This window comes from Ambystoma mexicanum, chromosome 2p (genome assembly GCF_040938575.1).
Source record: "Ambystoma mexicanum isolate Mex_15411 chromosome 2p, UKY_AmexF1_1, whole genome shotgun sequence".
NCBI classification, from domain to species: Eukaryota; Metazoa; Chordata; class Amphibia; order Caudata; family Ambystomatidae; genus Ambystoma; species Ambystoma mexicanum.
The window spans coordinates 500,186,021-501,339,453 of record NC_090923.1 but is presented as its reverse complement, the minus strand read 5'-3'; the positions used below and the strand labels follow the sequence as shown (position 1 = coordinate 501,339,453).

At 44.8% G+C, this 1,153,433-nt stretch overlaps 1 protein-coding gene across 1 annotated transcript; it reads right to left on the bottom strand.

Annotated features, from left to right (window-relative positions):
- Window positions 1-233,717: 233,717 nt before the first annotated feature.
- Window positions 233,718-966,765, bottom strand: SLC6A1 (solute carrier family 6 member 1). The gene is made up of 15 exons (XM_069643915.1): window positions 966,576-966,765; window positions 837,231-837,652; window positions 760,868-760,999; window positions 757,312-757,412; window positions 655,340-655,449; window positions 588,751-588,883; window positions 504,959-505,093; window positions 504,755-504,858; window positions 459,175-459,299; window positions 432,124-432,236; window positions 392,886-393,017; window positions 363,569-363,671; window positions 300,944-301,044; window positions 294,835-295,002; window positions 233,718-236,064 (listed from the first exon to the last, which is right to left on the bottom strand). The coding sequence occupies exons 2-15, from the start codon at window positions 837,466-837,468 to the stop codon at window positions 235,960-235,962; spliced, it is 1,800 nt and encodes a 599-aa protein (XP_069500016.1). The 5' UTR covers window positions 837,469-837,652; window positions 966,576-966,765; the 3' UTR covers window positions 233,718-235,959.
- Window positions 966,766-1,153,433: the final 186,668 nt, after the last annotated feature.

Sequence of the window (1,153,433 nt, the reverse complement as noted above, 5' to 3'; positions counted from 1 at the left end):
TTAGGACACCTCCATTTTCATTTAATTACAGACATCCCAGACAACGTGAGTGTTCTTAGAACAGTTTCAACTTGCCTGCGAAAAGTTCGGACAGTTATAGTGTCCTTAGGACAACTCCATTTACGTTTAATTACGGACATCCCGGACACTGTGTGTTCTTAGAACAGTTTCAACTTGTCTGCGAATAGTACGGACAGGTATGGTGTCCTTAGGACACCCCATTTGGGTTGATTGCGGACATCGAGAACAGCATGGCTGTCCACGGACACAACAAACACAACAGGGGTGCCTGCCACATAAATATATACAATATTTGACCCATCTCTTACTCCCCCACCCTCCCCAAACAGTCTTACACGCCAACACACTTGCCAAAATTGTATTTCTCCACACAGCGCTGTCTGTAGATGTCCACGGATACAAGATGGAGGGCGTTCCCAAAAATCAGACGAACTCCACGCTCTTCACCATCCAAACAGTGGACATGCCGCGTGTCCGGGAAAATGACGCAAGCCGATTAGCCAATCAGGACACTGACCGCAGAGCGAACAGGGAAGTGTGTCCGCGGACCGGACATAGATCTCACTAATTTTTTGTGACCTACTTTTTGGTCATTTTAAAAAAAAAACTACTGGACGGATTTTCACCAAATGTACAAAAGCACGCTTTTGGGACCAAGCCACTGCTCCTGCCACAAATTTGGTGGAAATCCGTCCAGCGGTTTGGATGTGAGCAAAGTTTTTTCCCCATTCAGTCTATGGGAAAAAAAGAAATTTTGAGACCCCCCTATAACTTTGCCCCCCCCCTGGACCAAACCTCACCAATCTTAGCAAACAAATTCAGAGTGGGGCACATACATTTTTTTGCAGTGTTTGGTGAGGATTCGTCCAGAGAGAGCAAAGTTATAGGCCACCCAAAAAGTGCTCTTCCTCTGGGAATAGCAACTTAACCATAACTACACAGCCACCACTGTGGCTGTGTAATGATAAAGAAAAAAACTTTAGTTGCAGGGACGTTAAGGTGAAAACTTAAAGCAGCAAAACCCCTTAAATTCAACTAAAGACACCCTTAACCTCACGCAACCTGTTGCTCAGTCTATGACCACAATGATGACATCACAGATCACATCACTGATGACATCACTAATTACATTACAACAGTAATCGGCATTAAGAATGGCCTTCAGCCATGGTCAGTGTGCATGGACAAATATATATTTAACACATGAATGGGTACTAGTCATGGCCTTCAGTTATGGACAGTGGTCAAAACCTTCGCCCATGTGCACTGAATATGCTAAAACACTAACAGGCTACCAACTATAGATTTTGGCCTTTACCAGTGGATACAGCTTTCAAACGTCTCCACTGTATATTAAATACACTTATCAGGCACTAGCCATGGACGTTAGCACGATACTGTGCAGTGGCCACAATATTTGGCTGTACCCACTGTATAGTCTAACATATAAATGGGCCACCACCCATGGCCTTTGACCTTGAGCAGTTTGTACATCTTTTGGCCATGTCCACTGTATATGTTAAAATTATAAAATGCAATAAGCGTTGACCTTCATGAGGACAGTGTATTATTATACAAAGTTAACCAGTCATTAGCTATGGCCTTCGGTAGTACCTGCTGTATATTATATACACTAACCAGCAACTAGCCATGGTCTTCAACACAATACTAGCCAGTGACCACAGCCTTTGACTGTGCCGACTGTACATTCTAACATATGAATGGGCACAAGTTATGGCCTTTAGCCATTAACACTGACTACATGCTTTCAGCGTTGCCCACTGTATATTTTAAAACACTCATGGGCTACTAGGCATGACTTTTAACCATGCATATTGGTATTTCTAAACACTAACCGACCACAAGCTATGGCCTTCGGTGCTGACCAGTGGCCACAGCCTTTGTCATGGCCAAGTCGATGGCCTAAATTGTTATTAAGGTAATACAAGCTTTCATAAGATAACTTATAAATGATGTTATGTCTAATTCCATTACTGATGCAATCAGTTATATACAATGTAACTAGTGTTCTCACCAGAGATGGCATTGTTAATGTGATTTGTAATGTCATCATTGTTCTCGTACAATATGTAATTAGTGATGTCATCAGTGATATGTCTGTGATGTCCCGGGTGGATAGCTCAGCGGCAACGTGCGTGCCTTGGAAGCAAGACCACGCGAAGCAACACAGGTTCGATCTCCGGGTCCGTGCTTAGAAACCTCTGGGTGTTTAAGCGCGTTATAAATAAGCAACTACGACAAAAAAAACAATTACACAACTCAGAAAAAAAAAATATTCCCGTAACAGCGCCTCGATGCCCGCGGGCTGTGTGAGCGCTTTAAAAATGAATTAAATTAAATTAAATGAAATGTCATCATTGCGGTCATAGGTTGCGCAACACAAGGTGCATAGAGGTGGCTTTAGCTGGATTTCAGGGGGTTTGATGCGTTAAATTCTCTGCTTAATGTCCACGCAACAAACGTTTTTTCCTTGAATTTGAAAGGCTTTGTTACAATGCATTGCTCACCTTAACATCCTTGCAACTAAAGCTTTTTCCTTGAATTTCAAGGGTGTTTATATTCCATAGATTTTTAGAATGTTTTCATACCACTAGTATGGCCTTCGGCCTTGGGCATGGCATGGCCACTCTGTATTTTAAAACACATACAACCCATTGCTCAAAGACATTCATCAATCACAAACTGATTTCATCCGGTTTTGACAGTGGTATTGTTATGTAGAAAAGATTTCAGGCCTTGAGAACTCCCAATATCTTTAGCTAATGCCCTGTGCAATTAAATAATTTGCAGAGGATCACACACTTTGGTCAAGCAGCATGCTAGGCACCCCTTGTTTTAGGGCCGGTCTCTTGGTGACTGTTATGATACAATGCACAACCACAACTAACCACATTAAAGCAGCACGTAAACATGTAACAAACGAGGCGCAAGAATAACATATGCCCAGATACCTTCTGCACCCATAGCAACAATTAAAAGCTATCACCCATCAATACATGCACAATAAGCGGACATATATCTTAAAGTGAAACATACAGATGTAGTTCAATAGACCTACTCCTTAGACGAAAGTGTGCAAGACAAAATAGCATTGGACATTTGAAAAAAGTAATAAACACCAGAAAAATAACATGAGAGAGGAAATGTGCATGTGTCTTTGATGTCTGCGGACACCAAAACACCCAGTGATTGGTCCAAATGCATAAGCAGACTCAAAATAAGGAATGAGTCAGCAGCCTGGATGCAGACATCACTCATTTCCTTGACATACTTTTTGGGCATTTAAAAAAAAATGTATGTATGCCGAATTTACAAGCTCCTAGTGCAAGTTTGGTGAAAAAACATCCAGCGGTTTGGGCTGTAGGCACGAGAAACATTCTTTTCCATTGTGTCTATGAGGATTTCAAACATTTTGGGAGCTCCCTATAACTTTGCCCTCCCATAACAAAACCACACCAAACTTCAGAATATCATTCCAAGGAGGCCATATACTACAAAGGACATGTAATATATACACGCACATATATATAGCATGGTCAAGCCAGGGTACACTGCATTGATGATTGACCAAACAGGCATCCAAATTATTTGCCTTTTGCTGAACTGCATTCTGGTATTTGTAGTCTCCCAGTCAATAATTTAAAATAAATATATAATTCTACAACAACAGTGTGTTTCCCATCCCTGCAGTAACTGGGACAAACCCTGCTTAGCTTCAAAGCGAGGAAGGGGGTCAGCCCCCTACAGCCATGTTGCCTAATAAATGAGCCCACCTTACAAGACCAGTTAGAGACACATGGCCTGGGGGCGGGGGGGGAGGGCTGGATCCTTCATCACTTTTAAACTAAGCAGTGCCTGTTCGGTTATTGCATGGATGGGAGACATGCCACAGTCCTGAATGCTGTGTGTTTTCTTAGCATTAAATATCTCAAAACACACAGTATCTGCATAGTTTTTTAAAACCATGCTACTGTCAGCGGTTGAATGTTTGTCACTCAGAGACAATTTTTGTTGCCTTTTGTTGAATTGTATTCTGGTATTTCTAGCCTTCAAGTCAAGATGGGGGGAATAATGCCACAATTGTACACCTTTTGCCTAACATAGTTCTATAAGGATTTGTATATTTGAGTGACACTGTGGTATGTGTTCTTTTCAAGTTATCTTTATAAAGCCAGACATGTGGGTGAGGAGGAGAAATGATGAGAGGGCAAGTCATTCATGAATATTTGCCTACAATGTGGCAAGAGAGTTTGCAATCATGGACACTTGTGCAGTTATTTTCCCCTGATTGTGGCTGCTTTTCAGGGCACCAGTAAAGGACAGCATAACTTTTTTCAGATGGCAGACGCAACCCCTTGTTTTTTTTTAGGTTGGCAAACTTGGTCAAGTATTTGGATACCAAGGATTTCACTCATGTTCTCATGTTCCCAGTGCAGATACTTATCCACAAGACCAGAGCACATGTTTTATATTGGGATTCTGTTTTCCATGGAATATTTCATGACAGATTGCTGGGTTTAAAAGGTGAGCACCTTTTATACTTTGCCAGCATATGTATTGAAAGATTTCCTTTCTCAGTGTATTTTTCTGGTGTTCATTACTTTTAAAAAAGTCCAACGCTATTTTGTCTTGCGCACTTTCTTCTAAGAGGAAGGTCAAATTAACTACATTTGTATATTTCACTTTGAGATATATATTTGCTTACTGTGCCTATATTCCTGGGTGCCAGCTTTTGATTTTCGCTATATGTGCAGATAGTACCTGGGCATATGTTGTTCTTTCAGCCAGTTATTTTTTCCTGTTTTCATGCTGCTTAAATGTGGTTAGTTCGGGTTGTGCGATGTATCACAACAGTCACCAAGAGGCGGCCATAAAACAAGGGGCTTGTAGCACAATGCTAAACCAAAGTGTGTGGTCCATGGCAAATCACTGTATCTCAATGCACTTTGCCTAGAAACATTGCGAGTTCTCAAAGCTTGCAATCTTTTATACATAACAATACTAGTGTCAAAACAGGACAACATCAGTTTTTGATAGATGCATGTCTGAACGATTGGTTGCAAGTATAATATATAGAGTGACCTTGCCCACTAGCCATGGCAAAAGGCCATGGTTAGTGGTTTGGTAATGTCGGCCATGCCCCCGGCCATGGCTAGGGTTCTGGTTGCCTTTTAAAATGGACACTGGGCAAGAAAGCATCTATGGAATAACAAAACCCTTGAAATTCAAGAAAAAAAAAAAGTTGCAGGGACGATAAGGTCAGCAATACATTGTAACACAACCTTTGAAATTCAAGAGAAAAACCGTAGTTGCAGGGACATTAAGGTGAGAACATAACACAACAACAACCATGAAATTCAGCTGAAGCCATCTTAACCTCATGTCCCCTGTTGCTCAGCCTATGACCACAATGATGACACCACTAATTGCATCACTGATGCCATCACTGGTGACAACACTAGTCACATTGTATATAACTAATTACATCAATAATGGAATTAGATATAATATCATTTATAAATTAGCTCATGAAAACTTGTATTACCTTGATAACAATTTAGACCGTGGGCTTGCCCATGACAAAGGCTGTGGTCACTGGCCAGCACAAAAGGCCATAGATAGTGGTTGGTTAGTGTTAAAAAAATACCGATGTGCATGGTTAAAAGCCATGCCTATTAGCCCAACACTTTTTTAAAATATACAGTGGGCAACTATGAAAGTTCTTGTCAGTGGTCATGGCTAAAGGCCATAGCTGGTGCTCATTAATATGCAAGAATATACATGCAAGAATATACAGTTGGCACAGCCAAACGCCATGGCCACTTTCTAGTATTGTGTTGAAGATCATGGATAGTATATAATATAGACTGGGCATGGCTGATGGCCATAGCTAGTGGCTGGTTAGTGTTGTATAATGCACAGTGAGCACGACTGAAGAACATCGCTTATTGCATTTTTTTTATTTTAAAATATACAGTGGATATGGCCACAAGATGTACAAACTGCTCAAGGTTAAAGGCCATGTCTAGTGGCCCATTTATATGTTAGAATATATAGTGGTCACAGCCAAAGAATGTGGCCTCAGGCCAGTATTGTGCTAAAGTTCATGTCTAGTGCTTGATCACTGTATATAATATACAGTGGACACGGTTGAAAGCTGTATCCACTGGTAAAGGCCAAAATCTATGGTTGGTAGCCTGTTAGTTTTAAAAAAAATATTCAGTGCACATGGGTGAAGGTTTGACCGCTGTCCATAACTGAAGGCCATCAGTAGTACCCATTTATGTATTAAAATATATTTGGCCATGTAAAGTTACCATGGCTGTTGTAATGTAATTAGTGATGTGATCTGTGATGTCATCATTGTGGCCACAGACTGCACAACAGGGGGCTCAAAGGTAAGATGGTTTTAGCTGAATTCCAGGGGTTTTATTGAGTTAAGTTCTCACCTTAACGTCCCTGCAACTAAAGTTTTTTCCTTGAAAAATATATATATATATATATGTTCAATGAAAAAAACTCTGTTAAAGGGATGTTATGGTTACAAGTAAAACCAAAAAAACCTCAGAAATTCACCAGTTATGGTAAGCTAAGCAACCATAACCTGTGCCACCACATTGCACTGCTAAGACTAACAACCAGGACATGAAAGATTACATCACAAATTTGTTTTTGATGACAATGGGAATTTCCAAAATGTAAAAGGTGCTATATATCTACACATTAACCATTTTATATGTTCTTAAAGTACTTTCGGTAGAGTTTAATCTGAGCTCATAATGCACATACATCGGTCAATAAGCACTCTTCAAACACACAATGAATTTGTGTACATGATGATTAAGTCTAATGTAATTGTAATTTTTTTCTGCTGTTGTTTCTTTCGTACATACTTTAGTTTCTCTGTATGTGCCTCTAGTTTGTATTCATTGGGCATTTTTATATGTATTTTTTCTACTAACAAAAGTGTGTGGTCAATTGTACCTATGTATTACATGTTTAATATAACTTAAAACTCTCATAAGGTACCATTCATTATTTTACTACCAGATTAAACATACGTATTACCAGAAAGTGTTCATAACATAACTAATTACCTTCATGTACAGAAATTATTGCTGTGTTTCAGGCTTGCTTCTTCCCCTATGTATATGTATCATATGATGTTACCGCACCCTAAGGAAAGTTGTGTAAGAACATATGAGAAGGGTAAGGTCTGCAAATATCATACCTTATGCATTTTTAGTTCCTGACTGTCAGTGAAGAAAACCACCTGGCCTAGATATGTCAGTGAACAACAAAAGAGGGAGCCAGACATGTGATGTCATCAGTGATGTCATAAATGACATTTGTGATTTCCTATTTGATGTCATGGGTGGTAGTCATTGCAGTGCACAGTGATGGCGTGATTTATGGTTTCTAAGCTCACCATGCCGTCAACAATCTTACTGCACTGCTGCTTTACTACTGTAAATGAAAGGAATGCACCACAGCCCACACCTCTTCCACAACAGCATACGGCAACAGTAAGTGAAAGAAACTCTATAAATAGCAGCCTGGGTGCCAAATTGGAGGACTTGCTGAACAATTTTGCATCCTTAAAAGATTTTGTACAAGGGCATATTATGGAGAAAATCAAATACCACTGCAGGCCTGCACGTGTACCCCTTGCCCATTTCCCAGCCTGCCGTACCCGCAAATTCCGTGTGATGAGAGACGTTAAAATGAGACCTCAATCCCTTCCTCCCCTCACGACCAACTTGTACAAATCCCCAATTCCCCTTTGTATGTAACCATTTCTGCTACCCCTTCCCTTTCCTAATAATATCTATCAATGTGTGGCAATAAAGGTTTATATGTAAATTGGTGCTGAGTGTATATGTGGCTTTTTCTTTCTTTTTTAAATCCTGTTATGACTCTTCGGCACACAGTACTGGTGGGGATGACCACAATTAAGCGAAATGAAGGTGTCCTATGGACACCGCACCTGCCCGGCATATCCGCAATCACAATGGAGGCATCCGTAGGATGCCACTATGGGCCACATCTTGTGAACCACCTGTAATTATCTGTGGGAGCGCAAATGTGTCTGTTGCACAGCTACGCGCATGCATATCTCTTCCTCTGCATCCTGGCAACACCGCCCCTGTCTAGCATGTGCAAAGAAACTTGTGACGTACTTCTGGTAGTTTGAAACACCCACCCACATCCTTCGGGTAGCTGTGCACATGAACATCTCACCTGCTGTACCCTACAAACACCCAGCTTTTTCCAAAATGTTCCCGCACGTGTGTCATACTTTTAATTAGTCTGGGGATCCCAACGGTGTCCGTAGGACACCTATGCACATGCGAACAAAGTATTCTGCCCAATACACGTCCTACGGACAGCTGTCCCATTTGAGAACATTCGCAATGTCACCATGGGACCGCACCCACACTGTGTGTGGGCCCTTATTTGGCGGACACAATCTGGGCCCCTGGACACTGAAAAAGTACTGTTTTCTTCAATGGAGTTGTAATGTGAAAGTGCACCTTACGGAGGTACCACACTCTGCCCTTGTACATCTAACTATTTTTCGGAAAGATTTAGATCTGCTTTCCAGTTGCAAGTGCTCCAAAGCAGACCCGTAAAAGGCCACACCCCAGAGCTGCTCTGCGTTCTGTGTTTGGCTTTCCAGAACACAGCAGCAGTGCACATTGCTTCATGCTGAAATTGCTTTGTGCGCAATTCTACCATGCTATATTACCTTTGCATCTATTGGCAACTATGGCTGCTGCTACTGCCTCTAACTTAGCAGTATCCACACCCTCACCCTCACCACCACCATCAGCATCACCACCTCCTTCCAAAGGGCCTGGACTAGGGAACAGGTATGGCAATGTAGATAGAGATCAAGAGGAGAATGATGATGAAGTACAGCAACTCCCCATTGCCTGCAGCCAGAGTGAGTCCTGGGTGTGGAAAGTATTTACCACCGTAGGAGACGTGCCCAAATCTCGTGCTAACCAGGTGAGATGCACTGAGTGCAACATAGTACTCAGTCATGGAAAACCTGGCGTGTACAGCTACGGCACCACCTCCATGTGGCAGCACCTCAAATCGAACCACAAGGCAGTAGTTCAGAGGGTTGTCCCCTTCAAACAAGGCAATAGGTTAATGTCCTCTACAGCATCCTCTGCATCTGCTCCTGCCACGACTAGGAAAACTACAGTGGGGCAGCAGATCCCTAAACCAGACTTGCAGGTCATACGCACTGCAGCAGACCCTTATCTTTCAAAGGTCACTGTATTGTGCATGCACTGCAATGCGGTACTCTGCAGGGGAGAGCAACTTCGAAGTGCTTTTGAGGCTTCTGTCCGGGAGCATGACAAGGACTGCCTCCTACCTAAGTAAGGGCCACCCAACATCTTCATCTCTCCTCTTGCCCTTTCTTATCCCTGTGGTTGGTGCCCTTTCCCTAATCTCCCTTCCCTTCATTTCCTTCTGTGTCGTGTATAACAAGAACAGGAGAAATACAAAACAACCAGAAAGGGGAAAAAAATGCTCTTTTCAGAGCCACCTTTCACAGTTAAAAAAATGAATTCTAATGAAAGGATGCAGGCCACCGCGCAGCCTATAAGATCCACTGACAGTGCAGTAAGAAATGTGAGGTGCGGCTCCTTCACAAACATTGCATGCATTCCCAAAAAGAAGTGGTGGCTCTGAAAAGAGCATTTTTGTGCTGATTGTGTTTGGAAGGTTTGGAGTGGTCAACACCTACTGGGGAAATGTTTGCTATACTTGCAAAAAGTGCTGCACTGTATTTTGGATATTATGCAGAAACAGCTGATTACCAGCATCAGTAAGATGGATTCCATCTGTACGGAAAACGTTGGTATTACGAAAAGTAACGTTTTCATTGTGGAAGGAGAACATGCCAACGTCTTGCAAAAAGGCACAAACAGCCTTGTTCACAGTGCGCCTCGCTTTCTCCATTTGCGGCGCAAATGAGGAAGAACGCAGCCACATATGTCTCTGGGCAATGTAAAAAATAATTACTACTTGTGTCTTTGGAAACATTTCCATGACTTGCCAAAGTGTCTCCTTCATCGCAAACTGCAGTGAGATTCCGGTAACATGTCCTAAACTGTTCCTTCCACAATGAATAATAATAATGTCTGCATGATCGAGCATCACCAAAGTGGCACCAAGAGCACCCACATGCAGCTTCTTCATCCCACGTACTCCGTACCAGTGTACATCCACATGATGGAACCCAAGGAGTGCAGCCACTCCACAGCGTTCTGCATAACTTCAAACCGATGTATCCAAGAGTCACCCAAAAGCCATAAACTCTGCCTCCTGAACAGCACAGCCATAACCATAGCCGTGTGCATTCCTATTTGCAAACACAACTTCTGGCACAATCTGTCCTAACACATCACACACAGAAAACCTTATTGGCCAATCCCCATTCCTACACAGTCCCATTTCCATGCCAGTCACCTTCAAAAGACCCACATATGGCACGTGCACACCTCAAAATCCTGCAGTGTCCACTGACATATTGTCCTTTATGCGCGAGTGCAGGAACACATTTCAACCAGGGTAGAGGATCCCCTCTTTGTTGCTAGCTGTCAAAAGTGTATTTTTTTTAAAGGTGCTTGTAAACAAACACCTTTTATTGTATTTGTTGGGGATTGTTCTCTTCTTTTCCTCCTTACATTATTACACAAGCTTCTCCAAAATAGCTTTTCGGTTCTAGAACACAAGAGCATTTTCAATGGGGGACAAAAAAAATAGCTCCACTGAAAAACCTCACATTAGAAGCACTAAGGTTCTCATGGGCACAGAAGAACATGCCAGCATCGAACGGAAATGCAGACATGCCACTGTTTACAAGACACCTTTACTTCTCTACCTCAGAAGAAAGTACATCGGATGGTTACATACTTGTCTTGGTGGTATGCATGTGAAAATCACTGTTGCAGTGGGAAAAAGGCACATCACTGCTTTCATCTCCTCCTTCAGTTCACCGAGCAAACTTGCAGCAGTGCAAAAAGCTATATGCAGTGCTCCACAATGCAGCACTAGTATGTCAACAGTACTCCAAGTGGCAACATCTCTGCACTCTGCAATCACAGCATGCAAAATTGAAAGAGCCACACTATGCCACAAAGCGTGCACTCCTTCCACAAAAAAAGTTTTCATCAACACCGCTACCCTGGGAATATGTGTGCAGTTCACCCACAAACAAATCAACGACAATGAGCATTCTCACTCTCTGCATCTCTGCATCATCACGGTACACAGCAATTAAAAAAGTATTACCGCTCCCTCCTGTTAAGCAAACCCTCCACACCTGATTGGATAATCTGCAGTCCCATGTCCATGCCATGCATAGGAAGGAGGACAGCATGTGGTGTGTGCGCTTGCCCAAATACCGCGAGGGCCACGCCCAAGTAAAGCTGGGGCAGTCCTTCTTCCCTTTCCAGTACTCCTTTTGCAGCACTCCCTCAGTGGGTACTGTTAAACAGTCACCCACACATCCACCAATCACATCCAAGACCTCTTCATCTAACACTATCCTCTCTGTTCAACACCCCATACTAACCGTTAAACACTCAGAGTTCAAGTGTCCTGTGAATCAGAAGCACCTCCACTGGAAAGTACTGTAAAACTACGATCTCTGCATCCAGATTCATCCTCATCGCCACCCATCACCACAACCTGCAAGCATCAATATTTATTATACAGTACATTGGCAACTCTGTTATAAGTGCCTCGCAACAGGGTACCTGCCACTGAACCTCCATAACGTACTCAAAAAGCATATTGACATTTCTCCCATAACCTACTATCAAATGCCACCTCCATAGTATGTGCTTGCAAAGTTGGCATTTACACATATCAGCCACTGTAAAATCTAAACGGTTGCTCTCTTCTTTCTTTCTGTCAATTTTATGACATTATCCCCCACTAACGCACCTTCTATAAAATTCATCAAAATCTCACAGAAAAGGATCCGTGAATATATCCTACCAAACTAAGGCAAGTTCATACATTGCATGCATGACAACAGGGTGCCTGCCACTTACCTTGCACACTTCACAGAATGTAACATTACTTGAAAACCCCAAAAATGTATGTGTGTACTGACAACAGTACCATTCTCAAATGTGCATAAATAAATGAAACAACTCCACTCATGTAGCAAGCATATATGTGCAGAAAATTAAATGGAACTACACACAAAAGAAAGCACCTACCAGTAAGGAAACTGTAATTCCTCTGTCAAAATGTAGAAATGAAAAGAAATGAACTAAAAACAGTGCAACTTGGACTACTGCTAACAGAGCACATACAAATGGTAATATCACCACAAGGAAGCATTCCAAAAATTCATTTTACAAAGAAAATGTCCACAACAGAGTCCTTCAGAACCTTATAAATAGAGGGGAGAAATCACACTCAACCTTTAAAACTTACCGCAGAAAAATAATCCTGGAAACTCTTGTAGACAGTGCAATGCTCCTGAAAAGGAAATTGTTTATATTAATTTTAAACAGAATGAAACCACTAACAAAATTAATTGATACACTACAACCACTACTTCGAAACAAATACAATCTCAGCATAGATACCTTTGGCAACATCTCTACAGTTTAGTGGAGTCACACCACCAGCACAGAGCCATACTTCAATGACAAATCATACAAACAAGGGCAAACAAACCAAATTGCCATACATAGTAGTGGACAAGGGTATGAAAAGGTACACAATACCATAATGGAAGAAGAAGCACTGCTTTCACAAATATGCCCATCAAACTTAGATGCCATTCTCCATTCCACCAAACCAATACTCCCCACCTACAAATGGCCTTGCACATCAATGCGTAAAGTTCACCAAAACTCTATTAAATCTTTGCAGCAGCTCCTCAATCACTATGTGAAAGCTAACAACAAAGGAAAAATGAAAATATTGCAAACTATAGACTCCTGTCAAGTGTGCAAATACACAGGACTATGAGGAGATTCCCTAGGCTGTACTTCTGGACATGCTTGCAAAAACACCTTGCACCATATCAAAATGTTAGCAACACACCATTCTACTATAAGAAATATTGTTTACAAAATGTACTATGCAAAAAGTCCAGCTTTAGCACTGCAACATTTAAATGATATTCTCCTACACAGTACAGCTAAACAACTGCTTGAAGAAATAGAGAAAAAACAAAGGAAAAATGTTGGAAGTGAAGAGCACTTACAAACTCCAGCACCTTCAGACAACAGTAGCGACAACTTTGCAGATGATAACTTTCTATGTCACACATCCAAAAAAAAATAGGAAAGTTCAAGAGCACATCTGTTGAAGTGCCAAACCAAGTATGCATGTGTTGTCGCAGAACTTTCTATAGAAAGAGCATGAAAACTTTAGATATAATGCACAAAATAGAAGACAATGAGGAATCCCAATGGTTTCAGTTAGCTCTGTACCTTATAGTTGAACACAAATACAAAATTACTAACACCTCCATACTCTGCACATACTGCACTGCAAAACTTGACAATAACCAAATGACTTCACGGGCGATCAGTAATAATTTGAAAGTATTTCCACTGCCAAATGCACTCCAGCAGCTTCATTTGTAAGAGAGCATTATAATCCAAACAGTACACCCATTTCAAGCAATAATACGACTTCAACCAAAAACTGCAAAATTGCCTCCCATCGAATTACTAAATGGCATTCGTGGGAAAGTAGTTTATTTATCATTAGATCTCAAAGAAAATGTAAACACTCTACGAGTGCAAAGGCCAATAGAACAATCTTTGATTGTCCTGGTAAATGGTGCACCTACAAAAGATTTTAAAAACAAATTGGCAACAACTGGTGGACTTAAACCAAGTTAGTAAAGCCTTGCAATATCTTAAAGAGAACAATGAATACTACAAAGAAATAACGTTGAAGAAAACCTTAGAGAAACCACAAAAATAATTCAGGACTCCTCAACAACTGGCCAATTTGAACTTCTAGATACTAATGCAGCCTCCAATATTTTAGATCACTATACAATTCACCCACTCCACTCCAAAGACATCATAGACAATGCACTAGAAACATATCAAATGCAACAAGCCAAAGGATCGCCAATCAGTATATGGGTAAAAAGTGTAGAAGCACACGCCTTTCCTCTACTCTTCCCGACTGGAAAAGGTGGAAAGTAGGATGAAAGATGCACACAAATAACAGCATCAGAATACCGCTCATTATGAATGTATTCTGAAGACCCTAGTTTTAGACAAAACGTTAAATACATATTTCACCTCTTTGAAAGTAAACTAGCAACGCTATGTTTTGGAGTTGCACACACATTGAAAACAGGTTCCCATTTTCAAAAAATGTCTGCTACACAGCTATTTCAAAAGGTGCAAGACAAAGACAAAGTTTTACAGTTGAGTATTACAAATCTCTTGGCAAACATGCGTGGTACAAAAGAGTACTGGCTCCAATGGCAAGCAGATGTACGGTGTATGCTACGCAACCTTGGCCCGCCCACATGGTTTGTCACTTTAAGTTGTGCAGAGTATGCATGGGAATACTTGCACACTTTCCTACGCATAGCAAACAAAAACAAATCAGGTGTAGACATGAAAACACCAGGAGAACTTTGCTCTCTTGATCCTGTAAATTTATCAAGGTACTTCCATCATTGCTTCATTGCCATGCTGCACTTCATTTGCAATAAAGCACTTCCTCCCCTTGGAGAAGTGGAGCACTTCTTTTGGAGAAAAGAATATCAAGCCAGAGGAGCATCACACATCTGCTGCTGTTGTGGATTAAAAATGCTCCTAAATTTTGTTAGGACAGTGATGCAACTGTGTTGTGGTTCATTCACACATATGTCACTTGCAAAATCTGTTCACTAAGTACACATAGTGACCTACATGCACACATTTTGCAGTTGCAAAAACACAAGTGTGGCAAGTATTGTCGATGCAAATATACGAACAAAGGCAAATACTACACCAAATGCTGCTTTGGTTTCCCTAGACCAGTTTCAGCAATAGGGCAAGTAAACAGCTTCATGTCAGTTTGACACAGTGTGAAAGGGAAATCTCCTAGGAACACGTATTGCATAGAAAGAACCAAAACATCAAAATACATCAATGATTACAATGCAATAATTGCCCTCATATGGAATGCAAATGTAGATTTACAGTACATTGCAGACAATTCCACTGCAGTTTCTAGATATGTCACAGCTGACTTAACCAAATCAGAGAAAACACAACTCCAAGACCTCTGGGATGACATATCATCTGACAAAACACTGTCACAGAAATTGTACAGCTTTGGCATAAAAATGCTGTCCCATAGAGAATGTGGCTGCTACGAAGCCGCAGACCATTTAACCGGCACCGCCTTATATGGGAAATCTGAAAAAATCATGTGGCTAAGCCTTGGTCCTGCTGCATCTAGAAAAAGAGTTCTCAAATCATACAAAGACATAGAAACCATTGCCAAAAATGATCCGAACAGCCAGGACAACTTATTGGACACATACTACCCAGACAGGAGTATTAATTTAGAAACCATGTGCCTGTACCAGATAGCCCAACAACTTTGCATACAAAAATAACATTAAACCAGATGAGAAAAAAAATGTAGATACAGAGTGCAAAGTTGTGAAGGCAGCCTGGTGAAACTTACCAAACACAGCCTCATTAATCATGTGAAATTGTCATTAAAAACTCCTCAGCACAAAGAACTGTACTACATGGCTCTACTGTAACTTTTCAAACCAAGGAGAAAAGAAGATTTATTAGCCACCCATGCCTCCTATGAAGATGCTTTCACTGCAAGTGAAAGAACTATAATAGATACAAACTTAACTTTTTGTAGAAGTAAGTATTGAAATTTAACATGGTATACAGCACGTAACTAAAACTTGTACCTGTAAACACTACAAACCTGTACTGCTGTATGTAAGTGGTGAAGCTGGTCCAGGAAAAACATTCTTAATACAAATTATCAGTAAATTCCTCCAACAATTAACAAACAACAACCTTTTAGTTGTTGTAACCGCCCCCACAGGTTTAACTGCCTACAACATAGGTGGTGTCACTTTAAACCGATTGCTACTCCTTCCAGTAGAACACTGAACACACAGTTAAGTACTACAAACTTACAGCAGAAGCTGCTATAGAGCTACACAGAGTTTTGAAAGAATTGAAAATGCTCCTAATAGATGAGGTGAGCATGGTTTCCAACCGAATGTTATTTTTGATTCACCTCAGATTACAAGAGGTCCTCAAAACACACTATGAAGAACTCTTTGGAGGAAAACATGTAATTTTTTTGGCTTTCTCCTTCAATTAACACCAGTAAAAGAGGAACTTATCTTTAAAACTTTAGGACACAAACTGTGCCATAAAAGTCTTGGAAGCATCAGTAATGTAAATCTCTGGCAACATTTCCAATACAGAGAATGAACTGAAACATGCGTCAGTCTGCAAACATCATGTACACCAATATTTAAAATACATGCAGATTGGTGTATTATCGAAGGAAGCACAGTCTACCCAAAATACCAGATGCATCCATGAACTGTACGAGCATAACAATTGTGCTACTGATGTCATGGAACAACACATAAATGGCAACTGCATGTCGTTAATGCCAACTCTAGCAAGCTGTGCACAATTCACTGCAACAATGCTGAAAAAAGAAAGGCAACCACTAGTGCAAATTCACTCCACAAACAAACTGGATGTACACGGTATGACAATACCTATGTGTCAACAAACCATAGCACCACTAAATACCTTAGAAAACTCTGTATCCAACACTGCTGGTTTGGAGAAAAATGTAACATTATGTGTTAACTGTAGAGTAATGCTAATGAGTAACTTTGACGTAGAGCAAGGTTTAGTTAATGGAGCACTTGGTACAGTTGTTGGCTTCCAGACATACCCACGTGACAACAACATTCAGTTTGTCAACATCCAGTTTGGCTAACTTTCAGAAGTTAAAAGGATAGGACGCACAACAGCTCAATTCCTTCTTTTAAAAGACATGTATGTACGCAGAGAACAGTTTTCTCTGTCGCTAGCTTATGCAGTGACTATTCATAAATCACAAGGTCTAACCTTAGATCAAGCCTTAATTGATATTGGCAGCACAGTCTTTAAAGAAGACATGAGTTACGGAGCAGTGTCACACCTATGTACACTTGAAGGACTATATTTAGTCAATTTTGATGCTAGTGCAGTCAGCGCTGACATTTCTTGCATCATAGAGTACAATAGACTATGTGCTGTCTGCACACCCCATCTCAAAGTTCTAAATAATTTCCCAAAAGTACCACCAACGAAATTGAAATCAGCTCATACTGCATCAACTACCAAAAACACAGAAGAATGGACTGAAAAGGACAATACATACCAAACTCCACACACATAGACAAGTACCTCTTCAAAGAAACCACGTGCACTTCCATCAAAGTACTCAGACACAGAACTACCTGGTCCATTCAAATTTTTCAATACAACTGGTGTAAATTGCTATGCAAATGTAGCAATGAATGTTCTATTCCAAATGCCAGCAATTGTTGACAATATTTACATAAATGGCTCAGACCAGTTGTGTTTACAAATGCTAATCCTTCACAGAAATGCATCAAATAATCCGACAGCACTTAAGTCAGGAATTGGACTGCTGTGCTGCAATGGTGAAATCCACGTTAAACAGACAAGAAGATACACAGGAATTTCTAATGTACTTACTACAAATACTGGAAAGCAAAAACATACACATGAATGGAATCTTTGAGATTTCCTACATGTAGAAACATACATGCACTCTCTGCAACCATGTCATTCAAGAACAAGTCCCTAACGAGAGCTTTGTCTATGTATCAATACCTAACTGTGAACAACTGGTACAAAATGCAAACCATAGCATATTGTGTACTTCTTGCAATTTTGATAATCGTTCAACGTTACATATACAATCACATAGTCAATATGTAATAGTAATGCTTTTAAGATACAATGCAGATGGAACCAAAAATAACTGCAAACTTACTACCTACACACACGGACAAGTATCACTTGGCAAGAAAGCCTTCACAACAGTAGCCATAATCTACCACACAGGCCACAATATTGCATGTTTTAGAAAGCAATGGTCATGTTTGGAATGCAATGATACTTCCATTACTCGAAAGCAGAGAATACCTTCAAATCTTGAAAATGCCTACTTAATATTCTTGAAGGCAAAATGTTGTCATTGATGTACACAATTAGAATACCCTACTCCCCAACACCCACCAGTACCTACAAAATTGCATAAAAAAAGAATGACCTTCTCCACTGTAGAACTAGAACAACCTAGCGTACAGTAAGTATCCAACAAATACGTCAATGTGTCTGTTCTACAATGTCTTCCCCAATGAACCCAATGATTGCACTCAGAGAAACAATATGTGTACAAAAATCCCACTAATACTGTTTCCTACATGATACGTAAATAAAAACTACAAAGTTTGAGGGTTCAAAAGTATCGTCGGTAACCTCTGAAACCACCAACTACGCAAATGAGTCACCTCCTGTCCAACAATGCCCATACAAATTCAATACATATTCAAATATCATTACATAAACCCATAATGGTGCACCACCAGTTCAGAATGTGGAAAGATGTGAAACTACCAACAGGAAAGCACGCGCTTCTAAAAGTACCCTGTAAAAATGGGACACTGTAAACAGTTAGAATACGCCAACTGCTATCTAACTGCAATCAATATTACTTGCAGCATTGAAACTGGCCAACCCAACCTTCAGCAACCAGTGTGCTACAAACATATTCTCAAACACTTCCAAACTAGGAACAGTTACAGTACGCCAATTGGTACGCCACTGCCACCCTCAGAATTATGCAGTAGCACAGTGCAATGGCACAATACTTGCAAAATATCGGCAGCAACCAAACAAATAAAGAAATAGTGCTTAAAAAAGGAAAAAGGTAAACAGTAAAAATACACCAACTGCTATATAACTGCAACCATACTACCAACACGTACTAAACAGAAATCATACACAATTACAATTCCTCCTACTGCAACAGTGCACCTTAAACATTGCTATAATCAGTGCAAACATTACTGTACTGGACTGTGCAACGCAACAGCGAATCAATGTAGAAGTTTGTTTTTTAATCCAGCATGGATTTGTTTTTATCACTGACCCAATAATTATGCAAAGAAACACAGGAACTGCACACATTGCACAGTACACTTGCTTAAAGCATAGTACTTATGAATTACTAATTATGAAGGTCCACAAAGTGAAGAAATATCTGCAATGTAATGAACTGCAAAATAACAAAATACCTGCTCTAACATGGTATGTACTCTTTTTTCACAGATAATGAAGCAATAATTACTACAACATTTCACATCCCATACACATACCCTGCACAGGCCCTCCACAATAGAAGCAGTAATTAGGACATTTTTGGTGTCATACTTCTTTATAATCTGCAAAGTGTAATGTGTCCACATATTTCTGCAATCCACATACCAATGCCACAATGTTCAATGTACAGCTATATTACACTATGCTGCTTGTGCCCACAGCCTACACGCTTCCCTACACACTGTACAGCGTACGGGGTCCAGCCATGTACTCAATTTTGTAGATCCTTGCCACAACTACCACAGCACAGTACATCCATGCATAGAAACATTTTGCCACAAACCCGACACATAACACAGCCACCTATCCCTTAGCCACTTCAGTTCACATTGTATTACATTACTTCCACATTGGACAACTTCTTTGCTGAATACCCTCTTCACCCAAGCCTCCAATAAGTGAGCACATTCAATACACTATAGTACAGTAACCTACCCAATAATCTGCACAATCACAACAACCCAAACCCAAGAATGCATCCATATGTCTTACGTAACTCTCCTATGTTCTGTAAGATTTAATTCCTCCCATGCCACTGTCACCGTTTAGTGCATTAGTTCATCTGTGTTGTTATGTACACCATTTGATTGTAAGGTATAGAACACACAATACAGTGGAGCACATGGTGCACAACTCGGCAACCATTCTTGAAAGTCTGCTGTTCTCCTTAAAATGTCAACCTTCTGCTTCTCTTTTTTAATGTTTAATGGAAACACAATTTGAAAACCATACCCCCCTTACAATATTTGAAAAAGGTGTTAAGTAATTCCTTTTGTTTGATGAACGAGAGCCGCAAATAACTCTGTGCTGAATTACACCAAACTGAGTAAAATATCCTGCCACCAACGTATGCAGAGCCATTGCACACAGTCTGCCAACGTACATCATTGCTTTGTAAGACAATATTACAAAGGGGCTGTTAATGTACATTTATGTATTATGTCATCTGTGCATTCAGTGCAGGTTGTATAAGGTACCATCACCTCTCCACGTGTGTTATACTAACTTCTACGTAACTACAATACTGACATTCGGAAATACAAGGTAAAATCATAACACGTTGCCACCAGAATATTTTTTTTTTGCCGCATGCTCGCTGGAAAGAGAAACCTAACATACCTCTCTTTCAACAGGACAAATGCTCATTGTAAAACAGCCTTGAGTGGTACACATGATTGGCTCCAAGGGCAGACATTGTCTGAAGTACAAAAAAAACCAAAGATAACTTACAGTATAGTCGTTGCACACATGTTCCGGAAAGGTAGTCTGCAACTGTTCATGCGCCGTACGGAACAATTTCCCAACCATACAGTATAACCATGGAATTTGCAGAAGTTATGTAAGTACAACTTTACATTACATGTTTATATGGATTAAAAATACTAGGATGCAGTTCTCTATGCATAATTATGAAGTTACCATCCCATAGACTTGCGTTACAGTGCCCTGTCTCCACCATTCAGCGTAAATGATAGCTATGATTGCTGTTGGCTTTGTTGACATGCTTCTCCAGCTCTTGCAAACTTATAGATAAAGCAAAATACAGAAAGTGAACGCAACTCGTGCACTGAAACAGCACACCGTAAGCTCAATTGTGTGCTGCTAGATTGCCTCTATTGTCCTTACAATGACCTTTCAAACACTTAAGTGTTGTAGGTGCCTTCATTGTATTCAAATTAATAACGACCAGAGGCCCATATATGGACCGGCACACAAACGTAGACAGGTAATATTGTAGTGTCACATGTTTTGGCAAAACAGCTCCTGCATTGTCCTGCAATTGGAGGGGACCCCCATGAGGATTTTATTTTTGTATTTTTGTTTGGACACATACAGAGAGAATGTGCCGTGCTTCTGATGACACTCGCTGGCACTGACATCGTTTGTGAAAAGCAAACACATGAAAGGAGGGTGTGTTGGCAACATTTGAAAGACGATTCACATGTATGTAGGCGTAGCAGGAGAGTGGCACCTACAAAACAGAGAGGAAGGCAGTGGGTGAAAATATGTCGCTACTCAATAACACACAGTAGATCACCCAAAGGTCCATGACCCCGCCACCTAGGGCCTGTTTACGACATCCTTCCAGCAGACCTTGGCCTTTACAATGCCACTGATAATGGCTACTTAAATGTATTCGTATTCCTCTTTGTTCGCAGATACCTTGCACCTTACTGCCTGTGTCTCTCCTTCCACCCCCAGCAGCCGGGTGGTGGAGAAATCATTATTAGTTTACCATAAACTGTGTGGTTTTGCACATTGTTATCTAGGACGACCTCTACGGCCCTCTATGTCCATTTGCGTTTCCGGCAAAAAGAAGCAACATGCAAACCTTAATGATGTAAGGCATCACTGAGACAACAGCTGTCACCTTTCCTAACTTACAAAGAAAGTATGTTCTCCGACATGAAACACCAAGGACCGTAAAGTAATCCTTTCGCTACTTTGCCAGATGACAAAAGAAGTACATAAAAACACAGACGGCATTCAACACTTGAATTTACCCGCAAAATGAAGAAAGCCATGGTTTCAGACAGTTTACACTTTCTTGTGAACATTGCATGAAAAATAAAACCACTTGTAACAGTACACAGTGCTGGTTGTAAATTATTCAAATTTTCTCTGAGCAACTACTGTGTACAACACAACCACGACCGTTCACTCTATGTGCGCATGTCTGCTTTAGCTTCTGTTTATGTTGCTGTGTTCCGGACCTAGCTCCTCACATGACACGTTAGGCTACGCTGGCCACGCACATTATGAAAATACCTGTAGTGCACGGTTTAAGTGGTATCAAATGGGTAGTTCCCAAATTTTTTATTTAAGGCGAGTCAGACTTACATTGGTAAGGTGATATTAATTCACAACATTTATTGGAAAGAGAGCCAGTTGGATGAAAATAAATATCTTAATCTATGAGAGACGATAACAACTGTCTCTCTTTCCAATAAATGTTGTCAAATAATATCGTAATTGACAAATACATAACATCTGATAAAAACACGGAAATTGTCAACATGTGTGCATATATATTTCTATGTCACATACTAACCCCACCACTTGGTAAAATAATTGATGCAATACGTTATGGAAGATTTATTTAATGTATATGTGCCTTGAAGAAAGTCTGCATGAAGAATCTTGATTGTTTTTTTATTTGTGGTTCAATTAATTCTTAAATAAACTTTGTTTTAAAAGTGTAAATACTGGCCAGACATGGGTAAATGTGTTGAGACTAAAGCAACAAACAACACTATTGTGAAAGTGTGCCCTTTATATAGCGGATAGAGAGAGAGGTAGTTGGTCTCAGTTTAACCTTGTTCTGTGCAGGGTTTAAGCAACTACTGTCAACAACTAAGGTAAGCTATGGAGGCGAGTGTGGTGATGGTCTGCAGCGTCCTCAAGTAAAGTTAGTGCAAGCCATACACATATAACAATAGCACAGAATGGCAACACCGACCGCATTCTTTGCACATCCCAAAAAGTCTCTAAAATCTCAAAAAGGTGATGCCATAACCCCACTATCAAGGTTGTACCCCACCTCCTCCTCCCCAAGGCTGTGGTAGGTTGGACAAAGGTGAACGCAGACAGGTCAATCAGCATCCGTGGTGGGAGACATGCCCTGGTCGACAAAGTTGAGGTATATGATAAGCAAGAAGAGGGGGTCGATTAGCTGATCGAACCAATCTGCCATGTTCAGGAAAAGAAGAGAAATGGTATTCACCTCTTTATGGGAGTATCAAATATCAAGCCTATGCAAATATGTTTGAGGCACCTCACAATATGTCTGTTATGAAAAAAAGCTGTAGCCCAATATACGCTTTAACAGTTTTTATTTGATTCCAAAAAGAATTCATATATATGATAAAATGAAATCCATTTCATGTACAACGAGATAATAAAAATATAGCAGTTTTAAACCAAAAGTCACCATCAATGTTCATCAAATTTTTTTCACATGGGGCAGTCACTTTTACATGGAAAAATGTATTTAAAAAGTTTAATATACACTTGGTATAATATATATTCAAGGAGTGCATGTGTTTTATTTGTTTTATTTATCATTTTTATTACACATAATATGTTATATTACATTTTTTTAATTAGTGATCATTTTGTTAACTCTTGCAAGACAAACATATTTAACAAAAAACAAAACATTTTAATGTACATATACAAATTGGGCTACATGGTGAATACACTTTATTTGAGCCTAACATCATTTAATTCTTTGATCAGCGTTCATCACTCCTTATTACAAACCAACAAATACATTGACACATAATATATTATTACATTTCGAAAACGGGAGAGATCTTAAGTGGTGATAATTTTGTTTATTGCAAGGCGACAAATATATTTACAAAAAACAATATTTTTATATATATATACAGACCAGGATAAATAGTGAAAACACTTTTATTGCATTGGTCAATGAAGATCTGTCTTTATTACATACAAGTATAGGTATCTGCATAATAAAGTTAACCAGCCAGCCATGTTAAAAAATCTTCTTTTATTCAAAGGTGCTAGAACACTCTGGTCATCATCCAAAGGAGACATTTGAGGATAGACTGGAGAAGTGTAGATCCTCTAACGTCTGTCTACAGGTGTTGATGTCGAGGTATGTAGAGTTAGCAAGTCCAGTTTTTAATTGTCCTGGAGTTGGCAATTGGTGACATTACCCACCACTGGTGCCTGCCTGATCTTGTAGTACCGTGTGCCTGGCCTCCCTCGCATCGGATTCGCTGCCGCATTATTTATCCATTACCCCTATAGCCGGCAGGCTACTAGCGGGCCTACGAAGTAAGGCCTAGGAAAGAAGGCTTGTGCTGATGGAGCTGACAGAGGGCCACAGGAGCCGGGCACCATTATTCTTTCTGCATTTGAACTGCCTTGCAAATACTACTTAGGTGAGTCTAGCCCATGCTCCCTACGCTGTAGATAACCATAAACATTATCACGCAAGTCATATATAGACTACCGTACTACTATCTTGCTGCTATACCTTTCCAGTCACAGCATTAGGTACATCGGTAACAAATTGCCTCTCTATGCCTAAGTTAGTTTATTCTTTGGTGATTGCGACCACCACGCTTAGCTTTTGCCACTAGTGCGCAAGAATATGTGCTCCCCTCAGGGTCTTTATGATTAGAACATTCACAATATCTATAACCTGTGGTTTATCCACTGATATTTGAATGCTTTCATATACAAATTGCCATTGCTGATATTTGAATGCATTCATAGACATATTGCCATTGCTGATATTTGAATGCTTTCATATACCTATTGCCATTGTTGATTATTATCACTACTGCCTATAGATATATCTGTCTCCTCAATACTGCCAGCCTTTACTTAGGTTATCTAGCATTATTATAATGTTTATTTTATGATAACTATAACCTGCTACCCTAGAGATCCTTTAACTTAACTGCAGCTGGCCTATGCATTGCTCAAGTTCCTGCTTAGTTTGATCGGCCTAATGTCTTAACCTAGTTAGTACTATCGTGCATGCCTGAACCACTCATTTGGTCCATGTTTATAATGTTTACTATCTTCCTTCACCTGACTGCCCTTAGATTGATAATGTCTCCCATGAACACATCCCCCCTAGATATGCCTACTAAAATCCCCATATGTAATCCTAGACTGGATGCGACCTCCCCAGGCACTGAACAGCCCCTAAGAAATGCACCTATTTCTAAACTCATTTTAACTAACATTCCATGTGACCTTACACAAACAAACTCCAAATTACGCTAGATATTACCAAAGATATACGAACTGCCTGCTAGATACCTTACTACTTGTGCTCATAATAGGAATCATCAAAAGGATACTATAAAACTAAACTACCCCTTTGTAAATGCCGCTACCAACCACAAAGACAAAACAATCACTACAAATGGCATACCAGCCTACCCAATCCCAACAGATCTGCCTTACCCAGCACCACCCATAAAGGAGAACTTATTAATGCCAGGTCATTAATAGCCCATTCCACAGAAATTGCTGACATCATACAAATAAGCAACTATGACTTCTCAGCTATTACCGAAACCTGGTTACACCAAGCAGCTAGCCCAGCCCTGATGCTTGCTGTACCCACTAATTACACCATTTTCAGGGAAGACAGAACTAACTCCTGTGGAGGAGGCTTAGCACTCATTGCCAAAACTGATCTGTCTTTCAGAATAGAAACACCCCTGCACACCAAATCTTGTGAGTCTCTAACTGTCAAGCTTCTAACTGCCAACTCAGAAACTATTAACATACAACTTAATTATAAGCCACCAGGACCCATTGGTTCTTTCGAAGAGGACATCTCCACAATACTCTCTGATAATTTAAAAAAACACATCTCAAGCCATTCTATTATGAGACCTGAACCTGGGCTTCAATGATCCCATAGATACACAAGCCATAAACATTGCCAATGTCCTATAACTAAAGAGTGACACAGCTTACCCATGAGAAAGGCTGAATACTTGATTGGGTGGCTGACCATAAATGCAACACAACTATTACCTCCATCAGCCAACAAGTATGGACAGACCACGCTCTTATAGCCTTCTCCATGGACGTCAAAATTCCCAACCCCGAAAGAATAGCATAGCACCTCCAACGTTGACAAGGAACAAAGAAAAACATAACCAGAGACAGGTTATTACCGCTAATTCTACCTACCCTGAACTCACTGCCTGACACTCTTGATCCCTCATCTCTAGTCAACGAATTCAACACAATTATGGCCAATGCCCTTGACAATATTGCCCCGCTAAAAATGAGAAACAGCAAAGCTAGAGCACACCTAAATGCCTGGTTTACTCCCTATCTGAAATCACTAAGGCTAGAAAAATGCAAGTGCAAATCCTCCTGGAGACTAGCACCTTCAGAGGTAAACAATGCTACCCTTACCGACATATCTACAAAATACAAAACTGAATTAAAGTGAGCTAAAGAAGAAAGCTTTGACACTAGAATAATACAAGCCAAATCAGGAACTAAGAAGCTATTTACAATCCTAAAGGAACTGGAGAACCCTATACCGGTACCTGATAACTGTGTCAAAAACAAGGTATGGTGTTCTGACATCCAGAAAGCCCTTGGCGACAAAATTGCCACCCGCCAAGCTAAAATTAATAAGGAAAACTAAACCTACCTCCTTCAACCTCCCAAACTAACATACCTTGCTCTACGGCCAAACCTAAACAAAGATTCAACTTCACCAAAGTTTCCATACTGGAGGTTGAAAATAATCCTATCACTTAAACCATCAAACTGTCAAGGTGATAATTACCTGGCTCAAATAATAAAAGATGCTGCTAAAGACATCACCATTTATCTCAAAACTCATCAACTCCTCATTCTCATCAGGTATTATACCAAGTAATCTTAAGGAATCCTGGGTCCTCACCCCCCCAAGAAGCAATCACTAGACCTGATCATACCTACAAACTATAGGCCCATCACCACAGTGCCATCTTTACTAAAGATCTTAGATAGAGTGACCTACCTACAGATCCAGAAATTCCTGGAACTGCACCAACTCCTAGGCTAGCTGCAATCAGGTTTACCGAAACAGCACTTATTGATCTTAAGACACAGGTTGATGAGTTGAGAGACCAAGAAAAAACTGCCCTGCTTCTCCTTCTGGATCTCTCTGCAGCATTCGACCTGTTGGATCATAAAGTGCTTTACAACCACCTAGAGTCTGCAGCACATTTCTCACCCCAGGTTATAGAATGGATCACATTTTTCCTAAGTGAAAGAACCATGAGGGTCTTCTCCACCTCAGCTGCTACAGACCACGCTCCTATTACATGTGGTGTACCCCAGGGATCATGTGTCTCCCCTACCATGTATAACATTTTTACTAAGCCCATGTTTGATGATTTGGACCTTCTAGGTGTCACCCACCCTAACTATGCAGATGACACCCAGATTCTCATCCCACTTTCTGGGGATTTGGCCTTTGTGAATAAGATATACCTCATCATCCATGGATGGCATGGCATGGATGGCACGTCATGGTCTATGGGCCTCATCACGAGTTGGGTGGTAACGCCGGCGCCATTATTGCCGGCGCTAATAGCCCTACGGCCAATTCCCCTGGCGCTATTAGCGCCGGATCACAGGTTTGGCGGAACGGTTATTTCCCATTCCCCATTGGGCCCATTTGGGAATTCCTCATTCCCCATTGGGCCCAATGGGGAAAATTTGCGCTATTACCGCCGGCGGATTTCCCGCCGGCGGTAATCGTGCTGAAAATCGGCAATTTTGCCGCAGATTTCCCCCCAGCTCAGAGCTGGGAGGAAATCCGTCAAAGCCATGATCTGGTGGACCCTTAAATGCGGCGGTAATAGCGCTACCGCCGCATTTAAGGGTTACCGCTAGACTCGTGATGAGGCCCTATGCCTGAATGATGACAAAACGGAGCTCATCATTCTGGGGACTAAACTGAACATCAAGAAACTTAGCCAAGATTACACAACTTTTGTCATAGACGGCCAAACAATTAAAATTGCCAGGAGGTAAAACACTAGGGGCCTCATTACACGGACGGCGGTAAGGGTTTACCGGCACCGGTAAGGGCACCGGTACTGGTAAACCCATACCGCCTTACTACGAGGTCCCTTTGCGGGTTGGGGAATGTAACACCTGCTTTTTGTAGGTGTTAAAAACCAACCCGCAAAGGGACCAGGGTGCTAATTACGGTACCGCAATTTGCGGTGCCATAATTAGCACCTTCCCCATTCCCATTATGCCCTATGGGACAAAAATGGGAATGGGGAAGGGCAATGGTAGAAGACGGAATTACCGCCCCGCCAACCTTGGAATGGGGCGGTAATTCCCCTTTCCACCAAGGCGGTGCCGGTATTTTACCGGCATGAACCATGGCGCAAGTAGCGCCATGGTTCTCCGCCTATCGTGTAATGAGGCCCTAGGTTTTTACCTTAACTCCAGTCTCACCTTGGCAAAGCAAGTAAACGCTATGGCATCCTCCACAGCCTAAACCTGTAAATTAATTAGATCAGCTAGACCCTACCTCTCTACAAACAGTTGCACCACGTTGGCAAGAGCACTCGTGCTGTCCAAACTGGATTATTGCAACACCCTCTACTTGGGGTCTAATAAATACATCATGCAAAAAATCCAAATACTGCAAACAATGCCCTTAGAGCGGCACTAGGAATTTCCAAGAGAGCACAGATATCAACGACTAGAAGACAATCCAACAGGCTCTCCACAGTCGACAAAATTAAACTCAAAACTGCTTCTCTGACATTCAAATGTCTTAATAACCTTTCACCAATCTACCTAACAGAGAGATTTAAAAGAATAATCACATCTAGACTCACAAGATTTGCCTATACAAACTGCCTATCAGTTCCCACATTCAAAATGACTACAACTGGAGAAAATAGTTTCCCCGTCAAAGCTGCCCAACTTTGGAAATCCCTCCCACCCACGTTAAGGACTGACCAATCATACCCCCATTTTAGAACAAATGTGATTAAGTGGCTTAAAGAAAATGACTTATAGTCCAAACTTACGACCTAGTTGACCTAGCAAACAAACTGGACTTTTGACCACGTGCGCGACCCGCACCTGCACTGCATTTGTACTTCCTACTTTATTGAATCTTCATTTGTAATGTATATGTACTACCTGCTGTATTCGTATTGAACTTCATTTGTGCCTATGTAACCTGTAACCTATAAGCAACTTGTCAGCCTAAAGTGTTCTTATTCCCGCACCCTGATACATTCGGGTCTGGTGTGCGCTACAAATAAATTAACAAACAAACAAACAAACCGTGGAGGGAAAATTGAGTTTAGCAGCAGTTTTCAAAAATAAGTCTGAAACTCTCTGAGATGTTTGGTGCTCCTTAATGTCTCAGTAACCTTGACTTGGACTTTGTAGCTACTGTCTGAGCTCTGCACCGATCAGTATTTCTGTCAATTCTGCAATTTGAGTTCTTGTGAAGCCTTGAGGCCTTTCATTTACTTAGAAGCGTATTGCGCCTTCCTTTTTGGAAAAGATGGCTGCCCATTACTGTTGTTTTTCTATGTTAGTGAACTATATATGTGTGCCGTTCATGTTGCATTCAGTTTATATATTTCTTGTGTTAGTATTCTTTATGTTTTATGGATGCCATGTTCATATTCTTCGTGTATAAATGCATATTTGACCTAATGTTTACCTTTTTTGTGTTGTGTGCACATTTGCTTCATGTCTAATGCATGCATGTATTGTTTCATTGTGAGTTTGATTATCCTTGCCATCTTTAGCTTAGATTGTGTCAACATTCTGCTGTACCTGTCTGGGATATTGCCAGTACAGTTGCCTCAGTGAGTTCCATTTTTCACCTGGGTGGGGAGGAGCAGTAGCTATGGATGATGTGTTATCTGCCTCTCAACAGCAGGCTACAGAGAGGAAAGGTTCCATCCGTGTATCTAAAAATTCCTGGCTCCCAATGGTGGTTTTGTCCTGAGAGGAAGTGTTGAGGGTCCAAGGTGTTCCCTCGGTACTGTCTGCAGAGTAAGATCTTGAGGTCCTTCTTGACCTTCAAGAGCATTGGGCAATTCTATGTCACTGACAAGGTTTGCTGTGCAGAGGCCCAATACCTTTTAGAGAAGGGAGTCCTGCATGTCCTATATGTCAGGAGGAGATTATGGTACACAGAGCCAAGGTGTAAGTGTAGGGACCCCTAATCCCAACAAAGGCTGCGGGTAACTGAGAACTGTCACTATTGCTGTGGGGGAGTTCCCATTGAAAGACTACTTACTGATCCCCAACAAATGTTTACATTGTTGGAACCCACTAAGAAGCCATCTTACTTTTTTGTTTCAAGTTGCTCCCAGCCTATATTAATCCAAATACACCCATAACTGTCTCAACTACAACCTTCTGGTGTGTTCCTCTCATTAATTCCTGCTCAGCTTTTTTGACAAACCACAACTTCCTCCCCTTCACCTCAACCATAAATCAAGGGCAAAGAGCCTGGAACTTAGATACCTTTACCTTAAAGAATGTGTTTTAACGTGCACAATACTCAGTTCATATTTAACAAAATCACATGACCGTTCTCACGGAAAGAATGGGAGTATGTTTAAAGACTGGAAACTGCAGTGGCACGATACAGTGGACAAGGCAGGTGTCTGCAGGAAGAGTCCCTCAAACTACCCACCCATTGTTAGTTTACTTGTCTGGACTTGAAGTGGTAGTCATTTTTGGCTGTGAGGTTGTGACAATAATGAAGGTGGAAGGTGTCCCATGTGTTGGAATGTTTGGGGGAATGGGATAGGTGTGAGAGTACTTGTCTGATGTTATGTATTTTAGAGTTAAAGTAGTCCCTGAGGGAATTTCATTTGAGGTGGATGGTGGCATTGAATGGGTGGATGGAGGGTTTGAGAGTGTTTTGATGATGTTGAATAGTTTCTCTCTATAACTGGTGGCAGATTGGTGTTCTTGGAGGTAGTGGATGGCTTGTCATTATATGCATATGATCTTTTTTTGTGGCAGTGCTTAAGGGGTGTCCTGCTGGTGGGGCATGAGTTATTTTGTCAGAATCTTTAAAGGCGCATGGCTTCCTGTTTGGTGGTTATGAGGGAATACCCACACCATGGTTTATGATGGTGGTTGTGAGTTATTTTGTGTTTTGAGTGATCTGTTTAATCAAGTGCATGTGTATTGCATTGTAGTCGTCATGTATATAGGGCCCTTTCCCATTACTACGGTCTCAAAACGCTTGTGATGGGAATGCCGTTGGGGACCGTGGTCTAGAGTATGGGAAAATCCTCATAAGGCTTAGCATGCCTGTGTGCATTTTGGCCAAGATAAACAACTAGTTGGGCTGGCCAGCCTCTGTTAACGAACCCAAGAGATCAGGCTTGTGGACAGGTGCTTAGTGAGGTGAGGAGGGTGTGTGAGTTCAGTAGACTCTTTATGTGCCAGAAGGACCGAAAGTGGCATAGGCATTCACTGTATTCTCATGGCAGAGGTGTTGAGGCTTAGTCTGGTGTAAGGAGGTGAAAGCATTAATGTTATGTGCCTAGCTAGACCAAATGTGTCGTAGGTCATCACTGCATTCTGCGGTGTGTGTGTGGTTAGCCATGCCTGTGGCATATGTCCAACAAAGTGGTGCATTTATATATACCTTGGGGCTCAGATGGAGCTTTGTTATTGGCTGCACTGCTTGACCAAGTTGTCCGTGTGAGCGAGTCCTCGAGGCCTACCAGCCAGATCGCTACAATAGGTCTTCTAGGCGTCATGAACAAGCTATCATAATGCATCCTCCAGGCATGATGGACCAGTTGTCTTACTGTCTTGTAGGTGCAATATTGAGGGTACACGCTAATCTTCTGTTGCAATTTGTTGCCAATTCTCACACATATATGAGCAGTAGATAGGCTAAGGTCTTGGGTCTTCCAGGTGTAAAAAAAAGGTTAGTGCAGAGGATAAGGGATCCTAGCAGTGGGTTCAAATAAGGAGGCAGCAGTGTGTGCGATAGCAGTGGGTTTGTTCATATGTCTATTTTCTTTGTGGGCCTATTGTTTATAGACTGTAGAGGGTTTATGGGCATTGAGTATTAAGAGGGATGCAGGTGTTCCCTGGTGGGCTGCTGCGAATATAGCCAGCATCCGCCTAGTGGAGCATGACCATGTTCCTGATTGGGGCATAGAACTAGGTCTTACCTTGTCCAAATGGCTCATGGAACATGTCCATAGTCGGAGGATGACTATGAGCTGTGTGGATAGTGATCTGTGGTTGCCAGTTTGCTTGGACGGCCAGTTGCGATTAAGGGCAGCGGCGCCTAGACGGTTTCAGATCATGAGCATTGAATTTTGGAATGTAATTGGTAGTGGGATGGAGATGGCCATGCTGATGCTTGTTTTGTTACACCATGCAGAGTAGGTATGCTGCCTGTCTAGGGTCAGGGGACAGATAAAAGAGACTGTGCCTAACTAATTGCAGAAAGAAGTCTCAGATCGGTGCAATAAAACATTGATGGGTAAAGAATCACACACTATAGTGTCTTCTTTCTACAATATATACAGGAATATTTTTGCTTATTTAGCACTATTGGTCAGATGTAGGCTTTTAAAACATAGCATTTCAAAGTTAATAGCTAGGGAATTCACTTGCGTGCAGGCTTACATCTTTCGGAAGACACAACCGGCAGAGCCTCCGCTTGCGGGGGCAACTATAATGTAGCTCATGTGGCTCAGCACTATACGTAGTTCCCATCTTGCATTCAGAATCTGTTGCTGTGACCCATGCAGTATAAACTTTTCATGGTCTGGCATTTTAATGGCTTAAAGGCATATATATAATTTTGTGTATGTTGTCACTAAGAACATTTTAATTATGATGCATATGTGCGCATAAACGGGTGAAGCCCTACTGGTAAGTCCTACTATGCATGTGCATTGTGCCATTTCTTTTTTTTTAATGTTCTCTTTGTTCATGTAGAACTCACAGAAAAGGCCACGATTGAAGAAAAATTCTGGGCCGTCGTGTACAAAGTGGAACATTTCGCTTCTGTAGGATTATTTCTCTGTAAGAGATGTTTTTTCGAGATGTAAGGCCATGGGAGCACTCTATTTTGTAAACTTGGAGCTGTGCGTGTGCATGTGGGGGATTGCTGGTGTGGTCTACGAACTACCAACAGCAGGTCTGCCTTTTATAAAAGCAGCAGACAATACTCACAGATTGTCGAAGGCAAACTCTAGTAATATGTGCCGATATAGTGGGCATATGTATAGATAGGCATTGCATCTTTTACGAACATACTAAGAGGCAAGTTGATTTTAACCTAAAGAACCACAACGTAAATGGTCAACTTTAAGAAATCAATGACTGGTTACATTTTACACTACCCATATGGGACACCAGCATGGTGGTTGTAATTGGATATAGGCACATTATCTTATTGCAATAGAACTGTCAAAAATGCAATTGGAGGTGGCATGTAAACTTGGGAGCGCCATCTTAAAACGCAGGGCTGCTTAATGCTGATCTATCAGAGAGAGCTGCTTAGTTGACTGCTGTGGTCTAGTGGAATTGTCCATTGAATGCAAACCGCTAAAAATATGCAAGTCCACCTGGGCACTAAATCAATGTACTGAGTATAATCATACTTAACTGTAATATGTGTATGATTCCCTGTGGTATTGGAGTGAAGAATGTGTATACTTCACAGGATAGTATATACTACTAAATTTGCGGTGCAATGTGAAAGTGCTGCAAGAATATTAGTATGCAAATTAGATCAGTTTGGAAAATCTACACATGGTTATAGGTTACTAGTTAATAGTGATTTGTGATACCCTGTATCATCTCACATATAAAACAGATAACATTTAATAACACTAATAGGTAGTGGGTGCACTTCAATCCCAAGGTAGCCAAAGTTTGCCAACTGGTGAATTCATTCAGTCCCATTGTGTCTGTTTTGAGACGAAATGACCAGGATTGCTCTCTCTTGAATAACAGGGCGGTGATGTCTCCCCTGTGTTTTGGGAAATTGACTTTTTCAAGAATAGTCCATGTAAAATCTAGATGTGAATGTCTTAGTCTAGTGAAATTCTCTACGATTGGGCCATAAGATTCTTGGTTCTAATGCAGCACTTATGTTCCACAATTCTTATTTTGACTTGGTGTGATGTCATACTGACATAACTGAATCCACAGAGGCATGTGATCAAATAAATGACATCTGTTGTGCTACAGTTAGTAAAAGTCCCTTATGTCCATGGGAAGCGCCACCCTATATCAATTGAAGGGCTGCATCTTGTTTGTGCACATGTCGCGCATTGCCTGCACCATGAATGGCGAGAAGGCCCCAGGTTTTTCCTAAAGGGTGGCCTGTACAGATGTCTCCCTCTCTGGGTGTGTTCACTAAAGAAAATGCCTCTTTTTATACCGTTCACAAGAGGTGAGCCACTCTGCACTGCAGTTATTATATCACCCAATGTATCTCTGATGGGATGTTGGGTAAGTGTATTATACCTTAGGATTTGTCTGGCTCATTTTCATGCATGTCTGATATTCATATTCTTGTCGATTTGAACAATTCCTGTGAAAAAATGCAGAAAATGCCTGAATGGCATATTTTCTTTGAGTGTCTTGGGGTGGTAACTTTGGAATTGTAGCAATTAATTTCTGTCTGTGGGTTTGTGGTAAACAGTTGTGGCTATACCACCCTCCTTGGCTATGAGAGTGAGGTCAAGAAAGTGAATCCATGTCTTACTCGAAGTCATGGTAAAGTTGAGATAAAGTTTATGGATGTTAAGCCAGTCAAAAAAGTTGTTAGCTAGTCTTCTGCGCCCTCAAAAATGAGCAGTATGTCATCAATAAAATGTGCTCAGTGCTGAATATGCTGTCGAAACGGGTGTTGGGGTTGTAGATAGGGCCGTTCTCAAATTTAGGCACATATAAATTAGCCAGACTGGGGGCAAAGTTTGCCCCCATTGCAGTGCCCAAAACATGCTAAAAATATTCTTGAAGATTTTTTTTTGTGAGTGCCAGTTGCATAAGTAGAGTAACAGAGTAACAGGTGTTGACAGTATTGGTTCTTTGATGAGTAAAAGCCTGTCAATCAGTATTTCTTCCTGGGGGATCTGGGTATATAGAGATTCTATATCTAGTGTCACAAGAAACTGTGTCATGGATCGAAGGACATGCGTTGCACCTTAAGGACTGCTGTAGTATCTTTTGTGCATTACTTCATCTTGGTCACCTCCTCTCTCAGGAAAGAAATCAACAAACTCTGATCTCGAAAACGATGGGTCATCTGAGGAATGGATTGGGTCCCTTGTGAACCTTTGTCAGAGAGTAAAAGGCAGGCATTTTGGATGCATTTGGATACAAAATTCAACTTCTTTTTGACTTAAGTGTCCCTTGTTGCGTGCTTCTTCTATAGTGGGATTGACCAGACATTTGATACTGGATGTCAAATCTACAGCCAGATGTTTGGAGCTTGAATGGTCATCGAGTAGTGTCTTTACCCTTTCGTGATAGTCTGCAGTGTTCATATTTACAGAGGTGCCCACTTGTCTGCTGGTATTATTGTGATACAATTGTTATTTGTTATTTGTCAAGGGCTCGAAGGCATATTGCTCTTTCCTACTAAAGTTGTGGAAGGTTGGTTGCATGGTAGCTTCAAGATACCTCTCTCTCTAAGACTCTAGTTTTGTCATTGTTGATGGTGATGTTGGATAAATTCAATATAAGAGAGTCTTTTCGGATAATTACAGTGGGTTGAGGTGGCATTATCAAATTCAATTTTTGGTTCCGATTGCACCCTCTGCTGCAGGTGATCTGCAAGCAATTCTCTTGCCACCTCCCTATCTCCCTGCCTGCCCTCAGCCACGCTCTTGTAAAAAAGGTGCTGATTGTCTGTTACCGGTATTTGGGTCAGTCTCTTTAAAGTTTACCCCTCTCTCTATGGGGTGTGCGGGTGGTCCTAATGGGCCAGACCCTCGGTCATCCAAACTGATACTGGAAAATTTCCAGTTATCTGTTCTCACACATGGTTTGAAGAAATGTTTCTTGTGATTTTTCCAATTATGTGTATTCTCACTGTTGTACTGTTCTTCAAAATACTGGTTTGTAGTGTATGGATATATTCTTTCATGGTAAAAGGCAGAAATATCCCTTTTGTGTTTACTAATATGTTTATTCAAATGTGTCTCTTTCAATTCCTTCATTGCTGTATGCAGATCCTCTAGACCTTTCGTATTGTTTGCAAGCAGGAGTCCTGCTTTTGTGAGTCTCCCTCATAAGTTTTTCTGAAATGGTCTTTGCTGTTCTTATAATTTGGATGAGCCAATCGTGTGTACATTTAATTGTGATGCAACTCCAATCCTTGCGGAAGTGGAGTTGGTCAAGAAAGATGCATGGCTCGATTCTAATTAAAAGGTCATTGGGAGCAGTGTGAGAATGGAGATTTTCAGACATAATGGCACCGTGCAGTTCTGTGCAGATAAGTAGTTTTTTCAGGATTTCCAATTCATTCCATACATCACTATGGGTGTCATGATCTCTGCTTCCAAAAGGTCAGGGTTTTCCCAACTCCCTTGGAAGCAGATCCATAACCTAGGTTCCGAGTGCCAACCAGTCCCAATTGGGACCTTTTGGACCCAGTCCTGGCGCCAGTGGCACCAGGCTCATAAATATGCTCAGTCCCAGCGCTGGAAGCGCCGGGCTCATAATGCTTGGGTGGACTTACCTGCAGCAGACCATGCTGCTTACTTGCCTGCCAGTTGAGCCTCTGATCCTCTTCTGTTTGGAACTACTTTTCCTGTTGGGTGGGGCAGGAGCCTCTCCCTAGGTTCAGAACACTGGAACTCTTCTGGAAAGCAGGAACTCTTTTCTTACCTAGGCGTGGCTGTGGAAGGAGACACCTAAGCACTACAGGAGGCTATTTAAACCACACCCGATGGATGAATCTTGCTTTGCGTTATTCTGCATCCTCTGCAGCAGAACGCTCATCGTGTCTTCTGCATCTGATCCTGGGCCTAAGGAAAAAGGCTTACCATCCTGAATCCAGTCTTCAGCAACACCTATAAAGACAAGAAAGAACAGGTTAGCATTACGGTCTTCAGTGACAGCGCTTCACTTACCTGGTCCATCGGCTGTCACCAACGCCTCGCGCTGCATTCTGGCATTTGAAAGACAAAGGCTTACCTACTCTTTGTTCGCTCCGGAGGTCTTCGCACTGCATTCCGGCATCTGAAAGACAAAAGCTTACCAACTCTTCGCACGCTCCGGAGGCCTTCAGCGCTGCATCCCGCATCTGAAAGACAAAACAAGGTGCGTTTAAAGACATTGGGGAACTTTAATACTCACGTGCCATTACTCGTATCCACATCTAACCCAGTGGGTATTCCGGCACCCTGCAGCCGCTCCGAACTTGTACTTGCAAAATAAAAAGACAGTTAGAGCGCATTGTGAAGCAGGCAACAAGCGCTTACTTACGTGCTTCCAGGCGCTTCTATTCATCACACGGACTCCATCTTCAACTCACTTCAGCCCGTCATCCGCCATCGCCGGAACCCTGCAAAACAAGAGACATCATTACTAAAGACTTTTAAAGACATTAGAATTACTCGAAACTTACCGTTCGTGCAGTAAACGACGGACAGCAGTCCTCTGAAGTCAAGAGGCCTGCTCCACTTATCCAGTGAAGAAACTGGTTACAGCACCCTGCCCCGAGGCAGATGGAGAGCACGGCGTTCACTTACCTAAGGTGAGAGCGTTAACCTTTGGGGTTCTACAGGAGAAGAGAAAGGGAAGAAGAGAGAGACATTCAATAACCCAGTTTATTAATCCCATATTTTCTATCTGCAGACATCTTACCCTTCGAGTCAGACATACAGTGCACAGAGGTCCAGCCCAAAGAGCCAGCCGTGTGTTACACATCACCTTTGAAGATACGGTATACGCCCAGTCAAGACCGGCGCCTCTACGGGAATCAGGTGAGCATTACAATGGGCCCCAATTCCCAGAGGGATGTCAGTTTCTAGGATGGATGGATTGGAGAGCATGCCTTCAGCAGGTTCTTCAGCGTAGGTGAGGTAATTAGCTTTGGCCATGGTTATAGATAGCATTGTGTTTTGTAGTGGAAAAAAAGATTATAATATATAATAATTATTATAATATTATTTAATTATTAATATATTGATGTCCATTTTTCAGAAGGGTTTACATACTGAGGCCTCTAACTATAGAATATTATTTATGTTAGAATGCACAGGAATACTATTTGCATCTTTCATACTAGATGAATTAACAAAATGATCTACTAGAGCTGGAATAATGGATATTTCCCAATGGCATTAACCGCTGGTTCCTCTACATACCACAATCTGAGGCTGGTTGACCTACTGATTGCTAGATCTAAGACTCAATATGCGCCTGGGTTATATGTTCTTTTTGTTGATTTTAAAGCAGTTTTTGACTCTTTTACTAGAGGTAAACTTTGGTTGAAACTTGCTGCCTATGGTTGTTCTGAGAATCTATAGCACTTTGGAAATTATTTCAGGTGGACACCAGTGTGCAGGTATGATTAGACAGTGAGTGGGCCGCCCAGATTTGGACATACATACATAACCAGCCTACTCTACGTGGATGATTTAATAATAATAACCATACGTATTCTGCATTCTGTGGTCTATAGCTGAATTGTGGTGATACTAAGCAGAAATTAGTTTAATAATATAATAATAAATAGAGATAAAACCAGGGTTATGTACTTTGGAAATAAGAGAGTTAACAGAAACTGTTTTTTCTCACCAGAAGGTCCTCTTGTGGTCTTCAAACTTTTTTGGCCTGGGCCCCTCTGAGCAAAATGTGGGCAGGCCCCCCCCCCCAAATATTCCAAATGCAAAGTAAGTACAAATGGCTAGGGCTATCGCTTGCCATCCCGCAACCTGCTCCCAGTGCAGTCCCTGGCTCCCCCACCTGCTGACCATCACAATCTCTGGACCCTCCCCACCCTGCTCTCATCACTATCCTATGGCTCCACCCCCATCCTGCTCCCACCACAGTCCCAAACAGGAGGGTTCTCTGGACATTTTTTAAAATAATGGGTTAAAAGGCTGCATTTTAGAGCACAGTTTTAAAATAAAACTGGGTAAAACACACACAGTTTGCAGTTGGCACTAGGAGGGTCAGAGGGAGGCATGGTACTTGTGAGGAGTGCCCTGTATAAAGAGAAGCTTGAGCCTACCTAAGACCTAAACTTGGGTCTTGGCCAACAATAAATAGACCGCGGCAAGGTGAAAAGAGGAATTGCACAACTCAAGGTCAGCATGGTGGAAGCTTGGTCCTTAAAGTTTGGGGGATTATTAGTGTGATATGAGTTACTGGGATAAGGAGAATGGGCTAACCTTTTGTTGCCGTCTTTGGCTGATTGATTGCAGCTCTATAACCCCCATCTGCTCCCCAAGACTTGAGATCCAATAATTTCCCCTCCTGTCATCCAAATGAACGTAACTATATGATGCTCATTTCCCTAACCCTATAAGTAGGGAGGTTACCCGCTTCCAGTCAAACAGCGCAAGGGTCGACTGTAAAACTGACAGGGCATGCCTCAAACACAAACACTGGAGTTGAATAATCTGAGCAAGATTACAGAGCACTGGGTAGTAACATGGGCAGGATCCTGACTGCATAAGCCCTTTTCAGTGGTAAACCCAAAGGCCCCAAAAATTGCTGGTTCAATTTCACTATGCCCATGAGTACTGCTGCGTCCTCCAGAATACAGGATATTACAGACTCCTAGTAGATTCTAAACTAAACTCCTAATTTTTTTTTTTACAGACTGTGAGAGCCTGACCCCATAGAAATGAGGCTGCAGCCCTCCAGAGGGTCACGCCCCGCAGTTTGAATACACTGTTCTAGATTATACTGATAACTACAAGTATCTGGGAATCGATATCAACTCTGAACTCATACATGCTGAATGTATGATGATTAAGACAAGCAATGCAGTACTATTAACCCAGGTTATATCAAAGATTAGCACTCGTACAGGTGGCTATAATTTATATGCAATACACCTTCTATATAGACAATGTTTTAGCCCGGTTATTATGTGTGCCCTTGAAGCGCTAACTTTGCATTACATGAATTGGTTAAGTATTCTTGATGGTAGACTGTGGAGGAAATTCCTGGGCCTTCCTGCCTGTGTCCGTATGACCATCTTGAGGCTTGAACTCAGCCTTATTTCATTGAAAACCTACGTAATGATATATCAAGGTATTCTATTCATTAAACCCTTTGATATATTTGCTTGGTGAAGCTGTGAAGAAAAATAGTGTTAAAGGATATGTTACTAAAGTGAAAGATTTCTTTGACCCACTTGGTTGGCGACCAAATTGGAACAGGGACTTTTTTACATTGAATGGGTGTTTTTTAAAAAAAGGATGAAAGTTGGGATTGGCTTCAAAATGTTGAACCCTTGACACAGTTGAAGAGTTATGAACCTATGATATGATATGATATGATATGATATGATATGATATGGCATTAATAACGCGCCTATACGCAATTGTTTCAAAGTGCGACGAGGCAAGGGATGGGGAACACAGGGAAGACAGAGACAATGATCCTACTAGGCCAGTTGACATTGAGATCACGCGAATGCAGGAGAGGCGGGGAAGGGAAAAAGTGCGGGGGAATGGGGAGGGCGCAGTGCAGTACATAGGATAACAGTAAAATAAATAAAGACAATAAATAAAAGTGCGGTCCGCTGGTGGCAAGTGCAGGGGTAAGTGCAGACATCAGGTGTCATGTGCTAGTAGGGGCTGTAGGGATACAGAAACAATCCCCAAGTGCAAGGATTGACAGAAGGGCAGTGTTAGGGAGAATTCTTATAAATGTGCTAATTCCCTCTACCTTATAGCCCTCCAGCTCTTTTGGTAAAATTTGGAACTTTGAAATTTTCAATATGTTTTCTGTGTTTTACTCTTGTGTTCTTTGATTATGGAGTTTTAAACAACTCCATAGGCATCATCTTTTTAATTTGTGTTACACAGCACCCTCAGTGCAGTGACACAGGGATGTCTTTTATACTTCCCAAAGGTTAAAATACCTTCTCTGGGATAAACTACTGTTTCCCAGAGAATGTAAAGAGAAATTGACTTTACTGGTCTTTCCAAATTCATAGACCCAGCCCACATCATTTTACAATGGAATGCTGGAGGGGTTACATAGTATCCCCTGTGTCTAAATACACATGTAGTAGTCAAATGCTACCCTTTCCTATTAAAAAGGCTGGTGGCAGTGGTTTTACAATGAACTACCATGATTTTATCGCAAACACCGGTAGCTAAAAATCACGGGAGCCATGTTTTTCAAGATGGCGTCTTAAGACCCTTTGTTTGAGCAGGTACGGGTCTTCTTTTTTCATCGTTTCTTTAGTGTTTGTCTCTGCGCGGCAAACCAGGTTTGGTCCCTTTGTTCGTGTGCCTTTGCCGGGCTTCAGGACTGAAGACAGCCTCTGGCATCTGATTGTCTTGGGTGGTCACGAAATGAGGGAGGTGCCCGAAACTCCCTGTGCTTAGTCTCCTAGGAGACATAAATGCACTTTGGCATTATTGGCTGGCTGACTGTCCGGCAAGGACAGCCACCCTGCTGGGTGAGTGACAGCTAGGCCGAATGAAAGCGAGAGAACTGTTTAAAAGGCAAGTCTCTTGGACTGGAAAGCAGAGTCGACCACTGGACTGAAAGAACCGAAGACGAGCTGAAAGAGGACGGCTGCTGCAACTCCTGCACCATTGGTTTGCCCGGTGAAGCCCTGCTGCAGGTCCGAATTGCCAAACTCCTTTTCGACAGAGAAGCTCCTTCAATGACGACTTCTTCCTCAACTCGTAAGCCACCTGGATACCATTCTCAAGGCTGGTTAGGATTACCAGGGAGAGGGACACCGGCTTGTGTGCTTGAACCTACATCTACTGGAACTGAAGTGACTCCATCTTGTTTGCTTATTCAATGATCCTGTGCAGTGCAGGAGTCCCCCAACGTCCTCCCTCTTGTCCCCACGACTGAGGCTCAGGAACAGTGATATCGGCAGGAACTGCGAGGAACCAATGACTTCATCAGCATTTGTTTCTTCATACTAAGGTACTGTGCCAACCCAATTGAGTGAACGCCACTCTAGCAGTGAAAGTTTGTGAAGCTTAACCAACTTGCAGGCCTAGTTAGCTTGTGACCCAGCATATGATTCTTTTTCACCTAGACTACGTCTAAGAACTTTTGCAAAGACTTTACCGTTTGATACCCAACTGCTCTTTCCTATCCAGAACACATGCCATTAACTTTGCCCTACGCCCATTGACTTGAATTGAACTCTTCTAGTGAACTGAAACTATGTGCACTGTCTAACAAGTATATGTGATCTATTCTGCTTACCTTGTCCCTTTTACCCACTTCTAAGTAACTGAACTGCTATTTTGCTTCTACTTCAGGGGAGCTCAAACTGTCTCAAAATCTTAGAGTTTTGCATTGAAGTGTATTGGTATATAATATCAAGTTGCCTCCTTCTAGTGAAAGGTTTTCTAAATGATTGTGTGATAAATTAATAAGTGTTTTACCAAGTCACCTTGAGTATAATATGTGTCTACTTGAACCACTGTGATTGAAAGACGTCTGTGTAACCTCTTGTACTGCTCACATTCACTGTTGAGATAAGCCTGCTACCAAAAACTGTGTGGTACAGACTTATACCAAAGGTTGGTTTGACTTACACCTGTAGTCCTAATTGTATGTGGTGGTCCTAGAGGGTACTGCATGCAATTCTGCCAGACACTGCATGTGTGCAACTGGCGGGGAGGGTACCTGGGCCCCGAGATCAGAGGGTAGCCAGGTAACCAGTGCAATTTCAGATTCAGCCAGGAGATCAGCAGGGGAGAGGAGGAGAGAAAGCAGAGGCAAAGACAAAGGTCTTGAGGTGCTTCCGGAACCAGAGATGGTTCTGCTCAAGTTTCAGAGAGGCAGGGAGGCTGTTCCAGAGAGAGGCCCGAGCAGAAGAAAGAGATCTATCACCAACTTCTCCAAGCAACTAGCTGCTTGGAGAAGCGACTGACCCTGAGGAAGTTGGAGGCAGATGAGCGAAGAGCTTGAGAAGGAAGATATTTAGGAAGAGAGTTGAAGGTATTGAGGTCCCAGGCCCCCGAAGGCCTTGTGGACAATGCAGAGGGTTTTGAACTTAATCCTCAACACCACTTAGAGCCAGTGCAGAGATTTCAGTCCTGGAGAGATACGATCCCTTGGCTTGAGGCCAAGGACAAGTCTCGAAGTCCTGTTTTGGATGAGTTGCGGAAGGCAGAGAGTAGAGTCAGGCAGATTGTGAAAGTGGCTGTTGCAGTAGTCCAGCCTAGAGAGAACTAGAGCTCTGGATACAGTGAGCTTCTGGGGGAAGGAGAGGAAAGGAAGAATACCTCTGAGGAGGTGCAGCTGGTAGTGTGACTTCTTAGAGACATCAGAGATGTGAGGAGAGAAGGAGAGTGTGGAGTCAAAGATGACTCTGAGGTTCTTAGCCTCAGGGGTAGGAGCAGGAAGAGGGCCCAGAAACATAGAACATTGAACAACATTTATCGGGATTTATGAGAGGTCTTTTATTTGTTTTGATGTTTTACATTTTTGTGAAAATGGAAGTGTCATAAATGGCCCCACTGCAAACAAAATTAACATTATTTGGGGTGTCCTTCACTGTCAGTGTCACTACAACAAAATTGTCAGCATTTTCAAATGTGCCCAGCGTTGTAGTCCAAAAAGGCAGCAGCCCACTTCCAATATGATCTCCTCCAATAATTCTCCCTGTATAATGATGATGTGCCCACACAGTCGCCAGCAAATTCCAAGCATCTGGGCCATGCTGTCCGCATTGCTACTTCCTGTGACACTGTCCCTACAACTCAAAAATCCTGGTATGCTACCACTAATTTGATTGGCTCACTCTGTGTGGCAGTTAGAATGTGTCATAGAGCGAGCAGGACTTGCTTGTTGCAGGGAAATGCTTGCACATATGATGGCGGTAGCGGATCCCTGAGTCCTATGAAATCTCGTTTGCCGCAGTAGCCTCCTGAACACTGATAATGTAATTTAATGTAAAGTGGTCTTATATTGCAGCCTTCTGCCAATAATGTTGGCCTCACTGTGCATGCCTATGTAAAAAAGGAGGACAGGGCCTGTTAGTCGGTTGGCTGGAAGGCAGATGCAGAACCCTTTGATGTTGATGGATGCAGGTCGGACGTATCCCATACCTGTGTGCCAATATGAAAATCTCTGTTGTTTGTGCTTGGTATCAACTGGGCAGGTAAATGATAGGGACAGCCCCCGGATTGTGTAGTGCAAACATTAACAGAATGGTTGTTGACAGAGGATGGATAGGGCCTGAACCTTTTAAGTACAATTGACCTAAGAGGTCATATGAAGGAGTATAGGAGGTATTGAAATGCAAGATTTTAGAATTGAGTTAGATGAGGGATGAGGGGTGGAGAGGATCAGGTGAGGGTGTTGTTACTTCCTGGCTCTTGGTGGTAGATTTCACTGAGATTAAGGTGCAGATTAGTGTCACGCAGGAGAGCTTGCAAGTGTCAAATTGGATTCCCACAGATTGCAGTGCCAAAGGTTTTGAAAATTGCTTGTCCTAAAATAGCCCAGTTTTATAGTGCACAGTTTTTAGTCAGTTTCTATTATTTTCAATTTATTTTCAAGAGGGAAGTAAAGCCAGGTCTTGAGCTTTTTCCTGAAAATTGGGTAGTTCCCCTCCAGGTAAAGATATTTGGGTAGGGTGTTCCACAGTTCTGTGGCCAGGGTTTGACAGTGTCATATTTCGACTAGTGTCTGTGATAACAGTCGCTCCTGATAGCTGTTGTGCTCAGTGAATGGTTCAATATTAATTTCATTGTTTCAGCCTGTATTGCTGAAATCCACTCACTGGGGGCCCTCCATAATCCTCTCAGACCACTGGAATACCCTCTCATTTACTGTGCCTCCCACTCTTCACAGTCATGATAGGAGGCAAGCAGTTACACACCCACCTGGGCACAGGCAGCAAGATCCCTTTACTCACTGATGGAGAGCAATGCATCTTTGTCCTTCAACCCTTCCGTTTTAATCAAATATGAAAACGAGATAAGCACTCCAAAAAAGATATACAAATAATTTGAGAACAGAAAATCAAATTCTTTTAGTAACAATCAAAAAGAAACATATGGAAGGTTTACAAAATAAGAAACCAAAAAAGCGAGATCTCCCTAAAACCCAACAAAGAAGCTTTTCCTATTCAAAATAAAAACACTCATGTGCTAATTTTGATTGGGTGGTTGAATTCGAGTAATATTTTACTTTACCAGCCAACCGCTGTGCATCATTTTGCTGCATTTCCGCATGACTCTTTTTTTTCACATTAATCAAAGATTCTGCAAAAAAGAACTTGGTCACGTGGAAGCTCTGAATGCTCGTCATGTGCATACAGTATCAATCTAAAGATAGCACGTTTCGATTCAAGATGAAGCAAAACACTGAAGAAATGCTGGAGGCACGAGCCTACTCTGTGTAGGTCCAGGCCACACATTCCCTAAAACACTGAATCTCCATTAAACAAAACTAGTATCTGTCTAAGCAGATGTGCCTCTGTATTTATGTTATGTTTTTTGTTATTCATCTTTTTGGAACTCTACCCCTGTAGAATTCCCCCCCTTGCCTGCTGTGCCACCTCCTGTTTCTGGTTTCACCACCTGGACCTTGCCTCAAGGTGTCCTCCTCCCCTTTTGTGTCTTGCCCCATACTCCACCCAGCTATCTCCTTTGACATGTGCCACCCGGTCTCCCTGCCTTACTAGCGTGCCTGATTAAACGTCCCACACCCTTGGTTAGTCATCAAAAGTATGGGAAAGTCATTTTTTGGATGATGAATTGAAGGTTATTGTGAATGTTTTTTTAAGGGAGGCTTCACACCCCATGGGTGTCAGCATTGCTAAGAAGTCCAAGCTCCAGTGGTCAAACATCTTGACGTCCATCTCGGTGTCATTTAATACAGTAGCAAATACCCTGGACATTATTTATAATTGTTCATGTATAAGGTACTTAATAAGTGTGGGATTAGGATTCAAAACTGTGTTGCATTGTGTAGTCTTGCTTCCAAGACAAACGTGTTGCCCCTAAGCTATCCCCTGTCACAAAAGGGCCTCACTGTTGTTTCAGTAGGCTGGTCTCTAATCATTGCAAGGTGACCCTTGCCACAACAGCTGACTCAGTAGAACCAGCACCACCATATAGGATATGTGGCCATGAAAAAAGCAGGCCATGGAAAATTCTCTGGCATTAACGAAGTTGGACAGGTAGAAACTGGTACTGAAGGTAAATGCATGTATAACGATGAAAACAGTAAATTGGCAAGTGCGCCTACTGGCAAACACCAATCCTCTGTGCACCACATTCTCACATATGCAGAAAGTATTTGCCAAGGACACGTGCTAACAGCAACAGAATTATGATATGACCACTCTGTGTTCCCCTGAGTATTTTCTCCCTGGCCACTGCCCATATGGTTGGACCCATGTTAAGTAATTAGCCCTGTGTTAATATCCTTATGACTCCATGTCAGTGGGGGCAGGGGACCCTTCTACATGAACATACATTCTCCTCTTTTGTTATCATATTTTAGTCCTGGGGGATGAAAATAGGTGGAGATTTAGTTTACTCAACTAAGCACAATTCTCTTGACTGCAATTGTGTGTCACGGGTGACCTGGAATCATCGGCCTATGTAACATGATCAAGCTCGTTACTAATGATAATTCTTTATGCACGGAGCATGTTGTTTTGTAAAGCCTTCCATACAGTATATATCAAAAACTACTCGTTAGTACCCCCAGCTGCAGCCATCATTGTTAAGATGTGAAATGATAATATGTTGAGCTGGTTATATTATTATTTTGTTTTAATTGCAGACCAGCTGTAGGTCATTTTAGGTCAGCACACAGCTGGCGGTTGACACATCCCTCATTCAATTTTATGAAAAGCTCTTCAGTGATTCGTAAAATGTTCGATATCTGGGAAAGAGATTCAGACAGGCCTTCTCCTTTCATGAAAAATCGACAAAAACTAAGCATGCCAGCTTCTTTTGCCTCTATTTTTGGTTGAGATGTAAAGTGTTCTTTTATATAATGAGCGAATGAGCAACTAAAATTTTGCAACAATATTTAATTCCACCCATTAATAACATCAATAACTTTGGTAACCAATGGCATCTTCTACCAGGTAAGCTAGACATAGGGGCTCATTATGGGTTTTCTGGTAACCAGTTGGTAACCAGTTGGTGACTCCATTGGGTTACTGGCAAGCCTGCATTACTGTTACCAGCACCCAATATCCTGCTATTTCCAGTCCAATAGGACTCCATGGAATGGGTTTGCCTCCATCACTGGCACTGGTAATACCAGTGCCAGTGATTGTGCCAAATATTTGGCAGTGGTGCACTGGACTACCAGCTGGTCAGGCCTGCAAGTGGATCAAAAGCCTTACCAGCAAACTCAGAGTATGCTGGTCTGATAAAAATGCCAGAGCTGGTATTACCAGCATTTATTCCAGAATGTTTACTGGACTGGCACACCTGTAATGAGCCCCATCATCCTTTTATTGGTTACTGTGCCAAAATTCGACACCACCACAGACATATCATTTTTTCTTTTGGTTCCTCTATTTTCCTTTTGTTGTTTCAGCTAACCAGAACAGCTAGAGGTGAGCTGCTGCCTCGGCCATATATCGATAGTGTGAATCTTCACTGATTGCCTTCTATAATAATATGGTGTGGGACCGAACCTGGTATGGATTTTCCAATTCTGTAATGGCATGGCATGCTGAAAAACAATTATCTGGAAGGTTGCCCAGAGCAATTTCCAATGGTTACGATTAATTCATAACCTTCAGGCATTCACTCTTCGGTTTTGCACTTGCATAATCACAGACATTTGGTAGGAAGCCACGTCGCTAGTTCTTTGGTACTCGGTCAATAGACCTTCTTGTCATAGTGAGATAGCATCATTGAAAATATATGGGATCATTCCCTTGATCCTGAAACAATATTCATACACAAAATCCACCACAATGAATCTGAATTACAATGGTCCTTTGTATTCAACCAATGTTGCGTTTGGTACAATGTGCATATATACATACACGGTCTGTCATGTCCAAATTAAGAGGAAGGTAAGGCGTATCTAGCACTTTCAGGTTCACTTATTTACTAGGGCTGTAACGTTCCTCTTCTATTTGTTTTGATGGTTATGTGTCGCATTGCATCTTGTATTGTATACATTAATAGTTACAACTAACTATTATCCAATTACTATTCCTGATGTCCTTTGTCAACATGATATGTTGTAAAAACCCTACTATCCATTATTATGTGATATATATCAGTAGTCTGACAATTCCACAAAGGTAATGTTTTTTTGTATATTCAATGTAAAATAATTAATATTAGAAACATACACTCCACTCACCTTTGTTTTAAGGAAGGATCTCCTGCTAAGAAGAGCGCTCTGCCTGCCTTTATGCGCTGTCGGTGCCATTTTGAAATCATATTTAATTTTGTAAACAATGGACGACGTCACCCGTTGTGCACTTGACATCACATGTTCCAGTGGCCATCTTGTAAGACTTTAGATTGTACTGCACAGATTGGGAAGCATTTCCACTTCAATCCATTGATATGTGATGCTAGATAGTGCCTATAAAGTATTAATATTTGGTCAAAAAGCTAAGATTGCCTCTAAGGCTACAACATATATTGCCGGGTACAAATACCCATAATAACTATATAGACTCAAATCTTGCCTATTTTATTTTTTTTATATATAAAGGCCTCTAAACTGGACCACATATCTCCTGACTCTGTATGGACATAACTTGTTAAAGAATAGAAAATAAGCAATACAATTTCTGCAATCATCATGCACTCACCCCTTGCTTGGTCAAAAGGGTATGTCAATGTTTAGTGAAAATTAAGACTCTGTTGGTGTACATTCATACTATATACAATCTTACAATGTTACCTTGTATAATGAAAAGCTGACATGAGTTAGCCCACTGCCATCTAGTATTTACTGTTATCGTTTACAAATGTCATAGTTGTACATGAAACAATAAGAATCCAAAATTCACCCAGCACCACTAGTCCTAATTCTGTCCCACCACAAAAGGTATTCACAGTATTTGATATCCATTGGACCCAATCAGAGTATTTGCCCTGTTGTCTATTGTGTGTGTGTGTGTTGCTTTAGTATTGCTATGTGTCATACTAGTGACCATGGGCTTTTTGGCATGTTTTGCTGTGAGGTTGAAGTAGAGGTATTTGTGTGGATTTTACGAGTATGAGGCACACACCTCATGTCCACCTTGGACTGCAATTATCAGGTACTGGTCTATGGCCCAAAAAGACTTGCTATGTTTCATCATCAAAGGTATTCTGGGATGTAGCTATGGTGTGGCTGTCAAACTGTATGGTTTTCATATGCAGTATATCTGGACGCGCTAGTTCCGTATGTGCTGGCCCCTGACCCTTTGGCCTGCTATTGCTATGGGTCCTGCCTGTGGCTGTGGGAACATCCCCTGATGCACCTTTATTGATATTCCACAACGTGTGGCTATATTATGCAAGATGCAACATGCCAATATGATCTTACATGAAACAGCTGGTACATACAATACTCTACATCAATGGTCCAGGCAGCGGAAGCATGATTTCAGCACTCCAATTTGGGTTTGATTATGCCTCTGGTCACAATGTGTGCTATCGTGTAGCGGACCTCTGCTGGTATGGTGGGGTTTTGGACAGGCGTCATCAGGAATGGTGAGGTTGGGTATTCACTGTCCCCTGTGGATGACAAGAAGAATAGTTATTTGGTTTAGGATGACGTGGTATGTTTTTTAGGTTTGATGTGGACCACAATCTGTGTTTTTGTGTGTGTGCTGGATGATACTCACCAATGAGCCACTTTTTTCCAAATGTTCCAGATGTCAGTGCCAGGTGGATGGGGGAATGGCATAGTATTAGCTGCCATGGGTGCATCCAGGCTAGTTTGCGTTCACATGCATTATGTATCCCTTGGCGTCACAGATGAGCTGCATGTTAAGCGGATGCCAATTTTTATGGTTCCGGTATATGTGTTCTGTGGTTCATTGGGGCTGTAGTGCAACATGTCTTCAATCTATTGCCCTGAGTACCTGTGGGAACTGGACAATTGCATAGAATTCTTGTGCCAATATTTGCCTTGCCTGCACGCTGCATGACATGTCAATGTGGATGTGCACACGTGCAATGATGCAGTTTAGGACCTGCTTGAGGCAGCGTGATTGTGTCGGCTGTGAGATACCACCAACTATGGCTGTGGTCCGTTGGAATGTGCCAGTGCACAGGAAGTGTAGTGCTGTTAGCTTTCACCAAGTCTGGTATTGGCTGTGAGCACATGGTTTGTGACACCCGGTCATTCTCCCACTGACCAAATCAAGAATAACATGGTGGGGAAGCGGTAGGTGCCATAAACATCATCATCAAATAGAGTTGTGTGTGTATGGTAGATTTGGGCCCTACTTCTCCTTCGCCTCCTATTTCCATGTAGCAGTAGGTATGCGAGCAGTGCAGGGACTTGCATGGTGCAGGTCTTTCGCTACGTTTGCACGGCGGGTTCTGTTTCCATCGATTGCACGGCACAGTCTCACATTGCGCCTGCTCACGAGCGGCTGTGGGTTTTGGAGCATTTTGGTTGGCGGATGTCACTTCACAGGCATGTTTGTGCATTTACTGGGTGCCTCCCTCCCCACGCCCATGTTATCCCTCATTTCTCTATTTTAATGAGGGGGTTTGCATAATCTGCCCCCTTCTTGTCCTTTGCGCTGGCTGGTCCTGCGCCCCTCACTCAGAGTGGACAGACGTGGCGCTCAGTTCTGGATTCCAGCACAGAGGCAGATCTGTATATCGTGGTTTATTATTGCGCGATTTTATCTGTAAATCAGGCACTATGCATTTTATAAACCCACTGGTACTACAGTGTTTATTACTTATTTCACCGGCCCGTTTTCCAGAGAGCCTGTTTCATGCACGACAGACCGTAAAACCCATACGTGCGCAGCATGTGGATTGCACAGATCAAGACCTTTCTTTTCATAAATCGTCGAATTCAGAAATGTGGTGCGTGAAATTACCTTCAAACCGCGATGCGTTAAAATGCGTGCAATTTAACCGTGAAGAATGAGAATCCCTGATAGTGAGAATCGCCGTTTTTTTTTTTCATTATTGTCCTCGAGGAACGAAAATGATGTCTGCATATCTGTGTGACTGCGGAGGCTCTGCCCAGCACCAAAACACGAGCTGCGCTCCCCAAGGGAATGTGTCTTTCCAAGACAGATGTTTAGCGCAGGTTTCCGTGAGATGAACATCCTTCATCCCAGTGCCAAATTGGCAATAATTGGTTACAAACCTGCGATCTCATTATGTTACTGTCATCACCTTGATACATTATTAAGACGAAGCGCTGGACTGAGTAATCTGATATTGCCAGCCATCCGTGTTCATGGTAGGAAATGCATGCAACACTGTAGGTCTTCTTGGATGGCCGCGTCACATGCTGTGTGTTGCCTTCACAGTGGCAGGCAGTGGAATAACAATTCGGAGATTGCGCATGGTAGAGTGTTTATATTTTGATAAAGTCAGAAGATCGCAGGGGGAGAATGTAAAGAAAGGTATTGAAACAGATCGCATTTGAAAGTGTAATTCACAGACATACATATTTCCTATGTGTTCTTGCGTATCCTTTGCGTAAGCTCCGTAATTCCCTGAGAATCCATCCAGCTGTTTTGAGGCCTTATTTCGAAAAGACAAAGCTTTTCACAAGGCAACGGGAAGAAACACATGTAACGAATTACACGTCTTGCACTACTTAAATGCAAACCGTCTTACTGGCTCCAACAGAAAATTATAGAGTGGGATTTCCTGTAGCACCTTCTGGTGTTAAGAACTTGAAAGCAACGCCTGAAGCACTAGGAATAGTCATCACAGCCTCAACTACAAAAGCTGGATGTTTCTGTGGCCATGTTGCACGTCAATACAAGAAGACATGTCTATGCCTTGCAGTTTATGGAACAGCAGATTAAAGAAGCACAGGCAAAGCACCATTTTAATCGCATCATACCTTTATAAACACGAATGCAGGGGGAGCAATGATTGTGTGGGAAAGGACAGCACCGGGTGAAGAGAATGACAGCATTGGGGGAAAAGAATGACAGCACGGGTAGGGGGGAAGAGTGACAGAATAGCAGTAGAATATGGTGGAAGAATGACAGCACAGGCAATAATGACATCATTGGATGAAGAGAATGACAGCGGGGGGGGGAATGACATCACAGGGGAGGAGTGCACAGAGGATGAATGGTAGAATGACAGCCCAGAAGGGAACAATGACAGGACCAGGGGAGGGGGAGTGGGTGGCAGCACTGTCGGAAGAGAATGACAGCTGGAAGGGGGACTCTGACAGCAGGGGAGGTGGGGATGACAGCATATGGTGAGAATTACAGCATGGGGAGAAGGACTGCATGGGTGGAATGACAGCACAGAAGTACGAATGACAGCACTGGGGGAAGAATAAAAGTACAGGGGGGGGTGACAGCACAGGTGGAAGAATTAAAGCACGGGGGAGAATGACAACATGTGGAAAGAAACAACAGCAGATTGGGAAGAGAATAACATTTTTTTGGGTATTTGTGAATTACAGCACTGCCGGAAGATTGACAGCACAGTGGGGGAATTACAGCATAGGGGACACATGACAGCACAGGTGAAGAATGGCAGCACAGGGGGAGAATGACAGCATTAGGAGAAGAGAATTTTACAGCACAGGGGAGAATGAGAGCACAGAGAGAATGACAGTACATGGGGGAAAAGGACAGCACGTGGGAAGAATGACCGCATAGGGTAAGTATTAATGCACAAGTGAGAATTACAGTACCAGGGGCAGAATGACAGAAACAGACGGAAGAATTGCAGAAAGGGGGAAGAATTATTGCACATGGGAAATTGACAGCACAGGGTAAGAATGAACGCATGAGGGCGAAGAGGAGAGATGATTGCACATATAATGAGTACATAGGGGAAGCATGAGAGTACAGGGGGAGAATGAGGGTAATTGGAGAATGAGAGTGCAGTGGGCGAATTAGTTGCAGGGGGAGAATGAGTGCACAGGAGGGCGAATGAGTGTGCAGGGGAGAATGGACGTGCAGGGGGAGAAAAACTGCACAGGGAGAGAAGACGTTTTCAGGGGGGAAATAGAAGTGCACAAGATCGGAGAGTAGTGTGCAGGGGGAGAAGGAGTGCACAGGGAGAAGGAGTGCATGGGGAGAAGGAATGCACAGGGGGGAAGGAGTACGTAGGGCGTGAAGGAGTGTCCCAGGGGATAATGAGTGCAAGAGGTGGAGAAGAGGTGCACAGGGGGAAGAAAAACTACCCTGCAGGAGAAGTGGAATGAATGCGTTGGAGGGAAAATGATTTCCAGGCAGTAGCGTGTCTAGGGAGTGAAAAGAATCAGTGAGCATTTCAATACTTTGCCCAAAGAAGATGTGAGGTTGCCATTAGCAGTACACTGGCAGGAATGCCATCAAATGGATGATAAGGTAGGTATCAGATTTATTGGACTCAAAATAGTACAAAAAGACCCCATAGGTGGTGATGGACAAAAAGAACTTTGGAGGATGGAAGCTAAAATGATATAATTAGATTAGATATTATGTTTATTTGAATCAAATGATCCATGAAACACATACAAAATTCAACAACACAATACGTGAAACTTAAAATTGCTGCACACAGTACATATAAAAAACAGTTTTCCAGAAACGAAGACCAATCAAACACAGCAGTCTGTAAAAGTTGATAAACTCACATAACATGCACAAAGGGCGTAAATACCAAAGCAAATTCCATCCAACAAAATACATACTTAACAAGTCATCACGTTTAACATCGAAAAACAGTTAATTAAAGGAGAGAAGGGACCCACAAAAAGCTTCCAATGCACCTAGGATAACACTTGTTGAAGTTGTTCTAGGGTTGCCCTGTTTCCAGTGCTGCTGCATGAGCATCCCGTTTCTTTGGTGCATGGTTCTTTTCAGAAAAAGAAGTACTTCCCACACAGTCAGAAAAGAATCTGCTGTTAGGAGTAAAATCACCACTGGCCTGTAGGTGCGGATCTTAGCAGACCTAAGCACCAGCAGTATAGTAGACCATCTGATGTTGGTATAAGCAGGATAGAACAATAAAAACATATACCAAGTCCTGTCTAACAACACCACCTGCTGGGCAGGCCGCCTCATCAAAATGTCCACTCCATTTTTCTGTCATTCCCCTCAACTCAAAAACAATAAAATCTCCCCCGGGTGAGCAGCCAGCAGTCTCTCATTGTAGAGCCCCAGAATAAATAAAGCTGAATCTCTTCCACTCGGCTGATAAATGTAAGCACTCTGTCTGAATCAGTTGCAAAGTCCATGACATCTCTTTTCCTTTTAAACACTTCTCGCATACTCCTTTTATTGTATCACATTTGGCTTTTAGACAACAGACTCACTGTAGGTGAAAGTGCGCAAATATTTCCACTGGACAATGCACCATCAATATAGGAGACACACAGGATCTTCCTCCAATTGCCCCTAACCATTAGGGATTTATTAATAATTAATAATAAATTGGCATACTGATGCATACTCATTCGCCCAAAGCCTTAACCAAAACGTTATTGGAGCCAAATCCCACTGGTCCTCCCAAAATTCCACACCCAGTTCCCGATGAATAGGAACACAAGGAGCCACACCTGGAAGTTCCCATAGCCTTCTCACAAAAACATTCTCCTTCACCTGAATCTCAGGAGCTTTCTGAAAGCCTCAAAGTAGTGCTCCATACAAAGTGACTGCTTTCGACTGAGCAGATTACATTTTTATTACAGCATCCAAGGGCTGTCCCTTACAGTGGGACAGAAATCGAGAAATCCCTCCCACTTGTTGACTAAACTCGGCAGATTGTCTCTTACTATGCGCCGTGCCCATGATTGTCTCTGAAAATCGAACCCCCAGATAGTCGAATTCCTTCACTCTGGGAATAATTTCCTCATTACAGAACATTGGATGCATCTTCGCCGACCTCCTGCTCCCTGTGCATCCCATTACTGCAGATTTCTTGGTGTTGGTTTTAATCCCTAGATCTTCCATGAAGGCCGCATTGGTGGAAATCAGCACCTGGAGGGCCCTTGGGGTGCTGGCAATTAGCACAGTGTCATCTGCGTATGCCAGAACTGGAAATGCCCTGGCCCCCAGATACAGAAAGTCCACCCTCGTGTCCTCCTAAGGCTTTAGAATGCTATTTATATAGAGGGTGAACATGTTCAGAGCTAGGAAACACCCATGGCGGACACCACATCTAACTGAGAAACATGCGGTGCAGTGCCCTCCCACACCACTGCGCACACACACCTCATTTTCGCTATGCAGTGCCTGCAATACCACCAAGATATTCTACAGACACTCCATGGAGCCAAGCATGGTCCACAACCTTGATCTATCTACCTTGTTGAATGCTGATCCATGAAGGCAAGGTACACTCCCTCTCCCCTACAGAACACTGAATTAGAGACAAGTAAGTAAAGATTGAGGCTCTGTTGCATGGTACCCACCCCAGGCCGAAATCCAAACTGAATGTCTGCGAAAATGATATGTAAGTACAGAACTGTCCTCAGGGGTCTTAATTCAGATCACAAAATGGAGGTTTTTCTATAAAAGGATGTATAAAACAAGTACAGAAAATTGATTGCACATTTGGCATATGTATAATGTGATTATGTAAAGAATTCAACAAAAATCATTACATCTTAGTTAAAATGGAGTACTTGTGTCACGTACACTTGTGTATGTCTAGGGTAACTTTGCTTGTGAACCTAAGGAAGTGTAAACCCTCTACTGAATAAATGTTAAATGTTTTACTGAGCAATAGTAGGCCATATTGGAGGCATGGGCATCCACTATACGAGGTGTATGTATCCTAGAGGCAGACACATATTTGTTTACTTTTAAGAGCCTGTTAATTTGTTAAGTCGTGTCATGTGTTTCATTGATGCCAGTGCATTGGTATTTGATAAATCCTAGACCATGAAGGTGTGTATATTTTAGTGTTTAGGTTGTGAAACCACCATTCATATAAAGTAATTGACTGGTGGGGTTTTAAAATATCAACTGTGGGTGCCCAGCGCCCAAACCTAAAAAAGGTGTTGCTTGCACCATTAAGTAATACCTTTTAATATGTAATGGTAGCTACCATTACATATTAAAATAATCACTTACTACGAGTAACTTCTGCTGTTAAAGTGTTCTTTTACTGCAGTGGCGCAGCCCATGTGTGGCAACATTCATATACGCAGCAATCCAGTTCTGTGTCCAGCAACAAGACTGTGCAATAGTGAAGGTGTCTAGTTTAGCGGCAGATGAATAATGCAACCAATATTCCACACATTGAGTCCATATTTATCTTTACCACAATACTGGCAGTTTGTTTTCAGCCAAACAACTTTTTAGAGACATGCCAATGCCCTGTGCTGCTTTGTTTACATTGCACATTTTATAACGTCAGACGTTGCCGTCTGGCGACATGCTGGATACATTAGTTGGAAAAAAAGAGGGCTGCTGTTTGATCACTTGAAGAGGTGGAGGAGCTGTTACAAGCCAAAGGAAAGTAAACGTTGATTAGAGGTTGATTAGGAACGTTCGCCTTGGGCTTAAAACATGAGCATTATTACCGAACATGGCTCTGTGACGTTTTAATGTGATGCCATGTTTACATATGCAGATGGTCTAACATGAGACTTTGCTGTCTGACGTAATGACGGATACATATAGGAACCAATATGGTGCCCTCACACCATGCAGATCGCTGCTGTATGATGTTTGGAGAGGAGGAGGGGCTAAGACAAGCCATATATAAGTAAGTGTTGATAAGAGGTTGTGTAGGTAAGCTCTCTGTGGGCCTAGAACATGAGCAATACTGCATGGCATTGAGACAGTATTTCGAATTGTCAGAAACAAGAGTGTAGGCCCATACTATACGGTGGTTTGTTTCATTGAGAGATGCAGGCGCAAACCAGTCACACAAAATTGCGCTGATAATTTAATTTGATGTATAAATTCAACTGTAAATAATCACTGTACATTGATTAAATAAATTGGCTGACTCAAGGATGTTGCTCTTAGGATTTTGTGTTGCTGTGAGATAACCCGTTGGATACGTTTCTTGCTACTTTATTGCATTATATGAGAAATACTTTTTAAGGATTGGCGCAGAGCCATCAAGTAAGAACCTGAACCGAATCACAGTTTGAATAGTTCCAATGACTTTAACACTTGCTGAAGTGCTATGTTTTCTGCCCTTTGGGGTGCTTTTAATTGGACACGGGTCAAGAATTGAAGTGGGCAATGGGCAATTTGGAAATGAGAATGATTATGGTCGTCTAGACATTATGTCGTGCACATTCTGATTAGGTGTCAAGACGGTGGACCTAATGTGGGGAAACTTGTAGTGGAATGTTAAGAAAACCACATTTTCAATGGAAAACATGTATGTAAGAATATTGTGCACTAGTATGCACAAGAATGAATATAGGTAATAGATGAGGAGAGGTTAACTATTTGGTTATTTCTGTTAGAGTGATCTGATGAAATCACAAATCGGTTGAATCAAGACATTAGTAATCGATTTGATTTTCTGTGCTGGAGCAGCTGTAAAATGATTTAATAGAATAACCTATTGTAAGAACTATGGACAATCATAGTTCAGGTGAAGTTGCACGGAATAGTCATGGCTGCATTAATGGGTTTTTTAAGAATTCACACAGAGTGTTGGTGGTGGACACATGATTGTAGCAGTGTTTTGTTTTTTTAACCAAGCTAATGCATCACAACATTTACATGCATATGTTTGCTTAATTCGTTTTGGACTGCGTTTGTATTAAAATTGCTGAAACAAACATTGACTGACACTGGATATATTTGTTTTTCTGTTTTTTTCCATTTATTATTTTTCCTTTCTCCCATCCCATGTGACACATCGTTGGCCTGGTTGCTGGCTTCTATTTGAATAATTACATTTTCATATTGATGTGTAATTTGCTATTGTACTGTGATACTAAAGCCTTGATGAAGACCAGTGTTGAGTAGGTCAAAACAGGTGTTGGTGATGGCTGAACACTAGCGATGATTGCATATTGAAAGGACAATTATACACCCAATTAGGAATTAATATTTATTTTCAAGTCTTATTTTTTGCAGGAAATAGGTTAATAGGTGCATGGCGCATTGCGTAGATATTATATGTTTCCTGAGTGTCCAGGGAGTGGCCTGGGGTGGCACAAGCTACACCTGGAATCTGAATGGCCACCCCAGGTGCCAACCCATTATCCTAAACAATGATCATTATGTTTGTCTGCGCTCATAGTTCATGCCAGCCCTGCAAGTCAGTGCCCCACTTGGGCCACCCTAGTCAAAAAAGTCTGGCCACATCACTGGTGCCATGGAAATAAAATGGGAGCAGAGGGGGAGTATTGCTGTGCAAAGGGGAATGAGTTCCAAAGGGGGATGAATGAGTATACAAGGGCAAAGAATGAATAGGAAGGGGGAGAATGAGTACATAAGGGGAGAATTAGTGGGAAATAGTGGAGAATAAGTGTATAAGGGGGAGAATGAGTGTGTAAGGCAGAAGAAAGAGTGCACAGTGGGGAATGAGCTCATGGGAGAATGCGAGCACAGTAGGAATGAACATTCAGGGGAATGAGTGTACTGAGGAAATAGTATACATGGAATGCGAGCACAGGGTAAATGAGCGCTCACCGGGGAATTCAATTCTGTATGCAGATGGTGGGTGGCCTTTGTGATAATGGCTCCTTATACAGCCTGCACCCAAATATCTTTTTCGGAAATTCATTTTTTTGACAGTTTCCACTATCTCCCTTGGACTTCAGGGTATATGCACTTTGGGCTTGTGTTCCACACTCCACTTCCTCAGTGGTGGATATTGCTGGTGAGATCTTGTTGGTACCGTATCAAGATAGGTTGAGCTTGATGTCCAGAATCACTGCGTAAACACAGAGAGACTCTCAACTTAGTAACATTTTACAGTGGTATTACAACACCCAGGTTGACGTCTCCAAAACAAACGACACAGAAAGTCACATTATTTTTTATTTTTTATTTTCTCTTTTATTCGTACTAAAAAACAGGTAAGTAAAAAGCTTTTTGCAGTAGTCGAAGTGGGCGGGAGTGGTTGGGAGCGGCGGCCCTCTACTTATTTTAATTAAGTTTTACTTTTGCTATACTTTTTTTAAAAAATGTTCCGGATTGGTTTAAAATAAAAGTGTAGGAAGAAGTTGTAACTTGCACTTAAGTGCAGTGCACTGACCGTTCCCTTAAACAGCAGGCAGATGTGTTTGAGGGTTTGTATTGTGCGTGGGAGGGAATGTGGCGATGGGGTTCGTGGAGTGACTGGTCCAGGCAAGTAGGGAACATAGTTCCACTACTTCTTTTCATACACTTAGATCGCTGGCTTTTTGCATAAACTCCAAAGTGTTACATGAAGAGAAAACAAGATGCATTCAAGAGAAACGTGTATAAAACATTCCATGATAAATAAGAAAAGATGTCAATTAAAATTTTTGAATATCTCAAATTTTATACCACAATTTCATGAGATGGTAAATCAAACCTACATTATTACCTCTAAAATGTTCCATCCATAAATTATAAACATCAATTCGCATATCAAAAAAGCCATAAGCTAAACACAAGCATTTTCTTAGTTGGTACAAGGATTCACATTCTAAGAGCAAGTGCTTTACCATTTAAATGCCTGCTCCACCACAAAGTCTACAGCCATGCAAATGCTTACGTTTTGCCAGTCTCCCTCCTACCACTTCTCTAGAGGGAACTTTGTGGAATTCAATATGTAAATTTATATTAGTGATCCAATTAAAAGCTAAACAGTCAAATAGCTGCCATCAATGTCCCTATTAGAAAGGTAAATTCTCATAAAACAAGCTTTTATCTAAAAGGTTCTGTATAGTTTGCTCTGTCATTGTCATAGATCATTTTATTATGACAGGACTTTATTTTATGGAAAGGTTATGCATCAGCAGGGCAAGAAGTCTGAGTGAACCAAATCTGCAGATTGTTAAAAAGCTTGCAAATGTAAATAGTCAGACATAATTATTTTAAGGAGTCCAGATATTCCATTGCATATATGCAGCTTCCACCATAACCTTTTGCGACAAATAGTATTGAAAGCTGTGCTACAGTCAATGAACAAGGCATAAGTATGTAGTTGCCTAGTCAGCCAAAACACTCAATTGTGCCCACTAGAGTAAGTATGTTTGTTAAGGTGCCACCGTCTGTAAGGAAGGAGGGGGTTGGTTTGCTCCCCCATACATTCGACACGAAAGGGACCACCTGCTCTTGCAATAGTGGGGGGATGCCTTCCTTGCCCTTCCCTGGTCCCAGTGGAGGAGTCCCTGGCACCTACAGATGCAGGGCTACTGCAAGATACATTTGGACTCCATTTTCTGTACCCCAGACTCCATCTTTGAACTAGGCCGCATTCTGGTATCTGCGAAGCCTTCTCTCCCCTCTGCAGCACCATGCACAGCGAACACTGACAGCCCCAACTCCTCCTCCCACGCCTGTGCCGCCTAAACGCATTTCTCACGGATGCTCTGGTGCGAATAGTTGCAAGCAAACAGTGTATTGTTCACGGCCCTGCGTGTGACTGTGCCGAATCATGACCTGCGGCCCATCCGTCTCAACAAACCTGCTCCAACTCCTCTCACCCCAACCACTGGAGAGTCCAACCCTGCGCCCCTCTAACTTTCATTGATGTAGCAGAAGTGTGCCCTTTCCTTGCTGACCACCCTAGAGTGCCCCCAATATAACTAATCTCATGTCGTCATATATCTATCAATCTATCCTCTCCCACTCTGAGGTGCCATAACAGACAAATGTTAAATTTCACCCCCCGGTAACCCACCTGGAGGGCAATAACCCACACCCTGCACTTCTCTAATGATCAGAGGCAAGATAATGTAAATAAGTGTGTACAATTATAGGCCTCTCTTAATACCAAAGGTATATTTTATGGGTTATTATTTACTGCATGTCCTGTAATAATATGTAGATTAGTTAGCCAGCACCAGCCACCTTTCCCCGACCCAAACTGACTTTCACCTCACACGGTCCAGCCCAGCTGACCCATGTGATACCTACCAGTCTGCCAAGCTGCCAGCCAATCTTGTGGAGCCTGCCCCTATAGTACCATACTAGGACCCAATCCCCCACCAATCGAAATGTAACTTGTAGAGTGTATGGCGCTGTAACCCTTTTAAATGTACTGTTTTGTACAGTTTGCCAGAGCGCTCTGAAGGCAGCAGAGTTCTCCGGATGCTGAATTTTACATAAACCTTTATTGACTCTCACAACCGATCTCCTGGTCTCATTCCCTACTGGGATGTGTCCGTTATTCTCAGTTTTTAATTGTATTGTGGGGTGTGACCACCTTCACTTGGTGGCCCCGACCTGATCGAGGGTGCATCGCAAGACAAACCCCTGTGTCGTGCAGCGAGATCCTGCACACCCCCAGCAAAACCATCGACAACTGCGGCTGACCAGTGAGCGTACGCATCAGAGAGGTTCCAAGGGTCCCGGCCGTTGTAAATACCCGACTGCTCGCCGGGCTCGGTCACAGCTTGGTTGGGGGGCGGCCCCGATTGTGGATAGACCGTGAACGGAGGCTCTCGGATCACCCTGGACACAATAGTATTGGTTGCAAGAACCTTAAAGTACGGGGATTTAAAAAGGGAGTGATGAGTATAAGTGTAACGGTGAGGGGATAGTGGGGGAGTCAGATCTAGGATATAGGGCTTGTTTGAGTGCTGACTGGTAAGGCTTGTTCTCCTCTTTTCTTTATATGGCCATTAGGTTGTGAATATAGAGGTAACGGAATACTGGAAGAGTACGGGAACCTAGCTCCATATAACATTGGGAGATATTAGCAAATTCTTTTTCTTGTGTGAGCAGCTCTTTTAGAGTTTGGCCCAAAAGGGGCCCTGGGAAGGGGAAACGAGAAGAGTGAGTGTGAGAAGAGAATAGAATAGTGTAATAAAGGGAAGGGGGGTGTAACCAGACGGGTAACAGATCTGTGTTTTATGTTAATTGTCACTAAAGTCAAGCATGTCCGTACGTCTGTGAGTATATGTAAAATCGTTTTGTATTGAATTTGTTCAGATTATGTTTTTAATATATGCTAGAGTCGAAAAAGTGTAAATAAAAGGTTTTTTAAAATGCAATGTTATAAGTTGCATATTAAGTGATATAAGGTGAATACAGGTGTTTCTTGAGCTTTTTGACACCTACGAATGCACAAAAAAGATAACAAGGAACCATGGGGGGAGATATACCATTAGCATATATTTGCCAGCACCCCTCTCTGTACAGCGAGAGAATTAAAAATTACCATGACCAATGGCTCACTGAGATAAAGGGGGAGGGTGCGTCCCAAGTACGACCAGAAGGGGGATCATTTGGTAACATTTTTGTAGATCTTGTGACAACACACGTGTTGGCCAAATACCGGGGAAAGCAACTTCAAAAGAGACGGGTGTTGGATCTTTGGAAGATGTTTGAGGAAACGCCCTCTACAAGTGGTACAGACAAGAATGTGCCGCCAGAGACGGCGCTAGGCCCAGTAGTGTGGGGGAGCTCACCAGACTTTACCCACTGCTAACTGGACCCGCCGAGGGGTACAGCGACCCATCAAACTTGCCCCCGCCAAACACGCCCTCTGCACCTGCAGCAGTAGCCCCACCTCCCTATGAGGATTATACGGCCCCACATGTGCCCCACCAGCAAAATCTTGCACGCCTAACTAATGACTTAGAAAGACAACTCTCTACCACACAAATGGAATTAACACAATTAAAAACTCTGTGTGATAGGGGCCAAATGTTGCCCGGGGGAGGGGAGCTACCATCTATCTCAGCAGGAGGGTCAACACTGAAGTGGGAAAATGGAAAAACAGACTCCCCTCTTTCCCCTCTCGCGCCTGGCCTAAAGGTTCACGGCCCAAGCACCCGCCACGAGAAGAGTTTGCCCATCTACCAGACGACCAGATACCCTGGTACAGGAACATACGGATGTGTCCATCTGCCTGCCCAGCAGCCCGCCCTGCCCATGCCGATGCCTGCGGCATGGATCAACTGGACTAAAACTATACGTCGTTAGAGATGCCATGACGACCTAGCCAACGGATAGCACACCTGTGCCAACATACACACTGGACACTCCCGCACCAATCTACATGTAGAATATACTCAGTGCTATGACGTAGGCGACAGACATACTCACGGACGTGCATCTTTATTATTTTCCATATAGGCTTTCAGAAATGCAGAAACGCAAGACGCATCATGAACTCATCTAAAGAGCTTGCTTACGCTTCTCCTACACTTAGGTGCCGTAATGAGAATTATAACAAAGACACGATACTGGCCATAAGACAATATAAGACTATAACCTAAAGCGCCTGTGCACCAGACGGTTCCACCTATATACTAGGCCTGAGTAGGCCGCAAGCAAGAGCTCTCATGGACGATTAACAGAACAAGAGTCAGGTTGCTGATCCTGCGGAATGAGCCTGGGGAAAGCAGACAGCCAAAGTCGTAATGTTGCAAACCCACATTCCAAAAGCAGACCATCAAGGGCACGATGTTGCAACCTCGCACGCCGCGCACCAACATCAAAGTCGCACCTGCAATTAAACCAGGCACACAGTGGAAAAACAATATTAATTGTGCAGAATTCTGCCTCAAACACGGTCCCATCCCACGTGACCAAGCCGAACCTGACGAGATGCCAAGCCCAGGAGGAAGGAGGCGTCTGGATCCCTCGTTACAAGACACAGGCAGATACACTTGAAAGGATCAATGGACATCTGCAACGATGGGAGTAGTCGGCCGTCTAGCTCACGAATAAGTCTTCACATTGTCTGCATGTACCAATAGTGAAACATTGTTGCAAATTGCAGGTACACCGAGAGCTGGGAACAGCGATGGTCCCAGGCTGGGAAGCTCACGGGCGCACCAATCAGAACATGGGACTCTTATCACTGACGCCATTAACATCAACCAACCATTAGGAGTCTTCATGTAACAATTCTCATGTATCTAATTGTAGGGACAACCCAGATATATCACCTGACTAACCCTCGGCCACTCATATTATTCTCTATACGTATGCTATACTAACCCTACCACTCGAGCAACCAATTAAGAGTGGCGATAGGTTTTTTTTGTTGATTTTCTAAAGTGACGCAGGTAGCGTGTCATACTACAGTAAAAAGGGCCTGCGAGCCCCACGATTGTGTGTGTGTCAGGTCAGACGCGTATGATCCTTGACCCATCCCTGCCGTTTGTGTTTAATAAACAGCAGAGTCACATTGCTTCTTGTGTGTGTCTCATACTCTATCTCCTTTGGGATATACGGGAGGAGTTGGGGCCTCCCTGCCCGGAGGTCTGCGGACGGCCCGGCCGACCCCGGCAGAATTTCCCCCGACAACACCATCACCACTCTGGTCAAGGAATCCATCTAGTCTGACAGAGGACGAGTGGAAATCAGGAGAATTCTTTTTCCACCTGAACAATACCCCAATAAAAGTAGTATGAGTAGGACAAGGAAGTAGCCAAGCAAGTGAAGAACAGGGAAGTGCAGCCTGTGACAGGGAAATAGTGGAGGTTTGGAGTGATCTGGATGAATAGGAGGAAGGCGTGGCCGAGGCAGGTATGCCACTACCACTGCTAGAAGAGTCGGAGGAATGGGTAGTGTCAGAACTGGGGCAGGGTAGGCTACGAAGCAGGTTGGGAAACATTTCATTGAGTAAGAAGAAACGGTAAGTAAGATAGGGAGCAGAAAGAAATTGAATTGCAAATGCCCCTCATTTAAAAGGGAGCAGGGAGGCCTCATTACATACCATGGGCACAAAGGGACAAACATAATTTGTTTAAGGTGTTGCCTCCACTTTCAGGAGGGGCGGGAAAGTGGATATATGCTTTTGAGAAGCTTACAGCATGGGTCCCGCTGGCTACAGGGGATGTCAAAAGCTTGCTGGTGTCCGGCGTGGGAGACCAGGCAGATGGGGTGTGGGTGAAGGCAGGTTTCCCAGGAGTGACAATAGATTGCGACCGCCATGATGGGTCAGTCTTTAATAATGCAAGGGCTCAAGTGTGGGATGCACTAGGGAGGACCTTCCCTGACAGCCCGGATTTACATTCTGTGATGCAATGCACCATGGAGGACGAGAAAGAGGCTGCGCAGTACATTCTCCGGGTGCAGGACTTGTGGAGATCAAAGACGGGCACGGCTTGGGACCAATCAACCTCCCTTTTCTACTTTATCATCAAGAGAGGCCTCCCAAAGGAGGTACAAAGGCCCTAGATAAAACTCCTGGGATAAAAGCCAAACGATGGCCTGAAATACAGAGCATTATAGTACACCACTGTAGGAGGATCAAAGAAAGAGAAAAATAAATTACACAGAGGAGGTCAGCAGATGAGGCCAAACTTGTACAAAATAAGCTGGTGAAGGTTGCCGCAGTAACAGCCGCCCTGCCAGTAGTACCCAAATTGTTCGAGTACAATTGTTCTAATGATACAATTGACCGAATTACAGGGGTCCTTCTGCACAATTGACCGTATGGTCATTTTTATATATATAATGGATTGGGGTAATAACAATATAAGGGGATTGGGTGGGGGGTTGGGGTTGGATTGGGTGGGGTCTGTGGGGGTTTCCCCACGCATATATATCCTAATTGACCATTTAAATTTGGTCAATTGTGCAGAAGGTCAATTGTCATTCGAACAATTGTCATTTGAACAATTCGTATACAACTGCCCTGCCTACTGAAAGACAGGGAGGCGGTGAGGAGGGGTCAGGAGTTTCACTGGCAAGGATGGCAGCAACATGCTCTGCAAACGGACAGGGGCAATGCGCCTGTGAGGAGCAATACGAGGGACCCCAATGGCAGGGAAGGCCTGGAAGAGGACACGGTGGGTACAGGGGACAGAGAGGTGGGTTCAGAGGACAAGGGTCTCGGGGAGGGGGCCTTGGTACATGCTGGAATTGTGGAAGGTGGGACATTTTTCAACGCAATGCCACGCCCGACCCATGGGATATAACCAAGGGCCCAAATGACCCAGAAACGAGCAGCAATTCGGCCACCCTCACCCGGGCAGCCCTTATAGACTACTAATGGGTGGTCATGGGCAACAAGAGCAACATTATATGATTTCCAACAAGGGACCCAACCTGTTCAGCAAGGGCCACAAGCACCACAACAGGGCATGGAACCAAAATTAACAAGTCAAAACACCATGGGAAATACCCACACAAATCCCTTTGCTACTACAGCGCACGGCGCCCTTGCACCGTTCCATGGAACAGCAATGGTTGGGGAAAATGTTTTCTCTCTCCCAGGAACAAATACCCACGCAGATTAAGACAGATCACAGTGAGCACTTGCGTGTCCAGTCCTATCAACTACCCTACGTCCAGACGAGGAACCACTGGGTGGGGCGGAGATGGGAAACAGGCAGTTCATCTTTATGGTGGACTCACGGGCGGAAAAATCAAGCCTCATGGAAGGTCGGTTTCCACTTTCGGCCCAGAATTTGGAAATGCAGGGATTCTCTGGGGCAATTGTAAGAGTTCCTTACACAAAAGATTTAGATATACTGGTGGGAGAGAAGACGGTGCAGGCACCCCTGTTATACCACGAAGAATCGCCCATAAATTTGCTAGGGAGGGATCTCCTCAGTTAGCTCAATATGACCATCTTCTTTACAGAACGAGGGATAGTGTGCTCCACTCCAGAGGTATGCCTGCTCAGAGCCAGGCTAATGATCAGTATCATGACAAATGAAGTAGCAGTGAGGGGGGTGCCCACGAATGTTGACATGTTCATTTATGGAATACAGGTACTAGCTAGAATGGTGCCTGAAATAACACGAAAGGAATGGTGAGTACCCTCTGACTTTAAAAGTTTGAAATTAAGGAATTAAATTCTGACCTGCCACGCAATGACTCAATTTGGACGACCCTGGCAAAAAAAAATTGTCAGGGCATCCAGGATAGCGAGCAGACGATTATTTTTCAGGTCAAGGCTAGTCCCTTTTTTAGTTTGGTCTATGTAGTTTGCGACACCTATAATAGCCGAAACTATTGCATTCAAATACTGATTCATGTGTACATTGGGATAAGGGCTTCTGACAAGGGGCACACATGAATGACATTTGAGGAGGGATACACAGTGTATTAGGTGTTGTTTTGTTATTGAGCCTTCCCGTTCCCTGCTCCTAGCCATGTTAATACCTATGGCAAACCTATGGCAAACCCCACCCATTCCTGCCCATCTTGGGAATACTTTGAGCTCTGAGCTCTTCCATGGACAGAGCCATCTTGGATGACTGTCTCTAAGGAAGCTCTCTGGAAACAAGCCACACACTGAAATATCCAAGGATCCTAAGAAACATGGTGCTCAGATGGTTATTCTGATAGGATGTACTCTTTATCCCATCTTTTGTCACAAGAACACACTGTGTAAGCATCATATTTCCTGTTTGCTGGTGGCATAAAATTTGTTATTTGGTCTCTTATGTTAATTGCTTTGTATCAGTAATTTTTGGGTACTGGTATGTGGTAAAAATGCAAGTTCAGCGCAGTAAAAAGGCGCAAACATATCAGCTGCAGGATTAGCCGACTAAAAGTGAAGGGGCTTCATTTAAATCCACACAGTTCAATGCTCTAGGCTGGCGAATGCCCTAAATAGTTGTTTTTCAAGCAATTAACTTATAGGAGATAATGTTTGGGTTACAGGTGAGTATACAGGACTTAACATTAAGCTAAGGCACTGTAATCAGGCCTCCGAGCTTGCTTTTTACTAGAGACAAATTCACATTTTATTAATTTGCTTAGTAGCCACAGAAGCTGGCAGCACATTGCAAACCACATGTTCCCAGGATCATACGGTAAGAAATGAACAGCCTTTGATACTTTCGAGGTCAGAAAGCAAAGCTCATGGGTGCTGCGGAAAGGCAGTGAATACACAATCATTTTATAATTCGCCATATTAGTTTATGAAACTGGTCTACTGACGGTTTGTTTCAAAATGTCCCATGGCAGTTTCAAATTGCCCCTTTGCACTTGTGAGCCTGGGAAGATGTTCGTTGAGTTCTTAAAAAGCAACATTAAAATGGTTATTTGTCAATGGTTCGAGGCTCCTCCAGCATCATGATCGGTTGCTTCCCATGAGAAACAGATGGAGATGGCCTGCGGCAGGTGAAAAAAGATCTGCTGTTCATCTCAATTGTCTCAATGTTTTGGCACTATGATGAGGGAATTGTGGGTTGGACTGTGTCATCACAGAGGTGGGTGAGTGTGGTATGGCAAGGTTTGTAGGACCCAATCATTTCAGGATAATGTATGTCCCACTATAGGGCAATGACGTAGCTCTACCAATGAGCCTGACATGAAGGACTGACCTAATGTTGCAATATGGTTTGATGCCAATTAGTTTGTATGATTATATAAGTTTTTTTAGGGGCGTTTTTTTGACAGTGCCTTTCATGCAGTTCTGTTTGGCATTCTGTGCGAATTTTACTTTCCCAGCTTGGCCTGGGCCCAGAATACATAGCGTTACTTCTTGCTTGGTGTACACTCCTTTTTTGGATTACTTTAGTAATTTTTAGTGGTGAGTTCTGAGGCAACCCGCTGTACATTTTTGGTGGCCCACACAGGGACCTCAGCTTTCCTGACCAGATGTAGGAATTCCAGCCGCTCTCCTGAGGAGTTTGTGACTGCGCTTGCAGACCAGTCCTAAGAGCTCAACATAGAGGCGGCCGTGCAGATGCAGAGTTTGCAAAGGTCTGCATGGTTGAAACGCTGCCTGCACCCTCAAGAGGTGGAGAGCGATTGGCCGTAGTAGTCGTAGATTTTAGGACAACTTACCTCATAGGGAGTGAGTGGGCAGCAGCACATCTGTGTTAGAGCAAAGGGTTGCATAGTAAGTGGCAGACCTTGTTAGGCAAGATTTGCTCGTAGTGCTGGCAATTGGTATAGTTGCATCTTTTTTTATTTACTGGTTAAGCAGTAATGAAGTTGTGAAGAGAAGACATATGCATTGGTGTTTTGTTAAAACAATAGTATTTTATTTTGATAAAGTGTATATTGTGGCTATGGAAATAGCGGAAGGGCCAGGGCCAAACTAATATGTAAATATTGGGGAGCTATGTTGCATGTGCAGCGGGCATAGTTGAACGGAGGTAGGAGCAACCAAACCCTAGGCTCATTAACATAATTGTTGAGGTGGCAGGCCTGTGGAGAGAGCCTTTTGTGTATTAACTTAAATTAATAGGAAGGGCCTGTGGTGAGGGTCATTGTGTGTAAGCGGTGTGAAATGGCATGGCCTGAAGAGAAGGCCAGTGTGAACGAAATAGGGTGAAAGAGTAAGATGGTAAGAATAAGAGTGAGTGAGTGATTGTGAGTGAGGAAGCGGTAAATGTTTTTTGAGATATAAGCAAGGGGGGAAATAATGGAAGGGAGCACAAAAGAGTACTCTAAAAAAGGAAGAAAATGGGGCAACAATGTCATCCTACTATATGGACTCACCCCTTGATCATATGTGCAAGAAATTGCCAAATATCGTGATAAGATATATTAAACTATCCCTTTCAGTGGATGAATGTTATCAGGAATGGCCTGGAGAGGGAACATTTCAATAAGAGGTCCCACTTTGATTAAGATTAAGATTAAGATTAAGACCCGATACAAAAATTGGTTGAGGGCTAGATGCGCAAGTTTATATCACAAAGATGGCCAGAACATGTTAAGATTATTACAATCCGAAAATTCAGCAAGAACCTTGGCCATTATTAACAGCACTGCTCGAGGACCGCAAGGACTCATTCAACCCAATAGTGTTATGGAATCTGATTGGATATCTCATTAGATGCGCCAGGGAAAATCTTCTCGCGTTTGCTCTTGCAAAAGCTTAACCGCTGGGCCTCGAATATGCGTTTGTTGAGCCCCCTGCAAGCGGGCTTTGTATCTGGAGTGGGTACAATTCTCAATATTATGATTCTTAACATAATTAAACTTGGTCAAGCCATCTGCTTTGCTTTTGTCGACTTTAGAGTCCCTTTTGACCCCATCGATCGTCTTCTCTACCAAGAGTTAAAGAATTACAACTGTCCTCCAACACTCTTAGCATTGATCGGGTTGCTACATACTAACACTTATATGCAAGTGAGATTAACTTTGAATGGAATACTTTCCTCTTATATTCGCACTCAAAGAGGTCTAAAGCAGGGGTGCATTTTGGCGTCCACTTTATTTAATTTGTATATTCTAGACATTAGTCGTGCATTCCTACAAACAATCTGTGACGCCCCCAAATTAGGTACTCCAATTAAGTATCTTCTCTACGCAAATGATTTAATTCTTCTCTCCCAAACACCTAGTGGGCTACAGAATATATTGAACACACTAAATGCTTATGCATTAAAGAATAATTTGATCATTAATACCTCGAAAACACAAGTCCTGGTTTGCAACTCCAAATCAACGTCAAATGCTCAATCCTTTCAATGGCATTTAGTAAATGAAAAACTTGAAAAGGTTAAAACATAGAAGTATTTGGGTGTATTGATCACCAATTCATTAAGAAACAACGATAATGAGATTGGTATTCAACAGAAACTACACCCATTAATTGCCCAGGCGAAGTTATTAATGTATAAATTCGCAAAATTCTCCTATTCACACATTCTTCTATTTTATAAGCAGAAAGTGATCCCCATCCTTACGTATGGTGTGGAAACCTCATTACCCAAACAACGCACATTTTGGGTTGCACTTGAATCCAAATTTTGGAAAAAAATCCTGTGTCTCCCTATGTGTACTCCAAAAGCTATGCTTCGGTTCAAATTGGGCTTAACATCTTTTTTTTTTTTTTTTTTTTTTGATTTAATTGTATAACAATTTTTACAAAAATTACAGTACAGTACATTTGTAGACTCTTGTCTACAAACTTCCTTAAAACGTCCTTGATTTACTTTGATTTAGTTTATTTCGGACTTTTGTTTATAGCGTATTGATCCTCCAGTTCAGCTTGTGTCACGGGAAAAGCCTTCCGGTAGTTAGATAGTTATTAGTTTCCAGGACGTTGTCAATGGATGGGTTTCTTCTACTGTAGATTCAAAGATTTGAGGAACAGGGTAACTCCTAAGACGCATCGCTTGTTGTTTCCATTAGTCAGTAGTGCCCACAGGTTTACCGCATCTAAGGTTGAGTAGTGCTTCAGCGGGTCCATGAGAAATCGAGATCTTTCCGTTGCCAGGCTTGGGCAGTCCATTATCAAGTGCTTTGTAGTTTCTATGTTTTCCTCTATGTTGCAGAAACGACAGATGTTCGATCGCACTTGGTTACGAATTAGTAAGATCTCATTGGTTTTTATTTGGTTTAGTTTGAATCTCAGAAACATCCGGCTGAGGCTCTTGCTTGGAAATCTGTGGAGATAACCTCGCACTGCGTTGAGCTTCATCGGGACAGATGACAGGTTAGTTGTCAGGGAGTATGTATATGCCACTTCTTGCGTATGGATCCAATCTGCTTCATACAGTTTTTTCGATACTCTGTTAGGGTTTTGGAGTAGAGTCTCGACCGTCAGGTCCAGTTCTTTCAGGATCGTTAGGTTTGTTAGTTCCCATTTTGCAAGCATCCGATTGTTTTTGTTGACGATTTCTTTTCGTATGAGGTCCAACACTCGTGCTTCGGGATTGTTGATGACTTTACGATATAACATCAGACTGGCTCTCATTTTTGTTGCCAGCAATGATGATAAGCAGAGTTCTCTCCTTATTAACGCAATTGGAGTGGATGCCGCAAGGCCTAGGACACTTTGCCAGAAGAAACTTTCAAATTTCTCCCATATGGTGTTCGGAGTCAATGGCATTGCGTCCATGCCATATATCAAGGCAGGAACCACTTTTAACTTGAAGAATCTCAAGACGGGAATGATCGAGAAACGTCCGTATTTCTTGTCCACAGCCTTTGCTTGAGCTGTGAGATTTTTTAATTTTAGCCACAGGGTTTCTTGCATGGTTTTTTCGTCCCTGTCGTTGCTGATAGTGATTCCAAGGTATTTGAAGGCCTGGACTATTTCTAAGGTCTTACCATCGCAATGCCAAGAGGGTTTTTGTTTCTTGTTAGAGAGTTTGCCCAGGATTAGCACTTTTGTCTTTTCTTTATTGAGTCGAAGGTTGTTTTCTGACAAGTAAGAGACCAGGTTATCCAGTTGGCGTTGGAGGCCTATGGGTGTCAAATCCATCAGGATGATGTCATCGGCGTACAATAGGCGATCGATCTTCTCTCCGCCCAGCGAAGGTGGAAAGTGCCTGATCGTGTGCGTTGATTCCTCATAATCTGCAATATAGGAGTTATATAAAGAAGGCGCTAAAGGGCAGCCTTGCTTGACTCCTCTTGCTGTGCCTATCTCTTCAGAGAAGCGGCCATCCGCACTAAGGCGGACTCTGATGGAGGTCTCTTCGTGTAAGGCCTTTATTGGGTTTAGGATTGAGTCCGGACATCCTTTAGCTTCCAATTTTGCCCAGAGGCGCTGCCTATTGACCTGGTCGAAGGCTTGTACCAGGTCAATAAAAGCAACGTAGATCGTTTGGCCGCCTTGTAGAACTTTTGCTTTCAAGGCACTCATGAGCAAGATGTTGGTGGTTGTTCCTGAGTTTCTGATGAAGCCGTTCTGAAAAGGGTCCATTGTGTTTGCTGTACGTGACCAGTTTTGAAAGGCGTCCAATACAAGAGACGCAAAAACTTTCCCCATGACATCTAGAAGGGCAATGGGCCTATACTGGTTTGGGTCGTCGGTTGCACCTCTTTTAAAAATAGGCACAATGTTAGCTTTTTTCCAGGTAGGTGGGATTTCTTTGGTCTGATTGCAATTTGAAAAAAGCTTACTCATGATGTTGGCCCATAGCTCAGGATGTTTTTTGAGTTCCAGGTTGCTGATACCATCGGGACCCGGGGCCCTTGAGTTGTTCAGTTTCTTGAGTTTGTTTAAAATAGACTCTTTGTCGTTGGGGATGTTCCACGGAGTGTCGGATTTGTGACATTCTTTACTTTGAGGTTTATCTGTTTTTTCATCCATGATTGGAGCAAATAAGTTTGAGAAGTGGTTAATCCATCGGGCCTCACCCACGTTGTTTTGGATCTTGTCGTTGTTGTTGCTTTGTGCTCCCTTGATCAGGTTCCAGAATTCCTTTGGCTTGTTTCCACAGATAGCGGACAGCATGTGTTGTGAGTCGTTCAGGTACAGTTTATGGCGGTAGTGTAGCAACCAGCTTCTATAGTCGCCCACTGCCTTTGTCCAAATTGCCAAGTTTTCAGAGGATGGTACTTTTTGGTATAGTCTTTTTAACCTTCTGTGCTCCTTCCTTTTCTCCACCAGATCTTTGCTGTAGGAATGTGGGTGGTCTTTCTTTTGGATAGGTGTTTTAGCTGTTGCCATAAGGTATCTGGTTAGTAGAGGTGTATAATCCAGATCGATCCCGCTCTTTTTTGCATTTGTCGTGCTCTTGTGTCTTAAACGTGTATATTGAGCTTCTAATTCTAACAATCCTTTTTCGGAGATCCTTACTCGCTTTCCTTTCTCCGCTGTCTCGAGTGGAAGTGGACACACAGTCGTTTGCGTTCCAGATGCCCATCCTTCTACAATTAAGAGATTATGGTCACTGAAGGTTGTCGGTCTAATAGCGAAGGAGTGGATCTCTGGCAGAATGTCTCTAGAAACGAATATGTGGTCTATCGTCCCATTTTGGTCGCATCTTTGCCATGACGGGATCGACAGGTTTGCTTCTGAACGCTGCCAGTGCAGATTGTGCATGTCCCTGTCAGACATTATCTTGTCCAGGAGTTTCCCCCTCTCCCGTGCTGGAGATTTTTGATTAGCGCGGTTTCCGATCCCATCACATATGGCGTTGAAGTCACCACTTATGATTGTGCTGTGGTCGATTCTAGTTTTCTGGGCTTTTTCCATGGCGTTCTGGAGTTCGATCGTGAAGTCTTCATTCGTTATTGTCTCAGGATTCCAGTACACGTTTATTAGGAGTACTGGACTATTTTTTAAATCTGTAGGACAGTATTTTCTTTTGAGTAGCACGGCCTGGATCCAGTACGGTGTCGGGAAGACTTCAGTTATCTCCATGCCCGCTCCTGCTCTAATCGCAGTTATCAGTCCGGCTGAAGGTCGTCCAGTTTCCCCTTTCTTCGCGCTAGTGAAAATTATTTCATACCCGTCCAGCTGGGGTTTGTTAGTCAGCCAGGTTTCCTGTAAGCACAGAATGTCAAATTTGCCCAGGTTGACGTCAGTTTTCTTTGTGAGGTGTGTAAAGCCCCTTGTATTCCAGCAGCCTAGTTTTAGTAGGTTCAGCTCGGATGTTGACTTCGGATTTTCCTTATCCTGACAGGTCTGAGGGTGGATCTTCTTTTCTGGAAGTCGTTGCTAATGCTTATGCCTGGCATTGGAATCAGCTTTATGCCACGTCCACAGTTTCGTTGTGTTTGTTCCTGGTGTTCCATGATTGCTTGCAATTCGATCGTTTTGAAAAGTTTGCTGTAACCTTTTGTTCCAGACAGAGTTCTGCTCTCGATTACGGTCAGACAAGGGAGTTTTCTCAGGTCTTTCTCGTTCCCCCTGATTCGGGTTAGAGGTTCCTGATCTGTTTGTTAATTTTGTGGTCTTCGAAGGACCAGCATGGGGCATCCTGCTGATATAACGAGTGTGGTTGTTCTTTGTCGTCTTTGGAGTATCCATTTGGTTACTTGGGCCTCTTTCAGTTCTTTTTGTTGCATCCTCTTGCTTGCTCGGTCGCCTAATTTTTGCTAGTTCAAAGCCCGCTAACGCCAGGTTACCGGATTCTCTCATTAGATGGAGCTTGATGGCTTCGGAATTGAGGTGTATATAGGAGTAGTCTGTTCTGCCAGATGTACTTGGTTCCACCATCCAAAGGTCTTTATTTCCAAAGTGTTTCAGGCTTGGAATTTGGGTTAGAATTTTGATGATGGTGGTTCTGTTCATCGTCAAGTCGTTCTTCTTTGAATTGATGTTTTTCAATCTTAGCGTGTGAGCACTCACGATTGGCTTTGATTCTTTTTTCCGATCGCGATCTTGTTCCGATCTGGTCTCTTCTTGTCTCTTCTTGTTCACCTCGAAGATGTATTCTAAATACGAATCCGTGGGTTTTTTCCCTGTTTCGTTACGCGACTTTGAAGTCATTTTCTGATTTTCTTTTCCTCCCTGAGTCCGAGAGAGGGCAGGTGAGTGCACGTGGGCATTCCTCTTCCATATATTTGAGCTTACTCTACGCTCTAGCTCTGGTCTCTTTTCCTCGGGAGCTTGTGGTTTTGGGTTTACGGTGTCCACATAGTCCACTTTTTGACGTCTTTGTGTTGCCTCAAGGGATTTTGTCGACGGAACAGAGAATTCATGTATTTGAACTTTGTATGGCGGTTCATTTTTGGGGGAATCTAGGATCCCTTTAGTTGCTTTTCTCTTTGATTGTTTCTTTGGGTTGTTTTCATACCCGGTCTCGCCCACTGTCAGTATGCTCCAGTCTGATTGCTCCTCTACGACAAGGAGAGGAGCGTTCTCTTTTGGGCTGTGGTTTCGTTTGTCTCCCACTTGTTTTTGATGTGGGCTTGCTGTCTCCGTAGGTTTTGTAAGTGGCCCATTTTTCCTGACATCAACCTTCGTCTGCCTCGGCTGGGTTTGAGGGCCCGATGTTTCTTGTGGGTTGTTCTTATTCCACTTGGTGTTTCGCTTAAGAATCGATTTTTGTTGGGTAAATATGCCATATGTAAAATTCTTAGGATTTGCAGCTAGGCCTTTTTTTGGTCTTTGTGCTTCTTTAACGTTCTTTATGTAAGAGAAGGGGTTAGTTACTTGTTTCTTCGCCCCTTCTCTGGTCTCGAGATCAGTTGACTGTGGGTGATCTTCTTCCTCCTCCAGTATAGCAATAATGGCATCTAGGGGTTCAGTCCCTTGGTTGCTAATATGGATGTCAAGGTTTTCGTCCTGTTGCAGTGACGGTTTAGCATCCTCCTGAATGGTGTCAGGTAGGGCGGTCGGTGCAACGTTGTTTTGTTGCGACCGTCGGGTTGAACGCTCATCGTTTGGTGATCGTGATTCTGTCTGTTGGTCACTGGGGCTAGGTTCACCCAGCCTTATCCTGCTCTTTTTTCCGTTGATATCTGGTCCTTGAGCCCCCATAATGTAACCTTCCAAGTAATGTAATTTTGCTTGCATTAGCGCCAGCATTGACACCTGGTCACGCTGCGTGTCGTTGATGTTTTCATACAACTTGTTAAATGGGGCCATTGCAATCGATACTGTGGACGTTATAGTTGTTAGTTCCAGCTTGTGCTGAGTAGGATTTAGCGGAGAAAGCTGTTGGGGTCCGCTAAGTTTCCGCAATGGGGTCGGAGTGTGGATCAGCGATAAAGTTTTTGGCGATTTGTTTCCAGTGTCTTTCTGAGAAGTAATTTGGCCAGAATCGTTAAGTTGCGCGATGTTTCGTGTCGTTGACGATCGCACCGAGAGTTCTTGAAACCCGGGACTCTCCCCCCTTCTCAGTTCTTCGTTTCGAGATTCTAAAGCATGAATGCATGGTTCGGAAATAATTTCATGCGGACTAGAACTGGGCTTTTGTTTCAAGTCCCCAGCTGCAATGTGGTCAGTTTCAGTTCTTGGTTCGACAAGGGATAGTTCTTGATTGTTCTTTTCACTTGTCTCTTCCTGAGGTTGGACGTTTTCGATCGTCGGAGTAGGTTTGTTTGAATAATGCCATTTGAGTGGCAGTGCAACGATTGCCTTTGTCGTGAGTGCGGTGGTCTTTAATGGTTCCGAAGATGTATTAGGTTTGACTGCGAGACAACCCAAGGATAATAGCTTTGCCTCTGTCTCACCCAGACTCTCCAAAATTTCGCCGTCCGACAGCTCCTTCTGGGAACTTGAAAAACTCTCCGTCTTTTTCCTAAAGAAATCGTTCAGGGCTGCCACTGTGACGGGCTTGGGGCGACCAGTTTTAGGGGCCATTTTTTGGGGGGACCCTATGTCTAGAGGTCAGTCTTCTTCTCACCTTGTTATGGTTGTGTCGAAGAGTGGTCAACGTTGGGAATGAGTTGTAATGATCCTCATGTTGCTTTCCTTGGTTTTTTTTAGGTGACTTTGCCGTATGCGTACCAGCGACTTCGGAGGCGGTTAAGTTTTCTCTAGAGGTACCGGGTTCGACCGCAGATTCGATGTTATCTTTGTGTTTGCAGAGGACTGAGTCGTATACAGCTGGGTTACGGCATAGACTTCTGCGTTTCTTTTGCTCTCCGTTGTTTCCATTTGAGGCAATTGGTGTTATAGGAACCTTCTCTGTGATGCTCCCCCTGTCCTCTGACAATAGCACATAGTGTACTTGAGCCGCACAGGTGGTTTTTGTTTGATCATTCGTGGCGAGTGTCGGTTCATCTTGAGCATCTTTAATGGAACTTGTGTGGTGAAGTGCCACACCTTCAGTAATTATGGTCATCTGTATATCCCTTACTGAAGAGTTTTTGACCTGCTCGGTAGATCCAGCCTGTTTCTCTGAGGTTAACACAGGTCCAGCTGCGTTTTCGTGGTCGGGCCGCTCAGGTGTGGACTGTGGTCCCTCACCAGTGAGGTCGCTGCTCACAGACTGGGGAATCGAATCAGCCGCCTCAGAAAGAGATGTGGGCCGGGTCTCTGTTTGGCGAGGCTTACTCAGTGGCCCCGTTAGCGGTACTGCCGCAGGGTCCGTTTCAGCCTCAGAGATGGATTCATTATGGATGATCGTTGAGAGCCTCGCGGTTTTCGGGTGAAAGTCCGTTGCGAGCTCAGGCTGGTCTGAAGAAATAGTCCGTTTCAGCACCCACTTGGGCGCCTGTGGCTTTTCGCCCCGTCTCCTGGTGATCGTTTTTCCTGCCGGAGTTTCCTTCGGCGGTCGAAGTACCCGTCGAGGGACTTCAGCCTCTGAGTCAACAAGCGGGCAGGTGGGATGGGAAGGAGGGGACGGAAAGGAAGGGAGTGGAAGGATAGGGTAAGAGGAAGGCAAAAGAGAAAGGGAAGGGGGTAGAAGGAAAGCAAGCCCGCAGAAACATTTTGCATCGTCTATGGCTTCCACTGAGGGGAAGGAAAGGGGCGTCGTACCTGTATCCTCTTGCAGCCCACTTCATGGGGGTAATGGCAGCGATGTTGGCTGCAAGTTCGTTCCTGCTCCTTCCTTTACTGTTTGTGTTTTTTCTTTCGAATGTTCTGATGTGAAGACCATACCATCGGTTTCGCGATACTGTGAGTCCATGATGACAGTTCTTTTGTTGGCGACCGCGGTCGTACCACGGTCTGCCACAGTCTGCAACCTCACTCTGCAGCTCACTCCGCGGCCGCTCCGCGGCTGGAGTGAGTATTTGAAGGCTCAGGTAGAGTTCAGGAAAGCTGGGAAAAAGATAGTCACTGCAGAAAGACTCAGGGTCAGGTTCTGCCACAGTCTGCAACCTCACTCTGCAGCTCACTCCGCGGCCGCTCCGCTGCTGGAGTGAGTATTTGAAGGCTCAGGTAGAGTTCAGGAAAGCTGGGAAAAAGATAGTCACTGCAGAAAGACTCAGGGTCAGGGTCTGCCACAGTCTGCAACCTCACTCTGCAGCTCACTCCGCGGCCGCTCCGCGGCTGGAGTGAGTATTTGAAGGCTCAGGTAGAGTTAGATAGTCACTGCAGAAAGTTAGAGTCAGATAGTCACTGCAGAAAGACTCAGGGTCAGGGTCTGCCACAGTCTGCAACCTCACTCTGCAGCTCACTCCGCCTTAGCTTAACATCTTTGCACTCACAAGATCAATGGAAAATATGTCTGTTACTTAAAAATTTCTGCTAAACCTTGATCTAACAAATGTAGTTGGAATGTTAGCTCGTCATCTGGCGACTACAAATGACGCTTTTTCCATCAGATGGTTGCAAAATACATTAAATATTCTCGCAGACGCTAACATTCCACTAGATATGTTATTACACAATCCCTGTAGAGCGAAGATCAAGCTATTTCAAATGGACTGGATTGCCACAATTGATGAATGCTCTCGACTGAAAGATTTTGACATTACTCTATTTGGCCACAAAAAACTAGGAACTCTGGCAAGTTCTTTGCAGAAATATCCGTCCCTGTATATGTGAAGTCAATATTTACGATTCAGATGTAACCCATTGCATACTAGGGAGTTATTGGCAAGAAGGAAACTCATACCAGAGGACCAAAGTTGTTTTAGATGGTGTAATATACATTTTCAGACAGAAGCCCTGCAACATTGTTTGATCGAATGTCCAAATTTAGTTGACATGCGAAAAAAACATTTTGGTAGAGTCACAGCTTCATTACTTCACATGAATCAGACTCAAGCTTGGCAATGGCGATTTTCCAATTCCAACTTATCTGTACAAATTGCCATTATTCAATTTCTTAATGAATTATTTAAAACCGAAAGCGACTAAGTAAGCAACCCATATAAGAGATATTTAGAAATTATTTTTTTCTTTTCCTCTTGAAACTGAATGGAATTGTAGCACACTTATGTCATTGTACCTGTACATATTTGATGGTCTTTTTTGTTATCTTTGTTGCTATGTTAACGTGATAACGATAGTCCTTATCTTTATTTTTTGTAAAGACTTATTTTTATGTATGTGGTATATGTTTTAACAATGTAAATTAGAAAGGTTCAACAGATTGTACTAACCAAATAAAATAAAAAAAATAAAAAATAGGATATAATCAACAGCATGAATTCCTATTTGTTAGCAACATATAAAGGTGCAAAGTTTGAAAATAGACAGGGCAGTTTAGGTCTCTGGAAACTTTACGAAGAAACTAAAGTAGAGACGGGGAAGTAGAGAACTAGCCCCCTCCCTATGGATTGTTTCCATTGTTAAAGATGGCTGCAGGATATTCAAATCCTAGGCGGGCATATCCAGACTGGGAGAAAACAAAGAAAAATAATGCAGCCAGAACCTCATTCAGAGGATAAGAAAGAGAAAGGGATAAGAAATACTTAGCAGACATTAAGAAAAGCACACAACAGCAACTGGACTCAATGTTTAGAGAAGCATAATAAGGTAATAGAGTGGGGATAGGGAAAAGGGGAAGGAACATGGAATAGAGAGATCCAGCAGGGGTGGACAGCAGGACATATACAATTTAAAATTGATAAAAGGGGACAGGACATCGAAGAGGACAAGACAGAAACGACAGAAGGTGATAACACTGCATCAACCTGCGAGGATAGCAGTGACAATAACAGTAGGGATGACAAATTTGACCCTTGTGGTTTAACACGTGTGGGTAGAGGAAGGAGGAGGAAAGAAGCAGAAGAAGAAAGAGAGGGGCAAAGAGGGAACTGGGGAAAAAGGCTTAAAAGCAGAAAAGCAAGGATGGCAGAATCTAAAAACCCACAATGGCGGTTAAGCATGGAGCACAAACCCAGTTGCTCCTTCTACAGAACGCAAAAGGGTAAGTACATTATGTACCCTGGCAGACAATGGACAGGAATGATTTGGTCTACAGTTTACGTCCACTAATGGCAGGAGCCAGCAAGTGGATATATGTATTCGAGGAGACAGCAGGGCTCCCATTGGCCATAGGGGACATTAAGAGTCTATTGGCAGTTTTGGTAGGGGAACAAAGCAACAACATTTGGCAACAAGCAGGGTATGCAGGGGTAAAATTAAGCACCAACGTATGACGGAGCACCTTTTAACAATTACTGAGCACACGTGTGTAAAGCTCTGTGAGAGCGGCATCCAAATACGTCAAATATGGGAACAATATTGGCACGTAAACTGAAGCGCAAGATGGACCCCGCAGAATACACATGATCAATACAAGAAATGTGGACGCAAGAGAGTAAACAATCGTGGGACGATAATATATCTTTATTCTATCACATTCTGGTGAGGGGGCTACCCACAGATGTGCAGGCTTCCCTAGAAAAAGTATTAGGAATAGAATCAAAAGGATGGCCCGGGATACAGGTGACTATCATATAATAGTGTAAAAGAAAACAGGAAAAAGACAAGGAGGCAGTAGATAGCACAATGAAAGCAGAAAAAGTTGGCCAAAATAAGCATGGAAGGGGCAATGCTCACAGGACCAGTTAGCCTTTCACCTGCCCAACAGGGGGGATTCCGGTAATAGCGGTAGTGCAGCAGGGGAGGTTTACATAAGCACCATATATAACCCACAATGGGGACTACAACAGATGCAACATCATGCTGAATTTGCACATGCAGGTGGAGTAAACCCGTACATGGAATAATATCAGACAGGAAGGGGATATTATCCAAGGGGAAGTGGATTTGGATATAGGGGTATGGGGCCCTGGTTTGGAAGACAGTGTTTTGTCTATGGAAAATATTGGTCACTATGCCCGAACATTCCCACTTATTCAACAAATAGAACAGCAAGGAGGAGTGCAGCCACAGCAGCAATATATGCAGACATAAACAAAACCTCAACAGACGCAAAGGATGCCACTGCAACAGATGTAAAGGAAACCTATCCAGACACAGGTTTTGCCAACACAGGGACAAGCATCAGTCCAAGGGGGAATGATGGCTGGATCGCAGGGTACCATAAGTATACTGCAGTCACCAGCGCAGACACATCCATTAGAGAAGGTGACAATATTGGGGCAAAATGAGGTGCCCCATTACACAGGGGTTGCAGTGGTGTGTGGAAATCCATTCACATCTTCGATCAATACATTTTCCCAATAGGGGTGCCCACAGGAAGTATGAATGTGTCCTGTCCTAGCAGTCACTGAAGACCCCAAAAAAGAGCCCGAGGTAGCAGTTCAAATAGGACAGAGGGACTTTTCCTTTCAAATAGATACTGGAGCTACTAGATCCTGTATAAAAGAAGGGGAGGGTCCCATTATCCAACAAGAAATTGGACACACAAGGCTTTTTGCGCACCATCCAAGTGGTTCCTCTAGCAACATATTTTCCACTGACAATAGGGATGCAACAGATTGTAGCAACATTATTGTATTCAAAAGATACACCTATTAACATAAAAGGAAGAGATTCGTTAAGCAAATTGAATGCCACACTTTCATTTTCAGAGAAAGGGAAGGTGTGTGTCCAGCCAGGGGGCAGTGTTGATACAAGCGTACTATGCACACATCACATTTAGAGGGATACCCATGCATGCAGAGATGTTCTTGTATGGAGTTCCGGTATTGCTAGGGTGGGTCCCAGGGATACAAGGAAAGGTCTTTCGACTGTCCAATGAATTTGTATTCTGACCATGGTGCCCCTCACCATCACTCCAGGCACACTCACACTGCTATACCTAGAGTAAGTAGTAATGATAAAAGATGTGGTTATACAGGTTGCTACAGATGACGATAACACAAGAGGCAATCAATATTGTGTAATGATCCCACACTAACACAGAAAGGAGGAACAGACACAGAGTTGTTTGCTACAAAAGATAAAGTTGGGGGGAGAAAGTGGTGGGAGATAGTGTTCCAGTTGAGCATACCCTAACCAGTCCAGGTAAAGGAAAGAACAATGCCCCAGATGACACCATTGGTGAAAAAAGAGGCAAAATACATGCAGGAGGATTTGGAAAGAGCTCCAAACAACTTAAGGACTAGATGACCCCATGACATGGGAATATTTAAAGGGGTGGGAGCAGTGTGCGTTAAGATAAAGGAAGAAGCACTGCTGCATGAGTGAAGCAATACCCCCTCTCATGAGAAGCAGATGAGGGCATATATGAGACACTGCATGCCTTATGGCAGCAAGGTATCATACAGGAATGTACATCACTGTGCAATTCGGCAATCTATCCAATTAAAAAATCAAAGGGTGGAGCGTGGAGATTCATACAATACCTCTGCCCTCTTAACAATGTAATCGAAGCAGAGTTTCCGCTACTTCCAAAAGCATGCAACAATTCTATGCAGCATCCCAGCAGAAGCACACTACTTCACAGTAGTGGTTTTAAAGAAGGCTTTTTTCTCAATTGCTCTGCATCGGGACTCCAGGTATCTCACCGCATTTACGTATCTCAGGACTATATTTGAACACACACAAATGCCCCAAGTGCACTGTGCGGGACCCAGCATATTTAACAGAGTAATACAAATGGATTTGAGTAATTTACGAGTAGCAAGTACACTGATGCAATACGTGGATGACCCTTTAGTGTGTAGCACAACAGAAAATGAGTGCTGGGAGTATTCAGTTACACTACTAATGTTGCTGACTGACAAGGGGTACAAGGTGGACTAATAAAAATGGCAGTATTGTCAAACAGAAATGGTTTAGTTGGGGCAGATTGTATCAGCATATGGGAGAAAAATAATGCCAGAAATGGTGGAATCAATACATACAACACCCTGACCTACGACAGTGAAAGAAATGCAACAGTTCCTGGGTCTGTGCAATTACTGCAGAGCATGGGTCTTTGATTACTCCACATACACCAGGCCACTCCTCCAGGTACTTACGGAAGCTCAGAAAAACAAAAGCAACATAAAATGGACAGCTGAGATTAATGCAAATTTTGTCAAGCTCAAAAATGAGCTGGCACATGCACCAGTATTGGCCACAACCATTTAAAAAGAGAAGTTTCATTTGTTTTCTCACTCAGATCGTAAAGTAATGACAGCTGTACTGACACATGTCATATTACAGGGGATCACTAGATCCAGTAATGCAGGGACACTTTCCTTGTGAGCAGGCACTTGCTGTCACTGCATTCATAATTGAAAAGGCATCAACATTTATAATAGGATGTCCAGTAATTTTGTATGTGAAATATGCATTGTTCGCAGTACTAGAAAAGTCCAAATCAACATTGGCAACTCAGAGAGCATTTGGTTCTGAAATTATACTAACAAACCTGCAATAGAAATTGTAAGATGCATGACAGTGAACCCAGCAGAATTCATTGCAGAACCAATAGAGGAGGGATATTATACACATGCTTGTGTGGCGTGCATGGACAGGAACAAAGGGAAACCCCAGGTAAAAGAAGAAGTAATTGAGGGAGGGGGCATGATCTTTATTGACGGAATCCTCAAGTATCGACCCATATATGGGACAGAGCCATTCTGGTTTAGCATTAGTAGGACACAAACATGAATACAGAAGGAAGGGGATTTCACAGTTTTCTCCCAAACACATCTGCCAGCACACTAAGCCGCACAATTGGCAGAATTAGTGGCATTAATTGAGGCACTAAACATGTCAGAGGGACATGCAGTAAATATCTTTTCAGATTCTGCATACGTAACATCTACAGTACATTTAGGACTAGCGAGTTGGGAAAGGAGAGGGTTCAAGAGAAGTGATGGCACACAGGTGCAACATGCAGCACATTTGAGTAAATTATTTGAAATACTACCACTCCAAGTAGAATTGGCAGTAGTAAAGTGCAAGGCCCATACAGAGCAGCGAGATATTATTTCATTGGGTAATGTAAGAGCTGACAGAGCAGTGTTGTTCCCTGGTGAGAAGGAGGAAATACCCCTTATAGCATTGATGAAAGCAACTAAAGAACAAAACACACTGCTTAAATGCAACACTGATAGTGCAGATAATAGAATCCAGGGAGAAGCACCAAATGATGAAAAGGATCTTTGGAAGAAAACAGGCTGCTTTCTGTCTCCAACGGATTTGATTTGGTGGCAGGATAGAACCAGCAAGGTGGTAATGCCAAGAATGATTTTGAATATGGAGATGGACAGTTTAACTACCGTGCCCATGTATCAAAAGAGCGTGTGGCTGCAGGGATAAGTGAGGATTGGTATGTGCTGAATTCACATGAATGCATGTCTGAATTTGTGAACAATTGTATAATTTGTCAAAAGTTGTTATCTGTTCACACTTTGAGAGTGATACAAGGAACATTAATGCGACCGGAAAGATCCTTCTGGCACTTGCATATAGACATTGTTGATATGCAAGACAGATGTACCTCTTATAGATGCATGCTTACTGTGGTATGTCCATTTTCACGTTGGCTTGAGGCTGATCCTTGTACCCGTAATGACGCCTGCTCAGTGGCAACATTTGTGGTGAGGGAGGTATTTCTGAGGTAGGGAATTGCAGATGAAATTCGCTCTGACAATGGTCAGCACTTTGCAAATGATTTGATTAGGAAAATAACTGCCCTTCTGGAAATACGGCACAAGCTATGTACCATTTAACACCCACAAGCCAATGGTGTGGCTGAGAGAATGAATGGCTTACTAAAAGAGCACTTGGCTAAGCTAACACTGATGCTTGTTAAGACATGGTTGTACTGTTTACCTCTTGTTCTCTTTGCTTTGCAAAATTCATCTGGAGAAGACCATCATCTCACTCCTCATGAAATTGTTACTGGTCGGAGAATGCATGCGCCTATCTCTCCGGCATGTACAATTTCAGATGCAAACTCTTGGGGGAGGAGTTTCATATGTTCCTCATTGAACTTACAAGATTGCTTGACTATATATTCAAACAGGCAAAGCCAAGAATACGGATAGAGCAAGCAGGTGAAATAAATAGTGGTGACCAGGCAAGGGAATTCCCGTGAGCAGCACTTCTTTACTGTGGAGACAAGATATTTATAAAAAAATCATGTCAGGAAGTGGAAAGAAACATTTTCCACTGGTCCGCATACAGTGAAATACTCAACACCAACAGCGGTCAAGGTTTAAGGTCGTTGAGGATGGGTTCATCTCACCGATGCGCGCAGAGACAAAAGCACCAGCTCCCCCTTAGAAAAGGGGCAGAGCACAACGTGATGGGAAGTATACATCAGCTTTCATTAACTTTATTCTCCGTTATAAGGTTCTATAGAAGACCAAAATGGGAAGGAGGAGAGGGTGTTTTGCAGGACAATGTTATTATAAACAGATGGAAAAAAATGTCTGCTCTATGGAGAGTAATAATATTAACATGCATTATTAGGATTAATATTATTGTTATGTTTTTTCCTTAGAGAAAGTAATGGTATACGTTCAAACATTAGTTTGAAGAGAGCCAAAAGAAATGTGTTAAATGAAGAGGAATTATATCATGACACTAAAAGGGGGCAGGAGATAGCATCCAGAAAATTTCTGGTTTGATGAAATGTTACGTGTGCGAAGAGAAAGGGTGAAAGGCACATGTTACGTCTGCTCACTCATCCTGCATGTAATAGGAGCACCCAAGATCTCAGGCTGTATCATATAAGGAAGCGAGATGCCTAATGCTCCTGTCCCTCTGCAAAACTAGGGGTCTATTTCAAGGAACAAGTGTTTCTGTCCAGTGGGTGGATGAAGGGAAAAGCTTACAAATATAATTACGTGCAACTTGACAGGATGGCCGAAATAAAGAGAAACCAGAAAGGTGATAGTAGAATATATAACAGAAGGTTCTCAAAAGGGGGGAGCAAATAATTAGTGAACACAAACGACTGTGCTGTGTAGATAAAGGGGGACATAGCATTCCCTGGTGTCACACAAGACCATTAATGAGAATAAAAGGGGCAATGTGGTATGATGGCCAATGGGAGGGGGGAATATGGCAGTATCATGCAGGCCATTTCGTGAGATTTGAACAAAGTGTGGTGTCCAAAGTAAACAATAGCTGCAAGGCAGTTTGGAGGAAACATGTACAAGCATTGACTTGGACAGCCAAAACTCATCAACCAGTTTACATAAAGGGTTTTACATGATTCCCGCTATGTTTCAGGTCAAGTGGGTTCATCCATTTGGAAACTAACACCGGCCCTGAAAAGGTGATTTGGAATGCAGCGCTTGCAGAGGACAGCTGTCATAATGGACCTGTGGTCGGAATGTGGATCGAGGGCCTATGCCCAGCTTCCTCCTGATTGCAGTGGGGTTTGTGTGATCATTACACTGCGGAGACCTGCCCTGGTGGTGCCCCGAAGCAACAACAACATGGGGCTTTCGCTAAAGGAGCAGTCAATTATGTTGAAGGAAAAAGTGGTGCACGAAGAAAAGGAGCAAACAATGCAAGGAGTACAAAACAGAAAAAGGATAGCAAATAACTATTTGTCCGAGAAGAGTGCAGAAAATCTGGCAGCAATTCCTGCTCAGTTTTTACTGTACTCCAAGGTAACCACTTTTTTTCATGTCTTTACTGCTTCTAGGTGTGCACACTCATCCAAAACATGCGGTCTACCAACATTATTACTTCTGATCTTCACTCAGTTGGAATAAAAAGTTGCACAAACTGAAGAGAATCCTAGACCCACCCTTCCTAATTATTCTTTTAGAAGAATCATAAACCACTGTTTTTAATTCGAGCACTAGCTACATTCATAAAAGCCACCAGCAATTAATAGAAAAATACATATATCTTTATTTGTTCTGACATTTAAATACTCATAATGACATCCAACTGAAATCACTGAAACAAAGCTCAATGGCTCTGTGCACAAAACTTATCTAACCCAACAATAAACTCAATTACCACAACATATACTGGGACTTTCACTGCACTATTCACACAGCAACTATTCATTCTTCGTACACAAACACAGTTGCTACCTCATATAAACAATCAAACAGAATATATAAACAAAAATTGTGATTTAATTAATTGTCACCTGGCACCAATCATTCCAAGTTTGTGTGCCACTAATCCTTCTTACGTGCAGATCACAATGTAACGGCTACGTAAATCTTAATGCAACAAAAACATCATGGATTCACAATTCATTTTTTTAAAGGTAACACATTTCTAATACATATAACTATTTCAACTATAGTTTCGGCTCTGTGATATGATAGGTTATTTATAACACGCTTAATACCCAGAGGTTTCTAACCGTGGACTAGAGGATCAAACCTGTGTTGCTCTGTGTTGTCTTGCTTCCAAAGGCAAGCACGTTGCTCCTGAGCTATTGTCACGTTGACGTCTCCGTGACGATGGGGGCGGGCGGAGGGAAGAGAAGGGAAGTGACGCATGGGGGGGCGGGATCGGGGAGTTCTGGAAGAAGGTAGAAATAAAGAAGACGTTTGATGAAGAGTTCCGTGTCTGCCTCTTCATTCCTGCGACACCGCAGGCCTGCTGCGTGCGAAGGTCGCTACACTGGCGACGGAGGTGGGATCGGTGGCACGGCAGCATGCAACGACGCTGCTGTAGCCCGCCCACGGACCCCACGAGTGAGAGCGCGCGCAGCGCGAAGAGGCCCAAAGAACGCTGGACTACTACGCGGCTCGGGCCGCGGCGGTGAAAACACGTGAGGAGCGAGAAGACCTCGCGGAATAACCAACGGGTGAGCCCACAGGACACGTGCTTTCCCGACTGCAGCTACGGGTGCCGGCAGCACGAGCGCACGTGCGCTGAGCACGCAGCTGTGGCATACACCGCCTGCGTGCCTCGGAAGCCCTCACATTCCACGGCAAGGGACACGGCGAGGGAGGCACTCATTGCACGTGCCCTGCAGGGCCAGGGAACATCAAAGTCCAGCAGCCCAGACCAACGGGCCCATCAAGGCCCCAACAGCAGAGGGCACTAGAACCCCGGGGAGGGGCAAAACCAACGGATGGTGCTCGTGCCAAATTGGCGGCCATCCCTCACGGACCAGTGAAGAGTCTAACCATAGGAGGACGCGGGTAACCGCCACCAGAGACCCGCAAGGAAATATTATCAGCACACAACACACTCAGCGCCATGTCAGGCCAAGATGGTGGGCAAGGAGGACAACCGCAGGCAAATGCACAGCCAGTTCCAGGCGTGCCAGCGACGGACCACATACCTTACCAGCTGCCGGACACGCTGGCCGCCCAGATGCCGGGGGCATTTGATGTGACGGACACCAGCAACATGGGTCCGAGATGGACCAAATGGATCAGAGACTTTGACCTATACATGGGAGCCACAGGACCTATTGCCGATGCAAGACAGGTATGCCTACTCAAACTAGCTGTAGGATCTGCCACCCGAGACATAATTGATGAAATGCCCCAAGACTCGATTGACTCAATTCAAGACCTTAAAGAGGCGCTTGCTGCGTACTTCGCACCACATACCAATGTGGACTACGAAAGACATCTATTCCATAGCACCAAGCAGGCCAAAGGGGAAACCATGGACGCATATGTGATGCGCTTGCGCACCAAATTGAAACATTGTGATTTTGCGAACTATTCGAACACGGAGGCATTAAGATCACAAATTATCTCCGGATGCGAATCCCAGGCTTTCCGCCGGAAGCTGTTGCAAAAAACGCGCACGCTGGAGGAAGTCCTAGCACTGGCCAGAGTCGAGAGAGCCATAGACTCCCAGGTAGAGAGCTTTGGAAGCACAAATGCGGGGGAAAGCGTGAACAAACTGCAGCTAGAGAAAAGATCAGAGGAACTCTTCTGCTATAAATGTGGATGGATTTGAATACCCACATGAAGGAACCTGCCCTGCGATAGGACAAGGATGCACATCCTGCGGCGAAGAGGGACACTTCAAAGCCATATGCAGGCTGTTCCGTGACCGGGGGAGAGACCGACCCAGGGACAGCATGGCTCGCCCGAAAAGCCGATACGGGGGAACATCCAGCAACAACCCAACCCCCAACACGTCAATCACCCCGAACCAGCCCATAGGTGATCAGCGAGAGCGCGACTCGGGAGAAGATCGGCAAAGGAGGAAGGACAGAAGGAGGTTCGTAATGCTTGCAAAACCAGAGCGCAGGTCCCGATGCCATGTACGATACCTGGTGGAACAAACCCCACGGACTCCGATCCTAGCTCATCCGGAATCGACCAAAAGAAGAAGGTCTACGTGTATGCTCTGGGCAACCCCAAAGCGACAGCACACAGCCCTACTTTAATAATCAAGCTACAAGAAAGGCCGACGGAATTTCTCATTGACACAGGAGCCACGGTCAACGTGGTGAGTGAAAAAGTCTACACTGACCTACTACAAAAACCGAAGCTGATCCCGGCGACGGTGGACATATATGCATATGGAGCCAAAACACTGCTCAAGTGTCTGGGACAATTCAGTGGCTTGTGCCGCTACAAAGGGCATGAAATGAGGATACCCATTCATGTTCTGGCCAAGGAAACGGACAGTGGTTGTGTCCTCAGCTTCAAAGCGGCTGCGGACATGGGACTGATACACATCTTATACAACATCATGGTCCACAAATACATAGATCCAGTGGACATGATAAACAATCTGTATCCCAAAATCTTCAGAGGCATCGGAAAACTTCGGAACAGACAAATAAAACTCCACGTGGACAACTCAATCCGGCCAGTAGCCCAGCCATACCGCGGGATCCCGGTAAACATCCAAAAGAAGGTCGAAGATGAGCTTCAGAAACTGCTAGAACAAAACATCATCGAGAAGGCCACCGGCCCCACCACGTGGGTGTCCCCGATCGTCCCGGTCCCCAAAAAGGGCTCTGAGGCAATTAGGCTTTGTGTTGACATGCGACGCCCGAATCAGGCCATCAGAAGAGAGAGGCACCCTGCACCACGCATAGCCGACATGATACACCTACTAAACGGAGCCAAAGTTTTCTCAAAGCTTGACTTGCAAAAAGGATACCACCAGCTAGTTCTTCATCCTGAAAGCAGAAACATTACGACCTTCGTTACACACGTTGGTCTTTTTCGGTACAAAAGATTAAGCTTTGGGGTATCCTCGGCAGCGGAGACATTCCAGGCTGAAGTGCATAACATCATAAAGCACATTCCAAACTGCCTCAACTACTCGGACAACATACTAGTGCTCGGAACCGATGTCAACAAGCACGATGAAACCCTGATGGGAGTATGTAAGGCCCTTCATGATGCCAACCTTACCCTGAACAGAGACAAGTGCGATTTTCGAAAATCGACACTGAAGTTCTTTGGCCATGTCTTCTCTGAATCTGGCATGACACGGGACCCGGACAAAGTGGCTGCGCTGAATGACACTGCTGCCCCATCCAATGTGTCGGAACTTTGCTCTTTTCTAGGCCTGGCCAGCTACTGTAACCGATACATACGGGATTTCGCGTCAGTTAGTGAACCGTCACGGCGATTTACCCATCAAGATGCAAAATTCGAATGGACCAGTGACTGCCAGAGATCGTTCTAAGTGATCAGAGAGCGAGTTGCGAAGGCAGAGAACATGTCGTATTATGACCCCAACAGAAAGACTGAGCTTACTGTGGACGCCAGTCCAGTTGGCCTTGGGGCTATCCTGGCGCAACTTGATCCGAAAGATCCATCACAGAAACACATTGTGGCGTACGCCAGTCGCAGTCTATCCACCATGGAACAAGCATACTCGCAAGCAGAAAAGGAAGGGCTTGCGGTGGTATGGGCGTGTGAGCACTTCCACCTGTTTCTGTATGGCAAACCATTCCAGGTCGTTACGGACCATCAGGCCCTCTTATTTCTGTACGGCAACCCTCAGGCCAAAATGCCCCCGCGCATTGCAAGATGGGGCCTGAGACTGCAAGACTACGCATTTGAGATCATTCACAGGCCAGGAAAGGGCAAAAACCCGGCTGATTTCGTGTCCAGGAGGCCTCGAGAGCAGAGCGCTCCGGAACCATCCATAGCCGACAGATACTTAAGGTACTTGATCCATCAGTCCGCGCCAGAAGGAATAAACATGGAGGCGCTCGCCACAGAAACAGAGAAAGATGCAGCATGTAGCATCATTCCTGAGGGTCTGGAGTCGGGGTTGTGGCGAAGGGCAAAGGAAAGGGGGAAGGCTGCAGGGGGCACGGTGCGAGAGGACGTGGAAAGACTACTGCAGGTGAAGGAGGAACTCGCAATATCGGTTGATCACCTGCTCGTCAAGGACTGTAAGCTCGCCATTCCCCAATCCATAGAGCCAAAGTCATAGAACTAGCCCATGAGACGCACCGAGGGATGGTATCAACGAAACGCATGCTGCACCAAAAGGTGTGGTTCCCTCACATGGACAACATGGTTGAAGCTGCACTGAAGGCGTGCCCCACGTGCTGTGTGATCACACCAAACCGCCATCCTGAGCCACTACTCATGTCGGAACTCCCACCGAGAATATGGGAAGCAGTGGCGGCCGATTTCTTTGGGCCCATCGAAGGGGGGAAATATGTCCTGGCCGTCATGGACGAATACTCACGATACCCCGATGTGAGACTAGTATCGTCAACGGCTGCTCACCATGTCATCCCCGCATTAGGTCAGATATTCTCAGCCTATGGAGTGCCGAAAGAGTTGAAGACAGATAATGAGGCTCCATTCTGCGGACATCAATTCGCACAATTTGCTGACTATCTGGGGTTTCATCACAGGAAGGTCACCCCTTTGTGGCCTTAGGCAAATGGAATGATCAAACGATTTATGGCCAACCTAAAGCGAGCCCTACAGATAGCGAGGCTAACTGGCCAGCCTTATGAACAAGTCCTGAACCAACTGATGAGAAATTAAAGAGGGACTCCCCATAGCACCACTGGGATTACCCCCAGAACTGATGTTCGGTCGGAATACACAAACACGCATCCCCCAGACCAATGACACCTCTCCGCCACCGATGATGGATCAAGCGGTACGAGAACAAGATGGAGCCGCAAAAGCTCGCATGAAAGAATATGCCGACACCCGTCGGAAGGCACAGCCCTCACGCCTCGTGGTAGGCGACGTCGTGGCAGTACGCCAACCTTCAACACACAAGCATACCTCGGCATTTCGCGATGAACCGTTATTAGTCACTCAGAAGAAGGGCTCTATGGTGACGGCTCAAGGGGTCGAGGGATCAATCACCAGGAACTCCTTCCATTTTAAAGAGCTTCCACCGACTGGAGCTCGGCGCCTGAGTGGCCGAGTTCAAGCCCCCCTCATATATGAATCTGATGATCCGTATCAGGCCGACCAGTGGGACTCGACTGAGTCGGAACATGAAGAAGGGAATGCAGTGGAAGAGAGTGGGCCATTACCAGGACGACAACAAGCACGACCACAAAGGGCTCGGAACAGACCTAGGAGATGTATAGAGGAAATGGACTAGAAGCCCACCAGGACGTCTTCTGTTGCGAAGAACCTGGTAACTGTTTAAAAAGGGGGGAGATGTCACGTTGACGTCTCCGTGACGATGGGGGCGGGCGGAGGGAAGAGAAGGGAAGTGACGCATGGGGGGGCGGGATCGGGGAGTTCTGGAAGAAGGTAGAAATAAAGAAGACGTTTGATGAAGAGCTCCGTGTCTGCCTCTTCATTCCTGCGACACCGCAGGCCTGCTGCGTGCGAAGGTCGCTACAGCTATCCTCTCAAGACAAAAGGGGGACAACATTTCTTTGCCACAACCCAGCTTTCCACAGGGCACATCACCGTCCCATGGGTTAGAGGGGACATGTTCTTAATCTTCTCAATATTCTATAAGCCCGTTTTAGTGAGAGACAGTGCAGAGATCACGTGAATTTGTGCATTAAATGACCTAGGCAGGAAGTAGAGTATTTCATGCTTGGGTTAATCAAAGACTTGCTGCAAACGTATTCACTGGGTGCACTTGGTGCACTTGGTCATGCTGTGAAAATAGTTTTGCGAATGATTAGTGCTGAGCTCCTTATCACTGCATTGTGTGCGGTAACAATGCCTGATGACGGGTCCCTTTGACTATGATTTATGTAACGTAGCTCGCATATAGGGTTTTCTAGAGTAGCGCAGTGAGTATTAATACTAGTTTTTTCAGCTGAATACTATTAACAAATGACTGTGGCAGGAAGTAGAATACATCTTGCCTGGCCATTTCTAACAGTTACAGTTTATGGATGTAACAAGCACACTTGGACGCGCTGAAAGAAAAGTAAGCGTGGGACGATAGGTAAGCCCTTAATTGACCGCAGTGCTGAGACTGATGGCAGGGGCTTATTTGTCTTTTGCGAACTAGCTTGCATATATATTTAACGGGCATTGCATTTAGCATCATCATATTCAGCTCCATGGGACAGATCCCGAATGATCATTGGTTGCTCAACATTTTGAGCATGATAATATGGTTGCATGCTATTTTGAATCTATTACAGCAAGCTGGTATATTATTAGAGGTAAGATGTGTACAGGTTAGTTACCTTTCTAGCGTGCTTGGATCAGTCGTTCCTGTTTAATCTTTCTCATCATTGAGCACAGGTTGCATTCAATAGAATATGCTTTTTCCATTGTTAGCTTGTATTTTCTGCAAGCTAGTGACCAATGAGAGTCACCTTTTAAGGGCATTTTATGTTTTCGCTGAAACAACTATAAGAAGGCTAGTTACACTTTATAGTTGTAAGTGAATGTGTTTGAAATCAGAATGGTTTTTCAACAGTTGTCTTGTCCACTTTGAATATACATTTATTGACTCACTAGCACATCAAACAGCGGAATGATTTGTTGAGGTACCCTCCCTCGTTTAGATGACATGTGTTGCTCTATATTTGTTATTCACCCTTGAAGCAAACAGATTACTTTTTGTGATGCATGATGGAGTGACTGAGTCGAGGTCCTGAAGAAGGTGGGAAGTTAAGTCACATCCCCTGTAACCTTTTGACCCAGAATGAATATCCTTTAAAAAGTGTTCATTGGAATCTGATAAAATCAATTAATGGTGTGATTAAAATGCACATTGGTGCATTATGTGATTTACTACTTAACATGATGTGGCAGTACACACTTGGGTGAGGGATGGGTAATGTTAAAAATCCTCTCCCAAAAGTACTCAGTGTCATGAACTACAGAACACGTCCCTTTTGGACTTCCTGGTCCTTGTCACAACAGGGCGTGCACTCCATAATACTCCCAACATGGTCGTCCAGCGTGAAACCCCTTTCTCGCTGCACGCACTGGACGTAACGTATTCTATTAATAGACCACGCCTTTGGCGGCTCCGCGCGTCTCAATGCTATTGCAAAGTAGCGATCCAACGTGTGTCCCGTAGCTCACGGTATTGTTTCCTTCCTTTCCTCCTATTTCCTGGACTCGTGTGCTAGTTGCACCTTTCCTAGTTCCCCGGATTCCTGGATCCGCTTCCCGAAAACTGAACGCACTCTGGAGTCGGAAACCAGGTCCGTCCGCAAGAAGGCAGCGACCAAGGACTCCAGCAAAGAACGGACCCAAGTGAGAAGGGGGGAACTCCTTGACACTCAGGCAGTGCTAGTATTTAATCAGTTTTACTGAATTTTAGTGGTTTTATGTTTAGTTAATAGGCAAAACCATTGCATTCAAATACTGATTCATGTGTACACAGGAAGAATGGATTGTGACAAGGGGTACCTTTGACTTTTGCGGAGAGACACAGAGTGTATTTAGGTGTTATTTGGTTATTAATCTCTCCCATTACTTGCCCCAATCCATGCTAATCCCCAGCAGGATGGAAGCCCTGCAAACCCCTTAGTGATTCAGAAGAGCATGCCAAATAACCCAGATGCTTAGTTTCGGCTATTAGGTGTCACCTAAAAGATGAACATATTGCAGTGGAGTACAAAGCCCAAACTATTGGCATTGCCAATGCTTGTCATAACACGTTTGCAACATGAAGGAGACATGCAACCAGACATATTAATAGAACTATATAGGAGGAATAAGTAATTACTCCAGAATACCGGGTTAGATTTAATAAGGATTTTACTAGTGCCATTGGGACCTGTGAGTTCATTAATCTTCTGAGAATTTCAGTCAGGCCGCTTGGCAGCAGAGAGAAACACCAGGAATCAGTAACTAAGTTTAGATCATATGAGTGGGTCAGATATTTACCTGGGGTGCTCTCAATAACCGGTGACCATTTCTCACAGGTAACATCTGAAATAACTGCAAGTGGCTGGTTTGAGATTTTACAATTTGACAGAAAGTTTTGTGAAAATTAGTCTGGGCAGCCATCATTATTTCTAAGATCTCTTCTTAGTTTTCTTTTCGCAGCACTCATGATTTGATCGCATTTGTGCTTATGTTTATGTGAAAAATGAGTGGTTCTAATCTGATTCGATTATATGTGCCGTCATATTCACAATTAGATGGGGAAAATATTCAAATACGTATTTAGTGTGGAAACTAATATGTCAGATTGGTGTTACAGACAAATCTAATATTAAATATGCATCCCATGATTGTGTGCAAAGGTTAGCTACACTCCTGTCCTACTCCAACCGGATAGCAGCAGCCAGATATTGATTAGCCTGAGATACATCTATTGGATTCCACCTAAGTTGATTGGTGCTGTGGCTAATATCAACAGTCCTGATAGTTTATGTAGTACGTGCAGTAATATCAAACCCCAAGATGACCAGTAAGGGAAAATTATCAGTTTCCTCTATAGGAAGGACCAACATGTGTAAGCCAGTTCCAAGAAGAGAGGGAGAGCAAAAAACATAATCTATCATAGTCTCAGAAGATGGGGTGACTCTAGTGAGATTGCTTTGCGAGTCGTGCAAACATCTGCCAAGAGCATACACATGCCTGCCATTGCTAGAGTTTTAGCCCATCCAATGCAGATCAGATTGACTTTAGTATTCAGTAAACCTGAATCTGGTACAAAGGGGGGGCTAAAATCCTTTGGGGCAATATAAGCATTAAAATCACCCATTAATAGGACCCGAGCGTCCTTATTCGAATCAAGAATTAGTTTAGTGGCTAGACGGTTCAATTCCTTTGTGAGTGCATGGTCAAATAGATCCTTGATTGCTCAAGGTTTCTTGGTAAAACAGTTAGGGCCTCATTACACGGTAGGCGGTAGGGGTTTACCGGTACCGGTAAGGGCACCGGTACCGGTAAACCCCTACCGCCTTACTGCGAGTTCCCTTTGCGGGACCCGACTTTAACGGCTGGTTTTACCAGCCATTAAAGTAGGGTGCCGCAAAGGGACCTCGGAGCTAATTACGGTACCGCAATTTGCGGTACCGTAATTAGCACCTTCCCCATTCCCATTATGCCCTATGGGGGCGAAAATGGGAATCGTGAAGAGCCTTGGTGAATGGGGAATTACCGCCCCCGCTCACCTTGGAGTAGGGCGGTATTCCGCCATCCACCAAGGCGGACACAGTAAAATACCGGCGGCAACCATGGCGCTATTAGCGCCATGGTTACCGCCTACCGTGTAATGAGGCCCATAGTAATTTATTACACAATAATTTAGAAAACATTTCACTAGCAGAAGCCAACTTACTATTATAAACTGATACACTTCATTACAACACTCTAAGGTTTTGAGACAGTTTGAGCTCCCCTGAAATAGCCAGTTCAGTTACTTAGAAAGGAGCAAAAGGCACAAGGTAAGTAAAATAGATGATATATACTTTTTAGACAGTGCAAATAGTTTCAGTTCCACAGAAGGGTTCAATTCAAGTCAATAGGCCAGGCCAAAGTCAATTGGCTGGTGTTCTGGATAGGAAAGAGAAGTTCTGGTATCAAACAGTAAAGTCTTGGTGAAAGTGCTTAGAAGTAGTTTAGGCGAAAAAGAAACATATGTCGGGGCACAAACTGATTAGGCCTGCAAGCTGGGAAAGTTTCACAGCCTATTCCAGCTTGTCCTCGGTTCTTTCATTCCAGTGGTCGACTCCATTCCTAGAGACTCGCCTTTTAAACAGTTTTCTCCCTTTCATTCCAGCCTAGCTGTCATTCACCCAGCAGGGTGGTTGTCCTTGCTGGACAGTCAGCCAGTCAATCACAGCAGGGTGCATTTGGGTCTCCTGGGAGACTAAGCACAGGGAGTTTCGGGCACCTCCCTCACTTCCTGCCCACCCCAGACACTCTGACGCGTGAGGTGGTCTTCAGTCCTGAAGCCCCTCCAAATGCACATGAACAAAGGGAACAATCTGGTTTGGCGCGCAAAGACAAACACTAGAAGGACCTTCCCAAAAAGAAACGGTGAAAAAAGAAGACCGGGACCTGTTTATACAACAGGGCTTAAGGCGTGATCTTGTAAAACATCGCTCCCGTGATTTGTAGCTACTGGTGTTCGCTGTCGGGAAAAATCATGGTAGTTCGTTGTAAAACCACTGCCACCAGCATTTTCAATAAGAAAGGGTAGCATTTTACTGCTACATGAGTATTTAGACACAGGGGATACTATGTAACCCCTCCAGCACTCCATTGTAAGATGGTGTGTGCTGGGTCTTGGAATTTGGAAAGACTAGTAAAGTCGATTTTACTTTACATTCTCTCGGAAACAGTAGTTTATCCCAGATAAGGTATTTAAACCTATGGGAAGTCTAAAAGACATCCCTCTGTCACTGCACTGAGGGTGCTGTGTGACACACTTGAAAATATGATGCCTATGGAGTTATCTAAAACACTATAATCAAAGAACACAAATGTAAAACACACATCAAAATACGTGAAAGAGTGGGAAAAAAGGCTCACACTCTTTCTAGGTAAAACAATCAAGTCCTCAAAAATCCAGCAAAGTTTCTGGGGCTCTCTAAGGTGAAGGGAATTAACACATGTATGGGAATTCTCCCTAACATTCGACCCCCCAGACTAAGGGACAGGAGGATTTATCCACCCCTGGATGAATATCCTTTCTCCAGTCGGTCAAACATTCTGGAGAAACGATCAGCATTTTGGTGATTACAGCCTGACCTGTGTTCAATGGTAAAATCAAACCCCTGTAGGCTGTTTGACCACTTTAACAATTTAGGATTTTCCCCCCTTCATCTGCATTAAACATCTCAAGGGTTGGTGTCTGTCTGAATAACAAAAGTAGATCCTTACACGTATGGTCTAAACTTCTTCAGAGACCACACAATGGCAAAACACTCACGTTCTATGGTTGCCCACCTTGTCTCAGGTTCCTTCAGCTTCCTGCTGATGAAGCAGACTGGGTGTTACCTACCTTTCTCATCCAGCTGACTCAGAACTGCACCTTACCTGTATTGGAAGCATCTATTTGCACATTGAAGGTTTGGCTGTAGTCAGGGGCTCTTAAGACTGGAGCTTGACAAAGGGCTTTCTTAAGTCCTTCAAATGCCTTGTTGCACTCCTCATTCCATCTGACTTTTTTAGGAAATTTGGGCGAGGAGATCACATTCAAGGGAGAAGCTATGGACCCATAGTTCTCAATGAAGTTCCTATAATAACCAGTGAGACCTGAGAAGGCTGTCACTTGGGTTTGAGTAGTAGGGGGTGGCCCAGTCTTGTACAGGTTGTACTTTGCTAAGCAATGGCCTTGTTTCACCTCCTCCTACCACATGTCCAAGGTAGACCACTTTGCTCTGACAAATTTGACATTTACTTGCCTTTATGGTTAGATGGGCCTGCTCAAGAGCCTGCAAAACATATCCTAGGTGGTCAACATGTTCTTTATAAGTAGGGCTGAACACTGCAATGTCATCCAAGTATGCTATGCAGAAGTCCTCCATCCCATTCAGAACTTGATTAACCATCCTTTGGAATGTTGCAGGTGCATTCTTTAGTCCAAAAGGATTACCTTAAACTGGTAGAGGCCTGCTGGGGTTGAAATGTACTGAGGTACTTGGCTGAACCAAGAATGTCCACCAGATCATCTGTCATAGTTAAGGGATGGGCATCAGTCTTAGTGACTACATTTAGAGCTCTATAGTCCACACAGAAACTCAACTCCTTGGATCCTGCCTTTGGAACTAGTACAACTGGACTAGACCATGGGCTGGTAGAGGGTTATATTACCCCCAGATCAAGCGTCTTATTGACCTCATCCTTTATGTGGGTTCTGACATTATCTGATATCCTGTAACCTCTGCTTTTAACAGGTAAACAGTCACCAGTGAGAATATCATGCTGGCCCCAAGTGGTCAAGCCTGGTGATAGTGAAAACAAGGAGGCAAACTGATTTAACAGAAACTTGCACTCCTCCTGTTGTTCCAGTGTCAGATTAGAAGAGAGATTAACTCCTTTTATTTTCTCATCTAAAGGCTGTCCCCTGAGGAGATCAGGTAGAGGGTTACTCTCTTCCTCCTCTTGAGATTAAGCTAGAAACAAAGCTCCCACTTCTGTTCTGGTGACATAAGCTTTTAGATGGTTTGTGTGAAAGACCCTGGGGGCCTCGTTAGGATTGCCTAAATTCACCAGATAGTTGACTTCTCCAAGTTGTCCCACAATCTTGAAGGGTCCTATCCATTTGTCCTGTAAGGTCCTCCCACCTGTGGGAACTATAACTAAAATTTCTGGTCTTGATCAACCATGTTGGCCTTCTAGTCATGGCAATGCTTCAAAAGAGCTTGACCTGCTTTTAAGTTATCAGATGCTTTTGTCATCATATGTGTCATTTTCCTCCGGAGACCTAACACATAGTCAGTGACTCTCACTGGCTTGGGAGAAAGATCACTCTGCAACCCCTCCTTAATTAGGGCCAATGGACCTCTAACTGGATGACCATAGAGAAGCTCAAAGGGACTAAATCCAACTCCCTCCTTCGGGACTTCTCTATAAGCAAATAGAAGGCATGGCAGTAGAAGGTCCCACTTTCTTCTAAGGGGTTCCTCTAAAGCACCTATCATGCTCTTCATAGTATGGTTAAACCTCTCTACCAATCCATTTGCCTGTGAATGAAAGGCAGTTGAGAACGTTTAATTCACTCCACAGTTTTTCCACATAGCCTACATGCAGTGGGACATAAAGTTTGATGCCCAGACAGAGATGACTTCCTTAGGAAAACCTACACTGGTAAAAATACCAGGTAGGGCCTTAGCAACATCCTGAGCTGTAACAGCCCACATAGGTATGGCTTTAGGATACCTAGTTGCATGGTCTACTACAACCAATATAAATCGATTGCCTGAAGAGGTTGGAGGGTGTAAGGGACCAACAATGCCAATTCCTACCCTCTCAAAAGGGACTCCCACCACTGGGAGGGGCACCAAAGGTGCCACATTCTTGGCTCCACTATTTCCAGACATCTGACAAGTGTGATAGCTCCTACAGAATGTATCTACATCAGACCCCAACTTAGGCCAGTAGAAATACAGAGAACATTTTTCCTTATTCTTGAAGCTTAAGTGACCAGCCAAAGGACTCTCGTGGGCTAACTGTAGGAACTGGTGTCTTGTCTCAAGAGGCACTACACATCTTCTGTAATCCCCTGGAAAAGACTCGGTTGGTTCACTGTAGAAGAGGCCATCTTCCCAGTACAACCTATGCTTCCCTGGCTCTTGCCCATCCAGCTTCCCAGCCTGTTGGTGAAGACCCTCAAGAGTAGGACACTCTCTCTGGCCTCTGCTGAAGTCTGCCCTACAGGGGCCACCTTCTGCCAGTAGAGACTGCAGCTCAGGATGGTCTTTAGGATCTAGATCTCCAACAGGGGTCAAGTCTTCTTCCAGCTCTGAATCTTCAGCAGCTGATTCAACCTTTTCTGGTTGTTCCTCACACTTAGCCTCAGCTAGTGGGTCAGTCACAGGTGTGATTGTGGACAGTTCTCTCGGGATGTCCTTCTTGATAGCACATGAGTGCTTTCTGAATTTTTCCTTGAGAACTTTAGTTTCCCCTTTGTCTCATTCTTCCTTGAAATAGCAGTTAGTAGCTCCTGTGGGCTAGGTGTTATAGATTCCTCTGTAACATCAGCTGGAGAGCCATTTAAGGTACTCTCCCTGGCCCTCCTTGTCTGCTCCTGTTTCCTTTTGCTGGGAGGCCTGGGGGTGCTTGATAAAACTCCATGAGTTTTTAAGTCATTCTCCAACAGGACTCTCCCAGGCACCTCAGTCTCTACACTAACAGGTATCTTGACAGTCATGTTGTTGCACTTGATGAGAGCTGGTAGTCTAGGAAGCATTTGGACAGGGCCTAAAGCAAGGTTAGTGAAGCTTGTGGGTGCATTGGCAACATTCTCAGCCTTGAAAAAAGATTCATCCACTTCAGTAATGCTGGCCCCAGTGTCTCTAATGGCAGGGGTCTCCTGACCATTTACAAGTACACTGTCCTTGTAATATTATTTTGTGTTATCTGGAATCGAATTATAGACATCTAAATTCTGCTGGTCCCACAGAACCAGAGACACTAAAGAAACACTGGCAGAGACTCCAATGGGGTCTCCAGTCAGTACCTGAAAGTTGTCACTTGTCACATGTACTTCTTTCTCTGGGTAGAAGGTTAAGGAGACAGTGTGAACCCCTGAAGGTTTACCCTTGCATCTGGGAACCCCTTTCACAGGGTCAGTAGACACACAAGCATAACATTTTCCAAATGTTTTGACAAATGGGGGTCTTTGCTGACCTCCCTCTGGTTTGGCACTAGAGGTTTCACTAGCCTGATTTGGTTTCCCTGGTGGCTTATCCTTCTTATGTTTGGGGCCCTCTTTTGGATTGGAGGTATTGGAATTCTCTTTGCCATATTTCTTATGCTGCTTCCCATCATCCTTCTTCTGAATTGCCCTAAAATCTGTGTGAGTGGCTTTGTTGGCAACCCACAAGTCAGCAGCCTTTGCTAACTTCTTTGGTTCAATTTCCTTAGTCAGCTGAGTGCTGTCTCAGCTCAGGATAGCAGGCATCAAAAATAGACTCCAGCAAAAATAAATATATTTGTCATTCCTTCAAAAGTGTTAACTCTGTAACCCTTTAACCAACCATCTAAGTTTTTCAAACATTCACACACCAAGGTAGCCCAAGGGGTAACATCATGCTTTATGAGGGTCCTAAAACTCTTAAGTTACTGGAAAGTAGTTTTCCCAAATCTAGCTATCAAAGCTAGCTTTACATTTTCATACTCCAATCTTTCAAGTTCTACCACCTCCATTACAGCATAAATTGCAACCTGGGGGAGCCTAGACAAAAGCCAAGGAATCAACTGATTCCCTGTGAAACCCTGAATCCCATATTTATACTCAAAAGTAGCCAGCCAATCAAAAATATCAAGTCTCACCTCATACATACTCACAACTTCTTTAGGCATGCAAGGCCTCTTACGACTGGAAGACCTAGAAGAATCTGGGAGAGAACCATTTTCAAGAGACAATTTCTTCATTTCAAGTTCATGATTCAATTCCATTTCTCTGAGCCTGCGTTCTTGATTTTTGCTTTCAGTTTGCATTTGGAGCATCTTAAATTCTAACTCAAGTCTCATCTTTTCAAGAGAGACACATTCTGGACTCAGTACTGGACCTGGTAGGGTCCCTGTGGTTATAGCTTGAGGACCTAAAGCAAGTAGAAGTACAGTGGGGCTCACATCCTGAGACTCCTCTGACTCTCCTAACTCATCAATAACATTTGAGCCTGACTCTGAACATTATCATCCTCATCAACATTATCCACATTTGCTGGGGGATAGGGGTTATAGCTCTACCTCCCAGTCTTTGATGATTCAACAATTTCTCGATCAATTCATTTTTCTAGCTCTTAACAGAGAGAGACCTGACTTTACATATATCTTTCAGTTGATCTACTGTGAGAATGATCAGGGCTTCTTGTTTAAAGTTATCCATATTTCGCACTATAAAACAATTGCTTTTCTAGTGATGCTTAGCCTTGTGAAGGTTATTTGAACAAAAGTAAGAGCCAAACTCTCAATGTAACAACTATCCTTTATCCTCACCACTGTACACCAGTGTTAGGCAGAATTGCAGGCACTACCCTCTAGGACCACTACACACAATTAGGACTACACGTGTTAGCCAAACCAACCTTTGGTATAAGTCTGTACCACACAGTTTGAATATGAGCAGTACACGTAATTACACAGAGGACTTTCAATCACAGTGGTTCAAGTATACACTTATACTCAGGGTTTCTTGGTAAAACCTTAGTAATTTATTACACAATCATTTAGAAAACATTTTACTAGCAGAAGATTACTTACTATTATAAACCAATACACTTCAAAACAGAATTCTAAGGTTTTGAGACAGTTTTAGCTACCCTGAAATAGGAGCAAAATGGCAGTTCAGTTACTTAGAAAGGAGCAAAAGGCACAAGGTAAGTAAAATAGATCATATCTACTTTTTAGCAGGGCTTTAAGTGGGGTAAGAACTCGAGGGGGGCCCTTGTTTGGGGGTATGGCGTCCTGTGGGATGGCTGTGGCCTAACAAAGTACACAAACCATAGTAAGGCACGCAAATAAATATATAAATGCATGTAAGCATTTATATATTTGTATGCTTACCTTACTATGGTTTGTGTAGTATGCAAGCCATATTTCTATGTTTATGAAAGATGGCTTGAAAAGTACACAAGCCATAGTAAGGAACGCACATAAAAATGCATACATTTATATATTTGTTTTAGTGCCTTACTATGGTTTGTGTACTTCAAGCTGGCTTGAAAAATACACAAACCACAGTAAGGTATGCACTCAGATATATAACATTTATATATTTGTGTGTGTACCTTATGGTTTGTGTACTTTTCAAAGCATCTTTTTTCAAACAGTTCTCTGTTTATAAAAGATGGCTTGAACAGTACAATTCAAGCCATCTTTTATAAAGCTTTGATGACAGACAAAGCCTGAGGCGTCTTTGTCCGTCGGCAAAGATTTATAAAAGATGGATTGAATTGTTTACATCTTTTATAAAAAAGATAGAAATACAGGAATCCCCAGGTTCGCCGAAGGTGAAAGACGCCTCGGCGACCTGGGGAAACAAAGGGACTGTAACTTCCTTTGGCGACTTGAGGGGTCACCATAGGAATATACAGTGACTGACGGATGTGCCAGCCAGTCACAGCAACGCTGTGCCTGGCTGGCATTTCTGTCAGCTCGTCTGACATTAAAATGGCGTGCGCATCTGCCGTCGCCGCTGCAGCTGTGGCAGCATAATGCACTGCATGGGATCATTGAAGAAAGCAAACAAGATGGAGTCACTTCAGTTTCCAGTAGCTATAGATTCAAGAACACAAACTGGTGTCCCTCTCCATGGTTAATCCTAACCAGCCTTGGGAATGGTATCCAGGTGTCTTATGAGTTGATTGGTCCCACCAACTCAAGGGAAGAAGCCGTCCTTGAAGTAGCTTCTCTGTTGAATGGAGTTTGGTAATTTGGACCTGCAGCAGGGCTTCCCCGGGTAAACCAACGTTCCAGCTCATCTTCGGTTCTTTCATTCCAGTGGTCGACTCTGCTTTCCAGTTCTACAGGCTCGCCTTTCAAACAGTTTTCTCCCTTTGATTCCAGCCTAGCTGTCACTCACACAGCAGGGTGGCTATCCGTGCCGGAAAGTCAGCAAGCCAATCACGCCAGAGTGCATTTGGGTCTTCTAGGAGACTAGGCACAGGGAGTTTCGGGCACCTCCCTCCTTTCCTGCCCACCAAAGACACTCAGACGCCAAAGGTGGTCTTCAGTCCTGAAACCCGGCAAAGGCACACGAACAAAGGGACCAAACTTGGTTTGGCGCACAGAGACAAACACTAGAAGGACCTTTCCAAAAAGAAACAGTGAAAAAAGAAGACCGGGACCTGTTTAAACAAAGGTGCTTAAGGTGCAAGCTTGAAAAACATGGCTCCCGTGATCCTTAGCTACCACTGTTCGTGGTCGGGAAAAATCATGGTAGTTCGTTGTAAAATCACTGCCACCAGCCTTTTCAATAGGAAAGGGTAGCATTTGACTGCTACATGAGTATTTAGACACAGGGGATACTATGTAACCCCTCCAACACTCCATTGTAAAATGGTGTGTGCTGGGTTTCGGAATTTGAAAGACTAGTAAAGTCAATTTCACTTTACATTCTTTGGGAAACAGTAGTTTATCCCAGAGAATGTATTTAAACCTGTGAGAAGTCTAAAGGACATCCCTGTGTCACTGCTCTGAGGGTGCTGTGTGACCCACATGAAAAGATGATGCCTATGGAGTTATCTAAAACTCTATAATCAAAGAACACAAATGTAAAACACACATCAAGATACGTGAAAGAGTTGGAAAAAAGGCTCACGCTCTTTCCAGGGAAAAAAACCAAGTCCTCAAAAATCCAGCAAAGTTGCTGGGGGTCTCTAAGGTGAAGGGAATTAGCACATTAATGAGAATTCTCCATAACAACCTATCCCTAGCTACAGAAAAGAAAGCCTTACATGACCAATCCCACATTTCTGAATGGGCAAAATCTAGTAAGGAAAGCCTTTACTTGTTGTTGTAGAGGGCCATGAAAAATAACATTCAATGATTTTCCTGATGAATGCGAGGAGCATTACTAGTGGCTTTGTCACCTTGATATTCAGCTTTCTGTGACCCTGTGTCACTCTCTTTCTCTGTCACTCTGTGTAGCAATGGTGTTGGCACATATGATGGCGTGTGCCACCAAAATGCTCAAAAATCATAATGAATCCTACAGGGTGTTAGGGAGGGCACTGTGATGAAATGACTACTGCTCTGGATGTGTGGTGAAGTAAATCACCTACTCGGCCCCACACTATTAGTAAACCAGCAGTCATCAAAACCATAAAAGTGAAACAGGCACAACCCGATAGGTATACGTCCTTCACCTCTTAGTGTAGAGCAGGCTAAGGAGAGGCTACTTTCTTTAGATGGCATGTATGTTGTACAGAAGCAAACCAAACAACAATACTACTATGGTACCAAAGTAATTGAATGTCCAACCAATTGCGGCTGAATTTCCAACCAGTGGTGGTTGGAGAATTATTTCACTGGAGAGGCATAAATGTTTCCCACAAATATATGGGATTGACACAGGTTAAAATCATGCATTTTACTGCCCATTTTCAGTGTGTAGAAAGTCACACACTTTTCAATTGGTTTTGCAGGCTAACACATGAAAAGATCCAAGAGATGCTAGCCACCAACAGTGTAGAACATGTTCCAACACGTTTTCATGATGCCTTTGCCCATAATATCTTCCAGAATAAATACACGTTTATGCTCGCTATGCTCATACATGCCCATGCTGGCTGTCCATTTGCATGCCATTAATCCATTTCAGAACAATGACTTGTTTGTTTTACTCATAATCCCTTAAATGATACTATAACAACACCTCTCCATGCTGACTCTGCCGACATATGCCAGTATCCTGATGTAAGAGCATATGTTTCTTCTCTTTACCCGTAGAAAATGATATGAGAAAAAAATATGTCCAGACTGACTGAACCAATGTAGGCAGTGAGACTGTGTAGGAACACTCATCATTGATGCCAATATGAAATGCTACACCACAGTAAGAAGACATGTCCAGATTGGCTGCGCCTATGTAAGGCAGTACAGCCACATACAAATACGCATACTGCTGGATTTAACCTTGATGCCAGTAAGAAATATCCATGCCACAGTGAGAAGATATATCCAGACTGGCAGCACCAATGTGGGCCAGTATAACCACAAATAAATACGCATTATGCTGGTTTTATCCTCAATGGAAGTAAAAGAATCCCATTCGAACATAAAAAAAGATGTTCAAACTTTCCCCGCCAATGTAGGCAAATACAGCCATGTAAGAACATTCATCATGATGGATTTACCCTTGATTCCAGTAGACAATGCCATATTACAATACAAACATATTTCCAGATTGGTTACACCAATGTAGGCCAGTGTGTCCACATAAGAACACTAATTATGGGCCTCATTACGAGTCAGGCGGAATATGTTAACGGGGTCTGTTAATGGATGTGGACCCATTATTCCCATTCCGCCTGATTACGAGGTCCCCTTGCGGGACCCAGTAAGGACGCCTGGTAAAACCAGGTGTCGTTACCGGGTCCCGCGAGAGGACCAGGGAGCTAACAACGGGCTGGTCATAATGGCCAGTTATTAGCTCCCTGCACCCATTCCCATCGAGCCCTATGGGGGCTCGATGGGAATGGGGAAGGTCAGGGCCCGTGTTCCCTGAGGGAGGTATTACCGCGCCCTCCAAACTCGGAATGGCCCGGTAATTCCCCATTCAGGTAACCCGGACCCTGTTTTGGAGGCAGCCATGCCGTAATGAGGCCCTATATGTCTAGACTGGTGACACCAGTGGCTACTTTATACTTCTAAAGGGGACTTGCTCAAGGCACTGTGTGGCATGGTCTACAGTTACCAAAATGTATCAGTTTCCTCACCTACAAAGTCCATTCCTATTCTCATGAGTAGCCACCCAACCACTGGTGGTGGAATTAGTGGGCACTCTGTTGCCCCACATGACTTAATAGAGGTATGGCAAGTATGAAAAGAGCACACACATCCCCTTATTTGTACAGCCATCAGAGGACAGCAAATATGGCTGACAACATGCTCTCTTTCTTGGTCACTCCTATGTGACCTGACAACGGAATGCTGTGAGCCAATTCATGTAGTGATATTCTTTGACATTGGGAACAACCGATCTCGAGGTAACCCCTGCCTCAGAATTCTTGGGCTCACTGTACAGGAGACCATTCACCAAGTACAACTTGAATAAACCAGTTACCACCCCATGATCTTGTTCCTCTGCCTGCTTTTTAAGACCTGATAGACAGAGGTAGTCTTTCTGCACCTTGCATACACAATCAAATCAGGCAAGCCCCTGAGGTCTAACTGGCCCTCTATCTCAGGATTCAGGCAGCACTACATCAGTAATTCCCTAACAGACCATCTTCTGGAATGGAATGTTTTACTGCCATGCAGAACTTGATGGCCCCGCCCCCAGTTATACTCATCCATTGAGAGAGGGCACTGGAGGGGTCCATTAAAACCTTTGACCTTGAAAACTGGGCCTTCAACATACTACCCATATTGAACCTGTCTTTGACGTACTGTGGTGAAACTAGCTGATGTCCCATACAGAGCAGGAGCTGTGTTCCGATTAATGATGATGTGCTCTAAAAAGACATGAGTGATTTATGGAATGCGGTCTTCCTCTGAGCACCCAGTATCTTTCCCACTCAGTGGCACAAGGGAACAACCAGCCACTTACTGGCCAAGTGGGAATTCATCTTCTAGGATGCTCACATTGATGATTGTTCCCCTCCTGGAATGAAGTAAAAGATGCATCGACAGCCTGAACATGAATTGCTGCAGGAGCACAACTGATCATCTGTTTTTGCCTTTTTTGCCAGTTCATGCTGAATCCATGCTCTGTCCTTCTCACTGCCTTGTCCTCTCACCACTAGCTTGCTGTCTCTCCCTTCAGAACACTGCCACCAACTGAATTAACTGATTGTGTGGCTAGCATAATCTGGAAGCTTGGATTTATTGCAACCTCCGATGGCAGCCCCTGCATGGGCAGCCAGTGATGGGCATGGGCCAAGAGGGGGAGGGGCTCATGTTTGCCTGGCACCCCAGCACTACGAACCTACTACAATCAGATGAGGGATAACAACCTTACACCCCTGTATTTTTCTATCCCTTTCCAGGCCACAGCTGTCCCATGTTTGTATAGCGGCAGCATTCCTCTCACACTTCTGACGGGGCTTGTAACAACTGCAGACCTTCTTAAAATCTCGGGTGGGGAGGCACATTTTTACTTACCACAGTTTGGACTGAGGACAGTATTTGGTACACAGATCCTGTTGTATTTTTAGACACAAACCTTGATGAATCTTTGCTGTGATGGTCCCACTTCACTATACACATGTCTCTAATAACAGAGTGCACCTTTTTATGTAAACTCATTGTTAGAATTAGGGCAAGCGCCTCTTGTTATGCCCTTTTATAGATAGTCGTCGCACCAGCAAAAACTGGGTTTTTCACCCCCACACCAGGTCCAGCAGCCTTTCCGGAGGATATGGTAGTGAGTATAGAGCACTCTGTTAGCCGGGGTGAAGTCCTAAAAATTAAAGTGGGGGGACTCATCAAAAAACGCAATGGGATTTGACGTCACCAGGAATGTGTATATCAAGGAGAAATATGCACATTTAATTAAAATGGCTTTGCATAACCACCCAAATTGAACAGGACGAATGGCATTTGCCTTGCATAAAGTCAACTCAAACACAAAACCAAGACAGGATATTTTCGTCTAGTAGTGTTTTTGAAAACGTTAAAAGGTGTGCATGTTTTAAGCTCCAAGAACAAATACAAATGTTTTCCCTTGGACTTGCAGTATCGAAATGGGAGATTTCAGCTTTATTTGTTTATTTTTAATCAGGTTATATAGTGCAGTGGTGAAGTGTCTGGCTTACAAACCCGATGACTGCAGTCTGATCCCCGAGGTCGGCTTTAATTCAAAAAGGACATCCACTGTTTCTCTTTTAGCTAGGGGGGCCTGAGTCCCTCCTCTAAATAAAGTGGGTGGACTCCGTCCCCCTGCGTTTACCCTCGACTTCAGCCCAGTCTGTAAGTAAATAGGATATCTTCGCTAATGCGTTAAGACATAAATAGGGTATTGGAAAGGATTGAGACACCGGATACAGGACCTACTTGGTTTTGTTCACATAAAGACTCACATTTAAATATCCCTAAGAAAGTATACTGTATTTGTTTGTAAATGGCACTCTGTTGTGCTCTCAAATATGCACCGCCAAAACGTCATTTCATTGCTGTTTTTTTTGTCCAGTTGTGTTGCACATCTGAGTGTCTATGGTAAGGCATATTTAATTGCTTGTTTTATAAACTGCTGTGTTTCATATCTGCATGTTGATTTATATATTGCAAAGCTTGATATCAAGATGCTGATGTGATAGCTTGTTACATTAGCCTTAGGCTGGAGACTAATCACTCTTCCTTTCAGAAGAAGCTTAAAACTTTCCTTTTTCAAGCAAAGCATATTGAGAGAATTCCCTCCTGGCCTTGAAACTTCTTATTAACTCTGGTATATGTATTTGTCCTGTGATCAGTGTCCGTCTTCTGTCTGTCCTTGACTTTCCGTCTGTGCCCCGATGCTGGCGCAATACAAATAAATAACTAAAATAAAATTATATTCGCTTGTTGGTGTCCTTTAGAAGGCCCAGTGAATTGTTCCAAAAATGGGCACTCCCTTGAGCGTAATTGCCATGTACTGTTCGCCATCCTGCCCACACCTAGATACCCCTAACTAAATGCCTTACATTGTTTTACAATCTGTCACTCATCTATCGTTGGGTGGGCATTGTGAACTATTCTTACGTCATACTCTTTGTATTCACGTATGTGCATCAATAAAAAACATGTTGCATTGTTCTATACTGTGCCCTCTTGTGTTTTACATGTAGATATCCCTTAATACCCATACTAAAAGATAGTATACACACCATTTCACATTCCTCTTCTAGACGTCTTTATAGTAAAAGCGTGCTGGGCTGTCTTAGAGTGTCATGTTAAGTTCCCAAGCACTTTTTGGTAAGGGATATGCCACGATAGTAAAATATTGTCAGCATCAATATCTTTTAATCCCCATACCACAGCATATGACATTTCCCAGTGACAAAGGGGCACCCAAGAAAGGGTGGCTGAATCAGAGCGGAGCTAAACTACAGGCCCAATACCAATACTATAAACACAGCACACCATTCAGCAATTGGCTCACATACCCAACCTTGAGCAGCAACGACCCACCCACACTGGGGGAGAAATAGCACAAGCCAGATTCAAACCCACATTATTTTACACCACCCCTCCACATACCTACACGCACGCATCATGTGAAACAAAAAAAACAAAAACAAAAAAACATTAGGTAAACTACCCAAACCCCCAGCAATTAACGTCACATGTGAACAGCCCAAGAATACAATGTTAGAACAGCTGATTCCGAACCAGTAGTGGTTTAGTAGTGGTGTTGCCTGCCAGCCCTGCCCATTGTGGTAAGTGTTCTACCCCTGCAATTCCCTGAGGGCATGGGTAAGGAGAAGAGGTTGCATACACTGAAGCAAAGTTCTTGATGTGCTTTCCTTGTTTCCTCAGTTCCGCTACTGTTAACAATCCCACCTGCATTTCACGCATACACTCTATTGTCACATGATTTCTGTCTCAAGGAGGTTCTTGGCTGCAGTTGCATCCCTCAATACTTGTAGGCCTGGGTTTCAATATAATCATTCGGCGTGCGACTTGCATTGAGTGCTTTGTAACATTAAGCAATGCAGTTCTACTTAGCTTTTTCCTCGCCGTCTTCAAGTGTTATGTTGATGTTAGGTATAGGCAAGCCAGCTTGAATGAGATTTGTGCATATCTAAACAATTAAGGCTTGACTTGATTCATAAGATTTAAGCCATTTGGATCTAAAGCTGACAATGGCTTGACATTTTCGTGCCAATATTCAAGGCGCTCGTATAGACATGAGTATTTGATTTGATGGCTCAACTCAGTTCGAATAATACTCTATGGTAAACTGACTTCAGAGAATATTGTGGCTTAGGAAATAATTCAATGGGCCATTATTCAGTTCCTTGTGCCATTCTGTTTAAGGGAGAGCATTCTATTCTATTCTATTCTATTCTATTCTATTCTATTCTATTCTATTCTATTTCAATGTATTTTTGTATACTGGTAACTAACCCGTTATTTTGTATAGCACTAACTAACCCATTTTGTATAGCGCTAACTAACCTGTTTCAGGGAGAGCATCGAAACAGACCTCTAAGCTTTGTGTGCTTCCTCCAAAGCCACCCGTGCTCCAAATCCACATCAATTTACTTAATTTATTTTTTATAGAAACTGATTATTTTGGTTCAAGTTTAGTTTTAATAGAACAGGAAATAAATATGAGCCAGTTCATTGACCCAGAAGCCAGTCAGCAAGATCTTTTTGACGTAGTATGCTTAATTTTAAGAATAAAAGAAATTGCTGAGAGTGGTTTTCTGCGTATAGTACAATTTTACCTAACCCTTAAAGTTCGACTCCCAAAAGTTCGACCCCCAATTTTCTGCATAATATATGTGGGCAGGCTAAAGTATATAAAAAATATATAGGGGTAAGATAGGGGAGGTTGCGGGGGGGTATCCCCCACATATATATTTGTGGGAAATAAAAGAAATGTAAACAAATTTGAACTTTTGGGGAGTCGAACCTTTGGGGTTGGTAAAATCACTTAGAACCGTTTTCTGTACAGTGGTAGAGCCATGTCCAAATCAAAATGCTTTGGTGCAAAACATTTCTGGAAGAGAGAGCTGTATTGAAGAAATACATTTACGAAATAACAAATTATTTAACCAACTGATGGACACAGAACACTGTAAACTAGCACCCGTAGTTGACTATTGGTTTAAAGTACAAATGTCCAGAAGGTTTATCTTACAAATACATTATTGTTTCTGCTGCCCTAGAAGGCATCGGAGAGTTGGTAGAGCATTGGGACAAACCCATTCGTAGCCAATTACCACTTCCAACTAACATCACCAGACAACAAATATGATTACAAGTTCAGATACAACACACATATTTGAAAGTACTCCACACCACACTAATCAAACAGCACCTGTTAAGAAAGCAATTTGGAACTAACTACTCATGTCCCCCAGAATGACACTATGGTTGTTTGGAGGGAGTGCTGTACACAGGAAACTGTAGACATCTATCACATGGAAGTTGTCAAAAAATGTGACACTGATCCATTCAATCATAGAAAAGAAGCAGATGAGGCCTAGACTTTCCAGATTAGCTTTCAAGGTGATTAGCTGCCTGCAAACCATTATTTACTGCGAGTGAATTTTTCGCTCAGCTGGGCGTATCATGTCTGAAACACATACTCATCTCAGTGCCACACATGTTTGCACCATGCTATTTTTTTTAATGAAATGCAATCTAACATATTCCCTCAGCCCTTGATGCCAAGTGAAATGGATGACAGAAAGTCAGTCAACCTGGGTCTATATGTGCAAACACTGCCAATATTTTCAGAGGATAATCTAATCATTATGAGCAATTGCAATGGCTGATGAAAAACAATAAAACATATTTAAGTCGGTGAAAGATTGAGAGAGGTCAACCAAACATAACACAAACATTTGTAGTGTGTTAGTGTTTGCAGATTTGGGCCCCTGGCAGCATATATTTAAATATATCATAGACTAACGTTCCTAAAGTCATGGCAATTTTTCAAATAGTTGCTTTTCTGTGAGAGAGAAACAGAATTATTTTTCAGAGGGCATTGTTTTCTGTGATGCAGTGTTGTCATACAAAATTGTAATTTCATTACTCTTAATCTTTTAAGGAGCAGCTTTCACACACATTTTTCAAAGGAAAGGATTTCGTACAAACAATGATGTTACATTTTACAAGGAACAGCTTTCATACAGGGAATGATCCTTTATTCTTCAAGGAGCCACTTTCTTACAAGTGATGACCCTTCTTTTTTCAGGGTGCCGCTTTCCTTACCCTTTATGATTCAATGAGCAGCTTCCATAAAATATTTCACTGTTAATTGTTCAAGGAGCAACTTTCGTGCTAGAGATGACACTTAATTTTTGAAGGAACACCTTTCATATAAGGTTTGACCCCTAAATATTTCAAGGAAAAGCTTCTGTACAAGGGATGACCCTTCATTTTTCAAGGAGCAGCTTTTGCACATGGGATGGCCTTTGATTATTGAAAGAGCAACAGTTGTTGAAGAAATTACTATTTATTTTACAAGGAGCAACTTTATAGGAGGGATGACCCTTAACCTTTCAAGAAGGAGTCATCCTACAAGGGATGACCCTTACATTTTCAATAAGCAGCTGCCTTTAAAGGAGTGATCCTTCTTTTTTCAATGAGCAACATTCATACAAGTGATTCAACTTATTTTTTCACTGAGAATCTTTTGTATAAGAGATGACCCTTATTTTTTTAAAGGGCAGCTTTCGTACAAGGGACATTTTCAATGGGGAGTTGCTGTGGTACAAAGGATAACCCTTCATTTTTTTTGGTACAAAGGATAACCCTTCATTTTTCAAGGAGTTCATCTTGTACCTTGGATGACAATGTTTCAAGGAGAGTATTTGCTACAAAGGATGATCCCTCATTTTTCAGAAGTGGCTTTTTTACAAGTGTTGACACTTAGTTTTTCAAGTACAAGCTTTCATACAAGTTGTGACCCTTTGGGTTTTTTTGGGGCAGCCCTTATTTTTTCAACTAGATTTCTTATAAGGGGATGACCCTCCATTTCTAACGAAGCGGCTTTCCTACAATGGAAGACCCTTCGGTTTTACAAAGACCTACTTTTGTACAAGAGATGACCATACATTTTACAAGGAGTACCTTTCTTACAATAAATGGCCCTTAAATTGTCTAGGACCAGCCTTCATAAAGATATGACACTTAATTTTTGAAGGATCAGTTTTCGTCTTCTAGATGACCCTTGATTTTACAAGGAGGAGCTTTTGTAGAAGTAAGAACCCTTCATTTATCAAAGAGTAGCTTTTGTACAAAGAATGACATTTTTATTTTGGGGACAGCTTTTCTTCAAAGGATGACCCTTAATTTTTCAAGGAACAGCTTTCATACAAGGGATAACCCTTCAATTTTCAAGGAAAGGATTTAGTGCAAAGGATGACACTTCATTTTTCAAGGTAGCCACTTAGAACAAGAGATGACACTTAGATTTTCAAGACGCAGCTTCTGCCTGCGGCATCACTTCCAGTATTTCAAGGAGAATCACACACATGAGGGTCTGGCTTCGTTACAAGGATGATCCTTCATTTTTCAAGGAGTAGCTTCTGTATAAATGATGACCCTTCGTTTTTCATGTAGCAGCTTTAGTACAAGGGATCCCCCTTATTTTTGCATGGAGTTCGTTTTGTGCAATGAATGGCACTTAAATTGCCATGGAGCAGCTTTTGACATTACATTTTTCAAGAACAGTTTTCGAACAACAGATGATCCTTCATTTTTCAAGAAGCAGCTTTAGTCTAAGAGGTGACAATTGTTTTCGTAAGGAGGAGATTTTGTAGTAGGTATGACCCTTAATTCTTCAAGGAGCGGCTTCTGTTCAAGGGGTGACCCTTAATTTTTCAAGGAGTGGATTTTGAACAATGCATGACAATTAGTTTTTCAAAGTGCGGCTTTCACACAAGGGATGAACAATACATATTTAAAGAAAGCTTTAATACAAGGGATAGCCTTTATTTTTTCATGGTGCAGCTTTCATAAAGCAATGATCCTTAATTTTGAAGGAGTGGCTTTTGAATAAGAGCATTTACTTTTTCAAGGAGAAGCTTTCGTACATGGGATGAATAGTCATTTTTCATGGTGAAACTTTCATACAAGTGATGGCACTTCATATTTCAAGGTGCAACATTTGTAAAAAAGTATGCTGTTTACATTTTCAAGCAGTGACTTTTATACGAGGATGACCCCTTCATTTGTCAAGGAACGTCTTATGTACAAGGGTTGACACTTCACTTTTCAAAGACCAGTTTCCACACAAGGAATGACCCTTAATTTTACAACGAGTACCTTTATTATTTTATTACTATTATTTATTTATTTATAAGGTGCTGGCAAACCGCAGGTATCGGGGCGCCAAAACACAGACACAAGACAACAAGAAAAAAAACTGGACTTAAAGGAGCAGAAGTAAGATCAACATGGGCAGCAAGGTACAGAAACGTTTTCAATTCAATTGTAGTCGAAAGCAACTCAGGACTCTCTGAGATCTTAGTTCCATAAAAAGAACTTTCCATACTTTAGCTGTTTGAACAGGGAAGGATCTTCCCATGCCGCTTGACAATTTAAAAGTAGGTATCCTGACCATAGTTAATGAGGAGGACCACAGAGATCTAGTAGGTTTATACATGGTCACAAGATTCTTGATATAATGAGGAGCATTGCCATATAAGGCCTTATGCACAAGAACTGCCGCCTTGAATTTCAGTCTTGCATCAACTGGTAGCCAGCGCAGGTTTTGCCGACTATGCGAGATATGGTCTCATCTAGATTTGCCTTTGACGGTATTTACTGCATCATTTCAAATGATTTGTAGTGTCTGAATGTCTTTCTTTTGGGCCCCCACTAGAAGTGAGTTGCCATAGTCCAATCTGGAAAGAATGGTAGCACTGGCAACAATAGAACAATTCAATTCAGAAAGAAAGAGGCAGAGGTTGTTAAGAAGATGTAATAGTGGGTGCAGTTTTTGGATAATGTGAGAATCAGAGTCTAAGGTGGAATTAAGGTGAACACCTAATGTTTTGACTTTCTTGACTACTTTGATCTGGCAGTCGTTGATTAGAAAGGATGAAAGTCTAGGGTCAAGTTTAGAGCAGGCGTGAGAGGAGCCGAAGATCAACAACTTGGTTTTATTGGCCTTAAGGAACATCCAGTGCTGGTTCATCCAAGATTCAATGTTATTATAGAAAGTTTGGAGAAGGAGATAATCCAAGTCATGGTCACCAGACAGTTCACAGACCAACTGTGTGTCATCGGCATAGTTTGTAAAAAAAGACATTCAGATTGTCCAATAGGTCACACAATGGTCTTATATAAAGGTTAAAGAGCAGGGAGAAATGCATGAAATGTCTGACAACTGTGAAGTAGCATCACCAGAGCATACTCTAGATTTCCCGTGAGAAATAAAAGACTGGACCCATTTTATGGAGTTGTCACTGCATTGACCAATGTCGCTGAGAGTGTAAAGCAAGCCCTCATTGTCCAGCAGATCAAAAGCTGCCAACAAGTCCCTTTGTCAGAAATACTAAGCATGTGTGATTGAAGGTCCTAAAGAGCTGTCTCTGTACTATGGGATGCATGAAAGCCTGATTGCCTAGCATGCAAGATGTCATTTGTCTCAACAAAAGATTACAGTTGTAGCGTAGCACTCTTGTCAAGAATGTTCAAAAGAAAATTACAGTTGGTAATAGGCCGTAAGTTGTTTGGCTCTTTGGGGTCAAAACCGGGTTTTTTAATCAATGGTGTAACAGTGACCTTTTTGATTTCACTGAAATCCCTTCACTGGCTCCCTGTGGCTGCAAGGATTACGTTCCAGACCTTTTGCATTGTCCACAAGGCTTTCTTAGGCCTGGGCCAACTCTATCTGCAACGCTCTCTTCCTAAATACTCTCCTTCCCAAGCCCTCTGCTTGTCTTCGTCCAACTCTCTGCGGGTGAGACGCTTTTACAAACAGAGACTTGGGGGGAGATCTTTATTCACTGCAGGTGCCTCCTTCTTGAACAGCCTCCCTGCCTCTCTCTGTCTTGAGCCTGATCTCCGTAAGTTCTGGAAACTCCTCAAGACTTTCATCTTTGCCTCCTCCTTATCTCTCCCCTGCTAACCATCTCTTTCAGCTCTGTTGTTCTCTGTCCTCTACTTCTTCTCAGTTTACGCTGACTGGATGCCTGGTGTACCTTCAGAGCGTCACAGGTCCCAAACTTCCTCTCCAGTCTCCTGCACTTGCCCTCGGGTCTTGCACTTGCTGCAGCAATACTGCACTTAAGTTATGACCCATGAGAGTGCTATCTCTCTGCACTTAACCCATGCTCTGATGGGACTGGACGCACGTGGTCCCTATTGCACCCCCCCCATGCGCTTCCTGTTCGGTGTACCATGCCTAGTAAGATCGTTTGTCTTGTCTTCCTTATGTGTTCCCCTCCCATGCATGGTTACGCTTTGAAACACTTGTGTATAAGCGCATAATAAATAAACAATTAATGAATCAATCAATTCATTTGATTGGGTATCTAGTTGTAAATGAATGAGGAATTCACACATCTAAAACAGAATGGTGAGAATATTTCCTTATGTTGCAGAATAAGTCTTGGGGGGATAACGTTTTCTGGGCATTGAGATGGGCGCAGAGAGGATAGTGTATTCAATATGTCTGTGATGGTAATGGGAACGAAACAAAAAGAAGTGGAGGTCCTTATTTGTCCCGGGTGGTGTGAGGAGGTTGTCTTGATAGGGTTTTTATTAAGGTTTGTTCTAATTTTGTCACAAGCTTTCTCAACTTTAATCTCAAAGGCAATTTGGGTCTAGGCGTAGTCTTGGTCTGTCGAAGGCACGTGGTTGGATGGGATGCCAGATTTCTCTATAGATTTTACAATTTCAAACACATTTTTGGTGCTATTTTTAGATTCCCCTATTTGGGTATTAAAGAAGCTTTTCTTTGCTTCAAAAGTTGCAGTTTTACAATCTTTGTCCGGAGCCTTTCAGATGGCTTTCGTGAGTTCAGTAGGGTCTTTTAGCCATCTTATTTCTGCTTGTATTTTAAGCTTTTTCATAAGACGTAGCTCTTGAGTGTACCCGTTTTCATGGCCGACTTCTCCCTAATTAGTCTATTTCTAACTGGAGCCACAATGTCTAACATTGTATTGAGTGAAGATTGAAAGGAGTCCACTAAAGTAGTGGGAGTATCCTGGTTAGTGGTGGTGTTCATTATCAACTCCATACATCATTTTCATTTTTCTGCAGTGTCCTTTTTAAGGTTGCAACTGGACGTTTGACATGATTCTTCTTATTAAGGCAAGGGTGTTGAAATTGCGACTGGAATAGAATAAAATGGTGGTCGGACCACATGCATGGCTGTGTATTTTAAATCAAAATATCAATATTTTGACCAACAACCCAGTCCAGAATGTTTCCTTTATCATGAGTCGAGGAATAATATAAGACGTGGACGTCAGCATTGGTTGAGGTTTTTTAAAAAACAATGGCCTATTTGTCATTGTTGTTATTCTGCCAGCAGTTAAAATACCCCACCAATAGTGTAGCACAGTTCTGACCCTGTAGATCATGTAGAATATGCACAATGTCTTGATTGAAATTGGGCATATTGGATGCAGGGGATATACTAATACAACATTAATACAGCTTTGTTTCGTCTGAGTGATTTTGACATGGAGAATTTAGCAGTTGACACAAGAACTAGGTATTTGGAATAGTCCCAACTGGGTTCTGGCAATGATTGCAACCCCCTCCACAGCCTACAGTCCAGCTCACACAGTGTGCTTTATAACCGGCTGGTGTAGCAGCGGCAATTCACAGGCCACTAGTGTCTGGCGTGCAGGTTTCTGTAATAGGTATGAGACTTAACTCCTGATCCACTATGTATTCATGGATATGGATTTTGCAACGGAAGGCCATTACATTGTCAAGTTACAGCTTTCGTGCAAGGGATGCCATTTATTTTTTCAGGGAGCAGCATCTGTTCAAGGGTTGACCCTTTATTTTTGAAGGATTTCATTCAAGTGGTGACATTTCATTTATCAAGAAGAGGCTTTTGTACAAAGGATAACATTTCATTTTTCAAGTAGTGGCTTTTCAATAATTATGACTCTAAATATGTCAAGGAAAATTTTGTACAAGTGATGACCCTCATTTTTTCAAGGTACAACTTTGTACAAGGGTTGATCCTTAATTCGTCAAGGAGCAGCTTTCCGGTTCTGTTTTTCTAGAAGCCACTTTTGTACAAGAGATGGTACTTAGTTTTTCATGTGACAGCTTTCATATAATGGATGATGCTTAATTTTTGATGGAGTGGTTTTCTAATAAGGGTTGACACTTAATTTTTCAAGGAGGAGCTTTGTACAAGGGATGATTCTTATTTTGCAAGTAGTGCCTTTCATGTAATCGATGACCTTTAATCTGTCATGGAGCATCTTTCGTTCAAGGGATGACACTTAATTTTTCAAGGTAATGGCTTTTGTACAAAATATGACACTTTGTTTTCTAAGAAGAAGTATTTGTACAAGTGATGACCATTAATTATTTAAGGTGTTGCTTTCTTACAAGGGATACATTTTTATTTTTAAAGTAGTGGCTTTCTTACAAATGATGACACTTATTGGCCGATTCATGGAATAATTAGCGCAGCGCAAGTGGGCAAAAACGTGCGAATCGCAGTGGAATAGCGAAAATCGCAGTGCAAGTGCGAAAATCGCACGAAAAGCAGCGCACATCGATTCATGGAAGTCCGTGCGCGAGAAAACCAGCGGATGTGCGATAAAAAAGTGCGCGGCGCACATTGGCGCACAGGCCATCTAACAGCGTGCGCCAGGTCACAGCGAAAATCGCACAGGCCAGAGCGAAAATCGCATATAGAGCGGCGCATGCAACAAAAGTAGGCGGAACACGGGCGTAACACTCGGAATGGGGAACAACTTGCCAAAACGTGGGCGTCACGGGGGAAGTACATGGCACAAGTGCGCGGAACGCCCACACGCTAGCCTACAACACGTATTCATGGAATAGAATAGGGCAAAAAAGCGCACGCTCAAACCAGCGCACAGGCACAAACACGACCGCCACAAGAAAGCAGGCGGTAGCGTCTCTGCGGCTGTAAGAAATGTGCGCCAAAAGGTGCGCCAACAAATAGCACCTATATACTGCCATGATGAATGTCCTATACTGTGGCCCTCCAGGACAAATGACGTGCAAAGGGGTACCCACAAACACGGACCCGCTGACAAAAAATACGTGTGCATGTATACCGGGGTGCGCGGGAAGTGTCACACGCGATTTGGCCGGGTACGTGGATTTCAGGGGTGCGCGGGAAGTTCCACACGCGAATGGGCCAGTGCGAGCAGGGTACGTGTATTTCAGGGGTGCACGGGAAGTACCACACGCGATTGGCCCAGTGCGAGCAGGGTACGTGTATTTCAGGGGTGTGCGGGAAGTTCCACACGCGAATTCTGCAGGGTACGTGCATTTCAGGGGTGCGCGGGAAGTTCCACACGCGAATGGGCCAGTGCGAGCAGGGTACGTGTATTACATGGGTGCGCGGGAAGTTCCACACGCGATTCCATCAGGGTACGTGTATTTCAGGGGTGCACGGGAAGTTACACACGCGATAGTCCCAGTGCGAGCAGGGTACGTGTATTTCAGGGGTGCGCGGGAAGTTCCACACGCGATTGGCCCAGTGCGAGCAGGGTACGTGTATTTCAGTTCAGGGGTGCGCGGGAAGTTCCACACGCGAATTCTGCAGGGTACGTGCATTTCAGGGGTGCGCGGGAAGTGCCACACGCGATAGTCCCAGTGCGAGCATGGTACGTGTATTTCAGGGGTGCGTGGGAAGTTCCACACGCGATTGGCCCAGTGCGAGCAGGGTACGTGTATTTCAGGGGTGCGCGGGAAGTTCCACACGCGAATTCTGCAGGGTACGTGCATATCAGGGGTGCGCGGGAAGTTCCACACGGGAATGGGCCAGTGCGAGCAGGGTACGTGTATTACATGGGTGCGTGGGAAGTTCCACACGCGATTCCATCAGGGTACATGTATTTCAGGGGTGCGCGGGAAATTACACATGCGATAGTCCCAGTGCGAGCAGGGTATGTGTATTTCAGGGGTGCGCGGGAAGTTCCACACGCGATTGGGCCAGTGCGAGCAGGGTACGTGTATTTCAGGGGTGCGCGGGAAGTTACACACGCGAATTCTGCAGGGTACGTGCATTTCAGGGGTGCGCGGGAAGTTCCACACGCGAATGGGCCAGTGCGAGCAGGGTACGTGTATTACATGGGTGCGCGGGAAGTTGCACACGCTATTCCATCAGGGTACGTGTATTTCAGGGGTTCTGGGGAGTACTACACGTGAATTGGCCTTGTGGGTCCTCCCAGGTGTACGCTCCACAACCTCCACGGCCCCTGCAGGCAGCCCACACCACGGGGGACTACCCTGCACCCCTGCTCATGTCCCGCATGCAGCCCATCCACCATGGGCATGCCCCCAGCCAACCCACATGTCACCTTGCACTACTGATCAATAATGCATGTCTCCCACCACCCCCACCCCCCAGCAATGCAGGGGCAGCCTCCAGCAGGCCCCCACTCATGTCTCCCACCACCCCCACCCCCCAGCAGTGCAGGGGCAGCCTCCAGCAGGCCCCCACTCATGTCTCCCACCACCCCCACCCCCCAGCAGTGCAGGGGCAGCCTCCAGCAGGCCCCCACTCATGTCTCCCACCACCCCCACCCCCCAGCAGTGCAGGGGCAGCCTCCAGCAGGCCCCCACTCATGTCTCCCACCACCCCCACCCCCCAGCAGTGCAGGGGCAGCCTCCAGCAGGCCCCCACTCATGTCTACCACCACCCCCACCTCCCAGCCACCAGGGGGAGCCTCCAGCAGGCCCCCACTCATGTCTACCACCACCCCCACCCCCCAGCCACCAGGGGCAGCCTCCAGCAGGCCCCCACTCATGTGTCCCACCACCCCCACCCCCAAGCAGTGCAGGGGCAGCCTCCAGCAGGCCCCCACTCATGTCTCCCACCACCCCCACCCCCCAGCAGTGCAGGGGCAGCTCCAGCAGGCCCCCACTCATGTCTCCCACCACCCCCACCCCCCAGCAGTGCAGGGGCAGCTCCAGCAGGCCCCCACTCATGTCTCCCACCACCCCCACCCCCCAGCAGTGCAGGGGCAGCCTCCAGCAGGCCCCCACTCATGTCTCCCACCACCCCCACCCCCCAGCAGTGCAGGGGCAGCCTCCAGCAGGCCCCCACTCATGTCTCCCACCACCCCCACCCCCCAGCAGTGCAGGGGCAGCCTCCAGCAGGCCCCCACTCATGTCTACCACCACCCCCACCCCCCAGCCACCAGGGGCAGCCTCCAGCAGGCCTCCACTCATGTCTCCCACCACCCCCACCCCCCAGCCACCAGGGACAGCCTCCAGCAGGCCCCCACTCATGTGTCCCACCACCCCCACCCCCCAGCAGTGCAGGGGCAGCCTCCAGCAGGCCCCCACTCATGTCTACCACCACCCCCACCCCCCAGCCACCATGGGCAGCCTCCAGCAGGCCCCCACTCATGTCTCCCACCACCCCCAACCCCCAGCCACCAGGGGCAGCCTCCAGCTGGCCCCCACTCATGTCTCCCACCACCCCCACCCCCCAGCAGTGCAGGGGCAGCCTCCACCAGGCCCCCACTCATGTCTCCCACCACCCCCACCCCCCAGCCACCAGGGGCAGCCTCCAGCAGGCCCCCACTCATGTCTCCCACCACCCCCACCCCCCAGCAGTGCAGGGGCAGCCTCCAGCAGGCCCCCACTCATGTGTCCCACCACCCCCACCCCCCAGCCACCAGGGGCAGCCTCCAGCAGGCCCCCACTCATGTCTCCCACCACCCCCACCCCCAGCCACCAGGGGCAGCCTCCAGCAGGCTCCCACTCATGTCTCCCACCACCCCCACCCCCCAGCAGTGCAGGGGCAGCCTCCAGCAGGCCCCCACTCATGTCTCCCACCACCCCCACCTATGCAGCCTCCAGCAGGCCCCCACTCATGTCTCCCACCACCCCCACCCCCCAGCAGTGCAGGGGCAGCCTCCAGCAGGCCCCCACTCATGTGTCCCACCACCCCCACCCCCCACCCACCAGGGGCAGCCTCCAGCAGGCCCCCACTCATGTCTCCCACCATCCCCACCCCCCAGCCACCAGGGGCAGCCTCCAGCAGGCCCCCACTCATGTCTCCCACCACCCCCACCCCCCAGCAGTGCAGGGGCAGCCTCCAGCAGGCCCCCACTCATGTCGCCCACCACCCCCACCCCCCAGTTGTGCAGGGGCAGCCTCCAGCAGGCCCCCACTCATGTCTCCCACCACCCCCACCCCCCAGCAGTGCAGGGGCAGCCTCCAGCAGGCCCCCACTCATGTGTCCCACCAACCCCAACCCCCAGCAGTGCAGGGGCAGCCTCCAGCAGGCCCCCACTCATGTCTCCCACCACCCCCACCCCCCAGCAGTGCAGGGGCAGCCTCCAGCAGGCCCCCACTCATGTCTCCCACCACCCCCACCCCCCAACAGTGCAGGGGCAGCCTCCAGCAGGCCCCCACTCATGTCTACCACCACCCCCACCCCCCTGCCAACATGGGCAGCCTCCAGCAGGCCCCCACTCATGTGTCCCACCACCCCCACCCCCCAGCAGTGCAGGGGCAGCCTCCAGCAGGCCCCCACTCATGTCTACCATCACCCCACCCCCCAGCCACCAGGGGCAGCCTCCAGCAGGCCCCCAATCATGTCTCCCACCACCCCCACCCCCCAGCCACCAGGGGCAGCCTCCAGCTGGCCCCCACTCATGTCTCCCACCACCCCCACCCCCCAGCAGTGCAGGGGCAGCCTCCACCAGGCCCCCACTCATGTCTCCCACCACCCCCACCCCCCAGCCACCAGGGGCAGCCTCCAGCAGGCCCCCACTCATGTCTCCCACCACCCCCACCCCCCAGCAGTGCAGGGGCAGCCTCCAGCAGGCCCCCACTCATGTGTCCCACCACCCCCACCCCCAGCCACCAGGGGCAGCCTCCAGCAGGCCCCCACTCATGTCTCCCACCACCCCCACCCCCCAGCAGTGCAGGGGCAGCCTCCACCAGGTGCTCACAATCCCCAATCATGTGCCTAATGGACAGCCTCCACATCCAAAAAGCCCTACCAAGTAACCCATTCACCCACATGGAAATGGAAATCACATGTTACACCCCCAATGTTCATGAGGCTAATGAACCCATGTCCGTCACACACAATGGTTGCAATATAATGGGAAAACACACAACATGACATGCATGAAACCAATGAGATGATACCACACAGTGAAGTATGCTAACAAAATTGTATTAAAAAAAATTAAGAATGCAAAAGAAAGAAAACTAACTACAATGTGAATGAGAACAAAAAACATGCATGTCCGTATAAAAAACTACCAAGGGTCCATGAGCCCAACTGAACAAAGGAAACCTACTAAAAAAACCTACCTAAAAATCAACTATATACAAAAAGTGGAGCAGTGTCCGTCGACTCCAAATCATAATTCGAAAGAAAGGAAACCTAAAACTAAATAACTATATACAAAGGCGGCGGGCTAGTCGAGCGGCTCACTCCGTGGTGTCCCGGGCCAGGGCATCATCGAACTCCTGTTCGATGTCCCGGAGGCAGTCCAGTTCCATGGCCCCGAGGGTCCGCAGGGATGACGCTGTGTCCTCCTCCAACCCCCTGCGGATTGCCTCGAGGCACTCGGCCCGCCTCAGGGCCCTCCGCATGGAGTTCTCCGCCCTGACCATTGTGAGCCGCGCCTCTTCTGCCCGCCGCCGCTCCGCACCTATGGCGTGGCCCAACCGCTGCCACACGGAAGACATTCTCTGTCCTGGGTCCCCCTGCCCTCCCGCCGATGGCCGCCCCTCCGATGTCGAAAGCCCCGAGCCTTCATGGCTCCCAACATGTTGCTGCTGCTGCTCTACCTCTGCCCGTGCACTGCCTCCTGCTGCCTGCACATCCTCCGCCGGCTGGGGTGCACTTGTTGATGTGGCCACCCCTGCTGGACCTCTGACTCCCGACTGTGGCAGGGATGCCTCCTCCACCAGCCTGGCCGCACCGTCAGAGGCAGCTCCACAGGACACCCAGGTGACTGATGGGTGGGAAGATGGCACAGAGGACGACTGGCGCTTAGGGGGTCCAGTTGAGGAGGGGGTCGGAGCAAGCCCCATCAGACGGAGGAATCCGGCCTGGGTGACCTGTCCCAGCAGGCTGACGTGGTCAACGAGCCATTCGAGATGACGTGCAGTCTCTCCATGAAAAGACTGCAGGTCACCTCGCATGGCCCGTTGACGCAACGCCACACCAGCCAGGACAGGCTCAACCCAGACCTGGATGGCCACGTCCGCAGGCAGAGGAAGGCCAGTTGACGTCAGCTCATCCCCTGCCTGAAAACGGGTCTGGACGTAGGCATCCCTGCTGGTGCAAGATGATGCAGGGACAGGATCGGGGACAGGATTGCACACAGGCACCTCCGCGGCCTCCTGTGCTGCCTCCTGCCCCTGGTCCTGCACTGCACCACTAGCACCAGTGGGATCCCCACCTCCAGACCCCGTCTCTGGTGCTTGCGCGGTCCCCTCCTCCACCAAACCCCCCACCAACCTGGATGACTCTGTGCCATCTTCCCCTGTTGGGCCCTGTGGGGTCCCAGCTGCCCCTTCTGCTGCCGAGGAGTCCAACTGCAACCTCTGCCTCTTGGACCTCCCCCCGGCAGCTGCGGCCTGGGACGCGGCACCTGACTCCTCACTCCCCGACGAGATGACAACACGGGAGGGGAGCCGGGCCTTGCGTCTCCGGCTGGCGGTCGGATCCCCGCCGCTGTGCTCCACAGCACCTTCTCCGCCCTCTTCATCAGTTGACGCTGCAGACAGGGAGAAACAAAACACAGGCATCAGGGCACTGTACAATGGACACATACACGCATGACAGTTGCACATGAGTGGCATTGGCAAACCTCAGACATGTCATCACAATCCCCAACACACATGTCATTGCAACTGGCACACATGAGCCATACCACAGCCATTTTGCAACTGCCACCCCCATCCCTACACATACAACAGCATCAGCAGCCAAAGGGGAGCCAGACATCACATGCAACACAGGAAGTGCACCACACATGTACACACACCACCACACTTGCATGCATGTCTACACCCCTGCCAAGTGTCGCACTGTTCAGACGGGCATCCATGTCACATCTGCCAATCAGGCTTCCACATACCGCTGTCACATGCATCCATGTAGCATCACTGTTGCACCCTTGACAAATACACACACATGCACATGTACACAGTGCTCATACATGCAGCCGAAAACATCATACATGCCTGACATCACGGACATGTCTACTTACATACACATTCATCCAAACATGTGTGCACGCACAACTGCATTTGCCATGCAAGCCCACACACACAAGCACCATCCATGTCTCACACATTACAGCCCTCGCATGTGTCAGCCCCACGGCCCTGTACACCCCCACCCATACTCCACCCCATACAAACAGATGTGCAACCGGCACAATGGCGAATGATCACCACACGCCCTGCTCACAACCAGGATGCATGTACACTCACCGCTCGACTCCAGACGGGTCTGCTTCTCTAGGACCTGGACGTGGAGCGCTGGGGATATGCGTTCCAGGACCCTCATCTGTTCTTCCGACAAGTGGCCCCGGCGCCCCTTGGCATCCGCTGCCTTCAAGAGGCGCCGGGCCTTGTTCAGGGTCCTGGACCTGAAGTCCTCCCAGCGCTTCCTGACATGTTGTAAGTCCCGGACTGCCACCCCCTCCGCGTTGATGGCAGTCACGATGTCAGTCCAGATCCGAGTCCGTCCTTCCTTGTCGGCGCGGGAACTTCCAAAGAGGGCATCATACTGCCCCAGGACTTGCTCCACCAGGACACCAACTTCGGTAGCACTGAAGCTGGTGCCCCTCTGCCACTCTGGCCGGGGGTTGTCAGTGGTCACAGATGTTGTATGCCCCGACATGACAACCCCAGAGGCAGGAGTGTGGGGGCAACTGGGTCCTGGGGCTGGGCTGTGGAGCGATGGAATTCCAGTTGGGAGTCTTCGGTTCCAGCAGGGGTGGTCACAGCAACAGCACCCCTGGCTGATGTGCAGGCAGCAAATGGCAGTGCACGTGGGCAGCAGGCAGTCAGGCAGCAGCAGATGGCAGGTGGGAGCGTGCTCGGGGCTCTGGGGCAGTAGTTCGGCCTTCTGGGCAGGAGCGTGGTCTTCCGTGTGCTTACGCGTGGCCAGCTTGGTACGGAGTGATTTGGCACGTGAAAATCCTGCACGTCAGCGTGAAAACCGAGGAAAGGCCCTTAGCGCGTAAGCGCGTCAGCACGCATACGCGAATCCATTGGACCAAAGGCCCTCAGCGCGTAAGCGCGTCTGTGACGTGACCCGCACGGGTGTTTCCCACACACCACGTGATGACAGAGCACACGTGGAAAGACTGCACGTCAGAGTCTCATCGCGTGTAATTGGACAGCACATCAGAGTCTCATCGCGTGTAATTGGACAGCACGTCAGAGTCTCATCGCGTGTAATTGGACAAAAGTGCGTGTACACGCGATTGGCCTATGTACGTGTATATCAGGTGTGCGCGGACACTTACACACGCAAGTACGTCAGCGCACCTGTATCCCGGTGTGCGCGCCAATTTCCACACGCTATTGTACTGGGCACTGGATTGGAGGGGTGCGCGGGTCACACGCTCGCCTACAACACGCGCAACGCATTAATTTGCGCGCTAACAAAATAACTAGCTCAGACCCAGGATGAACATACCGTTCCTAGCAGCAGTGGGCGTGGCCTACCAAAGGAGGAGGAGGAGGATAGTCAGGGCCAGAATATTCACACCCAGAACCAGCCTTTTCGGGATGCCTGATGACCAGGTGCATGGGAGATACAGGTTTCCACCACACATCATACTGGACCTGGTGAGTGAGTGGGAGGACGACCTCACATCACCCACCCTGTGCTCCCAAGCACTCAGCCCCCTGGAGAAGGTCCTCAATGTACTGCACTTCTTAGCCACTGGATCATTTCAGCGGACAAGTGCCATTGTGGGTGGTTTATCACAGGCCACCCAGTCACGCTGCCTACACCAGGTCTTGAACATCATCACTGCACGCCCATCAGTCCGCAGGCACATATACCTGCCCAGAACACCTGCAGAAAGGCATGCTGCCGCCCTGGATTTTTACGCTGTGGCACGATTCCCCAAAGTGCTAGGTGCCATTGACTGCACCCATGTGGCTCTACGTCCCCCCAGGGCATCTGAGCACATCTATAGGAACCGCAAGCACTGGCATTCCATCAACGTGCAGGTAGTATGTAATGCCAAGGGAATCATCACCTCACTATATGCCAACTATCCTGGGTCAACCCACGACAGCTTCATTTACCGAATGTCCACCCTAAGCCGGGACCTAGAAGCTGGCCGGCATGTCGAAACATGGCTGCTTGGTGAGTATGAATGCCACTGCACATGCATGCATGTCAGATACTGAGCAAGGTCACAACCCCACCAATGATACCAATCACCACCTCCACAGGGGACAGTGCCTACCCTCTCAGCCCCCACATGATGACGCCAATTCGGAACCTCACCACGCCACCCCAGGTAAGATATAACGCAGCCCACATTACAACCCGGGGCATAGTGGAGCGCACATTTGGAGTGCTGAAGTCACGCTTTCGCTCCCTTGACCGTTCTGGCGGGCAGCTGTTGTACGCTCCCCCAGTAGTGTGCAGGATCATAGTGGCAGCATGTGTCCTGCACAACGTTGCAACATGCCGGGACCTGGCCATGGACATGGTGGTGCCCCCCATCCCCAACCACATGCACAGCCGCTGCGCATGGGAGGGGAAAGGGCACGGGGGGAGGCAGCCCGTACACAGCTAGTGGCTAATTACTTCACATAGAAATCACACCCCTGTGGAGTGCACACTGCCCTGGCACATTCCATCTGACAATCAATGATGACTCAACCTGACACTGATCCTGAATGTCTGGAGAAAGAACCGTGAAAACCATATCAGCCTGAGATTGTTCACCTGGAAGTGTCACAATGTGTGCATCCCTACCCACACTGACACCACCAATGCAGTTTTGTGAAGTTACAAATTCAAGCAGCTGAAATGAATACCCACTTGCAAAATGCAACAAGAGGACAGTGCCATGTCAGCCAACCCAACCCCAGCACCGCCACACGACACACCGTGCCATGTCATGCTATTTGCACGTAAACAAAGTAATCCCCACAACATGACACTAGTGTCACAATGTCCCTACAGTGTCCCTATTAGAAACTTGCAACACCTGAAATGCTCACAGTAATGCCGGACCAACAACAAACTTGAGCACGTACTACCATTAACATGACATCACTAATGTATAATATTAGTAGTCTCACCACCTGGAAATGCCTGCACTCCCACCACTACCAACTGTGCAGTGTTGGCGCCTGTAGAGTTGTAGGTGCACTGCTGCCAACATGGACCACATCTCCAGACTAGAGGTCCTTGTGTAGACATGAGGAAGGGACCTGCAAATTGGGAGGTAGACACAGAAGATGAGTTACACATCAATGCAACATGCAGTGTACAACACAACAGCATTATGCACTAGGAATGTATACACAGTATTGACTACAGACTGCCCACACAGCTCATGGGAGTCCAACGTCACTGTGTAATTCACTGTCACTTGGGCACACCCTTTGCAAGCCCATGGAAACGGGAAGCAGGAGGGGTGTGTGTGACTCAAACCCAAGCATCTGAACCAAATACATTACAAGCCTGCATGTGCCCAGCCACAATGCAGCGTATGCCAACAGGAACCACGGAAGCCAACAAATCGTCCCAAAAAAATTGGGAATAAAAGAAATAAAAATAAAAATAAAAAAAAATAAAAATAAAAATCAAAAATGGCCATTGAAGGGCCCGGGGAGGTTGGGGAGGCCACCCAGGATGTCCGAGGACAGGATGCACACCAGAACCCACCTGCGTGGATCCTGTGAAAAAAAATACCTCCATGGGCTCATGGCCCACACGGCTACCCTATTGTGGGAGTATCACTGCTGTCGCTATTATCATCCTGTGCAGCTGCATCCGGAGGTGGTTGCACTATGGGAGGCAGCCCACGCAAGGCCCTAGTCTGCTCCTCCATGGCTGCAAGCATGCGGGTGTGGTAGGTCTGGTTCTGGAGGATGAGTGTGCGGAGGTCCCCATGCAACAACTCACGGGATGCCCGGACCTCCGCCCTCGTTGCCTGCATCTCAGCTGAGAGCGTACGGGTGAGACGCTCCAGGTGCTGTTCTGTCCTTTGGTGTGTAGAAGCCTCAAGCTCAACAAGAGTCATCCTGAGGTGAAGGAGCTCCTGCCTCAGGGCTTCCTTGTGGCCCTGGGACTCAATGGAGATGGCCTCCTGCAGAGTCGCCAGTGCCGCCCGCCTGTCCCTGTTGGACCCCAACATGTCCTCCCTGTGTGACTGGCAGATGGTGTCGGTTGCCTGCTCTAGTCGCTCCATCAGCCTTTCAGGGGGGACAATGGAAGTGGCCACCCTATCCATGGCCTGAGCCATCATCTCGGATGATGCTGCCTGTTGGGTTGCCATACCGTAAATGGATTGCTCCCATGCAGTATTGCCAGGTGCCGTACGGCCACCACGTCGGCGGGCACCACACCTGTCTGGGGCAAGGCGAACTGCGCCTTGCTGTGCCGACACTGCCTGAGGCTGCAGGACTGCATTCCCCCTCTGATCTGCTGGCCCAGGAACAGGATCAGATGTCGCGGAGTGTGACCCTGCATCTGTAACCACCAAAGGCGTAGCTGCCAACACTGACATCCCCATTGAGGGTTCTGACCCTGGTGCAGGTGGGTGAGACAGAACAGAATCCCTCCCTGGAACACTCACCTGCGACGGCACGTAGGTCTCATCCGAATCAACACCTGAGTACAGCTCGGGGGAGGTGCAGCCAGAGACACCCCTTGAGAGCAGGACCTGCAGCACTTGTGGGTTCTCACCCACCACCACACCACGTCCCTCACTGGTGGTTGGTCGGCCCTCGGGCCCCTCCTGGGTCAGCACCATCTCCAAAACCCCAGCAGTATCAGGTGCGTCTTCCCCTGCAAAGACATAAAAACAAAGAAATGGAAACAGGCATTAGCACCATGGCACACAATGAGGGCTGAGAAGCAAGAGAAACAGTACTTGTTTGACACATGTCCCACATGACTAAAACCCTCCCATGCATGCAGCCTCACTGCGTATGAAGGGCAGGCAAATGGCACTCACTGATGACACCAAGATTGAAGATGAACACATTTTCTGCATGCTGCCTGGCAGTGGCATCACACATTGGCCTGTGATTGGCAGGTGAAACACACATGCCATCACACAGATGGCATGTACCATTGCTATTGAGTGAAGATGGAGAGGAGGGCAGCACCTATGCATACTGTCCAGTTCCCGCATGTAATAGCTTTTCTAATTCTAACAGGTCAGATTCTTCACCTGGAGCTGCCAGTCCGAAATGGTGCAATTGCACAGGGACATGTTTGAACAAATGATATCCAGGTAACAAAGTCACTCAACTTTACCATAGCCATGTCAGACATGTGACTAGAGGACTGCGACATGCCTAGTAAAAGTGGTGGAATGGTAAATATCTGACTAAATGAACAGTGCTAAAATTTGCAACAATGTTGTGGCAAGGTGACACTTCAAGGGCAACTGGTGTGCAGTTTGACTACATGTCTACTGTTGGCAGAAGGGATACAGCTATGGCCAAATGCAGCTGCGCAGGATGTATTGCATGAAGCACATGGATGACCCATACGACTCAGGCGCACACACTCTCACCTGGCACACAAACAGAAGCCCTCACACACACCATGCACATGGATGACACACACATGCATGTGCACTCACCGGACAATGCCTCGTAATCAGGGAGATCTCCCACGCCTTGGATCTGTTCCTCCGTGACGTAGGTCCCAGCGACTGACTCATGTGGAGTGAGTTCCATGTCTACTACTGGAGACCCACCTCCAGTCACTAGAGTTGCGGCATGACTTGAGGCCAGCTTACTCTTTGCCCTGCGCTTTAGGTCATTCCAGCGCTTATAGCAATCATTGGCTATGCGCCTCACGATTCCAAGGGCACTTACGATGTCCGCAACGGTCTGCCAGTGTGCCTGGCGTTGTGCAGGTGTGGTCTTGGATCCTGCAACAATGACCATCTCGTTGTCATGTGCGGACACATACTCGACAAGTGCATTCAGTTCGTCATCCGTGAAGCTGGGCTTCCTGGACGGGCCGGACTGTGTAGCCGTGTCTGGGGCATCAGCCTGTGCCGGACGAGCACTCTTCCTCTGCAGCCTCTCTGCCCTGCCTACTTGGTGCAGCAGATGACCTTGCTGCCCCAGATGCACGTGGCATGGTGACATCAACGTGCACCAGCACACGTGTCATAGGCCTGCTGACCTGGAAGTCAGCCATGGAGTCAGCCAGGTCTGGTGCCACAATGGGCTGGTCCAACAAGGGCTGAGCATGGATGGTGTCAGCCACATCAGCCTCAACGGGAGGGGGGGGGATTATGGGTGCCCTTGACTGGTCCTCCACACATGGGGGGACAGGCTCACCCTGCAAGTAACGACCACGTCCCCTACCGGATCCACCACGGCCACCACTTGTGGCTCTTCCACCTTTGCCACCCTTACGGAATCCTCGCCTCCCAACCATGGCACTGATGTTGATGTGCGTATGGGAGTGGCTGTCAAATATTGTCCTGGGCAATTGGGGGTCAAAGGGGTTGGGTACCAGATGGTAATTGTACCCTAGTGCTCTTGCAAGGCTGATTGTAACCCCTGGGGAAAGATGACGGGTCACGCTACGCACAGGAGCCCCAAAAAAGGGAGATGACGTGCACGCAACCCCTCCTAGACCACGTGTGCAGAAAGAAAAACCTGCACTACGCTGTGGCACCCAGTAACACAAGAATGAACGTATGCGTGTCACACGCAGCCTAGAATGACCTCTGAAGGGGTAGGCTACACACGGGCCAAGCACAGATGTTAGATACGTGCGTGACTCACCGACTGCCAGGTAAAAGAGCGTGAAAAAGGAGCGTGTTTGGTTGGCAACACCCCCGCCAAAAGAAGATTTGTACGCTGTCTGAGGAGATAGGACAACAGTAGAAAGGAACACTGTTTGAGGGAACAGGCCCAGGTAAAGCAGTAAAAGAGAAAAAAGAGAAAAATCTGTCAGAGGTAACAGGGAATACGAACTTGAAACGCCGTGAAGTAAATCGTGTGTGAACCGACAAGAAGTACAGAATTCACCCACTCGCTCTCCACGAAAAGCACGTACAAGGAAATGGTGTTCTACGCGTACCTTTTATACAGGCCCACACGTCCAACGTCACTTACGCGGCGTGTACGCGCTAGGGCCATTTCCACCAATTACACGCTTTGTGACTTATGCGTGTACGGCCATTTCCACCAATTACACGCTTTGTGACTTATGCGTGTACGGCCATTTCCACCAATTACACGCTTTGTCACTTCTACGTGTACGGCCATTTCCACCAATTACACGCTTTGTCACTTTTGCGTGTACGCCATTTCCACCAATTATACGCGTTGTCACTTCTGCGTGTACGGCCATTTCCACCAATCACACGCGATGAGACTCTGACGTGCAGTCTTTCCACGTGTGCTCTGTCATCACGTGCTGTGTGGGAAACACCCATGCGGGTCACGTCACAGACGCGCTTACGCGCTGAGGGCCTTTGGACCAATAGAATCGCGTATGCGTGCTGACGCGCTTACACGCTAAGGGCCTTTCCTCGGTTTTCACGCTGACGTGCAGGATTTTCACGTGCCAAATCACTCCGTACCAAGCTGGCCACGCGTAAGCACACGGAAGACCACGCTCCTGCCCAGAAGGCCGAACTACTGCCCCCCAGAGCCCCGAGCACGCTCCCACCTGCTATCTGCTGCTGCCTGACTGCCTGCTGCCCACATGCACTGCCATTTGCTGCCTGCACATCAGCCAGGGGTGCTGTTGTTGTGACCACCCCTGCTGGAACCGAAGACTCCCGACTGGAATTCCATCGCTCCACAGCCCAGCCCCAGGACCCAGTTGCCCACCCACTCCTGCCTCTGGGGTTGTCATGTCGGGGCAAACACCATCTGTGACCACTGATAACCCCCGGCCAGAGAGGCAGAGGGGCACCAGCTTCAGTGCCACCGAAGTTGGTGTCCTGGTGGAGCAAGTCCTGGGGCAGTATGATGCCCTCTTTGGAAGTTCCCGCGCCGACAAGGAAGGACGGACTCGGATCTGGACTGACATCGTGACTGCCATCAACGCGGAGGGGGTGGCAGTCCGGGACATACAACATGTCAGGAAGCGCCGGGAGGACTTCAGGTCCAGGACCCTGAACAAGGCCTGGCGCCTCTTGAAGGAAGCGGATGCCAAGGGGCGCCGGGGCCACTTGTCGGAAGAACAGATGGGGGTCCTGGAACGCATATCCCCAGCGCTCCATGTCCAGGTCCTAGAGAAGCAGACCCGTCTGGAGTCGAGCGGTGAGTGTACATGCATCCTGGTTGTGAGCAGGGCGTGTGGTGATCATTCGCCATTGGGCCGGTTGCACATCTGTTTGTATGGGGTGGAGTATGGGTGGGGGTGTACAGGGCCGTGGGGCTGACACATGCGAGGGCTGTAATGTGTGAGACATGGATGGTGCTTGTGTGTGTGGGCTTGCATGGCAAATGCAGTTGTGCGTGCACACATGTTTGGATGAATGTGTATGTAAGTAGACATGTCCGTGATGTCAGGCATGTATGTTGTTTTCGGCTGCATGTATGAGCACTGTGTACATGTGCATGTGTGTGTATTTGACAAGGGTGCAACAGTGATGCAACATGGATGCATGTGACAGCGGTATGTGGAAGCCTGATTGGCAGATGTGACATGGATGCCCGTCTGAACAGTGCGACACTTGGCAGATGTGTAGACATGCATGCAAGTGTGTTGGTGTGTGTACATGTGTGGTGCACTTCCTGTGTTGCATGTGATGTCTGGCTCCCCTTTGGCTGCTGATGCTGTTGTATGTGTAGGGATGGTGCTGGCAGTTGCGATATGGCTGTGGTATGGCTCATGTGTGCCAGTTGCAATGGCATGTGTGTTGGGGATTGTGATGACATGTCTGAGGTTTGCCAATGCCACTCATGTGCAACTGTTATGCGTGTATGTGTCCATTGTACAGTGCCCTGATGCCTGTGTTTTGTTTCTCCCTGTCTGCAGCGTCAACTGATGAAGAGGGCGGAGAAGGTGCTGTGGAGCACAGCGGCGGGGATCCGACCGCCAGCCGGAGACGCAAGGCCCGGCTCCCCTCCCGTGTTGTCATCTCGTCGGGGAGTGAGGAGTCCGGTGCCGCGTCCCAGGCCGCAGCTGCCGGGGGGAGGTCCAAGAGGCGGAGGTTGCAGTTGGACTCCTCGGCAGCAGAAGGGGCAGCTGGGACCCCACAGGGCCCAACAGCGGAAGATGGCACCGAGTCATCCAGGTTGGTGGGGGGTTTGGTGGAGGAGGGGGCCGCGCAAGCACCAGAGACAGGGTCTGGAGGTGGGGATCCCACTGGTGCTAGTGGTGCAGTGCAGGACCAGGGACAGGAGGCAGCACAGGCGGCCGCGGAGGTGCCTGTGTGCAATCCTGTCCCCGATCCTGTCCCTGCATCATCTTGCACCAGCAGGGATGCCTACGTCCAGACCCGTTTTCAGGCAGGGGATGAGCTGACGTCAACTGGCCTTCCTCTGCCTGCGGACGTGGCCATCCAGGTCCGGGTTGAGCCTGTCCTGGCTGGTGTGGCGTTGCGTCAACGGGCCATGCGAGGTGACCTGCAGTCTTCATGGAGAGACTGCACGTCATCTCGAATGGCTCGTTGACCACGTCAGCCTGCTGGGACAAGTCACCCAGGCCGGATTCCGCTGTCTGATGGGGCTTGCTCCGACCCCCTCCTCAACTGGACCCCCTACCGGCCAGTCGTCCTCTGTGCCATCTTTCCACCCATCAGTCACCTGGGTGCCCTGTGGAGCTGCCTCTGACGGTGCGGCCAGGCTGGTGGAGGAGGCATCCCTGCCACAGTCGGGAGTCGGAGGTCCAGCAGGGGTGGCCACATCAACAAGTGCACCCCAGCCGGCGGAGGATGTGCAGGCAGCAGGAGGCAGTGCACGGGCAGAGGCAGAGCAGCAGCAGCAGCAACATGGTGGGAGACATGAAGGCTCGGGGCTTTCGACATCGGAGGGGCAGGCATCGGCCGGAGGGCAGGGGGACCCAGGACAGAGAGTGTCTTCCGTGTGGCAGCGGTTGAGCCACGCCATAGGTGCGGAGCGGCGGCGGGCGGAAGAGGCGCGGCTCACAATGGTCAGGGCGGAGAACTCCATGCGGAGGGCCCTGAGGCGGGCCGAGTGCCTCGAGGCAATCCGCAGGGGGTTGGAGGAGGACACAGCGTCGTCCCTGCGGACCCTCGGGGCCATGGAACTGGACCGCCTCCGGGACATCGAACAGGAGTTCGATGATGCCCTGGCACGGGACACCACAGAGTGAGCCGCTGGACTTGTCCGCCGCCTTTGTATATAGTTCTTTAGTTTTAGGTTTCCTTTCGTTCTTATTATGATTTGGAGTCGACGGACACTGCTCCACTTTTTGTATATAGTTGATATTTAGGTAGGTTTTTTAGGAGGTTTCCTTAGTTCAGTTGGGATCATGGACCCTTGTTATTTTTGTACATAGTTCTTTGTTGCATGGAGAATTTTTTACATTTGACTTTGGACAAAATTTTTTAGGATTTGGATTTCCAGTTTTGTGTTTTTATGCGGACATGCAGCTTATTTTTTCACATTTACATTGTAGTTAGTTTTCTTTCTTTAGCATTCTTTATTTTTTTCAATACATTTTTGTTGCCATAGTTCACTGTGTGGTTTCATCTCATTGGTTTCATGCATGTCATGTTGTGTGTTTTCCCATTCAATTGCAAAAAATGTGTGTGACGGACATGGGTTCATTAGCTTCATGAACATTGGGGGTGTAACATGTGATTTCCTTTTCCATGTGGGTGAATGGGTTACTTGGTAGGGCTTTTTGGCTGTGGAGGCTGACCATTACGCATATGATTGGGGATTGTGAGGACCTGGTGGGGGCTGCACATGGTGGCAGGGGGGTGGGGGTGGTGGGAAACATGAGTGGGGGCCTGGTGGAGGGTGACCCTGCACTGCCGGGGGTGAGGGTGGTGGGAGACATGAGTGGGGGCCTGGTGGAGGGTGACCCTGCACTGCCGGGTGGTGGGGGTGGTGGGAGACATGATTGGGGGCCTGGTGGGGGCTTCCCCTCCACTGCTGGGGGGGTGGGGGTGGTGGGACACATGAGTGGGGGCCTGCTGGAGGCTGCCCCTGCACTGCTGGGGGGTGGGAGACATGAGTGGGGGCCTGGTGGAGGGTGACCCTGCACTGCCGGGGGGTGGGGGTGGTGGGAGACATGAGTGGGGGCCTGGTGGAGGGTGACCCTGGATGCTGGGGGGTGGGTGTGCAGGGGGACATGAGTGGGGGCCTGGTGGAGGGTGACCCTGCACTGCCGGGGGGTGGGGGTGGTGGGAGACATGAGTGGGGGCCTGGTGGAGGGTGACCCTGGATGCTGGGGGGTGGGGGTGCAGGGGGACATGAGTGGGGGCCTGGTGGAGGGTGACCCTGCACTGCCGGGGGGTGGGGGTGGTGGGAGACATGAGTGGGGGCCTGGTGGAGGGTGACCCTGCACTGCCGGGGGGTGGGGGTGGTGGGAGACATGAGTGGGGGCCTGGTGGGGGCTGGCCATGGTGGCAGGGGGTGGGGGTGGTGAGAGACATGAGTGGGGGCCTGGTGGAGGGTGACCCTGGATGCTGGGGGGTGGGGGTGCAGGGGGACATGAGTGGGGGCCTGGTGGAGGGTGACCCTGTACTGCCGGGGGGTGGGGGTGGTGGGAGACATGAGTGGGGGCCTGGTGGAGGGTGACCCTGCACTGCCGGGGGGTGGGGGTGGTGGGAGACATGAGTGGGGGCCTGGTGGAGGGTGACCCTGCACTGCCGGGGGGTGGGGGTGGTGGGAGACATGAGTGGGGGCCTGGTGGGGGCTGGCCATGGTGGCAGGGGGGTGGGGGTGGTGGGAGACATGAGTGGGGGCCTGGTGGAGGGTGACCCTGGATGCTGGGGGGTGGGGGTGCAGGGGGACATGAGTGGGGGCCTGGTGGAGGGTGACCCTGCACTGCCGGGGGGTGGGGGTGGTGGGAGACATGAGTGGGGGCCTGGTGGAGGGTGACCCTGCACTGCCGGGGGGTGGGGGTGGTGGGAGACATGAGTGGGGGCCTGGTGGGGGCTGGCCATGGTGGCAGGGGGGTGGGGGTGGTGGGAGACATGAGTGGGGGCCTGGTGGAGGGTGACCCTGGATGCTGGGGGGTGGGGGTGCAGGGGGACATGAGTGGGGGCCTGGTGGAGGGTGACCCTGCACTGCCGGGGGGTGGGGGTGGTGGGAGACATGAGTGGGGGCCTGGTGGAGGATGACCCTGCACTGCCGGGGGGTGGGGGTGGTGGGAGACATGAGTGTGGGCCTGGTGGGGGCTGCCCATGGTGGCAGGGGGGTGGGGGTGGTGGGAGACATGAGTGGGGGCCTGGTGGAGGCTGCCCCTGCACTGCTGGGGGGTGGGGGTGGTGGGACACATGAGTGGGGGCCTGCTGGAGGCTGCCCCTGCACTGCTGGGGGGTGGGGGTGGTGGGAGACATGAGTGGGGGCCTGCTGGAGGCTGCCCCTGCACTGCTGGGTGGTGGGGGTGGTGGGAGACATGAGTGGGGATCTGCTGGAGGCTGCCCCTGGTGGCTGGGGGGTGGGGGTGGTGGGACACATGAGTGGGGGCCTGGTGGATGCTGCCCCTGGTGGCTGGGGGTGGGGGTGGTGGTAGACATGAGTGGGGGCCTGGTGGAGGCTGCCCATGGTGGCAGGGGGGTGGGGGTGGTGGGAGATATGAGTGGGGGCCTGGTGGAGGGTGACCCTGCACTGCCGGGGGGTAGGGGTGGTGGGTGACATGAGTGGGGGCCTGGTGGAGGGTGACCCTGCACTGCCGGGGGGTGGGGGTGGTGGGAGACATTAGTGGGGGCCTGGTGGAGGCTGCCCATGGTGGCTGGGGGGTGGGGGTGGTGGGAGACATGAGTGTGGGCCTGGTGGAGGGTGACCCTGGATGCTGGGGGGTGGGGGTGCAGGGGGACATGAGTGGGGGCCTGGTGGAGGCTGCCCCTGCACTGCTGGGGGGTGGGGGTGGTGGGAGACATGCATTGTTGATCAGTAGTGCAAGGTGACATGTGGGTTGGCTGGGGGGCATGCCCATGGTGAATGGGCTGCCTGCGGGACATGAGCAGGGGTGCAGGGTAGTCCCCCGTGGTGTGGGCTGCCTGCAGGGGCCGTGGATGTTGTGGAGCGTACACCTGGGAGGACCCACACGGCCAATTCACGTGTAGTACTCCCCAGAACCCCTGAAATACACATTCCCTGCTGGTATCGCGTGTGGAACTTCCCGCGCACCCCTGAAATACACGTACCCTGCTCGCACTGGGACTATCGCGTGTGGAACTTCCCGCGCACCCCTGAAATACACGTACCCTGCTCGCACTGGGACTATCGCGTGTGGAACTTCCCGCGCACCCCTGAAATACACGTACCCTGCTCGCACTGGGACTATCGCGTGTGGAACTTCCCGCGCACCCCTGAAATACACATACCCTGCTCGCACTGGGACTATCGCGTGTGGAACTTCCCGCGCACCCCTGAAATACACGTACCCTGCTCGCACTGGGACTATTGCGTTTGGAACTTTCCGCGCACCCCTGAAATACACGTACCCTGCTCGCACTGGGACAATTGCGTGTGCAACTTCACGCGAACCCCTGTAATACACGTAGCACGCTCCCCCAGGCCCGATCGCGTGAGAAAGTTCACGCTAACCCCTGAAATACACATAGCCCGCTCCCCCAGGCCCGATCGCGTGAGAAAGTTCACGCGAACCCCTGAAATACACGTAGCCCGCTCCCCCAGGCCCGATCGCGTGAGGAAGTTCACGCAAACCCCTGTAATACACATAGCCCGCTCCCCCAGGCCCAATCGCGTGAAAAAATTCACGCGAACCCCTGAAATACACGTAGCCCGCTCCCCCAGGCCCGATCGCGTGAGTAAGTTCACGCGAACCCCTGTAATACACGTAGCAAGTTCCCCCAGGCCCGATCGCGTGAGAAACTTCACGCGAACCCCTGAAATACACGTACCCTGCTGAAATCGCGTGTGGAACTTACCGCGCACCCCTGAAATTCACATACCTTGCTCGCACTGGCCCAATCGCGTGTGGAACTTCCCGCGCACCCCTGAAATACACGTTCCCCGCTTGGCGTTTGCTGTTTGCCAGCCCGGTGAACTGGTCCAGGGTTAGCGCAGCCCTTTGCGATGATTTAGCGATTTTGATGGCTTTTCCTTGCGCGAGGGCGTTCTTCGGGGCGTTACTGGCGCTGCTGCAGGGTCGCTGCGATTCTCTGCGCCACAGCTGGTTTGGGAGCCTAAAATCCATGAATACGTTGTGCACGGAAATCGGTTTTAGCGCACGTGCCTGGCGCAGACAATCGCACGCGGACACTCTGCGCCAGCCGCTTGCGACACTTTTCTGCGAAATTCTATGAATTACCCTCTTAGTTTTTCAAGGAACAGCTTTTGTAACCAGTATGACACTTACTTTTTCAAGTGGCAGATTTTGTACAAGGGATGTGCCTTCATTTTACAAGAAGAGTGATTTTGTGGAATGTATGGCCTCTAACATGCCACAGAGAAGCTTTCGTACAAGGGCTGTGTAAGGGTGCAGTAGTCTGAGTGGGACACAGTGGTGATATATTTTTCGGCAAAGACTTTTATTAACACAAAAAGGTTGGAAACATTCCCCTCTATCCCTAAAAACTATGAGGTGTTTTCCTGCCTCTATGTAAACTAATAAAAATGGCAGGAAGTCCGAAGGCAAAAAGTCTGTAACCATCGTGTCAAAAACCTACTTCTGTCCCTAACACCTGTGAAGAGTGTTCTTTGGTAGCTGAAACAATGTTCTTAGTATTCTCAATGAACAGAAAAGTTCTCAAATTAGCTTGTAGTAAACTGATAAAAAGAAATGGAAAAAAATAACAAAGTTCCAAGATCTGGCTAGTGCTCCTTTCCCCTAAGCTTATTCTTCAAGAGGTTGGATCACAAATAAGATAAAGTATCTTCTGTTTTTAGGCTTTTATATCCTATCGACTTCTGTCCCCTGGTTTCTAGTCTTCTCTGTGGGTGTGGGTCTCAGAATCACAAACATGGTTTAGTCTCCTCTCTGGCAAAACAGCAATTTCCAATAAATGTCTCTTTTACAGGGTCCTAATTGTGGTTAGGCCTTGATTTCTGATATGGGTGCAGGTCCCAGACTCGCATAGCAGCATTGCTCCCCCCTGATTCACTCTCTTGCCAAATGAGCAACTGGTTTTGATTCTCTTTTAAGCCCCAGTCTCTCTCTTTTGGGTGTGTGTCCCAGACTTGTAAGGTGGCCTTATTCCTTCTTGGTTTTCTCACCTGCCAAGTGAGCAACTGGTTTTGATTCTCATTCGAGTCCCAGACCCTCTCTTTTAGATGGGAGTCCCAGATTCGTAAGATGGCGTTACTCCCTCTTGGTTTACTCTCCTGCCAAGTGAGCAACTGGTTTTGTTTCGGGTTGCAGAGCCTCTCTTTTAGGTACGAGTCCTCAGCATGCATGGTGGTGTTACTCCTTCTTGGTGGTTTACACTCCTGCCAAGAGTGCAACTGGGTTTGATCTTGTTTTTGGGTCCCAGACCCTCTTTATTGCTTCACCAGACCTCTAACATTATCTGGTAAACCCACATACCTGATTTCTCGTCCTCAAACAGTACCAGCATTTCCCCAGTCATTGTGGTGCCCGCTGAGGCTCTGACAGCTTTGTATTTGATTTTGTTTTTGAGACCCAGACCTTCTTTTAAGCTTCCCCACACCTCTAACAACCTCTGGTAAACCCACGTTATTGTTCTCTCCTTCTGGAACAGCACAAGCGTTTCCCCAGTAACTGTTTTGCTCACTGCGGTCCCTGGCAGCTTTTTGGAGAGAGGTGTACTGCGCGTTCTGCGCTGCAAGTGGTTCTCTGCGACTCGGGTAGACTTGAGGTAAGTACCAGCACCAATGCACTTGGTCCTTTGTGCTTGGACCTTCATTGGCCATTGCTCTACCATGCTCCATGGCTTCCCGTGCAGGCAACTCACTCTGCCTTCTCAGAGATCCATTTTTTTGTTTGTTTGTTTGTTTTATTCATTTTTTGTGCGCGCCAGACCCAGGGGTATCAGGGCGCAGTGACAAGAAAATGCGAGACTTACAAGGTTACGTCATAGCACAGTGTGCATTAGAAATTACAGTAGGGTCACAAGGTTGCATCATAGCACAGTGTACATTAGAAATTACAGTAGGGTCACACAAATGATTACAAAATATACACGTTCAAGTAGGTCAATCAGAATTCCAGTTATATGGAATGAAGGTCTAGTGATAAATGTCAGTAGGAGGTAGGTAACACCGGTCAACTGAGGTCAGTCGAGGTAAGCAATTGAATTACTTTTTTCCTGAAATAAAGGTAGGGCAGGTCCGCTCTAAGGTCTTGTGGTAGTGAGTTCCAGGTTTTAGCCGCCTTAACCAGGAAACTATTTCCTCCAATAGTAGTGAGTCCAAAGTTCGGTATTGTCAAGCAATTGGAGTTGCCAACTCTAGTTGGTCTAAGAGATGTTCTCCTGTGGAATTTGTCAGACAGGTAACTAGGGGCAGAGTTATTAAGGGCTTTGTGGGTCAGTGATAGCATCTTAAGTTTTATTTTGTTCTCCGTGGTCACCAGTCATGATGTCGACTGGTGGAAGAGATATGGGACCTTTTATCAATGCCTAGTGCTGCTCTCAAGTCATTATTTTGTAATGTTTGTAGTCTTTGGGTTATTTTTTTATTACCTCCAGAGTATAGAGCATTACAATAATCAATTCTGGAGAGAATTAAGGCTCTAGCCAAGATTAGGCAGCTCTTATTGGAAAGGAATAGTTTACCGGCTCTTATCAGTTTGCACATGTAGGTCGTAGAGGATGCAAGGGATTTTAGCTGTTTATCAAGTCATGGGGTAGAATCAAGATAGAATCCCAAGGTTTTTACATCCTTGGATACTTGGATGATGTTCCCATCTATGTTGAAAGAGGAGAATTCCTGACCTAGTTTTTTGATATTGGTTTGGGTACCCAGGATAATCAACTCTGTCTTATCATCGTTTAGGCAAAGGCCGTGAGTGGCCATCCATGCCTGGATGATAAGGTATACTTTGTTCACCAATTCCGTGTCTTTGGCATGATCCCCAGAAAGCGGGAGGAGGATCTGTTTATCATCTGCATAATTAGTGTAGGTGATACCAAGATGGTCCAGATCATCAAACATGGGCTTGGTGAAGATATTGTATAGGGTTGGGGATACACAAGAGCCCTGGGGAACACCACATGAGATAGGGGTGGGATCTGCCGCTGCTGAAGGGGAGAAGACTTTCATCGTTCTCTCATTCAGGAATGACTTGATCCATCCAATGGCTTCCGAAGAGAAATGGGCGGCGGAGTCCAGGTGACTACAGAGGACTTTGTGATCCACCAAATCAAAGGCAGCTGAGAGGTCCAGGAGTAGTAAGAGTACTGTTCTCCCTTTGTCTCTCAGCTCATCAATTTGAGACTTCAAGTCAATAAGGGCAGTTTCAGTTCCGTGCAGGGGACGGAAGCCTGATTGTCTTTCTCCTAATAAGTTATGTAGTTCTAGGTGCTTTTGAATTTGGTTATATGCGGCTTTGTCCAGAATCTTAAGAAGAAATGGTACCGTAGTAATAGGGCGGTAATTAGTAGGGATGAGGGGATCTAATGTCTGCTTTTTAAGGAGGGGGAGTACCCAGGACTGTTTAAGGTTGGCAGGGATAGTGCCTGAGGCAAAGGAGGCATTGATCAATTTAGCGATAAAGGGAGATAATTCTCTGGCAGCATCTTTTATTAACTGTGCTGGGCAAATGTCACCTTTACAATTTGATGTTTAAGCGACAGGATAACTTTTTCTGCTTCCAAGGCGGTCATTTTGGAGAAGTGGAAGGTATTACTGTGCGCCAGTAGGATAGTGGTGTGAGGCATTTTAGTCAAATCCTGAATTTTGAGTACTTCTTTTTTTTGCTGGATTTTATTTTGGAGAGTGATAACTTTATTTGCTAAGGCTTGCTGGATATCCGTGCACCAAGATTTGTCCTTGGTACAGGTGTCCTGAATGGTGATGGGAGACTCGAGTTCCTTTAGAATGGCAAAAAGCTCTTTCATGCTAGAGTTAGATTTAGCTATACGGTCATCATATAAGTTACGTTTTGCCTGGCAAACTTCTTTTTTGTAAAGTGAGGAGAGGGTGGATAATTTAGCTTTGTTATTGACTGATGGGAAGAGCCTCCAGGTGGTTTCACTCTTTCTTTTCAGAATGCGTAAATCTCTTAGCTGTGGAGTAAACCATTTATTTAGATGAGCTTTTGGTTTACTTGGTCTAAGTTTGAGAGGAGCCACTTTATCTAGGGTAGTGAGCATGATGGTATTACATTCTTGCACTAGGATACTAGGGTTTAGATTAGCTGATAGAGCATTAAGGGTCGGTAATATCGCTGGGATCACTTTCTCTACAGTGATACATTTTTTATTTCTGGTTAAGCAAGGTGGCACTAGTGGAAGGGCCGTCGGTTTAGGTCTGGCGGTAGCTAGGTTAAAGGACACCAGGGAATGGTCTGTCCCAGGTAGGGGCATTATAGATGAAATAGTGGCTGTACAGTTGCAGTCAGCTATCCAGTCTAATGTTCTTCCCTTCACGTGCATAGGCTTATCAACTCTTTGAGTTAGGCCAAGCGTGTGAATAGTGTTAGCTACCAATGTGGCATTGGTATCTGTGGTGTCATGGAGACCTAAATTAAAGTCCCCAAGAAGGATAGATTGAGAACAGGGTTTGAGGTTATTTGTGAGTAGGTTATGGAGATCCTCATCAAAGGTGCCTAGAGGGCCAGGGGGTCTGTATAAGAGGGGAATGAAAAGTGTTTGATTATTATTTAGTTGGAGTTTGGCAGATAGGGTCTCACAAGATTGAATCGATTGGGTGGGTGCTAATCTGAGTGAAAGGCTTGTTTTAGAGATTATGGCTATGCCGCCACCTCTAGCACCTTCTCGGTCGTGTCTGACTATCGTGTAGCCATGAGGGATAGCTATCATGAGCGAAGGTCCTGCTGCATTGTGTAGCCAGGTCTCTGTGATAGCAAGAAAGTCAAGGTTGCCTTCTGTAGTTATGTCAGCAATGTCTAGGGAATGGGCGACAAGCGATCTCTCATTAAGGAGTGCTCCAACAATAATAGGGGTCTTAATGATATGATATGATATGGCATTTGTAACGCGCCTATACACAAGTGTTTCAAGGCGCGACGAGGCAGGGAGGGGGGAACAGGGGGAGGACAGACAACGATCCTACTAGGCCAGGTGTCATTCAGACCGCGCAAGTGCAGGGGTAGGGGGAAGGGAAAAGTGCAGTACAAGGTAAGTAGAATAGAAATAAATAGATAAATAAATAAATAGGGCCAGCTGGTGGCAAGTGCAAGGTAAGTGCAGACAAGTGCTGGGAAGGGGGGCTGTAGGGATACAGAGACAGTCCCGCAGTGCAGGGGTTGCCAGGGAGGCAGTGCAAGTGGAGAGTGGCTGGGCCCAGGACCGAGGTCGGTGAGAGTGGCTAAGTTTCAGATTCAGTGTAGAATTTAGTGAAGAATTAGCAGGGGAGAGCAGAGAGAAAGCAGAAGCAAAGAGGAAGGTTTTGAGGTGCTTCCGGAACCGGAGATGGTTCTCCTCAAGTTTCAGGGAGGCAGGAAGGCTGTTCCAGAGGGAGGCTCCTGCCGCGGAGAGAGATCTACCCCCAGCTCGTTGCTTCGAGAAGCGACTGACCCTGATGGAGTTGGAGACGGATGAGCGAAGGGCTCGGGAAGGAAGATATTTAGGAAGAGAGAGTTGCAGGTATTTAGGCCCCAGGCCCCAGAAGGCCTTGTGGACAATGCAGAGGGTTTTGAACTTAATATTCGCAGCCACTGGGAGCCAGTGTAGAGATTTCAGTCCTGGAGAGATACGGTCCCTGGGCTTGAGGCCAAGGACAAGTCTCGCAGTTCTGTTCTGGATGCGTTGCAGAGGGCGGAGAGTGGAGGCAGGCAGATTAAGATAGAGACTGTTACAGTAGTCCAGCTTCGAGAGAACCAGGGCTCGGGAGACAGTGAGCTTCTGGAGGAAGGAGAGGAAGGGAAGAATACCTCTAAGGAGGTGCAGCTGGTAGTGTGACTTCTTAGAGACGTCAGATATATGAGGAGAGAAGGAGAGTGTGGAGTCAAAGATGACCCAGAGGTTTTTTGCCTTGCAGGTAGGAGCAGGAAGAGGCCCAAGAGAGGCTGGCCAGAGAGCTGCAGGGAAGGAGGGAGTGGGTGTGCCGATGAGTAGAATCTCAGTCTTACTAGCATTAATACGGAGGTCGTTGGCAGCACACCATTCCTGGATAGCAGACAGACAGTCAGAGATGAGAGCAGGAGAGGAGGAGGCCGAGGGTAGTCTGAAAATGAGCTGGGTATCATCCGCATAGCACTGAAAGTTGGGGCAGAGGGCGGCGATGCGGTGGGCAAGAAGTGCCAGATACTGGTTGAAAAGCCAGGGAGACCTCTATGGCTTGAGGATGTAGAGTAGAAGACATAATGGGTGTTTTTGACTTGTTGTTCTGAGTTGGGCAAGTATATGAATTAAGTTGTAGATGTTGTCTAGTATGGCGTGGTTTATAAACCTGTTTGAGGTTTCTTTTAATGTTGGTAGAAGGCAGAGATCTGCGGAGGGGCTCATGCAGTTTAGATAGTCTAGCACGGAGTCTGAAGTTTCTGCTAGGTGTATCACATGGGAGAGATATTGCAGTATCTGTCTCAAGGGGCTCATAACTCGGGCGCAAATATTGGTCAGGAGAGTTATCGTTCAGGTGTACTACAGACGTCAATGGTGGCAAGGAGTTAGGTACGTTAACATCTGGCATGATGAGTAGGTGTAGGATAGTCCCCAGTAGAATTGTGTAAATGGCTGGTAGATACATAATTGTATAGTGGTGGCCTATCTAGAATACCACATTAGTGACTGGTACGTGTGCAATTGCTTGAATATGGCCAGCTAGGTAAGTACATGTGCGGGAAATCAATGGCTCAGAGGCAATACTCCAATATGGCTGGCCAGGTAGGTACATATACCGGCAATCAATGACTCAGAGGCAATGCTCAAATATGGCTGTCTAGGTAGGTACATATGCAGGCAATCAGTGACTCAGAGGCAATGCTCAAATATGGCTGACTAGGTAGGTACATATGCGGGCAATCAGTGACTCAGAGGCAATAACTCAAAGGCAATACTCAAATATGGCTTGCTAGGTAGGTACATATGCAGACAATCAGTGCCTTATGGTCGCTTAGAGACCACTATGACCACTTGTGTAGAGTCTTATGGTCGCTTAGAGACTACTGTGACATTGTGTAGTGCCTTATGGTCACTTAGAGACCACTGTAACATTGTGTAGTGCCTTATGGTCGCTTAGAGACCACTGTAACATTGTGTAGTGCCTTATGGTCGCGTAGAGACCACTGTGACCACTTGTGTTGTGCCTTATGGTCGCTTAGAGACTACTGTAACATTGTGTAGTGCCTTATGGTCGCGTAGAGACCACTGTGACCACTTGTGTTGTGCCTTATGGTCGCTTAGAGACTACTGTAACATTGTGTAGTGCCTTATGGTCGCTTAGAGACCACTGTGACAACATTGTGTAGTGCCTTATGGTCGCTTAGAGACTACTGTGACATTGTGTAGTGCCTTATGGTCGCTTAGAGACTATTGTAACATTGTGTAGTGCCTTATGGTCGCTTAGAGACCACTGTGACAACATTGTGTAGTGCCTTATGGTCGCTTAGAGACTACTGTGACATTGTATAGTGCCTTATGGTCGCTTAGAGACTACTGTAACATTGTGTAGTGCCTTATGGTCGCTTAGAGACCACTGTGACAACATTGTGTAGTGCCTTATGGTCGCTTAGAGACTACTGTGACATTGTGTAGTGCCTTATGGTCGCTTAGAGACTACTGTGACATTGTGTAAGTGCCTTATGGTCGCTTAGAGACTACTGTGACATTGTGTAATGCCTTATGGTCGCCTAGATTACACTGCGTATTAGTACTGGGTATCAGCACTGTGCACTAGCATTTCTCCGATTCTCTGCGCTAGTACCCTCACTGCAGCACCATTGTGTACTAACATTGCGCACTAGCTTCTCTCTGACGATTTTGTGCGTCAGTTCCCTCTAAACTCAGAAATGATAACCTGGACCTTCCTCATTATGTTCCCATTCTGCCTGGTCCCCCATGACACCCCTTGTACAGGGTCACACTTTCGCTTACACCCCAACGGCCTCAGCAGACTAGCTTGCCCCAGACATTATCCCATACCCTGCCCCACCCCCTTCCTACCCAACATCAACCCCTTCCAGCCTACCTCCTCCATTGACTCTCATCGCATAGCAGACACCCCCAGCCCCCAAGAAGCATCACAAACTACTCCCATCGGCCAACCCACTATCACGAACCTTACTACCAGCAGATCCTATCCCTGCTCAGGATTATCGAGATTCACCCGACTCAGATCCAGAACACACACACCCGCATCCTTCCCCAATCTAGGCAACAAACAAAACATAACCTTTACCAAATCTGCCCCTCACTGCACACGCCCTACACTTCCGACAGACCAGATATCACACGGCCTGATCGCACCCTCCCCCCGCACCCACATCAAAAATCATGCATCACCACCGAAACCATTAAAGGTGCACTCATCAATGCGAGATCTGTAGTCGCCCATGCCTTAGACATTGCCGACATTATCACCGTTAATGATCTCGACTTCATAGCTATTACAGAGACCTGGCTCCACCCAGCATCTGGCCCCTCTCTATCACTTGCTATACCCAATGACTATACCATCTATCGTGCAGACAGACAAACAGCTAAAGGTGGTGGAGTAGCCGTTATTGCAAAAAGTTCCATCAACATTAGACACATACAAAACCAATCACTGACATCAGCGGAATTACTCACCCTCAAACTATCCACAACGCACACAAGCACTATCACCATCCACCTCATCTACAGACCGCCAGGCCCCATACTATCCTTTAATGACGACATAGCCCTTCTACTCTCTAACAATATCAAACCTAACTCTCGACTACTCATCCTAGGAGACTTTAATCTAGGTCTCAATGATGAGAAAGATGACAAAGCTCACACTATCGCCAACACTATTTCAGAATTAGGACTCACCCACCATATCGCACAACCCACACATAACAAAGGCCGCATCCTTGACTGGATAGCTGACCTCAATTGCAACACTACCATCCTCTCCAACACTCCATGCGCCTGGACCGATCACCACCTTATTACCTTCACCATCAACAAAGGCACTCAAACACCAGGGCCCTCCTCCAATGCCCCACCCACACTCACAAGAAACAACAAAAATATCACACTAGAGAAACTCCTCCCGTTACTCCAACCCATCATCGACTTCTCACCCACCATGACCAACCCTACTGAATTAGTAGATTTATACAACACAACTATCCTTAAGGCCATAAATACCATAGCACCACTCAAGCTTCGGAAAGCCAAACCACGAGCACACCTCAATTCCTGGTTCACCCCCAAACTAAAAACACTCCGCAAAGCCAAAAGACAAGTTGAAATAGCATGGAAACAGTCACCATCCACTATTAATAAGACATCCTACGCACTAGCATCGAACATCTATAAATCAGCCATCATCCAGTCTAAAAAAAACATGTACAATGAAAGAATCAGCAACGCCAAATCTAATACCAAAGAGCTCTTCAATATCCTGAGAGAACTCGAATCACCCTCCCCCATTCCAGACACTTGCAACAAAGACATCCACTGGTGCACGAACATCCAGGAAGCACTCCTAGGCAAAATTGCCACGCTACAAGCCAAAATCCTGACAAAGAAAGAAAGCCTCACCCTCTCCGATAACATCACCCCCTCTACACACACCCACACCACCCCCCAAAATGATGACAATAACCTCTTTGAGTTTTCCACCATAACCATTAAAGAGGTTGAAGAAATAATCTACTCTCTTAAACCGTCCAAATGCCAAGGCGACACTTGCCCAGCCCCTATCATTAAAGATGCTGCCAAACAACTTGCTCCCTTCATCACCTCCCTCATCAACGCATCTTTCACCTCCAACATAGTGCCCAACAACCTCAAGGACTCCTGGGTTCTTCCTTTACTTAAGAAGCCCACCCTTGACCCTAATGTCCCCACCAACTACAGACCCATAACGACTGTACCCTTCCTACTAAAAATCCTCGACAGAGCTGCCTATCTCCAGATACAGAACCACCTCGAGAAAAATAACTTACTAGGACTCAGACAATCAGGATTCCGCCCCAAACACGGCACTGAGACTGCCCTGATTGACCTTAAGACACAGATGGACAACATTAAAGACAATGGTAAACTAGCCCTCCTTCTCCTCCTTGACTTATCGGCCGCCTTCGACCTGGTCAACCACGACATCCTCTGCAAACATCTATCCTCAGCAGCCAAATTTTCAGATAACGCCAACGCATGGATCCATTCCTTCCTTAACAACAGATCCATGAGAGTCTTCGCACCCACAGCCTCTGCCATCCCAGCCCCAGTCACTTGCGGTGTCCCCCAGGGCTCCTGCGTCTCCCCCACTCTATACAATGTATTCACGAAACCCCTCTTTGACATACTGGACCGCTTGGTTGTCATCTACACCAGCTACGCAGATGACACCCAAATACTGATCCCTTTAACAGGCGACTACTCCACCGACCTCACTGCTCTCAACAACATTTATTCCATTATCCAAGAATGGATGGCCAAGCATGGCCTATGCCTTAATGACGACAAGACCGAGCTTCTTCTCCTAGGTTCCCAACCCAGACTTAATAAACTCGACAAACTCTATCAAGCATTCACTATAGACGGCAATAACATCACCGTCTCTAACAGCGTCAAAACCCTAGGAATCTACCTCGACTCCTCCCTCACACTGACAAGACAGATCAATTCCATCTCATCAGCCACTGCTTACACTTGTAAACTTATCAATGCCAGCAGACCTTACCTCTCACCATCCAACTGCATCACCTTAGCCAGAGCGCTAGTCCTTTCCAAAGTTGACTACTGCAATGCGCTATACTTGGGAACCAGTCAGAAAAACATCAACAAACTACAAGTCATACAAAACAACGCCTTGCGAGCAGCCCTGAACATACCCAAACAAGAACACATCTCGGACGCCAGACGCACCTGCCATTGGCTATCCATACAACAAAGAATTGAATATAAAACCATCTCACTCACACACAAATGCCTAGCTAACCAAGCACCCATATACCTATCCGACAACCTCAAGCACCACACCCCAGCGCGCCCTACCAGATCAGCTCAAACACACTGCTTAAATATCCCAAGATTTAAGCTCCAAAAAGCAGGTGGCTCCAGCTTCCCCGTGCTTGCCTCCAAACTTTGGAATTCACTTCCACTCGAGCTGAGATCAGAACCGTCCTTTCACAGATTTAGACACAACACCAAAACTTGGCTTCTATCCAAAGAAACTGCCTAGCCCTACCGCACTAGCATGCACCAAGACTGTAAATTTGTAAATATGTAATCGATTTGTACATTTCTGCTGCATTATTCTTGTTGTATTCATTATTCTTGTTGTATTCATCGCAAGCGCCTGGATGCCCTAGGGCCAGGCGGCGCTATACAAATAATAAACTAAACTAAACTAAACTAAACTAAACTAGAGCTCGAATACAGTACAATTGTCACGTAAAGGTTGGGCGGCTGCCGTGAACAAAGTGGAATGGGCCAGTGGTGGTAGGTAAGTCAGGTAGGGTGACGGCCAGGTGGTAAGGTTTGGCGCCTGGGGGTGAAGGATAGCCAACTTGGGGATCAGTGGGTGCGCATATTATACTGATAGTAGGCTTACCCATTGACCTCAGGTGCTGGATGGCAGTAGTGACTAGTCCTGTGGCAGCGGGTCCTCCATGCTGGTGCTCTCCTGTGTGGCCCAGGGGGACTGGCAGAGGCAGAATCGGCAAGAAACAGGCACAGACAGGTGTTGGCCTTACCTCCCGTGGGCCTTAGAGTGAGTGGGCCGGCTTCGCCTGCCGGCAGCCAGTGGGGGAAGAGATGGGCCCGGTGGCCAATCAGATGGCTGCAGAAGGCTCAGTTAGGCAGAGGGGCTTCGGGCATCAATCGGGCGGCCATCTTGGAATTATCAGGCACCTCGTTTACCTTAATGGTGGCAGGGGCTTCCTGAAGCTTTCTGGTGATCCTCATGGAGAAGTGGGCATTTCGGTGCAGGATTACAAATATGCAGTGCACAGGCTGCAATAGCGCTTTTTACAAAAAGCGAAGCGCGGGGGCAGCAGCGTTTACCATAATCCTCTGATGGTAATGGTAAATAAGGTGGCTGACTCCGTGTGTCACCTGCTCCTGTAGGGACTCGATCTGGAGCTCCTGCTCCTCCGGAGGGTGGTGGGGATTTTCTCATGACTAGTTCTATGGCAGACTTGTCTCGCTCAGGCTTCTCTCTCTGAGCTAGTTGACAGCTGAGTCTCTTTTTTATCTCCTTCGCTAGCCAGGTGCCTCCATTCTGGCAATTGACTTCTAAGAAAAAACTTTAAGTCTTTGGATATTTTAGGTTTGTCAAGGGTATTACGTTGGTAAACCTTATAACAGAACATATTAGTTATCCCTAGACAGGGGGGGGAATTGGTATACTGTAATAGCAGATGAATACCTTGTTACATGACAGTAATCATCCCTAATTCCACAGAGGTCTTTCCTCCCCATGTGATCCTGCATCCCTGAACCACCCCAGAGAGATTGTCGTACTGTGGGTGCACCTCCCTGGCCATATGGGAAAGATCACCCCCTAGAAAAAAAAGTAACAACATCATCAGGTTCATTACAGCTGACCAGCTTTCAAACACTGGATGACACTTAATTTTTGAAGTAGCAGCTTTCATCTAAGAGATGAAACTTGACTTTACAAGGAGGAGCTTTTGTGGAAGGGATAAGCCTTCATTCTTCATGAAGCAGCTTTCGAACAAAGGATGACCCTTTGTTTTTAATGGAGCAGCTTTTGTTCAAGGGATGACCCTATATTTTATAAGGAGCTGATTTTGCACAAAAGATGATCCTAAATGTTTTAAGCAGAAGCTTCATACAAGAGATGACTCCTAATTGTACAAGGCAACAGCGTACATGGCATGACCATTAGTATTTCAAGGGGAAGCATTCGTACAAGGGATGACTCTTAATTTCTCAAGGAATAACTTTCGTACCGGGGCTGACCCATAGCAATATTTCAAGGAATGGAGGTTGCTTTGGGATTATTTTTAGTTGGAAAAACAATGGAAGAAAATACAACTTGGACACTAAAATGGGATTTGGAATACATCACAAACCAAATAATTTGCCTCTCCCAGCAGGATTGAAGTATAAGTTATGTTGACTGTTTTTATGTTTCATAATGCCCTTAGTCTGTTTTGTATTTTTGTATATTCTTAGGGGGGACAACTACTGGGAAAATACAATATAGACACAAAATGTTGATTGTTGAAAACAGTGCAAACCAAACAAATTGCCTGACTCCTCCATATTCTTCAATTTGTCCTTCTATGTTATGTTATTTTCTATTAGTGTTGCATCTCCTACCTTATGTAATGGCACTGAAGTGCTGTAGGCAGCATGGTCTTTTGGAAGATCATGGTCTGAAAAAACAGGGGAGAGGAACAAAGGCACGCATGCAACAGAAATTATAGTTCAGGTAGTGAATGGAAAGCAGAAATATCCAAGTGTGGAGACATTCGAAGAGAAAGATTGGCTAGTAAATAGGCAATTACTATAATGAAGATGATAAACATTATGTGGCAGCTGGGCTACCTGGTGGGTTCTGGCGTTAAAGCTATGGGGCACAGCACTAAAAGTGGAATGAATCCCTACGGCAACCGTGTACATTGGAGGGCTCTGCTATACTTCACATGCAATGTACATGCATATAGTAGAGACAATGTGACAGCAGGAATCATTTTTTTGTGGGATTCAACTGTGTGGTATGGGACGCAGTTCTACCAGCAGTGCACATACACAGCAAATGATATGCAGTTACATGCCCTAGATATTGAGCAGACCCTTCACTCTGACTCTGCAGAGCTGTTGCAGCACACATTACCTGAGAGGACTTTTTACTTCCATGCATGAAAATGATGCAGATATGCCATCTTAGTGCTTTTCCCTCTCACATGGTGTTTTATCATGGACCACAGCATGGCAGATGCTACAAACCCAGAACACATGCAATAACCTAATTCTGTTCTATGAGGCCTCCTTGTAGGCTGTCATTTTCTCATGGCCCTGACAGGGCTAAAGGAAGGCCCTGCCTCAGATTCACCACAAGAGAATAACATATCATGTTTCCTTTACAGGTGTCACAGTATCCTTGTGGTCTGCTACAGCCCACAATGTCACTGCAAATGGTGTATTGACCCCAGGATGCCTTCTTTTGGTACGGAGCATGCCTGCCTGCCAAAGCCTCAAAATGTTGCCAGGTTTATGAATTGTATTTTCTTCCTGGTAGAAGAGCCCACAAGACTCTCCAGTTCTGGCATGGGTTGTGGAGGCATTGCCTGAACAGGGGCTTTGGGAGGTGGCATTGGTGGGAGTTGCTGCTGCACAGCCACATTGGGATGCTACCCCTGTGCAGCCTGTGTGACCTTGGGATTTCTACTATATCAGAAAGTTTTACGCAAAGTGAACTGCAGCTCTAACAATACTAGTTCAAAATGTTACACTGAGGAAATGACATCCTCAATGAAAATATGTTTTAAAGAAACACAATACAATAATTAGAACAATATCAGAATAGTTATGAATATAGCAGAGAGTTTTTTTTTCAGATCTAATCACCCTCATGTTGCTTAGCTGCAGTTAAGAAAACATGTTTATGCCATTAAGTATATTTTGGTTATGGAAAATATTGTCTTGTCTGGATCCTGAAATGTCAAAAGGTTTCTCCATTCTTGGCATCCAAAGTAAATATTAACGATTTCTTAGGAATTTCTTCCAGTGGATTCTGGCAGATATAATTTTAGTATGGAACCACACAGGTACGTGACCAAAATTGGCATCTGCAGCAGCTGCCTTCCAAAAGAATAGACCTCCGAAATACCTTGTGCGCTTCATGACGTTTGGCATCCAGCCTCACAGCCTTTGTAAGTTTTCTTCCGCTATTTTGTATTATTTCTTCCCTCATCATTCCCATTGATGGTTAGTTCTCTTATTTGACAATAATTTCAGTGACAGGATTGCATAGTTTGTTATGTTATGTTAATTTATTTATACCGCACACCAAGAGACCCAGAGGCATACAGGCGTTCTACTTGACAATAGATGCTAAACACAACAAACACAAAAAACAAACTTCATACTATCCAGGCTGATCAACAGTGGACACACTACGTAAACAGATACGTTTTTAGCTTCTTCTTGAACATTTCCTGTGAATTGGTCCCTCTCAAGTCTGACAGGATTGCATTACACGCATTAGGGGCAGCTGCGAAGAACACACTTTTACTGAACAATTTCAATGTTTACCTTGGCACCACAGTACAATTGTATCATTAGATGTCAAAGATCTCAACACAGCATTTCTCCTCAGGGTTTCTGCCAGATACTCTGGGCAAGTCTCTGCCGAGCACTTATGCGTTATAGTCAACAGACAGTGACATATTCTGCCTTCATATGTTCTCTTCCTTTCAATCATTCTACTGCTCTCACTGCACTGTTCTGGATCTCCTGTAAGCTAGCACAGTCTCCTTTGCTAATTCCAACCAAGGGGCTACTACGATGTGTGTGCTAATGATGGCCCTTGCCACTGTAAAACAATGTTTTGTTTAGAAAGATACGTCTGTGACTGATACAATAATTCTATATGATGCTGATGCGAATACTGTGCTCGCATATTCAAGGTCTGATCCAGATATATACCCAGTGTCTTCACCTTCTGTTGCATGGCGATCCTACATCCAGCCAATAGCATGTGTTGATACTCTGGTCCCAATTTGTGTATTCTGATCCTTGTGCCTATCACCATCAGCTCCATCTACTCATCATTTAAAGCAAGGACGTGTTTTATCATCCATGTCTGAATCATCCCATACACTTTATTGATGTCATTTCCATATTCACTGTACACTCAGGATAGGGGGATTACCTATTGTGTGGCATCAGCGTAGTTTGCAAATTGCACACTCTTATCCTCGAGCAATTGTAAAAGTGGTGGGGTGAAGATATTACATAATGATGGGGAAAGGCACGCAACCTGTGGTATTCCATACTGGATTTGTTCTGGAGTTTACTCTTCACTGCTACTAGATAGCCTCACAAGTCTGTTCTCCTAAAAGGACTTCACCTAAGGTGCTGCACTACCAGTGAAATCTGTCACTTTCTATAGTCTTTCGATCAGTAAGGAATGGTTCACCAGATCAAAAGCACAGACAGATCTAGACTCATGAGCAATACCCATTTGCCCATTGTCGATAGATTGTAACATACCCGACTTGAAATCCAACAGGGGTGTCTCTGTTCCATGGCCCGGCCTAAAGCCAAACTGCCACTTATTCAGGATGTTATTATTCACCAGATGATCTAAAATCTTCTCAACGGCCCCCCGAATGAGTATTTTCAGCAAAAAGGCATGTTGGTAATTGGTCGATAATTTGCAGGAGCCATGGGGTCAAGCCCTGGCTTTTTTAATAGTGGCGTAATCCACACATTTTTCAACCTGTCAGGCACATAACTTGAGTTTAAGGATAAGTTGAAACATTTTCTTAAGTGTCATATCAAAGATGGTAGGCAGGCAGTGGTCAAAGTGAGTGGGAACGGTTGGGAGCAGCATTCAACTACTTTTATATTTACTGTTAACAGCTCCACTACTTTTTGCAACCATTTTCACCATTCCGGAACTTTTTTTTGTGAACTTAAAGCACACTTCTCCACTTAACTATCAAATAACAGTTACAGCTAAACTGAAATCTGTTGCACCTTAATTGTCTGTCAACTAGCACTGCTGCAAACCTTGAATTTTGTTTTACGCATTCCTCCCTTCCTGCATACTCTCTCCCCTACCGAGGGCACAGTTCCACTACTTTTTTTGGTACACTTCTACCACTGTAGGCAGGTCTTAACCATGAAGTCTGTACAGACATCTTCTTTTCAGTTAGTAGGTTTGATCTTCACAATGACGTCTGTCATCTATGTTTCTGTTACAGTTTTAAAGTTGAACTCCCTGCGCATATCTACCTGAGTAGTCACTCCAATATTGTACTCCATACTTTCCACCCCTTCACCAAATTGAGTGAGCTACTCTTGATGTTGATACTTTCCTTGATTTTATGAAGTTTATTAAACATCGCCTCTTGAATTGTAGTTCAGCATGCTTTATCTTTAATAGGGCCCTGAAGAATTTTCAGACAGGGGTTCTCTAACTCCTTCAGGGGATTTTGAATAGTTAGTGTGAATCCTCCTCTGCGTTGGATATCCCGGTATCATGCATAGATATTTTTAGCTTCAATAATGTGCCTGCCCCAATTGACTCCAAATGTATGTAAAATTCACTAAGAATTTATGGACTATGAGAACTAGGAAAAAGAAGGGTGTACATCTGGAAATGGGGTTTGTTATGATGTGTTTTATTTTAAAGGTTTGTAGTTAAACCAATAAAATAAAAAAAGTAAAAAATAAAAAATAAAAAAAAGTGCTATAAATGAAATTCGCTGGCGTAGTGGTTCACATCACCTGAGCTCAAATAGTTTCTTCTAGCCCCCATACAGAAATATGCAAAGCAATCCTTTCCCAACCTCAGAAAATACCAGTATCAATTCGAGGTTATTCTTATTTTTCTTTTTTGTAAATAAAAATCTTATATGCTGTATGGATAATGTTAAACTGTATTAACGAAATGGGGGTACAGAGTGTGACGATTTTCCATGCCAATATGAAAGATTGACTATAACTGCAAAGTAACATTACATTTAATGTATTGGAACACACTGTGGAGTATTTTTTCCAGCAGGAGTGTGGAGTTCAAGTTGCTTGCTTTGCCTCAGCTCATCTCCCATCATGTTTGGCAAGACCCTTCTTGACATCTACATCTACATCACTGTTTTTCTCAGTCACTTTCTCCTTCATTCTTTGGATTCAGACTGCATTATTCCGGTGGCTGTCTTTGATATTGCTTTGAACACTCTTAGGATGGAGTTTATTTTCATCCGGTTTTGGATTTGTCTGTAAATAACTTGCTGTTGGTAGCTTACTCAGCACGCCCTTCCTCTCTCATTATGTATCAAATAGTATTCCTTCCACAAAAATCAGATTTAGAATACAAACTGTTAACCAGAATACCTTACGCTACTAATAAGAGTTTGCAACACATCATGAACAACATTGTAATCCTTTAATGAATGTTAAACAGAAACAAACTGTTCCCTAGGTGGCATCAAAGCGTACTCCTTCAGTTAAAATTAGTTTTAAAATAGACACTGTTTGTCAGCATCAGTTCACTCTTTTCTGCTTAGGATCTTTTGAATTTGAGTTTAACAGTTATTTTCAAATGGCGTCATGTATGTTCTATTTACTGTGGGATTGATTGTTCCACCATGCACCCATAGTCAAGTCCCAAGCTTGTTGAAAGGTGTACTACCTGCTCAATCATGCTTCGATTTCCCACTCACTTTTATTTGCAGTATTTTAAATATTAGTTGCTCTATGTCAATACATAAGACTTCATGTTATAATACATCTTGATTTTTTTTCTCCTGTTTTTACCTGATTTGGCCAAATACGCAATTCTCTTCACTTTAGAACACTGGACTGTCTACCCAAAAATGGAATAGAATTCTCACTCGTACTATTTTTTCAAAACACGTCTCTCTGTTTTAGGACCTATAACTGCATGTTCCAACATGCATCAGATTTCTCACCTTTAGTGGTTGTTACTCACGTCCATTTGGGTGAGTGATCCCTCTATGCTCTTTATTTCCACACAGCATGTTCTGGTTTGTTTTCTCTGTAGGTCTTTGTGAAACTGTTTCTAGTTTCTGTCTGACTCTACCCTTCATTTACCATCACTCGTCTTCTCCTGGTTTCAAATATGTTTCATTCTTAGTGCTGGGTTTAGTGGTGCCCTAAGCATTGGAAGGGTTTGAGTCTTTCCTTCTCATATTTCAACCCCCAAAAGACTCCTGTATTTCCTCGCCCCTGCATCAAATGGGCGCCCCTACCAGGGGGATTAGGGATTCCTGACCACCTCAATATATCTAACATTACATTGAGTGCTTCCCCTAAATATTTCACCCCAAACTTCCTCCACCAATTTGTATTTGTATTTTTTATTTGGATGTATTTATTTGTAGAGCGTAACCTTGCCCTGAGGCATCTTGGCGCGTAGTTACAAGAAGGTGGTTACAGGCAGGCATAGCCTGTTCCCCCAGGGGAATAGTCTTGACAAGATGATACAATAAACTTAAAAAATAGAACTTGAAACATAACGGAGCAGGTTACACATAATTATTCCAGAAACATATAAATATACTAGAAGCTGATGTAAGGGATTCAAGTGAGAAAGAGAGGAAGAGAAAACATAAAGTATTAGAGTGGGGCAAGGGGTGCTAAAGTGGTTAAAGGTACGTGCCTATAGTGAGAGTGTAGTAGGCTCATCAAGCTTGTGAAGCCAGAGTTTGGTTTTGGTTTTGAAGGAGTGGAACGTAGGTTCTAATCTGAGTGTGGAAGAGGTGGTGTTCCAGAGTTTAGCTGCGAGGACTGGGAAACTTAATCCTCCAGCAGACTGCAGCTTAAATCTAGGTATGGAGAGATTGCTGACATAGGCTGATCTCAGCGGTCTATTCGCGACATGCTGTGAGAAACGGCTAGTCAGATAAGCTGGTGCCAGGTTGTTCTGAGCCTTATAGGTTAAGGTGAAGGTTTTAAGTGAAATTCACTGCATGATGGGGAGCCAATGAAGGTTGCTTCTGATGTCTGAGATGTGAGATCTTCTGGGGATGCTGAGGGCCTCCCTGATAGCATTGTTTTGTGTAACTGTAACTTGTCAATATTTTTTTGACTGGTCCCGAGGTAGACAGCGTTACAATAGTCTATTTTTGGCATGATAAGTGTTCTAGCTAGGATGATGCAGTTCTGAGTGTTCAGGAAGGGTCTGCAGGCTGTGATGAGTTTACAAGTATAGGCGGAGGTAGACGCTACAGCATTTGTTTGTCTCGTTTGACATAGAGTTGCGTCAAGATAAATGCCTAGAGTTTTTGCTGTGTTCGACACTTTAATGACGTTGCCGTCAATGTTGAAAGATTTGTAGGCTGGGTCAGGTTTGGCCAATTTAGAGTGCGACCCAAGGATGAGTAACTCAGTTTTCTCATCATTGAGGCAGAGTCCATGATGAGCCATCCAAGCCTGGATGATAGAGTAGACATCGTTAAATGCCTTTGCATCAAGAGCGAAGTCACCAGAAATAGAGATGAGTATCTGGGTGTCGTCAGCGTAGTTAGTATAAGAGACACCCAGATAGTGAAGTATGTCAAAGAGTGGCTTGGTAAACACATTGTATAATGTGGGAGGGACACAAGATCCTTGAGGGACTCCACAAGGGAGGGACAGGGGCAGTTCTGCTGAGGCTAGGGGAGAGAAGACCCTCATAGTTCTGCTCGCTAAAAAGGAACTAATCCAAGATGCTGCTGAGTCTGAAAAGTGCGCAGTAGTTTTGAGGTGGTGGCAAAGAATTTTATGATCGACTAAATCGAATGCCACTGACAGATCGAGCAAGAGGAGGAGTGCCAACTTGCCCTTATCTTTTAAGTCGTCAATTTGGGTTTTTAAGTCAATCAGGGTGGTTTCTGTGCCGTGCCTAGGATGGAAGCCAGATTGACGGAGGCCAAGTACTTGGTTTGATTTAAGGTAGTCCTGAATTTGCAGGTATGCAGCGTGGTCCAGAATTTTTAGAAGCTATGGTACTGTGTTAATATGCCTATAGTTGGCAGGGTTGCTTGGGTCAAGGGAGGGTTTTTTGAGTAATGGGATAACCCAAGCATCCTTAAGGTTATCTGGGACAATGACCGATCTGAAGGAGGCATTTATAAAAGTAGTGATAAAAGGCGCAAGGTCATGCGCAGCTTCCTTGATAAAAGGTGCAGAGCAAATATCTCCTTGACAATTAGATGGTTTAAGCTTTTTGATAATATTTTCCACATCCTCAATGGAAAGCAGAGAGAAGCTGAAAGGTTTTAGAGGGCGAGTAAGGACTGGGAGGTTAAACGGGGGTGTGTTCAAGGTAAAATTGGTTAGGTTGTTCTTTATAGCATTTATTTTCACTTGCAGTAAGGCAATTTTATCTAAGAGTACCTTTTGAATATTCGTACACCAGACGTCGACAGGGGAGCACGTCACCAGAGGGGCAACAGGTGACTCTAGTTCCTTGAGGATCTTGAAAAGTTTCTTCGTGTTTGATTGGGCCTGAATGATATTTTTGTTGTCAAACAAAATACTCGAGTATGGACTCTGAAAATCCTGAGAATGTAAATGGCGCTGAACTCGATGCTAACACTGGTAGAGTACCAATCCAGTATTGCACTGAGATTAATACTAATGAGAGTAATCTGCCCACACACGGTATGTTAGACGCGTCGATGGAACATTTAGCGGAATCGACTCCCAAGCTAGATGACACCAACCCACGTGCATCCACTGACAAAACAACGAAAGTAACTATAGAGCCAGGAAATGGGAATGGAGTCTTAAATGATCAGGAAGAAACTCAAGGTACGTCAATCGTGTGCCACTTATCTTGCAATATGACCTTGCCCACTTTTACGTACAGTCCCCCCTCTTCTATACCATCACCCAACACACACAAAGACTTACCCAGCGTTCGGGGGGGGCCCCGAGAGCTATGGTGGCGCTGTGGGCGAGGTACCGGGGCTGCCTGGGAGCTAGGCGGCCGCTCCCGCAGCTGGGCATTCACTAGCGGAGGAGCTTGCGTGCATGCGCAGGGCCTCAGAACGGGCGGGGAGCGAGAGAGGGCTGTCTCGATTCGAGACAGCAATGGCGGTATGCAGAGAAGTTTTGATGCAAGAGCGCGGTCGAACTTTGGTCCCCGAAAACACTCTTTCCATATCAAAGAATGACACAACAAACAAACAAACCCATGAGGAGAATGAAAGCAGTTGTGATTCTCTCATTTACATGGACGCTCAATGCGACTTAATAGAAATAGTGCAGCCTCATGCAATCTATGCACTTATTAAAACACTTTCAAGATGTGCAGGACCTCAAAATGAAAATAACATGACGCATGCAACTGGAAAAAAAACAGAAACACTCGACCAAGAAAATAAGAAAAGCTAAGTGGCCAACACTGCAAATAGTGGAAATACGATCCAAAGTGCCCAATTATTAGAACATCACTCAGAGTCAAACAAAAGGCTAGAAATACAACGAAAAAACATACAGGGCCTGCATTAAAAAAACAGAGCCAAATCCTTTTCCACATCTGATGTCAAATCAATATGTTGGCATTTTAAAGCTAAAGAAGCCCCATGTATCCAGTTAAGCCCAACCAAAACAAAAGAACCAACCACAAAACACAGGAACGTGTATGTGCTTGGGAAGAAATTACGGACAAAGACTTACTACTGGCTTCAGGGCAACATGACACAATCCTCGCTGTGGGCTTGAATAACCAACAAAATACGACTGAAAATAAAAATCTTGAACAAAATAAAACCTCATCAAGTTATAAAGTAAGTGACCTTACGAGTTTTGAATCAACAAATGGAACTAAAATACATGTCAAGGACATCTTAAATCAAGGAGACAAAGACTCGCAGAAAGATCTTTCAACTCCACACCTAAAATGTCTACCAGCCAAGACAAATAGTCCCATTAATATTTTGACTTTACACCAAAGAAGAAACAAAATAACAATAACAGATGTGGACCTAAGTAAATCGACTCTGAATATGGCTCCTGGAAAGAAATCTAAATCAACAACTTTAAGGAAAGAGCGATTCGCAGAGCAAGAAGACGCGCAAAGAAATACATATGTCAATGAAAGAAATCAAGTGCTAGAGAGCTCAAGGACTGACAAGTACAATGAATCAAGATACACAAATACCTCAATAATTAGCGAAGATGAAACCTCGCTTGAAGAAGTTTCTAACAGATCCGAACCACAAGAAGATGGACCTGCTCCAAGACCTTGCAAACCATACAAAGAGGACAAATGCAAACAAGCAGTTTCAATGACAGACATTATCAAAACACAAAGAGAACAGAACGCTAATTTACAAGCTGTGATTGGATCCATGATGACCATAACATTGGCACCGTACCTCAAGTTGTGTGAAAATTTGCACGAGAACTACAAAGATCAAGCAACACTACTAGCCTTAATGCTAACAAAACTAGTAAACATTGAGTCCTATATAGAATCCACAAAAGAACGTAAAATTAGAGAAAAAGAATCGGAAAATGTGATTGTAAAGACACTTATTGCCCTGATCGAAGAGGCTCGTGATGATAAGCGATCCTTTTTACGTTGCTTCAGCGATACAGTCAACTTGCTGAAATCTCAAACAAATAGAGACATATCCTCTACACCTGAGACAGGCCTAATTCAAACTGTAAATTCCACTGAAATAAACCCAGTAAGAGTCAATCCCACTATTGACAATGCCGCCACAACCAAAAATCCAGAAAAGGAAGTCCCAAAGATTAATCAGGTTCAAATAAATCAGCCTTTGAAAACAGGACACACAAAGCCTGAAATACTCTTTATCAAGGACTCCGGAACAAAGATACCTAACATTACAGCGAAATCCCTGACGCAACCCAAAGACATGTTTTCCATCTTTGACCAGTAAGTACAAATTGGAACACAAGAAAAAGAACTAGGAGCAAAAAAGGAACTATAGAAGAGAAACCAAAAAAACCCAAAAACTTGCCAAAACTAAAAACAACGACTTAAGGTACAAGAAATTTTATCCGAAACCTTAACCTTTGCATACTCCCACACTAACTCAACAACAATCAAAATTTACTGTAAATGCTCAGAACGAAGAGGCAGCTCAATCACATTTAAAAACTCAAAGGCAATTCGAATGAAAAATCATTGAACTGAACCAGAGGGATGAGGATCCAGAAGAAAATGAACAAGAAAGGCAGTCCATAATATCAGTGTACGACGACGCAAGTTTCACAGATTGTGAAGGTGTCGAGTCGAACGATCAATTAGAGGAATCAAAATTCCCAGAGAAGGAGACCTGTATCTTTGTGACCTTGCAACAAAAACGAGAACAACTAAATACAATCAACAAAACATTACCTAAGCAAGTTAAGGTGCTTGACTCTTTGATTGATCATTCCAAACAGCAACGCTTAACACAATCCAAATATGTAACATCACGAAAATTGAACTTGAGGGAGCCAATCACACCCCCTCCACATACAAACAAAAAGAAAATATACACTTGAAAGACGATACAAAAAAGGAAGAACCAAACATACACAAATTATCTTTAGAACGAGTCCTAAAGGCCAAGGATGGACTTATTATGAATCGATCAAATCTAATGAGATTGATACATAACATCCCACAACTTTGTGTAGCGGAATCAAGAGACATAAAAATTGTGGCTTTTTCCGAATGAAGCAGAAACAGATTTGATCCAGCTACATTTACCAACTAAATCCACTTCAAAATTACTCCTGTCAGCTATTGATGAGTTGCGTGTCTTGGGCTTCGATCTAAAACCCATATTACCATCAGAAAAGCATGACAAGCACAAAGACTACTATAGCAACAACAAACAAATATGCAAAGAACGTGAAGCAGAAAACAATGGGGACGATGAAATAGATCACAGACCAATTAGATTCTCTCCGACAGTCCTGAGAGGTCCATACGCCCTGAAGATCATGGTAAAGGGCAACATAGATGACAAATCTCCTGATGAGAATCAATCGGCCTGGAAAGAAGGCCCGACAAAAAAACATCTTGGAGCTGGCTTGCAAATACTCTGTCTTCGGCAGATCAAGCCTAGACCGAACATCAGGAAACTGATGACGAGTTCTGAATAGCTTCATGGAATTCGAGAGGATTCAAACACTTGTTTGAAAACATCGACCGGGATTTAATGACAGCTGAAGTTATTTGCATTCAGGAATGTTGGCTGCAAGAAGCCCCAACATTTGATGGACACACCTGTTGCTTTAATGAAGCAGTCAAAGGAGTGAAAGGAAGACCTTCAGCTGGGTTACTTATAATCATTAAAAACACTCACCACAGAAAACTGCTAAACATCATCCAACCATCACCACTTATTCAAATAGTAGTCCTACAATGTAATCAGTCAGAATCAAACACTATACAAATTATAATCAATTTGTACTGGAACAGTAAAGTTAAAGGTGGAGCAAAATTTGTACCTACTGTCATTAAACATATAGATGACCTACGAGCAGAATACGATAATTCATCTCTTTTCATCTGTGGAGACTTGAACATAGACTGCCATAGAATATCAAAATCCTAAGACTTGTCATTACACAATATCCTCAAAAACTCAAGGACACAGACATTGCTAAAAGAAATGAAAATGAGAAACTTGCACATTGTAAATGGCAATGTAGAAGGTGATTGCCAAGGAGCCACTACATGGACATCTTTTAACGCCAAAGCAACTTTAGACTACTTTTTTGTAAACAAACCTACATATGCCAAAATCACTAAAGATTTTAGAAATAACCAAAAGTGATCATAAACCTCTAATTCTAGCATGTACTAGAGACAACAACAATAAATGGGACAACAATAACTTGGAAGTGTGGCCACACAAAATCAATGTGAACCAAGGATTAAATCGATTGAGATTAACAGACAAGAATCCCCCCCTCCTAACTTCTGAAATCAAAAAATGGCAAGAAGAAGAAAACAACAAGGTGGAATACGAAACATGCCTAACACTGTTCCGAGAGACCAAGTGTCCATACACAAACAAAGTCAGAATCAAAAGTCTACTTGGCTATGACAACACACTGAACATAAAGAAAAAACAACTAGCCAAGGATCTACGAACAATAAAAAAGGAAAACAAGACAAAAACTGAGAAAAACAAAATGGGAAAAAAACTCAAGACAAGATATTGCCAGTGGGTAAAAACACACAGAGCGACTCTGTACCAACAGGATTCGGAAGAGATGTTAAGGGCCCTAGAAACTAAAAATGCAACTTTCTTTTGGACCCTAATAAACAACGAACAAAATACACAAAGTCTCAACTGAATCCAATAATAGAATCCAAATGGTCTGAGCACTTTAAACAGGTCTATAAACAAAGTCCCAACATCAAATCTTCATGGTCACAAAAAGAGCAAGAAAATTGTTGGGCAATCAAATTCAACAAAAATGAAATAATAACCTTGATCAAAAAAAGTAGCACATCTCTGGCCCCAGGTCCCGATGGACTAACAAATCATCTATTAAAACAAGCGCCGGAAATTTGGTCCGAGATGTGCGACACCTTATTCTATCGCATAAATTTAAGCAAACAGATCCCTCGCTCATGGAAGCGAGCAGTGGTTATACCCATCTTTAAGAAAGGAGATCAAACTTCACCTGCAAATTATCACCCAATATCATTGCTGGACGTTCTGGGCAAAATATACGCAGGCATCCTACTCAAAAGATTGAAAGAGTGGATCTCAGCCAGCAAAAACTACGATCCCAGACAAGCTGGCTTTGTCGAAAAAGTTTATTACAGATTAAACCTACTAATATTAAACCTGCTAAAGATACAGGGGCCGATTCATGGAACAAACGTGCGCCGAAAATCTACGCGCAAGCAGGCGCAAGCAGGCGCAAGCAGGCGCAAGCGGAAAAAAAGAGGCGCGTGCGATTCATGGAAGTCCCTGCGCGTGTCTTCCTCGGGATGTGCGCCAAACCCGTGCATGGCGCACACGTCACTGCAACATCGCGAAAGGCGTGCGCGACGCGCACAGTGAAAGCGCACAACCGCAGCGCACACACCAGAAAGTGGGCGGGACATGGGGCGTAACGCGCAGAATGGGGAACAACACGCGAAAATAAGGGCGTAACTGGGGATGTACTGCAGGGAAGCAGACGGAACGCCCACATGCACTCGAACCGCACGTATTCATGGAATCGAATAGGGCAAAGCCACGCACAGCCAAAGACACGCACAAGCTGAAACACGGCCGCCACACGAAGGCAGGCGGTAGAGTCCAAGCGCATCAAAAAAGTGGCGCGCGGGAAGTTAAATACGCGATTGAGCGGGGTACGTGGATTTCAGGGGTGCGCGAGAAATTCTACACGCGATTGGCCTGGGTACGTGTATTACAGGGGTGCGCGAGAAAATCTACACGCGATTGGCCTGGGTACGTGGATTTCAGGGGTGCGCGAGAAAATCTACACGCGATTGGCCTGGGTACGTGGATTTCAGGGGTGCGCGAGAAATGCTACACGCGATTGGCCTGGGTAGGTGTATTACAGGGGTGCGCGAGAAAATCTACACGCGATTGGCCTGGGTACGTGGATTTCAGGGGTGCGCGAGAAATGCTACACGCGATTGGCCTGGGTACGTGTATTACAGGGGTGCGCGAGAAAATCTACACGCGATTGGCCTGGGTACGTGTATTACAGGGGTGCGCGAGAAATGCTACACGCGATTGGCCTGGGTACGTGTATTACAGGGGTGCGCGAGAAAATCTACACACGATTGGCCTGGGTACGTGGATTTCAGGGGTGCGCGAGAAATGCTACACGCGATTGGCCTGGGTACGTGGATTTCAGGGGTGCGCGAGAAAATCTACACGCGATTGGCCTGGGTACGTGTATTACAGGGGTGCGCGAGAAATCCTACACGCGATTGGGCCTGTGCGAGTGGGGCAGTGTATTACGTGGGTGTGCGGGAAGTTGAAGAGGTGAATTGCCAGTGTGGGTCCTCCCAGGTCTCCCCTCTACCCCCTCCACGACCTCTGCAGGCAGCCCACACCACAGGGGACTACCCTGCACCCCTGGTCATGTCCCGCAGGCAGCCCATCCACCATGGGCATGCCCCCCAGCCAAGCCACATGTCCCCTTGCACCCCCACCCCCCAGCACCGTGGGGCACCTGCCAGCAGGCCCCCAACCATGTCCCACTCATGTCCCCTTGCACCCCCACCCCCCAGTCACCAGGGGCAGCCTCCACCAGGCCCCCACCCATGTCTCCCACCACCCCCACCCCTCCAGTCATCAGGGGCAGCCTCCACCAGGCCCCCACCCATGTCTCCCACCACCCCCACCCCTCCAGTCACCAGGGGCAGCCTCCACCAGGCCCCCAACCATGTCTCACACCACCCCCACTCCTCCAGTCACCAGGGGCAGCCTCCACCAGGCCCCCAACCATGTCTCACACCACCCCCACCCCTCCAGTCACCAGGGGCAGCCTCCACCAGGCCCCCAACCATGTCTCCCACCACCCCCACCCCCCAGCAGGCCCCCACTCATGTCCCCCTGCACCCCCACCCCCCAGCACTGTGGGGCACCTGCCAGCAGGCCCCCAACCATGTCCCACTCATGTCCCCTTGCACCCCCACCCCCCAGCACTGTGGGGCACCTGCCAGCAGGCCCCCAACCATGTCCCCTTGCACCCCCACCCCCCAGCAGGCCCCCACTCATGTCCCCCTGCACCCCCACCCCCCAGCACTGTGGGGCACCTGCCAGCAGGCCCCCAACCATGTCCCACTCATGTCCCCTTGCACCCCCACCCCCCAGCACTGTGGGGAACCTGCCAGCAGGCCCCCAACCATGTCCCACTCATGTCCCCTTGCACCCCCACCCCCCAGCACTGTGGGGCACCTGCCAGCAGGCCCCCAACCATGTCCCCTTGCACCCCCACCCCCAGCAGGCCCCCACTCATGTCCCCCTGCACCCCCACCCCCCAGCACTGTGGGGCACCTGCCAGCAGGCCCCCAACCATGTCCCACTCATGTCCCCTTGCACCCCCACCCCCCAGCACTGTGGGGCACCTGCCAGCAGGCCCCCAACCATGTCCCCTTGCACCCCCACCCCCCAGCAGGCCCCCACTCATGTCCCCCTGAACCCCCACCCCCCAGCACTGTGGGGCACCTGCCAGCAGGCCCCCAACCATGTCCCACTCATGTCCCCTTGCACCCCCACCCCCCAGCACTGTGGGGCACCTGCCAGCAGGCCCCCAACCATGTCCCACTCATGTCCCCTTGCACCCCCACCCCCCAGCAGGCCCCAACCATGTCCCCCTGCACCCCCACCCCCCAGCACTGTGGGGCACCTGCCAGCAGGCCCCCAACCATGTCCCACTCATGTCCCCTTGCACCCCCACCCCCCAGCACTGTGGGGCACCTGCCAGCAGGCCCCCAACCATGTCCCCTTGCACCCCCACCCCCCAGCAGGCCCCCACTCATGTCCCCCTGCACCCCCACCCCCCAGCACTGTGGGGCACCTGCCAGCAGGCCCCCAACCATGTCCCACTCATGTCCCCCTGCACCCCCACCCCCCAGCACTGTGGGGCACCTGCCAGCAGGCCCCCAACCATGTCCCACTCATGTCCCCTTGCACCCCCACCCCCCAGCACTGTGGGGCACCTGCCAGCAGGCCCCCAACCATGTCCCCTTGCACCCCCACCCCCCAGCAGGCCCCCACTCATGTCCCCCTGCACCCCCACCCCCCAGCACTGTGGGGCACCTGCCAGCAGGCCCCCAACCATGTCTCCCACCACCCCCACCCCTCCAGTCACCAGGGGCAGCCTCCACAAGGCCCCCACCCATGTCTCCCACCACCCCCACCCCTCCAGTATACACACTGGATGACTGGAATGAGTGGCAGGTGAGGGGAGGAGGAATGACACATGAAACTAGGGAATGCACGCAAATTTACAACCTGCATGAACACATACACAATCCAAACAAACTTGGACATCATTGTCATGGCCTTCTGTAGTCCAGGCTCAGGAGTGGTCCCCAACCATGTCCCACTCATGTCCCCTTGCACCCCCACCCCCCAGCAGGCCCCAACCATGTCCCCCTGCACCCCCACCCCCCAGCACTGTGGGGCACCTGCCAGCAGGCCCCCAACCATGTCCCACTCATGTCCCCTTGCACCCCCACCCCCCAGCACTGTGGGGCACCTGCCAGCAGGCCCCCAACCATGTCCCCTTGCACCCCCACCCCTCAGCAGGCCCCCACTCATGTCCCCCTGCACCCCCACCCCCCAGCACTGTGGGGCACCTGCCAGCAGGCCCCCAACCATGTCCCACTCATGTCCCCCTGCACCCCCACCCCCCAGCACTGTGGGGCACCTGCCAGCAGGCCCCCAACCATGTCCCACTCATGTCCCCTTGCACCCCCACCCCCCAGCACTGTGGGGCACCTGCCAGCAGGCCCCCAACCATGTCCCCTTGCACCCCCACCCCCCAGCAGGCCCCCACTCATGTCCCCCTGCACCCCCACCCCCCAGCACTGTGGGGCACCTGCCAGCAGGCCCCCAACCATGTCTCCCACCACCCCCACCCCTCCAGTCACCAGGGGTAGCCTCCACAAGGCCCCCACCCATGTCTCCCACCACCCCCACCCCTCCAGTATACACACTGGATGACTGGAATGAGTGGCAGGTGAGGGGAGGAGGAATGACACATGAAACTAGGGAATGCACGCAAATTTACAACCTGCATGAACACATACACAATCCAAACAAACTTGGACATCATTGTCATGGCCTTCTGTAGTCCAGGCTCAGGAGTGGTACGAACCAACCACCCCCTCTAGGGTTTTGGCGCCTGCAAGTTCGGGGCTTACACAGGCATCCGCAACCCCAGTGGGGAAAGAGGGTCAGGGAACGTTGCTTGGATAGGCACGGGAAACAGGAACACCGGGTAGAGGGTACAGGTTTCATAATTGCATAGGATCACGGGTGAATAGGGAAAAAAACATACCAAATAGGACCACACATACATCCATGCATCAGTACACTCCCCAGCAAGCCTATGCAGGGCAGTTTGTAAGGAAAACAACAAGACACTTAGCCTTGGGTTTTGAGTGCTGGCCTCCTGCCTGCGCACTCTCAGGGCCGGTTACCTGAGCACTCCAATGCTGCAAAGAGAGACACAGTCAACAACCTGTATGTGCCAATTACACAAAAACACAACACAAAACATGCCCCATAGCAACTAACTACTCTACAAACAGACAATCAGTGCTCGATGCTTCGTACCCATATATAACATCACCCCTGTGACGGGTCATAAACAGTCAATGCAGTAAGTCAGGCGCTGGTGGGTGCGTGGCAAATGGAACACCAATGTGTCACAATTCACACAACATGCAATGTTCCCTGGGTAAGCAGACAGACCCATATGGCAAGCCATGACTACAGAGCAAGTTGCGTACCACCATGACCAAAACAAAGTTGGCAGTGCATTTATCATGAAGTACGTGGAATAGACATGCACTGCACCCAAGTATGTCCCTTGCTGTATGTCCCTGTGAGCTGCCCCTTTCCATGTCTCGGAAGGCTACATGGTTGATACAAGTGCCTCAATGAACCTTGGTGTACCGCAGGGTATGTGCCACTGCCCCTGCATGTGTCCCAGACAACCCTACTATCAACAGCCATCAGTCCACAAACACATCTGAGCTGCATTGTGTGCTTCAACACCAATATTCGTCTAAGCTCACCCTCAGTGCTGTGACTAAGCCTGCATGTGCAACTCGCCTGGTGCAAGATTTGCTGTGTCGTGGCCCCCCTGTGATGCTCACCTTGCCAGGAGTTCCTTGGAACATGTCAGCAGTTCTAGGATGTGGGTCTGCAATCACTGTGGCTCTGCTCGTGCACACATGTGCATGTGGGCACCAAGAAACGGGTCAGGAATTCCGTCGTCCAATGGGCCATGTCTGCTGCCAAAGGTGCTCTGGTGCCTCATCCCCCTGCAGAAAGTGCATGAAACAAATGATTAATGCATCAAAGTGATCTGTGTGTGTCTCATCAGGCATCTCATTACTTGACCATGTCAGAGAGTCACATCACAAATCACACCATCAGCCCGTCTTTGACTTCCAAAGTGTGGAACACTATCTACAGCATGAATTGCAACAGGCACGTGTACAGGAAAGATATGAGACATAATACACAATGCATAGCAATCAATGTCCACATTAATCATGACACACCCCATCTAGCAAAAGCTGAACAGTGGACAATTACACCCAAATCATCCCCACTAGGGGTGTCAACACAAGTCACAAAGCACCAGACATGCCACAGATATGACAGTCCAAAGCCCTTGTGTAAAATTCTGTAACACCGAACCATCCTTGCGAGCCCATGGATAAGGGAGGCAGGAGTGGCATATGTGAGTCAAGGAACCCAAGCAGCAAACACATACACAAGACAACCATGAAGGGCCCAGCTGGAACAGACAGTGGATGCCTTCAAAAACCACAAGGCACCGCACTGTCACATGAAAGCACAATAGACTACAAATTTTAAACTAACTCAACTATTAACTAATTACACTGACTATGGAAAACCTACATTACCTATTTAAACTAACTATCAAACAGAAACTTAACTAACTAAACTAAAAGAAAAATCAAAAATGGCCACATACGACCCGGGGGGGAGGGGAGGCACCCAGGAGGGGGGAGGTACAGGGTGCTGCTCAACATCCACATGCGATGATGCTGAGCCAAAAAAAAATACCTCCATGGGCTCAACGCCTGCACAGCACGACCTATGTGGGAGATAGTTGGTCGTCCGAGTCTGGCTCATCCTGTAAAGGAGGACGTGGCACAGTAGCCTGGCCACGCCTAGCCGCAGCTTGCCCCTCGTCGGCAGCAAGTCTGCCGGACAGGTGAGCCTGGTTCTGTGTGGCGATGTTACATAGGTCTGCATGCAGAACCTCACGTGATACACGTGCTTCCTCTTGCAAGGTAGCACGTGTAACACGGAGTTCCTCCTGCAAGGCCTGGCTGGACAACCGCTGCACCTCCCGGCAAGCCTGTAGCTCAGCCGAGATGGTTCGCTCAAGCTGTGCAAACCTCTCCTCTGCCTGCTGCCTCTGGGACATCATAAGGACACCCAGAGTGGATCTGAGGGAGGCATACTCCTCCCTCAGGGCATCCATGTGCGCCTCTGCGTGAGCAGCAATTGCTTGACGCAGAGACGACATTTCAGCCTGGCGTGCCCTGTCTGAGGCCGCCATGCCCAGCCTGAGCGAGCGGGCCGTGGACCTTGCCGCCTGCTGCTGGAGAAGCACCTGCCTAGCAGGGGGGAGCACAGATCGGGCCACACGCTCCATGCTGTCAGCGATGTTCTCCATTGCTGCCCCCTGCCGTTCGGAATTGGCAGTCATGTCTTGCTCCCACTCAGTATACAGCGGTTGCGCGCGGCGACCGCGTTGCCGGGCTTGACCCCTGCGGGACCCAAGGACCGGGGGTCCTCGCTGTGTTGGCACCGCCTGCGGCTGCACGACTACATGCCCCCGTCGACGTGATGTCCCAGGCACATCAGTGACTGGTGTGGAGGGTGACCCTGCGTCCCGATCCACCACGGGCGGAGGAACCAAGACTGTCTGATCCCTCAGTGCAGGTGTCGCAGACAGAGGAGTGTCCACATCAGAATCACTCACCCCTGACACATGGACTTGATGCTCATCCAACTCAACATGGACGTCAGAGTCGTCATCAAGGCTGGACTCATAGGCAGCCAGAGACAGGATGGACTGCAGCACTTGGGGGTTTTCGTGGCCTACCACCCCACGACCCCCACTAGTGCCAGGTTGATGTGGTCTTACCAACCCTGTGTCTGGCATGACAACACCATCCTCTGCATCCATTGCGTCATCACCTGAAAAATAGAGAGGAAAAGGTCACTACACATGTCAGTAGCACACAACACACACACACACACCGACAGCAAAGGCATCCGGCAGACATGTGACACACAACATATGACCTGGCATGCATGCTGGGTCTACTTTGATTAGCTACTGTGATCAGACCTGTTGAAAGGTGGCAGTTTGCATCGAAGTGGGTCTATGCAATGCTGAAAATGTGTACGCCACTCACTACCTACATGTACAAGCACTCCATGGTGTGTGCCAGGAAATGTGAAGGCAGTGCAATGTCAAAATCAGACATCACGTGCATTGTGTATTCAATGTGTACCATGTCTAGCAGCCAAGCTCCCCTCCACCCCAGTACCAAAGCAGGGATGCCTAGCATGGTATCAAAAGGCTGCCCATACACCTGTGTATTGACAAGCAGTGTTGACTGGCATCAACAGCTTAATGTGATTCAAATTACAACACTGCAAATGATGCTGGGACAGTGGGCAGGACACATGATGGAAGATCCGGAGGCCGGCCACGTGTGAAGAAGACACGACAAGAGTTGGACTGAGTCATTGGCCATTGAACAGGCTGAGGCCTGTGAGCCACACAGATTGTCAGAGCCTAAACATGTGTGCAACGCAGGACTGAGCCACAGTTGACATGGGGAGGCCGATAATATGGCAGGCAATGTATGTAACCAAGGACTCATATTACAGTGATCATCCAGTCAAGGATACATAGGGGCATGCGTGCAATGCACATGGAGCATGAATGGGCACTCATGTCCCTGCGGGACATCTGACCCATGCACAGTACAAGTGGGATACCCTGCATCGAGTACTAAGGCTGTACCACACGGCATATGTCTGGCAGTTTCTGAGCTGCAAGTTAGCATCTACACAGGACACATGAACAAGAAACTACAAATTGGCAAGAATGTAGCAGACCAGTGCAAAGGTGGAACTGGGGTGCAGAGTGGCGGAGGAGGGGCAAGGGAGCATGCCCACATGGAGTCCCGCATGCAGGCAGAGGAGACATGCATGACGGTAGCATTGCATTACTTACACATCAGAACCATGTACACGTCACATGTAGCAGCAATCATGCACAACACATCCCACAAGTGAAACACACACGTCCTCAACAACTACGCATCAACACTCACTGGACTGGGCATCAAAGTCCAGCATCTCTCCCACACCTTCGACCAATTCTGGTGGTATGAACTCCGCAACGAGAGCCTCATGCGGAGTGAGTTCTTCCTCCTCTGGTGCAGGCCCACCGCCAGTCACCAGAGTCAAGTTGTAATTTGAGGCACGCTTAGCCTTAGTGCTGCGCTTGATGTCATTCCAGCGCTTTTTGCACTCCTGCGCCGTGCGCACCTCATGGCCGAATGAACTGACATGTTCCGCAACATGCTTCCAGTGGGTGTCACGTTGGGCAGCCGTAGTCTGACTATTGGCACCCACTAGCATGTCACGGCTGTGTCCCCGCACGTAGTCCACGAGGAAGTCCAGTTCCTGCTTACAGAAAGGCTTCTTCCTCGACGTGCAGGAGGTCGTGGCTGTGTGTGGGGTCCCAGCCTGTGCTGCAGGTGCAACCTTCCTCCTCTTGGACAGTGGCGCAGACCCTGGCTGGCTAACGCCGCCCTGACCAGTATGGCCAGTGGGTTCGGTGGATTGAGCCGAGGGAGTGGCAGGTGGAGGGATGACCAAAGGCCTGACTTGTGTCAGTGGCAGCTGGGTGCCCACTAATGGACCCTGCGCAGCAACATCAGCTGTGGCAGGGTCATTGACCACAACGGTCCTGGTTGGCAGACTCACAACCGGGGTGCTGTTGGGTGCATCTGCCCCTGCACTTGCCAACACCCGGCTGTTCGAGGCAGCAGATGACATGACTGCCCCAGGGACACGTGTCTTGGTCTGAGCAGCCCGGCGTGCCCCTATGGTTTCCCCCCTGGCCTGTTGGAGATCTACCAAGGGCTCTTCAAGTGCCAACGCAGCCTGCGCTGGCAGACCCTGAGCCTGGGTGGCGGTGTCCACAGCTGCACCTGCAGCTACCGCTGCCCTTGGGCCCGTGGCAGTCGATGGAACGGACTGCCGGGTCATACGGGTACCAGTGCCAGATGCAGGAGCTGCATCCCCCGGAACCACAGGGGGTGGTGGCATGGCTGCACCAACACATGGCACAACATTGTGCTCAAGTGGCGCACCCCTGCCTCTTCCCCCTCTGTGGCTGCCCTGGACACCCTGGAGTCCCCCTACTCCCTGGTCACCACAGCCACGTCCCCGACCACGCCCGCCACGAGGAGTACGCCCAGCTGAGGCGCCCCTCACCTTTGGTGGCCTCCCAACCATGGCACAGATGTAATAGTGCTGGCACAGATGGAGTGGTGCCAATGGGAGGTGTACAGCACAATTGACCTGGGCAATTGGGGTGAAGGGGGTGGGAAGCAAGATGTTAACAGCCCCCCTGCACCTGCAAGGCTGTATGTGACCCCGGTGATGTGGTGACGGGTCACGCAACGCTCAGGCACCCCAAATCTGCAGTAAAACCGTGCACGCAACCCTGCAGCCTACGTGCGTGGATTTAACCTCCCGCAGTACGCGGTGGCACCCAGTAACACGAATAACGCGTACGCGTGGGACACGCAGGCTACGGTGACATCGAAAATGGGTGCAATACACAGGGGCACCCGCAGTGGGAAAAGGAGCGTTTGCGACTCACCGTCTGACTAGCGCGATGCAGAAAAACACGCGTAGCCAATACCCCCGCCAAAAGAAGAGATACGTCCTTGAGAGCTGTGAAGTAGATGGCGCGCGAAACAACTGGAAGCAGCAACACACGTCGGTCTCCACGGAAGGCACGTACAGCGAACTGCTGGGCCCGCTCACCTTTAACTCGTGCTGAGGGAAACGCACGCGCGCGTCACGTCACATGCGGACGTGCAGTTTTTCACGTGATTACGCGCATTACACGCGGACGTGCAGTTTTCCACACGCGATTAGCCTGGGTACGTGTGTTTCCGGGTGCGCGGGTAGTTCCACACGCGATTGGGCTGGGTACATGTATTTCAGGGGTGCGCGTGAAGTTCCACACGCAAATAGCCTGGGCGTGTGTATTTCAGGGGTGCGCGTGAAGTTCCACACGCGATTTCAGCAGGGTACGTGTATTTCAGGGGTGCGCGAGAAATTCTACACGCGATTGGGCTGGGTACGTGTATTACAGGGGTGCGCGAGTAATTCTACACGCGATTGGCCTGGGTACGTGTGTTCCGGGGTGCCGTGAACTTTCACACGCGATTGGTTGAAATCCACGTGTGTTCTGTCATCACGTGCAATGAGGGATACACCCTCGCACGTCACGTCACAGACGCGCTCACGCGCTGAGGGCCATTGGTCCAATGAAAATGCGTATGCGTGCAGACGCGCTTACGCGCTAAGGGCCTTTCCTCGAATTACACGCTGACGTGCAGATTTTTCACGTGCCAAATCACTCCGTATCAAGCTGGCCACGCGAATACACACGGAAGACCACGCTCCTGCCCAGAAGGCCGAATCACTGCCCCCCAGTGCCCCGAGCAGCCTCCCACGTGCCATCTGCTGCTGCCTGCCTGCCTGCCTGCCTGCTGCCACCGTGCCCTGCCATTTGGTGCCTGCACATCAGCCATCTGCAGGGGTCCAGTTGCTGTGTCCACCCCTGCTGGAACAGTAGACTCCCGACTGGGATACCATCGCTCCACAGCCCAGCCCCAGGACCCAGTTGCCCACCCACGCCTGCCTCGGGGGTCGCCATGTCGGGGCAAGCACCATCTGAGACCAGTGGCGACCCCCAGCCAGAGAGGCAGAGGGCCACCAGCTTCAGTGAGAAGGAAGTTGGTGTCCTGGTGGAGCATGTCCTGGGGCATTATGATGCCCTCTTCGGAAGACCACGCGCCAACAAGGAAGGACGGGAGAGGATCTGGGACGATGTAGTGGTTGCCATCAACGCGGAGGGGGTGGCAACCCACGACATCAAGCACATCAAGAAGCGCTGGGAGGACTTGAGGTCCAGGACCCTCAATAAGGCCCGGCGCCTCGCGGAGGGGGGCCGGGCACGCCTGAGTGACATCCAGATGAGGGTCCTGGAACGCGTAGACCCAGCGCTCCACGCCCAGATCCTTCGGAGGCAGACCCATCTGGAGTTGGCCGGTAAGTGGCCAAGCATTACTGTGTGAGACAGGGCATGTTGCAGTGTGCTGGTTGTCTGATACCTGCCTGTATGTGTGACATAGGCCATGTACGTATGTGTGTGTGCAGGGACATCATGGTCAGGCATGTGAGTACAGTGATGTGTTCTATTGCAACATGGGGGGCTCTGTGCGTAATGGACACATGGAAGCATGGCAGTCTCTGTTCCTGGACATGGGTGGGGGTGAGGGATGGGTGCTGGTACCATGTACACGTATGGTGTCCATGTGTGTGTGTCTGACCTGCGTGTCTGTGACTTGTAAATGCCATGGATGCATGACACATGTCTGTGACAATGTTCAGATTCACTGATGCAGCCTAGTCATCCTTGTATCCACTGCGTCTGTGGTGTACGAGGCCAGATGGATGGAACTACGGTGAGGTGTGTGCATGTGATGGCAAGACCCATGATGCATGTGAGTTTAAAACCAACATTGTATGAATCATGAGTCCCTTGGTCATGTATGCCAATGTCCATGGCATGCGCCATGCCTGTTACTGTATGTGTTTTGCCTGCACTGACCCATGTGTTGTGGAGGGACATGATGGAAGTGATGTATGACAGTGCCACTCATATGCTGTTAATTCCTGTCTAGGGGACCATTGTACAGTACCCTGATGCTTGTGTTCTATGTCTCCCTCTACACAGTGGCAAGTGAAGAAGAGGGCGGAGAAGGCGCTGTGGAGCAGAGCGGCGGGGATGCCGCCACGGCTGCAGCGGAAGGGGTGGGTGAGCCCCCACAGGGGCTTGCACCGGCGGAAGACGGCGTGGAGACATCCAGGTTGGTGGTTTCCACAGAGGGGGAGGAGGCCGCTACTGAGCCACACATGGGGCCTGGTGGGGGCATCCCCGCTGGTGCAAGTGGTGCAGTCCAGGGCCAGGGGCAGGAGGCAGCACAGGTCGCCGTGGAGGTGCCTGTGCATGTCACTGTCCCTGACACTGTGACTGCACCACCATGCACCAGCAGGGATGCCCCATCCCAGGCCCGTCCGCAGGTAGGGGAGATGTCCATGTCATCTGACACTCCTCTACCTGCGGACGAGGGGACCCCTGGCCATGTGGAGAGGGTCCTGATTGGTGTCGCGTTGCGCACGGCTGGCATTCGTGATGAGGTGCATGCTTCCCGGGAGGAGCATGCACATCATCACGAAGAGCACCGTGCGTACGTGAACCATTTGGGAGCCGCCATGGTCGGGGGTTTCCTACATGTGTGTGGCCTTCTGGCGACCCTCTCCTCCTCTGTGGGGGCTATGCGCCAGTCGTGCTCCATGCCGTCTTCTGGCCCAGATGCCACCAGGGCCCCCTGTGGACCTGCCCCGACCAACGCAGCCAGCTCGGTGGGGACCCCATCCCTGCCACAGTCGGGAGTCAAAGGTCCAGCAGGGGTGGACACACCAGCAACTGTCCCCCTGCAGATGGAGGATGTGCCGGCATCATCTGGCAGGGCACGTGCACGACGGCATCGGTGGATTCCATCAGCCTGGATGCCGTCGTGCTGGCAGAGGCAGTGGCGTCAGAGGCAGCAGCAGGCTCGACGTGGGAGGCATCATGGCTCGGGGCCATCAAGATCAGAGGGGCAGGCATCGGCCGGAGGGCAGGAGAACCCTGGGATGGCAGTGTCTTCCGTGTGGGAGCAGTTGGTCCAGCGGATAGGTGCGGAGCGGCAGCGGGCGGAAGAGGAGCGGCTCACCATGGTCAGGGCGGAGTTCTCCAAGCATCGGGCGTTGAGGCGGGCTGAGTGCCTCGAGGAAGCTCGCAGGGAGTTTGAGGTGGACACGGGGTTGACCCTGCGAGACCTCGGGGCCAGGACAGAGTCCCGCCTCCGGGACATCGACATGGAGTTTGATGATGCCCTGGCCGGCAACATCACAGAGTGAGCCGCAGGACTTGCCCGCTGCCATTGTATATAGTTATATAGTTAGTGGTAGGTTTCCTTTGACATTTTTTTTTTATTTGGTTGCGATTGGACAATGCGCCACTTTTTTGTATATAGTTCAGTTTTTAGTTAGTTGACATAGTTAGGTTTCATTTGGTTGGGCTCATGGACCCGGGATTGTCTTGTAAATGGTTCTTCTATGGATTTTTGGATTTTTTGGATTTTTTTCATGGACATTCATCTTCTTTTTGTTGTTTTTCTTTGTGGTTTTTCTCATTTCATTTCCATTCTAGTTGATTTTCAATACATTTTTACTTTCATCCTTCAATGTGTCGTATCATCTCATTGCTTTCATGCATGTCATGTTGGGTGTTTTAACATTCACTTGCAGCCATTGTGTGTGACAGACATGTGTTCATTTGCATTATTTACATTGGGTGTGTAACATGTAATTGCCTTTGATATGTGGGTGGATGTGATAGTTGGTTGGGTCTTTTGGCAGGGGAGGATGGCCATTACGGACATGATTGGGGATTGTTGGGACCCAGGTGCAGGGGGGCATGGATGGGACATGGGCGAGGGCCTGGTGGAGGGTGCCCCGCAATGCTGGGGGGTGGGGGTGGTGGGGGACATGAGTTGGACATGGGTGGGGGCCTGCTGGCAGGTGCCCCACAGTGCTGGGGGGTGGGGGTGGTGGGGGACATGAGTTGGACATGGGTGGGGGCCTGCTGGCAGGTGCCCCACAGTGCTTGGGGGTGGGGGTGGTGGGGGACATGAGTTGGACATGGGTGGGGGCCTGCTGGCAGGTGCCCCACAGTGCTGGGGGGTGGGGGTGGTGGGGGACATGAGTTGGACATGGGTGGGGGCCTGCTGGCAGGTGCCCCACAGTGCTGGGGGGTGGGGGGGTGGGGGACATGAGTTGGACATGGGTGGGGGCCTGCTGGCAGGTGCCCCACAGTGCTGGGGGGTGGGGGTGGTGGGGGACATGAGTTGGACATGGGTGGGGGCTTGCTGGCAGGTGCCCCACAGTGCTGGGGGGTGGGGGGGTGGGGGACATGAGTTGGACATGGGTGGGGGCCTGCTGGCAGGTGCCCCACAGTGCTGGGGGTTGGGGGGGGTGGGGGACATGAGTTGGACATGGGTGGGGGCCTGCTGGCAGGTGCCCCACAGTGCTGGGGGGTGGGGGTGGTGGGGGACATGAGTTGGACATGGGTGGGGGCCTGCTGGCAGGTGCCCCACAGTGCTGGGGGGTGGGGGTGGTGGGGAACATGAGTTGGACATGGGTGGGGGTCTGCTGGCAGGTGCCCCACAGTGCTGGGGGGTGGGGGTGCAAGGGGACATGAGTGGGGGCCTGCTGGGGGGTGGGGGTGCAAGGGGACATGAGTGGGACATGGTTGGGGGCCTGCTGGCAGGTGCCCCACAGTGCTGGGGGGTGGGGGTGCAGGGGGACATGAGTGGGACATGGTTGGGGGCCTGCTGGCAGGTGCCCCACAGTGCTGGGGGGTGGGGGTGCAGGGGGACATGAGTGGGGGCCTGCTGGGGGGTGGGGGTGCAAGGGGACATGTTGCTTGGCTGGGGGGCATGCCCATGGTGGATGTGCTGCCTGCGGGACATGACCAGGGGTGCAGGGTAGTCCCCTGTGGTGTGGGCTGCCTGCAGAGGTCGTGGAGGGGGTAGAGGGGAGACCTGGGAGGACCCACACTGGCAATTCACCTCTTCAACTTCCCGCACACCCACGTAATACACTGCCCCACTCGCACAGGCCCAATCGCGTGTAGAATTTCTCGCGCACCCCTGAAATCCACGTACCCAGGCCAATCGCGTGTAGAATTTCTCGCGCAGCCCTGAAATACACGTACCCTGCTGAAATCGCGTGTAGAATTTCTCGCGCACCCCTGAAATCCACGTACCCAGGCCAATCGCGTGTAGAATTTCTCGCACACCCCTGAAATACACGTACCCTGCTGAAATCGCGTGTAGAATTTCTCGCGCAGCCCTGAAATACACGTACCCTGCTGAAATCGCGTGTAGAATTTCTCGCGCACCCCTGAAATCCACGTACCCAGGCCAATCGCGTGTAGAATTTCTCGCGCACCCCTGAAATACACGTACCCTGCTGAAATCGCGTGTAGAATTTCTCGCGCACCCCTGAAATACACGTACCCTGCTGAAATCGCGTGTAGAATTTCTCGCGCACCCCTGAAATACACGTACCCTGCTGAAATCGCGTGTAGAATTTCTCGCGCACCCCTGAAATCCACGTACCCAGGCCAATCGCGTGTAGAATTTCTCGCGCACCCCTGAAATACACGTACCCTGCTGAAATCGCGTGTAGAATTTCTCGCGCACCCCTGAAATACACGTACCCTGCTGAAATCGCGTGTAGAATTTCTCGCGCACCCCTGAAATCCACGTACCCAGGCCAATCGCGTGTAGAATTTCTCGCGCACCCCTGAAATACACGTACCCTGCTGAAATCGCGTGTAGAATTTCTCGCGCACCCCTGAAATACACGCGCCCAGGCTATTCGCGTGTAGAATTTCTCGCGCACCCCTGAAATACACGCGCCCAGGCTATTCGCGTGTAGAATTTCTCACGCACCCCTGAAATACACGCGCCCAGGCTATTCGCGTGTGGAACTTCACGCGAACCCCTGAAATACACGTAGCACGCTCCCCCAGGCCCGATCGCGTGAATCAGTTCACGCGAACCCCTGAAATACACGTAGCCCGCTCCCCCAGGCCCGATCGCGTGAATAAGTTCACGCGAACCCCTGAAATACACGTAGCCCGCTCCCCCAGGCCCGATCGCGTGAAAAAGTTCACGCGAACCCCTGAAATACACGTAGCCCGCTCCCCCAGGCCCGATCGCGTGAGTGACTTCACGTGAACCCCTGGAATACACGTAGCCCGCTTGCCGTGCTGGTACAGGGTTAGCGCAGCCCTTTGCGCTGGATTGGGGATTTTGATGGCTTTTCCCTGCGCGGAAGGCGTTCTTGGGGGCGCAACTGGCGCTGCTGCAAGGTCGCTGCGCCACTATGCTCCACGGCTGGTTTTGGTGGCTGGAATCCATGAATACGCTGTGCGCGGAAATTGGTTTTGGCGCACGCGGCTGGCGCAGGGATTCGCACGCGCACACTGTGCGCCAGCCGCGTGCGCCACTTGTGCGCCGAATTCTATGAATTGGCCCCATAGACTCTAAAGGAAAAGAAAACACTATTCCTAGCATGCATTGACATGACCATGGCTTTCGACAGGGGTGATAGACAAATGCTATGGGAAAAACTTGAGACCAAAGGCTGCCCGCGAGATCTTTTAGCGGCCATCATCAGCTTACACACCGACACGACATTGCAGGTGCGTTTAAATCAAGCTGGGGCATTAAGCAAAGACATCCATACCACAAGGGCCTAAAGCAAGGGTGCCCCTTGGCATCAATTTTATATAACTTCTTCATCCTTGAAATAAAAGACAAAATGAACCCGAAAGATCATGCTCGCCGCGGCTAGGAGGAACAGCAATAGGCCATTTATTATACGCAGACGATCTTATCTTGCTTGATACTACACCAATTGGTCTACAACGAAAGCTAGATGCTTTACAACAGCTGGCGAATGAAAACAATCAAAAAATAAATGCTGCAAAATCTGAAATTGTCATCATCAAAAATCCACGAACAATTATCAGAAAACCCTTCAAATGGTGACTTGATAATTAACCAATTCCTGTCAACAAAAGCACAAAATATCTTGGAGCCATTATTAGCAGTGATTGGGGAGACAAACCTTGGATTCAGCACCTAGAGTCAAAAATGAACCAACTAACAGCTCAAGCCCTAATCCTGAAAAGGCGTTATGGCAAATTTTCCATTAAAGTACTTGTCGACTTTTACAACCTGAAAATAGTACCTGCAATTACATATGCAGGCGACACTGGTCTAAGGATTCCTTGTCAAACATGGGACAAACTAGAGGGAACATTTTGGCGCCGAATTTTAACACTACCAAATAATGTTCCCATGGCGTGTTACGCCATGAACTGGGTTTATATTCTCTTCACGTGCAAATCATCTGGAAAACATTAACTACGTTTCAAAAAATAGAGCTCATTGATTGTCCCCCACAATATGAAATTCTAAAAAAGGAGAATGACTGTGTGGAGACACAAGTGTAATGAACTCTTAAGACAACTGAGCACAAATCAAGAGACTTTACGGACCCATCCACAGCGGGTCAAAATCCTAATCCTGTCATTGGACTGGTCATAATCAGAAGTCACGCTGGCAGCCTCATGCGGGAACACTTTAATGAAAACCCTAATTAACAATCGTAAGATTCTCCCCAAATATCTTGCAAAAAGTGCCAGCCCGAAGTACAGAGACTTGATTTTGCGCTTCAGATTGAATATCTTGAGAACAAAGCAAAATCTCAAAAAATATTGTTTGGTGAATGATAACGTCTGTCGACTGTGTCATCAACAAGTAGAGTCATTGCAACACTTACTGATGCACTGTGGAAAGCTCGAGGCAGAAAGAACAACCATCTTGAGCAAAGCCCTACCAACATCTTGTGGTCTGGAATCTGATTTATGGTGGGAAGCTCTGTACACAAATCCTAATCAAAAAGTGATGAGAGCTCTGGGAGTATTCTTAGAAATAATGTTGACCAAGTTATCAACATCCCACGATGAAGGAAAGTATGACTCCATACTGACACATAGTCAAGCAACTTAACGCTCGGATGGTGTAACATGATTACAGCAGTCTTTACACTTGGTTTACTGCTCTGGGGCATTTTAAATATCTTTTGGAGGTGGACTGGAGGACAGGATGGGGACATACGTTTCCTCCTCATCCTGCCCGCTCTGCCTGTAAAATGAACTAGTTTTATGCCTGCATGAGATTTTCATGTAGGCCTACAACTAATGCATTCCTACAGAATATTACTTTGTTTAACAGACGATAAAAGCAGTTGGATCCTATTGGAATCCATTGTAAATGTAACTTGCAAACTGTAATTTGCAGGCGGCTTTTACATTTTCTTTCATGAAACACAAAATAAATGAAAGTCAAGTTGACGTTGCATGCATTTACTCTTTTTTTTGCACTCCATTTTCCAAAACCAGAAAATTGCATTCATGGTATTCCCCACACGTAAGTGCTAATATTGGTGGTCCTATTCACACGTACTGGATTTTGTCACCTGTTACCTTATAGAACAAATTGTAAATTGTATGGCTTTTTCTCAAAAATTGTGCTGTAAACCTCACCATTTTAAGATAATTTTCAAAATGTTCTTGTGGGGAGGGGGTTATCTACCTACATTACTTAAGGCGACTACACTATGATCGGTCACTTGGGCGAATTCATTAGAGATGTTAATGTCCCTCCAATAAAAATATTCACCTACTGGAACCGACATTGAACAGTTGACAATGCCAGAGCCCCCTTGGGTGACACCCACCCTCACCCACATGGTGGCAACAAAAGCTTCCTCTCTCATTGGCATATGCAGAAAAATTGTACCAGCTGCGCACAGTGGTGGATGGTATGTTCGGACACTGGAGGCTGGTGCTGCCCCTATTGTTTCTGCGCACATTGACAAAAGGAATGCTTGATACAAAAACATGCTTACATATTTCACCCAGTGCAGTGCATTGCGTGCTTCTATGGCAGCATAGCATGAATGATGGCCAAGGACACCTTCAGAGTCTATGGTGCAGCATATGCTTCTTCAAGGAGATTGGTGGGGCACCTCTGCAGGGATTACAGCTCCTCTCATTTTAGTTTATGCCACAGACACCCACAATTTAAATTTAATTGGAGTCCTTTGCTTGGCCAACAATAACACTGTCATGATGACGAAACCTTCGAAATGCACTCATCTTTTGTTTATTTATTTATTGGTCATTTGTAGGGTGCCTATGAACAAGTGTTTCCAGCACTTTCAGCATGCTGCTGCATATTTGTTTACTTATGATGAGTGCATTCCTTAGGCCTCAGCTGCTGCAACTGACGTTTACTTTACAAACTCAACACAGAGCATGCTGATAGGGGACAATTATGCCGCCTGTCTCACATAAAATGGATGCAAATGTCTGTGAGCTGGTCAGGCTTGTCCAGAACTGTCTGCTGGTGCACAGGTGCACGCTACCGGTCTGCAACAGTACCAGGCTATAAAGCCAGAGAAATGAGCCAAGCCATCCATGCCCACAGTTCATCTAACATCCACATATCCTCGAGTTTAAATAATTCTGAACCCTCCAAAGCAGTGCCTGTGCTGAGACGCTCTCATGCTTAGGAAGTGTTCAGTGAACCAATGGGCAAAACAAATGCTTTGGGGATTCTCCCAATAAAATGTTCTTCTTTTCAGTATGGTTTTCGTTGTTTTCATTTAACACATTTCTCCCAAGTTCTCTGTAAACCTATAGCCCATAAAATTCTCTCAGCCTCAATAAGCCTTCGGCTAATGTAGCAAGACTGTTGAAATTATAAAATGCTGCCGTAATTTGACCCAAATTGCTCAGCTTGATCGGACTGGGGAGGTGCAGGCATACTGCTGATGATTGATAGTGAAATGAGGTGATGAAAAGCAGTGTTTAGGGAGCAACGCAGGATGCATGTTGGAAATGTTGAAGGCGGTGTAGAGAGATGACCCACTAATGAGCCCTGGATGAATGCAGGGGATAACATGTGGAAATAGCTTGAACACATATCCTTTGGTTGACATCTCTCCAGGGAGGAAAAAGACTGATTATGCATGAATACACAATTCCACACCCCTAGAGGTGTGTTTGCTGTAAAGGGCCGTGTACTGCATTGACCTGGCATCAACAGTCTCTCAGATAATGTGTGCCTTTAGAGAGAGGCTGAAAAATGGATGATCGGGTAAACTTAATAACCTTAATGTGAGGCCTAGCGAAAGAGACCAAGTAGGAATTGACTACTCATTTCTTGTTATGAGTGGTGAAAATAGGCATCCTGTGCAAATCTCATGAATACATCTAGTTTAAATTAAAGGTGGTGTTGATATGGATCTCCATCCCTGTGCAGATTTCCTCAGCCCATTCAGTCCTAGAGATTATATTGACTAAGCCCAATGTTCCTGGACACAGTGCTGCTTATTTGTTCAATCCCTTGTCTCTTTCCATTCTTATTGGACCTATCCAATATTTGTATACCTGCTCTGATCCGATGATCCAAACCAGAATGCTGGCGAGAACTCTACACCCAGAGCTAACCATTTAAGCCCATCATGTCTTCGATGGGGTGCATTTGTATAACTGTGACAGTATTCTGGACCTGCAAGCCTATATACCTATGTGCTAGTTCCCGAAGTCTATACTGTGTTGAGAGGTTCTCTGTTACTAAATTAAGAACACTGTGTTTGTATAGCATGTCCTGCAGGTTTCCTCCTTGCTTGAAGTCCTGTTATAATCGGTTTTGTTATTAGTCATTGTAATCATAGCCAATTTATAGACGTCAGATGGGTGAAAGGCTGAGATGGACTTTCAGAACTTCAAACCTGTGTTCTCAAAGCTAAAACCAACTGTCTGAAGTAAGCACCTTGATTTGTCAATCTTTGTTGGAGGCTTTGTAACCAAACACCATTGTTTCTGCATGTCGCTTGTTCCGTTTCCCCTGAGTTCATTGCCAGATGCGCATCCTTCATATAGGCGAACTTCCTGCTCTAAAGAGAGGATGTCAAGACTATTTATTTATGTAGATGGCAGATTCTCCATCACTGCATGAATGCATTCTTCCTAGAGCCAACAGTTTCTCCCTCCATATGAACTATCCTTTTCTATAGTTGCCTGAGTGACTTCCCAGAACGTGTCCTTACTACAGGTGGCAAATTGTCTGTCCTCGGTCGACGACACATAACATATTGTTCCTCTGAATGATGTATTTTATCAGCTAGGGAGAGTAAATCCTGGAATCAATCCTTCCTACACGTGACAGAATCCAATCCCAGTGATAATAATGTTAATCTGTTGTATCTGTTTTTTACTTTCTTACTTCCATTGTAATCGTGAGTCACTAATACACCTGCACACCTGGCAGGGGCGTTGAGCTTGCTGTGTGCTACCCATGTGTAAGCTATCAGTAATTTACAGGGACGTTTGGCTAGTCTCTAACTACATTTGGTTAAGTAGGTTGTTGTGGAAGCTCACCTTTAGTCATTAGGCTTACAGCCATTTCCCAGTTTGTTCTTTATAGGTTTTCTATCTTTCTCTAAATCCACAGAAGGCACTCCTCATGCAGATAGGCAATTTGCTGGTCTCTTGTGAATCCCGAAATCCCATCCATCCCTCACATAACTAGCTGAGCACACTTCGGCCACTATCCGCGAACCAATCCTTTATTCACAAAAAAAAATAACTCCTTCAGTTGTACAGCTCTAACTGGTGCAGTTTCAGTTGTTTTACTGGCATCCATGGATGAATCCTCTGCATCCCTACTTTGTACAAGGGAAAGCTTTTTGTTTGTGAAATAACTCCCATTATCCACCCTTTATATGGGAGACAGATTCTATATCCCTCTTTGTATCCATATAACCATCCATCCTGCAGGTAATATCATGCTTTGTTCCTGGGACCTGGAAATTACATTGAACCTACACATCCTTCCTTTGAGTGAGACAATGCCCAGGTGAAAGTAGGGGCAATGGCCAGAATATATACTTCTTAGAGGTGAAATGTTGTGTTTTGGCCTGGGGAAAATGCCCACAATCCATCCACCCATTCAGGAAGCAAGTAAAGGTATTCCATTAAATAAACTTCCATTCATTCTTTTTTTATTTTAAATATATCTACTTACCTGCTTCTTTCTAAATTCATCACACAATGCTTACTTGCTTAAATGTTATTTCATCACTTCAACTGGGAGGAAAAGTGTATCTCCATTTTAGGAACAATGTGCACATACATATATTTCTTATTGATTTCCTTATAATAATCATGTCAGAATATTATAAAATTCTACATGAATCCTATTTCCAATTAATATGGTTTTATGAGAATTCAACAAGTACTTCTGTGTCATTTAATTTCTTATACAGTTATTATTATTGTTCCCAAAATCCCACTAGTTTCTCACAAGCTCACATATGCTACTTATAGGTTGTATGGGTTAGTATAACAGATTAACATGTAAATACAATTCTATTACCTTTTTTCACCAGTTCTGTACATACTAGAGGTGATATCTTAACAATAGTTAGGTGTGGATGTTTCTAATAAGGTAACTACATTCTTACTTAGTTCATGAAGAAATGTGGTACCTTTTTCAGAAAGATCTTAATATTAGAGGTGCTCAAACTTCTCAAAATATGCCCCCGTGGGAAAGTCAAACTTGTCTGGTCAAATTGAAACTCCGTGGTGGGATTTCTGCAGAATTTTTAGTGTCCAACCCCACTGCTAGTCTCAGGGTGAGGTTGGAGGCCATTCTCCAATTGCAGGGGGCTTCACTCCAAAGGGGAATTCAACCGGCCAATTATAGGCATTAGAAAACAAGTACAAAGTACATTTAAAGGCTCAGCTTGCTTACTGTATGCATTTTGTTTGTCTGTCCACTTCAGAGTGAACAAGACAGGCTAACAAATGAGAGGTTTTGGAGGAGATTTGGAGGGCTTAGGTGAGTTTGGATGATTTCTTTTTTTTTGTTAGTGAAGGTTTCTTGATCCCTGTTTTATTCACTTTTGTTTATGTGTGTTTGTAGTCTGTAGGTTGAACAGAGACTGGTTAGAACTTTAGTCACACAGGTGTTGGGTCAGTGGTTATGGTGTTGGATAGTGTCATCCGTTCAAAATGAGTGTGGAAAGTTTTTTTATGTGGTGAATTTAGTTACAAAGTTTAACCAACACAAGTGGTCTTGGTGATCTTTTGAGACCACCCATTTTATTGCTAAGGCCCCTTAATCCTGTAAGGTTGCAAAACAACACAAGCCTATCTTGTGTTGGACCTAGGGCCCAAACCCTGCTCAGAGAGCAGGTAAGCAAGCACCAATATGAGTTTACTCCCTCTGTCCCCACAGGCCATCCCCAGCTCCTATGGTCCCCCTGTAATGTTCCCTTGTGCCCGCCACCCTTCTTGCACACATGTGTTGCCTGCTTTGCTTGATACTTTTACCCTGTTCCCCTGCCCCCAGCCCCTCCAGCCTTCTTCTACAGGAGTCCTTCCTGATACTTTCTGGTTTCACCATCACCGTCTTGTGGCCAATGCTGGATTTGACTTTTATGGGTTTCATTGATGGTGCATCACCCTTTCTCAACTATCATGCTGGACTTCCTTTGCATTTTGTACTCATGGTGGCCCTGAATCATGCTGTTCCCATCTTCATCTTGTATCAGAGCTTCCAACATTAGGTGTTACTACTGACTTCTGCAATTGTATTCACTCTCCCCTCTTGCTTCTCCACTCTTTTTGACTGCTTACTCTCTGTTCTCTCCTCCTCTCCCTTTCTCCCTTTTCCTATCTCCTCCCCTTACTTTCTTCTATGCACTTACTCTATCAGAATTGTCCCTGCACCTAGTATGATAGCAACCTCGTCTGTCTCCTCCCTCCTCCCCTTACTTGTTTTCCTCCCTCCCACCCTCACTCCAGCACTATCTGAAATGATGTCAGGCCTAGTACGATAGTCGCTTGTTTTGTTCCTCCCCTCCCTTTCTGCACCCCTCTCCCTCACCTTTTGTTTTTCTCCGATTATACCAGAAAATGTTGTCAGGCCTAGTACGGTAGTCGCCTGTCTGTTTCCATTTCCTTCCCACTCTCCCTCTCCCTTCCTTATCTATGTCTTAGGTCTTGCATTATCTGAAATGTCGTCAGGCTGAGTATGATAGCTAATTTCACATCCTTACTGTTTATGGCCGGTAAGAATGTAATTTATTTTCCCTTATTCCCTCGCTTGCCTTGTAGCTCTTTGAAACACATTGTTTATAGGAGCTATATAAATAAACTATCATATCATATCATATCTAATTAGAGCACATCACCTACTCCGAGGACCCTACTTACGGAGCACATGCCTTGACAAAGACCCATGAGGGTTGAAACACGGCGGAAGGGCGCTGTCTCCCAAGAACACCATCCCTGGCAATATGGACCCTTATACAAAAAAAAATAACAGAGCAGAGATCTACCTTATAGTGCCCTCTCTCACCTCATTATATTCTTTAAGTTCCCTCTCTAACCATTTACTAGCTTTTACAAATCATTTTTATAAAAGTTAATCTTATACTTTCCCCTTGTTTATTTTTGTCTTCCAATATTTTTAAAGAAAAGCCAAAACAAGTTTTCCAACACCTTTTCTTTCATGTGTTTGTACACAAACCTTTGTATATTAAACAGAGAAATATTCCTGTACTGTGATTAGTCACGATCCTTACTGTTTCAGTGTTTTGACACCCTTTCCCATCATGTTTATCTTGCAAGAATCCCTTTGATAGACTTTGTCCCCTTTTCAGTTTGTTTGCAAAATGGGACCTAAAGCAACATGTCTTTTTATTTGGCGGAAGTGCTGCACGGAGAAGATGAGGAGCTGCACTTCACTTCAACCTCCATGTCAGAAGCTGAGATAGTCTGAAGCAGGGGGAGACAAAGTATGAGCAAAAGGTGGAGGTGGAGCATGAGGTGGGGAGGAGGAGACAATGGTTGTGGAGGGTGGTGGGAAAAGCATGAGCATAAATACATGGCTAACATTATGAAGGAGGTTGATATAGAGACAGAATCACTCGAAGAATATTTGCAGAAGGTGGCAGAATAACTTGACTTTGGAGTTTGCATGGAGGTAACAGTACTCCAGGAATGGTAGAGAAAGGGAGCCACAGGTGTGCAGGTGACGAAAGGCACAAGGAAGAGGAGGATGCAGTGGTGGAGCTACAGGAGACAAACACCAGCCAGAGAGATTCTCCCTCCTGAGCAAATGGCCCAGGAGGAAGAGATTACGTGCACCACAGTAATCAGCCTCAGTGGAGGAAGCAATGCTGGCTCATGCTTTCCTGAAGTGGGTCAGAAGGCATCACCCTTTACATAGGATTGCTTTTGCTTGACAGAGAGTGTAACTGTCAGGGTGGAAACTGACAGTGTAACATGTAACCTCTTACATAAAACAGGTCATTAGGGTAAAACAAGAAACAGTGACTTGGTCACCTACTCAATGCACATGCAAGCTGTGCAACAATGATCAATTCAAGGAGGACAACACATGTGTGACAGTCACAGCTACTGCAGGAACCTCTTGCTGCCATTAGTTTGGCCACTGGGAGTATAATTGTTCTATTCAACTTGTTGCCAGTTATGATCTAGCAGTTAAACCCAACACAGACTAACTCTGGGCCAGCAAGATTGTCTTCCTGGCCCCATATGTTTGTCACAGAACCGCCTAAACTAAAGACATCATCAGCTAGGAGGTCTACATTACCACCACTAACAATGCAACCCACTGTTAATAGTGGTCGAATACAGGATGTACTGTCATTTGGGTAGGACAGGAGCCTGACTGAGGGGGAATGCTGTTTGATATGGCCATACAAGAACCCCAGCTTGTGGTTGTACTACTGGAACGCAGTGGCTCCGATCAGTGGAACAACAGAGTAATTTGAGGCAGAAGCTCCAATTTGAGAGCACAGTACTAGATCTTGCTAGATACAATTAAATTGAGGTAGAACCTCTAGATTGAGAGCGTAATGCTAGGACTCGGGAAGTGACTCACTGATTGCTACAGGCAAATTAACTAAGGATGAAGGAAAAATTATGTGTAACTTTTCAATGCACTCAACCACTACTGTAAGTAAAAGTTTCCACCTGCCAGCTTTCTGCATTTAATTTCATCCACATGACTGTACTTGGGCTGTAGACATATCTTCAATAACTGAGGAATCTTTTGTGTGGTCATCCAATAGATTGATCTGATGTAGTGGTGTGTGATAATGGTGAAAATGTGTCAATTTCCTGCAGTCGGTGGGTCAGAAGCTGCACTATTCTTCGTTCCTTGTTCCAAGCATGCAGATGATGCTGCCTCATGTGGGTCCATATGGAGGGGGTGACCACGTTGTTACCCAGATTTCCTCGCAAGACCATTTTCCTACACATGAGAGGCGGAAATTGGATCCTGTTGTTCATTATAAGCAACCTGATTTTTGTGAGGTTTGAGACAAGAACCTAACGTCGCCTCTCTTTTGTGGTCTGCTTGATGTACTTTGCAGTGTATGCTGCCTGGTTGCTTTGACTGAGGAGCTGTTGATGTGACTGACCACAAGATGTGATTACACTAATATGTTTCAATGCATCAATGTATCAATGCCTGCAACATCTTCTCCTGTCACTTGGTATCTCTCACTATCTGTGGTATCATTACAATTGTTTTAAATCACCTTTTCTTCATCATACCTGGCTACTTTCTTTGTTGATTCAAACATGTTTATTACATTCACCACTTCCCATTTTGCCCTTCTCCTATGACTAGTAATTGCATACAGGGTTCTGAGTGGTTCTCTCGTGTCTACAAAATACACAATGGGATCTCAGTGCTTTGGCCTTGTTCTACCTACTGAATGCATGTGGGTGTCTCAGTGCTTTGGCTTACTACTATGCCCGCTGAATGAATATGAGGTTGACAGTGATTTGTTATTCTCCTAAACCTTCTAAATGTATGTGGGGTTCTAAGTGTTTTCCCCTAAATATACAAATACGACATTCATGTGAGCTTTTTAGTGCATTGAACCTCTTCTATCCCAGATAACTGCATATGGGATTCTCTGTGATTTGGTCTTCTCCTATGCTCTTCCCTAGCATTAACATTGACCCAGGCTTCCATGCCAAACTTATAGAAAACAGAATGGGACTTGTGATGAATCCTGCAGAGTCATCAGAGTCCCAGCCTAAAGTCTCCTCCCATGTGGTCAGGGAAAGGCAGATACCACCTGATCCTAACCCCATGGGTGGTGCCCAGGGGAGGGATCACATGGGAGGAGAAGGCTGTTATGGGAATGTGCTGACTTCGACAGGAGACAAACAGTATGTGTTCTCATTCTGAAGATGAGGGTCTCCTAATTCCTGAGTATTAATGGTATGTTGCCACAGTAGGGCCACGCCTGATGGGTTTACACAAAGTGAGAAGTGTGAGATCCCTTTTTGTAAATATAAACATGTTGTATAGAGGAAAGAGGAAGATAGGGCAACTACTTTTAGAAGTTATGATTTTACATTAGGTTTGGATAAACCTAAGAAAAAACCATTGCCTCCATTAAAACCTTCCCTTAAAAATATATGCTGTAAATGATTTAAATGACCGTAAAATAACTAAGAACTTTATGGACTTCAAGTCCCATAACACTCTTAGTACTAAGTACAGAGTCATTGAACTGTAGTGAATGGTCTAGTTGTTCTAAGGATCCACACCTGAGCATGACCTTTAAATAAGAGCAACAAACCTTTGCAGTCACTTTGCCAGGTAATGGGCATACCTTGTATTCTACTTGGAGTGGAATTTCGCTAGTGAATAAATCTTTCCTGCAATCATACTTTGGTTTGAAAAAACATCCTGAATTGATCCAGGGGAAGGGGATCCAACCCTAGCAAAAGGATGTCTCTTTTCTTTATGGTTGAATTTATATGTAATTTTATGAAGTTGAAACCACCATATCATTACTGTATGAGTTTTGTTGTATGCATTAGTGTGAGGGACAGATATTGTTTTGGAAACTAGGAGATTGTCCTTTATTCTTGATTTGTTAGGTTAGGGAAAGGCATACGTTTGTCTAACCCTTTAATATTTAACCCACCTTTGTGTCAGTCTCACATGTCTGACTACTCACACACTCAGGAGCCGAGAACTTCCAGCTTGCACCCATCAATATCACAGGTTTCTCATATGCCTCAGCCCCTGTCCCACTAATGGACCATACCCCCTTGTTTTGTTGGAGGTCCATACACAGAAATGCCACCAATAGGGGCAATAGGCCACTATATGAGACGCCTTATATTACATTACCTAATAAATGCATGTTTTATTATCTCTGATTAGGCCTTATCTTATGCCTACTGAATGCACATTGGTTTCACAGGGCTCTGGGATTCCCCTCTGCCTAGTGTATGCACCGTGGGTTGTTAGTGCTTTGGCCTTCTCCTAGACTGGGGTTATCAGTGCTTTGGACTTTTCCTATGCCTGCTAATTCACATGCACTACTCTGTGATTCAGCCTTTCTTATGAATACAAAATGATGCTTGTGGTGTTCTCAGCATTTTTGCCTTCGCCTACACCTACTGAATGCATTTCGGGCTTGGAGTGCTATGACTTTCTTTTTGGTCTAGTAAATGCACGTAGGATTCTCAGTGCATTGATCTACTCCAAAACCTATAAAATGCATATGGGTCTTCCACACTTTGGCCATTTCCTACACCTACTAAATGCACATGTTGTTCTCATTGCTTTGGTTTTCTCCTCCTAGTAAGGCACGCTGGGTTCTCAGTTTTTTGGACTTTGCCTAGACAAGGTAATTGCAACTGGGGGGACACTGTGCTATGGTCTTCCCCATGCCTACTAAATGTATGAGGGGTTCCCAGTACTTATCAACCTCATAAATCCAGTTCCTCAATGCCTGCGGGCTGTACAAATGAAATAAATAAATACATAAATAGAACCTCAGAGGAATCCACACAGTTAGACGTGGCTTAACTCTTGGAAATTCTATGCGCTGGAGCTTTGCTTGAAATGTCCTACCCAAGCTTACTTATTATGTCTTTCTGCTGACCTTTCTAAATTCATTTGAATGTCGGCAAATAAGTATTTCAAGTGCTTTCTCAGATTTGCAATGCACTCTAAAAGCTTCATTATCTAACACAAAAAGGCCCCCAAAAGTGCCATATAAACAAATATTCTAGCAAAGTGAATGACAGGTATTATCAGAGAAGATAACATCGTTACTGGTCTTCTTCTCCATTTACTGGCACTCTTGCAGTCGCACATTTTGTTTTAAAACATTGTCATCAAGCATTTACTTAAATAGAATCATACTGTTACTTGCAGTGGGAGATTCTGGTTAATGGAATGTTCCTGTAACTGATTAGGGTGCAGGTAAATAAAGCATATACTGTACTTGTATTTAGTATGTGCACTGGTGAGTGTCTTTTAATGGATTTGATGAAGTAAATAATGAGGAAGGACACACTGGGCCTCATTCCAAGCATGGCGGTCTGGGAACTACGGTACCGGTAAGCATGCCCGTACTCTAGTTCCCGGACCACCATACTACGTGATCTGCTTGCGGGTGCCATTTCACCTTCCCGGTTTTTCCTGGCGGGTGTAACGGCACCCGTGAGCAGAGCACGTCGGATGCAACTGCACAACTCTGCATGTGCCGGTGCATCCGACCTCCCCATGCCCATTCAGCCCTATGTGGCAGAATGGGGATCAGGAGGCCCTTGATTCCAGCACCCGCAAATGGGCAGTTACCGGGTTCGCCAAGCTCAGCATGACCCGGTTCTTGCCCATTTGCGGGTGCCGGAAAAAATGCAACTCCGGCGGAAGCCGTGCCCTAAATAAGGGCACGGCTACCACCAGAATTGTAATGAGGCCCACCTTCTTCCAGACACTGGGGTTGCTCGCAATGCCCTTAATACTAAAGAGGATGCTCAAACTTTAGTCAAACTCTATTATAGGTTATTCCAATGTTTAGTACAGTGTGACACAGTGATATAGATAATGGTAGCTTTGCCCTTAACATCTTTTTCCTAACCTCACAAGTAATCAGTCTGCCATAGTCTGATTCTATTTGCAGAGGCCAGCCAAAGCAAGAACATTTATGGCTTATTAACAACTGATCTACCGTTTTCTAAGTTTTGAGCTAGTAGATATAGACCTGGTATTTTGATAATATATTTGTTTAGTGTGGATGACTATTAGATTGGACCAATAAAATCAATATGAATATGCCAAATGTAACCTATGGTTTACAAGTGGTGCTTGTGAAATTGGGAATTTGCTTGACATTGAGCACACAACAAACACCCTCTGATGTACAAAGTGATGCCCTGACCTAGGTGAGGCAATTCCCAAATTGTGTGACACTTTCAATGGTTGTGCTTGCCTTATACAACCTGCTGTTATTTCGCCATGCAAAGGATTTATCACAAAGAGGCAGAAAGGTTTGGAACTACCCATTGATAACCCATGCCAATCCAGGACCCTGTAATTGCTGGGATGTTCAAACACATTCCAGATGAGCAAACATTTCTCTAAACTGTTAAATACTCGCATCTCAGCACGATTATGTGATAATATTCATGGGTCAAGGGAGGCTGGGTTGTCAGTCCACGAGGTCCATGCAAGAGCTTTGCAAGTACAGAAATAGGAAGCATGAGCAGTCCCCGAAAGAAAATAACAGTATATAATGGGTACTTAAGGTGAATTGATGAGTTAAAACTGAAGGCTATGAGGCTACAGCCAAAGCATAAAGCTCCCCATAAGCTTAATTTGAAAGCTGTTGGATTTTTAAACTCTGTCTGTGAAGCGGTTACTGCAGAAACAGACATTGGACACAGAGATTGATAACTTCATAAAAGGGGAGCACCAAGCCCGTGGTCAACCTCCTACCTAACCTGTTCAGAGGTACACTCTTAAGAAACAATAATAGGCGATTGTGGCCATTGTGTAAGGGTGTATTTTAAAATAAGTAGTTCATTTCATACGTGTTTCTGCATTTGAAGGGAACGGGTCATTTTTCCATAGCAATACTTTTATTTAGCTAATGAAGGCATGATGAAGCTGTCAAAAATACCCATTGCTGCAATGATATCCTATCTGATAACTGAGACACAGTCCCTCACAAGTGCATGGCAACAAATTGCTTTATCGATAAGGCTAACCTAATATTCTGTTGATGCAGGAGTAATGTGGGCTCTTTGATGATACACATAGTAGAATCAGTATGTCTATAGTGAGCAAAAATAAATAACCATATGATTTTATTAAAAGAACCTTTCTTGGCTGTGCCCTTTCTGTGGATGAATCAGTGTGTATGATGCGATCACAGTACAAATGGCACTATAGAGAGTGTGTAAAACATCACGAATCCAGTTATGGAAAATGGTTCTCACTCTTGGTGAGGTAGCCAGACTTCATGGTCAACTTACTAGCCATCCCCAGATCCATCAAGGAGACTTTGTCATATGTAATAATTGTTTGTAACATTAAGTGCAGGGACCGTAATACAAATTTAAACATATTTGTTGTAAATCAAATGATAGGAGGCTCTCTTGGTTAATCTCTTTGGTAATATTTTAATTACAACTGGAACTTATTTTTAGCTGCAATTAAGTGATGTACTTTCGATGACCTAATGAAAGTAGCAATGCCACCCCTTAACAGTGCAGAGCTATCTCAAATAAATCACAGGGGCTGTGCTTTGGAAAGGGATGAGCAGCGAATGCAGCGTATGATTAGTCATAGGACCGAGCATGGCTCATGGGTGGTCAATGGACTGGTAAAAGCCAAATAACACCCTGTGTCCCTCCTCAAATTGCATCACACTATCTCCTATCTTCACCTCCTATGCCAATAGTTGTGGCTTACAGACGGCTACCAATACCACATAAAAGTCAAACCTAAAAAAGGTTGGCGTTGGTGCTCCATCAAGTAGAAGGAGCAAGAGAGGCAGAGATACAGAGAGAGAGGGAGGGAGAGAGTTAGAGAGAAAACATGAGAGAGTGAGGCCTGGAGAGCAGGGTGCCTTTGGATGCTGCTTCAGCAGCTGCTCTCATACCATACTATCAATATCATGCAGAATAACATATGTGCCAGTCCAGGAAAGAAGAACATGTATGGGGCTGGTGGTCTGACATCGGTGAGACAGATGCTAGAGAGACAGATGACAACTCCAACCTACAGCAGCCACTCGTATACCAAGCTGTCTCTTCTGCCATTGCAATCAGGAAGAATGCAAAACATGTCTGTGACCCATCTGGTGTGTGGCAACAGACCAGCAGCATGAGAGTCTGCCCAAATTATCCAGAATTGACCAATTCCATAGGTGCTGCTACACAACTGGATACATTGTTTACAACTCCCTCTCACAATCCCCTTTTCAAGCAAAGGTTAAAAGGAGATTTACCTACTCATGTACATGACTGTGTTGGTTCTATTGAAATCATCTAGGGACTTCAACTACTGGTTTGGGATGGTCATCAAGAGGGAACCTGACATTCTCCTCAAGCTAGTAATGAATTCCTGAGGACAATTCATTGAGGTCTTCTCACTCACCTTAAATTGATTTTATCACATGGACGTGTGAGGTGTTGCATACATACACAGCACATTTGTAAACATCAACCATAATGATCAGTACCATATATAAAACTGATTTATTGTAACAGCATCATAATCAACATCATATATACAACCAGAAAATACTAACCAAATCATAAAAAATATATGTAAATACAATAATTAATCATTATCTACCCAGATCTGTCTAAACTTTTTTATGTTTGTATTTCCAGCCAAATAAGATATACAGTAACATTTAAAATTGTAGAATTCTCAGAAAATATTAGACTACAAGAATAGTCAGACTGACAATTATCCACCTTATAAAGGGGTTTCTATTTCTAAATTACAAATCCTACATAGTCGCTCAAGGTAAGGAATACCTTGCCAAGACCCCGTCCGCAAAAGCGTTAGGAGAAAATCCAGTCTGATCCTCATAATAAAATATCTTATATTGCTACCATAATGATTGATGAGATAATCAAACTTCTCTCCACTGGAAAACCTTCTTTGACATAGGAATCATACTTTTTAGATTGGCAATATTGGTGACATTTGCATTACAATCCCAAATATTGGCTAATTTTTGTATTTGTTTTTCCACAACCAAGATAGGCATAGCTATTTCAATAGTAAAACCTATACCATCAAAGAAAGATAAAACATATTTCCATTCTGCCAATATACTGTTGGAGTAAATAGTTTCTATGATATCTTTATAATATGAGACTATTGACACAGGATCATTGATCTTGGCTAACACACATATATAAAAGAATCAAGGAAAAAACATTAGTTGCAGGGATATTAAGGTGAAAACTTAATGCAACAAAATGCTGGAAATTCAGCTAAAGCCACCTTAACTTTGTGCCCCTGTTGCACAGACTATATGATCACAACAATTATGACATCACTAATTACATGGTGTATGGCAACACTGATGACATTACAAATCTCATCACTGATGCCATCACTGTTGAGAACACTAATTGCATTGTATATAACTGATTGCATCAATAATGGAATTAGACATAACATCATTTATAAAGTAGCTCATGAAAACTTTGATTACCTTAATAACAGGTTAGGCAGTGGACTTGGCCATGACAAAGGCTGAAGTCACTGGCCAACACCAAAAGCCATAGCTAATGGTCGGTGAGTGTAAAAAAGTACCAATGTACATGGTTAAAAGCCATGCCTAGTAGTCTGTCACTGTTTTAAAATATACAGTGGGCAATGTTGAAAACTGTAGTCAGTGACCATGGCTAAAAGCCATAGCTAGGGCCCATTAATATGTCAGAATATACAGTTGGTACAGCCAAAGGCAGTGGCCACTGGATAGTATTGTGTTGAAAACCATGGTTAGTGGCTGGTTGGTGTATATAATATACAGTGGGCACGGCCGAAGGCCATCGCTTATTGCATTTTAGTATTTTAAAACTTACAGTGGACATAGCCAAAAGATATACAGACTGATCAAGGTCAAAGGCCATGGCTAGTGGCCCATTCGTATGTTAGAATATATAGCGGGCACAGTCAAATATTGTGGCCACTGGCCAATATTGTGCTAAAGTCCATAGATAGTGCCTGTTCAGTGTATATTATATACAGTGGATACAAAAAAGGTAGCAGGCGCCCCTCTCTAGAGAGAAAAGAACATGGCATGGTAACCTGTTCTGTGGTTTTTTCCCACTTTGAGAGTCTGCAGCCATCGCTTTTAGCTCACTGTACTTTTCCCAAAGGAAGAATATCCATTTGCACATCAGTCTTTGTACTGCCCACAAGGGCATTCCAGCACCCAAATGCCAGGCAAACTTCCTTTGAACAAGAGTACCAACAGCAACGCCATACACCTGTTTCAGCCTTGTTGAGCCTCAATAGTGAGGTGGAGCTCTGCCTCTCTGAGCACAGTGAGCAAGGGGTCCTGGGTGAGGAACTTGACCTCCATATCTTCGGTCTCACCGAGACATGGTTCATGGCCTGCTCTGTCACAAGCTTTGACACTTTTCTCCCTGATGGCTAAAATATCCTCTCTGAGCCTAGATCCAACCGTTCCGGAGAGGGTGTAGATCTTCCCAGAGTGGCTTCTTGCCTCTGTCATTGCCACGCAGGCCTACTCATCTTTTGAATGCCTCGCCTGCAGGCTCTCTCTTTCTTCTGGCCAATCACTTATGGAGACTACCATCTATCGGCCACCTGGTCAGATCTCCTCCTTCCTCTCTGAGTGGGCGGACCTCTCCTCTTCCCTCCTGGTCTCAACCACTCAACTCCTCCTTTCGAGACCTTTGCGACTCTCACTCACTCTCTATTCTCCCTCTGGCCCGACTCATTCTGCATGGTACACTCTGGATGTTCTGATCTCTTCAGAACTTCCCTTCTCAATCCCTCTCACCACTCCTCTCTCTTGGAGTGATCACTTTCTACTTTCCTCCCAGCTCACCCTCTCTGCCCCTCAGGCCAAGCAAACTCCAGCACTGCCACCTACCTTCTTGGTTATCCGACCCATGAAGCGTGTGTCAGTTGAGGCTTTCACCACCACTTTCTCACCGCCCCCTCCACCTTCAGCTGACTCACACCCTAACACAGCCCTCTCTATGCTCCACTCTGCTATATCTGATACTCTGGATGTTCTTGCCCCTGTCATGAGGATCCGCTTGAAGCCTAAAACCAAGTGCAACTCCTGGTACGACTATGATCTCCTCGCCCTCAAACACTAGTGATGGGCGGCTGAGAGGAAATGGCATGCTTCTTGTTCATCCTCTGACAAACTGGCCTGCTGCTTGCTCCAAAGGCAATAACGGCTCTCTGTCCGCACCAAGAAGAGAGCCTTCATCCAAGCCAGCATCTCTGTGGCATCCAACAACTCAGATGAACTCTTTACAATCTGAAAGGAGCTGGCCAATCCTGCTGCAGTCTCTATCTCTCCTGTCCCCTCCCAGGCCCTCTGCACGGCCCTGGCTTCTCATGTCATCTCTAAAACTCAGAACATCCTGTCCTCTCTCTCTCTTCCTCTCCTTCTCCTCCCTCCACTCCCCGATGCCCCTGTGGCCCTTCTTTGGCCATCCCTCTTCCCCCCTTCCCTGCCTTACCCCTATTCTCCCCAGACAAGTCTGATCTATGAAAGTCTTGTCAAAACAGGTTCTCCCAAGTTCTTCTAAAACCATCAAGGACCAGATTGACACCCTGGCTCCTGCTTTGGCTGACTTCTTCAACCACACCTTTGCCACTGGATTCTTCCCTTCCCCTCTGAAGCACTCCCTTGTGCACTCTCTTCTTAAGAAACCCTCTGCGACACCTCCTGCCCAGCTAACTATTGCCCAATCTACATCACTCCTTTCCTGGGCAAACTCCTGGAAAAGATGGCCATCTCCCAGCTTAATCTCCACACAGAATATTTTGTTTGTCTCTATGATCATCAGTCTGGTTTCGGAGCTGCCAGAAGCATGGAACCTGCTCTCCTGAACATCGGTGAAGATCTGCTCTCCATCCTCGATTCCAACACCCCCTGTGTTCTCATCTTACTTGATCTCTCTTCTTCCTTTGACATGGTCTATCATGCCATCCTGCTCAACCATCTCCGTGATAACCTGTGTATCACCGATCAGGCCCTGGATTGGCTGACTTCTTTCCTCTCCGATCAACCCTCCCAGGTCTAACTTGGGTCCTTCCTCTCCTCTATCTCTACCTCTACCTGTGGTGTTCCCCAGGGGTCTACACTCTCTCCCTGGCTGTTCAACCAATGCCTGGCACTTCTTGCCCACTGCATTGTCACTCTCTGCCCCAACTTTCAGTGCTATGCGGATGACACTCAGCTCATTTTTAGGCTCCTTCAAGTACCTCTTCTCCTTCTCTCATCTCTGACTGTCTGTCTGCTTTTCAGGAGTAGTGTGCCGCCAATGATCTCATCTCTGCCTTAATGCCAGTAAGACTGAGATTCTCCTCATTGGCCCACCTGCTCCTTCCTTTCCTGTCAATCTCTGGCCGGCCTCTCTTGGTCCTCTTCCTGCTCCTACCTGTGAGGCTAAAAACGTCGAAGTCATCTTCATCTCCACACTCTCCTTCTCTACTCACATCTCTGACGTCTCTAAGAAGTCACACTACCAGCTGCACCTCCTCAGAGGTATTCTTCCTTTCCTCTCCTTCCCCCAGAAGCTCACTGTCTCCAGAGCTCTTGTTCTCTCTAGGCTGGACTACTGCAACAGCCTCTTTCTAAATATGCCTGCCTCTACTCTGTGCCCTCTGCAACTCATCCAAAACAGGACTGTGTGACTTGTCCTTGTCCTCAAGCCCAGTGATTGTAACTCTCCAGGACTGAAATCCCTGCATTTGCTCCCAGTGGCTGCGAGGATTAAGTTCAAACCCCTCTGCATTGTCCACAAGGCCCTCGGGCCTGGGGCCTAAATACCTTCAACTCTCTCTTCCTAAATATCTTTCTTCTCCAGCCCTTCGCTCATCCGCCTCCAACTCCCTCAGGGTCAGTCACTTCTCCAAGCAACGAGTTGGTGATAGGTCCCTTTATTCAGCTCTGGAACAGCCTCCCTGCCTCTCTGAAACTAGAGGCGAACCATCTCCGGTTCCGGACACCTCAAAACCTTCTTCTTTGCTTCTGCTTTCTCTCCTCCTGCTGAACTCCTGGCTGAATCTGAAATTGCACTGGTCAACAGGCTACTCTCTGTTCTCGGGTCCAGGTCCCTTTCCCACCAGTTGCATTCCTGCACTGCATTCCTGGCACCCCACTGCATTCGGGGGCTGTTTCTGTATCCCTACAGCCCTTTAACAGCAACTGACATCTGCACTTACCTATGCACTTGCCATCATTTGACTGCACTTCTTATTAATTGTATTCAGTGTATTTTTTATTTATTTATTTTTATCCTATGTACTGCACTGCACCCTCGCCTTTGCCCCTCACCTTTTTCCCTCTCCCCCCTGCCCTGCACTGGAGCGATCTCAATGTCACCTGGCCTAGTAGGATTGTTTGTCTCTGTCTTCCCTCTGCTCCCCCTCCCTTGCCTCGTCGCGCCTTAAAACACTTGTGTATAGGCACGTTATAAATGCCATATCATATCATATCATGGCTTTCGGCCATGTCCACTGTCCGTTTTAAAACGCTACCAGACCACTAGCCATGGCCTTCAGACTGCAGGATATGAGAACTCACAATGTTTATAGGCAATGCTCATTGAGATTAAATTATTTGCCATGGAGCATACACTTTGGTTAAAGAGTATTCTCCAAGCGGTACACCGCTTTTAAGTGCCATCATTTTGGCGTGGGCTGATTTGGCATGCCCATTCCACTGCAGCACCCATTTCAGCGGCACGCCCGTTTCGCAGCATGACTGCGGGTCTCACAGGCCACGCAGTCACGCTGCCTACACCAGGTGTTGGCAATCATCACTGCACGCCCCTCAGTCCACAGGCACATATACATGCCCAGAACACCCGCAGGAAGGCAGGCCGTTGTCCAGGACTTTTACAGGGTGGTACAATTCCCCAAAGTGCTCGGTGCCATAGATTGCACCCATGTGGCTCTACGTCCACCTCGGGCCACTGAGCACATCTACGAAACCGCAAGCACTGGCCTTCCATCAACGTGCAGGTGGTATGCGATGCAAAGGAAATCATCACCTCTGTCTATGCAAACTACCCTGGCTCCACCCATGACAGTTTCATATACAGAATTTCCGCCCTGAGCCGGGCCCTGGAAGCTGGGCAGCATGGCGACACATGGCTCCTAGGTGAGTACAAATGCCCGTGCACATGCATGCATGCCCATGCATGCATGTCACACACACACAAATACACAAACCCCAATAATCACAACCATCATCACCTCTCCAGGGGACAGTGCCTACCCTTTGAGCAACCACATGATGACACCAATCCGGAACCCCACCACACCACCCCAGGTAAGATACAACACAGCCCATATTGCAAGCAGGGCCATAGTGGAGCGCATATTCAGAGTGCTCAAGTCACGCATCCGCTCCCTTGACCGCTCTGGCGGGTAGCTACTCTATGCACCCCCAGTAGTGTGCAGGATCATTGTGGCAGCATGTGTCCTGCACAATGTTGCAACACGGCAGGGCGTACCAGTGGACATGGTGGTGCCCCCACATCCCCAACCACAGGCACAGGCGCTGCCCATGGGAGGGGATAGGGCACGTGGCGAGGAAGCCCAGACCCAGCTTGTGGCCACATTTTTCACCTAAACTCCCTCCCCTGCGGAGTGCACACAGGCCTGGCACATAGCAGGTGACAATCGATGATGACAAAGAGACCGTCAACTTTCACAACCTTACCACCCTGAGAATGTTGCCATGGAAGTGCCACATTGTGTGCATCCCTAGCTACTTAAACATAAGCAATCCTGTGTGACCACAAGGCACACATGCAAGTTGTGAATCACACAGACCTGCAAAACAGGCCATGACTATCACTGTTATGTCACCCAAACCCTCCCAAACCACAACAGGGCATGGCAAGCAATAGCTATGCACCAAAACAGTACCAATAAGGTACACATTGACATGTGAAAAATGAAAAGTGGCATCAGACAATGATGCCTGACAGGAAATCAGATGAAATGACGGACCAACAACCTCCCACACAAAATAAGTCATACCCAAATGCATTCCAACAGTTGTAGTTGTAACATAACAATGAATGCCTGCCTACATGCACATTGTGCATAGAAAAATCAACACTGCACCTTCTGTGTGCCGTGTCCACCTCATGCAACACACTGCTCAGCGCACAGCATCGTGAACAGCCATTGTGTGTGACGCACACCCTAAGCATCACATCTAAGCGACAAACTACATCAAAAAGCAAAATACGCATGTACAGGATCCACAATTGGTCACAGATCATGTGCTGCAGGGACACAGTGGGCACCAGAAGGCAAACAGAGTGTACATGTGGACATGGAAGGGTGTTTGTACATGTAGTGGATCGTAGTGCAAGTGCGTGGGTCAGTAGGAACATGCACTCAATATATGCATGTGCAATCAAGTGACCATCAGTGTCCTCTACACATCACATGTGAACATTCACCATGTGTACACCCCAGCATGTCAAGCCACAAGTATTCCCTCACACCTGAAAGCTAAGCACAAGACATGAACAGGCATTGATCAGCAGAATACATCATTTACATAGGATACCGCAATTACAATGTCAGGGTGCGCATCACACTGTAGGGCAAGGCAACTGTCAACAACAAAACACCCCCCCTCCCTCACAAATCACCATGACCCACTGAACAACAGCACCTGGGTTATATAGCCTTCATCCTTGAAGTTCACCTGGCCACAGGATCACCCTTCCCCTTTGTCAACATCTCCCACCTTGTGTGCAAAAAGTGTCCAGCACCCTCAGAGGCCACCTTGACTTGTAAAAACACCAAATCAAAGAGAACTGAAAGCAGGCCACCACAGAAGCCAAGCAAAAAGCCTGTAGGCAGCAAAACAAACCAGAAGAGCCTCCAGTAGATGACTTGAAGTAGCAGTACGTCACAAAGCCCAAGTACTACCACACTGATGTAACAACCAAGGTAGCACAGTAAAAAATGTCACAACAGGATGTGTACCATATGTGGTACATAACACAGAATAATGCACCACAAACTGATGTGTACTGTCACAGCTCCCGTGTACAGGTGCAGGAGTGGCACGAACCAACCACCCCCACCGTGGTCGGGATGCCTGCAAGGTCAAACTCACACAGGCCTCTGAGACCCTGGTGGGGAAGGAGGGTCAGGGATATGCAGTCGGGACAGGCATTGCTATACTGGATAACCGGAATGAGGGGCAGGAGAGGGGAGTAGGATTGACACAGGAGTAGGAAATGCACAAAAATGTACTCCTCACATTTACACATACACAAGTACACCAAACCTGATCATCATGCACATAGTAACAAATTACTCAAATGGAAGACAAAGAGAAACTTATCTCCGGGGTGAGTGCTGGCCTCCTGCCTGCACACTCTCAGGTCCGGTAACAGGAGCAGTTCAATGCTGCAAAGAGAGTCACAGTTACTAATCTGTGCATGCCCATAACACACAAACACACCACCATACATGCCCCAAAGTAACAAAATACTCTACAAACAAACTGGCGTGGATGCTTCGTACCCATACGTAACATTACCCCTGTGATGGTTCATACACAGTCAATGCAGTAAGTCATGCACCGCTGGGTGCGTTGCAAATGGAAGACCAATGTGTCACGTATCACACAACATGCAATGTTCCCTGGGTAAGCAGCCAGACGCAAATAACAAGGTATGACTTCAGAACAAGTCGTGTTCCACCATGACCCAAATAAAGTAGGTAGTGCATGTGTCAAATTCTACATGTAATGAAATGCACTGCACACGAGTCTGTCCCTTGCTGTCTGTCCCTGTGAGCTGCTTCTTTCCATGTCTTGCAATGCTACATGGCTAATACAAGTGCCTCAATGCACTATGGTGGACCGGAAGGTATGTGCCACTGGCCCTACAGATGCCCCAGACAACTTTCCCATCAACTAGCCATTAGTCCACCAAAGCATCTCAGCTGTATTGTGCGCTTCAACACCAATATTTGTCCAAGCCCACGGTCAGTGCTGCTACTAAGCATGCATGTGCAACTGGTCAGGTGGAAGGTCTGCTGCGTTGTGGCCCCCCTGTGCTGCTCACCTTGTCTGGAGTCCCTAGAAACACGTCAGCTGTTTTCGGATGCATGAGCGTAATCCCTGTGCCTCTGCTTGCGCACACATGCGCATGTTGGCACCACCAAATGTGTCCAGCTTCCAGACGTCCAATGGCCCATGTCTGCTGGCAAAGGTGGTCTGGAGGCTCATCACCCTGCAGAAAGTGCATTAAACACATGATTAATGCTTTAAAATCATCTGTGTGTGTCTCATCAGGCATTACATGACTGGACCATGTCAGAGACATACATCACAAATCACACCATCAGTCCGTCTTTCACAGGCAAACTGTTGAACACACCATCTATGCCATGAATTGCAACAAGCACATGTACAGTATAAATAATAAACATACTACACAATGAATAGCAATAAATGTACACATCAATCATGAAACCCCCATCTAGTGAATGAAGAACAGTGGTCAATAACACCCCTTTCATCCCCACTAGGGGTGTTAACACAAGTTTCACAGCAGCAGACATGCCACAGATATGACAGTCCAGAGCCCTTGTGTAATAGGCTGTTACACCGAACCATCCTTGCGAGCCCATGGATAAGGGAAGCAGGAGTGGCATATGTGTTACGCTCAACTGGCTCTCACAGGGGCGATGGTCAGAACTGGATAGCTGCGGCCTCTACCAACGTGAATTGTAGTGCAGAGATGACTGACTGGACTGGCCTGCTCAATTTCGTCTGCTTGACCCGTAGGAGTATTCTCCTGAAAGCGGAGAAAAGGAATTAGCCACCCGTGGATTGAGCGAGCACATCCCCACCGTTTTCCCACTACTCACCTCCGATATTCCCTTTCACCAGTTTCACCTTATGGTTTTGAATGATGAGCTCTCCATCCTGCGTGGAGTGCAGGGGCGCATAGATAACCAGTTACTTCACTGGTCCGAAGGAATTGGGGGAGTTCCAGATGAATATTGACTCCGAGGTAAGTGGTGAGGAGCCGTAAGTATTTGGTTCTTAAGAGTTCAAAATGTCTGTTATTCACTCTTGTCCAATTCCTTCCTTTGTCTTGCAGCTTGATTCGAGAGGAGGTTGTCTTGTAGCAGCTGATTGCGTTTAGGTAAGAGTCTGTGTTACCCAACACTGTCTGGTAAAATATGCCAGTGCTTAACCGGTTGCTTTCTCTATCCTTACAGGTGCAGCGTAGGACAATGTGGCGTGTAGAAGAATGATATCTCTGGCGGTAACTCGGCAAGTCTATAGTGATAATAGAAATTGTCTTTATTGGTTTTCTCGGCTCACCTTATTGCCTTTCTACGTCCCCTCTGGTGCCGGGAGTTCCGCGATGAATGATGGAGCAGCGCCGGATCTACGAGGTGCTGTGAACACTGGTAAGTATAGCACGGCGCTGCAGCTGGCGGTGCGATGTGCACAAAATAAAGCCTTTTTCCTTGTACGGATGCGCGAAGGATCCAGGATCAGATGTAGAATGAAGGTAATGTTCTTGCTCTAAATTTTTCTTCTTATTTCCCTTCTTTCTAGGAGCTCTGGATTCAAGGCGGGCGTGGCAGAAGACTGGATGCTGGACTGACAGGCACGGTGAGCGTTATGCTGCAGGATGCAGAATAACGCGAAGCGTGTGCTGCTCATCGGGCGGGGTTTAAATAGCCTCCAAAGTAGTCCCAAGTAAGAAGTTCCCCAAGACCACACCCAAGTAAAAAATAGTCCCTGAAACAAAGTAGTTCCTTCCAGGCCTAACGTTGGCTTGGATTCTTTGCAGCATGGTCTGCATGAGGTAAGTTTCTTCATATGAGCCTATGGCGCCAGGACTGATCCCATATATGAGCCTGGTGCCTACGGCGCCAGGACTGAACCCAGATAGCCCCTAGCCGGGGTGACTGGGTTTTCAATAGGTGTCTGGATGCCTGCTCCCTGGACTGATGTACTTGGTCTGGATGTCCTGGGGTAGGCATCATGACAATATGTGAGTCAAGCACCCCAAGCTGCAAACACATGCACAAGACAAGCTTGAAGGGCCCAGCTGGAACAGACAGTGGATGCTCTCAAAAACCACAAAGCACCACACCGTCACATGAAAGCACAATAGACAAACAATTTTAAACTATATTAACTAATTACACTAACTATGAAAAACCTACATTACCTATTTAAACTAACTATCAAATTGAAACTAAACTAACTAAACTAAAAGAAAAATCAAAAATGGCCACATACGACCCGGGGGGGAGGGACCAAGGAGGGGGGAGGTACAGGGTGCTGCTCAACACCCACATGCGATGATGTTGACGAAAAAAAAAACCTCCATGGGCTCAACGCCTGCACAGCCCGACCTATGTGGGAGATAGACTGTCGTCCCAGTCTGGTTCTTCCTAGAAAGGAGGACGTGGCACAGGAGCCTGACCACGCCTAGCCGCAGCTTGCCCCTCATCAGCAGCAAGTCTGCCGGACGGGTGAGCCTTCTTCTGTGCGGCGATCACACATAGGTCTGGATGCAGAACCTCCTGTGATACACGTGCTTCCTCCTGCAAGGTAGCACGTGTAATACGGAGTTCCTCCTGCAAGCCCAGGCTGGACAACTGCTGCACCTCCCGGCAAGCATGTAGCTCAGCCGAGATGGTACGCTTAAGCTGCGCAAACCTCTCCTCTGCCCGCTCCCTCTGGGACATCATAAGGACACCCAGAGTGGATCTGAGGGAAGCATACTCTTGCCTCAGGGACTCCATGTGTGCCTCTGCTTGAGCAGAAATTACTTTACGCAGAGACGACATTTCAGCCTGGCGTGCCCTGTCTGAGGCCGCCATGCCCAGCCTGAGCGAGCGGGCCGTGGACTGTGCCGTCTGCTGCTGGAGACGCAACTGCCTAGCAGGGGGGAGCACGGATTGGGCCACACGCTCCATGCACTCAGTGATGTTCTCCATTGCTGCCCCCTGCCGTTCAGAATTGGCAGTCATGTCTTGCTCCCACTCAGTATACTGCAGTTGCGCGCGGTGACCGCGTTGCTGGGCTTGACCCCTGCGGGACCCAAGGACTGTGTGTCTTCGTTGTGTTGGTACCGCCCGCGGCTGCACGACTACATGTCCCCATCGACGTGATGGCCCAGGCACATCAGTGACTGGTGTGGAGGGTGGCCCTGTGTCCCGATCCACCACAGGCAGAGGTTCCAAGACTGTCTGACCCCTCACTGCAGGTGTCGCGGACAGAGGAGTGTCCACATCAGAATCACTCACCCCTGACATATGGACCTGATGCTTGTCCAACTCGACATGGACGTCAGAGTGGTCATCAGGGCTGGACTCATTGCCAGCCAGAGACAAGATGGACTGTAGCACATGTTGGTTTTCGTGGCCTACCACCCCACTACCCCCACTGTGCCCGGTTGCTGTAGTGATAACAACCCTGTGCCTGGCATGACAAAACCATCCTCTGGCTCCATTGCATCTTCATCTGAAAAGTAGAGAGAAATAAGGTCACTACACATGTTAGAAGCACACAACACACAGACACCAAACAAATCAAGCAGACATGTCACACACAAAATAGGTCAACTTGAAATTGCTTCTGTGATTAGGCACGTGAAAAGGTGTCAGTTTGCACTGAAGTGGGTCAATGCAGTGCAGCAAATATGTATGTTACTCACTATCTACATGTACAAGAACTTCATGACGTGTGTCATAAAATGTGAGGGCAGTGCAAGGTCAACTTCAGGGATCACGTGCAATGTGCATTCAATGGGTAGCATGTCTACAAGCAAACCACCCCTCCCCCCAAGTGCAAATGCAGGGATGCCTAGCATGGTATCAAAAGGCCGAACATAGAACTGTGTATTGACAGACAGTGTTGACTAGCATCAACAGCATCATGTGAATCAAGTGACAACACAGCAAATGATGATGGGACAGTAAGAAGGACACATGATGAAACCTCTGGAGTACACCCACGTTTGAAGAAGACACTACACCAGTTGGACAGAGTCATTGGCCATTAAACAGGCTGAGGCCTGTGACACACACACAGGCTGTCAGCCCCTAAACAAGTGTGCAACGCAGTACTGAGCCACAGTGGAACTGGGAAGGCTGTTGAATGCCATGCAATGTATGTCACCCAGGACGTGTATTACAGTGATCATCCAGTCAAGGACACATAGGGGCATGCGTGGAATGCACATGGAGCATGAATGGGCACTCATGTCCCTGCGTGGCATCTGACCTCTGCACAGTACAAGTGAGATACCCTGCATCAAGTACTAAGGGTGTACCACACAGCATATGTCTGGCAGACTAGCCGCTGGAAGTTAGCATGTACACAGGACGCATGGGGTGCAGAGCGGGGGGTGGAGGGGCAAGGGAGCATGCCTACATGGAGTACCCGCATGCAGGCAGAGGACACATGCATGTCAGTCATGCTATGACATTGTCCCTGGGCTGAGAGGAAGGTCACCCCACGCTACATGCAGAAGGGCCAGTGAGCTGGAACATGGACCGGAGGGGCATACTGGTAACAAGCAAGTGAGTAGGGTGCAATAGCGGTGATGCGGACAGTCCCCATCTGCTCAACATGTCCACCATCCAGCAGAGCAGACATGCATCAGGGAAGCATTGCATTACTTGCACATCAGAACCATGTACACGTGGAATGTAGTGGAAGTCATGCACAACACATCACACAAGTAAAACACACACGTCCTCAACAAACACGCACCAACACTCACTGGACTGGGCATCAAAGTCCGGCATCTCTCCCACTCCTTCGACCGATTCAGATGGTATGAACTCCGCAACGAGTGACTCATGCGGAGTGAGGTCTTCCTCCTCTGGTGTAGGCCCACTGCCAGTCACCAGAGTCAAATTGTAATTTGAGGCACGCTTAGCCTTAGCGCTGCGTTTGAGGTCATTGCAACGCTTTTTGCACTCTTGCTCCGTGAGCACCTCATGGCCGAATGCACTCACATGTTCCGCAACTTGCTTCCAGTGGGTATCACGGTGGGCAGCCGTAGTCTGACAATTAGCACCCACTAGCATGTCACGGCTGTGGTCCCGCACATAGTCCACGAGGAAATCCAGTTCCTGTTTGCAGAAAGGCTTCTTCCTCGACGCGCAGGAGGTCGTGGCTGTGTGTGGGGTCCCAGCCTGTGCTGCAGGTGCAACCTTCCCCCTCTTGGATTGTGGCGCAGACCCTGGCTGGCAAATGCCACCCTGATCAGTATGGCCAGTGGGTTCGGTGGATTGAGCCAAGGGAGTGGCAGGTGGAGGGACGACCAAAGGCCTGACTTGTGTCAGTGGCAGCTGGGTGCCCTCGAATGGACCCTGCTCAGCAACATCCGCTGTGGCAGCGTCATTGACCGCATCTGTCCTGGTTGGAAGACTTGCAACCGGGGTGTTGTTGGGTGCATCTGCCCCTGCCAACACACGGCTGTTCGGGGCAGCAGATGACATAACTGCCCCAGGGACACGTGTCTTGTCCTGGCCTGTTAGAAATCTTCCAAGGGCTCTTCAAGGGCCAACGCAGCCTGCGCTGGCAGACCCCGAGCCTGGGTGGTGGTGTCCACAGCTGCATCTGCAGCTACCACTACCCTTGGGCCCGTGGTAGTCGATGAAACGGACTGCCGGGTCACACAGGCGCCAGTGCCAGATGCAGAAGCTGCATCTCCCGGAACCACAGGGGGTGGTGGCATGACTGCACCGACACATGGCACAACATCGTGCTCAAGTGGCACACCCCTGCCTCTTCCCCCTCTGCAGCCACCCTGCACACCCTGGAGTCCCCCTACACCCTGGTCACCCGGCCACGTTTCCGACCACACCCGCCACGAGGAGGACACCTAGCCGAGGCGCCCCTCACCTTTGGTGGCCTCCCAACCATGGCACAGATGTAGTAGTGCCGGCACAGATGGAATAGTGCCAATGGGAGGTGTACACCACAATTGACCTGGGCAATCGGGGTGAAGGGGGTGGGATGCAAGATGTTAACAGCCCACCTGCACCTGCAAGGCTGTATGTGACCCCGGTGATGAAGTGACGGGTCATGCAACGCTCAGGCACCCCAAAACTTCAGTAAAGCCCTGCATGCAACCCTGCAGCCTACATGCATGGAATCAACCTCCCGAAGTACGCGGTGCCACCCAGTAACATGAAAAACGAGTACGCATGGGAAACACGCAGGCTACTATGACCTCGTAAATGGGTGCGATACACAGGGGCACCCGCAGTGGGAAAAATAGCGTGCGCGACTCACAGTCTGACTAGCGCGATGCAGAAAAAGAAGAGATACGTCCTTGATAGCTGTGAAGTTGTGATGGCGCGCAAAACACCACGAAGCAGCAACACACGTCGGTCTCCACGAAAGGCACGTACAGCGAACTGCTGGCCCCGCTCACCTTTAACCCGTGCTGAGGGAAACACCCGTGCGCGTCACGTCTTTTACGCGCGTAGGCCCTTTCCTCGGATTACACGCATTCACACGAGGACATGCAGTTTTTTCATGCGCGCTGAACCACTATACCCATGTCACGAGGGAAACGCCCGCGTAACGTCACAGACGAGCTTAAGTGCTAAGGGCCTTTCCTCAAATTACACGCTGACGTGCAATTTTTTCACGTGCCAAATCACTCCGTATCAAGCTGGCCACGCGAAAACATACAGAAGACCACGCTCCTGCCCAGAAGGCCGAATTACTGCCCCCCAGAGCCCCAAGCATGCTCCCACCTGCCATCTGCTGCTGCCTGACTGCCTGCTGCCCACATGCCCAGCTATTTGCTGCCTGCACGTCAGCCAGGGGTGCAGTTGCTGTGACCACCCCTGCTGGAACCGAAGACTCCCAACTGGGATACCATCGCTCCGCAGCCCAATTCCCAGGACCCAGCTGCCCACCCACTCCTGCCTCTGGGGTTGCCATGTCTGGCACAACACCATCTGGCACCACTGGCAACCCCGAGCCAGAGAGGCAGAGGGCCACCAGTTTCAGTGCCAGGGAAGTTGGTGTCCTGGTGGAGCAAGTCCTGGGGCAGTATGATGCCCTCTTTGGAAGTTTGCGCGCTCACTATGATGGACGGACCAGGATCTGGATAGACATCGTGACTGCCATCAACGCGGAGGGGGTGCCAGTCCATGACTGTCAACATGTCAAGAAGCGCTGGGAGGACTTCAGGTCCAGGACCCTCAACAAGGCCCAGCGCCTCTCGAAGGCAGTGGATGCCAACGGGTGCTGGGGCCACCGGTCCGACCACCAAATGAGGGTCCTGGAACGCATATGCCCAGCGCTTCACGTCCAGGTCATTGAGAGGCTGACCCGTCTGGAGTCGACCGGTAAGTGTACATGCATACTGATTGGACGGTGTGCGTGTCATGGTGTGCCAGTAGTGTGCAGGTTGCACATGTGTTTTTGCAGGGCCATGTAGCGATGTGTATGAACATGGGTGTGAGGCTGCCACATGTGAGTCCTCTCAGGTGTGAGACACATCGATGGTGTATGTGTTGGTAAGCATGCTGGGCAAATGCAGGTGTGGGAGCACACATGTTTGAATTTCTGTGTATGTATGTTGGCATGGTTGTGGTGTCACACATGGATGGTGGTTCCTGCTGCATGTATCTGCACTGTGTACATGTGCATGTGTGTGTATTTGACAAGTGTGCAACTGTGATGCAACTTGGATGCATGTGACACTGACATGTAGAAGGCTGAATGTCAGATGTGACATGGATGGCGATCTCATCACTGTGACATTTGGTGGACATGTACACATGCATGTAAGTGTGGTGGCGTGTGTGCATGTGCTGTGCACACTTCGTGTTTCATGTGACGTCAGGCTCACCTTCGGATGCTCATGCTGTTGTATGTGTATGGATGGTGCTGGCTGGTGCAATATTGCTGTGGAATTGCTCATGTGTGTGAGTACAAATGACATGTGTGTTGGGGAGTGTGATGCCATGTCTGAAGTATGACACTGCCACTCATGTACAACTGTCATGTGTGTATCAGTTCATTGTACACTGCTCTGATGCCTGTGTTTTATCTCTCCCTGTCTGCAGCGTCAACTGATGAAGAGGGCGGAGAGGGTGCTGTGGAGCACAGCGGCAAGGATCGCACCACCAGCCGGAGACGCAAGGCCTGGCTCCCCTCCCAGATTGTCATCTCGTCGGGGAGTGAGGAGTCTGGTGCCACGTCCCAGGCCACAGCTGCCGAGGGTAGGTCCAAGAGGCAGAGGTCGGAGGTGGACTCCTCGCCAGCAGAAGTGGCAGCTGAGACCCCAAGGGTCCGACGGAGGAAGATGGCACGGAGTCATCCAGGTTGGTGGGGGGTTTGGTGGAGGAGGAGGCCATGGAATGGACACACACGGGGTCTGGATGTGGGGATTCCACTGGTGCTAGTGGTGCAGTGCAGGGGCAGGGACAGGAGGCAGCACAGGCAGCCGCGGAGGTGCCTGTGTGTAATCCTGTCCCTGATCCTGTCACTGCATCATCTGGCACCAGCAGGGATGCCTACGTCCAGACCCGTTTTCAGGGAGGGGATGAGCACACAATAACTGGCCTTCCTCTCCCTGCAGACATGGCTATCCTGGTCCGTGTTGAGCCTGTCCTGCCTGGGATAGCGTTGCGTCAACTGGGCATGCGAGGTGACCTGCAGTCTTTTCGTGGAGAGACTGCACGTCGTCTCGCATGCCTCTTTGGCCACGTTGACCTACTGGGACGGGTCACCATTGTGTGCTGGACCTTCATGCGACCCCCTCCTCACCTGAACCCCCTACGCGTCAGTCGTCCTCCATGCCATCCTCCCACCCATGTATCACCTGGGTACCCTGTGGAGCTGCCTCTGACCCAGCGGCCAGGCTGGTGGAGGACACATCCCTGCCACAGTCGGGAGTTGGACGTCCAGCAGGGGTGGCCACCACGACAACTGCACCCCAGCCGGAGGAGGACGTTCAGGCAGCAAGAGCCAGGGCGCAGGCACAGCAGCAGCAACATGGTGGGAGCAATGATGGGTCAGGGCCTTCAACATCGGAGGGGCAGGCATCAGCCATAGGGCAGGAGGACCCCGGATTTCAAGTGTCCTCCGTGTGGCAGCGGTTGGCCCACGCCATAGATGCCGAGCGGCAGCGGGCGGAAGTGGCACGGCTCACAATTGTCAGGGTGGAGAACTCCATGCAGATGGCCCTGAGGCAGGCTCAGTGCCTCGAGGCAATTCGCTGGAAGTTGGAGGTGAACATGTCGTCGTCCCTGCGAACCCTCGGGGCCATGGAAGAGGACCGCCTCCAGGACATTGAGCGGGAGTTCGATGATGCCCTGGCCCGGGACATCCAAAAGTGAGCCGTTGGACTAGCCCGCTGCCATTGTAAATAGTTTTTAGAGTTAGGTTTACTTTTCCTCTGATTTGTGGTGAATGTACTATGCCACACACATTTGTATATAGTCTTTTTATTAGGTAGTTTCTTAGGTAGGTTTCATTTCTTTCGTTGGGCTCATGGACCCTTGACAATGGATTGCACATAGTTGGACAATGGATTTATATTAATTTTTTATTTGATTTTGAACATGGATTAATGGATTTTTCTTTTGGACAATGGAATGTACATAGTTGGACAATGGATTATTTAGAATTTTTTTCTTTCGATCTCACCATGGATCAATGGATTTTTCTTTTTACGTTTCCTTTGGATTTGCGTTGGTGGAGGGAGAGTTTTGACTATTTTTCTTTAGGATTACTTTGGATTGGTTATACTTTTCATTTACTCATCTTTTGCGCATGGTTTTCATTTCATGTTTGCTATTTTGTTATGCTTTCATTTTATTGCTTTATTTTTGTACATAATACATTTTCATAGTTTAGTTCCATGTGTGGGATTCGCTCATTGGGTTAATGCATGTGAAAATGTGGGTTTACACAATCAATGACAACCAGTGTGTGTGTGTGATGGACATGTGTTGATGTATATAGTTGACTTTTGGTTTGTGTCTTGAGATAGGCGTCTCAAGAATGGGGTGGCGTGCTGTGGTATTTTGGTGTAGAAGTGGGCCATGATTGTGCATCTTTACTTCATGTAGGGGGGACATGAGTGGGGGCCTGCTGGCAGGTGCCCCTCACTGCTGAGGGGTGGGGGCGTGGGGGACATGAGTGGGGGCCTGCTGGCAGGTGCCCCTCACTGCTGGGGGGTGGGGGCGTGAGGGACATGAGTGGGGGCCTGCTGGCAGGTGCCCCTCACTGCTGGGGGGTGGGGGTGCTGGGGGACATGAGTGGGGGCCTGCTGGCAGGTGCCCCTCACTGCTGGGGGGTGGGGGTGCTGGGGACATGAGTGGGACATGAGTGGGGGCCTGCTGGCAGGTGCCCCTCACTGCTGGGGGGTGGGGGTGCTGGGGGACATGAGTGAGGGCCTGCTGTTAGGTGCCCCTCACTGCTGGGGGGTGGGGGTGCTGGGGGACATGAGTGGGAGCCTGCTGGCAGGTGCCCCTCACTGCTGGGGGCTGGGGGTGCTGGGGGACATGAGTGGGGGCCTGCTGGCAGGTGCCTCTCACTGCTGGGGGGTGGGGGTGCTGGGGGACATGAGTGGGGGCCTGCTGGCAGGTGCCCCTCACTGCTGGGGGTGGGGGTGCTGGAGGATATGAGTGGGGGCCTGCTGGCAGGTGCTCCTCAACGCTGGGGGGTGGGGGTGCTGGGGACATGAGTGGGGGCCTGGTGGCAGGTGCCCATCAATGGTGGGTGGGTGTTGGTGCTGGGGGACATGAGTTGGTGATCACTAGTGCAAGGTGACATGTGGCTTGGCTGGGGGGCATGCCCATGGTGGATGGGCTGCCTGCGGGACATGACCAGGGGTGCAGGGTAGTCCCCTGTGGTGTGGGCTGCCTGCAGGGCCATGGAGGGGGTAGAGGGCATACCTGGGAGGACCCACACTGCCAATTCACGTGTAGGACTCCCTGCGCACCCCCGAAATACACGTACCCCGCTCTGACAGCAAAATCGCGTGTGAAACTTCCTGCAAACCCCAGTAATACACGTACCCCACTCGCACAGGGCCTATCGCGTGTGAAACTTCCCGCGAACCCCCGAAATACACGTACCCCGCTCCAATCGTGTGTGAAACTTCCCGCGAACCCCAGTTATACACGTACCCCACTCGCACAGGTCCAATGTGTGTGAAACTTCCCGTGAGCCCCAGTAATACGCGTACCCCTCTCGCACAGGGCCTATCGCATGTGAAACTTCCCGCGGACCCCAGTTATACACATACCCCACTCGCATAGGGCCTACCGCGTGTGAAACTCCCCGAGAACCCCAGAATTCCACGTGCCCCGCTTGCACAGGGCCTACCACGTGGGAAAGTCCCCGCGAACCACAGTATTACACGTGCCCTGCTCGCACAGGGCCTACCGTGTGTGAAAGCCCCCGCGAACCCCGAAATACACGTACCCCACTCCAATCGCATGTGAAACTTCCTGCAAACTCCAGTTATACACGTACCCCACTCGCACAGGGCCAATCGCGTGTGAAACTTCCTGCGAACCCCAGTTATACACATACCCCACTCGCACAGGGCCAATCGCGTGTGATAATTCCCGCAAACCTCAGTTATGCACGTACCACACTCGCCCAGGGCCTATCGCGTGTGAAACTTCCCGCAAACCCCAGCAATACATGTACCCCACTAGCACAGGGCCTATCGCGTGTGAAACTTCCCGCGAACCCCAGTTATACATGTACCCCACTCGCACAGGGCCTACTGCGTGTGAAACCCCCCACAAACCCCAGAATTACACGTGCCCCGCTCGCACAGGGCCTACCGCGTGAGAAAGTCCCTGCAAACCCCATTTATTACACGTGCCCCGCTCACACAGGGCCTACCGCGTGTGAAAGTCCCTGCGAACCCCAGAAATACACGTACCCTGCTCGCACAGGTCCTACCGCTTGTGAAATTCCCCGCGAACCCCAGAAATACACGTAACCCGCTCGCACAGGGCCTACCGCGCGTGAAACTTCCCGCGAATGAGCGGGGCACATGTATTTCGACGGTTGCGCAGGGAGTTTTACACACGATGGGCCTAGTGCGAGCGGGGTACATGTATTCCGAGGGGTGCACGGGGAGTTTTACACGTGTTTTCGTGGTTGGGGGGCTGTATGCTGGTCCACTGGCCTGTGCACCATGTACTGGATTTGTGCGCAGTTCATGGCGCACGGGGCGGTGTTGGGGGCGTAACTGGCGCTGCTGCAGGGTTGCTGCACCACTCTGTGCCACGGCTGCTTAGGGATGTTAAAATCCATGAATACGCTGTGCGCCGAAATGGGTTTTGGCACACGCGGCTGGCGCAGACTGCGGCACGCACACACTGTGCACCAGCCGCATGCACCACTTGTGCGCTGATTTCTATGAATTCCCCCCATGGCATTCAGGTCTGTGGACTGCCTGCCATCCATGCAGTACCCGGGACCGACCCTGCTTAGTTTCAAAGTGAGGAAGGATCCATCCCCCTCAGGCCATGTTTCTCTAAGTGTTCTTATAAGGAGGGGCCCCTATTTCAGGCAACATGGCAATAGTGGGCTGACCCCTTGCTCACTTTGAAGCCAAGCTGGGTTTGTCACAGTTACTGCAGGATGGGAATCCCACTGTTGCTGTAAAAATACCTGTTTTTAATTTTTTATTATCTATAAGTGCAAAACCTTCAAGGACTAAAAGTAGCATGGTTTAAAAAAATAATAATTCAGATGCCCATTCGGTCACCCATCCATGCAGTAACCGGGACTGACCCTGCTTATCTTCAAATCAGGGCTGACCCTGCTTAGCTTCAAAGCAAGAAAAGGACCCGCCCATTCCTCTAAGTGGTCTTGTAAATTTTGCTCATTTATCAGGCAACATGGCCTGAGGAGCCTGGCACCTTACTTGCTTTAAAGCTAAGCAGAGTCTGTCCTTGTTACTGCATGAATGGAAGACCTGGATGGTGATTGAGTTACCCCCAACATCACCGTAGTTATAAAAATGTCTTTAACATTTTTGTTTAAATGTAACTGCGGGTACTGAACTGCACATATCTGTAGTCTTTCGTAAGCTCGGATACAGCCACGAATATCTGCAAAACAGCTGGAAGAAATAAATGTTTCCCTGGCCCCATGCCATCACCAAGTGTCCCCCTCATCTGTGCCAGCTCCCCAGATGGCCTCCTCACCTCCCCTGCCCTCTCCCTTTCACCCCAGAGAACATGCTGCTTCTGTGACTCAGTCTGCTTTAAGATGTTGGCTATTTGCGGTTATAGCCCCGTCTACAGAAAGCTTTGTGTTGCAAACTCGGTGCCTGAACCCCCCCAACTTCCAAATTTCAATCAGTGCTTTCTAGCCATCCCCCAACCTCTTCCCTGATGGCATGTGTTTGTTGCTTGACCTGCGTTTCATTTTCCCATAACCTCGGCTATAGCCGCGAATATCTCTTGCAATGATAGAAAAACAAGATGGCGGTTGTTTCATTTCTGAAAACCATGATCCTGCAATGCACCATGGGAGATGTAACTATAATTTTTTGGGAAGGGTGCACCCCCTTCTCTGTCAAATTTTAAAATAACTATGGCACGGAATAACCCCAAACCATGTATGGATCGCGAGTCAACACGTTGTGCCAAGTTGTTCCGGGCCTGGTCCAAATCCATCTGGTGGTTTAGGCTGTACGCTTTGGTACAATTTGGCCATTTTGGTCTGAGGGAAAATTAATGGGAAATAGGTTGCACTTTTGGAAAAAAAATGTTGCTGCTTAATAAAATGTTTATTTTTCACTGAATCTTGTCCTAACTTTGCAGTCTGGGGGGCCCGCAAAATTTTGATCACTTTCTGAATTTCGGCCAAATCCATTGCTCGAATCAAATGTTATTAATAATAGAATTCTGAAGGGTTCCTATGTGTCTCTGACTCACCTTAACTATAGGGCGGCTATTGCCGGCCCATAATACCCATAATAATCCTCTTTTGTGTATATAATGATGTCAGACCAAATTCACAATCTATTCCTTCATTGGGAACTTTTTTTGACAGGCCAAGAGCATGTTGCCAAAGTCTCCCTTCCAGTTTTTTAATCCATCTAGTTTCTGTGACAGTAAAGGTTTGTAAGCCATAGGGAATTATACATGTCTTATATAATAAAGACCCTCAATCGAATAACCACCATTGTATTTAATATCTTTTAGTATGGCTACACATCTCTTTTCTATTTTCAGCTACACATCGTTTTTTAGCAACAATACATTTATTATCAAGATGCCCAGATATATGTATGAATGCACAACCTCAATCTGCTCACTATCCACCCACCATGAGAATTTGTCTTTCTGCATTTTTCTGTGGCTGGTCACCATTACTTTGGTCTTTTTAATATTAATAATTAGGGTATTCCGTCTGGCGTATAGACCCAGTTTTCCCAGGCTACGTTGCAACACAATCGGCATGCTGTCTAAAAAAGAGGGTGTCATCAGCATAAGCAAACCATGCTACATGCTGATTACTAATTTTCGAGGGGAAATTACAAGATTCATTCAGTGTAATATACACTGTGTTATATACAAACATATAGTTTGTATATGTTTGTATATTACACAGTGTATATTACACTGAATGACTCAGTATAATATACACACATATAGATTGCATAATGTTGGGGCCAATGGGAAACCTTCTTTTAACACAAAATGTGTCTATTTGTTCACTAAGATCACCCTCTTGATTAAGCCGCACTTCAATCACGGTATCAAAATATAGTTCCTGAATAAAATGTAAGACAATAGGCCTAAGATTCCAATCTTTAAGTGTGGACCATAATATAATTCTGTCAGCAGTATCAAAGGCCCCCTTAAAATCAATACAACATATATAAAGCACAATCTTTCCTTGTCAGATCACTACATATAAGGTTTGAGACCGTCAAAGCATTCAATAGCGTTCCCATGCCCTGTCGGAATCCAGATTGCTGTATAGAAAAGATAGTTGTTTTTTATCAAAACATGTAGTTCGCCTAATAATGTATAGGTGAAGATTTTTTGCAAACATCTCACATGGTGAGTAATATTCGGATTGTCTCTAGCACCTTTTTTAAAAAACGAAATCAAGATTGAGGCTTTCCAACTCACAGGGATAAAACCTGTATAAAGAATAGTAGTAGATAAACCTGAGAGTACCCTGGCCCAGTAAATTGTGTTATGTTTATATATAAGATTAGAAATCCCGTAAGGGCCAGGTGCCTTTGATGGTTTCAATCTAGATATACTTCTCTCAAGGTCCTCAGAAACAGGAATCAAATGTTCAACACCTTTATCTCCCAGGGGTTCACATTTTATCTAGAGGGCAATATATCTTTGTGATATAATAGCTTAATATACAAAAGCCACTTATTCTCGGGAATACAGTTAATCTCTTTTTTTCCTACATCACTGTTTAAATTATGATGTTTAAAAAAATCAAAGCATCTCTGTGCATCATTATTTCTGAGGGAATTGCATAAAGAAAACAATTTCTTCGAAAAACTCTGATGCTTTATGTCTCTTAAGGAAGTTCTTATACTGAGTTTTGAAACAAGCTTTTATTTGCTTTAATAGAATATTATCAGCACAATTTATTTTCAAAGCTTTTATTTCTTTATAATGCCTCAGCTTTTCCTTAGTGATCACAATGTTGAAGGACTTGTTTTTTATTAGAATTTTCAAAGATTGTCTTCTTGTGAAATTCTGTACATATTGTTCGGATTTTATGGATAGATCTTCAAAAATATTAATCTGAAGTTTATCAGCATCATCTATGTTGGTAAATAGATCATCAAAGAATGCCAAGTATCTTTCCATGTTCACAATAGACCAATGTAATATGTTTCCGGCATAATTCAAATCACGTTCCCCAGTCATTTCCTCTTTTGTTCTGTAATCCATGTTTATTGAGAAGTTTTTTTACAGCATGATCACTAGCCAAACTAGTAATAATAGTAATTTGCAAGAAAATACAGCCATAAGAGTAGGGAAAAATATGTAGTCAATCCATGATGATTTATCTCCACAAAACCAAGTAAAATTAACATTGGTATTAACCACAAACAGCTGTAAAAGTTGATTGGTGAGTATAAACGATAGCCATGGATCTTTAATTATAGGTTCATACTCCATGGAGTGAATTAAAACTGCACCATTTAGGTTAGTGGGTGTATAACAGAATGAGGTCAAAGACTGCTGCCTCCTATTGAGCCTTGTGAAGTTTAGATCACCCATGATTCGAAACATGGCATCAGGATTATTCCAAGTCCAGGCATCAATAGTTTTTTCCAACTCCTCAATCACCCTAACAGTTTTCATATAAATAGGCAGATTATAAACATTAATCACAAGCAAACTTAGCTCACCATTTTCATTCATACCCTCTAAAATAGCAGCAAGTATATTGAGATGATTATCAGGAATCTCAAATTCACTTAGAATCAAATGACTTCAGACTTTTGACATTAATCCACCATTGGGTCTACCAAATATTTTCTGTATAGCCTTTCTCTGTAATATATGGTAACCATCCAGGACAAATTCATGGAGCAAAAATGTTTCCTGTCGTGCAAACAAATCAGACTCTAATAGAAGCTAGTCCTATGTCATTAGAAACAAAGGAATGAAACCCTCTCATATTGCATGATATTAATTTCAATGGGGTCATAACTGATGGGGCCAGTCAATCTATTTTATCACTATTCTCGCTTGGATATATAGGGCATGACGAATGCGACATATTCAGACAATTCACTTTCAAGCCCTCAATAATCTTCTCTATAAGACCTTCCACATCAAACCCCATGTTAGTTGGATAATTAATTTTGCTCTTCTCATTTTTTGGATCTGTTGCTTTCAATTCTTTATCTTCTAATTTCTCAATCATATAACCCTTATCCATAAACATGTTTCAGTATAGCAATATACATTCAGTTACAATAGGTGACACCAGATGGATTATTGCCCAATTAGGCCCCAGTATGGTGGTGGGAATTTATACCAATGAAAATCTGTACACATTGTTTCTATCTCCTCTATAGGGGCCCAGTCATTAGAACCATCATTAATTACCCTCAAAGGATTATAAGTGCTTCAGTTCCTTTGGGGTTGCTGGGAAATGACCGTATCCCTTTGTTATTTAACCAAATTTCTAATGAACCCTGTCTCTCATCTTTCTTCTGTTTTTTTTTCTAATAGATTTAGGTAATTTTCTTCTTGATGTCTTCTTCTATTAAGGAAAATCGATCCGTGGTTTCAACACACAGTACTCTATCTGATGATATTTCTGCTAATGATAAAACCTCTTGTGCTTTCATTTGTTTTTGTTTTTGTTTTGGATCTTTAACTGTTTCCTTCTACATCATTTACTGGGGTCCCTAAAAGAGTGCTGGTTATTATCTCTTAACAATAGGTGAATCAAGACCCTCATGTGGCGATTATGTGCCCTCATTGTAAGAAGTGAGTTGTCAATGCTCAACATGTAGACCGATGTATCCGCTACTACCATTTGAACATCCACACATGAAATTCCCATACCTTCAGTTACAGCTCCCTCATAGCTCCTAATCATAGAAAATGGGATGATGTTCACTAATTTCATAATTCCTTCTTTTAAAACCTGCTGTTCCTTAAAAATGGAGTTATATGATGTAAACAGGGCTTTCAATTTTCTTACATGCGCTGGGTCAGGTTGATCTTCATCAGAAGAATCCGATGACGAAGCTGCATCTTCATTAATTGGGGAAGATGCATAGGCATTTGCCGCTATTTTATTTAAATCAGGAGATCTTTTCAGATTTGTCAGTGGAAGTTGATTCACTAGTGTTTTTTTAGGGCTCTCCAACCACAGTCTCTGTTTTGTCTTTAGACGCATTTATTAAATTAAGGCACAAGTTCAGCAGTGAGTTATTATCAATAGGTTCCAGGTCAGATAGTTCATTTGCATCATCCTCATTACTGAATTGATTAACTTGAATAACCAGAGGTATCTCAACCTGCTGATTTAATGGTTTCAAGTACATCGTTATTTTATCTTTTGCCTTATTTATATCACCACATTTTTCCCATACAGCCCCTATGACCCCCAATGTAGCAATCTCAAACAATATTTTGTTGTTCTTGCTTTTCCTTTTAGAAAATGTATTTTGTCCACTTCCAGCCCTCTGGTGCTTTTACATGCCATTTTAGCTTTACTCCGAAGCTGGTATCTTTTTGTAATCAGAGGTATTAGAGGAATTACACTATGTTGTGAGATTTGATTGTTATCTGATCAGATTGTATATCCAGCACGTCAAGGATCTCACAACTATGATACCAGCAACACTAAACACCCGCCCACTGTCACCAAGCCATCAAACAGCCTTACAGCCCTTGTTGGTGCACTCCTTGGTATGTGAACGGGCCGAGGTTTTTAAATTCTTTTGGCGGGCAGGGGGCATGTCCAATAACAAATGGGGAAAACTGCTTCAAATTGTTCCCAACATAGCATAACTGTATACAAGAGAGGTACAGAATAACAGTGTCAGTCCATATCCTGGAACTCCCTACCTACCTCACTAAGGAACGAAAAATCATACCATACCTTCCGTAAAAACCTCAAAACCCTCCTATTCCGCTAAAGTCTGCCACATTCACTCTCATGCTTGCATTGTATCCACAGCATAGCATAACCTTTAAGCTCAATGTTTATTACCAATGTGAAATGTACTATGTAACTCGGTTACATCTGTAAACACATTCCTATGCTTGTGTTCATGACTAAGTCTGCTGTAACAGCGCCACGATGCCCCAGGGCAGTTCTGTGCGCTTTATAAATGCAAATAAATAAAAAATAAATAAATAAATCCTCAGTCTTGTGTGAACGGTGGGGCAGTTGATTCCAAAGTATAATGCCTGCCAGCACATAGTCTAAAGTATAAAGAGATCAGTCACAGCCACACAGCCCTCGTTGGTGCACTCCTTGGTGACCCAAGCTTTTTAAACACTTTTGGCAGGCATGGGGCGTGACCAATAATAAATGGTAAAAACTGCTTCAAATCGTTCCCAATATAGCATACCTGCCAGCACCTAGTGCAAAGTATAAAGAGATTAGTCACAGTCACAGAGCACTCGTTGGTGCACTCCTTGGTGATGTTTGCTTCTTGACCCCTTAATGGATGTATTATTATTTTAAAACTTATTAAATAAAATATTTTAAAATAGTTTCAGTGACTGTCTCCTTAAAAATAGTTTTTAATCCAAAACACACTTCAATATTACAAACACAAAACAACTAACTCTCATTTGGAAACAAACTGAATATTTTTGGCTGCTTTTAGTTTTCATACACCAATTATTTCAAGTACAAGAGTGAAAATTTAACTAGCTACTTGCCTCACATATTTAGCGCTAAATAAATAATAAAAACACTATTCAATATGCTTTCACATTACAGGATTTGAGTTTCATTACTGAATAGTTTGAACTGTTATTGGTTTGACCATGCCAGTCAAGCTAAAGTTACAAGCCGGGCTGTCACAAGGTGTAGTGATGCCAAGGCAGAACATTTGGTGAGGCCAGCATTACTTTTGCATTGGACTTGCAGCACTGCAAATAGGAGATTCCAACCATCTCTATCTGATTTTATGTATGGAGGAACCCAAATATGGTTCATTATTATGACTACACATCAACTAAAGCAAGCCTTGTTATTTGTAGTCGGGTATTGTTAGCTCCATTACAACGCCATGACTACAAGTACCAGAATGCAAAAATTATATTAGGACAGTGACATACGAGTTTTTTAATGCTACATGTGCCCTAAATCTCTGAAGATTTGTGAACACAGTGTTCTGCACCGTTGCCCGACACCAGCATACATGTCAAGGAAACTAGTTGCATATGTGTGCATGAATAAGTTAACCATAGTAAAAATGGTATCACATAGTATTGGATGGAGAACGATGAAAATGGCTTAATAATTGTTTATGTCCACACTAACCCCTCTATCGCCACTTTCAGAAAGAGCCTCTAAACATTCCTGTTTCTCTGTACATAACGCTGCCCCCTCCAACTCCCCAGCTCCCACTTGTCTAGCCTAATTGTGCTGTCCTATCCAGAAAACATTTTGTAACTTCTGTCTCACCGTCTACCCTTTTAACCTTTGAACCTTGTAAGGTGCCCCGAGACCCTCTGAGTAGGGTGAACTAAAATTAAAATACATTTTTTTTATTTAAAATAGGCGTTTTCATTTCATAGTGCTGTGTGTATTATTTAATTTGATGTATAGGGTACAAATAGTGAAAAATGAGTATGCACGAGCTGTAATGATTATAATGGTTGTTTATGTATTTAAATACTTGTTTTACTGTCATAGTGTTGTGGCCTGTATGTATTTGCAAGATATCATTTGATGTATAAGGGATACATGTGTATGGTGTGCACAGGGTGAAATAGTAACACATTATTGTTTCAAATCACAATATTTTCTAATTTATGACTGTATTGAATGTGAATGACTGTCAAGAAATATTATGCTTTCTTTATGAAACGTCCCAGACTGGTGTCCCAGACCGCTGCACCCCTCACCCCCCATTGCTACGGCAACACCTCCCAGTAGGTGTCATCAAAAATGCACATGGGGAAAGCCCCTATCCTCAGATAAACCAGCTATTAGGACAGCGAACATCACAATGCAGTGGATGCTGTCTTTGTTAAACCCCAGTAGACAGAAAGTAATAAGGTCTGCAATAGACTGTGGGGGTGGGAGAGATGTGTCCATGAAGACCAATGAGGGAGGGCTGCATCAGTTCGTAACTGGAGGATTGTGGACTATGGCTAAGCAAGTTAATATATTATTATGCTTTTCAGACTAAAGCATATTTTTCTTTGTACAGAGATGAGGCTGAAGATGCAGAATTTGTATACTTAAGATTCACTCCTTCAGTAACTACACCCTTTAGAAACCTGACATGTGAAAAACGGTATTACCCACATTGACCTTTTATAATTGACCTTTGCACAATTGATTTTATTATAGTGGTCCTAATTGACCTTCTGCACAATTGACCTTTATATTATTTTAGTTATTTTATATATGTGTTGGTTTGGTTTTGGATTATAAATAATAGAAGGTGATTGGTTGGAGGATTGCAGAGGGTCTTGGATTGGGTGGGGGGGTTGCGGGGGGTTTCCCCCCACATATATGTCCTAATTGACCTTCTAAATTAGGTCAATTATCCCGAGGTCAATTCTCCCAAGGTCAATTGTGAAAAGGTCAATTAGTATAAAACCGTGAAAAATATTACTAGTACATACTTGCATCCTTGCCTGCTGCTGTTCTTTTCATAAGCACATCCCTGCCATGCTCCGCGTGCAGCTCTAGACTGCAGGCATCAACCTGGACCTGCCTTCCTCCCTGCTGCTGGAGGTTCCCTGTGCCTGCGGTCCACTGAGAGGAGCTAATGGCAGCTGCGCAGCTGGAACATACACCTCCAGCCTGAAGACAGCATGATGCCAGAAGCATTAAGTGTGCCCACCTCCATCCCTCTTTGTAACGGCCCTGCTTATAAGTTCAACCTTGGACTTCTCTGACACCCATTGTCCGAATCTTGTGTCAAATTTATATCCCTAATCTTAAATCTGAAGGTGAACCTCTAAACATCACACAAACAGCGTTTATTCTACCCTTCAACAATCACACTTCTGATTTGCTTAATTTCTTTTCATAAGGGAATTTCCCCTTCAGAAAACAGGGGCTGGTCACATGTGACACACTCATCAGACTTGCCCTTTACGAAGGTCTACTGGCCTCAGAAGAACATGGGTCCACTGCAGTAAGATGAGTGCAGGCCCTGTCAGCGGATCATGAATGACAGGGTATACTGAAACACCCAGAATGATTAGAGGAGCGAACTGGGTCAATGCTCAAGTGTAAGAAAAGCAGCTTTGCTTCCAGGGCCTTTTCCTCATGAAAATGTGTGGCAAAGTAATGTCTGTCAACCCTAGATATCGGCCCAGGACTTTATAATCTCAGTCATTGCTGCGTGAAACACCCACCTGCGCATGAGCAAGACATCTGACATAGTACAACTTAGAACAGGGAAAAGCAACCAAGTGGGCATGGCCAGGCTAGGGAGAATCTCGCCTGTGGGCATGGCACAGGAGAATGGAGGAAGCAAGTGGAGCTCAAGCAAGAGGCAAGTGGTTGGAGATTGGTTGCCAAAAAGACTGAGCAGAGCGAGATGGAAGAGGTGAAACTTTATACTCTAAGAAATAACCACAGGGCGTGAAGAAGGCATTGATAAGATTATTGCTTAGGAGGGGCCTTCAATGGGTGAGGAAGCAAAGCAAGACATGAAACTGGCAGAGGTGAGTAACCCAGAGGGTGTGAGGACTGAGATCTGCCCAAATAGGACAAGGAGAAACAAAAGTTCATTACTTGGGATGGGAATATGGAGACTGAAGCAGGGGAACAGTCAGAAAGTACAAGGGGAGAGACATACTAAAAGGAGAGAAGAAGAGCTGGGGGTAATCAGAGGGCTGAAGATGGGAGGCATGAGAAAGCGGTCAAAATGTTAAAGAAGTTTGAGGTTGAAAGCAGGAGCCTTGAATTCGAACACATTAAAGAGAAACATACTAGGAAAGGCAGTATTTCTGAAAATATTTTTGAAGAGGAATGATGGTACAAAGGAGGAGAGTGGAAGGGGCAGAAGTAATAAGAATTTGGCATGAGGGCAACGGGTGGTTCACAGTAAAGGGAGAACAGGAGGGAAGGACATACCATACAGGAACATTTTTAGAAGGGGAAGCATGAGATTATTGATGGAGAATCAAGGTTATGAGAGGTAGATGAGAACATTTAAGAAGATAGAGAAAAGAGATAGGACGTTGGAACAATAATTACTTTCAGAGGTGCATGAGTGTAGAGCCAGTGCAGTGAGATCACCTGAGGCAGAGGTTGTGGGTGCCCAGGCGGTGGAGATGACTTGGGGATATTCATCAGAGCCATAGTAGATTTGAAATAGCTAAAAAAAGAGGATGACAAGAAAAGTGAGGCCAGTTAGAGTAAGTTGCTTGGTCCACAAGGAAGGGACACTGGCTACCCTCTCACCTAGCCAGCTACTAGACTGCATCCAAGAATGAGGCATCTACCCCTTGATTTTCACAGTGACCTCATAACCCTGTTCAGGCAAGCCATTGCAACAATTGAGTAGTACACTGATGTAAAGAATCTCCCTACTTATTGCCAAAGTGAAAAGACTTCTGAGACTAGACAGATCAAGCCAAAGAGGAATGGACCAGGAAAGAATATCACCCTGAGAGCAGCATGGTATTGTAATCTCCACTTCATCTCTCAGGAGGAAGCAAGACCTGGATAAAAAATCCCAGACACTTTACCTAAAGTCTATGATACAAGATCCCTGCTAAAAATGGAAACCTGAGAAAAACAGGGTCTTAGAAGAAAGGTGTTTGAATGGGATTGCACCATTTTAAGATGTTTTTTTTTTTAATCAGGCCTTTCATCTTTCCCAAAGATCACTTCCATCCTGGCAACGTATTCTTCAGAAGTAATATGGAGAACAATCCTGACATTTTAGTTAAAGGTCGTTCTGTCCCTGTTTCTTATTTTGTCCCAAAATATGTAAATCCCTTTATAAATCATACAGAGATTACATTGTCCGTGTTGTCTGGTCATTGGATCACTGTCAGAGATGACAAATAGAAAGGCCAACCGTTTTGAGGCTTACATAGGCATTAGATTTGCAGTTGCCAGTCAGCGCCATTATATGCAAAGATGCTAACATCATTTGCCAGCTGTTGCCATATTATGTCCAGGTTATAACATCATAACAGTCTCTTGAAAATGCCTTTCACTTCACTTCACAAAGGCTAAAACTGCTAGCGTTACCAATGCTTGTCTTCCTTTGTGGTGGGTAGGATTGTAAGGCGGCAAATCACAGGAGAAGGTCATACAAGTTCCACATGCCTGCCTGATTTCTGCACCTGCGTTCTGGATATTTGATCTTTGAAAAATGCAGGCATTTCTGTTGAATGGATATCGTTTTGCCAGAGTATCTTTTGAATGTGCTTGATGAGAAATGGGGATACTTATCAGGAGCAAAATGGGGATAGTCTTTACTGACAAAGTCATACCATTACAAAGCATATTTTATGTTGATTCTATCTGAAAATGTTGCTTGAAAAATTGATCATAATCAAAGTGCCTACTGTAAAGAAGCAACTATGATCAAAATGAGAGGAAAGTGAGTGCACACATTAACATAGCAAGAAAATATCACATATAATGTATAATATAATTTTTATTCATTTTCTAAACTCTGAAAACTTACATGACAACCGTGCTTTTATTATAACACCATAGTTAGACACTTAAAATGCATTTTAATTTATAAATATTATACATTTGGTCCAAAGAACAGGTTGAAGTTTACTAAATAGTACTGCACTTTTTAACAGGCTCTGTATATATTATGAATATGTATATATTACATATATATTTTTTATATAGAGATAGATTTGATTGGTGTTTAGAGGAAATCTTTATTGCAAGAAAGCTTATGTGATCATACAACAGTTTTGTTATTGAGGGCAATTACTACAAAAAGGTACAGCTATTCACAATTTACACACAGTTGCTCTACAACACGATTTCTGTGCTATATAAGAATATCAGGTAAGAGTTTGTACAGAGGATTGCTTTAGAGCACGTCTGACAAACATTTCCATGATCAATGTTTACAATCAAACATGTAATACTGCATTTATTGTATAACAACATGGGACTTAATTACATTAAACAATAGAGAAATGTATATATTTGTAACAAAATTCACAATTCTGATGTTGTGGGTTATGTGCGACAGGTACATATGACACTTATTTCTGTCTAAACTCTGGAATGTTACAAGACATGTCTGCTGTGCTTGGAAATGGGTTCAAATATAGACATTTAGAACTCACTTTAGGTTTTACATAGATTATTGTACATTTTCTATGAGACATTTTTTGAATCTACGAAACAATACTCTTTGCCTGAAATACTGAATGCATAAAATTGAAATATATGTATATATATATATTATCTGTTTCTAAAATAATGTGCTTGACATTCTGAGAATATTACTTTATTGCAAGAACATAAATGTTTGTTACCTTTAGACAAAAACAACAAAAAAACAACGTGCACAGTTAACAGGCTTCTACATATTAGTTTTACGTTTATTCATGTGCTACCTAACAATTTTACATTGCACAACAGTTTTTCTGAAAGCATGTTGATTGCATGTTTCTGTCACAGTCATTTACAATCAATCATTAAATACGGCATATTTGTTTAAGTTCTAAAGTTTCGCTCCACCACTAGCTGCCAGACTGGGAATGCAAAGTAGGGGAACTTCTTGTGCTTGAGCAATATATATGCTCATCTTCTTTCAATGTCCTTACCATCCTCAATAAAGTAAGAGTAAACTGGTAAACAATAAACACAGTTTAAAACGTTTTCTTCATAGGTCTCATGCTACCACGACAGCTAATGATACCCAAGGTTTTAAGATTGAACAGGACTGCCTGCTTGTAACACTAAGAGACAGGAAAAACCATATTTGTATGTGTCGTACCATTTGCAGTTTGCTCATTTAATCTAAGAAAATGTCTGATGGATATCAACCCTGACTTTTTTTCAATTCTATGCTGTAGTGCATTTATCGGTCTGGGGGATTATGATGTGCAATGTCTCTGCTGGATGTCACTCAACCTCTTTGTAAACTGTTTCAATGAGCTGTTTAGTATTCTGAATGGTCCGTGTTAATGGGTATGTGAGGTTGGGTACATTTCTTAAATTATATAAAAATGTAAAACCAATGTGCTTTTGTACGTTCATAAACAGAAAGGATCACACCAGTAAAATTGTCTTTATTGGTCAACTAATGTAGGTCCTTAAGTGTTGATTTGAGCACTGGCCCAGGAATGATTTTAGTATTAGATTGTTAGTTGGTCCAAAACCTTATAAAATTAAAGGACTCGAGTTCTAATGAATAGCATTGACTAAAGGAATTTTGAGGGCAAATCTGTTCTGAAAATTGCTTGTGTACAAAATAGTGTGTAAAAAAATCCCCTTTCAAATTTCTTTGTTCTCTTGCAAAGTCAGAAATAACAGTCTTGGGACACAGCTGTAAGAAAGATACTGACAAACTACTAAAAATCCTCAGCACAAAACCCCAAATCTTCATGCCAAAAAGTAGAGTCAAATGTTGTACACAGCTTACAAATTTCATGAAAATCAACTCTTATTGAGAAAGGATAAAAACATTAACAGTCTGTAGGTCGCCTGAAAAACTCAAAGCATTATGTCACATCATAGCCCACACAACGGTAAGAAAATAGCATCATCACTTTCCTTGTTCTAATCTGGTGATGGTCCCCTTTTTTGCTACTGGAGGTAGGTAAATATATTCCAGACATAATTTTGTGGTCATATCAACCATTTGTTTTTGTGTTGGTGCCGTATCATTCTAAGACAGATGATTAAATATAGGCTTCCTTGTTAGCTGAGTTGCTCTGTGACAACTGTTCTGGCCCATTTTCTGGATGCACAATATCCTCCTTTGGTTGGATCATTGCTTGTAAGCGCTAAGGAGACAAAGGAGAGAGATTGTTAGTCTAAGAGCACTATCAAATACAGTTGATTTTTATAGAATTTTAATTCTTTTACAATGGTTAGTTTTTCAGGAGTTTATCATCTGATGAACAAACAAATTAACATTTAAAGTAGACAAGTATATTTTAAATTGTGTCACTGGATTTTCTTATATACCTTATTATTTGTATCTCTTAATCAAAAGACCTCATGGAGGGATGATCATGTAATGTGCATGGAAATCTAAGCCTTCACCCAGACCATACATATGCTTTCATGAAAACAGTTTCCAATCACTTTCCAATCACAGACGTGAATATTTATGTTTATTATTAATTTGCAAAATTCCCCGAATTCTGACTGGTGCTTCCAAATAATGAAAGTAGTAATACCAAGATGAATGTTCATGATTTTCCCTCAATTTCTTTCTGTGACAATTGCTACTACAAATGTTTACTACAAAGGTTGCAGAGCTCCGTAACTCAGGTACATTTATGCTTTGAAATTAAGACGTAATGAAACCAAATAAAATGCAATTCATTTTCTTTGCAACTGTTTTATTGTTTTTCTGGAAAGAAAGGGGCTAATGAACAAAATAACAGTGGTACTCATGGCAAGGGACATGATTCCCCTCACATCTCTGTAGCCAAATTTCTCATCTCGGAATTGTCGAATTCACAGAAGGACTGGAGAGGTGTAAAAGGGGCTGCCGCGGTCATAATGAATACACAGATATCCTCTTCATGCATCTCAATTTGAAGGGCATGCACTGAACTAGTAAAGCCTATATCCTACTGTCCTGATTTAGTGAGGTTTTGAGTATTTTCTCAAGGCTTCGGTGACCGAAGTTGCAATGATGGGCCTTAAAAATATTGTCAGTGCAAGTGATGGTTTTAGTTGCACTTCCCTTGGAACAAAGTGGTATTATATTCATGTTACTTAATAATTTCTTTTTAAGACCCTGCACATGCTGATATGTAGGTATTGCAGGCCCCTCAGACAATTTTTGACCCATGCATTGGTAGTGCTTCACAAGTGCACACATCAAATTAACAAACTGTGCATTTTGATGTAATATTCTCTTTACTGGCAAATTGTGAATCAAACTCACTTCAACTTAATTTCCACACTTACATGTAGTCTGAAACTAAATATTTTGAATATATATTTTCCACAAAAGAATAGAACATTTATTAATACATGTTGTCAAAATGGAAACAATAATCTTTTTTAAAAAATGAATCAATTATTTAAAAAGAAAAAACATCAAATTTGAAATAAGCATGACTACTTATAGAGCAAACATCATACACCTCACTCTTGTGCTTAATAATAGTATGTGTTAATAATTTTCATTGGAATGATATGTATTGAACTTGGAAGCAGGGGTGGTTGAGTAGCAGGACCAGGACTGAAAGTTGTGACTGCAGTTCTGATTGAGATGTCACAGGACAATGCTGCACGTTCTGTTCTATATGATGTGACCTCTGGGGCAAAAGCACAATGGTTCTCTGGGATCTAAATAGGCACAACAATGCTCCCCAATTTGCTTTTGGCAGAATATTATTCTGCAAACTCATTTGGATACCGTTTTTTAAAGAAATTAAAATAAAGAGAAAGACAACATGCAATATATCAACGCTGAAATCGGGCAAACTCATATTTTGGCTGCTATGTTTCAAGAATACTTATGTCAGTATCACACATAGATGATTTAAACCTGGGATATAGCAACATTAACTACATTGTTCACACCAAGATTGACTGAGGGCTGTCACAAATAACCTGCCTATACTTTCCCCCACAGTTTTCAAAGAATGCAATTGAAAAGTAAGAGTTACTTCAATAAAAATATCCTCTCTTCAAATGTGTGTACTAGGTTGTGTTATGGATATGTGACAGGAGTTAATGCGTCATTGCAGTTGTTATCCCAAAGGTTTGTGTTACAGTGGCATGTCTTAAACAGTCTGATAACTCAAAACCCACCCTCTGGATAGCACAAGCTAAGATCACAGCAAGGCAAACGTGGTTGATTTTGGACCTCCTGCAGCATGTGACTGATACTTTGCATTTATTGGGAGCAAATTGCCCGTATGTTTGACCCACATGTATTTAATGGCAGTTATTCTCATTTGTAAGAGAGAGAACCATAATGGATGCTTAAATGCCCCTCAATGTATTAAAATTATTTTCCAGCATAGTTGTTAGCTTTGCATCAACAATAAATATCACACCATGTATTTATGTTTACTTAAAATCAGTCATTGACAATCTGTGGTTTGTAATTGGCCATTGCCTGTACTAATGGAAATGCCACCATGATCTATTTTACAGTTCCCACTTTCCCGTAATAGCAGAGGAACTAGTAATCATTACTACCCACTAGTTTAACACTCTTGGTGCATACCTCCCAGAGTTCAAAAACATACCTACAGTGAAGCAGCCTGTTTATCTCCACTTTTCCTGCACTCTGTCACATTCTTTGTACGTGTCATCACTACTGACACTTGTACCTGCTGTACCTGTGCTACTCCTGTTATGAATTGTCTTACAATTTCTCATCCCCAGGATGGCCAAAGATCAATACCGGTTTTCAACCAGGAATCCAAGGACATCATCCAGGGAAAACACCCAACAGTGATATGTGTAAATAACTAAGTAGTTCCTTTTTCCCATCTAACTGTGGAAGTTACATTGTATGAAGTTGTGTTCCTGCATGAAGCTTCTATTGGTGACCACAGGAAGTACAAACTTACAAATGAGGAAGTGGGTGTTGTCAAATCCAGCCCAAAGCAGATCCCATGAATAATGAGTTGCAGGTGAAAGGCCCTATTTTTGATGAATACAAACCCTCTGGAAAGAAGTGTTGTGTGCCCTAACAATTGCAAGTGCAGGCTCTCAAGATGGCTTGATGGGTATTTCAGCATGGGACTGTTGGCAATACTACTAGTGATCACTACTTAATCAGTCTCTGATAGGAATTAAATGGGGATCATTCAGAGTATCATGTCATTAATAATGGAACTACAGTTGTAATTACCTGAATGGCTACAGTACAAATAAATCAAAGAGGGCAAAGTTCTAATTATCTACGGCAGAAGTGAAACCACTTAAAACCATATTTTTTAAAACAGAAGGGAGAGATAGTCTTGAAAATACTTTGCAATATCTTCCACATGTGAAGCCAGAAGGATCAAATGAAATTATAAGCAAAGTGTGTATGTTTGAAAATACCCTTCTTATCGAGACATGTTCAGCATGTATTACTATATTTGCTATTATGCATTTTGAAGGGTGTTAAGAAAGCTCTATGAAGAAAGAAATATGAAGTCTGAATCAAACTAGCACATACAGAAATCATTCTAGTTATCCTCCATATGTGGGGCCACATTTCTCCATCCCAGACCATGCCACAATCTAACTCTCCACATATTTAAGAGGACCATTTACAATGCCATGTACTGATAGTACCCACTAGAGAATGCAATGTAGAGGTCTTAGAGGAGGACAAATTAATTACACACAATATCATGTCATCTGGCTTATAATTAAATAGGATAGGCATGCTATCACCAAGGGCGTTCGGCAGTTTAATATATTGGGATAGAAAAGAAGTAGGAAGGGAACATTTTGTCTAAGGCACATGGGGTCTGTCCCATTGAATAGCTTTGTTACAAAAACAGTGTCCCTTTTATCTCAACATTTCCAATTAATGGGTTTCCTATTATTCATTTTAATACCTGTATTGGTTCTAATAAGTAATGAGATACAAATTTTGATTAATTTGTTATATATGGGAATGTAAATTTCCTCTAGACATGAAGTTGTAATCTTCATGAATTTTGGCTCATTAATTTTAGTCTTGTTGTTCAAATAAAAGGAATCACTAATTGACAAAGGGGACAGACTCCCTTTCAAAAATAGACCAGAATTGGAGAACCGTACAATTATCTGAAAGAAATCACAATTGCACTTGTTTCACAATACAAGCCATATGATAAGGGTTAACATTCAGGAACCTAACAACTCCACTCGTTTTAGCTTGTTTAAGTTTACAAAGAGCTATTCAAGCTCTTCTTTTACTTAATAAGAATTTGGTGAGGATTGAATCAATCTTTTTAAAAAATGAAATAGGAAAGGGAAGGGTAAGCATGGCTAATAAATGAAGTACAATGGTGAATACCCATCCCCACCATGAGAGAAAGAGCTTAAATAATCAATAAGATGAGAAAGTAAATGGGTACAATTTAGTTTAATTGTCACCTTAACTAAAGTAGCAATAGGAACAGGTAGATATTTAATAGTATTTGTACACCATTTCATCCCAAAACATGTTAAATCATCCTTCAGACAGTACGCATATTACGAGTAAGACCTGGCGGAATAGTATATTCAATATACACACAGTAGAAAGGTGCCTTGCAACAATTTCAAATGTTATGTTCATTAAATGGCATGCTTCTGTCACTTTTCTTTCCCATCCCCCATCAGTGTAGCAGAATTATTTGTACAAACTCTCCTGTATAGATTGGTTGCATTTTACTTCTGATCTATTTTTCTTATATTATATGATATAATGGTGCAGATTACAATATATATTTTGACACTTTTCTTACCCATTTATGCCCTTCCTTCATTGTGTATGCGTTTTGTTATATGTGTGCTCCTACGTCAAATTAAACTGTATTTATTCAACACTTACGTATAGCTTTAGCCTACTTTGCTTGATTGATTGACATTGTAGAATCTTTTCTTTTTCAGAAGTGGTATGATATGATATGATATTTTATTTGTATCCCGCTCGTACACAAGTGTTTCAGAGCACGACCAGGCAAAGGGAGGGCAACAAGGGAGAAACAAAAACAATGATCTTACTAGGCCGTGACATTGAGAATGCACAAGTGCATGCAAACGGGAAGAAGGGGGAAAGTGCATGGAAAGTGGGAGAGGTGGAAAGTGCGGAACAGAGTAGAGAAACAGAATAAATAAGTAAATAAATAAATAAATAAAGGGGAGGATCACTGGAAGTGCAGCCAGCAAGTGGCAAGTGCTAGACTTAGTCAGATAGGGTATATCTGATAAGTGGAGAGGAACAGTTGGAGGGGTACTGTGTGGGTACAGATACAGGCCCCAGTTCAGGGGTGGCCCGGAGGCAGTGCAGGAAGGAGGCAGGGTGAGCAGGTAACTGGGCCCAGAGGGCAGGGGGTGGCCAGTTGCACAGTGCCGAGAGAGAAGACAGATCAGCTGCAGAGAAGAGGGGCAAAGAGGAAGGTCATGAGGTGCTTCATATATAGTTTATATACTTCATTACTGTTGTCTTATGTTTACTACTTAATGCAGATCAATTGAATTGTACTTGGTAATGTCTTTTCCTAATGTTATGGCTATGAACATAATACAAAAATAGTAATCTTTAAAAAAAGCAATTACAGATTTGGCCAACTATTGAGCCAGGGACAATTGACATTTCTCATGTCACAACCACAACAGACAACATGGCATCAGGTCATCCAATACTAATGAATCAACTTTCCTTAATTTGCATAAAGCAGTTAGAAAATCATGTGAAGTCAACTGAGCTGCACCTCCAATTCTACTTGACCTTTCCATTGTATATGGCACCATTATGTTATTTATCATCTTTATTGTTTAAAGTGCGGACCTAGCTCAAGAACAGCGGAGTGCTATACAGAGTGTGGGTAGCCAGCATTGGGGCTGCCATCTGTTAACAGTAGAGCAGTACCGTTAGGTCTGTGTGTTGGTATGTGCATCCATTGGAATTAGTTCTTGGTCAGGTGTTGTTGAAAGAGCCATGTTTTAAGAGATTTGCAAAATTGTAGAATTGTGTACCTACCCGCCAGGTATGCTGGTGTGCTAACCGTGACTGCTTTGTAAATGATACATGCAGTCTTGAACAGTATCCTGGCTTGGAGAGGAAGCCAATGTAGTTTGCATAGGATGGGGGTAATTCGGTCACATTTCTGTTCTCCTGTAATAAGATGTGCTGCAGTGTGGTGGACTGCTTTTAGAGGAGCCAAGTGAACAGCTGAGAGCCCTGTCAGGAGAGCATATCCCAAATCGATGTGCAAGACCATAAGTGCCTGCACTATGGTCCAGAAGTCCAGCGGCGGGATGAAGGGTTTGATTTTTCGAAGGGTAGAGATTCTGAGCCAGGCTATTTGGGCCTTCTTAGCTATGTGTTTTTGGAAGGACAGACTACTGCCAATGGTGAAGCCTTAGGATTTTGCTGAGTCCTTAGGATTTTGCTGAGAGTTGTGGATCACATCCTTCTAGGCGCCCATCCTTCAACAATTATTGGACAAGATGTTTTTTAGTAGGCGGACCGATGAGGATGAATTCAGTCTTGGATGGGTTTCATTTAAGGTAGGCAGTCGACATCCAGGACTGGATGATCGCTAGATGATCGCAGAGACAAATGATGTCCTGTGTGTTGTTTAATCTCATGTACAAGTGAGTATTGTCCACATATTGGTGGATGTCTAAATTGGGGTCTTTGAGGAGAGTGCCCAAAGGCTCCAATTAAAGGTTGAGCAGGGTGGTTGAGAGGATAGAATCTTGCTGGACTCTGCAGCAGACCTGGTGTCATTAGAATGCAACAAGTTCATTTGAACAGCCTGGTGTCTGCCTGAGAGATTGGAGGTCAACCAAGTCAGTACACTGCCAGAGAATCCCATCCTGTCAGCAAGGATGGAGAGAAGGATGCAGTGGTCGACAGTGTCAGATGCAGTGATGAGGTCAAGGAAAATGAGGCATGAGTCACCCTTATCTATGATTTGAAAGGCATCATTCACAGTCTGGACTGGTGCTGTCTCATTACTAAACTTGGGGTGGAACCCTGGCTGACAGTCATTTAGGAGGTGGAGTTGTTCGATTCTGGTGAGTAGTTGAGTAGTCGATTTTTCCAATACACAGGAGGTTCGTAATGGGCCGGTAGTCAGTAGTTGGCTAGTTCGATTGGATCTATTTCAGAATAGGTCAAATGAGACCAGTTTTGAGGGTGTCTGGTAATTATCCTTCTGCGAGCAAGGCATTGATGATGCTGAGGAGGGCAATGAGTGCTGGGCCCGTCAATTGTTTAATGACGGAGTGCAAAATTATATCATCAGAGTACGAAGTCGGTTTGAGGTAGCCAATCATTTTTAGGAGATCTGGGGGAAAGAGAGGAGAGAATTTGTCCAGAGGGGCAGTGTGCATGCCGGGGTGCAGGGAATGCTAATGCTGTGAGAGGTTGATTCGATGGTCTCTCATATTTTTGTCTATTATTTCACTAAACAATATGTTGATTCCATTGGGTGTGGGTTTGGTACAATGCTATACTACTTCAGAGAGGACTTTGCTCCTGTTGGAAGTTGCCACAATGGTGCTGGAGTAGTAAACAGCTTTCGCCGCAGTAATCAGAATCCTATGGGTTGCACAGATAGATTTGAGGTTGGTAATATCTCCTGAGTTATTGCTTTTGTGCCAATTATCTAGGGCTCTGATTGAGCGTTTGTTGGAGGCTAGCTCAGGGGTCGGCCAGATGGTTTGGTCTCGGCTGGCTTGAGTGGGGGGCATGAGTGTCCACCAGTTTCGTAGCAGAGTTGCTGAATAATTCCAGGAGGCCTGAGGCATTCCCTGTGATATGGAAGTCTGCAAAGTTTGCTTCCAGCTCATTCACCGGGAAGGTTTTAAATGAGGGGCATTGAGTAAGGGGGCCTTTTTTTCCTAAGCTTTGTGAACCATAGTCGAGTGGGTGACTGATAATGGGATGGCAGCATGGTCAGACCACTCAAGTGGGATTGGGTTTGTACAAGTGATGCAGGTGGATGATGTGAAGACTAAGTTTAGGGTGTTGCCTTTGTTGTACATGCGGGAGAGCACAATTTGCTTAAGGTACATGGAATCGATCAGTGTGAAAAGCATGCTTTGAGTGTCGTTGTCAGCCTGTTAGTCAGAGATGTTAAAATCACCAAGAAAGCCATTACTAGGATATGCTAATTTGGCAGAGGACAATAATTTGGAGATGTCTGCAATGAAAGAGTCACTCCTGTGAGTTTGTCTGCTGATGAGGTGGTGGGTGATGGATTCCTTGTGAGATAGAGGGAACCAGCAGGAGAGTGATTCAAATGAGCTTGTTCTGGGAGAGGGGATGATGGAGCATGACCAATTGCTCTGTGGATGATTGCCCTCTGCCTCCTGCCTTTCCCGGCTTATCTGCATGTTGGATGCAGTAGTCTTCGCATAGGAGGATGTCAAAACATGTGGTAAGGATGGGGTAAACCATGTTTCAGTGATGAACAGGGCATTAAGGTTGTTGTACAAGATGAGGTCAGCGATCTCTGTAACATGAACAACTGCTAAGTGAGGATTGATCAACACAAGGGCACGGGTGCATTTGGCCCATGGGTGCTGGATGGGGGCAAGGGCAATATTGATAAGGTCTGCTAAGGTAGCTTGCCGGGGCTGCCCAGGGCAGTGGCCATTCAAACCCTTGTGAGAGTGGAGATTAGCTATGGAGGGAGGGGACACAAGCGCCTAACAAGTAAACAATAAAGTGCTTTGAAACAGAATTTACTTATCATATAAGCACCTAACAATCGAACAATAAATAAATACATAAATAACTACATTGTGGTGTCTTTTGGTGAGTAGCAGTAGTAGCGATTAGTTTGTAGGTGAAATGCAGTTCAACAGGCCAGGCACTTGGCACTATCAGCCCCGAACATGCACAAGCAGGTGACGTTCTTGTCTTTGCTAATCCTTTGCTGAGGAGGAATGATTAAATAGGTGGTGGGTTGATCAACTGAGTGGCAGGCTACCCTCTGGGAATCATTTAAAGTATACATTAGGGGTATTGCCATCTCCAAAGGGTGTGGTATCCTGAAGGGAATCCGCAAGGAAATCGCTGGTAGTGAATCGGCCCTGGCTACCCTCGAGGCCCAATATGCCCTTGATCAGGCTCCTGAAACGTTGGCAAGGCTGGGTCAGAATTAGACACATTGCGCACTCTAGCAGAACGGGAAGTCAGATCTTTAGACAGCCCACATGCAGTTAGGAAATATGGCGAGGGAGAACGGCCCTGCGACTGCTCGCCAGGTTGATTCATCGAGAATTCGGAGCCCCCAACATACCGGCGATAGAGCGACCAGACGGAACATTAGCTACGTCCTCACAAGACATCAACTCGGAATTCCTATCATTCTACACCTCCTTATACTCTAAAGTTGATGGCCCCCAGGTATTGGAAATTGACTCCTATTTGGAAAACCTCCCTCTCTCGGTCCTCTCCACTGATGCTAGAGCTTTCCTGGAGAAGCTGTTTTCACCAGAAGAACTCACGGAAGCCATTGAATCAATGGCATCGGGTAAGGCCTCTGGCCCAGACGGGCTGCCTATTGATCTGTATAAACGCTTCAAATCGCTCCTAGTCCCACATCTATTAACCCTATGGGAAGAGGCATATGAGAAGGGTATATTCCCTCCCTCTCTCGGAGAGGCAATGATAACGGTTCTTCTTAAACCTGGCAAAAACCCCACCCAATGTGGCTCATACCCCCCTCTTTCACTAATCAACAGTGACGTTAAAATATATGCCAAAGTACTGGCTATACAAATGGCATCATTTATGCCTCACATCATCCATCCTGATCAGGCAGGATTTGTTCCTGGTAGATCCACTGCCCTGAACCTGAGAAGGCTCTTTAATGTGATCAGTAGGATTGGTCTGGAGGTACAGGCGGTGGCGGCCACCCTAGACATGCAAAAGGCATTTGACTCGGTGTCATGGGAATATCTATGGCGAGTCCTCGAGAAGTGCAAATTTGGCCCTACTTCTGCACCTGGGTTAGGTTGCTCTACACTGGTCCATCGGCCAGGGTTCGAACGGAAGATAGATGCTCTGCCCCCTTTCAGATAGGTAGGGGAACATGGCAGGGCTGTCCTTTTTCACTGCTGATATTTGCTATAGCCATGGAACCGTTTGCCGACATGTTGCGCCAATCACACTCTCATAGGGGCCTACGTACTGCCGGCTAAGCTGACATTGTTTCCCTGTATGCTGACGATGCCCTCCTTTACATTCGCTGCCCAGAAGCCAACTTTGCCCCTATCCTGGAAGATGTGCTCCGCTTCGGACACATATCGGGTCTAAGAGTAAACTGCTCTAAATCTGTCCTATTCCGACTCACAGACTTCACACTGCCCCCCTCCGACCTGGGTGGATTCACGTGGTCCCAATCCAACATTACTTACCTGGGGGTGGTGGTCTCCCGGCATGCGGTGAAGCTACGTGAAGACAACTATTGTAATTACCTCACGCACTTGGACACTAAAACAAAGAGTTGGACTAGACTCCCTATCTCCTTAGCGGGTCGGATAGGCATACTCAAAATGGTGGTACTACCCCAACTCCTTTACCGCTTTACGAATCTTCCCATGTGTCCAAGCAATGATTTCTTCCATTCGCTGTGGCGTTTAACCAGCACCTTCCTATGGCATTCTGGTGCAGTCCAACTCAAGCTGACCACACTGACCACCCCTAAGGAACTGGGTGGGTCCGGCACCCCTGACTTCACTAGATATTGGTTAGTGGCTCAAGCACAATTTGCCTCCTCCTGGTTTAACACCACAGACCCCCCTCCACACGTCCGTTAGAGAAGCGATTGGTCAGTGACCGAGAAATTGGGTCCCTTTTTCTTAAACCGGTCCCAGCTGATCCAGACTCGGCTGATCCCGTCGCCAGTACATCCTTGGCTCTCACTAAGATCTGGAAGCTGGTTGCAACACCTCACCCCTTCCACGGGGACCTCCCCCTCTGGAACTTCTTCCCCGATGTCCCCAATATCTCACAATCCGTAGTGTCCCGTTGGGCTGAGTCAGGCTTCCTGGTACTCCGGGATATCTATAAGCAGGGCAATTTCCTTGAATGGGTAGACCTCCCAACCCCCCTCAAGAGGAAGCCTTCTGCATGGTTACAATACTATTCCCTCCGAAAAAGGCCAGATACCCCATCTTCCCCACAATACCACCAGACAAGCCCATAATCGAAGAGTTGTGCAACTTTGACTGCTTTAGAGGCAAGGTATGAAGGCTCTATACCCTACTGCAAACTAGGGCTACCCCCTCCTTTGGTAAATTGAGATGTAGGTGGGAGGAGGACCTTGGAGTGGAGATCACTGATGAGCGCTGGTCCCAGATGTGTGCTCGCACCCACAATATATCCTATAACTCCCGGATCAAACTAATACAATTTAAAGTGTTACACAGGTATCATCACACACTGGGCAGACTACACCATATGTTTAGTGAACTTTCTTGCAGCTGCCCTAGATGCTGTGCGGATCAAGCCCCCTACATCCATATGATCTGGAGCTGCCCGTGGCTCATACAATACTGGTCCGAAATATGCACCACATTGTCTGCCATACCAGATTACACAATAGACCCATCCCCAATGCGATGCCTCTTCCATGATTTCCCTAAACTGGGCCGTGACTCCAGAAAACGGGCTGGACTTTGTATGATACCGGCTGTATGCTGCACCCTGATGAACTGGCTCCGGCCCAGAGCACCCACGTACACACAGTGGCACAGGACGGTCACATGGGCATATGACACTGAGGAGGCCTGGGGAACACTACAACATCCGCACTCAAGGCCAAGAGACATCTGGCGGAGATTTCGCAATTACATGCAACCTCGATCTCGGACAATAAATCCTCCATCTCTGGCCTCTCCCCCGTACGGTTGTCATGCCATGTATAATGGTTCTTAAGCTTTACACCCATGCCTTCACACAGCTCCCTGACCGTTTGACGCACCAGGAAGCCAGGACTTTATTGTGAAGTATGTATTTCTGAAATGGTGTATACTGTTGTTGTGTTATGAGCATCTCTGTCGTTTTGTATGTCGTCAAGCCAAATAAATAAAGTAAAAAAAAAAGAAAAAGAAGGAGATTGGGCCGAGGGCCTGTGACCAAGACGGTGCCATTCAAATAGACATTAATGATGATCTTGGAGGAGTGGAAGGAGGGCAAAGGGGCCTCCAACTGATTGCCACCATTAATGAGAGAGGAAGAGACAGCAGAAAGAGCCAAAACCATAAGAAAGGTATATAGGTCTGGTGAGGGCTTGACAAAGAGGATGTCAGTGAGAGTCTGTCTGGAGGAAGCACTGATGTAGGTAACAGCGATAGGGAGGCCTGGGTTGGAGACCAGGATGCCCCTCTTGAACTTCTTTCTTCCAGACTTAGTGATAGGAATAGGATATGAGATAGAGTAGCAGCTAGAGAAGATGGGAGAAACAGAGAGCACCATATGGGTGCAAGGAGGATAGTAGGAGGAGGGAGTGAGAGAGAGAATGGAGAGTTGCACAGCCCAGCGCTGCAGAGTGCAGGAAATGCAGAGGGGGGTCAGAGAGCACATCAGAGGAACAGACAGGTGACACACAACAGTACAAATGGAACCCTAAGCTAGGTGGGGACCTAGAGAGTGGGCAAGTGCCAAGGGACACAGTTCACAGTACAACAGTAACCACAGATGAAGGGGACCAAGAGAGTGGGAGGGAGCCTAATGGGACACAAAAGAGCAGACTGATCCCGCAAAATACTGTGAAAACTACAGTTTTTTTAAAAGGTGCAAAAACTGCTCTTTGTGCAAACACAACATTTTTTTAAACAGACACAAAGTGCCAGGTTCTCAAAATGTTTTGGGGGGTAAACAATGAAATATGCATGGACATCTCATCACTTGCGCCACAAAAAAAGCAGCCCAATCCACAAAGGACATCTGAATGGGTGCATCTGATATGCCCCCATTCAGATGGCCCTTTCACCCCTTTGCGCAAATCAGGGGGTGTTCCTGCACATTTAAAAGTACATCCCAAATATACAAACAAGATGTGCTTTAAATTGCACAGGAATTGTAGGCAACCCCATGTGCCTGCTTTGAATAGGCACACGAGGGGTGCCACTGCATGACAGGGTCTTTCCTGCAATTTGTTTTACAATAAAAAAATGACATATATATATATTTGTATTGAAATTTTCAAAAACATGTAAATACATCAACAACACCCTCCTCCTCCTCCCCACAGCCCCTCTGCCAGAGAAGCAACTGCCAGTGAATAGCAGGTCCATGAAGCTCAGGTTTTACAGTCACATTATATACAATATCCAAAACATGTGCAGGCATCATTGAACAGTATATTCACTTTGGAGGTACAATAATACTGCTCCCCAATCCTGTTGAAATTCCGCCCTATTTCCTTGCACCACATATGTCACCCACTGCCATGCCACACAATTCAAAACCTGTTTTTGGAGTACAACCTTTTATCCGGGTCCCACAAGCCACAGGGCCATACCTTCTCATTTACTGTATCCCCACCTGGGTATATCACTTTCAGCTGGGACTGGACCTCCAGCCAGAATGGTAGGATACTCGGGCACTCCCACCAGATATGGGACCAGTCACCAAATGCTGAGGGGCCCCTCCAGCATTCCATAGAAACAGGGGGATACATGGTATGAAGCTGCGCCATGATAAGGGATACATGACATGAAGCTGCGCCGGCGTATAGTGGCATTGTTGCATTATTTTGTTCCACGTTTACCTCAGTTGGATGGGTCGCATCAGTTCAGGGATGTTTCCCCATAGCTATTTGCATGCATCCTTTGGTATCTCGTTGACCATCAACGTTTCCCATTTCTGTTGGTATCGCCATTGTAGGCTTTCACAAAAACATTTATGAAGAGAGGACATTAGTTTCTGCGACCCCGAGTGGGTTGTGATAAATGTCTCGAATGAGGTTCATTGCTGTGTACCAGCCACTTTAATATGCGGGTCGGACTGCCAATGTCTCAGTTGGCAGTAGCATAGCATATCCCTCGCAGTGACCCCAATCTGTGGTTTACAGTTCTCAAATGGCCTAACCTCCTGCCCATGGAGCATATCCTGCTTTTTCGTACACCCCGCACCTACCATGCCTTGAACAATTCTTGTTCTATCCCTGGTGAAATTACGGATTGCTAAACAGGGGTGTGAAAGGTGAGGGGGAAGTGGACAGGATTCCGCGAGCTATCAGAGAATCCCATATGTATGTAACTACACCTACGATTTTGCTGATGTGTATATTTGGTGGTCTATGCGCTTTCCCCAACCATAGTAAACTCAATAGGGGGTTCCCCACCACTGCCCTAATCTGTTGCAACCATACTTTGCGATTTTCCCCTGTAATCCATTCCATCACCACCCATAGTTGTGCAGCATCATAGTACTTCTGGAAATGTTGGAGCCCTAGTACCCCCTGGCTCTTTGGTGCTGTTAGGGTATTCATCCCTAATAGAGGGAGGGTTGTTCTGCCATATGTATGCTGCCATTATCTTGTTGAGGGAACTAAAGACAAGTTTTGGTATTTGGACAGGGAGGGCCTGAAAATAGTACAACATCCTCAGGAGAATGACCATCTTCACTGCAGTGATCCTCCCGATGAATCTTAAAGAGGACTCCACCTCTGCAACCCCTCTGTTTTCCCAAAAAATTTGGGGAGTTGGCCCCATATAATTGTCCCATTGATCTTGTAAGGGTGACCCGTAGGTAGGAGATCCCTGACTGCTCTATTTTAAAGGTGGGTGTGGGCCCTTATTCGCTTCAAGTGATACATTTAAAATTTCAGATTTCTGCATGTTTATTTTCAATCTCACCACCTGCCCAAACACCTCAAACTCGTCTCTAAGAGCAGGGAGGGATTGTTCTGGGTCCGCCACCACCTACCGCATGCCGTCAGCAAATGCAACTATTTTGTGATCCTCCCCACCCATGCAAATCCCCTTAATCTCGTCCGCAACCCGGAGTTTGACTAATAAGGGCTCCAGGTAGAGGGCGTAAAGCAGTGGGGATAATGGGCACCCCTGTTTCGTACCTCATCTAACTGTTATGCTCCTGGACCGAGTGTCATTGATTATCAGTCTTTTGGAAGGGGTTTGTAATTTGCACAGACAGTCTGAAGAAGCCCCAACTCAAATCCCATGTGTTCCAACACGCAAAAGAGAAATGTCCATTCAATACTGTTGAATTCTTTCTCTGCATCCATTAAAACCAGCAGGGCCAGCCATTAGGTGATATAGTCTTTTCTATCAAGTGACATAACCTGCATATGCTGTTGTGGGTCTGCCTCCCTGGTATAAATCCTGACTGGTCTTGCCCAACTAGTTGCAGCAGTAGCATTGTTAGCCTATTCGCTAATATTTTAGTGAATAGCTGTGCATCAAGGTTTATTAGCATTGTGGGTCCATGTGACCCTGATAGCCTCAGATCCTGGCTGGGTTTCGGAAAGAACTCTACCTTCACCTCATTCAGCTATGCTGTGATCCGCTCCTTGCCCTGGAATGAGCTAAACAGCTTTGTGAGCCACAGGACAAGAGTCACTTGAAATCTTTCATAAAAGTGAACTGGATAGCCGTCTGGACCCGGGGCTTATTCAGAGGCAGTTTCTTAATTGCCTCTGCCACCTCATCTTCACTAATTGGACTCTCCAATTCCTCCCTTTCCATGATGGAAATTTTAGGTAGTGGGAGTGTGTTCAAATATGCTTCCTGCAGGTTCCTTTCTGGATTATCTATAGAGTACAATTTGGAATGAACCTCTTAAAAAAATTCCTGTAATCAACCCGATGTCTGACCATTCCCCCACCTTGACCCACCCTTTTTAACATCGTATGGGCCAACTTCTTGCTTTTTAATTATTGCTTGGCTAACATCCTATTGGCTTTGTTCACTCACCCCCACATAATACCTCTGTTTCATGTACAGCAGGGCCTTCTCCACCCGCTATGTGCGGAGCAGCTCCAGTTGTCCATGCATATTTTTCAAAGCTTTTTGTAGAGCTCTGGGTGCACCTTCGGCAATTCTCCCCATGATCTCTTTAACTTGACCCCATAGCTCTCTTTCCAGCTGCCTCCTTTGGTTGTCCCGCGTGGCTTTCAACGCTATCACCTCCCCTCTCAGGACCGCCTCAAATGCATCCCATAATGCCTCAGGGGCTATATCGGGTGTTGTGTTTTCTGTAAAGTATGTATCAATGTTGTCCCTTATCCCCCTCTACATAGCCCACCTTGCAGCTGATGTACCTTTATCTTCACAGTAAAGGAGCGTGTCAGATAGCAAGATGGTAATAATAAGTATATCCCCATCGCCTTACCCCGAACCTCCATCCAGGCATCGTACAGGTCCAGCATAGCTATCCTTTGCTTTAGCACTTCAACAGTGCTGACACATGTTGCCATGCCATGTTGAAATCCCACACAAGAATAATGGCCCCTCACATAAACCCCTCCAATTGGACCAATACCCCCTCACATAACCATCCTCACCTGCATTTGGGGCCTACACCATGGCCAGTGTATATACCTGGGATTCCATCTGTACATTTAAGAACATATACCTCCCCACCAAATCTGTTTGAGAGTCTCCTACCTGCATAGCCAGCCCATCCCCCAGCGCAGTGAGCACCCATGCCATTTTATCCATTGCATTCACCTCGTCAATCACTGAGCTCCTACCATTCATCTTCTTACATTTCCAGCCTTCCCCCGGCACCATCTACCCTCAAACACCAAACTGAACTAAACACCCCTCACTACCCCCTTCCCTGGGGAGGACTACGTGTCCTATGGAAGCTTGGACATAAAGTCCTCCTCTCTTGGTCCTCTAACTCTCAACTCTCCCAAAGACCTACCAAGGGTGAATCCTAAAACCTCCATCCAGGATTCTGGCAATTTTACTTTTATGTCACCCACCAAATTAGTCATGCCCAATATGGGGCTGCCCCAACACTAACATGCTTGCTCTCAGGTTGTCTAGCATTTGTCCCTGGTCGGCATTGCTTAAAATGACTGTCCAGATGCCCCTACTCACTCAACCTTCTTTTCTCTACCCTTCCTTGACACTGCCCTACATTCCCATGGCCTACTCCCGGTTCAAACCCTGCTTCTAAACTATTCCAGGCTTCCTCCTCCATCTTCCTACAGCTGCAGAATCTGCATTCCCTCATCACATATCGTAATCCTTAACTGACGATCCTCCCATGTGAACAGGAGCCCAAACAGAAATGTTCTTTTGTATTTGATGTTTTACTGGTCAAGGAATCACACTACCGGGCCCATTGCTCTTCTTTTCTGCAGCTTACTTCGTGCTAAATCTTGCAGCAGTTGGACCTCAGCTCCATTGATCCTTTTCGGTCCTCACCCCCTTGCCGCTTTCAATATCTGTTTTATCTGGGCATAGGAGGTCACTGCTGCCAGCACTTTTCTTGGTCTTGACCCAGGTTCTTTCCTTTGTGGCCCGACTCTATGAATCCTATCCAGCTGGACAGTCACTTCTTGTTTGCCCCTCAGGAGGTCTGCAAATAATTCAACATCCTTGACCTATTCTCTAAGACCTCACACAGCAGTTCCAGGTTGTGAGATAGGCGGGGGATATGTTCTAGACGCTCATCATTCTTCTTAGTGTGCTGTACCATGTCCGTCCTCTCCTCTAACTTTGCTGCATCGACCATCAGATCCTGTATTGACTGCTTAAGTTCAGTTTTCAGTTGCATGAATTGGGCATTGAAAGTCACTATAAATTGATCCTGAAAGTCTTAAAAGCATTTCTGCAAGTCCGCCACCATACCCTGCTGTGACCTTCCGACCCCACGCTGAGCTGTGGCTGCGTCTCCAGAGCCCAGAGTTTTGCAATGCCACCATCTAATCGTTTCTGGGGATGATTCAGACCTGCCAACGTTGACTTGCTTTTATCTTCGGACATGAGGCATCTCGAATAGTCCTCTGTGCTGCTGGCACCTTTCCTTTCTGCCCCACTCTTCCTCACTTGCTCAAGGTACCGACTGGTATGGAGGCCGAAGTCCAAATATAATGGCCCCAATATGAGCCAATGTGTTCCCTTGTGTGATAGACTCCAGCAGTGTAGTGTAAGCCTCTTAGCAGTTTTTTCTAGCAATGTATTACAGGCTTCTTAATCCATTTATCAGGAGTTAAGGGTGCGCCTGCTCCCTATAGCACTACTACCCTTCTTCCTGTCCTGCAGGTCCGTGCCTTTCTCTGGCCTCCTGAACCTTTTCCATTGCTACTCCCCACTTTGACTGTGCTTTCCCAGGCTGGGCAAGGATGACAAGGATGAAGATGCCCCTTCTTGCTGCCTTATAAATGGAGGGTGTGATAAAATGGTTGGCCTTTCTGCCTCCAGTCTGCCGGTTGGTCTCTTTGCTGTCCCAGAACTCCAATGTTCGAAGGACCCCCTGTGGCTCCTGAAGTGTCCTGCATCTATCTGAAGGCCTCCACAGGTATGGGAGGTGCAACTGGCTTGCAAGAGGGCCTACTATAGGTGTGGCCGCTAAGGTCCTTGAGGGCCTCACCTGGTGGGAGATCACTTTGATCCCACTGGCGCTGCTAGCCTAAGGTGGCTGGTCTCTGGTGGGTGTCCTACACTCTCTACACTCCCCAAGGTGCTGCCTGGGGTTTTGTTATGGGGCTGCAGCCATCTCTTGTTGTTTTTCTTCTTTCCCGGGTGGATGCTTGCTCCACGCGTTCCGGCTTTGCTCGATTGCGGTCTCTTACCCTGAGCGCCCGTCGCCTCTGCTGGTCGCTAATCCTTCCTGTAGGGTGCTCCAGCAAGGAATTTCTGGCTCTTGCTTCACCAGCCTCCTTCCCTCAGGTCCCCAGAGCTCCATTTGCACTGCTACCCTTTCGAATGTGCCTGTTCTCCTCTGCTGTCTGACCCCTGCAGTCTATGCTCCCCACAGTTACTGGCCACTCGGCTCTGGGGACAACATGACCCTCTGCTACTGCCGTCTTCTCTCCAGCAGCGGACGAACACCTCAAGGTCAGCGGGCAAAAGTAAGCTCGCCCCTAGGGCCCATAATTTTTGCTCACCGCTACTCATCCTTTGGTATGATCTCTGACGTCGCCAGATGCCCTCATGCACGTCTCCGCGTCTATCCCTGCCCTGCTCGAAGCCCACGTCAGGGAGCACTGCCTCTACTATCAACTGATGACAAACTGGCTTGGCGTCCTGTTTCTTGGAGAGTCGGCTTCAGGTTCTGGTTAGGGATTCTCATTTCAGGACTAGATCAACAGCCCCATTGAATCTGCGATCAGGGTGTGTGGCTTCATAGTTGGCTTTGTTGGACTTGTGGTTCAGTGGGGATGGCCAGCATCTTAGAATCCGCAATTTGTTCTTTTGAGTGTGACAGCACAGGTAGGAACTGCTGCTGTTTCACTTGCATTTCTATTCTTCAACGGTATAGAAATACATTTCTTTTGGGTCGCATTTTACAGTTGCAAGCCTTAATGGCCCATCATGTTGAAATGCACCGGGAACCTGTAGAACATTGTCTAAAGATCACTTCCGACACAAACATATTCAGGGCGGCTGGTCAGCGCACCATTTGTGCTACAGCTCAGTCCAGTGGAAATGCAGAGGTCACCTTTGAAAATAAGGTCCCCATATTTCCAAAAATGGGTTATCTAAAAATAGCATTTCATCTGTTCTTTTTTTAGTTGCCTCATTATTTGGAGGATCTGGGCCAAAATCTACATTTTTTAAATTCAAAATGGGCACACTATGTGAGTGAAAGGAGAGAGTGTGGGGGGTCAGATGGCTGATATGTGGAGTTATAGTCAAAAAAGCAGAAAGAGAGCAGTGGGCCATAGTGGGAAGTGGTGGGCAACAGAGCTGAGAAGAACAGTGGTGCTGTACACCAGAAATCAGAGAGGGAGCGGCAGGCCAGAAATCAGAGAGGGAGCAGAGGTACAGAAAGTAGATGGAGCGTGGGCTTAGGGAGAGCAGTGGTCCAGAAAGCAGAGAGGGGGTGGTTCCCGTCAAGAGGCAGTGAGCTGCAGATTGAGAGAGAGGATGAGGTATGAGTGCTATAGAATGGGAGATAGGATGTAAGATGCAGAACTAGCACGAAAGAGTGAAAGACTGTATACTGCGGGAGGAACTGGAGTGTGTTGGTGAGAGAGGTTTGTGGATATTTGGGGGATTTTAGAGCATAGAAGGGGAATATTTTCAGCATTACAACTGATAATTATCAATTCAGTTAATTTTATGAAATAGGCATGCACATTAACCAGAAATGTAGCCAACATAAATTGATACGAAAGGTACAAATAATGACACTCTGGATCTCCTGAATCCAATCTTACACCCTCCAGTTATTAATAAAAATTGCTGAATAAATGCCACAATATTGAAATGGTTGTGCCGCAAAATGTTCTATTTCATTCCACATAATTTGCCATTTCATCCCGAAATAGCATGGAGGGTTTGGTATATTGATCAATTGCAGGAGTAGTGTCCTTATAATACTACAATGTCAAAAAGGCAATTCGAGAGAATTATTTGGAAATTGAGGCAGATGGCAGAAAAAACAAAAATGCAATTTGAAAGGATTTAGAGCTAAGGTTTAAATATTGTTTTAACAACATTGCTTTTAAATGAAGTCGTTTTTCTTCCATGTTCAGGAAATGATTAGCAGTCATAGCAAAATAACTTCGACAAATGAAACTATACAGATTTAGTTTGGGCAATTACATATATTGTTGTTCAAGACACAGTTTATCATTTTTTAGAACAAAATAAATAATTTTGGACAACTCAAATGCCTGAATCCCCTAAATGGCTTTCCTCTTGAATCCATATCATAAATGGCCAGGGGGCAACGAACAGGATAACATGGAAATGCAGTGTAACCTTTTTTTTTATTTTGGCAATATAGTTCATGTCAGGTTACAAAAAGAAGGGGAACAACGGGGACTTGCATTGTTTTATTCTTTATCTTAAGAAGCAGCATGAGTATATGAACATCATGCTAATAAAACCAAAGGTAGTCAGTAAGATAAGTAATTGAGTGAGATTGTGTTTTAGATTGTATGACGTTGGCTAGAGGCCAAATCTTAAGGTAACACTAAACATCCCACCTGCCTCACAGAGCGATGCAATAAATCAATACATTAGCAGTGGGAGGGAGATTATTTTACTCTCTAAATCATACAGCTAGTGATTCGATGGCAAGAGTGAACATTAGTGGCGACAGGGGGCCGCCGTGATGTGTCCCCCTTCTAAAGAGCAGGATGCAGCTCCATTTACCCTTATTAACGCCATGGGTACTTGATATATAACCATTGCATTGAACTCAGCAACTTTCCCCTGAATCCCATTTTGGGCAACGTATTCCACAATGACTGTCATTGAATGGAGTTGAATGCTTTCCCAAAATCTATTGCTAAAATGGTCTTCAATGCTCCAGCCCTATGTATGGTGATATGAAGCCTGTGGATGTTCATCCGTGTGGCTCTTTTGGGGAGAAATCTGTATTGATCCCGGTTAATCACCTGCAGCATTATTTCAGCTAGTGTTGCAGCCAGTATTTTAGCTAGTATTTTGACATCAGCGTTTATGGGAGATCTTGACCTGTATGAGGCACAGAGCATACGGGATTTGTCTTTTTTAGGAATAATAATAATAACGGTGTCCTGGCTTAGATCAGCTGGCAGCATGCCTAGTTGCCTGCTTATTTGGAGCATTTGGTACATGGGTTTGATAACACTGTTATCCATTTTTGTTTTCCATAGTTCTATAGGGAATTCTTGGGTCCCGGGATGTTTCTATCTCAAGGGCCACCTTGTACTGCTGGTCTTGAAGCCTATATGATTTAGGAAGTCATGCAGTATTAATTCTATATTGCTGAGGCGAGGGTCATACAGCAAACATGTTAGCAATGGCTGTGTCTTCGGCTAGTTTCCTGCGATGTGTCATTATTTTCTCACGATAATAATGTGAGGATTCTTCTCTTTTTTCCAGCCAACAAGCAGTTGTCCCAATTCTTTCACCAGCTTCATACATCCTTTCTTTTAGATCTAAATAAGCCTGTCAGACAGCGTCTGCTGCACAATCATGATACGTATCTCTTGTTTATAGTCATAGATAGACAATTTTTCTCGAGCCCCTGCAGATAGCTTTATAGGCTGGCAAGTTTTTCGATTCCAGATCTTTCTCATGCCATGAGAATTGAAATTACTTTGTCTCTCAGGACCGATTTGTAGCTTTCACAAACCACTCTGCAATCTTGCACAAATGTTATATTTAAGTCAAAATATTCCTTTGTTTTTTACTAGGTTGTGCAGGACATTCGGGAAGCAGAAATAGTATGCATTTAAATGCCATGAGCTGCTTGGGGTTCATCTTTTCCTGTCAAAAGAGCGTAAATCTGGCGAGTGATCAGATATCCCCACGGGAGAAAGCATATAAACGATACCTTATGCGCGTCCCCATGTGGTATGAAAAAATAATCTTTCCTAGACTTGGATGAGTGGACCCTCGAATTAATGAAAACAAACTTTTTGCTGTGGATGAAGTGAACTCCAATCATCAACAAGGCCCATAGCAGCAACACATTTAGGTACTTTTGATTGGCTTACTGCCCCCTCCCAAATCAGTATATTTTGGATCAATATTATTGTCAATGTTGCCCCCCACAATCCAAAGATGTACTGTATTTCATTAACTGTCATTGAATATCTTGGAGTAGGCCCATGCCTATAGGTCGGGAACGTACACATTCATTAAGGATTCCCACACACACTCCTTGAATTACCCCTTTTGCCAGGACTTACCTCCCTCTCTTATCTTTGTTTATAGTTGATAATTTAAATGGAGTGTGTTTCCCTTATTATAATAATCACTCCCCTGGAGCCTCTGGTAAAAACAGAGTTAAGGGTGCTGTTTGTAATTCGATTTAATGAAAAATGTACATTCTTCCTCCTGTAAGTGTCTTTGCTGGAGAAACACGAAGATCGGTGTGTGTCCATTATGGAACTGGAGAACTGTACTTTCTTCTATCAGGTTACATAAACCATTTATGTTGAACAACATACATGAGCATCCATCCCCTCTGGAGCTATACATTCCATCTTGTTAGTGATTGCAAAGGATAGTATATTAATGCAGCGTGCTGTAATTTACAATCCCTTTCAAGTCGCTAGTTAATCCCAACTCCCCCATCCTCTACTACCTGAGACAACTGAAGTATCTGTCACCCAAACTTATAAACGTAAGTGAACAATCAAACTTTTAAGTGAGGTTACTGCTTCAACCAATGTCTAGCTTTCTAAACATTCCTTCTTAAATCAGGAAATATTGCAACTCTCGAACCCTCCCATTCAAGGACTCCTCTTGTTATATGTTAAATAGTGTATCAGTCTCTATAGTTAAGGATCTAAGCTACCATTGCTCTTGGTGGTACTCCAAGTGGTGGAGGCCTGGCAGGGATTTTATGGGCCCTTTTCATTGAGAACAAGTTGGAAAGACCATTGTGCACCACAATGCTCCTGATCCAAGCTGCCCAGAACAGTTCAACTGAGGGACCATTTGCTCTCTCCGCCATCCTCACTACTCTTACATTATACCTCTGAGAGCTTGTTGTGCTTCTTCAGCTCTTTCTTCCAGTATTGGAATTTCGCATTTCAAAGTCCCCAACTTCAGTAGATATATTAAGTCTTGCCGCAGAAGAGATACTTCTACACCCAGGGTGTTGATATTGTTTTCCATCAAGTCTCTGGATTCATTTATGGAATTCATTACATCTGACAAGGAGAGAGAAATGTTCTGCTCTTCATCATTTCTGCCAGGTTTTTTCTGCTGCGTAGAATTGATGTGTTTTATGTTTCAATTCTTCCTTGAAGGTTCTGGTTCTTCAATTTGCAATTACTCATTTTAGAGACAAAAAATATATTTTAAAAAATTCCCCAGGGCCACAATCATTGCAATCTTTTCTTTATTATAAGTGGTACCTATAATCTGATGTTATAAAATATAATTCTCCCTCTAGTAATCCACCTGAAATGCTGCCTGTTTCTATGCCTCGGCACAGAGTGAGGTAATCCATTTAAAGTGCCAGTACTCCTCCTATTATTGTACACATAGTACGGCCCATGTACTAATGTGCATGTTAAACAAATAGCCACGAATCCTGGTTCAATGGCTGTCCAGATTGTGATCCTTTGCTTCTTCTCCTCATGGAGGTGGAGGAAAAGGGGTCCCACTTTCTGGCAGCTTTGCACAGCACTGTTAATCCCTGGGTCTCCTATCTCTCACCTCTGTGTCCTGGGCAGCTTTGGTGTGGTGGCTTTGTTGACCTGGTGCGTCGCCTTTAATGTATGAATGAGGACAGGAAGTTTATGGCATCTGCATCCTGGGAGTAGACACTACAGAGAGAGTTGACCCACATCCTTCACATTCATTTAATTAAGTTGCCTATATTTATCTCAACAAAACCCTTGGAATTCAGCACATTGGGAAAGGCAGGACCGGCTGAACTCGGTGCACTCCTGTTGATGTTCTCCATAATACTATGTTCCTCATAATGCCATTGTCTATGTCATTGTGAATCCCTTCTCATATAATATATTGCATTGAATAGATAAATAATCATCAACTTTCCTTGCCTGCCTTCATAAATAATGTCGTTGTGAATCATATGCTAATAATTATATGTTGAATAAGGACCGGTTGCATCCTTTGTACTTCTCACATCCTGGTCTTCTGGTGTGCCGTGTGTGTCTACACAATGCTGCTGCTTCCACAGCCACTGAGTCCCATGGTTCAGAGCTCCTCTTGATCACCTTCAGAGTTCTTTTCGATGGCACCACCACTTTGGCGATTGTGAGCCACCGTTGTGTACGTGTAAGATTCAGGCGAACTTTGGGTAGAACTGCCTTGTTTTCAGGATTTTCCCAGGGCTTACAATGAGCCAAGGTGTGATGCAGTTACATCTGTCTGCTGCTCTCTGGTCCTCCCAGAGAGAATCAAAGAGAAGCTGGGTCCTCTGGGTTCCTGTCCTGTCATTTGGCAATATCAGCTCGTCTGACTCAAATGCACATTCCCTTTCACAGCAAAGCTCACTCACAGGAGCTGACATATGTGCAATATTAATTGGGATGTGGTGGCCATAATCCTAAGTATCGACATACACTATGCCTAAACTCAGACATAGCTTACTCTTAGAGATTACCCTGCCACCAGCATGGGGTACTCATGGTCATTGTAGTTTTGGTTCAAGGGGCATATCTTAAATGTCACCCCTGTTCTGCAGTGACTTTGCTGTCACTGTGGTGGTCGAGTGGGCATCTTGTGAACTTTGAACCTGCTCTGTGCTGCAAGCAAAGCGGGTGCTGTTTTTCAGGCTACTGATGCAGCAGGGCACAAGTGTGCCATGTTTTTGGCATGCAGTTGCGACAAAGGGGGATCTGGTTAGCAGATTACCGCTTTGGAGAAGGAGTCATCCGCATCATTTTATATACTAACAGATATTTTTACAAAGCCATGGCTTTGCACCCTTTTCAGATGGCAATTCCTCACAATGAGGATATTTTGTGTGCACATAAGACATTATCATTTCTCAATACAGCTAAACTGATGACATATTCAATGTAAATACTCTCTGTGTAGGGCCTGCACTGACCTAAAATTAATACGTACTAAAATTAATACAACTGTAATAAAATTAATCAAAATAATCAATTGTGCACACATTTGCACACCATTCATAATGTATTAAAATAGTTTCTGTCCACAGGTGCATGTTGCTCCACTAAAGGTATTCCATCAGCTCCACAGTATAAGCACCTTTGTTTTCCTGTGTTCCTGATCTCCTGCACTAAGCATGATCTGATTCTCAAAATTAGCTTCTTTGACATCATCGTTATGATCCCCATCTTGTTCTGGGAACTTGTTCTCCTTAGTAGTTGGAATGCAACGTGAGTGCATCAATGTTACTCTTAGTGCTGATGGTGGCCCCAGAAAGGAATGTAAATTCTCTTGGCACATCACTTGCCTATGTCATCGCTGATTCTTCATCAATGAGAATGTTATATGCCTTTGATTTCCATCAGTATGCCCCTCTCACAATTGCAGTTGCTGCCCTACTGCATATGGAAGGTCTGATGCGTCTTCATGCTTAGTGAAATGAGAAAAAAACTACTTTGAAGATGATGGTGCTAATATTGCTTGTAGAACTAGTTGCAATCTACTGCTTGTAGTGCTTACCGTGGATGGAACTTACATGGGGTTTGTTTTTTCGGTATCCAGTGATCAAGTCACCTGGGAAATGGCTGCCAGGGGGTGACATTTCCCCCAAAATGCACCCTCATTAAAATCAAACATTTTCCCCAAATATTCTATGATGGGAGTTAATAGTATAAAATGATACCCCTTCCAGAATATTTGATGAAAGTATTTAGGTGTCAGGAAAAAAAAAGTCACCTGTCTGGCGACTTTTTGCAGACAACATTATCACATGGAGCCGTTTTTTCTTGGTGACTTCAATTATGTTGATGGTTATGCTGATGCAAGTGGTCAGTGGAGTGAGAGAATCATCCAGCTGCTGGACTGATTGTTATTTTGTTAAGGGTAAAAGCGTTGCATATTGTACATATTGTACAGATGCTATTTTGATAGTGGCACTTTTGTGTTCATGGCAGTGTTTCTGTTGGCGCAGATGATGCTGCTGTCACAGTTTGTGCTAGTGACAGTGGCAATCTTGATCACTAAGATGCAGTGCTGGATGGTGCATTTTGTAATTGGAAAGGTGCACATATTTTCCCTGTATGTGTATTTGAGCCCGAGCATATGCGAGGGAGCCAAAATCTAGGGCTGGGGTGGAGTCCTTCCCCCAAGAATTGTTTTAAAATAATGGTTAAAATTGTGCTTTCTGTAAATAATAGGGTAAAAGACCACACAGTTTACAATTTTTTTTTTGGCAACACCTGAAAAATTAAGTAGTTCTCAGGTCACCAACAGAGCACAGGAGCACTCTTCGTTGTATTTGCATGATACCTTGGTAAGTTGGCCTTTTGCCCACAATAAACCGTGTATTTTCCCGGTGTGAAAAAAAAACATGTTTATGCTGGGTGTGCCCAAACATGTCCATTCTGGCTACACCAATAAATGACAGAATCTCCCATAAAAGAACACTCTTTTTGGTTTTGCCCATAACTGTGATGAATTGTCATCTGGCAAGGGTATGCGAACCATGGCTTTTTGGACTTTTATTAATTAATACAATTATGCTGGTGATTCCATCTCTGAAAGGGAAATCTGCTGGTAAGATTCTCCTTTCATAACCTCAATGCCAAAAGCATAGTGTGTAACTGTGCCATGCTGCATCGGTATCCTGATCTGCAGCACATGCTCTACCAGTGGCACAGAACAGGTTCATAGGACACAAATGCCCAATCGACAGCTGCAGTGACATTTAAGTCATGTACCCCTGTACCAAAACCGTATTAATATGAGTTTACTGTCGTGGTGGCAGATAAATCTTTAAATACATCTTAAATACATATTTAAATATAAGCCATACCTGAGTTAGTGTATGGTGGATGGTATTTCTCCTAATTATTCCAGGCAGAGCAATTTGATATTACACATGTGTTAGTCTTTTGAGCCCTGCACAGCTGTGAAGGGACTATGTATATTCTCCCCAAACTGGCTGGCCTTGTCACTGCTAGAAGCACTGTAGTCTTGAGAATGGCATCTTGTTGTTCCTTTGTGACTGCTTATAACATCCTCCACAGATGTAAAGCCACCCTACAGGAAGCTGTCCTGGGAACAGGATTGAAAGGACACACCCATTCACAACAGGAGTAGCTTCACAGCAAGGTGCTGCCTATCTAAAGGCATTTGATTCAATTGAGAAGGATAAAGGGCAGGGTTAGTGTAGACAGAGGGAGCTCTTTACAGGTAGAGGACATTTCCACCACCTTGTTTTACTCTGTCTCTATCTTTCCTTCCTGTCCCCTCCACTTCCATGAGCACAAAGCACTTCGGGTGTGATGTCAGACGGCAAAGTCTAATTGTTCTAAGAAAAGGAATTGGACCCCAAAGCAGGCAAGCTTTGATTCACTTTTGGACAAACTCTTTATAAAGAATTAATTGGACCCATATTGGAAGAGCTGATCTTGAAAAAACGTCCTCTGTCAGTGAGATGAAGACTGAGGGCTTCATTCTGAGTTGGACGGTAAGGGTTAACGGTCACCAATAAGGAGACCAGTGCCGTTCATCCCTTATCGCCCAATTCCGAGCTCCCTTAGCGGGACCCACAAAGGACGTGTGGTCTGACCACACGTTCTTTACTGGACCCGTTAAGGGACTTGGGAGCAAATAACGGGCCCGCAAATAGCGGGCCCGTCATAAGCGCATTCCCCCTTCCCATTGAGCCCTATGGGGGCTCAAATGGGAATGGGGAATGGCATTTGGAATGGGGACTTACCGGGTCCGCCTAGGTCGGAATGTCCCGGTAAGTCCCCATTCCACCCAGACCCGGTTTTGGAAGCAGCGATGGCGCTAATAGCATCATGGCTACCTCCAAACTCGGAATGAGGCCCTGAGTGTCCAAAGGAGATAGAATCTCTGTCGACTAACTACCCTAGGGACAAGTTGGGGGTGAACTTCTGTTGGGACAAGACCTGCCTCTCTGCCAGCTACAATGATATCCATGACTTCACTGTGTTGAAAGCCCCCAGCAGATCTGTTACAGCCTCCCCTGTTTTCGGAAGGAAGCCTGAAAACAAGCACTAATCTGCTCCTTGAATCCCTAGATTGGGATTCACAGCACCCTGAGAGAAAAAAGACAGCCAGGACCCCAGTTTTCATCCAATCGAACCAGTCAAACTGCTTTCAAACTGGGTCACCACTGGTGCTGCCTTTGACACTCAACTGAACCAGCAAGATGCAGCACCGTGCCTCGCGGAGCCCAACGCCTGCTAGGTTTAAATCAACTGCTGAACACCGAACCCCAACTCGAACTGCTGACGTGTGACACACCAACTCAAACCAGAATTTCCAAAAATGACACAAATGACTCTATCCAGCTTGATCCCAAGCTGCTGCTTCATCAAACTGCCCACCACAGCACTAGCATCACTACTTCAATACAAGATTTTGGGTAAAACCAAATTCGGCACTAAGAATGGTAAAACCGGGCTAAACTTCATGAGTGAATGGGATCTCCCGAGTGCCCCGACCTGGCATAGGGGAGTATCTTTCACAACGTTAGACTATTTCTTTGTCTCCAGGAATATTCTTGACAGATGCCTTAAACTTGAAATTGCAGAGGGAAACAGAGATGATCACGATACGGCAATGGTCACATTAACTCGAGAAGATGTAAATAGTGTAGGGGAGGACTGGTCCAAGACGACCCCCCTCGCCCGCATTTTCTCCCCAGGTAAGGACTATGGCTCTCTTGGGCGTCCCCTCATGCCACCCGGGCCCAGGTGGTGGAGGGCTCACCCACTGGAGACATTGCCCGCACGTATTAATTGCCCACACGTATTAAAATTTAGCTAGGCCTAGAAACCATTTTTGTCTGGTAAAGATGGTGTGAGCTCAGCGCACTGTAGCGCGGCCCCCACCCTTGGAGGGTTTCAGTCATCCTTGTTGCCGCAGCACCCTGGTAGATCCGCTGCGAGCACGTTCCCACGAACAAGACGGACATGAGCTAGCGTAATAGCCTAACATTGTAACAGTTCACCTCCCGCAGTGTATCGTATCATCGCTCCCAGCATGACCCGGCCCGCAGGCCTAGGCAAAATGAAATGAACAGTAAAATGGTCGTTACAGGCCCGACAATCTTTGTATATTAATATTGTATAAAACCCCTTATATTACAAAAAGCCTGTAGGATGTATGATTACAAGAGATCATGCCCCCATGATACGAACGATGGTGAGCATATACCATTGCAGTTGGGTACTAATAATAACGGCACACACAACGAATACATGTATGACTGCAAAACGCACACCCCATGGGGCCCGTGCCATAACTGAACTAATGCTGCTAGAGGACACAAGAAAACGAATGTAAACCATCCAAAGGGCCCATGTGAAGAATGCATGAGAAGGTGCATGTCTAGGCCCCACATGCGCCACCACCATCACGCACAAGTGGCGGGTTACTTTCTATGTCCTCCACCAACCCTAACTCTACCTCACTTACTGTAAATATATATGCATATAACTAAATACTGTACGTGTTAAAACATAAATGTATAAACAAGGTACTCAGACTGGTTATAATCAAGACACATCCAGCAAAGTTTAAATGCATGTTCTGTAGTGTTTCGAACAAGTATTATAGAATGTTCAAATGTTTGTGATGTCTTTACCTAAACCGGCAACACACGAGGGAGATACCTTTGTGAAATATGTGCAAGGTCATTCCCCCTCCCACCCAGCGAGGGCTGCCAAGGCATGAGAGCAGAAACCGCGCCGCGCTGCGTTACCTCCCCCAACTAGGCTGGAACCGCTTGAAAGACTTGTAACCCCCTCTGTAGCACCCAAGGCCACCACCCGCCACCTGCATTATTTACAGCACAGCAGTAAACCTCTGCCTGAACGCACGCGCCCCCTCGTAAACCTCACAACCCACCGGACCACCTCAGACTTATGGCCCTGTGCAATAAAGACACCCAACACTTTGACAACATACAGCGGAACATCCATAACAACTTCTAACAAGGCAGGAAGACATGCACCGCCCGTGCCAGGCCCTGAAGCTTAGCCCCTCGACCTATGGCCCCGGTCAACAGGACACTGGTAACCATGCCCTGACATATTACCTCCAGTCCCCTCACAAGGTGCATTCCTCCTGTGTTGCATTAACCTGTTGTATAACCTATTGTAAGATTTACTGAAGAAGATACTGCTAAAAATGCTCGAATGACTGCGGTGTGCATGACATAGGGCTAATAAGTCAGGAGGAGACATTCATCTCTGCCACTGGACGCGATGGCCCCACAACACCGCCTGGATGAACTCTGCCACCCTGCCAGGCCCAGCCCAACCCACGAGGCTGCCCAGTGACGTCTTCCAGCCAAAGCCAACCACATCACAGCAGCACCTATAGTTAGTCATCGCCACCCAATCCCCATGAACTTGTGCCCCCTATAGTGTGTAGGTTCTTATGACGTTTTTTGTAAATATATACGCCTGTCTTTGCTATTGTCAGACAGAGCGCTCTCGGAGTTTGCAGAGTCCTTTGCATGCCCTATTCTGATTGATAAACTCCCATTTACGCTCACCCGCACTCTGTCTTGGCCTTATTCCCATCTTGGGAGAGTCCTTTATTGTCTCTCATTGCGGGGAGGATCGTGCTGTGTGGGGACGCTTGCCTTCAGTGGTGACCCCGATAGCGTGATATTATTTTTTCCTAAACCCATTATAACCGTCCCCTTTTGGCACGAGAATCTCCGGTCGGAAAGGGATACGCACGGTGAGCCGGCTCCAGGAGGCTGCCCGCCAACGGCGACCGGTACACTAAGAAGTGCGCACTCAATAGAGAAAGGGTACGGGATCCCGATTGGAAAAAAATCCCCTTTGAGTACCGCTCGCCGGAGCCGGGGCTGACTGTTGAGTTAACGGCGACACTGCCTGGACGGACCCAGTTTCGGAGACTATCGGTTCAAGACGGGCACGTGAGTACCGAGTGTGAGCGATTGTAAAGGGAGCGGGGAGAGAAGGGTAGGAAAGGGACCGAGAAGGGGGTACGAAGATATACTAAAGATTACTCTAAAATTTTCCTTTCTTTTTCTTTGCATATGGCCATTAGGATTACGAGGTGAATAAAGAGATAGAAGTGACGGGAACCTAGCTCCGAAAGGGGGTGGAAGGCGGCGCCGCATAGTGCTATATTGACTAGTGCTGGGAATATATGATGAAGTGAAATACAAGATAAAAGTGTTCAGCAAAAGGGGGCACTGAGAATATATTAGTGATCGCTACTACTTCTTTTCTTTTTCTCTAAGGGTAGGGGGAGGATAAAAACGGAATTAGCACGAACTTGGGAGAAAAATAAGAGAACAAAGGTCCTACTAGAGGGGGGAGAGCAGGTTAAAACCTATAAATATATGCATATGCCCTAAGTAAGATAGACAGGAACAGCCGGCTAGGGAGGAAAGGGAGGACAGTGTGAATGGTGTACTGAGTGTTACCAAGAGGTGTGTGCACCTCGTATGTGTCAAGGGACGACTGCGATGTTGAGAATGTGTAAAACAGCTATAAATATATAATTGTTAAATGGTCATGGTAAGTGTGACCGGATAAAACGTTTTGAAGGCAACATTGAGACAGCGACGTGAGTGGGTGCTTTTTGATTTCCGGGTTGATGTTGTCAAAATAAAAGATGGGTTGCTGTTGTATGTGTCTCCCAAAGAGAACAAGTTAAAAACTGTGTACCGCCTGTTCCGTGTTGTGCAGTCAAGGGAGGGAGAGCCCAACCGAGCATAACATTGAATGTGAAGTAGAATACTAAAAAATAATATCTATACTACATTCACATTGTGGCTGTAGAAACACACACACAGCGACACATAAGCGCTAGGAGGACACAGAGATGGGGGCTGAAACACCCTTATCACATATTTGTAAAAGCCTTCCAGGGCACGCGGAGCGGATTAAGAAATATCACGACCAATGGGTAACCGAGTTGAAAGGAGAGGGGCTACCCCAGTTATGGCCAGAGGGAGGATCATTTGACAAAAGCATTCTAGATACGGTAATGACATGCATTTTCTTGAAGTACCGAGGGAAACAGCTGCAGAATAGGAGGGAAATATTAGATCTTTGGCGGTTATTCGAAGAGGTACCACCGCCTAAAGCGCCAGCACCAAATCCTGATCTCCCATCTACTACAGACAATCCACTGATGTTACAGAAAGATATCAAAGAAGTGCCAGGTGTAACACCACCAGTAGAGGTAATAAGTTTATACCCGATATTAAAGAAACCTGTACCCGCAGAAGGATACAGTGATCCAACGTATGTACCTCCCCCGACAACTACCACACCCCACCGGCCCACTGCACCCCCACCATATGAAAGTACAAGGGAACGAGGCCAGGCGGGTACTCAAAGGGTGGACATAGAGAAACTCACAGATGATCTAGTATCAAGACTGTCTATAGCAAAAGATGAGCTCTCGAGGATAAAAAACATATGCGAACGGACAGCACTGGATACAACTAGAGCTGAACGTACGTCTAGAGCATCGGATGAAAGCAGACGGCCCGAAGAGGGGTGGAAGAAGGGCGAGATCCTGTTTAGGATTGAGGAAGAACCAACGCAAATAATAGAAGTAGGGACCCGAGAGGAAGATGGTGGTAACGAAGAAAGGCTTGGGGGACTTAGAGAGGAATTACTTTGTGATATTAGAGAAGAGCTAGACGAAAGCGACAGATTGAGTATGGCAATAGGAGGGGGAAGCGAGGGGGAGGAAGGTGCATGTTCTATGAGAACCCTAGATGATGACTGGTCGGGGCGACTGAGGAACAGAGTGGGAAAGATGGCATCACTAGGAACATCAGCAGCCAAAACGGGTCCGGATGCAACAACGAAAGGAAAGCTACAGCTCCCGTTGATACATAGGGGAGGAGGGAGGCCTAACTATATCCCATGGGCACAGATGGATAAAGCTAATTTATTAAAGTTATTGCCCCCGTTATCAGGAGGGGCAAGTAAGTGGATATACGCCTTCGAAAAACATACAGCTGGGGTACCCCTAGCTGTAGGAGATGTGAAAAGTCTGCTCGTATCAGCGGTGGGTGACCAGGCTGAAAGAGTATGGGTTAAAGCCGGTTTCCCGGGAGTAACATTAGACTGCGACCGCCATGATGGGGCCTCATTTAACACAGTGCGGGCTAGGGTGTGGGACGCCTTACGCGAAACATTTCCAGACACACCTGACTTACAGTCTGTGATGCAGTGTGCAATGAATGACGGGGAGGAGGCTATGGATTACATTTTTCGGGTCCAAGAGATGTGGAGAGCGGAGACGGGCACGCCCTGGTATCAATCGACATCTTTATTTTACTTCATTATAAAAAGGGGGCTACCAAAGGAAGTGCAGAAGGCGCTTGACAAAATAGCAGGTATAGAAGCAAAGGGATGGCCGGAAATTCAGAGCATAATAGTACACCATTGTAAACGAATCAAGGAACGGGAGAAGGAGGTGGCGCAGAAAAGATTGGCAGACGAGGCGAAGTTGGTGCAGACAAAGTTAGTGAAGGTTGCAGCAGCAGTAGCCGCGCTCCCACACAGCAGGGAGGGAGAAGATGAGGAGGAGGGGCTGATAGCAATACAAGGAAGGATGGCAACTAATTGGGCGGGAACAGGACAGCGGCAGTGGAACGAGCAGGAGCAGGGTGGAGGTCCGCAGTGGCAAGAGTGGACCCCTCGAGGGGGACGAGGTGGGTACAGGAGCCGAAGAGGAGGTGGACCACAGGGGTACGGGGGAATGGGAGGAAGTGGATGGCAGGGTCCCAGGGGCCCTCAGGGGAGTTGCTGGAACTGTGGGCGATGGGGACATTACTCCAGGGAGTGCAGAAGTAGACAAAACAACGGGTTCCAGGAGGTGGAACAGTATGGCCATCCCCACCCGGGAAGCCCATATGGCCTTCCAATGGGACAACAGCAACTGAGAGACCCAAGCCAGGGTAACACGAGCCAGCAACAGGGACCCCAGTATAGAACACAGAACCACCCACAAAACATGCATAACAATGACAGCATGCAGTATACACCAGGCAACCCTTTCGCGACAGCAGCTAACGGGGCCCCCGCACCAGCACCTTATAACGGCATGTCAGTGGTCTCAGGTAACGTATTCAATGAAGGGGGGGCGATGAGACACCCCGCATAGGACAGCCCACAGAGAACACTTGCGTGTCCAGTTCTATCTACCACCCACAGTGCAGCAGAGGAACCATTGGTGGGGGCGCAGATAGGAGACAGGCAATTTATATTCATGGTTGATTCGGGAGCGGAGAAATCATGTGTCAGGGAGGGCCGGTTCCCGTTATCTAACAGGAAGTTAGAGACGCAGGGGTTCTCTGGGGCTGTAATTGAAGTTCCTTACACAGAAGCTTTGGATGTAACCATAGGGGGCAAGACTATAAAAGCACCCTTACTATATTATGAACAGTCCCCGATAAATTTGCTGGGAAGGGACCTTATGAGTAAACTTAACATGACCATATCATTTACCGAAGGAGGAATAGTGTGTTCTACACCCGGGATATGCCCCTTGCGTGCAATGTTGGTAGTGCAAGCCTACACAACCACACAGGAAATACGAGGGCTGCCACAAAAGGAAGAGATGTTTATTGCAGGGCTACAAAGATTGGCCCTTATAGTCCCAGAGCTAAAAAACATGGATTGGAGGATTCCAGCAGAATTCCTCTTCCGCCCCATAGTGTGTCCAAATGCAGCACCAGGATCAGTGGTGTCGTTGGATTTGCACGCCGTGCAGGTATCAACGAAACGGATCGCTGTGATTGGGGTAGACAGAGAAGGATGTGAGTGGCGCACCGTACTGTGTACAAACGCAAACCTTGCCCTGCGCGAGGTAACAGATGAGGATCTCTTCTCAGATACAGAAGTAGATGGTGAGATAGTAATGGAAATAGCGATGCCCTGTGACATTTTGATCCAAGCCAGAGAGATCCCCGTCCAATTGATGGCAGTGGTAGGAACACCACCGTCATTTTTTGATGATGACATGAGGCTAGTACCAAACAATTTATGGACAACAGGCCCACATGATGTAGGGCTGTTGCATGGAGTACAACCTGTGAGAATAAAACTAAAACAAGGAGCTATCTTACCAAGAGTTAAACCGTATCCATTGTCCCGTGAAGCTGAAGAAGGGATAAAAGAGACCATAAATGCACTACTAGTACAAGGAATAATAGTGCCTTCAAACTCCCCATGTAACACGTGTATTTATCCAATCAAAAAAGCAAAGGGGGGATCTTGGCGGATGATACAGGACTCACGCCCCCTCAATGATGTAATACAAAAAGAGTTCCCTCTAGTCCCGAACCCTGCATCCATACTATGCAGTATCCCAAAACCAGCATCACATTTTACAGTAGTGGACTTGAAAAACGCATTCTTCTCAATACCTCTGGCTGAAGAGAGTAGATACCTTACAGCGTTCACACTGGGGGGAAAAAGATATGAACACTGCAGACTGCCACAGGGATACTGTGAAAGCCCGAGCATATTCAACCGCATATTGCATGAAGACTTGGGGAACCTATCAGTAGAGAGTACGATTATCCAGTACGTGGACGATTTATTGGTGTGTGCACAAGACAAAGAAACGTGTAGAAAAGATTCAACAACGCTCCTGACTTTACTGGCCAACAAAGGGTACAAGGTAGACAGGGAGAAGCTACAGTATTGCCTGACTGAGGTCCTATACCTGGGACAGCTCATATCAAAAGATGGAAAAAGAATAATTCCCGACCGGGTGGAGGCAATAAGGTCAGTAGGAGAGCCCACGACGGTGAAAGACATGCAAAAATTTTTGGGGATGTGCAATTATTGCCGAGCATGGATACTAGACTATGCAGCATACACCAGGCCCCTCCTACAAGCACTCAAAGAAGCACAACAGGAGAATGTAAAAATAAAATGGTCAGAAGAAATGAGCATATCGTTCAAATCACTGAAAGAGCTAATTTCAAGCGCTCCAGTATTAGCAAACCCTGATTATGGACACGAATTTTACTTATTTTCCCATTGCAAAGGAACACTTATGACAGCGGTGCTGACACAAAAGACATCCTTAGGACACAAGCCCCTAGCTTACTATAGTGGTACTTTAGATGCCGTGATGCAGGGTCATTTCGCGTGCGAACAATCGCTCGCAGCAGCCGCATTCGCGATTGAGAAAAGTGCCACAATAGTAATGGGATGCTCTGTAACATTGTTTGTGGAACACTCATTATTTGCAATACTCGAAAGATCAAAAAGCACGCTGACCACACAGCGGGCAACAGCATATGAGATCATACTGTCCAGCGCCAACATCCACATAGTGAGATGTAAAACAGTGAACCCCGCCACGTTTATCACAGAAGCGTGCACATTGGAGGATATGCAAAATCACGACTGCACAACCTACACAGGAGAAGGAGGGGAGGGCACAGTGGTGTGTGAAAACGCTCTCAGCGAGGGGGAAGTGTACTTTGTGGATGGGTCCGCATCAATTGATATGGACACGGAAGAAAAACACGTTGGCATGGCGGTAGTGAGACTAGAGGAAGGTGAGTTTGAAACACTAGTACAGTACCGCCTCCCGTCACATTACTCTGCACAAGCAGCAGAACTGGTTGCGCTCATAGAAGCACTACACGCAGCAAAGGGCTGTGCAGTTACAATATACACAGACTCAGCTTACATGACGACGACAGTACATGGAGGTCTAGCAAGATGGGGCCGTAGGGGATTCAGAAGGGCAGACGGAACGCCAGTGCAGCATGCAGAATTGTTAAAAGAATTAATAGAGGCCCTACAAAACCCTACTGCTGTAGTAATAGTGAAGTGCCAGGCCCATACATCCAATACAGACGTTGTGTCTTTAGGGAACGCGGCAGCGGACGCTGCCGCCAAGGAGGCTTCCTATTTTCAGAAATACGACACAGGTGAATTCATGATGAAGAACACAACAACCGAAGAACTGTCAGAAGGGTACAACATGATGTCCTTATCACAAATTCTAAAATTGCAGGATGGAGCTAGTGCAGAAGAAAAACTAACGTGGACGAAACGGGGATGCAGCCAATCAGGAACAGACCTATTATGGTGGCAAAATAACTCAGGGAAAGTGGTAATGCCACTACAGTTACTAGAAGTAGCATTTCAACAGCTACACTTCCCCGCACACAACACTAAACAGCACATCGCAGCAGAAATACAGGAAGAATGGTTTGTGCCCTGTCTCCAGGAGCATGTGTCTCGATTGGCAATGGAATGTACAACATGCCAAATATACAACTCAGGAATGACCCTACGCACACTCCGGGGAACAATTCCCAAACCCATTGGCCCCTTCAGAGAACTGCATATAGACTATGCAGACATGGGGGAAAGGTGTAATGGCGCACGGTACATGATCGTGGTTGTGTGCCCGTTTTCAAGGTGGGTGGAAGCAGGACCATGTGCGCGACCTGATGCCAAAAGCGCCGCCAAGTTCCTAGTAAGGGAAGTGTTCCCGCGCTGGGGAATTTGTGACGTGATTCGCTCAGATAACGGCTCTCACTTTGTGAATGAACTCTTCAAGGAAGTTACCACGTTATTGGGTATAAAACATAAATTGTGTTCGATTTATCATCCTCAAAGTAATGGCGTAGTGGAAAAGATGAACGGCCTGTTAAAGGGCAGGTTATCAAAACTATGCTTCTCATTAAAGAAAAATTGGATTTACTGTCTACCCCTGGCACTATTTGAGTTGAGAAATCAACCAAGTAAAGACCACCATTTGTCCCCACACGAGATCGTGACTGGGAGACGAATGAACACAGCACACTCTCCACTGCGTGAACACTCAGATGCTCACAGGAGCGCCGCAATATTGGGAGATGAGTTCACAGACTACCTAAGAAAATTAACAAGGGCAGCACGCGCAATATCGAAGCAACTCTCCCCACCCTTCACGAGAGAAGAGGGAAATGGAACAGGATCTGTCACGGAGCCAGAGCAACAGCTACAGCTAATGCCAGGCGACTCAATTTATGTCAGAAGCTTCGTGCGTCGGTGGAATGCACCACGATTCCATGGCCCATACGAAGTAATATTTTGCACGCCCACGGCAGTAAAGGTGAAGGGCTTGAGGTACTGGGTGCACTTGACCGACGTACGAAAAGCATACAACAATGTACAAGAGGAAATAGATGAGGAGGCACAGACAACAGCAAACGATGCAAATGAGTAAAATGTCTAAATACCGACTTGTGTGTGTGTGTGTCAGCACTGGACTTCAATGGAATAATGACTGACAAGGATATTACAAAAAAAAAAAAAAAAATTTTTTTTTGTGTATGTGTGTTTTCCTTTTTTTATCTTGTTGAGTGGTATGTATTAATGAAATGATAATATTATAAACCCTTGTCTGTGAATACCCCTCCCCCACATCCCCTCCCGCTTCCATTCCCCGTCAAATGTATTGGCACAGATGGTGCCAGCAAAACGTTTACATGCATGCACTTAATGCACTTTTATATCTCAAAACAGGAGCTTCCATGGCATCTAACGGGCAGCCTGCAACGGATAGAATTAGTAGAATGAGAGAATTAGTATATGAGAGATGTAGATATTCGTATGAGTGTGGATTATCAGTATGCATCACATTGTTTTTTATGATAATGTTTGGCTTGGTTACATATTGGTTTATAGCGTTCATCTCTATCGAGATGTTCGAGGGGGGAGGGAGCAATAACACTACTGGACCAATTAACAGTACCACCGGGCACGATACAACTGCAGGTGTCAATACCAGGGAAGGTGATTTTTTGATATGGGACGGAACTAAACTTGTGTGGGGGTATCATACCACACCATCCAGTGTTGTGACCTCACAAAGAGAAAAGCCACAAGGTGGAATACAGAGCAACACAGTGTCTCCACCAGGGGTATCCACTTACAATGCCCACAGTCTCAATGACCGAAACCCGTCTGCCATATCATGGTTATATAACACCCCCACCAACCAGATTACCCCCACCCCAGAAAACAATGTGCCAGATAACGTCAGGAAAGAAGACGAAAAGCTACTAGAAATGCACGAAATATTATATGATGAATGGGTCAAGGGGGGCGGGAATGAGAAAGGGGGGTCTAGTTTGTCCACTGCCCAGGGGGGTGTGAAGTACATGAGCAACAAGAACAACAGACGAAAGAGAGAAGCAGGGAGGAGAAAGTACGATGAGTACTATGGGCTAGGTCTAGATGAGATGGAAGACCCACGACACCCCCATCAAACAAATAAGTGGTATGCAGACATGAGTGCCACAGCTAAACAGACAACAAACGAGAGCTGTTATGTCTGTTCCCTCATCCCCCATGCATCAGGTACACCCAAAGTGTTGTTACCCAAAGAGTTGCCTATTGTGGATGCCCAATGTTTCCTTCATCTCACGCTGTGCAGGATTAAGAACACCTTCCAGGCACACGAAGTGACTTTTCAAATGCTGCAGAACGAGAAAACGTGTTACCCAAAAACGGCAGGAGTAGTATGTTTGAAAGAACCATTTTTTGTGATAGGTGGGACACTTTTTTCTGACAATAAGCGGAAGGATGAAGAAGTACTGTGCAAAGCGGAAGCACTAAGAGGTGTGGCGCCGGATAAATTACGGTGGATAGTGGAAACATGTACACCAGTATGGAGAGAACACATTTCAAAGCTAACCTGGGTAACTGCCATTGAAAAACCGTTCAAACTACAGAGCGAAATGGACTATAAACTGTGCTTTAGAGGAGAAGGGAGAACCCCCATGGGAACAAACAAGAACTGCAACAAGACCCTCGCCATCCCAGACCTAAGGAAAGGGACAGCGGCCCTGATGGACACGTACTGGGTGTGCGGCAAACAGGCATACCTACACCTCCCCCAGTCATGGAGTGGCAGCTGCTCAATGGCCACTCTGCACTCAGCCCTGATGGTGATACCAGAAAGCCACGTCGATGGGACACAGGAACGCATGCAGAGTGTGGCTCAACCAACTGCAGAGACACAAATATATGTCCTGTCTTCTGGAAACAAGGAAGAAGTGCTGACCCGCAACAGGCGAGCATCAAATTACATATCAAAGGCATCATCAGAACTATTGGCTCAGATCCCAGACAAATATCGATTATTCAGCTCAGCAGAAACATTTTTTGCCTCACTCGTCTCAAGTGTCCAAGCACGGGCAAACGCAAAATGGCTCCAGATAACACGCTGGGAATTGATTCAGCTGGCGAACGACACTGAAGAAGGATTCAATATCATCAGAGTTGAACTAAGAGCCTTACGACTAATGACCATGCAAAACAGGTATGTTCTAGACCTGTTGACAGCGATGGACGGTGGTGTTTGCCGAAAAATAGGAAGTGCCTGCTGCACTTTCGTACCTTCTGAAGATGCAGAGAATGGCTCCCTGTCCCATGTGATCGTAGCAGTCCACAACCTAGGAGAAAAAATGAAAATGGAAGGTCGAGCAGAAGCGAGTACCTGGTTCGACAACATCTTCTCCTGGGTTCCCTCATGGCTTGGAACAACTGTGAAGTTTTTAATACCAGCTGTTGTGTTCCTCCTTCTACTTTTTTGCCTGTGCCAGGTGGGTCTTCGAGTCTGTGCTAACGCAGTACCAAATGGTGCAATGATGATGGTGACAATGGGCAACTCACATGGTACAATGAAAACAATGCAAGAAGCACAAGTACAAACAGGGATAGATAATTCGCCCAGGTACCAACTGGTGCCCATATACCACGATAAAGATATTGTAGATAAGTTGTGGCACACCACCATCAAAGAGCCCCGTATACTAGAATGGTATGAGGAAGTTTGGGTAGATTTAGAAGCAGATGGTGGGTGCATATATCTAACGTGTACTCCAGATGAATATGCCCGGAGAGGTGAGAGCTTAAGAGCAGTGTGCAGAGCATGGATGCCCATCAAAGGAACTCCGGCATGGGATGAGGCGGTGATGGACGAGGCAGAATGTAGGAGGATAGAAGATTTAAAGAATTCGTTACTTTAGTAACGAAAGGGGGGAAATGTAGGGGAGGACTGGTCCAAGACGACCCCCCTCACCCGCATTTTCTCCCCAGGTAAGGACTATGGCTCTCTTGGGCGTCCCCTCATGCCACCCGGGCCCAGGTGGTGGAGGGCTCACCCACTGGAGACATTGCCCGCACGTATTAATTGCCCACACGTATTAAAATTTAGCTAGGCCTAGAAACCATTTTTGTCTGGTAAAGATGGTGTGAGCTCAGCGCACTGTAGCGCGGCCCCCACCCTTGGAGGGTTTCAGTCATCCTTGTTGCCGCAGCACCCTGGTAGATCCGCTGCGAGCACGTTCCCACGAACAAGACGGACATGAGCTAGCGTAATAGCCTAACATTGTAACAGTTCACCTCCCGCAGTGTATCGTATCATCGCTCCAGCATGACCCGGCCCGCAGGCCTAGGCAAAATGAAATGAACAGTAAAATGGTCGTTACAGGCCCGACAATCTTTGTATATTAATATTGTATAAAACCACTTATATTACAAAAAGCCTGTAGGATGTATGATTACAAGAGATCATGCCCCCATGATACGAACGATGGTGAGCATATACCATTGCAGTTGGGTACTAATAATAACGGCACACACCACGAATACATGTATGACTGCAAAACGCACACCCCATGGGGCCCGTGCCATAACTGAACTAATGCTGCTAGAGGACACAAGAAAACGAATGTAAACCATCCAAAGGGCCCATGTGAAGAATGCATGAGAAGGTGCATGTCTAGGCCCCACATGCGCCACCACCATCACGCACAAGTGGCGGGTTACTTTCTATGTCCTCCACCAACCCTAACTCTACCTCACTTACTGTAAATATATATGCATATAACTAAATACTGTACGTGTTAAAACATAAATGTATAAACAAGGTACTCAGACTGGTTATAATCAAGACACATCCAGCAAAGTTTAAATGCATGTTCTGTAGTGTTTCGAACAAGTATTATAGAATGTTCAAATGTTTGTGATGTCTTTACCTAAACCGGCAACACACGAGGGAGATACCTTTGTGAAATATGTGCAAGGTCATTCCCCCTCCCACCCAGCGAGGGCTGCCAAGGCATGAGAGCAGAAACCGCGCCGCGCTGCGTTACCTCCCCCAACTAGGCTGGAGCCGCTTGAAAGACTTGTAACCCCCTCTGTAGCACCCAAGGCCACCACCCGCCACCTGCATTATTTACAGCACAGCAGTAAACCTCTGCCTGAACGCACGCGCCCCCTCGTAAACCTCACAACCCACCGGACCACCTCAGACTTATGGCCCTGTGCAATAAAGACACCCAACACTTTGACAACATACAGCGGAACATCCATAACAACTTCTAACAAGGCAGGAAGACATGCACCGCCCGTGCCAGGCCCTGAAGCTTAGCCCCTCGACCTATGGCCCCGGTCAACAGGACACTGGTAACCATGCCCTGACATATTACCTCCAGTCCCCTCACAAGGTGCATTCCTCCTGTGTTGCATTAACCTGTTGTATAACCTATTGTAAGATTTACTGAAGAAGATACTGCTAAAAATGCTCGAATGACTGCGGTGTGCATGACATAGGGCTAATAAGTCAGGAGGAGACATTCATCTCTGCCACTGGACGCGATGGCCCCACAACACCGCCTGGATGAACTCTGCCACCCTGCCAGGCCCAGCCCAACCCACGAGGCTGCCCAGTGACGTCTTCCAGCCAAAGCCAACCACATCACAGCAGCACCTATAGTTAGTCATCGCCACCCAATCCCCATGAACTTGTGCCCCCTATAGTGTGTAGGTTCTTATGACGTTTTTTGTAAATATATACGCCTGTCTTTGCTATTGTCAGACAGAGCGCTCTCGGAGTTTGCAGAGTCCTTTGCATGCCCTATTCTGATTGATAAACTCCCATTTACGCTCACCCGCACTCTGTCTTGGCCTTATTCCCATCTTGGGAGAGTCCTTTATTGTCTCTCATTGCGGGGCGGATCGTGCTGTGTGGGGACGCTTGCCTTCAATAGTCCATCTGATCACTTTCGTGATCTTTGTATAAATTCTGCAGGTAATCGCTTGAGGAAATTTGAGAAGGGGGTTCGACTTTAATAATAATCTCAATTAATGGGACCTAAGTCTGCAAATCATCTTGGCCCACCAAAAACAGGTGGCACATAAGCACTCATATGACCATCAAATCCAAGAACAGAAGAGGCTTACACATCAATTTAGGGCCAAATTAAGAAAGGGGGGTATGACAAAAAGCACCTTGAAGATCAACTAAGGACCCTGAATAATCAGTATAGGAATTGGATACGTTCACATAGGCACCTAATATAGCAACACGACGGTGAAAAGATGTTAAGTGCTCTATCCCTAAGAAACTCCAGACATTTTTGGGCACTGGTGGGCTCCTTGAATACTCAATCTGTCGATAATCAGGAATCCGTACTACAAGAACACGTATGGACTAAGCACTTCTCTGAGGTATATCGATCATCAGATACTCTGGTCCTTAAGACTGAGGTGCAGTGTAGGTGGTCCCTATGCTTTTCTTGGGAGAAGATTGAAAACCTGATTAAGAGATTGTCTACTTCAAGAGCGGCTGGTCCCAATGGATTGAGCAATTCCATTCTAAAAAGGAATCCGGTCTTTTGGGCAAGGGTGCTAAAATCCCTCTTTGTTAATATCTTGCGGTCCAAGGAATTACCAGACTCTTGGAAATCGTCTACTGTAATTCCTATTTATAAAAAGGGGGACCACTTAGCGGCTGCTAATTATCACCCTACATTGTTATTAGATGCAGGTAGTAAAATCTTTCCTGGCCTTATTTTGGATGAGATGGAGTTGAAAGGTATCATACCCAAAAATCAAACTGCCATTAGACGAGGCCTCTCTACATCCCTTAATGGGTTGGTGTTAAGTTGTCTAAGTGCCCAATCTTGCATGAAGGTTGGCTCCCCCCTTTTTGGAGCATAGATTGACCTCTCATAGGTGTTCGACACTATTAACAGAAATCTTCTATGGAAAAAGTTGAGCACCTGGGGGGTTCCGCCAAACCTACTATCTATTTTCATTAATGCAAGTCAGGCTGTCTAGATAGGGTGCACTGGCAGGCCCTATATAGATTGAGCGAGGAGTCTGTGTTAGGGAGAATTCTCCCAAATTGGTTAATTTCCCTTACCTACTTAGTCCCTCAGCAGTTTTGCTTGATTTCTAGGATTTATTTTTTTCACCTGGTAAGAGTGTGAGCCTTTTTTCCCACTCTTATATGTGTTTTGCTGTGTGTGTTTAACATGTTTGTGTTCATAGACTGTGGAGCCTCACCTACTCCATAGGCATCACCTTTTTACTGTGTGTTACACAGCACCTTCAGTGCAGTGACACAGGGTTGTCTTTTAGACTTCCCGACTCAGACTCCATTTTCTGAGACTGACTCTGTCTCCCAGAACATGTAAAGTTGCCATTGACTTTATTAGTCTTTTTAAACTCACAGACACAGTACAAACTATCTTTCATAGAGTTCTGCAAAGGGTTAATATGTATCCCTTTTTGTCTGTTTCTCATGGAACATAGTTTCATTCCCTTTTCAATAAGATTTGGCTGGTGGCAGTGGTAACTACCCTATTTTTCCTACCGCGGTTATTTTAACTAGCCTTGGTATTGTTTAGGCTATCTTGGTAGCCTCAAACTTAAACCCGCTGGACCATATTTACTTTTATACGGTTCCCGCTGGGTTTATTCGCCATTTCTTTTTGTAAAAGTCTTTCTTGTGTTTTACTCTGCGTGCCAAACCAGGTTTGGTTCCTTTGTTCGCCGGCCTTTCACAGGCACCTGCATAGAAGCCCTCCATATGCGCCTGAATGTCTGAGGGGGACAGGATGTGAGGGAGGGGTTTGAGACTCCCTGCACAGGGTCTCCTTGGAGACCCATGTCACACTCTGGTATGATTGGCTGTGGTGACTGTCCCGGCGGGACAGCCACCCTGCTGTGTGATTGACAACCAGGCTCTGTGAATGGGGGAAAACTGCATAAAAAGCAGGTCTCTGGGACTGAGAAGGCAGAGTCGCCACTGGATCAAAGAGAACCGAAGAGAAGCTGACAGAAGAGGACCTCTACCACAACTGAACCTCCCGGTGAAGCCCTGCTGTGGGTCTGAATCTCCATACTTCGACGACAGGGAAGATCTGCATGGAATCTTCTCGCCTTGAGCTGATGGGAACAACCAGTTCACCAAACTGCAAGCCAGGTCTCCCTCCTCTGGTCGACTTTGCTGTTCACAGCTTCAGTGAACCGGATAGCCAGGAGGAACAGACCCTGCTTGGGTTTTAAGGAGCGCATCTTTTATTTGTCGTTTTGCTATGTTGCTGGTTTCTTCACTGGGCAGGACCCTCCAGTCTTCCTCCATCTTGTCAGTCCGACAGTCGCTTCAGGAACCGTGAGCTTGCAGGACCTGCCAGGAACGTCTGCCTCAGCTACAGCATTCTTCTGCTCTAAAGGTACTCTACTAACACGGTTGTTAATTTCGTCCAGCCTTCGTGAAAGTGTGTGAAATCTTTTGCCAATCGGAGGGCTTGTCCTTCTCTATTCTTTAAAGCAACTTTTCGTCCGACCAACTTTGTTCTGAACTCTTAGCAAACACTTAACCGCAAACTACCCTGAACTGTGTGATCCTCTGCAAAGACTTTGGTCCATTGATTTTGGCCTTGGCCTCTTCATTTGATTCCCTCACTGTAGTTACTTTTTCTAGATTGGCCTGCTTATTTACTTGTTGCTGCTGCTCAACTTTTGTCTAACTTTGTCTTTCCCGCCCTTTTAAATTACTGGAGTGCCAGTTTGCTCACACTTCATTTTGAGCTTAACTTGTCCAGAATCTATTGGGTGTGGTGTAGTGTATTAAGAGTGTGATTTGTTTGACTGCTTGATAATAGTGAAATGTTTAATAACTAATGTGTAAATAAATGTATATTCTTTTACTCAGAAACCATGAGTCAGTGTTTGTTTGAATCATAGTAATTGCTGTCCTTTGTGTAACTATTGATACGGCTCACTTTACTCTTGACGTAAGTCTGGCTGCTCAGCCATCGCTACCACTTTACTGTGTAGTACAGGCTTGTACCAAAGGTGAATTTGTACTGTCACTTGTAGTCCTAATTGTGTGTGGTGTTCCCAAAGGGTACTGCATATAATTTCAGCCTAACAGTCCGCCAGGGGTGTCTGATTGCCCCTCTTCTCTTTATTCTTTTTATGTCTGACCTGGGTCTATGGTTGCAAGATAAAGGACTAATTACTCCAAAAAATAGGAGACACTCAAATAAACTGGTTGGCATATGCTGATGACGTAGTGGTCTTTGACCACTCTCAAGTTGGGCTCCAACGTCTACTTTCAGCATTGGCAGATTACGGAAAATGTAATGATTTAAAAATCAATTCTTATATATCTAGGGTCCTTGTTTTCAGGCATCCTAGGAATGTATTTAAACCTTACCTTTGGGACTTGGAGAAACTCCCAATTGAAATAGTGTCTGAAATTACATACTTGGGAGCAGTCATTCAAGCCTTTCCCACCATGGGCCATCTTCTTGCAACCATTGACCTCAAGGTCTTCAATATAGGGTCACAGGTTAAAAGAATCCACCAAAGATTTTGCAAATTCTCAATTCAACCCCTGGTGAGCTTCTATATAGGTAAAGTGGCTCTGATTATTTAGTTTGGCCTAGATTCTAACCCCCTATCATTCAAGATAGTTTGGGATAGAATAGAGGCCAAACTTTGGAAAAGAACTCTGAACCTGCCATTTTGTGCCCATTGTATGTCTAAGGTTTGAACTCGGATTGATTTGCCTTAGGTCTTTGATGGAGTGGAAATGGGTATCCATGCCGAGACTAATCTTGGAACCGCCTAAAGGGTCATTATATGAGGATGTGACACTCTTATTGCAAAAAGGAGGAAATGGGCTCCTCAATAATCTAGGCTCAAAGTGCCAGGAAACTTTGCTTAAATCAGAATGTCCAATGGAACTACTGATCCTCAATCCAATGAAAGTCAAAGTATGTATGCAAAGAGTGGACTGGATATGGACAATGGTCAAAATGAGGCTTGTAAAGATCTCTGCCTCACACACAAGAACAGACAAACTGATGTCTCTCATGCCCCAATATCTAAGATTTAGACTTAATTTATTGGCTATGCTGGAAATCCTTTCAATAAGAACTAGAGAGAAGTTCCCTACTGATATTTGTGATAGATGTGATGACAATGCAACCCAGTAGCTCTACAATCTTTTAACAGAATGCTCAGGTACTTGGGCCTTAAGAGTGGCAAGATTCCAGAAATGTGTCCATGATGTAAGGAGGCTTAACTCAGACATTTTTTGGGATAGATTGGAATGAAACTCTTTTGACTTTTGAAGTTGTTGCCGTTGTTAGGTCCCTGGAACTGGGGGTCCCAGGTTAACCTCGGAAAACAAGACAGTGATTAAGACCTGAAGAATGTTGCAGTGTCCTTTTGCCTGTGACCTGATGATTTTTTTATCTATATCTGTGTTGTTGTTTTATATTTTTTAATTTTCTCTATGCACATGAATGTATGTTGATATTTAAGATCGTGTTTTTTTTTCCTCTCATTCATCTTTTTTCTTTTCTGTTTTTTCTTTCTTGTTTCTCTCTTTGTTTCGTTGAGAATGTTATGTCATTCTTATGGACAAGTGTTATAAGTCATTAATTGTTTCTTTCTTTTTTGATGTTTTAAATGTGGCTATAACACTATAAATTAATAAAAATAAAAAATAAATTAAAAAACTACTTCAATCCATCACCGACCCTGGACTGGAAACACAGGAGGATCGCCTGACAACTCTTCCCAAAGGTTACAACCCTGACTCGCATCATCTTGACCTCGTACTGATAGTGGAGTCTCCAACCTCCATTGCTTAAATACCACCTTTGAATCTGCCCTAAACCCCAGATTTTCCCCAGCTCAATGCCAGCTCGCCGCCCCGACCAACATAACTCGCTGCACCCAAACTCAGCTCTAACCTCTCACACAACAGCGTGAAGCCTGATTTGATGCTGTCAAACTGCCAAGAACTGTACAAAGCTACTATTGACTGTTTACTGCCACTATGGTCAATTTCCGGGCCCTAGAGACTGGCTAGGTCACTTTTATCCTTTTTGCATCCAAGAACATATGCATTTAAAGAACAATGTGGCTTTTGCTCGCTCTTCATCCGCGAATCATGACCCAGGGGGCTGCATCTTGATATCTTTGCTTATTCTGTGTTCTTTCCTGATGGGTAGGTTTTGTGGAGTATTTCCTAGTTGGTTATTATTGCATATGGTGTTTTCAATTAAAGTATATATTATTATAGCACCTTGATTGGGCATTGCTTTATTTTGGACTGTTATACTTCACTGTTTGGGTTGCTACTGAATCACATTCCCACCCCTCTTGAGAGTATAGCCTTCACTTGGTCTAGACTACTACAATAAGTGGAGCTATATCTCTTAACTGTGCCTGTTTTATCTTTATGATTGTATTGGCTCTTGGTTTGTAGAAGTGTGAGGGCTGAGTAGACGCTATAGCCTCTACTCATCCTTGTACTCTTGTGGGGGAGAAATCAACTTGTCATATAAGCACCACTAAAAATGCAATGCCACTGCCAGAAAACAAATCCATACGGGCTACACCAAAATAGGCCATTGTACATAAAAAAGAAGCCTAAATGTGTTGGCTTGGACTATAATTCCAATGAAAATGCCATGCCACTGTAGGAAAACATGTCTGACTGAAATCATGTAGCTCCCCCAAATAAAATAGATATGCTATGCCCACAATAAAATGTCAATAATGGCTGCACCAAGAACACAAATCATGTTGGCTTACCCCATACTTCCAGTACAAATGTCATGCTACTGTAAGACATTACATATTGGCTACATACATGCCAACATCCCATTTTTCTATCTGGGAGATGCTAGTCCAGTCCTGGTTTTAACGTTACACTGTGAGGGTTGTAGTCCTCGGTTTGTAATGGGGAAGTCCAGGACTAGATGTCCTAGAATGCAAAGCTAAAATGGCAAGTAGGGTAACATCTCCTGACTGGAACAGGCATATTGGCATGTATGTGACTGCACCAATGTCCCCCACCACATAGATACAACTCATTAAGTGTGCTTTGTTCATAATGCCAGTATAAATGCTATGCCCATACTGGTTGCATCAACGTAGGCCTGCACTGCACATAGGAACATTCCTCCTATTGGTTTTGCTCATAATGAGAGGCAGTGGGACCACTTTTATAGCACACACGGTGTAATGGAATTGCCTCTAAGCACTGTTCATCTTTGCAAAGACCTTAGGTAATAGAACCAAGCAACATTTACTAGAGAAAAAAGTCCGAAAAAAGAATATGTTAACTTTCAAAATTGATGATGACAAAATGTCTGCAACATACTTGCAAGTAACGTGCTTCGCTCTTTCGGACCCCAAACCGCAATGGAAAACACAGTAGGATTTTGAAGGGTGGCCATTGGTTAATGTAAGAACATGTGGAGGATGGTTTAAAGCAACTGATTAAGCATTGGAGATAATCAAGCTTGACTAAAAAATTACTAAAAAAATAGCCGCCCGGCCATGTCTTATTGCCGAAAGCTGTGTGTACACTGATTTTGGGCCCTTACATCTAATGAAAAAGAGCAAGTGTCACACACAGCGTAAGTCAGCTTAATTGGACACCATGTTTGACTTAAAGCATCATGGTCATACAAATATGGGCCGCATTATGAGTTTGGTGATGTGGTAAATACATTTTGATACTTCTGTTGTTACCATTTGTTGGCAGTCACAGAATTATCACAATTCTTACCACACTGTCGAATTTGCAGGTTCACCACAAAGTAGCTGACTTACCTGCAGCATGATGCCTCAGGAATTTCTCCCCTTTACAAATATTGGTGGTGTTATCGCCTGCAATAAATCCACCAAACATCCCCATGAATTAATAAAATAGTGATTTACGCCACGCGACCAGCACTCGTAATCCATGATAATGCATGGGACTGAGAGGTTGCAACATTAAACAAGTCTGCCTGTAAAATACTTAATTTACAACTCAGAATGAAGCACATTGGGCCTCATTACGCGGTAGGAGGGAAGGGATTACCGGCACCTGTAAGGGTGCCGGTGCCATTAATCCCTTACCTCCATATTCCGAGGTCCCTTAGCGGGTCTCTTCCTTAACGCCTGGTCTGACCAGGTGTTAAGGACGGGACCCACTAAGAGACTTCAGAGCTAATAACGGTTCTGCAAATTGCGGTACCGTTATTAGCTACTTCCCCATTCCCATTGAGCCTCATGGGGGATCAAATGGGAATGGGGAATGGTTCTCAGAATGGGGACTTACCGGGTCCTCCAAGGTTGGAATGACCCGGTAAGTAGCCATTCTGAGAACCCGGACCCGGTATGCGGTAAGGGGTAGCCATGGTGCTGATAGCAACAAGGCTAACTCCTACCGCGTAATGAGGCCCATTGTCTTAAATCGAATGTATATGTGTCATTAAGCCACTTAAACACAATACCCCGAATGACATGAAATCGGGTTTCCTAAAACATAGCGAAAGTCTCTTAGTTGCATTCTGAATTGCTTGCAGCTTTTTTGCTTGAAGACTCTGGGAGCCCTGCAAATGTGGCCTTACAGTAATTCAACCATGGGTTTATCATAACTTTCAGCAGCATTCACTGCTTGATCCTCCATGGGGAGAAAGGGAAGAATATGTTTGAGAGCTTTCATATAATAGAAGCAGGTTATCCTAGTTTGGTGGACCTGTTAGCATCTAAAAGAAGAAAGGGAGGACCCCTAGATTCCTGACTGTAACAGTCACTCCTGTCAGACTATTCATTAGCTACAAAGAGGGTCGAAAATAGGAATTTCAGTTTTGGTTCATCCAATCCTAGATGGAAGAAAGGCAGGAATTGAGGCAGTCAAGCTGTGGCAATGTAATTTTACATTTTTAAAATCAGTTGTGTGTCATGACTATATGACTCATATCTCATTTTATATGCGAGATTGATGTTAAAAAAAAGTAGTAATACAGAGATTAAATAGTTGGGTTGAGAAAATAGTTTGGTTGAGATCGGTAAACCCGAAGTTATTGGTATGGGACATCAGAAATTACTGAACTGTATGAACGAGGGAAAACCCTTTCAGTCCTTAAAGGAAGATAGCCAAGTATTGGTTCCTTGGATGAACAAACATTTCTTTTTGTCAAGGTTCTGTGGTCAACCATATTTAAGGTCGAAGAGAAATAAAATGTACAGATCATATAATTATGTCCCTGATCGGCTGCTTCAAGAACGGAGCCCCACAATGTGAGTAAAGCATGTCAAGCACTGTACTAGAATGTCCTTACAGGCTGCCCCAAAGTAGTCACGCCTCCACTCCTACAAATGAAACCTCATTGAGTTGGCTTTTCCTATCATGGCAGTACAAATTCCATAACAGAAAACATGTCCATAATGGGTGGACTAATTGCTCCCACACACTCCATGTAACAACACTCAGTTGCTTTGGCCATGATGGCAGTAATATATAGCCCCTTCTCAGCCACTCGCTATGTTAACTCATCAGGCAGCGCACACGCACACACACACGCGCGCCCGCGCGTCCGCCCACCCCCACACGGAATTAATCACCTGGTTCAACTCAAGCATTCACACACACACACACACAAATCAGACATTGAGTGACCTTTTCAACACTCGCACATAAACAGTCTCTCTCAGACACACACACAGACACCTTTGAAATTTTACCAACCTTCAGCAGTGACAGGGATATCTTCTCTCTCCACAGGAAAACGCTGTGCAGGTCACGGAACAGCAGCCTCCCTTCTCGTCTCCACCTTCCTGCTCTGAATCAGACTGTAGGTGGGAATCATCATTCTGCAAAATGGACTTTGTCTGGGATAGACAGGTTGAGGGAATGGTGAAGGGACGTTTGTTTCTCTGCAGGGGCAGATTTCGAGCGCCCATTAAGGGAAATAAATGCAGTGGAGTCATGTGATATTTCCCTAACGCCTTCTATAAAGTTGTACATGAGACAGTGCAGGGCGCTGATAGCCTCCTCCCCTGGCAGTGGTGTCGCTAGGGAGGCCTGGGGGGCCGCCCCCCCTGTGTATTCCTGTGCCCCCCTTCTACCCTCTACCTAAAACGAGCAGTGACCATGTTCTCCCCTTACTTTTGTCTGTGTCCCCCCTACTTTTGTCTTTGGCCCCCTCCTAAATTTGATTCCTGGCGACGCCACTGTCCGCTGGCCCATGTTGCGCTCAATGAATGATAAGAGGGCACATCACCAGTCTTTGAACCACCATCCCTTTCCTTGCAAGGTCACTCGTCCTATGATACCCTTTTCTTTATAAATCCATTTTCTTACAAATCCTGAACTATTTCCAGACAGAATTATGCCAAGCCCTCTTTTCATCAGTTGCAATATTTAGAATAGATGTTATTGCAATACCCTGGCCTCCTAAAACATACTTAACAATTGTCTGTACAGTTATCTACCACTTGTGCACAGCCTGCAGTTCATAGACAGATGCAAATACAATATAAATGACATGTAATTGTCTCTAGATCACATAAAACGTCAATGGGCTTCATTACGACTCTGCCGGTCTGGAAACAACGGTGACCGTTGTTTCTGGACCGGCTGATTCAGAGTCCTGCAGGCGGGAGGAGTAACACCACCCGCCTGCAGGCGGACATGGAAACACCGGCTCTGTCATAGACGGAACCAGTGTTTCCATGTTCCCCATCCACATGGAGTCCTGTTGGACTCCATGGGACTGGGGATTTACAGAATTCCGCCTCTGGAATTACCGGATCACCGGGGTTGTAATGCCCCAGTGATTCTGGCAATCACAGAGGCGGAATGGTATTACGGGTCCGGCAGCAGCCTGCCAGTTTTTCCGGCACGGCTACCGCCGGACTCATAAAGTGGAATCTGAATGAGTCTTCCAGTACATTTCTGTTGATTTCTGTTGAATTCTATTGAGTTCTGTTGAACTGCTCATCTCCCTTTGAATACACTATGATGACATCTTACGTCTCTCGACAAAATAATATGCAAAGGAAAAGAGACAGAGGTTGTGGTAAATGTGAAATTCGGACTCATCTACTGACGCAAGGGAATGCACCGAAGGCAAATAGACGTCTCAGTTTAACAAGGGAGATGCGAACTATAATGTTCAAAATTAAGCCATAGCCGATAAATATATTAAAGGTGCATGCACTTTCATTTGAATAGGTCGTTCGTTATCTAATATGATCTTGTGCTATGGGTTGTTGGTACAGGACCTGAGTACCCTACTCTTCAAAGAACCACTCAGCTGTTGCTGATTGCTCCACTCATTGATATTTCTGCCTCTCGGAAATGCCTCTCCTCTCAAGCTCCCCATACCCATCCCAGCTTCCGTGCCACCCCTGCACCTTAATTATAGCCATATGACTTGCCCCCCTTATACAGTGGCCCATGGCTTCCCAGCTAGGTTTGCACTTTATTAATCTCACATTCATATACATACATTCCACTTTTTCTAAGATAATTTCAAGAGAACAGGGGTTCCAACTCGGATCTCGCCAAACCCAAGAAAATAATTATTTTGGTGTTGCTGGTATCTCATCATCAGCACGGTTTTTTATAGACAATTCGCTATCCTTCACAATCAGTCAAATGAAAATCCAATAAAGGCAGGCATTGGCAAAGTCAATTGGGTTTGGCAGACACAGTTAATGTGCACTCCCAAGTACCATAATACTACCATGATATGCGGAGTATGTCTACATATACCACGGTATAGTACCATATGAACAGAGGGTCTCTTCAACTGTTAACTCCTGCCTTTAATACCCCAATAATGGGTTGTGGTGTTGTTGGTGTAGTCACCATTTCTAAGGTATATGCTTGTGGGTGGCAACACTATGGGCATCATTACGCGGAAGGCGGTAAGGGTTAACGGTCACCGGTAATGGTACCGGTGACCGTTAACCCTTACCCCCTTACTACGAGGTCCCTATGCGGGAAGGTACTTTAACGCCTGCTGTTTAGCAGGCGTTAAAAACCAACCCGCAAAGGGACCAGGGTGCTAATTACGGTACCGCAATTTGCGGCACCGTAATTAGCGCCTTCCCCATTCCCATAGAGCCCTATGGGGCAAAAATGGGAATGGGGAAGGGCAATGGGGGAAGGGGGAATTACCGCCCCGCCAACCTTGGAATAGGGTGGTAATTCCCCTTTCCACCAAGGCGGTGCTGGTATTTTACCGGCATGGACCAAGGTGCTAATAGCACCTTGGTCCTCCGCCTACCGTGTAATGAGGCCCTATATGTTATATTTTGTTATTTGTACTGTGCACTTCTGCCATTTTCAAGGTCTCCAGGCGTGCTGGTGGATCTGGAAAAGGAGGACTCGGGAGGTTTAGTTAGTGGGATCGAGACAGAATGTGCAAGCTTTGTTGTGCTGTGGGCAGCTTCAGTTATGAAAAACCAGTCACTGTGTGCTTGGTTTGCCTTTGGTTGGAAAGCAGCAGGCAGTGTTTTGATGTATGAGTGTATGGGGTAGTTTGTGTGTTTGTGGTTTCGTTTTCCGCAGTGTGTTGGTTTGATTTGGGTGTTGCAGAGTGTCTGCAGTTTGTGGTGGTTTTTTTAGAGGTATCTGGTCATTGCATTGAAAGCAATAGCATCAAATGCCTTTCCATCTAAAAATTGCATAAAAAAGCATTGAATGCATGTTTTTTAAAGGTAAAGGGTTTAGTTTAATTTTAATGGGCTTTAAAGGGTAAAACATGAGGGTTTTGGGGGGAAATTCCCCATTAAAAACATGCAGTTGATGCAATTTTTGTTCGATGCTTATTTAGATGGAATGGTCTGTCAATGGTAATAATTCGATGCAATGATCATAAACCATTTTTAGATCATCCCATATGGATAGTAATGCTTTTCTGTTCCTCCTGTGGATCTTAAATATTTTACCTTGTCTAGCATCTGATTGTTTTCTACATATTCCAGGATTTGTTAGTATACATAGATCTCTGGAAGTTTTGCCTGGCAGGTTTTATATTGGTCCATAGTTGGTAGGGTCTTCTGTGTTTCTGGGCGGACTTTAATTAATGTTTTGATGAATGTGATTTGAAGCTTTGTGGTACTTTTCCTGTTGCTAGTGAATAGTTAAAGAGGTTGCAGAAATATTCTCCAGGTGTTCTTTGGGTGAGGATAGTCTAGTACAGGGTTGGCTGGTTAGGAGTGTTGTTGTTGTTTTAGAGCATGCTCGTAATGACTTCTGTGAGGCTAGTGATTTTGCTTTTCACATGGTTTGCAAGGTCATTGCTTAGTTTTTGTGAGGGTATACATGTGTTGTTGCAGGTTGTCGGGTGAATTAGCTCATTGCTGATGCTGAACATCTCTTTCAGGGTGTTGCTTGCATTTGTGATACGTTTGGTGTAGCATAGCTTTGTTTCTTTGAGGATTTTGGTTTTGTCGAGACATTTCTGTCTATGGCATGTGATTTGTTTCATCTGATTACAGGTTTTCCTCCATTCTTAATCTAGTTTCCTTTTAGTTTTCTTCAGTGGTCTGAGATGAGGTGTAAATCGTCTCGCCATTGTTTTCTTCATTAAGGGGGTAAACTTTTTATCAGATGGAAAATCTTCCAGTGCTTTTTGTGATCCATGTTAGGATTGTTGCATTTCTTTCTTTGATGTTGGATGAATCCAAGACAGTGATCAATGATTTGGTATTGAAGTCCACAGTGCTTATGGATTTATAGTTTATTTTCCGAATTGGAGGAATTTCTGGGATGTTAGCTTGTATTCATGTTGGAGGATGGATCCGAAGGATATTATGAGGTCATTCCCGAGAATCTGCATTTGGGGTGCAGTTGTTACCACGTTTCTTTTGCAAAAGATTGTATATAGGGCATGCCCTGTCATGTGGGTGGCTCCCTTTACCAATCGCTTCAGATGAATTGATGGGAGTTGATATCTCAGTGCTTTAGGTGAGTTGGAGCTTTCTTTTTCAAACCAGATATTTAAATCTCCTAGTATGATTAGGTTGTGATATTTGATGGTGATGTTCGTGATGGCGTCTACACATGTGTCCATGAAAGGATGGTTGTATTTCAGCACTCACTTGATGAGTATGAATGAAAGATTGGCTTTGGTGGTCTACAGCTAAGTGGAGGAGTAATTCACAGTATGTGATGTTTAATGGGGATGCTGTTGAATGTAGCAGCGGGGCCTCCTCCTCTTTTTACTTCTCTGTTGTTTCCATTTGAAGTTGTTGGTTGGTTGGGGATTAATGTGCGACTACCTTGCAATTTTGTGTTAACCTGGTTTTGGTGAGGAATACTATATTTATTCCTCCATCACTTAGCAGTTTGTATATCTCTGTGGTGTATTTTGACCTTGATCTGGCATGTCCAAATTGCAGTGAAGCCTTTTTTATTTCAGGGTTTTGTTTGTTCTTTGAAGGTGCCATTGATTTCCCTCCTCTATCAGAACCTTAAAATAACTTCACAAGTGGCCATTAACATTTGTTTTCAATGTTGAGTGGATTGATTTGAAAGAAGTCTGGGGTTAGAAGACCGAAGATTGTTTGTAACCACAAAGATATTTTTGTCCTGACGAAGGCCTGTGCAAAATTGACAAAGGAAGTCCACCCAGCATGGGGTGTACCTTTTGATATTTAGGCTGAAACGCAGTGCGTCGACACAACAACAACAGTTTCAATCCTGTGATTCACAGAATTTGGGTTACTGGGCAATAATATATCCTACAGAGATTACCAATAACAACAAATAAGCAGAGACACAACAGTATAAGGCCTAGTGACCTTTAAGTGGACATTGTAGTTAACATCACAATGAATAACATACTGTGTGTGATCAGAAGATCGAATAAGAGCATTCTGATGATGCCTTTTCTTGTTTAGAAACTCTGCCTGTAGATGTTCATACACCAAGTGAACTTCTGTTAATTTTGATTATTGGGTAATATGCAAACCTGTGGTCTAAGAATCAAGCCATGTTTTCTGGTTTTGTATACTAACCCAATACGAATATGAATGTGTGTAATCGGTGTTTAACTGAGAATATATGAGACAACACAAGCCTTGGTAATATAATGACATTCACTAGATAAGAGAAATGTGATTAATCAATTAAAAAAAATTGATAAAGGTTTTGAAAAATGTTAGCATTGTGTTGGGACAGTGTCTAGTATGTTCAGCGGTTGACATTATAGTTGACGGTATCCCCAGTCAGTGCTGGTCTTTCGCATTTAAAATGCAGGAGAAGGAGGAAGTCGGTGATATACAAACAAAGCACTGTATTTATGTGCCTGCAGCATTTTCTACATGCTACATTCCTTGCCATTCATTTGAGTTGTATCTGGTGGCACTTTGGTACCCCATCTGAGTCAAAATCAAAACCAATAGGGGCAGCTGACTACTGCTTCGCCTCTTGTAGCAGTAGATATGGACTAGGGCAAATGATAATATGAAAAATGAATGCAAGTGTGTAGCATTATAGATGCGTTTCAAACTACTCCTTTTTGGCATTATTTTCACATATCCCAAAGAAAACTTATTTTTTTTAAAGTTAATCAATAAATGTCACCACAAATGTGCGATTTTACAAATCAAATATTCTAAAAGCAATTTGCCAAAAATGAGCGTTTTAAAGAGTAAAGAACCCAGCAATTTGAAAAAAGAAAGAAATACCAATTCTCAAAGATAGTATTTTTAAAAACAGAATGAACTTATTTTCTAAGAACATAGGCATTTAAAAAAATGGAATTGCTAAAACTGTGAATATATTAACACATACATGTATTGATTTTATCAACTACTTGCACTTTATCACCAAAGAACATTATGTCTATCCCTGGGAGAAGAAGAGAACTTGACCACAGACAGGAAAGAGTCAAGACCACACCTTCATTTAAATGAGGAATGTGATAAGGCATGGAATACACGTGTCAGTTTCCTTTCAGAAATTATACTACCCCAACAATAATTTTGTTAGTCCACCAAAACATTGCCCTTGCTTGTGAACATATTTAGATTACGTACCTGTTTAAATGTGCCTTTTAACGTTAAGAACATATATGCCATATATCCTGGAATAAGCACCATAGAAGACAGGGCCATGAACCAGCCAACACCTTGGCCCCAAGATGGAAATGTGTAGCTTCCCATTTTAAGAGGAGTCATTTGGACAGCACTGAAAATGAACACTCCCTAAAAGCAAAGGTATAGAATAAATAATGCATCGTCTTCACCATAGCACACTTGTTTATTCAATACATTCCGAAAACGTTTATTAAATGTACATTTTAATACTTTTGAATATATCATAACGATGAACAGAATTTAATTAAGAATGCTTCCCTTTTTCGCACTGGAGTTAGGGTGAATAAGCGACAAAAAGCACTTAATATGTTAGTGCAAATTGTTCTTTGAATATAACACAGAGATTTCACTTCTAAAGTTTGAATTAAGGTCTAAAATCATAATGTTTACCGAACTAATTCAGGAGACATATTATAAAAATATATTTAATTACTAAAAAAATAGCCGCCTGGCCATGTCTTATTGCCGAAAGCTGTGTGTACACTGATTTTGGGCCCTTATATCTAACGAAAAAGAGAAAGTGTCACACACAGTGTAAGGCAGCTTAATTGGGCACCAGGTTTGACTTAAAGCATCATGGTCATACCCACTGATCAACAGATAAATACACAGAGACACCAAGTACACTAATACAAAATGTGTTTGTGTTAGGATAGGAACATTTTCTTTTCTTTCGCTCTGGACCCTGCCACTCAAGGACGCGAAGGTGAAGGAAGGGCTGAGGGAAGCAGCATACAATGCCTCCTTTTTGTTTTGGTTATTAGGTGCCTCTATAAGCCAAAACTATTGCATTAGAGTACAGCTAAGGAGAAATGGCATGTGAAGAAGGATTCACAGCTTGTAGGTGACTGCTCCTGAATGACACCTAGCATGTCATGTGAGTATCTAAAATCTGATTTCAGATGTGTGGCCCATACCAGGTGTTTAAGTGAGTATCTAGAGAATTATATGAGTTGCTGGTATTTGGTGCCAATACTTTGCATATGAATTTTAGCATGTGGCATTTAAAGGGGTACATTCCTGGGATATTGTTTGAAAACCTGGAATTTGATGGCAATAGTAATCTTATGATGTGAGCCCCGTTCATTTGATGAGAATAACTCAATATGATATGACTACTGGGCAATTGATAGAAATACGTGGTATATACTTTGAAATCTTGGTCATGCGGTAGCAGAATCTGGCAGCTTGTGCCCATATGGAAGCACATGAGCTGGCAACACCTAGTAAATTGTAGGAGAAGCTTGAAATTTGATAGGCATAGTTGGCATAACCAATGTGTATCACGTACATCGTGCACATAACGTTCATATGTTGGCAATATCTATACATTTCATGGCAATAATGTCACTATGAAAACACATGGTTTTGACTGTTTTCATATCTGTACTGCACAATGATAATTGTATTTAAAACAAGTTATCTGCACAGCCTTTGGGAAAAAAATATATATATAAGTAGTACATTTTTATCCATATTACTTTACTTCTATGTAATTCACAGTTGTGACAGTGAAGCGTGTTTCTTTCCCTTCCTCTGGAAGCCAGCTTTAAAGGAAATGTTCTAAATTCAGACTCCCATCATCAATAATGTTGAAGGCAAGTTGCTGTGCCATATTGGGAAGGTGTGGAGGATTCTCATGGGAATTTTGGAGATGAAGCCCTCCCTCAATGCACTGCAAAAAAAGATAGTCACTTGAGCCAGTAACTGGTAGTCCGTGTGAGGGAAGTAGATGACTTCACAGGCATGATCATGTGACTACACTTAAAAGGCCAATAAAATAGTGAGTATGCATGCCTGGTCCTTGTGACAGAATGCCTTCTTGGTGAGTGTATGAAAGTCGTAGGTATTTTGATGTTCATTATTATAAAGGTAAGCATGTTATTCTGATTCTAGAAGAGGAGCCTGATTGCCAAATCTTTTTTCATGATGCCAAAACATAGTGCATCCATGGATCTTTGCTGCACCCCACTCCTGATATCAGCAGTAACTCCTCTCCAGTGGCATAGGGCAGATTCAAAGTTCACATGAGTATCCCCTTCACCTGCTGTGACATATTGTCATCGGTGCCAGATGAAGCACTCTAATGTCTTTACCTCCAGATTAAAATATAATCATTGCTGCCTTATCAGTTTGGAGGCAGCCCAATCGCTAAGAATGGTCCATCACTGGTTATGAATGGTAACAATTATTGAACCCACTCAAATTTGATATCATGCATGTGTCCATCCTGTGAGCCCAGGTCACTGATTTCAAGGAAGGGGATGTACATTAATAGGTTCCCTAGCTGTCTCCACTGGTGGAATCAGGTGAGACAATAGTCAGGATGCTGTCTTCCTTTGATTGCCTGGAGTAGGAGGCTACACTCCTCAGAGCACAGGGAACTCACCAGGAGATCTTCTGGAAACGCAGCTTCAAAGGGGCACTCACATAGCAAAGCCTCACATCAGGGCAGCCTCAAACAAGGGTGCTGCACTGATGAGGGCCTTTGAAGTCAGCAGGCATAGGAAAGGGGCATAGTTAGAGTAGTCCGGGAGGGAGAGGTGGACATGAAATGGTGCTCTTCTACTTTGCTTTTACATTTGGGTTCTCTCTCTTATTGTCCACTCCACTTCCTCAGGACAAGTCACTCTGGGTATGATGTAACAAGGCAAGTTTCACTTGTTACAGCAATAAGAAGTGAACCCCCTCACATTAGCTTGAGTTTGTCCAATCACAGTACACATTTGTCTTTATAAGGAAAGGATATTCCATCGCCTTCCTTGTATTATCTTTGGGCTTTCAAAATGAGAAGAAGAATTCACTGGATCTCTATTGGGATTGCATTCTATTACTAAGTTATCCAACAATGAGGTGAAGATAGAAGACAGAGGAGACCTCTGTCCCCTAACCATCTGTTGGGAACAAAGGGGGTGAGCTGCTGTTGGTCAGGCCTGCCACCCTGACAGCTGCACTGGAAAAAGATTCCTCACTGGAGAGGGAAGAACTCCTGCAGGTGCCACCAAGCTTCATCAAGTGGGAGTGCAGAGCAAGAAGGCCTCATCTTGACTTAGAGGGCCTTGATTGGGTTTTATAGCACTCATGAAGCCCAGGAGCAGGACGAATGCTATTTAGCCATGTTGAAACATCTTCGAGCCATGCATTTGATGCCTTAGAAATGAAACAGAATCTGCTGTACTACATTTGGCACTCTATTGGATTGCTAACTGCTTGCTGTACTTTGAGCCATCCAGACACTGGATCGAACAATTGGTGCAGAATGTCTCTAGCATCCTGAACCGCATACCCGACGGTACTAAGTTATTATAACAAAGTAAATTATTTTGTGGTCATTTACTTTATTTCATTTTTTAAATTTATTTTTAATTTTATTGTTTGAAGTGGCCCCCATTCCTCCCTTCACCACAAACCCTACCTTATGCGCCCAAATCTGCCCTTTTAACCCTTAAACCTCAAATACATGGACCAAGATCGAAGTAATTTGAAGAGCTTGTAACAAAGTAAATTACTACAAAGTAACTTCTTTGAAACAAGGGGAGACCATACCTGACAGAAGAGTCAACTCGTTCTGCTGGACATCATTTAACTCTCCATTGTAAACACTGACTAAAGCCAGCAGAAGCCATTGATATGACTGCTTCTGACCATTGGAAGACATCAATTTGTGGACACAAACGCCAAATGAACATGTCAGGAGTCTGCACCTTCAAACCACCTCAACGCAAATTGCTGCATTTGTGCCATGTCCCAACAGGGACTGACCATGAACATCCAGAATGAATCTGGGTTGAAACATTCCACTGCAAATGGACTTTGTAGGCATTATCACCTTTGGGGTGAGCCTATCGTTAAGGGTAGTTCTCAACCGTTTTGGCTAGGGATCACATGACAGAGTGCCATCTGGCGAGTGTGAGAAAACTGTAACCTTTTTGCTTTTTATTAATATAAAAAGATATAAGTAATTCATTTTCTAAAAGGGGAGCGGGCTAATCAGGCTCCCTTTCATAAAGTGCCATGCCAAAAACACAGTTCATGCTTGTGACTTTGCTGCACTAGTTTCATTACACCCAAGCTCCTGCTTTCCAGTGGTACAGAGAATATACAAAGGTCACAAGAGTATGCCTGACAGCTGCTGAAACCCAAAGTCATGGCAGCCAGAGTTAGCATTTCAAATTCTGCACCTCTGAAGTAAAATTATTGAATCTGGTGGCAAGGTAAGAATAAGCCATTTCTGTAAACGGTATTGTGATATATAAAATTGCATAATTAGTAATGCAACCCCAATTCAATATCATGCAAGTGTAAACTCTGTGAGGCCAGATCAGTGATGTCACGGAAATGTATACTTATGGCTCGCCTGGCTGTTTCCACTGCTCCATGTGAGACAATAGCCAGGGTGCTGCCTTCTTTTGATTCCATGGGAGAAAGGGTAACCTCCCCTCAGGGCACAGGAGCTAGCAGGGCAATCGGCTTTAGTACCTATAATGCCATACTATTCTGCTGTCTGTATTTCATGTGTTCGCTGTAGAGAGGTGGATTTCTGCTTGTACTTTCTGGTTAGTTATTTGCATGTTTTTATTATTAAAAATAGATTTTTTGTATAGAACTTTTATTGGACTTTATTTTATGTTAGAACCTTTGCACTGTTGCTGTTTGAGTTGCTACCTTTGTCTCTTCACACCCCTCCTAACAGTATAGACTGCCCTCAGTCCACAGCCCACATTACCACAAATGGCAAAGGAGGTATACATATTGGGCTATGTCTATTTTTATTGGGATCAGTGCTGGTGGTGTGGATTTTATGGGCATTTTAAGCTCTCATCATCCCTGTAATTCGCAGAGCACTAGTAATTTTGTCAGAATCCTAATCTAAAGAGTCATTAGTCATAAAAGAGATTAATTTGAAGAAACACACATTGCAATTGAATTTCAGGACTGTGTATCAAAATTGCCCTGGTTACTGCTTAGAACTCATAATTAATATGAGGGTCGAATTAGCTAACATTTGCACTAGTGCTAAGAATTTGGCAAATGCATTTAGCAACAATTATGCTGCTTAGGTATTGAGGAATGGAGCAAATGGGCTTTGCTACAGCCTGTAGTATCTATAAATGCTTGCACAATGGCAAAAATAAATGAGGCTGTCTTTTGCTCAATAATTGCTGTGTAACATAAAAAGAAATGTGTTTACTACCTTCTGTGATATGTTATACACCACAGTAAAGAAAAAGGAAAGTCTGCATAGTTTATGCCTTGATGAAAACATGTTTTAGATGATACAGAATATGACAAAAACTGTTTTCTCAATTTCGTATGTATACAAGTTGTACAATAGGTGATATATGAATATGCTCCATTTTTACACAAGGGCAAAGTTTCGATAATCTCACTCCAGGTAGCAGCAGGGAACTATTTCAAAGGAGACCTTTTCAAATTACATTTTTACACAATTCCACATTCCAAGAGGTTTTAAACGTTATCCCTGATATAAACATTGGAGGTAAATGGGGTTTCACAAATATCAGAAAGTATGACGTATCCGGATACTCATGTGTGGTGTTGCTGACATCAGGAAATAGGTGCTATTGTCAAAAATTATATTTGCAGCTAAGAATACATTTCATGAATTAAAAACAAAATGTAAGAAATTGGGATTTTTAGTCAGTAAGTGGCAGCAGTAAGAGTACACGAGCCACATTTTTCATTTTCATTGTTCTGTGCAGAACTTAATGAGGAATTGCCCATCATTGGAGCAATGTATTTGGTCCATTCCCTGGTGTTTTATGGTAGGTCAACGGTGCTCGATCAATTAAAAAGGCTCCTCCTTAGAATTCCCAGGAAGTAAAGGTTTGAGGATTATGTAATTTTTATATTTTGTGAAGTCCTCCACAGTGTGAGAAACTGCAGTTGTTTAATATTTGAAAAGACTGAATCCTTATTAGGAGAGGAATGTCTTCAAGTAGGGGTCAACAGAGCTCATGTTAAAATGATATACCAACAGTTTCAGGGCTTATTTCAAGCCAAATGGTGTTTCCATTAGGTTGCTTACCCCGACAATGATAGGCGTAAAGAAAGACCAGCACAGTTTCCACCAGATGCATGGCCTGTAGCCAACCATCTCCTCGATGTTGTCATAAAATCTGTTTACACCTAGTAAATAAATAGACATGGGAACATAATTAACTGGAAATACTGAGTGGTACATGTATATCCATAGACAACCATTCATTATATATCGAAGAGAACAGAAGATTTAAACAAGGCTGATATGCACTACATTGCAGTGGTGCATTTAAGAAAACGTAATATATTTACAAAGAGACACCATTGCTAGAACCCCAGAGTGCAAAGATAAGACGTAAAAGAAAGATGTTAGCCATTTACACCCTACCTCTGCACTCCAAGGAATTCTGCAGCCATTTTGAGGCAGACAAAGAGCAAACAACAGAAATAACATTTACGCAGTGACTTCCTCCTCATACTTCAAAGGGCACAAGCTTTGGACAGCATTAGATTTTCATGCAGACGTACAAGGAATGGATTTCTCGGGAATCCGCCGGTTTTTAGCACCTGCTAAAAGCAAGCAGATACCATATGATCCATTGTACATTTCATCTACAAAACGTCATTGGGGGAGGGGGGTTATAATTACATGTATCACAAAACAGAGCATATAATTAAAGAATAACGGCAATTTCGCATGTTTTTACTCTGTATTGTCCCATTCCATTTTGTAAAAGTAAAACACTGCACACAGCGGACCGAACAACAGGTAAGTGATAATGTTAGCAGACATCTGCATAGAATTTCCGTTTTTTTTTCAAAATGACCCAGAATGTAAAGGTTAATTTTCCCTGGTATTAGAAATCTGATGTTGCATTGAATTAGGAATATGTATTGTATAGGATTTTTAGAGAACAAACTATATTTTTCTGTGCCAACAATAAAAGAGGGCGGACGGAAAGAAAGTCAAAATCGTTTGTATATTTTGTCTTGACAAGGGAATTTTGTTATGGCATCCTGGCAGTACATACTCATTTAAGGCATTAGTCATTGCAGATAAAAAGAAAGATCTAACTAATGCTCCTCTGTCAAAACAATCAGCTCTACATGTGAGCGACCGCACAGTACATGGAAAGAAGTGAGGGATGTGTTTGTATATCTATCATCGTGGTCATGTAGTGTAAGCGGCAAGACTATCCAGAAACCTGGCAATCAGACAATCAAAATGTACCCAATTAAAAGGACGGGCTTCATACAATTACCGACATAAATAATATCTTGCATGTAATCAAAAGTTAATCTGTAGATCAGAAACACATCACAAAACAAACAGCATTTAAAAGAAACACATCTCTAAGCAAAGGTAGTTACTTTCAATCAAACAACATTCCTCCTGTTGTAATTCTCGCCCCTAATGTGTATGTAATTTTACATGTATGCTTAATTAATCTTTCACAAGGCACATAATTAATAACGTTATTTCATTAAACGTTTAATTAATACCGTAGACCAGTCTCTAAGAGCTGGACCGAGATTCGAAACTGTTTTGCCGCCATGTCTGGCTTTCAGGACACACGTGTTGCCTCTGAGCTATCCTCCCGCCTTAAATATATAGCATAACAATATTAAACAGCAGCGCGGAAACCCCTTCTTGCTCAATGCAAATAAACATACATATCCTAACCACTTTAAAACGTTTGAGCCTTTAAAATGTACACCGCTAAAGTGGATGTGGCTGAGCGACTGAATGGAAATCCTACTTAGGCATTAATGCACTATTCGCATTTCGTATCTAGTTTCATTTTTAGTGGGTCAATAAAAAAAAACTCATGAATAAGACCAGACGCTCACCAGACCTGTAGAAAAATGTAATCAATCAATGCGTCCAAACACATTTTCTTTACAGGATCCTTTCTTGATCCGAATAGCGGGAAGCAAACATCAGCAGTTAGATATGAAGGCCTGCAATGACATACCTGCCCTTTCAATCTGCCCTCTTTCTCTTGTTTACTCCTCTCTCAGAAGCCTCATTCACCCAGTCACCTGCTTCAACATGCTAACCCTACTGCTGCTTAAATAATCCCCCCGCTCCCCATTAGCCTCTGTTCTCTGTATATTCTCCCTTTCTTCTCCATCTGATCTCTCACTTTAACTCTGTTCTTTTGCTGACATCTTACCTCGTCATGAAGTTTACCACAATTTTTCAAATTTGTATTATAATGTCTTCAACCCTCTCTTTATTCTAATTACCTAATTTATTTTTTCTTCCTGTTGTCTCTAGACTCCTTGAGGATGCTGCCTAGACATAACATTATCTTTTCAACTTGACTCCATTCTCGTCTATCTGCACTGCAATAGAGCTTCAGTCTGATCCCTCCAGAGAAATGGATCCATGAGATGTCACAGATATCACCACTACTTCTTCTCTTTCTAAACATTCCTCTCTTCTCATCAGATCTGCTGTTGCTTTTCACAGCAGATCAGTGGGCTCCGTGCTCTTCTCATTCTGCTCTTAATTGGTTTTCACTTACCTCTCTGATCATTTTTACTTTGTTTTGTTGGCCAGGGACTCCTCCGGTTCTCTCACTATTTTTTTTGAGGTTGCACAAGATTCAGTCCTTGGCTGTTTTTTAGTCTCCCTGTCACACCATGCCCCTCGCTCTGTTATTTCTCATGTGGGGTTCACTCTCATTTTTACTCTGGAGATTCTCAGACACTCTTCTCTTTCGCCACTATTTTGTAGCATATTCTGTCTTCTCTTTCAACTGGCTTTCTGCCATTAAGCTGTGGATGCTCACACATTCTCTATTAAACACAATGCTACTAAAACTAAGATGCTCTTTTTCCACACCAGCTCCCCTCATCTACCTACCTCCATTTTCTTTCCCCACAATCTGTTCCTCGCTATCCATTTGCCTAGAATCTTGGTCTCCTTTTTGAAACTTTACTTTATTTTTCCATTCAAATTTCTTCTCTCGCTCGTTCCTGGAAATTTCAGGATTATAATATCTACAAAAGAGTCATTTTCTGATTTGCTCTGATACCAAAACATGTATTTTCACACTGGTGTTCTCTGTATTTAATTATTGTTTCACACTTTTATTTGGCCAACCTGAATATGGTCTTGCCCCTCTTCAGGCTATTTTGAACTCTGCTGTTAATCTTTTCTTTATTATCCCTCCCTGTTCGAATATGTCTCCCATCACTGCTCTGCACTGACCTCTTTCCCTGGGCCTCATTACGAGGTAGGAGGTAGCCATGGTGCTATTAGCACCATGGCTACCCCCTTACCGCATTCTGGGTCCGGGTTCCCGAAATAGGGATTTACCGGTCATTCCAACCTTGGAGGACCCGGTAAGTCCCCATTCTGGGAACCATTCCCCATTCCCATTCAAGCCCCCATAGGGCACAATGGGAATGGGGATGGAGCTAATAACGGTACTGCAATTTGCTGTACCGTTATTAGCTCTGAAGTCCCTTAACAGGTCCCTTCTATAATGCCTGGTGTCCTTACCGGTGCCGGTAATCCCTTACCACCTACCTCAGAATGAGGACCCCTGTGTCTCCTGCGTTTTGCTCCTCATGCATTGTGTTTGAATCTATACATGGACTTGCATCACTCATCTCTCTTTTGGCATTTATGTGTATTCTCCAAGCCACAGACTAAGGTTTTCCTATCTTGTTCTAGTGGTTGTTCCACGTCCTTCATGTGCTCAATACCGCTTTTGCTCTTTTGCCCTTCCAACCCTCAAACATTTGAATGCCCACCCTCTGTCGGAATGTTCTGATTCTACTCTCCCCTCTTTCTGCTCTTCCTTAAAAGCCCTTCTTCTTGATGTTCTGTGACAATAAAATACAGCTTGAAGTCAAGTGTCTATTCCTTCCATATATATTTATATTAGCATGCATTTAATTCATCTGTACAGCACTTGGGTGAGCACATCTGAGACACATAAGCCATTACATTCCAATACAGTAAAAATTGAGTACTGCTCTAGATTGAATGTGCACCTTTACAGCTAATTACCGCTTTTGGCGCTCTATTCATTTTCATGGTATAGGGTCTGAAAGAAGTTTGAAGAAGATTGCTGGGGCCAAAGAAATCCCTGCTGCAATCAGAGACGCTTAACAACTATGTTACTTTCTTGGTTGTGTATGGAAAATGCTCTTGAAACTTTCATTCGATAGTTACTCAAAAACTTAAAACTGTCTTTCAAGCTTCCACTAACACTGTGTAAAACACACATCTGATTTAACATTGTCTTCCGCTTTGTGGCCTATCACATTGTTTATTTTGTTTACAACCTTTAAGAAGGTGCTAACCTGGGGAAGTGGCACACTCGTCAGACCTATACGCCTATGACACACACAATACCAAATATTCAGTATAGGCAATGTGGTGTTCGAAGGGTGATACCCTGTCTGAGCCTTAAATCTAAAGTTCGGCTTGTCCTAGTCAGAGCATTGTGTGTAATTTAGACGTTTAGACCACAGTAATACCTCTTCACCAAGATGGTGGGAGTCTTATATTTTCTTATTGCCAATTCCAACTGCAGCAATTGGATTACTGCAGCACCAAGAAAACCTAACAAGTGTCAGAGAAACGTTTTCACTTTTGCTCCCCTTGTTACAGACTTATCACTACCCTAAATACAAATGGCTTTCTTTGCTATGGGAATAGATTTGACTGTAGAACCTCTTTAGGGCTTGGAGAGCTGGCCTTCCTAAATTGACTCATAGGCCCTCATTAGAAGGTTGGCAGAATGGGTTTACCGGCACCGGTAAAGGTGCCGGTGCTGGTAAACCCATTCCACCCTATTACGAGGTCTCCTCGCGGGACCCGCAACGGGCACCTGGAAAAACAAGGTGACCTTACCAGGTCCCGCGAGGGGACCAGGGAGCTAACAATGGGCCCGTCATTAACGGGCCCGCTGTTAGCTCCATCCCCATTCCCTTTGAGCCATATGGGGACTCGAATGGGAATAGGGATGGACCGGGTCCGGGTTCCACGGACGGGGAATTACCGGGTCCGCCAAGGTTGCGATGGTCCGATAATTCCTCATTCGAGGAACCCAGGCCCGGATTGCGGTATGGAGGCAACCATGCCGCTAAAAGCGGCATGGTTACCTCCAACCTTTTAATGAGGCCAATAGTCTACATGCCCTCACCATTAGATTGGGTTTTCGTTTTCTCTATGTACGACGTTCATGTCGTCAACCCGTCCGTGTGATGGCTAAAACGTAGACATATTACTTTCTTTTAGAGTTTGAAAAGTATCTTATAGATAAGGGCATAATTTGAGCAACCAAGAGCTGACGCTTATGGCATCCGATGTAGATGAAAAACATGTAGATTCACAAACACCACTGCCCTATCATTCAGTTACCCAATGGAGGACTCCAAGGGCAAAGAGAACTCTATGTATACAAGAAGGGAGGAATGTGTATATTCGATCCACGTAAAGCCACTCATCGCTCATAATAACTTCAACACAACCCAATGTTAATATTAATCATGTGTCGCAACGAATGATGTATTCATGCTTCATCAATCATTAAATAATCAAATATGCAGTTGGTGATCTAATGATTATATTTTCTTGGGCACACCAGCATTTTATTCATGGATTGACCGGCAGTTGTGAAGTACATATTCGTTGTTTCTGAACTCATAAACCAGCACAATAGCTCAATGAATCGATACATAGCATAACATGAATGTGTAAGAGCAACGTGTAATGCTTTTACACCTTCACTTTGTGCTCCACCACATTTTCCTGCTGGCAAAAGGCTAAAGAGGGGCAACGAGCGTAGAAACATCTCTGCCATGGTTTTGTCTTTTGTGTGCATATCTTTATTTCCTTCATGGGATTTTCACATATGTGTAAAAGTAATGCATTGCTATGGAATCTGCCTCATGTTAGCACCTGCTAATGAGTAGGTGGTTTCCTTGGGAATCCATCAGTAAACGCCACCTGAACAGTGTTATTTGCAGGTGGCTTTTAGTTTTTTGGAAAGTGGAGAGTGAACTCAATGAGTAAAGGTGATTTTGCCTTGTAAAAGTTGAAATTTGCATGCACGTGACCCCACAGCATGTAAGTGCACATGTTGGTGGTACTCTTTACGGAATTTGTATTTATTTCAAAATGACTCGCTTTCCATGATTTGGAGTGGGAGAACAACACAAGCGGTAAAGCCAGTGGTTTGGAGAGGCACATGACACATCAATTAGACTCTGTCTCTATAACATGTCATCAGGTAACTGTCGTCAGGTAAACCCTGGGAGGAGGAGTGCAAGGAGCTGTGAAACCCTGAGGCCAGCTTAAGGGAGCGTCCTGCTCACATGATTTTGCTGGAAGCCAAGGATATGTGGGGAGGCAGCAGGCTGCACTAAGCATCCCTCACTTGCGGCAAGTGGACACCTGGGGGGATGCACTGGAGGAGCTGGGAATCCCTAAAGGAGAAGCTTGTGGGAGAGTCATGCACAACTTTTGTTGTGGGAGGGAGCAACAGAAATTTGGTGTGACAGAGGGTTCTAAACCAGACAGAATCTGTTTCTAAAGTGAGTGACCTAGACCTGTGCCATAAGCTGAAACCTCTAAGGAAGAGTTAGAGTAGCTTGGATTCACTGAGGGACACTTGTGTGAGATTCGGAGAAGAAGCAGCAGAGATTCTTGCATGTGGACGGTGACACACCAATCTGTGTCCGGTTCTTGAGTGACTGGATGAGGTGTTGGCCCATCTGGTAACACCTTGGAGAAAGAGTGGGAGGATCAGGGAATCTCTGGGGGCAGCTTATGGTAGAGTTATGCTTACTTGATTTGTATGAGTGGGAGCAACAGGGACTATGGGAGGAAGGTCGCACACCAGCCAGTGTCTGTCTCTTGAAATAAGTGGAAGAAACATGTGCTGCCACATGACAACTGGGAGGATGAGTGAGAGCTGCTGGGAATCCTTGAAGGCAGCTTGTGGAGAGAGTAACACACCCATGATTTAGCTGAGAGGGACCATTGGAATCCACTCCTGGTGGTAGTGCTGGGCATATCAGTTAGTGTCTGTCTCTTGAAGAGAGTATGCCATCGGGAGACTGGAAAAGCCATGAATTCCTGAGGGCAGATAGTGGGCGAGTTACGCTTGCTTGGTTTTGCTGGGCTGCAGCTTCTGAGATTTGAGGACCTCAGGAGTGACAAATAAATTGACATGTTTAGGACATTATATCAGCACTCAAAGGAGCCAGAGGAAGAGGGACTGGGCAGCTTGCAGTCTTTTCACTTCTGAAGTGTGTAGAATTGAGTTCTGGCAAGGGTGTAGTAGCCCTGGATGTTTTTTTTTTAATTAATAAACCAAATAACATGCAGAAATCCATATCAGAAAGGGTGATTTGGCAAATAACTCCCCTTTCAGTAAACCCAAATGCCCAAACACCTGTGTCCTGCTGAACTAGCCTCCAGATCTGCAGATTATACTCTTCAGTGCACAGAGCAGGATCAGAGGCCACAGGTGCCTTGTTTGATAGCTGCTATGACAGCAAAGTCACTGCAGCGCAGAGGTGGCATTTAAATATGCACCTCTTATCCAAAACCATAACAATTAAGATATCATGATAATCATGAAATATAAGCCAATCCTAGGTTTTGCCATGACGTCCCGTAGTACACATAATTATTAAAAGCCAAACCAGATGTGTAGCATACACCTGTCAACACTGTGAGCCCAGGCCAACCAGGAAAGGGTTCTGCATATTGTAGTCAGACTGGCTGACTCTGCTCAGCCAACAGAACAATAGACAGGAACATTGTGCCTCTGCTTTATCCTTTCCGATGCCTGAGTAACAGCTCTCTACAGCAGGGGAGGTTGCAGCAGGAAACCCCTTGGAAACATGCTTCAAAGGTCACATGCTAAACAAAACGGCCAGCCTCACACAAGGATGGTGCATGCCAAAGGGTCTTTGAAGTCAAGGCTTAGGGAAGGGCGTGGGTTTAAGCAGTCAGACGGAGCAGATCCGAACGGTCAGGATTACACCATCATGGTTTTCTGTGGGCTGCTGTTTTGATCCTGTCTCCTACATTTCCTTAACAGCAAAGCCCTTTGTGTATGTCACCTGTTTCCTTAACAGGGATTTCACCCCTTAAAACAGGCTTGGTTTTGTCCAATCCTGGATGACCTTTTGACTTCATAAAGAAGGTGTCAACCACTCAAACCTGGATTCATTTTTAGATGGACTTTCAAGGACATCAGAAAGGTTCAATCAGGACCCTGTTGGGAGAGCAGTCCTTTGCAAAGTCCAAAGTGAAGGCAAGTATTTCAGGCTACACTTGGAATGCCTTTGCAAATGTCCCTAGACTGGGTGAGCAGAGTCAGAAAACACACTTTGCCCTGGAGCTCCCTGCAGTGTGTATCATAGCATCCAGAGAAGTCAAAGCAGTCAGGTCTGATTGTTTCATCGCTTAAACTACTTAGTTCTGAATTCAAGCTGTGCTCAACACTTTCAAACCACCAGAACCCACGGTGTTGCCTTTGACACTCACCTTCGGACTTCAAACTGCTGCTTATATTTTTCCTACTGGTTCAATCCCTAGCACGAGCATCAGCACACCAAGTAAACAACTCTGAAATGCTGTGCCTTCAAACCAAGCATCAAACCACCAGGAATTTGAAGTGAACCTTGACTTGAAATGTTACATCTCAACCTGATCCAGTGATACTCATCCTTTCAAACTATGCTCGAATTTTCGAACTGGACCTTGATGAACCATTATGCTGCATTCCTAAACAGCACCTTTGAAGTGCACAGGCCATTTCAAATTCAGTTCGAAGCTCATGCACAGCCATGGATCAATGTGATTTGCCGCCTTCAAATCCGGTTTAACCCGCAAGCATTGTATTTTGAAGACTAGTTAGACCACCTAATATCTGGAACCAGGCACTATTGAGAGCGCTGTCTCATTTTTCCATTTTGGAGACTTAGTGACTGGTTTAGGCCAGTGTTTTCCTAAGGGTCATATCCTTTAAGGGACATTGTTGCAATATTTGCCATTTTCCTCCCTGCTGAAGTATAACAGATGCATATGTGTTTTGCACTGTCTGCCTTCTTTTACAGGGTTCGGCTTTATAGAGTTTTTCATAGTAAGCTGGATTTTTTAAATATTGGTACTGTTGGGCCATTGCTGTTTGAGTTGCTGCTGTCACACAGTCACACCCCTTTAAAGAGAATAGCCATCCCTCAGCCCACATTGCCACAAACATTGAAGGAGGTATATCGCTTGACTGACTGTCTGAATATTTGGGATCACTTTTGTTCTTTATAAGTTTGAGGGGTGAGTAGACAGTTCCGCCTCTACTCATCCTTTACTCCGGGAGGGCAGTGGCCATGTTATACAACTTTTGTCAGTGGTTGAATTTGATAGAGACTGTGCCTACAACTTAGTCACCCAAAATATACACGTGTGCAGTGAACATTAAAAAACGTTCAGCGTCCAGTTACCTCAGGGTTAGGTGCGCTTTATAAATAATAAAACTAAACCAAACTAAACTAAAACACTGACAGGCATTTTTCAATGGTTTAGGACGATTGTATCGAGAAAAAAAAATGGTTGTAACGACCAAAAGTTCTAAAAATGCTACCACCAAAGGTTCGAACAGCAAAAGTTCGAACCTTTGGTGGTAGCATTTAAAAAACAAAAAGGGTGGCTGCGGGGGTGTCCCCCACATCGCTACGCTCATTATACTTTATGGTATAGTAAGCAGGGGTTGCGGGGGACACCCCCGCAGCCTTCCATAAAAAAAAACGGGAGCTGCGGGCGTGTCCCCCGCATCGCCCCGCACACTATACTTTATGGTATAGTGAGAGGGGGCTGTGGGGTACACCCCTGCAGCCTTCCGTTTACAAACAAAAAAAAGAAGAAAAGAAAAGGACCATGCAGCGCCGGGTCCCGATCACAGAAGTGTGGAGGTGTTGGTGGGGTGTGCTGAGGGTGTGTTATGGGAGTGTTGTGTGTGTGGGTGTGAGAATGTATGTGTGTTCACATGAGAAAGGTGCAAACTTTTGGTAGTTTGCACCTTTCTCATGCAAACGTTTTGCCTGCGCAATAGCTTCCATCGAATTGAACATGAATGTTGCAGTGGGCTTTAAAGCAAGCAACCTTTGTAACATGTGTTGTGAGAGGGGACACCACTGCTGCAGTGGGATTAAAAAGCTGAACTGCTTCTCCAAGCTTATAAGGAGGGCTATGGGAAAAGAGGAATTCCAGGGGTGCAGTAGGATTCTGGAGCCCCCAGCTCAGGTACCCATTTCTCTGGGGGTTGTAGTGAGGAAGGGGGGGCAGCAATATTGATAGCAGTCTGCAACATCACTCCTGGAGAGTAGGTAGTGTATTCTCTCACAGATATTAGGGATCTGCAAGGTGACACGTTTCTGTTAGGTCTCATATCTCAGCCAGGTCCACCGTAGTATTGTCTGGGGTTTAGCTGATTGAGAGGAATAAATGCATAGAGGAGTGGAAATTGACCCTAGAGGAAAAGAAAAAAAAGAGATTTTGTAATGCAAACTTGAGCTGGCAGAGCAGAAGGAGGCCTGCAAGCACTTCCAGTGGGAAAGGAACTATCTCTCATGATGGCACCCAGGGGAGGATTGGGGTGGAGAAAGACATTAGGCATGTGAGCACTTGAGTCCAGAAAAAGGTTCATGGGACTACAACCAAATCAGATGACAGGGCAGCTGATAATGGTAAACACAGGGCGGGAAAGGACAGCAGACCTGACTCCTCTTTCAAGAAAGGCCCACACAGACATAAAGGGAGATACCATAGATACCAGAGCCATGGCTGGTCAATCACCACAGCTAACCGGAGTACAGCAAAACATCTTGGATTGGTTTGAAGCTCTGGAAGTCAACTTACGCCTTTAGGAGGTGGAAGAGGAGTTATGGATAGCTGCCCTTATAAGCCACCTACTGATGGCCTGAACTGATATTATCATTCAGTTAGCTTCTGCGGAGAGGCCTATTTATGAAAGAATGAACACTACCGTCCTCAGGAAGGGCTGCAAACCCCCAGAGCAGTACCTCAGGAGCTAGCTTTACATCGCTTTAAAATGTGTTCATGAGTTTACACATCAGTCCTTAAAGTATCTAAGCAAATTGGTCAAAGGTAACACAAGGTTGACACATTTAAGGGCATATACAGTTTGGTACCATGCAAGACTATCCTTGAAATGTGTGAGATGGAATTACACCAGCATTAAGTGGACAAGAGTATCACATAAAAGCAAACGTTGATGGCTGGAAGGTTTTAATCAAATCATAACGATGGGCACAGCTCTGGGCAACCCCCACAGACCATTGTTTTTTAGCCTGCCAAACCATTACAGAAGGGGAAAGACCATATGCAAATCAGGCTTGGTTCCACTTCAAAAGGATCAGTCCAGCCCAAACTAGTAAGTCACATCCCTTCTGCATGAGACTGCAAGAATCCCCAGACATGGTTTGGGCTTGTTGGGCATCATCAGTGAGGGGTAGCTTGGGTGTTTAGGCCCAACAGGCTAAGGAATCACGTCTGGGCATACCCATCCCACTTGGGGTATCAAAACAAAACCAAACATTGATGCTTGAAACGGTTTGAACAAATCATAACCACGCGCACAGCTCTGGGCAAACCTCCAGACCATCGTTTTCCATCCTGCCAAGCCATTACAAAAGCGGAAAACTACATGCAAATTGGGCTTGGTCCCACTCCAAAAAGTTAATTTCCAAACCTTTCAGTCACTACATCTTTCACTTTGCATAAGTCACCCTGTGTGGTACTGGTAAGGCAGAGAGGAAACCCAGAGGCCCTTAAATAAGTTACCTGTTGTAGGGAGATCTTCTGAGAGGAAAGGTAACTTATCTCAGGTAGGATCCATGCTATGTCTGTGGCTCTGCAGACAGCATAGACATCTAAGAAGACTCTGCAAGGTAAAAAGCCATTCAGCACCGAAAAGCTAGTTTGAACAGGGCCTCAGTTAGAGAACCCCCAGAATATGGGCAAGAAATGAAATGCCAAACAAGCAGCTTTACATCTAATATTGGTGCAGACTCAACACAGCTGAGAGCAAACAGAGTTGATCAGATCATTGCCTATTTTCAGGATACTGGAGGGAACAAAGTTTGCATTTGGAAAGAAGAGATACTGAGGAGGCAGAGAAGAATGGCATCACAGATTCAGAAGCTGTAGTATTACATAGGACATATCTTTCGGTAGCATTCAGAAATCCACCACCAAAAGCACCACCGGGACTGTCACACTCCCATAAACCAGACTGTGTGCTAGACCACCATTTACGTAAACATTTTGGCAGTCATTTTCAAAGAAAAAACAACAACCAAATATGGCCACCTAAATATTTTGCTGGAAGACTTTGTCCCTAGGGAAGGCAGAGACCATCTATGCCACCCCATATTCAGCTGCACTATGCACAGAAATTGAAAGACATCAAATGATGTTAGGTGGATCCCTCTTTTTAACATTTAACCAGCAGCATACCTACACCAGTGGGCACAATTACCAATGACATCAGCTGTATCATTGCTTTTGAGTAGGGCACCAAGCTAAATCACCTGTGACCAGGTGGTGCATATAAGTCATCTACCATTGCATCAGGGCATTGTTATAGATGAATATGAGCATTGCAAAAAATATCAAAAGTCTTCATGCAGGCAGAAGCTGCTCATTGGTAACCTGTCTATAACATTGGCAGCATATCACATGCCTTACTCAATTGTGGAAAACCCTGGATTCTGGCATCTTATAGAAAAGTTCACTCACTACTAGAATATTCCTGACTGATGCCTTTCTCCCTTGCAAAGATGTTCAAAAATGTGCAGTGATTTCATTAATACCATGGGGGAAGCAAAACAGCAGTCAGTGCAGCAGAATTGTCACTTCACCATGGGCATGAGGACCAGTGGTCTGCACATTGAAAGTGTGGGTTCCACAGCACCATGGGTGGTTTTTCCTTCTTCCAATAGCCAACAGGTGTCCTGGAGGAATTTAATGAGGCAGCAAGTAAATGCATGTTGGCATCTGTAACTGTGTCCATTGAAATGTTTCAGGGCAGTAGGCACAGTAGGAGTGACATATAGGAGTAGGTGGAGGAGCTTCAAGCACAGCGACTAAGACCTTATAGACATTTTCTTTGTTTGTTGTAGCCAATGAATCAAACGTTCATGCCACCCTACAAATTGGCAATATAAGGGACATTCCGTGTTCCACATGTCCTTCACCTCGAGGTTGCACGCTTTATAAGCAATTGTGATCCTGTGAAGGAAATAGTCTCTGTGGCAGAGATGAGAGCCCCTTTAAATTGTACCAGGCAAAAAATGCAATGAGTCAACTGCAATACATCAGTTGTCACAGAATACTGCTAGATTCGCAGCACCGTATAGATGAGTCATGTTTAACACTGTGTCAGTGGAAGCTGCTATCTAATGTCTGCTTTGCTCTTTAAGCTTTCTAGGAGGCAATTGAGCAATGAATCCATGAATGCGGTTGTCCTACTGGTGTACCTGTTTGAGCTCTAGCAGACCAACATAGCGAGGGCCCATGCTTTGGCAGGTGATGCAGATGCAGCACAGAGGATGAGATCCCTGATATCTTACCTTGCATGGTCGGTCCATGGGTAGTTGGATTTAAAGGCAACATTGAGTACCTGCTTGCTTCATTTGTGGACCCATGTTTCAAAGCAAGAATGCAAACTTTTAATCTGCATGTCTCAAAGGATAAGGCCTTGCAGCAAAATGAGACATAGTGCATAAGTAAAAGGGTGCAGTGCTTGAAACATCAATTTGACAAGAAATCAGGCCACAGGAAGAACCTCAAGCAGCCCACATTTTGCCATGTACACCAGGCATGCCAAGCTCAGTGACAACAGTGGCAGAATCTGACTGATACGTCTTGAAAGATTTAGGTGCATTGCAGGCAGAGACTACGGAGCTGTGTATCAGTGAAACACACTGTTCAGTAACTCAGGCATCTTGAACAGTCATAAACATTAACAAACAGAACAAACAGCGAATCATAAACCACACAAATGCCTGATGCTCTTGTATTGGACTCTTCAGCCTTGGGAAGGGTTGATGAATGTTACAGTCTGATTAGCAGTACATGTGTGAGTTGTTTTAGAATCTTTAGCCCCCCCTTCCCTCCAAGTGTGAAGTGAGCTTTGAGTGCGACCATGGCTATTATCATTATCACATATATAAAAATGAACACCATTACATTATGGAAGACTATGGAACAACATCTAACAATTTTCAAGATATAAGCTCATATGATGATGATTTCTTACATGGACTTTGTCATACACTGAAAAGTGTAGCATCGCTATTGTCTCTAAGCAGAAGAGAATCCTCATGTGCCACATGTTGAACAATTGAGATACACTGAATAGTTTAGCAGGTTATTGTGAGGTGCATTTGGTTTCAAAACAGATAGCTGCTTCCAAACGAAGTAGTGTTATTGACTGGGAGGCCCAGACCAGTTGCTGCCTTATACATGCTGTTGCATTGACTATGGTGTAAGTCATATTTTTGATTACTGATCATACCCTTGTCAAAATGTTCATGTTTATCTGTTTACAGCCAACTACTGAGGTTCTGAGGCTCTTTGACAGGGCATGGATCCCCCTTACCTTTCACAAGGTCCAACAGCCCCTCAGGTTTCTCCGTTGTTCACATGGCACAGACACATACAAAAGTTATCAGGTTCTCCCACAGGGAGGTGATCAAGTTCTGTAACAGGGCCCAGCCATCCATTACAGTACTTGGGTTCCCCCCAGAGAGCTCAGCTGCACATTATGTTCTCATGTTCTCTCACATGACACATAACCCTGCGATGTTCTAAGGTTTGTTCACATAGCACTGTTGCCCCTTAAAATCTGCAGATTTGTTCAAAGGGTGCAGCCACCCACTAGGTGTTTTGGGCTCTTTTAGAAGCCATACCTGCCATGTAAGGTTCTCAGGTTCACACACAGTACACAGCCCACAACTATGGTTCCCAGGTTCTCCCACAGTGTTCAGTCACTGACAAAGGTTCTCAGGAGTTGCCAAGGGATTCAAGTACCCGTTATCATTCTCTGTTTTATCATAGGCACAGCCACCCACTAGGGTTCTGAGGATCTTCCACAGATGCAGCCACCGACTAAAGTACCCAGGTTCTCCTACTGTGCACAGCCACCCCTTACAGTTCTTGTTTTTGTTCACAGGGTGCAGCGACACACTTAGGCTCTCAAGCTCTACGGCTGGGAAATTCCAAAGTACTCCAGTTCTACCACAGACCGCTGCTACTCTCATGGATGGTTGAGTCCCACTATGAGGCCAGGCCCTCCCACATGCGTCCCTCATTTCTTTCCCCAACACTAAACCATCAAACTCTCTGAAATTAAGTAAGTTCCTTTGGAGGCAGCAGATAGGTTGAATACATTAATTTATTAAGAATCTTCAAACAATCACGTGTTATCAGGGACATATGACCTTAATAGGACAGAAGAGCTAACTGGCTCTCGCCACCCAAGCTGCATAGTACCAACTGCCTGGTGTGGAACATTCACTCAACTACAAACATTCCATACACTCCCAAACGTGCTACCATTACATCACATCACTCATTCAGAAAGAAGCCAAGATACAACACTTTTCATAGTTAATCTGCTGCCTGCAATGAGGTTAGTAAGCCCCCTAACCCATAATATGTAGTCTAGGGTTCTGTTCAAAGATGGGTGCTGCAAGTGGTGCACCACCCCCAACCAGTGACCACATTTGCTGGTGCCCTAACACCTATTGGCCAGGCTGGACCAGTGCAGGGTTTGGCCGTGGCATGCTCTATGTTGCTGTCATCCTGTATCAAACTCACCTTACTGGTGAGATAAGTGGTGGCTGCATGGTCAGTAGCAACTTCCAAGGACGTGTGTGCCCGGTATATGTGCCTGGTAAACCTTGCTGTTCCACAAGCACATGTTGTTCATCATCACTGTCACGCCTATAGCACCACAAGTACACTCGCCCCTTGCCTCATTCCCCCTCTTGAACCACTTCCTCATCTACCTGCCCAACCTGATCCAGTTAGGTCAACCACCTGCTGCATCATCTTTGCATGCTGGTTCTCCCAGAGAATGTGTGTGATCCGCCCTTACAGAGATGACCAAGAGCCACAGTTCCAACATAAAGTCTTCTTAATTGGGAACAGTGCAGAATAGATCAGCCCCGGAACCTACAGGACTCAAGACTCAGGTAAAGTAGGGAATATTCACCAGAACACCTTCTCTCTCAGTCTGCCTCTCACCATCTGTCACACATAGAAGCCTCAGCAGGCAACACTCACACCACATTCCACATTCAGAATTTCATGACATTGCCATGCATCACTAGAAGACAAGACAAAAAGAAAGCGCCTTACAGCACACAACAATTTCCATTCAAACAACCTAAGTCAAAGTCCAGCATTTGTACATGGACCACGGTGGCCCCGAATCTTACCTCCTCAGTGTGTATTGACACTTCCCCTCACACGGGGGTATTTCTTAACTTCACCATCACTGAGTGACACACTTCACAGTACTGAGCCTCACACCACCCAGAGACTATACCCTCAAAGCATCCTCACGTGCCACCCAATGCACACCCATGTGACAGAGGGACAACCTCCACAACCTGCCACCCCTCACGCCAAACCTAAAATTTGAACAGCCAAGAGGGTCACAACATTCAACCCATGTAAAATGGATACACTGACTATACCAACCAAACCACACTTGAGTAATCAGTCAATACGCTTACTGTCTGGCACCCACCCTTCAGACAGAAAGCACCTCACATGCACCAGGAACCAAACATAGTAAGAATGACCCTGCACCTCATGCTAAGCACCTGCAGCAGGGATGCAATAACATACCTCAAAGGTATGTGACAAGCTTCATACATCCACTATGTGCACACTCAATACCCTGTGTGACCCAGTCACCTGGATCACCCCCTCAACTGCAGCATCTACACAAATGGTGTCCAACATTTCATGTGAATAACCAGTGGTGTCTAACACCCAGAGAGGGCTACATGGGCAGTGCATAGCCCCACACATATTAACACACAGAACATTCAGCTAGCTCTAACCTATATTAACTCATACTATAACAGCTCCCTCCCGGGCACATGGTTCACTAGTCACCACCCCATTTTGCAGTGGTCATAGCTTGGTCCTGTACACATATACAAGTTTACCATACCACATTGTCATGCAACTCCACCAACCCAAAATTCAAAAAGTAAGCATTTATTGACATAGATAAATGAAGGCATACTTAAATTAGCTCAGCAAGTCCATAGTCCAAGCCTAACATTTGTACAATTGTGTGTTTGTTCCTGCGGGGGAAAAACATTGTTAAACACAAAAATATATTTCTTAAATGATGATGCACTACATTATTCCCAATGTTCCAAATCACCCTGCACTTTCCTCTACCTCTTGACAGAGGCCAGAACAGGCATCCATTCATTTAATCACCTCATAGATGACATAGCAGGCTTCCCATCACAAGACAACATCTCTCCGACAACTTAGGCACCAATGTACACAATAATTTTGCACAGAGCTTTCAATACTAATAGAGGCCATGGCAGTCACACCCTTAACTCTAACTTTGGCAAACTGACCTCACGTGACAACTAACCCAACCCTTGTATCAATTGTACCCTTTATGAAATGTATGCCATTATATATGCCACTATGACACTTGTATCTTTGTATGAAATGTGTGTCGCCACTGCGGCAGACCATTCTGTAACCTGGTTCCTCACACCATCTATTGTACTGTATCATCTTCGCCTGTCCTTGTATGTGCAACACTCTGTAACCATTGCTGATCCTAAAGACAAAGCGCCCTGTTACCCCAGGGTTCGGCAGCGCTATACAAATAAACAAACTAAACTAAACTAAACTAAACTAAACTAAACTTCCGAATGTGTTATTGCCAAAGAGATCAATTACACAAATATGAACTTATTACTATTACAGCCAGAACATACGGGCAGTTTCTTCCTCAATTCCATCAGAACAGTACTGTAATCTTGATCCACAAAGTAATCTACCAACACATGGCACTTCAACATCCCTACCAACAGGCATCCAATACCAATAACCTACAGCTCTACAACCAACCTATATACCGCAGTTCTGGCCAATGCATTCTAGAATCACTGACACTTTAGGTTCCCATTCTGACACTAATGCCTTAATGCTCTGCACAGGGAATGCATGGAAGCTGACCCTCTTGCAGATATCATGGGACTTCTGGCCTGAACGCTTTAAATAACAAATGCTATCTTGCATCAACCCTCTTTCACCAATAGCCTAATGGGCCTACCTCTCTTTCTGATACCCCATTGTGCCAGAAGACCAAGCAAATGGCAGTGTAGTGCAGTATAAATCCAAGTCACACAAGAAAACATAACATAGGGCATGATTCTCAAAAGAACACCCAATTGTACCTACTTTTAAAAAGGTTAACAGCAGTGATCCTGCCTGGTATTGGCAGGTTTCCTTGAGTAACATCTTACTTAAATTCTTAGCCAATTGTTTTCATGAGAAGTTATATGTTGGGTCAATAATTGGAATGCCCTCTCCACAACACAACTGGACCTTTGAGTGGCCTTGAAATTGTTGTTCGATCCTGAACCCTATCATTAAATGTAGATAAATACTATTAAACCATGAGATATCTGCCTGCCCTTCATGGATTTGTAAACAGCCTTTGACAAAGTAGACACGTCTCTACTATAGGAAATTTAAACCGATATGGGTCTTGATGACAAATTGCTTAATATCATTATTAACTTATATACAACTACAGACAACTAGGGAACACATTAGAGGTGTGGCCGATGCACTAAAAGTTTTGGAATTGTCAAAGGGCTTAGACAAGGTTGGGTAATAGCTCCATTCCTATTTAGTTTTTATTTAAATGTCTTAGAATGTCATCTATCTTTTACAAACGATATCCCAGCAATATTCCCTGGATAGTCCCAGCCAATGATGATTTAATTGCAAGGAACAAAAATGCACCACAGAAAATAATATATGGTTAGGAGCATTTTATGAGAACTATGAAAAAGTTACTAAATTCACTAAAATCATGCACAATGTATTTTCTAAGAGGGCCCAAAAAATGACTGACATTTTATATCACAAAGTCATTGTTAGCTCAGACTAACAAGTTTTATTATTTGGGATTAAGATTCTCAAGTAAACATTAATAGAACAAGTACATTGAAGATTGGTTTCACCTGTAACACAATCAAATGGAGCCATTCTACGACATTCAGTCCAGTTTGGTGGTCATGCAGTATAGCCAGCGACGATGAGAGATTATGAGGCCAAATGATGTGGATATTTACGATATGCTGCTTGTGTATGGGCTATTACTACTTGGATTTAAAAGCACAAACATAGCATAAGTATTTGAAATCCATAGGGTCTTAAATCTACACCAGCTGAGGAACTACCCTATTTGGAGTTGCACATGAACCGGAGAGTTTGGAAGTTAAAACTAGCATGTAGATTTAAATTAGGTCAAATGATTTTGCAACAATGACGCAATTGATTCAATGAGACATGCTGTCCTCCGAGAGAATTTTCCCTCCAAATGGTTAAACTATGTTAAAACTACATTAAACTGTCTAGTGCTATCTAATATCTTTCTGAGTTGGTGATTTAGTAGTTGGTTCATTCCTTAATGGGTAAACTTAAACCCACTAGTTCCATGGTAGATGTTTTTCCAGTTCTGCTGGCACAAACTCATGCTGAGATCTTCACCAAGAAGGCTACACATTTTTTTTATCTCTCCCTTACTGAAGGAATTGTCCATCCTAATTTGAAAAAAATGCTATTATCTAACCGCTTCTTAAGAAAATCTCTCTTGACTCAAATCTTATGGCCAGCTATCAACCAGTTCCCAGCCTACCTTGGCTGGCCAAGATTGCCAGACTTTGTTGGATTCTAAATCAATTTCAATCTTGTTTCTGACCTAGAAATGGGACAGCTCTGAACTCAGTGTAGGATGATTTGCTCAACGATTCTGAACAAGGCCACCAATACCTTCTGGCCATGTTAGATTTATCCACTGCATTCGATACGGTAGACCACTTCATTGTATTACATCGGGTCTCATTGGAGCCACTGGCAAGACCCTCGACTGCTCCTGGAGCTTCCTTATAGACAGAGCTCAGAGTGCAAAATTAGTATCCCTCATCTCTATCCTTCCTCTGTCACATGTAGAGTGACCAAAGGTTTATCTCTTTCTCCTTTACCTTTTGATATCAACATTTTACATCTGTGGTCGATTATATAGAAATTTGACATCTCTTACCATGCATATGCCGATGATACCTAACTATTTTTTAAGTTAGCTGCCCTCTCTAATACTTTTTATCAGCTCCAGCCCTCTCTTGATGGGGGATAAAGTCATGGTGACCAACCCAACATAGACTGAAATCATGCTCTTGGTCCAAAACATTTATTTAATGACCCTTCTCCACTATTGTTCGGGTTTCCCACCACCTTCTCTATGAAGGCTAATAATCTTGGAACCACTTGGGACACAGAACTCACCAAACAAATAAACCTGATAGTGAAATCATCTTTATTCGGTCTCCATCTACTGTGCCTTATGCTTCCTTGCCTATTCACAACAGATCATACCACTGTGGTTGTTGTACTTGCAAATTCCTGGCTGGTCTATGCCAATGCATTATAGATAGGACTGACAGATCCACCTTCTGGAATTAGTGCAAAATGCAGGTACATGTCTCATCTTTCAATCTGGCAAGACATTAGTCTACATCTTGCCAAGGTGCTCCCGTTATGGGCTACCTGGCACCCAGCCTAATATTTTAAAAATCGTAGCTCATAAATGTACTGCTTGGCAACCCAACATCTCACCCCAAGAAATAATTCAGTAACATCCTCTTCGGTCAGCTCAGTACACTTCTTAGTTATCCCTGAATTACTTGAGGGGAGCAATGTTTTTCCGTTGCTGGCACTCACCTTGGGAATAATTTGCCCTCTCAACTCTGTTCCTCCTATTCCATGCTAGCTATTAGAAAAAAAAAAGAAAATGTTTCTGTTTACTTAAGGGCATCATCCCAAGTTGGGAGCTATCTCGCTGGTAAAGAGCATTACTGCAACTCATTCCTGCGCTATTAGCACCAGATCTCGAGTTGCGGCAAGGTTGTTACTCCCCATTTTGGTAAGAGTCCATGGGACTCTATCGGGCAGTATTGGAGAAATTACCATGGCGCAATTTGTGTCACAGTAATTGCGCAGCAAATGGGTGGAAAGTGGTCAGATTTACCTCTAGATCAGTGCTGGAGGTAAATCTCAAACTTTCTGCTCAAACTCAGGTTTGGGTGGAGCGGTAATGCGGTGGTAGTAGCATTACTGCCACATTTTTACTGCTCTGCTCAACCCCTTAAAGAGGCCCTTAATCCTTTCCTCATTTTCTGTTTCAGTTCTAGCCGTTCTATTTATCTATCACCTGCACGAAATGCAGACCATTTCTGCTTGGTAGACTTTTGGTGTTTTGTGCTTCACAAAATCCCAATCAGATCCATGAGCAAAAGTTGCAACTCTGCACTAATTCAAGCTGCAACTAGAATTTCTTATTTTTCTCTAAACGGTACAGCAAACTGCAGAAGTAATTGCTGATGCTGCAGTTATGCAACTTGAATTTATAGACAGCAGGCCAACCTTTTTCTATATTCTGCAAGCCAACGTCCCTCAAGTTTGCTGGTGCATCAAGCATTTTTTTAACTGCAGCCTTCTGAATTACACAGGACAAGAGGAAGAGCCCCAAGAAGAATCCCTAATTAACTGCATTGCGAATTCTGTGAGGTACATATGCATTTCAGAAATGGCATTTTGTTTTAAATTTACATTACTTGTCGTTTAAAGTTTTATGTTTTATGTATAACAATCTGTAATTTTAAGGAACACTGGCCTAAAATAAATGTAATTGACTTGATATGATTTCCTGGGCCAATCAGAGTGAGCTCATCATGGCTCTTCCGTGGTTAGTGGGGTGGAGGGGTTTCTAGCATATGCAAGGGAATTTGTGTATGCAGTGTAGGACAGAAAGATTTTGCAAATCTGAGTAGGTTAATTTGGGGTTTTAGGGGAAATGTGCTGCACTGTTGGTATTGATCAGGAGATTGAGGTTGTTCTCTGCTTTGTTTAGGTTAATAATGGTTTGGTGGTGGTAATTCAGCAGGATCTTGGAGGGTAAAGCATCAGTGGATGATGGAATACAACGACCCTACCAAGTTTAGTTCAGCCGCAAGTGTGCACTTCTTTGTGGTGTTGTGACTATGAATTGTGTTGGATTACAGGCTTGGAATACATCACAACCACTAGCATTGCTTTGGGCAACCGTGAAAGCCATTTTTATCCTGTCAGGCCATTACAGAAGTGGAACGACCATGTATGAATCAGGGTTGGTACTGCACAAAAAGGATTGTTCAGCCAGAACTGGGAGGTCTATTCGGAATCAGCCCAAAAGCAACATTGACATGCTTTGCCCTCGTTGGGCATCATCAGAAAGGTTTACCTTGGGTCTGTAGGCAAAACAAGCAAAGAATACACTTCGGGGAATATATGTCAGCTTATTTCTCAAGTGAACTTTGGGTGTTTAAAGTTCAGAACAGTTAGTATGAATTGTACCAATTCAATTGAGTGTGATCTTTGGCGGGTGCATATCCATACAAGGTTGTCTGTTGGTGTGTGTCAAACTAGGTTTTAAGAGATGTTCTGACACTTAGATCATCTTCCAGTGTGCAAAATCAGTTATGCATGTTCTTGCATAGCTTGAGTGGCAGGAATAAAAAAGAGCTCCTCCTTCCAGATCTCAGCTGAAATGGATGACTCTTACTAGTGCCACATCACTGACTCTGAGTGTTCTAAATGATGGATAGTCGATGAACTGCTACTTATTGTATGTCTCAACACCAAAGGTGCAAATATTCCAACTTCTGAAATTGCATTGTAAATGTGTTCATATCCTGACGATGCACACAGTTAAAACTCATCACTGGTTGCATGAGAAATGTATGCATCTGATTCTGAAGAGTGTGTCAGGTATTCATTGTCAAGGTAAGAACTGGTAAGGCGTTTCTCCTTTGTGCAACATGACTTTTACTTTGTAGCTGCACATTTATTTTATTTCCTTTTAGGAACGGGTGTTACGTTCTGGGTGTTGGACTGAACGCCTCACACTCAGTATGCATGCTACTTTTAACGATTTGTTTTTATGTTAGTTGCATATTTATTTCCGTTCCTTGTACGCTGGATTTCGGCATTGGAGGGTGCCTGGCATCCCAGGGACTCAGAGGTTCGAACCGGTTATGACAAGTCCTCTGTTTATTTCTTACTGCCATTCATTGTAGGAAACTAGTCCTTCCTCTCTGCCTACATGCAGAACGAGGGGCTGGCTCCATTTATATCATGTGCTTACATAACCCTGTCCTCCCTAGACAACGCAGCGGTCGTGCACAGTGGGCGATGGCTTGCAGTGCCAAAGTCGCGCCTAAGTTAAGTCCATCTGGGCTAAGGAAGGGCTAGAGGGTAAGATAGTTATATCTCGAGAGGACCTACTGTACCTTGGGCCTCCTGATACAATTTTTCCTCTGGATTTCGTGCCTTTGTTACTTATTAAATATGGATCCCACTGTACACTGTAAAGAGACCTTGAACGCTGCCTTGTTAAATACTCATTCTTTGGCGGCACATGCAGCTTCAATATTCGGCTATCTATCCGATCTTAATCCAGAGTTATTATGTTTGACTGAAACTTGGCTATCAGGAAACACTGCATCTATATTTTCCCTTACCAGATACCTACAAGATTTTGCATTTTCATAGGACTGCTCTTCATCCGGGGGTGGTGTTGCGATTATTTTTAAATTGTCTCTATCTTTATGTAATATCTCTCCCAAATAAAATTAATTTTCTGTTGGTTTATCAACCTCCTGGCTCAAATTCTTCTTTTTTGCTTCCCTTCATGGAATTAGTAACATCTTTATATATGGAATGCTCTAATCTGATAGTATTAGGTGATTTTAATATTCGGTTTAATTATCTTCACACCTCATACTATCACAGTTTTTTAGTCTTTTTCAGATCTGATCTTAGCGCAGCATGTACTGCTCTTGCATTTGATCTTTGATGAACAATAAATGTTTGGCCTCCTCGCTTCCTCGCTGGTTGACTCCTCATCTTTGTCTGAAGTCTTCCTATCTGTAACGGATGAGGTGGCTCCCCTGAAACTTGTGCGTAATAGGACCCATTGCTCTTCCCCATGGTACACTTGGGAGCTTAAAAGCTTACACTTGAAGGTCAGGAAAGCCGAGCGCAAATGGCACCAAGCCTATGACCCTAAAGATAAAATCACTTTTCTTCAGGTTACATCAGCGGATCATATAGCAATAAAAATGCAAAGAAATGTTTCTTTTCACAGAAAATTGAATAAGCAATTAACACGTCTGAGGAACTCTTTTCAGTGGTTACTTCTTTGTCATCTTCTATACACTCTGTGAGTAAGACTACACCAACACAAGAAATATGCGATTCCTTATCACTCTTTATTACCACTTAAATTGATAAAATATGTTCTGACACTAGTATTAGTAGACTGCCTTGACTTCTGTTGCCACTCCAGAAGTTATCACTGCCCCTTCCCATTCACGTGCCTCCTTTCCAGAATTCTCCTCTGAAGACATTCTAGAGGCAGCTAAGCACCTTAAATCATCTTCCCCTTTAGATCCTATTCCTTTACGAACTATACTGGACAATCTGCCATCTATTCTTCCCAGGTTCACTCTGGCAGTTAATCATAATCATTCTTGCCATAATGGTATTATACCACCTGCACTGAAACAGGCTACAGTGATTCCGCTTTTCAAGAAGCCTTCTCTTGATACCCTGGCCTTACCAAACTATTGTCCCATTTCTCTTTTTTCTTTTTCTATGAAGCATTTAGAATCACTGGTCTCACCTCTTTTCCCTCTTTCTGGAAAGTACTTCCTTCATTGATCCTATTCAATCTGGTGTTTGGCCTGGTTGGAAACCAAAAGTGTTTTGGCATCGGTCCTGGATGACCTTACTATGATTGCAGATCAGGGTAACGTGGGAGCACTGATTCTGCTCGACCTCTGAGCGGCATTTGATACCGTCGATCACACCATCCTGCTATCTCATATAGCAGCAGATGGTTTGTCAGGTTCTGTCCTATCTTGGTTCACTTCTTTTCTTGCAGATAGATGTCAGTATCTTTTGCTTTCTTCTTTTTTTCATCAGTTCATTCACTTTCCTGTAGTGTTCTTCAAGGATCTGCCTGGTCCCTGATTCTCTTTAACATCTACATGTAGTCATTGTTGGCTCGTATCCGCTCCTTGCGGCTTCCGATGCTACACTTATGCCGATAACACCCAGATCCTGGTCTGTTTAGATCTTGACCAGGGTGGGTCATCTGAGGCGCTATGCGGTTGCTTGGAAGCCGTAAAGAGCTGCATGGACCACAATTGGCAGAAGTTGAACAGGGACAAGACTGAGATCATGGTGGTGGCTGCTATCTCTGACTTTTTCTCCCACTTCCTGGCCTTCTTATTTAGGGAATTTTCCTCAGCCAGTGAAGGGGGTAAAAGATCTGGATGTGGTATTTTCTTCCTCTCTTTCGATGGCTATACAGATTAGTGCTGTATGCAAAATTGGCCATTTTACCTTGAGGTCCCTGCGCAAAGTATTGCCTTTTCTTCCGGGCCCTCTTTGGCCAGGGGTCGTTGCTTCTTTGATTAACAACCATATTGACAATTGTAATGAGCTCTACCTGGCGCAACCATGTGGACTAATCCACCGGCATCAATTTTAGGGCACACATTTTCCCAGTGCTGAGGGCCTTGCATTGGCTCACAGTGGCTGCCCACATGAAGGTAATAGTCCATCGCGCCTACTATCATCAAGGAGCAGACTACATTCAGGAGAAATGTGTGCATTATATTCCTGAGAGACCTTTGAGATCCACCTGGTGACCCCTAGATATTGCTGAGCGAGACTTGGGGTTGTCCTTTTAAATAGCTGCAAGACCCTTTGGAATGAACTGGCCTTCGTATTGAGAAGTATTGAGGGTCACCTCTTATTTGGTAGGGCCCTAAAAACATTATTATTTCAGTCCAGTTTTTGAGTTAAAGCCATTCCTCCTATAACCTTAAAACTCTTCAATATTGCCCTCAACCTCACTCAACACCCATGGACCACATGCATATGTCCCCACATGCTTATCAATGTTTGCTCAGCAGTTACTCATGCTACAGAGATTGCCAACCTCATCTCGTACAACAACCTTGGCTCCCTTTTCTTCACCGAAACATGGTTTACACCATCCTCAAACCATGTTTTTGTTGTACTACTACATCCACCATGCTGATCAGCCAGAAAGAGCAGGAGGTGAAGTAGCAATCTTTCATAGGATTGATTGGCCATGCTTCATCATCACCTCTCCAATTACAAGCTTGTTTGAATCAGTCAAATGCTGGTTGCCTTTCTCTCACAAGGAATACATATCCTTATATTTCATCTACAGACCACCTCACAGGGTTGGCTCTTCATTGCCAACATTTCCATCTCACTCTCTGACAAATTAGCACACACTAATCATGTCTTTCTCTGAGATTTTAACATCCCAGAGTCGTACACTGACTCCTTGCACTAACTGAATCCATGGACCTTAAGCAAATTATGCTCTCTCTTACATGCAACAAAGGTAAACACCATAGATTTAGTTTTTCATCATCCCCCCATATCATCTGCCAGTAAGATAGCTCAGTGGGTTGAGAACTTGCTGATGCAATCTGGGTGTGATCTGCAGGACACAGATTCAAATCCCAACCAACTCTGCCTTTCATCTTTCCAAGGTTGATAAATGAGTACCAACTTCGATTGGGTGATATTGTATGTTAATATGTTCTCTGTAAGGTGCATTAGTAAAAGCGCTATATACATAACACATCATTATCATTATCATCACATGCACAGACCATATCCAACTCGACTGGTATAACCAGGCAGTCATCTTACTGCTGATCACTCACACAACCACGGCTCACAACAACGGTCAGGCTAAATGCCCCCTCACTAAGCTCTGCTCCTTTAAAACCTTCCTGTTAAATGAGATAGAATACCCCTTTGCAGACTTCGCCAACAGAGGGAATGCCTTGGTCCTCCTTAAATTATTCAACAACTATCTTTCAAAACTGGTGGAAACTCATGCTCCAATAAAGAATAGCAACTCTTGGACCAAACCACTCCCCCCCCTTGCAACACCCACAAACTCGCCTCCAACAAATGCTCAATCAGAGCCCTAGATAAACAGTGATGCAAAAACCGTGAGCCTTGTGATCTCACATATATCAAATCTGTCTGTGCCAACTATAAGATTCAGATTTCTGAGGCCAACGATGTTTCCTACTGCACCACCATTGCAGCATCCTCCAACAGGAGGAAAGCCCTCTTTGATGCAGTAAAGGATTGTACCAGATCCGAACCCCAGGTGAGAGCTATTGAGGAAAAATGTTTGGAATCCACAACTTTTTTGTTGAAAAAATAAACAAAATCTGTAAACTCATTGAATCAGCCTCCCACAGGATTAACCCCTCCCCCACCCATCCACGCCCCCACACGCCAACCCTGGTATGGACACGTTGCCTCTGGACCAAATTCTCTCCTCTCTTTCCCTCTGACAATATATCATCCCAGCCTCCATCATTAAACACCTGGCTTGGGGAGCTAATGTTAAAGTTAAATGTGATTGTGAAAAGGAAATTCAATAGCATAAAGTAGACAACATGCAATTGTTCTCTCTCCCTCCCACATATTGTAATGGGCAATATGACTGCAGAGGATTTGGGCTCCCTTCATAAGTAATGGCAAAACGATTAAGGACTTGGAGGCAATGCTGCATATGTGTTGTGGATTTAAGAGATCCACTAAAATCTAAACTCTACACACAAATAAAATTAACATTTAATATTCTCAGATATGTCTGCTGATGGAATAGAGTTTTACTCACCCTGCTTGGTAGGATTTAAATATTTAACTTAGTGTTCATTCTGCAAACATATGTCACATCAACGTGGGATTGATCGCTTGCATGGAGAAACCTCCCCTGCAAGCAAAGTAAGATCTTTCCTAACTGAATTCAGACATGGAGGATATTTGCAGTCATATGGTGAATCACTCCCCTACAACACCATTGCAAAACCATGCAGCTCACTTATAACCTGAATGTATGCACCATCTAGAAGACCTCATCTTACAGAAAATAGTGAAGGTTGGCTTTTCAACAAAGCATACCACCAAGACGATTGATGCCCAGGGGTGGACTGGGAACCAGAAGTGGCCCTGGATTGCTTTTTTCAAATTGCACTAATATCACACTGGGCCTCATTCCGAGTTTGGAGGTAGCCATGGCGCTATTTGCGCCATGGCTGCCTCCAAACCCAGGTACGTGTCCGGTCTGGGTGAATGGGGACTTACCGGGACATTCTGACCTGTGCGGACCCGGTACGTCCCCATTCAACCAACCACGGGGCCCGTTATTAGCGCCCTGAACCCTTAGCGGGACCTGCAAAGGACGTGTGGTCAGACCACATGGCCTTTGCGGGTCCCGCTAAGGGACCTCGGAATTGGGCGGTAAGGGTTTAACGGCACCGGTCTCCTTACCGGTGACAGTTAACCCTTACCGCCCAACTCGGAATGAGGCCCACTGAGTGAACATAGTTAGATAACCTCACAAGAACATTTTATAATAATGGTTCCAAACGGTGAGTTGCAAAGCACATGTTTCATATAAATAAGGATTACGAAGAAAAAACAGACATAATAATATGATATACATTTGTTACGAGTGAGATAAAACATACTGGACACTTTATGAAAACATTTCACTTCAAAGGGATGAGGTGAAAGGAAAGGAAGAGGTGTGGTGACTGATAGAAAGGAGTAGAAAATGACGCACCACCAATCTTATTTTGCTGATCTAGCATTTAAGACTGTCCAAAGGACTCTTCATAGTGTTAAAGGGAAGGTGAGTGCCGAGGGCGGACGTTTCAGCCAGTGCCTAAGTGACAAGATCTTCATCCTACCCTGTTTGCCAGTGCCTACCATCCTACCCAGTGGGAGAGAATAATGCTTTACCCAATGCACTGCTATAGAGGGTACGATCTCTGTGTTGTATGGCAAGCTATTCATAGATCCCTGAGCACTTGACAAGATGCATGAGTTACTAGTCAGAAAGATTAGTCATAAGCCTACCTCAAGAACAGGAACCAATTCATATTATCCTTGCGTAAATGACCAACATGAAAATGTGGTCAAACACTTCCTTGCACCATATTGGCACTAAAACAATATGCGTTTACATTTGAAGACTAGTGCCTCATTAGTCTCAGAAACACATAAAGAATGTGATCTTGGCTGTTTCGCTTTGATCTATTTTTATTTATTGTAGACAGGGGTCCTAAATATTAAATTGGGGGGACTCATCAACAAGCGCAATGGGATGTGGCGTTGCCAGAAATTACCATATCAAGGTGAAATATGCACATTTCATTAAATTGGCTTTGCATAAACACTCAAATGACACAGGACGAATGGCATTTGCCTTTCATGAAATTAACACACACAAAAACAAGAGAGGATAGCTTCTTCTAATAGTGTTTTTGAAAACGTTAAGGTGTGCATGTTTTAAACTCCAAGAACCAATACAAATATTTTCCCTGGAACTTGAACTCCCGAAAGGTGACATTTGACCTTTAATTGCTTGTTATTTTTCATCAGGTTATATAGTGCAGTGAAGTGTCTGGCCTGCAAGCCTGACGACTGCGTTCAATCCGTGAGGTTGGCTTTAATTTATAAATTCAAAGAGGACTTTCAATGTTTATCATTTTAGCTGAGGGGGCCTGAGTCCACCCTGAAAAAAGAGAGCCCTGGTTGTAGAGCTAATGGGCCTCATTACAAGTTAGCCGGTCTGGAAACAACGGTGCTGGTAATCCTACAGACACCGTTGTTTCCAGACCGGCAAACTACGAGTTTGCTGACGGGTGCCTTTCCACCCGCCAGGTCTGACCCTGGCAGGCGGAGCGGCACCCGCCAGCATTCTTTGACGGAAGCACCGGCACTGTTGCACACAGTGCCGCTGCTTCCGTTCTCCGCATTCCCATTGAGTCCTATGGCACTCGAATGGGAATGAGGAGTAACAATTGCCGCCGCCTGACTTACCGGACCACCGAGGCTGTAATGCCCCGTTTATTCCGGCAAGTCAGGTGGTGGTAATTCATCATGAGTCCAGCGGCAGCCTGCCGGTTTTACCCGCACGGCTACCACCGGACTCGTAATGAGGTCCAATGTGTGAGCCTTAACCGCAATAACGCAAATCCCAAAATAGACAATAGTGCACTTGGATAAAATTGTACTATCCTACACTTCTGTTATTCACTTCTAGAATTATAAGCCAGTCAGTAATGTTCATTCATATCCATCTAAAATAATACACAGTAAATCTTTAAGCATCAACTCACATTTGTGTTCTGAGGACAAATGAGACAGTAGCTATGTAATGTTATTTAAGCCACGCTGAAACCATTATATGCAAAGGACTAAAACACTAGTAAATGTTTATGGATAGATAGAGTGACAGGTCCGGGTCAGATGAGGGAGTGAGCCCAGCCCTCAAAAGCTCTGCAAGGTGCTGGTTTGCGGGTGGACTCCCTTTGAGCTCCTTCATATCTAAAGACGTTAGAGGCTGGGCTCACTCGTTGGAGGACCCTGCAGCGTTCAGGAGAAATGCAGAACCCGTGCGGGAGGAAGGCACAACCACAGTGGTGAGCAGCCAGATCAGCACTGCATCAATGGTATGATGCCAGCAGCAGTAGCCTGGGCAGATCGCTATGGAGAGATTAGCAGAAGCTCTTGCTGGAAAGAGGAGGCAGATGCTGTATGATGCTGTGAACACAGCTATGGGTTGTGTGTCGCAGTCGGATGCAATGAGCTCAAAAACACCAACCACAAGTGCAGAGGATGCCACAGAGGCTCCCAGATTCAATGTGGAATCCTGGTACAGAGCAGCACTCCAGAAAATATCCTCTGTTAGAGCCTGCACAAAGGAGGGCCATATCCCACTAATCCACCAAATAGTTTAAGTATTAAATGAAGGCCTCTACGGACGCCTTTGGAAAGTAAAAGCACTACTTGCCCACAAGGGAAACCTTTTAGTAAAGCAACCCACTACACCACCAGAGATTATATCATTTAAAGGCCTAACAGTTGGCCGTGCTTGTGGGATCTAGAGTGGGTTTTATTAGTAGGGGATTGACCCAGGCCTCTTCAATGTTGTCTGGGACCCGACTGGAGTTGATGGATGCACTAACAAAATTGGTAATAATGGGTGTGAGAGAGTGGACACATGATTTCACTATTTGGGCTGGGGCAGTATCTCCTTTGGAATTAGAAGCTTTGAGTTTGGTGATGGTGTCCATGACTTGGTCTTGGGAGACTGGAGTGAACAAAAAGATGGGGCTGGCATTCAAAATGGGATTAAGGGTGAGGTTGTCCTTGGGAGGTCTGGTGGCTAGTAGTTGCTTTTCTATTGATATTTTGGTTTGTAGGAGATTCATTTTGGCAGCTAGGGCGTCTTGAATAGTGGTGCACCATTCTTTACTGGTATTTATGGCGGATGAGGTCGGTATGGGGTTTTCCAGTTCTCTCAAAATTGAGAAGAGCTCTTTCGAATCAGAGGTAGCGTTACTGATTCGGTCATTATAAGCGTTGGCTTTGCAGCTGATAATAGCTGATTTGTAGTTTTTGTTTGCTACTTGAAAAGTGCTTTCAGTCTCTATAGTGGGGTGTTTTCTGTGTGCATGTTCGAGGGGCGTAAAACCATTGAGCACACATAAGGAACTACACCTTAATAAATGATTCATTATTCATTATTTACTGCATATTCCACATCACTTTAAGAACATCAAACAACTTTGAGATACGAGACTTGTCATCTTTTTGAGGCTTCTCTAATTGAACACTTCACTTTAAGAACATTACATAACTTTGAGACATGATATTGCCACCCTTCATCTTTAAAGCAATATTGAATTGCATTACACATCTATTGTACACGTAACTTTAAAACTAAATGAATAGCAGCTAACACAGCATAACCAATAAGAATAGATCATTAGCAAGATGGCCGCTTGACTTGAACTCATGACATCATCGTGCAAGGTTTGAGCGCGATGATGTGATCGCGAGTTACAAAAAGCAGCCATTTCCGGAAATAGATCCATGGCAATCGAACCATCGCACTATACTCGGAAGAGCAGGACCAACATCTGAGAGGTGAGACCATTCTGAACTTTTGGGGAGTAATTCATAGAATTTAGCGCACAAGTGGCGCACGCGGCTGGCGCACAGTGTGCGCGTGCAATTGTGTGCACCAGCCACGTGCGCTAAAATCCATTTCCGCGCACAGCGTATTCATGGATTTTAGCTACCAAAACCAGCCGTGGTGCACAGTGGCACAGCGACCCTGCAGCAGCGCCAGTTACGCCCCCAAGAACTCCCCTCGCGCAGGGAAAAGCCATCAAAATCCCCAATCCAGCACAAAGGGCTGCGCTAACCCTGTACCAGCATGGCAAGCGGGGAATGTGTATTACTGCGGTTCGTGGGAAGTTACACATGCGATTGGCCCTGTGCGAGTGGGGTACATGTATTACTGGGGTTCGCGGGAAGTTTCACACGTGAAAGGGCCTGTGTGAGTGGGGTACGTGTATTACTGGGGTTTGCGGGAAGTTTCACACGCGAAAGGGCCTGTGCGGGTGGGGTATGTGTATTACTGAGGTTCGCGGGAAGTTTCACACACGAAAGGGTCTGTGCGAGTGGGGTACGTGTATTACTGGGGTTCGCGGGAAGTTTCACACGCGATTGGCCCTGTGCGAGTGGGGTACGTGATTTACTGGGGTTTGCGGGAAGTTTCACATGCGAAAGTGCCTGTGCGAGTGGGGTACGTGTATTACTGGGGTTCGTGGGAAGTTTCACACGCGATTGGCCCTGTGTGAGTGGGGTACATGTATTACTGGGGTTCGTATGAAGTTTTACACACGAAAGGGCAATGCCCGTGCACGATATGTCACAGACGCGCTTACACGCTAAAGGGCTTTGGTCCAATGAAATTGCTTATGTGTGCTGATGTGCTTACGCGCTAAGGGCCTTTCCTCAGATTTCACACTGACGTGCACTTTTTTCATGTGCCAATTCACTCCGTATCAAGCTGGCCACGCGTACACACACGGAATACCACGCTCCTGCCCTGAAGGCCATTTACCTGCCCCCCAGAGCCCCGAGCACGCTCCCACTTGCCATCTGCTGCTGTCTGACTGCCTGTTGCCCACGTGCCCTGCTATTTGGTGCCTGCACGTCAGCCAGGGTTCCAGTTGCTGTGTCCACCCCTGCTGGAACAGAAGACTCCCGACTGTGATACCATCGCTCCACAGCCCAGCCCTATGACCCAGTTTTCCACCCACGCCTGCCACGGGGGTCACCATGTCGGGGCAAACACCATCTGAGACCACTGGCGACCCCCAGCCAGAGAGGCAGAGGGCCACCAGCTTCAGTGTGAAGGAGGTTGGTGTCCTGGTGGAGCATGTCCTGGGGCATTATGATGCCCTCTTCGGAACATCACGCGCCAACAAGGAAGGACGGGAGAGGATCTGGGACGACGTAATGGTTGCCATCAATGCAGAGGGGGTGGCAACCCGCGACATCAAGCACGTCAAGAAGCGCTGGGAGGACTTCAGGTCCAGGACCCTCCACAAGGCCCAGCGCCTCGCAGAGGGGGGCCGGGTCAGCATGAGTGACATCCAGATGAGGGTCCTGGAACATGTATGCCCAGCGCTCCACGTCCAGATCCTTCAGAGGAAGACCCATCTGGAGTTGAGCGGTAAGTGGCCAAGCATTGGTGTGTGAGACAGGGCATGTTGCAGTGTGCTGGTAGTCTGAAACTTGCCTGTATGTGTGACATTCGACATGTATGGATGTGTGTGTGCAGGGACATCTTGGTCATGCATGTGAGACCAGTAATGTGCGAACCACATGGTTGGTGCATGAGTTCCAATGCTACATGAGGAGCTGTATGGCAAATGCATACATGAAAGCATGCCAGTGTCTGTTCTTGCACATGGTGGGGGTGTGAGGGATGGGTGCTGCTGTCATGCACATGTATGGTGCACATGTGTGTGTGTCTGAGAAGTGTGTCTATGACTTCGATACGCCATGGATTCATTACACATGTCCGTGATGATGTGTAGATTCACTCATGCAGTGCGGTCACCATTGTATGCACTTTGTCTATCCACTGTGTCTGTGGTGTACAAGGCATGATGCATGACCCTCCTCGGATGTGTGTGCATGGGATCAGTGTGAGCCAGGATGCATGTGAGTTTGATATAATAGAGGCCCTTGTACATGGATGCTGATGTTGATTGCACGCAACACACATGCCTGTTCATGCATGTGTGTTGCGTGCATTCACCCATGTGTTGTGGAGGGACAGGATGGAAGTGACGTTAGACACTGCCACTCATGTGTTATTGCTTCCTGTCTAGGGGAATATTGTACTGTGCCCTGATGCTTGTGTTCTATGTCTCCCTCTACACAGCATCAAGCGAAGAAGAGGGCGGAGAAGGCGCTGTGGAGCCAAGCGGCGGGGATGCCTCCACTGGGCGGCGACGCAAGGCCCAGCCACCCTCCTAGGACTTGCCATCATCCGGGAGCGAGGGGGGTGGTGTCGCGTCTGCCACTACGGCTGTGGCGGAAGGGCCGGGTGAGCCCCCACAGGGGCTTGCAATGGCGGAAGACGATATGGAGACATCCTGGTTGGTGGTCTCCACAGAGGAGGAGGAGCCCGCTACTGAGCCGCACATGGGGCCTGGTGGGGGTAGTACGACTGGTGCAAGTGGTGCAGTCCAGGGCCAGGGTCAGGGTCAGGAGGCAGCACAGGTCACCGCGGAGGGGCCTGTGCATGTCCCTGTCCTTGACCCTGTGACTGCACCACCATGCACCAGCAGGGAGGCCCCGTCCCAGGCCCATCCGCAGGTAGGGGAGAGTGCCATATCATCTGCCTCTCCACTACCTGAGGACGAGGGGTCCCATGAACGTATGGGCTCCGTCCTGATTGGTGTCAAGTTGCGCACGCGTGACATTCGTGATGACGTGCGTTCTTCCTGGGCAGAGAATGCATGCCATCACGAAGAGCAGCGTCGCGACGTGGCACTGTTGGGAGGGGCCCTGGTTGGTGGGTTCCTACATGTGACGCGCACTCTGGCGGACCTCTTCTCCTCTGTGGAGACTATGCGCCAGTCATTCTCCCTGCCGTCTTCCGGCCCAGATTCCACCAGGGCCCCCTGTGGACCTGGCTTGACCAACACAGCCAGCTTGGTGGGGATCCCATCCCTGCCACAGTCGGGAGTCGGTGGTCCAGCAGGGGCGGACACCACAACTGGAGACAGCTGATGGAGGATGTGCAGGCATCATCGGACAGGGCACATGGACAGCAGCAGCGGGAGCAGGCTCTAGGTGGGAGCAATGATGGCTCGGGGCCATCGACATCAGGGGGGCAGGCATCGGCCAGAGGGCAGGAGGACCCTGGAATGGATGTGTCTTCTGTGTGGCTGTGGTTGGGCCAACGCATAGATGCGGAGCGGCAGCGGGCGGAAGAGGCGCGGCTCACCATGGTCAGGGCAGAGTTCTCCATGCGTTGGGCGTTGAGGCGGGCAGAGTGCCTCGAGGCAACTCGCATGGAGTTGGAACAGGCCATGAGTGCCTCCCTGCAAGACCTCTGGGCCAGGGCAGAGGCCCGCCTCCGGGACATCGACATGGAGTTCGATGATGCCCTGGCCCGGGACACCACAGAGTGAGCCGCAGGACTTGCCCGCCGCCATTGTATATAGTTAGATAGTGTTAGGTTTCCTTTCCTTTTCTTTTTTATTTTGGTTGCGCTTGGACAATGCACCACGTTTTTGTATATAGTTTTTTATTAGGTAGTATTTTTGGTAGGTTTTATTCATCAGTTGGGCTCATGTACCCTGGATTGTTCATTTGCACATAGTTCACCATTGGACTATTCTCATTTTTTTTATTTTCACCATGGAGCAATGGATTTCACTTTCTTTTTTTCCTTGGATTTGCTTTGTTGGACTGTGACTTTGGACACCATTTCTTTTGGATTACTTTGGATTATGATTTCTTGTTTTTTATTCTTTTACGGACAGCAGCATTTCTTTAATTATTCCCATTGTTGTGTGTTTTCTTTTAATTACATTCATGTTGAGTTTAATACATGTTTTTCTTCATACTTCGATGTGTGGTATTATCTCATTGGTTTCATGCATGTCATGATATGGGTTTTCACATTCACTTGCAGCCATTGTGTGTGTGTGACGGACATGTGTTCAGTAACATACTTGCCTTTGGGGTTGTATCATGTAATTGCCTTTTCTATGTGGGTGGATGCAATACTTGGTTGGGTCTTTGGGTTGGGAGGCTGGCCATAAGGGCCATGATTGAGGATCGTCATGACGTGGGGGCTGGGGACATGAGTGGGACATGAGTGGAGGCCTACTGGCAGGTGCCCCGCACTGCTGGGGGTTGGGGGTGCAGGGGGACATGAGTGGGACATGAGTGGGGGCCTGCTGGCAGGTGCCCTGCACTGCTGGGGGGTGGGGGTGCAGGAGGACATGAGCGGGGGCCTGCTGGGAGGTGCCCCACACTGTTGGGGGGTGGTGTGCAGGGGGACATGAGGGGACATGAGTGGGGGCCTGCTGGAAGGTTCCCTGCACTGCTGGGGGGTGGGGGTGCAGGGGGACATGAGTGGGGCATGAGTGGGGGCCTGCTGGCAGGTGCCCTGCACTGCTGGCGGGTGGGGGTGCAGGGGGACATGAGTGGCGGCCTGCTAGCAGGTACCCTGAACTGCTGGGGGGTGGGGGTGCAGGGGGACATGAGTGGGGGCCTGCTGACAGGTGCCCCGCACTGCTGGGGGGTGGGGATGCAGGGGGACATGAGTGGGGGCCTGCTGGCAGGTGTCTTGTACTGTTGGGGGGTGGGGGTGCAGGGGGACATGAGTGGGGGCCTGCTGGCAGGTGCCGTGAACTGCTGGGGGGGTGCTGGGGGACATGAGTTAGTGATCAGTAGTGCAAGCTGACATATGGCTTGGCTGGGGGCATGCCCATGGTGGATGGGCTGCCTGCGGGACATGACCAGGGGTGCAGGGTAGTCCCCTGTGGTGTGGGCTGTCTGCAGGGGCCGTGGAAGGTGTAGAGGGAACACCTGGGAGGACCCACACTGCCAATTCACATGTAGGACTCCCTGCGCACCCCCGAAATGCACGGTACCTCACGCTATCGCGTGTGAAACTTCCCGCACACCCCCCGAAATACATGTACCCTGCTCAAATCGCATGTGAGACTTCCCGCGAACCCCAGTAATACACATACCCCACTCGCACAGGCCCTTTCGTGTGCGAAACTTCCCGTGAGCCCCAGTAATACACGTACCCCACTCGCACAGGGCCAATCGCGTGTGAAACTTCCCACGCACCCCCCGAAATACACGTACCCGGCTCAAATCGCGTGTGAGACTTCCCGCGAACCCCAGTAATACACGTACCTCACTCGCACAGGCCCTTTCGTGTGTGAAACTTCCGGTGAACCCCAGCAATACATGTACCCCACTCGTACAGGGCGAATCGCGTGTGAAACTTCCCGCGAACCCCAGTAATACACGTACCCCACTCGCACAGGGCCAATCGCATGTGAAACTTCCCGTGAACCCCAGTAATACATGTACCCCACTCGCACAGGGCCTATCGCGTGTGAAACTTCCCGCGCACCCCCCGAAATACACATACCCTTCTCAAATCGCATGTGAGACTTCCCGCGAACCCCAGTAATACACATAGCCCACTCACACAGGCCCTTTCGCGTGTGAAACTTCCCGCGAACCCCAGTAATACACGTACCCCACTCACACAGTGCCTATCGCATGTGAAACTTCCCGCAAACCCCAGTAATACACGTTCCCCGCTTGCCGTGCTGGTACAGGGTTAGCGCAGCCCTTTGCGCTGGATTGGGGATTTTGATGGCTTTTCCCTGTGCAAGGGGCGTTCTTGGGGGCGTAACTGGCGCAGCTGCAGGGTCGCTGCGCCACTGTGTGCCACGGCTGGTTTTTGTAGCTAAAATCCATGAATACGCTGTGCGCGGAAATGGATTTTAGCGCACGCGGCTGGCGCAGAGATTCGCACGCGCACACTGTGCGCCAGCTGCATGTATCACTTGTGCGCTAAATTCTATGAATTATCCCCTAAATCTTTTTCTTGTCAAAACAGAGCACATCTAACTGTACCAGTCACTGCTATTAGATTGGTTAACGTGGACAACATCCATGCTATATTCAGAAATGTAGCATTTCAGCATACACACAATGCAAATCTGAAATTAGGGCAGCCTAGATATTTAAATTGATTAAAGTAAGCCGAAAAACTATTTTCTTCAATTTGACCTACATGTAAATATTGAATATAGGCCACAATTTGGTGCTTATATTATCTATTTTGTTTTAGGAACATCACATTGTTTTTTTTATAACAGCAAATAAGGGATTGTATATCTTAAGCACTTTACCATGTTTTCACTGAAGACATCATGAGTACACAACCATGTATTTCACCTCACCTATTACGTACTAACTTGTTACCACAAGCACACAAGCAACTTATTTACTCACACATTACCTTTTAGGTCAACAATACACAACATTTCAAGCATGGAATCTAAGTTGAAATTGGAATATCACAAATTGAATTTCCAAATCGACTGATTTACCTCCTGAGGAACCACTCATAAACCTGAGTGGGGAAACACGTGTTGAGGTTTGGAAATTCACAACTCAAATCAACTAAACCACAAGGACCTTAAGTGGCAACATAAGGGATTGAACACAATAACCCAAGAGGTTTGAAATCAAGGATCCAAATCAATGACGAGGTTTAGAATTAACAACTCAAATCTTTTACACCACAAGGACTTCAATTGGTAACATTAGGGATTTAAAACAACAAACCCAAGTGGTTTGAAATCAAGTACCCAAATCAATAACTCAATTACAAAGACTTCAGAGCGATACCATTAGGACCGAAATCAGCAACCATAAGGATGAAAAACGGACCTTAACTTAAATCTAAATTTGAGATATACTTTGTGTAATACATCCTTTGACAGATAGTGAACTTTAACTATACTGTCCGAAACTGTTCATCTTTTTCTTTTTTGAACATTAAACCATCTTTTGAGATTCACCTTTTGAATTGACTTTTTATTTTAGGGAAAGAGGGCAACTCTGGGATAAAATATATTGATTTTCAATTTGAAAAAAATAACACGATGAAATGAGGACCAAAAAGAGTATCCTGAAGACCTCCACCCAATTAGGGCAGTGGGGGGAATACTCTGCCAACCCTGGGAGTAAGGAGGAGTCAGAAGACTACTTTCCTGTGCTTCACAGGAGTAAAGAAACTAGGCCCCACCATTTTGCAAGCCCCTCTCAAGCTCACAGAATCTGGGACGAGGTGTGACTAAGCCAAATAAGGCAAACAAACTCAAGCGAGTTATGACCAAAGACCCCATTGGGCAGATTAAGGCCCTTAGGAGTGTCATAACCCCCTACCATAAAAATGCAAAATATTCTGTTTGGGAACACATGGAGCTCTATGAGCAGATGATGGACACTTTTCACATGAAAGACCACCAAAACTGTATAGACTATGTAAAATGGACATTCTCCCCTGAGTACTCCAGTTTCTTTGCTGAGCTGGAGGTCCAGAACCATTTAAGATGATCCACCTACAGGGCAGCCATCTTGAAACACTTTTCTGCCCACAGAAACCCCCAAGAGGCTCGTAAAGCGGCCTACAATCTGCAGGTTAGTTCAGGCCCCACGAGAGTTTGTGCAGGAGCTCAAATGTGCCTTTGAACAAACCACTAGGAGGGTGTGCACGGATAGCAGGGAGTTGGTAACCACCTTCTTTCATGCACTCCCCAAGTATATTATGACCCAGCTGGTGAAGGACTTCCACGAGAAAAGATCTCTGGACTGGGTCATAGAGCAAGAGACCCGCCTTTATGAGGTCCAAAAACCGTCAGAAAATAAAAATCTGAACAAAAACCCCAAACCAGCCCACACCCCTGCTGCCGCTAGGTTGGCGGAGATGAAGGTTGCCCCCATTTTAGACCTAGAGATGGGGGAGCCTAAAAATACACCTGCACAAGGTCAGCAAAATCAAAGACCTAGAAGGCCTTCAGGCCAGTCACAAGCAAGTGGCAGTCGGGGAGGTAATCCCACTAATGGGACCCCTAACTACCCTGATTATATCAGCCCCCGATACAAGGACAACCAACCAATCCTGGGGTATGTATGGACTTCCCTGCCCAAGGGGGGATCCACCAGGTAAGTGCTGCCCCGGGAAACTTCCCTTCTAACTTCCCTCAGGAGGGCAGGAATTCCCCAAATGCTTGGTTAAGCTTCTTTCCCTGATACCCAGGACAACCCTCCTTTCATTTCCCATTTTCATGAACCCAGACAACCCAATCCGGCAGAGGGGAGGCCAAGGGTGGAGGGTTACCAAAATCCACTATATCTAGGGTACTACAGGAGAATGGATAGTTCCCCTTCCCTTGATCCACCTATGGTTGACCAGAGACTGGAGCACCAGGTCCAGAACCTAACCCAGGATCTGGGGCGCATGTTGAGGGCTCAACATAACCCTAAGATAAACATGCCAGCTCAGAACTCCACAAACTAAGGATCTGGCACCCCAGAACAATGACGGGGCAAGAACCCTGACAACTCACCGGTTCCAGAGGAGGAGGCACAGGGGTAAAGAGGGTGTAAAGCCCTAGAGGAAGCTTAATTCCTCGCTTGTGATAAGCCCCTGGACACCCACCGACCATAACCAATAGCTCCTGCCCCCGAAAACCTGCAACCCAAGGAACAGAGGGTGGGTAGGAGAAATAAAGAACTCAAAAAGACCCAGTTTTGGAGTAAGTTAGTGTCCTCCAATTTGAAGGGGAAGAATCCTTACAGGATTCTGAGAAAAAGATCTTCTCCCTCAGGGACTGGGGGACTCCTCCCAAAGAAAAATGGGTCCCAAGAGATCGAGATGAAGACTGGGTTGGAGAGGAGACTGATTCTGAATCGCCCATCCTAGAACCCCAGAATGAGCATCAATAAGACATAATATTAAAAGAGGATCCCCAAACTTCCCAAAGTGATTGTGGTAGCTGTCTCCAAAAAGGGGGCGGTGGGGCAGCCCAGAATTAGAAAAGAAGGAGCCCGAAACACCTCGAATCTCCGAATGCAACATTTTTCTTTCAGATTCCCAAACTCCTACACAGAATTATGCCCAAACTACCGCTGTGACGGAGTCCAAAATAAGAAAATTGTCCACCCATCTCACCTAAAATGTACATTATCTTTGCCCCCTTGAGGAGCAGGAGGGTAGATTTTATGCCCCGGTCCAAGTGCTGGGGCAATGTACATTTTCGGCACTGGTGGACACTGGATCACAAGCCACTCTTCTGTCAAAAAAAACCTTTGATAATATAAATTCAGGAGGCCAGATCCCTCTCACCCCTCTTCCTGGACAAATCCAGAACTTCGATGGGAATGAAATTCCTGTCGAGGGGACTGCAGATTTCAAAATAATATTGCCGACATAAGGTGAAACACCCTGTCGTAGTCGTGACTCCAGAGGGTACACCCTGTCTACTAGGGAATGACATCCTGCGAAGGTTGTCCCCCTTAATAGAGTGTGAACAAGGTCCTCTGGAATCAGACTAACAGGCCAATAAAATTGAAACAGAGCATCAACCATGTTAGTTTAAATGGCACATGCCACATGGTTGAACAAAAACCTGATCATATTGAGTTCCATTTTCAGAACAACCAAATACCGGGCGTGAAAGTAATTGCTATAGGACATAAAACTGGTGATGGGAACTCCTCTCCATTCTTGAAAATCAACCTTCCTTTGAAATTCTATACTGGTTTACAATCTGAAAATCCCAATCCTATAGTCAAAAGTGATGAGAAACCAGCTCAAAATTTAGCTGACATTCAGAAAATTAGAGAACAGTTATTGATTAATTGATATTTTATTTTTATCGCGCTCGTACACAAGTGTTTCAACACCATTCAGTGAAATGAGGGGAAGGAATCTGTTCTTGCCCGAGTGTGCATGAACAATGGTAAGAGCTTCATCAGTGAAGCCACGTTCAGACAGCTCCCAAAAGATCCAGTCATTCCCACATTTAAATTAATCAATAATTGGGAAACGGGTCTGGAAACTCCCAATTACAAACATCTCCTGCCTAGCAGGTGTATGCTCAAAATGTCTATAGGAAACAAAAGCATTGTACATAATTGCTGGGTCGTGCGAGATGTCCCTGCTGCATTTAATTTGGGCAGCAACATTTTCAATTGTTTTGCAAATAATTTGGACCTGATGAATTACAAAGCCTGGTCCCCACTAGGGGGCAATCCCATGGACTTTGATGATTCAGAAAAAGCATTTCGGTCAGCCCAAGTGCTGCCGTATACAGTTGAAGTTCAAATTGGAGAGGAGGTCACCATCGCAGGATGGACACGACTATTCCCACTTGAATTAAAAATTAAAAGAGGACAGAAACTGCAAAATCCTGACGCATATGTACACCTCAATGCCCCTTTCCAACAGCAGGGGTTGGGGTTAAACCCAACACCATTAGTCAATGTAGAACACAACACCATTCCAATATTGATGGATAACAGTGACCTTAGGCGTATCACTCTGGGTGCAGGCACCATTATTGGAATGGCGGTTGATGACCAGCATTTTTCCATGGATCAAGGTAATGAATTCATAGGGCCAATCCCAGAGGACTGTTTTGACAGTGATAGTGACCATGACTTACCACCAGACAGGATCTTCACCCGGCAAGGGGGGAATTTCCTGGTGTACTCTTCCTGCCCTTACAGTGAGAAAGACGTGACTTGTGACATCAGGCAGGATGCAGTGATCTTGCAGGTCCACAATGACAGCCTGGCCTACCTGAAACCCTCTGTCCAGGTCAATACTCTAACCAGGGATCTCTTCACCCAGCTGGAGGAGGCCACTGAGATAGCAAAACCGGAAGTCTTTCCAGGCTTCAGGCAAATGGTTGAAGAGCGAGTCAACCTAGCTGATGCCTGTGAGACTCCGGAGCAAAAGCAAAAGTTGAAACAAGTTTTCTTAGATTGTCAAGATCTCTTTGCGGTGGACTTGTATGACTGTGGTCACACCGAAATCCATACAATAACAATTCCCATGGACCCTGGAATGACTCCACTGTTTGTGAAGCAATACCACTAGCCTCTCGCATCTTTGTAGTCCCTGACGGAAATAATTAAATACCTTGAGTCCCGTGGGATAATTCATCCAGTCCACAGCACCTTCAACAATCCGGTGCTGGGGATTTTAAAACCAAATGGCCAGTGGACTCTGTGCTGACCTGAGGGAGCTGAATAAACGGGTCCACATGTCACAATGGCCTCTCCCCTACACTGACCAGGGGCTGGCCCAGATCCAGGGGTCAAAGTTATACACTGCCATTGACCTGACCAATGGGTACTGGACCGTCCCTGTCAGTAGGGAGGACCAATACAAGCTGGCCTTTACCTTTGGGGGCATAAATACACGTGGACCTGGAATCCCTTTGGATACATCAACTCCGGCAATGAAATCAACATCTTCTTACACAAGGCCATGCCCGATTTGGGTGAAAGGGATAACCTAGCCTATGTGGATGATGTCCTGATAAAAAGCTCAACTCTGGAAGAACACATAGCGGAAATCCGTTATGTTCTGACACAGTTGAGGGTTGCCGGAGCAAAACTATCCTTCCAAAAGGCACAGTGCTGCAGGACCTGTGTCAACTTCTTGGGGCATGAGATAACTCCTGATGGTCTCTGTCCCCAGGAGAAGAAAGTGGAAGCACTCCTAAAACTGAAAGACCCCACAACTCTGCGTGATCTACAAAGCCTCCTTGGAATGACTAGTTACAGTAGGAAGTTCAATGAGGATTACGCATAGATCACAAGAACCCTGATCCATCTGTTGAACGGGGGGTCAAGTTGGAGTGGGTTCCAGAACAAGCCGAGGCAGTAAAGCAACTCAAAAGAAGCCTCTCAGAAGCACCTTGACTAGCTTACCCTGTAAAAAACAAGGAGTTCTTCTTGGAGACAGGGTTCTCGAATACATACTTGACAGCAGTATTATATCAAAAGCATGACAAGGTCAATAAAGTAATCTCCTATGCAAGAAAGACTTTATCCTCTGTGGAGAAAATATTCAACGATTGGGAGAAGGCACTCCTGGCAACGGTGTGGGCATTCAAAAATTGCTGCCCGTTCATCCAGGGGGAACACATCATAGTGGAGACTCCCCACCACCCTTTGCCACATCTCCAAAATGACAGAATCCAGGCCAGAAATTCTAGAATTACTTCCTGGATTCTGTCAATGCAAGGCTTTCCTGTTGAAGTCAGATATGGCCAAAACAAGAAGAGTCCCCTCGCGCAGGGTCTGGCTGACTTGCATGATTGTGCCAGAGAAAACTGTCTTGAGGACGAAAGTCTTAAATTCCAGGATAACATGGAGGCGTACCTGAATTCCCTGCACAAAGTCTATGAAGAAGACAAGTGCGAGAGAATGCCCACAGTTTATGTGGACAGGTGCTTCTACCATGTTGACAACAACAGGGAAAAGAAACTGGTGGCCGGTGTTGTGAATGCCTGGGTGAATGATGCCCTGGAACCCTCCACTGCGTACAAAATCAGTCCCCATAGTAGTCAGGTGGTGGAGTTGATGGCGGTTCATCAGGCCATCCTCACGGCCGTCCAACACCAACTCCACAAACTGGTCATAATCACTGATTCAGATTATGTCCAGAACGGGTTCGTGGAGTACCTGGTTAATTGGAAAATCAGAGGAATGCTATGTGCTAACAACAAACCACTTAAACATGGCAAGCTTATCCAAAATATTGATGATCTGGTCACCTCTAGTGGGATGACCACCTATTGGAAGAAGATCAAGGGTCATTCCAGAATAGAGGGACCAAACAAAACTGGAAACGACCTAGCTGATCAGTTGGCCAAAACCAGAGCCATCCAGGGGGAGCTCCTCGAGATTGAGTCCCTGCTGGTGGAAATACAGGTCACTGCTATCACTAGGTCCCAGACAAATGCTCACAATGAACTCTCAACTGCCCAATGGAGTAATGAGACCCCTGATGCTGATTTAATCACAGCACAAAAAGGGCATCCGATCATTGGTAAATTTTATCAACACATTGAGGACCCTGAGAACTTTCCTCTTACGGATACCGATTACATTGGGAAAGAGGACCTCATAGTGTTGATGAAATGTCAAAAAAGTTTCTGAATCCAAGATGGTTTGTTGGTAAGGAGATCCATATCTGGCTGTGACCAGTGGGTGGTCCCTACCTCATTTCGAAGCCTGATGCTTAGTCACACCCATGACGCTACCACAGCTGTTCATCAGGGGTTTTACACTACTTTAGAAATCTTGCGAGAGGTTGCATACTGGCCTCACTTGGGGCAGGACCTCAACCAATACTTGAAGGGGTGTCTTTTGTGTGCACAATTTCAGCCAACTTCACTCACACACCAAGCTCACCTCCAGAAGAGGGGGGTGATACTGCCTAAGAGGGGGGTGATACTGCCTTGGTCAGATTTACAAGTAGATTTCATCGGGCCCATGATTCGCTCCTCTAGGGGGAACAAGTACATGTTAACCATAACCTGCTTGATTACCAAATGGGTGGAATGTCTCCCGGCCCCAAATTGCAAGGCAGAAACAGCAGCTGCCCTGATGATCAATCAAATCTTTTCGCGTTTTGGCCTACTCCAAAGGATTGAGTCAGACTGAGGTAGTCACTTCATCAGCAAAGTGATGACAAAGATGTGGGAGATACTTGGGGTAAAAAGGAAACTTAACATTACATACTGCCAATCCTCTAGTGGTGGAGTTGAGAGGTACAATAAAACCATTGTAAGCATTCGAAAAAAGTTTGTGGCAGACTCTGGGCCAAGTTGGGACATCCGATTACCGCTTGTCCTGAAGGCCATCAGATCTACCCCTTCTTCTGCAACTAAGATGTCTCCATTTGAGCTGATGACTGGACGAAGGATGGTGCTACCTCAGTATCTGCTCTATAGAATGCAGGAGCATACACTGATGAACGCCTCCACAACTCATGAGTATGTTGAGAACCTTCAACATGCTTTTGCGTACACTCAGCGGAATCTAGAAAGATCTGCAGAGGGAATGAATACTCAATATGATCTAAAAACAACCAAAAAGGAAAACCAAGTAGGAGACAGGGTCTACTTGTACAATTTCCAAAGGAACCAGACCAAAGAGCGCAAATTGTTGCCTAGCTGGCCAGGACCTTTCGAAATTGTAGACAAAACTGCCCCTATCCACTACAGAATCCACATCCCCAAAGGCGAATTGAAAGAAGAGAAATGGGTCCATATTAATCAGCTAAAGTGTTGTAACCCTAGGTAAACTTTACAACAAATTGTGGAGCCCAGAGAGAATCAAACAGAGGAGACATCTGGAACATGAGAATAAGGAGAAGAAGAACCAGAAGGGAACCGATAGGATTTATAAATATAATTATGTAACAGCAAGTATTTTCATCATTATCAACTTTGATCATTGAATACCTGTGTATCCCACTGCTGTCAGCCTGATTGGAGTGTAGTTAGTGGGAAATTGTCATAACCGGTTTGTGTTCTCTTTCATAGATTTGTACTGGTTGTGCCTATCTAAAGACCAAGGAGGACCTCCCCGGCAACCTGGAAGTGAGAAACCAAAGGAGATCTAGGAGTGTCACTCTACACCAAGAAAAAGCCGGGGGTGTCATTGCTCATTCCGACCAGAGACAACGAGAGGAGCAGGGCGCACCTTCTCTGATGGAAGAAGGACTCATACCTGCCTGATCCTGCTTTGTCTCATGAAGAGATCCCACTTGCCCGATTCCCCCTCAACTTGAAATCTCAGCAGAGTCAGGGTATGTGTGGGATATATTGACCCACTCCACAGTATCGCCCCACATCACCAAGCTGCAGTTGTGCAGAAACAGCCCAATGGCTGCGCTGGCTCCTGTGAGCGCCATGGCTCAAAACTGCATTTTGCAACAGCAACAACAATGGCTGCACCGTCCTGCCAAGCACACATCAGGCATGATGGAACAAGGGGGCACATTGAAGAAGATTGCCAGTGGCTTCCGACATGAACAAAAGGAAGAAAGTGGAAAAAGCAGCATTGCTTTGCTGCAAAAGCCAAAATCTCCATTGAAAAGAAACCCTTTTTCACATTTAAAAAAATGCTGCTGTGACGCTAATTCCCTCTGTTCCTTAAAGCCACTGTGATTAATAAGCCCTATCAAGCCCTGTGTGTCTCACTGTGCCTCAGCAAAACCAGACATTCTGAATTGACAAGCCCTGTCAAACCAACTCTAAAAAAAAGATCAACCAGGAACTTTACTTTTACTTACACAGGAAAATTCAGAGAGAGCCTCTAACTAGCTAAGCTATGTCTGCTTCAATGTATCCACGCTTCAGATGAACTCCAGCATTCAAGAGAATAACTATAGCTGCAAGACAGTGTGTGAATCTGCTGGAGATGAAAAGTTGAATTTAAGAAGGAAAGCCAGCTGCACCATGTGTAAAAAAACAGGCCTTTGCAAACTAAAGAAAAACAAATGCCTGTGTGTAGGAACAGTACACTGGTGAATGAAAGCCTGCCAGTCTTTAGCAATACGAAGAGGTTTGTTCCTGGTGAGACTATATAACATGGGTTATTTTATGCAACAGGCTTGTTTTAATTCTGGATCTAAGATCAGAAAATAAAGGTTAAAACTTTGGTGGCTGGAGTGGCAGGTTGAAAAACAGGTTTTCAGCAGATACTAACAACCCCCGATATTTACTGGGTTGAACAGGCTTTCGTCTCTGCTGGGACCTGGACAATGAAGCTCACAGGGAAGGAAGTCTGAAGTGTGAAGGGGCAATACAACTTCAATCAAGGGAGAAACCCCCACCATGCTCTGAAAGAAATGACAGTTGGCAGCAGTTGAAGGAAAGAAACAAAATGACCCAGGGACAAAGGGACTGCCATTTGTTCCCAAACAGTAGTTCAGGAATAAACTTTAAAGACTTTGTATCTCTGCAGCAAGACTTTGAACAATTATAAAAATGTTGCAGCTTAAAAGTGATTTGTTTGTGCTTTCCTTTGAGACATGGTAGAATTCACTGACACTTTGGGGACAGATAGGGCAGAGTATTGAGGATAAATATATAAGTGTGAATGTTGAAAACATACATTTTTGTACATACATCCCTTGGGATAATTTGCATCTTTGTATAAAGTTATGGAATTTTAGGCCAAATCTTTCATGTTCAAAATTACCAAAATGCATCAGAAGGGCAAAACAAGGTCCCACAGACTGGAATATTGGATTGATATGTGCTGCACAAAATATGTAATCTGTGTATATAATTTGCTAAGAGATGGCAAAATCGTGTTTTAAGTAAAGTAATTGTGGGAGTTTTTGGACAGTGTAAAACTCCCATCATAAATCTGACATCATTCCCTTGGAAATCCAACTAGCTGAGAGCAAGGCGGAGACAAGCACCCCTGTCCCATCCAAGTAGTTTAGAGGCGTACTTAGTTAACCCTGCCCGGCCTATACTTTGATGGTGTCACTACGCATTATAAATAAGGGTCCCTGACAAGACTCTGGACAGACACTCTTCCTGATTACACTCTTCCTGGTTTTCTGTGCTGCGTTCCTGTTCCCATCATCTTCCAGATCCAGACTCCAACTACAAGGCCAAGCATTGCTGATCCTACTCCAGTGCCCACTGCAAAACCCAAGCAGTGCTGATCCCATTCCCAGCCAGGCCTCGAATCTAAAAATCCACTAAATCTCCCATTAACAAGGGGAAAGCTGCGGTACCTTTGGCATCCTGATCCAGTCTGGCTTGCTGCCACTCACTGCATGCTGCTAAAATCCTGCTACCCTAATGACCTATAGTATCCAGTGACCAGAATTGCCCGCCCAGTTCTTGCCAGCCAGTGACCAGAATCGCACAGCTGTTTGCTGGGTGCCCTGCCGTGTCTTGACCAGACCCAGTTCACTGTCCAAAAAGCCCCAAACTAAAAAGTGGATTGTGAGTATTTCATCCCATAGAAATCCATAGTATACCTTGTCTTGCCTTGTCCTTATCCACTCTCTAAGCCATCCTATCCTTAACCTGATAACTTGTCTTACTGTCAGAATTTTCTGTGCATTTTTTCATTAATCTCCAAGCATCAGCGCTATTTTCTTTTCATTTCTGTTTTACATAGATCATACATCCTTAGCGATATTTGGATTAAATAAATTAATTTTCCTTAAAGAAAAGGGGTACACTGCGTAAAGGGTTACAACTGCTGTGTGACTTAGAGAATTCACAGGTGGCATTCTTCTTTTCTTTATTCATTAAATCTAGTTTAAAGTAAAACTGTTCTTTTCACAAACTGATTTCCTTTCCAATTTCATCCTTCATTTTACTCAAAGCGCGCCTCCTTCTATATTGCATAACACTTTCAATTTACCAGCTAGCGACTTATTTTTTTTAACTTTGTTTATTTTAAATCAAGGCAGGATGGCAAATACACATATCACAACATATTACAAGCAATGCTTTTTCAGGTTTTTTGATCCCCAGTCCTCATTCCCCCCACCAGGCTTTCTACCTCCCACCTCCCTCCGGCCTCCCCACCCCTCAGGTTTGGAGGCAGAATGTTCCCTCTTGGGTTATCCAGTTCGCCCCTTAGCGTCTATGTGTCTTCTTCAGGGTTCTCTTGGTGTTTCAGGATCCATCGGGCCCTGGTCGGTTTATAGGTCTGGGCGGGGAAGCGCTGGTCGTATTCCAGCACTGGGCTCCAAACATTCTGGAAGCGATGGAGCGTTCCCGCCTGTGCTGCCGTCACCTTCTCCGCAATCAGGATGTCCCAGAGTTTAGACCACCAATGGGCTATGTGAGGGCCTTCTGGGGATTTCCAGGCCCTGGCCAACACCGTTTTCCCCGCCAGAAGGCAGTGTGTCAATAGCTTGGACCTGGTCCCGGAGCGCGGGTAGATCGCGGGGATCGGAGCTCCCAGCAAAACTGATTCAGGTTCCAGAGGAATCGCCGTTCCCGTAATTTGTGTGATGGTCTCCAGGCATGTCCTCCAGAACTGTCGTATCTTTGGGCAAGCCCACCACATATGGAAGAAGGAGCCTGGGTGGCCACATCCTCTCCAGCAGGCATGATCCACTTGTGGGTTCATATGGTGAAGTCGAAGGGGCGGGTAATACCACCGGAGGAGCACCTTGTACGCACATTCCCTATTGGTAACGCAGGTGGAGGAGGTATGTGTTCTGGTCCATATGTCCACCCAGGTTTGGTCCTCGACCGGATGACCTAAGTCCGCCTCCCATTGAGCCATACAGCGGGTCTTTGTGGACAGGAAGTCCCTTAAGAAGCCCCTGTATAGGGTGGATACCCTGCCCCGGGTTGGAAGGTCCCCCAGTGTCCGTTCCAGGGCGGTGGGCGGGCGTGTTGCTGCCTGCAGAGTTTGGGGGTGCGAGCACCAGTGGCGTAGCTGGATATAAGTGAATCTGTCCCTTTCCTGGAGTTGGAACTTCTCCTTACATTGGGCGAAGGTGAGGGGTGTCCCTCCCATATATAGCTGGTCTATGGTCTCCAGCCCGCCCTTTATCCAGTTCCGAAAATTGCGGGGGTCCGCTCCGGGTGAGAAGGATGGGTTATGGAAGACCGGGGAGCGTGGGCTCAGTCCTCTTGGCACTCCCTTTTGCTTTAGTGCCCAATCCCAGGAGCTAAGGGTGTATTTAGTTGATAGAAGGAGGTCTCCCCAGTGTGTTCTGAGGGGGGGTGGGACGTGTGGCAGAAATCGCCAGGGTAGGGGTACTTGTGATTGTTCCAGCTCTACCCATCTGGGGCGGTTTGTTATAGTTTGCCATGCCTGAATCTGTGCTAGTTGTGCTGCCACACCATAGGCCCGCAAGTCCGGAACCCCCAGACCTCCTAGCTTGGAGCCCCCCAGCATCGTTTTGAGAGGGATTCTCGCTCTCTTACCTTTCCAGATGAATTTCAGCATTTTCCTTTGGATGTCCCTGAGGGTTGGTGTGGGAATCGCTACTGGGAGGGAGGCGCAGGCGTACAGGAACCTTGGCAGTAGGTTCATCTTGCATGCTGTGATGCGCCCCAGCAGTGAGATCTCTTGGGTCTCCCATCGTTTCAAGTCGCCTTCCAGTTCTTTCAGTAGCCGGGGGAAGTTGGCTTTGTATGTGTCTCTTGGGTTAGCCGGGATGTGGACCCCCAGGTAGGGGATGGCTTTCTTCACCCATGTCATCGGGCATATCGCAGTCAGTGGCTCCCGTTCTGCTGGAGTGAGCCCGATGCCCAAGGCCGAGGATTTGTCGAAGTTTATAGTGAAGCCTGAGACTTCACCATAGATGGTAAGTTCTCGTATCGCCTGTTTCAATGATGATTGGGCTTCTGAGATCGTGAGTAGGACATCGTCCGCGTGTAGGGCGATTTTGTGTTGCGTGGGGCCGTTCTGCAGCCCTTTAATTTGGTCGTCTCCCCTAATCCTTTGGGCCAAAGGCTCCATGGTGAGTGCGAAGAGTAAGGGCGACAGCGGGCAGCCCTGCCGGGTTCCACATGACAGGGGGATCGGAGCTGAGCTGTGTCCATTAATTCTTAGACTCGTACTTGGGCTCTTATAGTTGGCTAGAACCATTGTCTCAAAAGTTGACCTGAAGCCGAAGGCCTCTAGGGTGAGTTTCATAAAGGGCCAATCTACTCGATCAAATGCCTTGGCTGCGTCCAGAGCCACTAAAACCAGTTTTTGGGAGTTCCGGGAGCAAGGTCCACCAGGTTCAAGGTTCTCCGTATGTTGTCTCCCGCTGACCGGTGAAGGATGAAGCCTGCTTGGTCTGGGTGAATGATCTTCGGGAGGACGCGGTTCAGGCGGTTTGCCAGGATTTTTGAGTATATATTTGCATCAATGTTTAAGAGTGCAATCGGTCTGTAGGAGGTTAGACTCCTTGGGTCCTTTCCTGGTTTGGGCAGGAGGATGGTGGTTGATTCCTGCATCGACGGGGTGACAGAGCCTGTGTCTCTGAAGGAGTTGAACAGGGTCACCAGATGGGGGGTCAGTTGTGGCCTGAATAGTTTATAGAACCTGGTCGAAAAGCCGCCCGGACCTGGGGCTCCTGTTTTAAGCGACTTGATGGCCTCCTCGACCTCCTCCCCCGTAATGGGCTCCTCCAATTCTTCTCTCGTTGTGTTGGCGAGACAGGGTACCGCTGCCCTCTGCAGATATTCCACCTGTTGCGGTAGGTTCCGAGGGGATGCCTTCATGATTTGGGTCAGGTAGTCTGTCGCGAGCTGTCGTTTTTCGGGCTCCGAGTACCGGGTGACCCCCTCAGGATCACGCCGACCTGCGATCGTGTTGAAGCGTCTCCATTTGGCTAGTTTGGCCACCAGGAACCTGTTCGCCTTGTTGCCCTTCGCGTAATATGATTGTTTGGCTTTTGCCATCAGTAGGGTGGTTTGTTCCGCGTAGTGGGCTTCAAGCTTTTTCCTCGCTGTTTGCATGATCCGTTGCGTCTTAGGGGACCAGCCTTTTTCCTTGTGGGTTGCCTCAGCCTCTTTTAGCTCGTCCTCTAGGGCTATCCGGGTCTGGCGTCTGTTCCGGTGGTAGGCCGCTACTTGAGCAATTAGGGAGCCCCTGATTACTGCCTTCATGGCGTCCCAGTTATTCGCTAGTGAAGTGTCCGAGGCTGGGTTTTCGTCAAAGAAGTTTTTTATTCCCATCGCGATCTTGTCTCTCGTAGCCATGTCATTGAGAATCGGGTCATATAGGGACCATTTACGTGGGTTATTGAGGTTGGGGTCCTGAACCCGGAGTTCCAGGAACACTGGAGCGTGGTCGGACATGGCTCTCGTGCCGATGGAGACCTCTTTGACTGAGGGTAAAGTTGCAGGGAGATCAGGAACAGGTCGATCCTTGAGAAGGTGCGGTGTACGAACGAGTAGAAGGAGTAGTCTCTTTCGTCGGGGTGAAACACCCGCCATTAGTCTCATATCTCCAGAGACCTGAACAGCCGGAGGAGGCTAAGTGCTTGGGCGAAATCGCTTGGAGTCGGGGAGTGTGACCGGTCTATAGTGGGGTCGGGAACCCCATTGAAGTCCCCTCCGACAATTGTTTGACCTTCCACAAAACTAGCGAGAGTCATGCCCAAGAAGTCGTAGAAGTGTGATTGTCCAGTGTTAGGGGCATATAACAAGATGAGGGTGTATAGGTCTCCCAACAGGAGGCATTTGACTGCTGTGTATCGGCCTTCCGGGCATGTTTTTGTTTCCAGGATTTGCGGGTTCAAGTCTTTTCTAAAGAGGATCGCCGTGCCTCCCTTTTTGCTTGGGCCGGAGGCAAAAAATTGAAGCGGGAATAATCGAGAGCGAAGCTGGATCACGTCTGCCGGCAGCAAGTGGGTCTCTTGGAGCATAGCTATCGCTGCGTCTTCGTCCTGGAGCTTTAATAAGATTGCCTTTCGCTTGTTAGGGGAATTCAGTCCGTTAACATTTAGGGAGAGGATTCGCAGAACTTGGTGGTCCAGTGGTGTCCCATTCTTTATCTCTTGGGTTGGGAGGGGCGTTTCAGTCGGTGGTTCAGCTGCCATGTTTGTCGTGAGATCTTGTGGTACCATCCTGCACTTGAGTTTTTAACGCGGAACCCCAACGGGGGGCCGCAACTTTAACTGGTGAGTAGACCGACATTGTAAGTACGGGCGTACCCTTGGCCAACGGGGCCGGTTGTCCCATTGCGTATCAAGTACTGTGGGTTTCCAAGGAACGAAAGTTGGAAAGTGTCCTTGGAGTGGGTATGAACCGTTTGTATGGTCTGCCGTCTCCGCCCTCAAGGCTCATCAGACTAAGCGTTATGTGGCGGATCCGAGTTCAGATCGGGTCAGAGGAGACCAGGGAAAGTTGCTGTTGACACCTGGGGGTGCGGGGGGCGCCATTGTTCATCTCTTTCTGTTGATCCGCTGGGTTGATGACCATGGCGTACGTTTAGGTTTTGGGGAGGAAAGCGGCCCAGAGACCTCAGCTCCATCCGGGTTTGGTGTAGAGAGTTCCTGGGGCGAGGTTGGATGCATGATCCTCTCCGCATCCTCCAAGTGACTGATCCGGCGTAGGGTGCCTTTATATGTGAATTGTAGAGCCGCTGGAAACAGCCATCTATAGCGGACTTGCTGCTCCTGGAGGAACAGTGCCAGGGGTCGGAGCGCTCTTCTTTTCTGAAGGGTGAGTGGTGAGAGGTCCTGGTAAATTTGAAGTGGCGTGCTCTGAAAAGTAATTTCCTCCCCTTGGCGGCTAATCGCCGAGATCGCTTCCTTGGTTGTAAAGAAGTGGACCCTCGTAATGACATCTGGGGGGGGGGTCAGAGACTGCCCCTCGACGCGGGCGGAGTCTGTGGGTCCGGTCTAGCAAGAGTTGAGATTTATCCAGGTCTGGGAGGAGGGCCTCGAAGAAGCGTCCCACGTAGTCCGCTAACTTGTTGTCGGGGACGGAGGTTGGGACCCCCCGAATGCGAAGATTGTTGCGGCGTGCCCTATTTTCAAGGTCCTCATGTTTAAACTCCAGGATCTCGCATTTCTGATGCAGGGAGTCAATGGCTCTTTGCATTTCCCCTAGAGTGGTAGTGTGATCCCGAGAGTGGTCTTCGATTTCTCCGAGCCTCTGTTCGACCTCCGTAACCCTTTGGTCTGTCTGTTCGATTTTGGTGGTGAGTTCTGACAGGCATGAGCGAAACTCCGACTTGATGTCCGCCATGAAGGCTATCAGGTCCCCTTTGGTAGCAAGGGCTCCCCCGTCCTCCTGTTGTTTCTGTGGGGTGAGTTTGGGGGGCTCTTGCTTCTTGCTTTTATCTATTGCAGTGAGCATGGTGGAGATATCTGCGCCCTTGCCAACCTTCGTTTGCCTGGACATGATGATTGTGTTTGGCGTACTTGGCTGGAAGAGTTGCGGCGGGACCAAAGCTGTGGGAGACGGCACTCAGCCCCCTCTAGGTCCGCAGAATTTAGTGCGTTGTAGGGGTGGGAGGTCGAGTGTTTTCGGCGCCAGCTGCCCAGGAGAGTTCAAGCGAGTGAGAAGTCGGTGGAGTAGCCGTGATTCCGCAGTAGTCTGGGTCGCTAGCTGGATGAGTGGGCCGGGGCGCCCCAGGAAGTACTAGTGCATGGTGCGTGGAGGGAGGGGGAGGTGTGTCGCTGCGGTATGGCCCGCGAGGTCGAGGCTTCTCTGGGTGGCTCTCAGGGCTTATCTCGTGGCCTCCGTATTTCCCCCGTCGACCTGGCCGTATGCAGCCCCCGATGAAGTTTCTCACATATTCTCCGGGCAACCCCAATACGATCCGTCTGGATCCGTGTTGGCGGGTCCGTCCGCTACTCTTCTTCGGTCCCCCTGAACCCTGTCACCATCGGGTTCGTAGTATGTTGTTGAGTTCCGGCGCGGCCGCCATCTTGGTTTCTTCGAATGGTGACGGGGGAGCGATTCGGTCGCTAAGTTCTAGGAGAACGCTCCTGCGTTCGGAGGTCATTGTGGGCCAGGTTGTGCCTCATCGGTTCCGATCGCTGTAGATGGCATTGGCGACTCGGATACTCGTCAGAACCGCTTGAATTTGACGGCGGCGGCGGACATCCCACGGGCGGCCTCAAGGGAGCGCTCCAAGCCACGCCCCGCTAGCGACTTATTAAAAACCGTTTGGGTAATTTTAGGTGGGAATTGCAAAAGTGTACATTTTAAAGGTGTTATTTGACTACAAGCTGTTTTAAAGTTTCCACTCATTTCTGAACTGTATGCTTTTGGTAATCCATTCTTCGTGACTGTTAGTATCTATGCATTGTTGCTTTAGTAAGGAATTGGGTTTGCTTCAAATTTTTTCACCCACATTCATTATTTATTCATCCATTCCGAGTGTCATTTCACAACATTGCAAGGGGTTTAAAATCTGTTTATCTCTCTTATTCGGGGAGGGAAGGTCAGATTTAGATTCAGTTTTCAGTTTCTTATTCCTGAGTACCTGCTCCTTCTTTGGATTCACTCAGAATTGATGATTCGTGGGTTGAGGGAACATTGCACAGGGAAATTCTAATTTGGGTGCTATCTGTCCTAAATCAAAAAGTGCTCCTATTCTGCTTTGCTGTGGATATGCTCCACTGAAAAGTCAAACCCAGTGCACTGCTCACATTCTCATTGAAACTATCATCCCATTGGTGATTGCTGTTCTATATTCAAAAGTGTGCGATTTCTTTTGAATTTTAAATAAATAAATACATATTGCATTTGACCAACCAGCCTGGTACATGGTCCATTGTGACCCGGGGTATTTGAAAAAGGGGTGGGATATGAGTGGTCTATTGTCCCAAAATAGAATCCACATAAATAAGGAGAAAAGTACCTCAGTTAGGCTCTACATACTAGGCTGAGACCAAGGTGTGCATGTCGCCTGATTGAAATCCTTAACAAACCTCTTCCTCATTCGTCTTTATTTTTCGTCTTTGTCCTATTCAATCATGCTAATCCTCATCCAAGCCTCTCTTCCTTATCCTATCTCTTAATCATGTATCTTGCTCCCCTTCAATAGCCCTGTCCTCACCCCTAATTAGACCAGTCCTCACCCTTTGTCCTCATCCCAGTCACTCATGCTGTTCCTCATTAAAATCCCTCATGTCCTTCTGTGTACCAATCCCTCATTTGTATTTGTATTTGTATTTATTTTATTTGTATAGCGCAGACCAGGCCCGGAGGCTACCGGGCGCATTCCTTAAGGCAATGGTTACATAAGTTGCATACAGTGATGATATATCAACAATAAATATGGCATGGAAATAGACATAGGTAGGTGGTACAGCGATACATGGAATGTCAAGTAATACTTCTTTACAGATGTTATTACAGCACGTTTTAGAAAGAAACTTAGGCATTGGAGGAGGCGAGCCAACATTTGGGTCTGTGTTTGAAAAGGTTGAAGGAGGGGAGGTTTCTGATAGTCAATAGGACAGTATTCCACAGTTTGGCTGCCAGGACTGGGAAGCTAGAACCACCGGCTGTTTGGAGCTTGTATCTAGGTATCAATAGGCTCTGATTCAGGGTAGATCTAAGTGATCGAGCTGGAGTGTATAGCGTGAATCATGAGGAAAGATAAGTGGGGACCAGATTGTTCATGCATTTGTAGGTAAGGGCAAGCGATTTTAGTGAGATCCTTTGGGTGACTGACAACCAATGAAGGTTCTTCCTGGTATCCGAAATGTGTGCAGATCTGGGGATATTGAGGGCTGCCCTGATAGCGTTATTTTGTATGATTTGGAGCTTGTCTAGGTTACACTGATTAGTGCCCTGGTACAATGCATTGCAATAGTCAAGTTTAGACATGACCAGGGTCCTAGCCAGGGTAGTGCAGTTGTGCGAGGAGAGGAAAGGACGACATGCTGTGATCAACTTGCAAGTATAGGCGGCGGCGGCCACAACTGCATTGGTTTGTCTGTGAAGGGAGAGGGTGGAGTCAAGGTAGATTGCAAGTGTTTTTGTGTCCTTGGAGACTTTTGTTATATTTCCATCGATGTTAAAGGAACTGAACATGGGGTTCAGTTTGTTTAGTCTTTGCTGAGTACCTAGGATGAGGAGCTCTGTCTTGTCATCATTGAGACAGAGCTCATGTTGGGCCATCCAAGTTTGAATGACATGGTAAACATCATTCAAGGCTTTTGAGTCTAATGTGTAATCACCCGTGATGGGGATGAGTATCTGGGGGTCATCCGCATAATTTGTGTAGGTAACACCCAGATAGTCAAGCACATCAAATAAGGGTTTAGTGAATACATTGTAAAGGGTGGGGGATACACACGATCCTTGGGGGACTCCGCACGGGACTGGTGCAGGGTCAGCCACAGAGGTGGGCGAGAATACCCTCATCTGTCTGTTATCCAGGAAGGATTGAATCCAGTTTGTGGCCATGTCGGAGAAGTGAGCTGCAGTTTTCAGGTGGTGACAGAGGATTTGGTGATTAACCAGATCAAAGGCAGCAGATAAGTCTAATAGTAGTAGCAGGGCTAGTTTACCTTTGTCTTTGAGATCCTCAATTTGGGTCTTGAGATCGAGGAGGGCTGTCTCCGTACCGTGCTTCGGTCTGAAGCCGGATTGTCTCGTGCCTAGTAGGTTGTTTGATTCCAGATAGTTCTGTATCTGAAGATAGGCTGCTCTATCTAAGATCTTTAGCAGAAAAGGGACCGTTGTGATGGGTCTGTAATTGGTTGGAACCTCCGGGTCTAAGGTGGGTTTTTTTAGGAGAGGGATAACCCAAGCATCCTTTAGGTTATTGGGGACCACTCCCGATAGAAAGGAGGCATTGATGAAAGAGGTTATAAAAGGAGCGAGGTCATGAGCCGACTCCTTAATGATCGGGGCTGGACAGGTGTCCCCTTGGCAATTTGAGGGTTTTAGATTGCAGATGATTTTTTCAACCTCCAGAACGGTGAGTGGCGTGAAGCTGAACGGCACCGGGGAGTCGAGGGTTGTTATTTTGGGTGGCCTGGTATTGCTAAATAAAGGGGTGTGGAGGGTGTTTTGTTTGGCGTTGATTTTGGTTTGTAAGGTGGATATTTTGTTGAGAAGGGCATTTTGTATGTTGTTGCACCAGGTGCTATCCTTGGTGCACGTGTCCGGGGCAAGTGAGGGAGATTCTAGCTCTTTAAGGATTTTGAATAATTCCCTAGTGTTCGATTCTGCCTGGGATATTCGTGTGTTGTATGTCTCCTTTTTGGCTTGTAATATGGCCTCCTTGTAATTAAGAGAGGTGATTAGAAGGGAGGCTTTGTTAGCAGCACTGGGATGGCTTTTCCAAAGGGCTTCAGCTTTGCGCTTTTCTTTACGCAACGCGTTGAGCTGCGGGGTGAACCAGGTGTTCAGGTGGGATTGTTGTTTGGCTTTACGGATTTTTAGTGGAGCAAGGCTCTCAATGGCATTGGTCATTAGGCTGTTATAAGTGTCTACTAGGACAGTGGGGTCCTTATCCTTCTGCTGTGCAGCAAGGGTGTTCAAGCAAGGGAGGATAAGAGGAAGCAGTTTCTCCCTGGTGATATCTTTTTTATTTCTGGTAAGTATAGCGGGGGCTATGGTAGGTATGGGCTGGGGGTTGGTGGCTGGCCGGAGGAAGGTTATAACATGATGGTCCGACCAGGCGCATGCATCATTAGAGGTGACATTGGTGTTACAGTTAAGGTCGGCTAGCCTGTCGAGCGTTCTTCCTTTGATGTGTGTGGGATCACGAATACGCTGCTGGAAGCCTAGGTTGGAGAGGGTGGTCTCTACTTCAGTAGCCATGTGGTCCATGGGATCTGAGAGACCTAGGTTAAGGTCTCCTAGTAGCAGTATCTGAGAGTTGGGCTTGGTGTTAGTCGACAGGGTGGATGCAACCTCATCTGTGAATGAGCCCAATGGGCCTGGAGGTCTGTATATAAGGTGGAGTGTTGCTGTATTGGTAGGAGAGAGTGATAGTTTCACTGAGAGAGATTCTGCAGAGCTAAGTTGTATGAGGGGAGCAGCTCTCATAACGATTTTGTTGCTGTGAATAAAAGCGACTCCACCTCCTTTCGACAAGTTGGAATGGCGGTCATTTCTGATGATGGTATAACCCTTGGGTAGGGATAGAGCGAGGAGTGGACCAGAGGCGTCATGTAACCAGGTTTCGGTAGTAGCTAGGAAGTCAAGGTTCTGGACCGTGATGAGGTCAGCGATGTCAAGGGCGTGCGCCGTGAGGGATCTAGCATTGATAAGGGCTCCCTTGAGTGCTGCGATGGGTAAGGTGGATGGTGGAGGGCTAGGCGTTGCTGTAGGGATGGGTAGTGGAAGGGCAGTGCGATTGTGCACAATACAAGGTGGTCTAGGCAGTCTAGTTCTAAGTCTGCTATTCCTTTGTTGTAAAGTACATGGGATGTTTGGGGTGGGTTTGGTAGCAAAGTGCTTGAGCCAAAGGGCTGGGTCATTGAGGTAAGGGTTCGATAGAGGCTCAGGATGGTGGAGCATGATTGATGGGCGAATAAGTAAGATCTTAGTTTTACTTGTGCGGTGGCTGGCGGCAGTGCAGGCTGATAGTCCTAGGAGGACTATGAATATAAGGTCAATGCTGGCAAAGGTTCTTAGCTGCATGTCGCAACTTGTATTTCTCAGGGTACAGAGGATATAACTATATGGGTTCAGTACAAAGGGTATAGAGGAGTAGAGGTGGTGCGACTAGGCAGCCAGCAGTAGTGTAACTCCAGGGACATCTAGATGCGAAATGGCACAATTAGGCAGCTAACTGCAGTGCAAATCAGGTAAGTAGGCACAGTACAGGGACATCTAGATTCGAAAATGGCGCAATTAGGCGGCTAGCATCAGTGCAAAACAGGTCAGTAAGCACGGTACAAGGATATCTAGGTGCGAAATGGCACAATTAGGCAGCTAACAGCAATGCAAATCAGGTAAGTAGGCACAGTACAGAGACATCAAGATTCGAAAATGGCACAATTAGGCGGCTAGCAGCAGTGCAAAACAGATCAGTAAGCACAGTATAAGAATAGCTAGATATCTAGGTGTGAAATGGCACAATTAGGCAGCTAACAGCAGTGCAAATCAGGTAAGCAGGCACAGTACAGGGACATCTAGATTCGAAAATGGCGCAATTAGGCAGCTAACAGCAGTGCAAATCAGGTAAGCAGGCACAGTACAGGGACATCTAGATTCGAAAATGGCGCAATTAGGCGGCTAGCAGCAGTGCACCACAGTTTACTAGGCACAGTATAAAGGCATCTAGAAACAAGGTGGCATTAGACAGGCTATACAGAGTATACTTGTAAATAAGGGGGATGTAAAGAAAGGTCTAAAGGAGAGGTGCACGTAAGGGATGCACAAGGTTCAGTCGTGGGTGTAAAGGACGTGGTCCATAATAGTTGTAGCTGTGGGTGAGTGACAAAGGTGTCCAACGAGGTGATTTGGGAGGTGAGGTGCTAGGCATGGGCAGCACACACATGTGCAACCGTACGGGGTGGCAACGTTGGCTTACCTGGAGCGGAAAGGGCAGAGTTCCTGGCCCCTGGCTCCTGTGGCTCCAAACAGGCACCCAACAGGCCTTAGTATGGCCTTTGTGTAGGCCGCCGGCGTATCCGCCTGCCGGCGGATGCACAGATGTAAAAAGAGGCGGCCTCAGCCTCGTTTCGGCGCCGCGATGCGCCCGGCATTGGGAGGTCAGGCAGGCCTCGGGACCGGGTCAGGCAGGTCTCTCGGGACCTCCGCGTCGATGCTGGCTGCTTGGAGGCGGCTTCAGGGAGGGGGAGAGGGCTCCTGCCCTCTTCCCTAGGCAGATAGTACAGAATGTCTTCCTCGTTTAGTCCCTCTTGCTCTTCCTCATGCTTTTTCACATCTGAGCCCCTCATCTCATTCCTCATCACAGTCCTTCCTCTTCTATATTTCAGTCCTTCCTCTTTCCTGGCTGCATCCCTCTTCTTTGTCCCAGTCACGCAGATGCTTCTTTATCTAATACCTTCATCCTCTTCCTGCAACCATTCAATCATCTTCCTTTCCCAGTGGCTCACACACTTCCTCATTCCAGGCTCTCATACGCATTCTCCTCCCAGTCTATCATGCTTTTTCTAATCTCTTATGTGTGTGTATATGATACATCTGTACACTGCACTTACTATAATTCAGAAAGGGCAGTCCAGTTGCATAATCTCAACTGTACATGCAAACTTTGTTGTAGGAAGGGCACACATATATTTAGCTTAAACTGATAGCCCCGAAATAAGCCAATATTGCATGTGAATATTGACAATTTCCCATTCCTTTCAGTCAACTGTGCAAACAGTGGTATTTTCTGATACTTGGATGTATTACTTTGGCCCTATTCGCCAATGTCCATGCCCACATGAGCATTGATATATATAATTTCTTTCTTAACCTTTTATAAGTGGTACAAATTAAAACAGTCTTAATTTAGATGAGGGTTCCTATGTTTCCAGTCCGTATAAAAGTGCTTGCCCAGACATATGGGTGGAGGACTGATGGCTAATTAAACGAGTGAACCCGTTTTATCCTTACATATGTATTGACTTCAAGACCAAAAGATATTTTTGGATGGAGCTCTGAATAGTGCACTACCAGCCAGTTGCACCATTCTTATCACAAATCCATGATGCACACATTGCGCACCACGGGCTACATAATACAAATGTACAACCTACTCAAAAGTTGAAGTCGACCGGCCAAATAAAACACACAACTTTAAAGTGATACAAATTGTACATACCGTAGCACCATGATATGGAGATGCACTCAAAAAACACCAGAAACAAAAGACTCATTCCACTCGCGGAGTAGTAATCAAACAGCTTAAATACATATATCCCACCCTGGAAAAGAAAAAAATAACACCATTATTTTCAGTTGTCAAGTTATACTAGTTTGTAGTGCTACATGTACATTACAACATGTTATCATTTTGTGTATACGTTATACAACAACATTTATTTTATTATTAGCAGACACATATTACACAATAAACTCTAAGTGGTGCTGAAACTACAATAGGGCAATTAAATGCAGTTGCTGAATCTGCCACCTACTGAGATGAACAGTGAACTATATGGCACTAAAAACATCACATCTATCCTCATTGTAAGGGAGAGGAACATTGTTCTTTCCTTAGGACATCATAAACCCCTGCACAGCCCCAAATTCTAAGTTACTTTTCAAAGTTCCCTATTGCACAATTCAATATAGTACCAGCCAATGTTTGCACCCATCACTGTATTGCAGGTGTATTGCATCCAGTACTAATCCAGTTGTAGTGTACTGTATTTAATTGTTCTTAGGGTATTTGCTGAGCACAGACCTAGCTCTGAGAAGCAATGGAGTGCTTTAAAAACATGGGTGAAGATCCAGGTGAGGGGAGCAGAGAAGCAAGGAGTCGAAAGCTAACAACAGTGTAGGGGGAAGGTGGGCAATTTTTCAGGAAGGGATTTACATGCAACCAGGGGAGGAAACAATGGGGATCAGATCACCCACTATCAAGTAGTGTGGGGAATGGAGGATGGATAGACCTAGCTGTTTGGGAGGTGCCATTCCATGAAGACGAGGCTCTTGAACTCCTCCCTGAACTAAAGTGAGGGGGCGAGTCTGATGTTGAGGAGCCAGAGTCTTGCAGCATAGAGAGAGAAAGACCTGTCTTCTGGTTCTTTCCTTTCTACACCATTTGAGTTCAAGTCTGCAGATGTCCTTGCTTCTGATGAATCATAGGCCTTGAGAGATTCCTCACAGAGAAACAGAGTTTCTCAGTGAGGTTGCTTGGGAACTTAACATTGATAGCCGTGTAGATGATGTAGCAGCATTTGAAGATGATACGGGCTTGCATCGGCAGCCAGTGCAGTTCGATGAGGGTTGGGGTGATGTGGTTGAATTTGTGAAGTCCTTTGATGAGTCATACTACATCATGCAGGACTCATCTCAAAGTTGCCAGGTGTAAGGAAACCATGGTGGCAACAGTAAAGACAGACACATGTGATCACAGTTCAAGGGTGTTTATTGAACTGCATAGCTAAATCTAAGATGGGAGCAAGCTACGACAATCAAATAATAATAAGGCAGTCCTAGTGGCGTCTTTTCAAATAAAAGGGCATATACTAAGAAAAACCAATTGCCAATCCTTACACTAAATACAAACAAGAGTGTAGAATAGGGTTCACAAGAAAGATAGACGTGTTCACAAATGAAAAGTCAGGATGTGGTAGCCGGGGGTCTCCCATCATCATGTTTTAAGCACGTAACAAGGCCGGACTCCTGAGCACAGCACACACTTGAGCTTTCCCAACATGAGACTACAGTTCAGTTCTCCGGAATCAGGACTTTTGGTAGGTAAGTCTCTTTTCTACAAAAAGTTTCTTTCCTCCGAGGACCAAATGTGTTCAAAATAACAAACCAAATTCCTTTATGATTGCAATTGGGTGATGATTCTTCACCCCTGTGCCCCCCTCTCCTGGGCTCAGGCCCTTCTCGAATATCAGCCTGCCTCCATCGGGTTCACTCTGGCTTGTGTTCAAAAGATCTTATCTGTTGCATTCACAAATCTTAATGTCTTTTTAAACAGTTCCCTACGGACATCCCTCTGTCGGGTTCACTCTTGTCAACACAATGTTCATTTGGGGCATGAGGCTTCTCCCCGTTCTATCGGCATCCCTCCACCAGGTTCACTCTTGCCAACTACACAGTTCTTTCTCCTTTCTCACTAAGCAGGATTTGTCTCAATTAGCTATCCAATTACGTGTAGGTCAAAGACTTTCAACTGTAAAGGGGTTTTGCTAGACCCCTGTATGACTACTTTGACCTTTTCCTTGTGGCTCTCCTAAGGCCTTCTGGTATCGATAGTTTCAACAAACAGGGGATCAAAAAAAGTATCTTGAATGAGCACCCCTGTGGTGCCGAACCCCTCTGCAGCTGGTTTCCCCCTAAGACGTTAAAAGTTCTTTGAACTTTGCATAATTTGCCATTTGAAACTTTTGTTTAACACAGTTCGGTTTCTTATCAGTTCTCCCCTCAACTCACCGACCATGATGAACCGCGTGGCTTTTCTTGTATCTTGAGTCAAGGACAGTACTACGGTAGCAAGCTTCTCTCCCTGTCCTGCTTATCGGTGTAGGAGCGCTTTGTGTACCGTTGACATCTGCTGCAACAGACACTGGCTATTGTTTGCGGGTTCATGATTCTTTCCATGGAGGATTTGCGGGTCTGGGTCGGAAAGGGCAAAGTTGCTTCTCTCCTTGCCGCCCCATCGTTTCTTGCTGCCTTTCTCCTCCTCTTGAACTGCTGTACCGGGATAGCCATCTCGTTGTGCAGTCTGCCTTTCTCATAGTGTGTTTGATTCTGGTCAATTGCCTGACTTTGCCTCACCCTTGTGTTGGGACATGTCAGGTAAACAACTCTGTTGTTAGTCTGTTGTCTCTTGTAGTGTGCCAAAGTGTTTGTGTTGGGAGTTTCTGAGTATCTTACGTGGTAGGATGGGGAAAAGGTGTTATAAGAAGGGGATACCGTGTCTCACCCGTCGTTGTCCCACTTCCACCCCCTGAGAACCCTTCACCCAGGTGATCTTCCTGCACTGGTCTGCCCCCAAGAACTAGTCAGGGAGACACCTTCAGGTTTCTCACACAGGGTAGTTGCCGGAAGGCCTTCCAAAAGGGCATTTCCACCATCCAGGTGGGCGTAGACCCAGTCTTGGATAGCAGATCTGAAGTTGTTTTGTGGGATGAAGGGCTTGATTTTCCACAAGAGAAAATGTTGGTACCAAGTTGCTTGTGTCTTCCTTGCTATGTCCTGTTTGATGGAGAAGAGTCTGTTGATTTTGAATCCCAAGGCACTTTGCGCTGGTGGCTAGCTTGGGAGTGCCACCTTCGATGTGCATAGCAGAGAGTCAGGTCAGGATGTCAGGGTGTTCAGTTATGTTGGTCAGGAGTAGGAATTCAGTCATGAAGGGGTGGAGCTTCAGGTAAGCACTGGTCATCCACAACTGGATCAATTGGATCAATGAGAGGCAGGCCTTGATCCTGTGGCTGTTTTCAAAGGAGGTTATCTTGATGTAGATCTGTAAGTTATCTGTGTATTGCTGGATGTGGATGTTGTATGGAGCAAGCATTTGAATAAGAGCATATAGCTGAATATTGGTTAAATTGTTTATAATAATGCAGATTAGCATATTGTGTAAATAGAATTAGTACCTGGCGAGGGTGCAATCAGAATGAAAGAGCCATTCTGATTGGCCCTCGCCGAGTCATTACCAGGCTGGGAATCCCTCAGTTGGGATTCCACAGCCTTTGTCCCCGGCTGGGGGCGAGGCAGCCCCTCAGCCAATGAGGATGCTCGAAGCAGGGCCATCCCCGCTCCGAGCCTCCCCTTGGCTGAGAGGCTACCTTCGCCCCCTGCCGGGGACTGAGGTAAGCCTTTTTTTCCTCCCCTCCCCTTGCCTTTCCTCCCTCCTCCCTGCCCTCCCCATCCCACTTACATTCTATTCCTGGGTCCCCGGCAGGGGGCGATGGCAGCATCCTACCGTGTGGAGACTCAGAGCGGGGCCATCCCCACTCCGAACCTCCACACGGCTGGAGGCTTCCATCGTCCCCCGCCGGAGACCCAGGTATGTTTTTTTTTTGGTTTTTTTTAGCCTTCCCCTGCCTTCTGCCATCCCAACCGCACTTACCTTCTTTTTTTTTCCGGAGCGGACGCGCTGGAAACGCTTCTGTTTCCAGTGCGTCCGCTCCAGATGACCGCCATGGAAAGGGAAAACAGATCCTGTTTTCCCTTTCCCGGTGGGCATTTTCTTTGCTGTCTTTTTTCTTCTTTTTTTCCGAAACGCTTTCGGAACAAAAGAAAAGCTTTTAGTGCCCCGGTCACGCAGTTTTTGCAGGTCGGGGTACTAATAGCTCGTGGTGGGGGCATTACCGACTCATTAATTAATTCACTAAACTAGCCATCTATTACTTACATTACCCATTTACTCACCTGTCCATCTGCCTCCATAATTTCACACTTGCCCATTCATTTATCCAGTCACTCATGTTCTTACTCACTCCCCATCTATCCATTTGCTAATTCAAATACCTATATATCCACTCATACATACATCCATTTACTCACACACTCACTTACTCACTCACTGTCAGTTACACATTTACACATTCATCCATTCACGCCCATGTCCATCAATCTATCCACCTACTAACTCACCATACCCATATATCACCCACCCACACAGGACTATCCATCAGACATCCCACTCAACCATCCACACAAACTCACACTTGATTTCTCTGCAAGGCAGAAACAGTATTCACTTTACTATTTGTAAACAACACTTCTACTAAAGCAGGGGTCAATTGACTTTATTTGCTATTGACACTTTACAAATCAACAGTAAATAAACAATTAATAATAATAAATAATTACATCAGTTTACTATAATTTGAACTGAACATTATCACTCGTTCACTGGTAGTCTGAATAATCCAAAATGGGGCATTCTTAGGCCCTGGTTTAAAAAAGAGTTTTGCAATGGTGAAATCCCAAAACAATAATTCAGTGCAGATACTTCTTACCACACTACATTTGCTCTATTTAATCCAAATGCTTCCACTGTTTGCATCTTTGCTCTACTTGTTCAATGTGCAGTTAAAGGATCTTTCTGTATTTTTTCAAACTTTTGTTTCCAGTGATTTTCATTTTTTCCACTGCATTACCTTTTTCTCAATTCATAAAATTAGGTTCATCAGAATTCTCTTGCTCCTAAAACTGTTGTTGAAACCCCTGTAGCTATGATGCTATTTATTCAAAGGATGCATTGAACATGCTATAATGCATTTTAGACATTGCTAATTAAACCTGAAAAATCCTATTGTGCTGATGCAATGTTTAAATATACACTTCATTATCAACATTGAGTTACACAGAAACATTATATTTCTAAGGGCCTCATCACGAGTTGGGCAGTAGCCCTTAAATGTAGCAGTAATAGTGTTACCCCGCATTTCAGGGCTTGCCCTAAAACAGGTCTGGCATATTTACCCCCAGCTCTGAGCCTCTATCATTCTGAAATCCTATTACACATCTTAAAATAATCCCAGGCCCAAGGAGAAAGTGGCAAAGGGACAACTGTCTTACTGCCCTCTCTGTACTTTCAGAGGAACTCACTGGCCTTTCTTAAACCCTTACTGGGCTGCATCCCTCCACAAGACCCCTAGGTTATTGGCCCTCCTACTGACTCTGTGGTATTAGCTCTTCCCCTCCTGATGTCAGGGGTACTTTATCTCCTCCTGACTTTGCGGTATTAGCTCCCCCACTCCTGACCCTTGTGTTACTTCCTCTCCTCCTGACCCTGCAGTACTAGCTGTACCACCAGCTCAACCTCATCCCCTGCCTCTTTGTCAGTTGCACAATAGTTCCCCTGTTGACCCCCATCGCTGCCAGTAGGATCCGCATCACCACTAAAACCATTGCAGAAGCAACATCTGCTGGAGGAGGAAGATTGTCTGTACGTTCCACCTTGGGAATGCTTTTAAATGGTGCCTCCTCCTTGTTGTGAATGAGACTTGTACCAGTGTTTGGAGATAGCTGAGGCCAGGATCGCATTCACAGGGCCACACAGGCCTCAGGCACACAGCACAGCAAAAGAAGACACAACACTTGGATCAACTGCATAAACCCTGACTGGTGTAGTTCCGGTGATTCCTTTATTTAACTCCCTCACCCTCATCACCTGACCCCGGTCTCCCATTGAACACGTGACCCTACACCATGCCAGAAAAGAGGGGAGAGGGCTTGGGGGGGAGGGGGAAGGAGGGTAGAAGGAGGGGAGTATGCCCTTGTCCCTCCATTCACTACCGTAAAAGTATTACAAATCCCAAACCTCACACAATAAATACATTATTTTAATATGATAAATAGATAAAACAGCAGAAAAATCTGCATATTAAAAACACAAACCTATACTTTCTTTGGGATGATACGGAATCCCAAGGGCAAACTTCCCCATGGACACATTCAACCCTTATTACCCCCAATCCTATCACCCCAATACCGTCACGCATAAGGATCTTTTTAATCGAACACCACACTCTAAATAGGGCAAAATGTACCTTTTTGTTACCAGTATTAATACAATATGCCCAAAAGGAATCTGTTTTTATATTTTCCTCACAGTACACAAAAGAGCCAAGCATTGTTCTAATAACAAATTCCATCCTAATAAACGCAACAAACAAATGTTTAGCAGTCTCTAATTGGCACTTACTTTTGCAAGCCGACAAAGACGTAACTGGCTTGGTATTGCATATCTAGCCCCTATATTATATAGTATCGGCAGTTGATTTATTCTAAGCTTCATTAAAAATTGTCTAAGTACCGGGCTAGGGCATTGAATAATATATGTCTGTGCCCTCAAATAAGTATGTGTAACCATTTCCAACCCAACATGAGACTTCTGACTATTGAGATATATATAATTCTCTGTCCATTCCCACTGACGCAATCTATGTGTATAGATCCTCTTTAATACATTGAAATTGGTACCACGACTAAATTTCGGAATCCAAGCAACCTTTTCAAATCATTTTACCCTAACTCCAATCTAATCTTTATCTTTACACTTTAAGGCAATACCTCCACTAATAACTATTAAAGACAATGGGGGTCATTACGACCCAGGCGTTAACCATGGCTATTAGCGCCATGGTTGACGCCGGAATCCGCCATGGTGAATGGCGGAATTACCGCCCCATTCCAAGGTTGGCAGGGCGGTAATTCCCCATTCACCATTGGCCCTTCCCATTCCCATTTTTGCCCGATAGGGCTCAATGGGAATGTGGAAGGCGGTAATTACGGTACCGCAAATTGCAGTACCGTAATTACCTCCAAGGTCCCTTTGCGGGTCCCTTCCTTAACGGCGGTGAAACCAGCCGTTATGGTAGGGACCCGCAAAGGGACCTCGTAATTGGGCAGTAAGGGATTACCGGTACCGGTAATCCCTTACCGCCCGGGTCGTAATGACCCCCAATAATTCACATTTAGGTTTAGAGTTAATTTTCAGGTACAATATACCCTGCCTTAATAGGGCCATACTTTTAAGAGATGATAAACCCAGCTCGAGCCTAATCCATTGAATCAAGGAAGATCTTGGTAGGCCTAATACCTTTTTCCAAAAGTATCCTTCGATACTATCCAGCCACCTCAAATCTTCCATGGCCAATGCATCGAGTCCATATAAAACCATCATACAGAAACATTGAGTGTATATTTTTAATATTCCCTCCAACGAATAGCCTCCTGTTTGTAAAGCAAACCGACATACCAAATGTGTTATACGTTTGGCTTTAACAATTTTGGATTTCCTAATATAACTATAACTTCTCAATGCACTCATTTCCATACCCAAATATGTATATTTAACCACTCTTTCGGATGTACCCAAGCAAGTTGTTAAAGGAGGGCATTTTATTATTTTTGGCCCAACAATCAGAACATTTGTTTTTTCCATGTTTATAACAAGCTCATTAATCTTAGTATACTTAACCAGTTTTTTAAACATGGCTTTCACTCTGCTATGGGTATAGTTAAAAAGCGCCAAATCATCTGCATACAACATGCACGAGATTACCTTTCCCTCCAAATTGGGGCAGCATCCTACTGTCTGATTAAATATCTTGGGTAAGTCTGCAGTATATATACAATACAATAGGGGGGCTAATGTACATCCCTGTTTTACTCCTACCCTGGTGTGTACTGGTAAGGTCAGGCTTCCCTCATCATCTAACCTAACCTGTATAGAAGTATTGCTATACAACCCTTTTATAATATTTACCAGCCACCAAGGGCATCCCCAGCACTCCATTTTGGCCCACAGTTTTGCCCGGCACACCCCATCGAAGGCTGCCCTTAAATCCACGAAAATGGTATACAGGGCAGACCCCCCCCTTGGAAGTGGCCTCCCTAAATAGCCTATCCGTAGCCCTTATATTGTGCTACTACACCCTGACCGAAATCCAGTCTGGGCGAAGCTCAAAATATGTGCTTCATCTACCCACTGCTGGAGTGCATCCAAGACTAAGGAAGCAAATATCTTTCCTGAGGTGTCCAAAAGGGATAGGAGCCGATAGCATGGTGACTACGTTCCCCTTTTTTATAAATGAGCACCAAAATTGCCTTTTACCAAGAGCTCGGTATCTTCTGGGTAACACTATGTTCTCAAAGAGGGCTTTCAGTAAAAATGCCCATTTAGAGGGATTCAATTTTAGGACTGCACTGGCGAGTCCATTAGGACCAGGTGCCCTTGAGTTATTTAATATCCGTATTGTCATCTCTATACAATCTTCTTGGATATCCAAATGCCAGCCCTGCCTCAAAAAACCAGGGACCTGACACCTTTCTACACATCCAATATAATTTTTAATATATTCAATCCATTCTTTTTCCTGTATATGATTAAGAGTCTTCTCCTTGTCTACTTTCTTTACTTTACCAAGGTGTGCCCATATTTCCTTATTGTTCCCCTTACTCAGGACACTTATCATGTCCTGCCAATGCATATTATTTATCGATGCTTTCCAACGTTTGTACCAACCTCTATAATTATTCTTAATTTGCTTTATTTTAATCATGTTACATTCCTTAGTTGCAAATCTTGCATTGTACGCTAAACACAATAAATATATGTTTTGTTCTGCCTAACAAAAAGATCTTGCTTGCCAAATAAACTGGTTTCCAATGTAAGAACAAAAGAAAGGTTTTGCCAAATTGAGTAACAACGTTTTAAATACCGGCACGGCTGCCATCGGAGTAGTTCTTTTTCTGGCGCCCGCAAATGGGCAATTACCGGGGCATTACAGCCCCAGTGCGGTATCCAGGCATTGCATCGAACACATAGTTAAAAAAATAAATAAATAAATGCATTTTTTCGATGCATTTTTTCCAAAACTTTTGCATTCCAAACTTTTGCATTCGATGCAATCACTAGGAACCCCCCAGCGCACCCGGTAATTGCCCATTCCCGAGCGCCGGAAAATATTAGTTCCCATACTCAATGGGAATAGGGAGGCCGGATGCACCGGCACCATTCGTGAATGGTGCCGGTACATTCGACATGGTCTGCTCGCGGATGCCGGTCCGCCCGCCATGTCAGACCTGGCAGGCGGTAAAGCACCTGTGAGCAGAACTTGTAGTTTGCCGGTCCGGTAACAATGGTACCAGCAAGCTTACCGGTACCGTTGTTACCGGACCAGTGACCTTATAATGAGGCCCAATATCTTTAGAAGACTAAATATTTAGGAGAAAATGTCCGGAATCAGCAATCATGACTTACGTTTTTCATTAGTGGTTTTGCATGATGTTGTGTGTGCGTGTGCGCTTCAACCATGCAGTGACCAATCATGCCAAGATTCTAATATGGATGCTGGCTTGAATGCATGGAAGAAAATAAAGACTCTAATACCTCCCTTTGGCGAAGTTACCTCCAGTTCAGATTTTCTACATGCATTTCTGCAAGCAGCAACGTCCTCCTGTTCAGTGCATGCATGTCTTCCTGCCAACACTGACACTTTCATACCCACAAAAGCCACTCTCAATTGGACAATCCTGTCAAAGCTCAACTGGATATTAAAAGCAGGCTGATCATCACACCATCCTCCTTTCTGACTAGAAAAGATGTTCAAGGACATATGAAGTCTCTGAAATGTCAAATACCTCCTTCGACCAGGGGTATATAACCTTTGTCTCACCAGATGTTTCTTACTATGACTTCCACGATCCCCACCATTGTGTATGCTTGCATTGGGTGATGGGAGTTGTCGTCCAAAACAGGTAAGGCAAATGTTGCAGGCCCATACCTTAGACCATGTATTGCAATGCTGGATGTCTTGACCTTTAAGCTCCTCTTAAACCACTGCTTGATACAACTACATTCTCATTGTTCTGCCATCATGTGTTTCAATTTCAAGTTCTTCACTCTTTATGGGCTCATCTATGGCCTGCAACTTAGATTCTCCTTCAAACAGTTTTTCTTCACTTTCATGTAGTGAAATAATGTTGATGTTCCAAACCTTTCCCTATGTGTTCCTTGCAGTATTCTGGTATATACCCGTTTTACTGGTATGTGTCTGCCATACATATAGTGGAGTCCTGTAGCTTTTCTGGCATAGGGTATTTTTCCTTTTATGTTGTTTCAAACGCATCAATTGTGTTGTGTGTATGTGTGTGTGTTTTGACTGCAAACATTGTATAGTTTGCAAAGACACGGTCCAGTCAACATTATTTTTCCCTCATAAAGTAAAATTGAAACACATCCCATGATAGAGTTGGGGATTAACTCTGTTTTCTGCTTTCCCAAAGTATGAACATCCGGTAAAAAAGTGCCTGGATTGACCCAACCTTAAACATAGTCAATCTCACCATCTGCCAAATGCAACTGGAGGGTTAGACCGTTATCTGCTGTATCTTTTTTCCCCTCAAGAAACTTTCCATGTCGGCTGACACTAACTGAATGCTTATCTGTAACTAAATGATAAAGGGTCCTGTTTTTGCAGAAAACGTTCTTGTCACTGAAAAAATCAACGGTCGTGTCCACCTGAAACGTCACTTCTTCCTACATTGCGGTGTAGTCTTCTAGCAGTATACCATAATGGTCAAGTGTCTACATGGGGTCCGTGGATCCTATAACATGAACTCTAACAGACTTACATCTCTATTTCCACCTTTGTGTGGTGCCAGACCTGATGTTTAGCTGTTTGTGACTCTCACTGTAAATACTGCATTTCTCCACTTGTTTTTTTATGCCATGTCACAAGCTGGACCCCAAATAATGTTTGTGATATCTCTTTTGTATGTGCTGTTTACCAGAATGGCCTTTAGGTGTGAAGTGCATGAGTTGGCTTTGAAGTGCTATGGGTGGAATTATTTTAATTTGTAGAAGGGGGTTCTCATTCACATGCAGTTCTTCTGTCACTTTATGGGGTGGTTGTAGACCTGCTAACACTCTTTGCTATTTCAGCCAACTCCTTCTATAGTCTTTATCCTAGTCTGGGACTGCGTTTTCTGGTAAGCATTCCTCGCATCATTCTGTTTACTTGATGCTGCATGATTGAGATGCTAGCCACATATAATTTCTTTTTTTTTTTTTTTTTTTATTGTTTTATTGGTTAATTGTGGTAAACCTTTAACAGGCCTCAAATAGCCTCAAATGGGAGTCCAAGAAACAAGAGTTCAAAGTTCAAAGTTCAAAAAAAAAAAATTTTTTTTCCTCTTCTAAAGTTTTATTTGAGTTCCAATCGGTTTAGTTATCCTTCCAATGGAAGCCCTTTATCATAACAGATGCCTCCAGTAGTCTTTTGGGCTCTTATTTTCTCCTCCAATTCCGTTTCTTCCTGGTCCAGATTTAGGGATTCGACAAACTTTAGTGCGTCAATTGTACGACCCACCTTATCTGCTGTTAAAAGGCGTTCCCAGTATTCTTCTTCTGTTTCCCTCGTGATGTTGTTTATATAGTTGCCCAAAACTGCTAATCGCTTTGGTATCAGAACCGGGCATGTTAGCATCACGTGTCGCACTGATTCAAGTTGGTCCTTCATTTTGCAGAACCTGCAGATTGCTGATGCTTTTCCAATGAGCTTTCTTCTCAGCTTAACCTCTCGGGAATGCCAGATATTTAATCTACATCGTAATAGCAGATCTCTGTAATGTTTAGATGGAAATTTCTGAAGATATGGTGGGAGAATATTTAATGCTTTGCGTTCCCAGACGATGTTGTGAGCCCAGTTTCCTGCTAATTTAGTGACCTGGGTTTCCTCCCAGTCTTTTTCCCGCAGGATTCTTTTGGCCTTGTCAGGATTGCACTTTAGGATATCCAGTGAGATACCTAGATGTTCTAAGGTATCCTCACATCTCTTCTTCCATTCCTGGAAAATTGTATCTTCATTGGGCCGCCCAGGTCTTGCTAATACATTAAATGGCTGTGCCGGATTGTCCAAAATACACTTCCGGAATAATGAAAGAGATTTCCACACCGTAATTGAAACCATAGATTGTAGTCTGAGTTCCGATCTTATCAGGACTAAGGGCAATGAATTCGGAAGATGTAGAATCCTTCGCCAAAAGTAGGCCTCGTACAGATTCCAGCTTTCCCATCCCAAACACAAGAGTGCCTCTGCTCCATATGTTAACATTGCAACCACCTTTTGCTTATAAAATGTGATAATTGGCTGCATCGAAAATTTTCCATATTTATAGTGCAGTAGGATTCCTTGATTAGTTAACGCTGCGAGTTTCTCTCGAATAAGGGTGTATTGTGCTTGTTCATTGCAATTTTTATTTATCCTAATACCCAGGTAGATGGAAGTATCCACTTCTTCAAGTTTCTCTTGATCCAGCATCCATATCTGTCGTTTCCCTGCAGGTTTTTTCCCACGACTCGATTTCATGCACAATATCATTGATTTCTTTACATTGATTTGCATGTCATTTTCTTTCAGATATTTGTTAAAAGCTTCAATTCTCCGTTGCAGACCAATAGGGGTCTGATCTGCAAATACCGCATCATCTGCGTATAACATCCACGGGACATCCATACCGTTCACTTTTGGAGGGAACGCACGGATCCTTTCTTGGGATGTCTTCATATCCGCCATATAGAGAACAAATAGAAAGGGAGCCAGAGCACATCCTTGTTTGATTCCCCGAGTGGTATAGATTTTTCTAGATAGCCCTCCATTAGTAGTAATTTGGACCTGAATTGAGGTATTGGTATATAGCGCTTGAATTGCTGCCAACAGGGAGTTCGGGCATCCCCAGTTTCTCAATTTCGACCATAGTCGCTCTCTATTGATACTGTCAAATGCCTGTTGAAGATCAATGAAAGCCAGATAAGTTGTTACATTGTCTTTCAAAGCCTTAGCTTTCAAAAGGTTTAGCAAGAACAGGTTTAGAGATGTCCCCACCCCGCTTATAAAGGCGGATTGTCTTTCATCTAGGATGTTGATTCTTGTGGCCCATTTTTTTAGGTTCATTAATAGGATGGCCGCAAAGAGTTTCCCAATAGAGTCTAACAAGGCTATTGGCCTATAATTTTTGGGGTTAGATCGATCCCCTTTTTTGAAAATGGGAACTATATACGCCTCCGTCCATGATGTTGGAATTTGCTTTTTTTTTGCTATTCTTTTGAAAAGGGCATAAATCAAATCAGTCCACTCTTCGCAGTTCTCTTTTAGTTTTTTGTTGGAAATGCCATCCGGACCGGTTGCCCTGGAGCTACTGAGCTTTTTAATAAGCATCCGTATATCTTCTTTGTCGAACTCAAAATCCCATGCTGAACTCGTATTACTTTTTTCTGCTGGTGTACCCATGGTTTTCCCCTTAAACAATTCATTATAGTGCCGATACCAGTCTTCCTCTGAGACTTGATTTACACCAATTGCCGACTGATTTAGATCTCTATTATTAATTAAATCCCAGGTACTTCGTGAGTTGTTGGTAGATAGTGCCGCCAGCATTTTTTCCGCGTCTCTTTGAGTTCTTAAGAAGCGGGTCGAGCGCAGCCAGTTTTTATAGGTTTGCCGGCATTTCCGCAGGAGAGTCTCTTTCACCGGGGAATTTTCTTTTTTAATACGTTTAAGTTCTGCTCTAAATTGCTTCCTTTTAGTGACCACAGAATCATCGTACGCATGTTTTCTTTCAATTTTATTCACTTTTGCTGGATCATACTTAACCACAAAAGCTTCCAGGAGCCATTTATATTCTACTGTTTCATCGCCTTTATTACCTGCTTCTTTAAAGTCTTTTACCAGCTTCGGTATAACTTGATTTCTAAGTCTCAGTCGATTTCTTCCCCAGGATACTTCTGTTTCTTTCCATTTTTTCATCGATGGAGGTAATGTAGTATTCCATGCTAGTTCAGTTCTCAAGAGGCTGTGATCGCTATTTGCTTGTTTGATTATTGTAAATGTTTTGATCCAGGGTAGCGTGTTGTTTCCGACAAAGCAGTAATCTAAACAGGCCCCTGTTTTACCGCTATGCCATGTATTCGCACCCATTAGATCACCTTGCGTCTGACTGTTTAACATCCTCATATCACGAGTGGACATTTCCTTTGTCCAGAGACTTTCTTTACCTCGTAGATTTTCTATATCTCTTATTTTACCATTCTTGTCAAGGAGTTTGATATTCAGATCCCCGTTCAGTAAAATTAGCCGTTCTTTGTCTTCCATCATAGATTTATCTATTGCATTCATGATGGTTTTTAAATAATTTTCCTGGTTCGGCATGTTTTCACTCCAATAGGTATTGATTAGAGTCATCGTCGCCATTTTTTTCTTTTGTTGTTTATTTCTCATGTTCTCAAAATTCTCCTTAGTGTCATCTTTTAGGTTGATTGTTAATATCTGCACATAGGGATTTGGGATCACATGTTCCAAAACTTGTAGTGACGAGTCCAATTTCTTTAATACCATGAGGCCTGCATAAGGTCTACCTCTAGGGCCTTTCTTAGCCGGATTAAAGTAGACTTCATAGCCTTCACATATAGGTGCTTCTCGCAGCCACGACTCCTGGATCGAAATTAGATCGTAGGCAGCCAGGAAATCACTTTCCTTAGAAAATAAGTGTTGAAAGCCTCGGGTATTCCATGAGGCACAAGAGACCGATCTTTGCCGGGCCTCCTCACTCTATTGCTTCTTCTTAGTGGTGCTCGTGTTCTTTGGTTCAGGCCGCTCATTCGCTTTCAGGCCTTTTTTGTTCAACGTAGAATTACCCTTCTTTGGGTTATCCGAGTTGTCCACCGTAAATCTCAGGTTTTTCAAATTCTCATCTGAGAACTTCCTCAAGGTGGCATTTACTTTCTGAGATTTAGTATCACTCTTTATTTCCACCAACTTCACTTTGTCACTTAGTTTTCTGGACCTTTTCCCCAATTCCTCCATATCACGTCCTTTATTATTATAGACCTTCACCATATATTTTTTATTATTGCCGTCCTCCCTCTCCACTTCCCTGGGTCTCCCTTTGCCCCTTGTTGTTTCTTTTGGGTTCTTCAGTTGACTACTGCAATCTACGTCCTCCAGTCGATAGCCCTTTAGTTTAAGGCAATCTTCTGCCTTTAGGAATTTTTGTTTTACTTCCTTTGAGACGAGATGTAATATTACTTGATCCATTCTTCCTTCTTTTGGGAATTCCACAATTCTTATATCGTCAGCTGAAATCGCTCTGAGCGCTGGAGTTTGTTTGCATAGAGACATCACGTGGCATCTATTCAAAAGAGCCTTCCTCGGCCCCTTCGATGTAGTTCCCAGTTTCACAAGGTGGTCTTTGGTGGAGGGTGTTTGCTTATCAGTTAATGACTTTCTACTGGTCTTACTGCCCATACGATCTTTTTCTCTACTGTGACTTCTTTGTTTTAGATTATGCTTCCTTGGTTCAAAGTGGACGGTTTTTCCCTTATGAGCCAACTCTCTCCTTTTTTCTTCTAGTGTTTTAAACCTCGAATTTTCTATTTCCATGTCATGATCATACCAAGGCGAAATCATACTTTTTTCTGTTTCTTCCCTAGGTTTACTAGATCGATCCTTTTTCTCAGTCCGCTTGTCCTTCAAGTGGCAGTTCAACTCGACCCTATCCCAGTTGTCAATTGTTTTCCATTCTGACGGCGTGATGTTTCCCCACCCCTCTTCATCACTGCTATTTGAGAGAAGTTCGATTAGATCACTCAGAACGGCTGATTGTTCCAAGTCCTCCATTTTTTCATCTACTGATCCCACAGATGTTTTCGACGCAATTTCCCCCTCGGCTTCTATGCAATCCAAGACACCCATCACAAGTTCTCTTCTTGGCTTCTTGGTACACTGTGGGTTTTCCCTTCTTGGTGGTGTTCTTAGATTCCTCAGGAAAGCTCTTGATCCATTCACCTTTCGTTTAAGTATTTCGTTTTTGGTTTTTTTCCCCTTTTCTTTGAAATTATTTGCAGGCAAGGTTTCAGGTTGGTGTTCCTTGGATTTATTATCCGTACCTGCAAAGATAGCAAAGTTCAATTGCTCTTTTATGGGTGGCTTGTCTTGTTTTTGGCCCTCCTTACTGCTCGGGGAGATGAGAATTACATCTCCACATCGCTGTTCTGATTCGATGGGCTTAGTAGCTTTTCCTTGTTTCAATTTCATTGGCCCGTTACCTCGGTTTGGCTGTTCTACAACTTGCAGGTCCAATTTACTTTGTTTGTGCTGGGATCTCATCCATTTACAGTCTTCTAATACTGCTTCCATAAGGAGTGATTTATCACTAGCGTCCCTTCTGGCCAAGTCACCCAGACGATTTTGCCAAGTCTGAGTTTGTTCTGCTTCTTTATCTACTCTTGAGTTTAAATTCTGTAGAGAGAGGCCCGTTTGCCGATTTGTTTCCTTAATTTGCAGGATCGTCGTGGTTACCTCTTGGACTGAATCTTTAATGACTTCATATAGTTTCAGAAAGGGAGCCAGCGAAATATTCAATGAGGTCATCACCACTTTTTGAATATGTTCACTGTCCTTAGCTCTCTCGATTGCACAGGCCTCACTGATAAGTTGTATTATTTGATCTTTTTGAAGGAAAGCTGGCGGTGTCATTATCTCATCCATTATCAAGGTCTGTGTCATTTCCGATGCCCTATTGTGATTGTTGGCCATTTGTTGTCCCTTAGGGTCTTGATGTCTCTTATCTGAAATGGATTTGATTTTCTCGAAGTTGGTCTCTAGCAGTTGATTGATGGGTGACTGGGAGTTCAAAGTAGTCTTCGCGTCATCCATCATACAGGGTCCCCCTTTGGTTTGATCCCTGTCCAGAGCAGCCATCCTCTCATTTATTAGGGAAAAGCTTCTCCTTTTTTCCCTTTCGATTTTCCCCGTCAGTAGCATGATATCATGCTTGATTTTATTTGCCAGGCTTAAGTTAGTCAATTTTATAGGTGATTGCATCAAGTTTCTGCTAGTCTCTGGAGAACCTGGGGGGGTCCTCCCTTCCGTTTCCATTGGACCTTGCTTAACTAGGCAATTTTGTGGAGGGTAGTTCTCATTGCAAACGGGCACTTCAAATGATAACTTTTCAAAGTGCCCGTATGTACAACCACTCTCGGTGACTTTTTTTCGTTTTGGGTCTTGGTGGACTACCTGGTTTCCATCTTGTGTTTTCTGAATGCTTTTGACCTTAGTTAAAGGAGCATAGTTATCTTCTCTATAGGGTTGAAAAATGTCAAAAGTTTCTAAATTTGACCCCCTTTGGTTCAGTAGTGATATTTTCCCCTCCTTGACAGTTGTAGGATCGACGATGGCTTTTTCCCATTGGGCCATTTCATGGTCTTCCCAATGACCTCCAAGGTCCTCTAACACTTGTGGATCCTTGCTCATGTAATTGGATGTTTCCCTCTCCACCTCCAGGATATTTGCTGTTTCTCTCGGTAGTTTAGGGGAGGTACTTATACATGGCTTTTCCCCAAACTCTTGTGAGCCTTCCATGCTTACCTCAAGTTCAATGCCTGTTTGATTAGATCTTTGTATCGGGTTTTCACCTAGTTCGTCCGAAGAGCGGGTCTCTTCACTAGGAGATCCCAGTATCGCCTCTCTCACCTCTAGGTTACTTTCAGGAATCTGTCCTTCGATTATTTCCTCAAGACCGATATTGTCTAGATTATCCCATGTCTCCCCTGGTCGATCTTCCAGTGGGAGATGGGGCTCAGCTGGGTTCATAGTATACTCATTAGGAGAAATGCCCCTCTTACAATGGTGGTTTCCATCTGGCTCCCCACTAAGGTGCGAACATCCCTTTACCTGATCTAATGATCTCTTGAGTTTTGTTGGTTGAGCTTGACCTCCGATTGTCTGGGGTATTGGCTCAGCAAGTGAAGGAACCGTACAGGCCATTGGTTGAGTCGGCGTATTTGGTACTAATAAGAGAGTGTCTAATTTTGATCTCATAGGGGGGCTAATACTCCCCATGTCTGTAATATCCCCCACGGAACCGCTTTTTCGCTTTTTACAGAAGGGTAAGCGAGTCTGTTTCATCATTTGCGATTTTTGGGGATAATCATTACTCTCAGTCACCCCTGGGAGTGACGCCAGTCTTTGCCTTACCTGCAGCCTTGTTCTCAACCCCGTCTCCGGCTTATTTGGAGCCGCAAGGAATGATTTCATCCCCGCAGCTGTTTTGAGTGGAGATCAGGTATAGGGGTATGCGCACCACGCCACCGAACAGCCACACAACAGCCGGCGCCCTCTACTCCTATCGGGCTCAACGCCGCGAGGGTGCGCTGTCTCTGCTTTTGTGGCAGAGGATGTCACGTGAGCGGTCACGTGATCCACAAAGCTCCGCCTCCTCCAGGAAGCGAATGCTAATCTGTGGCTGCCTGTGGGTGCGCGAGTGATGACAACTCCCAGCGCTTACTCCCGGCACAGGCACAGCGTCCAACAGCTCCCACTGGTCGAGAAATGCCTGAAGAAAGGTTCGTTTTTCTCAAATGAAGAATGCGCCGCTCGGCAGCGCTGTCTCTGCTTTTGTGGCAGAGGATGTCACGTGAGCGGTCACGTGATCCACAAAGCTCCGCCTCCTCCAGGAAGCGAATGCTAATCTGTGGCTGCCTGTGGGTGCGCGAGTGATGACAACTCCCAGCGCTTACTCCCGGCACAGGCACAGCGTCCAACAGCTCCCACTGGTCGAGAAATGCCTGAAGAAAGGTTCGTTTTTCTCAAATCATCCAGCCTTGATCCCCTGAAAGTGGTAGGTACAAAAGTATCTCTTTGGATTGTGTCCTGTTTATACAGCGGTTTTCTTGTTTTTTCGAGGCAAGCCAGACTAGCATAAAGTCTAGTTTCCCCCATTTGTGGAACTGGTGCGTTTACTAAGGATTGGGATCAGTCTGCCATCTGAAGCGCTTTTCCATATAGGGAGTCAGGAGTGGGATGCTAAAGTGCAGAGAAAGAGACAAATCACAAAATCCCAAAAGTAAATGGCAACAACTACAGACAAACTCCCACTCATCAGACTATTGAGCATAAAACCGTCTATGGGAATAAAATCCCATATTGTCCTGGCAGAACCCTTACCACCCTTGCACCTTAATTCCAAACTATCTGATGACTTAGACTGTGAGGAAAGATAAGAAAACATACCACACACCCTTGAAAATTCTGATGAGTGGGAGGTCGCAGGAAGTAGTTGCTCCAATCCTTCCTCCTCAGGTAACCCCAAAAGATAAAATGAGTGCCATCAAATCCCTCCTGTTACGGCTGGTAGAATACCAGATCAAACTAGATCAGCAACTCCAAGAAAGACTTGATCGACTATGAATGGGACTATCCTACCGGATAGTACCCAATGGGGTACTCCAACCTTACCAGGAAGGGGTGGATCTAGGGACATTATTTTAAACTACGAGTGGATCACCATCCAGTTTAATTGGGATGATGGGTTATCTGGCCCCCTTACTCAAAGGAGATTTATAAGCCTCATATCGAAATGTGAATCTTTTGGGGTCCACAGCTTGTCTTGAGATAAAACAGGACTTGTTAGAACAGGTGGGACAAATGGATGATTTTTACTGTTTAATATTTAGGGACCTGCATCTCCTAACCAGTGAAAATCTCTTGGAGTTAGCAAGCCAGTTTCAGAATACACTTACTCAGTGGTTAGGGGGGAAAACCCTGTCAGAGGTCTTGGTGAGCCTCGCCTTGGAACAATGTATTGCTGCCCTTCCCCCATCTCTACAAAGAGGTATTTTACAGCACCCTTGATCCTCTTTTGAGACCGCCATTCAGATAACACAAGCCCACTCTGAAGCGACAAAGTATTTATACCATCTAGGGATGGCAATAGAGTTAAAAAGGGATGTAAGGCCATATCTCAAGGTTACCTCAACAGAAAAAGAACAAAGAACCAAGAATATTCCATCTTGACAAGTCCTAGGGAGGGAGGAGACCCCTAGAAGAAACCCTCAAAAAAACAAATAAACTCTAAAGAGGAGGTAGTTTGAATAAAGAGACCCTCCACCTCCACACCCCTGTACTTCTCACGTGGAGAAAAGTGGCATATCACCAGGTTCTGCCCTCAAAATATAATTGAAGAACCTATGGAGGTAGGCTGGATATCAGCAGAACCATGGAATATAGGGGACTAGGAAACAGAGGACGACTCTGACAAGACCGAGAATTGTTACTGTGTCTCTCAACATTTTCAACGTCATAAAAAGGTACAAATAAATGGGGTACGTGCCCTCATAGATTCTGGTAGCTGAGAAACCTCAGTTAGAGCTGCCCTCATATACCCAGAAGAACTGCAAGGAGATCAAGTGATCAGAATCACCTCTATGCATGGCAATGTGGAGACTTACCCTAAAGTTCCTAAAATTATTGAAAGTTAGGGACCAGGACACAGCCATGAAGACTGCCATATTATCTGGGTTACCTGAAGAGGTAATCATTGGAACAGACCTTCTGTCCTTTTCACGACTCTTAAAATCTCCTTTGGTACAGAACACTAAACCCAATATTCTCCTATAACAACTTGGGAGACCTCCATAGATCTCTCAAATACACCAATCTGGAATTGTGGAGAGAACAAGAATTCCAGACCCAAAGATGAAAATAAAACCCAGAAAACAATAAACATAAAATGGTACCTTGTGATGTATCGAGCACATTGGAGGCTAGGCAAGTGATCCCGCCTCACAAGACCCTCTCTCGGGCTTTGGGTAACTGAGAACTCACTGGGATAGACTATCCCTTCTGGAACAAGCACTCCTGTTCCCGTGAGAAACTCCCTAAACCGTTTTCCCTAGTGGCATATAAGGGAGGGTCAGACATGAAGAATACAATAGAAGCCAGGAACTTGGTCGAACACAACATTAAATATACATTTGCCAACAAGAAAAAGGATCTGTCTCTTTAATGAGCCACCTCCATTAAAGTGTGGCTGACCAGTAGACTGAAGAGCATCACACGCCAAAGAGAGGCAAGTCCAGAGAGACAGCAGGAAGCGTAAGCAGGGGAAGCCCCCTGATGGTGTGACACCTGTGAGAGGTAGGCTTGAGGAGAGCCACAGAGCCTGTGATCTTCATAAGTGGCTTGAACGCGAGAACGAATCACTAGAGGCCCAGCATTTACAAGCAGTAAGAAGCCGAGGAGATATGAACCCAAATCCCGGCCGTGGCGTGACCATTACACTTTCGTGGTGGGCAGAGCACCCATGTCAAATCTCGCATCAACCGACACTCCTTTTTGCTTAGGTGGCAGCAGATCCACTCATTTACTGTATCCTCATCGAACATGGTGCTGGCTGCACCAGTTAATGGTGTAGCGGTTCAGGGAGCAAGGTGCTCTGTCATCACTGCTCCTGCTTTGGTATCAGCAAGTCTACAAAGGAGACGTTATCATGGGCAAAGGCGCGTTGCTACTTCATTAGCAAGACGCTCATAAGTTTGTTTTCTACAAAAACCCTATTTCTCTGTTCCCTTATTTCTATTGCTTTGTCCCCCTTCCCTGTCTGAGCCTTAGACTCTTCCCTGGCATTTCTTCTGGACACAGATCGGCACACACACCACCCGTCGGAAGTGAGGATAGTTTGTGGTGTTTCCTCTTACAGCATTCCAGTGTCTCCAATTTGCACAGGAGGGCTAGTTCTGGAGTGTGGGTATCGAGACATTTACTCATCCGAGTATATCGTATGAATCAATACCGCAGTACACAACACTGCAAGGAGAGGAAGACAGACATCTCAACTTTGAGGAATACATCTACATCCAGAATGACAAGTAGCAGAAACATCAGGGTTTTTTCCCCAGGGGGTTTTCCTGGGACTGTTGTCTTCCCTGTCAGCAATGCAAGGGAGATAAGGGTTTCAGGACAGCGCCTTACTGCCTTCCTACCTTTGCTGCAGCTGATCAAGTTAGTCTTATCAAGATTGTGTCTTGCAATTATAATAGCCCATCCAACAATGCTGAAACCTGATCATGGAGGAAACATCGAGATATCCGCTTACCCACAGCCTTACCTGATCCTGGGAAGAGAGAGGATTGAAAGTAGGGCACCGGCGGAGTCGAGAAGACAGAGAAGTGGAGCAAACTAACCATTACACGCCCTGGTGATGTTCCTTTGCAGAATAAAAGGTGGCATGGAGAACGGGAGAACCAGGTGGCTGTTGGAGAATCTTTATGAAGCAGGAGAAACTTGTCCCAGTAGAAATGATGAGGCATTGAGTTTGATGTTGATAAAGTATTAATGTAGAAAGAGAGATGTCTACCACTGGGTAACAAATACCCTGCGAAGAGGTGCAAATAGCCCATTCGTCAAAAAGTAAAGAGTGGAGAATATCAGAGAGGGAATTATGTGAATAGGAAGAAAACCCAAATTAACCACTTAACAGAAGAGATACTCAGAGTAAGCCACCCGAGGAGAGGGGGAATCCTAAGGCCCGAGAAGGCATTTCACAGCTAAGAAGGTATATGGTACCACACTCCAAAATGCTCTAGCAACCTGAACCAGCGAATAATAAGGATACCAAATAGGGAACATTGGAGATCTATCCGAAAAAGGGAAGAAAGGCACAAAGATATTGTTAGAGAGTGGCAAGAACTGATACAAGAAGTGACAGGAGACTATTTAAGAATAGCCAACTAAAAAAGGAAGCATGAAGAAAAGAAGACACATCATACAATCAGGTAAAAGGAGACATTCCCCTGATCTTATTTAAGTTGGTTAGAATAGAGGTATGGTCAGTTAGAACTAGTGTTTGGACAGCAGACAGATTCATTTGAGACTTTCTGATGACTGACAAGCAACTCAGTTATTTATATAGGTAGGAGTAACCCTCTAGAAATAGGGAAAGGTAGGCCTTATCTTTATTTTTTTAATGAACTCCAAGAGAAATGTCCTTAGAGTGTCTGCATCCTTCTTCTGACCTGTCACAGTATACAGAAAAAAACAGAATACTATGAATTAGTTTTCCTTGAACAGAGTCAGAAATAATGTTAACATTAAAGAGAATTGGTCGACCAAAAGTGGCTGAACAAGGGAAATCTCTGAATTTTAGCTCATGATCTGGTACTTCTACAGTACCAACAATGGTCATCTAGGAGATATTGATTTAGAGTCATATTTGAAATATTTGAAAAACTATTTCACTAGACCAACTGTGGCATGCTCAAAGATGCACAATAGGTTTTAAGAACCTAATATATACCATATGCATCTATTGTGGATGACCATACTTTATGCAGGATAACCCTGTTTTTTTTACCAGTTTAAAGAAATTAATAATGATGAGTATTGCAGTTATGCATCAGTGACAGGCCTTATCTGTGAAACAGAATCTTCCCTGGTCTCCATCTGGATGACCTAAAAAGAACTGCTGAATCAGAATGGTGTCCAGCACTCATCCTTTTGGATCTCTCTGCAGCCTTTGATACAATCAACGACACAATACTGAGGTACAGGCTCCTCACCCTAGGCATCACACCTCACCCAGTCACAAAAGGGGTGCTGCAAGCAGCATCCCTTTCACCACAACCTCTACCTACGTATGTGCTTGTCACTTGGACATTGACCAGTGGATGACTAAAAACCACCTCATCTTCAATCAGATCCTAATGTGTGGCAAAACTGCTCTGATTCCCCAATGTCTACCGTGGACAGCTGCCTTTGGTGCCCCCCTGCCCTCTCCACCTCTGTCAAAAATCTTGGATACACCATGGACACAGACCGATCCCTCTCCAAGCACATCAACTCTGTATCCAGAACCTGCCACTTCCACCTTTACATCATAAAGCAAATCTTTCCTTACCTCTCTTAGCCACAAAGAGTTTCCGCAATACTGGCCATTATTATCTCCATCCTGGACTAAGCCAACTCCCTCTATCTCTCCTTCCAGCAGACCAGCTAAGGAAACTTTAACATATCCAAAATGCAGCAGCCAGACCGCTCCTTGTCCTCTCACCCAGAGAGCACATAACCACAGCACTAAGTTTCTGAATTGGCTCCCAGTTAGTCTCAGAGAAACCTTCAAAGCCATGTGCATCACTCACCTAGCACTCCATTATACAGGACCTGAGTTCCTTCAGAACAAAATCATCCACTACCAGCCCCCCAGAAACTTCTGATCAGGCTCAGCTCTCCATCTGGCTATTCCACCGCACCACTCCATCAGAGTTGGCAGCTGGGCTTTCTCTATCATTGCACCCATAATCCAGAATACTCTTACTCTGCACATCCACTGCACTGAAAATTACCTCTCCTTCAAAAAAGCCCTCAATACCTGGCTTTTTACTGCATTATCCTGAAAACTCCATAAATCTTTAGTATATGAACTATCTCTCCAGGTGGTACAGGCTGAGTTTGTGGTGTCACCCACCTTTTTTTCAAACACATGACAGTGCCGGCTGTTTTTGCGGTGTCCTGGACCACACACATTTTCATACACCTATCACAACCCTACCCTCCCTCTAGCACCACTGCTGTTTCACAGCACTCACATATGTAATGCCACAGGATTGATGAATGACTGCAACAGGAATTTACATAAAATGGGCTAATTGCAACAATAGTAGTATAAATAGTAGTAGAAGCACAGTGGTGTGATAGAACCTACGCCCCCTCCACTGCAATCGCACACCCTACCCACCTAGAAGAATTTTGGAGCACAACCCGTGCTGCTCCTGTGGCGATTAGTCTGAGAATAGACCATTTTTAGCACAGCCGAAAGAAACAACAGAAGAAGATAAATCCCTGAGCGTGTGCCCTAACATCAAAGGCACGGTTCGTACAATACACCACTTCACTGGCCGCAGGCATGACTAACCACGCACATCAGTATACAGCAAGGGCTACAACAAAAACTCAATCACGGTGTTCACATAAATGATCTGCCTACGTATACACGACTATGCATCAACACCCTTGACAGCAGAATGCAGCACAAATTGAGTCTCTTGCACTGATGCCACCCCTACTCTTCTTAACACCCATTCACATGCCTGAGGGCATGGCTGCTTTTATCCCAGACCCTGGACAGCCTTGCTAAGCCTTTTTTGGACAAATGAACACATGCATCATAATCGTGCCCCAGGACCTCCGACACTATGGTCTTTGGTCCTCCAAGGGCATTCCCACTAAAAGCTCATTGAGACTATATTAATGATAATATTGCCGCTATAAAATCACAAGTACAATACAATACAATATGGAGCATTATCTTGAGAATGTTTTTTTCCTATACCCCCACCCTGAACTGTACCATTTATAATAATTGAGCCGACTAAAGTATATCCAGCTTGCAATAAATAGTAAATCTCACATGGGGGAATACAGGGAATTTGACATGTTTTATCCTTATCAGGTTCAAACTATACATCAATGAAGCTCCTCTTGTTGTGTTCGTACCTCGTTAATTAACTAGTTCAGCCCACATATAGTCATGCCACCATCCTTTAACTGGTGCCTTTGTTAACAGGCTAAAATAACAACAAATGTGAGCATTGTTGATGAACTTGGACCTAGACCCGTAGCTACATATTTCCCATCTGTTGGGATGGTGGGAGGGTTATAATCTTATGTCCACCAATGCTCTTGCTATGATTTACGCCAGAAATCGTATGACTCTGTGACTGGCGCATCCATGTGAGTTGTGGACTGAGCATGCATGACTGGGCACTTCCACCCCTATTGATCAGTAGACATTTACTGAAACAATGCTCTATGAGCCTTGTTTCAGAGATATTTTGGGGCCAATATAATGGCATGGCGTGTCAATGTAAAATCCATTTTGGGAGATGTAAAAGAATGATATGTCCAAATGCTGTTCTCAATTACAGCATGTTCTCACCTTGAAATGTATTCTGTGAGTATATCCCTTAAGAGTCCCAATTGCTTATTTGTGCCCTGGGAGGGGGTGTGGTGGCCTCCAGAGTAATGAGGAGGCTTAGTATGGGGTATTTTCCAGACCAGGAAAGACCCTGCTCTGAGACTCCTCAGGGTGGGAGGCCGCCACCTTCCCATGCCGGGTAGCAGGTAAGTGCAACCCCCCCGCATCCCCTTCTCCTTCCATCCTTACCCCGTCCAAATCTTCAAACCCTCTCCCTTTGCCCCACTTACCTTTCACTACCTCATCCCTCTGAAGTTCCTGGCATGTCCCCAGTGCGTGAATGGCTGCCATGTAAAGGGAGAAGGTACTACATGTAGTTCCCTTCTCCCTGATCCATGGCAGCCATCTAGTTTTGTAGATTTTTCTCGAGTTAACAACGGTTAACAACCTGAGAAAAATATTACTACATTGGTACATTAACAACGGTTAACAACCTGAGAAAAATATTACTACATTGGTACATTACTGGTCTGGTAATAACCTGGGACTATCGTTAAGGCCCTCACTTCATTTGGGCCTGCAACTGACACCCGGGGGCATAACCAGACCAGTAATGCCCTCCTTCCTCGGGTTCTATTCCTTAATTGAAACACTTTTATTGTGCTTCCTCAGTATTTTATTTGATCATGTTGTATGGACTGCCATTATATTTTGCCTCACATTCGGATCCATCTTAATTTTGAATTTCGCTTGATGAGGTTATCCTACACCATGGACACCTTTTTAGTAATCTACACCTTTCCATTATATTGTGGTAATTTAATTAAATATTTCACCATATGTTGCTCTTGGTATTTTTGGGTTACCTCATATTTTCCTCTGTCTATTTTAGATTTGTGCAGCTTGTATTTATCGTTAACCTAAATCTCTCCAATGTCTACTACCATCTTGAGTTTCTTCTCTCCCACTAACGGTTTGCGGAACAGTTTCATCATTTAGTGGCAGCAGATTTGTTTGTTAATACAAAAATCCAAAGCTCATTTGGGGTTGTCAAAGGAACTGGATCCATTGGCTTTTTCTTCTTTCCATACGCCTTCTGGTTACTCTGTAGCATCTCGACCCTCTACAGTACACCACACTGATTGCTAGTATGAATGAACGAATGATAGGTTATTTATAACACGCTTAATACGCAGAGGTTTCTAAGCGTGGAAGTTTCTAGTAGCATGGATTCTTGTTCAACTTAACTTTCTTTTTCACGAAATAGACCTGCTACTTCAATGCAGTGCATGATTGTTAAAAGAGCTGGTAAAAGAGCTGGTAAAAGAACATTGGCTAACCAAAGTGGATTGAACAAAGGAAAATATACTGGCTTATAATACTGCCATATAAGCAATTGCCCCGCAGAGGGAACAAGCGTGGGTCATAGTTAAAATATTCGAATAGTAACTAATGATGGAATTTTTTTCAGACTCAATCAATTAACGTAGGTTAACTGTGGTCTGCTAAGTCGTCCTATAACAGGTCTCCATGTTTCAGTAATGTATACATGTCCATTGATTTTGTAATTATTTAATTGGATATTTTGCACTTTACAAAGCCTCTTAGCATGAATCGGCCACCTCAAAGTTTCCTAGATCGATGTCAGATGATGCAACTTTTCAAATGTCTCCTACCATCTTCTGTTTATTCTGTCCCATTGACACTTTGAGGGGTGGCTTCATCATTGTGCACCATATCTCATTAGCGGTGCGCTGTACAAATCACCATAACATTTGATGTTGAAGTTAGAGGACATATAGATGTTGGTGTTTTCTGCCAGCACACGTGACTTACCTTCTGTTTCTGATTTTGCAAGCCTTTCAAAAGTAGCCTCAATTATTGCACTTAGAACGCCATCTTTCTATTGCTGTGCAGTCTGCATCACTCGCTATAAGTGCGTGGCTGCTACACCTTCATATGTTCAGTTAGTTATGGTGATACTCCTGCATTCCTTCCACTTACTCACCAGTGCCTCTGATCTTTACTGTGTACCTAACTGATTGATTGTATCGTGGCTTCTTGTTTAAATTAGCTTGCTGTGTCATTCTGCAGACCTGCTTATTCAATGCAGTGCATGCTAGTCATGGTTTTGCCTAGAGTTGGGTACTTGCTATATGTCTGTTTTCTCTTTATGTGGTTGTTTGTGAACCATAACAGTATTGTATTCCTTGCAATACTATGGATGTCCTGTGGTTGGTCGAGAACGCCCCCATTGTTTGCCCAGCTTCTTGCTGCCTAATGTTGTGAAGCTTTAGGTGATCCTTTATCACATTAACTTTCAAGCTAAACCTCTCAACACTACTTTGAAGGCATCTTCGTAATTGGTTTGAATGCTGGATCTTTCTTGGTTGCTTTCCATGGTCTGTCCTGGTCTTTTAACTTACAATCTGCTCCCTCTTCATTCACTGGAATTCCCTGTTCTGTGTCATTGAAGGGAAGCTGGATTGTATGCATGAGAGGAAATGTGCTTGTGTGTGGTTTAGATTCTTCCTTTATTGTAAATCCATATGTGCTCTGCAGGGGGTGCTGACTCTTGATTAGCAGCCATTGTTTCCTTATCCTGTCATTGCTGACCCTTGATTTGCCCATGTTCATCCCCACCCCATCTAGTACATCGTGCCTGCGCACGTCAGGAGATGGAACGAGGCAACTCATTCCATGTCCCAAACCTCGCTGCATTGAGTTAAAGATGTATTTGATATTTGTATTTGCATTTATTTGGTACGAGAAAGAGCATAAAAGAAATGTAGAGCAAAGGTTACATATTAAAGAGTAAGGCCATGCCATTTAGGGTGATTTACAAAAGTACAGGTGAATATTTAGCAAATATTGGTCAGTTGACATTGATGTATGGGTACTCGCATGGGCAACCTTGAACGGGGACTGCAAATACATAGTACTTGTGGGCAACATCAATTCAAGTAACAGAAGAAAAAAAAAACATTGGACGTATGCATATTATATACACAAAGCAGTAGACCTAACAATATATAATAACCAATGACTATATAAATATACAGTATGAATCCGAAAATATACAATATGTACGGTGGATGAGAGAGAAGGAGACAGGGGTATCAGAGGTGAGGGGCAATCATTCTCAAAATGTTCATATGTGCCTGTTTCATTCCATTGCAAACAGCCAGTTGTATTCAACTCTAGGAAACTGTTTTGCAATAACGTAGTATATAGAATTGCTTTCTTACCTGAGTGATGTTGGAAAGTCCTATTAGGTAGGAAATGACACAGACGATAGCAATGAAGATTTCCCTCCGCGTGCGTAAGACTTTTGGGAATTCATCTACTAATGCAGTTATAAATCCTTCCACTGTACAAAACTGTAAAACAGGTCAAATGTGATCGTTTGTAAAAATATCAATAGAAAACTAAACATGGCATTTTAATAATTACATGCTTTAAAGGAAAATACCAAATAAGTTCCTGGAATTACCATACTGGTTTCAGCTCTTTTGTTGCCCAAAAGTGCACATAATTGTGCGCTTATAGACAGCATAGTGCAATCAACACTGAATAGCCTCGCTCCATGCTGGTGGTGACACAGAGCTTATAGATGCAGCACATTGCCAATGAGCTAGCTGATCATGTATGTTCATAGAGAAACATTTTCTTTTAAGAAATCACTGAGGTATATTACTTTCTTTGCATTTTTTGAGCTGGAATATAAATTGATAAATACAATGCACAAATGGCCACTTGGAAAACTCTCAGAAACTCTTAGTACAACCAGGATTACAATGAAAAATAATGAATAAATAAATAAAAAAGTAGAAAACTCAGACAATGTGAAAGAGCCACAGAATATTTAAGGAATTACATTTTAGCTCACATATTTTTCATAAACTCGATCAGGGACGTCATTTCACCAAAATGCCAGATGTAGCGGAAGTGACATCACAGTGCCACACCCCCAAGAGTGACATCACAGGAAGTGATGCCATTTGACCACACCCCCACAGGAAGTGATGTCATTAGAGCACACCCCCAACAGGAAGTGATGTCATTAGACCATGCCCCCACCATGACATCACAGGAAGTGGCCTCATAAAGCATTATCCCTCAGTGCATTAAGAAAAAAATGGTTACAATATCAGTGTATTGTGACATTTCATACAAGAATGGATCATCATATGTAGCAGTGTCAAGGTCCGTGTTGCCACGTGAAGTGTATGAACCACAATCCCCGCTTTATGTGGATCTGCCGTGTTATTTCAATAGGACTACAGAGCGAAATCACATTCTGGGGGGACAGGGACGGATAGGCGGGCACAGGGATAGGGGAAAGCCAGGATAAAAGGGGAGAGGGAGAATATTTCACCAGAAAACATGTATGGCATCCTCAGTTTTTAATGACTTTTGCTTGTGTTACTTTGGCTGCCAAAAGATTAGTTCAAAATGTGTCCAAGACATACAGTGCATTACCGAGTGATACAAACTTCAGTACCAAAAGCCTCATCAGTCCATTCCCCATATTTTATGGGGGAAAAAATCCTGGCTCCATTTTGCATTACTCCCACACTCACCAACACTCTTTATATGCCTAGGTTTCTGTTCCTAGCACCCATTCAAAAAGATGTTATATCCATGATGTCTACTTTCTTAATATGCAAAACAATAAAGTTGCTAATCAAGTTGTTTCAACATCATGTATAAAAAGAAGCTGGAAGTTTGGGACAAATAATTTGCACATCTATCTTTGTTATTACACAGCTTCATTCATTGCATGTTTTAAATCACTGAAAACACAGTGAAGATAACTAGATTTTTCAGGTTGGCATTATCTTGCATTCTGGGACTCATAGTTCATCGTTCAGGATGTGAAAATGAAAGCCAAAATAATATTATTTTGCTTAACATTGCTATAAGTATTTACATGTTGTCATGTGGCTTTATTGCGCTGTGCTTTTTGCAACTTATAAGTACACTCTAAGACATTATTACTGACGTAACAAGTGTTAAAAAACACATCAGTTAAAAACTGAGGCTGGCATCATTATCATATAGTCTGCCAAACTCTAAGGGGACCTATTGGAACTCCTAAATTGAAACAGCTACAGCTGCTAGCCTATGCTATGCACGCTCAAAAATGGTGAGAAGGATTCAGTTTCTCCGTTATTTGAGTGGCAATGGGAAGCCTAATGTAGCGAACTGGCCCCAGAAAGAGTGTGTTCAGAAACAGGATTAATTACCACAAGTAGCACTGTAAAAACAAGAGCAAAGTACCTCAAATTTAGCTAAACTATAATAGTTAAAGCAGCAGATCAAAAAATTGTAACTCATCATTGCCATGCACCTCATTGGTGGTGAGTCAAAGCAGACTGAAGACATCACCGTTTTGTAGCAAAGAGCCACATATGTTGTGATTGTAGGGGATGCTTTCAATGAAGAAAATGGGCCCCTGCTGCCATAATGTGAAGAAAACCAAGCACCTCAGAATTAGTAAGTAAGGTATATATAGAAACAGTGCAATATCACATGTCCAGTGAGTGACACAATCTGCTCTTGTCTTAAGTCACCACTCCTTGTGTCCTTGCTTCTGCCGCGTGTTGGGTGGGTTGTGTGACTTCAAGTGGCCGAATCCCAAGCCCCAGGCTCACCCCACACCATGTGCATGACTGGACATTTGGTGCTGCGTCAAGGCCGGCTAGGCGCATGACTGGCTTCCGCAGCAGCCTGCGGTAGTGGCCTAGAAACAACAGTTAAGAGGCAAGCCCTGGGCCCCTGCTCCAGCCCCAAGGGTCAGCCTCAGGAGAACCCTCTCAACCCAAAGCAGCAAACTTACTTGATCAGCACGAGCTGAGAGAGCGAGAGGCACAAGCTCAGCCTGCCTCACTAACCTCAGCACCGGCCCAGACCCACCCCTACCCCCTGCCCAGAACAATTTGTTGCAAGTGCACCTGTTACTATTATAATGATGTGAAAACCAATTGGAGCCGCTGCCTTGGCATCCTGATTGGCACCACGTTGGCGCTGGCGCAGCGGATGGCTGGGGCACTGCCAGTACTAGCACAACCTAGCTATGAAGCATTCATCAAAGGAAAGGTAACACAGGTGTTAACTTTCTTTGATGAATCCATCCGCTCTGCGACCTGGCTGCTGGAGGGCCGCAGCCTGCAGACAGTGAAACAATGTGCGTAACGTGCTGAAAGTAACACGAGTTACAGTATACACCTCAAAACCGGCCCCAGGTGACTAATGAAACCGGCCCAGCCAGGGCCTCCAGAGCCTCCAATTTTTTCGGCCACGGGCCGAACGGCCGATTCCCCAATTATCCGACCCTGGAAAGAACATGCAGAAAGATGTGTGAGCTTGCACTTCAGGCACAGCACCGAGACGGAATGAGGGCAGCCGACGCCGACAACGGCTGGCTCCTCCGGCAAGGAAGGCCCCTACTGGTGTGTGCGGCAGGTGGTCCCACCGCACATGCAAAACATAAAAAGAAGAAACAAAGAAATCAGGACTCCCGATTTCTTTGTTTCTTCTTTTTTTGTTCGGAGAACGAAAGGCTGCTCCTCCGGGGGAGAAAAAAACAGAGACGCGCTGGCCCTGCCACATCACAGTGCCCTCCTGCTCCTGCTTGGGGGAGAGAGGTGCGGCAAGGCACCACAGCGATGCCAGTGGCTCAGGCCCTGGGGAGGACGGCGAAGCACAGACCGCTTTGGTGCTGCGGCTGCCGTCGGCACCAAATTAATTTTACTAACGTGCAAATATGTGCCGGCGGCAGCGTGCAAGCTGCCACCGGCACATATTTGCACGTTAGTAAAATTAATTTGGTGCTGCCTGCCGTCGGCACGACGGCACTGAATTAATTTTACTACATTGCGAATATGTGCCGGCGGCAGCTTGCAAGCCACCGCCGGCAAATATTTGCACGTCAGTGAAATGAATTTGGTGCTGCCTGCCGTCGGCGGCGACCACCACTCGACTCACTGACTCACCTGCTCGAACGAAGTCACTGGCCTGGCCTCCTCTTCAGGGATGGATCGACGTGGATGCACTGCAGCCTGCCTGGTCCGCCTGGACACAACAAACTCAGCCTCAGCAGCGAGACGATTTCGCACGTGCAATAAATAAAATGGAGGCCAACACAAGCGTCGCAGCACGCTGTGGCCACGCCCCCTCCTCCTCTGATTGGTCAATGGCCAGAGGTCGCAAGAGATTGACAGGGGTCGCTGGCCAATCGCCAGCGGTCGCTCTTGCGACCTCTGGCGACCCCCAAATGACGTCCCTGAACTCGATGCAATCTCAATTAGATGGTCGCTTTAGTATCCGTCAATTTGGTTTTATAGCCAGTGATGTTAGTAGTTGGTATGAGCAGGTCACTGTGAAATATTAATCTGAACCTCATCATTGAGACAATTCTGTAAGCAGTATGCATCTGGCCCTGGTTTGAGGAAGTTCTGAGCATACACGATTGGAAACGTGCAAGCAAGGCTGAATTTGGGCATGCTGTGGCAGTGGAGCGGGGAAAGGGTGTTTTGAAATGTGAAACATTTCTGAAGGCAAGTAAAAGACGGTATGGCAATTTAGTATGACCAGTGTGCAACTGGCAAGATCAATTTGTAGCAGCAGTGTAGACAATGGGCCTCACTGTGGGTCCGGCGGTAACCTTGCCATTGCTCCCCATACAAATTTACCAGGCGTCTGATTTCATTACATTAAACTTTAAATGACAAATGAGTGGAAGCAGCATTGGAACTGGTATGAACATGTACCTAACCAGGAACTAATTGGCACGTGAAATTGGCCTTACACTGCTGAAACTGGAATGACAATACGTTATTAAATTGGAAATATGAAACTATTGAGATCATTTACAATACAGATCGTACTAGCCAGCTGCATCCTGCACTTTAGGAGGAACCTGAAGACCCTACTCTTTAAACACCATATTGTCAAACACTGATCACTCAAAACGCACCTCTCTCTCTCTCTCTCTCTCTACCCTCTGCCCCTTTATAAATCCGAGTTTGGCCGCGAGTTTCCCAGTCTGCCCCAGTCCCGTTTGGTTTTCTCATTGAGGAGCTGCACGACGAGAGAGCTGCCAAATCGTGCCCTACTTCAGTGTTTACTATTTAAATACTGTGTCAGCGTGGAGCGTGGCACAGAGTTTGGCGGCAAGTTTCCCAGTCTGCCCCAGTCCGCACCATGACGACGTGACGGGCAAAAAGTCTGGGCCTCAGGCTCGCCATAAAATGCTTCAGCAAAGGCGGATGCTGAACCCATGGACAGCTTTAAGCAAGGACAAACCCAACGATGGTAAGGTAAGCAAAGAAACTGCTACTGCTACTGCTACTGTCACTGTAAGCATGGAGGCGCCGGGCTCTATAGGTGAGAGGACATTTTTGCAAGACACGTGCACTGAGGCAAGTGACGTGAACTTGCAAAATAAAAATACTGCCACAGCCTCTTCTGGCGATATAATTGGAGTCTCTTCTCTCAACCCCACGTCCCCACTCAATGTACAAAAAGACTTGCCTGAACATTCCGAACAACTTGACACTCAACTTAAAATCAACAATGAAAAGCCGTCAACTGCAGAGTCTGCCGACAAACGTGTCTCGCCAAAGGAAATCCAGTCTGAGTTACGATTAGTGACTCCAGCGTCGACTACATTATCAAAAATTGTATTACTAACGCTAGACAATTTAGAACCTATATATCAGTCGATTTGCGAGTCTCAGGAAAAAAAACTGCAGCTTGACGTCACAAGAGACATTCAATTCTCCATTCGAAATCACAGATGCAGACATGATGGCGGCCGCACATGTTCCCTCTGTTGCCCCAAACATGTGTGCAAAAGACATCCCAGAAAACATACAACCCTGTGAATGTCAGGATGCTTCATCAAGTGCCCGGATCATCGTACATGAGCTGGCGGAGTCTACCCACCTGTCAGGCTGCAATCAAATAGAAGATCAAACTGCTGTGCCAGAAGCAGCAAACCAGACATATATTGATTCTGAAACTAAAATCAACTCAGTGGGGAGTCGAGAGATGCGAGAGAGACGAAAAATGGCCAAGCGGAAAGAGCCCTCTTGTGAGTCTTTAGTTGAAACAACGTGTCACCTACTTCGGGTGCAACCTCATGGAATCCAGGGGGGTGTGATTCCAAACTGAGGTAAGGTGATACGTTATCATCCCACACAAAATGGAAAGCGATCTGACAAAGGTCCAAAGCATATCTCCATGCTTTCATCGCTGCCTACTTCTTCCGCTGATTAATTTCTTCGGATCCCTACGTTGGAACGCCTAATTTCGACTTGAAATGATCGATCCTTGTTGTTAAACCAAGAAAATCGCTTATCAAAGACTACCCAGATGAAAAATATGCACTCCCTCAATGGTGCATCAGCGATTTCAATGTTCAAAATAAACAAACCAACCACAAGCACCCAGGTGGCCCCATCACGGAAAAGTAGAAATAGCAAAGGGTCTGAAGCAGCTCGAAAAGCTGATCTAACAACCGAAACAAATGCTTTAATCAAAGACTCCTCATGTCTTTCAACCAGTGAAGGAGAGATGATTGGACAAACGCCAGAAAAAGCCAGCATCTCGTCAGCTGCAGCAATGCAAATTCATAACAACGTTTTGGCAGCGTCTTCCCTGGCAATGATTCCTTTTGTCAAATTATATGAAGCCTTAAGTGAACGGTTACAGGACCGAGGGGCACTATTATCCAATATCATTCAAAAAATGACAGAATTAGAAAAGTCAAATATCTGTCTAAATGAAAAGATTCATGCTGATGCAGAATACATGGCTGTATGGCAAAAAAGGCAAGATGACTTGCTCACTAAAAACAGCTGTCATCAGGAGAAATTAGTTGGAGGCTTCATTGAGGCCCTGAACTTTACGAAGAAATGTCAGTGCTATATGACATGTGGACACGACAGAGAAAAGAGCTTGTCGCAGAACACGGACTTCCTCAAGGCAAAAGAGGTCGAAAATTCAGCCAATAATAATGCCAACAAAACAGACGAGGACTGTGTAATTCTATCTGAGGCGAAATGTGACCAAACAAATGCCAATAATCCAGCTAGGCCTGAAAAACTGAAGTCACAGCATACCCGCTACGAGGTAGCGACCACGTCTGGGATCATGAAACGTAATGATATCCCTGGAGCTCAAGCAGGGGGAAACAATGTAGAAGAGGATATCAATGTATCACACCAGACTGAGACACAAGTAAAAGTGGCTTTACCAGGATGTCACTTCTCCTCATTTGGCATCTTCTCTGGTTCTGCAAAAACCACTATAACTACCACAACAACAGATGAAAGCAAAAATGTGCCCAAAAAAGCAAATGGAAAAACCAAAAACATTGTAAAGGCCACAAAGCCAACTGTTCCTTCTAAGAAAAAAACATTTTTCAGAAACTTAAAAACTCTGCCACGTCTGAGCACCTTTAAACGCAAAAATGGCCAGAACAAGACCAAAGCTGATGTCTCCACAAATATAGCAACTCGTTTTCCCTTGGCTCAAGCGTCCCAAAAACCAACTTTGAAATGGAGAAGAATCAGTTCTGAGTCAGAGAGCAGCGTGTCCTCAACTGTTTCTATTTCCACAGATCTCTGCGACCTGTCTACGTACTCAGTGGGCGAGGATCACGTTGATGAATGCCGTCTAAATGGCAATAGAGCTTTACCTCCTCAGGTTTATGCCGATGTTGCAAACAAATGACCAGCAAATGATGCGAAAGCAGCAGGTCTAGATTCGCAAGAGTGTAACATGGGTGCTGAAAAATCCACTCAGGCTTGGCCATGTGATTCTCAGCTAAATCCGAAATTGACTCAGAAACAATGAACACAAGGTGTTCATTTCAAAAGCAGAGTGCATGAGAAAAATAATTCTGATAACACACGTGCCTCCCAAAAAATACGACTGCAAAACATTCAAAGCGACGACGTTGAAGTAAACCTGAATAGATTTAATATTATGAAACTCTTTCAATGTGTTCCATCGCTTCGCAAAATTGTTTCATAGGACAGATGCGTAGTTCAGTATGCAACTGAAAAATCCTCTGATAAGGTGTTACTGCACATCAATTCAGCAAGTGTACGTAATGCTCACCTAAAGGCAAGTGACGAACTGCTATTCTGTGGTTTCGAACTCTCGCTCGAACCTGATCAAAAAGAGCTTATACGATCAGAAAGAACAAACATGGGAAAAAGCACGCCAAGGAAACCTGTTGATGCAGCTGGATTAAGACAGTCTATGAGTGTTGCCTCACTGTCTAGCCCGGTCCAGCAGTCGCAAAACAATGCATCATCAAAAAACTGAATTTAAATCATCATAGGAAACAGCATTAGCCATGACTAATAAACGGAGGAAATCCAACTGAACTCATCTCCTGGAATACACGTGGCTTCACACACCTATTTAATGAGTTTGAGACACCGTTGAAAAATGTTTTTATAATATGTCTGCAAGAAACCTGGCTCTGTACATCGCCCATTTGTGATGGATTCACGGTCTTACTGAATGCAGCAGTTAAAAACGCTAAAGGTCGTCCAAGTTCGGGCCTTATAACAATGGTGAGGATTAATCAAAAATGGTCATCTCCGATCCCAATAAACCCAAACTCATATGTGCAAGGAACCATCATGCACACTAGGGAAAAAAAGATCAGTGAGCAACAATACTTATTAATTATAAATATATACTGGAACCCAAACAAGATAAGCACAGAAGAGATCATCTCTGCAGCATCACACCTAATTGATGAAGCAATGCTAGCCTATAGCAAGCTTTCAATTATTTGCTGTGAAGATATGAACTGTACGTGGTTCCAGTTTAATCACGGCTTGGAGAGTTACCAGCCACTCCCAAAGGAAGCGCTGGCTGAAAGGGCGAAAAGATGGGAAAATGCAATGGACATATGTGACTTTTAAATGTTAAATGGTAATGTGAAAGGAGACGTTCCAGCAAATCCAACATGGTATCGAGATCTTACACACAGTATTCTTGATTGCATTTGGATCTCAAGCAATCTGGTACCGAAGATTGTCGACTTGAAAATAAAGAAAATGAAACACAGCGACCATTGTCTTGTACACTTGCGTATCGATTTAGACATGACTCTGTCGACGAAAACAAACCACATAGATGTCGAAACCAACTGTCGTGGAAATCGCATAAGAGTAAGTGGTAAGCAAATTGAGAAGCTTGGGGAAATGTTATTGAATAAGTCAGCCCCGCAAGGGCCGAATTACATTCCGCATTTGTCGGAGTTCACAACACATGGAAACTCCTTTCAATACTTAGGAAGGGCTCATCGACACACATACTGCAAGGTGCTACACGAGGCAAAAAAGGCTCTGCAGAAAGACCAGAGAAGCCTAAGGAAATGTATCCCCAGCATGGAAACTCAAAAAGCTATGCATGAAAGGCGTATGAAATACCGAAATTGGTTAAAGTCACATGCAGCCATAATTGAGCAAGATTGCGCGGAGCATATGCTACAATTGATTTTGACCAAGAATACACATGAGATTTGGAAAATCTTGAACATGGAGCCTACAAACGGCACCCCAAACCTAATCAACACCATAACAAATGATGTATGGAAGCAGCATTTTTCATCGGTCTTCAAAAAAACAGTCTTGGAGATTCCGCTAACAGTGAGCCCTAATGGCACCAAGTGGGATGTCCGGATGGACTAGGAAGAAATAATTCGAGCAAGCCCTCAAGAGTTCACGAGCAGCTGGCCCCGATTTGATCTCGAACATCGACCTAAAAAAACATCAGTGGGCAGAGTTCATCGAAAAAATATTTATAAAAATTAGTTCTCTGAAAAAACTGCCCGAATCTTGGAAGTCTGCAATTGTAGTGCCAATTCACAAGTGAGGCAGTTGGGACGATCCTAATAACTATCGCCCAATTGCACTGCTAGACACAATTGGCTAAATTTTCAGGGCAAATCTGCGACTTAAACTCGCAAATTGGGCTGAATTGTCACAGATAAGCGATAAAAGACCAACCGGATTCCCAAAAGGGACTGGAGTGGATGTAAACTTGCTTATACTGTCAATCTTGAAATTGGAAACCCTAAACAAGAACGGTAAGATGTTTTTTGCATTCATTGACTTAAAACAAGCGTTCGATGGAGTGAATCGAAGCTTGTTATGGGCAAAACTGGCGAAATGCTGCTGTCCGCCTGGAATTCTAGAGCCAATTATTGCTATGCATGAACAAACTTCAATTAAAGTAAGACTAAATCATAGTGGTGCATTATCGAAAGCCATTTCTACCCACAAGGGCATCCAGCAAGGGTGCCCCCTAGCTGCGGAACTGTTCAAATTATTCTTGGTTGACCTTCCAATCCATCTGAACAAAATTCCATGTTATCCACCCAAGATACATCAAACTCCAATCAACTGTTTAGTTTACGCAGACGACCTGGTCCTGATGGATAAAACCCAAATCGGGCTACAGCGTCTCTTATCGGGCCTGAAACGATACATGGACTCAAACCAACTGTCAATAAACACCTTGAAAACCAAAATCATGTCGATTGGAAACACAAGAAGCAAACAAGATAAAGCTTTCAGATGGAAAATTGATGAATCTAACTTAATGACTGTTGATTCAATAAGATATTTGGGCATACAATTTAACAATTCGATTTGCGAGAAACAGTGGGCTGTTGATTTAACATCTAAAATGACGAAGTTAGCCTTACAAGCAGCTGTAATCAACAGGAATTTTGGAAAATTTTCAATAGAACCAGTCCTCAAATTTTATTTACAAAAAGTAACTCCGATCATAATATTTGGGGCCGAGGCACGTTGGAACTTAAGTGTTCAAACGTGGCACATCCTGGAAGGCCGCTTTTGGCGGAAAGTTCTGCGGGTGCTGCAAGCAACACCAATTGCGGTCCTGCGACATGAACTAGCGATTAACTCCCTGCATGTGAAAATGGTCTGGAAGTCTATCGCAACAATGAGGAAAATAGTCTTAAAATCAGCAGCCCCGGCTTACAAAATCTTTACCGACAACCAAGCTTCAAACAATCATGATTTCCTCAGTTTATGGTTTCATAAATTGTTGGCGTACCTTTCTGCAGCAAATATTTCCAAGAAGGAATTGATCAACTGCCCACAACATGCAAAAATAAAATTCGACAACTGGGCTTGGATTGCCAACAATGATGCAAGATCTAAAATAATATTGATGAAATCAATGGAAGGTGTGAACAGAAAGCTACATGAACCAGCAAGCTACCTATTGCAATGTCCCTCGAGGCATCATCGAGACCAATTCCTTAGGTTTTGTATCAATGCTTTAAAGACCAAAGAAAATCTTTGCCAAAGAAAGGACAGTTCCATTAAAGATAATCTTTGCCGCTTCTGTAATTAATCGATCGAATCAGCCAAACATCTGTTAATTGAATGCAAGCAAACTGCTCCACAGCGCACACTACATCTGGGAAATTTTGCACCGCTAGATGGAGAAATGGAACGGTGGTGGGGGAGGATCATCTCCGGACACAATACAAAACTTGTATGTGCAACTGTGAATTTCTTTGACTCGATTCTGGAACCTTTAAACCTAACGGAGTCGGCAACTGTATGTGCTTAGATATTGCAGTATTCTTGATTACATTTGGATCTCAAGCAATCTGGTACCGAAGATTGTCGACTTGAAAATAAAGAAAATGAAACACAGCGACCATTGTCTTGTACACTTGCGTATCGATTTAGACATGACTCTGTCGACGAAAACACACCACATAGATGTCGAAACCAACTGTCGTGGAAATTGCATAAGAGTAAGTGGTAAGCAAATTGAGAAGCTTGGGGAAATGTTATTGAATAAGTCAGCCCCGCAAGGGCCGAATTACATTCCGCTATTGTCGGAGTTCACAACACATGGAAACTCCTTTCAATACTTAGGAAGGGCTCATCGACACACATACTGCAAGGTGCTACACGAGGCAAAAAAGGCTCTGCGGAAAGACCTGAGAAGCCTAAAGAAATGTATCCCCAGCATGGAAACTCAAAAAGCTATACATGAAAGGCGTAAGAAATACCGAAATTGGTTAAAGTCACATGCAGCCATAATTGAGCAAGATTGCGCGGAGCATATGCTACAATTGATTTTGACCAAGAATATACGTGAGATTTGGAAAATCTTGAACATGGAGCCTACAAACGGCACCCCAAACCTAATCAACACCATAACAAATGATGTGTGGAAGCAGCATTTTTCATCGGTCTTCAAAAAACCAGTCTTGGAGATTCCGCTAACAAACAGTGAGCTCTAATGGCACCAAGTGGGATGTCCGGATGGACCAGGAAGAAATAATTTGAGCAATTAAAGCCCTCAAGAGTTCACGAGCAGCTGGCCCCGATTTGATCTCGAACATCGACCTAAAAAAACATCAGTGGGCAGAGTTCATCGAAAAACTATTTATAAAAATTAGTTCTCTGAAAAAACTGCCCGAATCTTGGAAGTCTGCAATTGTAGTGCCAATTCACAAGCGAGGCAGTTGGAACGATCCTAATAACTATCGCCCAATTGCACTGCTAGACACAATTGGCTAAATTTTCAGGGCAAATCTGCGACTTAAACTCGCAAATTGGGCTGAATTGTCACAGATAAGCGATAAAAGACCAACCGGATTCACAAAAGGGACTGGAGTGGATGTAAACTTGCTTATACTGACAATCTTGAAATTGGAAACCCTAATCAAGAACGGTAAGATGTTTTTTGCATTCATTGACTTAAAACAAGCGTTCAATGGAGTGAATCGAAGCTTGTTATGGGCAAAACTGGCGAAATGCTGCTGTCCGCCTGGAATTCTAGAGCCAATTATTACTATGCATGAACAAACTTCAATTAATGTAAGACTAAATCATAGTGGTGCATTATCGAAAGCCATTTCAACCCACAAGGGCATCCAGCAAGGGTGCCCCCTAGCTGCGGAACTGTTCAAATTATTCTTGGCTGACCTTCCAATCCATCTGAACAAAATTCCATGTTATCCACCCAAGATACATCAAACTCCAATCAACTGTATAGTTTACGCAGACGACCTGGTCCTGATGGATAAAACCCAAATCGGGCTACAGCGTCTCTTATCGGGCCTGAAACGATACATGGACTCAAACCAACTGTCAATAAACACCTTGAAAATCAAAATCATGTCGATTGGAAACACAAGAAGCAAACAAGATAAAGCTTTCAGATGGAAAATTGATGAATCTAACTTAATGACTGTTGATTCAATAAGATATTTGGGCATACAATTTAACAATTCGATTTGCGAGAAACAGTGGGCTGTTGATTTAACATCTAAAATGACGAAGTTAGCCGTACAAGCAGCTGTAATCAACAGGAATTTTGGAAAATTTTCAATAGAACCTGTCCTCAAATTTTATTTACAAAAAGTAACTCCGATCATAATATTTGGGGCCGAGGCAAGTTGGAACTTAAGTGTTCAAACGTGGCACATCCTGGAAGGCCGCTTTTGGCAGAAAGTTCTGCGGATGCCGCAAGCAACACCAATTGCGGTCCTGCGACATGAACTAGCGATTAACTCCCTGCATGTGAAAATGGTCTGGAAGTCTATCGCAACAATGAGGAAAATAGTCTGAAAATCAGCAGCCCCGGCTTACAAAATCTTTACCGACAACCAAGCTTCAAACAATCATGATTTCCTCAGTTTATGGTTTCATAAATTGTTGGCGTACCTTTCTGCAGCAAATATTTCCAAGAAGGAATTGATCAACCGCCCACAACATGCAAAAATAAAATTCGACAACTGGGCTTGGATTGCCAACAATGATGCGAGATCTAAAATAATATCGATGAAATCAATCGAAGGTGTGAACAGAAAGCTACATGAACCAGCAAGCCACCTATTGCAATGTCCCTCGAGGCATCATCGAGACCAATTCCTTAGGTTTCGTATCAATGCTTTAAAGACCAAAGAAATTCTTTGCCAAAGAAAGGACATTTCCATTAAAGATAATCTTTGCCGCTTCTGTAATCAATCGATCGAATCAGCAAAAAATCTGTTAATTGAATGCAAGCAAACTGCTCCACAGCGCACACTACATCTGGGAAATTTTGCACCGCTAGATGGAGACATGGAACGGTGGTGGGGGAGGATCATCTCCGGACACAATACAAAACTTGTATGTGCAACTGTGAATTTCTTTGACTCGATTCTGAAACCTTTAAACCTAACGGAGTCGGCAATTGTATGTGCTTAGATGTATGTTTGTCTTCGTTCTTGGAGTTCGAGCTTGGATTGTTTTGCTTTCTTTTTTTTGTGGTGCTTATTAGGATGCGTGAATTGAGGTTCTGTTTGAAACACAAGTTTGTCTTCTTTTTGAATTCAAACTGTAGTTTTTTTTTCAAATAAAAAAAAAAAATCCGAATTATATTGTGATGAAATACCATCTCTGTCTGGAACCCATCAGGTTGGTGACACCAATGTCAGTTGCCAACCAAACTAGTGGATATTGGGCCCAAGGGTTTTAAGGGAAAGGATCTCCTGGTCACCACACCTTGGTCAAAATCAAAATAGAAAGGTCATGGATGGAAGGTGGCAGTGCTCTGGATAACCATACAAACCATCGTATTTCCACATGCCCTACCAGTAGAGAAGATGGAAGACCATTTGAAAATCATGCTTGTTGTCACTCCAAAAGCAGGGGTGGACTGGCCTATACGGATCTCTGGAGATTTCCCAGTAGGGCTCTTCACCCTGGGCCTCTTTTTTGTGGTAACCTATTTTATTTCCACATTTTATCATAGGAAAAGGGTTGGGCTTGATGAAAATGTGTAATATGGGGCCACTTTGAAAATTATTTCCAGGGCCTCTTTAGGTTCCCAGTCCATCCCTGCCCAAAAGGTGCGGTCGGGTCCAAACAGCTATGTCAGATTGCTTCAGTGTGAGACCACAAAACCACTTCAGGCATGTTTCACATTCATTGACCACCATCATTGAAGTTTAGTGTGTGTCTCTAAGCACGGCAAGATCAAGATCCAAACCTGAGCTTACCTGTCTCAATCAGAGTGACTTTAGACAAACATAATGGGGATGGCTGTAAGGTTTTGGATTAATTCTGTCACTGCTATTGCAAACCCCCAGAGCATAATTTCCCAGCTTGCCATGCTTGCTTACAGAATGGGTAATACCATATGCAAATTAGGCTTGGTTCCACCCCAAAAGGGTCAATCCAGATGTAGCTGTAATGTTACCTCGCTGCAGCACAAGATGGCAAGCAACGCAGACATGTTTCAGGCTCAATGTACATCATCAGTGAGGTGCATCTTGGGTAACTGGGCACAGAAAGCTTGGGGCTCACACCTGGATACATATACCACTTGGTCTAATGTAAGCAAAACAGAAAGATTATCAATGGAATATTTTTAATGAATTATCACCTATGGTATTGCTGCAAGTAATCCTTCAGTCCATTGTATTTAATCCTGTTATGCCATTACAGTAGGTAAAATGAGTCTTGGTGCCACTCCAAAAGAGGCAGTCCAGCCAAAACTGCTTTGTCACATCTATTCTTCTTGACACTAAAAACTGCCCAGACATGTTTCATGCTCATTGGTCATTATCTGCGAGATGTAGCTTGGGTCTGTAGGCACGGAAAGCTAGGGATCCACGTCTGAGCATACCTGTACTACTCAGGGTGACTTTAGCAAAAGAGAAAGGCCAATTTTAGCCATTTGCCAATGTCACACTTACAGACAGGCTATCCATTGGTGCTAGTATTTACACGTGTATGGTTCCAGAAATGCAGCATCTCATTCAAACTTTCGGTTTCTGAATTGCTCAGCTCAGTCATCCTTTTGATCACCTGCTTATATAATGGAGTGTGTTATGTTGTTTATACAAAGCTTCTTCATTCCATTCACTTTTTTTTCTGTTTTGAACCTTCCTGGGGCTAATTGCAAATTACATTACTAAAAACAATCCTGCATATTGTTCACTTCTTTCTCTCCCTTCATTTATCCTTACACATAGGAATAATGGGTTAACAGTAGGTACTAATTTCAATATTTTGTGTAAAGAAAGATGAATTCCTTTAACAAATCCTTTTTTAGAACAATTAGCTGGCGTCAGACGCAGGTGTTGCATAGCGTTGTGGCTTGACGCTTTAGGAACATCAACAGGTCACTTCCCAGACCTCCTGAACTACTCCAGACTTTTCATATCAGAAGGACCATTTTTGCTTTAGGATTCTGGGTGCCCATAGAAGAGACAATGAGCTGTTTTCCCCTCTCAATTTAGATGTTGCCCACTCAATGTGACTGACATGAATGTGACTGACACCACAGAGCTTAAAGATGCAGATGCCACAGAGTACGCTAAACAGGGCTCAGTCGGACACCCATTACATAGCACCAATACAAGCTAAAGTGGATCTCCCAATGGACCTTCCATCCAAAATCCCGGCAAACTCATCAAAAGCTGATCCATTCAACAAAGCAATAGTCAAAAGTGAAGCCATGATGAAAAACCTGCATACATTCATAAATAAAGCCAAAGATGGAGCATCCATGTGTATGCCTGTGCTCCAGAAACCTGAAGCAGACATGATGTGTGGCCCTGTCAGGGATATCATGGAAAAAGGGTCTGAAATATCATGGCATGCTTCTCGAAGACAAGGTTCCTCTATACGAAGCAAAGATACCTGCGATGAATGGGCCACAAGAGGACTTCTTATTCAGCAAGAAAAATACCCCCATAGGCCCAATCAAGAATGATACCAGGCAAATCACACCTATACCTGAGAAAGACTGGCCCATTCAATTGGTTTGTGCTTCCAAAACAGAGCTATGTGGGCAGCTGCCAACAGCAATATACAGCGAACATTCTACCTCCACCAAATCTGCTATTGTCACAGAGTCAGCCTATATCTGCAGACACACACCTATGCTTGCCCCAAACTGACATCCTAAACTCAACCGTACTAGCGCCCAAATCCTTAATCTATCTCTGGACCAGCCTGCAGCATGAGCCTTACCCTATAAAGAGCATGGACGGCGAACCAAAATGGGCAAGTGATCATAACTGATGTTAAAGGAAGCATGCTGGGAAGCTTCTGTATGGATCTGGACTTAGTCCCAGCACAAAACACGATTGTTTCAGTCTTGACCCTTAATCCCACTTACGAAGTCATAGGGTGAAGCTCTGTAATTGACTATATCCTCCTCCACATCAATTTGTGGGCATCCTATGGTGACTTTGAAATTTGTACCAGGGTGGAAAGTGATCATAACGCCCTCTGACTGTCCAAATATCTCATGACCTATAGTGATGGCGAAGAACCTATGGAGGTAGTGGCTGAGGTGGATGTGATGACAGAGATAAGAGTCAGATGGGTCCCCAGATAAGAAGCATCCCTCCAAGAATGGTTCGAGCAGACAACAGGAATTGGGGTCCGTATGAACTTCTGCACCCTCACAGGGCAGGGCTTGAACTTTGATCATGTGCTTAGATGAATCTCTGGGAGTTATATAACCAACTATTCATTTCTCTGCTCCACTATGTAACCAAAGACAAGAGCGTAAGAAACAATAAGATCTCCTGTGAACCATGAAATTTTGGTTGGTTTAATAAAGGATGTGCAGAAATTAAGAGCCTGTTACAATCTAGGGTCACACAGGATAGGGGAATGGATGAGGTTTTCCTACTCAGAAAAACATATAAAACCCTTATCGCAGATAAAAAAGAAACATGTTGTAATTCACAGCTGGCAGAAACTGATAAAAGCAGCTAAGGAAAGGGACACAAAATACTTTTGGAGGGGGGATATCACAGGGTCTTGGGAAACAAAATCTGTGCATTGCGTCAAACATTGCTGAAACAGACTCGGTTGATCACTTATCTCAGATCTTTGGGGCAATACCCCTTTAGCTGGACATGGCGCTCGAAGGAGGGGGTCTTCCCATCCATCGATTGGGATGGGAAACTTACGAGCTGAGCATACTGGGCCATGAGAAAGTCCACTTTTTGCTGCAGCGACGATTTGCAATGACCAAATGCAGTGACCAAATGGTATCTGGCAAAGTCCCAGGCAATAATATGATCCCTTCTGAGGTCTTCGAAAACTCTAAAGCACTGGTGGGCACACGTCTTTAGTACTGCCTTTGCTTTTTTCACAAGCTGTGGGATATACCATCGTCCTTCTGTAAAAGAAAGGCCCTATAAATGAGGTCAAGTCCTACTGTCCTATCAGTCTGATCGATATATACTGCAAAATCTTTTGTCACATAATCCTTCAGGAACTGAAGAGATTGATTGATGAGAACAACGTTCTGGAATAGGCCCAGTGTGTTTTTAGATCAGGCCTCTTATCCGTGCATCAGGCCTTTGTTCTTTGGCATTTTTGATTTGTCATGGTCAAGAAGACACCCCTGTATGTACTATATTTAGACCTTTCCTCTACATTCCTCCTAGTGGTCAGAGAGAGGCTGTGGGCCAAACTTGCCTGTATGGGAATTAAAACATTTGTTTGCTTGACATCAGCTCTCTATAAAGACACCACCATGTAGATAAGGTTTGCAACACATGGCTGATTGACACAAACAAATCCAAACTACAAGAGGGGTCAAACACAAATGTCTACTTGCCCCAGTCCTTATCTGGTTATATATAAACGGTATGTAGAAACACATTGAGGAAGCTGCAAGAGACATCCCTAATATAGAGGGGAGGCCATTGAATATGCTCTTATATGCCGATGACTCTGCCCTCCTTGCTAGGACACCCAATGCACTCAGAGCCCAACTAGAGGCAGTTTTTCTTAATGTTCCCGCAAACCATCTAATTCTGAACAAAGGCAAGCCAAAAGTAAGGATTTTCAGAACTGCAAACAGGGGCAGGTCCAAACCCACTTTCATTTTAGAGGGGGAGCCAATAGATGTAGTGGACAGCTTTTCCTATTTAGGTGTCGTATTCACATCACATTTTTGCTGGAAATCTCTAATAGAGAGACTCCATTGCAGACAGTCATTATTAAGATGGTTCGCAAACACAGGGACAACTTTGGTTCTTAAATTGAGAAGGTCTATTGTGCAAGGTTTGGAGAAACAGTTGCCTTTGGCACTGAGATATGGGGGCTTGACCTATCAACTACTCAAATAGGTACATGCAAAAGGCACTTTTTGAATGAATCTCCAGTATGTACTTAAAAGTTTCCCATCGATCAACCTTCATGCAGGTGTTGACTTCCAGGAGCAAGAGACAAGGGTGATGGACAGTCCTGCCAGATATGCTCTTTAGAGAGGGCCTCTGAGACAAGAGAACTGGTGAATCTGGCATGGCATGAACACTGTTAATAACCCTTCATCTCTTCGTACAGTAAGAAACTGTGGAAGTACCTTACTGAATTGGGCTTCAGACATACATTAGAGCAAGATTTTAACAGAACTGACAGCTACAGGTCCTTATTGGCCTGGTAAATATGCCCTATCCTGATATATTCACGGCAGGGGGAACCCACCAACCGTACCTGGAGACATTTGTCAAACCGCAGATGAGATGACTTTTTGCCCTTGCCGAAGTGAACACCTTACCTCTAGCTGCCATCACTAACAAATGGAAGGGTGAGTCGAACCCAAAATGTTCAATGTCTATGACAGAGAGAGATAATTTGCTCCATTTCCTTTTAGTATGCCTTGCCCACGACTCTTCTAGGGCCCAAATAATCATACCTCTTCTAAGAATTGAAGGACTTTTGGATGACCAAGATGATGCCCTGATATTTCTTTTGGGGGATCTGCTTATTAACAGCACCAAATCTACATCAAGTTTCATCATTGGAGCTTTGCGGCACAGGATGAGGAGGGCGAGTAGACACTGTGACTAGATAATGCTTCTGCGGCTGCAAGCCTTGATATGCATTCCTCTGCATTGTTACCAGCTCACACCTATGGCATTAATTATGCCCTTTGGCTTCTGAACCATCAAAAGTGTTTGCTTTCATATTTTCCTAATCATTTTAATTGCTATATTTTAATGTTTTACCAAACAAAATTGTTTTAAACTGAATGTTTGTTATTGTTTTTATTGCACCTTCCTGTCACAAAAGACTAGTCGAAAGTGTAAATAAAATCTGAATCTACAATTATCAATAAATCAATTCCACTTTGTTTAAATTGATCGAGATATTTGAATATCATATTCAAAATAAGTTGTGAAGTGATTTCTAGGTTTGTAAATTATAAGCCTTACTCAAAGGCACATTTAAAAACTGGAACTCAAGAAGAGCCTATGATTGTATTACCTTTATTTGTAGATACATGGTTATATGGTCCAGGGCACAGAACATATTTAAATCGAAAAGAACCCTTCATTTAAAAGGATCATACATTCAAGTGATGTTTTACCTATCATGATGTTCCGCTCGTCTTCTTCTTCAGCGTGCCGAGTGATGCTGGTTGAAGTCCAAGACTGCTGCTGATCTGGGCTTCATTTCTACTCTTCATTCAAGATACAAGCCCCTATTACTCTTTGTTCAACAACTATAACACTCTCTTTGATTATTTCTCTTCTCATTCTTGTCTTTTTCTAAATCTAAAACGCATTCTTGCTCTTTACCTCCCTGATCCTTCTTCATTTTCTTCACTCTAAGCCTCAGACTTTGCAAACTATTTCCCTTCAAAAATCTCCCCTCTTGCAGTCTGCAATTTCCTCTTCCAATACTTATTCTTCACCTGTTTTTTTCTGATTCCACCTTCCTCTTCCTATACTGATGTGAGGACTTCTTTTCATCCACTATCTTATTCTGATATCTCAACCTTCCTTGGCAAGGATTATCCCACCGCTGTTGCCAGTGACTCTTTACCTTCTCCCTTCAGCCCTACTGTGTATTCTTCCCTTCTTTCCTAACTCACTGCTCTCTTTAATCAGTCACTTTCCTCTGACACCTTTCCTTCTTCTTTTAAGCACACTTCAATCTTTCCCATCCCTAAAAAAACCCACTCTTGATCCTTCTCATCCCTCTAACTTTCATCTCCGTCCCTCTTCTTTCTTTCTTAGCTTAACTACTGGACTGTGCTGTCTATTCTCAAGTCTTGTCATATGTCTATCATCACTCCCATCTCTTTAATCATCATGCTATGCTAAACACTCCTCTCTACTGGTGTTCCTTGACCTTTGTGCGACCTTCAATGCTGTCAACCACTCTATTCAGCCATCTCATCTTTCTCATCTTGGTCTTTTGGGCTCTGTTTTGAATTGTTTCAATCTTATCCCACTAATGTCCCATTTTCTGTCTCCTGGGCTGGTCAGTGCTCCCAGGTCCTCCCTCTTTCCTATGGTATGCCCCATTGGTCAGTTCTCGGTACTCCTCTTTTCTCTCTCTACATTTCTCCCACTGGCTCTATTATTACTTACTTTGGCTTTTCTTACCATCTCTACATGGCGTTTTACAGATTCTTCCTTCCTGCGTGTCCTTCTCTCTCAGTTTGTCTTCTAGCTATCCAATCTTGGATGTTTTCTCACTATCTACATCTTTATCCCTCAAAAATGGAAGTTCTTTTCTTTGCCACGTTTACCATTCCTTCCTCTCTTCAGCCAGCTCCATCTCTTTCCCCCCTTCTTTAGTCCCTATCGATGCCTTGACCCACAATCTTAGAATCATTTTTGACTCTTCCCTCTCTTTTTCATCCCATTTTTCGCCTATCTCCTGCTCTTGCTGATTTCACCCTTTCAATATCTGTAAAGCCTGCTGGTTCTAACTGTTCACACTTCCAAAAAAGTCATTTTGTTCCGCTTATTCCATTGTTCTTGTCTACTACTTGGTCTCCCTGTCTATCATTTTGCTCAACTGCACTCTGTTTATCACTCTTTGATCTGCATCTTCTGCATTCACTCTCTTTAAGACTCTGAAGTATCATTGTTATTCAGGTAAGTCATTCTGGAGACAATGATGAGGCAGGAGGCACGAGGTATAAAAGGAAACTTCTTTATTTAGCTGCAGGTTAAGATAAAGGTAGTAAATAGGCACACTGTAGAGTTAGCATCCATCCAACTTGGCTCTCTCCTGTAAAAGTCACTTCAACTGTCTCCCTGGAATCTCTACGTATCTCAGGTTCCATGACATACATCCATTCCAAATGTGGGGACAGTTAATGTAATACATGGTGTGCATACTACAGACCCTATTTCCTCTACTTTGCATTCCCTTTGGTGGAGGAATTTTGAAGCCTGACTTCTGTTTCATTTCTCTGCTTGGTTTTCACACGTCTCTACAGTATTGCTCCCCCTATCTCTCCACCTTATTCTCTTTCAATTCACCTTCTCACTCCCTTCGATCTCAGTTTGTTTTTATTGTGGTTCTTCCTCATCCTCCCTGTGCCTCCTCTCATTTTCGTTCTTTCTCCCTTCCTGCCCCCAAGTACTGGAATTCCTGCCCTCTTTCTATTAGATGTTTTACTTCACTAAAAATTCGATTAGAAGAGCATCTGCTTGATAACTGATTTTTAATGTCATATCCTGTTGCTGTGCCATTCTGACTTTGTGAAGCGCCTATGTGTTAAACACTGTATAAATAAAAACAAATACAATGATTTACCTATCATCAGCCGACTTAAACTCTGGTGCATGAAGGTGGATGAAAAAAAGACCAGAAAACAGACTTTCTCTGTCTGTACACCAAAAGACTGGAATCTCTTCCCCAGAAACATCAGATGCGCCACTCGCTTTTCCAGTCCAGGAAGGAGCTCAATCCCCACCTACTCAAGTATCGGTTCCTCTATAACACCTATGTCAACACACCCTCAACTACCCACCCTACCTGAGACTGGGTGATCTGCTCCCTATTGTGTTCACACCTGGGTGCTTGTAGATCCCTTCCTGCCTAATTGCACACCCCCATCCTCCCATGTTTTATATCCCGCTTACTGTTCTATGCTTCCTTCACTGTTTTTCTTTCCCGTGTGATTGTAACGTGTTCTGTTGCTTTCCATTGCTAGGTTTGTCCACAGTAAATGCCAAAATAATCATAATTTAAAAATAAATCTTGTGTGATACAGTTCTTACAAACTTTACAAACATTCCCAGATCCAGTTAAATGCACTTACACATTAAAACAATGAATTACTATATTCCACTTCAGCATTTCATGAAGCCATTAAATCAATTAGTACAGGGAGAGGTTGACAATGTATAGCTCTTTCATTGATTGCTTATTTAAAGATATTACATTTTACCATGCTCAACAATAGATATTTCTCATAGATGATTATCAACAGGCTCATTAATGCCATTATTAGTCCTAATCGTTTGCCTACTAATAACCATATATCAGATGCATTTAATGTTCTCATGCCGCAGACATAATCATGCAGAAGATCCTGCCTTTCTTTAATGAAGACTTTGCATTCAATCAACAAATGTCTGCATGTTTCTGTAATATTTTTCATACATATTCTACATTGTTGTTTGTATTCTGGTATATTTCTTCTGGCACCCAATACAGATTGCACTGATAGCTGATTAAGTCGTAGTAACAGGAAAGAATACTAATCACCACATTCAGCCTGATATCTACCTGCCATGCACACATTAGGGAGCTGCTGCCTCAGTCCGTAGACTGATGAAAGGCTGCTACCTCTTCCTTCCTCTATAAAACTTCCTCACTTCCTTTGTGACCAATGTAACCCATCTCTTCTCACTCTACATCTAAGAATCCTCTCCTTTCAGCTCATTTATATTATGCACACCTATATTGCTGCCATTTTCCTCATGATTCTCTGGATCCCACACTCTTGTCCCACTTTGGCCTGATGGTGTCACAGTGTATCTATATATTGAGATATTGCCATATTTGTATTTCTTCTATGCTGCGTCTTACATTACCTAAATGGCCAATATTCTCTGGTAACTTTGAAACCTTTTCGCTGGACACCTCTAGATGAACTGCCTTGATATAACAGTTAATTTCTCTCCTTTCCATATCTCTCCCTTCAGGCGATTTTTACCCTATGAATTCATTTTCATTTATGTTGTTTACACTTTTCTTCTTTTGATAAACACTCTTTCATCCATAGGGGATCAGATGTATGTAGAGTGTAACTTTTAATGTTAGTTACATCCTTTCCCTTTCAAGGTCTCCCACTATTTCTTATTGTTTCTCTTCCACCATTTTAAACAGCGTGAAGGTGTAAACTGAACTGCTGATAGTTTAACATCTGGAACATAGTTTTACTATGTTCACCTAACATCCTTTATTCTTCAACTATGTTATTCTCACTGCTGTTTTCATGTTGGTCCTGTTCCCTTTCCACCAAGACCCCCTCTTCATATAATTAATTAGATGGCAATCTTCCATTGCCACCATTCTGCAGCAAATCATTCTCATCCACAAAGTCACCACACACTTATTTTTCAGACTATCCCCCCCTTCTCTTTGCCTTATTTGACATTTCGATTTGATAATTTCAAACGTTTTCTTTTTTCATATATTGAAACTGAATAATATGTAACTGAGCATGAAAAGGAGATACACAATGCATTGCAACCACACCATTTATATTTCCAGTCTAGATACCTTAAATTCCCTACTACCAAAGACAACTATAGGCTCTTCATCATATAATCAAGGGGAACATCAATAGCGTGTTCTGCACTGGTCATGGTGTCAGGGTCTATCCCAGCCAATCAGAGGTCTCATAAAACAGACTTTACCTCATGGAACAAGGATCGCAATCTGATGGCCTACTGTTCATGTACCACCTGCCACTGCCTGCCATATTCTTTATCTCCCGCTCCCTGGCACCCAACACTTTCCTCTCCAGCTTCCCTCGGCTCCCACCATCCCTCCTACTCGCTCGGGGCCCTAGTCTTTGGAAAGTGTACATGACACTAGAATGTACTCACACATCTTGCAGTCCACTAATTGGCCACCTTTGAAAATAGAGAAGGGACTACTTGTAGTTCCCTTCCCTACTTTCAAGGCAGCCATCTACGTTGGTAGTTTTTATTAACCTGTGAAATGGCAGCCAAACACATTTCACTATATAAAAATACATATTCCATGAAACAACTTTGTTAAAGGGACGTTATGATTACAAGTAAAATCGACACCCCCATAAATGCACCAGTTATGGTGAGCTAAGCCACCATAACTCGTGCCATCACTGTGCACTGCTAAGACTAACACCCGGGACATCAAAATGACACCACAAATGTCATTGATGACATCACATATCAAATTAATTCTGATGAAAAGTCTATGCAAGGGTTGTGTTTACAATATTGGTAGCAACATATCATAATATAGGTCAGTAAAATAATGAATGCAAGGCTATAAGAATCTTGACTATGGTAAAACTTGGAATTAATGGCCAACAATACAGTACTTACTACACACGTGTGTTAGTACAAACAATACATATGAAGAGCCACAACGCATGGGAAGCTGAGGCACATACAGGGGAACTCAAGTAAGGAGGAAAGAAAGAACATCACTTAAGATTAAAGTTTATTGTCATGTATACCGATGAATTGTGTGTTTGAGGGGTGCTTATTTCCCCATGTATTTGTACCATGAGCTGAGGCCATATCCTAAAGAAAGTAACTTTACCACATAGGACAAGGTTAACATCTACATATAAAGCAACTTTACAACTGTACATGTTTTACTGTAATTGAAGAAAAAGAACTGGCCTGTGAAGGAAAGGAAGTGGCCCAGATATGTGATATGATGAGTGATGTCATCAATGACACTTGTGATGTCATCTTTGATGTCCCGGGTGTTAGTCTGAGCAGTGCACAGTGCTGGCGCGAGTTATGGTTGCTTAGCTTACCATAACTGGCAGCATTCTGGGGGGTTTCGGTTTTACTTGTAACAATACTGTCTCTTTAACAAAGTGTTTTCACTGACTTTCAAAGGTTTCTATTAGAGCAACTCAACCATAACAACCCTTTATCAAAGTTTTTTCACTCAATTTAATAGGTTTTTACCAGTGCACCCAAATTTGCTATAACTTCCCCCAAAAGTAGCAGCATTTTCGGCCAATCTAGGAAGTTTCAAGTGAAAACTGTGCCATTCCCCACCTTCTAGCATATTCTCAACAATTCTATAAACTTCCCACAACTTTTTACACCATTTTTTGTTCAGCGATGCCCACGAATGTCTGAGGTCACCGTGGACTTTCCGGACAGTGCGCGCACCGTGATCACATGTCAGGGAACAGATCCGCGCTTCGCAAATGGGTTTGTGCTTTGTGGACATTTTTAAACTGCATTTTCAGCCGATCTAGGAAGTTTCGGGTGAAAGTTTACCCTGGCACAGGCCCTAGACATATTCTTACACATTTTTCATCTGCAATACAGAAGACGGAATTTGTTTGGAAGAGCATTAGCAAACCTGCTATTTAACTTCAAAAATGGCATCAGACAAGGCCATCCCTCCTCCTCAGGAGCCACCAACACCAACACCATCACCACCGCCAGCTGGAGGGCCTGCGCAAGGGAAAATGTTCCATGATGCAGAGGTTGATCAAGAGGACCAGGAAGATGAGACAGAGGAAATGCCTACCTCCAGCACTCAGGGAGGATCATGGGTGTGGTGGTTCTTTAGGACAATACGAGTACCAAAAGCTTGGGCTACCGATGTTGAATGCAAATCATACTCAGACGTGTAAAATATGGGCAGTACTATTTTCGTACCACATACAGGCACCACCACACCTACTAATACCACCCAGGTAATGTGAGAAAGGCTGTTCCTTTCTCAGGAAGTAATAGGCTGTCTTCCTCTACCTGATCTTCCTCAACCAATACTACCACGACACAGGCTACTCCTGTGGGGCAGAAGATCCCACCAGCTACTTTGTAAGTCATAAAAGAGGTGGGTGTTCCATATATTTCCAAGACAACAGTACTCTGTATATACCGGAACACATCACTCTGCAGGGGGGAGCGGTTTTGAAGTGCTTTCGAGGGTGTAATCAAAGAGCATAAGAAACACTGCCCTCAACTATACATTTAAAGCATGCCCAACATCTTCCTTGTCCACCTACCCCTCTGTATTTGTGGTTGGTGCTCCGTCCCTCATTTCCCTCCACCACCTTACTTCCTGGCCTCTACTGCAATTAAAACATGCGCAATCAAACCACACCAAACAAAAGGGACACTTTTGGAGCCACCTTTCTTATTTAAAAAAAGAACTGAACAAAATGTATTTTATAGATTCCAGATTCCATCTGCTTTACATTTTTCAATAAAGTAGTTAGACTCAGAAAGATTCTCCAATATTTCCATTAGCATGTTGTTCTATGCTAATGGAAGTAATGGACAATTGTATACTGTAGAAAAAGGAAAAAAAAAAGACAGAAACAATTTTCTGTCATAAATACTTTTCTCTAGCATACAATAAAGACCATAATCCATTGACCTTCATAACTATCCGTGGTCTTCGCAGTCCCCTATCCAGACCAGGCATCATTAAAATACCTGGATGGCACATGCACACCATCGCACAGGACAGCCATTCTACCCTTTCACTATTATGATTGAAACACTCCCACATTGCATGCTTTCAAACAGTCACCCATCCATCCACCAATCACTTCTAAGAACTCTGCATGTAACCCTATCGACAAATTAAACTTCCACACACCAACTGCCACTTAACAATGTTTTAGAAATCTTTTCTATCTGCATTTCCGTTACTTAAACAAAAATAGTCTACACATATAAATGTGCATATGTATTATACAATGAGAGAAGTGCGTGAATGGAAGGGGGAGTAGGGATAGGCAAGTGCTGATGTGAGCCTGGGACGGAGGTGCCAAGGTATGCCAGGGTGTAAGGCCACTGACTAAGTGCTAGGGAAGAGGAGACCCAAGGGTTGGGGTGCACAGCCCCCAGACGGTAAGACTGCAAGGGCAGTGCTCAAGGCGTTGAGGGGTACTGGTGTTGACTAGGTATAGGGTATGGAACCTGTGAGGTTCATGAGAGACCAGGCCACCAGTCTCAGTGGCAGATGTATGAGTTAGCATGCAAGGGACAGAGGGAAAGAGAAAGAGAAAAGCAGAGTTTTTAGACATTTCTGGAACTTAATGAAGTCGAATTCAAGTCTGAGAGGAGCAGGGAGGCTGTTTCACACAGAGGCACCAGCCAAAGAAAGAGACTTGCCTCCCACTCTTTTTTTGGAGAAGTGTTTGACAAGCAAAGAATTGGAGTTAGAGGAGCAGAGGGTTCTAGCATGGGAGTATCTTGGGAGATAAAATTGGAGATAGCGCAGTACCAGACCCCAGAAAGCCTTGTAGATGGTACAGAGGGTCTTCAATGTCATCCTTGCAGCCACCAGGAGCCAGGTTTTAGGGCTCCAGAGATATGATCCATGGGCTTGAGGCCAAGGATAAGTCTTGCAGCCCTCTTCTGAAATAGGAAAAGGGGCCGTAGGGCACAAAGGGGGAGTTTGAGGTAGAGACTGTTGCAGTAGTCCAGCCTAGACAGGTCCAGGGCTCTACAGACATTGAGCTTCTGAGGGAAGGTGAGGACAAGTAGAACGCCTGTAAAGAGGTGAAGCTAAAAGTGGGCATTCTTGACAAAGTCCAAGATGTAAAGAGTGAAGGAAAGAGAAGAGTCAATGATGACCCCAAAGTTTTTTGCATCACCAGATTTTGAGGGTAAAGGTCCCAAGGAGGGCAGCCAGAGGATAGGAGGGAAACAGGGCACAGGTGTCTCAATAAGAAGGATCTCCATTTTACTGGCATTGAGACAGAGGTCATTAGCCGAACACAATGCCTGGATGGCGGTCAGACAATCGGAATGAAAGACTATAGCAGAAAGTAGTACAGGGAAGATTCAAGGAAAGCTGTGTGTTGTTGGCATAACACTGGAAATGAGGACAGAAGGAGGAGATCAAATGAGCCAGAGACCCGAGATAGATCTTGAAAAGCCACAGCAATAGGATGGAACCCTGGGGGACGCTCCAGGTAGAGAGTGAGATGGTAGAGGAGAAACGGCCGAGTTGCAGCTGAGAAAGGCAGTTAGTGAGGAAACAGGTCAGCCAGTCCAGTACCCGCTCTGTGATGCCAAAAGTATAATGTAGCCATTCATTGAGGGTGGAATGGCTGACCGTGCAAAGGCAGAGGAGAGATCGAGAAGCACTATCTTCAATTGTACTACAATCGTAAATACCATATAGAGTTCATTTATATCACTCTACCATATTACAAATACGATATACTCCCACTGTAGTACCTAAAATAACTATACACATACCACTATAGTGTATGTGCCCAGTGTCCACAACCACCACAATACAATTAAACCAGATAACAAGTATGTACAATACAGCGTCAAATAACAAAAGTCACCCAGACATCGCCCCTCCCCACTTTCCCCCAATCCCATTAACCTCAGCAGACAGAAACATTAACAGTAGACAGAGCAGCATTTGCACAGCTTTTTTCGCCTATACAAATAGCTGTATATCAACATTTTTACACTCCCCCACTCTTTCCAAGCCCTTTGTCCACAAAATAACCCAAAATACATTTTCAAGTCTTCTGTTCCTCGCCAAGCTGTTCACGGACAAAGGCCATGATCTGCCTATCCAATATGGAGACAGTTTCTAAAGGTATGACAAACCTCACGTTTTCAAACAGCCAATCAGCATGCACCTCTCTACAAAGTTTGGTGACTATTCTTCAAACTGTACAAAATTTATGAGCTGGCCAAAAAGTCCTCCTTATATAAGTTAAGCAACTTAACCAATGATATTATTACCATTCATCATATAAACATTTCTCATAAGCAAATGGAACCATTTCTTATTTTTACAGGATTATCAAACACACTTGAATGACTACAAGAAAACCTTCCCAAAGAAGAAATGAGTGAAGATGAAATCTCTAATGGTAAATAATTAATCTTTCAATATAAACAAATAATGTAATTTATGGAGAGCTCATTGAAATAATAATTTCTTCATTTATTTCAGTACGTAGTTTGCATGAAGAAACTACACCACGGATTGATGATACAGTATCCCGACAATGACAAATACAATCCCAAACTCGAACTGTACAGAAAGAAATAATGATCTTGCCTTCAAAATTGGATGAATTTAGCACTAAATTTAAAGAACTTTTAAATTATGTTAAGAATTGTGTTATTAGAAATGTGAAATATCACTGTCCTAATTGTACCTGTCCCCCTTTCCCCAGCAATCACCCCTATCAAATTCAGAAAACATAAATCAAAGATGCTTTGATGAAAATTCTCTCCCTCCCACCCCAGATGATGACTTTATTGAAATTCCCAACCCTCCCATTTATGTATCCCATTCTAATACCCCATCCCATAAATGCATGTTTTCTACTATAAATATCTTATATATTATTGTATACGGATATTGTGCCCTGTCGGGACATGTCCGGTCTCCCATGATGCACATTTAATTACTCTGCAGACAATGCACCCGTTTGCAGACATCCGTGTGCATGCATCCTGCGTCTCCCGCTCATTGGGGTCCAAGGACACCTGCCTCAGAGGCCCCAGACATTGTCATGTCACTGCATCTGTGCAGCATGACGGCATGTCCACAGACAGTGTCCATCACTGCATAAAGTTTGAAACTGCATTTCCAGAGATTTAGGGTGTTTCATGTTGCATGTTTACCCTTCCAGAGTTCAATGAACAATGGGTCTACCATTGTTTGTTGATCTGTCAACGTTTTACAACTTTGCAAGGCCTATTTACGGCCTTGAAAGGTACCCACCCATTACATATAGTCATTTTCAATCTGGCACCAGGAGAGAGCATCATTTAACAGCTACTTCCAGGAGACTTCTAGAAGTTTAAGAATGCTATCTGATATGGCCATCCCACCTTCTCAGGGGCCACCACCCACCACCACCATCACCATATATAGGGCCAGGACAGGGGATTAGGTGCAATGATGCGGAGGAGGATGACAAGGAACAGGAAGATGAGGTAGAAGAAGTTCCTACCTCCAGCACCTGAGAGAGTCATGTGTGTGTGGCAGTTCTTTAAAACTGGTTGGGGTGTACCAGGCTTGGGCTGCCAAGGTTGAATACATTGAGTGTGGAGTAGTACTCAGTAGCAAACAATCTGGCCAGTACTCTTTTGGGACCACCCCCATGCAATGCCACACTCAATCCAAACACCAGGGTGCTCTGAGAAAGACTGTTCCTTTCTCGAAACACCGCTCTGCAGGGAGGAGCAGTTTCAGAGTGCTTTCAAAGCTGCGCCCCAGGAGCAGAAGAAACACTGCCACGACCTTAGATTTAAGGCATGCCCAACATCTTCCCCTATCCACCTGCCCCTCTTGATTGGTGCCCCTTCCCTTCCTTCCTCGCCTTACCTACTAGCCTCTACTACCAAAACAATCCAGAGAAAATATAAAAGCCAGAACGACAAAAAAAGTTCCTTTAGGACCCACCTTTCACAGTTAAAAAAGGAAAACTACAGGACCTATTGCAGTCGGGATATTCCGCAGAAAGTGCAAAATTCCGCAGACACCTGGGGGAATTAAAATTAATTAAGTTGTTTTTGTTCAAAAATAATGGCTCCTAAAAAAAACTTTAAAACAAAAGTTTCAGGGTTTTATATACTGAACTAACAATTGTTCTGCTGAACATAATTATTTTTTCAAACTTTCAGCTTTTTCTTTACTACAACTACTAAAAAAATGGATTCAGTGCATTTTACATATACATACAAAAATTCTGATTTCTGACATCATTCAAATGCACTCCACCTCCTCGAAAAATATTCACGCCATACAAATTGAAGTTTTTGTTGTCAAAAAATGCCATTCCTAAAGCACATAAAAAAGCACATACTAATTTATTCACATGCTGTCTAGCTTCTTCCATTTGAGGAGAAAAAAAGTTTGGCAGTATCCATATTTGTCTGTAAAAATAATAATTGCAGCTGGAAACAGTTCCGTTAGACTTCTGAAAATATCCTTCATGGCAAACTGAAAATATCCTCCAGTCACATGGCCCAAACATGTTGCCACCACAATGCACAATAATTATATCTGGACGGTTAAAGTGAGCCATTCTCTCACAGAAGGGTAATGAAATTACCCAGTTTATACCACAATCATCATACCACGAAAGGTCCACTTAGTCCAATCTAATAGTAACAGAGATGTCTCGAGATACAGTATAAACCTTAAGTGAATGGATCCAAGATTCTCCCACCATCGCACACTCTGGTCTTCATAGCCATAGCCATAGCCATCTTATCTACAGACATCAAAGAAAACACTTATTAACCTGCACTCCTGCACACTTCAACTACTTCAACTACTCACTTCAACTGCTCCTCCGGACTGACAAAACCTGATTGGTTAGTCCCACAATGTCCTCTTTCCATGCCAGACATCCTTAAAAGACCCAGATGGCATGAGCGGGTCCGCAGACTACCACAGTGTCTGCGGACTCAGCACCTGCAACGCTTTAATTCACCTATAAAAACAGATCCATATCAAATTTAATCCACTCCATCACCATTTCCAGGCCCTTATCGGCCATAAAATAACCCAAAATGTGTTTTCTAGGCTTATTCCTCACATGTTGTCCGTGGACTATGGCTGGTGTCCGCAAATCCAACATGGCGACTGTTTCAAAGAATCTGACGCAGCTCATGGTTTTAATTCACCAATTAGCAAGCATGTATGTTGTCTGCGATCATCAAGCTGCTATCTGATTGGTCATGGGGTTTCCACGGACTCCAAATTGGGAACTGAGCACGCAGACTGGACCCAGATATCATACATTTATTTTGACCTACTTTTTGGCTATTTAAAAAAATCTACTGGATGGATTTACACCAAATATGCAAAAGCATGCTTTTGGGACCAAGCTGCTGATCCTCGTGCAAGTTTGGTGAATATCCGTTCAGTGATTTGGGCTGCAGGCGCAAGCACCATTTTCTTTTCATTGTGTCCATGAGGATTTCAAAATGTTGGGACCCCCCTCTATAACTTTACCCTCCCTGGACGAAACCACTCCAAACATCACAAAATCATTCTGGGGGATTGGGGGAGAGACCAAAGTTATAAGCTGACCCCAAAAAGTACTCTTTCTATGAGATGAGCAACTTAATCATAACGACAGGGCCACTACCGCAGGCCCTGTGATGTATTTTTAGGCATATTAGTATTTCAGACATAATGCTTCAAATGGGACTTTAGCTTGTCTCCAGGCCTTTCCTTCATGCAAAGCCAGCCTGTGTGTGTTTTAGTGCTGAAATAGTTTGTGATGAGGTGGATTTCCATATTGCATTATTTTCCACAGACTGTTTGTTTACATATGTAACCCATATATTGCTACTATTCAAAATACCATCTTTTTTCTTTTTCATTCTGATGGCCCCTTTTGAGTCTGCCTAACACCAGTCCACCTACATATTACAGAATAAGTCCAGTTCACTTAAATCAAATAGTGTGTCATGATTGCATAGAGTTTACCTTCATCATGTGAGCCACACTTGCATTTTGTTATCTCGCACAGAACACATTTGGTGTTTTTAATCTCATGGACGATCATTTAAAATTGGTACTAATTTCAATGGGAAATGTGTTAATGCCTATGCTAGGGAGCTGTGGGATTAAACTAATGGCTCTCTTTAGACATTAAAACAACATGTGTCCCTTCTTCCAGTTCTAGTCAGCGCTTCCTCCATCCTAGGGAGGGCAAAACAGAAGGGTCAATCTATTCAACAAGTTGTATCCCTAAGGCTCCTGATAACTTGACTAACAGCGACAAAACAGTTAGTTTTTAAAATGCACTTAGAGGAGGCTAGACAATTGAAGTCTACTTGCAGGCTGCATTGGTTCAACCCCCTCAAAAGATAGGCTGATATTTTGCTGATGCATTTGATATCGTATGACAAAAACGAACTAGAGAGAAGACGTATTAGGTAACAGAAGGCGTATTCCTGTTAATGCGCAGAAAGTCAGGTACTGGACAAGTCCTGCATTAAGCCACATGCTGATTTTCATACCTACACTTGGTGATATGCCCTACGATGTGAAGGCTGTATTCTAAATTTAGATGGAGCGCTCTACCTCATTTGAGGTATGGAGGGAAATGGGAGGAACATGGACACTTCTGACCCTGTGGGTTCTCTTTCTTAGAGACCATTGCTAATGATTTTATTTGTATGTTTGGTTTATCACGCCCGGGGACTAAATGCCTCAAACCATTGCTTGAAGAGGCTGATGTCAGGCACATTCTGGAAACCTTGGTTTTGGAAATACAATACGTCTTGGGATGGCCCTCGAGGGATTGGAAGTTAAGATATAGATTTGTTAAGGGGTAGGCAACTGTGCTGTTTTTGCAATATATAATGTTAGATTTTTGTCGGATTGTGAGGATGGAGGGGGGTGAGAATCAGCTTAACCATACCTTCTTCCTTTTCATCTATATTGCTGTATGCTTTAAGTGCTTTTATGTCTTAGGTTTAGGATTTACCAATGTTTTTTGATTTGCCAATGCTTGCCTGTAACAATTTTTCTTATAGAAGTGTTTTTATGAAATTATATTTATGTTGTGCTTTGAAGGATGAGTGCCAAATAATTCTTGATTTGACTTGGCTTAATAGTGAGATTTTCACTTGCATATGGTTCTCGATTTACTTTATTTTCCAGTGGGGAGTGCAATCATGAATCACACACTGTTTCAGTATTTTGGCACAGATATGTGTGTAGTTGTGTCCAGTGTGTCTATTGAATGCAACATTTTCTGACTGGCACATGTAGTATTTTTAATTGGCAATGGAAATATCCATTCTTGGCAAGTGAACTCGTACTGAGGATTCCTTTCCATAACTGATCCGCCTAACAATAAACCAATGGCCTCACTATTCTCTCTTTCGCTCTATGGTTTTCACTAGATAGTAACCAAGCTTCGCATGCACATGGTTTTGGCCAACCACAGGGTGTGGTGATGTACAAGGATGTGCTCGTCTGTGTTGAAGCTTTTATATCGTTCAAAGGAATATGAGATTATGGCGTTGGTTGTGAAGCGGTTTGGATGCCCGCCGAATGAAAAGAGAGCACATTTGAGAGCTTGGTGTAATCTGCGTTATTGCCTTTTTGAATTGGACTTTGTTTTAATATATTGATTATGTTGATTGCATATATCTGTTTACATTTACTGGAGTACAAAACATGTACAATGTCAGGTCGGAGCATAGCTATGCTCGGTGCGGCAATTAGCCTCATAGCTTGGAGGATGAGGTGTTACAGTATGTGCGCTCACTTGAAAATTGGACATAGTCCCTCCTTGTTAAAGGTTTTTAGCCCCTTGACAACCACTTTCATTGCATTTTGTAAATAAAATAGTAATAATCATCAGAATTGAAAACTGCAGCAAGACCAGTGCCAGCAATATTTAACAGCTAATTTGGTCTGTTCTGTTCTCAATTCTCTGTACCCCGATCTCTGTTGAGTGCAATGTCATGCGTGATGAGCTCATTATGTGTCTGATGTATCACAGTGTCAAGTCCTTCTAGCATGTGGCTTGTGTTGACCTCCTGCTGGTGACATCTGGCCTTATTTCTCTTGCAAAGGAGTGGACTTGCACTTTTCCAATGGGGGATTTCTATTTACCCATTAAAGAAGATGAGTTTGAGTCTGATTGTTGAAGTGTGTACCCTAACTAGTGATTGTTTACTCAGAGTACTTTGTTAGGACATATATTAATTGTGTCAGCAACTCCCAAATCCTGCATGATAATCAAACCCATGATATGGACTGCTCTAGGTCAAACCCAATGACACTTTACAGAATCTTTAGTGTGCTGCTGTCAAGTGCATGAGCACACTAAAATAACTTGCCCTTGTAGAATACTAGTTCACTAACACTGCTTGAGTCTATCCGACTGCCTCTCAAAGTGTTTTCACTGTACCCACTTCTCAGTTCAGATACTACTATTGAACCCGTTTAATTATGACGTGCATGCATGGCACACAGAGTAAGGTTGACTTGTCACTGTTATATTCCTTTTGTAGAGTGACACAATGCCCCACAACGATCCAGAAAACCCGTATTATTCATTGTAAATATTGCCTGTTATAATGCATTTTGTTACCATGTAAGGGTCATCTGTACTGAACACAAAACGAATTAAGGGTTCCCTTGTATAATGTATATGTGTATTATCTATAATAAGGAATTACAATGCCCACCAATGGCATGTACTAACTGTTTTACTCTTGCATCTCCCAATATGAGATACATCGATCCTGTTGAAAATAAAAGCACATGTACCTGTTAATCTTCATCCCAAACTCATTCTGATAAGATATACCTTTCTACACTAACTATGTGTCTGTGAACTGTGGAAGTAGCCATTGCGACACTGTCTGTTACTGGACGCTGTCAGGGTGGAACAGGGACCCCTCCGGATATGGTGCAGGGAGACTACCACAGCAAATGCCCAAACCAGCCCTGCCCCAGAGTTGTGAGTGGAAGGTGTGGGTTACCTGTCCCTGAAACCCCCTCGAAAGCCTGGAATGTTAATGTAAGTAGCATCCTCTGTCATACAGTCCCTCCTAGTACTGTTTCTGGGCAGAGCAGTCTTTTGTTTTTACCAGGTCCTCAACTCCAAGAGTGCACCTGGGTGCAGCCAAGAATACCCGGACCAGAAACAGGGGAATTGATTTGAGAAAAGAAATGGAATGGACTGTTTTCTTTTCTTCTTGCTAAACAGAAAGGAGACATCCAGAGTGTTTCGAACATCTGATGGACAGAAACGAAATGGAGGAGAGGAAGAAGATCAGAGGGTGTGAGAAAAGGCAGAGAAGGGAGAGGATTGAGAGATAGTAGAGGCAGAAAGAGTAGTGAGATCAGAAAAAAGAGAGAGATGGAAGTTGTGTTTCAGAAACGGAGCAGGGTATCTCTTGCATGCACAAGACAAATCATAATTTCCTAATAATGAAACCTGGGACATGTGAGGGTAGGGACCCTTTAGGCTTGACAGAACCCCAGGGAGAACCCGATGGATCCAGATTTTTGCATTTAGGCCCTCAACGCTGAGTAGCAGGAGATAGTTGGTGCTACCAATTATATGTGGGAAAATCTAAGCTTTAGGCATACCTGGGTTGGAGGTTGAGAGAGAGAAGCCCATTAGTGGACCTTGCCTGCATTCTGACCTATGCCATGACCAGAATTGTAAAATTGAACTTTCGAAAATAAAATTCCTTGAACCATCTTTCGAAGTATTGAAGTTACTGACGCCACCTGAGACACACTACTGTAGGTGTTTGAGATTTTTCTTTACTGTATAGCAGTTTTGGGAATGAAGGAGGCATAATGCACACCTTCAAGAATATGTATGCCCCTAATGCGTTTAACTACAACTCCTATAAGCCCTAACTATGATATTCAATAGAAAATAATAATGGGAGTGGTAGTCCAAAGCTTCTCACGTGATATGTGTATACCAAAATGCTGTAGTAATAGAATATTTGTGGTAATGTTTAATAATCTCAATCTTGCGACCTTTCATTTTCCACAAGTGTGGCTTTCCCTATCGCAGATGAGCCGAATGCAGTGACATGCACAGGTTCTTTTTGTTTTCTTCATTTTTCGATATTGATTGATCAGAAATTCAAAATTAAATAAACATTGAACTATTTGGAGTCCCCATCTCTGGGGAGCTGTTGTGAGTTACGGACAGTCATTTTAATTTGTCCCAAGATGGATGCAGATGTAATGTCCATGATTAGAGGGTGTGGGGTCCTGGGTAGCAGGAGAGTGTTGAATCAAAGGCATGCAGACCAGCTGGTGGAGCCTCGGCAGATACCTCGTTGATGAAGCATTTACCAGGCTCTAACCATGGTTCTATCAGAGATAGACCAATCAAGTGTGAACCCCTCTGTTCAAGGATGCTAGAGCAAAACCATGGGGGCCTGAATGCCTATATTTGAAAGGAGATCTACACTATACTCTCTTCCTTCTCACAAGGTGCATCAATCCCTAGTTGAATGTGAAAGTGCCACCTAGTGGTGAATGATGAACAGCATCCTTTAAGGCTGTGCCAGCCACGTATTGCCAATCAGCCAATAATAACAGTGATAGGTTCACATGCCAATCTCATGAACAGTTGATGCCTTACTGCTGAGTAAAAATGTTCTAGTTTTCTATGGTAGACCCGACCTTTAAAGAACTGGAATTTCTAATATTTGCTCCTTCAGAAATCTCTTAAAATCCTATGAATTATTATCTTATTTCTTTGCACGTATAGTTCTAGGTTTAGTGGTGGTTAGGAGGAAGGGGCAGCGTGCTTGTTTTATCTTCCCCTTTTTGCAATTCAAAATGGCGAATTACAAACAATATGTTTGATATGTCAGCAACCACCGGTGGTAGCAATGTAGCAGCACCCCACCTTCTACTTCATGGATGAAGTTCATGAAACTAACCACAACCCTGAACGTAACTGTCCTTCAGATGTCACTTATTTACTCTGCTGGCTTTATATTTAAAGGAGAGTGTTTACATACCATGATTGTTACATGATGTTCTTCCTAGTCGGAGGCTATCATAGAACAGTGTGACCACTACACACTACAGCCATGTTCCTACACATAATCAGACATGAACAATACTATCATTCAAACTAATGTGATACACGTACCTACAAAAGCAATGAGGGCAAGCAATGCGAACACAATGTCTTCATGTCACAAAGCGCAGTGGCATAAAGAACTGTTCAAAGTGTTGTCTAATTTGATAGAATAAAAACAGGAAGTAAAAAGCCAATTTTGTTTAATCAAAGGAGTCACACAACATTTCAAAGTCTCCCACTAACAAAGGAATGGAACACTCTTTGCACGTTCATGGACCTCGTTTATGTATGAGGCGCTTGATCAAAGGCAAGTAGCACAAACTGCCATGCAGCTGGAAAGACAGGCCTGCCCATTCAGACACCGCGAGCCTGAGCAACCAGGGCTGGCTTTAAAATAGTGAAATATGTACTGTGATGAACATGAAGCTCATATGGAAAGTCTGCTTAATTTCTCTTTTAACATAGCTCTGTAAAGCACAGTTTTGTTTTCATAAATTTGGCAAATCAAAGGATAACATTTTTTATTTTCAAAGTTTATTCTAGTTCTCACAAGCTGTAGAAAACAGTAAAATGCTGTAAGACAACTGCACTGAAATGGAAAAACACACGAGATGAACATTCAACAATTAAAGTTCACCTAGGCTGACTTTCATTTATTTGTCCTGTAATATGCACCCCTGTGTTCTGTCCCACAAGCCCCGTACCCATAATGTTCTCCCACATATTCCTGCCCATGGACAGTTAAGTTATATTCGTAAGATCAAATGTATCAACTATAATACACATGGTCTAATTCGTATATTTGTCTTCTGGAAGCAACGTTTATGAAACATATTTCAGGCAGTAGCATAATTTAGAATAATATGGATTATATATTACCTGGCTGTCAATTCCAAGCATGAGCAGCATTGAGAAGAATAGTATTGCCCAAAGTGGTGAAATGGGCAATTGCGTCACAGCTTCAGGATATGCTAAGAATGCCAGTCCAGGACCTTAATGGGGAAACATGAAAGGAGATATTATAAGGGCATACACATCTGAATATGATTACATCATTTTGACTGAACAGAATAAAAAACAGGGAATCACAATGACAAAGAATCTTTTTTTTTCATACATCCCAACTCATCCCATTTGACCTCTCCACTTCTCACTATCTTAACCCCCATGAAAAACAACATAATGAATAAAACAGAGGTCAGGATGACCACATTACTGTGTGAAGAGTGGTTATCATGAGTGTTTAATTTGCTTGCTAATTCCTTTCCTTTAACTAGTACTATACGCACATCGTTAGGGTAAAATAATGTTTAAATCTTTTATTCTAAATAGTAAAATCCACTACATTATGTATTTAAAAAATATTCTTGGTCCATTGCTGAAATGTGTATTTTGAAGTACATTTTCTAAACCGCTCAATTTTCTTCAAATTATTTCCAAAATATGCTTGAGGTATTAAATGGGAAACATTCTATGGTGTTAATGTTCCTGCTCCAAGTTCATTCATGTGGTACCCGCTGTGTTCCTCTGTCACTTCGTCCTTTTAGAAGATGCAAAGAATGTACAATACCTTAGTTGATTCAAACAAGTAATTACAAATATTAAAAAGAGGTGGTACCACATGTTATTTATGCAACTATTGTACTTATCGACAAGCTGGGATCTACAATTTACAAAGCTAATATAATGGAAAATATTCATTAGCATACCTCAGTTCATAAATCATGGCTGTCAAACACATGAATACTCGTTCAGGGGGCTTCACCAGCTGGTAGTGTCCTGGGGCCCAAATTATAGGCCGGAGCAAATTGAGGGCCTTAACACCAGGTCCCTTCACAACAGAGTCACTCTTCCATTTCCATGGCAGCCAGAAGGGACATGGACCAGCAGCAGCAGCGCCCACTGACACTGCCGATGGAATCAGGTAAGTGTGGCTGGGGATGGGAAGGGGCCGGACATCCGAGGGGAAGGGAAGGGGCTGGACGCTAGGGAGACGATGGCAAGAGAAGCTGGGCTGAAATCGTGGGATGCACACTGTGATCCAATCAACCTGATTGGTTGCTTCTCCAGCCCAAGAGTGCTAATAGTAATTATAAACACAGAGATAGAAACCTGTCGCTCCTGTCCTGATTGCAAGTGACATTTTAAGAAATTCGGTACCATCCTCACATGAATTATATTTTCATTAGTTTATTTACACAATCTTATGTGTAAAGAGATGATTAAAATGGATTGGCCTTAGACAAACCTTGCAGAATGGTTGCGTTCTTGTAGATTGACACATTTGTGTTGCTTTAAAAGCCCATTTATTATTAAACTGGCATACTTCTGCAGCATTTGACTAGTCTGTGGAGGTTTCCGAATGAGAATTGTGACTACGTGAGTCATAGAAATGTATACCAGAACAGCCCAGAGAAAGACAGTAACTCCTTTGGCAGGTAAGCACAGTTCCTTCCTAATTAGACAGCAATGCTCCAGTCAGGCATTATATTCAAACAATAGCATAATCACATATGCAATTGTTTATTAAATAGAGTGAGTTTTTAGACAGAAACAACGCATTGTAAGAGGATTCAATTCAGCACTACAGCTAAGTTAACGCCTAGTATAGAATACTGAATGAAAACCCTTATTGATATATCTTTAGGTCCAGTTCATGCGTTCTGGATGACTACCCTTATATAACACCCCTCTCTTGGAATCCCCCTGACCCCACTGAGCCAAGAAGTAGTTCTGTTTTGCAAGTTAAAAGGTTTATTTGATAATTTAAACAATAGGTATATATATCCCACTTTATAATAAATTAATAATTGAATAGCACACTTAATCTGATATGATAAAGATCAACAACGGAGAATCTGGCACTAGCACACTTCTTATAATCACTAATGAGTTGACATGAATGGATAAGGTAGCACACTGGTAAATAGGAACAAAAGTATAATGTGGTAGAGGATGCTTTATGTAAGCTCAGGTGGATGCAATATTCAATGAATGCAGTACAGAAAATACTCAATATGATTTCAACAAAACAATGTAATCACTTTTCTCTGGCTATTCCCTCCCCCCCTTTATGCAAGGCAAGGAAATGGAAGGAAAACACACAGTTCTCAGAAATGCAATCAAATGTGATTCAGTTCAATCCCAGCAAGCTTAGACAACCGAAAACAGATAGGAGTTTTGAAATCACAGGCCCAAATTGCTTTGATATGTGCTGGCAATGAATGAGAAATATGCTGGAAACGCTTTTAATTCCCTTTCAGAGGTTCAGGGTGAGTGGTATCTAGTTAATATTAGTCCAGGCTCACACTAGCAATGATGCAGGGATAGTTAGCAGGTTAAACGAATTTCTGGCAAATGAAATCAGGCAAACAGCAGCAGTTTTTACAAGTGAAGAAATTGCAAATCGCGGTAAAATTCGCGGATGCGTGTTCCGCGATTGCGGTAAAACTATAAGGGGTAGGAATGCGGTTCTTGGTGCGATTCAAAGCTACGATTCTAAGCTTTCAAATAAAAGTTATTGCAAGTCTCTAGCTCAAACGGTCGCGGAGATATGAGCGATTTAGTAAAGGTCGTTTTTGGTTTTGTAAATTTTAAACGCACACTTTTTCAAAATGACAAGTGACAAATTTTTTGCAGCAAGAATGACAGGTGACAGATTTGGAGCTATCAAGCAGTTCTACTTAGGTTAAATAGATTGAATTAGATGAATTTAAACTAAAAGCTTGGTTCTACACAGTTTGCTATGTACTCACACTATATTCTTGAGTGAAATGGGCCTCGCCATGGATCTGGTCAGGGTTTTGGACTGGGCTCTGGTCTGGTCTGGTCTGGCCTCTGCACTTCACAGTGATCTGGGTCACTCTCTCTGCTGGTCTGGGTCTCTCTGGTCTGGTCTCTTAGTCCTGGATAGATTGAAGTCTCTAGTTTGGCTTTCTGGAGGTTGATGGAGGTAAGTATGGATTTTTCCGGCAGAGCGTCCCGCTGCAAATGGATTTGGAAAAGTCCCTATCTGTCCTGTCTGTCTGCTTTTATGTGTTTAGAATGTGGGTGTGTTCTAGCATCACTGACCCTACCTCTCTCTCAGCTTCTAATTGGTCAAACTTCCATTCCTCCGCTTGATTGGCAAACTGAACTGTGAGTCAGATTGATGTCATTTTACAGCCTGCAGAAAGTCCACTCCTCCTGTCAACTTACACACAAATCTAGATTTGAAACAAATACATATTTGCAGAGGTACATATTGTTTTAAAATCATATGCACCCATCATGCATCACAGGAGGTATCCCCTGTTCAAACTCTGCTCTTCCTGGGAGCTTGCATTCAGAACTGGCACATATTTCACTTTTTAACTGCTTTTTCAATTTCCGACATGGACCCAACTTTACATACATGTGTGCAGGGGGTAGGGACATTAACTGATGAAGTTTCAGATTTTTAACATGCACACATTTAGAGTAATATCCACTTTTCCGCTAAAACCTCCCCGAACATACCACCGGTTCCTACCACGTCTTAAACTGTGGGCAGAAAAATCACAAGAATTATGGTATCATTTATAAAATTTTCACATGTCCGCACTATGAATTATTCATCTTTTTAAAGTTATGTTCTGGCTCCAAAGGGGTGTGGTTTACCCTCAGCACAAGGTTGAATTTCTGGTTCTTTCCAGTTCTGCCAAGCCAGCTTGCTCTCACAGGCAGTGCTCCTCCCAGCTCCTGCCAAGAGGAAGCTACAATTTACGACTGCGGTAATAAAAACCTTTGCCTGAGTGAAGAGGGCTTTGTTCACTCTCTTGCAGAGCACAGATAATTCAATTATCAGATAGATGGCATATCCTTAGCCTGGGCAGCAAAAGGAAGGTTGGCCTGGGAACACAGTGGTGACTCAAGTTTCACTCCTGATGGGTAGTTGCTAGGCAAAATCAAGTTCCTTAAGCCAGACCTTCAGCTAACTTTTTGTTGCTTTTAAAATAACTTGTAATTTTACACATGCAGCTAGAATGCTGATTCTAAGTGCAAAACTATGACATTTCAACAGTTACAAAGGCATGTGACACCAAACATAGGTCACTCATTTAATTTAACATTTTCGATTTTGGTGGTTTTAAATCCAGTTGCAGTTAGGCTTAAGCTGCTGACTCCATAGCATTTTTGTTATAAGCATTGTTTTTGGGCTCTTCATTTCCCAGATTTTGTAGGCACACAAAACTCCATTCTGCCAAATGTCTGCTGGTGTTCAGTGAATATTTTGCACATGTTGCAAGGTTTGAAATAGGCATTTTGACTTGCCTTCAGAAACACACAGAGTGGTTTTAAAACGCCGGCTTTTGGATAGTGGTGAGTACTGGTACTGCACCCATTTTTGGGATTTAAGAAATGAATTCCCCACAATTCTAGGTTGCATTTGGCAATCAGCATTGCCATTCCCAATGGTTTCAGACTACTGTGCGGGTAGTCCAATGGTGGTTTTAAAGCGCTTTGAAGCTAACCGGCGCTACTGTTTTTCCTTTGGCAACCCATTTCCCTCATGGCAACCCGGCCTTTCATTCTCGCACTGGTGGGTGGCAAGTGAGGCAACCATTTTGGTGGGCGCACAAACTGCGCAGCTTTCCTGGATTTCGGCGCACATGTGGGTTTTCCGCCATCTTGAATTTCCTAAGCCCACAGCACCAAATGTTGTAGCAGGATAGCTTAAACGTGGGTCAGGACACCCTACAAGCCCCCCCACGTGACTGCACTTTGAGTTTGGGTCGATGGGGAGTCGCGTGCCCAAGGGTTTTGACCCACGCACCGGTCTGTCCGCATAATCTTCTTCCTCTTCTGTAGATGGCACAGTTCAGCGTTTTCTTCTCCATCCGGTACTGATCGATCGGTTCTCCTCGCCGGTCCTGATGGGAAGATTGGGCGGTACCCCGGGCCCGTTGTGTCTTTGCTCCCGGTCTCCGGATCGTCCTTCTTGGTCATCCTTCATGGTTTCATCTCTCCTAGGATGATAAAGGAAGAGCGGCAATATCTACTCATAGACAATTTTTTTTTCCACCACTGTTGAGATAGTGGGGCGGCACATGCATTTCATCATAACGAAACATTACATTCTTATTTTGAAAAAAAAACAGTATCACTAGAGACAGTTTCATGTAAATCCCAGTATGTTAGAGACTAGATGTGGTATGTTTTATGATTGGAACTGAATTAGTCTGATACAGTACCCGCTAGGATTCCAGAGGATTCCTCCAGTTGTTGCAGAGTGTGCCTGGGATGGCAACACTTCAACTGGTTTATGTGGACCCACTTGTCTTCCCCCTCTGCCGAACCACCTTTGGGGATGCGGATCTTGTAGGCCACAGGGGAGATCTTATCGACGATCTCAAAGGGTCCCTTCCATGTAGGCAAAAATTTGCGCTGCTTGGCCTGGTTCCTTTGGAAGTTGTATAGATAGACCCGGTCTCCCACCTGATATTCCTTCCTGGAAGTTTTCAGGTCATAATGGGTCTTCATGCTATCAGTCGATCTTTCTAGATTCCGCTGAGCATAAGCAAAAGCATGTTGGAGGTGTTTCCTTAAATTCTCTACATACTCATGAGTAGTGGAGGCATTTATCAGTGTCTGCTCTTGGGTCCTGTAGAGCAAATGCTGCGGAAGCACCATCTTGCGCCCAGTCATCAACTCAAATGGTGACATTTTGGTTGCAGATGAAGGGGTAGATCTGATGGCCATTAGGACCAGAGGTAATCGGATATCCCAACTTGGCCCAGAATCTGCCACAAACTTCTTTAATATGCTCACAATTGTCCGGTTATATCTCTCTACTGCCCCAGAAGAAGCTGGTCTATAAGCAATATGCAGCTTTCTCTTGACCCCCAGTATCTCCCACATCTTTGTCATTACTTCACTGGTGAAGTGGCTACCTCTGTCTGACTCAATCCTTTGAGGTAGACCAAAACGGGAAAAGATGTGGTTAATCATCAAGGCAGCTGCCGTTTCTGCCTTGCAGTTTGGGGCTGGGAGACATTCCACCCACTTGGTAAACAAGCATGTCACAGTCAACATGTACTTATTCCCCCTAGCCGAGCGAATCACAGGGCCTACAAAGTCGATTTGTAAATCTGACCATGGCAGTGTCATTCCCCTCTTTTGTAAAGGCGCCCGGTGCGTGAGGGATGATGGCTGAAATTGTGCACACACAAGACAACCCTTCAAATATTGGTTGAGGTCCTGGCCCATGTGTGGCCAGTATGCAACCTCTCTTAAGATTTCCAATGTTGTGTGAAACCCCCTATGACCGGCGGTGGCCGCATCATGGGCGTGACTTAACATCAGGCTTCGGAATGAGGTAGGAACCACCCACTGATCGTGGCCAGCTTTGGATTTCCTTACCAGCAAACCGTCTTGGATCCGGAACATTTTTGGACATTTCATCAACACTCTTAGGTCCTCTTTCCCAATGTAATCGGTATCCGTCAGGGGAAAGTTCTCAGGGTCCTCAAGGTGCTGGTAAAATTTACCAATAATTGGATCCCCCTTCTGAGCGGTAATCAAATCAGCATCAGGGGTCTCCTTACTCCATTGTGCAATTGAAAGGTCGTTGTGAGCATTTGTCTGGGACCTAGTGATGGCAGTGACCTGGATTTCCCCCAACAGGGACTCAATCTCAATTAGATCCCCTTGGACGGCTCCGGTTTTGGCCAGCTGATCAGCTAAGTCATTTCCAGTTTTGTCTGGTCCCTCTACTTTGGAATGACCCTTGATCTTTTTCCAATAGATGGTCATCTCATTCGAGGTGACCAGATCATCAATGTTTTGGATCAACTTCCCATGTTTCAAGGGTTTGTTGTTAGCACATAACATGCCTCTGGTTTTCCAATTAACCAGGTGCTCCACGAACCCGTTCCGTACATAATCCGAATCTGTGATTATGACCAGTTCGTGGAGTTGATGCTGGACAGCAGTGAGGATGGCATGATGCACAGCCATCAATTCTGCCACCTGACTACTTCGGGGACCAATTTTGTATCCAGCGGAGGGTTCTGGGGACTCATTCACCCATGCATTCCCTACGCCAGCCACCAGTTCTTTCTCCCCGTCGTTGTCAACATGGTAAGAGCATCCATCCACATACACAGTGGGCATTCCCTCACACTTGTCTTCTTCAAAGACTTTGTGTGGGGAATTAAGGTATGCCTCCATGTTGTCCTTGATTTTTAGACTTTCGTCCTCGAGACAGTTTTCTCTGGCACAATCATGCAAGTCAGCCAGACCTTGCGCGAGGGGACTCTTCTTGTTTTGGCCATATCTGACCTCCACAGGAAAGCCTTGCATTGACAGAATCCAGGAAGTAATTCGGGAATTACTCACATTTCCGGCCCGGATTCTGTCACTTTGGAGATATTGCAGAGGCTGGTGTGGAGTCTCCACTATGATGTGTTCCCCCTGGATAAACGGGCGGTAATTCTTCAATGCCCACACCGTTGCCAGGAGTGCCTTCTCACAATCGTTGAATTTTTCCTCCACAGAGGATAAAGTTTTGCTCGCATAGGAGATTACTTTATTGACCTTGTCATGCTTTTGATATAATACTGCCGTCAAGCACGTATTAGAGAACCCCGTCTCCAGGAAGAACTCCTTGTTTCTGACAGGGTAAGCTAGGCAAGGTGCTTGTGAGAGGCTTCTTTTGAGTTGTTTTACTGCCTCGGCTTGTTCTGGACCCCATTCCCACTTGACCCCCCCCTTCAGGAGATGAATCAGGGGTCTGGTGATCTCTGCGTAGCCCTCAATGAACTTTCTGCTGTAATTAGTCAGTCCAAGGAGGCTCCTTAGTTCCCGCAGAGTTGTGGGGTCTTTCAGTTTCTGAAGTGCTTCCACTTTCTTTTCCTGGGGACAGAGACCCTGAGGAGTAATCTCATGCCCCAAGAAATTAACACGGGTTCTACACCACTGTGCTTTCTGAAAGGAAAGTTTTGCTCCGGCGGCCCTCAACTGTGTCAGAACATAACGGATCTCTGCTATGTGTTCCTCCACAGATGAACTTTTGATGAGGACATCATCTACATAAGCCAGGTTACCCCTCGTACCCAGGTCGGGCATGGCCTTATGTAGGAAAATATTGAACTCATTACCGGAGTTAAGGTATCCGAAGGGAGTCCGGGTCCATGTGTACTGCTGGCCCCCAAAGGTAAAAGCCAGCTTGTATTGGTCCTCCCTACTGACAGGCACGGTCCAGTATCCATTGGTCAGGTCTATTGCAGTGAATACCTGTGACCCCTGAATCTGGGCCAGCCCTTGGTCAATGTAGGGAAGAGGCCATCGGGAAGTGTGGACCCGTTTGTTGAGCTCCCTGAGGTCAGCGCAGAGTCTCCACTGGCCGTTTGGCTTCAATATCCCCAGCACCGGATTATTGAAGGTGCTGTGGACTGGACGGATTATTCCCCGGGACTCAAGGTTCTTAATTATTTCAGTAAGGGACTCCATGGATGCGAGAGGCAAGCGATATTGCTTCACAAACACTGGAGTCATGCCAGGGTCCGTGGGGATTGTTGTGGTGTGGATGTCGGTGCGACCACAGTCATATGAGTCTACCGCAAAGAGATCTTGGAAATCCAAGAAAACTTGTTTCAACTTTTGCTTTTGTTCCAGAGTCACACAGGCATCAGCTAGGTTGACTCTCTCTTCCACCATCTGCCTGAAGCCTGGAAAGACTTCTGGTTTGGCTATCTCCGCGGCCTCCTCCAGCTGGGTGGAGAAGTCCCTGGTCAGAGTGCTGATTTGGACCGGAGGCTTCAGGTGGGAAAGGCAGCCCTCATGGACCTGGAAAATCACCTCATCCCTCCTGAAGTCACAGGTCACATCTTCCTTACCATAGGGGCAGGAAGTGTACACCAGGAAGTTCCCCCCATGCCGGGTAAAAATCCTGTCTGGTGTTGCGTTGTCATCACTGTCACTGTCAACACAGTCCTTGGGGATTGGTCCTAATAGTTCATTTACAAGATCAATGGAGAAATGTCGGTCATCAACCGCCATTCCAATAATGGTGCCTGCGGCTAGAGTAATACTCTTTAAGTCGCTGTTATCCACCTCTATTAGAATGGTGTCATGTTCTATGTTGACTAATGGAGTTGGGTTTACCCCCAACCCTTGCTGTTGGAAAGAAGCATTTAGATGTATGTAAGCATCAGGGTTTTTCAACTCTTGTCCCCTTTTAACTTTCACTTCCAGGGAGAATTGTCGGGTCCTTTCTGGGATGGTGACTTCCTCTTTAACCTGAATTTCAACTGCATAAGGTAGCAATTGAGCTGACCTAAATGCTTTTTCTGGATCATCAAAGCCCATGGGATTATCCGCTAATCGGGACCAAGCTTTGAAGTTTATTAGGTCCAAACTAATGGCAAAGCGATTGAGAATGTCACTGCCTAAGTAAAAGGCGGCAGGGACGTCTCGCACGACCCAACAATTGTGGACTATGCTCTTGTTGCCAATGGAGATTTTGAGCATACACCTGCTTGGCAGGAGATGTTTGGAATTAGGTGCTTCCAGGTCCATTTCCCATTTGTCTATCAGTTTGAAGGTGGGAATGGCTGGATCTTTTGGGAGTTGGCGAAACATGGCTTCACTGATGAAGCTCTTACCGTTGTTCACACACACTCGAGCGAGAACAGAGTCCTTCCCATCATTTAACTGAACAGGGATGAACAACTGCTCTCCAATTTGCTGAATATCAGCCAGGCTTTGAGCTGATTTCACATCTTTCTGGACTATAGGAGTGGGAGTTTCAGATTGTGGATTGGTATAGAATTTCAAAGTGTTTCCTTCCAGCGTGGAATACCACTTTAGACTGGCAGGAAGGTTGATTTTCAGAAATAGAGAGGACCCTCCACCACCAGTCTCTTGTCCTACTGCTATTACTGTCACGTCTGGAATTCGGCTATTCTGGAAGTGAAATTCTACTTGGTCAGATTTTTGTTCAACCATGTGGCAGGTGCCGTTTAAACTAACATGGTTGACACTCTGTTTTAATTTTATTGGTCGGCTAGTCTGGGTCCAGAGGACCTTGTTTACGCAATCTATTAGGGGTGACAACCTTCTCAGGAGGTCATTCCCTAGTAAACAAGGGGTGCCCTCTGGGGTCACCACTATGACCGGGTGTTTCAACTTATGTCGCCCGATCTTAATGTCCAAGTCTGCAGTCCCCTCAACGGGAATTTCCTTCCCGTCAAAGTTCTGCAGTTGTCCAGGAAGAGAGGTGAGAGGAATTTGGTAATTCTCTCCCCTTCCTGCATTCAGTTCGTCAAAGGCCCTTCTGGACAGAAGGGTAGCTTGAGATCCAGTGTCCACCAGTGCTGAGATTGTACCCTGCCCCTGTACTTGTACCGGGGCATAATATCTTCCCTCCTTCTCCTCAAGGGGGCACAGATAATGTACATTTTTGGACAACTGGTGGGCTAATTTTCTGGTTTTGGACATCGCTAGCGAGGAGATTTGGGCAGAATTCTGTGGAGAGTCTTGGGAATCTGAAAGAAAAAATTGGCAACTGGAGATCAGAGCCATTGTGGGTTCCCCTGGCTCCGTTTCTGGGCCGCCCCCCCCTTTTTGGAGGCAGTCGCCAGGATGGGTTTGAACCAGGGGATTTTCTTGCTGTTGGTTCTGGGATGAGATGGTGGGCGGCGGTAGCTCAGTCTCCACATCTCCCCAGTCTGGATTTGCATCCCTAGGGACCCATTTTTCTTTGGGAGGAGTTCCCCCCTCTCTGAAGGAGAAGATCCTTTTCCCAGGATCCTCTGAGGATCCCTCTCCCTCAAATTGGAAGATCTGTACCTCCTCCTCAAACTGAGTCTGTTTGGGTCTTTTGTTTCTCCTACCCCCCCTCTGCTCCTTAGGAGGCAGACTTTCAGGGGCAAGAGATTTTGTTTCCGGTTCCTGGGTTTCCAGGGGCTGTTTACAAGTGAGGAAGGAAGCTTCCTCCAAGGCTTTACACCCCCCTTCCCTTTGTGCCTCCTCCCTGGGAACCGGTGAGTTATCGGGGTGCTGCCCCCGTCATTGTTCTGGAGCACCAGGTCCAGAGTTGGGTGCGTTCTGCGCAGGCATGCTGATCTGAGGGTTCTGCTGTGCCCTCAGTATATGACCCATATCCCGCGCCAGGTTTTGAACCTGGCGCTCTAACTGGGACACCCGCTCTGGCTGATACGGGGCCCTGTTTTCTCCCCTGGGCTGATCCCGGGAAGGGTAGCTATCCCTCCTTTGGTAATACCCCGGGTTGGGAAGATTTTGGTACCCCTCCACCCTTGGCCTCCCCTCTCCCGGATTCAGTGGTCTGGGCTCAGGGAATTGAGGAAAGAAGGATGGATGATTTTGGGGTTGGAAGTCGGGTGGATATCTGGGGAAAAAGTTCTGCCCAGGGTTTGGTAAATTTCTGCCCTCCTGTGGGAAGTTTGGAGGGAAGTTCCCTGGGTTAGGTGCTTGTCTGGATCCCCCCCCTTGGGCTGGAGGAGTCCACACATAACCCAGGATGGGTCGATTACCTTTGTAGCGAGGACTTACATAGTCAGGAGAGCGAGGGACCCCATTTGTGGGGCTGCCTCCCTGGCTCCCTGTCTGCGACTGGCCCGAGGACCTTCTGGGCCTAGCATTATTAGGTGCAGGTAGGTTTTTAGGCCCCCCCATCTCCAAATCCAAAACGGGGGTGACCTTTACCTCTGCCACCTTGGCAGCAGCAGGGGTGCTGTTGGCTTTGGGGTTTTTCTGGGCATTGCTTTTATTTTCTATGGGCTTCTGCACCTCATAGATGCGGGTAGCCTGTTCAATGACCCAGTCTAAAGATCTTTTCTCGTGAAAATCCCTCACGAGCTGGGTCATGATATATTTGGGCAAGGCATGGAAAAACGTGTTTATAAATTCACGGCTATCCGTGCGCACCCTTCTTGTGGTCTGTGCAAAAGCCCGCTTTAACTCCTGCACAAATTCTTGTGGGGCCTGATCCTCCCCACATTGCAAATTGTAGGCTGCCTTGCGAGCCTCTTGAGGATTTCTGTGAACAGAAAAATGTTTCAGGATGGCCGCCTTATAGGTGGACCATCTTAAATGATTTTGGTCCTCCAGCCCCGCAAAGAAACTGGAGTATTCCGGGGAGAAGGTCCACTTTACATATTGAATGCAGCTTTGGCTGTCCTTCAAATGGAAAGTCTCCATCATTTGTTCAAACAACTCTAAGTGCTCCCAAACAGAATACTTAGCGTTCTTATGGTAAGGCGTGATGACGCTCCTGATCGCCTTAATCTGCTTTAAGGGGTCCTTGAGCAAGGCCCTTTTTGCCTTATTGGCCTTTTTGGTTCGGGTAACCCTTGTCCATTCTTCGTCGGACTCAGAGGCACTGCTCCCAGAGGTTCCCGTCTGTTCTTCCAGGTTTTCCCGGATTCTGCGAGCCTGGGAATGGCTGGCAGAATGTGGGGACCTGGTCTCCTGTGTCCTGCGCAGTTCAGAGGAGTCTTCAGATTCCTCCTTGCTGCCAGGATTTGATGGGTACCCCCTCCACTGACCTAACTGGGCAGAGGTTTTCAGGATGCCCTTAATGGGCCTACTCTCCTGGGGTTCCCCACTGAACTGTATTGTACTTGGGTGCCCATACCCGGATGCCCACCCCTCCATTCCTGGATGGTACTGGCCTATGAGCCCCATGCTTCTGGCTGGATAGTGATCTGCCATCCCTACGGCCCTGTGCTCATGTGCGCCAGGGGACATGGGGGTGGTATAGTCCAGGGACTGGGGGAGATGAAGGCCACTGGTGTTAGGGCTCCTGCGGTTATGGTCAGGAATCTCTCTTTCCCAGCGGACCTCATCTCTATCCGCCCCTGCTCCCTGTTGCAATGCAAGAGCCTGCATTTGTGCTTTCAGTTCCTCTGTTAAGGCCTTACTCGACTCTATCAGTTTCTCCTGCATCGCTACCTGTTGCTGGAGCCTATCATTGTGTTGACAGAGGGCCTCATTTTCCCTCTGTGCTTCCTGGTTGGTCCTGGAGAACTGGGCCAGTCTTTGCTGCAGGAGGGTTACCTCCTGAGCTGTGTCCCTATTGGCCTGCTCCTTTCTTGCTAGAGCATCCTCCACCCTTCTGGTGTGTTCTACCAAGTTCTGGTTTTCTTTTTGGAGGTCACCCAGCCCCTGGTGGGCCAGGTGATTTTCTTCCATTTTCCTTTTTAAATGGCAGACTTCCTGGCCTAAGGCGTCTCTTTCCTGACTAAGAGCCTGCATTTGTGCCGCCAGGTCGTCCCTCTGCCTTTGAAAGGCACCAGCTTTCTGGCGTTCTTCATCAAACTCTGCCTGGGTATCCAGGTCTTTCAAGATCAGCTTGTTGCTCTCTACCTTCACTCTATCTAGATGACTTTGCAGGGTGGCTACCTGCTCCGTGCATGCCCTGTTAAAGTCTAATTGTTGCTCCAGCTTTTTCTGGCTCTGCAGTAAGGAGTCCAAACTGTCTTGGTGCTCCTTCTGCAGGGCCAGAAATCTGGTATCCTGTTCTGACTTTTCCTTTTGCAGCACATCCATATCCTCCTTCATTTTAGTGATGTACAGTCTGCTGTCATTTTCTGACTCCTGGCTCCTCTGCAGCCTCTGCTCAGAAGAGACCAGGTCAGATTGGACCTTCTGTAATGCCAGCAGTTGCCTACTCGCCAGATCTTGGCCTTCAGCACATTTGTCCTGCACGGCTCCCATATGTAAATATAAATACGCCGCTACCCTGGCAATCTTATTGTGTTCATCTTTGGCTTTAGGAGCCATATATAGTTCACTCAGGGCCACATGTAAGGGACCCTGATCTCTATATATATCTGACCCTGTTTCAGTGACCTGTTGTGTGATGGCCTGCAACCACACATCCTGGCCCTGTTCGGTCCATTCACCTCTCACAAATAGCTTATGCAAGAGGTGCTCTCTGGCTATTTTCATATCTACCAAGGTCGTCATTCTAGAGATTGGTCTCTGTCCTGACTTACAGAAGTTAGTATTTTAGTTTTGCAGAACAGAACTTTTCTTGGAGTGTCCCTTTTGAGGAATGCTTCACAGCGTAATGCAGCGTGGTGATCCGACTGGATGTATGTATCCCGTCAGTTAGCACACTGTATTAAGCTGCACAAGTGGTATTCTAACCCAGAATCCCGGATACGAGCCCCCACTTTGTAAGAGGATTCAATTCAGCACTACAGCTAAGTTAACGCCTAGTATAGAATACTGAATGAAAACCCTTATTGATATATCTTTAGGTCCAGTTCATGCGTTCTGGATGACTACCCTTATATAACACCCCTCTCTTGGAATCCCCCTGACCCCACTGAGCCAAGAAGTAGTTCTGTTTTGCAAGTTAAAAGGTTTATTTGATAATTTAAACAATAGGTATATATATCCCACTTTATAATAAATTAATAATTGAATAGCACACTTAATCTGATATGATAAAGATCAACAACGGAGAATCTGGCACTAGCACACTTCTTATAATCACTAATGAGTTGACATGAATGGATAAGGTAGCACACTGGTAAATAGGAACAAAAGTATAATGTGGTAGAGGATGCTTTATGTAAGCTCAGGTGGATGCAATATTCAATGAATGCAGTACAGAAAATACTCAATATGATTTCAACAAAACAATGTAATCACTTTTCTCTGGCTATTCCCTCCCCCCCTTTATGCAAGGCAAGGAAATGGAAGGAAAACACACAGTTCTCAGAAATGCAATCAAATGTGATTCAGTTCAATCCCAGCAAGCTTAGACAACCGAAAACAGATAGGAGTTTTGAAATCACAGGCCCAAATTGCTTTGATATGTGCTGGCAATGAATGAGAAATATGCTGGAAACGCTTTTAATTCCCTTTCAGAGGTTCAGGGTGAGTGGTATCTAGTTAATATTAGTCCAGGCTCACACTAGCAATGATGCAGGGATAGTTAGCAGGTTAAACGAATTTCTGGCAAATGAAATCAGGCAAACAGCAGCAGTTTTTACAAGTGAAGAAATTGCAAATCGCGGAAAAATTCGCGGATGCGTGTTCCGCGATTGCGGTAAAACTATAAGGGGTAGGAATGCGGTTCTTGGTGCGATTCAAAGCTACGATTCTAAGCTTTCAAATAAAAGTTATTGCAAGTCTCTAGCTCAAACGGTCGCGGAGATATGAGCGATTTAGTAAAGGTCGTTTTTGGTTTTGTAAATTTTAAACGCACACTTTTTCAAAATGACAAGTGACAAATTTTTTGCAGCAAGAATGACAGGTGACAGATTTGGAGCTATCAAGCAGTTCTACTTAGGTTAAATAGATTGAATTAGATGAATTTAAACTAAAAGCTTGGTTCTACACAGTTTGCTATGTACTCACACTATATTCTTGAGTGAAATGGGCCTCGCCATGGATCTGGTCAGGGTTTTGGACTGGGCTCTGGTCTGGTCTGGTCTGGCCTCTGCACTTCACAGTGATCTGGGTCACTCTCTCTGCTGGTCTGGGTCTCTCTGGTCTGGTCTCTTAGTTCTGGATAGATTGAAGTCTCTAGTTTGGCTTTCTGGAGGTTGATGGAGGTAAGTATGGATTTTTCCGGCAGAGCGTCCCGCTGCAAATGGATTTGGAAAAGTCCCTATCTGTCCTGTCTGTCTGCTTTTATGTGTTTAGAATGTGGGTGTGTTCTAGCATCACTGACCCTACCTCTCTCTCAGCTTCTAATTGGTCAAACTTCCATTCCTCCGCTTGATTGGCAAACTGAACTGTGAGTCAGATTGATGTCATTTTACAGCCTGCAGAAAGTCCACTCCTCCTGTCAACTTACACACAAATCTAGATTTGAAACAAATACATATTTGCAGAGGTACATATTGTTTTAAAATCATATGCACCCATCATGCATCACAGGAGGTATCCCCTGTTCAAACTCTGCTCTTCCTGGGAGCTTGCATTCAGAACTGGCACATATTTCACTTTTTAACTGCTTTTTCAATTTCCGACATGGACCCAACTTTACATACATGTGTGCAGGGGGTAGGGACATTAACTGATGAAGTTTCAGATTTTTAACATGCACACATTTAGAGTAATATCCACTTTTCCGCTAAAACCTCCCCGAACATACCACCGGTTCCTACCACGTCTTAAACTGTGGGCAGAAAAATCACAAGAATTATGGTATCATTTATAAAATTTTCACATGTCCGCACTATGAATTATTCATCTTTTTAAAGTTATGTTCTGGCTCCAAAGGGGTGTGGTTTACCCTCAGCACAAGGTTGAATTTCTGGTTCTTTCCAGTTCTGCCAAGCCAGCTTGCTCTCACAGGCAGTGCTCCTCCCAGCTCCTGCCAAGAGGAAGCTACAATTTACGACTGCGGTAATAAAAACCTTTGCCTGAGTGAAGAGGGCTTTGTTCACTCTCTTGCAGAGCACAGATAATTCAATTATCAGATAGATGGCATATCCTTAGCCTGGGCAGCAAAAGGAAGGTTGGCCTGGGAACACAGTGGTGACTCAAGTTTCACTCCTGATGGGTAGTTGCTAGGCAAAATCAAGTTCCTTAAGCCAGACCTTCAGCTAACTTTTTGTTGCTTTTAAAATAACTTGTAATTTTACACATGCAGCTAGAATGCTGATTCTAAGTGCAAAACTATGACATTTCAACAGTTACAAAGGCATGTGACACCAAACATAGGTCACTCATTTAATTTAACATTTTCGATTTTGGTGGTTTTAAATCCAGTTGCAGTTAGGCTTAAGCTGCTGACTCCATAGCATTTTTGTTATAAGCATTGTTTTTGGGCTCTTCATTTCCCAGATTTTGTAGGCACACAAAACTCCATTCTGCCAAATGTCTGCTGGTGTTCAGTGAATATTTTGCACATGTTGCAAGGTTTGAAATAGGCATTTTGACTTGCCTTCAGAAACACACAGAGTGGTTTTAAAACGCCGGCTTTTGGATAGTGGTGAGTACTGGTACTGCACCCATTTTTGGGATTTAAGAAATGAATTCCCCACAATTCTAGGTTGCATTTGGCAATCAGCATTGCCATTCCCAATGGTTTCAGACTACTGTGCGGGTAGTCCAATGGTGGTTTTAAAGCGCTTTGAAGCTAACCGGCGCTACTGTTTTTCCTTTGGCAACCCATTTCCCTCATGGCAACCCGGCCTTTCATTCTCGCACTGGTGGGTGGCAAGTGAGGCAACCATTTTGGTGGGCGCACAAACTGCGCAGCTTTCCTGGATTTCGGCGCACATGTGGGTTTTCCGCCATCTTGAATTTCCTAAGCCCACAGCACCAAATGTTGTAGCAGGATAGCTTAAACGTGGGTCAGGACACCCTACAGCATGGCATATTGGGATAAAGTATACAATTTGAATGCTAGAAATTCCTTCAATGATATGCAACTTTGGTTAAATATAAAAACACAGAGCCGCTTGAAAAATAGAGATGCTTATATTATGTGACAAGACACACCTGCCATTCTTTCTAGGCTAATTTTAACACTACACATAACCAACTGTGTACAAGTTCTCGAAATTATAAACTTGGATTTCAAACAATGTCTGATGCCACAACTAGGGAAAGACTAGGATGGGTACTAAACACAATCAGACATACGTTTTAACCTTTGCGTCAGATGACTGTGTATTGTTCTGGGTTGGAGGAGAATCTTATTCATTTTCTAAGATGCAAGAACACATTTACCTCTGCTCCCTGTTTTTCTTCATGACTTAGTGGCCTCTTAGTGAGGCGGCCACCATCTGATCATTGATTTCTCACTGGATTGTACCATGAAACTCACTATTGTTGGTACTGTCAAGTGTTTTGCCATTGACACGTATATATAAACCAATAGCTGGCGCTCACTTTTTGCAAATTCTTCCCCTAGCGGAGGTTAGTGGCCCGACTTTTATCTTGAATAGTGTGTAGGCAGGGTACAAATCTGCATTTGGAAAAGTAGTCACTGGCATGAGGATTTCAAACCCTCCCACAAACCACCCTACAGCTTGATGCTGATATATAGTGAAAGGAGAATGAGATTTGGGTTATTTTACCAAAGTCTAAATGTTCACAGCAGAATTTGACCGTAGTCAGTTTCACCACATTTTTAATTCAGTAAAACAACCCACAAGTACTTAAACAACCCTAATTCCCCTTTACACCCCCTCCGATCCCCCTACGTCCCTTTTTTCTGCCCACCACCATGTCCTGTACCCATGTGGCGTCAGTTCCCTCCCTCTAACGTGGTCGGATCTGATGCTGCAGCCACCCTTTTTCCTTTTATTTTTTTAAAATATTTTATTTGGCTTCGCTGCTTCCAATGTCGAGGAAGGGGGCGGCACCCCCGCAACCGATAAATCTAAAAGTGCTGAACACAGGGAGCGAGGGACCCCCCCCCTCAATCCCTGCTCCTCATGTTCAGTATTTTCTGATTCATACGAATGGTAAAGGCCTTTTTTCTGTCTTTTGTACAATTCGTACAAATGGATGCAGTTTTTTGGGGTATTTTCAGGAGAATGGAATCTTAGCACCAGTGAGGATTAAATAACCATGGACACTTTCCATCACTAGACAGTCTGATCTTTGTGGTCAGTTTCTATCAGTGTATCTCAGCAAAAGCCACATTAGGTTCAAGACCAGTTTATTTCAGTGAACTTTATATTTGGTGTTTTGGGGGTTGTCTATAGCAGGCACAATTGACACTCAAAGAGTTTAGAATGGAAGTTGCTGTGTAGAGTGTAGTTGGTAATGCTATGGATTCTGAGGAGGACAAAATATCAGAGAAGTAGGTGGAAATGAATTAAGCACGTACGCTTCTCAAGTTAGGGAATTTATTTAGACACAGTCACAGGTTTTTTCAAGGATGTACATTTTCTCCCCCAATTAAAAAATACACTGGTGCAAATTGGTCTGGATCCAAAGAGTTATTACATGTACACATTTCTCACTGATGTCACATTGAAGGGGCATGCTGAACAAGGGAATTCTGAAATTATTAAACTGAAAATCGTTCTTCCTTTTTGGGCCCAGGGTATTAAGAATCATTCGACTTGTTTCTCTCTCTCCAAAAGCTACATTTTTCACAGCAATGAAAAAAACAACCTATGTACGGAGATTGAAATCCTTTCAGCCAATAGAATTAAAGTGGGCCATTTATGAAAAACAATGGGGTAAGGCCTCAGTTCCAGGCTTTATTCCTTTTGACCTTTCAGAAGTGAACCTGTAGTTTGGATCCGCCTCCTAACAACATTTATTATGGTTTTTTTTGTTTTTTTTTTACAAATATACCTCCATCTAGTTGGAGGGGGGCAGTCATTTTCCTGGTCTTTAAGAAAGGTTACAGCGATCAACCTTCCTACTATAGGCCTATTTCTCTAATAGACTCCTTGGCTAAAATGTATTTGAGGGTGATTCTCCATTGTATGGAGGATTGAGTGGATAATTTAGGCATTCTATCACATATCCAAGCGGGCTTCAGGCCAGGGGTAGCCACCTTAGACCAGGTGATGAGGATGAATCTCATCTGTAAGAAATGTGTGATGTTAAGCTCCCAAAGCCTGTATCTGGCATGTGTGGATCTCCAAACCACCTTCCACACTGTGTCGAGGGATCTTCTATGTATAGTTTTGGAGGAAATGGTTATCCCCAAACCCTTGCTAATGCTATCAAGTCATTGTGTTTTGATTATAATGCAGAGATTCGTTGGGGTGCCAGATATGATATGATATGATAGGTTATTTATAACGCGCTTAATACCCAGAGGTTTCTAAGCGCGGACCCAGGGATCGAACCTGTGGTGCTCCGTGTCGTCTTGCTTCGAAGGCAAGCACATTGCCTACTGAGCTATCCTCCCGAGATGGTGAGACTAGTGATCCAGTTTCTATAGGTATCGAGGTCCGGTTGGGATGTGTTTTGCCCCCATTCCTATATTTATTACATAATAATAGTATGGTTCCTGCACTTCATACATCCGCTATGGGTGCCGCGAGATTGGGAAGTCACAAATGTAGTTTCCTTCAATTTGCAGAAGACTCAGTGTTGTTGTCTAAAACCCAGATGGGGGTATATCATCAATTGAATATCTTTGATAAACTGTGCTCCGCAAAAGGTCTGAACATTAATTATTCTAAAACAAAAACTGTGAAGTTCCTTCAGGTTGGGTACCCGTAGGGGTGAGATTTTATGTGTTTCAATCAGTGGAGTCTTTTAGCTACTTGGGGCTGATTACTTCTAATAAATTGAAATGGTGTAATCCGTTTGATAAAAGTTGACCGCACCTCCATCCAAACAGCTGAGAATAGATTTTTGAAAACCCTCTTTGCTCTACCTTTAAGTGCACCATCCACACCGGTGGTGTGTGAGTTTGGTATTATGGAAATTAAATATGGTATCATGTTTCAGCCTGTCTTATATTGGCTATCTATTTGGATCACTGAAGCCCTTATGTTATATTGGGGTGGTCTATATGAGGTATTTCTCACACCAGGAGGAAGAGAACTCCCATGGTTTAGACATGTTAGAAGTATGCTCACCAGTATTGGGCTTGTGGACCTATGGGAAAACCCCATAAAGTTTGGGGCTGGTTACAAAGGGCATGTTAAGAAACGTTTTACAGAGTCAGCTTGGGGTAAAATGATTGATAACTGCCTGGCAGGTGTTTTGCAGCTCAAAAGGGATTGGGGTTTGGAAGCCTATTTAGATTATCAGCTGACCCCCAACCTTAAAAGATGGAATGCAAAGTTTTGTTTGGGCATCCTTCCACTGGCCTATTTCACTGCCAACTGGAGCAAGGGTCACACAACATCTGTTTGCCCACTCTGCCTTCTTGTAATAGAAGATGAAGTGCACGTTTTTCTCTTTTGCCCAATTTACTTGGTGGAGATGTTGCAATGGCTTAGGCAACTATGGGTCCTCTAAAATGCATCGTCTATTCATTTGGCTCTTCATGCACTACAATGTTTTTCTTCTTATTCATCTATGATGGCTGTTTCTGTTCTTTAACTTCGTTTTGAAAAAGAGAAGATTATTGTCAAGTCATATTTAATAATCTTTTAATCACTTTATGGGGGCTGTTTGTCATTGTAAGTGTTGTTTAGGGGTTTTATTTGAGATGTACCTTCTACCTGTTTAGCTGTTTTAATGTGTATGTATTATTTTATCCTGTGTTGTATTAATGTTTTATGGAGTTCCTGCCGAAATAAAGATATTACATAGGATTGGAAATCCTCTTCCCCAGACCAAAGCGTGTTTACTAGCTGGGGCTCAGCAATTGGGTTAGTGAGGTATGCATGAACACTGCCTGTTGAGTGTTTCAGGAAGATGAGAGACTTTAAAAGAAATGTTAAATCTCCGGCTGATGAAGCATTTTACTTCAAGATATATAAAGCAAAGAGACAGAACCTATACACCTGAAATGTATGATGAATGATACCAGCTTAAAAGGAATAGTCGAAACTACGTCTGGATGAGTTTTTGCCAATGTGATTCGCCGGTTCCCATGAAATTAGGTACGTTCCTGAGTTTCTGTGCATTTTCCTTCCTACCTAAATGTTTCTGAATTTCCTTTAAGAAACAGAAGTCATCCGGGAAGTTCGACAGAAAGTTCGGGAAGGTTTGAACTTACTCTTGAGGAGGAACATATATACAGAATAACACCAAAGGCAACAGGCAGGGAAAGAAAGTTTAGGGGGAAGGGATGGGTGGGGTGAGTTTCACTATGGCATTTAGGAAAAGAAATGTGAATTCTATGCATCTGGGCATGTTATCCAAATAGAAGAGCAACTTAAGCTCTGCAGTAGGATATCTGATCAGTAGGTTAATACACCTACTGCCGAGATCTATGTGTAAATCACCAGTCCCAGGTTTGAATCTCAGTAAGAACAAGTTAGCCTTTCATCCTTCTTAAGTTTAACATTCATGAAGTTGAAGTGGGCAGTTATAATATTTCATGTAAGAACAGCAGAGTCAATCACATGTTAAGCATTTCTCAGTCTACCTTTCTACATTCAGCAGTGACTTCTTTGCATATTATTGAGGTTTATAATATTTCTATATAAGCAATTCAGAACATGAGTGCACTGCTGAAACGCCTGTTGAGCTGGTGAAGAATCAATCATGCATTAGGAATGCAGAAGGTCCATCCTGCTGAGTCTGCATCATTGATGACCCCTGGGGTTAATCAGTTTATGAAGTTATTAACTTTCAGCCATCTACCAATTATAAAGGTCCATGGGAAAGGCCATCCTAGCACCCAAGCGGGAGCTGCTAACCTGTAATACATTGATGTTCCAGATAATAATGTGTGCAAGAGGGCTGGTCAACTCATCATTTGAGCCACAGCAAAGTCTTCTGGAAATGCACAAGTCATTACTGAGCATAACGTGACCTGTGCATTTCACAAAGCAACACAATTAATAAATGTGTATCATTTTTTATTTTAATTTGCTTTTGTATATTTGGTCCTACATGTTTTTTAAAATGATTATTTTTTGTCAGCTGAAAACAAAACATTACTTTTGTTTTGTATATTAAAGGATCAACCAGGCAAAAGCCATTAGTAATTTAGAAGATTTGGTTTCTTCACTCATCCACCAGCGGAAAGTCTTTGACCTTTTTCCATTAGGTTTTCATATTGTTTGCGTTGAACATGTGATGGCAGAAAAGGGTCTAACTTCATTTTGATAAATTGAATTCTGCCCTGCATGAGTACACGGATGTATAGAGGTTAAAAACACCCACTCAGCCATCTCACATCTACAAGACAAGAGCTAACACACTCAGCAAGGTAAAACAGGCACAGTCAAGAGATGCCTTTTGTGGTAACATGGGCTGAGGTTAAGGCTATACTTTTAAAAGGGGTTTGAATGTAGTTCAGTAGTAACCCAAACAGCGAAGTATAACATTCCAAAATAAAGGAATGTCCAATCAAGGTGCTACAAAAATATATAATTTAATAAGACACACCATGTACAATACTAACTAAATAGAAAACACTGTAAAAACTCACCCCTGTAGACGAACACAGAATATGCAAATATAGAATAGATGCAGCTCTCTGGGTGATGAGGCTTGGAGAGTAATTTAAAGACCACAATTTTCAAAAAGCATATTTCCTGAGATCGCAAAACGGATTAAAATGACATAGCCAGTCTCTAGGGCCCAAAGATAGACCCGGTTGGGTGGGGTGGTTGAGATATGAGCCAATAATGCCTCTGCAAATGTTTTGGTGTTTCGACAGCATCGAAACATGCTTCTCTGTGTAGACCACTGTGTCAGCTAGGGTTGCAGGAATGACCGTCACAATAGTCCAGAAGCAAGCTGGAATCGAGTCAAGGTCTAACGGAAGGGTAGCTGTGGTCTTCAAGCGTCTACTTGAGCTGTGCAGATTAGGCAGTTATCAGATCTGGTTTGGAGGTCAAAGATCGTCGACGGTCGAGCTGGGACCAAGATGGGCAGCCGAGTCAGGTTGAAGCAGAAGCTGAAAGGTCACGGCTCTGCAAACAGCAGTGCCCTGCCGAACGACTCGCAGAAGTGGCAATGAAGAAGCTGCCATTTTGGACAGTGACTCAAGTATGGCAAGGAAGAGGTACTTCAAAGTTTGAGTCGAGGCAATGATGCAGTTCAGCTGCCGTGTAGCGGCTTCAAAAGATGTTGAACGAAGGATCGCAGAACACAGAAAAATGGATGACAAAGGGCAGCGTCAAAGGGTCCTGCTGGATCACTCGGCATTGAGGTGTACTCAAATCATGGCTCAGAGTGGGTCGTAATCAACAACAGGGATCTTGGCTGTTTTGGATTCCAGGTGCTGTGAGTCCCACTCCAGGATCCCAAGGGTACATGCCAGTCCTTTTCTCAGGCTCCCAAACACATGGGAGGCTGGGACACCTTCAGAGGACCGGCAGCTCATTGAGGACGAAGGCAACAAGGTGACTGACAAAGAGGCAGGCTTAGGTCCAGAAGCAGTGTTCACCCCCAATGGTCCCCGGAGATAGTTAGGGGACCAAGCCTGCCTCTGCCTTTGGAACACATGCCTTCAACTCAAACCTGGAGGACTTTAGAACGTGCTGCTCTCTGATCAGGGTCCAAAGAAATCTTCTCAAGTGATGATCAAAAGATGCTTCAAAATAATCGAAAGTAATGGAGGGAGACCCCTTGTTTTACAGAAAAAAAGTATCTAGGTGATTGGAGTAAAGCTAGCCTGCATTAGTAGTCCAATCCCTACCCTTGAAATGAACGTGGCCCTTCTGATTTCACACCCAAAGTGCTTTTCTCCAGAGGAAGTGGAGGGGACAGGAAAGAGAAAGATAGGCAGAGAGATTCAAAATGGTGGAAGTCTCCTTCCCTTGAACAGAGTTCCCCTGTCTACTCTAAATCATCCCCTCCCTTTACTCTAAGAACAAAGGCCTTTAAAATTGCAACACCCTGGTGTGAGACTTGGCTCTCTGTGAATAGGTGTGCCTCTTGGTTTCTGTTCCCATACCAGCAACCTGTGGAGTGGCTGACGTGGGGGAAAGGTTGTTACCTCCCCTTACAATGGAGCAAGGAGAAGTAAGCCCCCAAGGCTACAGTCCTGTCAGTGGACAGCGGTTGGCCTTGTCTAGGAGGAATACAAACAATCCTTCCATAGCTGAACTGGGCCCACAGGTCTGACACATGTGCGAAATCAATTTAAGGTGGTTGACATAACTCTGGCCATCATACCCTAACTGAGGTATGACTTACAATTACTGTTCAGTAGGCCACTAGGACAGGAACTTCAGAGTTATGCAGTTTTGGGAACAGTTGTGCATATTTTAAATAAAGGCCATGTGCTGAAGAGACTTGGATGTCACTGCAGCTGTCAACAGGGCACCTTTGATGTCTGAATCGGCTCTGTTCCACTGGTAGAGAAGGTTCTGCAAATCAGGATACTGATGCATCAGGGCACAAGTACACACTATGCTTTTGGCATGGAGCTTATGACAGGGGCATCTAATTAGCAGATTTCCCTTTCAGAGATGGAATCACCCCCAACATTTTATTACTTAATAAAAATCAAAAAATCCAAGGGCTTTCGCCCCCTTGCCAGATAGTTACTAATCACACTCTTCTGCCCACTATTTCATGGTATTTTTCCAAGAATTTTGTTCAATTTAAGTATGTCATATTTTCGTTGTTCAGATAAATATTACAGTTATTCGGTCAATAGCTAACACATTAGCTTATCAAACATTTTTAGTTAGGGGAGCTCCACGTGAACAGCATAGGCTCTGTTTCAGAATGGCCTCATGTAGCCTAGTGGTTGAATAAGTGTTTTGCAACATATTTTCAATATAAGGTAATCCTCTAGTTGGCAGAAAAACATCTTGACCTCCAACTGGAGGATCACCTCAAACCGTGGTCAAAGTGAGCGGGAGCGGTCAGGAGCAGTGCTCCTGTACTTAAAAAAAAATAAACCGTTCTGGAATTGTTTGGTTGTAAAATAAATGTCTAGGAAGAAGTTGAATCTTGCACTTAGTGTTCCATCAACAGCAGGTGCAAGTGTTTGGGGGGGTGTATTGTGTGTGGGAGGGGACATGGTGATGGGGTTTGTGGGGAGTGGGTGCAGGCCAGCAAGGAACGTAGTTTCACTACTTCTTTTCATACACTTCGACCACTGCCTCAAACTGGAAATACATTACAGATTCCTTTGTTCAACAGTTTTTAGACGATGCTGTTCATGAGTAACACGCATTACTAAGGATGCTTGACACGGTTTGGCACAGAGAGAATCTTCCTTGAAAAGGTTGACAGGCTCAAAACGCATGTCTGCTGTTCAGTGCAAAAACAGGTCTGTTTGTTTCCCTCTGGTCACACAGCTATCAGCAACAGCAACAGCTGAGGTCGCACTAGAAAACGGGCATCTGACAACATGCCACTCAAACAGAATGACCAGAGACAATTTCATTGTATAGGTCAGGTACAATAAGTACAGCTTGTAAATTAATACATCCCATGGAGAGAAGTCAGGGGTAGGCACACGCAACGTCAAGGAATTCAGTTTCATTTTGTGCAGTCATGTTGATACATAGAGCTTGAAAATCTCTTTGGATACTGTGGGCCTCATTACGACCCTGGCGCTAAGGGATTACCGGTACCGGTAAGGGTACCCGTACCGGTAATCCCTTAGCGCCTGATTACGAGGTCCCTTTGCGGGTTCCCGCAAAGGGACCTTGGTTCTAATTACGGTACCGCAATTTGCAGTACCGTAATTACCGCCTTCCCCATTCCCATTATGCTCTATTGGGCAAAAATGGGAATGGGGAAGGGCCATGGAGGAAGGGGGAATTACCGCCCCATCAACCTTGTAATGGGGTGGTAATTCCCCCTTTCTCCATGGCGGAGTCGGTAAGTTACCGGCATGGACCATGGTGCTAACAGCACCATGGTCTTCCGCCAGGGTCGTAATGAGGCCCTGTATCCAGGATTTTTGGATAAGTGGCTTCATAGTTCTGTCAGGACCCATCCAATACTATCACATATTGGTCATGGATCCGTCATTCGATGATTTTCGATGATTTAATGCAATAGGTTTATACTTAATGAGAATATGTTTTTTGCCCCCAAACAACCACTGTGTGTGTCTTTCTTTGTTAACTAATGGGGACGCCGAATGACATTTGTAATGGCATGCGCATGACAATGTATAGGGTAAAATAGAAGAAAGATGCAAAACAATCCATATTCTGCATGAGACTGTCAGAAGAAAACCAAACACTATAACAAGTTTAAACAGATGTAGTACAAACATAGTGGTGCATCTTACTAACTTAATAAATATATGCTTCTTATCAAGATTCCCACTATAAAACAATACAACTTGCTACCGATTGTAGTTATTCAGCAAGCATATTGAACATTACATGTGATTACAAAACATATGCAGATTATACATTAAAACTGCTGTCAAATGTCATTGAAGAAACCGCATACCTGAAGCTGCTACATCTGCAATAGGCCTATGTGTTACATGAGCCATGAATCCAACAATGGAGAAGATGACAAAGCCCGCAAACATACTTGTGCAGGAATTTATGCAGCACACAATTATAGAATCCCTATAGAGGAAGGAAACAAATAAATAAACATTAGACAATTAAAGGTGCATGTATTTTAAAGTAGTCTTAATTGCTTGAACAAACAAATGACACGTCTCATCAAATGATCAGTATTGTATACTGTATTCCTTTGAACGCTCAAGATCAGCAAGATTGTCTGCATTATTTTAAAACCCATTGTACAGTGAAGTATGTGTAAAGATGAGGTATAAACCTATTACACCAGTCTTTACATCTATTTGAATGCTCTTGGGAAGTTTTAAAGAGTGTAGCAGGTGAAGTGGGAGACAGGAGGGGAAACCAAACCGTTTACTCCCCACCCATCCCACTACACCTGCAAAACTTCTCTGTTTTGTGCCTGCATGAGATTTCCATTCATGAATAAAATGAATAGATTCCTATGGAATCCAGATGCATTTAGCACCTGCTTGAAGTAGGCGGATTCTATATGAATCCATTGTAAATGCCATCTGAAAAGTATTATTAGCAAGCAGCATTAACATCTTTTGAAAAACAGAATGTAATTGTACAGAGCACAGGCAATTCCTCCTGTTGTTAGCCTCCAGTTTAATCCTTTCAAACTCTGTTTTGTAAAATTTGAAAATTGCACGCAAGAGCCCCAACTGCACTTACATGCTAACACAGTTGGTCCACTACATAAAATGTTCACTTTGACCCAGTAAGAGTTTTTTCTAAGAGCCCTTAATGTGATCAAGTGGGGAACAATGCAACCACTTGTACACACCATCTCTTTTAGCTTGGCCGCCCTATTTCGGTTCAGTGCAGGCCAGTCACAAGAATTTGACACATGCAGTTAAACCACAGATTGTCTGTCATACAACTGATGAGAAAGTGCAGGGACCCCATCATCACATTGAGTTGAAAGGCTCATAGAATGGAGAGTAGTCAGTGACCTCACTCACCCTGCTGTGATCCATCAAGGCTGCAGAAAGAAGGTTACCAAGACAATACCAAACGAACATTTAAGTATTTCTCACCAATCATGCCTGGAAACTGTAGGCTCCATTCTCACTTGTCCAGACAAAGGGCATGGGTGTACCAGCTGAGTCCCTTTGTGGAAGTGTTTACCTATAATATGCAGTGTTAACCTTAATGTACACGCATAGCAATCTGGATGCAAGGGAATCCTTGTAAGGGATGGTAGATGTTTGGCCACTCATGCACAAGCAGTGTAGCTATGTTAGCTGCCATCTAGGTATTCTCCGTAGTGCTTGGCCAGATGTGGACAGAGTACCTGTTTGGTTCCTTCACAGACCATTCCTGAAGGGGGCCAAATGGGTGGCAATGCAATATACAGAACAATAACATAAATGTGGCCGGTTGCTGCCTTTTTTAATCAACACCTCATAGTTCTAACCTTAATTTACTTATTTTGTGCCCTGCCTATTTAACGTACACATAGCAGATGTCACAACTCCCCTATCCATTGCTTCCTTTGTACCCCCACATATAGGGGGGCTGGAAATATGTCTTGGGTAGCATACACAAATGATTTTTTATTAATCAACCAACTCCTATAGGTCTACAGCGTCATGAAAGTGAATAATCTAATGGTCAACCCCTAGAAATCTGTGATAATAATACTGAACAAAAAGAAATGGGGTATCTCTCTTAAATGGTCTATGTGCAATTGAAGACTACAAGTAAGATGGTCCATGGTTTATTTAAGTTATCCGATCGTATTGAAACATACTAAGGCGTTCTACAGAAATGACCTAAAAGATAAGATATGTATGTAATCCAGACAGATGAGAAGATTGGATGGTAAATATGGAAAATGCTCCTCATTGCCAGTGAGAAAGTTTTATCTGGCAAAAGTGGTTCCTAAACTCTGTTATGGCCTAGATTTGTTCCCATCTTGGATTTTACCGGAATTGTACTGTATGGAAGCGACACTATGGCGCTCTGCATTCTATTGCCTCCCCCAATGTGTGCCCCCTGTGCCATAGATATTAAATGGGCTTGCAATCAATACAAAGCATGTTTATTTGGCTTAGACTATCACTCTTCAGGAAATGCTACATCAGCCCAGAGAGAAGTATTTATGCTAAACTGAGCAGAGATGTGTGCAAGGGCTCATTAAAAATGGTTTTATCTATGAATTACATATAAACTGTATAAGGACTTTGGGGATTATAAAGTTATCGGGTGAAACTCTGCTTTCCATTCCAAAGAAAGCAAAGAAAATCGTTCAAAGGTGGGTTTGGGCAAACAACATTGATGAATTAATGAAATCTCGACTGTATTGCCACTTGATTTCAAGTCAAAAGAAGTGGGAAAGGCTGAGCACTATTTATGCTGCTTTCATAATCAAATTGTAAGAAGCACGTTTATGCGTTTTAGAATAAACGTTTTACTGACTCGCAAAATACAACTTATTTGTGATAGCTCTCTAAACTTTGATCCCATTTGTCTCTTTTGCAGAAGTAGTAAAGTGACTTAGACATTGCTACATTTGGTAATATATTGTCCAGAGTTAAGAATACAACACATTGGGCCTCATTAGGACCCTGGCGGTAGAGTGATAACTCTACCGCCACACTACAAGTTCCTCCTGGTCAGACCAGATGTGCAGAGCGGCGCCCGCAAGCAGAACAGGATGGTAGCAATGGTACCGTTATGAACAGTACTGCTGCTACCATCCTCCCCATTCCCATTGAGCCCTATTGGGGCTCAAATGGGAATGGGGACGTACCGGCTTCGGGTCCCGCAAAAGGGAATTACTGGGCCCTCCAAGGTCGGAGTCGGAACCCGAGTTTGGGAGTAGCCATGCCCTTATTAAGGGCATGGCTACCTCCAAAATCGTAATGAGGCCCATTGAGTTATTTAGTAAATTTGTTAATGTTGCAGGTTGGGTCCTCGTAGAAAACTTATGGTTACAGATATTGCATGGTAAATCGAACGCACTAAAACTGACTGTACTGAGATTCTTAACAGATGTTTGTAAACTGTTCTAAAACTCAAAATGAGTCCTTGTAATGCGGATAAACAGAGGATAAGATGTATGTTTTAAGGAATTTAGTTGTTGTCATTGTAAATCTTGCTGTTGTTTTAATATTTACTTTAACCAAACTGATGAAATTGATGAAATTGAGACTCTAGCCGTAATGGAAATTGGATATGCCATGAAAATTGAAATTGTTTGGATAAATTGTGTATTTATTTGCACTATGTATTTAATGGAGGACATTGAATTGGTTTTCTTTATTATGATTTTATGCAAATGAAATTGTTTTCTACTGTTTGTATTTTTTATCTTTTTGTAAAGGTTTATATAAATCAAAATAAATAATAATAAATATAATTAATTTACTTTGCACATTGATTTGCACTTTCTTGGTTTCTGCATATGACTGTGTTCCATCAAAACTGCCTGTCCTGCTCAAGCATTCTAAAGTCACACTAGAATTTTGGGGGGGTTTGGGAAAAGGTTTGATTTGATGCCTAGTAGACTGAATTTGAAATGTATGGAATCATGAACTCGGTCAAAGCATCTGCCTACCCATAGAGACACCTGCATTTCTACAATTAAGCAATTATGTCACACTTTCATAATTCATACTGATACTGAGGGGTAATTATTGAGAGCTAATGTTCTCCTTTGCCATAGGTTAGGCAAGGTCATTATCCTTAGTGATAGGAAACTCCACCCAAGGTCTATAAGTTGTTAAATACACAGTTGAACTAGCAATTAATGTTTTGGTGGTGTAATAAATAACGTGCATTTGAGAAACTCAGTAAATAAAATGTGATTTTATTTGCAATATTTAAATAACACTTGTCCTAGCAAGTGACGCATTTCAATTGCAAACTCGGTTAAACTGGAGAGAGTACTTTAGGGGTCTTGTAAAAGTAAACAGTGGGCCTCATTACGACTATGGCGATAGCCGTGCCGGTAATTAGTGGAACGACTGCTGCCGGAGTCGTTTTTTATCCAGCACCCTGCAATGGGCAATTACTGGGGCATTCCGACCCTGCCGGACCCGGTAATTACCCATTGCCTGGTGCTGGTAATTGTCAGTCCCCATTCCCATTTGAGATCCCATAGGGCTCAATGGGAATGGGGAGCATGGTAGCACCGGCATGTTAATAACGGTGCTGGTGCTACCGTCAAGTTCTACTTGTGGGTGCTGGTATGGCCACCAGGACAGAGCTGGCAGCCATAATGGCACCCGCAAGCAGACCTCGTAGTTTGCCTGTCCGGGAACTTTGGTACCAGCAAGCTTACCGGTACTGTAGTTCCCGGACCGGCAAACCTGTAATGAACCCCAGTATCTCTATGAAACAGGCCCTTCTAGAGAGGAAGTGTATTGTTGAGATCTTGCCAGCAAAGTACATTATTGTTTCCATGTCTGCTTTTGAAGTCAGAATGTTTAGAATGCAAACCAGTGAAAGCCTCACAGCTAACATTGTTTGAGAAATATTAGCCACAAGAATCAGACATACAAGAATAACATGAAGACATAAGGGAGCGACTCTTGGGCAAACCGGCATCCTTTCTTCACAATCATGATACCGTCAACTCAACTGAGAAGATAATTTAGGATTTATAGATCAGCAGTCCTGAAGGCTGAGATGAGATGCTTCATGAATAGGATAGACAGTGCTCTTGATTTGTCTAATAAAGTTTTCTGTCGGTAAAGAACTGAGCAATCCTCCATTGTCTACTACTATCTTGGTTAAATGACCTGATTTGGTAACCTTTCCCATTCTGCTTGTTTCATTTCCCCATTACTTGATATGGTATGTGTACTGAAACCAGAAGATCACCTTTCTTATGAAATTGCTTGATTTCCTTGTCTATCCTCTTTTGACCACATTTCTGGAGAAATCCTTTTTCTTTCACTCATCTATATCTGGGTTTCAACTGGGTCATGATACAGAAGGCATCCTGGTCGCTCTGATGGATTATCTCGCGCACACTGCTGCAAAACATTGATTCTACAACCTTAATTGCTCCTACCAATGATCCAATAAACTTTTGATTTGCTCTATTTAGAGTCTAATCTTAATTATCAAGTTGAAACCTGTAATAAGATCTGAAACTATCAAACCTATAGCCCGTTTAAGGCTTTGAAAGGGCAGCTCCAATTCTAACTGACAACACTTGTTAGCACCGGAATTACTGAAACCTTATTCTGAACCTAGGAAACTCTGGCATAGGTGGCAGGGAAATAAGTCTGCTGTCAATCATGACATTCTAAAATCAAGTAGAAAGAAATAGAAACCTGAAATTGGGTCAGCTAAGAAGTGTTGTGTAGCTATATTTCAAGAATTATAGTATTTAGAAAATAAAGCACTTCCCATGTCTTCTAAACCTGCTGCTTTTGAATGTCTTCAGGAAATTCATCATTCCATGAATAATAAAATCAACAAATATACCACTGAATACTTGGTAAGAGTGTTACTGCACAGACTATTGTGTCAGGTGCCATTAATGATTCACTACCTTCTCTTAATTTTGAATTTGTTGAAGTCTCCCCAGAACAAGGTTTTTCTGTAGTTTGGTGTGGGCGACCCACCTCTTTCCCTAGTCACATACCCTGTGTTTATGATTCAAGAGTCTGTTGATTCCAGCCTACCCTCTTGCAACCTCAGGATACTAAACTGGGTCAAGATGCTGGGTTCCAATTTTGATTTGGTTCTATATTTCCTTTCAGAGATCCACTAGACCATGACTAGTACTTCCTATTTTGTGAGATTATTTAAACAGATCTGTTCTTGTCTCAATCCCCAATCACGTGATGGTTGTTTCCCTAGCTATAATTGGCTAAAAGTTGGATTACCGCAATACACGTCATGTTGAACTTTCTAAATCCCTTTGTCATAAGCTACTGGCTGTACAGAACAATATTGTGTTTTGAATATTCCTTATTGTGCACATATAACCCCAGACTGATGCATTCTTCATTGGCTGGCCTTTACAGCTAGAAATTCCTTTATAGTAGCCGGATATGTGCGTAAGTGCATCTATAGTAATTATCCTACATTCCTTGTGAATAGAATGGCTTATTAGTCTACAAGTTGGCCACATCTCACACCCATAGGCACTAGAGTTTGGTTACACTAGGCTGTGGTCCCCATTTGTATGATTTTCAAAAAGCATTAAAAACCCACCAGTTTCAACTCCATCCGTCTTGTTAACAGTGGAGATTGTTTTTATGGTTTCTTAAGCTTTTGAAGCACTCCCATGCCTATGGCTTTAAGCACTTTCTAAATATCTATGAAGATTAAAATAAACCTGATGAACTGTGGACCGCCGTCCCAAAGGACCTTACTGTGACTAACTATTACCTCAAGTTTAGAAAGAAAGTGAAAGCCTGGTGTAAGGGTCAGGCATTTTAGATGATCAGGGAGCTTTTCTATCCTTAGGAATCAGAAATAGATAGTTTTAGAGTTGGTTATTTGGTATGAATTTTAAAACGTTTTTAGTATGAGGGTTTTGGTGTTTGAACTACGGGACAAGTAACATGTTTTTATTTGTTATTGTGTTAATTGTGTGTATGTTTTTATATTACAATTTTATATATGTTGTTTATTGTGATGCTGATGCTTTTTAGCCATGTCCACATTATATAAACATTTTTAATAAATAAATAAACATGAGCACCATTTTGTTCCTGTATCATTGTGTAGTTTGGCCAGCTATGTTCTCATCCCATTGACAAATGTAAATACATCTGGGTCAAAATGTGAATAACTAAAGCAACTTTTTCTTTCTGATCCCATGTATCACCATTGCCTCAAGACAACACTTCCTCTTTTCAAACACAATAGTAAGGGATTTCTGAAAATTGACAATTAGACCCTTAGATTTCATATAATTTGTACACAAGGCCCCATGTATCTTTAATGTTGTGGGCATTCTAACTATTAACACAGCATTCTCTGCCTGGCTCAAAAAAGGGATATGCTTATTACCTATCTTACAATCATTGGGTGTGCACCGACTTAACGCATGTGACAAGTAGTTTGTAAATAAGTTAAATAGGGTAGGTGCAGGAGACAACTTTGCCTTGCACCTTCCTACTGTTAGAATCTTCTGTTAACTTCCCCAACCTTAACCCTGCAACATTGTCACTGTGTTGCTCCACCAGGATGCATAAGAGTTCATTGATAATGTCTAAACCTTTCAAAGAATCCCAGTGCTGTGCATGGATAACATGGGCAAAGCGTGCTGTAAGATAAACGAAGGAAATATTAGTATTCCATTGAAAAACATATTGTTATATGTGTGTATATTTAAGCCCTGGTAAATTTAGCCCAAATTCCTACGGCGGTCAAATTGAGAGTCACAAAGTATGTAATTTTCCTTCATTGTCAAAAACGTTTAATGACCCCGGGAGGAGAGTTTTCCCAAAAATGTTATTGACCATGGGAGGAGAGTTATCAGTGTATAGGTCTCATGCAGGCACCTGTTACCATTTTTATAAAGAGGTACTATTACAGACCTGAATATGGGCTATTATTAGGCAGGCAGTATGTACTGCCAGAAGGGCCCAGAAACTATGTTTGTATCTGGATCAGAAGGATACCCGTCTGCCCCTGGCGCTTTACAGCAAAGCTGAATTGCAAAGACCTTCTCCACATATTCCCTGGTAAAGATCAAAGATCTGCAGAGATAGTGCACTTTGTAGGTTAACAGCTGGATCAGTGAAATGTTGTTCAGTTGTGTAAAAGGACATAACAATAGATACCCATTGGTCCACTTGGATATTTGATTTTATAGTATTATTCTTGCCCTTTGATGGCTAAACCTCGTCACTATACCCCAATCTTTACAAACATCCCTAAACGTTGCTATCTTCCAAAACTCTGTGTACACCCTAACTCTGTTTGCTAACTTTAAACTTATTTTTGTACTTAGCCTTAGCAGATGTATGCCAGCTGTGTTTTAGGAAACGTTCTTTGAATGGACAGAACAACTCTCCATCTTTTCTTTACAACATTTATCAAACCAACAAGCCATTTTGTTTTACTTTTTAACTGATTTTATTGCCAATCTTTGGCCCATCACCAAGTCAATTCTTTAAATGCCTCCACTTTACCAGTATCTGAAATATTGGATTTGAGGCATTGTGCTCGGCACCTGTAACTCTTTGTTAATTGACCTTTCTGCAGTAATCCCATTTAATGTATTTACCATTGATTGACATTACCCCATTATCTAAGTTACAACCAAGGTATTTTACTAAGCTCCAATGTTCAGTTTGGAATAAGTTTTAATCAATAATACTGTATGCCCATCAGTGTTGAAAGTGAACCTTGGTGGGTTTTTTAGGAGAACATTGTATTTAGCTGCTCTATAGCCAAATTGGACTCATAGATTTCTAAATCACACATAAAATGATCTACACAATATACAGAATTGATGCCATTCAACATTTCTTCCTGGTTTTCTGTTGTAACTATTTACCCCCTCCCCCCGTCCCCCTGCCCATATATTATGTGCAAGTCCTGTTCTAATATCATGGGAATACTATTCCCCAGAATACCCCTAGAGATTTCACGAGCCATAATAAATATATTACTCAATGTATTAGTCTGCAACTTTGTTGATATTGATATTTATATTTTATTTATATTGCACTCGTACACAATATGCTCTATTAATTTTAATCTAGCTATTTACAATACTACTTTTTAAAATTGTCTAAATCTATCTTTTTCATTTGCAATTCTAGTTCTAAGGTGATTGACAATTAAATGCTCTCTAGGGGCACCCTTTCTTCTTTACTCTTGCAGCAGGGGTCTAGGCTGTAACCTATCCCTGTAACTCAATCTGTTGCACAATTCATGTTTCTTGAGATACCAAAACAACAATACACTTCAGCCATTCTTGATTCAGTTCTTTTGACTGCATACCTGAAATATTCCATGATGATATATTAATAGTTTTCTTCCCTCATTCTGATTTGTTATTATATATGTTATCATCTTGTGACTGAACTCTGTATTAAATGCCAGTGCTCCTCCCTTCACCAACAGAAAAAAAGGAATGTCCCCTTGATTCAATTTTGCATTTTTCACCTCCTACCTGCTTTCAGCCTTTATCCCCAGTTTTAAATCCACCTTTGTCCTTCTATGCATGGATATATAAACGTCTCTAATAGTAAGGCAGTGAGTTTGGTGTCATTTTATCCATCTATAGTGTTTGGCCATAATTATGTCCTTGTGCATTAGCCAGTGTAATTTACAAGTGGAAGTCACCATGTTTAATGTGCTTCCCACCAGATAGAGTATAAGCTCAGTTGTATTACTCACCAAGGGGGTGCATTACACAGGACAATCACAGGTTCTGTTAGGGTGTGGTAAGTGTAACCAAAATGTACTTGCCCCACCTACAACAACAGAGCTTACTTTGCTTAAGAATTCTCCAGGGGGTCACCGGAGGCTGCTGCTCAGCCAACCAAGCTTCTCTGAAATCACTTTCCCTAGAAATTCCCAGAACCCTTCTTAGAAAAGGTAGATTACTCAGTAGCTATAGCTCTTCTTTGCTATACACTGCACCCTTTTATAAATGTACCACAAAACTGGCCTCAGTATTATTAGTTGCTAGCTCCTAATTGAGGCCTTACCCAACTAAGCTTCAATCCTTCTTAACTGTTCACTAATGTGCATATAAGAGGACACTGCAAATGCTAATAGTTTTCCCAGCAAATATTCTGGATATATTTCTTTCAGGAGCCTACCTTTAATTTCCTTGTTTTTAATTAGAATGTCCATTATTTTGTAATCTTTGCCTTTAAGGTTATATTGGTGCCAATAAGGTGTAGAATCTTCTGATTCTGCTGATCCTTTCAGCCCTAGGAACCATTAGGATGCCACTTTCCTAATGGGTCGCTAGCCACTACTTACTTACCTTGCTCACCACTGCACGCACGTGGTTTTTCTGCCCATACAATTTCATTTTCTAACCCCCCCCACACTGTCAATATTTCCTCAAAATAAACTTTCAATATTCCAGTCTGGATTCCGTGTTGTTTGTGCCTCCTCCTCATCCTTCTCATTGGCAGTTGCCTTCCATTTTCACTTTCACAATACCTTGAAACAATATTAAAACAAATATATACTGATGAAATTAGAAAATAAATGGTATAACTTATTTAATGCATTTCAACATGATTGAAATACAGTTGAAAACTCAAATTAATTATATTAATGTTATCCTAAAGAAACAATTAAACTTGATTAATATAAAAAGAGATTCATCAAACTTTCTCAGTAAACTACTGCTGGGTGCACTATGCACTATTTGGTGGATGTGTTTGTGCGTAATAGCACATTAACATAAGCAATGGACATGCACAAGAAAGACTAGCAGCTCATATACTAAAACAAATCAAAAATATGTTGTGAATTCAAGTTAGAAGTTAGTTATTACATGGCCTGCGGTAGCTGCCATGTAGTTATGGTTAAGTTGCTAATCCCATAGGAAGAGCACTTTTTGAGCGGCTGATAACTTTGCTCCCCCTGGACGAATCCTCACCAAACTTTGCAAAAAAAGTATATGGCCCACTCTGAATTATTTTGCAGAGCTTGGTGAGGTTTGGCCCGGGGGGAGGGGCAAAGTTATAGAGGGGGCCCAAAATGTCTTTTTTTCCCATAGACATAATGGGAAAAAAATGTTTGCTCAGGCCTACAGCCCAAACCGCTGGACAGATTTTCACCAAATTTGCGGCAGGAGTGGCGACTTGGTCCCGAAAGCGTGCTTTTCTTAATTTGGTGTAAATCTGTCCAATAGTTTTTTTTTTGAATGACCAAAATGTAAGGCAAAAAAATGAGTGATAGCTACGTCCGCTCCGCGGAAACACTTCCCTGTTTGCTCCGCGTACAGGGCACCGATTGGCTAATAGACTTTCATCATGTCCACGGACACACAACGTGTTCGCTGATTGGTTGGCGTAAAGCATGAGGTTAGTCAGATTTTTGGAAATGCCCGCCAGCTTTGATTCGCAGTTAAAACAGATTAAGAAACACAACATTGCACTTGTCAAATTTATCAAATAATCTCTGGGGGGTGAGGGGTGATGATGATGGGATGGAATATGGCTGCAAGAAGCAAACAAACGGGTGGTTATCACCACGAAAGTCCGCAAACCGTTCGGATGTTCGCGAACAGTCCTGAGAAGTTCAGGGACACTTCAGATGTTTGGGGACAGTTTTTGGATGGCATATAACTTTGGCACCACTCAATGAAACCGCATGCAATTTTGTAATTTTATTCCCGTCCTGATTCCGAACGTGTTTGCAAAGTTTGTTGGGATTCTGTCAAGAAGGGGCAATATAATGTAAAGGCATATAAATTAGGTGCCATTTGACGAATGTACACTTAATTTGGCAAACTGATAATAGAACTAGATATTATTGTTGTTACAAAGTTTGGTGGGATTTTGTCAAGAGGGGGCAAAATTAGAGGGGGGTTCCAATATGATGTAAAGGTTTATAAATGAGGAGCAATTTGAAAAATCTACACTTATTTTGGCAAACTGATAATAGATCTAGATATAAATGTTTTTACGAAGTTTGGTGGGATTTTGTCAAGAGGAGGCAAAATTAGAGAGGGGTCCCAAATATTGTGAAGGCTTATAAATGTGTTGCCATTTGAAAAAATCTACACAAAGATTTGCAAAAAGATTATAGATCTAGATATAAATGTTTTTTTTCGTAAAGTGTGAATGTATTTTGTTTTTTGACAAATGTCATAATGTAGGTACAAAAAATATTGATTTACCTTTGTTGGCTGGGGTGTAGCCTGTGGCCATGGGCAGTGGTCAGATTGTCCGGGTCTTGGAAAAAGGTCATGATCCAGACAATCAGGCTCCTGGCCATGACCATGAGGGACAACACATGGGGTTAAAGTGGCCATGTCCACCTGGGACTAGCTTTATGGTAAAGTGTTTGTGGTAATAGGGTCATAGGTTCTCGCTCGCCTTCTGCAGGCTGCCATGGAAAGAGAAGAGGGGCCCTGAACGGAACCCCGCCTTCCCTTTCCATGGCAGCCATCTTGGAAAAGGATTTTCCTTCCTACACCTGTGTTGGAAGAAAAATCCTTTTTTTAGCACCCCGGGTTCCCACTTTGGAGATCAGAGAGTGATCGACAGTGTCAAAGGCTGAGGCCAGGTCAAGGAGAATTAGGATAGAGGATAGGTTGGATTGCTTAGACATTCATGAGAGCAGAGTCTGTGGATTGACACTGGCGGTAACTTGGGTGTAGGAGGTCTCAAAGGTTGTGGATGTCTAATGTCTAAGGAATGTGTGAGACAGTTAAACACAAGCCTTTAGAGCACTTAAAAGTAGTGTGGAAGGAGAGACAAAGGTCAAAGGTTTGATTGCAGATTTGTTTCAGCACCTTGATTTTTTTAGGAGCGAGATGACCCTGGCTGATTTAAAGAAAAGAGGGAAAGCAAGAGGAGGGCAGGTTGAAGAGTTAACTAAGGTGGCAGGCCACTAAAGGGGCAGTAGGCTTGACTAGCTAAGGAGCAAGAGGGTCTGATGGGGGCACAAGAGGGGTTAGCCTTCATCAGTATAGATAGGACTTCTACAACATTAGTGTTACAAAAGTGGGAGACAGAAGCAGAGGATGTTGGTAGAATAGGAGGAGTGTCGCATGTAGGAGGATGGAGTGTGAAGAAGGTCAGGAGAGTGCCTCTAAAGTGGGACATTTTTGCAGAAAAACATTCAGATAGATCATTAGCTGTGAGAGACTCGAGGTAACAGCCCTAGGTGAAGGAGGAGTAAGGATAGAGTTTAGGGTAACCTGTAGCTGGCGAGGATGGTTGGAGTGAGAGTCAATGAGGGTGCAGTAGAAATCTATCAAGATAGGACTTGAGAGAGTTCAGGGCAGAGAGGTAGAGTTTCAGGTCCTCATGTGAGTGGGTATTCTTCCCTTTGCACAGCACCTGACACAGGTCTGTGCAGAGACAGTGTATGCATGCAGTGACCCCTGGTTGAGGCTCCTGAGAATTAGGGGTGAAAGTTAGCAGTAGGAATTGATAAGAGAATAAGTCATGTAGTAGTGATTGGAACCTGGAGAATGGAGTGTTTGTGGAAGAGACATCAAGTGTGAAGGGGGAGAGTGAGAACGCTAGGTCCAAGAGACCAGGAGGAATGGCATCAGGTTCCAGGCCATAGGCCCCTGGTCATCCTGAAGAAAATAATCCAACAAAGAAAGAATACTAAACAACCACACTCAGGTCCCTTATACATGATTTGTATGAATTATACAATAAACCAGGAGCCTCCATGACTGCATGCCACTGGGCCACAGCTGGAACAGAGGGAAGCAGTGGAACGTACAACATCAAGAAACACTTACCAAGGTGAGCAACACCCAACTTATTCGAAGCAGCTGTGACACGCTTCTTTCCAGAGCTCAGTTAGTTTATAATAATATTCAGTAATAGTGACAACACTAATCTACAAAGCCCTAACTGTTGTTATTGTCTCAACCTTGTGTAAAGTCTCAGTGGCAGGTCATATTTGTACTTCCAGACCCAAGCATCCAAGCACCCTGCAGCCCAGACAGTACAAACTGCTTTGGCTCTGCCTTGCACTTTTGAAGACGCTAAGGATTTCAACGGTCCTGCCCTAAATCTGGTGGGAAGAGGCCTGGTCTTTCTTGTTACTTCAGAGACTGCCTCTGTCTTCTTCTGAGCTTTGGAGGATGATGATGATGATTTTAAAGGTCCCACCGTTATTCAGCATCTTGCGTGTAGAGACTGCCTCTGCTCTGCTGTGGTTATATTAACTTCATTTTACATTCATTCCACAGTTATGTTGTCCTTCTTATTCACATGCATGTCTATTTTATTGTCAATTTACACAAATTGCCCTATTCAGAAGAATGGCCCATGTTATGGGTGTCATAGCTGAATTATACTCTAGTTTTTCTCGTGATATAATAATTAGGCTTTTTTTATATAGCGCTACAAACCCTCAGGTATATGAGCGCTGCTTATTATTACCCACGGTGTGTGGTGCTCATTTATCGACCTCGGAAGGATGAAAGGCTGAGTTTGGCCCCGCCGGGATTCGAACCTGCGTTAACAGGCTCTGCACGGGTGTCAAAGCGGGCGCTCTACTCGCTGTGCCACTTGACCGGCTGTCAAGTGGCACAGCGAGTAGAGCGAGTATAAAGGCAATCTTATAATAGGCAATGTTGTGCCTGGTTTACTCATTCATTTTGAGGTGCATTATTAGCTGATCTAATATGTCCAGCTCCTCCTGATCTGGACTGTGTATTGGTGATGATCAATGGGACGGTATATAGAAGAGACATGCTAACATTTTGTAGATGTTGATTGTGAATTTCCATGCAAATATTCAGGAACTTTGTTATTGTGATATTGTTGAAACAATACAAACTCTGCAGTTGTATAATCTGTTTGTATGCTAGCATTGGAAAGCCATACTTATTGCTTTAGTTTCGACAGTTTGACCAATTAATACAAAACAAAGAACGACTTTTCTTTAGGAAATATTACACCAATTACTTTTTTGCAAATTCTCCTGCAAAAAAACATTGCTCATCACAGGAAGATAGTGTATACTGCACTGCTGGGTTTTTATTTCCTAAACATTGTGGTATTATGTTTGACACCACAAATTCATTTGCTCCTTCGTGTTGACTGGCTAAATTGTAAAATTTATATTTTTTGACATTGCCTTTTTAGGTTTGGAAAACAATATTTGATTTGTGTGACCCCAAATGTAATTGTAATAATGGTCTTTTTATGCTGCTCATGTTATGTTAATTGGAAAAAAAAATCTTAGTCAATTTTAATTGAATTAACTAATCTGTGGAAATGTGGTGATAGAGATTTTAATGATGAACATCTTTTTTCAATCAATCTGTCCTTATTTCAATGATCTATTCGAGATCAACACAATTGCATTTTTTAGCCTTATTGCCCTTGATTGTAGGCAACAAAGAGCCCTAAGGAAGATTCATGCCCTTGGGAACTTGAAGTCTCTTGAAGAGAAACCTGGGGAAAGAAGTTGTCCCCTAGTACTGTGAACGTTATCCTTAAGAGAAACCTGGGGAAGGGAGTTGTCACCTGGAACTGTGACCTTTAATAAATTGGAAACTTTTGTGTTGGAGTTATGCTTTTTATTTGAACTTGAACGTTTGGGCACTCACCAGGCCCGAGACATTGTCCTTCACATACTGGAGTTGTTTTTTAGAATATGAGGGCAAGAATAGGATAACGTACACAGTACATTTTGTTTTGGACACTTAGACAATGGACAGACCTTTAGTTTTGGTTGAGGTAGGGAAAAACCTCGTAGAGTAGGGATAGTGAGGCCTTTCCCAACCACTTTTATTTTGCCATAACTATGAGCTCACTGTGTCTGTGACTCATTCCTGGCTCCTTACATTACTTACACTTACACACTAGCTGCACACAGCAGCAAGGATTGGCAACATTCTCGCAGCATATAGAAATGAGCAAATTCACCTTATATTCCGCTTTTGGTTTTGTGGAAAAAAACGACTTGGCATGACAATTTGTCCTTGCATGAAGACAAATATTTCCTGTTTCTCCTGGCTAAAATTGATGTTTTTGCAGACATTTTTGACAGGAGATTGCTGTGCAATTGCACAATTACAGGTGATTCATTGCGGCATAGGCACATTTCAGTGGGGGCATAATTGGACAAAATAGGTGGAAAAGATTTGTGCAATTACACTCACACTTAACCAACACATCACGTGCAAATTCATCACATTTACGCCTCTCACACTCCCTCTCTCTTTCTCGACCACTCTAACTCTCATTCTCCAGGCTTTACTTTCTATTTGTCTCTCTTCTCTCTGTAATTGTGCATCTCTCTCTCTCTGTCGTCCCCGCCCCTCTCTCTCTCACTTTCACTCTTTTCCTCTGTCTCAGTGATTGAGGTTCACATTCCCAGTGCACATTTGCTAGAGGTAGGTGACCAGCAGTGAAAAAACAAAAACAGCAATCTTGAATGGGGAGGCTGTTGCGTTATTATAAGATTAAAAGTAGAATGAGCAATTATGACAGTGGAATCCTACAAGGTGTGGTGGGGAAACGCTATGTGGCTTGTGCTGAGTCTCTGACAGACATTGTGTCGGAGCAGAGAGTCAAGATAATGTCTACAATTGTGTTCGTTATTTTCTATATTTTATAAATTAATAGGTTTTGTGCATGCGGTACACTGTCTTTGTGCTCACAGAAGAAAAAGATCATTGTTGTTCATTTGAGCACACCCCCCCACCCCTAAAAAGAAAGAAGGGAGGCACAATGTTGTGTATTCGCTGGAAACGAAATTACTAAAAAGAGGCATATATATATATATATATATATATATATATATATGCGTAATTGTGTGTTTGTTTTCTTCAAGTGTCCACGTACTGAACAATAAAGGACTTTTAACACGAAGATGATGGCCAAACGTGATTCTTTGGATCCTAAATGGAGGAGTGCTGCTGTGAACCGCGCAATTGCAGTTCTTGTTTTCCATATATATATATATATATATATATATATATATATATATATATATATATATATATATGGGTACTAACATTGCAAGTTGCAATGTTTATAATTGTGCAAAGTATATTTGCAAATAGTGCTTCCAGTATACACAGTTATATTGATTTGAATGTTATCCTCAGTTTAGGTAGAAAAGAACATTATCAAAACCATGAATAACCACATACGTTCATTTCTGACGAAGGTTATGTTTCCAAGATTAACTATTTGCTAATTGTCTGTTGTACTCTTCTGAAATATCATTATGACAATGGGAAAGGGGAAAATAGTCCTAATGTGGTGTTCTGCCTGTTTTGCATAAAATCAAAAGTGCATTTTTGAAACACAAGAATTGTCATAGATCTATACAGTTGACATATATCTCTGTGATTAAATGGCTGCATGATTTAAAGTACATAATGCCCATTTGACATGATGCTCATTTATTTTTTCACAACTCTCATCATAATCTTAAAGAGTGTATAACTACAAACTATATGTGTCGATTCACACTCCATCAGGGTGTTGATGTACAGATACAAATACTGCAACATAGGATACTGTATTAAGAGCTTCTCAATTCCTCGGGTTTGATTGCTCCCAGAGTTTAGGGTAATGATCCCCCAGTTCCCTATACACAGACATCCTTCAAGAATTACATATAAAAGACATATAATCTTAATATAGAAAAATGTTTAAAAAACAACACTGTGAATGACGATATTCCAAATTGAGAGAAGGGGGACATTCTGGTACTATTGCCTAAGAATCATTAATGATCATTTATATGGGGCTTGCATGTATCCTGCACACATTTTATCAAAGGTATTTTTTGCTGCATTGCAAATTACTAATGCATTTTGCCCTTAAAATGCACTTGAATTAATGAAAGACTGCTTAAAATTAATCTTTACATTAGTAGGATGTTGTCTGTGATAGGGCTCTTGCTTGTTTAAAGCATGTGATTCATATTTATTGTTGGTTGGGGATGTATTAACGACATGTGTTCTGCTTTGCAAGGTCTTGACCCCACATTTTAAATTCATATTATTAGGCATGCTAAGGAAAATGTACAATGATTTTAAAATTTAAAATAGCAGGCAGTGCTTCTCTACAATCCCGGCCATAGATGTATTATAATCAACTACTATCTGCCTTTCATCCGTGCGTCCAATGCAAGGTTGGGATGAGCTCATATCACATACACCTTGCACTAGGACAGTGCATTTTCCTTGGCATATGGACTGGGACAATAACCACAATGTTTTGAAAATACATATTACTGCAGCATTAAATAATCCTAGCAATTCATGCCACATTTATGTATATATTTATTTATTCAGTTATTTATTGTGCATTTGTTACATCTCAAAGTTTGGCGAAAAAATGCGCTGCACTTATGAACACATTACGGGGGTCATTTTAAATAAGTTCTTGCATTCAGGGGGCTACCAACGTTAGCACGTGTTACATGTAGTTTGGTCCCCCTACAGGCAATTTTAAATGTTTATAAAGCATTGTGCAAAACTGAAGAGTAAAACTGGGTGGAAATGAGGTTACTCTTCATTTGTTGAAAAGGTAAACGTCTCCTGCAAATACTTGGCTGTGTTTACTAATGCATTGCTACAGAATCTGCCTGCTCAATTGCAGTTGCTGGTCTGATGTGGGTTACATAGAAACCCACTTGTTTTATACCTTCATAAATATTTCATGTAAAACACTGTGCTCTTCCAAGACGACGCAGGAAAGCGTATACACTATTCTAAGGCTAAATTTAGCTAAGATACAATATGGCTGTGTTGAATCTAATACAGCTTCATGTTTACACACATTAGGGTCCAGATTACAGAACCTTTGTGAGTACAATGTTGCAGGGTATAATCACAGGGCAAAAACTGCCCTAGTTAAAAAAAAAAGAATCACTTCGGACCAGAGCAAAGTTTGCCCTAGTGCTAATACCATTATGTTTTAGCACTAGGGCACAGTTTGCCCTGGTGTAAAAACACATTGAAAGTGCATGCAATTTTTCCCTAGCGCTTGTATCATGAACAATTGCTATTGTCATGGTGCACATGTTTTCTAATATGGTTAGATACATTTATTTTTTTTACTAGGAAAAACTTTCTGTAATCTGGCCTCAGTTGTTCTTTTAAAATATGGTATGCCTTTCGCTGAGCCTTCATTCGAAGGATCTCTAAAACATTCCCCAACCCCAGCATTGCATCCTCATAGGTTCTGCAAATTTGGGGACCGAAGATGGTTTTCATAGCCACATTGACAGTTTCCCAGAAAGGGTTGAAGAGCTGGTCATACCCACCAGATGCGCCCACATGTGACAACCTCTCTGTATCCCCACCAGCAAACTCTAGGCACTGTGGTATAATACCTGTGCGATTTCTCTGCGATTAGATGCCAATGCACAATTACTTTTATCCACATCGCTCGGATCTGGTGTGCCCTCCTAAGTGTTGGTATGCTCTGCCATAGCCTACTCCACTGTTCCTCCGGAATTGGGTGACCCAGGGAACTTTCCCATTGTTTAATGTATGTTCATTCCGTAAATGATGGGGGTTGGTAAATAGCCTGTAGTGTGCTGAAATCATCTGATGGTCTCCTGAGTTGGTTGGCAAATTATTTTCAAAGTCAGTGAGCTCCCTAGTCACAGCTTGCTTGCTCGCTGAAGTCATTAGCCAGTACCTTAATTGGGAGTACCTAAATCTTTCCCCCTCCCACAGCCCTAAGTGTTGTTAACATTGTTGGACCATATCTCTAATTTTCCGACAACCCGCATCCAGCAAATGTCCAAAGGCCCTTGGTTCCCCCCCCCCGCTGAAACTGGGAATTGCGGAACAGAGGCCTCCACGAGGAGGGAAAGGTCGTCAAGCCCACTCATTGCACTAAAGAGTCCCATATATCCCTTACCAGAGCAGTGATTTTACTTCAATACATGGTGCTCGGTCTCTCCGCCTTCGGGCACCACAGAACTTCCTCTAAGGGCCTGCCGATTACAGCTCTGTCCATCCTCTGCCATAACTTATGCTGGTTCCCCATGAACCACTCCCGTATTATCCTAACTTGAGCTGCTTGATAATAGAGGTTAATATTTGTGGTCCCCCATCCCATCTTTACTAGTGGACGCTGTTAGTGTTTTCAAGGTCACCTTCGGTTTCTTCCCATTCAAAATGAAGGTCCCCACCATCTTGTGCAAATCATTGAAAAATGTACGTGGAAACAACAGTGAAAGGGCTTGAAAATAGTATAACACCTAGGGGAGGATTACCATTTTAATAACATGTATCCTCCCTGTCCACAATATTGCTAGGGGCCCCCTTTCATACAGCCACTGCTTAATACTTTACAATAGCGCGGGGTAATTGGCCTGGTACACAAAGAGTCCAACAATTTAGTGATCTATACCTCATATATATAGGGGTATGCCTCATATTAGCCTGATGCTAGCATTTCTCTCCCCCTCTACCCCCGATAGAGCCATCAGTTCAGATTTATGGGGTTGATTTTTAAGCTTGCTACAGAGACGAATTCCCTCAGTTCTGTGGTTAACGTCAGCAACAATCTATCTGGGTCGATGATCCTGAGAAGCATATCATCCATGAAGGCCACCACTTTGTGATTTTCGCCTCCGAAAAAGATTCCCTTGATGTCCCTCTCAGCACCAGCAATGGCTCCAAATGTATTGCATACGAAATCGGAGACAACAGGCATCCCTGCTTAGTACCCCAAGAAACCTTAATCCCCTGTGAAAGATGGCCATTGATGGCCAACCGCCATGTAGTCAATTGATAATTGGCCCGGACCAGCTGCATAAATCGCCACTCGAACCCCATGACCTCCACTGTGTGAAATAAAAAGGACCACTCAACACTGTCAAATGCCTTTTCGTCATCTGGGTTGAGTACCATCGAAGGAGCCACCGTTGTATTGATCTTCTCTGTTAAATGGCATAGCTGTCTCGTATTATCGAGTGTTAGCATCCTCTTGATGAATTCAATTGATCAGGATCAACCAAGATGGGAAGTATCTTTCCAGTCTAGTTGCTAATATTTTGGTGAACATTTTGCATCTAAATGAATTAGGGCTATTGGCCGATAGGACCCACATTGCGTTTTGTCCTTATTGGATTTAGGGAACAACACGACTTTTGCCTCCTCTATGGTTTGGATAATACATCCTGAAACCTCAAAGGAATTGAAGAGGGAAGCCAGCGCCAGGACTAACATTTCTTTAAATGTTTTGCAAAAAATCACCGGAAAGCCATCTTGACCCAGGTCTTTATTTACTGGCAGGGACAAGACCACCGCCCTTACTTTCTGCAGTGTGATTTCACTCTCCAGCCCCTCCGACTCCCCTTTCATGATACTTTTTAAAAGACAGTGCTTGAGGTTGGCCTCTTGATGTTCCTTGCTTGGGGAGTTTGAGGAATTAAGCGCTAGTAGAATTCTGTAAATGTCTGCACAATGTCCTCCTTTGAGAAGCTAATGGTCCCCTGTTCTATTTTAATTTGGAGCATCATCCTAGATGCTTCTTCCTTCCTCACCTGCCGTGCCAGCATACTACATTGTTTGCTTTTATCTAATACCGTTGCTGCATGTACAATAAGGATTTTTTGGCTCGGCTGGTCTGAGGTACCTGAGGGCCACCCCCACGTCCCTTTCCATTCTGGTCATTATCCCCTTTAATTGTGATGCTAAGTCAGCCCGGAGCTTCGTAAGTTGTTTCTCCCTTTGTGCACAATAAATTAACCTTGCATGGTTGTTTTAAAGGTATCCCAAACCCTATGTTCCTGCACTTCTGGGCTCCTATTTCTTTTGAAGCATTCCTCAATTTGGCCACGCATCTCCTCACATATCACTGTGTCACTAAGTAGTTGGTCAGGGAATTTTCATTGCCATAATCAAGACCTTCTCCTCTCCTAATGTTCATGATTGTATGGGGGCATGGTCAGATATAGTTATTACCCCAAGTCCAATAATGTGCTTGACGCCCATATATATTTAATCCTTAAGAAGGACCAATGTGCATGGGAGTACAATGTGTACCCCATTAATTCCTTTTGAATCTCCTTCCAGGAGTCTACTTAGGCTAACTGGGCCATTCCTGCCCCTCAATTTCACAGTTGGGTCCCCTTGCACTGGGAAAATATTTGCGTACCTATCTGCTTAGTGGGTCCCATGCTATTTTGAAATCCCCGGTTACTATTAACTGTCCTATGCAAACCTTTCTAGCTTCGTCAACATAGCCCACAGAAAACCATCCTGCCTTATGTTTGGTGCATATAATGACACCATCATATTCTGTTCCCTCCCCCATCAGATTGGTGCAAAGATGTATCTGCCTTCCCTTTCCACCTCCATTGCTATGATGTGAAATCCTGACAGCTCCTTGAAGGCTATAATGACCTCTCCCATTTCCCCCCGGGCATTAGATTGTAAAATATGGGGGTACCCCTTTAGTCTCACTTTATGTTTGTGTCTCTTACATATGTGGGTCTCTTGTAGTGTCACTATTTCTGTCTGGGAGTTTAGCCCCTGGATATTCAGAGATAGCAATAGAAACATGTGATTATCAACCATGACCAACCTGCTGCAACACTTCATTTGTATCCTGCTGTCCCCCCACCTATCTTTCCCAACTCCCCCATTACCTCACCAACTCCTCCCCTCCTCCCCAACGATCTCCAGACAGACCCAACCCATCTACCCCCAATCCATGTAACAAGCCATGGGGGCTGAGTCTCGCTAACCACCAGGAGAAAACCTGTGTGGGTCTACTGGGACCAGTAAACTAAGCAAAATCCCAAGTGCAGAAACTTCTCGGTCCTCCTACCCCCAGCACCTACCTCTCACAGCTCCCCCCAGCAGATAACCCCCATCTCGCCAGTTTCTTTTAACCTCCCCCGGAGAAAGGGGGTGCTCTTGCCCTCCCTCTAGAGTGACTTTCTTTGTCACTCATTTGTCCGGGCCATCTTCTTGTGGCCTGTCTCTGGGCCCTTCCTCCAATCCTACAACTTCCTCTTAGCATACTCCTGCAATGGACTTGGATCTTGTTATATAACCACACCTTTCCGCCAAGCTCATGATCCACAGCCTTTCCTCACATGTGGTGATGCAGTGCTGTTTACTGTCCCACTGAAACAGTAAACCAAAGGGAAAGGTCAATTCATATTTCACTTGTGCCCATGCCAGAGCCATGATAACTGGTCCCATCATTCTCTGTTTCACCAACGTGGATTGCACCAGATCTTGAAACAGTTGTATTTCAGTGCCCTTGACCTTTATGGGGCCTGCCTTCCTGGTGGTGAAGAAAATGTTCTCTTTTGTACATGCTGCTGTAGCACCACAACCACATCTCTTGGTCTGGTGTCCGGCTCCCCCTTTTCAGGACCCACGCATTAGATCTGATCCAAAGGTACATCCCGGCAAGTCTCCAGCTCCATAATGTTTGCAAAGATCTGCTGCACCATTTCCTCCAGGTCCAGGTCCACCAATCTTTCCGACAGCCCCTTTATCCTTATGTTGGATCTTCTTGAGCGATTCTCGAGGTCCTTGCTTTGGATCTCTAAGTTTTGTGTGACCTTTGCAAGTTGCTCCACTAGACGATCTATCTTAAAAGAGTCCTCTGGAAGTTCCTGGATGGCATTTTCGGCCTTGTCTGTCCTCTTTCCCACATCTGCAATGTCACCTTTTACCTCTTGTGGTGATTGGGCTAGCTCTGTTTTGATCAAGCTCAGTTGGGATTGGAGGGTCTCTGTAATTTTGTTGCTGAATTCTTGGAAGCATTGTTGGAATACTTCTTTGGTCACTGTCTGCCCTGCCATCAAGGTTGCTGGGGCACCGTCTCCTCTCCCCCTTGGGGAACCCTGCTCTGTGGACAAGCCTGTCTCCCCTTCTTTCCACCAGAGCTTCTGCAAGTTGCCTTCTTGTGGCTTTTTCACAGGTTTGGGAATTAGGGTCACCTCCTTGGACTCTTTATGTGTGTGCCTCAACATCAGAAGCTTCTGCCCCAGGAAAACCCCAGGATCTTTTCTCCTGCCAGCCGATTCCCCAGGGTGGTGCCCCTTCCTCTTCACAGGTTTCCACCGCTCCCCTGGGTGCTCTCAGGGTGGGGCTGATCCTCTTCTCACCAGACTGAGCCCTGCTGCCTCTTCTCCACCAGGGGCCCCAGTGGACTCTCCAGTGACACACTTGCCCCCCTACTAGTGGCCCATGCTGGCTAGCAGCCCTCCTGTCCAGTCACCTCCACTCCTTTCGTCAAACATGGTCCGATAATGAGAGGGGGCTCACCACACTCAAGTCCTGAGGCTCCCACTGTGGGTGTGGTCACCTTCATGACTCAGCTCTGTGATTTGGCCTTCGGGCCCCCAGAATCTGTGCCAAGCCGTAGATTGTGGTAGTGGGGGGGAATGATGTGTCACACAGCACTGGCTCCCCACACCCCCAGCACACTGGTAGACCAGACTCCCGGGCTCGCTCCTTCTGGTGACTTTGCAGTGCCTCTGCTCTTGTAATGGGGCCCACTCTGCGTGGGATGCTTCCTGATGCCTCCCCACTCTTATCCCTGGGGATGTCACAGGACCGTCCAGAGACCACCACCACCCTCGGACAAACCCACCATAGTCAGAGACGTCTTTATGGAGGGCAAAAGGTGCACTTGCCCAGGGACCCCACCTTGGAGGCCCCCCCCACAAGGCTGCCTGATCTAAAGTAAGATTCCATTGTTCGCAAGACTTAAATAGTACACACCAGGAGATTTTATGGCATCTCCTGAGGCGCTAAATCTATTGTCTGTCTGTTTTGACAAGTACATTCTGCCTTGATCAATTAATCATGTAATGCTTTCTGTGTTCACTGTGGAATATATAGTTTGTATGTTCCGTACTGCACAACTTCTGTAGCATTCTGTCCTTCTTGTTGGAATTATGTTGATCATGTGCAATAGCCAAAGTTGAAATCCATATTGATAAATTAAATGCCACAATGGATCAGACGTTAGCTCAGTGTGTTAAGCACGCATTGCAGAGATGTGTGTTCCTATGAAAGATTAGAAGAGCGCATTGCAGCAAGGCTGGCGAACCTTTCCTATGTCTGAAGTTTATAAACCTACCTGCATATGTACTTCGTTTTATTTATTTATTTATTTATTTATTTATTTATATTTATATAGCGCGCAGACAGCCCAGGGGCATTGTGGAGCTGTTACTTGCAGGAACTTAGTTACAGGGGGTACAGGATTGGTAGCAGTCGTTGGCACATTATGATTGCTACAAACAGATTAGTCATTACAGCTCATGCATCTTTGGTTATTACATTACAGACAGTTTATTGGCAAACATGGTGCTGCGAGAGACCTTATGTGAAGAGGATGGTTTTCATAGCTTTCCGGAAGGCAATGAGGGAGGGCTCACCTCGGATTGTGGGAGGTAGGGCATTCCAGTGTGATGGTGCGAGATAAGGGAAGCTGGATCCTCCAGCTCTGGCTCTTTTTATTTACTAGTGGCACACAGAGCATGTTGGTATATGGTGACCTGGTTGGCCTTGTGGAGGAGACGGGGTGGATTCTTTGTGAGAGGTAGACTGGGGTGGTGAGGTGGATGCACTTGTGGGTCAGTGTCAGAGCTTTGAAGATGATTCTTTCCCTTATTTGTAGCCAGTGGGCTAGTTTTCTGGCCTCAGAGATGTGTTCTCTTTTCGTGATACCTTGGGCAGCGCGGAGCGCATTGTCGTGTATGATTTGTAGCCTTTCCAGGTTTTTGTTGGAAGTTCCTAGGAAGAGTACATTGCAGTAATCTATCCTGGAGCCGGTGATTGCTCTGGCTATGTTTGTGCAATTCTCTTTGGAGAGGAAGGGTCTGACTGCGTTGATCAGTTTGGCGTGGTACGCAGCTGAGGAGGCTATTGCGTTGACTTGTCTGTCCATGGAGATGTTGGAATCCAAATAGACACCAAGAGTTTTGACCGAGCCGGAGACAGGTATTTTAATGGAGTCAATGGTGAAATGACTGAATTGGGAGTCTAGATTTTTAGCGTGTCGGGGGAGTCTACCAGTAGGAGTTCGGTCTTGTCGGAGTTGAGGCATAGTCCATTGTCTGCCATCCAGGCTTGGATGGTGTTGTAGAGGTTGTTGAGGGTCAGTGAGTCAGTGTCATAGTTACCACTGAGGGTGAGGAGGATCTGGGTATCGTCAGCGTAGTTGGTGTAGGAGATGCCCATGGTGTCGAGGATGAGGAAGAGGGGTTTTGTGAAGATGTTGTAGAGAGTGGGGGAGAGGCAGGAGCCTTGGGGCACACCACAGAGGATGATGGTGGGTGAGGCGGAGGCTAAGTCAGAGAATACTTGCATGGTTCTGTCTTGTAGGAAGGACGTGATCCATGCTGTGGCCTCAGGGGAGAATTTAGTGGTGGCAGAAAGGTGGTGGCATAGGGCGTCATGGTCTACGAGGTCGAAGGCCGCTGATAGGTTGAGAAGTACCACAGAGATCTTATTCCCAGGTGGTGAGTGGAGGAAAGGGTGATAGAGTGGAACACGTATGGGCTGAGGAAATCAACTTGGTAGAGGCTTTGAAACTCCAACATGTGCGTCTGTTGCAGATGGAGCAGCTAGTATATAAGCTTGTTGACGTACAGCGTACGCCAGACCCTCAAGGTGGCATAGGAGAGGCTATTTTGGCTGATGATAGGCAGGCCTCTCCACCTGACAGCCCCTCCATTTTGTTGGACTTTGTTAATGATCAGACTAGGCCCCCTGACATGGCCCCTATACCGCCCTCAGATCTCGAGGACGACCCCGTGGAACATGAGGGTAGAAACTTTGTTTCGCGGAAAGCTAGGAAATCTTTTCTAAGAGCTCAGAAGCGACTGAAACAGACCAAAGCGAGACTAAAGAAAGTTGACATGGCCACCTCCGGCCCTGAAAATGCTTTGGTGACGGAGGTGAGGCCATGTCCTATTAATGGTACCTGCCACGATGACTTGGGAATGGCCTTGTATGATCTAGACGATGAAAGTAGGCGGCATCTGCAGATTGCCGCCTTGAAGATCGGAAGCACTCAGATTGTGCCCCGTACCCCGTGCTCCAACCTAAGATGCACTGCTTCTTTTTCCCAATACTGCCTCTAAAAAAGTGGCTATAGGGTCGACAGCGGTCAAGCAAGAGGCAGAAATGGTGCCTCTACAAAGTCCCTCTTCTATCCAGGAGATTCCTATTATGGTTAATCCGGATGTCCAGGGGACCCTGGGCCCGGCTCCCTTACAGGAGGGACCCCTCGAACAGCCGAGCAGCCTTGTTAGGGCAACACTCATTACTTCAGCTTCAGTGTCTCCGGCGTGTGCTCCCTGTGTTGAAGTTGAGTCCCCATCCTTAGTAGCTCCGGGAGGGTCAGATCTGGAAGCGCCATCCTTTGCGCAAACGCCAAAGGATATGAAACTAATAATAGGGTGGACGAGTAATCCAGAGATAAATGGGCCCGCTCGTATAAATAGGTCCTTCTTAATGAATTCATTTTTTCAAATCCCAGCACTAAGAAATCTCTCATCTAAAGACCTGGATTGGGTCAAATTGGCGACCCACAATAACAACAGAGTACTCAGTAGAGTTCAATCGCAAATTATTACTAAAATGTTATTTGAATTTGCTGAAGACTTTCATTCCATTGGGCTTGTGCCTAGATTGTTCTCTGATATGGAATCCGCATGGGCATTCCTTGAATGGGTCCAGCCCCCCCCTCCAGTATGTTCAAATGCTCTGGCTGGTGACCTGCCTGATTCACAAGTTAACAAATTATCTATCCAATTGGCGTCACTTTCGCAAGCCTTAAGTGGATTAGCCTAGTTGGAACCTTTGATAAAAGTGGCAGTCGCCAATATAGAGCCCAATCCAGGCTCATAACTTCCATACTTGAATGTGGCCTCTTGGAATTGTTGTGGGTTAGGCAATCTCACAGCATGGCACAAGCAAGTTGAGCCAGACAAGAGACCCGACATTTTGTTTCTTCAAGAAACCATGTCACTAAACGCCTTTAGCCTAGATGGCTATTCTTGTTTCTCCATTGCGGCTGCAAGGTTTAGCACAGGTCGCCCTTCAGGAGGTATAGCGGTTCTCATAAATAACGGACTAAAAGCCATAGCATCTGTAGTGGATTCATCAGCCTCTTGTGTGTTGGTAAAATTGACGCTCAAAGGCTTTAAAGATTTGAATCTGCTCTTATTATCCATATATTGGAATCCTAAAGTTGTTCCTCTGGATGTGTTACTGGAGGATCTGGAACGGATTCTATCCTATGCAGCCAGTGTTTGCCCCGACTATGAAATCATGATTGGAGGCGACTTGAATTGCTATCTATACTTAAAGAGCGTAATACGCTCCTTTTCTTTCTGCTCAGCCTATACCCAACAGGCCAAGGACAGAGGGCAGAAATTATTATTGTTTTTCCAATCATGGGGGCTATATCCAATACAATTGGCTTCACAATCCATTACGTTCTCTTGGCATCGAGGTTTAGCCTCCTCACTTATTGACTATTTATTCGCTTCTAAAGCGAGTTCTGGGCTGCTTGAACCCATATTGATATTAGACTTAGGTCTGAGCGATCATCATATGCTGTTTTCTCGTCTGCATATGGGGTGTGAACAATATGCAGCTTCTGCCCCTGCATCTCTAATGGTATGTGACAGAAACATTATATCAGTAAAATGGCACCCTGCTGTGTGTAGGAAAGTGACATTTTTGGTAAACAGGGACATCTTAGTGAGTTGGGACGCTAAGATTTCTATAGAGAATGTGACCAAAATTAATGAAATAAATGCTAACATGATCCACATGCATCTGGTAGATGTTGCGAAAGATCCCTTGGGGAAGGCTGAATTTGGGGTTGCCCAGGTCAACGCTTCTCAGGTCGCGTGCTTAAAAAAGCAAAGAAATTGCGATCTTCGGCTTTTAAGGAAGCGCGTCATATGTCCGTTTGGTTACAATCGTCAAAAAAACATGATTGAGGCGCGTTATAAGCACCAATTAAGATTGTTGTGTTGGGCAGCCCACATTTTAGCCAACCAACATATGATTGGTCTGTTGTGCAAAAAAAAAGTCCGGGACTTATGGGCCATTTTAAGAAATCCAACAGGAAAGGTCGATCTTCGCACGGTGGCTGTTATTTTAGGCCCAGAATGGGAGAGGTTCTTTAGTTTGAAATTCTCTGTACCTGATAGGTATATCGATTCAGAAAGTAGCCCCGTGCACTTGACCCTTCCGGTGATCTGTCCATGGGAATTAAATGATATTATATGGGCGATTGAGCAACTGAATCCATCTAAAGCAGCCGGCCCTGATGGGCTGCCCCCATGAGTGTTTAAGTCCGATCCCCACTTTTGGGCCAGATACTTACTTCCACGTTATCAGTCGATTTATCATACTGGGATCATTCCGACATCATGGCTAACAGCCATCATTATTCCCATACATAAAAAGGGGGTGTTAAGTAATCCTGCGAACTTTAGACCTATTGCTCTGATTGACACAGCCGCAACCATTTTTACACGACTTATTTTGGTGGACTTAGAAACCCATATAAGGACCCTTAATATTTTGTCCAAAGCTCAGGTAGGATTTCGTAGGGCTATGGGTACTCAATTAAATGCCTCAATTTTAGCACATCTTAGGAGATCTGTGCATGGAGAATCAAAGGGCTCCATTTACATGGCAGCCGTGGATCTCACGTGTGCCTTTGACAATGTTCTTCGAGCTCGCCTTTGGCAGAAGATGTTGGCTTATGGCATCCCACCCACCCTGGTGGCCCTAATTGCTGCTTTACATACGGATACCTCTTGTCAGATTCGGATAAATGCCAAAGGGCTTCTTTCTGCCAATATTCCTACGTGGATAGGGGTCAAACAGGGCTGCAATCTAGCTGCGGTTTTATTCAATCTATACCTCGCAGATATTGAGAATCTCTGGAAAGATATTAATGCATTTCCTGTAATATTGGGCTCTATGCGACTGCATTGGTTGGCATTTGCTGATGACATTATCCTATTCGACAGAATGCCATTCGGTCTTCAGAACAAATTAAACATATTCTATGAATATTGTCTGCAGAACAACATGACCGTCAACCCGTTGAAATCACATATTATGATTTTCACGGCAAAAAAAAAATTGCCTAGATTTACCTTTACTATCAATCAGCAGCCTTTTTTAGGAGGGACTCGATCATTTACCTGGGCTATCACCTGTCGAATAGGAACTCAATTGGTGGATGGCGGACATTGCAGAACGCGAAGCTTAGCCCGCTTACGGGTCAAATGCGAATAATTTCCGCTAAATACTGCAGTTTTTCTCTTTTGCCCCTTATCCAATTTTACATCATGAAAATAGAGCCCATTTTGCTCTATACGCTCGATATATGTTTGTTGCAGCTGGGGCCTTTGTTAAACCAGATCCAAGGACAACTTTGGAAGAAAATCTTAGGGTTACCAGGCTATGTACCAAATTCCATCATACTACATGAGTTGGGGCTCTATCCTCTGGCTGATAAATATCTTTGGAGGAAGTTAAATGCTTTCTATAAAATCCTTTTGCCTCCCCCAAATTCACTTTATGAGGATTTTCAGTTAATGTTAGATAAAAATTGCCCGGCTTCGGTTTTAGAAGCGAAGGAAGTAATAATGGAGACTCTAACTTGGCTTAATATGACTTTGATGGACTTGATTAATACCTCAATTAAAGTTAAAACTCGCTTCTTTCGCAACTCTTGGGCACAAAATTCTGATAAGATCGGGGGTTATTCCTCCTTTTCGACCTATGCTATGTTCAGACATGCAATTACTCCAAGGTTGCCTTATATCCTATGTTTTCCTGACAAAAGGGCTAGACAGATTTATATGCGTTTCCGTCTGGATCTTATCCACAATGGAGCTCGTATTCGGTTTTGGGCTGGGTATAGGGATTTGGCGAGGTGGGATGATTGTCGATTTTGCCAGAATAAGTTTGAAAATGAAACTCTTGAACATCTCTTTATGCACTGTGAATTTTTCGCTAAGCAAAGGTTATGCTGTTTGGATTCTGTGTTTTTTTCTTATTCTAAGTTTGAAGCCAACTTAGTATGGTTAAGATGCATGCAGGGCTCCTCGAATGCCATTATTTTGGCAACTGTTAGACTTGTTTCACTGATTGAAGAACAGCTGCTACCAATGAATTGTACTTTTTTTAATAGGATGGGTTTGGCCTATCCCCATGGGTAATAAGGGGTATGGATGCAGTAACTAGCTTTGTACCTCGCTTAATTGCTGTTTTCTCCTCTGTTTTTGTTTGTGTTTATGCTCGTTTTGTTTGATTGCTTGTTGTGTTTTCTCTTTTTGCCTCTGGCTATCATGCGTATGGGAGTTTCTAGGTGGTGGGTATTTTATTATGAAGTATTGTAGGTGATTTTTTGTTGTGCCTACTGTGTATTTGTATTTGTATATTTGAATGGTTCTGTCTTAAGGTATTCTTTAGAGGAAATGAATTTAGGTGAGGTGACGCAATATTATTGTATTATTTTCATGTATATAACATGTTTTTAAATGTATTTTTATGATGATCAAATTTTGTAAAGGTGTAAAGTAAATTTACTACCAAAACAATAAAAAAAAAAAAAAAGATAGGTTGAGAAGTAGGAGAAGTGCTGGTTTTCCCATGTCTCTGGCGTCGTCCATCTGGTTTTTCAAGTGAAGTAGCGCGGTTTCAGTCCCGTGTTTGGGGCGGAAGCCAGATTGTCGGAGACCTAAGAGTTTATTCTCTTCAATGAAATGCTGAACCTGCAAATAGGCTGCTTTGTCCAGTATTTTGAGGAGGAATGGGACAATGGTGATAGGTCTATAGTTGTTAGGGGAGGTGGGATCAAGAGTTTTTTTTTTTTAATAGAGGGCAGACCCAAGCTTCCTTAAGGGAGGTGGGGACTTTCCCCGTGGCAAAGGAAGCATTGACAAAGGCTGTCAGGAAAGGAGCTAGTGCTTTAGTGCAGTCCTTGAGGAGGGTAGCTGGGCATGCATCACCTTTACAGTTAGAGGGTTTGATATTCCTCATTATGTTGATGATGTCTTTTTGCTGTATGGGTATGAAAGAGAAAGGTTGGGGGGGTCGAAGGCTGGTGGGGGGACAGGGATGTGTGTGTTAGGCATGGCTTGTTTAGTGGCTAATATTTTCTTTTAGAGGAGGTTCAGTTTGGCTTGCATGGCAGTTTGTATTTCGTCACACCAGTCTTTGTCTTTGGTGAAATTCTGGGGGGCGGGAGTGGGCGTCTCTAGCTCCCTGAAGATAGCGAAAATTTCTTTAGTGCTAGATTGGTCCTCCGATATTCTGGATTCGAAGGATTTAGCCTTTGCTTGGGTGATTGCGTATTTGTATTTGGTAGAGAGGGCTTTGACGATCATTATCTTTGTCCTTGTTTTGCAGCATAAGAGGTGCTATTATCAGCAATGTTCATGCACCAGATAGGGGTTGCTATAAAAACTAAGATGTCATTCGTATGGTGAAGGTCTAGAAATTGGTTTGTTCAGATGGGGCATTCTAAAACCTAGGCAATCCCCTCCAAAGATGAGCATAAACGATTAGTCCAAAAGGTGAATAAAAGACTGTGGAACCAAAGTGTGCATGCTTGTATCCTGACGTTGCCAGCACATGATACAGTGATCCTGATCAAATCATATATATCTTGCATTACTGTGCTGTCTTCTGTGAGGTTTGCCTTCTTGCATGCTGGTGTCATCGTTTAGCTCATTACTTGATCTTTCTTCTTATGTAGGCCATTTGAGTGGAAGGGGTGGTAGACAGGAGAGAGCAGACCAGACCAGACGGTGTAGGCATTTGGGAAGCATATTTTAAGGTCTGTTTGGTTGACACAAACAACTTTTTGCTCTTTGTATAAAAGTCAAAGGTTTTACTGCACGTTTATGAATGACAATTTCACAAGCTATTGTTTTGGAAGTATTTAAAGCTTAAAAGTACAAAAGACATACCAAGATTAAATCTGTTAAATCACATCAATTGGTATGCTGGTACTTATATACTTCCCTTGATGATGGATAGAATGTAGCTAGAATCATTCCCATTTTGCATAACACCCTTCTGTAATACTTTGGTTTTAAAAATGGTCAGGTTTGGAAATGTGATTTGTGTACTTTGCAAGTCAGTTTTATAAAATGAGATTGGGATTTGTGCCAACTCTGCAATTTCTGCATTTGAACACTTTCTTTTCCAGCTCTTACTATGTACTAAAACAGTTTCACCCCTTAAGCAATGTGTGATGCTGGGCATCTCATTTAATCTTGTATTGCCTAACCTCTCAGTTTTGCCAGTCCCTAAACCTTTCAAAATGGTCAGCCCCTCAGTGTGATTTCCTTCTCTGGGTATGATCTTCATAAAAGCCTCACTCATGGTTTCACTGGCTATAGGGTTGCTTCCACTATAACAGTGAGCATTGATATACAAACCATGTCCCACTTCAAATCTCGGTCTCTCTGGATAGAGGCACCTTCATGGTCGCTTCTAATCTGCCGCCACTATCCATGCTATGGTATGTGTAGCATTCTCCTTCCTTACAATTGGTCTACTCTATCCATGCTTGAACACTTTTGCATTCTCTGAAGCAGCTAAAATGAGTTATCTGCCTATTATGGGTTACATGTACCATTTAAATATAGCCCTGCATTAATACTACAGGCTGCATACCTTCCCGGATGCTATTGATAAAAAGTATCCTGTTTCTATACTAGAACAGAAGTAACCTCTTGTAGATTGCTAATGTTGGCCTTCAAATGCTACTTGTTTATCAATCTGATTAGAGCGAGAATGAAGAGGGTAAGGGGACTCAAAGGGAGTAAACATGCTTATTTTGAATGCTGCGAGGCAGGGTTTTGCTCACGGTGGGGGAGGGGGGTGCCACCAGATATACTTGATCACTTAATTCCTTTGGTTTGATTGAGGGGGCCCCAAAGATGTCCATGCCCAGGGCCCCAAAAAAGCTTAAGATGGCCCTGATCATAGTGCTTGTAAATAGTTATGTCTGCACATCTTATGCCAGAAGTTCCACTGGCCTGCTCCTCGCCCAGTGCCTCTGCTCCCTTACCAGCCGTTAGACTGCTTTTCCTCGCTGGTCCTCCTCTCTCGCTGAACACTATTCCCAGCACTGGCGCTGCCTGCTCGGGGACCCAGGCAGCAGGACCGAACTCTGAATGCTCAGTTGCTCCGCCCTAAGTGGTGGGGGGCCAGAGGCCGCACCCTCCGATGCCATGGCTCATTCAGGGACAATTACAGGGCCACCCGACCCTCACTGCCGCACTCCACAACAGCTCTGTAGCCCTAGCCCTCCGCGCACCACAGTTCATTGAGGGTGCCACACACACCTCCCAGTCTTCTGTCAATAAGTGTCTCTGCCCGAGGGGGAAGCTTAATGACATTTCTTTATTGTTATGTTGGAGCCGGGGTGAGATCTCCCTCTTTATGGTGCTCGCTTTACGGCAGCCATCTTGGGATCTCTCAGGACAAAGGATCTTAATTGCAAAGGTTTGTTGTGTTTGTGCAGGGATACTTTTGGAATATTTACACTATTTGGGCAAACATTAAATGTTTCACAACATGACACTTTACAGAAGTGAAGTTATGAGTTATGAGTGAGTTATGTTTGAAGATGAGCTCCACGGCCATCCAAGACAACAGTATGCGCATGCGCTAATCTCCCTTTATGTGGGCTAGGTTGCCAATGCAACCTTCCTGGCTCCACAGCAGTGATCCTGGCAGCCGAGAACACAGAAGCCTCGACTTGTTTGCACAAGACATGACGTCCCCCGATGCTGTTCTACCGTGAAGCTTGGGATCCAGTCCCTTCTTACACCTGTCCTGATAGTCATGATGCATAAAGAACTAATCCTTTGCTAATCCTTTGCTGCCCTTCATTTATCTCTCATGGCAGTAGGAAGCCCCAGACTGGACAAACTCTACGCCAGTCTCCCAATGAACTGTGCTGCACAGGGAGCTGTTGTTCATATCATTAGCCCAGATGCAGGTGGAACATTGAATATACCAGGTGGAGTTCTCTCAATTCTCTGATGAGCCGATAGATTTTCGCAAAGTCTATGCAAACCCATTATGGACTCGTACTTTGTTATTGTTATTGTTATTGTTATTTTGCACTTATATAGCGCCTTATATACCATTGGTATGGTCTGAAGGCGCTGGTAGGTTGAACGCCCTTGGGAACCGAAGTTCAGATCAGTAGAGAGAGTAGGGAGAGTCAAAAGGTGCGTGTGAGCACCGGATATGTGTGCAGCTTGTGCGGTACACGTGTAATAGCTGCTTCTTATCGGTAGGTGTGGTGGTTGAGAGATCAGGAGAATGTGTTCGTTCTGGCAGGATTTATCCGGAACGGATGTGGCTGCGTTAGGCCTGAGGAAAACGCCTGGCTGGGGATGTGGGACCAGCAGTGTTTACATAGAGTGATGTGGAGTAAGCGGTGGATGTTCGTATGAGAACAGTTATACCGAATGGTGTCATAGTATCTCTGTGTTCTAGTTGAGTGGTGATGTAAGGAGAGAGTAAGCGTGGGGTGTGGTGTGATGGGGTATATGCTCTTTCAGTGTGCAAACTTCTAAAAGCAACTTTCCCAGAGAGGGAACTGGGCGAACTTCTAAGTACAATTTTCCATACAGAGTCTATTGGGAACAGTTCTAAAATCATTTCATCAGAGAGGGTATTGGACTCGTATCCGCAGTCATCCGCCCTCCGCAGCCATCCGCCCTCCGCAGCCATCCGCCCTCCGCAGCCATCCGCCCTCCGCAGCCATCCGCCCTTCGCAGCCATCCGCCCTCCGCAGCCATCCGCCCTCCGCAGCCGTCCGCCCTCCGCAGCCGTCCGCCCTCTACAGTCGTCCGCCCTCTACAGTCGTCCGGCCTCTACAGTCGTCCGCCCTCCATAGTCGTCCGTCTTTCACGGTCAGCCGCCATCCACACTCATCTTCCAAAGGTATCCGCCCTCCAGAGACAACCGCCCACCACAGACAACCGTCCACCACAGACATCCGCCTTGCACAGTCATCCGCCTTGCACCGTCATCCGCCTTGCACAGTCATCCGCCCTCTATGGTCATCCGCCTTCCACACTCATCTTCCACAGGCATCCGCCCTCCACACACATCTTTCCCAGGCAACCGCTCTCCACAGTCTTCCTCCATCCATACCCCTTTTCCAAAGGCATTCGCCCTCCACAGTCGTCCGCCTTCCACCGTCATCCGCCCTCCACCGTCATCCGCCCTCCACCGTCATCCGCCTTCCACCGTCATCCGCCCTCCACCGTCATCCGCTCTCCACAGATTACCGCTTTCCAGCGGACATCCGCCCTCCACAGTCATCTTCCACAGGCATACACCCTCCACAGGCACACACCCTCCGCAGTCGCCCGCCCTGCCCAGTCGTCCGCCCAACCCAGTCATCTGCCCTACCCAGTCATCCGCCCTCCATGGTCATCCGCCCTCCACGGTCATCCGCCCTCCACAGTCATCCGCCCTCCACAGATTATCCGCCTTCCACAGTCATCCGCCTTCCACAGTCATCCGCCTTCCACAGTCATCCGCCTTCCACAGTCATACGCCATTCCATAGTCATCCGCCCTCCGTAATCATCTGTCAGCAGCGTTCATCTTCCACGCGCATTACACTCGTCGGTGCTCAGTCGGTCTCCCACTTCCGGCCTCTCACCCTACACATTCCTGGGCTTTCGACATTCTTCCGCTCTTCCACACCCTGTCGCTCCCCCATTTAGTCGCCGATACTTTTCTCTATTCATTGTGCGCATCTGCTCTAGACGTTCTTCTGCTCTGTATGCTCTCTTCGATCAACACGCTCTTTCGCTCTGTATGCTCTTCCAATTCTCCATCTTCCTCCACTTTCTACACATAGCCGCTTTTCATACTTGGACCGCTTTCTACAGTCAATTGGTTTACATACTCATCCGTCATCCCCATCGATTTTGCTCGTATTATTTATCGGGTCTCCAGACCCAACCGTCTGCCAGACGTACCAGTCAACCGCTTTCATCCTACACATTAATTTATACTTGTCTAGACTCATCTTTATTCATTCGTCCTTCTCAATCATCTGTTCATCACACTCATCGTCTTTCCAAGCTCGTCCATGCTCTATTTTTCTTTTATTAGTGGTCAATTTGTGTTATTGACTTCACTGTTTGCATCTACATTACTCGCTTTAATTTCTTTTCTGAATATTTGATACAATACGTTTTTGCATTTTTTTTGGGTCACATCACCTAACCCTAGGCTACTTTGCTCTCTCCTTGACCCCAGGACTCACACATAGGAACTTTGAGACACACTCCAATTGTGCTCCCCCTGACTGCCAGGGACACATGGGACACACGCTCTAAAATTCAACTTACCTCGATACATCAGGGTATACAGCTCAAGGTCAGCGTACCTCAGACCAATATAGAGTCTGTCCTTTTACAAATACAACGATGTTTGTATGAATTTCCCCTGTCTTCCTTTTGTTTTTAAATAACCCGGCAATGTGAATATATATATATATATTTGCTATATAAACAAAAATATATCTAACTTTGAGTACACCTCTTCTACTTTAGGGGCTCTCAATCCAGTCCAGAAAAGGCAGCATTAAATGGACACCGGCTGCCGAAACGTCTAGAGCCAAGACACACACCCAAACTAATTGTCCACGCTTTCTTGATTCTTTGCTAAACATTAGCGACATCGACTAGAGGATTGTTTTTTGAGACTAGGAGTACAGACCATAACTTAACCCTAAACTGCCTGTAAAACCTATAGCTCCACGCAAAATATATCAGGCTTAATAAAAGAAAATATGTTTTCCTGTTGAACTACATGGGTACCTAATCTATGGTTACTTTATGTCGACCTTAATGCCATGTACACACCAAAGATGTAGTATTTAGATTTAATACATTTTTGGCAATTCATTGAATCAACTTTTTGTTATTCAACTTTCTTTCATGATATGTCCATGAATGTTATTTTGTACTTTTGATTGTTATTCAGAAAGTTTTTTCACAGCAGATCGATGTATGTGTTTTGTTTGAATATATGTATGATTTGTTTTGTATCTAAAGAAAATATGTCTAAAAAGAAATAAGGAGTCACAGAAATTAGACCCAAGACGTTTTTAGCACTTCAGTTATGAAGAAAATCAGTTAAATAAATAACACAGGGTAGTAAAAAAAAAAATGTATTAAATGTGACTTATGCTGTTTATCTTGGAATGGGTTCATTGCCATCTTATCAGGATACACATTTGTTATACTACGCAAGAATGTTGAAATAATAGAGAGAAAAATCATCTCATAAACTTCCTATTAGGACACCCCCCTTGTTACAATAGTACATGTCGATTGTGGGTAGTGCGGCTCATTACAACAATATCAAGAATGAAAGACAACCCACCAGTGGACACTTTTCAGGAAAGTCCCGTAGCTGTCTGAGCATTACAAGTTAAATTCACTTCTAGTGGCAAGCTTTATTTTTTTTAAACTTTATTTAACTTTGCACAGAGATACAACATTGCTTATTCATATATCCATGTGCTATTTGTACAGGAATCATTACAGTGGTATGTGATCAGATTAGATATTATACAACTTTTGTCACAATGTCCCATTTGCATTCTCCCCGTTAGCCGCTTTATTAACCATGTATTGACGGAAACCTCCCCAAATGTCTTTTGGTCGATTTGTAATGGGTAAGAGGCTGGAGTATAATTCCTCCTTATCGTTTGCCCAGGTCATATCTTTCTCACATTCCTCATTTGTAGGTAATATGGCACTTTTCCACCTCATTAATATAGCTCGCTTTGCTATCAGCAGACCAATATTTATTAGCTTACGTTTCAATGGGTTCCTTTTGAGCACATATCCCAACATACATATGGCAGGTTCCCATTTTATTGGCTGGTACACCATTTTGTCCAACGCATCACATACCTTGTGCCAATATTCAGTGAGTGCCCTGCAAGACCATAACATATGCATTATGTCAGTACCCTCATTCCGGCATTTCGGACACCGTCCCTCAGATGCAATATACATTTTCTTAAGACTTGCTGGGGTGAGGTGTACTCTATTTCATACTATGAAATTAACCAATCTGTATCTAGAGCTTTACGACACCTGTTTTATTAACCTACATAACTGGAGCCAGTGTGTGTCCGTAAAGGTTGTGTTTAGGTCTTTTTCCCAATCACCCTTAATATCTGGTATGTGAACCTCCCTTGTTGACCATGCCAGGTTATATATAGCCGAGGCAGATTTTTTTTGCCCGCATCGGGGGAGAGTGTGTAATTTAAACTCTGATGTGAGAGGGTTTCCTGGGGAAATCCAGCCCACACTGATGCTACTGCTGATCGGAGCCTGGAGTATTGTAGCTTCTGAAACAGGGTGTCTCCTATCTGTGTTTTGATATCCTCCCAAGTTACAAATACCCTGTCTTGGTACACATCACCAAGGCACATTATGCCTTCTCCGCACCACTGGGTGGCCAGTACTGCATCTCTGGATGGGTCCAGATATGGGGCATCCCAGATTGACAATACTGGGCAGTATATTGTCATGTTAGGGTTTTTTTGGATCCATCTCCACCATGCCTGTTGTGTGACTAGCACTGGGTCCAGGTGGTTCACACCTCTCTGTCCTCCCATTACCACCACTCCATGTAGAAGTGTGGCCTTACTCTTCCCTTGTCTTTCTAGTTCCTCATATGATGTGCCTGGTTCATCCTCCACCCAGTGTGCCGCAGAGTAAGCCTGGGCTGTCAGGTCGTAGAGTTCGTAATCTGGGGAGGCTAGCCCCCCCTTGTTCGTATGGCAATGTAAGATGCTTCCAGCTGACCCTGGCCTGCCCCCTCCACACGAACGCGGAGCACACTCCGGTCACTTTCGTGAAGAAGGACTTGCCTGGCCATATTGGTATAGTGCTAAAGTGATAGAACAGTTTTGGTAGGATAATCATCTTCACTAATGCCACTCAGCCAATCAGTGAGATGGTGAGTTGTTTCCAACTTTCAAGCTTAGTGCACAGCTCCCCGGCCACTGTGTCATAATTCAGGGAGGGTACCAGGGTCACCGGACGTGCAACCTCGACCCTTAGATATTTCACCTGTCTGGGTGACTACTTCAGTCCGAACAGGTTGCTTGGTTCTTTCATGCAGTCTGTCAGTGGGAACAATTCAGACTTATTGCTGTTCAGGCGGTGGCCTGAGTAATTCCCAAATTCCTGGACCGCAGCTATCACTCTCTGTAGGTGCCTCTCTGGTTCCCTCGCATACATCAGAATGTCATCTGCGTAAAGTGTTACCAATTCAGCCACGACAGCTATGGTTATTCGGGCTCGAGCATGGTGTGCCCTCATAAGATCTGCTAGGGGCTCAATCAATAATGGTGAGAGCGGGCAACCTTGCCTGGTACCCCCTGCCAGTGTCAACACCTCAGACAGCACCCCATTTAAACACATCCTAGCATATGGTTGCATATAAGGAGCCACACCCACTTTATAAAATTAGGGCCAAACCCATAATTGTGTAGTACCCTAAACAAAAATGGCCAATATACTGTATCAAATGCTTTCTGCATGTCCAATGACAATGCAACTCCCTTAGTGTCTTGCGGTATCCTCGCCTAGACATTGTACAGCCTATGTACGTTGGATGCTGTTGATCGCCCTTGTATGAAGGCTGCTTGGTCTTTGTGAACCATATAAGACATTGGTGTATTGAGCCGGGAGGCTATCATCTTTGCAAATATTTTCATGTCTGTATTTGTAAGGGACACTGGACGATATGACCAACAATCCTCCGGTGGTTTCCCAGGCTTCAACAGTAAGGTAATAACTGCTTCCTAAAATGCCAGTCTCCAATGCCTCCGTCCAGACCACCAGCAAGTGAGCGGCCAGGACATCACTGAATTCTTTGTAAAACTCTGCTCCTAGTCTGTCGGAGCCAGTTGCTTTTCCTCCCGGCAAACTCTTAATCGCTTCCTTAATGTCACCCAGCGATATAGGTGTTTCGAGTACATTGTGGGCGTCGGGGGATAACAGCATTGTAGGTATCCTGGCTAAGTACTTGTCTATCTGGTCTGTGGCTACGCATTGTGATGAATATAGTTTTACATTGAAGTCGTTAAATACCTCACAGACCTCTTCCACTTTGTTCACTACCCTCCAATCTCACCTGGTTATTCATTGAATGGATGTATTACCCTTCTCATTACAGACCGTCTGTGCTAAGAGTATCCCCAGTTTCTCTTGTTCCCCATCTCTATGTGCTGCTGCCAGCCTGTCAAAGTAGTGCAATTATCTATCCGCTGCGTCTCGATATTCATCCAGCTTTAGTTTAAATTCTCTGTAGATGTGTGGTGCCGGGCTACTCACATAAACCATCTTTAGTTTCACTAAAGCCCCTTCCTGCCTTTTGAGCTCCACCCTGATAGCTCAAAGAACTCTGAATTCCGTGGACATCACGACCCCCCGCATATAAACTTTAAAAGCCTGCCACAAAACTGCTTGTGTGTTCACTGACCCTTCATTGTTATCGAAGAAGTCAGTAATGTGTTGTATCATACTGGACCGGAATACTGGGTCTGATAAGGATGCAGCCTTAAATCGCCATTGAGACCTCTGGGAGGACGCCTCAGGGATGCTCAGGGTGAGTGTCACTGGGCAATGATCAGATAGCATTCTAGGGAGTATTTGGGATTCAACCACCCAACCTAACATCCTCTGTGATGACAGCCAGAAATCTATATGGGAGTGCATGTCATGTACCGTCAAGTAAAAGGTGAAAGCCCTCTGTGACTCGTGCAGTGAGTGCAACACATCTTTCAAACCCAAATCTACCATGTGCTGCACCTCTTAGGGTTCTGGTCGACGTTGATGTGCGGTCTAGTACTGTGTCAAGAATGGTATTGAAGTCACCGCCGCATATTACTAATGCAGTGGGGTATTTAGCACACTTTCGAAACACCTCTATGTAGAACTCTGAGTCATTTATATTGGGGCCATATGCATTTATCAATAATACTTCAGCACTCCCCAGTTCCCCATGTACAATCATGTATCTAGCGCTTCCATCGCTCTCTGTAGTGTAATGTATGAATGGTAGTGACCTGTGGACCAGGATGATGACCCCTCTGGCTTTAGTTGAGTATGAGGTGTAATAACAATGCCCTCCTCTCCCTGGGGCCATTTTCCGTGCCTGGGACTCTAGTAAATGCATTTCTTGCGAGAATAAAAATTGGTCTCCCTGTCTATTCACATACGCCATCACCTTGCGCATCTGTATGGTTGAGCCTACACCCCTCACATTCCAACTCAGTAACTTCACTCCAGTCCGACCACTGCTAGCCATCCTTCTTGAGTGTCTCTTTGTGACCTTCACAATCCTGTACCGTCTTTTAAATCAGCCATAACGTGCTATAATCAATCTGTGCACTTTCAAAACTGTTTCACCCCAACTTTCTCTGGATCTCACCTCCCCCTCCCTCGTAGTGCCCTGACTTTGACTATGCTGACCCCTAGTCCACCCCACCTTCCTCCCTGTCTTTTTTAACCAGAATATGCAGTTGCATTGGGTACTGCTGCTTCCGTGGTGTCTAGAACTTCCAGCTTGCACAATATTGAAACTTGAACCGGGCTCAACCTTTTTTGAATATTCAAACCCATGTTAACAAAATGCATAATTAATTACATGATCGCTAAAGAGGGCCTGAGTGGCCCATGCTCGATGTCAGCATGAGCACTCTTCCTGACTCTGTCCCGCTCCTACTTTACCATCCGTCGTGACATAGAGCATTGAGTAACTGTCAATCAACCCTTGATAAGACTACAAATCATATCCCGCAGCCATAGGTATAGAGCCGCATTACCAACATATTGAATATCTTCATAGATGCACTGCATCACTCCTCATTGTCACTGTCCGTCTTCCAGCGGCTGTTTCATCGGTAAAGGAATATTGGCTTCTACAAACGAAGCTGCCTCCTCCAGGAACATAAAGAAGTAGGTTTTATTTTTAATTTGCATGCGCAGCCTAGCTGGATATCCCATTGCATAGGGTATATAGCCTTCCCTCAACAATTTCTTGACTCCAATAAATGAGCATCTTTCCTTCTGTACTGCCAACGTGAAGTCTGGGAAAATGCGAATCACACTCAAACCCATTTTCAGGTTCTGTTTCTCCCATGCCCCCTTCTGCACCATGACTCTATCTAGGAAGTTTATCAGTCTTGCCATGATCGGCCTTGGGAACGCACATGTTTTTGGTTTCGCTGCCAGAGACCTGTTTGCACTTTCTACCACAAACATTTTGGACCAACCCGGGTTTCCTAACAAGTCTTTTAACAGGCCTTCCACAGCCATTTCCATGGGACTTTCAGGGCAACTTCTGGCACTCCTACGATACAGATTTTGTTCCATCGCGATCTTGCTTCTGGGTCTTCACACTTCATCTTGATGTTGCCCAGGTCTTTCGCCATCATTGTGACTGTGTTCTGCAGTGATTCATGGCATCTTCTGCTGTGCCTATTCATGTTTCAGTCTCTGTGATACTATGAGTAGCCTTTTCTAATTGAGCTTGGATTATAGAAACAGTGACATTCATGTGGTCCAGTTTGTCGTTTATGGATGCAAATCCTTGTTGCATAACAGCCACCACCCCTTGTAAATTAGCAGGGGGTGACAGTGAGGTTTCTGACAGTATTTCTTGGCTGCTTGATCCTTCATTACTGGTTTCGTTTTGTTTAGCTGAGGATTTGGTGAACTTGTCCATGGTGTCGCTTTGTGGGGGGAGCTGTCCTTATGCATTTTAGTAGGGCACTGGTGCTTCCTGGGCATGTAGCATGGTGCGCTCTAAGGTGTCGGTAGGGCAGGCCAAGTTTCCTCTGTGGCTAGCGGTAAGTCTGTGGTAAGCCCATTAGGGGGAGTCCCTGTCTGTTGTTTGGGAGTTTGTCACATCAGTTATCTTAAATGCTGTAGCTCTTGCTGGTTTCACGATACACCCCACCTCCAGGCCCCATCTGGATCACCCTGTTATGTCTGATATGTTTGGCCAAGAGGTAGCAATGTTGGTCAGCCTAGATCCTACCACCCCAAGGTGGGTAGAAGGCGGCGCCAGGGATCGATACACAACTAACAGGATCGCAGAGTGGTCAGGTTGCCCCCTACTGCTCAGACCCGATTCCCTCTGCTGCCAGAGGGTCATGTGCCACCAAGAAGGGGAGTTGAGTAATTTGGCCATGGAGGAGGCTGTCTAGTCTTGGTGCGAGTCACCAATACTGCAGTCATCTTTGCCATGGTGCACAGTCACTGTCCTTGCCTTAAAGATGTGAATAAAAGCAGCCCTGGGCCTGGTTGCCACACGTGTTTCTCAATGTGCGCGTGTGGCAAGGGAGACCAGGGTGTTCACTCCCCGTCCAGGCCTCTGGGCTATGATTTGTGCCCGACAATAGTCTCTCACTGTATATTAGGGAGAAACTGAGGATCCCAGTGCTGTACGTGCTCACGTGACATTGCTGTGGTCGGTTGTCCTCTCGCAATAGTCTTTGGTTGGGGCACTGCACTGAAGGGGTGGCATAGTTTGGGTTTTACTTCACATATCCTGTACACCATTTGGGACAGCTAGGGGCCTGTAACCATTGTCAAGCTGATTCCTTGTTTGTGTGTCTTGTCTCCTTCCCTGGTTCTGCATGTCCAAGACTTACGGAATTCTATAGTAGGCGTGGGTGGGCATGCAGCAATGTCTCTGCTGTGGTTCTCAGCATGTTAGCGGTGTTGTATGCACTTCGGTTTATGTTGCCCATGTTTAACTTACATTGATGGCCTTACCGATCTCTTGCTGTGCTGCTTATCAGTCCTTTCCAGCCATGTGATCCCTGTGTAGCATAGCTCTCTCCGTTGGCGGGATCCAATGCTGCAATGTTGTTATGCTTGTATCACAAGCCGTACTGCAATGGCCCATGTGGCTGCTGAATGTCATCTGTTGTTCTGTTGCACCAGCAGCGCTGACCCCTAGACCGTGTCCCTATGCTGCAGACTATCGAGGGAGACGGGGCGCACGGATTGCGCTGACTTCCGCATCAGTTCCTCCAATGGGTCCGGCCGACAATCTGATGCATTCCACAGCCTCTCACCACAAATGGTTTGGGAGGCGGGTATGCTTATTATCGCTGCAGATGGAGTCTGCGACCTGGTGAGTTGTACGTTGCCACCTTTCGGGGCGTTGTGACACTGTTCCGATGCTTTCCTCCCCCTTCCTGGCCGGCTTCGGCAGAGAGATGCCATGGAGTGCGTAGTAGTATGCGCGTCTCGCCGGGGCCCATACAGTTTGTCAGTTATCTCCGACGTGGTTGAGGCATTCTCTTTAGAACTCGGTCAGTGCTTGCCGGACCCCTCCATGTATTACTCGAGCGATTTCTGCAGTTTGCTCTTCATGGAAACAGCAAGAATTATGCTGACAAGTTCACGGCATCCACGGAGAACACGCTCACGCGGCCATCTTGCCGTTCGTGCAACAGCGCCCTCTCATAGTGGCAAGTTTCAACGTGTAGGTGCAAATGAGCTAAAATTGTTAAGATGGTTAGAGTGTAGAAAGACATTTGAGCGTAGGCAAGTTATAGGTGACAGTGGCTTAGTACCCAAATTGCACAACACAGCAAGAAAATCAATAGGTTTCTGCATCTGGCTTTTTAATCCTTTTTGTATGAGAAAAGGCCTAGAGATTTAACATCACAAAACAACTGCAATTGTACATACATATAACTTGAATTGCCTCTTATAAAGAGTTTTAAAGCACATAATAACATAATGGAAAACAATAACCCAAAGGCTGGTACTTACGTGAGCCCTAAATGAGCTCCTTACCTATAGACATTGTTGTGAAATGGGTTATAACTCCCAAGAGCGATCAAAGAACCGAGACCTAAACCATAAGAAAAGAAGATCTGGGTTGCAGCATCCAGCCATACCTAAGGACAGAATGTGAAGGCATAATGTGAGAACATATCACAGATAATATTTCAAATGCATTGTAATTCTCCTGATGCACTGATTCTCTTAAATGCTTACCTCTGAATCAGAGAGTTTACTGAAGTTTGGCGTTATATAGAATAAAATGCCTTCTCTTGCTCCTGGCAGTGTTACCCCACGGAAGAATAAAATAACCAGCATCACATATGGATATGTGGCAGAGAAGTACACAACCTTTAAAGGGAAAGAGAATAATGTACTTTGAGATTTGTATCAATATTGGCACACTCATTTACAATGCATTGGCACTACAAGTACTAACAATAATATTTATTTGTCATCAGATATTTTTGTTAATGATGACACGCAATTTAGTTGAAATCCTCGAATATGTAACAGTTATTGATTAGTGTGCCCCTCTTCCCAGATCAAGTGGAATTACCCTTTGAGGACTTGGTTATACAAATATAATTACTGATTGATTATCCGAAAAGAATAGCAATCACAAACCTGCACCTTTCTGGCAGCTTCACTTTGGAGTCAAACAGAGACCAAGGGTCTCATTACAACTGTGGCAGTCTGTAAATAAGGGTGCTGGTTCCACTGTACCAGCACCCATTCTGGACCGCCACAGTACAACTCTGGGGGTCAGGGCCATTGCGCCTCGGGAGCTCTGACATGCTGGGCGCAACAGCACCCACCTGCAGAGTTTTCACTGAAGCACCAGCACCGTTAACAACTGTGCTGGTGCTTCTGTCTCCCCACTCCTATGCAGTCCTATGGGGATCGATGGGGATGGGGAACACCATATTCCGGCGCTTGACTTCCCAATCCGCCAGGACTTGTAATGTACCATTATGGAGAAGAGGTCTGTGAAGACTACTCTGTACATTTCACTACTCCATGTTGATGGTCCACTCAGGAGTGGCAGGGATCTTTCTGTAGTGCATATTCTGTTACATTTGCAAATAGCCGATGGATTCTATGGATATATACCATAATGGGGGCCACAATCGCATGGCTGCTATTACCGATATCTGCCATGCGTGCAGACAACCATGCTGGATTCTCACTGCAATTCACAACAAAAGGCTGTTTTATGAAAAAACCAATAGTAATAGTGAGATGTAGCCCTGAAGTTTTTAAAGTCCATTAAAACACCCACGATTTAACAGAAGACAGCATTAGTCAGCAATGCAGGAATAATCCTTAGAGTAGAAAAGTGGATTAAAAGGGTGGAGTAATAAGGACATGCCAGTGTTGAGGTGAGGACCACTAGCAGCACAAAAAAAGTCAGAAAGGGTGGCATGCTACCACCAGCAGGCCTCCTAATGTCTTTCTACCCCCTCTTTAAATGGCCTACTCAAAGTCCAGGACCCCTTTCAATAGGAGAACCTCCTCACTGTTCATTGTCTGATGGAAGCACATGACCCAGAAAAGTGCCTTTGGGAAAAAATAAAACTGCATTAGGAAAATGTCTGCCACTTCTATCTCAGAAATGAGGAGGAAAGAGCAGTGGTCTATCAAACCATAAGCATATCCCCTAAAATTGTGGGGTCCTACCAAAGGCAACCTAATAATATATCACCAAAACATTGTTGCATGTCTACATGTTCTGGCCTTTGAATTGTTCAGAGATGAGCCATTAAGTACTATAACAATTTGCCAGGTATCGTCACTTCTCTCCAGGGGTGAAACCTTCCCCATGAGGCTAGGGAGGTGCGGCCGCTACCCAATAGTCCCATTAAGGATGGTTCCATGCAGGAGGACCTCATGGGGAGGGCCTCCCCTTGTTCGGACCAGGACCTAGGGTACTGCCAGTTAAACCATGTCACACCAAAACCTTCCCTACCACCTCTCCATTCCAAGCCACTTCATTGAGAGTAGATCAATGTATTACTGTAGTTCTTGGAACACAGCCAACATAGAAAATACCAGGACGAAGAAGAGCACAAAAGACATGAAGATTACTGACCGTGCTAGAACTGGTACGAGATGTCCCGAGGAGGCATTGAGTCCAAGGTGTCAAAAACGAAGGACTTTGACAATCTGTCAGGGCAGATTGGAAACAATGTATAAGAAGAGACGATGAACTAAAGAACTTGCCAAGCCTAGCCGAGAGAAGCAGCAGAGGCAGACTCTCCCACGCAGGTGTTTCAAGCCTGGACAGAAGAGAAGAATGGAGGACACCGGCAAGCAGCTGAGAGAGTCCCCCTGGAGTCTTGCTGGAAGAGACCCAGGTTCGAGACTGAGGAGAACCAGAGCCATGTGGAGCTGCACGATGAGATGCCACAGTGCAGAGGGAGTGGAGGAGAGCAGCCTGAACAGCCTGAGAGATGAACCTCAGTCCAGGGAAGCCCTGGTGACATACCACAACACTAGTGAAGGTAACTGGTGGTAGGGGAGACCCAGAGGGGACATAACAGTGCAAGTAGGACAGGCTCAGGTGATTCTCCCCAGCTCAGGTGAAGTAATACGGTTGTTAGGCCTAAGAGTTGTCAGCCGTACATCTAAAATAATCTTCCTCATAGCAGTGGCAGAGATACGCCCACAGATCACCTGCGTAGGGTCTAGGACCCCAAAACAAGTGAAGCAATAAAAGCATTTGAGGACATCTTCCTCATAGCGGGGGCAAAGAAAACCCCACTGACAACTAGTGCAGGGTCTGGGGCCCCAATATAAGTGAAGCAAGCACCCGATTACATCTTCCTTATAGCAGTGCCAGGGATAAGCCCACTGACCTCCAGAGAAGGGTCTGGGACTCCAAATTAAGTGTAATGTGTACCTGAGTAAATATTCCTTGTAGCAGTGGCAGAGATAAGTCCACTGACCAACAGAGAAGGGTGTTGGGCCCCAACATAAGTGAAATAAGCATCAGAGGAAAGTAACCTCACAGCAGTGGCATAGATAATTCCACTGACCACCAAAGGGTCTGGGCCCCCAATTCCAGTGATATAGACATCAGAGAAAATCTTCCTTGTTGCAGTGGTAGACATAAGGGGATTATATAATTACCGTGCCACGCTTTCTGTGACCCACCAAAATATTTATTTATGTTGATCCTCTTATCATCCTGTATATATGTGGGGGTGAGTATAGTATATAATGGAGGATCTGCGGGGGTTCTCCCCCAGCATATAGATGGGGTAAAAAAGGGATAGAAATAAAACAAGTTGACACTTTCAGAGGTCACAGTAAACGCAGCACAGCAATCACATAGATCCAAGATAAGTTCACTGAAACCCAGATAAGGATTTGTGACTTTTTGTGGAGAGAGTGACAAAATAAACACCAAGTTTGAAAGATATGGAAAAGACTTCTCAAACACCAGGAACATGAAGTAATTCTCCAAGTGAAGAAATAAAAGCCTTTTGAATATACTCGCGAAATGCCAAGGGAAGGGAGTCTTTCACCCTGGCCTTGTTGTGATCTATATTGGAGTGTGCAGACCAATACCAGGAGAAGGGAGTCATTCTCATGGGCCAGAAAGTGGAGTTGTACATATGTTTTGCTGGAACAATGAACTAGTGGACGGGGAGTCATTCTCCCTGGAAACCAGAGAACATTTTGGGAACAATACTCAAATACCAAGAGAAGTAAGTCATTCCCCTGGTCTATAAAGTTGAGTTGTGAAAGGTTTGTTGGAACTACAAACCAGGGGAAGGGAGTAATTACCCCTGGCATCCTTTTGCAAGAGAGCCTTTTGGTGAACACCAACGGAATACCAGAAAATGGGAGTCATTCTCCGGGAGAAGGAGCTTTCTGTTGGATTATTTTATTCTTTAGTTGTAGTGTAAGGGATAGAAGTAGGTTATGACAGAGGAGGGTGGAGTTTGATTGTGACTGACATTCTGACAGATGCTTTAGTATTAGTTTGAGGCAGAGAAACCCCTCTTGGAAGATAGGGATAGATAGTGTTTATTTTTACTATAGATAAAGGTTTATGGCAACCACAATGCCACCCTTGTGTCCACTTCCTTCTTTGACACCGTTACAGTAATATCTATGCATTTGTGAAATTAGTATTTGTTTCACTGTTGTCCTTTAATGTAGGTGTTTGACAAAATACTTGGGTGTTTCTGTGTTTGTACTAAAAACCCCAATGGTATGCACAACTCCTATTTTTATGCACATTGTACTTATTTGTTCTTTTATTTTAAAAAAAAAACCTTGATGTAAAATATGCCTAGTGAAATAATGATATTCAATGTCTTGATTATTAACATAAATGAATAATTGGATCCCTTTTGGGAATGCTAGTAGGAACATTGTATTCTACCAGATTTTCTGTTATGAAAAAGTAATTCTGGTCTTTATTATTTCTCCACCAGTCCATGTGCATTGCCCCCTGCCATCTACCTTACTATTATCATGGCAAACACCTAACACCTGCGACGACACTTGTCATACTTGTAGCTTTTAAAATGATCACCTTTTTCTTTTATCAGCTTTTTAAGTATCCCTCTCCTGTCCTGTGCTCTTGCTTTCCATCACTTTTCTCTCTTTATCCACTATACTGAATATAAAGCTATCCTATTGTGCTAAGTACATATTTAGGGCAGCACTCTCCCTCCCATTTCCCTTACGTTTTTTTGTCCCCTATCTTCATCCTGTTCTTCTTTATTCTTTCTACTTACTGCACAGTAGCTGGAGCATGGCCTACAGACTTATCTCTTTCCTATGTGTCTTTCTTCCTTATTTACTGCTGGTCTTGCCCAGGTGAATCATGCTTTCGGGCCATTATTTCCTCATCTTCAAGATTGTATGACTCTTCTCCCCCAGCGAGGATACGGATGTGGCCCTTGGATGTAATCTTCAACTACTTTCCCTCTCTTTCTTCTGGTTATTCCCACTATGTGTGCTCGTCCCATGGGCAAGTTTTAGAATACAGTCTTTATGCTTGGTTATTAATGTCTCCTGGCTCTCCTTTCCCTTTATTTCTATTCTATAACCCCCAACCACTGCACTCCCCTACATCCATCAGGATCTAGAATGCAGCCTTTATACTTAGTGGCTGATGTCCCCTGACCTTTGCTCCCTTTCTTTCTATTCTGCTCTCACACCTCTTGCCCCACTGCTAGGATCCATATTGTGTCCATGGGCTTAGCTGTAAATGCTCCTTGATCCCCTCTTTTGCCCAACAAATACACAATGGCATGTGAATATATATCAACTAAATCAAGAGATGTCTAAACTCAATACTACTTCTTCCATAAACTGAATATAGATGTCGAAAATGGCAGGTGAAAAGATTAAGTCAGTGCATTGTATATTGGGAGGGGGTGTGACCTCACTTGGACTCAGTGAACAATGATGTAAACCCCTTCACAACCTAATTTCCTATCTCTGTACAAGTGTACAGGATGGGAACACTGTCAGATGGTCGACCAGGATAACAACTACTTTTACATCCAAGAAGTGAGTGGCCAGAATGTACTTCTTCCAAAAAGCAAATTATGATATCCATCAGCCGTAAAGTCACTGCTGTAGTGCTGCACAAGGATCAGAATGCTGATTGATGAGGATGCAGAATAACGAGATGTGTCATGTGATACTAAGGATCGTGCCCATTAATGGCAAGTTAGTTTTGTGGCAATTGTTGCTAATGTTTGCGCAGGCGAGAGCCTCCCTTTAAAAAGAAGTGCAACTTGTAACTTGTACAGTGCATGTTAAAACATGCCATCAGATAGACATGTATTAACGTTTGCAATAATGGCGTGCAATTATTGGAAGTACATGTGAGTCATCATCATACAAAATTAGAAACTAATAAAATATGGGCTAATCTGTCATCAGAACTGCATACAAATCTCGTTATACTTGTAGCAAAATGGATAGTCAAGCTAGGGAATGATTATGTAATTGACCAGCACATACGTCATACCTGGCAGGAATGGTACACACAGTTTAAATGACTCAACCCTAAAAACACTGATTTCTGCGATTTAGAAATCAAACATGTAATTTCCGTGTGACCTTAATGTGTTTGCAAAAGCGGCTTCTGACCTTTATTGTGTATGTTTGCAAAGGCTAGGACGTAGCTACTAACCCATTTCCCTAATGAGCTTTTCTAAAGACAAGGACGTGTAAAATAAGTGTCACCCGATGAATCTTTCAGCAATTGATTTGCTAAGATGCAAATTTGAAATTCTTTCCCCCAAAGCTGCAGAGAGTACCTAGGAACTAATAGCCCAATTAGCAATTTGCTTAATGGGCATGTTTGCCAATAGCAGATACACATATTTATGCCAGAAGTGGTGACAGAAATCTACTACTAATCTGCACCTGGGTTACACAGAAGAACCTTTTAATGGTTGAAACTAGGTGGCTTCACTGGATAGATTACATTGCAATAAACAAATCTTAATTTAGAAAAAATGAAACTCTATTTATATCAATAAAGAGGACTTCATTTCCATGAACAGTGTTTCTGCTTTTTTTTCAGAGCAGTCCAAGATTTAATAGCAAGTGACCTATAGTGCTGATATACATGTTAAGCTAAATCAGGATCTCCATGCATCTTTGTAAATTGCTAGTTTCTACACATTTTTTTATTTGGCATATGGGCTAATAACCTATGCCAGGTTGTGCATACTTATTCCAGTTTGTAAAATAACAGGCGCTTCTATATGGAGGAAATTCCTAGTCCAACAAAGAGCAAGGCCTAAAATGTAAGCCTGATGCAATCCATTCCCCTTCATTGTTGTATAAAGAACAGCTTAAAACATTTACTTTAACAATAGAACGACAATGGGCAAGCAACAGATTCCACCAGTCCGAAATCCAAGGATAATTAAGAACTCTAAACTGCTTATGAACATAACTGCTCCTTTGCTTGTGGTGCCCCATACTACACGTGGTCTTAGAGGATGGTGTTTAAGGAGTTGAAAAAAGGATGTTATGTTTTTTTTATATTAATTGTTGTACAGTAAAACATAGCCATGATTAGATTGAAATATATGAACACACCAAAAAATCGTTTTCAACAGTTACTAAAATCGTCATGATTAAAGCAGCTAGATACAAAGAGAGATTTTCACAAAATAACTAATTGTTTGATAATCATCATCAAAACGTTTCTTTCGGAAAAGTCAAAGCTTCCATAAAACATACACTATGTCACAAATAGTTGGATGTCATCCATTCTCCCATGGTGAGAACCTTTCTCATGTAGCCACGTAGTGCGGCCAAAGTCCACTAATCCCCCAGGGGTGTTGCACTGTGGGAGGATCACATGGGATAGGAAGTCCTTCATGGGGTGGGTACGACATCACAGGGAGAACGTGGTATGCAGATACCCCTTTAGAGACTCCCATATCTTCATAACCCATCCTTACCTCCCTTATGTGCTATTGCAGCATAGACAAACTTAATCCAGTGCCATACACTGAGACGAGGGAGAGTAGGAAGATCCCAAGTCAAGATCAGACCTCAGCTACTGGGACGAAGAAGAGGCACGGAGCAGTGGTGTGCACTGCGCAGGTCCCAAGTGCGCGGTCTAGTCCATTCTGACAATTAAGACTGCAAAGAAGGACATGAGAAGGAGAAAAGGGCTCCCCAGGGGAACCTGCCAAGATGTTGCCATTCTGTCGGCAAGCAGGAGGAAGATTGGGACACCAAGCGGAGAACCGAGATGTCCAGAGCTGCTCCGAAGCCACAGAGAGAGAAGGTAGACTGGCCAGAGAATCCGGTAAGTGCTTCTGACTGCTGGGAAGTGAGAACGCTCCCCGGCCGAAGAACGGTAAGGTGGAGCTGTCACAGACCCATGGATGCGCCGCTGAACCCCAAAATTCCCACAAATGCAGAGTGGAGCTGAAAGGGAACAGGAACCCTCATTGACCCAAGAACAAGGTACCTGAGTAGGCAGAAAGGCTCCAGGCTCCAGAAGAGGTAGTGGCAGAGAGAGAGGGGCATATAATACCGCAAATACAGGGTCTGGGACCCTGATAACAAAACATTATCACATTTGATTGCGAACGATAGTGCTTGGCAGGTTAGTGCACCAAACCTACAGAGAAGAAGAATCACAGAAAGCAGCCAAAGAGGAATGTCTAAACTATATAGCCTGAAGATTTGAGAGAAAGAAGATTGTGTGGACATTAATACCTCTGGACAGAGTACCTGACAGTATAGTATACTAGGCGTACTGTGAGGGCAAGAATAAAAAAGGGGAAAGAAAACAGTAACCTTGAGACTGAAGCTGAGAAGAAGAAACCTGAGAAAGTCCTCTTCATGGGCCCAGTACCTGGCAGAATAGTATACCAGAGATGCTGGGAAGGCAAACAAAAGAAAGGGGAAAGAAGCCACATTACCCTTAAGAACAAAGTGTAAATAAAAATCCCCATACCGAAACTGGAGGAGAAAAGAATGACAGGGGATTAGGGGAGTGACTGGAATGAAACAAGGAGACGGGAGACAAACCCTTTGAGTTGTGTATAGTAGAGACATTTGGCTGAGGAAAAGATAGTGGAGAAGCCCAGACGAAGAGAGACAAGCACCTTTGGTTCAACTATGGACATTGCAGAAGGCCAGGAAAAGAAGAAGCCTCTCTTGTGATTATAAGCTGACAACCTGTCGGACCAATGTTGTCCATATGCTTCGGATGTTGTTTGTGCACCATTTTTGGGACTTTACTTTGTGAACTGAATCATCTTTTGAAGCCATTGAGAAGAAACAGACCCTCTTGAGCCTTAGTTTAAGTTATTAGTGTGAGGGCTAGAAGTAGGGTTTTGACATAACAGTGGACTTACTTTTGGTTGACATCCTGCCTGACCCATTAGATTCCTTTGAGGCAGGGACACCCCTCTTATTTTTAGGGACAGAGAGACATTTTCTAAACCCTTATTCCTTTAATACAGGTTTGTAGCAATCGACATGCCACCACTGTCTTGGCCTCTTACTTCTAAACACTTACCACTCATACAGAATACAATTAAGAAAATGTACTAGATAAGAAAATGTAAACGATTTTCCTTTTGCAGACATTCAACGGACAGATGGGAGGACAACAATTACACAATAATTTAAGAATTAATTAAGACTGTCCTCTTATGCAAAGCTTACCTCAGAAATGATAAGAGTGACCATCCAACTCAGGGAGTATCAACCCACAAGAGGTAAAGCAGTGCTGTAGGGAACTGGGAAAACTGCAATTTGTGCAATAATGGCCATAGGGTGCCCGTTCTATCTCAGGGTAATCCATGCAAAACCACAAACAGTGAGCCAAATCCTCAAGAGGTGCACTGCATAATTGGTTTGATTGACTAGCACTGTCACTGATACCCGTCCATACAGCGGTAATGGGTTTTAGTCGGAGATGATTAAAGCATGCCCTAGGAAGCACAATCCTCTGTGTAGGGTTTGCTGCTCTTAATAAATAATTGTGGACACTCAGTGTGGCTATAATGACATGCCTCCTATTGATTGATGTAATATTTCTTGCAAATCCTTTTTTTCCTGTTGGCAGGATGTAGATCTAGTTTTCAGATCCTTCACTATTCGAGTTGTTAAAGTGTCTAGTGTGTTAAAATATGAGCAGCATCAATTTCCACCAGCTTGGTTTTTTTATACATTTTAGCCAAGATATCGTGACATTAAGATTTTTTAAAAACAAATGCCTTATTAAGTCTTGCATCAAGCTAGCCTTATCATTGTTCCATATTCAAAGCCAATGGAGTAGCGGTTGTGCAAACAATATATCACTACTCAAGGCACAGCACAATTCCAAGTGCACCCTAAAGTTGGAGGCGGAATGAGGAAGTCCCAGAACTTGTTTAAAGAAATAATGTTCAATTGTCTAGATTGAGTTAGTGTCCTTGAAACCCCACAACTCCATCCCATCCCTTGCAACCGAGGCTACCTTGCTAAGATAAACGTTTAAAATAAATCTACATGTTTAGCCTTCAAAATGTCCATGAAGCAGAGGACGCCCCAAAGCTTGCTTACACTTCATGGTTTGTTTTTTGACATTTGGCTTTGGGGAAAGGTTTGACATAAAGCTTACCCCCAAGTATTCAAATTCATTGACAATTTGAATCGTGGTTCCCTTACTATTCATCGGCCTGAGTGTCCCCAAATGTTTAACTTTATAACATGCCATGATCAGTGATTTTTGGACATTAACCCTAAGAACAAGATCATCAATGAAAATGGTATAATCATGAATGAGTTGCTGTAACACTCGTGGGGTGCGCACAATCAATACAGTATCATCTGTGTATGCCAAGAGCAGCAGCACTCTACTCCCCATTCTTGGAATGTCCATGCAGAGTTTAGCAGACCGTCAAAAGGGCCATTTATGTACAGGCTGATCGGTAGAGGTGCCAGGATACAACCCTGACGCACTCCAACCTCAACTGGAAAATAATCAATAGAGCACCCATTGTTCCTGCTGCTTACACAAGCTTGTGTCGAGAGATGGAGCCTGATTAGGAGATTGATGATACCCACTGGACAATTCATGGACCTGAGGACCTGCCACAACTTAGCACGATTAACTTTATCAAAGGAAGTTCTCAGGTACATGAAGGCCAGATAAAGTGACTCCTTTTTTACAAACAGAAAGTGGGCCACTATAAAGTGTAGATTAAGAGATAACTCGGATGTGCCCAGCCCAAATCTGAATCCCAGCTGGATAGGGGACACGGTGCTGTTCTGCGCCACCCACTTTTCATCCTAGTCCAGACAATACATTCAAACATTTTAAAGAGGAAATCCAGGAGTGAGATTGGTCTGTATGAGCCTAGTTTATCCCTCTGACATTTCTTAAAGATGGGATGACGTATTGCTAGGAACCATGATGATTGTTTGATGATACTGTTGACAGTCAGCAGATATTACTAAGAGCCAAGTCATTTGGAAATATTTTAATATCTTTACAACTCATTATCAAGATTTCTAAATAAGTGCTATTAATGCCATTGAATTTGCTTCACCTCTACATGCATTGAATGAACAACAAGACCTGCCGAATAAGGAAGTAGAGCTATCGCTCATTCAATGTTTAATAGTAAAATAACAGGCCTAAATCATGTCTTCTCCTTTTGCATAATACATTCAGCATTTGCTTTTTCTACATATATATTTATTCTGCTTAATTGATTAAACATACATTGTTTGCCCACCTCAGAAAGTTCAAAGGCTACTTGTGTATAGACAGCCAATAGTAGTCTCACTACAAAGCGTGTTGTTAACGGGGGTAGGATACAGGTGGCTGGGAAGGATTGCCAATTGAATATAAATAATACAATTATGGTGGAGATAATCCATCTCAAAAAGGGTGGCTGCTAAACAGCTATTATTTTTATAGTACAGTTATTGCATATGGTGTTTCAATTAAAGTATATATGATTGTATAGAACCTTGCTAGGACATTGTTTTTTTGGGAAGGTTGTACTATTGCTGTTTCGGTTGCTACTGTTATCACAATTGCACCCATCTGAAGAGTATAGCCTGCCCACATTACCACAAAAGAGGAAGGAGGTATATCGCTTGACTGTGCATATTTCCTCTCTATTATTGTAATTAGAATTGGTTATTTATAACGTGCTTAATACCCAGAGGTTTCTAAGCGCTGACCCGGGGATCGAACCTGTGTTGCTCTGCGTCGTCTTGCTTCCAAGGCGAACACGTTGCCCCAGAGCTATCCTCCCGAGACATCACACAAATTGTAATTGTTTTTTTATAAAGCCTTATACACAAGTGAAGTGCTTCAAAGCACTTCAAGGCGGGGAGGGAACAAGGGAATACAGAGTCATTCTTAGGCCTTGAAGTTTCCGAATGATCTAGCAAAAAATGACAAGCAAACTGGGCCTGGCAGCATTACTACTACTGCAAGTGCATGACAAGAAGGGAGGCGAGAAAGTGGGAGGAGAGGGAGAAGAACATACCATCCTTAAACTACCATACCAAGCCACTAGTATTTGAGAGTGCAAGTGCGTATTCAGAACACTGTTGTTCAGTGGTAGTGTTAGGGCTGAGCAAGCAGTTTGCTACTGCTCAGCCATAGACTCCTGTGGGTCTATTAGTCATTTTGTCACAATGGCACAAAGGGTGTTCTCAAAATAGTATGTGTTAGCAGCACCAGCATGATCCATGGGGAGTATGTGGTGTCACTCATGGCCGTGTGATGATGGGGGCACCAAAGGCAAACACTGCCACCTGTACATCAAATTAACCTCAAGTATTCTGTAGAGGGTTGTTCCTAATGCACTGCTGGCTCTCCTCGCTACCCGGCTGTGAGTCTCTGGAGGAAACTCTGCTTCCCCTTCTACCCTGCAATAAAAGTCTGCAGGTGCCACTGTGGAACAGTAAATATTTAAGTGCTTAGCACTATCTTTGTGATGAGAAAGCATTTAAACATTTATTAGTGATGGTTCAATGAGGTAATTGTTGTTTCTAACAAGGGCCTTACATGTTTTATCTTTTTGGTAATAAGAAATATAATGGGTGAATTGTTCTTTTTATAATCCATAAAAGCCTTTGATTAGCTACCAAAATCTGCATCTTCTTTGAAGACAATTAAAATGCGTCATACAAAAACCCTTTTTAAACTGTCCTCATTATGTTCCTAAGTGATTATATGACACACCAAAACGTGTTTGCTTTTTTGTGTACATTCACATTATCTTAATTTCATGTATGCAGAATACCTGTTTCAAACAATGACTATAACCAGTTGACCTTATCACACATCAGTACCCAGTGATGGGGGGGTGGCAGCCTCCCAGTCAATGAGGAGGTTCAGAATGGGGTCTTTACCACACTGGTAAACACCATGCTCCGAGACTCCTCAAAGCAGGTGGCCGCCATCTTCCCTTTCTGGGTATCAGGTAAGTGCACTCTCTATGCCCCCTGATGCCCCACCCCCCACCCACCCGACCGATCTCCCACATATTTAAGCCCCCACACCCTCATCACTTACCTTGTGCTGCATTGCTCCTCGCTGGTGCCAGGAACAGTAGTTTTTCCAGCACATCTCCGATTCCCGAATTGCCACTATGGAATGGGAGAAGGGACTACAAGTAGTTCCCTTCTCCCCGATTCATGGCAGCTATCTTTTTTTGTAGTTTTATTGTGAGCTGAGAAACAGCAAACACGCTGTTTCTCTGATTGTGATAAAAACACTATTAGTACCGCGGTACAAGGTGCCAGGGTAATAATAGCCTTATAACCCTTGAAGGATGCCCGGCTTATGTTAAAGACTTGTAACTGATACCCCGGGGCATTACCTGCCCGGAAATACCCCCTGCGTGGGTTACATTGCTTAATTATAATTTGGTGTGTATCATTAGGTTTTGAAAATACATTTACAAAACCAAGACACACATTTTAAACCTCACACTGAGTTTCATTCTGGCACTTGTTGTCTTCCCTTTCAGATAAGGAAAATAACAATCATACTCTTTTTTTCTTAACCCATTTCTATACGAAAATATATAATTTTCAGAGAACTTTATTATGATTTGTATACTTTTCAAGACATCCCAATAAAACAGTATCTTGAGAGCCAAACACGTTTCTGACTGTCCTAGCCTTAGCACTTAACTAAAGTGTGTGACGTATCATTCTATCCGCTGGGCCTTAACTGCCAAAATAAGCTGTTCTTAGAAGATATTTGTTTTATAATAATAATAATAGTAATAATACAAAAAGAGCCATTTTAAATTGCAATGACGAAGCCTGCCTCTTTGCTTACTTATGGCAACTTTTTTGGCAATGTAACTTTCCATAATCCTCTCTAGTATCAAATCTCGTATCTTGCCCTCTGACAACATATTTGTGATGTCACATTGATAAAAAATCCATATGCAGAATCAGAGGCTCCACAATCTTTTGCCTCATGTGTCCCCCATAAATCCAATTGACGGCTTTGCTTTTTAGGGTGATCCCTAGATTGCATCCCATAAATCAAAAAAGATGCAAAAATCGTAGTCTCAGATACAACTCTCATTTTGTAGTTCAGTCATCTCCTGATCCCTAACGACCAAGAGCCCCATTATAAGTGTGATGGTGTATCAAAAAAGTGCTGGTAATTGTATTACTGCCACCTTTTTTGGTATTAATGAATTTACCGCCATTTTTAGTTCACCGCTGAAATACAAGTTTGACCTTAATTTGGACGTTTTTTACACCAGCGTCATGTGGGAGGTAAATCATACACTTTAAAGTCAAACATTGTAGTGGAATTCCAACATAACCCCCTTGGAGTCCTATGGACGCCAAAAAAGAAGAAGAATAGTGCCTTACCACCACTCGTAATCCTTTGGTAAATCCACAGGACTGAATGGGTGTAACGGTAATCGATTTTGGCAGTAATGCAGGCCCATAATGTGAAAAATTATTCTAAAGTGTGAAATAGTCCACAATAAATTAAACACAGACAATTATTGCATGGTGTAACTTTTGAAATGATGATGACACTAACCTCAAACATCCTTCCTTATCCCCTACCACATTTTTGTCTGGCTTTTTGTTTTCTTTTAATCACTAACTACAACACAAATGTTTTGTTACCAACCAATTTTCTCACTATATCACTGTGTCCTTTGTAAAGTATGTGAATGAACATATTTGTTTTATGTTGTTTGAAAAACATCTATATAATGTTGTCTGGTTACATACATAGCCCTGATTTGAAAAAGGTCCATAAAGGGCCAAAACACGTGTCATCCTAAAGGGCATTTAACTAATAAATTATGTTTTAAAAATTGGGCGCAGTCTCAAAACTGGGACTCTTCTTTTTTGCCTTAACCATTTTACTTGTGGTTTTCACTTGGCTTAAACACTACCCAAGGGGATGCGACCAAAAGTAAAATTCAACAGAAAGAAACACTTCTTATTACTTATTCGTCAGAAGAAATATGTCACCATGTTAGACCTGACCATCATAGCCAAGCTTTTGTGAAACTAATCTTAAAATAACGCACTATTGCAAAGTTTGACACTCTAGGCTACTCACGATACATATCCAATCACACTAAAAAAGCCGAACTGACCACTTACTACATTAGAAGATGTTAAACAATCTACCAACATCTTAATATTCAAAAAGGAATTGGACAGAGCAAGCAATGATGCCACAGTATTGTCTTGTAAAAGGATGCTAGACAAACATGCCTTGGACAAACATACTGTTAAGCGGAAACCTGTGCAGTTCCCTCTGGGACCACTGCAAAAGATTTAGGCCTACAGGTGTTTGGCAGTAAACCCACTTGGTAGCAGTCTGTACCACACAGATTCACTTGGTAGCTGTGGCTGAGCAGTCAGACTTCCCTCAAGAAGAGTTAGGCAGTGTGTGGAGTATACAAAATAGGGCAAATTACACAGTAGAACAAGCAGACACGGAACAGAGCTTGGATGTAAAGATATATAGTTATTTATTTATAAAAACAGATCTATGAAAAACACACTGGCACTAATACGGCAAACAACTTCAATTACAATTACTATAAGTATCTCACACCTCTAAAAATATTTCGACAAGTCTAGGTTCAACGGCACCACTTATTTGCAGAGGTGAATGCTATAACGTAGATGGCACTTTAATATTCCTTAGAACGGGAGAGAAAAGGCAGGGTATGAAACCAACTCGGAACCAACTCTTTTACGAAGCAAATGCAAGGCAAGTAAGGCAGGGTCTACTGTGGATCAAAAAGTTCAGAGGCCAGGCCCACTCGGAGAGAGGCAAGACGATATGTCCCAAAAAGTATCACAGTGGAAATGCACTTCGAGTCTTTGCAGCAAATTGTCACAGAAAGGTTGGACAGTTTAGAACAAAAAGTTAAGAAGGTCTGGAGGCGACCCAATGGAAAGGTAAGGATTTAAGACACCTCACGCTAACCGTCACAAGGGAAGCCAGGCGGACACGGTACCTTGTAAGTGAAGAGACAGCTCCGGCTGGGGCAGTTGTTCCTGGTGGTGGATGCAAGTCGGGCTTTGTCAAGAGATGAGATGATCTCGTCGTCGAAGGAAAGTTGAAGATCGTTGAACCACCAGGGAAGAGACCAGCCGCGGAGTGCTCCGTCACAAGGCACCACCTTTTGGTCACGGTACGGGCTAGTGGCTATCTGGTTGCCGGGGTGCTCAGCACGGGCAATTCGACCACTACGCCCTGGAAGTGAAGAAAAAGCAAAGGGACTGGTTGTTCCCACCAGTCAGGGGAAGAAGACTCTCCAGCCGGGAGATCTCCTCTGTCGTTGGGAAGTGGTGAGTCGGTTCAGCAGGGCTCCACCGGAGGTGTCGTCGTTGCAGGTCGGCTCAGCTTTACCCTCGTCGGATTCTTAGGTCCTGTGGCGACTTCTGAAGATCCAGTCCCAAAAGCCCTGCTTTTATGCAGAAAACCCCCATTCATTCAGCCTAGCTGTCAATCAAAACACGCTAAGTGGTGAGCGGGGTGGCTCACTACTTGGGCCAATCACACCAGAGTGCGACATGAGTTGGCAAGGCAACTCAGTCCAGGGTGCCTAAACCCCCTCCCACACCCCCTGTGGTACCCAGACAGAATGGCACCACTTTGGAGGGCTTCTGTGAAGAAGCCCGTCAAAAGTGGAACAAAGGGCTCAACCTTTGGTTCGGAGTTACAGAGGTGAACACAGACGCCATTTTAAAAACTGAGTTCTGGCAGAAAATACGATCGGTAGATTTATTTAAGACAAATAAACCGGCGGTATGTTAGAGACTAACGGGAAAAAGTATTAGCCTCCAACAATGGGAAGAATCCCATAGAGCTATATCCGGGGTCGAATATAACAAGTAGTTTCCACTGCCACCAGCCAAAACACGACGAGGGGGGACGGGACAGTGCCCCCTCGAATAACAGACTCAGGGGTAATCGAATTACCCCTACTAGTACGTCCACAATAGGATGGTTTGTACTAGTTCTGTTAGTAAATTTAGGTCTAGTAAAGCCAATGGTGACTTTACATGCCCTGGAGACAGTAGTCAGTCCCAGGGTATGGAGTCTATGGTGGGGATCCTCTAGGACGCCCCAGTGTTACGGCACGGAGGATGCGGTGTAACACCCATAGCAAAACACATGAGACCCTATGGAGTAAAAGACCCCATAGCCCATAGAACACATGGACATTCACAGGAATCAACCACATTCATGTCCAAGAGTGGGAGAAAAGAGTTTCACTCTTGGCAGGATGGACAAAAACAAACTCCAGAAATCCAGCAAAGCTGCTGGGGGACTCACTAGGTTAGGAAATTCAGCCTAAACAGAGAATTCTCCCTAACACATACAATTAACAACTTCTAGAATCTTTCAACCGAAAATATAACACCCTTATTTAACACTACAGTACCGATAAACGAGACACATCATGCACCCAGCTTGACTACTCGGGCATTACCCAATATTACAGAATGGGTCCAACTTACTTCAGTTCAGCTAGTACAATCGATTTGCATAAACAATAGGACCCTCAAAAATAATATTTGGCAGCACTCTGAATGTAAGTTATAATTGCTGAAACTATTTTATGGATAAATGCATAATAATAGCAAACAATCATACTTGTTTTGTTTGCAAGGTGCAAACGTCCTTCTTCCTTCTTTGGAACATACACTAAGGATGTTAGGATCTAAAGCAACAAAGTCGGATGCTACAGTAGAAAAACCTTTCACTTGTGAAGATGACTTAAGTGTTCAAAATTACAGAATATCCGCTTCCAAAGGGGGAGAATAACCCCCAAGCAGATAAGACAAGAAACACCAGAGGTAAATGTGATAGATGTAAGCACATCTGTGAATACATTATTACGCAATCAGACATTATCACACCTCATGCTTCATTTTAAGAGAAGGAAGGCATTGTTACTAAAATACAGACAATAGATCCTAGATCCTATCAAGGAGACATTATACCAGTAAACACCATCAAAAGCCATACAGCTACATTGTCACCCATCATCATAGATAGATGAATGCTTATTTTGAGTAGGTTGCACTTCGAACCTTAATTAGGATTTCGTGGGGTACCTTAGAATTGCAAACTTGTTTTCGGCATTATTTCATGTGTTTCCTTATAGACCAATAGTAGAAAATCAAGGTCTGCTAAAAATATAAACATGGTAGTTTCCAAACATCTAGGAACACATCTAAAAAAGGAGAGCTAGGCTAGTGAGATCCTAGTAGAGCCAGTCATAAAAAACGCACTTCAAACTGTGATGAGACAACCTTTGTCAGTGGGGACAAGGAAGAGATGTTTGATTTGTGTTCACCTCTAACCTGATTGATACCTCTTATTAAGAGGCTAGTCCAGTAGCTTAGGTCTCAAAGGAAACCATCCCCTGATTCACTTTATTACAGTTTTAATTGTTCTACACCCTAGAAAACATTTGTTTTTTGAAGACATCGTGTTTTGGGACTATAAAAAATGACAACATCTCTACTAAACCTCTATTCGACCTGCTAGATAGCCAAGGTATTTTTCATACAAATTACACTGATGACACTCAGATCCTCATACCTCTCACGGGCAACTACTCTACTTATTCCAACTGTCTGCAATGACAAGACAGAAATTCTCCTGGTGGGCCTGCAGGCATCACTCAGAAAACTAGACTGAGGCAAAAATGATTTCACTATAGATAACATCACGATCCCTGTATCAAGGGATGTCAAAACGTTGGGCGGCTACATAGATGCCACCCTGTCTTTCACCCAGGAGGTCAAAACTATATCTTCTTCTGCTGCATACCACACCAAGTTAATCAGTGGCTGCAGACCCCTTCTGTCCTCCAACAGTCGCCTTACTATTGCCCATGCCCTCATCTGCTCTAGATTGGATTACTGCAATACCCTCTTTGCTGGCACTTCCTTGAGGAACATCAACAAACTCCAGGTAATCCAGAACAATGCACTCAGAGTTGCACTTAACATCCCAAAGTGGGAACACATCACAGCTGCAAGAAGAAAGGCACACTGGCTCCCAATTCACGAGCGCATACCTTTCAAGACATTAACCATCACTCATAAATGCCTCTCCAACACTGCCTCCATATACCTGGTTCAAATATTCTGTAAAGTGCAACCATCCAGACCCACCTTCTCCACCCACACCCACTCGCTCATCCCCCCAAGATTCAACCAGACCAGAGCGAGGGCTTTAGTTACCCAAGCATCGCTTCTAAATACTGGCACTCTCTACCACTGACTCTAAAATCAGAACAATCCTATTGGGCTTTCCAAAAACAGCTCAAGGTTTTTCTATTTACTGAAGACCTTACCCTAGACGGCCCAATTGTCTATTGATGTATATTAACTGATTGCATGTAATGTATGTACATTTCTTGTAACCAGCACCATGATGTCTCAGGATTTAGCACACTTAAAAAATGCACAAAATAAATAAATACATACATAAATAAGATACCTCTTCTTCAATATATAACTCAAACATGTGCACGGTCTCCTTGCAGCTTGAACAGTGGATAAGGAAAAGTATTTTATGTTCCGACAGACAGTTTTGTATTCTGTATGTCAAATCAAAAGAATAATCAAAAGAATAATCAGAGATCCATTTGTTGTTTTGGAGTTTGTTTATCAATTAATTAGATTTGTAACTCTAAGCACTTTTCTACATTTTTTCTTTCAATCTTTTATTTAATAAATTGGTAAACTCTAAAACAACAGTTGGATCTATGATTATTCTTTTGATTTGACATATAGAACACAAAACTGTCTTTTGGCGCAATCAGAAGGTAAAATACTTAATTCCTTATCTTATGCTTTTTCGGCATTGGGCAACCTCAATGCAAATTTTACCCATGCAGCCCCAGACAACCATTCAAAATCAAATAAGCTTATACTAGGAGCTCGCGTTCAAGCTTGCAAGCAGGTTGCAAACAGCTTTAGTCTTCAGCTTGAACACTGGGGCGATTTACATATGTGTAATACAATTAAATGTTCCATAACATGAATTAAAAATGATTCAATATAGTCAAATGCCATGAAGAGCTACTACAAAGCGATACAAACTTGGGTTGGATTAATCAGTTCCTTGCTGCCCCTGGCACAGAGAAGACGGATATGGAAGACATGCTGGGTTTTTGTGTGGAAGTACAGATTTTAAATACTGTGACAAAGCACACCCACAACACAGAGCAGTAAAACATGTTTAGTATGCAGGCAGTGGCTTTGACCATAACGTATGCTGTCAGCCGATAGTATTTTCTAGGGTTAAAGCTAAGTGCAGAAGGAAGTCAAAGGGCTTGTGTTTCCACCGCTTCTGCGGTGCAGTTTCTACATCAATGGGAATGGCCATTAGAACCCCCCCTTCCGCTTGTCAAATTTGCAACCTTGGGGGTTACAGTGCATGTTTTCTACCTTCCGTGGGGCGCAGGAGCACGGGGTTTAAATGCCATTGAGCATGCTTTGCCAATGCAAAGTGTGTTCATGTGCAGAATGATTTATTCAAATGCATTGGCTATGCTCCTGTGCATATGAGAGAATATGTCCCCTCGTGCATTACAAATGTGTACCACCGGCAGAGGATAAAGGGGCACGGATTTTATTAATGATGCCCAAGATTGAAATAATTGGCTGGCAGTAAATGGGGGCAACACAGAGCCCATGTTGACAGGTATGAAGCATGACCTTTCCAATATAGGGCCTGATTCACAGAACGTTTTCCTATGGGATTACGCCATTATAAAACACTTCGATGAATCAGGCCCATCATGTCTAATACCAAGTAATTTAAATATCTTCAGACGATTACTCGGACATTACTCAAAATGAAAATACTAGGCAACCAAATGTCAACGTCCTTGGCAGACGAGGTAAGGGAAGATGTGGGTCTGTGCAGTCCACTATTAGCATTCCTTCCACATAGGTCTCCTTTCCAGCAAGCAAAGCTCGCTAGGAAATCCCCTCCGCCACACACACACTTATTTAATTAAATGTTCAAATGCAACAATTTTCAATACAATGAATATTTGAAAATGTATACAAGCACTTCAAATACATGCATCATTTTCATGACCTCTTCACTAAAAGAGACTTAATTTTATTTGCCATAAATTCAAAGCTTTCTTTCTGAATTGTGCAGACTTAATTATCTTTCAATGAGACCTAAAAAATTAGTAAAGTCCTCACTTGAATGCCAAATCCTCTCGTAGACCAATAAAGGCCTGATCAGGAGGCTGCTGGACTTTTCTCCTGCTACCCTGCCTGCACAGTCAGGTGATCAGGTTTGTCTCATAGCACTTGCCTTTGGGTGTCGGGCGGGAGGGGGGCTTTTTCATACACTAATGTTATGCAGCCTCTGATGGTATGGGATCTGTTTACCTAAGATCAATTTCCATGTGCAAGCTCAACATACTGTCTCAGGGAAGTTGTGCTCAAAGACCGAACCATACGGTTTTATGTGTTCACTTCGAATGCAGGGTCTTATGATATGTTTATACATTTGTCATTTTTAAGACACTTCCTCAAGTTTTATGGGGGAAATGTCCTCTTTTTGCGATGCCAGATGATTGAGATTATTTGTAAACCCCCCAGAGCGATGCCGGAGGGTTAAGATGAATTGCAAACCTTTCAGCCATCTCCTGGTTGTGCAAATCCCTTGAGGACCATCTTGCAATGTGACTTCCAATCCCATCTATTGAACACTTTCACCATTACCTTATAGCACTGATTCTCAGAAAATCATGCAGAGGAAAAACATGAAGGGACAAACCCGCAAAGTTTTTGGGGCACAAATAAAGAAATGTGATGACTTGCACCAAAAATATTGTCTGCTCTATTCTGAAAAACGTGTCAATGTACGCAGCATAGATGCATACAATAAAATGCCATTTGTCACCCCTTTGCTCATTTGTGTAAATCAGTGGCTGTTTCTGTGCATTTTAAAGTGCACCGAGAATTCACAAATAGTATATTCTTTAAAATATACTTCATTCAAGGACATAATCCTATGACTGCTTGGAACAGGCAGGGAGGTACACCTTGCATGACAGTGCCATTCCTGACCTTGCCATGACTTTGTTCTTAAGTAGAACATCTGCAGTATGAAAATCCACTGTGACAGTTGCATTTCTTTACCTCAAAATAGGATATTAACCTTTTATTTGATAGTGCAGGCCCCTTGAGTGCCTATAACTTTGAAATGTGCTCCCGACACCCATGTGTAATGCATTAGTGTTGAGTGTGTGGGGCTGGCCAATGTATCTTTTGCACTGCTTTTGCACCCCAGGAATTGTGCCTGTACAATTTTGAGGATGAACTATTTTCTTGTCTAATGTCAAGACATGCACGGGTCACCTTTTTCAGAAAAGTGACTTCCTCATTTCCGTCGGTCTTTGCAAGGCTCAAATTATGTTCTGGACAGCCCCCTTGCCTACATGCATGTTGTGAGAGCTACCTCACTAATGTATGATTAGCTCCCAAGGTCCAAGTGGGTGCTGGACGAACATTTCACTGTGATATGCCCTGAGAGCGCCTGTCATTTTAAAATGCAACAACAAGAGAGATAGAAATGAAAGAGTCACATCTGTGGTTGGAAAGGTTCAGCTGTGACCCTATCATGCCTTTCACAGCCCCAGGAAAATGCTTTTGTTTCTGCACATTTTGAAACACATTTCATTTGCGATTTCGGAATGTACTTTGAAATATTTATGGTGACAGGCCCTGAGATGCTGTGGTTAATTGAGGGAATTTGACAATTTTCCCGAAGGGGAGCCCCCACTGTGAGGCTAGGGAGGTGAGCCCGCTCTGCAACACCCTCCTTATGGGTCGAGGCAAGTGGGACATCACTGGGAGAGACTCCTCCTTTGGGGATAAGGACTCTCGTTGCTGCAAGGAATTCTTTACACCAGAAAACATGATGGCATAAATGGGACTGTCAAACAATAACATCTATTAAAACGTGGACAATCAAGAAGCAAACAGATGCTATTATTTGGAGGAAAAAGAAACTGTCTCTTTAAGCTGAAGTATCCAATCCACTGAGAAGAGTGGCTTGAAATATGAAGATTTGCCAGTCATGAAGCGAAAAGATTGACGAGAAGCGAGAGAAGAAGTTGTTGAGAAGCAGGGGAGGTTCCCTAGTTACGTGACTGAGTGGAGCAATTTCTCCATTACCCTACCGAGTCACCGAGCTGACGACAGAAGAGTAAATGTGAAGAGACGCTGAGGAAAGTGTAACAGCCATGCAGTGGAGAAGCAAAACTGACATGAAGCCTGTAAGAAGCACAGAGATATTTTCTGATAAAGTGGAAGGTAACGGGAAACCGAGGAAGCACAGGGAGAGCCTGAACACACATTATTTAAACTGGCTAACTTGTATCTGTAAACCGAGAAAGCCTTGAGAGAAAGTTTGCTGAAATTGAACTTTAACAGTTTGAGAAAGTAAACAATACAATTCCCTAAAGGTAAGGCTAAGCAAAATGTGAATTCCTTGATAACCCTGAACTGTCGGAATGTAAGGAAATGTGAAATAGCCTATCCTAGAAAAGAGGAAACTGAAAGTGAGAAAAGTGTAACGTCAATATTCATGAATATGAATGATCTGAATGAAAGAGAGTGAGATATAGAGTTACTTGAAGAACTGAATCATAAGGGGAATATATCTCTATCTTGTCAAGTAGAGAGAATGGACATGTGAGATAACATATCCTGGAAAAGAGGAAATTGAAAGTGAGAAAAGTATAATGTCAATATTCATGAATGTGAATGATCTGAATAAAAGAGAGAGATATCGACATACCGGAAGGACTGAGTTATAAAGGGAATATATCTCTTTTGGCAAGTAGAGAGGGTCAATTGTGTAGCCAAAGGATATGAATGTGAAGTAAGAAAGTGAAGAGTGGAAGGCTCGAATAGCCTTGAGGATAAATCAATCTGAATCAAGGAGAATTAGTCCCAAAGTGAGAAACAAGTGGACCAATTTGAGAAAATAACTGTTTGAACTGATAAAAAGAGTAACCAAAGAATTTGGAACAATCATATATCAAGAAGATAATTGCATAAAGCACCAAACTGCAGAAGGAAGTCATTCTCCTGCCCTTTTATTTAGTTGAATTAGTGAGGGTCAGAGAGGGTCAGAGAGGTAGAGTTTGGACGGTGGACGTATCATTTTGAACATTGAGAAAGACGACTGACGACTGACAGAGTACCTTAGGTATTCCTTTAGGTACGGAATCCCCCATAGCTATAGGAATAGCTAGTCCTTTACATTTAATATTTAATAATGCCTAAAGTAACAATGGGCCTCCTTACAAGTTTGGAGTTAGCCATGCCGTTATAATACCCCCAAATTTGGGTCCCACAAAAGGGGACTTACCGGGCCATTCCGACCTTGGAGGGCCCGGTAATTCCCTTTCACGTGACCCGGACCCGGTACGTCTCCATTCCCATTTGAGGGCTCAATGGGAATGGGGAGGATGGTAGCAGCGGTAGTGTTCATAACGGTACCGTTGCTACCATCCTGGTCTACTCGCGGGTGCCGCTCTGCACACCTGGTCTGACCAGGCATGCAGAGCGGGTCCCGCGAGGAAACTCGTAATGTTGCGGCATGGCAACACCGGCGCCGGTAGCACTGCCAGCGCCGTTTATGCCCTACCGCAACATTTGTAATGAGGCCCAATGTCCTTAAAGAATTTGCATCCTCCACAGTGCCCATAACTGTGAAATCTGCTTCAAGCAACCATGTGGCTGCTTGGGACTTGTGATACATTAATGTCTGATTTATGCTTGAGACACTAATGTATGCAAAGTGGTTGGCCAGTACATCTTTTACGCTGCTTTACTGCCTCAGGAAATGTGCAGGTCCCCTTTGAGAAATAAGTTGAGCTTAACTTTTATCAATTGAGTACCAGTGATCCAAAAGTGTATTCTTCTTCTGGTGCTCAAAGTTGAATCAAGGATGGTGCAAGAATACCCCTCCATTTAAATGCAAACGGTTACAGGGTATTGGCTACAAGCAAGCCTATTGTAAGTAGTGGTCCAATCCCTGTTGCTGCAACAAGTGACCCTTGACTGCTTACATCATACCCAGAGTGCAGGAGAACTCCTGTTCCCTGAGGGGAGATGTTACCCTTCCTCCAGGGGGATCAAAGGAAGGCAGCTTCCTGGCCCTTGTCTCACTTGAGGGAGTGCTAGACATGAACATTCATAGCCTTCAAGTCAGTGACCTATGATCACAGTGTTGACACTTACATGACATTACATTAGGGTGGCTTGAATAATTGTGTGTTTTTATAAGTCACTATACCATAGCCACATATGGCTTGTTTTTAGAGATTACCCAGCAAATACACTGATAAATCAATATATGTTAAATGTTAGTTCAAAGGTGCAGAAGTTAAAACGCTACCTCTGTCTGCAGGAACTCAGTTTTCCAGTAGCTATCTGGAACCTACTCTGTTCCACCAGAGAGCAGGGGGTGCAGATTTTAGGAGACTGGCATAGCAATGTTACATGGGGGCATTACCATTTTGGCATTGCACTGTCCTTGAAAGGGAGATCTCATTAGCAGATCTCCCTTTCAGAAACAGGATTACCCACATAATTGTATCTATTAAGAAACATTAAAAAAGCCAAAGCATTTATAATCTCAACAGAATCATAGATGTGTCATGTCATTCATGCTCTAGGGGAAGAACAGTATTAAAATTAAAGGCAATTCCATAAGGTGAAATCAAATGTAATTCAATTATTGACACATGTTTAAAGAGGATCTCATTTGCACTTATTGGGTTAATAAGCCTGGAGAAAGAAAATCATTGTAATTGTAGAATGCAGCATTGTGGCAAAGGCCTTTTATCAGAATTCTGATACAGTGCGTTCCAATGACAATGGGATGTTTTGAGTGCAAGCAATTTGACAATAAAACATCAATTCTTTCTGAGGCCGAAGGAAACAGGATGCTGGCAAGTTTCCCTCATTCATTCTGTCATAACATGTTGAACGGTAGCAACCGGAAAAAATTACATTCAGGTAGTTCACATCACACAGCCCAGAAATAGGCCCAGTTGGATGATTGAGTGAGTGGGCTGGTTCAAATATGTAGGAAAGGACATTTTCAAGGAAAAAGAGAAGGAGAGGAAAAAGAAGGAGGAGCGATAATAAAGGGGAGGGCTGGTTTCTGGTAGTTGTGAAGGGAACGCATGTGCTCTGATTGTCTGCTGCCTGGGCCTCTAAAGATTGTTCTGCAAACGGGTTCCAGGAACTGGGAGCCCTTATGTGGTTCCACGGTCTTAAGCATAGGGTCCTTACACTCGCTACTGTACCAACACATGGTTGAAGGGCATAGTTTTCACTCACATCTGCAAACCATGAATATCCATCAATGCATGTTTTTTTTGGAATGCAAAGAGCAGGGACATCATTTAGGGGTCACCAGAGGTCGCAGCTGTGACCTCTGAGGTCTCCCTTGCGACCTCTATGGTCCCCCTTGCAACATCTAAAAAAAATATAACCAAAATAATATCTTTTTTTCTTTTATTTTTTTTTGTAATGCAAGCTCTTGGGCTGTGGCCAGCACCATGTGGCTCTACTTCTGGAGAGGCTGGCTTTCTTGAGTGCCGCAAGTCTAACACTTCAGCACTGACCCTAAATAAGGAAGAATAGGAATACCATATTCTTTCTGGAATTCTACACAATAATTGCTAGACTCATTGAAGGTTTATTTCAGGCGCACTTCAGGGGGTGAGTCACTGATTTAGTCACTGATTTAGTCTGTTCTTATACGCTTCATTCAGACTTTCATCCTTCTGAGGTCGCTAAATGAGTACCAACACAGGTTAGGTGATATTGGGTGTATATTTTATATTCTATATAAAGCGCATAAGCATAAGTGCTATATAATAACACATCATTATCATTTGGTCATGGACGTTTGCTTGCATTCACAGTGATTTGGTAATATGGGCCTATACACACTGATCTTAACGATACATATGGCGATCCATACTTGTATGAAATGTACATCACATTATAGTGATAGCGTAACCATATTTTTCGTAGTGTACAATGCTATGTGATGCCACTTCCTGTTGTTAATGGGTGAAAGGTCATGTTCCATTGCTTCCTGCGATATCACTTCGGGGTTGGGTCAAATGACCTCACTTCTGGTGATGTCCATCAGGGGGTCAAGGGTTATGTGATGTCACTTCCGCTACCCCTGGCATTTTGGTGACATGACGTCCCTGGCAAAGAGATCAGCTGATCATAACAATTATGTGGTGATTTGTTCACCCCTTTACAGAATTAGTGAAAACCAGTTACCGAACAGGCCTGTGAAGATACAGACAAAATTAATATTGTTAAAATTAAAGTTGTTCTGGGACAAACATTTCTAAACGTTTATTGGAATCCCACTGCAATCTCTGTGCATAAACTTTTTTGATGGTGTGGCTGCCATTTTAGATGATTGTGTGTCGGATGATTTTATTACGGACATAATACTTTGTGGTGATGTGAATATTGCATGTGCTGAATTAGGTTTCCATTTTCCTCTTCAGACAATTGGTCGCATGGCTGCTAGAAATAGAGGGAAGCGATGGTAATTCTAATGAGTGAGTGATGCTTGACCTTGATTAATGGTAAGGTAATGGGGTATTCCCCTGCCAAAGCTACATGGAGTAGAGGACCCCAACCATCAATTATTGATTGTGTGCATGTTTCAACCAACATTGCCTCTTTGGTTACTACTCTGCAAATGATCTACTCTCCCTGTAGTGATCATAACATTCTGAAAACCATGTGGTCTATTTCTGCGGGCTCCTTAGTAGGACCCACATATTCTGTGAGATTGATTTGCAATAGTGGGAGAAATCATCTGCTTTGAGAGGAAATAGTGGTAGTGAACTTAAAAAGCTGCCTCATATACAAAAATGCTGGTGGCGTAGAGCAGGTTGCTTACAATCCATACGTCCTACTTTTGAAGCTTTTTGCAGTAGTCATGAAAGGGGGCTCAGAACCGGTCTCTATAAACAAGCATACTTTTGATGCGTAGGATAAAGATTTGGTTATGCATATCTATTAGGGGATTAAAAGGCACTTAGAATACTTTCTTCTTAGGTAGGCAACTAAAAATTAAATACAAAAACTGGCTTAGGGGGCATAAAGCTCAGATGATGCATAGGGAAGGGGAAGCTATGCTAAATACCCTTTCTTCATGTAATCCAACTGAGGCATGGAAGTTGATTAAAAACGGTGTGTCTTCTGATGAAGCGCTACTAGTGAATCCTGTGCTCGAAGAGAAATGGGTAGAACATTTTACATCCATTTTCTCTACCAGCCAAGTGGATCATATGCCTAAGATCAAATTGAAAGTAGACTCATGCCCTTTGAACTTGGATAAAGATCAAATTAAATGGTTCATTGATAAAAGCAGCAACTCAAGAGCCCATGACAGACTTTCTACTGACGCCTGGGTGGAGGTTCTTTTTACAAATTTTTCACAGATACTAATGAAAAGGCAACTCCTGGTTTCTTGGAAAGAAGCAATATTAATTTCTATTTTTTAAAAAGAAGATTAGTCGAACCCTAGAAATTATCGGCCTAAGGCCTTATTAGATGCCCCAGGTGAACTTTTTGCCTCAATTGCTTTAAAGCAATTTGGACAATGGTCCAGAGACTTCGGGGTGTTGGACATACATCAGTCTGGACTTATAATAGAGATAAAAAAGGTCAAATGCTTCTGCAGGCAGAGAGTGGGGGGTAGATCTCTCTCCTCTGCAGGTGCCTCCCTTTGGAAGGGCCTCCCTGCACTTCTCAATCTTGAGTCGGACAACCTGAAGTTCCGGAAGCAGCTCAAAAGTTTACTCTTCTCCTCTGTGTTCTCTCTCACCCTCCCCTGCTGACCTATCTGACCTACCTGTCTGCTGCATTGACTGGTTGCTTAGCTACCCTCAGAAGTCTCACTGGTTACCAGGCTATTCTTGATCAGTCACCCCTGCACTGCCTCCGGGCCTACCATGCACTTAGGGGATCTAACTGTAATCTCTACAGCCCCTTGTCTCCTTGCACTTACCCAGGGGCTGCACTGTCATGGCTGCACTTACTCAGAGCAGTGCTGCCCTGTACCCATTCTCAATTCCTGGCACTTTCCCTCCCCCTACCCCTTGCACTTCTCGTTCTCTCACTTGCACAATCTGAATCATACAATGCCTAGTAAGATCATTTGTCTTGCCCTCTGTCTTCCCTCCCTTCTCTTGTTGCGCCTAGAAACACTTGTGTACAGGCGCGTTATAAATGACATATCATATTATATCATCACATCCCTTAATGGGTTCGTTTTAAATCTATAGCAGAGGAATGTAATGAAAAGTGGTAAAATGATATACATTGCAATAAGCAACTTCGAGCTGGCATTCGACAGCATTGATCACTATTGTTTATTGCACAAATTGAGTCATTGCAACTGCCCGTCATACTTAATTGCAATTATGAAGGAGTTCTACTCCGAGACGTCACTAAGGGTTAGGCTGAATCTTCAGGGCGACATACCAATGAATATTCCAGCCCAGAGATGTTTGAAGCAGGGGTGCATTCTGGCCCCAGCTTTCTTATATTTGTGTATCAGTGTCTTCAATTCTTCCCTCTTTGCTTTAATGGGTATCGCCTGCCGTGGCTTCTCTATGCCGACGATTTGGTCACCAAAAGATCTTTCGAGCTTACTGAACGCCTTGCAGAACTATGCAGAGGAAAATTACTTGAAAATTCCAAAAGTACCAAAGTATTAAAGTCTAACATGATTCTGAAGCCTGCGCTAACAAAGCAATCCATCAAGTTTCATTGGAAAATACATAATGAATGGGTGTTCTGTGTGGAGTCTTATAGAAACCTAGGATTTAATATCAACATAAATCCACGAGACTACAATATGGCAGTATTAAGCGTTAATGCAGAGACTTTGGCCATACAGGGATTGGTGATTCATAAAAGATACAGTCGCTTTTCCCTCCAACCAGCTCTCCATTTTTGTAGAATGCAGGTAGATTCTGTGTTGAGGTATGGCTCAGAGGTAGCTCTCTACCCCAAAATCATTATTGCATTTTCTCAAAGGTATATTCTGGAAGAAGGTTCTAGCGCTTCCAAGACGTACGCATATTCAGTTTATTAGACAGGAATTAGGTTTACTTTCGCTAAACGCTAACCTTCAATGGAAATCATTGACATTGTTTAGGAAGTGTATCCAGGAAAATGATAAATCATTATTTGGGGTTCTAAAAAATAATGTTGGCGTGGACCTTGATCATGCAGTGTCTAGCTGGACAAAAGACTGCTGTGAGATTGCTAAAAAAAGTGGATTTAGAGCTAGATTTACTATCCAAAACCCTGGTAAAAACACAATTTAGATCTGGAAAGTGGACTGGATCTTGTTTATGACTCAACAAGAGTGTGTGGGATATAAATATTGTGTGTAAGGGTGAGAGCAAGGCATTTGGTCATATCCTGAATTATCTTAAAAAATGTCCTGAAGCCATTTACAGAAATTTCTTTTTAAGATAAGTATTGGTCACCAGGGCAAAGGTAGACAGGGAATTGTGCAGATGCAGATGTTGTGAATCACCTTCTTATTTAGAAACACTTTTGCACATCATGGTGGAATGTCCTAACTTGTCTGAAAAGAGAGCACTTTGTTCAAGTAATATTTGGAATCAATTTGCATTGTACAACAATGAGGAAATGTGGTTGCTGTTGCGAAGTGGGAACTTGATTAGTATCACAATTGCAGTTGTACGTTTTTTAAAAGAACAGGTCTTGTAGATTAGTTTAAAATTCCTTAAAGTTTTAAACTTTGTGTAGTTTAGGTTAAAGAAAGTAATGACCAATGCCCAAAAGAAGTACTGATTTGAAATGATTGCCATGGTGAATGATATGACAATTACTCTGTTGGTCCTCCCAAACAATTGGATGGAGTGGTTCGAGAATAGTAGTAAGAATGGTAGATAGAATATGAGGATCTATGTTTTTAAAATAGGTTGCATTTTGTCTAATGCAATATTTTATTTATAATAATGTTATATTGATGTATATTGTATTCATATTGTATTTATTGAGAACTATGATGATGTATTATTCTCGTTTTATACGTAAGGCAAAAGGTTTGATTTTCAAGCCAACGACCATTAAATAAAAAATAAAAAATATTGTCTCAATGACAGCAAAGATGTTGCTACAAGTTGTATTCTCTTTCGATTCTATGCCCACTATTTATAACACCTTTATGTGCAAGCAATGGGTCTTTTGCTTTAGCTGTTCCCGAGGATAATTTGGAATGATACGTTTGGTGATATTTAATGCCCTGGTGTTTTTCTCTGTTTCTCATACTTCCTTGATGTAAGAAAACACATGCAGAAAGATGTGCTGTGTAACGTTTCACATAGGATTTGAGAAAGTGGAATGCCTTTTGGTTCCCTCTTTTCTCCACATTTTGCTGCGTTAAGGAAATGAAGATTTAAACTCAGGCTGCATGAGATTTGCTTTCATTTGTTTGGGATACCATTTGTGTCATGATAAGGGGCTAGTGTTGTGAATTATTGTGTATCATTCAGATGATTTGGTTTGATGCAAAAAAAGAAAATGTCCTTATGTTTGTATGGCATTTTTTTTAAATGTAGAATAAATGTCATTATATAGTGTTCCTGACCACATAGTATTAGCAGGTATTGATTGCTTCTAGACTGATAGTAGTCGTGCCTCATTACATGAACCAAGAGTACCACAGTGGGCATTTACACTCTTGGACCAATGAATGTGAAAGGGTATTTCAGTATTTATGGGTATGCAGTCAACGTGTGATGTTATGAACTTAAGTCATTGCGTGAAATGAAGGGGGTTCATGTCAGGCCATTCTCATGTATAGATTGTGCTGTATCAGTAGTGAAACGGAGCAGCTGCAAGATGATTCTAGTGGGCCAAATCGTGGCTCATCAAATTTGATTCACAGACCTATTGCAACTGTCAGTGACACCCTCCATCCCGTTGCCTCCTCTACCTGACCTGACCTGCTCTACGGGGAAGGCGGTTCAGTGCTTCACCACGACCCTGCATCTGTCATGCAGCCCTAGAATTGAGGGACATACCGCTACCCGCAGAATGAAAAAGGATTGTTGCCTGGGCATGGGCATCGTCTACGCTGGCCGTTATGCACACGCGCCTACTTGCACCTCCTAACTTTCCCATACTTTGGACCCTCTGAGGGCTTGCAACCTGTAGCGCATTGGGACCGTATCTTTTGTGAAAGGCGCTATACAAAGGACAACATTACATTAAATAAAGTATATCTCACGAGAGAAACCTTTAGTTTCTATCCCCGGAGATGTATTACAATCCCTTGCCACTGATTTCTGATTTACTAGAGGCTGTAAGAGGCTCAAAAATAGAAATCTTTGGCGCTTATCTCCTTATCTAAATACAAGATGAAGAAGAGTGTAAGAAGATGTTCATTAGTCCCTTGTGGCCTTGCTAATGCTTCCTCAATTTTCCACCACTATATGGATCATATTTTTGCTGACCTGCTGCAGCATTCTGCCATCACATATGTCTAAGATATTCTTGTGTTCTCAACTGCAAGAGAACATACTGATCATGTGTTAGAAGTGCGTAGGTACTTTGGAACACAGAAACTGTGGTCAAAACCTGAGAAGTGTGACGTCAATCAGTTTCACGTGTTGTACCTGTTAATTATTCTCTCTGCAGAAAAAAGGGATGACCACTAGTGTAGACTGCCAGTACACACGAGAGTAAAGGGTGTGATTTAAAGACACGCTTTAAATCCTAGCTCATTTCTATCGAAAATGCATACTTCCATATGCACAAGTCACATTGCGTATCACGAAATCACATGACGAATACTAGCATTTGCATATGGACACATGCGGCAGAAGAAGTCTTGCATAATTTAAATCCAGCATTCATTGAGCCCCAATTAGTGCCAGTCTGAAATAACAAACCCCGTCATTATGCAGACAGACACACCTAACTGCGTTATTGGATTCGGTTCTAAAGAAAACTCCAGAAGCCTATGAAGAGCAGCCCGTAGCACATATCCCCAAGTCTTCAGTGGAATAATGTACTCAAAAAAGAAATGCACACCATAACAGTAGCATGTTTGGAAGGAAGGCACATGCACCTGGGATCTTGCTTACCTGTTAAAAAATGCACAGACAACTGCAAATTACAGGTCGAGTGCTGAAATAGTAGACAAACCTGGGATTATGTGTCTGCTCAATATGTTTTCATACTGACCTATATCACTGAAAATGTAAGACTACAGCAGCTGCCAAAGCAGGAAGGTATCACTGTACTGGTGACTTGTCTCGTCCTCTGTTAAGGAACAAGCCTGCTGTATTCACAGCCTCCATTAATCTGGTTTTCACCATCCCAGAGTAGGAAAAACTAAAGGGTTTAGCCAGACATGACACCAATACCTCTGTTCTTTTACTTCTGCAGCTGAGGACTATTAGTATTCCTTACTACTTAATGCCAGTTTTATTGTAACAACACTATCCACTATTGAGCACAATATAGATCACTCTTTTCCTTTTTTTTTGGTTTTCATCCCAACGTTTTACCAACTGTGTTCTGTACTGAAGGCAATATTTCAACTTTGAACCGATGGGACATTGAAATCTAAGAAATGCAAAAGAAAAAACCTGTTGAAGTCACGTTGATCGGAAAAGTAGCGAAACAGCTCTTTTCAAAATAGAAAGCTGAGTAGGGGTATCATGTTTTCAACTTCCTGCTCATCTGGTTCCATTGAAATTGTCACCCACATATTTCTGACCTTTTGCTATTTGAGAAATTGTTAACCCGTTTGATACAAAATGCCACTACCCATTGTGGTGAGTTAGAGGCATTTCCCATACTCAGCGTACATGAACATCACCACAGCGGGTTCATAAGAGGAGCTGGAGAAAGCCAGAAAGGTGCAAAAGATTAAAGGAAGAATACATGCTGTTTGCCACTAGCTGGCATTATAGGAAGACTGCTTGCAAGTAGTCTGCCTGCCGACGAATATCCAACAGAAGCTCTGCCAGATACAAAACATAGAACATGTTACAGGAATCCATGTTTTTTCCTGGGAAACCTGGAAGAAATAGGGAGGCCTGAAGACCGGGCCCTTTCCAGAGAAGCCTGAGCCACATGAGGATATACCCCTGGCAGGAGGATAACTATATTGGCGGGGGAGAAGTACGTGCTGCATCCAGAGGAAATGAAACCATGTGTATAGTGAGGAGAAAGTAAGCCACCATTCCAAACCTAAAGACTGGGGATGGAGTGAGTGCCCAGGTCTTGGAGTAGGACAATCGCAAAGAAGCCAAAGGACCGTGAAGAGGCCTGGGGAGGAGAGAAATCACATAGGGTTTTAGACAAGACAATGGACTATGGAGATGTGAAAATAAGAGAAGAACTGTGGCAATGTCTGAAAGCGAGCAATGCCATTTAGAGGTCTAGAGAAGCCAAAGGAGTGTTGCAAGGTCTAGGGAATCCAAAAGACCAGAGAGATCTAGAGAAGAAAAAAGTATGGAGAGGTCTGGAGAAGCCTAGAGACAGTGTAAAGTTTCAAACTAAAAGTACTGCTTGGAGGAGCATGCCCAGGGAAATATCTCTGACATTTGTTCACAGATGGACAAGTAAGTCCATGGTTGAGGGAAGGGAGCCACCATACAGACTAAAAACAAGTGAAGGAAGGAGCACCATGACCAAAGAGAAAACCAAGTACACAGAGGAATTAGAGAAAGACTGCGGACCGGACCGTCAAAGAAATTGTCCTTCAAAAGGTTTGTAGAAGGGCCGTTGAGCAGTATGTTAAGTTACGTCATGTATGTTATTAGGATTTATACAACACATCACTGTCATTTTCATGGTTTCCAGGCACTCTGGCAAATCTGAAAGAAAGTGAGGGGTCAGTGGGGAGAGAGGGTCAAGACTTAGCTGTTGTGCTGATGCAAGTAGATTGGAAGTACCACGTTCTCAGTGTAAATGTCTATTTCTAGCTGCCACTAGATGAGAGCACAGATACATTTATGTCCAGAGGGCAGCCTTGGGTGCTCATGGTGCTAGGATGCAATGCCTGGGAATATGTTGGGTAAGTTGATTGTAGTATGACAAATAGAGGGAACATAGAGAGGTCTAGAGAAGAAACTGTAAGACCATGAAGAGTCTTGAAAGGGGTAAGACCTTTGACAGCTCTGGAGAGGTGAAAGACCTTGGAGAGATGTGGAGAGGCGAAAGGCCCCGGAGAGGGTAGAACTTTGAGTTCTAACCAATTTGCATTTATGTTTACACTATGATGGCTAGTAATAGATTAGCTTTGTGGATCTCTGATCGGTCAGAAATTGGATCATCTCTGGGGGCCTCTCTGGGGGCTTAGGGGGCTTAGGAATAGCTAGGGCGGTAAAGGACTTTGTTAAGAATAGGTTTGAACCTCTACATTGGGCACCACCTTTTGAACTTTGTTTGATAGACTAGGGAGACCCTGGAGAGTTAGAGACTATAGGGTTTATTAACACTAAAGCCTGCAACACAACTCGAGAGAACTCTTGAATCCTAGTTGAAAATGCTGCAATTTTGTTTAAGAGACTTTCTTTTAGTCCACCATTTTACAAAATCCCAAGAAGAGAACCCGGGCACTACCTGATCCCAGAGAGATCTTTCCTATCAATTTTGAGTTACAATGTATGCCTTCCCTGTTTGTTATTGTACTCACACAATGTAACAGGCCCCCCAAAAAATATTTTAAATATAAGTGTTTGTATTTGTGCGGTCTATTGATCCTATCTCTGTTCAGACAATCGCAAGGATATAGACAGATACATAAGAAGACGTTCTCTTTCTTTTTAGAGGGTTAAAAAGGTGTGTATGTCTGAGTGCTTCTGTATATGCAGGTTTGTGTATATAAATTATGTGCGCCTGAAAGTGTGTATGTGTGTTTATATGTATGTATGTGTGGATATATGCCAAGGGCAAGATCAACTTAATGTAGTGGCACTTTAATTAGTCGGTGTGCTAACATGTACTTTGAACACAGTCATACGTCTATCAGGTCAATAATGACATATGTTGTGGGTTCCAGCATCATTGAAATGATTTACAGGGGCAATGCTTATTTATATCAGTCGAACAAACCTCATTAAAGGCTTTTACAATAGTAATGGTGACATATATGTTGAGCACCAGCATCTCGAGCGTGTTTTTCGGTAGCCATGATGACATATAATGTGGGTACCAGCATTACTGAAGTGTGCAAGTGTAGCAATGGTGGTTTACATAATGTGAGCACATGTCTTACGAACATGCACATTTTACTGTGGCAGTGCTGCCATGTATTGTAAGCACAGGCATCATGAAAGTGTTGTATAGTGGTTGCACTGGTACACATTTTGGGTACACGAAACATTGAGCCGGTCAAGTGGCACAGCGAGTAGAGCACTTACTTTGACATCTGTGCAGAGCCTGCTGACGCAGGTTCGAATCCCGGCGGGGCCGTGGGTAATAATAAGCAGCGCTCAGATACCTGAGGGTTCGTAGCGCTATATAAATGCTAAATTATTTATTTATTTTTATCAAATTATTTTTTCAGTGGCAATGCCAGATTATATTGTGAGCACAGAAACCATAAATATGTGCTTTTCAAAGGCAGTGCATGTATATGTTATAGTCAGCGCCCTTATGAATACATTTATAAACTGCTCTTGTGTACTGTTGGTGATCAAGAATATTTGTTTTTTTTTACGCTACCAAACAAATTCTAAATTGTATGAATTTAACCAAAGATTTAGCAAAAATATGCTGTTTAAATGCACCATTTCAACCCATTAAAAAATGCTTCAGGAGAGAAGCCTACCCAACCTCCACAGATGGTCAATTTAGACATAGTGGTTTATTCATTTGGGCAAAATAATCGAAGCATGGGTAGTTGATTTAACACTTTTCTGAAATCCCAGCATTGTGAGTCCTGGAGCAAGTATATGCGATCATCTTATTCTGGTGCATTTTAAAATGGATTTTCGAGAAGTACTTATAAGAAAACCTAACATATTTAAGTTCAGAAATCTATCAGCAAGCACATGCAACTTGTATTCCAAAAAAAAGCATTTACATCATTAAGTCTAAGTCAGGACATAGGAGCTGTGTCGTAGCAACCAAAGAGGCGAATACTTCACATCTTCATCAGATATCAGCTTTTACTGAATGAAACCCCTTTTCCCTCAAAAACATATCTGATCTTAAAGGACACGTAGATCCGAGGATGTTGCATCATTATTGGGCACTCTTGACCCAGGCCCATCTTAAAGTAAATGCAATGTTCTCTACCAATGGAACAGGTGGACTACTTTGAAAGTTTTGTCTCCCTTGGTGTTCCTAAGGCAGGAAAACACCTTTAGAAACTGTGACATGCTGGGAAGTGATGTGTGTTCCCCCAGAGGTGTATGTTATGAGACTGGAGTGAAGGTCTCATAGGAGGGGACTCCAGGGGAAAGTTGGGATTTGAAAATCTTATTTTCTCCCCTTGAACATTACTGCATTATAATAATAATATCTAATTTTGTATATAGCTTTATACAAACCTGCAGGTATCTAAGCACTGAAATAATAGTTATTCTCCCACTGAGTGGCACTCAATTCATCGACCTCGGAAGAATGAAAGGCTGAGATGGCCCTGCCGGGATTACAAACTTCCACAGCAGACTGCGCTGAGATCTCAGAACAAGCACTCAGCTCGCTGTGTCATCTGACCGGCTACATTGAGGAGATACTGTAAACTGTTATATTTAAACAACTGTGTCTTGCTTGTGAGAGGTGAGGCTTTAGTCTTTACTGCACATGTCTTTGCGGTGAAGGCTCTTAGCTTAGTGTGCAGCTCTGCTCGCCTTCACATCTCTTGCTTCTGACTTGTTTCCTTTTTGGCAAATGTAAGTATGTTTTAGGCTCCCACTTACTTAGGAAAAGCAGCGTTAACAGATGGAAGTCATCATACTGCAAGCGTTCTTGCCTGCCTCAGAGCGTGTGTAAATCTTTCAGGAGTATATTCAACTTCTCTAAATGTATCACGTTATGCTGTCCTCTGTGACAACAGTGGCTAACTTGAAAACAAACACAGCTGGTATCAAAGTCTTGTATAGTGGGGCTTTGTTCCCTGCTTTCAACATTCTTTAGTATGATTGCTTCCCCTGTCTGGACCACCCCTTCCATTGTAATCCATCTGTTTCTTTGGGTAAAAAAAGAACAGTGCACAGAGGGAGGAGAGTTCCCACTTGCGCCAAAGTTTTGTGCTGTTGTTTGTTTGTCCTGTTGTTCACTTTTTACTAATACATTTTTCACCAATCCAACGGTTAGTCAGTAGTCATTTTTACCATGACAATAATCCAAATTTACTGGCAAAGTGTGAACTCTGGAGACAAATTATCTGTAATTATGTACTACTGGGTTCTGGTGGGGAACACAAGTTTTCCCGAGAGAGCTGAGCACGAGGGATTCTCATCAGTGAATGGCATTAGGCCTGCTGTACATTTTCAGATAACAGGTGCACATGCATGCATTACTTTCACAGAATTTGAATTTTGCATCCACAACATAACCCTTTTTTTGTGTTCATGGTTACAAAAAAAACCTTTACAATATACACAAACATATAAAAACAATGTATAAATATATCGGATTTCATCAAATGTCCATACTCACAAGCATAAAAAAGGAATAAATACATCAGATTTCATTATGCAATTCAAACATTTAAAACATATTAAGGAATCACAGTTAATCACACTAGGTCCAAATTCAAAGATTTTAAAAACCCCACCATGGACAGCCCATCAACTCGAGTCATAGAACTTATACAGCATTTCCAAAACTCTTCATCATTTAACCATTCAATGTTGGTGAATATCTTACTCAGAAACGCCATTCTCTGGGTGGTCAAGGCAGTGCAACAGAGTATCAGATGTTTCACACTCTCCTATTCCATTTCAAAAAATTTACAAAATGCGTCTACTTGTGTAATGTGTCCTCTCCTTAGAAGAGTCTCTTTTATAGGGGGAATATTAAACCTGCATTTTATCATAATGGCACGAAAATAGCGGTTTGGAAACAGATTTAAATAGTGTGGAATACACCCCCAGTTTTTTTTTATTTTCCCTCAAGTGCACCATAGAGGGATAAGCATGGAAACAATTGATTGTACGTATCCAGTCGTAATCAAACAACACTTTTTTTTTACCCGGTCAGGGGTTCGAAGCAGATTATCGAGCTCCAGATTCAGTTCAGTCAGTATATATTAACAACAGTTTTTTAGTTGTATTACGTACCCATATTTCCCTCCAAAGCAAACACCCGACTCCATAGAGTTTTTATTACGTTGTACAGTGTATTTACCTGAGGACCCATAATGCCCCTAAATAGAGCTATCATTCTCCAGGTAACTCTTTCTCTCAAAGAGGGAAGCCCCAACTCATACCGGGTATCCGGCAGTGGGACTGACTTTGGAAGAGCTAAAACTCTGCACCAAATAGTCACTTCCACAAGGTCTATAGTTCGATACATGCTTAACAAGTGGGATGGCCTATGTGCTGAGATACTTAATAAATGTGTTTCAGAGCCTGCATACTGAGAGCTAGAGACTGTGTTCTTAATAAAAATATATCATTTTATTTAGTTGCAATTTCTAAAATACATCATTTCTAAACAGTTATGAAAAAGCATATATTTAGAAAAAAATATTTTTTTTGTTGTGCAAAAAACGAATTGTCCGGTCTGGTGCAGCTCTCTCTGCAATGCGGCAAATTTTCGTGTGTTTACAGGCTGGTGCATGTGGCTGCCCTCTTTCCCTGAGCAGGACAACACTCAGAACATTTGAGCTACTATGAGTTCACTTTGGATATATTGATTTCATCCCAGATGCCCATGTAAGGGTCCCCACCTTTGTTTTTGGATGTATAGTTCAATACATACCATTGTTCCACAATTCAAGGCTGTACATCAGCTTGGGTACAATCGTTCCTTCATAAAATGAGATTACCAGCCTAATTGAGAGTTTACCAAACTTTCTATCAAACCTCACCAACTGATTCACTAAACATTTTGCCTTTTGGGTTAAATGTGCAGTGCATTTTGCTTTGGCGGGCTCAGCATTTACATCAAAGCCCAAGTACACAACACTGCTTGCATATTCAGAATCTTAATCTTACAGGGATTAATCAACAGATGATTGTCAGTAGTGTAACTCTCAAAAGACCTCAACAACCTCTGCAAACCAACTCTGGTGTTGTCGAAAAGAAAGAAATCATCAACATGACTTTCAAAAGGGGGCAAGACTGCACAGACCCTCCTGTGATATCCCTCCGCCCGACCGCAAAGTTCCTTTACTTATTGCTATATTGGTAATCAGTGCTCATGCCTTTCTGTGTGGATTATGCATAATAGAGGCACGTGCAAGGGGAATTCCCTCGTTCCCATGGGTACCTTTTACCCATGTTCTCATGGCCAATAGCAACGAGGAAGCACCCTTTTAATGAATGCATTGCTTTCTGCGATGTCAAAATTGCACACAGCACAGAACAGCTACTTTAGCAAATACCTTACAAGGTCAGATTACAAATAGCAGGGATGTCACCCGGGTAAAATGGCTCAGGGTCTCTGGCATCAGGGGGAAAAGTAATCCCCCAGGTTACTCTCAAATCTCATAACAGGGCCTTGAACATCAGTGCTAACCCTGTGACTAGGTAACTGCTAAAACAACACATCACTGCGCTCGGTAATGACTGAAACCACTCATCTATTTATCAGGGAACGCGACTTTTAGTGCTGGCCTGAAACAGCTTATCTGCCTCCCAGACAATGCCTCGGAGAACACATTTCTCTTTCAGGAGACGAGTTAGGTTTTCATTTGTCGATTTGTTAAACAGCTCACAGTGTATATTACCTGTAGAAATCCCTCAGGTTACATATGAGAGACACCATAGTCACACAGCGCTTAGTACAACTTTAGACAGCAAGACCTGTGTCAAGCTCCTAGTTACAGCAGGAAGAGCAGAGGCATCTCTTAGAATGCTCGCGTTTCAGTACGACGCTAAAGTGATGAGTTATACATCTGGTAGACTTATGCAGTTAATGCCTTTACATGTATTCATGGTTCTTGTGTAGCACACATGGTATTGTCGGGTGGCTTCAGAGCGCGAGCCTACTTATCCCTCAGGCCATTTATGTGATGTCTCATGCAAAACTAGTTTTTTTTCTTCATTTTAATACTTCTTCATTGGTTTTTATAGCTATATTATACGTGTATGCGAAGATACACAGGACCTCATTTACAAAAGCTCCTTAAAATGGTACAATCCCGTTGTAAATCAGGCCCACAGCCTTCTGTTGGATATTAGCACATAACAACAAATCACGCGCTTCGGGAACAATTTCTGCTCAAGGAAACATTTTTCTGTCTAAATGGGCGAGTGAAATAGTACTTCCCTGATTAGAATCAAAGCTCTGAAGTACCAGGCTTCTGTCATGAAGAATAACGGCCTTTCGCCGGGTCCTTTTAAACGACAACGCTCCTTTTTCCTCTTCTTAAGAAGGGGACCAGTGGAAGAGTTCCCAGGAGAGCTGGTGATCTGTTTAAGAGAGGCGCACTCTACAAATAGCTCCCTGTGAGTTATATTTCCATCAGCAATTATTCTAGCCCCACTTGAGTCTCACCGGTCCTCACTATCTGTGTTTCAGTCACAGGGAGGAATGGATTCCATCTAATTATAAGGACTCAGGTGATGAAGACGAAGCTATCCAGCCGTGAAGCATAACCCCCTCCTTAGTGTCTCGCAGGGGGATTCTATCATTTGTCTTCATTAGGCAGGGCTGATGGGAGCCCTGATTTTCCCTTCAGATAACAGCAGTCGGATTCCACTGTGAATGAAACTAATGGATTCCTGCAGCTGCATGCCCAGCTTTTCCCATCTGCAGGCGAGTAAATGCTAATATCTTCTGTTCCTTTCTGTGCTGATTGTCGCTGCCTTCTAAATCATGGCTACTGAGGAGGGAGCCAGTGTCACAAAATAAACCCTACCCTGTAATAAAGTGTTCTGGGAGAATATAATCTGAAATGGAATCTTCTCCTGTGAAACAAATTCTCCCCATGACAAGAAATTAAGTTCCTCTAATTTTGAATCTTTCAACAGTAGGCATTTTTTTTTAAACTGTGTATTTACTCTCCTAGGGAGCGCTTTGGAAAAATCCAGTCAGGTGAGTCTCTGTTGAAATATTGTTTGGGCGTTACCTTGATGGGGAGAGACTCTGTATCAGAATAAACTCTCCCCTTGATGGGGGAGATTCTGTAGCAGAATAAACTCTCTGCCTTGATGGGGGAGACTCTCTAGCAGAAGAAACCCTTCCCCTTGAAAGGGGAGACTCTGTACCAGAATAAGCTCTGCCTCTTGAAGGGGAGAATCTGTGTCAGAATACACTCTCCCCATTGAAGGGGGAGACTCTGAAGCAGAATAAACTCTCCCACTTGAAAGAAGGAGACTCTGTATCAGAATACACTCTCCCTTTGATGAGGGAGATTCTGTAGCAGAAAAAACCTTGACCCTTGAAAGGGGAAACTCTGTACCAGAATAAACTTTCCCTGTTGAAAGGGTGACTATGTACCAAAATAAACTAACCCCTTGATGGGGGAGATTCTGTAGCAGAATAAACTCCCCCCCTTGATGGTGGAGACTCTGTAGCAGAATAAACTCTCCCCCTTGAAAGGGGAGACTCTGTATCAGAATATACTCTCCCCCTTGAAGGGGGGATTCTGTATCAGAATAAACTCTCCCCCTTAAAGGGGAGAGTCTATACCAGAATAAACTTTCCCCCTTGAAGGGGGGACTCTGTATCAGAATAAACTCTCCCTGTTGAAGTGGCGACTATGTATCAGAATAAACTCCCCCCTTGATGGGGGAGATTCTGTAGCAGAATAAACTCTCCCCCTTGATGGGGGAGATTCTGTAACAGAATAGACTCTGCCACTTGAAGGGGAGACACTGCGTCAGAATAAACTCTCTCCATTGAAGGGGGAGACTATGTATCAGAATAAACTATTCCCTTGATGGTGGATACTCTGTAGCAGAATAAACGGTCCTCCTTGATAGGGGAGACTCTGTATCAGGATATATTCTCCCCTTGATGGGGGACACTCTGTAGCAGAATAAACTCTCCCCCTTGAAAGGTGAGACTCTGTAGCAGAATAAACTCTCCCCCTTGAAACGGGAGTCTCTGTACCAGAATAAACACTGCCCCTTTAAGGGGAGATGCTGTATCAGAATATATTCTCCCCTTGATGGGGGAAACTCTGTAGCAGAATGAACTCTCCCTCTTGAAAAGTGAGACTCTGCACCAGAACCTTTGAAGGGGAGACGATGTATCAAAACACACTCTCTGCCTTGACGGGGGAAATTCTGTATCAGAATAAACTCTCCCCTGAAAGCGAAGATTCTGAAGCAGAATAATCCCCCCCCCTCTTGAAACAGGATTCTCTGTACCAGAATAAACTCTGCCCCTTGAAGGGGAGCTGCTGTCGTTAAATGGGAGACTCTGTTGTAGAATAAGCTCTCCCCTTTGGTGGGGGATGCTCTATATCAGAATCAATGCCACCCCTTGAATGGGAGACTTTGTTGGAGAATAAGCTCTCCCCTTGATGGGGGTGGTTCTATATCAGAATAATATATCTCCTTTAAAGGTTGGACTCTGTATCAGAATAAACTCTCCCCCCTTGATGGGGGAGACTCTGTACCAGAATAAACTCTGCCCCTTGAAGGGGAGATGCTGTAGCAGAATAATCTCTCTCCTTTGAATGGTAGACTCTGTAGCAGATTAAACTCTCCCCCTTGAAAAGGAGACTGTATGTCAGAATAAACTCTCCCCTTGATGGGGGAGACTCTGTAGCAGAATACACTCTCCCCCTTGAAAGGGGAGACTCTGCACCAGAATAAACCCTGCCTCTTGAAAAAGGAGAAGTATATCAGAATAAATTCCCCCCTTGATGGGGGAGACTCTGTAGCAGAATAAACTCCCCCCCTTGAAAGGGGAGACTCTGTACCAGAACCTTGAAAGGGAGACTCTGTATCAGTATAAACTCTTTGCTTGATGGGGGAGACTTTGCAGCTGAATAAACTCCCCCTTCGATGAGGGATACTCTGTAGCAGAATAAATTCTCCCCCTTCAATGGGAGACTCTGTAGCAGAATAAACTCTCAGACTTTGTAGCAGAATACATTCTCCCCCTTGTAGGGGAGACTCTATAGCTGAATAAAGTCTCCCCCTTCAAGGGGAGAATCTGTATCAGAATAATCGTGCCCCTGTACGGAGGGCATGTTATCGAAGCAAGACAGACACAAGTGACCACAGTTCAGGGGTGTTTATGGAACTTTTAACAAGGATGTGATATACACCATCTAAATCTAAATATCAAATAGGAGCAAGCTACAACCATCAAATAATAATAACACAGTCCAAGTGAGGTAGAGGGAACATAAAAAAGGCCTACACTAAAAGAAATCTATTGCCAATTATTGCCGCTAATGTACAAATAGTGTGGGATAATGTTCATGAAAAATAAAGAAGGGTTTCACAAAGAACAAGTCAGGATGTTCAGGCCATGGGTCTCCCTTCCCCACGTGTTTAGCACCGTACACAGCGGTTCACTCGAGCATAACACACACTATGGCTTCTTTGGCACGAAGATACAGTTCCAGTACCAGCATCAGGGGCTTTTGTGCCAAAGTCTCTTTACTTATCAGTCTCTTGGTTCAGAGGGACTGATGTATCAAAACAAAACACAAAGTTTAACCTAATGGCCCTCACTTTCTGCCAATAAAAATTGCAAGTTTGCCCCACTCTTTTCAACAATACTTCTTTGATGTATACAAAGGTGTCTCCCTGTGCAAGATTAAATAGTTGATAGGCAGTTTGTAGTTCACCTTTCAAAAGAGAGGAGCCAAATAGCTTCTTTTAAGGTTCTCTTCCCATACTAGTTTTTCGGCTAGTCATTCGAAATTCAGGAAATAATTCCCTAGATCTTTGCCTTCGAGTTATGGTTGAAGTACCCACTGTGGTAGTAGGGGTCTAGTTTGCAATTAAACCAATTTTGTTAGATTTTCTTGGATTCTAGCTTCAGCATGTATTTGATGGGCCGCCAACTGGGCTATGACATTAGCCAGGTCGGCCATTTCCTCCAGTGGGGTAAGGGTTCCTTCTGTGTTTATTTCTGAAACAGAAAAGAAACAGGTCACACGTTTTGAAGTCATCTGATTCTTCTGAGTCTGTTTCTGCCGAAGGGATTGACTTTGGTAGTTTGGTCTCTAACCCTGATGGCTCCGCGATGGATGACAATTGGTTACCAAAAGAAAAAGGTTCCAGAGTGGGGGGGGGTTTAAGGCACTAGGGGCCTCATTACGACCCTGGCGGTAAGGGGTTTACGCCAGCGTTAGCTGCGCCGACCCCTTACCGCCAATTACGAGGTCCCTTAGCGCCATGGCGCTTTTAACACCTGCTTTTAGCAGGTGTTAAAATCCATGGCGCTAAGGGACCATTGAGTTAATTACGCCACCGTAATTTACGGTGGCGTAATTAACGCCTTCCCCACTCCCATTATGCCCTATGGGGCAAAAATGGGAATGGGGAAGGGTAAATGGGGATTGGGGACTTACCGCCCCCGCCAACCTCGGAATGGGGCGGTAAGTCCGCCAACCACCATGGCGTAAACGTAGTTTACGCCATGGTGGTAAAGTCACGGCCCAGGCGGTAAGTTACCGCCTGGGTCGTAATGAGGCCCTAGGTCTAATGAAGGTAAAGGCTGGACAAATTTCAGTATCATTCGATCCCACTGTTGTATATTATAGTGGGAGAAAGGAACGGTGTCTAATAATACTTGAGTTCGAAAGAACAGATCTTGTAGACCAGTCGGGATACATAGTTGAGAGAGCAAATCCTCTTTTAGCGTGGATACACGGGCAGAGAGTTCAATGATTCTATTTTTCCCTTCTGGTGGTATGACAACTATCAGCATGGATTAAAATGTTTATCTGTTGAATCACACCCCACCTCTGACACCATATGTAAGGAAGGAATGGTGTCGAAGCAAGACGGACACAAGTGTCACAAGATGATCCCTTCCTGGAGGAATATTCTGTAATGCAGCCCAGTCAGAGCTCCAGGATGGTCGGGGATGATGTCCCTGGCCTTGGTCGGCTGTCCCGCATGTGGGTTGACTGTCCAAAAACCCAGCAGTTGTTCCAGGGAGCCTCGGCAGGGTCACTGGCCTTTCCCAAGGGGAGAAGCTGTAATGCAACCCAGCCAGAGTTCCAGCATGGTCAGGGGGGATGTCCCAGGCCTTGGGCACCCGTCTCCCATGTGGGTCGACCATCCCAAAGCCCAGCCTGGAGCTCTGGCTGGGTTGCATTACAGCTTTTCCCTCCAGGAAGGGACAGGGACCATGCTGGGGCTCCTGGGACTGCTGTTGAGTTTGGGTGCTGTCCACCCAAATGGAAGACAGGCACCCAAGGCCGGTGACATCACCCATGACCATTGTGGAGCTCTGGCTGGGCTGCGTTACAGAATTTCCCACCGTGAAGGGATGGGGACCCTGCCGGGGCTCCTTGGGAATGATGCTGCACTTTGGGATGATCAGCCCACATGGGAGACATCACCCCCAACCATCCTGGAGCTCTGGCTAGGCTGAATTACAGAATTTCCCCCAGGAAGTGTAGGAAACCTGGCAGTGTCTCCCTAGCTAGTCTCCGGGGATCTGTCATCCAGGTGGCCAGGACACAACCATTGCTATTGGAAACAGTTCCTGGGGGTGGACCAGTGAGGGAGGATCACCTGGATTGGGGGGTCCTAGGCGAGTGGGACACCGATGGGCGAGACGCGGTATCCCCCTTATTTCAACACCTTTTGCCCATCCTACCATGTAGGATATTACAAAACACTGTCCCCCCCCCTTTTCCACACGAACACTTTTGCACAACATATAAGACAATGGACTAACACTAGAGCCATTTACCAGACGTGTCTCAATCCCAGGTTAGGCAAAGTCAGGCATTGACCAGAATCACACCCACCTGACGGCCCTTTCACTTCCCCACAAGGATAAAAGGTGGAGCACAAGAGCACAGGACGAGCAAGGCAAACCGCACAACGTTCTAGACGCAGAGAAATATGGAACAGACCGAGAGGGTGAAAAGGAGAGAGTCAACCTTGCCCTTTCCGACCAAGGCCCGTGGAACCGACACAGATGGAACGATAAGTCTGCGAACAATAGCCAACATATATTGCAACAGATTTGCCTGATATGCGAGACCCTCCTCTCCTGATTACCAAGCCGTGGAGAGACGCTGGTCTCAGTGGTACCAACCTTGACTCCAAAACATCAGAAAGCCAAGAAGTGCACCACAGCCGTTCAGTTGAGGAGAGTGGTGAATGAAAAGTAGCTGAATGCTAAATTGAACTTTGAAAAGCAAAAGGATACTATTAATGAAACCAGATACAGAGGAGTCTGAGACCATGTGTGTGTTCACGCAGGAAATTCTGGGCGGTTACCCAACGGTAAATACTAGCATAACCAGAAGGCCTTGGGAAGAGGCGAAGAACGGTCAAAGTGGTCATACATGGTGCTAGGGAGAATTCTCATTTAATGGCTAATGTCCCTTAGGTATAGAGTCCCCCAGCAGCTTTGCTGGATTTGAAGGGTTTGTCTTTTTTTCCTGCTAAGAGTGAGACTCTTTTTCCCACTCTTAGCCATTTTTGCTATGTGTGTCCTAGGCTATTTTTGTGTTTAATGTCTATGGGATTTTCTCAACCCCATAGGAACCATCTTTATTCACATGTGTTACACAGCACCCTCAGTGCAGTGACACAGGGGTGTCGTAGCAACCCCCAAACATAGCCTCCATACCCTGGGACTGACTACTGTCTGCCAGGGCATGTAAAGTCCCAATTGACATTACTAGTCAATTTTTATGAACTAAACCAGTACAAATCATCTCGCTATGGAGGTACTGGAAAGGGTTAATAGTTTTTCCCTTATGTTCATTTTCGAGAGGGTACCGTACAGTCCCTCTCTCAAAAGTTTCTGGCTGGTGGCAGTGGTTACTACCATAAATATTCAACCGTGAATATTTTCCTATGGGATTTTCCCATTGTTCGAGGCTACCACTTTTTCTGACAGCCTCTAACATACCGCCGGTGCATTTTAATATTAACTTGACTCCGGTAGGTTTTATTTGCCAGAACTTTAATATAAATTCTTTCTCGTGTCTTTCTCTAAACTCCTAACCCAGGTTGGGGATCCTTTGTTCGTCTGTTTGGCGGGCTTCTGCCAAGAAGCCCTCCTTTCGGCGCCACTGAGTCTGGGCTGGGTCCATTGTGTGGGAGGGGAGTAGGACCCCTGGACAGGGTTGCCTCAGCAACCCATGTCGCACTCTATCCTGATAGGCTGGAGGGTGTCCCGCCAAGATGACCAATCCACTGTGTGAGTGACAGCTAGGCTGTATGAATGGGGATCTTTTTTGCATAAAAGCAGGGTCCTGAGGACTGGAAAAGCAAGACGTCACCACTGGAACTAAAAAGCAGAAGAGGAGAGAATCCAAAGACATCTGCAATGACTGAACCACCGGTGAAGCCCTACTGCAGCGTCTCACCACTTTTCTCCACACTACGAGAGAAGATGTTCATCTGCAAGAGCCTTCTTCCCTTGAGATGGTGGGGCCAACCAGTTTGCCAATCACCTTCCCGGACCTGCCTTGGTCGAATTTCCTGTACCCTGTACTCGGAGGCCGGATAGCCAGGCACCAGTCCACCCGGACCGTGATTTAAAGGAGTGTACCTTTTATTCGTCGGGCAGCACCGCGGCTGGTTTCATCCCTGCGTAGTGCAGTAACTCGAACCTTCCTCCACGACGAGAGCCTCTCTTCCTCTGCTGGATCACCCGAACTGCAGGAACTACCAGGAACACCCGCCACCGCAGGAGATACTTCTTCATTTTAAAGGTACATTGTTCCACCAGGCCGCCCTTTCTTCGCGGTAGCACTAAAGGTGTTTTAAATCCTTTACCTACCTGATGGGTTGGCCGCCCTTCTCGCTTAACATTGTCTTTCAACTTCTGCATACACCTTTTCAAAATCGTTAACCAAAGACTTGACTGCAGCTACAAGAACATTTTGCTCCTGGGAACTTGCCCAGTACCATTGACTCTGGCACAGGCCTATTGAATCTGGCTACATTTGTTAGAACTGCCTTCTTTAGACTGATTCTCAACTAGAACTGTGTTAGTGCACCTACTTCTTATAACTACCCCTTTCTTCCCCTTTCTAAACCTTGTGAAATGCCATTTTGCTCAGTTTTCATTTAAGTATTGCCTATACTGATGCACTGCCTTGCTTAATCTGGTTCACAAACTTATGGGAAGTGTTGCTAGGGTGTGTAAGAAACTATTTCTATATAACTTGTGCTTTCCCTCCCTTGTGAGAAATTGATAGAGTATCCCTTGTGTGTGGTTTTCACTGTGCCGTTTGGATCAGTTTTCACTCTGGTTCACTTGGTCTACAATTTAGCTAGGGAGTGTGTATATTGTATTTCTGACTTATTTAACTTGCTTGCTGACTGTGATACATGTGTTTTATTAGAAGTGTATAAAATAAATATATATATACTATTTAATACAAACCTTTGGTCAGTGTTTCCTTGTGCCATAGTACTGTAGGCATATTGTGTAAACCCTGAATACTGCTCATCTCCCTCTTGAGATAAGTCTGACTGCTCCGCCACAGCTACCAACTAAATCTTTGTGGTACAGACTGATACCAAAGGGGATTTATTGCTCTCACCTGTAGTCTTAATCTTCTGTAATGCTCCCTAAGGGAACTGCACAGGATTCTGCCTAACACATGGGTCTCGTAAAAAAAAAAATCCTCTGTACCATCAAAAGTCTTTGACCGACAGAGAATTGTGAAAGCTAAGGGGAGTGAATCCCACATGATGAAGATAAGTACATGAACAGTGTGTTACAAAGGTTGGCGAGAACGAACCCGGCAGAGGGATGCTGATAGCCAAACGTTGGCGAGAGTGAACCTGGCAGAGGGAAGCCATCAACCAGGGGCAAAGGCCGAAAAACCTGTTTAAAAAGACATTAAGATTTGTGAAAGCGAGAAGTATTGTAAAACAAGGGGAAGGGAAGTGTCCCCCTTGTCTTCTGCGGTCTGAGCCCGGCTGAGGTAGATCCAGGAGTGGAAAGTTACCAACAAGGTTCACTGAAAAAGGAACTGTCTTGTTATTTTGTCGAAAACGTCTGAGGGGTCAGCGCCCAGAAGAGTGGGATCCAGGGATGAAGCCATCACCCAAAGTGTTCTGAGGTTTCGGCGCCCAGAAGAGTGGGAACCAGGGGTGAAGCCATCACCCAAAGCATTTGTACAACAGAACTTTGAGTTTGTTTGTTGAGAGTATCAGGCCTTGAAGACAAGAGACTTTTCATTATGAAGAGACTTAACCATCGAAGAACCTGATAGCTGATACCGAATTGTTAGCTCGTGCTGGGAAGGCTTGAGTGTGTGCTGTGCTCCAAAGTCCCAATGTGTCCCATGCTAAAACCGTGGGGAGGGGAGACCTTCCAGGCAATCACATCCTGACGTATTATTGTGAACACTTTCTTCTTTATTTTGAACACCCTATCCCACAATCTTTCTGTAATTAGTTGTGAGGAATTGGCAATAGGTTTTTCTTAGTATAGGCCTTTTTACTTTGACAAGACGCCACAAGGACTGCCTTATTTTTCATTTAATGGTCGATGCTTGCTCCCATCTTAGATTTAGGTTAAGGTTAGGCATTTTTCCACCCTGCACTTACAGTTCAATAAACAACCTTGAACTCTGATCACTTGTGTCTGTCTTTAGTGTTGTCACCATGAGTTCCTTACAGAAGGGATGGGGACACATGGTTGACAGGTGCCCGTGGCCAGGACATCACCCCTACCGTTGTGGAGCTCTAGCTGCACTGTGTTAGAGCTTTTTACTCCGGGTAGGGTTGGGGACCTTTGCCGGGGCTCCCTGGGACTGCTGTTGGACTTGTGGATAGTCGACACTTTTTCTTTTCCGCCCAGGTAGGTGCACCCACACATGTGAGGTACTGTTTTCGTTGGGACACCTGCAGGAATGTGTGAAGGTAGGCGGCATGTTTCAGTGGTTTCCTGGTGGCAAATGTCTGAAAATGTCTTTTTTCCCCTACATTTTTGACATTGCCGGGCCATTTGGGTAATACATTCTAGGGCAATTTGTGCAGGTCAGACCTGTGTGGATTCCCACTGGTGTTTTTTTTTCAGAAATGAATGGGGTTCCCCGTTTTCCTTGGTGGCTGCTGCACCCCAGACCCAAATATGTAGGTTGTCCAAAATCCTAAACATGTCCTCTCTCCAAGCCCTTTGGAATAGCAGTGGTTTCACCTTTTCCCTTATTGGTCCGCTAGGTGCTCCTACACATGTGAGGTACTGTTTTTAATCGGGATACCTGTGGGAATGTAGGACATGTGTTGTTGGCAGCGCATTTCGGTGATTTATTTGTAGCAAATGTCTGAATATTTTGTTTTTTCCCCTTAATTTTGGACTTTGCTGGACCTTGTGGCTAATAAAATCTAGAGCGACTCGCGCAAGTCAGACCTCTGTGGATTCTCACAGGTGTCTTCTTTTTAGAAATGCATGGGGTTCCCTGTTTTCCTAGGTGGCTGCAAAACCCCAAAATCCTAAAAATGTCCTCTCCCCAAACCCTTTGGGATATCAGTGGTTTAGCCTTTTCCCTTTGCGGCCAAGTAGGCGCACCCACACATTTGAGGTGCCGTTTTCATTGGGACATCTGTAGGAATGTGGGAAGATAGGACATGCATTGTTGCTGTTGTGTTTCTGTGGTTTCTGGGGTTACAGGTCTTTAAAACAACAAGAAAAATAGTGACACACTTTTTCAGTGATTCTAAAATAACAAAACCATGTTAATTTCTTTTCTCTTTTTTATTTTGGAGGTCCTCCCACAATCCACCCATTTCCGTGCTTTACTAACCCCCTAATACCCCACCCTTTTTAACCTCTTACCCCACCCCCCAAATATACCTTTATTAAAAATTCAACATTTTAGTCGTCATTTATGTTTCACTGAAAAAGTGTGTCACTATTTTAGTTATGTAGTTATAAACACTATATAACGTTTCATGGTGGCAAATGTCTGAAACTTTTCTGGGCCTTGTGGCCTTGCAACACGCCAAGCCCAAATCTGTGGGTTGTCTACAAAGCCAAATCCAGTCTTCCCCAATGCCATTTGATGTACCAGTGATTTAGCCTTCTCCCGTTGCGCCCAGTTAGGTGCACCCACACATGTGAGGTACCGTTTCCATCGGGACAATTGTGGGAATTTGGGAAGGTAGGACATTTGTTGTTTTCTCTTGCTTTTGATAACTTTTTCATACATTCCCAAATGTAACCTACATTTAGTCTCTGCTTTAGGCACTGTACGCTTTTGTAACCTGCACATATCACCTATCCTTCAAAGGGTCTGCCTATGCTCTTTCAAAAAATGCATGCTTGTGATTCCTCACCAAATTTGTATTCCTTATTTTCACATGCTAAGTACATCTGTTTAGGATGTTTGCATAGAAATCCTGTGTTCCACAGCTCTGTTTTTGGCTTGTGGTATTGCTTGTATTGTGAAGCATTATGAAAAATGTGTGCTTTCCTAACTAGAAGAGTCGGGGAAATGTAGCTGTGCATTGGTTTTCTCAATATTCACAGAAACCATTACCTTACAGGTCCAAACACATCACGCGCATACCTTTTTTCTGTAATTTTTCAAATATTTTCCCAAACTATAGGAATTTTACCAAATGACCCCTTCCTAAACTTCGAATTGTGTCTACTTTTCATAAATGTATACTTTTTTGTCTTCCCATTCAACATTTCTACCCTCCTCTTCCATTCCGTCCAAGCATGTCCTATTGGAAAAATAGAGAAAAATTGCCTACCTCTCACAAAACTAATGGTAACCTTATAAAAGTATGTTTTGTTTGTTTCCACTCAACCTGTTCTTGAAATCTTGGAAAATGGCAATTTCAGAACAGCAAACCATTTGTTCCTAGCTCCTACAAGGGAAAACACAGGCTTCTTTGCACATCATTGTATTGGCATTTTCTGAAAAAACACCAAATGTCCTCTCTTTTTGTTATTTTCTCTCACCCCATACAGCAAACTAGGATTCCTTGGTGGTGTTATGACCGTGACATGTGGGGAGAAAAGGAGCCAAATTTGGTGGAGATATCTCATGTTACAAAAAAATGAAAAGGGACTGAATTGGAGCCTGCAGCATGTGCTTTTGCAGCACGTAGAGAGTGGGAGAATTCATTTTGCAGGGGGCTCCCCCAGAGATTCTATGCCAGAATAAAGTCTCCAGGGAGATGGCCGCCTCCTTTTCATGCTTGAAGGCTCACTGTGGCTACACGCATCTGCCTCTTTGGCTTTGCTGATTGGCCACCTGCTATTAAACATTCGGCCTATGGTGGACCGGCAGGTTTGAGCCGGCCCACAGATCCCAAGGCCCACTTTCTTAGGCCCTCTCTGCTCCCCTGTCTACTGCCAGGCTGGGTCTGTGAGTCCTCTCCTACACTCCCCTACGTGCACATGGAGACTGAGTAAACCTCCAGGTGCTCTGGACCTACGGTAAGCAATGGACATCCTAACACTACTCTGAAGGTAGCCTCCTCAAACCTTTCCTTCACACCTGGTCTGTTGACCTCCCACTTCACCTGATCTGGACTTCAACTTACCTTGCCTTACTGAATGTGTCACCTGCCCTGCTGGCAAATCGAATTTAGCCTTGTCTAGTGCTGCATGTATTTCACATGCCCTGCTGGCAAATCAAATTTTGCCTTGTCTAGTGCTGCATGCATTTCACCTGACCTGCTGGCAAATCGAATTTAGCCTTGTCTAGTACTGCTTGTTTTTCACCTGCCCTGCTGGCAAATTGAAATTAGCCTTATCTAGTGTTGCATGCATTTCACCTCCCTACTGGCAAATGGAATTCAGCCTTGTCTAGTGCTGCTTGTTTTTCACTTCAACTGCTAAAATTGTTTTTAGCCTTTGTATAGTGCTGCTTGTTTTTCACCTGCACTGCTTAAATCGAATTTAGCCTTGTCTAGTGCTGCATGTATTTCACCTGCACTGCTTAAATCAAATTTAGCTTTGTTTAGTGCTGCATATATTTCACCTGCCCTGCTGGAAAATCGAATTTAGCCTTGATAGCAGCTTGATTTTCACCTGCACTACATAAATTGTTTTAGCCTTGTCCAGTGCTGCTTGTTTTTCACCTGCATTGCTAAAATCCAAGTTAAATTGTACCTTGTTGCTGCGTGTGTCCACACTAGCTGCTGCACCTCCCTCTGTCTCCCCCTTCTTACTACCCCCCTCCTCACCCTACCCCTTTCCTCCAAGTGCATCAGTGCTTCAGACAGGTAAGTGTATCCCCCACTTCCATTGCAGCCCACAATGTCGCTTTCTATCCCTCCTATCCTCTCCAACTGCTTCACTAGCTCCTATCCTTCTCCTATCACTAAATCTGTCCGGAAGAAACTTAAGAAGGACATACTGGGCTCCAACCCAGGCCTTCCTATTGCATACACCTATGTCAGTACTTCCACCAGAGACACCATCACTGACATCCTCTTCTTCGTTAACTCACCTGATCTATGGTCTCGCTACATGGTCGGCTTTCTCTCTCCTATCACCTCTTCTCCTATTAATGGTGGCACTCGCTGGGAGGTTCTCCTTGACCTCTTCACCATTTCCAGAGGCATCATTAATGTTTATCGCAATGGCACCATCATGGTGCAAGGTCCCCAGCCCAACCTTCATCTCTTAGACAAGCTCCTCCCTCACCTCTCTAACCTCACCTCTCCCTCCGGCCAGGCTCCCTTGCTTCTGTTCCTTCCACCTCCTCTGTACAGGCGCCACTGCCCTGCCTTACTGCTCTGGCACCCTCGCCGGCCTTGGCTCCTTTGCCATCCTCCACTATCCCTGTGGCCCTCTTGCCACCCTCGGGGGGCGACCACTATCCCCTGTGCCCCCCGCCGAGGGAGACCTTCACATATGGCAAGCTGCTCCACATTGCCATCATCTACACCCGCTCTGCCGTCAAACACTCGTCTGACATCTGCAACCTCCTCGAACCCATGGATCTTGATGTGCTCGCCATCTCAGAGACCTGGTTCAGGGATAGCTCTGTCACAAGCTTTGACTCAATCTTCCCTGCAGGTTACAAAATCTTCTCTGCACCCAGGCCTAAGAAGACAGGTGGGGGAGTGGCACTTAGCTTACCAGAATGGATACCTGTTTCCATCATCCCCACTCAGAGCTACTCCTCCTTCGAGTGCCTAGTCTGCAGACTCTCACCATCTCCAAAATCTTCTCTCTCTATGCCCACATTCTATTGACCCCCAGGTCAGTCCATTCTCTTCCTCTCTGAATGGGCTGACCTGGCCTCCTCTCTACTTTCCTCCTCCTCTCACCTCCTCCTGTTGGGTGATCTTAACATCCACCTGGACTCTCCTGACTCCTCAGGTCCTGTCCGCAATCTTTGCGACTCTCTTGTCCTTTCCATCCTTCCCTCTGGCCCCACACCTCCTGCAGGCCACACTTTGGATTTTCTCATCTCTACTGACATCGCTCTATCTATACCTCTCACTACTTCCCTTTCCTGGACTGCCCCCTCCCTTATCTCAACACACCTGAAGCTCTCCTCTCCTCTTGCAGCAATACATACGGCACAGCTGCTTGGCTTCAAAGTGATTCCCACCCCTGAAACAGCCCTTGATAACCTCATTCTCTCTATCATCAACGCTCTTGACATTCTTGCTCCTGTCATGAGGGTCTGATTGAAGCCTTCCAAAAAGTGCAACTCTTGGTACGACTCCGACCTGGCTGCCCTCAAAGGCAAATGGAATACGTCAGACGAACCATCTGACAAACTGGCCTGCCGCCTCCTTCAAAGGCATTATCGACTTTGCATCTGCACCAAGAAAATAGTCTTTATTTAAGCCTGCATCTCCGCAGCCTCAAACCACATGGCTGAACTTTTCAAAGTCTGCAAGGAACTGGCCAATCCTGCAGCAGCCTCTTCCTCTGTCACACCCACCCAGGACCTTTGCTCGGCCCTGGCTGCACACTTCACCACAAAAACCCAAGACATCCTTTCCACCCTCTCTTCCACACCACAGCATAAACCAACACTGGAGCATCCCTTGGCCGCTGCTCCTCTTACCCTCTCTTCTTTTACGCCCATCACACCAGATGAGGTCCCCAGACAAGTCCAATTTATGAAGGCCTCATGCAAACAGGTGGACCCCGGCCCCTCCAAACCCATCACTGACAATATCGACTTCCTCGCCCCAGCCTTGGCTTATCTCTGAAATCTCTCCTTTTCCTCTGGAGCTTTCCCAGCTGCCCTGAAGCACTCTGTTGTGCATCCTCTGCTCAAAAAATCCTCTGCCGACCCCTCCATTCTGGCAAACTACCACCCTATCTCCATCACTCCTTTCTTGGGCAGACTCCTGGAGAAGATAGCCATCTCTCTGCTGACTCTCCACACCAAATCTTTTGGTTCCTTCCATGGCCATCAATCTGGATTTAGAGCATCCAGAGGCATGGAAACTGCTTTTGTGAACTCCCATGAAGACCTGTTCTCAAATCATGACCCTAACACCTTCTCTATCCTCATTCTCCTTGACCTCTCCTCTGACTTCGACATGGTAAACCATGACATCCTAATCGCACGTCTCCGTGACACCCTGGGAATCACAGGTCAGGATCTGACATGGTTAACCTCATTCCTCTCTGACTGCCCATCCCCAGTGGAACTCAAAGCCTTTCACTCGGCTATCAATCTCTCAACCTGTGGTGTTCGCTAGGGACCTATCCACCTGGTTCTTCAACGTCTATATGGATGTCCTAGCATTTCTGATCACCACTTTCACCTCTAACTTCCAGTGATACGTGGATTACACCCAACTATCTTGCAGGCTACACTCAGCCGCCTCCTCCTCCTTGCTCATATCTGACTGCTCTCCACTTTTCAGTCTTGGTGTCCTGCAAATAACCTCTGTGTCAATGACACTAAAACTGAGATTGTTTGCATGGGACCCCTGCTCCTGCTTTTCCACTTTCCCTCTGGCCGGCCTCCCTTGGCCCGGAGCCTGCTCCCACCTGCGAAGCAAGAAACCTTGGGGTCATCTTTGACTCCACTCTCTCCTTCTCCTCTCACATTTTAGACATCTTTAAAAAGTCTATCAGCTACACCTCCTCAGAGGTACTCTACCTTTCTCACTTTCCCCCAGAGGCTCACTGTCTCCAAAGCCCTGGTTCTCTCCAGGCTGGACTATTGCATCCTACCCATCCTGAGCCTCCCTTCTTCTGCTCCGTGCCCTCTGCAACCCATCCAGAACAGAACCGCAAGACTTATCCTCAGCCTGAAGCCCAGGGACCACATCTCTCTGGCACTGAAATCCCTTCACTGGCTCCCTGTGGTGGCAAGGATCACATTCACAACCCTTTGCATTGTTCACAGGGCTTTCGGGGGCCTGGGACATACCTACCTCCAATGCTGTCTACCTAAATGCTGTCCCTTACAAGCCCTCTGCTTATCTACCTCCAACTTTCTGCGAGTGAGCCAGTTCTCCAAGCAGAGATTTGGAAGGAGATCCTTATCCTCAGCAGGTGCCTCCCTCTGGAATAGCCTCCCTGCTGCCCTACGTCTTGAGCCAGATCTCCTTAAATTCTGGACTTTCCTCTTCTCCTCTTCCTTCTCTCTCCCTCTACCCTGCTAACTTAGTTCTCAGCTTTTTCCCTCTCTCCCTCCTCTGTATAGCATGCTGTCCATCCGGTGTACCTCACAGTCTTACTGGTCCCCGGTATCCCGCCAGTCCTCCCTCGCACTTGCCTCAGGGCCTCACACCCTATCCCACTCAATGCACTTGATAAACTAACCCAAGAGAGTAGCTCTCTCTGCACTTACCCAAGTCTCAACCAACCGGTTGCACTTGATCCTCCCCCTACCTGTGACCCTCCATGCACAGGGTCAGATTGGCCCATCTGCCACTCGGCCCGTGGTCGGGCCGAAATCATGTGTAGTCCCTGGGGGTCGGTTTCTGCCCAAGCCTGGGCCAGTTTGGGAAAAGAAAATTGAAAAAAAAGCTCCTGCAACGGCATAATTCATCAAAGCAAGGTTACACATGTTCCTTGCTTTAATGATTGATTTGCATACAGGATGTGTGCATCTTAAATTATGATACATGCATCCTTCACATGCTGCTGCACCAGACCTGCAGATGAACTTAACTGATATGCTGTTAAATCTCGTTACCAGTTTAATGGTATCCACTACAGAATAATTGCTCATTTTACTAGAGCCGATATGATAGATCAGTGGGTTGAGCGCTTGCTGCTATGATATGTATTTGATCTACCGGTTACAGGTTTGAATCCCAGCTAGGCCATCTCAGCCTTTCATTCTTCTGAGGTCAATAAAGGAGTACCAACACAGGTTGGGTGATATTGTGTGCATATGTGTTCTATAAAAAAGAGCTTAAGCGTAAGTGATGTACAATAACATATTATCATTTGGCCTTGGACGTCTGCTTGCATTCACAGTGATTTCACAATATGGATCTATACACACAGATATTAATGATACATATGGTGATCCATTCTTGTATGAAATGTATATCACATTAGTATAATTATAACCATATTTTTCGTTGTGTACTAAGTAACAATGCTATTTAATGCCACTTCCTGTTTTGTCAAGGGGTGAATGGTTGTGTTTCATCGCTTCCCTGTTTGTCACTTTCGGGTGGGGTCAAATGACATCACTTCCGGTGATGCCATCAGAGGTCAAGGGTGGTGAGGCGAGGGGTGGGACACTTTTTCTTGGGTGTCCGGGCCTATTTCTTGTCCCAGTCTGACCCTGTTCATGCACTTGCTCGATCCGTACGCACAAGATCCTATGTCTGTTCTCCATTGTCTTCACCCCTTAATTGCACTGTCTAAAACTTCAGAATCGCTGTCAGGCCTGTTTGCTGCCCCCCCCAATCTGTTAAATGTACTTTTTATGCACTTAATCTGCCTGTGCAGACTATTATCGTCTCTGAAATTCAAGGGCTCTGAGCAACTGTTTGTTTTATCCCCATGTCCCCACCCTCCTTGAGCACTTTGAAACACTTGCCTGTGTATAGGCGCTAGATAAATAAACAATGCCATACCATACCATACTATGTTGATCCCTATTGCTCAGCTGTTACATGTTACATTTGTGAGATGCAGTTCAACACATTCACTGGTAGGACCATTTCCTGTTTTAGAACAGTCAGCTACAATGAAGTGAATCATAAATGATCACACCTGAATAGTCCACATGCTTAACTACGCCAAAGATCTCATCGCCTAACCAAGGAGCTTTAATTGCAAGACAAATACGCAAGTCACCGAACTCTGCACAGACCCCTCTTGGCCTTATGGAATCAACTTCACATGAGTCCATTTTAACATTCAAAAGGCATGCAGTCACAAATACCACCCTTCTCTCACATTGAAGTCAGCAAACTCTTGGTATGTCTCCATTAAGATAGCTCAACGGGTTGAACACTTGTTATTGTGATCTGTGTTTGACATGCAGGTTGCAGGTTTAAATACCGGCAAGCTCAACTCAGCCTTTCATCCTGTCGAGGTCAATAAAGTGAGTTCTAATTTCAATTGGGTAATAATATTGTATGTAAACTTGTTCTATATAAAGCCCTTTGGATGAAAGTGCTATATAAATAACAAGTCATTGTTATGTGAAAACCTACCTGCATTCGCAATGTTATAGTCGTGTCTGCCTGTATCAGAGCTGCAGTGGAGGTGACAGCAATCTACACCATATCAGCTCCACAGTTTCTCCTTAAGTACCAGTAGCCACATTTGTTAATGAAAAAAAAAACCTCTTTTGTCTTCATCAAGCAACTAGCTTCAGTTTATGTTAGTAGTGGTCATTAGGACATTACCATCACCCTGTGACTGTTGGAAAGAGCAAATGTGGGGATATTGTGAGAACTGCCTGACTCTCTGACATGCCTCAAGTTTTGGCAAATAGGTCCTGTTTAAAACTGAAGGAGGAAGGCTGGAAGGTTATGAACTAATCTTAGCCACTGGCAATAGCTCTGATCAACCTTCCATACCATAAAAGGTTCTGTACCTCTTACCTGGAAAAGATTAGCACACCCGTAGTACTTATTTTTTTGACGCTCAAGGAGAAGGTCCTTTGTGTTCATCCCATATATCCAGAGATTGACCTGTGGGGTGGGGGGGGTGGGGAACATGCCTCCACCCTTTCGGAAATGCAACATATCATCTGCTTACGTTACCATGATTGACCTGATATGCAGTGAAGTTAATGAATCCAAAATAACGAAAACATTTTTAACTAAATGTTCTTAACGAAAAAATACTGATTTTAAAATATATATATATATATATGGGGGTAGGGTAAAGGGTTAAAACGGGTGTGTAGGTTGTTGGTTAGGATTATAATGAAAGGGAAATAAGGGATTTGGGGGGACCCCCAAATTAAAATACATATATATATTTATATATATATACTTATATATATATATCAGTTAAAAACGTTTTTTTAAAAAATGTTATCGTTGTTTGTTATTATTTAATTCGTTAAAATCACATGCAACCGATTGACCTATATAGTCAGAGACCTATATAGTCTTCACAATTCAATCATGCATTTACAGCAGTGAGATTCACTTTTATTGTTTGAAAGGCTTTTGTTAACAAGATTCACCAACAATATTACGGAAGCATCAATAGGATACATTTTGTCAGCCGTTACTCCTTCCCCGTTATGAATCAAATGCTAATTGCATAATTGCAAAAACTGGAGAGATTTAAAATACCAAGAGTTTTTTGCAACCTGTGTATTTTGGAGTCATGAGGTATCTGCAGCATGTGATATTCTGGGATACCACATGTGGTAAACACTGCATGATTATATATTTGAACTCTATATAGGAAAGCCTTGCATTTGTAACAACCACCTGAAAGTAAAGCTAAATACTTTTAAGAAACCTGTCATAAGAATCTTTGCTCAAGTGCATCCCTTACCATAAGGAACAAAACTCAGCATGACATCCCTGAGAGTGTGAAAATTAATGAGGGCTTTGCATATGCCCACATTGACATTTATTCTGATAGGAGTGCGTTTGAGTTTCTGGTCTGGCTGTAAGCAAACCGGAGCAGTGCAGCGCATAACAAACAGCAGAGGAGAAGTGGAGCAGTCTTTCTACCATCTCCACTCACCAATCCTGCCTAAACTCGCCTACTTTACTGTCACTTAGAGTGGAGCGTGACAGAGTGTGTTTGAGTGTCTGGTGTATCTGTAAGTATACCGGAGCAGCATGAAATATTGGTTTCCATGGGTACACCATTGCCGCTGGTTTTGGTTAGAGCCCTTGCTATATTTTCTTTTATTTGATTGTGTAAAGCGCAGTACTTGCTCGAGAGCAGAAGAGTGCTGTACAGCATTTGGGCTGCCATCTTTTAACAGTAGCATAGTACTGTGAGTTGTGTTCTTTGCATCTATCGGAATTAGTCCATGGTCAGGGTGCTGTTGAAAAAGCTATGTTTTGAGAGACTTGCAAAATGGGGGAATTGTGCAGGCATTACGAGCCGATGCTGGGATCGAGTTCCAGAGGGCGAGCGCATGACAAGAGAAGGATGGTTTGCAGGTCCTCTCTTTGTGGCCTAGATGTAATTTGAGCCGGTTGGTTGATTTTCTGCTCAAGGAGTGTGTGCCAACAGATATATGGAGCTTAGCTGCCTGGTACGCTGGTGTGCTACTAGTGACTGCTTTGTAAATGATACATGCAGTCTTGAACAGTATCTGGGCTGGGAGAGAAAGCCAATGTAGTTTGTGCAAGATTAGGGTGATTTGGTCACATTTTAGCCCATCCGTATTAAGACATGTTGCAGCGTGGTGGAATGCTTTTAAGGGAGCCAAGAGAGTGTACGGGAGCTCGGATTTTTTTTTTTTAAGCAATACCAAAGCAGATAAATGCTGGAGCCTCAGAGGTCATTTTATACCTTCATTCCTGATACAGAGGGGGATATGCAGGACTGCATCCTGGCCCCTACTCTTTCTTGTTAGTTTATCAATCCTTCATATAAGTTTATTGAACAATTGCCTAGGTATGCACCTACATTGGGTTATGATAAGATCCCACTCCTCCTTTTAGAGGATGACACAGTACTTATCTTAATGACAGCAACTGGATTAAATAAATAATGTTAACTTTTCCATTATTTTTGCTACGACAATGGCCTAGGAACTAAGCACTCTAAAACAAGGATAATAGTGTTTCATTCTCTGCGAAAGTAGGAACCTAAGCTGACAATATTTATCGAGGGTTAGCTCTTAGACATGTCTTAAAGGATGATCATCTAGGCATAAGCTTTGAGAGTAATTGTACCTGGTATAAAAAAAAACGTTGAGAATGTCGAATTAGCACTCACGAGATATACCAATTGTGTTTTTGACTATCGAGTAAGCACGTGCCAGGACAGTCTGGTGACATTAACAAATAATGCAAACTTATAGATTATCATAAATTCTTTGGGACAAAAGAGTTGACCTACTATTAATGCAAACAAGACTTTCTTTGCAGCTCACACAGTCCCATTATTCCCTTAATATATTGTGCTACTTTTAGACTTTGAAAACAGTGGGGACAAGTAGACAACACTTCTCTCCAGGCCCTTATTCTTACTTTCCCCTGCTGAAAAAAACATATTTTACTTTGTTCCCCCTCCTCTGATTCTACACTACGTACCTTCTCCTTCAACAACTTACAGATCCCCTGCTGCCATTCAATCCAAACAAATAGAGGTGCAGGGGAACTCTGGAATATAGTCAAGTTACAAGTGTTGTAAATTAATTGTTATATGCCACACGTCCCTTGTTATTTGGAAGATGATCATTCAGATTTCCTTTTTACTTTGCATTTTGGGACTTGTTGTACAGGACACTTGATGGACAAAAGAAAAATACAAGTCACAAAATGCAAAAAAAATAAAAAAAACAAGAACTGTATGGGCATCTTCCATACTACATGGAGACATGCACACACACCCATACACAAACACTGACACTGAAAATTCACACTCAACGTGTCACAATGCTCACATACACACATGGGTGTGCACACACAGACACTCGAGATCACAGAGCAATTGTACAATGCATGCACACCCACTGAGAATACATGCACAGTCTCACACCACACAATCTCCCTTACACTGCACATATATTCAAAAAGAGGATTACACCGTCTATGGGCCACATTACAAAACAAAAAAAGAAAGAAATAAATTAATCAAATTTATGCTGAACACTGCCATTGGAGAACCCTGACCTGTAGGAGTTTGAGATGCAGCACTTAACCATTAGGCTACACGTTTCAAACTGAGCTTTTTATCATTGCACATATTGCACTATAGGCTGAGTATGACATTTGTGCCAAGTGAAGCAGCAAGCCATTGAGGCCCAGTGGTTAAATGCTGGGCCTTGAACTCTGGCAGACCAGGGTTCAAGGATGTAGGTTTTTTATTTAACTAATTTAATTTAATGAAAAGAAAAGCAATGCAACTGGGAGGTGGCGAGGTTTGTTGCAGTGCAGTCCTGTGATCTTATTTGGCATGAAGGCATTTAGATGTGGCTGCAATGTCAGCCATGTCCAAACATGACTTGTGCCAAAATAATGCTGCCGTAATAGCTTTTGTGCCAATAGGGATGCGCCGAAGTGCGTGGTGCGTCAGAAAGGCGGTGCCAAATCTGCACAGGGCAACATGATGATGCCGAAAAGGGGTGTACCGCTTGGAGCACGCTGCTTAACCAAAGTTTGTGGTCCATATCAAATGATTTAGTCTCACTGAGTATTTCCTAAAAACATTGTGAGTTCTCAAAGCCTGCAATACGTGTTAGTGGTCTGGTAGCATTTTTAAAATGGACAGTGGGCACCACTGACCATGGACAAAGACCATGCTAGTGGTCTGGAAGCATTCTAAAAAACTATGAAATAATGACACCCTTGAAATTCAAGGAAACATATATCCAAGAATATAACTGATTACATCAATAACGGAATTAGACATAACATCATTTATAAGTTAGCTCATGAAAAATTTCATTACCTTAATAACAATTTAGGCCGTGGACTTGGCCATGACAAAGGCTGGGGTCACTGGCCAGTACCAAAGGCCATAGCTAGTGGTCGGTTAGTGTTCATAAATACCAATGTGCTTGGTTAAAAGCCATGTCTAGAAGCCCATCACTGTTTTATACTGCGGGCAAGATTGAAAGCTGTAGTCAGTGGCCATGGCTAAGGACCATAGCTAGTACCCTTTAATATGTTAGAATATACAGTCGGCACAGCCAAAGTGAATACCATGGCTAGTGGCTGGTTAGTGTATATAATATACAGTGAGCACGGCGAAGGCCATCACTTATTGCATTTTATTATTTTAAGATATACAGTGGACATGGCCAAAATGATGTACAAACTGATCAATGTCAAAGGCCATGACAAGTGGCTCATTTATATATTAGAATATATAGTGGGCACAGCCAAAGATTGTGGCCAGTGGCCAGTATTTTGCAAAAGGCCATGGCTAGTGCCTGACCAGTGCATATAATATACAGTGGACGCGGTTGAAAGCTGTATTGACTGGTAAAGGCAAATATCTATGGTTGGTAGCCTATTAGTGTTTTAAAATATTCTGCGCACATGGGTGAAGGTTGTGACCACTGTCCATAACTGAAGACCAGGACTAGTACCCATTCATGTGTTAAAATATAGTTGGCCATGCACTCTGACCATTTCTGAAGGCCACACTTAATGCCAGTTACTGTTGTAATGTAATTAGTGTTGTCACCAGCAATGTGATCTGTGAGGTCATCATTGTGGTCATAGGCTGCGCAACCGGGGGCATGATTTTAAGGTGACGTTAGCTTAATTTCAGGGGTGTGTTCATAGGCTGTGCAACCGGGGGCACGATGTTAGGTGACGTTAGCTTAATTTCAGGGGTTTTCTTGCATCAAGTTCCCACCTTAATGTCCCTGAAACTAAAGATGTTTCCTTGAATAAATATATATATATATATATATATATATAGAGAGAGAGAGAGAAAGAGAGAGAGAGTAAGAGAGAGAGAGAGAGAGGGAGAGAGAGAGAGAGAGAGAGAGAGAGAGGGAGAGAGAGAGAGAGAGAGAGAGAGAGTTTAAGTCTGTGAAACTACATCAGTTCCAGTTGCCAGCTGTTTCTTCTTTTGCATATCTATACTTTTCACTGCATGGCATTTGCCGGCTGCTTGCAGAGACAGACAGGGTTTTTGAATTAAATTAACTTCAACTCTTGGAATGCAATTAGCATTTTAAGTACTTGAAGCTGGATGTGCTTCTGCCATTTTTTGTCATTTAAATCAACACGTCTGATTCCAGGATCATGAAGGAAATTAGGTCATCGCAAGAACTAATATTTCTTATTGTATTTTATATGCACTAATAGCATGAACATTGTATGAAATCACCAAATTATTTACCCTAAATGAGAAAATTGGATTTGAATATGTTGAGTATGTGGTGATGCCACACAATCTTTTAGTAGGCCATTTATACAGGGTATCCTGTCAAATGTTTCATTAAGAACAGCTTGACTGACACCACAATATAATGTGGCACATACTGATGATAAAGCACTCTTACTAGATGGGTCACGATATTTAGCTGCAGTGATAGCTGATGGTATTGTATTATTTTATTTTTATTGATATGGCTGAATCAAGATCAACTTTTCAATATTTGCTTCTACAACTTAAAACAATTATAATATTGTACAAATTCAGACAAAAGCATAACTACACCGACGCCAGAGTCATTAGATTGCCAGGGCAAGGGGTAGACACAGTGTTTTTTTGGAAATCCTGCATCAAATTTAAAAAAGCGTTTCCAATGCCACCAACTTGGACTTTCGTGTAGAAATGGGAAAGGCAATTACCAGGCACTGCTGTACTGGCAGTGACTGGCCATTTATGGTGTTGGGTAACAAATGGTGTGAGTACCTGGGCATCTAATAGCAATGCTTGTCAAATGCCTAATTCTTATACACAAATCAACACTGTTGACTTTGCCAGTGCTGTTTTTATCATGACTTCAGTAAAGGACAAACACAGTGCTTAGAAATCGAGTGGCTGAAGGCAGACCAGGTTAAGAGATTTTTCATTCATCAGTTGTGTGTTTATAGCTCCAATTCAGTCATCAACTCTGAGAAGACTACTTTGAAAAAACACAAGGAGGCACTGAGTGTAAAGTTTGATGCAAGGCTTGTTTAAAGCGAGCTGTGGTGCAAATTGTTTCTTGAATTACCAGTTCAATTTCTATCAATAACTAAAATCGCTGGATTAAATCGAAATTGCAAAATAATATTAGGAAAATCTGCATCCTTGACTATTATAGTTATTGAATCATGAAAACCACAGGATCGGCCTAGATAAATAAATAGAACAAATCTAGGAACATGTCTATTGGCGAACGAATCTGGATGCGACATGGATAAACACTGCGCGACAGTTTGATTATGCACCTTCTGGTAAAAACCCAGGAGAGATGCCATTTGAGGATATGCTGTAAATATTTTGCATACAGAAATCGAGCATCTGTTGCATTCATATTTTCACAAAACAGTCACTGTGGAGGAAGCCAAGTGATTTTACTCGGATGTTTTATGACAAATGCTTTGAAGGGTGGCGGATGGTGTGATAAGCAAGCGTGCTGACTTGCATATAAAGTGGGCCCATGAAAAACGAATTTGCAGATATAAACGACTGCCCGTTTGCAATTCAAAGTACCCAAAGCTTAACCAAATACTTTTTATTTTTGAATCTGCATTATTTGAAATCGACGTGGAAACGTTTTACTTTGAGGCGGCACAAGTACCCAAACCTGTTGCTTGAATATTTACCCTGGACGGTTTTGTGGTGTATGTTTTATATGGGTCTACAGCCCGTGCTTTCAATCCCACGCTGCGGAATAGCTGCTGGCCATAAGGCCCTCTGACAGTGGAACTGGTACTAAGTTGTCCCAATAGGTAAATTGTTTTGAACAGAAAAACATAATCCGAAAAGAACATCATGACATGTTCTGAGTTAGCAATCAAGATCACTACTATCGGCCCATGTGTTGTGTGGCAGAATTAGCCTTTATATTAGCATATTGTTGATTTCTGGACAGTGTTTGACATGATGGATTGAGGCCTCCTGTCTGGGGCGGGGGACATCTTTGAAAAGGATGGGTCTGAACACCAAGATTTTGACATTTCATTCAGTTTACAGCTCGATGTGTGTGCTTTTGTTGGCTTTGTTACAGAATTTACCACTCCAAATGTATGTAAAAAGGGGGGCATATTGGGACGAGTACGTTAATTGTTTTTAATAACTTTTTTTAATGCAAATAGCCATGCTAGCAAACATATTCAGAGTTTGGTTTGTGCCACATCCTCTTAAATCAGGACACGTATCCTATATAGCACACGAAAATACCAAATGAATACATCAAAAGGGGTACAAGAATAGCAGGACTACACCAGCACCTCGCTGAACCTCACCCATCACAGATGTTAAAGAAAACTGCAGCGCCTGTGCCGCCAAGTCCCGTGAAGCCTCAAGCAGGCACATTCATCGCCATGGGCTGCAGGAGGGATGTGCCAGTTTACGGTATGCCTCCTCCTATTCACTAGCCTTCACCAGCCAATCTGCCCATCCATTTTAATGTCACACATTTTCAAGCCAATAATAGCGCTAGTACTATGAATCTGCCCAGCAGTTTAGGTGCAGGTGGTGGAAGGCAGAGTCGACGTACCTGGCAGTTATCTATCGACTCCAGTTGTGAGATATCTGCCACTGTGTCTATAACCCCTTGCATAGTGAAGCGACTGTAAGTGAAGGAGACAAAATAGTCGATACATATTGTATAAAGGGACTTCTCATAGGGCCTGGTTCACAGAAACGTTATATAATGGCGCAATCACATTGAAAAAGCGATCTGTGAATCAGGCCCTTAGGCTCGTCTGGTATAATCGGGTATCTGGCTTTCAGTTCCCCCTTATATAGCAGGAAGGATACCATGGAGGTGGGATTGAAAAGCAGATGGAGGTATAAGCTATCCTCTGACAAACATGTCTTCAAGTCTCGTGAGCTCTCTTTTATGAAGCTCCCACTTGACGCCTTTCTCCATGGTAAGAGGCAGCCCATCAATAATGTCTAGGAAAATAGATGGGCATAAGGAGTTGCCGCCTTTGTGTTGCCCACTGAGTGATCTCAACAGGGTTAAAAGAGTTGCTACGCGGAACCTACTAGCAGCAAAAGGTTCCGCCTCAATGACTATTGGCTGTGCTAGCATTTTTTCGAACAATGTGTTGAAGTAGAGAAGAGACTTGATACCAAAAAGAGCCGGATGGAACATGCTGATCAGTGCGTATGTTTCAAAATCAGGTACGTTTAACCCTCCCTGGTGGTATGGCAGGACCAGTGTATCCCACTTGACGCAAGGTGTTTTCCCTCCCCATATGAGGTCAAAGAGCAGTGTCTTAATCTTTCTAGAACATGTGGCATTGAATTGTAAGGGAATGTTAGTAAACATATGGAGGCATTTGGGGAGTAAGACCATCTTGACTAAGGAGACTCTGGCAATGAACAAAATAGCCAGTGTGACCCATTTCCTAACCTGGGTTTTTAAATCATGGAAGTTAGGAGCATAATTCAATGAGTACAGGAGCTCAAATGCTCTGGTGTCTTTTATGCCGAGGTATCTAAACATATGTTGAGACCATTTAAAGTGCTTGCAATAGTCGGCAGGACACACGGTCTCAGTCAAGGGGAACAATTCTGATTTGTTGCAGTTAATTTGCAGCCCTGAGTTTTGGCCAAACTGTTCTATCTCCTCTGCAATCTGTTGTAGGTTACACTCAGTTTTCTTGATGAAGACCAGCAGGTCATCACCATATAATGACAGTAACATTGATTGGTTAAGGAATGTTAGTCCTCTATCAACAAGCAACTCCGGAAGAATTGCAGACAGTGACTCAATGAAGAGTGCAAACTGGATTGGGGAAATTGGACAACCCTTTCGGATGACACTGAAGCGAGGGAAGGTCTCCAATGTCACTTTGTTCGTGTATACTTGGGCTGTGAAGCTGCTGTACAGTATGGACATGAGAGTGATGAAATACCCCCATCCCTCATTCTAGGGAGCATCCCCAACATGAACGGCCATACCAGAGAGTCAATTGCCTTATCAGTGTCTAAAAAGGATGTCAGGGCTGGCACCCCACGGTCTAATAGGTCCATAATGCAAAAGTGAGGGGGCGTGGCCAGCGAGCACGGGATGAGGACGTGATTCCTCGGAGCTCCCGCGGCCGCCAGCCAAATCCTGAAAATATCCTGATTATTTGGGCTTCACGACGGCAGAAAATAGACCCGGGTGCAGCGGAACCTCGGTGGATCGGGTCGCTGTGCTACCGACCCGAATCGTAGCACCGAATGGGCGCAAAAGGTCTGGGAAGCCCGAGACGGTGATAATAGACAAGATGGCCGCCGGAGCGACGGACTAGTACTGGACGTGCAATACGGCGCCAACTGCGGGAGACCGGCACCCTATCCCGCTGATGCCCGGAGTAGCCGCGTGGGACCACGGCAGACAGAGGTGGGAAGAACAGAGCCCGTGAACTCCTGCCGGGCGGAGCGGGTCGCACACGCGGGAGCTACCCGCGACTAAGAAGGAGGGCGGGCCCGCTACTGACGGCACATCCTGCTGTGTGCCGCGGACACACACGAAACTGTCCCCCGCGGCCCCCGCGGGTGCGTTTGGCCGCCGGAGCAGGCCCAACCGTAGGAGATAGACACCCTGACCAGCGGGTGCCTGAAACAGCAGTAACGACAACACCGGAGGGCGGAAGGGAGAGACGACCCCGTGAATTCCCGCACAAGAGAGAACCGCTGACGAGTGTGAAGGTACGGGGGCCCCGCTGCCGGCAGACACATCCTACCGTGTGCTTTCGGGCACACAAGAACTTGTCCCCCGCGGCCCCGCGGAGGCGTTTGGCCGCCGAAGCCAATTGAAGGAGGCAGACACCCTGCTCAGCGGGTGCCTGGAACAGCCACACAGGAACATAGCGGAGGGCGGGGGGGAGAGAGACGAGCTTGCGAACTCGCTCAAGCGGGAGCTGCCCGCGAGTGGAAGAGTAGCAGCCACATCCTGCGCTGTGCTCTCGGGCACACACGACCCCGACCCCCACGGCCCCGCGGAGCCGCTGTCCCGCCGGAGACAGGCCGGACTACACAGAGACTGCTCTGGGGAGAGGGAGAGAGCTGCTGGAGGCTTGAGGCCCCGCGAAAGGTACGGGAGAGAGCGGCAGAGTGACGCCTGAAATGACGCATTAAGCCACAATACCAAGGGAGGACTATCAATAAACACGGCACGAACAGCGACTGAAGTGCCTGCAGACTTGTGGTGACCTGGGACTGGGTGCTTGGGACATAACTGCCTCTCAGTGGTGCCACAACTAGGGCCAACTACCACACACATATCGCTACACAAAAGGAGTAGAACCCTCCCGGTGGAACCATACGGAACGCACAAGGAGAGGGGGTACGGCGATGAAAAGGGGAACAATCTCCAAACGCACAAACCATCCCACCCAGCAAGCGTAGGGCGCCAACAAAACCTACCCTACCAACTTCGGAACTGCACCTACCCGCTCCGTAAATCGCCCTAGAGACCGTAGGTTGCAAGCCCTATAAACAGTGCAGGAGTGGGGCCGACCTGCCACGGACCACGGACCACTGACTACTTGCAGATATGGGGAAGGACAAGGCAAGAGGCATGACAACGCAGAGTAAAATAGAGCAGTATACGACCCCCGCCCAAACCCCCCCACCAGAGCAACCCGGTACTAGCGTAACACCAGAAGCAGAGGAGAACATCTCGCTGAAAGATGTCATGAACGCCATAGCGAACTCGAGGACCTCCATGGAAAAGAAAATGGATAGCATCAGCGCAGAGGTATCATTATTGCGCCACGACCTCCAAAAACTTACAGCCCGCACCGGAGAAGCCGAGGGTCGAATATCCGAAACAGAGGACAATTTAAGAACAGCGAACCAGCAAATGTCAGGAGCGCTTACCCGCCTCAAAGCTTTGGAAGAAAGGGTGGAAGAGGCGGAGGGCAGGGCAAGACGAAACAACATTCGGATCCTCGGCCTGCCAGAAAAAACGGAGGGAGCAAGTATGGAACTGTTCCTAGAGCAATGGCTCGCAGACATCTTTGCCCCTAAAACCTTGTCGAACTTCTTCTCCATTGAACGGGCCCATCGAATGCCAACTGGCAGGCAAATCCCAGGTGCCCCACCCCGCACAGTGATTGTGAAACTCCTTAACTATAGGGACCGGGACGCAATACTCCAAATGGCCAGAACTAAGGGCACCATAATGTTCAACGGCTCTAGGATAGGTTTCTTTCCGGATTTCACCAGGGAGGTGCAAAGAGCTAGACAATCCTTTGGCCCCCTTAAAAAACGCCTCTAGACCCTCAACGTGAAATACGGGCTCCTATTCCCGGCGCAGCTGAAAATATACTTTAATGGAACAACGGTGCACTTCACGGACCCAGCCGAAGCATGGAGCTGGGCAGAAAGACACCTGGAGGGTGATTGGAGGCCAGAAGGAAGACAAGGGAACGGTAGGAATCGCCCGAGACGAGACAGGATACCTCCTGAACTCCCGCAACACCAACCCCAGGCACAACCAAACAGAGATAATGACTGAAATGGAGTATAAGGCACCCACCCGCAATTATGCTTTGAGATCCGGCACCGTGCTACTAGACCATGCTAACAGTGAACTAATTGAGAACCCGATGTCTGTATAACTGGCGGCCCGGAACGCGGAGCACCCCACGGTTGGAACAAGGCAACTTAAGAAAAGTTCTTGGTTGATGAGTTGACTGCCCTTTGCCAGTCTGTTCTTGCATGTTTGGGCGACAGGTACTTCAAGTTGGGGTGGAGTATAGGGAGGGGGATGAAAGGGAAAGTTTTAAGGTTGCTTTGTTAGTTTGGATTTATAGCATGTTCAACCGCAGACCCAAATATAACCCGTTGAACATTACACCCTGCAGCGCTATGTATTGGGACCATGCTCCCGACAGACACACCAAGGGGAGACTACTCTCCCGACCCATGTATCCTGCGTACCCTCTAACAAGAAATTCTAGATGACCCACCCACAAACACACCCCCCTCCACTCGATCGCCCCAGATCCCTTAAGCTGCTTAATTGGAACGTGAATGGAATGGGCTCTGGGATTAAAAGGTGTTTGATTAAACAACTATTGAATAGGCACGCTCCGGACTTGGCCCTCCTATCAGAGACACACCTAGCGGGAACTCACTGCACCTTTTTCCAGAAAACAAACTACAGGACCGCGTTCCATGCAGGGTACACGATGGGATCCAGGGGCACCCTTATTCTTATACACAAGAGGCTCCCGTTTTCCCCTCATGCGGTGGAACTGGACCCACGGGGTCGCTATGTACTCATTTTAGGCTCACTCTGGGGTGAAACACTGGCCATTGTGTCCATATACTCCCCACCCGGACTGGGCCAGGGATTACTGGAGGACCTCACCACTCTCCTTGGGAAGCACCATCCAGATCGCTGGGTCCTGGGGGGAGACTTTAATGACGTCATGTGCAATACTATGGACCGTACCCACCTTAGGGGGCGCAATCCTGATATTCCCACGAAACTCTCTAACTTTGTGTCCGCCCTAGGCCTCCGAGATGTATGGCGAGAGCTGCACCCCCAAGATAGAGGCTACTCGTTCCACTCTGGAGCCCATGGCTCCCTCTCTAGACTCGATTATCTTCTCGTCCCGAACACAGACCTGCACAGGGCAATATCCGCAGAATTCCTCCCCCGTGGAATCTCAGACCATTCCCCCTTACTAATTGAAATACGAACACAATCGGTGATCCCCCCTAGAACATGGAGGCTAAACAACTACCACCTTGGATTCCCAGAATTGGTAGACAGCCTCACGGAGGTGTCCGACGAATACTTTGACATAAATATACCAGCGGTGGATGACCCGGTGGTGGTGTGGGAGGCTTATAAAACGGTGTTACGTGGGGAGATCATCTCATGGGTAGCAAACAAAAAGCGGGAGAGACTCCAAAAAATAGTAGAGGCGGAAGCCGAATTGATTCAGGCTGAAAGCACGCATGTCCTTGACCCTACCCCGCAGACTCAGAGGTCCCTCACATTAGCCACAGAAACCCTCAGAAATACCATGCTAGACAATGCCAGACAGGCCCACTGGGACACCAGAGCGAGGATATACGAGCTGGGGGACAAGGCAGGCAAAATGCTGGCCTGGTTGGAGAGGAGGGAGGAGGGGAGGCGTCATGTAAGGGAGATTGTTGCCCCGAGTGGGGTTAGGTACCAAACGGATGCTGAAATAGCAGAAGCCTTTGCCCAGTTTTACGAGGAGCTCTACCGGGCCCCGACAACACCCTTCGACCCGACCCTACTCGATGAGATTGCTCTCCCAACACTGACACCACAACAACGGGAGGAGTTAGAGTCGGACCTTTCTGAATCCGAAATAAGCAGAGCCCTAGCGCAACTCCAGACGGGGAAAACACCGGGCCCTAATGGGTTCCCTGCCGAGACCTGGCAAAAACTTGGAGGGAACAAATTGGCGACCCCCCTTTACAGGATGTTTCTTGGTGCCCGCGACCAGGGCACCCTCCCACCTGACTTATCTAAAGCCACCATTGTGGTCATCCCCAAACCTGACAAGCCCCCGGAACAGTGTGCTTCTTATCGGCCTATCTCTTTAATTAACAGCGAGGCCAAGGTTCTCGCCAAGCTCCTTGCCAACCGGCTGCAATCAGTGACCCATACCTTGATCCACCCGGATCAGTGTGGCTTTATGCCACACAAATCGACACGTATGAACCTGCGCCGGCTCCATTTGGCTCTGGAGCGGGCCCCGATCATTGACACCCCTCTCGCCCTACTGGCAGTAGATTTTGAAAAAGCCTTCGACTCGGTCAGGTGGGACTGCCTTTGGGAAGTCATGAGGCGTATGGGGTTCGGGGACAGCTTCCTGAAATGGGTGAAACTATTATACACTAACACTCGGGCAGAGGTCAGAGTGAATGGTTGGCCGTCCCGGTCCTTCCCGTTGGGAAAGGGCACGAGACAGGGCTGTCCCCTCTCTCCCCTTCTCTTTGCCCTGGCGATTGAGCCCCTGGCCCTCTGGCTTCGCCAGGACGCTGCATGGACGGGGTTCAGGTGGCCTGAGGGACATGAGGACCGTGTCTCCTTGTACGCGGATGACCTTCTGATTTACATGAGGGACCCAACTCGGTCTTGCCCCAGGGTGACACAGATGCTTACCCGTTTTGGTGAACTTAGTGGGCTTAAAATCAATTGGGGAAAATCAGTTCTCTTCCCGGTGAAAGGCATCGTGCAAGCTGACCCTCGGGAATGTCCGTACCGAATAGAACCCCATGGTTTTCGATACTTAGGGATCTGGGTGACCACAAACCTGAGCGAATACACACTACACAACTTTCAACCGGTCCTTGACCGTTTTGTCAATGACGTCCACCACTGGAGGCTTCTCCCCCTTACACCCATGGGAAGAGCGGCACTCTTCAAGATGATGACTCTCCCGAGGTTTCTCTATGTCTTACAAAATGCCCCACTAAAGATCCCAGACTCCGACTTTAAGAGGGTTGATTCCCTCTTTCGGGAACTAATATGGGGGGGAGGTCAGCCGAGGATAGCGCTAACCACGCTCCAGAGATCGGTCTGGGAGGGTGGGATAGGAGCCCCACGCCTCCAAACATATTATTGGGCCACACAGTTGGCAGTGGTCAACGACCTGCTTCATGGAGACAGGGAGCTCCCCCACATCAAAGCCGAGATTGCGACCATGCACGATACCGAACCTTGGCAGTTACTATACCACACTACTCCGAGACCTCTCCCACCAACGACCACGGCTCATACCATCATGGTTTGGAAACAGGCACACAGATTCGTTGGGTGGGAAAACAGTGTAACGGTGGCACAACCCCTGTGGAGAAACTGTAACCTCCCTGAGATTAAGAAGCTTCAACCATGGCCCCGATGGGTAAGGGCTGGGATTCTGAGGGTTGGGGACATTCTTGGTGAGAGGGGGGTAGCATCGTTTGAAACTATCCAGCAAAAATTCCAACTCCCGGGCACTGAGCGATACCACTATGTACAACTGGCCCATGCCCTAAGAAACCATATACCTGCAGGCACCAATATCCCGGAGTACACACCCATAGAACGTAACATACTACCAGCTCTCATCCCCTCCAAATGCACCTCCATCCTATACAACGCTATTACATCCTTTGCTACGCCAGAACTCACGACTTTGAAAGCTAAATGGGAGGTGGATGTAGGGGTGATAGATCCAGAGGACTGGATCCAAGTACTAATGCACCCGAGGGAGGTGGCCATTTCTTCCAGGATCCGGCTGGTTCAACTAAAAATCCTACACAGGGTTTATTACCCCAGAACGGTACTATATAGATGGGAGAGAGCCTTGAACCCAAACTGCCTCCGCTGTGGGGAGGAGGAGGGAACATTCTTTCACATCCTGTGGGCATGCCCCCAAATCCGCACCTTCTGGAGAGAGTGTTGTGCGGTACTGGGCAATGTTTTGGCGTGCCGTATACCACTAGACCCGAAGATTCTCATTTTGGGGGCTCCGGATGAGATTGAACTTACTAAATGGGGCAAATTGCTACTGAACACGGCAACGGGATTGATGAAGCGTAATATAGCGCAAAAATGGGGAGCCCCGGAGTCCCCAACGATGGAGCAATGGGCAACAGATATGAACATTTGTGCCACTATAGAGCACCGAGTATATACCGCCAGAGGATGCCCTACTAAGGCGAACAAAATATGGGGGAGGTGGGAAGAGGATGGACCTTAGAGCCGGCTGGGCTCGGCGGTGTGCTCTGAGGAGGATATGGTTTAATCGCACAAAACCAGGGGTAATGTCATGGGTGATTGTCAATTGATCTAACGAGATTTGAATTTGGGAAGAACATGCTAATCCACAAAAGCTGATGTTGTGTTCTTGTGAATGTAAAACAATAAAAAATGTTTTATCATAATGCAAAAGTGCTTCCACAAGCTGTGAGCGGTTGATCGCCCAGATACAAAGCCAGACTGTTCTTGCATGACCATTTCAGAAAGTAAATGAACGATTCTAGGCACTAGCACTTTTGCTAGTATTCTGTTGTATATATCTAACATAGACAAGGATCTATATGACCTGCAACGTCATGGGTGCTTGTTGGGTTTAGGAAGCACCACAATTCGGGTGTCATTCATTGGGGGAGGCAGGGAGTCTCGTTCCAGGGCCTCATTATATATTGTCAAAAGTTCCAAAGTGAGAATGTCAACAAACTCCTTGTAAAATTCGTCAGTGAGCCCATCCAGGTCCCTGACTGTAGGTCTGCAGTTGCCACTTTAATTTCCTCTGCATTAATGGACATATTCATCAGGGCACTTTGCCTATCGTCCAACCTCAATTAGGTGTCCCTGTCCAGGGATATGCAAAGTTGAGGTTTGGTTTTGTCAAGTTTTGATGAGTAAAGTGAGTAATAGTACTTTTGGAATGACAAATGAATACTGGCTGTGTGAGAGGTGTAATTCCCATCAGTGTCTAGTATGGAGTCAAGATCACTAGGACCCTTCTTTTGCTTGACTAGCCAGGCTAGGTTTTTGCCAGGCTTGTCTGACTCTTCTTCATATCTGCTAGGTAAAGGTTTGTGGGTGGCCATTTTTAATTTCCTGTTGGCTAACTGCCGGAACTGGGCGTGATGCATATGAATATTCAGGGACTTTTCTGCAAGGCTGCCTCTGGTATGTTCATCATGCAGGGCTTTCAGCCAGGACTCTCAGTCACTCAACTCACTTCACACTAACTTTAATATGACAAATTCCATTGAAGCATAAATTACTCGGATAAAAGGTTTAAATGTTTCCCAGGCGTTTAGTGGATTGACCACTGACGGGGAGTTGATGCAAAAGAAGTATACAATCTTGTCTCTCACCTCGTTTTTCAAGTCCTGCAGCGGATTTGATTTAAATCTCCAAGTTGACGCCCAAGGGCAATGTCATGGGATATGGTTATCTAACAACACTGGGGCATGATTAGACCAGTATTCTACACCTAGCAGTTCTTTGCATTACCCACGGAGAGCCCAGCCACATGTACAACCAGACAGAGGTCAGAGCATGCCTCCAGAATGAAACAGGTGGCATTAGGGTGTCCCCTTCTCTGCCTGTTGGAGCTTTCTAATAGGTTGCATATGGTGTTGATAAAGTCCCCTCCTCTGGGCATATCATACCTAATAAGCTGGGAGCATTTACAAAATATTGTTTGGAAGAAGGTGGGCTCATCTATGTAGAGTGCATATATATTTAGTATGATTGTTTCACCCCCTCAGACATCTGATCACCATGACGTAGCAGTCCCCAGCATCAGATTCAGCTCTAGTGAACTTAAAATCAAAGTGTCTATGTATCAGGGTTAAGACTCCACTTGAGCATGTGGAATAGCTATTATACCATCTACACTCCCACCAGCGTCCTGTTACTGCTTTATGTACACTCTTAGTAAGGTGTGTCTCTTGGCGTAATATTACATCTGCTTCATAACATCTCAAGAAATGTAGCACCTTATGAGTTTTAAGTGGGTTGTTCAGACCCACCTGATGAATCTAACTGTGGCCATCGACCACAAAATCGATATGTATGTAAAATAGGATTACAACAAGCCAGCAAGCATGCTTAAGAGTTAGAGTTATGTTTAGCCATGGTGTGGATATCCATGTGGCTAGAGATAGATACAACAGGCACTCAATGTCGGTTTCAATTACATTTAATGTGATCTCCCTTCCCAAAATCGCACCCCCTTCCTCGCTGGTGATCCCATTTTACCAACAGAAAACCCCAAAACACGATGCAACACATCAAATATCATAGCATTACTAACAAACAGGTATTATCAGTAGGCTTTAGGGTGAGAGCTTTAAAAATACACCGGCTAAACTAAGTAAGTTTGCAGTTCTTGTAGGGACGAGCAGCCATGTATCTGCTTCCACTGCTTCCTGCTCTGTCAGATAAATGATTTGGAAGTGTTGCGTCCATGTTGGTCATGCAGAAGTCCATTGAATCTGAAGGGGAGGCTTATTGTGTATTAATTTGAGTTTGGCTGGAAATAATATGGTGTATAGCACCTGTCTGTTGTGTAGGTATTTGCAAGCATCGTTGCAGGTTTATTTATTTTTTTCTGGTAGCTTGCACAGCCAGGCTACAGTCTGGGAAGAATTGAATGTTGGCAGATTGGAACTCAAGTTGACCCTTCTCCCTAGCCACCATCAGGATCAGGTCTCTGTCTCGAAAATGAAAAATGTTGGCCATGATAGGTTGCGGCAAAAAATCTGGCATAGGGCGCGGACCAAGAAACCTATGTACTAGCTCATTCTGGAAGTGCAATGAAAAGACTGGGCTACCCAGGATTGGGAGGTTCCTTTCTTGAAAGAATTCCAATAAGTACAATAGGGTAGATTATGTGATGGGTGGAATAGCCTACGGCCCCCTCTGTAATCAACTGGGACACCTTCCCTCATTTGCGTTGGCAAGCACTTGCTTACCTCACTAAAGCTTGCAGGCCATCTCCTGTGACGTCCCCACCGTGGTTTGAGGCACTGATGTGTTGCTGCTATGGATATTTTTGAATTATTTCATGTGAGGGCACGTGGAAAATAAGACTAAATCACTTCTCCAGATTCGTGGAGAGAGTGGAATGGCTTCTCTCGGAAAATTTCTGGAATAATATGATCTCAGGCCAGAATACAGCCATAACAATAGCGGTGGTTCAGGCTCTGCTGCAGTGTGGCCAAATAAATGACTGACAATTATCCAGCAAACTTAATCATTCTAGTGGCGACATAGCGATACCCTGTCAGAATGGCAAAGTAGCTCAAGCAATGTGTAATCTTATTTAGGTGGGCCTAGGTTTCATTGTCTGTATAACATAGTATGCCATTGAGCGGGGTCAAGTCTTGGCCTTCTTCTTTCTGTTCTCTTCCTTAACAAGAGGTTCTCGAGGCACTGGCCAGGAGTGGCTGCTGTTTACCTCCCTTGTGATGTATATAGGCTCCTCCACGTGCCCCTGCTCTCTTGTTGACCAGGCTACCCAGGAAAAGCTGGCCCCACAGGAACAGCATTCTCCCAAACCCTCCCTGATCGGGTCAGTGGGATCTGACAGGGCCAACTCTTCAAGCCTGTCACACTCCAAATCTTATCTGATTCTGTGGTTTACCTGTTGTGGGTGTCAGGGAAACAAACACTGCAGTCTGAAAATGTGCGGAACCTTGCTGACTCTGCAACACTGGTTCCCTGATAGCCATCGCAGGGCAAATCCCGCCCACCACAATCTCGACAGTGTCTTCACCTTCCAAGGGCACCACGTGGCCAGCAAGCATGAACCATGGTACTCGTCCTCAACAGCTTTGCTCCCCAAAGCTGCTCCAGTGTTGCACTATGGTTAAGGCAGTCACATTCCTTGATCCGCAGCACTTTGCACCACAGGCACAGCCCAATCCTGGCAAAAATATCATGCTCTTAAAGGATAAATTAAATGGATAATGCCAGTAAGTTTCAGAGCTCTCATCAGTGGCGGCCATCTTTTCTGCTGGACCGGCATTCTTATTTTTTCAAATGATATCCGGAACATTTCCCACTTTTAATCACATTAATTGTTATTGCCCAACACAGAGTAAAATCAAGGTGCATGCCTCTGAAGAATAGCCACATGGCCATGGAGTAGAAGCGTTTGCTTTTTTTATTTGTATTGAATAATAAAATTAAAGAGGTAAATTAATCTTAGAAAGGGTGGTCTGCAAACCGTGAGATCCTTCAATAAAGCTCCATGCCAAAACCATAGTGACACATGTGCCATACAGATATGATATGATATGCCATTTATAACGCGCCTTTACACAAGTTTCTGCATAGAGCAGTTTAAGAGGTCACAGGTTCCCTTTTGACAGCTGCTGTGACAGCCACCTCGCACCAGCACAGAGGCTGCATTAACATCTACAGGCCCTCATTACGTAACACTGATGATTCCGCCGCCTGATATCCCGGTGCCGCCCGGATGTCACAAGTGGTGATCGAATGGTAAATCCCCATTCACATGGAGTTGCATAGGACTCCATGGAAATGGGAAAACTGAAGCACTGGCACCGTTGCTAATAGTGCTGGTGCTTCAATGAGAGATATGCCAATAAGGGCCTGAACTTTCCGGCAGGTTAGGCCTGCCAGGGGTCAGTGGCCCAACCAGCATTCTTGTAGTATGGCGGTCCGGAAAGGGTGCGGGTACATTGCTACCGGCACCCTTATTCCCGGACCACCATTCTTGTAATGAGGCCTTCTACCTCTATTCCAAAACCACATAATTAGGAGGAGTTATTGGGGGCTATTTTATCTTTCAAAATAAGCATTAGCTGATTTTGGGTTATGGTGGCTGGTAATTCACATAATTAATAAAGCCACATATAATCTGGATCATACATGTGTCCACACTGTGGGCTCAGGGCAACTGTGGGACGTTGGTTGTTTTCAAGTCAGACAGCTTGTCTCTGCAAGCCAGCAGGACAAGAGGCTGAAATAACGTGCCCCCCCTTTGATCCTGTGTGAGTTCAAGTAACATCTCATTCCAGCAGGGCAGCCCATCAGCAGGAGCTGTCCTGGGAAACAGGAATCAGAGGGTGCACAACAAATAAAAGGATTAGATTCACACCAGGGCATTTTATGTTTTGGGTCAGAGGAGGAGGTGATGTTAGTGTAGACAGAGAGAGCTCAGTGTATTTGAGAAGAGATTTCACCATCTTTTTTTTCTATGTACCTCTCCTTCCTTCCTGCCTCCTCCACTTTTTTAGCATGAAGAACTTTGGGTATGATGCCTAAAGGCAAATAAAACCAGCTGATAGTTGCAGACAAGTTTGAACTGCTGGCACATCAAACCTTGCATAGGATCACCAAGATAACACAACAAATTGATACTCAAAACTCAGACCACTGAGCACCACATTATTTCCTGACCCAAACCTGCGCTTACCAGCGTCTCAAACCGACTCGAACCTAAAAACAGCACAAACTGAATATGATACGCGATCGCACCGAGCTCCCACTTCACAATTGACTAGATGCCATCTCGTTGCTTGACACAGCACCTGAACCTGCATTGGCCACACCACGGTACAGCTTGAAGCCTGGTTTAACACTATTGAATTGCTGAGCATAGGATTATGGTACTTTGTACTGACCCTGTCCCCCGTCCAGCTTTTTTTTCTTGCCCGATTTTCTTCCCTACAGAATACCCACAGTGTTGCACCATTACATATTGCAATTCTCTGTATTTTCGTAACAGGAGTTGGTGTTTGCATAGTGTTTTTAATAGTTATTTGTGTATTTGTGCATTTGTATGTTTAATTAAATTAAATATGTTTATAGAACCTTGATTGACCATTCTTTTTGTTTTGGATTGTTGTACTTTTGGGCTGCTACTGGATCACATTCACACCCCTTCTAAGGCCATAGCCTTTCCTTTGCACACGTTTCATAAAAGGCGAAAGAGGTTTATCTACTAGATGTGCCTTGTGATCACACTTGGGGCTGACTAGGAGGTTCAGCCACTACTCATCCTTGCATCCTACTCATCCTTGCATCCTGCAGAGCAGAAGTCATGTTGTCACAATGCCTCGTTTGCCTTCAGAGGAAATGAAATGCATTAGGGCACTGCTGCGGTCAACATTTCAGGATAGGTAATACTGATAAAATCACAATCATGCACAACTTGCAGTAAATTAGGAGATATGTGATATATATAGAAACTTAAGTTCATGTTTTGCATCACTTACATCATCAAGTTGCATCTCTCTAATAATATATATTTTTTAAAAGGTGCTGAAGCAGGGCTTCTGTCAGATCACAAGCACCACTGGAGGCCTCTCTGTTAAACTACTTTGCAAAGCCTATATCACTATGTTTCTTATTTTCCTGATGTATAGTGGTGAGACATGGCGCCTAAACCAATGCTAATTCACTTTGCCGTTTAGTGCTGCCATATGTCCCTGGCCCTGAATGCACCAATCCCAATTTCTAAAATTGGATAGTTCCTGCTATTATATAGGCAGCTAAAATATAGGGGTTCCCTATGGCTGACCTGTATATGTTTGACTGAGGCAGGGAATTATACTATACTTTATATCCCAATTTTTTGACAAATATTTGCCCCAAACATTAAGAAGACTGTCAAAACCTTCTGTGCAATAAACACGAGGGGCAATCCATATCATAGTTGCATACTGATTAAGATGTGCAGGAAATATTACTATGTGTTGTACTTTTATTTCTGGAACTGCACAGGAAGAAATGTACATAGACAAATACCACTCAGCAATAATGTTAAACATAATGTCAGACCATTGACTGCCAGGTAATAAATGTAAACTGATGAATGCGTTAGAGTTGACAGTATTGTAAGAATATAATTCTACTCGAATTTCCCAATTTCTAGATTAACCTTTGTATTGTGTCTGTTCCTCCAATCATAAAGATAAGGTCTTACTTTCTTACTATGGAGTGCTCACAAATATAAGCCAAAATGATCATGTTCTAAGGCAGGGCTCGCAGCCCATGGCCCACATTTGGTGCCGACTCGGGAAACATAAGATGCTTAAAAATGATCTTACTTCGTTCTGTAAATGTGTAGTTGAAACATGACCTCAGATCTCTGCTCCATAAAGGGTTGCAACTATAGCGTGTGCACTATAGACCTTTACAGGAGGAAGCACCAGCAGTGCAATGTTTCATCATTCACAATTTGTTAGATGAGCAGGGACCAAAGTGCTTGCTACTGAAACTAATGCCTAAATAGTCAAAGCCTTCTACCTGTTTTATCCTGACTTCCTCCAGTTCCTAGGTGGGTGGGATATCATAACAACTTTTTTTGTAGTGTTTATGGAAATATTGCATTCATTACAGAAGCGTTGGGTGATCTCATGCTATTTCTTGAGATCCATGGGGGCGGGGGACTAAAGAAAATGGCTGCACCATCAGCAAAGAGTACTTTGTTCATTCCCGTTCACCATCATCATCTGAGCTGGTGAGTCTAGCTGCCAGCCACTTCATATGGAGGAGCAAATATAATTGGATAGGGATGCAGCTTTGTCAACCCACCCCCCTTTCGATTGTAAGGGTCGGTCAACTGCCTCGCTACAACATAATCAAGCATTAACATTACACACTTTGTTATTCAACAACTCCTCATATATTTTAATGTAACCAATGTTATTCTTTCTCTGGCCTGGATCAGGTGAGTTTGTTTTATAGGTTCAATTGCTACATAGCTGGGAATGTCATCATTATATGTAAATAAAGTCTTTTATAGGAGTAACCACCAGAGTTGTTACACCAAAAGGAAACTTGCAACACACTATTTAGATCGTGTGATGAATATCCTACCGTTACGAATGCTTTTAGAACAATGCTCTGATGGAATATGTAGAACTCATTTTTTTTTTAAGTGTTTATATTTCAGAAAATATTTCTGATCGATTTATTTGAATGGTTTTCCAAAATGTTTGGAAAATATACATACCTTTCCTGTCCATCCAACTCCTTTCCAGATGCAAAAATATACTAATATCCAGGCAATAGCCAGCGTTATTGCCAGAGGCCATCTGATTTGTCCTGGTTTTTCCAATCCATCTGTCATCTGGTGCATGTTTCTCCTGTAAAACAGGAATAGTGATTGTTGTTAACATGATGAAAACGCTCAGGATTTCCCAGAAGCATTTTTTTAATAAAAAAGGAAACACAAATATGAAAGGAGTGCATAATCCCTAACATTCTGAGGGGTCAGAATAACAAATCAAATATTTGGAAAAGTGTACATGAAGGTGTTCTGTTCCTTTCACTCCCCCGCCACCCTTCTCCCTTCCCATCTCGAGCTCGATCATAAGCAATATGAATGTCAGGGATCTGGTGTCTTTTAAGAGGCCATGCAGCTCTCAGAAGATTCGTTGTTCTCTGGTAGGATGTTATAAGTAACCCATACAACGTTGGAAAATATTTATAAAAAGCATAAATAGTGACCAACCTACATATCCCCGCCCAGACTAATAGATCAAGGCACAGGAGGCTCCCATATGGACATAATTGCCTCTCTGCCGCCTCTACTTTAAACACCTAGAAAGAGACCAGCACACAGTAACTGGGTACTTCCAAACTGCATTCAACAACTCAACAACACAGCTGTCTAGCAATCTTCCACTAATCTAAGCTACCCACCAATTTTTCAGAGCTGCTAGAGGGCCTGAAGACCATGCAAATGGCAGCAGAGGATGGCCCCAGTAATGGAACATGACCTAACAATACTGGCAATATAGTAAAAACATGCTTCTGAAAGCAATGGGAAAACGTGATTTGATATGAAAAAGACATGTTCATCTGAAAATAATTCTTCAACTCGATTTGCCTACATTTATTGTTGAGATTTCACATAAACAGCTGCACGAAATCCCACAAACTGTTTTATTTTTGTAATTTATAACATACTTGACACAGACTCCACACCGAAAAACTCTTTACAGAAGTAATCAAAAGGACAACACACTGTAAATGACCACCATCTTCTGGGTGCAAAGATTCACTGTATGCACAGTAGGTTGGGAAAGTGTAAAACCAATAAGGCTACACTGCGCTTTATGTTGCACACACACACATGTCAGCTCCAGAACGTTCAAATAGTTGTCACCATACTGTGATCTTAATAAAATGAACTTCCACCACATAAAATGATTGTAGGCATGTGAACATTGATTTATATTTGTAAGAATTCTGGACCTACAATTTACTGTCAGTCATCTAAAGTGTGCTTTCATTGTTTCCATGTGTGATGGCCATAAAGGTTCATTGGAAAGATTTTTAAGATCAACTTGTAAGTGAAAACTGCTTCAACGCACGCAATGGAGCGGCACTGAAAAAAGTGATGGGCTTGCATTACATAAACTTTGCATTTATCACTAGTCATGTTACATTAATTTGATTTGTGCCGCGTGCTGCTGCCATTTTCATGGTCTCCAGATGCTCATTTGGCTCATCAGGGTAAAGCGGGTTGAGTTGTTGGTGAGGCAGAGAAAGAACAGATGTTGTGCTTTTCTGTTGATGCATGCAGAACCAGGAGCAACTAGCGCCTGTACATGTGAGCTTTTTGTGTGTGCTTTGTTTTGCACACTGAGGCGTGTTCGTTCTGGAAGGGCAGTGTCCAATGTTTGAGATGTTTGTTGTCGGAGGGTATTGGGTTTGTAGCTTGGTTAGAGAGGGATGTGTGGTTTGACTGTTTTGGTGTTTCTGTTTCACTTGCTCCCTGGGTGTGTGCTGCAGGTGAGAGGTGTGGAGTGTAGAAGAGAGAAAAGTGTGGGCTGGTTAGTGGGTGTTGGTTGTGTTGCAGGTGAGAGGTATGGGGCATGGAAGAGAGAAGAGGCGGTGGTTAGTGGGTGTTGTGTGATCTCTGGTATTCGATATCTATGTTACAGATTCTTCATTCTGTATTCATCCCATTTTTTGTTTGTTCTGGGCTGTTGGTGTGTGACGTTGGGGTGGACTGCTTTTGGTGGTGGTTGTTGTATAGCTGGTTGATATTTGTCTCAGTGAGATGAATATGTGGTAACGTAGCTGCCCTTGCACAGATGACAGTCACTAGGTAAATGCAATCACAGTGTAGCATTATTGCCACCAAGTCTAGCAGAATGCGTGGGATGGGTACACAGGGGACACACACTTAGAGCGATGACAGGTAACAGAAACAGTGGTTCCCCCATACCCTACAGCCAGCCCACACCCTTGAACTACCTTTTCCTTTTACTGCCGGACCAACGGTCCTCATTAGAACTCCAATATCTGAACACTCTACATTCTAGCTGTGTTGTCACCAGCTCTGACATCAACTCAAATACAGTCCTGTAACCCAAGACAGATTACCACAGAATAGCCAGGCATTCAGTAATTTCATGAATGTGAGGTGGTCTTTCATCATTCTTATTTCCTTTGTGATCAAGTTCCATAATTTGGCTATCAGATAGCAGAAGGCAGTACATCCAAATGTTCTTTTCTCATAGTGTCTTTTCTCTATTTGGAAGTCAGTGCTAGATCTTAGGTCTCTTCTCGGTTGGTATCGGGAGATTTTTACTTAAAGGAATTCAGATCCTTGTCTGTGCAGTTATTTATGGGAAATGCAGAGGGCTTTAAAGTTGATGTTTTTCTTTACTGGCAACCAGTGTAGACTTCTCAGGGCTTACATGATGTGGTCTCTTCTATTTAGCCTCAGGAGTAGTCTTGCTGCAGTGTTTTGGATGTGTTGCAGTTTTTGGGTGAGGCGTTCAAGCATTCCAGATAGAATCTATTTGCATAGTTTAGTTTTGATAAGACAAGTGAAATGATTATGAGGATTCTGTGTGGGAAATTAAGGTAAGGGAGGATCTCTCTTAGTAAATGCAGGCACAATTGTGTTGATTTGTGGTTCCAAAGTGAGACCATTGTCCATGAGTATTCCGAGATTTGTTTTCTCTGTTGATGTCTCCGGTTGGTATCCCATTCTCGGGGTGGCGAGGGATGTCTGTGTCGGATTGTACTCTCATGGGGAGATCATTATTTCGGTTTTGTTTAGGTTGTGGTTGTTGTTTACCATCCAGGTGTCTGGTGTTATTGGTGAGGCACGTATTGAGGGTGCTGTGTGCAGTAGTTATCTTGAAGATCAGTTGGGTGTCATCTGCGTAGCTGTGGGCTGTCAGTCCTTGGATTTAAATGAACTTCATTGGGGGGTAATGTAAATGTGGAAGAGAAAGGGGAGAGACTTGATTTGATCCTTGGTGTATGCCACAGGTGATTTTTTTGTGTATTATGTAAATGGCTGTAATTGGGTTCTTTCACTTTGGTTGGTGAGTCTTTCAGCCATTGCAGTGCAGTTGGAGAGTTTTGGATGCCAGATGCCTCCAGTCTCTTAAGTAGAGTTGTATATTTCTGCTAGGATCAAATTCAAGACCCTCTGCATCATCCACAAGGCTTTCTAGGGCCTGCGTCCCTGATGCATCCTTCTCTCTCTCTTTAAATACCTTTGTGCTAAATCCCTTCAGTCTGCTAGTTCTAACTCCCTTCAAATGTGCTGCTTCTCTAAGCAAAGAATAGGTGCTAGACATCTCTCTTCTGCAGGTTTCTCCCTCTGGAATGGTCTTCCTGCCCGTCTCAGGCTTGAGCTGGATTTCCTTAAGTTCCAGAAGCTCCTCAAGACCTTCCTTTTCTCCTCCTCCTTCTCTCTCCTTCTGCCCTGCTAACTTCTTCCTCCACCCTTTATGACTGGCTTCCTGGTTCCCTCTGAGTATAACAGGGTGCCAGGCCCCCTTCCACCCAGTCCTCTCACTCCACCTCACAGCTTTTGTGCTTAACTGTGCTCCATGACACTTGCCCTTTGGCCTCCCCATAACACCTGCACTTCTCTCCACACCGTTCCCTCCCACCTTAGCATGTAATGCTCTACCCCACACACACCCCCATTCCCTTGCACTTCTTGTTCTGCACTTGCACGATCCGAATGTCACAAGGCCTAGTAGGACCGTTTTTGTATCTTCCTTCCTTGTTCCCCATGTGTTCTGTGGCACCTTGAAACACCATATGTTGTATTGGCGCCTTGCAAATGTCCAATAAATGAAAAAATATTGAATGCAGTTGATATGTCCAGTAGCATGAGGGCCGATTGGGTGTTGTTATCCACGTTTATTTTGAGTTCATGTGGAGTGAACTAATTGCTTTACTGCTGCATTTCTGCACCACAGAAAAGGACCAAAGACTGTGGTAAACATTGCCACGGTTCGAAAAAGTCATTGAAATTGTATGTTTTTTATACTAGAGACATTTTGCCTAAGTGCTGCTTACACCAGTGCAAAGTTTCTGTAACACCACCGAAGCTTTCTATTTTCTGTAGTCCTAATACTTTACCCAATATAAAAATGCATTGAAATAAAATGCAGCTGCTGATAATTTCACTTGCACCAATGAAAGGATTCTGTAATTCCACCCCATATCTCAAAAGTGTCAGCTTATTATTACACACTTCCAATTAAAGGACGAAAATAAAAACAATGCATTTGGGAAAAGTCATTAGATGATACATTAAAAAAAGGGTTGCATTTTAAGTGAGACTAACTTCAAGGAATTCGAAACAAGTGAGACTGAGACAGTGCTCTGAAAGCAACCTTTAACATATATCGGTGATATTACAGAAACTGTACCCCAGTGAAAGTGCAATTTGTATTGAGGCAAACATGGCCTTACTTTTAAAAAATACAAAGCATTTTTTTCACAGAGGCAGTCATGATCGTAGTTCTAGTCCTTTGAACTGGTGCAACAATACATGTAAAGAATGTGCTTTTTGCACTCGGGCGGTGTTTGCTCTGGTAAATGTTTTGTAATATCTCGTAGTTGTCCTTCATGAGGGGTAGATATGAAATGGTATCATCTGTGATGAATAATCTTTGTCCGCGGCTGTTTGTGTAAATTATCACAATTACCATAACAACCACCTACAGACACATTGGAGCAACAAGGTGATCAAGCAGGTACAAAACACCAGCCACCAGTAGTCCTTGACAGGTTGCAATGCCTTACCAACGATCAGAAGGTTGAAATGAATGACTTGCAGAAACTCAGGAATGAGGTCAACGTTTTGCACACAGAAGTGTGTTAATTACCGAAAGAGAACCAAAGTGCCACCACAGTCACTGTTGTTGAGAGCATGAAGAAACAGAACAGCTCTGTGAAATATGTTAGGGAACCTGGAAATTGACTTGAGATCACAAACATTTCCATGTTCAGTTTTTGCTCTGTGCCAGCCACTTTCAGAATGATTGAGTCAAGATGGGCTACATTTTGAAAAACCTAACAGGGAGTGAGTGACCTGGCATGGCCAGCACTACATGACTTTGCCAGAGCTGGATATTTAACAACTTTGGGAATTCAAAAAAGTATTTTTAAAGGTGATTCAGAAACCTAATAGGCCATCATTAGCCCAAAATAAGTTGAGCGAAAACAAGGTTCCCTGTATTGGGATGTTCTGCCAATTGACAACTGATTCCAAGTGGCTATAGGCCCCTCAGCATACCCAATTCTGACAAGGTCTCTAAGACGAATACAAGGATGAACTAGTGCATTCTTCAGAGCCAGAATAGATCACCTAATGGCTGCATAGGTATAGGAATGGAGGAGATATGAGAAACCCTATCCAGTACTCCATACAACAACTCCATGGGTTCCTGTTCCTACCTCAGAAAGTTTCTCTGAACCCATGCAAGTTGGAAGCATCTATGACCCTTTATCTGAAGCAGAGTGGTACTGGAGATGCCTTAATCACCTGTGTCCCTCTTGTGGCACAGCTGGGCACTACCTCAGAATGTTTTATATGTGACCCAACCCACAGGCTCTTCGGGAAACAGATAGGCCTGTGATCAACTGGATAGGAAATGATGGGACCACTACAAAAATAGCTTCCCCTACCCCAGCCCTCTTGTAGTTCTGCCTTAGCTAGCACATACTGGAGAATCAGATAATTGTCCCAGCATAGCCCTCCTAGACTGTGAGGCTCCTGGTATCTATAGTAACAAACCATTTCTGGAGAAATTCATAAAATCCAAGCAACCTATTTGGAAGTGATTAATCAGACTCCTTTAGGGCCAGGGCCTGTTGACAAACAGAGCATCCAGTTGAAATGATGAGCAGCTAATGCAAAGCATTCATTTCTCTGGATATCATAAAGACCCCACTGTTCTTATCCGTTTGGTGCTAAAATAGCTGTCTCACCATAATCCTTTTATCAACTGGCCCACACATACTGTGGTCTTTGGCACTGTCCAGTCTTAAACTGTTTGTTGAAAGCTTTATTTAGTAATCGCACCTGAAACCTAACCCTCCATCACTGGTTAGGTCCATCACAATAACTCCAGGCCTAATGTGCCAACAGAATATGCTGCCATGAAATGGCCTTTGTTGATCCTGAGTCCATCGTCACCTTCTCTGTAAAATAATCGCATATTCTAGCGAACTCCTACCAGACAGCCCCATGCATTTGTTTATCACCAAGAAAGAGAGGAATAGCAGCATTGCCTCTGAGAATGCTTTAAAAGGGGTATGTTAAACTCTTGTGGTCACGCGCATTAGCTCTCTTGTTCTATACCCTAGAAAGAAAGCATATTAAGGCCATGTGTGTATTACCGAGTGCTAAATGAGATCACGCAGAAGGAATGCTACCGATTGCCTTTAATCTTTGACATTGAGGAATCCTTCAGAAATGCAGCCATCTATAACACATTGGATTTGTGGAGTGCATACCATCTGGTTGGTATCAAGCCCGCCTTTTAGAAACCATTAAGGCATAAGGAATATTAGGGTATGCCATTTTGGCTGATTAATGGCCCCACTATATTCCAGCATTTCACAAACTCAAAACGTGCCAATCTTTTGCGTAAGATGTTATAGGTATGCCAGGATGATACCTTGGTATGCTGACCTGTACGCCAGGAACACGTCACCTATATTTCTGAGAGACTGTGAAAGTTAAAAAAGATCAACTTATACAACAAGAAAGAAAAATACCTGTTCTGCACCACACACATCAAGTGCCTTGGGTATAATATCAGTCCGCAAGTCATCCGTATAGATCTGAGCAAGGTTCAGGCCCTCAAGACAGGGAAAGCACACATACTGCCATACAGACACAGCGTTTCCTGTGGTTCTGAATTATAACTGCCCATTTTACAATATTACGCCTGCCTAACCGAGAAATAACTAGGCTGTATACGTTCTAATGGGCTTTCAATCAGGTGAAAGCAGCCTTTTCTACCCTGAAGAGGACCTTCATAAGTGTGCCTATTCTGCAACATCTGGATGACACACGTGTTTATTGCCTAATTTGTTGGATCAGAATGAGCCATTGAATCTGGTCTTGTCCGGGAACTAGCCCCCGACCCCCATTCAACACCCGCTGCATAATCATCCATTATCTTACTATTCCTGCAAACTGACTTCCAGTGAACAAAACGGTGCGATTATCAAAATGAGCTGCAAGTCATAAAAGCAGCATTTGACCTATGTGGTTGGCACTTACAGAGTGCCAGGTACACAGTCAAGGTCTGAACTGACCACTGGAATTTGCAGTGCCCCCACTCCCTAAAATGCCACACCAATCATCACGCCAGATGTGCCTTTTATTTTTTGCAATGTGATTTCTACGTTACATATATTCCTGACTGACAAAATGAGAACATGCATGTTTTGTCACGTTCTTTGGAACACAAATAAACAAAACTAGAATAAACATGTTATCTTATCGCTTGCCAAGCTGCTCCTAGCGGAATGTGTGCCCTTCTTTGACCTGACCCACAAACAGATTATGCAGGATAGTCAAGTGGCCCCTCTGATTTGCATCCCCATTGAAGGAAATACTCATATTCACGGACCAATGTCTGTACATAGCCAGTCAGAAATGTGAAAGGTCAATTGAGTCAACGAGGGGTAAGGACCACTCAAAAACTCATCCAGTGACAATTCTGGTGACTGTTGGGGGTCGCCTGCCATGTCCATCCGGCAGGCGCCCCTGGGTGCTGCTTCCTCACAGCACCAAACAGGCCCATTGCCTGTGGGAGTTTGGGGCCTGCCCTGGACATAGGGCAGGCCCCGTGGCACTATGGGACACCAACGCCATCGGGGTGGGGGCACAGCCTGCCAGGCTCCTGACCATGCGGACCTAGGCCACCGTCCTGGCAAAGGGGTCCCATGGCAACAGGACCTGCAGGCCTGTGCCTCCACGTGTAGGCCTGCCGCCTACATCAATAAGTGAGACACGGACTCAGACCAACCTCTTATGGAGTCTGCAGCCGTTCTGTCTCACGTGCCTGCAGGGGCTCCCTTTATTCATCTTGGGCCATGACGCATTCATGGCCCTTCTTAAAGGGGCAACACACGTGGGAGGGACCCATCCCCTTAAAGGGGCAATACACATGGGAGGGTCACACCCAACAGGGACCCAACATAAAGGTTGACACCATGGAGTAAGTGTGTTCTTGCCATGTGTGCGATCAGCTGAACTCTGATAGATGAAGGCCAACATGATTGTTACAGCCCACAAAGACTCCCCGTATCGATGGCATGGAATCGCTGGTTGTGGCCGACTGCTAGCAGCTTTGTTTGTGTTTTAACCATTCCATCAGCTCTGGATTGGCTACATGCTTTTCCCGTGAAATCTGCAGGCTGCAGGACTTTTTCATCTAAATTCTGGTCTGACCTTTGTGCTCACATCAAGATCCATTTTTATACATCCAAAATGATAAGATCGGGCACATGTTGTGACTGTCTGCTTGAAATCTACCAGCACATTACCATCACAAATTAAACTACACACTTCTTAGGATTACTCCATATTGTACACCGGATATCACCTATGACCTTCCACTCGCAGATTTCCATCTCATGGAAAGTCCAACCAGTATTCCATGTTTCTAGATTGAAATGGTACGACGGGAGCACATTTAAATGCACACATGCTCGCTCGTTGCCAGTCCGCGATCCTGATGGCCCTAATTATGATGTCACCAGGATGTGTGATCTCTACAGTCAACTCAAATTCCTTATTGACTGGAAAGGGTACCCCCATTGTGATCACTCCTAGCAGCCAGTTGGGAATCTAAAAACCCCACTTTGGTGCCACACTCCTATCCTCTGAATGCATGGAAACAGAACACACCTGCATTTGGAGGAGGTGGAAAAAGTGTCCAAACTTTCCAGAAAATCAACGAATTACACTGGCTGTGGCAGTCGTGAAGCCTTTACTCATGTGTCATTCTAATTGTGGGTGGAGTGTGTATGTGTTGCAGGGAGGTATTTACCCCTAAGTGTGTAACTATTATGCACCTGTGCTGTGCAGCCTTTCACCACCACAATTACAATGAGCACCTCCAGACACAGCAGAGCCGACTGCACAATAATGTGCTCAAGCAGGTTCCAGACACCAAAGCCAAGTAATCCTTGACACCCTCACATGCATGTTGGACACTGCCTTACCCATTTAAGTTTCTGAAGTGTGCCATACTGACGAGATTAAAATATGCATTTGAAAGCACCAACTCCTGGAAACTCTGAGTGTTATCTTAAATCTGGAAAGGGACAAAATCTTTATTTGCCATTGGACCTCATTATAAGAATGGAAGTAAGGCAGCAATGGTACCGGTAGTGCTACCGGCACCGTTGCTAGCGTACCGCCATACTATGAGTTCTCCTCGTGGGTGACCTTGCAGCCACCAGGTCTGAACTGGTAGCCATACCGGCACCCGCGAGCAGAACATGATGGAAGCACTGGTACCGTTATTAACGGTACCGGTGCTACCACCCTCCCTATTCCCACTGAGCCCTATGGGGTTCAAATGGGAATGGGGAATAATATTTTCCGGCAAGGTCGTAATGACCCGGTAATTGCCCTTTTCTGGGGGCCGGAAAAAAATGAATGCCTTTGGCAGCCATGCCTGTAATACAGGCACGGCTACCGCCAGCCTTGTAATGAGGACCATTGTGTATGAAAACAGTTGTAAAGTGAGATATTCCTGTGATGTCTACACCTCCATATGTTTGGGTCTTTAAGTGCATTAACCACTTTTGACCACGCTCTTCTTCTATTTCATCTTCTATATCATCTGCAGCCAGAGAGATAAAAGTCAATTGGATAAAAACATTCCTGCTTTGTAGTAAACAATTAATGTACTCCTTTACGGATCTGGTACAACTCATAGGGAACCAACCTACACAGGCCGTTACCCCGTTTTTTTGATGATAGTTATAGGGAGAGGAAAGCACCCGTACCATACTATATCCGCATCCCTCCCCAATTCCACAGCTATTCTTAGATGTACAAAAAAATATACCTTTACCCCGCACCTAAAAATGCTGCAAAACATGAGGCAAAACGGCTGTGGCGAGTTTGCCACCTATGAGTTGGGCGTGTACCGTCTTTTATGGCAGTCACACATCTTAATGCCTGGTTGTAGAGTGCCATAAGACTAATCCCTTTTACCAAATGTGTTCAACATCTTCCTCAATTCTCTGGTTGTGCTGGTTTTTTTTGTGTGCTTCATTTTATAGAACTATGAAGATGCCACACAGTTCACCATGAGGCCTCATGGTAACTGTTGCTACTGAGCCAAGTTCAAAAGTCCTAAATGTAGCCACATATAGGAATACTGTTTTTATTAAATGCTAATAAGCTGCTGGTCACTTGATTAAGGACTGAACAATGCTCTAAAAATGTTTGGTGTTAATTCATAGGCCTGCAGAATATGCTTGTAACTTCATTGTGGGTTCACGATGGATAGATCTCTTTCATTATCTCCACCAGTTCCTCATTCTTTGTTCCCATATCAAAAGTCTCAATTGAGTTATTTTCCATACAACAGGGTATTATTACAGTTACCAATTTGTTTGAGTTGGGAGTACTCATGGAATTCAAAATGCTGGTGTGAAGAGGTCCACATTAATAGCATACAGGGATTGCATTTCTACATGTGAGCCCTCCACATATGCTACCATTCTGAAAATGGGGCAAGCCTAAAGCTGTCTGTGGTACCCACAGAGCCTTTTACGTATGGATCATTCTTTTCAGATTACGACGTTGCAACTTTATACTCCAGTGTCCAGTTGAACACTTTCCTAAAGCAGATTGTTGTTTATGTACATGCTTTGAATTGTCAGAGCTTGCTGTGTTATCTTGTGTTGCCCCTGCTACAAAATTTAATACACACACAGTTCTGTTTTTTCTTTTTGTGATTGAGGTTATAGTCCATCGATTCCACCCCATAACACATCATACACACACATATATTATTAATACACCTAAAATACATTTCAGTATAATAACTACATAAACAGTTTCTTAAATAATATCATATGTAGACCCTATGAGCCTATGTCAAAGATGGACCACGAAGATGCACATGACTAATGTCAATGAAAGTCAAAACATCGATAGGCAAACAATAAAGTGACAATGTGTACATTATAAACGATGGGACACAGGACATTAATACATAAAAGAATGGAAAACAGCATAAATCATAATTAAGATCACAATCAAGATTACAGAATGTAGGTGACATGACGAATTAAGCATGATTCCTAATCGTCTGTGCAATTTTTAAAAACAATTGACAGCCAGGTCTGTGGTCAGTTTCAAGCACATAAAGCAGGGTGACAGTGGTTAAATCCTCTGTTCCTAATTATAGAAAGAAAAGTGGAACGGCAAATGTGGGCACCTTGAACAAAATAAAAGAAAGTGCATCACCATCTCCTCCAAATTAGTGCAAAAAGGCCAGAACAGCACAAATTCAGAACAGTCTACCACAATGCTAAATACACAATGCTTGGCAGGTGCTCAAAGCACAGACACATTATCCTACGCCTATCCTTGCTTTTTGGGATTCAGTGCAGATGTTCTCTATTGTCCCTACAGAGGCTATATGATGCTGTGATCTTGACGTTTTTCTTTATGCATCTCAATCCCTTCTCTTGCACTGTTTAAGAGTGTCTTGACTCTAAGGCAATCTGTCTTTAGTCGGCCTTCCTGATTTACAGGGAGTGTTTGAAAAAATACAGAAAACTGCACCAACAGTAGTCGTGCTCATGGGAACCCAGTGAATTCTTATGATGCGGTCCTTCCTCCTGAGAGCATCTATTTTCTCCAGTGTGAGGGTTGCTACATATGAAGCACCACAATAGAATTGGTCGAAATGAGGCCTCATTTTCAATAAATGTTTGGCCCAACTGTTTATGAGTTGCCCAATTTCGACCTGATCTCAATAGTCCCAAACACATAAAAAAACAAAAATCTCCTCTGATCTTTGTTGAAGGGTATATTATTTGCAACCACAAATATCTGAACGAAAAAGACGTGTAGCCCGAAACTTTGCTGCATATACAAAATTACCTTGATCCTCTGATGATCTACAGAATTAGCAAAATGTCACATAATGAACACATATTATCAAGCACCAGGAGTTTACTTTTTCATGATTGCTTATTCTTGTTTGTGCATTTGCTAGTAAGTAATCTTGAATATGGATGCTTCACAGGGTAAGAGGAAGCCTGTGATTTTCCAAGCAAATTTAACTGTAAAGATTGTGATATGACTGTCCATAGGTGTGCATTCCTTTATGTAATGACTCTCATGATGATAACTTTTGTTTCTTTCCTAGCCAGAGCTTGCAACAAACAAGAATAAGCAATCATGAAAAAGTAAACCCCTGGTGCTTGATAATATGTGTTCAGTCTAAGACATAGACAAGCATGTGACTCACACATACGTTTTCCAAACAAACACTATGCCTGGTTCTGAGCTAACAGATCGTACTTGGTAGCTTTGTTGCACAATAAAGCCTTATTTATTTTGCAGTTCTAAAATAATTTTTCATAAATATTTAATTATACAACAAACCATAACAATGTCATATCCATAAACACCTTAAATAGAGAACATCACCATTACAAAAAGAACAAATATAATGCATAATGTCAGAGTACAAATGTGTTCACTTTTCTATATAAGCAACTTGGGACAGCTTATTCTCAACCACCTTCAACACTTTTGTTAATGCTAGAGTCAATGCCAAACGCTGCCCCCATACTCACTTCAACCAGAAGACATCCTCCAATATAAAACATAGATATTCAACATGCTTTGCATAATAAACTGTATACATACTTCAAATTGCCCAGCATGCAGTTAAAACATGGTGTATTGTTTGTAATCTATTAGGATCTCCGCAAAGCCTACATCACTTATCCACTGTCAATCCTATCCACGAACACTTAACAGCTAACTCCATCAATTTGTTAAACGTAATTCACCTAAAAATACGCTGAAGGGATGGCCAGGGCAATTGATAAACATATTGCTGGGATCTCCTGTACAGGAATACCTTTGTTTGAGAAGGTGCTCAAGGTTTTAAATCGACAAACATGATCATGGCTGTCAACCCAATTCCAATCCCAGTTCATCACACAACTTTTGAGGGAAGCAAACCGTGGTCCAAAGCCATGACTTCATTCAGGACTCCAGGCTATCTGCTCAACGAATTTCTCATTGAGTGCTTTAAATTCCAATAACAGCACATTAGTATTATTAACCATGCCTATTCTTAGCACAACTAGCACAGAACCCTCCTTAGTGCACATTATTCTCAGATATACTTTACCTCTATTGATCGTAATCATCCTAATATAGCCTTATAGACTGAGGGAGGGGTCGTTATTGCCCGATAATGACTCAGCACCAAGTTGAGGAAGGGTCATTATCCCAAGTAATAATGATCCCTTCCAAGGTCCATAAGGCTATTAGAACGTGGTGGCAATAGAAATACATGTGTTGGTGTTTTGGTGTTGAGAAAATGTTACTTAAGTTGTGAATAAAGTGAATAGACAAACTGAACTAGTAAATTCAATGTGATTTTATTTTGTAGCATTTAAATAAAATGTTTCTCCTCACAAATTAAGTGTTTTAATTGCAGCTTGGTTGAGCTGTAACAGGCTTCACATGATCATGAATTAGGTGTCATGTAAAAGTGAACGGTTTATCTTTAAGAAATTGAAAGCATTTTCCAATGTTTTTGCTTTCTCTTTTGTGTGTTAAACAGCATGTTGCACCAAAAAATAGCTTTCAGAGAGGAAGTGACTTTTTGAAATAAATCTTGCCTCGAAATTGCATTATTGTTTTCCTTTCTGCTTCTGAAGACATCATGTTCAGAATGCAGTCAATACCAGTAGTTATTGTCTGCTCTCTGAACATTCTGATTGACTGATGGGAGGTTAATACCGATCTACATTTTATTTATGGGTTTTGCAAAGTGCCCCACAAATGTATGTTGATACAAGGTGCACAAGTTGCAAAGAAGGAAATGGGGAAAGCTAGCCCATGGAAGTGTTTCGGCAAGCAATACTTTGTGGAGAAGGAAGATTTGGATCGTTCATGGTATATACGTGGGGACAAGGTGTTTCGCCAGAGATGAGCCTTGAGTCCATAGATTTCTACACAATGTCCAACACAAGCACCTGGATCGACCAGGACTAATGCAGTAGTAGCAAAATACCAGCTTAGATTCCGAAGGTGATATTGAAATGCATCCATTTTATACCCAACATATCATGCAATGGATTAAAATATACATTAAACACGTGGTCTGACAGAATGGGGTCTTGTGGGGCATCAAAAGCTAGGCACACCCTCGGTCCTGTGCTGAGAGTGGTAGTTAAATTGTTATGAATTGATGGATTTGTGTGTAAAGATCATTGTATTGAAGTGACCCTTTTTGAACTTTGAATCTAGTTAGGATCGATTTGTATTTTAAACTGCATTTTTACTGCCTTTACTACATTTCTAGTATTGAATTTACGTAGGCATTGATTTTACTACCTTTTAGTGTGGTAAAACATCTTGTTTCGATTACGGTAGGGAGGAACTACATCTGCCATTCCTCTGTGTGGCGCGCATTGAGCTGACGCCATCGCTGGGGACATAGGCTTTAATAGGCCTGCCTCGGCGTGGCTGTTCCACACCCCTGGTCCTGTGCCGAGAGTGGTAATTAAATTGTTATGAATTGAGGGACTTGTGTGTAAAGATCATTGTATCGAAGTGACCCTTATTGAACTTTGAATCTAGTTAGAATCGATTTATATTTTTAACTGGTTTTTTACTGTCTTTTACATTTTTAGTATTGAGTTTACGTAGGCATTGATTTTACTGCGTTTACGGTCGGGAGAGATACATCTCCCATTCCTCTGTGCGGCCCACATTAAGTGGACGCCATCTGCTGGTGACACAGGCTATAACAGGCCTGTTTGCAGCCGCTGCAGTGAGCGGTGGGAAACCCTGCCGACTTTAGGAGGCAATACAGACCTGGTTCAACAGGTATTCCATTATATGGGTTCTTTTGATTAAGAATAGTGCTATTGCAATGGCTATCAGTTATGGGAGTAGGGTCTGCACAGCCTGTGAAATAATCTTGGATCACTGTCCCTACGTGCGCTGAATAAAATGAGAGAACTAGGGATTGAGGCGACACAAGTTTGGGATATAGTGAACACTAAGGGTCAGGAAAGTAGACTACTGAAAGCAGGACTGATGAATGCCAGATCAGCAGTGGCACATAGCACTATAGTACAAGAGCTGATTGAGAAGTACCAGCTAGATATATTGTTTATTACAGACAGTTTAATGACACTTCTTTTGTGTCTATTCAAAGTCTGCTACCTGAGGGATATGAAATTCAATGTATCAATAGAGTTGGGAACAGAGGGGGATTGCACTAATTTACAGATCCATTGTCAAGTTCTCCCACCTCGAAGATTTGGTGTGGCACAATGCCACACAGATTGGACACCTTGTGTTGTCTATTTCACCCAGGACTTCAGTAAGGATTGTGTTCGGGTACAGGCCACCTGTCCCAGCTAGTGTCTTTCTAAAGATGTGCTTTGCTTGGGTGATTTGAACATTTGGCTGGAGGATCCAATGAAATCAGATTCCAGGGGATTGTGCGAAATTATGGGAAAGTATGAGAAATCATGACCTAACTCTGCTGCTTTCACCTTCTCACACCCAGGGACACTGCTAGGATATGATACTAGAAAGCGCGAGGGGCACCTCAGTAATACATACATACCAATCTCATGGTCGGACCACTTTTTAAGACTATTTGATATTATGAAAGATCCATATATAGAACAGGTGGTTAACAGCAAATGCATGCTCTCTTCCCGTAGACCTAAAGAACTCAAACAAATATCAGGGGCAGAGTTGAGGAGGGCCCTAGTGGGGATTGACCCCTCACTTGGTTGTGGGAAATGTAATCAGCTCGGCGTAGACATTATGGAGAACATCTGCTGTGCAGATGCTCCATTGAAACCAAAGAAATAAAAAAAATAAAAAAAGAATAGTTTACCCCAGCATTGGCCACTCTGAAAAAAGAATATGGATGATTGGAACGGAAATGGAGAAAATATAGGAGTGGACTGCTGGTGATGTTAGACCTGTCAGATGAGTTTGACACGGTGGATCACTCCATCCTTGTCAACCGCCTAAGCAAAGTGGGGATGATCTCAGCAAAATGCCATCAGTTGGTTCATATCATTTCTGTCAGAGTGACGCCAACGGGTAAGGTTGGGAGGTTTTCTGTCAGATTCCATCAGGCAAGAGTGTAAGGTCCCTCAAGCCTCAAGGATCCACAGTGTCATCTCTGTTATGTAACTTTATATCTGAGGCCACTTTTGAACATTTTGTGCGAGCATTGGGGGTCCAGTCATATGCTGTTGATATGCAGTTTCAGAAGACTTGACCAAGTAGAGGAAACCTTTGCAAGGATAGCAGTCTGTCTAGAGAAATTCAGCAGTTGGATGTCGGCCAATTCCCTCTTGCTTAAATCCAACAAGACAGAAATTGCCTTTTTCGGTCCAAAGCATCTCCTTTCTAAGGAGAAATGCCCCCTGGCCCTGGTCCTGTTAGGTACAGAATTAAAATGTTCACCCAAATTAAATAATCTCGGCTGCATATGGCAGAACTATCTGGGTTGTGAAGGTCAAATTGGAGCCAAAGTGTAGGCTGTTTTCTACTTGCTACTTAGGCAAGCTCTTCCTTTTGTCCCGTTGAGTGATCATGCGGTAGTGGTGGGATATACTCACAGTTAGACTACTGTAACAGCTTTTTGGCTGGAGCGCCAGTAAAACAGCTTCATTGACTTCAAAAGGCGCAAAATGCAGGAATTTGAATGGTGTTTAAGGTTAGTAAGTCCACACACATCTCAGAGTTACAGCGATCATTACATTGGTTAGCTGTGGAGGATAGGATCAGGTTTAAGATCATCTGCCTGATAAATAAATGTCTGAATAAGCTGGCTCCAGCATATTTTATGGATAAACGAAAGCTGTATCTGCCAACATGGCCCATCCAATCTCAGGATAAGTTTCTTTTAAGGATTCCCCCATCACCCTTTGTGTTCAGAGGCGACCAGAGATTCTCAGTCTTTGACCCCAAACAATGGAATCGTCTCCCTTTAGAGATCAGGAAGTTGGAGCATTTTCCCAGGTTTCAGAAATCGGTCAAAATGTACTTGTTTAAAAAAGTACTTGATACCACTTGTTACCTCATCCTTTACTTGCCTGTCCATCAATTCATGACCATTTAAAATTGTTACATTGCATATCATCAGCAACTAGATTCAATTTGGTTTGTACAGAGCATGTCACATATATCTCAATCAATCAATCAGTTAGTTGCATGTGAAAGTTACCAATGACGAATTGCAACAATCTATCTGCTAAGGAAAGTAGTGACCTACCTAATGGTTTTCTTTGTTACTCCAACCATCCTTTTTGAATCCATCTAAAAGGATGTATTGATATATTTAAGGTCCAAAGACCTGTGCTTCAACCCTACTTAAGTGCTGCAGTTTTTTTTTTATTCATCCTGAATGATTCACAACATGTTCTCTGAAGAGCAATGACCCCAGAATGTAAAAAGCACTAACATCTTTATAACAATAGGATTATGTGGGTCACACCATTGACCCTTAACCTTGTACTCAGCTCTCTTTTTCACACACCACTTGTGTACCACTTCATCCAGCCTGCAGGCCGACAAGGACTCTCCATGATGGCCGCCCCACCAGGTCAGGAAGTTCAGCTGTTCTAATCCATGTTGTGTGATGCCCGCCTGATGCCCAGATTGGATTGGCATCCTCTTTACTGCAGTAGCATTGTCGGAGTCAGCAGACGATCGACGGCCACCTCAAAGGGCCTCCATCTAAGGACCAGATCTCTCCCTTTCAGGCCCTATACTGGCCTGAGAGGGCCCACCCCATCAACATCACAAACCGGGTAAGCCTTTCCATGCCCGATGGTCCCACAAATCCTCATGTACCATGGCCTTGCAGCCTCCTTGCTCCTTTCCTACACCCTTTTCCATGCTGCTCTCCCCTACCCTGTTCTATGTATCTTGCTAAGAGCTCCTGCAATCTTCTACTCTAAAATATCTCATATGTTCACTGCTGTACCTTTCCCTTGGTGCCTCTCCTTACTCTCCACTGTGCCTGCACGACTCTTCTTTTCTTAGCTACCATGATCCTGAACGTGTGTCTTTGTATCTGCATCATCTGCATCACTCAGTTCTGGACTGCAAACTTTGCCACCTTCAAATGCTAGTTTCTTATCCTGATGGCACAAAACTGACTCTACTTGCAATCTGTTGCTGCATTGTATTGTCTACTATTTAACTGGCTAGAGAATGTAGAACACTCAGTTGTTAGACTTCACCTGGCCTTTCTGACACCTTTGTTCTGTTGCCCTCTTCACCACTTTACCTTTAATCTAAACCTCATGTGTCTTGAACCTGCACAGCCTATGCTTTTGTGTTGCATGTCGGTGCTCTGTTTAAAGAAAAAGAAAAAAATTAAACCTTGGTATTGCAAACTGTAATTTCTGCACCGTTAGATACATGTATCTGCAATTCTTCAAACTCATACATTGATCGCTTTCTGCTGCTTTTTAGTTCCTTGCTCAAAATTCGAATTTAGGTGTGCTTTTAAATCTGTGCATTCCCCATTTTGTGCTACATTTTAGTACGTATTGGAAACTGAAATGTAGGTGTGCCTTTAGATATTTGCATTCCCCATTGTGTACTGTATTTAATAACTTATTGGTAATTCGAATTTGGGTGTGCTGTTAAATTTGTGCATTCCCAATCTTGTGCTGCATTTTAGAACGTATTGGAAGTTTGAATTTAGGTGTGCTGTTAAATCTGCGCATTCCCAATGTTATGCTGCATTTTAGTACTTATTGGAAATTCCAATGTATGTGTGCTTTAAAATCACTGCATTGATGGTCTCCCATTGCGCACACACCTTCTTTGGATGTGCATGCCTGGTCAGTTACTGTGCATTATGTAGATCACCTGATTGTTTCTCTCTCTCTCTCTCTCTCTCTCTCTCTCTCTCTCTCTCACTCTCTCTCTCTCTCCCCCCTCTGCTATTCACATGGTACTCTCTATCTCTCCTATCTATTCAACTGCTATTCTATCTCCTATCCCACCTCTCTCACAAAGTCTGGGAAACAAAGCTGAATAAAGCCCTCCTGGAGTCCAACACAGGCCTACCTATTGCTGACACATACATCAATGATACTCCAGGCAGACTGACATCATCTTTTCTGTCCCCTCCCCTGAGCTAATGACTTCCCATCTGGTCTCCACTCTCTCCCCTTTCTCCTCCTCACCCGGTAATGGTGGCACTAGGTGGGAAGTACTCCTGGCATACTTCTCATCCTCTAAGTGTATCATTAATGCCAATCACAATGGCACAATAATGTCCCAAGGTTCTCAACCTACTCTTCTCCTTCTCGACCGGTGCCTGACCTCTCTCATAAACTTCCTCCCTTCTCCTGCCACTCCTTCTTCCTCTCCTCTCACCTCTCCACCACCACAAATGGGAGTACCACACCTGTGTACCCCCCTTAGAAAAACTTCAAAGTGGCAACCAGCTTCACTACTCTGAATGCGAGCTCTGCTGTCAAACACTCCTCTGACATCTGTCTCCTTCTCGAAGACTTTGACCTAGACGTCCTTACTGTTACCGAAATGTGGTTCAATGCCAGCTCTGTCACTGTTCTTGACGCTCTCCTTCCTGCGGGCTACAAAATCCTCTCCAAACCCAGACCCAAAATTCTTGGAGGTAGAGTGGCACTGATCTTCTCTGTGTAGGTCTCTTCATCTATCATACCTTTTCAATCACATTCCTCTTTTGAATACCTCGTCTGTAGGTTGAGGTCTCTTTCTCTTTCTCTCACCCTCACCACTATCTACAGGCCCCCTGGCCCTATCTTTCTCTTCCTCTCTGAATGGACTGACCTTGCCTCCTCCCTCTCAACCTCTTCTTCCAGACTCCTCCTCCGTGGTGACTTCAACATCCACCTCGACTCCCTTGAATCATCCACCTCTCAGTTCTGGGTCCTCTGTGACTCCCTCTCTATCTATTCTTCCTTACGACCAGACCCACTCTGCTGGTCAAACTCTGGATGCCCTCCTTTCTGGTGACATCCCTATTTCTAACCCAGTCACCACCCCCTCTCCTGATCTGACCACTCTCTCCTTTCCTCCTGCCTGGGGCTCCTTGGCGCTGTATCTGAGTCATTCCCAGCACTGCCAGCCTCCTTCACTGCCATCCATCCAATGTAGTGTCAGTTGCTGCTTGTGCCTCCACCTTCATCCCCCTCCTAACCCCTCTTCTGACACTCCCTCTGACTCTGTCTTTGCTAACCTACACCTATCCTTCTCAAACACACTTGCCATCCTTGCCCCTGGCATGAGGATCCCCCTAAATCTTGCCTCCAAGAAAAACAGCTGGTATGACTCCAATCTAGCAACTCTGAAACGTAAGTACAGAGTTGCTGAATGGAGGTGGCAGACCTTGAGTTTACCCTCTGACATACTGTCCTGTCACCTGCTCCTCAGGCAATATTGCTTCTCTATCCACTCCAAGAAGCGGAACCACATCTAAACCTCCATCTCTGGAGCCAATAACAAAATGGCTGAAAATCTGCAAGGAACTTCCCAATCCAGCTGCAGTCTCCACATCGCTCCTTCCTTCCCAGGCTCTGCACCACTTTGGCCTCCCATTTCACATAAAAAAACTCAGGGCATCTTGTCCTCACTCACCTCCACCCCCATCTCCACTCCCACACCTGCTTCCCTGCATCCCTTGGCTTCCCTCCTTCCACCCCCTTACTCTCCTCCCTCCTGCCCATAGCAACAGATGAGATCTCTAAAGAGGTCTCCTCCAAACAGGTCCTCCCCTGCTCTTCAAGAACCATTAAGGACAATATCTTCTCTCTTGCCCCCAGCTCTTGCTGACATCTGTAATCACTCTTTCACCACTGGCTCTTTTCCTCTATCCATCAAGCACTCCCTTGTGCACCCTCTCTTAAAAAAGCTATCTGCTGACCTCTCCTGCCTGGCTAACCATTGCTCTATTTCCACTACCCCCTTCTTGGGTAAATTCTTTGAGACATTGGTCCTCCCCAACCCTCCATACTGACCTTTTTGGTTGCCTTCATGACCATCAATCTGGATCCTGGGAATACAGAGACATGGAAATGGCTCTCCTGAACACCCGTGAAACCATACTCGTAAATCTTGACTCCAATTCTCCCGCTGTTCTCATTTTCCTTGATCTCTCCTCTGCCTTTGACACAGTCAACCTTTCTATCCTCATAAAATGACTGTGTGACACCCTTGGCATCACTAACTGGATACTGGATTGGCTGACCTCTTTCCTCACTAACTGCCATGCCCAGGGCTCTTTCTCCTCCACCACCACACTCTCTACCCGTGGCATCCCCAGGGCCCAATCCTATCGCTGTGGCTCTTCCATATCTATTTCACCCCTCTTGCTCACCAGATCTCCTCCTCCTATCCTCACTTACAGTGTTATGCCGATGACACACTTTTTTCTTCAAACTTCCCTCTACTTCCACCTCTTCCACCTCTCTCATCCCAGACTGTCGGTCTGCCATTCAGGCATTGTGTGCAGCTAATGATTTCTGTCTAAATGCCAGTAAGACAGAGATCCTGTTCATTGGGACACCTGTGCCCTCTTTTCCTCCTACCCTCTGGCTGTCGTCTTTGGGCCTTCTACCCCCACCATCCTGAGAGGCCAAAAACCTTGGTGTCATCTTTCTTCCGCCCTCTCATTTACCCTTTACATCATGGACCTTACCAAGAAGTCCCACTTCTAGCTCCACCTCCTCAGAGGCATTCTTCCTTTCCTCACCTTCTCCTAGAAGCTCAATATCTCCAGAGCTCTGGTTCTCTCTGGGCTGGACTACTGCTCCAAAACTTATCCTTGGCCTCAAGCCGAGGCACTGTATCTCTCCAGGCCTAAAATCTCTCCACTGGCTCCCGGTGGCTGCAAGGATCAAATTCAAGACACTATGCATCATCCAGAAGGCCTTCTGGGGCCTGGGACCATGCTATCGCCAACCTTCCCTCCATAAATACCCCCTGCCAAAGTCCTATGCTCCTCTAACTCCAACTCGTTGACTGTCCAAGCAGAGAGTGGGGGACAGGTCTCTCTGCTTGGCTGATGCCTCCCTTTGGAACAGCTTCCCTGCCCCTCTAAGAGTTGAGCCGCACCTCCTTAAGTTCTGGAAACTGCTCAAAACTCTACTTTTCTCTACCTCTTTCCCTCTTTCCCTCTTTCCCTTCCCTGTTAATCACCCCACTTCCGCAGTGACCAGTGTCCTGATCCTAATGAATCTTCCAGGATTCCAGGCCATCCTTCCGATTCAATACCAGCACCCCCCACTGCATTGCCATTTTGGGCCCCTGCTTGGCGCCTCTGCATCCCACCTTGGGAGTTGCCTGCAATGGCACTTCTTAGCCTGAGGTTCTCCTCCTTGGCTCCGCTTAGCACTTCTCCCCAGGGTCCTCCTCCAGCACTTGTTCACTCCTCTGCTCCCCACCTCCCTCCATCCCTACTTGCTGCACTTTTCCTCACTGCACTTGCGCATTCAAATGCCACAAGCCCTAGTAGGACCACAACTATTGTGGACATTGGGAGGGTGTTGCACCCTCTCCACTTCTCAACATAATCAACTCATCATTCACACAATGTACTGAAAATGGAACAGATCATCCCACTGCTATGTAAATGCACACTCGACCCGGATGATCTGGCCAACTATTGCACCATCTAGCAGATATTCTTCCTCGGCCAAGTGATTGCGAATACCCTCACCATTCAGTTGCATGAAAGGATCACTCCGCACAATCTCCTCCAGGAAATTTCAAATGTTATTATTTCCCCTGTTCCTTTACCATTTATTCTTGTGGTGGATTGAAACACAATTATGTTGTGCAGGTGCCTAACAAATGCTCAATAAATACATAAATAATGTAAGGGCCTCTCCTTGCAAACAGCAGTCCTTTAAATCAAATTCAGGCTGAACTGCCTAACTCTATTGAATGCCCTACAGAAATAGATGTTTAATTGAAGCATGAGTAAAAAAATAAAACTGTTACAGAAGCTACAAGACCTTCCCTGACCTACTTATGAAATCGTTATCCTCTACCTTGGGAACCTGACATCCTACCTTTCAATCTGAGACCCAGGGCAGTGTGTATCTCACTTTTCTTGGAAGGACCAGGCAGGACAAATTCTGCCTTAAGAAATGTCAGCTGCCCTCCTCAACTCCACACCACCCCCGGTCAAGGAAGATAGCCAACACCATGCAGAGAGGACCTGTGAGAACACCTCACAACATACAGAGCAGGACATATTCTGAAAGAAAACCCAGAGTTGACTTTCATAGGAAACCAGAGCCTGATGTTCCAACCTCCCCTGAACCAAAGGTAGCTCAGCTACTAGTAATTTGTAACCGTGTGAGTCTTTTACAATAAGAAGTCAGGAATTTGATGATTCAGGGCTTAATATGATGACAAATGCAATATACTCAGTAGCAGATTTGATTCCCAACAACAGGTCAATGTTCCTATTTACATTAGTGTGTTCCCATTTTTCACTTGGGTCTCTGGTCCTCATGGGTTAATGCAGAGCATGTAGATCTAGAGACAAAAGGTAGCAAAACGTTATGAGGCAGCTGGGACCCACAATGCATACCTCATAGCACAGCCATTAGCACGGTAATCAGCATCAGGCCAAGATCCAGCTCAATCAATTAACCATTGTCTATAAATATGGTACGCAATTACACCCAATATTAGAGTTGGACTGTAGATACATCCTTTGGCATGGTGGATGAAATACACCCATTTGACCACATCTGGATGACTGATTTTTCAGAATGGACATTTTGCTGCATTTTCCAAAGTAAATTTATAGTGGGTAAATGGATGGATGTTAAAAGGGATGGCACAGGGGTAAAGGTGGGAAGGTGGAGACAATAGAATAGGGTTTAGGGTCTGGACCCACAGTACAATTCTGTAGGCAATTTTGGTAAATTGCCCCAGGAGGCCAGATGGGATAGATCCTAGTAGATTCCTATTGAAAGATTTTGGACATTATATAGATCAAGTCAGCTCTGGAACATACATAGAACTGTAGTAGAACCTTATGTGATGGTGTGTTACTCTAAATTGTCTACAGCTAGTGATTAGGAGATTATCATATCCGTCACTATATCTGCATGTTTACAAATATTCTTATGTATGGAAAACAAATTCCATTGATCTTAGATGTGGGTCAGTTTTGTGACAGGGATCTTACTTTTTTAAAAGCTCTACAGTTATTTTTGTATAAGTGCAAAGGTTTAATAACAACTGTAAACACAATAACGACAACAATTCTAAGCAAACAACAAAAGGTCCACCCGGTTAGTATTCCTTTAGCTCGTATTCCTACGGTGTCACAGATCAAAAACCTTAACTTATTTTTTAAATAATATATTTATATTTATTATCTGAAATTCTGAAAATACACAACAGGTTCCAATCATTATTATGGCAAACGTCAGCTTTCCACACAGGTGAAAAAAATGTGTTTGTGTGCCATCTCCTGATGACTATATCTCAAAGCTGTGCTGCTTTTTGGTCTCTAGAACAGATTATGTAGTACACATATACATACTAAAATATGTGTTTCCTTGACTTCCATCAAGAGATATTAATACATGTCATGTCTGATTTAAAGGGCTCTTATTTTTCTCTAAACTCTTAGTTTAATCATTGTTTTTGTTCCCTTCAATCTCTTGAAATATTTGTAAGGGTTTTTCATATTTAAAATAATGAAAGACATGTCTTCTGGTGACACCTCTTCACATTTTCATCCAATTGACACTATTGGACATTATCTGTGAATAATATTTCTCTATGTGATTAAAATGTTTACATTAATTATTCCTCCACATCTAGCATCTCATTGTTTGTAGCATCCTAGGGAATTCTCTGATTCGTAATTCTCTAATTTTAATTTACTATTTTTTACTTCTTTGTTCTATCCTTACCTCATGTGGGAGAAGATCTGCTCGGACCAAAACACATACTTGAAAATATTTCCCATCATGACCAAAAGTAGAATACACCAAGTGAATGAATAGAAGCATTATTTATCCGGGTGAGACAGAACGAATAGCTATTCAAAATGTGAACAAAAATGTATTTAGTCCGTTGAACTGTTATTTAACATGCCCTATTAGATATTTTTTATTTTTTTTTATTTATTGTGTTTGGTTTGGTGATGTGAAAGAAAAATGGAACAAATTAAAAAATGAATCTTAGTAGAAATTTGTTAAAAATCACATTAAACATAAAGGAAAAGAAAAACAGTTTTTAAAACTAACTTTCATATAAAAATAAACAACACCTCAATTTTTGTTCTTTCTCTTCATATTACGCATGGTAAAAATTAATTTAAATTTGAATCAATAATTGTCAAGAGCTCAATTCACTTTAAAGTAAAGGAAAGACTTGTGCTACCCATGCATCGATTCCAGAGTGATTCCATACTAATACTTGACTGATTCTGACCATCAAGATCAAAAATTCTTAAACGGGATGATGCAAAGAAAGGGCAGTAAATACCTATGTGTTTGAGTGTTTCATCTGCCTCTGCAACACCACAGAAACGGCACAGGATTGAGCAATTTGTTAGAATCGTTCTATTCCAGTTTTTAGTTTTTACAAGTGTACGGAACTGGTTTAGGCGGAAACGAAGCAAGATTTTCCTACCTAAAGCAGTAGGAAATTGAATTAAATAAAAGGATCGATCTCCCCATTTCCTTCGAAACCTGTTATATTCTGAATAGGACGGGTAAGTTCCCATCGTATCAGTCAAGGTGCACCAATGATAAAGGTCATTTTTTTTTTGTGCTGGAAGAAACAGAGTCATGCTTTTTGGAGTTTCATTGATTGATTCCAAAATGGAATTCAATTTATCAGTGGCGGTTTTCAGTGAAAGGATACATGGGTTGTCCAGTAATTTATTGAGCTCAACATATAAATTGTTTTAGGTGGATCAACCATCTTAATGTAGTTTTTTATGTTCCGCCAGTTTCTTTTTGTGGATAGCGGGAGCAAATTAATTTCATGGCAAATGAGTACATTTGGGATAGATTGAGCTAAACCCAATGCAGACTTCCACAATTTGCCCTGAAGTATATCAAGAAAGGAATCAATGTCGTATAGGCACATGTCTAAGGGGTATAGGAGACATGGTTCAACATTAAGCAGATAAAACTGAATGAGAGGCAATAAAGAAAATAGACAATATTTATGATAAATGATTTTCATTTGTGAGGACAACGTTTTCGCTTTATTATTGAGGAAAGTTTGCCACATGCGTAAAGAATACGAGTCAGTCAACGGATAACCTAAATAACGAATAGAAGAAGAGTAGGAAAGAGCGGCGCCTTGAAGGAACCATGAAAATTTGTTTACTTTGCAACTGCCTTTAAAAAAAGTTAGAATTAAAGATTTCGCAGGATTGACTGTAAGATTAAGATTATTGCAAACAAATCAAGTTTTTTTTGGAGGCCAAAGGGGGTACGATCAAATGATAACAAATCATCTGCGAAACCAATCCAATCGAGCCTAATAGGCCCCAATTTGGCTGGGAAGACAATCAGGTCTTTCCAGAGTGAATCTACGCCCTGTAGGTACAAATTAAAAAGGACTGCTGCCATGTTGCAACCTTGCTTCAGTCCAATTTCGGTGCTGATAGAATTCGTTAGTGCACCGTTACGATTTAAGCGTATACGGTACGTCGTATGAAGGTGCAACAAGGCAATCAAAGCGACCAAAGAGTGGGGGATGCCAAGATCGATCAATTTGGCCCAGAGAAGTTCTCTAATTACACTATCGAAAGCTGCCGTCAAATCCAAGCTGGCCATGTAAACAGGCCCCATATGCGAGCTAGCAATGTGTGCTTGAAGATGCGCTAGTATAGTGGCATTAAGGGGACAGCTAATATATTTTCTGAAGCCTACCTGATAGATAGACAATAGATTGTTTTGCACGATAAAGGCTTGTAGTTCCTGCAGAAGTAGTAGTGAAAAGATCTTAGAAGATGCATCAGTAAGCGCAATTGGACGATAGTTACAAGGAAGCTCAGGTGGACCTTTCTTGTAAATAGGAATTATATGTGCTGAGTACCACGACAATGGGATAAGGCCAGTTTGGAGAATCAAGTCAAAACAGATCTTCAATAAATGTGCCCAGAAAATGGGATCCGATTTGTATGCGCATGGAGGTAGCCCATCGGGGCCGGGCGCTTTAGAGTTGTTTGCCGATTGCATCAATGATGTCGTTGGTCGTCCATCTAGAGGTCATACTACAAGTGACCGCTGGGTGGCTACCTTTAATAAAGACAAAACGATCAGGCAAGTGGAATTTCAGCTTGATGTAATTGATCCAAACATCAGCAGACATTACAGATTGAGGTTCAGAGTGCTGAGCAGATTTTATGGAGCGCAGTAGCGACCATGTTTGTCCAGTGTAGTGTTTCAACAGATGGTAAAACATATTTTGGTTGTCGGCAACATACATAGAGATTTTCAAAAATTTTATTTTATTTTTATAAGTTTGCTTGATTTTATTAATCACTGATGTTATTGAGATAGCATGAGACGTGGAACTTATTGTCTCTTTAATGGAGCAATTTTTTTCTCTTTTTAGTTCAGCTACTGAAGCATTGTATTTGTGAGCATGACTCAAATTAGGTGAAACCGTGGGCCGAGTGTTCAGGGCGATTTCCATTAAATGAAATTGTATGCGTTTCACGTTGTTAAGTTCTATTTTGGATAGAGAAAAAGAAGAGTCCCCAAGACGAGTAACAACATTATGATCAGCAGCAATCCTTTTCAAAAGATTCCGACAAACTTTCGGACTCCAACGAATAGACAAAGACTGTCTATCAGGCTCTATTAGGGTTAGGCTAGGAGTCGCAGCGAATCGGGCAAATGGTAGGTGTACAATTAAACTAATTAGCATATGATCACCGAATTTTGGGTTGGAAATAATGACCGAATAAATGATTGGGTATAGCAGGAGGAGATAAAAAAAAATTAATCAATGATTTGCACTTGCCTCTGTGCCAAGTATAATTGTATGGATTAAGAATCACAGGGGCTGGTTGAATATCCCATTCTAGGAAAAAGTCTAACCAAATTTGCCTGTTTTTTGCGGAAGAGACAGAGTAATTGGGAGCCAGACCATTTTTACTTTGTAAGACATCGTAGCAAAAGGCATTAAAATCACCACCAACAATTATTTTTAACAATGGATTGAGTGCAATTGCAGTTTCCAATACTAAATTTACTTCATCTATGATAGAATCGAGAGTTGAAGACAATCTATTCCAGTAGACACAAATCAGCAAAAAGACAGTATTGGGCAAATCATCAGGGGTTAGCTCAACAGCCAAAAGACCATGGGTACAGCATATATACCTAGCAGCACATTTACAAAAAGTATTTATCAAGATGGCTATCCCTCCTGAGGGTCGACCCAACGAACCATGCAAAGCCTTGTGTAAAAAAACATGGAAACCCTCAATTGTGAATGGAGATCGTCACATGGTTTCCTGTAGGAAAACAACGTCTGGCTGAGGACCACTCTCTTTGTTAATCCAAGCTCTAAAGTTGTTTAAGGCACATGGATTCCATGAGACAATCAATAACTCATCCGAGCTAAGAGTTTCCTATCAGAACAGCATTTGGATTTGAAGGAGCCAAAGTAGAGCCAAGTGATTGAATACCCTTAAGGGCGGATACAATCGCCAACAATTGCGTGAGAGTATTAGCATCAAGTCCTAGAGATCCTCCTTGATCTTTCAAGGCAGAAGGACTCTGGACTACAGTGATTTGGGTATTGACAAAGATTTCTGCATCATCGATAGAGTAGAATAGCATCGGTACTAACCCTATTGAGAGCAGATCATCCTTTTGTTCCCAAATTAACTTCATGACAAGAGGCGAATTGTATCTACAGATCATTTTGTTATTATTCACAGATGCAAGTTTGACCCAGTCAATGTCATCTGATCTAATCATTCTTAGGGCTGGGATCGCTTGCAAAGTTGAAGTGAAGTAGGATCAATTTAGCCTATCTTTGCCATGGTGCTCTATGTCGCTTTCCCAACCCATCGCAACAGCTGATTTAAGCTCATCAGCCGAGTTGGCCAAAGCTGCATTATTGGCGCTGTTTTTCATCGGAGAACAATCAACCGTTGGAGGGGTGGACCTAGAATTCTCACTATGCAGTTCTTGACTCAGATCTGCAGACAGCGATTTAGTAACTCTTTTGTCTGGAATATCAACATTGTTGCTCGAGTTGGCATTCGGAGTGTGAACAGTCACCTTTGCCATTTGGGATTGGGGTTTCACCTGACTTTGTGTAGCCTCATCATTGCACAAGCCACGTATAACTCTATCAGTTTTTTTTTAGGCTAATATAGGGTAAAAGTTTGAAAGCGTAGCTTGTTTGGAAACCAATTGAGAGTCTTCAGTTGGAGGCAATGAAGTTATAAGTTCCTTGCCTTTACTCAAAGCGATCTTCAATGCCATTTATTTTTTGGGAGACAAATTCGACATTGCCCTGGCAGCTTTTGTGCATTCCTCTTTTTGTCTGGACTCTGCTGCGACAGGGATAGACATCGAGGGATCAGAAAGGTTGAGCACTGCTTTCGACTGAATATTTAGCTGGTTCAGGTCAATGATGCCTTCACCTTCTGATAAGTTGCATATCTCTTTTATATTAGAGTTATGGCGATCAAGTTTGGGAGCGCTCTGATTTTTGTATTTTTTTTTTCAGCTTTTTGTTTAATTCTTTTATTGGGCCCTTTGCGTTTTTCAACTCTTATCAATGCTCTTTTTTGTTTGTTTTCTAGTGAGGACAACTGGAAGGGTTGCACAGAGGTAACTCGCTGCATCAGGCTTGTCGCACACAGAATTCCGGTCAATCTCATTGTCAGAGAGATCAATTAGATTTGTGAGGGCAGAAGGACTATCAGGAAATGATATCTTTGGGCACTCAAGAGGAGGTTGAACATGATCATTATCTGGAGCGGAAGGAGTCGTAATTATAGGATGAACCTCTTTGATCGCGATCAATAGTTTTTCAATATTGGCTGCATTTGATGCAACCAGTTGTGCTAGTATAGAGTTCGGAGCTATTGGTAACGGTTGCAGAGGTATTGGACTATTCAAAACAATTTCCGCAAGTGTTTTTGTTTGAGTGCATTTATCACTAGATACAACAGAGGTTAGGTGATTTGAGCTCAAGACTGAAATTGCATTACACGGAAAGAGCAGGCCTTCTATCTTGTTTATTTTAGAAGACATTTCAGTGTTTTGTAATTGAAGAAATCTAACTTCTTCATGAGTACGTTCATGGCCTTTGTCGAGTAAATTCAATATTCGTGTAATTATTGGAAAAGCCTCTGGATTAAACGTTAAAAGTCCATTGGAGGCAAGGGATTTAGTGTATGCGTGGTGTCATTTGCACACCCCAATTCCACTGATTGTAATGGATGGGAGCAATCATAAGGGTAAGCAACATGAGGTGATTGAGTTTGTTGTTTTATGAGAATAGGAGAGCTGTTAAATTGTGCTGGGAGAGTCATATTGGAGGGTCTAAGTGAGGAAGAGGAGCTCCCATTTACAGCCCCCTCGTATAACGCAGTGGGTTTATTGGGGGCTAGGTAAGGGTAGTTTAAACCCTAGTTAGGAAGAGCTGCATGTTCCCCCCCATATTTCCTTTGTATGACAGTTGAGGAAGGTTCGTGGGATAATCTGATAAATCTTCCTAAATCAGTTTCGATCATCAGAGGAAGGGTAGAGAAATCAGTCAAGTGATGATTGAAGCACTCAACACCCATTTCCTTTTTTGATGGCAGCTCTCACAATGATATCTTCCAGGTTTGCGCTATCGTCCATCCAACCTCTTGGTGAGCTAGAGTTGGCCACCTTGGCTTTGAAAGAGCCACCACCAGGTGCTGAAAAAGACTCAGCTATGGGAGTATCAGTGAACCTTGTGGCTGCCAATGGCAAAAAGGCCCCTTGAGACGTATTTGAAAGTACAACATCACTTAGTTGCGGCTCAGTTCCATAGGGAAACCCCAAAGGTTGGTTTGCTGGGTCAGATAAGCAAGACCCTATAGGGTTAATTCCAGCAGCGATTTGAGCGGCGAGAATCATTTTAGAGGGATCAGCAAGCCCCATGTTAACTGAGGCGTCAGTTATATCACTGCATGATTCCTGTATTTTCGGGTCCACACTAGATTTTAGCTCCATGTCCTGGGGAGGAGAAATTGCAATGGAGGAAGTACCTTAATACAAGTTCTCTACTAACTCCATTGCGGGAAAGTCAATGGGAAGACCCCCCTTAACTTTTTGCAGTTTGGAGCGGTTTGGTATGGACCCTTTGGACAAAATGGGGGTATTTAACTTGCTCCCACTACGTAAACCATTGACCATTACCTTAAAGAATGGACTCATGTACAATCAGAAGCCCATGCTGCTTCAAAGTATGGAGCAATCCCGTTGACAGCTGCACCGCAAACCGCGAACAGCAAACAGTACTTGTTCGGTACTTCTGTGGTGCACGCGCGGTGCACGGTCAGGCGGGATGTTATGCTCACAGAGATGCACGTCAGAGCCCAAGGGGGCGGGACTTCTCAAACCGGAAGTGATCTAGACAAAAAATGCAAGTAAGAGGTATACTTTAGAAGGGTAAGTAGATGAGACAAGACAAACCCTCTCCCTCCCAAGGGCAATTTAATGTCTGTATCTTAATGCTGCCAAAGATCAAGTGCTAAGCTAATTGGGCACACTAGTTGGGCACACTGTGCACAGTTGGGCACAATAAGGGAGTGACAGAATTAAACAGCGTATTCAGCTGTAATTGGGAAGGTGGAGATATAAACAGTCACCTTGTCGGACAGGAAGTCAGGCAAAAGTCCGTGTGACAGTAGCAGACGTCCTCCTCGTGTGCTGGTGAAAAAAGTGGTGGAGCACGATCCTTGGGTCAGCGCAGCCAGCAAACACAGCAAACAGTACTTGTTCGGTACTTCTGCGGTGTGCGTGCGGTGCGCGTGCGGTGCGCGGTCAGGTGGGATGTTATGCTCACAGAGATGCACGTCAGAGCCCAAGGGGGCGGGACTTTTCAAACCGGAAGTGATCTCATCGGACAGGAAGTCAGGCAAAAGTCCGTGTGACAGTAGCAGACGTCCTCCTTGTGTGCTGGCGAAAAAAGTAGTGGAGCACGATCCTTGGGTCAGTGCAGCCGGCAAACACAGCAAACAGTACTTGTTCGGTACTTCTGCGGTGCGCGTGCGGTGCGCGGTCAGACGGGATGTTATGCTCACAGAGATGCACGTCAGAGCCCAAGGGGGCGGGACTTCTCAAACCGGAAGTGATCTCGTCGGACAGGAAGTCAGGCAAAAGTCCGTGTGACAGTAGCAGACGTCCTCCTCATGTGCTGGTCAAAAAAGTGGTGGAGCACGATCCTTGGGTCAGCGCAGCCGGCAAACACAGCAAACAGTACTTGTTCGGTACTTAGATATGGCAATAGGCAGCCACCGATTAGCTCGATATTGATCAATAACATTGCTGAAAATAAACAATCCACTCCAAGGGACTGCCATATGGTCTGACCATAATATGGGTACAAAGGTGAGCATCTAATTTGATTATGTGAAGAGAAAGTATGATCTAAAGGCTCTTTCATGTCTGACTGTAATGTGAGTCAGACACGAAACCAGTTGTACAAGATTCAAAATACATGAGTTGTATTGCATTGTGCACTACTATAAGATGCTGCAATTAAGTAACAGAGTCGAAATAGTGGATGAAAAAGCCTCTGCAAGAGTGAATGAATGGAATAAGTAGACCAGAGATTTGCCATACAAAACGAGGCATTGGTCAGAAATGTTTTTACAATAAATTCTATAGATACTTTTGAGGTAATTTGTTCTTCAGTTAGAGATAAAAGTGAATTATATTTGCTAGCAGGTCATGTTTCTCTAAAAAGCGATAATTTGCCTGGACGCAAGACATAGCATAAATTTGAAACTACAATGAAAATACGACTGCTACCCACAATACATAAATCAGAAGCCAACGATAATAGGGATTTTGTAGTGGGAAAATGATTGTTACAGTATATAGAAACAATTAATCCAGGGACACTGGTGGCAACCAAATGTTGACATGCCCTGGACATGAATTGGCACAGATATGCTTGTATTAGACGAGCCAAAAGTATACAAATGGTATATCTACAGTGCTCGCAGGATGGGCACTGAAATCATTAAGAGATTTTTATAACCGAAATTACAGAAAGTGTCTTTTTGCTCTGACTTGTATTCTCCCCTGCTGCCTACATTCCTTTCAGTAGTATTCTAACATTGATCGATTTGTTTCGGTTTTCTCCTTTTGTTTGACATGAATCACCCAATTAATGTTTATAGAAAGATTGTTTTTTTAGACAAGTCCATCTTACTTTCTTCCTCTAATTTTTCCATGATTGATATCAAATAAATCTGTTATTCTGCCCATTAACATCGTTACTCTCTATGGCTTAAATGGTTTATGGTTAAAATGGTTAATTTTTTATATGGTCCCACATATGTTTTGGATGACAACCCTAATATTTTCCACCCTTTATAATACCGGCGGGCATCATGGAAACTGAAGTGCAAAACACCTGGTGGTCCGTTTAATGGGTTTAGTTTGGTGGCAGTAGAAAACGATTGCTACATCAGTTAATTAGCAACCAAAGCCACATATTCCATTAGACAAAACATTGCAAAAACATTGCAAAACTTCATTCTATGCTTCAACCTATTTAAACTTTTTCATTTAAAATACTGTGGGCCTCATAACTGCCTTGGTGGTATCCCGGTGGTAATACTGCTGCGATAATGCAAATATTGTTACCTCTACTCGTTCTGGCGCAATTAGCACCTGATCGTGAGTAGTGGTATGGCGGTAAATCCCGATTCCGCATTGGGTCCATCCAGTGAGGTTTTTTGCCACTATTAGCGTCGGCGCAATAAGCGTTGCGAAAATTAAGCTGAAAATGGGCAGAAAGTTGAGATTTTTACCTCCAGCTAAACGCTGGAGGTAGAACTCCAATGTTCCGCCCGACTCATGATTGGCCCAACCCTTAAATTCAGTGGTAATAACGTTACTGCTGCATTTAAGGGTTACCGACCAACTCCTGATGAGGCCCTTAGTTAAATTGGATACGCAAAGTGTTTGAATGAGAACGTAAGTGCAACCACATCAGAAAAACAATTTTGTTTGTACACATCATTCATTTTTAAAATTCGAATAGCAGATATTAGACTTTATAATCACTTTCTGCAGGAAATAGCTGCACAAATGCTCATAAATTATGTCCTTATTACAGTATAGAAGTGACTTCACTTCTCACCTGTAATTAGCAAACAAATTATTTGCTGTAACTGTAATAACCCATTATTGTTTAATTGTGATATCACATCAGAGAGCACAATTAAAGATCCCACCAGATCACTTGAGTAAGGCTTTGATGCCTTCCTTTCACACCACAGCTCATTTTCAATCATTTATACCATGGAAAGGAGGGGCGAAACACAATTGCCATGGAATTTCATGGCAGTGCAAATGCTAGACACCCCTATGGAGTCTGTCATCTTTATACACCACCATAAAGAAGGCAGACCCCATGGAGACCCATTGTGCATGCTTCGTGAAATGCTCGCATGGCAGGCAGTGTGGACAATTACAATTAAACCCTCCCCGACATGCTAGGGGAGGGTTTAATTGTAATTGAGAGCACTGCTTGCCATGCTCTCACAATAATAAGTAAACGCTGCCTGGTATGCAAACATTTCCTCACTTTGCAAGGCTTAGTGCAAAAGTGCAGGGCAAAAGGGGCCGTACACATGTGTATGCCACCTTTTGCGCTGCACTTTGGTAGTCTGCAGTGCAAATGGAGACAATCTAGCAGAGGGGAACCGTTCATGATGTAGTGCAAACAGAACAGCTCTGCGCTGCCAAATTACACTTTTCTTTTATAAAATAAGCTCCTTGGTGGTAAGTGTGACAGATCAACAAAGCTTCACTCTTGAGAGATGTCAATACTGTTGAAAAACATAGATCATATAACCACACAGAGAAGATATTCAGTCAAAGATTGCCCCCGCAAATAAATAACAAATAAAGATTAAGTTATTAACAAATATGATTTACATTAAAATAAGCACAATTGCAAAGTAACTGACACAAAAACCATATATTCATAAACAGAGCCAGTGTGCCGAAGTGGAAGCGAAGGAGACGTTACATGAAAAACAATGTTATTCTTTACAATACACATGCATACTGGTAAAGTTGAATGTGAGGAACTTGCAAAACTGGTTAATAAAGAAATAAGGTTTTAGGTATGTATAGTGCACCCTTACAAGTCTGAATATATTTTTTAGTACTCCAGACTCACCTCATTAACCAATGTTCGCAAACAGAAGCAGGTAAGTTAATCGTTAACATTACACAATTGTCTTTAGGGATATTATGAATGTCCTCTCATAGGATCTAGACAGAACTAATCTAATCATCAGAATGCAGTTATTGTGGAAAAAAAAACTGGTGAGTTGGTACTTATTTGTTCCTGCAAAAAGGAGCATCCACATATCTGGGGATTAGGAGGCACCCCACTCAAGGTTCCAATGTTAAGGTTTCAACACCAAAGACGAGGCACAAGGTGATTGCAGAAAGGACATTATGTCCCAGATATTAGCAATCCGATGGGGCAACAAAAGGGGCAGGCAATATGAAGACCAGTAACTCCAAGAAAATCAAAAGCCATAGGGGATGCCCACTCATATTGACATTTAAAATAAAGAAGCTCCAGAGTTCATGGAGACAGATGTTATTTCAGTGGTTGGGATTGGGTACAGCAGTTACAGTCTCCACTTGAGGATTTATAGACTTGAAAGACAGATATCTGTACACTGAACTTCGGTATTTGGACAAAAGATAACCTATGATTGGGGTCCCAATACACTACAGAAGGAAAGAAGATGCAAATGATAGTGAGCAAATTTAAGGTGACCCAGCAATGACCTGCAGGCTACAGTTAACCACAAAGGGTCTCAGCTCCAACAAGCTAACTGAGCCTGGTGGCGAAAAGATGCAGAAGAGCAATGAGCCACGATGCCCCACAATGACGCATCCACCGCGGAACAGTACAATCTTGTTTTGAGCAGCTTTCTGTTTAGTTAGCATATGAAAGGTGTTTCAAGTAACAGAAATTAAACCTAGCATTCCAAGCTAAACATTGTCAATGTATTATGTGAAGCATGGTATTATGTGCAACCAAAATTGAAAATCCCTGCAACACTTAACGATACAGCTCTCGGTGCAAATCTGACATCCACAGATGTTTCGGGTATCCTCGCTGGTGTGTTGAATGCTGAGGAATCATCACAAATCAGATAGCTACACTTTCTTCCGATGAAGGGCTACAGTGTCAGGTTATGTTCAAGACAAAGAAACTCTTTTTTATTAGAATGTTTCCAATAGAAACATTTGTTTCCATAAACCAACCTGAATAGAAGACACCATTCCCGAATCACTAACCATTTTCAAGAACTAACTACCTCTTACTCTTGGAAAAAGTGGTCAAATGTGTAAATGAATGCACAGAATGGCAGGACTGATTCACAAGATAAAATCTGCACCTGGGGATGTGTGTACATTTTACCACACATCACGGGAGTTACATATCTTATGTATTTGTAACTAAAGCCTTCATTTTGTATACTGATAGACATTATTTTACTGATCTTAAAATCCTTTATAGAATATTATATATAGATTGATCATGCTGCTAATGTATGGGTATTGAAATGTTGATGTTAAAGGTTAGGCACATAATGAATCCAACATTCATCTCTTGAAAATGCATAGGGCATAATTGTGCCACTGTGCTATGTAGTGTCAGAAGAGAAAACTACAGCTCAAAAATGTTGCATGCCATACTGATTTATGTTAGTGGACTACCATCACAGAACTTGTGTCTCTCCCATATAGGTTACTGTTACTCATTTCCAAATGTTATCCAATTATTAGATCAATTGTATTCTAACTGATAGTGTATGCTTCGGTTTATAGTGCTCTTTATTATAGGAGAAACTTTAGATCAGTTTTATGTTTTAAAACCAAGCATACTTTATAGAAGTTATGTGCGGTACAGATGATACATGGGAATCTAAATTAAGAATTGTCCTACCTACTTCTGCTCCTTAGGTACACATTCCAAAGGTGTATTGACAGTAGCCCCCTTAAAATATGCAACCAGTCTGGATTGCACTACTGTTCAGAAGTAAACTGTTGGATGCTATCATTTTTAATGACACAGTTGCCTTTTTCTCTTTTCCAATATTAAAGAGGTTGCACATATCTTTATCCCAGTGAACACACACATCATAATCTACACCACAATAATTTTAAAATGACAAGAGGCTTCACAAAATGTTCATTAATTAATGGTTAATCATCATAATCCCATATTCAGCAACTTTCTTCTTTCACATTGTCATATTTTAGCAAACAATTCTGTGCATATTTAATTTCTTTACTTAACTACCTAAGTTATTAATCAGAAATGACCTCTTCTATCGTTCTCACAAAAGGGCATATATGAAGTTCAACATACCATGTATTGTGCTACAACGGAAGTATCCCTGATAATCGTCAAAAACATTCATGCCTATAAAGTGTCTTGAATTGTGACTAAAAACTAGTCAGTTGTTCAGTTGCAATACATAGTAGTCATTGCACCGAGGCAAGGACCGGAAATGACCACTTTGCCACAGACGTCTCCTCCAACCGCTTCTGAGCCTGCCCTGAGCATTTTTCTATTGGACTTATTTGCTGCCTTGTAAAGAGGTGAATGATGCGTAAGGACTCATAACATTGTTATATATGTAGTAGGCATAAGGAGAGTTACTAATTCACTGATATTCACTTGTTTTAGGTTTAACTTTATTGGCCACCCCCCCTTGTTCAGTGTTTTCCATAAATTTGAAACGTGCGCGCACCGGCGCGTGTGCACCGAGGCAGGGACCGGAATGGACCACTTTGCCACTTCGCTCTGAAAGAGCACCAGTAGTCTCGGATGAAACATTGCTAGGAACAACTTGGTTATCTCCTCGTTTGCCCTCAGCAGAAACTCCATTACATGGAGTTGTAGATGAAAGTCCAGACACCAGCTATGTAATACCAGACATATTATTACATGCTGGTGACTATGATCATTCAAGCCATTCTGAAGCCCGAACTGCCTCCACGCCGAGCATAAATAGCTCTGCAATTTCAGGGTCTCCAGCTATATAATTCGTGCACCCTACTCCACGCAGAAATACTGCTCCTCGACCAGACCAACATGTAATGTCGCCAGTGCCCCCCACCATGTTAGAAATTACCCTATCAGTGGTAAACATGACCATAATAAGCCTCTTCAAATCGTTTGAACCGCTAGAAACAAAATTAGCGAAGCAAACTGAATTAATACAAGGCATCTCGGATTGGATTGTGGATGAATTGGCATCTAAAAATAAGCGAGCTACGAACAATGATGCACAACGCCTTAACACCTCCTTTGTTAAAACAGCAGATATTTGCTTGCGACCTGTGGCGAAAAGTCTGTTAGCAGTACCGTTTATTGAACAAGTGATTTTACCCGTGTTATAAGAAGAGGCTGCACCAGACCTCCGTGCAGGGAATGAGTTTGGAAAAAACAACTCCCGGATCAGCATAGAGCAAAATTCACAGGAAAATATACCAGATCCAAACCAAACTCAGATTGATGAAGGACACTTTGATATTTCTGCCAAAAATAAAATGGATCCGCCCCTTAACGACCTACTCGACGAATTAAATGAACGCCAACAAGTCTCTGGAGAGGAGAGCAATGGACTCTCATTGGCAGCTAAAAGTAACCGATTACAAGCTCCTAAAGAACACAAGTTTGCTGAGAACTCCACAATGGGAAACAAACGAATTAATGGTCTCAATGCTGACATGTATTACGAGCAACGCAGAGAAGACATCAGAAAAGAAGTCGAAGCATACTTAAACATTTTGAAAGTAAAGGATAATAACACCACAAACCTTCTGCTGCCTGAGCCGTATAGGGATACTCCTCTTGTTGCATGTCTGAATAAGAAGCAGCCTCCATCGTGTGACACAAATGCGACAAACAATCCCAATCATAGTGGAATTTGTAATCACCTGATCATATGGAAACAATGCTAAGAAAATCATCAATGAGGCATAATGAAGCCCAATTCGATCAACAAAGAGAATCTTATCAGAATGCAACTGATGCATATATGAATGCCCAACAAAGAAGCGAGGCCGCCATAATGCATTCACAATACAAATGCTAGCACAGGCGCTAGTTTACCAAAAACACAAAGTAATGGAAAACAGCACTCAGCCATCGAGATTATAGACCTAGAATCATCAAATTCTTCAAATCAAATGAGCAGTGTCCTCAGCCTGATTGCTTTATTGCTGAAGAGAGACAGCTTGGACGCATTCCTGCTCTGACTGAAGGAGTGACTCGACATATCCCAACACAAATCTCAAGAGATCTGCTGCAAGAACAAAGATGCATTGAAATGTCAATAAAGTCATGCTTGGATGCCTATTTTCGGAAGAATGAGCCCAGGAATGGCCCCAAAGTCTCCTATCAGAATAATCCAAAGGCATCCATGACTAATAATGCATCCCGCCAAATACAACATGGTCATGACGATTGGTTCCATTGTATTCCCCCAAAGGAGGGCAGTGCACAAGCCACGAATAACAAGAATCAGCATCTTCGAGCCAAAATATTGAGTAATTCAAACAAAGCCAGTAACAAGGAACCAGCAAGCATGGCGATTGAAAGGAGATACTCATTACTCATGAAATGTCGTGCAGCCCCATACTCAACATTCGATTTGTGCAGAACAAGTGTTCTGAACATATTTGGAGACATTCCTGATTTAGAAGATATATCAACTACAGACATTGATCAAATTGAATTTTTGAGTGACGAAGATCTTTCAATAGTATGACTATGCTTACTATCGAGAGTTGTGCTGAATGCACTGTGGAAAGCGAAGATGGAGATATTCAAGTTGGGACTCATTATCGCACAAGATCCGCATGCCAAAGGACAACTACATCAACAATCTAGCCAGGATCTTAAACATGTGCCCCAAATCTATCAAAAGTCTGCACCAGAAACTGTGATGAATTATAGAGCATAACAATTAGCTACTTGTACACAGAACATATGAATTGCCTCATGGAATACTCATGGACACACCCACTTACAGATCGAGAAAGGAAATAGCCTGGAAGATTATGACATTATAGCCCTACAGGCAACTTGGCTGAGGAATACTGCTGTCTGGAACAACCATGATGTCATTTTGCTAGCAGCAGCCAAAGCGTCAAAGAGCAGACCCACCTCGGGATTATTAGTAGCAGTCAAACAAAGTAGTGGGCTAACCATTATGCCATGGGTTCGCACCAAATGATTTCCTACTGCTGGTAAGGATTAAATTGCAACAGTCGACATTTGCACTAATCAACATGTATAGGAATCCAGAGGGCATCACAGATGATGCATTCTATGGTGCTCTAACAACACTTTTGGATTTGATATTGGCCTCGACAGACATCTTGGCCACTATCCTTCTAGGAGACATCAACCTAAACTGAAACTCCAACCGAAAAAACAGCCGATCTGAGCAAGTGGAAAGGTGGATCCTGTTCATGGCTGACAGGAACTTCAGATTGGCCAATGGTTCTCTCCCAGGGGATGTGCCCCCGCGGAACACCTGGTATCGCGGAGATACAGGTAGCATCATCGATTATATCTATGCAGATGGGAACTTATTCAATCTAGCAACCCAGCTCAAAATCGTGGAACAAACAAATAGTGACCACCATCTGCTCCCGTTAACCTGGTCATGGTCTTCACAGCAATCCACTCATCCTAATAGAAGCATGATGCAAAGCGTAATGGTCAACAATGCAAAGACAAGATTTAGGTGGACCGACAAGACCTATATATGTTGGGAAATGATCTGGATATGCAAGATAAAAACAACATCTCTTATGCAAGAGTTATGAACAGATACAGGACGATGTTCAGTAAAAATGATCAGCATGCTTTTTCCCACAAACATCAATTCAATCAAGAATTGAAAGATCGGAAAGCTGAGCTGAGAAAAAAGAGCAATTCAGTCACTTCTACTTGAACATCAAGCTCAAGCCATTAGAAGAGCTAAAACCAAATTTAGAAATTGAACTCGTGGAAGAGCTGCCCTTATGCTTCAGGCAGACAGTGAATGTATGCTGCACACTATGGAGAACAAAAATACTGCAGAAATATGGTCATTACCAAATAATGTGCAACACGATAAACAAAACCACAGCCAGATTAATGGGGTCATGGAATGGCAATGGATACACCATTTCTCTGAACTTTATAGTGACACAAGCATCTCAGATTTGAATTATGACTTCCCCGGAGCAACCACCTGGAATCTAGAGTTCTCACCAATATTAATAGAAGACCTGATAAAACGATCAAGTAGATCTAGAGCGGCAGGACCTGATGGTCTAAGCAATGCTAGGTTTAAAGCAAATCCAATTGCTTGGGCGATCAGACTTGATAAAATCTTTAGAGCCATTGTATGCAACAAAAGCATCCCTGATTCCTGGTGAACCTCGATTGCAGTACCCATTTTCAAAAAGGGTGATAGATCCAAGCCCTATCATTACAGACCCATTGCATTGCTTGATGCACCAGGCAAGATTTTTGCAAGAATTGTGTTGCAAGAATTCAACTCCTGGACTAAATCCCATCAAAGACGTGACCCAAATCAAACTGGGTTTGTACCGGATATGGGCACTACCATTAATCTTACATGCATAAGCGCAATCAAGAGCCAAGCACAAGCCACCAAACAGCCAATTTTTTTTGGCCTTTGTCGACTTTAACGCGGCCTTTGATTTGATTTCATGCCCATTATTAATGACCAAATTATCAAATGCAAATTGCCCAGCAACACTCAAATACATCATTTATGCACTCCATTCAAAAACTTCCATACAGATAAGACTTAACACAGAAGGGTTACTTTCCCCAGCAATTAAAACTGCTAGCGGTCTGAAACAAGGGTGCATAATGGTGTCTGCATTATTTAGCTTCTTTATTTATGACATCGAAGAGGCATTTGCAATCCAACTAACAGATGCACCGAAATTGGATGGTAGGTCCATAGCAGCATTGTTATATGCAGACGATCTAGTCCTTTGTTCCAAAAGTCTGGTAGGCCTACAAACCCTACTGACTCTTTTGACACAATACATCCAGATCAATCACTTAAGTTTAAATTTGGGGAAAACCAAAATCGTCATTTATGCTCCGAAAAAGATAACTTGCAACATAATGATTTGGACCATACAAAACATCAAAATTGATGTTGTAAGTCAATATTTTTATCTGGGAATCACTATTGACAAGAGTCAATGCAATCAAAGCCATCTAGAAAGATTGCAACAAAAAATACAAACATCAACTAAAATTATAATGCAGAAGTACGGCAAATTTTCTATTATGCCGGCTTGTACCTACTATACCCAAAAATGCACCCCTGTGTTGTTATATGGTATGGAAGCGTTAGAATGAATTGAGGATCATACCTTTGATAAACTGATAGCCTTATTCTGGAGACAGATTTTACACTTACCGCACGGGGTTCCAATAGTGTGGATCCGTTATGAACTAGGTCTGATTTCATTGGCTGCCAAATATCACTAGCACCTATGCGCTTTATTTAGAAAATGCCTTATGTGTAATGATACCACAACTCTTTTGAAGATATTGTCATCTTACTTGTTTTCATCTAATCATGCATTTGCTAAGAGATGGTTGCAAAGTATTTATCACATACTAACTACTGCAAATGTAATGATTGATCTTCTTGTGAGAAATCTGGTGAAAGCCAAATTGCAGATCTTCACCACTAACTGGATCCAAACACGAGAGCTTTGCCTGACTTATAAACACTTTGATGGCAACTGCATGTTTGACAAAAAGTTCCGAATAATGACACCTTATCGAGTGAGAAGCCCATCTCTGGCCGCTCGTTCAGCAATTATGCGTTTAAGATTCAATTTATGGCCAACAAGAGAGGTTCTAGCCGATAGACGCATAATTAAGGAATCAGATAATATCTGTTGATTTTGTCAGTTGATAAATAAAAAGGAAACCATGAAACACCTTATTATTGAATGCTCTCAGTTGGTTTCATTGAGGAAAACACACTTTGCAAACCTGTATTGTTTTCTTGCGGCTGTAAATCAAGAGTTACGATGGAAAATAATCTTCTATGCCCGCCTAGTGAGAATCAGAATTGTAACTGCAAATTTCTTGAATGCTCTGAATTTATAATATATATGTCAACGAATGTAAACATGTGCACAGGAAATTAAATGAAAACAGTCAACTATGTGTTTAATTTTGTAATTTTGTAATTCTGTAAGTGTGTTTTAACATGTAATGAGAAAAATTAATTTTTGTGAATTATTTGTTTTATGTAAAGATTGTAAAAGTTAATTAATTTAATTAAAAACAATTTAAAAAATAATATAGGTGAATAAGGACTGTTTGTATCCACAATAGCAAACTGTAAAGTGTATAATACCTAAATCTGCCCAATAAAGCCTTTCTCTTAGCATAGCGATAAAGAGAAAAGGCAGCGCCAGTATATCCTCGACAAACCCCTCAGCATCGATTTCTGTCAACACGTGTTCCTCTATTAGATACTTGCAATAGATCATGTAAAGGTCTTCAACTATGAAATCCAAGTCTACTGTTGATATATCCTTTCTGATCTCAATCAACAAGCTTGGCAACGTTTTAATATTGCCTTAAGGCTGACTATCGCTCCCTGAGTCAAAATTAATCCTGAAAATTCTATGATAGTTTTGACAACTTTAGATATTCATAACTTTTCGAAAATTGCATAAATGCTGCATGTCTTGATTTGGCAAGCAAGCGATCTTTCTTGAAATAATAAATGCACATTTCAAGCAGAATAGGAGCTGTGCGCTCACCAATTTCTTTTAAGAAGTTCATTGCAGGCCATGGAAGCCAAGTCATTTGTGGTTTAGCAAATCCTGATGAACATAGAAATTGAATGAATTTAAAGTGAGAGGTGCTGGAATAACCCGTTACCTCATTCAAGTGTTCATGCTTTTCTTCAGTTAGCACAAAATGGTACACATCTGGGATGCAGGTAGTTAACTGCTCAATTTAGGGATAGCACCTCACATACCACAAATATATCACCAAAAACTGAAAGCTCCTAAAAACTGTATAGTGAACATTTACATAAGGCCCAAAGACTGGATTGTGATCAACTTTAAACTCACAGCAAGAAATGCTGAAAGACCATTTTGCAAACTAAAACATTCAGCTTTCATCTGATAAATTGCACCTTGCTGCATTGAGATAATGTACTTTATTTATGTATGCATTTATTTACAGTGCACATAACCCATAGGTATCTAGCTGCTAGTTTCATTGTGGAAGGGCAGGTTATTTATAACACACAGTTTTTTTTTTGTTTTGTTTTTTTCTTACAAGCATGGGTTGGGATTTGAACCTGTGCTTGCTCCGCGTGGTCTTGTTTCAAGACCCGCACGTTGCCACAGAGCTATCCCCCCGTCCTGCACTGTATAGAATATAACAAATTAAGAGAAGTGGAGTCTGCAAAATGCAAAGCGGTGCTACACCTAATCACTAATAGCAATGCACCCTACAAATAGTGGCGAGCAGAGTGCAAGAAAGCTAAACAATCGGCACAAGTTCTTACCTTACCTGAAAAACATTGTTAAGCTTTGAATAAGAACTTAATGCATTCACCTGTAATTTCATAAAGACAAATGCCTTTTGGTTCTTTTGTCAACAGTAAGCAACATTGAATGGAGTATATTAGTTGTCAGAAAGATATGGTGATACACTTGTGAATGCAAATATAAGTATGTTTTAAGTACAATAAGTATTCTAATTATATGTGAGACTTTACAATAAGGGTCAGATTACGAATTAAATCTGCATGGCAACATTGGTGTTGTAATGTGGCTTTCACAATGCTACTTGTGATTCATCCTGGGAGCTATACACATGCCTTGTCTGATTAGACGTGGATACAGGGCTAATGGGGTAGAGGCTGACATTCCAGGTGATTAGTGTGGCCAGCTGGAGGCAAACAAACAATGTACATCAGGGAAATACATGACTCCCTCTGTTACCAAGACCCATCTTTCCAAGGCCTCTGAATTCATGAGATCACCCCACACACATGGGAATATTTCAATAGAAAACGTATTTTAAAATACATGGTTACATTCCAATTAGGCCTCCAAAGTGGTCCTTCTGTAAATATACAATCTAAATTGATCACATGCTATGAGCTTGGTATTTCTACACCTGAGCTTCAAATGCAGCTAAATGCACTCTAAAATGTGACCCCTTGACATGGGCTAGGAAATAAAGTCCACCATCTGCCGAGCCACAAAAGACTTTGCAAACGAAGGAGGCATTTCAGCCAGCCCTCCAGCCCTATTATTAACTGGAAGTAATGCCTGAACACAGAAAAGCACTTAAAATGATGTTGGCCATCATTCCATAACAATATGCTTTACAATGGTCCCGTTGCTGGAGTGCAGGGTGGCAGGGTGTTTATACAGTTTTACTTGCAGAAATGTGTAAACGTTTTTAATGTCATGTAATAGCTTTCCCTGTGGGGTGATAACATCCTGTCCATTATTACAAAACGACCAAACTACTGACATTCGCAGGGATTGCAGACACATGCCCGAGATGTAGAACAAGTCGCAGCGCTTAAAGTAAACGGCACCAGAAAAAAAGACATATGCAGTTACATACCGAGAGCAACAGGCTGCGGCTTTGTAGAAGATGACTCTTTTACACCTGTCTCTTTCTCTGAGTAAAACTGCAACCCTGCCTGAAACTAAATTCGTTGTGCAAATCGCTCACTATTTTTTCAATGATGTGTACCAGACTGTTGAGGTAAATGCCAGCATGTGAGACTGGAGTATCTATGGTACGAGCACATGTCACTAAGTGGCAGAGAAGAGAACACGAATGCAGATGTCATCAAGCAGAGCAAGTGCATTTCTCATGTAACAGAGCCAGCGCACTAGCCATTTCATCTCTGCATGAGGGCGCTTTACGAGCGGGGAACCTAGCAACTCAGCCCGTGCACAGATTCCCGTTACATAGTCGGAGAGTTCCACCCAAGCTCCGTGGTGCAGCTGGCCTTCCTCCCACGTTGGACGTGTGAAGGAGCAGGCCAGGCTTTCAAGAGGCTTTTGTGTCGCAGGACATGATTTATTAACACTTGATTGTAGGGATGTTCTTTGAAGCCTGAGAAAAGAGTGGTTCTTCGGGGTTTATAAAAGAAGGAAATGACCAGCAGTTCTCCTTCTTTGCATATATCAGACCAGACCCGATGCCCAGGATGAAAATACAGAGTTTTATCACGTGACAGAATCTCTATCTCCGGTCCTATTCTATTCTCTCCATTGGTAATTGTGTTAACTCTTAGAGTGCATGTACTTCAATGCTTTGCTATGTATATCAGGACGGATATAAACACCATGTGTCACTCAAAGCGTTGAACAGCCGAGGAATTGAACACTCTTAATGCGTGACACGTGATCGAGCTCTCAGGCTTTTACATTCCAGATTTATTAAAATCAGTTCTGCCCAGTTTTGACTAACTGGTTACAAAGGCCATCAGTGGCTATCTGGTGTCTGTGCTTCACAGGGGAAAGAGAGAAATTACTCCACAAAACCAGATGTTCTATGTCCTTCTAAATCCAGAAACAGTAATGCAGGGCATCGTATTCCTTCTGGTGATTCAGAACTTTTTACTCTTGAAACAAGAATATGCAGTTCTCTGATAACTACCCTTTTCTCTGGCAGGAGTAGGCCATCGAAACTGGTGCAGGGCTGTCAGAAGATGTGGTGAGTCCCGGGGCAAAACATTTGGTGAGGCCCCCTTACAATTTTTTGCACTCGGCCAGCGGTGGCACCTCCGCAAACAGGAGATTTGAGAAATCTCCACTTGAGTTTGTGTGCAGGATCCCAAATATGGTTTATTACTACAACTCCAAATCAACTACAGCAAAGTTAAATGTCTCTACTGAAGAAAAGTTCATGCCAGACTAACTTTTTTATCATATGAATAAATATATATAAAATGGCATGAGCTCTCCACTGTGCCACCTCCAATTCTCGAAGGGTCAGTCACTTTTCCAAGCAAAGAGTTGAGGGCAGATCTCTTTCTTCGGCTGGGGCCTCCCTCTGGAAACAGCCTCCCTGCCTCGCTGAAACTTGAAGAGAACCATCTCCGGAAGCACCTCAGGACCTGTCTCTTTGCTTCTGCCTTCCCTCTTCCTCTCCCTTGCTGATCACCTGCATGATCCATGCACTGGTCACCTGGTCAAGCTCTGAATTCGATCCCAGGCCTCTGCCTGTCCTGTTGCAATCCCACATTGCCTCTTGGCTCCCCTGCACGTGTGGTCTGTATCTGTAACCCTACAGTCCCTGCTCTTGCTCTTATTCTCCACCCGTTGGCTGCACTTATGAGTACCCACACTTGCCACCCGTTGGCTGCACTCTTGTTTCTCCTTTGTTCCTGCACTTCTGCATCCTACCCCACCCTCGGCACTTCTCCCCTCCCCCCTTCCCTGCTCTTGAGTGATCTGAATGACACAAGGCCTAGTAAGATCTGTGTTTTGTCCTACTCTTTTGTTTCTCCCTTGTTGCCTTGTCGTGACTAGAAACACTTGTGTACAGGCACGTTATAAATGCCATATCATATTATTAAGGAGCACCCTGTCCCTGTGTGTGCATTAAAACACACATCATACACAGTGACAAATGATGTACAGTGGAGGCTGGTACATTTCTGAATTTAAGAGGCTTAAATGTTTGTGCCAATTAGGCAAGATCAACAGAGCACAGTGAGGTAGCCAAACCAAACAAGGGTTGCTTGAGGGGGGTTCTCACTCCCAAGAAAATGTTTGAAACATTGGGTTAAAAGTATGCATTTTACAGCACTTTCTTTGCCAAATTGGGTAGAAATCCATACAGTTTGCAATTGGGTTTGTATGGAAGCACATGGAAATTCCCAATAGTTGCAAATCACAAATTGTGCATAGGAACATTTTCCAATACATTTCATGCCGCCTTTCCACGCAAGATATGCTAGTATAGAAATATATTCATGCTGGTTGTACTAATTATATTGATGCAGGCTGCATCAATACATGCCATTATTACCATGTACGGACTCCCAGACAGTAAAAATGCCATGCCACAGAAAGTATATCCAGGCTGACTGTGTACTATAACTGTTATTACTGGCTAGATTGGCCTACATTCAATGTGGGCCAATTTAGCCAAGTAGTATGTTTCATTTAACCTTGATGCATAGTCCTGTGCATCATGGGTAAAGCAAAAAGAGCACTGGCAATGCTAACAGTTTGAACATTTGTGTAGGCATGGGAAAGGCACTTCTGTATTGGTATTAGCTGGCCATTGATAGTGCCAGTGCAAAATGGTTTGAGTACCTGAGCAGCTAATAGCAGTGCCTGGTAAATGCCTAATACTTATACACAAGCCAAAACTGTTGGCTTTGCCAATGCTTATTTTTAAAAGAACTTCAACGAAAGTCATGCAGGGTGTTTTCAAATTGAGTGGCCAAAGGCAGACCTGATTAAGACATTTTTACTACACCAGTTCCGTGTTTACAACTCCAATGAAGTCATGAACTCTCAGAAGACTCCTTTGAGGAAACACCTGCTGGCACATTGAGGACAAAGTTTGATGGCAAGGTATGTTTAAAGCTAGCTCAAACAGTTCCAGTGAGGAGGAGTTTTGGGTGGGGAGGGCAGGAACTGGGTGAGAATTGCCATAGGGATTAGCATGGCCATGAGAAGTCATTTTACTGTTAGCACCTGCATTCATATCAATACATGTTTAGGTAATTGAAATCGTGATGTGGGGTTAGGACTTGCATGCTAGGGGAGTGATAAGAAGGGAAGTGGTGACATGAGACATCTCATTCTCACAGCAGTCCTTAAGTGTGACGTTTCAGAAATGAAGGCAAAAGGTAGCTCCTTGTAACATTGAAGCTTCACCAGAATAGTCTAATTCAAAATGTGGAAAGATGTTAGGTGCCCCCACACAAGGAAGTTTGCCCCTTCCTCACAGCCTCTGGCGTTAGCGCCTCTCCCAACATTTGAAGTGTTAGTCCCCTTTCCCACCTGACATTTTAGCCTAGGTGCACCTCTGATGCCATGAACCCACCCCTTAATGAAGTGGCCCCCGGGGCGGCTACATTTAGGGGTGGTGCTGACCACACACTCACAAAAAATACTTTCACCCATGTATTCATCCACCAGTTACACAACTCCATGTATGCATGTATACATAAAACCAAACATACCATTGACACAAACACCAACATGCACGCATGCGTTCATACATACACATATACATACTAATTTCATTTAAATAAACATATACACTTTTAATATAAAATAAAAAACACTTAACTTACCTCCATGCACCCTTAAAAAGCATCCACGCAGCCGACACGTAGACATGCTGCCTGACAAGAGATAACTCCTCTCCCATCAGTCAGCATGATCACGCTGACAACATGAGCACACTGACTGACAGGAGAGGAGTCCTCACCTATCAGTCAGCGTGGCCATGCTGAGCAACGTGAACACACTGACTGACAAGAAAGAACTCCTCTCCCATCAGTCAGCGTGGTCAAGCTGAGCAACGTGAACACACTGACTGACAAGAGAGAACTCCTCTCTAATCAGTCAGCATGCTCACGCTGACAACATGAACACACTGACTGACAGGAGAGGAGTCCTCTCCTATCAGTCAGCATGGTCATGCTGAGCAACGTGAACACACTGACTGACAAGAGAGAACTCCTCTCCCATCGGTCAGCGTGGTCACGCTGAGCAATGTGAACACACTGACTGACAAGAGAGAACTCCTCTCCAATCAGTCAGCATGATCACGGTGACAACATGAACACACTGACTGACAGGAGTCCTCTCCTGTCAGTCAGCGTGGTCCATGCTGAGCAACGTGAACACACTGACTGACAAGAGAGAACTCCTCTCCCATCAGTCAGCGTGATCACGCTGACATCATGAACACACTGACTGACAGGAGAGGAGCCCCCTCATGTTAGTCAGTGTGGTCATTCTGAGCAATGTGAACACACTGACTGACAAGAGAGAACTCCTCTCCCATCAGTCAGCATGATCACACTGACAACACGAACACACTGACTGACAAGAGAGAACTCCTCTCCTGTCCATCAGCGTGGTCATGCTGAGCAACGTGAACACACTGACTGACAAGAGAGAACTCCTCTCACATCAGTCAGCGTGGTCACGCTGAGCAACGTGAACACACTGACTGACAAGAGAGAACTCCTCTCGAATAGTCTGCGTGATCACGCTGACAACATGAACACACTGACTGACAAGAGAGAACTCCTCTCCTGTCAGTCAGTGTGGTCATGCTGAGCAACGTGTACACACTGACTAACAAGAGAGAACTCCTCTCCTGTCCATCAGCGTGGTCATGCTGAGCAACGTGAACACACTGACTGACAAGAGAGAACTCCTCTCACATCAGTCAGCGTGGTCACGCTGAGCAACGTGAACACACTGACTGACAAGAGAGAACTCCTCTCGAAGAGTCAGCGTGATCACGCTGACAACATGAACACACTGACTGACAAGAGAGAACTCCTCTCCTGTCAGTCAGTGTGGTCATGCTGAGCAACGTGTACACACTGACTAACAAGAGAGAACTCCTCTCCCATCAGTCAGCGTGATCACGCTGACAACATGAACACATTGACCGACAGGAGAGAACTCCTCTCCCATCAGTCAGCATGATCATGCTGATGACATGAATACACTGACTGACAAGAGAGAACTCCTCTCCTGCCAGTCAGTGTGTTCATGCTGAGCAACGTGAACATACTGACTGACAGGAGAGACCTCCTCTCCCATCAGTCAGCGTGGTCACGCTGAGCAACGTGAACACAATGACTGACAAGAGAGAACTCCTCCCCTGTCAGTCAGCATGATCACGCTGACAACATGAACACACTGACTGACAGGAGAGAACTCCTCTCCCAACAGTCAGCGTGGTCACACTGAGCAACATGAACACACTGACTGACAAGAGAGAACTCCACTCCCATCAGTCAGCGTGGTTACGCTGACACATTAATACACTGACTGACAAGAGAGAACTCCTCTCCTGTCAGTCAGTGTGGTCATGCTGAGCAACGTGAACACACTGACTGACAAGAGAGGACTCCTCGCCCGTCAGTCAGCGTGGTCACGCTGACAACTTGAACACACTGACTGACAGGAGAGAACTCCTCTACCATCAGTCAGCATGGTCACGGTGAGCAACGTGAGTCCTTTCTTGTCATTCAGCATGTCCACTTTTTGAGCTGAATGACGGGAGGCAGCAGAGCCCACTTCTGAGCCCTGCTGTCTCCCATTATTTTGCTCTTTGTTGCAGAGCCAAACGGCTTCGCAACAAACAGCAAAATCATTACAGGGGCAGAGAGCAGACAGCACAGTCCCCCGTGTGAATAAAGTACACGGGAGACTGTGCTGCCTACCACTTAGGAGAGGGGGCCACGAGGCCTCCCTCGTGACGGCCCAGAACTGGTGCAGCAGCAGTGGACTGTGATGCACCAGTCCAATGTGAAGCACAAGTTTAATCTTATATTAGTATTAAAGGCAAGGAGGGGGACTGTGAGTTCTATCGGCAGCAGACAGAGTGCAGTGGCCATAAGGGGACTCAATCCTCCATGGGCACCAAGATGCTGTCCCACTCTCACCTCTCTCCCCAGCCACTGTGTCCTCCAAATAGTCTTAAAATCGCTTTCTCGTAATGGCCTACTATCTGTTACTGCAGCCAGTCTGAGAATGCTGAACCCTGTATGCTCCCTCTAAACTCATCACTGATATCACATCACTGACACACTATGCGCGCGGCTGTGTGTTTTTTTTAATGGGTGGATGTGCCAGTAGAGCTGGTTGCCTATGTGAGTGTACAGGCAGGGGAGAAGTGCATTCAAGGAAGTGTATATTTTTTTACATTGGTGTAGGGCTCTGTGTTTGTTAAAATATCTGTAATTGTGATAATTGTGTGGCAGCATGAGTGCACATATTTGAGAATGTCATGGGATTACAGTGTATGTTGCATATGTTGAGAATTCCCGGATGATATGGGAGTACCAGATCTTATTATAGCAATATATCACAAGAAATGGGACACCTGGGAATATAAGATCACTTTCTGGCACATTGGGTAGAGATATATTCCATGGTTTGTAATACCATGGAATTTTAAGTATGTATCTGTGCCTTTGATAATAATATTATATAATATGTACATATTAAGGCAAGAACTAACATATATCAGCACATATAACTGCATATTAAATGGACATGTAGTGCTAATACATGACGTCATCTGGATGTATGACATGTACTTGGAAGGATTCATCCCTCAGCTGTGAAACACAGCCAAAACCCTGGGCTTCATTGTTGACAGTAGCCTTTCCTTGCAAAAGCACATAGTCAAAAGGGCACAAACCACATGGTTAAAGATCCACAAACTCCACAAAATCAAACCCTTCTTTCCCCCAAATGAATGCCAAATGGTTGTTGAAGCCCTCGTTATCTCACACATCGATTGGGGAAATGCCCTCCTTAATGGGTATCCAGCCACACACCTGCCCCTCCTCAAAGCAGCACACTTCACTGAAGCCCGCCTCACTACAGGTGCCTGCAAATGTGACTCTATCTCTCCAAAACTGTGCACGCTTCACTGGTTCATCCTCACTGCCAGGATCATATTCGAAATTGCATGTATCGCCTACAAGGCAGTCTCAAATGGAACACCAACCTACTTGGCGGCTCATCTCTACACCTCTGGAGGCGCTTCATGTAGCAAAACTATTAAAAGGTTGGAGTCAAAGCTAGACCACAAAAAGAAGACCCACAAGCAGCCCTTCTACTGCCCTGCCCCGACCATCTGGAACTATATCCCAGTAGATGCTAGAAATGCCCCTAACAGCCCCATTTATGCAAAACACTGAAAATGTGGTACTTTCAACAATCGCTGTCATAGGAACAAAAGTCCCGCTATCCTTCCACCAACAGTACTGAGTTACTTTATAAAATGCCATGGCCAGTTCTGGCACAAACCTGTTGTAAAGCACTCCATTGCTCTTGAGCTAGGTTTGCGGCATAAGCAATTAAATTAAATCAAAATAAAGTAAATGGCAATGTCATTGCACCAACAGGGACTTCTTGAGGCAATAACTAGACGCACAAAAGAAGGCAGTTTGTTTGTGAGTGAAATAGAGTTAGAGTGGGGTCTCTTACACTGAACCTTTCCAAACTATATCACCTTTAGAAAGTAGTTTAGCCCTTGCGCTGAACACCATTACATTTCCTGATATGCTAGTGTTTTCATTACTTTCTAATGAGGGGCATTTTCAAGCAGGTCTTTATTTAATCTGGATGATGTGCCAGAGCCTACAACACACTATTTAGGAATGTCGTTCTCCATTGGATGCTAAATATGTAGTGGGCACCTTCAGTAAGAGCCTGAAATCTGAGTATAGATTTCTTACAGGTGTAGAATGAGAAAATGCCAGATACCGATAAGCAGGTGCATCTTCTTGCATAAATATAACCATTTAATTTCTTGACACACCATTTGCTGTATAGGCACATTATAAATACCCAATACATAAATAAAATTAAATAAGGGTCTATGTTTGCATCCTAAATCCTATAGACAATAATTTCAAGGACCACCCACTCCCACTCTCTTAAAATCGAGGTTCATACATTTATTTAGGTCCTCCACTAAGTGCTAATGCACATTTCACCTATTATCAAGACTGCCTGCAACAACTTTTACTATGTCATTACTTCCACCACCAGTGACTAAATCTGCGTTTCTAAATGATCGCATTCCTTTAAAATTGGTTGTCATTATCATATGCTTGTATATTTACATCTAATTCAAAACTCGTTCTCATATGACACGACAATGGCATTGGAAACAGGCGTCTTCTCCAGGGTATCTGTTCATTCATGCCCCAGGATATAGATCTCATCTTGGTAAGAACCATCCATAATTGTTGATGGGAAGAGGATAATACACCCCACAGTAAAAGCATACTTCAATTTACTCTAGTAATTGTGTGAAATTCAGCAGCACTGAATGTGGGAATTTCAGTCCAATGAAATCAACAGTGTCCTGTCCCCTATCCACATTCTCTACTGCATCATTCCAGATACGAAACAATGTAGCACTATGCGGAGAGGGTGAACCTGACTGCAACAAATGTAGATTATTTATTTATGTATATATTGTGCATTTGTAAGGTGCTTATATATCAAGAAATTGTGTTTCAAAGTGCCCACACGGCACAGAGGTGGGAACAGGGGAACACATAGGAACAACACTGATGGACAAGACAGAGGTGGTCCTACTAGACTTTTTGAGCATTTGGAACATGCAGAGAGAGAAAAAGGGACAAGGAAATGTGGCAAGTGCTAGAGGTTCCCAGAGGGGAAGTGCCAGAGAGTCAGGTGATGATAGCAGGTAAGTAAGTGCCTGGCAGAGATCACTTGGTAAAGAGGTATCATCAGCCACTATAATAAGTGACAGACTGTGGGTTAACACAGGCCAGTGGGTGCCTGAGGGGAAGTGCTGGGAGAGGGTGGAGGCTGAATGCGATTGGACAGAAGACCAGGACCCAGAAGGACACATAAAGGCCCAGGCCACCAATCTCAGCAACTGTGGAGTTTAGCAAGTGAGGGAGAGAGGGAGAGAGGAGGCGATGAGGACATTCTTGAGAAACTTCGGGAATTTGAGGAGATCCAGCTCAAGATGGAGAGGAAGGGAGAGTCTGTTCAAGAGGAGGGAGCCAGGCGAGGAAAGGGGTATATGCAGGGACGTCATTTCACCAAAAAGACAGGAGTTGCGGAAGTGACATCACATGACCCGTGATGCCTGATGACATCACAGGAAGTGATGTCATCACCCTACCCCGAAGTGATATCACGGGAAGCGATGGAACACAACCTTTCACCCGTTGACAAAACAGGAAGTGGCATCACATAGCTTTGTACACTACGAAGAATATGGTTCCGATATCACTATAATGTGATGTACATTTCATACAAGAATGGATCGCGATATGTATCGTTAAGATCAGTGTGTATAGGCCCATATTATGAACTTACTGTGAATGCAAGCAGACGTCCATGACCAAATGATAATGATGTGTTATCATATAGCACTTACGCTTAAGCACTTAATATAGAAAAAATATACACCCGATATCACCCAACCTCTGTTGGTAATCATTTATCGACCTCAGAAGGATGAAAGGCTGAGTTGAGGCATTTAAGAACAGACTAAATCAGTGACTCACCCCCTGAAGTGTGCCTGAAATAAACCTTTACTGAGTCTAGCAATTATTGTATGGAATTCCAGAAAGACGTATTATTTGGTATTCCTATTCTTTCTTATTTAGGGTCAGTGCTGAAAGTGTTAGACTAGTGGCACTCCTGTTCTTAATTTTCTTCTTTTTTTTTTAAAGGGCCTGAACAAGAAAGCTAGCCACTCCAGAAGTAAAGAGACACATGCTGCTGGCCACAGCCCAGGAGCTTGCATTAGAAAAAATAAAAAAGAAATCTCTTTTTTTTTTACAGAGGTCGCAAGGGAGACCACAGAGGTCGCAAGGGAGATCTCAGAGGTGGCAGTTGCGACCTCGGGCGACCCCTAAATGACGTCCCTGGGTATACGACCAGCTCACTGCTTAGAGTAGCGCTTAACCTGCAGAGAGTAGGTTTTCATGCCTCTGGATGCTCGAAATCCAGCTTGATGGATTTGTCAGCAACCAGTGAGCTCAGTATGCTGGGTCAGTTTAGGGAGGTCTAGCTTCTCCAGAGGTTTCCCAATGAAGGGTGTGATAGGGATGGGGTGGTAGTTTTCCAGAAACGAGGGGTCGCTAGTAGGTTTTTTCAAGAGGGGGCGCACAAGGGAGTGCTTAAGGGAAGAGGGGAAAGACCCGATAGCAAGAGAGTGATAGCAGAAATCAGAAAGTGCGGGGGCAAGGGAGACAATATTATCCCTAAAAGTTCCGGAAAAACTGGGGGAGAACATTTTGGATGAGACCTTCATAGAGCAGACAACCTTAGTGACCTCCTCCGATGTATTAGAAGAGAAGGAGGAGAAAATGGCTGAGGATGAGAGGACACCGGTGGAGTGGGGTGTGAAGAGGGGAGGGGAAAGCGGGAAGAAAGAGTACACACATGCTCTTAAAACTGTTCAGGTGAGGACTGGCAACATTTGGCCTGTGGGGCAAGTACAATTTTCTCTCCCATGGTCCAGTGGCTCAAGCCTACAATGCAGCATCCTTGACTTTCTGAATAACTAAACATAATACCAACTTCTCCTGACATTACTTTCCTTTTATCTTTCAGTTATGTTTGTATTTTCTTAGACCCCCAGGCCTCAGGGTAACTCCCACACATATCAAACCTAGTAAAACGATTTCACATGGATAATATATTTTGGTGAAATGGGAAACCTGGGATTTGAGCCAAGGTTTCTCAAGTCTCAGTTTGCAACTGGAGAGCAGGCTACATCTCCATTGGTAGAACTGAGTCAGGGAGTCTGCTTTCAATCTAAGAGCCAAACACACAGTGGCACTGCAAAAGAGCAATCTTTGGTGTGTTGCCTAACCACTGCACAACACAAAAGCTATACCTGGCACCCTCTTTACCAACCTCACACACTTCAAGTACCTCACTCTGCCTACTGGATCCCCACCAGTATGCAATTTATAATGGTTAATATGTTTGCATAGTATAACAATATAGAGTATTACCCCATATGAGTGAGACTTTCCCTACAGACTGTTAAGGAAAACAAGGAATATTGATGGACAGTGATTTGCTCAGGGTAACAATGTGTCAATTGTGGTAGGGGGGGATGTAAGACCCTGCTTTCAGGTTCCACAGTTTTAAACGTAGACAGCAGAAGAAAGTTCATCTTCTCTTTTTCCATCTTCAATAATTGAACCAACAAAATGCTTTAAGCAAATTTGTTTTTCAGGTGTGAAACTAGTACACAGTTTAATGCATCTGTTTTTCAAAGCACCAAGTCACCTGACAAATCAACCTGACAAAATATGAGATATGTCTTAATTGAAACATATGTTCATAAAGCAAGTATGCATCACTCTGTCAGAAAAAAGAAAGGGGTGATCTGACTCACAATGGGGTACAGTGGCATGCAGGTTAGGAAAAGGCATTCAATCTGCTGGCCTTCTTTTTCAGATTTGTACATCTGTCTCATTTACCATATTTTCCTTCAACATCACCCTCCAGTGTCCTTAATCTGCACTACATTCTTGATGCCCCTCCAGTGTCTTCCATTTAATCAACCTTCAGACTTCCTTTCCACTTTTGCAGCATCTCATAACCCTTAACGTAATCCCCTTCCTTTGCACCCCTTTACTTGCCCACATTGCTCAGTTAGCATTTCCTTGTCATGCACCCCATCCCATTGCCCCGGCTCACATGTAGACAACAGACCATCTTGATGTGCTAATCCGCCACTACCAGACATGACATGACCATAAGCTGTGGTCAGGGTCTTGCTGGTAAATGTGGCTATAGGGTTTCCCCTTGGGCAATGCAGACCAAAGGACACAGAGGGAACTTGGCTTTTATTGCCCTCCCAAGATGCACTTTCTTGAAAGTCACTGAACATTTCTGTTCATTGAAGCAGAGAGAAGGAGTAAGTTCAACCTGTCTTATTATTTTGTGTTTTCAAGGAAGGGGGAGGGTGTTTGTGTGTGTTTATGTTCAGCCTGTGTGTTAGTGAAGATATGGTTCAGTGTTTTTGCAATTGGGTAAAGTAGATGTGGAAGAATGCATCTGTGTTCATGTGAAAACATTTTTGATTTTGTTGGTGAGATAAGAATGTTCCAGACAAGACAAAAAATGAAAATCTGAGTGGGTTCATTCAGAGTTGGATGGTATTGGTAAAATCAGCAGTTTCCGGCAAATAACGCTGATTTTACTGTTGGCCCAATTCAGGTTTTGATTAAATACCAGTGGCAGTATTCCATTGCTATACCGAAAGCCGTATTTTCAACAGACTTGAAAATCTGCCTTTTTTTTTACCTCCACCTAAGATGTGGAGTTAAAAAAAAACAAACAGGATCCAATTTTACCTGTACAGTTGGGAATTGCAGACACGTTCTTTCAATACAGTGAAAAATGAGTTTAGAAAGGGCCATGGTAAGGCAGTGAAAAGGTTGCATTCTCTGATGCCCTCCTTCAAAACCTTACCCATGCACTGCATGAAAAGGGTCAGAATGGACCTTTTTGTGCAAAGAAAACGTACAGTAGTGGTTTAAAACCATTCACGTACATAATCCATTTCACTTTGAAGGTGGAAACAGCTGACACTTCTTTTTAAAACCAGATCTTTTTTATATAACCACCTGCAGAGGTATTCTAAAATACCTCTGGAGGTATCCCAAAAATACCTTCTCTGCAACTGGTAAATTCTGAATTGGACAGATTTCCCCAAATAACTCTGGTGGAGCTGGTAATTTTTTCCAGCGGTATTTCATTAAAACAATCCACCCAACTCTGAATGACCCCCATAGTTTGTAGTCTTTTAAAAATGAATGCTTGAAAGTTACATCTTTCTCTGCATGTTTTTCAACTGTGCCCAATAGTAAGTACCACAAACAAAACAACAGCCATTTTTAGAAGTCCCATATAGTAATATCCATCAGTGCTATTCTGGGTGCTATTAAAACCTTTTTGTAATCAGTTCACCAAAGATCATGAAATCCACCAGTGGGATGGGGAAGCACGCTTTCAGAATAGAACTGGGGATAAACTGTAAGATATGCTGGACCCTTACTTCCTTGGCTTGTCACGACTCCAGCTTGCCAAGGAAGTAAGTGTATATCTTACAGTTTGTGCCGAGTTGTATTCTGTAAATCGTAACAAGCTGCTGATGATTGTAACAGACCACTGGTGTATAGCCCGCAATGGTGCCAACATTACTACCCAGGGTCATAGAATATTGCCATCTAAATGCATACATTCATGCTCAGCGATAAGAACATGCCCCTCTCACGACAATCTTTTCGCTCTCACTTACTTACTGTGGAGGGTCATGTGTGGGGACCACCCAAGCACATCTGCAATGCTGCTTTAGCCTATCTAAACAGAAGCCAAGCAGATTGAGATCATTTGGATCCTTCAAGGCAGGCTGGATTCGGAAGGATTTCACATTTTTCAATATTTATTTTTTACATTTTGAAGCTCTGACCCAGGGGGCAACAGCTCAGCCAGTTTGGTGTGCAATTGCCACCTTGACCCCCTTTCCAGTCTGCCCCTAAAACCGTTCCTCTGCCACCCTTTTCATTCCTTCACATGTTGCTGGGGGACCTGCAAATGGTCAAAAATTATGAATGTCCGCTAGGTCTGATTTGGCCTAGGGGGGATATTTTGGCTTGCTCATGTGAAAGTTCCACAAAACTTTGCTTCAGACACTAATTTACAGTTGTAATAATTGTTCGTTTCTTCCCAGGACTCAGCTTGCTCAAGACCCTCCATAGGATGGGATTGTGAGAATGCACACAGTTTTGACATGTATATTACCACTACCACTGAGGCTAGTCAAAATATACTATCCAGGAACACAGTTGTGACCCTAAATTGAAACCAGGGTTGCATCTCCCTGAGACCACTTAACAACATTTGAAGCAACAAGATGCAAGGCACACACACATCTAATCCCTGCCCCACTTTAGCAATCTATATTTATCGGCATTTCATTTTAGGTAATAAGACTCTTATTTCACATGCCTTAATGTTAGATCAGCAGTCAGTAATGCTTCTGCTATTGCTTATATTATTTCCCAATATCATATAGATATGTTGTTTATCACCAAGAAATGGCTAACTGAGTCCTGTTGCAATATTTTTCACCTCATATTTTGAAGAACTCCTTAGTGATTCAGAAATTTGAGATCATAAAACTTGATGAATCTTCTCAAATTTGCTCTCTTTTCCTTAAAATCTCTCCCAGAGACCAATCTCATATATCAACCCACAGGTTCTGCTGGTACATTTTTGATTGGATTGGAGGAATTACTTTACTCAATTTCCATTCTAAACGAAACAAACTTCTTATTTTAGGAGTCCTTGACCGCTGTTTGGACCACCCTAACAATGGCAAGCCTTGCAGATTGTTAGAGCTATTAGCATGCCATGCTATATATTCCCATAAAACATCTAGTTCTCGTAGGGATGACCAGTACCTGAATGTGATCTTTCTAGAAATAATGAGCTACCTCTCCTACTCCCTGGAGAGAGCACTATGCTAGCCTTTTTATGATTACTAGCTCATGCCATGACAAGAACAGGCCCCCTTTCCAAGACAAATGGCAATGATAAAAAAGCACTATCACATATTATCTCAGATGCACTGTTATATATTAGTACCTTCTCCCTTTTCCATGGTGACATGTCGCAGACTTGGTGTGGACACGCTGGGAACACTACTGTTACCCAGCACAGGACCAAGACCAGAAAGTGGAAGTGGGGTGGGAGGGATGACATAAGTGGGAAAGAGGGGTGAGGTGTGCGGAGGACACCTACCTAGTTCATTGGTGGGGGAGATGGTGGCCTCCCAGCCAATAAGGAGGCTTGGAGCAGGGACAATACCATATGGTAATCCTGCTACTCCGAGCCCCCACAGGGCTGGTGGCCACCATCTCACATAACACATCTCGTAATCTCCGATACTCTCATTAACTATATACCCTTAAACAATGCTATCATACAAAAGAAAAACCATGGAGAAAAACAAGAGAAATTACTATACTTACAGAAGTGCTTACTGCTTACCAAATAGCCATTTCTTCAGCCAAATCTGCTTTATTACATCAATTTGACTAATCCATTAATAAACCTGCCAAGATATTCTCAATTACAAATACATTTATCAATCCTCATTGTTCCCTTTAAATCTTGGAACCGCCTATTCACCTTGCAAACCAATTGAATAACTATTCAATTGAAAAGATTTGCAGGAATTACTTAAGTGTCCAATCCACAAAAAATCCTGTGGATCCTATGGAATCATAAACCTCAACCAGCACCAAATAATTAATTCAGCTTTACAAAGATCTCACAAAATGTGACTTCCTGTTCATTGAGCAAGCTCAAACCCACTTGATCCACTGTTGAAGTATTACCAACATACGTCACCCAAGCTCATCCTGAGGCCTTGACCTAACACAACATCACGCATCTTGTAAATCCATACATTTACCAAGGGATTGTTCCTCCACTGATCACAAAGCCCTATCTTGATTATACAGAATAGGTAAATTATCATCCCATAGCTGGCCTCTATCTGAAGGACGTTCTGGAACATAATTCTGTTTTGGATCAACTCCAATCAGGTTTTAGCGTGCACAAATATGGAACAGAAACTGGTTTGGCCTTGGTGTGGGATGACCACCTACACCACTTCGACCAGGGCTATCTGTCTTTGCTACTTATGTTACACCTGTCCACGGCATTAAATACGGTGGCCAATTCCATTATTCTTTTGCAGCTGGAAGATACAATATGGATTGTTGGTCCTACTTTAGAATGGTTGTGTAGTTTTCTCTACATGGTGAATGGTGAAAAGTGTTCATTTTATTTCTACCGCCTCTATCCTTACTTGTGGTGTCCCACAGTGCTCCTACTTGTCACCTCTTCTTTTTAATATTTGAAAATGTCTGTGTCATCCACAAAGTGATGAAATTCAAGGACAAATAATGTAATCCGTTTTTTCAGTTGACGCATATGTATGTGAAATAGGATGATGAAAAGAGCCAAGCTCAACATTTACAGAGTATCTGTCTGAGAAGAAAAGTAGATAGTGAGACCAACTGAGATCTACCATTTTGAAATTATTCCAGTCATTTTATTGCTGTGTTTGCTGTGAGGATCTTGCCATTATGGAGTTGAATGCCATGAGAGGTTTAGTATGATCAAAGTCTGAGCATTATGCATTTCAACCGGGAGACACTAATCACCTCAGCTGGTTATTATGACCAGTTCTGCTCCTCTTCTGGGTCTGAATACCACTTGAAGGTGTGTGTTCTTGATACCCTCTGTTAGCTTGCAACAGCTTTTGCCACTGTCGTTTCCTGATATGGCAGGCTGGAATTGGCCAGAATCGGCTAGGTACATCTGTTTCTATTTTAGCAATGAGACTGATTTTGGTACTGTCCATTGATTGAAGAGGAAATATAGGTCATTAATCTTCATAGATTAGCCATTGATGGATTAGTCAAGAGAAGTTTATGTTTAGCTGGAAATAGGTCTAGTGGAGAAGCTGAGAATCTGATAGAGGTAATCAAGGGTATAACGCCTGTGTTACGCAGACACAAAGATTACAATTTGGTTAGTGATGGACCATTGCCACTCCTATTTGGCAATGCAAAAATGATAAGGTTGCAAGGAGCTAGCTGGTAATGAATTGTGTAACCTGCAATAATTTTGATGTATATTGTGTTAATTTTGAAGCCACATACCCTATGGCCGGCCTCCCTTGGCCCTCTTCCTGATCCCACCTACAAGGCTAAAAACCTTGCAGTCATCTTCGACTCCACACTCTCTTTCTCTCCCCACATCTCTGATGTCTTTAAGAAGTCACACTGCCAGCTGCACCTCCTCATCGGTATTCTTCCTTTCCTCTCCTTCCCCCAGAATTTCACTGTCTCCATAGCTCTGGTTCTCTCTAGGTTGGACTATTGCAACAGCTTCTTTCTAAATCTGCCTGCTTCTACTCTCCGCCCTCTGCAATTCATCAGAACAGGACTGCGAGACTTGTCCTTGGCCTCAAGCCCAGGGATCGTATCTCTCCAGGAGTGAAATCTCTGCACTGGCTCCCAGTGGCTGCAAGGATTAGGTTCAAAACACTCTGCATCATCCACAAGGCCTTCTGAGGCCTGGGGCCTCAATATCTTCAACTCTCTCTTCCTAAATATCTTCCTTCTCGAGTTATTCGCTCATCCGCATCCAACTCCCTCAGGGTCAGTCGCTTCTCAAGCAATGAGTTGGTGGTAGATCTCTCTCTTTGGCTGGGGCCTCCCTCTGGAACAGCCTCCCTGAAACTTGAGGAGAACCACCTTTGGTTCCGGAAGCACCTTAAAACCTTCTTCTTTGCTTCTGCTTTCTCTCCCCCGCTCCCCTGCTGAATTCCTGGCTGATACTGACCCTGCACTTTCCATCTGCTGGCCATTCTTTTATTTATCTTGTTTATTTATTATCCCATGTACCGCACCTTCTGTTCTTTTATTTATCTTGCTTATTTATTATCCCATGTACTGCACTTTCCCCTCCCCCTTCCCCTGCACTTTTCCTTTTCCCCCTTCCCTTGCACTTGCTCAATCTGAATGACACCTGGCCTAGTAAGATCATTGTCTGTCTTTCCTCTGTTCCCCTCCCTTGCCTCATCGTGCCTTGAAACACCTGTGTGTAGGTGCATTATAAATGGCATATCATATCATATCATACTTAGCAAATGTTTCACATGCTCTCTAATAAGAATAATAGTCTGCCATTTCCTGAAGATTACAAAACTGGACATTTCCTTTTGAGTATCCTTTGCAGTACTTCTTTGTGGTATCATCATGGTAGACTTCAGCATAAACTACTCTAGAGGTGGCAGTTCATAAATTGAATGGCATAGTGATCTGTCCAATCAAAAGATATTGGCAGAACCACGAGGTGCCCTTTTAAATATCAGGGTCCATTCAACTATATGGGCCCGGTTGATGCTGACAAAGTAGTCAAGAGCGTTCCCAATATAAGGTTTATAGCACCCACTTACCAGGTTAAAAAAAAAACGAGACAGTTAGAAATTGGTATTTAATTATTATGTATGCTGAAATATAAACACCTTTGTCATTGTGCTAGAACATTCTAAGGAATTAAGGAATCACGGGGGTTCTGTGAGAAAGAAAAAAAAGGGGATGTGCTTAGCGAAAAATGTGTATTGGAAGAGGGTGGTCTTACGGCCAGGTGTTAAAGAGATAACAAATTGAGCTTTTTTTTCATATAGCACTTAATGTTGGAGCCTCTAAGCTTGGGGCCGTGTTTTAAACCTGTGATGCTCTGCATTGTCATGCTTCCAAGACAAATATGTTGCCCCGAACAGTCCTCCCATCCCTCATTATTAGAATGTCATACTTATCAAGACGTGCAAAACTATCAACTTGACTGATAGGTCTGTTTGTAGAGAACATTAGATCGTTTTCAGAAATCTTTACTTTAAAAAGAATATGATATTGTCTGGATCCATGTGTCAGTGCAGACAAATACATCTCGTCTGTTAGTTGCAATTATATTGTGGATGTGCTCTTTGTTGCAGCAAATAATCAGCACCATGCACTGCCACTTTCACAGATATGATTTCTTCCTCGCTCCTTAACCATGCGGTGTATTAGTTCAGATGTCCATCCATGAAGAATTATCAACATCAGGTGTCTGATTATATGCTCCAGCAGAGAAAGATTGAGCAAATTGTTTTCCGCTTCCCCCCTGCAACTGACCTCCTGAGCAGTACGAAGTGGCTGTGACAAAGCAGGAAGTGGTGAATTGCTAGTGGTGGGAGGTTCCACGAGTAGGATAGAGGCTTTTGGAAGAATCAGACTGCCAGCAGAACTATGTTGGGTCTTGGCAGTTCCTGCATTGTGCAGATAACTGCAATGGGGTACAGATGTGCTCCCTCATAATGCGCTTGATCTGCCACTTGGATGTACAAGAGGTGAAATAGCGGGCTGTCAGGTGGCACCAACCTGCATTATCATCAGCGGCTCTCAGTGTGTCCTCCCACCAGAAAAGGCCATGAACAGAGTACATGCCTATCTGCAGTCCATTGAGATCTACATGTCTTCTCCCACATTTGGCTGAATGTCAATGGGGTGTGTCACTCTGAGAGGTTGTTACATTTAACTATTTCATTAAGCCTGTGTTTTTCATGCCTTTCGCAGGGTTCAGGCTAGTTCCATCCCTGAAATTTGCATTATTTATATCATAACCATTACATCTCCCATTTCAATTAAAGCACTTCTCGAATACTGTAAATACAGTGATATACTACATGTCCCCAGTAGTGTTCCTTAATGAGGGGCAATTAAGGTTTGTTAAATAGGTCCAAAAAATAGACCATATATGATGCTTGTCTTTGAAAACCCCTTTATCGAATCTGTCAGAGAAGTAGAGTTATCGTCTAATCAGCTTTGAAAATAATTTACACAACTGTAATAACAACAGCGAATTAGCCACACATCCTAAATACATAATGTTGCTCCATGAGGGTATGGGCCTCCCAAATATCCACCACTGCAAGCCTCCTTTTTGCAAACCATAATGCTATCCCTTGGACCTATAATATAATGAATTGCAACATTCTATTTCCAAAGATATACAATATACTCGCTAGGTCAACACCCATGTCTCGCAGGTCCTAACTCCAAAGGTCTGTACGAGGTTTTAATGAAATTATTTGGGATTACGTAAATAGTCCCAAATGTCTCCACAGATGTAAAACAAGAGAACTGTTACTAAATAGCATACATAAGCTACTATTACGTATTCATTTTAATCATAGGACATTTTTTACCATATTGCTGCATTTTAGTTGAACTTTTTCTATCTAATTTCCTGTTAGATAAATAATAAAAGTCATCTATTGATCTTACCAAATATATATTGATAACAGGAATATTTAAATGCTGTATATAAAAACGTTAACTTACTCCCAAAATTCCACAACGGCACTCGTCATGTTTGTGGTATTTGCCATACTATAGTTGGAGAAACATCGGTCTGTGTTCCATGAGTTCCCACAGCTATTCCAAGGAAGAGTCTGCAAGGAAGATGAAAAATATCATTGCCTTAATTTTTCACATTCTGTATTTTGTCACATTCAACAGAGTTCTTTGTACACTACATTGCACGTAAACAATCTTGAGTTGTAGTGGGCCAATATGTAAGGGGGATTTATAATTATTATTTTTGTTTTATAAAGAAACACTGTTAAAGAATTTCACTTCGTTGGCACAAATATGTACAGTAATACACATTGATCATTTGAAACTATGTTTTTCAACTGAGGTACATCCAATTATCTGATAATAAAATATTCACTATTCAAAATGTTATGTGTTGTGTTCTCTGTGTACTCTTGCTGACCTTATCAGAGGGTTAACATCTACAATATTATTTAATGACACACACGTTGTTCTACAACCAGTGTTAGCCAACTCTGTATGAGAAGGTTAGTGGTGTCCGTCTGAAGTGTTAGATCCCACATTAGAGGGCATTATTGTGTGGAAGGTGACTGCAGCCCAAGTAAGTGCTCCTGAGACGAAGTTGATGCCCTGTACGGAGGGCAAAGATCACCTAGCACACACAAAATAGCCCAATAGTAAGGGCTGCAACTCTATTAGAGCTTGTGGTGGGGGATGAAAGACCACTTTATGTTGTGCTTCATGTGACGAGTGTGAACGCATCACAAAGGGAAGCCTGGAAGGCTGCCTTTCAAGTCGGTTAAAGCATCATTTCCAAGCTTGCTGATTGGCTAGAAAGCTGAAAGCTCTGAGAAGAAAACATAAGACGCCTAGAATGAGGGATTCTACTCTAGTTAGAGCCCGGACTCCACACGTTTTGATAGTCTAAATAGAAGAAAACCTGCTCCAATGCCTAATAAAGTATTTTAATATAATGTTTAATGTGGATAATTTTAGTGGCAATGCTACCTCAGTACACCCATTTACAAGGGTGTGTTGTGCCCAATGCTCTTCAATCATTCCGGTCTGACGAGCCCTCTTGAAAGTAGACCTTTTGTGCCCGTGCTCTGTTATCGTGATGATCATGTGCCATTTTGGGACCAGAACATTTTAGTTCATGTCAGTATTCCTTTCCCTTTCGGTGAATTAGTATAGCTATGTATTTGTATGAAATTGTGGTTTAGAATGGATATGTTAAGTTTGCTGTTCGTATTAGACAGTTAAGATTTACAATGCTCTTCGATGTCAGACGGTTTCAGTTGCATTAGTGCTGAGATTGTCAGGGCGTTGTTTGTGTGATACGTTATTTTCTTAAAGGACTTGCCTTGAATGACTTCATAGTGGATTTGATGTGCTGAGTTAGTAGGCAGTGCATAGATATAAAGTATAAATACAAAGTATACATGAGAAGGTCACACGTAAATCCTGCTCGTATTGGTGCCAATGGACAGTTAAGTGGAACGGACTGCCCTGTATAATTGCAATCACCATTGTCTTATTAACCACCACTATCATCAAAAGAAGATGAAGAAACTCACCATGTCCGCAAGGCATGACGCGCACATGGACCAGAAAGACTTGGCAAGCAGCTAACAAATTAAACATACCCATAAAGCTACTGCCCACCCCCTAATTATATAACTGAAGTAATGTTTGGGTGTAGTGTGCAGCCTCAGGAATAGTGGGCAGGATGCAGGAACCATACAGGAGCCAACAGGTTTCAGGGTAGCAGGCTAGCGGGATGGCGAGAGATAGGTCATGGCATCCTTCCAGTAATGTCTCCCATTCTGAGTGCCCTAACTGTCATGTGTGGGAAACTGAGGGCCCTCAGTGTTCCACTGCCACCAAACATGCCATGTACTTGCACAGTTTCCATCAAAGCAAGCAACACACTGCATTGGGCAATTAATAAATGTAGCAATCAAAGGATACCCCAAAATGTAAAATACACACCACGTTATGCCTTTTTGCCTTTAGGTTTCTTGTTAAACAGGATGAACATTTGCAAAAAGGTGTATACAAATACTAGCAGCAGAACGTCTGTTGAAATACACTTTTCTTTTGAAAATCAACATGAGCTGGCGTGTTTGATGAAGATGACTACAGTTAATACCTTATTTATTTAAGGCATAAACGGTGTGATGAAATGACTTCCGCTCTGCAGGAGTATATGTGTGAGTAGTAGTGAAAAAACACTTACTCAGCCCCTCACACTTCTACAAGCCAACAGTAATGCGAATCATAAAGGTAAAACAGGTAAAACAGGTAAAGCTAACAGCTATACCTCCCTAGCCTTTTGAGGGAAGGCTGTAATGTCAGAAGGGGTGTGCATGTCATTCAGTAGAGACCCACACAACAAAGTACAATAGTCTAAGACAAAAGGAATGCCCATTTAAGGTTATATAATTATATATATTTCAATCAAAAACACCAATGAAAAATAACTATAAAAACACCATAACAACTCACCCCTATAAGAGAGAACACACCATATGTGATGGATAGAAAGATATAGCAGTCTGTTTAATGAAGCAGGGGTGAAAAGGCAATAGGCAACCCAAATTAATTTAAAAGGATATATCTTTCAGTGTGAACTGGTGCTAAAAAGTGGCCTCACCAGTCTATTTTTTTTTGTTTATTTGTTCTTGGTTTAAACAAACCTTTACAAAATCGATCTTACAAAATAACACTTTTTTAAAATGAAAAGAAAAAAGAACAAAACACTATTAAGAATTTACAATCAAAATCATAACGAAAGCATCAGAAACCGAACCATATACACATTTAGAAAAGATAAAAACATTTCTAACTCAAATCACATACTGTTTTTAAAAACGTAATTAATCGAATAATCATAGTTGATGATAACCATTTCTCATTCTATACCATATGAACTTAGGGTCATTACAAGTACCATTATCAAATAACTCCATAAAATAATCTGATCTTTGTTTACGCAAATAGGAACATTTCACCAAAATATGTTCTAAAGTCTCTTCCATTTCTGAGATGTTACAAAAGCGACACCATCTCTTTTCTTCCAAAGGATTCCTTAAGTTTAATATACTACGAGTGTACATAACATTAAGTCTAAATCGCATAAAAGAATTTCTATACCTTCTAGATGGATATTTGTTTAAGTAGTTTTCCATAACCATATCAAGTTTCCAGAAAGAGTGTACCTGATTATACAATTTAGAAGCATATACTTTTGATTTGGTAAGAGACCAATCCATCCCTTTTAAAATCCTTTTACATTTGTTAGGTTTATTTATCACCGTGCATTTAGCTATACCACAGTCCTCAATCGTGGATTCAATGGATTTATTTAGGTCAAGCATAAAAGGACATGAAGTGTCGATGCCTGCTTCCAAATAAAAGTTTGTGGGGCCTAATAACCTACATTTTCTCCATAAGATGCATCTTTTGGTTACAACAAGTGAATGAAGTGATTGTAAACCCAATTCATACCTTAGCACTTCCAAGGGTATACAGCTAGGCAGAAAAAATAATAGACCCCTCCATATTAGACTTTCCAGAGATTTCAAAAAGTCTACAATACCTACATGATAGAATTCCAAACCATAAGTGATCCGCGGGACCACCTTTCTTAAATAAAACTCTCTCATCGGTTTCACAGAAAACCCCCCAAATTTTCTCTCTAGCATTCTCATCTGTTTTAGGGCCACCTCTGCTTTAGTCTTCAATTGGTTTTTGAGTAAACTGACTGATTCTACGCCTGTAAAACAGTATCCAAGAAACTTGAATGCTTTCTGTATCTTAATTCGTTTACCCTCACAAAACCAAGAGTAAGAATCTTGTTTCTTGTTTACTCGTCCCATTCGTATAATAGTCGTTTTATCAGGATTGATTTTCAAAAACAAATTACGTATAAATTGTTCAAAAATGACAATCAGTCGCTGTAAGCCCACCTTGGTATTGTCCATGAGAATGAAATCGTCGGCATAAGCCAACCAAGATATTTCCTTCCCATTCAATTTAGGCGAAATCAAACCTCCATTTACAAAAGCAAATTGGGCTCCACTAACATACAGATTAAAGATTGTCGGTGCCAACATGCACCCTTGGCGTAGTCCGTTATTGGTTACAAACTCCGTGGATAGATCTCCCCCCGCATTCATTCGTACCACTAGTCTTGTGTCCGTGTACAACTCTATAACGATGTCTAATAAGTGGTTTGGCATTTTTAAAGATTGTAATTTGTGCCATAGCCTTTGTCTGTCCACAAGATCAAATGCCTGGCTAAGGTCCATAGATGCAACGTAAGTTTGGCCCTTTCCTTTAGTCCAGGTTTTACTTTGCAGACATTTCAAAATCAATCCACCACAGTCAGTACCACAATTTTTTCTAAAGCCAATTTGATTCATACTCAAGATCTGATTCTGATCCATCCATCTCTGAATATCAATAAGAACCAAAGAAGCAAATATTTTGGAGTCCGAATCTGCAATCGCTATTGGTCTGTAGTTGGTCTGTAGTTGGTGGGCAATAATCTTGAGCCTTTTTTAAATATCGGAATAACCACAGAGACTCTCCAAGAAAGAGGGATAGTTTTCGACATACACACATCCTTAAATAGAATACATAATATGTTTGCCCACAGTAGTGGGTTACATTTCAATACCTTATTGCTTAAGTTATTGAGGCCCGGGGCCCCCGTGTTTTTAGATTTCATTATAAGACTCCTAATTATATCCACCTCGCATCTCATAGACCATTCAGAAGATCCCAATCTCAGAAATGCTTGACTTTGTTCATTGGATTTATATAGCTCTGCCCAAGTACTTTCAGGAATTGGGTTTACCGTTGTCATCACCTGAGATGAATCAACATTGTTCATTAATTGCCAAAAGTTTGAGGATGTCACCCCCCTCATAGCATTCAAAATACTTTCTCCATCGCGTTGGGCAATGATACCTTTATGGCTAATCAGCCAATTTTTGTAAGATTGTTTCAGACGTTTAATATCAATCCAGGCACTGGCATCAGTTCTATTCAATTTGCGTAGTCTACGGATCTCCCTATTCAGCTCTCTTTTTCTTTCATAGACCTCTATATCCATAGAGTGTCTATGGAGTATGGGTTGAATTTTTTTTATCATACTTCATTACACTTTTAATTTTGGTTCCAATAGTAGAATTGAATTCTGGTACAGAGAACATTTGGAGACGTTGTTCCAACTTAGTGTTATCGTATTAAGCAACCAGAGTCGATATAAATTTATTGGTAGTGTTAAAAGACCATTTTATTCTATTGTTGGCAGTATTGACCAATAGTTCCTTATTGTAACTTCGTTTAGTTTTCTCATAAATTGTAGATTCAAAGTCCACTATCAGCATACAATGGTCACTCGTCGCCACATTTCTTACTTCTAATTTGGACATTGAATAACTCAGTTTGGCACTCAGAAAAATATAATCAATCGTGGACACACAACCTCTCGCGTTCCAAGTATAATGATCATTGGGTATCTGCTTTAGTCCCCACATTTCAGTATATTTTAGCCATAAAAAGCCTCTAAGTTTCTGGTTGCCAAACAAACTAGATGCTACTTGGAGATACAAAAGTTCTCCTGTCAGTTTATCTACGCTACAATCAGCATTAAGGTCACCTGCTATAATAATCTGACCATCAAAATTTGTTAATGTCCACTGGTCAATTATAGTACCTAGATCGATTAAGTTAGTTTCGAGCTGTTGATCTCTTAATTCATTGGCATTCCAGTATACATTAATGACCAGTAAAGAGAAACAGTTCGACTTCACACCAACCACATATTTCGTAATGAGAAAGGAGTGACCTTGTTTCTGAGAATTTATCTTCGAGATACTTGAGGAAACTTTAGATGCAGTAAATATACCACCCTTTGGTCTACCTTTTGGTCCCTTTTTGGCACATAGGTCGTCCACCACAAAGTCTACCAAACCTACACGCGAAGTAAGCCAAGTTTCCTGTAACATTAAGAAATCAAAACCATGCAACTCTTTCATCAGTTGTTCATTATTGAAAAGATTGAAGTTGCCTCGCGAATTCCAGCAAAGCAGCTTCAAGTTGTGTTTACTAGCTATGCAGGTTTAACCAATTCTTTTAGGTTGGAGATTGCATCACGCAATGATAGTGCCAGCCATCTCCAATCTTGTTTTTCTAAAACTTCATCATTACTTTGTTTCGGGGGATATTTTGCCTGTTCAGAACCTTCTTGTACTGAGGGTCTTCCTCTATCTAGGGCTTGCTCAGTGGTTGCTAAGTCATTGAAGGGAAAAAGATCAAACCCCATGCGTTGCAGTGCTTCTGCCTCCTTCAAAATCATTGAACGAACTAAAGGGGATGGAATTACCAACCTTACAAAGTCTATTGTTTCATTATCTATAAAATCAACCAGATGAATATCAGCTGAAGTGATAAGTTTGAGTTCAGGTACCCCAGCAAATAGTGAAAGAATATAAGATCTATTCAATGGTTGATTTCTCTCGTCTTTAAACAATGAGCATAGAATCAGTCCCGGCATCGTTGGAAAAGCCAAAGGTCTAGACTCTTGAACCTGATTTTGATCATAAGGAGGTTTTTCGTTGTACCATTTATCCTCCCCTCTTACATAAGAGCGATATTCACGTTCGTTCCTCTCTTCATATGACAAGACCTTTTCTCTATTCTCACATGTATGAGGTGCATCTTTATTCCGCAACCTTTTATTATCTTCCACAATATCCTGCATATTTTTTAGCAGTTCACCAATAAGATCTCGTTCATTGGCCTTATGATCTTTCGTTATGTCAGTCAAAGCTTCATTTGATTTAAATTTATCCGATGCAACCCTGGTTGGTTTCTCTGTTTGTGATACCAGTCCATCACTTTTAGTGTATGGGATATCACTCTTAACATTATTAGCATCATTTTTTTCTTTCAACCTTTTGTTTTCAATCATCAAATCCTGCATGTTTCTGAGAATATCCTCCACATATAGCTGCATCTTTGTTGGGGAAGGATTGGAATTGAGAAATCCTTCCTTATTACATTGAAGTGAGGATATTTCATCTAGTTTGTTACCAGAAGTAACAGACGTTTTGCTTGTAAATGACAGAGTGTTATCTTTCAGAGTATCTTTATGATATAAACCAGTATTTACAGAGTGAACAATTGGCCTTGTTCTGGGCTTAGTTAACTCACCATGGTCACCAGATAGTTGGTTTTTAGTAATTTGATCAGTACCAGAGTTATTTTCAGAGATCTTGTTAGTTTCATCTGTCTCTCGTATAGTTACACCCTTACCCTCAATGGTAGGTGATACTTTAAAGATCTTAAAAATGTCACTTAGCCCATTTTCCAGTCTCTTGTTCTCCACAAGTAAATCCGTTGGTTTTTTCTTTTTCATCACTTCATATATGCCATCCATTCCTTCTTCATACTCACTCTGGGTCGCCTGATCTAAGGAGGTTCTCCCAGTTTTCAACATAATCGTATGCCTGTCACCCTTTTGTAAGGCCATATCGGCAGTTACATCTTCTACCTCCTCATCAATCATATGCCTCATATCCAGATCTCTTAAGTATTTCCTTGAGGATTTATTCTTGAGGTCAGCCTTTTTTGATTTATTATTATTTTTTTTGGCTTGTTTTTTAGCTGCCCTGGATAGCGTATTGCCCGTCTCGGGGTCTATAATTATGATCTTTGGGTCATTTTTGGGTATAGCTACAGCCTTCTTTGCCACAATATCCGAAAAAGTGGGAACTCTCTCAGTATTCATGGGTATTATTTTTTTTTTCAACAATTCGGAGGAATCAGACGGACTCGACATCTGCCCTTCATCTTCCACATTACCCCAACATTTCTTTTCGACTGCCCTCATTGTCATTGTCCTTTAGTAGGGGCATTAATAAATCAGATAAGTCTTTAGGTAATACCTTTATACTTTTCACTATTGGTGTAAAGGCATCTGATATAGATTTTGGAATCTTGTCAAAAGCTGATACTAATGTCGTCAGCAATTCATTATTTTTCGTCAGTTCAGCCAGAATGGCTCTATTAAAGATACCCAATATGGTCATGGTATCTTCCATATGTGGAAATTCGTTGACACCCCCAGAGTTTATGTCATATATAGGGTCCGGCAAGTTATCGTCCGAAATAAAGATGGCGGGAGTGTCTAGATCAAGAATGCCCATCCCATCAGTGATTTTTTCTTTAAGTGTGTTGCTAAGCGTCTCTTAAGTTATATCATCCCCTTGCTGTAATTCGCCACATATCCCTTCTATCTCATGATCAAACATTGGTTGGGAAGGGTCCAGATTTCCATCATTGTTTCTGATTTCTGCTGAGCAGTCTTGCGCACATTGTAACATTTCTTCCTCATCTACACAAGGAGCAGGTAGGGGTAGGGCAGCCGCACGGGCTAAACTGGCCCTGCGAGTGCTGACGGCATTAAAGAAATCCGCTCTATGAACTTTACGGAGAGCGTTTAATTTAAATTTACCCATATCGCTATTGTTGTTGGAAGAAATGATATCTTCTATCACAGTCTAATAAAGTCTAGATATTAGTTGAAACTTTCCCCCTGCACAACAGAGTATTCAACTCTCATTAGGAAAGATTCAAAAACCTGGCACCACCTAGGATATAGATTTAAAAACTAGAACAAAGTCATTTAGCAAAACAAAAAACACAAACCGCGAACAGCAAACAGCGCTTTACTGTGCTTCCCGGTGCGCGCGCGAGTGCGCTGCACCATGGGAATTTGTAGAAGTGAAAAAGTGCCCGAGGCACAAAATAGGCGGAGCCACCAGCGCACACTAGAAAAACAATAGAAAAAGAAATTGTAAATACAATGTAAGACAAAGTCCATATGGCAAAGTCCGTTTGTAGTCCAGGAGAAAAGAAAAAAAAAAAAGACCAAGAGGAATGTTTCACACGCTCAATCACCTCCAGGCAGCGTGGTGCAACTGCTAAAGACGTCCTCCGGCCCAATACTTCGTGAATCCAGTAAGAGACTTCACGAGCACTGTATATACGATCCTGACTGGCCAGCAAGCAGCGCTTTACTGTGCTTCCCGGTGCGCGCGCGAGTGCGCTGCACCATGGGAATTTGTAGAAGTGAAAAAGTGCCCGAGCCACAAAATAGGCGGAGCCACCAGCGCACACTCCAGGCAGCGTGGTGCAACTGCTAAAGACGTCCTCCGGCCCAATACTTCGTGAATCCAGTAAGAGACTTCACGAGCACTGTATATACGATCCTGACTGGCCAGCAAACAGCGCTTTACTGTGCTTCCCGGTGCGCCTCACCAGTCTATAGTACCCAAAGGTGGTCTGTGGCAGGTAAGACGCTGATGACACACAGATCCTCCTCACCCTCACTGGCAACTATGACACTGACTCCATGACCCTCAACAACCTCTACAACACCATCCAAGCCTGGATGGCAGACAATGGACTATGCCTCAACTCAGACAAGACTGAACTCCTCCTGGTAGGCTCACCCGACACGCTGAAAAATCTAGACTCCCAGTTCAGTCACTTCACCATAGACTCCATCAAAATACCTGTCTCAGAATCAGTCAAAACACTTGGCGTCTACTTAGATTCCAACCTATCCATGGTTAAACAAGTCAACGCTATAGCCTCTGCAGCTGCATATCATGCCAAACTAATCAACGCAGTCAGGCCCTTTCTCTCCAAAGAGAACTGCACTAACATAGCCAGAGCCATCACTGGATCTAGGCTTGACTATTGTAATGTACTCTTCCTAGGTACATCCAACAAAAACCTAGAGAGGTTACAAATCATTCAGAATAGCGCTCTCCGGGCAGCCCAAGGCATTGCCAAACGAGAACACATCTCGGAAGCCAGAAAACGAGCACACTGGCTCCCAATAAAAGAAAGGATCATCTTCAAAACGCTGACACTGACTCACAAGTGCTTTCACCTTACTGCCCCCGACTACCTCTCCCAAAGGATCCACCCCGTCTCTACTACGAGGCCAACCAGATCACCATATACTAACATGCTTTCTGTGCCATTAGTAAAAAAAGCCAGAGCTGGCGGCTCCAGCTTCCCATATCTCGCACCCACTCACTGGAACGCCCTACCTCCTATAATCCGAGGTGAGGCCTCCCTTTGCACCTTCCGCAAATCCATAAAAACCATCTTATTCACATAAGATTCCTCGCACCAGCTGAATACATCTCCTATGTTCCAGTGCATAAACTGTTTGTAATGACCAACTGTACCAACCAAAACAGCAGCTCTATGCCTGTTGAATACATAATGTACTGATGAATGCTTCTTTGCCTGTAACTAAGCTCTTGCAAGTAACAGCGCCTCAATGCCCATGGGTTACTTGCGCGCTATATAAATTTAAATAAATAAATAAATAATAGTCAAAAGTACCTTTTCACGGTTCTTAGGCGGTTCAAGAAGGTCAAACCAGGATTCCGGCTGTACTGTGCCGTGGGTCCAACCAGATTCAGGGGTGGCAAGCTGTGCTGGGTCAAACAGTGGGCTGGCATCCAGTGGGTTCAAAGCGGTAACTCAGTGAAGTTATGGTGGTTCATTCGGGTCATGACGTTCAGATAGCTCAAAAGGGTTAGATCGGGAGTTGAGCTGCTTCAAGACATTGGTAACTACTGGTTCGGGTTAGAGAGTGACACTATGATCCAGCAGTTTAAGTCAAGATCTACTGGTTTGATACAATAACTGACCTTGATAATCTAATTCAGGGTTTCAAGAGGTGCTGGTTTGAGTCTGGTCTGTGGTGGCGAGCCGAATAGTGGATGTGCTCCGCTTGGCACAATGTTGTGGCAAGAGTGTTTGACTGGTGCGATGCTGCATTATTTGAAGTTCAATCAAGTACCAAAAGCCGCAACTGCAAGTACATCAGGTCCGGGTCCTCAGCAACAATCACTCAATGTACCCTGGGGGATAGGGAGCAGATCCTGCCTCTGCCCTGCACTGATCCTTCTTCACCTCAATTGCTGAGGACTTTGGAAAGATCAGCTCTCTCCAAAGAAGCCCAAATGTATACTTCCTTAGGTCTTGAATTCTAAAAGTGAATCAAGGAAGGAGTGGGAGACCCCCTGTTTTACAGGCAGAAATCCATAAGTGACGACATGACTAAAGCAAGCCCGCTGTAAGGCATCAGATCACATTTCTTGAGTGGTCATTGCCTGCTTACCAGTGGCAGCCTTTCATTTGAGGGGCATATATATTCCCTACAACTATGTCAGAGCGACCAATTGTAGCATGTGAGCTAAAATCAACCTAGAATGTTTCTGGCAAGTTTTTCCCCCAGGGAAATAATGTTTGATATTGGGTAAAAATTGTGCAATATGTAGCAAACCGTTAGATAGTTTGCAAGTGGTTTTCTAGGGTAACTCCAGTCCAGAAATGCAATAGATGCAAATCAACAATGGTGCACAGGATCATTTCCCAATGCATTTTCATGATGTTTTCGCCCACGATATATATCAATATAAAAACATGTAAACACTGGCTCTACTCATACATGTCCATGCTGGCTGCTCCAATATATGCCAGAATTCCTACATAAGAACATACACATGTTTGCTTTTTAAACATTTCCAGTTATCATACCATAAGAGAAAATATCCACACTGGTTCTGCCAATATATGGCAGTATCCCCACATAAGGCCATACTCTGTTTGACTTTAACCTCTAAAAATGCAATGCCACAATAAGAAAACATGCCTAAACAGGCTGAATAATGTAATACAGTCTAGACACATAATACCACACATCTTGTTTGCTTTATCTTTGAAGCCCAGATTAAAATGCCATGGCAAAAGAACAAATATCAAGACGTATTTCACCAAATTGCCAGTCTAGCCACATGATAACACTTAACAGACTTGCTTTATCATAGATGCCAACAATATAAAACCATGCCACAGTTAGAAATGGCTAAACTGGCTGTCCCAAAATGCCATTCTAGCAAAGGAATAACGCATAGCTTGGCTTATCATAGATTCCCAGTAAAACATTTCATTCCACAGTAAAACATTACTAGTCTGGCTACATATAAGGAACACATGGTGGCGATAGTAAAGACAGACACAAGTGATCACAGTTCAAGGGTGCTTATTAAACTGTGTAAATGGGTTGGAAAAACACCTATTCTATACCTAAATCTAAGATGGGAGTAAGCTACGACCGTCAAATAATTATAAGGCTGTCCTAGTGGTGTCTTGTCAAAGCAAAGGGCCTATACTAAAAAATAAAAAGTGTCCCTTACAACTAAGTTACAAAGAGAGTGTGAGATAGTGTTCACAAGAAAAGAAAGAAATATTCACAAATGATAAGTCAGGATGTTCTAGCCAGGGGGTCTCGATTCCCCATGTTTTTAGCACAGGCCATAGGCCGGACTTCGGAGCACATCACACTCTAAGGTTTTCCCATCATGTGGCTACAGTTCCTTTTACAGGTATCAGGATCTTCGGTGGATAAGTCTCTTTTCTACAAAAAGTATCTTGTCGCTGAGGTCCTGATGCATTCAAAATAACCAATAAAGGTTCCTTTCTGATTGTATGTTTGGTGATGATTATTTACCCCTGGATCACCCTCTTGCATTCTCAGACCCTTCTTGAATGTTCGCCTCGCTCCGATGGGTCCACTACAGCTTTTTAATTCAAAATAACAAAACAAAAAGTTATTTTCCGTATGTACATTGGGTGATGACTTTTCACCCCTGGATACCCCTCTTCCGGGCTCAGACCCTTCTTGAATGGTAGCTTCCTTCCATGGGTTCACTATGGCTTTTATTCCAAAGATTTCATGTGTTGCATTCACAAGTCTCAATGTCTTTTTAAATGATCTACTGTGGACCTCCCTCAATCGAATTCACTCATGTCAACATAATCTTCATTGGGGAATCATGCGTCACTCCTTTCTGCAGGCATCCCTAAACCGACTTCACGTTTGCCAGTTATACAGTGTCTTCTGCTTTATCATGAAACAGGATTTATTTCCCTCAGCTTTCCAATTATTTGCATTTCAAAGACTTTCGACTGTACAGGGGGTTTTACTTGACCCCTGTATGACCACTTTGATCTTTTCCTTGCAGCTCTCCTAGGGCCTTCTGGTATCGGTACTTTCAAAAGAAAGAAGAGGGGATCAGCCAGAGTCTTTTGAGTGAGCACCCACGTGGCGCCAGACCCCTCTGCAGCTGGTCTTTCCCCTTCGGTGTTAACAGTTCTTTGATTCCCCTAATTTAGCCATTTGCAACCTTCGGTCAAAACAGTTCAGTTTCTTTTCGGTTCTCCCTCCGACTCACCGGCTGTGATGAAACCCTTGGCTTTTCTTGTCTCTGGTGTCAAGGACATGGTAGCAAGCATCTCTCCCTTGCCTGGTTATCAGTGTATGAGGGCTCTGTGTACCGTTGACATCTACTACAGCACATGCTGGCTATTGTTTGCAGTCTTATGTTTCCTTTCACAGAGTCTTCGTGTGTCTGGGTCGAAAAGGGAAAGGCTGCTTCCCTCCTTGACATCCCTTCGGTTCTCACCGCTTGTATCCTCCTCTTGTACTGCTGTCCTAGAATAGCTGCTTGTCATGCGGTTTGCCTTCCTCGTAGTGTGCTCTCATGCTCCACCTTTTATCCCTCTGGGTAAGGGAAAGCGCCATCAGGCGTGTGTGTGGTTATTATTAATTGCCTGACTCTGTCTGACCCTTGTGTTGAGAAATGTCAGGTAAACGGCTCTGGGGTTAGTCCGTTGTCTTTGTTGTGTTTGTGTCGGAAGGGGAAATAGGCTTTCTGGATTTCCTACGTGGTAGGATGGGGAATGGGGAAAAAGTGTTATAAAGAAAGGGGATAATGCGTCTCACTCGCTGGTGTCCCACTTCCACTCCCCGAGGAGCCCCCCCATCCAGGTGATCCTCCAGAACTGGTCCACCCCAAGAAATGGATCCAATAGTGATGGCCATGTCCTGGCCACCTGGATAACAGATCCCCGGGGAGTAGTAAGTGAGACACCTTCAAGTTTCTCACACTGCCCCAAAATGTTACTCTAGCCAAAAAATAACAGTTTACATGCTTGCTTTATCATGGGTATCTTGTAGAAAATGTCATGCCAAGGTGAGAAATAGCTAGACTGGCTGCTACAAAATGCCAGTCTAGACACATAATAGAACATAATCCTTTTTTATTATCAATCACAGATTGATAAAAGAAAGGATGATAATATTTTACCGGACATCTACAATAGATGTCCAGTAAAAATGCATCTTTGCCGTGTTCCGACCCCCACCCACATCCCAATGCACTATTCGCCCAGCACAAAAGCACACACATTCACACAACACATACAATCATATCATACACTTACTCATCCATACACACATTTTACATACAAAATTAAAATCTTACCTGCACGCAGCTCTGGTCTGGAGTCAGCTCTGCTGCGGCCTCCTTCCCAGATCCCACACAGCATGAATATGAACCAGGAACAGAGCACTCATGTTTCCTGTTCATGTGCGAGCATGAGTGGTGATAATGTGGTGCCCCACTCTGCCCTTCCCTGTTGGAGAATCCCTTGCACATACAAACGTACAGTACACCAGCCTACATCTCCAATCTGCCCCTTTCAGCTATTATATCCTGGGGGAATCCCACCAGAGATAAATTGCCTTTCCTCTCACTTGAACACCCAAACCTTGCACCAGTTCCTTCTTTTAGAATAGGCAAGACCTTCACTGTGCACCTGTTCCCCTTTTTGGAGTGGGTCTTGACCTCCAATCTGCACATGTTGGTCTGTCTCCCTCAACAGCCCTGCTAGAGTGGGACAGTCTTCTGTATCTGGCAAAAGTCAACCTGACCTGGGACTCCAGCTGTAGATAACCCATTCAGTTCTGGCATGCCTTTCAGGTCTGGAATTTTGCTGTGGAGCATCTCAGGTACCTTTTCTATGCCAATAGGCAACCCTGAGACCACTGAATCTGGTACTAACTCCATAATCAACTCAGTGGCCGTTCAGCACTCACTTGTAAGCATAGGTGCCTCAAGGTATTTCAGGCCTCGACTGGGGGATACTGGTGAGACCGATCTCTCATACTCTCCTGCTGAGGAAGCCACAGGCTCTCTGCCCTCGAGTGCTTCCTTCTGTGCTGCTCTCAGAGTCACCCTGTGGTAACTGCCTAGACTATGTCTTGGGCAGGGAGGTCATTACTCAGCAGACAGTCTACCGAAAAGTGACGCAGGGAGGTGTCACCACTACAACTAAGCTCTAGCTTTGCCAAGGGACAGTTTGCTAGACCATCGAACTCTTTTACAGGCTGGTTTGGTCCTGGGATGTCCTTCCCTTCCTTCACCAATTATTGACTGGCAGCTGTGATACTTTCAACACTATCAAGTAAAGTGGGACACTTTTCCCCATTTATCGACACAAGTCACAAATATCTGAGTATTAGTTGGAACTGGAGTCCCCTCAAAGGACCCGGTGTCATTCCCATTCAGAGTGAGGAAACTTTCAGCCACTCCCTAGCCTACTGGGAATATATCTTTAATATTCCCACACTGACTATGGTCTCCTCTTCCATAAGTTCAACAGTTACAATGGCCTGCTTGCATCTCCCCTTGCAGGCAGGATATCTTTTTCATCATGTTATCTCCTCACACAGAAACAACCTCTGGGCATAGAGAGTCTAGGTGCCTCATTGGTGGCGGTGGCTTCACTCATCCATTCTGTCTGGATTGACCAACCATTGCAATTTGCATTTCCATTCATATTTTTGGGGACCTTTTCTAGAGGGTCAGGGCCTCTGTCCTTTCCCTCCTTAATCTGTTTATCAGATGTCATGTCATCTGGATTAGATGTTGTCACCTAAATCTATTTCAGGGACGCAAGTACTCCCATACCTATCAGCAGCCTTCACCTGCTCCCTACGTTCTGTGATTTGCTGTCCAATAAATGCTGGTATATCTCGAGAGCAAAATATTCAAAGATACTCTCACATTTAACTAAATTTGACCCATCCCTTTAGATACTTCAAGGATTGATGTTCAAACACCTCAAAGATTTGATTCCCTTTTAGAGATCTCTAAAGCTCCTAGGGTATTGTTCTGGTGTTTTGAAGAACTTCCTGAGGTCGGCAGCATAAATGGGCCTTTTGGCAGGAGTCAACTGAATGATTGCATGACTTGTAACCATTGGTAGAAGGCTCATAAGGGCTGTTCCCCACAACTCCCCTTACACTTCATGGAGGTGGAAGCTAGTTCCAGCTTTTTGAACCAGTTAAAAATATATGCTCCTTCCTCAAAAGGTTGGACTAAGTCTTTGTAGAGGTGGCGACTAGGCTTGCCTCAGGAGCTACCGGTGGAGACTTGAATTCTGTTTGCAGGCCTCTTTCTTGTCAGTGAACCCCATGTTGTGTAGCATCACAAAGACCTTTTGTTTATTTTCCTTTAAGGCCACTGTGTGCTCCTCTAGGTGAAACCCTTGCCAGCAGCATCAAAGGCCCTTTGGTTTGCAGCACCCTGGTGTGAGTCTAATCTTTTTGTGTTGTGTGTGTCCTTTGCTTCCTGTTCTGTAGGACAGCTGCTGCTGAGGGGATGTCTTACTGGAGAGAGGATTTATCTGACCCCACAACAGATCAAGAGGGAGGCAGCTTGCCCTGGCTCTTTCTGCTGGGTGCAGCAATTCAGCCAATCTAGGGTGAATACAAATATCTTGTTCATGGGTGGACCCGGCTCACAGGGCTGACATCAGCATGATACCAATTTGATGTGGCTTTAATAAATATGAGATCTACTAGTCACCATACCTTAAACCCAGGTATGGCGTATATGTAATGTTTACACCTGCCATCAGGATAATACCTCATAATTATGTGGTTGTGTAATAGCGGTGCATATCCTAAATGCGCTAACATTTGAGAGATCATGCAAATCCCTGCGCTAACATGACTTGGCTTTCACTGCAGCTGTCAAGAGGGCACATGTGACCTCTAAACCTGCTCTCTGCCACTGGAAGGCTGGCATTGATGCTCGGGATACTGATTCAGCTGGATACAAGTGCACACTATGCTTTTGCCATGGAGTTTTCTGAAAGGGCGGTCAAGTTAGCAGGTTGTCATTTTTTTGATAGAAATACCTGCATCATTTTAAGAAATAATAAAACTCCAAAGAGTGGGCTTCTATTACCTTGCTAGATGGCAATTCCTTTGCTCACACATGGTTAACTGCATAATGGAATGGAAATTCCCTTGATCGGAAATAATAATTCATAATTGGCTATTCGTTTTTGTCAAATTCATTGGACAACAAATTATTTATTTAAAATATTTGGGGAAGCCTTGACGAAAATCTTTAATTTTTCTAGACACCACACCAAATAATAATAGATCAGCTTTTTTTACTGATAAAGAAAAATAATTGTAACACTCACAAATATTCTATGTAAATAAATCAGCATCTCTGTGCTTGCCAAAAATGTCTTATGGGCACACCACTGGCTTGTGTTTCTGTTGGAATACAATCTCAAGGAAACATGCTTGTGCCAATATAAAGGACATTTTGGAAAACAATCCTTTTTTTGCATGTTTTCCTCACTGAAATGTCGCTTCTATCATAATTTCCTTTTGGGGTGGGAAAAACTTGAAATTTCTAATAAAAATAAATGTGCACACAAAAGGGAAAATGGGTTAAAATTCGGCTTGATGGCGAAATGGAATTACAGGCACATTTTACCAATTTCGTTCACCAGTGTTGGTTTTGCCCACCCTAAGGGTTTGTGAAGTCTACAGTTCTAGGGTGAACTGTGAATCACAGATATAGCACTTAAACTTACATATGTGCTATGTTCACAGTAGTTGTCCTTCGGACGTTGTCTCTGACCATAGGCATGTTTTATGAACTTGAAAATATGCTCATAGCCTTTCTCCGAATATTGCAAGGTCCATTAGAAAGATGCCCATAAGCCCAGGTATGATAAACCTCTAATTTGTTAGAATCCGGCTAGGCATTTCGCAACAACAAGAGTCCTATCCATATTGGTCTTTTTTAAATGACTCAGGGCCCTATTCTGAACCAGGCACAGTGATTGTGCTAAACAACATGTTTCACTGTGCCTTTTTCTGGCACCAAGTCTATTCTGAAGTGGGCCTGGGCACAGTGCACGACAGTGCACTGTCTGAAATCCTGTTTATGTAGGTAATGTGCGGATTTCAATCTTGGCAGCACTTTCATTAAATAGCAAGCTAATCGCAATGTAACAAGTGTTGGAGAGAACACGTTGGCACCCGAAACTGTACATTCAAAATAATAGTGTACAAATTGAATTTCTTTCATGCTGCTTCTTTACAAACTCCACTCTGTACATCTACTCCACTTAAATGCAGTGCATTTTAGTACATTAAAGTAGGACAGCAGGATGTTAATCGTATAATTTTTGCAATTCAACATTACTTCACAGCCCCACGCTCTGCTGAGCGGTCCCTCAGCAAAACTGGGAGCTTGTCAGGGCTGCGGCAGGCATACTATCTGTGGCACTCCTCCCCAACGACGACTCAAACAACACCAAAATGGTACCATATATATGGGCGCCACTTTTTTGCTTTTGCAACAGTGGAGGAGTGGCATGAGAATGGGCATCTAAAATCAAAGATTCTGGAAGGTTGATTTTTGGCCCTTCCTAGCAACTGACACAAATATTCCAAAAGTGGCACATTCATTCTGACTATGGAAAACAATGCACCACCTTCAGAATAGATGTTAAGTACTGAAAATGTTGCTATCACTTCCTGCAACATTTTCGGTACTTTACACCTTATTCAGAATCGGACCCTGAATCGTGTATGTTGCTGCAATCAAATCAATGTGCAGTAGTTCTTTTGAAGGATCAAAATGCCTCTTTGTCAAATATCATCGTCATAAAAAAATGACTTCACGGCTTAATACTGTGAAATAAATTAGCATTCCAAGATTGCAGAATGACATTTTTTTCAACAGCATGAGAGACAGTAATCCTAATTACCTCTCTCATTTGTTTCCCATTGGCACATAAATGTAGCCATTCAGTAGCTGTTTCTTGCTTAGCCTGGATCTCTAGTTGGATTAACCCTGAACTCAAACAAAGCTACCGAAAAGACAGCTAAAACAAACCTTAAAGTCAACAGTATGCAAACAAGTTGCTCTCCTAATCGTTTTTATGTTGTTGGATTAAAAATGTTTTGGGATATTGATGTATTTGTACTTATTTAAGGAACAATGGATGTCAATTTCGCTCAATAGCATAAAGATAGAAACAGATAGTGAGCCAGATTATGAGGGTGTTAAAGAATTAGGACATATGCCATGCACAAAGCAAAACAAACGGGAATAAAACAAACAGAAACAAAATGTATATAATAAAATAGGTGACTGTGATAAGATCAATGAGACAATAGAGCCAAATGAGGTCAATGAAACAATAGAGTCAACGGAGGATACCAGTCTAACGTTTAGGAACAGCCAACAGGGGATTAAAGCAGCGGACACAAGTGAAACGCACAAACCAGTTTCCAAGGAAATAGCAGACAGTCAAACCCATCTGGGGAGGAATGCCCAAATAATAGCAAGGAAACAGTCCCTTCAGGAACTACATGTCCCATAAACCACAGTGAGAAACAGCATCCTGGGGGGAGGAGGGGAGGACAGATGTAACAAGGGGAAAAGCTATAGATACAATCCAGCCATGCCGTTTGGTGACGGGTACACCCAGAGAATTGCGGGGTGGGACGGGGCCAACTGTGGAATTAGCACCTGGAACTGGGTGGAAGGGAGAAGGGGAAACTGCCTGCAGGTGTGGGAAGAAGGCGGGAAGGAAGGTTGGAGGCTGAGTGGAGGGGAGGGGCAGAGAATGGGTTAAAGGCGGGAGCCGAGAACTCACAGGGTGTCTCTCATTACAGCAGCAGCCCTGGCCGGAGACGACGGAGGAGTGGAACAAATACCCAGGCGATTTCCATTGGGCATACTAAGAGGCGGAGGGAGAGGCATCGCAGAGATCCGTATCGAATCTGCTGAAGAGGCGGACTCACTGAAGGAAAAACGCTGTAAGCATTGAACAGACAAAAGTGCATTTTGTAGGTTCTGAAATGGACGGCTGGCAGTGGACAGAAAGTTAGCGTCCACGGAAAAGCATTAATTTGGACTTATTCATTATCATCACCACCGACAAAGGTGAGAAGCGGTGAAGAGATATCTACAAACTCATGTTTTGTTTATAACCTTATAACGTAAACTGAGTCATAAGTAAACTGAGAAGCTCCTCGTAGATAGTGGCTGGAGTAAATTACAAAACCTGCAGGGTGAGGTCTGAAGGAACCTGTGTTTCACCCATGAACCCCTTCCCACTTCTACGAGCAGCCGATCGAGTGGACAGCAGGAGAGGCGGTAACAAAGGCTTTGATCCCGAGGATCCAGAGAGGAAAACATGCAAACTGTGAGTGAATAAGACTGAACGCTTTGGCAAAAGTTGCATGCATTAGAAAAAGTAAGGGAAGGTAACAGTTGGAGGCGGGACAAAAAATAAAAGTAGAGATAGAGTAGAATGTATATATATAAAAGGGGAAGGAAATAACAACTCAAGGGTGAGCGAGTAACACATAGAGGATACCGGGAGGATACCCGAGCATAGAGGAGGATACCGGGAGGATACCCAGGCATAGAGGAGGATACCAGGAGGATACCTGAGCAGAGAGAGGATACGCCCAAATACCTACGCTTAATATAGCAGCTAGAAGAAGCCTGCATCCAAAGTCCTGAATTAAATAGGACGAACTAGGAGACCAAAGCGGTTAAAGACACTTTTGAAAGGTATGGGCTTACACTCCATGTCGGGGTAACTCATAGGGGCAGAGATCTGTGTAGCCGGCTAGTCTGTCTAGTCTGTCAAGTTTTTCTTATGTTTTCTCTTTTTCTTTTCCTTTTTTCTCTCTGACGTCAAATAAATAAGGACATTTTGAGGAATAAGCACAAAAATTATGCGATTGTGTAGCCAAGACACTGTATACTATGAATCGATGATTATTGGTTGAAAAGGAATAAAATATAATTTTGTGGATAAAATGGGTTTGGAGCTTGCGACGATTGGTGCTCACTCATATTTTTGATATTGGTTAAGTAACGTAAAAAGTGACTAAGTGTTGCATGAGGAAGAAGAGAGATAATTTTAAGTATGGAAGTGGTTACACAGTTAATAGACTTGTGCAAACAGTTGCCAAAACATGCACCTAAGCTGAAAAAGTACAGTGCAGAATGGGTTAAGGGAACTGCTAACAAAATGTTTATGCTGTGGCCCCAGGGTGGGTCACTATCTAAAACGGTCCTGCAACACATGACAACATATTTGCACGCTACGTACACTGGCAAGAAATAAGACAAACGCCTTGCGAGTTTAGAGCTTTGGAAAATGTACCAAGAGGATAAGGAGGAAGAGCCGCCCTTAGATTGGATACTTAACATATGCACGGAGAGGGGGTGAGATGGCTTCTGCGCCACCTACCCCGCCTGAAACAAAAGGTGAAGTCAGTAAAGACGAAGGATTATACCCGCTAAGGGTACCTAAAGCAGCCACGGGATATAGCAACCCGGCATATGAGTCACCTACGCAAAGTAGTGAAGAAAACCCAGACAAAGATAGAGATAGAGATACACCTCCAACATCCTGAGGGACAAGGAGAGATGCGAAAAGGAGAAAGGAGACCAAGCACAAGCAAGTACATCTCTAGATACCAAGAGAGAGGGCAAAAGATGGAAAGGAAATGAGGATAGAACTGATGAGATAGCATTCACACAGAACAAATGGATGGGAGGTCAGATTCTGTTGAAACTCGATGGTAAAGGCATTGAAGAAGTGAGACAAAAAGGGGAGCTAGACGATTGTCAAAGAAATAAGAAGGAAAAGGAAAAAGGATTGGGAGACGAAAGAATCACAAGAAGAAACAGGCAGAGACGAGAACAGTTGTATCACGAGGAGCAAGAAAGGAAATGCAGTCACAAGCCTAGAGCAGCCGACAAACAGAGTAGGCAGGAACTGCGGAAAATAGAGAAGAACAAAAGATCGGTGAAAGGAGAATAAAAAGACAAAGGGATGAGGAAATACGAAGGTCAAATGAACATAGAGATGCAAAGAAACGGCAAGAAGATAGAGTCAGGGAGAAAGTGAGTAAGCGTAGAGTTTGATGACGACAGAGAGCATGAGATCTTGAATATCTGGAAAGAGAGGTTAAAAAACCTGATCCAGTGGTAAGCTGGGAGGACATAGAAGAATTATTTCCTGAGTACGATTCAGTACTCGGCACGTCTAGGGAAAATATCGAGGATGACTTTGACACCCGAAGCATCGAAGAAACGATCGATAGAATATATGATGAAATGGGGCTAGAACAAGTACCCCAAGGGAGAGGAGAGGACGACCGTCTTGAGAACACTCAGTTGTATGACACTGAGGACGCCTCCAGAAGTAGTAGAAATAGAGAGCTGTCCCTAGATAGGTTGACACTGAATCGGAATAAGGGATATGAGAAGAGTTGCACGAGTTGGGCACAGACAGTATCAGATGCAGAAAGAGAGGAGTATGAGGAAAAGGAAGATTAGAGAAGATGCGAAACATGCTTCTCAAGGGTAAAGGGAAAAGGAAAAAGATGGTCAGATTCTAGTGAGTCTGCACATAAGGCATCAGAGTCAGCCACACAATCAGACTGACACAAAGGAGTATCTTACGGTCAGAGGGGGGTGTCTCCGCCACCCTATGTGAGCTGACTAAGGACATTACAAGTAGACGGTGCTGCAGGAATATTACCCCTGCAGTAGATAAGAAAATGATGAGAAAAGAAAAGGAGTGCCATGTGTTACAATTCCCGCTGCTCAAAAAAGGAGGAACGAGGCCACAGTATGGATATGGAAAATAAGCTTCCAATGTTAACAACGGGGGCTGGGAAATGGATACATGAGCTTGAAAAAATGACAGGAGGGAACACGCTGGCTATTGGAGATATTAAGGGTCTTTTAATCGCCATACTTGGTGATCGAGCTGATGATGTGTGGATACATGCAGGCTACACTGGTGTGACCACAGTTAACACTGCACACCATGGAGCTCCATTTAACAATTGCAGAGCCGTGGTATGGAAAGCATTACGATTGCTATACCCAGATACTTCTGACAGGGGAGCTATAATTTTAATAGTTTACCTAACATGATATGCACATTCTTACTCGGGACGGCTTCCACACAACCATTCAGTCCCGGCATGCATACACTGTTTACATGCACACCCAGCATTTTCTTCCTTACCTGGCAGAATTTTATGCCCAGTTAGTTTTCCCATTGCACAAGAGTCTAGTTACCTTGGGAGCCGGTCAGGAGGTTTAGGTTCCTGGCACATGGGCCCCAACTATGGCACTAGGGGGTGTCCGCTCCGGTACTGGTCCCTGGAGACCAGCATGCCCTTGGGCTGCTCATTAGTCAGAGGTGGCACAAAGAAACACGATCCCGTCGATATCTCGAGGCGGATGCCGGCTCTAACATCTATCACTTGTTTGGTCGACGCTGCGGTGTATTTATTACAACCCGACTAAGACTCTCCCTCCCTTCTGATAGGCTAGGCGGGACACACACCCCCTGCCACTCGGCGGTCACACAGGGTCCTGATTGGATACCCCGCCTGCTACCAGACACCGGCCCCACACGCCCGCCTCCAAACGTCACGGCGTCCACCCAAATAGAAAGGCTGCCTTTCCACATTCCAGGAGCCAGTCGCAGCAGATTTTGCAGCGCGATACAGGCGCCAGCTGGAGGCGGTCCTTTCCCCTCCACTCCCTTCCTGCCTAAGCTTTTGCGCTATGGAACTCAGCTACACCTTATCACAGGTACTGAATTACCTGTACTAAAAAATAATAAAAAAATAATTTCTTTTTTACACACAAGTTCTTTCGCTTTGGCTTCATAACTTGAAGGCTAACTGCCCTTCAATTGGGTTTTGTTTCCTTTTCTTTTTGTCTAGGTTGGCTTCTTCAACAGACCTCATATATATCTGGTGATATAATCTCCTTTGGGAGGCAACTGCCGACTCGATTGTCACCATACAGGATTTAGCCATTTTCCAACAAGCAATAATGGGCTCACCTCTTTCGTTGAGCGTAGCATAGGATCACGCTCAAGGTAACAATATTCTCGTGTTTAGACTATCCACTTATGCCCCAAATGGGGTTTCAATTTTAATTTTAATTGCACACTCTTTTTGCCTCTTCACCCTCCCCCCCCCGGGGTTGGCGGGTCACGAGTGGTGTGTTCCAAGTCCCCAGCGTTGTTGTTCACAGAAGGGGGTTTCTGGCCAGGTCCTTTTATTTTCCTTGGTGGGGTCACACTAGCATGCTACCAGGTGATCCCAACAGTTTAGGAAATTTAGACTTTGGCATGATGTGAGTTGCAAACATGACTATGATCATGCACTTTGCAATTTTTTGACTTTAGCGATTCATCTACATAATTTTGTTCCACATAAATCATTCTCTTCATTATCTTTTGAACATGTTTTCTCTCTTTCATTCAGTTCTTTTCTTTACTAAAACATTCCTTTCTCTCCTTTTCTCTCTGTTGTTTCCCACAGGGTCTTGCTATTACTGCCCTGATGAAGGCGGAGCTGGTACCGCCGAAACGCAATATTGCCTAGAGGGGATTGAAGGTCCCTCAGAATAACATCTGATCTATATTGGACCTCTTGTTTACAACAATATATGTTTTGTTGTTCTTTCAGTTAGCCAGGATCTACAGTAACATTTGTTCAGTATCCCAGTTGGTTTTCGTAGATCACTGTCTATTGAATCAGCCTTATTCTTTTTTTGGGCATATCAGCATTGTTCTTACTTCCTTTTCTTCCCCCTCATGTGTTGGCAGACCCCACCCCATTGGTGTATGAACAAATATTCCCACTGGGGTGTTACTGATACTTATTATGATCATATAATATTGAAAAAAGTATTTGTTACCTTTTTCCAGTGTTGATGTCTCTACATTGGGAGAAATATTTCCTTTATTTTTGTTTATGTCTCATTGATTCTTCCATTTTTCCTTCTTCCTTTTTTAACTAACATTCATGATTTCTGTTTAGCAATTTTGCATTCTGATTCATACTAAGAAGGAATGTTTTTTATATGTATGTAACCTCGTAAATGTTTTATTGATTGTATTTGTACGGATGTTTGCACATAAAGTCTTGTTTTTAACTTACAATAATTTGCATGACTATCCTTGATGTGTTGTATTATGATGGATACTAATTATATGTAGATGCTACTACCCCAAATGGGGTACTTAGGTTTGGACCAGGGGCAGGACCTTAATTCATTCACACCTTCCTATAGGCCAACCTACATACATACTAGTACCTTGTGTTAATATTAGGGGAGCTTTAATGACACGTAAAACAAAGGAATCAGAAGCTATTTTGCTTTACATTCAGAATTTCCATGATGCATGGGTGTTGGAAACACGGGAATCTTGGGGGAAATCTATACCTGTATTTTACCATATATTATGCCAAGGGCTGCCAGATCAGATACAGAAGCAGCTCAAGAAATTGGTAGGAATCAAGGCCAAACTGTAGTCTGAAATACAATTGACCACAGCTCACTATTGTAGCCTACTGCAAGAAAATAATCACAAAAAAAGAGGCTGCACGAAAAGCGGCAAAATTAGTGCAGAAGAAATTGTCAAAATATGCCATTGAAGGGGCAATGATAACTAGCACAGACGGACCGAATATACAGCAGGTCAATAATCAACAGCAAGTTAATCAGGGCAGAAATGGGTTTCATCCCAGAGAGAGAGGCTTTCGGGGAAGAGGATGGCAGAGTAATCAGGGAGGTTTCCAGGGTAATCAGGGAGGTTTTCAAAACATGCAAAATGGCAATCAGGATGTCAAATGGGCAAATAATCAGACCACCGCCAATATGTTGGACGTGTGGAATGTCAGGGTATCTAGCATGCACATGCAGAAGTCAAGGAATGGTGCAAAGCGACCAGGGGACAAGAATAGGAATGGTGAATCCACCTGTGTTTTTACAGCAGGGTGGAAATGGCATTGAATAGAATCACACGGTGCAATAGCAAGTGACAGGAGCACAGCAAAGCTTGCAACCTCAGAATTTGATAAGTTAACCAAAAGGACAGTATCAACATTCGCCGATCAAACTGTCGCAGACAACAAGTGCAGGACAGGCATTGAACTTTGGAATGGGAGCTAACACTGGTGATGGAGGCAATCCATTGACGCAACATGGTAAAAAGTTATATATGGATCAGGACAGCACACTGGGAAACCTGATGTGTTCTTTCCTATCAGTGACACCTGACCATCATGAGGAAACAAGGGTAGATGTCCTTATACGCGATTAGGAATATTTCTTCTTAGTTGACACGGGTGCAACACGTTCGTGTATACGTGAAGGCAAGTTTTCCTTGTCCGGCGATGCTATTAATACTCAGGGCTTTACGGGCGCAACAAGTCATGTTCCTTTTACAAAAGAACTTCCAGTCTCTATAGGAGAATGTGACATGAATGTGCCACTTTTATATTCAAGGCAAACCCCAGTAAATGTATTGGGAAGAGACTTAATGATAAACTTAAACATGACAATCTCGTTCACGGAGAAGGGCATAGTATGTTCGACTCCAGGAATGTATTATATGAATGTATGTAAAATGATTACAGCATACGCGGGACAATCAGCTATGAGAGCTGTGAGAGCTGTTCCATTGGAACCAGAAATATTTGCGTATAGGATATGCATACTATTGGCAGGGCTACCAAGCCTTGCAGACAAAACCATGAGAACCCCAGATGAATTTCTATTTAGGCGAAGAATACCTATGCACGAGGAAAAGAGACACGTGTTTCCTTTGACAATACACACAGCCATAGTATGAGGGAAAATGGCACTGATCGAAGGTTATGATGACGAAGGCAGACAATGGTGCAGAGTAATCCCCATTGAAGAAGGGTACAGACTGACTGACGTCACTGATGACGATCTGTTCGACGAACAAACAGACGCTGGGGAAACAATAGTTGAGGTAAATCTCATTTTTTGGGCGAGGATGATCAAAAGAGAAGTACCCCAGAGAATGATGTTGGCGAAAAAACGTCCTGAATATTTTGATGACAACATGGCTCAAGTGGCTGTCTCAGTATGGACCACAGGCCCCTATGATGTAGGCTTACTGAAAGGAGTAGGAGAAGTAATGATTAAACTGAAGCCAGGAGCAATTTTGTCAATAGCACGAAAGTATCCCATGTCTAGGGAAGCAGATGAAGGGATATTTAAGACAATTTCTGCTATTATAGAGCAGGGCATTTTAGTGACGTCAGAGTCGTCATGCAATTCATGTTTACCCTATCAAGAAATCAAAGGGAAGGTCTTGGAGACTAATTCAAGATTGACGCCCGATAAATGATATTGTTGAGGCCGAGTTCTCTCTAGTCGGTAACCCGGCCATGATACTATGTAATATACCTGTTGAGGCAAAATATTTCATGGTGATTGACTTGAAAAATTGTTTTTTCTCAATCCCATTACACAAAGACTCACAAGATTTGATGTCATTTACATTCAGACAGATGTGTCTGAAGAGCACAAGGCTACCCCAGGGGTACTGTGAGTCTCCTTCAATTTTCAATAGTCCTGAAAATGGACTTAAGCAACATCGCATTAGAGAGTGTTGTCTTGCAATGTGTGTCTGACATTTTAATTTGCAGCACAACAGAGGAAAGATGCAGACACAATTCTATTCAGCTATTGATTATACTGGCTGAGAAAGGATCTAAAGTTTACAAAGTTACAATATTGTCAGCAAGAAGTGCTGTATATAGGCCAGCTGATCTCACATGACGGGAAAAGGATTACCCCTGAAAGGGCTGAAGCCATACTGAACACAGCCAAGCCACACACGATAAAACACATGCAGAGTTTTCAAGGTCTTTGCAATTATGTTAGGGAATGGGTCTTTGACTACAGCTCATATACCAAGCCCTTGTTACAGGCCCTAAAGAAGGCACAGGTAACAAAAGAAAATGTTGAATGGTCTGAGACCATGGAAGAAGGGTTTACTGAACTCAAGAAAACCATTTTCACAGCACCAGTTTTAGGGATTACCAATTATGCAGAGGAATTCTACTGTTTTCACACACAAATGGCAGTTTTATGACAGCAGTACTCACACAGAGAACCACATTGGGGTACAAGTCCCTGGCATACAACAGTGGGAATTTGGACCCAGTGATGAGAGGTAATTTCCCTTGAGAACAAAGTTTATCTGCCTCAGTGTTCACGATAGAGAAGGCTACAACTATTGTGACGGGATGCTCAATGACGTTGCTCGTCGAGCACGCACTATTTGATATTCTAGAGAAACCAAAAGGCACATTGACATCTCAGAGAGCTTCTGCTTATGAAGTGATCATATTGAATATATCGCTTAAGATAGTTTGATGCAAAATAGTGAACCCAGCTATGTTCATAGCAGAGCCAGTCACTGAAGGAGAGCTGATCCATGACTGTGTAAATTATGAGGAATTCTATGATGAAATTCCAAGAGTGAAAGAAAATGCATTGGCAGAAGGAGAAATTGTCTTTGTTGATGGTTCTTCGAGAATCGATCAAAATGATGGACAAAGGTACACAGGCACCGATGTGGTAAAATACACAGCAAATGGAGAATTTCGGGTACTTATTAGTGCACAATTACCATCTCATTATTCAGCACAGCCACAGAATTATTGGCATTGATACTCACCATCGAGAGTCATGCAGACCAGGAAGTGAGGGTGTACCGTGACTTCGGCTATGTGACATCAACAGTGCACACAGGCCTAGCGCGCTGGAAAAGGAGGGGCTACCTTCGAGCGGACGGCATTGCAGTACAGCACGCAGCCCTATTGGACACACTCATTAAGGCACTACATCTCTCAGAGGGCATAGCAGTCATGAAATTCACCGCCCACACAAAGGGGACAGATTTTATCTCATGAGGAAATCAAGCGGCACACACAGAGGCCAAGCGTATGGCATCCAAGGGTGAACCCATAAAGGATGTGGAAATAAGTGATGTAAATCAAAGCATGATCATTGCACGAAGTGAACCTGAGGGTTATAGTAACATGGGGCAAACCCAGTTAATGGAACCCTAAGGGTAAGCACAACAGGAGGAAAAGAACCTCTGGAATCAGCGAGGGTGTTCTTTAAACCCCTCCGAAAGCTTGTGGGGACAAGACAGCACTGGTAAACCAGTAATGCCTGTAGCCATGTAAAAGTTAGCATTGATCCAAATGCATTATCCAGCGCACATGTCAAAAGAGAATCTAGCAGCAATGATCGCTGAAGACTGGTTTGTACCAAACTTAGCGGAACACGTTGCATTTTTTATGATGAACTGTATGATCTGCCAACAGTTCACGGCTGGGCATACACTAAAAGTAATTAGAGGAGTCCTCCCAAGGCCAAATGGACCTTTTCAGCACTTGCATGCCGATTATGTCGATATGATTCAAGTATGTAACGGGTACAGGTAAACTGTTGTGGTGTATCCATTCTCTAGATGGATAGAAGCTGGTCCATGTACACACCCAGACTCTACATGTGCTGCCAAATTTCTGGTGAGAGAAGTATTTTCCTGGTTGGGAGTATGTGAGGTCAGGAGGTCAAATAATGGGCCTCACTGTGTTAATGCAGTCTTAGAAGAGATTAGCTTGCTGCTTGGTATAAAGCACAAGTTCTCATTGGCATATCACCCGCAAGGGAATGGATTATGTGAGAAGCTCAACGGCTTGTTAAAGGAAAGCATAGCTAAGTTGAAGCTTACTCTAAAGAAGGGATGGTTACACTGCCTTCCATTGGCACTGTATGCACTCAGAAACCAGCTTGGTTCTGAGCATCATCTTACACTGCATGAGATAGCGACAGGCAGAAGGATACATACTCCACTGACATCCTGAGATAGAGCTAGATATGATGCCCAGCCAACAGGAGAATTCTTAGGGTCTGAAATGCTAAATTACTTGAATTGCATGACATCTTTTCTTACTGTAATTTTAGGACAGCTGCAGCGATGACAAAAATGGTGTAGGGCAGCACAGAACACAGAAGGAGATATTGCAACATATTCAGTTCAGAGTTTACATGTACCATCAATTTTTCCTGGAGACACGGTCCTGGTGAAGAATCACAAGAGAGAAAAGTGGGACAAGCCAAAGTTCAACAGACCTTTCACAGTTAAAGACGTCACTCCATCTACAGTCAAGCTACAAGGAAGAAGAGCTTGGATCTTCCTGGGTGACATCAAGCCATACATTGGATAAGGCCCCCTACCTGCACCCCAATGCGTAGAGACTACAGACAACGGGGAAGAGCCACAGCATGTGGAGACGAGATCCATGACGAGGAAGAAGGACGCATGACCAGAAAGGCAAAGGCAAAGAACTTTTGTGCAAAGTTGTGGCTTAAAATTGGACATTTCCTCTGAGCAAAAAAGGGGGATAAGGACATAAAAAGACAAACACTCTGTGCATCCTAGTTGCAGGGTGAGGAAGAGAATTGCATACATAAGCCACAACGTAGGTTATTAACTTTGAACTTTGGACTGAGGCACACTGAAGCCTCGATAAGAAAAGAATATGCCAAATTTTAATCGCAGACACACAAATTGGAAGAAAATACAGTATCCAGACTTGTTCAAAACAGGAGCATTGTTTGGACTCACTTATGATGTCCCACAGGAGCGACATCACTAAAGACGTTCTGAATTACTTTGACCTAGTCTTGAGGTCATACCCGTCACTAGTGAGAAATCTCACTAGCATCACTGAATTTCTGCAAGACCCTGAAAAAGAAAAGACAATAAGGAGGCTGCTCACTGTGATCGCCAAGCAGTTCCTCCTGCTTCCGGAATGCATAGAGAAAAAAACAAATGTCCCAAGCAGAAGAAGAAGCAAATAGACTTGTCAACATGCTATTCTTTCGTTTAATTGAAGAATGCCCAGGTCTTGTCGGGAGACACACTGACGTACTGACATTTCTTCAAGATCCGGCAAACACAGAATGCTTGAGCATAATCTTGAATGGGATCATAATTCAGGTTACTCTTCACACCCACCGAGATCACAGAAGCCACTCACAGTGAGTATCGAACTGTTCCAGAATTCAACAAGGACAAGACAAATGTCCCTGTCACCAGAATATAGCAGACTGGCGAGCAATGTCTTCTTTTGCCTAATTGAGGACATTCCAGAACTTGTGGGGAGGACTTCCGGTGTTGATGTCCTCACTTTCATCAGAGACCCAGCCAACTACACACAGATGAGCATGTTCATGCATGGTATTGTAGGGCAAGTTAAACTTTACAATCTCCATCAGAATTTCCGGAGGAGACTGTGAAGCTTTCTGCCGAGGGACAGATCGAGAAAGTATTGCCAGAGACGTCACTCTTGTTTATACTACCAAGAACAACATGTCTTCCAGACCGAAACAGATAAGAGGAGTAGACTTAGGAGCTTGTGTATTTTGAACATGTACAGTAAAAAAGGACTTGCCGAAATGATTGTCTCAATAGACATTTTTTCAAATATAGAAAAGAGACTGTATCCACAGACAATAGACAATCCACTGTCCAGATAAAGGAGGACAATTGTTCCAGTACCCGCAACCGACAAACAGAAACAGCAGAATCCAGAAATGTTGTTACATAGCTTGTATTAAATGTTAGTCTTCTTTCCTTAAAATGATACAGATGGGAAATCAAACCAGCAGCATCATCACCCTTCCAGGAGGAGAGACGTACTTATTGTTCCAGAACTAAGTACCTTCGCCTAACCTATTGGGGCACAATGTATTTATGCATTATATTCATCATTGTTTTATTATCACTGACAATTCGAACTGCATTTTTCATAGGTGTACAAAGTGTTCTGATTCCAGTGCACACACCTAATAATGTACGCACAACACCCACAAACGCACTGAATCACTTTATAGTGATCCCAGTTCCTAGAAGGACCGACACAGGAGTGAGTGAAATTGAAATGGATGTGATTAGCAATGACACACATGCAGTGAAAAACAAGTTGAAAAGCCGGAGACAGGGTCGGCAGAGTAAGAATGAAAGAGGGTTACTGACAACCACATGCATGCAAGCGATGAGTGCACACACGCCAGGTCTAGTGTCAATAACCTCAGAACCACAGGTTAAAGAAGGGGAGAAGCTTGAGCTGCTTACTATGAGAAGTTCTACTACAAGTGGAGAGAAAAGACAAATTGAAAAAAATGAACTTTTAAAGAGACAAACAGAGTTGGGGAATAAACCAACAGAGACAGCATTGACAAGCACATATGTTCCAATGAAGGGGACAAGTACAAGTCCTACACTACAACCATATACTGGACCAATAGCAGAGTGCACATGGACATTTATAACCAAAAGAAAAAGGATGCAAGAAGAGAAGGAAAGAATTGCCAGACTTTCACCTACTTCTTTAGTACAGATGAAGAGGCCTAAACCATGGATTGAGGTACCTGAGAATCCTACAATAAGAAGAAGCTACATGGTGCTATTAAGGATGTAATGATAGCAAACTACATGAAAACCTTGAGAATAAAGAGAAGTATACAAGGAGATGACTATGAGCTAAACGATTACCTGGACAGCACAGCACATTTCGGAAATAACATATGGTACGAACACATGAAAGAAGTTGGACGATGAAATTCACAGGAGGAATGGTTTGTTTGCATACTCCTACCTGACAGCATGGGGAAGTCAAAGATCTTTGTAGTTGTAGAAATTGATGTCCAGACAGCACACTGTCTGTCACACGTAGCAATGTGCAAGACCAGAGGCCAGTTCATGGGAAGTGATGCCTCAATGAAATGGGAAACTGAAGCAACTGACCCAAAGGAAGACGATTATTTCCAGGACATAAAGATAAGGAACAATGGAAAAACAAAGCACATTCAGATATGAGAAGCCTGGAGTTAAAGGGGCAGAGATCAGAAGAGAGTAAAATCCAAAACTGAACATCCAAGTAAGAACTCCAGAAGAAGCCAGAAAACGGAAGAACAGAGGTCAGGTGCAAATCTGAGCAGCAGTGCTATCACCAGACAGATGGGAGAAAGGAGTAGTGATCTGCAGAGCATGGATGGCAAAACTATTGACATGTTTGTTTGTTGGTTTGTTTTATTACTTGTATTGCGCACCAGACCCGAGGGTATCAGGGCGCATTGAATATGACAACTTGCTTGCTTGCTACGAAATGGGTCAAAGACAGAGGAAGACCCCTACAGATAGTGCCATTGGAGAATGCCAAACTGTGCTTCAGAAACAATGGTACAAGGAAAATGGGAGGAAATCAGAACTGTAGACAAATCTTCGATGCCGCAGGAATGGCACATGGTAGCGCAGTGGTCATGGATCATTATTGGGCATGTGGACCCAGGGCAAATATCAGGCTGCCAAGAAACTGGGGAGGTTTATGCACAATAGTAAATGTCCATGCTCCAGCACTGGTAATCCCAAAAAGTGATTTTAATATTGACAGTTTCCCGAAAGCAGATGCTCACCTGAGGAAAAGGAGATCTGTGGAACTGATGAATAGAATGAAGCAAAAGAATGGCTTTTCGGCTAAATTAGAATAAGCTTTTCATGCAGCCCCGTATGAACACAGACTGTTCAGCCTGACCTCATCAGTGTTCATGACAATCTTCATGCCACAGGCCCAAGTTGGAGCAAATATTAAATGGTTGCAGAGAACCAAATGGGAGTTGCTGCAAACCATCAACACAACCATAAAGGGATTCAACGCGATCAAGGAAGAATTAAGGGCGATTAGACTAATGACTCTGCAGAACAGATATGTCCTTGACATGATCACAGCCATGGATGGAGGAGTTTGTACAAAAATCGGAGAATCATGTTGCACATGTATACCATCTCATGATGAAGAAAATGGAAAGTTAACAGAGGCCATATGTATGTATGTATGCTGACAAAACTCAGATTCAAATGATTGATGAAACTGACAAAGTGGGCGATGACAGTTGGTTTGGATCACTATTTTCATGGATTCCGCAATGGATGGCAGACACATTCAAATTCCTAGGTACCCTGCTAGCGATGATATTACTTGGATTTTGTGTTATTAAGATAATTATCTCTCATTGCCAGAAAACTGTGAAAAAAGCCATAGGGATGAAGATCATGATTGATGTCGAGCCAGGATGGAAGCCCAAGGACCTGACTGAAGAAGAAATAAGAGACTTTGTGAAAGCTAGCATTCACGCACCAGAAGTAACAAAGTTTTGGTATCCAAGGAAACACAGAAATGATGTGGGAAGATGGATCTACTGCAGCTCAAATGAACAATGTCAATTTATGATATGCAACAAAGATTAACACGTGAGAACAGCAGGAAGCTTGAAGGGAGTCATAACAATATGGACCCCAAAGAGAAATTTCCTCAGACCTTCATGTGTGAACCCAGAAGATGAAAGGGAAGTGAATACAGAGGATGCAGAAAAGGTGGATACCAAGGAAAAAGTGAAAGTGGTTGATGAATCGCCCAGGGGGGAGTGTATAGGAGATCCCAAACATGACCCACACTCAAATTGCCCATTTTGAAGTGCCAGGAACTTTCACACTGAAATATGTGACGTATGATGAGCAAATAAACCAACAGAGAGCCGCGGTGGGGCTCTGCCTGGTACCTATCAGACTGACAGCACTTATTAAAGTACCTGCACATAGGAAATCTTGGACGGCAAGGTACCCATTGGGAAAACCATATCGACAAATGAGACAAAATGAGGATTGCCAAAACACAATGCCTGAGGAAGCCAAGAAAGTCCTAAAGGAAGACGAATGGTGACGTCACAAGAACTCGGACTGACTCACATATAGAAAATATGACGAGCTGCGAATGACGAAAAGAGATGAAACACCATGTATAAGTGACATCCTGAGTTTAAAGTGAAATGAGTGATGTCAAGTGTAAGAAGCTTATGCCATAAGAGCGATGAAGATATGCAACCAGTTTACACGTGTACATATGTTTGGAACCGCAAGAAAGCTGAGGAAATAGTGTGCCTTGCTATGCTTAGTAGAAAGATAGATTGCGTCAAGCGCCACTGATACATATCTAAATCAAAAACAAGCATTTTATATAAGTACACTTCCACTGTGCACAAGAGCAGAATCAACCGAATGTTACTAGAGGCTGCAGGAGAGGAGCCCCTTTACACGGGAATCAAAAGCTAAGGACAGAAATGAAACTCAGACGCATGCATCCGGTGCATGGAAGCCAAGGTTATCTCAGCTGACATAGACAAACAGGAGATACAATTTATGAAGCAAAGAGCAGAGTATCCTGTTCAAAGAAGTCAAGATAAGCAGCAGAAGGCAGTTGGTGGGCAGAAAGCTAAATCAAATACACAAATTGCATGGAGAATAAGATGATTTCACAGTGTCTGAAACATGTGACCTGCCAAGCAAAAAGAGGTGGGGCCTTCACACCTACGCGCGGCTTTGTGCCATGCACAGATATCTGACCTCTCCCAGACAGAGAGGCAGTCTCAAGGCCTACCAACAAGAAATAATTGACACATGGCCATTGGGGTGGTGATTGATGGTGGTAATGTTTGGGGGGAGGCTGGGAGAGCGGGCGAGCACCCTGCACCTGGCCCACCGTTCTGCACGCTGCTAAGCCTGTGGAAAAGTACATGGGGGCTTGGTGCCAACCCAATCATAATGGACCAAGTAATCTAGGATCCTATAGTTTGTAGAACCAATGGGACGATGTACTTTTAGTGACGTCTACAATAGCCATTCTGAAGGAAGGACTTAGATGCCCCACCTGACACTAGTTATCCAATCCTTTCACTCCACTATCATATACAGCTATAGTACCTATAGTAAAGTTACCTCCTATAACCAAAAGAATTGCATGCAACATTTTAAGCGTTACACGTCAATGATGATGAGTTTTCAGTATGAAAGATGTGGTTTTTATGAAGTTCGTTGGAGTTAAGCAAGAAGGAAGATCGAGCGGTTGCTGATGTTCATTGAACTCCCTGTTTTTTGTACTTGCCAGTAAACTGACTCCCTCTTCCAAACCATTGAGTTTTCATTATTGATTTGATGCTAGAGTTCTAATCTGCATCCCCATCCATCTCACGGGTGCTGCTGCCTCATCTTAAAGTGCTATTGGGCAACCCCCAGCATTATGGGCCGGTTGGGGTCCTGGTGCACACTGGTTTCCTATCTGAAACTTAGAACAGGGAAAGCCAATATTGCAGTTGTCAAAGATAGTATGGGGAATAAAAGGTTTTCAGATATAGAAATTACTAAAGTCTTCTATGATGTTTATAAAAAAATGATATACTTCTGAATTACCTCCTAATAATAAACTCATACAGAAATTCCTTCAAGATACCCCTCATTCTTCGTACCCATTAGTTAATCTTCAATCCCTCAATGCCCCCATTTACATTAGTGAAATTCATAAACCCGTAAAGGACCTTAAAAAGGTAAAGCTCGTGGATGAGATGGATATTCTAGTGATTTCTATGCACATTTCAAAGATATTCTAGTGCCTAAACTTAATGAACTTTTCTCTCAATGTAGTCAAGATGGTGGGGCACGAGGATATTTTTTGGAGGCAATGCTTGTAGTCTTCCCCAAACCTGGTAAAGACTCCAAAGTTCCCCAAAGCTATAAGCCTATCTCACTCATCAACACAGATTGTAAAATCTTTGCGAAAATCTTAGCCAACAGACTTCTTTTAGTACTGCCCAAACTAGATAAACAGGATCCAGTAGTAAATTATGTTAAAGGCAGACTGTCCTCTTCCAACATAAGATTGATTCTAAAGTCTCTAGACCATATTCACGGCTCTAATGACCCATTTCCATCAGTTGCCCTCGATGCTGAGAAAGCATTTGATCGATCCGAATGGAACTTTATGTTTGAAGGCCTCAAATGGCATGGTCTCGAAGCCTCATTCTTAACAATGGTTGAATTTCTTTACTCTAATCCGATGACCTCCATCTTGATTAACAGACATGTATCCCCATATTTTCCCTTATTCAGAGGCACTCGCCAAGGATGTCCTCTTTCTCCTCTCCTGTTTATCTTAGCCCTAGAAACCTTTTTAGAAAAAATAAGACAAAATATTCATATTAAAGTTATAACTTGTGTTAATATACAAATCAAACTACCAGCATATGCCAATGATATACTATTACTACTTATCGATCCCAATTTCTCCCTGCCACACATTTTGGACATTATCTCACAATTCTCAGCTGTCTCAGGATATAAATTGAATATAGACAAGTCGGAAATTCTGCCCCTTAATGTACATTGTACCAAACACCAAGTATTAACCACGGGTATGAAATGGTGTCTAAATGGATTTAAATATCTTGGCATTCATATCTCTTCTTCTATCAAGGACATCGTCAAACTTAATACTGCTTATCTCCTAGCAAGACTAGAGGAACACACTGTACCTTTCATGGTGGGGTAGATTACAATCCATTCAAATTATGATTATGCCAATCATCCTATATCTCCTATATATGTAACATGTCCCTCTTCCCTCCTCTCCTTTCGAAATCCATTGACACTAGTCTTACTAAATTTCTGTGGGGGAAAAGCAAACATAGATTGTATCTCAATAAACTTAAACTATCATGAGCAGCTGGTGGGGTTGGGTTTCCCGATTTTAGGAATCATCATGTAGCATATGTTCTTAAACAGGTTCAATCTTTGTTTACCCATGAATGTTCTAACAATGTAACCCAATGGTTGTGCCAGGAGAGAGCGATGGTGTCCCCACTAAGTCTAGCTGATTGCTTTCTTATCAAAGCTAAAACTAAATTTATCAAGTGTACGAATACTATTTTATCTGCATGCTACTTAAGAAAGTATCTACCCCCCCAATTACTGAGTCCACCATTATATTTCATCGTATATGATATAATAAATCACTTTTCTGGAGGCTGTGGGTCTCTCTGGGCATTGAATATCTGGATCATCTAATTGTTCAAGGTGCCCCAATTAATTTTGATTTACTTGTTGATAGATTTAACATTCATCTTTCATTTTTGCAGAAATTCTTATCCATTATTAATGCAATTGTTGAAATGTTTGACAGTTTCATCAATACAACTACCGCTCCAAATGCTGAAAGGCTTCAATCTCTCTAGAAACTGGATATGCTGCCTTGTACTACAAATTCCTTCGACAAAACCCTTCCTATAGCATATTGCATGACTGCCTTTTAGCATGGCAACAAGACTACATGCTAATGAATAATAAACTGGAATGTCCTGAAGTTTGCAATCACATATCTAAAGTTATACCTTTGGCAATCATACTACAAACAATGTTCTTCTTCCATCACAGGATTTTTATCACTCTTCTACATCTTTTTAAGAGCAGCCTTTTGCCAAATGATAATTGTTAGAGATGTCTTCACTGCCGAGGATTCCTTAAACATATGATCATTGACTATACATTTGTTTCGTCCTTTTGGATTGATGTTTGAAAAACTATCGAAAGCATGTTCAACATTTCAATTGACTTCTGTCCTCAAGTTATTTTTACTGGAAGTTCTACTGTCAACATATTTCTTGTAGGCATGGAAAGTTTTTGTTTGATGTATTAATTATGTTGGCTATTAGAACAATTTCATCCAACAGGAATAATTTAGATCTACTTCATTGCAAACTGAGGTTGAATGTATTGTGAAATACTCATAGGCTAGAACGGTGTAATGCCTCTAATGTATCTCTATTACGCAAGCATGAACTTAAATGGAAACCCTTCATTGAATTTCTTGCACATTCATCAGTGGTTTAATAGTCCTTTATCTAATGCTCACCACACACTCCCCCCTTTACTCCTCCCCCTCCTTGAACTCAGCATTCCTTCTGTGTAATGTCCTGTTTTTGTGATGTCATGTCCTTGTCCGTAAATGCACACATATACCCCCTCCTCCTTCCTTTTAAAAAGTACAATTACAGTCATCAATGTAATTGTATTCATGCAAAGCTTTCTTGTTTCTCAAAGGTTAAATATTATACTGTTACCTCTTCACGCTCAATATAGATACGCTATATAACATGTCTTTGGCCTTGTATGATTTGATTTAAATATAAAACTTAAAAACTCCCCAAAAACATTTTTATCAACTGTCTGCTAGCTAGGGTAGCAACTTGGGCTGAAGAGAATAACATACTTCACAGCTATCAGGCATGATTCAGAAAGGGATTTTGGACAACTGATGACGTGTTGGTATTTTCAACCATTGTAGATACATATAGGAAGAGGTGTGCTACACGTAGGTTTTTTGGATCTTGCCAAAGCCTTTGATTCTTTTGATCGTTGCCTTCTCTGAAATAAACTCCAGAGATTGGGAGATCCTTACACTCTATTACAGCTGATTGTACATCTATACTCTGACTCCAGTGCTTCTGTAAGAGACGATCCAAGAGGAGGCCATACTAGCATGTTCTCGGCCAATAAAGGTGTGCACCAGGATTGTCCATTGTCCCTGCTATTGTTTATAATTTTCCTATCAGACTTTTGTCTGCCTCACATTTGCCAGGTGCATTCCCTCCCTCTCTGAATGGGGTAAGCTATTCTACTCTTCTCTATGCAGATGATGCTATATTATTAGATCTGACACCAAAGGGACTTGCTAGCAGTCTGAATTATGCATCAGATTATTTCAAGGACAACGGTCTAAAATTAAATCTCAAGAAAACCAAGATCGTTATTTTTGGTTCAAAAAAAGAGAAAGAGTATAATTGGTGCATTGATAATGAGAACCTAACTGTGGCTGATTCTTAGTGCTTCTTGGGAGGTACGTTCTGAAGCAACTGTTTGTGTTCTGCACATTTACCATCTGTTGAAAATCGCCTTAGAGCAAGTTCGGGAAAGATTAGAACATTCTATTAAAGGTTCAGTGGGTTCCAATTTAATAAATGTATAAAGGTGTTGGAGGCCAAGATCTTCTCAGCCATATTGTATTGGAATGAGATCTGGGGTAGCGTGATTTGCACCTCCTTGGATCACATCTTACATACCTGTCTGAGAAGGTTGTTGGGCATGTCGTCCAGCACTCCAGGTTCCGCCTTAGCTTTGGAGACCGGGGTTCCAAATATTTGCATCCAGGTAGTTTTTAGAGTATTTTTGCAAACTGCATTCTGCCCTGACGGTGAACCCGAATATTGTCAATATGAGGGGAGAATTAGTAAATGCAGAATCATATGTCATCCAACGCTGGTACAAGGAGTGCTCTGTCTTGTGCAGGAAATGGGGTATTGTCTTGGATTATCTAAGGGATGGTGGGATTACAAAACTCTATCTGTCTATGAAAGCCAGAAGCAGAGAACTCCACTTGGTGACAAATGGCGTGGAAAATCTATATTCTCTTGGTCGCTTGTTGAGGGCTCGTCTTATCTATTGTGTGATTTCTCACTAATTTGTATCCACTCACCGGTTCAAAGATGTATCATTTCAATGATGCACCTGAATGTTTTACCACTTAGTGCTTGGCTGTCATGGCAATTTAATACAAAACTTTGTATCTGTGGAAGCGGGGCTGAAGAGGATGTAATCCATTTGTTATTTGTCAAAATTGTCTTGACTTGGGACGGCTTTGGCTGAGGAGACATTTTTGTAGCAATATTATCAGATATGTTACTGATGCTATGATTTTTGTTCTGTCCTGTCTCGATGTCCGTTTGATTAATAAGTTATCAGAGTACATCACTGAGTATTTCAAAAGCATGGCTAGAAAGTTTTAAGCTTTTAACATATTTTTATTGTATGTTTTAACATATTTCTGTGTTGAATACTGAATTGTACTGTTTTATTTTTAACTGCGCCAAATCGCAACCTTTTTGAATTCTGTACTGTAGATTATTTTATTCTGTTTCTCGTAAATGGTGAAAACCAAATAAAAGTATTTCTCTCTTCACCTGGGCCAATTCCTGTGAAATATTCTGCCTTGCGAGTTCTAATGGGGAACTTTTCTGAGATGTCTTCAGCTCCTAAAAAGAGAGATGTGAGGCCATGAATCTCGTTCTGTAGAGAGTGAGACACATACATTTCATATTTATCTTTTTATAAGGCTACGTTAGATCCTGGAAAAACCTTTTGGAGTTATGAAAGAGAGAACCTCTGGGGTTACTGATGCTTTGCCCCATAGGTAAAAAAAGTTGGTGGTCCAACTTTACAGTGCCAGACACGATGGTGGATGGATGACTTTTTAAATAGATTTTAGAGTGCCTTTGGTAACTGATCACATTCAGTATATAATCTTAATGTAGTAAGAAACTGGAAAAAGCTAGACTTAAATATGCTATTGGAAATGGAATTTGAAATACCATGATTACAAACTGATCATTGACGTTTCGCTGCAGCTCTCTTAAATTGCCTGCAAAAAGTACTAAATAAGAGTTTGGATCATGTGATCCCTCATAAGGCTAGTAGCATTAGCATAGAAAAATCTAAAAAACTAAAATGACTTTCAACTGAAGTCACTCAGGCTTCAAATAAAACTTAAATACTTGTGCATGGTGAATGCCTACAAACATAGGCTATTAACATTGAATTGGGAGCACCTTGATGCTTCAATAAAGCAATATGACCCGAGCTGGGGCATTACCGACTCAGGCCCTTTCCCCTGAGTCAGTAATGCCCCCGCCGCAAGTGCTTTTAGTATCCTGGCCCGCAAGATTTCGGGATACAACGTTGGGATAGGAAAAAAAAAACAAACAAGAAAATGGCCACTGGGGTCCATTTTCCCTTTCCATGGCGGCCATCGGGAGCGACGCGCTGGAAACAGAAGTGTTTCCAGCGTGTCCGTTCCCAAAAGAAGACAGAGAAGAAGGTAAGTGGGGTTAGGGGAGGTGAAAAAAAAATAAAAAAATTAAAATAAATAATACCTGTGTCCGAGGCGAAGGCCCCACTCCGAGTCTCCACATGGCTGGAGGCTGCCATTGTCCCCCACCGGGGACAAAGGAGCAAGAAGGTAAGTGGGGTGAGGAGGTCAGGGAGGAGGGAAAACAAAAAAAAGAAGCCTTACCTGAGTCCCGGCGGGGAGCGATGGCAGCCTCTCAGCCGTGGGGAGGCTTGGATTGGGGATGGCCAATGCCTGCCACGCCCCCGCCCGGGACAATGGCCATGGAATCCTGGCCGAGGGATTCCCGGCCAGGTAATGCCTCAGTGAGGGCCAATCAGAATGGCTCTTTCATTCTGACTGCGCCCTCACCGGGTACTAATAATAATTATTCCATTCTTAACTATTTGTGATATCCATCAGCAGCTAGAATTAAGTTTTTCCCTTCTCCGAAGTTCTGTGATTCTTTACAGAACTGCTTTGTCCCAAAAATATCTATAACTATCTATAAAGATATTGAGAACAGACCCAAGGTCAATATATCTAGAGATGTTTCATTGAAAGGATAAGGTTCAAAATTCCACACTATCACATTTTAAAATGAATGAATTTGGAATTAATTAGTTTTGTCCAAAAATCTAAATATTTGGATTCTTCTTTAGATCCTTGTCGCCCTACTATGTTTAGAAGTTACATCATTGTTAATTTCAGTATCTACGAAGGGACCAAATGATAATGCTAAGTTTACTTCCTGTTAACACAATGTAGACATATGGAATTTAAACGACTTGCCAACAAAACTGAATTTATAAGTGTGGGAGCCCCGGTGTAAGCATGGCCTAGGGAAATCTGCCCCACATTCCTAGCCACTAGCCCAACACCTATTACTCATGTAAAGCATTTAGAAATACTGTTGGATTATCATGTTTCCATTAGGGCAGCAAATTCACTCTGTGGTAAAAGCAGGTTTTTCATCGTCTGTGGGTCTTGTATAGACTATGCTCTGCCAGGATAACTGATGATTCTGCTGCTGAAGCTACAAAATTCAGCAGCTTGTTGCTTACCTGTGCACATGATTTGAAATGGCTTCTAATGCTCACTGTCATTGTACAGGCTTCCTATCTGTGGAAGACTCATCTTTAAGCCATTGTGTTTTGCACCCACAACATACATTGCCTTAAGTCTGTAGTGAACTTTGATTCATGAGAAAAGATGCAAAGCAAGTCATCATTTTAAACACATAGTTAAGCTACAGCCTGCACAGAGCAGTTGAAAACCACACACACAAACAAAATGTACAATGTTTTTCAGCCACTGAAAATCAAAGCTGACAAGGCCGTAGATACAAGTAGCAGAAATAAAAACCTGCAACTGTAGTAAAAATTGAGAAACTGTTAATATGAGGATAAATAACATGAGTTATTGAAATAAAAATGGATTTGCATTTTGCTGATGAGTGTGTTAACTTTCTTCTGCAGACATACAGAGTCAGGATTAGGCAATCTGTCGTTGTTGAGAATATGGACTGTTGATAGTAGTTTGATGAGGCAAAGTGGAGTTTTATGAAAAAAAGGCAAATTAAAAGATGCAATTTTGACTGAAACCAACTTTAAACAGACCAAGCACTGGGGGGCGTGGCTTGGAAGCCATGTGAAAAGACGTGCCTGTACGGGGGCTCCTGCTGATCCGTACATTATCCGACTGATACCGCGCAAGGACCGCTACGATTTGGTGAAGATTGGGATGACTGCGTACATGAAGGTCGGCTGCACGTGAGGATACATTTTTACACGGGTTCGCATTGCGTACGTGTACTTAGGAGCCGAGTGAAGCGCCGGTGGCGAGACCTCGACGAGCGGCAAAATGGCCGCCGCCGCTTGACGAAGGGACAAAGGAGCGGTGGATCGGGACCTCAGGGGCGGCTCCCACAGCATACTCTGGGCGCTACGAAGGAGGCAACGCGACCCGGTCCATCTGGGGGAGCGCAGGACAACAGCGGTGGCCGGAATTGTTGGGCGAGCTGGGACTCTCAATCTGAGTTGTGGTGCATGGGCATAGTGCCTCCCTGTCTTGGACCTGAGCACGGCCAGAAGGACGCTCCTGACAGGAGATATGTCGAACAAGCTTCTGAGAGCGAAGAATAAACAGCCCACGCTCGACGACTACGCAAAGACGCCGCCTGGCCCGGAAGGAGCCAGGAGCAAGGAGAAGGCTCAGACCAAGGAGATGGCCGCCGGTGGTGTGAACCAGGAGGTCCTCGCTGCGATCGCGGACCTGAAGGCGACGTGGGAGACCAAGCTCCAACTTGCTGTGGCAGAATTGAAAACTGCAATGGAACTACAGGTTGGGGCGGTGCAGGAGGACGTGAACCTCCTGAGGCATGATGTGCGAGCCCTGGCTGAGCGCACGGAAACTTTGGAAAAGGAAATGGGCCCAACTGTGGCGGACTGTACCGCACATAAGCGTGATATCCATGCCCTGGTGCAGCGGGTGGGCAACTTGGAAAGCAGGGCTGAAGAGGCGGAAGGACGTGCCCGGAGAAACAACGTTCGCATCGTGGGCTTGCCGGAGGGGGCTGAAGGCCAGAATCCCACAGAGTTTATTGAGAACTTGCTGCTGCAGGAGATCACTGGGGGAGCCCTGTCGCAGGGGTTTGCGGTGGAGAGGGCGCACAGGGCCTTGATCAGGAGGCCACCGCCAGGGAATCCGCCCAGGCCAGTGATCGCGAAGATCCTCGACTATCGGGATCGGGAAAGGATCCTCGAACACTTTCGCAAGGGGGGCACCATACGGCGAGGAGAGGCGACCATTACTGCTTACCCCGATTATACCTTGCAAGTGCAGCGCAGTCGCATGAACTATGGGGCGGTTAAGAGGCGACTGAGGGCAGCTGGGTACAAGTATATGTTGCTCTACCCGGCCAGACTGAAGGTTTTCTTCAAGACCAAGATGCTGTTCTTTGACACTCCGGAGGAGGCCATGGAGTGGCTCGATGCACAAAACTGTCCTCAGGAACCGGAGGCGCGAACGGCGGATGAAACGGGAAGAGTTTAGTGACGCTGCGGGCCCGGTCGGGCTGTGAACATTGGGACTGGAATATAGTCTTTGGGACCTTGTTATGGAAGAGTATGCGTTGAGAGTTTGGAACAGGGTCAGTGCGTGGGGAGACGGATGCTAGGGTGAGGTGCCTCCAGGGGCTGTTCTTTGTACCCCAGTTTGAGTTTAGGTTAGTCACTGTGTGTGGGGTGACACCCTGTCGGGTTCTCTACTTGGGTTTCCAGAAAGGACCGAACACGGGGATGTCTGAGATCCAGGGATGGAGCTGGACAGCTGGTTGGGGTAGGAGGGTGGGGTGTGTTAGTTTTTATATGAGCCTGGGAGAGAAACTGGAAATGGGGGTCCTTGAGGTGGGGGGGGGGGCGAGCAGACCTGGGAGGGAGGAGGGAGCTACTGATAAAACATGGGGGACCTTAGGATACTAACGTGGAACGTTAGAGGGCTTAACAGCTACCTTAAGCGTAACAAGGTCATGTTGTACCTAAAAAGGCAAAAGATAGATGTCGCCTTGTTACAGGAGATGCATCTGACACGGGATAAACTGGAACTGGTGGGGAGGAAGTGGAGAGGGACAGTAGTTGGATCTACATATTCTGCCTATGCTAGAGGTGTGCTGGTTTGGGTTGCACCACATGTCCCGTTTAAGCTACTTGGGGAGGTTGTGGAGTCTGATGGGAGGCTGGTCATGGTAAGGGGGCTTGTGGAAAATAAAGTAGTGTGTATTATAAATACTTATGCTCCCAACCAGGACACGGCGACATACTTTAGGACGCTGATCACTAGACTTGGTGAAGGGATGGGGGGTCCGGTGATTTGGGGTGGGGACTTTAATTGTGTACTAAACCCCAGGGAGGACAGGTCGGATGACAGGGTGGTCAGGCCCAGCCCGGCGGCTAGGGTACTGCAGACGCTGCTGGTGGACCTTGGTCTGGCAGACGTGTGGAGGACGAGACACCCTGGCGTGAGGCAATATTCGCATTATTCGGCCCCGCACCAGCTACACACAAGGCTGGATTACTTTTTCGCCACTCCGGACGTTGTCGCGGAGTGCGACCAGATAGACTACAGGGCGAGAGTCCTTCGGACCACTCGCCCCTGGTCATGCGATGGCAGCTTTGTCCCCCACGTGCGCGAATTCCAACATGGCGCCTTAGGGCGGAAGCGCTCAAGGATCCAGTCTTCAGGGAGGACATGAGGGAGGAGATAGTTGCTTACTTTGAGGCGAATACTGGTAGTGTCAAGTCGGCTGGTACTTTGTGGGAGGCCTTTAAGGTTGTAATGAGGGGGGTTGCCATTGCAAAGTCCAAGGGATTAATGGGTGGAGTCCTGGCTGATCTGCGTAAGGCCGAGAATGAGTTGGAGAAAGAGCTGGGGGAGGGTGGGATTGATACGGAGGCGGTCACTAATCTGCAGCAGAGGTGCGCAGAGCACTGGGACAGGCTCTGTAATCTGAATTACAGGAAGTACATTGAGAGGTTGCATGCGGGGGGGACAAGACGGGCAGGCTTCTTGCGTGGCTGTATAAGAGCGAGACCCCAAGATCCCCGATCCGATCAGTTATCACTGAAAAGGGCGGGGAGGAGGACACCCAGGAAGGGGTGAATGGGGCATTCGCGGAATATTATCAAGCATTATATGAGGATCGAGAAGGGGGAAGCCGGGAGGAGATAGAGGTAGTACTTGAAGACATAGGCCTGCCCAGGATAAGTGACGAAGAGCGAGAGGAGATGGATGCTCCGATCACTCTGGAGGAGCTGCAGGAGATTGTGCGGCAGCTACCCACTTGCAAGGCCCCAGGAGCGGATGGGTTCCCCAGTGAATTTTATAAAGCGTATGGAGAGGAGGTGCTCCCGCCCATGCTGGAGATGCTTAATGAAGCGTTCGAGGTGGGGCGGCTGCCGGAATCGCTCAGGCAGGCGATTATAGTACCGCTCCCCAAACCCAATAAACCGGGACATGACTGTGGCTCCTACCGGCCCCTGTCGATGCTGAACCAGGACAGCAAGATCCTAACAGCTGTCCTGGCGGCCAGAATGCGGAGGGTGATAGGCAAGCTGATCCATGCTGACCAGACGGGCTATGTCCCGAATCGGAATATTACTCAGAATCGTAGACGCCTTCACAGGGTGGTTGAATGGGGGTGCAATGAGGACAGCAAATGGCGATAGTGGCGTTGGACGCGGTTAAAGCGTTCGACTCTGTTCGATGGCCGTGGCTGCTGGCGGCTATGGGGCGGTTTGGACTGGGACCAGGCTACATGAGGTGGGCCGAGCTATTATATAGTGCGCCTCTGGCTAGGGTCCGTACGGACGCAGTGGTCTCAGATAGATGGCAACTAGGCAGAGGCACTAGGCAGGGGTGTCCTTGGTCCCCAATGTTGTACATACTGGCCCTCGAATCCTTAGAAATTTACCTCCGGCAGCAGTATGATCCGGTGGGCATAGAGGTGGGAGGGGAGTGCCATCTTATATCCCTGTATGCAGACGATATGCTGTTATACCTGAAACATCCGGAAGAGAATTTGCAGTATATTTTAGAGGTATTGGAGAGGTACGCCTGGTTGTCCGGCATAGCGGTCAACCCTCAGAAATCCGCACTATTCCCGCTAGGCAGTTATGTGGGGATACCGGTGGAGAGGTTGCCAGTGCTGCGGATCCCGTGGGCGACGAGCTCCTTCCGGTACCTGGGCATTGACGTGTATCACACGACCGAGGAAGAACATAGGCATAATACCGAACTAGCTGTGGGAAAGATTGAGAAGTGCATGAGGTTCTGGGAAAGATTGCCTTTAGCGATGATGGGTCGGGGAGCTATGCTTAAAATAGTGGTGCTACACAGGCTCCTGCATTACTTTAATAACATCCCGTATATGATACCTAGGAAGTTCTTTGCTAGGTTACATAGTGTATGTAGGAATTTCCTATGGCACGGCACGCGCAACAGGGTCGCATTGTGGAAATTTCAAAACTCTTATGAGAAAGGTGGCGTGAAGCTGCCGAACTTTGAGGCCTATTATATGGCGGCGCAACTGCAATATGTGGCCAGGTGGCTCTCGGATGAAGAGACCTCCGAACACAGGCTGCTAGGGAAAGACTGTTCCCCCTTCTGTCTGCAGGAGGTGATCTGGGTGACCGGTTCATGGATGAGGGAGCGTCCTAAGATGCTAGGGGGGACCCCTTGCCGTGTATGCCGCAGTTACCTCTGGTCGCCCTGGCGAAGGAAAACGGGCAGCTGAGAGCTATTCTCCGGACATACTGGGAGTCAGCGGGGTTGATCACTATGGGCGACATCTGGCAGGATGGGACCCTGATGGAGTTCGAGGAACTGGAGGCGGGGTCGGGGCTACACAGGGGTCAATATGTGACATATCATAGGGTGGTCCGGGAGGTCCGGAGCACGTGGCCCGAAGCTACTTTGGCCGATGAACCGGATGCCACGCTGGAAATAATGTATGACGCATCAGAGGGTGGGCACGAGGTCTCTAGGTTGTACGAGATGTTGATGACAAAGGTTGGGAAGGATTTGGGGCACCTGAGGCTGGAATGGGAAGAGGATATGGGGGCCTCGATGGCGGATGGGATGTGGGAGCGTGCCCTGGGGTACCACAAAAAGGTATCGAGGAACGCCAGGTTAAAGCAGATACAGCTCTATATTACGCACAGGGCATATATGACCCCCCTGAGAATTTCCAAATTTCTGGATAATGGGCGCCAGGCGTGCCCCAAGTGTAACGAAGAGAATGCGGACATGATACACATGTTCTGGGCGTGCCCAGTGATTGCAACCTACTGGGGTGAAGTGGCGCGGAGGTTGGCAGGGAGGGGTATCACACTTAAGGTGGATTCGGCTTCGGCCTGTCTGCTGGGAGGGTATCCCAGGGCGCGTAAGCTTCGACATGTTGAGAAACTTAAGGATCTGGCCTATGTGCTTGCCAAACGTAGGATAGCCATGGGGTGGAAGAAATGTCATAAGCCGCGAGTGGAGGTCTGGTGGCGAGATCTCCAGAAATGGGCTGATGCCAAAACGGCAGCGTGGCAGGATGGCAGTATGGCAGGGGAGGAGGAAGAAACAGGCTCTCTCACGGCATGGAAGTTATTGTTAGCTGAGCTGTTTGGTATGGGGTCGGCCTTGGCTGGACTTGAGAGCGATGAGGCCCCACCGCATGGAACGGACACTGATGGCGGACACTCTACAGGCTCATAGGGGGGAGGGATGGGGATTGCAGTGCCTTATTTTTTTGTTTGTTTGGTTTTTGTTGTTTGAGGTGTTTTATTTATGTTTCGTTGTAATGTTGTTTGGTTGAGATAAAATAAAAATATATTTAAAAAAAAAAAAAAAAAAACAGACCAAGCACTGAATTCTGACAAGGAAATCCTTTCAACTCACAAAGATCCCAACCCACAGCATACAGGATGAGAGGACAGATACCTTATTTTCCCAAGCTAATAAACTCTTTGAAGATGCCCACTGCAGATAAGGATCCTCCTTCAAGCAGGCACTGCAACTAGACTGCGCTATACAGTGTAATTCTGGAGTTTTATTACTTATGATCTTTATATGTTAGAGGGCAAAGTTTAAAAATATGATTTTAATTCAGATGAATCCACGGTCCTGCTTAGTAAAAATCTATTAATATCATTTTGCAGGCCTTCCTGTATGAAATAGTTTAACACTTGACAGGACTGCATGCCTGGAAACTTCTCAAGAGGAGACAGAAGTAGCACCATAAAACCACAGATAAGCAAGTTACAAAGGCTGTTTTCATCAACCAAGCCCTTAGGCATCTACACCATATGAGCCAGGTCTGAGTCAACAAGAGCCGATGTCTAGCCCTGACTCAATAGAAAATTACCATTTTTATAGTCTTTGTTTTGAGAAAGAAGAAATGTAATTGTAATGCCATTTTTTCATGTGAAGGAACAATTCCTTTAAATGTACGTTGAATTGTTTACACTTGTCTCTCTAGAACACAACCTCTTAGAGAAGTTGTTTAGGTGTCACAAACAGCAGCTGATAATTTTTTAATGTTGCTTTAATATGCAAATTTGGCAAATTTACATTTTCTTACAAAGAATGGGTTTACGCTAGTGTTTGATATCTACTAGCATCCACAGGGACAAACCTGTTATATAGAGATGGAAAATAATTTGAATAGAAGCCATATGGACCAGTTGTTTTTGCCAGGGAGAGAAATCTGATGAGCCTATTAGTAAAGTGGTCATATGTGATTAGAATGTGGCCATATTTAATGTGAGAAATCCCTGAGATGACATCACTTTAAATGGGAGGGAAAATGGGTTTACAAGTTACTGCCATCAGACTGCCCTTTTCATTAATGTGCCTAATGTCTGTGAAGGGGTATGTCAACTGTGATGTCGCTTTTGAAACATTGGACAATCATATACATTGATCAATTAGACTAGGAAAACATACACACGTCAAAAGGTGGGGTTTTCTGTTCTATAAAAGGTCAAACACAGACATGCACTGGGAGAGTCATTCATGGACACTTACTGAGAGACTCAATCGCTCACTCACTGACTGATGGAGAGAAAGAAGAATTGATAACAACCCAAAGGGGTAGGGTATAGATTTCTTTCTTTTTGGACCTATTTACAATTACCATCACATCCCTTAAAAACTGAGGCCATAGAAGGATTGAAAGTCCCAGACCTTCTTCAAGGAAAGAGAAAGCAGACAGGCAGTGGAGAAAAGCGGATCCTACTTTACTGCCTGATGCCCTCCTTTTCTTAGTAGGGGAGTATTGAAGCAGTGGGTGCCCACCGGTCTGTTATTCAGCCAAAATAAATCCTGATGTGAGTATTATTTAAAAGACAACTTATCTTGAAGGGAGAGATTCTAACAAGGGAATTAGATGAAATCCTGGTGCTTTTCTCTGTTAGTACTGAGGGTTGGGAATATATAAATTGATTGTGCGTCACACAAAGTTAGGGAACATTTCAGAAGTGTATGTAAAGCATTTCGGTCTGCTCAATTGTTGCCTTGCGCTAAGTTCAAGCAAAAGGAGAAATTACGATCCCAGGACAGGTGCAACTATTCACAGTACCAATAAAAATAAAAAGAAGACAAACCCTGAAAAATCAGGAAGCAGTTAAAAACTTGATTTATACAATATAATAGTTAAACTTGAGTTATACCCTATACCCTACAATAACAATGATTTCTCCCTTCAAACACCCTTAGTTCAACTACATTACAAAACCATTTGAATCTTCGTGGATAACAGCAAACCTCAAAGTATTACTTTGGGCGCATACACTTCTATTAGTCAATTCTCAATATTATTCTATTGACTCAGAAAATTAAATTATAGCTCCAAATCCTGAAAATGTTTATGATAAAACAGACAATGTCCAACCTGAAAAGATCAACAACCGACCTGGGCGATACATTCTTGGTGTATTCTTCATGCCCTTACTGGGTAGAAGATGTTACCTGTGACATCTTGGAAGACTAGATAGTATTTCAGTTCATGATAACTGTCTGGAATCCATCGAACGTCATGTCCAGGTAAATACCATGGAAATAGATCTCTCCATCCAACTGGAGGATACTTCTTATAATTATAATTGTTTATTCATAACACGCTTAATACCGAAGAGGTCTCTAAGCACGTACCCGGGATTTGAACCTGTGTTGCTCTGCGTTGTCTTGTTTCCAAATCAAGCATGTTGCCACTGAGCTGTACTACCTGAATATAATGACACCAGAGATGTTTCTGGGTTTTCGGCAGATGGTCAAAGAACAGATCAGTCTGTCCGATATGATATGATAAGTAATTTATAACGTAGCTGTACACAAGTGTTTCTAGGCGCGTCAAAACAAGGAAGGGAAGGCAAAAGGAGGACAAAAACAATGATCTTATTAGGCCTTGTGTCATGTCACTGCTGTGAAAACTCTTGGTGTTTATCTGGACTCCACCCTGTCAATGGACAGACAAGTCAGTGCTATCTCATCCTCAGCCGCACTCACCACTAAAATCATAAATGCAATAAAGCTGCATCTTTCACCAAATAACTGCCTTAACATAGCCAGAGCCACAATTGGTGCAAAACTTGACTTTTTGTAACATCCTACTCCTAGGCACTTCTGCAGATAACATTGACTACAAAATGGCACAGAACAGTGCCATTAGAGCCGCCCTAAGTATCCCAAGGAGAGAGCTCATCAGACATGCAAGAAAAGACGCCCACTGGCTCCCTATTAATGAACGCATTACATTTAAGGCCCTCACGATCAACCACAGATGCATTGCACAGACTGCCCCAGCATACCTAGCAGAAAGAATTCACCAGGGCCTGGAACACAGACCAAAATGTGACCATTAAGCTCACCTGCTCTCGTCCCAGCCTTCAACAGGGCTAAAGCTGGCGGCACAAGTTTTGAAGTCCTAGCACTGAATGCGCTCCCACTTAGCCTAAGAAATGAACAATCCCTTCCAACTTTCAGGAAAGTGCTAAAAACTAATCTATTGAACTAGACTATCTGACAAATGTAATGCCTCCAACACCGTTCCTCTGTAACCTCGGAACACCTCTCAACAATGTCTTGTTATTACCTGTACCACTGCCTGTTTGAATTATCTGTACTATGTGATCAAGTGAATATCCTGTAACAGCGCCATGATGCCTCTGGGCCGCTGGGCGCTTTATAAATCTAAACACAAATAAATAAATAAATTCAGATTACGCAATTGAGGGGGGGCATAAGTGCCCGGAGGGGGAGCGGAGAGTGCAATGTATTGCATAAGTGCTGCCAGGGAAGTGGATCATGAGTGCAGGGATTCAGGGTACTGTAGGGTTGCTTGTACAGTTCCTAAGTGGTTGGGAGGCTGGAGGCAGGGCAGGGGTAACTAGTTGTGCAGGAGCATGGCCCTGTAAATTCAGTGGGTGGCCAGATAACCAGTTTGAACAGAAGACAGGAGCATCAGCAAGGCAAAGGGAGAGAGGAGGTGGAAGCAAAAAGGAATGTCTTGAGTTGCTTCTGGAACCTTAGGTGGTTCTGCTCAAGTTTGAGAGAGGCAGGGAGGCTGTTTCAGAGGGAGGCCCCAGCCAAGGACATAGATCTACTTTCAACTCTCTGCCTGGAGAACCATCTGATCCTCAGAGAGTTGGAGGTGTATGAGCAGCGGCTTCGAGAAGGAAGATGCTTAGGAAGAGAATGTTGGATGTAGTGTGGTCCCCAGCCCCAGAAAGCCTTGTGGACGATGCAGAGGGTCTTGAACTTGACCCTTGCAGCCACAGGGACCCAGTGGAGAGATTTCAGGGCTGCAGAGATACGATTCCTGGGCTTGAGGCCAAGGACAAGTATTGCAGTCTTGTTCTGGATTAGTTTTAGAGGGCAAAGAGAAGAGGCAGGCAGATTTAGAAAGATGCCTGTGAAACCGATGAACTGCTACAAAAACTGGGACAGTTATTTCTGGATTTACTGGGTATCTTCTCAGCAGACTCCTATGATTGTGGGCATACAACTATCTATTCTAAGACCATACCAACTGACCCTGAAATGGCGCCCATGTTTGTAAGACAATACCAGTTGCCACTCACATCCATGGAATCACACACAGAGATTATCAGAAACCTATTTTCCATTGGCATAATTCATCCTAACCACAGTACCTTTAACAATCCGATACTGGGATCCTAAAACCCATTGGACAATGTTGACTTTGTGCTGACCTGAGGCAGTTGAATAAACCATTCCACATGTCAGGGTCACCACTTCCCTATATCGACCAAGGACTGGGATAGATCCAAGGATCAAAAGTGTACTCAGCCAACTTGACAAACGGTTATTGGACAGTACCTGTGACTAGGGAAGATCAATGTAAGCTTGCCTTTACTTACGGAGGGTAACAATATACTTGGACCCGTACTGCCTTCAGGTACATCAATTCAATAAATGAGTTAAACATTTTTCTTTACAAATCCGTGCCTGATCTGATCCATGAGAAAGAAGAATTTTGCCCTACGTGTATGATCTGTTGATAAAAAAAAAGCTCAACTGGGGTAGCACCGCTTGCGGAAATCAGACATGTTCTTACTCAGTTGCAAAACACTGGTGAAAAAAAAAATGTCCTTTCAGAATGCACAATTGTTCAAAACCAGAGTGAACTTTCTAGGACATGAACTCACAACAGCAAAGGGACTAATTCCCCCCAAAAAGAAGGTAAAGGCCTTACTCAAATTAAAGAACCAGGTAATTCTGCAAAACCTCCATGGACTGACTAATTGTAGTTGAACATGAATTGAGGATTATGCAGAGATCACTCAACCTTTGATCCATTAATTGAAGGATGGGTAAAATGGCAGTGGGGTCAATCACAATCCAAGACAGGGAAGCAATTGAAAAGAAGTGGGTCACAAAGTACTTGCTCTGTTTACCCAATTCTAAATAACAAGTTTTTCTTAGAGAATAATTTCTCAGATACCTGCTTGACAGCAGTGTTATAATAAAACCATGACAAAGTCAACAAGGTAATCTCCTATGTGAGCAAAACATTATCCTACTCTGTAAAAATGCAATGATTGCAAAGAAAACATGTCTGGCAATGGTGTGGGCATTGACAACTCCCACTCTTTTATTCAGCGGGAGCACATTATAGTAGAGACCTCCCACCAACCGTTACAATATCTACTAAGTAATACAATACGGGCTGGGAATGTCTCTAATTCAAGAATCACTTCTTGGATTCTGTCAATGCAGGTCTTTCCTATGGAGCTCATGTACAGCAAAAATAAAAAGAGCCCTCTAGCTCAAGAATTGGCAGAGTTGCATGATTGTTGTGAAGAATACTGTTTAAAGAATGAAAGTTTAATCATTGATCTTGATATGGAGGCCTACAAGCTATATGAAGAAAACACTTGTTAGGGGATACAAACAGTTTATGTGGAATGATGCTCCTAGCATAAAAATGGGAAGCATTAATTGGTTGCTGGCATTGGGAACGCTTGGGTAAATTATCTTCCAGAACCCTCATCTGGTTATAAAATAGGTGCCAGAAGTAGTCAGGTGACAGAGCTGATGGCAATTTGTCAAGCTGTCCTCACTGCTATAAACCACCAACTCACAGAATGGATTATTTATCACTGATTCTGAGTATGTGCAAAATGGGTTTGTGGAAAACCTGATAAAATGGAAAAACAGAGGCATGCTTTGTACACATAATAAACCATTAAAACATGATAGGTTGATCCAGATGATTGATGATATGGTAACGTCTAATGAAATGGCCATCTATTGGAAGAAGATCAAAGGTCATTCCAAGATAGAGGGTCCTGATAAGACTGGAAATGACTTGGCTGATCAAGTGACCAAAACAGGAGCTGAGCAGGGGGATTTCAAAGATATGGAACTCCTCCTGGGAAAGATCCAGATCACAGAATTTACCAGATCACAAAATTGCACTGACAGTGAATTTACAGCTGCTCAGTGGAGTATAGATGCTCCTGATGCAGATTTAATCATTGCACAAAAAAGAGAATCCTAATAATCTGAAATTCGATAAATACTTGATTTCCTCTGGCAGAATCAGACTGAAAAGGAAAGGAAGATCTTTGTGTTCTGATGAAATTTCAGAATATGTTCAAAATTCAAGATGGAATGTTGGTCAGAAAACTCCAATCTGGGTATGACCAGTGGGGGGTCTCTACATCCTTCCAAAGTCTGAAGCTGAACCATGTCCATGACGCGGCCACAGCCAGTCATAAGGTATTTCAAAAGACCCTTGAGATACTGAGAGAAGTTGCTTACTGGCCACACATGGGTCAGGATCTCAATATCTTTTTAAAGGGATGCCTAGTGTGTGCTCAGTACCAACTAAGTTCTCCCATGAACAGAGCTCCTTTTCAGAACAGAAAAATTATTTTACCATGGTCTGATTTTCAAGTATACGTCATTGGAACAGTAACACATTCTTCCAGATGAAACAAATATATGATAAGGCAACATGCCTCTACACAAAGTGGAGAGAGTGCCTTCCTGCCCCATACTGTAAGGCAGAGACAGCCACCACTTTGATGACTAACCACATCTTTTATTGATTTGGCCTTTTATTGAAAAAGTCCACATTGCCTAACACCCAGCATCGAGCGTGGTATGGAGAGATAAAGTGAAACAATTGTGAGTATCTTGAAGATGTTTGTGGTTGATTCGGAACCAAGTTGGGACATCCGATTGCCACTTTTCCTGATGGTCCTTTGTTCTAAACTTTCTTCTGCCACCAAGATGTCTCCATTTGAATTGATGACTGGACAAATAATGGTATCACCTCAACATCTGCTTACCAAACTCAGGAGCAGACATTGGTTAGTGTCTCAACTACTCATGAATACACTGAGAACTTGAGAAAGCACCTACAGCATGCTTTTGCTGAAGTCTGCTGAAGGAATGAGGTCTTACTGTAACCTTAAGACAACAAAGCGGGGGTATGAGGTAGGTGACAGGGTGTATTTTTTACAATTTCAATTTTCAAAGCAACCAAGTCAAGGAGGGGACGTTTTTACTTTCTTGGCAAGGTTATTTTGAGATCTTAGAAAAGCTTTCCCTTATTGCCTATAAGATCTGAATCCCAAAAGGAGATGTGGTTGACGAAAAATGGGTCCATATCAATCAATTGAAAAGTTGTCAGGCTCGATCAGCTATGAGAATGATTGAGGAGCCATCAGAAGCCAGAGCTGAAGAGAATGGTGAAGAATGAAACCTGAAGAACAATAAAAGGAAAGGAATACAAAGGAAAATTAACATGTCAGTAATCAAATTAGAGTTCTAGAAATGATTGAATGGAAAGGTCTACAATAACGGACTCCTGGCAATTCCCTGATCTGACCAGGTATAACAATAGATACTATATGCAAAAATGATCAGGGCATACTCGAAAATGTGAAGACTCCAATAACCATTGACATTTGAGTGCCTTTACTAATGAGTAAGTGGAAAAGATATATATATATATATATATAGATATATATATATATATATATATATATATATATATATATATATATATATATGTTGACATCATATTACAAACATAGTCATAATATTGAACATACATAAAATGGCATAGACCTAATACATGCATAGGACAGGAAAACAATAAGGTTGAAGACAAAAATGCTACCTGTCTATGATTCAACCAAAAGAAATCCTGGTGTGAGTAGTATCTAAAAAAGAATAAATCTTGAGTGATTAGATCCTAAAAAGGGAATTAGATTAAATCCTGCCCCTGTTCTTTACTAGTGCTGAGGGGTGGGCATTTATAAATTGATTGTGCATCCAGAGAAGTTAGGGAGCATTTTGGCAGTGTATATGCTTATGGAAAAAGTTATATTTTATAGATTAGGTCCCATGGTGTGTATACAGCGAGATTCACCTGACCCTTTTCTCTAGTAATGATGTCTAGCACAAAATAACTATAAACAGGGGTTTATCTTACTCTGTGGATACCTAGAAAAAGAAGATCATTTAAGCAATTCCCAGGTATATAAACAAGCAGAATATTATATTAATGCAGCGTTTTTAAGACAAATGGGAGAGAGTGAATGTTCACTGTCAATATTTTATGCTGTTCATTTTGCCCATTGAAAGGGAGAAAGGTACATTTGACATAGTACCTGAACAGAAACATCAATTACAGGAATGTTTCCAACATGTTGCTGAACATACTTTTTTCATTTCTACAAGCCATTCACATACACGAAGGTTCAGTAGTTTGTTTTAATTGAATTTAAGATAATGTTGAACATTCTGACCTGTCCATCGAGTAAAGGGAGTGGTATTTTGAATGAAGGGGAAGTAGAGAGAATAATAAAGGGAGGGTTATTTTAACTAATTTGTTGTTTTCACAAATAAAAGATTCCTGCTGGGCTTTCATGCATCTAATCCATGGTGCATGCATGCTTAGGGCGAATTAAAAGCATATAGTGATGTTTGTGTTACTAAGGGTCTGATTCACAGATACATTTTATAATGATGCAATCACATAGGAAAACACTCTCTGAATCAGGCCCTTAGTCTCTATTTCTATAACTGTAGCATTGAAAATTGAAGTGACTATTGTGTTGATTATTTCTCATCATTGGTCTATGAAACAATGTGTTTATCTTTAATCTAATTCCATTATTTTACTATGGTAATAAATATACCTTCTGTGCAACCCTATGTGTTTCTTGTCCAAAAAGGGAGGGCAGCTGTAATGAATTAACTCTATTAAATTGGGGGTCCCAGATTCACAAAAATAACTTTATTAAATAAAGGAGAACTGTGCATATGAAGTTTGGGATGGGTGGAAAATTCCCCTGAATTAGATATTGCCTGCTTAAAGCTTCCTACAGGTCCTGTCTTTTTTTACCAGAAGACGGTCCATTATATGCATCACAAAGAACTTTATGCTCGACACATGCCTGTTGTTTTTTGCAAATGATGTATATTTGGTTTTCACTCCGTTCCAGTGCAATTTGTAATATTACAGAACATTACAGAAAAAGTTTCCTATTCATTTGAAAAGCATACAGGAACACTGCACATTTGGTAAACTAAACTACTCAAAACTGATTAGGTATGTCAGTTACTTTAGTGAGATAAATGTGTATGCTGTTTCATCAGTCTGCACCACATTTTGCACAGTTGCCTGTACCTATGTGGGAATAAATCCAGGGCAATGCCATGTTTATCAGCTAGTTATATCTAAATCCTGATAATACTGTTAGATGACATCTTTGATTGGATCAATCAGATGGAGCTGTTGAGGTACATTGTATACTTGCCCACCTACTTCTGGATCAATGGCAGGAAGTTTTTACTTGTTTCAGATTCTGCCTTACTTTCTCCCCTAACTCCTTGGGTTCTTATCTTCATATATGTCTCTTAATATGATCCCGAAGCTCTGCATCTAGTTGGGGTTTGGTGCTATTATTTGTATCGTCCATGTCATCCTCAGGAGAAGAGAGGGTCTAGCCGGCTCTCCTTTTAGCTGTCACTGCTTCCTTAGGGGTAAAGAGCTTTTGGAAAGTGCAATTCCCTGTTTCTCTGTTAGTTTCATTAAAGGAGAAAGAGACACAGTGAATGCTTCCTTTTTGAGTTCACGTTTCAGGTGACATTATGCAACCTAAGTAGGAAGAGTAGCACAATAACCCTTCTTACCGGATTATTCCTAGCAAAGTTTGTGAGAACCCATGCTCTAGTTTCCGGCTTTAGGTGCAGTCTGTTTAATGGCACCACACATGCTATAAGGGACGTTCTATCCCTTTTGGGGAACAGTGCTCCCCTCTAATAGGTCCTCCAGACTTGCTGTAACATATAGAAGGTTCCAGGACGCTGTAGTGCTCCAAGCTCTGCACGCCAATTGCAGAAGGGGTGACGGGGTGAAATGAAAATTGGGGGTCATAAGAGCAGACAATGGGGTGGACTCAGGGGGGTGCAGATCAGGGGAGGAGAGAAGGGATTTTCTGAGCATGGTTTTGTCTCTAAGGTTCTGGATTTTGTTGGCTAGGGCTAATTGTATGAGCTAGCACCAGGTTTTGTCTTTTGGGAAGCTATAACACGGAGGAGGATTTTCAAGCTCCTTCAAAATTTTAAAGAGCTCTTTAGTGTTTGAGCTGGCTTAATTAATTCTTTAATTTTAAATTCTGGCTTTAGTGGTTAGGATTTTTATTTTGTATGTGCTGGCACATGAATTAAAGGCGTCCTTAATACTGGGCAAAGGGTTCTTCCTCCAGAGGTGTTCAAGGGGACGTTTAGATATGCACGGGGCTATTAGGTCCTCTGTGAACAATTTGTGATGGTGGATTTGTTTGCGAGTGGTAGTTTTTAGGGGTGTGTGTAGGTCAAGGACACTGAGGAGTGCAGTGTTGTAGGAGATGAGAATGGTTTCGAGGTCGGCTCTAACTGGGCACATCTCAAGGAAGTCACGGATGGTGGGTTCCAGTAGCTCTTTGGTCAGTTTGTGGATGTGTATGGCAGTGATAGGTGGGAGGGTTCCTGCTTTCAGAGGGCGAGGCTCTGAGGGTCAGGATGAAGCAGATAAGGGAGTGGTCTGATGAGGGGAAAGGGTCAATGGAGGTGACTTGGATGGGTGCATTAGTGAATATGATCCAGTCAAGCAGCTGTCTCATGAAGCCAGGTCTCTGTTATAGATAGGAGGTCAGGAATGTTATAGAGTATGAGGTCATGGATATGGGGGGCATGTCCGCAGATGGAGCCGGCGTTAATGAAGGCGCATGGTCCTCCGCGTGCACCCTGGAGCAACTTCCCAGCTGTTCCTTCACAAGTCTAATCACACGCACTTTCCGCGTGCTCTTTGAATGTACTCTAAGCTGTTTGTCGCTGAAATCTCAACACACGCGCTCTCCGCGTGCACCTTGACATCCATTTCTGCCAACTCTGGGGTGGTGTACTAAACCCCCTGTGCGCTCCTCGCTTCGGCGCAGCAGTGCAACATGGGAAACAGTAGCATCTTAGGAAGAAGGGTTGGCGAGGGGTTGAAAGCCCCATTTCACCTTCCACTTGACAGACAGCATCACATTTAATGCACCAAATTCAGTCAAGAAACCGTTAACTTTTACACATAATACAAGCTCATGCTAAAACTAGACCAGTTCAACCAGATGTAAGATTAAAATGCTTACATTTTTAAGACTACCTTGCTATTTAAACATCACAAAATAAAACCCCATTTAATTTATTAACACTTTTTGTGTATTTACTTTGATCACTATTGAGCTAATGTTTAATACTTCGCCACCATGTATCCAGAACCTATATTTATATCACCTCTATGAAGTAATTGTCATAGAGTCCTTGGGAGGGGCCATTATAATTTGGAATAATGATCCTTCACCAACGTATGGCCCTCAGCTTTGCCTCAGGTCATAACTTGGGAGCATGTCATTATTCCATGATAATGGGCTTCACCCAATCTGTAATGCTATATGAACATAACAGTCATTGTATCTCGTACATAATTTTGCCTAAGGGTAAAGCAGAGGTGTTAATACATAATTTGTATTAAGTTATTTTCATTTTTTACCAACTAGATGACTTTCCCTAGACTCTCAAAGGATGTGAGTGTCAAGGCACATGCTTCTTTAGTGGCACTTTAATACTGCAACATCTCATGTATTATACACTTTTAGAAGGGCACAAAGATATTTAAACCTTTGCCCTTCGAATAATCTGAGACGTTTTCTATTACTTCTACGTATCAACCATCTCCCTACTCTAACGGTGTTGGGCCCACAACGGGCCATCCCCAAAATTGAGCGTTTCTGTAGGATATGTAAGAACAAATCCTCACTTGAAACTGCGAGACATTTCCTCACATTATGTCCTAGACTAAGCTTAATTTATATAAAACACTACAATAGATATGTACATAATCTTGACCATATCAAATCTAAAGACTTCTGGAATATATGTATCAATACTTTGAATCCTAGTCTACATTTGGCTCTATATAGAGTATGGTATATGGTTAAGGGAAAACTTGAAATTTAAAACTTGAAATCTGAAACAGGTGGACAGGCCAACCTCCCGGTAAATAACAGTAGGAAATGAGTTGTCATACGAAGTTATGTGAAAACTTAAAGGTGCTTGTGACCCATGAAATTTGTAACAATGAAATGCAAGTGAATATTTTTAAATATATTTCTTCTTTTAGTTCCACATTCTATAATTGGTTGTTCTTTTCTAAGTTGTTGTTTTACATTATTGTAATAAGAATTTATTTTTTGATTTATGTGTAAAGTTTTTGTTTAAAAAACTGTATCACATTAAAATAAAATAAATAAATAATACTGCAACTCCAAGCCATTTGGCAGTTTTGCAATGTGGCGGTGAGCTGTGAAAGCTGCATACGCATAGAGATGGGGAAGACTTCAGACAAAAGATAGACATTCCTAATGTCAGGGAGGTCAAGGAGGGCCCCATTTTCGGGAGGGATTTATGTTGCGCACACCATATTGATGACGGGGCTGTGGCAGTAAACTGGGGCAGTTTTGCAAATCCATATGAATTGAATGAGTTAATTGTGGATGGGATATGGTAATGTTAGTGTTATAATTGTTTAGAATGTATCCATATTAGATCTTCACGCATGTAGAAAGATACAATATTAAAACTGCAAATGCAACACGAAAACATTCCACACAATGGTGTGCTTTTCCCCAAAGTTAGCTGTTGCAGATGAATTCTAAGTAGCAGGGACATTCTTGATGGAAAGAAGAATGAGCCAACTAGTAAGAGAGTCAGTGTATGAACAGGACAAGATTTACAGTCCTGCTGGGGAACAAATGTTATCTCACCCTCTGTATTAAAATCTTAAGAGGGGGTTAGTCATTTGTTTGGTGTTAATGAACATGAGGCCATAGGCTAAGGTATCCAATGGTTAAGTGTTTTTCCAAGTCATCAGAGACTGTGGGCCTCATTACACAGTAGGCGGTAAGGGTTTACTGGCACTGGTATTTTACTGGTACCGGTAAACCCTTAACGCCTTACTACGAGGTCCCTTTGCGGGTTGGAGAATTTAACGCCTGCTTTTTGCAGGCGTTAAAAACCAACCCGCAAAGGGACCATGGAGCTAATTACGGTACCGCAATTTGCGGTGCCATAATTAGCACCTTCCCCATTCCCATTATGCCCTATGGGGCAAAAATGGGAATGGGGAAGGGCAATGTGGGAAGGGGGAATTACCGCCACACCAACCTTGGAATAGGGCGGTAATTCCCCTTTCCACCAAGGCGGTGCCGGTATTTTACGGCATGGACCAAGGTGCTAATAGCTAATAGCACCTTGGTCCACCGCCGTCCGTGTAATGAGGCCCTGTGTATGGCCGCATAAATTAGAAGATCTTTTAGAGGTGCCAGGAGTCTGTTGAATTGGAATCGCAATCAGCAGTTTAAGGAAGATCCTATTTATGCAGACCTTCCTCTATTTGCTAAAATACGTAAGCGGACCATGTGCATTTGCACTTAAAGTTAAAGGCCTTTGGCCAGTTATTTCTGGCAATGAAGTATGTTTTCAATACCAATATTTAACCATCTACTGACGTGATGACCTACTATGGATGAATCCCAAGAAGAGGTGTGTTTTGAATATGATCTGAAGATGATAATCAAGATAAGATTGGCCAATGAAAATGGAAGAATTTGGAAAAGATGTGCTTTCTTTGAAGAGGTTTTGTCCAATCATATAGTGAGAGTGGATTATAATAAAGTATCTGGGAATGTTTTAAAGTGTTGCAAAATGTATATAAGATGCCAACTGATGTTGTATTGTTGAGACTTGGGTTAGTTTGGTCCTGCAACACCATTTAACCACTCCCCAGACCTATGTACAATAAACTTGCTTTTTGTACAACTGTGTACTTGTGTCTTAAGTGGTGGGCCTGTTCTGGGTTAAGGTGATTAAAGGCCCATCCCCACACCAGTGATCTCTGATTAGCATTTAAGAAAATTCAACAGCATGGACTTATCCAAATATTAGTCTCCCCACTGTGGCATTTATAGGACCCTGTCAGAGTTGCAGTGTTTCTCTTCAAAATATCTTTACATAGCAGTTCATGAACTTATATTTTCTGGATTTCAAGCATTGCTTTGTTCCAGAATATTTTTAGTTAGCAATGTGTCTAACACTTGAATATTGTATCTATTTTGCCTGGCCTGATAATATGCATCATCATAACCAGCACTGTACTAACATCACAGTATTATTACCTGTCACGTACAGAACGAGTGGTAGACAGAGCATAATCACACGCTGAAAACTAGGAGTGGTGTGGCAATAATCCTGGATACATTGAGAGTATCACAGGTCACTTGATGTCATGTGGATCATATATCCCTGTTCGAGTTATGACTACTGCAATGGCAGATATTCTCATTTCCAAAGTAAACCTATGCCATCAGTATTTAGAATCAGGGCTAGAATACACACCATCTGAATCTTCACCCATTGACATTTGGACAACAATTCACATAGGTAGAATGAACTACTAGTTTTAGCAGATCTACAGAACCTGATAATGTCAGCACCAAAGAAGAAACAACACAGGCAGTGCTATGAAGGCCAATAATCAGATAGATTTGGAGGGGGCAGTCATGGACCCCCCCCATCAGCAGCAACAGACATCTGGTGTTGCTTCAATTACCTACATGGAAAAAGAACCTCACACCACCAAGTAAGATTCCCAAGACAGATGAAGCTGGTGATGTTAGGGACACTTCTCATTTCTGTGCTAATTCCTTTCAACCTTATAGGCCCCCAGCTCTTTTGCTGGACTGTAGGACTTTTAATTTTAACCCTGGACTGAGTGAGACCTTTTTCTCACTCTCCCACGTGTATAGACCTGATTGGGTTTATGTGTTTCCTCTGTTTTTGGAGTCTGACAAACTACATAGGAATCTACATTTTGTATGGTGACACACAGAACCTTCAGTGCAGGTCAAAGAAAAATCCTTTAGATTTCTCATAAGGTTTAAATACATTTTCTTGTGTGAACTACTGCTCCCAATAATAGTAAAGTGAAATTAACTTTACTTACCTTTTCTCTTTGTAGGTCCTGCACATGCCATCTTATGTGGAGTGCTGGGAGGTTACCTAGTATACCCTTATCCTGCACTCGCATGTGACATTTTTATGTTACCTTCACTACTTTAAATGACTAGTGGTAGTGGTTCATTTTGTCTAACATTGTGCTTTTCTACCGCAGGCTGAACCCTCCGCTGCAGTATAGCGCCCATGTCAAAATTGCCCGGTCTTCTTTTTTTACCATTTTCTGTTTGTGAAGTCTTTCTTGGATTTTACTATGTTTGTTGAGCCAGTTTTGAGCCCTTTGTTCATTTTGCCTTTGGTGGGTTTCAGCCCAGAAGCCCGCAATTGGCTCCAGTGTATCTGGAAAGGCAGGACGTGAAGGAGGTTCCCGAAACTCCCCTGTCCTTTGTCACTAGGAGTGCCTGAAGGCTTTCAGGACAGTCACTCTGCTGTTTGATTGACAGCCTAGGCTGTGCATGAATGGGAGAAACCTGCCTAAAAGTCGAGGGTTTTGGGAGTCAGAGTCGACCACTGGGAGAAACACCCGATGAAGAAACTGTAAACGAAGCTTGCTGCATCCTCGTGGAACTTTGAATTGCCTGGTGAAGCCCTTCTGCTGTGCTAGAACTCCTTTTTCACTTCGACATAGAACCTCCAGAAGCAATGACTTCTTCCTTGGGTTAGTGGTACCAACTAACCCCGAGACGAACTCCACTGGACCATCTTCCCTGACTGGCTGCACTTCTTCACTGCTGCAAGAACCGAGTGCCAGGGGTCGAGAAATCCATGGTCGAGTGCAATGTCTGAAATCTGGCCAGAAGCTCCAAGAGTCTCTTAAGGACCCTCCAGAAGCTGGAGGACCCAAGCTCGAGTCCCCTCACCAGAGTGCAGGACCCAAGGAGTGAAGGAACCCCAAGCGATATCCAAGACCCACAATAGTGTACTTTACTGATCGCTGAAACCGCAAAGTGCCGATGATGCGAAAAGAGCCTGTAGCTGCCGACGACCTCCAAATTTCTGCTGAAGGAGCCATCCAGACATCCTCCCTCTTGTCCCCACGACTGAGGCTCAAGAAGCCAGTGTCTGCACCGCTGCAACAGGATAGAATCCAGCTGGAGCACTCGTCTTTAAACCAGAGGTAATGTTTAGACTTGGGGTACTTACCTCAGTGTCTTTTTAGCTGTGTTCTTCATAGTTGGGTATTGCATTTGCTTACCTTCCAGCTGATTCCAACTCTTCTTTTCAGAGGCTTCATAGCTTGTGACCCTACAATTGATTTCTACAAAGTCTCCAACTTTGTTCAAGACTTTTATCTAAGAAGTGCCTCAGCTCCATAGACTGTGCTCCAATTGACTTTGGCTGTCCTGGCTCCCCGCAGACTCTTCTAGTCCATTGACTTTGATATTTCTGTCCCTCATAGGTGGTAACTTGTTTTAGACTGTTGTTGCTGGGAAAGGCTTGTCTAGATCTCATTAGAAGATTTAAGTGTCCTCACCTAAACTGAGAACCTGTTTAACCTTTTTCCTCCCTTAAACCATTCATTTCTGCAACCTCAGAATCTGCAACGTGTATTCAGTGTGATATATAAATGCCATTACTGTCCTTGTGAATGAAGTCACCTCAGGGTGTAGGACGTGGTAAGAAACATCTCTAAACAGTATCCACTAACTTGTGCTGATTCTGAAAAGTATGTTTATAGTATATTTACCTTGTTACATGAATTGCTTTTTTTAACAAATGTTTATTTAAATATTGATGTTAAATAAATAAATATTAACAACAGAAAGCTTGAGTGTAAGTGCTCCTTGGTTACCTGTATTTATGAATTTCATTCCTACAGCTCTACAGCTCCCATTTCCCCTGTTGAGATAGTCCTGGCTGCTCAGTCACACTACCAACTCGTGTAGTAAAGACCTATACCAAAAGGTGGGTTACCTAATACCAAGCAGATAAGTGTTGTTTAGACTCTCACACTGTTACTACATCCATTCTTACCTAACAGGTGATTATGACAAAGGGTGGCACTGTTGCTGCTTGATCTAGGATCTAGGCTGTAGACCTGGGAGGATGACACATGCTCATTATGGGGAAGGTAAGCAGCTGAGCATCACCCGTTTTGAAGCTAAATCTCCTTGATGTTGGTAGAAAGTTCAGAGACAGGAGATTCATTGGTAATGATCACCACCTACATTCTAATCATGGTTTTGGAAGCTAAACATACTACCCAAGGAGCCTAATTCAAGCTCTTTCAGTGATAATCAAAGAATGAATGCCACTTCCAAATATTCTTGAGTATCCTCACCAGTCATTTGCAGAGACACAGGTTTCAGCCTTCTTGGCCGTTTCACTTCTATATAGGCTTATACTAAAAACTGGGTCTCAGGCTTCCAAACCAACACATAAAACAGTACCTCCTTAATTTCAACAATGAGTGGGTAAACAAATTTGACAAGGCCAGTTCCTTGGCCTTGTCAAGAGGGGGAGGTCGGCCAAAAGGTACACCAGAACCAGATCTGACCCTGAGGTGGAGAACAACTGATGGAGACTCAATCCTTCTTACCCCTTCCCGTGGTGCCAGAGTATTGTCCTGCAGTAAATCTGTCTCTCACATCATTCCACGATTCAAAAGTGCTCACCAGTGTTTTCTTTCATTTGCAGGGACCACCAAGATGGACCCGAACGGGACAGAGAAACTCCAAACACCAAGATCAACTGCTTGCCAGATGTGCCAGCAGCACATATGGATTTGTGAGAACATTATCACCTGTCCATCTAACATATTCTTTAATCATGAGTTCATATCATTGCTTGCCACTGCTGTCGTCTACTGCCAAATACATCAATGGATTTCAATGGTCAATCTATACTTCTACTTGATTTACATGTAGATTTTCCCCATTAAAAAGCAGACTGGTTGCTAATAGTTGATCACCCATGCATCCCTAAGCAATTGGCAAAGAAGCACAATCCAAAACCCTCCAGTAGCAGGAGAAGATCCGAGAGGCTTATGGTATCTCCTGAATGGCTCACCTTTGTGAATGTGAACCCGTGTATCAGTTTTCAGGTGATCGCATTCGGCTTGATTCTCCCAATGAGTTGGCTCTAGCATATCTCATCACTTGTGCCAAACAAATGTGCACCCCAATTCACAAAGGGCATAAATGTGTGCACGATAGTTGGGCACATTCAAAAGCCCGTACACGTCCCGTTTGTGCAAATAAGGCAGCTTCTCGACTCATTTCAAAGTGCTTATTGAATTCCCAAATGAAATGCACATCAAAAGGTGAAGAAGAAAAACTCCTTCCCCTCCATCTATTTGAAACAGGTAAAGCACGACAGACTTATTTATGACACTTTCACAATGTTTAAGTGCTACAGCAGCCCTGCTATCCCACTTGCAGTTGTATTCCTCAAATATAGAAATGTGTTTTTACTTGGTGCATTTTACGCATTTCCGGATGACAGTCTCTTGATGGGCCAGTCAATGTGAAATGTACTCCCTGCAAGTATATGGTTGATGGGAACCTGTCAGATATTAAACTCTGTATGCAAGGGTGATAGCCAGCACATCATTTGTACTGCTGTCCAGTGCCATAGAATTAAGCGGTCACCTCGGTGAAAATGGTCGCCTGCACATTTCTCAAAGTAACACACATTTAAAAAGTGCATCCGCACATACAAGAGTGCATCCTCTGCACTTTTTTGAAATATACATTAAAATTCTGAGAATTTTCTGTATTACAATATTAAACATTATACAGGGTCGAACGACCTTCTATATCTCTTGATGACATTTGTGTACCATTTTCATGTATTCTTTATTGTAGACAATCACGGGTTTGTTAAAAGTATGGAAGCAAAAATAATACTTCATGAAGGAGAAAGAATAAGCCCATCATTCCAAAAGTTTGACCGTGCAGCAAAACATATTTTGGTCAGCACAAGCAATGGCATCACCTTTCCGTTGATAAACCATTTATCTATTACATGAGAGCATGCGTATAATTGTCTACAACAAGCATGTTTTAAGATCCTTACTCCAATCTGTAACTGCTGGGGACAATGTGCGGTTTTCGGAATATATAGAAAACTGGGGCATCGAGGCGACGTGCATGGTAACAGACATGTGAAGATTGATGTTCGCATCAGTGTTATCCAGATGTCTTTTCTGTGCAGCCATGTATGTGCCCAACAAGCATTTTTCAAGCTTTTCACATCTCAACCTGACACTACAAAACGCTGTTCAATTCATCAAACTGTCAGACAACGCATCAGTCTGTAACAGCAAAATGGTGTCCTGCTGTATTTGCTTCCAAAGACACCACAGATGTGACGTGCCAGACAATGCATGGCAGCATGAACAGGACGTGCACTTATCAAGTTTCTCTAAGATAACCCATTTTGACTTAACACCATCCCCTCAGTTGTCAGAATGTCGATGACCATCAGTCTATACAAATCATGTGTTATCTTATATTAATAAACAATGTGTGATATGTATGCATTGACTATGATGTGATATTGATATTTAGTCCAATTGCACCCTTGGAGAAGTTTTCAGTAATCAAAAGGAAGGGTCTCTTTCGTTTTTAATGTCTATAAATACCAAATATTCAGGATTATTCAAAACATAATGAAACATATTGATCATTTCATAATTTTCAACAAATCTCTTACATATCTGTATTTTTACATGCACCCCCTTGTGAAGTGTGGTAAGTAGATAAGGAGCGTGGTTTGGGTGCTTTGAAACAGAATTGACTTACTGTATAAGTGCAAACAAATGCAGAATAAATAAATAAATAAACTCGTGCCCTGATCATATCTTCTTCTTGCAAGATGTGTGCTTGCCTGTCTTTGGACTCTAATATTGACAGCTGCACCCTTTTCCTGAGTGTTACTATCGCCACAACTTAAATTTAGTGTCAAGAGATTGCGCTTCGATGATTCTCATTCTATACCTTTACAGAAAAGGGGTCCTTTATATGGTACTCACATTTTCTGTCCCAAAATTGCGAGGAGTATTGTATAGTTTCTTAATAATTCGGTAGTTGTTTGGAGGGGTTCCTAACTGTAAAAATTGTTTGCTTGTATATCTTTATGTGTCATAAAGTGCAAATCTAGCGGGGAAACAATGGAGTGCAGTACGCAGGAGATTTACATGAATATATTTATAAGGTTTTATTTGTTCAATCGGTTCTAGCCATATTGTGAGATTGCGCTACAATGTGAGGTAATTCTAAACCACATAGCATTATATTTGTTTCACCAGTGAGTATCAATTGTATTTGGTTGCAATAGTCATCAAAACCCCTTAGTGATAGTGTGCTGTTTACTTTGCCTGAGTAAGTGCAATGTCACCATCAGCAAATATATGCATTGTTTTAACATGTCCTCCAATATTTCATGTATTCAATTCCAAGACGCCTAGCTATCGCGTCACATCATTTAAAGAAGAATTGAAAAATGTCAGAGCTGGAGCATAACATTGCTTCAGTCCACAATTTGCTCTAAAATTCTCTCTGAATTTGATGTTTTTCTAGACTAAAACTACTTATTTATTGTTGTTGTGTTTATTGGTTAAAACAAACCTTATACACAATTGATTAACCTCTATGTAGACAAAACTATATATAAAATAGATGAATAATTTTAATATGCAGCAAAAGAGTAATGTTAATATCATAAAATTGAGATTAAAATTACAAAAAATAACATTTCGGTTTTTAGTCACATCACAAGAATTAAGATCAAAGTGTCCAGAGAAATGTAACGGTCAGTAATTAACACACAGGCTTTCTTCCATACATAATACACAGCTGCAGTGATGACAACTGTTCTGTTCCCAACAGGGTGCTCCAAAGACGACACATTATTTTCTCCCTGGGCAATTTCTTCCATCTAGTTGTGTGTTCGAGAGTAGGTAGTATGTTCATGCAGAGGTATGTGATACATCTTCGAAAAGGGGCGGCCGAGTAGAGTTTTCATAAATATGTACAGGGAACATTTCAACCAAAATCTTATGTACTGTTTTCGGCATAGAATGTCATAGAAGATAGGTGGTCAACATCATTACAATGGTCGAAAACTCAAGCCTTCTACTTTAAAACAAGGGCCCAGTTGGGAAGGGTTATTAATTAATTTAAAGAAAGATTTAAATCAGCTGAATATCTGCATCCTCACAGAGCTGCAATAGAAACTCATTCTTACGGGACCATGTGTTTGCAGATGCTATGTAGTATACAAGACTGTTAGGCAAATCAATAGCAAGTAATATTATAATGTACATGTTACTGTGCTGCGTATGCGAATGGGATATTAGTTATTGTAGGCCCAATTGGCACTGAAGAGCCTCCCCTGGTACTGACTGCGGGACCCCAAGAATAGATTTTAGTATGTTACCTTCCAATCTACTCGCCCAACTCATCAGATGCCCAGAGATAGCAGCCAACCGATATAATAGCCCTGGAATGATACTTTTCCAATAGAGGGCTACCTGCCCGCCCATCCCCCCGATATTGTTACCTCCCTTAAGACAAATACATTTTTTAAGAAGAAACAATTTCTTCAATATCTTAAAACCTATGTTATGGTTATAAAATTCCAGCATATGTGAACCACATATGGTGAATCCTAAGTATGTATATTGGTCTACAACTTCTAGCCTCGTACCATTCATAGTCCAGATGAACACAGGCTGGCTAAGGCGCACACCAACTACCAAAATGTTGGTTTTTCAAGCGTTCATAGTAACATTATTTCTATGTGCAAATATGGCCAGTGTGTTGATCGATCGCAGCAGCCTAATAGGTGTGCGAAGAGTATAGTGTCGTCAGCATAGCTGAGCAAAGGCACTGCTTGCATTCCTAAGGGGGAAATATTTCAGACCGTTTGAATAGATGGGCCCATATCACTCACATACAAATTGTAGAACACAGGCGCAAGGATGCACCCCTTATTTATTCCGATATTGACCAATATTTCAGACGTGGTGTGCCCCTCCTGATTTTGTCGTTCCACAACTCAGTTATCCGAGTGTAGTAAAATGATAAAGTGTAGTAAAGAATAATCAATGCCCCATTGACGCAGTTTGTTCCAAGGCAAGGGGAAGGACATGGAATCAAAGGCACGACTAAAATCTATGAAACACAAACATAAACTATCCATCGTCGTCTGTTTGCATGACGAGATTACATATTCTCATGCACGCATATTGTGCATGGTGCTGCAACCCCTTATGAAAACCTGTTTGACAGTCAGCAGCAGACCCACACCAATGTCAATTCTGTCCGTTTTTCAGGAGGATGTTTGAAAGTTCTTTTGGCAGGCATCAAGCATTGCCAGAAGGCAATAATTCACTGGATCATTACGACCACCCCTCTTATGGACAGGAATCAATATGGACTGCCTCCAGCTATGTGGGATAGCCCCTTCAACTAGTATTTTATTGAAGATTTATTACAGAACCTATGCCCAGAATTCCGGGTTCTTCTTAAGCACTCCATTAGATAAAGTATCAGGGCTTTCTGCGCGTAAGTTGTTCAGGATAATAATTATGCACATAATATCATCTTGTTGGAATCCCTTCGCAAATTCCTGCATATATAAATAGTTGAAGATCACCACCCGATCCTGATCAGGTTTATAAAAAAGATTGATAATAGTTTTGTGCCATACGCTCTCACTAATAGGGTTCAATTCAATACCCATGTTGTTAGTGATAAAGCATCTTGACATTGCCCAAAACCTTTTCTCGTCATTATTTTTAAGCATCTCCCAAAAGGTTATCCAATTCACAGACTCCAAGGAAGATCCATTACTTTTTAGCCAATATTTGTATTTAGCGGTGGCAAGTGTCTTAAATTCACACTTACTCAGACCATCAGAATGGCTGAAAGAATGTATGGACCGAACTAGATTCTTTTTGACTTGGTAGATCTGGGGGGCATAGCAGTTTATGTGCTGCTCCTGCGTTTTATGTACTCTAGAATGGTTTTGCAGCACTGTAGTCAATCACACCATTCAGTTCTGTATATTCCAGTTATTGGGCCTAAGCCAGCTAATCAATAATGTACCATTCACATTTATATAAGTGTTGATCGTATCGATGTTCCTCGGGCTCCACACTATCCGGTTCCCTTGGCAATTTATGTTAGCTTGAGTCTGGAGATTATTAATTTTGTGAGCTTGTGTTATGTAAATAACCAGCACAATACTGCATGTTCACTAATTGGAGTAAATGTGGCATCAAGGTTAGTACAGTGTACCCTCATAGGGTTGCCAGACATTTCGTCGAAAAAAATTGGTCGACCAGACAAATGGTCGAACCAATTTGGTCGAAAACCAAATGGTCGAAATTTTTTTTATTTTTATTTTAACCCTTTTTTTTTTTTTTTGGGGGGGTCCCCCCCAACCCCCTTTTTTTCTCTAAAATCCCCTTTTTTAACTAAACGAAAACCCGAAAAATAAATATATAAATAAAAAAATTCGACCATTTGGTTTTCGACCAAATTGCGTCGACCAAATTGCAGTCGACCAGTTTTTTTTCGACGAGTTGACTGGACACCCCCTCATAGATGTGTCCATAAATACAAAGTCCAGACAAGAGAAGCAATTGCCATTAATCCACATATATGGTATCTGCCCTTTATCCCCCTTTCCACAATTCAAGCAAATCAAATCAAATCTCGTCATGAATGAAATCTTAGATAAATATTTACCACAGGCATTACCAGAACCAACTTCAGTCTATACGCAGTTGGTCTTACCCATATCTTGTAATTTACAATGTATAAAGTTAGAGCATTCAGATCAACCACAATTATCATTCTCCCACCAGGATATCTTTTACACCAGGCTCCCAATATTTTATCCATTGTAGTTAGAAGTTCTTTAACCTTGGCAGATCCCAGGGGTGAGTAGATGGTAATGATCAAAAGGCGAAAGTCAATTAGGTCTAAAGTGATCATTGCAGCCAATACATATGGAGAAATGATCTCCTCAAAAAATGGGGAGACTTTTATGAATGACTTGGTGCCAATGATGAGACCACCAAATGGGAGACCCAAAGACCAACGTTCTGCTTGTCTGGAAATCATGTTAAATCTGTCAATATATAGATTGTTAATAGGCCACGTTTCTTGCAGTATAATTATGTCACTACTTCCAATAATTGATGTTCCAATGGGGTGTTTCAAGAATGAGCTATGGCCCTGTGTGTTCTTGTTCCCAATAGTGGTTGCTCATTCCTTCCTGGTTCGTCTGAGTAGTCAGTTCCTCACAAGATCGTGTACGTGAGGACAAATTGCTGAGCTGCTAGGGAAGATGTGATTGCCCCAATTTACGGCCCTGCAGAGCCGACGACCTTCCCTTCAGAATGTGGTCATTAATAACTGATGGGGCACAGAAATCGTTAATTTGAATCCCAAAGTCTCAAGAGCCTGTGCACCCATACAAAGCAGAGAGACAATTGCAGGGGAGATTAAATTAATAAGCGCCCAGTTGGACACAATTTCCCACTTTGAAGCTCAACCCCACAAATGCACACACTCTTAATTGACATCAGCCACAGAATTGTCCTCCATAACTGCAATAGCCTTGATCTGTTTAGAAAAGGACTGTTGCAGGTGGGTTCAATTTCATCTAATTTGACTATTGCCCCCAGTCTGTTCCACTGATAGGAATTATTGGGAAGTTGGGGGTCTTCAAAGTATTATTCCTTTGCATAAGAACATTCAAACCATCATTTTGCATGGGAGCAGCAATTTGGCCATCCAAAGCGTGTGAGTTTGACTGTGGGGCGTAACGGACCCTTCATGCTCAACAGGCCATCATACTTTCTTTTTGCCAGGTGCAGTAGGCACCTGTCCCCCACAGGAGCAAACCCACTTATCCAAGGGACCTCTAAGTTTTACTTGTCTGCTGGTCCCATCACCCTGGTCTTTAACAAAAATAGAGATGGATCGCTTTATCTAGTCTGACTCCCCGGGCATCTGCTTTCTGCTTATGTGGTATTCAACCCATTTCAGTGGTGCTGGGGTTGTATTTGTTGAGATTTGTTTCTTACGTTTCTTTGGTTGCATACTCTGTCTCCCCCTGATGGATAACGCCCTCTGATGCAGAGTTTGAGGCGTAGTCACGCTCCTCATCTTCTCCCCCATCACTCCTTCTAAATAAAAGGACATGTTGGCAACTTACAGTCCCAATGTGCAAAATACAAATGTGCTTAAAGTCCATAATGTTCCTGAGGTATCACCCATTTGGAATGGCTAAGGGCCTCTGGTTGGCTAGTCAACCTTTCCTTATGATTGTCGGGTTTTGCAATTGAATGGTGGGCCTGACACCCTGTCATGGCATGAAACCTGTGGCAGGGTTTGTACCTTGGGAAATCACACATGAATGTCACAGAATGGGTCAATCCTGACCAGAAAAGCGCGACTCTGATGCAGGATACATTTTGCTAAATTTCCGGACCATAGATAGTAGCCACGGCTTCATATCTGGTTGCATGGATCCGTGTATTGATAAAGTCTACCATTAAACTCATGTGGGCATATTACAGTGCATCAATGTACAGTGCAATTATTCTCATAGCAGAAGGGTGCATAGATTCAATCCTCCAGGCATTAAGCACGATTATTGTAACACACAGAACACATACCACACTAAGGTGTGACAATTCCCAATGCACAATCACATTGAGTAATATTGGCATTGCAACTGTGGAAGTCAAAATACATAATAATCAAAAACAAAAGCAAACATGTGTGTATTGTAACAGTGATTACCCACCCTGGAGCAAATACATTTCTATTTTAGGCTGCCCCAGTCATTATGTTAACTTACTTCTTTTATTGAGTAAATAAGAGGAGAGAGTGTGTTAAATCCTGATTTAATATTTAGCCAGTGTGGAGCTGTGAGCAATCGGAAAGTGATGTCACAGATTAAATCCTTAGCCAGTCAAGTGAGCAGTTGGATTTGAGAGAGGTAGAGAAAGGGTGGCCCGGTGGACATACTGATGTACTTGATGTAAAATAATACTATGTAGAGTTACTACTATCATGATAACTACTTCGATAGCGGGTGGGCACAGCCAGTAACAGTCCCTCATCCTGATCCTTGTGGCCCAAGTACAGCAAGGGTGGGCCCAGGGCAAGGGTAATGGAAGGGCTCAGGGATGAATCTGGCCCTGTCTGTCCCCATTGTGGTAGGTATTCCTGTTTGCACCCCAGGGCTCGCTCTGGGTTGCTAATAGTTTGAAAGTATTTTTTTATGCATGGGAGTGGGCCTCCAGACAATTTCTGCATGCCCAAACTGCTTTGACAAACACTTCCTTATAAAGAGCCTGAGACAACGTGGGCTTGAGACCAGTGGAGAGGAGCAGGTAAGTGGGCTTGAGTGTAAATGGGTGGGAGGAGAGTGGGTGGTGAAATGGAGAGGGGAGATGAAAATGGCAGTGTGGCAGTGCAACGCCATGGAGATGCTGGCAAAACAAATGGTAGACACCAAGGGGGAGGCAGAGCTGTGACTGAGAGAATGCAGGCGGTTACAGCGGAATTTCACCTACATTTCTGGACTCCTGATTGGTTAGCAACACTCTCCCGGGTGCTAATGATGCATGACATGCTCTGAAGATTAAATTACATCACATTGAACATGCCTCTAGAGACATTTTGATTAGAAATGCAACAGTAACCTAGTCTCGGCCAATATCCCTCTATTGAGCCATACCTCTGACTCAGGTTAACTAATTAGTTATTCTAGCAATGGGTTTCAGTGTCCAACCATATTGAATTAAAAGTGTCATGGAGCAACTGTCATCGTATAGCTGCTCTCATAAATTTCCCTAGATGAAGACTTAGATCCTCCTTGGTATCCAACAACAGATTCAAATGTGTATGTCTACTGTCACCTCCTGAAGTCCATAGCTGTTTCACTTAGGGGCACTAGAGGTATTACAATGCATCCCAGTGGCTTTCAGTACTCCTCTGTGAAGTGTCATGAGTGATGCCACGTATACCCTGGCTTCATGGACTGCTTTCACAAAGGTCCAGATGTGGGCCCCCCATGATGCCACATACCCTCCAGTGTACTGCCAGTATCCCCTTAGTACATCTGTCCATGGCTACAGACAAATATGCAAAGTGCCCCTAGTAGCCATTTGTGCTTTGCAATTGGAGTGAGGGAGCACAAGAAGAAGGACATTTCTTTCCCATTGAAGCTTCTCCTGAGATATGGCCAAATTTAGTCAAATCATCTTCCAAAATAGTTTTATTCTCCCAAGGGATGGCAAAGGGAACCCTATTAACTGATACTACAACTGATTCTATCGGATAGTAGTGCACTTCATGTTGTCCATGATTCGTATCTTTACTAGCCATTCCCGGCGTAACATAAACCGTTCTAGCAGATCTTAAAGGTCCATATTGGTTGGTAATTTATAGGGTCACGTATGTCCCCTTCTTAAATATCAGAATTACACTGATTGCTCCCAGGAAGGGGCAGTAGGTCCCTGTGACATATTAATGGTCATTGAAAAGACAAAACATATAGGTAACTGTCTTCTTTTGAATTTGAAAGGCATATTTGTATCAGGTGGAATGAGAGATATAAGAACAGTATCTAAGTTCCATCGATTGCACAGGCCTCTATGATGAATCTTTGTAGATGCGTAATTGTCAAACTTGTTCCATTGCAGAGTCCCTGTGATGGCTTAAGATTGAGTAGTAGCATAATTACAGCACCTACTTTCAGTTTTAGCTCGTGAGGAGGCATTTTTCCTACAGCATTTTGCTCCTTAGGGACTGCAACGTTGAGCCGTTAATTAATTGTTCATTTTAATGTGCGATTTATAACGCACGTAATACCCAGAGGTTTCTAAGTGGGGACCTGGGATCGAAACCTGTGTTGCACCAGATCGTCTTGCTTCCCAGGCAAGCACGTTGCCCCTGAGCTATCCTCCTAACAATGGAACTGCTGTGCCCCGTGTGAAGAATAGTGGGGGTGGATAGAAGTAACTTTAAATTATTTCAATTGTTTGCGATAGATGCAGTTGAAGGTGACCGTGTACAACCATGCTCATTCTGTTTGTTAAAATGATAGCTGTTGTTGAAGTGGAGGGCACATAGAGATATAGATGTTGACCAAACTTGTGGTGGTGTTCTTTTCACTATAGTGCATCCCTTAAAGACCCGCGATAGGACATCAATGTCTTAAAGAGAAACAAATAGGAATACCAAAATGTTATTTCTCAGATTATACTTTCAGAATATCCAGAATGAGCCCCAGCTACCAAACATGGCACTCCTTTCCTCCCTATGCAGCAAGCAGTGGTATGCAATGTACCCCTTAGTCTCCAACAGTGACACCACGCTGTTAACCATGGTAGTTTGAGGATTATAGCCTCCTGTAACTAGACTGATATCAGATCTGTCTTTTGAATGTTAAATAAATCAGTTTAGCTCTTTCAGAAGTAGATATTACAGTTTTTGCTTTGCACGTGGTTGGCAAGACATTATGAATGGAGAGCTCTGAAACTCAAAAGCTCAGTGCTCTATGGGTATCATGATTGACCCTCAGTGTGCACTTAGCAGGTCCAGGTGTTTCCATATTGGGTTCCAGAAGGGCACTTCATCTTCACCAAAGGCACAAATAGTGGCCACAGTTGAACTTGACAATAACAAAGAGGGTTGGCAAGCAGCACCAGAACGAACACTATTTCCTGCAATGCCTCCTAATAGACCTTATTATTCCTAGCATACAGGGACCAATCAATCATCCCAAATGAGCATCCACTTCACTCAGAAAACCTGCATAAGAACCCCTGTCTAGTCTGCAGGAACTCTCCAGGAAGTACTTTAGTGATAGTAGAGAGCCAGCAAAAAGCAAATCAGTGCTTGTGACTGCCTGGACTTGCATTGTCTGCAGCGCCTGCATTTTTGTTGATCGCCAACCTCCCTCAAGAGGCTTTAATCATACCTGAAAACGTTTGCTGTTTAAGAGGAAACCATTACTGTATATCGATATTGCTCATCTATGTTATTCCTTGTTCCTCATAAATATCACTCCAGCCAATGCATGGTAATGCCAAATTCAGTGCTTCATCAATCATACATTCTGTCATACTAGCTGCAATGATGGCCAAGTGCTACGCAGAGGAGGACCCACTGGTCATCAGAAAGACTCACAGAGCCCCTAGCAATATCCCCAGGCAGCTTATCATCTCTCAAAAAGTAGTTTGGTCTGGTAATATTTCATTGACTGAGCTATCTTTCACAGGGGCCCACTGTAGGAACCCCAAACTTTCCCCAGCATCTCCCCAGAGCTCACTAGATGTCCTCCTAGACCAGTGATCTTCAAACTGGGGGCTGGCTCCCCTAGGGGGAACCGAAGGATATCCAGGGAGTGGGAGGGAGTCAAACTCTCTAAAAATGGATTTAAATGACTGTTTTTAATATAAAATATAAGCAGATGTGTTACCGCTTATAATGTCTATTAAAAGCAGTCCCCTTAATCATTTTTTTTAAAGCGCAAGGGCCCCCCTGGACATCCTTTGGCCCCTCTAGGGAGACCAACCCATAGGTTCAGGAGCCCCAGAAACAATATTTTTACTCAAGGGGGGCACGATTTGAAAAATATCCCCACAGTGGACGACAAAAAAAACCTTGGAAAAATGACCTAGACTAAATGTTTATTGGTGTGTATGTTTGCATTAAGATTGCTGATTCATCAGGTGTTTGGTGTGATGGGGCAATACAATCTCTCCCAGTGCGTATTCCTGCATGACTGCTGTATCTTGCACCAGCTTTCCACTTTGACTACATCACATCACATTATATCATTATTTATTGCGCCGAGAAGCAGGCACGTAGGCATAGCGGCGTACAATAGAACAAATGTCAACATATGCAAATGTGAAATGGCTATCCACCCTCTGGCCCTATAATCAGTGAGGGGCAATGAGTGATGTTTGAATCTGAGCCTCAGGAAGTGGTGTGCAGGGCGAGGGTGAGTGGTGCAAGACCGAAGGGCGGCAGGGAGAAGGAGGGGCCATTTGTGTTTACTTAGAGGGGTGCAGGCACAGATAGCCTGGCAGTGAAGTGGAAGAACAACTTTGAAGAAAAATTGACTTTATCCTGACCCGGAAAAATTAAAAGCACAATGTCCATTGGAAACAGGCCCAAGACATGGCGTTTGGCATTATTGTACTTTGTCTAAGGGGCATCTGGATTCTGTTGGGTATCCAGGGCAAAGGCATGCTGAAATCCGTGTTGCAAATGCATTGTGGGAAAAGACATGTGTTCCAGACTATGGCATGCCAAAGACATGGAGCCATTTACGTACAGGCTGTGGCAGGTCTATGGGACAGTCATATGCTGGAATGGCTTGCACATATTCACGGTGCACAGTGTGCCAAGTATGCATACTTTGAGTCAGACACACACGATGTGCCAGTGAAAGTCTGAACACATGACCTGGGCTTCGTCCAAATATGTTGCTTTTTTCCCTTAAAGGGGCATGATGTTTAAATATATGCTTATTGTAAAAATTAATATTTGGCAAGAACAGTGCATACTGTAATCAAATACAATTCTACCATGTGTTTGAATAGTATAGTAGGGCAAAGAAAGAAAGAAACAATTTCTATTTAAGCACCACATATTTTGTTTAGACTATTAGGTGGTGTTTAGCACCGCCTATAAGCGAAACTATTGCATTGGAGTACAGAAAGCGAGAAATGGCATATGATTAAGGTCACAAAGCTTGTAGCTGTTGTTTGGTTATCTGCCCACCCATTGACTGCCCATGGCGATGCTAATACAAATGCCCATTCCCACCCAGTTCCTGCACCTCTCTGCCCAAAACACCTCCTCATGGCAACTCTTTGAGTTCTTCTTTATTCAAGCTTTAACGTCAAACTTTGCAGTGAAAGTGCCTGCCAGTGTTTTTTCAAAGCAGTCTTCTGAGAGTTAATAACTTCATTTGAGTGGTAAACACCCTGCTAGTGTAATTCAAATGCTTTAACCAGGTCTGGCTTCATCCACTCTATTCATAAGCACTATGTCTTCACTGAAGTCGTATCTAAAACAAGCTTGTGAACAGTTTTGGTTTGTGTATAAGTATTAGGCATATGCCCACGCACTGCCATTATTTGCCCAGGTACTCACACCATTTTGCACCTGCTACCATCAATAGCCAGTTAATACCACAATGGCAGCGCCTGGCAAGTGCCTTTCCCATACCTACACAAAAGGCCAAACTATTGGCATTGCCAGTGCTTGTTTGAAATGCTGCCCCTACCTTGTTTCATTTTACTCTGACTTTCAGTTCTCAGTCTTGTGTTGCTTTATCAGGGTTTAGGATTTAGTTGATCGTGTGTGTTCATGCATGGCCGGCACCGGGCATGGGAGGGCATATATCACTCTGCTGTGATGCCCAGCCTAGGGTCAGACGGCAAGAACCTGTCACATTTCACACCTCAGAGAGTGGTGTATTTACTTGTAAAATACACTGCTTTCCAAGATATGAAAACAGTCATAGAAGTGAAAGTAGAGGCAGAGGTCAAAAGCTGCCCAGAGGATATCAGTAGACGCCCCCCCCCCGACCCCTTTCCCCTCTGTGTTGTAGCTAAAGGCTTAACTGCTGGCTCCGCTTTTACTTGGCCATACTTTCAATTATTAGCATTCACACAAAAAAGCATATGTGTTTGAGTGCATGCAGGGATTGTATGAATGCATTTATGAATGCATGAGAAGGAGTGTGACAGTGGATATATGTTTGTATGTAAGGAGGTGCCTGCAAGTGCACACATATGGATGAATTCGGTGTGAATGGTGTACATGGGTGTAACTGCGCGTGTTAATGAGAGCGCAGTGTAAATGTTCTGGGTGCTCCTGTGATTGATAGATCAGCTGTGTGGGTGCATGATTTGTGGGTGAATGTTTATGAATGCGTCTATGTATCTGGGTGTGTGTGCATGTGTGTGTGGGTGTATGTATCTGTGTGTGTATATGTGTGTATGCAAGCTGAGGCCCGGGGACGGGCATTGGAGCATGAACATTTTTTTACTGGAGCATGCCATGTTTTACTGCCGTTTTTAGGCAACGGAAAGCCAACTTTAGTGTTATTATGTGATGGTGGGGTTGGAGTGTGGGAGCGGGTTACTACAGTGGGGTTGACCTGGCTGGGTCTTACTGTGGCGTGGAATGTTGTACTCGCATTAAGGGCAAAGCCAACACGATGACTGTTCTTACATGTGGGAGGACATGTTTCCTTATTTTTACTTTGCTTTTTTTAATAGTAATGTTAAGGTCAAAAACAACATAAATATTCTTGCATGAAGGAATATAACATGATGAGTACATGATGAGTACAACATAAGTGTTCTTATATGGGGGATTTACGTAATGAATATGTTATTTATATTTTGATTTTGGCAAAGCGCTGTACAGAGAACATATTTACATAAAAATTATCACCCTCTGAAGTTTGCATTCATTTATCGACCTTTGAAGAACGAAAGGCTGAGTTGGCTGAATCACAAACAGATTGCAAAAGCGAGCACTCAGACTGCTGAGCTATCTTACCAGCTAGCCAGCAAGAGCATGTTTTCTTACTGTAGAATTGCAGTTTATTAATCGGGTTAAGGCCAAAGGCAACATAAGTGTTCTTACATTGGGGTGCGGGCATTTGCACACCCTGCAAGACAATGTTATTTTTGGCATGAGATGTTTTCCTGCCATTAGGGAGAACATACAACATGATGAGAGTTTGTATATGGGCAGTGGGCGATTTGTGTAGCTAGCAAGGATAAGTTTTCTTAATGTGATATGGCTTTTTTTACTGGCATTAAGGGAAAGCCAACAGGGGTATGTTCCTACATGGGGATACTGGCATGTGTTGGCAGAGCCAGAATAAATATGTTTTGTTACAGTATAGTTAATCACATTATGGAGAAAGCAAACGTGACACTAGTGTCAATTATAGGTGCACCAGAAAGGACATGTATGGACACATTCAATATGAAAATGTTTTTTACACTTGCAAAGCACTAGCATATAGTGGGCAACTAATGGATCTTTCATGTCTTACCCTACAATACCGATTACACAGTGTGTGGCTTTTTACCTAATTTATCACAGAAAGTGCACTGTAAAATGAACTAGTTTAACCCATTATTCAATAACATGTCTCAAGGGGACAATCCCCCTTGATTGTTTCTCCCTCCCTCACTACTCTCTGCCACTCTTGTGCATTTGGCCGGGGGCAGAACAAGCCCCCATCGTTATGCAGGCTCTTCTTAGTGTGGACCCTACTGCATTAGCTCCAGGCCCCACTTGTTACACAATCCTGGCTATGCCTCTGGTGGGTTGGGGTGAAAGAAGCATCTAATGGGCCAAAGGAAGGCTTAATATCTACTCAGCCTCCTGCGCTTGGGGAGCGCGGGAAGGGGGATGGATCAATAGTAAAATAGGTTCAATAAGTTCACTAACAGTTTTCAAAACTGCCATTCAGCCCTCCCATAATTTTGAGGCTGGCTCAACGGATGTGTTCATGAGCAACCTGTTATGGTTGGTGTCATGTTCAATGTAACTCTGCTTTCAAGTGAGCCTTCGGCATCATTTCATTATAAGATTTAGTCGACGAACACGCATGGCCATTAACTGTGCACCAGTTACACGTCCTGTATGGAAACCCGGTATCTGCTTAATAGACCAGCAAGCATTGGCAAACTCTGCAGCTACGCCGGCCTAAACGGACACAGCAGATACAAGTGACTTGAACTAGTGCCCTTTACAGTGTCTCAAAACGATACAAACAGCACTCTGAAGTCTGCGAGATGTGCGACGCAGAGTGCCAGACAGCCTCCGTGCACTCCAGTGAAAATAAAATGTATGTCAGGCAATATGGCCCCCCAATATATGGAAATTAAAGCTTCGAGAGTGCTTCCAGTCACCCTTCTATTGGCAGCCGGGGAGTAGTGTGTTTACCCCTCTATAAAGCCTGGCGTGCACATCCAAAGAGCCCTGGTGGGCTTATAGTGGAGCTCAGAGAGAAGACTCACAAGTCCTATGAACACGATACACAACCTTCACAGAGCGACACATACTAACACCTCTCCAGCAAACGTGCATGCCCTGTTAGAGCTTACAAACACCACTTTGAGACACAAAATCAATCCGACAGACATAAAGGCTTTGGTAGACACACATAAATCAGAGCGACCAGCATGCATTCTCTGAAAAATCAACAAGCCAACCGGAGCACTGGGAATCATTAAACGTGATGCTTGATGTTAATTAGGGCATCGTATTTATGTTAGAAATATTTAACTAAATGGACACTCTGTAAAGAAGAGTGCATATCAAAGACAGACTCCATCGAAGATGTACTTCCGTAGAAGCAGATCCGTATTTGCTGGTTACTTTTTGCATCCAGTCCCAAGCTTCCATGTTTTTATCAATAAAGCAGCACTGACAAAGTCAATGGTTTTAGCTGATAAATGAGCGTGGCATTAAATGACTCGGTAATGGCAACATCTGCCAGCTGTTGCCATCATAGGCCCAGGTAGTACCAACGTTTGTCAGTTATAGTCATGATATGATCTTGCACTCCCTTTATAAGTCAAACATTTCTACAATATCGTATTGCAGGCATTGCCATCAAAAGACCCACCTCATGCACATATTCTGGGGCCGATTCATGGAAAAGAGAGCATTAATCCAGCAAGTGCCGCAGGATGAGAATGACGCTGCCTAAACCTGCACGCATAAGTAAATCTGCACGCTCCACATATTCATGGATCCAAATGCGCATTTCTTGTCGATCCGCAAAGGGAATCGAGCTGTGCGAGGAACGCCCACAACACCCCCCACGCAAACTAAAAACATGGCCATTGACAAACCCTTCTGCAAAGCTCTGTGTCCACCTTTGACCCAACATCCAGCCCCCCACAGATTCAGCGCGAGGTTCCACGTAACTGCTGCACCCCAGCTACTCTGCGCGAGGTCCCACATAAGTAACTGCTGCTCGCCAGTAAGTAACTGCTCATTACAAATTCATAGCAATATCACAGTAAAGCAGATGCAGCACATCAAACAATGAGACAACAACTGTGTTATGAATAACCAGAACCGGTATTCATAATATTTACGCTACCAAAAAGTACTATGTAGAAAGGGTGAAATGTCCAAGAGAACAAAAGAACAAAAATACAAAAGCACACAATCAACTATATACATAGGCAGCAGTATATAGCACTTGGTGGTGGGCCACCATTCGGTCCTGGATGGTTGGTTTACAGGCTCTCCCTCATCCTACTCTCCTCCTGAGTGAGGCATGTGTTTTTGTGTTTCCCTTTCCAAGGAGGAATTATTTATTTGTTCTATTTTGTTTTTTCATTGAGATGTGCAGTTGACCCCTAAATGGCATGATGAATGCAGTTGTGGACATACATCCATGCACTGTGTTGTCAACCAACATGGCTGCCTTGAGGTCGAGAGCATGGGATGTGCAGGTAACAATGGGTATATGTAATCTTGCCACATGTTTTTTGTATGTATGATTGAGAACTATGGCTGTTTAAATGAAATGTTACATGTTGTTACCATGATCCTGATTCATCCGGTGACAGCACTCCATGGGAGGCCCACCCTGCACCCTTTCACATCCCTAGTCCCTATGCCCTCTGCTAGGCACTGGCCCAACTTTCACATATTTGGAGTTTCAGTTCCCAGTGGAAGTGATGAGGGAATCACATCATGCCAGCTCTGTCTGCAGGTGAGCATGTGCACTGTCTCTCGTGTTGCATCAGTATTACCTGTCGACATGGTCTTTGCATGCCTGACACATTTTTACTAGGCGGGGGGCCTTGAGTCACAGTGAATGTCTGTCCAGATGTGTGTCTGTCCCCATGCATGTATTTCTATGTGCAGTTACACTTTGGTGAGGGTGCATTGTTTTGTTTGGGGAACTTACACAAGTGTCGCCATTCATGGAAGTGATTGTGCAGCACTTTCGACACTTTAGCCATTGGCAAGATTTCATTCATTCTAGATGTTTCTACTAATTGAGGGCATGCATTCTGTGTGCATATGCACTCTGTGTATTTTGGTTCTCCAACACTTGCCTCGCTGACCATGCTGATGACAGGTTACTGACATCCATTTCCTCCCCCTGGCACCATGTATCATACCAGGAACTGCAGATGTACTCACTGTGCACAATACTCTTCCACCTGTGCCACTTCCCCATCCACTCCCTTGTCCACTTACATGACCTGCCCTGCCCTGCCACTGTTCCACATTGACGGCACACATTGAGTGTCAGGTACACTCATCCTCCGCAGAATCACCTCATGATGTAGCCACTGGTGGCAGAATTCTGGCCATGTATGTACATTCACTCCACAGGCCAGGTTTGTCAGACTTGTTGCATGTATGGTTTGCCAGATATGAGCATGTGTTCCCCTCACTGACTACTTCTGTGTTACCGAAATAGGTCACTTGTTGTACAGTGTTTGTTTCTGTATGTTCTCTACAACGGGGTGTGTTGCATGTTTCTTGATTTGCATTCCTTGTTCATCTCATCCAGCACTGTCAATGAGTGCATTTTGTGTGTGACATTATGTGCCCATGCATGTGTAACATTGTCCACTCCCCACATCTTTTCTTCATCTGCTCTCCCTGTGTGAGTTGCGAGTACACTCTGGGGCATGCAAGCTTACTGTGACAGTCTCAATCACGGTGTGTGGTCTATTGGGGGGGGGGCAGCTACATGTTGCCCTGAGGTCCATTTGCAGTGGTGTCCAACAGGGGTGAATGTTGCTTGGTGTAGGGCATGGGTATGTGGTTGTAGGCACTTCTTTGCAGGCATGTAGCGTACATGTCTATTTTTCAGATTTGCATGCCATGGTGGGTGTAGCCGGTGGTTTGTCTGATGTAGAGCTGATGACTGATGTTTCACATGTGCACATTCTTTGCCAGTCTGCCCTTCTCGGTCACTCACTTTTGTCATTCATGAACTAAGCGTGGCACGTTTCCATATCTGTTCCTTCCAGGTCTCTGACCAGGCTGCTTCGTGCAAAGGTGTTCATGTGTTCGTCTTCCTCGCTTGGTCAAATCTCTCTGCCCTCACCCACTGTGATGTCAGACATTTCTATCCTCCTATCCGCTTCTGCCAGTCTCTTCCTTGCAGTGCTTTTCACATGTCCCTCTTTCTCTCTCTCTCGTGCTGCACTCAACTGCTAGGCAATCGTCACTGCTTATCCTGTGTCCCTCTTGCACTCTGTCATCCTTCGACACTGTATAGTCCATGACTGTTTTTGAGTTCACTGCATGAGTTGCCATGGATGTCCAGTATCTTTATGTTGTTGCAATGCATGTCATTGCAATTTTAAATTGTCTTTCCAGGTATGATGCAGTGCACTTAAGCCAGGTGGGTACCCTGTGCAGGTAAGTGAAGGCCATTCGGGGTGTCACTTGTGTTGTTATTTGTGGCAGGGAATCTGTCACTGTGTGGGCTCACTTTTCTTTTCTTTGGATTGAGGTGAAAGGGTCCAGCTTTGTGGGTGCATGTGATACATGGTGATCATGGGCTTTTTGGAAGATAATCAGGGTAGCACTGGCTGTAAGCTCCTAGTTGCGAGGGGGCTGTCATAGTAGGGCCTTTGTTGGTGAGTTGTCATTAGGGTGGCAGATGCAGAGGTTTGTGTGCTGTGACATATGGTGATGGTTGTGGTGGTGAGTGTTTCCTTTCTCATTTCACATGTGTCTTGCCAGCCACATAGCATCCCAGGCAATGATTTTGGAATAGTCATGTCTACCCACGCAGGCAGTGCAATCTTGGTCTTTCTTTCCCTTCTGGGGGTGCTGTCCCAAGACAAGTCCACACATATGACAGCATTGCTGGCCGTTTGTGGATTGACATGTTCTCGTCAGTCACCAGGCACACACCATTGTCCAGGGGTTGTTGTTTCCCATGGTGAACATGCACAGTGCACAGTACACAATCACATTTCCAGGCGACTGTTGACATCTGCGTAGTGTATCTAATTGCTCCCTTCAGTTCAAAGCACATTTTCTACAATTCATTCCCTTCCCAGTGGAGCCTGCCTTCCCTTTCACTTCCCTGTTGTCTGTTCCCTTTTGACTGCTGATCTTGGTTTCTCATTTATTTCTCATGTCTGCTTGTGTTTCATGCCAGCTGCATCAGTGCCATGCTTTCCAGTCTGACAGCTGTGTCTGTGAAGTGCAGCCTTCTGGCAAGTTCCTGTCTTCTGTGAAAATGGTGAGATTTTTGGTTCACCTCTTCTTGGGCTTTGCATCATCGGCTCCCCTGCCACTGTTTACTGCATTGTGCCACTGCCACATTGATGAGTGAGTTTATGGCATATCATGCCATTGCAAATACTACCAAGGTGCTCCTGGGTTTCTATCCCCTCAATGTGCTCTTTCTGGGGGTCCTATCAGTGTCATGCAGACTGTGGCAAGATGCGTGTGTTGGGGAGGTACCATTAGCATGATAATGGGTAAGTGTAACATGGTCCTTTACTGCAGGCACTCAGGGGACAGGCAGTGTAGGTGTTGTGGATGGATAAGGTGCCAGGACACATGATGATGGGTAGCTGATAAGTTTTGTTGTATGCCTCAAGGTGCATGTCACTCAGTGGGCCACATGTTGATGTATGTTTGTGTGCATGGATGTGTTGCCTGTGCTGACATTGATTGGTATTTCTCTACAGATTAATTTTTCATGGAATGATCGAAGCAGGAATTGTGGTGGAAGTTGATGCTGTATGCGTGTGTTTGGTGGTTTCCAAGCACAGTCCAGATGCTGGTGGCTCACATGGGATGAGGTAAAATGTGCATTTCTCTTGCTGTGCACTTTCTTTTCTCTGATTCAACATGACTGATTTGATGTAACTGTGTATAGTGTGCATAGTGGTTGTCAGGGAATGGGTCGGCCAATGAACCTGTTTATTGTTGTGTAACACGCATTGTGGGTCCAGGGTTGTCCTTGCATGAGTTTTTTTAGCATCAGTTTTGTACTATGCCTTCCTACTCGTGGTCTCATGTGGGTGGTTTGGTATTTACATTTGTTGTTGTCCATATGATGGTGGTCATGGACTGTGTTCCTTGTGCTGTGTGCTTTTGGGTGTACTACATGGCCACTGTTGGTTCAAGTTGCTATTCCTGTGTTGTTGATTGTGTACTGCCATACAGATTAGGGGCATGATTCACAAGCTGTTTTCAATTTTAAACTTATGTGAATGTGGGCCTTGGGGTGTGTCAAGCACTTTTGATCACTTACTAATTGGCTCTTATTCAGTGGTTGTCTTGATATGGGGAGCAACGTCTCCATATTCACGGTATGTCTGTGACATGTGGCTCTTGTACCCCTGCTTTCACGCTCATAACAACATGGATCCACAGGTGTTGAATCTGATTTTGGTTAGTTTATATGAAGTGGTGGACATGTTGCTGTTGGTGTCCATGAATGACTAGGTGTTAAGATGTAATTGTTGCCTAGTTGATACAATTGTCTGTTGCAACATGTTGGTGCTTGTTCTTGTCTTTTTGTCATGCGTACAGTTATCAGCCTCCAGAACGATTTCACTTCATACTTCGCAAAGCTTTAGTGGTACAAGTATTTTCTGGGGCCTCTGTTTGTGCATGTTTTCTTATGTCTAATGGACACACACAATTTAGCCCAGAGTATAGGCCCCAATTTATCATTGAATGTCAACTGGGAAGTGGCTTGAGTGGGTGTACTCCACAGAGGCTGGTATTTATCTGAAGTATGATTGCACCAGCTGTGTGCGTGCAGCCTTTACACATGCCCTTTGGCCAGCCATGGGCAAGGGTGGTGCCTGTGGGTGCGGGTGGTGTCCCACCTGCATGTTCACTGGCATACCATGCTGTGTTGCAACATTGTGCAGGACACATGCAGCCACAATGATTCTACAGACTACTGGTGGTGCATATAGCAAAACCCCACGAGAGTGGTCAATGGAGCAGAACCTTGACTTTAGCACTCTGAATGTATGCTCCACTATGCCCCTAGTGGCTACATGTGCAGCATTATATCTCACCTCGGCTGGTGGTGTGGTGCTCCTGATGGGTGTCATCATGAAAGTTGTCAGTGGGTAGGCATAGTCCCCTGTAAATGTGTACATGGTTGTCATTGTCATTTGTTGGCAGGGTCTGTTGTTCAGTGTGTGATGTGCATGCATGTGCCTGATTGTTCATACTCACCAATGAGCTATGCATTGCTATTTTTTCCAGATACCAGGGCCCGGTGCAGTGGTGACTTGCAGAAGATGTAGCTGTCATGTGTGCTGCCCAGGAAATTAGCACACACATCCATAACGATTCCCTTGGCATCATACACGACCTGCACATTGATGGAGTGCTACTGCTTTCGGTACCGGTAGATGTGATCTGTCAATCATGGTGGCCGTAGCGCAACATGTTTGCAGTCTATTGCACCTAATACATGGGGGGAGCGTGGCACTGAATAGAAATCCTGCATCACTGTCTGCCTTTCCGCTAGTGTTCAGGGCATATGTATGTGCACGTGCACACATGCACGCGCTGTTATGCATGACAGCACCTGGTGTAGACAGCGTGATTGGATGGCCTGTGATATCCCACCAACTATTGCAGTGGTCCGCTGGAAAGAACCAGTGCAAGGAAATGGAGTGCAATCAGCACTTTTTGTATGGGGTTAAGGGCCTGGGAGTAGATGGTGGGTGATGTTAGGTCATTCCCACTCCCTGACAAGGTCTAGTATTATAAGGTGGTACGGGAAGGCCGGTAGCTGCCATGGACCTGGTCATCCGGAATCCCAAAAGCATAGTGCGTTTTGTGAAGATCCAGGCCCTGTTCATCGTCCTCCAGCTGTGTCCCTGCATGTAGTTCTTACTACTGCTGGATTCATCATGGCGGAAGACATTTGTTTGATGTGTATTGTGTGTTTCATATGCCTTTGTTCGTTTGTATGTTGACGTTTATGCCTGCTAACATGTGCAGTATGGGTACAGTGATTTGCGTGTGCTTTTTTGCGACCCAATGTTCCAAGTTCAAATCCATGAAAACGGTTGTATTTACGCTGGTATTGATGTGCGATTACTTAGCCGTAGACCGTCCCTTAACACACCCACATTTACGCGTGTTCATCCTCATTCTGCATGTTCCACCCAACATTTGTGTCATTGCGTAGGCCCCCCCCACACTCTTCTTGGAGCCTTGTGCAAAACGCATGCCACTTGCAGAGTCATTCCGGGCTTGCACAAACTCCACCCAAGTCCTGAAAAAAGTCCTGCACAGTCAATTCCATTGTTTGTTTGTTTATTTATTTATATAACACTCCAAACCCAAAGGTATCTTGGCATCTTGCAGGTAATTTTCAGTTCACACGTTTCAGATAAGAATAGTTACAGGGCATTGTTACATTATAGCACAAGGATTAAGGCAGTATAATACATGAGGTATATACAAAAATGCAATTTACATAGATAAAACAATGTATTAATGTGATAGGTCCTAAGTAAGGCACTCTAGAGACAGTCATGAATCCTTAGTGAACAGCCAACTTTTGGTACTTTTCCTAAAGCTAAAGAAAGACTGGTCTGCTCTTAACATTGTAGGTAAGGAGTTCCATAACTGTGCAGCCATGAAAGGAAAACTGCTACCCCCTGCTTTTTTCAGTTTAAATCTGGGGACCTTTAGGCAAAAAGAGTTTGCAGTCCTTGTGGGGCGTGCCAATGTATTTTTGACAATTTTCTACATTAAGTATTTAGTGGCTGAATTAGTTAGGCATATGTGCGTGAGGGAGACAGTTTTAAACTGTATTATGTCCTTGATTGTACCCCAATTGTCCTTCCGCCTGGCCTCCGTGATATGTTGTCTTCTTGGGATACTTAGTGCCGTCCTAAATTCATTGTTTTGCAATATTTGAAGTTTATTGATAATATATTTGCTAGCACCTACGTAGAATGCATTGCAATAGTCATGTTTCGAGTGAATTAATGCTCTCGCTAGGGTGATGCAACTCTCTGTAGATAATAAAGGTTTACAGGCATGGATCAGTTTGCAGGTGTATGCTGTCATTGAGGCCGTGGCGTTAACTTGCTTGCACGGGTTTAAAGCTGAGTCTAGGTAGAAACCCAAGGTTTTTACCTCCTTCGCCACTTTGATGTCAATATCATTGATGTTAAAAGATAGGTAGTGATTGCTGAGTTTGTTAAGATTGGCCGGTTCTCCTAGGAACAAGAGCTCAGTCTTATCATCATTCAGACACAGGCCATGTGAGGCCATCTAGGCTTCAATGATAAGATAGATTTTGTTGACTAAGGCAAGGTCCATATCGTAATCACCGGTCAGTGGTATGAGGATCTGGGTGTCATCTGCATAATTAGTGTAGGTGACAACCAGATGGTCTAAGTCATCAAACAGTGGATTGGTGAAGACTTTGTACAAGGTGGGCGATACACAGGATCCTTGCGGTACTCCATATGTTATTGGTGTAGGGTCTGCTGTGGCCAAGAGTGAGAACACTCTCATTGGCCTATTATTCAGAAAGGATTGAATTCAGGCTGTTGCTTCCAGGGAGAAGTGGGCAGCTGTAGACAGATGCCTGCATAGCACTTTATGATCCACCAAATCAAATGCACCTGAGATGTCTTGTAGGAGTAAGAGAGAAAGTTTCTCACTGCCTTTATGTTCGTCAATTTGGTTCTTCAGGTCAATCAAGGCAATTTCTGTGCTACGTTGCGGTCTGAAGCCAGTCTGCCAGAGCCCTCGTAGATTGTTAATCTCCAAGTAAGATTGTATCTGGAGGTAGGCTGCTTTGTCGATTGTCTTTGATTATAGAGGCCGGGCAAGTATCTCCCTGGCATCTAGAAGGTTTGAGCGAAGCTATAATGTGTTCAACCTCTTGGGTAGAGACTTGGGCACATTTAAAACGCTGGGGAGGTTTGGAAGCATTAGATTGGGTTCTCTGAAAGGTGCCTAGATTGGGAAGGTTCCGTTTTTTTCTGCTATTTTATTGTGGAGGAGAGAAATCTTATTGGACAGTGCATTTTGAATATTGGTACACCATGTTTTATCCTTATTATAGGTATCTGTATGGGTGAGGGGGGATTCCATTTCTCTTAGAATTACAAAGAGTTCTCTAGTGCTAGAGCTGGCTTTGTTAATCCTGTTATTTTATGTCTCAAGTTTGGTTTTTAGTATTTCAGATTTGTATTCAGCTGTGATTGTCAGTAAATTATCTTTGTTATCCACTTTTGGGAGAATTTTCCACAGGACTTCAGCTTTCCTTTTTTCAGCCCGAAGGGCTTTGAGTTGAGGTGTGAACCAAGAATTCAGGTGAGCTCTAGATTTGCCTTTGCACATTTTGAGCAGTGAAATATTGTTTATAGCTTGAGTGATTGTAGAATTGTATACATCTATTAGCATTGCTGGGTCTGAAGTAGCAGGCAGAGGGTTTAAGATAGGGAGGAGATGAGGTAATAGCTTGTCTACTGTAATGTTCCTTTTATTCCTGGTGAGAAGTGGAGGGGCTAGCAGGTTAGTCCTGATAGGTGCTGGGCTAGCTTGGATAGTGAAGGTTAGTAGATAATGGTCTGTCCAAGCGTGAGGTTAAATGAATGTTCTTACTGTCTCGGAATTGAGATCGGCCACCCAGTCTAGGGTTCTGCCTTTTACGTGAGTAAGCTGATTGACCCTTTGTGTAAGGCCTAGTTCTGTGAAGGTATTAGTCAGTGCCAGGGCATGCTGATCGTTAGGGCTGTTGAGCCAAGGTTAAAATCTCCTAGAACTAGAGTTTGTTATGTGGGTTTAGTATTAGCAGAGAGTATAGTTGTAATGTCTTCTTCAAAACAGCCAATAGGACTGCGAGGTCTATATGTCAGGTGCAAGGTTAAGGAGAATTGGTGAGGGATAATGTCATTGTTAGCAGTTTGCATGACGTGAAAAGGGGTTGTGTCGATACTCTGAATCCCAGACTAGACTTGGCAATGAAGGCAATGCTGCCGCCTGTGGACGCTTCTCTATCTAATCTCAAGGTAGTGTAGTTATACGGTATAGAAAGTAAGAAGGAAGAACCAGCAGCTGCATGGAGCCACGTCTCTGTTATTGCTAAGAAGTCTAATTGTTTGGAAGTGATCAGATCAGCTATGTCAACAGCATGTGCTACCATGGATCTCGCATTGATAAGAGTACCTTTGATCAGTGGTGATCTAATGCTAGAGAGTTTAGGAAGAATGTTCCTCTGGCCAACACACTCTTTTTTGGTATTGATGCTCTTTAATGTAGAACTCTTCTGGGAAGGGATTTGACTAGGTTTGTGAAAAAAGGCTGGTATATAGTGCATAGGTTTTATTAAATCTTGAGCCAAGCCTGTCGTTTATTACCAGGTGGAACATGGTAGGATTGGTAGCAGAATAGCAGCAAAGCACTGAATCCATTGGTTAGGAGGTAAGGTGCATTGAACTCCAACAGGAGGGGAGACACATGTATTTGGATAATTAGCTCCAAAATGTTACTGTGGTACAAATTTGGTAGGTCTGATGGTTGTAGGCTGAGTCATTTGTTTAAGGGGTGGCAGGAATTTAGTTGCCTTTATCCAAAGAGGTAGCGTGGTAGAGGTGGTCATGGTGGGCAGCAGGGTATTAATTAGCGCCCACGGCTTAAAAGCTGAGATCTGGCTCTCTGTACATGGGATATCTGAAGCTATAGCAGAAGAGCTGACATCATAGACAACAAACAGAAGTCTTGCAATAAAGAAGGTGATGGCATGCATTGTTGTGATAAAATGGGCCAGATAGTGACGTTCATAAGACAGTCTGGAGTGATGGGGTGAATAATGTCAAGACGATTGCAGTCTAGATCAGAAAGCTAATAGGCATGCACATTGGTCTAGAGCAGGGGTGCACAACTGATTTTGACAGAGGGCCGAAAGTACCTTACATGAGGGCTATAGCGGGCCGAAAAGTAAATGTGGGCGGGGTGGAAGGCGGGGCATGGCAGGAGGCTTTTTCAACCCCCAATTTGTATTAAACACCAGGAAAAAGAATGTTTTTGAGGGGTAACGATTTTCATTTGCATTTCGAACTTACATATTGTACTGCACATTTTCCATTGTTGTAATTTATTTCTATTTAGTTATTTTATATTGTCTGTTTAATTACATTATATATATTTTATTGACCCTTGATTGGACATTCCATTATTTTGGACTGCTATAGTTTGCTATTTGGGTTGCCCAAGAGGAGTATGGCCTTCGTAGAGTCAGGTTTCCTCAAAAAGCAAAGGATGTGCATCTCCTAACTGTGCCCGTTTTAGCATATTATTGGGTTCACTCTTGGAGTGAAACACTATGCCCCATGGCTCCCACCCCCAACTAAACACTATGCCCCATGTCCCCCTCACCCCCAACCAAACATTATGCCCCATGGCTCCCTCAACTCCCAACCAAACACTATGCCCCATATCCCCCTCACCCCCAACCAAACACTGTGCCCCATGGCTCCCTCAACTCCCAACCAAACACTATGCCCCATGGCCACCTCACCCCCAACCAAACACTATGCCCCACGGCCCCCACCCCTCAAGCAAACACTATGCCCCATGTCCGTCACCCCAACCAAACACTATGCCCCATGGCTCCCACCCCCAACCAGCTCACTCTGCTTTTATAGCGCGCGCGAACAAGTCATACGAATTTACTGTGTACACGCTTGTACACACGAATGAAAATAGCATTAACCAAGTATATGATATTTATGGAATAACAGATATGTGGTACTAAATATTGCCTATATACTGCCCTGAAGAAGGTTAATCCGAAATGCATTGGCACTTATGTATTATGGGCAACTCGAGTTGGAAACTCGATTCATAATTTTCACGATTACGTTATTCTAAAGAAAATAACAGGAATGTGAATTAAACATATCCAGTTAGAAAATATTCATTTTTGAATTAATTCATTGCACCTTGAACATACTTTTTTGAGAAGATTTATTTTTCTAAATTGGCAGCAACCTCAGGGGGCAAACTGAGAAGCGCCATTCCTTACAAGGTGTAATCACTTTGTTTTTTGATTCTCCCACCCCAACCAAACACTATGCCCCATGGCCCCCTCACCCCCAACCAAACACTATGCCCCATGGGCCCCTCACCCCCAACCAAACACTATGCCCCATGTCTCCCTCAAACCCCAACCAAACACTATGCCCCATGCCCCCCTCACCCCAAACCAAACACTATGCCCCATGGCTCCACCCCCACCCAAACACTATGCCCTATGGCCCCCTCACCCCCAACCAAACACTATGCCCCATGTCCCCCTCAACCCCAACCAAACACTATGCCCCATGGCCCCTCACCCCCAATCAAACACTATGCCCCATTGCTCCCTCATCCCCCAACCAAACACTATACCCCATGGCCCCCTCACCCCCAACCAAACACTATGCCCCAGGTTCCCTCAACCCCCAACCAACCACTAAGCCCCATGGCCCCCTCAACCCCCAACCAAACACTATGCCCCATGGCCCCCTCACCCCCAACCAAACACTATGCCCCATGGCCCCCTCATCCCAACCAAACACTGTGCCCCATGGCTCCCTCAACCCCCAACCAAAAACTATGCCCCATGGCCCCCTCACCCCCAACCAAACACTATGCCCCATGGCTCCCTCAATTGGTTTTGTTTGCTTTGTATAAGGAGATGCGCGCATCCCTCATCAGGGGAGCCCATCCCCAATCAGGTACGAACTCGAACCCTCCACCCCCCCAACTCAGCACACACACTCAAACATGCACCCATACAGACCCGAAAACTCTGAACCCCCCACCCCCCAACTCAGCACACACACACTCAAACATGCACCCATACAGACCCGAACCCCCCAACTCAGCACACAAACTCTCAAGCATGCACCCATACAGACTCAAACCCCCATCCCCAAAATCAGCACACTCTCAAACATGCACCCATACAGACCTGAACCCCCCACCCCCCAACTCAGCACACACCTTCAAACATGCACCCATACAGACCCGAATCCCCCACCCCCTAACTCAGCACACAAACTCTCAAGCATGCACCCTTACAGACCCGAACCCCCCACCCCCCAAATCAGCACACTCTCAAACATGCACCCATACAGACCCGAAGCCCCCACCCCCAACTGAGCACGCACACTCAAACATGCACCCATACAGACCTGAACCCCCCACCCCCAACTCCAAACCCTCCAATTCAGCACACAAACTCTCAAGCATGCACCCATACAGACCCGAACCCCACCCCCAATTCAGCATAAAAACTAGCAAGAATGCACACACACAGACCCTGCATCTCAACATACACTGCACTTACACTCCAAAACAAACATTTGTGCACACCCGACACCCCCCCACCCCCGCATCTCAACATACACAACACAAACATTCAAAAACAAACATTCATGCACATCCGACACCCCCCCCACCCCCGCATCTCAACATACACAACACAAACCTTCAAAACCAAACATTCATGCACATCCGACACCCTCTCCACCCCCACAACTCAACATACACAACACAAACATTCAAAAACAAACATTCATGCACACCCGACACCCCACCACCCCCGCAGCTCAACATACACAACACAAACATACAAAAACAAACATTCATGCACACCCGACATCCCCCAGCCCCCCATCTCAACGTACACAACACAAATATACAGCAAAACAGAAACGACACACAAACACAAACAGACCACTTACCGGAGACATGCTGGAAGGCAGGTAAGCTGGAACGCTGGCGAAGTAACTGAAATCGTACTACGGCTGGCATGGTCCAAGGCTGAAATGCCTCCAGTATCAAGCCTTATGGACCACGCCAGCCGTAGTGCTGGCACTCCATTGGTGCAGCACACACGCACTACGTGGCTCGTAGGAGCGACGTGGTGCGTGTGTGCTGAGCAAATGAGGGCCAGTGTTTTGTCCGGGCTGGAAGACAACAAAGACTTTCCTAATGGAAGGTGGCCGATGCTGCTTGCGTGCCGCCCTCCATTAGGAAAGTCTTTGTGCCTCGCGGGCCGGACAAATTGGCATGGCGGGCCGCAACTGGCCCGCGGGCTGTATGTTGTGCATCCATAGTCTAGAGTAGCAAAGGCATTTTTGAACTCACAGATGTTACTGACATACCTAGCATTTTGTACACGTTATTGCAAGAACAAAATAATTTGAAGAAATGCATTCATACAGAGCGCAAGGAACTGGCCTATAGTCTTAGTGGACTTTAGATGTCAGGGTACCAATATGGACTCACAAGATATGAAAAGATCGTACCAATGTTTGGGTCATCTGCTAGTGTAGAAGGTGTGAGTTGAACACACGGTCCTCATTACGAGTATGGAGGCAGCCATGCCCTAAATAAGGGCATGGCTGCCTCCATATCGGGTTCCGTGTCCAGGTTCCTTCAATGAGGAATTACCAGGCCATTCCAACCTTGGAGGACCCAGTAATTCCTCATTGAAAAAACCCATTCCCATTCCCATTTGAGCCCCCATAGGGCTCAATGGGGATGGGGAGGGAGCTCATAATGGGCCTGTTAATAACGGGCCCTTTATTAGCTCCCTGGTCCCCTTGCGGGACCGACTAAGGACGTCTGGTCTGACCAGACATTCTGAGCGGGTCCCGCAAGGTGACCTCGTAATAGGGCATCCCGTAAAGAACGGTGCCGGTCCTGTACCGGCACCGTTCATTACGGGAGCGTCAGGGTCGTAATGAAGCCCACGGTAAGGGCTGATGTGCCTCAAGAAGAGATTAAGAGCCGTAAACTACATAGGTGGACGGTGTTCCAATAAGGCGTGCCAAGGTGGGCCCAGATCAAGTTGAAAATGGATTATTAAGGCAAAGGGCGATCACTTAGCAAGGCTGATTAGATAATTTAATTTACGGGAGTGAGTAAACACTTGAAGAAACCATAGTTTTTCAGTAGGCATAGCTGCAACAAACACTGCGTGAGTAGGCAGCAAGTACTCAGATACACAAGGTATTGGTGCGACTGGTTAAATAATCAATTGTTATACATGCAAGGCTAGACGCTGCTACATACTACAAGTGTTGCAAGTTAGTAATTTGTACATAAACATAAATAGGCTGCTATAAGGCAAGCAGTAGGCTACTATAATTCAGTATGACATGTTTGCATAGTGATAAATACTACGAAGTACGCTGCTTTAGAACAGACCGATAGGCTACTGTAAGGTCATCATGTTTAACATCATGGCAAGCTAGTAAATAATAGGTGCATAGTTTTAGCAGAGGCACGGAGTGAAGGATGAAGGTACGTTCAGAACATGTTAAGATGGAAGGTTTAACAGAGGTTATGCGCCGATAAACTTAGCTGCACTTAAGACATATAGGAGAGATGGAAAAAAGGTGGGAGAGGCTATGATATGTATACATAGCTCGAACGGGCGAGATATGTAGTTTAGGTGGTGTGCATTGCTTCGGACATCGGACTGGCCTGAAGGCACAGGACGCAGTGCGAGAAACTCTATACAGCGAGCATGTGCTCATGGAGCTCGGAAATGGTACAGCAGAGAGAAAGAGTCTTGTGAATGATCAGTGTTCCGTGGTGCCTGGACTGGTACCATTTTTTACGTACTGCTGCGAGAGTATGCAGCAAGCTCAGACAGTGGTGAGGTACGTGGGCGAGGCGTATGGTCATATACGGCTTACCTTTGATATTGTTAGGTGTGGTAGGCAAGCGAGGATGATATCGGTCACGTCTGTCATTTTCAAAAGGGGTTCACGGCTACACGGTCATCGCTCGGACAGACCACAGACAGGGCCTTTATCTCAGGCCTTTCTTGCAGGGTCGGCTTCTGCCTGCCGGTAAATGTGATAGGCTAAAGTATTGGCCTGTTGCTAGGTGACAGCTACATAGCCTTGGCTTCGATCCAGAACTGTAATAACACCAGCAATTTTAAGAGCAGGCAACTGCAAGAATGAGAGAGAACACGTGCAAATTGCACTCAGCTTTGGTAATTTCAAGAAAGTAAGAGTTGCTGCAGGATGGCTTCTCCTCAGGCAGGCTCACCTTTGCAGGGGAGAGCTTCCTTCTTGGTCAGGCACATGGAGGAGCGTAGTAATGCTGGTTATTCCTGCTGCATCTCAGGTAGGGATGGATGTCGAGAGGTATCCTGCCCTCACCGCTTCAGGGAAGATGTGACTGTCTGAAAGGGCCAACATGGCCTTTATCTCGGGCCTTTCTTGCAGGGCCGTCTTCCGCCTGTCGGCGGATGTCATAAGCTAAAGTATTGGCCTGTTGCTAGGTGACAGATACATAGCCTCGGATTTGATCGAGAATCCATGAATCGACGTGCAGAATGGAACGCAAACTCCCGATTATCCATGCAAATAATTCCATGATTCAGGCCCTTTGTTATCAAGCCCTCGGGCACTATTATCTTTGCCATTCAACGCAAATGTTATCATATTGTCAGCTGGGCATGTGGCTTAGTGGACTAATGCATTCCCGACAAAGATCTGTGTTTGATGTTGTGATCACAGGTATCTAGCAAGATCTACTCAGCCTTTCGTCTTTGTAAGAGCGATGAAATTAGACGTCAGGGTGAATGTGTTCTATACAAATGCATGTGTTATGTTGTTGTGGTATGCAGTGAGGTATGGCCATTTAGCATATCAATGTCAAGTTGCATTAGGATGGAATTGCCAATTCCATCATGCCTGAAAATGTCTGAGCGCAAAGTTTTAGAGCGCTACTTTAAAGAAAATGGGAATGCCAGTATTACAGGCTAGCGCATGCGCACAAACAGACACTCTTTACCAGAACATGTTTCAATCAGCATGTATTTGTGGAAAAAGTAATGATGGTCCATACCTAACCGACATGTTCTATGTAGCTAAGGCATACTGAAAAAATGCATGCCAGAATTTGGATAAAGACCAAGAGGTGGGGGAATGGAGACATATTTTACTTATCATAATAATATGTGAACTCAGAATCAAAAACACATTAAAACATATCCAGACAATGATGCAATGACACTCTAGAGTCCATCAAAGTTAAGAGCATTACCATATAACCATGTTCAAAGTAATGCATGCATACAGTATGAGATGAAAAGTTATTGGTGTAGATGGACTTAATGCTGTTCATTTCTTTTTCCTTAAATATGTATTAGCTTTAAAAACACGGATTCTAATTGGTTCCTCGGTTCACCTTATTCACACCAATATAGCTGCTCAACTACCGATGTGATGATGTTCTTTGTTGGTTCTATGTGATTTCGTTGAATTTATTTAGTCGAACTCGATTTCGTCTAATTTTGTATTCTTTTATTCAGTTTGGCCACCCCACAATACCTGCCACCCTACTCCCCCCACCTTAATTATTATCTTTACCCACCAACTGACATATATTTGTGGCAAAATTAGGCCAAACAGATTTGTTGAATTTGAAGAATTGTAGTGCGCTGAAACCTCCCTACCCCTTCTTTGTTCATTTTTAAGTGAAGTATTCTTGAAAGAAAATGCATCTTCTACATAAAATAACAGCCTAAAGTCATTTAAAATTATGATATTTTTAAATTTGTCTTAGGCCCGTACACAGTGGGGGACAATAAAACATGCACATGAGGAAGGATTTATTTGCAGTCTGCTTTATAAAAAAAAGTGTCAATGGGTTTCTTTTCTGTTGCTTCGACTATTAGATTAACTGCAGTAAATGAAGAGTGACTTTTTCCTTATTTATTTATACATTGTAGAATTTAAAGATGATCTTAGGGAGGAGATGTAAGAAACGAAGACTTTGAACATATTTTGCAAACTGACCTAAACATTTATGCATTGTTTTGCTGAAGCGTTGATTGGTATTAAAGAAATGTGCTGTTGATGATCTACGTATGTATGTAGCGGTGTGTATGTCTGTGTATACAATTTGTAAAGTTAGATGGCAAGCAATGGAGCACTGTATGAGGTAGAGTAGCAGGAACATAAGAGGGGGTATTGTTGATTATCCGTAAATATACATTGTAATGTAGTATCATTCTTGTAGGCGCGACGGTAGTGACTTGAAGAAAACACGATTTGGATGAATCATCTAGGTTAGATATGTCACCTTATGGACAAAGGCTATGGTTATGGGTAAAAATCTCACTGAACTTCTTAGCGAATATAAACATCACATGTTTACATTTCGGTCTAAGGTACAACAAAATAAAAGACAAAATGCCAAGAAAGATTTAAAAAATAAATTAATGCAATAAACATATATACAATTTTACACCACAACTTTTAATGTTATCATTTTAAAAACCGTAATAAAAAAGTACTTACTGTGGTTAATGAATTATATAAGTAATATATAGCCCAAGCTATAATCACGATATAGTAGATATTTAGCCAAAAGGCCAACATAGCAGCAGCTAGACCAACACCTATAGGAAAATAAATAACATAAATGTATTGGTTGAACTATTTAAAAATTCTCAAAGACACCTCTCAATGTCTGTCCTCCAATGAGGCTCATTTATTATATCTGGAATTTGCTTATATACAATATACATTCTCTGCTTCATATTCAAATCAGCTGCATAACCTCCAGGAAGTTCAGCAATATAAAAACAACCTACCCTTCTTACCGCAGGCTCATTAACCTGACAATTTAAAAGTTCACATGGTATTTATGCTTCCATCTCCCACCCTGCCTCCACTTTCTTATTTAAAACCACTCTTTGTGTGCTATTATGAATTTGGTGGCAATTTAGCAGACAAAACACCAAATTACCACCAAACTCAATTTTCATTACCACCACTTGGTCCTGCGGAGTTACCAAGTGGTGGTAAGTCACCATTTTTGGACTACATAGGACTCTGTGGGGACTTTTGGTGGATTTTCTTCTGGTGGAATTACTGCATGGTGAATCCACCTATTTCTGGTGGTAAAGTGGCAGATTCACCTCAATCTTTTTCCTGGTGGTAAATCCCTCACTTCACCGCTACATTTACAATTCAGTGGTGCAGAAATAATGGCAGTAACTCTATTACCACCAGAAAAACGGAATGACCACCACATTCTTCCTTAAGCATGATTCAGAAATATAATGGACCATTGAAATTAACATCATTCATTCATTTAAAATAGTTTTCAATATGAATCCACAACCATGTGAAAATCAAAAGGAGAAAGGCATTATGGCTCTGCGATCATCCTGTATTAAATGAGTCTAACTTTGACAGTTGCAGGATGATTAATCAATCAAACCAGAGATATCAGTGAATCATTCTTGTTGATTGTATCATTTTATGGTGGGCATCGTGTTTTGTCAGGAACACAGAAATCCAGAAATGTGTATTTGATCAATGTGTCATGATGCCACAATGAAATATGGAACACAAATGATTTTGAATTCCAAAGTATTGAGGTCAGGCAACCCCCACCTATTCACATTTATTAATCAATGTATGAAAATTAGGGGGTATATTCTCTGAGGTGTCTAATAAGCAACATATGTGACCAATAATAAAGTGTGATATCTTCATGCTATCATCTTGGCAAGGTGCTGGAATATCACCCATGATAAAAAGGTATACACACATAGAATAGGAGGAGAAACACAAACTAAAGAAAATCTGGAATCAAAGGCAGCATAGAAGTTTAACACTTGGACCAAATGTATGGGAGCTGACAAGCTATTATCTGGAAGATTGGACATTATCCATGAGGAAACGTGTACCTATGTCAGATCTGCTTTCCAAGAAGTAGGAGATTCTGACTGGGATTTCATTTAGGAACTCATGAAGGTCCAGCCTGGCTCAATGCATTACGGAATTATTCAAAAGTGACTATACACAATTCCCCAATCCAATCACTTAGTGCCCTATAATCATTGCCCTGCTAAATCACTGGAGTGGGAGGGAACTTGGGAGGTGGTGCCACCAGATGGAGACTTTTTGAAACAAAATGTATTAATATTGTAGTTGATAATTCACTTTGCTTTCACACTATTCAATGCTGGGAGAGATTCCATTGCAATAAGAATCAAAAGCATTTTTCACTTTTGTATGCATATTGTAGAAGTGACAGCATATCGGTGTCCGGTCAATTGGTCGACAACAAACTGGTCGACTGCAATTTGGTCGACACCATTGGGTCGAATGCCAAATGGTCGAATTTTTTTTTTTTATATATATATATGTGTTTTGTGGGTTTTCGTGTGGGGAAAAAAAAAAGAAAAAAAAGGGGGTTGGGGAGGACCCCCCAAAAAAAACAAAAAAGGGGTAAAAAAAAAAAAAAAATCGACCATTTGGCATTCGACCAAATGGTGTCGACCAATTGCCCTGTCGACCAAATGTTTTCGACCAATTGACTGGTAACCAGCATATCTGGTCAGTTGAAATGCACTTTTGCACTTATTTGTTAATTAAATCCAATCAAATTGCTCCCATAGTGTTTTCACAGGTGAAGTCAACACTCGATTCAAATGGCTATGTTGCATAGCATAACTGAGAGTTGCTTGATAACTCACAACCCAAGAAAGACATAGATATTTAAAAAGTGACATTGGATATAAAATAGAGCTAAGCAGTGTCACTTCCAATCCCTTAGAAAATCTTGCCAATGTGAATTCATTCTCTCCTCTTTCTTTACAACGCACAGTAGGGTCAGGCCTTTCCACTTGTAGGACAAGATCTGTGAAGTGAAGCAGGAGGAGTATACATCCCTGAATTACAAAATCACAAAACCAGTCTCCTATGTTGGATGTGTGAACCGATTTCCTGTGCATTTTAAATTGATAGCACTTCTACCCTAGCCCAAACCTGCAGAGAAGTTGCATCTCATTATAATCTACATTGAAATTGCAAGCCCATACTACCAAACCATAGTACCATATTTACATGGGGCTGGGGTGATTTCAATTGAATGATAATAGTGTTCATATTTATACAAAAAACCTCATCATTTTTATTTGGAGAGATTTATACATTCAAGAATTAAGGTCCTTTCGAATGCTCTCTGGTTAAGTCTTATGAATAACACCAATTACCCCTCACCACTGCCTTGATCGTTTTTGAAAGAAATATTCTGATTATTTGGTATAGATCCTGCATTCGAGTTCCAGAGATAATACTAGCGGGGACTAAAAAATGTTCTAAAATATGTGATTCTTTATAAGGAACTTTATTTAGGATTAACCAAGATATCCTTTCACCAATCTCTCCTTCACTTTTACACTGTTTGGCGGCATGGGTTACGCCTAAACTTGATCCTAAATACTTTGTTGACCGCCAATGTTGTTCTTTTTCTGACATTTCTTGCCTACCTATCAGAGGCTGTGTTGCATTACTCAGTCATGCACAAACCAAACGGAATGGATAAATAGACTGACTCACAAGAACGAGAGATTTGTTTTTGTTGGCCATAACGTTAAAGCAAGACATAGATATATGAAGAGTGGGTTAATTGCTTTAAATTAAATGTATGAGTAAGACCTAAATAATGGACGAATTCCTGGAAAATAGAGCAGAAAGTTTGTGCAGAGTATTTTCATGATCATTGCTAATCATACGTTGCGACCTAAGTTAGTGTGTACACATGGGAGACTGATTTCAGTCTGATGTTGCACCATACATTTTGCATGATTTGTAGAATATCAACAATGTCAATCATACCACTTATAAATTACCCATCATAGTTATTTTAGTTTGCAAATCGAAATACCTTGTATTCAGCTATTCAGAGAAAATAAATCAAAAGTCACAATTGCTTGTATCCTATGTGTATGTGTCATGACAGGCTTCAAAGTATGATGCGCGTTAGACAGTCTTCAAGTGTGATAGAAGAATAATTTATTTCACCAATACAAAACAAATGCATAATCAGAACGCATACCTTTGAACATAGGAGCAAGTTTCCACACACCCAAGCCTCCGATCGACGTGAACTGGCCAAGCGAGCATTCCAAGAGAAAGAGCGGGACTCCAGCAAAGAACAGAGTTAGAAAATATGGAATCAAGAAAGCACCTAGCAGCAATGAGAAAAAAAGAAACTATTAAAAAACATAGCTTTTATTGCTGACTCATTCAACGTTTTGATTATTGTTTTATTCTTCACCCTCCATAGCTAGCTCACTTTTCCAGCTGCAAGTTAATCAAGTGAAGGATTTTTCCATAGGAATTAATGTCAACTGCCTGAGGCTAAGGCAGCTACACTTGCAATCAGAATACCTTGTGGTAGATGAGGTCCAATACATTGTTTTACAGTCACTAATATTTTGATCTTTGAGAACTAGACACAAACAAACAATTCAGTGAAAGATACAGTATTAAATGTTGCTTGAAGAAGCGTCACTTTTTGTGTGGCACCTAGACAGTAATATGTTCATTTTGCTGCCCCCTGGGAATCTCCCCGGCTAATTCTCACTAATACTGCATCCTGGAGTCAAACTATTCAATGGGGACTCTACTTAGAACTTGCACTCCACAAATGCAGGTCAGGAAAACTCTGCAGTACACAGAGTGATAATGAACTAAAAAGAGCTACTTGTGTGAGATCACTGAATCCTTGTGGAGAGTCTTCTTATTCCCCAGACTGTGTGCTAAGGAGAAACAATTGGTAATGTCATTCATGAGAGCTTTCCAAGAACCATGTGCACCACCTTATAGTCCCAGCCCTATTATGCACGCTGTCATTTCAGGGAATTGTGCAAGCATCGGATTATGCATGGAATTCATTGACAAACCATGGAAAATCGAAAATTCCACGCCTAAGCTAGCAACATACACCTGTGGTGTGCATGTCTGGATGCAGTGTAACTGCTTTTGTATGGTGCGATGGGAGCTCTATATGAGGACACCACATTTACTGGAAAACTAGTCAACATGCGTCAAAACTCTGGAAGGCTTTAACTGTTTTCCTCCTGCTTTCGCCAAGTGAAGAATGAGGGCATATGCTGCAAAAATGTGTTGTTTGGCTTTTGGATTTTTGCAAAGTCTGAATTGCATTCGTCTGGGGTCATTTGTTAAATGCAACTCTTAAATGTATGAAACCTTTGTGTAGGACTGACTAATTAAATCACATGTAATTTTCTTTCCTACACATTCAGCCAAACCCATTACAAATGAAAGGTACGATTAAACTTGGTAAAAGACACTTGGGTGCCATTAAAAAAAATCATATTTTGTAATACATAGCCTTGCAAAAAGAGAATATAATATGTACTGTAGTTAAACTGGGGAATATGCTACATATGCTATTTGCTTCAGGAAAACGAATCCAAACATTGAAAGGAAGGCAATACTGCAGCCTTCAGTGGATATTGATATGCTGGTCGGATGAGTCTATGAATGAAGGAAAGGTAGAACTACGATCAGGAACTCGGGCCAGATCTAAAATGATCCCAAGCCATGCTGATTAGGCACATATGCTTCTTCTCCTAAGGAAATCTCTTCAAGGAGGTTTAATGAGTCTGAGGTTTGACAGTAAATTAACAATGCAAGGAGGGCATATTAGAGATGTATGTCTATTTGATATTAATATTGATATTGATATTGTATTTCTATCACGCTCGTACACAAGTGTTTCAGAGCACGACAAGGCAAGGGAGGGGAGCAGGGGACAACAAAACAACGATCTTACTAGGCCAAGTGACATTGAGATTGCACAAGTTCATGGGAGAGGAGGAGGGGAACAGTGCATGGAAGGGGGGAGAAGTGGAGAGTGTGGAGCAAAGGAGAAACAGATAAATAATAAATAAATAAACAAACAAACAAACAAATAAATAAATAAATAAATACATAATAAAGGCAACAAGCAATCGGCAAGTGCTGGGATAAAGGCAGCAGACAGGGTAGGTCTGATAAGTGCAGGAAGAAAAAAGGGGGGCTGTGTGGGAGGGTGGCAGGGTGAGCAGGTACCTGGGCCCAAAGGACAGAGGGTGGCCAAGTGCACAGTGCCACGATAGAACAGATCAGCAGGGGAGAGGGGAGCGAAGGCAGGAGCAAAGAGGAAGGTGTTGAGGTGCTTCCGGAACCGGAGATGGTTCTCACGTTTTAGAGTGGCAGGGAGGCTGTTCCAGAGGGAGGCCCCAGCCGAAGACAGAGATCTACCCCCAGCTCGTTTCTTTGAAAAACGACTGACACTGAGGAAGTTAGAGGTAGAGGAGGAAAGAGCTCGAGAGGGGTAGTATTTGCTGAGGCATAGCTAATGGTGATTTGGACCCAGGCCCCAGAAAGCCTTGTGGACAATGCAGAGGGTTTTGAATTTAATCCTTGCATCCCCTGGGTTCCAATGGAGAGATTTCAGAGTTGGAGAGATAGGACCCCAGGCATTAGAAGATTCAGTAGAGACCAGAATGGCTCTAACATCCTCAGCTGGTTGTTATTAGAGAAATGGACCTCCATCAAAGAGGAAACCCAACATTGACACAAATGTATTTGTTTGAAATCCAAGGACCCATAATTGACTTATTCTCTAGCTCAGGTACACAATGCACAGGCTAGTAAACAAATCCCACACCTCTCTGCCTGCTGTCTGTCCCCTTTATTATCTCTTTCTCATGCACCTCTTGAGTCACTATTTATATACTGTGGTCTCACCTCTACCTAGCGTTTCTCACTCCAACAACCTAATCACCTTCATAACCTTTGTTAAAAGATATATGTATCTCAATAGTATTTACGAAGCATATGTAGCCCATAGCATGTGTAAACAGTATCTTAGACTTGTAATGTTGAATGAGATGGCATGAGTGTTTTTTTTTTATTTTTTTTATCAAAGTATTTTTCATCCAGAAAGAAGGTGGGACAGGAGAGCCTTATCGCTCCACATTCAGAATGGAGAAAATAGACATTAAGTTAGGAAACGAAAGTGAAGATATCCCACTTATTTTGCATCGTACTTTAGGGGTGCTCACTATTTAGTCATAATGTATCTTGATTAATTAAGTCAATTACTTGTTAAATCAATGTAAGCCATAAATGGTGCCAGGATGGTTGTTTCACCACTAGCTGAGTATTAATTGGGGGCATATATTCTCACTCAGAAACCAGCTTCAATCAAGGATCCAAAATCAAGTAAAATGACTGTAAACCAAGCTATTGTAAAGTACAACTGATATATTTATTTACTTTTGTATGTATATATACAGAAAAGACATTATGAAAGGGACATTATAGTTAAGTTACACTAATAAAAAACCTAGGAAATTCTGTGAAAAAACTTTGGTAAAGGGACATTATGGTTACAAGTAAAAACGAATAACCCCAGAAATGTGCATGTTTTGGTAATCTAAGCAACCATAACTTGCACCAGCAGCACGCACTGCTAAGAGTAACACCCAGGACATCAAAGATGGCATCATAAATGTCTCTTTCTATGAGTTGAGCAACTTAATCATAACTACGGGGCCGCTACCGCAGTGTCTTTAATTTATTGGATTTGTATATGTGCCAGAAGCAGGTTAAATCACTTTTGGGCCTTTACATATCAAAGATAAAATGCGGAATACAGCAAACAACTATGATCTAAAAAACCCTGCGCAAGACAATACAGGTTAAAAGCAGCCCATCAGGGTTCCTCAAAGTCCTTTCGTGTTTGACTTGCTCCAGTGCAGTAAAACATAGTACTGAATAGTCACTGATATTATTTTGAACATTTGTTAAGAATCACTCCCTTGAGGATCATTTGAACATCTTGTGTGATATTGTTCCATGAGGGACTTTATTTCATAATCCGTGTCTCTTGATTTTCAGGACTTTAGGATTAAACCTTTCTCTTTCAAAGATGACTACTGTACAGTATTGGATTTCTCAGGTACTGCTTTGGCATTACTAGCTAACCTGTTTTAAGAGGTATTTTAGAGGAGCAGTTGGACACATTATCCCTAACTCCCGACCCTTCAACGCTGTCATATTGGAACAGTAGGAGAAGAGCTCTGTATGGAACCCCATGTGTTGGTCCTATACAGCATCAAGGATATGAGAGATATGTACTTAGACATCTGTACCAAATGTACCCTCACACTGAAAGTGTAGCAGGATGCCATGTGGAAAGATGTCACCAAGCACCATTGGAAATCATGGTGCGGCTCAGTTATGGAACAAGTTGCCCTTGACTTTGAAAAGAATACCCAATCATTTGGCTTTTAGGAAAGCACTAAAAACACACCTCTTCTGATTTCAGCATTGATGAGCGTTGGTTAATAGTATGGTGGGCTTCTCTCCCTCTCTAGCGCCATGATGCCTTCTGGCGACTGAGCGCTCTATAAGATCTCTTAACATTACATAACATAACATGGAGCGCTAAGTGAAACCTGATGAGGGCAGAGTGATGTCATGAAGCGAGTATGCAAAGCCATACTGAAATGATATAGCAATACTTAAGAGAGGCGATATAACTAAAGTGACAAGAGAAACATGTATGAAATGATAAAGTAATCATTAATGGAAAAGAAGACAAAGTACCTTTCTGAACAATAAGTGTACATACGCAGTAACACAAGTCAGAAAAGGCATATAGAAGCTTGCTGCAGAGGAATAGATAATGTGGCTAGGATGGCCATAATTGGAAAATGGACGCCGGCTTGTGTCAAGATTCAATTCAGCTACCACCGAAACAGATCAGGGTTGAAGAATCAGGAGAAACCGGAAGAACAGCTTTGTATGCAAAACACAGAGGAGTGTATGTTGGCTGGGGATCAAGTACGTTTCGCTTGCGTTCTGCTAGTGGAGCCGAAACTCCAAGGTTCGGTGAGAATGCCAACCAATCAGTGGGTCTATGGGGCAACCTGCTATACAATGTTGAATAGACCAATTTGTTGCCATTTTGTTCGCTATAATCAGTATTATACATATTTAGAGGTAGTTCGAGACATGCCTCACAGATAAGAGACAGCCAATGGTGTACTAACCTCTATGTATTCTATAAGTAGATATGTTCCACTAACCAATCCCTCCTGCTAATACGTTTTACAATTTGCCACGTAGGATGACATCATAGATGACTCATATTGGGGTATAAAACCTCTGTGTAATCAAGTTTGTGTAGGAGTGTGCAAGCATCAGTCCGATGTCTGTCAGTTGACCCTGATTTATTAAATTGCGAATAAAATAGTACTTTGCCATATTCTTTTAGTCTGTCCAATTATTTTGTCTGAATCTTTATTGGTAATTCCATCTAGCACAAGAGACGCTTCAAGGTGCTAGAGCACATGTTGGTAGCAGTGTAGATGTTATAAGTCTAATCAACCTAGGCCCAGATCCAGATCTTCAGGCTTTTGGCCGCTCCTGCCATTAGCCAGAAGATTGCAGAGCTTCCTATGGAAAATGGCATGCAACAACACACATGTAAATAAATACGATTGGCAAGTCCCCCTTTGACAAAATTCCTGTCTGGTCCCCACAGGTGCCACATGGATGGGAGATGAACTGGTTGGTTGAGGGAGAGTCGATGCCAAGGGACTCAAGCTGAGCCACGGACAGAAGTAGAACATTGAAAGTGGCAAAAATAGAGGGAGGGACTGTATTATAAATAATATATATATAACAAAAGTAACAAACCGCAGACTCTTCGGCATTTTGACTTACTATGAGCTTGTTGTTTTATTGGGACATATTTTTTTGCACTGATACTGGTGGCTCTTTGTTCTTGCTGTTGAGGACATTGTTGGTTGATTAGTTGTTGTACTGTCCATTGATGACCAGATGTATGCAATGAACTATATATTATGATTAATTGAGAAAATGTTAAATAAAGCCTGAACAAAGAAAATGCAACTGCATTTTGGGGGATTATTAACAAGAGAAGTAGATACCTAGATTCCCGGTTCCAAGGGGATGGAAGGGAACGCACTACAAAGACTCCAAATATGGGTGTTAAGGATTCCGGAAGCTAGGCCAACAAGAAGAGTGCAAATAAAGTTCCAAGATGGAGTAAAAATGAGAGGAGATACATTTTCTGAAGATACTAAAGGAAGGCGCACGCAGAACAATTAAAAAAGTGTACATGTGAGGGGATATAGGTATGTCAGTATAATTGTTTGTTGTGTTTAAACTAGTAGATATAAAACAACATTAAAACATAAAGGTGATTATTATGACCTCATGACAAGGTGTTTTTTTAATCAAGAGATTGACCTGGATCAGGAAGGTAACAATCAAAGGAAAACAATAAATAAATAAAGAAGAGATTCTTAAAATATCAGCGATAAGTCGAGATATTACAAATGAATAGAAAGTGTAAACGAAGGAACAAAACGAACATCGTTGTGTAGAGTTCACAAAGTGTATACAATGTTTTGATTTTCAGATAATTAAGCAGCAATTGATGGTGCCTGCTCAAATTGATCTGTGTGGTATATTTGATAACATAAAGAGAAGAATACAAAATCAGGTAAGTGTAGACAGTCAAAATTGATTTACCACCATGGGGGAAACTCCTCTTCTACACTTATGCAGGACATTGCCAAGATGTACAGCTAAAATAAGGAAATATCATTTGGAATGAGTCTGAGGCACAACTCAGGAGGGTTTGTTGTCAAAAACAGCATTGCGACACATGACAATGTATTTGCATGCTACATATAAGGAAAAGAGGTTGGCTGTTTTAGAGCTATGGAAGATGTATCAGAGCGAGAAAGAAGATCCAGCGGAGAAGGAGTGGATGCTTAGTCAGCATAAAGGGGAGGATAAAAGGCCTTTGACTCCTCTTTCCCCTCTGGAAAACAAGATCATATATACAGAGGAGAAGGGATTTTATCCTTTAAAGGAATTGAAAGCAGCGGTGGGGTATGTAAATCCAACATACAAGGCCACAGCTTGTAACAGTGAGGACATTGTGGAAGAAAGTAAAAACAGAGAACACAAATATATCTTGACGCACAATGAAAGTAAACAGTGTGAGGAGAGAAAGGACAGACAAGATAGACAGATGGAGATAGACGAAGAAGCAAGAAATAAATAAAGGACCAAGCTAAGTCAATACCAATAGCAAAGAACGAAGGATGGGAGGAATGATATTACCCAAGCTGGATGATAAGGGCATTGATGGGGTTTGAGAAAGAGAAGAGAGGTAAGAGCGGGAAAAGAAAGAAAAGGAAGTAGAGAGAGCATGTAAAGAAGAGAATTCAAGTGGAGGGAAGAATGAACAATGTACGAGGCAATGAAAGAAAAGGAAAGAATCTAAGAGAAGACACAAGAGGAGGTTGAAGTGCAAAGAATGAAAGATAGTAGGCTGCAAAGAAGATGCATTAAGAGAGCTAAAGAGAAGGGAAGAAAAATGAACAGAAGTAGGGGTCTAAAATATGGCAAGGTAGAGCATCAGTGTCATAGAAGCATAGTGCCGATCAAAGCACAAGAACGACTTAAGGAAGAGAGAAGGCCAGGGAGTTGCAAGAAATACCAAAAATACCAAGAATACCAACAGGTGCTGATAAGTGAGATACAGAAGACATATGGACAAGAATTGGGGATTTATGTAGGCAAATGAGGGATAAAGAAAGGAATAAAACCCAAGAGAATGTTGAAGGATCTTGTTTGAAAGGGAAGAAAATGAAAGAGCACAAATGGAGGGCGCATGCAGATTGTCAAATGAATTGAGTGTGGAATAATGGGTAACATGTCAGATTTACAGGACCCCAAAGAAAGAACACCAAAATCGACATTATATACTGATCGACCACAATCACGATTGCGCAGTGCAGGTTATGTATCCCCGCCTTATGTTAAATTGATTATGGGTACTACCAGGATGGAGCAAATGGGCGAGACTAGCCACCCCTGGAATATGAGAAGTATAGGCAGGTATGATTATGGACCAGGATTTTCACAATTCCCATTATTAGAGAAAGGAGGAGGGCGACCACAACATATACTGTGGCCACAATTGGATAAAGACAATTTAAGATGTAAATTGCCAAGTTTAACTTCTGGTGTGGGAAAATGGATCGATGAATTAGAATGAATGACATCAGGAATGATGTTAGCTATAGGTGAGATAAAATGCTTGCCACCAGCCATTATAGGGGAAAAAGCTGACAACATTTGGAAGTGAGCAGGATATGCAGGTGTAACTGCACAAAACATAACACACAAAGGAGCACCATTTAATAATTGCAGAGCAGATGTATGGCGGGTGCTTAGAGTACAATACCCAGATGCATCAGATATGGGTGCGATTATGAATAGGAACATGAAGGAAGATGAAGACCTGTTGCTTATAATCAAGATAGTCAAGGGAGATGGTGCCGTGAGACGCGTGAACTTTGGGATACAACAGTAGCATTATTTTACCACATTCTGTTTCAGGGACTGCCCGATCCAGTGCAACAGCAAATGAAGAAACAGGTGGGAATGGAAGAGGAGTCATGGCCAGAAGTACAACTGACAATCGTGCATCACTGCCGATTGATGCAGGAAAAGAATGAGAAGAAAGCTGGGAGAAGGAAGAGGTGGAGTTAGTCCAGAAAAAGCTATCAAATACAGCCATATAGGGAGTGGTACTGACAAGCAATGAAGGTGGGGTGACAAAGGAGATGCAATCAGTGGAGTAAAACAGCATACTCAATCCCACTGATCAGAGCGGGTACAATTTCTGGCCTGGGGTAAGAGGAAATTGAATTTTGGAGGAGGACGTGATGGATTTCAAAACCCTCACGGAAGAGGAGGATTTAATGCCGGACAGCTGTAAAAATGCTGGAATTGCAGAAGAATAGGACACATAGCCAGAACATTTAGAAGCAGCGGAGGCATGCAGCAAAATTGGCAAGTTCTTAGAGGGGTGATGGGCTATGCTCTGTAATATAATACAGAACCACAGGAATAGTATGCCCAAGATCACACACAGGTTCAGACATATGTGCTGAAACCACAGCAAATGCAGAAAGCGCCATTACAATTGCAATCACCACAAGGGCAATCACAGCAAGTGCCCGTGCAGGCACAACAGGTACAGCTCAGCAAGCACAGACACTGCAGCTTATGGTGCCACAATGGAATATGACAACAGTAGTCCAGAAATCACCTGCACTCAAATTGGGGAGTGTGACTGTGACAGGAGGAAATCTGTTCACAGGTACAGGGATTCATTTACATAGAAATAGGACAGCCCACAGAGCGACCTGATGTGTTCAGTACTATCAGTGACACCACTTCACCACAAGGGTGAAGGTGACGATAGGAGGCAAGACATTTTCATTTCTTGTGGACACTGGAGCATCTTTTCCCTTTGTCCATGAGGGAAAATTTCCAATGCCAGGTACTGCTATGAATGTGCAGGGATTCTCTGGGACAACTTACCAATCTCTATAGGAGAACATGACATGTCTATGCCATTATTATATTCTAGACAAACGCCAGTTAACGTATTAGATGGTGACTTAATGACGAAACGTAACATGATGATATCTTTTACTGATGAAGGAATAGTGTGTTTCTCTCGAGGGATACATTATATGAATGTGAGCGAGTTTATATTAGCCTTTACAGGCCAAAAAGTATTAAGAGGGGTCTCGTTGGTCCCAGAAATAATTTTGTATGGAGTGACTGTTTTATTATTGTGGCTACCCAGAATGATAGGTAAGCTATTAAGAATACCTGATGAGTTTTTGTTCAGACCAGAAATCCATATGGATGTTGAAGAAGGGCAGATTATTCCCTTGGAGTAAGAAGCAGTCATGGTCAGAGAGGAAAGGGTGGTTCTTCATGAGACAGATGATGAGGGATGAGGATGGAGAAAAGTGATAGCCCTCAGTGAAGGATATAGACTGACATATTTGACAGACAAGGAGTTGTTTAAGGATGAGTACTCAGATGATGAATTAGTATTTTTCATAAGTCTCACATGGATAAAAGTAGAAAATAAAGAAATACCTCAAAGAATGGCAATGGTAAAAAAAGAAACCATTATTTTTCGAGGAAGATTTAGAGAAATTGCCAAAGATTTTATGAACCACAAGTCCATATGACATGGGTCTATTAAAAGGAGTAGGAGCAGTTAAAATCAAGCTTAAAGGCATGGTCTAGTAAAAATTTGTATTGTCCCTACGGGTCGGCCATGTTTTTTTAAGCCTAAGTGGCTCGATTTTAGAAAACTTTCCTATGGACCTTACCCGAGTTTTCGTCCATTAAACGCACGCGAAAACAAGCACCAGGGAGCCGCCATTTTCTGATAATCCTACCTTTTCCCCGATCGCCCTGGCTGACCTGCTTTTGCGGCACTAAATCAATTTCCCCGCCCCTGAGCCTGACATTATCAAAACATTCATATTCCCCGCCTCTCCCCGTGACGTTACTGTGCTGCGTAGGCAAACGCGCCCAGTCGTCTTCTGCGCGACTCCACACAGAACCCGGAAACCAACTGTTAGGGAGAATTCTCTGTTTAGGCTGAATTTCCTAACCTAGTGAGTCCCCCAGCAGCTTTGCTGGATTTTTGGGGTTTATCTTTTCTCCTGCCAAGAGTGAGACTCTTTTACCCTCAGTCTTGGACATGACTTGAGAGTGTTTCTGTGACTTGCTATGTGCTTATGGGCTATGGGGTATTTTTTCCCCATAGGCTATCATTGGTTTTTGAATGTGTGTTACACAGCACCCTCAGTGCAGTAACACAGGGGTGTCATGGTGACCCCCAAACATAGACTCCACACCCGGGGACTGACTACTGTCTCCCTGGGTCTGTAAAGTCACCATTGACTTTACTAGTCTTAACTTAGGAACTTATCCAGTACAAACCATCATACTGTGGAAGTACTGGTAGGGGCAATTAGATTGCCCCTGGGTCTGTTGTCGAGGGGGTACTGTCCCGTCCCCCCTCACTGAGTTTCTGGCTGGTGGCAGTGGATACCACGGAAATATTCCACCGGAATATTTCCCAGTGGGATTTCCCATTGATTTTAATGCTCCACTTTTTGGTGCAATGTTAAAGATAACGCCGGTTTATTTATTTAATATAAATTCACCGGTTGGGATTTTTTGCCAGAACTCGCCGCCAAAATGGGGTCTAGGTTCACTTCAGTAACCCTGAACCCGAGTCGAGCCTTTGTTCCACTTTTGGCGGGCTTCTGCACAGAAGCCCTCCAAAGTGGTGTCATTCTGTCTGGGTACCACAGAGGGTGTGGGAGGGGGTTTAGGCACCCTGGACTGAGTTGCCTTGCCAACTCATGTCGCACTCTGGTGTGATTGGCCCAAGTGGTGAGCGAGTGACAGCTAGGCTGTATGAATGGGGGTTTGCTGCATAAAAGCAGGGTTTTTGGGGCTGGTTCTTCAGAAGTCACCACAGGACCTAAGAAGCCGAAGAGGGAGAAGCCGAGCCGACCTGCCAAGACGACACCACCGGTGGAGCCCTGCAGAACCGTCTCACCACTTTTCCCAACGACAGAGGAGATCTTCAGCCGGGAGAGTCTTCTTCCCTTGACTGGTGGGGACAACCAGTTTCTGCCTTCTTTTCGCCTCCCTGAAGCATCACGTGGCCGCCTTGCCTGTGCCAAGCACCACGGCAAACGGGATACCACTTTTTACCTCAACCGCGAAAGAGGGGTAACATCCTTTTAACCGGAAAAATCCACGGCTGGTTTCTTCCCTGGTAGTGCAACGACCTTCAGCTTTCCTCCACGTCGAGATCTTCTCTTCCTCTTGACAACGCCGCTATTTGCACCCACTACCAGGAACAACTGCCACCGCTGGAGGATCCTTTCCATTTTAAAGGTACCGTGTTCCGCCCGGCTTCCCTTGCCACCGATTGTACGGGATAGATTTAGCCCTCGGCTCTCGAACCTGGGTAAGCCTGGGACACCCTAACTAAACTTTTCTAAACTTGGTAAAACCTTTCCTACTCACCTGTAAAGACTTGTGACATTGTGTGATCTTGGACATCTTTTCGCCTGGCTTTCCCTAGAGTGGGCCTGGCAACCGAACTTCCTTGCTCCGCAATAGACTGCCTTTCTAAACTTACTGTGAATCTCTGAAAAGTGTTTTACTTTGCTGTTTTCATTACTTCTGCCTTTTCCCTCCCTTTTTAACTAACTTGTTGGAGTGCCATCTAACATTAAGCGCTCACCTCTGTTTGGAAATAAGTGGTGTTAACTTAGACTTGTCCAACAAATAACTAGGGATGTACATATAAGTAATAGTGTCTGTGTTTTGACTTACTTACCTTTTCTGTGCTAGTGTAATTTATGAGTGTGTCTTTTAAATAAATAATTATATACTTTTACACCTAGCTCTGGTCAGTGTTTGCTTGTACTACTGTGCCTCTGTACCTATTATGTATGCTCTATATACTGCCTAACTCTTCTTGAGGGAAGTCTGACTGCTCAGCCACAGCTACCAGGTAAATCTGGGTGGTACAGACTGCTACCAAGTAAGGTTGATATGTTGCTTCTAGCCACTAGTACAGCGTAGGGGCATGTGGGCCCTTGTCGATCGTCCCATAATATGGTTATCGTGCTCCAGTTGTTGACACAAAGCTGCAGGTGTCTGCTGAAGAATCCATCCGCCGGTGTCTCAAACAGATGGCAGTGGCAGAAAGGGATCAAATACCTGTTATGAAAACAAAAAAATGATAATTAGTCTCGCTAGCCGAACTTCATTAATATTAATCATTTTATTTATTACAGCCGATCAGAAACTATTTGCTTGCAAGGATAGTTCAATGGAGTATGTTCGTCTCTAAAATCAATGCGAAAAGTAACGAGATAAATCGAGGCCAACACACAATGATAAACGACAGTCTACATGCGTGAGGAATGATATGATATATGATATGGCATGTGTAACGCGCCTATACTCAAGTGTTTCTAGGCGTGACGAGGCAGGTGGGGAACAAGGGCAGACAGACAACGATCCTACTAGGCCAGGTGTCGTTCTGATCACGCATCGGGAAGGGCTGTACATGGTTAGTTGAATACAAATTAAATAATAGGGCCAGCTGGTGGCAAGTGCAAGGTAAATGCCGGGAGAAGAGGCTGAAGGATACAGAGACAGTCCCGTAGTGCAGGTAGGCAGTGCAGGGAAAAGTGGCTGGGACAAGGACCGAGATCGGTGAGACCAGTGGATCTGCACGCCCATGTGCCCACTACGAACAGTTTTACTTGCTTTTCCTAGCTCTTCATTCATTCATTTATTCATGCATCCATTCATTAAATCTTCATTCCGGTATAAAAGCGTGTAAAGATTTACTTACATTATATTTGAAATTTCCATTGTGTCTCTTCGTAATGTAGTCTGTAAAACGGACCATGCTCTTGACAACGATTTTTCGTATACTGACCTAAAATGAAACTCGGTCTAGTTTCTGAATTTTCTGCCTTATCGTCTCTTACGTTATTGCGCACTCCCTTCAAATGTAGTTCTTTCGGCATGGTCCCTGTCTCAAGGTCAAAAAAATTTTTGACCCTTATACTTCCAGTGCGACTTGTGGGCCTCATCTGGGCGCTGTCCTTCACATTCTTTATTTGAAACATCACGTAGTATAGGCATCTCTGAGAACTTGAAGTTTAGAATCCGTCTATGTAGTTCGCCTCAATGTGCAAATGCGAACTGGCTTCTCTCCCAAATGCCACGGCCCGCTTGGCTGGCGCGTTCTAAGTGCCCCAATTTTGTCCCCGTTGTCTGCGAGCTTTGCAGCCCAAATTGAGACATTTAATTTTTGGCAGAAGGTCAGGGAAAGTATAAAGTACCACAGGAGTTGAGTTAAAAGTGAGATTTATTGTTTGTTTGTTTGTTTTATTATTTGCAATACGCAAGCCTCCCCTCCGTTAACAGTGCGCAGCATTTACATTTACATGAGATGAGACATGAGAAAAATATATACATACACATATGTGAGGTGAATAGAGAGAATTCAAGGACGACACCCAGCTTGTTCGCCACCCATGATGGTGAAGGTAGGGGTTAGGTTTACAGGTACACTGTACAATAACATTTATTTACAAAAAGACAATCGTATTGCAATTATTTAAACCGGGATTTGTACTTCACAATCAGCTGTGCTTCGGGTGGGCATGGCACAGTCGCAATGTTCGGTGGCAATGGATCACTGCTCTGCACAGAAATGTCCAAAATTCCATATCTGTGCTTCTCTACGCTTTGGCCTGTACTTTAGGCACATATTGTGGAACACCTCCAAATCTCCTGTGTGACAGAATTCTGCCAGTCCTCTCAAATCTCTTGATAGAGTTTTGTCGAAAACAATCTTCTCAATGGCTTTGTGTGTCAGTGAAGATGGAATCAACCACTTCTTCTTCCGTGCCTCCTCTGGGGACAAAGGGCCATGTTCACATTGGTGGAAATGTTGATTTTCTGACCAGCGGTGAACGTTGGTACAGTGGTGCATCAGTGACCGCCATTTTTCAAGTAGTATTTCCACTGACCCTTCACAAGTTTTTGAGCTCCACCAAAGATGGTTGGTGATAGAATGTGACCACTGCAAAATACTTTCAAAACCTTTTTTTTTCCCTGCAGCCGAGATTTTCTTATTGATTGATTCAGAAAGATGCCAAAACCTAATTTCTCCATGGCCACGGAGGATGTACATTGTGTTACCTGCACGACCACCGAACTCACAATTTTCTTACTATCCATTTCCTGAAAGTGGTAGGTGCAGTACTTGGCAGAAAATCCAGGGTTGTCGCACTGTCCATCGCCGGCTAGCCTGAAACCTTTGCCTTCGAATGTACTTGCTAGAGACAATTGTTCAATTTTCCAAGCATCACTAATGGCCGGAAACAGATAATCACGTTGGTATGTGTAGTACAGCGCTTTAGAAATGAAATGGAGTCCCACAAACTGAAAGAAAGCCTCTAACTTTCTAAAACTGGAGCCACTAAAAAGTGATGCAGCTGCACACAGTAGATTGCCTGCTGGCAGTTTCCCCAGCATCGGTTGTGCAGACCATGAGAACCTATGATTTAATCTACAGGCGGCATTTATTTTGACGTTACTGCCTTTTATTTGACGAGTCACATTAATCAATGGCTTCCCACATACTTTCCCTCTAATGGAATGCACACATTTCAGCATACTTATAATTTCCATCAAACAACTGTCGAATACAATGTATTTCCTCTCTTTCATTAGACTGTCATCCTGCGTCAACGTTGTTTCGCCTTTGACGTTGTGGAGATTTCAACACATTGGAAAGTAATATCGCTGATATCAAGTTCTGATGCGTCTATGGATGCTGCGGCTGGTTCATTCTCTGTCATTTCAACATCTATTACTTCAACATTGATGGGAGAACACAACAATGTGGACAGGTTTTTTGGTGGCAAATTTTTGGCGGGTGTAGATTGTGTAAATTGATCTGCAACTACTGCAGAGCTATCTTCAATACATTCAATAACATCTTCTTGTGGTGGTGCGGTCGCACTGTAGCTATGGTCCAATGCAACTTTGCTGTAGTCTCCAAACACAATTAATTCATGTTCTGGCCATTGGACATGAGCATCTCGAGCCTGAACACGCCTCGCCTCAATTAATAGTTCCTCCATAGTGTACACGGTTTGGCAAGCCACATCTCTCATTCGCTTCACTGTCTGTGTGTGTATAGTTCTCACACCCACGGGTAACTGGAGGAGAGATTGGAAAAGGGATGTTCAGTTTAAACACAAGATGGAGTGTAGTAGAATTGACTGGAAAAAAAACATAAAATAGTCCCCAGCACAAACATTTTTTTTTTAAAGTTATTAACTGTTTGTAACTAACCTTTTTTTGTTTTTTTTTCTTTGCAACTTTTTTGACTCGACCGTCAACATCTGCACGCTGTAGCTCCGATTCGTTTTCTTCATGTCCTCCCTTCCTCTTGCACTGCAACGACTATATTTTCTGTATCCGCATAGACAGCACAGAAAGAGGCTCCATCGTCTCCCTGAAACATAGTACTTTCATTACTATGTATCAAAATATTGTTAGCATAAAACATGTGAGGACGAACACACAGGTACACCTCAATAGCCAAATACGATTTAAACATTGTGTGCAACAATCAAACGACAAGTATTCGACCAGTGATGATCTATTTCGATGGAACTGTCAGTATCCATACCTCTGCCTCTGCATGGACTGCCATGAATGGTTGTATTGGAGAGGAGGCATCCGCATCTCCCTGAAACACAGTACTTGCATTAGTATGCTTTTCAATATTGGAAACACAACACACACTTGGGGTCGACGGCACAGGTACATATAAAGAGATAACCGCAAATGATGCATTGTCCAAAAGAATCAAGGAAAATCCAAATATGATCACATTTCATCGACTTATTTCAACGATTCCTTTACATCTGCATCATCTAAATGAGATGTTGTGATTGTGGTGGAAGCTTCGTCGTCTCCCTGAAACACAGCACTTGCGTTAATAGGGAAGAAAGTATAGCAAATGGAATCACGTTATATGATCACGCATGATGGAGCTGTCATTATCCATACCTCGTGCTGCTGAAGAATATCTATGGATGTTGCAAATGTAGTGCGCACTTCCGAAAGCTGTTGCGCAGATTCGTATACTTGAATGTCAGGCTCTGCATCAAGTGCAGGGGTTGACGCTCCATCAACTGCCTGAAACATAGTACTTGCATTAGTGAGGATTATAATTGTGAAAACATGACACACACCTGGGGTCGACAGCACAGGTACATATCAACGGCTAACCAGGAATGAAACATTGTGTAGAACAATCAAACAACAAGAATTCCAGCTCTGATGATGATGCTCGATGGAGCTGTCAGTATCCATACCTCCTGATGTTGAAAACATCTAGAAATGTTGTAGATGTGGCGGACGCTTCAGCATCTCCCTGAAAGACAGTACTTGCATTAGTATGGATAACACTAATTATAACTGAAAACAAACACCAGTGGACGATAACTAAGGTGTATATCAATTGGAAAGCATTAACCAAACATTCGGTAAAATAATTACACGATAGAATAAAACTATTACTTGACATGCATAAAACAAGTATGTAGCGGATTAGCCTAGTAAGATTACCTGATACGCGCTAGAAGTGGTTGATAACTGCGACCACGTCAAGGATGAGGAATGTTCTTGCTTCAGATTCAAGGGATAGTCAAGAAGTTGTAAAGGTCAATTAATGATTGATAATGAAATGCCAATATTAAAAATAGCCATGTAAGCCGACAGAATACTTGAAAAATGCTCAATACAGCACAGTTCCCTGTCCCCATATATATATACATTGCGTTTGTGGGTTATGAAATCGAAAAAGAATACATTGATAAATGTCATTATTCAAAAAACTATACACTCATATCAATATCGAAATTATTACAAGGGATAGAACACCTACAATACCAATTAATCCATTCGGCTACACACTACCGCAAGGCCGAAAGCTAAATCCGGGCACTTGACTCACCGGTGGAGGAATGTGGACGAATAGAGTGGGAATAGCGTTTTCGCGCAATTTCCGTGTCGTTCGCCCTTTATTCTTCTTTGTTATCCAAGAAGTTGTGTACATGTCCAAGGAAAAGTGCCGGCTGCAGATGCGGTATCGATCACCCCTCTTGTCCTCTAAGACTTGTTGGACTCTATTTTCCAGCTCATCCAGTGGATATCCGCAATGTCTGACCCATTCTCTTATTCGATCAACAGTTTTCGGGAATACATGCATTGTAGTTCCTTCAGATTTCGCATGGGTCTTCGGAGGGCAACCGCTAATCGAACAGGCAGGCATTGTTGATAAATCTGAAAAGTAAATATCGACATTATTATACAATCTTCAAGAGTAAAGATTTGATACAAAAGTAAATGAATCATACAATGATCAATGCAAGGTTTGTTTTGGTCGCAGTTACTATACTAGTTCATTATGTGCTGCTTAGTATTTGCATAAATTGAAGAAATTTATAATTAATGTGACTGAAATCTGAACATGTGACTCGTCCCTTGGATGTTCTGTCTTGCACGAGAAGGAAACATGCTTACATTATAGACTGGACCCCCGAAGGATGCAATTCAATGACAATAGACACAGATGAAAATAAATAGATTTATTGATAGCATAGCAATGGAAACTCAAGTCAATACCAATGAGACCAATGAACATAGCACTATTGTGTACTCTACTCGAAAATAGATAGAAATTTAAAAATCTGCGAAATATGACCAGGATACATGGCCTTACCTTGACCAACAAACAGTTGGATTCAGCAAGCAGAGCAGTATGTTGTGGGAGAATAGGTGGATGGCCACAGGTAGCGCACTTATGGGTATGCTAGAAGCGGTCACAGAAGTTCACGGATAGCACAACGACCAGCAGATTAGCATAGATCTCAGTGGTTCCCAGGTAGCACGTTCAGGAGTTGACTTGCAAAGCACAAAGATGTTCTCATGAGACATATCGAGTGGTTTTTAAAGTATTAGAAACTGGGGTGTGTTCGTGAATGAATGACGTGTGTATGTCGTGGTATTAGGGGGGCGGCCTGCTTGAAGGGGAGGCCTGCCTGGAGACACGGGGTCTGAGGAGACCATGTGACTGATGGCCCCTTGGCGTGGGACACCTTTTGAAGTGTACATGCAGTTTGGCACCTTGGCCGTTTGCGCCCGTCACAGCCCCACATGCCAGCGCGCATCCACCGGCGCAAACCGCCTTTGATACATGGGAGTGGGATGGATGGCCCTGGGGCGTGCAGATAAGGCACAGGAAGACTGCTGAATGGAGACACACTTATGTGGATAGCAGGGGGGCGGCCTGCTTCAAGGGGAGGCCTGGCTGGAGACACGGGGTCTGAGGAGGCCATGTGACCGATGGCCCCTTGGCGTGGGACACCTTTTGAAGTGTACATGCAGTTTGGCACCTTGGCCTTTCGCGCCCCTGACAGCCCCCCATGCCAGCGCTCATCCCCAGGTGTGAACCGCCTTTAATAGAGGGGGGGATGGGATGGATGGGCCTGGGGCGTGCAGATAAGGCACAGGAAGACTGCTGAATGGAGACACACTTATGTGTATTGCAGGGGGGCGGCCTGCCTCAGCGGAGGCCTGCCTGGAGACACGGGGTCTGAGGAGACCATGTGACCGATGGCCCCTTGGCGTGGGACACCTTTTGAAGTGTACATGCAGTTTGGCACCTTGGCCGTTTGCGCCCGTCACAGCCCCCCATGCCAGCGCGCATCCACCGGCGCGAACCGCCTTTGATACAGGGAGGTGGGATGGATGGCCCTGGGGCGTGCAGATAAGGCACAGGAAGACTGCTGAATGGAGACACACTTATGTGGATAGCAGGGGGGCGGCCTGCTTCAGGGGGAGGCCTGGCTGGAGACACGGGGTCTGAGGAGGCCATGTGACCGATGACCCCTTGGCGTGGGACACCTTTTGAAGTGTACATGTAGTTTGGCACCTTGTCTTTCGCGCCCCTGACAGCCCCCCATGCCAGCGCGCATCCACCGGCGCGAACCGCCTTTATATCAATATAAAGTATATCACCTTTATATCAATGATAGTATATCGTTGCTTATCAATAACAAATGCCACATACCGGAGATTCTTGTGAGCACAGACCCACAATTCAACCGGTGTATTATAGTGGTCAAGACTATATAATCCAATGGTAAATGTTAGTATAGATATTTGTGTGACTTTTATAGAGACATAACCTACTGAAAGACTTTGAACAAGTGTGTTTTAGTGCATGCATTATCGAGAATATGTTATGTTAGCTTAGATAGATAGTGAACACCCTGCTTCACAGCAACCAGACCTTCACCCATTCGGAGCACAGATGTCTGACGTCCATCCTTGAATGGAGAGACACTTGATTCATTTAAAGAATCGAGACAACCGTTGTTAAAATATATGTGGTGTTTTATTTTGTATCTTATTTTCATGACACAAAAATACAAGACTTTAAAGATTATACAGGTCAGGTTGCAGCACAGCGAGAGAAAATCCCCTGTACTGACCGCTGTCACTCGGGAACGTTTCTCTAATGGCACGAACGGCACAGGCGGGTATCACTCTTCGAACGCGGTGTCCAAGCCTCCCATGAAGCCACCATGTAAAGGAACGATAGGCCATCAGCCTGTACCACCTGTGAAAAGGAATGAAACAAACTGCTTTTAAATTACCAAGATAAGTTTAATAAACGTTTGTTGTCAATGACAATTCTTGTAACTAATGGCATTTTACACGGACAAATGCTATCTAGACAATGCACACTATTCAACGACTTACATGCGTTACAATGATATGTAGATGTAATTTTGGATATAGTAGAAGACCATGAAATAGGAGTGGCATGACAAGCAGAGAATACTTACTCGTTACTAGGATTACGAGGACGAACAGTTGCTCAAAGTTCGTGCATAAGCACCATCATTATTCTCAACACGGCCCGTGTGAGGCAGGCTGCCCTGAAGTCTGGCAGCTCGGTGATGCATTGCGGTCATGGCTCGCCTTCCGAAATGTAGGCCAGGCATCCCGAGTTTTCTCGGCAGCAGCAGTTCTCGTCCTCAGTTGGCATTAGCTCGCACCGATTGCATGTGCACCAGGTGGAGACGCCGTCCATTCGACTAGGCCCAGGCTCTTCATCTGTTGATTCGTCCTGCCAACTGGCGTCCGAATCCCCATCGTTTTTGCGTGCTTCCCTTTCCAGTAGTTCCTCCTCGGTATACTCGGGCTCGTACATGTAGGGCATTATTGTAGCCATTGTGTGTTAAACAAACTAAAATAATTTATAGCGGTGGTACTGGTATCTGTTCACACGGGCAACAAGCGGCGAAGGTAGCTGACCAGAGCACTGAAACGAGTCACAGAATACTCAAAGTAACACAGAGAGAGGAATGGAATCGAAAATCGGCTGCTGTGTGTTGTGAAACGGTCTGTTTATACTTATTGAGGAGAGAGGCGTCCTGCCATTTCCATGGCAACACGTCATTAGCTGAAGCGCAGCGAATGTTGACACGAGACGTGCTTTGGCGTTGGGAAATGGGCGGTACGAGTCTGCTGATGGCAGGCTCAGGGGCGGGGGAATTGATTTAGTGCCACAAAAGCAGGTCAGCCAGGGCGATCGGGGAAAAGATAGGATTATCAGAAAATGGCGGCTCCCTGGTGCTTGTTTTCGCGTGCGTTCAATGGACGAAAACTCGGGTAAGGTCCATAGGAAAGTTTTCTAAAATCGAGCCACATAGGCTTAAAAAAACATGGCCGACCCGTAGGGACAATAACATTTTTTACTAGACCATGCCTTTAAACCAGGAGCACTTTTGCCATATGCAAAGCAATACCCCATGTCCATAGAGGCGAATAGGAATAGTGATACCATCCGATTCTCAATGTAACGTGGCTGTGTACACAGTGAGAAAATTGATGGGGGTGGTCATGGAGATTTATACAGGACCTTCGCCCTCTAAACAATACAGTGAAAGCTGAGTTTTCTTTAGTTCCAAATCCCACAAAAATGTTGTGCAACATCCCATCTAACGCCAAATATTTTACAGTCATAGATTTAAAGAATGCATTCTTTTCAATTCCTGTCACATATCGCCCATGGCAGCTATGGAGGAGATGGTTGATATAGAAGAAGGACTGATTTATTCCATTCAACGCACAGTGCGGTCTAGTATTCCAGCAGTAGCTGCCTTAAAGACCTGCTAATGAGAAGCACCTGTGCGTTGCAACTTCCTTACTTTGTTCCCACGAGTAAGATTGCTTACGCTCCCTCCTGTGTTCCATCCTCGCTTTCCATTTACCTTGTTTGTCGTTTGTTGGTGGCCTTCATTTCCACTCGAACGGCTCCTTGCCTCCTCCCATTTTGAGCAGCTTTCTTCTTCGCTTGCACGGCGTCTGTCACCATAACCTGTGTGCCTCTCTCACAGCCCCTCCTGCTTCTGCTGTTCTCTCTCCCACGCTGGGCGATTCCCCAGCTTTCTTTGTTCTCTGTGAGCGGCGTCTTCTGTCGGAGCCATGTGAACCTGATTCACGGCCCTTCCTTGGGTTACATATTCTCTGCGTGTTAATCACACGCCATCTGGACCTCTATCCGGACAAACTCGGAGTTCTATTGATATCCCCTATGCATGCCGGTCATTGTAGTCATTCCACTGAACAAGCAACCGCCTACTATGACAACAACCAGTGCATTCTGGTAATTGTAGGCAATATTTACTCTCACCTTAGCTCTTACTGGATTTCTCCACGGACTGCATCAACTACCACCCATAGCAAGATCTACCAGGGTTTTTCATCCAGCTTTTCCCTGGTTTGGGGTGGTTTCCCTGGAGTCCTCACTGCCGGGCAAATAGCCTCATTGGCAAAGTGGCCTCCAGGCAAGCCCGTCCTTATCTCTTCAAATCCAAGGGCAAGACAGGCACCAAGTCTAAATGAACAACCTGGAGAGAAAGGAAGAAGGAAAGTTCTACGGACAAATCTACTGCATCTCCCACCGACTCATCAAGTGAGGAGTGGGCTAGTGGGGCTAGTGGCATAGACACTGTACTTGACCAACCTGTCATACCTGAGAGATTGCTACGCTCGGAAAGAATGGCTAGCCTCAAGCAATATCAGGAAATGGCCAATGCCATACAGGCTCTAACTGTAGAAATGCAAAACCTTCGAGCAGATAACGCTGCTTTAAGGCAGCAAGTCCAACATAGAGAAGACACTAATGGAGACTTACCTCCTATTCCCTACCCTGTGGAAAATTTGATGGCAACCCCAAAAAGGTGAAAGAATTCCTCGATGCTTGTACAATACATTTCACCTTTCGCCGCAAAACATATGAGTTGGACAGGGCTAAGGTGGGATTTCTGATTTCCAACATGGTAGGTAACGCCCTTTCCTGGGCAACTCCCTTGGTGACCGCTATGGACCCAGCATTAAACAACTACGGCACCTTTGTAACACAGTTGAAAACAAGATTCGAAAGGCCTGAAGTCTTCTATTCAACTTTTGAGAATCTACTAGACATACGTCAAGGAACATTGGACCTACAAACCTATGTCACCAACTTTCAGAAAGTAGCAACCGAAGCCAGTTGGCCGGAGACGGTTCAACAGGCCCTTTTTCGACGTGGTCTGCACGAGGACATAAAGGACGAATTGGCTAGAGTGGCCAGACCTGCACCTTTTCAGGAACTAGTGGCCTTGGTTTTGCAGATAGACTATCGTATGACTGAAACGAGAGCAGAGAAAAAGAGACCATGTTCTTTTACTGCCCTACCTAGCCTACCCTCAACACCTGAAAGGACACTAACCGAAGAACCTATGCAGATGGGAACAGCAAGAGGGCCGCTTCCTGCATGCGAACGAAAGAGACGCAAAGATCTTGGGCTGTGCATGTAACGCGGCTCCAATACTCATTTGTTACGTGACTGTCCCGAGGTACCTCCCAGAAGACAGGGAAACGAAAGACCCCCGACCTTGAACAGGGAAAAGGAAGGGGAATGTACGGTTAATCCCTGTTCAGTGGCTCAACCCGCTGTGATTGACAGCAACAGTCTAATGGTGATCAAGGTTCTTATTGACTGGAACAAAGGGAATCCTATTGAATGTCTAGCCATGCTGGATTGTGGGGCAGCCGGTAACTTTGTGGACGATAAGTGGGCCATGGAACATCAGATACTGAGATGCTCCAAGATACGACCAATCCCAGTTGAAGGAGTCGATGGTACCCCGTTAACCTCAGGACCCATCAGTCAAGAGACACAGGAGTTAAAGGTCCAGATGTCCAATCACCATGAATACCTATCCTGATCTTAAATGGGCAGCACATGTTCCTATCATTTTGGGCATACCATGGCTTCGAAGACACAACCCAAGCATAGACTGGTGTCAGAACTCTGGAGAATTTCAATCCCATTACTGCTGTCAACATTGTCTGATTCCAGAGCCAGCTAAACCGAAGGTACAAACAATGGTACACAGAACCATAAACAGTGTCAGCTTGATTCCTGTCCAATACCAGGATTACACTGATGTGTTTTTAGACACTCAGCCACGGAATCTTCCACCTCATCGAAAGGAGGTTTGCAAGATCGAACTGGTTCCAGACACAGAAGTACCATTTGGAAAAATGTTCCCCTTGTCATTACCTGAAAAGGAGGCACTCAAGGAATACTTAGCCACAAATCTAAAAAACTGACTCATCCGTGAATCATCCTCATCGGCAGGGGCATCCCTTTTCTTTATTTCAAAAAAAGGAACCACCGAACTAAGGCTATGCATTGATTACCGAGGACTTAAAAGTCTAACCATAAAAGATCGGTATCCTATGCCCTTGATGAAAGACATTATAGAGGATGTACAAGGAGCACGTGTTTTCACCAAATTAGATTTTTGGGGAGCATATCATCTTCTGAGAATCTGTGAAGGAGACGAGTGGAATACGGCTGTTAGAACACCTCTTGGACATTACGAGTAGAGTTATGCCCTTTCATTTAGTAAATGCATCGTCCCAGTTCCAATGGTTTATGGACAAGATATTTGCAGATGTACTATATTCTTCGGTTGTAGTATATTTGGATGACATACTTATTTTTTCTAACACTCTGGAAGAACACTGCCAACATGTTCAGGAGGTACTACACAGTTTGAGATTGAACAGTCTGCTGGAAAAACCAGAGAAGTGTGTCTTTGAAGCTACAACCATACCTTTCCTAGGGTTTATACTCTCAGCAGACAGCGTGCAAATGGATCCCACCAAGACACAAGCAATAACTCAATGGCCAGTGCCCACATCAGTGAAGGACATAGAGAGATTCTTAGGTCTTGCCACCTTTTTAAGTTTATACCCAACTTTTCAGAAATCATCCTACCCATTACTAATTTCTTAAAAAAGGGTGTTAAGTTTGTTTGGGACCTAACAACAGAACAATCATTCCAAAGACTCAAGACAGCTTTTGTAACTGCTCCCATATTGAGAAAACCAGACCAGTCCTTACCCTTCATTGTGGAAACCGATGCTTCAGGCGGTGCAATTGGGGCCGCACTACTGCAAAGGAAGGCGGATGGATTGGAACACCCCATCGCCTACTATTCCCGTACACTTAGCCCAAGTGAACGAAACTACTCTGTACTGGAAATAGAACTCCTGGCTATTAGGCAGGCATGCGAAGAGTGGAGACATCTTTTACAAGGGACTATTCATCCTTTTCAGGTTCGTACTAATCACCAAAATCTGAAGGTACTCCAGAAGATGGAATGCCGGAACTCCATACATGCCAGATGGGCCTATTTTTTTCCTCTGTTTGACTTTGTTCTGACGTACTTACCAGGAAAAGACAATCCTCTTGTTGATGCTCTCTCACGCAGTCAAGGAGACTTTGGAGGTTATCAGGGTCAGGAGATCCTTTTAGCTGGGAAGCGGTTTGTTAACACCATTAACTCTTTTCTACAACAAGTACAATCTGCCCAGAGCAAGGAAAAGGACCCTCTGAACCAAGGAATGACTCAAAGGGGTGATCTGTTATTCAAAGAAGGGTCGTTGTTTCTGCCTATGACAGACCTAAAAGAACAAGCAATGGCCTGGTGTCATGATGTACCATTATTGTTATTGTTATTTTGCATTTATATAGAGCCTTATATACCATTGGTATGGTCTGAAGGCGCTGGTAGGTTGAACGCCCTTGGGAACCGAAGTTCAGATCAGTAGAGAGAGTAGGGAGAGTCAAAAAGGTGCGTGTGGGCACCGGGTGTGTGTGCAGCTCGTGCGGTATCAGTGTAATAGCTGCTTCCTAGCGGTAGGTGTGGTGGTTGAGAGATCAGGAGTATGTGTTCATTCTGGCAGGATTCATCCAGAGTGGAGGTGGCTGCGTTAGGCCTGAGGATAACGCCTGACTGGGGGGTGAGTAACCAGCAGTGTTTACTTAGAATGATGTGGAGTGAGTGGCGGATGTTGGTATGAGAACAGTTATACTGAATGGTGTCATAGGGCCTCATTACGACCCTGGCGGAAATGGAAAAATGATGGCGGAAATGCAATACCGCCATCGAACACCGCTCGTTGCGATTATGACCCGTCACCGTAAAGTACGATGCCATTAGCGACACCGCAGTGAACGACAACGCTAACTGCACCAAGTACGCGCACGCGCGCCTTGCAAAACCGGAATCACCGCCATGGCGCAACGGTACGCGAATTCTGACCCTAGCGGACATGTACTGAACGCCATCAAGCACGTCGTAAAGTACCATTCCGCCATGGCGAGAAATACGGCATCGTGAACCAACCGTAAATGGCCCACTGAGTGCCTGTACTCCACTCCCTGGCCACATTGCACAACTCCTGGCAGGCGCAATGTACTCACACTATGCAACCAGTGAAATCCACAATTCACCCATGCATGCCAACGTAGAAATGCATGCAGGGGCTCAAAGCGCCCCGTGAGTGGGCATCCATGTACGGCATGTCACCATAGCCGTACTGATGCAGCACAGGCATGTGAAGGTACAATACATCAAAATGAAAATCAAGAACACATGACACAAAACAACAGTAGTCCCCCATCGCTTGCCACCAGCGCAAGGCAACATCCAAAACAGCATCCTGAGGGGGATTGCACCAGCCCTGTACTCTTGCCAGTAAACAAACCAACCATCAGCAGAAGCATGTACCACACAAGTTGGCAGAGTGACTGAGCAGCCAGGCTCATCCCAAGAGGGGCCGATGGGAGCTGCAGGGCACAGATGGCATGAATACAGAAGCTATTCCAATGGACATGACCCCAGTCCCCCTCCAACAAACGCACGCAAACACAGGCACCTGTGACCAGCCACATTCTGAACATCCCATCATTCCACCAATCGACCTGGCTGACAGGCACCAGTCGGCCAAAAGCCAATCCCCCGCCCCTGAACAGCACATCATGTAAACAGTCACAATGGCAGCCCCTATCCGTGACCATACTGTGCTACGTAGGCAAACGCGGCCAGTACTGTACCACACAACTCAACTCAGAAGGCGGAACACAATGCAGATCATCTCGCAATACATACCGCCACAAATCGAAAATCGCCACATCACCTGCAAAGAATAACGCAACACGACAAATATCGGAATACAATTTAAATGCACATCCAAATGACAAAGGCCCCACAGCAATTTGCAAAATAACACCAAAACATCCATCATCACCGAGGGCTGCATCTGCAATAATTGACCAGCTTCCACTTGTGTGACGCCCTGTACCATCATGGCACACAGGGCCTACATCAACGTTCCAAAAGGCAACATGGAAGCGGCAAGAACCGCAGGTCCGTCCCATGAGGCAGGCACTAGTCGAGCTGAAAGGCCGAAATGTTGCACCTAGCCACCAGTACAGCGTAAGGGCATGTGGCCCATTGGCGATCGTCCCATAAGATCGTAATGGTGCTCCACTGATTCACCCGAAGCTGCAGGTGTCGAGAGTAAAACCCATCTGGAGGAGTGGCGTAGAGATGGCATCTGCAATAGGGCAGGAGATACCTGTCACCCAAATGAAACACAAATTAACCGATTGCATTACGGGACTCATGATGCATTACAATCTTCATTCAACACACCAAATCCACACCCATATGCATGCTAGCCCACTCCAAAGGAATATACACACCCCTAAATCAGTATCGATTCATAACGAAATCAATCGAGGTAAATACACCATTGGCAACGTCGGTTACTGTGCATGCGTCCGTCAAGATAGAACCCATGACATGGGATTAGTAACGTGCCTAGACACAAGTGTATGAAGGCGCGTCGAGACAGGGAGGATCCGACAAGGGCAGATAGACGTAAGTCCCACTATGGCAGCCTTGCATCACATAGCGCAGGGGAAGGGGAGTGATTCAAAAAACCCATGTACATGGCAGACCCTAAATGGAATCATCTGTCCATGCATCCATTCATCATTCCCTCATCCCGCAATGAAAACGCATGAATATTCACTCACATAATATGTGAAACTTCCATCGCGTCTGTGCGTAATGCAGTCTGCAAAAACCACTGTGCTCCTGGCCGGATCTGTAGTGTTGTGAAGCAAGATGGATTTGGGAACGTCCTGCCTTATCGTCCACTACGCTATTGCGCATCCCATTCAATTCATATCATTCATTGCTTGCTCGTTATGGGCCATGTCCCAAGGACATTCTACAATAGAACGTTACATTTCCAGCCAGACCTGTGGGCGTATCCTCGCCGCTACTTCAAAACCAAAAATGCTGGCCTTCGAATTCCTCACTTGCAACATTACGTCGAAAAGGCTTCTGTGAACGCTTGCATTCACAATTACATCAATGTAGTGCGGCTGTGTGTCATAATGCTAACTGGCTGCAATCACAAATGGGACGCCGCGCCCGTCGGTGAAGTACGTTACTGTGCTGCATGAGGGTCGGCCATCGATCGAGCCCTACATACCACTGACTCTTCACAGGTATGTAAGCGGCTGCAATTATAGCATGTGTAACAATGGGAGCATAGCATGAAAATCAGTCAAAGTACATCACACTGCCATCGGGATTTGATACATGATTCCAATCCCAAGATGCCATGCGGCCAAATGCAGCCTTACGTGCGGGACGTGCTCGGCCAGAAGGGATTGCATCTGCCACAGATTCATTCAATCAGCACAGGTGGAGGCCATACAGGCCGACAGCACATATATAGCAGACCCAAACCCCTCCCACAACCACTCCCACTCCAAAATGCTACCGGCAGGACTAGCGATGTTGGGCCTGGGGGACCAGATAGCACTGCAAGTGCTACAACTACAAGAAGACGACGAACAACAACAGGTACAACAACCGGGCGCACAGGGGAGACGGAGGAGAAGGAGGAGGAGGAGGGCAAGGCAGGGTCAGCAAGGCCCACAAGCACTGCCACTACCACCACGCAGGCGGCCCGCAATCCCACGCCTCCGAGCTGATCCGTTCAACCTCACTGCTGAGCAGATCCACACCCTCTACCGTTTGGACCGGGACACCATAATCGCCATTGTGGACATGACACATGCTGACCTCGTGAGCATGATAGATAGCCCAACCGCCATCCCACCCCTACTGAAGGTGGTGTCTGTACTCCACTTCCTGGCCACAGGCACCTACCAGCACACAGTGGGACAGTTGCATGGCATTTCACAGCCACTGTTCTCACGGACACTCTTCCAAGTGCACGATGCCCTCCTGAAGCACGCCGACGACCACATCACACTACCACGCACGTACCAGGAGATTACCAACGCAAAAGTGGGATTCCATGCACTTGGCGGCATCCCGGGTTGCATTGGTGCCATCGACTGCACCCATGTTGAATTGGTTGTCCCACATGCCATGGAGGTCCAGTACCGCAACCGGAAACAATTTCATTCAATCAATGTGCAAATGGTGTGTGACTCCAACAAGATCTTTACGCATTGTTGTGCCAGATTTCCAGGATCTACCCATGATTCTATGGTCCTGAGGAACACAAGAATACCACGCTACATGGAGCGACACGCAGGGCACAGATCCTGGCTACTCGGTGAGTCTCATTCCATGCATGACATCGTGGCCCATTTGATGCGTCAATGACCTTGCAGGAGGGGGGGGGGGGGCTACTTAGCACTATCATTCCACTGACACCCTTTATTCGTCTCATACAGGTGATGCCGGGTATCCACTGAAGAGATGGCTCCTTACACCAATCCGGAACCCACAGAACGAGCATGAGGAGGACTACAACCATGCCCACTCACGTACCCGTGTGGTCATTGAACAGGCATTCGGCCTACTGAAGGCTCGTTTCCGCAGCCTCAGCAGGTCTGGCGGGGCACTCATGTACAGCCATGAGAAGGTTTCTAAGATGGTAATGGCATGTGTCATGCTGCACAACATGTGCATACGTAGGAATGTGCCCATGCCCCCTGACGCTGTACTGCATGCACCTGAAGATGATGATGATGATGAGGGTGGGGATGTGGAGGCACCTCAAGGAGTCCATGAGGCACAGGATGCACGTGCAATCCGACAGAGCATCATAGATGCATGCTTCTAGCAACCACGCATGGTGCCTATTACACGGAAAGGGGACCTGTGGCACTGTGTGTGTGTAGTACAGGCACATTGTGGACTGTACGCCTATGAAGGCCTCGTACGCAAATATCAATGTCCACACATGTCATTGGATGATAAAGAGGTGCTGTATTGTTAATGTGATTTGATTTATACACCCTATGGACCCGCCACCCAGTGAAGCCCAACACACCCCCTCCACCCTACTACCTCCCCCCCCAACACCAGTGTCCAAATATGCATGCTGTCCGTGGGTAGACGCTATTGCAAGCCCCCTCTACGGGTATCAGGGGCACCCCTGCCCGTGGAGCGCAGGTTCCTGCCAGATCTGCGTTGGGGGCTGCCCTGGACGGAACTTGCCACGGATGATGTCTCTGCCTGCTCGCGTCCATGCATGTCTCTGAGGGTTTGTGAGAGCTCCGAGAGCACACGGCGCACAGCAGCAAGTTCAGCACAAACGTCTTTGGACGTCGCATGCAGTTCCCCCCTCAGGCTCTCGGTGCTTTTCTCCATTTGTGCTCTCAGGCTCTCGGTGCTTTTCTCCATTTGTGCTCTCAGGCTCTCGGTGCTTTTCTCCATTTGTGCTCTCAGGCTCTCGGTGCTTCTCTCCATTTCTCCCCTGAGGCTCTCACTACTTTTCTCTATTTGTGCCCTGAGTGTCTCGGTGGATGTTTCCATGGCTGCCCTGGAACCCCCGCATTCATTTGCATGGTCCTTGAGTAGCGTGGACACTTCCTGCTGTTGCTCGATCAGCAGGTCGAGGGACTGTTGCCTCTGCTGGGCCATGGACATTTGCGGTGGTGTGACAGGGGGGCTGCTCAACACATGTTGCCTTGGCACAGGACTTGTGGGGGTTGGCCAGTCGTCGTCTTCAGGGTGCCCCTGCGTGGTTTCGTCATGGTGTAGGGGATGGAACATGCAGGGGGATTGGGAAAGGTCATGGATGGTACCTACGTCGCCAGCACTGTTTTCCGTGTCGGAGCATGCTGGCATGACAGCTGTGTCACCTATGGTGCTGCTACCACCAGAGGCAGTGCCATCAGATACGTTCTTTGGGGGGACCTGTGGTGCTGGGGTTGTGGACTTGCTGGCTGCTGGGGTGCCTGTTGCAGTCCCCTCCAGTGTGCTGCCACTTGATTCCTGCTGCTGCCGTGTCTTGATCCTTGCACCTGAGGTGGAGGCTCTTGGGACGTTGGTCCTGGCCCTCTTTGCAGGCGTGCTGGTAGGGGTGTCCTGCAGCTCGTCGTTGGTATCGGACCCTGTGGTGGAGTAAAGAGGGGCGAGCGTTAGTTATGGGTCTGTCGGATTTGGAATGGCAACGTATCAAATGCATTGGGGTGGTACATGAGGCTGATTTGGGACTGGGCCTTGGAGGTGGTCTCATTTTCGTGTGGATTGAGGATGCATTCATTTGGCTGCCTGCAGTTAGGGGGTGCATGCTGCACATGTAGGGGTTGTTTATGGCATCTTGATTGATTTGTTTATTCATTCTGACTTTTAGAGGGCGCTGTCAGGGCAAAGTATGTATTGCACTATGGGGTCACATGGTACTGCACATGTTCGTGTTTTGTGGATTTCGCATTGTTTCTCTTGGCCAACCTACCTGATTCTCCGGATGTCGGCACTCCTTTCTCCATCCCTCCGACTCCCTCTATGCTCTCCATTCCTATGGTGGAGGCGCAGATATCCTCCCAGGGGGTCAACTTGATGGGCGACTCTGAACCCCCCCCGGTAGCTGTGGCGATGTTCCTGTTCGCAGAAAGTATGCTGCGTACGCGGATCCGCAGGTCGTCCCACCGCTTGCGACATTGCTGTGGCGTGCGGGGTGTTGTCCCCACCGCACTTACGCGCTGTGCCACCAGGGCCCATATGGCCTTCTTGTTGGCAAGGGCCGTCCTGGTCATTTGACTGGAGAAGACGACGGCGGCATTTTCCTGGAGGGTCTCGGTGAGCACGGTCAGTTCCTCTCGGGAGAAGTGGACCTGCCGCTTGCGATCACACGCTTTCTTGGCTACCTTTCCCATATTTATTTTTTTAACTGGGGTTGCTAACGGGTTGGGATGTGTGTCAGGGTCGGATTTTTAATGGTTGTGTTGGGATTCGGATTTTATAGTTGTGCGGCGTGCTGTTTCCCGTTCCGGCCACATGCTTTTACTTCCGTTTCCGTATATTTACGGTGCCCGTAATTTGCGGTGCCCGCTCGTTACGGTGACCGCTCATTACGGTGACCGCTAAGATGGGTGGCGGTATTGCACCTGGTGCAGCGTACGGCGGCGGTAAGGGCCGTTTTGGGGTCATTTCCGCCATCGCAGCCTTTCGGATTCCGCCATGGCGTAATGCTCGTGCCCGATGGGTCGTAATTAGCCGCACTTTGCTCCTTCGTGCAATGGCGGAAACGCTATTTACGCTGTTGCGGTCCGGTCAGTCACTTTCCGCCAGGGTCGTAATGAGGCCCAAAGTATCTCTGTGTTCTAGTTGAGTGGTGATGTAAAGGAGAGAGTAAGTGTGGTGATGTGATATAGTGTGTTGCATGGTCTTTCAAGCGTTCTCTGTATTCAATCATACTATATACATCACACAGTTCTAGGCGCTCCAGTCCGTTCCATGCACTCCTATCCACTCATGCATACCAGTCTGCTCGATACACTGTGGTCTGTTCCACGCACTCATGCATTCCGGCTCTTCCATCGCGCTCTGCATGCTTCAGTCGGCCCCACGCATGTATTCTTGTCTGCCCTTCACATGTACTATACATTCACCTGCTTTATGCACTTATCCCCTCTAGGCACTCATCCCCTCTAGGCACTCATCCCCTCTAGGCACTCATCCCCTCTACGCACTCATCTGCTCCCCGCACTCATCTGCTTTAAGCACATATATTCATCTCTATACTCACCTGTTCTATGCCTTCATCCGTTATGTGCGCTCATCCTCAGTGTACCATTATTTGATCATCCACTCTATCCACTCAATCAATTCATCCGCCCTATACAGTCATCAGGTCTTATACAATCATCCGCTCTCTCCACTCATCCGCCATATACGCACTCATCCCTTCTACGCACTCATCCCTTCTATGCACTCATCCCTGTGTTTGTAGCTCACGGAACCTAGAAGAGCCAACCACCCATGACTGGATTTGTGATGTCCACACCTCATGCTAGCCTTTTGTCGATAAAATGGTGGGGTTACCTTGACTCTGGTCTCAGACAGGCTCAGAGATGCGGCCAATTGGAACTGTGCGGCCCGGGACAGGTAGCGCTGCTCGCAGTACTCCTGCTCAAGTCTGGCCAACTGCTCTGCGCTGAAGATAGTCCTGTAACATCTGGTCTTGCACGGGTTGGTCGGCAGGCTTTGTGGTTGCACAGTGACCTTCTCCATTCTTGCCGTTGCCTGGCTCGATACACGACCGTCCGAAGTCAGCGCGGACACAAGGGACAAAATGCCACTCTAGAGTTTCTAGGCAATTCTGGTGGCCCACGATGGCAAAAGATGTCAGCCTCATGTCCAGTATGTGCCCAGAATAAGTACGCTTATTGCAAACCTCTAGGCCTCCTACAGCAGGAAACTCCTCCAGAAGGTCCGTGGTAACACGTCTCCACTGATTTTATTGTGGACTTACCCGTTTCTAATGGGTACTCAGCCATCATGGCCCTGGTCGATTCATTCAGCAAATTGGCTCATTTCTCACCCTTAAAAGGATTGCCTACAGCATGCATTACTGCAGAGGTGTTTTTGAGAGACGTGGTCAGATTACACGGACTACCCCGGACCAGAGTATCAGATCACGGCTCACAATTCACTTCAAAATTTTGGACTGTTCTATGCAAATTCTTAGGCATAAAAAGATCCCTTTTGTCTGCTTTTCATCTGGAGAGCAACAGACAAAGCGAACAACTCAATGCAACTTTAGAACAATACATCAGGTGTTTCTGCAACCAAGAGCAGAATGATTGGTATCAGCTTCTGCCCATGGCAGAATTTTCCTACAACAACACCAGATATTCCTCTACAGGCATGAGTCCCTTCTCATGCACTTGTGGATTCCATCCCAGACACATACCTCTGTTTGGTCAGATTTCTTCTAACGTACCCTCAGTTGATCTGCTTATGAATACTCTGCAAGACCTTCACAAAAAGACACGAGCCAACCTTGAGATGGCACTTCAAAAAAGCAAGAGGTGGGCAGATCTCAAGCGACAACCCAGCTCTGAATAGGAAGTTGGTACCACAGTATGGTTGGCAACCAAATACCTACCCAGGTGGATACACCGAGGCAAATTCTCACCCTGTTATATCGGACCCTTCCGGATCACGGCTAAAATTAATCCTGTGACCTTTCACTTGGCTCTTCCAGCCAAGCTACGAAGAATCCATCCAGTGTTTCACAACTCCTTACTGAAAGAATACACAGAGGACTCACACAAAATAAAAATAAAAAAGATTATTGGATTCCAGCAGAAGGAAAGAACTGAGGAATACGAAGTCTCCAGACTCCTTGATTCCAGGTACAAGAATGGCACCTTATCTAGTACTATGGAAGGGATACCCAATGTCTGAGAGCTCTTGGGAACCAATTAGACATATATCTGCACCTCGTCTCATTCAAAAGTTCCATCGACTACAACCGGGAAAGCAGGAGGGCGTCTACTGAGAAGGGGCCATACTGTCACATATCGCCCATGGAAGCTATGGAGGAGATGGTCGATATGGAAGAAGGACTAATTTATTCCATTCAAAACACAGTGCGGTCTAGTCTTCCAGCAGTAGCTGCCTTAAAGACCTGCTAATGAGAAGCACCTGTGCGTTGCAACTTCCTTACTTTGTTCCCGCGAGCAAGATTGCTTATGCTCCCTCCTGTGTTCCATCACCGCTTTCCATTTACCTTGTTTGTCGTTTGTTAGTGGCCTTCCTCCCCACTCGAACGGCTCCTTGCCTCCTCCCTTTCTGAGCAGCTTTCTTCGTTGCTTGCGTGGCGTCTGTCGCCGTAACCTGCGTACCTCTCTCACAGTCCCCCCTGCTTCTGCTGTTCTCTCTCCCACGCTGGGCGATTCCCCAGCTTTCTTTGTTCTCTGTGAGCGGCGTCTTCTGCCGGAGCCATGTGAACCTGATTCACGGCCCTTCCTTGGGTTACATATTCTCTGCGTGTTAACCACACGCCATCTAGAACTCAGAGTTCTATTGATAGCACCTATGCATGCTGGTCATTGTAGTCATTCCACTGAACAAGCAACCACCTACTACGACAACAGCCAGTGCATTCTGGTAATTGTAGGCAATACTTACCCTCGCCTACGCTCTTACTGGATTTCTCCATGGAGTGCATCAACTACCACCCATAGCAATACCTACCAGGGTTTTTCATCCAGCTTTTCCCTGGTTTGAGGTGGGCTCCCTGGAGTCCCCGCTGCCGGGCAAAAAGCCTCATTGGAAAAGTGGCCTCCAGGCGAGCCCGTCCTTATCTCTTCAAATCCAAGGGCAAGACTGGCACCAAGTCTACAAGAACAACCTGGAGAGAAAGGAAGAAGGAAAGTTCTACGGCCGAATCTACTGCATCTCCCACAGACTCATCAGGTGAGGAGTGGGCTAGTGGGGCTAGTGGCATAGACACTGTACTTTTCCAACCTGTCATACCTGAGAATTCCCCTCCATGATGACTCACAGGTTTTAAATTCCTTTTTGTATAGGAATATCCACCTGAAACATACGTACTGTGAGTTCCCTTCAATATTTAATGGAGTCCTGCAGATGGACCTAGGCAATGTTCAGCTCGAAAGTGCAACAGTGCAATATGTGGATGACATTTTGGTATGCAGTGACGCAGAAGAAATATGTAGAGAAGATTCAATTAAGCTTATGACTATCCTCTCAGAGAAAGGATATAAAAAGGATAAAGATAATCTATAATACTGTCAGGAAGATGGCTTGTAAATAGGACAGTGGATTTCTTGACAGGGGAGGAAAGTGACGGTTGAAAGAGCAGAAGCAATTATGAAGACCTCAGAACCTAAAACAAAGAGAGAAATGCAATCATTTTTAGGCCTATGTATACTGCAGGGCCTGGGTTTTCGATTTAGTACATTTATTTGAACACTTTTAAAAGGGTCTAAAGAAGCACAGGTGGGAAAGAGTAAAATAATATGGACTGATGAAACGATTGAAGGATTTGAAGAATTAGAAAAGGCAATCAGTACAGCACCTGTGTTGGGAATTCCAGATTATCATGAAGAATTGTACTTATTTCCCATTCAAATAGAGAAGTGATGACAGCACTTCTTACACAGAACCCGACATTAGGACATGGACACAAACCATTACCCTATTATATTGAGATTTTAGATCCAGTCATGAAAGGGACTTATCCTGGTGAGTAGTCTTTAGCTGTTGAAGCATTCACAATTGAAAAAGCTTCAAGTATATCAATTGGTTGTTCAGTACCATTATTTGTCAAACATGCATTATTTGCGACTTTATAGAAACCTAAAAGAACGTTGACCATGTAAAGAGCATCAGGATACGACTTAATAATCTTGAATCCTGTGACTAAAATTGTCAAATGTAAGACAGTAAAGCCAGCAACATTCATAGCTGAACCAGTAGGGGAAGATGATTATGTACATGATTACACAACATATACTGAAAACTATAATGAAATTCCCCAAACTAGAGAAAATGCCCTTGGGAGGGGGGAAGTTCTTTTTATTGATGGTTCTTCAAAAACTTTCCAAAAAATAGGCGAAAGACATACTGGATCAGCGGTAGTAAAGCTGAAACAATAAAGTGAATTTGAAGTATTAACAAGCATGAAATTGCCTTCTGATTGCTCAGCAGAAGCTGCAGAATGAGTGGTGCTTATTGCCACGCTTCAGAGATTTGAAGATGAGGAAGTAACGGTGTACTCTGACTCCGCCTATGTGATGTCAGCTGTATACGCAGGTCTGTCAAGCTAGAAAAGGAGATGCTTCCTCCAAGCAGACAGCTCTCTAGTGCAGCATGCGGCCCTATTGGATAAACGTAGTGAAGTACTAGCTCTCCCGTTGACTCTAGCAGTCATAAAATGCACAGATCAATCTAAAAGCACAGATTTAATTTCTCGCAGAAACAAAGCCACAGATTTAGAAGCCAAAAAGGCAGCCTATTTCCCAATCATTTCTAATTTTGAATTAGAACGTATGAAACAAATGACAGGACGATGCAAGTTGGCAAAGGAGGGCTTTAACATGCCGTCTATTGTCCAGTTAATTGAGATACACGGGCGAGCACCACAAGAAGAGAAGGATTTATGGTAGAAACAGGGGTATTCTTTATCCCTCACTGAGGCAATTTGGAGACAGGATAGCACTGAAAAGCCAGTTATGCCTCTAGAATTATTGAGGGTAGTGCTGGAGTAGCTCCACTACCCCACGCTAAGACACAGGAGAGTCTAGCTGCTACAATAGCAGAAGAGTGGTTTTCACCAAATCTGCTAGAGCATGTGACACAGTTTATTGTAAATTGCATCATGTACCAGAAATGTACTGTGGGCACATTTTGCAAACAGTGAGAGGAGCAATTCCTAGACCCAACGGCCCATTTCAGCATCTACATATACATTATATGGACATGCTGCAGACATGCAATGGTTACTGATATATGCTGGTCGTGGTATGTCCTTTTTCTAGATTGATCAAAGCAGGTCCATCCAAACACCCTGACACCATGTGCGCTGCCAATTTCCTTGTGCAGGAAGCGTTCCAAGATGGGGTGAGGTTTTGCTGTCTGACAATGGACCGCATTGTGCTGTTTGAACAAAAAAGTTCTTCTATTAGGCTTTAAGCATACCTTTTTCTTCTGTGTATCGCCCATAGGTGAATGGCATCTGTGAGAGATGAAATGGATTATTGAAGGAAGGGATTGCAAAAATAAAAATAACTTTGAGGAAGGGATGGCTACATTGCCTACCCGTTGCCTTATATGCCCTAAGAAACCAGCCTGGCTCAGATCACCATTTAACTCCTCATGAGTTGGTGACTGGATGCCACATGATAACCCCCTTTGCTCCTCCAACTAGGTTAAAAACCGATGCCCATAGTGTAGCGAAAATACTAGGTGAAGAGATGCATGATGACCTAACAACAATGACTGCACGTATTTCTTTCATGTCTCAACAGGTCAAGAATCGAAGGGTGGGATCAACCAGAAGTGACAAAGATGATTAATCCATTGAAGCAACCAATTCTATACCCATGGCACCAGTTGCTGGTATTAAAGTTGGTGTGCACCTAGCTTTGAAGGTCTGTACGAGCTGGAAGAAGTCACGCCCACAGCAGCCAAGTTAAAAGGACAAAGAGCCTGGCTTCATTTGCATGACATCAAGACACATAAAAGTGAAACCCTCGCCCGTCCTGCAACTACTGACTGTGAAGCAAGAGAAGAAGTTCATCATATGCAGACTCGTTCTATGGTCAAGAGTAAAGGCAAGGGCCCTCATTACAACTCCGGCGCTAAACCATGGCGCTATTAGCACCATGGTTGCTGCTGGTATTGTAACGAGTCCGCCATGGTGAAATGGGGAAGTACCACCCCATTCCAAGGTTGGCGGGGCGGTACTTCCCCATTTCACCATGGCCCTTCCCCATTCCCATTTTTGTCCCATAGGGCATAATGGGAATGGGGAAGGCAGTAATTGCGGTACCGCAAATTGCGGTACCGTAATTAGCACCAAGGTCCCTTTGCGAGTCCATTCCTTAACGGCTTAAACCAGCCATTAAGGTGGGAACCCGCAAAGGGACCTCGTAATCAGGTGCTAAGGGATTACCGGTACCGGTATCCTTACTGGTACCGGTAATCCCTTAGGCACCGGTACCGGTAATCCCTTAGCGCCAGGGTCGTAATGAGGCCCAAGAAAAATGTAGAACACATCAGCACCTTAGCCTAAAGACCAATATTATTTAACATTTGACAAGGAGTAAACAGACTTGAAGTTATCCTGCAACTGTTTTAGATAGGCTAAAGGAACAATGCTGTGGAAAACACATTCATATTTATGTTACCTATTGCAAAATAATTACACACATTTGTGCATGCAGTTTTCATCTATATATTACATTCTTAACCAGCTCTAATAGGAAGATACGTCAACGTCATAACTTTTCTCGTAAATCCTAAGAACAATATTATTTTTATAATAATTATAGAAGTCATCTTGCAGTTCTTGATATAAAGGTGTGATTCATAGAGATTTACAGAGTTACATATTAAACGCCTGAGAAAAAATGAGGAGGTTTCAGAATATTAGAAGCTCATTGCTATCAAGAAAATTAAAGAGTTTCCATAGGATAATAATTGTGGTGTTATTCTGCATTATGATTTGTGTGTTCCTCCTGATTATTATGACATTTAGACATATTATAAGAAACAATACAGATATGGTGGGTGACAATGTAACATTTACTATTGCCCCCCGATGAAATCATGAACAGCATTTCTTATAATCTTACTAGGCATGTATTTCGTTTTAAAAAGGATATTGGGGAATACCATGAAGACATGTATATGTGTATCTTGATAATGTGGCTCATTTAAATAATAATCTCTGGGATCAGCACATGAAGAAGGTGGGAAGAACAACATCAGATGAAAGCTGCCATTTGTGTTCCCTTATACCTTTTGCTTTGGGAACCTCTAAAATATTCATAGCAACAGACGTATTAGTGAAAAAGTCACATTGCTTGGCACACCTTGCACATTGCCTAACCAGAGGACAGTTCCAGCCGAACAGCATCAATATTGTGGGTGAATATAGCGACATCTCAAAGAGAAGACAATGATGTACAAGACATAAAGTGAAGGGAAAAGGCAGAAACAATGCATCAAACAATAAAATATGAACAGCCTGGACTATATGGAGCAGGAATGAAGATTGAAGAAAATAAGAAGTTACAATGCAAGGATAAGAATGGGAAGTAAATATGATAATTCGGGGAAAGAGGTCAACTACAATAAAGGAACAGTGCTTACTGTTGAAGGGTGGGCTGATGGATTGGTCGTGTGTAAAGCCCTGGCTTTAATCAGACAATGGGAAGTAGTTGTGATGAATGCAGAAAAGGAATGCAAAAATCAATGGCCTAATATTGCAAGTTTATTGACATGTGTCAAAGATAGAGAGGGCCATTACATATACTACCCCTGAAGAATGCATCTTTATGCTTCAGAAACAATGGCACCGTGAAAGTTGGAGAAAACTGCAAGTGTGGCCGGGTTTTTGATGTACCAGTCATGAACGAAGGAACAACAGTCCCAATGGACCATTACTGGGCCATTAAAAGAGCATATATAAATTTGCAATCAAAATGGGGAGGAGTCTGTTCATTGGTACTGATAAGCAAACCGGCTTTAGTAGTACCACAAAGTGACCTGCAGATTACAGACTTCCCAAAAATGGACACGCACCGGAGGTAGAAAAGATTGTTTCATCGAAGCAGACAGTGGAAAAATAATTACTAGGAAAGGCTCTCTGTGTCCACCAGAGTGACACTCAAAGCACTGTCTACCTTCTTGAAATCTACATATGGAATAGGCTCACAGTACCTTCCACTCATGTTCAAGCCTTATTGCCTAACCAGAGCAATTTAATCCCTAAGTACTAAACTCTCTGCACCACCTGTTTTAAAGAATCCATAGCACGTAGATCATCCTTTTAGGTTTTAGCCACAAAGCTTTGGAAAGCACTATCAAAGGAACTTCATCACATCAATCAACTTGTGTGTTTCAGGTAGAAACTTAGCACCTATCTGTTCTAATACAACTTTACATGCTGAGAATGCTCTCTTACAGCTCAGCACATATAACACTTTTGATCATAGGTGTTACAAAAATGAGATGAGATAAGGAGGAGCTATGAATACCTGGGAGCAGATTGTGGGAGATGCATAGTAGACTGGTTTGGCTGTGAAGGATTAAAAGAGATTTGGGGACGCAGTGGGTGACACACCAGTCAGTGTCAGCCTCTTGAAAGAAATGAGTGGCCAAAACAAGTGCAATCAGGTGGCACTTAGAGCAGGGTTGGCAGGAGCAGGGAAACTCTGCGGACTGCTTTCGGGAGATTCATGTTCACCTGAACCTGCTAGGATGGAGCAGCTGAGATGAGGAGAGGCGGCAGATGGCATACATTTGGACACATGTGTAACAACATTTCATCATCCAAAAGTGCCAGAGGAAGGGAGAGTCATGCTGCTCATGGTATTTCCGCTTCTTCAGATGCACTCCCTTTGCATAATGTGGAGATCAGAAATGCATGAGGTCCATTGAATGTATCATGCTCCACACCACCTGTCAGAAGTCACTCTGGGGTAAATGAATCAAATAAAGAAAATGCATGGGTATTGCACCACTTCAATGTACATCCAAAGGGGAGCAATAGGGAAGCTTGCACTTCCAGTTCCATCCACTAACTCAGGGGCAGAAGCAGGAGGTGTGCATAGGTTATCTAAGAAAGATCAAGGTGGATCGGCAGATGGAGCACTTAAACATCAGGAGTAGACTAAACTTCACAGCTCGCTATCTCCATTAACTGGGTCATATAGTAATGGTGATGAGATGAATGATGATCAAGACAAAGATTATGTTCCATCAGATTCTAGTCAGGAACATGCATTGCTGTTGAGGAGCTACAGGAGAGTGACACCACTGACACAGATATTTTTTTAATAGAAGCTCATCCTCAACTTTATACTGTCAATTTGAGAAACAGCCTTGCTATTGCAGATCAGTATCCACATCACATCATTATGTGGACTACAAAACACCACAAGCACAACCATCACATATGCCATCATACCCACATGGCCTAGACTGTGTTCCAGCTCACTATGTTAGTAAAATGTTAGACATTAATACAGTCCCATATGCACCAGCACCATGCACAGAGATGGGGATGGGGGACACATCTTTTTGGACAGAAGGCATACATCTACCAGTCAGCATAAATACCCCTACTTCAGCTGTATCACTTAATCCGAGTAGGGCACCAAGCTCTACTACCTTGCCCCAGTCGTGTATTTCAATGATCCCCCATTGTGTCAGGGCAGTGTTAGAAAAGCATTTGAGCATGGTCAAACACAACATCACAATTCCATTGACAAACATTGTCTGTGCAATGCTAAGATGGCTATAATGTTGGCAATGGAAAACTCTGGATTCAGTGTCACAGTGTCACATTGGAAAAGCCAACCACCGCTGTGAGCATTCCAGCCAAATGTTTCTTCTCAAACAAAGTGGTACCGGAATTATACAATGAGGGTTGGCTACAGTGGGATGGGTGCTACAGCAGTCATTGAGGAAAACATGTTCTTCACTATGCACATGTGAATTAGTGGTCAGAGCATTGATGATATGGCTGTCGAAGCACCGTGTTGGCCTTACCTTCTTCCAAGAACCAAGAGGGGTGACAGAATTAATCAAGATTGCAGCAGGTGTGAGCAATTAGGCAATAGACTGTCTGAAAGAACTCTATGAATGGATGAACCCGAACAGTCTCAAAGTCAGCCTGGGCAAGACAGAAATCATGATTATATCCAAAAATGAAGGAAGCAACCAATACATCCCATGGTCCACAGGGTTCTATGTTCATTCATTGGCCATTTTTTTCGCTGCACTTTTTGTCGAAAATGTTTTGCTGAAAAAAATCATCAAATTCTTTGTTTTATTTGGGGGTCCCCACCAGTCCCCCCTCCCAATTATGTATTCCCTATATACCACCCCACCCTAACCCTTATATGCCCTCTTCCCCCTCCATTGTGTTGATGTTTTTTTATGGCAAACCTGTTTGGGCAAAAAGTGCAGCGAAAACAAAATGGGCAATGAATGAACATTGTACTGGCCCATAGAACCAGGAACAGTGTCCAAAATTGTCAAAAACCTTGGAATCCTAATGGAGAACGAGCTAACCCTAGAACCTCAAGTAAATAGGTTAATCCAAGAATAAATACTCCACCTGCACACAACCAAAAAGATTCTAAAATTCCTCTCCTTTGCACACAAAACACTGGTCATCATCTCCTTCTTGATGTCCAGGAAAGACTATGCCAACAGCCTATACCTTGGAATGGCGGATTATCGACTGAAGAAACTGCGACAAATACAGAACGCAGTGGTCAGGCTGCTCCTCAAAATCTCACGAAGGGACCACATCACTCTAGCACTAAAGATGCTACATTGGCTGCCAATCAAAAAATTAATTACATTCAAAGCAATGTGCATAACACACAGAGCAATCCACAGACAAAGAGCAGAATTCATACAAAAGAAAATCACCATGTACCAGCCAACCAGAATACTAAGGTCCAGCTACGACATTCGCTTGGATCCTAAACCATACACAAGGAAAAATCCTGGTGGATCAGCATTCTATTGCCAGCTGCCAAACTTTGGAACTCCCTCCCTAGAGTAATACAAGCCATGGAGGGCCATCTAAAATCCAGAAAACTCCTAAAACCCTGGCTCTTCAACTCAGAACTGGACAAAAAACGAATCCGCACCCCACAGAATAAACACACAAATGGCAAGATGGGAGCCAGGCCAGACCATGACGAATTGCAGGGAAGTAGAGAGACCTCCGTATGGGAGGGAGACCCAGGTACACCCATTCACATAAAGGGCCCTACTTGAAACAAAGGAGAGGGATAGGACTAACTAAAGTTGAATCTCAAAGAGAGGGCATCAGAATTAAAGGGGAAAGAGTGTCAACCAAACAGATAAACCACGGGTACCCAGGGAGCTCAAGGGCACAGGAAAGAGGTTCCCTGCCCTCAAGGGACCAAGGGATGCAATAGTCACTGCACACTAGGATTTGCCAGAGGACAAAGCAAAGTAGACATCTATTAGTCTGAACAAGGGGGAGGGGGTTGGAGGAGGTTTCACCACTAAATAGCCTGGCTAACAACCTGCAGCTCTGCACAGAACATAGGAGTGAGACCCCTAGCACACCACAATGCTTGATAATGGAAGGGATATGGGCCACAGGTGGACAAAACTGAGGTGGTATGATAAACTATCACTACTAACCAACCCCACTAAAAAACACATCCCTCTGCTTACACATCTCAAACTCTAAACAAACACAACCATACCTCTAAAGCACAAAAAAACAGCAAGCACATCACTACACAGCAACAACTAAACAAACCACACATAGCCTCGTACAACAGTACATGAAAACTACCAATTGAAAACTCACACCTCTGCTCAGAAAACGGTGTAAACTGAACTGAAGCTGCCAACAGCACATCACAGCTCCCTTGTGCTTTTTCACGCTCAGCCCTACTAACTTACCCCCCACATCTAACCCTCTTGCTTTTCAGATCCGCCAGAACAACAGGGGGCCACTCAGGTGGTGATAGTGTGTGTTATAAATATCCTTTAACAAAACAAAACATAACAGGCAACCTTATCTATAACATCTATATTTAGCCTCTTGTTCATCTTGTCCGCTCCTATGGCCTCCAGTGCTACTTGTATGCCAATGACACCCAGATTCTGGTTTGCTTAGATATCAACCATGCTGAGGTGTCATCGGGCCTGTGTCAGTGCTTGACGGCCATAAGGGGGTGGATGAACAGCAATTGTTTGAAGCTAAATGAGGACAAGTTGGAGGTTCTGGTTGTGGGCTTTCCTCCTTACCCTTTGCTTTGGACTCACTCTTTCTGCCCTTCTGCCCTGGGAGATCTTCAACTGCCAGTGATGGTGGTTAAGGGTGCACGTCTCCTTGTCATTCTCAATGGCCGCTCAGGTCGGCGTAGTCTGCAAATCGGGCCATTTTCATCTCAAGGTGCTGTGCAAAGTGTTGCCACTTCTGTGTAGCCATATTTGACCTTTTGTAGTGGCTGCATTAGTATTAAGTCATATAGACTACTGCAACATCTTGCTTTTAGCCCAGCCCACCGGTCTTATCCATCGGCTGCAGTTGCTACAAAATCTTGCTGCTCTAGTGGCCAATAACTCCCGTTTTGGAGCTCATATCACTCCTGTCTTGTGTTCTCTGCACTGGCTGTGATTGAGGTTACACCTCTCTGCCTGGTACACCGGGTCTACTATCGCCAGGATGTTGATTATCTCGAAGATAAGTTTGTTCCTTAACTTCCTGGCCGAACTCTCCGCTCAGCTAGGGCTTGCTTGATCTCGGTTCGCCTTTCTCGGGTAGGCGGTTGCACATTCTCAATTGCCGGTTGAAAATTGTGGAATGCTCTGTCCCTGACCCTTAGGTGTACCCTAAACATCTGGAATTTAGACACTCATTAAAGAAACTTCTATTTTAGGCTACAGTTCTGGTTCAGTCAATCTGTGTACTTCCTAGCACCAATATGCCTTTGTGTGAGCGTGCGCTATATACATTTAGCTAACATAACATTACTTATGCATTCAAAGGTTAAGGTTGCATGGCAGAAGCCACAAGGGTGTTGACATCTGGTGAAAGTGAGAGGAGGTGGAAGCCAAGTGGCTAAGGCCTTGTAGTTTCCATTTGGGCTTTGGTGCATCAAACTATACATCAAATGATATTGGCTTTGCTGCCTTATCAATTGCCAACACAATGCACATCCCCTGTCATGGGATTAACATGCCAAATGCACTGTGCCAATTGCATTTACAGCACAAGTTGCCACTGCACACCCTGAAGACTTCAGTGGCCACCCTCTATTGCACATACTGGGCAGGCTATGCAGGCAGTGCAATGGCATCACAGATTTCAAGTAGCCCTTTCTCTGAACCAAAGGTTCTTGCCTCGCATAACCCTTAGCTGTTGCTTATGATTATTGACTGGAGTTTAGACTGCCTAGCCCTGCTCCCTCATCTGTCAACTCACAGATGCTTGTTTTGCTGCACATGTGCTACATTGTATTTATGAGAGAGTACAGGGGCAGTGTGAGTTAGTGAAATGGGTTGAGTATGCAAGAAGCCAGTGGTGGGAGTGCAGTGTTGCAAGTTGCTTTTTCCTTCACTTCATATTATTCAGTGTGCATGTGTTCTGCATGTCAAGTATAGCAGAGTGCTCAACATAGACAGTTGCCTTAGGAGTTAATATCACAGACTGCGGTCTTCTGAAGGGTCTGCCGCCACACAGCGCTTCGAAGCCATAGCATTAGGTGCTACACAAATACCAAATAACGTACCTAAGGGAAAGTCTTGCATCATTTACATAGAAATGTATGAGCAGACGGATTCTATTACCACACAACAATTATACTGGAAGGTGCCCTCATAGAACATTTCTCTGTGATTTTTACTCCTCATTTCCAGACTGACATTTGATCCAATTCTAAATATTACCCCCTTCTACCATACGTTTTCTCACTTAGCCCCAGATTCTTTTACAGGTGTTTCTGTTTCTTTCCCATGCAGCTTCGCTGAACACCTTTTCCTGTTTCCACTCCGCTACAGATCATGATCGGGCTCACCCTGAGCAACAGTACAATATGCCACTAACCGGTCAATCCTTACACTCAAACCACTACGGTGGTGAGGGCGCAGTACAGAATCATATTAACATAGAATAAAATAAATGGGAAGTAGTAAAAATCAACAGAGTGTCCCAAAACATCTGTTAATACAATATGAACTAGTATTGATCATATCTGCAGGAAAGTACATGTCTCTAATACTTAAAGACGTTTAGAACATATTGTCCATATAAATGAAAGGGACAACGTCAATAGTTCAGTTCCCCATTATAGTTTAAATCCTGATTAAGTATTATCACAGTTCTAGGGGAGCTACAGAAATAGCCAACATGAGGAGGGAGGACCTCACTAGACACCTGCCAGACCCGCGTTTGACCAAATATCTAGAAGAGGAAGGTTGTAAAGAACTCCACAGGATGGAAAGTAAACAATCGGGGTGCCGGTAACTGGGAAGATGGTTTGCATGTGGTGCCTGCAAACAATGAATACTGCTGCCCTCAGTGGATTTGAGACCACTGCATGTGGAACAGAAACCTGTAAAAACAGTCCATGGTTTGAAGGTGCAGTGGTGAGAAGAGATGTCAGATATGTTGTGTTTTTCACAGGTCTCAGTTCATATTCCAGAAAGGCAGCAGGTGCACAAATTATGTTCTGTCAAATACGGAGGATGCCTTGGGAAGTTTTGAAGGAAGTAGCATAGGTCCACAGCAGGGATATTAAGGACCACATCTTTAGCCAACAGGACTGGATTCCAGGTAGCTTCTGAGGAATGCCTTGGGACAAACACTTGGTGACTACCCCAGCCCGCTAATCTGCAAAAAGGTTTTGACAGTCATCTCATCTGTATTGTCAAGTTAAACTCCATTGGGCACACAAGGATGTGAACTGGCGTCAGACCTGCATGCTACTGAAACAAAAAACCTTTGTGGGTGCTGGTAAATAGCTTGCATTAACCAACAAAACAGTGACCAAGTCACTTGGCTTACTAATCACTTTGCCCCTGTTCATGGATCAAGCGGCTTACAATGCAGTAAAAAATCCACAGCATTGTGCAGCCAAATAAAGTATCAGGCTGATACCAGCCTTTCACACTAAGTGCACTTGCCCTACTACAAAAAGCACATATGCCATAGACGACTTGGGGCGGAACTCCATAAAACAGTTGCAGCTTTCAGATACTTCATTAGGGGATTCCCTGTCAAAAGAAATAGCCTGTATTTCAAAAAGACAGCCAAAGTGCAGACTTAAAAGATCCACAAAAAATGTCCATGACTGTCTGACCTAACAGCTACTTTGGGGCACAGGTAGATTGTGACCTTGGTTACAGTATGTGAAAAGGTTGTCCACATCCTGTTTGGCTGTAAACAAGTCACACCTACTTTTTATATCTGGGTCGTCGTGGATCAACCGCACAGTAGACTTGGTTCAGATGGATTTCCAAAATCCACCCTGGAGTGAGCTTATGGAGGCCACCCCATTATTCTGAACAGGGAAACACTGAGATCTAGCCAAACCCAATCAAGGAAAGGTAGCAGAGCAGCAAGGTTAGCCTCAGGAGGACTGTGAGTGGACTAGGGATGCAATGAGTACACAGAGAACACCACCAATAATTCCAGTTGAACAGGGAAGTACAAATATATACAGGCCTTTAGAAAATAGAACAAAAGCAAGTAGAACCTCTCTGCGAGTATTGTCCCACTTGTGACACTGCTTAGATTCACATGCTTTGCATCTGCTGCCATCTAGTGATTGGTGCAAAGTATTAAATCTTTTTTTTGTATGCGAAAAAGGGGCATAATCAGGGGCATGCCTGTTACAATATCCCTGTCCTACGTTTAGGGGTATCCATGATCCCTCATGCGCAAACATACTCATTATTTATTTCCGCCATTATGATTGGAACACAATGCAGAGGCTTTAAACACACGAGTTTCCACTGCGCAGGCAGAGGAAGTTTCAGAAGACATGTCAGAATATATTGTTCGAGATAGCCACGCTGCAGGAGCTCCACACTGATGAGGAGAACAGTAGGTAGAGAGGGGGAGGGACATATAAGTTTACATGCACTTATAGAATTCCTCTAAACTACCATAGTTTTCTCACTCAAAGATTTTCTTTTTCTTCCGGCTCCATGACGAACACAGCATTTAAATGTTGCCCTTCGTGTAATACGAAGTTCCCTTGGTAGGATACGCACACTGTGTGCAACAGTTGTATTTCAAGAGATCCGAATGAAACCAGTCGGGAAGCATAATTATAATTATAATTGTTCTTTTATAACACACTTAATACCAACAAGTGGTTTCTAAGTGCGGGTCAGGATTCCCACCTGCGTTGCACTGAGTTGTCTTGCTTCCAAGAAAAATGCATTGCCCCTGAGCTATCCTTCCACCCCAAGCATGCAAGCTCTTCAAACCTAAAACTCTCAAGGAGCGTAAAACTAAATGTTGGGCACTGTGGTAGGTCAGAGATAGGACGCGGACAACTGGATATTGTTCAACAATGTCTCTTCAAATGTTAGTCTTGAATTCCCAGTCTTTAGTACAGTGCAAGACAATATGTTCCTAGCTTTCCAATAAGAAAAAGAAAAAAGAAAAAAGGTTCAAATATTCATTTTAGTGTTTCCAGCATTTATTCGTCTGGCTCAGCTCAAACACTCAAGAAGTTCTATGAGGGTTCAACACCTACTGGGTTTTCTGTCTTGTTCTCTTGTGTAGTTCAAAACAAATTGCTTGATTTGCAGGTACTGTTTTGCTCCTGTAATTATAACTTGAGTACTTTAATTCTCAACATAAAAGGGTAAACTCTTCTGCCTCATCGCAAGGTGTAGAAGTTCATTATTTAAATGTATGAACTGGATTTTTTAGTCTTTTACTTAGACTTTTGTATTTCACCCATCTCACACTCTGAGTGGCTTTGGTTCAAGGCCCAGACTGGGCTCTTGCCTCTCGACCAGAACCTCATTTTGTTTAGGAAGCCTCTTTGCACCTACACCCCTGCCAGGTGCCCTGGTTTCTTTCTCGCTTCTGATAACCCTTCCTTGGGTATTACCTTTTGGTTCACTCCCTGTGGGTGGCTCACTTATTTTCTGGTTTCTAGCAGCCCCCCTCTTGGGTATTTGTTTCTCGTTCCACTTCATTAGGAAATTTTGAGTCTCTGCTTTTCTATAGCCTATGTATCACATTTTAGAAGAAATGTGAAAGTTAGCGTATGCATTTCATTTAGAAGAAATGTGAAGGCTAGCCCTTGCGTCACACACAATAGATTTAGGAGGATATCACATACACCACACTTATATGAAAATATGAAGATAGCCAATGTATTGCACTTAGAGGTTTTTGAGTGTAGCCAATGTGTTGCACCTAGAAGAATGGTGAAGACCAGCCCATGAGTCGCACACAATAGATGTATAAGTATAACATATACACCACACTTAGATGAAATATGAAGACAACCAATGTATTGCACTCAGAATAATTTCTTAGGGTAGCCAATGTGTATTACCTAGAAGAGCTGTGAAATTAGCCTATGTATTTCACCTAAGAGAACTCTCAAGAATAGCCAATGTATTGCAGCTATATCTGTGAAGATTAGCCAATTAATTGCACCTAGAAGAATCATGATGTTTAGTTTAGGTTTAGCAACTCTAACTATTGAGAAGTGACCAAGGTATTGCACTTTAAAAAACATTGAAAGTAATACACTAACCAACACTGCTCCTCTCCCACATACCACCCAAGTACCACACATGCCGTACAGGCCAACCAAATTACTTGCAAACAGGCTAAATGCACATCCAACATAACAAACATTAACAAACAACAAACAATCCCTGACACTGGGCCTCACCCATCTCGATACAACAAGCCAGTGCACAATCAAGACTCACTTAAAAAACCAACTCATACAGGACACCAGTTCCTCCTGGTTCCTCAAGCATCATGAGAAAAGCATAATTTCTATCCTGTCCCTCTTCCCTCACTAACCCACCCCACCCTCTTTCTTACAGAGCCACGTGAGCACCGGGAGACTATACAAATGGTAATGGTGCACAGAATAAGTCAACTTAACATAACATAACTGCAACACTCAAAACAGAGCTCTAAATGGGGCATTTTCTATTGCTGTGTCAAAGGTAGCTGCTGTCTAATGGCTACTCCACAAAATGACCTATTTGAGGAGTCCACAAGGTGGGTTAGCTGTCACAATACATCCATGAGTGAGGTTGTCCCTCTGGTTGTCCTGCTTGAGCTCAACCTGAACAACCTGGCAAGAACCTTGCCTTGGCAGGTGATATGGATGTGGCACGACTGATGAGGGACCTAGTTTTAACTATGCCCAATGATACTTGGTTTATTGGATTTAAAGGTTGCATTTAGTACATGATGGATTGCTTTGTGGATGCCCATTTCCACATCTCCTCGGGCAGGAGGACATGCAACAGCATCACAAGTAGGAAACAGTGAACAAATGGTGAAGGATGCTTTACTAAGGTGCTTGCAACATCAATTGGGGAAAAGAGATTGGAATAATAGATATGTCAAGCCCACAGAAGATTATAACATTAACAGGCAGTATATCACTGACAACTATTGAATGGTTTGTGAGCAGTAAACACAAAATCTCAGCAGAGGCAAATCTGTGGGGCACTGTCCCTATTGACTCAGGCATCTTACATGCATACAGGTCATCAACAACAACAGACAGTAGGCCATCAGCCATTCAGGTGCTTAATACCATCTATTGGACAATTTGCCCATGGGAAGGGATGGTGACCCATTATAGTATTGGTAGAGCAAGAGGTCCATATGTCCTGCAGCGCTTGTGTGAGTTGCAGTGGAATCTCTACATTGCCTACCTGCAAGTGCCCACTCCAAGAGAGGTTTTAGCCTGGCCAGGGATATTTTTTCTAACCATCAAGATAGTTTGCAGTATTCATGTTAAACAATTGTCCTTTATAAATCTGAATGAGCACTTAATTGCGGAAGAATATGAAATGTGGTCTACCCATAGCCACACAACAGCCTTAAGGATAATGACTATGATTTGCTACCTGGTCATGTCAGGCACTAGAATTTAGAGCAGGGTTGTTTTGTGTTGTGTGCGTTTGGTAACCTGTACGACTTTTCTCTCTTGCCTAAGGAGGGGATTACATGGTTGGCATATCATTTGTTGTGTTTTTTATCCCATGTTTAATGGAATATTCCCCCTCACTGTGACTTGTTGCAGCTGTGCTGTCCTACAGATAGAGCTCCGAAGGGTATCAGTATAATTGAGGGTTCCTTAGAGGGTAATTTAGTGGCCAATTGAAAAATCATACCAATAGACTTAATCCCTGGAAATGTTTTAGAATTCATCAATTCAAGACCGATATTAAACTATATGATCCATGATTGAAACTTTGTAAAATATACCAGCAATCCAATAAAGCATGAATTTGCCTAATACCGGCATCTAAAGTGTGAAACGTCTTGCAAGGTGCACCCTAAACTTAATTGACTTCAATTGAAGATGGCAATTGTCAGCCACAACGCTGTGAGAATGAAATAATCAACATACAACATTAATGTTGATCTAATTGACAAAAAGTGCAGTTGCTGTCTCATCATTGTAACATATTTCTTTGTATGGCGTGATGTCCCATGCATGGCCTCTGGTGAAATTATTTAGGGCTTATTTATTGGAGTCCATCATTGGCAGGCAACGGGTGATGGTGGAAGGCTCTTCCTCGTGTAGGATATGTCAATGTCCCAAAATAAGTAATTTTCTGGATTTACATATAACAAATTACCTCCATGATTCTTCTTAGTGTATCTCACATACGAACGACAGTTAATATCATAAAGCAAGCTGCCCTTAACCTGAGATGTTCACTGAACATTTGAAAACTATGTGATGTCTTCTTTGGCATAGGAATAAAATGTCTTTAATCAAATTCAACGCATAATTTGTTAGAATGAGTAAACTTCAGGGGGAGAGGTCAATCTTATTTTTGTTTGGGAAATGTCTTGGAGTGAATGAGTTGGATACTTTGCGGTGCCTCCTAGATCCAGTCTGCATATATCGGTGTATGATTTACAGATTGTTCCCAGATATTCCAGCTTGCCCTCTCTACCAAAACCAAAGAACCTAAGAAACGCTTCAAAAAGAGTGAGCTGGAGATGTTTGTGGATGTAAGGGAAGAACATGTTTTGAACGAAACAAAAAACTGAATACAAGATGTGTAAAGTATTTAGCAAATTGCATCTGAAAACATATTAATCATTAGTCAATTAATACAATCTAGCTGCTACCATAGGGGAATACACCTGGGATCCCATTGATTTCCTGAATGGTCGATTTATGAAAATACCAATTTGCATAGATAGCAAGACAGAACACAGAAAACCACAAATTTAAATGAATGGTGAAGTGGGAGAATGGGACAAGACCCTCCCCCCAATCTCATCCAGACCATGGCCTAAAGGATCACGGCCCAGACAACCCCCACGAGACGAGTTTGTCTATTTACCAGATGATAAAATACCCTGGTTCAGAAATTTACACATAAGAGGAGCATGCCCACCAGCACGCCAAGCTCAAGCCGACGCCTGCGACATCGATGAGCTTGACTAAGATCAACAGCCACAAGTATCCACATCGTTAGAGATGCCATAACGACATAGCCAACAGACGAGAACACACGTGCCACCATGCACACTGGTCACTCACACACCAACCTACACGAAGAACATACTCAGTGCTATGACGTAGGTGATACCCACTGATGTGCATCATTGTTATTTTTTTTTTTTACATAGGCCTTTATACAGTACCGCAGAAACGCAAGACGCCGAAGAACTCGTGTACATGCTTGCTGATGCTTCCTCTGCCACCCATCCCTATGACGACAGCACCATGTATATCTAATGCTGCGTGTGACTGATCTCCATGCTATGGATTATGTACTGCCACCCATGAACTAGGCCCGAGTAGGCCGCAAGCAAGAGTCCCCAGGCAGGAGCCTCGCAATGAAAATCCTCTCAGAACAACATTACAAGTGCTGACCATGCAGGACAAGCCCCAGCGAGAGCTCACAGCCAAGGCCACAATGTTGCAACTCGCATGCCGCAAGCCCAGCGCCAAGGTTACACCTGTAAGTGCCAAGCCCTCAGAGACGAAATACAAATCTAATGCTCATAATTCTGCTCCAGCTACTGTCTCTCCACATGTGACCAAGCCGAACTGACGAGGTGCCAAGCTCACGAGACAGGAAGCCGCCAGGGTCCCACGTCTGGGACACAGGTTGCAACAACAAAGCGGCAAGATGGACACCTACAGCGATGAGAAAGAACTGTCCACAGCCCATGAGCGGACCAGTCCATTGTCTGCACAAACACATAGTTGCACATTGTTTCTAATGACAGGTACACCGCAACCTGGGGACGGCAATGGTCCCAAGGTTGGGGGCTCGCGGGAGAACCAATCAGAATACAGGGGGGCTTATTACTGACGCCATTACTCTTAGTCAATCACCAAGGGTCTATCTGTAACAATTCTAAAGTAACAACTGCAAGGGACAACCCAAGCGTACCACCTGACCCATCCTCATCCACTAATATTTCTTTCCATATGCTACCTATACTAACCCTATACTACGATCGAGGAACCAATCCAGAGTGGCGATAGGTTTTGTGCTAACTTTCCCAGGTGATGTGAGTAGCACGTCATACTGCCGTAAAAAGGGCCTGCGAGCCCTACTTCGAGTGAGAGTCTCGTCGGATGCATACGAACCGAGACTCATCCCTGCCGTTATTATAATAAACTGCAGTACCGCCTTGCTTCTTGTGTGTGTCTCATACTCCTTTTGGGGACACGGGAAGAGTTGGGGCCTCCCCAGCCCGGAGTTCCGCGGACGGCTCTGCCGGCCCCGGGAGAATCACCCCAACAAGTTGGAGGCACTGCTGAGATCGGATGATGTCCGTTGGCCTGGTAATACAAGTCCAAGGCCCTTGCAGTGAGGCGACCCGGCAGCGCGGCCCCCTCTGCCGTTGCCCCCCCTGAGGACTACAGGACCATCACGGAACTGCGAGAAGACCAGACAGCGCAATCCGGATATTGGCCCTCGGGAGCCGATTGAGAAGTATCCTGCCCACGGTTGGCGAGTGTCCAGACGTGGTCCACACAAGGGGAGGTGGCGAGCCGCTTGGAGGGGTGCATGCAGTCGAGTGGCCCTGCATCAAGGGAACTTGGTGAGTATGACACACCCAACAAGCAATGTGACATTGTGAGGGAGGGGGGAGGAATTGTAGTAAGGGCAGCGGGAGGTGTTTTTACGGTGAGTTGCAAGGATTTGATTGATAAGTATTGACAGACGAGTGAGCGGTAGCGGGACAGGCACGAAGGGCATCTTCTATCGCGTCACAGAGCAGGGTGGGTGGAGCCAAAAGGCACCACATGCGGTTGTTCAAAGGCACTGATTTGTCTAGATCACGGGCACCTGTAAAAGGGGTGTGTGGCTTTCCTATGAATTGGTGTTTTGATCAATGAATAAACGAGTATCCCTACTTATTGAGTGTAAAACTCGTTGATGTTTTCCTGACGTTTTCCTCTAGGTGGTAGCTAGGTTGTTGCTAAGTGCGGAGGATAATTGGCTGGTTAAGCTCCCCTGGCGAGGGGCGTATCACATGCAAGGCGACGCAGCGTGTGCAGTCCATTATAAGAGTTTTTTGTTGAGTACCTTGCTCGGGGCATAGCGAGAGGACAGCAAGGGGTCGACGAGGGCAAAAGTATAAAACATATTGCGCCCTCCATTAATGTTATAAGAGGTTCTTACCGGTAATAGTTCGAAGAAGTTGGTGACGTCACCCATAGGGCTTCCATACCGTATTGACCAAGGGGTGGCCAGGGGATAAGTATCGGGATAAGAGCGGCAAAGAAGAGGTGGGGAGGCCGCGCACAGAGAACGCCGGCAACCCTCGATAAGGGGAGGGCGAAAAGGGGAAAAGTGGCCGCGCACTGAGAATGCCGGTCACGTTGAGCAAGGTGGTTGAAAAGAGGAAGGAGAAGTTTGAAAAAAAAAAAGAGGTGGGGCAGCTGTATCAGCACGTCACACAGGGCACCCAGTCGCAGTGGGCTCTGTGCGCCACAGTTGCAGGGGGCCATACGAGTGATATCAGAGGAGGAAAAACAATAGAGGAAAAGAACTGTATATCAGCAATTGTATTACCTTTCAGAAGACGGTCGGAGGTCCCCAATTTACGGGGCCAGGTAAAGACAGTGGTTTCTGAAAAAAGTTGAAGTATAACATTACAATGTCCCACGGGTCAGGGTCCGGAGGGTGGGGAAACACTCTAACTACCCCCCTCCAACATATTTGCAAGACACTATCACCTTACAAGGAGAAGCTTATCAAGTATAGTACAGACTGGACACAAGGAACAGACAACAAAATGATGACACCATGGCCGCCTAACGGCAGTTTTGACCCATACGTCCAACACTCGCTATTGACATACATACATAACACGTACAAGGGGAAGAAATTAGCTCATCATGTAGAGATATTTAACTTGTGGAGGATGTTCCAGGGATCTAAGCCAGGAGCAACGGGGATGTTTACTATGGAAGGGGCAAGAGAGGCAAAGGGGAGCAAAGAAACAAAGGAAGGTAAAGAGGTGAAGGAAGAAGAAGGGGACACGGGCACTGCGAGCAGCAATTCACAACGAGTGAAGGAGAACATGAATGAGGAAGGAGGATCAGTTGCAGTATCAGAAGTACAGATGGAGAAGGAAGGGACAGACGATACGCCTCTGGCGAAAGAAGTAAAGAAGGAGGAAGGAGGATTGTACCCAGTGACGGAATTAGGAGAAGCTGCCAGGCCACAATTAACAGCTGCTGAGGGATATTCAAACCCCGCGTACAGCCATAATGATAGTTACCAGAGGGGGGCAGTGGCGGGCAAGTTAGGATTAAACACAATACAGGTCAGCACAGGGGGAGGGAAGGAAAGTGTAGAACACGTTGCAAGCATAGGACCAGATGAGTGGATAGCAGCACAGGTACTCCTAAAGCTCTGAGGGACACTAACAAGGGAGGAGGAGGATGCAGTGAGGAAAATGAAAGAGGAAGAAACGGACAAAACGCAGACAGGGACTGAAGTGAGTAACGCAGAGGAAGGGCGACTGTCACAAGCAGAGGAAGAGATGTTGGAGGAAAGGTTGGCCGAGCTGAGAAAAGTACAAAGTGACCTGATTAGACAGTACGAGCAAGAAACACGGGGAAGAAAGAAGGAAAGAAAAGAGAGTAGGGAGGAGCAGGAGAGGATGAGGGAGAGATTGGAGGAGAGAAAGAAGGAAGCGGAAAGGATGAAATTGATAGCAGGGAGGGTGTCACGTATGGAGCAGCGGGAAATGAAAAGGAAGGAGAAGGAAAAAGAAAAGGAAATGGAAATGTGGAAAAAGAAAATATTGTCTGAAAGCGCCCGGAAATATGAAGAAGGTAAAGTAATAGAGAGCATATTGAAAAGAGGAGGGGCAAACTGGGGAAGACGGGAAGAAGACGAAAAACATACAGGCGAAGGTAAGTAATGAAGTAATGAAGGAATTATGCAAGAAGAGAGAGGAAATAGGGGGTGAAGTATTGGGAAATGAGGGAAGGGAGAGCGGAGATGGGAGAATGGAGCATGAAGTAAGAACTTACACTCACCAAGACTCGGAGGTACCTACAACATCAACACAGGGAACAATTGTTAAAAGAGGAGAACATATCGAAGGGAACTTGATCGATTTAAAGACGGTTACAGTGGGGGGAAAACTGACAGACTGGAGATTGTCTTTCCTTGATGAGTTTTACAGCGAGGAGGAAGGATGTTCGGGAAAGAATGGAGATGACAATAGGGAAAGCTTAGATAAACTGTACATCACACGGGTAAATTGCAAGTCTCCTTGGGCATGCGGAAAAAAGGGAGGAGGAAAAGATGAGCGAAGAAAAGGTAAGAGAAGTAGCAGGGAGAACGCCACATTCAGTAACACCAACGCCACGCCCACCTCGCCCACCAACACCACACCCACAGCACACTCCCTATGTTGACAGACTCAGAGATCTTCCGGGACGTAGACAGGAAGAAAGGATGAGCACGCCTGCGGTGAAACACGAGGGTAACACAAGAGGGAGGGAGAATGAAGGGGACGACAGAACAGATAGCTGTAATGATCTAATGATAGGATCACATAACACGGAGTAAGAGGATGAGTACACTGATATAGCCATATAGCCCCACGAGCATTAGAGGAAACAAAGGGGGGAACTTAATGCCACTCCTAGAAAAGGGGGGGCCAGACCACTATATGACCCATGGAAGCATGCCGACAAGGAAAACATGAAGTGCAGACTCCCCTCCCTAAGTGGGGGAGCTGGGAAACGGATATATGAAATGGAGAAACACACTGCAGGACAAAAACTAGCGGTGGTGGATGTGAAAGGGCTCCTAATATCAATAGTAGAGGATGCTGCAGATGACATCTGGAAAAGGACAGGCTTCCCAGGGGTCACAGTAACAGATACGTTGCATGATGGGGCACCATTTGCCAACTGCAGGCACACGCTGTGGCAGGCATTAAGGGTTCAGTATCCAGACACATCAGACATAGGAACAATTACATCACGCAAAATGCGTGAGAATGAAGATCCTATTACATCCAGGAGATTCAGGAGAAGTGGCGCTTGGAAACTCAGGAGCTGTAGGATAAAACATTAGCAATTTTCTACCACATACTAATACAAGGTCTCCCCGAACCAGTTCAGAAACAGCTGAAGAAAATTGTGGGGATGGAAGTTAAAGCTTGGCCAGAAATACAGCTAACTATAGTGCATCACTGTAGGATGTGGCAGGAAAAGATGAAACAAAAGGAGGAAGGTAGGAAGGCAGAGGAGGCAAAACTGGTACAGAAGATGCTATCCAAATACACCATGGAGGGAGCACTATTGACAACACCCGTGGTAGCCACACCAGCACCTACTCAGGCCATAGTTGCACAAGGCATGACAAAACAACATGTAGCACAAATCGGGCAGCCAGCACAAATAATAACACAACGAATGCCCCCGCCCCCAGCCTACATGGCAAACATAGCAGGGGGATACATGCAAATGGGAAATGGATACTATAACAACTACAGAGGGAGGGGCAGAATGATGAGAGGAAGGGGCTATGCCAGCATGCACAGCAACAATGGGGGACATTACGGGGATATTACTCAAATGGGCAGCAAGGGTAACAGGATAACACGGGAAACTTTCAATGGCAGGCCATTGAGCCACCAGCATGTTGGGTTTGTGGAATGGTGGGACACATGTCACGCACATGTAGAATGAGAGCCACCCCATCAGCTTGGGGGGCGCTGGGGCAACAAGGGCATATAGGGGAGCAACTAGTTTACCAAAAGCAGCAAGGAACACAACAGTGCACCCAGCAACAACAAGCGTCCACGCAACAACCACAGCAACCGATACAACAGCATACTGCACCACAACCACAGGCACAACCACATGCTGCACTGCAACAACAGGTACAGGCATACACACCACCACAACAACAGGTAGTAGTAACACAACAGCACCAGGTACAACCAATGCAGCAGCTTACCCAGATACAAGACAATCAGGTGTCAACAACTGGTACATAACTACAACAAACACAGTTGGGGAAGGTGACCATATTGGGGCATAACCCTTACACAGGTAGTGGCCAGTCACTATATCCACAATAGGACAGCCCACAGATGTCTTTGATGTGTCCCATCCTATCGGTAACACCTAAAACTGCGGAGGAACCACACATACAGGTAGCGATAGGTGACAAAAAATGTTCCTTCCTTGTTGACACCGGGGCCACTAGGTCCTGCAGAAGGGAGGGTAAATTTAAACTGTCAGGTGAGGCCATGCACACTCAAGGATTCTCTGGGGCTCGAGGGTTGGTTCCCTTCACTGATAACATCTCCTTATCTATAGGAGATCATGATATGTCTCTCCCGCTCCTGTATTCGAAGCAGTCACCAGTAAACATTCTTGTGAGGGACATAATGAGCAGATTGAATATGACAATTTCCTTCACGGAGAACAGCACAATCTGCTCCATGCCAGGAATAAACATGCTCACAGCCCGACAAATATTGCAAGCTTACTGTGGCCAAACAGTGGCTCGGGCTAAACCTGTAGATGGAGAACTATTTCAATATGGGACATACATGGCGTTTGCATGGATGCCTGGGATTGAGGGCAAGATCTGTAGGAGGCCAGCAGCATACTTGTTCTGACCAGAGACCCCGGCAAGTGAACCGGAGGGGAAGATAATTTCAGTGAGCATCGAGAGCATCATGGCAACTGCAGATTACATCGCAGTACATGCCCAAGACAGAGAGGGGAGGGCCTGGAGATCATTAATAGCACTGGCTGAGGGGTGCAGGCTCACACAGGTGTCTGATGAGGAGCTCTTCTCTGACGATAAAGAAGGAGAGATGGTGTTTATGATGAGTGTTGACATCTGGCTAGGGGTGACATACAAGCAAGTGGCACTAAAAATGGCAATCGCACTAGCACTAGAGGCTCCTGCATCCAAACCAGTACCATTTTATGAGGAAGACATGGCAAAAGTACCAGCATCACTGTGGACCAACAGTCCATATGACGTGGGCTGCATAAAGAGCATTGGAGGAGTAAAAATAAAATAGAAAAAGGGAGCAATATTACCTAGGGCAAAGCAGTACCCACTATCAAAAGAGGCAGACGAGGGCATATATGAAACAATAACAGCATTGATAAGCAACAGCATATTAGTACCATCAGAGTCACCATGTAACACAGCCGTGTACCCAGTGCACAAAGCAAAAGGTGGGTCTTGCGTTTCATCCAAGACCTTAGGCCCTTGAATTACATTGTAGAAGCACAGTACCCCATAGCAGCAAACCCAGCCACAATACTATGTGGAATACCAGCAGAGGCATCACAGTTTACCGTAATTGACCTCAAAAATCGCCTTTTTCTCGATACCTCTACACCCAGATTCACAAGACCTCACAAGCTTCACATGCAGTAACACAAAATGGAAACATACAAGGCTGCCTCAAGGGTACTGTGAGTCACCATCCATCTTCAACAGAATAATACAGATGGATTTAGGGAATATCGAAAAAGAGAGCACGGTGCTGCAATACGTTGATGACATCATCATTTGCAGCACTATTGAAGAAAGATGTAGGAAAGACTCAGTAAAGATGCTCACAGTGCTGGCTGAGAAGGGGTACAAGTTGGACAAAGAAAAGTTACAGTACTGTCAGGAACAGGTACTGTACATTGGCCAACTTATCTCTCAGCATGGAAGGAACATCGCACAACAAAGAGCACAAGCAATAATCAACACACCACGACCACAGACAGTGAGAGAACTACAGCAATTTCTGGACCTATGCAACTATTGCAGGGCATGGCTTTTTGACTACAGTTCTTACATAGGACCCCTGCTTGAGGCCCTCAGAGACACACAAAAAGGGGACAAAAAGTTGGGGTGGACAAGAGAAATGAAAGAGGCGAACCATGAACACCAATTTTTCATTTTTTCACATTGCGACACAGCAGTAATGAAGACAGTACTGACACAGAAAACAATCATGGGCCACAAGCCCATAGCCTTCTACAGCGGACACTTGGACCCTATAATGTTAGGCCACTTCCCTTGCAAACAAAGCCTGGCCGCCGCAGCTTTTGCAGTGGAAAAATCATCATTGATAACAATGGGGTGCCCGACCACACTATTCGTGGAACATGCACTCTTTGCCATTTTGAATAAGCCTAAATCCACACTGACCACCCAGAGAGCTTCAGGTTATGAAATTATTCTTTCCAGGCCATAATTGACAATTGTAAGGTGTAGCAATGTGAACCCGGCAAGAGTCATAGCTGAGGCAGTTGAGGAGGGTGATTACGCTCATGACTGCACACACGCCATTGAACTTTACTCCAGCACAACAAGAGTTGAGGAAAATGCCCTATCAGGGGGGGGGGAATAATGTACATTGATGGGTCATCGACAATAGACCAAAGGTGTTAGAAGGACAGGTGCAGCAGTGGTTAGGTTGCCATAAGACTCTATGTATGTGCCAGTAAAATGTGTCCAACTACCACAACATTATTCGGCACAAGCCGCAGAGCTAGTGGCCCTAATATTGGCATTAAGGGAGAGTTTTGATAAAAGAGTGACGATATACTCTGACAGTTCATACGTCACATCAACAGTCCACTCAGGATTAATAAAATGGCAGAGGAGAGGATTCAGAAGAGCAGATGGTACGCCGTACACTATTACTAGCAGAACTAATTGAAGTAATTAATCACCAGAAAGAGAAAGCTCTGGTTAAGTGTCAGGCCCACACCAATGGGGATGACCCTATCTCAAAAGGTAACGAAACAGCAGACGCACATGCCAAGCATGCTGCGTATTTTGGAGAAATGTGGACCCCCCCAGAAAAAGAAAAAGATAGGGGGAGGATGGGGGTGAGACAACTGTTGATGAAGGATGGGTATACACACATCCCTGAAACGCACATACTAGAATTACAGGCCGCAGCACCTATGGCAGAAAAGGAACTATGGGTAAAAAGATGATGCACAATGTCACCTACAGATGCATTGTGGCGTCAGAGCAATACAGGAAAGGTAGTGATGCCCCTAGCATTACTAAAAACAGCCCCAGCTCAGCTACACCATCCAGCGCACACAGGAAAGGAGGTGATTGCAGCACGGATAAAGGAAGCTTGGTTTTGTCCTGAGCTAAATTCACATGTTGCAGCATTTATCAGCAATTGCTTAACATGCCAACAGTTTATAGCCGGTCACACGCTGCAAGTGATAAAAGGTACTATACCCCAGCCTGAAGGACCCTTCCTGCACTTACATATTGACTACGTTGACATGATCAACGTATGTCAAGGACAAAGATACATGATTGTAGTGGTGTGCCCATTTTCAAGGTGGATTGAGGCTGGACCCTGCTCCCATGCGTACGTGTTCAGAGCAGCCACATTCTTCTTGAGGGAAGTCTTCCCAAGATGGGGAGTGTGCGAAGTGCTGCGGTCAGACAGTGGCCCACACTTTGCTAATGAGATGTTCTACCACATAACTGCAATGCTCGGCATAAAACATAAGTTTGCATGCGCATACCACCCGCAGGCTAATGATGTCTGTGAACGCCTAAACGGCCTGCTAAAAGAAGAAATAGCCAAGATACAGCAGACAACTAAGAAAATCTGGTTGTACTGCCTTCCCCTGGCTCTGTTTGAGCTGAGGAATAGGCCAGGATCCGACCACCGCCTCAATCCCCATGAGGTGGTGACTGGACGTCAGATACGCCTTCCATTAACGCCAACATCAAGGGCCTTCACCGACCATGAAAGTTCTGCAAATGTATTTGGTGATGAAATGTATAAATACGTGTCTTCCTGCATTACTAGTGTTGCTTTTATCTCTCAACAGCTCGAGCGCATGCGGGGCGGGTCGAAGATCACCAACCACAAGGAACAAACGAGGAACAAGAGCAGCAAAAACAGTCCACAATTGCGGAAGGAGACTATATTCTCCTCCACAACTTCAACAGGAAGTGGAATGGCCCCAGGTTTACAGGGCCCCACTAAGTGGAAGCAGTAGCTCCCAGAGCAATTAAAATAGTTGACAAGAAGGTCTGGAACCACCTCCACGCATCAAGCCCTACAAAGGCCAGACCCGCCCTCGCGTTGACAACAGGGCCACCGAAAAAACAACAGCATCAGCAACACCCACAACAGACAAAGACACAGTAACCGCAGACAAGGACAATTATGACACTGCCCCTGACCCCTCCCCAGCCACAGACACACCAATAGACTTTGGACAATCACCCATAGCCCACCCCATGGTCACAAGATCTCAAAGCAAACAAACCTCCACCCCGCCCAGCCCTGTCCCTGCCATCACTGAATAAAGGAAATTGTATAACAAACTGGAATGTTGCACACACACATATAAACATGTGTATGTCTCTCTCTCCTTTTTGTCTCGCACATGCAGGAACCGCATATTACCGTATTGTCATGTTCTGCCCAGGAGTAAATGCTACCCACAGATGATAACACCCCTGAGGCCCTGTCACACCAATTGTATACCATATAAAGAGGGCAAAGTATCTAAAAAAGAGAAGGGTATGCTAAAAAAGAGAAGGTTATGTGTGTTCTACAGCACGTTCATTTTGGCCATAGAACAATAATTACCACATCTCCACAAGCACTTACCAGCTCTGAGAGATAGGTCACTGAGATTAGCGTGGGAACAGCTTTTTCACCTGGGCAGTAAACGACTACCTGATAGAGCTTGATTAAAAACACTAACAAAATAATGCACATTTTCAGAATTTCCAGGCGGGCATCTTTAACATCGCAAGAATAAGCTGCAATACCGCAGCAAAGGTAAGAGCAAAAAAGCCAGTGAGATTAGCTATTGTAATAAAGTTAATAGGCGTGTTGGTTGTCACTGGTCTATTGGCTGCCTCTGTCTGGCAGAAACACTACGCTTATGATGTGATGGCTGTATCCCAAACTAACTCACCCCCTCCCACAGCTGCAACAGGTACGGTGTCAGGTGGTACAAGTAACACCAGAAGTAAGGAACACAGGGTTAAATGCAGCACATATGGAGATGATAAGGGAATTGACACATACCTCACAGACTCAGCACACGTCTCGAACAACATGTGCTATCAGCACATGACCAAAATTGGTAAGCAGACAACTGAGGAGAACTGCTATGTTTGCTTGTTGATGCCATACGCTATGAGCGGATCAAGAACATTTGTAGCGACTGAAGTACCAGCAAAGACAGTGGAATGCCTGATACATTTGGCACTCTTCCAAATAACAGGACGGTTTCCAAGGACAGGGGTGACACTCCAATGGAAAACAAGGGATACATATCCATACAAAAATAATTTCACATATTTGATGTACCACAAAAGAAGCCTCCATACTGAAGCTTTCAGATACATGACAGATGCCCCCGAAAAAGGAGAAATGAAGAAAGTAACGTTACAATTCCTGCCGTGCGATTGGTATGCAAACGAAGGAGCTGGTGAACAAGGGTGTTGGGAAAGATCTCTAATAACTATAACTGGGAAAATATATACTAATGAAGGGTGGGAAATAGGAGTGCTTGGGAGCAACATGGTATCAAGAGAAAATATTACCACCATAAAACAGCACAACGACAGATGTTGGACGACGTGGGGAAAATATGTACCGATGCTAACATGGCTGGAGAAGGACAAAGATCCAATAACTATACTACCACTGACAACACCCGCACTGTGCTATCAACACAACGGTGATGTGGATGTGGGATATAACACCAACTGTGAAAACACAATAGAAATACCAGAGGGGGTGCTGGCACAGCAGTCATAATGGACCACTATTGGGCCTGCGGCGATAAGGCGTACCACACTGTGCCTTCATCATGGAATGGAATATGTGCCATCCCTGGTTGTGCCTCAGAAACACGTCAACATGGCCAACTTTCCCCAGATGGACGAAGGAAACAAGAGGAGGAAAAGATCAGTAGATGTAGAAGAAGGTGACGAGAACAACAACAATAACATTTTGCCAAGAGTGAAAAGACAAGCTGAACACCTGACGGGAAACTACCTGTGGGGAAGATCAGAAACAGCTCTCACCTCCATCCCACCAGAACACAGACTATTCAGCAGAGCAGCAATGTTCTTCTCATCCATAATACACCCAGGACTACAGGCATATGCAAATGAAAAATGGTTGCAGATCACCAGATGGGAGCTGATGATGACAATAAATTTGACAGTAAATGGATTCAACGCAATAAAAGAAGAACTGAGAGCGGTAAGAATGGTAGCACTGCAAAGCAGGTATATGCTAGACCTTCTCACGGCAATGCAAGAAGCAGTTTGTGCAAAAATAGGGCAATCATGTTGCACTTTCATCCCGGCTAATGACGCAGACGATGGAACACTTACTGAAGCAGTATCACAATTTGCCCTGATACACTCCAAAATGGTGGAAGAAAGTAAAGGAGTAGAGAAAGATGGCAGCTGGTTTTCGTTCCTATGCTCATGGATACCTTCATAGCTATCAGATGGGCTGAAGATAATAGTAGTATGTATAATATTGGCTGCAGCTGTGTTGATCGTAATAAAGTTTTGGAAAGCTAGAAAAGCATGTACAACAGACGAAATAATGGAGATGGTAGGCATGCACGCCTTACTGCCAGCCGATGATGGAAAGCACACCGACATGATAATAAAGGAAAGAGAGAGGCTGCGAAAAACAGATCCTTGACAACCATATGGATCCACCATCTGTGAAGGTGGAAAACCGAAGAAATCCAAGAAGCTATGTTGGAAGATGGGTCTACTGTAAACCTGGCGGCGGCTGCATTTACATGTACTGGTCATTTGAAGATCATGTCAACAACTATGGGCACTTGGCTGGAATAACTAAAGTATGGAGAGTGAAAGGAGATCAGGAAAAGGATGAGTTTGTGGTTGACAAGTCGACCAGAGGGGGGACTGAAGTGGGAGAATGGGACAAGACCCTCCCCCAATCTCATCCAGACCATGGCCTAGAGGATCACGGCCCAGACACTCCCCACGAGACGAGTTTGTCTATTTACCAGATGATAAAATACCTTGGTTCAGAAACTTACACATAAGAGGAGCATGCCCACCAGCACGCCAAGCTCAAGCCGACGCCTGCGACATGGATGAGCTCGACTAAGAACAACAGCCACAAGTATCCACATCGTTAGAGATGCCATAATGACATAGCCAACAGATGAGAACACATGTGCCACCATGCACACTGGTCACTCACACACCAACCTACACGAAGAACATACTCAGTGCTATGACCTAGGTGACTGACACACCCACTGACGTGCATCATTGTTATTTTTTTTTACATAGGCCTTTTTACAGCACCGCAGAAATGCAAGACACTGAAGAGCTCGTGTACATGCTTGCTGACGCTTCCTCTGCCACCCATCCCTATGACGACACCACCAAGTATATCTAATGCTGCGCGTGACACTCTGTCGCCCCACGATCTCCATGCTATGGATTATGTACTCCCACCCATGAACTAGGCCCGAGTAGGCCGCAAGGAAGAGTCCCCAAGCAGGAGCCTCACAATTAAAATCCTCTCAGAACAAGAGTACAAGTGCTGACCATGCAGGACGAGCGCCAGCGAGAGCTCACAGCCAAGGCCACGATGTTGCAACTCGCATGCCTCGAGCCCAGTGCCAAGGTTACACCTGTAAGTGCGAAGCCCTCAGAGATGAAATACAAATCTAATGCTCATAATTCTGCTCCAGCTACGGTCTCTCCACACGTAACCAAGCCGAACTGACAAGGTGCCAAGCTCATGAGACAGGAAGCCGCCAGGGTCCCATGTCTGGGACACAGGTTGCAACAACGAAGCAGCAAGATGGACACCTACAGGAATGGGAAAGACCTGTCCACAAGCCCATGAGCGGACCTGTCCATTGTTTGCACAAACACATAGTTGCACATTGTTGCTAATGACAGGTACACCGCAAGCTGGGAGCGGCAATGGTCCCAGGCTTCGGGGCTCGCAGGAGAACCAATCAGAATACAGGGGGGCTTATTACTGACGCCATTGCTCTTAGCCAATCACCAAGGTTTCCTCTGTAACAATTCTAAAGTAACAACTGCAAGGGACAACCCAAGCGTACCACCTGACCCATCCTCATCCACTAATATTTCTTTCCATATTTTACCTATATTAACCCTACCACTTGGGGAACCAACCCAGAGTGGCTATAGGTTTTGTGCTAACTTTCCCAGGTGACGCGAGTAGCGCGTCATACTGCCGTAAAAAGGGCCTGCGAGCCCCACTACGAGTGAGAGTCCCCTCGGATGCATACGAACCGAGACTCATCCCTGCCGTTATTATAATAAACTGCAGTACCGCCTTGCTTCTTGTGTGTGTCTCATACACCTTTTGGGGACACGGAAGGAGTTGGGGCCTCCCTAGCCCGGAGGTCAGCGGACGGCTCTGCCGGCCCCGGGAGAATCACACCGACAATGGGTTATTAAAAATATAAATCTATTACTTACACTGATGACATCCTGACAGTTACTACTCGTATTTCTAGGGCAGTGTTTAAAGTCTTAACTGGACCAATTTCTAAGACCAATTAATTATACAAAGGAGACATAACTGAACAGAAAAGAAAACTGAGGACCTTATAAAAATGAACTAGAGAAAGATTACAGATCAAATAAAAAAGGGCATCAGAAGGCGGTTGAAATAATGGAACAAGGGCTAGCAATAACCAGACATATATGTTGTTGCATAGTGTTCTAATTAGAAAATAAGACATAATTTGCTAAAGCAAATACCATAAAGTTAAAAAAAATGGAATAAACTAAACTTGGACTGAGAAGTGCTGTATAATTGCCCATGTACAAATTTGCAAATCATTAAATATCTTCTAGCACTTGCAGCAATGGAAGCACTATGTGGTGCCAGCAGTTCCTAACCCTGCCGTTTTTTTTTAAACGCTGTCTTCAGGGCTATGGCCCTCATTACGACCCTGGCGGAGAGGGGTTTACGCCAGCGTAATGCATGGCGTACCTCTCCGCCAGATTAGGACTTTCCGTATCGCCATGGCGATTTTTACGCCCGGATTTTCCGGGCGGAAAAATCCATGGCGCTACGGGTCCCCTCGTTAATTACGCCACCGTATTCTACGGTGGCGTAATTAACTCCTTCCCCACTCCCATTATACCCTATGGGGCAAAAATGGGAATGGGGAAGGGTAAATGGGGATTGGGGACTTACCGCCCCGCCAAGGTCGGAATGGGGCGGTAAGTCCGCCAACCCCCATGGTGGAGTTGGCAGCTCTGCGCCATGGTCCATGGTGCAAATTGCACCATGGACCTCCGCCAGGGTCGTAATGAGGGCCTATGTCACCAATTGCTAAAGATAGCTTAACAAGTATACTTTGAATGATGCAATACATTTCTTTGCAGAAAACACAAAGCAGAATAAATAATGACCATTCAAAGACGAAATTCTCGAATATTCTCAATTACAAACTCGAGTTGATAATCCGAGAAATTCAAATTCTAGCAGTTAAAATACATTCTACGCCCATTTTATATCCATCAGAAAAACAATCTGTCGAGAAAAACTCTGCAACACTATATTAGCACAGAGCAACCCGTCAAAGTGGAAGCAACCCATCTTTCAGAGCACTGATTCCTAAAAAAATATGCTTTGGAAAGAAAAGGGGCAGGTTCTTTAGCGATGGTAATGAAATAAGAAAAAATATGCAAATGTTTCTCAGCTAAGAGATCAACATTGGTCAGGTTTGGTCTTCTAAAGGAACAGATTCCTGTGTCCGTCTTTCTCTCTATCTGCGTCCAGGTTGTATCACCCTGAATAACTCAGACAGTGAATCACAATCACTAGTGACTTAAAGTGCTCCAAAGGAATGACTTCTTGTGTGTAGGTAGTCTTTCTTATCAGATGATGTGCAGATGCTGATGTTGCTTTTGTCTTCAGGAGAACTGCTACACAGCGCCACCATCAATGTGCCCCTATATCATATAATGGGATTCGGCTGTCATTCTCTTAGTGCTGGCCAGGTGGACCTGTGAGTGTGAAAGCTATTCTGCCCAGGGCTTTACACCCTATTACCACATGTCAATGTTAGGTTCTGATTTGCTAATTCTTGGTTTCTGCTATTCATTTAGTTCTGCCACCAACTCTGTAATGGGTACCAAAATCCTACATGCAGAATGCCCCCTTAGCACTTTACCCTCGGAAGCAGGTAAGTTCCTCCTTTCATCTTCTGCTTCCTGATATCACTCTCACTGCACTCATTGTGGTTTGTGACATAATTCTCACCCTGCTAACTGGGCCTAGCACCTTTTTATGTGCATCTTCCTCAGGTGATTGGTATAATGAGTATGGCATTAGGAACACATTCCACCCAGGTGCACCTGCTGATCAGTATAGTCAATTTAGGAGCCCGAAGTGTCAGCAGGAAGAGGCTACAAGATGGGTCGTCAACATTTTGGAGTCTGCTTTCACGTGGTAGCCACATCACTCCTCCAGGGTATTGCACAGTTCAATCTCTGCTCCGCTTATTTCTTTGTGGCTCTCTTCAGGAGTTTGTCTAACCAGGGATTAAGTGTGTGTGTGTGGGTGTGTGTGGGTGTCGTTGACTTTATAAATTACAGATAATTTGTCATAAAGATCTCTTCAAGCTCTTTCTTGGACCATGCCTGAAAACCAAATTGGTGTATTTTTGAACATGGCAGCTGGTTGAGGGGCTGTCGACAGATTTGGAGGCTGTCACCATCTCTGCAGTCCATGTATGATGGAGACTGCAGGGAATCCACTGTCCACCACCTCCAGGGCCAGCATCAACTGGCAGTAGCTGGTACCCAGATTCTCCAGTGGTATATTTCTTAGCCTGTCTTCTGTCACTTTGTCACAGACTCTTAATAGGCACATTTACATCACATTATGAAGCAAATGTGGAAAGGAAACATTTAATCAAAGCCATTTTACATATTCGATGTTGCTGTCCTTGAATACATGTATTCACAAATGATAAATATTCTAATCATCTGTCTTCAATGGCTGACTGACAGGGGTATTAGAATGTTTTAAAAAGGCAAAATCAACTTGATAACTATTAGTTATCCACTTAGTGCAGAGAGGAATAAGCACCAATATTCCTGTTGAAATTTGCTCCTCAAACCATTTAATGTTAACTTCTAATCAGGCAGTACTAAAGAAGCTTTGCACCAGTGCAAGTAAAGATTGCCATAATGCAAAACCACATCAACTGTTAATGGATTATCTTCTCCAAGGCAATGTTTTACCTTTGCCATGAAAGAAATACCATATGAGCAACAGCTCAGTATTATGGAAAGCACTTGCTAAAGCTGAAAACCACTTGAACCAGTTCACATTTTCTGTACTACCATCCAAGTCTTCAGGTTATACAAAGAAACATTGTGGCACAGGAGTGCCTATCTCATCGCTCAAGTCTGGGAACTTTGGAGTAGAATAGCACCATTGGGCTAGTACACAATGATATCCAAGAGCATTTAAAAATGCCACCATCGACGGAACACCAAGATGCGAGTCTGCATCTCAGGCCGCTTCTACATGCATCTGATAGAATGCCTCTGCCTGAAAACCCACTTCCTCCAGGGAGCCGGCAGGTGAAGCCTGCCCCCTGTGAAGGCCATCATTTAAGGCTACTGCTTGAGAATCATGCCCGGTCCTGGCAGGTCATGGAGGGCTTTCCATGGAATTAAGTCCAAGGTATGTACACACTTGCCATACCAGAAATAAAATAATGCGTTATGTCCCGAAAATCTCACTAAACCACCTAGCGATAGCCCCCTCTAAATTCTTGCCACGTTGTATACCTCGTACTGCTCGGATCAATTCCACTACCCCCCTCTCCTTGCCCTCCACTAATGCATCAGGGCTCTGGCACATGCAGTAGCCAAGGTCCACCTGGGCACCTTGCCTTGGAGCAGCGATGCACGCTCATCACGCCATAAATACCTTCAACCTGCAGACACCTATCCTAGGCCCACAATTGCACCCTTTCACCAAAGAGAAGTACCGCACCACTATCAATTGCCCTATAGGCTGCCTGCCCACACCATCAACACACACTGGAGTCTCCAACTAACTCTGACTGTGCTAATTCCCCAGTGCCTGCTGCTCGCAAGATGCCAAAAAGCCTCAGCTCTCATGTTAGGCCCTGCACTGCAACTGGTCCTGCAGATCCTACACCAATATCCTGTCCTAAAACAGACTGCACTAATGTGCCCGTGCCTTCCGGCTGCAGGACGTCTAAAAGCATCAGCTCTTCTGTGTCAGTCTGCACTGTAACTGACCCCACAAATTCAACACCTTTATCTTGCCATAAAAGCGACCGCACAAACGTACCCATACCTGCATCATGCCTAAAAGCCTAGGATATTCTGCATCATCTCATACTGCAACCAGCCCTGCTGTACCTAATATGGTTTCCTGCCCATGTGCTGCATCCCAGCAAATAACACCGCAGCCATACTCACTGAGCGTCCGTACCTCAATACCACAAACTAACTAATATATTCCTGGCACCCAATCCTGCTGCACGAACCCTGCACAACCCTAAGACTTGGCCCTGACTTGCCTAGTCTTATCCCAATCACCCGTACCAACCCTAAACCACAAGCTACAATGCACTTGCTCTGCTGCAACTCTAACAACAATAAACCACTGACTACAATTTCAAGCATACTCCTTGAAAATGAAACCCAGTCAGTCTCCCTACCCAACCATGTCTTGGACCCTTCCAAAAGGGCTCAAAAAGTTCCAAACAACATCCTACTGTCCCATACTCAGGCCAATAATAGCAAGCATGTGCCAATACCTAAAGAAATTGCATTAAAGGGAGCTCGAGTGAATGCAAGATCAATAAAGGCCTTTCCCTTGATATCTCAGACCTCATCACTGTGAATAAACTTGATATACTAGCAGTGACTAAAACTTGGCTCCACTCAGCCTCAGGTCCTAACCTTACCCTTGCTATACCTCCAAATTACACCATCTACCAGAAGGAATATCACCTGCAAGGGGTGGGGGGTATCAATTATAGCCAGAGATTCCTTACCTATCACTGAAATAGTCAATGTACCCACTTCCTATGGGGAAATACTTACAACTAAGTTTAGCCTCTACCATACCACCGCAATAACATTACATTTTGTCTATCGTGACCCCGGCCCAATCATCTCCTTCAACAAGGACATCTTGCACCTGCTCACCAAAGCCAAGCCCACCTTAAAGACCATTCTTCTAGGGGACCTGAACCTTGGACACATCGGATAAGAACACCACGTCCCTTGACTACTCACTCAAGGCACTAGGCTTTTTACAATGTATCCTTGACCCTACGCACCCCAAAGCCAAACTTTAGATTAGTTAGCAGACTTGAACTGCAACATTGAGGTCATCTCCAATCTGGCCTGACCCTGTACTGATCACAATATTATTCAGATCAACATACCGGTGTCCCACATCACTCCCCCATCAGTAACTCGGAGTACCCGCAAGGTAACCAAATCCTGTTTATTGCCTCTCCTGGACAAGCTGGCACCTCCACAAACATTTGCTAGCAACTCTGCCACTTTAGTAGATCTATATAACCTTGTCCCGATGCAGGCTATCGACACAGTGTCTCCCCTCACATTAGGCAAAGCCAAGCTTGCCTTACACTGCAACACATGGTTCAACTCCGACCTCAAAATCCTCCACCTACTGAAACATGAGGCTGAAACAAAATGGAAGGGCGACCCATCAAAACCCAACAAAGCTAGCTTCTCTTTTCTAGCAAGAGCCTATAAAAAGGTAATTCTGCAAGAAAAAGCACTACCTTTAACAATATAATTCCAATGCGAAATCAAGCTGTTGTGAGCTCTTCTCGATCCTGCATGAGCTGGAATTGCCTGCAAACAACCCCTCAGCCCCCACATCAACTGCACCAAGGACAGCTCCTGGTGCACCAACATCCAAGATGCCCTTCCTCAAAATATAAATGTGCTCCAAAGAAAGATCCTTATAAAAACAACTCCCTGAGAGCAGTCCATCCAAGTCCGATGACCAGAGAGCCTACGACAACTCTCCAAAACATACCTGCCTTCAGCTTCAAGTCAGTCTCGGAATCTGAGTTAATTCCGATCATTAAGGGCCTCAAACCTTCCCGCTGCCAAGGGAACATCTGCCCCGCTGCAATCATCAGAGACTATGCTGAACCCCTAGCTCCTATCTTCACCACCCTCATTAACGCCTCTTTCTCTTCATGCTCAGTGCCCCCAGTTTAAAGGATGCCTGGGTGCTTCCACTACTAAAAAAAACAATACTACAACCGGACATCTCTAATAACTACAGACCTATCACTACTGTCCCCTTTCTCATTAAAATCCTGGATCATGCAGCATGCTTGCAGATCCAGTCTACCAGTCTACCAAATCATACACGCTTGTATTGCATCCCAGCTGCTTAGCCTAAACAACAACAAGACCGAGATTCTTATTGTCAGTGTTCATAACTCTCTCCCCAAGTTATACCCAGCCTATAGATCCTTCTCTATTGACGGCAACACTATTCCAGTTTCCAGTACCATCAAGAACCTGGGGTTGTACCTAGACTCTACCTTGTCCTTAACAAGGCAGGTCAATGCCTCGCCTCAGCAGCACACACCACCAAGCTGATTAATGCCTGTAAACCATTTCTCTCCAATGACAGCTACCTTAACCTAGCCCACACACTCATTGGGCTAGGCTTGATTATTGCAACACCTTTTTTTCAGGATCTCCTTCATATAACCTTAAGAAACTTCAGGTCATCCAAAACAATGCCTTTAGAGCTGCACTAAACATCCCAAGGCCTAACCACATCTCTGCCGCTAGAAAAAGAGTTACTTGGTGACCAATTTGTGAGAATCATCTTCAGAACTCTGGTCATTTGCCCGCCAAACACACAAATGTTTGGCGGGCACATCCCGAAGGTAGCTCTCACAAAAACAAAAAAAGCACAATCAGCTAGACCTATTCGCTCTTTCTACTCCCAAAGACTTATCATCCCGACCTTTAAGCATGAATAAAGCAGGAGGACTGAGTTTCCTGGTCATTGCCTCCAAGAATTGAAACTTCCTTACCCTCTCACTTAGATCTAAACAATCTTACTGGACCTTCTGGAAACACCTCAATATTCTTCTCTTCTCCCCAGTTGAGGTCCTGATCTAAGAGTTCCACAGTGGCCATGGACTGAAACTGATCTGTCTGATGTTACCATGATCTAAACATTTATTGTTTGATACTATGTTATGTTTTAACCAACACCTTGAAGTCTCCAGGTTTAGCAAGCTATATAAATTCCAAAATAAATAAGAAAAAATAAACATGCATGAGAAAAATGCACATTAGATTAATTTAAGTGGATGTTCTTTAAAGTCTATTTAGATAATTATGAAAACCTGTCTTGATTGTGTTGTTTAGTGAGCTGACAGGCTTACCCTTCACAGCTACAATTGAAAAGACAGTATAGTACTATTTACACAAGAACTGGTTTAATATGTGCGCATAACCAAAATAACCCACTACTTGTTTCATTTGGGATGAAGACAGTGCAGTACACCTTACTCAAGATCATTCCGCCTGAGGCATTCCTCCCTTAGCTGACAATCATCAACAGCTCACTAACTCAAAGCACCTTCCCCTCAACCCTCAAGACCAGATAAATCATCACACTTCTTAAGAAACCAACACTGGACCGTGACAATTTCAGCAACAACCATCCCATTACCCATCTTCCCTTTCTAGGTAAGATCCCTGAGAAAGCAGTAGTCACACAACTCCTCCAACACATCGAAGCCAATAATCTCCTTAAATCCTACCAATCTGGCTTCAGACCCATATGCAGCACAGACATGGCTAACATCAAAGTGATTGACGACGCCCTTAAATAAGATGTTCTGAAGGGATTTTAGATGGCTTAAATGTATTGGAATGTGTATTTCTATAAACACGTATTGCAATTTAAAGAGTATGATTTTCATTTGATTGTCAAGAAAGACCTATGGTGGACTTCACATTTGATCATTGTATCCATATTCAAGGAAAGTGATCTAAAGAAAGTGTAGATTATATTTTGGTAGTAAGAGAATGTACCATTCCATCCTCTGATACTAACATTATTATAACTAATTAAAACCTGTTTGCCTAGTAAAGCTCACACACCTTCAGACTGCTCTATGTGAAGTGACTGTCTTGTCACTGTTTTTTATACAAAGTATCCACTTTTAAAAGCAGGTCACACAACGGTTCTGCACCGCACCTGCCTCAGGACTGGTGCATTTCCTGTTGATTTATGTTTGTAAAGAGTTTTTGCTCATAATAACACCCTGTACCTTGAATTAATGAATACACATGAAAAAGAAATATAATATACAATATTTATCAATAAATACATGATCTGAGGCATACCCAGAGGTAATTCTGATTCAAAAGAAGCAAAGTGTAACCTTGGGTTAAAATAATGTTTTTTGTTCAACAACACCTGATCAAGGACTATTCCAAATTGATACAAAGACTGCAACTGCTAAACGATGCCAGCCCTCACACTGGCTACCCACACCCTATATAGCGCTCTTCTACTCTTGAACTATGTCACACTTTTAGCAATAAAACAGAATAAATTCAATAAAATGGTCAGAATCTTAGTTGGGGACGTCTGCCATCAGACAATTGATTTATTTTCTTCCCGGAGCTAAATTGAGTAAACAACAATGTATGGCTGTTAATGCATCTGTTTGATTCATATACAGTAGAAGAAAAAGAAAGAAATACATGGCAATCAGTGAAGGATGAAAAAAGAAGATGGCACATATGGAAAGGTCCAGTTTGAGAGAGTTTAAATTTAGTGAGCTGTGTCAAATTAAATGTTTATGTCAAAGCCTGCATAACAGCATAACAATACAAGCCTTGGTAAATATATGTAGAAAAAGAGTTACTCAGGTAATGAATATCCGACCCACATAATGTTCACTAATATATATGGAGTACTTTATGTTGAGCAACTCAAATCAACAGAACTATAAAGAAACTGCTGCATGTTCATGTTTTTGACGGAAGACTGATTTAATGCAGTAGATATATTTAATGATTTTTGGAGGGAAATGTTTGCAAATAAAAATGAATGAAAATGACGTGATTACATACCTCCACCATTTTTGCCACACAAGTACGGAAATCGCCACACATTGCCTAAACCAATGGCGTATCCAACACATGACATAAGAAAGTCAAATCTTCCTTTCCAGTTGTCTCGATCAGGATCTTCAATTCTTTTCTTTTGAACTTTCACTACCAATGTCTTGGGTTTGTCATTCGTAATGGATGCTTCACTAAGTTCAGTAGAGATTTGTCCATCCGCTGCCTTTGTTCCATTGGTCGCCATGTCTCGCGGCTTGGAATGCGGGTGCCTGGGAGCCAGACGAGAGATTTCAGCACCAGTCCACGTGGACAGCAGCTTCGCGGCTGTAAATTACCCTAATAGGGCTTTAAAGATGTCTTGAAATTTAAATGGACCACTGATCCAGTGTGATGTCCTAGGAACACCTTGAATAATCTTCTTCATTTATCTGAAAAATATTCCAAGACACACTTTTAATATTGTATCAAAGCCATTTTACATATTCAAAGTTGCTGTACTTGAATAAATGTAGGCACACATGATAAATATTCTAATCATCTGTCTACCCTGACTAATTCACAGGGGTTTTATAAAGTATTAAAAAGGTAAAATCAACTTAATAACTCTTAGGTATCCAGGGAGAACTAGACATCAATCTTCCTGAAGAAATTGGTTCCTCAAAGTCTAATCGGGCAGTACTACAGAGGGTTTGTACCAGTGAAAGTAAAGATTGCCTTGCCCTAATGCAAAAGCAAATGACCTGTTAATGCATTTTATTACTCCAAGGCAATGTTTGATCTTTTCAATGATTGAAAATAATATTAGCAGCAGATGAATATTATGGAACACACTTGATAAAGCTAAAAAACACTTGCACCATGGCACATTTTCTGTACTATCATCCAAGTTGTCAGGGTATATACAAAGAACATGCATGTGAAAAAAGTACATTAGATTCATTTCAGTGGCTGTTCTTTAAAATGTGTTTATATAATTATGAAAGCCTGACTGGTGAGCTGACAGACTTACCCTTATCAGCTACAATTGAAATAACAGTATAGTACTATGTACACAAGGCCTGGCTTAATATTTGGTGCATAACCAGCACACCACACAACTTGTTTGGATTTGGGGTGAAGAGAGTGCAGTACATTTTACTGAAGACTCTTCTAACTGAAGCATTTCTCACGTTCCTGAGAATCATCAACAGCTCACTAAGTCAAGGAACTGTCCTGTCGACCCTCAAGACTGGGCAAATTCTCCCACTTTTTAACAGATCAACACTGGACCCTGTCGATCTCAGCAACTACTGCCATATAACCCATCTTCCCTTTCAAGGTACCATCCTTGAGAAAGCAGTAGCCACACAGCCCCTCCAACACATCAATGCCAATAACCTCCTACCATCCTACCAATCCCAGACCCAGATGCACCACAGAAATGTCTACAATCAAGTTGATTGACAGTGGCCTTAAAATCCTTGATGATGGCCATCCTTGTCTCCTAATTCTCCTTGACCTGTCAACAGCATTTGACACAGCAGACTACCAGACAGTCACCAAAAATATACATTGCTGCATGGGGATCAGCGAGATCACGGGGGATACACATGATTATAAGCTGGATATAGTCTATAGTGGGCAAGAATATTATCAACAAAGAACTCCAAGATTCTGTAACCAGGAAGCAAGAAAACCAAGGGTACAAAGAGAAGGGGCATTAGACACGGCATCGTCTGATGCCTCAAGTACTGTGTTAGAAGCAGTGATTGTGGCGGGCTTGGAAATTTTGGAATTGCCCCAAAAAAGAACGGCTGGGCCATCTACAACTTCTGGCTCTACAACGATCAGACAAGTCTCTTTTTAAGACCAAGACAGATCCGAAGAGGGGAGTCGAAAAAATCCAATACTGAAATCGGCTGCCATAAGGAAGACCTAGTGGTTAATATATCAACATATCAATTATCCTTATTTGAACATAAGGTGCTCAAGAAGGTACTTTCATTTGTGCCACAGCATAGTAGCAACTTGTTACATGAAAATACTGACATCTTCAGGTTGATGACAAAACTAAAATTAAAGGTAGTTTATGATGCATTGGAACAACAGAGTCATAGTGGCAAAGCGCCAGAGTACCTTGAGATGGTACCTAAAAGCACTTTCTATCCACCTGCTCAGAATTCTACACTCACTTCATTTGAGAAGTTGGTACTTGATGGCTTCAATAAAATGTGTTTACAACAAAAAGGTTTCGGGGCCTTCACCCACCGGGAAAGACAGATACTGAAAAGCCTACTGGATAACCAATACTTGATTTTCAAGCAAGCAGATGAAGGGGGCGCACTAGTGATGATGAATAAACAAGATTATTTGAATGAAGCATAGCGACAGTGATGGATGAGGGGACCTAACAGCAGATACTGTACGATCGCACCAAAAAAGAAAGAGCTTTGATTAAGGAAGTCTTAGATGAAGCTGAAAATAGAGAAGAGATCTCTGAGCAAACATGGCAGTTCCTAAAAACAACACATCCTGTCATGCCGTTTTTTTATCTACTACCTAAGATACATAAAAGCCTCGTCAATCTGCCAGGATGTCCCATCATTGCAGCCATGGGCTGCTTGTTAGAACCATTAGCCCAGTATCTGGACAAAGAATACAACCATTAATACAGGAAAGTCCCACACACATTAAGGCTACAACTAATTTTCTTAATAAATTGAATGACATTCAGTTTGTAATGAACGGGATCATGAAATGGAGGCTAGCACAGGGGCAACGTGCTGGCATTGGAGGCAAGACCACGTAGAGCAATAGAGGTTTCAATTCCGAATCCACACTCACAAACCGAACTCAGGTATTGTGCACATTACAAAAAAACAATTAAATACATTAATATCTTGCTCACCATGGATGTTACATTCTTATATACATTCTTATATACAAACATTGTACACAAAGCAGGACTTGGGGTAATGGAATGGCTGTTATTGACATCTGAGACTTGTAAGGCTGATAGGATTTTCTCTTATGCCTCCTAAAATTGGTAATCGTAAACAATTTTTTCAAATTTGATGAAGATTTTTATTTACAAGTCTCAGGCACTGGCATGGAAGCAACAATAGAACCCAGCTATGCCAATACCTACATGCTCTACCTTGAGCTGGAACACGTACTAAATTCTGCAAAATGGATGCAGTATCTGGCAATGTATGTTAGGTATATAGATGAAATCTTTCGGATTTGGACGGGACCAGCTAATGAACTTCACCATTTCATTGAGATGATGAATAACATGCACCCACGTATCAAATTCACTACACAGTATAGTACAACAAGCATTCATTTTTTAGATGTAGAAATATACCAAGAAAATATCATACTAAACACCAGAATCTTTACAAAGGCAACATATCACCACAGCCTATTCCAAGCTACTAGCGTCCTTCCTCAACCCATACTGGATAGTGTACCATTGAGTCAATTTCTACAATATCGAAAGGAACATCTCTAAAACAGAGGAATATAAAAGACAAGCAAAGGATCTGCAGTCCAAAATAAATTGATGACATAGTTGAGTGAGTTGAACAGATCTCTAGGGAAGTGCACCATATTGAACAGGTTACAGTACCAAGAAGGGGATGTGACAGAACAAAACAGTTGATGCAGAAAGAAATTGTATGGATCGATTTTTTGGACTGTATGACACTCAGAGTTTTGAATTGCGATTGGGAACTTACATGATATCTATAATTTGTTGTCACTCTTATACTGTTATTGACAGATGTGATTCGTTACCTTTTAGATCTATTTATTTGTAAAGATTTTTGTGTGGACCCATCATGGAAATATACTGTATCGAGCTGAAAAAACATCCAACATGTTTTTGGAATTGGCGATACTAGTAGATTCGATATTGTGAGCATGATTAATATCTTGAGAGGCATCACTGGTCATATGATTTGTTTGAGAATGTGAGCAGGCTTGCCTGAGAGGTGTTTAGAAGCATATGATATGATACAATATGTTATTTATATTGCGCTCATACACAAGAGTTTCAGAGCATGACCAAGCAAAGGGAGGGGAACAAGGGAGAACAAAAACAACAATCTTACTAGGCCCAGTGACATTATGAACGTGCACTTGCAATGAAAGGGGAAAGTGCATGGAAGGGGGAGAAGTGGAAAGTGCGGAATAGAGGAGAGAATAGAATAAATAATAAGTGCAATAAATAAATAAATAAAGGCAGTGAAAAGTGGTAGTGCAGCCAGCAAGTGGCAAGTGCATGATTAGTCAGATAGGGTATATCTAATAAGTGCAGAAGAAGAGTGGGGGCTGCATGGGTACAGATACAGATCCCAGTGCAAGGGGTGGCCCAGAGGCAGTGCAGGAGTGAGGCAGGGTGAGCAGGTACCTGGGCCCAAAGGACAGAGGGTGGCCAGATGCACTGTGCCGAGAGAGTGAAAAACAGATCAGCAGGGGACAAGATGGGCAAAGGCAGAAGCAAAGAGGAAGGACTTGAGATGCTTCCAGAACCGGAGATGGTTCTCCATGGCGGTCATGTGCGCGCATGATTTTCCCCTCACCCACAGGACAGTGGATCTTGAATTTGTCTTCATAACACGGACACTGAGAATCCGACTGGTTTCTCTGGTTGATTGCTCCGTGATCCATTTATCGTTCTGTACATTCTTTAACAATAGGTAAGTAGGTGAGGCTTAGAAAAGGATTGACTGCATTAGACTAGGGGGGAAGGTTTATATCTTTCCATCTTGTCTTTTGCAGATTAAAAAGAGCGATCCATAGCTTCATACTATAACATGGTTCAACATGAAGTATAAATGCGGGTGAATGCACATCTAATTCTCTAATGTTGCACTTACTCATGTATCAGTCTTTAATGGAATAGAGGGTTGATTAGCTCTTTCTTTTGATTTCAGGTCACTTGTTTGTTGAATAATTATACAGAGAGGTCAGTAATTGACAGGGCTGTGGTTCATAATTTGCAGTGCCTTAAGTGGCACTACAAATCGAGCCGGGGCCCATCGAGGGGGCGTGGCCTAACAATGGGGGTCTTGATGGGCCGTTAGGCCACGCCCCCTTGACGAGCGCCGGCTCAATGGGCTACTGGCACCCCTGCCAGGCAGCCTTTTGTAGAGATTAGCACCCTCTCCCCTTTGGGGGAGAGAGTGCTGATCTCTGCATTTCTATTCTATAGGCTTACCTGGCAGGGGACAGCGCCTCTCCTATTCAGCCTTAATGGTGGCGCTGCCCCTCGCCAGCTGGGGAGGGGCAGCGTCACCATTAAGGCTGAAAGGGTGAGGCCACTGGAAGCAGAGGCCTTTTTCCTAAAGACTGAAACTCCCGACAAACCACGGGAGCTTCAGTATTTAGAAAGCAAGGCCTCTGCTTCCAGCGGCCTCACGTTTTCTCCATAATGGTGGCGCTGGCCCACGTGCATCCCTTGATTAAAGGGATGCCTCGCAGGTGCGGCGCCACCATTATGGCTGAAAGGCATTTTTTTCTGAAGCCCGAAGCTCTCGCATAATAGCAAGAGCTTCAGGCTGTAGAAAAAAATGCTTTTTCCTGTAGTGGCCGGGGCTGACAGGGGAGATTAGTGGGCCCCGGCAGGGCCCCGCCTCAAAACGAAATTTCGGAGACTGCCGGGGCCCAGCCCCGGCAGGCCCCGGCCCACTTAAAGCCCTGATAATTTGGCTACATTTAAATATAGTGAGTTAGTAACATTATAGTATACCTTTTAGGTCTACAGAAGACTATGGGCCTCATTATGAGTTTGCCGGTCCGGTAACAACGGTACTGATATGCTTGCTGGTACCATTGTTACCGGACCGGCAAACTACGAGTTCTGCTCGCGGGTGCCTTGCCGCCCGCCAGGACTGGCCTGGCAGGTGTACTGGCACCCATGAGCAGAGCATGTCGGATGCACCGGTGCCATTCTGAATGGTGCCGGTGCATCCAACTTCCCTATTCCCATTGAGCCCTATGGGGCTCAGATGGGAATAGGGAGCATTTCATTCCGGCGCCTGTGAACGGGCAATTACTGGGTCCAGCAGGGCTGTAATGACCCGGTAATTGCCCATTCGCGGGCGCCTGAAAAATGTGCAAGTTTGGAGGCTGCCTGCTGGTTTTACCCGCAAGGCTACCGCCAAACACGTTATGAGGCCCTATGAATATATAAAGTGAAATAGCAGTTAAACAGCTTGAAAATTGACACATGATCCAAAACGCATCAGCAATTTTGAAGTGTCAGCTATTAATACATCTAAGATTTAACACTTTGTAAAGCTTCTTTGTGTTATGAGAATGTATATTTGTATTATTATTAATTGAAGTGACTTTAGTTGTTTTTCTATTCCCATCTACTTATTTGTAATTAAAGAATTCAAGAGAAGGCTTTTGAGTTTTTGATTATGCATTTGTGAAATGCAACTTAAGTGTGAGGATTAAAACACTTGATAAACCACCACATGTTGATTAAGGAAACTGTTAATTTATTTCTATGTTTATAAACTTGCTTGGTTTGTGTTATTGAGTTTCCATGTGGCCAGGGTGCTTACCCAATTGCACCTGAAATTATCAGAATTATTCCAAAATAATGTATTAATAAATGAATAATAATATTTAGCATTAACATCAATCTATGAGTAGTGCATCTCACAACTTTAGGATCAGCAAGATCATTTTCAGCTGGTTAAAATCCTACGCTTTGAACCGCCAACAGTTCTTACAAATGGATTTTTATGGATCACCAACTCTATCCATCACCTGTGGAGTCCCACAAGGATACTTCCTCTCATGTGTGATACTCAATCTTTACATGGAACCACTCAGTACCCTCCTCTCCCCATAGAACATCAACATTCACTAATAGTCAGATGACACACAGATCTACCTGAAGATATCCTCCATCGAAGACATCCACGGGCTCAAGGCCTGCCTCACAAAGATCCAGTACTGGATGTCCAGTTTTTACCTGAATCTCAACCCCTCCAATACTGAATTCCTACTTCTGACCAACAACATTGAACACCCTGACATCCAAACCTGCCTCTCTGCTATGAACCGTGAGGTATTCACACCCAATCTGGCCCCCTGTGCCAGGTCCTTTGTATTCGATATCGGCAGACACCTCACATTAAACAGCACATAGCAAGGAAGACACTTACGGCCTGGTACCTCTCGAAAACCAATCCCATCATCCCAGAAAACAACATCAGATCTGCTGTCTAAGCTCTGGTCCTTTGATACCTGTATAATGGCAATTCCCTTTTGGAAGACAGTCTGGCGACTGTACTGGCGCCCCTGAAATGTGTCCTGCATGCTGCAACAAGACTCATTAAATGAAACTGCAAATTCAACAAGATCACCCCGACCCATATCAAATTGCACTGGCTCTTACTGCAAGCCCATATCATCTTCAAACCCTGTTGCATCATAGACTAGGCTGTCATCCTGATTTCCCCAGGCAACCTCAGTAAGAAACTCAGAATCTCCAGAGGCCTGCGATCCACCAGAAGTAAGGAAATTAGCAGACTTGACATACGACAATGCAGGAAGGAAAGAACCAGAAGACAGGCCTTCTCTGTCTACCCTCGAAGACTCTAGAACCTCCTCGCTATTAAAATAAGATGTTCCCCAACACTTCTACAGTTCAGGAAAGAGCTCAAGACCTTCCTCATCAAGGAATGTCTCCTCCTTAATACCTAGGTCCACACACCCTGCCCTCTAATTGACAAGGGAAAAGAACTCCAAAGATGTGTCACTTAGAAGGTGAATCTCTGACCACCCATTCAAGACTGATTACAGGGAGTCTCAGATGTTTGCTTGTAGAGGCCACGACTCCATGAGTGGGTGTAACAAAACATGTGTATTTACAGGTGTATTTATAGAGTGAAAGTTCAGCCCAGTAAGGTGCCTTGACACTGGTAACAGATAATGATTGATTCCCAACTCAATGGAACTCAGTGTATCGACCTCAGAGGACTGAGTGGACCTGCCAAGGTTTGAATTTGTGACTATGATGTCAAACACTCATCCCTGTAGTGGATACATTAGTCCATAGATGTTTATAGATCAGAAACATGGGCTTCAGGCCATAAACCTATTTATGTACTAGACAGGGTGCTCTATGGTGCATTTTGGCCTGTATTGGAGCCAGTGGAGGCAGATCTGTCAAGAAGGCACATGGCCAGGAGGGCCCAATTTACAAAGACAGTGGACCACAAATCTGAAATGTCTGCAATTGATAAATAGGGGAAGCTGAAATAACCAAATTAATTACATAAGAAAGGTCCAGTGTAGAAGACACGAAAGCCTTAACTAGGGTGACTCAGGTATTATAAGAGAAATAAGCAAATATGTTTATGGTAAGACTTAGGTGAAAATGGCAGACTGTGGAAGTAGTATGTGATGTCAAGGATAGAACATAATCAATTGTAACCCCCTAGGTTAATTACCAAGCATACAAGTATAAATAATGTTTTAATGTATACAGTCCTGCATATGAGCCAATACTACAAAAGTTCATTATTTCATGTGAAAATCCATGGGAGAACTTTTGTACATTTGCAATTGAAAAGGCTTTCTTATGATAAGGCAATTGCAAATAAATGACCGATGGTCGTCCTTTTCTACGTAAAAATCCAAAATATTCTATTGACTTCTAACAATCTAAAAGAGGTCATACCTCTTATGCTTTTAAATAGTCTTCCTTTTTGGTATTGTTACTCATTAAATTCTGGAGCTTTTCCATAATCATCCCTACTGCTTTAATCAAGTGTCATAGAATGTGAGGAGAATGTTTTCAATTGCGAAGACTTCTAATAAACTGTGCTCTTAGATAGAACTTCCTACCAGATTCCTCCCACTTCTAAGTGATTTAATAGTATATGTTATTACTGACCAATTTAGTGGTACCCACATTTTCAATCTCTAGAAGAATGAATGGCAGAGTGAACCCTGCAACCTGATTCAAACTTGGCATGAGCATGCTGACCCTATGTGATAGGTAAGCACTTACCTTATGGGCTACCCTCCAGAGACCTATGTGGTGATATGGGGGCAGATAAAGAAACATGTGACTGTGGGGAGGCATGCTTGACTAATAGTCTGAATCAGGGGCATGTTTAAGACATAACATTTGAGATGGAGAAGTAGATTAAGAATGAGGAAACATGGGGGCTTCATCGTGTGACTGCAGGAAAAAGAGTTTGATATGGTTTGGGGCCAAGGCTAAAACACAATAAATTATCAAGCTGATAGGAGAACCAAAGTAAATCATGGGGGCGGAAGGGGAGACATTGAGGCCCATGTGGAGAATATAAGGCAATGACACACAGCGCTACCTCAAGGGGCCATCTGTCAAACATAGTCACAACCTCATAATCTCCTTGAAAACCATTCAAATAGTGATATCAACTATTTGTTCCAAAAGAACATTGCTACATATGAATTCACACTGTTAAATAGAAACAACACTCTAGTTACAAAATAAGGATTAGTTGGCCAACTTGAACTTCAATGTCTTCACCCATTCCATCTGATCAAGTGACACATTTCTGTGTTTCTACGTAGAGTTAACATTGTTCCTTAAAGTCACATAAAAAAGGAACCTGATACATTTTTTGCCAATCTGTGCCTCCTCCAAAAAACAATATGATGTCTTCCCTATGGAAACATCTCATGCATTGTTCCCACATTGGAAGGGGCAATACACTACTGTAGGGCTTCCCCAAAGCATGCTAACCTACATGCCAACATGAATTCACTCTGCAGCTTGCATGAACATCGGACACATCACATTTGATGATATTACAGCCATAAAAAGATCACAATAGGCGACCTGTCCCCAAATCCATTTCAAGTGATGAACAAAGCTCACAACATGTATACAGACATTCAAACTTATGTGGCTAAATTTTGTAATCTTTGTGTTTGTATATCATTTGAATCAAATATATGCAGGAATTAGAGGTTTCAGGATTACTAGCTTCTAAAACACTCACCCTCATATAAAACTATTTACTGCACAAACATTCACCCCCACACACACAACTAGACAAACACACACACCTACACTCACACACACACACACACTGATTCCTCTTCTCATCCTGTGACTATCCTCATTCTGTGCTACTGAATATCAGCAATATCTGTAAAGGGTTTACATTCTATGTACATACTATACTATAAATAAACTATGCAGTCTGTGCAAAACTTCGAGAATGATTATGTCAATACATATTGACACATTACCCTATTCTCTTTGAAGAGCTCAGTAGTCTGCTTGACCACGCCCATGATATGTAATACTTTTCCTAAAATAGAACCAACATATTTCCACGAGAATATTACATTGTGTTGTAAATAGGAGTTTTTTGTTAATACAAAACAACCAGGGCATATTGCAATGGTTAAATAACAGTAACTACTGCAGATCTCAAATCTGATTTCAATGGGCTCTTAGGTCGAAGGAATTCAGGGGAGGAGATTCAAGAATGTTCAAAGGACTATTGCGGGCAAGACCAACACACTATCAAATAGGAACCTCATGAATCAAGATTGGGATCGTCCCCTACCCCCAAACCATATTCCATCCATGTAACCCTCTTTATGCCCAAACATGATTCTCATAATATTCTAATATTCTATGTATTGTTCTATCTGTATCCCTTTGTTGAACAGCACTCCGCTCATTCTTATCTAGATTTCTGTTAAATAAAACCCGATACATGAGTACATAATAGGGAAGTCCATGCCAAACCAAAAAGAAACTCAACTTTGAATAATTTTGTACAGACCTTGCTGTCCATCCAAAATAAGATGAAAAACAAATAGACGCTTGCCCTTCACAATTATAAAACAAATAGGCAGAAGAGCTACTCTAAAATATAATCCACACAATGTTATTTTTCAAACATACAACATGATTGCTTATGGACTCCAAAATAAATTGATGTTTTCAGTTCAACTGACCACAGAGATAGTTCCAGAATGGCTCCTGTTATTTGCAAATACTTCTGCAGTCATATGGGTAGAAGGAAACTGCTCAGCTTATCTCTCACCTCAAGAACAAGCTTATTTTTCTGAAACTGAGAATTCACATGGATTGCTTTCTGCTTTGGTATCTCATAGTTCAAGTCATTCAAATGGCAGAGTGAACAACAATTTCCATTAAAACTTTTCACATTCCAAAATAAAAATTGTGCTGGATATTTAAGTGGACTAACTGAGGACAAGCAACTTGCATTTCAAAAATAAATTGATTTGAAGAATTAAATTATCTCATTTATGTTCCTTTAGTACTCCTAGATGTGAACAACTGGTGAATTTTAAAATACCATCAAGTTTTTACATTTGCTTTGCATCGAGAATTGAAAAGAGCAAATAATCGGGCAATCATCAGTGAATTTTAATATGTAGAAATTATAATTATCTTAACAAGCAGGGGCATGTTCATACTGCCCAGTATGTATTTAAATAACATATTCTGTGACCCTGGATGGTAATTGTGGCACCAGTGCTCTCCATACACCATTAGTCTGTTACGATAGACAGCAGCTTTTTATGACACCTACTTGCCAAGGAAGTAAGGGCCAGTATCTTATTAGAGTTTGTCCTTGGCTTAATTCTTTATGCATGCTTCCCGTGTTCTGGTGAATTTCTTGAGCAACAGTGTGTTCATATAAAAAGAGTTTTGCACCCTGAATGGCTCCCATGGATGTTCCTTATATAGTCATTATACAAATAGCAGTTGGGCTTTTTGTGCTGCTAACCTTTGGACACAGTTGAAAAACACACATATAAAGATGTGATGTTCTGTTCTATTCAAAAGTTTTTTATATTGTGCCAGCACACCTGCAGGCCTCAGGGTGCTCACAAGACTTACAAAAAGAAACAATCAGGAGGAAATCCAAAATTGTTATCCAAGAATCTCAATCAAATATGTCTTCAAGCCCTTCTCAAAGTGTGCAATTCCGGAACCAGTCTAAGTGAGCGCGGCAAAGTGTTCCATGTAATGGGAACCCAAGAATCAAAGCTGGGTCCTCCAAACCTGTTTAATAGAGAGTGTGGCTGGGTCAGAAGATCTTCCTTATTTGAATGCAATTTTAATCAGCGCTCTCTTGATTTATGAACAAATATTCAGGTATTCATTATTAGAATAATACAAAGTAAGGGGGTCATTCAGAGTTGTGCACATTTTTTAATGCAACTGAAGAATGTTATCCGCTCTGACTGCATTATTTCTGGAAATTCAACCTACTCAAAGTTTACCACCAACAGAAGTGGTATTTATGGAATACCTATAGTGATATTTCAGAAATATCACCTCTTATGTAGGTAACGTAAAAAGGTTGTTTTTAAAATTTCTCAGAGCCATTTTCAGCATCAGTGTGAAGGGAGCAATGGATTGTGTACAGTAGTGGCTCATATCATTAATGTTGATTTATGCACAAAAGGGTCATTTCTGTCCCTTTAAAGCATCATATGGGGAAGCTGGTGAGAGGAGGCAATTAGAGATTGCACACCTTTTTACCCCCTCAAAATAACCATTTGCAAAACCCTTTTTCACTTTATTGAAGTAAAGCACATCAGTGCAGTAAAAGGAAAGATTTAACACATAGGAGGCAAGTTTGGATTTGTACCTCCATCTTCAAGGAAAAGGTAAAAATAAGTGGATTTTCTGGAAAAGGTCCACCTACGATTCCACAGCCGGTATTCCCATAGAAACCTTACATTGTCAAGGTGACATTTGTATTCATTATACTTGTTACAGTAAAATATCTTGCTCCTTTTTGTCATAGATATTGATGACAGCAAACAGTGTCTTTTTTCTTGTTTTCTTTCTTTTTATTCTTATTTTCTTTATTTTATCTAAATTCTCTGACCATTATCTTTAATTTGGTGCACATCTATGATTTATATAGATTAATTTGACTGTTTAATAATTGCACTTAGAAAGAATGCACATGGTGTGACTTTATGTAGGAGAAGTGTATAATATTGGAATCAACATTAGATCATGGAAATTGCTTACAGCATTAGATTGTTACTTTCAAGCCTTGACAAAGTCCTTGAGATTGAAACTCATTGTCATGTAGTTTGCAACCTCTAAAACCAAACCTAAAATCACAATTTTCATGCTACTAACAACACAAGCACATACATGTGCATGTGTTAATTGCTTTGGACATTAAAAATGTATTCTTTCGTTATTGCAAATCTGAACAATAATTTGGGAAGAGCGCTTATGGAGAATTAGCTGAGAATGCATGTAAGATATTGTCAATATTTGGTTGTATGTTGGTTTCATTCCCAAATACAGCAGCTCTACTCACAACTTGATTATACATATATTGACAGGTTAGGTGCGGCAATATATGTCTTACAACCCCTTCATAATATTTTACAATCAATTTAAAGTATTCCTAGTAAATGTGAGGTTCCATGGCACAGGCTTGACTGTGATCAGTAATCTGCAGACGTAGCTGCTCACATTATTACACTGGGAGTGGACTGCAAGGACCAAACATGTTGTCTTTTTGCAACATCTATGTAAATAAAGTGTTCTGTCTGTATAATGAGTATTTATGTATATTATTTTGCATGTTAATAGCCTGTGTTTCCTGATGTTTTGGTAAGTGAGTTCTTCAAGTGTTGATTGCATTGTATCATTTCCTGATGGGTGTGGGTGATGTGTGTCAGTTTCTGTGGTGTGCGCATGCAGGTTATTATTGGTATCTGTTGGGATTTGGTTTATATGATGATGGCACTGCATATAGCCCATATTTTGTGATGGGTAGTGTGACAAATCGAAGGTATTTGTCAGTTCACCCAAAGGTGGAGTCTCCCCCTTTGAGGCTAAGGAGGTGAGTCCGCTCCACAAGACCTTCTATCAAGGTCTGGGCAGGTTGGACCTCAATGGGACTCCCATTCCTGTGAGGAATTCCCTAAACCACACAGCATAGTAGCATACATGGAAGTGTCTACTACGAAGACTAATGTAACATCTGCATGTTTGGCTGAAGGTAATGTTGGAACCAACCAGCCCGGAGAACGAAAGGAGAATGTCTCTTTAAAAGAAGACACATAGTTAACTGGGACCAGTGGAGGAACATGTAGAAGCAAAGAGTATCCTATGGTGAGGAAGCCCCCTATCGTAAGCATGCCCTATGGAGGCAGAGCTGAGACGAACCACAGAACCTGCAACATTCAGAGAGCTGCAGTATGTCAGAGTGAAATGCTGTGGACCGGGCAACCCCAGAGTCCGGTATCAGGTGGTGGCGAGACCACATCCATATCGTGGTAGGCAGGATGCCCAACAAAACACGCAGAGACCATCAAAGATGCCAAGTGGGAGTGCCTACAGCTGCCTAATGTTAACCCACCATATACAGCATAAGGGACACCAAGAATGGGAGACCCACAAAAATGCAGAACTAGAAAGCAACTAGGAATGTGAACAGCTTCCCAACATCCACCACTGCATATGGCAGAAGTGAAACTGAGAACAGGAGTATGACAAAACCAAGGAACGATAATGGCAGTATCGAGGAGGATCACCCAAGCAAATGTCATGGCCCTCAACATTCTGCAACATACGTAGAGGAAACGGGGAGATCGGGAGAAGTCGGTGCTCACCAGTGCAGTCGAATATGAGAGTAGAACTCATCCCACCACTCACCAGTTATTTAATTTAAGCCTGTGTAATTAGAACTATGTAAAGCTAATAAAGAGGAGATTGAATAACCATGTGTGGGAAGTTTGTGACGACTCCAAAAAATACCTGATAAAGGAGAGAAATAACTATATGAGCACCAAGATGAAAAGTGGACAAACTTAACTGTGGCATACCATTTTGTAATAAAGAAGGACAGACAAGACTATCAAGTGAACAAGATAGTTACAAAGAGAGAACCGAGAAGAGGGGAAAAGCCAAATGGGAAGAAATTGCAGCCAAGCTGAGAAAGCCCAGATCAATAGATGATTATGAGAGGTCTAGAACCGTCAAAAAGATTGTGAGAAAACATCATGAGGAAAGTTGTCACAGATACATCACTAAACAGACTGCAAAACCAAAATATGTTGTAGAAGAGCTAAAAGAGTTAATCCAAGGCATAAAGAGAGACGCTCACATAATACTGTGCTAGACAAGCAGCACAAGGAATAGAGTCATTGTTACAAAGAGACTGTCAGACAATATTGGCACACCAGGGGAATCATGTCAATCTCCGGGACTTGTTTAAATTAGTTATCTTAGTGGTAGGGTCAGGTAGATTTTGATTTTGATTTAGGATTGTTCTTTCTTTGGGACTTCCTAATCCTTTAGTTCCTTTAGATAAGTAGGGAACTCCCTCTGGAAATAGGGAACAATTGGCTTTTTTCTTATCATTTGAATCCTAGTGAATTAGAATGTCCTTAAAGAGTCCGACTCCTTCTACTGACCCACCACAGTAGTGATGTGAGGCATTTGTTATGGGTGTCCTGAATGTGTTTGTGAATGTTTCTGGCATGCAGAGGCAGATGGGCTTGCATTGTGTCTCAACTGATGTAGATTAGGGAAATTGGGCTAAGGACCTATTTTAGACTAGCGTTTGAACAATCTCCCTCACTGTTTGGGGTTTTTCAAGTACTTGCAATATCACCTTGTGAATTAATTACTGCATTGTCTTTACAGATTAATAAATTGGCCCACCATCTATTTCCACTTTGCAATCGAGCCCTGCAACTTGGATTCATTTTCAACCAGGGATGATGACCATCGATATTTATGCTAAATTAGTAATGTTGTGTATACACTGCCTTACATTTACACAGGTTTTGTGATGCCAGCCATATTTTTCATTTGTTGTTTGCCCAAAATATGAGCATAGATATTTCCAAATACATATTCTTTAAAAATGTTTGTAAGGACTACAGGATTTTTGTGGTGGTGGGCATTATGTACTCACCATAGGGCTGTGAATCTTTTTAGCACTACAAGCGAGTGCAGTTCTCTTTGTTGGAACATTCTTTGTGAAGTGGGATAAATTATGCTACGCTGCTGCTGTTAAAAGTTAAGCTAAAGAACATTACTCGTCTAAGGATATCAGCTATGTTGCAACAGGAACCTTCACCCAAACAAATCCCACTACCAACATGCCCAATCATAACATGATTTTCAGATGATCAGCACAACTTCCCCAAAAGTGGTATGATTTGTGCTTTGAATCTTGAGTCTTCCTTAAAATGCTGCAAGCCCAGGTTCAAGAAAACTGAAGGCAGAAACTGGTTCAATGACATATTTCCATAAGATGCCATGCACGTCCCCTTGGAGTCATTCCAAGATCACCTTCAGCCTGAATGACAGTAGAGACAAAGGCAACACTGTCACTTAAACAAAACTGCTAGGATTTTAAAAAGAAACATGCGTAATTTAGAACGCATCAATATTATCGGGCAAAGTAAACAACTACACCTTAAAAAGACACAATGGACCTGGTTCATAAAAGCCTTTTAAATCGTACAATCCCGTTAAAAAACCCTTCGTAAATCCGGCCCAGTGCCTGCAGTAGTGCTGTGGTGTCATTTGTTTGTATGTATTAAAAGAAAATGGCAAAGCTGGCAGAAACAATGGCACAAGCACGTGACATTTCGTCTTGAACATCTAATGGGAATTAGCATTCAAAGCACAGAGCTAAGGAAAGATTGCATTTGTGACCCCAGAGACAATATAGCAAATAGATAGAGCGGTGTTCATTGTGTTGCTGTCATTCAAGCATTGAAACCATTGAACCACAAGATATCTGTGACTCCGATGCTCTTTTCATTACATACTTCAGCAAACCTAGCGTTCTATATATAAAAGCATTTTTTTTTTGTTTGCCGTAAGCGGAGCATGGAAATACAATTCAATGTTTTCTATTGGTACTCAATTGAAAACCAACCCCGGGGACCATTTCAGCAAAGGTGGTGCACTACAGCTGTAAAGCAATCTCAGAGACATCTGATATTAAAGATCCCTACTATGATAAGTTGAGGTCAAGTGTGGGCATTCATTTTCAGTTTACTCTTGAGATAATACGAAGTTGTTCTTAATAAATTAGAAATCTTGAACTCATGTACTGCTGTTTAAGAGACTAGTTCAGGTTTGGTTTGAAAGCCCATGGGTAGATTGCATTGGACAATGCAGTGTCGGGTCAGAGGGTAGAACTTGCTCAACTGGGCTGAACGCTGCCCAATGAGTCACTGGACAAACTCTAGCACTTATAAATCGAAAGCTAGTCGTATTGCCCTGTGTCACAATTTGTGCATAACAACGTAGGCATAACGTTGACACTTTAGGTAAGAATACACAGAAGAGATTTCGAAAGTATTTCATAAAGCAATCTCGATATGATTCATGTGTGTAGCCAATGAAATGCAATTACATCCTCCTCACAGTCCTTACAAAATAACATGAGCCCACTGCCTCACAGGCACTAACCTCCATCTATTAAGCAACACTGAAAAGCAACACACGATTAACCTGCTGTTTAGTCCTTCTTTACATGTTGCTATTATGCTTTCACTTCCTGCTTTAAGAGCCAACCTTCATAGAGCTCGTTGTTTACACTCGTCCCTTCTGCAATACAGGAAGGTTTGACAGTACTTTGACAAGAACTTGTAGGACTTTTTAATTTAAGAGACCATGGGAACAGTGAATAGCGTTGTGCCACGTAAACTTCAAATATGTCCTGAATGCTTGCATGAACAAATAATTATTAGTGCCCTGGTACATGAATATAATGCACGATTGCCAGGCCCCGCACATGTGCATTTCACCTTTAAGTGCAAATCAAATCACACAGAAAGAGGCAATGCATGGTAATGAACCTATGTGGTAGATACTGGGACCAGTATGAATGTCATCCTTTTGCACACATTCACGCTAAGGACACATTTGGGGCTGGTGCAGTGCAAACAAATGTTGTCTGTCTGTGTTGTGCCAGACCTAATCCCACCAATCAAACATATCAAGAAATGTGTATCGCAAAAGCAATCTGGTGCTGATTAGTGTAGCACAAACTAAGGGGTCACCAACTCAGAAGCAAACACCCGGCTTACATCAAATATCCTAGTATTCTAAAATAAGGCGAGTGGAGAGAAATATAATAAGAATGGTTATAGTGAATAGGCATTGCAGGATGCATACTTGTTGAAGTCTTTTTTAAGTTAACAGGGCAGTCTTTGCTTCGACGTGCCCCACAATGGATTGAAGCCAATTATTCAAAGTTCTACCCTATATTGTATGTGTGGGATCCCTCCCCATAGGTGGAAAATAAGTGGACTGTCTATCTAGCAAGATGATTTGCTGTTTCCACTGCTACACCCTTGTTAGTATCTGGGTTTGTTTTTTAACTCTTAATATATGTCAAATGATAATGTTTATTTCTGTGCAGAGCATTGAAATGTGAAATTTACATTACAGTTCTTGGAGGCATAAGAGGCATGATTCTTGAATCACTCATGAGAAACCGGCAAGAAAATCCCACTTCGGGTAAAGTGGGGTCTTCATGGAGTAACTTCATGTAACTATGTGATCAGAAGATTGGAACAGGCAAACTGAAAACCCCTCTTTAATGCATGGTAACAAAATCCTAAATGACTCCGACCTGTTTAAATTCACAGTGAATAACATATTGTAACGCTCACCTGACTCCCACGGAGGCGCTGGCCTGGTTCGCGCTGTTGTGACCTCGTCTAAGGTGATGCGCAGGGGTCGGAAGACGGACTGGACCGGGCCCCAAATCTGGCTTGTCTGACTCGCAGAAGTATCCTTAGGGTCTGGAAGGACGAGCTCTCCATCCTGCTTCTGATGCAGGCGCGCGTTGGTATCCAGTTACTTCACTGGATTTTTGGATTGGTGGTTTCTGATGCAGGGGCGCGTTGGTATCCAGTTACTTCACTGGATTTTCGGATTGGTGAGAACCAAACTTGCTTGGCTTCCAGGTAAGTTTTTGATAAGTGGTTCCCCTTGTGTCCATGCATTAATGTTCTAATGCTAGTGTCTTTTTCCCCATAGGGGCCGGGGTACGAAAATGCCTGGATGCGGCGCGGACCCGAAATGAAAAGGGAATGACCCAGCAGGTAAGTCTTAACATGGAGATTTAGCTTCCCTTTTCCCTTCTTTCTCTCACCTTCGTTATTGTCTTTTTCTCCTAGGCGCTGGGGCGCGACTGCGGATCCGGATGGTCGCTGCAGAACATGGAAGCGCCCTGTAAGGTGAGTAGAATGAGGCGCTGCAGTGATCGATGCGATGTGCTTTTAAAAATAAATGTCTTCCTTTTCAGGATTGTCGGCGAAATGTCTCCGGGATGCAGATTTAGCAGGTAAGGCATTTTCCTTCTTCTGTTCTCTTGTTCCCTTCCTTTGCAGGTGATTCAAGATGCTGGTAGGCATGGCAGAAATCAGGATGCAGGAGCAGACACGATGAGCGTCCAGCTGCTAGATGCAGAACAACGCGAAGCATGTGTGGCTCATCGGGTGTGGTTTAAATAGCCTTGGAAGAAGTTCCTAGAATGTGTCTTTCCTCCAATCAAGTATGTATCCTTCCCCAACCACGCCCGGGTGGTAAATGAGTCCCACAGGTAAAGTAGTTCCTTTCAGGCCTCAAGGAGGCCGGGGTTCTGCAGCATGGTCTGCATCAGGTAAGTGCACCCAAACACTTTCATAATGAGCCTGGCGCCTATGGCGCCAGGACTGACGTTTTCTATGAGCCTGGAGCCATAGGCGCCAGGACGCTGTCCAAAGGGCCCCTATAAGGGGTTGCTGGGACCTTCCCCGGGGACTTGATGTCCACTTTCGGGGACGCAGGGCCTGAGCCGGCTCCCCGGGAGCGGGCATCGTGACAGCACTCCCCCCCCAAGGCCCCTCCCAAGGTTGTTCCCTCCGGGGGTTTTGGTTTGTCTGGGAAGAGTCGTGGAATTTCCTGACTAATCGAGGTGCATGCACATGGTCACTGGGTTCCCACGACCTCTCCTGAGGTCCGTACCCCTTCCAATCAATTAGGTAGAAAAGCTTTGACCTAAACATTTTTTAATCTAAAATGTTCCTCACTTCGAATTCAGGTTCCCCATCTATTTGAATAGGTTCTGGAGGTTTGAGTAGTCGGGTTCCGGGTACCACTGGTTTCAGAAGTGACACATGAAAAACAGGGTGAATTCCCATATTAGCTGGTAAATCAAGTTTAACTGCTACTGCGTTAATTATTGGCGTAATAGAATAAGGTCCCAGATATTTTGGGTTAAAAGTTCGGGGCCCTTTGAGCGGTAAATGTCTGGTAGCTAACCACACTTGATCCGCAATCTGATACGGAGGTGCTTCACTCCGATGTAGGTCAGCATTCTCCTTGTATTTTCTCTTGGCTTGTTGTAAATGCGTGGTTGCCTCTTTGAAGGCTCGGGTAATGGTAGAATGCAGATGTTCTACTGCAGGCACTCCGAGGTTCTGAGGTGAGTCGAGGTTTGAGGTTCGAGGGTGATGTCCAAATAAGGTATAAAATGGACTATGGCCAGTTAGAGAATGTACCAAATTATTATATGCGTATTCGGCTATCCAAAGAATGTCTTTCAGATTGCTGTAACATACACCGTAAGTACTGCTCAAGGGTCTGATTTGTCCTCTCAGTCTGACCATCGGTCTGAGGGTGGTGACTGGTCAATAATCTTACGTCGATTTGTGCCATTTGACAACATTTGCGCCAGAAGTGGGAAATGAATTGGCTTCCCCGGTCAGAGATTAGTATAGATGGGAATCCATGTAGCCGAACAATATTTTCGAGGAATTCTTTCGCTAGGACAGAAGCTGAAGGTAAACCTTTCAAAGGAATGAAGTGGGCCATTTTGGAAAACAAATCCACAATTGCCAGAATGGTATTATATCCCGAACAAGGAGGCAGGTCCGTAATAAAATCCATTGATAGGGTGTGCCAGGGTGCTGGCGGTACATCTAGAGGTTGGAGGAGACCGGCTGGTCTTTTCTTTTGACCTTATTTTGGGTGCAAACACCACAGGACATCACAAAAGATTTAACATCTTTTCGCCAAGAGGGCCACCAGAATTGTCGTTTCACCTTTTCCATTGTCTTGGCAATACCGGGGTGTCCCTCTATTAATGTATCATGATAACCGGAAATAACTAGTTTGGGTAAATCCTTGTGTGGCAGGAATAAGCATCCGTGGTAATAAGGTAAACCATTATCTATGGTAAAGTCTGATCCCTTTTGTATCCAATCCTGTAGGACTGTAGGGTCCAGGAGTTGTTTCACTCTGACTTGAATGTCTTCAAGCGTCTGTAACGAAGTCATGCCTAGAATTCTCTGTTCGGGAATTATTGGTACTGGTTCTGAGTTTGTATCAGGTTCTCCCATTCCAATTCGGGATAAGGCGTCTGCTTTGCCGTTCTTCCAGCCAGGTCGATAGGTAATCACGAAATCAAATTCAGCGAAAAACAAAGCCCATCAGAGCTGCCGTGATGACTGAGCCTTGGCGATTTTCAAATACTGTAAATTCCGGTGATCAGTGATCACTGTGATGGTATGTCGAGCGCCAAGCAGGTAATGCCGCCAGGCTTTAAAAGCGGACTTTATGGCTAACAGTTCTTTGTCAGTGATTGCATCATTAATCTCTGGTGCCGAGAATTTTCTGGACCAAAATGCTACGGGATGCAGTTGGTTGGTTTCGAGATCTCTTTGAGACAGAACTGCTCCCATGGTTAGACTGGATGCGTCAGTCTCGATGACATACGGGAGATCTGGACGTGGATGTTTCAATATAGGTGCGGAGGTAAACTTAGCTTTTAAATCCTGGAACGCCTGCTCGGCTTCTTCAGACCATTCAAAACGTTTATTTTTCCTCAAGAGTGCAGTAATGGGTTGTACTATGCGTGAAAATTCCGGGATAAACCTGCGATCGAAATTGGCAAAGCCGAGCATGCTTTGAACCCCTTTTACAGAGCTAGGTGATGGCCATTTGAGGATGGCATCCACTTTTCTTGAGTCCATTCGGACTCCTTTGGGTGTCAGGATGAAACCGAGAACTCAACTTCTGTGGTATGAAAAACACATTTCTCCAGTTTAGCAAATAGTTTGTGTTGGCGCAGTTTTTCCAGAACTGCCCTAACGTGTTTTCTGTGATCAGATTCCGAAGAGGAGTACACTAGAATGTCATCGATATAGACGACAACACAAACATTGATGAGTTCCCGAAGGACATCATTCATGAAGAATTGGAAGGCAGCAGGCGCATTGCACAACCCGAAGGGCATCACCTGGTATTCGAATAATCCATACTTAGTACGGAAGGCCGTTTTCCATTCGTCGCCTTCTTTTACTCGCACCAGATGATATGCCCCCCGGAGGTCTAACTTGGTGTATATGCAAGCGTCCTTTACCTGGTCAAGGAGTTCAGGGATCAGAGGCAGAGGATAACGGTTTTTAACCGTTATCTGATTCAATGCGCGGTAATCGATACAAGTTCTAAGGTCGCCTTCCTTTTTAGGCACGAAGAACAAAGCCGAGGATGCCGGGGACTTTGACGGGCGAATAAAACCATTGGCGAGGTATTGATCCAAATATTGTCTCAGATGCAGGTTCTCAGGTTCGGTAAGGGCATAAATCCTGCTACAAGGGGGTTGTGCACCGGGCACCAGATCAATTTGGCAATCGTACGATCGATGAGGAGGTAACGTGTTGGCCTGTTCCTTTTGGAAGACGTCCTGAAAGTCTTGGTATTCCGGAGGCAATTGCATGGAGGCAGAGGTTACAGATGCTAGATTAATCTTCAGGTTTTCTGGATAACAGGTTTGTGGACAATCCGGGAAGGTTATTCTCTTAGCTCGCCAATCAATTTGAGGATTATGTGTCTCTAACCAAGGAATTCCAAGAATAACCTGAAACTGTGGGGCCTTGATTACATCAAACACAACTGCCTCCCGATGGTCGTCGGGACCAATAAGAATCACCTCAGTAGTGGAATGCGTTACCGGTCCAGAGGCAATTTCAGTTCCATCTACTGTGGTGATGACGTCTTTGCTGGTTTTAGGACGGAGAGGGAGTTTAATCCTGGAGACCAACTCACGGTCCACATAATTTCCAATAGCCCCGCTATCGATGTATGCCTTTATTGCATGCAACTGCTTAGGCTGGTCTGGATCTACGAGAACCATTGGCACTATGAAATGCGAGGTCTGAGAGTTAGTTTTCAAGCTCGGCAAGCGGACCCCTACGCTTGTCGGGCTGAGTCATTTCCCGAAACAGAGTCTTCAAGGTTTTTATCAGCGGCCCCTACCGCCTTTCGGGGCGGTTTTGCCGGGCAATCTCGTAGAAAGTGTCCAGAGTTCCCACAATAAAGACATAACTTTAATTGCCGCCTCCTTTCACGTTCCTTTTGAGTTAAAGGTCCTTTAACCCCACCAATTTGCATAGGCTCTGAGACATCAACTCCCTTGGGGTTAGTGTGGGTCTTGACCAACACCCGGGTCTCAAACCTGGACCGATCTGCTTTTCTTTTCTGGAGTCTGTGATCCAATTGGACCACTAAGTCTATATATTCTGTGCATTCTCGGGGCGGATTTACAACTTGGGCCAGAACATCTTTAAGTTCTCCACGTAAACCTCGATAAAATAACGTGATTCTCTTATCCTCTGGCCACCCAGTTTCTACAATTAGTCTATTAAAGGTTGCAATGTAGGATAGGAGATCCTGATTGCCCTGTCGCAGGGATAGAAGTTCATCATCCAGAGCCTGCCCCTGAGAGTGTCGAGCAAATAACCTTTCCATGCTTGCTTGAAATCCTTGAAAATCACGGAGAATCGGGTCATCCTGAGTAACCAGTGGAACTGACCAATCGGCAGCACAGCCGCTGAGATATGACAATACAAAGGCTACTTTGATCTGATCATTAGGGAAGGCCCCAGGCCTGCATAGGAAGTGCAAACAACACTGATTCATGAATACGGCGAATCGTTTGGGGTCCCCAGCAAAGCGTTCGGGTGGGGCCAGTGGCATGTTTCCAGGTAGATTAATATGCACAGGGTTACTGGGAACCACAGGAGTGGGGTTCCCTCCGGAACCGGGTAGAGGAGTTTGCCCAGCTTGACTTTGCAAAAACTGTCTGGCCAGGTCATCAGTTCTTTCCTTTGATATTATTAATTCCCTCTTGAGGGCATTAGTCTCTTGACGAGCGGCATGTACTTCGGCCCGTAATTCCCTCAATAATTGGGCCAACTGATCAGTCTCAGAAGTTTCCATAGCGCCTGGGTGGGAATTTGTAGGAAGTCTTCGCGTTCTGTAGCGCTCACCTGACTCCCACGGAGGTGCTGGCCTAGTTTGCGCTGTTGTGACCTCGTCTAAGGTGATGCGCAGGGGTCGGAAGACGGACTGGACCGGGCCCCAAATCTGGCTTGTCTGACTCACAGAAGTATCCTTAGGGTCTGGAAGGATGACCTCTCCATCCTGCTTCTGATGCAGGGGCGTGTTGGTATCCAGTTACATCACTGGATTTTCAGATTGGTGGTTTCTGATGCGGGGGCGCGTTGGTATCCAGTTACTTCACTGGATTTTCGGATTGGTGAGAACCAAACTTGCTTGGCTTCCAGCTAAGTTTTTGATAAGTGGTTCCCCTTGTGTCCATGCATTAATGTTCTAATGCTAGTGTCTTTTTCCCCATAGGGGCCGGGGTACGGAATGCCGGGGAACAGGCACCGACCCTAGATGAGAGGTGAAATCCTTGTGGAAATCAGGTAAGTCTTTAATGAGCGTCTTGGTAATGTCTTTTCATTCGCTCATTAACGCTGATGTCTTTTTCCCCTTAGGGGCCGGGGTCCGACAATGCCTGGATGCGGCACGGACCCGAAATGAAAAGGGAATGACCCAGCAGGTAAGTCTTAACATAGAGATTTAGCTTCCCTTTTCCCTTCTTTCTCTCACCTTCGTTATTGTCTTTTTCTCCTAGGCGCTGGGGCGCGACTGCGGATCCGGATGGTCGCTGCAGAACATGGAAGCGCCCTGTAAGGTGAGTAGAATGAGGCGCTGCAGCGATCGATGCGATGTGCTTTAAAAATAAATGTCTTCCTTTTCAGGATCGTCGGCGAAATATCTCCGGGATGCAGATTTAGCAGGTAAGGCCTTTTCCTTCTTCTGTTCTCTTGTTCCCTTCCTTTGCAGGTGATTCAGGATGCTGGCAGGCGTGGCAGAAGTCAGGATGCAGGAGCAGACACGGTGAGCGTCCAGCTGCTAGATGCAGAACAACGCGAAGCACGTGTGGCTGATCGGGTGTGGTTTAAACAGCCTTGGAAGAAGTTCCTAGAATGTGTCCTTCCTCCAATCAGGTATGTATCCATCCCCGACCACGCCCGGGTGGTAAATGAGTCCCACAGGTAAAGTAGTTCCTTTCAGGCCTCAAGGAGGCCGGGGTTCTGCAGCATGGTCTGCATCAGGTAAGTGCACCCAAACACTTTCATAATGAGCCTGGCGCCTATGGCGCCAGGACTGACGTTTTCTATGAGCCTGGCGCCATAGGCGCCAGGACGCTGTCCAAAGGGCCCCTATAAGGGGTTGCTGGGACCTTCCCCGGGGACTTGATGTCCGCTTTTGGGGACGCAGGGCCTGAGCCGGCTCCCCGGGAGTGGGCATCGTGACACATATACTGTGTACTCCACAGTCTTTAGTGATGAGTTTTATACCCAAAGATAAAAGAATCAGGGGCCAGATTGCAGAAAATGTTCAGTACATTTTTGCACCGGGCAAAGTTTGCCCTAGTTCTAATACGGAATGTTATTAGCACTAGGGCAAACTTTTCCCTGATACAAAAATGCATCAAAAATGTATCTTTTTAGCACTAGAGAAATGTTAGCCCTGGTGCTTTTAATATGTCAAACTGCACTTGTCGAGGTTTATTAGTTTTAGTTTATTATTATTTGTTATGCGCTCCAGACCCGAGGATATTCAGGCGCAAGGCATAAGGATATTCAAAGCTTGGTTACAACATGTAAAATACATTTGTGTTCAGGTGCCGATTGGTTACATGTGGGCACAATAAGGTTACGATATATACAGGCAGGTACATTGAAGGCATTCAAAGTTTTACAAAGTAGTTGGTGCGGTTGGTGCATGCAGTGTAGAGAGAGGTGCCGGGGTAAGTTAGCAAGGTATATGCCTAGATGTCGGCATCTTTGAGCCAACTAGTGATACTCTGGCGGAACTTGTGATAGGTTTGATTGATTCTTAGAGGGGATGGTAGTAAGTTCCATAGCAGTGCTGCCTTGCAATGGTGCAATGGTTTTTTAATCTGTCCCAATGTTTTAAAAATAGGGCAAACTTTGCCCTGGTGTTAACACCGTGAACACTTTGCACTTGCACCGGTGCAATGTTTCTGTAACTTGGTCCTCTGCTGGATCTTATCTTCATCAATTTTTCAAGGTTAACTACAGTCAAAAACCCAAAGAAAGTACTTTCATTTTCAGCACCATCCCAGGCCTTGAGCCATAGTTGGGGGAAGTAGAGAATGTTCCAAAGCAAGTTGAGCACATCCTAACGACAAGGTCCGATCTGTTCCAAGAAATAGGTCCGGGGTTGTTTTTTTCTAACTCCAGCAGGACCAGCTCAGTGGCAAACAGTCCTATTCAGAATTAGCAGCTTCCACTCCATGCTCACTCCCAAACAGGACTACAGTCCTCCATGTTAGCTGATAGAGGAAAACTCTTTATCACAGTCTAGGATCCAGGAATGTTACAAGTGAGTGGACCTCCAGCAGAGGTTCTTTGTATACCCTCATGCAAATCCTATGGTTAGGTAGAGTGAAAATCCTTTTTATTCCGAAACTAATCTCCTGTGCCTAAATTTTGTAAACTGATCTAATTTCCTTTTCTTGGATGTAACCATTATATTCCCACCCCGAAACCAAATTGGTGGAGGAAATCAAAGAGTGGAAATATGCTGTACTATAAAACACTACAGAGCCCCAAATTTGAAAAGAGAAGCAATCTGGCAAGCCTTTCTGTAGATGGTAAGACCAGATGTTTTTGAAGTAATCCAGTCTGTCATGGCTTCCTGTGGGGAATAGCACTGTCCGACCACTCCAGTTTAGGTGTAAATGAAGCATCCTGCCCCACCCTCAGACATCTGCTACAAAGAACCATGCAAGGCATGACTCAAAGGTGGGAAATAACTGTTATCTCATTTCCCCAGAACTAATTAACTTGTGCAGAAAATCCTGGGTGAATTTGGGGCAAAGAATCCTTGTTAAACTATAAGTTCAAAATAGATTTTTTTTGACCCCAGAATTATGTTTTTCATGCAAACATAGGCTTTGTTCAAATGGAATGTTTAGCTTTCAGACACCATGTGTAACTAATGTCATGATTTAGCTCCAGAATGTATGGTTTTGATTACTGACAATATGGTCCCATAGGCATTTCACCTTTGTTTTATTTAATTTATGTATTTGCTTATACCGTGCTGGGAACCCACACGCATCTGGGCACCAATAAAAACAGGAAGGGACAACAAAGAAGAACACAAGACACACATATAGACCATGATACTCAGAGTAATCTAACGTACTTCATTCAGGGAATGCCTGCAAAAAATGAGGAGTACGGCTGAGGGTATGGGGACTGGTTCCTTTCTTCATGAAACATGGACTTTATGCCCCAGTGGGAGTGTCTGACCTGAAGGTGACCACACATAATAGCGACAGCCGAAAATGCCGACTTCTTTTAAAATGAAACCCTCTTTGCAACACATAGAGACCCCACGCAGCCCTCCATATTACTATAATATCGCATACCCCTATATATGTGGTGTAAGGGGGTATAAAAAAATAAAGTTGGCATTTTCGGCCGTCACAATTCTCAGATCGACATTTTTGGATGATTCTGGTGAAGCCAGTATCTTTTTTTCCTCTGACTCGCAGTAGAGTCCACAATTGGTGCATATTTCTAGCTACAAAATAGCAAAATATTTGTAGAAACATAAAAAGACAGAATTTAGCAAAGCTGTGATATACTGTCATGATATTATGAGTTATTATTATTATTGTATTTATTGAGCGCGGACCTGGCTTCGAGAAGCAACAGAGCGCTTTAGAGAGCTATACGTCAATACAGATACATGACAGAGAACTTTACAGAGGTGTACAACATTACAAATGCATAACGAGGTGCTTTTGAGAGCTTAACAGAGAGTTAATTTGTTTACAGTTTTATGTTACTTGTAAGGAGCAATATGATTTTGACATGATGTCTAAGATGGTTATTATATTGCTCCTAAAGCCATCCATGAAACATCACCTGCATACATGTCAAATATGTAGGCAGAGAAGACATGATTTAAGTTAAAGTAGATTATATGTAGGCCTGTATTGATTTTGACATCATGTGTAAATGACATCTGGGGCACATTTCATTGGGAGCAAAGTGCTCCTTTGCCCACCCCCTGAGGACTGCAGTGTCAGATGGCATCCCACTCCCAAGGAAGTGGGGACTTTTCAGGGTGTGACGAGCCGTGCCTACTCCCTGTTAACATCTTCACCGTTTAGATTATTCAGGTGATAACCATAGTGGTCTAGGCATGTTCCTTTGGGACGTCTGTTGCTGTTGGTGTGTATTCTGGTGTAGGACACGCACTATGTGTATTGGTCCTTCCCTTTTGCTGGATCGTACATGACAAATGCAAATATCCTGATGCTCCCTTATGAATGTACTCCTGACTGCATTATATTATGGTTTAGGTTAAAAAGAAGCGGATTGCCTCAAGCAGGGCCATGCTATTGGAAAAAGTAAAGCAGTCTTCACAAAGAAAACAAGGACAACAAAGAAACATGGTATGAAGATTGGAGAGTCGTCTTCAATGAGAGAATACAAACCAGAATTCACAATTTTTCCAAAATACATATTGATCTATTAACTGTGAAATGCAACAGGTATAATTTATAAGCAAAGAAATGATTACATTAGAAACATCATAATAATAATATTTGCTTGGTGAAAACCAAGCTCCATCAGAATCATCGAGCTAAACTTTTGCATGTTACGTTTTGTTACGCCTAGCGTTCAACTTTTTGCTTGTCTGTGTTCACTCATAATAAACATTTAAGCTGCATCTGAAGCAGTAGTGAGAAGTAAAACAGAATGAAATAGTTTAGATCTGACACTAGCTGCATTGCTGCTACACTGGCAGGAAAAAAGAAATATGCTCTTGATACCACAGTTATGATATGTGTTTAAAAAAGGAAGCGAGGGCACTGAGTTCTTTTTTATGAAGCGGTACAAACATATTTATGTATCGCTATAAACATTATTTTCTGAGGTTCATATTTGTTATGCCATATAAGTAACTGAGAGACAAGTAGGATCCAGGCCTTCTGGGCATTCGATACTATCGCCAGTGCTCAAGATGGCTGTTAGGATTTCCCTTTCCTCCCCTGTTGGTTCATGTTCTTCTCACTTCCTAACGCCTTTCTCCACTTGTCTGTTGTCTCCTCGGCCCACTTCCCATAGTTGCCGGATAATTCTCCCCACTGCCTGCTTAGCCTGGACCAAATATAGGAAATGGGCTACAGAGACAAGGCAGGCACGCAGCCATTACTAGCTGGCCAACATTCAATGGATTCCTCTATTAACCCCGAGTTTTGTAAAATGAGGATCACAGACATAAAATGAGAGCAAAAGCATAGCATCCAGCCTAGGCTTCAGATCAGGCCCATTCATCTGAGTTCTGGGCATATTTTGAGCTTGGAATGTGTGTCTATGCTTACACTGATGAAACACAAATTCTGGTCTTTCTAATTAAAGTATCCCAAAGGTCTACAAACAATGTTTTAGAATGTTTGATGGATATGAATAAGCTGAAACTCAATGGGTCTAAGACGGAGATCATGCTAGGTTAACCTTTGTTACTCTCACATGGGCCAATGAATTGGACCCGTCCCAAATGCCATTCTCTGTGCTACGGAATCACAGGGGTTTGAACAAATACAAAGTTAGATTTCACATTCAAAATGAGGAAGGCATTAAAAACATATTTTTTTTTAACTAAACATTTTGAAGAAAATCATGTCTTACTTTCCTTATGCACAAAGGGCTATGACTATGAACCTCTCCAGACGCGTTGAGTACGCAGGTGCTCCCGTGGTGGGTCACCCCCCCCCCTCCCCGGGGAAGGCAATCTGTGTAAAAGTCCCTATGCTTTACATGGGACTTTTTTCAGGGGCCAGCACCCCCAGGGAAAACCTGAAGTTGGTGCCCCTGGCAGCAGCCACCCAGAATTCACTTTTGTGACTCAATCTAATTAGGCCGTCTGAAAATAAACATCTGGAAACTTCAATGAAGCTAGAGTGCAGCAGCCACAATAATCGTATAACTTCATAGAAGGGTGAGTAGGCTGAATGTAGTACATTAAAGGCATTGTGACTGACTTATGCATTTCTGAATAAACCTGGACCCATTGTTTTGTCAGAGAATAGCATTTCTATATACCAACAAAATCACAAAGTTCCACCGACTTAAACATAGCAGCCTCACCGAAATATCATTTCTCCGGATGGGGCAGTCCTTCTTGTATCAAGTAGACTTAATTTGAAACGGTCTTCCATAAAGCAAACATGATGCGTGTTATTTTATCTTGCTAGACTGATTGTAGGTCAGTCTAGCCAGTCAATAACAATAACATATATCATGTTTGCATTTCCCTTGATGGCAATAAAAAATGCCGCGCGTATGAAGACTGGCATTACTAGAGCTAAACATTCAATGTTCCGTGGGTGCACAGATATAGGGGCCGATTCATCTAATTACGCGCAGAAATTGTGCAAAGGCCGCAAAACTGAAAAGGCCATTGCACGAGCAAGCGCAATCAAAAAATTCTGCACGCAACACATATTCATGCGATTGTTCGTGCAAAGTAATCGTACTCGCAATTCATGGCTGGAATGCCTCCGACACACCCACACGCGAAGCAGGAAACTGCCAGATCAGCTACCTTTGCATGCTCCCTCGGGCACAAATACATGCACCCTTCAAACAGTGCGTGGCATCCCCCGAAAGCAGGCCTGTGAATCAGGGGACAGTGGGGTTCCCCGTAACTGTATGCGGCACCCCAAAAGCATGCGTATGAAAAATAATAACTCAGGAAATATGCGTGCAGACCCACGTAAAATGGTCCTGCAACCCTCTACACAGCTTATGCACCCCCCTAGATTACATCAGAACCCCGATTGAGCACACGCACCCCAAAATCCGACATGCAATCCCACCTGTGCACTGGAAACCATACGCGCAAGTGTACTTAAGGGTGGTATGAAGGACTTGCGTGGGCATTTCCCAGCTGAGACGTTGCACGATCAATTCCATAAATATGTTTCTTGCCGCACAATAGTCGGCATGTGAGGGACTTCACTCAGAATGCCCACTTCTTTGCAAGTTATTCCCCATTTTGGGAGTTCCGCCCCCTTCCCAGCCCTCTGCACAGGCCACCCCCTCCCTCTGCTCGGAGTTTCACGCAAGGCCCTCAACATCTCGCACAGGCATGGCAGGCAGGAGCGAAATCCATGCAAGTCCAGGAAAAGTGCTGCACATTCGATTCCATTAATTGAGTTGCGCACGCAGATTGGGCACAAGTAGCCTAATTTCTGCGCAATCAATTCCATGAATCAGGCCCACAGTATTCAACATAATGTTTTGCTTATATGATGACAGAAAGTGTATATTTGCATGGGAAACACTCAAGTCAAAAGGTATTGTTCTACTGCGCCATTTTCAACAATTCCTAGAGACTGATTCTTTTAGAACTGGGCATCTTTGTGACGCCATAGACACAGTATGCAAAAAGATAACCAAGTCACAATGGGCAGTCCTGCCTTCATGGATTTATAATGTAATATGTTGTAATGCAATGTAATTGAATTGGTCTAGCAGTGGTCTTCTACTTTTGGTGGCCTCAATGGTCGTCGCTCTAGAGGAAAAAGTTGTGGTTTTGTTGTTTGGTGCATCTCGCCAGTATCTGGTTCATGTGTGATGATCTGCTTTCTATGGGTTTGGCAGAGAAACGTGTAAGCGATCCATAGCAAAGAGCCTACTCATGTCATTACATTGGGACTCGGCAACATGCGGTTGGAGTGCAGAACCTATGACTGACTTTGCGTCACAGCAACCACACTAAGATCGCGTTCTACAGGGTCCATCATGCATATTTGCATAGCGTTTCTACTTGACAAAAGGACAGACATATATATGGCACTGCATTGGTCAATTTCACAGTTTCGTCTTTCTACGGTCATGCGCAGAAGTGTCACTGATGACCATTCTTTGCAGTGGGATTTTGCTCGTGCATGTTCCACACGGAAACACAGGAAAGCCAGGCATTTGCTGTGATTTCAGAGGGACATGACACACATTTGAAAATCGTATAAGACTCTTGTTACGCAATTGTGCGTTGTTTAAAAAGCATCAACCATTGACTGGCCACTTTGTAAACTCACATCTTTTGACATGTTTCTGTGTGCGTGTAAGCAAGTGCACTCACATCTGCACGAGTTTATACGGTAATCGGGCCATTCTTTTTAATGGCATTACGATTATATTCGGTAATAGGAAGTACAAATGAGGAGTTGGCTGTGATAAGAACATGGAAAACTTATGTTTATCTAAAAGGAAAATACATTTCAAAAGACATCGCTGTCCTCTAACGTTTTCTGAATAATAACTAAGCTCACAACTGGCATGTACATTTCAAAAATCGGATTATTTAAACCATTCTCCATTCTCTGTACCAATAGCTTTCCAATATATATATATAGATATATATATATATATATTCATATGAATTGTCTAGAAGGTAAAAACAGGTCATATACATAATTTAAAGCTCAAAGCGATGATTTGTTTGCATGTACTGATATTAACAGTTGTACATATTTCACCCATACAAGTCTAACTATTGACAAACACGGTCGTGCACTGCATAAGCGCCCAACATATTAAGCACAAACGCATAAAATCCACATGCTCTCGGTTTTAAAAGGGTTGGTTCAGACGCCTCCTCCATTTAAGTCTGATTGTCAGACTGGCTTCCTGGGTGGAAATGGCTCACATAGAAATTCGCCAGGATTAACAACTCCTCATAGAATCAATATGCAAGACAGATCCCTCTGCTACAGCAGCTATATTATCTTGTACGGCACACACACAGTTGCCACGGCAACCGGCATCCTTCTACCAACTCTATTATTATGGCTATTATAGTCCATTATAATCGCATGTGTCCAAGCCATCATTTCCAGATAGATTCGGATGGATTTTTTTCTTTTTCTAACTAATAGCCCTGAAGTACAATAGGAACGCAAGTCAAGTGGAGAAGCATGAAATAAGGCTGATTCCTTTTGACAAAAGAAAAACAGACCCAGAAGCATGAAACAAAATGGATGACATAACCGTAATTAGCAAAAGCCAGGGAGCTTTTATATTACAGCCAACTTGTGCTAAGTTTCTGGAGTTGAAGGACAATTCAAAAAGAAAACTAGAATGAATTGCTGATGAATTGATGTTAGTGAATTGTAAAGCTTCATGCTTTATTTTTCCCTGAAAATATGTAAGAGCGAAACAAGCATGCCACTCTCTTGCTCCGAAATGTATCAAAATGTGCATGAGATGTGCATTTGTCTTTAAAATAATGGAAGGGGAAAATAGATTTTTGTGGACATTTTTGTTTCAGTCGCCAGTGGTACCATTTAGTGGCAAAGGCCACAATTTAGATTGCTATATTCCCCCTAGTAAGCACCATGCTGCATTATTCAATTTTTGAATTTACTGGTTAGTCAAGAAGCAAAACTTGGATTTTCATTCTTTAAAAAATTGACTATATTTTGTAGAACATGCAGTATTCTCAAAAGGAGCGTTGCATTCTGGACAGCGGAGCTTCTTTATACATCACAAGGTCGAATGCGATCATTGAAGGAAGAGACCCCTTGAATGGCTAAGAAGGGCAAAGAGTTGGCCGTAATGTGGATTGTCAGTGCGTGATATATTAGCAAATATGATTCACTTTATTCAGTAAGGAGATTTCACCGTTTGCCTTGCTCAAGGGAAGGCCACCTGGCACCAAATTTAAGTCTGGTTGCATGCACTTAGAAGAGAAGACTTCAATTCGATATTTGAGTTCAACAGAACAAGTGTAACTTTCAGAAGGTGGAGGAAACTTAATTGTCATATAATGTGGATTATGGTTTAGCACAATACTTTTCAGATACATGGCCAGACCAGTGTACTTCCATCCTCGAAATACAGGAAGGCAGGATCATCTCAGGTGAGTAAGTGGAGCAAATATCAAGTGTCAATAGTGGTGCACTCGAGCTAAAAAGGAGCTGCTTGTAGCTTAAATGATTAATCCAGATGCTAGCAAGAGATGGGACACACTTAGGTTCTCTGGGACTGGTAGGAAGATGTGTTCAGGGTCTGAATGAGAGGAGGAAGGATAATAATGTGTGAAGTGACCCACCCACAAAAACAAAACATGATTTAAAAGATATAGCAGTAAAGAATCTAAAAACCAGGCTACTGCACAATGCTTCAACTCACTTGTGCAATCCCAAACTCCTGTCACAACTCACCCTTTAGTTTTACGAGTGCATGTGCAAATATTTGTACCACACAGACTCCCTCCATTCTGGCATAATGCACACAGCATCTATTTGTGCATTAACACGTGAAACTTGATATCATCCAATTTCCATTTCAAAAATGGTAGTGCTTAAAGGTAGGTGCTAAAGCAGTCAGTGGAAATGAGGGATGCGGTGACATGCTCAGAGCATGTTTGGTGAGTAACAAAACTGAAGCACATGATTTGTTACTTTTTTCCAAATTCTAACTTGAATCTTCTCCATCCTCAAATGCATTCGAATTTTAAGCAGTACAAGTAGTACCGGAGGGTCCGACTGCAGATTTGTGCCTTCCACGGTGGATGAATGAACATAACATCAAATTGCTGGAACTTGGCCATCGTCAGCAGCGTTCCTACTCATAACCTCGACCTTTAAGTACTTGCATGTGCATTTTGTTCAGACTCTACTTTGCACAAAAAGAACAAGTGAAGGTTTTTGAACCCACAAATAGCTGATTTTTGGAAAAAGTCAAAGGCACACCACTGCCTTGTTTCCTTTTGGAGCTCCTCCACACAAAAAAACATGCTATGTTCTACCCTATTCATGACAGTCATGTAATCGACTAAGGGTGTTATTCTTTCAACCTCAACCCCTTGACAACGTTGCTATTATTGCAATTGAGCATGAACTATAGTCTCTGACCCCATCCTCACTGTTACTGCCAAACATCCATTCAAAGCCAACATTTTGGCTACTACTGCAGAATTCCTCAGGGATTCCCCTTCCGTTTGTTCTCGCTTACACGCATGGTGTCTCTCAAAGAACACACTGAACTTGGGTTAAACGAAATATGTCATTTTTTCAGGCACTGCTCATATTCATTCAATAAAAAGAGTTCCTCTCTAATGCTATTTGATTCAGTAAGATGAGAAATGGTATGTCGTTTCACACTAGTCCATTCATTAAAGGGGAAGTTCATTCAAAAATGTTATTGTCTCAAAAGATGGGCCATAATAAAAAATATATATAACAAATATTTTTATAGAAAGTTCCGATGTAAAATTTTGAGCACATGAGGCTCAAAGTCAAAAATGTAATGCACTAGGAGGCATTAATTCTGTGAAATGAATGAGCCTCCTGTGCTTGTGTTAAGCTCTGCTCTCACGAAAATAATAAAGCAAAAGTCCCCTACTGGGAACTTTTGCTTATTACAGCCAAAGAGCATAGAATGCTGTCAGGCTCCTTCCTGCCCTGTGCTGTTGGTGAGTGCTTTTTAGTGTTTTTTTCCCCGCTTTTCCAGGCTCCCCTGAGCTGTGGGAGCCTGCGAACCTTGAAGCGAGAGTCCAGGCATTTATAAATACAACAGTGTTTTATTTATGATTGCTGTGGCTTTGATTTTAAGATTCCCGGGAGACTTAAAAAGAATGTACCAGCAATTATAAATACAACCTTCTTGTATTTATGATTGCCATGAATTCCGTTTCAGTCTCCCGGGCTCCCACAGCTCAGGGGAGCCTAGAAAAGCAGGGGAAGCCCGGGAGACTTAAAGCAAAACTGCCAGCAATTATAAATACAACTGCTGTGTATTTATGATTGTTGTGGCTTTCTTTTAAAGTCTCTCGAGCTCCCTTGACCCGGGGGAGCTCGGGAGATTGAAAAAGAAAGGCACAGCAATCATGAATACAACAAGGTTGTATTTATAATTGCTGTGCCTTTTGTTTTAAGTCTCCTGTCCCCCGAGCCTGGGGAGTCGGAAGACTTGAAACGAAAGCTACGGCAATCATAAATGCAACAGCGTGGTATTTATAATTGTTGCGCCATTTGTTTTAAGTCGCCGGGCTTCCTCATCTCGGGGGAGCCCTGGAGACTTAAGAAGAATGTACAGGCAATTATAAATACAACATTCTTGTATTTATGATTGCCATGCCTTCCGTTTCAAGTCTCCTGAGCTCCCCTGCACCTTTTGTTTTAATTCTACCTGGCACATCCAGGCCTGGGGGAGCCTGGGAGAATTAAAAAGAAAGTCCAGGCAATATATGAAAACTCCATCAGCGCCTGGCGATGTATTTATAATTGCTGTGCCTTTCATTTTACATTGTCTGTGCTTCCCGTGGCTTGGGGAGCACAGAAAACATAAAATGAAAGTCAAGGCAATTACTGTGGTGGTCTCCTCTTTTCATGTTAAGCTCTGCTCTCTGGCAACAGTAAGCAAAGGTTGCCTGTAGGGGGCTTTTGCTTGATTATTGCAGCAGGAGCAGAACTTAACATGAACAGAGGAAGCTGATTCATTTCACAAAATGGATGCCCCCCATGTCAAAACCTTTGAGCCTAATTTCCTGAATATGTACATAGTAACTTTCTTTAAAAATATATATTTTTTAGTTTTTTATTATGGCCCCTCTTTTAAGACAATAACATTTTTGAGTGAACTTCCTCTTTAACAATGCATTTATCTTTCATTATAAAAATACATGTTATCATAAGCATCCTCTATACTGTTTTCAAATGTGATTTCTAATTTACCCATGTGTGCAAATGAAAATGTATGGAATTATCAAATGAACAAACTTTGACACGGAAAATGCCAATAGAAGACAATCTGATTAGCTGCAAAACTACCATGTATTCCCATAAAACATCCACTTGAAACATTTCTCTCAAGAAACATCACGCCACAACCTTCTCTAACCCCTGACACTGCACATAACCTCAACAATTATCAATCCACAACCTTGCAGATCACACCACACAAACATATACACATGCTTTCTCATTCCACTTACTCTGAAATGGCTGATCCACACTATACTGCCATCCTATTTTCCTTAATATGGCATTGTGTGTCTAAACAGTGTTATACAATTTATTGTATGTCGTATAATGACAGAACAGATTGTAGGCCTGAGGCCTGCCTCAGTTATTAAGGGTTAATGAATTTTCAAAGCACGCATCAAATGCTTGGCTTTTTCATTTTCCCTGCAATGTTCCACGTAAACGGGTATGAGGTTGCATCAGAAGTTCAGCTTGACCCTGGTCAGTTATAAGAACACATTCCTGAAATTGGGGAGGGCGGGGGGAGGAGCGAGTTGGAGCCAGGTGCAGACAAGTACTTTTCCATCATAAACAGGTTAAGCAGACGTTTCTAGATTAGCTGAAAAAACATTTGATGGACAAGCAAACTTAATGAAAGGGGGATTCACCAGTGAGGTAGCAGTGCACGCAGGGTATCCTGGAACCAAAGGCCTCTTAGCAACTGTTCCTGTCTGCTGTGTCATAGGGGGTGCTGGCTTGTGGGGGAAGAGCTATCCAGTCCGGTGTCCAATGAGGGTCCCTAGGGCAACCCACATAACAAAGGAATATGAGATCTGTGCTCATGTGATTTATGCATTTACCTATTTGTCAGCATAATTTCCTGTGCAGTTTGGAGTGATTATTTGTCTTTTAAGTATAAAACGGTTTCCTTTCTTCTGAGTGAGTGCATTGTTTCTAGCAAATACAAACAAGTGTTGTGCTAGTACTGGGCTGGTTCTAGTGGTCACACACACGCACACACACACACACACACACACACACGCGCGCGCGCGCGTACACACACACACACACACACCATTGTCCTGATGCTAAAATCTAAGAATCAGTATGAATAACTTGCACCCAATGGGCAATATGTAAATATGAATTGTGTTAGTGGGCAACACTGTTCTCTTAACCATAGTTGCCTAAAACTCCAAAACAAGTCTTTGGTGTACATCAGAAACCTGAAATGCACAGTTTCAGGAATCAAAACGGTCATAGAACGCCACCAGAACTGGTGACACCTAGGTAGTATATATTACAGCAGTTTAATAAAATCCAATTATAATAATGAATTATGTAGATGATTTTCTCATTTTCCTGGTGACATATTTATTTATGCTGTGCCTTCATCATTACTTGAGGGGCACAATCAGAGGCCAATGCATTTCAGACTTCACGTCCATCACCAAGGATAATTCTGTCAATTAAGGCACAAAAGCCTCCGGTGAATACCTCTTCACTAGTGTCTTGGAGCTGACATATAAAAAGAAATGTTGTCTCGTTGATATGTGGTCCTCCATAAAAAACAAGAGCATGAAATGGTACGAATATGAATGTGCCTATTTTTGTGTTTTGAAAATGTAATATATATTTATTTATTATTTATGTATGTGTACATCCATTGCAGTGCACAACGTCATGAGGCATCTAGGCACTAGCTACAGTGAATATAGTGTTACAATAAGTTGTCAAGTGTTACAGTTAAGATGCATAAGCAGCACAAGACTGCACAAGTCATAATAGGTAGTTTACAAGTTGCATAAGCAGCACAGGGCTGCACAGGGGTTACACTGACATACCGTATGTACTACATATCCTACCAAGTGGTGATGTTTCCTCTACACCAACAGTGTATAAAGAGTGACTCAAATACCTTCGACAAGTCAGGATATTTGCTTAAATTCCTAATGCTACAGAGGTCACATATAGGTGGAATTGCCTTAGAAATAATGCAGTCCACACTTGTATTTCCTGATACTATAACAGGAACATCTGCAACCACTACAAAACATATAAAACAGGGGATCCTGCCTTATCCCTGTCACTAATAGAATTGCCCTACAATCACTACCAGCCACATGAAAACCTATATTTGATGAGAATGCATAAAAGAGCTTCACTGCTCAATATAGCAAACATCTGCTGTATGCTTGAAAATCATTCTTGTGACACAAACTCTGTCATCAATCATTACAAATACCATCTACTGCCCATTTGTCATTTCCACAAGCATACTCGTCCACAGTCCCATCTCTGCTTCTGAGGATAGGATAGAGCACTGTGTCCAATTGAGACACTAGGATATCAGGTTGAATATTGAACATTTCGAAATATCCGTTAGAATGCATTGCTCCTTAGTAATGATAATACATTGTGAAATGTTTCAGAGTGCAATCTGTTTAGGCAAACAATCACTTAAATAAATGATTGATATTGGGTGCTAAAATATTTAATCTGCATTGATATATTGTTAGGTGTATCGAACCACGTTCAAGTTATTATGTTGCAACATTTGGTGCTGTGGGCTTAGAAAATCCAAGATGGCTGAAAAGCCCACAATTGCGCCAGAATCCAAGAAAACCGCGCAGTTTTAGCGCACATCAAAATGGTCACCTGACCCGCCACCCACCAGTGCGAGCGTGATGGGCCAGAAGCGCCATGAGTGAAACGTGGTGCCAAAGGAAAAACTGCAGTGCCTGTTAGCTCAAAAAGCGCTTTGAAATCACCTTTGTTTCTCTGAAATGCAAGCTCAAAAATCTTACTGAACACCAGCAAACGTCTGGCAGAATGAAGTCTTGTGTGCATACCAAATCTGGAAAGATGAAGAGCCTAAAATAATGTTCATAACAAAACTGGCTGAGCTGTGGATGTCAACACACATTGGGGAGTCCCCCAGATGAACCATTCAAGAACAAATTTGATGGCCCAGTCTTAACTCTTACTGGGTCCCACTCCGTAGGTTATTTGCATCGCCTCACAGAATGTAATACACAGTGCACTGTATTTTTCATTTAGTATAAAAAGGTTATACTTTTATTTCATAGGCCATTGGTCCTATGTTTGACAACATAAAACAAACCAGATACAGACATATATCAACGTGGAAGATGTATATATACATCTACTAGCATTTGCATGGTTTATTCATAAACGCCAGAGGTGACACAGCAAAAATTCTCTGATACGGAAGAGAACGGGCACACATACTGTCTTCCTGGCCCTATCTGGCTAATTAGTCACCGATATACTCCATAGAGCAGTGTCACCTAATTCCAATTCTAAAATTGATTAAACATGGTGAAGTGAATTACGCCTGACCGAAAAAACACACATCCCAGGTCTACGTCCATTGTGGCGTTGCTGAGCCATGTAGCATAACTAGATGACACGGAGAAATGCCCAGGATGTTTTGGCAGGGTATACATTCCGCTGCCTTCGTCAGGACCCCAAGGGAAATGGAGTTCTGTGGATGTGAGAAATAATTATATTACTAACACATAAAACATATTAAGAACCCAGCAGCCCAAAGGATACAGCCACTGGAAAGGTAATATGTAGAAACGCGAGGAAAAAAAAGCTGAGCTGTGGATGTCAACAGCTTAAGTGAAATGGGATTTAAAGCCACTAAAATTGAAATGTTTACAATAAATGAGTGACCTTCTTTTGAGTGTCACATAGGTTGCAACTGTTTAAATGTCGTAGTTTTGAACTTAGAATCAGCATTCTAGCTGCATGTGTCAAATTTGTAAGTTTGATTTGAATGAAGAAAAATGGGAACAAAAGTGACCTTTGGCTGAAGCCTGGCTTAAAGGGACTGAATTCTGCCCGCCAACTACCCCCGACAGAGTTGAAACTTGCCCAGCAACTGCATTCACAGGCCTGGCCTGCCTTCTGCTTCCCCACCAAACGGAGATTACACCTCTCTGATCGAATCAGGGGAGGGGTGCCTACGACTGCAGGAAAACAGAACAATGAACTTCCCTTTGCTCCAAGTGATTGCTAAATCAGGGGGTCATAAATGGCTTCCTCTTGGACGGAAATGGGAGGGGCACTGCCTCTGTGAGCCAGCTGAGCTTGGAGGAAGTGGACAAACCAGAAATTCCCCCATGCGCTTTGGGAAACCACACCCCTCTGGGCAAGAGCATCATTTTAGAAAGATGGATAATTCATAGTACATAATTGTCAAAATTATATCAATAATATCATGATTCCTGTGATTATTCTGTGCACATTTTAAGAGGTGTTAGGACTCTGTGGTATGTTCTGGGGGGTAGTAGCAGAAAATAGGGTATTACTCCAAATGTATGTATGTTAGAAATCTGACACTTCATCATCTGATGCCCATATTCCTTGCGCACATTTGTGTAAAGTCTGGAAAAGTTTAGAGGTTGTGTTCTGGATGAAAAGGGCAGAATTCTGTCAGAAGTGAACACAACATCTTACAAAGACAGGGATCGGATGGTTTGGCGCTACAGAAAATATGTTAACTGGACATATAATATTAGAAAAAGTGTACATAGATAAATATGCATTTAAGTCAAAAATAGATTTGTGTGCAAAGTGACAAGGGGAGTGTTCTTTCTGTATGCCATAAAAATGATGTCTCATGACACGGGATAACTCACAACTCAGTTCCCCAGTCAGGTGACAGAGAATCCTCTAGCCTATCAGGATCCTCAGAGGGTTGGGCATAGAAAGTCAGCCTTCCCACCCACTTTCAAAAGACATAAAAAGAGCCACTGAGACCCGGGTAGACACATTCACTTTACAATTCAAACTGATTTCTGGCGAAGCGCTTTGCCAGAAGACTTCAGAACCAGAACTTAGAATCCAGACTTCAGAACTTGTAGCAGAGAGGCCTAGTCCACAAGCTGAATCCTTCAGAGGCCTCAGAATCCAGCAACCTAACCAAACTATTCAACAGCCGGGCGAGCTGTTTGATTCTGGCCTAGAACCCTGTGCCAGACCCAGAAAGGAGAGCTGTATCCAGACCGCCGACCAGACCAGACCGCTGTGCAGTGCCAAGAACTTTTACCAGAAGCAGAGATCCAGACGAGCAGAGCAGAGAGAACTGCAGCTAAACCTGTTGACCAGATCTGTGACGAGGCCCATTCCTTCCAAAATTAGGAGTGAGTATCCAGCCAGAGCTGTGCAAAACCAATCTCTTAGTTTGAAATAATCTAATTCAAACCATTTCCACCTATTTAGAACTGCATAGAAATCGTGTGTCTATTCTGTGATTTCAAACCTGTGAAAGTGTCATTTGTCATTTCAATCTTACTTTATTTCTGGGAACCTACCTCCACAAAATCATCCGTATCTTTTGAACCATAGGTGCTAGGAACGAGATTTAAAGCTCCGATCCTCAGCTTTCCAACAATGCCAGACTTTCTACTCCTTATAGTTTTTCCGTAATCACGATCGACGCACTCGGGAAAAGTGCCACGAATTGCAATTTGACGCAATTTTCTCCACCTGTCAAAAATAGCTGTCCTTTTGCGTGCAACTGCTGAATTTCGTTTTCAACCTGATAATCCCTCATGAATCATTGCTAGTGTTGACCTGAACTAATTCAAAGTAGCTGTCACATACCCTGAATCTTCTATAGGGAATTAAAATCATTTTTAGCATATTTTCACTTCTTTGCAAATCACATTTAAATGTATTTTTGCCTGTGTTTTAAAATCATCCCTGTTGCTCTAATCTTGCTAGGGGGGAACTGAATTGGTATTGCATTTGATTGTATTCCTGAAAATGGTGTGCTCTTCTTCCATCTCCTTGTATTGCATAGTGGGGGGGAGTGAATTGTCAAAAGAAAAAGAAAAAGTGTCAAAAGAAAAAGTGATCATATTATCTCTTGTTGAAACCATATCAATTTATTTCTGTGCTGCATTCTTTCCATCATTGCTTTTTCTTGAAACCATAAAAGTATTCTCTGCTACCTTTTCCTTTCTATACTAACTCCTCACTGATTGAAAAGAGTGTGCAATTGTAACATTTCCCATTGTTGATCAACATTATATTCATAGGTGTGCTATCAAATATTAATTTATTCATAAAAGTGTGATATATGTATATGGTTTAATTTTTCAAATAAATCTTTTAATTTGCAAAACAAACCAACTTCTTGGCTCAGTGAGGTCAGGGGGATTCAAAGAGAGGGGCGTTATATAAGGGTTTATCATCCAGATCTATGAACTTGTCATAAAAATATATAAATAAGGGCTTCCCTTAGGCTTCCCAGACTAGGCATTGACTTAGTTGGAGTGCTGAATTGAAGTCACTTAACAGAGTGGGGGCTCGAGCCGGGACGTCTGGATTATATCTACCACTTGTGCAGCTTAATACGGTGTGCTAACTGACAGGATACATAAATCCTGTTGGATCACCATGCTGTGTTACACTGTAAAAGCACCCCTCAAAAGAAGGACGCTCTAAGGAGACGGTCTGTGTTGCAAAATAAAATACTAACTTCTGTAAATCAGGAAGGAAATCAATTTCCAGAATGACGACCTTGGCAGATATCAAAATAGCCAGAGAGCACCTCTTACATAAGCTATTTGTGAGAGGCGAATGGACGGAACAGGACCAGACGGTGTGGTTGCAGGCAATCGCACCCCAGATCACTGCAACAGGGTCAGACTTATGGAGAGAACAGGGTCCATTACATGTGGCCCTGAGTGAACTATATATGGCCCATTAAGCCAAAGATGAGCACAACAAGATTTTCAGGATAGCGGCATATATATATTTATATATGGGAGCCATACAGGACAAATGTGCTGAAGGCCAAGATCTGGCAAATAGGCAACAGATGGCATTAGAGAAGGCCCAATCTGACCTGATCTCTTCTGAGCAGAGGTTGCACAGGAGCCAGGAGACAGAAAATGAGAGTAGACAGTATCTCAATAAAATCAAAGAGGATATGGGTATCCTGCAACAGGAAAAGTCTGACCAGGATACCAGATTTCTGGCCTTGCAGAAGGAGTACCAAGAAGGTTTGGACGCCCTACTGCAGAGCCAGAAAAAGCTGGAGCAACAACTAGACTTCAATAGGGCATGCACAGAGCAGGTAGTCATCCTGCAAAGCCACCTAGATAGGGAGAAGGCAGAGAGCAACAAACTGATTCTGAAAGACCTGGATATCCAGACAGAATTTGAGGAGGAGCGCCAGAAAGCTGGTGCCTTTCAAAGGCAGAGGTACGACCTGGCAGCACAGATGCAGGCTCTTAGTCAGGAAAGGTACACCTTAGGCCAGGAAGTCTGCCACTTAAAAAGAAAAATGGAAGAAAATCACCTGGCCCTCCAGGGACTGTCTGACCTCCAAAAAGAGCATCAAAACTTGTTGGAGCACACCAGGAGGGTGGAAGATGCTCTGGCAAGAAAGGAGCAGGCCAGTAGGGATGGGACTCAGGAGGTAACCCTCCTGCAGCAAAGACTGGCCCAGTACTCCAAGACTAACCAGGAAGCACAGAGAGAGAATGAGGCTCTCTGCCAGGACAATGATAGGCTCAAGCAACAGGTAGCCATGCAGGAGAGACTGATAGAGTCTAGTAAGGCCTTGACTGAGGAACTGAAAGCACAGGCTCTTGCATGGCAACAGGGAGCAGGGCTGATAGAAATGAGGTTCGCTGGGAAAGGGAAACACCTGAGCATAACCTCAGGAGCCCTAGTACCAGAGGCCTTCACCTCTCCCAGTCCCTGGACTCTGCCACCCCCATGTCCCCTGGCACACATGAGCACAGGGCCACAGGGATGGCAGATTACTATCCAGCCAGAGGTATGGGGCTAATAGGCCAGTACCACCCAGGAATGGATGGGCGGGCATCCGGGTATGGGCACCTAAGTACAGTGCAATTTAGTGGGGAACCCCAGGAGAGTAGGCCCACTAAGGGCATCCTGAAAACCTCTGCCCAGTTAGGTCAGTGGGGGGGTACCCATCAAATCCTGGCAGCAAGGAGGGATCTGAAGACTCCTCTGAGCGTCACAGGACACAGGAGACCAGGTACCCATATTCTGCCAGCCATTCCCAGGCTCGCATAATCTGGGAAAACCTGGAAGATCAGACAGGCACCTCTGGGAGCAGTGCTTCTGAGTCAGAGGATGAATGGACCAGGGTTACCCAAACCAAAAAGGCCAATAAGGCAAAAGGGCCTTGCTTAAGGACCCCTTAAAACAGATTAAGGCAATAAGTAGTGTCATCACCCCTTATCACAAGAACGCCAAGTATTCTGTTTGGGAACACTTGGAGCTTTACGAGCAAATGATGGAGACTTTCCATTTGAAGGACAGCAGTAGCTGCATCCAGTATGTAAAATGGACATTCTTCCCAGAATACTCCAGTTTCTTTGCGGGGCTGGAGGACCAAAACCATTCAATATGGTCCACATATAGGGCAGCCATCTTGAAACATTTTTCTGTTCACCGGAATCCCCAAGAGGCTCGCAAGGCAGCCTACAATTTGCAATGTGGATCAGGCCCCACAAGAATTTGTGCAGGAATTGAAGCGTGCCTTTGCGCAGACTACCAAAAGGGTGCACACGGACAGTGAAGAGTTTGTAAATATGTTTTTCCATGCCTCACCCAAATACATAATGACCCAGCTAGTGAGAGATTTTCACGGAAAAAGGTCACTAGACTGGGTCATTGAACAGGCTACCCGGATCTATGAGGTGCAGAAGCCCATAGAAAATAAAAATAACGCCCAGAAAAGCCCCAAATCAACCAGCACCCCTGCTGCTGCTAAGGTGGCAGAGGTAAAGGTTGCCCCCATTTTAGATTTGGAGATGGGGGGGCTAAAAAACTTGCCAGCGAAAAATAATTCTAAGGTCAGAAGGCCCTCGGGCCAGTCACAGAAAGGGAGTCAAGGAGGTAGTCCCACAAATGGGGTCCCTCACTCCCCGGACTATGTAAGTCCCCGTTACAAGGGAAACCGACCCATCCTGGGTTATGTGTGGACTCCTCCAGCCCAAGGGGGGGATCCAGTCAAGCACCTAACCCAGGGAACTTCCCTCCTAACTTCCCACAGGAGGGCAGAAATTCACCAAATACTAGGCAGAACATTTTTCCCAGGTATCCACCTAATGTCCAACACCAAAATCATTCATCCTTCTTTCCCCAATTCCCTGAGCCCATACAACCTAATCCGGGAGAGGGGAGGCCAAGGGTGGAGGGGTACCCAAATCTTCCCAACCCAGGGTACTACCAGAGAAGGGATAGCTCCCCTTCCCGGGATCAGCCCAGGAGACAAAACAGAACCCCGTATCAGCCTGAGCGGGTTTCACAGTTAGAGCGCCAGGTCCGAAATATGGCACGGGATCTGGGTCACATGCTGAGGGCTCAACAGAACCCTCAGATGAGCATGCCGGCGCAGAATGCCCCAAAACTCTGGGCCTGGTGCTCCAGAACAATGACGGGGGCAGCATCCCGATAACCCACCGGTTCCCAGGGAGGAAGCACAAGGGGAAGGGGGGTGTAAAGCCTTGGAGGAAGCTTCCTTCCCCACTTGTAAACAGCTCCTGGAAACCCAGGAACCGGAAACAAAATCTCCTACCCCAGAAAGTCTGCCACCCAAGGAGCAGAGAGGAGGTAGGAGAAACAAAGGACCCAAACAGACCCAGTTTGGGGAGGAGGTACAGATCTTCCCATTTGAGGGAGAGGGATCCTCAGAGGATCCTGGGAAAAGGATCTTCTCCTTCAGAGATGGGGGAACTCCTCCCAAAGAAAAATGGGTCCCAAGGGATCCAAATGCAGACTGGGTAGATGTGGGGACTGAGCTAGCGCCGCACATCATCTCATCTTAGAACCAACAGCATCAAAATCCCCTGGTTCAAACCCATCCTGATGACTGCCTCCAAAAAGGGGGGGGGGCGGCCCAGAACCGGAACCAGGGGAACCCACAATGGCTCTGATTTCCAGTTGCCAACTTTTTCTTGCAGATTCCCAAGACTCTCCACAGAATTCTGCCTAAATCTCTTCTCTCGCAATGTCTAAAACTAAAATATTAGCCCACCAGTTGTCCAAAAATGTGCATTATCTGTGCCCCCTTGAGGAGAAGGAGGGAAGATACTATGCCCGGTTCAAGTGCAGGGTACAATTTTGGCACTGGTGGACACTGGATCCCAAGCTACCCTTTTGTCCAAAAGGGCCTTTGATGAACTAAATGCAGGGAGGGGGAAGAATTACCGAATTCCTCTCACCTCTCTTCCTGGACAACTTCAGAACTTTGACGGGAAGGAAATTCCCGTTGAGGGGACTGCAGATTTGGACATGAAAATTGGGCGACACAGGGTGAAACACCCGGTCATAGTAGTGACTCCAGAGGGCACCCCTTGTTTACTAGGGAATGATCTCCTGAAAAGGTTGTCACCCGTAATAGATTGCATAAACAAGGTCCTCTGGACCCAGACTAGCCGACCAATAAAATTAAAACAGAGTGTCAACCATGTTAGTTTAAACGGCACATGCCACATGGTTGAACAAAAATCTGACCAAGTAGAATTTCACTTCCAGAACAACCAAATTCCAGACGTGACAGTAATATGAGTAGGACAACAGACCGGTGATGGGGGGTCTTCTCTATTTCTGAAAATCAACCTTCCTTCCAGTTTAACGTGGTATTCCACACTGGAAGGAATCACTCTGAAATTCTTTACTAACCCACAATCAGACATTCCCACTCCAATAGTCCAGAAAGATGTGAAATCAGCTCAGAGCCTGGCTGATATTCAGCAAATTGGAGAGCAGTTGTTCATCCTTGTTCAGTTAAATGATGGGAAGGACTCTGTTCTCGCCCGAGTGTGTGTGAACAACGGTAAGAGCTTCATCAGCGAAGCCATGTTCCGCCAACTCCCAAAAGATCCAGCCATTCCCACATTCAAACTGATAGACAAATGGGAAATGGATCTGGAAACACCCAATTCCAAACATCTCCTGCCAAGCAGGAGTATGCTCAAAATCTCCATTGGCAACAAGAGCATAGTCCATAATTCCTGGGTCGTGCGAGACGTCACTGCCGCCTTTTACTTAGGCAGTGACATTCTCAATCGCTTTGCCATTAGTTTGGACCTAATAAACTTCAAAGCTTGGTCCCGATTAGTGGATAATCCCATGGGCTTTGATGATCCAGAAAAAACACTTAGGTCAGCTCAATTGCTACATTATGCAGTTGAAATTCAGATTGAAGAGGAAGTCACCATCCCAGAAAGGACCCGACAATTCTCCCTGGAAGTGAAAGTTAAAAGAGGACAAAAATTGAAACACCCTGATGCTTATATTTATCTAAATGCTTCTCTCCAACAGCAAGGGTTGGGGTTAAACCCAACACCATTATTCAAAATAGAACATGACACCATTCCAATAGAGGTGGATAACAGTGACTTAAAGAGTATTACTATAGCTGCAGGCACCATTATTGGAATGGCGGTTGATGACCGACATTTTTCCATTGCTTTAGGAAATTAACTGTTAGGACCAATCCCCAAGGACTGTTTTGACAGTGACAGTGATGACAATACAACACCAGACAGGATCTTTACCCGGCATGGGGGAAACTTCCTGGTGTACACTTCCTGCCCTTATGGTAAGGAAGATGTGACTTGTGACTTTAGAAGGGATGAGGTGATTTTCCAGGTCCATGAGGGCTGCCTTTACCACCTAAAGCCTCCAGTCCAAATCAACACCCTGACCAGGGACTTCTGCAACCAGCTGGAGGAGGCCGCTGAGATAGCAAAACCAGAAGTCTTTCCAGGCTTCTGGCAGATGGTGGAAGATAGAGTCAACCTAGCTGATTCCTGTGTGACCCTGGAACAGAAGCAAAAGTTGAAACAAGTTTTCTTGGATTTCCAAGATCTCTTTGCGGTGGACTCATATGACTGTGGTCGCACCGACATCCACACAACAACAATTCCCATGGACCATGGCATGACTCCAGTGTTTGTGAAGCAAATTCTCTTGCCTCTCACATCCATGGAGTACCTTAATGAAATAACTAAGAACCTTGAGTCCCGGGGAATAATCCATCCAGTACACAGCACCTTCAATAATCCGGTGCTGGGTATATTGAAGCCAAACGGCCAGTGGGGACTCTGCGCCGACCTTAGGGAGCTCAACAAACTGATCCATACTTCCCGATGGCCTCTTCCCTACATTTACCAAGGGCTGGCCCAGATCCAGGGCTCACAGGTATTCACTGCAATAGACCTGACCAATGGATACTGGACTGTACCTGTCAGTAGGGAGGACCAATACAAACTGGCTTTTACCTTTGGGGGCTAGCAGTACACATGGACCCGGTCTCCCTTCGGATATCTCAACTCCGGCAATTAATTCAACATTTTCCTACATAAGGCCATGCCCGAATTGGGTGTGAAGGGTAACCTGCCTTATGTGGATGATGTCCTCATCAAAAGTTCATCTATGGAGGAACACATAGCGGAGATCCGTTACGTTTTGACACAGTTGAGGGCCGCCGGAGCAAAACTTTCCTTTCAGAAAGCACAGTGGTGTAGAACCTGTGTTCATTTCTTGGGGCATGCGATTACTCCTCAGGGTCTCTGACCCCAGGAAAAGAAAGTGGAAGCACTCCAGAAACTGAAAGACCCCACAACTCTGTGGGAACTAAGGAGCCTCCTTGGACTAACTAATTACAGCAGAAAGTTCATTGAGGGCTACGCAGAGATCACCAGACCCCTGATTCATCTCTTGAAGGGGAGTGTCAAGTGGGAATGGGGTCCAGAACAATCCGAGGCAGTAAGACAGCTCAAAAGAAGCCTCTCATAAGCACCCTTCCTAGCTTACCCTGTCAGAAACAAGGAGTTTTTCTTGGAGAAAGGGTTCTCTAATACATGCTTGACTGCAGTATTATATCAAAAGCATGACAAGGTCAATAAAGTAATCTCCTATGCGAGCAAAACTTTATCCTCTGTGGAGGAAAAATTCAACGATTGTGAGAAGGCACTCCTGGCAACGGTGTGGGCACTAAAGAATTACCGCCTGTTTATCCAGGGGGAACACACCATAGTGGAGACTCCACACCAGCCTCTGCAATATCTCCAAAGTGACAGAATCCGGGCCTGAAATGTGAGTAATTCCCGAATTACTTCCTGGATTCTGTCAATGCAAGGCTTTCCTGTGGAGGTCAGATATGGCCAAAACAAGATGAGTCCCCTCGCGCAAGGTCTGGCTGACTTGCATGATTGTGCCAGAGAAAACTGTCACGAGGACGAAAGTCTAAAAATCAAGGACAACATGGAGGCATACCTTAATTCCCCACACAAAGTCTTTGAAGAAGACAAGTGTGAGGGAATGCCCACTGTCTATGTGGATGGATGCTCTTACCATGTTGACAACAACGGGGAGAAAGAACTTGTGGCCGGCGTAGGGAATGCATGGGTGAATGAGTCCCCAGAACCCTCCGCTGGGTACAAGATTGGTCCCCGAAGTAGTCAGGTGGCAGAGTTGATGGCTGTGCATCAGGCCATCCTCACTGCTGTCCAACATCAACTCCACGAACTGGTCATAATCACAGATTCAGATTATGTACAGAACGGCTTCGTGGAGCACCTGGTTAATTGGAAAACCAGAGGCATATTATGTGCTAATAACAAACCCTTGAAACATGGGAAGTTAATCCAAAATATTGATGATCTGGTCACCTCGAACGGGATGACCATCTACTGGAAAAAGATCAAGGGTCATTCCAAAGTAGAGGGACCGGACAAAACTGGAAATGACTTAGCTGATCAGCTGGCCAAAACCGGGGCCGTTCAAGGGAGGGGGTCTGATAGAGATTGAGTCCCTGTTGGGGGAAATCCAGGTCACTACTATCACTAGGTCCCAGACAAATGCTCACAATGATCTTTCAACTGCACAATGGAGTAAGGAGACCCCAGATGCTGATTTGATTACGGCTCAGAAGGGGGATCCAATAAGTGCTAAGTTTTACCAACACATTGAGGACCCTAGAACTTTCCCCTGACGGATACCGATTACTTTGGGAAAGAGGACCTTAGAGTGTTGATGAAATGTCCAAAAATGTTCTGAATCCAAGACGGTTTGTTGGTAAGGAAATCCCAAGCTGGCCATGATCAGTGGGTGGTTCCTACCTCATTCCGAAGCCTGATGTTAAGTCACGCCCATGATGCGGCCACCGCCGGTCATAGGGGGTTTCATACAACACTTGAGATCTTAAGAAAGGTTGCATACTGGCCACACATGGGGCAGGACCTCGGCCAATACTTGGAGGGGTGTCTTGTGTGTGCACAATTTCAGCCAAGATCCCTCACACACCGTGCGCCTCTCCAAAAGAGGGGGATGACACTGCCATGGTCAGATTTGCAAGTCGACTGCATAGGGCCCGTTATGTTCTCCTCTAGGGGGAATAAGTACATTTTGACGGTGACATGCTTATTTACTAAATGGGTGGAATGTCTCCCGGCCCCAAACTGCAAGGCTGAAACAGCAGCTGACCTGATAATCAACCACATCTTTTCCCATTTCAGTCTACCCCAAAGGATCGAGTCAGACAGAGGTAGCCATTTTACCAGTGAAGTAATGACTAAGATGTGGGAGATACTGGGGGTTTAAAGGAAGCTACACATTACTTACTGGCCAGACTCTTCTGGTGCAGTAGAACGTTACAACCGAACCATTGTGAGCATCTTAAAAAAGTTTGTGGCAGATTCTGGGCCAAGTTGGGATATCCGATTACCTCTGGTCCTAATGGCCATCAGATCTACCCCTTCATCTGCAACTAAAATGTCACAGTTTGAGCTGATGACTGGACGTAGGATGGTGCTTACCCAGCATTTGCTCTACAGGACCCAAGAGCAAACATTGATAAATGCCTCCACAACTCACGAGTATGTTGAAAATTTAAGGAAACACCTTCATCATGCTTTTGCCTATGCTCAGCGAAACGTAGAAAGATCAGCCGATAGCATGAAGACTCATTATGATTTGAAGACTACTAGGAAAGAATACAACGTGGGAGACCGGGTCTATCTATACAATTTCCAAAGGAACCAGGCCAAACAGCAGAAATTTCTGCCTACATGGAAGGGACCTTTTGAAATTGTAGACAGGATCTCCCCAGTCGCCTACAAGATCTGCATCCCCAAGGGTAGTTTGGCGGAAGGGGAAGACAAGTGGGTCCATATAAATCAGCTAAGGTGTTGCCATCCCAGGCATACTCTGCAGCAACTGGAGGAGTCCTCTGCAATCCCAGAGGGGGCCGCTCCAGATTAATACAAGTCCAAACCTAATATATTCCACAAATAGCCTATAAAATTCTATGATTCATGAATGCAAATGTCTCCTTATGTATAAAATGTATATGTTCGCCCCACCATTAATAGTGGTGGGGAAATGTCTATGAATATGTTTCTGCCACTTTGCTTTGTCATCCTAGGAGAGATAAACCATGGAGACTGACCAAGGAGGACAACCTGGGGACCGGGAGCAAAGATCCGAGGGGCCTGAGGTAGCGCCCGAAACTCTCATCAGGACTGGCGAGGAGAACCGATCGATCCACCCTGATGGAGGAAAAGATGCTGAACTGTGCCATATGTGGAATCGGAAGAAGATGATGCAGACATCCCAGCGCGTGGATCAAAACATCTTTTGCACCCGACTCCCCCTCGACTTGAAATCAAAGCGCAGTCATGTGGGGGAGCTTGTTGGGTGTATCGACCCACGTTCAAGTTATTATGCTGCAACATTTGGTGCTGTGGGCTTAGAAAATCCAAGATGGCCGAAAAGCCCACAATTGCGCCAGAATCCAGTAAACCGCGCAGTTTTTGCACACACCAAAATGGTCGCCTGACCCGCCACCCACCAGTGCGAGCGTGATGGGCCAGAAGCGCCATGAGTGAAACGTGGAACCAAAGGAAAAACAGCAGTGCCTGTCAGCTTAAAAAGCACTTTGAAATCACCTTTGTTTCTCTGAAATGCAAGTTCAAAATGCCTATTTCAAACATTGCAAGATATTCAAAAATCTTACTGAACACCAGCACACGTCTGGCAGAATGAAGTCTTGTGTGCATACCGAATCTAGAAAGATGAAGAACCTAAAATAATGTTCATAACAAAACTGGCTGAGCTGTGGATGTCAGCAGCTTAAGTGAAATGGGATTTAAAGCCACTAAAATCAAAATGTTTAAAATAAATGAGTGACCTACTTTTGAGTGTCACATAGGTTGCAACTGTTTAAATGTCATAGTTTTTAACTTAGAATCATCATTCTAGCTGCATGTGTCAAAATTGTAAGTTTGATTTGAATGAAGAAAAATGGGAACAAAAGTGACCTTTGGCTGAAGCCTGGCTTAAAGGGACTGAATTCTGCCCGGCAACTACCCCTGACAGGAGTTGAAACTTGCCCATCAACTGCATTCACAGGCCTGGCCTGCCTTCTGCTTCCCCACCAAAAGGAGATTACACCTCTCTGATTGAATCAGGGGAGGGGTGCCTGGGACTGCAGGAAAACAGAACAATGAACTTCCCTTTGCTCCAAGCGATTGCTAAATCAGGGGGTCGTAAATGGCTTCCTCTTGGAAGGAAATGGGAGGGGCACTGCCTCTGTGAGCCAGCTGAGCTTGGAGGAAGTGGAAAACCAGAAATTCCCCCATGTGCTTTGGGAAACCACACCCCTCTGGGCCAGAGCATCATTTTAGAAAGATGGATAATTCATAGTATATAATTGTCAAAATTATATCAATAATATCATGATTCCTGTGATTTTTCTGTGCACATTTTAAGAGGTGTTAGGACTCTGTGGTATGTTCTGGGGGGTAATAGCGGAAAATAGGGTATTACTCCAAATGTATGTATGTTAAAAATCTGACACTTCATCATCTGATGCCCATATTCCTTGCGCACATTTGTGTAAATTCTGGAAAAGTTTAGAGGTTGTGTTCTGGATGAAAAGGGCAGAATTCTGTCAGAAGTGAACACAACATCTTCCAAAGACAGGGATCGGATGGTTTGGCGCTACAGAAAATATGTTAACTGGACATATAATATTAGAAAAATTGTACATAGATAAATATGCATTTAAGTCAAAAATAGATTTGTGTGCAAAGTGACAAGGGGAGTGTTCCTTCTGTATGCCATAAAAATGATGTCTCATGACACGGGATGACTCACAACTCAGTTCCCTAGTCAGGCGACAGAGAATCCTCTAGCCTATCAGGATCCTCAGAGGGTTGGGCATAGAAAGTCAGCCTTCCCACCCACTTTCAAAAGACATAAAAAGAGCCACTGAGACCCCGGTAGACACATTCACTTTCGACTTCAAACTGCCACATGGCAACATTAGTATAACACATGTATTTCATAGTTTCCACTATGTAAACATTGAACTGGATCTGCGTTCTTCCTATTTAGCCAGTAAAAAGAGGCAGAACACACAGTGATGTCGCAAGTGTTAGAAAGACAACAGAGAAGTTATCTAAAAATGAGGAAGGTTATCGAGAGGGTTGGAAGAGGTGTGCATCAATCAGTTAAGACTGTGGGCTGGTTCAAGCTAATCAAGCATGCACTCCAAATGCAATGAATGACTGGAAACTTCACTGTGGGGTGCATTTAAAGGCCCTAGAAAAAATTCCCTCTCAGCTGAACAGCAGCATTTAAACACTGCCACCAAAAACGGCCTTGTTTTGCTCTTATTTCACATGAGTGGCAAGAATGTCTACACTGAAACCAAAAACAGCTTTGTTTTACTTTAATTTCACCTGAAAAAAGAAGTTATACACTGCAACCAAAAATGGCCTTGCCTTACTTGTACGTCACATGAGGGGCAAGAATTTCAACACTACAACAAAAACCAGCTTTTGCTCTCTTTTGCAAATGAACAGCATCCCCTTAAACACTGGGAACCATAAATGGCTTGGCTTTTTCTTTGTGTTCACGTCAAATTAAAGAACCTTCGGGAAAGGGGCCATCATCCATCACCCATCATCATCTATGGACAAGCAGCAATATAAATTCACCCAAGAAGGGGACATCAAAGAATCCTGTGGCCTGCAAGACAGGATTTTAAACATTAAAAGGAAAAATGGTCTGCACATGTGTGAAAATAAAAATGGCTTTAAAAAACCACAGTGGAAAAAGATAGCACTGCTCACAGGAAATGTTAGAAAGCAAAACTTGATGTGGGTTGGGTGACCAAAGAACATTTATAGTATGTTTCCCCCACCAGACTCCAGTGACCTTTGAAGAGACACTTGCTGCAGGAAAAACCAGTTCTGGCTGGGGGCAGGAAACTTCGCAATTAAAAGCCCCTCTTCCAGCTGGAAGTCACACCTACCAGTGAACAAGCCTGCAATAAAATGTGATGCTGCTAAGGGCATCATAATTCCCTGCTCTGCAGACATGAAGGCAGAAGCCCAGAGATTTAAAAGAAGGCAAAGTGTGGATAAAGCATGACCAGGAGGTGTTAGCACCAACTACCTGCACCCTGCACCCACTACAAAGAGCAAACTGGCAATTTCAAAGGGAGTCATAAAAATATCTGGTCACCAGCTGACCCCAGAGGAAGCCAGATGACTGTGGGGGATGAAGCGGCCTTCCCACAGTTGGAACAAGACACTCCCAATTGACATTAAAAGACTGATTTCCTTTTAGTCATTTTTTCTCTTTGTAATTTCTTTGTCCCAAATTTCTAATGTAGCTAACAGTCACTTTTGCTTTGAAATTATTGCATAGTATAGTTTCTATTTCATACAAAATCTGAAATGAAAGTGAACATGTACAGGCAAAAACAAGGTTTTTAATTTACAAGAAACAGAAAACTGAAGGTACATGATTGAACTGTCTAATTTTCTGGAACAAAGTATCTCCATTTCCTTCCACTGGCAGTGGAAACTCATGTGACTTCAGGCCATTGATCACCATCCACCGTTCTTAGCCCCAGCCGATGTCTGACCAAGTGTGCACAGTGATCAAAGTGAGGGGGAGCACATGGGAGTGGTGCTCCTCTACATTCTTTTGCCTCTCTTACCTTTCATATACTTTTATAATAAACAGAAACCACTCCACAGTGCTCATTTTTAAAGTAAAAGTATAGGTACGGTCGAAGTCAATCGAATCACAGCACTGCACTGTCTGAAGCAGGCTGAAGTAGACTGGATGGCAGAGCCTTGACCCATGCCTGAACAGCAGTGCTGCTCATTTCTGCATGTGTCTCACTATGCACAAGCATGGGCCAAGCAGCAGTGACCCAGCCTCACACTCTTGTTGTACTGAGCTGCCAGCTGGGTGTGCCACCAGGCCTGGAATTACTTTTTTACCTCCTGCCGCTGCCATCAGCCAGGTAGGTAATATCGGAGGCCGGAGGGCGGCGAGTGTATAAGTGGGTCGGGAGAGAAGGGCGGTTCAGTGCCGTCCCTCTCTCCGACTCCGAGCATATTTTTACTGCAGCCTGGCTGCCACTGCCTTTCATTGCTATGCCCACAGAGTCACACTCACAGCCCCGCCGAGACACACAGGCTGTGTCCCTGGCTCTGCAGCCAGTGCCTTAATGAGCTCGACAACACATTTCTTTTGTCATCAGCAGCATAGCCTTTCTTATGCATGATGGTGAATTTCAACTAAAAAACCACCAGTCACCTTGCAAATCTGTGACTGTTGAAGCGAACAACACAATAAAGCACCCTTTGAAAATATATTCACACCCATAACGTCTGATAGCATGATAGGCTAAAAAGTAAGGTTTTCTATGATGTCCTTAGTTGCATGTTCTTAAAACCATACATAAGAACACTGTGGAAGTTTGTGGCGAATTTCCAAACCTAAGTGAGTTTATGTCATCACTTATTTTATTGTGAGTGTCCTTAAAGCGCTAAAAATAAAGTGGGTAAATAGATATTTTGCCTTTTGCATCTTATAGTTTTCCATTCAGGATATGGAAAATAAAGGTACACTGATATTATTTTGGCCCAACATACAGCTATAATAATTTACTTGTCATAATGCTTTACTATGCAATTCGTGTATTTTTTGCAAGTATACTCTATAGGACAGTGTTACTGTAGGTCTTGACATCCAAAACATAAATATTTGTTGCAAGTAAAGCGTGGAAGAAGGTGGCCGTGCCCAAATTGCAGAGTGGGTTAAAATCCCTGCTTCACTGTTTAGTGTTAGGTGTGTGATCCTGGGCAAATAATGTAATCTCCCATGACTTCAACTGCAAAAATTGGAGTGAGTTTAAGTGATTACGTTTACACCCTTACAATAGGACACCCTTACAATAGGACCGCTTTAATACGTGTAGGGACAAAATGGGTGTAGCCTTGTGCTCCTCTGCTAGTGGCTCCAATACTGTCATGTAGAATTGCATTATTGCTGCACTGGCCCTCCCCCAGTCTTGTATCACTTGTTTGACAGGTAGACGGTAAGGCACCAGCACCGTTCATACTTCCCTCCACATTACGAGTTCTGCTCGCAGGTTCCTGACAGCCCGCCAGGTCTTACCACCTGCACAATTATCAACGGTGCCGGCGCATCCATGCTCCCCACCCCATTCTGCCCAATGGGGATCGGGAGCCCGGCAATACCACCACCCGCGAATGGGCAATTACCGGACCATTCATCTCGTAATGGGCCGGTTATTGCCCAATCGCGGGAGGCGGTGCCGGTAGTGAGCATGGCGGTAGACGTGCCTACCATAGAGGCACAGCTACCGCCATGCTCACTACCGGCACATAAATGAAAATGGATGCATGTCGTGATGTGCTGATGTGAGTCTCATCAACGTGCAAGCAGAAAACACTGCATAGTCCCCCTGACAGCAGGACAGCCCATTACTTAAGTGTTACACCCTACTGAAAGATATTGCTCAACCTCTTCATGTTCATACTGGCAATTGAAACATGTCCTGGCTGGCTGCACTGTGTTGGCTGGTGAGGCCACATAGAAAACGCTCATCATCTTGTATTTGCCCTTAACGTCAGTCTAAGATGGGATGTCACAGTAACAAAACTGTTCCATGCTAGAAGAACAAATTACAAATGCCCAAACCACCCATATTATGAATACACTTCATGATGGCTTTGCCCTCTCAACACAGTTCAAAATGCCATGTCATGCCATAGTAAGAAAACCTTTCCAGATTGTGCACATAAGAACACTTATATTGGGCCTCATTACGACCCTGGCGCTAAGTGAAAAACTATGGCGGTAAATGGTTACCGCCATCGTTTTCCGCCAGGTCCGATCATGACCCGTGACCGTTAACTACGATGCCATTAGCGGCATCATAGTTAACGCTGCCGCTAACTGCGCTAAGGGTGCGCGCACGCGACCGGCCACACCGTACTTAGCGCCATGGCGGAAAGGTACGCAAATGCCGACCCAAGCGGACATGCACCTAACGCCATCACCCAGCCCGTTAAGTACCTTGCCGCCATGGTGCTAATTATGCCATCGCGAACCAACCGTAAAGGGCCATGTAAAGTGAATGCAGCTGCCACAGGTGCACAGAAACAGCACAGGTGAAGGCAATACAGACTCAGGAAGTACAAAAAGAGCACACCCCACCCCTTCCCACACCCAGTCACCACACTCCACAATGATACCAATACGACTAGCAATGTTGGGGCTGGAGGACCTGATAGCAATGCATGTGCTACAACAGCAACAACAACAACAGGCAGCACAGAGGAGACGCAGGAGGAGAAGGAGGGCAAGGCAGGCCCAGCAAGCCCCACCAGCACAGCCAGTGCCACCACGCAGGCAGCCCCCAATCCCACGCATCAGAGCCAATCCATTCAACCTCACTGCTGAGCAGATCCACACCCTGTACCGTTTGGACCGGGACACCATCACCGCCATCGTAGACATGATACACAACGACATCGTCAGCATGATAGAAACCGCCATCCCCCCCCTACTGAAGGTAGTGTCTGTACTCCACTTCCTGGCCACAGGCACCTACCAGCACACAGTGGGGCACTTGCATGGCATTTCACAACCATTATTCTCACGAACACTCATCCAAGTGCTCGATGCCCTCCTCAAGCACACAGACGACGACATCTCTTTACCACGGACTGCCCAGGACATTGCAAACACCAAAGTGGGTTTCCATGCACTAGCCGGCATACCCGGTTGCATTGGTGCCATCGACTGCACCCATGTGGAATTGGTGGTTCCACGTGCCATGGAGGTACCGTACCGCAACCGGAAACAGTTCCACTCAATCAACGTGCAAATGGTCTGTGACTCCAACAAGATCATCACACATTGTTGTGCCCGATTCCCCGGATCAACCCATGATTCTATGGTCCTGAGGAACTCCACAATACCACGCTACATGGAGCGACATGCAGGCCCAAGATCCTGGCTACTCGGTGAGTCCAATGTCATGGAAGTGGGCAGGTGAATGACGTACCGATGCATACTCCACTTGGCTGAAAGGGGGGGGATGATGCATACTCCACCTGGCTGATAGGGGGGGGTGATGCATACTCCACCTGGCTGAAAGGGGGGGAATGATGCATGCTCCACCTGGCTGAAAGGGGGGGGAATGATGCATGCTCCACCTGGCTGAAAGGGGGGGGAATGATGCATACTCCACCTGGCTGAAAGTGGGGGGGGAATGATGCATACTCCACCTGGCTGATAGGGGGGGGAATGATGCATACTCCACCTGGCTGTGAGTAACACAGAGAACGGAGACAGAGGATGGGCACTCACAATGCACTCAACCCCTCTGCATACATTGGGTGATGGCATGCAAAACAGGCCATGGGAGTCATGAGCATATACTGGTTGCATTGTGTGAATCAATTAGTGCATGTAGAAGTGAGCCGAAGTAACAGTTGGATGCAAGCCATGGTGACACATCATGTTCTTGATCAGAAGACATGACTGACACATACATTCTCGCCTACATACAGGTGATGCAGGCTATCCCCTGAAGAGGTGGCTCCTTACACCAATCCGGAACCCGCAGAACCAGCACGAGGAGGACTTCAACCGTGCACATACACGTACTCGTGTGGTCATAGAGCAGACATTCGGCCTATTGAAGGCACGGTTCCGAAGCCTCAGCAGGTCTGGTGGGGCACTCCTGTACCACCATGAGAAGGTGGCAAAGATCATCATGGCATGTGTCATGCTACACAATATGTGCGTCAGACGGAATGTGCCCCTGCCCCCTGACGCAGAACTGCAACCACCTGACGATGAGGATGAGGAGGGTGCAGATGGGGCGGCACCCCATGGAGGAGGCGACGCACAGGAGGGGCGTGCAATGCGCCAAAGTATCATCGACCACTGCTTCTAGCACACACGGCTGGTGTGAATCACATGGAGACTGCACTTGGGGCACTGTGTGTCTCTGGGACATGCACACTGTGGACTGTACACCAATAAAGCACACATACGCAATGAAAATGTCCACACATTTCATTTTGGAAAAGAAAAAAGTGTATTTAAACTATGAAAAGTCGTGACACACACACTCCCCCCTCCCCCCTGCACACCCCAACACACCCCCTCCCCCCTCCCCCCTGCACACCCCAACAAACCCCATGTAGGTGTCAACAGATGCCTGTGACAGTGGCCACAGGCTGTTACAAGCCCCCTCTCCCGGCCCCCGGGGCACCCCTGGCTGTGGAGCGCAGGTTACGTCCGGAACGTCGGACGGGGCTGCTCTGTGCAGAACTGGCAGTGGAGGATGTCCCTGCCTGCCCCCATGCATGCACGTCCTGTAGGGTGTGGGTGAGCTCAGTGAGAGCACGACGCAAGCCGGCAAGTTCAGCACAGATGTCCCTGGACATGGCCTGCATGGCATCCCTCAGGGTGGCAGTACTCTGCGCTACTTTGGCCCTTAGGGTCTCCGTGGCCTGTTCAATGGTTGCCCTAGCCCCCACACATTCCGCGGTATGCTCAGCCAGCATCGTGGACAGTTGTTGCTGGCGTTCTGTGATGTCCTCGAGGGACTGCTGCCCCTGCTGGCCCATGGCCAGTGCTGGTGGTGTGATGGAGGGGCTGCTCCCCTCCTGTGGACTGAGGACTGGGCATGGGGTAGAAGGCCACTCCTCTACCTCTGTGTGCCCCTGTGTGTGATCCTCATGGGGGCTGGCGTCTGACAAACAGGGGGAATGTAGTAGGTCAGTGGGGCTTCTGAATTCGTGCTCCTCAATGTCTGAGTCTGAACATGCAGCTATTGCAGCTGTCTCACCCATGTTGCTGCTGGCCGCTGACCCGGTGCCTTCTGTGGCAGGCAATGTTGCTAGAGGTGGAGCAGCTGCTGCTGGCCTGCTGACTACAGGGGTGCTTGCCGGTGGGACGTCCGGTATGCTTGCAGTGGGTCCTGCTTGTTGTGGGGTCTGCCTCACTGCAGCTGAGGTTGAGGGTGCGGGGACGGTATTATTGGCCTTCTTGGCTCTCTTCGTCGCAGGGGTGTCCTGGTCCTCGGGGTGTGAATCTGTGCCTGTGGTGGAGCAAAGGAGGGAGGGCGTTATTGATGGGTCTGCGGACTTTGGAATGACAATGATAGACATTATTTTGGTCAGTAGATGAGGCAGATTTCAGGCAGGGCCATGCAGGTTGTCTCCTTTTAGTGTGGAATGTGGATGCAGGTATGCGGGTGCCAGCAGTGTATACAGGGTGGTGCTCGCATGTGGCTATGGGCAGTGTGGAAATGTGCTGCATTTACACTCTAGGGCAACCTTGTGCTACACATGAATGGACTGCAGTGACTATGGCATGTCTTGTTTGAGGCACCTACCTTCATCGCCTGATGTCGGAGCTCCCCTTTCCATCCCTCCGACGCCTTCAATGGCTTCCATGCCAATCGTGGTTGCACAAATCTCCTCCCACGGTTGGAGTTTTAGTGGGGATTCCAACCCTCCACCAGTACCCAGGGCAAGGTTGCGGTTTGCAGAGATGACGGCTCTGACCCGTATGCGAAGGTCGTCCCAGCGCTTCCTGCACTGCTGTGGGGTGCGGGGTACGGTCCCCACCGCGCTGACGCGCTCGGCCACCAGGGCCCAGATGGCCTTCTTTTTCCCTATCGCTGTCCTGGTCATTTCCGGGGAGAAAACGACAGCTGCCTTGTCTTGCAGGGTCTCCGCAAGCATGCAGAGTTCCTCCCGGCTGACTCTTTCCTGGCGCTGGCGGTCACATGCCTTCTTAACAGCTTTAGGCATTTTTGGGTAGTTGGATGGGTGGGTGATTGGTTGGGACAGGTGTCAGGGTTGGATCTGGTGTTGTTCGGTAGGATGGCAATGGATTGTGTTTTTAAAGATGGCCGACGTGCTGTTTCCCGTTCCGGCGCGATGACGCTATTTCCGGTTCTGCTTTTTACGGCCACCGCAAATTACGGTGGCCGCTAATTACGGTGGCCGCTAATTATGGTGGCCGCTACTTACGGTGGCGGAAGTGCACCTTGCTCGCTTTACGATGCCGGTAGGGGCCTTTTCCGCCATGGCGTTAATTGCATTACCGCCATGGCGTAATGGTCGTGCGCGATGGGTCGTAATGTGGCGCTCTTTACGCCATCGGCCCACGGCGTAAACGCTCATTACGCCATGGCGATAATGACGGAAGATTACCGCATGGGTCGTAATGAGGCCCATTGACTTTAAACTTAACACCAGTATAAATATACAATGGGCCTCATTACGACCCAGGCGCTAAAGGGTTAACGGTGCCATAAAAGGCGGCGGCGCCGTTAACCTATTGGCGCCTAATTACGAGGTCCCTTTGCGGGACCCGACCTTAACGGCTGGTGTAGACCAAATTGCGGCACCGTACATAGCGCCTTCCCCATTCCCATTGAGCCCTATGGGGCAAAAATGGGAATGGGGAAGGGCCATGGAGGAAGGGGGAATAACCGCCCCGTCAACCTTGTAATGGGGTGGTAATTCCCCCTTTCTCCATGGCGGAGTCGGTAACTTACCGGCATGGACCATGGTGCTAATAGCACCATGGTCTTCCGCCAGGGTCGGAATGAGGCCCAATGTCAGTTACATTCACATCAAACCCAAAGATTCTGAGGGCCTCTCTTTCATGCATCACCAGCTCGGAGATCAACCTTGAATTGAAGTAGACCAAGGAGTGGTTGCTTCGCTGTCTAATAGGGAAGTAAACTCTTCGAATATCAGAGGTTGAAATGCCCTTTAGTTTGGCAACCTCAGAGAGTAATCATAATACATTAGAACAATTTAAGTCGATTACCATGTTTTCTGGAATAACGCGTTCAAACAAAACAGCCGTACCCTTGTTTAATGCAGATTGGGATGGTATCTTTTTCAATCCCAAGGGTCTTGGGTTATTCAGGCCCGATCAACCTCCCTCCATTCCCTGCACTCCCATCCTGTTTGGTCTCCGTGGATTGATGACATGAACCAGTACAAAACCCGCCTGACAAGGATTCCATGGAGATACCCACAACTCCCACCCCAATTGGGAGTTTGACTGGAAGAATTTGGAATTGCCTGGCCCACCGTGTTGCCCTCCAGACTCTCAGCTTACTCCCTCCGCTCTAGGAGGTGGACTGCTAAGAGGCAGCACATCTGAGACAAATACAACATTAAGCATTGGGGCTAATACAGGCATGTCCAGTTGCTGTAGTTCCAGTAGAGTGCACGCAATCAGTTGAAGAAACAAGGATTTATGGAAGAAGCGCGATGGCTGAGAGTTCAAATTGACTGTTAGTCATGTCTCTTCTTTTCCAAACTTTCCTTCCAGTGGGTTTGGCAACAATCTTTGTCTTAAGTACTGGGTTCATGATAATGGTGGAAGACCCGGTAGATGTTTGGGAGCACTATTGCCTGGACTAAGGGTTGTTTCCCTCTGGGGGACCATTGGTAGTTGAATTTCCATAGGTAATAATTTCTCCTTCTATTTTGAGACATCAGCAGTCCTGTTGCTGCCAGTAGTGTCACACAATATAATGCTATCCATTGTCTTATTCTCAGTAGAGGGTTGGGGCCGGATTGGGTTTGTCTGCTTCACCGGCTTGCTAGTCGAGCCAGATCTCTGCTCAATAGTTCTGTGCAGAATCACGCTTTTCTCCAAGTTATCAAGATCTTTTAGATTTCTGTTTAAAGTAGACAAGTTGTGAGAAAGCAAAAACTCTCTAGCCGTGGCATGCATGTTGACATTATCGAATTTGGAGAGAAATGCTTCCAATAAAAGAGTGTTAGATTTTGTCTCCTGCTTCAGGCTTTCACACAGGTAGACTAACAAGCACATAACCTGATTTATCTCACTAGAGAGGCCACCCAGGGTGGAGCCTATTTGTTTTGCCTCGAAAAAGGGATCTTGTGCAAGGTCTCGACAGCTGATAGAAGACAAGGTAGATTTTAAATCAGGTGCATATCTTCCCCCCAAGTCCAGCGGGGTATCCACGTAGCTCAAGCTTGCTTCCAATTGAAATTGATGCCAGAGGAAAAGTACCCCTTGTAGTAACTGGTAGGTTAAAAGGTTTAACCAGGAAAGCGCAAGCCAGTAAGCTAAGTGTAGAGGATATTGCAGATATGGAGGCTGACTTGGGTTTAAAGGAAGCCGTCATAAGGCTTTGAGGTATGGGATGGGATTCTTTCCCTTCACACACATCAGTCCTTGCTGTGACATTGCAAGGCTCATTTCCCCGCGCACCACCTCCTTTCTTACAGTCTTAGCAGATATGGATGCAGCCTCTATTGGGGAGGTAGGCAGCAGAATTTTCGCTGCTGCCAAAAATTCCTCATCAGTCAAGCACATCCCGCTCTCATTCGGTGGCATTATCAATTTCCGACTTCTCAAGTCGTATCAAGTCGTATATGGAGGGGGGAGAGGTCTTACTTTTTCAATCGCAGTCAACCTGGCTTTTTTTTTAAATAGTAAATATCGAGACACAACAACGTGGAGTATTGAAGGACTCAGCCGCTTCTTGCAGAGGTCTGTGTGTTTGCTTGTGATTACAGCAGCCTTATGCAGAGTAAGGGTAGTAGAAGGACGCAGCGTACAACTCGAGTCGTTCTGCCCATGCAACCCGCACTAACTACATGGACTGCCACTAGCTCTCCAATCCAAGCTGCTCTGTGGTAACTGGTTGTCTTGTGCTGTCCGCTCTTCCCACTCTGCACCACAATGGAAGAAAGCTTCCCAAAATGAAATGCAGAGAGTTCTCTGCCACGGACTGCCACTCGCTTGCTACTCCACAAAGGAATTTCCATAATCTAAAAAGTCCAAAACAAGAGGGGACACAGCAGTGGATCTGTACTCAAATTAATGAAAAAGTGGATCCTTCCTAATCATTGTTAACACAAAAGAGCAACTGTTGGAAAACAAATGAATCTGGGATTTAGGAGAAAGGTCCTGATCCAGCTGGAAAGCAGGATTCCTGGCCACTGATACATGAGTGGGAAAAGGACCCATCAGAGGGGTCTAAACTCTCAACCCACTATCATGCTCTCCATCTTAATGGCATTAAGGTTGTGACAGCAGCTCGACATTCAGTTATTCTCAGACCTTGGAAAATCAGAGTGGCTATACTGTTTCCCTCCTGGATCCTGCACACAACAGGCAAGGATTTGAACATTATAAGCATCTATGAATAAAAGTGAAATCCGCATTTAATCACACATTTTGTGAAGGTAAGGAGGTAGGCCATCCGTTGTTGCCACCAAGACACACTCCCTATCCCTAAAGTGAGGGAAGCCTATTGGAACAGGATCCATGGTGTTTTTAGATCCTAACTAGTTCCAGAGCCAAACGGTTGCAGTAGCTTTCAAGATCATAGGAAAAGCAGGCAGCAGACATATTAGGTGATCATTCTCCAGAATCAGTGGGTCCAAAGTAGGCTTTTTCAACAGAAGAAGAGTTGCTGGTTTGAGTTTGACAGGAATTGTACATCATTAAAATGCACAGTTGTGTAAGGGGTTGGTGCTGCTAGATGAGGGAATGCATGTTGAGTAATGGTAAACATCTATCAGTAAGGCAAGACAATATGTTCTACAGTCCATACTTGGAATGCATCCCATTAGATATCAGATAGCATCATATATGATGACGGAGACACATACTGGTGAGTTAAAGAAGACACAATAGTTTTACATGTTAGTGCCAAAGATAGAAGAAAGTTGATATGCCAATCATTGCCTCCACCAATATTCTGTATTAAACTGTAAGCAGACGAGAAGACATCTCGAGTTCTGGTAGTGGCAGCATAATGTCTCTGAAGATTCACATTGGGTGTAGCTGAAAAATAGGCAATTTAATGTTTCTCCTGTGGTGCTAATGGATTCTAGAAATCAATGTTCTCTGCCGGAAAAAGTGCAGGATGGGTACTTTTGAGGTGGCTTTCTTTGTAATACAATGTAATTCACGAAGACAAGAGGGGGAGCAGCAGCACATTCCAATAAGTAGGAGGTTTAAAGCAAATAAGTAATAAATGTAAAGCAAATTACAGCAGAAGATTCAAACTCTCGCTCTTTCACTCTCTCTTTCCCTCTCTCTCTCTATCTCTCTCTCTCTCTCTTTCTCTCTCTCTCTGATACTCAGACGTAGCAGTGTTAATGGTGAATGTGCTCCTCCTTAATATGTCTCATTGTCTAAAATAATGTACACCATCACCTCCAATGAATAAAACACCACATATCTTGGCTACAACCTTTTTTTTTTAGCTATGCAAATTATAAAGCATTGGAGCCGTTAGGTTCATTGCATTGGTGCTGAGATGGTGTGAATTATTTGTAAGTTTTGGGCAAACAAATTGTTATCCTATGACACATTTAGATCGGGGTGCACTTTCAAGGGAGAATAACTGTAATTGTACTGTGCAGAAGGTTCCAGCCAGATAGAAGGGGTAAGAAAGTACAGTCCCAGAAGAACTATGATCCTCCTTTCATACAATCAAAATGAGCTGTTCACAAAATGAGCTAAATGTTCTCTTAGGAAGTGGACTTCCTAAAAGAACTTCCTAAATAGTGGACTTGGTTCTCCTTTTGACAGTTTGACTGGGCATAAGATGAATTTCCAAGCAATTATGGAAGAGATATTGGAAGCTACTCTATTGACAATCTCTCTCTTCCTAACCCCCTATTGCACTGTGTCTCTCAGGGCTCTGTTCTTGGAGCTCTACTCTTCTCCCTTTACACTGCCCCCTCTCCTCCTTGACCAATCATTCAACCTTTCCTGTCATTTCTACACAGATTACTCACAGACTTTCTTTTGCTTCTCTTTCTCTGACTATCTGCATTCTACGGTATCCTATTGTCTGCTCACTATCCAATCTTGGATGTCTGCTCATTTCCTTCACTTAAACCCCCCCAAAAATGAAATTCTGTTATTTCCCCCCTCCTGCTTCCAATCCCTTGCCTTTCTATCTATCAAACTCTGGAATGCTTTTACTCTTACTATTTGCTCTTCCGCCTCCATTCATATCTTTCGTACCTGTCTTAAGAACCACTTCCAATCTCTACTTTCTTACCCCTGTCCCCTCACTCCAGTGATTATCTGTCTGCTATCTTTTATTGGTGTTATGTTGTACCAGTGAAATATTTTTTGTTAAGTGCTTTGGTAATTGCGCTCTACAAATGCTAATAAATACCAAATACCAAATAAACAACAAGCACATTGCAAACCAATGAAACAATGAAGAAAATGGGCTCCAGATACAGCTGCTGTTAAATACAATACATCCAATTCAATAAAAAGAACTAGAAAATGAAAAGATCTACAGGAAACTAGCACATTCTCATTGGAACATTCCTGTATCTAATTTAAAGCAATACACCCCAGAGAAATAGGAAACCAACATTATCTTACTGGGAAGGATTTGTACATGAAGCAGCTCATAATGTCGTATGTTACGCTCTCTCCAAAAGGCATAGAAACTCTTACAATAATAACCTACTATGAAAATGCATCCATTCCGTGTTATTCTGTGTTAGCCTAAGTGCACACATTGAAGTACACCCTTCAGACTCCGTTTTGGTTCCTTTGCTCACTTGCTGGATTTTCATGTCGCATGCAGAAAATGATCGCAGCCTGAAGGGCTGGTGAACACGTTCCTGTGAGGAATGCTTAGCTAATGGATTTTACCAGCTTCGAGCCTTGAACATGCAGGCATGGACAGAGTTAAAGAGTAGTCTATGTATCTTCCTGTCACGTGCTTTCTGAAGCTAATTGTGTGACCAATGTTTAGAAAACATGATGTATCATGCACCTTCTAGGACAGGAGGTATAATTGAACTACCGAGCCGAAATGCGAAGTACCCTTGCCCCGCTGGGAACAGGGTGAACATCATTGCTCCGAGACAGTAAATTGTACAGGCATGACGTACAGTGAGGATCCATGTGTTGCCATGGATAATGCCTATGTTATGCTGGTCGTAAACCATCTGTAATTACCACAACCAATGCAAATCTGAACTGTATAAAGAGGCTAACTGGCCGCTCTGTAAATTTCTGAATTTCTCTATGACTGTGTGCAGACATAGCTGAACCTGAGACCACTTGAAGCAAGAATAAACTCTTGATATATATTTGTTTTGTGACTGGTGTTCTTCATTTATTTACAGTAACTAATTTTCAGAATTACACAACTTCACTTAAAGCTTCCTAACGTCAAAATGATTATGACTTTGGGACAGCGAACATATTGGTGTGCAGTTTCACTGTGAAATTGCACCCAATGAGGGCTGGATAAGAGGAACATTTGTGTTTTCATTCAAAGTTGTGCCTTTTTACAATGTTCTGTAAGACTACTTGATTTTTATTTTGTCGAATGTTCAGTCTCTGTATGTTTGTTTTTAAGCTTATGTTAGGAATAGGATGTGTTTTATTTTTCATATGTGTTTACATTGCTTGCTAATTTGTCTTCTTCAAAAGTACTCTGGTGCGTTCTAGGTTTGGACCCTAACTAAAATAAAATAAAAATACCCAAAGTAATAAGAACAGTCCATAAATATGTTGTTAAAAGAAGTGTTCAGGAAAGGGTCTAAGCAAAAATTGAGGTCTTTTGTAGGGTTGACATACAGGGTAGATATGCTTGGTGTGATCCTTACCTGATGTTCTGAAGAGAGCTGACACACTGTGAAATGTAGTTACTGTATTTGTTGATCACAGTTCTCCTAAACAGTATTTTGTGGGTGCTAAAGATCCTTGGAGAAGGACCCTGTTTTGTCTCATGAGATGTTCACAGTCTGGAAGCATGTTTCCTGAAAAGTTGAAATATTGCAGTATGATATTTTTTTTTTCGAAGTCACGTCTCAAGACACCTGCGACAGGATCAGTATTGTCATTCATCTCCGGCAGCGTGATGGTGGGTTTCGTAGGGATTCCAATGAGCATTTGTGTCTCAATATTGCAACCATACCTTTCTCTGCTACATGGTCAAAATATTGACATATCCCAATCTGTAGATCATCTCAATACGAAAATGTCATTTGACAAAAAATCATCTTGAATGCAAATTGCTGTCAAGAACTCATGATAATTCAAGGTTTGTGTCTTCCTGCTTCCCATTGAAAGGGAAATTTGCCTAGCTGATTGGTACTGTCTGAATTTAAATCACTAACTAGTCTTCATGTTATTCTCACAATATTTGTCCAACTCAGAGTGAGCACAAGTAAGGCTTAAGCAGATTTCTAACAGAGTGCATCCCAAAATCGAGTGGCATTTCCAATTTTATGTATGCAGGCAGCTTGTATTGCTTCTTTGTTGATTCACAATTCCCTTTCTATTTCAAATGCAAATGTAAACAACTTGTCTCCATCTTAGTTCATTTATGTGACTTCACAATACTCCTATGCAACTTACATGTAACCGACACATCCTGTCCACTCCATGGCACAGTTGTATGCCTATGTGAGTAACTGTTTAAGCTAATAACAACCTGAAGATAGTGACACATGTATGAGGATTTTAAGCCCATAATTCATGGTCAGTGCTTGTATATTGAAATGTATAATTGCAGGACAAACTGCTTAGTTTTCTGGAACCAACCACGAGATGGCTGGATATGCACATCTATAAATCTATAACTGGTGTCATGCTGCTACAAAACTACTGCCACAGCTAAGTAATGTATTGCAGTCCTCCAGGTCCATGATCATAGTTTGTGGTTACTTATGCTGATTTGTGTAACCATCTAGGTCCAGATATAACATAATTAACGTATGTATTCTGTCCATCCCACCCTTTTGCCTATTGTTACCAACAAGATTCTCCTCTCACACATCCTACGCTTGGATTAGGCCATGTTCTGAGTTGGCTTGGCAGGGGAAACATTGTTATTCAGGAATATACCTGCTGTATCATAAATGGGCACACCAGGTTTTTAAGTCTGCATATGATCTAGAATTGCCCAAGCAAGCTCATCTGCATCTTCAATACCCAACACTACTCAGCCTCCATCTGATAAAACCTCAAAACCACCTTGGAATCCAAGTGTTTATGTTAGCACAGCATATACTCTTGCTCTATGCTCCAAATAATGGAAAAACACACAGCCCTACTGATACCACCAGTTAGCCATGCCTGACTCCCTCTTTGTGCTGGCAAACTTATTTTCCTCTTTTCCTCCCTCTAACCTAAGGTCTGGTGACCCAGGAAGGAAGGGCAGAATACGCTCTGGACAAGGATCTATAGTGGTGAGTCAGCACAATAAAAAAATATTGTAATATAACATAACTCAAAAATGGTGGAAGGTCTGTACTCAATACATGCTGTGTCACTCTCTTCCATGTTGTCAATAAATGTAGGAAAGCCACTGATCTACATTTTCCCTCCTGAACACAGGACATGGTCTATTCTCCTTATCACTTCACTTGATCTGATCACTTAGCATTACATTTAAACATCTCAATTGAAAACCACATGCCAGATTTAAACCTGACCCAATGTAAAATGCAGTAAATTTAAAGAAAATGAATATTGCATTGGTAACACTTCTCAAACTCCCCTCGTTTTCAGCCATTCCCCATTACCTGATGACTCACATTCTTCTAGCTACACTGATCCTTTTGTTGCTTTTACCTTCCTTTGTTTTTGATTCAGAAAAGCATTCTTCTCACAACTCAACTATCTGGATTTGGTTTTTAGGTGTGTTCCCATAGCTGTAACAGTACATAGTAGCTCACATTAAAGGATAAGCATAATTGCATAACAACAATAGTCATATTTGGTTAAATAATTTGGGCTCCTACACCTCTTAACCAAAATATCTTTGGTTAGTGCACAATGTTGTTAAATGTTAATCCATGATTGACTTCATTCCAACTAAAGTTATCCTTCATGGTATGTCTCAAAATGTTCTAAAAGCTTCTTCTCACTAAAAGACTGGCTCTGTTTTTTATTTCTATATTGGGATCACTGAATTAACTATATATTGTCATACATATGCCTCACTAAATGCCTCCCCATGTTTTCCAGCAGCGTAGCTTCAAAGACCTCTTAGATCTCCCATCAATCCAAGTAGAGGTCTTGGGGGATCCTGCCACATGAAACTGTATCTATGATCCTTTGTATTTCATCCAGTGGAGCACCAGCGCTTGCCTTTCACAATGTCATATTTTCAAGATATCTTTCATTTGCATTGTACATCAAAATGGCAATTTCATATCAATGCATGCACCACTTAGTACCAGCTTTCTATATATTGCATGAAGGAATGACACGTGTTCTCACTGCTCAAACTTAGGTTAAACTGGTATGGCTCAGGGTGAGTGAAATTCATCTCCACCTCCCTCATGAACTACCCCTACTGTTGCCACCAGAAATCACTGTGCACAAGGCCAATTCTTGATTCTGTCAGCAGGCTACTCACTACCAGCTCCTCTTCAGGCGGTCAGCAGAAGGGACTTTCCATATGACTATCTGGTTAGATGCCTTCACAATTCACAGGCACGATTGAGGACATTTCTGGGCCATCACACATCTATAGCCTGTCTTGACTCACTACAGCTTCTCAATTGTACTGGCAAATATCTACATGACATTTTGCTTGCCAATATGCATGCATCTCGTTCACCATTGAACTCACCCCTGCTATCTTTCCCTTTAGACTTTGACTCTCGTCCACCTGTTTTGCTCACTGACCTTCACCCTCTTGCCCTTTACACTGCCCTCATTATCTGCTTCCCTCTTCAACCCACAGACTGCAGTCTCATTAGTACCATTGGGTGGGCTATTGATTAAACTTTACTCAGGTAAGATTTGGCACAATAAGACATATGTGTTGGTGATGTGTGTAAAAATAAAGACCTCTAAAACTGTTAACATAGCCTAGCATAGCATAACATAACAAGTGAAAATACACATTTTTAAGTGTTCAGCACTGTGTAGGGTACTCTTTTAGGATCATTGCAGTGAGTTGATGCATGTCTCTCTAGTTTGGCAGTTGTGTGCCATCTCAGTTAAGTGAGGATGGCATTTCCACTACCCATGAAACAAACCCCATTGCAACCAATTCTTTGATCAAATTTTTTTACGCCCACTGTGAGCATGTTTAGCATATTTATGATAGTTTTGCATAAATGCCATGGTTTTGGAACAGAGGGTCAAATTTAATGCAACCGCTGCACTGCAGTGACTCTGCTGTCACATCAGCCGTCAAAAAGAGCACCTGTTCTGTTTCACAGAGAGCAGGAGCTGCAGATCACAAGACTGATGCAGCAGGGCACACGTGTCAATAGACTTTTGGCATGGAGCTCCTAAAAGGGTAGCATAGGTAGCAGACCACCCTTTCTGAGATAGAATTACCTGCATCATTTTATTATTTAATACAAATCAAAAAGTCTCGATCTTTACACCCTTAGCAGATGGCAATTGCTCACAGTCTTAGGGCCTAATTACGCAGACAGGGGTTAATGGCGCCGGTCCCTATGGCGGCTCAAATGGGAATGGGGATGGACCGGGTTTCCTGAATATGGAAATACCAGGCCCTCCAAGGTCGGAATGGCCCGCTATTTCCCCATTCAGGGAACCCAGGTTTGGGGGTACCCATGCCCTTGTTAAGGGCATGGCTACCTCCAAACTCGTAATGAGGCCCTTAGATTACATTTACCCAGGTTACTGATGTTCAATCAAGGTAGAAGAACAGGTAGACATGAGACTTAAGCAAAAAACAAAAGCAAACAAGAAAGGAAATGCCAATGCTAAATTGCTCATGTGAGTGTCTGTGTCAATGGTACAACACATAAATGAATCAATCATTTAAAACATAGGGCCTCATTACGAGTCCGGCGGCAACCAGACAGTTTTTCCAGCTCGGTTACCGCCGGAGTCGTATTACCATTCCGCCTCCGTGACTCCCGGAATTACCAGGGCATTACGACCCTGGTGTCCCGGGAATTCCGAAGGCGGAATTCAGTAAATCCCCATTCCCATTGAGTCCCATAGGACTCAATGGGAATGGGGAAGTGGAAACACCGGCACCATCTTGTGATGGTGCTGGTGTTTCCACGTCTGCCTGCAGGCGGGTGGTGTTAAACCCGCCAGGTCAGACCTGGCGGGAACGCCACCTCCCACCTGCAGGACTCGAGATCGGGCGGTCCGGAAATAACAGTGGCGGCGGGTTTATCGCCACTATTATTTCCGGACCGCCCAACCCATAATGAGGCCCATAGTTTATTTATTTTACTCAAGGCATATGTAAACCATGCAAAATATACCATTTGTTATATTTAGAAGCATTTTAATGATGTGTTTCTGCACAGTTACACATATTTTATTAGGATGCTGTCCTGCTTTCCAGGCATACCTCTGCTCTATTAACAAGCATGTGGGAGACCCACTACCGAAAACAAACTTAGTTCAACTAACCTGTTCTATGGAATTTCTTCCACTCAGGAGTATGTAGATAGAAATGTATTGGGACACAACGCCCATTAACAAATTTAAAATCACAACAGTACATACAAAATGGAGAACACCAGAAAAATATACAGCATCCTTGACAAATTAAAATGACCTCGGCTAACCATCAAGCAAGGCTCGAATACAAGACTCCTGTATTCAATGAGTTCTTTAAAAGCATACTTAATCAAATTAGCTACATCGGATACACATTTTCCATCATTATTAGTCATAATAAAGCACATTTCCACCGGACATGTTCTTGTGAAATTCCTGTTAAAATGAGGTATATGCCAAAGTTTCCTTAAATAAATTAAAATGGGGCTCTGGCGCTAAGCGGACAATTATTAGTTTGGCCCATTAACAGTAATCTGCGGGTTTCAGGTACATGTAATTTGACTATTGCAGAGCACAATCTGTGCTCTGGAGCGGAGGCATAGAATTTTAATCAAGGCAACTTAAGTATTCTTTCCTGAAAAGCACCCAGTTCCAGCTCAGCAGCCCTTTTTTAGAAGAAACTTATGGTGCATGATTGAAAGGGTGCCCAGCGCATCCGCATCCCTCAGCCTCCAGGGGACCATTAGATTAATCCCACAATGATACCAGCTGTCACAATCATTTAAAAAAATTACTGCAAGGCTCCCTCACAGCAATACCAAGATTAGAATTTGTAACATACTGACTCTTCAAAAAGAAGTCCAGAAACCGCTCCTCAGCTAAAAGAGAAATATTGACCAGCCAGGGTACTCACAGGCAAACCCACAATCCTGCGTAGTGCCTCATTTTGAAACTTCTCTAAGCACCTACACGAAGATGAACACCAAACTTGAGTACCATAAAGAACCGCTGTATTGGTCTTGGTCTGCATCACCTCGAGACATTTATCTATGCGTTTACCACCAAATTGGTGTTAAAAACACAGATGACCAGCCCTAATTCATATTGCAATGCATCTGCAAGGGTACTCACGGGCAAACCCACAATCCTGCGTAGTCCCTCATTTTGAAACTTCTCTTGTTAAAAACACAGATGTCCTGCAAGAGACACAGCAGCCTGCTACACATTTTGCTTATATGGCTTTTCCAGGTGCCGCCATTTGCAAAGAGCAAAACGAAATATCTATTTTCATTTACTACATCTAATGAAAAATGTTCAAGCACCCATTTACAATTATTCTTTTTTTGGCCAAAAACCAAAATGTTCAGTTCACCATAACACCATGCGCTTTCAAGTAATTATTGGCAAATTCCAAGGTCCGCTGCAATCCTTTTGCTGTCAAATCCATCAAAGAAATGTCATCTGAGTAAAACCACATGCTAAATTTTACACCATCTAATGACGGAGGTATTAGAGCAAGTGAAGCAGCAGATTGATTAAAATCGCAAAGAAATAAGGAAAATAAAATAGGGGCCAGAGGGCATCTTTGCTTGACCACCTAATTGGTGCTAAAGTCCCATGAATACCTGTAATGTCTGTCACATCGGATGGACTACCATGTATCCATGTATAGGACCTTCATAGCTTGCAAAGGCCCATCAGGAGCACCAATAATGTATAACTTAGGAGTTTCTACAACCACATTTTAGCTCACTGATGCTTCACAGTGGAGGAATACCCACTTACATATCAGTCTGGTCCCACTCACAAGGGCAGCCCAGCACCAAAATGTTTGGCAGTCTCCTCTGAACAAGAATACCATATGTAATCCCATGCACATGTTTCCGCCTTGTTGAGTCTCCTCAGTGAGGTAAATCTGAGCCTCCGTAAAGGTACAGTGAGCAAGGACTCCACGCCTGGATTACCCCTGCTGTTTTAGGGTGAAATCCCAAGTTTTCCAAAATTAACACGAGTGTGGGTGTCTCTCTACTGAGAAAGAGCATGGTTCAAATGACCTGTTATATAGAATGTCTTCGACGTATTATCGTCACAACCATATTTTAGCTCACTGACCATGCACAGAGGGTGCTATGACTGAAAATAAGGAAAAATCAGAAGTCCAAAATGTGCCACATAAAGGACTGCAATAATTCCAAAACAAAAGAAACAAGCATTGAAAAAGACTAAAGTTAAGGCTTGTATATAACCACGGGTTAGCAAGAGCTGGAAAATTGTGTGATTACCTGGGCACATTCTAGCAGTGTCTGGCAAATGCAAATTGCATACCTATGTTTAAGTCAGAACTGTTGGTTTTGTCAATGCTTGTTTTTAAAAGGACTTCAATTCAAGTAACAGATGTAAATGACGTGGCATATGGCACGCTCAGTAAATGCATGTTTTATTAGACCAGTAGCATGTTTATAACTGCAGTTAAGACATTAACTTTCAGGAGACAAAAACTAACACTGACTTGTCTAAATGTGATGTTACAGCTTGATACAGATAACTGAAACAGATCACGGGTGGATGACTTTTGGGTAAGGAGGGGCCGACAGTGGATGGGAATAGGGATCGGAGAAATGGTGGGTAACATGCCAAGTAACACCGACAATTTGTGTATCACCACACATCTCTCCTAGCTGTTCTACAATTATTATTAATATTATTATTACTAATATTATTATTATTATTATTATTATTATTATTATTATTATTATTATTATTATTATTACTATTATAGTTCAAACAAGCTTGGGACAATGTATCCCTATACGAGTCCAATACAATAGTTTTGGCGTATAGGTGGTGCTGTAGTGGCACCTGATGACCAAAATTGAAAATAGCTGAACCGTATTGAAAAATCTCCCCTCAGGTTAAACAATGTATTTGGGTGGTATGACTAGTGCAGGTTTTACAATTATATTTTGTGTTACATTTTTGTATGGGGAAATGTCAAAGTACAAACCCAAAGGCCCATATTCCACTCCTAGCTTCCTCACATCACCAAACTAGCATGCGACAAAATAAAAATATCTTTTGTTCTCTCTCTGTAGACTTATTTGGCAAAATGGCAGTCCATAAAACATTGATGAGTAAAGCAACTAAGTGCAATAGAAAAAAAAAAAAATAAACAGGCTCATTTGTCCAGTTTACAGAGTTTATAGAGCAACTCAGCTTGCAGTGATTACGTATGAGTCTCATCACTTGTCGGATCTCTTGTAAGGGAGAACTTTATAAATCAAAAGACTAGGAATAGTCAAGACTAGGAATGTGCAAGGACACAAGCTCCAAACTCTGAACAGTCTGAAAGGTTGAGGCTGCTAATATCCTGATTTGGATATGATCTTTCTACTTTCTGCAATGGCATGGCAGGGTGAAGAACAGTGGTCTGGAGGGTTGTCCCGAGCAATACCAAAGGAGTAAGATGCATTATTAACCTTCCAGCCGTCACCTCTTGTTTTGCTTTGTCACTACGAGTGGGATTTCTATGCCCAGACATGGGTCCTGTGCCTGCTGAGCCTACAGACCCAAGCTACATCTCACTGATGTCACCCAATGAGGCCGACACACGTCTGGGGTTGCTTGTGTTCTCGTGCAGAAGGGATGTGACCCAGCTGTTCTGGCTGGACTTTGGGGATGGGACCAAGCCTGGTTTGCAAATGGTGTTTCCACATTCTGTGAAGGCTTGACAGGTGAAAAGCTATTGTCTGGTGGGTTGCCTAGAGCAACTGCCAGAGGTTTAAGGTTAATTCAAAACCTTCAGCCATCACCTCTCTGTTTTGCGATAACCTGAAGTTTAACATAATACTGAGTAATTATCGTCATGGCATGATACCCTGTCCCCCCTCTTTTTAGACATAGCCCACCCTCTCTTTCATGAAACATTAGGACCCCCCAGTTTTGACTACAATTAAAGAGATAATATAACTGGGGTTTGTAGTAACTGCATGTGCCCCCTGTGAATCATTGTATGTTTTCTTCTCTTGCACTCTCATTTACAGCAAGGTTCTGCTGGGCCTGAGACTGCAGCAATGTTGCTGAGTTCTTGGGCTGGTTTGTGAATGAGTAAGAGGATAGTCTCACTGCTGCTCTCACCAGTCCCCTAGTTTATGAACATACTGTCAAAGACTTTGGGCTATAAAGTGTGACATCAGTAATGGTAATTTGCTATCACACCCACATTCACTAGGATGTTGTGCTTGCCAGGCACAAGGTGTCACACCATAAAGACAAATGTCAGGAATCGCTTTGCTGGTCTATCTTATGCCTCTCATACTGGACATGACACCAGTTGCCACTTCAGGTGATGCAGCAGTGTTTCTCAGCAACTGTGAGTAAACCACTTCAGCTCCCCAACCCTCATCTACACGCCTTAACATTTTTCGTTTTGGTCTAACAGTTATTTATCCATTACCAAGGTCAATCATCAAAATGCAAAGTACGGCACCCCAAGACTGAAATACATGGAACCAGTAGATGCAACAACAAAAAAAGGTTCAGGAGACTCATGTAAGTTTATAGGTAAGTTCCTAGTAAGTAAGTGTAGGAGGTCCCACGGGTGCCCACCATCCAGGTATATCTATCAACTGTCCGGTGGAACACAAAGGGTAGGGACCTTCTGCCACACAAATGCATTACATATATGACATCCCTCACACTTTCCTTATAGGGCCATAGATAACATATTTACTTCATTAATTCAGGCCAGCCCATGCCCTTGCCATTTGTTAGCAACTAGATTCTCTTCTTACACATCCTATTCTTGAATTATGCTACCTCTGTATTGGTTTGGCAGACTAGAAATGTGTACTAGGAAATGTGCCTATGTACTATAAAAAAACATGGCAGATATTTTAAATCTGCATATAATCTAGAATTGCCTGAGCACGCTCTTCAGTCCTCCTACTCACAACACTACTCGATCTCTATCTTATAATACTCCAAAACTACCATGGAAAGTTTATATTAGCTTAGCACATACTTGCCCGTTTTGCGTCTTGAAGGAAGATAGTTCATGTATGTTGGACAATCACGTATCCATACTATTACAAGCATTTAGCCCTGCTAATCTCCCTCGTTGTCTCTGAAAACTCTTTTCCTACATTCCCTCCCTCTAAATCCACCCTTGCTCATGCTATTCTTTCAACGAGCCAATCACACACATACTCAGGCAGAGTTAAAGGAAGCCAGATGGCAGACATGTCTTAGTGACATCCATATCTCTATTTGTAAAATAATAGAACATCCACCTGCTGAAAGCAACAGTTTTAGGCTGACAGACAGGCTTCCAGTGGCTTTCAAGTACACATCCCCCTCGTGATAGTTCACATTTCTGCATATTCCATATTTGTTCCGGTAGGATCACCCATAACAGGATCCTTGTCTCGTATCTATCCATAACAGAGACATTTGCAAAGCAATGTAGCATATTTCCGTGGCACAGGGAACAAACAAAATGAAGTGACTTTTAAAAGTGTAAACAAAATTGAAAGTTTCAGACAATAGAGACAGATATACAAGAATCCTAGGGTGAGCTATACAGAGCTAGACATAAAAAAGAAGAAAATAAAGATAGAGAAGGACAGAGTGAGCAGTGAGAAGAGCTTATAGAATACATCTGGTATGAGGGTGTCAAAGAGATAAGTATTTTTTAAGATTAGATTAGATTATTTATTTTTTACACTTTCAACTTTCATGACAAGAAAATGCAGTGCATATACAAAGATCTATAAAAAGAAATATACAAAATACATACAAAAATATTAAAAACGACAAGAATATCAACATATTAAAATAGCATATGAAACAACTTAATAAAACTTTAAACATTTCGCAAAAAAATGGGGAAAGATAATAGATATAAAAACGCATCTCGGACGTACATCACAAAATAAGAAAAGTAAATGGCTCAATGATTAATCCTAGGTGAATAGCCATTGGGTACTTTCTTGGGCTCTTAAACAAGAGGGATAATTTAGACGCTGCAGGAGAGCTGGGGATGATCCTCCTGTATTGTTATGCTCAAAGCCCCCAGTGCATAGTCTAGTCCAAACAGTTTCAACCTTCTTAGCTCTCTGATGCAAAGCTCTAAAAATAAAACTTGTGATAGCTTTTGTCCTGTTACAATCCCGTTCCCCCAGAAGAAAGATAATGGCATCACATGGATTGTCCTGGAGGCTTTTACTTCTTTGTGCCCTGAGAGAATCGTAAATAGGGCATACCAAAAGAAAGTGGAACAAGTCCTCTCTTTCTGCTGCGCACATTGGACATCTTGGATGTAATTCTTCCATCCATTTATTAGTGACAACATGCAAGAAAAAAGGGTTGTCTCAACGACGGGTTATTGAGTGTCAATAAGTATGGTTGGTGGCCTTCACCTCCTACAAATATGTCACTCCAAAGCATATGCGCCAAACTGGTTATCTCCTCCTCCTCACTCAGCCTCAGTAATCTATACTTTTGGGCTTCCTTTAGATTGAGAAATAAGAGGATGTTGTAGGAGCTAAGGACAGTACCATGGTGGCAAAAGCTCCTCCACGCCTTGGCTATCGACGCAGGAGAGCCCCAGGTACATCTGACACACACAATGCAGGTTTCTTCAGCTTTAATTCCACTCTAATGTTTCTTCTTCTTGAAGGCTTGTAAAAGTAACTGTTCTTCTCCGAAAATGTCAAGGGCACTTCCCTCCTTGCAACCCTTTCTGGTTCTGCTGTCTTTCTCCTCTTGTTAAACTGCCATCTTGGAACTGCTCAGAGTGTGCTTTCATGCTCCGGCTATTATCCATGTGGCGAAGTGTGATGGAAGTGAGGTGTATGTAATGATCAGTAATTGCTTGACTCTGCCTGATGATTGTGTTGGGACAATTCAGGTATACGGCTCGGGTGTTAGTCTGTTTTCTCTCACAGTGAGCTGTCTGTGAGAAAGTGTTCATGTCCAGAAAGGGGGAGGGGGGTTTGAGTTCCTAAGTATTCTACCTGGTAATATGGGGATACCGCATCCAGTGTCCCACTCTCACTCCCTTAAGATCCCTCATCCAGGTGATCCTCCCGCACTGGTCCATCCCCAGGAACTGGTTCCAAAAGCGATATCCATGTCCTCGACACATGGTATGGCTTACTGCAATATTGATAGCATAGATGTTGGTTTGCCCATTTGTGCATTTTGAAAGATCCAACAGTCTAGATGTCGACACACCAGTTGCTAATGAAATTGACTTCTGCACAATACAGCTTATTTTGATAAGACAGGCTAAGCATTTGCTGACACTTCAGAAGAATGGTGCATTGTTGAACTAGGTAATCCTGTGTGAATCGTCTTTTATAATGGGGCTACACTGCAGTTTGGAGAACAGCAAACACAATAGTTTGTGAAATAATTCCTTAATCTGCAACTAGAATAACTATTCAATGTTCTGCGTTAATTATTTGCTCTAAATGTTGTCTTCCAACAGGTTCTGACTTATACACATCTTATTTTTTATTGAGAAACTCAAGCAAAGTGAACCATTGTTTGTTTCCACTCTTAGTTTGCATGATGTAACCACATGAATATCTTTTGTTTGCATGTTCTTCTAAGAAGAAGCAACCAACGTGATTGTGTGTAGGGACACTGTGGGCCTTCCTCACAAAATATTTAATGTACCGCAAATCTAAAAATGAATTTCCGATTCACGGATTGGACTTTGTGCCAGTGCATTCTCAGTTCCGCTTTGCCAGAGTACTTTGCACGACGCAGAGCGCAATGTGTGGGAATAGCCAGCGCAAACAACTAAATAGGGGGGACATGCGAAATTCCCATTGAAGGCAATAAAATGAGGAAGAACATGGGCATGGGGAGGTAGGCACCATGCAAACAACAAACACACCCTATCAAGCGCTAAGGGAGTTCTATTCACAGAAGCCACAGCGCAATTGCCGGGAGTCCAAAGGAGAATGCACATCTTGCGATATTACCACTACCTGATACTCATTGCAAATTACAAAGTGCACTTAAGCCTCCACCTCTGTGGCCTGGGGCCAGAACTTAAGCTGCCATCCACGACTAAGGCCCAGCCTCTGTTCCCTGCCACCCATGGGCTGGGTCCTGCCACTCTGCCACCTGCTGGGCAAATGCCATCTTGTTTGCAAGACTGACCGGAAAGGGAGAAGAGCAGTCCTTGCCCAGCTCATATCCCCGCAGATGCACCCAGGGTTGGTGAGAGTTTCCTGTGCACCCTGTGATGCAGTAGGAGGAGGAAGGTTAAAGACACTCGAGGCTCCACAGCAGTGCCTTTCACAAAACCTCATCTGAGAGGAAGACTTCCATTAGATCACAGGAAGGGAGCTGCTCTGCTTCTTACGAAACCCTGACCCAGAATCAGATTTTCCACAATCCCCAAGAACATGTGGTGCACTATGGGTGAGAGTGATTGCACCCTTCTGTCCACACTTGAGTTCTGGGGCAAGCAGCTCTATACTCTGGCCCAGAGGATGGCTATCCTAGGCCAACCAAGGCTCTCAAGTGGTTCCTTATGGTTACAGTTTATGGGGGATTCTTACTTAGAGGCATTCAGTCATAATCCCACAGATGGCAGCTTCGCCTCATTGGTTCCTCAGCCAAGCACATTCACCAAATGTCTGAACATGTGGTTCCTCGTGTACTGAGCAGGATACTATTGCAATAGCACATCATCAGTCGGGTAAAGCAAACCTGTCACACAATGGTCTAAACCCACCTCACGTTCCCTATTAGTGGGTGAACAATCCAACGTTCGCTGGATTCTGCTTCACAATGATAGGAAGAGCCAACACAGAGGGATCAAAATGCAATGTCGCTATGAATGCTTGGATGCTACAAGACTGTTATTCCTGTGCCATTTTCTGACACCTCCTGCTGGAAACACAAAATGTCAGAAGCATGGTGAGGCCCCACGTACATAGTCTGACTTCATACACAAAATCAAGATCTAGCAAGCTTTTTCCCTTCAGCTCAGTGTGATGTTTCTTTTCCCCCAGTGAGCTTGCCTTAGGACACCTGTATTATTGTATTACATGTGTACTGCCACAGTTAAGCTCCCCACCTGCTAATGTCCCTGGAGTCGTTTGCGCCTGGCCAGAGACGTGTGCTTGGAACTAGAAGTGACAGTCCCACTTGGCTGCCCCCCTGACTCATGTCTTCTCACAGTGCCAGACTAAAGTCAAGTGCAACAGGGTCTCCTATCCCCACTGATTCTGCCAAACCATTCCCTTGGCTGTGGTTTACCAGATACTAGGTAAGTTAAGTGAAATACCATTCATCCATTCAAGCGTGCCACCAATGAGATGACGTGGCATTTGGCCAGCCACTGTAAGAGAGTCATAGTTACTCTTGCCATTTACCTGTGCTTCAGTGAATTTCTTTCGCCACAGGACTTTGTAATGCCTAGTTTCAATTAAACCATCAGATTGCCCTTTTCTGCACCAGTTCTAAGTAAGCTGCTAGGCATTTTCTGAGGGAGAATGCTGGTCTGAGCCCCAGGAGCGGAATGGAGGGAGGCCACCACCACAGCAGGCAAGGGCCACAGGAAGGGTCTGGCTTGGGTCCCGAGTTAGCATGCCACCGAGGGTGGAGGCGCCCCATCCAGCCATAATGCACGGCCAGCCCTGCTATGTGCACCAGCCTGACCCACCCAGCCCTTAGCGCCAATTCTCATGCCAAAGTTACAGATCTGAATTACCAACTTCCCTTGCCTACATTGTTCCAATATGCCAAAGGCGGTTCACCTTGGAGCACTGCCTGCATATAGGTATGGCCTGGTGCGAGATTTACACCATATACAATTAATAACAAGGATCGGCAAGAGCTCACTGTACGCTGCCCAAACAGCTATGCTTTCCAGGGCTTGGGTGGCCCTCTCAAGGCAAACCCATTCGAGCATGCCCTTCATAAAGAAAATAGAACTCTCACCAGGGGGCATGCCCAATTCTCCAGGAACATTTGTGTTACTGCAATGAATGCCACATGGGTGCCTGTCTATGCCACTCTTGGTTCGTGGATCTGAACCAGACTCCCTTTCGATCAGTTGAGGGCCAATGGAGGCCATTGCATATCACTTACGAACAGCGCTCGGCCATCTCTTAGGAACGCCTGACCAATGTTCAACAGTTGTTCACATAGTACCCTCCTCCACTACAGGCTTCAAAGTTCTAATTTGAATATTTGCTACCACCACCAAGTTCTGAACCTGTGGCAGCTCCACCAAGCCACTCACCCCGAACTACCATGCATACCGTAGGAGTCCCCCTACTTTTTGCCGCATAGACCCTGCAGCTCTCAGCCCCAGAAGCCTCTGGGTATGGGCCGGATGCTCTGTGCCATCCATTGCAAGAGCTAGTTGTTTCAACTGGTGCGTTGTTACTCACTCCTTAGCAGATTCTGACTTCCATGGCCACTGTGTTCCTGTCTATATCAACCAACACCATTTCTGGGACATGATGATCATCAGTATCATGTGACTTAACCTAGCGTTTGGGTCATCCTGCAGTGCAAGTTTTGCGTACCAAAAGTGGCACAGTGGGCACTAACATTCAATCCCTGACTTCATGCCAGTGAGCGAGGGCTCCTCAGCCATGTAAAGTTTGAGAGCAGGTTGAGATTGCTTTGGCCCCAAGACTTCAAATCATTTGTTTCACCAGATAAAATTGGGGTATCTGAGCGCCAGCAATCCTAAGGGAAACATTGGTGGTAACCACCTACTAGGTAAGTCTTCTGGCCCTATACCCAAGTCGAATCATGTCAGGACCACTACAGACCTCCACCAGAGTTCTATCTGGTCTTGCCCTGCACAGGCATAGTTCACAATCTTTTGCCTTCTATCACACATGCTCCACCTCTCCAACAGAGTGGATGAGAGGTGCCAGTGGTGGGCACAACAGCTTCCCACCTCAGGCGGCATGCACCGTCCTATACCTTTGAGGGAGGCAGGTGAATACATCATTCAAAGCTTCTGTCCCTTCCCTGACCCAATATCGCACAGGTGAGAAAAGTTACTCACTAAGGCAACCGTGCCACCCTCATCCCAAGCCAGAACAGCAGAATATGTAAATGGGGCATCTCCACCCTCGGGGGCCCGCTAACTTGAAGATGGCAAAAGTCGTCAAACTAACATTGTAACAATACATGTGCATGCATTAGACATGAAGCAAATTTGCTCTCAACATGAAGAACATGTACAATAGGTAATACATGCATTTATACATGTAAAATATTAACATAGCATCCACCAGAAATGAAGAACACTAACATAACCAATGTATAAGCGGAATGCAACATAAAAGACACAAGAATACTGCTCACTAAAATAGAACAAGTATAATGGGGCAGCCATCTTCTCCAAAATGGAAGCCGCAGCACACCTTTAAATAAACAAAGACCCCAACACTTCTAGAGAAATCAAAAGTTAAATCCACAGAAATACTGATCAGTGAAGTGCTCAGACAGTAGCTAGCAACCAGAAGGCATGAAGACACAATCAGTATACTCCCAGATTAATTTAAGTTTATAAAAAGCACAACCAACCTTTGTTAGCCAGGTGCAGTCAAACTATAACCAAAACAATTCATAAAGAATAACTCACGAGTGTCTGCAGTGGCAACAGAAAAGGCAACACATTAATGATAGCTACATTCTAAATAATTAAAGGACTAACTCTATTCCAAACACGGCCTCATCACACTTGATCCATAATTGGAGAACACTGCATATTCTTTAGAAGCAAACACATACTCCCTAAATGTACCAACGGAGACGTTGTGCAAGGCCAAGTACAATAAAATAATGCTGGCCCAGGGGCTAGGAATAAGGGATGGTCAAGAAAAGCAATCCGTGGACCTCTCTTCCCCTACTCTCCATCTGACTCATGTCTTGACAGCCTGTCAATAGTTAAAGGTTGGTTAGCAGAAAGCCAACCATGTTGGGCCGCCCATTAAGTTATGTGTCAACCACCCACTTGACATAGAAATTACAAAGTTTAACCTTTATCAATATTGGGGTGGTCTCAGGGTGCACCATCACTCAAGTATAACCCAATTAGATGTTTAAACCCTAAAGGGTGCATATGTAGACACCACCAGTACCCAATCCCCAAATGACATCATTTATGACAAAGTTGTACTACTTAAATCTTTGTTTGTAATGGATGTGCTGAGAGTGGTGAGATTGTAATGCTTGTTTGCTGTCCCAGCTTTATTTGACTGATAATAAAGCCGGATTTTGCCTTGCACTTTGTCTACTTCATCTTTGATTCTGGATTGGATTAACTCCAGGTCCTCTAGGCTGATAGGGATTTTTTTGGGCCATCTTAACACTTTCATTGTGCCACAGGGTTTTGTTTGGCTCTTCGACTCACACTCGTGATAGAATCCTTGGTTTGTGTTTCAAGACATGTTATGTGGGTAACTGAAATCACCACAGACCCCGTAGTCCCATTGCGGGGGTCCCAGCCAGGTGGTGCGACACAGTCAGAGTACACTGAGGACTGTCCACCCCACTGGTGGTGTGCAGACATGAGTGCTTGGCTTACAGGGTGGTGCAGGGGTCGGGTCAGAGAGGTGGGGTTGCCATTCTGTGCTCCCTTTTCAGTGCATGGTTAGGGATATTCTGGCAGGTTAAACCTGTTGGACGTCCACATCCATCTTCGGAATCACAGATCCCTCCAATTGAAGGGATTCTGTTCCCCTGTGCCTGCCCCCCATGCGCCCTCACCACAGACCGCTCCACAGACTGGACCATAGCACGAGGGTCACACTGGGATGTGCGTGTGCTTGTATGTGTGTCAGGGATGCAACCGAGGTTGGGCCCACAGCTCTACCTTCAGCTGCTCTGCCATTAATTATCCTTTTGCAGGTTCAACTGTGGAAGCCTAGTTATGACTCTTAGTTCCTCTAAAATATCACGTTTGATTGGCTTCTCGGTGCTATGCCAGGGCCTTTGCCAACCCCCACTCCTTATCATGAACTATCCTATCCTATTGTATCCTATCCTATCCTATTGTAGATGTGGTGTATAGGCATGGTTTGGGATTAATGTATTTCACAGCTTTGTCATGCATATCTGGTGCTTTCCTGCTTCCATGCTTTGCAGTACAGTCATGTTGGTCATTTTTGTACAAGGTGTGCATGGGTGTTTGAGACATGTTTGCTGTGGTTGACTTTGTATTCCTTTGGTGAATATGATTTTGGGTGTTCCGTGATGTTGTGTGTTGTTAGGCCTTGACATGGTGGCATTCTTTTAATTGACTTGGACATTTGGGCATGTGTTTGAGGTGTATGGGAGGGCCCACCAGGTAGCTGGAGGTGGCAAGGGATTCTTGTCTGATGCCATTCCCTGTGCAGGAACACTGCATGTTTGGTGTCGGTATGTCAGTGTTGTTTTAGTGGATTTTTGGTGTGTTTGTAATGGTGTCAATGTGGGGATGCTTTTGGTGATGGATGAGATGTTTTATGATGGTGTGTGTGGTCTCTCATTTGGGATGCGTACTCAATGTGTCATGTGTCATGCCGCATGTTCCACATGGTCTAGATTATTGTCGTATCTGGTGACAGATCATTCACCTCTACCCATTCGCTACTTGAGGTTCATTTCATTCTACATTGAGTTCATTTCTAGTCCACTATTGTTTTCGTGTTCCTTTGGCACTTGCTTGTCAATATGTATATGTTCAAACTTCATTCACAGGTATAGCTCTTTGGTAGTGTGGGTGTTTATTTGGTATTGTGGGTGTTGAGGAGGGATTTTGCCTTGTTGTGAATCAGTGGTCTATTCTCATCACGTGTGCACTATGTCACATGTACACTGAGTGGCAAATGTTTAGCTGACGTAACAGTATGGTGTCCTGTTCATCTGCAACTGAGTGTGGTCCAACAGGGAGCCATGGAAGAGGCTATAGTTCTGGATTCAATGGCAGTGATCCCAGATGTTCTTGCTGGAGGATGATATATTGCAGATGTGCTTCATGGTAGACCCCAGCTAGAGGAGATCAGTTAGTTTGGTGCTACACATTGGTCTTTGACAAGGGCGGACTTGCTGGTACTGCCTTGAGTTGGGGATATTGGGGCAGAGGTCAGCGGGGGTACTGTGACGAGGGACGACTTGCGGGTGCTGCATTGGGTTGATGAATTGGGGCAGAGATCAGTAGGGGTACTGGGATGAGGGATGTCTTTTGTGGTCCTGCATTGGGTTGGGTTGGGGCAGAGGTCAGTTGGGGTACTGGGATGAGGGAATACTTGCATGTGCTGCCTTGGGTTGGGGATGAGGTGATGTTTCACAGGGTACGCAAGTGCTGCTTTGAGTTAGGGGATGAGGTGCAGTTTCACTGGATACACAGGTGCTGCTTTGGGTTAGGGGAACAAGGCACAGTTTTGCCAGAGTACTCAGATGCTGCTTTGAGTTAGCAGGATAAGGCACAGTTTTGCTGTGGTATGTGGGTGCTGCTTTGAGTTAGGTGGACGAGGTGCAGCTTCACTGGGGTCCGCAAGTGCTGCTTTGTGTTAAGGCGACAAGGCTCATTTTTGCCGGGGTGCACAGGTGCTCCTTTCGGTTAGAGGGACAAGGGGATGTTCCTCCTGAGTATGTGCGGCTTTAAGTTAGGGGGACAGGGTGCAGTTTTGCCAGGGTACTCAGGTGCTACTTTAAGTTAGGGGGCAGAGGTGTAACTTTGTTGGGGTGCAAAGCCTACTTTAAGTTTGGGGAGCAGAGGCGCAGTTTCGTTGGGGTATGTGGATGGTGATTTAAGTAAGGGGGTAGAGGTGCACATTCATCAGGGTATGCATGTGCTGCTTTAAGTTAGGGGGCCGGGACATAGTTTCATCTGGGTAGGCTTCTGCTTCTTTAAGTTAGGGGGCCGGGGCACAGTTTCATCAGAGAAGGTGGGTGCTGCTTTAAGTTATTTTATTTATTTTATTTTTATTTTATTTTGTTCATTTGTTACACGCCCAAACCCTGGGGTATCACGGCATGGTTACAGACAGCTTTAACATTGATTATACATAGCGCAAGAATATGGACATTAAAGACAGGATCATACATCACATTACAGAATAATATTTACATTTCAAACAGGTAAGCAATCTATTTGTGTTGGATTGAATTACCATAATACTAACATTGGTTAATCAGCCAGGTTTTTAGCTGTTTTTTGAAGCAGGGGAGTCATAGCTCTTTTTTGATGTTGATGGGGAGGGAGTTCCAGTGTTTGGGAGCCAGGGCATAGAAGCTACTGACCCCCGCCTTACTATTTTTGTAGCGGAGTAGTACTAGAGATTGATTGTCATTGGATCTCAGTATTCTTGTGTAGTCTTTTTTCTGTAGGGCGTTATTGAGGTAGATGGGGGCTTTGTTGGCCAGGCATTTGTGCGCGATGCAGAGTGTTATAAAGATACTTTTGGCTTTGATGGGTAACCAGTGGGCATCTTTTCTGATCTTGGATATATGGTCAAACATTTTTATCCCTAGGGCTGCTCTTAGAGCTTTGTTTTGCATGAGTTGCAGTTTGCTGAGATTGTTATTGGATATCCCTAGTAGCAATACGTTGCAATAATCCAACTTGGATAATACCAGGGCCCTAGCCAGTGCAAGGCAGTTGGTGGGAGACAGAAATTGTCGGCTTAGTGCTATTAGTTTGGAGGTGTAGGCCGTGGAAGATGAGAGCGTGCTTATATGTTTAGTCATAGTGAGGTTGGCGTCTAGGTACACACCTAATGTTTTTACTTGCTTGAGCACTGGGATCGATATTCCATCTATATTAACAGAGGAATAGTCTGGGTGGAGGGCCGCTATTTTAGATTGGGAGCCCACAATGAGAATTTCTGTTTTCTCATCGTTGAGGCAGAGACTGTTCACCGCCATCCAATTTTGGATGATGGAATATATTTTTTTAATGATGAGTTTGTCTTGGTATGCAAAATTAGTGTAGATGACACCCATATTGTCTAATGCCAAGAAGAGGTGCTTTGTGTAGGCATTGTAGAGAGTAGGAGAGAGGCATTATCCTTGGGGTACTCCAATAGGTACTGGGATAGGATCAGCCGGTTCTTTACCTATGGCAACTCTGGAGATGCGTTCAGCTAGAAAGGGTTTCACCCACATAGTGGCTTCAGTCAAGAAGTTGAAATCATTGGCTAGTGATGTGCACAGTTTGTCGTGGTCTACAAGGTCAAATGCTGCGGAAAGGTCTAACAGCAAAAGAATACAGAGTTTCCCTGAATCTCTGAGGGTATCCATCTGATTTTTTCGATCCAGGAGGGGTGTTTCCGTACTATGGTTGGGCCAAGGCACAGTTTTGTAAGGGTACGTGAGAGCTGTAAGTTAGGGGGCAGAGGTGCAGTTTTGTCAAGGGTACGTGGGTGTTGCTTTAGGTTAGGGGGCCGAGGGGCAGTTTAGTGGGGGTGCTGGTATGTGGAGTTGTGGGTTGCAGGAGTGGAGTGGGAGTAATGGTGATTATTGGTGACTAATCTTTGAATACTATTTTCCATGGCACAAAGGTTGTTCACCGCTACTATGTTCTGTTTGTGATAGGGGCATGTTGGGGGCGTTTTAGGCACAACTCGTTTGCACTTTTGATTCTATGAATCTGCTCCCTGTGCTATTCTTTTCATCCATACAATGTTGTTTGTCACGTAAAGTAGTTTGTGTAGACGCAGTGCTTTTTTTGATAATTAGGCCCTGTGTCTGATGAACAAGACACTTAAAGTGCACATTATTCATGAAAAAGCCACGTGCTGAGAACGACAATGCTGTGCGCAGAAGTTATTCTGCGTGCTGTGCATATTCATGGAATTGTTTGCACATAGTAACTGTATACGCAAGTCGTATCCGGAATACCCCTGACACACCCCCATGCAAAGGAAAAACAGCCAGAAACGGCTACCTTTGCATGCTCCACAAGTGCGGATAGATGCACATTCAAAAGAGTGCGTGGGGTTCCCCACAAGTAGGCCTGCATCTCGTGGAACCTGCGCAGGGTGCCCCGTAACTGTTACTGCCACCCCGACAACATGCGTATGATTTACCCTAACTCAGGTGAAACTCAGAAAATCTGCATGCGAACCCCCGTAAACCATTATTGCACCCCGCTGCACAGCATACACACACCCCTAAATTAGATCGGACCCCCAGCTGCGTACACCCACCCCTAAATCTGACACCCAATGTTACCCCTGTGCAGTGAATGCTATGTGCAAGTGTCTGCACGCCTGCCTTTGGATGGCAGATAGTATAAGGGCTTGTCATGGCTATTTCCCTGCAGAGAGGTTGTGCTGTCGAATCTATGAATATGTATTGTTCTGTGCAATAGTGGGAGTGTGATGGACTGCCTGTAGCCCGTCCCTCGTAAAGCCCACTTTTTCGCATGTTCTTTCTCATTTTCTGTGTTCCGCCCCCTTCCCAGACCTCTGCGCAAGCCACGCCCACGCTCTGCATGGTGTCTAGTGTAAGATACTTGGCAGCTTGCAGGGGGGCAGAGCTGCTGTGAAATCCATGCAAGCCCCAGGAAAATCCCCCACATTCGATTCCATTAATCTACGGATGGGGTTTCCCACGCAGTTTGGTGCACAAGCTCCCCATTTCCCAAGGAAATTATTCCATGAATGGGGCCCTTAGGTAACCACTATATTTGCACTGTTAACATGTAAGGAAATGCTTCAGAAATCCATGCCATGTTTTCACTAACTCAAAACTGAAGGTATGTACGATTTGAAGGGGTCTTTATTTCTTTTCAGTTTCACCTGATACTCAGACAGCACCAGGGTAGAGTAGGCATTAATTTCATACTTTCCCAAGAACATGGAAATAGACTTCTTGCACATAGTCCTGCTCTAAATAGACTTTTAATGTCCTTTGGGGAACAAAGCATATATTAGAATGTGTGCTATGTTCTGTTAAAAATAGATTGTTTTGATGGGAAGTGGCTTAATTACGGTTACCACACTGCTTTTAATATGAATGCATGAGTCATCGAGCATCAGTGCCCAATGTTGAACTGGAACTGAGTAATTTTATTAAAAGATGAATATGGGAAAATCGACTGCCTAACCGTCTTCTCTCTGCAGTCTTATTTACTGATTAAATATAATCCCTTGGGCCGTCTTCAAATCAATTTGGTGATAATGTTTACAACGGTCTGGGGGCCTCCAATAGTATGCAGGAAAGGCTGCTAGGGAGCAAGACACGTGATCAGGGAAAGCACTTGCCTGTGTAGGGAAATTGTTGCATGGGACTGCCATGAAGGAAGAAAGGGGCCCTGCGCCACTGAGCAATTTAGCAACGGAAGTTAAAGTACTGACATATCTCCCTCAAGGCAGAAAGAAAAGAGGAATAGACACACTCACTGCTTTTGGGATTTATAAAAGCATAGGCCAAACAGAAAGAATTCATACAAAAACCAACATAACCAGACAAAATGTGCCGACGTTTCAGCAGATTTACAATTAGAAGCCAACAAATTGACACCAAATGAAACATGTACAGCAGAGAAATAAAAATGTGAAGCATATTAGTCTAGAATCTTGAAGTTACTGAAAGGTATATCTTTTCAACTTTGTTACACGAAAATACACTTTCAAAAATAACATCGAAGCACAATCTACCCGAGCAAAACCAACTAAACACAACCAGTGTTAAAATTGAAAAGCCTTTTTCTATGACTCCTAACAAATATGTAAATGAAGAGGTACAATTTGCGCTCTGAAAAATATTGGCCCCATGTATGCATGTAACTGTTCTAAAACTCTTAGCCTAGTGCTGCTCAGACATTTAATATAAAATTAAAGGTTTATACGTATGAAGATGCAGAGCTGATTTCGGATGGCTGGAAATGGTAGAATGTCGTGATTGCCCAGGCACCCGAGATGGCATTAGATGCTACTTAAAAAGCAGGCCCTCAATACAACTATATTCTTGCACTATAGAGACATGTGTAGCTCAGGCCCATTTAAAATAATTGGCTTAGCATGAACGAAACAGCCAAGTCGTGTTGCCCTGCAAATTTCAAACTGGTATATACCCCCATACGTAGATGGAGGTTTTGAGTGCAGTGACGTTGGCACCAACCTCCCTTCATTGGGACATGGTGCATCAAAATACGAGAGAAGAAAAACCTACCAAAGAACAAGGACCTCAAACTAGTAGTGAGTTGTTAAGTGGTGGAAAAATAAAAACATAAAAACAAAACAAAGCATATGTTTACATTACTGACACCAATACTCTTAAAACGTTTTATCCAAGCAAACACATAATTATGTTGCACAAAAGGTAGCAGGCGCTCCTCTCCAGAGAGAACATGGCATGATAACCTGTTCTGAGATGAGAGTTTGCAGCACACGCTTTTTGCTCACTGTACCTTTCACAGATGGGAAATATCCATTTGCTTATCAGTCTTTTTCCCGCCCACATGGGCAGTCCAGCACCGAAATGCTATGGCAATTCCTCTCTGAACAAGAGTACCAACAGCAACCCCATACACGTGTTTCAGCCTTGTTGGGCCTCATCAGTGAGGTGGAGCTCTGCCTCGCTGAGCACAGTGAGCAGGTAGACCACGTCTGGTTGCCCCCAGGTAATTTAGGGTGACCAACCCCAAGCTCCTTACACATATTTCACAAAAGGTAGCAGGCGCTCCTCTCCAGAAAGAACATGGCATGATAACCTGTTCTGAGGTGAGAGTTTGCAGCACACGCTTTTTGCTCACTGTACCTTTCACAGATGGGAAATAACCATTTGCATATCAGTCTTTGTCCCGCCCACATGGGCAGTCCAGCAACGAAATGCTATGGCAATTCCTCTCTGAACAAGAGTACCGACAGCAACCGACAATGTTGTCAGTTCCTGACTCTTGCTCACTGTTCTAAAGGTGGCCCTAGCAGTCTTCTGGCAAAAAGACATGGAACCTGATTCACAAAATCTTTTTCAATGGAAAAGTGGGAATCAGGCCCAGAGTACAGAGACTCAGGAATAATAAAATGCCATGGCAGGAAGTGCACATGTAAAACTATCACAAAAATACACACACACAAAGGCTGTACTTTTTCCGGTATCACACCTCTGTAAACCAGAGGTCCACACACACACACTCTATCTCTCTTTCTTGCTCTAATCTTCTTAATTGTATTTATTTCTTGGTCTCTTTGTTGTCCAATTCCCAATTATTTGATTTCATCACTTGTTTTTTCTATCACGAGATATCTTTCGTATTGTCTTAACTTGTGTTTCTCTCTAGAACTCTCTTGTTGGCAAAGCCAGGCAAAACAATTGGCAACTCATCAGAGAGGTTCTAGCATTTTACTGAGAGGATCTCATCATTTTCCCGGCAAATACGAAAATTGTAAATTGATTAGACCTAGTATAGGCTCTAGGAAATTGATGAATCCTATTCTCCTGAAAATCCTGGACATTGATGAAACCTATTCTCCTGAAAATGAGGAAAAATGACACCGCTGACTGAGAAAATGGTAACGTAGGACCTTGGAAAACATCTGATAGAGAAATGAATGGCATGATCTATTGAATACTAATTAAATGACACCGTTGTTGATTAATGTATAAACTCATTGAATATGAATTTAATATTCACTGTAGATTGAACAACACTTTACAAGGTTTGCAAGTTAGAAAATAAAACTGGATTACTCATTGCTTTCTAAAATAATGAGGAAAGAACAATAAAGCTTAAGCAAATAAACCTTGGACACATGACCATCAAACATGGACATCTTTAGGGTTAGGGCGACAAGCAATCAAGGTCATTTTTAATTGTCTTGCATTGTTGTTCCAATAAATGCATTTCTGCACCACACAATGTTTACTCCCTTCCTGGGCAAGCTCCTGGAGAAACTGGCCATCTCCCAGCTTAACCTCCATGCTGAATCTGTTGGTAATCTTCATGACCATCAATCCGGCTTCAGAGCGGCCAGAAGCACGGAAACTGCTCTCCTGAACATCCGTGAGGACCTGCTCCTGAACCTCGATTCCAACACTCCCTGTGTTCTCATTCTGCTCGATCTCTCCTCTGCCTTTGACACTGTCAACCATGCCATCCTGCTCAACCGTCTCCGTGATAACCTGGGTATCACTGGTCAGGCTCTGGCATGGCTGACCTCTTTCCTTTCCGGTCGACCCTCCCAGGTCCAAATGGGCTCCTTCCTCTCTGACATCTTTTTCTCCACCTGTGGTGTCCCCCAGGGATCCAACCTCTCTCCCTGGCTTTTCAACCAGTATCTGGCACTCCTTGCCCACCGCATCGCCGCTCTCTGCCCCCACTTCCAGTGCTATGCGGACGATACCCAGCTCATTTTCAGGCTACCCTCGGCCTCCTCCTCTCCTTCCCTCATCTCTGACTGTCTGTATGCTATCCAGGAATGGTGTGCCGCCAATGACCTCTGCCTTAACGCCAGTAAGACTGAGATTCTACTCATCGGCGCACCCACTCCCTCCTTCCCTGCAGCTCTCTGGCTGGCCTCCCTTGGCCCCCTTCCGGCCCCTACCTGCAAGGCTAAAAACCTCGGGGTCATCTTCGACTCCACACTCTCCTTCTCTCCTCATATATCTGACGTCTCTAAGAAGTCACACTACCAGCTGCACCTCCTCAGAGGTATTCTTCCCTTCCTCTCCTTCCCCCAGAAGCTCACTGTCTCCCGAGCCCTGGTTCTCTCAAGGCTGGACTACTGCAACAGCCTCTATCTTAATCTGCCTGCCTCCACTCTCCGCCCTCTGCAACTTATCCAGAACAGAACTGCGAGACTTGTCCTTGGCCTCAAGCCCAGGGACCGTATCTCTCCAGGACTGAAATCTCTTCACTGGCTCCCAGTGGCTGCGAGGATTAAGTTCAAAACCCTCTGCATTGTCCACAAGGCCTTCTGGGGCCTGGGGCCTAAATACCTTCAACTCTCTCTTCCTAAATATCTTCCTTCACGAGCCCTTCGCTCATCCGTCTCCAACTCCCTCATGGTCAGCCGCTTCTCTAAGCAACGAGCTGGGGGTAGATCTCTCTCCGCAGCAGGGGCCTCCCTCTGGAACAGCCTTCCTGCCTCCCTGAAACTTGAGGAGAACCATCTCCAGTTCCGGAAGCACCTCAAAACCTTCGTCTTCGCTTCTGCCTTCTCTCTCCCTCTCCCCTGCTAAACCTTCTTAACTCCCCACTGAATTCTGCACTAAACCTGCATCTGGGCCACTCTCAGTGACCTCGGTCCAGGGCCCAGCCACTCTCCACTTGCACTGCCTCCCTGGCTCCCCCTGCACTGTGGGACTGTCACTGTATCCCTACAGCCCCCTTCCCAGCACTTCCCAGCACTTGCTCTGCACTTACCTCGCACTTGCCACCAGCTGGCCCTTTTTATTTATCATTTATTATTTATTTTTATTACGCTACTTACCTTGTACTGCACTTTTCCCCCACCTCCTCCCCCTGCACTTTCTCCTTTTCCCCTTACCTCTGCACTTGCGCGATCTGAATGACACCTGGCCTAGTAGGATCGTTTGTCTGTCTTCCCCTTGTTTCCCTCCCTCCCTGCCTCGTCGCGCCTTGAAACACTTGTGTATAGGCGCGTTACAAATACCATATCATATCATATCATATCATACCCTCACTGTGCTTCCTGCATCTCCAATTCATTAGAGCATATCGTCTTCCCCTGCACTTTGTGCTACTCACTGAGTCATTTTACCTCCCATTTGCCCCTGACACTCATTGTTCTCCCTTTCCCTCATTTTCCCAGACCAACTCTTCATGTTGCTTACAATTCAAGTCACATGTACGCCTATTCCAAAATGATTTATTGTTCTTCACGCTGCTCTCGCCACTTGATGAACCACTCTGATCTCTAGGATATTGGGGTGCCTTGTTACTGAACGTGCCTCCATTGTGCCCCTTGCAGCGACCCTGCCTGGCAGTTTCTGTGCTCCTATCTCTCACATTGTCCCTCGCATGCCAATCACAAAAGAAATTAAAACATAACTGATTTCTGTCAGATACAGCTGTTAAAGCAAACATGTGTCAGAATTCTAGGTAGCAATTGTTAATCTGTAATCATAGATTTGGTTTGTATAGTTTATTGTTGATGAGGTGCTTGGTTTTATTGTTACCATAATAATGACCAGTTTGGGAAAAACACCATTGAAAAGCTGGGATAGCTGATTTTCTATCAGTTTTCTCTGTGTCTACATAAGCAGTTTAAACTCAGGGCCGGTTAGCTCAAGCCCTGCTAGGCACCACTGGGTGGCCAGTGGTGATGGTTGTTATAATCATGAGGGACCTTTATAGATAAACCAAGTCTCAACCATCATGGGGCTGTTCTCGATTACACTGAAAAGGTGTTGGAGAACATTCAGGTTGAGAAAGGAGAGTTGTGTTTGAACGGGATGCTATCCGAAATCGGGATTTTGACCGAAGGTTAATAGTCTCCAAATGAGGTGAGCGATAAACAGTGTGGTGAGGTATTATCAGTTTGTAGTTGTTATTTAGGGCTCTGGTACAAAGGTATATTAAACGACATTATTTTCTAGACCGAACCTTAAAAAGGTGTGGGTGCTAGTATAGGTACTTAGGATATAGTTGATGTAAACACAGCTAGAAACAGGATAAGATGGGTGGCTGTGCTGTATAAGAAGGTTTGTGGTTTTTGAAGGTCTAAATTAATGGACCTCTCAAAGGAGAATTGCAATATTGATGTAAAGCAGAAGAACAGAATTGAAGAATCATTAAGTATGGTGTATTGGGGGACTACAGAAAGGCTAGAGAACAGTCTCTCAAAAATACAAAGAGTTTGAAAGACCATCTTGTCTGTGTTAACCATTGTGTTAACCATTATGGAACACAGTGGGCCAGAACATTCAGTGTCAATTGTGCTATTATGAGATATTGGAATGAGAAAATTAAAAATCAAAAGAGTGAGTGCTCTACTCAATTGCCCATCACATTTCTCTTCACCGTGAACAATAACGACACATTTAAGCAGTATCGACTTCCAATGTCTGCAAACTCTCTGAGGTGAGAGTTTGCAGCACACGCTTTTTGCTCACTGTACCTTTCACAGATGGGAAATACCCATTTGCATATCAGTCTTTGTCCCGCCCACATGGGCAGTCCAGCAACGAAATGCTATGGCAATTCCTCTCTGAACAAGAGTACCGACAGCAACCGACAATGTTGTCAGTTCCTGACTCTTGCTCACTGTTCTAAAGGTGGCCCTAGCAGTCTTCTGGCAAAAAGACATGGAACCTGATTCACAAAATCTTTTTCAATGGAAAAGTGGGAATCAGGCACAGAGTACAGAGACTCAGGAATAATAAAATGCCATGGCAGGAAGTGCACATGTAAAACTATCACAAAAATACACACACACAAAGGCTGTACTTTTTCCGGTATCACACCTCTGTAAACCAGAGGTCCACACACACACACTCTATCTCTCTTTCTTGCTCTAATCTTCTTAATTGTATTTATTTCTTGGTCTCTTTGTTGTCCAATTCCCAATTATTTGATTTCATCACTTGTTTTTTCTATCACGAGATATCTTTCGTATTGTCTTAACTTGTGTTTCTCTCTAGAACTCTCTTGTTGGCAAAGCCAGGCAAAACAATTGGCAACTCATCAGAGAGGTTCTAGCATTTTACTGAGAGGATCTCATCATTTTCCCGGCAAATACGAAAATTGTAAATTGATTAGACCTAGTATAGGCTCTAGGAAATTGATGAATCCTATTCTCCTGAAAATCCTGGACATTGATGAAACCTATTCTCCTGAAAATGAGGAAAAATGACACCGCTGACTGAGAAAATGGTAACGTAGGACCTTGGAAAACATCTGATAGAGAAATGAATGGCATGATCTATTGAATACTAATTAAATGACACCGTTGTTGATTAATGTATAAACTCATTGAATATGAATTTAATATTCACTGTAGATTGAACAACACTTTACAAGGTTTGCAAGTTAGAAAATAAAACTGGATTACTCATTGCTTTCTAAAATAATGAGGAAAGAACAATAAAGCTTAAGCAAATAAACCTTGGACACATGACCATCAAACATGGACATCTTTAGGGTTAGGGCGACAAGCAATCAAGGTCATTTTTAATTGTCTTGCATTGTTGTTCTAATAAATGCATTTCTGCACCACACAATGTTTGCAGTGTTGTGATACCCTCACTGTGCTTCCTGCATCTCCAATTCATTAGAGCATATCGTCTTCCCCTGCACTTTGTGCTACTCACTGAGTCATTTTACCTCCCATTTGCCCCTGACACTCATTGTTCTCCCTTTCCCTCATTTTCCCAGACCAACTTTTCATGTTGCTTACAATTCAAGTCACATGTACGCCTATTCCAAAATGATTTATTGTTCTTCACGCTGCTCTCGCCACTTGATGAACCACTCTGATCTCTAGGATATTGGGGTGCCTTGTTACTGAACGTGCCTCCATTGTGCCCCTTGCAGCGACCCTGCCTGGCAGTTTCTGTGCTCCTATCTCTCACATTGTCCCTCGCATGCCAATCACAAAAGAAATTAAAACATAACTGATTTCTGTCAGATACAGCTGTTAAAGCAAACATGTGTCAGAATTCTAGGTAGCAATTGTTAATCTGTAATCATAGATTTGGTTTGTATAGTTTATTGTTGATGAGGTGCTTGGTTTTATTGTTACCATAATAATGACCAGTTTGGGAAAAACACCATTGAAAAGCTGGGATAGCTGATTTTCTATCAGTTTTCTCTGTGTCTACATAAGCAGTTTAAACTCAGGGCCGGTTAGCTCAAGCCCTGCTAGGCACCACTGGGTGGCCAGTGGTGATGGTTGTTATAATCATGAGGGACCTTTATAGATAAACCAAGTCTCAACCATCATGGGGCTGTTCTCGATTACACTGAAAAGGTGTTGGAGAACATTCAGGTTGAGAAAGGAGAGTTGTGTTTGAACGGGATGCTATCCGAAATCGGGATTTTGACCGAAGGTTAATAGTCTCCAAATGAGGTGAGCGATAAACAGTGTGGTGAGGTATTATCAGTTTGTAGTTGTTATTTAGGGCTCTGGTACAAAGGTATATTAAACGACATTATTTTCTAGACCGAACCTTAAAAAGGTGTGGGTGCTAGTATAGGTACTTAGGATATAGTTGATGTAAACACAGCTAGAAACAGGATAAGATGGGTGGCTGTGCTGTATAAGAAGGTTTGTGGTTTTTGAAGGTCTAAATTAATGGACCTCTCAAAGGAGAATTGCAATATTGATGTAAAGCAGAAGAACAGAATTGAAGAATCATTAAGTATGGTGTATTGGGGGACTACAGAAAGGCTAGAGAACAGTCTCTCAAAAATACAAAGAGTTTGAAAGACCATCTTGTCTGTGTTAACCATTGTGTTAACCATTATGGAACACAGTGGGCCAGAACATTCAGTGTCAATTGTGCTATTATGAGATATTGGAATGAGAAAATTAAAAATCAAAAGAGTGAGTGCTCTACTCAATTGCCCATCACATTTCTCTTCACCGTGAACAATAACGACACATTTAAGCAGTATCGACTTCCAATGTCTGCAATGCTTGGTAATCTCTTCCTGAGGATTATGGAAAATGCATCCGTGAATATTGCGCATCAAACTATTGTGCTATAATCGCCCGTCTTGGTCGAAGCGAATGAAATCGTGTGTATGCAGAAGTCTGATAAGAGCATATCGTACCCTCCAACCACACTGTAGCACAGCAGGCCACACACCCATACATTATTAGAAACACGCTTGTATATTCAAATATATTGCTATTTGTAATGAGGTTCCTTTGCCCTGATCATGTAACATCCTTCCAGAAGATACTCATGTTTATTTGGAGAATCACAATTGCCATTTATATTCGGGGATTGCTGTTTTAACATCCAAGCCATTGCCAGGCCAATTTAAGCTCCTGTGTCATGATCAGCCCACTTTCCCCATCTAAATATACTTCAATCATTGCAGGATTGCATTTCCTCCACTTTGGTGTCTTATTGAAAAGATCCAAAAAGGCAGTTATGTTGCATCAACCTTTCTCTCCACTACAAATGCACGTATGTATTTACTCATTCAAGCCGACTTCATAAATGTGCATATAATTCTGTATGGATATGTGACTGAGGAAATAATGCGGCAGTGGCAGACATGACATTCTAACAGGTCTATGCAACAGCATTCAACTTCTTTCCTACCACAAAGCTAAAAGAGTATATTGTGACAAGATGATTGCTGATTTTCGCGAGTAGAAGGATGAATAGTGGCTAAATCGCTGCCTCAGCCCACACACTTCTACAAACCAACAGTGAGCCCAAAGGAAGTGGAGGGGACAGGAAGTAGAGAAAGGCTCCCAGAAAAGAAGATGGGTCAACCCTACCTCAAGCCCACTTTTACTGTCCTAACACACCCCTCTCTCAGTCTACAGCTTCAAAGGCCTCTTTGAAGCCAGTTTCTCAGGAGATCTCCTGGTTGGAGCTACGGAGCCTGGCTAGAAGTAATGACCCTCCCATCATTCAGAGTCTGAACAGAGCTAGCCATCCTGCCTTTTGTTGTATTCACTGGAATGCAGACAGTCAGGTTACCTGGAATCCACATAGCATCTCATAGCTATTCTGAGCTAACAGAGTTGACACTTGTATGATTCCAATTGGATGTGGCTTTATTAATTATGTGACTATCAACCACCGTACCAAAACCTAGGCATGGCTTATATTTCAAGATTACCAAGCCACCAGTCAATCATTTACCATAATTATTAGGGTATTTTGAATCAGAGTTGCTGATGTTATTGCACACCCCCTCCTGTAAGAGCCTTGTGCTCCAGCAAATTTCAAAAGGGCACATGTGATTTTGAAACTGCTCTGTGCCACTGGAGTACAGGTGCAGCAGCTCTGTCAGAAGACTGGCCCATCAGGGAATATGTGTACACTACGCGTTTGGCGTGGAGTTTTCTGAAAGGGGGCATGGAGTCTGCTCTTTTCACTATATTTTCTCCAGATTCTTTCATGGTGTCGTGCCAGCATCCACAGTCAGCCGTAATAGCTACTGGTGAAGGAATTTGTATTATAATGGGGTTTGTACTATAATGATTACAACAGAATGTGTGTCTGAAAAGCGTAAGTTTTGCAAACTGAACTTATTGCTTTTGTCAGGCTGCCATTTTCAGCCGCTCAACCTGTCATGCAAATTCACTCTACAAGTCCAATATTCATAGGAACTACTTATGTGTTGCTAAAATAAATAATCACGTCTTAGCATTGCTTAAACAGAGGCTTTGTTGGAGAAGCCACCTCCTACTTTATTTAAAATCAAACTGCCTCTTTTCAGAGCATAACAACATCCTATAGACCAAGCTGCATTCTGGAAGCAAACCCCATCAGCGGTTATTGATTACTTCCGAAACGAAGCCCGTATATCTTACTACATACAAGAACCAAAAAATAGTCGGAAGGAGAAAGACAGGGGTAGGATGCTAGGCAATGAATTACTAATAAACAAAGTATTTCCTAATGCTCCGTTTTTGGGTTCTGCTACTTCTTCAGTTTAAAGGAACAGTTTCTGCTTTTCTCTCTTGTTTACTTGTTTCCTATCATCCATCAGGTCCTAAATGCCTTCTCAGAGTTGGTCCAACGTTGAAGTGTTGATATTGTTTTGTATTATTTAAATCCTTCTTGCATGTCACTACATCGTTCAAAGACCACTCTCCTCAGTAATACCATTCTTGTTGGATCTTGTGAATAATTGGGGAGATCTGAACTGAGATGGAATTGTTAATGTGGGACGAGGTTCATTTTCTAATCCACTTGCCTTTCTCAATCGTGATTGGTGTTGTAGCATTTCTGTAGTAATGCTACTGTTTACATTCCATGGGCCTCATTATGACCCGGGCGGTAAGGGATTACCGGTACCGGTAAGGGCACTGGTGCCGGTAATCCCTTACCGCCCAATTACGAGGTCCCTTTGCCGGTCGCTAACATAACAGCTGGTTTTACCAGCCATTAAGGAAGGGACTCGCAACGGGACCTTGGAGGTAATTACGGTACCGCAATTTACGGTGCCGTAATTACCGCCTTCCCCATTCCCATTGAGACCTATGGGGGCAAGAATGCGAATGGGGAAGGGCCAATGGTAAATGGGGAATTACCGCCCCGCCAACCTTGGAATGGGGCGGTAATTCCGCCATTCACCATGGCGGAATCGGTAAAATACCGGCGGCAACCATTGCCCAACTAGCGCCATGGTTACCGCATGGGTCGTAATGAGGCCCCAAGTGTTTCACATCTGATTCTCATTAATACAGCTTGGATGCCAATCCTTTCCATTTTCTTTTTGTCCATCCATTGTGAGGAATTTGACCTCAGGGAGTGTGCGCTTGCCTGGGTTTTTTTGTAGTTTTGTAATGAAATGGAATGTTGGTAGATCAACCTCTGGAAAATGTGTGGGGTTAACCCGCACACATGTTCCTATGCTGGCTGCACAAAAAACACATATGGGGTCATTACAAGGTGGGCGGTAAGGGACACTGGGCACCGGTAAGGAGACCGGTGTGGTAATCCCTTACCGCCCTATTCCAAGGTCCCTTGGATAGGGACCGTAAGAAACGTGTGGTCCGACCACACATCCCTTACGGGTCCCGCTAAGGGACCAGGGCGCTAATAACGGGCTTGCGAGTCGCGAGCCCGTTTTTAGCGCCCTCCCCATTCCCATTGAGCTCTGTGGGGGCTCAAATGGGAATGGGGAATGGTTTGTTCAATGGGGAGTTACCGGTCCCGCCAGGGTCGGACTACACCGGTAAGTCCCTATTACACAACACCGGTGCCGGACCCGTTATTGGTGGCAGTCATGGCGTAAATAGCACCATGACTACCACCAATCTTGGAATGAGGCCATTAGTCACATGTACTCTGTGTGGACTTAGCCTACAGGCGCAGGCCTCCTGTCATGTTCAGCTGGAATGTGACAGCCACGGGATGGAACATCAAAGCATCTCAAGAAGGGGGAAGGCAAAACCTTCCTCCTGCCATGGCCAGTCTCGTTAACTGACAAAGGCTCCATGAATCTGCCCTATCCTTTGTCTGCCCTGGTGGTGGCGGCGTATACTGATGGGAGTTAACTGAAGCAGGCCTGCGAGAGGCCTGGTTGCAAAGCTGACAAAGGGGACAGGAAATAAAACACCTTTTTTATTTGGATCTGTGTCAATTTGAAGTCAGCTCCTGGCCTTTAGTATCAAGGGCAGTGAACTGTCATGTCTGGGACAACTGTTTACAGTAGGCCACCCCCGTAGGGGGACCCCTTTTCAGAGGATAGAAGAATGTGATTTGATGGAGACAGAACAATTGTTCTCGCCACAACTTCAAGGAAGACCTGCTCTTTGATCAGGAACCACAGAGAGCTCAATTAACCAGAGAGACCCTTTGATCCACAACAGGCAAGAAGATGGGTGGGACTTAGTAGTATATGTTTTCACCCCTTTACCTTTCCTGTTGCAAAGCACTCTGGTGATATCCTCACGCATAACTGAAGATTTTTGGTGGGGGCCCATGATTGGTTAATTAAGGTAGGCTTAGCCTGCACCAATCACTGGGGCCCATTTAGCTTTAAAAGAAGGCACAATCCCTTGCCTAGACATCTCCGAGGGAACAGAGGGAGATACTGAATCCAGAGGGCTGTCTAGCAGCTCCAGAACCGGTACAAGCCGGCACACAGCTTGCCCTGCTAGGCTCTGCAAGCAAGCTTCCTAAGTCGTAAGTGCCAGAGAGTCTCTGTACCGAAAGAAGGAAAAGGCTGATGCCTTCAACACTCTTCTCAGCTTTGGACTGTCTGCCTTAAAGGACGACACAAGTCCAGGGAAGATGCTAGGAAGAGTGCATCAACAAGCATCAACCAGCTTCCACCTGAAAGGACATTTTCGAGGCAGTTGAGCTGCTCGAGCTGCAACTGACGGCAGTTGTTCATGCCATCCGAGTTGCCTCAACAAGTGCTTCAGACCAGTGAACCAGCACTGAGACAATGATTCCTGAACCCTAGCTGTCATTCAGGTCAGCCTGCAGCCCTCCATCCAGCCTTACAGGCCGAACTGCCTACCACCTGATACCCGCAGCTGCCGCCCATCTTGAACTCTGTTGGAGAAGCTGCAAAGTGCCCTGAAACTGACTCAACACTGTTGAGCACCAAGTATGTCTACAAGCACAAGGTACATTGTGGTTCTGACCTCCTGCCCCTTCTCCGAAGGCCCATAGTGACATTTAATGACCCATTGCTCCCTTTGTTCTGAGACCAAGTATCCTTGAACATTGTGATTAATTACTTTACCGACTACCCTCCTGTCAGTATCCAGTATTTGGCCGGGAGGATAGCTCAAGGGCACCATGCTCGCCTTGGAAGCAAGACGATGCGGGGCCACATATGATCGATCACCGAGTCCACGCTTAGAAACCTCTGGGTATTAAGCACGTCATAAATAACTAATTACAGTTATGATATGATATGATTTGATATGGCATTTATAACGCACCTATACACAAGTGTTTCAAGGCGCAACGAGGCAACGGCGGGGGGGAAACAAAGGGAGGACAGACAGCGATCCTACTAGGCCAGGTGTCATTCAGATCGAGCAGGTGCATGGGAAGGGGGGAAAGGAAAGTGCGTGGGGGGAAGGGAGAGGGGAAAGTGCAGTACATGGGAAAGTGGAATAAATGAGAAAGAAAACAAAGAAAACAGCCAGCTAGTGGCAAGTAAAAGGAAGTGCAGACATAGGTGTTGATAGGGGGACTGTAGGGCTCCAGTCCCCAGGTGCAGGAGTTGCCAGGGAGGCAGTGCAGGTGGGCAATTGACGGGGCATGGGCCAGAGAACAGAAAGGGTGGCCAGGTAACCAGTGCAATTTCAGTCAGGAATTCAGCAGGGGAGGGGAGGAGAGAAAGCAGAAGCAATGAGGAAGGTTTTGAGGTGCTTCCGGAACCGGAGATGGTTCTCCTCAAGTACCGGAGATGGTTCTCCTCGAGTTACAATTACAGAGTGCATCCCCTTTCCTTCTTGTAACAGTCTGTCCTCTGTATTCCTTTACATGGTGAGTTGTATTTTGTAGTGTGCTGGAACTGTCTGTTGTGATAATAATAAAGCAGATATGTTTATACAACCTTGACTTAACAGTCCCTTTTATCATTGGATAATAATTGTCTTTTTCACAGTGTTGCAACTAACCAACAACCCCGAACCTTTAGCAGATAAGCCTGCCGTTCCATCCATGTTACCAAAAATTGGACAAAGACTTTTATAATTGACTTTTGTTTCCAATCTGTTCCAATCTGTTTGGATCCCTTCTCGTGAACTAGAGGTGTGAGCCTGATTGATGCTTTAGAAACCGACATTCATCCCTGGACCACAGGTGCCCCGGAAGTTGATTCATCACACCCATGGTGGATTCATCCAATTACATGCAACTTTGCCTCTCTTGAGACACAAATGGTTCAACTTCAGTGGATGAGTGTGGTGTAACTCTGAAAGCATTTGGGGTTTCTTTGAGTACTTCCTCAAAGGTAAAGACATTGCTACCACTGACAGCACAGTGCCCTTTATGAAGCAATGTATCCTCTGTACCAATCTCTGCCAATCCATTGTGGCCAGATGATATAAAGCCTTACATCTGTGTTTGATGTCACAGCATTTTAGAAATACTTGCATTTCCTTGGACATGAATTGTAGTCTATTTTCTGCAATGATATCCCCAGGAATGCTTTCTCTTTCAAATGTGGTAGTAAGAAGTTTGATTGCCTACCCATTTAGAGGTATAACCTATTAAGATCAATATATGTATATATATTTTGCAGTAGTAGCATTTGAAACATGCTTAGTATGCTAGAATTTGAAACATGCTTAGTATATCCATTGAAGGTTTTTTCCATGTGATCTTAGATACTTCAATCGGCTGAAGAGGAGTTGTGTAATTCTTCTTAGTTTCTTCACTGCATTCACATGGTTAACACTCTTATACCAGTTCTGTAACTTCTTCCACCAGGTTTGGTCACAAATACCTCTCTCCAATGCAGCACTGTGTTGTGTTTCTGCCCAGGCTTCCTCCATGCGCTAGATAGAGGATGGTTGGTTTTTTACGTGGTGGAATTAGAAGACCACCTCAAAGCATACATATGAATCTTCTATGATTTCTTGAAATAATTTAAAGTGTTCTTGTACTTCTCAAGATACTGTGTTCCACCCTTCTTGTACACCCTTAAAGGGTTGTTTTGCTTTTTCATCATCTTTTTCAGCTGGAAGTCATTCCTCTTTAAAGGTTCCCAATTGAATGGTGGCAACAATGGATTAATGTTCTTCCATTGTTTGTGGCTCTGCTAAGTTCCCTTCATTACTTTGTTGTCCCTCGGTGACAACTGGGAAAGTCTGTCTGCCACGTTGTTTCTATTTCCTACTGTATATATTATCCTTACATTATACTGCATGATCTCTACCATCCAACAGCAAATCCTCTGGGATGCTGAGGTTAATACTTTAGTGCTCATGATGTGGATCAATGGTTTGTGATCCATCCTAAGGAGAATGTGTAGACCCCCAAAATCAAGGTACTGGAGTGCCTTAGAACCCAGAATAAATGCAATGCTTGTCTCTCTATGGTACAGTGTCTTCCTTCAGGACATCATATAGCCTTTGAAGTAAAAGCTATCATCACTTCCCTACCCTCTTGGAATTGACCCAATACTCATTCTAATCCTATACTGCTTGTGTCTACTCTAATCACGTAGAGGGTCAATGGTTTGAATATTTTTAATGTTGGAGCTTGGTTTACGTCAACCTTTGTCTTTTCAAAATCTGTCTTTGTCTTCAACCATTCAAACTTGATATTCTTTTTCAATAAATCTCTTAGAGTTTTGGTTTTGTCACGAATGTCTTGGACACATTTTGAGTATTAGTCTGCCATGCTTAAACACCATTGTAATTGGTTCTTGTTGGTAGGTGGTGGTACTTTCACTATGGTGTTCCTCAGACCTTCCTTCGGTTTTATGCCTTCTTCGTTAATTGTATGACCTAGGTACTCCACATTAGAGACCATAATTCGCCATTTTTCAAGTTTACTTTAGTACCCCATGCAAGTGAGCCTTGTGGCCTTCTACAGCCTTCCCTTTAATGAGAATATCATCTTCGAAGATATATACTCATTTCAGTCCTACAAATAAGTGTTGCATTAACCTTTTGAACACGGTTGCCACAAGGGTGAGGTGAAATGGCACATTGTTAAATCTAAAGGTTCCTAAAGGTGTCACAATGTGATCGATGTTGATTCTGCATCTAGCTCAATCTGCTAGTATGCTAATGAGAGATCCAGAGCTGCACGGTTTCTGGCTGGTTAATGGTGGTTAACATCTGATTAATGCTGGGTAGGGGCTGTCTGTACATCCATATATTTGTGTTTAAGTAGTTTAAGTTAGCATTGTGTCATTTGGCTAACATACTATCACAATGGGAGATGACAACTTGGAGGACTCTATGAGTTCAACTGTATCATCAGTGCATAACCTCTCTAATTCGTTCTGAAGTTCGTCTCTTGTTCCTATGGTTATAGATCTGACTTTATGCATTTATGGTTTTGGTCCATGTTTTAAAAAGATCCTGGGCTTGAAACCTTTAAGCTCTAATTCCATCGTTGAATACCTCTGGACAGCCTCCTTGTGATTTCGCACTTGTTCTAGACATTGTCCAAAATACTTAGAATGGAACACACTTCTCATGGGGGACATTTCCTTTTCAAGGCTACTTGTTCTTCCCAACGACCCACTGAATATTCATATGTGCTTCATATAATTAGCAGCACATGGTTCTATCACAATGTTTGAGGGTCACAATTTGTATACTAATGAATGTACATGGTTTTTCCCAGATATCCTGTTGGTCTAAAGATAATAGGCAAAGGCGTGTCTATGTTTTCCATAGGTTCATCCAGAAATGTCTGTCTGTCCACCATAGTCTATCATCATCCTCAGTTCTGTGCTATGCATTTGTAGATACTCCCATGTTCCTTTATTCACTTAAAGAAAACCATTAGTAGGAAACCCGGGTCATCTTCCTACTCAACCATCAGTAGGCTGTTGGGCACCCCTACTTCTTCTAGAACTTTTATCATGTTGACTTAGTTCTGGTTTTGGAATTACTGCATAATGACCTATGATGCCCTAGTATGCCACACCTAATATGTTCTGCATTTATTGTTATGCACTCTGTATCTCTGTTGAGGTGTTAAAATGCCCCCTATGGATGGGATTTGTGAATGAATTGAGCATTTTGGTTGGGTCTACTTTCCAATTTGACATCATTTAGTCCATTATTCCATGCTGCTTTGTATCTTTGTCCTTGACCATAGTTCTACCTAATCTATGCCCTTTCTGCCTCTTTCGGAGTTTCTTCTCCCTGAGTGTGTTTTGTTTCTGTTTCATTGTTATCTTGGCTTTGTACTACTTTGATGCTCTTTGCTCCTAGTTCCATTCTCTGTGCAATATCCATGGCTTGGTGTAGGGTTGCGTCTTTGGCTTCCCATAGTTTCTTTTGGATGGTAGGGTCTGCCATGTGAAGCAACAATGGGTCTTTCAAATATTCATTTATGTTACCCGAAAGATTTACAAGAAGCAATTAAACCTCAAAGGCCACCATGTAGCCGACTACAGACTGTATTGCATGTTTCTTTTGAGTGTAGAAATAATATCTATCTAAGACAACAATTGTTTTTTTTTTCCCAGTATTGTCTCTAATTTAGTGATTGCTGAATAATAGTTCCTGGTGGTGCCACTGGCAGACGCATTGCCTGTCCCCCTTGAGTTTGGATATGTAAGGTGGCTCTTCCACTTCTATACTTTTGAATAACGTGGCCTCATCACGATCACCATTACATTTTGTCTCACCTATTTCCGTCAAGTAGACATGGAAAGTAGCCACCCATTGGTCCCATGGTATAAGAAGTTGACCAGGTTCAGGGGAACAGGTGTTTCCTGCATGTTCAGGGTGCTCTAGTTTGTAACTTGAGGTACTCTTTAAGACTTTGTGGTTATACGTTCCTTGGGTTGTTTTCTCTTGTTTTAAGTCCTTCAGATGTGGGAGCTTACGTTACGTTCTGTGTATTATCTTAAATTCGGTTTCCCCTGCTCTCATTTACGTAGCATTGTGATGTGACTGTGCTCATTATCGAGCATTTGCGATTTGGAAGCTCTTTATCCCATTCAGGTGTTGCAGACACTGGATGAGAATCGCGGCGTCACATGGAGTTGTGTTTGAATCTACCTGACAATAGTGACTGGCGGGCTCCTGCTTGACAACAGGTTTGACGTCTTCTTCTCGATGCCAATTGTTATGATGACTAATCAAGCCTTGGAATGGATTAAACATAGGCTTTATTGGAAGATCCCACCAGTCATCCACCACTTCCATTTTCAAAAGCAAAATTGGTCTTTTCTAGGCATAATGTTCTACAGACCTGGCAGCATTCTGAAAGCAAACCACAGTGTGACCAGTCCATACTACTACAGATGCTGCTTAGTTCAGGTGGAATGTGAAATCCCACTCAAAGTTACTGTATGTGTGTGGCGCACGCTGACTGGACCTGTGGGTCCTGTGCATGGGTGCTATTGGTTCAACAATCAGTCGCGTCAGTGAGTACCTCTGTAAGGCCTGCACTTGGTGCTATTGCAGTACCAGCGCCTGGCAAAAACACTTCTCTAAGTGGACATACAAGGACATGGAAAATCTTTCTGTTCACATTGCATTTGCACATTTCATAATATTTCCTGGCAACTCATACTGCATCTTTGTGGATTGCATACGGGGCATTCGGCGTGCTTAAATGCCATACGATATTTGTGGCACCTAGAAAAAACAGTAAATGAAAATATAACTGTTGGCCCAGTAGCAGATCTCTTTTATGAAAGTAGTAACAGTCCAGTTGAGATTTTTCAGAGTCCTGGGATTTCCTGAAGACACTTATGCATCTGTGTGTGTGGCTCTTGTATATACCGAATGCCGCTCTAGCCTTCTGACTGTGACCATTGTCTGTGACTGTGAGAGACACACATCTGAAGTGAGTTCATGGCAATATCATGCATCACGTGTGCACTCTTATTTTCCCCCAAAACACTAGGCAGATAACATATTGTTAAAGCCCACTTCTCAGCCTGCTGTTAGGCCCTCAGCCTTTATCCCCATTCCCTCCTCACAGTCTTCCATCCCTCATTATATGTTCATGCCTCCCTCACTGTTCCTCTCTCTTTCTCTGTCTTCACCCCTCCCACTGTCTTTCCTATGTCTCATTCCTCGTCTCACCCCTCATCCATCCCAACACCCGCCTTCCCAGTCTTTCTCCTTCTCTGCTGCCACAAATGGCTTACGCCTCGCTCTCCGTCATTCGTGATATTTTTTTTAATGACGGTTTCTAAACGTGGCGACAGAATCGTTTAAATGTCCTCATTGTAGGAGAACTAGGGCACCTGTCCGGACCTACGGGGAGTGGATATTGTAAAATTAGGAGCCATACCTACGCGCAAGGGTATAGGCGATGAAGAGGCAGTGCCATTGTAATCGTATCCAGTATGCACATGGACGGGCAGCCGTCGCTTTGCCGGGGGTGCATGCCTTGCTATTTTAATCACACGAACAGCATGTCTTCAACCTTAGACATGGGATGCACGCGAGGCCACAGCACGATGGCGGCCTCTGTGTTAAAATGTATCCATCATTCCGGCATCGGGACATTCATTGGACAGTTCGCGGTTTAATATCACGAGGTTGCCTCGGTATGAGAGTGTCTGGGGCCCCTCTGAGGCCTGGGGTCCTTGTCCGTTGCGATTAAGGCTGAAGTCGTTGGCAGTGTGGCAAGGGGGATTGCAAAATGAGAACGTCCGTTGGTATCACGTCTGCAGAGGCCCAGCGAGGGGGGCTCGTCTCCCCAGCCAGGACCAAGTATGATTCCCCAGAATTCAACATCTGCCTTGAAATGCGCGGGGCGGCTCAATGCATGCGCGCGGTGGGTGATTAATCGGGGTCTGATCCTGCCCAGTCTAATGATTCCTCGGAATCACATCCAGCATTGTCTTGCTGATCACGTGACCACTACAGACCTCTGACAAGCCTGATTTATCATGCCCGTCGCAGCGTGCGAGATGCAGATAACAACGTGCTTTATGCAAGTCCATCCGAAATGTGGCACGTCCTTTCTTGTTCATTCGTGGACAAAGAAACAGGTTGCAGCATAGCTCTGAAAATCTATATCCCAGCATAACGCGAGGCATACAAAGGATGTTGAGAGGGAACCTCTTGCGTCAGGCTAACAGACCGACAGAACATGTAATAACGTGCACGATGAGGTAATGGTAATCGCTGCTTTGCCTGATTTCAGAGACCTGTCTCTGTCTTTGGGTCCATCAGTGGTGGTAAACGCGCTTTCCATTTAATCGGGAGGGAATCGCAGGCGATATGAAGGCCTGTCTGCGGGTGGCTGAAGGGCACGCGGTTCACCCGCCGCTGTCAGAGCCTCGATCACCGCAAATGAAGGCAGTCACTGTAATGCCAGCTGCATTCCCGTCTGATGGAGCGTGGAGGCCGCTGCACGGTGGACCTTGGTTCCAATCCGGGCGTCCTGTCGCGGCTGGGCCGAGCGCACCGTGTACTCCTTTCAGCATTTGGACAGCTCACGAAGGCGCGTCCTGTAGCAGGGGCCAAGGTGCACACTGTTCAACTTAAGCACAAAAGGATACCTGGTACATTTACCTGTGTGGAAATGGCACAACCGCAACTGAACAACTTGATATATATGTTTGTAAAGTTCGTAGTGAAAGCTAGGAAAGCAAAACAATGCACATGTGGAAATAAAGATGTGAACAGCACACCAGAACAGCTCTTATTCTAAGCAAGCAAGGAAGTCCTAACCAACCAAAGGAGAGTTGGGGGTTCTTCCCAAATACATTTTTTTTAAATAATGGGTTAAAGTATGAATTTTACAGCACTCTGGGTAAAGCGCCATGCATTTTACAATCTAGTGTGTAGTGTTATACATGCAAAATTCCAACAGATGCCAGGACATTAATAGTACACTGAAACATGTTCCAAAGTATTTTCAGGATGCCTTTGGCCACAATGTATACCACTATTCTACCCGCATGATATGACATTTTCATCCTGTCTATGCCAACAATATATGGCAGCATAAGAAGACATGTCCGTGCTAGCTTTGGCAACATATGCCAGCACTGCAATGTAAGAACACATTCATGTTGGCAATCACTCCAGCACCACCACTGTAAGACTAATGCACATGCTGCCTGATCCAATGTATGCCAGTGTCTCCAACAGACAACAATGATCTTGTTGGCTTTGACCATAATGCACTAATGCCAGTGTAAAAATGTGTGGTATGCTGGTCAGGGCCTTGGTCTTTGCATACGGGTTGAGAGGCATTCGGGCCAGCCTCTGACATCTTGCTGGCCCCTCAGTGTAAAAGTCTATAACAACTGTGTTTTGCATGTCAGACTCTGTGCAGAGAATACAGAAAATATGTGTGGTGGCAGAGGGTGGACTCTGGTACAGCAGCACTCCCAGCAGTATCATACTGAGCCTGGTTCACACTACTGCCTGCATGATGGCACTCTCACTGTCTCGATGTATTATTACCTCTATGGTAGCACTGCATGCCATGCAAATGTTGCAAGTTTAGAATTTGAATCAAAACTTATTTTCAGCCGGGACAAAAATTAGGGGTGCCTCGAGTTGGCCCTACAATGGAGCAGGGCTCCCGCTCACCTGATCCCTGGTCCCCCAAAACATTTTGTTTTTGTTATGTATCATGGTTTATGGTTGGTGTAATAAAGCTTACGGCCTAATATTTTCCACTTTACCTGGTTTCCTGTGGCGATTATTCCAGTGCAGGTTAGGGCAGGGGTGGGATAGATATGCCTCCAGCTACATCTACTGGTTCATTAGATATTTTTTCCTGCACTGTGCCACGTCCGGGCTTATTAACTTATTTCAGATAGGGCAAAACATGGGGTGGGGCAGTGCCCTTGCAGTCAAACACATCACCCGACACTGGATGTGGGGCACAAAATCAGGGTTTAACACATACACCCCCCTGGTGAAAGGTGCTGTCAATAGTACAAACTTGCGTTCCAAGCAGTTTGAGTGCTGCACAGTCTGAGCACTTTGCCCCCTTCTGTTTTTGGCTCTTGCGCTGCTGCATCTCAACTCCCTGCGATGATCACGTGCTTGTGCAAAAGCTCTTTTACCAACAAAAAAACAAAAACAATGATTCGAAGTCACTTTCCTTGTTAATGATGTCATCCTCATCAACATAGAAAACTGACTGTGCTCGTCCATTGTGGCTTTGTGGATCCTAGATGCATTTTAGTTTCAAAGGAGCCCTTAGCTTAGCTCCTTGCGTTTTCTGTGCGCAGCTTCTAATAGTGATATTAACCTCAGCAGTGGGCCCACCATTGCGGTAACACACCGCTGCCAGCATTAAGGGGGCATAACTTCTCTCGGGGCCCCTATCTTTGGCAGAGGGCTGTTCAACATGATCATCCTGCGACCAAGGTTAATATCTTATCAGTAGAATTCTGACACAGCCTGGGACCACATCATGCAGAGCTTTACTTGCATTTTGTCCAGGATTAGCATGTCCAGTGGTGTATGTCAAGAGTTATAACATTCCTGAGTCCCATAAACACACACTTAAATCGAAAGCTGTTTAGTGGTGTTTGTAGCACATTGTCTATATTTCTTGGATAGTATTCTTTGTATCTGTTCAGTTTTATGCATGAGCATCTTTTGGATTGATGTATACCCACTTTGCTGTCTATTTATTTATGTATTTACATTTATAAAGCGCACAGGCGGCCCGGGGGCATCGAGGCGCTGTTACAGAAGGCTTTTTCTTATGATACATAACAAGACATTGTATCAGTACATGTGGTTCTAGTAGAATAGTTTTGTTTATAGCAGTTTGCGGAAGGTAGGGTAGGATTTTTTGTTTCTTAGTGAAGTAGGCAGGGCATTCCAATTCTTGGGCGCAAGGTGCTGAAAGCTGGACCCTCCCGCTTTAATTCTTTTGAACGTGGGAACGTATATCTGATTGGAGAGATGTGACCACATCATGCACTTACTCTATGCACTTACTCTAAGAGAATTGTCCCTGCACCTAGTATGATAGTAACAAATGTTAGTCTCCTCTACCCCCACCTTACTTGTCCCCCTTTCCCCTTCCAGCACTATCTGAAATGTCATCAGGCTAGTAAGATGGTCACTTTTTTTGTTCCTCTCCCTCCTCTCTCCTCCCCTCTCCCTCACCTCATGTAATTCTTCGGCTCTACCTGAAATGTCATCGGGCCCAGTACGGCCTATCTGTGTCTTAGCACTTGCACTATCTGAAATGTCACTAGGCCGAGTATGATAGTTAATTTCACATTCTTATTGTTCATGGCTATTAAGAATGTTTGTACTGTCCCTTGTTCACTCCCTTGTCGTGAAGTGCTTTGAAAGACATTGGGCCTCATTCCGAAGTTGGTGCTAGTCATGGCGCTATTAACGCCATGACTAGCACCATTACTGGTACCGTGTCCGCCCTCGTGCAATGGGGACTTACCGGTCTAGTCTGACCTTTGCGGGACCGGTAAGTCCCCATTGAAAATGTCAACCCCATTCCCATTTGAGCCCCCATAGGGCTCAATGGGAAGGCGGCAATAACGGTACCGTAAATTACGGTATCGTTTTTGACCCCGGTATCCCTTTGCGGGTCCCGTCCTTAACGCCTGCTAAAACCAGGCGTTAAGGGAGGACCCACAAAGGGACCTCGGAATAGGGCGCAAAGGGATTACCGGCACCAGTGTCATTCCCGGTGCCCGGTATCCCTTTGCGCCCGGGTCGTAATGACCCCCATTGTATATAGGCGCTATATAAATAGCTATCATATCATATCATACATTCATGTTTAAAAAAAACACCATCACCCATTTTACATAATACACTGAAGACAGATTGAGTGACCTCTTTGTCAAGTGACCAGTGCCCAGTGAACAACCTTTGTAAAGAATCGTAAGGGTAGGCGGGAGTTAATCTCTGGCTGAGCAGTGCAACATTGCATTCCAACCATGTACATATTTCAAACTCTTTTCAGAAAACCAGCTGTGTGGGCAGATGCGTTGCATGATGGTACCCAGAATCACCCCCAAACTCAAGTCTTCACTAATGATCTGTGGGTGAGGGTGCCTGGATGTGTACACTAGAATTGCCTATTGGACAGTTGTGAAAAAGATTCACAAGCTTTGAACTTTGATTATAATAGGGTGTAAGTGAATGAGGGTTGCAGGCCTAAATACTCCGGTAAGAGCGTGTCCACCTGGGACTGTTTGGAAAGTGCCAAAACGATAAACACATTAGACACATTAAAAGACTGAAAAGGTTTTTTGATTTGTCGGAGGCGGCTGCCAATAATTGACAGAGGCAGTGCGGCTTGACGAATCTAACGGAAACTTCAGCCCTCGCTGACACTCGCTGATACTCACCAAAACGCAGGGTTCTTTACTCTACCTGACGTGACGAGCAGCGACGCGACGAGCAACGAGTGCATGAATAAGCGGGAGCAGGACCCGCAGGGACCAGTGCCTGGAGCCACCTGAAAGTTGCTCTCTGAAGCCACATCGAAGCTCCACCATAGCCACCGGCGTTACCTCCTGCGAACCCCCACCTTTGACCGAGTACGCGGGGGGAGTAGCGCAGGCGGGCTGGAAGAGCGGCATTGGAGCACGAAGAGAGTACGAGTGCTCCGGGTGAGTTCAGGGCTGGTTTCCCTGGGTGGGCCGTGCTCATATTAGCACAGAGCCTGGGCCTTGACAATTTTGGTAATCACGGCCTCATTAGACTAGTGTCAAGACTGCCCAGCAGATCTGGGCGTGGAGCTGTGGTATTGAACAGCGTAAGGGGAGGGTGACAGCCCATTTGGGCCAAATCCATTTGCTCTAGTGCTGCTCCTATTATTAACCTCACATAATCTTGTCCACTCTCCTCCCCGCCCCCCGGGCCTTTTGATATTGGTAATGCCAGGAAAGGCTTTTAAGCAGGCACCAGGGGGAAAAAACCTTATGCATTGCGTTCATCTAAACAGACTGATGCAATTGATACTGAGTTGCAGAAAGCTGGCAAGGACGGGGACACAGGACGGAAAGTACATGAGGAGTTCAATTAAAAAAAGGCCCACTGGATGTGTTCTTCCCTGCGAAAACCTCTGCCCAGATAAATTCTGCCCGGACAACTTCTCTACCTGCATCAATTGTGATTCCAACTCTGGTTGAGGCGGACAGTAGCTATTTACCATTGGACTTGGACAACGACCCCTTACTGCAGCTATGTTATGCACTGCAAGACTGCACCTCACCTGTTGTAAAGAGGAGGACTGAACAGTCTGCAGAAATAGTACCAACACTACCGCTGCCCACTTTGCCGGCCCTCTTATCCCCTAAGGAGATTCAAGCAAATTTGTTGCCAAGGGAGGAGATTACATCGGGAAACGAGCCCCCTACGAGTGTGGCAGGGGTATTCCAGTGGCTGGGGATATACAGGAGTCCCCCCAACCTCCACGGTCCAACAAAGGGGAGGCAGCCAGGCTATCCGCCGGCCCTAACATGTTCTATGGCACTAACTTTCCCTCGAGCACACTCACCGAAGAGGAGCACAGCTCCCACGAGATCTCTGCAAACCATAATAACAGCATTTTAAATTTTGCAGTAAAAATTCTTTTAAAATTATGTGGAACTATACACGAAGACTTGACATTGCAGGGGGTTGCAATTACAAGTATATGTGAACGTCTATCAACTCAAAATCAATCTAAAGAAAGGACATCTATTGAACCGCGGGAGATCACCAAACAGAAACCCTCTGCAGCAAAAGGCAAGATACAAGACTGCGCCATAGTGGATCCTGGTGTAGTAAACCTGGATGCTACCTTAACACCGTCTCTGGCAGATTTGATAAGGGGAGTATCTGACATAGGGCCTGTTACTAAACAACGGGGGATGCAGATAAAACAGAAAACCCCAATGACAAACAAGAAGATCATTGTTGAGCTGTCGGATACCCAGAGCGTGAACCGACCCGTATTAAACTCTACTATAAAGCTCGGTAATGCTAATATGATAAAAAAAAGCAACGGAAAAGAGCTGCAAGACGTAAAAGACGATCCGCGCAAACAGTGGGTACTCTCACTAGTTGGCTGATAGAGGAAGGTTCGGCTTGCGCTACGCCTCCCCAGGAGGAGGATATAGCTATAAATCAGGTCCATGTATATTTTAATCTTATCGCTGGATCTGATGTTCCTCCTCATGTGCCTCAGAACTTATTGACCACTACTAACATGGTACCTAGTAACATTGTTATATCTTCCGCCGACCCTTCTGCGGTACCTCCATCTCCTACCATTGCAGTAATATTACCCCAGAGAACTTTAACTATTGCTCCTAAGACAGCTGAAGAGGGGCGGTCGCTGAATCGAACCGCTCTGTTGACACTGTTTAATAAGGTCCCTTCTCTTAGGATACTTAATAGCTGTGACTTTGATTTTGTGGAGCCATTGAGACCATTGAACACTAAGATCACCAAAGTTCAGTGTAGCCTGCCGGAAGCTGCAGCTTTAATCAGTATCCTTGGGATATTTGGGTTATGTTTTAGATATACAGCGAAAGACGGATGTGCCGGAAGAAGGTTGTACTAAATGCAATTGTCAAAATCCCCAAACAATAGACACTAAAGCCGATCCAAAGCCAATAGTTAGATGTAATGATAAGCAAGGTTGGGAATGGCTAAAGAACATGATTGCTACTAAAAGCTGTCCAGACTGAAATTGGTCATTGGTGAGCTGGAATACCAGGGGGTTTAGTCACTGGCTGACGGGGGGCAGTGCTCAGGAAGTGTTGTTCTCTCACAAAATGTTTGTGTTACAGGAGACCTGGATCACATTTGAGGTGGAATTTGATGAATATGTGACTTTTCAGGCAGAGGCCACTAAGGGGGAAAGCGGACGTCCCAAGGGCGGCCTGTCAGCAGGAGTAAAATCGGTATACAGCCCCGGGCTTGTAAGTGACTCTAAACCTGGTAGCAACGTGCTAGCTGTGGCAGTGACTATAAAGGAGAAAGAAGGAAAACAACAAGATTAGTTAATTATTGACATCTATGATCCACCGAGTATATCTAAGACTGAGTCTATACTCGAGCATCGGGATACCATTTTAGTGAACTGGGTTACTGATCATGAAAGTAACCTGATTATATTATGTGGGGATCTGAATGCGAGATGTGTGAACTTAGAAGGTTATGGAGAATATGACAATGTATCTGATTTTAGCAAAATGCCTCTAGCTACCTCTAATATCAAAGGTAAAGTATGGGTTGATTATTTAAACGAATGGAGGTGTATAATCTTAAATGGTCACACAAGTGGCGACACTCCTGGTCAATACACTTGGAACATGGGTCCAAATAGGGCAGTTTTGGACTATATGGTGGCATCTGAAGGAATCCTGGGTAATGTTATGGGCATCCACACTGCCCCTAACACTTACAGTGGCCATGCCCCAGTTATCTTGACCCTGAGTGGGGGTAGGGGGAAAGGCTTAGGGAATGTTTGTAGTGATGTGATTACAACAAATCAAGGGAAGCGGATTTGCTGGTCTCAGATTAATATTGAAAGAATGAGGACCTTGATCTTTCCTGAGGGTTGCTGTTTGCAGAGTACATTAAGGGGGAAATCCCCTGAGGAGATAGAGTTATGGATACAATCCCTCACACAATCCCTGTTTAAGCCCACTCAGGTTCCCAAAATCAAATGGAAAGCCGTTGAAAGGGGTAAGTTTGATGCTAAGATTCGAGACCGTAAAAGGCAAATGAGGCGAGAAATTCGAACCTATAGACTTTCCTCTGATTATATCGGGAGCCTACAGGAGAAGCTAACTGCGATTAAGTGTATCAAGCGACAGTACCACACATGGCTCTTTCACTATCACAAGTCCCAAGTATGTGAAAAATGGGAGGGCTTTATACAGACCCTTTTGAGTAGAAATACCCATTGAATCTGGCAACTATTAGGGGAGGCAGGAGAAGATCAGGGTCTAAGAATAGTCAATCCTATTGGTGAGGATCAGTGGGTTGCACATATTAAGCATAAGTTTTTTAATGCAAATATACCCGCCTCTAATATGGTATTGAATGTATCCCCTTGGCCCATGCCTCTAAGCCATAAAGAGATAAAGCAGACCATCATAGCACTCAAACCCTCTAAAGCCCCCGGGCCAAATGGCTTGGCGAATGTGGTGCTAAAAAGCGACCCGGATAACTGGGCTCATGTAATTTTAACACTTTTTGCACGTATTTGTAGGACGGCTGCAATTCCGTCCTCATGGAGAGGGTCGGTGCTTATCCCAGTACATAAAAAGGGAGATCGAAGTAATGCTGATAACTACCGACTTCTCTCCATGCTTGACGTAACTAGCAAAATATTTATGACACTCGTCCTCAAAGAATTTGAAGTGTGGGTCACTCGAAATAACATCTTGAACTATGCACAGACGGTGCTCAGACCTGGCTCTGGGACAGCCCATAATATCAGGGTTTTGGACCTTCTGATCAACAACACCTTGAGTATTAAAAATGCCACCTTGTATATACTTTTTGTTGATTTTAGTAGTGCATTTGACCAGGTCAAGAGGGAGATCCTGTGGGACAAGCTAAGGAACATGAAGTGCCCTGGCTGGATTCTGCATGTATTGGTGAGTCTACATAGTAATAACAGCACCAGGGTCAGACTTAACAACGAGGGAGAGGCCACTGATTCTATCTGCATCAACATGGGAGTGAAACAGGGCTGTGTTGGTGCACCCATGTGCTACAACCTATCTATAGCTGATTTGCTACCCCGGATGGCCGCCAAAGCAAATTGCCACCCAAAACTGGGGGATACCCCTATTGTAGGGATGCTTTATGCGGACGATTTAATTCTGTTTGATCGTACGTTGACAGGGGTAAAGAGTATGTTATAAGAGCTGTCTCCCTACTCAGCGGAGCTGGGACTCACCATTAATCTTAGGAAAACCAAGATTTTGTTAATTGCCAAAAGTGGCCCCTGTCGGTCTGGAGTCGAGACCAGCCTAGGGAACATAAGTATTGACCAATCATATCCATACTTAGGGTTGGATTTTGATACTCAACCCAATTATAATCTGATTATCTAGCAAAAAAAGAGGCGGGCAAAACTCCTTACTTTACAGGCCTGTAAATTTGCCAAAAGCACAGCGGGGTTTAGCATTGCAGGGATTATTAGATTATATCAACAGTGTTTTGTCCCCACGATTCTGTATGGCCTGGAGGCTTTAGCTATCCAGGATATGAATTGGCTCAATATACTTGAAGGTCAGTACTGGCGAGCAGTTTTTGGCTTGGGCCCGGCCTGTTCTGTCCAGTATCTTAGGCTAGAATTGGGCTTAACATCTTTAAAAGGTATGGCACTGTGAGCCTGAGGTGTATTCTACCTGAAAGCTATCTCCTCCTCACCTTGTAAATTGCTAAACCTGGCCGGCTCTAACTTTGATAAAGATAGCTCACCACAAGGAAATAGCTACAAACAGCTAAACAAATCTCTCTTTGTTGATATTGACTGGTCCTATGATGAGAAGCGATTCATGTCATTTATCCACCAGAAAAAATCGTTTATACAGAAAATGAATAGATGGGACTGGACCCAGAACTACGTGCATCTGTCAACTTTGAAGGGTTACGAAGCTGTTACACATGTAGTTCATAGATATAGAAAGCCTCAACAATACTTGTTAATATGCCCAGACCCGGAGGTACGCCAATTTATGTGAAGGCTTCGGACGAACCAGTTACAGGTATTAGCGGTCATTGGGCCACGGCTGGGTATCCTACCCAAGGACAGGAGCTGCCGTATCTGTGAAAAGGAGGAACATGTAGAAACGTCTAGGCATGTCCTGACCTTGTGTCCCAGTGTGGGCCCATTGTATATGAGCATATTGGGAAAACTAGTTAACAACTATGAGACTATTAAGGAAGAGTCCTTCTGGGATTATTGTTTAAATTCGGTCTCAATTAGGACTCAACTGGCTCTATATAGGGTTTGGTGCGAAGTTAAAAGTTTACTACCTATGCTGCCGGCTCTAGTGGATACGTGTGGGGACTCTAAGGAATCTTAGGCATAGGTCCTTTTGTTAGAAGGCTGAAATTGAGGTTAGATTATTTGGTTGATACCTGGTACTAAATTGTCTGTGTCTATTTGTGCAAGACATTTAGTGTACAGAGCGGCACATGATAACACATACGGAGTGGACTACACATTTTACCCATCCTTCCATTGCACCTAATTTCTGTATTGCATTGTAGCATTATCATTGTACTGTACTGTATCTGTTTTTGACGCACAACTAGATTTTTAAAATCTCAGATGACTTTTATATAATTTACACACATTTGTACTTAACTTTGTATCAAGTGTTATGTATTTATATTTGTATAAAGTTTTATGTATTTGTATTTGTAATCTTGTATAAAGTTCAAATTTGAACTAAATCACAATAAATTAAGTAAAAAAAAATTAAAAAATTAAAAGACTGACAAAAAGACGCTGGCCGTTGTTTGCTGAGCTACATTGCTATGCTGTGAACCTGTTTGCTGACAAAAATTTGACCCAAGCATGTCAAGGTGTTAACACGAACAGACTCCCGCATCTCCATAGTTTACTAACTAGACTTGCAAACACATGACATGGGTGCAACGGTGGCGAGAAACAGCAATTAGCGACCTTGAAGGGCATTGAGAAGCAAGTTCCCTGTGTCCGTGGCTGTTTCCGGCTAGACAGAGAGGGGACGTGAAGTACCGCGAAAACATGGGAACACACTGACATAGCTCTGACCCAATTAGACGTAGTGGCGTCTGTATAGGACACGCCCAGCTAGAACTGCCGCCACACTGGTCAATAGGAGGGGTGGCGAGGGAATGCCAAAATGGGCGGTATGGCGAGATTCAACAGCGAAAGAATACACGGGCAGCATTACCGTGCCTATTCTCCTACATCACGATTGAGGTTGCCCCTCCAGCCCCCTAGCAACGCCTTCCCACAGTGAATTAAAAAATGAATTCAAGAAGTGCATGCATGATAAAGGTCGACTAATGCCTTTCAGGAATTGGTGTCATCTAAAATGCAGGCCCTTCTGGTTTCCCATGTGTAAGTACGTGAGCATGGTTTGTTGGGAAAAACAAGCCAACGCCGTGTGGTAAAGCGACATGCCACGCAGAGGTTTGAAATAGACTTACCCCACGTTTCAGAGAGAGAGACAGGAGCAAAGATGTCGTTTTCAGAAAGAGCCCTTCAGAAAGCTACACAATCTAGATGATGACATAGCCACATACTCTACTGTGCCCAGGTGGAACGTCAAGCCATGAATGCACAAGTCTGCCTCTGTGTTCCCCCCACAAAGCGACCCCTTTTTTTCAAGATGTCTGTGAAAATGTGTTCTGTTCTCTAACGAGAACGTGGCCCCTTGGGGCCATCGTCTGGGAGGGCGGAGGGGGGGGGTGAGGGGTGATTCGGCTTGTTCTCCATTGTTCCTGAGTGAGGAGTGGGTGTGAGGGCATTGTTATTCTTAATCATGCGGCCAAAGGCTTAACCAATACAGGTGTGCCTTGCATGTAAAGAACGCGTTGTGTTGAGCAACGTCAGTGGGGAAACTTTAGCCACATACGATGTCCTAGAAGGTTTTTGGCAACAGCGCGTGCAGAAACGACGCCATCAACTGACACGATCGCGTCCCACTACTCGCCATCTCAGGTTGCTTCTAAAATGGACGCCAGCCTTAAAATTCCCCCTAAACCGCTTCTAACGAGGGGTGTCCGAGTTCATTACTGATAATAATAAGCACTTGGACCCAGGGTGTAAAATAAAGCACTCCGTCGTTCTTGGGCTAGTCATTTGCATTTTTCGAGTCGATATATCGAAGCCATTTCATCTGAAATGTCTCTCACCGGGCAAATTAGCATTTGCCCTGGGGGTAATTGCCAAATTAGGGGCCAGGCGGGTTGGATTGGAAGCCTCGCGTCTATTAACGCATGCTTCGCTCCCAATGGAAGGGGGCGCACGTTTGGGGAATATGAATTACAGGCCAATCGCGCGGACTCTGAAGCCCACCGTTTTATTTGAATTCATTTCGCCTTCCCTGGCTTTCCAAACACCCAGGAAATCGATTGGCACAAGGCTGATTGCTTTATTTATTTTTCTGAGATCGTAAGTGAGCCCCAGTATACCGTGTGTGTAAAATGATTGCGTGCAGTGTTATCCTATTCCCACAATTCCATATGTGCCCGCATGGAACTAAGACGGCACGTTAAAATGGAAATACATGCACAGTGTGTCATCCCAGCAGACACGCTGCAGGTTATTGTGAGTACGTCATTGCAACGTACGCTGAAACAAGTATTTGCCGTTCGCGAATTTAAGCATGCACATACCAACATGCACAGTTGTGTGAAATGACCCAGGGCAATTGGCAGAATAGTTCGCGTCATTTGCAATACTGCTGCCCTTTAAAAAATATAATACATTAAAATGTAAGGGCTTAAGTCGGATCTCACAACAGGTTTTGGTAACAACACAAATCGTTGCTTTTCCTACCCGCGTCCTGGAATCATTGAAACAAGTTATTCAACGGGGCCATCAATGTTAAAATTCACGAATAACTCGAATCGATCAGTCAAAATGTAGCCCGATTTCAATGTCAATACAGCATTGGCATCGGCCGCTTCGACTAAATAACACAGTGGGCCGTGTTTGACCGACTCATTAGTACGCGTTACAGAAGGTCCATACACCATAGAATGCATTGCAAAGCGTCCATTGCACAGGCAGACGCCACGGTTCAGCGGTAGAACCCGGCATAGTACTTTGCCAAACCGCGAGAAGCGCCAAAGTCGCTCGCATTTAAAATCCCGAAGCGCGATTATTCTACTGTTGCCCTATGGAGGATGCGCCCCCACCTTGCCCCCGCCCCCCACCCCCGCCATGCTTGAGTGCTATTGTGTTTTTCTGGTAGGGGGTTGGGGGGCATGGCGTATCTATGGCTCTGGTGGTGGAGGGGGCGCTATCGGCCCTGCCACTTCCCCTTGCGCGGGGCCCTGCGCGCCACAGATACGCGTGGCAAGCGGCAGTCGTCTGTTACAATAGTCACTCACCCTCCTGCGTGGGGTTCGTTTGCTTTTGCCCTAGGGATGCGCTCCCCCCCCCCCACCCTCCTCTGCCAATGTGCTTGTCCTGGGGGCTGGGGGCAGTGGGGGCATGGCCAGTGGTGTTGCTAGGTCTGGAAAAGATCCAGGGCTACGCTAATTTTGGGAATGTCGGGACTGGGGGCTAGCTAGTCGTTTTTTGTTCTGGTGGTGGAGCTGGCGCCACCGTCCCTGCCATTTCCCCTTGCGCGGGGCCCTGCGCGCCACAGATGCGCTTGGCGAGCGGCAGTCGTCTGTTATAATAGTCACTTTTGGTGGCCCCGTCTAGCTGCATGTATCACCCGAGCTGACCCCGCAATCACTACAGGTGATCCTCGTCACTTGCGCACGGTCCTGGCAAGTGCTACCTTGCTGATGATTCGAACGAGGGCGAACATCCGCGAATGAAATAGCCCGCTAGTTTACACATGTCGCTGACGGCGGGAGCGCTGCTGTGTTGGGGGTCTGTTCTCCGCATCGCTTTGAGCAGCACAGATGCCGCCAGGGAGTAAATAGGTAGATCCCAGCGCGTGCCTGATTTACCGCGGGTAATCCCTGGAAGTTACCCCTAACACGCGCGCACGCGCCACTACACTCTCTGCCAGATGCCATTTGCTTATTGTTGCTTTAACTATATCCCAGAATCGCAATTCATCAGCTGATGTAATTTCGCTTTAATCCCCTGCCGTGGCCAGGTCAGTGCTCACATTTGATAATTTTATTGTAATGAGGACTTTCCACGGAAAGACGCCAGTGGAAGGCGGCCCAGCGCCGCATTGTCCGGGAGCGGGGCTTGCAGTGCCGGGAGAAAGACTTCGCCGTGTTTTTCATTGACCCTTTGACCTTGGACCACATTGGGCCGCCTATACTCCCTTGCCATCATCTGTGTCTCTCAAGGGTAAATAGGCGACTTCACCCCTCCCCCCAACCACCCCCTTCTCGTGCTCTATCCCCCACCTCCTCCTCAGACCCTCCCCCCTGTATTCCAAGTCTGTGTTCCTATAGGTCCCTAACTCCGCTCATCAGTTATGGCGGCTGCCTGCCTGCCTACCTGTCTACGCAAGGCTCACTCAGTCCAAGGGACCCAATGATGCGCCCACTGGCCCGTTCGCCACACACCCGTTCCCTACTCTCGCCATCTGCCGCTTACACCCGTCGGTCTGGTTGCCCAGACTCCTCCTCCTCCTCGCCTGCAGCCTGTCCGTCGATTCATCCATGCGCCCAGTCCCTGAAACACACCTGTAGGGGTCTGGCTCTGTGCGTCTGTTTATTCACAGCCCCATCCTTCTACTCTACTACCCGCCTTCCCCTACTCTCCCGTCCATCCATCCAGGTATTCATAGGCCAACTTCTGCAGCGCATTTAGCTGTGCATGCGTCGATCCATATGTGACCCTGCCCATACATCCATGATGTCGTGCATCCATGCATGCGTCAGCCAGAAGTCTCAGTGTTAAAAACACATGCACGGGTAACCCCCGTGCGTATATTGACCTGGTGTGTACAACGTCAACGCAATAGGGGGGGGGGGTCACTGGTTCGCAGAGGTAAGCCTTTAACGTGGCAGCAAACAGCAATGCAATCCATTGGGGATGGTTGGAAGGGAACGCCATGTAATCTTTACTTTTCGATATCTCGACGAGTGATCCTTGTGATTTTTGCGGTGTGCAGGGGTCTGGGCGGGGGGTGCATCGATGCCCCCCAGCGAAAGTTGTGACGAGTCGGCGTTGTCCACATACAGAAGGGTACACGAAGTCTCACGGAGAGACCTATGGACGATATTAAAGGTTAGAGACGGTCTCATGGCAGGATTTTTATCCAGGTTAAAATGGGGAGCTGGTAGTCATGGGTTAGGCATTGGTATACTGCGCGTATGGTGAAAATGTGATCGAATGAAGAAGCATTGTGTATACCATCCATCCTCCCTAAGTGGTTGCATTTCCAACAGGTGGTATACCCCGAAGCTTGGGATCACGCTGCTAGAGCCGACGCACCGAGTTACCCTCTCTTTAGTACACGTCTTGCCATGGTACCTAGATGAGTAACGCGCCAAAGGCCTCGTCGACTATGAGCGAACCGTTCGTATCAATACACCGCAGAGGTTCCGCGTGTGCATGATAGTGTCCCCGCTAAGCCCATCGTGTGAGCTCAAGGGCACTGGGGTCAGAATGGAGAGCAGAAACCAAATAGGACGGGGCACACACCTGCTGACGGCTGGTAGGTGGTGCCCTTTCCAGTTCTTTCCACGGGGACATTTGACTGTCAGTAGCGCCCACGCGGTGCAGGGCAGTAAATGGGTAACACCGTGCCGCATGCTTGCCAGACGCCCCTCTGTGCGAGCAACAGGGGCGGGACCGGCGTCCAGGACTCCAGAGGGCTACTGCTGGCTTTGATGGGGTCTCCGAGCCTGGCCACCTCTTCTTTCCAGCCCCTCACTCACTACCAAGGAAGCCGGGCTTGGACTGGCCTATAGGGCAATGCCCAAAACGCAAAATGCTAGCATGGGACAGTTTGTTTGGTCAACGTGGGCCACTTTGTTGGCCAATGTGGACCAGTTAGATGAGTTACTTCACTATGCGGCTAATAGTGTTGACCAATGCTGCTGAATAAATAGTGTTTAAGTGCATCACATTGTATCAACACTCTCCCCTGTACCCTTGGGTACAATTCGCCCCCCCCTCCTCTTGGGTCCCTTTCGAACAATCTGTCACGGTGAGCCACTTTGTCATTGGTGCCCGAGACAATTGTCTGCCCAGTCCGAACCTGCTTTACACCCCTAGCTCCTCGCCACGAAGAGTGTGTACACCCTGGCACCTATGCCAAGGAGTTAATTGAATTGCAAGGCAGCCGATAGAAACACGAGGATGATCAGAGGGCATAACAGCGCCATATTCAGCAGTGCTTGGAGGTGGGGGGCATGGCGAAGCGACACCTGCCGAGTTCTGCATCTATTCAACCCACAGGCTCGGAGCCCGACGGTGTCGACTGCTGCTTCCGTCTTTCCTGGGGGGGCAAATTGAGCACCGGCACTAGAGTAAGGGTAACAATTGCGATGTGCACCCTCGAGAAATCTAGGCAGCGCTATACCCATGTAGACGCGCCTCTTCTTTCTCTATAAGTAATGGGACCACCAACTGCGTTCAGGTGGTCTTATAAATGAAAAGCATTTCTGAAGTCTTAACACCCCCCCACCCCCACACTACCAATAAACGACTTACTTTTTTATTTCGCCGGATTAATGCGCAAAGTGTGCGCGTGTGTGTGCGTGTTTTAACGGGAAGTCGAGTAACTGATTTGAAAATGGCCAATCGCAACGCCAGCATTTGAAGTGTATCTAACCTTCTTTTAACGCCAAAAGAATACAAAAAAAGTATACTCTTCTTTTAAGACATCAACAGGTATCCGGTGAAGACGTGTCCTCGCCGGGGACGGCCCCGACGCTAAGTGCGTGTTCCCGGATAAGTAACGCGCACCGCAGGCGTCCTCGACTACACACAGGACACAGTTTAGCTGAAGAGGCTCAATATTTGCGCGCAAAAGGGAACAGATGTGTACAAATGACCGCAGGCAGGTGCACATGGAGCGAGCCTATGATAAGCGCCTTCCATATGATGCCCTTACAATCAGAATAAAAAACGTGCGTTGCAATTAGCGAAGTTTACTTGAAGTTTCACATTTTGGAACAGAAGACTTGTTTTATGATACACCTTAAAAGTAATAGAAACATGCACCAGGGGATGTTTATAGGAGATGTTACTTTATTCTTTTAAGGGGGACTGGAACCCCCCCCCCCACACACACAGAGTGCGACGGCTCCCCAGATGTGCGATGCAGAGAGACGGTGGCAAGCGGCCCTCAATCTGGCCATTCCCACATGCCTGCCCTGATGTGCATTATTATGTATTATTGTGAGGGCCCCAAAGGGACTAATGGGGCCCCACACCCCAAAGGCAGCGCCTCGACACGGGCCATACACAGTGCACTCTTATTGGTGGCTCTGAGGGGGGTGTCAAAGAACAAGCCCCTGATTTGGTGGATGAGTGATGCTCACACGTGGACAGGTGGTCCCGGTCTGGCCATACCACTAACAGGTGTGGTGTAAGTGGAGCTGAGGGGCGGGGGGCGTTTTATCAGAGCCGTGAACCAACCCTTCCGGACCTGCAAACATAGAGGCGTAGCCGCCAGCCTCGACCGTCCGGCACCTACCTGCTGCGACGATCGGAGATCAGGGTGCTCGACGCCCCGAGGTCCCGCTCTTCCCGCCGTCCCGCCGTAGTGCTATGCAGAGAATTGAATGCTGCCGCGGCTGCTGGGCTGCTGCCGAGTCCTCGCTCTCTGGGCTCCAGCCCTTCCTCCAGGGGCGTGCGATGCGCGAGAGCAAACCCCCCCCAACTCAGAGCCAGGAGCCTCCCTCACAGGCTGAGGTGTCCACGAGGGGGGCGTGAGCAAAGCCAGAGGAGGCGGCTGCCTAATTTGAACCACGCCCACTCCCACCTCCCCTTCTCTTTCACATATAAGTGAGGGGTTCCTCACTGCATTCCCAGCTTTGGAAAGGATCCCATAGTCCCCTACACCTGGAACCGGATGCTAGCCAGCACGAGTTCAGGACGAGTTGCTTGTTCTTTAGAAACCAATGTGCATAAAACGGAAATGTGATAGCGTGTGGATTTATTGTTATACCGACCGATGTTTTGTATTGTGCACTTGAAATGAAGTTGGTGTTCGAGTCTTTGCAATGATCGACAAGCGGTGTGATCTGGAGCACATCTTTTAATTGACATGCAGCAATGCTCAGTCACCCAGTAAAGATTGGAGGTTAAGGAAAGGCTTTCATGGCAGAATAAAGCAATATATCAAAGCCACTAACTCTGCAGAAGGAACCTATGGTGCTTCACTGGTACAGTCGAGTTATTGTATTCCTTATCCAGGTCCACCAAAAGGGCCACCCAGCCGCACATGCAACATGCACTTTAGTATATATGGAGAGGACGGTTGCTGCTGCTGTACGCATTTCCATATGTACAATCTATGAGTTATTTTAAATATTCAGAATGTACACAATGTTTTAATGAAGCACAATCCATATGGGGAGCTGTCAAATTCACTGGCACGAGTATTGCTTTCTTAAATGTGTTTTTCTGAGGAAATACACGCATGCTAATGCGACGAAAATTACTATCGCTATGTTGGAGTACTGCCGAGCATCGCACTCCTACAGACCATCATGTATCCAATTCATAAAGGTGAAGTGGGAGAATGGAAGACCAGGCTCCCGCCCTTCCCCCCTCGCGCTTGGCCTAGAGGATCACGGCCTAGACACCCGCCACGAGAGGAGTTTGCCTATCTACCAGACGACCAAATACCCTGGTACAGGAACATACGGATGTGCCCATCTACCTGCCCAGCAGCCCGCCCTGTCCATGCCGACACCTGCGGCACGGATCAACTTGACTAAACCTACATGTCGTTAAAGATGCCATGACGACCTAGCCACGGTCAGCACACCTGTGCAAATATACACACCGGACACTCCCACACCAATCCACACGAAGAATATACTCAGTGCTATGACGTAGGGGACAGACATACTCACGGACGTGCATCTTTATTATTTTCCAGATAGGCTCTCAAAATGCAGAAATGCAAGACGCATCATGAATTTATCTAAAAAGGCTTGCTCACGCTTCTTCTAAGAGCCATGTACCATAATGAAGAATATAACGGGGACACGATACTGAGGATAAAGCAATATGATACCGTAACCTAAAGCGCTCTGCATCAAATGGTTCCACCTATGCACCAGGCCCAAGTAGGCCGCAAGCAAAAGCTTCCATGAACATTGAATGAGCAAGAACTGGGTTGCTGACCCTGCAAAATGAGCCCGGCGAAAGCACACCGCCAAGGGCACGATGTTGCAATCTTGCACGCTGCAAGCCAACGCCAAGGTCGCACCTGCAAGATAAACCAGGCACACAGTAGGAAAAACAATATTAACTATGTTGAATTCTGCCTCAAACACGGTCCCACCTCATGTGACAAAGCCAAACCTGACAAGATGCCAAGCCAAGGAGGAAGGAGACGCCTGAATCCCACGTTTGAAGACGCAGGCAGATACAATTAAAAGACTCATTGGACATCTGCAGCAGTGGGAGTAGTCGACCTCCCAACATATGAATAAATCCTGACATTGTTTACACCTACCCATATTAAAACATTGTTGCAAATTACAGGTGCACCGCGAGCTGGGAACAGCGATAGTCCCAGACTGGGAGGCTCGCGAGCGGACCAATCAGAACATGGGGCTCTTATCACTGACGCCATTAACATTGACCAATCCTCAGAGGTCTTCATGTAACAATTTTCATGTATCAAATTGAAGGGACAGCCCAGGTATACCACCTGACTAACCCTCAGCCACTAACACCGTTCTCTATATGTGCGCTATACTAACCCTACCACTCGAGTAACCAATCCAGAGTGGAAATAGGTTTTTTACTAAACTTTGTAAGATGACGCAAGTAGCGCGTCATACTAAGGTAAAAAGGGCCTGCGAGCCCCACGATTGTGTGTGTGTCAGGACGGACGCGTACGCTCCTTGACCCATCCCTGCCGTTTTGTCTAATAAACAGCAGAGTCACCTTGCTTCTTGCGTGTGTCTCATACTCTATCTCTTTTGGGATATACGGGAGGAGTTGGGGCCTCCCTGCCCGGAGGTCTGCGGACGGCCCGGCCGACCCCAGCAGAATTTCCCCCCCGACAAGTTGGAGGCACTGCTGAGATCTGTTTAAGATCTGCTTTTTTATTTTTACTTTTTTCCAGGTACTACTGTTGCGAGGAGGCCCGGCGGCGCGGCCCCCTCTGCCGTTGCCGCCTTCTGAGGACTACAGGACCATCGCGGAACTGCGAGAAGACCGGACAGCGTAATCCGGATATTGGCCTTCGGGAGCCGGTTGAGAAGTATCCCGCCCGCGGTTGGCGAGTGTCCAGACGTGGTCCAGATGAGGGGAGGTGGCGAGCCGCTTGGAGGGGTGCACGCAGTCGAGCGGCCCCGCATCAAGAGAACTTGGTGAGCATGCCACGCACAACAAGCAATGTGAAATTGTGAGGGAGGGGGGAGGAATTAAAAAACGGGAGGTGGGAGGTGTTGCACAGGTGCGCGGCGAAGGTTTTGACAATTTAGTGTTGGCAATGACATGAATGGTAGCCGAACGAGTGCGAGAGCACTCGGCTACGTTACGCGAGAGAGGGGGGCGGAGCACGAAAACATCACGTGCGGCCGCTCGTAGACACTGATTGGCATAGGTCGCGACTACGTGTAAGGGTGTGTGTGTGTGGTTTCCTACGATTTGGCATTTATTGATCAATGAGTAGATGAGGATCCCTATTGTTCGAGCAAGAAACTCGATAGGTAGATGACGTTTCCCTGTAGGCGGTAGCTAGTCAGTTGCCCAATACGGAAGATAATTGGCTGGTTAAGCCCTCCTGTCGAGGGGCGTATCACACGCGAGGCGACGCAGTGTGCGCAGTCCGATTATATTATTGATTACCTTGTTCCAGGAGTGACAGGAAGACAGCTGTGAGGTTAACGGGGGTAGATTGCAAGTGTATTTTGAACTTAAAGAATATATGAAAAACTTACCAGTAGCTCGAAGAGATCGGTGACGTCACCAATAGGGCTTTCATAGGATATCCCGAGCACAAGGCATCTTTCCTTCTGAGAGTGGTGGGGAAGAGACCTGTGGTAAGGGAGTGGGAACGGAGATAAACGGTCATGAATTGATCAAGAAAAGGCGAAACGGGGGACGTGGCGGCGCACGGAGAACGCCGGCCACGGCAAGTGTTGAAGAAGGAGGAGGAGCAAGTGAAAATAGGACGACTGTATAAGAACGTCACAAGGGGTACGCAGCCGCAGGGGGCTACGTGCGCCTCGGCCGCAGGGGGCCGTAAGGGTGTTGTGTAAAGGAAGAAAGAAAGAAGAAAATATATAAATGTAAATACTATATTTTAATAATTTTTCTTAGCGGACTATCGCAAGTCCCCAAATTTACGGGGCCAGGTAACGATATAAGGCTGTATATTGTAAACTGCTAGTGAGATAACCGCTACCAAATAGGGGAAGGGTAACAAGTGGAGCGCTACTATGTCATACGGGACAGGATCGGGAGGGTGGGGGAACACCCTCACTATGCCACTACAACACATATGTACCACACTGTCACCCCATAGGGAGAAACTGATTAAGTATAGCATAGAATGGACCCAGGGGACAGACAACAAAATGATAACACCGTGGCCGCCTAATGGTAGCTTCGACCCATATGCCCAACATTCACTACTAAACCATCTGCATAATACATACAAAGGGAAGAAGTTGGCAAACCACGTGGAGGTGTTTAACTTATGGAGGATGTTCCAAGGGTCCCGACCAGGACCAAATGGAATGTTCACTGTGGGGGAAATACCGGAAGAAAAAGAGATTAAGGAGGAAGGAGAGGATGGGAAAAAGGGGAGTGAAGACCCAAAGAACACGGGGAACGGACAAGAGGGAGGAGAAAAGAATAATAAATCAAATGAAATAAAAAAGGAACCGAGCACCGATATACCCTTAGCAAAGGGAGTGAAAGCAGAGGGAGGGGATTGTACCCTTTAAGGGAGTTAGGAGAAATAGAAAGAGGTCAGTTAAGGGCGGCTGTGGGGTACTCGAATCCGGCATACAGCCCTCCACCATATGTGGCTCATAGGAAGATGCCAGCAGGGGAGGGGAGGACTGGAGAAGAACAAACTGTGGAAATAGGAAATGATGAGTGGGTAGCTGCACAGATACTATTAAAATTACGAGGTTCATTAACAGGAGAAGAGAAGGAGGTAGTAAGGAAAACAGACAAGGATAATACCAGGGAGAGTGGAATGAGAGGGGAAGAGCTGTTACGGCAAAAGGAAGAGATTTTGGAGGAACGACTAGCAGAGTTAAGGGACAAGCAGAACGAACTGATCAAACAGCTCGAGAGGGAGGAAAGAGAGAGAGCGAGGAAAAGGAAAGAAGGTAAGAACGAATTGGAAAAAATAAGGGAACGAACTGAGGAGCAAAAGAGAGAAGCTGAACGGGTAAAGGCAGCAGCAGAAAGGGTATCAAGAGCAGTACTGCGAGAAAAGAAAAGGGAAGAAGAAGAGAAAGAAAAAGAAATGGCAATGTGGAAGAGGAGATTACTATCAGAAACGACTAAAAAATACGAAGAAGGGAGGGTGATAGAGAGTATATTAGAAATGGAAAGGGTGAAATGGGAAAGGAAGAAAGAGGATGAAAGAATATTGGAACAGGTGAGTAGTGAAGTAATGGAGGAATTAAAAAGGAAAAGGGAGGAAAATGGTAGGGAGATGGAGGAGAGAAATGAAGGAGAAAGAGAAGATAGGAGAAGGGAGAGTGAACTGTGGGGGGATGTATATAGAGACACAGAGGTAGCAACAACATCAGCGCAAGGAGGAACGGTTGATAAAGGAGAAAAAGGAGGACTGGACCTAATAGACTTAAAAACAGTAACAATCAAGGGGAAAAAGACCGAGTGGGGGTTGCCGTTTATGACTGACTTTTGTAGTGAAGAAGAGGAAGGAGTGGGGAAGGAAGGAAGAAACAGTGAAAGGGAAAGCCTAGATAAACTATACATCACCCGGACCAACACAGACTCACCATGGATCCGTAGGAGAAAGGATGAACTGGAGAGAAGTGAGGAGGAAGAGCAAGGAATAGTGGAAAGACAGACACATGAGGCCACACCGTCCCCATCACGCCCTCTCCCGTCCCACCCTATATGCTCAACCACCTCACGCTCGTCTCGAACAATAAAACTTGCGACCTTTACAGACGAACTGACACCCTATGCATGTCGGCTTAGAAACCTCCCTAGACGCAGGCAGGAAGGACGAATACACATGCCCATATTAAATACAGGAAGTGATGGAAGAAGGGGAAAAGATGGAGAAGAAAGTTACGAGCAGGGGAAATACAGACAAAATTGACGATGTAGAAGAGAGGGAAGAAGAGGAAGGGTGTGAGGACTTGATTTTATGGAACACAAAGGGTAAAACGAGACATAACTTAATGCCACTTCTGGAGAGGGGAGGGGTTAGACCACAGTACGTCCCTTGGAAGCAAACAGACAAAGAAAATATAAAGTGCAGGCTCCCATCATTAAGTGGAGGTGCGGGTAAATGGATATATGAAATGGAAAAACACACCGCAGGACAGAAACTGGCAGTGGGAGATGTAAAGGGCCTTCTAATATCGATATTAGGGGATGCAGCGGATGACATTTGGAAGAGAGCGGGATTGCCTGGGGTAACAATAGCAAACACATCGCACGATGGGGCACCATTCGCAAACTGCAGACATGCACTATGGCAGGCACTGAGGGTACAGTACCCAGACACATCAGAGATAGGAGCAATTACCTCACGCAAGATGCGTGAGAACGAAGATCCTGTTGATTATAAACAGGAAATCCAAGAGAAGTGGCGCATGGAAACTAGAGAACAATGGGATAAAACACCAGCAATATTTTATCATATACTAGTACAAGGGCTCCCAGAAGGAGTTCAGAAACAATTGAAGAAAGTAGTGGGAATGGAAGCAAAAGCATGGCCAGAAATACAACTGACTATAGTGCATCATTGCAGGACATGGCAAGGAAAAATGAAACAAAAGGAAGAGGACAGGAAAACGGAAGAGGCTAAACTAGTACAGAAAAAGCTTACTAAATACACAATGGAAGGGGCACTAATAACTACGCCTACAACAATGACCTAAAGCCCCACACAAGTAGTGGCTGCACAAGATCCCTCCCAAATACCACCTTCACAGACTATAACACAACAGGTGCCGCCACTCCAACCATACACGACCAACATGGGAGGAGGATATTCAATGCCAGGAGCTGGGTATTATAATTACAACAGGGGAAGAGGAGGAATTATGAGAGGGAGAGGATACGGATATAATACCCAACAGCAGGTGCGAGGACTTAGAAATTCCTACCCCACAGGGCAACCAGCATACCAGGGCAACACAGGGAGCTTTCCATGGCAGAGTAGGGAACCACCGGTGTGTTGGAGTTGTGGATTATTAGGGCACATGTCACGCACGTGTAGAGTAAGACCAGGAACACCATCATGGAGTGAACAGGGACAACTAAGGCCCACAGAGGAACAGCAGGGCATACAGCAACAGCAGACGTTGCAACAGGGAAATGAACAGCAACAACTAATAACACAACAACAGCCGCAGACACATTCACTGCCACAACAACAGGTAGCAATAACACAACAACCCCAAGTACAATAAACACAACTGGGTAGGGTGACGGTCTTGGGACACAACCCTTACACAGGAAATGGTCAATCGTTGTACCCTCAATAGGACAGCCCACAGACGGCCTTGGTGTGTCCCATCCTGTCAGTAACACCTAATAGTGCGGAGGAACCACGCATAGAGGTAACGATAGATGACAAAAAGTTATCATTCCTTGTTGACACCGGGGCGACCCGGTCTTGCATAAGGGAAGGTAAATTTAAGATGTCAGGCGAAGCCATGAACACCCAAGGATTCTCTGGGGCTAGAGGGTTGGTTCCTTTTACTGATAACATTCCCTTATCTATAGGAGATTATGACCTGTCAGTTCCACTTCTATATTATAGTGCCTCACCAGTAAATATACTGGGTAGAGACATAATGAAAAGGTTGAATATGACGATCTCCTTTACTGAGGACGGCATAATTTGCTCTACCCCAGGGATTAACATGCTCACAGTACGACAGATTATGCAAGCATACTGCGGACAGACAGCGATTAGGGTGGAGCCAGTAGATGGCGAACTCTTCCAATACGGGACAGACATGGCATTTGCATGGATGCCAGAGATAGAGGGAAAAATATGGAGGAGGCCAGCAGCCTATCTGTTCAGACCAGAAACACCAGTCAATGAACCAGAAGGGAAGGTGGTTCCAGTGGACATTGAGAGCATTATAGCAACAGCTGATTACATTGCTGTACATGCCCAAGACAGAGAAGGAAGGGATTGGAGGGCAGTGATAGCACTAGCAGAAGGATGTAGACTCACCCAGGTGTCAGATGAGGAGCTGTTCTCAGAAGAAAAGGAGGAAGGTGAAATGGTGTTTATGATGAGTGTGGAAGTATGGCTAAGAGTGGCGTACAAACAAGTAGCACAGAAAATTGCAATGGCACTTGAGGCACCCGCATGCACCCCAGTCCCCTTCTTTAAGGAGGATATGACAAAGGTACCCACATCATTGTGGACTACTAGCCCCTATGACGTAGGGTGCATAAAAAGTATAGGGGGAGTAAGGATAAAATTGAAAAAAGGTGCAATACTCCCCAGAGTGAAACAGTACCCACTATCAAAAGAGGCAGATGAGGGCATATATGAAACCATAACGGCCCTTATAAATAATGGCATATTGGTCCCCTCAGAATCACCATGTAACACGGCTGTATACCCAGTGCGCAAGGCTAAAGGGGGTTCTTGGCGCTTCATACAGGATCTCAGGCCCTTGAACAACATAGTTGAAGCAGAATACCCCATAGCAGCAAACCCGGCCACAATATTGTGTGGCATTCCAGCAGAAGCATCACGATTTACAGTGATCGACCTTAAAAATGCATTCTTCTCAATACCATTGCACCCAGACTCACAAGATCTGACAAGCTTCACTTACAGAAACACAAAGTGGAAACACACCAGATTGCCACAAAGGTATTGCGAATCACCCTCAATTTTCAACAGAGTAATACAGATGGATTTGGGTAACATTGAAGTGGAAAGCACAGTGTTGCAGTATGTCGATGACATAATAATTTGCAGTGCAAACGAAAGAACATGCAGAGAGGACTCATTAAAGATGTTGACCATATTGGCTGAGAAAGGTTACAAGGTAGACATGGAAAAGTTACAGTACTGTCAAGAACAGGTACTTTACATTGGTCAGCTCATATCCCAACATGGAAGAAAGATTGCACCACAAAGAGCACAGGCCATTTCAAACACACCAGTGCCACAAACAGTGAGGGAACTGCAGCAGTTCCTGGGTCTGTGCAACTACTGTAGAGCATGGGTATTTGATTACAGTTCATACATAGGACCCCTGCTTGAGGCGTTAAAGGAAGCTAATAAAGGGGAGAAAAAGCTAGGGTGGACAATGGAAATGAAAGAGGCTTTTGATGAGTTGAAAGATGCAATATCATCTGCTCCGGTACTGGCATCCCCAGACTATGAGCGACAATTTTTTATATTTTCACATTGCGACTCAGCAGTAATGAAAGCAGTGTTGGCCCAAAAAACAAGCATGGGCTACAAACCAGTAGCATTTTACAGCGGCCACTTAGATCCTGTGATGCTAGATCATTTCCCTTGCGAACAAGGTCTCGCCGCAGCTGCTTTTGCGGTAGAGAAAGCATCAGCAATCACCATGGGGTGCCCAACTACACTGTTTGTGGAACATGCACTATTTGCCATATTGAATAAACCTAAGTCCACCCTAACCACGCAAAGGGCATCAGGTTATGAGATCATCTTATCCAGAGCTGAACTATCAATTGTTAGATGTAGCACGGTCAACCCTGCAAGGTTCCTAGCAGAAGTAATTGAGGAGGGAGACTATGCCCACGACTGTACGCAAATAACTGACATGTACTCATGTCCTAGAAAGGTTGAAGATAACGCACTAGAGGGAGGTGAGCTCTTGTTCATTGATGGGTCATCAACTATCGACCAAAGGGATGGTGTAAGGAGGACTGGGGCAGCAGTGGTAAAAATGATGGAGGTACCGGTGTGTGTGGCCATGAAATGTGTACAATTACCACAGCATTACTCCGCTCAAGCAGCGGAATTAGTCGCACTGATCTTGGCGTTGAAGGAAAGCTTTGACAAACGAGTGACCATATATTCCGACAGCGCATATGTTACATCCACTGTCGAAATGGAGAAGAAGAGGGTTTAGGAGAGCTGACGGCACTCCAGTGCAACATGCCCTCCTATTGGCTGAACTAATTGAAGCAATAAATGACCCCCAAGAATTAGCTTTGGTCAAATGCACCGCACACACCAATGGTGAAGACCACATCTCAAAAGGGAATGCAGCAGCAGAAGCACATGCGAAGTATGCTGCATACTTTGGTGAGATATGGAACCCCCCAGAGTCACAGAGAGGGAGAGGGAGGGGAATGGCTAAGGAGATGTTGATAAGAGAAGGGTACACCCATCTCCCAGCCACACAGATTAAGGAGCTACAAGCGGCTGCACCAATGGCCGAAAAAGAAATATGGCTAAAAAGAGGATGCGCAATGTCACCAACCGACGCACTATGGCGCCAGGGTGACACTGGAAAGATTGTGATACCACTGGCACTATTGAACACCGCCCTGAGCCAACTACATTACCCAGCCCACACAGGCAAGGAAGTAATTGCAGCACGAATTAGGGAAGACTGGTTCTGCCCCGAGTTAAATTCTCATGTGTCAAATTTTATCAGCAACTGTCTCACATGTCAACAGTTTACGGCCGGTCATACTCTGAAGGTGATAAGAGGTACTATACCCCGGCCAGAGGGACCTTTCCGGCATCTCCATATTGACTATGTTGATATGATCAACGTATGTCAAGGAAATAGGTATATGATTGTAGTAGTATGCCCATTCTCGAGGTGGATTGAAGCAGGGTCCTGTTCGCACCCAAATCCATTTAGAGCAGCTAAATTCCTAGTGAGGGAGGTCTTCCCCAGGTGGGGAGTGTGCGAGGTACTGAGGTCAGACAATGGCCCACATTTCGCAAACGAAATGTTCCAGCACATCACATCCTTGCTGAACATCAAGCATAAGTTTGCATGTGCATACCACCCACAGGCCAACGGTGTATGTGAATGCCTGAATGGCCTATTAAAGGAGGCGATTGCAAAGATACAGCAAACAACAAAGAAGAGTTGGTTATATTGCCTTCCATTAGCCCTATTTGAGCTAAGGAATAGACCAGGGTCCGACCACCACCTCACCCCTCACAAGGTGGTTACCGGACGTCAAATGCGCCTTCCCCTAACGCCAACATCAAGAGCATTTACTGACCACGAGAGTACTGCGAGTGTTCTTGGTGATGAAATGTACCAATATGTGTCTTCTTTGATTACTAGTGTAGTGTTTGTGTCTCAACAGCTCGAGCGCACGCGGGGCGGGTCTAACAGCGATCAACAAGAAGACATGGATAAAGAATTGGAAATGGAAGGACTGTGCAAAGTTGCTAAAGGTGACCACGTACTACTTCGCAATTTCAACAGAAAGTGGAACAGTCCACGACTCACTGGCCCCCATCTGGTAGAGGAGGTATCAACGAGAGCAGTAAAAATACAGGACAAACGTGCTTGGAACCACCTACACGACATAAAGATCTACAAACTCCAGACCCACCCCAGCGCCACCGACAGGGCCACTGGAAGAACAACAACAGCGTCACCAACGGAGGAAGAGACTTCTACCACAACTAACAGCCTAAGTGTCCCCATACCCTGCCACCCCCCAGATTCCCCAGAGACAACTATTAGAAAATAAAGGGGTGATCCCCATACCGCCCACCCCATGGTTACACGATCAAAGGGTAAAGAGACTTCCACCAGTTGAGCCCCAAACCCTCTGCCCATTGACCCCCTGCCCACTGTAGTAACAATTGAACTGAAGGACATCGTTTTGCACCTATACACATGTAAACACCTGAATGTTCTCTTTCTTTTCTCTCGCACATGCAGGTGCAGCGTATTATTGTACTGTTAAGAAAGTAGATAACTAACCAATTCACTGCCCAGGAGTAGATGGTACCCTCAGACGATAATAACCTGGAAGAATTGTCACACCAATTTGTATATGAAGTAAGAAGGCCAACGTACCTGAAAAGAAGGAGGGTACGTGTCTACTACACAGCATTCCTCTTGGCCATAGAACATTCAATGCCCCACCTCCAACCATACTTGCCTGCCCTGAGAGATAGATCGCTTAGATTGGCGTGGGAACAGCTCTTCGCCTGGGCACTGAATGACTACTTGATAGGGAGAGCTTAATAACAATAACTAACCTTAATAACGAGCATATTAAGAATTTTCAGGCGGGCAACTGTAACGTCGCAAGAATAAGCTGCCGGACTGCAGCAAGGTAACAGCAAAATGCCGGTGAAATTAGCATTTGTAATAAAATTGATAGGGATTTTAATGATCACCGGGTTCTTGGCTGCCTCTGTATGGCGGTACAGCTATGCTATCAATATTATTGCTGTTCCCAAACCTAATACACCCCCACCCCCAGCTGCAACAGGTGTTATGTCAGGTGGTACTATTAAAATCCCACACAAGGAAAATAGAGTTAAACGCAGCACATACTCAGATAATAAAGGCATTGACAACTATGTACAAGATTCAGCAAACATCTCAAACAACATATGGTATCAACACATGACCCACATTGGTAAGCAGACAACAGAAGACAGCTGCTACGTTTGCTCATTGATCCCATACGCCATGAGCGCTTCTCGAACATTTGTTGCCACGGAGATAGATGGAAAAATAGCACGATGTATAATATATCTGGCACTGTTCCAGACGAAAGGAAGATTTCAAGGGACCGTGGTGCATCTGGTGTGGAAAACACGAGATACATATCCATATGAAAACAACTTCCTCAAGACTTATTTGAGTTACCACAAGAGCAGTTTACATGCTGAAGGATTCAAATACATAACAAGTGGTCCTGAAAAAGGAGAAACAAAGAAGGTAACACTGCAGTACCTACCATGTGATTGGTACACCACTGAAGTCCCTGGTAAAAACGGATGTTGGGAAAGACCACTGATTATAATAACAGGGAAGGTGTACATGGACAACAAATGGGACATAGGAGTGGTTGGCAGTAACATGGTAACAAGAGAAAACATTTCAACTATTGATGGACATAACCATAGATGTTGGATGACTTGGATTAAGTACGTACCCATGCTCACATGGATGGAGAAGGATGAAGACCCAATAACAATATTCCCGCTAACTGCGCCTAAGGTATGCTACCAACATAAGGGAGAGGTGGATGTAGGATACAATACCAACTGTGAAAGCGTGATGGAGCTACCTGAGGGGGGAGCAGGAACAGCAGTAGTAATGGACCATTACTGGGCCTGTGGAGACAAGGCGTACCACACACTGCCCCCTTTGTGGAATGGTGTATGCACTATAGTACACGTTAATGTACCATCACTGGTGGTACCCCAGAAGCATGTAAATATGGCGAATTTCCCAAAGATGGATGAAGGGAACAAAAGGAAGAAGAGATCTGCACAGACTTGGAAAGGGCCAGAGAACAGACGCAACGTCAACAACACTGTCCTCAACAGAAGGAAAAGACAAGGAGAACCTCTGACAGGAAATTACCTGTGGGGAAGGTCGGAAACAGCACTGACCTCAATTCCGCCGGAACACAGACTATTCAGCAGAGCAGCTATGTTCTTCTCCTCAATAATACATCCTGGACTGCAGGCCTACGCAAACGCGAAATGGCTCCAGATAACTAGGTGGGAACTAATGATGACAATTAACTCTACAGTAAATGGATTCAACGCAATAAAAGAGGAATTGCGAGCAGTAAGAATGGTTCCACTACAGAACAGATATGTACTGGACCTCCTCACAGCAACGGAAGGAGGAGTTTGCGCAAAGATAGGACAATCATGCTGCACATTCATTCCTGCTAACGATGCTGACAATGGTACACTCATGGAAGCTGTATCACAATTGGCCCAGATGCACTCAAAAATGATGGATGAAAGTAAAGGTGTGAAAAAGGATGAGAGTTGGTTTTCAATATTATGGTCATGGATGCCATCTTGGCTGTCAGATGGACTGAAGATTATAGTTGGATGTACTATTTTGGCTGGAGCTACACTGATCATAATAAGATTTTGGAAAGCCCGGAAGGCACGCACCACAGACGAGATGATCGAAATGGTTGGTATACACCTCTTGATGCCAACAGATGACGGCCAACACACAGGCACAATCATAAAAGAGAGAGAGAAGTTGCGCAACCAGATCATCACCAACCACCTGGACCCACCATCTGTCAAGCTCGAAAACCCAAGAAACCCAAGGAGCTACATAGGGAAATGGGTATACTGAACTCCTGGAGGAACCTGTGAATATATGTATTGGTCATTTGAAGACCATGTTAACCACTATGGACATTTGGGAGGAATAACTAAAATATGGAGAGTAAGAGGAGATAAAGAAAAGGATATGTTTGTGGTCGACAAGTCGACCAGAGGGGGGACTGAAGTGGGGGAATGGAAGACCAGGCTCCCGCCCTCCGCCCTTCCCCCCTCGCGCTTGGCCTAGAGGATCACGGCCTAGACACCCGCCACGAGAGGAGTTTGCCTATCTACCAGACGACCAAATACCCTGGTACAGGAACATACGGATGTGCCCATCTACCTGCCCAGCAGCCCGCCCTGTCCATGCCGACACCTGCGGCACGGATCAACTCGACTAAACCTACATGTCGTTAGAGATGCCATGACGACCTAGCCACGGTCAGCACACCTGTGCAAATATACACACCGGACACTCCCACACCAATCCACACGAAGAATATACTCAGTGCTATGACGTAGGCGACAGACATACTCACGGACGTGCATCTTTATTATTTTCCACATAGGCTCTCAAAATGCAGAAACGCAAGACGCATCATGAACTTATCTAAAAAGGCTTGCTCACGCTTCTTCTAAGAGCCATGTACCATAATGAAGAATATAACGGGGATACGATACTGAGGATAAAGCAATATGATACCGTAACCTAAAGCGCTCTGCATCAAATGGTTCCACCTATGCACCAGGCCCAAGTAGGCCGCAAACAAAAGCTTCCATGAACATTGAATGAGCAAGAACTGGGTTGCTGACCCTGCAAAATGAGCCCGGCGAAAGCACACCGCCAAGGGCACGATGTTGCAATCTTGCACGCTGCAAGCCAACGCCAAGGTCGCACCTGCAAGATAAACCAGGCACACAGTAGGAAAAACAATATTAATTATGTTGAATTCTGCCTCAAACACGGTCCCACCTCACGTGACAAAGCCAAACCTGACAAGATGCCAAGCCAAGGAGGAAGGAGACGCCTGAATCCCACCTTTGAAGACACAGGCAGATACAATTAAAAGACTCATTGGACATCTGCAGCAGTGGGAGTAGTCGACCTCCCAACATATGAATAAATCCTCACATTGTTTACACCTACACATATTAAAACATTGTTGCAAATTACAGGTGCACCGCGAGCTGGGAAGAGCGATAGTCCCAGACTGGGAGGCTCGCGAGCGGACCAATCAGAACATGGGGCTCTTATCACTGACGCCATTAACATTGACCAGTCCTCAGAGGTCTTCATGTAACAATTTTCATGTATCAAATTGAAGGGACAGCCCAGGTATACCACCTGACTAACCCTCAGCCACTAACCCCGTTCTCTATATGTGCGCTATACTAACCCTACCACTCGAGTAACCAATCCAGAGTGGAAATAGGTTTTTTACTAAACTTTGTAAGATGACGCAAGTAGCGTGTCATACTAAGGTAAAAAGGGCCTGCGAGCCCCACGATTGTGTGTGTGTCAGGACGGACGCGTACGCTCCTTGACCCATCCCTGCCGTTTTGTCTAATAAACAGCAGAGTCACCTTGCTTCTTGCGTGTGTCTCATATTCTGGGATATACGGGAGGAGTTGGGGACTCCCTGCCCGGAGGTCTGCGGACGGCCCGGCCGACCCCGGCAGAATTCCCCCCCGACAAAGGTGACACGGGGCTTTCACCTTTTGTGGTAATGTGGGCTGAGGCCAGGGTATACTCTTAAGAGGTGTGTGAATGTGAAAACAATAGCAATCTACACATAAATAGTACAACTCTCCCCAAACAAATGTACAATCAAGGATATATATATATATATTCAGTGAAAAAACTTTGTTAAAGGGACATTATGGTTAAGTTGCGCTACTAAAAACCTATGAAATTCAGTGAAAAAACGTTGTCAAAGGGACGTTATGGTTCCAAGTAAAACTGAAAAACCCTTGAAATTCGCCAGTTATGGTAAGCTAAGCAACCATAACTCGCGCCTCCACCGTGCACTGCTAAGACTAACACCCAGGACATCAAAGATGACATCACAAATGTCATTGATGACATCACTGATGACATCACATGTCTGGCTCGCTCTTTTTTCTTTTGCAGACATATCTAGGCCACATGGTTTTCTTCAGTAACAGTCAGAAACTAAGAATGTTATTTTATTTGTAGACGTATCCTTCAAGTAGGTTCTTACAGTAATTCCCTCCAGTCCAGTCACATCATATGAAACATATACATACGGGAAGACACAAGGCTGAAAGACAGCAATCCTTTTTGTGCATAAAGATAATCAATAGACTTATGAGCATATCCTGATAGTTCTGCTGTTTTTTTTTTATGGCTGTACTTTCCCTGTGGGTCCAATCACATCAAGTGATACATATACATAGGGTAAATAGCAGCTTTGAAACAGAGCAATCATTTATTTGCATGGAAATAATCAGTTAAGTTATGAATTGTTTCTGCTACTACTTGTGCTTTTTTGCTAACTTCACTTTCCCTGTATATACCCATATTGGTATGTGTTCTTGTGTCTTTGTGTTTTGTCTATAGTAATGCAATTATGTAATACTTGTGTTTTATTAGCTACGTATTACATATTTCACAGTATGCAAAAATCTATTAAGAAAACAATTATCATTTCATTATTCAACATATTAACATTACAAATATTATACCTTCATCTTGTACGCTACACACAATGTTATGTTTCTGTATGAGTAGCTTAGTATACCAGATAGAACCCCATAATAGAATGCTATTTATATCAATGCATCGTTCAATGCACTAATTAGGGTATGATATTTATTGCAATGATCCTTGACACTTGTTTCGCAACATTATAATAAGAATCCCTTGTACACATATTTCATGAAAAGTACATACACATGTGATGTCATAAGTGAGGTCATCAATGACATTTGTGATGTCATCTTTGATGTCCTGGGTATTAGTCTTAGCAGTGCACGGTGGTGGCGCGAGTTATGGTTGCTTAGCTTACCATAACTGGCGAATTTCAAGGGTTTTCTGGTTTTACTTGGAAACATAACGTTCCTTTGACAAAGTTTTTTCACTGAATTTCATAGGTTTTTAGTAGCGCAACTTAACCATAACGTCCCTTTAACAAAGTTTTTTCACTAAATTTCATAGGTTTTTAGCAGCGCAACTTAACCATAATGTCCCTTTAACAACGATTTTTTATTGAATTTCATAGGTTTTTAGTAGTGCAACTTAACTATAATGACTTTGACTTTATATACATATCATATGGAACTGACTGAATCTCTTCTACTGTACTTGATGTCCGCAAACTCATTTAATGCTCGCGGACATGTTCGAAGAACAGTACCACTACTTAAAAACTCTGGGGGGGTATGTTTGATTGTTATATCATAACATAGGAACATTTAACAAATTCAAAAAGAAGCACACAAACACATTACATGTACTAATACATAAGAAATGTAACCCATATATACAACACACTAACCATTCATTTAAATGCACTATGTTCTAAAATGGAATATACCAAAAGAAAATACATTGGCTTCCAACATAATTACCTCACAAATACGACAGAACTGAGAACAAGAGCAGACCCACTGAGTACATAGGACATATCTTACCTGAAATAGTAAGTGTACTTAATTTTATTCATATATTTATAAACTTTCTGTATTAGATAAAAAAATATATTATCTTTTTTTTTTCTCTCACAGAAATGTCTAGTTCTCTGGAATGGCTACAGGAGCATTTCCCACATGAAGAAATGTCACAAGATAGTGAAACTAATGACTTTATAATATAAACCATTTAATTATTATTATTTTGTATACATTTAACATATATATATATATATACCTATATTTTTGTACAGAGCATACCAAAATAGAAAATACTTCAGAAAAACCTGTTATGGATAACACTTTTCACAGTATAGAAGAAAAAATTGATTTATTGTTGACTAATTTTAATAATTTGAAAACTTTTGTGGAAGATCATTTTAAACCAAAAACCTCGTACCATTGCCCCACATGTACTTGTCCCTCCTCACCATATCTCAGTCAATTATCCCCAAACCCTCTCCATAACCCAAAACGTTTTGATGAGACTTCCATCCCTTCTTCACCTAATAACAATCATGTTGAAACCCCTAATTCTCCTGTTTTTGTTTCTGTTTCTGCCTCACCTTCTCTGTCATAAATTATTAATATATGTAAAATAAAGTTTAATATTTATATTGTGTTGTAAATAGTTTTGTTTAAAAAAAAAAAAACAATGTAGGTGTCTGCGGACAGTGCAGGTGTTCTGAAATGTTCGTAAATAAACGAAAATGGAGGTGTCCTGAAGAACACTACACCTGTTCATACTGTTCGCTAGCAAGATGAAACTATTCTAAGAACACACGCGGTGTCCTGAAATGTTGTTAAAAAAAAAATTAAAGTGTCCTAAAGAACACTATATCTGTCCGTAGTGTTCGCTATCAAGTTCAAACTCTTCTAAGAACACAATTGGTGTCCTGAAATGTTCGTACGTAAACGAAAATGGAGGTGTCCTGAAGAACACTATACCTGTTCGTAGTGTTCGCTAGCAAGTTCAAACTGTTCAAAGAACACACGCGGTGTCCTGAATTGTTCGTAATTAAACGAAAATGGAGGTGTCTTAAAGAACACTATACCTGTCCGTACTGTTCACTAGCAAGTTGAAAATGTTCTAAGAACACAATTGGTGTCCTGAAATGTTCGTACATGAACAAAATTGAACGTGTCCTGAAGAACACTATATCTGTCCGTACTGTTCGCTAGCAAGTTTAAACTGTTCTAAGAACACACGCTGTGTCCTGAAATGTTTGTTTCACGTGTGACGCAATTTTAATTAGTTCAGGACCCAAACAGTGTCCGTAGAACATCAACGCGCATGCGCTAGCCAATCTCCGTGCATTTGGTGTTCTGCAGACATGCGCTTCCTTCGCGGATTTGTTCGCGAACGGATCATATAACCACGCCCACGCTGATCACGTGTTCTGAATGCAGACACTGTTCGGGTCCCTGAACAAATTAAAAGTACATTTTCAATTAATCCATAATATTTTTCAATAAAATCTCACCATGTCACAAGTCCCACATAGTAATCCTGAGTTTCTACATACCTTTTGAAACTTTTCAAACTTTTTTTTGTGTTCAATCTGTCTGCGGACAGCACGCATGTCCGCGGACCGTGCACAAGCACCCCTATAAAAGACCACGCCCTAGAGCTTATTCACATTGTGTTTCTGGCTATTCTTCATGTTAGGGATAATTCTCTGTTTAGGCTGAATTTCCTAACCTAGTGAGTCCCCCAGCAGCTTTGCTGGATTTCTGGAGTTTGTTTTTTCCATCCTGCCAAGAGTGAGACTCTTTTTCTCCCACTCTTGGACGTGAATGTGGTTAATTCCTTTGAATGTCAATGTGTTCTATGGGCTATGGGGTCTTTTACTCCATAGGGTCTCATATGTTTTTCTATGTGTGTTACACTTCACCCTCCATGCCGTAACAATGGGGCGTCCTAGAGGATCCCCACCATAGACTCCATACCCTGGGACCGACTACTGTCTCCCAGGGCATGTAAAGTCACCATTGACTTTACTAGACCTAAATTTACTAACAGAACTAGTACAAACCATCCTATTGTGGACGTACTAGTAGGGGTAATTTGATTACCCCTGGGTCTGTTATTTGAGGGGGCACTGTCCCTTCCCCCCTCGTCGAGTTTTGGCTGGTGGCAGTGGAAACTACTTGTTATATTCGACCCCGAATATAACCCTATGGGATTCTTCCCATTGTTGGAGGTTAATACTTTTTCTCGTTAATCTATAAACATACCACCGGTTTATTTATCTTAAATAAATCTATCGGTTGGCATTTTCTGCCAGAACTCGGTTTTTAAAATGGCGTCTGTGTTCGTCTCTGTGACTCCTAAACCAAAGGTTGAGCCCTTTGTTCCACTTTTGGCAGGCTTCTGCACAGAAGCCCTCCAAAGTGGTGGCATTCTGTCTGGGTACCACAGGAGGTGTGGGAGGGGGTTTTAGGCACGCTGGACTGAGTTGCCTTGCCAACTCAAGTCGCACTCTGGTGTGATTGGCCCAAGTGGTGAGCCACCCCGCTCACCACTTAGCGTGTTTTGATTGACAGCTAGGCTGAATGAATGGGGGTTTTCTGCATAAAAGCAGGGCTTTTGGGACTGGATCTTCAGAAGTCGCCACAGGACCTAAGAATCCGATGAGGGTAAAGCTGAGCTGACCTGCAACGACGACACCTCCAGTGGAGCCCTGCTGAACCGACTCACCACTTCCCAATGACTGAGGAGATCTCCCGGCTGGAGAGTCTTCTTCCCCTGACTGGTGGGAACAACCAGTCCCATTTGCTTTTTCTTCGCTTCCAGGGCGTAGTGGTCAAATTGCCCGTGCTGAGCACCCCGGCAACCGGATAGCCACTAACCCGTACCACGACCAAAAAGTGGTGCCTTGTGATGGAGCACTCCGCGGCTGGTCTCTTCCCTGGTGGTGCAACGATCTTCAGCTTTCCTTCGATGACGAGAGCATCTCTTCTCTTGGCAAAGCCCCGACTTGCATCCACCACCAGGAACAACTGCCCCTGCCGGAGCTGTCTCTCCACATACAAGGTACCGTGTCCGCCTGGCTTCCCTTGTGACGGTTAGCGTGAGGTGTCTTAATCCTCGCCTCTCCATTGGGTCGCCTCCAAGCCTTCTTAACTTTCTGTTCTGAACTGGTCCAATCTTTCTGTGACAATTTGCGCCAAAGACTCGAAGTGCATTTCCACTGTGATACTTTTTGGGACATATCGCCTTGCCTCTATCCGAGTTGGCCTGGCAAAGGGGACTGGTTGACCCTGCCTTACTTGCCTTGCAATTGTTCGTAAAAGTGTTGGTACCGAGTTGATTTCATACCCTGCCTTTTCTCTCCCGTCCTAACGAATACTAGAGTGCCATCTAGGTTAAAGCATTCACCTCTGTCTGCAAATAAGTGGTGCCGTTGAACCTAGACTTGTCAAACTATTGTTAGGGGGATTGATTTACTTATAGTTGTGATTGAAGTTGTTTGCCGTATTAGTGCCAGAGTGTTTTTCATAGATGTGTTTTTATAAATAAATAACTATATATCTTTACACCGAAGCTCTGTTCCGTGTTTGCTTGTTCTACGGTGTAAATTGCCCTATTTTGTATACTCCACATACTGCCCAACTCTTCTTGAGGGAAGTCTGACTGCTCAGCCACAGCTACCAAGTGAATCTGTGTGGTACAGACTGCTACCAAGTGGGTTTACTGCCAAACACCTGTAGTCCTAAATCTTTTGCAGTGGTCCCAGAGGGAACTGCACAGGTTTCCACCTAACACTTCAGAACACAGCGATTTTTACTGCCACCTGCAGATTACACCATCATCGAGATGGCATCCCTGGCTGCTGAACTGCCACCTGGTGCTGCACCTTCTTCAGCACCACCCCCACCCCCTCCACCACCACCACCTCCCCAAGGGCCTGAAGAGGGGAACAGGAGTGAGGATGCAGAGGAGGAAGAAGAGGATGATGAGAATGAGGTAGAGGAAAACCCTACTACCCGCACTAGGCGTGAGTCTTGGGTGTGGTGGTTATTTACCATTCATGGGAATGTTCCTAAGGCTCGTGCGAACTGTGTTACCTGCAATGAGTGCAAAATGATACTCAGTCGCGGGAAGCACGGTAAGTACAGCTTTGGGACCACTACTATGAAGCGATACCTGAGGTCATTTCACTCTGGGGCTATTCGCAGGGTTGTACCTTGCGTAGAGCGTAGCAGGTTGATTTCCTCTACTTCATCCTCTGTTTCTGATCCTGTCACCACAAGGACCACCTCTGTGGGACAGCGTCTTCCTCAAGTTGCCTCACAGGCCATACAGAATGCTGATGACCCTTACCTTTCGAGGGTCACAGTTGTATGTATGTACTGTGACACAGTACTCTGCAGGGGGAGCGACTTCGTAGTGCTTTTGAGACTATCGTCTCAGAGCACGAGAAGATCTGCTCACTACCCAAATAAAACCCACTCTACATCTTCCTCTCTCAGCTCGCCCTTTTCTTTCCCTGTGGTTGGTGTCCCCCCTTTACCTTCCTTTCCCCTCCTCTCCTAGTGTGTCATGTATAAAAAACCAAAATAAAATACAAAATATCAAAAATAAAAAAAAATAAGGCTCTTTTCAGAGCCGCCTTTCACAGTTAAACAATAGAAGTGAAAATAAATGAAGCAGGGCCCTTTGTATTTTTTAGAAGTCCGCGGACAGTTCGCGAACATTTAAAAAATTGGGTTGCTACCCTATCACAAACATTGCAATTTTCTCTAATATGAAGTGGTGGCTCTGAAAAGAGCCTTTGGGAGGTGTTTGTAGGTCAAAAATTATAAATGCTTAACACTTACTTCAAAATGGATGTTGTAATTCCAAAAAAGGTCGCAATGCATTTTGTACATTTCTCAGAAAAATCTGATTGACACCATAAGTAAGATGGATTCCATCTTTGCGAAAAATGTTTGTACTACGAAACAGAATATTTTCATTGTGAAAAGAAGACATGCCAAAATCTTTTAGAAAGGCACAAACAGCTTTATTAACATTGCGCCTTGCTTTTTCCATTTGTGAACCAAATGAAGAAGAACAAAGCCACATTTGTCTCTGCGCAATCCGTGAAAATATCACTTGAGAATTAGGAAACATGTTTGTTCATGATTTCTACTTGCAGCTCCATGCATATCCATATGCATGAATACAAACTTCAGGTATGCATATTTTCTGTACAGTAGATGAACACATTTTCAAAAAGACTTTTAGCTTGTGTAATCTGTAAAATGAATTTACTGTATTTTTTTCAATTTCCTAAAATCAACTATCACTTATAAACCTTTATACTATTTACTTTCTTTATACAGACACACTCAAATCATGTTAAACTAACATTTTTTAAATGAAATATATAGACTACATATATTCCAACAAAATTGCATGCAAGCACAATCTATGTTTAAATCTTTAAAAAATACTCATACAATTTCATATTCTTTTGTTTTTATTTATTTATTTACTTAATTACTTTAATTAGACATGACATTGAGGCGCTATTACCTAGAACAGCTTAGTTACAGAAATAGTGGTATTCACTGGTATATTATAAATTTCACAAGACATAGTAAAGATATTTTTTTTGCTACAGTTAGTCATTCAATACAATGTATTCAATAAGAACATATCATATGTACTGAACTGATGCAATGTATCTTATGTAAATAAATTAGTTTAATGGTTTTAAAGAAGGCACTGAGGATTTCAATTAAAAAAAAATCAATATTTAAATTAAAAACAGCGCTATATACAAACAAAGTTACTAATTTGAAGCTTTTACAATTGCAGTGAAGACCAGTCTCCTGAAAAGAAGCAGCCGAATTCGAAGAAAAAAGAACTAAGAAGTTACCTGTTAATTTAAGAAAAAAAGTAAGTAGAATATCACCATAATATTTGTATTATTACTCAAACATATTATAACGTTAATACAAGATATTTCTGTGCCTAAAAATAGAGTGTACTATTTTGTCCAAAAATCTCCATGTCTTAAACAGCGATTTACAGCAAGAATGGCCCACAAATTCCTATTTTTGGACACACAAATTACCCAACTGAACAGCTACAATTTTCATATTATAGAACAAACAACTGTTTTAATTGTATACATTAGATTTACTATTTGTACTTTTCCACCCCACTAGCTTACTTTTTCTTTGTCATCTGAACCCCAGTTTAGTAACACATCAATTCAAGAATACCTATCCCTACTAGTTGTAGTTCCCAATGCACAATCACACACCATTACATACATCTTTATCATCTTACTTAAACACTCATGCACACAGCACACATACATTCCAGAACACCCCAACCCATATCTTCTTTATTTTTTTCCACAGACCCTAAAGAATGCCTACCAAAAGTCAAGTCTGTAGAAAGCAACGCAAAAGTAGAGTAAATGAAAATAAAAGTGTCCAACATAAGCATCCATCTCTAGCATAATTTGTAAAAAAAGGTGAAACAAAACAGCTAATACAGTCATTTAGTGAAACACAAGAAGTTTCAAGTACAAAAACCTAGCCTCCTCTATCAAAATGTAAAACAAACCAAAAGACAATTAACAGAAAATCAGCTATCACTACAGATAAAACTACTTCTTCAAATTCTAATATAGTGCAAAGTAAGCATACCAAGAAAAGTATTTTAGCCAAAATGTACCGTCACAAAGTTCTTCAAAATCTTATAAAAACAGGAGAGAAATCAGGTTCAATGCTTAAAACCTACCGTAGGAAATTAATCTTAGAAGCATTGATGGACAGTGCAATTCTTCTCAAAACAAAGTTATTTATTTTACTGTTAAACATAATGAAACCACTAACAAAACTAATAACTAAATTACAAAAAAGACTTCTCAATAAGCGAAATGTCAACAGAAAGAAATTCTTAAGTATCTGCGGAGGTGAATGGAATCACACTACGAGCACAGAACCATATTTTAATGAAGAAGCGTACAAACAAAAGCAAACAAATACAATTGCCATATATGTGGTCGAGGTTATGAAAAAGTGAATAATACCATAATAGAACAAGAAGTACTCCTTACAAAAATATGCTGTGAAAACTTAGAATTACCCCTCCATTCAACTGAATCAGAACTTCTAGTGTACAAATGCCGATGCACGTCAATGAGTAACATTCCCAAACAATGTTTCAAACAATGTTTCAAATCTTTACGCCAATTCCTCAATAAATATGTAAAAAGCAAAGACAAAATCAAAATTAAATTACTGCAAAATATGGATACCTGTCCAGTGCGCAAGTACACAGGACTACAAGGACATTCATTGGCCTGCATTACAGGACCTACTTGTAAAACCACTTTCCATGATATCAAAAGGATATCAACACACCATTCAACTATAAGAAATCTAGTCTATAAACTGTACTATGCTAAAAGTCCTGCTTTAGCACTAGCAAAGTTAAATAACATCCCTCTACATGGTACAGCAAAATACCTACTTGAAGAAATTCACTATATCCAGAAAATATATTTTGGAAGTGAAAGCCATTTACAGAATGAAATAGCTTTAAACCAATTAAGCAACAATTCTACACATGGCAACCTTTTGCAAAACACATGCAAAAAAGATATACTAAAATTTAAAAGTACATCAGCTGAAGTACCAAACCATGTATGTGTATGTTGCCATAGAACCTTTTATAAACGTAACACAAAAACTGTAGACCTATCATACAAAATAGAAGACAATGAAGATTCTAAATGGTTTGAATTAGCTCTCTACCTTGTAACAGAAAACAAATACGAAATAACTGAGCCCTTAATACTTTGCAGTTACTGCACTACAAAACTTGACAACAACCAAACTCCTTCACATGCTATCACAAATAATTTGGAATTATACCCATTACCAAAACCCCTACAACAACTTAATTTATATCAGAGCATCATAATTCAAACAGTACACCCATTTCAAGCAATAATACGCCTTCAACCAAAAACAGCAGAATTACCTCCCTCTGAATTGGTAAAAGGCATTTGTGGAAAAGTAGTTTATTTACCATTAGATCTAAAAGAAAATGTGCATACTCTAGGAGTGCAACATCCAATGCAGCCATCTTTAATTATCTTAGTAAATGGAGTACCTACAAAAGATAAAAAAAATGGCAACAGCTGGTAGATTTATATAAAGTTAGACAAGCCTTCCAATATCTTAAAGAGAATAATGAATATTACAAAGAAATCAATATTGAAGAAAACTTGAAAGATACAACTAAAATAATTCAAGAAACACAAGAAGCTGGTCAATTTGAGCTACTAGATCCTGCTACAATATCAAATACTTTAGACCATTATACAATTCATCCTTTGCACTGTAATGACACCGTAGAAGATGTACTGGAAACTTACCAAATGCGTCAAACAAAAGGATCGCCAATCAGCATATGGGAAAAAAGCTGAGTGTGAAAAAAAGCTGGTGTGAAATCCGCCGAGAATTCGTGCTAATACCGCCAGCGGGAAATCCGCCGGCGATATGAGCGCGAAATTTCCCCATTGAGCCCAATGGGGAATGGGGCATTCCCGAATGCGCTCATTGGGATTGGGGAATGGGGACTTCCAAGTCCGCCCAACTCGTGATCCCGCGCTATTAGCGCCGGGGGCTATAGCGGTCGCACTAATAGCGCCAGCCCTACCGCCGAGGTCGTGATGAGGCCCATAGTGTTAAAGGTAAGTCACCTAAAAATACATATTACATAAAAAGAAAAGAAGAAGAAAAATATATCAATGATTATAATGCAATCATTGCCCATTTATGGAATGCAAACATAGATGTGCAGTACATTGCAGACAATTCTACTGCAGTTGTAACAATATGTCACAGCATACTTAACTAAAGCAGAAAAGACAGAGCTCCAAGACCTCTGGAATGACCTGTCATCAGATAAAACAGTGTCTCAGAAATTATACAGCTTGGGCATAAAAATGCTCACCCATAGAGAATGTGGATCATATGAAGCAGCTGATCATTTAACTGGTACTGTATTGTATGGTAAAATATAGTATGGCTAAGTCTTGGTCCAGCTAAATCTAGAAAAAGAGTTCTAAAATCATATGAAGATATAGAAACAATAGCCAAACATGATCTCAACTGCTAAGACATTTTAAAAAACAATTTATTGGACACATACTACCCAAACAGAAGTAATACTTTGGAAAACATGTGTCTATACCACATAGCCCAAAACTACACATACACAAATAAGATGAAACCTGATGAAAAAAAAGGTAAATATAGAGTGACAAACTGTGAAGGCAGCTTAGTTAAACTCACTAAACCAAATTTAATTAATCATATCAAATTGTCATTAAAGACGCCTCAACATAAAGAAGTATATTACATGTCCCTGCTAAAATTCTTCAAACCACAGAGAAAAGAAGAACAATTACTAGATAACTATGACTCATATGAGGATGCTTTCAAAGCAAAAGAAAGCACTATAACTGATGTAAACATTACACAGTACAAAACAATGTTGCACAATAAACAGCAACATGAAGAAGAACTCCAAGCCCAACTAGATAAGGACACTCCTGACAGTAGTCAACCTTCTATAACAGAAAGCCAAGAACCACTGGGAGAACCACTAATAATAAATGAGGCAGAATTAGCTATGATAGAAGTAGAAAACACCATGTGTCAGTATGAAGATAAAGAAGACTTAACTATACTACAATCAAAACTAAACAATGAGCAAAGTAGCATTTTTCAAGAAGTAACAAAACAAATTGCACATGGTGTAAAACATGAATATAAAGAATGTTCCTGCTATAATTATAAACCTATACCACTGTACGTCAGTGGTGAAGCTGGTTCTGGCAAAACATTCCTAATCAAAATCATTAGTAATTTCCTTCAACAATTGACAAACAACAAACTGTCAGCTGTTGTCACTGCCCCCACAGGTTTAGCTGCCTACAACATAGGTGGTGTTACATTACACCGATTACTACTATTACCAGTAGAACACCAGAACAAATTAGACTATTACAAACTTTCTGCAGAAGCTGCAATGGAATTGCGCAGAGTATTGAAACAAATGAAAATGCTACTAATAGATGAAGTGAGCATGGTCTCCAACCTGATGTTAGCTTTGATTCACCTCAGATTACAAGAAGTACTCAAAACAGACTATGAAGAGCTCTTTGCAGGAAAACACATTATTGTTTTTGGAGATCTGTTTCAATTAACACCAGTAAAAGGTGAGCCTATTTTTAAAACATTAGGACACAAACTCTGCCGTAAAACTGTTGGCAGCATTGGAAATGTCAACATTTGGCAACATTTCCAATACAGAGAATTAACAGAAAACATGGGGAAATCTGCAGATCTCACTTATGCCAACATTTTAAAAAGTATCAGAGTTGGTATACTTTCTAAAGAAGCAGAAGCAATATTGAAAACCCGGCACATTAATGCACTTTATGGTGATAATGCATGTGCTACAGATGTTATGGAACAATTAGCCCACAAAAATGTCAATTGTATGGCCTTAATGCCAACTCTTGCAAGCTGTTTCAAATTCAATGAAATCATGCTAAGTAAAGAAATTAAACCAATCATGGAAATTAGCGCCACAGACACACTAGATGTACATGGTATGACACTACCCATGTGTGACCAAGCCACAACAAGACTAAATAGTTTAGAAAAATCAATCTCAAACACAGCAGGCTTAGAAAAGATATTAAAATTATCCTTAAATTGCAGAGTAATGCTTAAACGTAACCTTGACGTGGACCAAGGACTAGTTAATGGAGCACTGGGTACAGTTGTTGGCTTTCAAATATACCCACATGACAACAAAATTCAGTTTGTCAATATTCTCTTTGACAAACTTTCAGAAGTAAAAAGGATAGGACGCTCAAAAGCTCGATTCCTTCTCTTCAAAGACATGTATGTACGCAGAAAACAATTTTCTCTAACTCTTACATACGCAGTCACGATTCATAAATCACAAGGTCTTACCCTAGACAAAGCAATGATAGATATTGGTAACACAGTCTTTAAAGAAGGCATGAGCTATGTAGCACTATCACGCTTACGTACACTTGACGGTCTATTTCTAATCAACTTTGATGCAAGTAAAATAAACGCTGATATTCCTTGCATTTTAGAATACAATAGACTTTGCTCACTATACACCCCCCACCTAAACACGTATTCTTTTCCACAAAAAGTAAAACGTTATAAAAGAAAAATAAATCAAACAAAAATGCAACAGGATGTCACTACAAATCCTCCAAAGAGAGTAAAAGAAACTAATACTTCATCAAGTACCACAAGCAAAAAAGAATCAATCAGGGAAATTAAACCAGGTACTTCTTTAAAGAAGGAAGACAAACCGCAAAAAAAGCAGTTAGATACAGAACTACCTGGACCATTTAAATTCTCAAACATAGTTGGTTTAAGTTGCTACGCAAATGTAGCAATGAATATTCTATTTGAATTACCACCAATTGGTGACAACATTTACTTACACAGTACAGACCCATTGTGTTTGCAAATGTTAGTACTTCACAGAAATGCAGCAAACAATCCTGACAATACGTATAGTGTTTATGGAATAAGACAACAATTGGACTACTGTGCTGGAATGGTGAAATTCACTATAAACTCACAGGAAGATCCACAAAAAATTTCTAATGTACTTACTACAAGTACTGGAAAACAAAAACATACCTATAAATGAAATCTTTCAGATTTCATACATGTGGAAACATACATGCACTCTCTGCAACAATGTGACACAAGAAGAAATCCCCAATGAACGCATCATATATATATATATCAATACCAAATTGTGTATCCATTCCATTTCAGCGACTTGTACAAAATGGTAGATTATGCTCTACCTGCAATTCAGATAATCGCTCCACGTTAGTAATACAAACACATAGTAAATACATAATACTAATGCTTCTACGTTACAATGCAGATGGTACCAAAAACAACTGCAAGCTGACTGGTTTCACACATGGTCAAACATCACTTGGTAAGAAAACCTTCACAACAATAGGTATAATCTACCACGCAGGAGCCACAACCAATTCAGGGCACTACACTGCATATAAAAAAAAGAAATGTGGATGGTTTGAATGTAATGATAATACCATTTCTCTAAAGCAGAGATTACAGAAAATCTTACAAACGCTTATTTGATGTTCTTAAAACCAAAATTTGATAACTAAACTGTATTTAAACCCTAAGTAAACTTGTGTTAAAAAATATAAACTGTTAGAATACTCCAAAAGCTATCTAACTGCTCAAAGATTCTACAACAACTAATCAGATAAATGAATACCACTAAATTAGACCAAAAAATACACAGTTAGAATACGCCAATTGGTATCTAACTGTCCCAAAATTTAACAATATCCAAATAGATAAATAAATACCACTAAAATACATAAATAAATAGACAGTTAGAATACGCCAATTGGTATCTAACTGCTCCAAAATTTTATAATATCAAAACAATTAAATAATATGTTACTGCCCCAAAAAAATGCAACAAGCCAAAGTATAAAGCATTAGCCAGAAACAACAAGTGAACACTGAAAACAAACAAACAAATAAACTGTAGCATAACAGAAAAAGGTTTTTTTTTTAATCCAACATGGATTTTGTTTTCTCCCACAGACCCAATGATTTTAGCAACAAATACAGAAACTGAGCAAATTGCACAGTACTCTGATTTGTAATCTACTAAATATGAGGGTCCAAAAAAAAAAGTATATTGATTATACAATGTGATAAGTCATTACAAAATACTAATACTAACATGCTATTTTCTTTTATCACAGAAATTAACAAGAAATACATGTACTCCGGTTACTAGACCAAACAGTAAGTATACAATAATAAGGAGAACCATAGCAGCATATCACATCCATTGTATCTAATACCTTTGTTCCTTATACATTTGTTTTTCACCCAAAGTTATAAGCAAATATGAATGTGATATGCTGTGGTGGTTGTTGCCAGGGCATAGAGTCTTGGGTGCATGGCCAAATGGCCATGCACCCAAGACTCTATGCCCTGGCAACAACCACCACAGCATATCACATCCATAGAGTCAAACATTTCAACTATGTTCTATGGAAACTTTTAATGTCCGCGGACATTATGAGTGTTCTTAGAACACTTTCAACTTGCCAGCGAACAATACGGACAGCGTTTTCAGGACACCCCCTACGAATATTTCAGAACAACGTGATAGTTCTTAGAACACTTTCAACTTGACAACGAACAAAACTCCCATTTCGTTTATTTGCGAACATTTCAGGACACCATGAGTGTTCTAAGAACACATTCAACTTGACAGAAGACAATACGAAAAGCATCTTCAGGACACCCCCTACGAACATTTCAGAACAACGCGAGAGTTCTTAGAACACATTCAACTTGACAGAGAACAATATGGACAGTGTCCTCAGGACACCCCCATTTTGTTTATTTGCGAACATTTCAGGACACTGCGAGTGTTCTTAGAACACATTCAACTTGCCAGCGAACAATACGGACTATGCCTTTAGGACACCCCCTACGAACATTCCAGGACACCGCGAGTGTTCTTAGAAACGTCTTCAGAAAACCCCCATTTTGTTTATTTGCGAACATTTCAGGACACCGCGAATGTACTTAGAACACATTCAACTTGAAAGAGAACAATACGGACAGCGTCCTCATGACACCTCCATTTTGTTTATTTGCGAACATTTCAGGACACCGCAAGTGTTCTTAGAACACATTCAACTTGCCAGCCACAACCCCCCATTCATATTTGCGAACATTTCAGGACACAGCGAGTGTTCGACAACGTCTTCAGAACACCCCCATTTTGTATATTTGCGAACATTTCAGGACACAGCGAGTGTTCTTAGAACACATTCAACTTGACAACGAACAATACGGACAGCGTCCTTAGGACACCCCCTACGTACATTCCCCGGACACCGCGAGTGTTCTTAGAAGCGTCTTCAGAACAACACCATCTTGTTTATTTGCGAACATTTCAGGACACCGCAAGTGTTCTTAGAACACATTCAACTTGACAACGAACAATACGGACAGCGTCCTCAGGACACCCCCATTTTGTTTATTTGCGAACATTTCAGGACACCGTGAGTGTTCTTAGAACAGTTTCAGTTTGCTTGCGAACAAAACGGACACATATTGAGTCTTCAGAACACCCCCCATTCAGTTTATTTAGAACATTTCAGAACACCCGTGATGTGCGCAGACAAATCGAACACAAAAAGAATGTCTAACACATAAAAAAACACAACTTTCATCCTATCTCATACACTCCCACCCTCCCCAAATACTCCTACACACCAACACACTCTACTAAATACACATTTTGAACAAAGTTTCACTGCGCTGTCCGCGGTCGACCGCGAATCCAAGATGGCTGGCTCTACCGAAAATCTGACGCGCTTCACGCTCCACGCCGTCCAATCAGCGAACACATTGCATGTCCGCGAACATCACGCAAGCCGATTGGGCAATCAGGACACTGTCCGCGGAGCAAACAGGGAAGTGTGTCCGCGGACCGAACACAGATATCACTAATTTTTTTTTACCTACTTTTTGGTCATTTTAAAAAAAACTACTGGACAGATTTTCGCCAAATTTGCAAAAGCACGCTTTTCGGGACCAAGCCGCTGCTCCTGGTCCAAATTTGGTGAAAATCCGTCCAGCGGTTTGGGCTGTAGACGTGAGCAAATATTTTTTCCCATTCAGTCTATGGGAAAAAAAAAGTTTTGGGACCCCCCCTATAACTTTGCCCCCCCCTGGACGAATCCTCACCAAAGTTTGCACAAAAATGCACAAAAAAAAAATTGCACAAAAATCCAGAGTGACCCAAACATTGCAAGTTTGGTGAGGATTCGTCCAGGGAGAGCAAAGTTATATGCCGCCCAAAAAGTGCTCTTCCTATGGAAACAGCAACTTACCGTGGCCATGTAATATATAGTGAAAAAAACATTGTTAAAGGGACGTTATGGTTAAGTTTCACTAATAAAAACCAATGAAATTAAGTGAAAAAACGTTAAAGGGATGTTATGGTTGCAAGTAACACTGAAAAACCCTTGAAATTCGGCAGTTATGGTAAGTTAAGCAACCATAGCTCGTGTCACCACCGTGCATTGCTAAGACTAACACTCAGGGCATCAAAGATGGCATCACAAATGGATAACATCACATATCTGCACTACCTGTTTTTGTTCACTGACAGTTGTCTGCCAGTTAATTGTTTGCACTGACAGTGAGCATTTTAAAATTCAAAAGGTGCTATATATCTATATAACCATGTCCTGTGTTATTAAGGTATTTTCCTTAGGGTTTGGCCTCAGCTCATGGTGCACATACACGGGAAATAAGCAGGCCTCAATCACACAATTGATTTGTATACATGATAATGAACTCTAATGTTATTGTCATTTTCTGGTGATGTTGATTCTTTCATGCTTACTGGAGATTCCCTGTATGTATGTGCCTCAGTTTTCTATGCATTGTAACTCTTCATGTGCATTGTTCGTACTAACACAAGTGTATAGTAAATCTTGAATTATGAGCTATTTGTTCAATAATTAATATTAGTAAAAATTCAGATAGGTTTGCAGTTATTATTTTACTTGCCAATACTGTCAGATTAAAAATGCTGTACTTCTATGGTGCATGTTGTAGCCATTGCCAAAGTATATGTATTATTAGGGTCCTGTATTAACAACAACACTCCAATATAATGTTTTGTTCAGATTATTACATTGTTTAATACATTAAGTAGTTCATGAGAGGTCTCCCAATCACCCCTTACATCTTGAAAGCAAAATTGTAAACACAAACCCATGTAGGGACGTTTCATCAAAATTAATTTCAAATGTGTTCAATCACTGATCAAAACAACAGTCAGAGACTGGATTACATTCTATAGCAGGATAAAAGATTTTTTCCACCGTTGTATCCCAACATCTTGTAGCACACAAAAACGGGTTTAGGAGCACTACCTACATAGCGAGTTCAAGCCCGAGTTACTCATAAGGCCACTAAAACTGTCCCTAAGTAGAAGCCACCCTGTCCCTAACAGGGGATGATGTCCCTAGGGTGATGGCGATGCACTGCCTACCTAACAAAATATGGGGATACAACTGTCCCTGCTTAACAGTACTGAGCAATTAGGGCATATGGCTGTATCTTCCAAAAACCCACAACAGTGGCAAGCCCTGACAAGAAATTTAAAATAAATTGCCACCACTCAGTTGGCGCTTGGCAAAATTGTTTAATCAATGAGTATGTCCTCTCGTTTTTAATCATTAGTGTGTCCTCTGGTTAACACGTGTTTCGGCCCGTGGCCTTTTTCAAAACCAGACATTGGGCCTCATTACGACTTTGGAGGCAGCCATGCCCTTAATAATAATAATCGGGTCCGGGTTCCTTGAATGAGAAATTACCGGGCCATCCCAACCTTGGAGGACCCGGTAATTCCTCATTCAATTTACCCATCCCCATTCCCATATGAGCCCCCAGAGGGCTCAATGGGAATGGGGAGGGAGCTAACAGCGGGCCCGTTAATAACGGGCCCGTTGTTAGCTCCCTGGTCCCCTCGCGGGACCCACAAAGGACTTCTGGTCTAACCAGACATCCAGAGCGGGTCCCACAAGGGGACCTCGTAATAGGGAGGAAAGGGTTTAACAGCTCCGGCACCTTTACCGGCGCAGTTAAACGCATTCCGCCAGCCTCTTAATGAGGACCATTAACTTCATTAAACCAAAAACATTTTTGCAAATAAACCAAACAAAGCATTTTAAAGGTCGATAGAGACAGAGAAAAAGAGGGTTGTAAATAGGTACAGATTTTCAGGGATAAAAAGGAAAGTAAAATATAACTAATAGACATTATTGTTATGTCCTGTGATTCAATCACTGTACAGCCAAATTATCACAGTTCAACATTAGTGTTCTAAGTTCTTCAATCAAAAAACAAAAATTAGATAAGAAAGAGTTGTCTGTCACCACAATAATTACAGTGAATCAACTGAGGTACAATCGTCATTGTGTGGAAACCCAGTAGATTATTGACATGGAAATTGCTACTTCCTTGGTAAATGTGTGGACGTGTAAGTAGTGTGCAATTCACGTCAATGTTGGCAAGGTGAGGAATCTTGGAAGTTGCAATAAGCATTTTCTGGATGAGTCAATCATTACTGGGAAAATCCCAGTGCCTGAAAAGCATAATAATCAAGTTATCAGGAATGTCTGACAATTAGTATCACACATTATAAGGTCTATTATATATACTCGTTAAGATTGTATAATTGTAAAACATATCTTCTATTCGCAAATTCCACATATTATCTATAAGCCATTAGAACTTCAATTGACTGAGTTGCTACTTATTTTAGTCTGTGGCCCTCATTACGATACTGGCGCTAAATCATGGCGCTATTAGCACCATGGTTGGTGCCGGTATCGTAACGAGTCCGCCAATGTTCAATGGGGAATTACCACCCCATTCCAAGGTTGGCGGGGCGGTAATTCCCCATTGAACATTGGCCCTTCCCCATTCCCATTTTTGCCCCATAGGGCTCAATGGGACTGGGGAAGGCGCTAAGTATGGTACCGCAAATTGCGGGTCCCTACTTTAACGGCTGGTCTCCGCCTCAGGTAAATTGTCTATCACACCTCAGTATGGAGAATCCATCTGGGATGGCTATAGAGAGTGCTGGGCCAGAGGCTTGGTGAAGCCAAGTTTTGGTGATGGCCAATAAATCTAGGTTTTGCATGGGTATCAGGTCATGGATATCCAGAGCATGAGCGGGGAGTGACCTGGCATTAATGAGGGCTCTGAGTAATGTGGGGGGTAGTTTGCGCTCTGGGGGATGGGTCGTGGTGGTGGAAGAGAAAAGGGATGAGGGCTTTGCGGGCAATGCTTTGGGTGGTGCCCTAGTAGTAATATCATGTTCTATTGGTTGCCCGACACAAGGCCTGCTGATGTCCTCAATGTGGAGGAAGTGAGCGGTGGAGTCAGGGTTCTGTGGTGAGTTCTGGCTGTGAGGTCATGGTTAGGTAGCATAGGTCAAGAAGTTTTTTTGCCAGCTTGTTTGTTAAAGTCATGGCCCAACTTCGCTGTTATGGTGGAGTGACTAGAGTGGGTTCTGGTACTAAAATGAGTTTTTTGTTTTAGGGTGGATGCTGGGAGGTGGCAGGGGGTGACCCTGGATTGGCTAGAGTGCAGCCTAGCTTTCTTATCAGGGATATGAGCAGATGTGGATCTATTGGACCTGGACATAGGGTACTCTTTGCAAGGCCCGTTAATAGTTGGGGAAGTGCTGTCTCTGTTGGTGGGCTTTTTCAGGGCTAATGCGGGTCAGAGCATGACAGCAGCTCTGTGTGTGGGCTTGCTTAGGGCAAATGCGTGGTGGTGAGCAACTGAAGCTTGCATGCCTCGTGGGACTGGCCTAGGCATGCCGCATGAGCATTGTGGTGGAGCGGAGTCTTTATAGGGCCTGCAAGGAGGATTGCTGGTATCTTGCGGGGCAGCAGACGTTCGTGAATCTCTAGAAGAGGCAAAATTAGTTTAACTCACGCCCTGAAACACTTGTGTATGAGCGTGACATAACTAAAATATCATATCATATCATATCATGTCATAATGCAGGGACCTGGAGTCACGCTAAGCAAGCACACACTGGGCCTGTTTGGTGCAACTCTGGGTTCCAACATGGGATACAGTGTGGCGCGGGAGCTCACTGCGAGTTGGGGCTAGTAGATGAGCCAAAAGTGATGCCAGACGGTAGGGAGCTAGTCGGGCAGCGGGCAGGGGGTGGGAGCGTGACTCGGGCAGCGTTGAGGTGTACGACCATCGCACCCAGTCGAATAGATGCCGGCAGTTCAAATTGGTACAGCGTGCTTACCTTCTGCCTGAGGGAATGTCGCTGCAGCAGTAGGATAGGATGCTCATTGACCATGATGTTTGGAGGATTCCATGGTTTACTTGGGGCTTCCATGCCTGAATGCAGAAGTTACAAATCCAAGGTGAATGGGTTCAGATGGGGTTCATAGCGGGCAAAATCTGTGGCTCCATTGTGCAGCGCCTAACACCTGCAGCGAACAACACTGCACCCTTGGCCTGTGCGGGCTTTGCCGCAGAGGGTCGGGTGTGTGGGTATTATCATTGTGTGCGTTGAACAGGACGTATAACGTACAGTAGAATGTTAATCGGACAGCATGCTCTGCGGACCTGTGGCACACAACAGACCGTGCCCTTGGCCTGCACGGGCTTTGCCGCAGAGGGTCGGGTGTGTGGGTTTTATCATAGCGTGCATCGAGCGTGGCGTAGAATGTATAGTAGAAGGTAGATTGGACAGCATGCTCTGTGGACCTGCGGTGCAAAACACTTCACCTTTGGCCTGTGGAAGCGTTCCCACAGGGGGTCAGGTGTGTGTGGGTGTTATCTTAGTGAGCATCATATTTATTTCAGAAAAAAGAATCTTAGCAGCAGAAAACAGTTGTATTAGGCTTTTAAAGAAATCCTACAGGGCAACTTGCAAAGCCTCTGGAGTCACAAACCCCAAAATGTCCCCTCCACAACGCACAATCACAATGTCTGGACATTGAAAGTGAGCCATAATTGCACAGGATGAAAGCAAGCTTGCACAGTTTAAGCCACAAACTGTATGCCACAAAACCTCCACTTCTGCCAATCCAATATTTGCAAGGATGCCATGATTTTCAGCATACACCTTCAATGAATGAATTGTGTCCCCCAGAATCCACACAGCCTGCCTTCTCAAACACATAGCCATAGCCATTGTCAATGCTCTCACAACTCCTGTAAAGAAAACTCCTACAACCCTCTCTTCCTGTACACCATGCCCAGCAAACCTAATTGGCTAATCCCCACAGTCCCCTTCCCATGCCAGGCACCCTCAAAAGACGCAGATGTGGCACGTGCCATCCTTGGACTATCATGGTGTCCAAAGACCCCGTAACACAGGGGAAGTCCTTCTACCCTTTCCACTTTCATGTTCTCAACACTCTTCCATTGGCTTTTCAAAGAGCCACAAATCCATTCACCAATCACATCCAAAACCTCTACACATAACCCTGTCTATCTACTTCAACTCTCAGAGTACATATCTCCTGTTAATGAAAGACACCTGCATCAAATCTACTGTGCAATATTGAGTAAAAAAACTGTGTTAAAGGGACGTTATGGTTAAGTTGCGCTACTAAAAACCTATGACATTCAGTAAAACAACCTTATGGTTCCAATTAAAACCGAAAAACCCCTGAAATTCACCAGTTATGGTAAGCTAAGCAACCATAACTCGCGCCACCACCGTACACTGCTAGGACTAAGACCCAGGACATCAAATATGACATCACAAATGTCATTGATGACATCACTGATGACATCACATGTGCATTGACTCTTCATGAAAACTCTGTACAAGGGATTCTTAATATAATGTTGAGAAGAAAGTGTCAAGGATCATTGGAATAAATATCATGAGCTAATTAGTCCAGTAAGCAATGCATTGATATTAGTAGCATTCTATTATAAAGTTCTATCCAGTATACTAAGCTACTCATGCACAAACATAGGCAGTAGTAAAATGGAATATACCAAAACAAAAAAGATATTCCTCCAACATAATTACCTCACAAAAACTGCAGAGCTAGAAGCAACAGTAGACCTACACAACAGTACGAATACAATTTACCAGAAACTAGTAAGTAAACTTCATTTTTCTTATATATTTCTAAACTTTTTGTATTAGGTACACTACAATTAATATATTTTTGTTTTTCACACAGAAATGTGCAGTACTTTGGAATGGCTTGAGGAGAATTTTCCACGTGAGGAAATGTCTGAAGACCTTGATAATAATGGTAGACACTTCTCTGTATAACCAAATTAATAATCATTACTTTATGTGTACTTAACACATTGGAAAAGACTCTGCAACGGATGGAGCAGAAAATGGACATGCTCAAGGAAAATTTCAGTGTTGTGAAATAGTTAGTGGAGGACCACAGAAAAGAAAAAAATAAATACCATTGTCCCACATGTACATGTTCCCCCACTCCATGTCCCAGTCAACTATCCCCCAACACCAAGAAAAAACATTTTGATGAGACTTCCATCCCTTCATCCCCTCCCATCCATCCTCTCCAAACCCCTAATTCCCCTGTATTTATATCAGTTTCTGCTTCCCTCTCTCTTTCATAAATTGTGAATCTGTATAAAAAAAATATATATATTATGCATCTTTTAATTCAATCCTTTATGTCTTATTTTTTTTAGAAAAAGTATTTAGAATGTCCGCAGACAGTGCGCCTGTCTGGGATGTCCGTAAATGAACAAAATGGGGGTTTCCTAAGGACACTATACCTGTCCGTACCGTTCGCAACCAAGATGGAACTGTTCTTAGAACACGTGGGTGGGTTGACAAAAACTTTTTTGGTTGGTGGCGCTGGCAGGAGGATTAGTACTCCAGTACTATCACTTGTTGTGACACATTTTAGTCCTCAGTATTGGTTGTGCATTGATATTTATTGTTTACAGTGCAACATAACAAATGGGGTACAATGTACCAGGTGGGTGAACCATAAAACAAAAGAACAGCCGACGTACGTTTCAACCGAAGTCTTTCTCAAGGTATTGTAGTTGGGGTAGGAGCTCACATTAGAGCATGGGTGCACAACATACGGCCCGCGGGCCAGTTGCGGCCCGCCATGCTCTTTTGGCCGGACAAAACTCTGGCCCTCATTGGCTCATGCACACACATGCACCACGTCGCTCCTACGAGCCACGTAATGCGTGTGTGCTGCACCAATGGAGGGCCAGCACTACGGCTGGCGTGGTCAATAAGGCTTGATGCCGGAAGGCATTTCAGCCTTGGACCACGCCAGCCGTAGTACGATTCCAGCGTTCCAGCTTACCTGCCGCTTACCTGCCTTCCAGCACGTCTCCGGTAAGTGGTCTGTTTGTGTTTGTGTGTCGGGTTTGTTTTGCTTTATGTTTGTGTGTGTATGTTGCGATGGGGTGTGGGGGGGGTGTGTCGGATGTGTATGAATGTTTGGATTTGAATGTATTTTGTGTGTATGTTGAGATGCGGGGGTGGGGGGGTGTTTCGGATGTGTATGAATGTTTGGATTTGAATGTATTTTGCGTGTATTTTGAGATGCGGGGGTGTGTCGGATGTGTATGAATGTTTGAATTTGAATGTATTTTGTGTGTATGTTGAGATGCGGGGGTGGGGGGGTGTGTCGGATGTGTATGAATGTTTGGAATTGAATGTATTTTGTGTGTATGTTGAGATGTGGTGGTGAGGGGGTGTTTCGGATGTGTATGAATGTTTGGATTTGAATGTATTTTGTGTGTATGCTGAGATGCGGGGGTGTGTCGGATGTGTATGAATGTTTGGATTTGAATGTATTTTGTGTGTATGTTGAGATGCGGGGGTGGGGGGGTGTGTCGGATGTGTATGAATGTTTGGATTTGAATGTATTTTGTATGTATGTTGAGATGCGGGGGTGGAGGTGGTGTTGGATGTGTATGAATGTTTGGATTTGAATGTATTTTGTGTGTATGTTGAGATGCGGGGGTGGGGGGGAGTGTCGGATGTGTATGAATGTTTGGATTTGAATGTATTTTGTGTGTATGTTGAGATGCGGGGGTGGAGGGGGTGTCGGATGTGTATGAATGTTTGGATTTTAATGTATTTTGTGTGTATGTTGAGATGCGGGGGTGGGGGGATGTGTCGGATTTGTATGAATGTTTGGATTTTGTGTGTATGTTGAGATGCGGGGGTGGGGGAGTTGTCAGATGTGTATGAATGTTTTGATTTGAATGTTTTTTGTGTGCTGAGTTGGGGGGTGGGGGTTCGGGTCTGTATGGGTGCATGTTTGTCTGTGTGCTGAGTTGGGGTTCGGGGGTTCGGGTCTGTATGGGTTCATGCTTGAGAGTGTGTGTGCTGAGTTGGGGGTGGGGGGTTTGGAGTTGGGGGGTTCGGGTCTTTATGGGTGCATGTTTGTGTGTGTGTTGATTTGGGGGGTGGGGGTTCGAGTCTGTATGGGTGCATGTTTGTGTGTGTGCTGAGTTGGGGGGTGGGGGGTTCGGGTCTGCATGGGTGCATGCTTGAGAGTGTGTGTGCTGAGTTGGGGGTGGGGGGTTTGGAGTTGGGGGGTGGGGGGTTCGGGTCTTTTTGGGTGCATGTTTGTGTGTGTGCTGAGTTGGGGGGTGGGGGTTCAGGTCTGTATTGGTGCTGGTTTGTGTGTGCTGATTTGGGGAGTGGGGGGTTTGGTTGGGGGTGAGGGGGCCATGGGTTGGGGGGTTTGGTTGGTGGTGAGGAGGCCATGGGGCATAGTGTTTTGTTGGGGGTGAGGGTGCCATGGGGCATAGTGTTTGGTTGGGTGTGAGGGGGCCATGGGGCATAGTGTTTGGTTGGGGATGAGGGGGCCATGGGGCATTGTGTTTGGTTGGGGGTGAGGGACAATGGGCATAGTGTTTGGTTGGGGGTGAGGGGTCCACAGGGCATAGTGTTTGGTTGGGTGTGAGGCGGCCATGGGTCATAGTGTTTGGATGGGTGTGAGAGGGCCATGGGGCATAGTGTTTGATTGGGGGTGAGGGACATGGGGCATAGTGTTTGAGGGTGAGGGGGCCATGGGGCATAGTGTTGGGGGTGAGGGGGCCATGGGGCATTGTGTTTGGTTGGGGTGGGAGCCATGGGGCATAGTGTTTGGTTGGGGGTGAGGGAGCCATGGGGCATAGTGTTTGGTTGGGGGTGAGGGGGCCATGGGGCATAGTGTTTGGTTGGGGGTGGGGGCCATGGGGCATAGTGTTTGGTTGGGGGTGAGAGGGCCATGGGGCATAGTGTTTGGTTGGGGGTGAGGGACAGGGGGCATAGTGTTTGCTTGAGGTGTGGGGGCCATGGGGCATAGTGTTTGGGTGGGGGTGGGAGCCATGGGGCATAGTGTTTGGTTGGGGGTGAGGTAGCCATGGGGCATAGTGTTTGGTTGGGGGTGAGGGGGCCATGGGGCATAGTGTTTGGTTGGGGGTGGGGGCCATGGGGCATAGTGTTTGATTGGGGGTGGGGGCCATGAGGCATAGTGTTTGGTTGGGGGTGAGGGGGCCATGGGGCATAGTGTTTGGTTGGGGGTTAGGGGGCCATGGGGCATAGTGTTTGGTTGTTGGTGGGGGCCATGGAGCATAGTGTTTGGTTGGTGGTGGGAGCCATGGGGCATAGTGTTGAACTCCAAGAGTGAACTCAATAATAAAGCTAAAACAGGCACAGTTAGGAGATGTACATCCTTTGCTTTTTTGAGGAAACCTGACCCAACGAAGGCCATACTCCTCTTGGGCAACCCAAACAGCAAACTATAGCAGTCCAAAATAACGGAATGTCCAATCAAGGGTCAATAAAATATATATAATTTAATTAAACAGATGATATACAATAACTAAATCGAAATAAATGATAACAATGGAAAATGTGTAGTACAAAATGTAAGTTTGAAATGCAATAAAAATCGTTACCCCTCAAAAACATATTCTTTTTCCATGTGTTTAATACAAATTGGGGGTTGAAAAAGCCTCCTGACATGTCCCGCCTACCGCCCCGCCCACTTTTACTTTTCGGCCCACTATAGCCCTCATGTAAGGTACTTTCGGCCCTCTGTCAAAATCAGTTGTGCATCTCTGCATTAGAGCATGTGGAGAACACCCCCGTATAGGGTACTGGGTGGTTGCTGAATAGCAGATCTGAACAAGGGTCCTTGTACGTCCGAATGGTCCCAGTCTTAGAACACACCTGGTGTCCAAGATGTCCATAAGTGAATAAAATGGAGGAATCCTAAGGACACTATACCTGTCCGTACCCTCCGCAGCCAAGTTGAAACTGTCCTAAGAACATGCGCGGTGTCCGGGATGTCAGTAGTCAAACAAAATGGAGGTGTCCTAAGGACACTAAGGACACTATACTTGTCCATACAGTCTGCAGAACATCTACGCACATGCGCACCACACCTGTAAGTCCTGCGAACATCGCACCTGTCCGTAACTATCCGTCTCACTTGTGTTGCACTTTTAATTTGTTTGAGGACCCGAAAACTGTCCGTAGAACACCCGCGTGCATGCGCACGACCGTTCCCATGCATTTGGTGTCCTGCGGACACCCTTTCCCTTCATAGATGTATTCCCGACGTCATCATGTGACCGCACCCATGCTGAGCGTGTGTCCTAATTTGCGGACACTGTCCGGTTCCCCAACATTTTAAAAGAATTTATTCAGACAATCCAAATTAATTTACAGTAAAAATTCACCATTGCACATGTCCCAGACAATGACCCTGGCTTTCCACTTACTTTTTGTAACTTTTTGAAACCTTTTTGGGTGTTCGATCTGTTCGCGAACCGCACCTCTCCACCTCTATAAAAGGCCACACCCCAGAGCTGATCTTCATTGTACTTTATGCTACTGCAGATTGACTTTTGCTGCCTTTGCTGCTCTTGCTGAGATTATCTCATCAACCCTGATGGCATCCATGGCTTCTGTTGCTACATCTGCCTCAGCACCACCCCCAAACCCTCCACCATCACCACCTCCCCAAGGGCCTGTAGAGGGGAACACACATGAGGATGTAGAGAACGAGGATGAAGAGGATGAAGAGAATGAGGTCGAGGAACTCCCTACTACCAGCACTCACCGGGAAGTCTTGAGTGTGGCGGTTGTTTACCGTTCATGGTAATGTACCATAAGCACCTGCAAACAAGGTCACCTGCAACCAGTGCAAAATGGTGCTGAGTCATGGGAGACGTGGTTCGTACAGCTTTGGTACGACATCCATGAAGCGACGACACCTAATGTCGTTCCACAGTGCGGACATTCGCAAGGTTGTACCTTGTGATAAACGTAGTAGGTTGAGTTCCTCTACAGCATCCTCCGTTTCCGCTCCTCTCACCACAAGAGACACTCCTGTGGGAGAGTGCATCCCTCCAGCTGCTTCACAGGCCATTCGCAATGCTGTTGACCCTTACCTTTCGAGGGTCACAATATTGTGTATGTACTGCGCCGCAGTACTCTGCAGGGGGGAGAGTCTTCGAAGTGCTTTCAAGACTACGGTCACGGAGCACCAGAAGACCTGCTACCTACCTGAGAAAGGCCCACCCTACATCTTCCTCTCTCCACCTGCCATTTCTTATCCCTGTGGTTGGTGTCCCTTCCTTACCCTCCTTTCCACTCTTCTCCTAGTGTGTCATGTGTAAAAAACAAAAAAAATATAAAACAACAAAAATCCAAAGAAAAGGCTCTTTTCAGAGCCACCTTTCACAGTTTAAAAATAAAAGTGCCAAATAAACAGTGCAGGGCCCTGTGCATTTTTTGGAAGTTCGCAGACAGTCCTAGGACATATAAAATGTTAGGGTGCTTCCCAAGCAAAAAAGCAAAACCAATGCACTTTTCTCTGGTAGGAAGTGGTGGCTCTGAAAAGAGCCTTTTGGTGGTGTTTTTGTGTGTTTGAAAAACTTGAACTCGTCAACATCTACTGCAAAATAGATGACTATAATTCCAAAAAAGGTTGCAATGCATTTTGCACATTTCTCAGAAAATTCTGATTGCCAGCAAAAGTAAGATGGACTCCATCTCTGCGAAAAATGTATGTGCTACGAATCATAATATTTTCATTGTGAAAAGAGGACATGCCAACATTTCTTAGAAAGGCACAAACAGCCTTATTGACATTGCACCTCATCCTCTTCATTTTTGGACCAAATAAAGAAGAACGCAGCCACATTTGTCTTTGTGCAATACGAGAAAAAATTACTTGGGAATTTGGAAACATGTCCATGACCTTCTCAAGTCCTTCTTTCATTGCAAATTGCAAAGAAATTCCAGACACATGTCGTAAACTTGTCCCTTCACAATGAATTATAATTATGTCTGGATGATGCTCTCTCTCTAAAGTAGCACAGAGAGATACCAAGTCCAGTCACTTCATTTCACACACTCCATGCCAGTGCACTTCCACATGAGGAAATCCAAGATCTGTAGCTACTCCACAGTGTTCTGCATGCACCTCCAACCAATGTATCCATGAGTCTCCCAAAATCCAGATAACCTGTTTCTGGAAACACACAGCCATAGCTATCTGTTCTTCTCTCAGGAAAAAGACGTTCTGACAAAATCTCTCCTTACACAACACACCCAGTAAACTTTACTAACAAATCCATACCTCTGCTCATTCTCATTTGCATGCCTCTCCACCCCAAAATCCCTGCATGTAATACATGCTGTCCGCAGACTACCGCCATGTCCGCGGACATATCTAAAATCTGAGCGTGGTAAATGTACATTTAAATAGTGTGCCCCATTTCCCCTTTGAGGTGGGGTCTGAAAAGAGACTTTTTTTAGTTTTTTATGCAGATGCCTGACAAACACATGTTATTTTGTATTTTTGTTTTTTTTCTTCTTACTTTACAACTAAGATCTTCAAATTAACCTTCTCCAAAGCACACCTTACATTCCAAAACAGCATGCCATTTCCCAAAAAAGATAAAGAAATGCCATTTTCTTCAAAATAAACAGCATTATGCGAATCAATATTCTCATTATTACAGAAAAACATACCAGCTCTAAGCATGAAAGCACACCAGCCTTGATTGTTTGCACACCTAGCAATGTTTTGCTGAGGAAAAAAAACAGAACTATTGTCCCATATTGCCCTAGGTAGTAATCCAGAAAAAATTACTTTCCCATTTGGAAGGATGTTCATTACTGCTTGAACCAGCTGTTCCAAATCTGGCAACAAAGTAGGGGCACTGACGTAGCTCAAATGGAAAGCACCATAGTGCAAAACTACCAGATAGGGATTGTTCATCCTGCGCATATCTTCACAAACTTGCAGAATTACCTATACATTGCAATCAGGCACAGCTCTCCACACCACCTCCACTCCTTTAACTTCGAAATTGTTAGCCACATGTCTGCACTGAGCATAGTGCTGTAAACCATGGACAAACATATCTCCGAGCACCAACACCCTGACTTTCTCCACCTTTGCCATCTTCACTACACACACTCTCTTCCTACACAAATCCACAACATCAACATCTGATTGGCTAAACCCATACAGTCCCCTTTCCATACTGGATTTGCTGGAAAACCCCAGATGTGGTACGCCCTAACCGTGGACAGCCGCGGTGTCTGTGCGGCATGTAACTCTTAGCCAGCACTTCTACCCTTTCCACATCACTCTCGGTGCCATTCCCTCATTGGATACAGCTAAGCAGTCACACAACCATCCACCAATCACATCCAAGACCTCTACATCTAACTCCATCATCAGAGTTCCGCGCTTCAAATGTACTGTTGATCACTCAGAGTACAAGTCTCATAACATTGGAAAGCACCTACTACAAAAACTACTCTCCAAGTCTCCAAGATTTCTACTTACAGCTGCATTAATAATAATAATAATTTGGCATTTATATAGCGCTAAAAACCCTCAGGTATCTGAGCGCTGCGTATTATTACCCATGGTGTGTGGTGCTCATTTATCGACCTTGGAAGGATGAAAGGCTGAGTTTGGCCCTGCCGGGATTCGAACCTGCGTTAGCAGGCTCTGCACGAATGTCATAGCGAGCGCTCAACTCGCTGTGCCACTTGCCACTTCATATCCACATGCATGAATTCAAACTATGGGTACGCATATTTTATTCACAGTACATGTACAAGTGTTATGAATCCATATAAACAGAGTAATGTCACTAAACCTGCATAGCCTATACATACATGCCAACCCTCCCGATTTAAGCGCAAGACTCCCGATTTTCCATTGAAAAATCCCACCATTTTTTACTGTTTCCTGCATAACCTATACATACATGCCAACCCTCCCGATTTAGGTGAAATTGCACTATTTTTTACTGTCTCCCGCCTAAATTAATGGTAATCCCTAATGTAATCGTATGAGAAGAATAAATGTTCCGATTGCTGTGGTGAAATCTCCCTCTCAGGTGCTCCCGATTGTTGGCATGTCTACCTATAAAATGAACGTATTGAAATGTTTCCAAACCTGTCTGCTATCTACAACACACCTTTAAAAAACCAATTGAATTTCATGCACTTAAAATTCTACTCATTTGCAAAGATTGTTGAACTAAAATGTTGTAAATAAAATGTAAAGGCTGCCCATAGTCAAATCAAATGCATGCATACACTATGTTCAGATATCAAACAAGAATACTACCACAAAAACATAAAAATCAACTTCTTTCTTTTACAATTGCAGGGAGGACCACTCTCCTGAAAATCAGCAGCATCTGAACTACAAACAACATATCCGAACAGACCTGCTCATTGCAGAAAAAAAGAGTAAGTGCAATACTACCTTAATATTTTTACTGTTCCTCAAACACACTGTGTGGTTCATTCATGTAATTTGCGCACCAAAAATAACAACGATTTCTGAACCATTCTGCCCACAAATCCCCACTTATTACACAAAGATTAGCAGGCAGAATGGCTCACAAATCCTCATTTTTTTGGAACACAAATAACATACTCAACCCTTAGAATGTTATTACTACAAAACAAATAACTGTTTTAATTTTATACCATTAGATTTACTATTAATGCGTCTCCTCACCATTAGCTCACTTTCTACTCTCATCTGAACCGCAGTTTAGTAACACACAAATAGAAGAATAGCCCTCCCAACTAATTGTGACTGCCCAATGCACAATCACACACCACCACATGCATCTTTCCCATCATACTCAGACATTCATGCACATAGCACACATACATTGCAGAACGACGCAACCCATACCTTCTTTTTTTTTTCAACAGACCCCAAAGAATGCCTACCAAAAAGCAAGTCCGTAGAAAGCAACGCAGAAATAGAGCAAATGAAAATAAAAGTGTCCAAAATAAGCATCCATCTCTACCAGAGTTTGTACAAAATGTTCAAACAAAAGAGCTAATATAGTCATTTAGCGAAAGAAAACAAGCTTCCAGTACAGAAACTTTGCCTCCTCTATCAAAATGTAAAAAGAAACAAAACATCCTTAACAAGAATTCGGCTACCACTACTGCTAAAACTGCTCCTATAAACCTTGATATACTTCCAAGTAACCATACCAAAAAAAGTATTTTAGCAAAAATGTTCTGCCACAAAGTCCTTCAGAATCTTATAAAAACTGGAGACAAATCATGTACAACCCTTCAAACATACCATAGAAAATGAATCTTAGAAGCTTTAATAGACAGTGCAATCCTTCCAAAAGAAAGTTATTCATTTTAGTGTTAAACAGAATGAAAGCACTAACAAAACTAACTACTAAATTGCAAAAAACTTCTCAATAAAGGGAATGTCAACAAAAATAACTTTTTAAATATGTGTGGAGGTGAATGGAGTCACATCATGAGCACAGAACCATATTTTAATGAAGAAGCATAAAAACAAAAACAAACAAACACAATTGCCATCAAATAGCAGTGGACGAGGTTATGAAAAATTTAATAATACCATAATGGAACAAGAAATACTGCTTACAAAAATATCCCCAGAAAACTCCTAATTACCTCTCCATTCGACTGAACCAGAACGTCCAGTATAGAAATGGCCATGCACGTCAATGTGTAACATTCCCAAAAAATCTTTCAAATCTTTACGCCAGTTCCTCAATCAGTATGTGAAAGGCAAAGACAAAATCAAAATGAAAGTGCTGCAAAATATGGATTGTTGTCCAGTGCGCAAATACACAGGACTACAAGGACATTCATTAGCCTGCATTTCAGGACCTATTTGCAAAAGCACCTTTCATCATATCAAAATGATATCAACACATCATTGAACTATAAGAAATCTAGTCTATAAACTGTACTATACTAAAGGTCCTGCTTTAGCACTAGCCAATTTAAATAACACGCTTCTACATGATACACCCAAAGACCTACTCGAAGAAATTGACCATATCCAGAGAAAATATTTTGGAAGTGAAAGCCACTTGCAAAATGCATTAGCTTTACACAGACTTGCAACAATCCTGCACATAGCAACCTTCTACTACATACATACAAAAAAGAAATACTAACATTTAAAAGAACATCCGCTGAAGTACGAAACCTTGTGTGTGAGTGTTGCCACAGAACTTTTTTATAATAGTAACACAAAAACTATAGACGTAACATACAAAATAGAAGACAATGAAGTTTCCCAATGGTTTGAATTAGCTCTCTACCTTATAGCAGAAAACAAATACAAAAAACAAAAAACAAATAACTGACCCCTTAATACTTTGCAGTTACTGCACTACAAAACTTGACAACAACCAAACTCCTTCATGTGCTATCACAAATAACATGTAATTATTCCCACTACCAAAACCCCTGCAACAACTCAATTTATATGAGAGAATCATAATTCAAACAGTGCACCCATTTCAAGCCATAATACGCCTTCAACCAAAAACAGCAAAATTACCTCGCTCTGAATTGGTGAAAGGCATTTGTGGCAAAGTAGTTTATTTACCATTAGATCTGAAAGACAATGTGCGCACTCTGGGTGTGCAACGTCCAATAGAGCAATCTTTAATTGTCTTAGTAACTGGTGTACCAACAAAAGACACACAAATTTGGCAACAACTCATAGACTTACCTAAAGTTAGACAAGCCTTGCAATATCTAAAAGACAATAATGAATACTAAAAAGAAATAAATATTGAAGAAAACTTAAGGGAAACAACTGAAATAATTCAAGAGTGACCAGAAACTGGTCAATTTGAACTTCTAGATCCTGCTTGTATTCAATATTTTAGACCATTATACAATTCATGCATTACACTCTAATGACACCATAGATGATGCACTAGAAATGTACCAAATGTGACAAACCAAAGGATCACCAATCAGCATATGGGAAAAAAGTATAGAAGCATGTGCTTTTCCTCTGCTCTTTCATACTGGCAAAAGAGGAAGGTACGATGATAGACCCACTCAGATAACAGCATCAGAATTCCGCTCGTTACAAATGTATTCTGAAGATCCCAGATTTAGACAAAATGTGGAATACATATTCCACCTACTCTTTGAAAGTGAACTAGAAACTCTATGCTACGGAGTTGCACACATATTGAAATCAGGAACCCACTTTCAAAATATGTCAGCTATGCAATTAATACAAAAAGTGCAAGAAAAAGATGAGGTTTTACAATCAAGCATTACAAATCTGTTAGCAAACATACGTGGTACAAAAGAGTACTGGTTCCGATGTCACGAGATGTACGTTGTATGATAAAACCTTGGCCCACCCACTTGGTTTGTTACATTAGGTTGTGCAGAATATGCATGGGAAGATTTACATAATTTCCTACGCATATCAAGCAAAAACAAAACAAACATAGATATACTAACACCTGGAGAACTTTGCTCTCTAGATCCTGTTAATGTTTCAAGATATTTCCATCATCGTCTCATTGCTATGCTACACTTTATTTGTAATAACACTGTTTCACCCCTCGGAGAAGTGCAACACTTCTTTTGGAGAAAAGAATACCAAGCCAGAGGAGCACCACATATCCACATGCTTTTATGGATTAAAGATGCTCCTAAATGTGGTCAAGACAGTGATTCCGCTGTATTACAGTTTATCAAAAAATATGTCACTTGTGAAATTCCATAAAAAGCAACAAATAGTAATCTTCATGCACAAATGTACAATTTCAAAGACACAAATGTGGCAAATATTGTCGTCGCAAATACAAAAACAAAGGCAAATACTACACCAAATGCCACTTTGGTTTCCCTAGACCAGATACAGAAACAGGTGAAGTGAACAACTTCATGTCTTCAGTTAGACATAGTGTTAAAGGTAAATCACCTAAGAACACGTATTACATAAAAAGAACCGAAGAATCAAAATATATCAATGATTACAATGCAATCATTGCCCTCTTATGGAATGCAAACATAGATGTGTAGCACATTGCAGACAATTCCACTGCAGTTGCACGATATGTTACGGCCTACTTAACAAAAGCAGAAAAAACAGAGCTTCAAGACCTCTGGAATGGCCTATCATCAGACAAAACATTATCTCAGAAATTGTACAGCTTAGGCATAAAAATGCTCTCTCATAGAGAATGTGGCTCCTATGAAGCTGCAGATCATTTAACCAGTACTTTTTTGTATGGAAAATCTGAAAATATAGTATTCAGGAGCATGCAGATGTCGTGATTGCAACAGAGATGACCCGACCGGCGCTGCTGCGGAAAAAGCAGATTTGGGCATTGGTCGCCCAGAGAGTCAGTGCTGTCGGCACAACACCCCGAACCCCAAAACAATGCCGCAAGCGATGGGACGACCTACGTCTCTGCGTGAGAAGCATACTGGCAGCAAACAGAAATCTTGGGAATGGCGACAGGTGGAGGTGCAGAGTCGCCCCTAAAACTCCAGCCATGGGAGGAGATATGTGCCTCCACCATTGGCACGGAGTCCATAGAGGGAGTTGGGGACATGGAGAGAGAGCCCCGTCATCAGTCGATGCAGGTAGGTGTCTCAAATCTAACTATGCCAATACCACCATGATGAGGTCCAGATGAATGGGAAGTGCAATGATGTATATCAGGGTCCACCAGACACATAAGCACAAGACTGCCTACAGGCAGTGCAGAGCATCACCTTGTCCACATGCATGATGCACCCCATTTCTGTTGCTACTCACATGCCTCCATGCATCACCCACCCAATAGTGAGACAACCTGTATGTCACTCCCTCCAATGTGGCTCATCCACCGATCCATATCAATGCAGCCACCACAATGCATGCTCAATGCCGTAGACCCATCACTAACCCTCTCACTCCTTTGGTCCCCCACAGGCACACAATCAGACAGCACCGATGACGACACCGGTGCCACCCCAGCTAAGAAGGCCAGGGCCGAAGAGGGACAACACCGGCCCTCTACTTCAAGGAGCATAAGGAAACCCCTACGACACGAAAAAGCCAAGAGCACACAACAGGCCACAGCACCAATGTGCTCCACTTCCACCACTTTGGCACCCACAACAGCAAGCATCAGCCAAGTGTCGGCGGCCGAAGGAACTGCATCGGCTGCAAGCAGCACCATTGGAGAAACAGCTGCCACAGCAGCAATCTCGGATGACGAGGAAGGGGATGTGCTGCATGTTGCTACTCCCCCCACTGGCCCACTGCATTCCCCCCACCTGTCCCCATGCAGCCTGCCCAACACCAGCATGCCAGGGCTATATCCGGCTAACTTGTGGCAGGCAACTCCCAGCCCAACCACACCTGTGCCGGAGGAACACATTATTTTGGGCACCCCTCACCCATCCACCACAGCCCCAAACACCCAAGAGGGGATCCAGGACATTATAAGGCGCCAACAGCAGCTCACTGGCCTCTTGACACAGCACATTACAGAATGTGGTAGTGCAAGGGAGGACACGCGTGAATGTGCTGCTTCCCTGAGGTCAGCAATTGAGTCCAGCTCAAAGGACATATTCGCAGAACTGGCCGCAGTGTGGCACGTACTGTCTGAGATGGTGCAAGCAATGCGGGACATGTGTCCATCCGAGCAACCGAGTACATCCTCGGCTGCCAGTTCCACCAGGACCAGCCCCATGCACTGGTCTGGCAGGAACCTACGGCGATCAGACAGGGGTGCACCTGGTGCTGGAAGAGGGGGATGCCAGTAGGCACATCCTTGTGTACTGGTGCCACGTGGTCCACTGGTGCACAGTACTGCAAACCATGTGTAGGGGAGTTGAGGTGGGAGGGGGGAGTGGGTGTGTTGGGGAGTTGAGGGGGGGAGGTGAGAGGGGGAAGTGGGTGTGTTGGGGAGTTGAGGCGGGAGGGGGGAGTGGGTGTGTTGGGGAGTTGAGGGGGGGCTGTTCACTTAGTTTTGCTTATTCAATACACTTTTTGGTTAATCAGAATTCACATGTGTGGACATTGCTTATTGCGTACGTGTGCTTAATTGGGTAACAGTCTACAGTGTCCATGTCCCGGACACACCCTGTGCCCCGAGTACCATCTCCATGTTACCCCCCGTCCATGTCTGCTAGAAACATTGGTTGATCAGAGTCTGACGCATGGCACGTCCCTCCTGTGCATCGTTACATCCCTGAGGTGCTGCCCCATCCCCAACCTCCTCATCCTCATTGTCAGGTGATTGCAGTTCAGCGTCAGGGGGCAGGGGCACATTCCGTCTGATGCACATATTGTGTAGCATGACACATGCCATGACGATCTTGCCCACTTCCTGATGCCCGTACAGGAGTGCCCCACCAGACCTGCTGAGGCAGTGAAAACATGCCTTCAAAAGGCCAAATGTCTGCTCAATCACCACACGGGTACGTGCATGCGCACGATTGTAGTCCTCTTTGTGCCTGTTCTGCGGGTTCCGGACTGTGGTAAGGAGCCACCTCTTCAAGAGATAGCCTGCATCATCTGCATGTGGGCAACGATGTATGTGTTAGTTACCACATCATATTTTACCTCATTGAGTGACAACATGGCATGCATGTATTTCTTATTTTCAAGCCCATTTCCATGCATGGATGGAGACACACGATGTGACTGCTATGTGTGTATTCCTCTTATGGACTGGTTTGCATGCCATCTACTAGTGGGCAGAGGGGGGTCAAGTTCCTTGTGAGTGCCCATGCACTGTGTTAGTCCGCAGTGGTTGTTTCTGTGAAGTTGCAGATGTCCAGTGATTTGTAATCTTTCATCCTGGCACCATTGATGACAGCCTCATGATGATCTCACTACACACAACAAAAGGTGTCATTCAATTCAGTTGGGCCTCTTTGTCAGTGTAGTGGTGTATTGATGTTTTTGACCCTCATGTGACTCCTTTGTACGCATTAATGGGGGACTGTCCTTTCAGTTGATGGTGTTTGGTGCTGTGTATTGGCCATAGTCATTGCTTGTAGCTGCATTTTGATGAGGGGGATGCGATCTGATTTGCTACAGTGCACATGCAGATGGCTTTGGAATGGTTGTGACACTGCTTCATTTACATGGTAGGGCTGCTTACATCTTGCATTATGTGGTCACGTGTCAGGTCAGGTCTGGGCTGCTTTGGGGCATGAGCATGCTCCATTAGCTCTGGCACTCGCAGCCAGGTGAAGTATGCATGTATACGTCAATCACATGTGACTCACTGAGAAGCCAGGATCTCTGCCCTGCATGTTGCTCCATGTAGCGTGGTACCGTCGAGTTCTGCAGGATCATTGAATCATGGATAGATCTGGGGAAGTGGGCACAACAATGTGTGCTGATCCTGTTTGAGTCACATACCATTTGCACATTGATAGAGTGGTATAGCTTACAGTTGCTGTATGGTACCTTCATGGCATGTGGGACCACCAATTCCACATGGGTGCAGTCGATGGCGCCAATGCAACTAGGTATGCCAGCCAGTGAATGGAAACCTACTTTGGTGTTTGAGATCTCCTGGGCAGACCGTGGTAAGGAAATGTGGTCATCTGTGTGCTTGAGGAGGGCATCAAGCACTTGGTTCAGCGTACGTGAGAATAATGGTTGTGAAATGCCATGCAAGTGCCCCACTATGTGCTGGTAGGTGCCTGTGACCAGGAAATGGAGCACAGACACTACCTTCAGTAGTGGTGGGATGGCGGCGTGTGTTTCATTCAGGTTGACAATGTCGTCATGTATCATGTCCCCAATGGTGGTGATGGTGTCCCGGTCCAGACGGTACAGGGTGTGGATCTGCTCAGCGGTTAGGTTGAATGGACTGGCTCAGATGCGTGGGATTGGGGGCTGCCTGCGTGGTGCCACTGGCTGTGCTGGTAGGGCATGCTGGCCCTGCCTTGCCCACCTTCTCCTCCTGCGTCTCCTCTGTGCTGTCTGTTGTTGTTGTTCTTGTTGTTGTTGTTGTAGCACTTCCACTGCAATCAGGTCCTCCAGCCCCAGCATTGCTAGTAGTATTGGGATCATTGTGGAGTGTGACTGGGTGTGGGAAGGGGTGGGGTGTGCTCCTTTTGTGCTTGCCCAGTCTGTATAACCTCCACCTGTGCTGATTGTGTGCACCTGTGGCAGTTGAGAACATTGCACATGGCTGTTTACGGTTGGTCCGCGATGGCGGTATTAGCACCATGGCGCTAAGGTACTTTAGAACCTTCACAATGGCGTTAATTGCATGTCCGCCCGACTCATGATGTTCCCCACTTTGGGCCATGTCGGTATTTATGGCATGGGAGGTCATGTGCCCTGCCCTTGCCGCTTTTAGCGGCACCGTTAATTACTGTGCCGTTAATTGCGCATTGTCAGGTTATAATCGGCCGGAGCAGAAAACGATGCCGGTAATCCTTTACTGGCATCGTTTGCCACTTACCGCCAGGTTCATAATGAGGCCCTATGTCTAACTGAAGACATGAAGTTGTTCACTTGACCCGTTTTTTTAACCGGTCTAGAGAAACCAAAGCGGCATTTGGTGTAGTATTTCCCTTTGTTTTTGTATTTGCGACGACAATATGTGCCACATTTGTCTCTTTGAAATTGTAAAATTTGTGCATGAAGATCACTATTTGTTGCTTCCGCTGGAATTTCACAAGTGACATATTTTTCGATAAACTGTAACACAGTAGCATCATTGTCTTGACCAAATTTAGGAGCATCTTTAATCCATAAAAACATGTGGATATGTGGTGCTCCTCTGGCTTGGTATTATTTTCTCCAAAAGAAGTGTTGCACTTCTCCGAGGGGAGGAACAGTTTTATTACAAATAAAGTGTAGCATAGCAATGAAGCAATGGTGAAAATATCTTGAAACATTAACAGGATCTAGAGAACAAAGTTCTCCAGGTTTTAGTATATCCATGTCTGTTTTGTTTTTGTTTGATATTCGTAGGAAATCATGTTAATCTTCCCATGCATATTCTGCACAACTTAATTTGACAAACCAAGTGGCTGGGCCAAGGTTTCTTATCATACAATGTACATCTCAATGACATGGGAACCAGTACTCTTTAGTACCACGCATGTTTGCTAATAGATTTGTAATACTTGATTGTAAAACCTCATCTTTTTCTTGCACTTTTTGTAATAACTGCACAGCTGACATATTTTGAAAGTGGGTTCCTGATTTTAATGTGTGTGCAACTCCGTAACATAGAGTTGCTAGTTCACTTTCAAAGAGTAGGTAGAATATGTATTTCACATTTTGTCTAAATCTGGGATCTTCAGAATAAATCCGTAACGAGCGGTATTCTGATGTTGTTATTTGAATAGGTCTATCATCGTACCTTCCTCCTTTGCCAGTAGGAAAGAGTAGAGGAAAAGCACATGCTTCTATACTTTTTTCCCATATGCTGATTGATAAGCCTTTCGTTTGTCGCATTTGGTACGTTTCTAGTTCATATTCTATGGTGTCATTAGAGTGCAATGGATGAATTGTATAATGGTCTAAAATATTGGATACTGTAGCAGGATCTAGAAGCTCAAATTGACCAGTTTCTGGTGACTCTTGAATTATTTCAGTGGTTTCCTTCAAGTTTTCTTCAACATTCATTTATTTGTAGTATTCATTATTGTCTTTTAGATATTACAGGGCTTGTCTAACTTTATGTAAGTCTACAAGTTTTTTTTGTCTTTTGTTGATACACCATTTAATAAGATAATTAAAGATTGCTCTATTGGACGTTGCACTCCCACCAGAGTGTGCAAATTTTGTTTTAGATCTAATGGTAAATACTCTACTTTGCCATGAATGCCTTTCACCAATTCAGAGGGAGGTAATTTTGCTGTCTTTGGTTGAAGGCGTATTATTCCTTGAAAGGGGTGCACTGTTTGAATTATGATGCTCTTATATAAATTGAGTTGTTGTAAGGGTTTTGGTAGTGGGAATAATTCCAAATTATTTGTGATAGCACGTGAAGGAGTTTGGTTGTTGTCAAGTTTCATAGTGCAGTAACTGCAAAGTATTAAGGGGTCAGTTATTTTGTATTTGTTTTCTACTATAAGGTAGAGCGCTAATTCAAACCATTTAGAATCTTCATTGTCTTCTATTTTGTATGTTAGGTCTACAGTTTTTGTGCTACTTTTATAAAAAGTTCTGCGGCAACACACACTCACATGGTTTGGTACTTCAGCAGATGTACTTTTAAATTTTAGTATTTCTTTTTTGAATGTGTATAGTAGACGGTTGCCATGCGTAGAATTGTTGCTAGTCTGTTGTAAAGCTATTGCATTTTGTAAGTGGCTTTCACTTCCAAAATATTTTCTCTGGATATGGTCGATTTCTTCAAGTAGGTCTTTGGCTGTACCATGTAGAAGAATGTTATTTAAATTGGCTAGTGCTAAAGCAGGACTTTTAGCATAGTACAATTTCTAGACTAGATTTCTTATAGTTCAATGATGTGTTGATATCATTTTGATATGATGGAAGGTGGTTTTGCAAATAGGTCCTGAAATGCAGGCTAATGAATGTCCTTGTAGACTTGTGTATTTGTGCACTGGACAGGTATCCATATTTTGCAGTACTTTCATTTTGATTTTGTCTTTGCCTTTCACATACTGATTGAGGAATTGGCGTAAAGACTTGAATGATTTTTTGAGAATGTTACACATTCCCAAAAACACACACGTGCATGGCCATTTGCATACTGGACGTTCTGGTTCAGTAGAATGGAGAGGTAATTCTGAGTTTTCTGGGGATATTATTGTAAGCAGTATTTCTTGTTCCATTATGGTATTATTAACTTTTTCATAACCTCGTCCACTGCTATGTAGGGCAATTGTATTTGTTTGCTTTTGTTTGTATGCTTCTTCATTAAAATAAGGTTATGTGCTTGTGGTGTGACGCCATTCACCTCCACAGAAATTTAAGAAGTTATTTTTATTGACATTTTGTTAATTGAGAAGTCTTTTTTTGTATTTTAGTCATTAGTTTTGTTAGTGGTTTCATTTTGTTTAACACTAAAATAAATAACTTTCTTTTGAGAAGGATTGCACTGTCTATCAAAGCTTCTAAGATTAATTTTCTACGGTAAGTTTTAAGGGTTTTGCATGATTTCTCTCCTGTTTTATAAGATTTTGAAGGACTTTGTGGCAGAACATTTTTGCTAAAATACTTTTTTGGTATGCTTACTTGGCACTATATCAAGATTTATAGGAGCAGTTTTATAAGTAGTGGTAGCAGAATTCTTGTTAATTGTTTTCTGTTTCGTTTTAATAAAGGAGGCAAAGTTTCTGTACTTGAAGCTTATTTTGTTTTGCTAAATGAGTGTATTAGCTGTTTTGTTTGAACTTTTTCTGCTAGAGATGGATGCTTATTTTGGACAATTCTATTTTCATTTGCTCTACTTCTGCGTTGCTTTCTATGGACTTGCTTTTTGGTAAGCATTCTTTAGGGTCTGTTGAAAAAAATAAAGAAGGTATGGGTTGGGAGTTCTGCAATGTATGTGTGCTGTGTGCATGAGTGTCTGAGTATGATGGTAAAGATGTATATTTTGGTATGCATTGGGAAACTACAATTAGTTGGGATGTCTATTCTTGAATTTGTGTGTTACTATCCTGGGGTTCAGATGACAGTAGAAAGTAAGCTAGTGGTGAGGAGAAGCACACATAGTAAATCTAACGGTATAGTTTTAAAACAGTTCTTTGTTCTACAATATTAACATTCTAGAGGCTGAGTTATGTCATTTGGGTGCTGAAAAACAGGGATTTGTGTGCCATTCTGCCTGCAAATCCCTGTTTAACCAATGGGGATTTGTGGTCAGAATGGTGCACAATCTCTGTTTTTTTGGCGCAGAAATACCATGAATGAATCCCACTTCAGATTCTGCTGCTGCTTTTCAGAAGAATGGTCTTCACTGCAATTGTAAAGGAAAGAAGTTAGTAATTCTGTGTGCTTATAGCACTGATGTTAATTTAGACATAGTGGGCCTCATTACGACCCAGGCGGTAAGTTACCGCCTGGGTCGTACCTTTACCACCATGGCGTAAACTACGTTTACGCCATGGTGGTTGGCGGACTTACCGCCCCATTCCGAGGTTGGCGGGGCGGTAAGTCCCCAATCCCCATTTACCCTTCCCCATTCCCATTTTTGCCCCATAGGGCATAATGGGAGTGGGTAAGGCGTTAATTACGCCACCGTAAATTACGGTGGCGTAATTAACATCAAGGTCCCTTAGCGCCATGGATTTTAACACCTGCTAAAAGCAGGTGTTAAAACCTCCATGGCGCTAAGGGACCTTGGAATCAGGCGGTAAGGGTCGGCGCTGTTTACGCCGCCGGAAACCCCTTAACGCCTGAGTCGTAATGAGGCCCAGTGTGTGCATTCAATTTTGTTTGACTATGTGCAGTCTTTATATTTTACTTTAAATATGTTAGTTCAACATGCTTTGCAAATGTGTGTAAAAATAAATTAAATAGCAGATAGGTTTGGAAGTGACAGTTGATTATAGCAGATGGGAAAAATGACATTAAGTTCATTCTATAGGTTATACCGGTTAAAAGGCAGTTAATCTGTTTATATGCAGTTATAAGAATTGTACATGTAATATACAGAAAATATGCATACCTGTAGTTTGTGTTCATGCATATGGATATGCATGCAGCTGCAAGTAGAAATCTTGGCGACTTGTACAGTAGTTCTTGTAGTAGATGCTTTCCAATGATATAACACTTGTGATTAACAGTACATTTGAAGTGCTGATCTATGATGATGGAGTTAGATGTAGAGGTCTTGGATCTGATTGGTGAATGGTTGTGTGACTGTTTAGCTGTATCCAATCAGGGAATGGGACAGAGAGTGAAGAACAGATAGCTATAGCTGTGTGTTTTCAGATTTTGGGAGATTCGTGGATACATTGGTTGAAGGTGCATGCAGAAAGCTGTGGAGTAGCTGTAGATTTTGGATTCCCACTTGTGGAAGTGCACTGGCATGGAGTGCGTGGAATGAAGTGGCTGGAATTGGTACCTCTCTGTGCTACTTTGGAGACAGAGCATCATGCAGACATAATGATAATTCATTGTGGAGGGAATAGTTTAGGACATGTGTCTGGAATTTCTTTGCAATTTGCAATGAAAGATGGACTGAATTTGATAGGTTTTTAGTAGCGCAACTTACCCATAATGTCCCTTTAACAACGTTTTTTTAACAATAGATACCATTGTCCCACATGTACCTGTCCCCCTCACCATATCCCAGTCAATTATCCCCAAACCCTCTCCATGAACAAAAACGTTTTGATGAGACTTCCATCCCTTCTTCACCTCATATGAATCCTCTTGAAACCCCCAATTCTCCTGTGTTTGTCTCAGTTTCTGCTTCACCTTCTCTGTCATAAATTTAACATCCATATATAATAAAGTAAAATTATTATATTGTGTCCTCATACAGGTGTCCCCAGAAACGTTAAGAAACAAAAATGGGGGACAGGCATAGCGTCCTCAGGACACCCCCATTTGGTTTATTTACGAACATTTCAGGACACCACGTGTGTTATTAGAATAGTTTCAACTTGCTTTTGAACAATACGGACAGCGTCCTCAGGTCACCCCCATTTCGTTTATTTCCGAACATTTCAGGATTCTGCCTATGTTCTTAGAACAGTTTCAACTCGCCTACGAACAATACGGACAGGCATAGCGTCCTGAGGACACCCCCATTTTGTTTATTTACGAACATCCTGGGACACTTGATGTGTTCTTAGAACAGTTTCAACCTGCCTACGCACAGCACAGACAGGTCTAGCGTCCTCACAGTCCTCAGGACACCCCCATTTTGTTTATTTACAAACATTTCAGGACACTACGTGTGTTAGTTTAATTGTGGACATCACGGACAACAAATGTGTTCTTAGAACAGTTTAAACTTGCCTGCCAACAGTACGGACAGGTAAAGTATCCTTAGAACGCCTCCATTTTGCTTAATGACGGACATCCCGAACACCAGGTGTGTTCTTAGTGTGTTCTTAGAACAGTTCCAACTTGCATGCGAACAGTACGGACAGATATAGTGTCCTTGGGATGCCCCCATTTCGTTTATTGATGAACATTTCAGAACACCGCGCGTAGTCTTAGAACAGTTTCACCTTGCCTGCGAACAATACGGACAGGCATAGCGTCCTCAGGACACACCCATTTCATTTATTTATGAACATTTCAGGACACTGCGTGTGTTCTAAGGACAGTTTCAGGTTGCTTGCGAACAATACGGACAGGTCTAGCATCCTCAGAACACCCCCATTTTGTTTATTTACAAACATCCCAGGACACCTGATGTGTTCTTAGAACAATTTCAACTTGCCTACGAACAACACGGACAGGCATAGCGTCCTCAGGACACCCCCATTTTGTTTATTTACGAACATCCTGGGACACTTGATGTGTTCTTAGAACAGTTTCAACCTGCCTACGCACAGCACAGACAGGTCTAGCATCCTCACAGTCCTCAGGACACCCCCATTTTGTTTATTTACAAACATTTCAGGACACTACGTGTGTTAGTTTAACCCTTTAAGTGCCATGGGTATTTCTCCCCAGTGCCAGAGCCTTTTTTGGTGATTTTGGTATGTGGCCATTCAATGGCTTGTAACTTTTTTGTTACATGAGATATCTCGGCCAAATTTGGCTCCTTTTTTTCCCACATGTAGGCGGTCGTAACTCCACCCAGGAATCCCAGGTTGCTGTAGGGGGGTGAGAGAAAATAAGGAAAATGTGCGAAAATTTTGGGTTTTTTCAAAAAATGCCAATAAAATGATGAACAAAGAAGCCTGTGGTTTTTTCCTTGTAAGAGCTAGGAACAAATGGTTTGCTGTGCTGAGTTCCCCAATGTGTTGGCTTTCAGGAACAGGTTGAGTGGAAATGGAAAAAAATTATTTTGATGGGGATATCAACCGTTTTGTGAGAGGTAGGCGATTTTTGCCATTTTTGCCAACTGGACATGCATGGACGGAATGGAAGAAAAGGGCAGGAAAGCCAAATTGGAGGACAGAAAGGCATATATTTCTGAAAAGTAGACAAAATTCCAAGTTTAGGAAGGGGTGATTTGTATAGGTCAGGCAACAACTAGGTAGGGGAAACTGCCATCGAATGGGGGAAAAGCGGGAAAATGACTGAAAAAAAAGGTATGTGTTGGACATGGTTGGCTTGGTACGGCAATGGCTTCTATGAATTTTGAGAAAAGCAATGCTCCGCTACATTCCCCCGACTCTTGCAGTTAGGAGAGCATACCATTTTTGTAGTGTTTGTACAAAACAAGCAATACCACAAGCCAAACACTGAGCCATGGTACACAGGAGTTTTACGCTCACGGCCTGGCCAGACGCACTTAGCATGTGTAAATTGGGAAAACCAATGTGGTGAGGAACGGCAGCCATACATTTTTTGAAAGAGCACAGGCAGACCTTTTCAAGGGTAGGTGACTTGTGCAGGTTACAAAAGTGTATGGTGGCTAAAGCAGCGACTAAATGTAGGTCACATTTGGGAAAAGAAAGGGTTGTGAGACAAAGGGCTCCAGCAAATGGGTCAAAACGTTATGAAAACCACACAAAAACAACACATGGCCTACCGTCCCGCGTTCCCACAGGTGTCCCGATGAAAACGGTACCTCACATGTGTGGGTGCACCTACCTGGCCGCCAAGGGGAAAGCCCAAAACACAAGTAACCCCAAGTCTGTTTTCACACCGGAAATGTCACACTCTCCCATCATACAGATATGGGCCTCGGGTGTCCAAGCCACCGAGGAAAACAGGGAACCCCATGCATTTCCGAAAAGAGGACACCCGTGGGAATCCGCAGAGGTATGATATGCCCAAATTTCCCCAGAATTTATTACCCAGACACCCCTGCAAAGTCCGAAATGTGGGGAAAAAAACGCTTTTTCCGCACATTTTGCTCGACGCACCCATCGAAACACGCCCCCAACAACACATGGCCTACCGTCACGCGTTCCCACAGGTGTCCCGATGAAAACGGTACCTCACATGTGTGGGTGCACCTACCTGGCCACCAAGGGGAAAGCCTAAAACACAAGTAACCCCAAGTCTGTTTTCACACCGGAAATGTCACACTCTCACATCATACAGATATGGGCCTCGGGTGTCCAAGCCACCAAGGAAAACAGGGAACCCCATGCATTTCCGGAAAGAGGACACCCGTGGGAATCCGCAGAGGTATGATATGCCCAAATCGCCCCAGAATTTATTAGCCAGACACCCCCGCAAAGTCCGAAATGTGGGAAAAAATACGCATTTTCCTCACATTTCGCTCGACTCACCCATCGAAACACGCCCCCAACAACACATGGCCTACCGTCCCGCATTCCCACAGGTGTCCCGATGAAAACGGTACCTCACATGTGTGGGTGCACCTACCTGGCCGCCAAGGGGAAAGCCTAAAACACAAGTAACCCCAAGTCTGTTTTCAGAGGGAAAACTCAGACATTCTGCCGACCGGCACAATGTACAGATATGGGCCTCGGGTGTCCAAGCCACCGAGGAAAACAGGGAACCCCATGCATTTCCGAAAAGAGGACACCCGTGGGAATCCGCAGAGGTATGATATGCCCAAATTGCCCCAGAATTTATTACCCAGACACCCCTGCAAAGTCCGAAATGTGGGGAAAAAAACGCTTTTTCCGCACATTTCGCTCGACGCACCCATCGAAACACGCCCCCAACAACACATGGCCTACCGTCACGCGTTCCCACAGGTGTCCCGATGAAAACAGTACCTCACATGTGTGGGTGCACCTACCTGGCCGCCAAGGGGAAAGCCTAAAACACAAGTAACCCCAAGTCTGTTTTCACACCGGAAATGTCACACTCTCACATCATACAGATATGGGCCTCGGGTGTCCAAGCCACCAAGGAAAACAGGGAACCCCATGCATTTCCGGAAAGAGGACACCCGTGGGAATCCGCAGAGGTATGATATGCCCAAATCGCCCCAGAATTTATTACCCAGACACCCCCGCAAAGTCCGAAATGTGGGAAAAAATACGCATTTTCCTCACATTTCGCTCGACTCACCCATCGAAACACGCCCCCAACAACACATGGCCTACCGTCCCGCGTTCCCACAGGTGTCCCGATGAAAACGGTACCTCACATGTGTGGGTGCACCTACCTGGCCGCCAAGGGGAAAGCCTAAAACACAAGTAACCCCAAGTCTGTTTTCAGAGGGAAAACTCAGACATTCTGCCGACCGGCACAATGTACAGATATGGGCCTCGGGTGTCCAAGCCACCGAGGAAAACAGGGAACCCCATGCATTTCCGAAAAGAGGACACCCGTGGGAATCCGCAGAGGTATGATATGCCCAAATTGCCCCAGAATTTATTACCCAGACACCCCTGCAAAGTCCGAAATGTGGGGAAAAAAACGCTTTTTCCGCACATTTCGCTCGACGCACCCATCGAAACACGCCCCCAACAACACATGGCCTACCGTCACGCGTTCCCACAGGTGTCCCGATGAAAACGGTACCTCACATGTGTGGGTGCACCTACCTGGCCGCCAAGGGGAAAGCCTAAAACACAAGTAACCCCAAGTCTGTTTTCACACCGGAAATGTCACACTCTCACATCATACAGATATGGGCCTCGGGTGTCCAAGCCACCAAGGAAAACAGGGAACCCCATGCATTTCCGGAAAGAGGACACCCGTGGGAATCCGCAGAGGTATGATATGCCCAAATCGCCCCAGAATTTATTACCCAGACACCCCCGCAAAGTCCGAAATGTGGGAAAAAATACGCATTTTCCTCACATTTCGCTCGACTCACCCATCGGAACACGCCCCCAACAACACATGGCCTACCGTCCCGCGTTCCCACAGGTGTCCCGATGAAAACGGTACCTCACATGTGTGGGTGCACCTACCTGGCCGCCAAGGGGAAAGCCTAAAACACAAGTAACCCCAAGTCTGTTTTCAGAGGGAAAACTCAGACATTCTGCCGACCGGCACAATGTACAGATATGGGCCTCGGGTGTCCAAGCCACCGAGGAAAACAGGTAACCCCATGCATTTCCGAAAAGAGGACACCCGTGGGAATCCGCAGAGGTATGATATGCCCAAATTGCCCCAGAATTTATTACCCAGACACCCCTGCAAAGTCCGAAATGTGGGGAAAAAAACGCTTTTTCCGCACATTTCGCTCGACGCACCCATCGAAACACGCCCCCAACAACACATGGCCTACCGTCACGCGTTCCCACAGGTGTCCCGATGAAAACGGTACCTCACATGTGTGGGTGCACCTACCTGGCCGCCAAGGGGAAAGCCTAAAACACAAGTAATCCCAAGTCTGTTTTCACACCGGAAATGTCACACTCTCACATCATACAGATATGGGCCTCGGGTGTCCAAGCCACCAAGGAAAACAGGGAACCCCATGCATTTCCAGAAAGAGGACACCCGTGGGAATCCGCAGAGGTATGATATGCCCAAATCGCCCCAGAATTTATTACCCAGACACCCCCGCAAATTCCGAAATGTGGGAAAAAATACGCATTTTCCTCACATTTCGCTCGACGCACCCATCGAAACACGCCCCCAACAACACATGGCCTACCGTCACGCGTTCCCACAGGTGTCCCGATGAAAACGGTACCTCACATGTGTGGGTGCACCTACCTGGCCGCCAAGGGGAAAGCCTAAAACACAAGTAACCCCAAGTCTGTTTTCACACCGGAAATGTCACACTCTCACATCATACAGATATGGGCCTCGGGTGTCCAAGCCACCAAGGAAAACAGGGAACCCCATGCATTTCTGGAAAGAGGACACCCGTGGGAATCCGCAGAGGTATGATATGCCCAAATCTCCCCAGAATTTATTACCCAGACACCCCCGCAAAGTCCGAAATGTGGGAAAAAATACGCATTTTCCTCACATTTCGCTCGACTCACCCATCGAAACACGCCCCCAACAACACATGGCCTACCGTCACGCGTTCCCACAGGTGTCCCGATGAAAACGGTACCTCACATGTGTGGGTGCACCTACCTGGCCGCCAAGGGGAAAGCCTAAAACACAAGTAACCCCAAGTCTGTTTTCAGAGGGAAAACTCAGACATTCTGCCGACCGGCACAATGTACAGATATGGGCCTCGGGTGTCCAAGCCACCAAGGAAAACAGGGAACCCCATGCATTTCCGGAAAGAGGACACCCGTGGGAATCCGCAGAGGTATGATATGCCCAAATCGCCCCAGAATTTATTACCCAGACACCCCCGCAAAGTCCGAAATGTGGGAAAAAATACGCATTTTCCTCACATTTCGCTCGACTCACCCATCGAAACACGCCCCCAACAACACATGGCCTACCGTCCCGCGTTCCCACAGGTGTCCCGATGAAAACGGTACCTCACATGTGTGGGTGCACCTACCTGGCCGCCAAGGGGAAAGCCTAAAACACAAGTAACCCCAAGTCTGTTTTCAGAGGGAAAACTCAGACATTCTGCCGACCGGCACAATGTACAGATATGGGCCTCGGGTGTCCAAGCCACCGAGGAAAACAGGGAACCCCATGCATTTCCGAAAAGAGGACACCCGTGGGAATCCGCAGAGGTATGATATGCCCAAATTGCCCCAGAATTTATTACCCAGACACCCCTGCAAAGTCCGAAATGTGGGGAAAAAAACGCTTTTTCCGCACATTTTGCTCGACGCACCCATCGAAACACGCCCCCAAAAACACATGGCCTACCGTCACGCGTTCCCACAGGTGTCCCGATGAAAACGGTACCTCACATGTGTGGGTGCACCTACCTGGCCGCCAAGGGGAAAGCCTAAAACACAAGTAACCCCAAGTCTGTTTTCACACCGGAAATGTCACACTCTCACATCATACAGATATGGGCCTCGGGTGTCCAAGCCACCAAGGAAAACAGGGAACCCCATGCATTTCCGGAAAGAGGACACCCGTGGGAATCCGCAGAGGTATGATATGCCCAAATCGCCCCAGAATTTATTACCCAGACACCCCCGCAAAGTCCGAAATGTGGGAAAAAATACGCATTTTCCTCGACTCACCCATCGGAACACGCCCCCAACAACACATGGCCTACCGTCCCGCGTTCCCACAGGTGTCCCGATGAAAACGGTACCTCACATGTGTGGGTGCACCTACCTGGCCGCCAAGGGGAAAGCCTAAAACACAAGTAACCCCAAGTCTGTTTTCAGAGGGAAAACTCAGACATTCTGCCGACCGGCACAATGTACAGATATGGGCCTCGGGTGTCCAAGCCACCGAGGAAAACAGGTAACCCCATGCATTTCCGAAAAGAGGACACCCGTGGGAATCCGCAGAGGTATGATATGCCCAAATTGCCCCAGAATTTATTACCCAGACACCCCTGCAAAGTCCGAAATGTGGGGAAAAAAACGCTTTTTCCGCACATTTCGCTCGACGCACCCATCGAAACACGCCCCCAACAACACATGGCCTACCGTCACGCGTTCCCACAGGTGTCCCGATGAAAACGGTACCTCACATGTGTGGGTGCACCTACCTGGCCGCCAAGGGGAAAGCCTAAAACACAAGTAATCCCAAGTCTGTTTTCACACCGGAAATGTCACACTCTCACATCATACAGATATGGGCCTCGGGTGTCCAAGCCACCAAGGAAAACAGGGAACCCCATGCATTTCCAGAAAGAGGACACCCGTGGGAATCCGCAGAGGTATGATATGCCCAAATCGCCCCAGAATTTATTACCCAGACACCCCCGCAAATTCCGAAATGTGGGAAAAAATACGCATTTTCCTCACATTTCGCTCGACTCACCCATCGGAACACGCCCCCAACAACACATGGCCTACCGTCCCGCGTTCCCACAGGTGTCCCGATGAAAACGGTACCTCACATGTGTGGGTGCACCTACCTGGCCGCCAAGGGGAAAGCCTAAAACACAAGTAACCCCAAGTCTGTTTTCAGAGGGAAAACTCAGACATTCTGCCGACCGGCACAATGTACAGATATGGGCCTCGGGTGTCCAAGCCACCGAGGAAAACAGGTAACCCCATGCATTTCCGAAAAGAGGACACCCGTGGGAATCCGCAGAGGTATGATATGCCCAAATTGCCCCAGAATTTATTACCCAGACACCCCTGCAAAGTCCGAAATGTGGGGAAAAAAATGCTTTTTCCGCACATTTCGCTCGACGCACCCATCGAAACACGCCCCCAACAACACATGGCCTACCGTCACGCGTTCCCACAGGTGTCCCGATGAAAACGGTACCTCACATGTGTGGGTGCACCTACCTGGCCGCCAAGGGGAAAGCCTAAAACACAAGTAATCCCAAGTCTGTTTTCACACCGGAAATGTCACACTCTCACATCATACAGATATGGGCCTCGGGTGTCCAAGCCACCAAGGAAAACAGGGAACCCCATGCATTTCCAGAAAGAGGACACCCGTGGGAATCCGCAGAGGTATGATATGCCCAAATCGCCCCAGAATTTATTACCCAGACACCCCCGCAAATTCCGAAATGTGGGAAAAAATACGCATTTTCCTCACATTTCGCTCGACGCACCCATCGAAACACGCCCCCAACAACACATGGCCTACCGTCACGCGTTCCCACAGGTGTCCCGATGAAAACGGTACCTCACATGTGTGGGTGCACCTACCTGGCCGCCAAGGGGAAAGCCTAAAACACAAGTAACCCCAAGTCTGTTTTCACACCGGAAATGTCACACTCTCACATCATACAGATATGGGCCTCGGGTGTCCAAGCCACCAAGGAAAACAGGGAACCCCATGCATTTCTGGAAAGAGGACACCCGTGGGAATCCGCAGAGGTATGATATGCCCAAATCGCCCCAGAATTTATTACCCAGACACCCCCGCAAAGTCCGAAATGTGGGAAAAAATACGCATTTTCCTCACATTTCGCTCGTCTCACCCATCGAAACACGCCCCCAACAACACATGGCCTACCGTCCCGCGTTCCCACAGGTGTCCCGATGAAAACGGTACCTCACATGTGTGGGTGCACCTACCTGGCCGCCAAGGGGAAAGCCTAAAACACAAGTAACCCCAAGTCTGTTTTCAGAGGGAAAACTCAGACATTCTGCCGACCGGCACAATGTACAGATATGGGCCTCGGGTGTCCAAGCCACCAAGGAAAACAGGGAACCCCATGCATTTCCGGAAAGAGGACACCCGTGGGAATCCGCAGAGGTATGATATGCCCAAATCGCCCCAGAATTTATTACCCAGACACCCCCGCAAAGTCCGAAATGTGGGAAAAAATACGCATTTTCCTCACATTTCGCTCGACTCACCCATTGAAACACGCCCCCAACAACACATGGCCTACCGTCCCGCGTTCCCACAGGTGTCCCGATGAAAACGGTACCTCACATGTGTGGGTGCACCTACCTGGCCGCCAAGGGGAAAGCCTAAAACACAAGTAACCCCAAGTCTGTTTTCAGAGGGAAAACTCAGACATTCTGCCGACCGGCACAATGTACAGATATGGGCCTCGGGTGTCCAAGCCACCAAGGAAAACAGGGAACCCCATGCATTTCCAGAAAGAGGACACCCGTGGGAATCCGCAGAGGTATGATATGCCCAAATCGCCCCAGAATTTATTACCCAGACACCCCCGCAAAGTCCGAAATGTGGGAAAAAATACGCATTTTCCTCACATTTCGCTCGACTCACCCATCGAAACACGCCCCCAACAACACATGGCCTACCGTCCCGCGTTCCCACAGGTGTCCCGATGAAAACGGTACCTCACATGTGTGGGTGCACCTACCTGGCCGCCAAGGGGAAAGCCTAAAACACAAGTAACCCCAAGTCTGTTTTCAGAGGGAAAACTCAGACATTCTGCCGACCGGCACAATGTACAGATATGGGCCTCGGGTGTCCAAGCCACCAAGGAAAACAGGGAACCCCATGCATTTCCGGAAAGAGGACACCCATGGGAATCCGCAGAGGTATGATATGCCCAAATCGCCCCAGAATTTATTACCCAGACACCCCCGCAAAGTCCGAAATGTGGGAAAAAATACGCATTTTCCTCACATTTCGCTCGACTCACCCATCGAAACACGCCCCCAACAACACATGGCCTACCGTCCCGCGTTCCCACAGGTGTCCCGATGAAAACGGTACCTCACATGTGTGGGTGCACCTACCTGGCCGCCAAGGGGAAAGCCTAAAACACAAGTAACCCCAAGTCTGTTTTCAGAGGGAAAACTCAGACATTCTGCCGACCGGCACAATGTACAGATATGGGCCTCGGGTGTCCAAGCCACCAAGGAAAACAGGGAACCCCATGCATTTCCGGAAAGAGGACACCCGTGGGAATCCGCAGAGGTATGATATGCCCAAATCGCCCCAGAATTTATTACCCAGACACCCCCGCAAAGTCCGAAATGTGGGAAAAAATACGCATTTTCCTCACATTTCGCTCGACTCACCCATCGAAACACGCCCCCAACAACACATGGCCTACCGTCCCGCGTTCCCACAGGTGTCCCGATGAAAACGGTACCTCACATGTGTGGGTGCACCTACCTGGCCGCCAAGGGGAAAGCCTAAAACACAAGTAACCCCAAGTCTGTTTTCAGAGGGAAAACTCAGACATTCTGCCGACCGGCACAATGTACAGATATGGGCCTCGGGTGTCCAAGCCACCAAGGAAAACAGGGAACCCCATGCATTTCCAGAAAGAGGACACCCGTGGGAATCCGCAGAGGTATGATATGCCCAAATCGCCCCAGAATTTATTACCCAGACACCCCCGCAAAGTCCGAAATGTGGGAAAAAATACGCATTTTCCTCACATTTCGCTCGACTCACCCATCGAAACACGCCCCCAACAACACATGGCCTACCGTCCCGCGTTCCCACAGGTGTCCCGATGAAAACGGTACCTCACATGTGTGGGTGCACCTACCTGGCCGCCAAGGGGAAAGCCTAAAACACAAGTAACCCCAAGTCTGTTTTCAGAGGGAAAACTCAGACATTCTGCCGACCGGCACAATGTACAGATATGGGCCTCGGGTGTCCAAGCCACCGAGGAAAACAGGGAACCCCATGCATTTCCGAAAAGAGGACACCCGTGGGAATCCGCAGAGGTATGATATGCCCAAATTGCCCCAGAATTTATTACCCAGACACCCCTGCAAAGTCTGAAATGTGGGGAAAAAAACGCTTTTTCCGCACATTTCGCTCGACGCACCCATCGAAACACGCCCCCAACAACACATGGCCTACTGTCACGCGTTCCCACAGGTGTCCCGATGAAAACGGTACCTCACATGTGTGGGTGCACCTACCTGGCCGCCAAGGGGAAAGCCTAAAACACAAGTAACCCCAAGTCTGTTTTCACACCGGAAATGTCACACTCTCACATCATACAGATATGGGCCTCGGGTGTCCAAGCCACCAAGGAAAACAGGGAACCCCATGCATTTCCGGAAAGAGAACACCCGTGGGAATCCGCAGAGGTATAATATGCCCAAATCGCCCCAGAATTTATTACCCAGACACCCCCGCAAAGTCCGAAATGTGGGAAAAAATACGCATTTTCCTCACATTTCGCTCGACTCACCCATCGAAACACGCCCCCAACAACACATGGCCTACCGTCCCGCGTTCCCACAGGTGTCCCGATGAAAACGGTACCTCACATGTGTGGGTGCACCTACCTGGCCGCCAAGGGGAAAGCCTAAAACACAAGTAACCCCAAGTCTGTTTTCAGAGGGAAAACTCAGACATTCTGCCGACCGGCGCAACTTACAGATATGGGCCTCGGGTGTCCAAGCCACCGAGGAAAACAGGGAACCCCATGCATTTTCGAAAAGAGGACACCCGTGGGAATCCGCAGAGGTGTGATTTGCGCCCATCGCCCCAGATTTTTTTACCCAGACAGCCCTGCAAAGTCGGAAATGTGGGGAAAAAAACGCTTTTTCCGCACATTTCGCTCGCCGCACCCATTGAAACACGCCCCCCACAACACATGGCCTACCGTCCCGCGTTCCCACAGGTGTCCCGATGAAAATGGTACCTCACATGTGTGGGTGCACCTACCTGGCCGCCAAGGGGAAAGCCTAAAACACAAGTAACCCCAAGTCTGTTGTCAGAGGGAAATCTCCGACATTCTGCCGACCGGCGCAACTTACAGATATGGGCCTCGGCTGTCCAAGCCACCGAGGAAACAGGGAACCCCATGCATTTTCGAAAAGAGGACACCCGTGGGAATCCGCAGAGGTGTGATTTGCGCCCATCGCCCCAGATTTTTTTACCCAGACAGCCCTGCAAAGTCGGAAATGTGGGGAAAAAAACGCTTTTTCCGCACATTTCGCTCGCCGAACCCATCGAAACACGCCCCCCACAACACATGGCCTACCGTCCCGCGTTCCCACAGGTGTCCCGATGAAAACGGTACCTCACATGTGTGGGTGCACCTACCTGGCCGCCAAGGGGAAAGCCTAAAACACAAGTAACCCCAAGTCTGTTGTCCGTTCTGCCGACCGGCGCAACTTACAGATATGGGCCTCGGGTGTCCAAGCCACCGAGGAAAACAGGGAACCCCATGCATTTTCGAAAAGAGGACACCCGTGGGAATCCGCAGAGGTGTGATTTGCGCCCATCGCCCCAGATTTTTTTACCCAGACAGCCCTGCAAAGTCGGAAATGTGGGGAAAAAAACGCTTTTTCCGCACATTTCGCTCGCCGCACCCATCGAAACACGCCCCCCACAACACATGGCCTACCGTCCCGCGTTCCCACAGGTGTCCCGATGAAAACGGTACCTCACATGTGTGGGTGCACCTACCTGGCCGCCAAGGGGAAAGCCTAAAACACAAGTAACCCCAAGTCTGTTTTCACACTGGAAATGTCACACTCTCACATCATACAGATATGGGCCTCGGGTGTCCAAGCCACCGAGGAAAACGGGGAACCCCATGCATTTTCAAAAAGAGGACACCCGTGGGAATCCGCAGGTGTGATTTGCGCCCATCGCCCCAGATTTTTTTACCCAGACAGCCCTGCAAAGTCGGAAATGTGGGGAAAAAAACGCTTTTTCCGCACATTTCGCTTGCCGCACCCATCGAAACACGCCCCCCACAACACATGGCCTACCGTCCCGCGTTCCCACAGGTGTCCCGATGAAAACGGTACCTCACATGTGTGGGTGCACCTACCTGGCCGCCAAGGGGAAAGCCTAAAACACAAGTAACCCCAAGTCTGTTGTCAGAGGGAAATCTCCGACATTCTGCCGACCGGCGCAACTTACAGATATGGGCCTCGGGTGTCCAAGCCACCGAGGAAAACAGGGAACCCCATGCATTTTCGAAAAGAGGACACCCATGGGAATCCGCAGAGGTGTGATTTGCGCCCATCGCCCCAGATTTTTTTACCCAGACAGCCCTGCAAAGTCGGAAATGTGGGGAAAAAAACGCTTTTTCCGCACATTTCGCTCGCCGCACCCATCGAAACGCGCCCCCCACAACACATGGCCTACCGTCCCGCGTTCCCACAGGTGTCCCGATGAAAACGGTACCTCACATGTGTGGGTGCACCTACCTGGCCGCCAAGGGGAAAGCCTAAAACACAAGTAACCCCAAGTCTGTTGTCAGAGGGAAATCTCCGACATTCTGCCGACCGGCGCAACTTACAGATATGGGCCTTTGTGTCCAAGCCACCGAGGAAAACAGGGAACCCCATGCATTTTCGAAAAGAGGACACCCGTGGGAATCCGCAGAGGTGTGATTTGCGCCCATCGCCCCAGATTTTTTTACCCAGACAGCCCTGCAAAGTCGGAAATGTGGGGAAAAAAACGCTTTTTCCGCACATTTCGCTCGCCGCACCCATCGAAACACGCCCCCCACAACACATGGCCTACCGTCCCGCGTTCCCACAGGTGTCCCGATGAAAACGGTACCTCACATGTGTGGGTGCACCTACCTGGCCGCCAAGGGGAAAGCCTAAAACACAAGTAACCCCAAGTCTGTTGTCCATTCTGCCGACCGGCGCAACTTACAGATATGGGCCTCGGGTGTCCAAGCCACCGAGGAAAACAGGGAACCCCATGCATTTTCGAAAAGAGGACACCCGTGGGAATCCGCAGAGGTGTGATTTGCGCCCATCGCCCCAGATTTTTTTACCCAGACAGCCCTGCAAAGTCGGAAATGTGGGGAAAAAAACGCTTTTTCCGCACATTTCGCTCGCCGCACCCATCGAAACACGCCCCCCACAACACATGGCCTACCGTCCCGCGTTCCCACAGGTGTCCCGATGAAAACGGTACCTCACATGTGTGGGTGCACCTACCTGGCCGCCAAGGGGAAAGCCTAAAACACAAGTAACCCAAGTCTGTTTTCACACCGGAAATGTCACACTCTCACATCATACAGATATGGGCCTCGGGTGTCCAAGCCACCGAGGAAAACGGGGAACCCCATGCATTTTCGAAAAGAGGACACCCGTGGGAATCCGCAGAGGTGTGATTTGCGCCCATCGCCCCAGATTTTTTTACCCAGACAGCCCTGCAAAGTCGGAAATGTGGGGAAAAAAACGCTTTTTCCGCACATTTCGCTCGCCGCACCCATCGAAACACGCCCCCCACAACACATGGCCTACCGTCCCGCGTTCCCACAGGTGTCCCGATGAAAACGGTACCTCACATGTGTGGGTGCACCTACCTGGCCGCCAAGGGGAAAGCCTAAAACACAAGTAACCCCAAGTCTGTTGTCAGAGGGAAATCTCCGACATTCTGCCGACCGGCGCAACTTACAGATATGGGCCTCGGGTGTCCAAGCCACCGAGGAAAACAGGGAACCCCATGCATTTTCGAAAAGAGGACACCCGTGGGAATCCGCAGAGGTGTGATTTGCGCCCATCGCCCCAGATTTTTTTACCCAGACAGCCCTGCAAAGTCGGAAATGTGGGGAAAAAAACGCTTTTTCCGCACATTTCGCTCGCCGCACCCATCGATACACGCCCCCCACAACACATGGCCTACCGTCCCGCGTTCCCACAGGTGTCCCGATGAAAACGGTACCTCACATGTGTGGGTGCACCTACCTGGCCGCCAAGGGGAAAGCCTAAAACACAAGTAACCCCAAGTCTGTTGTCCATTCTGCCGACCGGCGCAACTTACAGATATGGGCCTCGGGTGTCCAAGCCACAGAGGAAAACAGGGAACCCCATGCATTTTCGAAAAGAGGACACCCGTGGGAATCCGCAGAGGTGTGATTTGCGCCCATCGCCCCAGATTTTTTTACCCAGACAGCCCTGCAAAGTCGGAAATGTGGGGAAAAAAACGCTTTTTCCGCACATTTCGCTCGCCGCACCCATCGAAACGCGCCCCCCACAACACATGGCCTACCGTCCCGCGTTCCCACAGGTGTCCCGATGAAAACGGTACCTCACATGTGTGGGTGCACCTACCTGGCCGCCAAGGGGAAAGCCTAAAACACAAGTAACCCCAAGTCTGTTGTCAGAGGGAAATCTCCGACATTCTGCCGACCGGCGCAACTTACAGATATGGGCCTCGGGTGTCCAAGCCACCGAGGAAAACAGGGAACCCCATGCATTTTCGAAAAGAGGACACCCGTGGGAATCCGCAGAGGTGTGATTTGCGCCCATCGCCCCAGATTTTTTTACCCAGACAGCCCTGCAAAGTCGGAAATGTGGGGAAAAAAACGCTTTTTCCGCACATTTCGCTCGCCGCACCCATCGAAACACGCCCCCCACAACACATGGCCTACCGTCCCGCGTTCCCACAGGTGTCCCGATGAAAACGGTACCTCACATGTGTGGGTGCACCTACCTGGCCGCCAAGGGGAAAGCCTAAAACACAAGTAACCCCAAGTCTGTTGTCCATTCTGCCGACCGGCGCAACTTACAGATATGGGCCTCGGGTGTCCAAGCCACCGAGGAAAACAGGGAACCCCATGCATTTTCGAAAAGAGGACACCCGTGGGAATCCGCAGAGGTGTGATTTGCGCCCATCGCCCCAGATTTTTTTACCCAGACAGCCCTGCAAAGTCGGAAATGTGGGGAAAAAACGCTTTTTCCGCACATTTCGCTCGCCGCACCCATCGAAACGCGCCCCCCACAACACATGGCCTACCGTCCCGCGTTCCCACAGGTGTCCCGATGAAAACGGTACCTCACATGTGTGGGTGCACCTACCTGGCCGCCAAGGGGAAAGCCTAAAACACAAGTAACCCCAAGTCTGTTGTCAGAGGGAAATCTCCGACATTCTGCCGACCGGCGCAACTTACAGATATGGGCCTCGGGTGTCCAAGCCACCGAGGAAAACAGGGAACCCCATGCATTTTCGAAAAGAGGACACCCGTGGGAATCCGCAGAGGTGTGATTTGCGCCCATCGCCCCAGATTTTTTTACCCAGACAGCCCTGCAAAGTCGGAAATGTGGGGAAAAAAACGCTTTTTCCGCACATTTCGCTCGCCGCACCCATCGAAACACGCCCCCCACAACACATGGCCTACCGTCCCGCGTTCCCACAGGTGTCCCGATGAAAACGGTACCTCATATGTGTGGGTGCACCTACCTGGCCGCCAAGGGGAAAGCCTAAAACACAAGTAACCCCAAGTCTGTTGTCAGAGGGAAATCTCAGACATTCTGCCGACCGGCGCAACTTACAGATATGGGCCTCGGGTGTCCAAGCCACCGAGGAAAACAGGGAACCCCATGCATTTTCGAAAAGAGGACACCCGTGGGAATCCGCAGAGGTGTGATTTGCGCCCATCGCCCCAGATTTTTTTACCCAGACAGCCCTGCAAAGTCGGAAATGTGGGGAAAAAAACGCTTTTTCCGCACATTTCGCTCGCCGCACCCATCGAAACACGCCCCCCACAACACATGGCCTACCGTCCCGCGTTCCCACAGGTGTCCCGATGAAAACGGTACCTCACATGTGTGGGTGCACCTACCTGGCCGCCAAGGGGAAAGCCTAAAACACAAGTAACCCCAAGTCTGTTGTCCATTCTGCCGACCGGCGCAACTTACAGATATGGGCCTCGGGTGTCCAAGCCACCAAGGAAAACAGGGAACCCCATGCATTTTCGAAAAGAGGACACCCGTGGGAATCCGCAGAGGTGTGATTTGCGCCCATCGCCCCAGATTTTTTTACCCAGACAGCCCTGCAAAGTCGGAAATGTGGGGAAAAAAACGCTTTTTCCGCACATTTCGCTCGCCGCACCCATCGAAACACGCCCCCCACAACACATGGCCTACCGTCCCGCGTTTCCACAGGTGTCCCGATGAAAACGGTACCTCACATGTGTGGGTGCACCTACCTGGCCGCCAAGGGGAAAGCCTAAAACACAAGTAACCCCAAGTCTGTTGTCCATTCTGCCGACCGGCGCAACTTACAGATATGGGCCTCGGGTGTCCAAGCCACCGAGGAAAACAGGGAACCCCATGCATTTTCGAAAAGAGGACACCCGTGGGAATCCGCAGAGGTGTGATTTGCGCCCATCGCCCCAGATTATTTACCCAGACAGCCCTGCAAAGTCGGAAATGTGGGGAAAAAAACGTTTTTTCCGCACATTTCGCTCGCCGCACCCATCGAAACGCGCCCCCCACAACACATGGCCTACCGTCCCGCGTTCCCACAGGTGTCCCGATGAAAACGGTACCTCACATGTGTGGGTGCACCTACCTGGCCGCCAAGGGGAAAGCCTAAAACACAAGTAACCCCAAGTCTGTTGTCAGAGGGAAATCTCCGACATTCTGCCGACCGGCGCAACTTACAGATATGGGCCTCGGGTGTCCAAGCCACCGAGGAAAACAGGGAACCCCATGTATTTTCGAAAAGAGGACACCCGTGGGAATCCGCAGAGGTGTGATTTGCGCCCATCACCCCAGATTTTTTTACCCAGACAGCCCTGCAAAGTCGGAAATGTGTGGAAAAAAACGCTTTTTCCGCACATTTCGCTCGCCGCACCCATCGAAACGCGCCCCCCACAACACATGGCCTACCGTCCCGCGTTCCCACAGGTGTCCCGATGAAAACGGTACCTCACATGTGTGGGTGCACCTACCTGGCCACCAAGGGGAAAGCCTAAAACACAAGTAACCCCAAGTCTGTTGTCCATTCTGCCGACCGGCGCAACTTACAGATATGGGCCTCGGGTGTCCAAGCCACCGAGGAAAACAGGGAACCCCATGCATTTTCGAAAAGAGGACACCCGTGGGAATCCGCAGAGGTGTGATTTGCGCCCATCGCCCCAGATTTTTTTACCCAGACAGCCCTGCAAAGTCGGAAATGTGGGGAAAAAAACGTTTTTCCGCACATTTCGCTCGCCGCACCCATAGAAACACGCCCCCCACAACACATGGCCTACCGTCCCGCGTTCCCACAGGTGTCCCGATGAAAACGGTACCTCACATGTGTGGGTGCACCTACCTGGCCGCCAAGGGGAAAGCCTAAAACACAAGTAACCCCAAGTCTGTTGTCAGAGGGAAATCTCCGACATTCTGCCGACCGGCGCAACTTACAGATATGGGCCTCGGGTGTCCAAGCCACCGAGGAAAACAGGGAACCCCATGCATTTTCGAAAAGAGGACACCCGTGGGAATCCGCAGAGGTGTGATTTGCGCCCATCGCCCCAGATTTTTTTACCCAGACAGCCCTGCAAAGTCGGAAATGTGGGGAAAAAAATGCTTTTTCCGCACATTTCGCTCGCCGCACCCATCGAAACACGCCCCCCACAACACATGGCCTACCATCCCGCGTTCCCACAGGTGTCCCGATGAAAACGGTACCTCACATGTGTGGGTGCACCTACCTGGCCGCCAAGGGGAAAGCCTAAAACACAAGTAACCCCAAGTCTGTTGTCCATTCTGCCGACCGGCGCAACTTACAGATATGGGCCTCGGGTGTCCAAGCCACCGAGGAAAACAGGGAACCGCATGCATTTTCGAAAAGAGGACACCCGTGGGAATCCGCAGAGGTGTGATTTGCGCCCATCGCCCCAGATTTTTTTACCCAGACAGCCCTGCAAAGTCGGAAATGTGGGGAAAAAAATGCTTTTTCCGCACATTTCGCTCGCCGCACCCATCGAAACGCGCCCCCCACAACACATGGCCTACCGTCCCGCGTTCCCACAGGTGTCCCGATGAAAACGGTACCTCACATGTGTGGGTGCACCTACCTGGCCGCCAAGGGGAAAGCCTAAAACACAAGTAACCCCAAGTCTGTTGTCAGAGGGAAATCTCCGACATTCTGCCGACCGGCGCAACTTACAGATATGGGCCTCGGGTGTCCAAGCCACCGAGGAAAACAGGGAACCCCATGCATTTTCGAAAAGAGGACACCCGTGGGAATCCGCAGAGGTGTGATTTGCGCCCATCGCCCCAGATTTTTTTACCCAGACAGCCCTGCAAAGTCGGAAATGTGGGGGAAAAAACGCTTTTTCCGCACATTTCACTCGCCGCACCCATCGAAACACGCCCCCCACAACACATGGCCTACTGTCCCGCATTCCCACAGGTGTCCCGATGAAAACGGTACCTCACATGTGTGGGTGCACCTACCTGGCCGCCAAGGGGAAAGCCTAAAACACAAGTAACCCCAAGTCTGTTGTCCATTCTGCCGACCGGCGCAACTTACAGATATGGACCTCGGGTGTCCAAGCCACCGAGGAAAACAGGGAACCCCATGCATTTTCGAAAAGAGGACACCCGTGGGAATCCGCAGAGGTGTGATTTGCGCCCATCGCCCCAGATTTTTTTACCCAGACAGCCCTGCAAAGTCGGAAATGTGGGGAAAAAAATGCTTTTTCCGCACATTTCGCTCGCCGCACCCATCGAAACACGCCCCCCACAACACATGGCCTACCGTCCCGCGTTCCCACAGGTGTCCCGATGAAAACGGTACCTCACATGTGTGGGTGCACCTACCTGGCCGCCAAGGGGAAAGCCTAAAACACAAGTAACCCCAAGTCTGTTGTCAGAGGGAAATCTCCGACATTCTGCCGACCGGCGCAACTTACAGATATGGGCCTCGGGTGTCCAAGCCACCGAGGAAAACAGGGAACCCCATGCATTTTCGAAAAGAGGACACCCGTGGGAATCCGCAGAGGTGTGATTTGCGCCCATCGCCCCAGATTTTTTTACCCAGACAGCCCTGCAAAGTCGGAAATGTGGGGAAAAAAACGCTTTTTCCGCACATTTCGCTCGCCGCACCCATCAAAACACACCCCCCACAACACATGGCCTACCGTCCCGCGTTCCCACAGGTGTCCCGATGAAAACGGTACCTCACATGTGTGGGTGCACCTACCTGGCCGCCAAGGGGAAAGCCTAAAACACAAGTAACCCCAAGTCTGTTGTCCATTCTGCCGACTGGCGCAACTTACAGATATGGGCCTCGGGTGTCCAAGCCACCGAGGAAAACAGGGAACCCCATGCATTTTCGAAAAGAGGACACCCGTGGGAATCCGCAGAGGTGTGATTTGCGCCCATCGCCCCAGATTTTTTTACCCAGACAGCCCTGCAAAGTCGGAAATGTGGGGAAAAAAACGCTTTTTCCGCACATTTCGCTCGCCGCACCCATCGAAACGCGCCCCCCACAACACATGGCCTACCGTCCCGCGTTCCCACAGGTGTCCCGATGAAAACGGTACCTCACATGTGTGGGTGCACCTACCTGGCCGCCAAGGGGAAAGCCTAAAACACAAGTAACCCCAAGTCTGTTGTCAGAGGGAAATCTCCGACATTCTGCCGACCGGCGCAACTTACAGATATGGGCCTCGGGTGTCCAAGCCACCGAGGAAAACAGGGAACCCCATGCATTTTCGAAAAGAGGACACCCGTGGGAATCCGCAGAGGTGTGATTTGCGCCCATCGCCCCAGATTTTTTTACCCAGACAGCCCTGCAAAGTCGGAAATGTGGGGGAAAAAACGCTTTTTCCGCACATTTCGCTCGCCGCACCCATCGAAACACGCCCCCCACAACACATGGCCTACCGTCCCGCGTTCCCACAGGTGTCCCGATGAAAACGGTACCTCACATGTGTGGGTGCACCTACCTGGCCGCCAAGGGGAAAGCCTAAAACACAAGTAACCCCAAGTCTGTTGTCCATTCTGCCGACCGGCGCAACTTACAGATATGGGCCTCGGGTGTCCAAGCCACCGAGGAAAACAGGGAACCCCATGCATTTTCGAAAAGAGGACACCCGTGGGAATCCGCAGAGGTGTGATTTGCGCCCATCGCCCCAGATTTTTTTACCCAGACAGCCCTGCAAAGTCGGAAATGTGGGGAAAAAAACGCTTTTTCCGCACATTTCGCTCGCCGCACCCATCGAAACACGCCCCCCACAACACATGGCCTACCGTCCCGCGTTCCCACAGGTGTCCCGATGAAAACGGTACCTCACATGTGTGGGTGCACCTACCTGGCCGCCAAGGGGAAAGCCTAAAACACAAGTAACCCCAAGTCTGTTGTCAGAGGGAAATCTCCGACATTCTGCCGACCGGCGCAACTTACAGATATGGGCCTCGGGTGTCCAAGCCACCGAGGAAAACAGGGAACCCCATGCATTTTCGAAAAGAGGACACCCGTGGGAATCCGCAGAGGTGTGATTTGCGCCCATCGCCCCAGATTTTTTTACCCAGACAGCCCTGCAAAGTCGGAAATGTGGGGGAAAAAACGCTTTTTCCGCACATTTCGCTCGCCGCACCCATCGAAACACGCCCCCCACAACACATGGCCTACCGTCCCGCGTTCCCACAGGTGTCCCGATGAAAACGGTACCTCACATGTGTGGGTGCACCTACCTGGCCGCCAAGGGGAAAGCCTAAAACACAAGTAACCCCAAGTCTGTTGTCCATTCTGCCGACCGGCGCAACTTACAGATATGGGCCTCGGGTGTCCAAGCCACCGAGGAAAACAGGGAACCCCATGCATTTTCGAAAAGAGGACACCCGTGGGAATCCGCAGAGGTGTGATTTGCGCCCATCGCCCCAGATTTTTTTACCCAGACAGCCCTGCAAAGTCGGAAATGTGGGGAAAAAAACGCTTTTTCCGCACATTTCGCTCGCCGCACCCATCGAAACACGCCCCCCACAACACATGGCCTACCGTCCCGCGTTCCCACAGGTGTCCCGATGAAAACGGTACCTCATATGTGTGGGTGCACCTACCTGGCCGCCAAGGGGAAAGCCTAAAACACAAGTAACCCCAAGTCTGTTGTCAGAGGGAAATCTCAGACATTCTGCCGACCGGCGCAACTTACAGATATGGGCCTCGGGTGTCCAAGCCACCGAGGAAAACAGGGAACCCCATGCATTTTCGAAAAGAGGACACCCGTGGGAATCCGCAGAGGTGTGATTTGCGCCCATCGCCCCAGATTTTTTTACCCAGACAGCCCTGCAAAGTCGGAAATGTGGGGAAAAAAACGCTTTTTCCGCACATTTCGCTCGCCGCACCCATCGAAACACGCCCCCCACAACACATGGCCTACCGTCCCGCGTTCCCACAGGTGTCCCGATGAAAACGGTACCTCACATGTGTGGGTGCACCTACCTGGCCGCCAAGGGGAAAGCCTAAAACACAAGTAACCCCAAGTCTGTTGTCCATTCTGCCGACCGGCGCAACTTACAGATATGGGCCTCGGGTGTCCAAGCCACCAAGGAAAACAGGGAACCCCATGCATTTTCGAAAAGAGGACACCCGTGGGAATCCGCAGAGGTGTGATTTGCGCCCATCGCCCCAGATTTTTTTACCCAGACAGCCCTGCAAAGTCGGAAATGTGGGGAAAAAAACGCTTTTTCCGCACATTTCGCTCGCCGCACCCATCGAAACACGCCCCCCACAACACATGGCCTACCGTCCCGCGTTTCCACAGGTGTCCCGATGAAAACGGTACCTCACATGTGTGGGTGCACCTACCTGGCCGCCAAGGGGAAAGCCTAAAACACAAGTAACCCCAAGTCTGTTGTCCATTCTGCCGACCGGCGCAACTTACAGATATGGGCCTCGGGTGTCCAAGCCACCGAGGAAAACAGGGAACCCCATGCATTTTCGAAAAGAGGACACCCGTGGGAATCCGCAGAGGTGTGATTTGCGCCCATCGCCCCAGATTATTTACCCAGACAGCCCTGCAAAGTCGGAAATGTGGGGAAAAAAACGTTTTTTCCGCACATTTCGCTCGCCGCACCCATCGAAACGCGCCCCCCACAACACATGGCCTACCGTCCCGCGTTCCCACAGGTGTCCCGATGAAAACGGTACCTCACATGTGTGGGTGCACCTACCTGGCCGCCAAGGGGAAAGCCTAAAACACAAGTAACCCCAAGTCTGTTGTCAGAGGGAAATCTCCGACATTCTGCCGACCGGCGCAACTTACAGATATGGGCCTCGGGTGTCCAAGCCACCGAGGAAAACAGGGAACCCCATGTATTTTCGAAAAGAGGACACCCGTGGGAATCCGCAGAGGTGTGATTTGCGCCCATCACCCCAGATTTTTTTACCCAGACAGCCCTGCAAAGTCGGAAATGTGTGGAAAAAAACGCTTTTTCCGCACATTTCGCTCGCCGCACCCATCGAAACGCGCCCCCCACAACACATGGCCTACCGTCCCGCGTTCCCACAGGTGTCCCGATGAAAACGGTACCTCACATGTGTGGGTGCACCTACCTGGCCACCAAGGGGAAAGCCTAAAACACAAGTAACCCCAAGTCTGTTGTCCATTCTGCCGACCGGCGCAACTTACAGATATGGGCCTCGGGTGTCCAAGCCACCGAGGAAAACAGGGAACCCCATGCATTTTCGAAAAGAGGACACCCGTGGGAATCCGCAGAGGTGTGATTTGCGCCCATCGCCCCAGATTTTTTTACCCAGACAGCCCTGCAAAGTCGGAAATGTGGGGAAAAAAACGTTTTTCCGCACATTTCGCTCGCCGCACCCATAGAAACACGCCCCCCACAACACATGGCCTACCGTCCCGCGTTCCCACAGGTGTCCCGATGAAAACGGTACCTCACATGTGTGGGTGCACCTACCTGGCCGCCAAGGGGAAAGCCTAAAACACAAGTAACCCCAAGTCTGTTGTCAGAGGGAAATCTCCGACATTCTGCCGACCGGCGCAACTTACAGATATGGGCCTCGGGTGTCCAAGCCACCGAGGAAAACAGGGAACCCCATGCATTTTCGAAAAGAGGACACCCGTGGGAATCCGCAGAGGTGTGATTTGCGCCCATCGCCCCAGATTTTTTTACCCAGACAGCCCTGCAAAGTCGGAAATGTGGGGAAAAAAATGCTTTTTCCGCACATTTCGCTCGCCGCACCCATCGAAACACGCCCCCCACAACACATGGCCTACCGTCCCGCGTTCCCACAGGTGTCCCGATGAAAACGGTACCTCACATGTGTGGGTGCACCTACCTGGCCGCCAAGGGGAAAGCCTAAAACACAAGTAACCCCAAGTCTGTTGTCCATTCTGCCGACCGGCGCAACTTACAGATATGGGCCTCGGGTGTCCAAGCCACCGAGGAAAACAGGGAACCGCATGCATTTTCGAAAAGAGGACACCCGTGGGAATCCGCAGAGGTGTGATTTGCGCCCATCGCCCCAGATTTTTTTACCCAGACAGCCCTGCAAAGTCGGAAATGTGGGGAAAAAAATGCTTTTTCCGCACATTTCGCTCGCCGCACCCATCGAAACGCGCCCCCCACAACACATGGCCTACCGTCCCGCGTTCCCACAGGTGTCCCGATGAAAACGGTACCTCACATGTGTGGGTGCACCTACCTGGCCGCCAAGGGGAAAGCCTAAAACACAAGTAACCCCAAGTCTGTTGTCAGAGGGAAATCTCCGACATTCTGCCGACCGGCGCAACTTACAGATATGGGCCTCGGGTGTCCAAGCCACCGAGGAAAACAGGGAACCCCATGCATTTTCGAAAAGAGGACACCCGTGGGAATCCGCAGAGGTGTGATTTGCGCCCATCGCCCCAGATTTTTTTACCCAGACAGCCCTGCAAAGTCGGAAATGTGGGGGAAAAAACGCTTTTTCCGCACATTTCACTCGCCGCACCCATCGAAACACGCCCCCCACAACACATGGCCTACTGTCCCGCATTCCCACAGGTGTCCCGATGAAAACGGTACCTCACATGTGTGGGTGCACCTACCTGGCCGCCAAGGGGAAAGCCTAAAACACAAGTAACCCCAAGTCTGTTGTCCATTCTGCCGACCGGCGCAACTTACAGATATGGACCTCGGGTGTCCAAGCCACCGAGGAAAACAGGGAACCCCATGCATTTTCGAAAAGAGGACACCCGTGGGAATCCGCAGAGGTGTGATTTGCGCCCATCGCCCCAGATTTTTTTACCCAGACAGCCCTGCAAAGTCGGAAATGTGGGGAAAAAAATGCTTTTTCCGCACATTTCGCTCGCCGCACCCATCGAAACACGCCCCCCACAACACATGGCCTACCGTCCCGCGTTCCCACAGGTGTCCCGATGAAAACGGTACCTCACATGTGTGGGTGCACCTACCTGGCCGCCAAGGGGAAAGCCTAAAACACAAGTAACCCCAAGTCTGTTGTCAGAGGGAAATCTCCGACATTCTGCCGACCGGCGCAACTTACAGATATGGGCCTCGGGTGTCCAAGCCACCGAGGAAAACAGGGAACCCCATGCATTTTCGAAAAGAGGACACCCGTGGGAATCCGCAGAGGTGTGATTTGCGCCCATCGCCCCAGATTTTTTTACCCAGACAGCCCTGCAAAGTCGGAAATGTGGGGAAAAAAACGCTTTTTCCGCACATTTCGCTCGCCGCACCCATCAAAACACACCCCCCACAACACATGGCCTACCGTCCCGCGTTCCCACAGGTGTCCCGATGAAAACGGTACCTCACATGTGTGGGTGCACCTACCTGGCCGCCAAGGGGAAAGCCTAAAACACAAGTAACCCCAAGTCTGTTGTCCATTCTGCCGACTGGCGCAACTTACAGATATGGGCCTCGGGTGTCCAAGCCACCGAGGAAAACAGGGAACCCCATGCATTTTCGAAAAGAGGACACCCGTGGGAATCCGCAGAGGTGTGATTTGCGCCCATCGCCCCAGATTTTTTTACCCAGACAGCCCTGCAAAGTCGGAAATGTGGGGAAAAAAACGCTTTTTCCGCACATTTCGCTCGCCGCACCCATCGAAACGCGCCCCCCACAACACATGGCCTACCGTCCCGCGTTCCCACAGGTGTCCCGATGAAAACGGTACCTCACATGTGTGGGTGCACCTACCTGGCCGCCAAGGGGAAAGCCTAAAACACAAGTAACCCCAAGTCTGTTGTCAGAGGGAAATCTCCGACATTCTGCCGACCGGCGCAACTTACAGATATGGGCCTCGGGTGTCCAAGCCACCGAGGAAAACAGGGAACCCCATGCATTTTCGAAAAGAGGACACCCGTGGGAATCCGCAGAGGTGTGATTTGCGCCCATCGCCCCAGATTTTTTTACCCAGACAGCCCTGCAAAGTCGGAAATGTGGGGGAAAAAACGCTTTTTCCGCACATTTCGCTCGCCGCACCCATCGAAACACGCCCCCCACAACACATGGCCTACCGTCCCGCGTTCCCACAGGTGTCCCGATGAAAACGGTACCTCACATGTGTGGGTGCACCTACCTGGCCGCCAAGGGGAAAGCCTAAAACACAAGTAACCCCAAGTCTGTTGTCCATTCTGCCGACCGGCGCAACTTACAGATATGGGCCTCGGGTGTCCAAGCCACCGAGGAAAACAGGGAACCCCATGCATTTTCGAAAAGAGGACACCCGTGGGAATCCGCAGAGGTGTGATTTGCGCCCATCGCCCCAGATTTTTTTACCCAGACAGCCCTGCAAAGTCGGAAATGTGGGGAAAAAAACGCTTTTTCCGCACATTTCGCTCGCCGCACCCATCGAAACACGCCCCCCACAACACATGGCCTACCGTCCCGCGTTCCCACAGGTGTCCCGATGAAAACGGTACCTCACATGTGTGGGTGCACCTACCTGGCCGCCAAGGGGAAAGCCTAAAACACAAGTAACCCCAAGTCTGTTGTCAGAGGGAAATCTCCGACATTCTGCCGACCGGCGCAACTTACAGATATGGGCCTCGGGTGTCCAAGCCACCGAGGAAAACAGGGAACCCCATGCATTTTCGAAAAGAGGACACCCGTGGGAATCCGCAGAGGTGTGATTTGCGCCCATCGCCCCAGATTTTTTTACCCAGACAGCCCTGCAAAGTCGGAAATGTGGGGGAAAAAACGCTTTTTCCGCACATTTCGCTCGCCGCACCCATCGAAACACGCCCCCCACAACACATGGCCTACCGTCCCGCGTTCCCACAGGTGTCCCGATGAAAACGGTACCTCACATGTGTGGGTGCACCTACCTGGCCGCCAAGGGGAAAGCCTAAAACACAAGTAACCCCAAGTCTGTTGTCCATTCTGCCGACCGGCGCAACTTACAGATATGGGCCTCGGGTGTCCAAGCCACCGAGGAAAACAGGGAACCCCATGCATTTTCGAAAAGAGGACACCCGTGGGAATCCGCAGAGGTGTGATTTGCGCCCATCGCCCCAGATTTTTTTACCCAGACAGCCCTGCAAAGTCGGAAATGTGGGGAAAAAAACGCTTTTTCCGCACATTTCGCTCGCCGCACCCATCGAAACACGCCCCCCACAACACATGGCCTACCGTCCCGCGTTCCCACAGGTGTCCCGATGAAAACGGTACCTCACATGTGTGGGTGCACCTACCTGGCCGCCAAGGGGAAAGCCTAAAACACAAGTAACCCCAAGTCTGTTGTCAGAGGGAAATCTCCGACATTCAGCCGACCGGCGCAACTTACAGATATGGGCCTCGGGTGTCCAAGCCAGCGAGGAAAACAGGAAACCCCATGCATTTTCGAAAAGAGGACACCCGTGGGAATCCGCAGAGGTGTGATTTGCGCCCATCGCCCCAGATTTTTTTTCCCAGACAGCCCTGCAAAGTCGGAAATGTGGGGAAAAAAACGCTTTTTCCGCACATTTCGCTCGCCGCACCCATCGAAACGCGCCCCCCACAACACATGGCCTACCGTCCCGCGTTCCCACAGGTGTCCCGATGAAAACGGTACCTCACATGTGTGGGTGCACCTACCTGGCCGCCAAGGGGAAAGCCTAAAACACAAGTAACCCCAAGTCTGTTGTCAGAGGGAAATCTCCGACATTCTGCCGACCGGCGCAACTTACAGATATGGGCCTCGGGTGTCCAAGCCACTGAGGAAAACAGGGAACCCCATGCATTTTCGAAAAGAGGACACCCGTGGGAATCCGCAGAGGTGTGATTTGCGCCCATCGCCCCAGATTTTTTTACCCAGACAGCCCTGCAAAGTCGGAAATGTGGGGGAAAAAACGCTTTTTCCGCACATTTCACTCGCCGCACCCATCGAAACACGCCCCCCACAACACATGGCCTACCGTCCCGCGTTCCCACAGGTGTCCCGATGAAAACGGTACCTCACATGTGTGGGTGCACCTACCTGGCCGCCAAGGGGAAAGTCTAAAATACAAGTAACCCCAAGTCTGTTGTCCATTCTGCCGACCGGCGCAACTTACAGATATGGGCCTCGGGTGTCCAAGCCACCGAGGAAAACAGGGAACCCCATGCATTTTCGAAAAGAGGACACCCGTGGGAATCCGCAGAGGTGTGATTTGCGCCCATCGCCCCAGATTTTTTTACCCAGACAGCCCTGCAAAGTCGGAAATGTGGGGAAAAAAACGCTTTTTCCGCACATTTCGCTCGCCGCACCCATCGAAACACGCCCCCCACAACACATGGCCTACCGTCCCGCGTTCCCACAGGTGTCCCGATGAAAACGGTACCTCACATGTGTGGGTGCACCTACCTGGCCGCCAAGGGGAAAGCCTAAAACACAAGTAACCCCAAGTCTGTTGTCAGAGGGAAATCTCCGACATTCTGCCGACCGGCGCAACTTACAGATATGGGCCTCGGGTGTCCAAGCCAGCGAGGAAAACAGGGAACCCCATGCATTTTCGAAAAGAGGACACCCGTGGGAATCCGCAGAGGTGTGATTTGCGCCCATCGCCCCAGATTTTTTTACCCAGACAGCCCTGCAAAGTCGGAAATGTTGGGAAAAAACCGCTTTTTCCGCACATTTCGCTCGCCGCACCCATCGAAACACGCCCCCCACAACACATGGCCTACCGTCCCACGTTCCCACAGGTGTCGCGATGAAAACGGTACCTCACATGTGTGGGTGCACCTACCTGGCCGCCAAGGGGAAAGCCTAAAACACAAGTAACCCCAAGTCTGTTGTCCATTCTGCCGACCGGCGCAACTTACAGATATGGGCCTCGGGTGTCCAAGCCACCGAGGAAAACAGGGAACCCCATGCATTTTCGAAAAGAGGACACCCGTGGGAATCCGCAGAGGTGTGATTTGCGCCCATCGCCCCAGATTTTTTTACCCAGACAGCCCTGCAAAGTCGGAAATGTGGGGGAAAAAACACTTTTTCCGCACATTTCACTCGCCGCACCCATCGAAACACGCCCCCCACAACACATGGCCTACCGTCCCGCGTTCCCACAGGTGTCCCGATGAAAACGGTACCTCACATGTGTGGGTGCACCTACCTGGCCGCCAAGGGGAAAGCCTAAAACACAAGTAACCCCAAGTCTGTTGTCCATTCTGCCGACCGGCGCAACTTACAGATATGGACCTCGGGTGTCCAAGCCACTGAGGAAAACAGGGAACCCCATGCATTTTCGAAAAGAGGACACCCGTGGGAATCCGCAGAAGTGTGATTTGCGCCCATCGCCCCAGATTTTTTTACCCAGACAGCCCTGCAAAGTCGGAAATGTGGGGAAAAAAACGCTTTTTCCGCACATTTCGCTCGCCGCACCCATCGAAACACGCCCCCCACAACACATGGCCTACCGTCCCGCGTTCCCACAGGTGTCCCGATGAAAACGGTACCTCACATGTGTGGGTGCACCTACCTGGCCGCCAAGGGGAAAGCATAAAACACAAGTAACCCCAAGTCTGTTGTCAGAGGGAAATCTCCGACATTCTGCCGACCGGCGCAACTTACAGATATGGGCCTCGGGTGTCCAAGCCACCGAGGAAAACAGGGAACCCCATGCATTTTGTGATTTGCGCCCATCGCCCCAGATTTTTTTACCCAGACAGCCCTGCAAAGTCGGAAATGTGGGGGAAAAAACGCTTTTTCCGCACATTTCGCTCGCCGCACCCATCGAAACACGCCCCCCACAACACATGGCCTACCGTCCCGCGTTCCCACAGGTGTCCCGATGAAAACGGTACCTCACATGTGTGGGTGCACCTACCTGGCCGCCAAGGGGAAAGCCTAAAACACAAGTAACCCCAAGTCTGTTGTCCATTCTGCCGACCGGCGCAACTTACAGATATGGGCCTCGGGTGTCCAAGCCACCGAGGAAAACAGGGAACCCCATGCATTTTCGAAAAGAGGACACCCGTGGGAATCCGCAGAGGTGTGATTTGCGCCCATCGCCCCAGATTTTTTTACCCAGACAGCCCTGCAAAGTCGGAAATGTGGGGAAAAAAACGCTTTTTCCGCACATTTCGCTCGCCGCACCCATCGAAACGCGCCCCCCACAACACATGGCCTACCGTCCCGCGTTCCTACAGGTGTCCCGATGAAAATGGTACCTCACATGTGTGGGTGCACCTACCTGGCCGCCAAGGGGAAAGCCTAAAACACAAGTAACCCCAAGTCTGTTGTCAGAGGGAAATCTCCGACATTCTGCCGACCGGCGCAACTTACAGATATGGGCCTCGGGTGTCCAAGCCACCGAGGAAAACAGGGAACCCCATGCATTTTCGAAAAGAGGACACCCGTGGGAATCTGCAGAGGTGTGATTTGCGCCCATCGCCCCAGATTTTTTTACCCAGACAGCCCTGCAAAGTCGGAAATGTGGGGGAAAAAACGCTTTTTCCGCACATTTCACTCGCCGCACCCATCGAAACACGCCCCCCACAACACATGGCCTACCGTCCCGCGTTCCCACAGGTGTCCCGATGAAAACGGTACCTCACATGTGTGGGTGCACCTACCTGGCCGCCAAGGGGAAAGCCTAAAACACAAGTAACCCCAAGTCTGTTGTCCATTCTGCCGACCGGCGCAACTTACAGATATGGGCCTCGGGTGTCCAAGCCACCGAGGAAAACAGGGAACCCCATGCATTTTCGAAAAGAGGACACCCGTGGGAATCCGCAGAGGTGTGATTTGCGCCCATTGCCCCAGATTTTTTTACCCAGACAGCCCTGCAAAGTCGGAAATGTGGGGAAAAAAACGCTTTTTCCGCACATTTCGCTCGCCGCACCCATCGAAACACGCCCCCCACAACACATGGCCTACCGTCCCGCGTTCCCACAGGTGTCCCGATGAAAACGGTACCTCACATGTGTGGGTGCACCTACCTGGCCGCCAAGGGGAAAGCCTAAAACACAAGTAACCCCAAGTCTGTTGTCAGAGGGAAATCTCCGACATTCTGCCGACCGGCGCAACTTACAGATATGGGCCTCGGGTGTCCAAGCCAGCGAGGAAAACAGGGAACCCCATGCATTTTCGAAAAGAGGACACCCGTGGGAATCCGCAGAGGTGTGATTTGCGCCCATCGCCCCAGATTTTTTTACCCAGACAGCCCTGCAAAGTCGGAAATGTGGGGAAAAAAACGCTTTTTCCGCACATTTCGCTCGCCGCACCCATCGAAACGCGCCCCCCACAACACATGGCCTACCGTCCCGCGTTCCCACAGGTGTCCCGATGAAAACGGTACCTCACATGTGTGGGTGCACCTACCTGGCCGCCAAGGGGAAAGCCTAAAACACAAGTAACCCCAAGTCTGTTGTCAGAGGGAAATCTCCGACATTCTGCCGACCGGCGCAACTTACAGATATGGGCCTCGGGTGTCCAAGCCACCGAGGAAAACAGGGAACCCCATGCATTTTCGAAAAGAGGACACCCGTGGGAATCCGCAGAGGTGTGATTTGCGCCCATCGCCCCAGATTTTTTTACCCAGACAGCCCTGCAAAGTCGGAAATGTGGGGGAAAAACGCTTTTTCCGCACATTTCACTCGCCGCACCCATCGAAATACGCCCCCCACAACACATGGCCTACCGTCCCGCATTCCCACAGGTGTCCCGATGAAAACGGTACCTCACATGTGTGGGTGCACCTACCTGGCCGCCAAGGGGAAAGCCTAAAACACAAGTAACCCCAAGTCTGTTGTCCATTCTGCCGACCGGCGCAACTTACAGATATGGGCCTCGGGTGTCCAAGCCACCGAGGAAAACAGGGAACCCCATGCATTTTCGAAAAGAGGACACCCGTGGGAATCCGCAGAGGTGTGATTTGCGCCCATCGCCCCAGATTTTTTTACCCAGACAGCCCTGCAAAGTCGGAAATGTGGGGAAAAAAACGATTTTTCCGCACATTTCGCTCGCCGCACCCATCGAAACACGCCCCCCACAACACATGGCCTACCGTCCCGCGTTCCCACAGGTGTCGCGATGAAAACGGTACCTCACATGTGTGGGTGCACCTACCTGGCCGCCAAGGGGAAAGCCTAAAACACAAGTAACCCCAAGTCTGTTGTCCATTCTGCCGACCGGCGCAACTTACAGATATGGGCCTCGGGTGTCCAAGCCACCGAGGAAAACAGGGAACCCCATGCATTTTCGAAAAGAGGACACCCGTGGGAATCCGCAGAGGTGTGATTTGCGCCCATCGCCCCAGATTTTTTTACCCAGACAGCCCTGCAAAGTCGGAAATGTGGGGAAAAAAACGCTTTTTCCGCACATTTCGCTCGCCGCACCCATCGAAACGCGCCCCCCACAACACATGGCCTACCGTCCCGCGTTCCCACAGGTGTCCCGATGAAAACGGTACCTCACATGTGTGGGTGCACCTACCTGGCCGCCAAGGGGAAAGCCTAAAACACAAGTAACCCCAAGTCTGTTGTCAGAGGGAAATCTCCGACATTCTGCCGACAAGCGCAATTTACAGATATGGGCCTCGGGTGTCCAAGCCACCGAGGAAAACAGGGAACCCCATGCATTTTCGAAAAGAGGACACCCGTGGGAATCCGCAGAGGTGTGATTTGCGCCCATCGCCCCAGATTTTTTTACCCAGACAGCCCTGCAAAGTCGGAAATGTGGGGGAAAAAATGCTTTTTCCGCACATTTCACTCGCCGCACCCATCGAAACACGCCCCCACAACACATGGCCTACCGTCCCGCGTTCCCACAGGTGTCCCGATGAAAACGGTACCTCACATGTGTGGGTGCACCTACCTGGCCGCCAAGGGGAAAGCCTAAAATACAAGTAACCCCAAGTCTGTTGTCCATTCTGCCGACCGGCGCAACTTACAGATATGGACCTCGGGTGTCCAAGCCACCGAGGAAAACAGGGAACCCCATGCATTTTCGAAAAGAGGACACCCGTGGGAATCCGCAGAGGTGTGATTTGCGCCCATCGCCCCAGATTTTTTTACCCAGACAGCCCTGCAAAGTCGGAAATGTGGGGAAAAAAACGCTTTTTCCGCACATTTCGCTCGCCGCACCCATCGAAACACGCCCCCCACAACACATGGCCTACCGTCCCGCGTTCCCACAGGTGTCCCGATGAAAACGGTACCTCACATGTGTGGGTGCACCTACCTGGCCGCCAAGGGGAAAGCCTAAAACACAAGTAACCCCAAGTCTGTTGTCAGAGGGAAATCTCCGACATTCTGCCGACCGGCGCAACTTACAGATATGGGCCTCGGGTGTCCAAGCCACCGAGGAAAACAGGGAACCCCATGCATTTTCGAAAAGAGGACACCCGTGGGAATCCGCAGAGGTGTGATTTGCGCCCATCGCCCCAGATTTTTTTACCCAGACAGCCCTGCAAAGTCGGAAATGTGGGGAAAAAAACGCTTTTTCCGCACATTTCGCTCGCCGCACCCATCGAAACACGCCCCCCACAACACATGGCCTACCGTCCCGCGTTCCCACAGGTGTCCCGATGAAAACGGTACCTCACATGTGTGGGTGCACCTACCTGGCCGCCAAGGGGAAAGCCTAAAACACAAGTAACCCCAAGTCTGTTGTCAGAGGGAAATCTCCGACATTCTGCCGACCGGCGCAACTTACAGATATGGGCCTCGGGTGTCCAAGCCAGCGAGGAAAACAGGGAACCCCATGCATTTTCGAAAAGAGGACACCCGTGGGAATCCGCAGAGGTGTGATTTGCGCCCATCGCCCCAGATTTTTTTACCCAGACAGCCCTGCAAAGTCGGAAATGTGGGGAAAAAAACGCTTTTTCCGCACATTTCGCTCGCCGCACCCATCGAAACACGCCCCCCACAACACATGGCCTACCGTCCCGCGTTCCCACAGGTGTCCCGATGAAAACGGTACCTCACATGTGTGGGTGCACCTACCTGGCCGCCAAGGGGAAAGCCTAAAACACAAGTAACCCCAAGTCTGTTGTCCATTCTGCCGACCGGCGCAACTTACAGATATGGGCCTCGGGTGTCCAAGCCACCGAGGAAAACAGGGAACCCCATGCATTTTCGAAAAGAGGACACCCGTGGGAATCCGCAGAGGTGTGATTTGCGCCCATCGCCCCAGATTTTTTTACCCAGACAGCCCTGCAAAGTCGGAAATGTGGGGAAAAAAACGCTTTTTCTGCACATTTCGCTCGCCGCACCCATCTAAACGCGCCCCCCACAACACATGGCCTACCGTCCCGCGTTCCCACCAGTGTCCCGATGAAAACGGTACCTCACATGTGTGGGTGCACCTACCTGGCCGCCAAGGGGAAAGCCTAAAACACAAGTAACCCCAAGTCTGTTGTCAGAGGGAAATCTCCGACATTCTGCCGACCGGCGCAACTTACAGATATGGGCCTCGGGGGTCCAAGCCACCGAGGAAAACAGGGAACCCCATGCATTTTCGAAAAGAGGACACCCGTGGGAATCCGCAGAGGTGTGATTTGCGCCCATCGCCCCAGATTTTTTTACCCAGACAGCCCTGCAAAGTTGGAAATGTGGGGGAAAAAACGCTTTTTCCGCACATTTCACTCGCCGCACCCATCGAAACACGCACCCCACAACACATGGCCTACCGTCCCGCGTTCCCACAGGTGTACCGATGAAAACGGTACCTCACATGTGTGGGTGCACCTACCTGGCCGCCAAGGGGAAAGCCTAAAACACAAGTAACCCCAAGTCTGTTGTCCATTCTGCCGACCGGCGCAACTTACAGATATGGGCCTCGGGTGTCCAAGCCACCGAGGAAAACAGGGAACCCCATGCATTTTCGAAAAGAGGACACCCGTGGGAATCCGCAGAGGTGTGATTTGCGCCCATCGCCCCAGATTTTTTTACCCAGACAGCCCTGCAAAGTCGGAAATGTGGGGAAAAAAACGCTTTTTCCGCACATTTCGCTCGCCGCACCCATCGAAACACGCCCCCCACAACACATGGCCTACCGTCCCGCGTTCCCACAGGTGTCCCGATGAAAACGGTACCTCACATGTGTGGGTGCACCTACCTGGCCGCCAAGGGGAAAGCCTAAAACACAAGTAACCCCAAGTCTGTTGTCAGAGGGAAATCTCCGACATTCTGCCGACCGGCGCAACTTACAGATATGGGCCTCGGGTGTCCAAGCCAGCGAGGAAAACAGGGAACCCCATGCATTTTCGAAAAGAGGACACCCGTGGGAATCCGCAGAGGTGTGATTTGCGCCCATCGCCCCAGATTTTTTTACCCAGACAGCCCTGCAAAGTCGGAAATGTGGGGAAAAAACCGCTTTTTCCGCACATTTCGCTCGCCGCAACCATCGAAACACGCCCCCCACAACACATGGCCTACCGTCCCGCGTTCCCACAGGTGTCGCGATGAAAACGGTACCTCACATGTGTGGGTGCACCTACCTGGCCGCCAAGGGGAAAGCCTAAAACACAAGTAACCCCAAGTCTGTTGTCCATTCTGCCGACCGGCGCAACTTACAGATATGGGCCTCGGTTGTCCAAGCCACCGAGGAAAACAGGGAACCCCATGCATTTTCGAAAAGAGGACACCCGTGGGAATCCGCAGAGGTGTGATTTGCGCCCATCGCCCCAGATTTTTTTACCCAGACAGCCCTGCAAAGTCGGAAATGTGGGGAAAAAAACGCTTTTTCCGCACATTTCGCTCGCCGCACCCATCGAAACGCGCCCCCCACAACACATGGCCTACCGTCCCACGTTCCCACAGGTGTCCCGATGAAAACGGTACCTCACATGTGTGGGTGCACCTACCTGGCCGCCAAGGGGAAAGCCTAAAACACAAGTAACCCCAAGTCTGTTGTCAGAGGGAAATCTCCGACATTCTGCCGACCGGCGCAACTTACAGATATGGGCCTCGGGTGTCCAAGCCACCGAGGAAAACAGGGAACCCCATGCATTTTCGAAAAGAGGACACCCGTGGGAATCCGCAGAGGTGTGATTTGCGCCCATCGCCCCAGATTTTTTTTACCCAGACAGCCCTGCAAAGTCGGAAATGTGGGGGGAAAAACGCTTTTTCCGCACATTTCACTCGCCGCACCCATCGAAACGCGCCCCCCACAACACATGGCCTACCGTCCCGCGTTCCCACAGGTGTCCCGATGAAAACGGTACCTCACATGTGTGGGTGCACCTACCTGGCCGCCAAGGGGAAAGCCTAAAACACAAGTAACCCCAAGTCTGTTGTCAGAGGGAAATCTCCGACATTCTGCCGACCGGCGCAACTTACAGATATGGGCCTCGGGTGTCCAAGCCACCGAGGAAAACAGGGAACCCCATGCATTTTCGAAAAGAGGACACCCGTGGGAATCCGCAGAGGTGTGATTTGCGCCCATCGCCCCAGATTTTTTTACCCAGACAGCCCTGCAAAGTCGGAAATGTGGGGAAAAAAACGCTTTTTCCGCACATTTCGCTCGCCGCACCCATCGAAACACGCCCCCCACAACACGTGGCCTACCTTCCCGTGTCCCCACACGTGTCCCGATGAAAACGGTACCTCACATGTGTGGGTGCACCTACCGGGGGCGCAATAGGAAAAGGGTAACCGACTGGGAACCCCAAGCCATTCGCCACTGCCCATTTTGTTCATGTGGGCAACCTACAGATTTGGGCCTAGGGTGTCGCAGCCAGCAAGGGAAACAGGGAACCCCATGCATTTCCCAAAAGAGGACACCCGTGGGAATCCACAGAGGTCTGACTTACGCAAATCGGCCCAGAATGTAATACCCAGAACCACCAGCAAAGACCCACATGGGAGAAGGGTGCCCAAGGCCAGGGATATTACCGCCGACTTTGCTGGAGCCCTGGCTGCCCTGCGTTACAGCTTCTCCCCACCAAGGAGTCTCGGCAGTGTGCCAATACCTCCCCAAAGGGAAAAGCTGTAATGCAGCCAAGCCGCAACTCCAGGACAGTTGGAGGTGATCTGCCCAGACGGGCCATTCCCACCCACACCACCAACAATCCAGCCCCAGTCTCACCCACCCCACTGACAGTGGGCCCTAACCATAGAATAATAAAAAACAGTACTCACATAACGTTGCAGCTGCTCGGGTAGAAAAAGCTGTAAACAAAACAAAGAACATGTGTTACCTATGGTCACACCAGCAAAATGTAGCCCTCCCCGGGGGCAGATAGGGGGGGGGGGTTGTCCTGCACTCCTCCCTGGGCTGAGGCGTCCGTTCCTAGGAGCAGATATCTGGTCCCAGGAAGGGCTGCATGACTTGGCACCCACTCCATTGCGGGTGGGGGGGGGGGGTCAACGCCCCATCCCATTAGAAAAATCCCTGACCCATTGGGGTGCCCCACCACCCCCCCTAAAAAGCGTTCCACCATTTTCATTTTTTTCCTTTGGTAACCCAACTCCCCTTGGTGCAGAGGGTCACATTGGTGTGCCAATCTGGCGCCGGGGTGCCCAAACCTTACTGCCCCACCCACTGGGGGGGCCTGTCCCACCATTTTTGGGGGCCCTCTCCCCCCTCACCCCAAATGGCTGGGGGACACACCTCATGCAGGCCTCCCTGGGCCTCCTCCAAACGGCTGCGTGAGGTACACCCCACCTCCATTTGGGGTGAGGGGGGAGAGGGCCACCCCAAAAGGTGGGGCAGGACCCCCAATAGATGGGGCAGTAGGGTTTGGGCACCCTGGGGGCAGATAGCCACACTAATGTGGCCATCTGCACCAAGCAAAGTTGGGTAAACAAAAACAAAATATACAAAACCACAGGCTGCTTTTTAGGGGGGGCTGAGGGCCACCCTAAATTGGCAGCGCATGATGTACCGCAACGGGGGGTGGCCCTCAACCCCCCCACCCCAAATGGAGGGCCCCACCTCATGCAACCCTCCCTGGGGGCAGATATCTGCTCCTAGGAAGGGGCATCTGACCCCAGGGAGGGATGCATGAGGTGAGGCCCCCCCTATCTGCGCCCAGGGAGGGTTGCATGAGGTGGGGCCCTCCATTTGGGGTGGGGGGGGTTGAGGGCCACCCCCCGTTGCGGTACATCATGCGCTGCCAATTCAGGGTGGCCCTCAGCCCCCCCTAAAAAGCAGCCTGTGATTTTGTATATTTTTTTTTGTTTACCCAACTTGGCTTGGTGCAGATGGGCCCATTAGTGTGGCTATCTGCCCCCAGGGTGCCCAAACCCTACTGCCCCATCTATTGGGGGTCCTGCCCCACCTTTTGGGGTGCCCCCCCACCCCACCCCCAATGGCTGGGGGACACACCTCATGCAGGCCTCCCTGGGCCTCCTCCAAACGGCTGCGTGAGGTACACCCCACCTCCATTTGGGGTGAGGGGGGAGAGGGCCACCCCAAAAGGTGGGGCAGGACCCCCAATAGATGGGGCAGTAGGGTTTGGGCACCCTGGGGGCAGATAGCCACACTAATGTGGCCATCTGCACCAAGCAAAGTTGGGTAAACAAAAAAAAATATACAAAACCACAGGCTGCTTTTTAGGGGGGGCTGAGGGCCACCCTAAATTGGCAGCGCATGATGTATCGCAACGGGGGGTGGCCCTCAACCCCCCCCACCCCAAATGGAGGGCCCCACCTCATGCAACCCTCCCTGGGGGCAGATATCTGCTCCTAGGAAGGGGCATCTGACCCCAGGGAGGGATGCATGAGGTGAGGCCCCCCCTATCTGCGCCCAGGGAGGGTTGCATGAGGTGGGGCCCTCCATTTGGGGTGGGGGGGGTTGAGGGCCACCCCCCGTTGCGGTACATCATGCGCTGCCAATTCAGGGTGGCCCTCAGCCCCCCTAAAAAGCAGCCTGTGATTTTGTATATTTTTTTTTGTTTACCCAACTTGGCTTGGTGCAGATGGGCCCATTAGTGTGGCTATCTGCCCCCAGGGTGCCCAAACCCTACTGCCCCATCTATTGGGGGTCCTGCCCCACCTTTTGGGGTGCCCCCCCCACGTGCCCCCCCCACCCCACCCCCAATGGCTGGGGGACACACCTCATGCAGGCCTCCCTGGGCCTCCTCCAAACGGCTGCGTGAGGTACACCCCACCTCCATTTGGGGTGAGGGGGGAGAGGGCCACCCCAAAAGGTGGGGCAGGACCCCCAATAGATGGGGCAGTAGGGTTTGGGCACCCTGGGGGCAGATAGCCACACTAATGTGGCCATCTGCACCAAGCAAAGTTGGGTAAACAAAAAAAAATATACAAAACCACAGGCTGCTTTTTAGGGGGGGCTGAGGGCCACCCTAAATTGGCAGCGCATGATGTACCGCAACGGGGGGTGGCCCTCAACCCCCCCCACCCCAAATGGAGGGCCCCACCTCATGCAACCCTCTCTGGGGGCAGATATCTGCTCCTAGGAAGGGGCATCTGACCCCAGGGAGGGATGCATGAGGTGAGGCCCCCCTATCTGCGCCCAGGGAGGGTTGCATGAGGTGGGGCCCTCCATTTGGGGTGGGGGGGGTTGAGTGCCACCCCCCGTTGCGGTACATCATGCGCTGCCAATTCAGGGTGGCCCTCAGCCCCCCCTAAAAAGCAGCCTGTGATTTTGTATATTTTTTTTTGTTTACCCAACTTGGCTTGGTGCAGATGGGCCCATTAGTGTGGCTATCTGCCCCCAGGGTGCCCAAACCCTACTGCCCCATCTATTGGGGGTCCTGCCCCACCTTTTGGGGTGCCCCCCCCACCCCACCCCCAATGGCTGGGGGACACACCTCATGCAGGCCTCCCTGGGCCTCCTCCAAACGGCTGCGTGAGGTACACCCCACCTCCATTTGGGGTGAGGGGGGAGAGGGCCACCCCAAAAGGTGGGGCAGGACCCCCAATAGATGGGGCAGTAGGGTTTGGGCACCCTGGGGGCAGATAGCCACACTAATGTGGCCATCTGCACCAAGCAAAGTTGGATAAACAAAAAAAAATATACAAAACCACAGGCTGCTTTTTAGGGGGGGCTGAGGGCCACCCTAAATTGGCAGCGCATGATGTACCGCAACGGGGGGTGGCCCTCAACCCCCCCCACCCCAAATGGAGGGCCCCACCTCATGCAACCCTCCCTGGGGGCAGATATCTGCTCCTAGGAAGGGGCATCTGACCCCAGGGAGGGATGCATGAGGTGAGGCCCCCCTATCTGCGCCCAGGGAGGGTTGCATGAGGTGGGGCCCTCCATTTGGGGTGGGGGGGGTTGAGGGCCACCCCCCGTTGCGGTACATCATGCGCTGCCAATTCAGGGTGGCCCTCAGCCCCCCCTAAAAAGCAGCCTGTGATTTTGTATATTTTTTTTTGTTTACCCAACTTGGCTTGGTGCAGATGGGCCCATTAGTGTGGCTATCTGCCCCCAGGGTGCCCAAACCCTACTGCCCCATCTATTGGGGGTCCTGCCCCACCTTTTGGGGTGCCCCCCCCCCACCCCACCCCCAATGGCTGGGGGACACACCTCATGCAGGTCTCCCTGGGCCTCCTCCAAACGGCTGCGTGAGGTACACCCCACCTCCATTTGGGGTGAGGGGGGAGAGGGCCACCCCAAAAGGTGGGGCAGGACCCCCAATAGATGGGGCAGTAGGGTTTGGGCACCCTGGGGGCAGATAGCCACACTAATGTGGCCATCTGCACCAAGCAAAGTTGGGTAAACAAAAAAAAATATACAAAACCACAGGCTGCTTTTTAGGGGGGGCTGAGGGCCACCCTAAATTGGCAGCGCATGATGTACCGCAACGGGGGGTGGCCCTCAACCCCCCTCCACCCCAAATGGAGGGCCCCACCTCATGCAACCCTCCCTGGGGGCAGATATCTGCTCCTAGGAAGGGGCATCTGACCCCAGGGAGGGATGCATGAGGTGAGGCCCCCCTATCTGCGCCCAGGGAGGGTTGCATGAGGTGGGGCCCTCCATTTGGGGTGGGGGGGGGTTGAGGGCCACCCCCCGTTGCGGTACATCATGCGCTGCCAATTCAGGGTGGCCCTCAGCCCCCCCTAAAAAGCAGCCTGTGATTTTGTATATTTTTTTTTGTTTACCCAACTTGGTTTGGTGCAGATGGGCCCATTACTGTGGCTATCTGCCCCCAGGGTGCCCAAACCCTACTGCCCCATCTATTGGGGGTCCTGCCCCACCTTTTGGGGTGCCCCCCCCACCCCACCCCCAATGGCTGGGGGACACACCTCATGCAGGCCTCCCTGGGCCTCCTCCAAACGGCTGCGTGAGGTACACCCCACCTCCATTTGGGGTGAGGGGGGAGAGGGCCACCCCAAAAGGTGGGGCAGGACCCCCAATAGATGGGGCAGTAGGGTTTGGGCACCCTGGGGGCAGATAGCCACACTAATGTGGCCATCTGCACCAAGCAAAGTTGGGTAAACAAAAAAAAATATACAAAACCACAGGCTGCTTTTTAGGGGGGGCTGAGGGCCACCCTAAATTGGCAGCGCATGATGTACCGCAACGGGGGGTGGCCCTCAACCCCCCCACCCCAAATGGATGGCCCCACCTCATGCAACCCTCCCTGGGGGCAGATAGGGGGGGCCCCACCTCATGCATCCCTCCCTGGGGTCAGATGGCCCTTCCTAGGAACAGATATCTGCCCCCAGGGAGGGTTACAAGGGGTGCCCCCTTTCTACTTTGGTTGGGGGGGCACCCCCCCCTATGGGGGGACACCCCCTTCCTTTCATTCAGTAAAAAATCCATGGTGGCTAGTGGCCCCCACCCCTTCCCCCAACCCTGTTTCCCATCATTTCATTTTTATTTTTTATTTTACATTCCCTTGGGGCAGATGGTCAGCCATCTGCCCCAGGGTTCACATACACGTGCCCCCATGCTTTGGGGTCGGGAGGGGGGAGAGGGCTGCTTACTTGAAGCAGCCCCCTTCCCACCCCCCACCTCACAAAGAGATCCATGGTGGTCTAGTGGGTTGCTGGTCACGGATCGAGCGCTCTGCGCCGATCCGTGACCAGCAATGCCTCATATGTGGTGTCCTTGGAAAGGGGAGAAAGTCCCCTTTCCAGGGACACCACTTTCTGCTCAATCCCTGGTGGCCTAGTGGGCCCCAGGACCCCAAACCCCCTCCCACCTCCCCCCATCCCTCGGATTATTTTCACGTTTTCTTTTATACATTTCCCTGGGGGCAGATGGTCAGCCATCTGCCCCCAGGGTTCATTTTCATGTGTCCCCATGCTTTGGGGGCCGGGGGGGGGGGAGAGGGCTGCTTACCTGAAGCAGCCCCCCTCCCCCCCAACTCGCAAACAGATCCATGGTGGTTCAGTGGGTTGCTGGTCACGGATCAGCGCTCTGCGCTGATCCGTGACCAGCAATGCGGCATATGAGTGGTGTCCCTGGAAAGGGGAGAAAGTCCCCTTTCCAGGGACACCACTTTTAGGTCAATCGCTGGTGGCCCAGTGGGCCCCAGGGCCCAAAACCCCCTCCCACCTCCCTCCTTCCCTCGATTTTTTTTTTTTTTTTTTTTTTTTCCCCCACCCCTGGGGGCAGTGATCATCTGCCCCCAGGGGTCCCTGGCGCTGTGGCCCCATGCTTTGGGGCCACGGGGGAAGGGGGCCGCTTACCTAGTAAGCAGCCCCCCCTCCCCCACGCGTCACAAAAGGATCTTCGTTTGATCCGTGACGTTGCTGCCCGCGGATCGAGGTGCCCTGCGCCCGATCCGCGAGCAGCAAAGCCACACAATGGGTACCGTTGGAAAGGGGAAGATCTCCCCTTTCCAACGATACCCGCCTCGATCTCCGGCTTGAAATACAGCCGGAGATCGAGGCGGAACAAGAAGGGCACTCACCTTCTCTCTCCAACGCAGCAGCCGAAAATGGCTGCTGCGGTGGAATTGCTTTCAGTTTCACGCCGACGTGCGTCACGCACGTCGGCGTGAAACTGAAGGAAATCCAACCCCCGGGCAGTGAGGGGGGACCTCCCCCTCACATAGCCCGGGGGTTGGATTACAGTTTTGAGCGATCCCTGCTTTGCAGGGATCGCTCAAAACAAGGTGCCGAAAAGGACGAGCTATCTCGTCCTTGGCACTGCGTGTGCACTTCCAAGGACGAGATACCTCGTCCTTGGCACTTAAAGGGTTAATTGTGGACATCACGGACAACAAATGTGTTCTTAGAACAGTTTAAACTTGCCTGCCAACAGTACGGACAGGTAAAGTATCCTTAGAACGCCTCCATTTTGCTTAATGACGGACATCCCGAACACCAGGTGTGTTCTTAGTGTGTTCTTAGAACAGTTCCAACTTGCATGCGAACAGTACGGACAGATATAGTGTCCTTGGGATGCCCCCGTTTCGTTTATTGATGAACATTTCAGAACACCGCGTGTAGTCTTAGAACAGTTTCACCTTGCCTGCGAACAATACGGACAGGCATAGCGTCCTCAGGACACACCCATTTCATTTATTTATGAACATTTCAGGACACTGCGTGTGTTCTAAGGACAGTTTCAGGTTGCTTGCGAACAATACGGACAGGTCTAGCATCCTCAGAACACCCCCATTTTGTTTATTTACAAACATCCCAGGACATCTGATGTGTTCTTAGAACAATTTCAACTTGCCTACGAAGAACACGGACAGGCATAGCGTCCTCAGGACACCCCCATTTTGTTTATTGACGAACATCCGAGGACACATGATGTGTTCTTAGAACAATTTCAACTTGCCTACGGACAATATGGACAGCATCCTCAGGACACCCCCATTTTGTTTATTTACGAACATTTCAAGACACTGCGTGTGTTCTTAGAACAGTTTCAACTTGCCTGCGAACAAAACAGACAGGCATAGCGTCATCAGGACACACCCACATTTCAGGACACCGCATGTGTTCTTAGGACAGTTTCAGCTTGCTTGCGAACAATTCGGACAGGTCTAGCATCCTCAGAACACCTCCATTTTGTTTATTATGAACATCCTAGGACACTTGATGTGTTCTTAGAACAATTTCAACTTGCCTACGAACAGTACGGACAGGTATAGCGTACTCAGGACACCCCCATTTTGTTTATTTACGAACATCCCAGGACACATATCTTAGAACAATTTCAACTTGCCTACGAACAATACGGAGAGCGTCCTCAGGACACCCCCATTTCGTTTTTTTACGTTTTGCAGGCAAGTTTCAACTTGCCTGCAAACAATACGGACAGTCATAGTGTCCTCAGGACACACCCATTTTGTTTATTTACGAACATTTACGGACACTGCGTGTGTTCTTAGGACAGTTTCAGCTTGTTTGCGAACAATACGGACAGGTATAGCATCCTCAGAACACCCCCATTTTGTTTATTTACGAACATCCCTGGACACTTGATGTGTTCTCAGAACAATTTCAACTTGCCTACGAAAAATACGGACAGGCATAGCATCCTCAGGACACTCCCATTTTGTTTATTGATGAACATCCCAGGACACTTGATGTGTTCTTAGAACAGTTTCAACTTGCCTATGAACCATACGTACAGGTGTAGTGTCCTCAGGACACTCCCATTTCATTTATTTACGAACATTTCAGGACACCCGTGTTGTCCCCGGTCAAAACGAACACAACAGGGGTGCCGGCCACGTAAATAAATACAACATTTAATCCATTTCTTACTGCCCCACCCTCCCCAAACAGTCTTACACGCAACACACTTTACTAAATAGTATTTTTCCACCAAGTTACACTGCGCTGTCCGTGGATGTCCGCGAATACAAGATGGTGGGCGTGCCCAGAAAATCTGGCACACTTCACGCTCTTCACCATCCAATCAGCGAACACGTTGCATGTCCGCAGACATGACGCAAGCCGATGAGCCAATCAGGAGACTGTCCACGGAGTGAACAGGGAAGTGTGTCCGCAGACCGAACATAGATATCACTAATTTTTTGTGACCTACTTTTTGGTCATTTAAAAAAAAAACTACTTGACGGATTTTCACCAAATTTGCAAAAGCACGCTTTCGAGACCAAGCCGCTGCTCCTGGTCCAAATTTGGTGAAAATCCATCTAGCAGTTTGGACTGTAGGCGTGAGCAAATATTTTTCCCCATTCAGTCTATGGGAAAAAAAGAAGTTTTGGGACCCCCTTATAACTTTGCCCCCCCCAGACGAAACCTCACCAAACTTTGCACAAAAATTCAGAGTGACCCATATACTTTTTTTTGCAAAGCTTGGTAAGGATTCGTCCAGGGAGAACGAAGTTATAAGCCACCCAAAAAGTTATCTTCCTATGGAAACAGCAACTTAATCATCACTACATGGCCACTATCGTGGCCATGTAATATATATATATATATATATTACATGGCCTGCAGTGGTTTATAATCATTTCATCGACAGCCAAAGCATCTAATGCCAGACCATCTAAAAAAAAGCATTAAAAAAAGAATCTAATGCATTTAAAAAAAAAAAAATGAATGGGGGGGTTCCCCCCAAACCCGCCTTTTTTAGGGAGTTCCCCCAAGCCACCCTTTTTTTAACAGTAAAAACCCATTAATTTAAACTAAACCCTTTACCATCTAAAAAATGCATTAGATGCTTTTTTTTAGATGCTTTTTTTTAGATGTTTTGGCTGTCGATGCTTTGGTTGTCAATGCAATGAGCGGACACCCCTGCGGTAGCGAACATGTAGTTATGGTTAAGTTGCTAAACCCATAGGAAGAACACTTTTTGGGTGGCTTATAACTTCACTCTCCCTAGACGAATCCTCACCAAATTTTGCAGAAAAAGTATATGGCCCAATCTAAATTTCTGGTGAGGTTTGGTCGGGGGGGGGGGCAAAGTTATAGGGGGACCCCAACATTTCTTTTTTTCCCCATGCACCGAATGGATAAAAAATGTTGTGCATGCCTACAGCCCAAGCCACTGGACAGATTTTCACCAAATTTACGACAGGTGCGGCGGCGGCGGTAGGTACCAAAAAATGTGTGATATCTGTGTCCGCTCCACGGACAGGACTCCAATTGGCTTACAGGGCAACGTGGTGTCTGTGAAAATCAGACGAGCCCACTGATTGGATGGAGAAAGGCACAAAGTGCACCAGATTTTTGGAAACGCCGCCAGCTTGGATTCGCGGACAGCAGCTGGTGTCCGCAGACATCGCAGAAAAAACATATTAAAAAACACAACATTGCACTTTTCAAAATTATCAGATAATCTCTGAGGAGGTGAGGGGTCATGAGGATGGGATGGAATGGGATATGGCTGCAAGAAGCAAAAAAAACAGGTATTTTTCAATGTGAAAGACTGTGTTATTAGGTATATGGGAGATGATTTTGAGGTGGTGCGGGTTTAGGGTCTGAAGGAGCAAGGTCCCTTAAATACAAAATATAATAATATTTATTGTAGACAGCCATAAGGGAATGAAAGTAGGAGAGTGGCATTGAGAAGAATAAAGTCTTCATAGAGATTTAGCATACCGATAACTCTGCCACCCTATAAAGCATTATATCAAAAACATTCCATTTCCAAATGATTGCAGGGGTGGTGAGTACAGGGGTACTGCTCTTGAAAGACCTTATGAGTGGAAGCAAAACCAATACACTGTTTGATTTATACCACTTAGCGGAGTACCAGCGTGACAAATAGGTAGTCTGACATAGGCGCTGCAGGAAAAAGGTGGGGGGGTAGTCACTGTTCATTGCGTGCAGCATTTACAAACGTGGGTGCTGTTGGTGCTCGCTGTGTGTGGCGCTCGCTAGCAGGAAACTGGAGACGTGCTCAGCTGACAGGTAGAGTATGAATTCCGAGTGTTTTCATAACATAAGTAAATCTCTGGAAATTTCCTGCAGCATTGCTGAATGCAAGGAAACAATTTGTTTGTTTTTAATAAATATTCCTAATGCTACAGTGGTGCACGTGGGAATCGCTGCCGTGGGCCTGGAGGTCACTGCCTTGAGCTGTCTACTCCCTCACGTCCTGCCGAGGGAATTAGTCCCTTCCATTTACCAAAAGCAAGCTTGGCATAAGCCTGTATTATTTTCTGTACTTGGAAATAAAGGTAGTATTCGTACGGAAAAAAAGAATGGAATGAGGTATGTAAAAACATCAAACATGATAAGGGTCAGCATTCTAAAACTGGACAAAGTAACATTTCATTTCATTTGATGAAAAGTCGTTGATCTGAAGAGACACTCCGCGTTATGCCAAGATAATGGAAATGCCAATTATTATGTAAGTGTTACAGTAGACAAATTTGCAATTGGTGAGCAGACTCAAAAACAACTGCGGTGTACTTGTATTTGTCCCAGGGCACATGGGCTGTCTAGTACAGAAATGAATGAAGTTCACGTCAGTGTTAGCACAGGTTCTACCAACACCAAATTCTAGACTAATGTTACATTAAAATGCTGTCTATGTCTTATTCAAATTCTTCAGTCAACTTCCGCACCGGCCACCCTTTGCATAGCACTAATCTCTCAATCACATAGTTGACGCCAACACTGCACGTTGTTTTCTCTGTGTTTACATTGTTTCTCGTATGTGTTCATTCTTAGTTGTCACACAGTGCATAAGTAATGGATTGATTTGAATAGAATTAAGAACGGCTACTGAGACATATTTCGGTTATGTTTTCTACACAGCCACATGCTGCCCTACTGTGATTGTCATAATTTCCAGATACCAATTGATGGCTTCTTCAGCCAGCAGTTGATGATACACCTCAATGGTTGGGTGAGCGGAGAATAGCACTAGGAATGGTGATGTCAGCTTCAAGGGCGGGCACTATGATTTCTTGCCGAAAGGACACTTGAGTTTAGAGCGATTCAGTAAAGGATAAGATTAGCACAAAATAGCTGCGCCCTGCTACCGGATTTCACATATGTAAAAGTGAGGAAAACCGTAATAAGGTGCATAGGAAAAATGTTTACGGTCGATCAACGTATGCTTAAATAGACATGCCCGTATGCTTGAGACAGTAATATTTTTGAGCGTACTACTCCTTTAATGAAACTGCATGATATTTTGCAATTTTATTCCCAACCTAATTCCAAATGACTTTGCAAAGTTTGGTGGGATTCTGCGACGAGGGGGCAAAATTGGAAGGGGGTCCCAAAATAATGTAGAGGCTTATAAATGAGGTGCCATTTGACGAATCTACACTTAATTTGGTAAACTGATAACAGATCTATATCTAAATGATTTTGCAAAGTTTGGTGGGATTTTGTCAAGAGGGGGCAAAATTAGGGGGGGTTCCAAAATATTGTAAAGGTTTATAAATGAGGTGCCATTTGACGAATCTACACGAAGGTTTGTAAAAAGATTATACATCTAGATATAAATGTTTTCGTAAAGTCAGAATGAATTTTGTCAAGTGGGGCCTAGGTTATAATACTATTGTATGTGCATACATTTGACACTTTTGAAAAAACTAAACGTGGGTGGATTTCCAGCAAACTTGTGTAAGGATTATTGGCAAGGACCTGAACGCTTGGTTTTACAAATGTCCCTTTGTTTTATTTTTTACAAGTGTCATAATGTAGGTACAAAAAATAGTGATATACCTTTGGTGACTGAGGTGTAGCCTATGGCCATTGGCAGTGGACAGATTATCGGGGTCATGGAATAACGTCATGACCCGGACAATGTGGTTACTGGCCATGACCACGAGGGAGAACACATGGGGTTAAAGTGGCCATATCCACCTGGGACTAACTTTGTGGTAAAGTTAATCAAAATTGGGATAGGTTTCAAAGGGAAGAAAAATGTGCTCATGGTAATATGGTCATAGGGTTCTCTATTCGCCTTCTGCAGCTGCCATGGAAAGTGAAGCGGGCCCTGTACGGTACCTCGCGTTCCCTTTGCATGGTGGCCATCTTGGAAAAGGATTTTCGGTGTCCCGGTGTAGGAAGAAATGAAGACATTGTTTTTTTAGCACCCCAGGTTTCCACATTGGGAACCTAGCGTGCTAATGGCCTTCATCCCCCATTGCAGGGGCTGGAATGGGGTGATACTGGTCCAGAGAATTCGTTATCCACCCTCGCTTCGTTTGGGTGATAACTTGGGCTGCTAGGCTGGTATCCAGCATTCCAGTCCCTGAAAAGGGGATAAATGCCACAATATATCCATTAGCATAACACAAAATGTATGTTACTGAGAAATATAAAGTAGATTCAATGAAAAAACTTTGTTAAGGGGACGGTATGGTTAATTGCACTAATAAAAACCTTTGAAATTCACTGAAAAAACTTTGTTAAAGGGACATTATGGTTAAGTTGGACTAATAAAAACCTGTGAGATTTAATGAAAAAACTTTGTTAAGGGGACGGTATGGTTAAGTTGCACTAATAAAAACCTTTGAAATTCAATGAAAAAACTTTGTTAAAGGGACATTATGGTTAAGTTGGACTAATAAAAACCTGTGAAATTGAATGAACAAACGTTTTTAAAGGGACATTATGGTTAAGTTGCACTAATAAAAACCTATGAAATTCAATGAAAAAACTTTGTAATGGGGATGTTATGGTTAAGTTGCACTAATAAAAACCTTTGAAATTCACTGAAAGAACTTTGTTAAAGGGACATTATGGTTAAGTTGGACTAATAAAAACCTGTGAAATTCAATGAAAACACGTTGTTAAGGGGACGATATGGTTACGTTGCACTAATAAAAAACCTTTGAAATTCAATGAAAAACTTTGTTAAAGGGGCATTATGGTTAAGTTGGACTAATAAAAACCTGTGAAATTCAATGGAAAAACGTTGTTAAAGGGATATTATGGTTAAGTTGCACTAATTAAAACCTATGAAATTCAATGAAAAAACTTTGTAATGGGGACGTTATGGTTAAGCTGCACTAATAAAATCCTTTGAAATTCACTGAAAAATCTTTGTTAAAGGGGCATTATGGTTAAGTTGGACTAATAAAAACCTGTGAAATTCAATGGAAAAACGTTGTTAAAGGGACGTTATGGTTAAGTTGGACTAACAAAAACCTATGCAATTCAATGAAAAACCTTTGTTAAAGGGACGTTATGGTTGCAAGTAAAACCAACCAAAAAAACAAATTTGCCAGTTATGGTAAGATAAGCAACCATAACTCACGCCACCATCGTACACTGCTAAGACTAACACCCAAGACATCAAAGACAACATCACAAATGTCATTGATGATATCACTGATGATATCACATATAAAATACATTTTGATGGAAAGTCCCTACAAGATGTCAGGGGTGATCGGTAGACCTATCATGAAGTACTTAATCTATTAAAGAATGTACTCATCTAAAATCATTGTATTGGAGTGTTGTTGTTAATACATAAACCTAATCATATATAAACATAGGCAATGATTGCAGCATGCACCATAGAAGTACACTATTTATAAGCTTGTAATTTTGGATAGTACAATAATGAATGCTACCTTATCAGAGTTTTGATAATGTTAAATATGTAATTAACCAGCTAACAATTCAAGTCTTACAACACTTGTCCTGGTACAAACAATTCATATGAATAACCACAATGCATACAAATCAGAGGTGCATACAGGGAAACTAAAGTAAGGAAGAAAGCAACAGCATCATCAGAAAATGTAAATGACATTAAAGTTTACCTTCATGTAAACAAATGCATTGTGTGTTTGAGGTTTGCTCATTTTCCCATGTATGTGCACCATGAGCTGAGCCAAACAATGCTCTGTACTTCAAAAGTTTCTGTTTACAATTATTGCGATGAAAGTTAGAAAAATGCATATGTGCAAGTATAGCAGCACTGTGTCACTGTTTCATAAAATAAAGGAAAAGCATATCAAATAGATCTTTAGACCCTTTTTAAGTGGCACTGTCTGCAAGTTTAATATGTTGGCAGCACATGCATACATCCCAACATCAACCATACCAATCTATACATGCTGATTAAGTCTTTATTTTTTCCTTTGCATGTTGTCACTTCCAATTAACTTCACCCATTATAAAAATCAAACTACAACTCCCAGAATGTAAAGGAAAAAACACGACTTAAATTCAAGATTCAAAACTGTCACATGTATATTAAATAAACATATAAAATGCAGTGCTTTTCAAAATATTTTTTTGGGGAAGCATTTTGAAGAAAGTACACAAATGCATATCTGATTTTACAGCAGCACTGTGTCACTTTTTCATGAAATAAAGTAAAAGAGATGCAATAGATTTGTACACCATATATAATTACCACGCAGTGTGTTCCAGTTTCATATGTTGACAGTACATGTATACTTCCTAACATAACCCATTCCAATCTTCAGCTGCTTATGCAGTCATAGTTTTTTCTCTACATTCTGTGACTTGTACACCAACTTACACAACTGAAAAAGTGGTACTACATGTCCCTGAATGAAAACAAAAATCAAGGACTACATAAACACCTACAGATTTAAATGGATCTTGTTTTCAAGTATGCACATACCCCCAACATATTAAACTTCCAATCACCAACTGCCATTTAAAAGTGTACTACAAATCTTTTTCAACAGTCTTTCTTCTCTTTTACAAAATGTTGCAGAGCCTCTACAAATAAACATACACATGTTCAACTACAATGAAAATGTTCATAAAAACAACCATTTTAACCATCCACCAATGTCATTAACTGTTTTTCCCACCACCCCTCATTCCTTCATACATTTTAACCTTGCTTACTAAAAGTACTTTGCCATTGCCACATATCCCCACTAACGTTCTTTTACAATTAAAGAAAATAATCACAATACTGAAGAAAACACCTGAAAAACAAATACTATAATGTACCATGTATATGTATGTAATTACACCAGCACAGTTCCACTATATATTAACCAAGACTACTCTTTTCAAACCAGCAGTACTTTGACTCTAGTCCATTATATTCCACCATTCACACTATTACTATTCCTATCTAGATACCACCATTGCAACACTAAAGCCCAATCACCCTACACATTCCATCACACCACCACTCTGTTACTAACCCAACACCATCACACCACTGGAGACTCTTACTCTCACAATCTTCCTAACCACACCTAACATAACACCTCACAATCAAACAACACTCTATTCATCCCTAGAATCATACCCACAAACCCATGCACCATATGTGAATATAAATTGCACAACTTTCCAATGAAAAGTTTCTCTTTTCCCAGCAGATACACCAAAATTGCTACCAAATAGAAACTCGGTAGACAAGAAAGAAAATATAGAGCAGACAAGACAAAAACTACACCATATAGTCATCCACCTCTAAAACAATTGGTAGAAAACCTTAAAACAAAAGAGCTACTAAACTCACTCAACAAAGCTAAATCAGCCATGACTAAAAAATGTAAGGCCCCTCTTGCAAAAACAAAAAGTAAAACATTGCGTACAAAGAAATTTAGACCTACTAACGACCCTAACCCTCTACCTGCCAGTGTTAATATTGTCACGGTAAAGCAATAAAAAAGAATGAGGTTACAGAAAATGTTCCTCCATAGAGTTCTCCACAACCTTATATAAAAACAACTGACAAGTCATAATTTACCATTAAAAACTACAGCAGGAGACTGTTGGATACATTTTGGGGTTATATCTATTACTTTGTGGTAGTTTTTTCTTATGGTGGTATTTAGTGGTATTTTGTAATTCTTGGTAATATATTTTGGTAAATTGTTGGGGTATTTTTATAGTGGTGTGAATAATTTCAGAATATTGACTAATAATAGTTTTGACCAAGGTCACTAACAACAAGTATTATACTGGACTTGATACACTCTGGATGAATGGCCTATGCCCCCTTGTGGTACCTTATGTACAATACCACAATATGCCCGTTTGTAAAGCATGCAATTGAAATAATGCACACTCATTCAATCTCTCTAAATAAACAGCACACAGCAGCTACTTTACTTTGAGATATCTCTTACTGTGCACCTGTCTCTTGGTGCATATCAAATAAAAGGGACTGAGTGTGCAATAAAGATAAAGAAACTAAAAGTTACTTTAGAATCTGTTTTGTATCGTAAAATAGAAATATGCAATTTACACAGAATTACACTTATGTTGCTCACATTATATTTCACAGTGCAATAGCTTTTAGTGCTTCATCAGCGCCAAGCCTTGCCAACTGTTCTTGGCATTGGTGAACTTGGCAAGAGAAATACACTTACAAAAAACACAGTGAGACTTTGCAAAACATAAACACAGGATTAATTGCACGTTAAAAATAGATAGCACCTGAAATGAAGTGACCTATTTAATCTCACTTAACTTCATATTTACCTATATATGTTCGCAGTATTTCTGATTCAGCTTGGCATGGAGATCTTCCTCAATCTTTCTGCCTGCCTCACCCAGGGTCACTCAGATAAGGACCGCTTCAGAATCAGACCGCCTGCCAGCACTGAATTCCGTCACTAGCCAGCCCTCTGTTACTTCGTCTCCCAGTGCCCGAAGATGAATAACCACTACTCCCTCTCAAAACCCTTTTTTATCAAATCCCCTGTCACTCAGGGGAAACACCTCCTCTTGAGCAGATCATTCCACTGAAATGGCATGTGATTTCATTGCTGGAGAGCAAAAGATAGATCTCTCCGTGAGCTTCCTGCTCTAATACAATGCCCTGTTTTCAGTAGAACAGAGTATCAATTTTTTTTGTTTATCACTGAGAGTCTATTCAGCCTGCACGTTTAATTTCCTATTTCCAGAGCATCATGCATTTTCCCAATCTGCATTCCTATTATTTCATCATGGACTAATTTACACTAAATGTTATTAAGGGATTCAGTTACATGTTACCTGGCGTTGGGTTAAATTAGTATACTAATTTATATTATTATTATGTTAAATGCAGCTCAGTCCATTGAAATATCATCCTGAAGCAAAGTGCACATTTCAAGCATGTGCTCTGTGCATTGGCATCTATTTATTTCTGCCTAAGACTCATACTCTTGAATCCAGAAATGAGTTTCACCCCCTGGGCCCCTTTTGCAGTGCAAACCCACGCTAACATGTGCATGCTAAAATGAAGAACTTAACCGTTGAAATGTAGAGTCTCACTATTAAAATTCAGAGCCTTTAGTCCTGCAAGACTAATCCTGCTAGCTCTAATTGACAGCACTGTTTCTACTAAAGAGAACATTGTTTATATTGATTCTAAACAGAATGAAACCACTAAGTAAATTAATCAATACATTACAAAATGTTCTTCTAAACATGCACAGTGTCACTATAGAGACCTTTTTAAGCTTCTGTGATGGTGAATGAATTTACACAAGCAGCACAGAACCATTCTTCAATGAAGAAGCATATAAACAAGAACAACAAAAAACAATTGCCATAGACAATAATGGTCGAGGGTATAAAATGGTGTAACAAACCATTATGGCAAAAGCAACCCTTATAGAAAAAAATCACCAACAAACATTTAACCAAATGCTCCTTTCACCCAAACAAACCGTCCAGTGTACACATGGACATGCAGCTCAATGTGTAATGTACGCCAACAATCCTTTAAATCTTTACGGCAATTCCTCAATCACTATTTGAAGAACCAATGATGAGTTCTTTGTATGTATGTTTTTAAGGTGTCATGTTTTGATTTACTTATGATATGTTAATGATTAAAATGGTTTTTAAATGAAGCACGCACTTGACCTTTCAGAATAGTCTCTAACTCTCTATTTAAAGTAACCTTATGTACTATACCACACTACATGCTTTTGGCTGAGTTTCACCATTTGTAAAGCATGCAATTGAAATAATGCACATGCATTCAATATCTCTAAATAAACATCACACAGCAGCTAATCTACTTTGAGATATCTCTTACTGTGCGCCTGTCCCTTTGTGTATATCAAATAAAAGGGACTGAATACAGAATAAAGATAAAGAAAATAAAAGTTACTTTAGAATCTGTTTTTTATCGTACATATCTCCTTGACCTTCCTGCTCTAATACAATGCCCTGTTTTCAGTAGACCAGATCTTCAAATTATTTTAGTTTATCACCAAGTGCATATTCAGCCTGCACGTTTAATTTCCCATTCCCAGATCATCATGCATTTCCCCAATCTTCATTCAGATTATTTCATCATGGACTAATTTGCACTAAATGTTATTAAGGGATTCAGTTACATATTATATGGGGTTGGGTTAAATTAGTATGTTAATTTATATGGCATCTATTTAATTCTGCTTAAGATGCACACTCTTGAGTCCAGAAATGAGTTTCACCCCCTCTGCCCCTATTGCAGTTCAAACAAACACTAACATGTGCATGCTAAAATGAAGGACCTAACTGTTGAAATGTAGAGTCTTACCATTAAAATTCAGAGCCCCTACACCTACACTCCCTCTTTTATTTTGTTACTGCTGGGATTTAACCCGAAGTTACTGCAGGAAAAACAAACACAGATGTTCTAAATCACATGTGCTTCTCCATAATGAATCTTCTCCGTCCCCATCATCATTAAAACCAATATCATCATTTTCATCTTAATGGTGAGTAAAATCAACCATATCAAAATAATTAGCATTGGAACTGCAAAAATCACCAAACCTCTTTTCACCCAGGTCCCCCAATTGAACCTAGCTGCCTTTGTCAGGCCTAAACTGCTCACAGTGATGTTATCTTTATTCAGATTAATTCTAATCATGTACATGCTTTTATGTTTCAGAATTGAATATCTCTACCTTCCCCCCACAAATCACCATCGGCATAAAATAGGGTCAACCCACCCACGACAACACTGTATCTTTAGCGATAGATATTGTAGTAGGAGTAGCTGGGGGCTCTGTATGGTAGGGCTTATTAGTTTAGCATGCACATGTAGCTGTAGTGTGGGTCTTAGACAGAAATACAGAAATTCAGAAATGCACAAGGCACTTGGTTGCCGATGCATAAGGTGCACATATGATGGAAAATGCACAGAACACAGAAATGCAGAGTACCTGCTTAAATGTGTATATTATTTCAAGATTATATTTCAATTGACTGATTTGCATTTAATCTAATACTAACATATTCACATTATTAATCCTACCCCAGTAATATATCCCCTTAATAATATATAGTGCAAATTAGTCTATGTAGATTAGCCCGGAAAGTTTTGTAAAATGCATAGTGTTTTGTAAAATGAAGTTTAGTGCAGACTGAGCTTGGTGCAGTAAGTTAAACATACATGAAATTCCACTCTGCTGAGGCAAACCATTGTTGAGTCAGGAAGTGTAAGAAGAAATGTAACATTTATTTTTCAGAAATGCAGTTACTTCAATGGGGAAAATACACAGAGCAGATCGGATGACGTGGGTGGATCTAGATGATGAGGTGTTGCATTGATTGACAGAAGAACCTATTAAAATGGTTGTGAGTGGGTGTAGTCAGGTCAGACACCCTCGGAAACTGCAGTGAGAAGGGACGGTGGAACAGGGGCTGGCTGGGGAACGGAGTTCAGTGCTGGCAAGCTGTCAGGTGCTGTAGCAGTCCTTATTTGAGTGGCCGACCCTGAGGGAGACAGGAGAAAAAGACTTATGGGGATTTCCATGTTCAGCTGAGACAGAAATATCTGGGTAAATATAAGTCTAAAGTAAAAGGTTGTTGGATTGTCTGTCGGTCAGTTAGTCAGGGAGATAGGTCATTTCATTTTAGGCGCTGCCGATGTTAAATGTGCCTGCAGTTCACAAGTACATGAATGACATAGCTGTTTTGTTTTCACTTTCTTCAAAGTGTATTTCTTTGCCAAGTCCCTCACTTTCAAGATTGGATGGTAAGCCTGGGCACAGCTTATTCTGTTTTGAAATTTGCCATTGCTCAATGCAGTACATTCACACTGTAAAACCTGATATATGCATAACTGTTGCCATATGTAAACTGCACGTTTATCTGTTACAATAAAACAATGCATTATAAAGTCACTTGGTGTTCTGGTGCATTTTTGCAGCAGTTGGTCATTTTATTTAACCTATACAAAAAGGTGGGTGTGCGACTAGAAATATCCCAAAGGGAAATAACTGCTGTGAACTGTCTAGCTAGAAAGTGAATGAATGTGCCGTATTATCATTTGTTTGTTTTATGATTTTGAAACTCAGCCACAAGGGCATATTGCAGTATTGTACATTAAATACTGTGAGAAGTGGGCATAAGTTATTTCCTCAGAGTGCATCAAGTCCAGTAGTCTGTTATGGTGAGTGGCCCTGGTAAAAACAATTGTTAGGCAACATTCTAAAGTTAATCTCACCGCTGTAAAACAAAATAACCCAACGAATTACCAAAAGAGATACTACCACCATATAATACCAATCTTTACCACCATAGAATTAAATACCACAACGTTAGGTATAACCTCAAGATATAGCCCACATATTTACTGTGCTGACCACTGGGAAACAGTTACTGGGCGTGGCATTGCATTCTAAGCATAGCCATACTGTGCACTTATTAATTGAATTAGTGCTGTGAAGTGGTGCAGGACGGTGTGCCCATTTGACTCACACAATGGTGTTACCATGTCTCAAATTGAGGCTGAGTTTTCTTTACTGGCAAACCATCTTGAGACAAAACTTTTTGCCCACACAGTTTGGTCTTCAGAAAATATGACAATATGGAAGGACAGAATGACCACAGAGGTAGGAAAAGAGACACTTGAAAACATCTTTGATGAAGGGAGCATTGTACAAGTATGCCTCGTGAGGTTAATCCAAGCAGCAGACCCCAAGGAGGAGAAAAACTGCATTATCAGATTGTGCACAAAGTTATGGTTTTTGTTGCACAGATCTCTAAAGATACACGTATATGACATTGAAAAGATTTGTAAGTTACAGTGGAGCTTAGACCATGAATGTGATCAAGTGCAGCAGCTAAATGCGGAATTAAAGGTAGCAAGACACAGAATTGCAAGCTAAATGCAGCAATATAGCTACTCAATTGGCTCAGAAAGAGAAACAATTTAATGAGTGTTAGCACATATTAATGCACTTAAAAGGGATTTCAGATGCAATAATACAAGATTAAGATGCTGCCATTTCGGAAATACAAAACCCTTAGAGAACATAACTGGGAAAAAGACAAAGAATTCCGTGCTGTGGAGGAGGAAATATTCAAATTACTGGAAGAGAATGACAAGAAGGATAAGACTCTTGACCAGTGTCACTCACAAATAAAATGAATTGCAAGCAATAATCAATAAGGTCACGGATTAGAATTCTGATTTCTGGCTTGAGGCATAGCAGCTTCATGGACAGTGCAAGAATTTAGAACAGAATTTCCTTAGTCTAAAATGTCAGGGAAGGCGACACGACACTGCATTCAATGGAATTTAAACAAATCACAGCTCTGTCCAAGGGAACAATGGACCAACAGCTGTTCCTGTGGCCAGATCTGTTTATAGCCCAATGGTGGGGTATGAATCACCAGCCAACAGTTACAATCCCTCAGGCCCACAAGAGAACAGAAATGATCAACAAAATGACACACACACAAGAATGCACCATGTAGCCCTTTTAAAATCATGAAGTCTGTCAAGACTTTGATTAAACCATTCAAAAAGGGAGGCAATTGTTGCATCGAAGACCATTTAGAAACAGTCCACAATATATTTAAATATTTCCAGATACCTAGGAAAGAATATAGACAGTACTTCTACCTAACACTAGATTCAGCAGATGTAATTGTCATTCAGGGTCTCAATGAACAGGAACATTTGTCATGGCCAGACTTTGAGAAAGAGGTTAGACATCAGTTCTCATTTATCAATTCATACAGGAGACCAAAAAGGCAGCTTATATTATGGCTGCAAAGCCTGACATGTCCCCTCGCCAATACCTTTAGAATTAAAAAAGAACATTTTCATGTGTTGATGTGTTCTTTAACCCTAACTCTGTAGAATTTAAGACTGCATACTTTTATGGACTCCAAAAAGAAATTGTATCCCAGTTCGTTTGTGAATTTGACAGGGAAAAACCACTAGAATAGATAATAGAGCAGGGGATCAAGCTATATGTAGTGATATTTGGTCAGAGAGAGGAAGGACCTAAGAGTGAGGAGAAAAAACCAAAGTCCAAAGAACCAGCGCCAGCAATTCTGGAGGTAAAATCTGTAAAAATGATGCTTTAATCAGCCTAGATCCAGGTAAGAAACAGCATGACACCTAATCAAAGGGGTATGCCCCCACAGAGGACACCACCTCAAACTCCTATGTTCAAATCAGTTGATCTCAGCAATACGAAGTCTTACATTTGCCCTGTATATCTGGGTAATTCCACCCCGAGTGGGATTTCACCCTGATATCTGAGGTCTCAATAACAATCAAAATAAATGTACAATGGCCCATACCAGACTCTAGGGAGTCACAGTAGATTTGACCCTTATGCAATGGTGTACGGCCACCAATAAAGACCAAAGTATGTGGATAGGTTCATTGAAAATGGAAATCAGGATAGGGGACAATTCAAACCAAATGAAAGACAAAATATGAGCTATGTCCCACCCCATTATAACCAATCGCCATCACCAGTCAACCGTGGTTAAAGGATGGTCACTCTGCATTCTCTACCTCCAGTGTCACATGAATTCAGAAGTAACACAAACAGAAATCAATCTCTTGAGATGCACCAGAATAGGACTAATCAGGATGAATTTCACCATTGTCGGCCCAGGCCACAAAGAGAAGAAGCCAGAGACATGGACAGGTTTCAATGCTTAGAGGCCCAAGTCAAAATGTTGTCTGAACAGATAGGAACGTTATGTACGGTTCAAAAACAACAGCCACGTGAAGGTGCAGAATGTCATAGGAAAGATCTTGTGCATAATGATAGTAAGTGACTATTTAATAACCCCTACATTGATAAAAACACAGATGCCCATGAAGCACCTTTGAATAATGGTTCTGAACTGCCTACTGATTTAAAAAAAAGAATACAAACAAATGAAAATCAGACAGGGAACCAGCACCATCCTCGACAGTCACAGCACTACCACCGCCCCAGCTGAAGCAGGAGATTACTCGGCATCCAGTTTCCTATGCCTGGGTAAGCAATCTGCTGCTGCCCATGACCAGAATTGTCCCTAACAACTGCAGCTACATACAAGGCTAATATTCTGCTTTATTCTGGTACTTCCCTGGGTAAAACCATGTGGAATCATACAGAATGGCCACCACCACCTATTTTTGATCAGTTGCCTAGCAACCTTATCACCACGCATTGGGTGATCTTTCGTACTTGATTGGACCAGCTCTGCCGGAAGGCGCAAGCCGGCCCTCTGTCTGAAGGCACTCTGATTCAAGGCACAAGCCTGTCTGTGCCTGCTGCATTCTTCATTCACTCATCGTAAGGGCAGGAGCCCATCCCATGCCATCCTCGACAGCCACAGCACTACCACTGCCCCAGCTGAAGCATGAGATTACTTGGCATCCAGTTTCCTATGCCTGTGTAAGCAATCTGCTGCTCCCCTCGACCAGGAAGGTCTCTAACAACTGCAGCAGCATACAATGCTAATATTTAGCTTTATTCCTGCACTTCTCGTGTAAAACCATGTGGAATCATACAAAATGGCCACTGCCACCTATTGTTGATCTGTTGCCTAGCAACCTGATTGCAACACATTGGGTGATTTTTCGTACTCGGTTGGACCAGCTCCGCGGGAAGGCGCAAGCTGGGCCTCTGTCTGAAGGCACTATGATTCAAGGCATAAGCCTGTCTGTGCCTTTCCGGGCCATCTGCCAGCCACTCTGCCCTGCAGCTGTCAACTCCGCTACTAAAGTCGGCACCAGCTCCAGAACCTGCTCACGCTGACTCTACACCCATGATGCCAAACCAGCGCCCCTCCATAACTTTCAGGATCGTGGATGTCCCATGAGTGCAAGGTGAGTAGAAGTACGCATCACACTTCTCCCATCTCACCTCCACACCCATATACCAACAACTCGCTCCTCACCCCCCTTCCTTCTGATCAGGCATGCCCGCCAACAAGCCCGTACTATCTCTGTGCCCCAGTCTGCTTGCCCCAGCCCGCTTAAATGCAGGAACCGACATCTTTGCCGCTGGCTGTTGCCACACGCCAACCACACATCGGCTCATGATATGTGTAAATCATTAGCCCTGCCTCCTAATCCGAAACTGGAGTCTGGTCACAATCAGCGATCCACAAATCCACGCAATGCTGCAGCACGGAGAATGTGTGCTCAGATAGTACCTCTGTTCATCTCCAATTGCTACCTACCCCCACCTACCTGTATAAAATGTTTTATGTTTTGTGGGATTTTTTCCAAACATCTATTTGTCTAGTTTTTATTTTGTGTTTTAAGAAACTGTGTTTAAGATATATGAATAAATTAAATAGTTTTCTTTAAATTTCCTCTGGTTTTACTCAAATTTTTAGAGAATTTTGAATTCAGTGTGTGACTGGCAGGGTTTATATTCCTCTTCCCATGTATTTAATTTTGTGTACAACTTCACCAATTTTTACCCCCTGTCTAAGGCCATGAACACCACCTGCAATGTGGACAATTCACTTCTGAGATGTACTCTTATCCATGCCCGCTCCATCAATGCCCATCAACGCCCATGCCTTAGACAAACACAACCTCATCACCACCCACAACCTCTGCATCCTCATGATAACTGAATCCTGGTTACACGAGGCCTCAGGACCTGCACTTTCCCTCGCCTTTCCGCCAGGGTACACAATCTTTAGACCGGATCGCCAAACTAAAGGTGAAGGCGTAGCTATGACAGCTAAAGACTCTCTCTCTATCAGAAAATACGACAAAGATATGGACAACAATAGCGACTACCTCCTTACTAAAATCAACCTCTCCCACCACTGCACTATATCTTTGCATCTTGTTTGCCACCCCCCAGGACCCTTGGGGGACTTTCAGACAGCTCTCACCCACCTATTCAAATCCATCTTACTGGGAGACCTCAACCTGGGCCTCAATGACACCAAAGATAAGGCAGCTAAGTCCCTCAACATTGCACTTGAAACCCTAGGATTCAGCAATACCATAGCCGGCCCTACCCACATTCAAGGCTGTACCCTTAATTGAATAGCCCAACACAACTGCCCCCTCACCATCACTGGTAATGCCCCAATTGCATGGTCTGACCACCATGCCATCCACTTCAATATTCCCACTGCCAGGAACAAGCACCTCACCCCTCTACCATTGCCCAAAACACTTTTCAGAAGCTCCAGGCAGCTCACCAAGGAAAGGATATTGCCCTACCCACAAAGTCAAGCCTTCAGACCCCTTTTCTCGGCAGACCCAAGAAACCCTCGCCCTCAACTATGATAAGGCTATCAAATCTGCAGTTGAAGCAATCGCTCCAATCAAACTTCGAAAAGCCAAACCCACCAGCCACACTAATGCCTGGTTCATGGCTGCCCTCCTGGAACTCCGGACTAAGAAACTAGCAGCCCTATCCCTATGGCAAACTACCCACACGGACGCAGCCAAACTAGATTTCAGAATTGTGTTGAAAGAATACCAAAAAGCCAATATTCAAGCTAAAGCCATCTCATTTAAACTAGGATCCTTGAAGCACAATCCAACACCAAAGAGATTTTCTCCATTTTCAGAGACCTAGAAACTCCAACACCTCCCCACCAGAACCTTACTAAAGACAAGACCTGGTGCGACAGAATTCAAACAGCTATGTTGAACAAACTGAAAACCATCCAAACCAAAATCCAGACAACCTGACAGACCCTGACGAACGCACTTACCCCTAGCACCATGCAGTCATTAACCACAGACACTGCCACCTCATTCTCCTTCAAAGATATCAAGGAAGAAAACATGGTCAGCATCATTAAGCCATCCAATTGTAAAGGAGACATCTGCCCTGCCACAATCATCAAGCACTGTGCCAGCAGCCTCCCTCCATTTCTCACTGCATTTGTCAATGCCTTTTTTGCCACCGGGAAAGTTCCGTCCTGTCTCAAGGAAGCCTGGGTGCGCCCTCTGATAAAAAAAAAAAAACACCCTGGACCTCCTTCACCCAACAACTATAGGCTCATTACCACTGTCCCCTTTTTGCTGAACATTTGGACAAAGCTGCCTACCTACAGGTGCAACAATTTATTGAGGACAACAAACTTCTTGGGCTTCTGCAATCAGGCTTCCGCCCAGGGCACGGCACTGAGACAGCCCCACTTGATATGAAAAACCAGATATATGATGCAAGAGATTTGTGCAAACCGCTCTCCTCTTCTTTCTTCATCTTTCAGCGGCATTTGACCTTGTAGATCACAAGGTCCTATGCCACCACTTAACATTCACAACCAAGTTCTCTGCTGAAGCCACTGGATGGATCTCATCCTTCTTACAAGAAAGGACCATGCAAATGTTCTCCGACATAGACCACCGTCATACTGTGCGGTGTACAACAAGGATCCAGCATCTCGCCCACCCTTTACAATATCTTTACACGTCCTCTCTTCTACATTCTTTACTTACTCGTTATCTCTTACACCAGCTACGTGCACGATACACACATTCTTCTCACGCTGACAGGAGACTATGACACTGACTCCAGGACCCTCAATGAAATCTACGCCACCATCCAAACGTGGATGGCCACAAACAGACCCTGTCTAAACTCTGACAAAACCGAGCTGCTCCTGAAAGGATCTACTGAAACACTCAAAAACCTTGATTCTCAATTCAGCCATTTCAACATCGATGGAATCAGAATCCCAGTTGCAGACTCAGTCAAAACTCTGGGAGTCTATCTCCAACCTTTCAATGACTAGGCATGTCAATGGCATTTCCTCATCTGCAGCAAAAATTCTTAACTCAGGCAGACCATTCCTCTCAAAGGACAACTGCATCACCATTGCTACAGCCATTACAGGGTCGAGACTAGATTACTGCAATGCCCTCTTCCTAGGCACATCTCTAAAAAACATGGAAAAACTACAAGTCATCCAAAACAACTTCCTGCGCGCAGGCATCGGCATTCCCAAAAGGGAGCACATCACTGCTGCCAGGAAGCAAGCACACTGGCTCCTAAAGAGCGAGTATTCTTTCAAGCCCTAGCCGTGATCCACAAGTGCATCCACCTAACGGCTCCTCCATACCTTCCTGTGAGAATACACCTTTCCACACCCATAAAACCGACCAGGATGCCTTACACAAACATGCTCATACTACCTAAAATGAAGAGAGCCGGAGCAAGAGGGGTCAGCTTCCCTTACCTAGCAGCCAAACACTGGAATGCCCTTCCACCACTCGTGCGAGCTGAAAACTCTTACTTAGCATTCCGAAAAAGCTGTAAAAATGTGGATCTTCACCTGATCACCTCTCACCACACTCTTCTAGCGTGGAATTACACCTGCATGAAATGTATTTTGTATGATATGTAACTACTATGTACACTACAATATCCTATAACCCTGCAACTATTCCCTTGTAACTATGCTCTTCACAAGTAACAGCGCTGCGATGTCCAAGGGCTGCCTGTGCGCTATACAAATGTAAAAAGAAATAAATAAACGAACAAAAAGGGAGTATAGTTGTATTTAGAGTTGAACCAGACTATTAAAGTGCATGAAAATTAAGAACAAAAAGGGGAAAATTAATAAGAAAAACCCAAAGAACAGAGAAACAGATTTAAAAAGAGCCTCCAAACTGAAGAAAAAAAAACACACGATGAAGAGTCAGGATCAACAGTTAGTGTATCCTCACTTAAAGTCAGAATATTGTTGAGCTCCATACATAGAAAATAGTAGCTCAATCGGAGGCTGCAGGTCAGTCACCTGAGGAGTATTTAGAACCACAGATATTTCAGGGGACAAAAACGTCAGTCCTCGTACAAAACACAGACAAGTGCCATGCGCCAGAAGTAAACAGGCTGTCATGTGACACTTGTGAAACTATCCAGCCAAAACGTTGCAGTGTGAACACTGGTGGTCCCAAGTCAGAGGGGCAGTCAGTTGCTACACTCCAAATGGGTTCTGAGCCCAGGAGAATAGACAAAGAAATTCAAATTTAAGTGGGTAAAAAGGAGGGAAAAATGTCATTTCATATGCCCATTTGCCTTGCAAAGAGTAGAAAAGAGCTGAGGAAATTAGGTCCTGAAATCAGCAACATATCTCACTTTTTATGTGTGCTAGAGGAGGTTGAAGACAAGTACATGCTGAAAGTAACTTGTCTAATGTCCAAATTGGTGGAGTGCATTCCAGCCCCCGATTGCAGTGTGCAAACAACGGCCACATTGCTTGTAAATCATACTTTTTCAAGATTTGGTTTACCTCAAAGGATAGAGTCAGACTGAGGAAGTCATTTCACTAGGGAAGAGAAATGGTGCTGCCACAGCACTTACTTTACAAAACAAATGAACAAGTCCTGGGAAATGCATCCACAATTCATGAGTATGTAGAAGAGATGAGGAAGCACTTACAACATGCTTTTTCATTTGTGCAGCGGAATTTGGGAAAGGCCTTTGGCTTCGAAAAAACCTATTATGAGATGAAGGCATCTGTGAAGGAATATGAAATAGCAGACCAGGCACATAAATGTACTTTTGAGAAGGGGAAACATAGAAACTCTAACTTTCTTGCAGCATTGCAAGCGCCATGTAAAATTACAGATAAGGTTTCACCTGTGGTCTACAGAATTGCTAAAAAAGGAGGGTGAAGTAATAGTGGAACAGTTTGTCCATGTTAATCATATCAAACCTCTCCACCCGAAACATGAAGTGAAAAGACTAGAGCAAGTTAAAACTAACAGGGAGTAAAATAAACAATATAGAATTGCCATAGCAAGTGGTTTGGCGTAATTAGTGCAAAGATATCAAATGGAGGTTGAAAGTGGTAAAAAGAAAATATATATATATCAAGTTAGTGCACAAAAATATAAAAAGATAAATAAGGAAAAGGAGTGCTGTGTTTGAGGCTGTTATCTAAAATACCATGTGGGATTCATGTTGTTTCAGATGCTCCAGTGAGAAAGGTAAGTAAAAGGTTGATGTGTTTGATACTTAAGATGTCTTTTCTTTTTACTATTTACTATAGAAAAATAATTGTTTTCCCTGTCAGCGCCGAGGCCTTGAAGCGCCGGATCCCTGGACAATTCCACTGTCTTGGGGTCCCCTGGAAAGCCCCCAGGACCAAATAAGGGGTGAAGATTATGACCCAGAAAGATGTGAATATAATGAGTCCAACAAAAAAAGGATGACTTTTGGGTTTTTTCACGCATCAGAGCTAAAAAGGAAATCTTTTAGCTACTCTTGGTGTTAGTAGTCATGAATGCTCCATGTGCCATGGTTGTGAAAGCACAAATCCTGATAGAGCAAGGACCGGCAACAGGAATTGCAGTAGAAGAAGCACCAGGCTTTATATTGGGGAGTAGAAAGTTGTTATACCAGAACACGTATATTAGCCGAAATCCTGATTTAATCATTGAAATGTTTCTTAATGGATCAGAAATAAAATCAGAGCAAGTGACAGAATGGGTGCAACCCCATAAAGAAGAAGCTCGGAGGATGTTTTTTCTGAACCTCTGTGTCTTGCAGTATTGGCATCATAGACATGATGTAACACCAATCCTCGAAATGGCAAAGGCACTACCCCTTGGGTTTGGCATGTCACAGATTCTCTAATCATCAGTCTGTCTTGTAATTTAATTTCCTTTTAGTTTTTAATAACACTCTCAATTCCTCTTTCCCTTTGCAATCCTCTTCAGTCAGAGAACTTTTTTCTGCATCTAGCAAATGGTTATGAAATAGGCATAGAATAAGGTGTTCCTTTTGCGCTTTGATGAGGTCCTGATCTGGAGTATCAAAACTCTATTGTGCCACAGGCTGCTCAACTGCTTTTGGAGTCTTGGAGTTTGTTAACACATCTTACTGTATTTCACCAAGCAGGTGTTCAATAGGAAATAACTCCCCCATTACAGCTCCAATTTTTGGCTAATAGATCTGCCTTCTTATTTCCCTCCTTATCCTGACCTGGCGTTTTCACAGATGACCACATATTTTCCTCTAATGGATTATAGGGTCATTTTCTGACACAAACTTGTCTATAGCTTGAAATCATCTTACCATGTTTAAGTGGTTTCTTGTTATAGGTGAGCATGCCTTTTACTTTCCGGCCAGGTAAATACTCTACAAAACTATTTCGTGCATAATCTGAATCAGTTAATAGAGCTATTTCTTTGAGTTTATTTTCTATTGCTGTATATATTGCCTTATAAATAGCGGCCGATTCTGCCACCTGACTACTTCTAGAACCTATCCTCATGCTTATTCTTGGAATGTTGCCACAATTAAACCATAAGTTTCCAATTCCCGCTATGAGCTCTTTTTCTGTATCATTTTCTACATGGAATGCACATCTATTTACATATACAGTCGGTAAATCCTTACATGTGTCTTTGTTGAATGCTTTGTGCAGGGATTGCTTGAATTCATTCAAACTAACTTGTTTCTAGCTCTGTGTCATCAGGTGCTCATAGGGGTGCACAATCATGCAGTTCTGCTAGTCTTTGAGCAACTAAGCTCTTTTTATTTTGTCTATATTTCACTTCAACAGGAAATCCGAGAAGTCTGGTGATTTGTTTCAATAATCGCCCACATCCCTTGAATTATGGGGTGAAAATAGTGTGACACTGAGACAGTGGTCAGAAGCGCTTTTTCACATTTACAAAATTTGGTCTCTAGCTGTACAAATGCTTTGCTAGCATATGCAATTCTTTTGGTATTCACATCATGTTTTTGATATAGCTCTGCTGACATGCATTGATCTGTAAATCCTGGTTTTTCATTGTATATGCCAAACATGGTACTTTCGTTAGACACTCTTTGAGCCTGGCTACTGCATCATTGTGTTCTTTTTCCCATTTCCAGGGTACGGGTACACCCTGTTTCAGTAATCTCGTTAAAGGTTGTGTAATCTCTGCATAATTTTCAATACATTTCCTGTTGTAACTTGCCATTCCTAACAAACTCTTTAAACTTTTGAAATTAGTGGGATATTTTAGTTTATGAATAGCCTCCACATTTTTCTTTCGTGGGTTTAATCCATGCTCTGTCAATTTATTACCTAGGAAGTTTACCTTTTTTCTACACCACTGCAGTTGCTATATAGATACTTTTTCCCCAGCCTTCTGTAGTTAAGCACATGTCTAATCTCATTGAAGTGGCTTTTCAGATCTTCATTTTTGATCGGCACATCATCCACATAAACTATTGTCCCCCTTTAAGCTTCATCCAGGAGTGCCTTGCTCAGGAATATCCCACACTCACTCACTCACACTATTGACATACCCAAAAGGTGTCCGGGACCATGCATATTGTGATTTTTCAAACGAAAATGCAAACACATTTTGAATATCTTCAGCTAGTGGCACACACCTGTATCCAGCTGTAAGGTCTAATATGGAAAACTCCTGTGCAAGACCTTGATCAATAAATGGAAGGGGCCACCTTGAAACAGGTACCTTTTTGTTAATTCCCATATATCTGCACACAGGTGCCATTGGCCATTAAGTTTCAGCACACCTAATATAGGGGCATTTGATGTGCTATGAATAGGCCTAATGATTCCTCTAGATTCTAAATGTTTGATAATTTCAACTAGTGATTCCAAACATGCCTGAGGTAACCTATATTGTCACTCAAACACTGGCTCCCTACCATGTCCTTCTGGTAGTGTGGCAACATGCAAATCGGTTAAGCCACAATGATAGGCATCTTTGGCAAAAACCTGTTTGAATTCCATAAAAAAATTCTCAATTGGTCTTTTTCTTTTTCACTTGTGCAAGCATCTGCAACTTCAATTTGACCCTCTACCATTTTAGAGAACTCCGAGAAGTCCTCCAAAGGAGGAACCTCTGTTCTTTCCTCTAATCGTGTGGCAGTATCTCTTTGCAGGGTCGCTACACTTTAATATTTTGCACCATTGACCTCCATTTCAATATGCTGTTTTTCTCTTTTAGATTCACTTAATTTGAATAGAATACAATCTTGATGACAACACACTATTTCACTTGGCTCATAAGGGTACACAGACTGAACTTTGAAGATTCATATAGGCTTAGAATCCAAGGATTCTGGCAACTCACCCTGTGCATTCACATAGCTTTCAGGAATGTTCCCAATCACGGCGTTACTGAAATCGGCAGTGTAGTAAGACTTCTGTATTGCCATTCCTATTGCTGAATTCCCTTCCGAATGAATGTCTTGACTATCTTCATTGTCCACCAGGATCTGAAGGGGTCCATCCCCAAACTCTATTAGTGGTTTATATCCACATTGTAACCCTTGCTGCCTCATGGATGATTTAGGCATACAAATGCATCAGAAACTTTTATCTTATGTCCCTTTCAGTATTTTAACACTACTGTAACTTGTCTGGTGAATGCAGCAATGGTGACATCCCATTTCACCCACAGTTCAACAGCATATGGTGTCATTTGGGTGCAATGGTAAGATTGTCTTTTGTCTTCAAGTTCAGGTGCGCCTCCACCCAACCTGGACCTAAGCTTTTGATTTCGAATGTCTAATACCATACACATCCTGTGCATGATGTCATTTCTCAAATAGAATTTGTTTTGTGTCCCGCTCACGGGACACAAAACGGGACACAGTATTCACATTGTGATGGATATTTTTAGGGCCAATTGTAATATTTAACGTGCATCTTCTTACAATTCTTTGTCCCGACTCAGGGACATCTAGGCCAAAAATGTGTTGATTCTTGATTCTGAACTTTGGGATCTCCTCCCTGTCAATTATTTGCTGGAGTACCTTTGTATTAATAAAACTCCTTTGATGTTCAAGTGCTAAAGTGGCTTCAATCATTTCAGGATGCCCATTCACATGGATTGGAATCCATGGTTGCCAGTCTCCCATGTGTATTTCTGAGATGGTTGAAATGTGCTTTTCTTTGTTTATCTCTGGAGTGACATTTGGTTTGCGTTTTTTTTTCATTTAGATAAAAATGTAATGTGTTTTCATCTATTTTCTGTTTGCTATTTTTTCTTGGGGTCCAAATAAATCTCCAAAGACTGCTTCTCTTTTTCTCTTCACATTTCATCCTGACACATGAGAATGACAGTGATGCTGGGCACAGCCATTATGAAGATATAGTTCCACTTCACTTTCTCATTTAGCAATGGTATGGAATTCTTTTACACTATTGCTTTGTGTCATTATTTTCTTAGATCTCAATGGCTTTTTAGCTAAGGACCACAATACTCCATTTACCCCGTCAATGAGGGACGACAACCTCTTCAGGCAATTCGTCCCTATGAGAAAATGTATTTCATTAATGGATGTAATCAACACGTCCTTTGTCATCGATGCGTCCCTATCTTTATGTCAAACTCAGTGACACATCCGATAGGTATTTCTTCCCCATTGAATTTGTGCACAAGGCCTTCATTTAGTCTCAACTTTGTGTGATTTTGTTGGGATCTCACTTAATCGATACTTTTCACTAGTTCTTTTGACATTATTGTTGCTTAGGAACCTGTATCAATCATTGCAAATGCATGACATTTTTCGTCAATAGTAATAGGAGCATATTACCTATCTTCAAACTATTCTAGTACACACAAAAAGTGTGAATTTTTGATGATTTCAGGACTTACTGTCCTTAGCTCTTTCTTACTCTTTGCTTGGCAAATGGGCATATGAAATGACATCATTCCCGCCTTTTTGACCACTTCATTTTGAATTTATTTGTCTATTCTCCTGGACTCAGAACCCACTTGGAGTGTAGCCACTGAGTGCCCCTCTGACTTGGGACCACTAGTGTTCACACACCAATTGCTTATTGTACTTTTCTCATTGGTCGTGTCCTCGCCACTTATTTCTACACTTCAACCTATTGATTGGGTATATTCACAAATATCACTTGACAGCCTGTCAACTCTTGGCACATGACACTTATCTGTGCTTTGCATGGAGCCTGTCATTTCTGTCCCTTGGAATATCCGTGGTTCAAAATATCCCTCAGGTGACTGACCTGCACCCTCCTTTTGAGCTACTGTAGCTTCTGTGTGGGTATCAACAGTATTCTGACTGTCAAGTGAGGATAATCTATCTGTTGACCCTACCTCTTCGTCCTTGTGTTTTATTTTCACATTGGATGCTCTTTTTTAAATCTGTATATCTGTTCTTTGGGTTTGTCCTGTTTATTTTCCCATTTTGTTCTTCATTTTCACACACCTCAATAGTCTGGTTCAATTCTCATTCAAACCACACTCCCTTTTTCTGTGTGTTGAAATTCCCTGTCTCACTTTAATTTGTTTGTTTTCTTATTTTTAAATCAGTAGGCCATTCAGAACCATTATTCAAAGGTGACTCACAGACATCTGTGTTTTCATCAGTGCAGAGATTATTAACTAGTCACTTATTGTCAGAACGCACAAGATCACTCCTATGACATTCACCACCTTTACTTGGCTGTTGCTTTTGAACTGCACATAACTTTCATATCTGTTCAGACAACATTTTGACTTGGGCCTCTAAGCATTGAAACTTGTCCATGTCTCTGAATTCCTCTCTTTGCTGCCGGGCCGGTAATGGTTAAACTCACCCTGATTAGGCCTATTCTGGTACCTCTCAGGAGATTGATTTCTGTTTCTGCTACCTCTGAATTCATGTGACACAGGTGGCAGAGAACGTGGAGTGGCCATCCTTTGACCATGTTTGACTGGTGGTGGTCATTGGTTTTATTGACGAGGGACATAATTCATATTTTGTCTTTCATTTGGCGGAATTGTCCCCTATGGTGGTTTCCATTTTCAATGAATCTATCCACATATCTTGGTCTTTCTTGGTGGCCATACACCATTATATTAGGGTCAAATATACTCTGAGCCCCTAGTGTCTGGTATGGGCCATTGCACATTTGATTTTGATTGTTATTTAGACCTGACATATTGTGTCAAAATCCCACTCTGGGAGAATTACACAAATATCTAGGGCTAATGTAAGAATCCCTATTGCTGGGATCAATGGATTAGAACATAGGAGTTTGGGGTGATGTCCTCTTTGGAGGTATGCCCCTTTGGCTAGGTTTCATGTTATTTCTTGCCTGAGTTTGGGCTTATTCAAGCTGCATCTTTACAAATTGTACCACCAGAATCGCTGGCACTGGTTCTTTAAACTTGGGTTGTGTCTCCTTATTCTTAGGTCTTTACTCTCCCTGACCAAATATCACTTCTTATAGTTTGGTCCCCTGTTCTATTATTCATTTTAGTGGTGTTTCCATGTCAAATTCACAAATTAACTGGGATACAATTTATTTTTGGAGTCCATAAAAGTATGCAGTCTTAAATTCTACAGGGTTAGGGTTAAAGGCCACATCAAAGCATGAACATGCTCTTATTAAATTCTGAAGGTATTGGTGAGGGGACACCCTTAGCACTAGATATTCTAGACAAGAATCTGCCCGGCATATCCCCTTCACCATAATGTAGGGCTCTGATTGGTTTGGACATATACAAAATTTCCCAGACAGCCATTTCCCAAAATGTTGTCAGATTGTCCTGCATTAGCTCCGAGATTGGCCCATCATGCATCACAACATGCCTGTTCTCCAATTCCGTCAGTTATTTCTCAACCACAGTAAATTCCCTCCTAATATCTTTAAGAGCACCAGAAGAATACCTCTGATACCACTTGGCACATGAAGTGGCACATACCCTTCATTGATTTCCAAAATATTCTTCGATTTTACTGTGCAACATCTCCACTGACTCTGCATCCTTAAGCATGTCTCGGGCCATTATCGACAAATGGCGGTGTCTAGTATCTTGTTCAAACACAAGAGTTGATGACAGATCATATAGTGTGTGACGGTAAATGCTACAGTCTCAAACGGTCATCATCAAATCGGGGAATACCAGCTAGAAATCTGTTTGTGACCCAGAATAGTGGACAGATGAGTAAAACGGATATTCATTAGCAGGTTGATTTGTGTCACGCCATACATCAGAGAGTGTATAGTACGACATAAGTTGATGAAGTTTCTGGGCTGCCCCGGCCAGCACCCAAGGGGCACTAGACCACCTGTCCTTTTGATATCAATGATCTTATTAAAATCCCCCACCATAATATTGAGGCCTCATCAGCCTGTGTCAAGATGCTAAAAATCAGCAGGTAAAATTCAGTGCTACCAGCATGCGGGTCAAAGCACCCCAGATTACAACATATCGACCCTGCAGGTCAGCCTTGCTTTTAGTAACCTAAAACCCCAAGGAGTAATGCATAAGGGTAAGGGCAGCCCAGGACTGTAAGCAGTAAAAAGTACAGTATCTCAAGGGGTTCCATCTGCGTGCAAATGACTCAGGTACCCTTCCCAAGTCATCAGTCTCCTGGAGCATACATTTTGTTGACCCATGCCTGTCAACGTATGCAAGAATTTTCCTGGCCTTGACAGGGTTGTTGAGCCCTTTTACTTTGCATATTAGTTGTGTGATAGGTAGTAGCCCACAATTTGTTCCATCACCCGCCATGTGTATATGATTACTCCCACATGTCCATCATGTTCAAAAGTGTCTGAAGTGTAACCTTCATCTGCATGTCCATCAAACATTTTAACGTATCAACCTTCCCTATGCCCCACCTCCCTTTGTTATGTTGTGGCAATTTATTTAGCGCGCGTCACAAGAGATGAATCTTCAGAGTCTTCCGAAAAACCTGATGATTAGGCAAGAGTTTAATGGTGGATGGAAGGCTGTTCCACAGCTGTGCCTCTGAGACAAAAAAAGGCGCGGCCACCAATTCGAGAGTGGCGAAAAGGGGGTACACAAAGCATACCGGCAGAAGCTGATCCTAGTGGGTGATTGGGGACATATCGCTCAAATTTGGCAAGTAGATATTCAGCACCTATACCATGCACAGCCCGGTGCACGATACAGAAGGGCTTAAACTAAATATGTTGTGCCACGGGGAGCCAGTGGAGGGAGCGTAGGACAGGGGCTGTATGGAATCCATAGCGGGTACCCGTTGCTAGCCTTGCTGCCAAATTCTGAAGTCATTGTAGCCTGCCAATCAGCCCCTTGGGTTGCGCCAGGTACAAAATCCAATAATCCAGCCTGCTCAGAATCATAGCTGCCACAACAGGAGGACGAAGTGATGCTGGAATCAAATGGAGCACTTTCCTTAATATTTTGAGCTGAAAGTGACCCCGCTGGTATACCGAGGCCACTTGGGCTGTTAGGGAGAGATCGGCTGACATGTTCACTCCAAGATTTCCTACGTTAGAGGAAGGTACAGGGAAAGGGCCAAGAGAGGAGGGCCAGAAAGAGGCAATCCACAGTGAAGGATCAGGAGGGGAACCCACCACCAGCAGCTCAGTCTTGTCCCCATTCAATTTCAGCCAGTTGTGGTCAATCCACTCTCCAACAGCAGCCTACCCCCCACAATCCTATCAAACTAGAATGTGTAGCCCATACCATGCCCCCTTTGGAACTCTAGGGAACACAATGTGAACTTTATTTATATATGTATTTATTTGTTAGTCATTTGTATAGCGCCTATACACAAAGCAAGTGTTTCAAATCACTTCAAGGCAGGGGAAGGAACACGGGGTAAATTAAGTAAACAACATTCTTACTGTGCCTTGAATCATTCAGAAGGAGCAAGTGCTGTAGGTGTTTCAATGGTGCAAACATACAACAGCATTGACTGTTTTACAGAGAGATACAGAACAAAACTGTCGTACTGGGCCTGACAGCATTACAGAGAGTGCAAGAGCTGTGACTAGAATGAGGTAAGAAGGGGAGGCTGGGGGAGGGAAGGAAGGGACACGCAGCAACAAAGAACATACAACTATCATACGTGGCATGATAGCGTTTTAGAAAGTGCAAGTGCTGTGACAGGAATGGGGAGAGAGTGGGTGGGGAGAGAGGGGAAGGGACAGGCAAAAGAGGAAAGGAGAGGTTTAGAAGGTAGGGATAGGCCGAAGGGTGCATGGTTGTCGAGCAGCCTAAAGTTCAGGTTTTCTAGTGGCACACGGTGCAGTAGCTGCATTGATGTAAAAGCACACCTAAGCCAGAAGCACTAGAAACCATTTGAAGTGTCGGAATGCACAGTTGAAGAGAACACCCAGATTCAATATTTCCGAGCAATCACTGGAAACCATTACAAATGGGGGGATGCACAGTTGGAAAACACACCTAGGCGAGTGGCCATTACAAGTAGGTAATGAGTGACTTTAAGATGCTGTGTGCCACGTATGAGTCAGTAGAAAGTCTACAGGAAGTCCAGACAGGTAAAGTGGTGTGCTTACCTGGGCAAGTCGGTGACACATTGTTTAAGCTCCTGGGAGTATAGCGCAGAGAGGATAGTTCTGAGATGTGAGGGTTGGAGAGGCGGTATCACGGGGGCACTTTGCAGCACCAGACATGGGCAGACAGGGGCATTCAGGTGGGCCTTAGTCAGAGGGCCAGCGTTCGTCTGCCAGCTCCCAGTATTGGCCCAAGATGGTAGGTTGCTCAGCCAATCAGGCTGGAGGATGATTTAGGGCTAGTCAGCAGTCCTAGCACGTCAGTGCTTCCGAGGCGGCGGCCATGATGGAAAAGGAAAGCCATGTGGAATCTCGAAGGCCCGCCTGGGCTTCGGAGCAGGGAGGTATGCGCTCAGTGCACAGGGCATTGGAAATGCCCACGCATCGCACAGAATGCAGTGGTTGCATCAAGGTGGAATTATGGCACCAGAAAACACACATGCCACAATACACGCTGAAAATGGGAAACAGCCTGGGACAAAGCCCAGCAGTGCTTACCTTGCAGGCATGAAGACAGGGGTGGCTCTGAGATGCAGTATGAGGGGCATGCAAGGCTCTGATGATGTGGTGCTGGAGGGATGGAAATGTTTGGTTTATACCAAAGTCCAGGATAGCGTCCTTCAAAGCACAGTAGGACATATACATGCAAAGCTTAAATGATTATAGCCAGTTACAATGTTCAGTGTTCCAACACCAGAGGATGACTGCGCTGTCCGTGATGCTTGAGCCTTCCATCCCGTATCTGGGCCTCAACACACCAAGATTGGTATCGATCTTTCAATATATGCTGAAGCCTCTTCAGAAGATTAAAAATAGTGTGCCATTCCTCCATGTTGAATGCGCAATTTAGCTGGAAACATCATGGCATATTTTACCTGCCTTTTCCGTAGCAGTCACTTAACTTGGTTATATGTTATCCTGGAAGCCTGGATCCCAGCAAAGAAGTCTGGATTAATATGAATTCCGACAGACTCAAACTGAAGCGATCCTCTGTCTCTCTGCAATTTTTGGATCAGATCTAGATCTCAGTAAGATCATGGCTGTGAGCGGCCATCACATCTTCCAAGTCACTAACACGAGGTTCCACCACAGTGATGTGGCCACTTTCTTTGTCCAGTTCTGTGCACAGAGAGGTAATGTTAGCTACTATGTCATCAAGTTTTCTGTTAACTGATGCAAACCCTGCCTGAATCACAGACATGTAGGGATCCATATTGGCGCCACAAGAGTGGGCCCCTTATTGGGCCCCAGCAGCCGTAGCCGTTTCAGTTGTCTCTCTCAGTGGGGTGCTGGTGAACAAGTCCATTGTGCCTTTCTTGTGTTTCCTACAAGTGCCAAGGGTCGTGGCTGCAGGTGTCAAGGGCAGTGTCAAAGTAACACGGATATGCCAATCGCTCCTCAAATTATGCCTCACAATGTCATATTGTCACCCTGTTGTCAGGATTACACAGGGTCACTCGCCATTTATTCAGACCGTCAGGTATCCATGAATAATATTCACAAACAACATACAAGCCAATGAGTGCAATGCTGGAAGTACTCCCAGGGGTCCCAAGCAAGTGTCAACGCAGAAGAAACACACAAGGCAACCTTACACCTGCATTCACCAGCAAGGGGTAACACCAGCGTCTCCTTGGGAAAGTTTAGCAGCAACCAGCAAAGCTTTCATCCAATGTAATTCCTAATTTCAGTGTGTCACACACTGTTGAAATTTGCTTTCCAGTTGTAAATAACAGGCTTATTGCAAGCCCTGCATTTCAACTACCAGGGCTCCAGCCGTTTGCCATGGCACCTCTCAGAATGGGTCACAACCAGCGTGGGTGACAGAGCCACCTCGAAATGCTAATCTCCTCACCTCGGATCTCCCATTGCAATGCCTGCCCTGCACACCGCTCACGCAGCAGGAATCAGGGCCAACACAAGACCATCGGTCCGCATGCAAGGATCAGCAGTGCAGGCTACAACTCGCATTCGGCTAGCACGTGTGCACAGATTTGCTACCTAATGTTAGGCAGAATTATTGCAGTACCCTTTGGGAACACCACACACAATTAAGACTACAAGTGACAGTACAAATTCACCTTAGGTACAAGCATGTACTATACAGTTAAGTGCTAGCGATGGCTGAGCATGCAGACTTATCTCAAGAGTAAGTGAGCAGTATCAATAGTTACACAAAGGACAGCAATTACTATGATTCAAACAAACACTGACTCAACCTGTCTGAGTAAAAGAATATACATTTATTTACACATCAGTTGTAAAACATTTCAGTGAAGTAAAGCAGTTGAAAAATCACACTCTTAATACACTACACCACACCCAATAGATTCTGGAAAAGTTAGGCTCAAAATGAAGTGTGAGCAAAATGGCACTCCAGTAATTCAAAAGGGAGGGAAAGACAAAGTTAGGCAGAAATTGAGTAACACCAACAAGTAAGTAAGCAGGGCAATCTAGAAAAAAGGAACTACAGTGAGGAAATCCGATTAAAAAGGGGCCTGGCCCAAAGTAAATGGGTCAAAATCTTTTGCTCAAGATCACACAGTTCAGGGTAGTTTGCGGTTAAGTCTTTGCCAAGAGTTCAGGACAAAGTTGGTCGGCAGAAAAGTTAGCTTAAAGAATGGAGAAGGACAAGCCCTCGGATTGGCGAAAGGTTTCACACACTTTCACCGCAGCTGGACGAAACAAACAACTGGGTTTGAATGGAGAAGAAGGTTGTAGCTGAGTTGGACGTTCCTGGCAGGTCCTGCAGGCTCACGGTTCCTGAAGTGAATGTTGGACTTACACGAAGTAGGAAGACTGGAGGGTCCTGCACTGCCCAGGGAAGAAATCAGCAGCAGAGCAAAGCAGCGAATAAAAGGTGTGCTCCTTTAAACGCAAGAAGGGTCCATTTCTTCTGGCTATCCGGTTCACTGTAGCTCTGTACAGCAAATTCGACCAGAGAAAGGAGGCCTGGCAAGCAGTTTTTGTAAACTGGTTGTTCCCACCAGCTCGAGGGGAGAAGATTCCTTGCAGATCTTCCCTGTCGTTGGAGTATGAAGATTTCGACCTGCCGCCGGGCTTCAACGGGAGGTTCAGTCATTGTAGGGGACCTCTTCTGTCAGCTCCTCTTCGGTTCTCTCGTTCCAGTGGTGACTCTGCCTTTCCAGCCCCAGAGACCATGCTTTTTATGCAGTTTTCTCCCAAATACACACACTGGCTGTCAATCACAAATCATGGTGGCTGTCCCGCCGGAACAGTCACCAAAGCCAATCAGATCAGAGTGTGACATGGGTCTCCAAGGAGACCCAGTGCAGGGAGTCCTAAACCCCTCCCTCACATCCTGACCCCCCCAGACATACAGGCACCGAAGGAGGGCTTCTGTGCAGAAGCCCGAGAATGGACGGCGAACAAAGGAACCAAACCTGCTTTGGCACGCAGAGTAAAATACGAGAAAGACTTTTACAAAAAGAAATGGCGACTAAACCCAGCAGGAACCATATTAAAACGTATGTGGTCTAGCGGGTTTAAGTTCGAGGCTACCAAGATAGCCTATAAAAATACCAGGACTATTTAAGATTACCACGGTAGGAAGAATAGGGTAGTAACCACTGCCACCAGCCAAATCTTAATGAAAAGGGGGCGTAACAATGCTCCAAGAGAAACAGACAAAAAGGGATAAGTGTTAACCCTTTCCAGAACCCTGTTTAAGATAGTTTGTACTGGTCTGTCAGTTTTTAAAAGAGACTAATAAAGTCAATGTCAACTTTACATGTTCTGGGAGACAGTAGTCAGTACCAGAAAATGGAGTCGGAGTTGGGAAGTCAAAAAGACAACCCTGTATCACTGCAATGAAGGTGCTGTGTAACTCACAGTCAAAACATGATGTCTTCGGAGTAGGTGAGGCTTCACAGTCTATGAACACAAGAAAATGTTAAACACACACAGAAAAACACATGTAAGAGTGGGGAAAAAAGGCTCACACTCTTACCAGGTGAAAAAAATAAATCCCAGAAATCCATCAAAGCTGCTGAGTGACTCAGTAGGTAAGGGAAATTAGCCATTCTGGAGAATTCTCCCTAACACCTAGACTGCCGGATGATCAGGAAGCATTTACCCGGTGAGGCGGCGAGCCGCTGAGGTGGCCTCACGTTAACCAGGCTTCAGATATGTCCCGGGAACTCTCACGCCAACACTCTGCCGTTGGCCGCGGCATCCTTTGGCACCATTCAGGGGCACGTATAAACACCAAAAGCGGTCAGTCGATCCCCACCAAACTGCGCAAACATGAGCTGGCCTCCAATCATCCTGTGGTTCAAACCAACAGGATATTTAGACATCGGGATATCTCTGAACGCAGAGCTGAGGATTCAAGCAGCAATTTTCCTTGCTGCTCAGCTGCGCCCCTTGATGATTCATATCATGATATGGTACTTGTCCGTGCATACCATTACTGTTTAGAAAATACTGACTCCTTTCCTTGCATCTGTGACTGGAGCAGTGATCATACCACCAATTTTACATTGCTTATCAAAGCATACATTCTCTCAGTTCCATGGAACTCAGCTGACATGGCACCTTACTCCAACTCTGGACAGTGACTGCCCATCAAGTAAAATATGCTCACTTCGGAGATGACTGTCAATAAAATTGAGTAGACCTTTTATGTGGTGAGCATCAGGTTCAATGCCTTCAGTCATTCAAGGTTCATGCTGTTCAGAGTACACAATGTCATGGTAGACTGCAGTGCGTTGCATAGCATCACACTTAGGTGGGGTCTACTGTCTTGACCTATGTCCAGAGCTACCAATCACCCATGCTGCTGCCAATGCGCTAAAGAAACTGGGAACATGCATTAGTAACTAGCTAGCACATAAACACCTATGCTTGTGGTGCTAGTCATGAAACATAATCTGGTGTAAATAATGAGATTGCTCATTGCCAGAATGGGTGATGACAAACTTTTACATTAAAATGTTATATCCAGGTAGAACTGACAGGGGCCACATACATGTTACAAATTAAATTTTATTATATGATGTGATAAGTTATTTATAGAGCACCTGTACTCATGGTTTTGCTAGGCACAACAAGACAAGGAGGGTACTGATGGATGACAAGACAAACAATCTCACTAGGCCTTGTGTCATTCAGATCGTGCAAGTGCGGTAACTCAAGGTACAGGGAAAGGGGACAGGGAAAGTACAAGGGGGAGTGCAATCAGGGTAGGAGACCAGTCAGGAGGAGCCAGGTACCCAGTGAGACACTGAGGGTAACCAGGCAACCAGTAGGCGCAACAGACAGATAGATCCACAGGGGTGGGAGGGAGAGAAATCAGAAGAGAAAAGGAATTTTTTTAGGTGCTTCTGGAACATGTGGTCTGTCTCATGTTTGAGAGGGACATGGAGGCAGTTCAAAAGGGAGGAACCTGCAGAGGAAAGTGATCTACCCCCTACTCTCTGACTGGAGAGGCATCTGACCCTCAGAAAGTTGTCAGTAGCAGAGTGAAGGCCTCGAGTAGGGAGGTATTTAGGAAGAGAGTGTTGAATGTAGCACGGGCCCCAGCCCCAGAAAGCCTTTAGGATGGTGCAGAGGGTATGGAAGTTGATCCTTGCACCCACAGGGAGCCAGTGAAGAGATATCAGGGCTGGAAAGATATGGTCACTGGGATTCAGGATAAGGATTAGTCCTGCATCCCTGTTCAGGATTAGTTGCAGAGGGCGGAGAGTAGAGGAAAGTATATTGAGAAAGAGGCTATTACAATAGTCGAACCTAGAGAGAACCAGGGCTCTGAAGACAATAAGCTTTTGGGGGAAAGTAAGAAAAGGAAGAGTACCTATGAGGAGGTGCAGCTGGTAGTGGTCCTTTGAAAGGTCTGTGATGTGAGGAGAGAAGGAGAGAGTGGAGTCGAAGATGACAGAAATGTTTTCGCCTCACAGGAACAGCAAAGGAATAGGGCCCATAGAGGGTGGCCAGAGTTAGAGAGCAGGGGTCACGATGAGAAGGGTCTCCATCTCGCTGGCATAAATGCAGAGATTGTTCGATGGGCAATAATCCTGAATCCCAGATAGACAGTCTGGAATGTGCAAGAGAGTAGAGAATGCTGTAGGGTGATGGAAAGAGAGCTGTGTGTCATACGCATAACACTTAGAACAGAAGGTGGAGATTATGTGGGCCAGAGAGGCCATTCTAAAGACTTTTATTTTGTTTAAAAGATCTTTATTGAATAACAGTAGGTATACAAGGCAATTGATATAATTAACAAGTGATAATATGTATGGCAAATAAAACATAACGTAGAAGAAATTATGGATACTTAATGCATTTGTAAGCCTAGTATCCTTATGTAAAATTATACAATGCAGAAATTGAAGGTTTTTGTAAGTATAAGGGGATACAAAATGAACAAGGAGACAAGAACAGGACTAGACATGTACAGAAGGAGGGATGGAAGAGGGAAGGGGATGTTGCGGGTACAAATATAGTATGTAAAATATTCTGGTTAGGAATTTACAGTATACTAGTGTGGATTAGCATAAGATATGAAGTCAAGGAAGTATTGCTATTTCAGCTGATATTTACCAAGAAGATAGTGGAAAGATGCATTACAACTTTCTAACCTATGAATATTGCACATAGAATTCCACCATTTGTAGTTATGGTTTGAATTGCAACCATTAGGCATACATCAAACAAGTAGTATGCAAGTTTATAACTGGGATTATTATTCAACATGGAACTGCCTAAAATGAGAAAATGAAAACAAAAATCTTAATGAAGGTTAAAAATACATTTGATGGTATTCCATACAGAGTCCCAAAATGGTATGACATACTGACTCTCTATAAACATGTGTTTAAAAGAACCTCGAGAATGTAAGCAGCTCCAACAATTATCATTGGCTAATAAGCCACATTTGAAAAGGGAGACTGGGGTAATCAAGGCACGGTGATGAAAAAAGAAAAGGGTCTGAGTTAGGCTAGCTCATACTGTAATTTTAGAGATATATTGCCATTGAGGAGGCCAGCATAATTGATTATTTAACAGTGGACAATCATCTTTCCAATCATTGAAGACACTCAATTCCTGGAGCAATTGAGGTCAAACGTACAGTTTTATAGAGAATTGAGGCTGTAGTTTGTGAGTTTAACATACAGAGTAATCTTTGTGTATTGGGGATAGCAGAGCTATACATCAGTAATTCAAAATGTTCTACTATTGCAGCAATGATGGCAAGAAATTGTTTCAAGGAAGAAGCAGGCATACAGAATTTAGCAGTAAACTCATTGAAAGAAATTGGAGTACCATATTGTTTGGCAATATGTGGGAACATATATAGACTAAGATATAGGAAGGATTGGCGTAAGGAAGAGCATTTAGTAAATATATTCTTTCCTTTAATAAAATAAAGGTCAGCAAGGGATATTGGAGACACCATAGCTCTTTCCAGGCACACCCATCTGGGTATGTGGAATGCTTCATCTTGAGCAAACCACCACTGTGTTTGTTTGATGACAAAGGCCATGTGATATTTTCTAAAGTCAGGGAACCCAACACCGCCTTGAGATATGGATTTTTTAAGTTTTTTAAGAGCAATTCTGTGTTTCATTTTACCCCATAAGTATTTAGTAAGAGAGGAATCAAGCAACATAAAAAGGGATGGAGAAAGGTGGATTGGTAACACATGAAGAAAGTAGAGGATAATGGGGGAAATTATCATTCATCATTATTAGATTCTAGTCGTCCCCACCACGATAGATAGAGACGGGTCCAAGAGGATAGTTACTCTTTAACTCTATCTAATAAGATGTCTGACTTGCATTTACGAATACTATTAATGGAGGCCGAAATGTGGATGCCTAAGTATTTGAAACCTTGGGGACACCATCTCATACCTAGCGTACGGGTGTGATCAGGTGTGCAATGTATGTTGAGGGGAAGAATTTCTGACTTTTCTATGTTCAGTTTATAGCCCGAAGCTTTCGAAAACCTAGATACTATTTGTAGTAAATGTTGGGCATCTTGCTGTGAGTTTTTCAGGAAGAGGAGTACATCATCAGCATAAACCACCATTGTAATGTGTAATTGTTAATATGAAACTCCTTGAATGTTATCATCTTGTTTTAGAGCTTCTAGGAAGGGTTTTAACACTAGAATGAAGAGAAATTGGAGAAAGAGGGCAGCCTTGGTGAGTGCCCCTGGATAAGGGGAAGAAAGAGGACATTTGACCATTCACAAAGGCTGCAGTTTTGGGATCAGGATATAGGACTTTGATCATAGACAGAAATGGGGGACCATAGCCATGCCACCTAAGACTCTCAAACATAAAATCCCACTCAACTCTATGAAATGTTTTTTCTGCATCCAGTGCAACTGCAGCATGGGGATCCTTTGATTTGTGCAATATATCTATGATGTTAAGAAAAAGCCTGATATTGGAAGAAGCTAATCTATCTTTAACTTACCCTACTTGATCTTGTTTAAGAAGATTAGGTAGAAAGGGGAGGAGTCTATTGGCTAACATGTTTGCATAAATCTTGCAGTCTGAGTTGATAAGGGAAATAGGACGATAGTTTTGGGGGAGTTCAGGATCTTTAATAGGGTTGGGGAATACAATTAGCATATGTTCTAGAAATGAACCTTGTGCATTGCTATTTGAAATACAGTGAGAAAGGAGTTCATTAAGATTTGGGACTAACAGATCTGAAAAATGGGCAATAAAATCTACAGGGAAACCATCAGATCCAAGGGCCTATCCTTTTTTCAGTTTTGATGGCCAAATGTATTTCAGGGGAAGTTAATAGGTGCATTAAGTGATACAAGATTAGAGCAAGGATAGGAATTATGGGATACTTTATGCAGAAAGTCATTAACAGCGGGATTATTGGGAGGGGCTTCAGATGTGTATAAATTGGAATAACATTTTTTGAATGCTAGAACAATCTCTTTATCCGGAAATTTCCTATTACCTAAGTGATCTTGTAAAGCTACTATTTTTGTTCTTTCTTTCTTAAGTTTAAGATAATTGGCCAACAATTTACTAGTTTTATTGGAAAATTGATAAATCTTTGCCTTATATTTAAGTAGGTTGTTACATGAATATTGTGTGATGATTTTTTTATATTGGAGTCTTAGTTTTAGGATCTCTTTTAGAGTAGAGGAAGAGTTAGTACGGGCAAATTGGGTTTCTAGGGGTTTAAGCTGTCTGAGGATGGACTCTGTTTCGTATTTAAGATTTTTCTTTTTATTTTCACATAAGAAATAATATGACCTCTAAGAACCGCTTTGTAGCAGTCCCAATTATTGGTAATAGAAGGGTCGTGATTCTTGTTTTCAGCGAAATAATTATTATGTTGTTGTGTGATAAGCTGTGTAAATGAGTCATCCTTTAATAGATTAGTATTGAATCTCCATTTGTTGGAGTAAGGAGAGCTTATTGGCCAAGCAATTTGGTTATGTACTGGTGCATAGTGAGAAATTGTAATGGATTCTATCTAGGCATCAAGGAGGAGACTAACCATAGAGTTAGGAATTAAAATATAATCTAGTCGAGAGAAGGAATTGTGAGGTGTAGAATAAAAGATATATTCTGTAGGGTGGAGGCCATGCGTCACTAAGACCAACTTCAGATATGAAATTAATACATGGCTTATGGGATGTAGTATTAGTCTACCATACATCAGATTTCCTATCCATAATGGGATCAATGACTTGCTTGCAGTCTCCAGATGCAATCAGATTTTGAGGATTGCATCGAAGCACATGATCTCTACGATGCCTCCAAAAGGACGGATCAGCAGATGTTGTGCCATATATATTGAGAATCATATATGTTGTGGAGTCAAATTATAGCCTGATAATAACTCATCTTCCTAAATTATTAGATTCTGTAGAAATTATTTTGCATTTAAGGGCTTTATTAATGAGTGTGATGACACCATTTTTTTTCCATTTGCAAGACTAGAAAAGACCTGACCCACCCAGTGGCGATTGAGTTTGGTGGCTTCTTCTCTAGAAAAATGAGACTCTTGTATACAAGCAATCGAGGGCTTTAATCTATTGAGGTGCGAAAAAACCTTTTGCCTTTTAACCGGATTATGCAAACCTTTCACATTCCAAGAAACTATATTAAGATGCATCGAAACTGGAGAGTGGGTTCATAAGTATAAATATAAACAACAGTCAATAAGAAAGAAGACAGAAAAACATATATTCTCATTAGGACAGTAAAATCTGTTGACATAGAATGTGAGGAAATGACCAGCAGAACAGGGGGATACATGTAAGGAGCAATACAAAAGGAAGAAGTTCACATGGAAGGTATCCAACAGAATCACTAGATCATCCAACATATCATGTCTGGCAGTGCCCAGATACAATCTAAAAAGAGCCGGAGTTTCTAGCTTCCCGCTATTAGCCGCCCAGCTTTGGAACACTCTCCCTCAGAATATTCAGACTATTCAAACCTTCAACAAATTCAGAAGCCATGTTATCACATGGATACTCAACAAAACATAAAATAACAGCTCTTGATACCACTAAACGCGCGATGATCTGTAGAACTAGTATGTGTCATCCATCCTATACTATTGCTATGACCTATGTATAATATGTACAATGTTTAATATGTATATATGTACCATTGTAATTTGTTTCCGTGAATGTTATACTATGCAATGTAACCATTACTATCCTCTAGCGCCCAATTACCTCTGGGTCAGATGCGCAATATAAATAAAATAAACAAACAAACAAACAAACAAACAAACAAACAAGATGCGACCACAAACAGTGAAGACATGAAAATTGGCAAAAGACAAAAATATACAAAAGGGGTAAAATGAACAGTGGCTAACAGAAACCGGCCACACCAATTCATGTCAAAAAGTAGTAAACTGGGGTGGTGGAGCCAAAAAAAAAGAAGATTGCCACAAAACCCCTCTTCGGCGAAGGAGGTCAAAATGTGTAATGCAAAAAATACAATGTCATAAAAATGTATTCAAGTAATGGAGTTAGAGGTACCCATATTGTTCCTTTTGTGAGACTGGATATATTGGGCCTCATTCCGAATAGGGCGGTAAGGGTTAACGGTCACCGGTAACGAGACCAGTGCTGTTAAACCCTTACCGCCCTACTACGAGTTCCCTTTGCGGGTCCTTCCTTAACGCCTGCTTTTAGCAGGCGTTAAGGAAGGACCCGCAAAGGGACTCCGGGGTCAATAACGGTAGCATAATTTACGGTACCGTTATTTCCGCCTTCCCCCTTCCCATTGAGCCCTATGGGGGCTCAAATGGGAATGGGTAATGGCCCTGGTGAATGGGGAATTACTGGTCCCTCCGACCTCAGAATGGACCAGTAATTACTCCATTCACCAGGCCGGAGTGTGGACGAGTTCAGAGGCAGCCATGCCGCAAATAGCGGCATGGTTACCTCCAAACTCGGAATGAAGCCCATTGTCTTAAATCCGCAGCATTTTGGAAGGTAGAAGATTGCCCATTTAAAGTGACTTTTAAGGTTGCTGGATGAATAATGCCATATCTGGCATTAAGCTGCCTAAGGGCAGTCCTGAAAGCCAAAAATGATTTTCTTCTCACCGCTGTTATCTTGGAGACATCTTGAGTTATGTAGATTTTTCTACCTTCCCATGTTTGAGTTGTCTTACTTTTTCCATAATAAGTGTGATGTGGTTAAAGTCTAGAAGGGCCAGTAAAAGGGTTCTTGGTGTACGCATGGTGCTTTGAGATGGTATATTAGGACCAATACGATGTGCTCTTTGAATGTTAAGCTGCACAGATGCTGGTAGGTTGGGAATTTGAGGAAGAAGAAACAGATATAAGAAAGCAGTAGGATTGTCCTTTTCAATTATGTCAGGAAGGCCAACAATGCAAAGATTGTTTCTTCTGTTTCTATTTTCAAGATTTTCCGCTTGTTGTTGTAATGAGGCTATTGTGGTTTCTAAATTAGTGACCTTATTAGAGACATCTTCTGCGTCACTAACTCTCCTTTCCACCTATTCATTTGGGACTCAAAAGCAGACCATTTATTATCCAGTTGCTGTAGTTTAGCATTGGTGTCCTCCATAAAGGGCTTAAGAGCCCTTATTTCCAACAAAATGGTCTGCATGACAGGATCTGCATCATCTTATTTGGGCTTCGGAGACTCACTTTTCTGTCTTTTTAATGCAGCAGAGGACGATGCAGAGGCCTCTTTAAGCTGTCTCTTTTTGGTGGTCATAATATATGTGTGGGAGGATACATAAACAGTATAAATTTGTGATAAATCCACACCCACTCCCACCTGTGTCATCAAAACCTCCTCTAATGTTTCCTTTTCCTCCTCACAGAGCTGGCCGGAGATATATGAAAAGAGCTCTCAGTGGGTAATTATTGATACTGGGGTGGTGGGAGCCAAAAAAAAGAAGATTGCCACCAAACCCCGCTCCGGCAAAGGAGGTCAAAATATGTAATGCAAAAAATACAATGTCATAAAAATGTATTCAAGTAATGGGGTTAGAGGTACCCATATCGTTCCTTTTGTGAGACTGGATATATTGTCTTAAATCTGCAGCATTTTGGAAGGTAGAAGATTGCCCATTTAAAGTGACTTTTAAGGTTGCTGGATGAATAATGCCATATCTGGCATTAAGCTGCCTAAGGGTAGGTCTGAAAGCCAAAAATGATTTTCTTCTCACCGCTGTTATCTTGGAGACATCTTGAGTTATGTAGATTTTTTTACCTTCCCTTGTTGGCTGTATGAGTTGTCTTACTTTTTCCATAATAAGTGTGATGTGGTTAAAGTCTAGAAGGGCCAGTACAAGGGTTCTTGGTGTATGCATGGTGCTTAGAGATTGTATATTAGGACCAATACGATGTGCTCTTTGAATGTTAAGCTGCACAGATGCTGGGAGGTTGTGAATTTGAGGTAGAAGAAACAGATATAAAAAAGTAGTAGGATTGTCCTTTTCAATTATTTCTGGAAGGCCAACAACGCAGGGATGTTTCTTCTGTTTCTATTTTCAAGATTTTCCGCTTGTTGTTGTAATGAGGCTATTGTGGTTTCTAAATTAGTGACCTTATTAGAGACATCTTCTGCGTCACTAACTCTCCTTTCCACCTCATTCATTTGGGACTCAAAAGCAAACCATTTATTATCCAGTTGCTGTAGTTTAGCATTGGTGTCCTCCATAAAGGGCTTAAGAGCCCTTATTTCCAACAAAATGGTCTGCATGACAGGATCTACATCTTCTTCTTTGGGCATTGGAGACTCACCTTTCTGTATTTTAATGCAGCAGAAGACGATGCAGAGGCCTCTTTAGGCTGTCCCTTTTTGGTGGTCATAATATATGTGTGACGGGATATATAAACAGTATAAATTTGAGATAATTCCACACCCACTCCCACCTGTGTCATCAAAAGTTCCTCTAATGTTTCCTTTTCCTCCTCACAGAGCTTGCCGGAGATATATGAAAAGAGCTCTCAGTGGTTAATTATTGAGATTCAGGCCCAGTAATGAGTTGGTTTGGAAAGTACACTTATTGAGGAGGAATAGTGATTATATGTGGGACACAAAGAAGGGGGAAAGAAGAGGGTATATTTTTGGTAATTCTCCTCAGAAACACCTTAGAATATGGACAGTTATTTTAGCAAATAGTGAAAGAATACAAAAGTGCTGGAAAAAACACTTAAAATATAGTGTAGGCAGTCTATTAATATCTTTTAGGCTTGGATAATGAAGAAACGGTAGAAAAGAACCTTGGTTGTGGTAGAATTTGCTTCCCAACGTAATGCGAGCCACCTAAATCACGGCAGCCGACCAGCTGACTGGAACGTCGACCGCCCACTCAGGGGATGACGCAACTTCAAAGGCCCAGCTTCCGAAGGTGCTGAGATGCTGGGATTCAGCCGCGTTACTTCTTTGTTAAACCTCAGCGAGCGAAAGAAATATTTGGGTAAGGATAATGAGGCATTTGTTTACATACCCGAGGTATTTAACAAGCAAAATTAATAATATAGAAAATCGTCAGAGCGGAGCTATCACGCTAGCCGTCCGCCTCCATTGGCGCCAAGCCACAGCCCCATGTAAAGATTGAAGAGCCAGGGTGAGAGGTTAGAGCCCTGGGTAACACCACATGTGGAGAAAAAGGTGTTGGAGCCAAAATTGGATCTGCGAGGGTAGGTCCAAGAGGAAAGAGGTCAGCCACTCCAGAGCCTCATCTGTGATGCCCAGTTCCTCAGAGTTGGTGGATCAGAATGGTGTGATGGACCGTGTCGAAAGCAGAGGATAGGTCAAAGAGGAAAAGGACGGAAGGGGTGCTTGAGTCGAGATTGGAGAGCAGATTTTCACAGGTGTTCAGGAGAGCAGTTTCCATGCCTCCAGCTGCTATGAATCCAGACTGGCGGTCATGGAGACAGCCAACAGTTTCAGTGTGGAGAGTAAGCTGGGAGATGGCCAGCTTTTCCAAGAGTTTGCCCAAGAAAGGAGTGATAGAGATCGGGCAATAGTTAGCCGGACAGGCAGGATCACAGAAGGCTTTTTAAGGCAGGGGTGCACAAGGGAGTGCTTTAGGAGAAAGGAGAAAGCACCAGTGGTGAAAGAGTGATTGCCGAAATTTGCCAAAGCTGGAGCAAAGATATCAATGTGGTCCTCGATCGTTCTGTAGGAGCAGGGGAGCACCTGTTTCGACAACTCTTTCATAGATCGGACATGTCTGGAAATATCTTCAGGTGTTATCAGGGAGAAAGAGAAGAAAGGAGGAGGAGAGGGAGAGGTGGCTAAGGGGGCCGAGACCAGTAGAGGGAGAGGGGGAGGAGAGCGAGGACAGGATGTCCAGAATTTTAGTTATGAAGTGAGAAGTCAGGGCTGTACAGAGGGCCTGGGAGGGAGCAGGAGAGGTGGAGACTGCTGAAGGATGGGCCAGCTTCTTGCAGATTTTCAAGAGTTTGGCCGCAATGTTAGAGGGACTTTGATTTTTGAAACAACATAAATCAAACATCTAAGATCCAAATGATGTGCTTCATGGTTCGCAATGGTACATGCGTTGAGGTTCCTGGAATGAGTAGAGCTGGGTCCTGGACAGCTGAGGAGCCTTAAATTATTGATGTTTCACCTTTGGGTGAAGTACTATAGCTTAAGAAAATATGTTCAGGCCTGTCTCAATCAAATTAAACTTTGATTGTCCTGGAACAATCTTCAGCTCAATGCCTCCAAGACAGAGGCATTGTTCCATGACCCATGACCCAACACCTTCTTCAAAATCCTGATTGTCACTCAGGAAAGTAGTTGGGGTACTTTTAGACTGCACAGATGACCTTACTCAAGCAAGTTAATGACAGTGTCATAGAAGTCTTCTTAAGCATCTGCCTCTTACACCTTGTCCTCCCCTACCTCCCACACAAAGACCATGCACCAGTGGTTGGAGCACTGGTCAATTCCAGGCTTCACGATTCCATGCTCTCTATGCCGGCCTTTGAAATACCTGGTTTATCGCTATCAGGTAGATCAGAACACAACAGTCTGCTTAATCTGCAAATTTCAAAGAGACTCAACTATCTTTCCTGCTAGGGCCAGATCCCTGCCCTCCCAGCCACACACCTGAACTGCCTCCTGGTAACCACTACACTTGGGTCTGTATCTGCAACCCTGCAATCCCCTACCAGCACCCATTGTCCACACCTTGTATCACCTGCTGACCGCACTACCTGTTGTTGTTCTTTCACGAGTTGAGCACTTTCCACTCCCACCCCTGCCCCTCACACTTTCCCCCTTCCGTCTCCCCTACATTTGCACGTTCTCAATGTCACTAGCCCAAGTAAGATCATTGTTTTGTCCTCCCTTGTTTCCCCTCCCTTGCCTCAACGCGCTCTGAAACATCTGTTTATGGGCGCGATATAAATAAAAATACCATATCATATCGTGCCTATGGCATGTTACCACATTATCCACATCTTTCAGTAGTTCTTTGATGCATTCTGCGTGAAGGTTTGGCATATCCACATAACAGTCCTCCTCCATTATGATCTGTAGTTCTGCATCTATGAAGAATGTGAGTGGCTTTCCCTTTTCCATATATTGTACATGCCACATCCGTTCGTTATGCATGCACATATTTTAGGTCATGCTGTCCAATGACCATGTTTTCGAGCATACACTCTTGATTGCGGTACTGCATCACTTACTCTCCATCAAGTACTAACCCCCCTCATAGAGCCCCCCCATTCCAAGGACACCTTCTTCATTCATGCACACCACCTCAATTGCACATTATCCCCCCATTGACAAGTCACTGCTTTAAATATTACATGTACACAGTCACGAAGAGATCCTCCATATCCAAACAACCAACTCTAATTGCGGGTGCTGAAGGGAGCTTTGCGAATACTGCTATGGCCCAAATCATTAAATTGGCTCATGTGTTTCTACATCATTTACACTGTCGGTGACGATGCCCAGGGTATAGATATTGTTGTCTTTATTTCCGTCAAAGGTCGTTGCACTCTGATATGCTAATGCAGCTTTTATGGCGATTCAGAGTGCATCTCCATCCTATTACCTGAAGGAGAGCACGTCCAAACCTAGCTCTGTGAAATTCATTTTCCTGAAATCCGTTTTTGACATCCAGGTCACCATGTTCTCCCATCCCTGACATTCCAGTTCACACACACGTTCACAATGACACGTGGTTTGACTCTAGTGTGGTCCCCGCAGTCAATATCAGCTCATTTAAAGGTTGTTTTGCACATAAACATGTTACGCATGTCTCTCATGCATGCATACACTGCTCACACATTGTTGCATGAAAAACATACATATGCGAAAGGGTTACTTCATTTACACACACTGAAAGACATTTCCGTATTTTTCATGCATCAATGTCTTGTTGCCATGACAACAAAAGAATTTGAATCAGAGTAATGATTTTTCAATTCTTCACTATAGGGATGCATGTGAAACACATACATTTGATGTGGTTGCATGCAAAGGACTTTCATCTCCTCCATATGCACTTGATTTCATGTACCTGGTTAGCTTTGACACCATATGCGTACTTTTCATAGACACATATTGATGAGCATCATCACAATCTATCATTTCGCCTTTCTCAAGTCACACACCACAATGTGGTGCATTAACACGAACCTGAATCTGTTTGTAATTGTGCATACACGAATTTAAGTCCCCACTTTCATATTTTCGGCACAAGGTGTCTGCGATAACTTTGGAAATTGTTTTAATGCAGCTACGCTCTTTGAAAAGCTTTCAAATGTTAAGTAACACTAGATTAAATTAACAATTACAGTGCGATTGATTCTCTTCGGGCTAACGTAAGAGCCCAGATAGAATCTAATAGCACTCATTTCCTCTAAATGTCACTTTTGAATATATAGATGTACATATATTATGCAGTGTCTCTATGGAGGCAGGCCAGCAGCCTGATAAGCAGGAACATACATTTCCATCACTTGTAAAAGTTTGTGGCTATAAATTGACAAAGTAAAACTAAGTTCAATTATAAAGGCAAATGCATAGGGCAACAACTGTACACCTCTTCCTAGCCACTGCACACGTTCAGCTTCCAATACTTTTGTCCTAATTGTTTTATGGCTATCAATATAATTGCGTATTCCAACATATTTAATCACCATGTTTTAACAGGCTCGCTATCTGCCTTTGCGTTCCCACCTACCCCAAACTCACATAGAAAGTGACATTGCGTTTGGTCGGTGCATGAATGGGTGTGGGTAGTAAGGTGAGATCAGACATATCTGTAGAATTATATTTGGGTAGCTGTTGTAACCTGGTAGGCATTGCTGTTAGTCGAGATACATTTCAGCTGTGAGCATCTTAGTTAAGAAGTCCAGGTAAGCTTTATTACACATATGTACAGTTCATATACAATTCCAGTTGCTCTTTAGTATTTACATATAGAGACAACCCACCGGCAACCTCGTGCACTTCAGCTCAGGCCCCCAACAGACACATTCAAAACAGTCTCGGGAGGATAGCTTTTGGGCAACGTGCTCACCTTGGAAGCTAGATGACACAATGCAACACAGGGGCGCTCCCCGGGTCCGTGTTTAGAAACCTCTGGGTATTAAGCGTGTTATAAAAAACCTATCATATCATATCATATTCACAATCACTTGTAACATTCTCATGAGCTGTCAGACACATCATGCATTGCAAGTGGTGAAGAGGAAAGACATGAGGTGAAGCATCACATTTATTTGGCTAGGGCACTGGACTTTCTCTGTTCCCTTTGGAACAATGGGCGACCCAGGGAAGAGGAAAGAATGCCCTGTCCCACTGCTATACAATCACAGAAGTTGATTATGAATTCCTTAATCCTCTGCTGTGACATCACAAGAGGAAGCCCAAGCTCATATGTGAGGTTCAGGAACCCTGCAATAGAGAGAGAAGAAGCCTTAATAGACTTAAGCTAACCTGGAAGAATAAGGATAAGGGATCCACCAGTCCCCTAAAAGAACTGCCGAACTTGATAAAGTGGATGACAAAATACGTTTTGTGTATGGTCTACAGAATGGACAAGAGGAGTGAGAAGAAACTTGTGACACATTACAAGCACCAGAAGAAGGAAGTCATTCTCCTGGCCTTAGTTATAATAATGGTAGGGTCAGATAAGTTATCTTTGGGCAGTGGATGGAGTGGTTTTTGGACATTCATCCTGACTGATGAGCAATTTAGTAAGATGGACAGGGAACATCCAATTATAGGGAGATATAAGTTTTATTTTACTTTTAATAAACTTCACAGCAAGAACATGCCTGTATCACATCTGTGTTCTTCTTCTACTCCTCCACAGTAGGGAAGCTGCTTGTGTTTTTTTTTTATTCTCCCTTCTTAAAAAAGAAAAAAAACAGACAAAGCAGTTACAAAATAAAAACAACACAAAAGGCATGGTACACTTTGTGCAATGTGGTTTGGTGTAATATCTTGGGTATAGAAGAATAAAGATGTGCATGAGGTTACACATATGTATGGCAGACCTCCTACTACGTAAGTCATTTTTGGATAGGAATGCATGTATCAATGTGGTTTTTATAGTACAGTGAGTGCCTGTACATAGGGACAAACTGTTATCTTTCCCAACAAAATAAAGATAAAAGTGTTGACTTGATTTCCGGGACAGGTTTGGGCAAAATCTGTCCCGGTATTTGTGAAAGTGCGATTGTAAAGTGCTGTTCGCTGAACCGGCCCAGACTCCTGGACTTCCATTTCTGAAGAAGACACTCCATTGGTAATGTTGTGCTTGCCCCAGCCCTATTACCCAGCAGCCCTTATCTACAGGAGCACGTGTGCATTTGCATGCACACATTTGTGGAAGTGCGATTGTAAAGTGCTGTTTGCTGACCCGACCCGTAGACTGCTGGTCTTCCATTTCTGAAGAAGAAAATCCATTGGTATAGACATTTTGATGGACTAAAATGGACACTTGTTTCCTGAGCCAGTATCCCTGCTTTTAAATAAGTTTAGCGTTATTTACATATACTTCTTTTCCTGCTTTTTAAGTAATTGTGTGCTAACCTTGCCCTTATTACCCAGCATCCCTTTTCTACTGGGGGGGTGGGGGCACGCATGCATTTGCGTGACCGTGAAAGTGCGATTGTAAAGTGCTGTTTGCTGACCCGACCCGTAGACTGCTGGTCTTCCATTTCTGAAGAAGAAAATTCATTAGTATGGACATTTTGATGAACTAAAATGGACCCTTGTTTCCTGAGCCAGTATCCCTGCTTTTAAATACCTTTAGCGTTATTTACATATACTTTTTTCTGTATGCTAGCCCCACCCATATTACCCAGCAGCCCTTAAATGCGCGCGTGCGTTTCTGAAAGTGCGATTGTAAAGTGCTGTTCATGTGATGTGAAAGGAAACTGTCTGCTGTTTGCCTACTTGTTAGCAGCGATTCTGGTGAGTCTGTGAAGCCCGGTCTAGCTGTGTGTGTGTGTGTGTTGTCACTGAGACCCTCGAGGCTAGTATCCTGATATTTAGCAATCCGCCCCTCCTTTGTGTACTCCTGTGTAGACCGGTAGGTTTATGGGAATTTAAAAACCGTGTCTACTTGACACTGTCACTCGCGACCGCTGTTAATTGTGTACAGCTGAATAGTTGCTGCGGACGTTGGAGAGGCATAATAAGCAGCACTTGCTGTAGCCAAAGTCTGTTACCCTTGTATTACAAGACACCGGTGTAAACGCCCAGAAAAGCACACACAAAATAGCAAATTGTAACTTTATGATTAGATGGGAAATGTGCTGTGTAACATTGTAGCGTTCTGAGTCTTTATTCTCTTAGCCTTCAAGCCAGGTGCTGTCAGAGGCAAAACATTGTCAGGGTAATTCATAGAATTTCGCAGAAAAGTGTCGCAAGCGGCTGGCGCAGAGTGTCCGCGTGCGATTGACTGCGCCAGGCACGTGCGCTAAAACCGATTTCCGCGCACAGCGTATTCATGGATTTTAGGCTTCCAAACCAGCCGTGGCGCAGAGAATCGCAGCGACCCTGCAGCAGCGCCAGTAACGCCCCCAAGAACGCCCTCGCGCAAGGAAAAGCCATCAAAATCGCTAAATCATCGCAAAGGGCTGCGCTAACCCTGGACCAGTTCACCGGGCTGGCAAACAGCAAACGCCAAGCGGGGAACGTGTATTTCAGGGGTGCGCGGGAAGTTCCACACGCGAATGGCCCCGTGCAAGCAGGGTACGTGTATTTCAGGGGTGCGCGGGAAGTTCCACATGCGATTTCAGCAGGGTACGTGTATTTCAGGGGTGCGCGGGAAGTTCCACACGCGATTTCAGCAGGGTACGTGCATTTCAGGGGTGCGCGGGATGTTCCACACGCGAATGGGCCAGTGCGAGCAGGGTACGTGTATTCCATGGGTGCGCGGGAAGTTCCACACGCGATTTCATCAGGGTACGTGTATTTCAGGGGTGCGCGGGAAGTTCACACGCGATTGTCCCAGTGCGAGCAGGGTACGTGTATTTCAGGGGTGCGCGGGAAGTTCCACACGCGATTGGCCCCGTGCAAGCAGGGTACGTGTATTTCAGGGGTGCGCGGGAAGTTCCACACGCGATTGGCCCCGTGCAAGCAGGGTACGTGTATTTCAGGGGTGCGCGGGGAGTTCCACACGCAAATTCAGCAGGGTACGTGTATTCCAGGGGTGCGCGGGAAGTTCCACACGCGAATTCAGCAGGGTACGTGTATTTCAAGGGTGCGCGGGAAGTTGCACACGCAATTTCAGCAGGGTATGTGTATTTCAGGGGTTCTGGGGAGTACTACACATGAATTGGGCATGTGGGTCCTCCCAGGTGTACGCTCCACAACCTCCACGGCCCCTGCAGGCAGCCCACACCACGGGGGACTACTACCCTGCACCCCTGCTCATGTCCCGCAGGCAGCCCATCCACCATGGGCATGCCCCCCAGCCAACCCACATGTCACCTTGCACTACTGATCAAAAATGCATGTCTCCCACCACCCCCACCCCCCAGCCACCATGGCCAGCCCCACCAGGCCCCCACTCATGTCCCCTATCACCCCCACCCCCCAGCCACCAGGGGCACCCTCCACCAGGCCCCCACTCATGTCCCCCTGCACCCCCACCCCCCAGCATCCAGGGGCACCCTCCACCAGGCCCCCACCCATGTCTCCCACCACCCCCACCCCCCAGCAGTGCAGGGGCAGCCTCCACCAGGCCCCCACTCATGTCTCCCACCACCCCCACCACCCAGCAGTGCAGGGGCACCCTCCACCAGGCCCCCACTCATGTCCCCCTGCACCCCTACCCCCCAGCATCCAGGGGCACCCTCCACCAGGCCCCCACTCATGTCTCCCACCACCCCCACCCCCCAGCAGTGCCGGGGCAGCCTCCACCAGCCCCCACTCATGTCTCCCACCACCCCCAACCCCCAGCAGTGCAGGGGCACCCTCCACCAGGCCCCCACTCATGTCCCCCTGCATCCCCACCCCTCAGCATCCAGGGGCACCCTCCACCAGGCCCCCACTCATGTCTCCCACCACCCCCACCCCCCAGCAGTGCAGGGGCAGCCTCCACCAGGCCCCCACTCATGTCTCCCACCACCCCCACCACCCAGCAGTGCAGGGGCACCCTCCACCAGGCCCCCACTCATGTCTCTCACCACCCCCACCCCCCTGCCACCATGGGCAGCCCCCACCAGGCCCCCACTCATGTCTCCCACCACCCCCACCCCCCAGCAGTGCAGGGGCACCCTCCACCAGGCCCCCACTCATGTCTCCCACCACTCCCAGCCACCAGGGGCACCCTCCACCAGGCCCCCACTCATGTCTCCCACCACCCCCAGCCACCAGGGGCACCCTCCACCAGGCCCCCACTCATGTCTCCCACCACCCCCACCCCCCAGCAGTGCAGGGGCAGCCTCCACCAGGCCCCCACCCATGTCTCCCACCACCCCCACCCCCCAGCCACCAGGGGCACCCTCCACCAGGCCCAAACTCATGTCCCCCTGCACCCCCGCCCCCCAGCATCCAGGGGCACCCTCCACCAGGCCCCCACCCATGTCTCCCACCACCCCCACCCCCCAGCAGTGCAGGGGCAGCCTCCACCAGGCCCCCACTCATGTCTCCCACCACCCCCACCCCCCAGCCACCAGGGGCACCCTCCACCAGGCCCCCACTCATGTCTCCCACCACCCCCACCCCCCTGCCACCATGGGCAGCCCCCACCAGGCCCCCACTCATGTCTCCCACCACCCCCACCCCCCTGCCACCATGGGCAGCCCCCACCAGGCCCCCACTCATGTCTCCCACCACCCCCACCCCCCAGCAGTGCAGGGGCAGCCTCCACCAGGCCCCCACTCATGTCTCCCACCACCCCCACCCCCCAGCAGTGCAGGGGCACCCTCCACCAGGCCCCCACCCATGTCTCCCACCACCCCACCCCCCAGCCACCATGGCCAGCCCCCACCAGGCCCCCACTCATGTCTCTCACCACCCCCACCCCCCAGCAGTGCAGGGGCAGCCTCCACCAGGCCCCCACTCATGTCTCCCACCACCCCCACCCCCCAGCCACCAGGGGCACCCTCCACCGGGCCCCCACCCCCCAGCAGTGCAGGGGCAGCCTCCACCAGGCCCCCACTCATGTCTCCCACCACCCCCACCCCCCAGCAGTGCAGGGGCACCCTCCACCAGGCCCCCACCCATGTCTCCCACCACCCCCACCCCCCAGCAGTGCAGGGGCAGCCTCCACCAGGCCCCCACTCATGTCTCCCACCACCCCCACCCCCCAGCAGTGCAGGGGCAGCCTCCACCAGGCCCCCACTCATGTCTCCCACCACCCCCACCACCCAGCAGTGCAGGGGCAGCCTCCACCAGGCCCCCACTCATGTCTCCCACCACCCCCACCGCCCTGCCACCATGGGCAGCCCCCACCAGGCCCCCATTCATGTCTCCTACCACTCCCACCCCCCAGCAGTGCAGGGGCAGCCTCCACCAGGCCCACACTCATGTCTCCCACCACCCCCACCCCCCTGCCACCATGGGCAGCCCCCACCAGGCCCCCACTCATGTCTCCCCCACCCCCCAGCAGTGCATGGGCACGCTCCACCAGGCCCCCACTCATGTCTCCCACCACCCCCATCCCCCAGCCACCAGGGGCACCCTCCACCAGGCCCCCACTCATGTCTCCCACCACCTTCCGCCCCCCCTGCCACCATGGGCAGCCCCCACCAGGCCCCCACTCATATCTCCCACCACCCCCACCCCCCTGCCACCATGGGCAGCCCCCACCAGGCCCCCACTCATGTCTCCCACCACCCCCACCCCCCAGCAGTGCATGGGCACATTCCACCAGGCCCCCACTCATGTCTCCCACCACCCCCACCCCCCAGCAGTGCAGGGGCACCCTCCACCAGGCCCCCACTCATGTCCCCCTGCACCCCCATCCCCCAGCATCCAGGGGCACCCTCCACCAGGCCCCCACTCATGTCTCCCACCACCCCCACCCCCCAGCAGTGCAGGGGCAGCCTCCACCAGGCCCCCACTCATGTCTCCCACCACCCCCAGCCCTCAGCAGTGCAGGGGCACCCTCCACCAGGCCCCCACTCATGTCTCCCACCACCCCCACCCCCCTGCCACCATGGGCAGCCCCCACCAGGCCCCCACTCATGTCTCCCATCACCCCCACCCCCCAGCAGTGCAGGGGCACCCTCCACCAGGCCCCCACTCATGTCTCCCACCACCCCCACCCCCCAGCAGTGCAGGGGCACCCTCCACCAGGCCCCCACTCATGTCTCCCACCACCCCCCAGCAGTGCATGGGCACCCTCCACCAGGCCCCCACTCATGTCTCCCACCACCCCCACCCCCCAGCAGTGCAGGGGCACCCTCCACCAGGCCCCCACTCATGTCCCCCTGCACCCCCACCCCCCAGCATCCAGGCACCCTCCACCAGGCCCCCACTCATGTCCCCCTGCACCCCCACCCCCCAGCATCCAGGGGCACCTTCCACCAGGCCCCCACTCATGCCCCCCTGCACCCCCACCCCCCAGCATCCAGGGGCACCCTCCACCAGGCCCCCACCCATGTCTCCCACCACCCCCACCCCCCAGCAGTGCAGGGGCAGCCTCCACCAGGCCCCCACTCATGTCTCCCACCACCCCCACCCCCCAGCCACCAGGGGCACCCTCCACCAGGCCCCCACTCATGTCTCCCACCACCCCCCTGCCACCATGGGCAGCCCCCACCAGGCCCCCACTCATGTCTCCCACCACCCCTACCCCCCTGCCACCATGGGCAGCCCCCACCAGGCCCCCACTCATGTCTCCCACCACCCCCACCCCCCAGCAGTGCAGGGGCAGCCTCCACCAGGCCCCCACTCATGTCTCCCACCACCCCCACCCCCCAGCAGTGCAGGGGCACCCTCCACCAGGCCCCCACCCATGTCTCCCACCACCCCCACCCCCCAGCCACCATGGCCAGCCCCCACCAGGCCCCCACTCATGTCTCCCACCACCCCCACCAACCAGCAGTGGAGGGGCAGCCTCCACCAGGCCCCCACTCATGTCTCCCACCACCCCCACCCCCCAGCCACCAGGGGCACCCTCCACCAGGCCCCCACCCATGTCTCCCACCACCCTCCAGCCACCAGGGGCACCCTCCACCAGGCCCCCACCCATGTCTCCGCCCACCCCCACCACCCAGCCACCAGGGACACCCTCCACCAGGCCCCCACTCATGTCCCCCTGCACCCCCACCCCCCAGCATCCAGGGGCACCCTCCACCAGGCCCCCACCCATGTCTCCCACCACCCCCACCCCCCAGCAGTGCAGGGGCAACCTCCACCAGGCCCCCACTCATGTCTCCCACCAACCCCACCCCCCAGCCACCAGGGGCACACTCCACCAGGCCCCCACTCATGTCTCCCACCACCCCCACCCCCCTGCCACCATGGGCAGCCCCCACCAGGCCCCCACTCATGTCTCCCACCACCCCCACCCCCCAGCAGTGCAGGGGCAGCCTCCACCAGGCCCCCACTCATGTCTCCCACCACCCCCACCTCCCAGCAGTGCAGGGGCAGCCTCCACCAGGCCCCCACTCATGTCTCCCACCACCCCCACCACCCAGCAGTGCAGGGGCAGCCTCCACCAGGCCCCCACTCATGTCTCCCACCACCCCCACCCCCTGCCACCATGGGCAGCCCCCACCAGGCCCCCACTCATGTCTCCCACCACCCCCACCCCCCAGCAGTGCAGCGGCAGCCTCACTCAGGCCCCCACTCATGTCTCCCACCACCCCCACCTCCCAGCAGTGCAGGGGCCCCCTCCACCAGGCCCCCACTCATGTCTCCCACCACCCCCACCCCCCAGCAGTGCAGGGGCAGCCTCCACCAGGCCCCACTCATGTCTCCCACCACCCCCACCCCCCCTGCCACCATGGGCAGCCCCCACCAGGCCCCCACTCATGTCTCCCACCACCCCCACCCCCCAGCAGTGCAGGAGCACCCTCCACCAGGCCCCCACTCATGTCTCCCACCACCCCCACCCCCCAGCCACCAGGGGCACCCTCCACCAGGCCCCCACCCATGTCTCCCACCACCCCCACCCCCAGCCACCAGGGGCACCCTCCACCAGGCCCCCACTCATGTCCCCCTGCACCCCCACCCCCCAGCATCCAGGGGCACCCTCCACCAGGCCCCCACTCATGTCTCCCACCACCCCCACCACCCAGCAGTGCAGGGGCAGCCTCCACCAGGTCCTCACAATCCCCAATCATGTGCGTTATGGTCAGCCTCCACAGCCAAAAAGCCCTACCAAGTAACCCATTCACCCACATGGAAATGGAAATTACATGTTACACCCCCAATGTTCATGAAGCTAATGAACCCATGTCCGTCACACACAATGGTTGCAATTGAATGGGAAAACACCCAACATGACATGCATGAAACCAATGAGATGATACCAAACAGTGAAGTATGAAAACAAAATTGTATTGAAAAAAATTAAAGAATGCTAAAGAAATGAAACAAACTACAATGGGAATGAGAAAAAATAAGCTGCATGTCCGTATAAAAAAAAAAAAAATCAGCAAATCAGAATCCAAAAAAATGTCGTCCAAAGTCAAATGTAAAAAAATATCTATCCAATCAAGAACTATGTAAAAAACTTCCAAGGGTCCATGAGCCCAACTGAACAAAGGAAACCTACAAAAAAACCTAACCAAAATGCAACTATATACAAAAAGTGGAGCAGTGTCCGTCGACTCCAAATCATAATAAGAAACAAAGGAAACCTAAAACTAAAGAACTATATACAAAGGCGGCGGGCAAGTCCAGCGGCTCACTCTGTGGTGTTCCGGGCCAGGGCATCATCGAACTCCTGTTCGATGTCCCGGAGGCGGTCCTGTTCCATGTCCCCGAGGGTCCGCAGGGACGACGCCGTGTCCTCCTCCAACCCCCTGCGGATTGCCTCGAGGCACTCGGCCCCCCTCAGGGCCCTCCGCATGGAGTTCTCCGCCCTGACCATTGTGAGCCGCGCCTCTTCCGCCCGCCGCCGCTCCGCACCTATGGCGTGGCCCAACCGCTGCCACACGGAAGACACTCTCTGTCCTGGGTCCTCCTGCCCTCCGGCCGATGCCTGCCCCTCCGATGTCGAAGGCCCCGAGCCTTCATGGCTCCCACCATGTTGCTGCTGCTGCTCTGCCTCTGCCCGTGCACTGCCTCCTGCTGCCTGCACATCCTCCGCCGGCGGAGGTGCAGTTGTTGATGTGGCCACCCCTGCTGGACCTCCGACTCCCGACTGTGGCAGGGATGCCTCCTCCACCAGCCTGGCCGCACCGTCAGAGGCAGCTCCACAGGGCACCCAGGTGACTGATGGGTGGGAAGATGGCACAGAGGACAACTGGCGCGTAGGGGGTCCAGTTGAGGAGGGGGTCAGAGCAAGTCCCATCAGACGGAGGAATCCGGCCTGGGTGACCTGTCCCAGCAGGCTGACGTGGTCAACGAGCCATTCGAGATGACGTGCAGTCTCTCCATGAAAAGACTGCAGGTCACCTCGCATGGCCCGTTGACGCAACGCCACACCAGCCAGAACAGGCTCAACCCGGACCTGGATGGCCACGTCCGCAGGCAGAGGAAGGCCAGTTGACGTCAGCTCATCCCCTGCCTGAAAACGGGTCTGGACGTAGGCATCCCTGCTGGTGCAAGATGATGCAGGGACAGGATCGGGGACAGGATTGCACACAGGCACCTCCGCGGCGGCCTGTGCTGCCTCCTGTCCCTGGTCCTGCACTGCACCACTAGCACCAGTGGGATCCCCACCTCCAGACCCCGTCTCTGGTGCTTGCACGGCCTTCTCCTCCACCAAACCCCCCACCAACCTGGATGACTCCGTGCCATCTTCCCCTGTTGGGCCCTGTGGGGTCCCAGCTGCCCCTTCTGCTGCCGAGGAGTCCAACTCCAACCTCCGCCTCTTGGACCTCCCCCCGGCAGCTGCGGCCTGGGACGCGGCACCGGACTCCTCACTCCCAGAGGAGATGACAACACGGGAGGGGAGCCGGGCCTTGCGTCTCCGGCTGGCGGTCGGATCCCCGCCGCTGTGCTCCACAGCACCTTCTCCGCCCTCTTCATCAGTTGACGCTGCAGACAGGGAGAAACAAAACACAGGCATCAGGGCACTGTACAATGGACACATACACACATGACAGTTGCACATGAGTTGCATTGACAAGCCTCAGACATGTCATCACAATCCCCAACACACATGTCATTGCAACTCGCACACATGAGCCATACCACAGCCATATCGCAACTGCCAGCACCATCCCTACACATACAACAGCATGAGCAGCCAAAGGGGAGCCAGACATCACATGCAACACAGGAAGTGCACCACACATGTACACACACCACCATACTTGCATGCATGTGTACACCTCTGCCAAGTGACGCACTGTTCAGACGGGCATCCATGTCACATCTGCCAATCAGGCTTCCACATACCGCTGTCACATGCATCCATGTTGCATCACTGTTGCACCCTTGTCAAATACACACACATGCACATGTACACAGTGCTCATACATGCAGCCGAAAACAACATACATGCGTGACATCACGGACATGTCTACTTACATACACATTCATCCAAACATGTGTGCACGCACAACTGCATTTGCCATGCAAGCCTACAAAGACAAGCACCATCCATGTCTCACACATTACAGTCCTCGCATGTGTCAGCCCCACGGCCCTGTACACCCCCACCCATACTCAACCCCATACAAACAGATGTGCAACCTGCACCCTACTGAATAATAACCACACGCACTGCTCACAATCAGGATGCATGTACACTCACCGCTCGACTCCAGACGGGTCTGCTTCTCCAGGACCTAGACGTGGAACGCTGGGGATATGCGTTCCAGGACCCTCATCCGTTCTTCCTACAAGTGGCCCCGGCGCCCCTTGGCATCCGCTGCCTTCAAGAGGCGGCGGGCCTTGTTCAGGGTCCTGGACCTGAAGTCCTCCCAGCGCTTCCTGACATGTTGTAAGTCGCGGACTGCTACCCCCTCCGCGTTGATGGCAGTCACGATGTCAGTCCAGATCCGAGTCCGTCCTTCCTTGTCGGCGCGGGAACTTCCGAAGAGGGCATCATACTGCTCCAGGACTTGCTCCACCAGGACACCAACTTCGGTGGCACTGAAGCTGGTTCCCCTCTGCCTCTCTGGCCGGGGGTTGTCAGTGGTCACAGATGGTGTTTGCCCCGACATGACAACCCCAGAGGCAGGAGTGGGTGGGCAACTGGGTCCTGGGGCTGGGCTGTGGAGCGATGGAATCCCAGTCGGGAGTCTTCGGTTCCAGCAGGGGTGGTCACAGCAACAGCACCCCTGGCTGATGTGCAGGCAGCAAATGGCAGTGCACGTGGGCAGCAGGCAGTCAGGCAGCAGCAGATGGCAGGTGGGAGCGTGCTCGGGGCTCTGGGGGGCAGTAGTTCGGCCTTCTGGGCAGGAGCGTGGTCTTCCGTGTGCTTACGCGTGGCCAGCTTGGTACGGAGTGATTTTGCACGTGAAAATCCTGCACGTCAGCGTGAAAATCGAGGAAAGGCCCTTAGCGCGTAAGCGCGTCAGCACGCATACACAAATTTATTGGACCAAAGGCCCTCAGCGCGTAAGCGCGTCTGTGATGTCACCCGCACGGGTGTTTCCCACACAGCACGTGATGACAGAGCACACGTGGAAAGACTGCACGTCAGAGTGTCATCGCGTGTAATTGGACAGCACGTCAGAGTGTCATCGCATGTAATTGGACAAAAGTGCGCGTACATGCGATTGGCCTATGTACGTGTATATCAGGGGTGCGCGGGCACTTACACACGCAAGTAGGTCAGCGCACCTGTATCCCGGGGTGCGCGGGAATTTCCACACGCTATTGGACTGGGTACTGGATTTCAGGGGTGCGCGGGTCACACGCTCGCCTACAACACGCGCAACGCATAAATTTGCGCGCTAGCAAAATCACAAGCTCAGACCCAGGATGAACATACCGTTCCTAGCAGCAGTGGGCGTGGGCTACCAAAGGAGGAGGAGGAGGATAGTCAGGGCCAGAATATTCACACCCAGAACCAGCCTTTTCGGGATGCCTGATGACCAGGTGCATGGGAGGTACAGGTTTCCACCACACATTATACTGGACCTGGTGAGTGAGTGGGAGGATGACCTCACATCACCCACCCTGTGCTCCCAAGCACTCAGCCGCCTGGAGAAGGTCCTCAATGTACTGCACTTCTTAGCCACTGGATCATTTCAGCGGACAAGTGCGATTGTGGGTGGTGTATCACAGGCCACCCAGTCACGCTGCCTACACCAGGTCTTGAACATCATCACTGCACGCCCATCAGTCCGCAGGCACATATACCTGCCCAGAACACCTGCAGAAAGGCATGCTGCCGCCCTGGATTTTTACGGTGTGGCACGATTCCCCAAAGTGCTAGGTGCCATCGACTGCACCCATGTGGCTCTACGTCCCCCCAGGGCATCAGAGCACATCTATAGGAACCGCAAGCACTGGCATTCCATCAACGTGCAGGTAGTATGTAATGCCAAGGGAATCATCACCTCAGTATATGCCAACTATCCCGGGTCAACCCACGACAGCTTCATTTACCGAATGTCCACCCTAAGCCGGGACCTAGAAGCTGGGCGGCATGGCGATACATGGCTGCTTGGTGAGTATGAATGCCACTGCACATGCATGCATATCAGATACTGAGCAAGGTCACAACCCCACCAATGATACCAATCACCACCTCCACAGGGGACAGTGCCTACCCTCTCAGCCCCCACATGATGACTCCAATTCGGAACCCCACCACGCCACCCGAGGTAAGATATAACACAGCCCACATTACAACCCGGGGCATAGTGGAGCGCACATTCGGAGTGCTAAAGTCACGCTTTCGCTCCCTTGACCGTTCTGGCGGGCAGCTGTTGTACGCTCCCCCAGTAGTGTGCAGGATCATAGTGGCAGCATGTGTCCTGCACAACGTTGCAACACGCCGGGGCCTGGCCGTGGACATGGTGGTGGCCCCACATCCCCAACCACATGCACAGCCGCTGCGCATGGGAGGGGAAAGGGCACGGGGGGAGGCAGCCCGTACACAGCTAGTGGCTAATTACTTCACATAGAAATCACACCCCTGTGGAGTGCACACTTCCCTGGCACATTCCATCTGACAATCAATGATGACTCAACCTGACACTGATCCTGAATGTCTGGAGAATGAACCGTGAAAACCATATCAGCCTGAGATTGTTCACCTGGAAGTGTCACAATGTGTGCATCCCTACTCACACAGACAACACCAATGCAGTTTTGTGAAGTAACACATTCAAGCAGCTAAAATGAATACCCACTTGCAAAATGCAACAAGAGGACAGTGCCATGTCAGCCAACCCAACCCCAGCACCGCCACACGACACACCGTGCCATGTCATGCTATTTGCAGGTAAACAAAGTAATCCCCACAACATGACACTAGTGTCACAATGTACAGTGTCCCTAATTGAAACTTGCAACACCTGAAAGGCTCACAGTAATGCAGGACCAACAACAAACTTGAGCAGGTACTACCATTAACATGACATCACAAATGTTATATATTAGTAGTCTCACCACCTGGAAATGCCTGCACTCCCACCACTACCAACTGTGCAGTGTTGGCGCCATGTAGAGTTGTAGGTGCACTGCTGCCAACATGGACCGCATCTCCAGACTAGAGGGCCTTGTGTAGACATGAGGAAGGGACCTGCAAATTGGGAGGTAGACACATATGATGAGTTACACATCAATGCAACATGCAGTGTACAACACAACAGCAATATGCACTAGGAATGTATACACAGTATTGACTAGACTACCCACACATGTAGTGGGAGTCCAATGTCACCGTGTACGTCAATGTCACTTGGGCACACCCTTTGCAAGCCCATGGAAACGGGAAGCAGGAGGGGTGTGTGTGACTCAAACCCAAGCATCTGAACCAAATACATTACAAGCCTGCATGTGCCCAGCCACAATGCAGCGTATGCCCACAGGAACCACGGAAGCCAACAAATCGTCCCAAAAAAATTGGGAATAAAATAATTAAAAATAAAAATAAAAATAAAAATAAAAATAAAAATAAAAATAAAAAAAATTCAAAAATGGCCATTGATGGGCCCGGGGGGGTTGGGGAGGCCACCCAGGAGGTCCGAGGACAGGGTGCACACTAGAACCCACCTGTGTGGATCCTGGGAAAAAAAAACACCTCCATGGGCTCATGGCCCACATGGGTACCCTATTGTGGGAGTATCACTGCTGTCGCTATTATCACCCTGTGCAGCTGCATCCGGAGGTGGTTGCACTATGGGAGGCAGCCCACGCAAGGCCCTAGTCTGCTCCTCCATGGCTGCAAGCATGCGGGTGTGGTAGGTCTGGTTCTGGAGGATGAGTGTGCGGAGGTCCCCATGCAACAACTCACGGGATGCCCGGACCTCCGCCCTCGTTGCCTGCATCTCAGCTGAGAGCGTACGGGTGAGACGCTCCAGCTGCTGTTCTGTCCTTTGGTGTGTTGAAGCCTCAAGCTCAACAAGAGTCGTCCTGAGGTGAAGGAGCTCCTGCTTCAGGGCTTCTCTGTGGCCCTGGGACTCAATGGAGATGGCCTCCTGTAGAGTCGCCAGTGCCGCCCGCCTGTCCCTGTTGGACCCCAACATGTCCTCCCTGTATGACTGGCAGATGGAGTCGGTTGCCTGCTGTAGTCGCTCCATCAGCCTTTCAGGGGGGACAATGGAAGTGGCCACCCTATCCATGGCCTGAGCCATCATCTCGGATGATGCTGCCTGTTGGGTTGCCATACCGTAAATGGATTGCTCCCATGCGGTATTGCCAGGTGGCGTACGGCCACCACGTCGGTGGGCACCACACCTGTCTGGGGCAAGGCGAACTGCGCCTTGCTGTGCCGGCACTGCCTGAGGTTGCAGGACTGCATTCCCCCTCTGATCTGCTGGCCCAGGAACAGGATCAGATGTCGCGGAGTGTGACCCTGCATCCGTAACCATCAAAGGCGTAGCTGCCAACACTGACATCCCCATTGAGGGTTCTGACCCTGGTGCAGGTGGGTGGGACAGAACAGAATCCCTCCCTGGAACACTCACCTGCGACGGCACGTAGGTCTCATCCGAATCAACACCTGAGTACAGCTCGGGGGAGGTGCAGCCAGAGACACCCCGAGAGCACGACCTGCAGCAGTTGTGGGTTCTCACCCACCACCACACCACGTCCCTCACTGGAGGTTGGTCGGCCCTCGGACCCCTCCTGGGTCTGCACCATCTCCACAACCCCAGCAGTATCAGGTGCGTCTTCCCCTGCAAAGACATAAAAACAAAGAAATGGAAACAGGCATTAGCACCATGGCACACAATGAGGGCTGAGAAGCAAGAGAACCAGTACTTGATTGACACATGTCCCACATGACTAAAACCCTCCCATGCATGCACCCTCACTGCGTATGAAGGGCAGGCAAATGGCACACACTGATGACACCAAGATGGAAGATGAACACATTTTCTGCATGCTGCCTGGAAGTGGCATCACACATTGGCCTGTGATTGCCAGGTGAAATACACATGCCATCACACAGATGGCATGTACCATTGCTATTGAGTGAAGATGGAGAGGAGGGCAGCACCTATTCATTCAGTCCAGTTCCCGCATGTAATAGCTTTTCTAATTCAAACAGGTCAGATTTTTCACCTGGAGCTGCCAGTCCGAAATGGTCCAATTGCACAGGGACATGTGTGAACAAATGATATCCAGGTAACAAAGTCACTCCACTTTACCAGAGCCATGTCAGACATGTGACTAGTGGACTGCGACATGCCTAGTAAAGGTGGTGGAATGCAAACAATCTGACTGAATGAACAGTGAAAAATAAGCAACAATGTTGTGGCAAGCTGACACTTCAAGGGCAACTGGCGTGCAGTTGGGCTAGATGTCTACTGTTGGCAGAAGGGATACTGCTATGGCCAAATGCAGCTGCGCAGGATGTATTGCATGAAGCACATGGCTGACCCATACGACTCAGGCGCACACACTCTCACCTGGCACACAAACAGAAGCCCTCACACACACACCATGCACATGGATGACACACACATGCATGTGCACTCACCGGACAATGCCTCGTAATCAGCCAGATCTCCCACGCCTTGGATCTGTTCCTCCGTGACGTAGGTCCCAGCGACTGACTCATGTGGAGTGAGTTCCATGTCTACTACTGGAGACCCACCTCCAGTCACTAGAGTTGCGGCATGACTTGAGGCCAGCTTACTCTTTGCCCTGCGCTTTAGGTCATTCCAGCGCTTATAGCAATCATTGGCTGTGCGCCTCACGATTCCAAGGGCACTTACGATGTCCGCACCGGTCTGCCAGTGTGCCTGGCGTTGTGCAGGTGTGATCTTGGATCCTACAACAATGACCATCTCGTTGTCATGTGCGGACACATACTTGACAAGTGCATTCAGTTCGTCATCCGTGAAGCTGGGCTTCCTCGATGGGCCGGACTGTGTAGCCGTGTCTGGGGCATCAGCCTGTGCCGGACGAGCACTCTTCCTCTTCCGCTTGGAAGGTGGTGGTGATCCTGAGTGTCCTGCGCCGCTCTGGACACTAGGGGCAGGAGCCCTGGTGGACTCTGTATCAGGAGTGTGGGATTGCACACTCAGCATGGGAGTTGGTGCAGGCATTGGCTCAAGTGTGATGGTGTCAGGGGGAATGTCAGCAGGATGGACTAGGACCGACACTGTCCTGGCTGGGTGTGTGAGGGCTGGGGTGGATGGAGCCGCAGCTGCCCCTGCAGCCTCTCCGCCCTGCCTACTTGGGGCAGCAGGTGACCTTGCTGCCCCAGATGCACGTGGCATGGTGACATCAACGTGCACCAGCGCACGTGTCATAGGCCTGCTGACCTGGAAGTCAGCCATGGAGTCAGCCAGGTCTGGTGCCACAATGGGCTGGTCCAACAAGGGCTGAGCATGGATGGTGTCAGCCACATCAGCCTCAACGGGAGGGGGGGGGTTATGGGTGCCCTTGACTGGTCCTCCACATATGGGGGGACAGGCTCACCCTGCAAGTAATGACCACGTCCCCTACCGGATCCACCACGGCCACCACTTGTGGCTCTTCCACCTTTGCCACCCTTACGGAATCCTCGCCTCCCAGCCATGGCACTGATGTTAATGTGCGTATAGGAGTGGCTGTAAACTATTGTCCTGGGCAATTGGTGGTCAAAGGGGTTGGGTACCAGATGGTAATTGTACCCTAGTGCTCTTGCAAGGCTGAATGTAACCCCTGGGGAAAGATGACGGGTCACGCTACGCACAGGAGCCCCAAAAAAGGGAGATGAGGTGCACGCAACCCCTCCTAGACCACGTGTGCAGAAAGAAAAACCTGCACTACGCTGTGGCACCCAGTAACACAAGAAAGAACGTATGCGTGTCACACGCAGCCTAGAATGACCTCTGAAGGGGTAGGCTACACACGGGGCAAGCACAGATGTTAGATACGTGTGTGACTCATCGTCTGCCAGGTAAAAGAGCGTGAAAAAGGAGCGCGTTTGGTTGGCAACACCCCCGCCAAAAGAAGATTTGTACGCTGTCTGAGGAGACAGGACAACAGTAGAAGGGAACACTGTTTGAGGGAACAGGCCCAGGTAAACCAGTAAAAGAGAAAAAAGAGAAGAAGCTGTCAGAGGTAACAGGGAATACGAACTTGAAACGCCGTGAAGTAAATCGCGTGTGAAAGGACAAGAAGTACAGAATTCACCCACTCGCTCTCCACGAAAAGCACGTACAAGGAAATGGTGTTCTACACATACCTTTTAAACAGGCCCACACGTCCAGCGTCACTTACGCGGCGTGTACGCGCTAGGGCCATTTCCACCAATTACACGCTTTGTCACTTCTGCGTGTAGGGCCATTTCCACCAATTACACGCTTTGTCACTTCTGCGTGTAGGGCCATTTCCACCAATCACACGCTTTGTCACTGCCGCGTGTACGCGCTAGGCCCATTCCCACCAATTACACGCGATGACACTCTGACGTGCTGTCCAATTACATGCGATGACACTCTGACGTGCAGTCTTTCCACGTGTGCTCTGTCATCACGTGCTGTGTGGGAAACACCCGTGCGGGTGACGTCACAGACGCGCTTACGCGCTGAGGGCCTTTGGTCCAATAGATTCGCGTATGCGTGCTGACGCGCTTACGCGCTAAGGGCCTTTCCTCGATTTTCACGCTGACGTGCAGGATTTTCACGTGCAAAATCACTCCGTACCAAGCTGGCCACGCGTAAGCACACGGAAGACCACGCTCCTGCCCAGAAGGCCGAACTACTGCCCCCCAGAGCCCCGAGCACGCTCCCACCTGCCATCTGCTGCTGCCTGACTGCCTGCTGCCCAGGTGCACTGCCATTTGCTGCCTGCACATCAGCCAGGGGTGCTGTTGATGTGACCACCCCTGCTGGAACTGAAGACTCCCGACTGGGATTCCATCGCTCCACAGCCCAGCCCCAGGACCCAGTTGCCCACCCACTCCTGCCTCTGGGGTTGTCATGTCGGGGCAAACACCATCTGTGACCACTGACAACCCCCGGCCAGAGAGGCAGAGGGACACCAGCTTCAGTGCCACCGAAGTTGGTGTCCTGGTGGAGCAAGTCCTGGGGCAGTATGATGCCCTCTTCGGAAGTTCCCGCGCCGACAAGGAAGGACGGACTCGGATCTGGACTGACATTGTGACTGCCATCAACGCGGAGGGGGTGGCAGTCCGCGACTTACAACATGTCAGGAAGCGCTGGGAGGACTTCAGGTCCAGGACCTTGAACAAGGCCCGGCGCCTCTTGAAGGCAGCGGATGCCAAGGGGCGCCGGGGCCACTTGTCGGAAGAACGGATGAGGGTCCTGGAACGCATATCCCCAGCGCTCTACGTCCAGGTCCTGGAGAAGCAGACCCGTCTGGAGTCGAGCGGTGAGTGTACATGCATCCTGATTGTGAGCAGTGCGTGTGGTGATTATTCGGTAGTGTGCAGGTTGCACATCTGTTTGTATGGGGTCGAGTATGGGTGGGGGTGTACAGGGCCATGGGGCTGACACATGCGAGTGCTGTAATGTGTGAGACATGGATGGTGCTTGTCTGTGTAGGCTTGCATGGCAAATGCAGTTGTGCGTGCACACATGTTTGGATGAATGTGTATGTAAGTAGACATGTCCGTGATGTCACGCATGTATGTTGTTTTCGGCTGCATGTATGAGCACTGTGTACATGTGCATGTGTGTGTATTTGACAAGGGTGCAACAGTGATGCAACATGGATGCATGTGACAGCGGTATGTGGAAGCCTGATTGGCAGATGTGACATGGATGCCCGTCTGAACAGTGCGACACTTGGCAGAGGTGTACACATGCATGCAAGTGTGGTGGTGTGTGTACATGTGTGGTGCACTTCCTGTGTTGCATGTGATGTCTGGCTCCCCTTTGGCTGCTCATGCTGTTGTATGTGTAGGGATGGTGCTGGCAGTTGCGATATGGCTGTGGTATGGCTCATGTGTGCGAGTTGCAATGACATGTGTGTTGGGGATTGTGATGACATGTCTGAGGTTTGCCAATGCCACTCATGTGCAACTGTCATGTGTGTATGTGTCCATTGTACAGTGCCCTGATGCCTGTGTTTTGTTTCTCCCTGTCTGCAGCGTCAACTGATGAAGAGGGCGGAGAAGGTGCTGTGGAGCACAGCGGCGGGGATCCGACCGCCAGCCGGAGACGCAAGGCCCGGCTCCCCTCCTGTGTTGTCATCTCGTCGGGGAGTGAGGAGTCCGGTGCCGCGTCCCAGGCCGCAGCTGCCGGGGGGAGGTCCAAGAGGCAGAGGTTGGAGTTGGACTCCTCGGCAGCAGAAGGGGCAGCTGGGACCCCACAGGGCCCAACAGGGGAAGATGGCACGGAGTCATCCAGGTTGGTGGGGGGTTTGGTGGAGGAGGAGGCCGTGCAAGCACCAGAGACGGGGTCTGGAGGTGGGGATCCCACTGGTGCTAGTGGTGCAGTGCAGGACCAGGGACAGGAGGCAGCACAGGCCGCCGCGGAGGTGCCTGTGTGCAATCCTGTCCCCGATCCTGTCCCTGCATCATCTTGCACCAGCAGGGATGCCTACGTCCAGACCCGTTTTCAGGCAGGGGATGAGCTGACGTCAACTGGCCTTCCTCTGCCTGCGGACGTGGCCATCCAGGTCCGGGTTGAGCCTGTCCTGGCTGGTGTGGCGTTGCGTCAACGGGCCATGCGAGGTGACCTGCAGTGTTTTCATGGAGAGACTGCACGTCATCTCGAATGGCTCGTTGACCACGTCAGCCTGCTGGGACAGGTCACCCAGGCCGGATTCCTCCGTCTGATGGGGCTTGCTCCGACCTCCTCCTCAACTGGACCCCCTACGCGCCAGTCGTCCTCTGTGCCATCTTCCCACCCATCAGTCACCTGGGTGCCCTGTGGAGCTGCCTCTGACGGTGCGGCCAGGCTGGTGGAGGAGGCATCCCTGCCACAGTCGGGAGTCGGAGGTCCAGCAGGGGTGGCCACATCAACAACTGCACCCCAGCCGGCGGAGGATGTGCAGGCAGCAGGAGGCAGTGCACGGGCAGAGGCAGAGCAGCAGCAGCAACATGGTGGGAGCCATGAAGGCTCGGGGCCTTCGACATCGGAGGGGCAGGCATCGGCCGGAGGGCAGGAGGACCCAGGACAGAGAGTGTCTTCCGTGTGGCAGCGGTTGGGCCACGCCATAGGTGCGGAGCGGCGGCGGGCGGAAGAGGCGCGGCTCACAATGGTCAGGGCGGAGAACTCCATGCGGAGGGCCCTGAGGTGGGCCGAATGCCCAATCCGCAGGAGGTTGGAGGAGGACACGGTGTCGTCCCGGCGGACCCTCGGGGACATGGAACAGGACCGCCTCCGGGACATCAAACAGGAGTTCGATGATGCCCTGGCCCGGAACACCACAGAGTGAGCCGCTGGACTTGCCCGCCGCCTTTGTATATAGTTCTTTAGTTTTAGGTTTCCTTTGTTTCTTATTATGATTTGGAGTCGACTGACACTGCTCCACTTTTTGTATATAGTTGCATTTTAGTTAGGTTTTTTTGTAGGTTTCCTTTGTTCAGTTGGGCTCATGGACCCTTGGAAGTTTTTTTACATAGTTCTTGATTGGATAGATATTTTTTTACATTTGACTTTGGACGACATTTTTTTGGATTCTGATTTGCTGTTTTTTTTTTTATACGGACATGCAGCTTATTTTTTCTCATTCCCATTGTAGTTTGTTTCATTTCTTTAGCATTCTTTAATTTCTTTCAATACAATTTTGTTTTCATACTTCACTGTGTGGTATCATCTCATTGGTTTCATGCATGTCATGTTGGGTGTTTTCCCATTCAATTGCAACCATTGTGTGTGACGGACATGGGTTCATTAGCTTCATGAACATTGGGGGTGTAACATGTAATTTCCATTTCCATGTGGGTGAATGGGTTACTTGGTAGGGCTTTTTGGCTGTGGAGGCTGACCATAACGCACATGATTGGGGATTGTGAGGACCTGGTGGAGGGTGCCCATGCACTGCTGGGGGGTGGGGATCGTGGGAGACATGAGTGGGGGCCTGGTGGAGGCTGCCCCTGCACTGCTGGGGGGTGGGGGTGGTGGGAGACATGAGTGGGGGCCTGTTGGGGGCTGCCCATGGTGGCTGGGGGGTGGGGGTGGTGGGAGACATGAGTGGGGGCCTGGTGGAGGCTGCCCCTGCACTGCTGGGGGGTGGGGGTGGTGGGAGACATGAGTGGGGGCCTGGTGGAGGGTGCCCATGCACTTCTGGGGGGTGGGGGTGGTGGGAGACATGAGTGGGGGCCTGGTGGAGGCTGCCCCTGCACTGCTGGGGGGTGGGGGTGGTGGGAGACATGAGTGGGGGCCTGGTGGAGGGTGCCCATCCACTGCTGGGGGGTGGGGGTGGTGGGAGACATGAGTGGGGGCCTGGTGGAGGGTGCCCATGCACTGCTGGGGGGTGGGGGTGGTGGGAGACATGAGTGGGGGCCTGGTGGGGGCTGCCCATGGTGGCAGGGGGGTGGGGGTGGTGGGAGACATGAGTGGGGGCCTGGTGGAGGGTGCCCCTGCACTGCTGGGGGGTGGGGGTGGTGGGAGACATGAGTGGGGGCCTGGTGGAGGGTGCCCCTGCACTGCTGGGGGGTGGGGGTGGTGGGAGACATGAGTGGGGGCCTGGTGGAGGGTGCCCCTGGATGCTGGGGGTTGGGGGTGCAGGGGGACATGAGTGGGGGCCTGGTGGAGGGTGCCCCTGCACTGCTGGGGGGTGGGGGTGGTGGGAGACATGAGTGGGGGCCTGGTGGAGGGTGCCCATGCACAGCTGGGGGGTGGTGGGAGACATGAGTGGGTGCCTGGTGGGGGCTGCCCATGGTGGCAGGGGGGTGGGGGTGGTGGGAGACATGAGTGGGGGCCTGGTGGAGGGTGCCCCTGGTGGCTGGGGGGTGGGGGTGGTGGGAGACATGGGTGGGGGCCTGGTGGACAGTGCTCCTGGTGGCTGGGGGGTGGGGGTGGTGGGTGACATGAGTGGGGGCCTGGTGGAGGCTGCCCCTGCACTGCTGGGGGGTGGGGGTGGTGGGAGACATGAGTGGGGGCCTGGTGGAGGGTGCCCATGCACTGCTGGGGGGTGGGGGTGGTGGGAGACATGAGTGGGGGCCTGGTGGAGGGTGCCCATGCACTGCGGGGGGGTGGGGGTGGTGGGAGACATGAGTGGGGGCCTGGTGGAGGGTGCCCCTGCACTGCTGGGTGGTGAGGGTGGTGGGAGACATGAGTGGGGGCCTGGTGGAGGGTGCCCATGCACTGCTGGGGGGTGGGGGTGGTGGGAGACATGAGTGGGGGCCTGGTGGGGGCTGCCCATGGTGGCAGGGGGGTGGGGGTGGTGGGAGACATGAGTGTGGGCCTGGTGGAGGCTGCCCCTGCACTGCTGGGGGGTGGGGGTGGTGGGAGACATGAGTGGGGGCCTGGCGGGGGCTGCCCATGGTGGCAGGGGGGTGGGGGTGGTGGGAGACATGAGTGGGGGCCTGGTGGAGGCTGCCCCTGCACTGCTGGGTGGTGGGGGTGGTGGGAGACATGAGTGGGGGCCTGGTGGAGGGTGCCCCTGCACTGCTGGGGGGTGGGGGTGGTGGGAGACATGAGTGGGGGCCTGGTGGAGGGTGCCCCTGGATGCTGGGGGGTGGGGGTGCAGGGGGACATGAGTGGGGCCTGGTGGAGGGTGCCCCTGCACTGCTGGGGGGTGGGGGTGGTGGGAGACATGAGTGGGGGCCTTGTGGAGGGTGCCCATGCACTGCTGGGGGGTGGGGGTGGTGGGAGACATGAGTGGGGGCCTGGTGGGGGCTGCCCATGGAGGCAGGGCGGTGGGGGTGTTGGGAGACATGAGTGGGGGCCTGGTGGAGGGTGCCCCTGGTGGCTGGGGGGTGGGGGTGGTGGGAGACATGGGTGGGGGCCTGGTGGAGGGTGCCCATGGTGGCTGGGGGGTGGGGGTGGTGGGAGACATGAGTGGGGGCCTGGTGGAGGCTGCCCCTGCACTGCTGGGGGGTGGGGGTGGTGGGAGACATGAGTGGGGGCCTGGTGGGGGCTGGCCATGGTGGCTGGGGGGTGGGGTGGTGGGAGACATGGGTGGAGGCCTGGTGGAGGGTGCCCCTGGATGCTGGGGGGTGGGGGTGCAGGGGGACATGAGTGGGGGCCTGGTGGAGGGTGCCCCTGGTGACTGGGGGTTGGGGGTGATAGGGGACATGAGTGGGGGCCTGGTGGGGGCTGGCCATGGTGGCTGGGGGGTGGGGGTGGTGTGAGACATGCATTGTTGATCAGTAGTGCAAGGTGACATGTGGGTTGGCTGGGGGGCATGCCCATGGTGGATGGGCTGCCTGCGGGACATGAGCAGGGGTGCAGGGTAGTAGTCTCCGTGGTGTGGGCTGCCTGCAGGGGCCGTGGAGGTTGTGGAGCGTACACCTGGGAGGACCCACACGGCCAATTCACGTGTAGTACTCCCCAGAACCCCTGGAATACACATACCCTGCTGAAATTGTGTGTGGAACTTCCCGCGCACCCCTGAAATACACGTACCCTGCTCGCACTGGGCCAATCGCGTGTGGAACTTCCCGCGCACCCCTGAAATACACGAACCCTGACGAAATCGCGTGTGGAACTTCCCGCGCACCCATGGAATACACGTACCCTGCTCGCACTGGGCCAATCGCGTGTGGAACTTCGCGCGCACCCCTTAAATACACGTACCCTGCTGAAATCGCGTGTGGAACTTCCCGCGCACCCCTGGAATACACATACCCTGCTGAAATCGTGTGTGGAACTTCCCGCGCACCCCTGAAATACACGTACCCTGCTCGCACTGGGCCAATCGCGTGTGGAACTTCCCGCACACCCCTGAAATACACGTACCCTGCCAAAATCGCGTGTGGAACTTCCCGCGCACCCATGCAATACACGTACCCTGCTCGCACTGGGCCAATCGCGTGTGGAACTTCCCGCGCACCCCTGAAATACACGTACCCTGCCGAAATCGCGTGTGGAAATTCCCGCGCACCCATGGAATACACGTACCCTGCTCGCACTGGGCCAATCGCGTGTGGATCTTCCCGCGCACCCCTGAAATACACGTACCCTGCCGAAATCGCGTGTGAGACTTCCCGCGCACCCCGGTATACACGCACACGTATTTTTTGTCAGCGGGTGTCCGTGTTTGTGGGTACCCCTTTGCACGTCATTTGTCCTGGAGGGCCACAGTATAGGACATTCATCATGGCTGTATATAGGTGCTATTTGTTGGCGCATCTTTTGGCGCACATTTCTTCCAGGCGCAGAGACGCTACCGCCTGCTTTCTTGTGGCGGTCGTGTTTGTGCCTGTGCGCTGGTTTGAGTGTGCGCTTTTTTGCCCTATTCTATTCCATGAATACGTGTTGTAGGCGAGCGTGTGGGCGTTCCGCGCACTTGTACCCTGTACTTCCCCCGTGACGCCCACGTTTTGGGAAGTTGTTCCCCATTCCGAGTGTTACGCCCCATGTTCCGCCTACTTTTGTTGCGTGCGCCGCCCTATGTGCGATTTTCGCTGTGGCCTGTGCGATTTTCGCTGTGACCTGGCGCACGCAGTTAGATGGCCTGTGCGCCAACGTGCGCCGCGCACTTTTTTATCGCACATCCGATGGTTTTCTCGCGCACGGCCTTCCATGAATCGATGTGCGCTGCTTTTCTTGCGATTTTCGCACTTGCACTGCGATTTTCGCTATTCCACTGCGATTCACACGTTTTTGCCCACTTGCGCCGCGCTAATTATTCCATGAATCGGCCTCTGTACATGTTGCATTTGAATTGTAAATGTGGTGCACAATAAAAACTTTTTTATTTTTATTTGAACCCTGGGTTCTTTATTGAGGAGGCCCCAACCTGTCTCACACCCACCTCTATAAACACCCCGTGTCGTAATGGACCATGAACCAGGCCGGTGTATAACAATTAAATATTTATAAATGTTTAGAATTCAATGAAAATCAAGCAAAATCAAATAATAGAGCAGCAGCCACCACCATTGTGATGATACAAATGCAACAATCCTAAAATACAGTTACTTGAAAAACTATAGAAAAAACACCTGTACACCTCATGTCAAATTGTCAAATTGTTACCTTTTTCTATTTACACAAAAAGGAAGAGTGGGATTAATGGTCATCAATGTTTATTGGAACAATGCTGCATATGGTGATCAAAAACTGACAAATTTGTTGGATTAATTAGATGGTTTGATTGAGGAATGGTTAGCTTCCTCTGCTGACGATCATATTAGAATTGCCGGCGATTTGAATGCTGATTGTAATTTATCAAACACAGAGATATATTGGTGTTTAATGGATAAGGGCGTGAGTGGCTCAAAAAAGGGTAGCAAACGGTACAGCGGTGCTCTCTGGCGCAATTTTATAAGAGCCAGGGGAATGGAGATGTTGTTCAACGACAAATGTACATGGTCTGCACGAGGTGGGTCGACAATTATTATAGATTATATATTTGTAAGTGATAAGGTGGTTAAAGATTTTGAAATGATGCGTGTCCAAGCTATGGACGTAAGTGACCACACTATGATATCAATTGATTTGGTTCTAGAGAAGAAAGTCTACAATGATAATGTGAATTGGGGACCCATAATTGTAAATGTGAAGGGAACCAGGGTCAAATGGAATACCCTGAAGTCTATCAAATTTAAAAACATGATGTGGCACGACTATGAAAAAAAATCGTTAGAACAAAAAAAAGTAACATACTCGATAGCAGCAATCGATGACCTACTAGCCTCCAGGTTGGATCCATTTCAGAATGCAAGTAATATCGCAGTTTATAAAAAAAAGACTCATACGCATGTTTTTGATTTAGAAGTTAAAGAACAGAGAGCTTTGTTGCACAAGCAATTACGTGTTATAAAGAAATTTGATTTACCAACAGATGAGTATAAAAAAGTAGTGCGAACATGTCGCCAGGGTTATAAAAATTGGATGATTCAGCACCGAGCCAATCTGGAACAGAAAGACACAGAAGCTATGCTTGGTGCTATGAAGGAGACCAACTCTAGAAACTATTGGTCTCTTATCAATAGCACTGAAGCATCGCAGGTGCAGTTAATCACTAATCCGATTGGAGAATCAGTATGGTGCAATTGTTTTGAGATTTTATATGCCCTGTTCACCAATGCCACACTAGCAGTTGAATACAAAGAATATAAATGGTGTCTTGATGTTTCAGTGGTAAAAATAAGAGCAATGATCCAAAAGCTAAAACCCTCTGCCACTCCGGGACCTAATAACCTGACATGCTCTATATTGAAGCCGAGTGCCAAGTTATGGGCCGGCATACTGCATTTAATCTTCAGCGATGTACTCCAGTCTCAAATAATGCCTGATTCCTGGAAAGTCTCTTATGTGATACTCATATTTAAAAAAGGCAATCGTCTTTGCCCTAATAACTATAGACCAATATCAATAATTAATATAAAGGCCAAGATTTTTGCCTCGATAATATTGGAAAATCTGTTGCTATGGATGGAGGAGAATGAAATCCTAGATGTGAGGCAATTCGGGTTTCGAAAAGGATTGGGGACTGATTCGGGTGGTCTTTTTGTATCTATTTTGCAAAGCCAAGCTAAGAAATCTAACTATATGCCTCTTTACGCTGCTTCCATGGACTTATCTGCAGCATTTGATATGGTCGACAGACCAACATTATGGCAAAGGCTCGATACATTGAAAATTGACAGAGGGTTGTTAGCGATGATTATTCGCCTTTATTCGAATACAATTTTAAAGGTAAGGCTTAACACTGAAGGGCTCATGTCCAGAGAAATTAAAGTGATGAATGGCCTAAAGCAAGGCTTTGCCTTGGTGGCCATTTTATTTAATCTGTATGTTTCCGGCGCAAATGCAAAAATTGCGTCTTCTGGTTTAATAACCCCAAAAATTGGTGGATTTGCAGTGAATTGGGTAGCGTACGCTGATGATTATTTGCTGTTAGATCGTACAAAGATAGGCTTACAAAGACTAATTGATGTGTTTGCAGTCTTCATTAAAGAACTAAAATTAAAAATGAATCCCACAAAAACAGTTATTATCAATTTGGGTCAAAATAACAAAGCAAACCCAAATCCAGTATGGGTGGTTGAAGGGACCAAGATAAGGCTTCAGAAAGCTTTTAAATATCTAGGGTATTTCTTTGCTAGCAGTATGACACTCAATTTTTCAAAATAATGTCTGGAATCCAAAGCAAAAGTGGCGGGCAATCAGTTGAAGGCAATTGAAATGAAATTTGGGAAATTCACTGTGTCAGGATGCAGAGACTTTTACCTACTTAAGGTTATCCCAAGGCTAACCCATGGTTTAGAATTTTACCCAGTAAAAATGATTCCGTATTTAAAAAGACTGGAAGCACATATTTGGAAAAAAGTATTGTACTTCATACCAAAATGCATTCCAGTAGAAATGATAAGGTACAAACTCGGCCTGTGTTCGCTTGAAAGTATAGTGGAATGTAAAAGAGTTATGTTGTATAGAAAATGTATTCTGGCAGGGTCGAATTCACTGTACAACATATTACGGGAAGGTGATACTGTGAAATATATGACTGATTTACAATCTGATGTAGAAAAAACTTTGGTAAAGATTGGACCTTCAAAGCAGTGTCTATTAGAGAAACCAGCTAAAATTAAAATATTGAAAAAGGCATCTGATTGGCCAGCTAATAACGCTGCGATCATGAATTCGAAACTATATAATCAAGTTGTCTCTGTGTGGAAGTGGTTTCCTATACTTGAATCTTATCTGACAAAATATCCGTCAAGGAAATTTCGTAATAGTGTGATGCGATTCAGATTCAATGTTTTAAATACTAATGAAATGAGCCATATAAGAAAATGAAACATTGAGAATAAGAAATCATGCAGATTCTGTGAACAGCCTGAAGTGGTGGAAGCATTGGTACATTTGTCATTAGTTTGCCCCATGTTGTTAAGCAAATGATGTGGTTTTTTTTCTGAATTTGTGTACAATACCACAAACGTTTCCAGGGAGTACATGTGGTTTGAAATGATGCATGGTACCAATATTGCTCTGAAGTGTAAAGTGGTTGATTTTTTAATGATTGTCTGTAAAATACACTAAATTAGGCCCATTTCTGACCAATTGACGACAGATTCTGTCCATAGAAAGCTGGTACTCGTAATTACAAAGAAGGCTGAACTTGCAGCATAGTCGGTTATTTTTGTGTGAAATGTAGTCCATAGTGAGTCTGCGACCAGACTGCGATATACTATGTTGTTCGAGACTACCGAAAGGGGACTCTTGTTTGGATATTAAAAAACATTTTTTGCAAAGTATGTTCTGAAGGAAATGTTCAAGGATGTAATTAGAAGTGTAAATGTGATGAAATAATTTTATCTTGTTTGTTTTAAGATGTTTTATTGATGTAAAGTTTTGTATAGGTTTAAATAAACCAAATACAAAAAAAGAGTTAGTTTAAATTCCTAACATACTCTGCCTAAACCTTTAATGGAAAACAGAAGCAAAATCGTTTTTCAGAATGACAGATGGCACAGGTTATGCACTCCCCCTGCAAAACGTCCCCAAACACCTGCTAACTAAATTCTTTGTAGATGGAAAGCAGTGGCAAGGAGTCAGAAAGAAGAGGCAAACATCAGATTTAAAATTCAGCTCACCACCCCAGAATGGGAAGCCAAAGATGGCATTGAAAACCTTCAAAAGGAGCAAAATGACATATTTGGATTTTACTTGTTACCTGTGCATCAGTTTACAATTGCGGTATAATAGCTAGGGCAGACATTTGTGCAGCTGCACTTACATGATAAGGAAGCTTCCAGACTACTGGACAGGGCACCAATGCAATGGGAACACAAGTAAGAAAATCGATTTTTGGTAAGAAAACAATGCAGAAGAAAACACACACAGCAGAATTGCAATTTGTTTTTCTTATGGGCTTTAAAATGACAAGCTGCTAAGAAAAGGGGCTTAGCTGTCAAAATCTGAAATCGGTTTTTAGGATCAATAACGCAGGCACATAACAGATAGGATTCTGAGGGGAAGGGATTACCCTTAATGGGATTTTGTATGGGTTTTTCTGTGGGATGAGTGCGAAATTGGTGGAAAAATGCAATACACGGGTAATTCCGGTTTTGTTAGCACAATGACAACTTCTACTAAGGCTATATTTGAATTGCTATATTATTGAAAGACACTGCACACAAGGGGGTTAATTTAACCAGCTCGCACTGTGTACCTCCTTATATAATTTACTTCAAAATGGTACTAAGGACTTGCACAGATAACTGAAGAAATTATAAAAGGAATATGCTAACAGATATAGGCTAACACAGATTCTTCTATGGAAAAGGTGAACAGATGATACTGGCAATTTGGGATTTGACTGTGATTTTTAATGGGATTTGAATAGGATGCAAGGTTCAAAGAGCAGGATATGCAGTTTTGGTTACTGGGTGTTGTGATAATTACAAGATAAGCTTCAGTTTGGTCATTTGGACTGCCAGCAAGGTCTCTGGACAGACAGCGGGGCCATGGAATCTGGTCACTGGGACAGCTGGGGTCTCCTGTATGGGATCAGCTGGGCAAGGTCTGATCACTGTGAACCGCTGGTCTCTCCTGAATGGTACCAGCTGCCTTTCCTCCTTTCTCCCTGGATTATTGGTTATACCTGGGTCTGGATGAGTGCTTCTACCTGGATGGAGGGATGGTTCTGCTTTCCTGGATCTTGAATGGATTTCAGTGGCTTGTCCCCGCTTATATAGATAAAGTGACAACATAGAATTTTACAATCTGGGGGAAGTACTCTGGAGTTACCCTTCTGCTGGAATAGGGCAGGCTACTGGTGTTCCCTCCTCCCCCAGGCAGATTGGTTCAGGGGAAATGACATCATTTTATGTGTGTGCATTTATGACTTCCTTTGACTCACAAAGCCTATTTCTTGACAAAAATGAGTTATGGATCAAAACATCAGATGTACACAAGTCAGCACCATGAAAAGCAGACATGCACGCTAGTATTTGCCATCTTTTCACCAAGTTTCATGTCTGTGGCATTTATAATTCACCCCGAAACGCATTTGTCCTGCCATTCCAGTTCACCAAGTGTCAGAAACATGCACTGGGTATCTTTATGCTTCTCCAGAATTCCCATGAAATACTGGCATGATATCAAATTATTGCTTATTTCGTGTGCTGAAAAAATTGTCTTAATGTACAATAGTTTTGAAGTCAATGGGCTGGATTAGTCACTGTGTGGGTGGTTTAGTTTTCAAACAGCATTTTCCTGATCTGCACAAAAACAGTTTCTTTTTAATTAACCTTCTGGAGGGCTTTTACAGATACGGTCAGTTCTGGACACAGAGTGATACTGCCAAGAATGTCTTTGATCTTGACATGGAAAAGCAAAACCACATGTCATTCCTTTCTATATGCATTTCGAGCTCAATGGTTCCCCACAACAGAAAACAAAATCCATGTTAAATGAACACACAGAATATTTTGCGTTTCAAATATTTTATCAGTAACATAACGCTGTTCTGCAGATGTACTGCCTTACTTCTAGGCAATCGCATGAAATACACAAGGAGGGCTGTGTTTCAATGAAGCGCATAACTTTGGAGCGTTTAAATAAAAGAAAGAACTTGTAATGCTGCCTTGACTGATGTCTGCTGCTTTTAATCTTCATATGGCAGAACAGCAAATGGGATGCCGTTCTAAGCGTCAGTCATTTTTCTTATGGTTTAAATGAAAATAAGGCAAATGCAGCCATTCCTTGGGTGGCAGTGTTTGAATCTCGCCACACATGTGCCAAACAGACTAAAAGCACAGCCGTCATTGTGGCTTTGTTTAACATGGCTTTTGGTGAAGGGAATTTCTGTTGGGGCCTTAAAATGTTCCCCACAACTGCTAGTACCCGATTGCATTACTGATGGTATAATTGATAGCATAACAGATAAAAAAGCCACTGATTGCAATGGTGCTTAGGTCTGTGAACGATGGGGTTGATATACATCTTAATCTAATAAAAAACACTAGATCTATCCATCTATCCAAAGATGTATCTGTGGCTGATTACATGGGAGATGTTAGAGATATTTCATTTAGACACTTACTTTCTATGATCAGCAGAATGTTAAGGTAGTGGGTACTGTGATTGGTGCAGATGCTTCTATGAAAATTAATGAGAGTACAGTGGCAAGTAAATATGGAAATGTATGTACAAACGTAGGTTCAGAATGCCCACCTGAATACCCTAACAAAAATTTGAATAACAGTAGTCTGATAAGCATGAATTCTGACGACATGTTTTGGGTCTTTGATAACCTATTGTCTACCTTAGTAGCAAAATGCGAGAATCTTGAAAAACAAAAACTAGATGTCCAATCTGTGCTTGCTCCTTTACAAGAGCATTAACCACAATCGTAAAACAGTAAGAGATCAAAGTTCCTCCACCGATCCAATAACCAGTGTTAATTCACTAAAACAAAAACAAAAAAATTCTGCACCATCATGTAAGTCTGTAGGGGATGCTGAAGTGAACCACTTTAAAGAAGGGAAAGCTAAGAAAAACCCTATCAAGAAGTCTAAATTAAAACTTACTCCTCAAGCATTTATGTACTCTAACCGTATGAGAACCTACAAAAATATAGGAAGGACATTTAAGAAATCTCATCACTATAATGAGATTAAACAATCTAACGTGAATTGTGAAGCTGCAACTACATAAGTGAAGGCTTAAGCAATCTGCTATCTAATAACCCTGATGCCACCGGACCACTCACTTTTATTGTCCAGGTCAAATGTTCAGTAATTTATCTCTCATATATCTAAATGCATAAATAGCGTACAAGGTATGTGTGGCCACAAGGGCAATGTTAGCATAAATTATAAATGCTCGGACATTGCCTGACCCTGCACCTCTCCCGGATGAGCTCAGCTGACTCACTTGCTCCATGAAGTAACCAGCACTGTGCCAGCCAATCCGGGAGCACTGCCCCTTCAGAATGGATACTGTCTTCTTCCTTCTGTCCAATGGTCGCAACTCAGTGTATCCCCTATAACACACATCATAGACAGCGTGATTTTGTAATATAATGTACATTTTCTGATGTTTGGGCAGAGTTCTCTGAGTTTGCAGAGTTCTCTGCTGGCCCTATTTGGTTTTAGATAAAATGCATTTTTATCTTCACCCACACTTGGCCTTGGTCTCATTCCCTCCTGGGGTGTGTCCATTATTGACTCTTATTGGGGAGTTATCACGGCATTGTGGGGGACTCTCACTTTCAATATAGAGAAAAGTTAAACAATGGTATTTTCAGATCAACGGCTAACCTCTAAAAAGACATGGTGGACATATGCAGGTCTTGCTATTGAACAAGTTCCCGTCTACAAATACTTGTGTGTATACATAGATGAAAAATTCAACTGGAGATATCATTGGACCAAAATCAAAAATAGGTGCATGAAGGCAGTGAATGCGATAAGCTTATTTATAGGTAAAAATATGAGCTATTCGGCACATACAATTCTGCTATTATATACAGCAAAAATATTGTCAATGCTACAATACAGAATTGAAATTTGGGGCCACAACTTACTTTCCAGAGCTAAAAAAAAATTGAAGCAAAGATTTTGCACACATTATTCTGGCTACCTATCACTGTATCAGTTGAATACATCTTATTAGAAATTGGACTCAACAGGATAGAAGCAGATTTCATCTGTAGAACAGTGATGTGCAATGAAAAATTGAGGCATTTAGACAACACTACAATTGCGGTTTACTACATTCATGCATTTATGATGACCGACCAATGTTATAAAATGGGCACTCTAGGTAACATCCACTCTCTACATAGAAAAT

What these genes read in the sequence shown, in the direction of transcription:
- SLC6A1 (XM_069643915.1), bottom strand. Translation starts at nt 837,468, where the DNA reads ATGGCGACCAATGGAACAAAGGCAGCGGATGGACAAATCTCTACTGAA. An exon ending in TTTCACAACAATGTCTATAG is followed by an intron (nt 459,300 to 504,754) that starts GTAAGGAGCTCA and finishes CTTCCTCTATAG; the next exon opens with GGATTCTATAATTGTGTGCT. An exon ending in CTCCATATCATGGTGCTACG is followed by an intron (nt 301,045 to 363,568) that starts GTATGTACAATT and finishes TTTATTTACTAG; the next exon opens with GTGTAAACAGATTTTATGAC.